This window comes from Pseudorca crassidens, chromosome 1, assembly GCF_039906515.1.
Source record: "Pseudorca crassidens isolate mPseCra1 chromosome 1, mPseCra1.hap1, whole genome shotgun sequence".
In the NCBI taxonomy this organism is placed as follows: Eukaryota; Metazoa; Chordata; class Mammalia; order Artiodactyla; family Delphinidae; genus Pseudorca; species Pseudorca crassidens.
This window is the reverse complement of record NC_090296.1, coordinates 25,488,233-26,625,844: the sequence shown is the minus strand read 5'-3', so window position 1 is coordinate 26,625,844 and position 1,137,612 is coordinate 25,488,233. Positions and strand designations below refer to the sequence as shown.

The following is a 1,137,612-nucleotide window of genomic DNA, read 5'->3' as shown; positions in this document are numbered from 1 at the left end:
AGGAGGGACCACTTAATACTCCCAGTTTCAGTACCCAGTGTATGAGCTGTGTGATTTCCAATTTGTGGCTGGAGCCTCGGTTGTTCGGGGAAGCCCTCTGCGGAGTCACCAGATCTGGGACCATCTGGATACATCATAACACTGAAAGGCGGAAAGGAGGAAGAAGGAGAGAGTCAGTATTGTGGCCTTCCCACTCTGTCCCCTTAGCTCTAGAGGCAGTGTATGCCTTCAGGCAACAGCGCTCTTGCCCTTGGCAGAGATGAGGCAGAGGCTCCAGGGGCAATCTGAAGGTTGGGAAGCCTCTTAGAAACTAGCACACAAATGTTAACTCTACCTAAGGAGGCTCCAAAGTCAGATCACTTCCTTGATATGGCTTAAATAAACCTTCCTTGTATGCCCTTCCATGTTGTCCCAATAAGTACCCAGAAGTCCAAGTTCCAAATCAGATCCTAAATCAAGGCACTTATCTAGAGACTAGGTTTTGTAAAATGATGGTTCCCTTAACACTTGCAAATGTTTTTACTTATTTTTTTAATTTATTTTTTTATACAGCAGGTTCTTATTAGTCATTCATTTTATACACATCAGTGTATACATGTCAATCCCAATTGCCCAATTCATCACACCACCACCACCACCCACCGCCGCTTTCCCCACTCGGTGTCCATACGTTTGTTCTCTACATCTGTGTCTCACTTTCTGCCCTGCAAACCGGTTCATCTGTACCATTTTTCTATGTTCCACATATATGTGTTAATATACGATATTTTTCTCTTTCTGACTTACTTCACTCTGTACGACAGTCTATAGATCCATCCACGTCTCCACAAATGACCCAATTTTGTTCCTTCTTGTGGCTGAGTAATACTCCATTGTATATATGTACCACATCTTCTTTATCTATTCATCTGTCGATGGGCATTTAGGTTGCTTCCGTAACCTGGCTATTGTAAATAGTGCTGCAATGAACATTGGGGTGCATGTGTCTTTTTGAATTATGGTTTTCTCTGGGTATATGCCCAGTAGTGGGATTGCTGGATCATATGGTAATTCTATTTTTAGTTTTTTAAGGAACCTCCATACTGTTCTCCATAGTGGCTGTATCAATTTACATTCCCACCAACAGTGCAAGAGGGTTCCCTTTTCTCCACACCCTCTCCAGCATTTGTTGTTTGTAGATTTTCTGATGATGCCCATTCTAACTGGTGTGAGGTGATACCTAATTGTAGTTTTGATTTGCATTTCTCTAATAATTAGTGATGTTGAGCAGCTTTTCATGTGCTTCTTGGCCATCTGTATGTCTTCTTCGGAGAAATGTCTATTTAGGTCTTCTGCCCATATTTGGATTGGGTTGTTTGTTTTTTTGATATTGAGTTGCATGAACTGTTTATATATTTTGGAGATTAATCCTTTGTCCGTTGATTCATTTGCAAATATTTTCTCCCATTCTGAGGGTTGTCTTTTCATCTTGTTTTTGGTTTCCTTTGCTGTGCAAAAGCTTTTAAGTTTCATTAGGTCCCATTTGTTTATTTTTGTTTTTATTTCCATTATTCTAGGAGATGGATCAAAAAAGATCTTGCTGTGATTTATGTCAAAGAGTGTGCTTCCTATGTTTTCCCCTAACAGTTTTATAGTGTCCGGTCTTACATTTAGGTCTCTAATCCATTTTGAGATTTATTTTTGTGTATGGTGTTAGGGACTGTTCTAATTTCATTCTTTTACATGTAGCTGTCCAGTTTTCCCAGCACCACCTATTGAAGAGACTGTCTTTTCTTCATTGTATATCCTTGCCTCCTTTGTCATAGGTTAGTTGACCATAGGTGCATGGGTTTATCTCTGGGCTTTCTATCTTGTTCCATTGATCTTTATTTCTGTTTTTGTGCCAGTACCATATTGTCTTGATTACTGGAGCTTTGTAGTATAGTCTGAAGTCAGGGAGTCTGATTCCTCCAGCTCTGTATTTTTCCCTCAAGACTGCTTTGGCTATTCGGGGTCTTTTGTGTCTCCATACAAATTTTAAGATTTTTTGTTCTAGTTCTGTAAAAAATGCCATTGGTAATTTGATAGGGATTGCATTGGATCTGTAAATTGCTTTGGGTAGTATAGTCATATTCACAATATTGATTCTTCCAATCCAAGAACATGGTATATCTCTCCATCTGTTGGTATCATCTTTAATTTCTTTCATCAGTGTCTTATAGTTTTCTGCATACAGGTCTTTTGTCTCCCTAGGTAGGTTTATTCCTAGGTGTTTTATTATTTTTGTTGCAGTGGTAAATGGGAGTGTTTCTTTAATTTCTCTTTCAGATTTTTCATCATTAGGGTATAGGAATGCAAGAGATTTCTGTGCATTAATTTTGTATCCTGCAACTTTACCAAATTCATTGATTAGCTCTAGTAGTTTTCTGGTGGCATCTTTAGGATTCTCTATGTATAGTATCATGTCATCTGCAAACAGTGACAGTTTTACTTCTTCTTTTCCAATTTGTATTCCTTTTATTTCTTTTTCTTCTCTGATTGCTGTGGCTAGGACTTCCAAAACTGTGTTGAATAATAGTGGTGAGAGTGGACATCCTTGTCTTTTTCCTGATATTAGAGGAAATGCTTTCAGTTCTTCACCATTGAGAATGGTGTTTGCTGTGGGTTTGTCATATATGGCCCTTATTATGTTGAGATAGGTTCCTTCTGTGCCCACTTTCTGGAGAGTTTTTATCATAAATGGGTGTTGAATTTTGGCAAAAGCTTTTTCTGCATCTATTGAGATGATCATATGGTTTTTATTCTTCAATTTGTTAATATGGTGTATCATATTGATTTGTGTGTATTGAAGAATACTTGCATCCCTGGCATAAATCCCACTTGATCATGGTGTGTGATCCTTTTAATGTGTTGTTGGATTCTGTCTGCTAGTATTTTGTTGAGGATTTTTGCATCTATATTCATTGGTGATACTGGTCTGCAATTTTCTTTTTTTTGTAGTATCTTTGTCTGGTTTGGGTATCAAGGTGATGGTTGCCTCATAGAATGAGTTTGGGAGCATTCCTTCATCTGCAATTTTTTGGAAGAGTTTGAGGAGGATGGGTGTTAGCTCTGCTCTAAATGTTTGATAGAATTCGCCTGTGAAGCCATCTGTCCTGGGTTTTTGTTTGTTGGAAGATTTTTTTTTTTTTTTAAAGAAGATGTTAGGGGTAGGAGTTTATTAATTAATTAATTTATTTTTGCTGTGTTGGGTCTTCGTTCCTGTGTGAGGGCTTTCTCTAGTTGTGGCAAGTGGGGGCCACTCTTCATCGCGGTGCGCGGGCCTCTCACTATCGCGGCCTCTCTTGTTGTGTAGCACAGGCTCCAGACGCGCAGGCTCAGTAGTTGTGGCTCACGGGCCTAGTTGTTCCACGGCATGTGGGATCCTCCTAGACCAGGGCTTAAACCTGTGTCCCCTGCATTAGCAGGCAGATTCTCAACCACTGCGCCACCAGGGAAGCCCTGTTGGAAGATTTTTAATCACAGTTTCAATTTCATTACTTGTGACTGGTCTGTTCATATTTTCTATTTCTTCCTGGTTCAGTCTTGGAAGGTTATACCTTTCTAAGAATTTGTCCATTTCTTCCATGTTGTCCATTTTATTGGCATAGAGTTGCTTGTAGTAGTCTCTTAGGATGCTATGCATTTCTGTGGTGTCTGTTGTAACTTTTCATTTCTAATTTTATTGATTTGAATCCTCTCCCTCTTTTTCTTGATGAGTCTGGCTAATGGTTTATCAATTTTGTTTATCTTCTCAAAGAACCAGCTTTTAGTTTTATTGATCTTTGCTATTGTTTTCTTTGTTTCTATTTCATTTATTTCTGCTCTGATCTTTATGATTTCTTTCCTTCTGCTAACTTTGGGTTTTGTTTGTTCTTCTTTGTCTAGTTTCTTTAGGTGTAAGTTTAGATTGTTTATTTGAGATTTTTCTTGTTTCTTGAGGTAGGCTTGTATAGCTATAAACTTCCCTCTTAGACCTGCTTTTGCTGCATCCCATAGGTTTTGGATCATCGTGTTTTCATTGTCATTTGTCTCTAGGTATGTTTTGATTTCCTCTTTGATTTATTCAGTGATCTCTTGGTTATTTAGTATCATATTGTTTAGCCACCATGTGTTTGTGTTTTTTCCTTTTTTTTCCCCTGTAATTGATTTCTAATCTCATAGTGTTGTGGTCAGAAAAGATGCTTGATATGATTTCAATTTTCTTAAATTTACTGAGGCTTGATTTATGACCCAAGATGTGATCTATCCTGGAGAATGTTCCGTGCACACTTGAGAAGCAAGTGTAATCTGCTGGTTTTGGATGGAATGTCCTATAAATATCAATTAAATCTATCTGGTCTATTGTGTCATTTAAAGCTTGTGCTTCCTTATTAATTTTCTGTTTGGATGATCTGTCCATTGGTGTAAATGTGGTGTTAAATTCCCCCACTATTATTGTGTTACTGTCGATTTCCTCTTTTATAGCTGTTAGCAGTTGCCTTATGTATTGAGGTGGTCCTGTGTTGGGTGCATATATATTTATAATTGTTATATTTTCTTCTTGGATTGATCCCTTGATCATTATGTAGTGTCCTTCTTTGTCTCTTGTAATAGTCTTTGTTTTAAAGTTTATTTTGTCTGATATGAGAATTGCTACTCCAGCTTTCTTTTGATTTCCATTTGCATGGAACATCTTTTTCCATCCCCTCACTTTCAGTCTGTATGCGTCCCTAGGTCTGAAGTGGGTCTCTTGTAGACAGCATATATATGGGTCTTGTTTTTGTATCCATTCAGCCAATCTATGTCTTTTGGTTGGAGCATTTAATCCATTTACATTTAAGGTAATTATCGATATGTATGTTCCTATTACCATTTTGTTAATTGTTCTGGGTTTGTTTTTGTAGGTCCTTTTCTTCTCTTGTGTTTCCCACTTAGAGAAGTTCCTTTAGCATTTGTTGTAGAGCTGGTTTGGTGGTGCTGAATTCTCTTAGCTTTTGCTTGTCTGTAAAGTTTTTGATTTCTCTATCGAATCTGAATGAGATCCTTGCCGGGTACAGTAATCTTGGTTGTATGTTCTTCCCTTTCATCACTTTAAGTATATCATGCCACTCTCTTCTGGCTTGTAGAGTTTCTGCTGAGAAATCAGCTGTTAACCTTATGGGAGTTTCCTTGTATGTTATTTGTCGTTTTTCCCTTGCTGCTTTCAATAATTTTTCTTTGTCTTTAATTTTTGCCAGTTTGATTACTATGTGTCTCAGCGTGTTTCTCCTTGGGTTTATCCTGTATGGGACTCTCTGCGCTTCCTGGACTTGGGTGGCTATTTCCTTTCCCATGTTAGGGAAGTTTTCGACTATAATCTCTTCAAATATTTTCTCGGGTCCTTTCTCTCTCTCTTCTCCTTCTGGCACCCCTATAATGCAAATGTTATTGCATTTAATGTTGTCCCAGAGGTCTCTTAGGCTGTCTTCATTTCTTTTCATTCTTTTTTCTTTATTCTGTTCTGCAGCAGTGAATTCCACCATTCTGTCTTCCAGGTCACTTATCTGTTCTTCTGCCTCAGTTATTCTGCTATTGATTCCTCCTAGTGTATTTTTCATTTCAGTTATTGTATTGTTCATCTCTGTTTGTTTGTTCTTTAATTATTCTAGGTCTTTGTTAAACATTTCTTGCATCTTCTCAATCTTTGCCTCCATTCTTTTTCTGAGGTCCTGGATCACCTTCACTATCATTATTCTGAATTCTTTTTCTGGAAGTTTGCCTATCTCCACTTCATTTAGTTGTTTTTCTGTTTTGTTTTTGTTTGTTTGTTTGTTTGGCTATATTAGGTCTTCGTTGCTGCGTGTGGGCTTTCTCTAGTTGTGGCGAGCAGGGGCTACTCTTCATTACAGTGTACGGGCTTCTCACTGTGGGGGCTTCTCTTGTTGCGGAGCATGGGCTCTAGGAGCATGCGTTTCAGTAGTTGTAGCATGCAGGTTCAGGAGTTGTGGCTCGTGAGCTCTAGAGCGCAGGCTCAGTAGTTGGGGCACATGGGCTTAGTTGCTCCGCGGCATGTGGGATCTTCCCGGACCAGGGCCCAGACCCATGTCCCCTGCATTGGCAGGTGGATTCTTAACCACTGTGCCACCAGGGAAGCCCATTTTTCTGGGGTTTTATCTTGTTCCTTCATCTGGTTCATAGCCCTCTGCCTTTTCATCTTGTCTATCTTTCTGTGAATGTGGTTTTTGTTCCACAGGCTGCAGGACTGTAGTTCTTCTTGCTTCTGCTGTCTGCCCTCTGCTGCCAATGTTTTTAAAATACAACTTCCTAGGCATTGTCCCAGGGTTCTGATTTAACAGGTCAGGGATGGGGCCCTTAAACACTCACCAAGTTATCCTGATATACAGTCCTCTACTAAAGGACCTACCCTCAGCTGGGCTGTTCAATGAACATGTGGGCAAAATGTGTCAGGCCAACTGATGCCATGTTCTTTCAGAGCCTTTTCCTGAGGCCAATTAAGCAAGGCTGGCTTCTTTTTGTTTCCTGATCCATTATCAGCTATGCTGGAAAGGATCCAAGCTTTGGAGTTAGACCACCTGGGTTCAGGTCCTGACGCTGCCACTTCCTAGCTTAGGAATTACCTAACCTCTTGGAGCTTCCTCACCTTGCCCAACACAGGGTAAGCTCTCAGTGTTTACTATGACATTTTTTTAATTTAGGCCCAAAACAACACTGGCTACTGCTAATGTAGGGTCATCTTCCACAATTCTGGGCAGAAATAAGGGCCTTCCAAACTGTAATGTGGCACTGCTAAGCAAGCCATAACAGCAGATCCAAGGAAACTTGTTCAGAAGAAGTGCAGCCTCATGAATCCCCAGTCAAAGGAAAATTACGAGTATAATCTGCACCATCTGCAGCCTCATCATGTCAGAAATATTCCGAGAAGAGGGACCACATGAGCCCCTCAATTCATCCCAACTGTGACCACAGCGCAGGCAATGATAAACATCTGCCTCCACCACTGAGCGTTTTCAAGGAGCCAGAACCTACCTAATGGGGCAGGTGGGAGGTTTTTCAATACTTTCAGGGGTTTAAAATGATCTTTTAGAGGGAAATTTCCTGTATATAGGATAAGCCCTCAACTATTCATATTTTGCTTATGCTAACAGACATGTATGGAAGTTCAACATGGTGGCTGCTTTTATTAATTTATTGGTTGAACTGTGCAATATACAGGATGGCATAACGCTTCCTTCAGGATTGCAGAGGCTACTGACCAAACCCTAGAGCAGTGCTGCCCAAGACAATTATCATCTCAACCACATATGTACTTTAACATTTTCCAATAGCCTCATATAAAAGGTTGGGAAAAAAGCAGGTGAAATTAATTTTAATAACGTTTTATTTAATCACACTTAAAACATTTAGCATTTTCACGTCATCAATATTTTAAAATGAGATATTTTGTGGGTTTTTTCCTTTTTTTTCTACTAAGTCTTTGAAGTCCAGTGTGTGTTTCATGTGGACAGCCCATCTCAATTCATACTAGACACATTTCAAGGGCTCAGTAGCTATAAGATGGTAGTGGCTACTGGACTGAATCCATGCAGGTGTAAAGGCCTCAAACAGCCTGTCAGATAGGATAGGCTGAAAAGAATTGCCTATGCTCAACTATTATGATAATCTGAGACCCATACACTCCTAGTAATTGGTTACTAGTAACCATACACTCCTAGTAACATTCTTCTGGGAAGAATGTGACAGATTGGTATGAGTTGATGCATTCATTCTTTCACTCTTTCCAATTCATGCATTCATGTATTCATTAGAGATTTATCAACCACTCATCAGTATTTACCCCAGCTTCACCCTGGTCTTATCTTGACCTCAGGTCCGCTCCTCCCCTTTCACTGAAGACTCTAGCCCTGGACTCCCAGTCTTCCCTACCTCAAGTCCTCGCATCATTATTGCGGATAAGCCATCCCAAATCCTAGAAGCTCATTGTCACCACCTCCTCATGACCTAATTCCCACTGTACTTCAGACACCCTTGCTGTGTCATTACAGGGTACTGCTCCACCTCTAGAATCATAAAGTCACACACCCCCACTCTAATGGATCCCCTCATGGCTTTCTGCCTCTCTCACTTTCACTCCTGCATCGTCTGTTCTTTAACTCCATTGAACCCATGAGCCATTTTTTAAATTACTCTCTTCCTAATATCGACTCTCTTGCCCACTGTTCTTTGACGACACCTGCCTAGGTTAGTAAAAGCCATTCTCCTCCTTGGCTCTTACATCTGGGCTGCTGAGCACCAGTGAAACAATTACTAACCGCACAGATTGGAGCTATTAGTGTGCTGGTCTGCAACCCCACTTTAGCCCTCAACCTTCCCCAGCCATACTGTCTTCTTAGCTCTCTCTCCTATTTCCACAATGGCCATTCTTTTCAAACTTGCTGCTCTGTTGCCTCCCTTCCTGCTCTGAAGATCAACTTTAGAGAAAAAATAGAACCACCCAGTGCAAACTCTCTGCTCCCCGTTGCCACACCAGCACGATGGCCAGCATCAGTAACCACCTTTTCCTCTTTTCCTCCCAACACAGTGGCTGACTGCTCCGCCAGGCTTGGGATCTCCCACTCTTTCCTCCTCAGGGACTGTGCCCCTTCTGCTCACCCCTCTCCTTTTCTTCCCTGACTTCTTCCCATCAACATTTAATCATGCTCAAATCACTCCTATACTATGAGAGTCAGGCGACGTCTCCCTCCAGCCATTCCTCCGTCTCCCCACATCTTCAGAGCCAAGCTTCTTGAAAGACTTGTCTGCTCCTCTGTCTCCTTCCTCACCCCTCATTCATCTTCATTCTACTGAGGTACAGCTTCCACCCTCATCACTCCACTGACTCCCCACCAAAGTTCCCAATGCCTTCCTTGTGGATAAATTCAATAGACACTCTCCAAGGTTTATTATTTCTTGAATATTCTGTAAATTTGCATAACTCTCCCTTCTTAGAAGATTCTCTTCCCTCAAGTTCTGTGACATTCTCGTTTTCCTTCCAACTCTGTGGACATTTTGTCCTAGTACCTTTTATTTCTGTTCCATCCTTTCAATGATGGTATTTCTAGGATTTCATCCTTGGCCTCTCTCCTCTTCTTTAAAGTGCCTCTTTGTGAAACTTTCACCACTCCAATGGCTTCAAATAGCACCCATATACAGATAACTCACACATCTACATTTTTAACCCTTTTCTTGGGCCATAGACTCATAAATCCTTCTGCCTATAGATTTCTCCAGCAGATGTCTCAGAAGCACATCAAAGACCCAACACACAAAGTTGCACTCATTTCCTTCCCCCACTATCCACTAAAAATCCACTATCCCAGCTTCTCAGTCCTCTTCTTTGTGAGTGGCACAATCATCTATCAAGTTATCCTGGCTTCCTGCTTTTTCCCCATCTTTTACTTTCATATCTGATCTATCCCCAAGCCCAGGTGGTTTGGCCTTCTTTATATTTAGTCAGTCCACTTCCTCCCCGCAGCCACTTCTAACTGGTGTTGATCGTCCTCCTACCGTCCATCCACTTTCCACACCGCGGCCGGAACAATCTTTCTACCATGCAAATCACGTCGGGTCATACTGCTGGTTAAAAACCTCTTTGCAAACCCTCACTATCTTCAAAATTCAGTCAAACTCCATAGCATAGCATTGAAGGCCCTTCATTATTGCCCTCTGCTCACCTCCCATCTCATCTGTTAGCTCTTCCTTCCTATCACAACTCTCCCTGGAGGCGAGAATCACACTGGAGGCGAGAATCACACTGCTAAACTGCCTGAGACTCCAACATGCTGTCGGGACTTTTATATGCTTTCTTCTCAGCCTCAAATACCTCTCCTTCCCCACCAGGTCTACCCCATCCCTCTGCCTTCACCCAATTACTGTCTAACAGGCTTTCAAGTCTCAGCCTAGACATTCCTTCCTCAAGGAAGCTTTCCCAGATCTCCTACACCCACCCACCCACAGACACACCACTGCCCACACCCCCGGTCTGGGCCAGAAGCCTCCTCCTATTTGCTTCTGAAACATCCTCGCTTACTTTGGGCTCAACGCTGTCACTATCTGTTTACTCATCAGTATCTCAGGAAGTTGTATACTTCATGAGGTTCACCACTCTAATGCCGTCACCCAGCCCAGTGCCCGGGCATTCAACACATTCATTCATTCATTAGTAATTAATTAATGAAAAATCCTTCTTTCTGAAGAGCTTTGGTTTCATAAGGAAACCAAGCATAATAACATCCAGACTTGCAAAGGCGGACACACAATGGGAACTTCTCTGTATTTTCCAAAGATTTTTTTGCTTTACAGAATAATTCTGAAAGTGCTTTTCTTTCAAAGTCCCCCGCATATTTGAAATCTGACTTGATTTACAGTTATCATTTAAAGAAAAACAGCCCTTGCATAAAACTGGATGTTATTACACCTAATAATGAGGCATCTGTTTCCTTCTGTGGCTGTGCTCCCTCACCCTGCCTCCTCACATGGCTCCTGCCAGCCTTCTTTCTTTGATTCTTTTCTCTCCATTCCTTCCCTTGGAGTACTAGAGCCTTGCGTAATTATCCCATGCTAATGGCCGTCAAATACAACAGCAAATTTTCTCCCAAAGGACCAGATAGAAAATGTTTTTGGCTTTGCAGGCCATGGGTCTCTGGAGCAGCTGCTTGACTTTGCCATTGTAGCACGAAAGCAGCCACAGAAATACCTAAATGAGTGATCCTGGCTGTGTTTCAACAAAACTTTATTACAGAAACAAGCAATGGACCCGACTTGGTCCTCAGGCTGTAGTTTGCCAACTCCCGAAATACATAACCTGAGCACAGACCCTTTTGAACCATGAACAACAGTTGCCCTGAGTGGGGAACAACCTTGTCCTGTTCAAGGAATAGCAAGGGGGTCAATGTAGAAAAGCTGCAGCCAGACCGACTTCACTTATATCACAGACCTACCACTTTCTCACTGTTTGACCTTGGGCCAGTAACTTAGCCTCTCTGTGCTCAGTTTTCTCCCCTATAAAATGGGAATAAAAATAGCGTCTCATAATAGTTGTTAGACAATTTAAATGTGTTAATACATGTAATGACCATCGAACAATGCCTGCACTTATAAGCGCTCTATAAAAGGTTATAGGATAGTAAAGGGTCCCTCTGCCATGATCCCCACTAAAAGATAGATTGTTAACAAGAATATTGGCAGTAAAGAAGAACACGGTCATCTCTTAGTATTTGGCCATACCTTGCTCTGGGTGACATTCTCTTGGACTCATTTCCAGTCAAAATCACAGCTCCCTCCTCCCCTGAGACTGTCTCTTTGGCCCTGCTCTGTGGATAGCCTGTAGTCAGTCCACCTCCCACCTCTAAATGCCTTAGGCCCACCTCCCAGCACCACGGGGGCTTATCTCACAAACTAGTGGTTTAAAGTACATTTTGATTAGGTGGTCCATCGCATGCTCGTTATGTGGTTTTGGAAATACTAGCCCTGCAAAAAGATGCCTATTTTTGACAGTGGTGAAAAGATAATACATGGAGAAAGAACAGTCTTTTCAACAAATGGTGCTGGGTCGTGTGAACATCCACGTGCATATATATGTATATTGTATACTTCACACCTTATCCAAAAATTAACTCCAAATGGATCGTAGAAAAAGTTCTGGAAATGGATAGTGGTGATGGTTGTGCAACATTGTGAATATAACTAATGCCATTGGATTGCACACTTAAAAGGGTTAAAATGATAAATTTTATGTTAGCATATTTTATTATGACAAAAAAGATAATGCATCATAGACCTAAATATAAAAGCTAAAGTGGTAAAACTTCTAGCATAAAACAGGAGAAAAGCTACGTGACCTTGGGTTAGGCAGAGAGTTTAGATATGACACAAAAACATGATCCATAAAAGAAAAAAATTGATAAAATTTGACTTCATCAAAATTAAAAGTTGTACTCTGTGAAAGACATTGTTAAGAGTAAGAAGCTAAACCATAGACTGAGAGAACATATTTGCAAATCACATTTCTAACAAAGGACTTATATCCAGAACACGTTAAGAACTCTCAAAACTCAGCAGGAAAATAAACAATCCAATTTTTAAATGGGCAGAAGATCTGAACAAACAACAAAGAAGATATAGGAATGGCCAATAAACATATGAAAGGATGCTCAACATCATTAGTCATTAGGGAAATTCAAATTAAAACCACCACGAAATACCACTACACACTTATTAGACTGGCAAAACCAAACCAAAACTGTCAATATCAAGGATTAGTGAGAATGTGAAGCACTGATGCTCTCATATATTCCTAGTGGGAATTCAGAATGGTACAGCTGCTTTGAATAACAACTTGGCACATTCCCAGAAATGCCTCTTCCCCACACCTTACTTGTCCAGAGCCCACGAATAACAGGGACTCCTAGATGTCTATTTTATTCTTTGGGTTACAGTACGATACCACTGTTTATTTTGCTGTTCAAGTTCCAACCCTGGCTGTGGGAGCTCATTCAGGTTGGCTCCTGGGCCTTTTCAACAGGCCCCCTCTTTTTTATTTTTGTTCTTGATCCCTTCCTTCTTTTCTGGCACCACAGGAATTAACCACATTTCCAAGGAAAATGGAAACCTAGACCTGGGCACTGGCATGCTCATCACCACTGGGTTGTCACTGCTTCTGGTCCCTTTCAGTGGATAAAGCTAGGAAATATATGTATGTATAACAACCCATGCATAGCCCATATATAACCCATAACTCATATATATTTATTTCTATACCCATCTAACTGTGTATGTATATTAAGCAAAACCCAAACCCATGAATCTACACGGAAAGCTCTGACTCCAATCCAGCGTCACTCTTTGTGAGCCCATGAATGCTCCCCAGCATGACCCTTATCAATTTCCGGTACTGCCCTTAGACCCAGGCAAGCAGTGTCACTGCCCAGTGGCTATTTGCAGTGCCTTCCTCCAAATTTTCTAATTTGCCCTTGGTACCTGAGACCACAGGGCACCAGGCAGAGCACCCCAAACTTAGACCAGGATCTACATACTCTCCGGTCACCATTTTTCTCCTTTAAGTACACTTTCTTATCCTCTGCACCAGCATGGGGTTGACCAGATATCCCAAGGGTCTCCAGGACTTGGGCCTACCGAGTCATCCTAGGAGTTGATCACTCTCTCTGGCTTGTTCAGTATTTCTTTCACAGAACCACATGAGATTGGACCACTAGAATGATGCTGTCATGCTGATTTAGGATGACTCAAATTGTTTATTTGAACAGGAGCTCTGCCAAAGGTATTTATTTGCCCAGGACCCTCACAACCTAGGAGTGGCCCTGTCAATTTCTTGTTTTATACATGTGTTGAAAGGTCCAAGTCTTCACCATATCTGCATTCCCCTCCCCACGATGGTGCCTATCTTAGTGCCTTGAATGTAATGGATGCTCCATAAATATTTTTCAGAATGAATGCCTGGAGGAATGAGTAATATCTCAGATTTACATATTTCTTTTGATCCAAGGTTCTAACTATGTTTTTCCTACACAAATTCCCAGATCTTCATCATTCTTCTGAGTGGTAAAGAGGGATTTTCATGTCCCCAAGCCCTCCAGTCACTGACCTGCCCGTTGATGTGCTGATAGTTTATCAAGAAGGAACAAACACGCCTCCAGGTTCTCTTGACAGTAAACTGCAAGTGAACTTCAACTCCAAGACACGTGAAAACAGCCAAGGGTGGGAATGATGGTTGAGTGGTTTCAAGTTAGGCAGCCTGGTAGTTTGAACAATGCTTTGGCTGTAACAAATTGTAGTGATAGAACATATGTTTGTCGTGCTTTGCTTTTGATCTTCTGCTCCAAGGTTGAGGATACTCTCCCAAGGGGTAAAGAAAAAAGCAAGATGAACTGGGAAGAAGAAAACTGACCTCACCCATCACTGAAATATTTCGTACCTGAAGCACCTTGAGAGAAGAACATGGTGGCAGCTCAAAGCAGTCACCTGATTAAGGGGCTTGGGTTTGGTCCTGACTCAGAGGGAAATACAACTCCACCTAGAGGCCCCCGCACAGCACCTGCACACTCACAGCCAAGCCTGGGCTTGGCCCCAGCAGATATAAGAGAAAAGATGACTATCAGAGCCACCAGGAGGCTGGGAGGCTTGCTGTTGCCAGGTCCACCCACGTGGATCACAATGACCGCATGAGGTCATGGAATGTTGAAGATGAAATTTAAGTGGGTCCTAAGTCATAAAGTTGCAGGTAGGTGGACATCCTTTCAACAGGGCTCCCAGGAATAGAGCTGTACCTCTCTCCTTGATGATCCCGGGAAGTAGCTACCTCTCCCAGACAGAGTTGGGGTCAAATCCAGACATGTCCCACCAAAACCCACTCTCCCCAGGGCTTGCTGGAATAGAAGGATAACTACAGCCCCCAGCCCCCAGGATCTGTCTAGGTGAGGGCAGGGTACGCAAAGTTTGAGACAGAGGTGAACCGACAGGTAGCTTCTTAGGGAAGCAGCAGAAAGGTGGCAAGAAGCTGGCAGCAGCCCGAGAGGGCCCCGGCACCATGGACAATGGCGACCCTCTTGAGCCTGAGACAAAAGGTGACAATGCATCCCATTTCTCACCACTCAGGCCCTTCTGGCTGCCTCAGTGTAATGCCTAGTGACCACATAGACCCGGAAGCGCCCTTCCCTCCTCTCCTGGGACCCTCTAGAATTGGGGTGATGTGTGACATTGACTTGACTTCGGGGCTTGCCAAACAGGGAGTGAGAGAGTTGGTTGCAACGCTGTGCTGGAACTGGCTCACACCAGCTCTGGCTGACTTTAACTTTCATTCTGTGAGCTGGCCCATGTCATGTTGGTAGTTGGAAATCAGCCATGTTAGGAATATTTACACCACCTGAATTGGCTAACATTACAAAGCAGGATTTTTTTTTTTTTTTCTGGAGAGCCAGTTAAACAGTTACCAACATTCCACTGGTTGGATGGAATTCTAAAATTGTTTATCTAATGAGGAAATTAAGAAATCATCCCTTTTTGAGGGCTACGTCTGATGGCTAAGCTGCTGTATGTCTTCTAAATGTCTGACTGCTACTTCCACCCTTTGTCACACAGACCTTGTCTTATAGGCTGGGAAATAAATGTTGGAGCTTGGGTCTATGGACAAGGGCTGAGAAGGACACAAACCTGCATGGAATCATTAGGAGCTCCACTATCTTAGAAACTGGGGGGTCAAAACTTGCGACCCATGCCATGAATGCTCAGCCCACCCGAAGAGAGAAGGTCGGTTGAGTTTTGACAGGCCATCCAGGGGTGCAGCCTGGCTTCCTGAAACCACTGCAACCTGCTGACGTGGGAGGACTAGGCCTGGACTTTGTGTGGCTTTCAGGAGCCCAGGGCTGTTTCCAGATCAGTGGCCCAATGGCAGAAAAATCACATCTAGCAAGTGCAGGGGACTAGTGTGAGGGAAGCCCAGGACACTTGTATTTAATCATAGCAATTAGTTTCAATCCCAGGGAGATTTGCAAGCCCTTCCTTCTGCGTGGTCATAAATTTGGACTGGAAGGAAGAGAAGCTAGGTCAGGTCCTTAGGAATCAAGTTATCCCTCTCACTCTCTGGAACTGCTTCTGTTCCGCTTTATTTTACACTTGACCCAAGTCACCTGCCCTTCCCCTTGCCCTCCCAGCATCATCTGTGCCTGCCAGTGAGGAATTCTAGGCATTAGCACACATCCTTCCCCTGAAAGAGTAAAGCAAACCCTGAACACCACCCGAACTAATAAGAAGGAAAAGAAGGAGCAAGCAGGGCTTCCCTGGTGGCGCAGTGGTTGAGAGTCCACCTGCCGATGCAGGGGACGCGGGTTCGTGCCCCGGTCCGGGAAGATCCCACATGCCGCGGAGCGGCTGGGCCCGTGAGCCATGGCCGCTGAGCCTGCGCGTCCGGAGCCTGTGCTCCGCAATGGGAGAGGCCACAGCAGTGAGTGGCCCACGTACCACAAAAAAAAAAAAAAAAAAAAAGGAGCAAACAGCCAACATCCAAGGCTGGCCCAACACAGGGGGTGGGACAGGAGCGAGGCCTCCAGAGAACACGAAGGGCGTTTAGCACAGACGATTCAGCCAGGAGGCAGCTCTGTGTCAGGGAAACAGGGCTCATAGAGGGGAGCCCCCCTTGCAGGGCTGAAGGAAGGCTGTAGTCCCTTGGCACCTTGAGCCACGCGAGGCTGAGGGACAATGGCTGCAGCCAGGACTCGGGCTGCAGATGAGAGAAACAGAGGCCCAGGGCGGCCAGTGGTGGGCTCCACCTGAAAGGCCAGCGGGTTTCGTTTCCAGAATCAAGGAGATGAGTTTTTCTTCCAGATGAGACTGACACCATGTCGGCACGGCAGAGCAGTGAGGAAACACTCTACTGTGAGGCAGAAGCCCCTGTGGCTGTCGAAAAAGAGAAACCAGCCCGGGAGAGCTCAGAAACAGACCTTGAGATCGAAGGTGAGCGAGCGGGGGCCTTTGGCGGGTGAGGGGTGGCTTGCCTTCTTCCTCAGAAGCTGGAGAAATAGGTTTCCAGTTGGCCAAGGCTCTGCCCGGTGGGATGTGCTGCAGAGGGAACGGGGCAGAAACACCTGTTTTATGCCACGACCTCCCCGACGCTGGCCCGGGGGCAGCAGTCTCTGCTGCCCCATGCTCGTGGCTGGACTCATGAGCAGAGGGGTCCCATCAGCTTGCTGAAAGCTGGAGCAATAAGTGAACAGGGGCTTCTGGTTTTCTGAACGTTTCCACATGGCATCTTACGTCACCTTTGCAATAGTCCCGGGAGGTAGGCGTTATTACCTGCCCTTTACAGAGGGGGGAAACTGAGGTTTAGAAGGATTGTGTGAGTTGCCCAAGGCCACCGAGAGTTTGCCGATGTCTGCCGACCCCATGTTCCCCCCACCTTGTAGATCTACCTTCCCTATTCCATATTCCAGGGGCCCCTGGAGGATTTACGGCCCATCTTGCATCCTGACGACGTTCCTCTACTCACATTAGAGCTCTTGTTTCCCCAGCTTGAGAGCCCCGTGTTTTCCTTCTCTGTGTTTTTTCCCTCCAACAAATCCAAGCGTGTCTAGGTATGGGGAGGGGTGCAAGCTGAGTTGGAGCAAAGACTCTGTTACTGCAAACAACACCTCCACCCTCTTCTCCTTTCCAGTTTCCCCAAGGAAGGAAGTGCAAAAAAGGGCACTTGGGAAGCAGGGCCAGAACGGTACTGGCTCCACCTGATGGGCCGGCCCCCAACTTCCCGGGCTGTGGCCAGCCGGCCCAGTGGCCCTTTCCCTCCTGTGTCCCGGCGCTAGGTGGTAGGCTGTGATCAGTAGCAGCAGAGATGCAGGGGAAGCTGCTCTGCTCGTCTCCATGGTCACTGCCCCCCCCACCAGGGTCCACATACAACTTCATCCTCAACACAGACCTCCTCCCTGCCACCGCCCGGGGAGCCTGTTGTTGCCCTCCTAACTTCTTTTCCGCTTCGAGGCTGCTGGTGATATTGCCTGCGACACTGAATTTTACCTGGTTGGCAGGGTGGCAGATGGAAACACTGGATGTTTTGTCCCAGACTCCAGCTTCTAGCTCATTGCCCGTCCCAGCAAGTGATAACATTGTTGCAAGCTGCCTCTAAAACATAACCTAGGGAATACAGCTAGAAGGCGTCTGCAGAATCAACCGGAGCAGAGTGAGTGCCAAGGACAAAGCTGGGGGTTACCTACTCTGCTTTAGCAAACAGGAGCCTCTAACGACTGAATCTGGCACCAACTATTCTGTGTCGGACGGACACCCAGGGCTCAGCTCCTCCAGCTTCTGGTGCCTCTATAGCTGGTGCTGAGATGCTGGGAATGGGGCAGGAAGGGCTTCCTGGGATGAGCTGAGACATGAGCCAGGTGGGAATAGCAAGCTGGTGGTGAGGCTACGGAAGAGGGTAAGTTGCTCGGCCACCACGTGCTGCTCTTCCTATACAACAGGCGATTTTGCACCCCAGGGCACACTTGGCAAACTGGGGGTGGGGTGAGGGGTGGGGGGATGCTACTAGAATCTCATGGGCAGAGGCTAAGAATCCTGCCAAATATCTTACACTGCACGGAACAGCCCCTCACAGCAGAGAATCATCCAACTCAAAATGTCCTTAGTGCCGAGGCTGAAAAATCCTGGTCTGCAACCACCGGGAAAAGAAGCCCAGTTTGTAGCTGTGCCTGCAAAATCAGCTTCCTTGCAAAGACCTTGTCCTTTCACCAACAAAGCTTCCATTGTCCGTCTTAGAAATGTCTGGGGTGGGTTGGCCAAAGCCTCTGAGATCTGAAGGAAAAAAACAGATGCCGGCTTAGATCCCCGCTGACCATGGAAAGCCCTGTGTCAACAGAGCTTGCTTCATGAGGACAGGGCTGTGGGGCATCCAGAATCCAGGGAGGCCCTCTGCCCACCGACCACGAGTCAGGATGGTCTAAAGCCCAAGGAACAAAAGCCCCCAAGAGGTTACAATGGAGAAGAGCAGCCCCCATTCTGTTCGCTGGTTCAAGTACTTATCAGCTGTGTGTGATTTGGGGCTAGCTCTGTTCATCGGTAAAGTAGGAATGACAGTCGTTTTTGTGAGGAAAAATGACATGCAAGTCTTTGAAAGAAGCAAACCCACTCAAATGCAAGTTTGTTTCCGATGGATTTGGGGGTCTCTCCATCTTGCACTGCTCTGCCACCTTCAGAAGCCCACTGTGTCCTACTTGGGCTTTTTCTAGTTGGTACTTCTCTACATCTTTAGTAAAACTGTTTGTGGCTCACATTTTTACAGTGGTAGTGAAACTAAAACTGCAATGGAGACTCCCTCAGCCATCACCAATCACCAGCTTTTTGTCTGGTTGGCCTTTCAAAGCTGTCCTGAGGTGGGCAAGGATGCGCTCACACACCCTTGTGCTCAGTCACTAGATGCAGTCAACCTGGGAAGGTGGGGACGGAGCATATTGTTTCTCCTAAGTAGCGTGGAGCCTAAAACCAGGGGCCTTCTCTCTTACCCAAAGGGAGATGTCCACATGGGGCTTTCTGGATTTAGGGTCTCCCACCACTGGCTGACTTTCCAGTTGGAGCTGGAACATACACCCATAGGGACAGAGCCTCAGACAAGAGGGGACACCAGTCAGAATCGAATGTGGTCTGGGTTAACAGGGAGATAAGGCAAAGGTAGAAGAGAAACTCTGCTTCATCCACTTGCATCTTTTTCTGCAGATACGGAGAAATTTTTCACCACCAGACAAAGGGAGCTGTACCTGGAGGCCTGCAGACTTGTGGGCGTAGTGCCCGTCTCCTACTTCATCCGGAACATGGAGGAGTCCTATGTGAACCTCAACCACCGTGGGCTGGGCCCCAGGGGTACCAAGGCTATTGCTATAGCCCTGGTGGTGAGCATACCAGTGCGGGCACGTGAAGGCTGGCAGAAGTGGGGACTTGACAGGGTGGTAGGCCCAGGAGTCAGAGAGCCCCACCTTGGGACCCTGCATTGCAACCTCTATGCCCACCTTGCCCTAGACTCTGCATGACTACCAGTTGCTTTCCCCAACAGGCATGGATGCCCATTAGCTCCTGGGAAGGAGGCTGCTAGAGACCTGGGCCTTGGAAGTCTATGCTGTTTCCTATCCAGAAAGCAAAGGCACCAGCCTGTGGGCCCTGGAGAAGCAACTGGTCCGGGCTAGGGCCCAAACGCTAATGTGAGAACACAATGCAAAATGTCAACCAGATCTCAATTCCAAAGCTCACCTTTGCCATAAATGAGTTCACGACTGAGCCATTCCATTTGATGTCTGCCTTTTGCAGTATGTTAGGTAAATCTTCAAGACCACACTGTAGAGTGGATCATGTTTTCCCACAGGAAGAATGTTCTCTCCGGCTTGGCTTGAATGATAAGACTTGTCCTTGAACTCATCATAGCTTTCTATAATTATAATTGATTATATACAAAACTGACTCCATCCCAGGAAAACAGAAAATGTAACAGGTGTATGTCAGCACAACACTGTTCACTTAGGACAGTAAAGAAAAATTTCGATTTTTAAAAAAAGCACCCATTTTTGGAACCATAACTGCATTTGCACTTAGTGCAGGCCCATTAAGAAGTCACATGACGTGAGATTGTGCTGCTCTCTGGGGAGGGGGAGGGAAGGGAGGGAAGGGCAGAGAAAGAACAAAGCCATCTTGAAATTTATGGAGCATTGAAAGACTGATTAATGAAGTGTTAGGAATTCACCATTACCTCATGAGCTTCATGGAAATAATAATAAAATCCACTCAGAACTTGGGCCACTTGTCTCTCAGTAACAGCAGTTTCTGTTTAAGGGGAGTTTTTCTTCTCTGATTCTTTGTATCATCCATTTGACAATCATTGTGGCATTCCAATGGACTGAACTTTTATTTATCTTTGGTACTGTTTAACTTCTCACATGTTGTGTTTCCCTGGCTTAGAGGAAGAGTATTCCGATAGGAGGGATCATTTTCATACTTCTTTGGGTCTGTCCCTCCTCCACCTATCTCCATGCCGTTGGACTTGGTGGGCTATGAGCCCCTCGAGAGGAGGAATGGTCTCTGTTCATCCCTGTTTCCTCGGCAGTTAGCACAGAGGGTGACAGATACTCACTCGTGTGAAATGAATGTGAATGGATTTGGTGATCAGGCCACCTGCTACACCACATACTGTGCTGGTCCCCGGGATGACTCTGAAAGTGGTCCTTCAGCCCCCATTTCTGCTAAATGACACCTAGACTGGGGGGCCCCCTGAGCCATCTCGCTTGCCTTTGAGCACGACTGAATTTTCCCACCCCTGCAAGAGAGCGGAGGCCCGAAGACACTTCATGAAGGCCCTGGGGGGCCATTCTGCCTTGCAGTAATTCACACTATCACACTTTCCCTATGCCTGAACCGAGAGCTACTTCTCTCACTGCTTTGTGTGCTCTGAAAACCGCTCAAATTCAAAGACATGTCTGTTCTCTGTGCCTTTCTGCACGGGGAACGGTGGGGAAGGGAAGGACAAAAGTTCTGGTTAGAGCTAACCCCAGTCCCTCATGCTGCAATGTCAGTCATTTCCACCTGTCTTGCTCCCTGTGGGAATGCAGACTAACTTGGATGTAGATATTTATTTAAGATTTAAGTTCCAGCTCCTTCTAAACAGCCTTGAGGCAACATCCTGACTATCAGAGAGTACCAGACAACCCTTAAGCCTGAACTAGAAGAAAGGCCTCTGAAGGAATCAGGCACAGTAAAGGCGTTATGCTTAAATACGCTTCTTAAATAGCACATTCTCCTTAAACTTGGAGTAGGTCACAGGCCTCTCTCCTTAAAGCTAAACAGTTAAAATCTGTTCAGCTCACCCTTGTGCCTCATCTTTTTCAGGACTTTATTTTAATGTCCCTTTTCTAAATCCCCCTTGGTACCCCTTTTGGGGAGGGAGGTGCCCAGAATAAGCATGTCATCCTAGCAAAACTCACTGGGATGGCTTGTCCCCTGCGCTATTCTCCTGTTCCTAGCCACTCCTCCAGAATCGCTAGCCTGCCTCTCTGTACCCTCTGACGTGGCTGGGATATTCAAGAGGGGTGATGGGCTCTGGGCAAGGGCAGGGAACTGACTAGGTCACCAACCACCTCTGTCTCTCTCCCCCTCCCCTTGTGGTGGCTGAAGTCCAACACGTCTGTTCTCACGCTGGAGCTGGCAGACAATAGTATCACGGAGGAGGGCATCTTGAGCCTGGTGGAGATGCTACAGGAGAACTACTACCTGCAGGAGATGGTACTGTGCCCTGTTCTACCAGTTCCTACAACCATGCTTAGAGTCTCAGAACCCACTTCAGAGAAGCCAGCGTCCCCTGCCCGAGCCCAGGCCAGCCTCCAGGCTTCCTGCAATCAGTCTGGGGCCTCCCCTCCCCTGGAAGCAACTTCTCAGAGGAGGTTCCGCACATGAGAGCCTGGCCAGGGGCACTGTGTTCCCTGTGGCCGTAGGAAACCCTGAGAAACCATTTCCATCTGGATCTCATAAGCCCCTAAATGAACAAACTTACTTTAGAGTTGCCTTAATGTAAACTTTCTTAAAGAAAATAAAGCCATGAAATAATTCCATAAAATACAGTGTTGCCTGGAGACAGATGTTGATGATGGCTGCACAACAATGTGAACGTACTTCAGCCCATTGCATTGTACACTTAAAAATTGTTAGGATGGTACATGTTGTGTTACGTCTATTTTACCACAATTTTAAAAATTAAAAAAAGAAGGGGAAAGACAATTAAGATGCTAATGGCTGGCTGATATAAAGTCCCTCCCACCCACCTGAAAGGACCATGTCCGTTTTATACCCCTACGACTTCTGAGCACAGTGATTCATGCTCGTGAACCAATGAAGGGAATTACAATGATTGCTTACTCTAAATTCATTTTTCAATTGTTTCATGCCAAACCCTCCAAATAAAGTTGTCTTAGGTTTCAAAAAAAATAATAATACTATGTGCTTATCTGAAATACCAGGGCTAAATTGGGGAGGTGGGGAGTCACTGAGCTCAACGTCAGAGAACTGAGATCAGCCTGAGAGCTTCACGGTGAAGCATCAGAAAAGCCAGGGGTTCCTCTCCTCCTCCTCTTCCCCTTTGCACCACCCTAACCCTTCCCATCCTTTCACCCCAGCCCTGCTCTCCCCACCCCACCCCTACTCCCTCAGGGTAGGCCTCAAGTAAGCCCCCACCCCCATCATTTGTTAATGAGGGCCCTTTGGTGGGATTGTCACATACTTAAGTGTTCTCTTGCCTTTTAGAATATTTCCGACAATGATCTTGGTTTGGAGGGGGCCAGAATCCTCTGTGAGTTCCTCCAGAATAACACCTCTTCGCTCTTTAGTCTTCAGCTTTCAGGTGAGCCTATGAAGGAGGGTGGGGAGGACACTGGGAATGTAATGGAGAGAAGGGTCAGAGCAGAGAGATCCAGGGTCTAACTGAGCCAGACCAGGTCCTGCTGATGTCAGAGACCAGAACACAGTGTCTACACCCTGCTAGATTCTTCCAACCATTCTCGTCCCCTCTCCACAACCACACTGGCTTCACGGCTGTCCTGGACAAGAGACTTCTGATTCACTTTGCAACATTCCCACCTCTGCTGGAAAGTCTCTACCCCAGATACCTGCACAGCTCCCGCTCCCCCTTCATTCCTGCCTCCGCTCACAGGTCATCTCCTTAAGGGGACTTCTCTGACCTATCAAAGCAGCACCTCCCCGTCACCATCACTCTCTAACCTGTTTCTCTTCCTGGTTTTCCTAACAGCACTTATTACTACCTGACCCCCTGTAGTATAACTAATTTTTAATTAGTTTATTATCAGTCTCGCTCACAGAAAAAAAAGTCACTTGAGAACTCTATTACCCACAGACCTGCCCTCATTCAGGTTTATGGTTTGCATTTATACTATCTTCAGGGTGCTGGAATCCCTATGGCAGGAAATGAACATGCAAAGTGGTCCTATGTTGGTAATACCTTGGGGCACCCAACAGAAACAAACATAAACCTCTGACAGGCTCCAGGCTGTTGGGGATTCCCACAGATAAAGCTCCGCTAAAGATGGGCTCACAGTCCAAAACTGCAAAACAAGGAAACACCATGAGAGCTGTCAGACCCAACAAGTAATAGCATGGGACCCTCAAAACTTCAGGAAATAACGTTATCCTATATAGACTGTAAATTGAGTGACCATAAAATTTATCCATCAAACTGCACAAGAGCACTATCAATTAACTGAAACTTCTAATAAATAGATATCTTGCACCCAACTCTAAATCAAGTTTGATATGATTAAGAACATAAAACATACAAGAACAAATCACTATTTTTTAATAGATCCCCCCAAAATAAAACTTCTACAAATGAAAAATATATAATTATTGAAATTAGAGACTCAATGGATAAATTCAACAGCAAATTAGATACAGTGAATAAAATTAGTGACCTGGAAAATAGATAAAAGGATACTTTATCTATCTTTGCAGTATAGAAAGATAAAGATATAGAGAATATAAAAGATAAAAATATAAAGGAATGAATAGACTCAATATAGCTAATAGGCGGTCCAGAAGAAGCGGACAACAATATATGAGCAAATAATAGCTGACGTGTTTCCTGAACTGATGAATTCTCAGATACAGGAATCCTGGTGAGTCCTAAGTACAGCAAAGGAAAAAGAAATCCACACCTGAGTATATCATAGTAAAAGCACCTAAGATAAAAAGATCTTAAAAGTATCCAGAGAGAAAATACAGAAACAGAGGTTATGTATTTTTTAATATGAATTTTACTACATATTATTCTCCAATTTTCCTTTTTTCCCCTCTAAATATATCTTGGATTTCTTTCTATGGCAGAAATGATAGATTTATCTCATTGTTTTGAACTCCTGGGTAGTTTTTCATGGTATGATTATAGCATAATTTATCTAATATCCCCCTTTTTGAAGGGGAGTGCATTTAGGTCATTTCTAGTTTTTCAATCTTCCAGATAATTTTTAAAGTATTTTCTTATCCATGCATCTTTTGAGCACATGTTCTAGTATTTCTACAGACACCCCAGAGAAGAATTATTCAATATAAGGTACACCCGTTTTAGTGAAGTTAAAAATTAATTTCCAAATTTCCCTTAAGAAGACTATACCAGGTTATAATTCCACCAATGGAATGTCTGTTTCCCCTATATCTCCACCAGAAGGGTTATTACCAAGCTGTTTGTGAACCAGACAGTTAAGTGTGTTGAAGTCACAGTACTTGGGTTCAGATCCCAGCTTTGACACTAGGCAATTTATTTAACCCTTCTGTGACTCACTTTTCTCATTTATAAACTAGGGACAATTATATTACCTATCTCAGGCAGTGATTGTGAGGACTACGTTAATTAAAATCTGAATCACCTAGAACAGTACATAGGACGCAAGTATTCAATAACTGTTCACCACTATTATTACCTTTATTACAGTCCCACATTACTACTGAAATAGAACATCTTTTCAGATGCTTATTTTCATTTTAATTTCTTCTTCTAAGAAATGGCCAATTGTTATATGGGGTTGTTTGTATTCTTAAGTGTTAGGCACTCTTTATATAGTACAGATACTCATACTTGAATGTTACATATGGCTTTCTTCATGGTGTTTTCTTACATGAAAGTTTGTATACTTACTGTTGTCAAGTTCATCAGTCTTTTCTTTTATGGATTTAATTTCTGTAGTCTTGCTTAAAAAACGGTTTCCTACTTCAGATTTAAAAATATTTTTCTTTACTTTCTTCAAATATTTTTGTAATTTTGGTTTTTTCCACGTAGACCTTCAATATACCTAGAACTTATTTTTGTTCATGGCATTAGGTAGGAGTCAAACATTCTATTTCCAAAACTCACAGCCAGGTGCCCCAGCATCATTAGTTGAATAATCTACCATTAACTAATTTGAATGTCATCATCTATTAAATTCCCATATAAATATAAGTTCCTTTCTAGAGTCTCTATCCCACCTCATTAATCTATTTCTATGCCAACACTGTACTGTTTTAGTATGCTTAGAATGTTAAAATTATAATATGCTATATAATATAATAATTAGTTGTAATTAAAATGATATATCAAGTATGTAATATTCAATATATTAGTTTTATAATTATATGATATGCTATATTTTATGTTTGAGTGGACAAAGTCTGACCTTTTTCAAAGTAATCTTGGCTATTCTTGTGTGGTTTCTCCTCCAGTTGAATTTTAGAATCATTTTGTCAAGTTCCATTAAAAAGAAAACTTACTGGGATTTTGGTTGGGGTTATATTTAATATTCTAGGTAAATTCAGGAAAGAATTGACATATTTAAAGTATTGGATATCTTCATTTAAGAACATGCTTTCTTCAGGTCTTTTTTATGTTCTTCAATAAATTTTATAGTTTTACATCATTATAAGTCATGCATATTTCATATTAGCTTTATGTTTAGGTCTTTTATCATTTTATTCTTATGAGAATAGAATGTTTTTCTATCACGTTTTCTAATTATCAATACTTATTATTGGTATGTTTGAGAGCTATTAATTTTTGTACACTGAGCCTATTACCAGTCACTTGATTGAATTATCTTACTAGTTCTAACATTTTGTTAATTTTCTTGGATTATTTAGGTAGGTGACCATATCTGCAAATGATGGAAGTTTTTGTCTCTTCTTTCCAATATTTATAGCTCCTAGAGAGGTTTCTGATTGTATTGGCTAAGACCTCTAATATAATATTAATACAGAAAGCTCTTTGCAAAACTACAAATTTCCCAGCCCTATCCCAGGCTGCTGAATCAGAATCTTTAGGGAGAGAGATCTAAGAATCTGTGTTTTATCAAGCTTCCCAAATGATTACTTACAGCCAATGCACTGTTGATAACCAATGGTATAAACACAACAATTTGAATAATAGATTGCCTAATTTTATACATTGACTAGATTATTATCTCATTTTATTGCACTGGTACCAGAAACAGCCAAAGAAGTACTTGTGTTTCAGTGGGTTCATTCATTTTTTCATTCATTCAGTAAGGATTTACTGAGCACCTGTTATGTGCCAAGCACTTTTTAGGTGCTAGAGGCATAGAGCTTATTAAGGTTTCAAAGGAGAAATTCGGGTGTAAGGGTTTGTGTCATTTATTCTCTGGAAATCACCAATGTTTTAGATCGCTTAGCAATCTAGGGCTAGGGTAAGATAAGGGAGGCACTCACCTCAGCCACAAAACTTAAGGGGCAACAAAAAAACTCAGTAACCAAGTAAATAATATCATAATGCAACATTCTTGAAAGTGAAGATTAATGTGAAAACAAATCCATGATGAAAAAAATCAGCACTTTAAATAAAAAACAGGATCCAACAGGGACAGATCCGGGTGAGGGGAGTGAGGCCTGGCCATGCAAGTACAGGGTCAGATCCTGCTTTTATTTAAAATTTGGTTCATCATAGATGTTTTTGCATTGATTTGGATTTTAAAATATTAAGATATTACCCATCGTGATTACTGAGATTTTCAAGTGCCTCATTCATCCCTCTAGTCCCAACCCTGCTGCTCAGACTTGGATTAGCGTTTTTATAATGTTACACATTTTCGGCGTTAGGCTAGGGGTGGATGCTGTCAATGCACAGGGTATGGTGTACCAACCCCTGGAACTCCCTGGACAGTCATGGCAGAGAGAGAAGGGAAGGACTGTTAAAGAGATGGTAACTGGTTGCCTTTTTTCCCCTGTGTTCGCCTGTGCCCAAACATTTGCTTTAAGTACTTGCCACCTTTTCTACGTCTGATTGTTCCAAAGGCAAGAGACTAGCAGGGCTAGGATACGGAGAGTAAGGGAGCCTTAGTCTGGAGAACATTGCTAATGCCCCCCTTCACTACAGGAAATAACTTCAAGGAAGAAGCCGCAGAGCTGTTTTGCCAAGCCCTATCGGTAAGAAGCAAGAGGCGGGTGCAGCCAGCCATGTGAAAGATGCCCCGGGAGATGGGTGGCTCTGAGCACAGGGAGGTGAGGCTACTTGCCTGATTTAGGGAGCTGGAGAGTGTTTAGACTCCGTCAATCCTATCAAAAACCTCAGCAAGTGGTAGGACTGTTTGGATGGTGCTAAATTCTCGCAGCAGTCATCAACAGTTCAGCAGGAAATGAACAAGAAATTGTCCTCAGTCTAAGAACACTAGTCTACTTAATTTTTGGCATATGGGGGCCCACACTGTTCTAAGAGAGGTATTTGCAGTCACAAAGAAGACAAAAATTACCTCTCTCTGCACTGTTTCTTTCTCTAGACCAATTACAGAATTAAGTCGCTGGATCTCAGTCACAACCAGTTCTCTGATAAGGCAGGAGAGTACCTGGGGCAGATGCTGGGTGAGTCTTCCGTGGAGGGAGGAACCAGCAAAGGAGAGGGACGTGGGGTATCCGCGGAGGGAGGAACCAGCAAAGGAGAGGGACATGGGGTATGATAGCTTGTCAGAGCTGCAGCTCCGGTTTCTTATTGTTATTGAACGTTCTGATTAGAAAAAGTGATGTAAACCACACCCGAAGTACACTTTGAATGGAGCAGACACCTGAATGTGGGAAGTAAACTTTAAAATGATTAGAAGAACGTAGAGAGAAGTAACTTGCTGACTTCACGGAGACTACGGATTATTAAACAGAAATGGGCAGAAACTGTAACAGAATAGTGGCAGAAACTGTAACAGAAACGATTCATATATTTGACAACGGTAAGTTTAAAACTTGCTTGTGATAAAAGACATTGTGGGGCAATGATAGAAAACAAGCAATAGTTAAGGAGTAGAAATATGCAGAATTTGTATCATATAGAAGATTACTCTCCAGACTATTGATAAAAGCTCCTATAGCTCCATTAGGCAGCGATAAATACTCCCAATGAAACAATGGTCAAAGCATATGGACAGTGACAAAAAAAAGCCAAGTGCCCATGTTTAGAAACATGAAAAATAAAACAACAAAAAGATCTCCCTTGTCATCTAGCAGAGCTGTAAAAATTTCCCGTCAGAGAACATCAAGGGCTAATACAAGCAAGAAATAGGAACACTCACAAGTCTACTAGGTAAAGGCGCTTTGGAGAACAATCGGACAGTGTTTACTAACGTCAAAAATGTATATATTTTCTATGACACAGTTTCCCCTCTATACGTGTCTCAGAGACGCTCTCACACATACACAGCGAGAGATGTCTGGGGAGGTTTCACTGCAAAAGTGTTATAAAAGAAAGAAACCTAAATGCTCATTCCTGGGGGGAATGAGTAGAAAAGGAAAGGACTCCTAGCAGTAGGGATGGGACGCTAATCTAGATGGAGTGGTGAGGGAAGCCCCACAGGGAGGGTGGCTCTTTGTTGAAACCTGAATATCAAAGAAGAAAGAGCCGTGCTAGGGTCTGGACACACAGGGCTCCAGGCAGAAAGAATGGAGCGCGTCCTGTTTGAGGAACTGGGGGGCCAGTGTGGCTGGAGCAGAGGGGACAGGGGAGGAGGATGGAAGGAGAAGAGGTTGTTGCCTGCAGCCCCTGACGTCGGGCCGCGGGAGCCATGGAACACAGGGAGCCTGGACTCGTGGAGGATGTGAGGACTCGTGGAGGATGTGAGGATGTGAGGACTCGTGGAGGATGTGAGCGTGGGGCGAAACGGTACGGCGTGCAGGGGCAGATGTGCTGTGTAAAGCCCGCAGCTGACGAGGACAGGAATGGAAGAGGGAGGCTGGTCAGGAGGCTGGTGTGGGGGGTCCAGGCTAAACAGGACAACAGCGTGAGCTCAGGGAGGAGGTAGTGCCTGAGCAGTGGATGAATTCAGAATATACTTTGCAAATAAAGCCGAAAGGACTTGCTGATGTGAAGAAGGAGGGAAGGGAGAGAGAGCCTCACGACTCTTTTGTTTCAGTCACTGGTTAGAGGCAGGTGTCATTTACTTAAAGGGAAAACTCAGGGAGTAACAGTATGGGGGCGGGGGGCAGGAGTTAGGAGTCGAGTTTTCATTTTTGGCCGTGGAGGGCTTTTTTTTTTTTTTTTTTTTTTTTTTGCGGTACGCGGACCTCTCACTGTTGTGGCCTCTCCTGTTGCGGAGCACAGGCTCCGGACGCGGAGGCTCAGCGGCCATGGCTCACAGGCCCAGCCGCTCCACGGCATGTGGGATCTTCCCGGACCAGGGCGCGAACCCATGTCCCCTGCATCGGCAGGCGGACTCTCAACCACTGCGCCACCAGGGAAGCCCTATATGCAGTTTTTAAAAGAATCTTTATTATTATTAAAGCTACCAAATATAAGATGATTACCATGTGACAGGCATCATACTAGGCTTTTTACATCAATCCTCACAAAAAAAAACCTTGTACAGGTTAACATCTCTATTTTATAAATAAGAAAACAGAAGTACGGGAAGGATAAGTAACCTGTTTAAGGTCACAAAGCTAGTAAGTGTTGAGAACAGAATTAAAATTTTAATTTTGTAGCCATTTAAGAGAGGCAGGCTTGCAAGGTTTAACTTAAGGGACTTCCCTGATGGTCCCATGGTTAAGACTTTGCCTTCCAATGCAAGGGGGGCAGGTTCAATCCTTGGTCGGGGAGCTAGGATCCCGCATGCCTCGTGGCCAAAAAAGCAAAACACAAAACAGAAGCAATATTGTAACAAATTCAATAAAGACTTTAAAAATGGTCCACATCAAAAAAAAATCTTTAAAAAAAAAGGTTTAACTTCAGTGAGGGACTTGGCACAGAAGAGGAGAGAAAAATAAGAATAGGATGAGGGAGACAGGCAGGGAGAGAGAATGAAGGCAGGACAAAAGTTTGTTCTCAATATAATAGAAGGTATTATGCACTTTCCTGAAAGTCTGTCCTGGTGGTTGACACGAGAAAGACATGATCAGTACAGAGTGTTCTGTCCATAAAAAATAAAACAGGGGCTTCCCTGGTGGCGCAGTGGTTAAGAATCCGCCTGCCAATGCAGGGGACACAGGTTCGAGCCCTGGTCCAGGAAGATCCCACATGCCGCGGAGTAACTAAGCCCGTGCGCCACAGCTACTGAGCCTGCGCTCTAGAGCCCGCGAGCCACAACTACTGAAGCCCGTGTGCCTAGAGCCCGTGCTCTGCAACAAGAGAAGCCACCGCAATGAGAAGCCCGCACACGGCAACGAAGAGTAGCCCCCGCTCGCTGCAACTAGAGAAAAGCCCGCTTTCAACAACGAAAACCCAATGCAGCCAAAGATTTTTTTAAAAAAATAATAAAATAAATAAATAAAACAGAATAACACATTTTTCCTGGGCCTGAAGGCGATTCCTCCCACTCAGTAATCCTTCAAGAGCACTTTAGTCTCTCCTTCCAATGGTGTCCTCGGCACATCCACCCTCCCCAGATAAAAATAACAATGATGAAGTGTTTAAATAGGATGCTTTCCCAGCCCTATGTAGCACGTGAGCAAAAGCATCTTTAAGTTAAAAAAATGTGCAATTTCTGTGCAAACCCAACTTCTAGACAAGCCTGATGCCTCCACACTTCCACCTGGTTGTATCCCTAAAGCTCTCCCGGATGGAAATTCTGAGGCTTCCACTGCTCCCATAGGTCTCCATGAAAAAGACATCGTGCAATACCACACACCATGCCCACCATAGTGTTCCTATGTAAATACAAGGTTTGCCGTGCTCTCTCCATCTGTTTTAATGGTTGTTTAATTTTCCACCAGATGGATATTTATGTTATGCTTTACCCTTCCCCTGTGAGTCACGAACTTTACTTTTATAAGTGATGCCAGGGAAAACATCTACAAGCATGTCGCTTTTCTTAAATCCTGTACTGTCTCCCTAGGAAGAGTCTCAGGGGTGATAATGCTGTGAGATAGAGTAAACAGATTTTAACAGGAAAATGTCTGTGGCCAGATAGTTTTTGCCAAATAGAGTATACCATTTGCTTGCCACCTGCAATGTATGAGTATTTTACTACGTTGTTGCCAGCCTTGGGAATCATCTTAGAATTTTGTGTTTAAAGGAATAACTGATGAATTATTACCTACGTGTTTTGCTTTGCATGAGGATTGAGCGATCCTTATCCCCAATGTGATGGACCTCTGCCAACCCTGAGACTGGGTTCTCTGGGGTGTGGTGGACGCTGAAATGACTCCTTCCCTCCCACAGCCCTCAACGTGGGGCTCCAGTCGCTGGACCTGAGCTGGAACCACCTCTACATCCAGGGGGTGGTGGCCTTGTGCAGCGGTCTCCGGGTAAGCCCTCCGGGAGTGGTGTGTTGAGCCCCTGAGTCAGCCACCTTGAACCCTTCCCCATGGGTAAATTCACCCTGCTGAAACCTAGTTGGCATCTTTGGGGGTACTTCAAGGCGACAGTTTAACTAGGGGGTAGGGAATGACCTCAGCCCAAAGGGAATGAGCCTCGAGAGTACTGGAGACTCTGAGCCCAGCTGGGAGGGATCTGGGAAGATCTGGCTGATCTCCCTCCTGGGGACCACTGAGCACCCTGTCTGGATGAGAGCAGAGGACAAAAATTGGGGCCCGTTGGCTGGATGAGTTGCATGCAGCCTTCATGCCGCTGCCGTTCTCCCTTCTCCCTGCAGGCTAACGTGTCCCTGAAGAAACTGGATCTCTCCATGAACAGCTTTGGGAACGAGGGGGCTGCAGCCTTAGGGGAGGTCCTCAGACTCAACAACTCCCTGGCCTACCTAGACCTCAGCAGCAACAACATCAACAATGAAGGGCTGTCCAAAATCAGCAAAGGATTGGAGATGAATGAAAGCCTCAAAGTTCTGAAGGTAGTCTTCACCCGAACTGGGAACGGGACATCTTGTGCATGCATTTGTGTGTGTGTGTGTCCGTGCATTCACGTGTGTGTCCATGCTTCCATGTGTGTGCATCTGTGTATGTGTCCGTGTGTCCATGTGTGTGCATGCACGTGTGTGTATTGGCGTGGGGGCAGCAGGACGATGGGGCTGGATGTTGCTGGAGAGAAAATCTACCTTGTGCTTCATATGTGCATACGTTCTTGGCTGTCTCTCTGCTGTAAACCCAGTGTCACCCTCTGCTCTCACCTGGCACAGGGTGGGGTCTTCCTTGCTCCCATCTGGGTCTCCTCCAGTTTCTTTGCTTTTCTTTGCTGAGAGACCTGCGGGATCTTAGTTCCCAGACCAGGGATTGAACCCCAGCCCTGGCAGTGAAAGTGCCGAGTCCTAACCACTGGACCGCCAGGGAACTCCCTCCTCCAGGTTTTCTCCACACTGCGGCCAGAGTGCGGATTCTGAGCGTAAATCTGACTCCCATCCCCACCCACACCTACTCTCCTCCCACTTAGGCCCCCCCCCACCATGGCCTCTGTTGCTCAAAACCCGTTCTCTCACCCTGTGTGCTTCTCCAGCCTCAGTTTACCCCCACACTCTCCCCCGCACTCCAGCCATGGCCTCAGGGTCTTTTTTCATCTCCGTTCCCGCAGGGCCTGCAGTGCTCCCTCCACTGGCCTCAATTGCTGGTCTGCCTCAGAGCACAGCTGGAGCAGCAATTCCCCAGGGACCCTGCAGGAACACTCACATCCTGTTTGCCCCTTCACACAGAACTCACCGGAGTTTTTCCTTATACTCTCATTTGAGTGACTATTTGACTGTCTGTCACCACTAGTTCGAAAGTTTCCTGAAGACAAAGAGGTGTTTGGCTTTGCCCATTACTATATCCCCCGTACCTAGCAGAGTCCTGGGCATAGAGCAGATGCCCATTGAATATTTATTAAGTGAAAGAATGAATACATATTTCATTTTAAATCAATTTGCTCATAGACGCTAATTTATAACATAGAAGTTCATGGGAAGTTGGGAACTGATGTAAGATGAGGACTTCTATTAATAGGTCCCCTTTCTGGGACTCCTACCACAAGCCAGGTTCCATATCAAGTGATTTGCCTCCTTCTTCATGGCCCAGCCCTACCAGGAGGGCTCCAGTAGCCCCACTTGTCAGATGAGAAGACTGAGGCTGTGTGACTTGTCAGGCCGTGCAGCTAGCAAGAGGCAGAGGGATGTCAGCTCTACCTGGCTTTCCACTGCAGCTCCAGCTCCCGCAAGATGTGGAGATGACTCGGGGGGACCAAGGACATGGGAGTGCTGGTAGAAGAAGAATGGGAGTTAGGAATCAGTGAAGGCGAGCCACCATCCGAGAGGACAGCCACCTTAGAGCTGCTGAGGTGACGACAGGGAGTCAGATTCCAACCTGTGGAGGGAGGGTGCTGACTGCAGACCAGACCAGGTGGCCGTCTAGTGACTGGGGGAGCTCAGAGGCCGGCCTGGCTGGAGGGGCACCAAGTGTGACTCAGAGAAGAGAGACTGACCCAGCCTGCAAAGGACTGAGCCTCAGTTGGTGGCCAATGAAGCCAAGGAAAGTTCAGAGAATCTGAATTTTAAGACTAAAATGCTGCCTCAGCAAAATGGCAAAGGATTTTCTCTGGTTAGTGGGATATAAGCAATGCTAACATTTTTTTCTACTGCTTTTTAAATTTTTTCTACGAAGACCAAATATTTTATTTTAATTTTTTTAATTGTTTTAAAAGTGAAAGAAAAAAAATCTTAAAATATACCTTTTAGTTTGGTCGTATGTGGAGGCCACATCAGTTTTGCCACAGGAATTACCTGTTGCTCTCCACAGCCAGCCCCAGCCCTCCTTTTCTTAATCTTGGAAAAATAAGGAATTCCCCCCGCACGTGAGTCAAACCAAAGATTCTAGATGCTAAGCCCTATGAGGGCAGGGCTCCAGGCTGTCTTTTCTCACTGGAGTACTGAAAGAGCCTGGGAACCCCCTGACATAGAGTTTTGGTCAGCCTCATCAGGAAACCATCAGCTGAAAGCCTTCAATAATAATAAGTGACATTCATTGGCTGCTTACTATGTACCGTGCACTCTTTTGAATGCTTTACCTGAAGTTATGTATTGACCCCTCTGTGCAGCCCTAGGCGATAGGTACACAGTAGTCAGGGAACTGACACAAGACCAGAAAACTAGTAAGCAGAGCCAATGGGCTCCGTGCTCCCTGCTGTTAATCTCCATACCACGCTGCAGTGGCTCACAGTACCATTGAGATAAAGCCCTGAGTACTTAGCTAAGCCCCCAAGTCCTGTGCAATCTGACCCATCACAGCTCTGTAGCCTCACGCTCTCTGCTCCTGCTCATGAAACGTTTACTTTTCCCCACACACCTCTGCACCTTTGCACTTGCCTTCCCTTGTCTTCTTTTTTTTTTTCTTCTGCGGTACGCAGACCTCTCACTGTTGTGGCTTCTCCTGTTCTGGAGCACAGGCTCCAGATGCGCGGGCTCAGCGGCCATGGCTCATGGGCCCAGCCGCTCCGCGGCATGTGGGATCTTCCAGGACCTGGGCACGAACCCACGTCCCCTGCATCGGCAGGCGGACTCTCAACCACTGCGCCACCAGGGAAGCCCCCCTTGTCTTCTTTGTTGCACCTTATTCCCTCCTCTGGGACTGTCTGCCTTCTTCATCCCTAGCTAATCCCCATTAGTCCTGCAAGGCTTAGCTCAAATGTCCCCTCCACCATACTGGATGTCCCTTCCCTCGTTTTCTACGGTACCAGTGGGTACCTCTGTCATTGCCATCATCGCACTTCAGATGTCATTTGCTTGTTTGCCTGTGTCCCCCTCTAGAGTGTAAGCTACCTGAGGGCAGAGATCTTGTCATGTTTGCCTGTGCATCCCTCGGTGCTCAACCCAGTGACTGGCACGTGGATGATTGTTGGATGGATATTTGGATGGATGGATGGATGGATGGATGGATGGATGGATGGATGATGGATGGATGATGGATGGATGGATGGATGGATGGATGGATGATGGATGGATGATGGATGGATGGATGGATGAATGGATGATGGATGGATGGATGGATGGATGGGTGATGGATGGATGATGGATGGATGGATGGATGGATGGATGATGGATGGATGGATGGATGGATGGATGATGGATGGATGGATGGATGATGGATGGATGGATGATGGATGGATGGATGGATGATGGATGGATGGATGGATGATGGATGGATGGATGGATGGATGATGGATGGATGGATGGATGGATGGATGATGGATGGATGGATGGATGGATGATGAATGGATGGATGGATGGGTGATGGATGGATGGATGGACGGATGGATGATGGATGGATGGATGGATGATGGATGGATGGATGGATGATGGATGGATGGATGGATGGATGATGGATGGATGGATGGGTGATGGATGGATGGATGGACGGATGGATGATGGATGAATGGATGGGTGATGGATGGATGGATGGATGGATGGGTGATGGATGGATGGATGGATGGATGGGTGATGGATGGATGGATGGACGGATGGATGATGGATGGACGGATGGATGATGGATGGATGGATGATGGATGGATGGATGGACGGATGGATGATGGATGGATGGATGGATGGATGGGTGAGCAGTGAGATGGACAAGTGAATGGATGACAAATAGACAGGGAGATGCGTGCTTACAGAGAAGTCTGGGAGGAAGACAGAGATTGAGATTTGATGGGAGGAAATGGAAACCATGCTCTGAGCCAGGCTCTCCTGTCCTCATCTCTGCCTCCTTCTGCCTCGCCCTTCCTCCCACAGCTTTACCTGAACCCTCTAAGTATGGATGGGGCTGTGTTACTTATCCTGTCCATCAAGAGGAACCCCAAATCCAAGATGGAGGACATTGACATTTCCGTAAGTGATCAAATTGTTTGCTTGTACTTGGGAGCAAGCCAGTTACCATGGCCACTGTGCCAGCTCTAGTCCTCAGGGCCCTCACAGAACTGCTCCATGAAAAGGCTACTCCTTTTAGAGTACGACTCTGCCCCTTCCAGAGGTCCTTTCCGTAGGAGTAGCCATTCGGTCAAAAACATCATGGTGTGAAATTATTTACCAGATCCTGGGAACCCAGGACCTGCACCCCCAGTGGGCCTGAGGGCAGAGAGGAGGAACACCAGAAGCAAAGACAGGGGGACCCCCAGACTTTGCTTGGGAGAGTCCGCTGGTCTGGGAGATGGCACGATGGCAGTACCCTCCCCTGGACGGGTCCCCTCTCTCCCTGCTTCAGAATGTGCTGGTGTCAGAGCAGTTTGTGAAAATATTGGATGGGGTGTGTGCCATCCACCCCCAGCTGGACGTGATGTACAAAGCAGTGCAAGGCCTCTCTAACAAGAAAAACCTCTTCATGTGGACGAACCCTGTGAAACTGATCCAGGTGAGCCCTGCTTTCCTCCAAGAGCCCCCAGGGACCCCTGGAAAGCGCTGACCTTTGGCTCAGCTTCCTAGAGTTTCTCCTCCCCCAGAGAGTCTGCACAGTCCTCGCTGACAAGGAACATCTCGGCTGTGGAATATTCCTTTTGACTCCCAGAGGAAGGACTGAGAACTGGCTGAAGTGGGAGGGCCTTGGAATAGGATGGTTTCTACCAGCCAGGCTCCTCCACTGCAACGAAAGACGAGTGACTGAAGTGCTCTGTACTTCAGTCTCGTCACCTGTAAAATGGGCATGATAATAGCACCCACCCCACAGGGTGCTGTGAAGATTAAATTCTATACTACACACGACTTAGAGCAATGCTTGGCAGGCAAGAAGCACACAGTTCATGCAGGCTCTTTCCAATAGCTGGTAAGGATGCCACGACGTCCTGACCCTGTGGTCGGGATGGCTATCTGGTGGCTTCAGCTAACAAGGAGCCCTCAAGTGTTTTATACCTCATAGTCACCTTGCCCCTGGCTCAAGTCTTAGATTGTGTCTGGCAGTCACAGGAGGCAGATGAAACAGTGGAAATAAAAACTCAGAGAATGTTAGAGCTGGAAGAGATGTTATAGCTCCTCTGGTCGGACAGCCTCACAGAGCAGTGACTGCCCAGGCCTGGTGTTTCTACCACCAGCTCTCACCTGCTGCTGGGTGCAGGACCATTGCCACCTGAGGCAGCAGGAGCTGGGAAGGTGCCGTGTAAACACGGTTCTTCATGGTGTTTGCCACTGGGGCTGCTTCCTGCCCCTGGTTGGTCTGCTCTATGCCTTAGTTTCCAGAACCAAAGAGGAGAGCTCTGGCATGAAAACTATCATTGTATGAAAAGTTCTAGAAGGCAAAGCGGTATGAAGTATCTTTATATCTTTTCAAGTAAGATGATGTCAGGTGGAACTGAGGGGAAACCTGTTTTGCAAGAAGAGTGGGAATGGGGTTATCCGATGCAAAGTGGGAACTTGCTCCTTGTTTTAAAACAGTGTAGAAAAGGGATCCCAGAGGAGAGCCTCAACGATACATACAGTGTAAACCACAGTCCTTCCCCTCGGGGGCCCAACAATCGGGTTGGGAAGATGGGACAGACACAGTCATTTCTAATAGAAAGTGTCATATGATAAATAATAAACAAGTGACAAAGGCAGCAAATACAATCCAAACTAGAGGTCACTGCAGGCAACCAGAGAAGGATGCTTCCTGGCAGAGGTGGGGCTGGGCAAGGGCCTTGACAAGCGGAAAAGATGCAGGTGAGCAACAGAGAGAGGGAGGGAAGAGAATGCCAACCAGCGAAGGAGCAGAGCGGGGGTGGCTCGCAGTGTGTCTGGGGCGTGGGAACCGGACCGTGTGGCGCTGGTCTCAAGGGAAGCCTGGGAGTCAAGGCTGCAAAGAGAGGCTGGAGCTGGATGCAGCAGTCCTCAGATTTTAGGCTCAGAGTGAGGTTTGAGTCCACAGGGAGCAGGGAGCCAGTGCGAGTTGTTGAGCAGAGGCTATGATGTAAATCCAGCAGGACTGAGGGGTAATTTTTCTGGCAACTGGGAGGGAAATGAACTGAGGGGGTAGATATGAGACTGGGAACACCAATGAGGACACTATTGTAGTATTCCAGACCTAGAACGGTAACTTGGCTGAAAAGGACAGTGAGAGTGGAGGTACAGATGTAGGAGATATCTTTATGGAGCATCTCCAGGACTTGGTGAGTGGCTGTGTGTGTGTGTGTGTGTGTGTGTGTGTGTGTGTGTGTGTGTGTGTGTTGGGAGAAGGGAGGTGTGTGGGGAGAGGAGAGAGCCAAAGATAACCCCCAATTTTTAAGCCCAGTGGACCAAAAGAACGATGGAAACATTGCCAGCAGTAGGGAAGTCCTGTGGGGAAAAGGGACCGCCCCCTGGCCCCGCCTCCCGCTCTGGCCTCATCCCTCCCATCCTCCCCCCCTCCTCTACATTTCAGCCCCACTGGATTTCTCCCCATTCCTTTTTTTTTTTTTAAATTTATTTATTTGTTTATTTATTTTTGGCTGTGTTGGGTCTTCGTTGCTGCGCACGGGCTTTCTCTAGTTGCGGCGAGCAGGGGCTAGTCTCCCTTGCGGTGCGCGGGCTTCTCATTGTGGTAGCTTCTCTTGTTGTGGAGCACTGGCTCTAGGCGCGCGGGCTTCAGTAGTTGCGGCTCGTGGATTCCAGAGTGCAGGCTCAGTAGTTGTGGCTCACGGGCTCTAGAGCGCAGGGTCAGTAGTTGTGGCGCACCAGCTTAGTTGCTCCGCGGCATGTGGGATCTTCCCGGACCAGGGCTCAAACCCGTGTCTTCTGCATCGGCAGGCGGATTCTTAACCACTGCGCCACCAGGGAAGTCCCTCCCCATTCCTTTTTGCATCAGTTCTCTCTTAACATTAACTCTGAGTCCCTCTGCCTAAATACCCTTCCTCTGTGTCTCACTCACTCCTCCTCGCTCTCTAGGTCTGCACCCAGAGTGTCACGTCCTCGGGCAACCCTTCTCAGGTTTCCTGGTCAAGGGTATATGCCCTTGCCACACACTCCTGCAGCCCTCTCCTTCACCCTTTCACCGCAAGACTCTGAACTCCTCCGGGGCAGGAGCTACGTTGGGTCTTATCAAAAGCACCTACCAAAGTAACAGGCCCTTATGCCCATCAAGGCTCTCAGTTGCTGACCACAGAATCCACTCCTCTAGGTTAAGCAAAGAGGGATCTATTACGAGCGATAGACCCCAGAGACATTAGGAGGGCTGAAGAAAGACTCTATGTTTAGATTCCAGAAATGGCTCCCCAGACACCCCAACTGGCTAGCCAGGACGACTGCTGCTTCTGCCTAGGTCAGGAAGCCGCCCAATCAGGAATCGCCCGCTGAATTGGAAAGCCACCCCCATGGCTGCCAGCAGCCTGCTCTCTCCAGATCACACGGGTCACACATATGCGTCACCCAAGGGCTTGGCGAAACCCATCCCATTCTGACCCGTAGCTTCAAGGGGGCTTGGGGAATTCTGGTTTTTAGTTTTCCAGCCTCTGTTATAGAGAGGCGGGCTGTGAAGGAAGCGGAGGGGGTGTTGAGAGCCCGCCCATGGTATCTGCCGCAGCACGCAGTAACAGATTGCAGAATTCAGCTGACGGAGGTTTGCTTTAGACGTGTAGGATTGAGGTGTCGGTGGGGTTCAGCATGGACTTGCGAGCAGCTGCTGGGGACGCAGAACTGGAAGCGTAGGTGGGATTCACCCCGGAGTGGGCTGGTGTAGGCAACGCACACCAGAGAGGGAAGTGTGGGGAGAGGAGAGCAGGGACCAGGGACTGATCCGCAAGGAATTCCTCTGTGAGCAGGGTGTCTGCAGAAATATCTATCGAGAAAGCTGGGCCTTGCCTATGGCCTTTCGAGAGTCAGAAGGGAAAAGAAACAAAAAGATACTAAAAAAGGACCCAAAAGAATAGTTTAATAGTATTGGAAAATTCACAATATATTAATACAGTGCACTTTATAAAACAGTATGTTTAATAGATAGATAGGTAGATAGATAGACAGGTAGATAGATAGATAGACAGGTAGATAGATAGATAGATAGATAGATAGAGAGATAGACAGGTAGATAGATAGATAGATAGATAGACAGGTAGATAGATAGACAGGTAGATGAAAAATATACATCAAGGTGCTACCTCTGGATGGTGGGACAGAAAATTTTTAATTTTCTTCTTTCTATTAATCTATACTTTCCTTAAAATGTGAGTAGGGAATATCTTTGAATTGAAAACAGTGAAATATTATTTTTAAATACTCTAACACAGTATGTCTCCATATAAGTATTTGTATAAAACGATGAGAATTCTGTGAACACCGGGAGCCTGTCCTGCCTGTCCCACTACCTGGCTGCGGTTCGGTCTTTTGGTTTCTGAGTTAACAACAGCCCACCCACGTACATAGAGCACCATCTTTGCTAGTCTTAGCAGGACAACTTCAAAACTAAATAATACATGTAAACATGATCACCGCCCTATTCCCTCCGAACTGTTCCCACAGTTCGCTCAGCAGGGTCGACTCCAGTCCTTCCACCTGTGGAACGTGGAATGGCAGGAGAGCTCAGTGTAGGTGGGGCAGACACAGAAGCATCGTGGCGTGTGGCTCTGCCTGAGCTCAGACCTCGGTCTGGGTGGGCAGGGGTGGGAAGCTGGGGTTGGGGGGGGTGTTGGGGGGAGTTGGTATAGATATTACAAGGCTCCTGGTGTCTCCTGCTTCTCTCAGAGCTATGCAGACCAGCACAAAATCTCAGTCCTGGACTTCTTCAGGAGCTTGAACCCTCGTGGAGGGACGACAATGCCTGTGGGCGAGTTCCGGAAAGCTATGATACAGGTGTGTGGATTCCTGTGGACACAGGTACTATGTGTGCACGCGCAGGGGTGTGTGTGAGAGAGAGAGACAGACGGGCCACAGCGTGAGCACCTCAAAGAGCTCCTTGGGATTGGCTGTGAGAAGCCAACTTATCCACTGCTTTATCTAGACCCAGAGGGACACCTAAGGCCTCCTTCCACTGCCTGCTGAAGTCATTCTCTGTACTGCACGTCTGGGTGCCGCTGGTGACCCAAGATGCTGCCTGAAGACACACATTCTTCATCTCCTAGGTCTCTCTCCCATTGCATGTGGCCACTGGGCAGATTTTAAAAGGGAGTGGGAGAAGAGACCACATCCCAAAACCCCAGTATTTCGCCTTTGGCCCTATCATCTTGCCTGAAATCCCACACCTTCACACGTGGGGTATGATGGAGGTGCTGAGGGCCCCCTGAAATGCAAGCATGAAGAGGTCTGTCACCAGGGCAGCCCTAGGAAGGACAGGCCCTGCAAGAATAGGACTTCATGGGAGCCCAGGTGGGGGGATAAGACCCTCGGTGCCAGGCCCGCGGTAAAGAGGGCCGGCCAGACTCGGTAGCAGGGAGGTAAGGATGAACTTCCCATGCTGCAAAGTTGCCGCCTACTCCAGCTGGGTCCCCATCTCCTTCACCCCTATTGCTCCCCAGAGAAAAGAGGGGCTCTGGAGTCTGGGCAGTGGCTCACAGACATGGGCGGGGACGCTTATTCCTGCCCTGCATGGTGTGGGTTCAGTTTCTTCTGAACTGAGGAAACTGTTGCCAGCCATGGTCCCAAGGGCAGTGAGGCATTGTGGAGTGTGTGTGTGTGTGTGTGTGTGTGTGTGTGTGTGTGTGTGTGGGAGACGGGAGAGGTCTGGGGGGAGCAGAGAGCTCCATTGACCTTGCATGTTCTATCTGCTTCCTCAGCAGAACAAGGTCCCCATAAACCGGTACCAAGTCAGGGAGCTGATAAAGAAGCTGGGTGAGAAGACAGATATGGTGGACTTCAGGTCAGCCCAGCCCCGCCGTCCGGCCCTGTCTGGGCTACCCTTCTGCCCTGGGCAGGCCCCCGGTTCCCTCTAGGGCACCCTGGCTCCTGGGGCCGCCCTGTAGCAGATAGGAGGTGACACAAACAGCAAATGGTTAGGCCCTGGTGTGGCGAGAGGGGCAGTTGGGGGCGTGTACAGGTATCACAGTGGCCCAAAGAAGAGGTATCACCGGGGGGAAGGGGGTGTCACACAGACAGACAGGAGGACAGAGGACGGGAAGTACCAAGCCCAAACTGTGGGCCAGCACGGTGCACTGAGGAACTGCAGGTCTTTCAACGCTGCTGGAGTTTAGGCAACCAGGCAGGTTATGACTTAGGCTGAACTCCTTGAAGAGCTCGGAAAGGACCATGATAACGGTCATAACAGCAACCAACATCCATGAGCCCTTACCACGTGCCAGGTGCTCCGCCAGTCACCAGACGGGTGCCTGAATTCTCATAGCGCCCAACGGGCACTAGTACACGCCCATGCTGTGAATAATGATCGGAGCTTTAGAGAAGGAAAGCACAGAGCCAAGTGCTTGTGGCCAGAGAGGGGCAGCTGTGGCCTTAGCACCCCGATCTGCATGGTGCCAGGACCCACTCCTCCTCGCCGAGGCTGCAGAACCCTGCTGGTCTGCAGGCTGGTCCATAAGGCCCTGCGGCTTGTTGTCTCATGGAATCCCTAAGGAGTCTGTCAGAGGAGGCCCCCATCTGGTCCTGCCCCACAGCCTTCTCCCAACACCTCCGTCCTTGCCCCCATCAGCATCTCTCATGAGTGGAGAAGCCACCGCACAGACTGACCCAGCTGCAACCCTGCACTAGCTAGTAAGGGTGCGGCCGTGCGCAGAGCTCTCAGTCTCCAAGTCTTTAGAATGGGGTGATAACCACAGCACCTGAGAGACTCTCATAAGAATCAAGTGGAGACAATGCACAGAAGGGGCTGGCACGTGATGCTGTCATTCAGGAGTGACACCATCATCCGGCAAGCACCCCGACACCCGCAGGGTGGCTCAGGCTTGCATACCGCCCCAGGCCCCCCTACTCTGTGCCTGTGTCCTGGACCTCCCCGCCTGCCCTCCCTGAAGTACGGCCTCCTGTTCCTTGGGATGCTGGTGGGAAAGAGCACAGGGCAGAGGTCAGGAGACCGGGTCCAGGTCCAGCAACCCTCCAGCTTTGCAGATGAGGTCACGTGGCCATGGAGAGGCAGAACTGAGGTCTCAGGACCCAAGTGGGGAGCTCTTGTGGGCACCTCAAGTTCCCCTCAGGTCACACACTGCAGCTCTGTTGGTTCCCATTGAAGAGCAGGGTCGTCATTTTTACTGTTGCATGATTTTTTCATTGTCATTTTTTGATACAAATAATATCTGCTTGTAAAAATTCTAAATCCACAGAAATCTACTAGGGAGAAAGTGAAGGGCCTCTTTTACCTGCCCCCACAGCCCCTGCTGCCTCCAGAGGGCGCTAGTGAACAATCCCAGGTGCACGTTGCCATAGCTTTTCCCACGTGCTTGCGATCAGGTGTGTCTGCTACCAAAGCCCTACCGACAGCGGCAGCGTAAACCCATGCCCATCCCTGTGCTGACGCCGAACCTCACCACGTTCAGCACTCTGCCGAGATGACAGATGGGTTTACAAGTGGTCTCGCTTGGACTCGAGCCTGTCCCAACACTCTTGTCCATCAGCCACGGGGCTACGTTGGTGGTCAGCCTTATCTCCTTACCTTTCAATCCAGTTCCTTGAAAATGACGAAGCCATAGCAACACGTCTGGTCTGGAAAGAAGCCTCAGTGACAGAGAACTCCTGGCACGTTGGCTCGTGGCTGGAACGAGGTGGAGAGCTGGCTGAAACCTCGGCGGAAAGACACCAAGGCTGTGAGCGAGGCAATAAAGTCTAGCTTGGGTCTCCGGGCTGCTGGTGGCATGCCCTTCCCCCAGGGAGCACCCTCCTGTTTTAGGGGGCACGTCCTTGATGGCCTCGTTAAGAGCCAAAAGAACAAATTGGGAGAGCGTGGGGTTGCTAGGTGGTGGAAGAGAGCGGTGGGGAGAAGGTCAGTGCACAAAAGCATTCATCACAGTGCTTGTAAACTGTGTCAAGGGGAGATTGCTGAGATTCAGGAGGCAGTGGCAGAGGGAACAGATGCTCAGGAAATGAGGACAGGGGCCTTTAGAAGCAAATGCCAGGGGGTCACGTGGAGAGAGCTCAGGGAACTGGCATCTAGCCGTGGCCCAGCAGGAGCTGGCCACCTGAACTTGGAGGCTCATGGTTCCACCTGAAAAGTGGGACAGCTGAAAAAAGGGATCCCCATCTGTTCTAGGGATCTGCCATTCTGCATTTCTTTGTAAAATTCCTTGGAAAACTGGGGAGGCATGAGGAGCTTAGCAAAAGATGGGAAGGTTTAACCAAGAACAGCATATACAGAGCAGGTGGGGGGAATGGGTACCTTCAAGGATTTTGATTAACCTCACCAGTCACCCTTGGGATGGACAAGGGCAGGAAGTGTCTTGTGCGCCTCCTTTGCACCTGCACAGTGCCTGCTCATAGTAAGTGCTCAATAAAAAATACCTGTGAAATGAAAAACCTCATTCACTTGGCAATTGTTTTGGGCAAGTGGTGGAAAGCTGGGAGAGTTTGGGGGGTACCCAGGAACCCACACTTTGGAACACCAGTGAAGTGCTGGAATGGCATCTGGGAATCAAGGCACCAGCCCTCGGATTTCACTTTGTTTCTTCATCGAGATGGAGGTGATGCAAAAACTTCTCACTCCTGGCAGAATCATTATTTGAAATAATCTGTGTCCCCTCCCCACAGCATATTTCCCCTCCCTTCCCTTATTCAAAGTCTTAACTTGAAGTTGAATTTTCATTGGACGGTTGTATGGACTCAATCAAAATTAGGATGATGAAAAGAAAATAAAGAAACGCAATAAAGAGTTTGTGAGCTGAAACTCACGTCCACCCTACTCATCAGGGTATGTAGATGTCTTTGCTCTGACTCCCCAAATAAATCAAATCCCCTTGAAGTCAGGGAGCCTGTCTTTTAAGTTTATTATAATCTATAAAATTCTCCATCAAGTCCATGCCCGTAACTGAGCATTCATTAATTACTGGTCTCTGGGTGGAACCCTGAAGATTATTAGGCTGTGAAGTATCAAAATTTGTTATGGACTATAGATTAGGGATCAATAAAAACAGCAAGTTTTCTCAAGATGCTTTTCTTCATCTTTAATAGAAAAAGCAGCACATTTTCTCATCAAATGTTATTTTTTGTTTGGGTAGCTTTGGGGGAATGATGGAGATATGGGGAAGCCAACATCCCCGACCCTCCAGGCCACCCCTTGACACTTGCCACCCCCCATCACGTAAGCCCAGCCAGAACCCTGCCTGTCTGCGGGTTGCCCTGGAACCTGCCCTACTGTGGAGTAGTTTCTACTTGTGGCCACTAGGTGTCACGTCAGCTCCAAAATCCACCTGAAGGTTGTGCTCCCATCAGACTGCTTTGCAGTCCTTCCTATGCCCTTTCCCTGATCTCCTAAACTTCTGCCCCCACGGAGCCTGACATGAAATCAGAGCCCCAAAGGGTCTAGCAGCCTGACACCTGGGCAGACCTGTCCAAGGCTTGGTGTCCTCATTATGAATCAAAGTTACTCACAGCTACCTCGCACTCTTGTTGTGAGGAAGACAGTCCGGTGCTTAGCACGAGCTCCATAAACATTCAGTCCCCTCCCTCAGCCAGCCCACCCTGGGGCTGGGCAAGACTACAGAGGAGGCCTGCTCCATCGGGTGAGGGTACTGCACAAGGAACACGCCCACTGACAATGGGCTGAGTCGTGCTTTATCAGCTTGCCATGTCAGGAGGCTGCATGCAGGCAGGACCCCAGCAGGAGCTGAAGACCAACGCGGAGGGACAGAGGCCTTGCAGGAGTAGGAGAGGCTGTCAGGTCAAAGACGGCCCAGAGGTGCTGGCCCGTGAGCCCAGCACCAAAGGGGGTCAGCTGCAGTGCAGGGGAATGGTACCCTGGCCATGCCCTCCTTCCATGCCCAGCTCAGTTTGGCTTTGTGCACTAACTCTCTGTTTTGTTTTAATTTTTACTGGAGTTTAGTTGATTTACAGTGTTGTGTTAGTTTCAGGTGTACAGCAAAGTGAATCTGTTACATATATACGTGTACATATTCACATATACACATACCCACTCTTTTTTAGCTTCTTTTCCCATACAGGTCATTACAGAGCACTGAGCAGAGTTCCCTGTGCTGTACAGTAGGTCCTTATGAGTTACCTATTTTATATATAAAATGTCAATCCCAATCTCCCAGTTCATCCCTCCCCCTCCCTTTCTCCCCTGGTTTTCTACATCTGTGAGTCTATTTCTGTTTTGTAAATAAGTTCATTTGTACCATTTTTTTAAGATTCCACACACAGGTGATATCATATGTTATTTGTTTTTCTTTGTCTGACTTACTTCACTTAGTATGACAATCTCTAGATCCATCCAAGTTGCTGCAGATGGCAATATTTTATTCTTTTTATGGCTGAGTAATATTCCATTGTGTATATGTACCACATCTTCTTTATCCACTCCTCTGTCGATGGACAGTTAGGTTGCTTCCATGTCTTGGCAATTGTAAATAGTGCTGCAATGAACATTGGGGTGCACGTATCTTTTCGAATCATGGTTTTCTTCTGACATATGTGCACTAACTACAGGGACCCTATGCAGTGAGGTCTGTAATCATCCCCATTTTACAGCTGGGGAAACACAGGCATGGAGAAGTTAAGCATCTCGCCCAAAGCCCTCTGCTAGTAAGCAGCAAGGCTGAGATGCAGACCCAGGCAATATGACCCTGGCTCCCTGAGGTCTTAACCACTGTGCTCCCCTGCCCCTCTGTGGCTTCTGCGCAGCTTTGTATCTACAGGGAGAAGTTTAAATGCACTTTCTCTGTTTACTTCGTTTCTGTAAGAAACAGAAAAATAACTCAATTGAGAAGCAAGCATGAGCTCCAGGCCAGGCTGGACGGGCCAGTGGAGAGGGAAGCAAAGGCAGAGCTGATGATGCTCTATGTGACTGAATTCTCAAGGTCAGGTTGGTGTGCCCTCCCTGCCCACTATGTTGCTCAGAAATTGAGCCAGGGGAGGTGAGATGGGAGATGAGAAGGAAGAGTGTGGAATATCTGTGTGCCAGAACCGTAAAGTGGTTAAGAATGCAAATTCTGTCATTCGACAGTTCTCGGTTTGAATTCTGTCTGGCTTCACCAATGATCAGCTCTGTGACCTTGAGCTAGTCACTCAACCTTCCTGAATCTCAATTTCCTTAACTGTATATATTGATGATAATGGTACCCCTGCCCCCGCAGAGTTGCATGTGAAACACTGAGCCCCAGGCCAGGCACATAGTAAGTGCTTCATGTAAGCATGACCTCATGACAGCGGAGTTCCTCTCCTATGAGGGAGAAGTGCGGGGAGATTGAGGTCCAGGAGGGTGTTAAGGGCCAAACTGAGCAGCCATCTTTGAAACACCCAACTACTGGGTCTTTGAAACACCGTGGGAGGCATTCCAACCTTGGGCTTTGGCTTAAAACTTGCATGAAATCGAAAGAACTTGCCCAGAATCTTAAAAATCGGAGGGAGGTGGGAGGGCCAGGGGCCAGCAGCACTGTGTGGGCAATGCCGGGGTGCAGTGGACATCTGGCCTTTTGCTTGGCTCCTGAGGTCTGAATCCCCTTCCTGGGCTGGGAGTGCGCCAGTTTACAGGTCCTGAGAGGGGCAGCTGGGACTCGCAGCTGGGACGTAGGCTCATGCCTACACCAGACACGCAGTCTCCGGGCTCGGTTCAGGAGCCAGCCTCCGAAGAAGCAAGGACCACGGAGAACTTCCTCCAGCAGCTGTGGCTTTGCAGCTGGATGGAGTCCCTGAGCAGTGGCAGCGGTGACGCTGGTGGGCGTGGTTCTGGGTGCCAGGCCTGCAGGTCGTCAGTGCGCGCTGCAGCCTCTGGTATGTGGCTGCCGTGGCAGCTGCAGTGTCTGTCCTCAGGGGACCAGGCTGCCTTGCCAAGCGGGGGCTTGGGATTGGTTTCGCTTGGTTTGGTTCTAAACAAAAGAAAACGATGATTGGCAAGGCAAGCCTGTGTCCTAAGCACTGGCTGCAACCAGTGGCCTTGAACTAGAGGAAAGGAACGGCTCTCCTCCAGGAAGCAGACATCCTGGAGGGGAAGGGAAACCGAGGGTGGTGTGGGATGGAGGGGCTTCTCTGGGGCTCATCGGGTCCTTTTAAGAAGGGACAGTGGTGTGACCCCTGGGGTGGGGGGCTGCTGTGTTGTTCTGCCACCTCTTAGTGGGTCTGTGGATGAGCTGGGGTGGGGCTGACTCGTTTCTGTGTGCCCAGGCTGAATGAGACTAGCCCTTGTGCATGTGTCCACATGCTATCGTATAATCAAGAGCATAACAGGTCTTTTTCCCAGTTCCTGGCATATGCCTCAAAACCCTCGGGATTTCCTGAGTGACAGGAGTGTCTTCGTGATGCTAACGAGGTGACCCAGGGTGGTCCCCTACCTAGACAGCTTCCTGGAAACACCAACCATGTAAGCAGATGTTGGGACTTCCAGCCAATAGAAGGACAGGGAGCTGGAGACTGAGCTCACTCACTAGCCAGTGTTCAATCAGTCATGCCTGCGTAATGAAAAGTAATGAAACCCCAGTGAAAACGCTGGACGCCAGGGTCCAGGGGAGCTTCCTGGGAGGTGACTTGCCTCGACTCCACAGGGAGAAGGCACAGAAGCTCTGCCTCCCTCCCAGATCTTGCCCTGCATGTCTCTTCGTGTGGCTGCTTCTGAGTCATAACCTTTATAATAAAGCTGCCAGCATCGGTATAGCACGTTCAGTGAGTTCTGTGAGTCACTGCAGTGAATTACCAAACCTGAGGAGTTTGATGGGAACCCCCTACTTTGTAGCTGGCTAGTCAGAAGTGCAGGTGTCCTGGGGGAACCCCACTTGTAGCTGGCAGCAAAGTGGGAGCAGTCTGTGGGGGACCAAGCCCTTAACCTGTGGAGTCTGATGCTGCCTCCGGGAGGTTAGGGTCAGAATAGCACTGCAGCCGATCCCAGGCGGTGTTACCCCAGGTGCAGTGGGAATGGAACACGTGTACACAAAAGCATGCTCACATTTGAATTACAGGACACGGTGTGTGTACTTGAATGTGTCCATGCCCAACAGGAGGGGCTTGCCTGCGTACTAACCCCCAGACTCGCCTGCTTTCTTGCCAGAATCCTAACAGTGGGGTTTCAGTGCAGCCACTCCTGGCGTGTACCGCTCTCCCGGCTGTACCTCAGTTTTTCCAGTAGAGGGCGCTCCAATCCCACAAGTCCTCTGACTCCGCACAGCGGCTTCAGCTCTAAGAAAACAGGACTCCAAACTGGCTCAGTGAAATCGAATTCTTTTTAGGTACCTGAAAAAGGCAGCAATGCAGCTGGCTTCAGCGACACCAGCGGAGCCCGGGCCAGAACCCTCAATCTGCCCCCTCAGGGGAAGATGCAGGTTCTTGGAGCCTGAGATTATACAATCTGGGGACCTTCTTTAAATATATATATATACACAAATTTACAAATATAATGTTAGGTATAGAAAGTAGATGTACATTTAGAATGCCGAAAAGAATCACAATAAATGACACATTTTAAAAAGCTGACAATGGCATAAACGTCAAATCCACCCCGTGGCCTTGCAAGGGGGCCCCGCTGAGTAGCTTCTGCAGGTCGTCCCGCAGAGAACAGACACCTTGCTGACGCAGAGTCCAGTTTGCTTCCTGAGCCCATCTTGCCATGAAAACGGGCTGGAGGACTCAACCCCGAGGATTTGCCCTTGTCGGTCCTCTGCACCTCCCTCCTCACCGCTGTCCTTGGAGCAATCACTTGTAGTCACACCATGAACATGCGTGAGGCGCTGTCGCTTTTCTCTCTGTCACACCCAAGAGGCTGCCACCTCCACACCCTGCCTTTTGGGAGGCAGCAGGCAGCTCTCCCGGCTTCTCCTTCATGAGTCCTGGTTGCACCGTGGGTCCTCCATCCACTCAGTGTTATTTCAAGACTATAAAACTCACAGCCCCCCCACCCCTGACAAATACTTTTCCCAAGAGCACTGTGATGCAGGGGAAAAACCCTTCTTGAATTAGTGGGGAAAACTTGCAATGTAAGGGGGAGGGAAAACATGTACACTTATTTACATTAAAGTGTAAGCGACTTCAATTAAATTCAATAAACATTTATTAAGGGCTTACTAGGTGTCTGGTGCTGTTGTGGGTATGTTTGGGATACATCTATGAATAAAAATGATAAAACCCATCTTTTACACAGCGTTTCCATTCTAGCAGGAAGAGACTGACCACAAGTAATAAACATAATAACTAAGTGAATCACATACAGTGTTAGAAGATAATAAGTTCTATGGGTGAAAAACTAGAGCGGCGTACGGTGGCTCAGGAAGGTCATTGCTAGGGGTGGGGAAGTTATGATTTTAAACGGGTGAGGGGCGGTATCTGAGCAACGGCTTGAAGGCAGTGAGGGAGAGCCATGTGGATCTGGGGGAAGAGCTCTTCAGGCTGAGCACGGGCCCCAGGACAGGAGCCAGCCTGGGGCCTCTAAGGGTCAGTAAGGCAGCCCAAGGCTGGAGCAGACAGGGAAGGAGAGCATGGTGGGAGGTGAGGTTGGAGCAGGGCCCGATCAAGTGGGGCCTTGAGGCCTGTGGGCAACGTGGGTGTGAGTGAGATGGGCCCTTGCAGGGTTTGGGGCGGAGAAGGGCCAGACTCCGACGTCTTTGAAAAGGGTATTCTGGCTGCTGTGTTAAGAATAGGCTTTAGGGAGTTAAAGGCGGGACCAGGAAAATCCACGGAGAGACTATTGCAATGATGGAGGCAAGAGCTGAAGGAGGAAGCGCTGGGGTGATGGGTGTGGGCGGACCCTGGATGTGTCTAAAGGTGGCATCAACCTTGCTCCCCATCAGGGGGGGCACTGGCTGTGCGAGAAAGAGAGGCATCACGTGGCCCCCAGGCTCAGGCCCCCCGCATCTGGAGGAATGAAGGCTCATCACTGAGCTGGCTGAGGGGCACTCTGCTGGAGTAGATTTGGGTGTCGGGGGTGGAGAGAGAGAAAACTGGGAATTGGTTTAGGGATGTCTATTAGACATTGCAGAGGGGGGTGGAGCAGGTGTTGGAGTCCAAGCCTGGGCTTGGAGGAGGGGCCTGGACGGGGGTGTGTTTGCAAGTCCTGGACGTTATATAGATAATATTGAACGTCACAAGACCAGATGAGGTCCCTGAGGGTCTGAGTGCAGAGGGAAGTGAAGGGACAAAGGCCTGAGTCCTGGGGGGCTCCAGAATCCTTAGCAAGGTCTGTGAGAAGAAGAACCAGCAGAGGGGACCAAGGGGGAGAGACCGGGGAGGAAGAGGGGGCCCCAGAATGGGGATTTCTGGAAGGCAGTTGAGGAAAGTGGCCAAGCCAAAAAGACTCACCCCCAAGCCTTTCCCAAGAACAGTGTGTGGAGGTGGGCGGGACGAGGGGAGCACAGGTGGGCTGAGGGCAAAGGCGACAGAAGAAAGGGATGGGGGCGTGGCCACTAAATATCCAACCTCTCAGCAGGGCTCCACCCTCTGAGGTACGTGCAGCCCAAAGCCTCCTGGGAGGTACCGGCCACCCTCCCGGGTTCCCTGCGCTCACCATCACTCTGCACGCCCACTGGTGACACATGGCCCTCCCCAACTGGACTGTCAGCCCCTGGAGCCTGGGCTGAGCTGTCCACGCGTGGCTCTCATGCTTAGCACCGTGACTGGGGCAGAGTTGGGGGGCGACCTCAGAGATATTGAGTGGATCCAGTCAAAGGATGGGAGAAGAGTGAACAGATCCTTGCTCTCAGCGGCCCAGCCATGGGGTTTCCCGAGAACAGTTCCAGCAGACACACCGCCCAGCAGCCTGGCGGCACCTGCTGCAAACACGTCTAGGGTGAACACCCACAGATGCTCCAGACGGCGGGAGTACTGGCCCCGAGGCTGCAGCTCCAGCCAAACTCTGGAATCAGAAAGAACCCTATGGTGTTCCAAGGTCACTGGGAAAGCTGAGGACTGGATTGCTCACTGGGAGATCATCACAGGTGTTTCTTCCAGAAGAGGCCTCCCTGGTGACACACTCCCTGCCACCCAGCCTCACAGGGCTGGGGAGGCAATAAATCTGTCAGGAACCAGCTGGCCCAGTGGGGTGTCCCATGAAGGAGAGCCTCCCCAGAGCCTCAGTAGTAAGGACCCCTGATGGGGCGTGGACAGGGTGACTCCTACTTCCCAGCCTGGGTGGATGCAGGGCCCCATCCGGCCCTACTCTGGCCCAGCAGAAGTATGTCAAGGGAGAGCGGGTTAGATGGAGGCAGTGCAGCCAGATGGTAGGGGTGTGGGCGGGACGTCAGGCCAACCTGTGTTGCAATCCTGACTCAACCCCCTCCTTCCCTCCTTCCCCTGTTCTTTATGGGGCTCTTACTATGTGCCAGGCCCTGTGTGTGTCATGGGCCACATGTGAATTCAAAGGGCAGCGCTACTCAGTGACGTGGAGCTTAAGCCCGATCAGGGAGGCGCACGTTGAACAGACAGCCACACAAACGTTGCCACCACGATGACTTCCGCAAAGGAAGGGCAGCGCGGGGGAAAACGTGGCAGCCCTGTGGCCTGGAACCCGCTTCTCAGCTAATCTGACTCTCACTTATAATAATAGGACCTACCTCCTATGGCTTTTGTGAGAATGCATGGGACCCTGCACACCGACGGCTTGGGCCCCTCGCCAAGCCCTAAGTGCACCCTAACTGGAGGGTGGTGGGCTTTCTCATCCCTGAGACTGGTAGGAGCCTGGGGACGAAGCTGCAGGCAGGAGTGTCTCGCCCAGGCTGTGGGCTGAGGGGCTGCCAGGACAGAGCCGTGGTCCCTCTGGACCTGGCCTTTCCCCACCACTGGAGGTGGGGTTTCCTGCCTCTTCTCTCTGACCCCAGCCTACCTGCTGCTAGCAGAGCCCGGCGCAGTTCCCAAGCAGGACACTCCTGGACCCAGGGCCCACTGTCCCCCAAGGCAGTCACCCTGCCAGGTAATGGCTGAGCCAGCCGCTGTGCGGTGCAGACAAAGGACAAGCAACGGGGCTTGGCTGTGCGGATGCCTGGTCTGGAGCCGGCAAAGCAGCCCTGAACGTCCCCGCTCCCGCCCGCCCCTCGGGGGGGATGGCACTGCTGGGAACAGAAGGCCGGGGGGGGATCTTCTCGAGCCCCACCCAGAGCCCTGGGGTTGGCACACCATGGGCGGCTGAGGGGAGCCCCGGACTCAGCCGCCACCACTGTCCCTCCCCAGTCGTCTGGGTTGGGTGGTAGGACACAGGATGGTGAGTCCCCAGGCCTTCCTGCTGTCTCAGTTTCCCTGGGAGGAAGGTCAGGGTGGGGCATCAGACAGTGCCCCTGAGGACAGTGTCAGACGTGAAGAAGCAGAACTGGGGGATGTCTGCTCAGACCTGCCTTCCGGCCAAGTTCTCAAAGACGTGGTCCAGGAGAGAGATAAGGTGGGGCTGAGGAGGGCCAAGGATTTTCTGGGAGCAGGGCTGGTGTTATGGGTGCAGCCTGTGCCGTCACACAGGGCCAGACTTAGAAGGGCCTGGGGCTTGGTTTCATGCTCTGCTGTCACTCTCTTAAAATTCTTAACAAAAACCCCACAGACTATGTGGCCCGTCCTATCTGAGGGAGAGGACATTGACACACAAAGGGCCTTCCTGTCTGGGGGGCAGAACTGGGGAGAGCTATAGCAGCCAACCCATCACCTCCCCGCAAGAGCTCCAGTGGAGATGAGACTAGAGACCTCCTCTTGACTTTGGCCAGATGGAAGCTGTGATTCTGGAAGAAAGGAGAGATGAAGAACAGCCCTGACCTCAAAAGCTTGCAGGTGAGGGCAGGGGTCAGGGAAGGACACGTCCCTCTCCCTTAGGCCCTGGTTGTCTCCCCAGGAGAGGGGAGGGGGAGCACTGACCCCCCGCTTCGGGTTGGAGTTCTCACGCCGCGGTTCAGAGGCAGGCAGGCAGAGACTCCGGCGGGAGGCGGTGAGGTCTCAGAGCCAGGAAGAAGGCTCTTCAGGGGCCTCGGCCAGCTGGGCCGGCCCAGGCCCGCTCTGGCCTCTGGGCTCCAGCCAGTAAGTAATTCAGAAATTCCTCCAGAATGCTGCCCCGCCTGCCTGCCTCGCTGTCCCAGCCTGAGCCAGCCTGCGGGGGCCGCCGATGCCTGGTTTCCACCTCCTAGAGGCTGGCCAGCCGCTCCCACGCACGCACGCGCGCGCGCGCGCGCGCGCGCACACACACACACACACACACACACACACACACACACAGAGCGCCCTCGCTCCCAACTGGTCCAGGGGTAGATGGTGCCAGGAAATGAACTAGCAGAAGAGGAGCTGGTCGTGGGTCCCCAGCCAGGGCCAGGCTCCATGGAAGAGGGTGGAGAGGAGGCCCAGCCCTGTGTGTGTCATGGGGGAAGCGGCGAGGCTTGAGCCTTGGGGATCTGCTGAGGCCCAGCCTGGAGCCTGGCCCAGTTCTCAGAAGCCAGCCCAGCAGAGTCTGCCCTTCCTGGCAGAGTTGACCAGGCGTGAGCCAGGAGCCCCGGGCAGGGCCTGCCCCAGCACCCCCATCTTCTGTCCCCGAGGCTGAGAACTGGGCCACCAGAGACTCCTTCCCTGGCATCTCCCAGGATCCCAGGCCGCTAATCCCCTCTCCATTAAGATGCAAATTTTCTCAGAGGCCGGGAGAGGCTGGGACTCATGGCAGCCTTTCATTTTTCACATCTGTGGGAAGCTGTGGCCAGCTGACCTCAAGTAAAACCCAGAGAAAAGGGCGAGGGAGGGAATTCGGTCAAACTGCTGGCAGCAAGACTTGCTTCTGCAGGGGAGGAAGGAAGGGGGCAAAAAGGGTAGATGAACTCTGCTCACAGGACAGTTTCAAAACCGTGTCCCGGGCGGGCTTTGCTACCAGGGCCTCCAGCTTTGCAAGGCCCATCCGGACAGGGCGCCAACGGCACGAAGCGGGTCAGGAGTCAGAGCCCAGCTTTGCCACTGACTGGCCGCAGGACCCTGGTCAGAGCGTGACACGTAAACGGGGAGCTGATCGCCCCCTCCCAGGGTCGCTGCGAACGCGGTCGTCACCAGGGACTCGGAGGGGCTCGGCGCCATGCCCGGCTGCGAGGATGCACTCCCGACGCCGACCCTGCCCTTTTCCACGGCGGTAACTGCCCACCCCTGGCCCGAGCTGCATTCCCCCACGTTCCCACGGCCCAGCAGCAATCCCAGACCTGGTTCTCAGACTCGGGGTGTTAGCAAGCCGGATGTGGACGTGTCCTGGGAAGAGCTCCCCGGGCCCCCAGCACGGTGGAGGCAGCCTTCTTCCCTCGCCTTTCTCAGTACCACGTCTTCACCACGTTCCCAGAGGCCAGGTGAACCTTCGCTGAAGGACCCTGATTCCAGGTGCCTAACGTTGTCAAAAGAATCCAGGAATACCCTGACTCACCTCCAGGTTTACCAAGTCTACGAACCTGCGGAACACCAATCTTCAGTCCTCATCTCCTTGAAGAATAAGAGGGTCCCCCAGAAGGGCCTCTACAACCACAGGGCCTTTAAAGTCAGAAAGCCAAGCAAAGTCCTCTCTGCCTTCCCTGGAGGGCGACTCTGCCAGCCACTCCTACCTGACCAGACGACACTCCGCCCTCCACTGCCCCCCATTGCCTGCTTCTCAGAAACCCTGACTCAGTTTTCCCTGAGCACAGCTTCCCCGCAACTGTACTCCCCTCCCATCTTGACCTCTGTTCCTGCCTGAGGCCTGACTCTTGGCCCCAGACCTTCAGCCATGAGCTCTACATCTTTCACCGCTGATCACTCCCACCTGTCACCTGGTCTCCCTGACACCAGCCAGTGCTAGTCTCCTTGTGTGTTAAGCTTAGAAACAGCTGATAAAAATGGGTGTTGCCGGGACTGCCCTAGTGGTCCGGTGGTAAAGAATCCACCTCCCAATGCAGGGGACCCGGGTTCGATCCCTGGTTGGGGAACTAAGATCCTACATGCCGCAGGGCAACTAAGCCTGTGCGCCACAACTACTGAGTTCGCACCTCAACTAGAGAGCCCACGTGCTGCAACTACAGAGCCCACGCGCTCTGGAACCCACGTACCGCAACTAGAGAGAAGCCCACACGCTTCAACGAAGACCCCGCGTACCGCAACTAAGACCCGACGCAGACGAAAAAATAAAGAAAATAAATAAAGAATATTTAAGATTTAATTTAATATTTAAGCTAAATTCACATTTGGCTGCTGGAGGGTACAGAGTGACCCTGTGCTGGTTCCTTGCTTCCCTGGCTCTGCAGGGTCTCCCGGAGGCTGGGGGGAGGGGGGACCAGCTCAGTCTCCGAGCTCCGGGGTCCCTCCTGGCTCTGTGATTAGCTGAGTGCAGGCACCTTGGAGTGGGGTGAGTCTACGGCCCTAAGGATGAGAGCACAGGGGGACTGACTGGGTGGGGAACTCTGACCCTGAATGAGAGCTGAGGAAAGAGAGGGCAGGGTGTTTGGTGTCAGACCAACGCGGGTAAATCTTAACTCAGCTGGTCCGTGACCTTGACCTCACTGGCATTCGTTTCTTCCTCTGTAAACTGGGAACAATCACACCTCACAGGCTGTGGTAAGGAGTGCCGTGGGTAGTCCTTGAGCGACAGTGGGTTCAAGCATGGTCAGCTGTCAATTACGCTTCATCACTTTTATGTGCACGTGCTATCTATTCTTCATGCGGAATTGAGCTGACGTGTGCGTGTCCAACAAGGCTCGGAAACATAGCAGATGTTCAATATGTGTTAGGTTTCCCTGCACTGGGTACCACGAGGACATACATCCCCCATGGGCTTGTCTCTCTCTCCATTCCCCGGAAGGAGCCAGAAAGAACACCCTGCACTTGGCAGGGAAGAACCATGAAGGTGAATCTTAGGTTGTCACCCCGTAAGGTCCCTTTGCTTCAGGAGATCCGTGAAGATCCCAGGGTGGTCATCCCGGGATGGGCAGGAAGGCTGAGCCTCCCGGGATCCTTAGTGCAGAAATTCCAGGGGAAGGCTAGACTCAGTTTTCCAGGAACATAATTCCACATTCCTTATACTCTGACACACAAACATGTAAGTTTTCTTTTTCCTATTACTAAGCTTAATTTTTATCATGTCACATTCACCCCTCTATCATCTCAGATAACATAGAATTTAATTCAATAACTTCCAGATAAACTTCCAGTCGCTGCAGTGATTTCTAAATTGTTTCATGCTTAAACTCCATTAAATCAGGAAATCCCTCTGCATCCTCATCCCCTCCAGGGCTGGTTCTAACGCTGGGGGTCCAGGCAGTTTCCCAGGATGGGTGTGTTGGGGTCCATGGCTCAATTTTGATCTACCCCGTGCGGTCCACACTCTGTCCTTTGGCCTGCCTCCCATGTCAGGCCCCGCCAGTCCTTAGCCTCACCTCTGCATCATCCTTGCTCCTGCAGAAAGACCTAGGGGTGCATCCCATGGAGGGGTCTGGGGACTCCCAGTGGGGCTGCACAGGACCCCATGGAACCATCACTATATTTCTGGCACTGTCTGCCTTCCCAGAGCTACAGCCAGAAAGCAGGGTGCTGGTCCCTCCACTCTTAGTTGTTCAAACATAACTGGGGCTCCTAGTGTCTGGCCCCCAATGATTCAGCCCAGCCAATGGGGAGGTGAGAAGATCCACACCAAGTTCCCCACCTCGTGCCCAACCTTCTTCCTCCCTGACCCAGTGACCTCCTGGGGGTGATGGGAAAAGGGGGCACAGGAAGGCGGTCATTAGTCTCGCCTGATCGTATGTCCCATCTTTAACCTTTAAAACAATGTAAAAGCTTCAAGCCTGCGTCGATATTCATCATCTTTTTTTTTTTTTTTTTTTTTTTTTTTGCAGTACGCGGGCCTCTCACTGTTGTGGCCTCTCCCGTTGCGGAGCACAGGCTCCGGACACGCAGGCTCAGCAGCCATGGCTCACGGGCCCAGCCATTCCGCGGCATATGGGATCTTCGCGGATCGGGGCACGAACCCGTGTCCCGTGCATCGGCAGGCGGACTCTCAACCACTGCGCCACCAGGGAAGCCCGATATTCATCATCTTGCAGCTCGAATGCTGAGGAGTGTCCTAGGGCTCATTGGTCAGCTAGTGCTTGACTGTTGTCTCACGGCCCCAGGGAGAGAGTGGAGTATAAAACCCTCCCCCAGGAGCCAGTGCTGAGGTCATAACCTTCAGTGTCCTCTGCTGCGAGCTGGGGCCCAGAGCTGAGGATGGGAGAGCCTGAGAGACGCCTCCTTCCTCTTCCAAGGAAACAGAGCAGATGGTGGTTGCTCTCAGCCCCAGCTTCTCCCCATAGACCAGAAAGAGCTGCCCAGCTGCGCAGCAGCCTGGCTTCCTTCACTGTCCCTGGCCCAGACCCTTTCAGAGAAGCTCACCTGCAGCCTCTGCACTGACTCTTCCTCATCCCTGCTCACTCCAGGCCTCCACGCCCTGGTCCAGAGGGGAGCTTAGAGTCAGGTAGAACTGGCTTTACCTGCCTCTACCGCGGACCACCTGTGTGACTTCAGCAGGCCACTTAAAACTTTGGGCCTCAGCTTGCTTGTCTGTACAATGGGAATAAGACACTTCCTTCCAAGGGTTATGAGAATTAGATAAGAGGATGGGTGTCGAGTGCTGAGCTCAGTGCCTGGTTCAGAGTCAAGAGAGGGTAGTTGTTTTTCTTCTTACTGTCATTGTCCCCATCATAGCAGGGAAACAAGTTAATAAATTGTTCCCTAACAGAGCCAGTTAAGGGAGACCTGCTGGGCAGCTGTCCAGGTACTAACCCAGGAGGAGGCTCAAATGCTGGGTGTTATAACATCACTGGTCCTATAAGTGGACTGGATAGCTGTGCTCTCCAGCACTTCCCAGTAAGAGGACCCACTTTGACAAGCTGCTTGGGGGCTGGAGAGAGACCCTCGCCAAGGAATATGCTCAATACAAGAGCTGTTTACTAAAGCACCTTCCAAAGAGGACGGGCTGGTGACTGGCAGAATGTTTGTTGGTGGAGAGGGGTCAGCAACTCGGGGCAGGGCTAAGTTTCCCCGGAGAGTAAAGGAGAAACAGGCTGCCGCCAGCTTCCCCTCCTCTACCCTGCACCCGCCACTCAGGGCTCTGCCTCTCCTTCAGACTAATGTCAAAAAATATTTAAATAACACAGTGTGAAGGCACTCTGAATTATTAACAGACCGGGATGTCACACAGCCCTGCCTGGGCCTCCTGTCTCCCCAGGGGCTGCTCCGAGCAGAAGTGTAGTCAGATAAAATGTTGGGGGAGAAGCCCGGAAGTGGGAGGGGCAGGATGGGGGCTGGGAAGCCACGTCTTCAAGGTCCCACACTGGCCATCTTCTCTGAAGTTTTCCCCCTCTTGCCCTGTGAGACCCTCTCTGGAGCAGGGCTGCTCAAAGTGCCATTGGGGGCCCTTCTGCAAACCGCTTGCTCAGATCCAGGGACAAGTACAGAAAGTGTCTGTAAGCATTTAGTTACTTACCTAGGAATTCGACTGTCAATTTACGTCAGTTGAATCCAATAAAAAAAAATTGTATTTCTTGTTCGTTTCATTTTTTTTCCAGCAATTCTTTCCTGTTATATTTTACAAAAGAAGACAGCCGTCATTTTTTAAAAATTTTATTGAAGTATAGTTGATTTACAATGTTGTGTTAATTTCTGCTGTACAGCAAAATGACACAGTTATACACGTATATATTCTTTTTCATATTTTTTCCATTATGGTTTATCACAGGATACTGAACATAATTCTCTGAGCTATACAGTAGGACCTTGTTGTTTATCCATCCTATATATACTAGTTTGCGTCTGCTAATCCCACACTCCCAGTCCTTCCCTCCCCCACCCCCTCCCCCTTGGCAACCACTAGTCTGTTCTCTATATCGGTAAGTCTGTTTTTGTTTCGTAGATATGTTCATTTGTGTCATATTTTAGATTCCACATATAAGTGATATCACATGATATTTGTCCTTCTTTTTCTTACTTCACTTAGCATGATAATCTCCAGGTCCATCCATGTTTCTGCAAATGACGTTATTTCATTCTTTTTATGGCTAAGTAGTATTCCATCGTGTATATATACCACATCTTTATGCATTCATCTGTCGATGAACATTTAGGTTGTTTCCATGTCTTGGCTATTATAAATAGTGCTGCTATGGACATAGGGGTGCCTGTATCTTTTTGAATTATAGTTTTGTCTGGGTATACGCACAGGAGTACAATTGCTGGATCATATGCGAACTCTAGTTTTTTTGAGGAACCTCCATACAGTTTTCCACAGTGGCTGCACCAATTTACATTCCCACCAGCAGTGTAGGAGGGTTCCCTTTTCTCCACACCTTCTCCAGCATTTATTATATGTAGACTTTTAAATGATGGCCATTCTGATAGGGGCCCGTTGTTGATTAGAAATTACAAAGAAAACAATTTGCTCTTGACCACAAAAAGCTGGAGAAGCTCTGCTCCAGATGTCTCTTCATCTTGGTCTTAGCAACCATCACATCAACATATCACATTAAAATGTGCTGCTTAGAAAGACCGTGCACAGGAGGCGCCAAACGCCTCCTTCCCTGGTCAGCTCCCCGACCTTAGCTGTCCAGCTTGGAACCTCCCTCCTCCATCAAGCCCTCCCTGCCGTCCAGTTCACAGCTCTCTCTCCTTTCCTGGAATCCATAGGACTTTCTGTGTCCACCACTCATTTGGCACTTTAGCTAATAAAAATTATAATAATTGAGTGCAAGGCTTTGTGCTGTCACATTAAACGTGCACCTCCATTGTGTTGTCTCTTGGGGCTACTTTTCAGCCTCTGCTGCAGACACTTGACCGCTGTGTGTGGAATCCTCCACTCCTAGCTTTGAGGATCCCGGGCAGCAAGCCCACCCTCCTGGGACCCCACCCCCCACCCCCGCTGGGCACAGGGCACCGAAGGCAGCAGACAAATAGACAAATACACAAATAGACAAATACACAAATAGACCCAGTGGCAGAACTGCTGCCGGGGGTGCTGGCAGTGAGTGGGGGAAGGGAGGAGCAAAGGAACGCCTTTCTCTTTCTTCAACATTTATTTCCAACCACCAGGGTTTTTTTCTTTTTGTTTTAAAACATACTGATTCTTTTTTTTTTTTTTTTTTTTTTGCGGTACACGGGCCTCTCACTGTTGTGGCCTCTCCCGTTGCGGAGCACAGGCTCCGGACGCACAGGCTCAGCGGCCATGGCTCACGGGCCCAGCCGCTCTGCAGCATGTGGGATCTTCCCAGACCAGGGCACGAACCCGTGTCCCCTCCATCGGCAGGCAGACTCCCAACCACTGCGCCACCAGGGAAGCTCTGATTCTTTTTTAAGTCATACGTTCACAAGGTTAAACAAATGTGAAACCTACAGACAATAGACATCAGATAGGGTGTGTGCCGCCCACCAGACTCCTAGGACCCCCCCGCCCCCGCCCCCCGCTTTGGAGACAACCACTCCTCCCCTCCCTTCGAAGATGTCTGTGCATCTGCGGGTATTTTGTGTCCGTCTCTGCCATCGTTTTCACGTCTGTGAGAACACACCACAAACCCCTTTGGCACTTAGCCTCTTCTGTTTCAACAGCAGATCTGCAGGCAGCTACCCACCCTCGTGGACTTCTCTCAGAATCTTCTTTCGCATAGATCCAGAGCTGGAAGGTTCCGCAGAAACCTGCTCTTCCAGTGATGCCCAAATGGGGACGCAGGTGCGGGCGCCTGCCTGCTGGGTCAGAGTTACCTGACACGTGACCACACCTTGGCAGGGGTCAGTGGGAGGGCACCTGGGAATCCGTATTTCTTTAAATAAATTGAATAAATTCAGCTTGGTAATCTCAGGTGAGCCTTGTGCAGGTTGTTTACTCCTCTCTAGTTACAAGTGAGGAAACTGAGGCTCAGGGAGGGAAAACAATTGCCAAGGTCACACAAGAAGTGAGTGTCAGGGAAACTCCTAGCCTGGGGTTGGCAGGGTGGTGCATTTCCCACTGCACCAGACCTCAGTTAGTTTCCAAGGACTACCCTAACTAATTACCACAAACTGGGTGGCTTAGGAGAACAGAAATTTATTCTCCCCAAGTGCAGGAAGCCAGAAGTCTGTAATCAAGGTGCCCACAGGGCCCCACTCCTTCCGAAGCCTCCAGGGGAGAATCTTCCCTCGCCTCTTCCAGCTGCTGGAGGTTCCTGGTGTTCCTTGCCTTGTAGACACATCCCTCCTATCTCTGCCTCTGTCAACACGTGGCCTTCTGCCCTGTGTGTCTCTGTGTCCTCCCCTCTTCTTATAAGGACACTAGTCATTGGATTTGGGGCCCACCCTAAATCTAGGATAATTATACCTTGAGATCCTCAACTTACTGCATCTGCAAAGACCTTATTTCCAAATAAGGTCACATTCTCAGGTTCCAGATGGACATGAGTGGGGCAGGTGGTTATTCAACCCACTACAAACCTTCCCTAATAAACAGCTCCGTAGGCAGACTGGAGGCCTGCTTTGGCCTCCCAAGCCCCAGCCTCAGAGGTTTCAGGCAGCCTTAAACCTTGGGGCCAGTGGACCCAGAGGGGCAGCTTCAGGCCAGGAGCTGCACATCCAAGTTGCTGGGCATAGTGCCCCAGCTTCCCTGTGCCAGGTGCCCACCCCCAGCTGCTGTTAGTGTGAGTTGCTCTCAGCTGACTCCTTCTTCTGAGAATTGCCCCAGCCTACTGGAGATGCCTGGCTGGAAATGCTGGTTGTTTCCAGACAGAAGCAACAATCAAATGATACTGGGGTACAATAAGCCAATCTCCGTGTTTCAGGAAGGGGCAAACTTGGCAGTACCATTCATATTCCAGAGCTCCTCATGGGACCAGCTGAAGCGAGACCTCTGCTGAACCCACCTGTTTGCCAAGCATCCTCCCTGCCCCCTCCTGCTTCTCTCATTCCCTTACAATTTCACCTGACAGCCCTCCTTCGAAACCTCACTTGCACAGGAATCCCTGCCTCAGGCTCTGCTTCTAGGCAATCTGACCTAAAACAGTGAGGGAGCAAGGCCGTGTGTAACAGGTGGGGGAACAGACACAAGGGCTCTCCTGCCTGAGCCAGCAAACCACCCAGCCCTCCCGCTCACTCGGCCCTCCCTGGCATTCATTGGGTGAGCATACCATGGGCACCAGGCACCCTCAGGGAGGAGGGGGTGGAGTGGGCATGCGGAGGAGGAAGAGATAAAATAAATAGGTATCTCCATGGAGCTTGTATTATGGAAACAAGATGCACAGTCATGAGCTGACTTGAGAGCAATTGCAGAGGATGTGTCAGCATGCCAAAACCAGCCAGCAGCTCTTGGTTATCTGGGGAACAAGTCATAAACGGTTGCTGAGCAGGAATTCATTTCTAGGTACCCTCCACCCCCGACTTGGCCATATTCTCTTGGCTAAAATACCGGGAGGTGAAGGTCAACAGGGCCAACTAGAGCCCACCTGCCACAGGCCCCAAGGGCAGGCAGGACTCAGGATCCACAAGTACCTAAGCCATTCTTGCTAGTTAATTAGTTGGTTGGTTAGTTAGTTAGCTAGATAAAGAAAGAGAAAAATTGGGGGCAACCCAGGCAGAGAGAACAGCATGGACTAGGGCTAAAGAGAGCGTGGCCTGGTTAAGTACTATATGAGGAGGCATGCTATATGCAGGAGGATGAGGAAGATTGTTGGCAATGAAGCCCGGGAGCTGGGCAGGGAGACCACAGTGATGTGGAGGGCCTTGAGCGCTAAGCACAGGGGTTAGGGCTTCACCTTGAAAGTTGTGGGTAGCCACAGAAGGATTTTAAAAGGAAAATTATTTGATCAGATTTTCATTTTTGAAAGATTACTTTGACAGTGGTTTAGAGGGTAATTTGGGAAGTGGTGTATTAGTTATTTACTGCCACATAATATGTTACTGTAAAACTTAGCAGCTTAAAACAAAGAACGTTTATTATCTGACATGGTTTCTGAGGGTCAGGAATCTGGGAGCAGGCTAAGTGGTGGTTCTTGGATCAGGGTCTCTCCTGAGGTTATAGTCAAGCTGTCTGAAGGCTTGACTGGGGCTGGAAGATTTGCTTCAAGATGGCTCACTCACATGCTTTTGGCGGAAGGCCTCAGTTCCTCCCCACGTGGGCCTCTCCTTGGGGCTACTCACAACGTGGCAGCCAACATCAGAGCCAGACACCCAAGAAAGGATGAAAAGGAAGCCACCGGGACTTAATCACATGAGTCACTTCCGCCATATTCTATTTGTTAGAAGTGAGTCAGTAGGGCCAGCCTACACTCAAGGGATGGGGTTGGGGATGGGGCAATTAGCCTCCACCTTTTGGAAGGAGGAATGTCAAAGATTTGTGGACATGTTTTAAAACTGCCATACGTGGTTGGTTAGCCTATAGGGAGAGAGACAAGTTAGAAGACTACAGGAGTATTCCAGGAGAGAAACGTCAAGGTCTGAACCGAGGCAGGAGCAGCGGGCATGGAGAGGAGGGGGCAACTTACAGGGATAGCCTATGTAGTGCGGGGAACCATGATGGGTCAGGAGCCAGCCTGTGGAGCACACCCCCTTGAACACCAGAGCCCTGGCACACAGGGACAGCTTAAATAGCCTCCACCTGCAAATAGGAAGAGTGGTGGGAACTAACAACCTCCAAGAGTGTTTGGATGGTAGTAGTTTTCTGTAGCAGCTTGAGGGACGGAATCAGCACTAACCAGGCTGACAGCTTCCTGGAGCCCAGTGGTGAGAGCCTTTTGAATCTATCCCTCCAGAATAAGATTAGGACGAGAGCACCCTCATCCCTTATAGAAGATAGAAACCATAGGTGGACAATGATAATGGCAGAGCAACATGCTCTGAGTCAGTATGTCAAGTACTACAACTTTACCAACCATCCTGGATGTGACAAGCATGTGTTCATTCAACCAAGTTTGCCGAATGTCACCATGTCCCAGGCATTCTGCTAGGCCCTGCAGAGAAAAAGGAGGAAATTAAATGGCATCAGACTTCTCAACAGTGACACAGTGTCTTCTGGAAGCTAGAAGACAAAGAAGCAATGCTTTCAAAGTTCTGAAAGAAAATTATGTCCAACCTGAATTCTATATCCAGCCAAACTATCAATCAGTATGCAGAGAGAATGCATATGTTCCAGACAAGCAAGCCCTCAAAAATCTTTATTTCTAATGCACACTTTCTCAGGAAGATTTGGAAGGTTTGTGCCACCAAAAATAGAGAGAGAAAGAAAGAAAGAATTCCCAGGATAGTGGAGGGAAGGAAGACTCCAAGATGACACTGGAGACACAAGTTCAGTTTGAAGCAGAAGCAGGACAGGGCTCCAGGAGAGAGGCAAGAAAGGAAAGGAAAGGGGAAAGAGGGAAAGAGGGAAAGAGAGAAAGAGAGAGAGAGAAAGAAAGAAAGAAAGAAAGAAAGAAAGAAAGAAAGAAAGAAAGAAAGAAAGAAAGAAAGAAAGACTACCACTGGCATTTTTCACAGAACTAGAACAAAAAATTTCACAATTTGTATGGAAACACAAAAGACCCCAAATAGCCAAAGCAATCTTGAGAAAGAAAAACGGAGCTGGAGGAATCAGGCTCCCTGACTTCAGACTATACTACAAAGCTACAGTAATCAAGACAGTATGGTACTGGCACAAAAACAGAAATATAGATCAATGGAACAGGATAGAAAGCCCAGAGATAAACCCATGCACATATGGTTACCTTATCTTTGATAAAGGAGGCAAGAATATACAGTGGAGAAAGGACAGCCTCTTCAATATGTGGTGCTGGGAAAACTGGGCAGCTACATGTAAAAGAATGAAATTAGAGCACTCCCTAACACCATACACAAAACTAAACTCAAAATGGATTAAAGAACTGAATGTAAGGCCAGACACCATCAAACTCTTAGAGGAAAACATAGGCAGAACACTCTATGACATAAATCACAGCAAGATCCTCTTTGACCCACCTCCTAGAGAAAATGGAAATAAAAACAAAAATAAACAAACGGGACCTAATGAAAGTTAAAAGCTTTTGCACAGCAAAGGAAGCCGTAAACAAGACCAAAAGACAGCCTTCAGAATGGGAGAAAATATTTGCAAATGAAACAATTGACAAAGGATTAATCTCTAAAACATACAAGCAACTCATGCAGCTCAATATCAAAAAAAACAAACAACCCAATCCAAAAATGGGCAGAAGACCTAAATAGACATTTCTCCAAAGAAGATATACAGACTGCCAACAAACACATGAAAGAATGTTCAACATCATTAATCATTAGAGAAATGCAAATCAAAACCACAAAGAGGTATCACCTCACACTGGTCAGAATGGCCAACATCAAAAAATCTACAAACAATAAATGCTGGAGAGGGTGTGGGGAAAAGGGAACACTCTTGCACTGTTGGTGGGAATGTGGATTGATACAGCCACTATGGCGAACAGTATGGAGGTTCCTTAGAAAATTAAAAATAGAACTACCATATGACCCAGCAATACCACTACTGGGCATATACCCTGAGAAAACCATAATTCAAAAAGAGACATGTACCAAAATGTTCACTGCAGCTCTATTTACAATAGCCAGGACATGGAAACGACCGAAGTGTCCATCAACAAATGAGTGGATAAAGAAGATGTGGCACATATATACAATGGAACATTACTCAGCCACAAAAAGGAATGAAACTGAATTATTTGTAGTGAGGTGGATGGACCTAGAGACTGTCATACAGACTGAAGTAAGTCAGAAAGAGAAAAACAAATACCGTGTGCTAACAAATATATATGGAATCTAAAAAAAAAAGAAAGAAAGAAAAAGAAAATGGTCAGAAGAACCTAGGGGCAAGACAGGAATAAAGATGCAGACCTACTAGAGAATGGACTTGAGGATATGGGGAGGGGGAAGGGTAAGTTGGGACAAAGTGAGAGAGTGGCATGGACATATATACACTACCAAACGTAAAATAGATAGCTAGTGGGAAGCAGCCACATAGCACAGGGAGATCAGCTCGGTGCTTTGTGACCACCTAGAGGGGTGGGATAGGGAGGGTGGGAGGGAGGGAGATGCAAGAGGGAAGAGACATGGGAACATATGTATATGTATAGCTGATTCACTTTGTTATAAAGCAGAAACTGATGCACCACTGTAAAGCAATTATACTCTAATAAAGATGTTAAAAAAAAAAAGAAAGAAAGAGAGAGAGAGAAAGAAACAAAGAAAGAAAGAAAGGAAGGAAGGAAGGAAAGAAAGAGAGAGAGGGAGAAAGAAGGAGGGAGGGAGGAAAGGAAGAGGGAGGGAGAGAGGGAAAATTAGTAACTCCAAGTAGTATAAGAGAGGAAATGTAACCATAGTACACTATAGGGCTCATCTATGAACGAGTTTTACATACACATAATAATCTAAACACTAAATAATGGTTTAACCAAAAATGGACAGGTGTATAGGAAATGTGTTTGGATGAGGAATAGGGGATGTGGTTAGAGAGCTAAATCCTAAGATTCCACTAATAGGAAACCACTTGATAATATCTAAAATTATATACATATGATAAAATTTCTAATACTTAGAAATCTGGAGGTAATTAGCTTAAAAAGTTAAATGCAGTTGCCTCTGGGGAGAAGAAATTGGGGTAGGGAAGTTACATTATAAGCCTTCTAGTACATTTGATTTTTTAAAACACATACACTGGGCTTCCCTGGTGGCGCAGTGGTTGAGAGTCCACCTGCCGATGCAGGGGACGCGAGTTTGTGCCCTGGTCCAGGAGGATCCCACATGCCGCGGAGCGGCTGGGCCCGTGAGCCATGGCTGCTGAGCCTGCGTGTCCGGAGCCTGTGCTCCGCAACGGGAGAGGCCACAACTGTGAGAGGCCCGCGTACCGCAAAAAAAAAAAAAAACAACACATACACCTATTACTTTGATTAAAACAATAAAAGTAAGTAAATAAAAACAGAATGGCTAGTTGGTGAGGGAAGTCGAGCTAGCATATATAGACAACTCTGTCCTTCTCCATGAAGGGAATAGAGAGGTAGTGGTCTCGAGAACCTGGTGAGTGGGCTTGAAGTGGATGGCAGTGTCAGAAGCCTTCTTGGCTGGGTCACAACAAATCCAGATGGCAGAAGTTCTAGCCCCTTTATTTTGGATCAGTGCCCTCTAGGTAGCAGCAGGTGAAGAATAAGAGCAAAGGAAGCCGGGTAAGGATCTTGCAAAGCAGTAGCCAATCCCAGTTGAATTGAATACTGAAGTCAGAAGCTTTTAGTCGGTAAGCCAAACTGAGTTTATGCTTCCTAAAGAGTCCTAAAAAGGTCCCCCTTTTCTCCCTTAGACATAGAACAGTCTTGGAAAGACTTAGATGGTTTTGACCATTGTAAATGGGCACTCTCTTCAGCCAGAGAGTGAAACGGGGAGCAGCACCCCTAAAGTAGAGAGTGTCTATTGTTTTAGCCAGTCCAGCATCTAATTCTTCTTCCTGGTGGAGCTGCACCCCCTCTCTCAGTTCATGAAAGACTGAGGGGTCAGCCAGGCTCCATGAGGGAGCACATGACTCAGGGCTAACCAATGAGGGCACTGAGTGTCCTTGACCACATGATTGGTCAGAAGTGGGCATGTGACCTAAGCTGGGCCAATGACAGGCCTCCTCAGCTTTTTTGCTGACTGGGGAAATAGTACGATCTCACTGCATGGGTTGCTATGATATAAGTCTGATGTTGCTGATAACTGTCTGGCCACCACCAGGCAGAAACTGCTTGAGAATGAAGCCTGCTCAGGGGTAAGCAGCAGGGAGAGAAGGAAGGAACAGGCTCCTGATATCATCATCTGTGCACCTGATTCAGTCACACCTGAAAACAGCAACCCCAAAGACTTTTAGTTAATTGAGTCAAGAAATTCCCTTTTGGGGACTTCATGCCACTTACAACTGAGAAACTTTTGAGTGATACACCTCTCCGGAGACAACATGATATGAAGTGGGAGACCTGGAGGGAAAGGTAAAACACAAAGTCAGCATAACCAGATTATCTAATCCAGCCATCTAATCACAGCCAACCTCTGTAATTCTCCTTCCAAGGTTAACCCAGTGCTGGGAGTTGTTCTATCAAGGGAGGCTTATTCCCTTACCTGTGCATGTGCAAAGACTCATAATTAGGAGGGTCATGTGATGGTACAGCTGAGCCCCTCACATGCTCAGATATGGAGACCTCGTCTAGTTCAGCCCTTATCTGATCCAAACATTGTTCCTTCAGTCGGCCCAGCTTAGGGCCATCCAGTTTCTTTGGAAACTCCCAAGGGTGAGGACTGCCCCGACTTCCTGCCGACTTTTCCACTGAGGCCAAGAACAAACAGCATAGCTCGAAGATTCTTTCTCCATCTTACTGAGCCAGTTTCTGTTTCTCTGAACCTTCCACAGTCCCTAGCAACACAGGAAAAGTCCAAACCCACTTCCAAAGACAGTCCTTCAGGCGTGTAAGGAGAGCTGCAGTGTCCGTTTTACTAACAGGGATTGAGTTCAACTGCATGAAACAGAAACCAGACTACAGCGGCTTAACTGAATGCAGAGATAGATATTTCTTCACATTACAATAGGGCTGGGCAGCCCAGAGCTGGTGTAACAACTCTGTGAGGTTCCCAGTGTCTCCATTTTATCCCTCTACTGCACCACCCTTAATAAGTAGCTTTCATCCTCGCGGTTGCCTCAGAGTTGCAAGATGCCTGCTCTATCTCCAGACCCCAATCCACATTCCAAGCAGGAAGGAAGAAAAAGGAAAGCAACAGGAAAACAAAACTTTCCCAGAAATACCCAGCAGACTGCTGCTTTCGTCACATCGGCCAAAATTGTGTTGCATGGACTACACTATGTTGTGAAGAAGTATAGGATATCTTTTGTTTATCTGTTGAAATCCGGACTTGCTGCTGCCTCCGGTAAAATGATGGTGCTATTGGTAAAAAAAAAAAAAGAAAGAAAAAAAAAGCAAGAATGGGCATTGGGTAGGCAACTTCAAAAGCTTTGTCCAGACAAAATTCTTTTATAGAGAAGCAACATCGGAGCAAGGCTGACCCCTTGACTTGAGGGAGGGGGAGTCAGATAGACCCCCAGCTCCAAGTCCAACCCCACCCCTTCCTTTCCTGTGTGACTCTGGGGATATTCTTAAGTAATCTAAGTTCCTGTTTGCTTGTTTCTTAAAGAGGATAAATGTGTTTTCTCAAGGGTTTCTGGAGTGATTAGAGCATCTCCATGCAAAATATCTTAACAATGAGACACTCAACAAATGGTAATTCTCCTACTTCCTATAATTGCTCATCACGTGACATGTTTCTAATCCTTTCCTTCTGGACATGCTCCCAGGATCTGCTCTAATGTCTTTTTCGAAATGCAGCCCCAATATGGAACGCAAAACCCCACTGTGTCTCCACATTGTGGAGGACGATGGGGACGTTTACCCTCCTTGCTCTGGGCATCGTACTTCTTTCTCACACCACCCAGCGTCTTTGGGGTTCTCATGAGCACATGATAACAGCAGGCCTGGGGAGCTCTACATTCACTTCTCCTCCCCTTGGGCTCTTGGCCCATCAAGAACAGACTGGAAGGAGCTAAGCAGGGACCTGCACTCAGCATTATTAAAGCACAGCTGGATGCAGAATCGGCAGGACCTCCAACTCCCCTCCTCAAATCTAAACCCTACACAACCCTGATGAAACCTCCAGTCACAACCAGAGAAACTGGAACCCAGGGAGCAAGGGCCTGGCTGGGCCCGGCCATGGAAGAAGTCCTGCTCAGTCTGCTTAATCCAGCGCAGCCCAGACTGGAGCTGCTCCCGCACCGCAGCTGACCTCTGCCCATCCCAGCAGTGTCATGCCCTCCCCAGACCACCCAATCACATTGGAGGAGAGTGAGAAGGGTGGGGAAGGAAGCTGTGGTAGGCCAAATAATGGCCTCCCCAAAGGTGTCCACATCCTAACCCTTGGAACCTGTGAATAGGTTACCTTATGTAGCACAAGGGATTCTGCTGGTGTGATTAAGGATCTTGAGATGAGAAGATTATCCTGGATGATTTAGGCGGGCCCTATGTAATCACAAGGGTCCTTCTAAGAGGAAGTCAAGAAGGTCAAAGGCTGAAGACAGAGATGGGATGATGGAAGCAGAGGTTGTAGGGATGGGTGAGAACGGGACCCTTTGCTGCAGTGCTGGCACCTGGTCATACCTCTCCTCTCCTCGAGCTACAAAATACAAAGAAAATGTATGGGACTAAAAATAACCATGTGCCTGCACACAGTTGGGGCAAATTCTGGACCCAAAAGATACAAAGAGACCAAAAAAGGCAACTGCCACTTTTGAAGAGCCTGGAGCAAAAACTGGGTGTCAGGAGCAAAAGCAGGGTACTGGGTATGCCCCCTGCACTCAACACCAACAGAGGGGTGGGCAAAACCCCTAAGCCACCCCTCCGGCCTGACCCCCTAGACACACCCCTACCCCCACCCCATATAAGGAACAAGCTTGCCCCCCTCAGCGAGCGAGCAAGGGAAACTGTTGTTTGTTCTCGTTCCCCCCTGCTTCAGGAGGGGCCCCAATAAAGCCTTGCCTGAATTTCTTGTCTGGCCTCTGATCAATTTCTATTGATTGGGGAAGACCAAGACCCCTGGTCGGTAACACGGGGACTGAAAGAGAGAGGACTGTACGAAAAGGAGCATTTGGAATCACCCAGGACTCCAAGGCTTTCCACAAGCTCAGTCGTGGGTTTCTTCACTGTGTCTGCCAACCAGATGCTTCCTTTATCCTTCAAGGCTCGGTTCAAAGGTCGTTCCCTTGTCGAGCTTTTCCTGGCTAACCTGACCTGGAGGGGTTGGAGTGATGTGATCTGAAGATGGAGGAAGGGGCCACAGCTAAGGAATGCAGGTGGTCTCTAGCACGCACAGGGCACTCTGTCTACACCGCTGCTCTGGACATCGCAACTCGGTATGTAGTTTTCTGTCTGTGTGTCTGTCTGACTTTCTCATCAGAGGGGGAGCTTCTTGGGGACTGAAGCTATAGTAATTTCTCCTAAAAGCATATTGGATTGAGTAGAATTAAGCCAGGCCCTCCCCAACCCAGACTTGCGGTACTGAGTGTCTCTGCTTTCATTTCGACCCAACCCAGCCATTCACAGCTCATCACCGCAAACGGGAGCACTCCCTCTGCATCTTTGACAACCTCTCTCTCAGTGTCCTGTCTTGGCATCAATATAAACGTTACCATGGATACCTAGTGTTTTATTTGCATACCTCCAATTCAAGTCCTTCCCCAGGAGTTTTGAATCAGAACCAAGAGGTTCCAGCCCAGACCGGTTGCTCCTTTGAATAGAGGACTTGTTAACCCAGCTGCCACTGTTTTCATTGGAAATTTTCTCCTCCCAAGTTCTGTACAGATGGGGAGGGAGAAGCAGGAAGCAGCGGGCGGAGAGGGGAGGAAGGACTTTCTGCGCCTCCACACTGCCCCGTCCCTGGTTTCAGCGCATCCCTGAGGCCTAACAGCAGGCCTACCCTGGAATCCTTGAGATACTGTGGGGTCTTCCCAGTAGATTTCCTGTTTTGCTTAGCTCAGCTAGAGTTCATTTCCATCCCTCACGACAAAAGCAGTCCTAAAAAATTCGGAATGGAGTGAACAGAGTGTTGGCGCATTATATATAGGGTACATTCCCAAACCAAATATGGTAAAGGCTCACTTACCCAGAGGTCATGAGTGTGTCCCCTTGCCCACACAGAATGCTATGGAAAACCCAGAAGGAAGAAAGAGTGCCTCTCGTTCTATCTGCCTGACTGCAGGGCGAGGCCAGGAGGGGACAAATCATAGAGCAGAGTGAAGATTAGGAGATGAACATGGATTGGAACTTTGGGAGCAGAAGCCAAAGATGCCAGGATCTACTGGTCAAACAGAGTAGGCAGAAACCAAAGAGGAGCGGGCCAGGGTCCAAGCAGGTGGGAGGAAGCCACCCTTTGTGCACCAGAGAGCCCTGATGAATGTTGTCTGTGAATGGACACCCCTCTTGAAGGCCAGGACCATTGTCACTGGCACCTTCCATCTTTGCTAGAGCCACTGAGTCCTGAGGCCAGTTCCTGAGGCCCGGTCAGGCTTAAGGGAGGCTCACAGAGCTATGCACTGGTTCCATGAGTAGTCCACGGGGCTGGACTCCACACTTCTTCACTCTTCTTTGGGAAACAGTCTTAGCAAGCTTGATTAACCAACTACCCAGCCCACGATGGATGGGAAATCCCACATTAGAATCGGGGAGAGATGCTATTAGAGGAATCCCAGTGACAGTGGCGGGAACTGATAGGCCACCACAGGGCTTCTCCACCTCAGCACAAACGACATCTGGGCTCAGTTGATTCTTTGTTGCAGGGAGCTGTCCTGTGCATTGCACAATGTTTACCAACATCCTTCTGCCCACTAGATGCCAGTAGCACTCCCTCTATTCGTTGTCAAACAAAAATGTCCCCAACGTTGCCACAAGTCCCTGGAGGACAAAACCATGCCAGGTAGAGAACGACTGTGCTATAAGAAGAGAGTGACAAACAGTTTTAAAATATTCACAAGAACAACAACGAAACTGCAACAGCCCAGGCCAGTTAAAGGGGCAGAGCTCAGCATCAGTCCCTGGCCCTCAAGGGTGAGTCGTTTATAGCAGAGTCACACCATGCTTTCCACTGACCCAGAGCTTCCCTGGCTGGCTCTCCTGCCCCTCTATCACGCTGACGGAAATCCCCCCAGAGTGACAGAGCTGTGCTGGCCATCCCATTTAAGAAGGCCCCTTCTCAGAAAGAAAGTGGGGAGAAATGTGCCCCCACAGGGCGGCAGCACTTCCCTGGGGAGGACGGAACCATGGGATTTTTTTTTTTCCTCTCTTTAGCATCCTTTGACAGTGACTGGCACATAGCAGACCCTCACTAAGTGGAGTTAAATGCAATTTTAAAGGTTTCTACACTGACTCCATACTGTTTTGGGACTCATTGGAGGCCGAGATCCTCTCAATACTTGGAGGGCCATCCGCAATTCTGCCTCCCTGCCCTGGGGCCTCTCTCCCATGACCCTTCCCACCTCTCCCAGAACCTTGACCTCCCCCCCACACCCCCACCCCCGCCCCACCTCCACCCTGCCCCATGCTTATCATGTAAGTCAAGAGGAGGTAAGAGGCTCTTAGCCCAGTCAGAGCCCTGCTGTGGTGCAGAGTCAGATATATGGGGTGTTCGAGGTGGCCAGCGCCCACGGAGTCTTGACTTGTAAAGAGGTACTGCCGTCGACATCTGGGGTCTCTCAAATCCTAGTCTCCTCTTTTTGTTCAGGACGTCAAAAACCTGACCTGAGTCGGATTAACTGCTCTCTGGCCTCTGAACAGGATGGTTGTGTGTGCACACATGTGTGTGCAAATGTGTGGGTGACTGTGGGCGTGCTTGGGAGAGGGAGGGAGGATGTGGGACAATGTTCACGTGTGCGCATGCGCTGGCAGGGCCCGAACGCAAGGTTTCAGCTTCAGGTTATTCAGGGCCTGGATTCGGTTGCTGGAAGCAGGTATTGGGTTGGCCAAAAGGTTCGTCCAGTTTTTGGGTTTTTTTTTTTAGGTTTTATTTTTTGTCGTACGCGGGCCTCTCACCGCTGCGGCCTCTCCCGTTGTGGAGCACAGGCTCCAGACGAGCAGGCCTAATGGCCATGGCCCACGGGCCCAGCCGCTCTGCGGCATATGGGATCTTCCCGGACCGGGGCACGAACCCGCGCCCCCTGCATCGGCGGACTCCCAACCACCGTGCTGCCAGGGAAGCCCGGTTCGTCCAGTTTTCTCGGTAAGATGACTCTAGTGGCACTTAGTTGTCTTTAACTTCATTCAAAACAGTTTCGTTAGTTTGTATGTGAGAGCTGTCATATCAGTCTGCATTTAAAAAAAGACTCATCAAAATTGGTGAATTTTTGTGTAGCCATTTTAATATGGAAGAAAAAAAGCAACATTTTCGGCATATTATGCTTTATTGTTTCAAGAAAGGTAAAAACACAACCAAAATGCCAAAAAAGATTTGTGCAGTGTATGGAGAGGTGCTGTGACTGATCGAACGTGTCAAAAGGGGTTTGCGAAGTTTCGTGCTGGACATTTCTCACTGGACGGTGCTCCACGGTCGGGCAGACCAGTTGAAGTTGATAGCGATCAAATCGAGACATTAATTGAGAACAATCAACGTTACACCACGTGGGAGATACACCGACATACTCAACATATCCAAATCAAGCATTGAAAATCATTTGCACCAGCTTGGATACGTCAATCGCTTTGATGTTTGGGTTCCACATAAGCGAAAAAAGCCTTCTTGACCGTATTTCCGCATGCGAGTCTCTAATTAAACATAATGAAAACGTTCCGTTTTTAAAACAAATTGTTACGAGAGATGAAAAGTGGATACTGTACAATAATTTGGAATGGAAGAGATGGTGGGGCAAGTGAAATGAACCACCACCAACCGCACCAAGGCCGGTCTTCATCCAAAGAAGGTGATGCTGTGTATATGGTGGGATTGGAAGGGAGTCCTCCATTATGAGCTCCTTCCAGAAAACCAAACGATTAATTCCAACGAGTACTGCTCCCAGTTAGACCAACTGAAAGCAGCACTCGACGAAAATCGTCCAGAATTAGTCAACAGAAAACGCATAATCTTCCATCAGGATACTGCAAGACCGCAAGTTTCTTTGATGACCAGGCAAAAGCTGTTACAGCTTGGCTGGGAAGTTCTGATTCATCCGCCGTATTCACCAGACAGTGCACCTTCGGATTTCCATTTATTTCGGTTTTTACAAAATTCTCTTAATGGAAAAAATTTCAATTCCCTGGAAGACTGTAAAAGGCACCTGGAACAGCTCTTTGCTCAAAAAGATAAGTTTTGGGAAGATGGAATTATGAAGTTGCCTGAAAAATGGCAGAAGGTTGTGGAACAAAAGGCTGAATACGTTGTTCAATAAAGTTCTTGGTGAAAATGAAAAATGTGTCTTTTATTTTTACTTAAAAACCGAAGGTACTTTTTGGCCAACCCAATACCTCAGCTAGAGGCCTCTTTCATCCCAGCGGCGTGGGCCTGGGCATTTCCTTTTGCACTAGAAACGGGTGCTGCCATTAGTCATGCCAGTGGCTGGACAGTGGGGAGGCTGGGCTGGAGAGCCAAGGCTCCCTCCGAGCTGGGACAGGGCCACACGGTCAGACTTTCGTCAGGGACAGAAAAGAATGGCCCATGGCAGGCATACAAGGCTCCTGGACCATAGCCACTGGACAGGAGGGTCACATTGCTGGACGTCAAGGTTGAGGCACACAGCCTGGCATGGGCCCCAGGACCTGAGTAGACCTTTACAATCACCTTGGAAGAGGTCGAGGGGCAGGGAAATTTGCATCATGGGAGTTCCCAAAGGCTCCGTCCTAAGAGATCTGATCTGAAATCCAGGGCTAGCCATGGAAGAAGTTGGGCTGGTCATGAGTCCGGTCCCGACTGGGTGCTAGTTTCCAGTGCAGGGTCCATGACAAACTCTTGTTCCTGCAGCCAGGAACCAGAGACACTGAGAATGCCAGTTGCAGGAAGACCCTGGGGCAATCCTTCAGGGTGGCCAAGATGAACTGGGAGTTCCAGAATAAGCAGCAGAAGGTACAGTAGAGAAAAGGATGAGGATTCACACTGAGAACACACTTTGGGGGACGTGTCCCAGGCACCTTGCCAAGTGCTGCGTCATATACCAGCTCGGGGATCTTCAAAGCAAAGCCCAAGGGCACTGGGGCACTAGACGATTCAATGGACAGATGAGCAAACCGAGGCTCAGAAAGAGGAGATGATTTTCCTGACATCACACAGCCATTAAGAGCAGAGCCAGCATTCAAGCAAGGTCAAGAATGAGGTACAGAATGTCCAGCCATCAATAGACTCGTTAAATAAATAATGGTTTATTTATGGAATACTAAGCAGCCATTGACATTTCTTGGTAGAAGAAATTTAATGACCTGGAAAGATGTTCAAGATATACAGTTGAGTGGAAAAAAAAAAAACAGGTTACAAAACAGCATGTGCAAATGGGGTGTTAAAAAATAAAATACAGAGGTGCGATTTCCAAGAAAAAAAATCAAAATATTAGCAGAGACTATCTCTGGATAACAGGAGTAGGTGTGATTTCTATTCTATGTCTTCATCCATTGTTTCTTACAAGGATCATTTTGTAACAAGGACAAACCTGACAGAAGGAGCCCAGGTTGTGTTTGGGGGCGGGGTGGGGGGGGAAGGGAGGGGCTGGATTCCAGGGCTGAACGGACCGGAGGGTGTGGTAGGAAGCAACACCCTCCTCAGAACACTTGGACTTCTTCTGGATCAGGCAGCAGGCAGAGTTGGGTGCCTGCCTCTGCTAGGGGAAGCCCGGCCTGGCTCTGTGTGCACCCGTGATTGAGTTCCACCCCTTTGGGTCTGTACTCGCAGGGCAGGTGGGCGTGGGGAGAGGGCAGCGTTGGACTGGGTTTATCCTGGGTGTGCGTCGTGGGGAGAGCCGGGGAGAGTTGCTTAAATGCATGCCTTTTTGCCAAGTCTTCAGTTTAGGGGCGACAGGGGGCTCGCTCAAAAGTCACGAGTGGCCGTGTGAGCTCAGTCCTCTGGAACCGTGGCTCTCAAACTTCTGAGACCCAACAACAAGCCTGAAAACATTTACAAATATTTTATAATACTTTAATAACCTGAAAGTAAATTTGTTGATAATACAACCTACCTACAGGCATAATAGATATTGTCAGTCAATCTGATGCCCTAACTGTATTAGAAAGGAAAGAAATCGTTTCTAATAAAACAACAAGTATTTCAATATGTAAATGCTCAGGCAAGACTATACAGTACTAGACAGCATCCCCTCACCTCCACCACCGCCACCAAAGGCACACACAGATTTCCAAAACTCTCCTTAGGGGAGATTCAAGCCAGAGGACCACTGGTTAGAGTAATCATCCCTGATGTATAGTGAATGCTTTCTCAGAGCCAGGCTCGCGCTCTCTCTCTCTCTCTCTCTCTCTCTCTCTCTCTCTCTCTCTCTCTATATATATATATATATATATATAGTCATCTAATCTTCACAACACTATGAGGTAGATGCTCTTATAAGCCCCATTTTACAGATGAGAAACAGAGGCCCAGAGAGGTTGAGTTACTTGCCTAAGGTTGCACAGCAAGTGAGCCGGGGAGCTGGGATTTGAACCCAGGCAAACTGGCTTTCCTGGGGGAGGAGGCTCAGCCTGAGGGAACTGGGTCAAATCTGAGGAGCATGGCCCCAGGCCCTCTGAGCTGCAGTGTTTCTCAACCTCAGCACAATTCATATTATGGGCTAGATAACTCTTTGTTGCGGGGGCTGTCCTGGGCAGAGTGAGAAGTTTAGCGGCATCCCTGGCTTCCACCCATCAGATGCCATTACACCCCCTGCATCGGCAACGACCAAAATGTCGCCAGACATGGTTAGAGAGCTACTGGCTTAGAGAATCAAGGTAGAATCTAGAGAAGGCACAACCTGAGCCAGGTCTGCAGATACGGGAGAATTTCTGGAGCTAGAGAAAAGCGGGGCAATGCCCTAGGGGAGGGATGGGAATGACATGGGTATGGCAGGAGTGGGTGGTTCTATGGAGGACATGGGAAAGGGGGTCTGGGTGGCCATGTGCACAGAGATAAAGAGAAAAATTGAGGGACTTCCCTGGTGGCGCAGTGGTTGGGAGTCCACCTGCCGATGCAGGGGATGCGGGTTCGTGCCCTGGTCCAGGAAGATCCCACATGCCGCGGAGCATCTGGGCCCGTGAGCCAGGGCCGCTGAGCTTGCGTCCGGAGCCTGTGCTCCGCGGCAGGAGGGGCCACAGCGGTGAGAGGCCCGCGTACCACCAAAAAAAAAAAATTTTTTTTAAAAGAGAAAAATTGAGATCATGTGGCCAGAAGGAGGGGCAGCTGCCTTCCTTCCTGGTTCCTCTCCTGACCTCACATCCTGCCCTGAGAGAGGACCCCTGATGAAGACAGCACCAGCAAACGATTTTGGTTGAGAATCCCACATTGATCAGAATTTACTTGGCTTTTCCAAGCCCACTGCACCCCCCTCTAAAGGTTTGCATGACTTTCCGACCCTCAGATGAATCACTCCCACACGTGGAGATCCATCTCCCTGTTTTGTAACCTCCCCTCATTCTTAGCCAGTATCCCAGCCACACCTTCTTGGGCCCTGAGAGCCATTTGCAGTCTCCTCAGCAGGCAGGCAGAAGGAGAAGGGGTGGGGGACTCCTGGCCTGTAACCCTGAGAAGGGCGAGGAGCAGGGGAGACAAATGCCCTGGGCTGATCAGTGAGGAGCCCCCTGCAAAACCTCCTTCACCTCTTGGCTCTCAGTTGAGTCCCTCTGCGGGGAGAAGCGATTCTCAGACAACCCTTCGGCCACTACACTTGGCTCTGGACTGGAATAATTAGATCTGGAGCCAGGAATGATGTCATGCCTCTGCGGGAGACTAGAGGACGACTTTGAGCAAGGCACTCACTGTGGCCTCAGCTCTCTTCTTTGTCTAGTGAACTAGGGTGGACTTGGTAATTTTTAACACTCTTGCACTGACATTCTGATTTGAAGATGAAAGCCTAGGCAAGTCCCCCTTGGAAGGGTATGGCGGCCATGGCTTTGCAGACCCAACTCACTTCCCCTCCTTCTTCCTCTAGTTTCCCCGAGAGCCTCTCTCCTTCCCCAGGTGGTACTGATGCGGCTGTCAATATGATGCCCTACCTTATTCCAAAAGTGTAAGGGTGGGTGAGCGTCCCAGGTAGAGGACACTCCCTATGTTGATTGGTTCATTAATGGACATGCTCCTGTGTGAGCCAGTTAAGACTCTTCCCTGCGATATGGAAGACAGAAATGACGTTTAAAGGGACTTATTAGGCTAGAAAGGTGTGAGTCTAAGGCTACCAGCTGTCATCTTCCTGACACAAGAAGAAAGCCAATCTATAGAATAAAGCCAGGATACAGAGCACAACAAAGCTGAGAGCCCAAGAGACAGATAAAGCCTTGATGATATTGTTTGAATCCCTGAATCAAACTGTGCCTGACAGTGATGCCCAGTTGTGAGTTAATTCTCTTTTTGCTTAAGCTGGTTTAATGTGGGTTTCTGTAACTTACAACTGAACCAGTCCTAACTAATACAGCCCTTCAGCAGTAGGGCTATGCGAGGGGGTACTGAGTATATGGAGGGGTAGAATCTGCCAGCTTATACCTCCAGCCCAAGGCAACAAACCTCAACCGCCCCACATTTATCTCTCCTGCCATGTGCTTTGACGGTCCCTTAGCCTCAGCCTTACGGAGGGGCACTCTTCTAACCTAACTTATGACCCAGTGCCATCGTGCATGTTTTTCAAGCCCAAAGCTTGGTAGCAGCTTTGAAAAAGGATGTCCTTGCCCCAAGTCACATAGCACCCAGGAAGACAGGCAAGTGGAATCTGTAATGCACAGCTTTGCTATGGACTGAACTGTTTCCTCTCAAAATTTGTATGCTGAAGCCCTAACCCCCAATATGACTATATGTGGAGACAAGGCTTTTAGGAAGCAATTAAGATTAAATGAGATGATACGGGTGGGGTTCTGACCAATAGACTTGGTGTCCTTTTAAGAAGAGGAAAAGATAAATCTCTCTGCAAGCACGGGCTCCAAGGAAAGGCCACATGAGCACAAAGCTAGCAGGCAGCCGTCTGCTCACAAGGAAGAGGGCCCTCACCAGAACCTGACCATGCTGGAGCCCTAATCTCAGACTTGCAGCCTCCAGAACAGTGAGAAGATAAATGTCTGCTGTTTAAGCCACTCAGTCTATGGTATTTTGTTATGACAGCCAGAGCTGACTGAGGCACACTCCTCTCCACCCCCACCAGAAGGCCCCATGTGGTGGTGAAGACATAATTCTTAGCCAAGAGCTCTCAGCATTTCCCACATGCCAGGCTGTTCTAAGCGCTTTCCATACTTTAACTCACTGAGTCCTCATAACAATACTGTGAAATAGACAACATTACAGGTTTCCCCTGATATCTGAAAGCAGAGAGTTCCTATGAAAGCTTTTGTAAGCTGAAATGGCATAAGCAAAGGATTTACCTTAGGAGATGAAGCACAGATGCTCAGACACAGTTCAAAGCTATGGTAACTTGATGCTGAGATGCTGACTGTAATTCCTGGGAAGGAGCTTGGTGCGCCACCCTCACTGCTTGGGGTGCACGCTGCCTCTATAATGCTTGCTGCAAAACTAACGCTGAACTCTATCTTCACTTTACGCCTTTTTTTCATAAAAGCAAAAATCCTCTTTGGATTTCAGTTAGCAAAAACAGGTACTAATGTAGGTCTTTTGTAAAAGCGAGGTGGCGTAGAGCAAACTTTCAAAAAGTGGGAGATACCTGTATAACCATTATACAGATGAGGCAGCTGAGGCACAGAGAGGTTTGGGAAACAAGGTCACACGGTAATACTGTAAAACTGGCTTCTAACCCGGCAATCTAAATCCAGCACTCCTCAACCCTGAGAAACTAAGGAAGGAGAGAAAGGCAAGACTGCCCACGACCACCTGAGAGAATCAGCAGAAGTGGAAGGCCCTGCATTCAGACACGGGACAGTGCTGTGTGGGAGAACAAACTTGGTTCCCAGCTCGGCATAGTCCACGGGACGTGCCCTGCCGCTGCGTGCCCTCCAGGAAGGCGCCATAAGGGCCAGTCTCCATTCAGTAGCCCTGTGACCTAGCCTAAGTCATGTGAAAAATAGGAGGTAGACAACAGGATGCTCAAAGCCCTTCCCATTCATTCTGTGGCTCTAAAAGTACACAGGCACAGCCCCTCTGCATGGGGGCTGCTGCCAGAGAAACTGTATGGAATCAGATCACCCAGCATGTCCCCCCTGGGGTCTGTTCATTCTGGCTCAGGGCCTGGCACGGATTCCAACTCACCCCTGAGGGGAGCAGAATCTGCTTTGCCCCCAAACATCCCCAAGCACTAGAGCTGAGGGCTTACCCCAGGCCCACTCCCTCTGAGACCTTTCTGGAAGCCTCATCCAACCCTAGTGGACAAGTGCCACGACATAATGACCTGGCCAGGCCCCCAAAAATCCTTGTGTGATGGGGCATTGAATACTTCCAAGAGTCATCTCCTTGTCTCCAGTGGTCCCCAGTGCCTGGGACCCTGGGCTGGTGTAAAATGGTGGGTTGCAACCCCTTGTAGGAATGGACTCAGACCCCACCCCCGTGTTCAGATGCCCTGTGGGATGCTGGAACCAGGGACTCGGCCCATAAAGGGCCTCTGGGGTCTCCTTGTAATGGCGCCCAAGGCCCACCAGGTGTCACTGTGTAGCCGGCGCGATGAAGGGTGATGGCGGGAGGATTTTCTCCACCACCGACCCTAGGGATTGGGGAAGCAAAGGCAGGAGGCCCGGGTGGAGCAGAGTGGTGGCCCTGTCCTCCGGCCTGCAGGCCAGCGGAAGCACCCCCTTCGAAGACACATGTCATGATCCGTGAGCCTGGGGACAGCAGAGGTCTCCGTCCAAGGCCTGAAATGAGATAAGGCGGAGGTGGGAGAGCAATTTCCGATCTGTCTGCCAGGCCACGTTTCCCCATCCCAGCAAGCCCGCCCTGGGACTGGGTGCCCTCCCACCCGCTCCAGGAGCTCCCCTCAGCTTCCTGGGGCCCCTTCAGCCCCCACCCACAGGGGCCAGTGAGCCATGGAGACTGCGTGCATCTCTTCAGGGCCAGAGAGCAGAGCCCCTGATCTCACCCCCAAGCAAAGCTGGTTCAAAGTCAGGCAGGGCTGGGAAGACTCAGACTGGTCACTTCCAGCCTAACCAGAGCCCCAAAGGCTTGTCACCCAGAAGCCAGCAGGCCCCGACACTGGCTTCCGTCCCATCCTCCTCCGGCCATGGAGGGAGGCGGGAGGAAATATGTTTTCTTGTCCTCACCTATTCCAGCCTCTAAATCCTGAGGCTCCGCGCACTGGAGGCCCTGGGTATTGCAGTGGAAGGACTTGGAGCATTTTAATTTCCTCAGGCTCCACCCACCTGAGGACAGCTGTGGGCTCACTCGGCAGCTCCCAGAGGTCGAGTTACACTTCTGGCAGTTCTGGTTCTCCAGGTGGGCCTCAAGGGAGGGAATGTCAAAATGAAGAGGGGCGGGCGTCCCCCGCAGGCCTGGGGCTCAGCCCCTCCAGCTCCAAGCCCTTCTGTCTCTGACAGCCACGCAGAGACCACCACCTAGCACTTCCCTGGAAAGGAAAATCAAAGCGGTTGAGGGGGGGAAGAGAGCAGTAGCTCTGTGAGTGACTCAAAGCCCCATGGGTGAGATGGAAAAGGAAGGCAGGGGATGGGAAGAGGCCCAGGAAAAGCAGGGGATGCAGGGGTGGAAGTGAGGAGCCGGCTGAGATAGGGGGTTGAGGGGTTTGGTCTGGGTAATGGCTACTGAAGGTATCACAGGTGTGGTGGGTGCATCGAACTAAAAAATTCTGTTAGCATAAATCTCCCACTGTCCTTCCTTTATGCATCAAAGCACAAATACAAACTGATCACCCACTGGAGGCTGCACTGTACCAGGCAATATAAGGGAGACACCAGATGCATCCTGCTCCGAAAGGCGTTACGGTCTAGGTCTAGGCAGGAAGACAAGACTTAAGAACGAGAACACTTGTGTGTGTGTGCATAGCATGCAACATTGGCTGAGCGAGCTTGTGATAACTGTACAGGTGTGTGAGACCCCAGCTATTAAATATTTGCTCACGGCTGCTCCCTGATCATTCCTAGCATAAAAAATACAACAAACATACAAGACTCCCAGAAGCCCTGCCTTATTTCCAGTGTCTGCTCAAGATTTTGCACCTATATGTGTCTGTGCGTGTGTGTGTATGTATGTGTGTTTGCGTGCGTGAGACCAGGCATATCAGTAGCATCTGTAGCTTTGTGCTTGGGAGTCCTAGATGAAGGAGTTTCTAAGAGTTGTTGCATGTCAGAGCAGCAAAGGAACGCAGGGGTCCCATAGGCCTCTCGCTATACAGAAGGGGAGGAGAAAGTCCAAGGGGCTAAATCATATGCCTCAGGTCACTCAGCAGTGAACAAGGTAATAAAATTGGCCATGAAGCTTATCTCATGTAAGGCTGACACGTGGGCTCACTGGAGGGCAGAGGTGGAAGCGGTGTTGGAAGTGGACTACGGGAACGCTTGTTTCCTCTACGGCCTATGACAACAGAGGGGAAGGTGGGGACACGTGGTGTCGCTGTGCCAACCTGGGACATGACAGTCACGGGGAGATGATGAAGGAAAGTGGTTAAGGGCCGGGCTCTGGAGACAAACTTCTGTGGCTGGAATCCTGGCCCTATTACTTACTAGATGCTTCTTAACATCTCTGCACCTCCATTTCCTTATCTGGAAAATAGCCCGCCCATGCCCCCGGCTCCAGCCGTGGGACAAAGCCGGCACCCCTCAACCTGCCTTATTTTCACCAGGAGGAGGCTAGAGCTTCTATCTGTTTTGTCAGGTTTGGGAATTACAGGGTAAATCAATGAAAAAGGAAGCTCATGAGCTGGGAAGCCCAGAGGGTAAACTCTGGGTCCCAGCAGCGGTCTCCGGCCGAGGTGGGCTTGCTGGAATCCCGCTGGCCAGGAGCGTTAGGCAGCAGACTGATGCAGCTCCTTTTAACTTTTATCATTTGCTTTACTCTCTTCATTTCCACCCCTGCCCTGCATCATCATATGTCAAAATCAGCAGGAACCATGGAGCCGGCCTTGTCTTCATTTTAGGACAGAGGACCCTGCGCTCAGACGAGAATATTTTTCCTGTGGCTGGTGGGAGCCTCGCCAAGCCTGCCGAATCCAGGCTGGCCACAGCTCAACCCTCTAGGCCGGGTACCAGGCCTTCCTTAGCAACCGCCTCTGAATCACGGCAGACAGCACTCGCTCGTGGGATCTGGCCCCCAGGGTGGGTCCCTGTCAAGAAGCCACACTTGAGCCTGAGCCGGGCAGAGCTGGCGAGAGGAAGCGCGTGGGCTCCGCGCTGGCACGGGGCCGCCTGCCCCTCCACCCCTGCAAGAACCCGTGACAAACAACCTTGCCTGGTGCCCGAGCGCCTGCCAAGCCCTGTCGCAGTAAAACCCTGGCAGACTCCGCAAGGAGTCCAATTTCAGCCCAGCGGGTGGGGGGAACCGAGGCAGCGGGAGCCCAATGTGACCAAGCTCACACACAGTGCTGGCAACCAGAGGCGGGGAACCCAGGGCTTCAGGCTGACCCCCGAGCCATCGGGCCACTCCAGGCAAGGCTCTGGGCCTAGCACAGAGCAGGAAAGAACATCACCTGGATTCCTGCCGGCAGCGGAGCCCAGAGAAAGACCCAGCGCGTTCCATCCAGGGATCCTCACTGCGGTCCCCTCTCTCCTGGGGTAAAAGAGCCACTGGGGACCCCCAGGAGCTCCCTGGGGCATCAGGTCCAGGCCAGGAATCCAGCTCTAGAGCCTTCCAGCTCCCAGCTGAGTGCCTGGAACAGCAGACATCAAAACCCTGGCAGGCAGAGGGAGAAGGGAAGATTAGATCATTACAGCAGAATGAAGGCAACCAAGAAACCCAGGGAGGGGAGGAGGGACAGGGGCCAAGAATGTGTTCAGGGCAACCTGAAAACGCCTTTAGATTAAAGCTGGCCCAGACACTGGCGGCTTCCCCACTGCCCGAGTTACTGGCCGAGGAAGACCTGCTGCGTCTCCGCCCTTCTGGGGGCCCAGAGCTGGTCCACACACGTGTGTGGCATCGGCACCTAAGTGTCACAAGGGCATTGGGAACAGTAAGCAAGTTCGGTGCTCTGTGTGCAGACGCACATTTGGGCATAAAACACACATGTGCAGGTATACACAGTAGTGGGTGCGTGTGTTTGTGTGCAGTCTACAAACATGTTTTCACCAAGCTCAACGAGAAGCAATCAGTCATCTTCGTGGAATCTTAGCAACCGCCATCCCCAGAAAAGGCTCCTGCCAGCTGGAGCCGAGATGAGTCAGCAGAGGCGGCTGGGGTGGGGGAAAGAGGCGAGCTCTCGCCCTGGAGCCGGCCTCTCCCTTCTCCCGGCCTGGCTGCCTCGCCTGGGTCACTGCTTTGGCACCGACGTCCGAGAACACATTCCTGGAACTGGCCAGCACAGGCCGCTCAAGGGTTTTTCCCTCCTCCTCCCTTTCCTCTCTCCTCCCCACACCCGCCCTTCAATTTTTCCTTCTTGCTGCAAAACCAAAACACTGCACTCACGAGTTCAGGAGCTGGGGCCAGATGGCAGGAGCCAGCGGTGGAGGGGTTGGGACATAGGAGTTGCCCAGGCCCAAGGAGGCCAGGGGCTGAGGACACCTCCCCAGGGCCCTGCTGGGGACTGCTGAATTCGGCTTAACTCCGACTGGTGCTAAAGTGTCATTGCCTGGGGCTCCAGGGAACAGGATTTCAAGGTGGCCCCCAGGGAAACGGACTGTGTCTGCCTCTGCCCCATAGCAGAGCCTGAGGTTGTTACCACGGATGATGGGCGGGAGGCTGAGCAGAGGAAGAGAAAGGCACCATGATTAGTCAGGGCTCTGTTGCCTGAGCGCAGGTTCATTTTATCTTCACAGCAACCCTGGGGGTGGTAGAATTATCTCCTTTTACAGGTGGGGAGATGGCGGTGTAGACAGATAAAGGGATTTGGCCCAAGGTCATGCAGCTATTAGCAATGGAGCTGGAGGGAATTAAACCAGGCTGGAGCCGCCTTGAGGGTTTTTACCGATGGACCACACATCCTTTCTTCCTGGGCTGCACCTACCCGGCGCGTGCCAGGATCACTGCACCTACATAAAATAAATACAATAAAACCCAAAATGGCTAGTGCTGTCCCTTATCCCTCTCCCCTCCCGAGCGAACAGATCTGGGTGAAAAGCCATCTGCAACCTCAGCAACAGTGGCGGCGGAGGCAGGGGCGGGAACAGCCTGGCCCAGCCTGAATCCCTGGCCTCTTTACTGGAGGCAGGAAATGAATAAAAGCTAAATGAGTCTGAAAATGCCAGGAGGCAGTGTTTATCCCCGTCTCCCTCCCCCTCCCCCTGGCAAGGACCGTGTATAGTTACAGTTTAATCTTGGAAATGCCAGACAGCTGTTCCCCGTTGCTAAGAGACTGGCCCACATTATGCAGATGTCAGGGACCTCAAATGTCTGCCGGAAATTAGAGATCATGTTGGAGGAGCAGAGGGGCCTTCTCTCTGCTGGGGAAGCGCAGCAGGAGACACCCACGCCCCCAGGGTGGGGGTGGTTTGTAGACGGCAGAAATAAGGGGCCCACCCCTTCCCGGGTCTTCCCCTCTGAGGATCTGGATCCTTCGCTGTGCCCACTCTGCTGCCCTGGCTCCCTCCTTCCTGCATATCCCACTCCACATCCATCCAGCCCCTCCACCTTGGACAACTGTACAGATGCCCATCTCCACCCTTCCCCTCCAGCTTTCCTCCTGGAGCATCCTTCTTCCCTCCAGTGTCCTCTGTCTGTTGTGCAATCTTCCCCGCCCCCGGGATGCAGCCGAGCTGGCTGGGACTGAGCTGGGAGGAGAGACGGGCCCCACTCAAGGAGGAGGGGATCCCAATCCCTGAGCCCCCCTCACCTGCAGCTGAAAATGGGTGCACATGCGCGCGCGCACGCACCCTCTGTGACATCCTCCCTCACCGCCCCCACGGAAACCTAAGAGAAGGCCATTGCCATGGTAACCACAGGCTACAAGAGCTGCTGCATCCCTGGTCCCTGGGGAAGGGGAGCTGCCATCTGGGCAGAGGGCGGGGGAGGAGGAGGGGAAGCCCTTTTCCAAATCCGCACTGTAACATGGACCCTGACTGAAAGTGACAGGGGAATCTATCAGGGCCCTGGAGTGGGAGGGGGCAGGCACAGATCCTCACTCAGGTTGGAGAGGGGCTCAGAGAGGCTGCTGGGTGGTGCCAAGGGAGCAATGGCACCCGCAGGGTCTGAGGGATGACCGTCGGGCATTGTGGAGGTGGGAGATGGGATGGGGCCTGGGTGCAGAGTGGGCGCTGAGTGCCTGCTGTTCCCCTGAGAGTCCACTGGGTACCTTGAGGGCAGAAACTTTATCGCACTGCCCTTGCATCCAGGCGGTATCTGCTCTCCCTGCTGCCAGTTGAGTGACCTTGGCTTCCTCCAGTCTCATAAAATAAAGCCAGGCATACTTTATGTGTCATGGAAGGTGGCTGTAAAGATAAGAATGGCGCGCACGTGCGTGTGTGTGTGTGCCCATAGATCAAAGCCCTTTAGAGAAAGGTTCCTAGAAGCCCCATGAAAGCAGGGCTATATTACCACCCAACCAGCCTTCCCTGGAGATGCTGGTGACGCTGCTGGGAAGGCGATGCTATTTACACAGCTTTCCTTCCACATGGCCAGATCTTCCTCCCTGCAAGTGGACACTACCCTCAAAGAGTGCCTCACTGACTTTGTGCCCTGGCTCCTCTAGCCAGCTCCTCCCCTTGCATGTTCCTACAGCAATGGTGATGTGAGATGGGGAAACTGAGGAACAGAGACTTCCAAGACCTGCCCGAACCATCACAGACCATTAGCTCCTCCATGGCCCCTCAGAGCTGCCCACCCTGTACCTGTGTCCTCCAGCCTCAGCCCCTGCCCTGGATTTAAACCCCAGGAGGACCATGACCTCTGTCCCCACCAGTCAGATGTCCCAGGTCCCTCCCCAGCGTGAGCTGGGCAAGTAACCAGACCTCCTTAGCTCTCCTTTCCCCTTCTGGAAAATATAATAGTATGGACATCTTAGGGTTGCTGTGAGGATTGGATGAGATAAAACATGTAACCTGGGCTTCCCTGGTGGCGCAGCTGTTAAGAATCCGCCTGCCAATGCAGGGGACACAGGTTCGTACCCTCGTCCGGGAAGATCCCACACGCCACGAAGCAACTGCCCGTGCGCCACAGCTACTGAGCCTGCGCTCTAGAGCCCGTGAGGCTCAACTACTGAAGCCTCTACGTCTAGAGCCCGTGCTCCACAACAACAGAAGCCCACGCACCGCAGGGAAGAGTAGCCCCTGCTCGCCGCAACTAGAGAAGGCCCACACGCAGCAACAAAGACCCAACTCAGCCAAAGATTAATTAATTTTTTTTTTAAGTATATAAAAAAACACGTAACCTGCTGAGTTCCGGCTAAGATGGCGGTACATTTCCGTTCTTTTATTAAAGTGGAGCCAGTCGCTGGGCGCTGCCTCCTAAGGTGTCAGGTTTCAGCAGTGAGAGAAGGGGGAACTCCTTGGGCTGCATGCACACCTGCTCTCCCCTCAGCACAGCAACCGATTTCTGCCTCTTTGGAAGGTTCTAGACGGGTTGTCCAGGACAGAGCACCTGGGAGAACTCTGAGGACAGGCACCAGCCATAGAGACCTGGGAGGTTCTTTGGGACCTCAGAGAAGATGCTGCCCCAGAAAAAGAGTGGATGGTGGAGGATGGTGTGCCGTCACCCCGCCCTCCCCCCTTTCAGGCCGTGGAAACTGCTGAAACTGCTGAGCCAGGAAGGATTTGGTGCCGAGCAGGAGCCACCGAGACCGAGCATGGCTGGCTCCCAGTTCATTCAGCCACTCGCGGCGCTCTGAGGCCTTCACTTGGCAGGAGGGAGGACGGAGCAGCTGCTCAGTCTCATCTTTGTTCATCTCTCTCCCCTCGGCCTCTCCCCATCCTTTCATTTCCTTCCCCCCAGCTTTCTCTCTCCCTCATTCACTTTCTCGCCCTTTCTCTGTTCCCTCCCCCTTTCATCCTTCCCTTGAAGCCGATTTCTTGCTTTCTCATCCTTTCTTCTTCCTCCGAGCTCAGAATCACACTTGGCAGGCAGTCCTCCCTCCCACCTCCCTCCCTCCCCTGTGTCCTTCCCTCCACCCTCTCCTCCAGCAGCTTCTCTTCCCTCCCCCTCTCCATTTCCTCCCTCCTCCTCCTTCCCTCCTGCTTCTCCTTTCTCTCCCCTCTTATCCTCCACCTTCTCTTCTCTATCTCTTCTTCACTTAAAGGAGACACTCTGAGTCCCCAGACAGACAAAGCCAGGTCAAGGTCATCCATCATGCCCTCCCCAGCCCTGATCTGGGGGATTGGGGTCCAGAGACCAAGGTCAGAGCTGAGCAGAAAATCAGAGTAGGCTGGAGAGAGTCTGTCTCGGCGTCCCGACAACCCCTAGGGCACCTGGAACCCTCTCCCTACCTGGGGTTCCTATGCCAGGCCACCTGCTTCTTCCAAACGCCCCACCTGGCTCCCAGCTCCCTGCTGCGTATGCTGCCAGTGGAGCAGGGAATGTCTGAATCCTGACCTTCCCTGGCTCTGCTTACCTCCTTACTCTCTGCCCTGGTGAGTACAGGTGAGAAGGCAAGAAAGAAATCAGAAGGGGTAATAACCTGCTTCGAACTGGAAGGAAACTGGGGGAGGGTTGTTCCGTATATGAGGGGCACGTTGCACTAGGAAAAGCGTGAGGCTTTGAGACCAGATAGGCTGAGCGTGAATGTTGACCCTACTTCTTAGTAGCCAATGACCTTGAGCAAGACACTCTGCACCTCAGTGTCCACGTCTGTACAATGGGGATAGTAAAAGGGCACCTCCCTCCCAGGGCAGTGGTGAGAACCAGGGAGAGAACGCAGAGGAAGCGCTTGGCACTCGATGGCTGCTCCTACCTAAGCGCCAGTTTTCTCTCCTTAGAGAAAGAAGGCTGCGTGCAGGAGATGGGTTTGTTCTGGGTGTTGATGGATGGATAATAATAGTAATCATACTTCTATTTTGGTTGACACCAGGTGCTATGCTAAGCACTTTGAATGCATTGTCTCCTTTAAATCCCCAGCAACCTTATGAGGCAGTTCTTTTTTTTTTTAATCTCTGTGGCTGGAAGTTGAGGCTCAGCAAGGCTAGGCAATTTGCCCCAAGTCACACAGCAAGGTGGAGAAGCAAAATTCTTAACTCCTCTGCTATCACTTGGGGTGGGGGGTGTGGCATAGCAGAGTGACAGCTGGTAAGACCAAGCCAACCTGCAAACCAGGCACGAGCAGGGAATAGAGGGCCTGGGTGTGCTTAGGGGGAAATTCTGAGGCCACCGCAAGCCCACTGCTCCCCCTTGGGTCCGACTCCGAGCCTTCCTGGTTCCTGGGTCTGTGCTCGGCCAGCGCCAGAATTCTTGCTGTTGAACCAGGTGGGGAAGGGAGGGGTGGGTTCGGGTTCCCATCTCTGGAGCACCACGTCCCGGACACTCCCCCTCCTTCCCACGCACACCCCCTGCAATGCTGATAATCCCTGAGGTTCCGTCCAGCCCCTTGTATGGCAAAAATGATCTCTCTTGTGTTTTTGCCACCCTGTGTTGTATAACGGGGATAATCGGCTCCTTCTCTGGGGAATCAGGGCAGGCCCTGTGGGGCTACTGCCTGAGATTACAAATGGGCGTGGGGAAAGAGGGCATTGGCGCGGGACCGCGGGCGGCAGGTGATTTACGGGAAAGAGCCGGTGGTGAAACCTTAAAACAGTTCCTGGTCGTAAGAGGGGAGCCTGGAGGACATCAGCCAAACAGGTGTAGTTGCCCCACCTCGGTACCCAGCCCCCCCCACCCTTCCCCCCACCATCCCCCCCACCCCAGCTCAGATTACACCACGCCTGGCTTTCAAATAGAACTCCGCAGTTTCCATGGCAACTCACCCACGTGGTCTCCGCCTTAGAGGCTGACGGCGGGGGGGTGGGGGGGCTGTGAAGGGCAGCTGACAGGAGGCAAGAGGCTCTCCTGGAGGGTGAGGGCAGAGTCCCACCCTCCCAGGCCCTGCTGCCCTTCCGACCTTCACCCTTCGTTATGGGGCCCCCGGCTGAGGCCCCACAAAGACCCCAAGGAGAGAGGAGAGGGAGCTCCAGGACAAAGAGGCGGCAAGATCACTTCCCCCAAATGTGTCCTTGACCTGAGCCTGTGCCACTGCCACGGGCCCTGGGACAGCATCTCGTCATCGTCTGGCCTCTGTTCTCCTTAAGGAGGGGTCAGGAGAGAGCCTGAGTAGGAACGTGCCTTCTGTTGTGTCTCATCGTCCCTTCCTGTGAAACGGGGTCGGCGTCCTGTTCTGGAGCTGGGCTTTGAATTCTTGCTCCGCTTCTCTCAGCTGTGTGACCTTGGGAGAGGGGCTTGACCTCTCTGAGCCTGTGTCCTCTTTACAGTGGGGATGGGCACATCCACTTCTCCGTGTTGTCAGAGGGGAGCACATGAGACAACATTTGGGAAAGTACTATGTGAAAAAAGAAACATGTAAAAGAGAGAGCAGCAGAGAAGCTCCAGGTGAAATAGGAGGGCACTCAGAGCCCACCCTTTGCCTCTCTCTGTGGCCAGGGGCCCAGCTGTACTACAAAGAACCTGCAGTTCAGAAACCCTTGTATTAAAGCCCTGATTTTTTTTAAGCCCTCACCTTCCTGTACTGACTGTGTCTTGAATGATCTTCCCAGGACTTGACCCTTTACCAAGAGCATCTCCTTCTGGCCAAAAATCTAGCGTAGAACCAAGTGCCCCGCGAACGTGCCTCGCTGCCCTGCCTCCGTCATTCTGATGCATTGGGCCGGTGAGGCTTTCCCTGGAGAGGACAGCAGCACATCCTTCTCTGGGTGTTTCCGCCCTTTCTCCCCTCCTGTCTTTAGACTAAGAGGCTCCCTTGTGGTCTCTGGCTGGCAATTTCTCTCCAGCCCTGCTTGTGGGGACTCACCGGGGCCTGGTCCCCTGAGAGACAGCCAAAACCCCGGGAAGCCGAGCTTGGCAGGGAATGCCAAGGACAGGGCGAGGAAGAAAGAGGCCAGAACGCCTGCCACACTCCCTACCCCAGCAAAAGGGGCTTGAACTTGGCCATCTGTGTCTCTCTTCCCCCCAGTCTCCAGGCACTGGCTCAAGAGGAGCCCCACAGGCTACATGCAGTCAGCCACCCTCTGGAGCCAGCATGTCCCTTCCCTTCTCCCAAGAGGCCCTGGGTTTCCCTGAGCTGCTTCCTCATGCCCCGGGACCCTGAGTGGGCTGCCTGCCTCCCTCCCTGGGCCTCTCTCCCTCATCCATCAAGTGGGGGGTGATCTCCGAGGGCCCCCTTGGCTCTAAAACACTGACTCGGCAACTCTCTGCAGCTGGCAGAAGCGCCTGGCCTGCAGCCTCCCGCCCCACAGCCCAGCCCCATCCTTTCCTTTGTCACCTCATTCGGCAGTGCCCCCGAATCCCGGAGAGGGTGGCTTTCATTGTTTTTTCTTTATTTTTATCAAAGGGTGTTTTTTGTCAAAAATTGTGTCTCCCCTGAGACAACGCAGCCTCAGAGCAGGCTCCCCTTGTTTCCATGGTGACAGCAGCTGGCTCACATGTGTGGTTGCTGTAGCAACAAGGCTGGTGGTTCTCCTCCCCTCCTCCCCTCCCGTCTCACTTTCCCTGCCTGCCTCGTCACCTCCTTCTCCTTCACACCACAAATATTAGCGAGAGAAAATTGAAAACTTCACACCACCTGGGAGGCAAGAAAGAGCAATGGAAGTTCCCCACCCCTGCCCGGCACCTTGGGAGCCGACTGGGTCCTGGCCGCTGGCTGGGCCATCGCCATGACTGGGCCCACGGGGCGCATCTGCAGGGGCCCTTCCTTCCCCCTGCTGCGATGTAGCTGCTGTGATCCCCAGCGGCGTGGGGTACGAGCAGCCTTGAGCGCTCTAGACAAGGAGCCAGGCGAATCCTGCCTCGGACGGGGTAGGGGCCTGTGTTCTCCCCGCCCAGGACAGACCCTACCCCAGACGTGTGTCCGGCACCTCACGTTACATACAAAGCCTCTTCCTGCCACAGAGTAGATGTGTGAAAGAAAAGGAAGGCTTCTGGGGAGGAAATCAATGGCAGGAGAGATGCAGGCAGAGGAGAGAGGGAGCATACAGGAGAGTTCTGCCTTGCTTGTCAGTAGATGTTATATAGGTTATGTGTAATTTTTCCCACTGACATGTAAGCCTTTAAAGGGTGGGAGCCCTACCTGACTTGTCACTGATGAATCCTCAGTGTCTGGGGGGAGAGAGAAAAAATAATATACACCAAAATGTTCATAGTGACTTTTCTAGGTGGTGATCTTATTAGAACCTTTTTGCTTCCTTTCTTCAGCTACCGTGTATTAAATGTATAAAAAGAATAAACAACAGGTTTATTTGTTTGATCTTGGAGAAAAAAAGGAAGGGAACTTGAGAGAGGCCAGAGACTGGAGCAAGTCGGAGGCTCTTCTCCCTAAAGGCTGGAGCAGGTGGTGGCATGACTACCTGACCCGGCCTCTCGCGTCACGCGCTGGGGCCGAGAGAGGTGAGGCGATGCTCCACTGTGGCCTAAAAGAGGCGCCAGGGATCTTAAGTTAGAGCAGGAGAGAAAGGCTGTCAGCCCAGGGAAGGGCAGGCGGGGTGAGACTCTGACATCTGCGTGTATCAAGGTGACAGCAGTGGGGCTCTGAGGCCCAGGACACAGTAGCAGCCCAGGCAGGCCTCACCCCGCCGTATGTACTTCAGCCCAAGGTGGGCGCTGGCACGCCCTCCCCATGCCCCCGTCCCGGCCCTGTCTCTCAGGCCTCAGGCAGGGAATTTGGCTCCACTGTGCTAGAGCACGTGTGAAAGCTGCCTGCGGGCTGACGGCGCCAAAGGGGCAAGGCCCAGATCTCCGTCTCCAGTCTCCTGAGAGGTAGGGCGGGGAAGGCCTTCTCAAGGTCAAAGAAAGTGTCACGCAGATTCTTGTCCTCAGCCACGGGCACCCGTCTCTGTCTCCTTCCCCCCACCTGCAGTCAACACACTGGGAGCGGACCCAGGCGTGCCTCGGAAATCCGAGCACCCTGGGGGGCGGGCGGTGGAGGGATACAGGGGCCTGAGAGATCATGCGAATGTCCTCACCGTCCCCCCATTCGATGGACAGACAGACGACAGGGGAGGCGAGGGCTGGCCTCGGCTCATCCCTGTCAGCTAATCCTGCCAGGCTTAAAGGCAGAGAGAGGGACAGGAGGAGAACAAAGAGGAGAGGCAGAGGAGGGAGGGAAAGCAGGAGAAAGAGGACACCCGCTCTCCCTGCCACCCCGCCAGCCACCGGGGAGAGAGCCCTGCCTTGCTCCGCTGTGCTCCTCGGTGAGGCCACCAAGAACAGACTGGGAGGCGCTGAAGGTCAGGGATGGGTGGGGGGGCGCGACATGCGGGAGGGTCAGGATTTTTTGTGATGGGGGGGGGGTTGCATTCCGTGCTTGGTAATTTAAAAAGCTGAAAATTCAGGTTTGTACTTTTCAGGTCACAAAACCTTCATAGCAAGAAAACCACCACATCACAAGGCTCTGATTTGCCTGGTACTACCCAGTCTGAGCCAAGGCTCTGAAGCAATGCTGTCTTTCTGCTGTCTCCTCACCAAAGCCAAGTAAAAGTGCCTCTAGGGTACCGTCCAGCTTCCCTTCTCTATGGTGTGGGAGGACCAAGGGTCAGAAGGCCTGGCAGTGAGTCGTGTCCACTATAAAGTCTCAGAGAAATTGCCTCTACAACACCCCGGATGAGAGCTTCCTCCACCCTCTGCTTGAATGCCTCCTTTGACGGGGATCTCATCTTCTTATAGATACGTCCTCTCCCTAATCCTGGGTTTCAGTTTTCTCTCGCTAATATTTATGCTACCTTTTTCATTTAAAAAGAAAAAACAAAATAAAAAGCCGTGCTTTCTATTCCGTTATCTTTACAGAGACGATCAATGACAAATAGCATCTGGGTCTATCTGTCATCCATGAAGGCTAAACTAGCCCTCACCCCAAGCAGGTTTTCCTGATTCTAGCCAAACTTTTAAAACTCCCTACTTTCCCTTCACCCCACCCTCTGAAACACTGTTTTGCCCTTGGCCCTTTCTGCAAGCCTGAGCCCCATGCGGAGGGCAGCAGGCTGGGTTCTATTCTTGCCATCTCAGACGCTCCTTTATTCTTGCCCTTGGTTCTGCGTCCTTCCTCCAGCTTTGAATGTGTCCTTCTCCGGCCTGAGGTCATCTGCCAGCTCTGTGATGATGCACTTCATCTCTTAGGCTCCTCCCCTTCTCCTTCTCATCAGGCCCTTTCACGGTTACACAGTCAGAATTTTGTTTTCAAGGGCCTCCCAGACCAGCTCAACATTCTTCTTTTAAGGCTCACCTAGAGGATCATGCCTGTCTTTTCCTTCTGTGTTTGGGATGTTACCTGACCAAGTTAGGTATGCTAGTGTCCTCCTCTCAGTTTCTTTGAAGTGGGAGATTGTATTCGTTTCCCAAGGCTGCAGTAACAAATTACCACAGACTGGGCGCCTTAAAACCACAGACATTTATTCTCTCAAGGTCTGGGGGCTAGAAGTCTGACATCAAGGTGCCGGCAGGACCGTGCTTCCTCTGAAGGCGCTAGGGAAGGATCCTTCCTTGCCTCTTCCAGCTTCTGATGTTAGCCAGCAATCCCTGACGTTCCTTGGCTTGTAGGCTGACGACTCCGACTGCTGCATCCATCACCACATAGCTTTCCCTGGAGGTCTCTCTGTGCCCGTGTCCGTATTTCCTTCTTCTTATAAGGATACTAGTCTTTGTTTTGTTTTTTGTTTTTTTGCGGTACGCAGGCCTCTCACTGTTGTGGCCTCTCCCGTTGCGGAGCACAGGCTCCGGACGCGCAGGCTCAGCGGCCATGGCTCACGGGCCCAGCCGCTCCGCGGCATGTGGGATCTTCCTGGACCGGGGCACAAACCCGTGTCCCCTGCATCGGCAGGCGGACTCTCAACCACTGCGCCACCAGGGAAGCCCAAGGATACTAGTCTTTGGACTTAGGGTCCACACTACTACTCCAGTATGGCCTCACCTTGATTATACCTGCAAAGACCCTATTTCTAAATAAGGTCACATTTGCAGGCTCCTGGTACATGTGACTCTTGGGCGGGGGACACTGTTTGACCCAGTGGGCGCCCTCACCCTCATCTTTCACTTCTCTCTCTCCCCTACGCCCACCACCCTCAAAAGCTTTCCAGTCAGCCCGGCTCTTCCTTCTTCACATCCTGCCAGTCTGCCCCATTTCACCATCCTGACAGATGGGCCCTTTCCATTCAGCGCCGACTCCGGGGCCAGTCTGAGTCCTGGCTTCCCTGTTTCAATATGGGAACTTGAGAATGTTACTTCACCCCTCCGGGCCTCACTTGCCTGGCCTGCAAAGTGGGGATAATAGAACCTACTTTATAGGATTGTTGCGGTGATCAAGTGCATTCCTCTTTGCAAAGAGGAGAGCGATGCCTGGCACGGACAAGGCCGCAGAGTGCGAGGTACCATTTCAGGCCTTCGTCATGTCAAACATGGATCACTGCGGCGGCTCCCGAGCCAACTGCTTTCCAGCTCCAGCCTGTCCTCGAAACACAAATCCTACCACGTCACTCCGTGTCATCTACATGTGTTCCCCTGCCTTCAAGTCAGGTCCAAAAATTTGCAGTGAACACAGGACCTTTGCCAAAGTGGCTCTGACCTACTTGTGCCCCCCCCATCTCATCGCTCGCAGTCCTGTGCGTGTACACGCGTGTACACACACACACACACACACATACACACACACACACAAAGCCACACTGTGACCTAAACGTAGCTCTTGGGAAGCCCCAGGCGCTTTCCTGCCTCTCGGCCTTTGTACCGCTGCTCCTCCCCCCAGACGTCTGCTCCGTGTCCCTCGAGATAGATTAAGCTGGGTCCACCGTCTCCAGGACGCTGCCCCCTGCCCCCAGAGCCTTCCAGCCTGCGTCTGGGCTCTGTCATCTGGGGCCCTGCCCTTGTGTCTGCCCCTCACAGCTGTGAGCTGCTCCAGGACCAGGACTGTGTCCTTTCTCTGCATCTTTGGAACATTCCCTGGGACACAGCCGGTGTGGATGTGAACGAAGCGCATGTAAGGAAACGATACCTTATCGTCCAGACCCTGCAGGACTCCTCTGATCTGCCTTCCTCGGGCTCCCATTTGACCTGACATCCGCCGGTCTTCACCAGGTCCCTGGGACCCTCTGTCTCCTGCCAGCCCCCGGGCTTCCTCCTCCCCAACTTCCTGCCGTTCTGTGGCCTTTCCTGGCATTCTGGGCCTCTCCAAACAGCCTGCTAGAGACTCCGCCCCTCCGGTTTCAGCTGAACTCCGTTCCTTTCTTCCCTCACTTGGGCCACTCGTGGGGTATCTGTCCTTCTCTCCAGGCTGCTGTTTGCCCCTGTAATCGGACTGTTTGCATGCACGTGCTGTCTGGGGACTCGTTCGTGGGAAAGACTTTCCTAGCGCAGTTGTGCGGGGTCGGGTGCCCAGGAGCCCCTGGTTGGGGGAGGGCGGCGCTGGGAGGCAACAGAGGGTGTAAACACTCACCCCCCGGGGTGTGTGTGGGGGCTCGCACTCAACACCGGCCACCCCAGGGCACCACCCCAGGGCACCTGGGCCCCCCGGGGCGCCTTGCTGGCAGAGGAGGAGGTGGTGGAGGAGGAAGCGTTTCTCCTGGGGTGTTGCCCATGGGAAAGAGCCTCATGGGGCTGCTGCGGGGCCGGACTGCAGGCAGAGGGAAGAAGGGCCGCGGGGTGCCCTGGGCTGCGGAGGAGCAAAGGTCCCCTTCTGGAAGGGAGGCTGCTCTGCGTGACAGAATTGCCCCTAGCCCCAGGCCCCAGTCAACAGAGCCTCGCCTGACCCCTTTCTTCCTTTGGGTGTGGGGCGGCCTGGGGGGCGCGCAGGAGCAGGGCTGCCTGCGTGCAGTCAGCTGGTGGTCTCACAGGGATCTTAAACTCACTGTCTTCCCCCTACCTCCCAGCCCCAGAGCCTCAGGGCTTCTCTTCTGGATACAAGGCAGCCCCATGCCCGCAGCACCTAACTGCCCGAGCCAGAGGCCGGGAATTTCTCTGGAGGCCTCTCTCCCCACCATGCACGTTGAGCCAGTCACCAAGAATGGTCATTTGTACCCCAGAGCACTGCCCCGCGGCGGCCCCCAGGCCCTTGGCCACACCAGACTGTGACACTGGACGGCTCTGATGGTCCCTTCACTCGCCCCTGAGTTCCCTCTCTCCCAAATCACAGTGGGACCACCCAGGCTGGAGGCCAAAGTGAATATACAATAAATGGCTTGTTGATCTCGCAAGACAGCATAGGACACAATCATATGACCCATGTCTCCAGGTTTCCTGACCACCCTACCCTCTCCACTAGCAGCCCGAGTGGATTTGCTCATTCACATCTGATCTTGTCTCTGTTCTGTTCAAATCTTCCACAGATTTCCTCTGATCTCAGAAAAAAAAAAAAGGTCCAGACGTGTAACTTGAAGGTCTCCTGGGGCAAGATGGCGCTGCAGGGGAGGACAGCTGGGGGCCTTTTCCACCCAGACCTACTCCAGACCCTTCCTGATGGGATTCACTTTCTTCTCTTGACTCTTAAGCAACACCCCTCCCTTAGAATTTCCCCAATTCCCAAGCTGCTGGAAGTGAGCCCCCATCTCTGGAAGTTTCCCTGAGTAAGTTTATCTCTAAGCCTTCCTTCTACCCTGCTTGGGAAGGTATTGACGGGTGGGCACTGCCTCCTTCTGCCCTAACCAGCTGGAAGGCCGATCGTGCAAAACACCTGGGCCCAACCGAGGGACCGCAAGTCTCTCAGCCCAGAGCCCCAAGGGCAGCACCGAGCTCTCCCTTCTCGCTCCAGCCCCCCGTCTCCCCTCCATTTTGTATCCGAGGCCCATTCCCTGCTTTGATGGACTGGTAACCGTTTCCTAGCTGCCCCAAGCTCTTCTCTGCATTATTGATGGGCTCCAGTCCCTTTACTACTGACACAGGCTGATCTCCTGCTCCATTCAGAGGGTGAGAAAGCCAAGGCCCTGGTGAAAAAGTGCCCCTTCTTTGCCCCTCCCACCATCTCTTTTCTTCTCTGCCCTTTTCTTAAGTCAAGAGGGTCAAGAAGAGGGTCTGTGCCACACACACCTCCAGGGTCACTGGGGCCCTTCAGCCGTTTGCCGCTTCTCATCCAGACCTGCTGCCCGCTCTGTGGGCCTGGCTCTACGGAAGGTTTTGGGAGAGCTAAGGGGTGAGCTAGGGAAATCCTTCCTGCACAGCGGATTTGGGTTTCTCCCATCCTGTTCACAGCCCTGGGCTCTGCCTTTCAAGTGAAGCAGGTCCCTTGGGGACCACTGGACCTAAGGAGACAGGAGAACAGGTCTTCTTGGTCATGTTCCTGCCCCATGGCTTTGCTCTCCTCCGCCCTCACCCCCAGGGCTGGTGACAGGCCACCTTGGGCCGCTCCCACCACTGGGCTGTGTTCACCCCACTCCCAGTAGCTCTTCTCTTGTCCAGTCTTCCCTATTCCATCCCCAGGCCCGCCTCCCCAGCCCCAGCTGCGCACTGGGGGCACCAGGCAGGTGTGGTGGGGAGAGAGGCCCTCCCCCTGAAGCAAGGAGGCAGGAGCTGGGCCACCTCCTCCAAGGCTCCACAGCTGCCTTCCCTGGTGACCCCACATGGCTTCCCTGGAGGACGCAGACAGACGACAGGGTCTAGAGGGGCCCTACCGTGGCAGGTGGGGGCAACGGGTTAAAACCACCCAATCACCGTGCTCTGAGCCCTCACCTAGTCATCATATTTACTCTTTAAACAACTCTTTGAAGCAGGGAAACAAGCTGAGAGATGTTAATGTGACCAAAGTCACCCAGCCAGCAAGGCCCAGATTCTCTGACTCTAAATCACCGCTTCGAGCCAACTCCTGGCAAAGGAGGTCTTTTTCTAAGCATCCTCCATGCCCGCCCAAATCCGCCCTTGCCACCTTTCCAAGGGCCGGTTCAGCAGAGCCTGGGGAGGCCACGCCCAGCTGACGGGGGATGCGGCAGTTCCGCCTGCCCCAGAAGGACCCAACTGCTAATCAGAAGCACTGGTATCCAGGCAACCAACCTCCCCGGCTTCAGATAAGCAGAAACAGCTGGGAGCTGCCCAGGCTGGGAAGCTGTCAGTGGGGAGGGAGATGGGGGAGCCAGCCAGCCAGGCGGCCTTATTTTGAGCCTGCTATTCTCACCTTCCCTCCCAGGCCACGGTTTGAGAGAGGGCCTTTCCCCCAAGCTTGCCCTTGCCACTGCTGCGGGGGAGGGGTCTCCTGGGGCTCTACCCAGCCCTGAGCCCAGCACAATTTGGGGGAAGGGGGTGGGGGGTGGGGGGGACTGCTGACCCTCCCTCTTTCTGTGAGGAAGGGAGGGAAGAAAAGTTAGTCACAGGCGGCCAAAGTACAGGGGCTCTGGGGTCACCTAATACACAGCACTGGTTGAGGTTCACTTTTCAGGGCCTCTAGGCCTCATTGAGAGGATTTCCTCTTCCCTCACATCAGGCCAGCAGGAAGCATCAGTTCAGCTGTATCCTCACCCCACCTGTGATGGCAGCAGTAATTGGCAGTGGGTGGCACGCCTACGGGCAATGTGGACTACCAGGCCATCTGGCTCAGTCTCAACTCTGCTGGTTACCAGCCTGGCCACACCCCTCTGAGCCTCAGTTTTCTCCTCTGTGAAATGGGGATGAACACACACACACACACACACACACACACACACACACACACACATACACACACACACACACACACACACACACACACACACACACACACACACACACACACACACACCCCACCCCCGCGCAGGCTGGAGGTGGGAAATAAGTGAAAGTACATGAAATGCCCAGCACAGCGTATGGAGCTGTCGGTGCCAGTAGGGCCTTCTTCCCATCCTCGTGTTTGGGCCTGCCCCGCCCAGCCTGGGCCAGCTCTCCCACACAGGTTCTGTCCTCTCCCCAGCTATTTCTGTCTCCTGTTCTAAAGGTCAGGGCCCTTCCCGGGATTTGGCTGCTGCCGCCTCTTCTCTTCCTCTAAGCGGTGTCAGTCCCATGCTCCAGGGACAGTGGTCACCCCAGGTGGTTCCCCCTCCCTCACCTTTACCCAGGACTGGCCTGGGCATGCCTAACCCACTTTACACACAGTTTTCCAAGGCTGCCGCTCAGCCTGGAGCATAGCCACTTTTGACTGACTCACTGACCGCAGCCAATGCTCTTGTCGCTCCTTCAGCTCCGGGACTACCAGGGCTCACTGCTGACCACAGGGACTCTTCCCCTGAGTTCCGCCTCCAGGTGATGCCAGGCCCTCCCCAAGGGCTGATGGGCCTTCCCTATGAGGCGGCTTAGGAAAGGACAGGAAGAGACGGCACGCCCACCCCAGTCAGAAATCATCACGGTAAACTGCAGGATCACACGCCGCTCCCCTTCCCACGCTGCCCCCTCTCCTCTGCTGGCGGGAGGCGTGTCATCTGGAAGCCCCCCTCCACCCCGCCCCCGCCTCAGGCAGCCAACAGGTGCTTCTCATCCCCAGCATCTTGCAGACCAGCACCCCTGCGCTGGGGGAGGCGGGAGAGGAGCCGGTGGTTGAGTGATCCGCCCTTGTAACCAGAGCTTCAGCAGCCGGGCGGTGACTAAGGAAGGCTGCCGGGAGGGATGTGGCTTCCTGCCAAGTGCTGCTAAAAAGCCTCCAGGAGACTCATGCTCGCCAGTCCCCGCAAGCACCCCATGGGATGTGACCGACCCCCCAACCGTAGGCTCGCAGCTTCCCCGTGTCAATAGTGCTTCACATCGCCATTTCATGCAGCCCTGACGACAGGCCCCCCTCAGAGAGAGGACCGGTTGTCATTCCTATTTTACAGAGAATGCGACTGAGGTCCGAGTTCCCCCAGTGTCCAGTCCCACTGCGCCCGTTCTTCATTTTCACAGACGAGGTCCTTCAAGGGATCACAGTGCGTCCTGACCGAGAGGCAGGGGTCCGGGGCTGACGCTCCCCACCCCCACCCTAGGTATGACCTCACCTGAGGGCCCAGGAGGAAAGGTGAGAGGATGGGGCTGCCCAAGGCCTGCACTGGGACAGGGATGCTGACAAGCACAAAGGGGAGCTTATCAGGGGTGGTGGAGAAGGAGAAGGGGTTGCCTGGTGGCCCAAACCCAAGAAATGCAGAAAAGAGAAAGAGGCAGCCTCTGGACCTGGGGGAGGGGGTTGCGGGGGTGGAGCAGCGGCCACCTCTTCCTCCAGCCTGGCCCCAGCCCATTTCTCCTATTCTTTCTGGCCCCTCGAATCTCCTCCCCCTCCCCTCCATTTATCCCACTCCGGCTGCAGCGTTTCCTGGAGAGGAACAGAGAGAGACACAAAACCAAGATAAATAGAACTGAAGGGGGCTCGGGGAGGAGCATTCCAGAGCTAAAAATAACAGGGTCAGCTGGCTAGAAGTACTAGGAGGCCTCTGGGCCGACCCACCCCTGCAGGGCGGCCCCTGCCAGCCCCCCACCCATCCCTTAGCTCTCAACTGGGTCTCCAAATCTGAGAAGTCAGGAATGCTAATCTGCTGTCTCCACACTGGCCCCCAGGTGTAGGGCTACAGCCAAGGCAGGCGGGGAGCTCATGGCAGCTAGGCCCTCCCCCTCCATGGTGGCCACTGGAAAGTCTGGGCAGCTCCAGTGGGGCCACAGCTCAGCAGCTGACCCTCCGTCCTGCCTTTTCTATTGTCGTCGTCATCATCATCATTTTGATAACAGAGGAGTTTGCAGTCCTATCAGCAAAGGACAGCTCCTTCAGACCAGGACGGACCTTGTTCTTCCTATAAGCACAACACCCCGGCCCCCTAGAGTGGCACCAGATGCCAACTCTCTCCCCTCTAGCAGCTCAGAGGGATCCACTGCAGCAGCTGAGACCAGTCCTGGAGCAATCACACCTGTCAGAGTTCAGAGCCTTCTGGAAGTGTCAGCCCGCTCCGCCGAGGCTGGGACCAGGCAGCCTGTCTTAGCCTGTGTGGGTCCGGGTCCCTGAGGACTCCCCGGGTACAGTTCTGTCCGTCTAGGGGCAGCTGCGTCTCTGCTGAGAAGAGGTCGGGGAGCTGGGGTTGGCCTGATAGCTTAGGCAGGAGAGCCCTTTCCTCATATCCATGATGCCCCTGGAGTGTCCCTGCAGGAGTCTGGACGGTGAGTGGGCGAGTTTCAGGCAACCATGCCTGGCTGCAGTAGCCCCACAGACGTGAGGACGCCCTTTCCTAAAAAGCGGGGAGGGCTTGGACCGGGCTGCACAGCATCAGCCCAGCCCACTGCTCCACCCACGCTGGGGTTTGCTCTTCTCCTGGCCATGGGCAGAGAGGAAACAGAGACTCTTAAATCCAGAGCAAGCAGGGCCGGCTTAGCTGTGACTTAGCCCCGTGGTCTTTAGCCAGCCGGCAGAGGGGTTTTTGAGCGGCTGTGGGAGGTGGCTGCTGTCCTCCTGAGATGCAGGGAGGCTACAGAAAAAAAGGAGTGTTCACAATCGCAGAAACTCAGTCTCCTTTCTGACTGGCTCCTGGGTTGGGGATACCCCAGCATCCTGTCAGCCTCTGCTTGAATACATCCAGTGATGGGAGGCTCATCCCTGTGAAAAAGCTCCGGTTATTAGCAATCTCTTCCTTGTCGTGTTGAGCTAGACTCTCCATCCCTGTGCCTCTCACCATCGGGTTCTGCCCTCCGGAGCCACAAAGCTGCTTCCCTTAAGCAGGAAGGCCCTTCAGAGGTAGAGCACTGTCTCTCCAACAACTGGGTCGAGGCACGCTTTCAAATGCGAGAACTGGGGAAAGAATTAGATGATTCAAAATCATGCTGCAGTGTTGATAATAACACTTCCCAACTCTGCTCGTGACCCCGTGTCTCGCGCCATGCACACGGGGGCTCTTTAGGTAGCGGGGTGGAATCGTTTACTGCCCAGCCTGGGTAGACTCTGGGGAGGAAAGAGTCTCACGTGTCCAATAAATATTGGGTCTTTCTCTGACAGCAGCTGGACACGGCATTGTTTACCAGATTGATTGGATTCCTCAGGCCAGAGACCTGGGTGTCCTGGAGACTCATCTCATTCCCTCCCCACCCCCACCCTGAACACGTCCTCTCAGTTCCCCACCCCACCCTGTACCCCCTCTCCCCGCAGGTCTCATTTCTACCCACTTTTCTCCATCCTCATGGCCAGCACCCTAACCTAAGTTGCCTTTACCTCTCACCTCCTCACTCTCCACTTCCAGATCCACCCCCACCCCACCCCCCAGTTCATTCTCTACCTAGAAGCCAAAGCATGGGTCAGAGCCCATCATTCACCTGGGTAAACCTAACAGTGGTTGTCAATGTGCCTCGATAAAAAACCGAACTCCTCACCATGGGCTATAAGGCCTTCAACACCAGGTTCTGCCCCACCGCCTTGACCATTGGCCTTCCGGAGCATGCCAAGTCTTTTCCTGCCACAGGGCCTTTGCACTTGCCAGTCCCTCTCCCTGGAACATCATTCCATTAGCTCTTCACAGGCCTGGCTCGTTTTAACCTTCAGAACTCAGCTCGACTGTTACCTTCTCGGAAAGACCTCCTGTGACTACCCTACTTTAATTACAGCCTCTGTTATAGGGCTTTTTTCATTTAATCTCTGTCACTTACAATGTATTTATTTGCATACTCATTCGTTTATATTATTGTTTGTCTACCACACAAGCATATAAGCTCCATGAGAACAGGAGCCCTGTTTGTCTTGCCCCCTGCTGGACCTGCTGCATCCCACATTGGGCCTGACACACATGGGCACAGAGGGAATATGTGTTGGATGATAAATAACACCCTTGCCCTTGCCCAGTCTACAGGGATATTTGGAATCCAGCCCTCCTTGGAAACAGAGAGATGGACATGGAAACCACCCAAGGGCCTCCTGAACTCCATCAGAGGAGGATTGGCATTGAAGAAAAATTAGCCAGTTCTCCTGGGTATATCTGTTCACTCATTCACTTAGTAATTCCTTCAGCAAAAACTGAGCACTTCCTGGTAGCCAGAAACCATTCTAGGGACTGAAACTTTAGTGGTGAACCATACTGGCAAAGTCCCTGCTTCAAGGACCGTACACTCACACCATAAACCTTGGGTAATAACCAAGTAAACAACAAAACGATTACAGATGGTGGTAAGGGTACAGCAAAACCGGAAACTAGGTCTTGGGAGTAGAGTTTGAGGGAGGTAGTATGTTAGAGAAGGTGGTCAGGGGAGGTCTGAGGGCTGTGAACACAGGACAGGTCTGTTATGCACGAACTCCCCCTCACACACCCCCATTTTCTCACCAAATATCAAGATGCTATGGGTAGAAAGACAAGACTAGGCGGGAGGGAGCCAATGAAGTGTACCCTTGGCTGGCTGGGTCCCCATAAAAATGACACAGCTAGGTAGCTGTGTCCCTGGGAAGCTCTGTGTCCACTGAGCCCTTTAGAACCTCCCGGCAGCCTCAGACTCATGGGGCCTGTTGCATAAAGGAAAGTGGCAGAGATTCCTCCTGTAGAGCCCAAGGTCAGCACTGCCGGGTCCTCTGTGTTCCATACCCACCTGCCCGATCTGCTTACTTAAAACGAGGGGTGGCTGCAAACCGATGCCCTCATAGGTAGACCTGTCTTATGGTTCAGGAAACGGGGCTCCACCCTGACGCGGTTAGCAAAAGGAACTCTGCAGGGAGTAAAAACAGAACTGTAATTAAGTGTGTGATACCTGATTTGGACACTAACACGACCGAAACAAGACAAAACAAAATGCTGCCCATCTAGGTGACGAAGTTCAACCAGTTGCACGTCTGCACGTGAGGGGCCAGCACACTCTGTCTGGGCACCGGCTCCTTCAGGTTGCGTGCAACTAGGGGGCAGTGTGTATTTGAGTGGAGCCCCCTTGTATTTCTTGTTTCCCGTACTTTCTTATCTCTTCCCCTTTCGGCAAATGTGATCTAGTCCTCGGTGGGCTCTGGGGTGGGGGTAGAAGCTACACAAGAATGGTAGGAAGGAGTTCTCTTCCAGAACAGTTCATGTCCCTATTTTCTGTCTTGGGGAGCACAGTCCCGCCTACCTGCTGCCCTGGGAGATGTCCTGGACGCTTCCACTTCATCATCCTTTCACTCAAGCACCAGATACAGTCACTTCTTAAAGAGCTCTGATCTCCTCCCCACCTCCTGCTGGTGCCCTAGGTCAGGCCATTGTCCCTCTGCTGGATTGCTGTATAAACCTCCCCTTAACCTTGCATCCACCTAACCTAACCATCCCCTCACCTCCACCACCTCAACCCTCCTCCACGGGCCCTCCACAGGCACAGCCATCTTTCGAACACACATCTGGCCTCGCCCTTTCTCACCGAGGGCCCACAGGCCTCCGAGCGCCTGGCTTGTCCCCCTCCCCATTCCTGACCCCGCCTGTCTGGCTCCCGTGGCAGCCCCTCCTTCCACGCTGGATTAGATGAAGCATGAGCTTCCAGAGGTTCGCACAGCACCTCCCTGGACCCCATCTCCCCCGAGGAGGGCAGCACGGTGCCCAGAACATGGTGGCGACGCACCGGGCCAAGGCGACCTGTCAGATCTTTCCTCCTCAGCGAGCCGGGTAACCACGTGGAGGCAGCCGAGGCCCCGCGGAAGGAGCCAGCAAGCCGGGCCAGGCAGCAGCTGGCGTCGCCATGGAAACCGTGCGCAGCGCCACCCGGGGCCTGGCCTTTTCACTCTGCCTCTTTGGCCGGCTTCCTCAGCCACCCTGAAACCCATTCACCCAGGCGAGCCGGGGCCTCGCCCCTGCCCCCCACCGGCCCGCCCTTCTGTCCGCTCCGGCCGGCTCTTCCTCCCCCACCCCTTCCTCCCCCTCCTCTTCCTCCCCGCCACCCTCCCTTCGGCAGCCTTTGCCAAAGCGCTGGGAGGGGAGAGCTGGGCCAACGGAGGACTCAGATTTTCAATTCTAAGCAGATTTCCCCTGCACAGGCAGAGAGCCCTTTCATGCATTTTTTTTCCCTATTATCATAAACGCAGGAACTTGCATTAGGATGAATGAGCAGAAACTCCTGTCTTTGTCAGAGCCTTGGCAGAACGCCAGGCGTAGAATGACCTAAAACATTCAGAACTAAATGGAGCTGGAGAGGGGGTGGAGATCCCTCGCCAGTGAGAAATGCAATAGTGGGGGGCGGGGGGGGGCCCTTGTTTCTAATTATAATGATAGTATTCGCTGTGTGCCCAGACACCCGGCTCGGCCTTTTGCACAGCTTCTTGTTTAATCTCCCCAAATTCCTATGTCCTATATATGCACACCCCACCCTCACCCCCACCCATTTTTATAGATGTTGAAACAGAATCAAGGCCCTAGATCACACAGCAAATGACTGATGGAGTGGGATTTGAACCCTTCAGACTCTGGAGCCTGGACCACAGCTTCAAGGTCACCTTCCTGTGGGCTGATTCAGGGCACTGCCACCAGTTCCCATCACCCAGGCCCCCTAACCTCCCACCCCACCCCACCCCCCGCCCTCATTTCCATTTGTCAGTGTGCTTTTGCAAATCAGACCGATTCATCTGCTTGATGCCCCCAAATCAGATAAAGACGGGAGACCCCTGGGCGGGGGTGGGGTGTCGTCCAGACCCAGTCCAGGCACTTTTGTGCTGCCTGCAGGGCAGAGCCCTGGCTCTACCAACATTCACATCACATTGTCTCCAGAGCGCAGACTCTGAGACGGGGCAAGTGCTCAGTGAATGTTTATTGCGCGGGCATTGAAGGGCCCCCATATCCCGCCCCGCCCCCGCCCCCCCCCCCCGCCCCCTGGCAGATCCAGGTCCACCTTTCCCCACCCTTTTTGTGCCCTGGAGCCTGACCTCTAAGGATTGTGTCAGGGAACTCTTGCTCTCTGGCTTCTGCCTGGATTCAGCCAACGGGATGCTGCAGCCAGAGGGGAGAAGCAGGAGGAGAAAGAGGTGGGGGTCTTTATTCTCCGCTCCCTTCCCTGCCGGGCCAGGGGTTGGCGGTGGCCGCTTTCCTCTGCTACAGGCCTCAGCTCCCGTCCCATCGTCCCCTCCTACAGCTCAGCTCGGTCACACTCCCTCGGGCCCACCCTGTTGTGAGCCCTGGCGTGCTTTTTAGTTCTCCTTCCCTTGTCTACAATTTCAGAAATGGTGCTCTCAAGGAGCTGCCCTCCAGCATCCCGTTGGAGCCTGCAATCTTCAGTTTCCTGCCACGGCTCAGTCAAATACAAGCTCCTGCTCTGTGTCATGCCCTCTTGCAGGTGGCAGGAATGCAGCAGTGAACAAAGCAAACAAAAACCCCTTCCCTCCTAGAGCTGGCATAGAGTAAGACAGACAATAAGCAAACGAAATATACCATATCGGGAAGCAATGAGTGCTATGAATGAATGAACAAACGGGTAAAAACTTGACGCGTGCTATCACTTAGACATCACAACTAGACTTTAGAGATGATCTAGTCTAAACCCGTCACTTTGCAAATGAAGGAAAGGAGGCCCAGAGAGGATGCCCAAGGTCACACAATGAATTGTTGGTAAAAGATTCCAGCTGTCCGGCCTAGATTCCAGCTGTCCTTGACCCTGTCATGGCTGTGGCCAGAGGGGTGCAGTTCAGCCCATGGAAATGGGGGGTGATGCAAAAGGCTTTTCCCTTCTTGTTCTTTCCCTTCTTTAAGGACAATCTTCCAGAAGCAATAGTGGGGCAGCAGTGAGTTTCCTGGGAGGCTCGGGCAGCAGGGCAGCAAGGAAAGCGTCACCAGCAGGAGTAGTTGGGCGTGCCCCTGTTCCACGTTGGAAGCACCTTGCCACCCACCCGAGCAGAGGGCACTGTGGGCCCTGGAGCCCCCAGGATGCTGGAGCAGGGGTGAGTGCGTGGAGAGGCCTGTGGACCAGGGCACTGGGGGTGCAGAGTGGTGGGAGCTGGAGGAAGGGCTCGCCCTGTGGGCCTGGCTGTTTGGGAAGGGCATGTTCTTCTGTTGCTGACTAAACCCCAGCCCATGTGCAGGGCTTGGCTGGGAACCTGTAACTGCCCTGTCGACTGGGCCGTCCATTTCCCAAGCCCCACAATTCTTCCTGTTCCACCCACTCACCACCTTGGCATGCCCCCAGTGCCCCACTGGGTGGAGGGAAACAGAGGGAACCAAGTCTGAAGTCTGCAATATGCTGTGTACAACTCATGCATTACCTCAAAACGTGATCATCTTTGCAACTATCTATGAGGTGAGTTATTATCCCCATTTCACAGATGGAGAAACAAGCTCATCAGAGTTGTGTGACTTGCCCAGGGCCAGAGAGGGGGAGGATTCAAACCCAGACTTGCCTAACAGGAAAGTCTGGTTTCTTGCCCCACATGCCTCTCAGGCTCCTGCCAGCCCACCCTTCCAATTGGCCCAGAGCATGGGCTGCGGGCCAGGCCCCTCCCCCCTTTCCGCTGTCTCCTCGGCGTTGGCCGCCCCTGGGCCTGCAGCGTCTCGGGTCCATGCCCAGTGTAGCTTCTCTGCCATGTGGGCCTGCACCAGGATCTTGGCCCCAAGGCCAAGCTGGGGTTGCCATGGCAGTGCCCTACCCCTGGACTGCCTTGTGGGCCCCACAAGCCACTGGAATGTCTCAGAAATCCCACCATTCAGGCCAGCATCCAAACCAGCTCTCCCAGACAGCCACTCATTATGAGCAACAGGAAAATCTTTTCAGATCGTGTCCTGGTTTTCAGTTTGGAAAACAGATGGCCACCATTGCGAGGCCCCCATACGGCCTTTATTTCCCTTTTCCCTTCCATTCTGTCCTCTCTTTGTCTCTCTGCCCAAGAGCATGTGGTGGTTACAGACACAGACAGAGCCTGAGCTCAAATTTTAGCTTTTCCATTTCCCAGACATTTGACTTTGGACTCGTCCTTGGGTTTGATTTCCTTGTCCTTCACAGGGATGATAACGATCATATCTGCATCCTTGACTTTTACATGAAATAAAGTGACTTACTGGATCAGAATCTGTCCCCTTCTCAGCAAGGCCTTCCCAACCCTCTCCTCTTAAAATTACAAGCCTGTCCCCACCCCATCACCCCTTCCCTCTTTCCCCTCTTTATTTTTCTCCAGCACATATCACCGTCTTACACACTATTTCAGCTGTTTCCTTTGGTTGTCGACTGTTTTCCCTCCACTAGAATGTAAGCTCCATGAAGGCAGGGATTTTTTTAAAACTCTGTTTCCACAACTTGTCCCCTGTGATTAGAACAGTGTCTGGGGCACAAACACTCAAAAAATTTTTCTTGATCAAATGGATGAATGGGGAAGCACCAGTGGCCCAGGTATACTGCTAGGCTGTGATTGTGAGGCACCTGGCATGGGGCCTGGCCCCTGGGTGGCTGGAGGTTGGCCGAAGCTATTGTCTGGTTCCTTTCACTTTGCTCTGCCCGCACCCACACCTCAGGCCTCCCAGTGTCACCCTTCAGAAGCTCTGCTGGGAGCCCGCAGAGGGAAGCCTTGGCTGGGACAGACAGCATCGTGACCCAGGAGCCGGCCACTCCAGCTTCTGACCCATCCCACAGGACAGCCCCCAGCTGCCAGGCCCTCCCTCCCCTCCTTTCACCCACGCGGGAGGTTGAGTCAGGACAGAAGACGGGAACAGTGGCCTCAGGCCACCCTCTCACTGCTCAGTCACCCAGCTCTGCCCGGGGCTGCCGCAAGAAGGAGCCCCAGGCACAGGGCAGGCTGGGAGCTGGGCAGGCAGTTCCAGGCAGGGGACCTGGGGACAAGGAGCTGCCCTTCCTGACTGGGGTCCCTCTGCAGGCAGCTGGCGTGCTGTGCGCTCCCCGGGGCCACCTCCTCCACAGGGCCACTTTCACTTTCTATGCTCTCCACCAAAGCAGGAGCGGCCAGGCCCGGGGCAGCAGCATCAGCTCGTGGAGATGGAGCGAGGGCGGGGGGGGGGGGGGGGGGGGGGGCGGGTCAGAAAGACTGGCCCCGGGGGAGAAAGGGGGCTCAGCAGCTTCCTGTGCCCGTACCCCTGAGAGTAAATCCCAACTAAGGATTCCTCCTCCGTCAGGGATACTTTCCAGAGCACCATCGAGATCATGATCTTACTGGATCCACACTCTGGGGCAGGGGGGATGGAGAAGACAGGAGTGAAAAATCAAAAGCAGGGAATGTCCTCCAGGCTCAGAGGTGACCGAAGCCACAGAACCAGGACACGAAGAACACCTTGTACCATTTCCATTTTGCCACATTTCCTCACTTTAACCGGAGGTCCACCTTTGAACTCGTTTCCCTGCTCGATCCCTGTCCACCTAGGAGGAAACTGAGGCATGTTGGCCTGGCAGGACCTGGAGTGGAAACGGGGCTGGCGCCTCCCAGATGCTCCTGAGGGAAAGGAATTCTCCACTTCTGGATTCCCCAGCAGAGCCAAATGTGTCTCAAGAGAGAAAGTGACCTCTGGAAGCGGGGGCCACCCAGAGCATCGGTAACTCTAGAAGAGAAATTGTGTTCATTCTCATTTTCTAGACAGTAAATAACTGGCCTAAAGGTGCACAGCTAGCAACCGAGGGAGGGGGAATTCTCAGCGAGGTCCGGACTACTCCAAAGCCTTCCTGCTGGTCTCGGGGCGGTAGCGACCCCTGTAGCCCGCATCCGTAGGCCCTGCTCAGGGACACTCCCGCAGGCCCTGTTCCTTTACCTGACGGAGTCTCTCCAAGCCTGCCCTTTGAGGTCTTGTGTTCCCTTTCGGGCCTGCCCCTCATCTGCGCACTCATGGATTAAATGTTACTAAGTACCACTTGTCCCAGACACTGTTCTAGGGACTGGGGACACAGCGGGGTCACACAAAACGGAAACAGCCTTTGCTGTCAGGAAGCTTTTATGGGGACTTCCCTGGTGGCTTAGTGGTTAGGATTCCGGGTTGTCATTGTGGTGGCCCCCGTTCAGTCCCTGGTTGGGGAGGATCCCGCAAGCCACGCGGTGCCGCCAAAAGAGAAAAACAAAAAAACCTATAGAAGAAGGCTTTATGGAGGGAGGAGTAGACAGACAAAAAATATGTAAACAGACAGAAAGATAAATGCAGGTAGCAGTAAATGCCATGAAGGCAATAAAGCAGAGGAAGTCATGGAGAACGAGGGGCAGTAGGACGGTCAGGGTCAGTCTCTCTGAGGAGGTGAGGGACATTTACGCAGAGATTAGGGGAGCCAGGCAAAGATGGGGGTGGGGACGAAAGCTCTAAGCCCAAAGTAGGGCTGCCTGCCCAGGACAGCCCCTGTTCACACATGTTGTCCTGGTGTCATTTTTAATAGTGAAATTTAATTTCATTGTCAAGAGTGACACGTTTGGAAGATGTTCCTCATGAGGGGTTGAATTTAGTCTCAGTGCGGCGGGAAGCCATTGGAGGAAATCATGTGATTGATGTCTTGAAAAGATCTCACTGGGGCAAATTAGGGGGGCAATAGGGCAGAAGAGCCAGGCCAGGGGCGGCTGCGGCCACCCAGGCGTACGGTCATGTGCCCTCGCGCTAGATTCCAGTGGGGGGTCTTAGGGAGCAGAGAAGGAGCCCAGGGATCACCCCCGCTTCCCCCAGCCAGCCCTGGCCATTTCTGAGACGACCCTCAGCGCCAGGGACCTCTCCTCACCTTTCCATCATCTGTGCCGGCGGAGCCCAGCCAGCCCCTGCCTCCCTCCCACCTGCATCCAGCCCCTCCCAGGCCCGGCAAGGCTAGCCCCCCACCAGCCAGGCCCACCCCACCTCCCTGCAGGAAGCCGGCTGGCAGCCCTGCTGCTTGACCTTGAGTTGTAGGTCTGGCATTTCCAAAGTCAAAGTGAGTCACTTCCTCCCTGGGGCCTCCCCCTGAGCGGGCAGCTGGCGGCCGCTCCCTGCCCCCTCGCTGGCCAGGGCTGGCGCTGGCACAATGCGCTCTGCATGCTAGATGCTCCCACCCGAACCTCCGCCCCAGGCTCATTTGTCACCCGCTGCTGACTCAGCACTTCTGGGGAAGGCTTTCCTTTTGCCTTAGAGAAGGAGGCCCTGAAATAAGGCGGCTCTGGCTCTCCCTTCCCTTCCCTCTAGGACATGTGTGCGCGGGGGTGTCTGTGCCTCTGTGTGCCCGTGTATGTGAGTCTGAGTGTCACTGGGTCTGTGTGTGTCTCTGATGTGTGCCAACATGAGTGTGCATTTCTGGGTCTGTGTGTGTCTTCTAGGTGTGTGTTTGTGTGTATGTGTGTGTATCCTATAGGTCCTTGTATATGTCTGTGGGTGTGTGTCGGACTCGTGTGTGTGTGTGTGTGTGTGTGTGGGTGTGTGTGTGTGTCCGTCTGTCTGTCTGTCTGGGTGAGTGTGGGGAGGGGGCTTCCCCATCACATTGCGGGCCTTTCCCCTCCTCTCTCCTTCAGGCCCAGCATCCTCCCCTCAGACCTCACCCTGACTCCTGAAATGACCCTCACCTTACCTCCCCTGGTCCCCTCAGCCCCATCTGTTGCCTGCACCCTCTAGCTTCTGTCCTCTAAACACAGGAACTCAGGGATTACAAGCATGAGCTCTGGAATCAGACAGATCTAGGTTTCAGCCTTGGCTCTGCACTTGTCGGCTGCGTGACCTTGACTGAGATTCTTACCTTTTCTGAGCCTCAGTTTCCTCACTTATAAAGTAGAAGTGATCATATCTCCCTAAAAGAGATAAATAGTCTCGTGATGGAGCCTGGCATACGGCATGCTGCAAAGGGTACCTGCTATTTCTTCCTAAAGCAACTGGCCCAGTGTCAGGCACACAGCCAGGGTCTAATGAACAGTAGTCAAGAACAAAAGCACAGAGAGGCAGTCTCCTTGGCCACTGGGGAAGGGAAGGGTGTGGGAGACGGTGACCTGGATTGGGAGCTGGGCAGGAGCTGTGTGCATGACAGCTAAAGCAAGGAAAGACAAGTGGTGACCTGATTTAGTGCTGCCTGGGGCAGCCAAGGAAGCAAGGGAGGAAATCGCAGGCCAGGGCCTTGGAGCTGCCCTGCCCTGATCTTCCCCAAACTGAGTGCTACTTGACACCCAGCGCCAGCACGCCTCCAAGGGGAGCAGCAGAACCCCTCCCCACACCCCACCCCCAGAGCAGCCCTCCTCTTGTGTCCCTGGGAGACCGCTCACATGCATTTGTTTAGATCTTCTTAACAACCCTGTGAAGGAGATTCTTGCATCCCCATTTTGCAGCTGGGAAAACTGAGACTCTAGGAGGTTAAGTTCCAAGATCACAGTGCTGACCTGTGGCAGAGAGAACCCTGGCATTCCAATTCCCAGTCCAGTACTCCCTGGATGTCTACACCATCTGCCCTCTTCCCGCACACACAGATATACACCAGCTCACACTTCGAGGGCCCTCCCTCCCCACCCTCAAGCACCCAGCTACGCTGGTACCACGCTCTCCCTAGCACTAGCTCCTGCAGCAAATTCCTCCCAGGGCCAGCCAGTTCCTGCTCCCCTTTGTTAAAGGTAGACTTTCTTCAGAAAGGTGAGTATTTATTGTCTCAAGGCCTGCAGTGTGGATCCTCTCTCCATCTTATTGCTATGTCCAGCAGGAAAAAGGAAAACCAGTTTGGGATCGGGACACTGGGCCTGCTTCCGGTGGCAGGGGAGCCCGGGGCAGGCAGCCCACACTTCAGAGTTGCTGCCTAGGCTTGGTCCTGGAATCAGAGGGTAAGAGGTGGAACCAGCTGGTGGGCAACCCAGGGATCCAGGCAGTGAGAGTAGTGAAAGAGTGGGGGCTTGGAGGGCAAGGGACCCCAGTTCATGCCTCTGGGGTCATGAACTCACAGTTAACTAGCTGCGTGGTCTCGAGCAAGTCACTACTCCTCTCTGGGCCTGAGTGCTCACAGCTGTGAAATGAGGGAGGTTGCTCTCAGGTTCCTTCCAGCTCACACACAGCCCCAGAGGCTACTAGACCTCCGTCATGGCTAGGTCAATGCTATCAGATGCTACCAAAGACGTAGATACCAGGAGACACGACCACCACCACACTCTGCCCCCGCACTGCCTCCTACTTTCCCTGGGAAAGCAGCAGACAACGGGCCATGTGGGCAGAAGGAAACAGCATTAGGGGTCTGGGTACCTGGAGATGGGACTTACAAAAAGCCCAAAGGAGAAACGAGCACCAGAGAGCTTCTTTTGCTCCTGACTGGCCCTTCCTGCTCCAGGGAATCCAGCACCAAGATGGAGACGGGACGCCAGTTCTCTGCTCAGCTCAGGCCTGCATCTGTAGGTGAGGCCAGGAGTCATTTCCGCTTTGGGGGCCTGTGACTCGTGGGGAGAAAAGGGATGATAAGCATCTCCAGCCTTCCTGATTCACAGGGTTATCCGAGCATGAGGCAGGTCCCCTTGCAAAGCAGACATGCCCATTTCTGTCCAGACACAGTTCGGGCGGGCAGTGGGTGGCTGCAGCCTGTCCTTACATGGGGCTGAAGGGGCCCAGCCACCCAGTGACTCACTCACTTACCCAGCCAGCTAAAACCCAGGCCCCACCCTTCCCTTCTTCTGCTATCCACAAAAGCCCCTTAACATAGCAGTCTTGTCACATGGAGACTAAGGTAGGGAAAGGTTGGCAGATGACAACCAAAGGCAAAATAACCAAGAAGTCATGTGATCACTTACCCAACTCAGGATCCACCTACCTCTGAGCTTCCTGGTGTGTGATTTTATTAACCAACCCCTTACTATTTAAGTTGTTTGAGTTAAGCATTTTATTTTTGCCATATTCTTGCAGCCCAGAGCAGCCCACTCACCACTGCCCCCGCCCAGTACGAACCTGGTGGGCCTCCTGGGAGTGTTATCCTTATCTCAGACACTCTGCTAGTAACAGGGCTCCTTGCCTATCCTAGAGGTGCCTGAGATTCCGGGGGGGATCAGAGGAACAGATGTGGTAGCCTGATGAAGGTGGTGACTTTTAGGACTGCAGGTCTGGCCGAGGGTGTATTAGGAAGTAGAACATGGAGAGAGGACCTCAGCAGGAAAATTGACACATTCCAGCTGTCAGGGGTTGAAGACCCTGCAGAGTGAAGAACTGACATCCCCAGAGCAATTGTGGCTTGAGACCCACTAGTGGATCATGAAATCAGTTTCGTGGATTGCACCCAGAATTTTTTTAAAAAAGAATAGAAGGGAAAACATAAGCGTGGGTTACATATGGGAAAAAGGAAAGTATAGTTTCCGTACAGCTTGTTTCAGTGTATATAAACACTCATCTGAGTAACGGGTTGAGATGCGAAATGCATTTCTCACCGAGGGTGTTGGTTTTGAAAGTTTGGAAGCCACTGCTCTGGAAACAAAGGCGTGGAGCCCATAGGGCGCCCTTTGTGTGTATGAGGGGCAGGGGTCTCTTTGTCCTGACGTTTGGGTCCAGCCTCCCCAGGTGTCTGGGGGGGGAGCAGTTGACCCCCACTTTCCTGAGCATAGAAGGAGCCATCCCCTTTACACCACCCTGTGCTCTTTTTGCTGCTTTCCTTAGCAGGAGGGGAGGGGTAGGGCTTTTACTCAGATTCTCCATCTCCAGAATGTTTTCATGTTTCCCAAGGAACTCCACTGGGCAAGTTGGTCAAGATCTTTGGATACAAGGTCATTTCAGAGCCTTCTCAGCGGCAAGCGCCAGCCTATCCCCTTCCTTGTCCTGAGAACCCGTTGAGAGGCAGAGGCCAGCCACCGAGGAGGTCAGGAGGTCTGGCCCCTCGGGAAGTCTTTCCTCAGATGCCCTCCCCTCCCATGTCCATAATTTGGCAGAATCTTGAACGTAGTGGGGCGGGACAGAGAAAAAACTAGAAAGCTCAACTTCTGCCACCAGGGCCGGAAGCCCCACTGTGGCCCCAGCTGGTGGTTAGCCCCTGTTTGTCATTTTGCAAATCTGGTCTACCCACCTCCAGTGAAAACTCCCAGCCTCACCCCAGGAAGCCATGACTAATTACAAAACACATTTTCTCTCTTTCTCGTTCTGCTCACTTCCCTGCCCACAGTGCCTCCCCGCACTAGCCCCAGCTCCCTCGCTAGAGGAGGGTTGAATGAACTCTTGGCCTGGCCCCTCCTCACCAGACTGCACCCTCTGGGGTTCTTTCCTCCCACTCAGCTCTCCTTTCACTTTCTAGTCACTCTCACTCTCCCTTGGCTTCTTCCCCTGGAGCCCTGGCCCTTTCTATACGCGGGGGTCACTGCTGAAGCCCTGAGCTGCACCCAATTAGTCAGGTTTTGATTCCACGCCAGTCAACAAATATTTATCCAACGCATTCTGTTGCAGTCTTCAAGTAAGCAATGATGGCGACCTGGGCAAGGTTCCTGCACACACAGCTTCTAGAAGCCTGGTGATACGGAGACACAATCAAATGATTAGAAACAGTGCACTACAGCTTGATCCATGGTGCTAGTGAGGCCATGGAGAGGGACAGCTAAGCCATCCTGGGGCAGCCCGGGAGGGCTCCCTGGAGGGGAAGACGTCTGCACTGAGGCCTGAAGGGCTTGGAGTTGGCCGTTAGCCAGAGGAAGAAAGGGAGGAGTCGTTCCAGGCCAAGGGAACAGCCTGTGAACGGTGGCCTGTTGGTGAGGCTGGCTGGAGTCCACCGAGTAGGGGGTAGTGAGAGGAGCTGGGGTCCCCAAAGGCAGGAAGGAGGCAGATCTAAAAGGACCTTGAGGGCTTCCCTGGTGGCGCAGTGGTTGAGAGTCCGCCTGCCGATGCAGGGGACACGGGTTCGTGCCCCGGTCCGGGAAGATCCCACATGCCGCGGAGCGGCTGGGCCCGTGAGCCATGGCCGCTGAGCCTGCGCGTCTGGAGCCTGTGCTCCACAACGGGAGAGGCCACAACAATGAGAGGCCTGCGTACCGCAAAATAAATAAATGAATAAATAAAAGGACCTTGAAAGCTTGCTAAGCTATCTGGATTCGGTCCTGAGGGTGATGGGGAGTCACTGAAGGGTTTTAAGCCAGAGTGACATAATTGCACAGACAGCGTTAGAGGGCAAGACTGGACACGGAGAGGTGGGTCAGGATCGGGTAGCTGCAATGAGAGGAAGCAGATGGACGTGAGCCATACTGAGGACGCAGGGTTGATTGGGTACTGGAGGTTGGGGAAAAGAAGCAGGCAGGGGTGACCCACAGTTCCTGCATAAATGGCGGTCCTCTCTGTTCCCTACAGGAGGAAGAGGTTGGTGGCGGGGAGGGTATGGGGGGCTGGATGACAAGGTTCTGGACAGTTTGAATTCCACGTGCCTGCGGGACACTAAGCCATTGGCTACAGTGCTCTGTGCCCCCGAACGGGGGCCTGGGGCAGAGTTCTAGACTGGCCGCCACCTATGTGCAGTGGTAATGGAAGGCAAGGTGAGGTGCAGTGTGAGAAGACGTGAAGGTGTGAGGGCCTACAGTAGAGAAGCCACTGGCAGAGGATGACATGACACCAGCAAAGCACCGGAGAAGGAGAGGCAGGAGGACAGCTCAGGGTGGGTCGGGGCAAACCCGATGCTTCAGGAGTGGGATGCGGTCCGGGTGTGGCGCGCTGCTGAGAGGGCGGGAAGAGGAGACCAGCAAAGCTCCCGTGAGATGGAGGGCCATTTTCGTAGTGAGAGCAATTTCGGTGATGGTGGCAGAGGAGAGGGACAGAGAGCAGTTTGGTTTTGAGGCTGGGGAATGGCAGGTAGGGAAGGGAGCGTCCTGAGGCTAGGCCAGCTCAGCAAGGCCTGACAGGCCCCAAAAATCCTCTTAACCTTCCAGTAAAGCGTCATTAAAATGTCTTTACGTTTCTTAAGAGATTATTTCTTATTTTGTGCCCAAACCTGCGACCCCTGGAGGCCACATGGAACTTGACAGGTCCTTGTCCCCCCTCCCCCCATTTCCAGAGCCGGTCCAGAAAGGATTTACGAGTATCACTCAGTCTCTCCTGTTCCCCAGGTTAAACACTCCCATTTCTCTGCATTCTTCTTTCTCTATTCTCAGGCCTGTTTCTGCCACGGGTTGCTCTCTTCTCGCCACAGTCCAGCTTGTTTGCTCTTAGAATCGTGCCCAGATCCGAACACCGCCCACCTGGGTATGTTCTGTCAGCATGCAGGGTGGGACCGTCACCTCCCTCTCTCTAGACGCCATTTTCCGCAAAGCTGCCTCTCCCAGCGTGCACTACCCTCCATCACAGATCTAACTCTAAGACTGGAAAAGAAGCGGATATTCTTTGAGACCTAGACTAGAGTTCAATGTCTTAATTTGATAGGTACAGAAACTGAGTACCGCTAAGGCCACAGAGGTAGGAATTGGTGGGTGAACAATCAGAACCACCGGCCCATGCGGTGGGCACGGCCAGCCATGGCCCAGGGTAAGCCTGTAGCCTTGGTTGTGGTGGCGGCAGCAGCAGCGACTGCGTGTGGCCCGGCAGCCCTCAGGAGCTGTCAGTGGCAGCATATACTGGTAGAAACATTTTGGGGGGGTATCAAAAATAATTCAATCCAAAAAAAATACAGGGCTGTTTATAGATAAATTTTTAAGGCTGTTGTACCAGTGATGGCTAATTATTCCATAATATATTTTCTCCTCTTCTTCTTTTAGCAATAGAACCCCCCAACTTTTAGTGGGGCACATCCTACTCAGTATAAAGTTTACATTTCCAGCAAGGTGTGGCCACGTGATCAAGTTCTGGCCAGTGGGTGTGGGCAAAAGTGATGTGCAGTTTGTGGGTTATGTGCTTGGAGGGAAGGGATCTTCCATTTTCCCTCTCCTCCACTTCCGACGGCTGGCATCTGGACCCGGAAGGTATGGTGTTGAGTCTTCTATCAGCCACATAGGCAAGGGCTTCAAGATAAAGGGCATTTGCCTCCCTGACAAAGCAGAGCCACCCTGTCCGCCACAAACTGCTTAAACACCTACTGAAACTGGAGAGATAACTTCTGGCTCGTTTAAGCACCTGTTACTGTGCGTCTTTGTGAAAGAACTGCATCCTAACTAATACAGATGTTCATTTCAACATTGTTTATAAGTTTTTTTTTAATGGAAATGCCTGAATGTCCATCAGAGAGAAAGTAAGTAAGGGAGCCATGGTAACTCCACACAATTAAGTACATGAAGTCATTAAACAAAGAATGAAATAGATGTATGTATAGGAACTGTGTTCCTGGTAAAATATTAAAATGAAAAATGCAAGTGGCAGGACAATGTAGAAGATGCTATGGCTTGCTGGGTTTCCGGGGCAAGTCACTTCCTCCCTCTCCTGTAGAAGCTACAGGGGACACATTCTGCCTTGCCTTGGGTGGTGTGGTTTGAGGATGGATGTGCTGTGGCAGCCTTTTTGTTCCACGAGGGAAGATCCTAGAGTTGGTGAAGGGGGGAGGGGAGCAAATACTGAGTGGAGCCTAAAGAGAAAGTCCACCTATCAAAGGACAAAAAAGAGTCAGAGAACCAGGTCTCTGAGGATACTGAGTGGCTGGATCAAGCCTGAATGGAAGTCAGCTTTGGATCTGGAATTGTGCAGTTACTGAGACTTCAAACTCCATTTGTTTATTGGTTTAAGTCAATTTTAGCTAGGTTTTCTTTTGCTTTATAAAGATGACTCATAGGATATTTATTATGGTTTATTAGTAAACAAAATATTTTTAAATCTCAGTTTCCTTAAAAACAGATTAAAGAGGTGATGGTACTTCTAACCATGAAATTCTACGCAGCCAAAATTTAAAAAAAAACAACAAAACAACTCTGTATGTGTTGATATAAAAAGATATACCCAAGATATTTCATTAAGTGAAAAAAAGTGAAGATTATGTAAAGTGTGCTACCATTTGTGTGAGAAAAAAATAACGTGTAAATGAATATGGTTCTAAAAATGCCTGAAATATCTCTTGGAGGATACTCAAGAAATTGGTAACAACGAGAACCTAAACAGCTAGGAAACTGAGAAGAGAAGGATGTTTATTTTTCACTGTCTATCCTCCTTTACTCTTTGAATTTTATACCATGTGTATGTAATACCTGTTCAGAAAATAAAGTTTTAAAAAATTTAAAAAGAAGAAGACTCCTAAGTGATAGAGTGAGCACACAGGAATTTTATAATTGTCACACGTACCTGCAAGTGCGTGCAAGTGTCTAGATGTTCCTAAAAGTCTGGAATGATGTGCACCAAACTGTTAATAGCGGTTACCCCGAGGAAGAGGAGTTGGAACGTGTGTGTGGAGGGGCAGGGGTGTGCAGGCAGCAGGGGATAGCTTATCAACTGGACATTCACCCCGCACTAACATTTCTTGCCAGGCGCTGTTCTACACTTTACACGCATCCATTCACTTAATCCCCATCCCAAGAGCTGATGAAGAGCACCTCCATCACCTCTACTTAATAGATGGGGAAAGAGGCGGAAAGGAGCAGCTAGAGAGGGCAGAGCTGGGATTTGAGCGGAGACAGTTTGGCCTCGGGTGGCCTGTCCTTACACATGGCATTATCCCACCTTTCTGACCCCCTGGGCGGGGCTGCTGGGTCCCAGCCATGCACTGGCACGGGAAAACCCCTTTGTCACGGAACCCTTCACAAAACCACCTGGAGGGCTCCAGGGAATACCACCTGAGTCTCCCACTTTCCCCAGCGCTTAGCTGACAGACGCCACTCCCCTCGCCTTCCCCACCTGGAAAACAGGAAACTGGAAGTTGACAAGCCCCGTGGGACTGCATTTTGTTTCAGCTTTGTTTGCATTCCCCATTTGTCCATACATTGGGAAATGTATAAAGAATTGACAATACCCAGTGCAGATGAGGTTATGAGGAAGAAGGTGCTTTGGTGGGACTGCAAGTGCTTTGAGGGAGACAACTGGATAAAATCCATCCCATTTAGGAAAGGACGTACCGTTAGAACTAGCCATTCCACTTTTAGGAAGGTATCCTACAGAAACATTGAACAAGTATGCTGACTGCAGCATTCCCATAAATTGTAACAGGCTGTGGAATTCTAGGCAGCTGTCAAAAGGAATCAAGTAACTCTGACTTAAGAACAGGCACAGAAAATGTCTGTGGTAGAGTGTTTTATTTTATTTTTTTTAAAGAAGCCAATTTTTTTTAATTTTAAAGATTTATTTATTTATTTATTGGCTGTGTTGGGTCTTCGTTGCTGCTCGTGGGCTTTCTCTAGTTGAGGCGAACGGGGTCTACTCTTTGTTGCGGTGCACGGGCTTCTCATTGCAGTGGCTTCTCTTGTTGCGGAGCACGGGCTCTAGGGCGTGCGGGCTTCAGTAGTTGTGGCTCATGGACTTAGTTGCACCACGGCATGTGGAATCTTCCCGGACCAGGGCTCGAACCCGTGTCCCCTGCACTGGCAGGCAGATTCTTAACCACTGCGCCACCAGGGAAGTCCTGTGGTATAGTGTTTTAAAAATGAGTTGCAAAATAGTATGTAGACAATAATCCAAGTTTTAAAAAAGCAATAAAACAACGTGTATAGAAAACATGTATATCTATAGAAAATGGTCTGAAAGCGTATACACCAAAATGATGACAGTAGGAAGCAGAATTCGGGAGGAAATGGGAGGTGAAATAGAACTTTTCATTTTTCATCTGTGTGCTTCAATATCGTCCACATTTTTATAAGAATATCTTAGCTTTGTAATTAAACTTTTAAAAAATTTGTAGTTAATAGATGAACTTTTCATGGCCCAAGCATCAGTTTGCCAACTGTCCCCTCTCCCTCATCGCCCCCTCCCTTCCACATGCTGTCTCATCTCCTTCTCCCATTTACTATCTTTGGACCTGAGACTCCTGAGCTGGCTGCAAGGCTCCAGAGCCCCTCCAAACCACACTCACTAATCCCTGCCTAATCCCGGCTCCCCAGCAGCTCAGACCGGCTGCTGTCTGCTCCTGTGGGAAGTGGGCAGGAGTCCCCTTGCTTTATGCCCATCATGAAAAAGGAAGCAGCTGTGGCCCTTTGGATGCTCAGAACTCCAGGACATGTCAGCCTCTAGAGAGGGGACCCGGCCTCTCCCCGGAGAGCATATTCCTTCCTCTCCTTCCTGAGCTCATCCATTGCAGTCAAAGCATTTTCTAAGAATTGGGCGAGACTCCAGAGATGGTCTTGTCCAAAGGTCTTACTTTGCAGGTGAGAACACTGCATCCAGGCCAAGCCTTTACCATCTGCTTCTTTCCAGATGCCATCCCTTAATTTCAGAGTCTGAACGCTCACTCTTGTTAACTGTTCAGTAAAGGATTTCCATCAGACATAGTGCCGTCTGTATCAGTGCTTCTTAGCCGTGATAGCACAGAGGGATCACCTGGAGAGATTTGCAAACTACTCACACCTGGGCCCTACCCCTTGTGGTTCTGATTTGTTTTAACTGGAGGGCGGCCTGAGCACTGGGATTTTGTTACTCCCTAGGTGTTCCCAGCAGGCAGCCACGGTTGAGAACCACTAGTCAATACGGTATGTTGTGATGTGTGCGTGTGTACATGGGCTGTGTGCATATATAACCCATGCATGGAAACCTATACACACACACAACATGCAAAGATGGATTTCCCAACACACAAAGTAACACATACTGCTGAGGTCACCAGCAAAGCAAGACACCCAAAAAAGTGAGAAAAAAATTTTTAGAATGTGATATTTAAAAATGAGAAGGTCAGCATGGGGAAAATCAGAATCTTCACTGGGTTTCTTTACTTGTTTTCGGATGGGGTTTTTCTTGTACTACACGCGGGGGAAGAAGGCCCACAACCCTTTCCAGACGGGGCCCCAGTCTGGCTCCACACATCCACAAAGAGGGCTGGTTGCCCACAGTCATGCAGCAGGTTTTCTGGTTGAAGTGTCCAGTCCCTCTGTATGCAGCAAACCCTCACCTGGTCACTCCAGGCCAAAGTCCTCAAAGGCAGAGTCCTGGCATGGGGCTGGGGGCCAGAGGGGCCTAAGAAAGCCATGTTCCCAGTCCTCCAGGAGCTCCAGGCCCTGCCCCCACCCCACAGGAATGATGTGACCAAAGGAACTGAGCCCCTATACCTGCAGGTGGCCCCAAGGATTGGGGGCTCTGACCTCAGGGTGAGGGGTACACACGTATGAGACGTAAGCACGTAGGCCTGCCTGAAGTAGAGGAGAACTGGCCGGCTTCAAGGTCGTTTCCAAATCTTAGTTTGATGAGTCAAGCATACAGAGTGAATCCAAAGGAAGTCCTATGGGGAAGAGATTGGTTGGTTTTCATCTGGGCAATAAGGGAAGGATTCCCGGAGGAGGTAAAAATTTGAACTGTGCCTTGAAGGATGAGCAGGATTTAACAGGGAAAGGAGAGAGAGAAGACAGAGCGGCCCCCACTCCTTCACTCCTCCCGCTTCCCCTCCTTGACCTCAGAGAACCAGGCTCTGCCCCAGGAGCCCTCTGCAGCCTTGAGGACAGAGAGCTCTCAGGGTGGCCTGGGAAGGAGGCAGAGGGTGCCCCCTCACTCCCCTCTTGGAGCATATATCAGCCCCACAAGTGAGCATGCCTCTCTGGACCTGCTGGGCTCAGTCCTGACTCCTCTGACCTGGCTTTGAGGTGCCTAGCCTTCTTCAAAGCCCCTGCCTCCATCCCTCAATGCATCACAGCTCCAAGTCGAAGCTGGGGGGAAACGCCCTGAGGCCTTCCCTGTAGGCCCTTGGCGCCAAGATCTCAACCTGGAATTGCCTCAGAAGGACCTGGAGAACTTACAGATATCAGAAGCCAGGACCCCACCCTCACACCTGCAGAGTCTGATCATCTCAGGTGGGTCCTATGTTTTGTGAAGGTTCTTCCAAGGATGCGGATGGCCAGCCAGGATTGAGAAGCAGGGTCAGTGCCCCAAGGTAGGGGAGAGAGGAAGGCAGGCAAGACAGAAGGAGGGGGCGGGGAGGGACAGCTGCCCAGGGGAAAAGTGCAGAGGCGCTGGGACAGGTGGAGGACAAGGCCCAGCAGAGAGGGGATTCTACAGAAAACAAGCGTTCAGTGAGTGGCACTGAATCCTGCCTCTGTTCCCCGGGCTCTCGAGGTGGGGGAGGGGGGCTAGGGACAGCTGTTCACCACCAACCGGGACAGAAAGACACAAAGGCTCCCAAAGAGGGCCTCCTGTTGTCTATGGTCAGTGCTCCTCTGAGAGCAAAGACTTTATCTCATCTGTTCACTGCTGTCTCACCAGCACCTGGCACATAGTAGATGCTGCTGAACGTGATGACTGAATGAACTTTAAATGCCAGCCCGTTTCCTCGACCAGGACTGTCAGGTTTTCTCAGTCTGTGAGTTTCTCATATGGAACAGGGGTTAAGATAGTGGTGCTTGGAAAGAAGGCCTAAATAGACATTTTTTAAAGAAAAGATGCAGATGGCCAACTGGCACATGAAAAGATGCTCAACATCGCTAATCATTAGAGCAATGCAAATCAAAACCACAATGAGGTATCACCTCACACCAGTCAGAAAGGCTATCTTCAAAAAGTCTACAAATAATAAATGCTGATGAGGATGTGGAGAGAAGGGAACCCTCTTGCACTGTTGGTGGGAATGTAAATTACTGCAGCCACTATGGAGAACAGTATGGAGGTCACTTAAAAAACTAAAAATAGACTTACTATATGATCCACCAATCCCACTCCTGGGCATATATCCAGAAAAGACGAAAACTCTAATTCAAAAAGATAAATGCACCCCAATAGTCATAGCAGCACTATTTACAACAGCCAAGATATGGAAACAACCCAAGTGCCCATCAACAGATGATTGGCTTAAGAAGATGTGGTATGTATACAGTGAAATATTACTCTGCCATAAAAAAGAATGAAATATTGCCATTTGCAGCAACATGGATGGACCTAGAGAATATAATGCTTAGTAAAATAAGTCAGACGGAGAAAGACAAATATGTGATATCACTCATATGTGGAATGTAAAAAATAGTACAAATGAATCTATATACAAAATAGAAACAGACTCACAGACAGAGAAAACAAATTCATGGTTACCAAAGGGGAGAGGGAGGGGGAGGGACAAATTAGGAGTATGGGATTAACAGATATAAATTGCTATATATAAAATAGATAAGCAACAGGATTTACTGTGTAGCACAGGGAATTATACCCAATATCTTGTAAAAACCTATAATGGCATACAATCTGCAAAAAAAAATCACGATGCTGTACACCTGAAACGAACACAATATTGTAAATCAACTGTACTTCAGTATTTTCTTTAAAAAGAAACTACTTAAGCTACACACGCACACAAAATAGTGGTGCTGGGGAGAACTTTGGGAAGGTGGGGCAGAGAAGGATACTTGGCTTGGGCTCCTTTCCATCCTCTCACCAACCCCACTTCCTTGGTGTTTTGGAATCTGGATGTAAGGGAGCGGGCTGCAGGTGGCTGCCCACAGCTGCCCTTCCAAACCAGAAGGTTGGAGGAGGAGGAGGGAATGGGGCGGGGGGAAGAGTGAGCAGAGAAGAGGAGTGAGCTAGGAGCTTGAGGTAGCTGCCTGCAGACTGAAAGGTGCCTGATCTGTTCACAGAAAGGCGTGAGGCCAGGGAAGGCACCACGTGGTCTCTGCGCTCCTGGCATCTTACTCCAGAGCCTTAGTAGAGAGGACCCAAAGCCTGTCACTCTGTGTCTCACCCCAGGAACATCCGCTCAGGCCTGGAAACACTTTTCCCACAGGTGGCGGGAGCACAGGGCAGCCTGGTCCCAGCCTTAGCGGGTCTGATTTCCCACACATCCTGACCTCCAGAACTCAGCCTCCAACCAGGGCCCATGCATCCCTAACACACACACACACACACACACACCCCAACAACCATCCCAGTCAAACTCTCATCCTGCCCATTGGGTCCCGGCTGTCTCGAGGGATGAGGACAACGCAGGGTTAGTGAGTGGCTTTGTCAGGTGCATTCCTCAAGGCCCACGAGGAAGCTGTCGTGGAGGAGGCACTGGAACAGATAGCCTCTGGCCCCAGCTCCTCTCTGGGGTTGGGGCAGGGTGCTGGTGAGGAGAGCTGGCTGCATGCTGGGCTGTGTGATGCCCTGACACGTGGCCAAGGCCACTGTTACGTGGTCACAGAAGCTGGAGTTGTGAAGTCCCCTCATTTCACAAGCAGAAAACCAGGCCCCACAGTTCTGAGCACAGAACTGGGACTTAAGACCAGCTGCCCACCTTCTGGAGAAGGGCTCCTGTACCAGCCCACCTCAGGGCCTTTCACTGAGCCCTGGGGAGTACCAGTTACCTGACCTGGCACATGTGTTTCTAGAACAGTCTTCTGGAACACCGTATGAATCCATCAACAGGCCTCCCTGTGCCCCTACCTAGCCTAACAACTTAGGACTGGGTCATAGCTCTCCCTTCCCTCCCCAAGGTCTTTGCATCAATATCACTGAGCTGCTTGATTAAAATGCAGATTCCTGAACCCCATCTCCACTTTTCAAATCAGGATGTCTGAGGCTGGAGCCCAGGCATCTGCTTTCTTATCTAGTACCCCTTCCCCAGACCCTCTACAGCTACCTACAACCAGCCCACAAATCTGGCTGATGTGCCTCTAAAATGCAGGTCCAGACCCATCCTCCAGAGATTTTACTTAAGTTTGGGGGAGGTTGGGCCTGGGAATCTGTATTCGTTGCAAGCATGCCCCGCTGACTCTTGGAAAACACTGCTTCACCATTTGGGGTGAGGTTCCTAATGAACCCCTTGGAGGGGTCGTCAGATTGGCCTGGGCAGTAGTAGCTAATGACCGTGTGTAGGAAGACCTTCCTGGCATGGGGTCTAGAGGTTTTACAAATCCCTCCAAGAGGTCCCTGACCCCTAATAAGTTAAGGTCAAGGAGTCTTGGTTCTAGAATGATGGATGAAGAAGAGGGAGCCCAGAGGGGGTGTCCCTTTGGGTCACCTATGGCTAGAGGCCTGGGTTTGAATCACCCCCTTAACCAATGGATACCCCAGTCCTGCCTGAAGGCTGAGTCCCATGGTCATGGCATCCACCCCAGCCACCCTGCCTGTCTCCCTCTCTCCACACCTCCTCCTTCTCCTCCTGCCGTCCCCTTCCCAGCCCCACTCCTCCCCCCCACCATCCGTCTCCTTAGGATGTAGCCATGTGAGGGATGCAGATTTCAGAGGCAAACCCATGATCCTGTTGCCACCGCTCTGAGCTCTGGCTTTGGGCACGCTGGCCCTCTTTCCAGGTTGGGAGCTGCGTGTGAGTCTGTATGGGGGTGGGGTGGGAGGGAGGCACGGCTGTCCACAGAAAGGCGTGAGGCCAGGGAAGGCACCACGTGGTCTCTGCGTTCCCGGCATCTTACTCCAGAGCCTTAGTAGAGAGCCAGACTCCGTATCTCCCAGCACACTCTCACCTCTCCAGCTGCCACACTCCCTACAGGAGTGGCTCCCAGAGCAGGGTGAGGGATGTGTGGAGAGGAAGTGGGGAAGGAAAGGAGAGCATCACTCTCCATTTGAGTAGCACCAGGCAATTTTTCCCCCGGGGGTCTCTATCCCAATAAGAGTTGATAAAGGTATGACGCTCTTTCTATCACCTGTGGGTGCCTGCTTTGGAAAGCTGGGTGTGCTTGGGGGCTCAACTACAAGTGTGTGTGTGTGTGTGTGTGTGTGCAAATGCAGATGTGAACGTGGCTTGGGTGTGCTCACAGGAGCCCATGGTACAGCCTCTGGAGAATGCAGTACCTGTGTGCACAGGAAGTAGATTGAGTCTGTGACAGGTGAGTTTGTATTTAAAGTCTATTTAAGCTGTATTTGTGGTCCTAAGTAGGGCACATAATGTAGCAGTCCCTCTGGCCAGGAGTTCTTTTTATTTTTAAGAAGATGTTGGGGTTAGGAGTTTATTAATTTATTTTTGCTGTGTTGGGTCTTCATTTCTGTGCGAGGGCTTTCTCCAGTTGTGGCAAGCGGGGGCCACTCTTCATCACGGTGCGCGGGCCTCTCACCATCGCGGCCTCTCTTGTTGCGGAGCACAGGCTCCAGACGCGCAGGCTCAGTAGTTGTGGCTCACGGGCCTAGTTGCTCCGCAGCATGTGGGATCTTCCCAGACCAGGGCTCGAACCCGTGTCCCCTGCATTAGCAGGCAGACTCTCAACCACTGCGCCACCCGCGAAGCCCCCAGGAGTTCATTTTAAAGCCATCTTTAATGAGCGCTATGGCCTCTCATTCCGGGGTACCTGAGCCCACTCCTCACCACATCTGAAGCAAGGGTCTTTGTCCCTCAGGAAGAACAGGCTGGGACCCTGCCCTTCACATTTCACGACACCAGGAACCCCAGGCCTGTCTGAACACTGGGAGGTGATTTCTAGTCACGGGCAGCCCCTCTCACCTGTGTTGCAGGCCTGGGTGTGTGTCTGGTCTGTCGCAGAGCTCAAGGCTGGCCCTGGGGCAGTGAAGAGGGGAGGGGGCAGGCCGGAGGTAGAGCTGACCAGAAGGTGCCCAGGGCCTGAAGTCCCTAAAGCAGCCGGTGGGCGGTGGTCTGCAGCCCAGCTGGCCCATCTAACTTGTCACTGAGATGCTGGTGTTCCAAGGCTATCTTCCATGGTGTTCGCATTCCAAATGAGAGGCAAGACAGCCGAGAGTGGAATTTCAGGTAGTGGAGTGCAGTGGTTATGAACGTGCACTCACGAAGTTCAAATTCTCCACCTTGACCTTGGGCAAGTCGTTTAACCTCCTTGTGCCTCTGTGTCCTCATATGTAAAATGGGGAAAGAGTAGCACCCGCCTCGCAGGGTTATAGGATTAAATGAGTACCTGCCACCTGATGCATACGAGCGCAAGCGTGAGTAGCATTATAATTTGCGGTATTTCTAGGAGAGATCTGTTTAGAAGTGGAAATGTCTTTCAGTGCCTCTCAAACCATCTCCACAGGTGCTTTCCACATCTCATGAAAGGCCAACCCAGCTGCCTGGCCAGGACAGGGACTTTCAGAGACCAGGTGGCTGGTGTGTCTAATCTGGATTAGGCCATCGGGGCCTTTGAAATGCGAATGAGGATTGTGTTTTGACTCTGGTCAGTTCAAGGGGAAGCAATTAGAAGCACTGTTTCCCCTGGGAGGAGGGCAGAAAAGCCCTGAGGTTTGGGGGTCTGACGAGGAAAGCCGGGGGAGGGGCCACTGGTCATCAAACCACTACAAGGAGAACTGGAGAAACCTGTGATATCACCAAGTCCAATCCTCCCATTGTACAGATGGAGAAATTTACTCTCTGGTGAGTATTTATATCCTCTGGGACTGCGTTTCCCTATCTCCCGAGCAGAGGTGTAACTCCATTCTGCCCAGCTGCTGGGCATGTGTAGGAGGCAGAGAAGATGAGATGGTGGAGCCCTTGGGAGAAGTGCGTTCTGCCATAGACGTCACCCTGGCTGGGCCCAGGGCTAGTTAGGCGGAGCTGGGGGGTGGGGCTCACGGTTGGGGTCAAGTCCCTGGCCCCTACCTCCGCCTGACCCTTCCCTAATGGGACCTGGCAGTCCAGGCTGGTCCAGTAGGAGTATGGCAAAGGATGAGATGAGTGGCAGTGGCCACTCAGAGGGCCCCTCGCGGCAGTTTTGCAGCACCAGCCCCTGTTCTGTGCCCTCTTTTGGATCATTTTTGTGCTGCCCTAATTTCTAAGAACTTAGAAGCTCCTTCAGCAACCAAACTCATCATGGGAATAAAAACTCAATTCAATCCTCCACTAAAAGCATGTCCTCCATTGAAACACTTTGCACAGATATTGGATTCCAACAAGTCCAGTTTTGAATCCCCATCCCACCACTTACGGGTGGAACAACATTGAACAAACCTTGTCCCTTAGAGCTTCATTTTCCCCATCTGTAAAGCAGGGAGAGTCATCTCTGCTTTGCAGATTATTGAGAAGATAAAATTAATTCAGTCATTCATTCAACAAATTTTTACTGAGCACCTACAATGTGCCAGGCATTGATGATACAGCTCTGAATATAAGAGAGACAGGGCACGTGCTCATGGGGCCTTCAGACAGGTATGAACCAACAGTGACCCCAGAATCTATGTTAGGTTGTGTTGAGTGCTGTGGAGGAAAAGCACTCATGAGGAAGTACTGGGAGCTCCGTTCTGAAGGATAACTAGGTGTGATCTAGTTCACTGAATCTAAAACACTATTATTTTAGATAACACCAAGAAAGAAAAACTCTAGTAATTAACTATGACTCAGAGCATTCTTACCCTTAGAAATGTTATTTTGTGCTTACTGAAAGAACTCTTTTAGGCTTTCCTTCAGCCCCAGAGGAGTTTCCTATCTCCCACCCAATTTAAAACAAAGAAGGTCTGTAATGGCAGGGATCAGAATAGGGTAAAATCCAAGAGAAATCCACCTTGCCCTGCAGCAAGCTCGCCTGGTCTAAAATCTCCAGGCAGATAGGCTCCCAGACTGTGGTTCAGTGGAAAGGGGAGACAGGACAAAAGGGCGTGTGAACCAGGCAGAGAGAACGGTGGGAAGGTTGGGGAAGGGGTCCTGGCAGAGGGCTCACTGCTGGGCTAAGCTTCAGGGCGAGCAGAAAAGTGGCCAGAGGGAAAAGAGCCAAATGCTAGACCAGTGGATCTGTACACACCGTAGACTGTGAAATGCATACTGCTGTCAGAGATTGGAAAGATGTATCTTCCGCAGAAGCACAGAGCACCCCGGTTCCCAGAGCTTGGTTTCTAAATGCCATTCTCCACTGAAAGGAACCAGCACTTTGGGGAAACGCCCAATTCCAGGGCTGACTCAGGCAAAGAATAAAATGACCCTGGAACATTTTGTTGTGCCAGGAAGTGATGATGTGCTTAGAGAAAAAATAATACTGAGGACATGTCAGTAAGAATGGAGCCTTAAAGGGGTTTCTCCTGGACAAATCTGGCATAATTTGAGCACTGAAATAAATAATGAGTTATAGAATATAACCCAAAGATCAAAATAGGAATCCATGAGTCCATCCTAAAATAAATAAATTAATGAACATACAAATGATTAGGGAAGAAAAGAACATTCTTCCTTAACAAAAAATGCAAAGGAACAAATGTAGAAGAAATGATGGAATTAGAAAATCACCATTTACCAATCATTACTCATCATAATATCAATTGTTTTAGGCAAGAATCATGAATGGATACTACAACCAGCAGGGGATGCGACAGAAGATATTTACATAGTACACAGAGCAGAATTTTTTTTTTTTTTTTTTTTTGCTATAAACGACTTTAGTAGGACATTTGGAGACGCTTGAATAAGGTCAGAAAATAGAGTTGGATAGAGTTGTATAAATACTAATTTTCTGATTTTGATAAATGTACTGTGGTTATTGTATGAGAATGTCCTTCTTTTTAAGAAATCTGCACCAAAATATTTAGGGATAAAGGGACATGTCTGTCACCGATTCTCAAACCCCTCAGAAAAAAAAAAGGACTATAAGTGTACGTACACATAAAGAGCGATGCACACACACACAACAAAGAGAGAGAAAGAAAAGACATTGATACAAGGGTAGTATGGTGGTAAATGTTTAACAGCATTTCCTGCGGAAAAGGCCCTGATTACCAGTTTCTATGCTGTAGATGCTCTGCCTCCACAGCCATTTTCAAGCCACCAACGTGAGGTCACTGCACGGGGAGTTGGGAAGAGACACACAGAAATGGCTCTAGCATCTAACACACCAGTACAAATGTAAACATGCCGAAAAGCCAACATTTGGGGAAACTGAGTGAAGGGAATACGGGAATTATTTATACTGTTTTTTGCAACTTTTATGTAGCCCCAAATTATTTCAGAGTAAAAAGCTGGTCTTTTTTCGTGTGTCTCTTACAGTTGATAAAACTGGGGAAAGATAATAGATGAGCATCCAGGTAGAGGCACCTGCTTGTGCAAAAGCCCTGAGGCTGGAGAAACACAGTTCATTTGAAAACAGAAACAAAAACCAAAGAAAACCTGGTGACCGGGGGCAAAGTGAGTTGAGAGGTGGGCAGGGTTCAGGACACGGGGATCTTGTAGGCCATACTGAGGGTTTGGGTCCTGGTGACAACAGCAGGGAGGAGCCATCTAAGGGCTTGTAGCAGGGGTGGGGGGAATGTGGCCTTATTTGCGTTTATCACTCTGGCCCCTGGCTGACCCTCAATAAACGGTGGCCATTAATACTGCCTGGTCTGTTGGACTCTTTGCTGTCACTTCCCTTAGGGACCTGTTTGCTCAATTGGAGTTGACAGCAGGCGGCCCCAAACTCACTTCTGCCAAGTTGACTTCCAGAGGTCCAGGCCCAGCCCCGCCTTCTCCCCTCGCCCCACTCAGCCCCGGTCTCTGTGCGCACAGACCTGCCCTCTTCTCCATCAGTTTCCTTCTGGGAGTCCCAGAGCCCACTGGGGCCTGGAGAGGTTTGAGTTCAAGGTGGAATGAATGGACTGTTTGATGGGGATCTCCCAGGGCAACCTCCAGGCTTGATACAGTTTGAGTGGCTGTGGGCTTCCTTTTTTCCAGATGAATCACTGCTCTGTGTGTCTGACTGCGTGCGCCCCCCCCCACCGCCCCCCGCGACGTGCCCTGCAGTAACGGGAGCGGACTGGATCTGTGCACAGAGCAGCTCCTCCTGTGACTTGCCTTAACTGTGCCAAGTATCCTGCTAGGCATTCCTGTGCACTCCTCTTCCAACCCTTACAGCAACCCATGAGGGCACGCACCATGAAGTGCATTAAACTGAGGCTTTAAAGGTTTACTGGAGTGCTCAAGTTCACACAGTTGACCCCAAAATTCAACCAGGCCCTCTGGCCCCCGCAGCCTCCACTTCTGCCCACAGCACCACCCTGCCTCTTCTGGTGGCTCTTGGGCAACAGTGTCATGGGCATTCGGGCCACGTAGACGGGGGACCTGACGTAGCTGAGGACCCTGCTGTGCCAGGAAGGGGTTAACTGGGATGCCCTCAGCAAGCTCTGGTTTGGTGAGGCCGGTTGCCACAGCAACAGCAAGGCTGGGGGAGGGGGAGGCCAGCACAGCAGGCTCTTCTAAATCACTGGGTGTATAGCCCATATGTTTATTCTGTGGTGAACCCCTTCCAGGGTCCTCTGGGACTGCACGTGGCCACCAGGAGCGGCTGTGCAGGGCAAGGGTGAGGGCAGGGGTTCCCTGAATCGGCAAAGCCAGGACGCCCTGGCCCTGCTGCAGCCCCTCACCCAGGGTGCTCTCACCAGCACACCCTGGGAGCCTTTCCCACCAGGAAGACCCAGGGCTTGTGCTTTCAGCTTCCAGATCCCCAGACTAGGTGGAAACCAGGAAGAACACAGATTTGGGACCAGAAGGAGTTAATCGATCATTCATTTATTCATTCTTTTACCAGATACTTAGTTCTTGCCCATAACAGACCAGTCACTGTGCTAGATGCCGTGACCTGAGTTTCAGCTGGAAGCCAGATGGGCTCCGCAGATGCACTCATGGGCCGGAAGGCCCCACCACATGCTCTCTGTGTCACTTCAGGCAAGTCTCTTTCTTTTTCTGAGCTTGTCTGCAAAATAGGGTCCATTTTGCAAAATGGTGTTGTGTGGATGAGACGATATATTTGAAGCATTTACCAGCACGTAGTAGGACTAAATATGCAGTTATGACATAAAGGCCTGCAGGCCGATCCCCTTTCCCTCCAGCCTCAGGAGGAGCCAGGTGATGATAAGATTCACCAGTGAGGAGCCCCAGACTCTGGACCCTGAGGCAAAATCTCCACACTGACCCAGGTAGAAAGCCAGGTTCTTCCCTCACTGGGCGTGTGACCTGGGCTTCAGTTTGCCCATGTGCGATGCAGAAAGGATCCTCCAACACTTACAGGAGGGAATATACCTGAGCTGACGGGCAGCATCACAGCGAGCGCCTGACCTTTCCGTTCTACCATCTGAGCCACACCCAGGTCAGAGGAGCCCAAGGCTGCTACCGCCAGGCATGATAAGACCCCACTCCTATAAGCGATATCATGAGATATTTGTCTTTCTCTGTCTGACTTACTTCACTCAGTATGACAATCTCTAGGTCCATCCATGTTGCTGCAAATGCATTATTTCATTCTTTTTTAGTGGCTGAGTAATATTCCATTGTATATATGTACCACATCTTCTTTATCCATTCCTCTGTTGATGGACATTTAGGTTGCGTCCATGTCCTGGCTATTGTAAATAGTGCTGCAGTGAACACTGGGGTGTATGATATGTGACTTCTAAAAAAAAGCTACATACAGATGAACTTATCTACAAAACAGAAAGAGTTATAGATGTAGGAAATAAACTTATGGTTACCAGGCGGTAAGGGGGGGGAGGAATAAATTGGAAGATTGGGATTGACATATACACCCTACTATATATAAAATATATAACTAATAAGGGCCTACTGTATAGCACAGGGAACTCTCCTCAATACTCTGTAATGGCCTATATAGGAAAGAAATCTAAAAAAGAGTGGATATATGTGCATGTATAACAGATTCACTTTGCTGTACACCTGAAACTAACACAACATTGTAAATCAACTATTCCCCAATAAAAATTTTAAAAAAAAGACCCCACTCCTGGTCTCACACTCCAGCCTGGATCTTTGCCTACAACGGACCTCAGCAGCTATCTGTTGATTTGATTCAAGCTTGATTTTCTAAGCTTAGCTACCCTAGCCAAGGAGAAACACCCCTCCCAATGCCTGTCCAAGACTCTTCCCTCCCTGTTCCCTAATTAATTTGTTCCCCGTCAGCCCTGAGCTTGACTACGTGACCTCCCCACCCCACCCCACTCCAGGCCTGTTTTCATGGAAGGACCCCTGAAGTCCTCAAGGTCAACCCTGGAGCTACCCTCTGCAGCCTCAGCAAGAGCAGGCCTGGTGGGGGACAGGAAGCTCAGCTGGGCTGATTACAGATAAACCCAAAACCAAACCCATACTTAGGGAATCAGCAAAGAAGAAAAACATTTAAGAATTTTGCATTTTATATTTCAAAAAATACAAAACTTCAAAATAGTCATCATGGGAGAATTGAAAACGTTAAAGGGCTTCCTCACACTTATTTTGTGGCTTAGTATTGATTTCTTTTGTACTGCTCAGGGAGGTGGAGATGGCCTAATCTTCTCGGAGCTTGGTGCCTCTGGAAGTTTTAATCACGGCCTGGGAAATGGAAATGCAGCACACAGTCTGTGGACTCCCCTCAAGTCCATCCCTGGAGACAGAGAGGGAAGACGTCTTTCTCTTGCTTCACTCTGACACCAAAGGAGGTGAGATTAAGCTTGGTAGGAGGTGCTGCTGAGACATCCAGGATTTGCTTCTCTCTCCACTCTTGAATTTTCTTCTCCTCGGCTGGGTGTCAGGGGACATATTTACAACAGGACAGGGCTTACAGAGCGGATCATAGCTGTCATTTGTTGGTGAATTCTTCCTAGAAGTTCGATGGGTTGGGAGGAAGCTGGAATGGGGGCCTGCAAGGTTGGCAGAGGAACTGCAGAGATGAAAAATCTCCAGGTCAGCCTGGCCCCTGAGCGGGAAAATCTTGAACAAAGGCTCAAGCCAAAACGTAAAAGAGAAGGACAGACAGACAGACATGCCTAGCAAACATGTCCTCCTGTGAGGAAGTCGGAAAACACTTGCACAGCAGAAGGAAAGGATGAGGGTGGGGAGAGAGGAGAAGGGAGCCCAGGGAAAGTCTGAGGATTTTTTTTTCTTTCCTTCTTCCTTACTTCCTTTCTTTTTTAACAGATTTTTTTTAAAGAGCATTTTTAGGTTCACAGCAAAATTGAGCAGAAAGTACACAGGGTTCTTATGTGCTCCTGTGCCCACTCACACACAGCCTCCTCCCAACCATCAACATCCCGACCAGAATGGTACACTTGTTACAATCAATGAACCTACACTGACACATCATTATCACCCAAAGTCCACAGTTCACACTAGGGTTCACTCTTATGTTGTACATTCTATGTATTTGGACAAGTATGCACCACTGTAGTATCACACAGGAGAGATTCACTGCTCTGAAAATCCCCTGTGCCCCACCTATCCCTCTCTCCCTCCCAACTAACCCTTGGCAACCACTGATCTTTTTACCATCTCCATAGTTTTGCCTTTTCCAAAATGTCATAGAGCTAAAATCATACAGTAGCCTTTTCAGATTGGCTTCTTTCACTTAGTAATATGCATTTAAGATTCCTCCAGGGCTTCCCTGGTGGCGCAGTGGTTGAGAATCCGCCTGCCAATACAGGAGACACGGGTTCGAGCCCTGGTCCAGGAAGATCCCACATGCCGCGGAGCCACTAAGCCCATGCGCCACAACTACTGAGCCTGCACTCTACAGCCCATGAGCCGCAACTACTGGGCCCACCTGCCACAACTAATGAAGCCCATGAGCTTAGAGCCCGTGCTCTGCAACGAGAAGCCACTGCAGTAAGAAGCCCGCACACCGCAACAAAGAGTAGCCCCCACTCGCCACAACTAGAGAAAAGCCTGAGTGCAGCAACGAAGACCCAACGTGGCCAAAAATTATGTAAATAAATCTATTAAAAAGAAAAAAAAAAAGGTGAATGCAAGAAATCCTACCTTAAAAAAAAAAAAAAAGATTCCTCTGGGTCTTTTCAGGGCTTGAAAGCTCATTTCTTTTTTTAGTGCTGAATGATATTCCATTGTCTGGACGTCCGACAGTTTATTTATCCATTCACCTATTGAAAGACATCTTGGTTGCTTCCAAGTTTTGGCAGTTATGAATAAAGCTGCTATAAGCATCTGTGTGCAGGTTTTTGTGTAGACATAAGTTTCAACTCCTTTGGGTAAATACTAAGGAGCGTGATGGCTGAATCGTGTGGGAAGAGTATGTTTAGTTTTATTAAAAAAACACCAAAGTGGCTGTACCATTTTGATTCCCAACAGCAATGAATGAGAGTTCCTGTTGCTCCACATTCTCACCAGCATTTGGTGGTGTCAGCGTTCTGGATTTGCCAACTGTATGTTTTCTTTAGCGAGGTGTCTGTTTAGGTCTTTGGCCCATTTTTTATAAATCAACTTATTATTGAGTTTTAAGAGTTCTTTGTATATTTTGGAGGCCAGTCCTTCCTGAGATCTGTCTTTTGCAAGTGTTTTCTCATCTGTGGTTTGTCTTCTCATTCTCTTGAACCTTGGCTTTTGAGTTGATGGTTCCGGCCCTTGACTGAGCCGGCTATGGTATAAGGTTAGCCATTTCCACCTAATTCAGGACTCCTCTAGTGGACAGTCTTTGCTCCGTGCACATAGGAGGCTGCTGGCAGAGACCTTATCAGATCTGTACTGTGGTCTGCTGGCCTCTCCCTGACCTGCCCAATCTGGAGTTCTCTCTACTCCTTCCCAGGGGCTGCTCCACACAAACTCCTGGGCACAACTAACTCTGTCTCAGCACCCGCTTCAGACCTAACTGACCTAGCCCTGGGGAGGAAAGAAGTCAGAGTGATGGGACAGATGAGTACTGAGGGGAGTCAGGGAAGGCCCCACTGATAATGTCAGGCTGAAATCTGGAGCCGAGACAGTGCCCGGCAGCCAAGGGGTCCGGAGAAGGGGGCAGCAGGTATAAAGGCTCTTGCCTATGTGACTGAGGCAGGGGTACCTGCCTGAGGAGTGGGAGGAGATGAGGACAAAGGTTCAAAGATTGGGATGGGAGCACATCCTCCAGGCCACAGTCAAAGGTTGGATTTATTCCAGATGCAGTGAGTAGCCATCAGAGGGTTTTCAGCCTAGAAGTGACACGATCTGATTTGCATTTTTTAAATCTCACACTGGCTGCTGGGTGGAGAATGGATTACAAGAGGAGAAGCAGGGAGAGGAGTTGGGCATTTTATTGCTTTGGTTCATGTAAGTATCCCAGCGCAACAACTTCTCCCCTGCAAAGACAATCATGCCGGTCATTTGCACAGAATCCCATGCACACTCACTGCAAACACTCACACACCTCACAGTCACTCACACTCATAAAGACCCACTGACTCTCCTGGACACATGTGAACATGCATGCATCCGTGTTCCCCCATGTGCACAGAGGCACACAGTCTCATGCACACAGGCTCTCCCATACACGGCACCAGCAGATATTTTCATGCAGGTACAAGCACAGGCACTCCCATTTATACACACACGTCCTCACACATGAGATGCTTTCATGCACACACACACACACACACAGGGCTACACAGACACACCATTCCCCATTTTCCAAAGAGAAGCAGGTCTGAGCAGGGGAGGTAGCTGGGGAAAGGTGTTAGGGTTTTTACAAGAGGAGGTGTTAATTGCGAATAGTCACTGGAGAAACAAAATGCCCAAACGAATGCCTGCTTCACCCTAAACTGCACCTGACTGTTGGGTCAGCCAGTTACTAGCCAGACTGCATTAAAGCCTTCATTCATCAGGTTGCCTCAGTCCCCAGTTCTATAGTTCCTCCTCATTCAGGCACTGCCACCCCCCTGCGCACCCACGCCCAGCATCCATCAGCTCTCACGACACTCTTGAGGACTCACAGTGAGGCAGGCCTGGGGCCTGGGACCCTTTGCTGCAGGGCCGCGAAGCTTGCACCTGGACACACCTCCCCTCCAGCTACAAAACACAAAGAAACTATATGGGACTAAAAATAACTGCGGGCCTGCGCAGTTGGGGCAAATTCTGGACCCGAAAGATACAAAAAGACCAAAAAAAAACCCAACTGCCATTTCTGAAGAGCCAGGAGCAAAAATGGGGTGTCAGGAGCAAAAGCAGGGTACTGAGCATGCCCCGTGCACTTAACACCACCTGAGGGGTGAGAAAAACACCTAAGCCACCCCTCCGGCCTGATCCCTGGATACACCCCTACCACTACCCCGTATAAGGAAAAAGCTTGCCCCCCTCAGCTAGCCAGCAAACAAGGGAACCTGTTGTTTGTTCTCGTTCCCCGCTGCTGCAGCAGGGCCCCCCCCCCCTCCCAAAGCCTTGCCTGAATTTCTCTTCTGGCCTCTGGTTAATTTCTATTGATTGGGGAAGGCCAAGACCCGGGGTCGGTATCAACAGGCCATGGGGGGAGGGCGTCTGCCCCTAAATCCCTGGGAAGTGCTACAGCTAGTGGGAGGAGGAGAAATGGGAGATTTCCTTTAGAGCCTCACCTGCTAAGGGGGGTGGAGGGCAGAGGACAGGCTACGAGGAGGTGGGACTCCTCAGAAAGGCCTTTTCAAGGCCCTGGAGGACCTGCCCCACCCCTCCCTTACCGCTGGCTTCTCCCATCACTTCTTCCCTTCTGGCTTGGAGCCCCAGCTCCAGTGACCTGGCAGCAACCAGGAGCTCCTCAAACACACACCTTCAGATCTTTGCACATGCTGCCCCTGCTGCCGCCTGGACCAGCTTCCTTATCCCTCCAGACTTGACTTAGGAGCCACTTTCTCAGGAAAGTCATCTCTGATCGTGCCACCGTGTCGCTCCGATCAGATGTTCCCCCTGCCCCCGTGCTCAGCTCCATCTCAGGGCTCCCTGTGCTGCCCAGCACCCACCGGGTTCTACTTGTCCATCTCCCCTTCAGGGCAGAGAGCATACATGTGCCCAGCACATGAGGTGCTCAATAAATTTTTTTTTTTTTTTGCGGTACGCGGGCCTCTCACTGTTGTGGCCTCTCCCGTTGCAGAGCACAGGCTCCGGAGGCGCAGGCTCAGCGGCCATGGCTCACGGGCCCAGCCGCTCCGCGGCACGAACCCGTGTCCCCTGCATCGGCAGGCGGACTCTCAACCACTGCGCTACCAGGGAAGGCCTCAATAAATATTTCTTAACTAAATGAGTACATGAAGGTTACTCCCAGGTGCCACTGAAACTAGAAAGAAAATGATTTCTGAAAAGGATTCCTTGTTCCCTTTTCTTTCTTTGTTACTCCAGGGGCCACTTGGCAACCACTAAGGCTCCAGTTCACCCCATAGGGTGCCTGAGGCCGTGATTTATCTTCTACTTATTCTGTCTTCAACCAACTCTGGTATGTGTTGCTGGAATAATGTCAGGTCCCCTGAGTTGGGGCAGGAGATAATGGGGGAGATTTGGAAAGCGGGGTGACACGTGGTGGAGAAATTCAAGTTAATAATTCCCTATAACTTACTATGGGGAGGAGGTGGTGCACCTGTGAGAGAGAGAGAGAGAGAGAGAGAGAGAGGGAGTGTGTGTGTGTGTGTGTGTGTGTGTGTGTGTGTGTGTGTGTGGCATCTGTTGGCAGGAGGATAAGGTTGGCATTTGAGGATTGAAAAGAGCAAGAGAAGGTCCCAGGAGGAAGAAGACCTTAAACAATCTAGGTAGGGCTGCAGCAGTTTGCTGATAAAGGAAAGGGCTGGCTGGGCCATCCTCGCCGCCGTGAAGTCTGTGCTGAGCCAGGACAGCGGGCTCAGTGACTCAGGACCTGGGCGGTGCTGGCGGGAATGGATCCTGCTGGTCAAGCAGGATCCTGGTCTTTCTGACCCCAGCAGAATCCTACTTCTCTTCCCAAAGAGCAGAGAAATAGGAAAACTGATAGCTCTCATTTAGTGAGTGTCTACTACAGAGAAGGCAAGTCCATTCTACTGCCACTTCCTGGTCCACAACGTGACAGCCATCACGAATCAATCATGAGGGCACCCATCACCTCTGGGCCAGGACGGGGAGTCAGACTTCTTCTCCACACAGTGCTGCAAGGAGCCATTTCTGATCAGTTGGAACTGGCACGTAAGGTGGACCCTTTTGCCATCACCGGTCTCCTAAGTGCCAAGTACTTAATAAATCTCTCATGCAGTTCTCCTGACAGATCCAGGAGATGAAAATTAACTTTTATTTCCCAGATGAAGAACAAAGACGGGCCAGCCTGGTTGAGGAACTTGACCAGGTTCACACAGATAGTAAAAGTTGGGCTGCAAATTCAGACCCTAGTAGGTCTGTCTCCAAGTTCATGCTCTTGCCACTTTACCAGGCTGCCTGCCTCCCGTGGGCATCGGTGCCACCATGTTGTGGGCATTGGTGGGGGCTCTGTTGCCTCCCAGTCTCCAAAGTTTCTGTATCATTTGAGATTCCAACAGGAAAGAGGTGTTAGCCTCAAACAGGGCAGTTGAGGAGTCTTTCACCCTTTTACCAAGGGTGGGCAGTGCCAAGGGCAACCACAAAGAACAGTGAAGACCCTGATGGGACAGGGAGGGAGCTGACCGGAAGCTGGAGAGAGTCATAGCTGCAAAGGGAAGTAGAAAGGGGAGCAAATACCCCAGCCTCTGTCCTCTCACCCCCCAAACAGTCCCACTGGACAAATCCAATCGCAAGCAGAAGGCGTGAGACTTCAGCTGATGTGGCCCCCACACCGGTCAGCCTCCTGGACTTCAGAGTCGGAGCGGGAGTCCGGGGGGAGGCTAGAAGGATGGAGCTCTCGATGAGCAAACTGAGAAAATCACCCATGTTCTTGCGCCGTTTGGGGGCCGAGGGTGGGACTTTCCCTTCCTGGGAAGTTTTTATGGGCTAATAGTGTTAAGTCCCAGTCCAAGGGCAGGAGAAGACCGATGTCTCCACTCAGGTGGTCAGGCAGAGAGAGAAAATTCTCCCTTCCTCCACCTTTTGGTTCTATTTGGGCCCTCAACTGATTGGATGAAGCCCACCCACATTGGGAAGGACAGTCTGCTTTATTCAGTCTATAGATTCGGATGCTAAGCTTATCCAGAAACAGCCTCACAGAAATACAAATATCGGGGCATCGTGTGGCCCGGTCAGGTTGACACATAAAATTAACCATCATCACACCGTGGATGGCAGAGGGGTGACGCCAGCAAAGGCATCCTAAGCAGACTGCCCTGCGGTGTGACCCTGGCAACGATGCTGACTACCTAGCAGCCCTTAGATCTGCCTGAGCTGCATCTCCAGCCTTCCTGCTGATGCTGTGAGCATCCCCAAATCCTCCCAACAAATCTTTCCTCTGCTTAAAAGTGTCAGAGTCCACTTCAGTTTGTTCCCAATAAGAACCCTGATTGGCACAAGGGCCAGGGCAGAGTGATGATGTATATAGTGGTGAGTGGTCCCCTGGCAGGTGCACCAGGAATGCATCAGACAAAGATGCATCTAAGGACGTCATCTAAGGATGTCAGGGAGGCTCCCAGGTCCTCAGAGGCTCCCAGTTCCATCTAAGGACGTCAGGGATGTCCTCAGAGGCTCCCAGTTCCCCTTGTGAACCTGGTGGCTCCGCCATTCATAAAATTAGGCAAGCTTGCTCTGAGGTCATTCCTGTTTTCAGCTGAGCTGCCTCCGGGACACCCCAGGGGAGTGAATCCTACTGTGTGTGTCCCATTCCCAGACATGGTTTGCTCTTGGAGGCTGAAGACGGACAGACTGCCCCGGCCCCAAGACAAGACCCTGCCACAACCCACGTGTGGCTGCCCTGAAGTTGACGGTCCTGCAACAGACACCTCTCCCTGGAGGAATCCTCGAAGGGAAGGGCCCCACCTGCCCGCTGGGCAGGCACCCCAGTCCCTCAGCAGCCACCCTCTGCCAGAGGCCTGCAGCTGAGGTGTGTTTATCTTGACTGAACTGCCTTGGGAAGTAGTCAGCTGCGTGACCGCCTCCATCCCCACCCAGGATTCGAGTGTCTCTCCGGATGTTCCATATTTGCTCAGGGAATTAGAAGAAAAGCAAAGTGGAAACCACACCTGAGGTAACTGGGCCACAGAGCGGGCAGGAGGGCCAGGGGCAGGGCAGCCTGAGGACTGGCCAGAGGGACCAAGTGGGGTCCGGAGACCCAGGGGGCTCTGGCCTCTCCCTCTGCACCCGGGGCTCCGGCCCGCGAGGCTTGCACACACGTCAGCACCAGGGTCTGACCGGCCAGCAGGACTGATGCCCTGCGCTCAGGGCCCAGGGTCCGTGGGGTCAGCAGGCTGCAATGAGAGCAGTGCGGGCACATTCCCTGCCCTCAGGAGGCCTCGCCTCGGGCTTGTGGGGGACACAGCGGGCTAGGTGCTCTGGTGGGAAACTGCAGGGAGGCACCAGCATGTCGCAGCGGCGCCTTGAACCAGCTCCTCTCCCCGAGACCCCAACCCTCCTCCTCTTCCTCCAGCCCCGTGGGTCCTGAGGACAAGCTGGGCTCCCCAATGTCTCCCCTCACCTTCTCCATCTGCCCTCACCACTGGAGGCAGATCCCAGGAGGTGGTCTGGGGAGACCGAGATGCCTCCTCCCTGCCCTCTCACTGCCCCAGACACACTGTTTGCCTCTGCCCGGCGGTGTCACCGTCCAACCCAGCAGCCCCCAAGCTCGTGGGGAATGGCCCCTTCCCAGGTCAACAGGGAAGCCCCCTCTCCCGGGACAGAGAGAAGCCCAGCCCCCATGGAGTCCTGCACCAAGCACAGTCTTTGCTGAGGAAGCAGAGAACAAGGGCCCCGCCCACATAGGAGAGCAAGGATTGGGGGCCACCGCCCCAGGGACCTCATCAGGCCTGAGCCCGTCTGTGTCTGGGCCACCTGTCGGCACCACCAGCCTGTGCCTTGTCTGAGGCAGCTGACAAAGTGGGAGCCTAGGGCAGGGCATGCACCTCTGCCCACCCTGCTCCCCTCACTCTCTCCCCAACCTCTGCAAGCTGCCCACTCGGAACTCGGCTCCTGTCATGCCCCAGGCTGCCCAGGACAAAGGGGGGTCTAAGCATTTTTGAGCTTCTCTCTCCCCTGGCTCCATAGGTCAGAAGGGAGGGATTGAGTAGGTGGGGGCAGGATCGGGGGGTGGGGGGACGAGTGCTGGAAAATCAGCCTTTCATCTTCGCTTCGTAAAGCAAACCCCCCTCAGCCCAAAGCTGGCTGGCATTGGCATGCGCCATAAATCTCCTGGATGCTGCAGCTGTGACTGGATTATTTATAGCTCCAGTGTTACATTTCTAACACGAAAATATCACACAAAGGGAAAGGTAATGAAATCTCACCTCTCCCGCATGTCCCTCTCTCCAAACTGCAGGGCTTTCCAGAAGCCCCTGTGGCTGAAGGAGGGGTGAGAGAGGCCCCCCACCCTGCCTGCCTCCCTCCCTCCTCCTGTCAATCACACACACATCTCTTCTCACCCCTGCGTTCCCTCTCACACACACTCTCTCCCGTTTCTTTCCCTCTCACACATGCATTTCCTCACAGATGCACAGACGATCCTGTTCTCTCTCTCTCCCTCTCAGCTTCCCCTGCCCGAGCCCTTCCTACCCCCCAGAAACACACACGCATCCTTGCCCTTTTCCTTCCACCATTGCCGTCTCCCTGCGTGACTCACCTCCTTCGCTCGCGTGTTTGCTGTTTTGCTTTGTCAGTGAAGACACCGGCACATTAATTACCAGGCCTGTCCTCTGCAAGGCACCTCAGCTCCTTGTCAATAGCGGGTGGAAGTGTCAGCTTCCATTCATCTCGCTCTGCCTTTAAAACCCCTGTGGGCCTTGCCTCCACGGGGGATCCATGCTGTGGCACACGGCAGTGCGGACGCGCACCCCTGGGCTTGACACCTACAAACACATTGAAAACAGGGGCCACAGAACATACCTGTCGCCCTGCGGGAGGGAATATCAAAGGATGTGCTCTGGGAGTCGGATGCCGGCCCAGGTGCGAGGACCAGGAGATCCTCCCGGTGCTCCTGTGTGACTGTCTTGGTGTGTTATGGAGGATCAGCCTTACGCTACCCCACAGGCACAAATTGGAATCTCTGAGCCCTGTGCAGGCTCCCGTGGAGAGCCAAGACCCAGCCCCTTCCCTGCCTGGCCCCCTCGGCCTCAGTGGCCCGGGCCCACAGAAGAATAATCAGAAAGAGGGACCGCAGCCCAGCCTGACATGGCCCGTGATCCCTTCCATCCAGACAGCCACAGTGGCTGGGATTCTGTGTGAGTGTGAGAGTGTGTGTGTGTGTGTGTGTGTGTGTGTGTGTGTGTGTGTGTGTGTGGTGTGTACTCGCATACTTCTTGTGCTGGGATGAGGGGAAATCACAGACAAGGACAGTTCACCCTGGGCTAGGGGCCAAGGGAAGGGTCTGGGGACAGAAACCCTGCAACTCACCATCAGGGTGGCATTTCCTGGAAAGCTCTGTCCTTTTTTATATTAAAAATACTCCTGGCAAAAAAAAAAAAAAAAAAACCTCCTGGATTTTGCCATTATATCTGTCATCATCACAGTATAAAAATGTATTAAATTAATTATAATTAAATACTTAATTTTTTTCTGAAATCTTTGCTTAAATATTACCTTCTTGGAAGTTAAGTCTCAAAAACCCTCTGGCTCATCCCAGAGCCTCTGAGGACTCACACACCCCAGTTAAAGATCTAGGGAACCAGTCTATGGGATAAGGATATGGGGTATGAAACTATAGTGTAAGCATAAGAACGGGGACTCTTGGACTTACTTACATTCTGGCTCTGCCAATTATTAGCTGTGTGACCTCAGTTAAATCACTTAACCCCTCTGTGCTTTAGAACCTTGACCTGTAAAATAGGAATGATAATAGCACTTATCACACAGGGCTTTTATGAGGATTAAATGCATTAATGCATATAAAGTGCTCAGAACAGTGGCTAGCACAATATAGATGTTTGCAGTTGTTTTTCTGTAGCAGACCAACATGAAGCCACTGGATCAACCGCAGGGACTGAAATTAGAGTCTGATTTCAGACTGAAATCACTCCTGCCTCTCTCCTAGGATGTGCTTCTGGCCCCAGGCCCATGCCTCACCTCCAGCTGCAGGCTTCTAATCGCGCATTCTATCTGCAACGCAGTCAGTCAGAAACATTCTCCTCTATTCCAGGCACTGTTCCTGGACTGGGCATTCAGTATCACACGAGCCCTTCTGGAGGTGGAGGTGGAAACATGCCAATAGCATCTGAACCGCCATCAGAACCGAAGACCCAAAGATGAGTAGTTGTCATCCTTTTTTTCAAAGAGTCCCTGCCTCGCTGCAGGGAGCCAGCGGTAGAGAGAGAAAAGATTGAGGGCACTCAGTGTGGTTATGACATTGTCACACGGCCTGGAACACCCTAGCCTCACATATATATCAGATCTCTTCTTTGACGTCACCTCCGCTGCAGGGCCTTCCAGAACCAACTGTGTGAAACAACAACACTCTCCCCATCCTGTCAATCACTCTCCCCCTCCCTACTTTATCCATCTGAATAGCATATGACATATGCTGACATATTTTGACGTATTTATTTGTTGTTGGTGTTCCCCACTAGAATGCAAGCTTCCTGGGGACAGGCCCTTTGGTTTGCTTTCTCCTGAACGCCCTGTGCTTGCAGAGACTGCGGCAGAGAGCACGTGCTCCATGCGTGTCTGCTAAATAAAGGAACTGTGGGCAAATCACTCTTTAATGTCTTGACTTTCCCTTCAGTGAAACAGGTGAGGAAGCCCCATTCTCACTTGCCACGTGGGGAAACTCTAAATTGAAAAGAGAGAATACAGGGCTTCCCTGGTGGCGCAGTGGTTGAGAGTCTGCCTGCCGATGCAGGGGATGCGGGTTCGTGCCCCGGTCCGGGAAGATCCCACATCCCACATGCCGCAGAGCGGCTGAGCCCGTGAGCCATGGACGCTGAGTCTGTGCGTCCGGAGCCTGTGCTCCGAAACGGGAGAGGCCACAACAGTGAGAGGCCTGTGTCCCAGAAAAAAAAAAAAAAAAGATATTACATGATAATCAGACATGCTTTTGACTCATCCAAAGGGAGATGCAAATAAATTCAGCTGAGACCAAATCCGTGCATGGCTTTGCATTCCCTGCTGTTTAAGCGATGAGGGGCTACTGTCACAAACAGCCCAGGTGTGCCCACTCCACAAGTTCTGCCCTACAGTTGATCTATCTGGTCCTGGAAATTGTGAGCATGGGCTCACATATTCAAGTGGGTGACAGCCTGGGGGCACATAGCTAGCGTGGGATTGTGTGCTTTTGCTATTCAAGAGGTCTTACCTGTGAGTGCTTATGGGGCTGCAGACTCAATCAGGCTGTGTGTGCAAGGTCTGGACCTAAGGAATAACTGGAGATGGCCATATAGGAGTCTGGGTCCTGAACCACTGAGCCAAGTGAGAGGTCTAGGAGGTGGCAGGTCAAGGACTGAGCCAAGCTATTTCAGGGCCAAGCAAGAACAGGTTAAAAGAGATGAGGGTGCCTGGTGGTCGTGGCCAGGGCAGGCACGGAAGAGGGCAGGGGGCAGGGAGATGGGGAAGGCCTCCCATCCGTGTATTTTGACTCTCTGCAGCACCAATAAAATGTCCTCCCTTGACCTCTGTGCTCCCAGTTATCAAGGCACTGGATGGCACACTCAGAGAGAGAAATTTGCTTTGGGCCAAGTTTTCTTCCAACAGAGCCCAGAGAAGGGCTGGAGGCCTGGCCAAAATTACAGTATCAGGGAACTCTACCGTCAGACCCAGAATGGTCTCATTCCTAAGTCATGCTTTCCTGCCACCTTAGAGCACCTCCTAGCACTCATGTATTCTGCACAGGGTTGTTTTTTCATCTTAAACCAGTGGACAAATAAGACCTGGGATTTTCCCTTCCCTGATCAGTGAACTCCTATTCACTCATCAAAACCCAAGCCAAATTGCCCAAGCTAAAGCAGTTGCCCCTCTGTTACCAAGTTTTGTGTTTCTGGAACCCTTCCCCGTAGCTTGTAAGCACACCAACAAGGACTTTGGCTTATTTATGACCACATTCTGAATGCTGAATAAGTGATAATTGACCAGATGACCCAACAAAGCAAGGACAATCCATGCTTCCTGACTCTGAGAGCCTGATTACATCTCTCATTCCTCCCCCCATAAGCCAGGCATCTGCTCAGCTGAGGGGACAGGACGTTCCTGTTTGGCAGGGACAGTTCCAGGTTTTGATGACCTGCCTCAACCAGACTGGTATCTATTCCAAGTTATTGTTTGTGCATACTCGGGGGGGGGGGGTGCTGAGGGAAATGGTTACATAAGCAAGCGAGACCGCATCCGCCTGCAGCAGCCCTTCCTCCTGGTGCCACGGACCCCTGGCTCGCTTTAGGCGAAGGTTCCTCATGTTTTCCCCCAGCCTCCAATCTCCCTGCAACCACCTGGGCAGAATGGAAATGAGAACTCCTGAAAATGGCCAGGAGCTCCTCCCCTTTGGGGGAACCTGGGGTGGAATCAACTGGGAGAATGTCACTGCTCTTGTCTGACGGTGTGAGCCCAGGGGCCTTGCACTCTGGAAGGGCAGTGGGTGTGTTCCACCCTGGGCGATGCAAGCTTCTGCTGCTTCCTCAGCAGCCCAGGCAAAGCCAGTTTCTTGATCCCCCCCGCAAGGCACCAGTAAAGCATCTTGACCCATCTGCAGCTTCTCCCCTGTAGCTTAGAGGTCTCAGGGCTCTGGGACAAAATTCACTTTACCAGCATCCTAACTGCCCAGCTTGTGACTCCCACAGCCACCTTCACTGCTCCTCAATTAGGAAGGTAATAGCATCAATGCGTCAGAATTGACAACTATAGACGACTTCACAGTTTACAATAATCAATCGTCTCATTTGACCCCCTTTATAACTCTTCAAAGGAGGCACTATTCTTACTTGACAGAAAGAAATTCAAGGCTCAGAGTGACTTTTCCAAGATCACTAGTACAGAAGAAACATGAAACCCTTCTGTCTAATCCCAAAGCCTGAATGAACTCTTTCCAAATACCGTCCCCCCCATCTGTGTATTTCATGGGCTTTTCTGGGGGAAGCCCCGGCTGAGGAAAGAAACATACAACCTTAATCCCCTAGAGCTGCAGGGACAAAGCAAAAACTCTAAAAAAGGGCAAGACACAAATCTCAAACTCCACTCTCAGCCCATATCTTTCCTTCCTCCTTCCCTGAGCCTTTAACCAGAGTGGCTGCAGAATGAGAACCCACAGCCCCTGACCTCCCAAGGAGACTCTAGGAGGCTGGCCTGAAACCCACATCCCCGAGGCCGAGGTGACAAGGGGCTGGAAGTATGGGGGAGGACTCAGATTGTGCCTGATTAAGAGCACGGGCCTGCAGCAGAGTCCCTGCATTCAAGTTTCACCTCCACTTCTGTCTAGTGGGGGGGTCATATTCCCTTAACCTCCCCGTGCCTCCGTTTCCAACACTGTAAAAAGAGGAGACAATAGTAGCTCTCTCGTGGGTGCTGTGAGGATAAAGTGAGATCATGCCCAGAGAGCACTTGCTGCAGGCCAGCCGCATCCCTAGCGCTGCAGATGCGGGGCCCAGAGATGCAAGGAGTGGATGGGAGACGGGTTTCCGCTGAGCACTGCTGCTCCGCGACCTTCAGCCAGCGCCTTAAAGCTCTCTGGCTCAAAGGCTCATCTCTCGGATGGAAGATGCTTTGCAGCACTGCCTTAAGGCTTGCAAGTCAAGTAAGGAAAATGCCTTGCACATGTAAAGTGCTCAGAATCCACCAATCCTTTCTTTCTCTCTCCTGGAATGTGAAATTTCCTCCAGAAAACATATAACCTCAGGCTTTGGTTTATCATCGAGAGGGATATATAGCTTCGTATGTGCCACACCAGACACAGTAATAAATGTCCCTTTCCTTGAGGAGGTGAAAGGGGGATAAGCTGGATGGGTGCTGGGTAGTGTGGGGAGAGAAAGAGCTGAGCAGGAAAGTGGACAGTGGCGGGCAGGCAGGGGATGCAGAGGTGCCTTCTGGCTTGATCAGGGGGTGCTCAGGGGAGGCGCACCCAGGAGGTTGGGGGCCAGTCCTCATGCCTCACTCAGGGAAAAGGGAGGAGCCAGAGCAAAGCCCACAGGGCTCTGATCCACCAGCCTCTTGTTTGCTGCTGACATTAGGGAAATGACCTGCCCGCTTTCTGGGCCTGTTAGCTCTCAGCAAAACGAAGTGCTCCAAAAGGTCCTCCCACCTGGAATTTTCTGGGATGCCCGGTATCAGCCCCTTTCTTTGGGACATTCACTGGGGGTGCTAAGGAGGCCTGGTCTTCCTGCTTGTCCGAGGCCTTCTGCCTGCCTCCTCTGTCTCCCACCATCTCACCCTCCTACCCTCTCCTGCTCAGACACACAGGATTTATTTTTGTCCAGGGATTATAAGCAAGGATCTGGAAGAGCCAGTGTGCAGAAGGTCCAGCACTTGCTCGCTCCTCCCCCACAGCGGGAAGGGGAGGAGCTTGGGGCAGGGAGACCAGCCGCAGGTGTGGAGTGAAGGGCAGCAGGCCTGGGCACTAACGCAGCCCAGCCGTCCTTGGCCAGCTGGAGGACTGGACGAGGGCCCGTGCTGGCCCTGGCTGCTCTGGTCGGGAGGACAGGGTGAGCCTGTGGCAGGGGTGGAGTGGAAACTTCTGGGTTTTCCTGACATCACCTCTCCAGGAGGGGCTGATTGGCCCAGGGCTTCCCTCTCCCCTGGGGAAGGCTCTGAGCAGAGTGGCCCAATGCCCTGTATTGCAGGTCAGGCCTCTGTCCCGCTCTGGCACAGGGGAAGGGGCAGGCGAGGCCAGGTTACCGAACAGGCGGAGTAAGCGTGTGCTTAGGGCACTGGCAGTAAAAGGGCATCAACAAAGCGTTTTGGTGTGGTTTGTTTTTTTTAAGAGCTAATTCTTAGTATTTCAAAAATAGCAAGGAAGTAGTCGTCCTGGGAAAAATCAGAACTTTGTTGGACTTCGTCACACCGATTTAAGGTTTAGGGTGGTTTTTATTTTGAATTTGTATGTGAGTGGGTGGGGGGAGGTGCATCTTAACCTCTCAGCTCTGAGGGAGGCTAAAGGTCTTAATCCAGCTCAGGGTAAATCAAGGATCAGAAGGGGGGAGGGGACAGGACAATGGGGTGTTGAGGAGGAGGGAACACGTGACCTCAGCCCACAGCTATATCCCCTGGACGGGGAGGCCTTCCGGAGGGAAGGGGCACTGCCCTATTACACAGGGAAAGCTGCTCTCCCTGGAGAGGATCTGGGGAAACTAGGGTGTGAGACAGTTGCGGAGCGAGGGGTAGGATTGCTCAGGGCCCCAGAACAAGGCCCGACAGCCTGGAATTCCCAGCTCTGGGCCAGGGCTTGGATTTGTTCTACCTTTGCTCACTCTGGAGATGAAGTGGCCAAAGATGGTGGCCCGTTTGGAGGGGGAGCTGGCAGCCCATTTCCTGGAAGACGGTTCCAAGGATGGCACTCAGCCCTCTACGTCCCCTACAGGGTAGTGCACGGACATGGTGCCTTTTCTCCCATCGTCTCCTGGAGTAGGACCATGTTATTCCCAGCCCAACTGCCTTCTGGGCCCAAGCAGGCACCCACCAGCAAACATCTGCTAAGCACCTACTACGTACCAGGCACTCTCTGCCCATTACCTCATTTAACCCTCCTGTCATGTGGTCACCCTATCCGCAGTCTGCAGACGGGGAAACAGGCTCAGAGATGTCCAGAGCCTTCTGGAGAGCACACAGCTGGCTAGTAGCAGGGTAAGGACACAAATCCAGTGGTCTGACTCTGTCGGGCATGCTCCACTTAATACCACAGGTCTCACCCCAGCTCCAGGCCTCCGAAGGGACAGAGCCCCATGCAGCCTCCCTCATCCCTCTCTGGGCCCATCACATCCAGGGCCAGGTGCCAATGTGGGCCCTGCCACGTTCATTATGGGCTAGGAGACAAACACCTCAGGCCCTAGAACCTGAACAGGCTACATAACTTGCAGGGCTCAAGCCAAAATGAAAATGTAGGGCTCCTTGTTCAAAATTATGAAGAATTTCAAGATGACAAAAGCAAAGCATTAAACTATCCCTTTCGAACAAGGTGCTCAGTGTTACTGCACAGGTCCACACCCATAAGCCCGTCCTGCCGAGAACCCACACGATCCGCCAAACAAACTTCTTCCTTTACCGGGAGATCCCATCTCCAAGTCAGGTGGGTTGGATTTCACAGTCCCCAAGAGGACAGACCTTGGGAAGTAAATTGCCCACCAGGGGCTTCCCCGGTGGCGCAGTGGTTAAGAATCCGCCTGCCAATGCAGGGGACAGGGGTTCAAGCCCTGGTCCGGGAAAATCCCACATGCCGCAGAGCAACTAAGCCCGTGCGCCACAGCTACTGAGCCTGTGCTCTATAGCCCACGAGCCACAACTACTGAGCCCACCTGCCACAACAAATGAAGCCCACGAGCCTAGAGCCCGTGCTCCACAACAAGAGAAGCCACTGCAATGAGAAGCCCACGCACCTCAAGGAAGAGTAGCCCCTGCTCGTTGCAACTAGAGAAAGTCCACACGCAGCAACGAAGACCCAATGCAGCCAAAAATAATAAATAAATAACAAAATGTCCCACCAGCCTGGATGCCCTGCCACCAGTCCTCAGGTGCTCAGGATACTACACTCTCATCTTCCAAGTCACATCTGCATGTAACTTGGGATCTGCCAAACTCAGCCCATAGCGTGCTGTCTTAGGTGGGGTGCAGCTTGTGGGCCCGCGGATATCTAACAGTGCAGGTTACGCGCAAACTCTCCACTTTCCTTTTCTGACTAATTCATCCTAGCACCTCCTCCTTCACTCCGTCCTTAATCCCTGCTGGAGACGCCCTCTGCCCAACAGTTAGTAACCATCTAGGTACTCTGATGAGGCTCTAGGGATAATAATAATTTCATTCTAGAACAGTACCTGGCCCCTGCTCCATCAATGTGTGTAGAAGTGGCGGAGGTAGCTTCTGTATAACAAGTGTCACCCAGGTGCCTGGCATTGCTATGGGCATGCCCACTCACGCACATGATCTCATTTCATCCTCCCCACGGCCCAGCAGGTGGGCATCACTGCCCCTTTGGCCTGGGAAGAGACGAAGGCTCTGAGAGGAACGTGCAGAAGGTCCCATGGCGATGCAGTGGAGTGAAGAGACTGGGATCTGGTCCCAAGGGCTGCTTCAACTCCAGCACAAGCTGCTCTTACACCTGCCTGCAAGGTGCCGTCTGACCCAGGAGAGGGCCCATAAATAGATAAACACTGTACAAAAGGGCCAAGGACTCCGCAGATCCCTCCATCAGCCTGTGCTAGCTTCCTCCCTCCACTCCCAGCATGAGAAGCACCCAAATCTGTCCCAGGCAAGTCCCTCCACCTGTGCTTTCTGTTCGCCAAGCCCTGCTCAAGTGTTTTATGGGCATTTACACATTTGATCCACCCAGTAGCACTAAGAAATGGGTACAATTCTCATGCCCTTTTTTTGGCAGGGAAACTAAGGGACAGGAGGACAAAGCAAATGAGTGGAGGCGCTGGGATTTAAACCCAGGAGGTCTGCTCTTAGGTCTGGTCTTGACGACTACACACCCCTGGGGGCACCCTGCCTGGACTCAAGTCCTGGCACATGGGCAGCACCCCATGTTAGCTGTGCAACGTTGGGCAAGCTACTTACCGTTTCTGTGTCAGGGCCGTTCATCTGTAAAATGAGGATAATAAGAGCACCTACTGCATAGGCTGTTGTGTGGACCAGGTGGGGTAGCAAATGCAAAGCGCTGAGAACGGTGCCCCGCACACAGCAGGCACTTAAATGACAGCTATTATTAATCCGACTTTCCAGTGCCCTATGCTGCCTCTCCTGCTGTCTCCTCCCCTCCTGGAGCCTGTCATTCATTCATACCGATCCCCCTCCTGGTATATTCAACCTCTCCTTCTAGTTCTTTCCCTATAAACATGCTTATGTCTCCCTCAACTTGGATCAGAGAGACTCCCGCCCCCCCGCCCCCTCGCTGCCAGGTTCACTCCTTCCCTTCGGAGCCAAGACCCTGGGACAAGCTGGGCCTTTTGCTGTCCCCTTAGTACACTGCGTCCTAGCCTCTGTCCCCTCCACTCTCTACACACCTCTCTGGCCAGGGTCTCCAGGCACCTCCCTGCTGCTAAATTCAACGGACACCTTTTGGGCCTTATCTTCCTCCGTCTCAGCCCAGTGCCTGACGCTACTGACGACCCCATCCGGCGGCATCTGCTTTGGCAGGCAGGATGCCACTTGCTGTGATTGTCCTCCCTTCTCTGCTGCTGCCCTTCTCCTCCCGGGCTCCTCCTCTCCAGCCCTGGAAGGTGAGTGCTCCCAGCATTGCATCCTCTTCTCATTTTCTGCCCACTTTCCCTCAGGGACCTCACCTAAACTCACACCTCTGACTACCACCCACAAGGCAGACAGCACCTCTCAGTTCCTGCCCAGACCTGTCTGCACAGCCCGGGCCTGCAGGTCCACCCTGAGCTGGCCCGTGGCACCTCAGACCAGCGCCCCAAACTGACCAGACCTCTTCCCCTACCCCTGCGCCCCGTGCTGCATTCCCTGGGCACCTGAGCTGAGGATGAGCCTGCCTCCTTCCTTCCTCTGCCTCACCCTCAGGCACCTGCCAGCTCTCCTCCTTACAGCTCTCGGATGCCCCCACCCACTCCCCGCCAGCCATCACAGGCCCTCCTGAACTGGCTTCATCACCTCTTGCCTGGATCACTGCAGCCGCCTCCTAGCTGGTTTCCCATGCTTGCTTCTCCTGCCGGATCATCTAGTCCTCGCGCTGCGGCCAGAAAGACATTTCCAAAAGGCACATCGGACGGTGTCCCTCTGCTCACACATCCTTCAGTGGCCCTGCGTGATTAATGCCAAGACCCTCAGCTTCGCTCACGAGGTCCTGCTTGCTGGCCCTGCCTCACCTCTCCCCACATTCCAGACCAACCAAGCTAAGTCTTCGTCCTTCTCTGGCAGAAACTTACTCTCCTGCCCCCTAGCCCCTTTCTCCCCTCTCTCTCCTTCCCTCACAGGCCCCACTTTCTGGAAGGGGTCTTCCCCAGTGATCCAGATCTGTGCTCCTGGGGCCCCGTGGTCACAGCACCTAGCCATCCCCTCCCCCTCCCAGCACTGAGCGTGTGTATGTGTGTGTGTTGGGGGGCGGGTGTCAGTGATGGGCGGGGCCTGAGCCAAGCACGAACAAGGGTAGGAACAAGTAACCAACGTGCACTGGGAGCCGACCAGACTGGGTTGTGCTGACACTGACACGAACTATCTGTTTTAATTCTTCCAACAACCTGGTGAGGGGTGTTCCCATCGACAGGGAGGGCACTGAGGCCCTGAGACATCAAGCAACTTGCCCAAAGCTAACAGCAGAGCCAGGAGTGGAACCCAGATGTCAACGGATCAATGGTTGTGGGGTGAACCCAAGTCTTCAGTGAAGCGTGGACCTTTGATAAGTGTAGAAGGAGAAGCAGGGGGCGAGAGGAGGACGAAGGCGAGGGGAGCAAGACGGTAGAGCGGAAGCGGCAGCCTGGCTGTGTGCCCTCCCATGGCCTGGGCTCCAGGCCCCTCTGGCAACCTCTGCCGTCCGGAGGGAACAGGAACCCTGCTGCAGTCACTTCGCCTCCGTGGGGAGGAGAGAGATCCCTGGGAAGAAACCACTGGCAGGTGCGACAGGAGATGAAGGGATAAGGAGGCCGCAGGCTCTGACTCAGCTGGTTCCCAGGGAAAAGGGCTTGACCTGGCCCATGCGGGATTAAGAAAAGGAGGCACAGGCTCTCGGAGGCCCTCCCCACCCTGGCCCCTGCCCCCGCCACCTGCTGACCCCTTCTGCCCCTGTTGGGGAAGGGTGGGTTGAGGACGGTAGGAGTGGGTTAAGGCATCCTACCTCCCCCTGCCCCAGTTGTGGTACTCAGTCACCGAGGAGACATGAAGGCCCTTCTGGGGCAGGAAGCAGCCTGGAGCTGAGAAGCCACCTCTGGGCAGATGGATTGGTCAGTATTTTAAGCCCAGGTGAGATGGAGGACCTCACAGCAGCTCCTCGTCTGGCCCCCCTGCTCCCTGGGAAGCTCAGCCGCCGTTCTCTCCCCCTCCCCTAAAATGGTCCTAATTCCAGAAGGCTCCCAGGCTCCCTCTCCAAGTCCCTGGGTCCCCTTGCCCCACTGGAGTGGGCCTGTTGGCAACTTCCCGAGTCAAGAATCAGTTGCCTACAGCTCCAGGCAAACGGGGGTGGGGGTGGGGATTTGTAGGAGGTGGTCACGTGACCGTCTGGGCGGAGACCCAGGGGCTCAGAGTTAATTCCTCCGTGTTCACATGGCCCAGCATTCCAGAGCTACCTGTCCCCCGGTGCTGGCCGCCAGCGTTGCCCCCGGCACCCTCAGCAACCCAAACCTGTTCTCAGAGGCAGCTGGACCTCCTCGAGCTGTGGTTTCTGAACCACTGCCCATGGCTCTGGATTTCACATGCTGGCTCCTCCTTGCAACAAAACCCAGGCCTCCCTGGAAGGGTTTGCACTGGTGGAGAGTGAAGTGTTGGGGTGTGGGCCTGGGGAGCGTGTGAACGATCTTCCCCTGTGAGAGAGGGAGTGAGGCCAAGCTGGGGGGGGGGGGGAAGTTACTCACTGCTCTGTGACTTGGTTGCCTTGTCTGTAAAATGGGAGTAATGACAGTACCTACTATGGGTATTTTCCTGTCAAAGGAGAATAATGGCAACGAGCAGCCTCCAAACCTTGCCATAATAAAGGAACAACAGTATATGACCATGCCTAGCCCAGAGGGTCCAGAGGTTACGTTCAATAACATTTCTCCCTCGCTCTTTTCTTTTAGCCACAGTTTCCCGGTCTGTCACCTAAGAGACCTGAGGAAGCAGTTCTGCCAGCTTCACCAAGCTGCTGTGGGGGATGGGAAAGGGAGAAGAATGTGGCAGTAGGGGAAAGCGCTGGACACTGCAGGGAATACCTGGTGTCCATGGCCACTGCCCCATCCCCATCCCTTCCAGAGAACACCCCCCAGCCACAATGGGGCTGGCTTAGGAAGCCCAACGCTAGCACCACAGCGATGTAGGTAGGTATAAGTGCACCGGCGTGGGCCAAGGGCACACACACACACACCTTGTCCAGGAGCCAAAGAAAAGTAATAGCTAATCCCTGGCTGTGGAGGTAGAGGACACCCCAGACCCAGACTGGGGCTCTGACCAAGTCTAGTTCCTTGCCCTGGACCTTCCTTCCTGTCTGGCTTATTCTAAGATCTACGCCCAGGAGATATATATTATAAATCTAAGCTTCTTTGTGCATCTAATGCTGCTGAAAATATACACAAAATAACTACCAGCAGTGCTTCCCTCAGCGGAGGGGAACTGAAGACCTGGAAGGAAGGAGACTGACTGACTTTTCACCGAGTATCTTTTCATGCTGTTTGATTTTCTTTTTTGCCATGTATATGTAATACCTTTTTAAAAATTAAGATACTCTACCCCTGGGATGGAGAAATAGTGGAAGGCTTTGCTTGCCATGCTGAGGAATTTGGACTTTATCCTGTAGGCAACAGAGAGCCAAGGGAGGTTTCTAAGCAAGGAGATGACATGTTCAGATGTGTAAAAGAATTGCCTGCTACAGAGCCCTGGCCTGGAATGCGTGGAGACTGGAGCCCACGAGAGACCAGTTGGGAGGTTGCGACACTGCTCTCGAGTCTAGCCTGAAGTGCGGACCCACCAATCATGGGTCCACAATGTGGTACCCACAGGAGGTAAGCTTTTGTGGCTCATTCTTAAGTTTAGGGGTAGGAGGCAGCTTGAGGGAGACTCCAGAACAGTCTTGCTCCAGAATCCCTGATTGGAAATATGGCTTGGACAGCACCATGGTGTGTTCCGAGCACACCAAGCCTAGAAAATGCCCTCTCCCAGGGGCTTCCCAACAGCGCCCCCCCCCGCCCCCCGGGGACAGCCTCACTAACTGGCACTGGCCAGCCTCACATGGAGACTCTGGGAGATGGGGAGGGCTGAGGGACAGGCTCAAGCTCTGAGCCTGGGTTTCCTGGGCCCTGTGGGTCAGAAATTAGAGGCCCCCTGCGTGGAGCAATATAGGAGTCCTGGCTCTAGGCTGCCCTGGGCTTGAATGGAATACCAACGATGGCTTTGGGCATTTAACCTCTCTGAGCACAGTTGGCACATCTGTAGAACGAGGGTCATCACACCTTCCTCGTAGGCTGGCCTGAAGTGTGCATCCACCCGGCACCTCACACAGCACCGGGCATGCCACTTGTCTCCTAGATGGCCAGGCAGAGGTGGGTGACAGGGAGAGACGAGAGAAGCCCCAAGTTCAAGGGAAGGTGGCAGGAGTCCTGGTCTCCCTAACTCTGACCTCTGTGTCCAAATGGTTACTTATCTGACGGTCTTTAAACCTTCAGAAGTTTCCAATCATCAAAGGGGGAGGGGTGTGAGGGCCCACAGCTCAAAGGTTAAGAAAGGACTCCACTAATTAAGGACCACCTGATATTTACAGTCAGAAACCTAGACACTGCTCTCCACATCCCCTTCCCCCAAAGGTATGGCTGCAAAAGAGACCAAGGGACAAATGCTTGTTCACTGTCCTCCAAGAGCTACTAAAAACAATGAGCCCCACCCCACCAGGTACTCACTCTCCTTTTGCCCACTTCGTCAGCACCTGCTTTCATATAAAACTCTAGGTAAGTTCAATGTCCTTAATTTTTTTAAATGTGCATTAGAGTTGTTCTTAACAGGAATCTAGCCTGGGATCTGCCCCTGTGTGACTTTAGGCAAGTTCCTTCACCTCTCTGTGCCATGGGGCCCTCATTTTTACTAGGTGGATGAACTAGACCTAGGTTCTAACCTCAAGTTCCATGGATGGATTTTAGATATGCATGAACCCCTTTAAAAATTGGGTAACGCTGGTTGCATCCCTGAAGGGAGGTAGGTGGCTGAGGGGCCACTTGTAGAAAGGAAACCTTACGGTTGTACTGTATTCCCCTTGCATCTTTTGAATTTTGAACCAAAGGAATATATTACCTATTCAATATAAGTACATAAAATTAAAAAGGAAAGAAAATGTATGCAAGTCCATGTGTGTGGGGGGCACCTGTACTTTCTGAGGAAGTATCCATCATTTTCACCAAATTTTTCTAAGGTCAGAGGACCCCAGAAAGGTTTAAAGAGCATTTCACCAGATGCCCTTAAGGGTCATTCCCTGTCCCAATTTCCTGGATGTGACAAAGTATGAGAAAACAAAAGTGAATTTCAGTCCTCCTTACATCAATAGCCTGGGCTGGATGAATGTGAAAATGAACCGTCAAAGCACATTTAAAAACATGTGTTCACGCCCATGTGAGCAAAGCGAGTTCAGATGTGAATGCTAGACTTGACATGGTGAGCTGTCCTCACTGGTGGATCTCCCATTTTGCAACCTTCAGAGATCAAGGTCAAAAAATGTTGACTGTTGAATTGTCCTCTTTGCCCCACCCCTGTGCCCACTCAAAGAAGCATCAGGCTTAGGTTAGCTGCACAAACGATGCCTATAAATAAAAGCAATATAGATTTTTCAATGTTGGCCACTTTGGCTCGGAGTGGGAAGAGAATGAGAAGGAGGAAATAGAGGTGGGGAGATCCAGGGTGAACTGCAGATGAAGGAAGACTAGCTCATCAGAGATCTCCATCTGAATCTCTGAAACCCACAAGAATCTTCCTGTACTGGAGAGGAAATTGCTTCCTGGGTGTGCAATGTGGAAAGTGTCAGGGTAGGGGAAATCTAGCTGAGGGATCAAAGCAAGACTGGTTAAGGCAACCAAACTAGCAGCGGAATGGGTCAGCACAAAGGGAAAGGTCACACAGTTCCAAAAACAAAGAAGGGGGAGCTGCCATTTAACAACGGCTCCTGGTACTGGTAAACTTTAATTAACTGCACCATTATAATTCACTTCCACTCAGCCCGTGCTCTCCCTCTTACCCCCTCCCTCCTTCCTTTCCCCCAGGTCTCATCAAGGCAGGTTTCCTTAGTGAAACCTAACTGGCCGCCTGTGCTGGATGCTTCATCATTACAGCTCTGCCTCTCCTGCACCCAGCAACAAGAGGGAGCAAACTACAATTCTCAGCTCTTCATGACAGGCCCCTTTCCTACCTATGTGCACTAAATCGAGGATCCCATAATCCTAAAAGTTCCTGAAAGTAATACAAGAGCAATGAAGAGGCAGCGGAAGGCCAGCAGGAGCGGATGCGCACACAGAGGCAGGTGACGGGGCCAACTCCCACTTGGCTCCACCGGACGGTACTCAGCGGGTTCGCACCTGGACCGGTCATCCACACGTCCAAGTCGGCGTGTGCAGCTCAATGCTGTGGCTGCACCCGCCATGCCTTCATTCACTGGTGGTTAAGTTACACCCGTGACGCTCTATCCCTGTATTCTCAGCCTGCTGAGCTTCACCCATTTTATGGGTGTGTGCGGTGGGCGTGGGGGTTGGGAGCACCTCAGAGGATCTTCCAGGCGAAACATGCTTGGTTTTTATTAATGAGCTGATGAGAAAAGCCAACCCGGACCTTGAAGTGAAATGTGTGATTGGTGGCCAGGCGAGAATAGGTTTTAGGATTAACTCTTCCTACAGTCTGCTGTGCATTGTCACCCCCAAGTTAATTACCCCTGAGGATGAAAATAGGTTCCATGACTCATAAGCACCAATACAACACTTGGCAGCAGATGAAAATGCAAGGACACATTTGCGGGAAGCTGACACGCACATCTATTTATATGTGGGGAGATTCTTGATGAGGTGAGACAGGTACCTCCCGGGTACCAGGATTAAGAGGCTGCAGCAGATACGCCAACTGCCATTTATTCACACCTCCACACACACACACACGCACACGCACACGCACACAAACACAGAGTCATGGTTTCCACTACTTCAGTGATGGTGGCGGCAAAGCAGGAACAGAAACTGAAAGCATGTTGTTAACAGCAAGTCTGAACACCAACCCAACCTCCACCTCGGTGTTCTGGGCTAACCAGTGACTTGTTTTTCCCCAAACTCACCTGCTCCCTTATTCGCTATTCCTCTGGCCTTGTGCGGACAGTCCTGGCCCAGTTTGCCTCCACCAGGAATGGGGTGTGGCCAGGAATGGATTTCTGATAGGATCTGGGGTTGTGTTTTGCTTCCTCCCTCCCCATTTCCTACTCCCCTTCCATTTGCCTCCCAGGAAAGTACAAGGTTCAAACCAGGTTTGTTTGCCTTCCCTCAGAGCTCTGGGAGGGCTCCAGAGCCCTAAAGGACATTCCAGTCCCATCCCCATCCCTCTGTACCTCACAAATGCCACCAAAAAGTCAACTAGATGAATAATCGCATTTCTTCACCAGTGGGGACGGGTTCTACTTGGTGTCATAAGCGATTGTTCCCCCACGGTTTGGGACTCTCTCTTCCCCACTCTCCACAACCAGCTAAGTGTCCTGCCTTTTGAAATGATTATCAAAAAGGAAGGGAAAGAAAGAAACGTCATGAATGAGGTGAAACTTCTCCTCCGATGCATGAACTGGAAGCTGCTGGGAACTCAGTCCTGAGAACATGGATTTGTTTCCCACTTCCCACACCCCTCCTGCCTCCACTGCTGGCTCCCAGCTCTGTGACATGTTTGCTTTAAATGTGCAATAACAGTGATTTTTGCCACATCTAGGAGGCAAAGCACCCCGGTTTTGTTCTGTTTCCCCCACCCCACTTGCATTAAGTCACAGCTGCACTGGGTATCAGCATATACTCAGGGCCACAGGGAAAGGCACCAAAAAAGCATTTCTGACGATGCTATTTGCAGCTGGGGTGCGCGTCAGGGGAAAACAGAGATGCTGAAGAGTAAACAGAAATCGCTTAGTCAGCAACTGTCCTGCCCCAGAGAGGTGAGTGTAAATAGTCTGGTACTGAAGGGGAGGGGCAGTCAGCCAGCACAGGGCCTTCTACAGATGCCACCTCTCAGGGCTTTCAAAGGCACCAGCATTTGTGTTCTGTGGTGGAAGTAGGGAGGGTGTCCCCCATGTTGGAGCTGTGTGGTCTTAGCCCCAGAAAAACACACTTGCTGACTCGGGGCAGAATTAATATCAATTGAATTTATTACAAGTTACTAAGCTCCAAGGCACATTACAGTGTTCTGTTAACTACAGAAATGTATAAAGGACAAACAGAGCAGATTCTCCATGTCTAGCATTTCGCTCTACTGTTCAAAAGCATCCGTGCATCAATAAAGCAAAAACAAAACAACACGTGAAGACCCAACACATTCAGGTCAGTAGAAACAAACCAAAACATTTTCCCTCACAAACTTGCAACAAAAAACACCCACCCCCCCAACACCCCCCTTACCATTTTGCAAAGGAAACAAAAACAAAACAAAATAAAGTGAAGACTTCAACACTTGGGGCTGTTCAGAAATGAAGCTCTCACCATCTTATAGCATCATTTTTTTTTTTTAGGCAGCAACACTGGCCTTGGCAAAAAAAAAGTCATTTTCTTTTGTGTTTTTCTTCCTTTCAGTGAGTGCATAACAATTACAAAAATACACACCAGCAGCAGTCGTTGCTAAAGGCTATTAATTCTGTACCTAGGCAAACACTCTGCCACCAATAAATGCTAACGAATATGATGCAAATGACCGAACCAATATTATACTGCTTAACACAAACCAGCTTATCCTTCAAATGAAGAAGTTACATACCTTTGTTTCAAAATATAGAAACATACGACGAAAATAATGTCTATACATAAGACTAACTTTTTGCAGTGTGTTATATTCACAATTCTACATCTTGGGAGTGAGGGAAGAGAGGGTCGATGTGGGTGGGGGAGGGGCCCTCTGGACGGGAGAGGAGCTGGTCTGGGGCTAAGGAAGTGGCTGTCTTGTGGTTCAAGGGTCTCTCTCCTTTTTCACTTTAACATCCCCAGCTAAGATCGTCGCGATTTCGCCCTGCATGAAGGCCCAAGGTACATTCGACCCAACCAGGGGGCATTTCTCTCCGCTGGGGCAGTACACCTCGCCGGTCGCCCCCTGGGCCTTGATACTCTCTCTAGAGCAAGGGAAGCAGAATTTGTGGCTGGGAACAGAGGGGCACTGAACGAAATGCGTGTCCTCCAAACGTTCGTGGCAAATGGTACAGCAGAGGGGCCCGCTGTTGGCCATAGGGGAATCCGGAATGTTTTGGGGGTGCACTTGGTCCATGCCCGGGTGGGTGCTAGGCGGCGGGGGCGCCACCTGTAAATTCAGGTCCCCGTTCCGTGATGCCAAGCGGCGCTGCCCGGGTACGGAGGCCGGCGACACTGGGCTGCTGCTGTTGCGCCGTGCGGACGCAGTGGTGGAGTGCACAGAACTGCCATCCTTAGGCGAGTGCGCCGTGCCCAGTGTGTCTGCCACCGACATGAGGGCGGCCATGGGCGACGGGCCGTTCTGAGGGGCTGACTCGGGCGGGGTGGTCCGGTTGGAATGGGGTCCCAGGGGTGGGGGCGGCGGAGGCGGACCCCCTGCCGCATGCCCCGGCGCCGCAAAGCCCCCGGCCGACATGGTGAGCTTTAGTGCCTCGCTCTGGTTCGCCATCCACTGCTGCCTCTGCTGCTCCTCGCCCAGCTTCAGCGCGCCCTCGGCGGAGTCCGGGGGCTCGGGGGACGCCTTCCTCTTGCGCAGGCTGGCAGCTGCGCCCCGGCCCGAGGGGGCGGCGGGCGGCAGGGCCCCGGTCCCCGGGGGCGCGCTAGGGGCGCGGCTTAGACTCACCAGAGCCGTGGGCAGCATGGGGCAGCTGGCGTCCAGGTAGGGCTGGGGCAGCATGTCGGCGCCGGGCACGCCCTCCTTGAAGAAGCGCACGGCCTCGGGCAGCAGGTCTCCAAGTAGGCGCCAGTCCCCGGAGCCGTGTTTCTTCTCATACTCCAGATACTTGAAGCCGGAGGAGAGACCCCGACCGAAGTCCTTCATACAGTCCTGGTACATCTGCTTGGCCACACCAGATGCGCTGGAATACACGTTGCCCGAGCCCGTGGGGTACTCAATAAACAGCTTCAACTCGTAGTCCATACCAGGCTTGGAGACGGCGTCGAAGGCGAAGACGCGGCCCAGCAGCGAGTGGTCCTTCTTAAAACGCACCTCGTAAGGCGTGCAGCCGGCCAGCGTGAGCAGCGTGTCGCGGACCATCTTGGGCTTGTTGGCCCACTCCTCCGCGCGGTTGCGTAGGCTCTCACTCAGCTCAGCCAGGGCCTCGGCGTTACGCTGCTTCTCCTTCAGTTCGCGCTCCTGGTCAGTGCTCGACACGGAGCCGGGCCTTTTGCCACCAGCACCCCCGCCCACCTCGGCCACCGACGACGAGGTCGAAGATGACGCGGAGGACGACGCGGCCGATACGCCTGGGCCGCCCCCGAGACAAGCTGGGCCCCCGGGGGCCCCGGGGGGCGCGGGCGTCGGGGGCCCACGGCTGCCCAGACCATGAGGCGGCGGTGGGGGCAGCACGGGGGCGCTGGCCGGGCCGTTAAGCAGCGTCTGCGGCAGCAGGTTAGGGGGCACGGTAAGCTGGGGGCCTCCGCCACCCCCCGGGTTGGGCAGCCCTGTCACTAGTCCACCATGCGTCCCGCGCCGAGACGCCACCGACGCCGCCGCTGAAGACGAGTTGGGGCTCTGGCGGTTCAGCTCCGGGGGTCCCTCCTCCGGTGTGGGCTTGGGGAAGCCGTTGGGGCCCCCCAGACCGTTGGGCAGCCGCGCGGAGTGGCTGCTGCTTCCCAGGCTCACCGGTGGTGGAGGATATTCGAAGCGGCTGCGCTGTTCCACCGCGGCGGCGGCGGCGGCGGCGGCAGCAGCGGCTGCGCTCAGACCATAGCGCTCCAGGCCGGACGGGGCCGCCAGCACCGCAGGCTTGGTGGAACCATCGACGTGGTTGAGCTGTTGTTGCTGCTGTTGCTGCTGCTGTGCGGCGGCCGCCGCTGCCGCCGCTGCCGCCGCCGCCTCCTTAGCCGACAGGGCCACCGTCTTGACCCCGACGGGCGGCGGCGGCCCGGGGGAGCGGCCGTCCTGGAAGCAGCCGTGCGCCCGCTTCAGCTGACGCGCGGTCTCGATCACAAACTCGATGCGATCCGCGCCCTCGTAGTTGACGCAACCGCGGCATACGGGTTCCGAGAAGTCCCAGATCATGGCCCAGGGCATGCGGGGCAGGTCGCACAGGTAGCAAGATTGTCTCCGGGACGAGGACACCTGCGCCGCCGACATGATGCCGGCCCTCGGTAAGGTAGGCCCCCGCCCCGGCTGTCTCCGCGGCGCTTTCTCCTCCCGGAGGGCTGGCCGGCTGGGGAGGGAGTACGGCTGCGGGGGAAGGAGGGGGGGCGAGAAAGTTCTGCCCCAGGGGCTGGAGAAAGCGCGAGTCTCCACCGCCCGCGCAGCGCCTCGCTGCGGGGGCTCCACCGCCCGGGCAGCGGACGAGTTCAGCCCGCTCCTCGCCCCCACCTCCTACTGCGGCTGTTTCGTCGGGAGGGGAGCTCAGGCGCCTTCTTCCTGGTGTCGCAGACCCGGGCTGGAAGCTCCGGGCCCGGGGGGAGGGGGCGAGGGTGCCGGGTGCTGGCCGCCGTTGGTTCTTGGCCCCCTCCCCGGAGTGGCTGGTGCCTGGAAGCTCGAAAGGGGTTGTCTCTTCCTCTCCCCTGGGGGGGACCCCCTACGACCTGCGTCCTCTCCCCGCCAGGCTCTCTGGGACGAAGGGTAGAGGGTTCAGTGCCACCCGGTGCCCGAGTCCAATCTTGCTGAAGTCGCTGCTTCCCCGGAGGACCGGGGGAGGGGTTGGCAGCCGAGAGAGGAGCTTCTCCCCTCTCAGCGTCGGCCGTTCCGCTGGCGTTAGCTGGGTTTGCACGGCCGGAGGGAGCCGCCGCGGCCACTGCTTCCAGGACGCACGAGAGCAGAGGAGAGGAGCGCACGCACTCAGGCTCCCGCCGCCCCCAGGCCTGGCGGGCGCCCGGGCCCCCGCGGCTGGCGGCGCTCACGTTGGCTGTAGGGCGCTCGCGCGGCGCCTCGACCCGGGTCGCATCCCTTCCCGCTCGCACTCGCCCGGAATGTGGGGTTGTGATTGTTACTCTACGTTCCGGAGGCGCGGCTCGGCGCTCCCGCTCGCGCTGCGGCTCGCGCTGTCCCGGGCTCGGCCGCGCGGGATGCCGCCCAGGCGGAGCGCTGACGTCACCGCCATGCTCTGCACCAGTTCTCCCCCCTCCCCTTTACACTTCCTCTGTGGAGCCCACTTGTTGCTCGGGAAAAGCGCATGCGCGGCAGGGCGCCCAGATTCCTCCCAGTCGGCCCCTCCTCCGCGCCTCCGCCCTCCCCTCCCCCTTCGCTGTGTGTGTACAACAGCTGAGGCCCAGCGAGCTAATGCTGGAAGACCAGGGTTGGGGGTGGAAATTAAACAGACTATGACCTTTCCTTTCTCCGCCCGGCTTTCCCAAGTTAAAACGCGTTTGAAAACCACAAGCGTCGTTTCCGATCCCGCTCCCCACCCCACTCCGAGCAGTGAATTTAAATGTCCTGTTTCAAGATTTTCGCTGTGAATTTCATAAGGGTATTACCCATTACATCTGCAATCAAACCTCCCCCCCCCCCCGGTATGAACGTCACATTCATTGCTACCACTGATGCCGAAGCACCTGCAAAATTAGCTGTTTTCCAGTCTTTCAGAAACTGCCTTTTCGCTTTGTTTTTGTGCCCTGGTCTCGGAACCTGAGCTTCAGCGACGGAGCTAAATGAATTCAGGGTGAGATACCCCTCCCCCAAGCCGTACTCTAAAAATTTTGGCTGAATGTCTAAAGAAGCTATGAGCACCCGGAGGCCTTTAAGGAAAACAGTCTACTGGCTGCGCACAGCTGCATTTGGGGGCAGGGAGGGGGAGGTGCTGGAGAGACCAAACAGGTGAGTGGTTTCTTCGGGATTGATAAAAGAAAGTGGGGGCAGCATTTAATAATGTTGATATATCTTTGTAAAGCACAGCCACAGTTTTCAAAGTTCTTTCTTGTGTGCTGTGATTTCATCCCATAGTGCCCCAGATGGCTGAGCAAGGCCCTGCTTTCTTTTCCGTTACAAGATCACCTCTCGTCATTAGTGTTTATTGCAGAACAGATATGTTGGTCAAAGGGCTAGTTGGGGCATTTCAACTGATTCTTCCAAATATTGGGCCTACTTTTTTTTTTTTTTTTTTCCATGAAGATTGAGCTAATCCTGGGCGAGGCTGGAGAGGGGTGGCAGTATAATGGAATTTCAGGTTCTGGAGCCTGGCACACTAGGTTGGAATTTCCTCTCTGTCACTTACTGGCTTTGTGACCTCGAGCTAGTTACTTACCCTAACATGACCTCTGTTTTCCACCTGTAAAATGGGATCAGAGTTCCCAACTTATTAGGACTGTTTGAGATTCCATTTTGTTTCTCGTTGTAACAGGAGGCAACTCACTGAGACTTGCTGTGGGCCAGGCACTGCTAGGTGGTTTACTTGCATCATCATTAAACTCAGTATTATCTGCAAGGTAGATTCTATTATTAACTCTGATTTACAAGCTCAGAAAACAAGGAGGTTAAATAACTTGCCCAGGGTCACACAGCCATTAGAGACAGAACTGGGATCTGAATCCAGTAAGTCTGCTTTGAATGGTGCCTTGACAAGCTTAAGTTCTCAGAGGTGGTTTGGGGTGCTCAAATTTTCCATCAGCGCCCCCCCATTTGTTACAATACATACAATCTCACGTAAAGTGCTATGCAATTACATCTTCATAACCAACCCCGATGCTCCCCTTCCAAACAGATTGTGCCATTAGATTTTTCCATATACGGAAGTTGTGGATCTGCCACTGCCACAGACTGTAGCATAAATGCGCCGTACAGTGTGTAGAACACAGTGTCAGGTTCACAGGAAGCCATCGGTAAGGGTTGGTTATTATGAGTGTTGATATTAATGTTGATACTATTGCTGGTTAACGTGTGGAAGTACTTTGCAAGTTGCACAGAATGTAAGGATCCCTACTCATCACTACTATTACTACTAATTGTAATAAAGTTCAGTTGAAGCAACAAGAAGTGTTTGTTTTATTTATTTAGTTGCACCGGTTCTATATTTGCAGCATGCGGGCTACATAGTTGTGGCATGCAAACTCCCAGTTGCAGCATGCATGTGGGATCTAGGTCCCAGACCGGGGATCGAACCCAGGCCCCCTGCATTAGGAGTGTGGAGTCTTCTCCACTGCACCACCAGGGAGGTAAGTCCCAAGAAGTATTTATTTTTGACACTTGACCTTCAGAACCTGTTTTCCGCATCCAGCCCTCCCCAGCACCCCTATTTCCCACTCATTCTGGGGCCCTAGGTGCAAAAGAAGGTGAGTTTTTAAGGATAGGGAGAAAGGGGGAAGGAAGAGCCCTAGGGAGCCCCTCTTTCATCTCAAAGCAGCCAGATTTCAGTTTTTGCAAAACAGTGAGCTCACTGTGCACTCCCCAACAATAATAAACTTTATCTGGCCGGCTGGCTCCCGGCAGTGATTCCTCTGTAAAGAGCTGCTGGGAGCATTGCCTCACCCTCCCAGACGTCAACCCTCCCCACACCACAGCTACCCTGGAGTGAGTCAAAACATAGGGCTAGGAAATGGAGTGACATTCCCACCAGCCTGGGGCTTGAGGCTGCTCAGCTCTGGCTTGGCTGGTTAATGTTTCTTTATATTAATATTTATTCAGTCTGTCCCTTTATTAAACCAGAAATACTGAAGAAAGCAACTTAGCCCCAACCCTCTAGCCAGGCTGCTAGAGAAAGCAAGTCGGATTCTGTGTCATAGTGTTATATTTGGTATGCACACACATATGTCTCCATCTCCTTGTCTGTCTCTTGTCTTTGCTGTTACTAAAGGAGATATATATATATATATATATATATATACACACACACACATACATGCTGGGTGTCTTCAGACACACAGTTAGAAATAAACATGCATTTAAACAAACTTCCATTACAGTCTCATAATCCTTTAATTTAAAAGGCATAGCTCTCTGGATATCCTTCCCCCTCAAAGAATCACCATCACTTGTGGTGATAAATTTCTTCTTAACTGCTTGTCTGAGATGGCTCCGTTTGCGGACGTGTCAGGGATTATGAGAGGCAAGAACACCAATATTTAGGAGATAAATTTCCCTTGGTGAATTCCATGTGACAATACTGCGTCCACAAAGGGAAGTAACTGAGCAAGGTGGGGGGGGAGGGGGGCTTCAACCTAAGACACCAGGTGGAGAGACCCACAGATGGGACTGAACGCTGGCGGTGGGGTCTGGGGACTGGCAGAGTCAGGGATCAATCTGGCGCAGGGGGAATGCCTGCAATCTTCCCGAAGTTCCTTCCAACAGTTGCTCTCTCCACCCCCCACTCAGCTTGCCATCTGAGCTGGCATTCTCGGAGGACCCAGCTTTAAACTGGAGCAAAAGGTCAGCTCTCCACTTGGCCTTTCCGGAGGCCACAGCCCAGCGTTAGGGGTGAGAAGGTTGCAGCGGGCTCACGCACCTCGAAGCTCCCTGCAGTCTCCCTCCTGTCCTCCTCCCTCCCCGCCCCCGCCGGTTTGTGGCAGAGATGGGGGAGGGGGACTGCCCTGGCATCCTGCAGCCAGCTGGCTCGGCCTTCGAGGAGGCCAGGCTTGAACCTCGCGTCACCCCACTGCAACGTGTGGGCCAAGCTCTCAGGCAGGAGAAAGGCCTTTTTTGGTAACGCTCAAGCCCGCAGTAAGCAGGACCCGGTTCTTCGGCCCGCTAGAGTCGCCTCGAAGTAGATGAAAACAAACGTGTGGGCTGGGCCCTCCTCTGGCCTCTGCCAGGGCCCCCATCCCCACGCCAGGAACCCCCCGGGCGCTGTGGGCGTGGAGGAATCAAGTCAGCACTGTGATTTACACATTTACTCCCAGGCCGCTTCCGTGGCGGAAGTATTTGCCTTTTCCTAAAGGATTAATTCTGGTATTAAAAAAAAAAAAAGGATTAATTTAGGCCAGGGCATACGGTTACGCAAGAGCCACTAGACCGTGAAATCCCAGGAACAACGTGATTCGCTAAGAACCCCCGGGGAGGGGAGGCTGCGCCGCCCGCCAGGACCTGCCCAGCCTGGGGCGCGCGGGCAGCCGGGCGCTCCGTGCAAAATTGGGTGGAAGGGAAAGGAGGACGTAGCGGTTGGTGCTGGCACAGCGGCCGCTGCGAGCGATCAGATCTCCGACTGCTTTCTTCCTGAAGGGGCGGGGAGCAGGGAAGAGAAGAAAGGCGGGGGGAGTCGCGTCTGGTTCCTGCTTTCGCCGCTTCCTCTCCTAGCCAGCGTGCCAGGGCACGGGGGAGCCCAGCGCTGTCCTCAGCAAAAGCCGGTGTGTTTTTTCAAGTTCAAAAGTAAAGGAACCCTGGAATGAGTCTCCCAGGGACCAGGCCTAGCGGGAAAAAAGGGGAAGCGCCAGACAGGGGTGCTATTCACCGACCCGTTTGGGTTGAAACAAACACCCACACCCCAAGAAGTGGGGTAGTCGGGAAGGACTTGGAGGGCGAGAGTAGGCGGAGAGGCTGGCGGGTGGCCGTCAAGGCCACAGGTGCTCACACCCTCAGACCCTCCCGCCCCACCCCGCGTGCGTCTGGGCCTCAGCAGAGAGCCAGAGTACCAGCGGGTTCCTACCGGCCCCGCACCAGAGCTGGGGATTTCCACCGCCCGGCTTCGGAGACCCGTCGCCGCCGGCGCTTTCCTGCTGGGGCCGCCAGAAGGCGGGGCCTCGGAGCGGGAAGCCCTCCCTGCTGCCTCACTGTCCCTCGGTCAAGTCAGGTACAGGCGGGTAGCCATCACTGCTGTCCCTGGTTGGGGCGGATGGGCCAGAATCGCCAAGTATTTTGACTTGCCTTTCTTAGCTGGGCGGTTCAACTCGAAACCCAGGAGACAGGGAGGAAAAGAGGGCGCTTAGCATTGAGTACGTATTTACATTATGTTGTTCAGCTTGGACTTGGCCGACCCTAAATAGCATTGTGACCTTGAGCAAATCACTTGGACTTCTGTTTCTTAATCTGTAAAATGGGAATAATTGCACTGCCTCATTGGTCTGTGTGGGAGATAAATATTATAATGTACTCAATAAAATGGAAGAGATTAGGAACAATATAATGACCAACATTTGTCTAGAGCTCCGAAGGGCATTCCCAGACATTATCTCACCAATCTGCACACCAGCCCTGTGAGGTAGGTGTTACTTTCATCACCCTCCTGTATAGGTGAGGAAAGCAGGTCCAGAGCTAGTCCGGAATTGCTGGAAACCAAGTTCTCTGGCTCTAAACTCAGCGTTCCTTCTTCTGTTCCACGGTGCTAGCCTTTTGGGGGGTGGGAGTGGAGGTGGGGGGTGTCCTAGCTGTCTGTAAGGAACTACAAGAAAGTAAAACTCCCACAGGAGTGGCAAGTGAAGAATGCCACTACTGTCCTAGTAGATGTGAGATTATGCATAAATTAGCACCAGTTTGGGGGGAGTTAAAATCAGTCACCATTCAGCTTTGAGCAACATTGTGTAGCTATGATTCCCTGGCATCCCCTGAGACCTTCCTGGGTTTTCTATACCCTGGCCTTAGGCGGAGGTGATGGAGGAAAATCTGAAGCTCTAGAACATAGCAAAGCATCTAGGAACTCACTGAGTTACCCTTACTGAGGATAGCTACGTTTTGGAGGACCCCAGGCTGCATGATGAAAGGGAAGGAAGGAAGTGGAGAAGGTGCACTTTATGGTGGAAGTAGCCTCTTTCCAAAACCACAGATCACATCACACAAGTAACAAACTTTAGTTCTCAACGAATTCAGGTCCTACTGACTATGCACTCACACAATAAGTACCGTCCTGCACTTGGGCTGGGGGCCACTTGACTATGGCAGACTACCCCTCAAAGCACTTCTAGCCCAGGAGAGGCATATACCCTGACAGGCAAGCCTGGCCTAGGTATCACTGGAGCCAGAAATCAAGGGAATAAGATAGACCTCAACCCTGAGCCATCTAGAGGACCACCATCTAGATAACCTGAACTTCCCTCTCTGGCCAGCCCCAGAGGATCCACGCCTGATGTGTCCCTATGAGTGTGAAGCTATTCTCATCACATTTTGTTTCAAAGCTGAAACTTGGGTGCCAGATGGCCTGGTGGGTTTCCATTTCCCAGCTCCTAATCTTGTGCCCTTCTGTTTGCCATTCATTAGGTTATTCAACTATTTAATTAGAGAGCACTTTCTCTCTCAGTCATAGGGATCTAATGATGAACCAAGCCAGATTGGCTCCAGCCCAGAATCTAGAAGCTTCCATTTCCTCCTAGGTGTCCTCGTTTCCTGAAGCAATAGCCCCAAAGCCATCAGAAACAGTGTTCGTACAACACTCCCACCAGCCACATGACTGACTTAGAGCGATCTGCTTATTCTCTCTGAGCCTCAGTTTCCTCACCTGTCAAGTGTTGATATTAAAACCTGTTTTCCTTACTTCAGGGGCTTGCAGTGAAAATCTGTATGTTAATACCTAGGGGTGTAGAAAGGCAAGTGATTGTCAGGAGTCTCCTTTCCAGCGTGAAGCCTTTCTAGGTAAAATAGCTGGAAAAATGCAGGGCTGATCCACACTCTTCCTCGTGCCTTTAGTGGGTTTCCTCCCGGCCAGCCCAGCATCTCTGTTTTTCTGGGCTGAGGACAATCAAACAAATAGTGACTGCCTCTGGACCTAAGAGCCAGAGGGAGACAATAGCAAGGTAGGCTGTCTGCTCCTCTCTCCTGGACGGACGAGGACTTCCCATCCCCGTCCCGCAGCAGTTGGATTTATTCGGGGCTTTTACTGTTCTGTTTTGGTCAATTTGGAATGAAAAGAGGCAATGACCTCTTCTTTAAAAAAACAGAACTAGGCAGGAAGTGTGCTGGGCCTGAGTGGCAGGGACTAAGGGTGTAATTACAGGTTTTTTTGTTCAGCATTTTCATGTAATTAAATCCAAAGGAAAGCGAGCCTGGCGAGGCTGCTTGGATGCAAGGAAGACAAGAGAGGTGTGTGTGTGGGACGGGTAGAAGAGGCAGGTGAGAAAAGGGTTTGCTTTTCAGGCTGAGAAGAAGCGGGTTTCTCGCCTTTATTAATATTTTTACACTCCTTTTCCAAAAGGTAGCCGATTATTCATCTTTTATTCGGTGCCACTGCACTCTCCTCGGTGATATTTCCCAGCCGCGCGCAGCGTTCTCGGCACTGATTTCCCTTCAACCGTAGACTCTCCCCCTCCCCACTTTTTCATATCGCCGCTTTCTGCCTGGTTGCCAACACAATAAACCCACGGCAAAATCCACAGCTAGTGTTCTTGCCTACGGAGTTTCCATACCAGCGACCTCTGACGCCGCGAAATAGTCCCTCCTTTTGTTTTGAACATCTTCTGGCTTTCCCTGTGCAGCTTTACGGTACTTCGACCACCACCGCCCCACCCAACCTTCCCCGCGGCGGCCTCGGTTTCTCCGGTGAGCCGCTCTCAGCACAGGAGCCCCAGGTGTGCCACGCCGGAGCATCCGAAATGGGTCTGAAGCCTTGGGGCACGCCGGCTCCCCTCCCCTCTCCAGCCCCTGCCCGAGCCCTCTGACGTTTCCTGGACGCTGTGAACCGGCAGCAAGAATGGATCCACTCTACTCACATTTTTAAGGCCAGGAAACCTGACCCACCCCAAAACCACGCGCTCCAAAGGAAGGGCAATTGCATTTTCCGGGAGGGCGGGCCTGGAGAGCCCCCTCCTCTCCTCCTCCCGCAGCCCCATCAACAAGGCCCGGAGATTACCGCCCGCCCACCCCTTAACGCCACCTTCACCTACTCTTCCCAAGAACAGATTGTTTATCAGAACGGGCAGCCAAGAACCCTACTCCTGTTTCTGGCCTCTGCCAGACATTAATCACACTTGGGAAAGTCAAGAACTTAACTGTGTGGGGCGGGGCGGGGGGGGGGGCGAGTGGGGAGGGTAGTTAAAAGGAAAGACCAATAATTTTGACATTTGACAAACTGACCAAATTGGTGCTACCTTTCCCCTCCTTTATTTTAGAATGTCAGCGCAGAGGACTGAATTATATTCCATTATATTCCATATATTCCATTCCCACTGCCTCTACCCCCCATATTTCCCCTCCTTCATGTTTGATGCTTTAATAGTACTGACTGGCTTTTAATTCTGATTAATATTTTCAGGTGTGTGTGTGTGTGTGTGTGTGTGTGTGTGTTGGGGGCTGGAAAGACACATTCACAAACCTGACCACCTGACAGATCCCCCCTTTTCATCCTTCCCTTTGAAATGACATCTAGATGGACTGTGGGGGGGATGAAGAGAGGAGGCATGGAAAAAAGGGGAGGGGGAAGCAATCTATGTGCTTTTCTAAGGCAGCTAGTAAAATTCCTAGGGGAGAACAAATGCCAAAATTGACTGTCTTGGTGTGTTTTAGACCAGATCGTCAGGGTGAATCACATCAGTACTTTGCACTGGACCTGCAGCCTGCAAGCCAGGGACGGGCACACAAAACATCCCTGCGGCTGGGAGGTATCCTTCTGAAGGAGGCAAGAGATAGATATTTGCTCTTGCCAGGTTCTTCTCCACCAGGATTTTTTCTCAAATTCATTGCAAGATGGATTTAAAAAAACAGTCTTGATAAAGAAAAACCAGGGGGGCTTCCCTGGTGGCACAGTGGTTGGGAGTCTGCCTGCCAATGCAGGGGACACGGGTTCGAGCCCTGGTCTGGGAGGATCCCACATGCCGCGGAGCAACTGAGCCTTTGCGCCACAACTGCTGAGCCCGCATGCCTAGAGCCCGTGCTCCGTAACGGGAGAGGCCACCACAATGAGAGGCCTGTGCACTGCAACGAAGAGTAGCCTTCACTCGCCTCAAGTACAGAAAGCCCGTGAGCAGCAACGAAGATCCAACGCAGCCCACCCCCCTCAAAACCCCCCCCCAAAAAAGGGATAGAAAATGCCCCATAAAACATGGCCCCCAAAGGGAAGGTGCAAAACCCGTTTGATCCAAGATATAGATATCTCCACCCTGGATTTTTTTTTCCTTTGCTTTACAACTCTGCAGACATCAGGTTAGCAAAAGGTAATAAATAGTCCTTGCACAGCAAGGTCTGGACTAGTGAAAACAGTTTACTGAAATTAATGGGCCTCGTTTGAACCAAAACCTCCACTTTGGAATTAATGCCAGACATAGTTTTCCTGAACTCTTTCCAACCGCCTAAGCAGCAGACAATTTTCATTCTATTTGTGCTGGAAAATAAAGCCCGGGCCCTTGATCTTAGTGTAGATTATGATTTAAAAAAAAAATATTTAGCACAGTGAACGCTATGCCAATTTCCAGTTTCTGCTGGTAGAAGCCCTTGTGCTCTGGGCTGTGCTTGACAGAAGTTATCTGGTAAACTTTCCATTGAAAACCATCTCCGAGCTCTCTCCCCATCGGTGGCCTCAGAGCTCTCACCACGACACCCGAGAGATTCAAGGAAAGCTCCAGAAACAGACTCGGTTCTCAATAACAACCCTTTTCCCCAGGGCTCTTGGAAAGGCTGGATCTGAACAACACTGCCTGCATGACCTCAATTCCCCACCCAAAAGGAAGCTCCAAAGCACCCAACCGAACCCCCCACCCCCCGCCGCCCGGGCCCCGGAACTCAGGGTGTCTACAGTTCTGAAGCTGCTTTTATTTTTATTAATGTATTTTTAAGGCTGAAAGGCACACACGCACACACCCCACATAGGTTCACACCCAGTGGTTCTGGCAGGTACAGCGGAGACCCGGTGCCCCGGCTGTCAGTGTCTGATCCCAGCCGGCCCTCCCTCCCCCAATTATTAATAAAAGCCCTGTCATGGGTAGCCGGCGTTCTGGTTTTCATTGTACAGTCTGCACTGGTGACACAGGACATGTGGAAAATTTTGAGAGCACTGCGGTGAATGGCGTGGAGGGGGAGCGTGAGCGGGGGGAGGGGAGGGAGGGGAGCGAGTTACTTTTTAGCTTCCGCTAAGTACTTGGCAGCTCGCCAGACCCGGAGGATTCTGGGAAACGAAAGCCTCCCCAGTATAAACCGCCAGCTTTAAGCAGCCCTGACAGTTATGCTCCTTCCAAACTTGGCAGCCGTTCAAAGTGTTCTTTCATTTGAAATGCTGGAAGCCTGCCATGTGCAATGCAGATTTGCTGTGCCTGTGCGCAGAAGGAACTGATAAATGCCGTTGCGGTTGCCATGGGGACAGGAGGCTATCAGAATGGCCTTGTGATCCGCAGCCTCTCAGCTCGGCAGGCTCTCGCTCTGCCTCCCGCCCCTCCTCCCTCTAGTCAGTGAGATGGTGAAATAAATGTTCTGGAAAAAGATTAACCCTCCCCGCTCCGGTGCCGAAGCCGAAGCGGAGATTAACCCCTAGGCACTTCCCTGGCCTTAAATGCCAACCGGGACCACCGGCCTCGGCACCGTCCTTGGGCGGGTCACCAAACTCCCCACCAGCCACCCAAGCAATCCCCTCCCCAAGCCCTGCTTCCCGCTCCCTGGGGGCTCTCACAAAGCTGTGTTTTTAATAGAGCTTTTCAGTAAGCCCAAGTCTAAGTCTTTGAGTCATCACAACCCGGATGTAAACACGGCAGCCCTACATTCTGCACAGTTTGCATGTATTTTATCTTTTTAATAATATTTAGCTGGCAACTTAAAACAGCAAGAATGCCAGATATTTTAGCCAGCAACTTACATCATACAGCATCCATCTTGGGGAGAGTGGCTGCCTGTCCTTCCCTTGTTCTCTCCCTACCCTGAGACCTCAGGAAATCTAGGTCTTTCTGAAGGCACGGTATTGCAGCAACCGAGTCCCTTAGAACCATGGGCTTTACAATGAGCATGACATCACCCTGGGCAACAACAGAGGATATGTTCCTGTCTGAGACAAGACATCGGGTGATTGGAGGTGAAACAGGTCTTTCATTTACGCTGAGTGTTAGGGTGTGCCTGTCTGGATGGCTGGCCGCTCCCCCTCCCCCCGCCCCCACCCCCCGCCCATTTTACACAAGCTGCTATTTGAAATACAGTCTGATTCAATGTACAGAAACAAAATAGCACACTCAGATTTGGTACATGTTCAGGTCTATAATGCCAACTCTCCGGGTGGCCTGTTTAATGGGGGGAAAAAATGAAATACTCCATTCCAGCCAAGGCCTGTGGAGGCCAAGGAGGTTTAGCGATTTATTTACATTGAGCAGTATTCCCTCTCAACCCAACTCGCTATTTCCTGAAGGTTTCCTGAACCTAAACCTTCGTTAACATCCCAGGAAGAGAACATATTTTTCCTGTGGCTTTCAATATTTTCTGCTAAATATATTTCAGCACAGTGTTTATCTAGGGTTTCAGCTTTCAGACCTTTATGTACTTTTGACACCTTGAGGCTGTTCCACTGAAAAATGGTATATGTTTATTAAAGAGGACTTTATGTGCTGGGCGTTAGGCAGCAGGAATTTCTGTTGGGTCTGTCTGTATAATGAAGGCTTCAGGATAAGATCCAAGTCAGAGGCCTGTTTGGTTTGTGAAGCCCTTTTGACAAAGTGGGCTCCACATAGCTCACTCAGACCCTTGAATACCACAGAAGGTTGAACCAAATGAAGTATTTCTTCATACGTGCACGGCTGACACGGAGGCCGGCCGGCCGGGAGAAAGACGGAAAATGCCCCGGCTTCCTGGGGCTAAGCTGCAGCGTCTTTTAACCCGCCTCTCTCTGGGCATCTGCTTACGATTGTCATGGCAGTTCTGGCCAGGGCATTCTGTTTCGCTGGAATTTCCTTACTTCGAGGAGCCCCTTCCAAATAAATATATTAATCAATAAAAACCATCTGCTTCACCTTGCCAGCAGGCGCAGAGCTGGCTGGGTTAGTGCTGAACGTGATTTTTAGGAGCAGTTGGCTCTTGAGATGTTTCCAGGTGGTTTTTGGCTTGGAATTAAACAGGAGTTGGAGGCAATAATCAGGTGATTGAGAAAGTCCCTCTCTCTGCCCCATCGTCACCCCCATACCACCCTCTACTCGGCCCCCACCTTCCCCAGAAAATCCAGGCAGCTGAGTTTTTGGCTCTCACAGCTGCTGAGCTCTGGCAAGCCAAAAGCATATTTTGTGGTGGTGATTTCTTTCTCAGGTTGACCGGCGTGTTTCTGCACTGAGCGCAAGGGCTGTTTCCTGACTATGTGCGTGAATCAGAGGCTGGATTTTTCATCTAGGGCTTCTGATAACAGTTTTAAGCTGGAAGGAACAAAGAAGATCATGATGAACCCCTATCATCAGGGTCCAAAGATAAAGAATCTATCCAAAGAGCCGGCTGCATAGAGCTCAGATGTACGATGTTGCGCTTTAGCCATGCCCAGAGCAGCCCGTGCCCCCAGAAGGTGGTTCCCGCACTCACACTTCAGACACTGTCCCCCACCTTCCTCCCTCCCTCTCTCTCTCTCTCAGTGTCCTTGTGGTGTCTGCTTCTTTGTTGCCTTCAAAAGTTCTTCCTTTTTTCAACCTTCCTCTCCCAAATGGGAGGATCCGAAAAAGCCATTTTGAGGCCCTTGAATGTCTTTCCAGATGGAGGCATGCCCTGAGATTCAAAACAGCCTAGACACTACCCAGTTCTGCCCATTACAGCAAGATGACGAGAGAGGGGAGTCGGTGGTGTGGCCCCTCAGTCCCACGGCCTGAGGAGCCAGCTTCCCAGAAGTCCATGGATTAGGAAGGTCTGCTTCAGGGGCTGCCAGGGAACAACTCCCTTTTGTTTTGCTGGCTAGCATGTGACCAGAATGCTGCCAGCTAATTTTAACCCCACCAAAGTACTGCTGGAAAAAAAATAAAAATACAGCAACAACCAAAAAAATGGTCTTGCCTCTGGAGAGAGAAATGCTGTGTGCTGGATAAAAGCTTTTTCAGCCTGTGTTCCTTCCTGTTTCAGTTTCCAAACTTGCATTATCGGTAACCTGAAAAATGATGAGTTTCACCAAATTCCTGGATATTGCACAAGAGGACAATGAGACTATTTCGGGTGCTGTGAGTGTGTCTGGCACAGACCCTGGAAGCCATTGTTTTCGGGAGGGAGCCGATTTCTGGTTTCCTGGTGCTTTCCTTCTAGGGTCTCAAAGCCCCGAAGGGTACTGGGGGTGGGGGGCGCTCTCCATGGCAACCACGCAGGCTGCACTCTGAAAGGACCTGGATGGGAAGTGGATGGTTAGGCTAGGCGGGGTGGGGGGGTGGGGGTGGCAGTGGCAGTGGTGGCCTTGGAGGTGTTAAAAGGTAGACGGTAGGGAGTGTTTGAAGTGGGACAGCAGGAGAAGGAAGAAGTGGAGAGAAGGAAGCTTTCACAATAGCTGGGTGCCCCCCCCCCCCCCCCGGAACATAGGCCACCAGCTCTCCTACTAAATTTCCATATCCGTTTTCAGTACCAGGAATTAATGGAGGACTTCAGGGAGGTTCTCACCGTGGATACTGGGTTCGCAAAGCATTTCCATGGTGGTTAATTGTCGCTGTCCGGCTGGGTGGCCGATGAAGCTGGGGAAAAGGTACAGAATCCCAGGAGCCAAGAAAGGAAGAGGTTAGGATAAGATAGAGTGTAGCTCGCAGCTACTGCCGGCTGTGCTAAAACCAGGTAGCGCCATGGGCTATGCGCTGGGTCTGCAGCGCAGTCCCAGAAGATAATATGGCGGCAAAGAGACTGAGGGGAAAGACCCCAGTTAAGGCGGCAGCACTCCTGGCAACCAGGTCGGCTTGGTGGCATTCGCCCTCACAGCGGCTGAGGGCTTCAGCTGCCTAAAAAGCCATTTGCTCAGCTTGCCCTGTCTGGCAACTTCTATGCATTTAAAGGGTCCTTGCTGGTTTCTGAGGCACCCCCTCTACCCCCGAATCCTCCGGCAGACACCGTCTTCCGAAGACGAGGGAAGCTCCTGGGAGACATTCGCCCCATCGTCTGCCTCTAAGCTACTGCTATAACCTTCCCACAGCAGTCAGGATCAGCTGGCAGATCCCTAAATTAAGGTTCTGATTACTCTGTTGTTCCAGAGGCTTGTTTTGAGCAAGATGCTGTGCTTTAATTAAAAAGATGAGCGCTCATGAGTAAGTGAAAATATTTTCGACGCTTCACAAATATGTTTGACTTTCATTTTCTTGCATGTCACAGTAGGGGTGGGGGGGTCAGGCTGGTCAGCACTTTTATCCATGAGACCAATAAAAACCTTTCCTGTTAGCTAACAGCTGGCTCTTTGCACAGCAGAATTGTAAAGGGGGTTCGAAGTCCGGAATCTGTTCCTTGGGCGTCTCTGTTTGCAGATTTCCGCCAGCATTCAGGTGTCATTAGGACACATTTCTCATTTACCTTTGCAGCCAGAGATTCTGAAATGTTTCCTAACAGCAGCGCCACAGCTGGAATGCAGCTGCTGCAGGGTGGAGCCAACACAAACTCCTTGTGGGTCAGCCGGGTGAGGGAGGGCAAGGAATCTTGGAAGGTTGGGAAAGTCCTTCTTTCTAAAGCCAGAGCTCAGGAATGAGTGGGGCCTCTGGTGTGAAAGCTTTCCAGATGGGGGAAGGAAGGGTAAGTTTTTGCCCTCTGGGTAGATTCCAAAAAATCGCTTTGGGGAGGCCAACTATTTTGAAACTGCCTTTAAAGCAAACAGCACAAATGTTTATATTGACCTGGAAAACCCTTCCTTTTTCCTTTCCCTACAATCCAAGTCTGTTCCCTTGAATATTAATCAACAGGAACGTTTGCCCAAGCTTTTCTCCTCCCCCACCTCTTTTTTTATTATTATTATTATCTTTGGTTCAAAAAACTTTTGGAAGCTTTTCCAGGCTGGAGCTATAGAATGCTTCCAGGAAAATGCATAAGGAGTGTCTGTATTTTGTGTTTCTCTGGAGGGGGCTAACAGTGTTTTTCAGAGAGACTGAGCTGGGGGCAGCCAGGTCTTGTGCAAGAGGCCAGCCAAGCAAAAGGGCAGACGGTACCAGAAAGATCTGTGCACATCCCAAAGCACTGAAACGAAGGTACGGTTTAGCTGGCCCGCCTGTTCTCTTCTTTCAGTCTTTTATTACCGCAGCTGCCTCAATGTCAGTTTGTGCGAGAAGCACCCCATCTCCAGTAGATGACCTGAGAACAGCTGGGTGTCAGGGTTTGAACTTCATTCTCAAGTTAACAGCACTTGTCATTTCTGCCTAAAGAACACTTGGAAATTTAGCTGGAAAGGTGCAGGAGGTCAATACTCACCCAGCAGGCAGGAATCCCACCCAGGCATGGAATGTAATGGGCATAAGGTGTCCTGGGGCTCTTGCTGCCAAGGGTGGTGTCAACCTCCAGCCCATGCCAGCACAGCTCCCCTTGGGCCCAGAAACACAAACACAGCTGCATGCATGCACGTCTCAGAAACATCTGTACACAAAACCAGAAAGCGCATACGTGAGGCCCGAGGGCGATGGGGACTCACAGGACCCCTCACTGGTAGTCACAGCTCTTGAAAGCAAAGGTAGTGGGGCTTTCCTGGAAATACACTCCGTTTAGGCTGGTTCATGAGAAAAGGAGCAGAAATAGCTCCATAGGAGGGCAGCCCAAAATGAGGGCAGAGCTGCCCCAACCACTCTCCAGTGCAAAGGCTGCTTCCTCCTGGGTCATCCCCTGTGGCTGTGAGGGCCCAGAGACCTCAGGAGAGGAAGGGGCAAGCAGGGGTCTGCAGCGCTGGAAACTAGAGGACACAGCTTCTGGCTCTCCTCGGCCCATGAGCTTGAGGACTATTTACCGGTAACACTGTCATGGTTCCTGCAATAGAATCTCTTTGCTTTCCGCCCAAGGGACACAGTGACTCCAGAAGGCATCTCACCCCGCAGCGGGTTGGGAAGGCGCTTAACAGCCCAGACTTTGGAATATTAATAACAACGATGATAGGCACAGCTAATATTCATTGGGAGCCTCTTCTGTGTCTGGCATTGTGCTGAGAGTTTTAATGCATTCTCTATTCTAAGCCACACGTAATGAAGGGGTTCCGTTATTTTCCCCACTGTATAGATAAAGAAAAGGAAGCTCAGAGAGGTTAAGCAACCTGTCCCAGGACACACAGCTAGTAAGTGATGGCTGCAGTTAGAACTCAGGGTTGCCTTACTCTAGAGCAGCGGTCCCCTACCTTTTTGGCACCAGGGACCAGTTTCCTGGAAGACAATTTTTCCACGGCCGGAGGGAGGGGTGGGGTGGTGGTTCCGGCGGTAACGCAAACGATGGGGAGCGGCAGATGAAGCTTCACTTGCTGCCCGCCACTCACCTCCTGCTGTGTGGCCCGGTTCCTAACAGGCCGTGGACCACTACCGGTCCTCGGCCCAGGGGTTGGGTGCCCCTGCTCTAGAGTCCTTATCAGATAGACCTGAGTTTGAATCGTAAGTTGGCTTTGTGTGATTGTGTGGCCCATGCCAACCTCCAGGTTCCTTCCCTGTTCCCATAAATTAAGCACATCAAATACTGGCAATTTCATGTAATTTGGCCTAAACCTTCTTTATTAGATTGTTGTAAGTATTAAATAAGATAATGTATATAGAGTACTTAGCAGAGTGCCTAGAATATGGTAAACACTCAATGCTACCTTTTAGTAACAATCTCAGAGTCCGTATGTTTGTTCTGTATGGATACATTCATCAAGTTATTCATAGTCTCTGTGGGTTTTCTCAAGCCCTTGGAAGGTCCGGCACATCCCTGTGTGGCACATTGGGCCCCGAGAACAGCTGGATGCAGTGCTGATGAGGGGAGAACTCCTTCTCTTTGCTCCTCTGTGACTGAACTTGTGTCGGGATCCACACGTCTGGAGCACGCATCTGTGTCTTAGCCGTTGATTCCTCTCTTCCATGTCGCCTACTCACGTTCACTTGGGTTCATTAGGGGTTCCAAGGTCTTCAAAATCATTCAAATCTGATTGCTTTACTTTCCTGCTTAAAAATCTTCCAGGTGCCTAACAGAATCAAGACAAACTCCTTAGTTTGGAACGCGAGGCCCCTGGAAAACTGCCTCCCACCCGCCTTTCTGTCTCTTCCTGCCCCGTGCCTTTTGCAGGGCTCTTTTCTCTGCCTAGAAAGAATGCTTTCCCCTCTTCTTCTTTGAGCAAACTTCTGTGTATCTTTCAAAACCCAACTCAGTTTTTACCTTTCCTGTGAAAGGTAAAAACTTTACCTTTCCTGGTCTCCCACATTTCCCTGCTCTTACTTCAATGACAGTCTGCATGTATCACAAAGAACTGTAGTTATCTCTTCATACAACTCCCCCACTGGGGACTCATGAAGTTCAAGTCTAGGGCTTACCCTTCTTTTCCCAAATCACCTAGAAGGCCCTAAATAAATGCTAATAAATACATACCTTAATGTAAACTCTTATGACATCATTTTATTGGCAGTAAAATAATATATGAGTGTATCTGTATATTATTTATACCCTCCCTTGTTCCAGCAAGAATTTGAAGTCGATGTGCATATAACAGTCTTTCTTACTCACAAGCAGATGTAGAATGGTGCTTGGTGCACCCTACAGTAGAAAGAGCTAGGACTTTAGAGTAAAACAGTTCTGGGTTCAGATCCTAACTTGGCCTCTTACTGTGACTTTAAGTCATTGCTTCATCTCTCTTAGCTTCAGTTTTCCCATCTGTAAAATGGAGATAACAGTAATGACCTGTGTGGCAGACATTGTTGATTACCACCCAATAGTCACTCCTGCTTTCTTCCTTAGTGCCCTAACTTTTTTTTTCAGGAATCCACTCCCTCTTCCTCACGCCCAGGGTGGGAAAGGGGGAAATCCTGATGAGTCTAAACAAATCTTGGTATAATGTTCCCCTTGCCAGTGATTCTTTTTGGGATGGATCTGTGACTCAGTTCTGGTCAATGAGATGTAGGGAGGGATCTTTGAGAGGTTTGTCTAGAGAGTTGTTCTAGGAAATATTCCCCTCCTCTTAAAACATGAGAGAAACGGTTGTCCTTCTGCAGCTGGACGTTATGTCTGGAGTGATGGCTGGGGCCACAGCAGCCATCTTGTTGTGATGAAGGCAACTACTCAGAGAGTCAAGCCAACACACTAAAGACGATGGAATGGAATCGTGGAAAGAACTGGGGTCCTGGTGCCACGTTCAGCACCTAGAGCCACCCATCTCTGGACTTTTTCCTGAGATCATCAGTCCTTCACTGTTCAGTGAGGGACCCCTAGCTCAATCCAGTAATGTTAAGGTAGCTGTTACTTGCAGGTAGAAGGATTCTAACAGATCAACTTCATGGAGTTACGGTGATGACTAAATAAAATAAAGTTGATAAAGTATCTAACACAGTGCCTGGCACGTTTGGTTCTTAACAAAGATTAAAGAGCTTCCTGCTGAGACATTCTGAGGTGAATGCATGAATGACCCCAAAGACGTGGCAGATGGTAACGCAGTAGGGTTTAAAGCAGTGCAGAGGTGGGTGGGTACTGGAATGACAACGAAGATGATGATGAGAGTGAAATTTAAACATTATGTTAGGAAGTGTCCTGATGGAGCTTCTTGGGGCTGTAACTGTGGTTTTCCTTTGTACTTCTCAGGCCTCCTCTTACTCCGGTCAGAGTTAAACACTGCACAACACAGGCTTTTCTAATTGTGGGCAGCCACACTTGTGCAATCGGGGTGGTCCCTGATTACCCTGGGGCATGGAAGCCCTGCTCCGGGATGAAGCCTAGAGTGTAATTTGTAGCTCCAGGAGGAGCCAAGATTCGGAAGCAGAACTAACATACCCACGCCACGTAGAACATGGTCTACCACTGACAAAAGGCACAACACCCCTCCCTTCAAGAATGTCCAGGGAGGCCCCGCAGACTCCTGCAGCTTGAAAGGCCTGCCTTTGGGGGCCTTGGGGCCAGGCGTCCCACCTAGCTTTTGGCCGGCTAACCAGGCCAGAGTTTTCCTCCACTCCAGTGTGTGGAGCGCTCAGCCACACCAGTGTCTGCCAGACTTATGTCCGCCCGTCTGCGTGGGCGGCCCTGGCAGCAGGGTACGGAGCAGGGTTTGTGCGAGGACACTGTGGCCCCTGCAGCAGGGTTACGGGGGAGGCAGTGTCACCTCAGGGGCAAGCCAGGAGGGAACCTGGAGGAGGTGGGGAGCAGAAAGCTGCGCACCCAAGGCATCCTCGGCCCCCTTTTCGAAGGCCCTCTTCCCCTTAGAAGCCGGTTCCAGGCCCCCTTTCCCTCCAGCTGCCCTCTGGCTGTTTTATTCCTGCTGGGCCCCTCCCCTGCCCAGCCAAGTTCAGCACGGCCCTGCTTCCTGGCACTGACATTCATTCTGTCCACCAAATATTTATTTAGACTATTCTATGCAAGATGCCATATTCCTGCTAGCGACTGGGGGGGTGAGAAAGATACAAAGAACAGCAAGATTAGACTAGAAAGGACTAATCCTAGTCCTTAGTCTAGAAAGGACTAGAAAGGACCTCAAAATGGTTTTCACACTTCTCTCGGCCTCAGAATCTTCCCCCACTCCCCCTCACAAAAACCCAAGTATTTAAGAAAGAAAAAAAGCAAGATTGCTGCAGCTGAATCTGGAGCAGGGCCCCATCCACTCTGGTCAGAGGCTGACTCCATGGACAGAGTCTGAGAAGTCCTGATCTAGACCAGAGGGGAAACTGAGGCCCAGGGAAGTGACCTCCCTGAGACACACTGCAAGTTAGCGGCTCAGCCAAGTTCAAATTCAGGTGTCTGAGTGCCTGGCCCAGTGCGTTATCCATTGTACTGCCCTACCCCTTGGCACTTGTCTCAAAGATCCACTGGAGAGAAGAGGCAAGTCAACACAGAATAGAATGCATGTGCTACAGGCCAGTTAAAGAGCGATGGTTCCAACACAGGGAGAGAAGCCCTCATGGCAGAGGGGCAGGAGGCCGGGCCTCGATCGACATGGGCAGGGTTTGACATGGCAGGGATGTGGTGGGCAGTTGGGTAGTGGGAAAGAGGCAATTCCAGGCCCCAAATAACGTGGTCACCTAAAGCCTGAAGAAAGCCTGGCAGCTCAGAGACCTGGGTTCCAGCCCTGGCTCTGCCATTACAAGCTGGGTGACCTTGGACCAGTGGCCTCCCCTCTCTGGGTTTGTTTCCTTGCATGTAAAATGGCAGAGGGGGTGAGCTAGCTTGTCCACTGTGACATGCTTTGATGCTTTCTCCCCTCCCATGAGGCTGGCCCTCCCCTCCCCACCATCACTACCAACGTCACCACCCAGGACACTCGCCAGTGTGTGCCAGGTGGCTGGAATTGACACCAAGAGGAAGTGTCCCTGGGTGCTCCATCAGAGCAGCACGGAGCTGGCAGACCTGCTCAAGGGGCCCGCCCAGAGCTTTGGAGAACAGTGACAAAACACGAGGAGGCTGGAACCCAGGCAGAACTGGGGCAAGAACCATTCCTCTTCTGGGAAGGGTTCTTTCTAATCCAGTCCTCTCTGAAGGCCCAGGCCTCAGCCAGTGCCCCCTATCGCCACCCCACGCCCACCACCTTGGAGCAGAAAGGGGAGGTCTCAAGGGTAGCCACTTAGCCCCAAACCTCAGTATTCTTGCTTTTAAAATGAGGTGAAAATAGAGACTTAGTATTTTTTAAAAATAATTTTTTTAAACATTCTTTTTTAAAAAATTTATTTTATTTCTTTATTTTTGGCTGCGTTGGGTCTTTGTTGCTGCATGCAGGCTTTCTCTAGTCGTGGCGAGCAGGGTCTACTCTTCGCTGCGGTGCACAGGCTTCTCATTGTGGTGGCTTCTCTTGTTGCAGAGCACGGGCTCTAGGTGCACAGGCTTCAGTAGTTGTGGCACGTGGGCTCAGTAGTTGTGGCATGTGGGCTCTAGAGCACAGGCCCAGTAGTTGTGGTGCATGGGCTTAGTGGCTCCGCGGCATGTGGGATCTTCCCAGACCAGGGCTCGAATCCGTGTCCCCTGAATTGACAGGCGGATTCTTAACCACTGCGCCACCAGGGAAGCCCCAAACTTAGTGTTCTTATTTGTAAAATTGATCGTGCTTGTCAAGTGCCTAGCACGGTGCCTGGGGTAGGAACCACTCAGTAAATATCAGATCCTGTGCATTGCCAGGGGGCTGCCTGCTGGGGACGACCGCACAATCTGAAGGCTCCTGACATTAAATAGTCTGCTTCAAGTAGGGCCCCTGTGTGTGCAACACACGCTCAATCACAGAAGAGGAGAACCGCAAAGGGCACCTGGGCAGGTTGGTGAGAAGCCCGCTAGAAACAATGTGTGTGCGCCCCCTGCTGGCTGGGAGCAAAGGTGCAGGCCTTCAGGCTCAGGGTGCCGGGGCCGTGAAGGGGGATCCTTGTTAGCGTGGGGACTCTCACACCCCACAGGGGGAATGGTGACAATGGTCCTTCCCTCACAGGTGTGTTGTGAGGACAATACATGCAAAGTACTTAGCAAACTCTTTGGACTTGATGAAGAGGAGTTATTTTTATTAATGAAGTATGCTCAAGGGTCCTCCACACCCTTTTTCCAACCTGTGTAGGTAATTTCATCCCTCTTCTGAAAGTTCAGAAATTAGCACCTGCCTTGTAAATAGGACACGACAAAACACTACTTAGAGACGTATGGTGGGGAGAGGTTAATCCGGGTAGGCTTCCTGGAGGAGGAGCTTGGCTGACTTCCTCTCTTTTCAAGCAAAGAAACTAAGGCTCAGTGACATTAAATAACTTGCCTGAGGTCACAAAGCTAGAAACTGGCAGAAAAGGACATCCATGCTTTTCTGGCTCAGAAGCCACTGCTCTTAGCCAGTGTGCTGCCATGGTGACAGGTCATTCCCATCAGAGGAGAATGATGGCCGTTCATGTGAGGACCTGGGACAAGAGGATCTGAATGGCCATCGCTCAGTCTGGGTGGAGCAGAGGTATGGGAACCTTGGCATGGCTTCAGTAATAATCATAGATTATGATTATCTGGTGAGCAGAGCAGTGTGCCAGGCCCTGGGCACCAGGTCTGAGATGCATGATTTCATTTAACCCTCAGTTTGCGGAGGAAGAAACTGAGGTCTGACAAGTGTACTGGTCTCACTTATGGGTGTCAGAACTGAGACAAGAACCCAAGTTTTTCTTTTATCTACTGCTGTGTAACAGTGGACTTGAGATGTTAGCGGCTTTAAACAACAACGCACTTGTGATTTTGTGGGTCAGGAATCTGGGCAGGGCTCGACTTGTTGCCCTGCCCTCCACGTGGCATTAGCTGGGATCATTCTGCACTGGCAGCGAGACTGGGAGGGAAGGGCCGAGAAGGCTTATTCACATGCCTGCCAGCTCGGCGCTCCTCTACATGGCCTCCCCCGTGTGGCCAGCATGGTGGCTTCAGGGTGGCTGGTTTCTTACATGGCAGCTGGCTTCCAAAGGATGAAAGCAGAAGCTGCCAGGCTCCTTAGGGGCCAGCCGTGGAGCTGGCATAGCGTCACCTGCACTGCATTCTACTGGTCAAAGCAAGTCCTGTGGCTGGTCCAAGTTCAGGAGGAAGGGAAACAGATTTCTCCTCTAGATGGACACAGCAGCATGCTCATTCTGGAATGCAAGATGCTTGTGGCCATGGTGAGAGACTAACACGCATCCCCAGCTTCTCCACGGGCAGCCTTCCTCCCATGTCTAATTCCAGGAAGCGCTCATTTCCAGGGATTTGCTAAAGCCCACCAGGCCCCCGCCACAAGCCACATGCCTATGTTTCGTCTTACCTGGCCCTCCAGCCCAATGACTGCTTCATGCTCCGAGCCTGGCTTTACAAGAATCTATCTTATCTTGTTTTCTCCAAGGCAGGCACCATTTCCCCCTGCTTCCCAGGGGCCCCATCACCTGAGTTAGCCTGAGCATGTCTTGTTCTCAGGACCCTAAAAGAACCGAACATGTGACTTGCAGACAGTCAGCCACCTGAACAAGAGTGGGTTGGATTCATCTTTGCAGAGCCAGCACCAGCACTGAGTTTTCCCCAGAAGAAGAGCTCCGTAAACAGGACTTTCTGGCACCAAACTTCACACGCTTGGGCCTTGAACCAAGGAAAAGAGCGTCTTACCTCTCCAGGATCGGCATCATCATCACCTGGAAATGTGTCTAGGGTTGTGGCCCTCCCATCCTACCTCCTGAACCAGAACTTGCATTTTAACAGAAACCCAAGTGACTCATATGCGTGTTCAAGGTTGAGGCAATCGAGGTAGCAGTTCCCGAGGTAAAGAACGGGAACAGGCTGGGAAGACAGATGCCAGTTGAGCCCATCTGGAATGATCAGGCGAGGGTCTCACCCTTGGCTGACGGTTACAATCACCTGTGGGCCTTTAAAAAAAAATCCTGATGCCCAGTGTGCACCCCAGTCAATTAAGTCTTACATTCCTGGGGGTGGAGCACAGGCAACAGAATTTTCTAAAATCCCCTTAAGCGATCTCACTGTGCAGTCAGGGTGGGGAGCCGCTGGTTTAGGGTACTGCTTCTTCAAGTGTAGTCTGCAGCTCATCTATGCCCAGATCACTTGAGACACTGATGAACTATGTAGATTCCTGGGTCCCACAGCCGGTTCTTGAGTCTAAACATTCGGGAGCATGGCGCAGGAATCCACATTTTTAGCCATCTCCCTAGATGATTTGAATGTGCACTAAGTTAGAGACCACTGGTTTAGGGCCCTGAATAAGCGACAACAATGGCAATGGTGTTTCTAAACGCTACGAAGTATAATGTGCGCACATTAGAAGATACAGGTAGGTCAAAGCAGGAAACAAGAAAACGTGTGTGCTCCTTCTGTCTAGGGATGATGGGCCCTCGGCACCCACTCTAGAGAAGGGAAGGCGCCTCCCTCCCCTAGGGAAGCTGCCACCCAGCGCTGGGTCGGCTGTGATTTGGGCTCTGATTCGCTGGCAGGGTGGAGCCTGTTCTCTGGCCCGGACAGAATTATTGCCTCAAATCACGTGGTTGATTATCAGTTACTCGTGTCCGTGTGAGAGCGTGTGTGTGTGTGTGTGTGTGTGTGTGTGTGTGTGTGTGTGTGTGTGTGTGTGTGTGTGTGTGTGTGTAAGTGTCTTTGCAAATCATTAAGGGTCGTCATTCTGGATTATCGTTGATTAACGAGAGGGAGGCCTGGTACCTGCAGCAGCCGGGATGGCAGCCCCGCAATTATGTCCCAGCTGATCGGTAATTGGCGCATCGCAAGATGATTTCTCTCTCTCTCCGCTGCTCCTCCCAGCCTCTCCTGCCGACTCCGCAATTAGCGCCCTTGCTCATTCCCTTCCAGCCCGGGCTGAGTTCAGAGGCCTGCTCCCTGGCGAGTGGGTGCGGTAGGGCTGGCTTTGAAGACCAGAACCCAAATGGGGCTGTGACGGTGATGTGCGGGGTGGTGGCAGAGGCTCCGTGGCGGGGGGTGGGGGGGCATGGAGCTGGCAGGACCTCAAGCGCGCTACCTGGGCCCGCCTCATCGTTCATTATCCTTCCCAGGAAGCCCAGGGGCCATTCTCTGAGCTCCCTGCCCCTCCCCCACTGCATGGACCGGGAAACTGAGACCCAGAGAACGAAAATAGCAAATAGGAAAAAAAAATCCAAGACCACTAATTCAGAACAGCACGGTACCATGAATCCAGCCCCACAGAGCAAAGGAAAGAGCAAAGTTCCAGAAGGAACTCCTCCCCACCATCACTCCCATCCTGCTGAGGCTGTCACCTCCCAAGCCAACACTGCTTGTCTCAGTTTCCCCGAGCAACGCAAGCTTTTGATACCCCAACTCCCGGGGTTTGGGAGGAACTGCCCTGAGGAATGTGTGGTGTTAATTCAAGGCAGCAGCACCCACCTGGATTATGGCAACGGCCTCCTCACTGTTCCCCACACGTCTACACGGGGCCCCCAATATCCATCACGCTGGAGACACAGGGATCTTTATAACGCCTGGTCTTACTGCTGATGAGATACCATCCCTCCATGCGATGTTACTCCCCATTGCCCTCAGGATAAAGTCTGGGTCCCCAGTCCCCTTTCTTGCTCCACCCCACTTGCTCTCTCTGCCCAGCACGGACCCCTCAGTGCTCTAGCTCCCTCCCACCACCTTGTCCTTCACCCAATCTGATCCCTCTACCTGGTACCCTTTCCCCTCCTCCCATCATGTTTCACCTGGGCACACACCTGCGGGGGAGGCAATGATGCTCACACTCATACTTGGGCTCCATTGCCCAGAAAGGGGTTCTGCGCTCACTGGAGACCAACAGTGACAGAAGCAGAAACTTTAAGGATGGCTTTAGTTAGTTTAGCAGGGGTGCGAGAGGATGGGGAAGGCGGGGCCGTTCCGGAAAACTTCCACATGAAAGACTCTCCCGTGGCTGCAGAGCCACCAGGCAGTTTGTTTCTGAGCCTTGCAGCTGTCTTGGCCATTTTCATTTTTATCTACTTAGGGTGGTCAGCAGGTCACGGCAAGCGGGAGATGCAATGCTAATGACTCCGGCTCCACGTGGCAACCATTCAGGAAAAAGCTGCAATGTTCTCTCTGCCACATTAATCAGAGAAACACATCAAGAGCTGTTGCGTGGAGACAGCTTTCCTCCCAGTACCTGCCCTGCATACTAATCACCACCCGCTCCTGGCGGTGAGTCAGCTCCATGCCAGGCAGGCAGTGAGGGAAGGTCAGAAACGCCCGCTCCAAGCACGTGGGGACAGGCAGAAGGGCGGCAGCCGTGTCCCCACCCCGCAGACACACACTGCCCGCAACCATCATTGAGCCCGGGCAGGTGGGCACAGCAAATTCTGGGAAAGTCCATCCAAATGCAGACTCTGGGTTAATTCCTTCGTCTAGGTCTTACCCAAGTCTACCAGAGGGACCTCTCCAGAAGCTGATCCCTGGACAGAGTCTGATAAAAGCAAGAAGGGCCTCACTGCCAGGCACTTTGATAACAATAAGACATAATTTTAGATCGCACTTAACATGTGGCAGGCATACGTGTAAGCCTTCTAGATGGATTACTCAGTTACTCCTCATATAACTCTGTGAACTGGGTACCATTACTAGTCTCATTGTATAGATGAGCAAGGAAACACACAGAGAGGTTAAGTAACGAACCCAAGGTCACACAGCTAGTAACCACCCGCTGGGTTTGAACCCCCACAACTGTGTTCCAAACCATTTCCCTCCACTTCCCCTCATTGTGCTACTAGAACCCAGAGTCGCCTGAGCCAGTGGTAACCACGACAAGCTTCTGAGTGTCTTTTGCATGTATTCATTCATTCACTCATTCGTTCATACAGCAACTATTTGTTGAGCACCTACTATGTACAAGGCACTGTGCTGGGCACCAGGGAGACAAGGGGAAACAAAACAGACATACGCTTAAGAGGGAGACGGGCATCAATTTAACATTTTCACAAATTTATAGTAATTGCAAAATGTGATAAGTGCCATGAACAGAAGTACCAGGTCCCATGAAAGCCCATGGTGGGGGACGCTCATGTCTCTTGGAAAAGTCCAGGAAGGCTTCCCGAGGGAGTGACAGATGAGGGGATGGCTTACATCTGCAATTCTCAAAGGGTGGTCCCTGCATGGGCAGCATGAGGTCACCTGGGAACTTGTTAGAAATGCAGATTCTTGGGGCTCACCCCAGACTTACTGAATCGGGGACCCTGGGGATGAGGCCGAGAAATCTTGAGTAAGCCCTCAGGGGGATTCTGATGCCCACACAAGTTTGAGACCTACTGGCTTATGCAAAGGCCCGGAGGCAGGCAGGAGCAGGCATGCTGGAGCAACTGCAGGTGGTGTTGGGGCAGGGGATGGAGTGCCTAAGATGAGCTGGACAGGGTTTGGGTCACCTTGGCCTTGTAGGCATCCTAAGTGGTGCAGCCCTGCATCAGCTCCCATCACCAAGAAGCCCAGTCAGAGGGTTCCTCGGCCCTGGGGACCCTCAGGAGTAGCAGGTCACCCAGGTGTCCAGTCTGGCTGAGGCGAGAGGATGGGAGTGGCTGCGTCATATGGCTTCTGACCGGTCACCTGACTTCTTGCCAATGTTTTAACTTTCAGGAAGCACTGGTGAGAAGGTGGATCCTGTGGCTGGGGAAGTACCTCCATCCTCAACGCCGGGAAAGGAACTTAGGATAGAAACTTCTCCTTATCCTCAAGAAGCATCCCAATAAAACACCAGCAGCAGCAGGTGGCTACGACCCACTGAGTCGCGATCTGGCTGGGTGTCAACACTGCGAGCACCTGAAGCCAGGTTCATCGCAGGAGAGGGACAGGGTGAAGTTCCCTAGCTGAGCCTGGATGAACTGGAGGTGGTCGCACCTGCTTGCAGAGGCGTCAGCATAGAATAGATCAGAGTTGGTGACGACCAAACAGCCTTGTTGGGCTCCTTCCCATGCACCTCCCCTGCTGCAGGCCGCCCCCCTCAAAGGGGCTTCACCCCACGGGCTGTCTCCGCAGGGTCTACTGGATGACCTGGCCGCCAGAGCAGGGGATGCAGGTCAGAAGGCCAGGATGGATGTTGGGTTGTTACTGGTCCGCTCCAACGTCACAGGGGCCTTTGATATGGATCCAGGTCACGTCCAGCTCTCCCAGCCAGGGTTCCTCCTTCAAAAGAAAAAACTAAGAGACCTTGGAGGAACTCACTGTCCCAAAAAGTGCAGTAAGGAGTGGGAACTTGCAGAAGGCTCTGGTAGATGAGGGAGTTAGACAAGGAGCACAGAGGAAAGGAGGGTACTTTTCTTTTTCTTTTTAATATTTATCTATTTGGTTGCACCGGGTCTTAGTTGTGGCTCGTGGGCTCCTTAGTTGTGGCATGCGAACTCTTTAGTTGTGGCATGCATGTGGGATCTAGTTCCCTGACCAGGGATCGAACCCGGGCCCCCTGCATTGGGAGCGTGGCACCCTACCCACTGTGCCACCAGGGAAGTCCCGGGTACTTTTCTTTACACTAGCTTTTTTCTCTCCATAAAAAAATGTGAACACAGACGTAAAGAGAGAAAAAGTGAAAGTTCCTTTTTTTCCCGTCTCTTACTAATATCCCTGCTTCCTTAGCAGTAACCTATATTAGCAGTTGGCTCTATATCGTCCCAGACCTTTTCTGGGCATTTACACACACACACACACACACACACACACACACACACACACACACACACACATACATCATACACCCATGTGTGTATGATGCCAGGATGTTTGTTTTTCTTTGCTTTTTACATAAATGGGATCAAGCCGACCATATTGTCCTGCAACTTCTCCCCCATAACAATATATCTTGGACATTTTTTTTATGACCACATATATAGAGCATCCTCATCTGCTGTTGCTTTTCTCTTTTTTCTAATTTCTGCATAGTATTGCACGTGCGAATGTAACACAGTTGATTCAACCACCCCCTTTCCACTCACTCCCTCACTCAGGGTCCCTGTTGCGGCCCAACTCTGGGGGGCGTTTGTGGTAAGTGATACTGCTGCACAGCCCAGGGGACCCCATCCACGCTCAGGCTGCAGCCGCCCCTCCCACCTCCCATGAACAGACTTTTTCCCATGCAAACAATTCTACAACCAGCATCCTTGCCCATGCCTCTTGGTGCACACACACAAGTATTTCTGTGGGTGTTGATACCTCGCGTGGGTGGAAGTGCGCGCCCTGCCAAGGTGTGGGAGGGCGCTGACAGCCTCCTCTGCCCCCATCCCCCCAGCACATATCCATCACTGGCTGCCGCCTGGGCCGCCGCTTCCAGGAAATCCATTGCAAAGATTGAGGACTGTCAGTGGCTCACACACTGGGGGCCATCCAGGGAGTAGATGAAATTGTAGGAGAAAATCCTACCCGGCTCCAGACCGCTCGTAATGGAGACCCCTTGGTGACCTTTCCGGAGAAGTTAAAAGAACACAGGCAGACACACTCACCCTCCATCATCCACCACCAGTCCACCTGCGGGGAGCACAGCCCTCTGTCCTTGGAGAAGCCGCTCCTCATTAGCAGGCCTGGTGGGAAGGGGGAGGCTGGTGCACGGCCCAGGCCGCCGCTGTGCAGGTAAGGAGGCCAGCGGGGGCACCTGCTTCCCTGGAGGGTGAACCCAGTGGACCACAGGGCCCTTAGCTGCTCAAGGTCAAGGTACCTGCCCCCTTCCGCCGCCCCCTAGAGAGACCATCTGGCAGCCGGGCAGCGATCCTCCAGTGATTCCCCTCCACCCAGTCCCCAGGCCAACGGATCCTGCATCTGCACTCAGCCCTCCTTCCTCCCTCTGTTCAAACAGAGGTGCCGGCCCCGTGGCCTCAGTTCTTCTTATCCAGCTTGGCAGCCTTGCCCTGCACCTCCGGGAGGAGGGGGCCTCTGAGCGCAGTGCCCATGAAGGAGGTGCCGGTGGACGAATCCAACATTTTCCTTACCCGGGAGGGTGACCTGAGCCTTTACCTGGTTTCACAGCAGCTAGGTTCATAATGCCTCACCCTCCACCCCTCACCCCCGTTCCTCCCCTTCTTGATTCCACCCACCCACACCCACACCTGGCCCCGCACAGAAAACCCAGCCATAGCTGTGAACGTGGGGAAATACGCAATCGTTTTCTGTATGCAGCTGTCTCCCAGCTCTCCAGGCCTATTTACCTGATAATGACTTAAAAAATAACCCTAGCTACATCTATTGGGCAGTGTGCCAAGTGCTTTATGTATATATCTGACTTAATTTTCGCAAACTCTACACAGTAGATACTGCTAAGGATTTACAGGTGGGGAAATGGAGGCTCAGAGAGGTTAAGCAACTTGATTCAGGTCACACAGCTGGTGAATGCTAGAGCCAGGACTGGAAATCAGGTCCCCATCATTCTCCAAGGCTATGAGCTTAACGGTTGTGCTACCCTGGCTCCCACTTACTTCATTTCATTCCTTCTTCTGGGTTGTCCCAAGGACCGGGTTGAGCTGGCCAATTCCCCAGGCTGCCCCCCAGACTGGGGGGAGCTGCGGCTTCCGGTCCCTGGAGCCGTGTGGGTTCCTGGCAGAGGAAAGACCCTCACATCTCCGTGTCCAGATTCTCTGACTCTCTCGTGAGCACACCCAGGCCCCCTCCAGGCCAGTAGAAACTGACAGCCCACCCTGCCTGCCAGCAAACACTTTGGCTGGCCTGGCCAGCTCAGCCTGAGGACGGGGGAACTTCCTCCGGGCAGCACCTCACCGCCTGGACCCAGGCAGGGGCTGGTTTCAGGGCTGCCCATCCGCAAGCAGGCTGGGAGGCGGGAAAGGGAGGCAGCCCCCATTCCAGAGGGGCTTTTGCTGCCCTCCTGTGGCCTGGACACACAGCCCTGCACCTCCCTCCTCCCTCCTCCCTCCTTCCTCCTTGCTGTTATCCAGCCTTCCCAGCTGCCAAGAGCCCACATCCAGTCCCAGCCCTGGTGCAAGTGCCCAGGTTATTTTGCGGCTGAGGAGAGGGCAGCACGAAGGCCAGGGAAATTCACAACCACCAGTTCGTACCCCAGAGCCAATAACATGGATGGAGGTGAAATTTACGTATCTGTTGACCTGAAAAGATGTCCTAGTATATTGCGCTGTTAAAAAAAAAGGGGGGGGGGGAGGAAGCAGGTTTTAAAGCTGTGTACAGTAAGAGAGCATTTTATTAATTAAACAAAAGTATTATCTATGTAACTAATCATAGAAAGAGGATATTTGCCAAGATGTTAACAGATGATTTTTGTTTTCTTCTCTTGGCTTATCTGTGTTTTCTATTTTTTTCAATGAACATCAATTACCCAGATAATTTTAAAAAGCAATCAAAATAAACCAATCCCAGACTGATTGTACATCTTCCTGTCCCCCCTACCCCCAACAGCTCTCCAAAAAAGAATCACAGATCCATATTCCTGGACCTTCCTTTCTCTCTCCAATCATTTCCACATCTCAGTCGGCGTGTGTTGGTTGGAGGTGGGGGGAGGATTCCTACCTGCTCCAGGAAGCCTTCCCCTGACTAATGGGAGGTGTGAAGGCTTCTTTGCCCAGGGGTCTTTTTCTCACTGACCCAGCTCTGCCCAAATGCACAGTGCCTGGAGGCCATCTTCCCTCCCTCTGGTGCCTTTTCACGGAAGAGGAAATGCTCTGCTTTCTACTGCATTGTTTGTTCCTGCAGGCTGAGCCGACTTCCCTGAGGCTGAGATGCTCAGAGGCAGCCCAACCCTCCATCACATGGACCGGAGCCCCAGGGCAAATGGTTCCACTGTCGAGAGGTGATTATGGCAAAATGAAGAGTGAGGGAAAAGAAGTGACAAAAGAAAGAGCAGTGCTTCAGGAGAGGGCTATGCTGCCCCTTCCAGAAGGACCCGAGGAAACTAGGAAGGAGATGGGAACGGAGATTCCTGAGCATTTCCTATGTCCACACAGTGGACCCTCCGAAGACAGGCCCTTGCCCCTCACTTTGTGCGGGTGAGGCCACTGAGGCAGAAAAGCGCCCAGGCCTTAGCTTCCTGCATCTCTGGTGCTTCACGCCACCGTGAAGAGGAGGCTCCTGAAAAGGTCTCTGGATGGAGAAATTAGCGTTGGTGGGCAGTGTCTTCTCCCACCCACCCCCGCCATGTTAGCCACTGCCCAGGCTCCCCAAGAGCCACAGACACCCCTCTGCTCAGGAACGGCAGCTGGGACCAAGCACTGTCCTGCAGGGGATGGCCCTCTGAGCGCCTGCTCGTTGAATGATGAAGGTTGCTAATGTCATTGTTCTGGCCATCAGAAAGGCAGCCTAGAGGGCCCAGAGAGCTAGCCGGCAACCCAACAGAACCTAGGGTTCAAGGGAAAGGAGAGGACCTTTAGTGTCACCCTGAACCCCCAACTTTCAAATCACATTCCCTGAGGTGGCCATCCCCAGAGACGCAGGAACCAGGCTCCCATCCCTGCCAAGCCTCCACACACGGGACAAATGCAGTTTGCACACCTAATTGGGAGGCAGGAGACCCTCCCTGGTACTCTTTGAGCTCTGTTCCTAGCCACCTGGGTCATCTAGGCCAAGTCACTCCTCACCACCACACCTCCCCTTCTACCTACACGGTGCTGTGGCGTTAAGAAGGGCTTCTAAGGGTGCTGCTGAAGAATGCTCAGCCCCTGGCAGCGTCTCCTCCCTTAATGGGGGTCTGGTAATGAGTTCCATGCCCTGAGCAACTCGGTTTGTGGACAGGTAGTCGAAGCGTGATTGATAGCGACACCCCGTGGACACAATGGGTAACTGCAGTCACCTGGACGGAAGCCACAGGACGACCTTCAACTTTCTTCATTATGTGGAGAGGAGCTGATCGCAATTAATCCCACTCATCATCTTTCACAGGGAGCTGTCTTAGAGCTGAAAAAGAATCTTTCCCCAAACCAGAAAACAACCCTCCAGCCACACATTTCCATCAGCCTCCAGCTAAACACCTGTTTCGTTTCAACTTGTCCCTTTTCAATATTGACCTGATAGAAGTATCTAGTGGCCATGGAGGGAGAGTAATGTCAACAATAATATTAATAGAGGAAATATGTAAAGGGCTGTTGACTTTTGCCATGAATTTCATGCATTGTCTCATTTAATCTTCCCAGCAAACCGTGCAGGTATGTGCTCTTACCCCCAGCATTCAGAGGAGGAATCAGAGACTTGGAGCATAAGGGGAAGCTAAGTTTCAAACCTGGGCAATCTGGCATCAGACCCCATTCTCTTTTAAACACCAGTCTGTGCAACCTCACTTCCCCCAGTGTCTACCCACCGTGGTAATCCCTTGAGGCTGGAGAAATCCCAATTCCTAGGGCACTGGCTTGAATCCTCAGACTGGACGCCCCTGAGTCACCCTCTAGGGCAGTGAGAGGCAGGTGGACATGAGGGCCTTTAGGGTTCAATAGGCCTGGGTTGGAGTCCCAGCTCGGTCCCTCATTAGCTATGTGACCTTGGGCTTATTCCTGAATTTCACTCCCCTGAACCGCCAAATGTGCGTAATAATCCCTTGCCTTGGAGGGTGCTGTGAAGGTTAGAGAAATCATTCGGTGCTGAGCAGATGCTCCAGAAATGGTGACTACTCTTATCTGCAGGGTGGGTGTGCCCATTGACCTTGGGAGGAGCCAGCCTGGAAGATTTCCGTAGGTGGCAAATTCTAATTCAGCCTCTTTAGAAAATACCACCACTAAGAAGGGCTAGGATGAAGGTGAGGGCCAGCTTTCTCACCCTTAGGCTTGTCCGATTTCGGAGGGAGCAGCTCATGGTCATGGTTCAAAGGATCCCGGAAGGGACTGACTTAACCAAGTTGGCAGAGCAGACACAAGATCCTGTGACTTTGGGCCCCATCTTTCCTCAGAGACCCCATTATGCAGAGAACAGTGTGCCGGCAGGATTCAGGTCCATGCCTCTAGGTATCTGCAGAGACTCTGGTGCCACGAACCAGCCAATGGTCCATTTGTGGTACTTTGTTACGGCAGCCCTAAGAAACTAACATGGTCATGAGAGATACTGTGACTTCCCCCTTGCTCTCCCTTGAACCACGCATCCTGGGGGAAGCCAGCTGCTATGTCATGAGGCTACTCAAGCAGACCTATGAGAGGTCCGCGTGGCAAGGATCTGAGGCTTTCTGTCAAAGCCAGCGCCCGCTTGGCACCCTGTGGGTGAGCCTCCTTGGAAGCAGATCCGACAGCCCCAGTCAAACCTTCAGATGACTGCAGCCCTCCTAAGAAGCCCGGAGCCTGGGACTTCCCTGGAGGTCCAGTGGTCAAGACTCTGCACTTCCACTGCAGGGAGCAGGGGTTTGATCCCTGGGCAGGGAACTAAGATCCTGCATCCTGTGCGGTGCAGCCAAAGAAAACAAAACACACAAACAAACAAACCACAAAAGAAGCCTGGAGCCAGAACAGTCAGTTAAAGCTTTCCCCAGTTCCTGGCCTACAGAAACTGTGAGATAATAGATGCTTATTATTGTTTGAAGCTACTAAGCATTGGAGTAATCTGTTATAGAGCAATAGCCACCTAATATTCACATTTATCATACTGGGGCCCCAGTATAACCTGAAACAGAGAGAGCTGCGTTTTTTACATACATCATACATCACTTGAAATGGATCAGGGGCCCCAGCGCCATTCTCTCTGGGGATGTTTCCAACACTGGGCTCCACAGGTGTCCCTGTTATTCATTTCCGCGTGAGCACCTTCCATGTGCCAGACACTGTGTTACCGGCTGCGGCTATAGATGTGAACTGTCATGTTCATGGCCAGTGGCCATTATGGCCATAGCTCTGCTAGTAGACAGATGTGTGAAAAAGGAGAGCGCTCATCTGCAGAGGCGGGGGGGTGGGGTGGGGGGGGCATTGAGATGCTGAAAGGAGAAGCCTTCAGTGGCGTGACCCTGCAGAGGCAGGAAGAGAGCCAGGTTCAAGGGTCCACAAGAGCAGTGGGAGGTAGAGGGAACTAGAATCCAGACTCCCCACTTCACGGCCTTCTCCCCTGTGTCTGTCTGTTCTGTGTCTCTCTTCTAAAGATACTAGGCATTGGATTTAGGGCCTGAGCTAATCCATTACAACCCTTAATTACATCTGTGAAGACCCTACTCCCAAATAAGGTCACCTTCACAGGTATGAGGCAGGGTTAGGACTTCAATATATACCTTCTGGGGTACACAGTTGGCCCACAACAGTGACCTAGCCTTGGAAGTCACATACTATCGTTTCTTCAGTAGCAATTGGTTACAAGGGTCAGCCCTGTTCAGGGCAGGAGGAGACCACACAGAGGTGAACATCAGTAGGTGAGGATAAAGGGGGGCCATCTTGGAGGCTGGCTGCCAGGAGATCAGACGGCAATCTGAGCATGAGACCCGCCCTCAGGCGCAGTATTCACAAAGGAAACAATGGAGAAGCAGTTGCACAGCACTTAGGCCCCCCGTACAGTCAAGAATATAAAAGGGGCAGAGTGGGGAACAGAAGGGTCTGGAAATAGAAATCATCCAAGAGAGGAAAGCTATGTGGAGAGCTCCACCTCCATCTCAAGTCTTGTGATGGGGGCTTCCACAAAGCCATTTACAGCCATCTGCCCCCACGGGCCTGGGCCAAGAGGACGGGCTGCACTGGGATTGGCCAGGGGCCCTGTGAGTGCTTCCCGGGGCCTCTGGGGAGAGAGGGCCGGCGTGGCGTCATTTTAAGTCCTGTAGCGCTTCCTAATGGGCAGGAAGAAGGTGGAAGGGGATGCTGGATTCTTGGGGCTGAAGATGAAGTCATCAGCCATTACCCGGAGGAGAGACGAAGACCAGGAACCTCAGCAGAGAGCCTCAGGGACGGGAACCTCCGTAGAACCCAGGGGAGCCCCCGGGAAACAGCGCTCACCATCTGTCAGGCCCGGAGGGCTGGCGATTTTGCAGTCATATAAGCATTGCCCTATTCCTCTGTTCCCTCATTTCTTCTCCCCGCTCACCCCTCCCCCTTAGACCCTGCAAGCATCAGCATGTGGGGAGCAGAGGCCGTCAGGTGAGAAAATAGACAAAAGCCTCCCACAGCCCAGTCCCTGAAGGCCGGCACCCCAACTCCAGACCTTGGAGCAGAAGGAGGAAGATTGGTCTCTGAAGGAAGATGAACGCGTCAGGTCATATCTATAACCAGCTGCTTTAGAGCTCTAAATCGACTGTGGATTTTATGACGTAGAATGACCATACCTGAGCCTGACCAGAAGAGACATGGGGTCAGCTGGGCTTTCATCCAAGGCGGGTGAAGGGGAAATGGCTCCTTCATGGAAAAGTTCAAGTGGAGGGAATTCCCTGGCGGTCCAGTGATTAGGACTCTGCGCTCTCACTGCCGCGGGCTAAGATCCCAGAAGTGGCATGGCTTGGCCAAAAAGAAAAGTTCAAGTGGACAGTGAGAGGTGCAAACTGAGCTGCATTTTGATTACATCCCACGTTCAGCGATTGGTTTCACTGAGCTCGAGCTTTCTCAAGGCAAGTTGGGCCTTATATTCCTCACTCTTGTCACCCCCGGGGCACAGCCTCGATCCACAGGGAAGTTCCCGAAGAAAAGTCTGTCTCAGCTTTTGTCCAAAATTGAGGCATGTTTACTCAATTTTCCTTCCTATTGTCTGGAAATGACACCAAGAACAGGGGGGAAAATAAAAAAGGACAACTTGTCCCCGTGCAAAACAGCCACACCCTCTGAACTCTTCACCCTGCTGTGTTCTGACTTCACCCTGGATGGGGAGGTGAGGTATGAGGTTGGCAGAAAGGTTCCTGGGAGGATACGCTTGGCCTGGGAACAAAAGCTGTTTTTCTGAAAGCTTTGTGCACTTCAACTAAGTGAGGGAGGGGTCTGAGCAAAGACAGGAGAGAGAATCAGGGGAGGAAGTTCTGCTAAAAAAAATTTAAATTCCCCAGGGATGTTGGAGCTGTCATCTGATCAGTCCTTTAAATGTCTTGTTATTATTGAAAAAAAGAAGGTTGGGGCTTCCCTGGTGGTGCAGTGGTTAAGAATCCGCCTGCCAATGCAGGGGACATGGGTTCGAGCCCTGGTCCGGGAAGATCCCACGTGCCGCGGAGCAACTAAGCCTGTGCGCCACTACTGAAGCCTGTGCGCCTAGATCCCGTGTCTCACAGCAAGAGAAGCCACCACAATGAGAAGCCCGCGCACCGCAGCGAAGAGTAGCCCCCGCTCGTCACAACTAGAAAAAGCCTGCACACAGCAACAAAGACCCAACGCAGTCAAAAATAAAAAATAAATAAATTTATAAAAAAAAAGAAGAAGAAGGCTGCCTGTGAGTCTCTCCTCTCTCACTGTCCTTGCACCAAGCTTGGGACCAAAGCTTCCTTCCTTCTCTAGGAGTCAGGCTCTGAAAAGAAGTGCCCTCGAGATTAGGCGCTAGGACCCGGCAGAAGCTGGGGCTCTGCAGCAAGAATCCAAGGTCTTCAGCTCACAGGCCTGCAGTTCAGACACCCACCAGGTAGGTTCCAGCTCCCAGCAAGGACCCAGCCGAGCAGAGGCATGAGCTGGAACACAAGTGGGGATGAAAGCCTGGAAAGCAGGGGCATTCCACAGTCAGCGCTTCTAGAAAAGCCTGTCTTCCCCAGCACAGAGGCTGCAGGGAGTAGCGACTCTGGTTCTCTATATTTCAATAAAAAGCATTTATCGTGCTGATGATGTCAGTGATATTTCAGGACCTAAACAAGCCTAATTTTTCACAGTCTGTAGGACAGGGGGCTCCTAACACTTTTTAAAAGATGCTAGACCCTAAATAAAATCCCTTGTCACCAGGCCACCCATTTCTCTCTCCCCCAGGCCCTGGTGCCATGAAACAGTCACAGCCCCCCATCAGCCGATGGCAGCGCTCTTGGATCAGTTTCCCGAAGAGCTTAATCATGAACAAATTGCTGTCACTTGGCCTGGAGCTGAGAAGCCCAGGAGAGTCTCAGGATGAGGTCTTCCCTGGTGAGAACACAGCCCTTCTGGGAGCCTCTCTTCCTCAGTGCATGTTTGCACTGGGGAGTAACTCCAGAGCACCGAGCGCCGTGTGGGGTTAGCAGGGCTTTTCAACTTCAGCACTAATGGCATTTGGGCTGGATAGTTCTTTGTTGTGGAGGTGGTCCTGTGCCTTGTAGGATATTTAGGACTATGCCTGGCCTGCATCCACAAGACGCCAGTAGCATCCCCTCCCCACTCCTCCTCCATCGTGACAATCAAAACTGTCTCCACACATTGCCAAACGTCCTCAAGGCCAAAGTCATTCCTGGTTGAGAAGGACTGGCTAGGAGCAGCGCTCATTCCATGACTAGACAGCTAAGGAGACCCGGGGTAGAGCTGGGCCACCCGTATCTCAAGGGAATTTTCACTCCAGGAAAAAAGAGACCAAGTCTACACGGCCCTTGTATCAGTGCTCTGTTGGATGCAACTCTAAATGACCTGCCAAGGGTGAGGGGTGGATGCTGTCTCTTGTAACTGAGAAGACCACGGATTTAGGCACATTGCTGGCGCAGGCCCAGCTTGAAGCAGGACTCAAGCAATATCACCAGGACTTGATTCTGGATTCTGCTTTGCTCCAGCTTTGGAATTCTTGTAGGGGCAAGATGGCTGCCAGCGCTCCAGTCCCGTATCTTCCTAGGTTGGCGACTTGTGGAAGAAAAAACGGGAAGTGTTTTCCTTTCTGCAGTCCTAGCGAAAGCGTCATTGTATTTGCTTGGCTCCGATTTGGTCAAGAGTCCGTCACCAAGCAAAAGCAAAACACCATGGCCAGAAATGTGCTGGCCTAGTTGGCCAGGCTGTAGTCACATGCCCACCTCTGGATCTCGGAGCACAGTCAACCCGGCATACAGGGAACCAAAGACGGAAATGTGAGGTTTCCCAAGAGGAAAATCAGGGTACAACTACCAGGGGACAGGTGAAAGGATTCCAGATGACAAAAAGCAACAGGTCGCTACCACAGTCTAGACCAAAAAGAGGTTCAGCTCATCCGTCAAGGTGAGAGGTAATGAGAGTGTAAGGAGGACTTCAATGAATGGCAGTACAAAGGCTGTGCCGTGACTGTCCAAGTCAACCTCCAGGAGACAAACAGAACCCTCTTAGGTGTCTCTAGGACAAACTAGCAACTGACATGATCCATTCAACTGCTGCCTGAAATGGAGACCACAGGAGTTTCACCAAGATCTTTCCCCCCTTCTTCCATAGTAACATATTTGCAGTTGGGCCCATAGCTGCCCAGCTGGGCACAGCATTTCCCAGCCTCCCTTGCAGTTAGGTGTGACCATGAGACTAAGTGAACACTACAGGAACAGAAGAGATGGCCAGACCTATGCCTTAAGATAGTGGGTGTCTCATCCACACTCTTTCTCCTTCCCTTGAACCAGAACATGAACTTTCCTGAGGCCCAGGGTTTGACCACACAAGAGAGAATGATGCCTTAAGGGACGACAGAGGAAAATGCAGAGGAATCTGGATCCCTGAATGACCAGGGTGGAGCAGAGCCTCCTGCTAGCCTGGAATGGGTACCTCAAGTGAAAAAGAAAGAAATGTCTGTCTTTTCTAAGCCACTAAATTGTTGCATTTCCTCTATTTGAAGATGCAAGTTTTTTTCATATTCTAATATCTCCAAAATCCATGACACCATTGGCCAGGCAGTGGCCACCCTTAAGTCAGGCCCCAGGAAAATATTTTTGTGAGGCTCTTGTCTATATAAACAAATTAAAATTAACATATTATAAAAATTCATAAGTTCATGTGAGACACAGTGATTTATCAATGAAGATTCAGAATAATGGGTAGAGAAGAGCTGCTTACATATTTGTTTATTGTCTCATCAATGCACATGAAGATTCTTCCTCCAGGCCAGACACCATCTCTTCCTGTTTAGATCCAGAAATCTATCTCTTCATAATTTCAGGTCTCCCACCAGGAGAAAATAGTAGTGATACATCATTATGTTGACTAAATACTGGACACATAATATTGTTTTTTTCAGAACAGAGTGACAAAGTTCTGTGTCAGCCTTCACTTGCCTTTCTTGCTGCCATTGACCATTTGATATTTATTGAGGTTTCGTCTCCATTCTGGAAATTGCATAATGTGTGGAAGTGATATTCTGTGCTCATTTGATAGAGATCCTATGTGTTTCTGGTCCCTGATACCCTCGTTGGCCAACGCTAATGGTGAAAGGGATTTTTAAACAAGTAACAGTGATAACGGAACATTTGGGTTTTGAATTTAGAATATATTTAGACCATAAAAGCTAGTTTCTACAGTTTCTTTCACCACTTGAAGAAGGTGTAAAGTGAGTTGCTTACTTGCTTTCCAGACCTTGGGCAGGTCCCGGCGCCGCAGAGTCCGGTTACTCTAGGTAGCAGAGCACGGGTCTGTGCCCAAGTCCTAGGGAGCACGGTGCTGTGCGCGCCTGCGCAGACGCAATCGGGACGCCCTCGCCCGCCACGCCCTTTCTCCGCACCCCTCTAGGTGCTCCAGATACACGAGGCTCTTGGACTCGCACCAGCCGCGGACCGAGTGGTGAGGCGCCTAGGTGGGTGGGACTGACTGTGGGCCTGGAAGTTTGACCTTGGGGGTGGACATCAGGAAGAAGATGAGAAGAGCCTGGAGAGCAGGGGTGCGACTAGGGGCGCTAGAACGCAACCAGTTGGGGGAACCTGCAGGGCGACAGGACCCTTCCTCCGCGCTGGCTCTCCCCGGGGCTGAGACTTTCACCTTGGAGGCTGGTGCAAGACCAGCCAGGAGTCAGCAAAGGAGCTGTGAATGGGTGAGCCACAGGCCACATTATACAGAAACAGCATAAGGGTCAATGTTCTGAGTGGGAAATGGCAGATAATGGGACAAGATCCTGTGTCAACAGAACCTTTGTATCAAAATAATGTAAGTCAAATCCTTTAGGGAAAAAAAAAGTTAATCCATCTGCTACTGTAACTGCAGTCATCATCCAATATCCAGGGCTTCACTTAGGCTCACAGATCTGGCCAAAAGTCTGGGAGGTGCATGAGGGATGCCTAGACTTGGAGCAGCATTTGCTGCTGGGGTTAGATCTTTGGTGGAGGCCAGTCATGTCACAAAACCTTTGTTAATACCAAAGTCATGACCATTTAGTGACACAGGCTGGACTTTCCGAGGATATGATGCAATACAGCATTCCTTTTTTATCATCATCAATCTTTGTGCCAATAGTGAGTAGACTCCAGGCAAGGGCAGGGGCTCTGCTTTTGCTGGTACTGGTGTTAGTCACTATGCAGGATCGTTCTGGCAAGATCAAGAAAGTACCAGCATCAAAACCCAAGGAGTGTCCCTACCTTGGAAAAAAATCCCCAAAGATAATAGTGAAATACTCTTTTAAGATAAGCTGCATCTATCACCAATGCTCTTGACATGAAGAGTGATGTTGGGGAAAATGCAGCAATGATTCTCAGATGGAAAGTGGTTCAGAAGAGCTGGCTTCTGACGGAGAAGAGGATCGGATGGTTGACGTCAGTGAGCACACACATTCACTAGTCACGGTCAGTTCCATCATCTGTGGTTCTAGGACTGGCCTCACCAGGCTGGATTGTTTTCCGCTGGGCCTTAAGACAAGGCAGTGTATCAAGATGGGTTCTGTCAGTTCCAGGCCTCACATTTGTGCTGAAGACACATGATGTGTGGGCACAGAGCCACCCCGGGAAAGACCCCATCAGCCTAGTCAAAGTCACATGGGTGCGGCAGCTGCTGTGATTTCCTCCAGCTTGCCTTTAGAGAATAACAAATGCTTTACAGTTTGTAAAGCACTTTCACTTACATTATCTTATCCCATTCTCACAACCCTGAGAAGAAAGGCAGACATTATCATCACTCCATTTTAGAACTGAAAAATAGCTCAGCGAGGTAAGGGAACTTTATCAGGGAACCCTGGGTTGTGACAAAGCCTGGATCTGACATCTTTAATGACATCTTTAATGCCACACCCTGGGCTCTGTCCACCATACCACAAAGTCTACTTTCAGGGAAATTCCATTTCTATCTTTTATCTTTTGCATTACTTGGAGCTATTGGGTTGGCCTAAAAGTTCGTTGGGTTAGTGAATACGTTGTTCAATAAAGTTCTTCGTGGAAATGAAAAATGTCTTTTATTTTTACTTAAAACCAAACGAACCTTTTGGCCAACCCAACAAATAGTTTGTTTTGTGTTGGTTGGGTTTTTTTTAGTTTTTTGTTTTTTTAGGGATGGATGTTTCTACTCTAGGGTGAAAATTCTTGTAGAGCAAGAACCCCATTTGACTGCAACCATTGCTAATTTCTCTTAAATGACATTCTCACAGATTGCCCATGAGATAGCAGCTTTCATGCATTATATCCCTTATGGAAAAAAGAGGTACCTTTAAGAATGGGGTGGGTAGTCTTTACCTCATTTTCATGTTATACAACAAACCCTCAGTACTCTTGGGTTTTATAAACTATGGGATGGAGTTTACAGAATGCCACCAAGTCCCCCGCCCCACCCTCACCCCAAGAATCAGTAACAATTTGCATCAGTTGGCACAGTTTTGTTATTTGTATTGAAGTAGAAGGGTTTTTGAGCTTTATTCATTTTGTTTTGTGGGAGTTATTCTGTTTGGGTGCAGAGCTTCCTGGGGAGAAAGATAAGAATAATGGAAGGAATTGATGAGCTGTCCGTCCCCCATACTGCCTGAGAGACTCATTTCCAGCCCCAGGGAGGGAAGAGTTAGGGTGATAAATGGAGAGAGGAGTAATCATGTAAGACGTTGAGCAACTAAAGATACAAGCGGTTCTGTTATGGGACACAGGGAGCAAAGGACAGCCATTCAGTGAGGAGGTTATTTGTTCCCCGCTACTCCATCCTGCCCTCCACTTTGGCAAGTTGGTGGTGTAGAGTGGCCCCCGGAGAGAATGCCATGCCCAGGCAACAGGAGTGACCACTATAAGAACAGAGTCCTTACAGAAGACACACGTGCTGATGAGGTACCCTTTTTAAGGGGCTGTGGAGAGTAGACCATCTGTGGGAGGTCGCGGTGGAAGAGCATAGTGGACCTTCCCTGTTTCCTCTGGGAGACACCTCAGGGGCCTCCAGAAGTAACTGAGGAAGAGTTGGCAGGGCACAGGATAAGTAGAAACTTCTACAGACCTTCAAGAGGGGCTCAGAGCTAATAAAATTTAGTCTGGATGTCAGTGTGACCTCATTGGCACCCACAGGCTTGTGCACTTTATTCTTCTCCTCTATATGCCATTCGACTTAAAACATCCTGTCTTTAGTGAAGATGCCATGAAACGTGCTTACGGTGCAGACGCCTTCCAAGAGCAATTCTCCCACTAGCTGATGGCCCTGCCTCCGCCCACCCTTCTAATAAGGGGGAATCGTAGGGCAGCAGCTGGAGAAGTCTACCTGCAGGGTTTGGGGCTGGGAAGAAGAGAAATAACTCTTTTCTATGTTAAGGTAGAGCACCAGATATGATTTGCTAAAGGCTTCTGAGTGACGAGGTTATTAGGCAAAGATTTTTGCTATTTCAACTGAAGTTGGAATGAGAGAATCTGGGGGGTAGGCTGCAGCGTGAAGGATTTAGATTAGAGCAGTAACGAATTTCCCAACATCAAAGGGAACGGGTTCTCTGCTCTAGGCCCATTTTTAAAGGTAAATAGAGAGGTCTCCCTTGTGTGTCAACCTTCCAGATCTTGCAGTGGCTCTCTACATATCTTTTCCTGAACTCCCACCCTCTTCCTGAGTTCCATCTGTGTCCTACAACCTCATCACAGCACTTAACAACACTGAGCTGTGAACTTCCTGGGGTAGAAACTGTGTCTTATTCTTTAATGTGTCCTTGACCCTTAGGAGTTACAAAGCACACAGTGAATGTTGGTCTGATCATAAGGGAAAAGCTGCTAGGAGACTGGAGGATACGTCAGTACGCGTTAGAGCAGTATGTGTTCACACTTTTGAGTTTCACCTGGGGAATGGGCTGTGAGCGGCTACTGGAAGCTGTCATGAGGACGCAATGAGGAAGCACCAGGAGAAACATCTCTACAATGCCTGGTATCGTACAGTCCCCTTCTCCCCTCTGTCCCCTTCCTTCTGCCTGACGTTGGGTCTGGAAGCAAAGGTCAGGTGCTCTATGTGAAGATGGGAGGTCTGAATGATTTCTCAAGAATGGCAAAGGATCTGAGGGAACTGGACGGCAGAGATGAGCAAGCTGCAGGTCCTGCCCTGGGATCTGGAACGGCAAGCAGAGAAACCAAGTGTGCTGACAGAAATGGGGGAGGGGGGACAATTCTGGTGCCAGAGTATGGCTACCCACAAGAGCTACCTCCTTCCTCTGTGGATCCAGCCCACTCAGGAGGGGCAGTCGGTGAGTGTGCACAGGGTCGGGCACCAGTGTTGTCAGGAACAGATCCTTCACACCATGGCCTGGCACCTTCCTGAGGAAGAAAAGATGCCAAGCCAATCCCCCAGAGAAATCAACTCAAGGGAAAGGGGCTCGTCAAACCCCAGGCTCTGTCTAGCCATTGTCTCCCCAGTGGGAAAGAACTTAGCCCAAGGGATCAAAAGACTCCTTAGCGCAAGATCTGGAACATTCCAACGTCCCTCCTTAAGCGGAGGGAGGCTGATGGCACTGCTGCAACGTAGACAAAGAAAAGCAAGGGACTTCTTTTAAAGTGAAACGTGTAAAATAGAGGGGGGTGGGGGAGACCGTGAACACCGGGGCAGCAATTAGGCAGAAAGACTGCAGTACAGACACAGGGCAGTACCATCCTACCCGACAACACTGGCAGTGTCATACTCCAAAAGAGCTGTTTAAAAACTGCTAATTACTGAGATTCCAATAAGAGCTCTGTCTTAAAAGTGATTTCAAACTGATTGCAGCTTTTTGAACTGATCGCAGCTGTAAGCCATAAAGGAAGGAATCTAAATAAAAGTGAAACATCCTTTGATCAAACACAAAGGAACTCTTCCAAATAAAAATACCTTTATTTTACATACACATCATAGCTGTCTCACATGTGTAAACAAATGATTTATACACATCTATTAAACAAATAAGTTCCCTGAGATAGGGATCATACTTGTTCATCCTCATAACTCCTGACAGTATTTAGCATAGTATCTGGCACATGGAAGATGCTTACGGAATTGAATTTCATCGAAGCAATTGCAGTATTAATGATTTAATCAGATCATTGTCATTTTTTACAATAATGGGCTACTATAAAATGAATACTAGGGTACAGCAGTACAAAAGGCCATTGTAATAGCCTCAAATCCAGGAAAAACATACCTATTTTTCCAGAAGACCAAAAGAAATATGCAAATACAGTCGTTCTCGAAAGGCAAGTCAACCACTCTACATTCCACAACAGAGACCATGTTGATTGTGCTGTGTGAGTTGCTAGGCAACCACTTGGTAATTCCCCATGTAATAGAGACGAACCTGTCATCTGCTTTCTTGGCTATATGTGACATGAGGAGACAACAGGTAAAGGACAGCCAAGAACACCTACACCTGGATGACACAATCACTCCTGAAGTGTGATGACACTGGAGAAAATCCCCATGCCCTGCAGAAAGTGCTGGAGGGAGAATTTCATTAAACTATTAGCACAAGATATCCGGTGAATTTTCTTGGATTTACCCAGAGGGTAAATCCTGCGGGTGATCCTGTTATCCCTGTCCACAAAGCCAGGGACCAAAAGCCCTGAAGTTCAGCTTGTGGATGGCTGTCAATCCAATAAGGCCTCCAGATCAGCGGGTCCCATGACTCCAGCTGGGAGAAAATTTTACCAGATAAAAGCATCCTTTTAAGTCTTAAAAGGGACACTTAACATCTCAAAGAAACCCAAGTTCTGGGTGAACAAACCATACTCTTTTATACCAGAAGAAAATGCTCTTAGTAATTTCTTTGGACATGATTTCCCAGACATTTTAGGCAAATGAGCTACCTTGTAAAGACCCCACTCCACTGTAGGTACTGACATCCCTGTCTTTGAAATAGACTGAAAACCCAATAAAGCATTGGAGAATGAATGCATAAGGAGTGTCTGAAAGCTGCTCTGACATTAAGAACTTAAATTTAAATGCCACTTCAAATTTGGAAGACTAAGAGTACTCATCTTTTTCATATGAATTTCAAAAGGACCACTCCTCCCCAGATTTAAAAAAATAGAGGAGGGCCTCCCTGGTGGCGCAGCAGTTAAGAATCCGAATGCCGGGACTTCCCTGGTGGTCCAGTGGTTAAGAATCTGCTTTCCAATGCAGGGGACGCAGGTTTGAACCCTGGTCGGGGAACTAAGATCCCACATGCCGTGGGGCAACTACTCCCATGCGCTACAACTAGAGAGTCCACGCAGGCAAAAAAAAAAAAAAAGAATCCGCCTTCCAATGCAAGGGACACGGGTTCGAGCCCTGGTCCGGGAAGATCCCACATGCCGTGGAGCAACTAAGCCCGTGCGCAGCAACTACTGAGCCTGCGCTCTAGAACCCTCGAGCCACAACTACTGAAGCCTGTGCACCTAGAGCCTGTGCTCCGAAACAAGAGAAGCCACCGTAGTGAGAAGCCCGCGCACCGCAACGAAGAGTTGCCCCTGCTGGCTGCAACTAGAGAAAGCCTGCGCGCAGCAACGAAGACCCAACACAACCAAAAATAAAATAAAATAAATAAATAAACAAATAAATAAAACAGGAATATTTGCCCACAACCTATTCCCACAAATATCATATTTCAGTCTTTTCCGGAAATTACTTGCTTCAGTCTCTTGTTTGAGATTTAAGATCTTGGACCTGGGATCAGGCAATCCGTTGGAGATAAAATCACCAGTTTTGATGAACAACTGGGCAAGGCTTTAACCTAACATCTGGTGCCAACCTGATTTATCCAACCTGTTGAGATGCTGACTGAAGCCCAGCTGGCCAACCCTGCGGCGCGAAGGCTGTCAAAAGCACCAGCCCTGCCTAACCAGCACTGGAAAGGGGAGTGCTGGTTGCGAAGTTCCTGGGCACGTCTCCATCTGCAAAGGAAAGCCACGGCATCCGTCATCTCTACTGACTACCAGGTTTTACAAGGGTTTTCATGGAATTCCGAATAGAATCAGCCAGGAACCAAATCACATGTGAGGAAGGAGGATGCAGGGGCATTCTTGCACAAATGCTCAAAAGACCTTCCAATGACTGGGCTTAGGGTGAGGTGACGTAGGAGGGGCAACAGAGGCTCTGGAATTTCTTTGCCAGAATTACAAGTATGGACAAAAACCTTTCGGCAGCTACCTTCACTCCATCTTTTCAACATGACACGTACAGTCGTGTGCAAAAGGCCTGGAGGTGGGAGAGAGCGGAGCGTGTCAGGGAACCAACAACAGAAAAGGGGATGTCCATTCGTCCCTTGCACCAGTGGCCCCGGAAGCCACTCACCCTCCTGGTTGGTGGCATCTTCCTTCTCTGGAGTCCAGTCAGTGATGGGTAAGCCCACTGTTAAATTTTCAGGAACCTGGGGTCCCACTGATGTCAAGTTGGTTGAACACTTACTACGTAGAACTTGCTTTGTGGGAGAAAAACATTCAATATAATCCCTGCCCTGAAGGAGCTTAGACTCCAGTGGGGGAGACAGATGGGTACCCAAGAAATTATAATGCAAACCAGTCTGGATTAAGGCACAAGAGGCGGAAAGTGTTCAATTCGGGGATAATGAATGTCCGTGTGGAGGCTGCCCCTGATTTTGGGCTCTGTAGCCAGCTTTGTATTACCGGAGTTGTAACAGGGAAGAGCTAAATCAGACTCAATGTTCGATGTGTTTCTTTGACTTTAACCTTTGCTTTTCGTTCCTTTTGTTATTATAATCATACATAATGGCCTGCCTCAGGGAACCCTGCCCACCTGTGAATGGCTGCAAGAAAAAAGAAACTAACACATGCCCTCACCGAGGCTGGTCATTCCAGGAGATATTTTGCAAGGCTGACGGCCCTTTTACTTTACTTCCTCACCACCTCTCGCTCTCTATTCTGCCTTTTTACTTTAATTCTTCGCCACCTCTCCCTCTCTGATTCTATAAAAGAAACTGGCATCCAGACCCACGTAAGGTGCTTTTTCAGAGACACTAGTCCGCCATCTTCTCGGTCTGCCGGCTTTCCGAATAAAGTCATATTCCTTGCCTCAGCGCCTCGTCTCCGATTCACTGGCCTGTCGTTCGGCGAGCAGAGTGAGCCTGGACCCGGTAAGAGAGCGTCAGGTTCCACTGAAAAGCCTCAGCTCCGTCTGGCTTTCTGCTGTGGTGGCCTGTATTTCTTGCCTTTGGGCGAGCCCGCGGTGGGGAAGTCCGCTGTGATCCGAAAGCTGTTTACACATGGGACAGAAGCCCATTGGGCAAGATAGGAGGCCAAGGAGAACCTCTGTCAAAAATCAAATGGTTCTACAGAAAGGGACAACTGAACAGCTTTCTGAGTCATCTAGAGAAAAAAGTTGTGAGTTTAAATCAAAGACTTCACATTCAGTGGGGGGAGATGACACTTGAAAAATCTTTCCACTAAAAAGATTCTAGATAGGGGATCTAACAAGTAAAGGGCAGCTGCTGAGTGCTTTGGAAGGATATGTGGGTTGAAATCAGCATATACCCTGTCACGCACAACAAAATATCTCTACCACGTGCAGAGTGAAAGAGAGAGGATCAGACGGAGGTGTTTTCTGCACTTTGCCTTTCCAGTGCCCGGTCTCCATTCCTGGTGACCTTTCCCACACAAGTGCTTGTACCCAGTGCCTTCCAGCTCCGCTCCCCACTGGTCTCCCGCTCAGCGCAGCAGGAAAGGGTGTGGTAGCACCATTTCCACTGAACACGCAGCCCAGCAGAGCGGCCAAAAGCAAGGACTCTGGAATTCAATTCCTGGCTCTACCACTTAGCACCAGTCACCTTGGCAAGTGACACGGCCTCTTTACCTTAGTTTCCTCCTCTGTAAAACGAGGATAATGATACCACAACCATGTCACGGGACTGTGGGAGGATTAAATAAGTAAATCCGGGCAAATCACTTAGGACAGTGTCTGGAAATAGCACTCTGTGTCAGTTGTTATGAGAGAATTTGTCTTGGGTTCTGGAGTATTTGCATGTCGAGCAATTATTCGTAAAGGAATTTCGGGTTTGGGCAAGATGGAGAGCTATTAGGGAGGGGTTTTCATTGTCCCCGATCAAACTTGTGCCTATATATCAACACCCTGTCTGTAATCCAATGCCTTTCTATTGTCTCTGCTCTTCTAGATAACTCTAAAAATAGGAGCTAAGAACTAACCTGGCTGGTGGGTGCCCAGTCACTTCGCTGCTAAGGAAACAAGGAACATGCATCCTGCTATCACCCACCTCTGCCTCTGCCAGCCTGGGACCTGTAGGTCCCTCTCCCCACGCACAGGCTGGAACCCCTTTCCTCTTGCTGGAACTCTGGGGCATACACACACCTACCATCCCATCAAATCATCTTAAAAATCTGTGAAGTGGTCAGCAGTAATGTTGGATGCCAGATTCAGACTAGAGGATAACTATGTTACAGATGGCCAAACTCAGAAAAAAAAGATGGTTCTCAGGTGTCACTCCAAGAACTGATGCCAGTCCTTGTAGTGACGTTTTCACTGATCCTCGGCAAAATTGGAAAAATAAGAATAGCAATGAGTTTTTCATAAAGCAGAAATTATTCAATTTTTGAATTGTGAGATTATGGCCTATCATCCTTCCTACGTCTGAGAGAAGATGTTGAAATGCCCCATCTTTTATAAAATGATATCAATAGGAGCTGGGATTTGAAACTAGATCTTTTGCATACTTTCACTGTTATTATACTATTTTAATTACTTTAAAATAATTTAAAAATAACCAATTTTAAATTCAACTTTAAATGTTAAAATAAGTTGTAAAGAATTATTTATAAATATTGTAAATGATATAGTAGATTGGATACTTGAAAATATCTTCAAATAAAACAGCACAGGGTTAACTCTTTGTGGCATCCTATGCAGGACTGAAAGCTCAAATCGTCACATGGACAGGGCCGCGAAGAACTTAATGAAGTAGGCTGGGCAGAGGTGCAGTTTCTGACCTCCAGTCTGTGACACTCCGTGAGGGCAGAAAGGAAAAGAAGCCTACTTGCAGTTCCCTAAGTGTAGCATTTAAAGGAGCAGGTCTCCCCCTGCTGGCAGCAGTGGTGGCAAAATGAGTCTTGAACCACAACTGGCAGTGAGGACTCAAACAGGAAAGGGTTCTACAGCAAGAAGCAATGGTGCTTGGAAAACCACTCTCCGCCACGGAAACCTTAGCCACGTAAACAAGAGTGTGACAACAAAGATTGAAAGAACTTGCATCACTCTGATAGGAAACTATCAACAGAGATGCTGATTTACAAACTCTGGTGAATTAGCAAAGAAAGAAAAATGTTTACATTCGTTTGGCTCTATAAAAAGATTCATTACCCATTTTCATGAATCGCTGATTCTATGTATCTAACTACATAGGACCGTACAGTGGCTCAATTAAAATTACACCTATCAGGGCTTCCCTGGTGGCGCAGTGGTTGAGAGTCCGCCTGCCGATACAGGGGACACGGGTTCGTGCCCCGGTCCGGGAAGATCCCACATGCCGCGGAGCGGCTGGGCCCATGAGCCATGGCCGCTGGGCCTGCGCATCCAGAGCCTGTGCTCCGCAATGGGAGAGGCCACAAAAAAAAAAAAAAAAAAAAAAAATTACACCTATCAGTAACTTAGTCTGATTCATTTGGTCCCACTACCGCATTTGTCTTTGAAGTTCAAGTTATTGATACAGCATGGCTGTCTGGTCATAAGATAGCTAAAATCAGGGAAGTTTGACTTATTTGCACTTTTGGAGGATTAAAGTAATCCTCGCGCCTTTGTTTATTTCATTTATTCTCCTTTGGCTGGCATGCATTCTGCGCTCACCCGCTTCCATTACTGGATATCCTACCTTTACCTGTCCTTCTTACAGTTTTACTTCCTGGTCTCTTCCTCTTTCAACAACAAACAGAAAACAAGCAGAAGGTTATTTTTCACTCCCTTGATTTTATTAACTCGATTTTGTTCACAATCGTCTGACATTTATCACATTCTCTCTCATACTATTTATTAGAACATGTCTTTTTCCCATACCGGATTCTAAGGTATTTGAGGGCAAAAACTGTTTTATTCTGCCTCAAAAAGATCCAGGGCTTAGTAGTTTTGTCATCACGGACATAAACTTCAGTGCCCTCATCTATAAAATGGAGACGTTCATAACAGCGACCTCGTTAATTTGTACAGGCATCATAAGAGAATGCATGTAAAGCTGCCTGACTCTTAATTACTAGATAATTGTTAACTATAGTTTTCACTCTCTCCATCCCCTAAACAAAAGCCTTACGCGCTGCAGGCATTCAATCATTATTTGTTGGTAGAGCTTAATGCTAATAAATACATTCACGCCTGGTAATGCATTAGCATTATCTGTGTCTGGAGGACTAATGTGATTACTTATGACCTAGCAGCACTTAGCAAGGCTTGGATTACCAACACAGGGAGAGTTTCCCCTGCCCCACCATCTAGATCCAATGTAATTCTCTGTGATGCTGGCAATGTGCTGTACCAATAAAGTAGCCATTAGCTACGTGTGGTTATTGAGGACTTGAAATGTGGACAGTTTTCGTCTTATTTAATTTTAATTAGTTTAATTATTTAATTTTAATCAGTTTCAGTACCTCCTAGTGACTCTTGGCTAACCTACTGGACACGTCAGCTCTAGAACTTGCCTCTACCGGTGAGCAATCTTTACATTCACCGTGTCCTCTTTTCCACCTGTGAAGGAATTTTTCTAACCTAAGAAGTAACCTTCACTGATTCAACGCATCAGAACTTTAAATGATCCCAACCCCTTTTTTTCTTTAGTGGGTTCGTTATGACACTTCAAGAACTGGCGTGAGAAACAGGATCCATGTGAAACTCAACATCTCGGTCAGTTGCACAGGACGAAATGAGTCATACATAATATGACATGCAATCATCCCACAAGAAATACTAATTGCGTCCCTGCCTCGTGAAGCATCGTCTGGAGGGATGGTAGGGGACGCAAACCAGCCGCTGCGACAGGTGTGGCAACACAGTGAGCAGCGCGCTGGGCGGTCCGGGCAAGCCTCTTTCGGGCCGAGACAAGGCGAGGCTGCCAGCCTCCCCTCCCACGCCGGCCGCCTCCGCACGGGCTCGCCTGCAAGTCAGCATGGCCTGTCCCGGTCCCCAACCCTAACGGCGTGCCTCTGTACAAACCGAGAACGCTGTTTCCCCCAACCGACTTCCACCCACGCCCCCGGGAGAATCACTCCTCCTGCCTTGTCCACTAGAAGCCGGGCCACCCCTGCTTCTCCTGACCTTGCCTCTGAACCACGCCCCCCAGCAGCTCGTTGCTCAAGATCCCCGTACAAAATGGCGGCTGAGTCTGGAGAACCAACCATAGAGACGCCCACCTTCCGCGGAGAGCGCGCCGACCTCCTAAGGACGCCCGCGCCTCCCTGATAGGCGTGCCGACGTCATCTTCCGGCGGAGACGAAACAGCGGGCGCCGCCAAGGGCCCTTCTAGGAGAACAGCGAGCAGTCTCTGTGGTGCCGGGTCGTCCGAGCCGTGTCACGTGGCTGGCGAAAGCCGTCGCGGAGGCTGGGGGGGAGGAGAAATGGGCGGGAGGACTGGGGGATAGCTTGAGACCCGACGACAACGGGGTTGTCATGGAGCCGCGCAGCCGGGCTCGCGCATGCGCCACTCTACTCGCGGGTCGTCCGGTCGCGGAGCGGCGACCTCGGTCCTAGGTGAGAAAAGGAGGGCTGAGGGTGAAGGGGGAGGGTTTGGGCGAGGAGCGTGGGAAAAGGAAGTGGGAGTAGGGGAGAGAAGAAGGGAAGCAAGGTAGCCAAGAGGCAGAGCCGGGACTTTCTGGGGACAGAGGGCCAGATGATGGGAGCAGGGGGTGTTGCGTTCCTCCCCCATTTAGTTGGTCGGTTTTGCTGCGAGGGTCAGGACTGCGTGGCAGAGGAGATCGCGGGTGAGGAGGGGGCTGTGTGTGGGGAGCAATTGGGGTAAGACTGTTAGGGCGGGTGAGCCCTGGTCTAGCCCTGGGGGCAACAGCCGGCTGGGCATCCCGGCGGGGGAGCGCTTGGAGGCCCGCCGTGCTGTGAGCAGAGGGGCAGGGAATGGGCAGGTGAGTGAGCGCGGGAGCTGGTAACCCTGTGAGGGTCCTGGGCCTCCCGTTTGGGGATGAGGGGTAGTGCTCTGTTCTGGGCCCGGGGCACAGGTGTGCTGTCTTTTTCTGAGACTTGCTGTCACCCACTTGGCTGGTTCTTTCCCTTGGGTGACCAGCTTGCCAGGCGTGGTGCCAGGGGGTGGGGAGGTGGGAGAGAAGGTGGGCATTGCCAAGTAAGGAGTTAGTGGTTAGTGTGGGCGGGTTCAGAGGAGCTCTGATCCAGGCCCAGGGCACAGGCCGCAGCCAGGCTCCCTGTTATTGCCCAAGTCCTGGCAGTAAGCGTTGCCTGGGCGTTTGCCCTGGGAGGCTGGTGGTATGCCAGTCACAGCACAGTCCTAGGGTCTGCCCAGTTCTGCCCTGCTGAGCTGGCAGGCTGGTGGATGCCTGGAGGGCGCTCCTGCTGTCTGGCACAGATGCATCGTGGGCTGGTGCGAATGGGGGGTGGGTGGGCACTGTTAACTGTGAACCCTTCTCCAAGCAGGGGATTTGAGGAAGTTCTCTAATCTTATCTTCTCTTTGAAAGAGGAGAGTGGAATGAGCCATACCAGGTTCCAAACAGAGGACATTGTATGTTCAGGATCTTTGACGTGGATTTGCAGCCAAGCTGGAGCATGGAAATGGATGTGAAGGGGAAGATGAATATTAGAGATTTAGGTAGACTGGCTTTTTTTCCTCCTTTGTTAAAAAATCCACAGACATTCCCCCAGAATGGCATCTCTGAATATGCAGACCAAGAGAAAATGACTTCAGAGAAAACCTAGTAATGTATTTATAATTCCAGCAATTACTCATGGCTTTCTGGGTGGTAAGGTCTTGATTTTCTATGGCCTTGTCGCTTTACTGTATTTAAGCCTCTGCTTGGGCTTTCACCTCACACCTCTGTTCATGCATGCCTGTTAAACACATGACACATTTTAAAAAGAACTTGAGCTCTCAGGAAAGTTGCCAAGTATCTATAAAAGGAGAGATCTGTGAGCAGCATTTCAGATCCTTCCCTTGTACACCTTGGGTCTCCTTTTTATCATAGGCCTAAATCTCCATAGAGATTGTTTGTGGATTAGACCAACCTCTAATTTGGTTGCTGGATTTACCCCTGAGGTTTCAGCTTAGAATAAGGGGTGGATGAGATACCTGTTTCCTGCAGGAGACCAGACCTGGACGTGAGGTGACCGTGGTGTTTGGAAATGCAGACTCTTGACCTTCAAGCTGTTCAGGTATTTTGGTGACAGCTAAAGCTGCTAGGGCTGTCAGCAAGACTCAGCACGACAGAAGAGTTGTTGCAATTTATTATTCTGTGAGTGCCTCACACATTAATTGTTGGGCGCTGAGGTTGCAAAGATGAAAAGACAACCCTTGAGGTTGAAGAGACGAACAGATAATTAGACTCTAATGTAAGAAGTGCATAAATAGAAGAAACAAATGCTGTGGAGCACTTGTTAGAATTTTATCTTATACCTATTTACGTAAACCTCTAGATTCATTGATTCACTTTCCACTGTGAGTTTTAGTGTATATTCTCTGTGGGAACCTTTTGGACAGTGTGTTACATGTGCACTCGTCAGAGGCCCATTTAGGGTCAATCCAAGCTTAACTTGGAGTCCTCCTAATGCAGAGTTAGGCTTCTGAGGATCTGAGATGTTTGTAGGCAGTCATAGTGGTTTCCAGTTTGTGCCAGGAAGCAGAGATGGCACAGTGGGCATGAGCTTGGTAACCCATTTTCAACCCCTGGTCAGCTTATGAGCATCTAACTTTATTGTAAAATAATACTGAAGAGGCAAAAAAAAATCTTCTTGAGGTTTTCAAACTTCGCCATTGGTGTGGCCCTGGGTTTGAGAGCACCAGTAGTAAATGCCATCACTCTGCCTCTCTCTTATCGAGGGCCTCGTCTGGTGCTGTGTATGAATGGGTCTGTTGTTCACTGGCTAATTGACGTCCTCAGCGTCACTCCCAGGAGGGAAGTGCCTCTCTCAGGGAGAATAGGTCAAGATGGCATGTAGCCCTTCATTCTCTTTCCCACTTGAACTTGCCTGGGACACTAAGACTATCTGCTGCTTGAAGAGAACTTTACTTAGGACAGAGGCTTCCACGTCCAAAGTAGTCAGTTTACTATTCAAGTAGATTATGCATTCTTTATTTCCAATTGCCACCAGTTCCCCAGGATCTAAAATTTTAGCATCTGTTCTCCTTTTAACGTCACCGTTTCAGCATTTTGATTCCACAACCAATATTGTCCTACTCTCAGATGAGCCAGATAAATTCCTGTGTATTTTCTGTAGCTCCGTTGACTACACTTTAATAACAGTAGCAAGACCTTGTTCGTTGTCTTGTCACAAGGATTGTAGAAGTTGAAGTGCTTTATCTAAAATGCCTGTGAAATAATCCATTTCATAAGATATTGTGAAACTTTGTCAGGGTCTTAATTAGTTGCAGCTAACATGAGCTATCTTCCTCATCTAAGTCAATAGTAGGTTCAGACTGAATTCAAGTCTAATTGCCCATCCATCACCGACGTCTGCTTCCATTTTTGAAAAAGCCCTCCATTCACTTTCAGACAGTATTATTTCAGGAAAATGAAACTATGTACGTTTGTTGGGTTTCATACAAAAGGATCCTGATTTAATTAGAGATAGTTTTACATTTTATTCTGCTTTTTAAACTGGATTTTCCATGCTGTCAAACTTCATAGCTGTCCAGTAGAGACATGTGCTTTTGCATAGTGTCATGCAAGATGTGACAGTGCCATTGTTTATCTTTCATGCACGTAGTACTAAACGTGATCTGTCAAAGAGTGCTTGGTTGACATGGACTGAATGGGGAAGCCAGTCCCTTTAAATGAGTTAGATATGGTACAAAATAATTTTTACTTGGAATTGAGTTTAAAATTCTGATCAGTGTGCGTTCCCTTTAGTCCACTTCTACCGTATGCAAAAGTATGAGCAAGAGGGTTTCTCAGGGCTGCCTGTAAACCTCCTTGTCTTCTATTTAATTTTATGTTGAATCCCTCCTCTGCTTCTGGAGTAGTTAATGTTCTTCGCTAGATCCTGTATTAGCAGAAATGTTCACACTCGGCATTTTCAGGGTATTTCAGATACAGTGCTGTTTGGCAGGGGGCCATGTTTCCCTCTACTCAGAAGGACAAATGGATGGAGTCGAGAATGGATTGTGAATAAAAACGCCACTGGGTGTTGCTTAAACCTACTATCTTAGTCCATTTGGGCTGTCATAACAAAATACCGCAGACTGGGTAGCTTATAAACCACAGAAATTTATTTCTCACAGTTCTAGAGGTTGAAAGTCCAAGCTCAGGGTGCCAGCATGGTCCAGGGAAAGCCCTCTTCCAGGTCACAGACTTCTCACTGACTGTGGTGGAAGGCGCTAGGGACCTCTCTGGAGCCTCTTGTAAAGCTCTAATCCCATGAGGTGAAGCCCTCATGGCTTAAGCCCCACCTCCTAATACCGTCATCTTTGGGAGTCAGGATTTCATATATGAATTTTGAGGGGACACAAACATTCAGACTGTAGCACTTTGCAGTTCCATTATTATTATTGTTTTCCCTGTTGGTCCCCTGTTCTCTTTATCCCTGCAGTATCCTTACAGCTGGCATCCCTTGGCGATTCAGAGGGCCTTGTTAAAATATCTTGAAGGGCTCATTGCTCTCATACTTTGCACTGTTAGCCTAGTTCTGGATCTGCTTTGGACTAGCTGTGTATCACTGGATCAAATCTAGGCTTCTTTCCAGGAAGTGGGCGACCAGGTCTGTTTGATTGACTCTATACCCCCATTCCTAGCACGATGCCTGGTTCATAGCAGGCACTTGATAAATATTTTTATTTATTTATTTATTTATTTTTGGCTGCGTTGGGTCTTCGTTGCTGCATGCGGGCTTTCTCTAGTTGTGGCGAGTGGGGGCTATTCTTCGTCGCAGTGCGCGGGCTTCTCATTGTCGTGGCTTCTCTTGTTGCAGAGCACGGGCTCTAGGCGCTTGGGCTCTAGGCGTGCGGGCTTCAGTAGTTGTGGTGCATGGGCTCAGTAGTTGTGGTGCACGGGCTCAGTAGTTGTGGCTGACGGGCTCTAGAGCGCAGGCTCAGTAGTTGTGGCGCACGGGCTTAGTCGCTGTGTGTCATGTGGGATCTTCCTGGACCAGGGCTTGAATCTGTGTCCCCTGCATTGGCAGGCGGATTCCTAACGACTGCACCAGCAGGGAAGTCCAATATATATTTTTAAATGACTGAATGTAACTTATCTGAGCCTCAGCTTCCTCCTCTGTAAAGTGGGATAGCAACTGAGGAGGACATGGTGAGGCTCAAGGAAAGAACCTTAGCAGTAATAATGTTATGGGCGTTTCTGGAATCAAAACACTATTACATGTGGTCTTATGTGTGCATAGAAGTGCTTTTTAAGCCAAAATGTAGCATGCATATATAAGGAGTTGTTTTTACTCTGTTCACTACCTCATCCAAAGAAGTGGAAAGTTAATTTGAGAAACTACACTCTGGGAGGTGGCAGAAAGTCCCGGGCCTGCAGATGTATCCTGGGAGGCAAGCCTGGTTCGAGGTGGGCATCCCCTCTGCTTTCCTCCCTCAGGGAGCATTCCAGAAAGCCTAATCAAATGTGCCTTTGTTAGCAGTCTACAAAGCTTCCACTGAGAATGTGGTTTGTATGCTTTGCATTTGTAATGGAATTAGAGGGCAGCGAGAGGACAGTGAACCTCCTTTTGGGTGGAAACCATTCTACTGTTGAGTAAACTTGTAGCCTTTGTCAGCTGAGACCGCTGAGAAAGTGCACACAGAGCAAGTGGGCGCCGCTGGTGTTCTTTGCCCTTAGTTTACTCACCGTTTGCCTCACCTGTCTCAGCTCTTCAGGCAATGACTTCTTCTGTAATTGTTTTTCACAGGGCAGTCCAGATGAAAAGAGTACTGACGAATGCACTTCCAGCCCAGTAAAACATGGAGAGGAAGAACCCATCCAGAGAGGGCTCTAGAAGGCTCTCAGCCAAACTGAGCAAAGGCCCAGAGATGAAAAAAGTGTCTCGTCAACTCGGCGTGGCAGCTGCTGAGTCAGATAAGGACTCTGGATTTTCAGGTTAAAAATACCTCATCATTTCTACATTGGAATGAATGATTTGCCTGAAAAACGTCCTCCGTAAACACTCATTTGTGTGATGAGGATGGGAAGATTTCACCCACAGGAGAAATAGTTTTCTGATCTCTTCAAATGGTGATTCTGTTGCCATATGGCGGGGTACTCATCCCAGTCACAGTGGGGTTAGTTCTGAAGGAACGATATGACATCTTTTTTCCACTTAGACTCTCAACTTTAAATCTTATATTTCCAACTGTGGCAAGTGGCTACTGGAAAAATATAGTTAAATACTCATAATTCTATTGTCTTACCTCCTTTTTCATAGGAATAGTTACATTGCAGGGAAAGATACTGGCATGTTGTCCCCACATATAACAAATTAAACAAAAGTAGTATATAATTTGTTAAGATAACTTTTTTGCTGAGAAAGTGTTTGCTGTGTTTAAAAACATTTCCCCCCATAACCCATCCCTGCCGGTATTTGTGCCTTTTGTCTTTGGACTATGAGCCTCCTGGCCCTATTCCAAACTTGGGTATCTGTTAGAGACAAGAAAGCAAGACAGTTTTCCTTATTGGTTTGTCTTAAACTTTATCTGAAAGGACTAGTTGCACACCCAGTAAATCTTTTCATTTTGTGCCGAGGCTTTTTTATTTCCAGGTCTGAGAGTAGTGGCTTAAATATGGCTCTAGTGTAAACATTTTGGCCCAGGGGAGGCAGAGGGGTGATGCCAGGGGATTCTGGCTGGGTTAGCATCCTGAGAGTGGAGCCCTCTCCTGGAGAAAGATTTATATTATCCAGCCCACAGAGACTTATCAATCCACTGTGTTGATTTATTAATTTATAGTGAGAAATGCAGCTGTTAGGAAAACTAGAACTCAATCATCCTTAGATTGGTGTATTTTCTCCCTGTAGGTATGCTGCATGGGAAGCCAAATTATAAATAGACTGTTTCTCAGAGGAACAGAGCACCGTCCTAGGGATTAGAATAAGCACAGTTCAGGGAAGGGAGGGCAGGTTTATAGCCCTTTGGGTTTTTCTTCTCAGTCTTTTAGCATTGTTTCCTAAGCTTGCCTCATCGTAAGGCTCGTCTGAGGCACTTGTTAAAAGTACTGATCGCCAGACCCCTCTTCTGGAGACTGTGATATTGAGGGTCTGGGGGAGGACCCGGAATGTGAGTTTTATATTTTTACAAGTGTCTCTGGTGATTCCTGTGATCAGACAGGTTTGGGAAACTTTGCAGGCCTAGTGTCTTTTTTCTTTCTTTCTTTTAATATCGTGTTTGTTTTTTGTCTGTTTTTCATATCATGAAGGTAATATATGCTCATGGTAGAAGCTTAGAAATTTAGGTACATGCAAAGAAGAAAACAAACATTAACCATACTCCCACCCCCTGTTATTCTCAATACTGTGGCCATTTTGGTACTTCTTCCAATAACTTCAGTTCTATCAGACCAGCTGTTCTGTAGCATGTCCCGAAGTCTGGATAGTTTTTCTGAAAGTTTCCTATTCTCTATGCAGAAGTGCCTTAAGAAGTATTGTGCTGTTCACATAAGGCAGTATCAAAAATACTCAGATTCGCTGTGCTCCAGAAAGTGGCCCTAGTGAGTACCTTCAGCCACATCTGGGCCAGGTGCCAGTGGTTTCGTCAGTGCCTGAGTTATTGTTCCAGTTACCTTGGAATGTGATGTAATTTGCAATGATTAATTAGCTGCAGTCCATATTGAGATTTTTCCCATTGTCCCAATAGTGGCCTTTATAATTGTTAATCTTTTTGTATATTTGTTTGTTTTGGGTCCAGAACCCAGTTGAAGGCTGTGCATTTCATTTAATTGTCCCTGTCTTTTTTTTTTTTTAATTTTAAAATTTATTTATTTATTTAATTTTTGGCTGCGTTGGGTCTTTGCTGCACGGGCTTTCTTTAGTTGCGACGAGCTGGGGCTACTCTTCGTTGTGGTGCATGGGCTTCTCACTGCGGTGGCTTCTCTTGTTGCGGAGCACAGGCTCTAGACGCATGGGCTTCAGTAGTTGTGGCACGTGGGCTCAGTAGTTGTGGCTCGCAGGCTCTAGAGCACAGGCTCAGTAGTTGTGGTGCACAGGCTTAGTTGCTCCGCGGCATGTGGGATCTTCCCGGACCAGGGCTTGAACCAGTGTCCCCTGCCTTGGCAGGTGGATTTTTAACCACTGTGCCACCAGAGAAGCTCTGTCCCTGTCTTTTAAATCTTATTTAGTCTAGACCAGCTCCTTCGTCTTCCCGTTCTTTTTTTCGGGACATCGTCATCTTTAAAGGAGTTAGGCCTGTTGTTTTGTAGAATGTTTCACACTGGATTTCTCTGGTAGCTGCCCCATTATCAGAAATAGGCTAAACATTTTTTTAATAGAAAACTAAATTTTTGATGTTCTATCCTTCTCATTGCAACACATAAGGTGACTCCTAAGTGTGTCTTATTCTTGGTGACACTCTGATTAAAGGAGTAGATGTATACCAGATTTCTTTATTGCAAAAGTACTCTTTTCTCTTTGTAATTAGTGAGCAATTTATGGGATGATACTTTGAGATTGTGTGACTGTCCTGTTCCCCAGCAGACTCTTGACTAGTGATTTTAGCATCCGTTGATGATCCTTGCCTGAACCAATTACATTTGTGGTCTGAAAATGGTGATCTAATTCTATCATTCCTTGTATATTTTATTAGCTGACAGTCATCTTCTCTAAAGAAGTACTTCTCTCCTCTGCCCCCTTTTTAGAGCATCACTGTGGATTCACGGAATTTTTTTGTGATTTTGTTTGTCAGTCCATTATCATTATTATTTTTGACACTCAAATTGCCCCACGTTTGGTCAGTGGGAGTCCCTTCTAGGTGGCGCCTGTGTCTTTGACATGTCCCCATTTGTGTTGGAGCACTTCCTTGCTTTCTGGGACAGTAAGATGTCCAGGCTCATCTTGCACCTTCCCTGCCAAAGATATCGGCCATTTCTCCAAGGAGCCCTGGTTTCCTTTTTGTGCAAAATGACATTTAGAAACCGAGATACACGTGCAAGGTGCGCACTTTTCTTCTGAAGTCCTTTGTTTCTGGCCTCATAGTTCTTAACTAGAGGTGCACATTTGGATTACTTGTAGTGCTTTGTGAAAACAACACGTGCCTGGACACCAGATAAATCAGTTCAGTAGAGTGAGGGGAAGACCCCAACACCAGTAATTTCTAAAAAGCATCTTTGGAGAATCTGATTAAATGCAAGTGTTGACAGTTGCTCTCTTCTAAATTACAGTCACATTCCAGTCCTGCCTCATCCAGACGACTCTGAGATTCTTGATGAGCATTTCGGGTATTCCCAGACTCCTCGCTGGCAGGGTTACTGCAGTCTCTTGGTTTACTCCAGCAGGGAGCTAATTAAGCCCTTTCTGTATGGGTTTCACATAGAGCAGCCTTCTTTTCCTTGTGGCAGAGAGTATCTTTCCGTCACCCATTGTGCAGAACCCCAGTGGGCACACTCAGCGTGCATTTAGGACACGAACAAAGGAGGTGCTTAACTGCGTGGAGGAGGAAAACAAAGGAAGACACATTGTAAACCTCATCTTGATGAACTTATCCAGAATTTTACAATTAGAAAACTTAGGAGGAAGCTATTTTAATTTCAGAGTGGAGGTAAGTCTTGAGGTTTTATAGGTTGGTTTTGTTTTTTTTGTTACTGTTACATCATGTAGTGCCCAGGGCCTCTAAAGGTCTTATTAACCTTGCCCCAAGTCACACGCACACTCCTCTTCCCTTTCAGCCACAGATTCTTAAAAGTAATGAGCTAACTTCGAAGGCCTTACCCACTTCTCCTGTAGACGGGTGATGGTTACTTTCTCATGAACCCAAATGGATGCAGGCTTTTGTCTGTAATAGAGTTGGAAGGGCAGTCAGCTGTCCTAGGGCAGTGATTCTCAATCTTTTGGGATGGGAGGGATAATTACGGCTCCCGTTGAGAATCCAGTGAAAGTTAGATACCTCCTCCTCAGAAAAATTCACAAAAACACATACCACAAATGTTCCATTCCGTTTCGTGGGGTCCAGGGCTCCCCAGGAGGACTGGTTGAGAGCCTGAGTGAACTGACCATTTTTCCGCCCACCAGATGGGAGCTCTGAATGCCTGAGCTCGGCAGAGCAGATGGAGTCTGAGGACATGCTGAGCGCCTTAGGCTGGAGCCGAGAAGACAGGCCAAGGCCGAGCGCCAAGCCTGCGAGCGGTGCCTTCCCAACACTGGCCCCCATGGTTGTCATGAAGAACGTGCTGGTCAAACAGGTGAGGAGGACTGAGCTCTCATAACTTCTTTGCACGCCAGGGTTTCTGAGCTTCCTGTGCACAGAGCTTCTCCCTCTCTGTCAAGGAGAGCTGCGAGGAGCAGACCACCAGCACCACACCAACACGCGCTTCTGTGCTGGGAAGAGGATGTGTCCTTTCAACTACTGGCGGTGTTTGAAAAAGGAATACGAGAGTCATCACATGTGTTCTCATTTTCCAGATAGTAAGACTATTTTATTTCTGTATCCCTAGTTTGTCCAAAGCGATCTGGAATACTTTAGTCATGTTAAACGGAACCAAGCAGAAATGTCCTGACTTCTGTAGTGTGTGCTAAGATATGACAGAATTTAAGGTAGAAACAAGAGCATCTCTTTTTAATTTGACTGGGACTTTTAGAAATATTTTTTTGAGAAGTAGAGGCAATTTCCCTGTTTCTCATGTTACATTCTGAGCACTTTCTTAGTAATCAGCCAAAGCTATATCATTAGTGAGAAAGGAGCTCTTTGGTTTAGGTATGGCTATACCAGCAGACTCCACCCAGCATTGTTGAGGAATTGAAAAATAACCCTGTTTCAGGCTTTCTTATATAACTATGCAAATTATGTGATTATTATCTAGATACGAAAGAAAAGAAGATTTAGATAAAAATCTAAGCTAAGCCCCAGTGTTTGGAACAAACAACTCAATCATATGAACTTGAAGAACGTGTAACCTTACCCTACTTTGCTCTAAAATAGATCAGTCCTCGCATGGGTCTGTTGATGCGGCTGCTCAAAGCTAGTGAAGGTTGAAATCTGGCTGTATGTTGTTGACCTTCCCACCTTAGGTAGAAGAACGTGGCTCTAGCCTGACAGGAGACCTTAATGTCTTAACTATTACCTAGTTATTGCTGAACAACACAAACTGATTTTCAACAAGGCAACCTGGTGAGTTTGGAAAAAGAATTTGCAGATATTTGCTTGGCAGATCACATCTCAACTGGAAGCACAGCTCTCCTCGCCGAAATGAGGCGAGAGAATAAAGACATGAAACGGAGCCCAAATGAGATTGTCCAGGCCCCACCGGTGCTTCTCAGGGCTTCCTGTCTCCTGCTCTTTCCTCCCTGCCTTCCTCTCTGGCCCCCTGGTCACTCTTTCTTAGGCATCTTTGTTGATTGTTGTGGGCGAGGCCGGCAGCTCCAGAGGGCTGTTGCAGGGTGAGTGGGCGGGTCCAGCAGAGCCATCTCCTTCAGGACAGAGACCCACTGGGAAGGCTGCTGGACTTGACCAGGAGACAGGAGGCTTGGGGGCAGACTGACCTGATGGAGCAGGCTAGGAGTTTTGTTTTTTCACATATGCTAGAATCCAGCACATTCCAAATTTAAAAGCATTATACACTTCTTAAAATCTCTGCTTATTGCATAATGTCTTAATTATTGCTGCTTGGTTTTAGGATATTTCTTTTGAGGCTCTGATTCCAGTTCTGTCACCAGACTGCGTGATCTTACACACAATTACTTAATCACCGTGAACTTCATTTTCTTCATCTTTAACATGAAGCTAGGATTGATTCTAGAGATCCTATCCAAGACCCTATGATTCTGAGATCCTATCCAAGTCTAAAGTCTTGTCTGGTATTCCCTCAGGTGATCTCAGTGAGAATGGTACCTTGTAAAATCTAAATTAGAACAAATAAGCCAAGTATCTAAGTGGACATAACAATAGCATTAGGAAGAATAATCCAGTGAAATCAGCTTGGGAAAGCAACGAGTTAGGTATTTTCTGGATCCATTTGCCTTGTAGGTCAACCCTTATGGCATGAGTGAGCAGGGGGACAGCCTGAAGTTCTGCTCTTGACTGACCTGGACGAGGCTGATCTCTTCTTTGAAAGACCCCTGATTTTTGTATCTCCTCTGACGGGGGAGTGTGGTTGCTAGGTCCAGCGTTGCTTGCTTATGGACATCCAGAGTGTATTTGAACACCAAGAGGGCTCCAGAATGGACTCTCCAGGTCATCCCAGCCTTTGCACAGGAGATGAACTGTAGTTGAACTTGGCCAGGAGTTCCTAAGCAGGTATCCAAGAAGCTGAAATGTATGCAAATCAGGTGCCGGTGTGGGAGCAGAGTCCATCGCTTTCCTCAGATAAATCACATGACTGCACTAAGGGTAAGAGCCTCTGTCAGGTTCTCTCTCTGCCTGTAGCCTCATCTACACTCATATCTCTGGGCCTGGGTTGGAATTGGACTGGCTTTTAAATATTAGAGACAAGTTCATGGAAAGTCCTTGTAATAAAGAGTCTGAGTCCATCTTTTAAATGAACAAATACATGAGAAAAGTAGCCATGCCCTTCTTTATTAGATTACTATCTAAATCAGTACTTTAATTAAAAATTAAAATGTATAATTGAGCAGTAATAGAGCAAAAGCAATGTAGCAGAACGGTTTGGATGGGTTTTAGAGTCAGAGGATGGAATCCTATCTTCACCACTTAGTAGCTTGGGGACTGAAAGCAAGTTATTTCAACTTCCTAAGCCTCAGTTTCCTGTTTGTGAAAGGAAATGATAACTACCTCATGGGATCATTATGGCGATTCCGTGAGACAAGGCAGGTGACACATGACACCCAGTGCTAGCCTGTGGTGAGCACCCGTACACAGTGGCTGTTCCTGCCTTGCAGAGCTTTGTGGTAGCCGGGCGTTATTGCCTTAAATACAGGGGCCCATGGACTCCTGACGATATGTAGCTTTTTAATCAAAAGTTGTTTTCAGGTAAAAGAGGTTCCAGATGTAACTAAATGAAGATAGACTGGTGTGAAGTCACATTTATAGTATTGAGATTAGCACATTTTAACTTATGCCGGCAAATTGTACTATCCGTCCTTTTTTTTAAAAAAATTTTTTTTTAATTAAAATTTTTTTTAATTTTTATTTATTAAAAAAATTTTTTTTGTTGCACTGCATGGCATGCGGGATCTTAGTTCCCCCACCAGGGATCGAACACGCGTCCCCTGCAGTGGAAGCGTGGAGTCTTAGCCACTGGACCACCAGGGAAGTCCCCTATCCATACTTTTATTGCCTTACTTGTGACCTTAACTGTGTCACTACTTCACGACCTTCCTACAGTTTCTTTTTCTCAAGTGATAGCACTTGAATAAAGATAGCTATTTCCTCCAGTTTTCCCTTAAAAAAAAAAAATATGATGTCAGCCCCAAATGAATTTTTAAGCCACATCTCCAGTCATGCTAAGAAGGGCTACCCCGTGTGTGAGGGAGGCTGTGTACTTATATCTTGAGTATTTGCTTTGCCTCTTGGACAGCTGCAGGTAACACGTAGTGTGCTGCTCTTTGCCTTTGCTTTTTCCTTCAGGGCAGCAGCTCATCCCAGCTCCAGTCGTGGTCTGTGCAGCCCTCCTTTGAAGTGATCTCAGCACAGCCCCAGCTCTTATTCCTTCATCCACCTGTACCGTCTCCTGTCAGCCCATGTCACGCTGGTGAGAAAAAGTCGGACTCCAGGAACTACTTGCCCATTCTCAATTCTTACACCAAAATAGCCCCACACCCAGGCAAAAGGGGCCTCTCCCTCAGCCCAGAAGAAAGAGGAGAAGGTGGAATGCAGAAGAAGATCTGTACTGAGAGACTGGGGCCAAGCCTGTCTTCTAGTGAGCCGACCAAGACTGGTGCTGGCCCACCCGGGCCCCCGACGCCAGTGCCCCCCAGCACCAAGCTTGCCGAAGACTCAGCTCTTCAGGGTGTGCCCTGCCTCGTGGCAGGTGGAAGTCCACAGACGCTTCAGCCAGTGTCCAGCAGCCATGTGGCTAAAGCTCCCAGCCTGACCTTTGCTTCCCCCGCCAGCCCTGTCTGTGCGTCAGACAGTACCCTGCACGGGATGGAGAGCAACTCCCCGCTGTCCCCACTGTCAGCTAGCTACAGCTCCCCTCTGTGGGCTGCAGAGCACCTCTGCCGCAGCCCAGATAGCTTTTCAGAGCAGCGGCAGAGCAAGCACAGGCGCTTTCAGAATACCCTAGTAGTCCTACACAAATCTGGTTTGCTGGAGATCACTTTGAAAACCAAGGAGTTGATTCGTCAGAACCAGGCAACTCAGGTGGAACTAGACCAGCTAAAGGAGCAGACCCGGCTATTTATCGAGGCCGCCAAGAGCAGGGCTCCTCAGGCTTGGGCCAAGCTGCAGGCGTCTTTAACATCAGGGTCAGGTCATCCTGGCAGTGACCTAGAAGCGTTCTCCGATCAGCCAGACATATAACATAGAAGGCATATTTTCCTGTTACTTGAGTGGTTCTTTTTAACTCTTTTACCGTCGTCTACTCCTGTTTCCCAAAGCTTATGTAAGAGCTTTCCTTTTAAACTTAAACTGTTCAGCGGTTCACTTACGAAGCCACATGCCAATACCTGGCTGCTGTCTTAACCTGTGGTCTGTGCACAGTTTCCCTTTGTCTCCGTTCCACTGAGGACCTCAGATTGTCCTCGAGTCCCTCTTCCTTAGCCTGCAGGCACTTCGATGGATCACGGTGCAAAGCGGGAAAGATGCTTGTGTGGGGCCCCTCTAGCTGTCACGTCCCACCATCCCACTCACTAACCGTGATCAGGGATGCAGTGACGCAGACAAGCGTACAGAGTGACACCTGTCAAGCCAGGGAGTAGGTGACATAAGGAGACCTTCGTGGATCTTCCCTTGAAGGTCTTAGTCACAGAGGAAAATATAAGAGGAGGGTGTTTCCATTTTACGAGGCCTTGTGCCATTCGGGAGAAACCTAAAATGCTCTGGGCACACATTGGTCCTCGGATGCAAGCACTTAATCACTTAAAGCTTTGTTTCTTTAAACTCGAAAGTCAAGGGGAAGGGGTGGTACCGTTAACCCGTACACTTTCATCATAAGCCAGATTTCTGTTAAACTGGTAGGTGAAATATTTCAGATTTGTAAAGTATGGAATGGATTTAGGACCATCTGGAGCTACAGTTGATGAACTGCTTTTTTGACTCAGAGTCTGAAGAAAGAAATGGCTAACATCTCTTGGTTGAGAGCTGGAAGATTCTGATAATTTATGCTTTTTTCTTTCTCTCTCTTCTTTTGAAACAATGCAAAAGAAGATTTTCTTACATGTGAAAATCCTAAAAGAGAGCTTCATGGTTCCCGATTGTGTAATACAAGTCAGCCCTCTGCTACCATCTTTTTTCCCCCCTTTGCTTTTACAAAAGAGGAAAGAAATGATTATTAAGCTTGATAAACTTTGAATTAAAATCATCATAAGGTTATGACATTAAGTCCACAAAAAATTGGAAAACGTTATCCATTTTCTTTCCACGTCCAGAGTTTTCCTTTTTCTTACGTCACGGTGACGTGGAGCAGTCTTCTGTGTTTCTTTCGTGCATTGGATTTGGCTGCAAAGCCAACGGTGTAGTGGGTTATGTGAAGTCCATCTAGAAGTGGAGAGTGTTATGAGACCTTGCAGATGATACACACCCTTTCAGCCTCATTGTAAACTAGATTTCTGAGTCGTAAAGTTGCCAGCTTTTTACCCTCCCATTTAAAAATTTCATCCTCTTGAAAATCTTTGTACCAATTACTTTAGTAAGAAATTCTGTATGACCAACTTCATCTTTTCTGCAAGGAAAATGTTCTTGAAGTTCTGCCAAGGCCAGAAGCTAAGGCTCATGCTTGCTGGGTAGTTGTAACTCTGAACATAGTTTTAAGATTACAAGGCTTCAGATTGCCTGCATTTTGTTCTCAGACATGCACAATTTAGATACGACCAATTTAGAAGTAAACAACTCCGCAAAATCTTCAGACTCTCCTGGTAAATGCAGAATTATTACCTGCCATTCGCTTTCTGAAAGATTTCAAAAATCAGAGCAAATGTGTCTTTAAGCAGACTCTGCTCCTTTTACTGTTTTTCTCTTGGCCCACACCCTTTGCCTCCCCTGAATCTGTGTGGTGCTGCAGGAACTCTGCTCTGCACGCCATGCTAGGAAGCTTCCTTTCTGGCAGAGTATGTTTGGCAGCAAAGCTCTAGAAACAGGTGCCTTCAGAGCAGCCTGGGCACCAGTCATGAGTCTTACTGAGTCAAAAATCTGAACACACTTGCTGAGAACCAATTTTATTCCTTCAGAAAAAACCCTCTGTGGAGCTTTATGCGTCTTGGACTCTTCTTCCTAGATTAAGGTTTGCATTCCCTGCTGTCAGGTACAAGACGATGAAAGCCGTCATTGATCCTCACTGCTGAGTGACAGGGAAAAGCAGCACCACCCCGCGGCTCTTCTCTGATGTTGTAAGTCAGTGTGGAAGTCTCTCTGGGCTCTTAGCATGGGTGTTCTTTACCTAGTGGAGCAGTAAGCAGATGAAGCCACTTAGAGAAGCTGGTCGTGGAAGGAGAGATCCACTGAGGCTAGCAGACATGTGGAGCCAGAAACCAGATCGGCAAATGGAGGAACCTCGGAGTTGACTGGAAGGATCTCCGTTGGTTTCACGAGGCTGTAAGTAGTAGTGGTTTTAGTGATGCGTGATTTGATCTGGTATGAAGTTCTGTGGCAAAGCTGCTGTTTTCTAAAAGCCATTCTTAGCTCAAACCAACCCTTAAGAGAAGTTTCGGCAGATTGTGTTGGCAGTATTGAAAGACATCTAGAAAAAGCTGCTGATTGAATTGGTTATGGGAATGGAGTTTGGTGACATTTGTAATTTAATACACTCATTGCTTTTTATCGATTGTGGTGTTGTCTGACTTTACTATGATTCCTTCAGCAGAAAAGTAACTCTTGTGCATATATTGAAGTGTTTTTCCAGCTATGAATTCTTTAGGGTAGAGATTTATTTACCAAATGTGAATTCCTTTGAGGAAGTATGAAGTTTTGTAGAAATTGACTGTGAAATGTCAGAGAAAAATAAAAGTCACTTACTTGAAAACTATTTGGCCTTTGGGCTTTATAACTGCTTAAAATGCTAAGTGAAATCAAGGGTAAATGTTTGATTGATTTAGGTTTCATACATACGTACTCGTGTCATTTGGGGACACTGGGATTAGTTACTGAACTTGTGGAAATTCATTGTTCAGACTCTCACCGGTGTGAACTTAAGGGAGATGCAGGCACTTAAGGCAAATGGATAGTGCAGCTTTCCCTGGAGTCATGGAGGTTTATACTGGGTAGGTTGGGAGGAGAGAGAGGAGAATACTATCCAGTGATTTCCTCCATCTGATAACGACACTTTCACAAACAGAATTTTTAAGTGGCAGAAGCACTACAGTCGTCTCCTGGGATAAACTAAAGCTATATCAAGTGAAGTTCTTTTACCACAGGGCGGTCCTTAGCAAGTACATCTCCAAGCCTTTTCCTTCCTGCTTCTCCGAGGTGATTCTTAAGGCTCTGCTCCTCCTCATCAGGGTTCACCTGCAGGGTCTCAGCAGGGAGATGTGTAGTCTTCCCTGCTCTCCGAGGCCAGTCAGGACACCCTTCCTGGGGTTTTTAAGTCACTGGGAAAATAAAAAGCTTATCATCATTTAAAGGCCTGTAAGGTTGCCATAGTCTAATTCTTAAAACATTATTTCTGTTCTATACAATTTTCTAAGTAACGTTTAAAAAGATGGCTGTAAGATCACTAAAACAAACAAAAATGGGTAAAGATGGCTAGAAGAGGCCCCTCCTGAAATAGAAAAGCACCCTCCCATAGAGATGGAATCTAGAGGCACGAGAGCCACTGAGTGTATACTGCAAGGCTTAGGTGAGCCCTGTTACTGTCGTCCCTGGCCCTTGGACATGATTCCTGTATGTGGAAATACCTGCCTGTTGCAAACATGTCTGTTTAATCCACGTCTTTTATGACATAATTGCAGATTGTAGCCTGGTGCAGTGGGGTCGAAAGACCTCCATGCACCTGTCACATCTGTCACTCATTAACTGGGTGACTTTGGATAAGTCACTGAACCTCTAGGTATCACTCCTCTCAGTTGAATAATAAAGAATTGGAACTGGTTCTGTCTATGGTGCTTCCCATCTCTAACCATTTGTAAGATCTCTGTCTGTCACAGGTGAGGCTTAAAATTACAGATCTTCCTCATTTTACAGTGGGGTTACATCCTGATAAACCCATCATAAGTTGAAATTATCCTAAGTCAAAAATGCATGTGGCGGCATGGCCTTCATCAAATCCAAAAGAGTGAGCTCAGCGGAGAAATAGCTGCGCACCCTTCCCGCCGAGAGTCCCGGTCCACATTGGAAGCAAAGAGACAGTTTTCTTACAAAAAGTTGGCAGTTATCATAGAGTTAACAGTACTGTCTAGGCTGTTGCAATATATCCTCCTTCCACTCCCTTCTCCGCCTCCTCCTGTATATCCTCCTCGATTAAGTATTAAAACAGTATTTGAGTTGAAAAGAGTTTGTATATATTTAAATGAATAACTTTTTATACTCTTTGTTACATGTTTATAATCAGTATTTAGTGGAAAATGTTTTGAAGTTTTTTTTTATTTCGTTCTTGGTTTGTTTGTTTTTGTTTTTTAACTTGGGTTAGAATTTTTCTTTTTGTACTGTTTCTTTAAAACAGAGTTCTTAGTAACAGAGGCAGTTCCTGAATTCAATTTTGTATGTCCAAAAAAAAAAAAAATGCATGTGGTACACCTGACCTACGGAACATCATAGCTTAGCCCAGCCAACCTTAAACTTGCCCAGAACACTTACATTAGCCTACAGTTGGGCAGGATCATCTCACACAAAGCCTATTATATAATGATATGTTGGATAGCTCATGGGATTTGTTGACTGCTGTACTGAAAGTGAAAACAGAACGGTTGTCTGAGTACAGAATGGTGGTAGGTATATCGCTTGTTGACCTTCGTGATTGCGTGGCTGACTGGGGGCTGCCCAGCATCACGAGGGGATCCTACCTGCACATCACTAGGCCGGGGAAGAGATCAAAATTCAAAATTTAAAGTAGGGTTTCTGCAGAATGCCTCTCTCTTTCGCACCATCGTAAAGTCAAAAAATCCTAAGTCGGAGACTGTAGGTAATCAATTAAATTTTAAAGAAACCCTGGGTGCCTACAAAGTAGGTTCCTAGTGCTCTGGTTAGTTGATTTTAAGGTGTTCTGTCAGATTTTAAACTTACATGTGACTCTGGGAGAAGCATTTTGCCAGCCTGCATTGGTTTTGATTACCTGGTTGCAGCTAACATGGATTTACTAACTCCCATATAAGAGACTGCCCTCGAGTGAAGACTCATTAGCCCCAAAGGAGAATAATTGGGGATTAAATCAAATTATGTCCTTTCCTAGTCAGTCATCTGCCAATAGCTCTTTCATCTGAAATGAAGGACATAATGGGTTTTTATATTTTAGAGAATATGTCAGTTTGCTTTTATTTTGTTCCAGATTTCTCTCCCCATAACCTTTTAATATATTTCTCTTGGCCCACTCCCTTTGCCTCCCCTGAATCTGTGTGATGCTGCCTCAGCTCTTCTCTGTGCACCGTGCTAGGAAGCTTCCTTTTTGGCAGAGAAGATGTTGCTGCGTGTTTTCTAAGGAGGCTCTTAGGTTGGTTTAACGTTACTTTAATGGTAAATAGCCATAGACCATGTAGATGTGGTGGTACTTTGTAAGGACTTTATTCTGGTCCCAGGCTCTGGGTATCATCTTTCATCCCCACCGGGAGAGAGGTAAGAGATGAGAAGAGGTCTGCCTGGGCGACACAGCACGAGCAGAGTGGCTGAAGAGAAAGAGGCAGCAGAAAGAAGCTTTATCTCAGTTCCCTTTATTATAAGAGAAGGGGAGTAGTCCTTGCTGTCCACTCGACATCCTGGGATTATGGTGAAGTACAAGAAAATGATGTCTCTAAAGTACTGTGAAATTGCTCCACAGAGCAAGGCAGCCTTCCTGCACGAAAGCCCAGCGATGGAATTCAAGTGATGACCTTCCACCCCTTAAGGGTTGTCATTTGCTTGGAACAATTAACGGTATTTTCTACCAAAATCACACTGACAACTAATAGGAAGAGAGTAAATCTCAACCCAGCCTTTGACTGGTTTCCTGGAAGGAGATATTCTGTGGGTCCATGGACTCCTGTGACCGCTCTGGCATTTTCCTCTCTTTGTTCTTGTGGCACGTGGCTTTCCTATCTGTTTCTCTTTCTGAAGGATGGTTATGCAAGGCATGAGAGAATTGCTTGAAAGAACAGTCTGTGTGGTTCCTGCCTCACATTACAGCATCTGGAGGAGATGAGAAAGAAAGAGAAAAGCCTGTGGAGTAACACAGTGAGTGGGTGGAAGCTGTTAGGAAATGAAAGGGAATAAAAACTGAAAGTAGGATCCCGAGGCCAGCCCGCGTGAGGGCCCAAGTCAGGTTGAATGATGTGCGTTTGGAGCGAGGCCTTCAGAGTGGCTTGAGAGCGCGAGAGTAAAAATAGCTGCCTTTAATCTTCCTAAAGCCTCACTTTATCTCAGGAATTGCAGGGGCCTTGGAGGAGTGCTCGCTAATTCTGGGAAATGTCTGTATAACAGAGGTGGGCCAGGGCCTCTGTTCTCCAGGGTCACCCGCAAGCCTTTGGCCTCTGGCTGGGCAGGTGGGAGTGCTTGGCTTGGAGCCTATCCTCCGTCTGGGGCCGAGAGCACGGCAGTTCCTGAGCCCTGGTCGAAAAACCCAGAGCTGCTCCCACTCGCACATAGTAAAACCATAATACCCCTCCAGAGAGCTGGGCTGAAATCACCATCTCTTCTGCTCACCCCGATACAAATTCATAAGTCGCCCCAGAGTCAGGGGAAGAGAAGAAGCTTAAAGATGCCCACAAATAAAAAACTGCACCTTCAGTAGGCCCTGCCTCCTATTTAACAAGTGCAGGAAAGTCTGGTTCTGGAGGTCAGGTGGTCCCCCTAGAGAATGATTAATTCTGACTCCCCTCTGTTCTTCAGCAAGGCTTCTTGCCTGTCACTGGGCTGCTCGGGAAATGCAGGTGTGTGTTCACTTAAGCAAAACACGGAGGAAGGGCAGTGAACCACCAAAACCAACAGCCCAGGATGCCCGCAGCTGACAGGGCAGTCCCAGGCCTGGTTTAGAGAGCGCGCTTTCACTGATGGTCCCGGAGATCCAGCAGGCCAGAGGCGCTGGGGTAACTTTAAGGTGAACGCCTTTTTTTAAAGCCTCAAGCCGATGCTTGTCTAGTCAAGATGTACTTGGAAGTTTATGCTGCTTGCATTCTTGAAGCATTTTCCAGGCTCAGTTACTCTGCGAAGCCCCTAGCTAGTCACTTACCAGAGTTGCCAATTGTACTCGTCAGGTCCGGCCGCAGTGACAGGACTGGCCTCCTGGCCCCGCCAACTGCAGGGCATAGGGAAACGTGGGAGAGCATGTACCCAGCTGTAAATGTCTCTGTTGCACTGATTTTTTTTTTTTTTCGGTACGCGGGCCTCTCACTGTTGTGGCCTCTCCCGTCGCGGAGCACAGGCTCCGGAGGCGCAGGCTCAGCGGCCATGGCTCATGGGCCCAGCCGCTCCACGGCATGTGGGATCTTCCCCGACCAGGGCACGAACCCGTGTCCCCTGCATTGGCAGGCAGATTCTTTTTTTTTTTTTTTTAATTAATTAATTTTATTTATTTATTTTTGGCCGTGTTGGGTCTTCGTTGCTGCGCACGGGCTTTCTCTAGCTGCGGTGAGCGGGGGCTACTCTTCGTTGCAGTGTGTGGGCTTCTCATTGCAGTGGCTTCCCTTGTTGCAGAGCACGGGCCCTAGGCGTGCGGGCTTCAGTAGTTGTGGCACGCGGGTTCAGTAGTTGTGGCACATGGGCTTAGTTGCTCCGCGGCATGTGGGATCCTCCTGGACCAGGGATTGAACGCATGTCCCGTGCATTGGCAGGCGGATTCTCAACCACTGCACCACCAGGGAAGCCCCTGGCAGGCAGATTCTTAACCACTGTGCCACCAGGGAAGCCCATCTGTTGCACTGATTTTTTAATTGAGGGAAACAAGCATTCTGGGACCCACAGACTCAGAGGTGAGCAGGCATCTGACAGCAGAGGTCAGCCCCATGGTAGGTCCCACTTTGGGGACCTTTAAAAATCCTCAAACGTGGTCCTCACTACTCAGATTTTTCACTCCCCCTACCCCCCTAAGATTTGTATTACTCTCAAACCCTGATCATTTCCACTGCTGAAAGCTTTAATGTTTCCTGAAGCTTACCTGACCAAGACATTACCATTGTTAACTTCGGAGTAACAAATACGTAAAATTGTCAATACATTTATGTCCCAGGTGCTGACTTAGTTGTAGGGTATGAAATGGTGAATGAAACAGACATGTTTCTTGCTTCTGTTCTAGTGGGAGGGTAGCAATGACCGTCAGTTAGTCAGTCTTCCCTTTGATGGTTTGGGTCTCACCAGGTCTTGTACATCCAGAGTTCTGTGTGTGAGCCTGGGCAAGGTGATATGGCCTACTCACTTCTACTTTTATTTCAAAGATTAATGTTTTGATAATTTTTGGCTTTAGCATCCTTTGATTAGGGCAAGAGCCCTTTATGTTAAACCACTAGCTGAGAACAGAAGTGTTGATAGAGGCGCAGTATATTAATTAGTTGGTAAGTTCACTCCAACACCCAGCACACTAGGAGAGAGTTCTAGAAAGTGGATTATCCTTCGGACTTCTGGGCTCACCCACAAGAGAACTGCGTCTGCTTTCCTCAGCCTCCCCCCAGCTGCCGCAGAAGCATTTACAAGACCCCAAGCGAGCCTGGGCACCTCTTTAAATTTTGCACCGTAGGCACCTCGCTTGCCTCACCCGAGGCCCAGCCCTGGCAGCACCAAACAGTTCCTGAGACCCAAGTCCTACAGAAAGACACACGTGGTCTCCCGCCTTGGGGCCCTCACAGCTGAGCCAGGAGATGTGACTCACGGGGAGAGTAGCAACAGCGAGGTAGTGTGGCTGGTGCCCAAGGTCAACTACAGACCAGGGTCGTAGGAGCTCTCCAAGGTCTCGAAAGGAACACAAGGCGAGTTGAGCTTCGAGCTCAGCCTTGGCGTTGGGTGGAGTTTAGATAAGCTGAGAGAAAGGGGAACAGCATTTTAGCCAAAGACAAGAGTCTGAGTAGAGGCATCATGGTGAGATGGAAATACAACTTTGGATCTGGTTTCTGTGTGATCCTGGCAAGTTACATACCCTTCCTGGGCCTCCTTTCCAAGTTTGTTAGATTACTATCTCCTCTGAAGGGTTACTGTGCCGTAAGGTGTGAAGTGTCTACTGCAGTGGCTCCACGTGGGGAGGGGGAGGGGGTGCTCAAGAAGCGGTAATCATACGATCGTTGCTGCAGGTAAAGCACGAAGTTCGAAGCTCGAGGGGGTAGGATGGAGCCAGCTGAGCTGGCCTGCATCCAGGGTCAGCCTATCACGTAGTCCTGAACGGGCAGTGAGCAGCCAATCAGCCCGGCTCCCTGCCGGCCTCCCACCCCCGGCTGCACCGAAAACAGAGCCCCTCCTTAGCACACACACTTGGCAAGCACGCTCTCCCAGCCTGTCCTAGGCCTCACCCCTCTTTATGCCTATACAGCCAGGGGGTGGGGAGCTATTGAGGAATCCGTATTGATTGCAGGCCCCACCCTAGCCAGGATCCTAATCTCACACGTGGCCCAGACCCCTAGCTGATGACTCAGCCTCCAGTCTCGGCACATTCTGTCCTCACACCTGTACGGGGTGAACTTCTTCAGACCCTCTTGCTCTGGTCACTGCCCTCTGCAGGCACCTCCAGGGCAGCGGGTCTAGCCCTGGCTGCATAGCGGAAGCCCTTGAAAATCCCGATGCCCGAGGCCACACCCCAGACCGATTCTGTCAGCTTCTCTGGGAGGTAGGACCTCCCCTTCCCTTTCCCCATCAGTAATTAAAGCTCCTCAGAGGACTGCGAATGTACAGACAAAAGTGGGAGCTCCTGCAATGGCTCCCCATCGTGGGCTTGGGTTTAGGGAGGGGCGGAGGAGAAGGGACTAGCCCTGCACTGTGCAGTGTGATCGGTAGCGTCGCCATCCCCTGGAGCTTGTTAGAAATGCAGAATCGGAGGACTAGCCGATTGTGAATCTGCACTTCTACCAGGTTCCCGGGTGATTCCTGCACACTGTCAAGCACTGGCACCAGCTTTTACTAGACGCTCACAGTGGTCCAGGTGGAGTGCCAGGTACACACATGCCATTTCATCTCAGCCTCACAGCCTCTCAGCCGTTAGCGCACCCTCCGACAAACAAGGAGACACCGGCCATTCGTTCAACAAATCCTTCCTGAGTGCCTAATATGAGAGAAGCTCCGTACTAGGGACTGGGGATCAAGAAGGGCGCTCCCCTGCCGGACTAGTGCTTAGAGACCAATGGGGTATGATGTCAGCGTTATCACTTAACAGCTGTGTGTTCATGGGTGACTTCCTTGGCCTCTCTGAGCTCCAGTTTCCTCTTCTGCAGCTCTGGGCTGTGGTCATGATTCAGTGATTTCCCCTAGGCCAAGTACTCACTCACCAGAAGGCTTGGATCTAGCGTGAGTTCAAGAATGGTTGCTATTGTTTATACTAGTAAAATACCAGCAGGTTGTGGGGAGGAGGGAGAGTGGGGTAGAGGGACACCAGGCCACAGTGGTGCCTGCGGAGAGGCGGCAGGGATGAGAGCGAGGTCGTGAACGCCAAGAACCTCCCAGGAGGTGATGCACCGGGGAGGAGCCGGGGTGTGGACAAGGCTGCCCTGTCCTCGCACTGCCTGGCGTCATTTCTCTGGATCAGGCTGGTTCTTCCCACTTTTCTGACGAGTAGATGAATCAGACCACTAGAAGCAGCATGAGTCTGGGCCTAGATCTCGCCCTTGGTCCCTTGAAGCCCTTTGTGGTTCCTCGAGGCAAGACACCGAGCAGCCCCTCCAGACCCGGGCTTGATTAGCCCGAGGTCCTCTCCTGCGCCCCACCTTGGCCTGCGGAGCGCTGGCGCCCCCTTACGGCGGAGCCGAGCCACGGCAGCGGGCCCTGGCGAGTCCCAGGCGTGCCAAGGGCGACGGGGAAGCGCAGCCAAGCCGGCTGAGACCCCGCCCCACGCGGCCCTGGTCCCACGGGGTGGGGCCCCGGCTGTGGAATTGCGGCCCGGGGCCGCGCAGGGGTCGGGTCCGCGGAATCGGCTTAGGGGTTTCGTGTTCCTCGGAGTCCCACCATTGTTTCCTGTAATTTAATTTTCTCTCCTGAAGGCGCTGCTAATTAAATCCTTTCTCCGGCGAGCCGTCGTCCCCCTCCCCTGCTGCTCTGTTTATTAATTACCCAGCACGTGCGAGGGAGCCAGGCGCGCTCAGGTGGACGGGCCTCGCTGCTCGCTCTACTGGCCGCCTGCTCAGCTCCCTCCTCGGGTCTCTCAGGGCTCTTTCCACCTGGACCATGTGAGCAGTCCTTACAAGTCTGATTAAAAGCAGGAACAGCCCTTTTCCTGCTGCTGCTGACCTCTGCTGGCTTGGAATCCATCAAAATCCAGTTCATTGCATTTCGCCTCCCCTTTCTTCCCACCTCTGAAACCGTACTCCTCACTGCTTTTTCCCCTAAGCGCTCTTCCTGCCTTGCCCCCCACCGTCCAGTGCACGACATGCTAGGCAGAGGTTTGCCACACTGAGCCCCGTGGCTTGTGGAAGGTCTCACAGCTTATCTAAGGCACAGACGGGACTAGAACCCAGCTCTCCTGAAGCTTAGCCTCTCAGGGGTCACGAACTCAGAAGGCTCCAGGGGCCCTGTGTGTTGCACAGTGGGGAGGGGTGGAGTCTGCGGCAAGGGAGAGCTGTGCTTGCCCCTTTGGGGGGGTTCATTCAGTGTGCCCCACTGAGGGCCGAGAATGGCCACTTCTTGATAAGTCTAAGAGTGAGTCCAAAGAGGGTGTGAAGAAAAGGGAAGCCTCCTACACTGTTGGTGGGAATGGAAATTGGTGCAGCCGAAAACAGTATGGAAGTCCCTTAAAAAACTAAAACTAACGTTTAAGCAATTCCACTCCTAGGCATATAATTGGGAAACAGTGAAAACTCTAATTCAGAAACATACATTCACCCCAGTGTTCATAGCAGCACTATTTACAATAGCCAAGACATGGAAACAACCTAAGTGTCCATCGACAGATGAACAGATAAAGAAGATGTGGCACATATATGCTATGGAATATTACTCAGCCATAAAAAAGAAGGAAATAATGCCATTTGCAGCAACATAGATGGACCTAGAGTTTATCATACTGAGCGAAGTAAGTCAGACAGAGAAAGACGAATATCCTATGATATCACTTATACATGGAATCTTAAAAAATGATACAAATGAACTTATTTACAAAACAGAAACAGACTCACGGACATAGAAAAACTAATCATGACCAAAGTGGAAAGTAGAGGAGATGGATAAATTTGGGATTAACAGATACATACTACGCTATATAAAATAGATAAACAATGAGGACCTACTGCATAGCACAGGGATCAATATCTTGTAATAAGCTATAATGGGAAAGAATCTGAAAAAAATATCTATCTATAGATACATAGATGTACATATATATCTATGTACGTATATATGTACAACTGAATCATTTTGCTGTACACCTGAAACATTGTAAATCAACTATACTTCAGTAAAAAATTAACATTGCATATTTAACTATAAAAAAGAAAAGAGTGAGTCCGATGTCTGAGGATGGCAGTGACCGGAACCACTGGGCACTTTGGACTCACCGTGTGGTGATCTTTCCAAGATGCTGCTTAGGGAACATGTGAGCCCCACCCCCATGCCTGCCCATCCAAGGCCTAGTTCTGCCCATGCTGTGGAGAAGGTTCCCAGGCTGGCACCCCTCCCACCGCTCATGCAGGGCCCCCCTTCCCCTCAGATCTCCCCATGTCTTGGACACCACTCTCCCCTCCTCTCTATCTACAGTTCCCCATTCAGACCGCATCTGGCCCAACTCTCAGCTCTCTATCAATCAGGCAGAAAAAGAAGCCAGTTCCAGCGGATCCCAGAATTTGAAAGGAGGCGTTGTGGCTGGGGTGTGTGTGCTGTCTTTAAGGAGATACTGGTGGTGGGGATTTCAGGCATCACAAGGAGGCCAGAAGGGGGCATTTGGGGACAGGGACTCTGGGAAGGAGCCCACACACAGGACTGCCTCCCCTCTGGAAGCCTCCCAACGCTGGCTCTCAGCTGCTCTCGGCTCAGAGTTTCAGGTCAGTGCCCTGCTCCCTGCCTGCTAGCTTCTGGCTAAGGCTGCCTTCAGTGGGGAGGGCGTTAACATGTGATCTCGCTTCGCCAGCTATCCCTTTGGCCCCTCCGGAGGCTTCTCTTTTCGCATAGGTTGTAGATGAGCTTTGGCGGCTGTGTCTCTTCCTCCTTAGGACCCACTCCATCTTAGGGTCTTTGGTGCCTCCCCTGCTCTGGTCTCTGTGGGAGGGGGTGTGAGAGGTGCCCGGCTGTGCTCAGCCTTCTGGCAGTGTCTGGTCCCCACCTGCAGGTGCCCTGATACTGCCTGGGAGTAACTGCCTGGAAATAACTGAGGCCTTTCCCCTGGGCTAGGCATTGTCCCTGAGCCCTGGAGGATGGCCCCCAGCCTGGACTGTCCTCAGACCCGCACAGTCAGTCTCTGGTAGAAACTGCTTCATCCAGGGCAACTCGCCATCATCATCAGTCTGGGAGGAACCAGATACACCCCATAGTTCCTGAAATCAGCCTGTTTTCACCTGCACAGTCACCTTAAGCAGCTGACTGTCTGCTCTGTGAAGAGAGAGGCTGAGCCTTATTCCTGTCTCTGTTCCCACCAGGGCCTGTCACATAGTAGGTGCTCAATAAATTTGTTGGCTGAATCAGTCAGTCAATGAACTGATGAATAAAAATGCGACTCCTTGTTACTTTTCAGCAGGGAATTTATTGGATGTCTACAACAGTCCACGTAGAAAGACAATCTAGTGTCTGGGTTAAAAGGATAAAGTCAGGAGCAGGCAGCCTGGGTTTGAATCCCAGCTCTGCCACAAGGCTTTGGACAAGTTAGATAACCTCTTTGGGCCTCAGTTTCTTTATCTGGAAAATAGGGGTAGTAATAAATCATACCTCAAGGGGTTGCTATGAGGAATAAATAGTACAGGTAAAGTGTGTGTACGACAAGGGCCTGCCATGCAGAGAATGTTCAGTAAGTGCTGGCCATTCTCACTCACGGTAGAATTACTGCGACAGTAGTGTCAGTGGACTGCACTCTACACTAGGAATGGGGGAAACCAGGGCACTTCATCGTCCCCATTCCCGCCCTCTAAGGTTCACAGTAGAGTTGGGAGATGAAATCCACAAGGAGGGAGGAAGTTAGAGCTGCCAGGTGTAGGGGAAGATTCCCCCAGGGCTGGACTAGTTGAGGAGAGGCCCTGTGGGATGTAGTGGGGCTGGGAGAGGCCTAGGCTGATGGAAGAGGCATGTGGTTGTGGGGTGTGGGGTCACCCATGAGGGGGCAGCGGGCCACAAGGGGGATGTGGACCTTGCCAGTCAACTCAGGAGACTGTACATCACGCAGGTCATCCCTACATTTCAGGGTTTTCAGCTTTTCAAATCTACTCGAGCTCCTGGAGGCCATCCTGGCAGAAACAGTTTCCTTCCAACCGCATTTGCTGAGTCTGGGTGGGAAGGAAAGAGTGATGGGGAGCTCCCAGAGGCCCCTCTTTGGGCCCAGGGTGAGGTCCAGGGATCTCCGATGGTCCCAATTGAGTTTTCCAGCAGCTTCAGGCTGAAACTCTGGGCAATAAACATGACCCCCTGCCTTTGGTCTCCAACCTGGAGGACCCTGCTGATCTAAACATCAGTTTGTGCCTGATGCACCCAAGCAGGACACCCTTGACCTAGGATGAGCCAAGGGTTCGTAAGAAGTGATCAGAGGGAGGAGACGGGGGAGCGTGCCCTTAGGACTAAAATCTTCTCTGACTGTGGTTGCATACTCATGCTCCTATCACTCCTAAATGGAGACTTGAAATTCCCAGAAATCGACTGGCATCCCTGCCCCTGGATAGTCCTTCCCATCCCCACTTCCACCCACAGCCTTGCTTTTCTGCCTAGCCAACTCCTATTCATCCTCTGTGACCCAGATGTCACCTCCTCTGGGAAGTCTTCCAGCCTACCCACGGCTGAGTGAGTGCTCTCCTCCAGGCTTCCCTAGCACCCTGTCTTCCTCCTTCCATCAGCGCTGTCATACCACAGGACCGTCTGTGATTGGTCCTCTTCCCTGTGAGCTCCCCCAGGTCAGGCAATGGGTCTCATTCATCTTTGCCTTCCTGGTTTTTGGCACCATGCCTGGCATCGAGTCAGCATCAATGAATGTTCGAGGCATGAATGGAGAAGCTGGGCCAGCACGACCCAGAGAGAGAGGAATAGGGCAGAGGCAGAGGCCAACACCAAGAGCAGCTGAGCTACCCCAGACACCGCCTGCCCCACCAGCAGCCTCGCCTGGCCGCTAAGCAGGTCCAAGGTTCTACCTCATCTCTAAGGCACCTGGGATAAGACAGGAGTCAGGCATCCTTGCTCTCTGCCCATCACCCCCTTTTCTCCCCAGCAGGAGGGGCTGCTTCCCAAGCATCCCTGAGTGCATGCCCAGAAGCAGGGCAGGAGGGACGTGAGGGGGAACAATGAGGCCAGTTGGAGGACACAGGGTACAGAGAGGAGCCAGGGCACTGGGGGGACCAAATACATGGAGTGACAGGGACAACCATGCTCTTAGTGGAGGAGACTGGCTGAAAGATGGCTGCCAGGACCGAAGGACTGGGCTCCTCATTATAGTGGAGGGGGATGTGGTTTAGGTCTCCTCGAGTACATCGTTTCCCCAAAGCTTCTTTGGTTCCCGAGCGCTGGGGAGCCCAGTATCTCCCTGTGTCTGCCACTGGGTGTGGAGACCAGAGGACCTATGACCTCTATTGCCACAGGCAGATGGTTCCCCACCCCCCGGCTTTGGGAGTCAGAGACTTGTGCGTAAGAAAGCTCTGAACCCCTTCCTCCACTCAAGGTTGCAGAGTGGTTATTAAGAGTGACACCATCAACTGCCAACCAATGGGCCAATGACAGTGGCGAGCGCTTCAGGGGCCCTGAACCCTGCCCAGGGTCATGTTCTCCTCCCAATTCCAGTGCTCCTGATGGCCTGTCCTTTGAGGTCACACTGATCACCCCACCTCAACCTTCAGGATCACCTTGAATCCTTTCACCAGTGCCACTTCAGTCATGCTCCATGTCTGTGAAGTGCCTCTGATATCTTCCGTTCCTTACCAGCCTACAGCCACTATTCCCCCCTAGACCCTGGTTACATAATACGCAGATCATAGCAAATGCCTCTTACCTGGTCCCTCCCACTTCCAGTCTACCTGCCAAGGCTCCATTTTCTGAACTCTAGCTCTAATCAGGTAATTCCCTTGCTCAAAACCTTCAATGGTTCCCTATTACCGGTCAAATTTATTCCAGATCTCTTAGCTTGGCATTCAAGGCCCCTCTGCTCAGGTCCCAACTCTTAGCCTTAACTCCCTCTGCCTCACTGTGATGTCCCCTATCCTAACTGTTCCACGATCATTCCAAGGCTCCAGGCCTGTTCCCTCCACCTGGACAGCCCTCTCCATCCCTCTCCACCTGCAGAGATCTCATCCCTCCTTCCAGGCTCTGCCCAAATGGAAGCTCCTTGCTCCCTACCTCTGGATGTGCTCTCTTCGTCCTTTGAGCACTCCCAGGATGTGAACCCCCAGAGAACAGAGCTGTCTCATTTGTCTTCCAGCCCCACTGTGTGCACAGCCCAGTGCTGGGCACATCAGGGGAAGAAGAGGTATGCGGTGAGTGAATGAGCACGGATCTGTGCAATCACTGAGCACCTACTATGTGCCTGGTCCCTGCCAGGCATCCAGGGTACAGTGTGAACAAGGCAGGTGTGTCTGCCCTGTGGAGTATGGATAGCTCACACTCTAGAATGTGCTGAGGGTTAGCTGCAGCTCCATTCATCCCTTCCCGCTGGCCCCAGCACATCTCGGGACTGCCTTGCTGGTTGCCCCTTGGTGTGTGTTCAGGGAATGCCGACCCATATACAACACTGACCTTGGCTGAAGGTTCTTCAACAGCCCAAGTAGAATGAGCACTTCGCAGCTGTGTCTTCCATCAGTCCAGGCCTGCACATCTTTGGATGCATCAGAGGCTATGCCCATTCCCCTGCTCAGGGACCACTCCCTCCCTGCAGGGCTCAACACCCTCCCAGCTGCCAAGGTGTCCACGTATTATAGGGGCCGAGAGGAGGGGGCCCTGCCTGATCCTCGGTGGTGGGCAGCTCTGGCTGAAATGGAGGACCAGGCGGACTCCCCTCTTCATTCACTCCCCAGCTGTCATGGGAAGGAGTGGGAGAGAGGGATTGCGAGAGGGAGGCGGAGGCAAGTTCCCAGGTGGGACATTCCGTCCCTGGTGCCTGTGGGTCCACGCGGACCTGCTACCAACCAGGGTTGATACCCGCACTTTTACCAACCACGTGGCACAATCCTGACCACTCACAGTGGACACTGGCTGAAGGGCTGGAGCAGGATCCTGGGGACCCCGCGCCGCTGCCAGGCGCTGCCCTTTTCATCGCTGGATTCGAGGTGAGCCCGGATCCCAGGGAAGGAGCAACAGTGTCTGGGCAGCAGGGGCGGATTACTCAGGGAGTCTGGACACTGGTTACTTACCTACTGGAACAGAAGCGTTTTTAATACTTACCTTAAATATTTTAGCAGCTAGTATGACGGTGTCGGTATACTCCAGCCTTGCCAGCCCTGCTACCAACCAGAGCGCCAAAACCATCACAACAAGCCCAATTTAAAACCACATATTTTATTGATGTTCTTCATCGACATTATAGGGCCATGTGTACAAATATTTCTCAAGTCCTACACCTGGCAACCTCCCCACTGTCACCCCCACTGGCCAGTCAGCCAGGAGATGACTCCCTGCACGTATCCCTTTTGCTCCCTCACACTGCTGAGCCTCCAGGAGACTGAGCAGGGCAGGGCTGGCTTCCAAGCCTGAGCTTTGGGGTCAGGAGTGAGCCAGGCCCTTTCCCTTCTCGCCTTCCACTCCCACTGATTCAATATGGTCAGAACTGAGGGTGAGGATGCCCCCCCCGCCCCAATGACCCCTCCATCCAGGAAGCCTGGGCTCCCCTGCAACCCTCTCCGCCACATCCTTCCCCTCCAAGCGACCTATCCTGCTGCCCAGCAAGATGGCGGAGTGACTGTTTTGCAGGGGGTGGGGACATGGGGTCAGCAACAGGATGCTCCTGGTGGCAGGGATTTCATCCTGTTCACCACCGTACACCAGTGCCTGGTGGAGACCTGGCACACAGTTGGTGCTCAGTAAATACATGTAGGATGAATGAGTGAATAATATAAGAGGGAGAACTATGAGCAGGTGGCACCATTACTACATTAGTTCTCTAGGGGCCATGAAGGCAGAACCAAGATAAAGTCCTCCCAAGCTCTGCTCGAGAACTCGAGGTGCTGTGCAGTGTCGTGTGGCAACGGTTGGGGTCACTGTGGCCACCAGCTGGACACTGCAGAGTGTGGGCTCCAGCAGACTGGATGGCAGAACGGCCTTGGGACCCGGTCAGGAGGGGGCGCTTGTGTTGTCCCCACTCCCTCATATGCCCCAGGAGTCTGGTCTTCTGGGTCCCAGAATGCAGAGCAGTGCCCTCATCCAGAGCTAGTCAGGGCTGGTCTCCCAATTGCACCCCTATATTCCGGTCTCCCTGTTCCTGAGCCTCAACTCTCCCAATCTCACTCCTCAGAGTTGAACGTGATTTTCCAGCTTTGCTCTCCCCACCACTGCCCCGACCTGCCCCTGACACTGCCCCATCTCCCTGTCCTCAAAGGCCAACCCCCTCAACTAGCATTAATACCTAGTAGTCCCATCTCGCTGGTGGTCAGGTAGGGTCCTGAAAGTTTGCATCATGATTTTCAGACTACTCCATCCCGCCCCATCCTCCACGAAAGCAAATAATTCACAGGTGTCTCTGCAGATCTTGCCTCTGGACCTGGCAATCATGAAGAAGACACTGGCATCTTGGGGTGGGAAAGGATCTTCCTTTCCCTGACCCTGTGCAGAAATTCTTTCCACAGCATGCCTGCCAGATGACTGCCTAGTCCCTTCTGGAATACCTCCAGTTGTGAGGCACTCACTACCTTCCCAGGCAACTATTCAAACACTGAACAGCTTTAGCTGCTAGAATGTCCTTCAGAAATGAACCCATTTGCCCCTTTCATTCTCAGTCCCCAAATATCCCAGTGCCCAATCTCTGTGTGACCCTCTCTCTTCCCATTCTTTCTCTATTTTCATAACAACATTCCTCACCACTTTCTCTCTCTCTCTCTCTCTCTCTCTCTCTCTATCTCTCTCTCTCTCACACACACACACACACACGATCACATGCCCCCCCTTCTATATGGTTGTGCAGTCACACACCACTCTCATTTATCAGTATCTCCCTTTCCTTCTCTCTTCTTCCTTGCCTTCCCAGCATCTAGCAAAGACCCAGAGGCTGGAAGAGTGCCAGGGAAAGGAAGCATCCAGCCAGGCCCTGGATGGCACTGGGTAGCCGGCTGGGGCGGGGTGGACAGGGGACAGCAGCTAGAAGTCCCAGGCCATTGGCTGCTGTCTCCCAGAAAAAGGCCTTGCAACTTGAGGGCTGGGCAGCGAGCTGCTGAGTTCTTTTTTCCCTCCATTGTTCACAATTCCACGGAGGGGATGAGGACACACACCCCTCCTTTCCCAACCTCACTAGCAGCTGGCAGAGCTGACTTGGCTGCCTCTCACACGTGGTAATTTTAAACCTTTTGCCAGACTCCAGGTCCTGGGGAGCTGCATACCAGCAGCAAGAATCCCCTCCCGACTCCTGACATGGGGCTGAGAGGAAAAGCTCTAGCAGATAGCAGTGATGTCATGAGACTTGGTGGAGCGTGGGTGAACCAGGCAGAGGGGAAAAGCAGGCACCCCAAGGGGGAAGAAACAAAAGAGAAGCTCTGAACGGTTAGCAGCCACCAGGCTGGCTCACGGGGAACCTAGCAACGCCTCAGTGGCCATTTTCCCTCCTTGTCATGATCCACCAGCCAACGCTGTTCTCTGTATGTTACAGACCAGGGGTGGATGCTAGGGCCTTACCGGCCCAAAGCTGTAGTGGGCCATGGGTGGAGACAGGGTGCTGTGGTCTTATGTTCACGAGGAGTCAACACACACACACAGAGGAATGATGGGAGTGCCTGCTACTTGTCCCGCTGCTTGGAGCTCTCACTTCCAACATTGAACATGGGGACCAGCAGGCCCAGGAGCCACCTCTTTCCGAAGACCTCCTGTAAGTTCTTGCGCCAAGGCCGGGCCCTCACTGCCACCCCCTTCCGCACCTGGTGGCGGGTCTGCCCCCGGAGGATCAGCAGCAGCTGATGGCAGCAGAAGCCAGCGCAGGCCAGGCCGACGGCAAACCAGAGGTAGAGCATGAGAATGACGAACATTTCAGGACCAAGGACAGCTCCTGCAGGGGGGCGGGAAAACAACAGAATCGCTTTACACCCAGGCCACGCCCCGAACTGCCGTCCAAGCAGGCGCTTTCCACTAGGGAGGGAGATTAATGAGATTGAAGCTACATCTCAGCTCGGCAGCGAGGGAGAGGAACAAGTTGTCCTAACTTCTTCTTACTGCTGATGGCTCCTGAGGCGAGAGAGGAGAACTGGGGACGTGGGAGACGCTTCTATGGGCAGTGCCTAGATGCTAGCATTTCCTCAGGGTCAGTGATACCATCTCTCTCTCTCTCTCTCTGCCTTCTCTTTTGGGGCTAGAAACAGGGAGAAGGGTTGTTTTTCAGGAGGAGAGAGGAGTGAGCTGAGGACCCTGGAGAGGGAGCTGGTGCCTGGGCAGCTGTCTAGACTGCAGTGCCTTCTCCTCGGAGCTGTGAGCACTGGCTGGGAGGACTCGGGAAAGTGACAGCATGATGGAGAACAGGGCCTAGTCATCAAGAAGAATAAATCACGAGTTTCAAGGCAGTGCAGAGGATAATTCAGTCATCAATGTTAAAAAGAGGACAGTATGGCACTGGAACTTTCAGCCACAGCCGTCCTGTCAGAGCTTGCTAAGGCTGGAAAAGGCCCCCAAGGTCATCAGTCTAGGTCCCTGCCTTGAGGTGGACCTTCCCTAAACCCCTCTAAACCAGCACTCTCCATGACTGGTTTAAACATCACTGAGTAAGAAATTCTCCACTCTTCCTCCGAGTTGGGGTGGCCGGTCCGTGCTAAGTTTGAATCTCCCAGCTCTGTGGTCTTGCACAAGTTTCTTAACTTGTCTGAGCTGCAGTTTGCTCATAATGTAAAATGGGTATAACAACAATGACTCCATGGGGTTGCACGTTTCAGAGAAATTGTGTGCGCAGTGGCCAGCATTCTGGTTCACACTCAGCGCAGCACTCCCTGCTGGGCATCCTTCACAGATAAGGAGACTACCTCCAAAAGGGGCTCAAGCTTAACTCTTAAGACCATCACGCTTTCTCCTTCTCCTTTCCAGGGCTTGGAGATCTGACTGGGTTACAACTTTAGCAGCCTTGACCTGCCCAGCAGCCAGGGCAGTGGGCCCAGGAGAGAACTCAAAAGCCCTCCTCAGCCCCTCTCTCCAGCAGGGCAAGCTCACCATCACTTCCTCCAGTGAGATGCCAGAGACCCTACCTTATAACCTATTCAACCTCTGCAAATCTCAACCCTATTCCTCCCTTCTCCAGCTTCCCATGGTGCCCACGGACCTCTTCTCAGCTCCCCACGTTTCCATTCCCAGACCCCTGAGGGCTGGGCTTTTAAAACTTTTCCAGGGACTTCCCTGGTGGCGCAGTGGTTAAGACTTCACGCTCCCTATGCAGGGGGCCCAGGTTCGATCCCTGGTCAGGGAACGAGATCCCACATGCATGCCACAACTAAGAGTTCGCATGCCACAATTAAGCAGCCTGTGAGCCTCAACTAAGGAGCCCGCCTGTCACAACTAAGACCCAGTGCAACCAAATAAATAAATTAAAAAAAACACTTTTCCAATCTGAGCAATGGTGGACTCAGTGGCCAGGAGGATGTGGATATGACTCAGGTTTGCTCATGAGCATCCCCCTCTTGCCCTCAGCCCTAGGAGCTTTGATAGCAGGTTTCTCTTTGCAAACTTGGGGACAAATAAAGTCCTGCTGTCCAGGGGACGGAAAGCTCAGTCCAGCTGGCTTGCACGGGGGGCAGGGGGCAGCAACGGTACAGGGCTCACCTTGCGCTGTGCCATGCCTCTGACCTACTTCTTCCTTGTCAGCACAGGTTAGCTCATGCAGCCATGTGCAGGATGAAGGATCCTGGAACCATGGTGCCCTCTGGGGTGCAGGAATGCTACAGGCAAAGATGGCGTTCAAGCTGGGCTGTGCAAACATCAGAGCTGTCGAGCGCAAGCCTGCCTTGCACCTCAGCCTCAGGGACAAGCCTGGGCTGATGGAAGCTGTTTTCCACAGTCTCTTTTTTCTGGCGCTAAATCAAGGCATGAAGAAAAGACCTTGTGGCCTTTCCCCGGCCCCTTGCAGCAGCTACAAAAGGCTAATCTGGGGACATGCTTTCTCTCAAAGTGTTTGAAGCTGCCTAGCCTGGCTGCCTCAGCTTCTCTGAACTATTTAATAATAGTTCTGCTTCTTTTAGAAAATCACAGAATATTCCTAATGGGCCTGAAGGGTCACACCACCCAATCACTCCACCCTGGCTTTCCACCAAGCACCTATAGCACCTCTGACAGATCATCACCCAGCATCTTTAATATACATCCTGGGATAAGAAGCTCTCTCCCTCCCAAAGTGGCTCATTCATCAAGAAGCAACTGCAGGGAGGCAGTATTGTGGGAAGAATGTGGGCTCTGGAGGCTAGCAGCTCTGAGTCCAAAGCTTGGGTTGGACTCATACTAGCTGTGTGCTTTCAAAGCAACTTAACCTTGTTAAGCCTTTGGTTGCTGAGTCTTTAAAAATGATATAATAATACCTACCTCACAAACTTGTCCTGAGGATTGGATGAAATGAGACCTGCACAGTGGTTAGCACATAATATTTGCTCAACAAATATTAACCCCTTTTCCCTTCTACTGGACTTTCTGGCACTCACCACACTGGCGTACTTTTCCAAATGCCACGACACAGGTCAGATGGTGTCATCTCCATTTCCCAGATGAGAAGAATGAGGCTCAGAGAAGTGACACAACCTGTACTGGTCCCACGAAGCCAAAAGAAAGAACAGCTTCTAAAATCTAACTGGCCAGTCTCCTTCCTCTCTGGCATCAACGGAGGGCATGTGGGTACAGCCACCAGAAGACACCCACCCCACTTCTGGCTCACGGGGCCCACACACGGCCATCCCGTGCTCTGGTGGCAGATCTGCCTTAGGGGCAGTACCACAGTTGGGGACAGCTCAATCTAGCAAACGACTTGTCCCTTTTTACTTCCTGTCCACCTGACCTCTGGAGCAGATGAGAGGGCAGTGCCATCAACCATCTGGGTTGAGAAGAGAGGGAGAAGGGACAGGAAGGGAGAAGCTGAACAGGTGAGGTGTGTGTCAGGGCAGGCGAGAGAAGGGCTGTCAAGGGGAAAGATGAAAGGCCAGCAAAGGAGGAGGATGAGATGGGAGAGTTGGAGATTAGAAATCACGGCCTCGGGACTTCCCTGGTGGTCCAGTAGTTAGGAATCTGCCTTCCAGTGCAGGGGATGTGGGTTTGATCCCTGGTCGGGGAACTAAGATCCCACATGCCATGGGGCAACTAAGCCCGTGCACTCTAGGGCCCGCGGGACAACTAGAGAGTCCCCGCACCGCCACTCCGGAGCCCGAGCACCACAACTAGAGAGAAGCTCGCGCGCCGCAGCAAAGAGCCCATGAACCGCAACAAAAGATCCTGCACGCGACAATGAAGATCCTGCGTGCCGCGGCTAAGACCCAATGCAGCCAAATAAGAAAAAGAAAAAGAAAAAGAAATCTTGTCCTCCTTTTCCTAGTGGGTCTGGTGAGGAGGTAAAAGATAGTGGGACTCATTTTTCTGCTACAATAGGGATCTGGGCCCCAGGATAGGCACTGACTGGCTCTGCTCCCTCATCAGATCAAAGCAAGAGGTTCCTCTTCTTTACTTTCCTGTCTCCCACCCAAACCTAGCACATATGGACAGGCCTCAAGCCCAGCTTAAATCAAACCATTTCAAGATCCTCTCTTTGGAAGCATCCATTTTTATGTGATGAAACTACTTGGAAAAGAAAGTGTAATCAGCCTCTCTGGCTCTCCTCATCTCTCCACCTGCCTGTGCTCACACTCTACCGCCTAGCCCGCCCACTTTCCCTCCCTCGTCCTGGCTATTTCAGTCCCAGCAGCCTCCTATGCTGGCGCCAGGATCCAGAAGGTCGGAGAGCTCTGAGTTCTGGGTCCAGCTCAACCACCAGCCCTCAAGGCAACCCTCATAGCTGGGTCCTTCCTCCAGGGCCTCTGTGTTCCCACTGCCAAATGGCACAAAGTTTTACACCTGCAGAGGACTGGGCTGAGGCCCCAACAAAGACCAAAACGATGGCTTCCCCCAGAGTGGGGCCAAATTTTATGAATGTCCAGCCCAGGCATATCAAGACAATTTGGGGCTCTCAGTGGAAGAAGCTGCACTCTGTCTTTTTTGTCCCTGAAAGGTCAGTGGGGTATGAAACACGCTGTATTCCCTCCGCTGCTGCGCGTTGTCTAAAGACCTGGGAGGCAGGCCAGAGGCTGCTGCTCGGAAGTACTAAGATCCTGGGGAGCCATTTAACCCCATCTGAGCCTCAGTTTCTTCATGAGAAATGGAGATGACATCACACACGCACAGCTACGTGTCCCTATGTGCATGCTACTAATTGTAACAGCCAAGTCAGTCAGAGTCAAAGGCCGGGGTAGGTGGAGTGAAGGAAATGAGGTAGGGGCCAATTTCATGGCCAGGCAGGGTGGGTCCTGACCGGTGTCAAGGCCTGGTCCCTGCCACCAGGAACCAGGTTCTCCTTGGGGTACTCTCCTTGGGGTACGCTATATAAAGCACAGTCCTCACCAGGGGGCATAGCTGAGCCCCAGCGTGAAGGTCTACATGCCTGGCTCCTGCAAGTGTAAGAGCCTCCTGGAGGGTCAGATCCCACGCCAGTCCCATGGCGCTGTGGTGTGAAGATGGAGCCATTAAATATGGCTGCATCTCCAACCAGATGCTCCTTGCTCTGAGCCATCTGCAGACTGGAGGACCACCTGGAGGGGGTCAAACATAGTGGGTAGGAGGGCGAGGGTTAGCCTCCTGCTGGGACTGGCCCGGCACCCTGGTCAGCCTTACTGTGGTTGACCAGCAAGACCTTTGGAGGGCAAAGTCCTCAGAGGAATGTGAGCAGGATTGGGGTCCAGGCAGAGGAAGGACATAGCACGGGGGTACCTCACAGGCTGCACGGAGGGACGGCCAGCAATCAGCCCCTCCTGGCACAGGGCAGGTGTATTGCCTGGTTTGCCACAATTCTATGAGCAAATGGGCAGCGGCGAGCACCGAGGAGAAGATGAATGAGGATGGATGTGGGGAGGGAGGTTGCCAGCTGACATACAGCATGCCCAGTTAGTCTGCTTTTGTTTTTTTTTTTTTTTGTGGTACGCGGGCCTCTCACTGTTGTGGCCTCTCCCGTTGCGGAGCACAGGCTCCGGAAGTGCAGGCTCAGCGGCCATGGCTCACGGGCCCAGCCGCTCCGCGGCATGTGGGATCTTCCCGGACCGGGGCACGAACCCGTGTCCCCTGCATCGGCAGGCGGACCCTCAACCACTGCGCCACCAGGGAAGCCCTGCCCAGTTAGTCTGAATTTCAAACAGATAACTAAAAAACTTTAGTGTAAGTATGTCCGCTGCAATATTCAGGAAATACTTATATTAAATAGTTATGCATTGTTTATCTGAAATTACAATTTAATTGGGCATCCTGTATTTGCTAAATCTGGCAAACTTGGGGTTGAGGTAGAAGGTCTTTGCATAGGGCCCAACCTGCCTGCCAAGGTCCACTCACCGGAGAAGAACTGGCTGATGGAGGTGGGAAGGAGCGTGAGGAAGGCCAGGGGGTGGGCGAAGGAGATGGAAAGGACTGCGGAGATGTAGGCCACGCCGGCCACCATGGAGTAGAGGCAGGCCAGGGAGGTGTAGAGGCAGAACAGGATGAAGTTGCGCATGTTCCTGCTCCCGATGCAGTTGCCGGTGAAGAAACAGTGATGGTCGTGCCTCAGGGTGACTCTGGCGCACACTCGGCAGAAGTGGGCGCTGGGCGGAGGGCACAGGGCCCTCCTGGCTGCGGTCCCCTGGCAGGCGTCCAGGTCGTCTGGGGAGTTCTGGATGACCAGGACGTAATTACCCAGGGCGTTGGTTGAGAGGAACAGGAAGAATGCCCCGTGGAGCAGCGCAGGTGAGAAGAGCCGGGCGGCCGAGGGGTCCTCACGCATACTAGGCAGGAAGAGGAAGAGCTGCAGCACGAAGGTCACCAGGGAGATGCACAGGAAGTAGGCGGGGGCCACCACGTTGAGCAGCCTGAGGGCCAGCATCCTCGATTACATTCCTAAGGGGCCCAGGGGGAGAGGAAGACTCACTGCAGCGTTCGGAGGGCTCCCTAGGGCTCTCCCCGGCGCTGTCTGTCCGTCCTGCTCCACGCAAATCCATGTCCCTCGGACCACCCCTCCTCTCTTCCCTAACCCGTGACCAAGCAGGCGTGAGACCCCAAGATCGTGACAGCGTCTGGGAGCCAAGCCCTACCTTCTGGTGCCCACCTCCTCCGTTTTTGAGGCACCTCGGCGCCTTGACGGCCCGGGGGTCAGGTACAAGGAGGGCGAGGTGGGGACTTGTTCTCAGTCCGTAGGAGGTGGCTGGGGGTGGAGGAGCGGCGGGCGGCGGGGGGGCTGCCTAGGGCTCTGCTTTTTTTTTCTGGTACGCGTGCCTCTCACTGCCGCGGCCTCGGGCCCAGCCGCTCCGCGGTATGTGGGATCCTCCCGCACCGGGGCACGAACCGGCGTCCCCTGCATTGGCAGGCGGACTCTCAACCACTGCGCCACCAGGGAAGCCCCTAGAGCTCTGCTTTTTTATGGCAGTGGAGACGTGCCCAGGTTTGGGATTCCTCCTTCAGACCCCCTAGGAGGAGAAAGCAGAAGATCTGGGGTGGGGGCAGATAGAAATGGCCTACTGGAAGTACTGTTTCACCTCCCCTTTCTCCTTGCCACCCCCCCATATTGGGCAATACTCAGGGACCTTACGCATAACGCAAAGAGCTTTGGGGGTATGTGTGCTTGCCTGTGTGTGTGTGTGTGTGTGTGTGCGTGTGTGTGTGTGTGCGGGGGGTGCTCCTTGTGTGTGATTTTGTATGTGTAATCTGTGTGTGCCTCGGTATCTGTGTTTGTGTGTATCTGTGTGTACACACACGCAGCCGCTGCCACCTGGCTTTTTAGAAAAAATCAATGACAACAATCGATACATTTCCACAAGCACTTAGGCGATGGGTGGGATGGGGGGCGCAGCAGGAATACCTGTGTCAGCCGTTTCCGGTCAGCCCATCTCTCCGAAGCTGGCTGCCCTAGCTATTTCTTGGCAAAGAGCGTTTTCATTTGAGGCGACGAAATTAAAATCGCCCCCCCCCCCATCCGCGCTTTCCTCCCGCCCTCCTGGAGCGAGAAACCCAAACAACCCCGATGGCGCTGAAACCCCTTCGATGCCAACAAGCTCTCCCTGGGCGCAGGCGTGGATGCTTGGCCAGGTTTCCAGGGGATCGACCCCCGCCGCTGAGCGCAGCCCTACCACAAATTTATTCCACCCCGCCCCACAGCCCCGGTTCCTGCCCGGCTTCGGAAGCCACTGAAAAATAGGATTCCGGGCGCCCGCGAGAACTTTTCCAGGGGCTAAGGAGCAGGCGAGCCCGAGGCGCGAGAAAAGTTCTGGGAAGGCTGCTGCACCCAGGACGGGCGAATGCCACTAGGCCTCCGTCCAGGCTGTCCCGTCCCCACTGGGTGACTGATCACCTTGGAGTCCCCTTTGCAGGTGCCAGTGCCCCAGGAGACTCGCGCCAGCCATGCGGACCGCGGGTCTCTCTCCGCCGCAGGGGCTCAGCGCAGGGCACGCCAGGGGGTGGTCGCTGGGGGCTCCCGGGGGCTGCGGCGGCGCTGACCACCCTAGAGAGCCCTGGCCCGGGATCCGGCGAAGCGAGTGTCTTCCCCACGCTGGTCGCCAGGGGGGCCGCGGGAGCAGCCTCCAGATGCGCGGCGGCGCCTGGAAGGCGAAGGACGGGCTGGGGGAGTGAGGGGCGCACGGCGGGCGGCCGCACCGCAGCCCCGGCCCTGTGCGGGAGAAGGGACATCGGAGACCGCCGGGGCGGCCCGGTGGCCGTTTAGCACTGGCGCCGGCCGCGCCCGCGGCGGCGGGCGGCACAGCCGGAGCCCTAGCGAGGCAGGCAGCGCGGGCGGCCGCCGGCCACCGCCTCCCGGACGCCCGGGAAGCCGCCCCCCGCGCGGCCGCCGCCGCCGCACCGCCGCAGAGCAGTGGGGAAATGAACTCACCAAGCTCTGGTCGCGGACAAGAGGAGCCCTGCACGCCGGCTCTCGCCCTCCCCGAGGCTGCAAAGTTGTGGGCTCGGCCCCGCTGGCTCGCAGCCTCCTCACGCTTCGCTTCGGGGACTGGGCAGGTAGCGGGGGTGTGGGGAGGAGGGAGCGGGCAGCTGCCGTCCTCCCACTGGGGCGCCGGCGAGTGGGGGCCAGGAGACGGCGGGGATGGCAGCTGGGCACCCCCGCCCCCAGCCCGCCACCCCTCCCTCCCCTCCTAGGGGCGGTGCTCTGGCCACCCCTCTCAGCCTCGGGGACTTGCCCCCCTTCCTCCCCTCACTCCTCTGGAGCGGGCTGGGGCTCCCCGCCTGACTTCAGCCACTGGTTCCAGCTGGGAGCTCTGGATTCCACCCTGATGTGATGCTCTAACCATCATCTGCTCCTTCCCTCCCCACTGTGGCTAACAGCCCTCCGCTGCTCTCCATTCTCGGACCGAGGAAAACCTGGGGGTTTAGGAGTTCAGCTTGCCAGGGGCAACACCCATAAAGATCAAAGTCATTGTGCACAGAAGTGCTGAGAGCCCCGACTCTGGAGCCTGTCTGCCCGGGTCTGAATATCCATCATTCACTACTGTGTGATCTTCAGATTCCAGTTTCCCCATCTGTAAAACAGAGATGTGAGGGTTATATGACAACAATTTATGTAAAGCCCTTAAACAGGGCCTACCTATGGTGAGCACTATTTGAGCATTATTTTATAACCATTGACTCTATCTATTGGGTCCTTACTAGGAACCAGGCACTGTGCTAATAAGCCTTTAGCATAAGGCAGCTTTGTTGATCCTCTCAGCAGAAGCTCCATGATCCCCTTGTATGGATGAGGAGATTGGTGCACAGAGAAGCTAAGTCACATGCCCAAGGACACAGAGCGGGTAAGTGACAGAGCCTGGATTTGAACTAATGGACCTGCTCTCAGCCTCTACACAACGCAGCATCACCCTGAGACCCAGGGAGAGCTCTGATTTGGGAGAAGGGAGGACAACTGAGTGGTTCATCCAGACACAGAGCTTCTGCCTGGAGTCCCGCCCTCATCTCCCTGTTCCTATTTCCTTTCTTTTTCTGATCCCACTAGTCTGAGGTGGGTACCAAGAGGGTGGGGACAGTTGGCCAGTGTGTGTCAAATGGAGGTTGGAGGGAGCAGAGACAGCTTTGAACCACTGCAGGAATATTGACACCGCCACTACGTCGGTTTCTTGGGCTGTCGGAGCTCACCTACCTGCCCTGTTCCACTCCTCTGGGTAAAGGCAAACGTCATAAATAAATGATTATTTATTGCTTCCTCAACGGGTTGATTAAAACAAGAACAATCCCTTAAAACGAGGACAATATGCTTATCAGCTCAGCCTGTATTTTTGAAACATCACATACTGTTTTCTCTGGATTTCGACAGTGTGCATCAAAATAAAAGAGGGAGGCTTCCCTGTTGGTGCAGTGGTTGAGAGTCCACCTGCCGATGCAGGGAATGCGGGTTCGTGCCCCGGTCCGGGAAGATCCCACATGCCACGGAGCGGCTGGGCCCGTGAGCCATGGCCGCTGAGCCTGCGCGTCTGGAGCCTGTGCTCCGCAACGGGAGAGGCCACAACAGTGAGAGGCCCGCGTACCAGAAAAAAAAAACCAAAAAACAAAAAAAGAGGGGACCAGGAAACATTTTCATGTTCTGAAACGATTTTACATACAAACAAAAGAACAGCTTGCCAGGTGTTGGCTCTGAGAATCTGGCAGCCCTGTGAGATCCAGCGGCCACAGGGCAGATAGAGGAAAGCACAGGTGGCTTTTTTTTTCCTTTAGAGCTTCTTGGTGTCAAAATCATAGCTGTCTGGAGGAGACAGGGAGGGAATGGAGCATTTGGCTCTATTGATTGAAGATCTCCATTCCCTAAATACGTTGAGAGTTGGGGGGTATTTCTAATTTTATTTTGCATATGGGTGTGTGGTGGGAAGGTGTGCGTCTGAATGTCTGTGTGTGTGTGAGGGTAGGGAAGGAGAGAGAGAGAAAGGAGAAGCTTTAAAAGAAACGTGGGAAGATGTTGGTGGGGGAAGGGAGTATTCAGCCAGGAAAGAGGCAGAGATCTGGCCTTGGAAACACAAACGGACAAAAACAATGATTTATTTAGAAATATGGTTTATCAACAGAAAAGGCCATTAAAGCTTCAGATCTAGAGCTAGTAGCTCCTCGGCACCCCGCTCCTAAGTGAACGGAGTAAGAGGAAACACAGCCAAATGTTATTTTGTTTTTGTTTTTCTAAAGTTGGTGATTATCTCTGACAAAATCAATATAGAAGGCAGTTCGAAAACTTCCCTTCAATTCTGGCCCCACCAGAATTAAGCAGACTAAGAATGGACACTTTATTGCCACTAACCAGCTGTGGCACCTGGAGCAAGTCATCAAACCTCTCTGATCTCAGTATTCTCATCCGCAAAACGGGATGAAGATGTTACCTTGTGGTGTTGCTGATGATCAAATGGGATGACATAAGTGCCTCAGTCCCAGCAGGAGACTGGACAGTGTTAGCTTCTTCCTCCTCCTGTCTCTCTTCTGGGCTCTTATCTTTATCGGCAAGAACGCCTTATCTTTCTAACTAAAATGAGAGCTCCCGGTCTATGTTGGAAATATTTGGGGGTCTCCTCCATATTGCCTAACATGATGATGGGACACTGAGTAAAAGTGTATCGATGATGAATTGATACTGGTCTTTATCTGAGAGGAAAAGCTACATTCCAAGGTCTTTGAAATGTCTGCTGAGGACACATTTCCCATTGATCTTGCATCCCACCACCACCCACCCCAACTCCAGTCTCATCCTCCACAAACAGTGCCAGAAAATGATTTATAAGCCACACTCTCCCTCGCCCTTATCATATGTTCTCATAGTCAAGCTATGACTGTACCTGCAGGCGATCCCAAGGGGTCAGGAACACAGACAGGCATCTGATTGCTTGTGAGCGCTTTCCCAGAAATATGTACCACAAACCTTGCTATTTCCTGAGGTTATCTGAATAAAATGAATTCCCTTCCCAGTGGCGATCATTCCACTTTGCTTCAAAATATTGTGTACAAAGAGAAGAACTCTGTGCAGTAAGCAGCTTCTCCCTTGGGTGGGGAACCCTACACATGTCTGTCTGGCCCTACAACTCCCCAAGTGTCTGGGACAGAGAACATTCCAAGAAGCAAGGGCCACACCTAAGGAGGCAGTGGGGGTGGGTTTCCTTCATTCTCATGCTCTTATTTCAGATTGATCAGGATGAAGATAGACTGGGGTCTCAAGGTTACCTTTTTGTTTTTTCCAATGTTCAGTTTCCTTTAATGACTCCCATTCTCCCTGAAGGGCAGGTGCAGGCAGCTAGGCGATGGCAGGAGATGTTCACTTAAAGATATTGCCCTGATTGAAGGTTTTGCCTAGTGCCCTGAAATTAAGATTTTAATAGACATCCTCAGACAGGATGCTCTTCACTGTCAATACCAAGTCATAGCCAGAGGCAACCACAAAATGCTCCCCAAGTCTCAGAAAGTTTAGTGAGACGCCATCCCTGCCTGCCTGGATTCAAAAAACATACAAGTGTAATCTTCGTCTTAGCCAGCCGAATACATGAAAATTGGATTATCACAGAATTTCTATTTGGAGGTGATAATTTACTTGGCCAACTGCATCTTCACTTTAACAGTAACATTACTTTGATGTAATATACTGCTTTGCAGTTTACAAAGTACATCTACAGAATTAAAATTTTATTCCACAAGCCTCTCCACAGCCCTGTAAGCTAGCTGGGGAAAAAGTATTAAACCCATTTTTCTTATGAGGAAACTGAGGTTCAGAGATTTCCTGCACATTAATTTGCAAGCCTTGCCTATGTTCGATTTAAAGTGTGGCTTAACATGGAAAAATCTCATTGCTAGTTAACTTTTCTGGAAGATGAATGAAGGATGCAGGTACAAAACATACTCCCTCAGAATAAGAGATCTGCATAATATCTCTTTACATAAGATATTTGGGTAAAATTGCATAAACAAAGTAAGCCTGCAGCACATTAATCAAATGTTCTCTAACACTCTGCTGTTTGTGGTGCTGGAGAGTGTGAATGTGATTGGGGCCAGTGATGTTCATCATGCAAGAACCACATGCCAAGGTAGAAACAGCAGGTGTGAATGTCACCCTCTGAGTGACAGGTACCCTCAGCGGTCTCCCTGGTGATTGATGCATCAGGGTGGCAACCTTGCCTCGGCTTTGGCAGAGCCTCCTTTGAAGTGTTCAGGCTATGGAAAAACGAATGCGATCTTTTACCAATTAGCCATGGTTTTCAGGGACTGCTCAGGCAGTCGTGGTAGGAATGCCTATGCCTGTGGACCGGTACACAGCTTAGCGGACAGAGGTAGTGGCAGCAAGATTAATTGGCCCTTTCGTCTCCAAGCATGCAGGAGGCAGAGGGAGAGAGAAAGAGGGAGGGAAAAGAAGAAGGAGGTAGAAGGCAGAGGGGAGAAGAAGGAAAAGGAGGGAGGAAAGGAAAGCGGTGATGAGAGAGTGGACATTCACCTGTCTGACACAACCTCAGTGTATGTCTTCAGGATGGAGAAGCTCGGGAGGCACAGGAGGAGGTCGGCGGTCTCCGTGGAGACCCCTGCAATGCCAAGTGTCCAAGATGGGAGGGTATGAGGCAGAAGGTTGACATCTCAATTAGAGGAGGAGGGAGGGGAGACCAGGAGAGTGAGGTCACTGCAGTGCGCTTGGCTGTCATAGGGCTCTTGGCTATGCCCTTATGGCCGCAGAGCAGCAGGCTGCCCAGACCTCACACCCCGGAACCCCCGCTGCTCCAGCAGAGATGGCCCAGGGCCTGGTGTGATGTGATGGAAAAAGCACGAGCTTTTGGTGTGAGCTTTTGGTGTCTGCTGGCTAGAGCCTGAAGCCTTGTTTTCCCATTCACTTCCTGTGTGACCTTGAGGAAGTTCCTTCCTTTGAGCCTCAAATACCTTGCCCATTAAATGGGGCTTTTAACTAACCTGCAGCTTTGGTTGTGAATTTTAAATGACAAGGATAGCACCTGCCTTTTCGACTGAAATAATCCCCCAGCTACTAACTACCAAATAATCCTGCTTGCTGCATAGCATCTACTGCTTCTACGATGATCCTGTTTGTTTGTATGTTTATTTTCTAGTTTGTTGTCCCGTTCCATCTGATAAACTACAAACTTCCAAGGACAGGGACTTACCTGTCAGCTTTGTTTCTGTAGCTTGGACCCAGCACAGAGCCTGGCACACAGTGGGTGCTCAATAAATGTTAGAATGAGTAAGAAACAGTCTTGGGGACGAAGGAGGGAACAATTTGGGTGTGGAAATCTATACCTTGATTGTGGTGGTAGTTATATGACGATATGTTTGTCAAAACTTATAGATCTGTGCCCTTCAAGAAGGTGGGCGTTGCTGTATCTCAGTGTCTGACCTTTAAAAATAGGCTAGAGGGGCAACGGATAAACAGAGTCCCACCGCATAAAGATTCATATTTACTGATACTTCTTGTGCCTGGCCGGTGGGGGCCAGGAGCCCTCACACTGGTTATTTCATTTAATCCTTGCAGCACCCATGCCTAATGAAAGTCTGATTCTACCTATTTTGTAGAGGGGGAAAATGGGGGCTCAGAGTGGTTTTGAGATGTGCCAAGATTGCAAAGCTTGCTGGCAGCAGGTATAAAATTCACTTTACTTGATTCCAGTGCCCAAGCCTCACCCAGTGTTGTTCCTTCTGTGTTTCTCACACTTAAACCCTCACACTGACATAGAAATAAAGAGCCTGCTTTTCTTATGGAGCGGGAACATACCATGCTGAGGCTGGTCTCTTAGGCTTTAGCCTGAGTTAGCCAGCCAGAATCCTTTCTCAGTGAAACAAGGTGTAGAGAGAATGGGCTTTTCGCTGGAGACAGGGAATGGGGTGGAATGGGGACTAGAGATAGCATAAAGAGGTCTGCAGTAGGGGATGGAAGTGTCAGCTGGGACCAGGAGCCAAAGGAGAGGGTCCGGAAGAGCAGTCAGAGGACAGCCTCCGGCGCCAGATGATCTAGGCTCAGACTTCAGTTCCATCAGTCACCTGTGTGACCTTGAGCAAGTTAATCAACCTCTCTGTGTCTCAGGTTCCTGATTTGCGAAACAAGGTTAATAATAGTTCCCACCTCATAGAATTTTTATATGGATTAAACAAGGTAACACTTGTAAAGCACTTAGAATAGTGGCTGGGGCAGAAATATTAAGTAAGAGGTAGCTATGGTAATTAATTAAGGTTAGGTTCTGTGACGTATGACAGAAACCCCAAGAGAACACTGGTTTAAACTAAGATGGAAGTTTACTTCACTGTCACATCAGTGAAGTTTAAAGGAGCCAGTCCAGGGCTGCTACGGAGGCTCAATGTTTATCTGCCCAGACTCTTTCTACTTTGTTGCTCCATCATCCCAAGCATGTTGCCTGATGGTCCAGAATGGTTGCTCCTGCCCCAGCCATCATATCTATATTCCAACCAGCAAGAAGGGGACACGGAGAAAGGACATGCCCCTCTCTTTAAGGATGTTTCCTGGAAGTTGCACACAACACAGCCACTTACTTCTCATCACCTAGAACTTAGTCACATGGCCACACCTAGCTACGGATAGCTAGGTAATCAGCTAAAATTTGTGAGTTGTATTGATAAAAAGGAAAAGTAAAATTAATTTGGGGGAGTGCTTTCTTCTACTATGGAAAAGCTTAGGCATATTCAAGTTATTTATCCCCCAGATCTCAGGACAGACACAAGATTTTCCTGGCACTTCCGGCCTCACTGAGATCCCAGTTCCTCACTGGTCAAATGGAGCTACTACCCCCTGCCCTTCCCCCCACCCCCACTGCCCTTTGCCTTGCTCTTGGCATCTCTCCTCACAGAAACAGGCCCAGGAGAGGCAGCTGCAGCCTGCCAAAGCCTTGACCTCAAATGAACATGGACAGTAAGGACTACAGGCAGCTGTGGTCAGTGTCCCAGACCATCTGGCCAGCTCAGCAAGCTTGAAATCTGGCCCTGGATGAAACAGAAAAGAAGAGACAGAAAAGGTGAATTTTGAATTTTTTTTTTTTTTTTTTTTTTGGCGGTACGCGGACCTCTCACTGTCGTGGCCTCTCCCATTGCGGAGCACAGGCTCCGGAAGCGCAGGCTCAGCGGCCATGGCTCACGGGCCCAGCTGCTCCGTGGCATGTGGGGTCTTCCCGGACTGGGGCACGAACCCATGTCCCCTGCATCGGCAGGCGGACTCTCAACCACTGCGCCACCAGGGAAGCCCAAATATTTTCTATTTTTAAAAATCATATGAGTAACATGTTTTATAAGAAAACACAAAAATTTTTATTAAAACGAAGCAGAAATCCTTTAATACTAAACCCAGAGATAATCATCATTAACATTTCATATGTGTCCTTCAATCCTCTATCTATTCAGACTTTTCCTCCTTAATTACAAATTTGGGCTCACACTTCATCCTCTTTTATAACTAGTGTTTAAAATTCAGCAATAATAAAAAAGTCCTTCCATGTTGATAAATACATTTCCCACATCATTTTCAATGGACCATTTTTATGTCTCTCTTACAGAAGGGACACAGTTTAGCAGGGAGGCAATTTGCCTTTGACCTTGGTATCTGGTCAGAATATGCTCTTCAGCTTCATCTTCAGCCTTGGTCTTTGAAAGGCTGAAGAGCTAAGTTCAGACTTCAGCATCATTTCTGGGTTCCCTGGACTTGTGTATGATCCATGAGCTATGACTGTGTTACATAACCTTCGCATCCAAGAAGCAAAATCATCTCCGTTATACACACATGGCATGTCATTTGGCTCTACCGCTAATAATCACTTTCTAATGTAGATCACCTTCTAGAAGTAACTTGTAATGAGTATCTTCTTTTGTGCTCTATTTGTTGAAATTCTACCAGTTAAAGAATAAATGTATATTTATTATTGCAAAAGTAAAATGCTGTATCACTCATGATAATTATAAACACTGTCCCTTTTTTTGGGTACAGAAATCATTATTAAGCCTTTCAAATGTTTAAATATAGAAGGAAACATGGATAGCTAATACAAATATTGAGAAAGCATGTCAGCCAAATACTTTTAGAAGATGCTTTTGGAGGCGACAACAATAAAACATTAAAATATTATGAAGCAGAATAATAGAGATTAGATTGTATCGTAGTTCTAATCTTTGTAGAATTGTTTGTGACACTAGCATTTGCAACACTAAACAAAATAATCTTTTTTTTTTTTTAAATTTATTTATTTATTTTTGGCTGCACTGGGTCTTCGTTGCTGTGCGCGGGCTCTCTCTAGTTGCAGTGAGCGGGGGCTACTCTTCGGTGCGGTGCGTAGGCTTCTCATTGCGGTGGCTTCTCTTGCTGCGGAGCACGTGGGCTCCAGTAGTTGTGGTGTGTGGGCTCAGTAGTTGTGGCTCGCGGGCTCTAGAGCGCAGGCTCAGTAGTTGTGGCGCATGGGCTTAGTTGCTCCGTAGCCGGACCAGGGATCGAACCCGTGTCCCCGGCACTGGCAGGTGGATTCTTAACCACTGCACCACCAGGGAAGTCCCAATCTTTTAAAATGTAGTCAACTTTTAGTCACCTTATTCTATCTAGGTCATGAAGCTTTAATAGAAAGCCCTATTTGTCATTATTTACACCTTGTAAAGATAAAATAAAAACAGAATGTCAACCAACATCCCAATTTCATGAGGAGGCAAACCTCTAAAATAATGTGTAATACTATCCATGGCAAATCATATTTGACCCAACATAGGAAGAAATATAAAGAATTTAAAGAAAAGTAGAAATTATTAGAACAAGTGAGGATCACACTTCTCCACCATCCTCAGTTGAAAGTAAGCATCAATTTATTAACACAAACGTGCGTAGTATCCAATACAGGAGCAAAGCTCACTACTGCCAGCCCTGGGGAAGTGAGTATTGCTCTCACTCTAAAATGTTAAATGGTTAAGCATTGACAATGACATTCATTAATAATGAAATTATCATGACAAGCAATCTCTGATAAAATTTTAGATGTACTCTTTATCAAAGATGTTTGTTCCATAAAGGTCATATTAGACATTGACCTGGACTTCAGCTGAATAGTACTGATCTTGGCCATTTGGCCTTCAACCAAAGTGTGTGTTGAGTGCATCTCTGACTTTAGATTATTCCCAATTTCTCACTATTATTAGTAACATTGCAGTGAATGTCCTAGCACAAACAACTCTGTGGGGCTCTATGATTATTTCCTTGGCTGAATTCCTAGAAGTGGAGTGGCTGAGTGGAAAGGATCCCTATTGCCAGCTACCCACCGCAGAAAGTTTGTACCAGCTTCTCTCCCATAAGAGGAGTGGAGCAGGGCGAGATTGGCTCCTGGCGCCTCGACAGCTATGGCACCTGTATTCTCAACCTCGCACGGTGGTTAGCAGTTGGATGGTTGAGAGTAGCATCCTTCAGGTAGCTCCAAACCCTCCTGGATCCCACCACTGTGACCATAGCTATACTTCCTTTTGGGTTTATCTTGTTTCTGGCATTGTGATAGACCCTTTAGGGACTTCTTGCATTTTAATCCTCACAGTGCTGGTCTTAGTAAAGATTCCTTGCCTCATTTTATACATGAGGAAACTGAAGCTCAAAGGTTGGGTGGCCCTGCTCCCAGCCCTAATGGAAGCCTCCAGAGGCTGGCCAAGCAGCAGAGCGAAAGTTATTTCCTGCAAGTAAATGAAACTGTAAACTCCAAACCCCATTACGCCAACTATTCAGTCCCTGGAAGCTAACAGGCTCCCTGAGGCCTCCTACCTGCATCCATTCCAGCCAGGGCTTGAAGGTAGAAGAAAGGTGAAGGGCAGCGCCGACCGAACCCAACCGTGCTCTGGGCTGGGCTCTGTGCTGGGCACTTTACGAGCTTTGCATGTCCATCGCTTCTTGGTTGTTTCTGAAGGAGGCTGGGCCAGAGCCTCTGTTATCCCTGAGCAAGCTGCCCCTCTGCCTGGTGTGCGTGTGTGTGCGTGTGTGTGTGTGTGTGTGTGTGTGTGTGTGGTAACTCAGACTCTAACAGCACCAGGAGAAGGTCAAGACTGTTGGCCACTGAGTCCCCCACATAGCTAGTTGACAGTTGACTAGTTGGGGAGAAGTGTAAGTAACGACCACATGCCTGGGACTTTATATACACTATCTCATTCAGGTCTCAAACTGCCAGGTGAGATATTCACATCTTACTGGAGAGGAGCCAGAGGCTTAGGAAAATGTTCAAGAACTCACAGCTAGTAAGTGGCGAAGGACACAAATAGTCCAGGATAGACGCTTACACTTTCTCTGATCCAGATGGGAAAATGCACCCTAGTACATTTCTATAAATATTACCCTTGTAAGAGCCTGAAGCCTTGAGGGAGAAACAAGCAGGCTTCAGAAGCCCCGTAAGAGCAGGAAGGCTGCTGTTCTGAGGCCTTGCAGAGGAAGAACGCATTGTCCCTGAGCTGAGGGGGACACACGAGGGGAGTCCGCCTGGGGAGGGTGCTGAGCCCTGACTTTCCAGGCAGGAGCAGAATTGCCTGGGCTGAATGAGTGGTAGCGGTGAGACGTTGTCCTCTCATATGAGGACCTACCCCCTTCCTTTCTTTTTCTAGGTCTGGGCCTCAGAAAGGGAGACCTGAAAGCTTAAAGGAGATGAGGATGGGAGTGGTCTCCTCTCCTCCCTGGTGTCCTTCAGCAGAGACACATACAAGACCCATGGGTGCCACTGCCAGAGCTTGGAGTCACAGATCTGAATCCAACCTGTCTTAGTTACTCTCCAGCTGTGTGACCTTGAGCAAGTTACTTAACCTCTCTGAGTCTCAATTTAAGCCATAGAATGTGGGCGCACGAATAGTTCTTTACCAGTGGTTGTGAGGATTGAGGGAGCTGAAGCCCCAGCCCCATTGCCACCTCAGCCAGAAGCCAGCCCTCTGACTCACTGTCTCCAGTGCCCACCTGTGCAGGGAGCCTGCCCTGGGAAGTGACCTGGGACCCCTGGAGTTCCAAGGACCCACCTGAGGCCCTCCAGGATCCGACCCCAAAGCCTTGTAGGCTGCATGCTTACTCAGAGCCTTCCGGCCTTTGCATGTGCTATGGCCCCCAACTGAAACACACTTCCTGCCCCTCTGCCTGCCTTATTGAACTAGCCTTCAGGCTTGACATAGCTGCCCTTGTCTCCAGGAAACCTTCCCTAGCCCCCAAGTCTGCACCATATCACACCGAGTTTTAATGTCCTGTTCTCCATTGAACTGTGAGCTCCTGAAGTGTAGAGAATAGGTTCTGCCCATGTTGTAACCACAGAGCGTAGCATGGAACTTGGCCCAGAGCAGATGCTCAGGACATGTGCACAAATTAGAAGGAAGGATGAATAGAGTCTACAGGGGCCTGAGTAGCAAAACTATCAGAGACAGACTACAACAGAACCTCTGTTTGAGCCAGGGAATCCCAGGCAAGAAAGAGGAGGGCAGGGCTTTAGTTACCATGGTTTCAGGGAACCTGTCTTTTCAATCTGTCAGGCGAGGCGAGATGTATCTAGGGCCACCCAGTACAGTTGTTCAGGTTCTGCACTTTAAAATTCCAGGGGGCATCATTTTCACACTTGAGTCATCCTAGATTTGCATGGTTATTACGACAATTTTCCAGTAGATGGCGGTAAAGCATCTTGAGTTAGGGGCATTTTTTTCCTGTTTGTGCAAATGCACTGTTTGTGTTCTCTCGTGCTGGGAGCACCTGTCTACCAGCCCTCCAATCTGCTGAGAGGTTACCTAACGTCCCCAGCCTTGTCCCACCTCCTCTTCACTTCAGGGCTTTACAAACCACACCCAGGGCCATTAAAGCCAGAAATCCCCAATTGCATCCTTTGTTCCGAAGAAGGTAATGTTTGTGATCAGAAGCCCCAGGTTCAAGTTCCAGCTGCTGCATTTCCTAGTGAGTGGTCTTGGGCAAGTGACTCTGCAGTTCTACGACCTAGCTTTCTCTTCCAGAAAGAATGCAGTAATAATCCCTGCCCTTGAGGTTGTGAGGAACAAATGCTACCCTGAACATGGTCGAGCCATTGCTAGCTGATATTCCTAGGCAGGATATTCCTAGGAATATCCTGCCTTAATAACGTGCAGGACTTTCCAGCTGACCCCAGGAGGATTGCGCTGTTTGAGCAGGGGTGTGCTACCTACCACACCACTCCTATTTTCTCACTGCCCCACCCCCCAGAGTCATCGTCTCTTCTCCTATGTTATCTCTTTCCTGGTCTCCACCACTATTTCATCCCCAGGGGTGCTTTGGTCCCCTTCAATCTCTGCTCCAGACTCCTTAGTACAGTACAGAATAGTCAGTCTGCCAGTAAACAAATACTCAGCCAGCATCTTCTGTGCGCCGGGTGCTGCGCTGGTCTCTACCTTTTAGTTTCTCATAGTCCCATGGGGGCATAAAGTTAACTCAGTCACCATCTTGGTTCTGAGTCTTCAGACCTCATTCTCATTTTTAAAACACTCAAAATTGTGAATACTGGAAATGGAAATGATTCTTTTTGGAAGCTGTGTCTCTATTCCTCTTCTGCTGGCTGTCAGGTGGATTTTAGAACTGTATTTCCACATGTTCTGTTTCCATGATAGCTGGATGCTTCCATGAAGGGAGGATTACACACTGTTTTTCTGTTCCAACATATATAAGTGTCCACTCACCATCCAGTTCTGGAGGTCAGAAGTCTGGCCTGGGTCTCACTGGGCTAAAAATCAAGGTGTCTGTTTGCTGGGACCCTGAGGAGAAAGAGGCCTTGCCCAGTCCCTCCCTTTCTGGCTCCTTGGCCACTTAATGACTGGACACTGTCTTTGGCCCCCATCATTAAATATCCTCCAAGGTCCAAACCAAGAGAGGCTCAGCTGGGGTCTTCCCTGCCCGTCTCATACTGGCGAAAGCCTAGGTGAGGGAAGCAGAGAACAAACTCACTATGGGTTTCACTTAGAATTTGGTTTGGCTGTGAAGGGACAAGAAACTCAAAGTAGGATTGGCTTAAATGAGATAGACTTGTATTGCCCTCTCATGTAAATTAAGTCTAGAGGCAGGCCATCCACAGCTCATATAGACACTCTACAGTGTCAGGAAGGACCCAATCCCTTTCCGGTACCTTGTTCTGTCATCCCTCAGGTGAGGGCGTGAGGACCTGTCAGAGCCGGGTGTGAAGGAGTGCCTCGGCCCAGGTGTTCGGTCTCTTGCACCTCACTTGCGGACACTGTAGATGACAACGATCAGAGCGCCAACCTCGCTAGGTAAGGATGAGATGAAACCATGCATGCTGAGCGCCCAGCACAGTGCCCAGCACAGGAACCAGAAATGTTAGCCCCTGAGGGGACAGTGCAGGAATGGGGTGAGTGAGGCGCCCTGCTGATGGGCAGGGGCTGCCCAGCTCCCATCCTCCAGGCCATCAAGTGACATCACAGGGGCCTTGGCCTGGGAAGCTCCCCGCCCTGGTGATCAGGTCAGAGATCCAAGCCTCTGGCCGCTGGTATGAGAGCCCCGGGGAGGAGAAGCCCAGCAGGGAGCCGGTGGGTGGGGACCCAGCAGCTGCACTGGAGCCTGGGTTATCCTGCTGAGTCATTCCCCCTGGGGCTGTGAAAGAGGGGGCAGGCCTGTGTGAGGGAGAGGGAGAGAGAGGAGAGAGAGAGAGAGAGAGAGTGAGCTCTCGCACATACTATACACACACACACACACACACACACACACACACACACACACACACACACACACACACACACACACACACACACACACACACACACACACCCCTCCCAGCTTAAGGAAAAGGAGCCCCTCCCAGCAGAGAGAGGCTTTGTTCCCCACAAGATTTAAAAGCCACGGAAACAAAAGAAAGGCAGCTCCCACTGCCCCCATCCCTCAGCTGCCATTTCTGCCCCCTCTCTCTATCCTCACCCCATTTCCACCAGCCCTGCGATCCATCCAACCCCGACCCGGCCCCCAGGGTGGTGATAGACAGTTCCAGGGACAAGCTGCTCACCTTATTTGCCCACTTCTATCCCCTCCTCATCGTGCACCCATCCCCCTGGCCCCATCCCCTGTGAATCGTGCCCACCCGGCCCCTCTCAGGCGATAGACGCTTTCCTGACTCTGAGGTGGTGTTCTGATGTACCAGACTTTTCCTGGCACTGGGGAAGACAGATGAGGGAGGCTGGGTCCCTGTGCCCAGAGGGGCTGTATATACCCTGTGGGGTGGGGAGGCTGAGGATGGAATTCATCCCCCTCTACCCCAGAGCCGGCTGAGTGCTGGGCCCCCATGAGGCCCGGCTGCCTGTGAATCATGGGGTCTGGATGGGCCGGAGACTCAGAGGCAGGCTGGGTGGAGACAGAATGCTTCCTTCATTGAAAATCGCTTTTTGTCTTCGTACAAAATCCCCAAGCCCGACTATTATCTAATACCCAACTCTGTACCCGTCCAGACGTATTCCTATTCATATGGACCTGGTTTATGGAAAAGTCTGAATCTGACAGGATCAAACAGGACACATTTTTGCTTTGTCTCTCGTCACAGCCTTCAACCACGCTCTGTCAAATCTCTTCTTCTGGCCTTGAACAATATTCCTGGCAGATTTCTAGTTTTCTGATCAAATCTCCTAGTTGTTTTTTCAATTATTAAAAATTCAGGTTAGTTTAGTCCAATTTAAAAGTTAAACATCATATGCAAATACAGGCCAATCCTACCCCTTCCTCCCCCAATGCCAAGCAAAGCTAGGAGTGGGGAGGGGGCTTCTCTTCCCTCTCTCCCCCATCAGAATGCTTTTACCCCCTGGGTTTGAGGTTGGGGTGTGATGGGGGTTGGGGGATAAGAGCTGGAAGGGGGAGGCCACAGGTCTTGTTCTCTCGGCCAACACTGCCTGATGACCAGTGCCTCCTCGGAGTGAAATCTTCCAAGTGGGGTGAAGAGTCGCATTCTCTGGGGAGAAGGGTTATCTGGCTAGACTTTTTTCAACACACCCTGTCAACACTCACCCCTGGATGCCCGTCATTGGAATTCCTCCTCAGTTACCTCCTTAGGAGGTACTGACCCACAGGAAACGCCTGCATTCTTGCCTAGCCAAATGGGGGCATGCAGACCACCTTCACTGCCCCAGCTCTGCCCTGCTGTCTCTGTCCCTCCTCCTTTCCATCCCCCCTCACCATGGGTGGGACAGGTTGGCCAGTCAGCAGGCACTCAACTAAGAAAGGGGGTGCCCAGCTCTCCTCTCACAGGCACTCCTCCCTCTGGGAATAATCTCTAGCAGCCCTTTCTCCACAGCCAGAAAGTGGAGGGAAAACCAGAGCACCCCTGCCCTAGCCTGGGAACACTTGATCTGTGCAGTCATACAGTGCTGCACGCCCAGAAGTGCCCCTCACTTGGTCTGATGCTCTGCTGTCTTGAAATTTTTCATGATATTTGAACAAGGAGCCATTCATTTTCACTTTTCACTGACCCTGGAAAATTATGTAGCTGGTCTCCCCTGGGACTGACTGCTCTGACCATCCTCATCAGCTTGTAGAGTAGCAGGGCTGGTTCGGGAAGTACCACCCCACAGTGATTCCCGCCTCCCACCCTACTATCTTCCCCTTTGGGTTCCAGTCATCACTCCCAGGCAATAGGATATGAACTAACCAGCATCCTATTAGGCATAGAAGCATCCTTTGACGCTATCCTTTGACATCAAACACACTAACCAAATTGCGAGTTGAATACGTTCAGATTATGTGCTTTTTTGTGTTTCTTACAACAGTGAAATCATGTTGAATATATTGTTTTATAGCCTTCTTTTTTCACTTAACAATACATTGAATATCTATTTTCATGGAGCAAATACCCATCTATAATCTAACCTTCAACATCTGTTTCAGTTACGTATTGCTGGGTTACAAACCACCCCAAACCCAGGGCTTAAATCAACAGTGATTGATTGTTTCTCATTATTCTATGGGTTGACCAGACAGTCCTGATCATTCACAAGAAATACAAAAACTAGAGAAAGAAAAACTGGGTTCCAGTGTGAGCTGAGCCACTTCCTGCTTGTGTGACCTTGGTCAAGTAATTGAACCTCATATTCCTCATCTGTAAATTGTTACAGATGATAACAGTGATGTCTCCCTTACCTGAGATATTTTGAAGATCAAATGAGAACTATAATAATAATATCTACCATGTACGGTTGTCATGAGGATTAGATGAGTTAATATGGCAAAAGTAACAAATGTTAGCTATTAGCTATTATGCGTCTTGGTGAGGGGCCAGGCTACAGAGGGGATTGCTGGGGCAGGGAAGTAGCTGGTTCTCCAGCTCATTAGACTGAGACATAGGAGGGAGGGAGGATTTCTGCTGGGAATAGAAGCATGTGAAAGGATGCAGTGAACACACCTGAGAGTATTAAGCATTGCTCAGCCACAGGGGAAATGAGCGCTGGGGGAAGAGTCATCTTGCTGCAGTTGAAAAATACTTACTTGTAGCCACATTTTTCTGCATACTGATAATATGCTGGTAATAAAGTCAGGATTAAAGTATGCTGGAAAGCAGATAGTGCCAGCCTAGTGATATCAGACTCAAAGAATGACCCATGGGTATCCACTGCCTCTATCCCTGCTCTATCATAGGGACCCCTTCTTCAGGAAACAGAGAGAAGAGGACGAAAACCAAGGAAGTATCTTTGAAGGGCCAGAAAAACAGTATCAGGTAGTCCAAATCTAGGCCCCAAAAGCTTTCTGTGCCCCAAATGTCTCATTTCAACACTTTCATTACACTTTCAGAGACTCTAACATGTTAAGATTCATGTCCCTGTGTCTCTTTAAAAATTATGCAATATTTACAACAAAAGGATGTAAAGAATAACACAACAAAACCCATGTTCTTGCTACCAGCTTAAGAAATAAAACATTGCCAACACAGTTAAATTTTCCTACGTTTTCATAAGAGGTAACCACTATGCTGAACCCTGAGGTTGATTATGTCCTTGTACTCTTTTTTATTTTTCAGATACATGAATAAATCTGACAGAAAGGATAGGTTGTTTATAGAAATTTGTGTTCCAGTGAAGGACTTTTAGGTTCTCCAGCAGGATCTGGATGACTTCCAAAGAGGCTACAGGAGAAGCAGAGAGGGAAATAAAAGGTTATAAAAAGAAGAGAGTCTCAGTAGCCTGTGACAATATCAACTGGAATAATATATGTAATTATTCCATATACTTGAGGGAGACATATCCTTGAAAAGATAATGGCTGTAAAATTTTCATATTTGATGAAAAATATAAACCCACAGATCCAAAAACGGAATCAATGCCAAGCACAAGAAATTATACCAAGGCACATCATATTTAAATTGCTGATAAAAATAGTTACTGAAAATCAATGATAACAAAACTCTTTTCAAGGAGCCAGAGGAAAAAAGAAACATTATATAAAGGAAGAAAGATACATGAATAATCTCTGACTTCTCATTAGAAATAATACAAGTCAGGAGACTATGGGACTAAATCTTTAACATCCTACAAGAAAAATGAGAAAACTGTCAACCTAGAATTCTGTTTCCAGTGATAAAGCTGAGGGAAACCATCACCTGCAGACCTGTTGGAGGCTTGAGGGAAATGATACCAGGTGGAAACTCAAATCCCTGCAAGGAAATAAATAGAAAGAAATGAATATGGGAAATGGTAAATGTAAACGATGTTTTCTCTTCATTTTAAAATTTATGTTAAAGATAAGTAAAAGTTTAAACAAAAATAATGACAATTTACTGTGGAGCTTATAATAAATATAGAAGTAGAATGTATGACAAACAAGCACAAAGGACGAGAGGAAGAAAAGGAACTACAGTGTTTTAAGTTTCTTGTGTACTATGTGAAGTGGGATAATATTATGTAAAGGTAGAAATTAAAGATGCACGTTGTAAACTTTAGAGCAAACACTAAAAAAAGAGAAAGGAATAACTAATAAGCCAACAGATAAAACGAACTCCTAAAAAATACTCAATTCCCAGCAGGCAGGGAAGGCAAAAAAGAACAAAGAACATATGGGGAAAATGGGAAAAAATAGCAAGATGGTAGATTTAAACTCAACCATAGAGATACTTACGTTAAAAGTAAGTGGACTACATGGATGAACTGTGAAAATATTATGCTAAGTGAAAGAAGCCAGTCTTAAGAGACCACATATTGGATGATTCCATTTTTATGAAATGTCCAGAATAAGCACATTTATGAAAACAGAAAGTAGATGAGTGGTTTCCTAGGGCTGGGGGAGGGATGGGGGAGGGAGATGGAAGTGACAGCTAATTGGTATGAGGTATCTTTTCGGGGTTACAAAAATGTTCTGAAATTAGATTGTGGTGATTATTGCACACCTCTGTGAATATGCTAAAACCCACTGAATCGTACATTTTAAATGAGTGATTTGCAGGGCATGTGAATTATATCTCAATGAAGGTGTTTTCTTAAAAGTAAATGAACTAAACATTCTAAATGAAAGTCATCAAAGAGCTGATAAGAGGGTGAAGAAGCTGCTTTAGTTCTACAGACATTGCCAAACTAGAAGAGAAAGATGCAGACTTGGGCTGTGTTTCTGGCTGCTGGGCTACCCAAAATGATGAGTTTAAGAACTTCCCTACTTTCAGCTGGCACCCAAAGGACAAGCCCTCCAGTGTAACAGTGAATTAGAAACAACTCAGTTCTTGTGTAAGTTTTTAGTCAGGGTTCTTGTCACACCTTTGATCAAGAAAACCTCAATACTTTAACTTGACTTAAGGTAGTTCCAGTATGGTCAGCAAAAGCAGATGAAAATCCTCCCTGGGGACAGTGCTATGATCCTAGGCCTCAAAGTATTTCAGCAAATACTCTTCAGATGCAATGTCCATTCGTATAGCACACAATTAAGCAAAAGATAACCAAGCACACAAGGAAATAAGACACTATGAGCAAGGAACAGCAAAAACAACAAGCAACAGAAACAGACTCATAGACTCGAAGCACTGGAATTCTTGATCACAGAATATGAAATATATGCTTACTGTTTTAAAAGAAATAAGTGCTTAAAATATGTGCATGGGAAAAAAAGAATTAAAACAAAATCTAGGGCTTCCCTGGTGGCGCAGTGGTTGAGAGTCCGCCTGCCGATGCAGGGGACACGGGTTCGTGCCCCGGTACGGGAAAATCCCACATGCAGCGGAGTGGCTGGGCCCGTGAGCCAGGGCCGCTGAGCCTGCGTGTCCGGAGCCTGTGCTCCGCAACGGGAGAGGCCCCAACAGTGAGAGGCCCGCGTACCGCAAAAAAAAAAAAACAAAAAAAACCCCAAAATCTATAAGAAGTAACAGCAGTCACTGTAACTTGCCATGCTAACATTTCAAAGAGAAAAAAGTTATCATTTTATTGGATGCAGAAGAAGTGATTGATAAAATTTAACATTTATTCATGATATAAAAGCTAAGAATAGAGGTATACTTCTTTAATCTGATAAAAGGTATCTATTAAAATTTTACCAAACATCATGCCTAATGGTGAAACAATAAAAGTTTTCCCTTGTGGTTGGAAACAGACAAATATACTATTATATTTTATATTTTACATCCTAGCCAGCTCAGAAAGGAGAGAGAGAGAGAGAGAGAGAAGGAAGGGAAGGAGGGAGGGAGGGAGGAAGGCAGGAAAAAGAAGAAAGAAAGAAAAAGGTATAAGGGTATTATATTAGTCTGCTAGGGCTGCCATAACGGAATACCACAGACTGGGTGGTTCAAACAACAGAAATTTATTTTCTTACAGTTCTGGAGGCTAGAAGTTCAAGATCAAGGTGCAGAGTTACTTTCTCATGAAGTGTCTCTCCTTCCTTGCAGTTGGCTACCTTCTTGCTGTGTCTTCATCTGGCCTCTTCTCTGTGTGTGCATGGAGAGAGAGAACTCCTGGTCTCTTCCTCTTCTTAAAAGGACGCCAATCCTATTGGATTAGGGTTGCACGCTTATGACCTCAGTTAACCTTGATTATCTCCTTAAAGTCCTTTTCTTCAAATACAGTCACACTGGGGGTTGGAGCTTCAACATATGAATTTGGGGGGACACAATTCAGTTCATTACAGATAGGAAAGGAAGAAACAAAATTGTACAAATGATATGCTTATATATAGAGATTTAGAAAATCTAAAATAATCTCGGAATTATTAGGATTAATAGAGTTTAACAAAGTTGCTGAATACAAAAGTTAGTATATAAAAGTCAATTATATTCCTATATAGCAAAAACACATACTTTGAAAATGAGAAAATTTTAATGTATTACTTAAATAGTGGAAAAATATCAGAATTTGGAAATAAATCATTTTTAAAAAAGATGTGCAAGACCTCTATAGGAAAAATGATAAAACTATACTATGTTCTTGGTATGATATACCATATTCTTGGATTGGGAGATTCAATAATTCTAAAATGTCAATCCACCCAAACTTATTTATAGGTTTGATCAAAACTGAGTCAGGGTACCACCAGGTTTGTTTTAGAACTTAAGAAGCTGAATCTAAATGTAAAGAGCTGAGAAAGGTCAATGATACTCTTCAAGTAAAAGGATAAGGTAGGAGAAATTGCTCTATCATATTTTAAGTTTTACAATAAAGTTTTAGTAATGGTGGTTGCAGGGATAGACAGATAGGCCAACAGAACAGAACAGAGAGCCCACAAACAGGCCCCACTTGTTTGGATCCTTGACGAACGACAGAGCTGGTACTGCAGAGCAGTCTGGAAAGGTCAGGGTTTTTTCCTCAATAAATGACGATGGAATAATGAGTATCCATAGGTAAAAAATGAGATTGGACTCGTATTTTCCATACATACAAAAATCAACTACAGGTGGACTTTTTTTAATTAAGATAAAATTAACATAAAATTCACCATTTTAAAGAGTAAAATTCAGTGGTTTTTAGTATATTCACAGAGTTGTGCAACCATCCCCACTATCTAATTATAGAACATTTTAATTACAAGATGACTTTTTCCCATTAAGCAGTCACTCTCCATTCTCTCCTAGCTAAAGGTTTGTCAATTTTGTAGATTTCCTAAGAAAGCACCAACTTTTCATCTTGTTGGTTCTCTCTATTGTTTTTCTATTCTCTACTTCATTTATCTCCACTCCAATCTTTATAGTTTCCTTCTTTCTACTTGCTTTGAGTTTAGTTTGTTCTTTTTGTGGTTTCTTAAGTTGGAAGTATGGGTTATTGATTAGGAATGTAGGAATTTATAGATATAAAGTTAATGTTCTTTTTTAACGTAGGAATTTATAGGTATAAAATTCCCTCTGAGCATTGCTTTCACTATATCTCATAAGTTGTGGTATATTATATCTTCATTTTCATTCATCTCAAAGTCTTTTCTAATTTCTTGTGAGATTTCTTCTTTGACCTATTGTTTAAGCATGTGTTATTTAACTTCTACATTTTTGTGAGTTTCCCAGATTTTTTTCTATTATGGGTTTCTAATTTTATTCCACTGTGGTCAGAGAAGATATTTTGTATACTTTATATACTTAAAGTATTAAGATTTGTTTCATGGCCTAACTTGTGGTTTATACTGGAGAATGTTCAATACACATTGTGTTCTCAATACACATTGAGAAGAATGTGTATACTGTTATTGTTGGGTGGAGTGTTCTACAGAGTCTGCTAGGGCTAGTTATTTTATGTTGTTCAAGTCTTCTATATCTTTGCTGATTTCTATATAGTTGTTCTATCCATTATTAAAAGTCGAGTATTAAAGTATCCAACTCTTATTGTCAAACTATTTCCCCCTTTAAACATTTACTTATTTTATTTATTATTATTATTATTTTTGGCTGTTTCGGGTCTCAGTTGCAGCACATGAGATCTTTGGTGAGGAATGCGGGATTTTCGTTGTGGCGTGCGGGCTTCTCTCTAGTAATGGCGTGTGGGTTTTCTCTCTCTAGCTGTGGTGCATGGGCTCCACAGTTTGTGGCACGCAGGCTCTTTCGTTGAGGTGTGCTGGCTTAGTTGCCCTGTGGCATGTGGGATCTTAGTTCCCGACCAGGGATCAAACCCATGTCCCCTGCATTGGAAGGCAGATTCTTTACCACTGGACCACCAGGGAAGTCCCTTCCCCTTTAATCTTGTCAGTTTTTGCTTCATATATTTTGGTGCCTCTGTTGCTAGGTACATATACGTATATAATTGTCATATCTTTTTGATGGAATGACCCTTTCATCATTATATAATGTCATTTCTTTGTCTCTTGTAACAATTTTGTCTTAAAGTTTATTTTGACATAATATAGCCACTCTAGCTCCCTTTGATTATTGTTTGCATAGACTATCTTTTTCCATCTTTCACTTTGAACCTATTTGTGTCTTTGGATCTAAAGTGAGTCTCTTGTAGACAGCTTATACTTGGATCATGTATTTTTAAAAAATTTACTCTGCTAGTCTCTGCCTTTTAATTAGAGTTTAATCCACTTACATTTAAAGTAATTACCGTTAAGGAAGGACTTACTTCTGCCATTTTGCTATCTGTTTTCTTATGTCTTATACCATTTTTGTTCTTTATTTTATCCAGCACTGTTCTCTTGTGTTAAATATATACATTTATTTTCTAGTATATCTTTTCAATTTCCCTGTTATTTCTTTTTGCTATATATATTTATACATTTATTTATTTATTGGCTGCACTGGGTCTTTGTTGCTGCGCGTGAGCTTTCTCTAGTTGCAGTAAGCAGGGGCTACTCTTCGTTGCAGTGTGTGGACTTCTCCTTGCAGTGGCTTCCCTTGTTGCGGAGCATGGGCTCTAGGCGCATGGGCTTCAGTAGCTGTGGCTTGTGGGCTCTACAGCACAGGCTCAGAAGTTGTGGCGCACGGGCTTAGTTGCTCCATGGCATGAGGGATCTTCCTGGAACAGGGCTTGAAACCATGTCCCCTGCACTGGCAGGCAGATTCTTAACCACTGCACCACCAGGGAAGTCCCTTTATTTGCTATATATTTTTGAGTTATTTTCTTAACGGTTGCTCTGAGGATTACAATTAACAGCTTAATTTATAACAATCTAGTGAAGATTAATATCAACTTAGCTTCAAAAGTATGCAAAAACTTTGTTCCTGTATAGCTCTACACCCACCCTTTATGTTGTATTGTCACAAATTACATCTTCATACATTGTGTGCCTATCAACATAGATTTATAATTTTGGTTTTATGCAGTTATCTTTTAAATCATAGACGAAAAAGAGGAACTACAAACCCAAAATGCATTAATACTGACTTTTATATGTATCTGTGCAGTTACCTTCACCTTATTCTTTATTCTTTATTTGGTGAGGCATCCATTCTCATGGTTTCCTTTAGTTCTTTGCACTTGGTTTCCTTTAGCTCTTTGAGCATATTTAAAATGGTTGGCTTAAAGTCTTTTCAATTAAGTCCAACGTCTGGGCTTCCTCAAGAACAATTTCTATTAATTGCCTCTTTTCTTGTATATGGGCCATACTTTCTTGTTTCTTTTCATGCTTTATAATCTGTGTTGACAATTGGAAAATTTGAATATTATAATGTGGCAACTCTGGGAATCAGATTTTTCTCCTTCCCAGGGACTGTTGTTGCTGCTTGTTACAGTAGTTATTTGTTTAATGTCTTTTCTGAACTAATTTTGTAAAATCTATATGCTTTGTTGTGTGTGTCCACTGAAATCCCTATTCCATTAGCTTTGTGGTCGGCTAGTGATTGGACAGAGACTTCTTTAAATATCTGGAATAACAGCAGCAAAAATACCCCCCAGTCTCTGCAGCTGGGCTCTGTGTTTGTGTGGGCATGCTTTCAAAACTCAGACAGTAGTTCACAACTCTGCCTTAACCTTCACTTTCCACATGCACAGAGACTGAAGGCGAGCCAGAGGTGAAAGCTTAGGAACTTCTCAAGTCTTTCCAGAGCATGAGCCCAGCCCTGGGGGTGTGTTCACCCTCTAGATTCCCAGGTATATGTCAGAGCTTTTCACATACCTGGGAATCTACCTGGAGAAAAGGGAATCCTCCTGCAGTGTTTGTAGGAATATAAATTGGTGTAGCCACTATGGAGAACAGTATGGAGGTTTCTTAAGAAAGTAAAAACAGAGCTACCATACGATCCAGCAATCCCACTCCTGGGCATATATCCAGAGAAAAACATGGTTCGAAAGCACACATGCACCTCAATATTCATTGCAGCGCTGTTTACAATAGCTAAGACGTGGAGGCAGCCTAAATATCCATCGGCAGATGAATGCATAAAGAAGATGTGGTCCATATACACAATGGAATACTACTCAGCCATTAAAAAGAATGAAATGAAATAATGCCATTTGCACAATGTGGATGGACCTGGAGATTATCATACGAAGTGAAGTAAGTCAGACAGAGAAAGACAAAAATATGATATCGCTTATATGTGGAATCTGAAAAAAATGATACAAATGAACTTATTTATAAAATAAAAACAGACTCACAGACTTAGAGAATGAACTTATGGTTACGGGGGGGGGCAAGGGTGAGGAGGGAGGGATAGATTGGGAGTTTGGGATTGACATGTACACACTGCTGTATTTAAAATAGATAACCAAGGACCTACTGTATAGCACAGGGAATTCTGCTCAATACTCTGTAATAACTTAAATGGGAAAAGAATTTGAAAAAGAATAGATACATGTATATGTATAACTGAATCACTTTGCTGTACACCTGAAACTAACACAACAATTGTTAATCAACTATACTCCAATATAAAAGGAAAAAAAAAATTTAGATCCTTATTCCCCAAAGGATCTCATTTCCCAGCTTTTCTTCCCAAGTTTTTGGTTAGCCTATTTTTTGCCCCAACTGTTATCCATTACCCGCAACTGTTGTCTAATACCCCCAACTGTTATCCAATACCCCAGGCAGCGGCGATTGATTCATTGGCCTTAAAATGTTTTCCACAAATGCCTCCAAGTAGCCACCTCAGCAATGGGAGAATTCTGAGTTAGGTGAGATAAAGGCAAGGCTTTTGAACCAGTCCTCCTGGAAGCTACCAAGCAGGTCGAAGTAAACAACTATAGCATTTTTTTAAAGAATGGGATCAGTACTGCTAACCTCCCAGCGCTGGTACTAGGAATGCAGGCTGTTGGCACCAGGATAAGTTAAAACACTGTAAAGCATGTACAAGATCTACATAAGGAAAACTACAAAACTCTGATGAAAAAATTAAAAGAATAACTAAATAAATTGAGAGATATTCCATTTGTTCATGGATAAGAGGACTCAATATTGTCAAGATGTCAGTTCTTCCCAACTTGATGTATAGATTTAACTCAATCCCAATCAAAATCCCAGCAAGTTTATTTTGTGGACATTGAAAGAATGATTAGAAACTTTATATGGAGAAACAAAAGACTGAAAACAGCCAGCACAATATTAAAAGAAAAGAACAAAGTTAAAGAACTGAGACTACTGACGTAAAGATTTACTATAATATGATCAAGACAGTTTTTTATTGATGAAAGTTTTATTGATGAAAGAACAGACAAATAGATCAACAGTTTTATTGATGAAAGAACAAATAGATCAACAGAACAGAATTAAAAGCCCAGAAATAGATCCACATTAATATAATCAGCTGATCTTTAATGAAGAAGCAAAGGTAATACATTAGAACACAGAGAGTCTTTTCAACAAATGGCGCTGGAACAACTGGACATCCACATGCCAAAAAATGAACCTTATACCCTTCACAAAAAATTAACTCAAAATGCATCTTAGAGCTAACTGTAAAATTCAAAACTATAAAACTCCTAGAAGATAACATAGGAAAAAAGCTAGATTACCTTTGACATGATGACTTTTTGGATATAACACCAAAGGCCATGATTCATGGAAGGGAGACTTGTTAATCTAATTGTTTTAATTAATTAAAAATCTCTGGGGTCGGAGGTGGGGAGGCAGTTGTGGGAGGCGTGCCATGAGGCCTCGGCTCGCCCGCTGCAAACCGTGAGCTAGCTGTGGCGCGCAGATGGCCTGGCGGGGCTCCGACTGTAGATGTGTCAGCGTGTTATGATGCAATCTCGTACCAACCTGGCTACCGAAATCCCCAGTAGTAAAGTGAAATACTCAAGGTTCTCCAGTACAGACGATGGCTACATTGACCTTCAGGGAGGAACTAACTGCTAAAGCCGACAGATTTGTGGGAATCTTCCTTCTTTCCTGATGTCATGAGATCCAATTTATTAAAGTTTAAGAAAGGCCCTCCTAAGATTCCATATAAGGCCATTGTACTTGCTACGTTGCTGTTTTGTTTTTGTTTTTTTAATAATTAATTAATTTATTTATTTTTGGCTGTGTTGGGTCTTGGTTTCTGTGCGAGGGCTTTCTCTAGCTGCGGTGAGCGGGGGCCACTCTTCATCGCGGTGCGCGGGCCTCTCACTGTCGCGGCCTCTTGTTGCGGAGCACAGGCTCAGTAGTTATGGCGCACGGGCCCAGTTGCTCCGCGGGATGTGGGATCTTCCCAAACCAGGGCTCGAACCCGTGTCCGCTGCATTGGCAGGCAGATTCTCAACCACTGCGCCACCAGGGAAGCCCTACAGTGTTGTCTTTGATCGGTGCCTTTCTCATTATCATAGGCTCCCTCCTGCTGGCAGACTATATCAGCAAAGGGATTTTGTTCTCAGATAACAAGACATGTTTCTTCCTTTGAGCTTCAACAAACTTCTCCCAGAGTTCCTATGAGGGGGCAGACCGGGCCGTTCCCGTCCTGATCATTGGCATCCTGGTGTCCCTGCCGGGATTTTACCACCTGCGCATCGCCTGCTATGCACCCAAAGGCTACTGGGGACACTCCTACGATGACATGCCAGACTTTGATGACTAGCACGCACCTCAGCCCTGAAGAAAAGAGTCCCAGATGGGACTGAGCCCAGCTTTAAGACATTGAGCAGATACTATGGCTAAGGGCTAAGGAGTTCTGCGATTTGCAGATATTCAACAAAACAGTGGCCAGATTTCATGGGTCCATCCTAAAGACGTTAACTGAGCTTACAGCTATCCATGTCATCAGGACAGTCTCTATTTGTCATCTCCTGGCCCTGGCAAGAGCTCCTGACAAGTTTTTCCACGTGAATATGTATCGTGAAAAGTAGCCATGTTAATTGTACGGGAAAGTGGGAGGTTATTCTGTAGTGGAATGTGTTGCTGCCACCACCCTTTTTAGAGTTGAGCATTCTTTTAAATAGTCCTCATTGTCAATATGTTCTTGTGGCAAATGGAAGAATGCAGTTAAGTCAGATTTCTTATTACTAAGTAATTTATTTTGAAAATATCTAAGTGTCTTATCCCCATACTCTAACCTTGTATTCTAGTGGAAAACCTTGGCAAAATCAAATAACCAGTGTGGTGCATCTCTAATATTTTTTACTTGCTTTCTTATTAACAGCAACTAGAAATTTTTTAAACCTCAGAGCAAATTTTCAAACCGTAAACACATTCTCTGTTCACCGGTCCTGGGCCAGCTCTGATCTGGTTCACCGACAGGTTGGCCAGCGTATAATTTGGATAATTCTGTCCTTTGTAGATCTAGATGTTCTGTATATCATGTCTTTAAGGACTGGACTTTTGGCTGTTTCCTAAGGAAAAAATGTAAATAAGTGGTTATTATTTATAGTTTTTAACCCTGTTGTTAGCACCTCATATTATGATGTCATCCTGCTGAAGATTGTAAGAACTGGCCTGGATCTCTAGAGGACAAGACTGCCTTAGTTTGATTCTGTTTCCTAGCTTACAAAAAGTGACTTGTATTCAAAAGAAATTAAAATATCAAAATCTAAAAAAAACCCACAGAAAACCCCCCTCTGCTCTGTGAAAGACATGGTCAAGCGAAAAAGAAGATGAGCCACAAACTGGGAAAAAATATTTGCAAATGACGTATCTGATAAAAGATGTTATTCAAAATATATAAAGAATTCTGGGGCTTCCCTGGTGGTGCAGTGGTTAAGAATCCGCCTGCCAATGCAGGGGACACGGGTTCAAGCCCTGGTCCAGGATGATCCCACATGCCTCAGATCAACTAAGCCCACGCGCCACAACTACTGAGCCTGCGGGCCTAGAGCCCGTGCTCTGCAACAAGAGAAACCACAGCAATGAGAAGCCCGCGCACCGCAATGAAGAGTAGACCCACTTGCCGCAACCAGAGAAAGCCTGCACGCAGCAACGAAGACCCAACACAGCCAAATATATATATATATATATATATATAAAGAATTTTTAAAACTCAAAAAGAAGAAAATGAGTAACCTCATTAAAAAATGGGCAAAAGGCCTGAACAGACACCTCATCAACGAAGATATATAGTTGGCAATAAGCATATGAAAAAATGCTCCACATTGTAGGCTACTAGGGAATTGCAAATTATGATGGCAATGAGGTACCACAACACACCTTTTAGAAATCCAGACACTGACAAAATCAAACGCTGGCAAGGATGTGGAGCAACAGGAGCTCTCATTCATTGCTGGTGGGAATGCAAAATGGTATAGCACATATTGTTACCATATAGTCCAGAAATTGGGCTCCTTAATATTCATCCAAATGAGCTGAAAACTTATGTCCACACAAAAACTTGCACATGGATGGTCAGAGAAGCTTTATTCGTAATTGCCAAAACTTGGAAGTAGCCAAGATGTCCTTCCATAGGTGAATGGATAAATGAGTTAAGGTACATCCAGACAATGGAATATTATTCAGCACAAAAAGAAATGAGCTATCATGCCATGAAAAGACATGTGGGAAACTTAAATGCATATTACTAAGTGAAAGAAACATCTGAAAAGGCTACCTACTGTATTATTCCAACTATACGACATTCTGGAAAAGGCAAAATTATGGACACAGTAAAAGAATCAGTGGTGGAGGGGAGAGAGAGATGAATAGGAAGAACAGAGAGGATTTTTAGGCCAGTAAAACTACTCTGATGATATTAAAATTGTGGATATATGTCCGTATACATTTGTCAAAACCCTTGGGATGTACAACACCAGGAGGGAACCCTAACATAAACTATGGATTTTGTGTGATTCTGATATGTCAGTGGCGGTTCATTTTGATAGCAGGGAGGCTGAGCATATGTGGAACCATGGGGAAATCTCTGCCTAATTTTGCTAAATTCTTGAACCTAAAACTGCTCTAAAACATAAAGTGTATTTAAAAAATACCGGAAAGCTTTCTTACTGGGATTCAGCTGTTTTTTCCCTTGATTAAGCATTCCCCGAGTGCTGCAAGCCTTCCGTTAGTTTCCAGAGTTCCAAACAAGTTGACTCTGATAGGTTTTTTTTGCCAGTTTATTCATTATTTTTGAGGACGGACAGACTTTTGGAGTTACCTCCCCTGCCATTGTCACTGATGTACCTCCGTATAGATTTTAGAGTTAAATGTAAATTGCAAAAAACTTCAAACTTTTAGAAGGTAGTACAGATGAATGTCTTTAAGTCCTCAGGGCCAGGAAATATTTCTTAAATATGATATAAAGAAATAGATAAATTTTGCTAAATTAAAATTTGAAACTCTTGTTAATCTGAGAACACCACAGACTGAAAAGGCAAACCCCCAAGCGGGAGCAGATAATTGTAAGGATATTTTTAATGTCTTTCAAATCAATCAGAAAGACAACCCAATTTTTAAAAACTGGGTGAAAGGCTTGAACAGGTACCTCCAAAAAAAATTCCAAATGGCCAACAAATACTTGATCATGTACGTCACCTCATTCATAATTCATGAAATGCATATTAAAACCACAAGGAGACACTACTAAAACCCCACCAGGATGGTAACAAAGACCATCAATGTCAAATATTGAAAAGGATGTGGAGCATCGGGAATTCTCACCCACTGCTGGTGGAGGTACAAATTGATACAACTCTACCTTGGGAAGCATTTTAGCGTTAATTAGTAGAGCTGACGATACACACCCCCAATGTGGATGGTCGTCCCCACAGCTTTACTCGTGGTCTACAGAAACTCGAGCACACGTGCAGCAGGCATAGTGGCATTGTTTTAGAAAACACGCTGATGCACAAAAAGTTGTTCGTAACCCCAATGTCCACCAACCAGGATAAATTAATTACGGCAGAGTCAAGCAATGGAGTGCCATACAGCAATAACAATGAATAAACTACAACTGCATGCCACAACTTGAATGAATCTTTTTTTTTTTTTTTTTTTTGCGGTACGCGGGCCTCTCACTGCTGTGGCCTCTCCCGTTGCGGAGCACAGGCTCCGGACGCGCAGGCTCAGCGGCCATGGCTCACGGTCCCAGCCACTCCGCGGCACGCGGGATCCTCCTAGACCGGGGCACGAACCCGCGTCCCCTTCATCGGCAGGCGGACTCTCAACCACTGCGCCACCAGGGAAGCCCCCATTGAATGAATCTTTAACATATAACGTTGAGTAAAAGAAGCCCTACGTGAAGTATATACAGACTCGGATTCCATTAATATCCACTTAAAAAAAGAGACCCAACCGAACTCTATTGATTAAGGATGAATAATCAGGTGGTAAAGTATAAAGAAAAGGAAGTAAAGGTTACCATTAGGGTCAAGAGAGGGCTATCTGTGGGTGGGGGGGCAGGTGGAGAAGAGAGGGGTGCGACTGGGTAGCAACACAGGAAAATGTCTGGTATAATGTTCTATTTCTTGACCTAGGCAGTGGTTACGTAGTGTTTGCTTTAGGATTATTCATTATAGCTCTCATTTCTGTTTTATATACACCTCTCTTAGGTCCATTTTTTTTTTTTTTTTTTTTTTGGCTGCGCTGTGTGGCTTGCGGGATTCTTAGTTCCCTGACTGGGGATTGAATGCGGGCCCTCAGCAGTGAGGGCATGGAGTCCTAACCACTGGACCACCAGGGAATTCCCTGTCTGTGTATTATATTTCGCAAGTTAATAAAGGTATAAAATAAAGAATGTGTTCATTACTGGAAACAAATGCCAGCTCCCACAGTACAGCAGAGCTGCTTTCAAGAGGCTGGCCATGGAGACGGGATCCTCACTTTGTAGCCCAGGAGAAATCCAATAGGGAAACCATATTTCTGCCCTACGAGGATCTGCTTGAGGGGTGAGGGGTGGTCTATAGCCTCAATAAATATCAACATGAGGACCCAAGTATTTATTTTTTATTGAGGTAACATTGGTTTCTAACATTATATGTTTCATGTCTACATTATATTTCTACTTCAGTATATACTACGGCAAACTCACCACTGCTAATTTAGTTTCCAAGTATTCTTTTTTTTTTTTTTTTTTTTTCGGTACACGGGCCTCTCACTGTTGTGGCCTCTCCCGTTGCGGAGCACAGGCTCCAGGAGCACAGGCTCCAGACGCGCAGGCTCAGTGGCCATGGCTCACGGGCCCAGCCGCTCCGCAGCATGTGGGATCTTCCCGGACCGGGGCACGAACCCGTGTCCCCTGCATCGGCAGGTGGACTCTCAACCACTGCGCCACCAGGGAAGCCCCCCAAGTATTCTTTAACAACCTAATCCTGCAGGGCATCAGCCAGGCTCAAGACAGAACTGAGGTGAGGTTGTGCAGGCTTCAAACCTCCAGATCTGCCCTGGAAATGTTCAGTTTAGCTCAATTCTGGATGGGGAAACCCTCCCTCTCCAGTGTGTCTCCAGAGTTCCAGCACACAGTGGAGCTTCCCTTGTGGTGTCATCTGCATCCACCTCTGACCCGGCCCCACGAGAAGTTTCCAATATTGATAATTCGTAGTGACTTGGAGGTAGATGACAGTGACCTCCCTGAATTTCCCCTCTTCCGGGACAGAAGTAAAAGAAGCTGCGGCTAGCTAAGAGCATCTACCTGGTGGGGCCTTGGTGAGTGGGGACCCAGCCTGAGGCCACGGGTAAGGGAGGGCAGGGAGGCCAGGGCTGTCCCAGCGGAGGGGAGGCTTAGGTTCTCTGCCCTGAGGACCATGTGGTTAGAGGGCCCTGACTTCTCCACTCTGGCCCCACCAGACTGGGGAGTGCCAGCTTCCAGTGAGGGGTCAGTGCTGTGTGTCTCTCAAAACCCACAACCCCATGTTTGATTAGATAGAGGACACTGAAAAAATAGTATTCAATCCCAGTACATTGCTTGCCTACTTTCTGAACAGGTAATCAAATTTCCTTCTGTTTGGAAAGGCAGAGTAGAGTGTGTGACAGAAGCCTGAGCTCCCAAAATAGACCCACCTTCTTGGAGAGTTTTGATTGGGCTCCTGGGGATAGGGGATACCCTAGAGTATCTGGATTGTCACAAAGTGTGAATAGTGATGTGGTTCTGCCTTGAAAAATACTGTCCCTGTCAGTGGCATACGTTTATTTCTAGATCTTATAGCAAAATCTGCGGACTCTCAGGACCTCCAGACCTGCCGCCCCCTTTCTTACCCCCTACTTAGCTAGGTGACTAGCACTGGGCTTTAGGATGATGGGGACACTAGTGTATCTCTCTTGCCTCGAAGCCATCGAAATGATGTGAAACAAGCAGTGGGCACACCTAGCTGACCCTTTCCTGGACCTCCCGCTTTTTTCCCTCTTATTTTGAATTTTCCTGAACATCTCCCCTGGACAGTGAAGAAAGGCCGTGCACCGTTGTGTAGCCTGTGTACAGTTGTGTTTGTTTTTGGAATTACAACCAGTTCTGCAATGAAAATCCTGTGCATGTTGGTCTTGTGAGCTCAGGGGAGTGTTTCTGATGAAATGATTTCTAGACAACAGGGGTAGGGTCACCACAGGCTCGTAACACTCTTGGCTGTGAGGGCTGTGGCCCTGCAGCTCTCCACCAGGGTGTTTTGGGACCTCAGGCAATTTCACTGCTCAATATTCCACATCAGCTGGTGGGACCCTACTAAGCTCTGGCATCTAAGGTAACACAGATTTCACCCCCTTAGTTATTAAAAAATATTTATTTGAGTTAGCACTGTGCTAGACACTAGGAATAAAAAGAAAAAGGAGATACAATCTGATCTTAAAAGGATGTATAATCTAGTGGGAGAAGGTATATATCAATGAGTCAAAATCTCTACTTTCTGACCCATCAGGAAAGGTATTATTTTGAATGGATGCTGAAGGTTTCTACCCTTAAGCATACAAGTTTTACGTTAACCATTTTCAGACACACTAGACATATCATATAATTGCTTTCCTTTTAAAATAAAATATTCCATCAGAATTAATCTTCTCTTAATGATTCAAGATTGTTATTCTGAGCATTTCCAACATTACCTTTTAATACAATGGCGCCCCCAAGGCTTCTTGGCCCTGAACTAAATGACCCCAAACTCTGAGTTTGTTTTATATCCTCTTGTTTATATAAGTTGTTCTATATCCTCTTGCTCTAGGCTTTTGCTAATTTCACTGTGCTTGCTTTTTGTAAGTTCTTTCTCCTTCCAATATGCTCTTTTCCGTCTACTGTGGGCTTGAAAATCAGGAAACTAGATTTATCAGGCTATGGGTTCAGCTGCTGTCACAGACCAAGGTGTCAATAGTTCAGGGCTCTTCTTCTCCAGGTCATCATGAGACTCAGGTCTTGTAGATTGGCCAAAGTCAGGTCCTTGTCAGCATCATCAAAGTTGTCCCCGCCTCCACCCCCCTGTCCATGGTCCAGTCTGCACAAGGGGAAAGAGGAACTGGAGAGCAGGCAGCTTCCTTTTAAGAATGTGGCCCAGAAATGAAACAGATCACTTCCACTCCCATCCCATTGGTTATAACTTAGTCCTATTGCTGCACTTGCCTGCAAGGGAGGCTGGGATATGTAGTCTCTAGTAGGGTAGCCATGTAGCCAAGTTTTAACCTTGGAAGCTCTACTGCTAAAAGAGGGGAAAAAAGGACATAAGCGGATACGTAGTGGTCTCTGCCACACTGGATCTGTTTAAACCGTGCGTAGAATAAACGCAGGTGGGCTGTCATTGAAGACACAAGGTGCTCTCCTACAGAAAAAGCGTCTGATTTTGACAGCAGTTCCTTCCGTTTGGATTGCTCAGAGGACTTTTGTGTCTTTGTTGTTGTCCTGGATTACGATCCCGGACAAGACACTGGAGGTTAAGAAAGCAGTCACGAAGACAACACTCGTCATCTTTCAGAGATCTCCCACCTTAATCACATGAGTGAGAACATGAAAGATGTTCTCAGCACCCACAGGCCAGAAGCACCTTTTCTTTGAAAGCCTCTCAAGGCCACAGCTATTCGCAAAAGCCTCAGCTATTCATTCCCACACACCTTCACGTCTCGACAAAGCACCTTCTACCAGCCTGACACTCGTCTAGGTCATTGATGTTCAGTTGGTTAGGGTCATCTCTCTGATTGTCCCCCCATGCAGCCCACCTGGTATTCCCATGGATTCCCCCCCCCTTTTCTGTATCTCCCTTTATTGTACATCCTTGATGCCTATCAGGTCTCGCCTCCAGGAACTGGAGTGGGTTGGGTGTTGGCTCAAAAACTTTACCCTGTGGCTGCTGTTCAAAAACTTTCCACGGCTCCCTTTGCCTGCTGAGCAAAGTCTAAACTCCTGAGCCCCGCGTGTGAGGCCTTTCAGGACCTGCTTTCAGCCTCCCATTCTGGCCTCAGCTCCCAGCAGAGGGCATGTTCAGGGATCGGGCTCATCCAGGGAGGCTGGTTCATAGGTTCTGTGTGGATGGCACCTGGCCAAAGGGGGCTGGAGAGCTGCTGATGCCAGCTGTGGGTCTGAGCTAGAATACCCACTACCCAGTCTTCTCACAGGACACTCAGTCAAGGATGCCTAGAAATTTCAGCGCTAGGGTCTCCCCTCCATTCTATCTAAGGTCCTTCCTGGAAGGGAGAGATCAATATTGATCAGTCTCTGTTTGTGAAAAACTGACCCAAGTAACTTACATGCATTTTATATTCACACTGACTCTATGAGGTAGGTACTACTGTTGGACTCCTTTTATTTCCATCTCCGTTTTATAGATGTGAAAATTAATTTCAGAGTGGCTAAGTAACTAGTGCAAAGTCACCCAGCTAGTAAGAGGCAGAGCCCCGATTTTTTTTTTTTTTTTTTTGCGGTATGCGGGCCTCTCACTGTTGTGGCCTCTCCCGTTGCGGAGCACACGCTCCGAACGCGCAGGCTCAGCGGCCACGGCTCATGGGCCCAGCCGCTCCACAGCATGTGGGATCTTCCCGGACCGGGGCACGAACCCGTGTCCCCTGCATTGGCAGGCGGACTCTCAACCACTCTGCCACCAGGGAAGCCCAGAGCCCAGACTTGAACCAAGTTTCAACTGGATCCAAAGACCATGTTCTTTCCACTTAACACAGGGTCTTTCTAAAGGAACGGCTATTACCCTCATACATAAGACGCTTAATCCTCCCACCCTGGAGTCAGACACTAGTTCTGTAGTGAGGAAGCAGAGAGGAGGACAAGCTGCTTTTGTCCAGGTTTTACTCTCTCCCACCAGTACCATAACAACGACAGCAAAAACAACAATATTTATTGAGCATCTACTTTGTATACAATATCTCATTTAATCCTCACAACTACCCTTTAAGGTTGTTATTATTATTCCCGCCATTTTGCATATGCAAAGAATGAAGCTCAGAGAGGTTAAGTCCCATATTTAGATGGCCCAGCTGGGACTGGAATCTGGGCAGCTAGAGTCCTTAAACATTACTTTTGTACTTACCTGGTTTATATTTGTGCCCACCAGACTCTATCCTAGAAGAGAGGAATAGAAATGTTAGGGCCAGAGGGGCCTTAAACCCCAACGAGCCCAGCCCTCTCAGTATTACAGATGAGAGGGAAAAAGAAAGAAAGACAGATCAAGCAAGTTATCCAAGATTGCAAAGCACACTAGCAGCTGAGCCCAGGCTAGAACCCAGACCCTTGATACGCTGTTGCCATTGCATGATAGACAACCAAAAGCCTTCCTAGTCCTTGAACGAATGAATAAACGAATGGGTGAGGGAGCGAAGAAATGGACGGATCTCAGCAGAATGCCTAGTGGCTCACTTTGGGTTTTCATGGCACTGCTGGGTCAGAAGAACCAGGGGGTGAGGGGGCGGGGGCAGGTGCAGGGGAGGGAGAGAGATGACCAGGGTGCGCCAGCCTGGAGGGAGCGCGGTGCTGCTGCTTATGGGGAGCCAACCCCTGAAAGCCTAGCTACCCTTTGACCCTCCTGTCAGTGTCTCACGACCTTAGACTCACACTGATTACTCTGTGGCCTTCTTAGCACATTGCTAACAGCTCTGTCAATATCTTACCATTATATAACTGTTAAAAGAGAGTCACTTTCAAAGGTTGGTCAGCAACCTGTCTCTCTCGTAAAGTCTATTAAATAAACATGCTTAGGCCACTTCCTGGGAGAGAGGAGAGTGGCTGTTTACTACTGTCCCTTAGTTTGTATACTGATCTTTGGGGGTTCGAACACTGGCACCCGCCCCCAGAGTCAAAACTAGTGTCTCCAGCAGAGTAGCCAGGACTTTGAAGAAACGGGAGACCTACAGGACTGTGGCCCATGGCAAACTGGAAATGACCCAGCCCACCCTCTTGGGCCTCCTGGACAGGGCTGTGGTCAATTTGTAGATGTTCCCTTTGCTGGGGAAGAAGGAACCAATCACTGGGCCGGTGCCAGGAGCTGGTCCCTGGGCGGGGCTAAGCGCTGTTACCTTTGTGCGGTTGTCTTTTCTCGCTTTGGCTGGCGGGGTTGGGTGGGTTGAAAGGGGCACTAGCCTCAAAGGAGAGCTTGAAGTGGGGGTGAAGGCTGTAGGGTGGGCAGAGAGCAGCAGGACGCCTGCCAGGGCCCAGAGCTTCGGAGGGTGCTGGAGTGTCTACAGCAAGGGACTGCCAGCCTTGTATATTTGCGATGGTAATTTGCTGATGGTTCCTGGTAGCTACAAAGTCTCTAAGGCGGAGCCTGGGCCTTTGCATATGAAAATCCAGCCTGGGTTCCCTCGCGGGTCAAGCAGCATTGGGGCGGGGCCAAGGTTGGCTTCTGCCTGGGAGGGGCCGGGATGCCGCTCCCATGGTGATGCAGCGGGGAATTTGCTGACAGTCCCTTGCCAGGTGGGGCTGGCTTCACTAGGCCCGCGAGGAGGACGACCGGCTGGCAGTCTCCTCCCAGGTAGGGAGCGTGTTGCCCGTCACCGCATCCCGGCGGCCTGCGTACCTTTCCTGGCGCTGGGGCCGTGGCGCCGAGGCGCCGAGGGCGCAGACGTGGTGAGCAAGCGGGTGGTATCAGCTGGAACTGGTCTTCCCGGCTGGAAGAAGGGGCGCACAATCCGGGTCCTGGACAGGGGAGGGGGTGGGGCAGGACTGCTTGCTCTACGCTTTCCGGGACCTCGGACTGGGAGGGATGGGGGCGGGGGAGACTGCGCCACACTCCGTGGCCTCGCCGGCTCTCCCCCAGCGTGGACCCAGGGCAGGGTGGAAGGAGCCGCCTACCAGGAAGGGCCGTGGCTTGGTCGACAGTATTCATTGGGTCGGGGGGGTGGGGTGGGTGGGCAGGAGGCTTGGCTGGGGTCCCGCTCTGTCTGCCTGTTGGTTACCTCTCTGGACCACCCCCATGCAGGGATTCCCTGGGGCTGTGCCTCCCACTCACTGGGCTGGCATGGGAGGGGCGCGCTCTCCCCCGCAGTCTACAACGCGGTTAGGACTTCTGGCAGCGTCACGGCTGCGCTGCAGTTGGCGGGGGTGGGGTGGGGGTGGGTCGGTCTCATTCTGTGCTGAGTGGGCGGGACTTCTGGGCTCTCAGGGGCAAAATACGGCACCTTTTCTCATATGCTTTCACAGAAAGGTTCTTGCGTTCATCCTCACCTTGGCCTTGAGAGAGAAACTTTGGATCTGTATGATGGACCTGGGGAAACTGAGGCCCAGGGGTGCTGTGGCTTCACCAAGGTCACTCAGCAGGTCCTGCAGAGCTGGCCTCCCAGGCACTGCCTTGCCCTGACGCTCTCTGGAGGGCCAGGAGCTGAGCTTACTCTGAAGGCCTCCGTTCCAATCTGGGGTGGACACCCCCCGCCCCCAGTGCCCCCTTTCCTCATTCCTGTGAATGGAGGGAGATATAACTTCTGTGGAGGCTCCAGAGTGTCATGGCTGTGAACACTGCAGGGATCAGAATTGTATGAGGACAGGGAAAAGCTACTCATGAAAAACAGTCATCTAAGTAGAGGAGCTACGGGCCCCTGTTCTGCTTGTGGGCTCAGGGAGAGAATGAGAGTTGGCTTCCAGGGGAGGAAGGCCGGAAGGGGCAGCCCAGTTCTGGGCTTCAGTCTCGTGTACCAGCCTTGATGAAAGCCAATTGGAAGTTCCCAGGCTGCTGTGGGAGGGACGGGGGACAGGCAGATGGACTTTCTCCGTTAACAGCTCTCCTCTCCCTGGAGAAGAGCTGGGGGAACTGAGTCCACCTTCTCTCAGCGTCAACCCCACCACCACCCCGTGGATCTCAACCTTGCTCCCTCCCCAGCTCCTGTCCCCGGGAGAAATGGACTGCATAGGATCTGTTGCCCTTGGAGGTGAACTTTTCCTGAATTCACCTTGTGAATTCACCCTCCTTCTCCCTGGTGCAGATGCCTTTCTCTGGGGGGAAACTGAGGCGGGCAGAGAGCTGTATTTTATTTCAGAGCTGGAGCCAGGCAATGTCACTGTACAGGTGAGGAAGCTGAGTCACCGAGGGTGTAGCGAGTTGCTCCAGGGCTCTTACCTGCACCCAGGTCTGCTGCCTCCCCCGGCCCATCGCAGGGCAGACTAGATGAGGCCCCTTCCTCTCTCCTCCTCTCCACCTTCAGCCCCTGCCCCGGTGAGGTGAGGCTGTGAGTGCCTCCTGATGGGAGGGGGGTGTCAGTGGTAGGGGACAGCTCCAGCATCTTCTCCTCCATTGAGATGTGTTTTCAGATTTCTTAGGAAAGAAGCAACTTGAAGAGGGGAGCCAAAGTCTCTTGGTTACGTTCCCATCGTGCACCCAGAGTGGACACACAAATTCTGTGGGCCTCTCAGAGCCAAGAGCAGCTATTTCTCCTGCCCTAGTGCCAGCAGCTGTGATCACAGCCACTGAGGGGGCCCACGGGCAGAGGGACTTCAGTTATCCCTCTGACAGCATCACAGGATGGGAAGTCCGTGATTCTGAGCAAAACAGTTACCATGTGCCTGGTGCATGAGTTGATGCTTTTCAGACATACCCTCCAAGCACAGAGCCCCTGAAAGCTGGCCCCTGGTGATTCCATCGCATGCCCTGGGCTACATGATGACCACGAGTAATCACTGGGGTGGCCTGTGGGAGGGGATGGGGTTCTCAGATCACAGCTAGCTGCCCGTGGAGTGACAGTACAATGCCAGAGAGAGGAGTACCTACCGTGTGTCTGGCTCCTCTGCCCCCCAAGGGTCCCTTCTAGCCCTTCTCCAGGAGGAAGGCCACTGCCCCATGACCCAGGGAAGCTGGTGGTGATCCCTCCTGGTTGGCAGAAGCAGAGGCAGAGGCAGAGGCAGGCCTTGGAGAGGCCCTCAGGTAGTGGGAGGACAACCACTTATGGAACATAGTACCTGCTTCTGGACCAGAGCCCCTAGTAGCTGGCACTCTGCCCTCCAAGTTTCCCTACCTGAAAACATGAAAACACGTTCCCCTGATGGGTGGGAGGGCTTTGGGCACACGTCAAGTGTTTATTGCAGATGGGAAATGTTATTCCTGGAGACTCTGGTCTAGATTGAAGCCATCTGTTTCCGGCCTCGATGGGGGAAATGTGGCCAATCCCTCTGCGGAGGCTGCCCTCTCCCCGCCATGGCCAGTCTAGAGCACCCTTCTAGGTTTGGCAGGCAGGCCATCCTTCCCCAGCCCAGTTCATGTTGTGTTTTGGCCCTTGAGGACTTCCCTTCCCCCTCCTCAACCACCTGTGACATTTAACATGATTTCCACACTGTAAGCACAGCAGACCAGCCTGCAGGCCTGGATCCTCCCCACTGACTCTCGAATCCCGTGGACTCTCCACTCTGGTTCTTCCTGGGAAGAAGCTGGTGAAAGAACTGTAGAGATAATGGGCGTAAAGTGCTGGGAGCTCTTTGCACAGAGTGTCCAGGGTGCAGGGAGGCTGCAGAGCATTCGGGCCATGGGCAGGCTCACCCTGGGAAGGCTGTAATGGAAGCGCTTAGGGGAAGCACTCAGCTTCAGGTGAGACCAGCAGCTTTTAGTGCACTGTTTTGCCTGACGTGGGGCCCGGCATTCCCTCCTCTTCCCTCTCCGGGAGAGCAGTGGTTTTTGCAGCTCACTCACAGGTCAGCATGGGTGGTGTACAGCGGGCCCCTCGTTCTTGTCCACGAGGTGGCTGGTGCAACTTGTGCAAAACAGGGTAATGGGGGAGTTGAGATGAGAACATGACACGGGCAGCTCATGAGGTATGCTGTGTCCTTGTTCTAGATCTGTCTGGATTGCTCTGGGCCAACCAAGGGTGGCTCTTTTGAAGAGCACCAGTGGCCAGAACTTTCTGTCCTGTGTTTCTAGGGCAGGGTAGGTACCCAAGCTGCCACGGTCCTTCCCAGCGTGCCTGGGGCTGGTACTGGAACCCGCAGAGGCAGGGGGAGGGGGTGTCCCACTGTCACCTCCGGTCTCCTCGTGATTAGTAATGCTCCAGAAAGAACCTGAAGCCTGGGCCCAATTAGAAAACCGGGATCCAAGTGTCCTGGGCCCCCTCCTTCTGCTTTTCTCACTTTCCACTCTGCTGTTTCGCACGAGCACCCGGAAGGCAGGCTCTGAAGAGCTGAGCTGGGGTGGCTGAGGTACGGCACAGCCCTGTGCCACCTGCAGACCCTTGGTGATGCCAGGTCGGGGCCTCTGGCAGCCTCAGAGGATCAGAGGCACAGAGGTCAGGCCAGCTTCCAGCCAGAAGCCAAGCCTGCCCTCCCCATGGCTGAGTGGCCTCGCCAAGGAAGGTGACCCCGGAGACAGGAGCCTTCTCTTCCCTCTGGCTGAGTCTTCTCAGAATTGTGCCCAGCCAGCGGGACACTGGCCCCAGACCACGGGGTCCTGGCAGAAGAGCAAGGCGTCCTGAGATCTGTGGAGACACCGATGAGCAAGGTGGACCTCTGGCCAGTTGGCCAAGGATACGGCTGTCTGTTAGGTTTTTGATGTGGAGGCCAGCCATGCTTGATGGAGAGCTTGGGAGCGGGGAGGCCGGCACACCAGACACACTGCCTGGGGGCACTTGGGAGCTGAGTTTCCACCTGCTTCATTAACTGCTCGCTTCACCTCTGTGAGTCTTCCATTCACAACATGGCAGAATAACCCCCACTGCAATGGGCCATGTGGAGGATGAGTGGGAGGAAGCAGAAAGGTGTCTGGCATGTGATTGGTGACTGGGAGCCTCCTTCTTCCCAGTTGCTCACCCTTTTACCTGCCGAGTGGCCAGCTGTCCTGGGGTCTCTGGGTTGGCTGGCCATGCTTTGGTGGCAGTAGCTGACCAACGGTGTTGGTGGCCCTATAGGCACTGTTGGAGCTGAGCTGTTCCCTTAAAAAGAGCTTCAGATCCCTGAGGACCTGGTAGAGCGGGACATCTCAGAGCCAGAGCGGGGCATCCTTCAGTACAGCAAACAGGTTGGTACCAGGTCAGGGATCCCTCCTGGGCCAGGACCTAGTGTACCCAGGCCTGCGAATTAGGCCAGACTTTGGGAAGACTTCCTCAGGCACCGGAAGAGCAAGAGCCTGAACAGTGTCCCTGGCCTGAGATCCTGGTGCCACTCAGCAGCCTCACATTCCTTGTCATTACTTTTTAGTCCTCTGCACGCCCAGGAGAGGGACAGAGCAGGTGTGAGTAGCCCACTCGAGAAGAGAAAGCTGGGGCTCAGAGAGGTCGTAATAGCCACAGCCACACCCACGCACAACAGCGGTGGAGCCTAAACTGGCCCAAGGCTGGTCCGTCTCCAGGGGAGGGTTCCTCCTCCCTGGAGTGCAGCTGACACATCCTCAGCTCGCCTGCCCTTGCTGCTGCTGGTGGTTTTGCTGAAGTTGCTTAAGATGAAGTGAAGGTCATGCGTTTTCCCCTTCCCCTCCACTCTGGGCAGGGTGCCCAGAGCTGGGTTCTGCTGAAGGGCAACAGGGAAAATGGAAGGATAGGATTCCCACCCCACCCCACCCATGCCCTGGGACACACTGAAGGCGTATTCAGGATGCCTGAGCCCAGGCAGAGGGAAGAGATGCTCCGCACTTCACAGACGGACTCCTCGGAGCCCTGGTCCAGGCACCTGCGCGGAGCAGGGGGCGTGGAGGGGACAGGAAGCGATGTGCAAGCCCCTGGCCTGGGCTCCCAGAGCAGGTAGAGCTCCCTCCCTCCTGTGGGTCTGGGGAGGAAACCCAGGCCCCACAGCCCTGATTTTTTCCCAGAGACAGAGGAGGAAAAGAGGTTGGGAGGAGCGGGCTCTCTGACATAGGCCTTATTCCAGGGGCCGAGAGCAGCTACCTGCCTGCCTGTCGGATGAATCATCTTGGAGCCCAGCTCTGACCTGGTCCCTTCTTACTGGCTCCCCAGAGCCCGCCACTGAACGGTCATCTTGGATTAAGCCCCAAATACCTTTTCCAGTCTGTCCTCCTGCTTCCTTCACCCTTCCCTCGCACCCTGCTCCAGCTCAGAGGCTCTTCCTGCATGGGGACAGGGGAGGTATCAGATCACCTTGAAGTTTTTACAAAACACACACACCCCACCCCCAGCTCGGCTAAGAACCATTACTCTGGCAAAGCAAATGTACCCTGGATTGTCCCACCCACTCCCCCCACCATCCCAGTCCTTGCCCTTATCCCCATCCTCATCTGTTCAGGGTCTCCCTGGTCTTCAGACCCCAATTTGAATGCCTTCTCCTCCATGAAGCCTTCCCTGGATCCCAGCCACAGGAGGTCTCGTAGCCTTTAATGCGCTTGTCCCATTTGAGTCTGTCTCTTCTGCTAGACGGTGAGCTCATCCTTTCATTTATCGTGTTCATTGAGTGCCAGTCACATACATGCCCTCCAGTAATTCATGGGAAAGGGGCAGGTAGGCACGTCACCAGATAATGACGACAGCTTCAGAGATGCTCCAATAATGGCAGTACAAACACCGGGGGACATTTGGGCAATGGCAATGAAAGGTGAAAATGTACATACTTTATGACCAACAGTTTCACATCTGGCTGTGTAATTATCCAGAGAAACTCACACATGTGCATAAGGAGACGGTTCCATGGCTATCTAGGGCAGCAGTGTTCGAAATAGAAAAAAAGAGGTGTCGACCTCAATATCTACAATAATGGAGTGGACAAGTAAAAATGTGATGTTACAACAGCAGTTAAAATATAAATAATTGGAGAATTTTATGTTTTATAAATTATACCTCAAAAAAGTTGATATATATACACACACACACATATCCTTTATTATCATGCACCAATCTCAAAAACAATATTGCAGAAAAAGGAAATTGCAGAATAGTACCATTAGTGAAAATTTAATTTTAATAAAAATCACAAAACAATGTCTATGATTTATGGACACAAACATGTTGCAGTGCTGTAATACCTACCAAGTTCATGCTTGTGCTGGTCTTTGGAGAAGCAGAGAGAGGGCACTGAGACTGAAAGGGGAAAAGAAAGGACTTCTAATTTGTAACACTTCTTTTAACAAGAAAGATCGGAAGCAAAAATGACAGAATGTTAACATTTGGGTTTTTTTAAACTTTTTTTTGTTGAAGTAGAGTTGATTTACAGTGTTGTGCCGATCTCTACTGTACAGCAGTGACTCAGCTATACACACATAGACATGATTTTTTTAATATTCTTTTCCATTACAGTTTATCACAAGATATTGAATACAGTTCCCTGAGCTATACAGTAGGACCTTGCTGTTTATCCATCCTGTATATACCAGCTGGCATCTGCTAATCCCACACTCCCAGTCCTCCCCTCCCCCACCCCTCCCTCCCCCTTGGCAACCACCAGCCTGTTCTCTATGTCTGTGAGTCTGTTTCTGTTTTGTAGATTGGTTCATTTGTGCCACATTTTAGATTCCACGTATAAGTGATATCATATGGTATTTGTCTTTCTCCTTCTGACTTACTTCACTTAGTATGATAATCTCTAGTTGCTTCCATGTTGCTGCAAATGGCATTATTTTGTTCTTTTTTATGGCTGAGTACTATTCCATCATGTATATGTGCCGCATCTTCTTTATCCATTCATCTGTCGATAGACATTTTGGTTGTTTACATGACTTGGCTATTGTGAATAGTGCTGCTATGAACATAGGGGTGCATGTGTCTTTTCGAATTATAGTTTTGTCCGGGTACATGCTCAGGAGTGGGATTGCTGGATCATATGGCAATTCTATTTTTAGTTTTCTGAGGAACCTCCATACTGTTTTCCATAGTGGCTGCACCAACTTACATTCCCACCAGCAGTGAAGGAGGGTTCCCTTTTCTCCACACCCTCTCCAGTGTTTTGTTTTGGTTTTTTTGCGGTACGCGGGCCTCTCACTGTTGTGGCCTCTCCCGTTGTGGAGCACAGGCTCCGGACGCGCAGGCTCAGCGGCCATGGCTCACAGGCCTAGCTGCTCCACAGCATGTGGGATCTTCCCGGACTGGGGCACGAACCCGTGTCCCCTGCATTGGCAGGCGGACTCTCAACCACTGTGCCACCAGGGAAGCCCCGAGTGTTTGTTATTTGTAGACTTTTTAATGATGGCCATTCTGACTGGTGTGAGGTGGTACCTCATTGCAGTTTTGATTTGCATTTCTCTAATGATTAGTGATGTTGAGCATCTTTTTCATGTGCTTACTGGCCATCTGTAGGTCTTCTTTGGAGTAATGTCTATTAAGGTCTTCTGCCCATTTTTCAATTGGGTTGTTTGTTTTTTTGTTGTTGAGTTGTATGAGCTGTTTGTATATTTTGGAGATTAAGCCCTTGTCTGTCACATCATTTACAGATATTTTCTCCCATTCCATAGGTTGTCTTTTTGTTTTTTTTATGGTTTCCTTTGCTGTGCAAAAGCTTGTAAGTTTGATTAGGTCCACAGAATGTTAACATTTGTTAATTTTGTTGGTTTTATACTTTTAACTTTTTTGTGTCTAAAATTTTTCAAAATTAAAAAAAAAAATTGAGTAATCTGGGATGTCAGGAAAGGTGCTGACGTTTCCCAGGGAAATCAGGAAAGGTTCCAAGAGGAGGTGACAGCTGGGTGTTGAAGGAAGGGTGGGAGTTGGTGGGTTTAACTGGGTGGGGGGAGTTGGGGAAAGGAGATGTAGGGTGTTCAAGGCCAGGGAGTAGGTGGGCAGGCTGTTTGCACTTTTCAAATGTTTATCAAGCTGCCCCTCCCCTGCTACTTTCCTCATCCTCACCCCTCATTCTAGCTCCTCTGTTTGTGGGCTGTGCACATAGTAAATAGGCTCCTGGAAAAAAAAAATCATGTGTCACTTTATGATTTTTTTAAGTCCAGATAATCTAATGTGAGTTGGGGGAGGAATGAGCCAAACATAACATTGAACATTAAATTGGAGAAGTAGCCAGTGATACAGAGAAAACAGAGAGAATTCTTTAAGGATCCTGTGCTCGACCACATGCAAGTTGAAAACCATCTGAAACTGAGAGTTTTCTGAGAAAATACAAATCATCAGTTTGACCCCAGAAGAACTAGAAAACCCCAACAGACCAATAATCATGGAAGAAACTGAGTTTTCATAAAACTCCACTCCAAAAACTCCAGGTTTAGATAGCTCTTAATTTCTATCAAAGCTTCAAGGAAGAGATGATTCCAATGTTATTTAAACTGCACCAACTGTGCCAGATCACAGAGAAGGAAAGATTCCAGAGTAGTCTATGAAGCCAGCACAACCCTGACAGAAACAGCACACACACAAAAAAGAGAGAAAGTACTACAAAAAATCTCATTTATGAATATTGGTGCAAAATTCATAAATTACTAGAAACAGACTCACACAACCTTATGTTTAAAAAATGAATATACCACAAGCAAGTGGGGTTATATTCCAGAGATATAGATTCAATGTTAGGAGAACTATTAATATCATTGAACAAACTAACAGTTCAAAAGAGATGAAAAATCATATAAGCAGCTCCAAAAATGCTAAAAATACTTAAAAGGCATTTGATAAAGTTCAACATATGTCCCTGATTTTAACTCTTACTTAATAGGAATAGATGGATATAGCTTAACATTTTATGTGTTTGTGTATGTATGTGTATATGGGTGTACAAAGACATACCTACAAGGAACAAGTGACCACCATTACCTTCATTCTTTAACACTTCCCTAGAAGTACAAGCCAATACAAAGTTTGAAAATGTGAGTTATAAAAGGAGGCCAGTTTATCAATTTAAATTGTAGATGATGAGATTGGCCATCTGGAGAAAAAAGAAGATAGTCCACTGAAAAACTATTAGAAATAATAATGGAATATACTAAGATGACTGCTAATAAGTATTAAGAACAAAAATGTATCGTTTTCCTGTATATAAACTTTAGCCTCTTTTAAAATATAATGGGGCTTCCCTGGTGGCGCAGTGGTTGGGAGTCCGCCTGCCGATGCGGGGGACACGGGTTTGCGCCCTGGTCCGGGAAGATCCCACATGCTGCGGAGCGGCTGGGCCCGTGAGCCATGGCCGCTGAGCCTGCGCGTCCGGAGCCTGTGCTCCGCAACGGGAGAGGACAACAGTGAGAGGCCTGCGTACCAAAAAAAAAAAAAAAAAAAAAAATATATATATATATATATATATATATATATATATAAAAAAAATGAAAAAAATATTTTTTATATCAGTAAAAGTGCTAAAAATAACTAGAAGTGAGTCTAGCCCAAGGGGGCAGGAACAGCTTTTATTACTGCTGCTCACTCCTGGTTCCCAACACTTACTTAGAACAGGGCTTCACACATAATTATAGATATTTGTCGAGTGATGGAACTGCCTCACAGATCAATGAAACAAAAAGTATATCTAGACAAAGACCCAAGCACGTTTACTATGTGGTGATGATAATAGTAATCACCAACATATAGTAATTCCCATGTGCCAGGCACTGTTCTGTGGCCCTCACCTGTAGCCTAACATGTGATCTATCGTGGAGAATGTTCTGCGTGCCCTTGAGAAGAAGGTGTATTCTGCTGCTGTTGGGTGGAGTGTTCTATATATGTCCATTGGGTCCAGTTGGTCTATAGTGTTGAATATATCCAAGTCCTCTGTTTCCTTATTCATCTTCTGTCTGGTTGTTCTACCCATTATTGAAAGAGGTTTATTGAAATCTCCCACTATTATTGTGTTTCTAGTCCTCCCTTCCATTCTGTCAATGCTTTCTTCATATATTTGGGTGCTCTGCTGTTAGGTGCATATATATTTATAATTGTTATTTCTTCCTGGGGAATTGACTTTTTATCATTATATAATATCCTTCTTTGTCACTTGTGGCAGCTTTTGACCTAAAGTCTGTTTTATCTGATATAAGTGTGGCCACCCCGGTCTTTTTTGTTTACCATTTGCATGGAATATCTTCTTCCGTCCTTTCAATTATAGCCTGTGTGTGTCTTTACAGCGAAGGTGAGTCTCACAGTTTCATCTTTCTACATCCTTTTTCTGAAATAAGTCATTGAAGTCTCATAATAACCCTAAGCAGATGGTGCTATTGTTGTCCTCATTTCTTCCCAAAGTTAGAAATATTTATTTATTTAGAATGAGAAATGAAATTATATCAAATAATGTGTCAGAAAGCTGACAAGTACCACACATATCCTAAAATCCATAGAAATAATATAATATTTTTCTTAGTGAACTGCCTGAAAATCCCCACAATACTTTGTTCCCCTATATTTTCCCCTACATAATTCGGTTAACCCCATTTTTAGACAAGGAGACTGAGGCACAGGAAGGTTAGGTAACTTCTCCTGGATCCAATGAAGTTGGCATTTGACTCAGCACTTGACTCTTTGTTATCTATCCTAATACGTAGTTAAACTGAGATTTTGAATGTAGAGGGGTGACGGGCAGAAAATGAATTATCCGAACATGACTGAGACAATTAGCCCTTTGGAGAAAGAAAGAAAGCTGGCCTACCACACTTGAAACACCAAAATAAATTCTAGAAAGAAAATTAAAAAGAAAAAAAATCCTAATACTAGTGGAAAACATAGGCAAATATTTTTAGGATCCTCTAGTAGGAAATACTTTTTTTTATTATAAATTTATTTTGTTTTATTTATTTATTTTTGGTTGTGTTGGGTCTTCATTGCTGCGCACAGGCTTTCTCTAGTTGTGGCGAGCGGGGGCCACTCTTCATTGTGGTACACGGGCTCCTCACTGCAGTTGCTTCTCTTGTTGCAGAACATGGGCTCTAGGCATGTGGGCTTCAGTAGTTGTGGCACGTGGGCTCAGTAGTTGTGGCGCACAGTCTTAGTTGCTCTGTGGCATGTGGGATCTTCTTGGACCAGGGGTCGAACCTGTGTCCCTTGCACTGGCAGGCGGATTCTTAACCACTGTGCCACCAGGGAAGCCCCAGGAAATACTTTTGACTACAGAAAAATCTGAAATTTCTGTAAACAAAAGATGCCATAAATAAAGTTAAAAAAAGAGACAAATGACAATTTGTAACACACGTAAAAGTTAATTGCCTTAATTTAGAAAAACCTCTTAAAAATCAGTAAGATAAATTAGAAAGAACATAGTTCACAGAAAAATAAATGCAAAGGTCAGTCAATCAATAAACATGAAAATAATGCCTGCCCTTTCTGATATTTAAAGAATTACACATTGAAACAAGTTGCCGTTTTCAACTTGCATATTGGCAAAGTTTAAAACTTCGATAATTCACAGTGTTGTCAAGGGTGGTGGTGGGGTAACAGGCACTCTTCACGCGTGGCTGGGCAGCGCAAACTGGTTCATCGTCTTTGGAGGACAATTTGGCAATATCAGAATTTTAGATCCACCTAACTTTTGACTCCTTACGCCTAGGGATTTATCCTACAGCTAACCTCACACTTACGCACAAAGATGTATAACCAAAGCTGTTTACTGCAGCTTTGTTTGTGCAGCAAAAATGTAGAAACAATCTAAACGTCCACCAACAAGGACAGATTCGTGTAAATCATAGTGCGTCCTTCAGTGGAACATTATGAACTGCTACAGGAATGAAGGATCTGCCTCTTGGTATGCAGAGATGTGTGGTGTATACTAACTAAGAGACAAAGATAGAGTACCGGGAATATGGTCCTGGTTGGGTTTAAAATAAAGATGCAGACATAGATATATATTTGTCAATATTTATGGAAAAATCCTTGAAGAAAACAAACAGGAAAGTTAACAATGTTTATGTTTGGGAGTGGAACAGAGGTCTGGAATAGCAGGGAGACTTTTCATTCTGCATTATTTTGAATGGTTTGATTTGTCCCACCGTAAGTATGTTATTTTCAGAATTCAAAAAGTGAATTTAAGAAAAACTGTTTATACAGGGAGAATACTACTTAAAATGCTCCCTGAACTTCCTTTATAAATTTACTTCTCAGTGGGTTCACCTCTCCTTACATTCATAATTTTACACCTGGAAGGGCCCAAGAGGTCATCTCCAATCTGCATTTTGTCCACGAGGAAAATGAGACCCAGAGAGGTTTTCAGGGGCTGCCCAGGGCCCCTGACGAGCCTGCTGCAGAGACTGGGCTCCTATGATGCTGCTTTTAGGGGAGGGACTGATGACCCCCTCATGCGTGTGATCAAAGTTTCATCCTTGGACTTGTAGACCCTTTCCCAGCACATAGTGCAGCGAGTCCTAGTTCATTTGCACTCACGTGGGAAACCTGTTAAAATGCATGTTACCAGGCACCTTCCTGGAGATGGGCTAGGATAGGGCCCTTAAACCTGCAGTTTAGCAAGACCTCCACCCCAAGATGATCCTGGTCGTACTTGAAGTCACCTGATGGTTATGGGTCCCTCTGATCTCCCCAGCTCAGCCCTGCAGGCAGTGTCTGTGTATCTAGCTGAAGCCTCCACCCCACCGAGGGAAAGTGGGAGTGTTCTAGCTCACCAGGGGGAAGTAGCAGAGCAGACCTAGGTGCCGGGACTCCAGTGCAGTGTTCTGTCCATGGTCCCCCTCCCTTTGGGCCCTTGCCCATCTGCGATGAAGGATGGCTTCCTGGCTCAGCCACCCCAGGGCTAGGCAGCTGGATGTGGAGGTGGGGGGCAGACTGGGGGTCATGGCTGCATCCTGGGTGTCCCTCACCCCATCAGAGCTCCCCTGAGTCAGGCCTTGTGGGAACATGCTGACAAGCATGTTGGACCTGGGAGGGGCCTGGCCTGCTTGGGCTGGGGGAGGAGCCACAGGGAGGCTCAGGGAGGACTGGAATCCATGCCCGCCTGCCCTGAGAGCGCTTCTTTGTCCCTGTGCCACAGAGCCTTGGAGGACCCATCTTTGTGGTCAGGAATTAAGCAGGGACTCAGCTGGGACGCTTGGAAGCACCTGAGGACTGATTAAGAGGAGGGAGGGCGAGTGACAGCCCATCTCCTGAGTCCCCGACCTCACCTGCTGCTCCAGGTAGGTGCTGTTGCCATCATCCTGCCCAGCAGGGCAAAGCCCCTACCACCAGCTCCTTCCTCAAGCCCATGGCCCGTGGCTGTCTAGTCAACGCTTGAGCAGAGGCCCTCCCCAGCCCTCCTAAATCCATAGCCTAACAGGAGAGGCCAGGAAGGACACTGTCCCAGGTGACCCTGGCTCCTGAGACCTGGGAAAGGGGCCAAAGACTCTCTGGCTCTGGTTAGGATGCCCCCAGCCCGAGCTGCTAGCTGAGTCCCGAGTGGCTCCTGCCCAGCTGACTCCAGTTTGGGAACGGGCCTAGTCCCAGCCTGACAAGGCTCTTCTGAGAGTTCCCTGCCTCTTGACAATTTTTCCTTGGGAAAAGGTTAAGACAGATGGTATCTTCATAGACTGTTGGAGCTGGAAGGACTCAGTGATATGTTCCAACCTCAATTTCTTTTAACTTCTCAAGCATTACTTATACGAATAGTGTCATTTAAAATGGTGTAGGCGAACATCTCAGAGGAATCAAGCGTAATCTTGTTAAAACAGCACAGGAAGCCCTGGGTCTCAGGGCCCTTCCTGGGTGCAGCTGCCTCCTCCCCACACGGCCTCAGCCACCCTGAGCCCCTGCTCCCTCCCTCTCCTTCCATCTACCTGGTGACTCCCAGAAACTCATCCTCCTTTGCGCAAGGGACGCTGGTGGTGATCAGACCTCCAAAGCTAGAAGATGTTAAAGCCAGGTTAACATCAAAGTGAGGCTTTCTCTCCTATTTAAGTAAATAAGTGAATACATAAAACCAAGGAAGGATTGGATAGTCAAGGGAGGCTATAACTGTGATAAGATTTCTTTGTCTGAGAGTCTCTAAAATTTCTTTTCCATGAAAGAAGTTATCCTGTATGGGCTCTTGGCCAAGAACCTTGTGATTGTTGCTATTATCAATAAAAGTGATCTGAGCTATAGTTCTTTTCAGTTCAGATCAAAGTGCTTGATGTTCACATCTCCCTTGTACTCTCCTGGTCTGGCCTTGTGAGAGCCCTCCAAGGCAAGCAGTCTAAACCGCGGGCAGCGTTTCACTTCTCTTCCTTTGGCCCTGCCCACTGCCCAGGGCATGCTGGACCCCTGTTCCCCCCAAGCCAGATCCCTGTGAGAGGCAGCATCAAACAATGGTAAAGAAGGCAGGCTTGGGAGCCAGGTGAGTTCAGCTCCCAGCTCCACCACCTACTAGCCTTGTAATTTCGCTACACATCAGTCTTCTCATCTGTAAAATGGGAATAACAACGTACTACCCCCTAGGGTTACTATGAAGAGAAAAGTTGATATCGGTAAAGCACTTGAAACAACTCTAGCACTCAGTAAGTGAGTGCTTAACACGTTAGCTCGGATCATTACGAAAGCCTGTTCTCCCCCAACCATGCTTTGCTGCCTGATTCCCCTCCCTAAACCACCGCGCAGTCATCTCACTCCCCTGCTCTAAAATCATCCGTGGCTCCCCATTGCCTATTTAGTGACTGCTGAATGTTTGCCGAGAGAGAGAGTTTCTACCCTCCAGGTAGGTTAAATGTGTTCCTCGGCTGGGAACCCACAGCTGGGGTTTTGATCCAAGCTCTTTGGCCTCCCCACTGGTGGGGAGCTAGATCTGTACACAGGGGTAGGTTTGGTTTCCCTGCATCTGCTGGGGCCGCAAAGCCAGGGAGCCCTCTTTTGGACTCCAGCTCTCATGGTGCACACCGGAGTGAGGAGAGGACGCCTGGCCACGGGCCAGAACGGGCAGTGTTCACACCCTGATGAGCTCAGGCCAGGTGGCAGGTGTGACGTCATTGTCCTCGTTCATCATTGGGACGTGGCCAAAACTTCAGCTTCCATAGCTCAGGTGGGAAGCCCGAGGCCAACAGAGACCACCCATGATGTGGCACCTTGGACAGAGAACTCAGCAAGCTCCGCTCTGCTCCGCGCATCTCAGCTGCTTGTCCGGCAGAAGAGAGGCCATGTGCCATGGAGGAGCAAGCACTGGCTTGGAGGAGGATAGATCCATGTTCAAAATGGGGCTCCTCATCTGGTGGGAAGAACTTGGCCTTATCCATTAGCTTCTCTGAGCCTCTATTTTTCCATCTGTAACATGGGAGGATAATTCCCACTCCATAGGGCTGATGGGAGGTCAGAATGGAACAAAATGCCTAGAGCCCCTGTATAGTGCATGCAGTGGTGGAAGCTCGTTAATGTGCAAGTATTCTGATGAGTCCATCAGAGTTGTTCTTCCAGGCTACCGAGTGGGGTTGCCTTAGTCCTGCAAGCTTCTTGCTTCCCTTAACTGAAATTTTCCTCGACTGGCCCCCACTCCAAGATGAAGGGAAGTGGTGGCATTTTGGGCAGCATAAGGAAGAAGGAACAGTCCAAATCTTCTCAGACTCCTGGCAAGGGTGAGAGGCGCAGCAGGGAAGAAGCAGAATTCTGTCTGATTTTCTCAGAGATTTTTCCACTCAGGCACTGCCAAGCTTAGGAAGCCAGGAGCGAAGTGACAGGGAGGAAACAAACCAGACTGTGCTGGTTCATGCTGGGTGGTATTTTTCTCTTGATTCATTCCACACATGAATGGATTTTTTGGGATTCCAGGCACTATGCTAGGCACTGGAACGTTCAGCAGCAAGTAAAACAGACAGGGACCCTGCCCTCAAGAGGCCTTCATTCTAATGAGGGTGGGGCAGACAATAAACAGCATAAACCATGGATGAAGTATGTTAGAAGGCAATGAATGTGATGGGAAAACAAAGAAGGAAAAGGGGCTGGGGAGTGCTGGGAAATTGAGTTATTAAATGAGGTCATCAGGATAGGCCTCACCAAAAAGGTGACATTTGAGACACCAGTTGTCTGATCCCCTTGGGAACCCCTGAGAAGTCTGTGGACTCAGAATCAGGGCCAGGTGCCTTTCGGGAGCTCCTAACAGAGGAGCAAAATCTAGAATCCCTTCCAGTCTCAGCCCAGATAATGTCATGCTCTTCCTCCGAAACCTTCAATAGCTCCCTACTGCCTGCACAATCAAGTGCAAATCATTCAGCCTGAAATTCAGGACCTCATGGTCCCCAACCTGCCTATTATCTTACAAGATTCTTCCCACCCCACTTCTGCAGCCAAACCAGTCTACCTGCTATTTCTGGACTATTCCATGCTATGCTTCCCTTCTCCACTCACTTGTCCCCTCTGCTTGAACTGCCCCTGCCCCCACTGGTTTCTGCCAGCCTAGAAATCCCACGTGCCTTTCTCTGAAGCCTTCCCTGGCCCCTGAGGCTGTGGTCTTTTAGCCCCATCACCTTGGCTTGTACCTTTCTCGTTGCGTGGCCCTTATGCTGCCTTGGGTGTGGGCACTGGTTTAACTGTCTGATCTCCCATCTGACAGGCAGAGCCCAGCAGATACACGGCTGAGTGAACATTGGCTGAGTTGAGTGTGCCCAGGCTCAAAGGCCCGCAGCAACACTGAGACAAGCTGAGAGAGCCTTTGCCTACTCAGACAAAGAAGGCAGAAATGGGAGGTGAGCAGGAAAGGAGAGAAGGAACTAAAATGTAGGTAAGATTTGATGGAGAAGCTAGTGAAGGAAGGGGAGAGATAACGCCCCACCATATTTTTCCCAGACAGGCGAACTGTCAAAGACACAAGGTTAGGCCCCTCTTCTTCCCCAGAAGAAGGTCTCTCTTCTCTCGTGAGCATCCTAGGCCAGTGCTTCTTGGTTTCTAACTAGAATACCTTTTGCTGCGGCTGGAGCTCATTTCCTCTGGCTCCATCCTCTGGATTCAGGTCACTATTTGAGTACTCATTTAGCATGGCTCAGAGTGGCTTTCCTTACCCCTCACCCAAGGGGCAGGAGCAAGGTTGTAAGGAGGCTGGCCCCTGGCCTGGGGGCTTGTGTTCTACTTGAGGAGGTCAGGGACCCCTAGAGCCACACAGAGACTGCCTGGGGGCCACGCGAAGTCATGGAGGTTGTGCCAGCCAGTCACCCCTCAGCCTGTCTTCAGGGCTAAACTTCATCACAAACAAGTCTGTACATAGCGGGCCGCACCCCTGCAGCACTGGGAGTCTCAGGCCCCTGTGTCCGCACTTTGGCCCCGGCCAAGTGAAGCCATGTGAGGCAGACCTGCAGCCTCTGCCCTCAGGCTCCCACCGTTCACTGGAGCAGCTGCACTCAGAGAGAGAGCACCCTCCCTCTGCCTCTGTCCAGCTCCTGCCCAAGGCAGCAAGGCAGCCAGTGGGCTGTCCCTCCCTAGTCTGCTGCCCTGACGGAGGGGTGGTGCCTTTCCAGCAGGAAAGCCTGGACACAATCTGAGCCCACCACCCTCTCTGCAGGGATGCACACATGGTCTCCTCCTGGAATGTCCTGCCCCGGCCTCCACACCACAGCTCCTCTTTCAGGTCAGGATCCCCATAGATCCTCGAGGCTGGGAATGAGGCTGCAGACTGGGCTCACATCTCCCTTCAGTGACAACAGTTCCCGTTTTGGGATTGTTGTGAGGATTGAAAGAGCTCATGCTTGCAAAGTCTTAGCACAGTACCTGGCAGTAAGGTTTCAATTAGCGTAGCTACTGCTGTTTTTCCCTTAAGAGCTGCCTTGGCTGGAACCTGCCCCAGGCAGCCTTTCCAGATTGCCCCAGGCTCAGTCACGGGCTCCTCCTCAACGCTCCCAGCATCCCTTCAGCAGGCCTCCTGAGTCCACTTATGCAGACGTGTCGTGGTTTCTTTGGGGGTCTGTGTACCCACCAGAATCTTGTGCCTAGACTGTAAGTGCCTTGAGTGCAGGGAACAGAGCCCATTATTTTGCTGAATAAATGATTTCCTGAGTGACAGGTGGGTAACTGTGAGAGACAGACTGTGAGAAGAGGATTAAGCCTGCCAGCCCTGACTTGGCCAGGGCCTGTCCTAAAAGAGCTGGAAGCCTGCTGCAAGGCCTACGCAAGGGGGAAGAGGAACCCCATCCCCTGTTGTATGGTCTAACACAGTGATTCTCAAAACAAGGTCCCAGGTCCAGCAGTGTCGGCATCACCCAAGAATTTATTCGAGACGCAAATTCTCAGGTTCCACCCCAGACCTAGTGCATCAGACACTCTGGGGTGGGGCCCAACCATCTGTAGTGTAACAAGCCCTCCAGGTGATGCTGACGTACCAAAGTTTGAGAACCACTGCTCTAATGCTTCAAAGTAACTCAGATTCATGGGAGGGGATCTCTCTCTCAGGGGCCTCTGTTCTGCTGAAGGCTTCCAAGAAGGCTGTCAGGCTAGGCCCCCAGAGTATGGCTCCTGCTAGACCTACATCCTGACCTTGAAACCCTTAGGCCGACAGGACAGGCGCAATGGAGGACACTCTCCCCACGGACCTCCCCTTTCCCAGGTGGCTCTGCTGCTCCAACCTAGCCTGAAGCTAGTGCCTCCCCACGACCACTGGCCTGCATCCTCTGGAGGCCAGCCTCTACAGCAGGGGCCCCAGGGCAGGCTTCTGGAATGGTAGGGCTGAGCGAGACCCTAGAGATAGATCATTGGCTGTATACACATATGCCCGCAAACACACCAAAACACACATACACACATATGTAAACGCACACACATAACTACACATATATGAACACGTAAACACGCATGCACCCCAAAATGCACACAAGCACCCCAAATTCAAATTACAGTCATAAACACTTTCCCAAGCACATCCAAATACCCGCCCAAACATACACAGATACACACACGTTCAAAACCCATTGATACACACACCTCAGAATACACAAACACAAATGCATAGACCTATTGTATTCATTTCCTAGGGCAGCTGTGACAAATTACCATAAACAGGGTGACTTAACAGACATCTGTTCTCTCGTAGTTCTGGAGGCTCTAAGTCCAAAATCGGGCTGTTGGAAGGGCCGCGCTCCCTCTGCAGGCTCTGGGGAAGAATCCTTCCTTGCCTCTTCCAGCTTCTGGTGGTTGCTGACAACCCTGGGTGTTCCTTTGCTTGTCTGTTCCTCTGTCTTCACGTGGTTTTCTTCTCTGTGTGTCTCCATGTAGCCTTATTGTAAGGACACCAGTCACTGAATTTAGGGCCCACCCTAATCTAGTATGGCTTCATTTTAACTAACTATCTCTGCAGAGATCCTGTTTTTAAATAAGGGTGTATTCTTTCTCTTTAGTTGAGGTATAATTTTTTTAATACATTTATTTATTTTATTTGTTTATTTTTGGCTGTGTCGGGTCTTCGTTGCTGCGCGCGGGGCTTTCTCTAGTTGTGGCGAGCGGGGGCTACTCTTCATTGCAGTGCGCAGGCTTATTGTTATGGTGGCTTCTCTTGTTGCAGAGCACGGGCTGTAGGTGCGCGGGCTTCAGTAGTTGTCTCACCGCGGGCTTCAGTAGTTGTGGCTTGCGGGCTCTAGAGCGCGGGCTCAGTAGTTGTGGTGCACGGGCTTAGTGGCTCCGCGGCATGTGGGATCTTCTCGGACCAGGGCTCGAACCCGTGTCCCCTGCATTGGCAGGCGGATTCTTAACCACTGAGCCACCAGGGAAGCCCCAGTTGTTGAGGTATAATTGATAACATTATATGAGTTTCAGATATACTACATAATGATTGGATATTTGCTTATATTGCAAAATGATCACCACAGTAAGTCCAGTTAGCATCCGGTTAACATCCATCACCATATACAGTTACATAAATAAGGTCATATTCTGTGGTTCCAGGTGAACATGAACTTTGGAGGGACACTATTCAACCCAGTAGGTCCACACATCCCAAACACACAGGTACAGAGACAGACCCACACAGATACACACACACACCCCTTGCAGATGAGAACTCTGAGTCCCTTGATGTCAGAGCTGCCGGTTCCTCCTCCCTGAGCCCAGCACAAAGTTCACACCCTATTGTAGTACCTGTCACGTGGTGCTTTTCATCTTTGTTTTGCTTTTTTTGGTTTAATTTGGTTAGATGTGAACTTAGTACAAAATCCAAAAATTAAAATGAAAATATCATGAAAAGAAAGCCTTCCTCTCCCTGCCTCGGCCTCCACCCCCCAGGTGGTATTCCTCTCCCAGGAGCCAACCACTGTCAAGAGTTCCTTGAGTCTCCTTCTGGAGAAAGTCCAGACACAGGCAGGTGCATGGGAGATGGCATCTGCATCTTGCTTTCTTCACTGAACAGAGCACCTGTTCCTCTTTGCTCTGATTGTGTGCTCTGGCCTGACTGTGAGCTCACTGAGGGCAGGTCCGTCTGCTATGTATCTTTCCTCCCCACTTCCTAGTCCGGTGCCGGGCACAGAGCAGGTGTTCAGTTAAGGCTGGCTCTGTCTGCACACCAGCGAATCATCAACAGCTGGTTGGTCTGCATGGACTAGGGCTCAGCCTCCCGGCTGCAGAGCCTTGGGTCTCTCTGTCTCCTCCAGCATGTGGCACCGTCCACCAGAGCCCATGTGGCAGCAGACACAGCTGGGGTAGGACAGCACCCAGTATCATCCAGTCTATTTGCTTCTGCTGCAGGCGCCTTCATCCCAGCTCTAACTGGGGCTGACTCTGGGATGGACGGGGGCCTCTGCTGTGGCTGCATCTCCCCTGCCCTCCTCTCTCAGTCCACTCAGGACTCCTGCAGAGGAATCCATCAGGGAAGAGGCTGAAGAGAGAACAACACTGCTGGCATCTTAGGCTGGGGGATGGGGTCTTGCTGCAGACAAGCCTTTTGCCCAGTCTCCGCTAGCTGAAGGCTTAGTCTGGCCTTGTTACCACGGAGACGGGAATTACAGCAATAACTCAGGTTGAATGGAAGCCTGCAGCTTCACAAGGCTGTGGTGGGCATGTATTTTTTTCCACAACCCTCAGATATGAGATGACGTGTGACTTCTTTTCCCCTAAATCGACAGAAATGGATGCCTCAGTCCAAGATTTCACCATGCCCTCAATCCACTGAGTGAGCAGAACGCAGAACGCAGGCAGGAGACCTGTGAGACTGGAAGCCAGGGAAATGTTAGCCAGCAGCAACCTTCGCTCATCTGGGGAAGGAGGGGCTTAGGTTAGAGGATTTGTAAGAGCCTCTCCAGCCAAAACACTCTTGAGTTTGAGATCCTGGGGCCAAATGAGGCCCGCCCTAGCCCCACTGCCAATCGTCCCTTTCTTCAACAAATATTTGTAAAGCACTGTGCTCTACCCAGCACAGCAGAGAAAATAATGAGCAAATCCAGCCCTGGGCTGTGTCGTCAAGGAGCTTTCCATCCACTGGGGGAGTCAGCCGTTTGCTGTGTCATCCCATAAATAAAATCAGAGGTACTAGGTACTCACAAGGAAATAACACTTCACTGTGTTGAGCCATGGCTATGTGCTAGGCACTGTTCTGAGTGTTTCACGTGAATTGGTTCATGTACTCCTCACATCCACCCAGTAAGGTAGATGCTATTAACATTCTCATTTTACAAATAAGGAAACTGAGGCCGGGAGGTTAAGACACTCACCTAAAGACATGAAGCTAGTAAACAGCAGAGGCAGGATTTGGACCCAAGGAGTCTAGCTCTCCCTAGGGACCCACATCTAAATGCCCCCTATGTCTGTCTCCCAGGATGGAATGTGTGGGCTTGACCTGATCTGGAGGTCTTCCCTAAGGAAGCAGAAATTGAGCTGAGATCAACTAGTGGGAGAACGAGTTAACTCATGGGAAGGGGAACATTCCAGGTAGGAGGACAAGCATATGCAAAGGCCCTGTGGCAAGAGGGAAGGTGGCATGCTACAGGCATTGAGGGACAGACAGAGGGGCCAGGGGATGGAAATGAGGGGAGAGTTGGGTGAGACGAAGCTAGAGCCATAGGCAGACCTTGTTGGCCAAGTTAAGGAGAGCTACAGAGAGCCCTTCCAACAGAGTCCATCATGACCTGCAGGACAACTTAGGCTCCCCTGATCCTGGAAGGGTCCCTAGACACTCCAGATTGGGCTCAGCTCCCCTCACGGCGAGTCCTGCCCCTGTGGCAGCCCTTTTTACACACTATATATTATAATTGCCTCTTAGCCAAGCAAGGCCTTTGCCACGTCCCTTCTAGAATGAGGTTGGCGAAGCGAGAGACACATCTCATTCTCTTTAGCACCTACTACCCTTAGAGAACTCAAGAAAGGATAAGTGAGGGCTCTAAGAGTTGAGGGGAGGATGAAATTGCTGAGACCCAGGGTGCCTGGAGGAAGCGGAGCTGAGCTGGCTTGACAGTGGAGCGTCCTGTCGTGGGGAGGCTCACGAGGCCTTTCCACAAAGCGGAAGAATGGAGTGGGCAGAGAAAGCCAAGGCCTTTGAGGGCCAGGGGTCTACCCATCTGCTGGAACTGAGGCTTCTTAGAGGGAGATGGGGGAGTTAAGACTGGAGGAGTCCCTGGGGCCAAGGGGTCCTCCCCCTAGAGCAGGCCAGGAGTCAAGAGCTCAGATGTCAGAAGGAGCAGTGAACTACGGAAAAGCGCAGGCGCTGGCTTCAGACCCCCACCTGCATCTGCTTTACCACTGCTGGCTGTGTGACCCTGGGCAGGCTCCTCACCCTCTCTGGGCCTCAGCATCCTCATTGGTAAGATGGGGACAGTCATCACTCCTGCCCCCACAGGGCTGTTGGGGGTCAGGTGGGATGATGGCTGTAAACACACTTCATAACCTGGAAGGGAGTGTGCACCAGAGCCTGTCGGGCACCTCAGAGACAGCCCAGAGGTCAGGCCCAGCCCAGGAGGCTCCTGTGTCTCTTTTGTTCCCTTCCCCACGGGAATCTAGGTTCAGACCATCCGCCAAGTGGTCCCCATCTTCCACTGATTGATTGGGGTGGGCTGGGGAAGAAGGGAGGGGCTGAGCAGGGGGCAGGGCAGGCTGGCCCCCGCCTGCCCAGGTGAGAACTGGGCTGGGGAGCCACGGAGCCCCCTCCCTGATCACTGCACCTGGGTCTTCACACTGCGGTCAGCACCGCAGCTGCCAGAGGAGCTACTGAGCTGCCTCGGCTTCCAGGCTGACCCCCAGGGGCCTGGCGGCTCCCTTGGCCCACGTGGTGCAAGGTCAAGCCTTGACCTTCCTGCACCTGGCCAAGCCAGGCCCTGCGGTTGGAGGGAGGAGAAGGCGGCCTCAGATTCAGGCCTTGAGTCTTCTTTCTGAGCAGGCAGCCTGCACAGGAACCCCTGGACCACTTATCACCCCGAGGGCCAGGCCCCTGACCCCCGCACTACCCCCTTGACCCCCCTGACAAGCTTGAGTGGTAGCTGGTCAAAATGTGGGCACTTGAGGGGGGAAGAAGAAGGGTTTGATGCCGAAGGCTGAAGGGAAGCTGATTGTAGGTAGGCTTAGAAATATCAAGCCTGCCTTTTAAAATACGATTTTTTCTAATTATAAATAATAATTCATGTTCAATAGTTTTTCAAATTCAGAAAAAATTTTTAAAGACCGGTGAAAGAACATAGTCTCACCACCCAGGGATAACTGGTCTTTTTTTCTACAGGCATTATTTTGGTTTTTTGTTCTCCCCCCATCCCCCGCCTTTCGTTTGGAATTGAAATCATCTAGTTTAACGTCATTATATCCTGTTTTTACTTCCTACTTCGTCTTTTTGGCACAAGTAGGCAGTTGCCCCTCCATCTCCCAGTGTCCCCCTGTCACTGTCCAGCTCCCAGGGGCTGGTGTCGAGCACATCCCCATCACTGCCTCGCCCCTGCCCCCAGCCCCATTTGGACATGATCATGGCTGCTCACCGACTTGGGGGCCATAGGCAAAAAGGCATGAGCCCTGGGTTGGGGTGCAGGGTCTGGTGGGCAAGGGAAGGAACCTTCCCAGCAAGAAGAGGGCCTCCTATGGAGGTCCCAGAGGTAAGACGGGTGAGGGGGAAGCCGGCGCACTCAGCCTCCAGCCTGGGGCCAAATGGCTACCATCTCCCCTGGCTGTGCTGCAGCTCCCTCTGCCCACCGCAGCCTTTCCTCCCTGTTAGTGGAGAGTCCCTTGGATGTAGTACAGATGTGGGGGGGGGGGCCTGTCTTCCTGTACCCCAGGAATACGGCCCTCCTGGAATGGGCAAAGCAGCTCTCTCCCCAGTTGTGCCTTCAGAGATCACATGATGTAGTAGAACCAGGCCCTTAGATTGCAATCCTGCCTCTGTCTCTCTCCAGCTGTGTAGCTTTAGGCCCATTACTTGAGCTCTCTGAGCCTCAGTTTCTCTACCTTTAAAATGGGGATACTGATGGTACCTACATTTTAGGCTGCTACCTCTTAGCTTGCTCGTGAGGTGTGAGTGATGGTCAGTGAGATAAACATACGAAGGCACCAGTGCCATGCCTGGCCCTTCACAAGCATCTGTGTCGTCTCCTTCCCCTTCTTCTTCTGAGGATTTGTCGTGAGCTGTGTCCACTCAGGCCTGGAGTTCGTTTCCAGAATTCTTTGTCATCTTTTTCTTTTCTCCATTTAGCTTCTGTATTTAGCCTGGGGGCTTTATTCCTGTTTGCTGGGATGTTTGCTGGTGTTCTCTGCCTTGGGGGTGGCGCACAGCAAAATGATTAGGAGGGGGCTGGGTAGGTGGATGTCCTGGGCTCAGGTCCCACTGCTCACTGGCTGCCTGAACTAGGCTGGTCACTTAACCTCTCTGTGCCTGAGATTCTCTGTGCCCAAGATGGGATAATAATAGTACCTACCTGTTGTTAGTACAGGAAGCAAAAACCACTTTAAGAACTTTAAGCAAATAGAATTTAAACCAGAGAATTACATGCTCATAAAATCACCAGAAGAGTTAGAACCTGAGTCTTTAAAACAGAACAGAACTGACCCACTAGCCAAACTGCTCCTCAGCCACAGCCAGGATGGGACTACTGGAGCCAGGAATTCACATCCTCTCACCTACAAGCCAGGACCAGGGAGCCTCTGCAGCCTGCACCGCAGTTTCTTCTTGCCCTCCCTTCCCCGGGAGCCAAAGACTGGGCATTGATCTCCTGCAGACAGCTCCTTCCCCTCCTCAACATTGCTTGTCAGCTGAGCACAGCAAGAACAGCAAGAAGATGGCCTCCGCCCCACTTCTGCCTTATAAACCTAGCTCCAGTGCATCTCATCGACTGAACCTGATCTGTATTCAGAACCCCAGCTGCAAAGGGGTGTTGTAAATGTAGTTTTCGGCTTTCCAGCTTCTGCAGTAGAGGAAGGCGCACTAGAAAGAGGTGGGGATGGATGCCGAAGGCCATCGACCGTAGCCAACGGGCAATCTGATAGGTTTGTTAACCCAGATGATGCATCAGGAGACTTGGCACAGTGCCTGGCACGTAGAGCTCATTCAGTAGCTGTTACCTGGCCTTCTCGTTATTGGGCCAGGGGTATCAGCAAGCACTGCCCACAGAGCCCTGGCACAGAGAAGCAGCAGCGGAAATGAGTTGCTCTATGTGGCGCTGTCCGTGGTGCTGAGTGCCCTTCTGATTTTAGCTGGCGTGATCGCAAAATGGAACACCAACCCGCTCACCCCGTGCTGGGGCTGGCCACAAGGGTGATGGAGGGGATCATTTAGGGGCTATCCTCGATCCTAGGAAGAGGATAGCAGAGGCAGCCACCCATATTTGGGATACTTATAGTTTATAAAAATGTCTCCACTTATTATCTCCTTTAAGCAATCTTCATAGCACCCTGGTATAGGCAGGATGGACATAATTATGTCCATTTTATAAAAGAGAAAACTGAGCAGCAAGGTGTTAAGTAAGAGTTAGCAAATAATAGAGCCAGATCCACACCCGATCTCCTGACCCCAAATCATACGTTCCCTTTCCTCTATGCTGTGACATGAGGCGCAAGACTTGTTAACCAACTATGTGCTGTGGAGAGGTGAAAATGAATGACTCAGGTACTCTCTGCACACTATGCAAGCATATGCAAATCACCCACATTTTATTTCCTGCCCCAAATGTGGCCCTGGATAAAGACCCGTCTATTTCCTTGAGCCCTATAAATGTTGGTCATGGTGGGGGAACCGCAATGACATAGGCCCTGCCATCAAGAAGCCCACAGAGGGCTTCCCTGGTGGCGCAGTGGTTGAGAGTCCGCCTGCCGATGCAGGGGACACGGGTTCGTGCCCCGGTCCGGGAAGATCCCACATGCCGCGGAGCGGCTGGGCCCGTGAGCCACGGCCGCTGAGCCTGTGCGTCCGGAGCCTGTGTTCCGCAACGGGAGAGGCCACAACAGTGAGAGGCCCGCGTACCGCAAAAAAAAAAGCCCACAGATTTGTCAGGGAACTGGCCACTCTTGTGCACGGAAAACCAGGAGAATTGTGCCAGGTGGTGGTAGCAAAGGCCGGCTGTGAAAAGAGGGTGGGGACAAGGTACAGACCGGGCTGCTCACTGGAGGAAGGCTTTGAGCTGGACCCAGGGGCTGTAAGGCTGCTGCGACCAAGACTCCAGCCAAGGCCAGGAAGAAGTGGCTCAAGCTCAGTCAGGGCAGGAAGAGCAGCCCTGATAGATATGGGGGCAGGACAGACGGCAGGCATGGTGCGCCGTGAAGAAGTGGCCAGGCCATCGATCTCTGACATAGGGAGAAATGCAAGAGTTTGGGGATTCAAGTGAAGAAGTGGTGTGGGCCTCTAGATTTCCAGCCAACTTTCCGCAGACTCAAAATGAAGGGGAGGGGAGCTCTCCGGAGAGAGGAATATAAGGACCGGTCTCATGAGCTGCCCCACGGTGGCACGATTTAAGGGGCCACTGAGCTTCCATCCTTTATTCCCAAATCTCCTCATCCTCCCTGCTTATTTAGGGGGTGTCAGAAAACCTTTGGGATCTTCAAGAACTCCTTATCTAGATGCAAATAACCCTAGAAATCTTAAGCTGGTGTTTCTCTTTCTTGGCTGTATATAAGAATTGACTGGAGATTCTCATTCCTAAAGTCTGGAGTGGGGCGTGAGTATCTGGATCTACTAAACACCTTCCAGGTAATTCCAGTGTCCCCAACCCCAGGCTGAGGATCACTGGTCCAAGCCCAAGAGTGCTGAATGGGGAACCAGAAAACCCAAGTTCTGATCCCAAATCTACCACTTTTCCCAGCCTTAGGTAGATGTCTTCACCTGCTGGTGACCCAGTCTCTTCATGTGTAAAGTTGGACAAACCATCCTGTGAAGATATGAGGAGACCCAAGAGCAGTTTAGAGCAAGGAAGGGCTTACTGACACTTGGGGAAGAGTCATGGCCAGCTTGCGTGGCAGGTGGGGAAAGACATTAACCAGAACCTCATGGCGGTTACACCCGCTTCCCCTCCTCCCTGTGCTCAAAGCCACTGCCCCCTAGTGGTGAGAGTGAACCTGAGCCCCTGAGCTTTTGTCCTGGAAAGCTTGGGGGTGGGAGCAGATCTGAGAGCAGAGGGCATGCAAAGGGGATTTAAGGAAAGACCCAGAGAGGAAAGGGAGATGGGAGGGGTGCCCATGGCCAGGAACGCTATTTTTTTAAGGTCCAGAACCATGGGGAATAATCTTTCTTGTTGTTAACAAGAGGTGATGAATTATTGAAGAGACTGAGAAGGCCAGATGGCAGGGGGTGCAGGGCAGGTGCTATAGCTTTGTGTACTCTGTGGCGGGGGGAGACCTGGGGGGGGGATCGGGGTGACTTCCCCCCCACAGCTTCTTCTCCTAGGACGTGGCTTGTGACTACAGTGATTTGCTTCTCCAAATCAAAATGCGGGCCCTATGGACCAGTTCCTGAGAGCTCATGGGGATGGTGGAGCAGAGTCAGCTCTGGCCAGTGCCGGCAATGCAGGCCGTGTGGCTGTAGGCTGTGTCTCTGGGACACCCGGAATCCTGGCTCCAGCCTGGACCTTGGAAGCCTCCTACGAAAACCCCAGCCCAGAGGAGGGAAGGCAGCTGCCCAAGGTCACACAGGTGGCCTAGAGCCCAGCTCTCCTGGGATCCCTCAGGCCACAGTACCTTCCACTGCTCCACCCTGAGGCTGGGAAAGGTTCTATCCCTGGACTAGGGCTTGAGCGAGGTCATCCCCTCCCTCTGACTCCTGCCCAGCACTGCCAGCCCAGCAGAGGCCCAGAGGGTCTAGGAGGTGTCAGAGCAGAGGGTTATGAACTGCCCAGTTCAAGGCCCAGCTCTGCCACTTACCAGCACTGTGACTTTGGGCAAGTTATTTAACCTCCGTGAGCCTTAATTTTCTTTTTCATCTAGGGGAGATTCTAGTACCCTAGGGTACTTCTGAGGATTAAATGAGCTAGTACTTCAATAGGAAAGATTTTCCTATAATAAATGCTCAATAAAGCATTAGGGGTTAATAAGATTGGCCGCTTCTAGGGCTTCCTGGACCACCTAAACTCTGGGATTTGGACTTGGCCTTGAGATGGCCAAGTGGGGAGGAGAAGTGGGGAGCAAAGTGCTGGCCTGTCTAGTTAGGACGGCAGTAGCTGAAACCAGGCCAGGTCTGGAAGCCTGGAAGTGAACGATGGACCAGAGGAGTAATAAGGGCAAAGCCAGTTCTTTCTGAAGCCTTTGCCCAGTTTCTGAGGAAGACTTTGGCCAGGCCTGGGACTGCTGAGCCTCCAGCTTGTGCTGCAGGAGACGGATGGGGCAGAAACGGGAGGGGAGGAAGGCCTCGCACTTCCTTATCAGGTAAGATGTGCAACTGAAGGGACCTGAGAATCCTGACTCACCAATCACCCTTAACACCATCCCCCCTCCTTGGCCCAAAAAGCAAGGCTGACATTTGCTTTCCATGTACAGGAAGAGCAGAAGCAGCACCAGCCCCAGGCTGCAGTTTGGGGATATTGTAAGGTCCTTCCCATGCTTTTGCCTGTTCCAGAGCAGAGTAGGGGGAAGGATGCTAGGAATGGTCCCATCTGGGCCCCTTACTACCATCTCACGAAGAAGCTAATGACAAGGATGACAGTGCTGGCTAATTTTGAACACATGTATTTCCAAGCACCATGTAAAGGGCTTTATGTGAATTATCTTACTTCATCTTCACAATAACCCTGAGAGGCAGTACTGTTGTTATCCCCACTTTCCAGATTTGGAAACTGAGGCTCAGAGAGGTGAAGTCACTGTCCATGCTCACACAGCTAGCAAGGGTAGATCTGGGACTTAAGCTCAGACACTCTGGGTCCAGAGAGCCTACTTTTCCCTGATGCTCTGAACAGCCTCCCTGTGCTCTGCTGTGAAATTCATGCCCAAAGAGAGGAGTTCCTTTATGCCCCCTGCACCAGGCAGGTTGGTGTCCCTGCTCTGTGTTCCTTTAGTACCCTCCAAATTTCAAGTTTTATCATTTCCAGGGCCGATACTCTGGTCTCCAGAAAGCTTTCTGTCATCTTCTTCACACACAAGAGCTAGTTCCACCTCCAGAAAGCTCTCCTTCCGGAAAGAAGAGAGAAGGAAGGTCCAGGCATGGTTTAGGGGTGAGGAGAAAAGGCTGGGTGCTGCTCTGTGTTTCCATGGCAACGCAGCAGCCTTCCTCATTACTGCTTCGTTTGCTGCTGAGAAACCTGAGGAGGGTGGTGAGGTGGGGGTGAGGCTCTCTTCTCTCCTTTCCTTCCTCACCATCCCTTCAGGCTGGGCAGCCAGGTGAGCTGAAAGCCTGCACCTGACACAACCTTGCTGGCTGGATTCCACCCGACTCCAAGCTTAGAGGCTGGGACCTTGTAGCTGGAGTCCTCCTGGGCAGACTGGCAGCCTGGGCCAGGCCTCTCAACAGCATTCCCCTCCCCAGATCCCAAAGGCTGTGAACTCCCTAAAGAGGACGGCATGTTTGTACCTCCAGGGTCTCCACAGGGCCTGGCAAGAGTAGACACTCATTGGATTCTTATTGAATGAATGAATGAACAAATGAAAGAACAGACCAGCAATCCATCCTATACTAGAGCTACGAGTATTCATTTTCACGTTCCCAAACCTCCATGCTCTGTCTCCCTTCTGGGTCTTTGCCAATACGGTTCCCTCTGCCCATGCTTCCCCACTGCACTGTGCTGATTCTGACACCTCACGTCTCAGCTTGGAGGTCACATGCCCACAGAGGGTTTCTGTGACTGCTTGAGGGTGGGCCCTCCCCATGGCCCCTGGGCTATGGGCGTGTGCTGGAGTGCAGAGGCATGTGCCTTGTGTGCTTGTGTCTCTCCCCAGTGAGTCTGGGAGCCTCGTGCAGGTGGGAACCATGTCTGCCAGGCCCCTAGATCCTGACATGAGGCCTGGCCCATAGTAAGTGTGCAGCTCTTCTTTGTGAAAGGTCAGGAAGGACGGGGTGGTTCTTTTGGAATAAGAGAGAATGAGGGAGTGGGAGTTGATGAGTGAAAAGAACAGCATACAGAACTCAAACCTCCTTAGAGTCGGATGGAAGCCAGAGCTCTTCACAGCCCAGGACCCCTCCCCTGCCCTCATCATGGATAGTGTTAACCAAATAATAGCAACAGTCCCAAGTCCTTGTGGCTGTGCAGCAGCTCACCAAAACTCTTTCACATCCTTGGTTCCAGTCCCCAGACAGCCTTGAAGAGAGGGCCTTATGAATTGTTCCTCTCATTTTTTTTTTTTTTTTTTGCGGTACGCGGGTCTCTCACTGTTGTGGCCTCTCCTGTCGCGGAGCACAGTCTCCGGACGCGCAGGCTCAGCGGCCATGGCTCACGGGCCCAGCCGCTCCGCGGCATGTGGGATCTTCCCGGACCGGGGCATGAACCCGTATCCCCTGCATCGGCAGGCGGACTCCCAACCACTGCGCCACCAGGGAAGCCCCTGTTCCCCTCATTTTAAGGTGCTGGGCAACTGGATAGCCACATGCCCAAAGATGAACTTAGACCCTTACCTCACACCATATGCAAAAATTAACTCAAAATGGATCATCAACGTTACTGTAAGAGCTAAAACTATAAGGTTTTTAGAAACATTGAAGAAAATCTTTAAGACTTTGGGTTAGGCAGAGACTTCTTAGATACAATACCAAAAACATGGTCCATAAAAGAAAATTTGATAAATTGGACTTTGTCAAAATTTATAACTTCGGTTATAAGTTTGGCTTCAAAAGACACCACGAAGAAAATGAAAAGATAAGCAAAAGACTGCAAAAACCTATTGGCAAAACACACACATGATCAAGGAAGAGCATTCCAAGCTCAAAGATGACGAAAGGGGCCCTGAGGGATGATGCCTCCAGCAGAGGCAGTCTGGGTTCCTAAGTCTCGTGGACTCTCCACTGCGTTTGCTCTTTTCCAGCAGCCCCGTAGCTGAGCCCCGTAGCTGAGTGGGGCCTCCAGGCCTGACTGGGACTCTCGCTGGAGAACTGACTCAGGTAGGAAAAGTCTCTCCCAAGGCCTGCAGACTTAACCAGATGCACCTCCCTCCTTTTTCCACCTGCTTCCTCAACAAGGGCTCCCCTGAGTGGCCACCGGCAGAACTGTAGCTTCCAGCCACAGCTGACCCAGAGCCTGGGATGGCTGAGATGCCTGTTCCGTCTGCCAAGAGACCCCAGGAATGCCATCGCTGCTACTCTGACTCTCTGGCAGATGGCTTACTGTTAAAATGTACTGTGTTCAACGTAAACTATTACACTTTTACATTTGGCTAAACATGTCAGTGTATATGCGTGGAAACCAGTGACCTGGGATAATTAAACTGTGGGCAACCTAGGCAGAAAGAGGGGAGCAGAAAGTAGGGAAACTTAAGGAGATAGGCCAGAGGCTCCCTGCTCCCGTCAGATGCTGATCCGGAGGCGGGTGTTGTCCTCCTTCCTTTTTCCAGGACTAATCTCATTACGCCCTTTTCCCCTATTTTTGTGAGTTAGCACAGGGAATCCAGACTCCCGGGCCACCTCTTGTCTCCTGTACTCCAGTCCTTTATTCCCTTTTGCATCCCCAGCACCCAACCATCCCTAGTACCTAGAACCATTCCAATGTGTCCCCTGGAACTCTGTGTCCACTTTTCATTTTACAGATATCTATGGGATACTTCCTGTGTTCCAGGCATTTTTCTCCATGACTGATAAACCTTAGTCCACATGTCCCTCTTAACAGCACTGTGAAGTGGGTACTAACTGATAGCACCATCCCCATTTTACAGATGAGTAAATGAGGCATGGATAAAGAGCTTGCTCCAGGTCGCTTGGCAAGTAGGAGTTGGAACTGGGATTCAGTGCCAGAGCCCGCGGTGCCCAGAAACACCCCCCAGATCCTCAGAGCATCACCTTTTCACTGGGAACTGAAACCCAAGACTCCCGAGGAGCCTTACCACCCTCTCCGCAAGTGGTTTCTGTTTCTCTCCCAATATCATGGACCTGGGGATGGGAGAGATGTCTTTCTTGCTCTTCTTTGTAACTTTCAGACTATTCTTCCCTCCTCCCTGCAAAAGCTCCCGTCTTGTACCCACGGGTGTCAGCCTAGACGTCCTGCTCCCCCTCTGTGTCATAGGCATCTACTCCCCCCAACCCGGGTCACACCCCTCCTTCCTGGAAGAGTTCAGTTCCTGCCTCAATGTCATGACACTACTGCTCCTGTCTTCATTCTTGCTGATTTCAGTATCCACATATCCACAGAGATGATCTGTCTAACAGTCTAGCCCCATGGTTCTTTGACACTCAGCCTCTCACTCCATGGAAATGCCCTAGACCTTATCACTACCAATAACTGCAATCCCTTCTTAATCTCAACATCACCCAGATCATTTTCCAACAGCCAGTTTCTGTCTGTCAACTCACACCCTCTAGGACTCAAAAATTCTTCTACCCACTGGAGCTCCAACAGCTTTCACTGTTCCTCGCCCTTCTCACGTTTCATTTCTCTCCTTACGTGCCTTAAATTCCACGGCCAGTCATTAAAATTACTCCCTTTCACCTTCAATCCTCTTGTTTCATTCTCATACTTGCTTGGGAAAACCTCCACCCTGGTTAAAACTATCTGTGTGACTCTTTCACACCTGTAAGCACACAGATGGATACAGTTGAGGGAAATGCACAGTAAGTCTGGCTGCTCTTGTTGGAAATTCAAGACCGTGAACCTCAGTGGGCCCCTAGAGCTGCCCGTCAGTCCTGCTACATTCCCCTAACCCATTCACTCCTCTGGATTTCTGCTTCTACCTTTCTTCCTGTTCTCAAACAGCCCATGTCTGCCTACCACCAGCATCACACACTCACCTGAGACCTTGTTCCCTCTTTTACTGAGAAAATAGAAACTGTAAGGAAAGCACGTCCACAATCTCCACCAGTACTCCTGCTACCGCGGGTCAGCTATCCGCCCTCAGCTCTCAGCAGAGGCCAGCTTCTCTCCTTGGGCACTAGTTCCCAACCCCTCCTACATCCTCGCTTTGCTCTAGTGATTCTGCATTTCTTACATCACCAGATTTTTATTTTCTATTGGATCGTTCCCATCAGCATACCATGCGCAGCTATTTCTCCCTTCCTAACCACTTCCACCTCTCCATGCTCTTCGAAAGAGTTGCTGACGCCCCTGGCTCCAAATCCTCTCCTATCATTCTCTCTTGCAGCTCTTCTAGTCTGGCCACCGATAACCTCCACCTTGCTTCAACTGTGGCTCCTCCTCAGTTCTACTCTTACTTGACCACATCAGCACAACTGGCCCCTCCCTTCTCCGGGAAGCATTTTCTTTACCTGGCTTCCAGGACAGCACCGTTTCCTGCTGTTCCTCCATCCTCACTGCCTGCTCGTCTCAGTCTCTTTTTCTGCTTCCTCCTCATTTGACCAACTTGCATATATTAGAGCAGCATTCCAAGGCTCAGAACTTGACCCTCACCCTCCACTCCAGTGATCCAGTCCTACGCCTCGAACCGTCATCTGTCTCCATGCTGGCGACTCCCATGTTGTGTGTCCAGTCTCTCCTCTGAACCGCAGACGCATATCCAGCCACCTGCCTGGCATGTCCACAACCCAGCTCCCGGTCCCCCCGCCGTCCTGCACTTCCCATCCAGCACTTCCTGTCTTTTTCATCCAATGGCAGCACCTCCAGTTGCTCAGTCCACAAGCCTTAGTCATCCTGGATTCCTCTCTTTCACGCTCCCCGTTCAATCTATCAGCAAGTCTGGTTGGCTCCACCTTCAAAATATTTCCAAAATCTGACCACCTCACGGCTCTCATCGCAGTCCAGGCTACCACTATCTCTCTCTTTTTTTTTTTTTTTTTGCGGTACGCGGGCATCTCACTGCTGTGGTCTCTCCCGTTGCGGAGCACAGGCTCCGGACGCGCAGGCTCAGTTGCCATGGCTCACGGGCCCAGCCGCTCCGCGGCACGTGGGATCCTCCCGGACCAGAGCACGAACCCGTGTCCCCTGCATCGGCAGGCGGACTCTCAACCACTGCGCCACCAGGGAAGCCCGAGGCTACCGCTATCTCTTGCCTGGGTTGCCACAGAGTCCTCCCAAATGACCTCTCTGCTTGCCCTCACCCCCATTTATTCTCAGTGCCAGGGTCAAAGTGACCCCTTTAAAACATGAGTCACTTCATGTCACTCCTTTGCTCAGGTACCCCCCATGCCCTTCACTCTCCCCTGTCCAGCCACACCGGCCCATTAGCTTTTCCTCTGCTCCAGGCAAGCTTGCACCACCACTACTACCGCCCCAGGCTTTTGCTCTGCCTGCAGTGTCTTTCCCCCACGGCTGCATGGTCTGCTCCCCTCTCTTCAAGTCTTCGCTCAGATGTCATCCTCTCAGCGAAGCCTTCCGCAATCACCCTCTTTACAATCCTAATCTCACCCTGACCCCTGCACTGCTTCTCCCCACTAGAATCCCACGAGGGAGGGATTTTTTTGTCTCGTTCACTGATATACCACCAGCATTAGTCTAGCACAAAGCAGTCGTTCACCAAATATTTGTCGAATGAACAAGCCTACTTTTCTTGAATGGGAGTGAAGAATTTCTAGAGTGTGATGCAGTCTGGAGCCCAAACAAATGATCTTTTAAAATCAGAGCAACCTTGCAGGTAAGTCCAAGCAGCTGCTGGTCACATCCAGCTTTTGCTCGTACTTTCTGCTCTTACCCAGGTCTGAAGAATACGGATGCCCGTGACCACGAGCTCAGCATCTGAGTCTCTGACTCACTGTATTGGCTCACGACCATGAACAGGTGTTGATCTCCCCGGTTCAAGTTCTAGGTGAAACAGGGAGTCATTGCTGTGTGTCAGGCACTCTGTATCCTTTCCTTACTTAGTCTTGGGAGCTATTGCCTTTCTTGGAAACTAGATGAGAGAATCGTAAGACGTTAAAGATGATCGTCAGTGGCCCTACCTGCGCGGCACCCCGTGATACAGCGGTTCCACCCTCTAAACTGAACCTCTCCTCTCTGAGACCTTTGTGAGGCTGGTCCGTTTATGTACAAGAAAAGCTTCACAAAGGTAGAAGTAGGAAGGCCCATTGGAACGACTGCTTCGTGCATTTCACAACTCTTTTAGCAAAAGGAGCAAGTGGTACAAAATAAACACTCTCCCGGGGAATCTGGGCTACTCTGTCATCTTGGCCCTGGGTTTGAGGAAGTGGTGTCTTACAGCAGCAGTTCCCAGCCTATTTGTCACACGGGACCGGCTTCATGGAAGACAATTTTTTCATGGACTGGGGGCGGGGGTAGGGCATGGTTTGGGGATGATTCAAGCACATTACATTTATTGTGCACTTTATTTCTGTTATTATTACATTGTAATATATAATGAAATAATTATACAACTCGGCATAATGCAGAATCAGTGGGAGCCCTGAGCTTGTTTTCCTGCAACTAGCTGGTCCCATCTGGGGGCGATGGGAGACAGTGACACCCGAAGTGTGTTGCTTATGTCTAGTCTGCTCTGTAAGACGCAGCTTAATTGTCACTCTCCACTCGCTGATAGGGTTTTGATATGAGTCTGCCAGCAACTGATTTATTATGGTCTCTGTGCAGTCAGACCTCTCTGCTAATGATAATTTGTGTTTGCAGCCGCCCCCCAGCGCTAGCATCACCGCCTCAGCTCCACCTCAGATCATCGGGCGTTAGATTCACATAAGGAACGCGCAACCTAGATCCCTCGCATGTGCAGTTCACAGTAGGGCTCCCGCTCCTGTGAGAATCTAATGCTGCCCCCGATCTGACAGGAGGCGGAGCTCAGGCGGTAATGCAAGCGAAGGGAGCGGCTGTAATCGCTGGCCCGCTGTTCACCTCCTGCTGTGTGATGTCCCACCAGGGGGTTGGGGACCCCTGTCTTAAAGGACAGGGCTGCATGCCATCTCAGGGCTGAGCCTCCTGCCTTGACCATTTATAAGCTCAGCGCACCCCTCCCAGCTCCCCGGCAGGCTTCTGCGTGTTGCATAATGGGGGGGGGGAGGGGGGCCTCATGTTTGACCTGGAAACCCCTCTGTTCACCAGGGAGCCTCCCAGGATGACTGTCTCGCCGGGCAACCTGAATATGGTGGAAAAGTCCCGGAACTTCTCGGCTGACGACTGCTTCCACTCTCGGAGCACTGTCCTGCAGGGGCAGCCCTTTGGGGGTATCCCCACTGTGCTGTTCCTCAACGTTATCTTGTGGGTGGTGAGTTCTGGGCAGTGCAGTGGGCAGACAGAGAGGTCTCACCCAGGGTGGATGGTCCAGCTTTCACAAATGATACAAGGGACCCCAGCTGTCCGTGGATGCCAGCCACAGTGGTGGGAACTATCTGAATGTCAGTCCTGCCCAGGGAGGCCCAGGGTGGGTGGGCCTTGGAGAAGAGGAGACTGCAGGAGCAGTGGAATCCCTGATTCTCTTCCTTGCACCCTTGTCCAAAGGTCCCCCTGGCCAGTGCCCTTGAGCCTCCCATCTGTCCCCTGATTTATTCAACGAGTGCTCTGTCCACTGTTCTGAACATGCCACCAGCGCCTCTATTCAACCACTCTGAGCATCCACTCTGTGCTGGGATGCTGCCGGGCACTGGGAATCTAGAGTTGCAGAAGGCATGACCCCCACCCTGACAGAGCTGGCCACCTAGCGGGGAGCCCCTGGGGACCTCAGGGACAGTCTTCCCCATGGGAATTCAGGGGTCAGTCGAGGGGAAGGCATCCATGAGCTCTCTTGCGCCATGTTGCTTTTCCTGACCTATAGGTCATCGTCTTGGTTTACTCCTTCCTCCGGAAAGCCGCATGGGACTACGGACGCCTGGCTCTACTGATACACAACGACAGGTGAGGAGAGGCTGGGCGTCAGGAGTGAGCTGCTAGCTTCATCGGGGGATGTGCTGCTGTGACCAGTGCCCATACTGCACAGGTGTCTCGTCAGCAGGTGGCATCTTATTACCACCCCTGCCCGTGTTCTAGCCCTCCCTGCATTAGGGTGACTTGGAGAGCAGCCACCTCTGGGCACGAGGCCACTTTTTTCTCCGATCTCAGCCTTTCTGGATCTCATGGTTCCCAAGATGCGTTGGCCACCTGTCTGTGCCCAGAGCTGTGTGCTCAGCAAACACGTTGAGGCATGTCTGCTACTGGGCAGGAGGGGACCACAGCCCTCAGCCCAGGGAGCAAGGCTGGCACCTAAGAACTTTCTCCTTTTCCACCTCCCCACTACCCTTCCTGGCCGGCAGCCTGACCTCGCTGATCTATGGGGAGCAGAGCGAGAAGACGTCTCCCTCGGATATTTCCCTGGAGATGGAACACAGGGACAAGGTGGGTGCTGGGGTGGGCCTGGGCCTGGTGAGGGCGGGGGCAGGGGTCCGGGCATCTGCAGGAAGGAGCGGGTTCATCAGCTGGGGCTTTGCAATCAGCCACCCAACCACTCCTAGCAACGTGACCTTGGACAAATGCCTCCACCTTGCCAAGCCTGTCTCCCCATCGGAAATATGGAGACACTGACCGTACCTGCCTCCTAGGGTGCCGAGAAGGTGGTGGCAGTAAGTGCACGAAGGAGAAAGGGAGCAAGGAAGGCCCTCCAGAGCGATGGAGTGGAGCTAAAGCGCTCTAGATGGCGCTCGGGACTGGTCCGAGCTGAACTCCAGAAGAGAGGTCTGGCTTGCTGTCTCCACATTCTCACCTCCCTCTCACTCCTCAACCCCTCACACGTGGCTCCCACCCAGACAGCCCCAGGGCCACCAACGGTCCCATGCGATGAAATCCAATGGGCTCTCCTCAGTTCTCATCTCTCAGAAACACCTGAGTCTGCGGATCATCTTCCCTCCCTTTTTTTTTTTTTTTTTTTTTTTTTTTTTGCGGTACGCGGGCCTCTCACTGTTGTGGCCACTCCCGTTGCGGAGCACAGGCTCCGGACGCGCAGGCTTAGTGGCCATGGCTCACGGGCCCAGCCGCTGCGAGACATGTGGGATCTTCCCAGACCGGGGCACGAACCCGTGTCCCCTGCCTCGGCAGGCGGACTCTCAACCACTGCGCCACCAGGGAAGCCCTCTTTTTAAGTTTTTTAAATAACGTATATTTTATTTTTTTAAAAATATTTATTTATTTATTGGCTGCGTCGGGTCTTAGTTGCGGCACACAGGATCTTTCGTGGCAGCGAATGGGCTTCTCTCTAGTTGTGGCCTGCAGGCTTAGTTGCCCCGTGGCATGTAGGATCTTAGTTCCCTGACCAGGAATCAAACCGGCATCCCCTGCATTGCAAGACCGATCGTCAACCACTGGACCACCAGTGAAGTCCCTGCATTCCTTTTCTTCAGCAGTCTTAACCCAGTCTGTGATGACTCCTCATCTACACAGTTAATCTAGTGTGCCCACTTCCCCCACTGAGAGCTATACCGGTCTTACTCCCCACTGTCCCAGCACCTGGTCCAGCCTGTCGTGTAATTAGTATCTGATATGTGTTTGTTGGAAGCAAATTTTCATCCATTTTCATCCCTCCAAGAGACCTGGTCCCTTTACTTGCCAAGACCTGCCCCTGACAAGAATGGGAGCCTCAGACAGGTTCACGTCCTGGAGGTTTCCTCTGTCGAATAAGGACAGTAACACCTACCTTGCAAGGCAATTCTCAGATTTATCTTTAGAAACATCACTTCAGCTTTGTGTGGTTTTTTTTTTTCTGTACAATGACATTTTATTTTAAAAATATCTAGAAGATAAATCATGATGGCAGCAGTGGGGTAGTCAAACAGAAAAGGGTAGAAATTAGACACGGAGGAAGAGTGCGCTGAGGTAGCCCCTGGCAGATGGCGAGGCCTCAGCCAGGCTGAGTGGAGTGGGTGAAGTGAACAGGTCTCCTCATAGCGCCCTCAGCAAGTCAGGGCGGATGTGGCGGGAGTGGGGAGGATGGAGCCACTGAGGTGGGTGCAGTGAACTGACCGCTGTCACTCAGGCTTGTCAGCTGAGCTGGCTCCTGGGAGCCTGTGGCCATTTCCACGGGGTGGGGAGAAAAGGAGAGATGTGTCTGCTTCTCAGGCCCACTGTTCAGCTGCTAAGTTTTCTGAATGGTTTATGCCTTTCAGAGGTACAATATATATGCAGGGGAGTGTGTGTGTGTGTGTGTGTGTGTGTGTGTGTGTGCGCGCGCGCGCGCACGTGTGTGTGTGTGTGTGTGCACGTGTGTGTGAGAGAGAGGGAGAGAGAAAGAGAGAATATGGGTCCATACCTGGTCACTCACACATCTGTGTCCACGTGCCTTTCATGGGTACATAGGCCACACTTCTACTCACTACCTCTGTCCTCCCACCGATACTCCTCCACTCTGCATATCCACTAGGGCCCGTCAGCAAACCTGCTTGCTCCCTTAATGAATTGCACGTTGGCCCAGAGGTGGGAGGTGAGGAAAGACTCCCCATGTAGGGAAGGGGTGGCCAGACTCTCAGCCCAAGTCTTGTCTAGCAATTCACCCCCTCCCTGGGACTTTCCCAGTCGCCACTGCCACCATCATGCCATTTCCCGTCATCGCTCTGCCTCATCCCCGGGCTTTTATCCCTACTTTAGTTCCCTAGGATATAGCTGGGGAAATGGTCCCCCCACAAGTGGACATTCCTGATGGGCATTCCCACTGTCAACCCACCCAGCACAGGGAGGAGGCCTAGAAGGTGGGAACCTCCTTCTGTTTCATGTTTGCCTGCCCCTCATTTCTTCCTTTTGGGAAATATGCCTTCCCCAATCCATGTGGTTCTGGGGGACTATCAACCAAGTGGGCCTGCCTGGGTCGCTGATGGGCTCGTGACCCAATCAAGAGCTGCAGCCTTTTCCAAGGTTTTGCCAAACCCCTGGGATCCCAGAAGGAAGCATGACCAGGGTAACTGAAGCAGCTACAACATCTGGCAGCTTTTAGAGCTGTGGCCCTCTGCCTACCCTATGCATACAGTCCCCGAGCTGACTGCCTCTCTAGCCCCTCCCAGCCCCCGGCTGAGGCCACCTTTTCCCACCACCCGGAAACTCCAGACAGCAAGACCCTGAGAGAAATGTATAATCGACAGGACCCCCAGATGCAGAAGAAGAAACCCATCTCGAGTTAGCATTATAACAAAAGGGTGATGTGTGGCCTGAGTGCGGGGAAATCTAAGGGAAGCAGCTGCTTCGGGTACAGCTAGATCCAGGAAGTCCAGCATTGCCACCAGGATCCCCTCTGTGGTCCTCTCTCCTCTGAGCAGGCTTTTTATCTCAGACAAGCTCCTGCATGTGGCATCAAAGACTCACAGAGCCCCTCCAGGATGCCTGGTGTTGACCGAGATGCAAGAACTCAGAGGAAGACCCTTCTCCCAACACCCATATCAGTCCCCTTAAGAGCATTTTGCTTGGTCCCTCTTGGGTCATGTTCCCGTTGGTCAACTGACCACTGGTAGCAGACACCTTCTTGACGGGCCACATGCATAGGGGAGGGGCATTTCCCAGAAGGAAGCAACGAGGGACAGACAGAAAGCAATTGACATCCACCCCAAAGTCCCTTCTCTCCCTCCAGTCTGAGGCCCACCCTCTAAGCCACCACTTGCTGTAACAGGATGCCCGACTTCTGAAAAGACATCTCCCTCAGCACCGATTCCAGTCCAGACCTTGCCGGGGGAGGAAGCCCCGGACACTGCCTCACTGCCTCGGACGCCCCAGCGCTGGGTTTTCTCACACTTTCTCTCCTTTTTCCCCAGGGCTTCTATTCCTGGTTTTTCAACACCATCACCATGAAGTAAGTGCCTGAGCTTCCTGAGCCTTGTCTGGGGGAGGGTGGGGACAGGGTCTCCTGCCCTGCAGGACCAGGCCTTGGGCCTAAGTTCTGTGTCCCAACGTCCACTCCCCACTCCCCCTGCCCACCGCAGCCCGGCCCTGGCACAGGACGCTTTCTTGTGCTCCATTGGTGAAATGGGAACTGGACGCTGCCCACAGCCCATTTTCCCTCTGCCACAGTTCTCAGGAAAGACCCCTCTCACATGCTTGTAAAAATGCTTTTATGAAGCCCACACGAGGAAAAAGAAATCCTTCCCAGGTACTCTTTGCTTTACTTCTGTGAACATCATTCCTTATATTTGCCTAGATGGAAAAAACAAAAACCACCAGGCGGAAGGGCAGGTTTCCTCTCCCAGCCTCCATGCCCATTACGGAGGGACAGCCCCTGGCCCACCACACCTTCTGGATCTCTTTAGTGTGAGACCCCGCTTGGCAAGGAGAGAGACCCCGAGTCACCTGTCATCTCCCGATGGCCTCATACCAGCCAGACGCCTCCGCAGAGCAGACACCTGTCAGAGCTCCATGCCTCCACACACGTGCACACACACGTGCACACACATGTGCATACACACTTACATGTGTGCACACAGCTGTCGCCACCTCAGAGCGCTGTGTGTTCCTGGGCTCTCCCTAAATATCCCCCATCTGGCCTGCCCTGCCTGTCCTTTGAACCCCTCCTCCAGGGTCCGTCCTTGCCTGGTGATGCCTGCCTTAGGGTGCAGCCTCAGTGCTCCCCAGAGGCCACCTGCACCAGGGGCCTGCCTGGACCTGCGCGTCTGCTTCTTTGCCAAGGCCCTTAGGGCTTCTTCCTTCATGTACCTCCATGCCCACACCATTCAAGGGCCTTGCTGGGAGCGTTCAGACATTGCCGCAAGATCCCATCCACCCGCATGAGCTACACCAGGGCACCTCTCTTTCCCCAGACCTGTGGAAGGGCCTGGGACCCTTTGGGGGCACAAGATACCATGACTGGGCCTTGGGAATCCAGAGCTGGGCTTGGGACCAGCAGCCTCTGGGGTTTGAGCCCCAGCTCCACTGGTGGAGGACTCCCCATGGCCTTGGCCTCTCGTCTTTGTTCATCGTTCACCAGAGTCCCGAGGAAGTGATACAGCTAGTTTGTGCGTGGGTGGGAATCTTAGCCACATGTTGGGGGAGTGGAGGGGAGACTTTTATTTCTTGGCACCTTCTCTGGTTTTGCTTTGTTAATTTTTAAAACATGCACCAGCTTGCATAAATACATCTTTATTAAGAGAAACCTATACCTCCAGTCTCTCATGCCGCTCTTCATGACCGCCCTTTCCTGCAGAAGCCAAAGTCCCAGCGCACAAAGCCCACTCAGTCTAGTTAGAAAAACATGGGTTGACAAGACCCACTACACATGATTGATAATGGGGAGAGCATAACTGCTGGGCAAAGGGCATTTGGGAGAGCGAGAAATTAATTCCAATTTGGGGGTTCTGAAGAAGCATAGTTTTGAGCGAGGCCTTGGGGAATGGGAAGAATTTTGACCGTTGTGATGTGGAGGGCCCATCAGAAATTAAGGACTGCATGAGCAAAGGTTTGGGGCAGAGATGGACAGGGAGTGTCCAGAAATGGTAAATCTTCTGGTGTGGCTAGAAACAAGAGTACGTAGCAAGAGAGGGCATGAAAGATTGGGCCGGAAGGATCAGCTGGGATCTTGACTACCATACCGAAAATCTTGGCCTTTGGTTTAGAGGCAGCAGGGAGCCAGCGACTACTTTTGAGCGGGGCACTCAGGTGATGTCTGTTTGTAGGCAGGGGCATGAGGGGTGAATGGCAGTAGGAAGAGTCCAAAGGCAACGTGAGCAGCTAAGAAGGTTTTTCCAGCGTCCAGGTGAGAGGTGCTGGTGACCAGGGAAACAGTGCGGAGGAGACGTGGGGAGGGAGATGATGGGGCAACAACAGTCAATGGGTTGTTTCCACCTGGCTTCCACCTGGTTAGGAAAAAGGGAGAAATCGAGGTCTGGCTTCTGCGGAGGGTAATAATACCACCAGCTGGGAGATGAGGAGATATGATGAGTTGGGAAATTAATGACATAGGGCCGGGATGAGCATGTGAGTTGACCGGCAGGCTGTTGAGAAACAGGATTAAAGCTTAGGAGAAAGGTCGGACCTAGAGATTTAGACTTGGGATATGGGTGCACAGAGGTCGTAGTTGAAGTCATGGGAGCAGGTGGGACACCCAAGGGAAAGGGCCCAAGAAAGAGACTGGTTGGGACAAGAGGAAAAGGTGGCAACCTCTAGGGCACGGGCTCACTGAAGCCAGGCAGGCGCGAGGTCCAGACAGGGTGTGGTCAGCAGCCTCCAGCCCTACGAGGTTGAGTAGCATGAGCACTCAGCAGAGGATGTCGGCTTTGGGGATGCGAATCTCCACTGGGAGCGCAGTTCCAGGACAAGGAGATGTCCAAGAAGTAGGGGCAGAGAATGGAAGCCACCTTTTTCAAGAGGTGGGTGGGAGCAGGGAAGGAAGGATATTGGATGGAACTTGAAGGGAAACTGGTGAAGGAGTGGATGCTTAAGGAGTTTCTTGGGGTTTTGTTTTTTAAGAGTAGCAAATGAGCCCTTGAACCTGGCTGTAGTTGAAAGGGAAGAAGTGTGGGCATCTGTAGAGACAGATGGATGTTAATTTAAAGATGAGACAGGTAGAGCAAGTCTCCAGCAAGAGGTAGAGGAGAGGAAGTGATTAGGGCAGAGATGAGAATTAATTGTGAGTAGGAGAAAGAGTGATGCCTGGAATGTCATGGGGCCGGCACTTTAAAGAGTGGCGGGAAGAGAACAGAATTGAGTAGAGGAATATGTATAGGCAGACTCAAAAATTCAGGCTTCCCTCAGAACTGTAAGATAGGCTGCTGAGTATAACCTGCGCTTCCGGTGCAGATGGAGCAATGGGCCCAGTGGGGAGGCGGGAATTGTCAGCCCAGAAAGGAGATTCTTGTGTTCTTCGTCCCGCCCAGCCCTCTGCTCCCTCCACCTGGTTGGAGGCTCTCACCCTGCCTCTGGCACGCTGTTTCTATCAGGTGAGCAGATCTTGGCACCCCAAGCCTGCAGGGGGACATTCCCCCATTCTCCCTTCTCACCAGTTCTCATCCACCCCATTCTTGGGATTTAATTCTCAAGTCCAAGGCAGGAAGTATTTTAACTGCTTGAAGTTAAAAAAAGGTTGAGAGCTCTAAATAATTACCTAAATGGTGATACTGAAAGCCTTAAATATATGCTCTTTGTAATATTGTTGAAAAATAAATCTGAATCCTGGACTGAGTGCTAGAAGTTGCATGCAACCTTCAAGTCTGATCAGAGGGCAAGGGTGAGTAAACTATGGCACGTCCACCAAAGGCGGGGGCGTGCAGCTTGGGGCTGGGTGGGAATCAATAATCCACAAACAGAGGCTATGGTCACCATTATTATTGGGCAGCCATAAAAATATTTAGACAAAATGTAAAACGGTCAGAAAAGACTTAAGATTAAATGCTGAGCAAAAGAGCAGTACATCAAATGCTGTTTATACTACAGTCAAAGTTAAACCAGCAATACAATACGAAGCTAAAGGAAATTGGCCAAAATGATTAATAGCCATTATCTTAGGTTTGATGAGATTGTAGGTGAATGATTTTCTTCTTTTGTTATTTTCCAAAGTTTCTATAATAAGCATGTATTGCTTTAAAGTTTTTTAATTGAAGTATAACACACATACAGAAAAGTGCACAAAAAATGTGTCCAGCTCAATCATCACAAGCAAAGCCTATACAAGCACCATCCCGATAAAGAATTAGAACATTGCCAAGACCCCAGAAGCCCTCCTCCTTCTCCCTCCCAATCTCCTATCACCTCCCGCCTCTCCAAAGGTAACCAGTATCCTGACTTCTAACTCTGTAGTTCAGTATTGCCTATTTTTGAACTTTGTATATGAAATGATATGGTATGTATTGTTTGTGCCTGACATCTTTTACTCAACGTTGCATTTGTGGGGTTCAGCTATGGTCATTCATTTTTATCTCTGTATGGTATTTCATTACCTACATATAATGTGATGTATATAGCTCACTATATATATATTTCACTACATATATATTTCAATTCTTGTGTCCATTCTACCTTTGATAGACAATTAGGTTGTTTCCAGTTTGGGGCTGTTACAAAATAACGTGTCTGTGACATTCTTATACATGTCTCTTGGTGCCCATGTGCATGTATTTCTGTTGGGTATAAACCTAGGAGTGGAATTGCTAGGTCATAGGGTATACTTATAGTCAACTTCTGTAGATAATGTCCACTCTTATCCAAAGCTGTGTGCCAGAGTAAGTACCCGTGAGTGTGAGAGAGCTCCCGGCATCCCACACCCTCACCAGCACTTTCTCACCAACACTTTCCTCACCGACTTTCCAACTTTGGCCAGTCTGGCAGTGTGGAGTGATACCTCATTGTGGCTTTGAGTACCCCTTTTTAATTTAAGGAACAACTTTTTGAAAAATAGGATGAATCCTGTTATCACTAATGGTTTATTCAGTGCCTGCGCTATAGCAAGCACTCAACATGTTTGAAGAAGCAATAAAAGAGGAAATAAATGCCTGATTTAAGAGGGCTTCTGGATTCCCAGGAGTGTATCTGTAGCCTCTATCTTTGATACGCCTGTGAAATTCAGTGAAATACAATTCAGGCATAACAAGTTTTGAGAAGGGTGATATCTCTAAAGATTAAAAACTCGGGGGTAGGGTGGTCATCTTCTCTCCCTTTCCTCTACCTCCGACTTCCGTTGTAGCCACACTGGCTCCTGAGCAATGTCCTTGTCTCTGTGTCTCTTCCAGGAACGAAGATCTGATTAGCAAGTGTGGAGACGATGCCCGTATCTACATCATGTTCCAGTATCATCTCATCATCCTTGTGCTTATCCTCTGCATCCCCTCCTTGGGCATCATTTTGCCCATCAACTACACTGGAAATGTTCTGGGTAGGCAGAGCTCAGCAGGTCCCGGGCCCGGCCCACTAGACCTAAGAGGCAGCCCGGTAGGCAGGACAGAACTTGGGTCTTGAGCGTCTAGGAATCTAAATTTTAATTGCACTTCTCAAAATTAGTTATGTGACCTTAGGCAACCCACGCTTCAGTTCTCTCACATGGAAACCGGAGATGATACCTCTTTTGGTATAAATTTGGCCCAGGGCCTGGCACACAGAAGGCAGATAGTAGTAATTCAGTCTAAAACTGAATGTTTATTTATGACCCCACACTGCATCTGTCCAGATGTTCCTGGAGGGCTTGTTATGACATGTGACCCACTACAAAGATCTCTGGACCTGATCTCTCTCTGTACCCACTCTGATGGACACAGCACGCAGAATTTCTCATAGGGATTCTATCCACACTCCTTATAACAGGGTAAATTTTCACACAATAATGTGGTGGGTGAGGGCTTGGGCTTCAAAGACAGAAAAATCATGGTTCCCCAACTTTTACCCACATCTGCTTCCCAGAAAATTATTTCATCTTATACAGTGTCCTCAGGCCTCAGTTTCCTCAACTGTCATAGGGATAGAGAGACAATGCGTGTCAAGTGGTTGGCACAGTGCCTGATAGTGGGCACTTTGAATAACAGCCAGAGTTTCACTAGGAAATGCAAACATAGAGCTGTATGAGGCCCATACAACTAGGTGGTACAGGATAGCACCTTAAGTGCCCAGGTGGCAGCCAGGTGTACGCTGATTGCTCAAGTTTCCACCTATTTCTCCTCGGCCAGTGGTAGACCTCAGTTACTTCAAGGTAGCCCCCATTTCTCATGCTACCAAATACCACCACCAGAGTAAATAACTACTGAGCCCTGCCTTCCCAGATTCTCATCCTAAGAGCTAGTATGTTGGCAATGATAGTATGATAGTACGGCAATGATAGTATGATTTCATAAAACTTGGAGATGTCTAAACCAGCGCACTGATACACTCAGCCAGAAGGATTTGCTCTGTTTGAATGAGGCAGCAATGCATTTTCAGAAGTTCTGGGTTTTGTGATTGTTGCCAGCGGTAACAGTGTTGCTAATTTCATCATTCCGCTCATGGTGGGGCTGCCGGGTCCCTCCCACCAGCGTTCACCGGTATCTACCCTGAGTCAGTCACGCCCTGGGGTTGCCGCACCAATGCTGGGTCTTGCTTCACAGCCAAGGAGCCCCAGTCAGCAGTCCCAGGGAGGAGAGGAGGCCTCTGATGGGGCTGTTTGGAAGCTGGGGACAAGCTCTGGGGAACTAGAAGGAAGACCAGGACGTAGACAAGCATCTCTAGACCCCGGGCGTTCGCTCAGGAACCCTGAAGTCTGGCACCCAACCAGTCAAGGTGCCAGGCTTGAGGTCAGCAACTTTCTTCTCTTTCAGACTGGAATAGTCACTTTGGTCGGACCACCATTGTCAATGTCTCCACAGAGTAGGTACCTGATCCTCTTACCTCCCATTCTACTGGCTTGGGGGCTGGGTGTTAGCGTGGAGAGATGGTCCAATGTGTGGGTCCGAAGCATGAGCCCCACCCTGCTGATAAGAAAGGCCTGGTTTCCTGGGGAGCCCAGGTTCCAGGTGGGATGCCGGAAGTTGCATCCTCTTGGTAGGGAAGTATTCTTGGTGTCTCAGTGTCCCCATCTCTGTAATGAGTGGAACTACCTAAACCGGTCACTCCTGAAGATTTGCAAAGATGGTCCTATTTGCTTAGTATGTCCAGCTCCCAACAGGATTACTGCAGTAAGCAGAGGTTTAAGGTATTGCTTCCCTGCCCACAAAATAGTTCAGGTCAACCCTCATATAACCGAGTGAAGCTCAGACCTGACTCCCACAGCAGCGAGACAGAGGAACCACAGGAGCTGGGTTCATGCCCCGGCTTTGCCATTAGCCGGCCCTGGGTCTGGGGCAGTGCACCCTCCCGCTCTGAGCTTCATCCCTAGTCCATGGTGGGGGGAAGAGCTGTTGGACATGACCTCTAAGCCCCCTCCAGCCCTCATGATCCGGGAACCTGTGGATTTTAACGTCAGCCAACCCAGTTGGTGACCAGATCAATCTGTACTGAGCCAGATGCGGCCCTGCCGGTCCAGGCTGAGACATCAGTCCCCCCCTAGGTCTCATGGCCAGGCTTGGCCGACTTCCTGACAGAGCTGAAGCACTACTTCCAGTACCTGAAGCAGGTGTGAGTGGGGTTTGCACACTCCTGCCCCACCTCCCCTTGCCCCACCCCTGGTCCCCTGCCCCTGCACCCCTGCAAACTCCATCAAATTCCAAATCCATCAAAGTCCAAACTCAGCAGAATGGTTGGGCACCCTCTCGCCTCCACCTTCAACCAACTCTTTCCCGGGTACTGGCAACACCAGAGCAGAGCTTACCAGCCTCTCCCAGGCCAGCCACTGTTGTAAGTGTGGCACCTACAACTTCCCAACTAGAAGTGAATTTTAATAGGACAGCAAAGAGCCTTCAACGTTTGTAAGTCCATACTGGCAGAGAGCTGGAATGTCCCTTAGGGACCATGGCACCGTGCCCCCTCCGAGAACACTGAGGAGAGAAACATGTAACTAGATGGGGGAGGTTAGGTGAAATGCCAGTGCGGGGACAGTGGTGAGGAGACATTCTGAAGCAAGGCAGCCTTTCTCTCCTCCAACTGCACCACATAAGGCGGGCCCTATTTCCAAGCAGTCCTCCTGGCTGGGTGCCTTGGGACAGCATCACGTGAACACAGAGCCCAAGGGCCAGCCCTCTTCCTACCCCAGGGAGGCGGGCCCAATCTGCAGGCCTGCGTGTGACCCCGGAGTCCCTTACCACAGAGGCCGGGTGGCCCCTCCTGCTGTCCTCACGGTCGGCGGGGGCGGCCTGAGCCACAGCCGCCGGCAGCACGACACGGCGTGAAGAGTGTAAGTGCTTCTGCAGCTCACCTCCCGGCACTGCCACAGCTAGGAGTGACCTCGAGCGGTCACTCTAGCCCTTGTTTCCCTACGGGTAAACTGAAGACATTCACAGTACCACCTTCACGAGGTGCAAGAGTCTAGTGAGAAAATGTCCACAAAGCATCTAGTCCCACCCTGGGCCTGACGTAGAGTAAACACTCAATGAACGTGAGCCTCTATTAGTCGGAGTGGACGTCCCCTTCTCCATTCCCTTCCAAGGTGCCTGAGTGGAGGCACCAGAGGGTGGCGCTGGGGAGACCGTGCGGGGTGGAAGTGGGGGTCTCACGCCTCCTGTGTCTTGTTCTTGGCAGGAGTAAGTTCCTGTGGCTGCACAGCTTCTTCGCTTTCTTATACTTTGTCACCAACTTCCTCTTCATGACTCATCACTGTTTAGGGTTTGTGCCCAAGAAGAGCTACAAGGTGAGTAAGTGAAAAGAGCTACTAGAGCAACACCCTCTCGGCTAGAGGCTCTCCCCAGCTGGACACCATCCCACTCCCATACTTCAGAGGCATCCCAGCTTGGTGTGTTCTGCACACCTGGGGGTGGGCAGTCTCACCTGAGTAGGGCAAGCCTCCTCTGCTTATCCCTGGGAATCGTCACCTGGCACATCTGTCTGGGCTGTTAAACCACTAATACACTTCCAAACCAATTGGTAAATAGCTGCTCCCAGGTGCCTCCTCCCCCTGCACCCCTGCTGCCCTGGACCCTCTCCAAGGACCCCTGGAGCTCCCCACCATCAGAAAACTAAAGGCTTAACTAAGCCCTGAACCTGCGAGGGGCCTCCGTCTTCAGCGGCCAAGGCCCCCTGCTGACCCTCTGGGTAGATATTTTGACCTGCTGTGCCCAAGCTTCTTGCCCTTCCACCATCTCCCTGAGGTCAGAGACCCCATGTCCTGCTCCAGTGTTGTCCCCACTGTCTTGGTTTGTGTGTCCCCCATCCTACCTCCCAAGCAGACCCTGAGACAGGGATTTGAGTAGTGTTCACTTATTTGGGAGGTGATCCCAGGAAGGACCACTAGGTGGGTAGGGTCTTCTGCGGTGGAAGGTGGCAGGTAAAAGCGAGATCAGCTTCTTCAAGCTGTCCATCCTAAAGGACGGATTCACTTTACCCCATCCCAGAATGCAAACGCACATACCCCTGAAAGGTAATCCCGAATGTTTCAGCCTGAGGCTTGGGCACCCCTGACCAGTCTGGACTCGGCCACTTCAGCTTTCCTTCTTGCCACCAGAAGCTTCTGCCCAGACTCCCCTCTCTTGCAGCACAGTTTACCAGACTGTCACCTTGAGGCGATGGCTCAGGAAGACATTTCCCACTCACAGAATAAAATGTGGACTTTGAGGGGCTTCCACATTCCCTCCCCAGAGTCTAGCTCGCCTCCTAACTCCCCTGCACAGTCTGATGAGAGGGACGACCCAGCGAGGTGGGACATCACTTGGAGCAGCGGAGGTGCGGGGAGACTGTAATCAACAAGAGGGTGTGAGCAGCCCTTGCAGGGCGTGGGTTGTGGTCCTTCCCAGGCCCTGTCTGCAGCCTCTGGCTCGCCCTCCATCACAGCCGTCTATGGCAAGGGGTCCACGGGGGGCACAGAGGTTAACAGAGGTGTAGCTTCCCGGGCTGCAGCTTCCCACGGCCTGCTGACCCCAGGGACACGGGCTGGGGCAGCTGACACCTGGCTCACCCAGCAAGGAGGCGGCCTGGTGTGAGTAGAAAACCTACTCCAGGTTCTGGGCCACCTGAAGACCCAGACTCCAGGAGTCCTGTGTGAGCACAGGCTTCTTTCTCCATTGACCTTCCCCACCTAGGTCACAAGGACACTAATGATCACCTATGTCCCCACGGACATCCAAGACCCAGAGATCATCATTAAGCATTTTCAGTAAGTGGGTCGGGTGGGCTGAGGTGTGGATTGCATCCTCCTGGTAACCCTGCCTGGGTCCTCATGTGGGTCGTGATGCACAGGATGGTGGAGTGGGGCTGTGGCTCACCCCAGATTCAGCTCAGGATCAACCTTGCAGAATGGGGGAGGCCCTGGTTGGGGCCAGAGCAGGGTTTGTGAAGTCAGGGAATTTCTGCATGGCATGGGTGTGATGGGGGATGCCTTACCCTTGTACCGCCAACTGTGGAGCCCAGGGAGCTGCCAGATGGCAGTTATCTAGAGCGGGTCATCTTGAGGCAACTTTTGTGACCCGAGCTCCTAGCCACAGGAGCCAGTTATCTCTCCATGAGCAGCAATTTCCAGCTCTGCTCCCTGGCCCTGTTCTGTGTCACCTGGGGAAGATGTGGCAACTCTCAGATTAACAGGGATCAACCCTGACATCCAGCCTTAGGAGCAAGGGGTGGATTCTACCATCCAAGCAGCAGGAACCATGGGTATAGCTGAGCCCCCTAGCCCTGTAGGCTGTAGCTCTGGGTAGGGGGTGGGGGGTGGGGAAGGGGGAGGTCCCCAGCCCTACGGAATGGCTCAACCTCCATGTTTGTGGCTTCAGTGAGGCCTATCCAGGGTGCGTAGTGACCAGAGTCCACTTCTGCTACGACGTCAGGACCCTGATTGACTTGGACGATCAGAGGTGAGGCTGTAGCGGGACCTGTCTGAATCTGGGGTGGGGAGAGAAGGAGAGGTTGTGGCTCTGCTGGCACCCTGACCACAAGATCCTTCTCCCATTGCCCATTGGCTGACAGGCGCCATGCAATGCGGGGCCGGCTCTATTACACTGCCAAGGCCAAGAAGAAGGGGAAGGTGATGATCAAGGTCCATCCCTGCTCCCGGCTGTGCTTCTGCAAGTGCTGGGTTTGCTTTAAAGAGGTAACTGGCAAGGGCATCGGGGGACACAGCGGAGGGGCTAGGGCACCGGGTCTCCAGGCTTTGTCCAGGGCTCTGGGCAGTGCCCCTTGCCCGCACCCTGGGGCCACAGGCCTCATTCAGGTCTGCTCTGTGCTGCGGCACCTGGCTCCTGCTTTCCTTTCCACCCGTCCTATCTCGCTGTTGAGAGGAGTCTTCCTTGGGGCCCCCTCCGGAGCGATCCAGGGACGCTTGTTCTTGGCCCCTCCTGGGCTTGGATGGGAGGACCAGTGAGGTCACAGCAGGCTGCTATAGGCTCCCAGGCCTCAGGCTTTCAGAGAGCTAGGACAGGAATATTTGAAAGCAGTGGATTCAGTCTTATCGCCCAACCACCGTGGCTAGAAGGAGGTCTTGGCAGGACTGAACTCCAGCGAGTCCAGAAAAAGAATCATCCCCTTTCCTGAAAATGCTACAGACACATTCTGTCACTCCTCTGGAGGCTACTCGGAGTCCAAAGGCACCCCCTTACCCCCAGCGATGCCTCGCTTTCGCTAGATCTAAGAGCAGGGAGCTAATCTCAGAGTCATAGCCTCTTCCTCTTCTAGAGCTGGGATCTTGGAGCCCACCTGGGGTCTGGAGCTTTTTGCCGGGCTTCCAAGGGAGCCGGGGATGGAACCAAGCCCTCGGGCCTGCCGCCTGAGTGGAGAGAGGCCTCCCATCCAGGCGTGAGGCCTGGAGCTCTGGCTGCTCCAGCTCTGAGGGCCACATCTCACCCCAGGTAGACGCAGAGCAGTATTATAGTGAGCTGGAGGAGCAGCTGACTGATGAGTTCAACGCTGAGCTCAACCGCGTGCGGCTGAAGCGTCTGGACCTGATCTTTGTCACCTTCCAGGACTCCAGGATGACAAAGCAGTGAGTGCCAGGGCCAGCTGCTTGCTGTGCCCAGCCCAGCCCTGACAGTGGGCCTCTGCTTCTCTGAAACCATCCTCTTTCACCCCCATTCCAGCCAAGGGGAGGAGGAGAGAGAGCCTCCCTCCGGTTTGCCATATTCTGCCCTCCCCTCGACCCCTCCATGCTCCTCATGGGCATGGAGCCACCATCTTGCTTTCTAGAGCATGGCCACATCCGTCTTCCCCCAGCTGCCAGGCTCAGCTTGTCTCCAGAGATGCCCAGGCCCTGGGCTCTTCACTCCCATATGTTCTTGCTTCAGCACAGAAGTGGTCAGAGTAGCTGTTGACCTCTTGGTTCCTCTTCCAGGCCTTGACAAGAATGGCACCCAGTTCTCCCTCATTGCACATCACCCCTCCCCTCACCACGAGTGACAGAGTCAGGGTAGAGGAGCTCTGCTTGCCATTGCTCCTCTCCTGCTGCAAACCTCCCCTGATTCATAGCCCTACTGCCTCCTCTCTCCTCCACGCCAGCCTCTGGCAGCCCCACCTTGATAGGGAGTGGATGAGGGCCACTCTGGAATGTTCTGGAAGGAATCTTAGGACTGGGTCAAATAGATGGGAGCCTCAGAATCAGTCTTTTGAGGATTATGGGGCCCTCCTCTCCCCGAGGGAGCCTGATCACTCACCACATTTGTCCTCACCCCCCCCAACCCTACCAAGGAACAGTGGCAGAAGCTAGAGTTTAGTCGCAAAAAATTGTGTACAATTTTGCAAGTCACTTACACCCTCTAATTTCTTACCTATCAGATTTGATTACGTATATCTTCCCTGTCCTCCTCCCAGAGGGTTAAGAAGGGATATGTGTTCTAGTTAGTGTATGTGTTATAGAAAACAATACATCTACATAAGACAATAACTTTCTGAGAACACTCTCCGCAGAGAGGATCTAAGGTTTAATTACAGCAGATGTGTGAATTAGAAAACCAAAGATGAGGCTCCGGTGCCAGCACCCGCCCCTCTTTGGTTGTGTCTTCAGTAATCTGTGCAATTAAGACGATGTTAATCACCAATTAGCACAGCGTCATGCACTGTGTAGAACTCAATAGTCGGTAGCTATGGATACTAAGATGGGGCTGAAATGAATACCTCTCCTGTCAGCCTCACAGAAAGAGCGCGTCTTTGTGCTGTCACTACTGTTAAGGGGAAAAGACGTGAACTGAGAACCGTGTGGCCCCCTTTTTTCCTGGACAGTCCCTCCCTCTAACGCCCCTTTCGTTCAGTGACTAGGCCTTGGGGACTGCCCACTTACAAGGTCGAGAGAGACATATCCAAGTCTCCGAGACTTCCCAGGAAGTGGATGAGTCTCTACCTGTGGGATGGCCACAGCGGCCCCGGGCCCCTGGCATGAGCCCTCCCCTGCCGCGGGCCATCGTCCTCACCCCCGGACCTCTGTCTGCTCCCGCATCTCCGCAGCATCCTGGAGGATTACAAGTTCATCCAGTGCGGTGTGTCGGCCCAGCAGTCCTCAGTGACCACCGTCGTCAAATCCGACCGCTGGAGGGTTGTCCTTGCCCCACATCCCAAAGACATTATTTGGTAAGCCCTCTCCGTCCCTCCCCTCTCCTTTGAGCTCCTCTGGGACTGAAGAAGGCCGTAGGACGGGGAAGGAAGTCAGGGCCTGTCCTCCTGCTTCACTGCCCACACACGGCCCCCGCTGGGCTGTTTCTCTCGTGGGCATCACAGCCTCCTCCCACGCCCAAGCCCACCCCACCACAAGCATGGAAGGCACCCAGCCTTTGGGGAAAGAGTTTTTTCCTGCAGAAAGAATTCGGATCGTTTTTTTGGCTCGCTTTACAAGTGGTGTGACTGAGGGGAAGGCCCAGGGCTGTCTCATGCAGGTGTGGGTGGGCCCACGGGCTTGAATTAGACCAGGGCAGCCTGGTCCACAGCTGGCACGCAGGAAGCAGCACGGGCTGTGTCTGAGGGCTGAGACCCGGGGTCCTAAGGGCGTCTCCCTCCTCCATCCTGCCCAGGAAACACCTGTCTGTCCGCCGCTTCCATTGGTGGGCCCGCTTCATCGCAATCAACACCTTCCTCTTCCTCCTCTTCTTCTTCCTCACCACGCCTGCCATCATCATCAACACCATCGACATGTACAACGTCACCCGCCCCATGGAGAAGCTGAAGGTGCCTCCTCTGCCCAGGCCAGGCGCGGGGGCCCCAGGGAGATGAAGGAAGAACTCAGGCGAGGAGGGGGTGGGAGGCCCACTGGGACGTGACTCCGATGCCCGCACACTTGTGGCCGTGGCAGCGGTGTAAATGGTGGCACAGCGCTTCCTGTGCTCTAAAGGGCATGAATGTGGGTCGTTGCCCATCTTAGGGACCGGGGCTGAAGAGTGGGGGAGCCCCAGGCAAGTTCTGGGATGAGTTTGGGGGGTGGGCTTGGAGGGCTGCTTTACATTGGGCCCAGCTAGAGGTACAAAAGGGGCAGCAGAAGGTGTGGCGAGCGTGACAGCTCTGTTCTCCCCACGTTCCCTAGAGCTGGGCTCCCTGCTCTGAAGACAGGGTTGAGAGCGGGGCAGGCAGAGGTTAGTTCCAAGGCAGCCCTTCTAGAGGAGAAGGCCCTCCAGCTCTGTCTCCACTTCCCGCACTTCCAGACACACCCACAGCTGGCTGGGCGTGTGCGATGGCTCACAGGAGTCATCCCTGGAGGGAAGGGCTGCTTCATATGGACAGAGGTGTTCCGAGGAGCTGGACTGGCTCGTTTCCAAGTTCCATAGCCTCAAGGCTGTCGTAGTGATCCCAGAAGGCCCCTCCTTTCCTGTTATCCCTGTGCCTGTTCCAGCAAAACACATGCACCCACGCGTGCGCGCAGCCAAGCACGTCTGCTGCCGATGCCTACCTTTGCCTCCTTTGTCAGCTTCTCAATAGGCCCCAGGCAAGGGCACCACAGCTCTCCCTGGGAAGTCTTGCTCCATACCCTCCCCCTCTTTGCCACGTCTCACACAACATCACAACAAAAGCAGCGTCTCCGGGGGCTTCCCTGGTGGCGCAGTGGTTGGGAGTCCGCCTGCCGATGCAGGGGACACGGGTTCATGCCCCGGTTCGGGAGGATCCCACATGCCGCGGAGCGGCTGGGCCCGTGAGCCATGGCTGCTGAGCCTGCGCGTCCGGAGCCTGTGCTCCGCAGCGGGAGAGGCCACAACAGTGAGAGGCCCGCGTACTGTAAAAAAAAAAAAAGCAGTGTCTCCTCCCTGAGGTCTGAGACATGAGTGACAGCAGCTGGCTGTGGCCTTAGGGCCAAGTCACTAGGGGCAGCCTAGGGCACCCCTCCCGTGACCTCAGCGTCGAAGGCCTGCACTCCCTGGGGATGTCACTTGACCTTGGGGTGTCAGCCACCGGCCGCCCCGGCTGGGCAGACCCCTGACCAGGAAGGCGGGTCAGAAAGGCCAGGCGCACTGTGCAGCCTCGGGGACACCAGGCCTGCTCTGGGGCTGAGCTGGAGAAGAGGCCAGGGACGAGGGCGAAGGCGAGGGAAGCCTGCAAGGAGAATGGAGCTTCTCGCATTGACGTCTCTCTGCCCTTCTCCGCTCCACCCCTACAGAGCCCCATCGTGACCCAGTTCTTCCCCTCCCTGTTGCTCTGGGCCTTTACGGTGATATTGCCTCTGATCGTCTACCTGTCCGCCTTCCTTGAAGCCCACTGGACCAGGTGAGCTGGGGGCCCCCCCTCCTAGCCCTGCTCTCGGCACCTGCTTCTCCCTCTGTCCCCCCAAACCCCACCAGCTTAGGACTCTGGCTTCCTGTCTGGCCTCAGGAATGGAATAGATATGGGGTGGCTTTGATGCCTGAAACCATCCCAAAACACTAACGATATTTTTTTCTTTGGAAAGAGGGGACGGGTTTGCCTCTGGGCCTCTGGGCTCAGGGATGCTGAGATAGGGCCACCATACCAGGCATGTGGGGTCAAAACCCAGCCCTCCTCGGGCTGCTCCCTCAGCCTCCAGCCACGCGCTGAGGGTCTGGAGCTGCGGGCAGAGATAGACAGCGCCAGGAATTCCAGGCAGAGGGCAGAGGATGAGAGTGAGAGAGGAGGACTTGTTTGGAAAATGTCAGAAGAGCTGCTATGGCCAGAGCAGAGGAGCCCCTGCACTCAATCTGACTGCAGACCCACAGTGCCTACACAGTGCCCACATCTTAAACAATTAAGAGCTATTTCCTATTTATTAGCACTAATAGTTCTATGGTAGGAGCTAATTAGTTAGAAAGGATTTACCGTATGCTGGGGCAGGTGGACCTGCTTTGGCCTGAAGGCTGCGTGGGTCTCAAAAGTTATTTCCTGCACCAAAAGTTTCTATCATTCTATCAGGCAGTAAGCCAGGAGGTTTATCTTAACAGAAATCCTTACTGGTCTTTCCTCTGGCCAAGAACAGGGTTCATGTTGCTTATTGAAACTCTGCAAGAATTCTGAGTATCATTAGTAATGTCCCTTGAACAGAGATGTCAAGTATATGGTATGTGTGTGCCTTCCCTTCCTTTTCTTATGCCCAAGGCAGACATCACTAGTTGATCATGCTATTCTTTCCTGCTGCTCCCAGCCACAGCACAGCCCACAGTGCTCCGTGGAGATGGCACTGGTATGCACTGTGAAACCATTTTCTAGGCCAGGTAGCCGTCTCTCTCTCTCTTCATTCTGTAGTAAGGCGTTTGGTTCTTATCATGTCTCTCTTTGTTTCCTTCTAGATCAGCTCAGAATCTGATCATAGTGCACAAGTGCTACATCTTTCTGGTGTTTATGGTGGTCATTCTGCCCTCTATGGGACTGACCAGGTACCTCACCTCCAATTCTCTCTCCTCTGTCAGCCAGGCTCACCCTAGAGTTGGAACCTCCTCTTTCAGACACTGTAGGCCCACCTCTGGTTGCTGCAAATCCATTCCTCAAATGACAGTCCAGTGCCTGTCCTGAGCTTAGCATGAGTCAGGTATCATGTGAACTCTAGGCTGTCAGCCATGAACTCTGACCTCAAAGAGCTTATCCTCCAGCTGGGGAAACAAGCTGTACCTATCAGCTAACTGACAGCCCAAGGTGGGAAGAATGTGCAGTAGAAATTCAGAAGAGGGAGAGAACACTATGGGAGCAATGGCTGGCAAAGGTTTGCTAGAGGGGAGGCCTTGAGCTGAAAGACCAAAGGGTTAGCGCCCAGCATTAAGAAGAGAGGCAGTGTGGATTGGCCAGCTAGAATATTAAGATGCAAGAGTCTTTGGGGATTGGGCAAGGGAGGTTGAAAGGAAGGAGGCCAGCCCAAGAGGAACTGAACCCCAGACCTTAAGTCATAGATTCATTAACTGAAGGGTCTGCTTTATTCTTGTTCTTTTTCTTGTGCTTGATTCTTTATTCTAGTTTGGATGTCTTTTTCCGCTGGCTCTTTGACATCTACTATCTGGAACAGGCATCCATCAGGTTCCAGTGAGTACTAGAGTGCATGTTTCAGGTGTACTCCCAGTGTGCATTGGGGCTTCACACCAGGTGGATATGTGTATCCTTTATTTGCTCATACAGGTAGAGGTGAATGCATGTTAACACTCTCATTAGGCAGCCTCTTAACATTTCCTGTGCCATGGACCCCTTTGGGGGTAAAGCCCAGGGACTCCTTCTCTGAATGAACTAATTGTAGATTTGAGGGAAATTGCCCCCAAAAATGTCCTATGTACCTTTTTTTTTTTTTTTTTTGCGGTACGCGGGCCTCTCACTGCCACGGCCTCTCCCATTGTGGAGCACAGGCTCCAGACGCGCAGGCTCAGCGGCCATGGCTCACGGGCCCAGCCGCTCCGCGGCACGTGGGATCTTCCTGGACCGGGGCACGAACCCGTGTCCCCTGCATCGGCAGGCGGACTCTCAACCACTGCGCCACCAGGGAAGCCCCCTATGTACCCTTTATCCAGTTTCCCCCAATGGTAACATCTTGCATAACTATAGTACAATATCACAACCAGGAAACTGATGTTGAAAGAATCCACAGAGCTTGTTCAGATTTTGCCAGTTTTACTTGTACTCTGAGTAGATTTCTTTAAACGTACAAAATACCTGGGTTATAACAAAAACCAATTATGCTGAAACATAGTTATCAAAATACTTTAAAATTCAAATTTGTAATGCAATCTCTATTAACACGTTTAATAATAGGCTGCTGCATTCTAAAGGTAGGCAAGCAAAAGTTACACTTTATTGTTTTAAAGGCATCGGTGTGAAAGGTGATGTTACTTACCTAGAAGAAGAATATTAAGTTGGGCAGGGGAGTGGTTTTTTGACAAGGCAACATGCATGTCGTGTTAGGTATCCAGCCACTTTCTTTTTTGTTTTGTTTTGGTTTTAGGGTTCCAAATGTTGAAAGTCCCAATTTTCAAAGGTATATTATTGCAAATGACATTCAAGCTTTCATAGCTTGCTTTATAGGGCAAGGACCAGAATTCTCCAAGCTTTCTACAATTAAACTATAACTGTAATAAGTTGATTTTTTTCCAAGATGAGTGAGTTCATCTTTGGCTAGGTCATTATCTTCAATACAGTTTGTATATGAGAAAGAAAAGAATTGTGAGTTCATGACTCAACTCTGATGCCCTCAAGAAAGAATAGTGTTTGAAGGAGTTATGAAATATGTCCAGGGGCTTACAGATTTCTCTTTTCAAGGAAGGTGACAGAATTGTGTAGATGGAGACACTGGAAAGCAACAGAGATGCCTGGGTCACCAGCGTGAGAACAGGCAGTGTGCCCATCCATTCAGGTGGCTGAATGACTACTAGTTGAAGTCGGCCAGCTAGCTATGTGAAACACGCATGTGCAGACAGAAAAGTCTCAATCATGTGAATTTAGCATGTCTAATTTAGTGGCCTGACTAATAACTAGCATCATTTTGAAATGATGATGAGCACAAATGGTATCATAAGGGCTCAGCAATAAGTACAACACGATATGAAAATACCTCATTTCAACTGGTGACAGACTCATGGCTATGGCTGACATCGCTGTGATTTGTTGCCCATGCTCTTAATGGAAGGAGGTGCTAAATCGGAGAAAGTAAAGATATAATCTTTTCCCTATTCAAGGTCACAGACCCGCAAAATTCTACTTATGGACTCTCCAGGGTCTGTGGATCCAAGTCAAACAGTCCTTCTTTATTATTTGTTTTGAATTTTATTTTAATTTATTTTTTATACAGCAGGTTCTTATTAGTTATCTATTTTATACATATTAGTATATACATGTCAATCCCAATCTCCCAATTCATCCCACCACCACCACCCGCCCCCCGCTTCCCCCGCCTTGGTGTCTATACGTATGTTCTCTACATCTGTGTCTCTATTTCTGCCTTGCAAACCGGTTCACCTGTACCATTTTTCTAGATTCCACATATATGTGTTAATATACGATTTTTTTCTCTCTCTGACTTACTTCACTCTGTATGACAGTCTCTAGGTCCATCCACGTCACTACAAATGACCCAATTTCGTTCCTTTTCATGGCTGAGTAATGTTCCTTTGTATATATGTGCCACATCTTCTTTATCCATTCGTCAAACAGCCCTTCTTTAGAGCAAGCCAGTGCATGTATCTCCTAACCCATCCACAAATGCCATAGACCACCCCCAGCCCTGCTCAGAAGGGCCCTTGTTAACTTAAACTGGTCTGAGAACACACGTAGACAGTCAGCCCTCCATATCCACATCTTCGGATTTGACCTACTGCAGATCAAAAATATTCAGGAAAAGAATTCCAGAAAGTTCCCAAAAGCAAAACTTGAATTTGCTGTGTGCAGGCAGCTACTTGCACAGCATGTACGTTGTATCTACAGCTGTTTACATTGTGTTAGGCATTATAGACGATCTAGAGATGGTTTAGAGTATACAGGAGGATGCATACAGGAGGATGTGCCTAGGTTATATGCAAATATTATGCCAGTTCATGTAAGGGACTTGAGCATCCCTGGATTTGGTATCCACAGGGGCTCCTAGAACCAATCCCTCACAGATACCGAGGGATGACTGTATTGGAAAGCTATTCTCCCCATCTCTACCTCCACCCCATCCCCACTTCCTCAATTCGTTTCCTCTCTCTCCTCCTTCCTCCCAATACCTCTGCCCTTTCCCTCTTCCCCGGCTTCTGTGGCTGTCTTCCACCCAGGTGTGTGTTCCTGCCAGACAATGGCGCCTTCTTTGTCAACTACGTGATCACGTCAGCTTTGATTGGCACAGGCATGGAGCTGTTGCGCCTGGGGTCACTCTTTCTGTACACCACCCGCCTCTTCTTCTCCAGGTCGGAGCCGGAGAGAGTCCACATCAGAATGGTGAGGGCCAGGCCCTTCCCTGAGCACAGCCCTCAGAGTTTCCCTTGGGCGGGTGTCAGGAAGGGGGCCTGTTAGAAGCACGGAGGGACCGGAGGTGGGAGGCATGGTGAGGTGGGGCGAGGTGCTTCTCGGACACCAGGGTTGGAAGGGAGGTTGCCATCCCAGACAAGGAGCACAGAAGCAGCAAGCCAAGTGGACCAGGCCACCTGAGGAGGACCCCTGCCTTCTGCCCCAGAACCAGGCCATGGACTTCCAGTATGGGCGCGAGTACGCGTGGACGTTGAACGTCTTCAGCGTGGTGATGGCGTACAGCATCACCTGCCCCATCATTGTTCCTTTCGGTGAGTCATCCCTGAAGCTCCCTGGGGACTGCACACCCTCGGACTGGGAGCCCCACAGCATCCAGCTCCCTCCTAGATCAGGAGGGACAGCCTGTCGGAAGGGTGGGAGGGGCCAGGTCAGAGCCAAGCCAGTCAGGGGTTGGGTGGCTGTTTACATAGGATGTTTGTTGACAGAATAGGTTCTAGGGGCTCAAGGGAAGCTGCTGGTCCCAGAGGTCAGCACCGTGGAGCTCCCACAGCCTGTTCTTGGCCCTTGCCACTCTGACAGACCTGAATCTAGCATCTCAGGCCTGGGTGGGGAGCCTTGGGACGGCCGCTGAGCGTGCGTCCATCTCCCGGCCCCCAGGGCTACTCTACCTGTGCATGAAGCATGTCACGGACCGCTATAACATGTACTACTCCTATGCACCCACCAAACTCAACGAGCAGATCCACATGGCTGCCGTCCACCAGGCCGTCTTCGCACCGCTCCTGGGTCTGCTCTGGATGCTCTTCTTCTCCGTCCTGCGGTTAGGTAGGTACCCAGCCCGCCCCAGCATCCCGCCTCTGCCCGTTCCCCATGGCTCCGTCACCCCTCAACAACTCTGGAGGAGCAGAAAAAGGCTGGGAAGCGCAAGGTGTTACTTGTGGAACAGGGCAAAGCCCAGTGCCTTCTCTAGGCCTTGAGGGCTCGTGTTAGAGTCCCGGCAGACCTTGGAAGCTAAGCGGAGGACCAGCGTGGTCCAAATCATATACATTTTGGTTTACAACTTTCAGGGCAAAACCAAAGCAAAACAAACAAAAAATTTTTAAAAAATCCTATTCCTTCATTCTAACTCAAGACTGGCAGGAAATAAAATATTAGCTAACAGGCTCCATTCGCAAGACATTCCCTCTGGGATCCTAGAAGATGCCTGGCCTTATGTGTTGTCAAAAACCTAGAGGAGGATTCAGAGCCTGCCCCAGCAGCCAGCTTGGCTACACAAAGCTGCTGACCCCGCCCAGCTGAGCTCAGAGACACCCTCACAGAGAGAGGCCCCACAGGCCACATACTGGAACCCCCCGGCTCTTTCCCCTCAGAGCCACCCATGCCCCAGGCAGCAGTCTCTGCCAGCCCCTTCCCAGTCTCAGAAAAGGCTCATGCTGACCTCCCCGTCCTCCTTCTTCCCCCCCACCCCCCACACTTGCCTTCCCTCAAGACACTTGACCTTAACCTTCTCAGTGGTGTGGAGAAGGGAAAGTCCATGTTTTTTCACTGCCTGTCACAGGGGTGTCAGGCAACGTTCAGCTCACAGTTATTTATATGCATTGTCCATTTGTTGTCGCCCCCGAAGCCTTTCCTGCCCCAGCAGACTTCATTTTTTTAATAATGCTTTTTTTCTAAGTCTAAAGAACTGCATGTTTATTATCAAAAATAGAGAAAATTGAAAGATCAAAATTTGAATGACCTACCAGCTCCCCTACAGCCTCATGTCTATCGCTCCCACACCTCACTCTGTGCATACGTTTTGGGGGACAGGGCAAAGTGGAGGGAGTTTATTGGTTTACTCTTACTTTACAAAACTGTGATGTCCACTTTATACTATTCAGACTTGTATCCTGAGTTTCTTCACTGAACATTATGTTCTTAGCAATTTCTTGCATTATCAAAATACTGTTGAGTACACGCCTTTTAACGTCTGCGTGAAATTCTGTCACTTTTAGTCAGTTCTCCATGGTTGGGATATTGAGGTTGTTTATCATTTTTTGCTTTTATAAAAACACAACAATAAACATCATTATGCAATAACTTCTGACTGTAAAGACTGATTTTCAATATTCATGTAGTTAGAAAACTGCTACCATAAAAAAGTTACCAAACATCCCCAAACAAAAATTCTGAATTGCTTTTCCATGCCATTAGCACGTGTAACCGAGCACACTCGCTCCAAAAGGGCTTACAAGGGCCAGACAGAGAAAGACAAGTATCATATGATATCGCTTATATGTGGAATCTCAAAAAAAAAAAATGGTAACAAATGAACTTATCTACAAAACAGAAACAGACTCACAGACTTACAGAATGTACTTATAGTTACCAGGGCGGTCGGGGAGGGATAGACTGGGAGCTTGGAATTGACATGTACACACTGCTATATTTAAAACAGATAACCAACAAGGACCTACTGTATAGCACAGGGAACTCTGCTCAACACTCTGTAATAACCTAAATGGGAAAAGAACTTGAAACAAGAATAGTTACATGTATATGTATACCTGAGTCACTTTGCTGTACACCTGAAACTAACACAGCATTGTTAATCAACTATACTCCAGTATAAAATTTAAAAAAAATTTTTTTAAAAAGGGCTTACAAGAAAAGGTGTGGGTCTGAGACTGACTGTATTTTGGGGCAGTGGCATAAATGAGTGACTCAGAGATACTTCCCAGGGACCGTGAGGTGGAAGGTAACTGACATCAAGGAGGACGTTTAATGGGCACCTAAGTGGATATTTAAGTCAATTAATTTATTTCATGGAATCCACTGGATGCCAAATCCTAAACTGGCCAAATAGCACAGAGGGTTGATGTCCCTGTGTCGGGCTCATTGATCAAGTTGTTAAGGGGAGAACTGGGCAGGGACATCTCTGCCCCAGGCTCCAAACTCCTACAGGGGTGCTGAGCTGGGCCCCAGGCATCTGTCAGCCCGGGCGGCATCTCAGCCGGCACCCCTGCCCACAGCTCTGGGCCTCAAGCGCCACGCCCATGCCTTTCCTTCTCCTTGCAGGGCCGCTACACGCCATCACCTTCTTTTCCCTCTCCACCCTTATCGTTTCCATGATACTGGCCTGCGTTGGCACTTTTCTGGGGAAACTTCGGAAAGCGTCTGACTATGAGGTGAGTCGCCAGCCTGGCTTTCCTCCGCAGGTTCTCCCGGTCCCAGGGCACACAGCTCCTGGACGCCCACCCGAAGCACCACGATGACGAGAGGCTCTTGCCTTCCTCTCTGATGACGGGATGTGCAGACTCAGTGCCGGGTGTACGTGCTGCATGTATCCTTGCACTGGCCCCGGAATCACACCTCCCGGGGCGGGGAAATCCAGAAGACAGCTGTCCTCTCCTCTTCTCCCCTCTTTCATCTCCTCCGAACCACAGGCTGCTGGCCCATCCCTCCTACGATGTGAGCCTAATCAGCCACTGAGCCGCGAGGGCCATTCCAAGGCACGGAGGCTTGAGAGAGAGGATGGAGTGAAGGAGTAAAAGAGGGGGTGGTAAAGGAGGATAACCTGGGGAAAGGGGTCAGTCATCTCACTTTTAAGAATCTCAGGATATTGAACTTGTCTGGAAGGGAGGCCTGGCTCCCTGGGCCCCATGACTCTTTCGGCTCTTTGCCAGTGGGGCCGAGCCAATTATTAGAGAAGGGATCTAATCCATGCCAACAGGACTGTGTGCTCTAGATCAGCACTTCCTAAAGTGGAGTGACCGTAGAGGTGTACGGGAATGATTTCCAGTGGACTAAAACATTTTATATTTTTCATGGTCACACATTTATTTTTCTACTTAACCTTGTTTACAGCAACTGACACAGGATTTCTGTTCATAAGAGTGAATTGTTTCCTTTTCAAATGAATTTAAATAAGAAAGAAAGTTGATTTAAAGTACTAGCATCCTGCTGAGTCAGAGCAGGGAGCCTCTGAGAAGAGGATCTTCTTGCTTCCAGTGGTTCCGTATCTGTGGCCCTGGGCACAGGTGCCTGCTGCCCTTTCTACCTGGACCCTCCTCCATCCCCTTGCCCGAGTCCACGCTAGTGAAGGACCAGAGCGAATGACGCCTCTGGCTCTGTCTTCCCAATACAACGGGATCTGGGATCTGGTTACTCAAGGGTCCATTCTAGAGACAGAAGGTGACGGGGGACCTAACCCCTCATTTCATTACAGAGATAGAGGGGAAATTCTGGCAGGAGATAAGGTATTATGGAAGTCAAGGCTTCTCCTAGAGTCAGAGCAGTCTCATCTTTGAACCGCAGCCTCCACTCTGCTTACTCTCTCCCACTGTGGTCCTTGCGAATGGAATATTTCAGAAGGGTCTCCCCAGCTTCCCAGTCTACTCTCTGTCCCCCTGGGCTTCAGCCCTGCCAGCTGGACTGCGGGTCTGGAAAAATAGAAGATGAGTTGAGTTTAAGGGGAGCAGCAGGCCCCTTAAGCCTGAGTTTAAGGTCCAGGCTTCTCTGGACGTGGGGAGGGTGGGGGCACCCCGTGACCCTCCTTGTCTCTTCCGCCGCTGCAGCCCGAGGAGGAGATGGAGACCGTGTTTGACCTGGAGCCCAGCAGCACCTCCTCCACGCCAACTTCCCTTGTGAGTCAGTGCCTTCGACCTGGGACGTGTCGGGAGGCGGGTGCTTGCAGGGGTGGGCTACTCCAGCAGCATTGCGGGGATACCAGCAGTTAGTGGCCACCCTGGGTACTGGGGAGGAGCCGGGCGTCCCTGGACCCCCTCCTCTGATGCAGCAGCCCGTGGCCCTGGCTGAAGAGCCTTCAGAAAGATAGAAGATCTGGGATTTACTCCAGGACATTCTCTAGAAGGAGCTCAGAGAGGACAAGAACAGTCAGGGCGAACCCAGCCACAGGGAGCTCAGTCGTGTAGACGCAGGGCCCTGCTGGGGCTCAGCCTCAGGACCGAAGGCTGCCTCCAAGGGCACAGGGGCCAGGCAGAGTGGCGCAGATAGAGCCGCAGCGAGCTATTGGAAGTCTGCACCGCATGGTAAGGCAGGGGCAGTGCCGGATGAGTGAGTCCGTCAGCTTGTGAAGAGACGAGGCCGGACTCAGAGTGCGGGGGGTCCAGCAGGCTGGGCGTTGGCTCCCACACTGTGGCTCAGCCTGGAGGGGCGTGAGTGCTCGCCCGCAGCCCGGCCACAAGTGTGGCTGCAGGGCCACTGATGCATGCACTGAGCAGGGTACCGGGTCAGCCCGTGCCCCGATGCCAGGGTGCCTTGGGGAGCACTGAAGAAGGGTACCAGCCAGCCTGGGCACTCAGGGAAGGCTTCCCGGAGGAGGGAACATCTAATCCGACCCCAGGAATGGGAGAGTAGGGGTTACCAGGTGGAAGAGTGTGTGGGGGAAGAGCATTCAAGGAAGAGGATCAGCCTGTGCAAAGACCCCGAAGAGAGAATCTGGAGCACCGGGGAACCTAAGACAGTTTGGGGCCTGGAGCAAATGCAGAGTGGGCGGCAGGGACCAGTGCGAGGGGAGGCCCTTTAGTCATGGCAGCGTTGGGTGAAAGCTCACAGACGCAACAGTGGGCGGATGTGCCCACACCAGGTGCCTAGAACTACAGGTCTGCCTCACTCTGAAACGAACCCTACAGATAGGGCCTGATGAGCTCTGGGAGGTGGCAGGCAAGAAGGAGCTCCAGTACCAGAGAGACAACAAAGGTTTCGAAGCAGGAAAGTCTCTCTTCACATAGCATCTCCCCTGGGGCCCTTCCAAGATGACCCCTCTGGAATATTGTAATCAATCGGTTATTGAAACCTTACAAACTAGACGCGTCACCATTCTCGCTCTTGATCTTTATGATAAACCTGCACAGTAGGGGGTTTTTATCCTCATTTTACAGATGGGGAAACTGAGACTCACAAAGGTGAATTAATTTAGACCCTAGAGTACTACTATGCAAGGAAGTGGCAGAACAAGGTTTGAACCAGGTCTGTCAGACTCTAGACTTCGAGCTTTAAAAAAAAAAATTCCTGGAATTGATTTTTTTAAATCTTTCATTATTATAACAGAGGGGTCTAAGCGTTGTAGATAATTATGGGGAAAAAACAGAGAAGCAAAAATAAGAAAATTAAAAGTCCATGTTTCTACCACCTAGAGATGACCACTGATAATGTATATTTTTTCAGATATATAGATATTTTTTAATGACATAATACTGTACACTATTTTATAACCTGCATTTTAAGTTAACAATCTCTGTCTTTCTACATATATGCATGTTTACCTCTTCAAATACCCAGTCCATATTCAACTTGCCCTACGTGTTCCAGAAATATCTTTTACAGCTTGTCCAGACCAAGATCCAATCCAGGCTCTGTGCGAGATTAACCTGGCACCTGTGCATGTCCCTTTTATTTTAGCACCGTCTCTGCTTTATGACTTGTTGGAGAGACCAAGCCAGGAGTCCTGCAGAATGTCCCAACTTCTGGCTTTTTCTGGCTGTTTCTTCATGGTGTCTTACAGGAGGTTACACTATCTCCTGTATTTCCTGAAAACTAGAAGTTAGATCCACAGGCTTGATAGATTCAAGTTCGACACTAGGGGCTAGATAGAACACATTACAGGCAGTGCTGTGAGTCACACCAGGCAATATATAATATCCCATTTATTGCCATTAATGGTGCTGAAGTGACTCCCTGATTCAGGGATGACTGCTGGCTTCTTCCATCGTTCAGTTACCATTTTTCCCTCAGAACCCAAAAGTCATCTATGGGGTTTATTTTGGCCTTATGAAAATACCTCAGTTCTTCTGTAGAAAGAGTGTTCTCTCATCAACTAGGGCTGTTTAGTTTCACTGAAATAAATTCCCACAGGAAAGGTTTAATTCTACCCAATAATTACCTATTTTCAAAATAAGGAGTTGGTTTAAAAGTCCCTTCAAAGGGTGACAAACAGCTCTGACCCTAGTACTTCTTGTATTTTTCTAGTCTGCTGCCATCGCAGGCATTCCTGGGCCCATGTCTGGATTTCACAGGTCACATGACCAAGACCTCAGCTAGCAGCCTCAGTTTCAAATCCTAGCCAACCAATGACACAGCCCGAGGGAGCTGGCTGCACCTCGGAAGCTGTGTTAGAAAATGCGCTAGCTCAGGAATGGGGGGGTCCCTCCAGACCCCAGTGTAAGGGAGACTCATGTCATCACCCCCTGGGTTCAGCCTGACCTGGAACCAAGAATGAATGGCACGTGTGCTGAAGAGTAGACTAGGAGACTCACACTAACCAGCCCAGGGAGCACACAGATGCTCGATAAATGATCGAGAGCAGCTGGGCAGGCGGGATGGCCAGGACTTGGGCTGCGGGGGAAGAAGGAAGGAGCCACGGCTTAGAGGGGCAGAGGCTCTGCGTGTAAAGCGTGAGGGGGAAGCGTGTGCCCAGGGCCTTGCCCCAGATGTGACCTCACCCCATCTCCCCTCTCTGTCCCGAGCAGCTGTATGTGGCCACCGTGCTGCAAGAGCCGGAGATGAACCTGACCCCAGCCTCCTCCCCAGCCCGGCACACCTACGGCACCATGAACGGACAGCCGGAAGAGGGAGAAGAGGAGAGTGGTGTGAGGGGCTTTGCAAGGGAGCTGGACTCGGCCCAGTTCCAGGAAGGGCTGGAACTGGAGGGCCAGAGCCAGTACCACTGACCAGGACCCAAGGCCTCCACCTGGCGACGCCAGCCGGGAGTGGCGGCCAGGGGAGAGCCCAGCAGGGGGAGGCAAAGAGGGTGGCCTGGACCGCCGCCCCACTACCTCCTGCAGACTTTGGGAAGGCCCCAACGGAGCCCCGGCTATCTGTCGGCCACGTGGAGGCCCCGACCTGCTGACCAGCTAGAACGGGAGATGACAGGCAGTGTCGAGGGACCCCAGGATGGGATGGAGGATACCGGCGAGCACCATGTCTTGGGAGCAGGGGCTGGAGCCCTGAGCACAGAGACTGAAGCCTGGGGGACTTCCTGGGGTCATGGTGGAGAAGGTTCACATCAGGGAAGAGGCAGGAGGAAGCCCACTGAAGACTCTCTGGGGTCGTCGCCACCCTTCCACCAGCTGCCCTGCCCAAGGAGCTTCTGCTGCTGTCCTACCCTAACCCTCACTCCCGGCCCACCCCTCTCCTGCAGTCTGAGGAAGCAAAGGTATGTGTGCTGGCCTCGCCAGCAAGACACAGACGGCCACCTCCTCCGGGTTTCCCTGCACGGGGATCTGTAAAGAGAAAGTCTCTGCACCGGCCCGCAGGAAGGGGCAGCTGAGACCATAGACTTAAAGGAGGCGACTGAGCCCCTTCCTATTCCTCTGCCCCTCATCAGATGTCCCCAGGAGCAGCAGGGTAGAGAGCCTTCTTTCTATTCCTGCAGGAGTAGCTGGGATGTGGTCACGCAGGGCTCATTAAACGGGACCTGTGTGCATTTTGATGAAGGCTGCTGGTTACTGTAAGGTGGGCGGGGCAGAGGCAGAATTCATGGAAGGAGGTCTTCTCCCAAAACGCTGAGTGATGAGAAACCCGATATACCCCCCCAAGCCCCGGGGCCTAATGAGAGGACCCCCAAGGTCGAGGATGTGGCCACTGAGAGCTGCTCCGGCCGCATACCCATCTGAGTGCCTAGGCCCCCAGGGTGACCAAGGTGGGGGGTAGCTGAGGGTGAGAAGCCCTTGCTGCAAACTGAAGGCACTGGCCTCTCCCCGGCCTCCGAGCAGGACCCTTCCTCTCCTCTCGGGGCCGCCCTGCGCTCTGCACTGAAGAGCAGTCCAGTGGCCTCCAGTGTGGTCCTGGCTCAGACACTGCGGATGCCCTGCGGGGGACTGAGGGGCGCAGGCGGGAGCTGCGTCCTCCATGGACAGGCAGAGTAAGGCTGCCCTCCCGGGGCGGCCCCCACCTGAGGCCTGGAGGAGCCGAATCCTGAGTGGGAACAACGCTGGTGCCACCACTGCTGCAGGCTGGGGGTGTGCAGGCCTCTGGGGACAGGCCCCCATCAGGACCACCAGGCAGCCAGCTGGGGGGACACGAAGAAGGGCTGGCCAGGGCCTGGGTGCACCAGAATGAACCAAGTCAAATGGGATCTGCACGCTCTAGAGCTCTCCTGAGCGCCCTCCTCCAAAGGTCTGGGCCCCTGCAGCCAACCTACTGAAGGTGGGCGTCCAGGTTCACCTCACCTGGGTGTTTCCCACCGGCTGCCGGGCACACACGTGCTCCTGAGCTCAGATCACCTGAGCCTCACTTCTGCTCCACCCGTGCCCACATCCTGGCTCCAGAAGCTTCAAGCTTGACCCCAGAGGAGAAGTAGCACTTGAGGGGCAAATACTGCCCTCCCCCGAGAGCTCAGCCCAGACCTTGGCGTGAGGGATCTTTCCAGAGAGCCTGGCTCATCTGGGAGGAGGCTGTCTCTCCTCGTCCGGGTAGGAATAAGGAGGAAATACCCAGCTGGTCCCTCGTAAACCCAGGCCCCGCAGGGCTATCTCCCCCAAGCATTTCACCAGCCAACTGGGGAAGTGGTCCTTTCCAGGACAGTCCAGCACGGAGCCCTGCCCACCATGGGGAGGTGGCAGCCCCAGGCCCTGCCCCGCGCCCAGGTGTGTGGCGAGGCCCGTCCTACCCGAAGCTGGCCTGAGGGCTTGCCTTCACTTGGCACTACTTGCTGGCATCCGCCCCGGCCTCCGCAGCCCCTGCGGGACTGTTCCTGCTGCTTGTCTCGCCTCCCACTGCCCTGCTGGCAGCCTGTGGAAGCTACATATGGAAAGGTCCCAGCAGATGCTACGGCAGCATGGCTGGGGCTTCCCCCTCTGAATCTGGGTCAAGTGCAGTCTGGTTCTGAGAGAAGACGGTGAGGATGTTGGGAAAGTTGCTGCGTCTACTGGCTTCTCTACTCTTCCCGGAGACCCTGGCCACAGCCGCTCGACCTCCCGTGGTCACTGCTGCGGGTGTGGGCGTACTTTGGCTCCTTACACGCCACATCCAGGCCCTCCTCAAGCATCTCCCCTCCAACCTGCTCTCTCGGCCCACACGCTTCTCACCCACTGGCCTCCGCCTACCACCATCCACCCCACCCCACTGCCCACTTCCCAGCCGCCCCTGCCCCATCTGTTCCCCCAGGCCCCGCCTCTCAGACCTGATCCTCTCTGGAGGGAGCTGCCTCGGGGGACCAGGTATTGCCTAGAGCCTTTGAGAAATGCCCCTCCCGGGGCCTAGGGCAGCTCCATGCTTGCCTGCCTCTTCCTCAGACACTTCTGGAAGCAAAGTGCCTATCAGCAGCATTGCATCCTCTGGGGACCCCGGTGGGGAGTGTGGACTTGCCTTGGCCATCACCACTAAAGCAATGTGTCAGAACGCCGAACCTTCTTGTTACTAACGCTATGACCGTGCCTTGAATAAACAAGTCCTCCCAACCTCTGCTGGCCTGTGCCTCTGCATCTGAACCAGCCCAGCGGGGCTTTCCCTCCATCCAGAAGGAGCCAGAGCTCCCTGAGGTGGCCAGGCTGGAGCACCACATCTTGCTTTGTGGCTTTGGCCCCTGGGGCCAGAGCTGCCACTCTGGGACCCTTGACCCCTGAGGCCTTCCCTGGCCCCTGTCCTCACAGGGGAAGGCCTGGCAAATGCTACCTCATCTGCTGGAGAAACAGGAAGTGAATCTGCCTCTTTCCACTGCGGATGCTCTGAGAGTCCCCTGAGCAGTAGAGGAGAACTTTCCGGTCCATGAGCTACTCAGGAAGCCACCAGGGCAGCCTTTCCTGGGCAGCAGAAGCCCTGGGGTGAGTGCTGGGCCCTGAGAGTGGGCCCCCGGCCAGATGAGCAGCCGGACTGGACAAGACGAAGACTTCAGGTGGGAGCCCCCAGCAGGAGGCAGCATCAGCCTCCACCAGCAGCACGAGGGCAGGGGGAGGTCAGGGAGAGGCTGGGCATTAGGCGGGTATGTGGGGCTGTCACAGCAGGCCTGCACAGGAGAAGAAAACCCTCTAGCGAAGGGTAGTTATGTCTGCTGTCACACCTGTGGCAAGGTGGGTAAATTCCCTGCCCTGGGGGACGTGTGTACTGGCCCTTCCTCTAGCTAGCTCGCTGACCCTAGGCTGGTCACCTCATCCTGAAAGCAGGAGGACGGGAGGCTGACCACTCTGTCTCATTACTGAATAGAGCAGATTCAGCCGCAGGGACAGAGGGAACAGGGTGTGGAGGGGGGCTTCCTCCCCCGCCGCTCCCCGTGAGGACAGAGGCCACTCTCGGGGCACAGTGCCCAAGCGATGCTCCTGAGCCCCCCTCGCTGGACCTTCTCCTCAAGCTTCCATAGTCCACCCATGGGCAAGGGCTCAAAGCCCCCCATGGTGTGAACCCGGGCAGGGGGCCAGGGCCCATCCCCTTGACCCCTCTCCCCTCAAAGCAATTATCTTCCAAGTCGAGTCAGATGAAATCCACAAGAGATGCTTCAGTGGAGAAAGGAGTAGGAAGACCACCCTGGCCGGGTGGGAGGGGCTAGGTCCTGCTGCCTGGGAATGGGGATCAGGGGGTTAAGGAGGCGGGGAGTGGGCAGATGGCCAAGAGGGAGGCCTGGTGCCAGGGAGGTCCAGGATGCCAGCTCCATGGGGCTCTGCCCAAGAGGGCATTGGTGCACCAGACTGAGTGCCAGGTTGGGCTCTGTGGGACTGGGGAGGAGGCAGAAGGGCCCTGGGCTCCAGGAGGCTGTGCCTGGAGGCCAAGCTTGGGGCAGCTCCCCGCCACCCTCCCAAAGCCGTCACTCGGGAAGCTCCATGCTGGCGGACTCTGGGTTTCTGAGCTCGCTCTGTGAAGGGCCCGGGGAAGCGTGGCGGAGCCTGGCTTATGGGAAGACAGTTCACAGGTGTTTTCAACAGAGGCTGTTTTTTGAACATCTGAGGTCCCACCTTGACAACCAGCAGCCCAGCATCTCTGAAGCTTCAAGTGCTGGGTCTCTAGCCCAGCTGCAAATTGGAGTATCCTGGGAGATTTTAAACATCCAGGCCCCCTCCACGAACGAGCCAGAATTACTGGGGAGGGGCCCGGACACTTCTATTTTACGAAATCCCCCCGGTGACTCTGGTGTGTAGGAGGGTTGAGTGAGCAAGGCTCTCGTGGAGCCGGAAGGAACCATCCCAGCCTCACGGCCCTGGAACCAGGCAAGCTGCTCTCAGCACCTCACACTGCCTCTCACCTCGGGGAGGGGGTGGCCCTGTGGCTTGTGCGTAGTTACAAATCCATAGGCTGGGAAACCTCTCCTCCCTTCACTCTGCCTCCAGAGAGCTCAGAAGGCAGGTGCCCGGTAGGTAAAGATTAGGCCCAAACAAGCATTTTCCTTTGGGCTTACAAGCAGTTAATGCCTAGCGTGGGCACAACTTCTGTTGTAATCATCTTACTTTGCAGTAAGTACTACTGTTGGGCCAGAGAGACACACACACCAGCTTCAGGGGTCATTTCTGCCTGTCTGATCACCTGCAGCAATGGTTTGAAGCCTCTCCTCTTCTATCCAAACATAGAGCCCAAAGTGGCTTTCTTGACAGCCTTCCCATGTGGAATGCAATAGATTATAAGTACAGTAAACAAATTTACATAGTGGGAGGTCAGGACAGGTGCTTTGAAGAAAAAATAAAGCAGGATGGGGGGGCTTTCTAGAGATGGGGAGGTTGGGGGACGAGCTCTGTGGGAACATGACATGAGACACGTGAGCCAGCGGAGGCTGCATGAAGCGAGTGGGGACTAAACGCGGGCCCGAGGACCAGCGAGGAGGCCAGAGTGGCCAGAGCAGAGTGAGCGAGGGGAAGAGAGGAAGGAGGCGAGGTCTGAGGGGACCATGGGGCTCTATGGGCTAAGCTACTGGAGGGTTCTGAGCAGGGGAGAGACATGATCTCCTTACTAGCCACTGGGTGGGGACAAGACGGAAGCAGAAAGCCCCGCTGGGGACTCGAGGCCTCCAGGGGGCGACAGTACAGTACCTCACCCAAGGACAGGGCAGCGAAAGAGGAGACAGGTAGTGAAATTCGGAATAGGGCCTGGGGATCCCTGGATAGATTCGATGGGGGGGTCTGAGAGAAAGCAAGGAGGTAAGGATGACTCCCAGTTCTTCAGCCTAAACAACTGGGTAAGCTGGTTTACCAAAGCAGAGAACACTGGGAAGGAGCAGGTCTGGGAAAAAGACCAAGCGTTCCGTTTTGGTTGTGTTACGTCTGAGATGGTGCCTTGTGTGGACGTTGGGCAGGTGGCTGGATACAGAGTCTGGAGTAAGGGAGAGCTGGGCTGGAGGAGTAAACTCCAGAGTCATCAGCGTCCGGATGGTGTTGAACGCATGGGACTGGCTGCGACCTCTACAGGCGCAAGCGTAGGTCGGAGAGAGATGGGAAGGAGGATCTGCAAGGGAGACTGAAAAGGAGTGGCAGAGGGGAAGGAGGGAAACCAGGAAAGCCTGGTGTCCCGGAAGCCAAGGGAAGAAAGGGACTCAGAGGGGAAGGGGGACCCCAGCTCTAATCACACTTGACAACAAATACGGGGCAGAGAGGAATGAGCTCAAAGACGCCACCAAGAAGCACCATCCAAGTCAAATGCTGGACCTGCCACTGAACAAATAAGCAGGTTTCACCCACAGATCAATAGCCTGGGGGAGGAGGCGAGAGGCTGGTAGAGAACGGGAGGTTTAGGAGGCACAACCAGATACAGTGTGTGGCCCCTGACTGCATCTTGAATTGAACAAACCAGCTGCAGAAAGACATCTTTTAGATACCAGGGAAATTTGAATATGAACTGGGTGTTCTTAGGTGATGTTGAGGAGATAACTGTTCATCTTGGTAGGTATGTTGACAGCATGAGTTAAAAGGTTAAAAAAAAAATCAGCTAGAAATTCATATGGAAGACTTTACGAGCGAAAGAACATGATGTCTGGGATTAGCTTTGAAACTGTCCAGCAAAAGAAAAGGGCAGGGGGAGGTCTTGAGTTGCTTCACTGCTGATTCTGGGTGAAGGGTACATGGAGATCTGTTAGGCTCTGATTTTTGTGTATGTTAACATGTCTCCATGTTTAAAGATAGAAGAAGGGGTGATCAACACTTCCAGGTGCTGCTGAGCAGAAGAGGAAGATGAACACTGAGACACGGCCCCTGAGTTTGGCAGGATAGAGATTGTTGGTGACCTTGACGGTAAGATGGTGGGTGGATGAAAGCCTGGTTGAAATGGGTTACCATCCTCGTACAGGAGTGAGGACGTGAGAACGGCGAGGAAAGACAACTCTTCTGAAGAGTTCTGCTATCAAAGGAAGTAAAGAAATAGGGTGGTAGCTGGAGAGGGAAGGGGGCGGTGAGGGAGGGGAGGTTCTTTGTGTAGGACGCGAGGTATGGGCTGATGGAATGAGGAGAAGAGAGAGAGGATTCTAGGGTTGAGACCTGGAATGGAGGAGGAAGGAACTACCCGCCCCGCGCACACACACACACACACACACACACACACTCTCTCTCTCTCTCTCTCTCTCTCTCTCTCTCTCTCTCTCACTCACACACACACACACACACACACACACACACACACACAAGTGGAAGAGAGGCCTTCAAGAGAGGTGAAAGCACCCATGCTTAGGATGGCTTAAGACACATCAGAGGAGGCTGTTTGGCCTCTCCAGAGGCAGGTCACCCCAGTCTCCTGGGTGGCTGTCAAACATTCAGGAGCCTTAGGCCAGGCTTGGCCACCAGATCCTGAGCTGCTGTTTGGTCACACAGCAGAGGAGGCCTCCTCACTGGAGCCTGTGTGGGCACAAGAAAAAGATACTTTTGATGCCCCAGTGGGAAAAGCACTCCTAACACGCTCCAGACCCAACATCTGCAGTCCCACAGCCTGGCAGGCCTGGCCCCCTGAGCTCAACAAAAATGAGGCCCCAGCTGGAGCTAGGGAGGCTCTGCTGGTGCCAGTGGCATTGGTGTGGGCTGAGAAAACCGGACCTCGGGGTGTGGGTAGCTGGCCTGGGTGCAGTCCCTCCAGCCATTCACAGCCCAGCTCCAGGACCCCACCCCTAGGAGGCCAGGAGCACGTGGCGGGTTAAGCCCAAGCCTGCTCGGAGGAAGCCCGCTCTTAAAGTCACTCGCTCCCCGTGCCCCTGGCTATGTCTCTACCGTTGTCTGCATGCTCCTCATAACCACACCCCCACACACACACTCACACTCACACCTGCTCTTCAACTCCAATGTGCACCCCGGGTTATCACGTTTAGTCTCCTTAAAAAGACCTCCCTGGGATTGGCACCTACCCCTGCCAAGAGGATCTAGAAACTTTCCTCGGAAACACTGTAAGATTTGGTGCTGCTGTCCTGGCACCTAATCCATTCGATCCCGGGCCTCACCTTGTCCACCAGCAGGTGGGCTCCCAGACCCCTGAGCAGTGAACTGCTTCAGACTCTGGACTAGTGTGGGTATATGTTGTAACAAACCAACCCCCAAATGCACAATGGCACAAACACAGTAGAAGTTTATGTCTCTTTCCTGTAAAATTCAAAATCGGTGAGCCCCTGCTCTACATGCTGGAGAAGTACTTGGACCCTGCAAGGCACTTCCGATTAGTGGGTGCTCTCCTCCAAGCAGTGATTCAGGGACCCAGCTCCTTCCACCTGTGACTCTGCCACGTTCAATGCGTGGCCCTCGAGGTCACTGTGAGGTCTGCATCAAGCTGGTGGAAGGATGACAGAGCACAGAGGGGCATGCAGGAGTTCGTGGGGACCAGGTCTGGAAGTGGTATACATGTCCACACATTCCATTGGCCAGAACTCAGTCACATGTCCCACCTAAATGCAAGGGACGCTGGGAAATGTAGTCCAGTTGTGTACCCTGCCAGTCAGTTTCCACCACAGACCCCTGGCTCCATCTCGGCCACTGGCTTCCCCACACCTTTTCCTACTTTTCCACCCACTCTGGCCTTGGCCCTGCTGAACCCATCCTCCCACCCTGTCCTACATCCACCGCCCTGCATCTTCATCTGGCCACAAGCCAACACCAAAGAAAACACCAGTCCCAGCGGGTCAGAGGGGCACACAAAATAGGTTTATTTCTCGTAAGTTTATACAACCACAGCACACAGCAGAAGATAAAAGTGGAGACAGCTCGGGGCAAGGGCAGGGGGCCTCTCCTGCAGCTTTGTCTTCTATCCATCCAGCTAACTACAGGCACACAGCAGGTATTAAATACGGGGGTCTGTGGACCTGCCATCGGTATGGGCAGAGGCAGAAAGGCTGGTGAGGGAAATGAGACTCAGCGTCTGACGGGGTCCGGGGTGACCAAGAGCCGCTGGGAGTCAGGTCTCTTGGGAATGAAGCCCTCCTCCTTCCTTGCCCTTCCGCAGCCTCGCCCCACCCTTGCTGGCTGGCTGGTTCTTACAGAGCGATAATAGGGGCGCTCCCACCAGACACTACAAAAGAAAAACTACTCTGTCGGGTGGCACGTGAGTGGGCAGATAAGCCCCATCACGGAGCCAGGTCTCCCTTCCTCAGCAGCTCTCCTGGGCCCCTGCTCCTGCTGCCCGTGATTCCACCATGAAGGCTGAAGCTATCCCACCTCTTTCCTTGTGAAAAGCAAACACCCCTGGGAGAGAAAAGCACTGAAGGCAGGCAAGCTGGGAAGCTGCCCGAAGCTCAGCCGCGCCACTGCCCCGCTTGGCCCAGGCTCGCCTGGGAAGGGAGGGTGACAGAAAAGCCCATTCCCTCAAACCCCATACCCTCTGGGTCCGTGCCACCTCTGCTACCAAAACGCTGCTCCTCCTCCTGGAAGAAGAGGGGAGGCTGCAGAGGAAAGAAGGCCGGCAGGGAGGAAGCTACTGGAAATTCAAGGAAATCCGAAGGCCCCTTTCTAAGGAAAAGCCACCCTGTCTGCAGTTGGGGGTGAGGGAGACTGAGACGCAGCCCTGCTCCATCACCTCGCTGGCATGGCCCAGGGGACAAGGACCATGATGCAGGGAGGCCTAAGGGAGCCTGGGCTACAATGGACACAGACCAACAGGTAGACACAGACCGTCAGGGGCCACCAGGTGGAGGCCGCTGGGCAGGGCTGCCTCTTAATCGCCATCCCAGCCACGACTCATGGCCTGTACCACGGCTCCGTAGAGCTGGCTCCAGGCAGCCCGCATGGCTGGTGTGAAGGCAGGGCCCAGGCACTTCTCCAGCATGTAGAGCAGGGACTCACCCACCGTCTGCAGAGGCAAGGGGCACCTGTCATTCCCAAAGGCAGGAAGGCGTGCCCTCATTCCACAGGTGAGAAAACTGAGGCTTGGGGCTGGTAAGGACTCCTGGGCTTTTCTTCTCTCCTGCACGGGGGTCCATGCTTCCTGAGCAGGATTCTGCCCCAATCCTTGGGTACACCTTAAAGGTGAGGCTTTAAAGTGAACAAAGCATTTCACTCCACTCCCAGCCTCACAACCACCCCATGAGTGGAGCCGAGGCATTGCCTGGGACCTCCAGCTCAGACCAAGCAAAGTCATTGCCTCCAGGCCTGTTTCCTCCTCTGCAAGACAGCAGTCATGATGTTAGGAGTCCAGGCTCTGCAACCTGAGATGAACCTGAGTTCACTTTCTGACTCTACTACTTATGAGCTGTGTGACCTTGAGCAAGTTAGGTAACCTCTCTGAGCCTCAGATGCTTCATCAGTAAAACAGGGAATGTAAAACTTCCAACTCATCAGATTGTTGGGATGATTAAATGAGGTCATCTATGAAAAGCTCTTAGCACAGCATCTACACACAGTAAGTCTTCAGCAATAATAACGGTTCTCATGTTTTATTAGTAATTATAAAATACAGTTTATTTATTCCACAAATATTTACTGAATATGCACTAAATACCAGATACCGTGCTAGTGCTGGGGATGGAGAAAATGACAAGACAAACTCAGTGCCTTCCTCAAGGTGCGTACGTCTGGCAAGGTGACTGTGTGGTAGGCTGTCAGGTCAGGGTCCCCAGTGAGCCACACCTCAAGGATTCACACCCTTGACACTGGGCTCATCCGTGTGACTGGCTTTGGCAAATGGGACATTAGCATGCAGAGGCTGGCTTGTCCTCTTGAAACACTCCCTCTCGAAACTCAGGTGCCACTCTGTAAAGAATCTCAGCTAGACTATTGAGCAATAAGAGGCCACACGGAGAGAGGTCCCAAAGGATGACAGGCCATCTTGGACATTCCAGCCCCAACTGAGCTCCCAGCTGAATGCAGTGCACGCGTGGCTCCAGCCACAGCACGTGGAACAGAAGAACCGCTCAACTGAGCCCAGAGAAATCAGAAATCATTGTTTTAAGCCAGGCTGTTCTGGGATGGTTTCATACACAGCAATATAAAACTGAGCAGACCAGCTAATCCCACAGGCTCCTTCACTTCCTATGGTTCTGAGGGAAACCATACCAGAGAAGAAAAATTGGAGGCTCAGAGAGGTCAAGGCAGTGCCAGGGTCACACAGCAAGTACCTAACAATGCATGCCCCAGCCCCGGTCATCTGAGGGTATAGGCGTGGGAAGGATGAACAGGTGGACAGGAGAGGCCTGGGAGAGAGTGGTGGCCTCAGGCCAGGAGCTTTGGAGAGAGAAAGAGCCCCTTTACCCACCGAGAAGGAGCTGAGCTTCACACCCACTGCCCGGTGCTTCCTGCCCAGGCTGGCAAGGTACTCCTCCAGCGAGGACAGGTTCTCCACATTGGTCACCGCAGCATCGATCACGAGCATCACCTGCCAAGGCCAAGGTGGTGGTGAAAGAGAGACCAGAGCAACTCCCCATCCCCACTCACGACCATAATCCAGAACCTGGGGGTCCCAACCAGAAGGAAGAGAGGACCCTCAGTTTTCCAGTATCAGAGACGAAAGGCAGCCTGCGTCTGCATACAGTAGGCGCTCAACATATGGTGGCCAAACTACTAATGTTACACCATGGAGGAAGCTGCTCTCTTCTGAGGGGCTCAAAGCCCTAAACACACCTGCTGGACAGTGTTGTCCTCCTGGGACGAGGGGACACGGAGGCCCTGTGAGAGTCGCCAGCCTCTAAGAAAACCCCAGCTTGGTTTTCACAGGCAGATGGCCCCTGATGGATCAGCGCCAACACCACCTACAGGAGCCAGGGGACAAGGCCAAGGGCAAATGGCAGAGCTGGGAGCAGCTGGCTGAGAACAGGGTGGGGGAGGAGGCTGACTCGGGTGCCCCAAACTCTGCCCAGCTCAGCGCAAAGGGAAAGGGGCAGATGCCTCTGACAGGAGGGAGCAGAAGGAGGGGCTAAGACCAGGGCTGGGGCAGGAAACGAAGTAACTCTCCCGACTTCCTCGTTCTCTCCCAGGAAGGTGCTCCGCCCACCCCTCACCTTCCTGATGTGGTCCAGGAACTCAGGGGAAGAGAGGCAGTCCTCCGGGCTGGAGAACTGGCGGCAGTTGTACTGGAAGAGGGGCAGCAGGTCCGGCTCCAGGTCAAACAGCCTGTGGGTGGAGGCCCGGTGTCAGCCCTGGGGTGTTGCCCCTGCAGGCTCCATGGGCCCTGGCTGCCCAGCAGCAGGAGAGGGTGGGCAGAGCCTTGGCTGTGAACTATAGCACACCCTCCAACCTAGCACGCACCCCTTGGCCAGCTTTGCCGGTGCCCCTCTCTCACCTCTTCCACAACCTGGAAGTGGCATCCTGGAAAAAACAATGTGTCCCCAGGCCTCTCATACGACCTGGCATAGGGTAGCCCCTGCATAAACCATTGAGGGGTGTGGACTGGGACAGGAAGGAGTTCTCAAACAGGAAGCCTGGAGAAAAGAAAACCTCTCTCTCTCCCTATCTCCCCCTCTCTCCCCACCCACCCCCCTCTCTGCCTCTATCCCTCTCCCTCCCTCCCATTCTTGGGTCAGAACCTCCCAATGTCATCATGCCCAAGAGGGCTTGGGCCAGCAATGATAATTATAGTATATAGAACCCCTTACACTTACTGAGAATTGAGTACTTTACACGTGGTTAACTCATGTATTCCTCACAATCCTAAGCAGTGGGTGTAACTGTTATCCCAAGTTTATAGAGGAGGAAACAGAAGCCCAGAGAGGTTAAGTAACTTGCCTAAGGTCACACAGCTTAGGAGTAGCAGAGCCACAGAGGGTGCCTGAGAAAACAGTGGGTTTGGGGAAAGCTGGGAGGCACAAGCAGAAGCTCTCAGCCACATCTGGGAAAGCCACTGGGGTTTTGTGTAACTGCAAATTTATTCCCTTTTTGTTTGGGGGAGGTTTTGCGAAAGCCTCTTCAGAAGTTCTGGGCTGGCTTAGGGAGCCAAGGCTCCTGAAAAACCATGGTGAGGTAGCATTGCCTCTTTGGTGATGGCAGAGGGGTTACCTAGACACCCTCAAGCTGCGGTTGAAGACTGGCCTCCCCTTCCCCTTTGGGGTCTGCACACTCCCTTACCCCTCTCTCTAGTGGTGAGAATTGGGCACCTGTCATCCCTTCCCTGGCAGTCCTCTGGTCCTAGCCCAGTCCTTTCCTCAGAAAGGTTTATTCTCCTGTTGCTGGAAGCTCACACTTCTGGGGCCCAGACCCTGTGCTCTGCAGGCCAGGCGCCCAGTACACCCTCCCCACACAAGCCCTCGGGACACCCCAGTCTACCCGTATGGGCAGCAGTGGGCACCCCTGCAGTCACCACCCAAGAAAAGACCACTCAGGAGGCACACAGCCAGGGAGGGGGTGCAGCGTGGGGACCGGAGGCCGCTGGCCCAAGTATAAGGAGGTCCGCCGGAGCGGACCCTGTCCGGCACCCAGAGAGCCCCATAGAGAGCGGGGCGTGCTGGCTCGCAAGACGGGCCACCGCCGCGGGAAGAGCAGCAGGGGCCGCGCCACCCGTCGCCCTGCGCCGCTCCTCTGGCGCACATCTGGAGGCGCCCCAGCGCCCCAGCAGCGGGCTAGTTTCCCTCCTCCGGCGCCAGCTCAGCCGCCTCGAACCCATTCCTGGCGAGGCACCCCAGTACCCGCACCCCGGGGGCGCTCGGGCCGCCCTCACCTGGCGAACAGGACGGTGCCGTGCTCCAGCGGGCTGCGGCTCACCTCCCGCCAGCTCTGCCGGATCAGCTCGGGTTCCGGGCGCTCCATGCTCGCCCGGGGACGCGGGGCGCTAGGCTGGGACCCTCGGGGCGCGGGCACCGTCACCGCACGTGCCGCGCCATCTCCGCGGCGACGCGGCCAGTCGGCACCTCCTACGGCCCCCGCGCCTCGGCCGGGCGGGGTCCTGCAACCGCTCCTTCCCCGCCCAGGTGGAGGAGCCCCCGCCGGGCCTGCCCCGCTGGCGCTTCCGGGGACCCCGCTCCGGCCGCTGCGCCCTGCACCCCACGGCTCCGAGAGCTCCCCGCCCCCCGCCGCCCGGGCTGGGGCGCTTTAAAGCAACCGCGCCCCCGCCCTCCTCTCGTCCTTACGGACGTGCATCTCTGGGCAACTGCCTCCGGCCCGGGGATGACCCGGTGGCCTGGGAAACGACCGGGCTTCAGAGCTTTGCAGAAATCGTCGAGCCTCTTGGGACCTCAGTTTCTCATCTGGTGACACTCCCTAGTTAGGGCAAAGAGTTCGATTTGATCGTCTTAGGTAAGCTCTGCGAGAGCCACCTCTCCAAGAGCCCCACTCAAACACTGCCTGGAGGCATCTGATCCCTTGCTACAGGGTCCCCTTCCTTATGCCCCAAGGTGGGCCAGAGAATGCCAGGGCGCCTACCTGTGTGACAAGGCAGAAGCCAGGGAACGGGGGGAGGAGGTCTGCCCCAGTTCTGGGTATGACTGAGGCACCCTGTGACATTTGGGGACCACCAGGACTCTCAGCTTTAGGGACAGGGCCAAGACCACAGCCATTTCCAGCCAGGCCTGGGTTTTCTTGAGAAATCTGTCAGCTGCCATCTTTAGAAATTTGTCAGCTCAGGTTCTAAACCCAGCTCTGCTTGGCCAGGGTGGGGTCGTGGATGCAGCAGCTGTGAGCATTCCACTACTTGGACATTAAGGGAGTTACGCTAGAACATTCTACTATTCAGCGATTTTTAATAGACTTTTGTAAATGTTTAGATAGAAGTACTATTTATTTCTTTAATTTGAAGTTCAGGATACAGGATCTCATGTTTGCCATTCAGGGTGTGAAGTCAATTAGCCCTAAACCTCTTTCTTTTTTTTAAAATATAAATTTATTTATTTATTTTGGCTGCATTGGGTTTTCGTTGCTGCACACGGGCTTTCTGTAGTTGCGGCAAGCAGGGCCTACTCTTCGTTGCAGTGCATGGGCTTCTCACAACAGTGGCTTCTCTTGTTGCAGAGCATGGGATCTACGCGTGCAGGCTTCAGTAGTTGTGGCACGTGTGCTCAGTAGTTGTGGCTCGTGGGCTCTAGAGCGCAGGCTCAGTAGTTGTGGCGCACGGGCTTAGTTGCTCCACGGCATGTGGGATCTTCTCGGACCAGGGCTCGAACGCGTGTCCCCTGCACTGGCAGGCAGAGTCTTAACCACTGCGCCACCGGGGAAGTCCTAAACCTTTCTCTTTCAAGCATGAAAGTTCCTCAGGCCCCAGCCCAGTTCCAGTGGCCCAGGTTTTGAAGAGCAAGACCCTCATTTACCTTTCATTATGTCAAGTCTCTGAGCCTGTCTCCTCTCAGTCTGCCCACCTCTCTTTTTCCGTTTCCTAAGCTGTATGGAGGGGTTGGGAGAGAGGTCTCCAGGAGCCTCTCAGCCCGCCTCCGGTCCCTGGGTACAAGGTGAGTGTGCTGGGGCCTTGGGTCACGAACAGGCTGAGGCTCCGTGCCCAACCCTGTGCTAGGCCTGAAGTGTTGAATCTTTGCCTTCTAGAACTTCTCCTGCTGGTCCCCCGTCAGGACTGAGGGCCTCAGCAGAACTCCTCTTTCTTGCTCCCAGCCGAGCCCGGTGACCATCCCGCTGCCCTCCCTCTTCCGGGGACTCGAGAGTTTAGAGCTATTAGGAATTTAGCTAATAATATAGGAATATGACCCTATTCCTCTCTTCCCCATCCTTCCCCGCATCTCAGGGGGCTCTGGGCTGGAGCAGGGGAGCAGAGCTGTAAGGCAGCCTGGCTTGTGTCCTAAGGAGTCCAGGAGATCCCCAAGTGAGAACACAAAGGGCCTGGGGGCTGAAGGGAGAAGGCCGGGGTGCTCAGGGATTGGACTCCCAGGTTGGTGTCCCATGGCCCTGCAGCCAGGTCAGCAGGTCACAGGAGAAAACCACGTATATCTCTGGCGACCTTTACCTTTCAGTGCCCAGATGCCCAGTGCTCCAGGCCACCTGGCTTGTCTAAGGCTTCCCACGCCACCCAGTTTGCACTTCCTGCCAACAGTCTACACTCAGGACCCTCCTGCCTGTTTTCTCCTTTGGGCAGGGTCTGGAGTCTAATAGGTTAATGAGTTGATGGCCTTAGCTAGTAAGTGGTGAAGCCAGCACTCACTCTGCCTTTCTAGAGCCAGGAGGTAGGAGGAGAGAGCTGAGTGCACTCCAGTCTCCACTCCCCTTAGTGAAAAGGCCCAAGAACCTGGCTGGGTCTAAGCAGTCAGCGTGGTGTTTTCCAGCCAGGAGACAGAGGGTCTGACTCCACATTTGAGGGGCTGGGGGAAAGTCACCGGAGCTCCCCTCCCTGGCATCTGGCCACAACTTGGGCAGGAGGTTCTAATCGAGGAGAGGGTTCAAGTGCTGTTCTAGAGCCAGTGCTGTCACTGAGGCCGACTTATCACCAACAGTAAAGGGTTAGCCTTTATTGGGCATCCATGTCCAGACACTGTGCAAGGGACTTTGCATCATTCTCATAATAACATTTTTCATTCTCATAATAACTCTGCGAAGTAGACCCTATTTATTATAGCCTGTTTTACTGTTGAGGAAATGGAGGCAATGAAGCTAAGTAACTGGCCCGAGGTCACGTAGCTAATCAGTGGTAGGGCCAGGATTTGACCTCTGGACTGACCCTGGCCCCTCCAGTGGGCCTCCGTGCTCCACTGCCTTCCTCACTCTAACGGACTGTGCCCAAGAGCTGTGCCCAAAGTTCAGACCAAGCCCGGATCACTGGGTCTGGGTCAAAGGTGTGTCAGAGCTGGCTCTCAGATGGCTTGTGACAGCCAACTGTGCTCACCTTTCCGGCTTCTCATTCAGGAACATCAGGCTGGTAGCCTGAAAGAGGCCATGGTGGAGTATATACACCATGAAAATTGGCATATACTACAAATCAGGGTCTGGGTGCACCAGGAAACACTGGGCCCTGGATGAGCTATCAATGCTTTAGGCAGAAGGTACAAAGGAACGTGCTGATCTAAGCCTTTTCCGCAGGGGATCCAGGTTGTCCTGGGCAGGCGCTCCTAGTCCCAGGACCAGGCTGGAGAAGGAGAAAAAGCCCAACTCGGCACCTAGTCCTGGCTCTGCTATTTACTAACCAGGCAATTAACTGAATCTCTCCTGGGTGGAATGGGGACAAAAACAGCACGGACTTCACTGGGCCTTTATGAGGATTCGGTGTCACAGACGCATCATGAGCTGGTAAACTAAGCTGTGCGTCAAGAAGCATTTGGTCCTTCTCTAACCTTCCTGTCTGCGGCAGTTCCATCTCCTGAGGATCTGCACGATCCCCTCTCCACCTCCAGCTACTCTCGGTCCTAAGAAGGAGGTTGGTCAGACAGCCCAGAAGATCCCCAGTTTCACAGTGCAATGGACTCCTCTCCTCCCTCAGCTTCTGTCTAAAACATGTCAGCTCTTACCTCCTTTGGACCCTTAACATGACTCCTGATAACAGGTGACCCCTGTCAAGACGGGGGCCTCTAGGACTTCCCTGGCGGTCCAGTGGCTAGGACTCCGTGCTTCCAATGCAGGGGGCACGGGTTTGATCCCTGGTCAGGGAACTAAGATCCCGCAGGCCGCATGGTGCGGCCCAAAACCAACCAAACAAACAAAAAAACCAAACCAAAACAAAACAAAACAAAAAAGATGGGGGCCTCTTTGTAAGCAGAATGGACATTGCTGCTACCATGCTGGGCCACTCAGCTGTCTCAGAAGTGGACAACCGTTACTCTCTCTCATTCCTTTCTATACTTGTGTGAGGAGGTTAAAAGAGAAAAAGGTCCAGCTTCCTACTTATTTTAGAATAAGTTTAAATAAATCACAGTAACAACCGACATTACTCAAGTAACCTTAGCCACGAGAGGGCCTACATGCTCCCTGGCGCGATCAGGCTCGCCCGCCTAGCCCAGGCCTCTGCTGGAATTGGAACGGCCTTAGACTCCAGACACAATGGAATGGTTCCTGCACTCAAAACATTCTTCTCTTCTTTCTGGGAGCCAGAGGGCAAGTCAGGTTCAATTAAGTACAACAAGAACAACATGGCGTTCAAAATAAGCGCTATTTATTACAAAAGTAAACGGCCTCTGATTATCTGTGGAAAGTTTTTTTTAATATAAAATGTGGTTCAAGAAGCCGGCTGGAGGTTGAGCTAACAAACGTCTCCTTCCTCCGCCAGCAAGTCTGTGGGGCGTGTCACATTCTGCCTGCTCCTGGGGGCTGGAGCCCATATTCAGAGCACCACCACGACAGCCCCTCTCCTCAGCATCTGCCAACAACAGAACCTGAGTACCTGAAGCTGCATCAACCCATGCGGTCTTGTCCCCAGAGAAGTGTCTGCCAGTCTGGGCAAGGAAGAAGAGGAGGGAGTGGGCGGACAGTTCTTCTGCATCTTTGGAAAGCAGTGTAAGAGACAAAGGAAACTTTTGTCCCCAGTGTGGCCAAATTAGGAGGGAGGGATGGGCAGGAAGCCGGCTGAGCTTTCTCCTTCCTCACCCTCACTCAGAGTGGCTGCCTTCAGAGCACCTCCCTTCCAACAAGTTCCTATTAGGAAATAAGGCACAAGGGAACATCAGCCACCTTCCGGTTGTCATCGTGGGGCTGTTGTTCTTTGCTAAGAGCCAAGCACAGGTTCCTGGATTCCACCTCCAGGAGAGCCCACCAAGATGGCTGCCCCCACCCAGCTCAGAAGAAATGAAATTGGCCTGGGGGAGAGAAAGGGAGAAGCGGAGGAGGAGGGGAGAGCGGGAGGTTCTCCATCCCAGTTCTCCTTCCCTTCTAGAAATTCAATTAAGCAAGCAGCCCAGACTCAGCACCCGGCAGCGCTTCCTGCTGGGGGAAGTCAAAAGGGCTGCAGCCCTGGGAAAGGGAGGTCATCAGGCCCCAGATCTAATTAACGAAACTGCCTTGCTTTTGACATTGCTGCATTTCCTCTATTAACTTTAATGATGGTTGGTCTGAACGTCCGAGCATGGCCAGAAGCTTCCCTCCCCACCACCCAGTACGTAGTGCAGCCTGTCCTTGGGACCAATTTCCAGTCTCCGTGGCAACCGCCTAGCAAAGATGCTCTAAAGAGCTCTGACCCTGTCAGAGCTGGTGGGGGCTACAGAGGAGGCAAGATGGAGGGTGGCAGAGATGCATCATTAAACCTTGAAGCATGACAGTTCTCTGAGACAAAATAATATTTTGTCATGCACTGGGAGGACGGAGGACGGCTGAAGGACTGGCCTTGGGTTTGTTCAGTGCTAACCCAAGGGTTTTCTTTATCTCTTTCATATGGGGAAGAAGTAAAAGGAACAGCTCTGAGCTTCCTGCTTGGGCTTCAGAGTGGTAGAGAGGAGAAGCTCCAAGGCATTTCTAGGTGCTCTGGGTCTTTGGGGAAAAAGAGATTGGTGAGACAGTGACACAGAGTAAGGGAAATGAAATGAAGTGAAAGGGAGGGGGGCTGTCAGCAGGGGAGGACTAGAGAAGTAAAACTGGGGAAAGCTTAGTGAGTGACAGGAACACCAGCCCGGAAAGGCCAAGGCAGCCCACACCCCGACGCCCTGCTGGGACCCCAGCCCAGCACCATACACATCCCTGCGCTGCCACACATCCACCTCAGCTGCTAAGAGAGGGGCCCCAAAGGCTCTCCCTGCAATCAGGAGAATGCATCGGGCCCACCCTCACAGTCAGGCTGGACGCAGAGGATAAGGGATGGGCAGCCAGAAATCACCTCTGGCTCACAGGGCCTGAGAACACACAGTAGCCAAGGACAGGGTGCCACCCCTCCCACCAACCTCGTGATGTGACGTTCTCAGACAGCGAGGAACCGAGGGCTGAGGAGGGCCAACAGGGCTGGTGAGTCCTCAGCTGCCTCGCTCTGGGGCCCAGTCCTCTGCGCACATCGCAGGCAGAAGTCCAGCCGCCTGCGGCCACGGAGGAGACTTTCCGGCAGCAGCCACGTGGGGAAGCAGCTGGGAGGCGGGCCCTCCAGCTCAGGGGCCTCAGCTGTATTTGCTTATTTGTGGGAAGGAGGGCAGCACAGCCATGACGATACCATCTGCTCTGCCCTTGGTGACATCCCAAGGTGGGGTCAGTGCTTTCAGTCTTCTTGGAGGTCTGAGAATTTTTGATGAATCTTACAAACCAAATCCAGTGTGAAAAAAACCCCAGAGAATACTACTGTAGCCCTGGACGACTTCTTAGAGTTTATGACACTCAGCTGTCCACAGTCACGGTCTAGCTTCCGCAGGTATACGGACACACGCACCCTCACACGCACACTCCCCCACACGCTCACACCCACCCTCTTGCACACTCATCCCTCCTCATGCTGCAGACTTGGGGAAACGGGCCTGAGAGATGTGTCGCCTGTTGCTGAGCCAGCCCCAGCGGAGGAATGGCTGTGGTTAGAGCAGAGCCATGGCCCTCTCTAGTGGCTTACACTCCGGGTATGCTCCCAGGGCGTGGTCCTGGCAGGTGGCAGAATTCCGCGGGCTCCTCAGGCAGCTTCCTCCACAGCTGGGAGGGTCCAGGGACTGGCTCCACAGCTGGCTGTCCCCAGGAAGTTCCTGGACCCAGGCTGGAGTCCTTGCAGTGGCCTCAAAAGTCCCATGATTCCAGCCACCTTAGTCCTGCCATCGGACTTCGGGGGTCCTGGGCTAGCGGACCAACCATCCCATACGCCAGAGGATGGAAGAGGTAGAAGCTGAGGGAGAGAACCCAGGGGGAGGCAGTGGGCGCCCTGCCGCCTCAGTGGAGGCGAGGTGCCCTGCAGACCCATGAGATTCAGCTCCTCCTGCCAGGGCTCATCGGACCCTCTCTACCTACAAGACCCACCCCTTTTGGTCACCATGTCTGCGTAAGTTTGCCACCTGGCCATACCAGAGGCTGTGAACTTGGAAGAGGCTGGCTTAATGCCAGTGAGGGAAAGGGCTCTTCCCAAGAGGCCCAGGAGACAGAGAAGTCCAGGGTCTGGTCATGGACTGTTTGGCCCAGACCTTTTGTTAAAATGTGGAAATGCTCCCGGGCCTCAGGCCCCCGATTCCCTGCTCAGGCTTTTATGTTGCCCCGCCGCCCCTAAAGGCCAGTGATTCTCAGCGCGGATCTGTGAGGCCTGCGAGGTGGGGAAGAGGGCGGCTTACCAAACGACACCCCCTCCTAGTCATTCTGAGCCGCACCACAGCCCGGGCGCCCCTCCACCACCCGCTCCCTCACCCCACTGAGAGCTGTTCTGGCTGGGAGCCACGTGACTAAAGAGGGGCGCCCTCCCACGTGAGCCGGAGTGGTCCATAAGCTGGGAGCCACTGGCAAGAGGAAAGAATGCAGAGAGGTAGCCCGTGCTTCGCCCATCTGGCTGCACATTCGGGTCACGTGGGGAGCTTTAAAAACTGTGGCTGGACCACAGGATCCAAATTGAGCTCAGCTGAATCAGAACCTCTGGAGATGGAGCCGGACACCAGTGTGCTTCAAAAGCATGCCAGGGGGTCCTAAAACGCACCTGGGACCGAGGCCTCAGTGCTGGGGGGCAGCAATGCAAGGTGCAGGGGGTGCTCACCTGTAGGCAATTCCCAGGAGCAGGCTCAGGATTCCCAGTGTGTGTACGTGCCCAGCCAGAGAAAAGGAGGCCAGGCTCCAGGCACAGAGCCGCAGGAGTGTGTCCCACAGAAGGCCTATGGGAGGAAGAGAAACCTCGCACCGGTCTGGCAGAGGATGCCTTCTGGGGAGGCAGCAGACGGAGCCCCCCAGGTCAGGGAAGCAGAGGGCTCCCCCCAGTGCAGGCGCTCCATGGTGGCCTCCTCCCCGGCCCCGCCCTCATTCCCCAGGCCCAGGAGGGCAGCGCTGACCTGTCAGCATGCTGGAGAAGAGCATGGCGGGGAAGTAGTGGTGGAAGTAGAGGATCCGGCCCATCAGGAAGAACGGGAAGTAATGCATCATCCAGCCCAGCAGGAGCTGCCCGCCTCCTTGCAGCAGGACCTGGGACAGCCCTGGGCCCCAAGCAGCACAGCCCAGTCAGCCGACAGGGAGGGGGCAGAGAGCCTGGTCTAGCCCAGCTCTGCCCCTTCCTTGCTGTGTGACTTGCATAAGCCTTCCTTCTCTCCTCTGCCCAAGCTGAACAATCCTACAGCAGCTGGCAGGAGAGGAGCAACTGCTTGCTACCCGGCCCAGGGAGGCCTCGGCACCCACGGCAGGGGCGCCAAACCCCAGCAGCAGGCAGCCTGGCCTCCAGCTCCAGCTCCCATATCTCTGCTGTCATGCAGGTCTTTGCAGCAGCAGACGGGGCGGAGGTGCGGGCAGAGGTAAGGACGGAGGTGGGAGAGGGGGCGGTCGGGGACTATGTCTGTTCAGACGCGGAGCTGCAGAGGCAGAGAGAGCCTGTGTGAATGTCTCAGATACTGTGGCCCATGGCCTGGGGGCTGCTCTCTACGTGACTAGAGGACAGGGCCATGGGACGAGGAAGGAGCAGAAGAGAAAAGGTGGGAAGCTCTGCATAGAGCATAGAGGTCAAAAGTGAAGGCTGTGAACTCAGTCCGCTTGGGTGTGAACCTCAGTTCTATCCCTTACTGGGACAAGTTTCCTAACCTCTTTGTGCCTTGATTTCCTAATCCATAAAGCAGGAGGAATAAACTCTACTTTATAGGGTTGTTGGGAGGATGTAGTGTTTAACACAGCACTGGGCTTTTGGTGACTGAGTTCCAAAAAGCAAAAGAGGAGGGAAGAAGGGGAGGGAAAGGCAAAGGAAGGGCCATCAGCAGGCGGGCCCTCCCCGAATGCAGGCGCCCTCCTGACTGCTAGGTGGGAGGGCGGGAGAGCCCAGGGACCTGACCTTCAACCTCGGTGGGCAGACGTGCCCCTCTCTGCAGAGCCACAGCAAAGATGCTCCCTGAGAGCAGGTAGAGGGCGATGCTCAGCAGATTCAGCCACCAAACCACCTGCAGGGAAACGAGAACAGGAGGGTGAGAGAAAGCAGCAGCTCTCCACGGGCACAGCTCAGGGCCCAAAGCGCGGTGCGCGGGCACTCACCGGGTTGCCGAGCAGATACACTCGGAAGTCGGTGTCATTGATCCCTGAGAAGCGCAGGCCCTGTGGAGCAGAGGACACACTGCTGGCCCAGAGCTCAGCTCCTCCCAGCCGCACGAGTTCCAGGAGGAGGAAGACGGGTCACCCTTCGTAGACAGGGAGCCCTGACGGGAGGCTCGGAGTGGGCGCCTTCTACGGGAGCTCTCTGGGAAGGCTGATCCGAATCGGGGCAGAAGACAGAGCCCGCCTCTGGCCACCCCGAGCCAGGCGAGGCCGCGCCCTGCGCCCCCAGCGCACCCCACATCCACCAAATCTCAACGTCCTCTTTCTTGCCTCGGGCCCTACCTGATAGTTGATAGGCCAGTGCCAGGGTTTCGACGTGAACTCGTTGTCTTTGGGTTTGAGGCCATTGTTCCCCTGCAGGAAAGTGGCAAAGAAAAGCTAGTCAAAGCAGAGCTCTAGAAGGCCGACAGGAACGTGAGGGATGGGGATCTGATGTGTGGCCAGGTGTCAAGAGAAACCCTCTCTCCTCTCCCCTCCCCTTCCCTTGCAGGGAAGAATCAGGTGCTCATTCTCAGTCACTGCCCACCTGCTTACAAAAACTGACTTACTTTTCCCAACAAGCAAGCCTCCATGTCCCAGCAAAGACAGTCCATTCAGACCCTCTCTGCTCGAGAGAAAGAGGAATGAGAGACTTGTTTCCCAGAGGCACAAAATACATATCCGTCTCCAGGCCAAGGATAAGGTGTCAAGAGGATGGGGTGGGGCATAGAAAATCAGGGCTGACTCACTTGTTCCCTTGGAAGGCCAATTTCAAACACAAACCCAGAAACTCTAAGTTCCTGGACTTTGAAAAAGTTATTTTAGCCTAATGTTTCTCAGTGTTTTTTCCCATTATTGCCTGCCCCCCCTCAACCTTTTTAAGACATCTATTCCCTAAACACTCCCCCACCATGACATTTTAAAGAAATTTTTATTGAGGTATAATTGATATATAACATATTAGTTTCAGATATACAACATAATGATTTAATATTTGTATATATTGCAAAACAATCACCACAATAAGTCCCCTCATGACACTTTAATACCATAGCTATTCTGTATATCTGTTTACATAATGCAGGAACACCTGTGCTTTATACATTAAAAAGTTAAGGGCTTTTTTTTCTTTTTCCCACCCTCCAAGAATACATTTTGCCCCCTGGGAGCGATATCGCTCTGGTTGAGAATGCACACTTTAGCCTGAAGGACCCAGACACAGCCCATTTAGTCCAACAGCCAAGAATACCCAACAACCTGTCTCTAAATGGCAAAAGCAGGCCTTTGCTGAAACAAGAAGGAAAAGGAGCAGGATGCTGGATCCTACCCAGCAGGATGGCGTCAGCCTCATCATCAGGACAGACTGAGAAGTCATTCCCGAGAAGGGGAGTGAGGTGCTAGGAGTCAGGCTGGGGTTTCTCCACCTCGGCACTATTGACATTTGGGGCTGGAGAAGTCTCTGGTGTGGGCTGGCCTGTGCCATGTAGGGTGTTTAGCATCCCTGGCCTCTACTCACTAGATGCCAGAAGCATTCCTAGCCCTCCATGACGCCAGCCAAAAATGTCTCCAGTCATTGTTAAATATCCCCTCAGAGGCAAAAATCGCCCTCTGTTGAGAACCACTGGCCTAGCCCAAGAAAGATCCAGGTCTGGTTCAGTGAACCACCACCCAGTGCCTTACTAACCCAACTCCTTGAGGTCTTGGGAATCATTTGCAGGCCTCCCTACGGTGGCTGGATTGATCCTCCAGGGTTAAAAGAGCCAGTGGGGTGTCACGCCCAAAGGGGTCAGCTGCACAGCCCCTGAACCATCATGGCCATCTGAAGGGCCTTGGAATGAAGAATGAATCATTCTGGACCCCAGAGCAGCTGCTGAGGGCAATCAATTCCTTCAACCAGTCCAGTCCAGTCCCAAACCCAGGCACTCCAGCCGGAGCTATACCAAGCCAAGGGCATCCTACACATTAAACTCTTAAGAAATCCAGCTCCTTTAGTAAACCAAGAAACGGAAGGAAGGAAAATCTGTAACCATTATAGGCATGTGTATCTGTACACTGTTCTCTGTGCTTAACGCCTAGTGGGCTTATTCCAGCTAACCTCAGCAGGCTGGGCAGCCTTCTCCGCCCAGGCCTTAGGCCCTCTGCTCAGATAGCAGAAGCCCTGTCCCCTGCAGTTTCTATAGTCCAGACAATTTTGATCTCTCTCCCCATCCTGACTCTACATCAGTTGAATAAGAAAGGTTCCTTAGGTCCCTTTTCTTCTTTGACTCTACCTCTCAGATAATGAAAGAAAAAACGAGACTATTTATTTAGACTTAGTCTTAAAATTCTACCCGGATCTAAAATGATATTTTGACCGACAGGCACATATTCAAAAGAACTATGTCATCAGGCCAGAGTGACAGCTACAAACAGAGAGTCAGAGAAGAAGGTACCCAGAGATTGCTTATTGTCAACTCATCACCTCCCAATGTGCAGAAATGACAAAATTTGAATTTTTAAATTTAATCTGTTGAAATAAGTCAACTATATTTACTGAGTACTGCTTACATAATCACTTCCAGGAAGAACAATTGACAATGGCTCACCAGGGGAACAATAACAACTGCTGCGCCTCTCTGCAATCCTGCACAGATACACGAACCTGGCTTGAGACACCGTGATTCTTAAACATCGTTCCTGCAGAACACCGGTTTTCCAGAAGCCAAAGTAAAGAGGTTTCCCCCTCAACATCAAAACCGCATCAGGGTTTTTCCAATTCACAGAGGAAACTTTAAGCTACTAGGTAGAACTTTCTCAATTTAAAGATTTCTTCTCTCAATTGTTCTTAAACCTTTGATGTCGGCTGTCAGCTACTAACGATAGACAGTACAAACGACGAGTCTTTAAAACCTTAAAATGAATCAACCATGCCCCCTAAAAAGTTTGTTTCTGTCTGGGAACCTGAGTGGGCTCTTGGTTGGGATTTTATGCTGCATATAAACAACACACTCAAATTAGCTGTTCATCCTAACTAATCCTAATTTCATATGATGGAATCACCTATCAGTGTCTCATGATTTTCAACCAAGGGCACTATGATTTTCAGGAGCTCTGCCACTTCAACAGATGTGAGACTCACTTAGAGGCAGAAGAGTGTAGTGGTAACTAGCACTGACTCTGAAGGCCTGGATCCACCTCTTACATTTAGCTGTGTGACCCTGGGCAAGTTCCTTAACCTCTGTGCCTCAATTCCCTCATCTGTAAACTGGGAACGATAATCTCTGGAGGACTGTAATAAGTATTAAGTTAATATATGTGCAGTGCTTAGAGTCGTGCCTGGCACATAAGAGCTACATAAGTGTTCATCATCATTACCGTCACCATCATCGCCACCACCATTCAATGCCTTTGAAGACCAAGTAAGCCAGTATAGGTGAAGACACTAAGTCCTCCACAAGGGGGCAGTGGGTCTATACCAAGGATACTGATCCATGATCCAAATTTGTGGATGCCCAAGAGCTCTTAGAGAAGCCACCAAATGGGAAGGGGCCACAGTACCCGGATCATCACCATGTGGGCCTCCAGCATTATCTCAGGAAAACTGGGCTGCAGCACGTCCAGGCTGATGTTTGGCACTAGAAAAAGAAATGACAGAGGCGTAAACCTTTCTCACACACCCGCTCCTCATGGCTGTCTGTCCATGGTATCCACACTGCTGTCAGGGTCTGAGTGTAGCCTTCCTGACAAGCTAGCCAGCAGGTGAGAGTGTTGAGGAGACAGAAGGATTCTTGATCATTCACTGAGCACGTATTAAGCACTCAGCAGATATTCTGAGGGAGGCAATGGCAACAGATGAAAAGCCCTGGCCCCGGAGCTCCCACAGCCCTCGGCACCATCAGCCTTCATGACGCCGCTCCCTCAAATACTGCTCCCCCACGAGGCAGGGCTGTGAGGACAGGGACCGAGCCTGTCTCATTCACCAAGGCGTCCCCAGGACCCCACATGGCTCCCAGCATCTAAACAAAGAGCTGTTTAATTACTTAGTTAATTAGCTGGTTGGTTAAATTAGGTGGTAAAAAGAATGAAATGGGAAGCATGAAGAGGAGAAATCAAGCAGAAGTGCGAAGGGGGTAGCTTAAGAGGACAGATGATGAATCCAGACACTCGTTGAGTTGAAGATGACGCGGGAGTGGAAATGTCAGTTGGAGCCTGGTAGTATAAATATGGGGCTCAGATCAAGGGCTGCAGCCATTGCTTTCTGTAAAAGCCTGGGCTGGATGTGGGGAGGGGAGGAGCCTACACAGGGGCAGAAAGGGAAAGAACCGGCCTGCTCTAAGCCTTGAGGGTGGGGAGGTAACCACAGAGGGGATAGAATAGCCCAGGAGGCAAGCAGATGGACCTGCATTATAGGCGGCAAGAGAGTCATATCCAGTGGGAGGCAAGGAAAGTGACCAGAGACAACCAGCTCTGGCCCCGAGTGAGGTCATAGGTCACTTTAGGGAGAGGAGTTTAAAGAGGATGGGAAGTTTGAGTGGGTGGGGAGAAAAAAGGAGCTCCCTATCTAGACAATTCATATGAAGAGATTAGGTTTAAAAAAGGAAGAAAATGGCAACAATAAGATAAAGTGGCAGCAGAGTCTGTAAAGGTTTCTTTTCCTAAGATGAGAGTTACTTAGAAATGTTCCCTTCAGAGCCAGCCCAGGACATGGCCTCACTCACATTTGGGATTGATATGGTCTTCCACATTCCAGATGGAGTTGAGGGTTTCCTTTAGGTATGGAGTGCAGGTGACTTCCAACTGCTCCCAGCCCCTGTGAAAAGTAGTCACAGATGTCTCTCAGAAGACCTGAAACCCACCGGAGAGTAACACTGCCAACTGCTCTTCAATCTACGGCGCCCCTCTCTTTCCAACCCAGTGGCCATGCTGTTTTCAGCCTCACACTTTTATATTCCACAACTGTCCTAGGAGGAGTCGAGCACACAATATTCCCAGTTTAGAAAGAGACATAGATCCAGAGAGTTATCACAAGCCAGATGTACAAATGCTCAACTATTACAACACACGAAACACCAGAGGAACTCTGGAGCTCTGGGCTCCATAAAACTCCTGATGCCTTTCCTCCCTCCATTCACCACAAAGAAAAAGCAAACCTGAGGTGAACATCGACCCCTGCGAAATGGAAGTTTTGGGTATCCTCGTAGTGTGAAAGGAAAAGCATGAGCCACTAATGGGACATCAAAACCCCAGAGACTCACCACTTGGGCAGGACCTTTCCCGAGGAGCCCAGGACACAACCTGTCACCAGATGGATGAGGCGAATTCGACTTCTCAGCACTTTGATTCGGTTTCCAAATTTTCTGTTTACAACCTCAATCCTCCAGAAGTCATTTGAGTCTCCTGTCCCATTCTGCCACATAAATCAAGAAAAAAATACAAAGAAAGTAAGATGACTTTAGAGAAGACGTATCAGAAAAGGGAGATGGTCACCCTTTCAGATGCCATCATGTTACAGTTTGGCCAAAGACCAAACTGGCCTAAATGACTGAGGTGGGAAAGGGAACGAGAGGGCCATAGAAATATACCAAGTGACTGCCATTGTCCCAGCACTCGCGATTACAACCAAGAAAAGTAGTATAATTCCTCGAACCTTAAGTCTAATTCTTCACTTTATAGAACTAGAGTTTAAGTTCTAAATAAATGTTTTTGCCCTTAAACTAAACTCAAGACATCACCGTGTGCCAACAGAAATAAATTTGGGCTATTTGCGTCCATTACTGGTGGCCATGGGGACACTCACTCATCGAAGAAAGGTCTGGCCCAGATATAGTACTGTGGAAATTAAGACAGTTGTGTCTAATTCTCCTCAGGAAATGCTCACCAGAAAAAGATGAAGTTCAGAGTCTTGGCTCTAGTATAATGTGGGATGAGCAAATAGAAAGAGGGTTGGGAATTCCACCTTAAGGAACCCAGAATCTTTACTGAAGCACTAAAGCCCTTGGAAGGGAACGTAACAGATAGTCATAAATCTACTTTCCCACTAGTTGTTTCTGTTTTCAAATTACTCCCCAAGCCATAAATACTCATAGAGCTTCCTCTATTAACTGCATCACCCCAAGGCAGTAAAAATCCAAAGCAATGGGGACAATATCCCTCTGTGGAACAGGGAAGTAATCCTTAAAAATAAAGCCAATGAGGGCTTCCCTGGTGGCACAGTGGTTGAGAGTCCGCCTGCCGATGCAGGGGACATGGGTTCATGCCCCGGTCCGGGAGGATCCCACATGCCGCGGAGCAGCTGGGCCTGTGAGCCACGGCCGCTGAGCCTGCGCGTCCGGAGCCTGTGCTCCGCAACGGGAGAGGCCACGGCAGTGAGAGGCCCGCGTACCGCAAAAAAAATAAAAATAAAAAAATAAAGCCAATGAGAATTTGGAATCTGGCAAAGGATAAACTTGTATATTCATCTGGGGTCATATTGTGGCCCTGTGGCTTCTAAGTATAATATGATTTTAAAAGGGACCCTTACAGTATTCATATTTGACATTTATTAAGTGTCAGAACATAAAAATGGCATGGTAATTATGGGAGGCAAGAGATGGAAACAAATAGACTTCATAGGCTGCCTTTCCCACAGCAAAAAGCCTAGCCAGAAAGTTCCTAAATGTTAAGAGTCCCTGTGCAGCCAATCGTTAGGAACATTCCAGAATTCTGGGGAGGATGTGTTCCGCCACATGGCCCTGAGCCAGGCCCCACAGTTTTTGACATCCTGCTGACACTCGAGTGGCTCACTTACTATGCCATAGCCTGTGACCTGATAGTGCTTCCGGGTCAGGGGGGCCTCGTGATAGTGACTGTGCAAGTTCCGAGAAGTCCTAGAAATTAAAAGAGAGAAGTGCCACTATCCTGAAGAAAAGAGATGTGCAGTGTTTCTTCTTTTACCAAGGCTACTCAGAGTCATCTGTTTGGATAAGAAAAATTAGAATCCAAACCATTAAATCCAACGTATCGCGAGGAGTACTGGACCATACGCCAAGAAAGGGGCTTCACTTCCTGTTCACCCCACAACTTCAGGTGGGGGGCAGGGGGATGACTGAACACATTGGTGGCTTTGAGGCAAGCTAGCCTGACTTAAGAGGCAGGTTTAGGGAGAAGAAAATTAAAATTTGTAATCTATGTATGCCTGAGATAGGTAAACTTCCTCCCTACCATCTATGCTTTCTACTCCTATCACCAGTTTTACAAAGTAGGGATCTGTGGGGGAAGTGGAGGGTTTCATTTAGATTTTGTTTACTTTGTGCTTTTTGTAATAATCCTTACTTTTATCCATAATAAGTAATCAATGTTCATTATAAAAATATTGGAAATTTGCAAAAATAAAATTTAGTTAATAAATTTTAATTTATTTAAAAAAATTAAATTAAAATTTTAAGTATCCATAATCTTACTGACTAGGGAAAAAACACTGCTCATAGCTTTTCTATATGTATATTAAAAAAATCCCTGATTAAAAAAAAAAATTCTGTATCTGACAATTCATATGAAATTTTTGCAGGGCTGCTTCTGTTGCCTATTTTTCCTGTTCATTCTTGCACATGGTGCCCTATTTCCTTGTGTGCTTAGTTATTTTTTACTGTGTACTATTCACTGTCACTGAAAAACTATTTATAGGAATAGATAACCATGTATTTCCCAAAAGAGAATTAACATTTGCTTTTAGCCAGGCACCTAGGGAACATTACCACAGTCTTAGGACCATGTTCATTTAAATTCATGGCCTGAAGATTTTGAGACCATCCAGGTGAAATGAATTTGGGTTGCAAATCCATGTGAAGATCAACTGGTAATTACAGCTTCTTAGGAACCAGATTTAGTGTCCCTACCAACCTCACCCCCCCGCCCTGCTCTCCCAAACACACTCTGGATATAGGTACATAGGGCGGATTTATCCTAACCCTAAGCCTTTGGGGGTTACAAACTTTGGGGAAGATCCAATAATTTACCACTTCGGGTGAGCCTAGAGCTTTGACTTTAAAACTTCTTCTCTCTAGAGGCAGTCAAAGCCCAAAAATCAAAACTCAAGATTGTGGGTTCAAGGCAGAAGTGGCCACAGTGTCCCACTTTTTCTCTGGATTCCCCCTTTCACTGCGATTTTGACCTAGTAACTCCTTACTATCTTGTCAGTTCTTTATGCTTTTAAGATGTTTCTACATTTTCCAGCATTTTTAGTCATTCTCAGTGAGAACACTGGTTAAATGAACTAGTTTGCCATATTCAGAAACAGACTCCTATACCTTTCTCAAGGCAGCCGCTTAAGAAAAAGCTTTGGGCAACTCAATTTTTTTCTTTCTTCCCCCTAGGAAAAGGGCAGTTGAAAGGCACCTTCAAAATCCAAAGCTTCCCAAAGCCAAAACAGGCAAAGTAATCATTCTCCCATTCTAGCACAGCAGCCTTGTTCCATTTCCTAGAGCCTCATCCACATTTGACTTCTGTTTATTTCCAGCTGAAAAGAGCTCTGTACCTTTGATGCTCATGCCACTCATTTATCCCAAACAGCAAATTTACTTACTCTTTGTGTTCTAGTCGAATGACGTCTCCATGTCTTACAAACTCCACAGGGAGTGAAGGGTCTAGGGGATCTGTCAAGGAGAAACAAGCATTGATGTCTGAAACCGTTCACTCATTAAGCTAGCATTAATTAAGGACCTACCGGTAAAGAGTTATAGTACAACGTGGTATGCGCATGAGGTACTGACAGAGTGCTGTGGGACCAAAGTGAACTGTCTCAGAGGATGAGGGAAGGGTCTCCCAGAGATAATGACTGAAAAGACTCTCAAAGGAGAGGGAGAACTTGTCAGGTGAGCAAGTGGGGAAAAGCCAGAGAGGTATGAAAGAGCAAAACTCATCTGAATCAGTGGCAAATGAATTCACATGGTTAGGGAGGGTGGGCAGGAAGGAGAGTGGGAATAGGTGAGGGTATGGACAAACGGGGCCAGACTGTGTATGCCATGCTAGGAAATGTGGCCTTTATCTGACAAGCACTGAAGCCCCCACTAGAGGATTTTTAAGCTGGGAAGCTAAATAATAAGATTTTCCTTTTAGAAGTAAAAATATAGTCTTCCAAATATGAATTCCATGCAAAAGACCATTTGCCCAGATCTCTTCAAAATCAAATGTTAAACCCTGCATATTTGGCCAGTGATTATCTTGTCTCTGGCTATAGACTTGATAAATGTGAGGCAAAGAAAATGATGAAAGAAAAGAACTACTTCTGTATCGTCAAGAAGTCAAGACCATTGAGGATCTAGAAAAGTGATGACAGTGGAAAAGGAGTTGGCAATAATCACAGCAACACAGAAGGTCCTTGCAAATTTCTGTCCCAGGCAGTAGACACTAACACTCAAGGTCAGGAAAGACAAATCTGCCAGGACAAATCACTGGCTCTCAAGAGAATTAGAGAACTCAACTGTAGAAATGCCCATTCCTGCGCTGCCTTCTAAGGTCTCTTAAGAAGAATAATCAGGACTTCCCTGGTGGCACAGTGGTTAAGAATCCGCCTGCCAATGCAGGGGACACAGGTTCGATCCCTGGTCCAGGAAGATCTCACATGCCACAGAGCAACTAAGCCTGTGTACCACAACTACTGAGCCTGTGCTCTAGAGCCCATGAGCCACAACCACTGAGCCTGCAAGCCACAACTACGGAGCCTGCGTGCCACAACTACTGAAGCCCACGCTCCCTAGAGCCCATGCTCCACAACAAAAGAAGCCACTGCAATGAGAAGCCCATGCACTGCAACCAAGAGTAGCCCCTGCTCACCGCAACCAGAGAAAGCCTGTGCACAGCAATGAAGACCCAACACAGCCAAAAATAAATTAATAAATTTATTTAAAAAAAGAAGAAGAATCAGCAAGACGACAAATCAAATAAGTCAAAGGGGAGGGAAGTTTTACTTAATATGGATCTGTGGGGGAGGGGCACTTATGGCCATGAAGAACACAAAGACCTTTGTCTAGACAGCTCCCCCTTCCCAGAATGCCTGTAGTGATCTGCCTTCACACGAATCCTTAGTCACTGGAGTGATATGCAGCCACCTTAACCTGGAAGCCACAGTGGAATAACAGAACAGGGACGTTCAAAGACTTGGTCCGTGCCCACATGACTTTAGAAGGAAAGCTGGTCTTCCCTCAGAACCCCTCATTGCAACAGACCGCTTATGTTTGGCCTGTTGAATCAAAACACAATCTATAACAGTACTATAAGGGACAGAAATAGATCCTGCCCAATGGTGTCATAATTTATATTACTGAGGACTAGGATGCAAAGACAGTGGTCATACGGGCCACGTTTCAAGGCTAAAAACCATGGCAATAAGGGGAGGTGGCGAAAGGAACAGAGAAGGTAAATTTAGATGAGCAGCTGCCCACTTCCCCACAAAGGTCAGGAGCAGCTGACTCGAGACAGGCTGAGCCAGGTGGTGTTTGCTGAGGAGAGAACACCTATGGCATAAGACAATCAGAAGGTGAGCGGGAGATGCCCTCTGTTCTGTTCTCTTCTCGGCCGCAGCAAAGGGCACAGTCTGCAGGTAGCCAGCTGTCTGACCGAAAAACCAGAAGATCCAGACATAGCCCTTGTCACAAAGCCCTGGGAGCCCCATAGGTGTGCTTCAGAGCAGCTTCACCCTGGCCTGTCAGAGGCAGATGCGCAGGCATTGAGGGAGGTCCCGGGCACCAGCCTAGACGAGCCCAGCCACAGGGCTGGCAGGCCCGCAGATCTCCAACAGACTGGCCCAGGCCTGGGATGACCAGTGGGCAGCAGCCCTCTATCACATCCAGACAACCTGAGCTGTACCACATGCTGGGGTCTGCAAGGCTTGGTGTGCTCTAAATCAGAAATGAAAGCAGCCACAGTGTGCCCCAGGCACGTGTCCAGGTAACCTCTTCTGGATTAAGTCTGAGCCTCAGCTGTCTGAGTCCCATCTATATGCTGTCTACAAGAGGCCCACTTCAGACCTAGAGACACATACAGACTGAAAGTGAGGGCATGGAAAAAGATATTCCATGCACTTCGAAATCAAAAGCAAGCTGGAGTAGCATTACTCATATCAGATAAAATAGACTAGAAAATAAAGATGTTATAAGAGACAAGGAAGGACACTACATAATGATCAAGGGATCAATCCAAGAAGAAGATATAACAATTATGAATATATATGCACCCGACATAGGAGCACCTCAATACATAAGGCAACTGATAACAGCTATAAAAGAGGAAATCGACAGTAACACAATAATGGTGGGGGACTTTAATACCTCACTTACACCAATGGACAGATCATCCAAACAGAAAATTAATAAGGAAACACAAGCTTTAAATGACACAACAGACCAGATAGATTTAATTGATATTTATAGGACATTCCATCCAAAAACAACAGATTACACTTTCTTCTCAAGTGCACACAGAACATTCTCCAGGATAGATCACATCTTGGGTCACAAATCAAGCCTTAGTAAATTTAAGAAAATTGAAATCATATCAAGCATCTTTTCTGACCAAATGCTATGAGATTAGAAATCAATTACAGGGAAAGAAACGTAGAAAACATAATCACATGGAGGCTAAACAGTATGTTACTAAATAACCAAGAGATCACTGAAGAAATCAAAGAGGAAATCAAAAATACCTAGAGACAAATGACAACGAAAAGACTACGATCCAAAACCTATGGGATGCAGCAAAAGCAGTTCTAAGGGGGAAGTTTATAGCTATACAAGCCTACCTCAAGAAACAGGAAACATCTCAAATAAACAATCTAACCTTACACCTAAAGAAACAAGAAGAAAACAGAACCCAAAGTTAGTAGAAGGAAAGAAATCATAAAGATCAGAGCAGAAATAAATGAAATAGAAACAAAGAAAACAATAGCAAAGATCAATAAAACTAAAAGCTGGTTCTTTGAGAAGATAAACAAAATTGATAAACCATTAGCCAGACCCATCAAGAAAAAGAGGGAGAGGACTCAAATCAATAAAATTAGAAATGAAAAAGGAGAAGTTACAACAGACACCACAGAAATACAAAGCATCCTAAGAGACTACAACAAGGAACTCTATGCCAATAAAATGGACAACGTGGAAGAAATGGACAAATTCTTAGAAACGTATAACCTTCCAAGACTGAACAGGGAAGAAATAGAAAATATGAACAGACCAATCACAAGTAGTGAAATTGAAACTGCGATTAAAAATCTTGCAACAGGGCTTCCCTGGTGGCGCAGTGGTTGAGAGTCCACCTGCTGATGCAGGGGACACAGGTTCATGCCCCGGTCCAGGAAGATCCCACATGCTGCGGAGCGGCTGGGCCCGTGAGCCATGGCCGCTGAGCCTGCACGTCCGGAGCCTGTGCTCCGCAACGGGAGAGGCCACACAGTGAGAGGCCCGCGTACCGCAAAAAAAAAAAAAAAATCTTGCAACAAACAAGAGTCCAGGACCAGATGCCTTCACAGGCAAATTCTATCAAACATTTAGAGACAAGCTAATACCTATCCTTCTCAAACTCTTCCAAAAAATTGCAGAGGAAGGAACACTCCCAAACCCATTCTATGAGGCCACCATCACCCTGATACCAAAACCAGAAAAAGATACTACAAAAAAAGAAAATTACAGACCAATATCACTCATGAATATAGATGCAAAAATCCTCAACAAAATACTAGCAAACGGAATCCAACAATATTTTGAAAGGATCATACACCATGATCAAGCGGGATTTATCCCAGGGATGCAAGGATTCTTCAATATATTCAAATCAATCAATGTGATACACCATATTAACAAACTGAAGGAGAAAAACCATATGATCATCTCAATAGATGCAGAAAAAGCTTTTGACAAAATTCAACACCCATTTATGATAAAAACTCTCCAGAAAGTGGGCATAGAGGGAACCTACTTCAACATAATAAAGGCCACATACGACAAACCCACAGCAAACATCATTCTCAATGGTGAAAAGCTGAAAGCATTTCCTCTAAGATCAGGAACAAGACAAGGGTGTCCACTCTCACCACTGTTATTCAACATGGTCTTGGAAGTCCTAGCCACAGCAATCAGAGAAGAAAAAGAAATAAAAGGAATACAAATTGGAAAAGAAGAAGTAAAACTGTCACTGTTTGCAGATGACATGGTACTATACATAGAGAATCCTAAAGATGCCACCAGAAAACTACTACAGCTAATCAATGAATTTGGTAAAGTTGCAGGATACAAAATTAATGCACAGAAATCTCTTGCATTTCTATACACTAATGATGAAAAATCTGAAAGAGAAATTAAGGAAACACTCCCATTTACCACTGCAACAAAAAGAATAAAATACCTAGGAATAAACCTACCTAGGGAGACAAAAGACCTGTATGCAGAAAACTATAAGACACTGATGAAAGAAATTAAAGATGATACAAACAGATGCAGAGATATATACCATGTTCTCGGATTGGAAGAATCAATATTGTGAATATGACTATACTACCCAAAGCAATCTACAGATTGAATGGAATCCCTATCAAATTACCAATGGCATTTTTTACAGAACTAGAACAAAAAATCTTAAAATCTGTATGGAGACACTAAAGACCCCGAATAGCCAAAGCAGTCTTGAGGGAAAAAAATGGAGCTGGAGGAATCAGACTCCCTGACTTCAGACTATACTACAAAGCTACAGTAATCAAGATAATATGGTACTGGCACAAAACCAGAAATATAGATCAATGGAACAGGATAGAAAGCCCAGAGATAAACCCATGCACCTACGGTCATCTAATCTATGACAAAGGAGGCAAGGATATACAACAGAGGAAAGACAGTCTCTTCAATAAGTGGTGCTGGGAAAACTGGACAGCTACATGTAAAAGAATGAAATTAGAACACTCCCTAACACCATACAGAAAAATAAACTCAAAATGGATTAGAGACCTAAATGTAAGATTGGACACTGTAAAACTCTTAGAGGAAAACAGAGGAAGAACACTCTTTGACATAAATCACAGCAAGATCTTTTTTGATCCACCTCCTAGAGTAATGGAAATAAAAACAAAAATAAACAAATGGGACCTAATGAAACTTAAAAGCTTTTGCAAAGCAAGGGAAACTACAAACAAGACGAAAAGACAACCCTCAGTCAGAATGGGAGAAAATATTTGCAAACGAACCAATGGACAAAGGATTAATCTCCAAAATATATAAACAGCTTATGCAGCTCAATATTAAAAAAACAAACAACCCAATCCAAAAATGGGCAGAAGACCTAAATAGACATTTCTCCAAAGAAGACATACAGATGGCCAAGAAGCACATGAAAAGCTGCTCAACATCACTAATTATTAGAGAAATGCAAATCAAAACTACAATGAGGTATCACCTCACACCGGTTAGAAAGGGCATCATCAGAAAATCTACAAACAACAAATGCTGGAGAGGGTGTGGAGAAAAGGGAACCCCCTTGCACTATTGGTGGGAATGTAAATTGATACAGCCACTATGGAGAACAGTATGGAGGTTCCTTAAAAAATGAAAAATAGAATTACCAGATGACCCAGCAATCCCACTACTGAGCAAATACCCAGAGAAAACCATAATTCAAAAAGACACATGCACCCCACTGTTCACTGCAGCACTGTTTACAATAGCCAGGTCACGGAAGCAACCTAAATGCCCATCGACAGACAAACGGATAAAGAAGATATGGTACATATATACAATGGAATATTACTCAGCCATAAAAAGGAACGAAATTGGGTCATTTGTAGAGACATGGATGGATCTAGAGACTGTCACAGAAAGTGAAGTAAGTGAGAAAGAGAAAAACGAATATCGTATATTAACCCATATATGTGGAACCTAGAAAAATGGTACAGATGAACCGGTTTGCAGGGCAGAAACTGAGACACAGACGTAGAGAACAAACGTATGGACACCAAGGGGGGAAAGCGGCGGGGGGTGGGGGTGGGGGTGGTGTGATGAATTGGGAGATTGGGATTGACACGTATACACTGTTGCCTATAAAATGGGTGACTAATAAGAACCTGCTGTATAAAAAAATTAATAAAATTAAATTTAAAAATTAAAAAAGAAAAGACAGCTCTAAGAGTGAGATCTTATCTGTCTTGCTCACTGCTTATCCCTATGCCTATAAAAGTCCTTGTAACGTAGCAGGGGCTCAATAAATAACTGTTGAAAGGATAACTGAGATCTGTAAAGATGGCAAAGAATGCTCAGGAAAGCCCATCCCAGCACCATTCTTTTGGAGGCATGAGAAATGTTAAGGAGGGCTCAGAGTAAGTAATAATACAAGAAGCGCCAGTTCCCTACCGCATTACCTGAATTTGTATTATGTTTCTTGATAATCCACAGGTTGTTGTAGTCCTTGTGCAAATAGGTGGTGACCTGGGTAGGGTGGGGGAGGGAGGAGGAGGTGGGAGGGAGAAGACAGTCACTATCAGCACAGCCGGCCACAGGACAATCAATAGCAAGCCAATGTTGCTTAAGCCTTTTTCAGAATCCCCAGCCACCAACCCGAGGGGCTGTGTTTCCCGACAGGGCTCCGAAGTAGCATTTGGTAAATGCTACTTTCTCTCCTTCCTTCTATATTTAGAGGTCTTTTCCCACAAAAGCCTTTTTGATTTGTCTCTGTGCACCCCTCTGCATCCTATCTTTCAACTTCCCACCTCCTAGAGGGAGGAACAATAACACCTTGTGTAACACAGTCTCCAGCACACAACGAGGATTTAGTTCATTTTTAAAAAGTCATCAAGACCATGTCTCAAACTTTCTAAATGAAAAATTCATGGTATTTTTCTAGAATATGGCCAAATGAAACAAAAAAAACTCTATTAATATCTTATCCTAGGGGCTTCCCTGGTGGCGCAGTGGTTGGGAGTCCGCCTGCTGATGCAGGGGACACGGGTTCGTGACCCGGTCCGGGAGGATCCCACATGTCGCGGAGCGGCTGGGCCCGTGAGCCATGGCCGCTGAGCCTGCGCATCCGGAGCCTGTGCTCTGCAACGGGAGAGGCCGCAGCGGTGAGAGGCCCGCGTACCGTAAAAAAAAAAAAAAAAAAAAAAAAACTTATCCTAGAAGCCTGAAGTTTTAGACATAGCCATTTTGTATACACTGATTTTTAAAAAATTGTATGTGTGTGCATGTGTGTACACGCATGTAATGCTGCAATTAAACTACCAGCAAAAATCCTGGGAACAATATAAATGTCCAATACTAAAGGAAGAGTTACGTGCTGGTTATGTCCACAGGACAGAATATTATGCAGCCGCAGAAAATGTTTCAGGGCATTTTTACCCAGCACAGGAGAAGGTGTATAACATGCTGCTGTTGAAAATGGTTACCATTTATCACTAGGCACTGCTCTAAGCACTGGACAGGTCTTATCGCTAGGTTGTAGGGACTATGGTTACCTCCACCTTACTTACAAGCAAACTGAGGGTAAGTAATTCTCTGAGGTTAAGTAAAGGTCTCACAGCTTGTCAGCTGGAGAGACAGGATTCAAACGGAGGGAGCTAGCTCCAAAGCTCCCAGGATAGAGACTGCATACATACAATTATGCTAATTATGTATACATGCACATAAATACCCAGAAGCAACGGAAACAAAGGCATCTCTCTTACAACGTGAGTTTTAATAACTCCAATTGGACAAAACATGACTTATTCACTTGCAAAGAGATTTGGAATTAGCGTGTAGGAAAATAATTATGCGTGTATCATGGCTGCTTTGTTTCAGTGGTTTTTGCTTTCTCAGAAACAATTAGGAATAATGGTATTAAGAACATACACGTTAAAAGTTGTGGCAGCCACAGAGAAATTAAGTCCACGCTCCCCATCAAAAGCTGCACACATCAAGCTCACCCAGCTTGATTTTGCTCAAGGATGTTAAGCTTTTGTGGTGCTTGTGTGTGCACCCTGCGCTGTCATTTTGTTTTTTGTTTCCAAAAACCATTATTATTAAAATTCCTATTAGAAAAATCACTTATTGTGAATATAGTCCATGGCCTCTTTTTCCCCTTGAAACATTTATTTTTACAACGGAGTTTTTTATAATATGAGGTCTCCTAGGGACACAGGTATGCTATTACAGCAGAATGTTGTACATCAAACTACGTGGATAAACAATGATCCTTGGATTATGTGTAACTTTGGGGTTTTTTTTTATACTTTTCTACACTTTCCAATCTTACTTTATAAACGTTATGCTTTAAAAACATTTAAAAATCGAGACCTAGAGCTGTTAACAAGACATTAAACTACAGGGCAGAGGAGGGCTATTAGAGGTTATTTAGTGCGGTCCCCTCATTTACAGATGAAGACACAGGCTGCGAAAGGCTCAGTGACTCAGTCAGTGACAAAGCCAGGCGCTCTGTCCCTTGGCCTAATGTGCTCTCTCTAGATGACTGTCACAACTTCATGCCTCTACCCATGGGCTTCAAGTGTGTAACACTAAGACCAGCTTAATAGGGCCTTTCAGAACATGGCTCTTCTCTCCCTTTGCACAGTATAGATGTTCCTCGTCACCACATCTGTAACTTTATCTCCTACATGACACCAGCAGCAAGGTATCACTATGGAAGGGCTAGCAGTACATTAGACTCTTCTGGAGAGCTTAAAACCAAAACAAAAATGCACAATGCATGGGCCCCATCCTAGGTCAATTAAGTCAGAATCTCTGGGGTGGACCTCAGGCATCAGAATTTTTTAAAAGCTCTCCAATGGACTCTAAAGCACAGCCAGGGTTGAGAACCACTGTGCTAGAGAGAAGCGGAAAGTCAAGAACGGGAAACTGATACCAAAACCCAATACTCTGGGTCAACCTTCTAGTAAATAAGGAAATAATAACAATAAAATATTTTGAGAAGCAAAAGTTTTTCACAAAGTAAAGGTTTTGGTCATTTTGCAGGAAGAGAAACTTCACTTCAAGCTTCTCAGAGCAGCAGCCAGCCCTGAAGCCCCGACCTCCGCACTCTCCTCTCCTCGGGTCACTGCATCCGAGGCCTCCGCCCTGCCCACGCCATGGAAGCCACACTTGTCAGAGTTGCCAGGCCTCCCATGTTGCCCTTCGAAGGCCTCTTCCTCTGTCCTCACCTTCTCCGAGGTCTCTGCAGCACCTGAACTGCTGGCGTCTCCTCCCACTGGAGACCCTCTGCTCGGCACTCTCCTCCCGTTCTCCTCCAACCTTCCCGTCCACCCCTTCCTTCTCAGCCACTTCTACCAGCACCACTCTGAGCGCCTTTAATGCTGCCTTACGTGCTCTTGCTCTCCAGGGCTCCTCTGCTGGCCCTCCTCCCTCTGCACACTGCTTCAGGGCAATGTCACCCATCCCCCACTGTGTCACTGACACCTGTATGCTACACACTCATGTCTCTTTCCTGAGACAAGTCCCAGAGCTAAAATACACAAAGGAAACTCATCTCCAAAGCCATGCTTCCTCCTCCATTTCTGATTATGGTGAAACAGCATTATCACACAAACACCTTGACCTCCAGACTACAGACCCGGACATGGCTCATCCCTGACATCTATCAGTTACCAGGCCCTGACATTCAACCTGTGAAGAGTTTCCTAAATCACTTCCCACCTCTCTCCCTGTGGCCTCTGCCTCCGTTCACCATCCTTTGTCATGATTATTGCCTCTAGTCTCCTCCTCCTTCCAATCCACCACACTCCTGCTAGAGCTGTCCTTCTAAACTAGAAATCTAAGCACATCTTATCCCTTAATAAGTTTCAACGCCTCCCCAGCGTCTACAGAACAAAATTAAATCTACTGTAACACGTAAGGCCTCTCCGTAATCTGGCCCCACGGACCTCTCCAACCCCATCCTTCTCCCTCTCAGGCATCATCCACCACAGCCACATCCACCACTCCTCAACGTGGGCGCGGACAGTGTCGCTCACTCGTTCAGATCATACTCACGGCTAATCCTCCAGCATGCACGTCATACGGATTATCTCACTTAATCCTCACAACAACCTTATGATGGAGAGAAGTACTATTTATTTTCCCCAATTTAAAGATGAGGCCACTGAAGCACAGAGAGGTTAAGGAATTTGTTCAAAGTCACACTCTAGTGGAACCAGGATTCGAACCCAGATAAACTAGTCTGGTTCCCAGGCCTGTGTTTATAACCATTACGCTCTACCCATCATCCACTTCGTGCTGGGCACTGAGCCTTGCAGGAGCCAGCAATCAAACAGCAAAGAGACAGGAGGAAGGAAGCACTCACAATTCAATGCGAAGAGGGTTACCACACAAGCTTGTAAAGGTGCCGGGAAAGCCGCCCACACCAGACGCACCTAACCCAGGAGCAGGCAGAGGGAGGTCATGGTGGTCAGAGGGGAACTCCCCAGCTGAAGCCTAGGGAAGCTGGAGTTAGGCAGAGGAAAAGGATGTTTCAAGCCGGGGAAACAGTGCGGGTAAAGGAGGGGAAGCCAGAAAGAGAACGGAGGGTTCAGTCATGGCAAACAGCTTAGTGCTGCCGCAACTCAAGCGCACAAAGGGCTCACTGACCTGCTGCTGGCGGGCGCCGATGCCCTCGGGGTAGAGGTGCCCGTGCGAGTGGAGGTAGCCGACGGCCATCCGCGCGCTCTTCACGGTGATCACAGAGCCATAGGCCAGGTCTGCGGGCAGACGGCGACGGTGTGAGCTGGCGCAGCGCTAGACCTGCCCCTGACTGCAGGGGCCGCTGAAGCCACAGGCCTCCCCAGCCCCTAACAGACTCCACTGGGTCCCGGACTGCCGAAAGCAAGATGCGCGGCTGCCTTCTCACCCCAGTGGAGTCAACTCAAGAGGATCTCACCAAATAGTCTCGCCTGTCCCCTCCCCTCCTTCCTAAGGACTTCAGAAGAAGCTGGGTATTAACAATGCTATTATCAAAGCAAAAGACTAGGAACAACTTGTCCTTCATTCAAGGTCTATCATATACATTCCATGGAATAAAGAAGGAAGAAGCATCTTATATCTTCATCTGGAATGTTCTCCAAGATACAGTGTTACTATAGACTGTTAAGAGAGACTTTTCACTATATATCCTTTTGTGCCTTTTGAATCTAGTACCACATGTAGTAACCGTTCAATGGTGTTTTGGGTTTTTACTCTGAATTTAAAAAAACAAAAACAAAAACCCAGAGTAAACAGCTTACCCAAGAGCATCCATCCCCTCCCCACACAGGCCCCGGCTTACGGAGGAGCCTCTTTGCCTTCTTACTGTCCCTCTTCTCCACGCCCTGCAATCTGGCTGCCCGCCATTCCCCACTCCACCGAAACAGGTCTCACTGCACCAGTGCTGGCCGCTCCTGTCTCCCTTTGTTCATTCATTTGGTCGCTAGACCGTATCGATTACACGGTGGATCCAAAGGTGGAGGAGACCTGGCTGCAGACCTAGTGGAGCCCAGTCTTGGGGATGATGGCGTCACACACTGAGCAGCACAGGATGATCAGCAAACGCTCCAGCAAAGGTGCGACAAGGTGTGACATGGTGGGAGCCCAGAGCAGGGTAGAACAAATTCTTGCCCAAAGAGTAAAAAGAGGATGGCTTGATGGAAGAGAATATAGCTGAGCTAGGCCTTTTAAATAACGAGTAGAAATCTGCTAACGCCACCACTCCATCCTTCTAAGTCCTCGTGCTGGTCAACACACGCAGCCCCGCACGCTGCTGACCGCAGCTGCTTCTCGATTATGCTCTGTCCCCCATCTCAACCCCACACTCCCTCACGGACTGCTCCTGAGCAGCCCCTTCCTCCTGCATGCCCAGTGGCCTGACCGCACCCTGTCGTCTTCCTCTTTCTACAGCTTCCTCACAGACCACAGCCACTGCACAGCATCGACCATCCCTTACTTGGCTAGTCCTTTGAAAGCCTCAGCCCCAAGCCCACTGGCCCCAATGCATGGATTTCCTCAAGCAACTCAAGGCTGACTTCTCCAGTGTGGAATCCAGTGTCTGCCTTTCCGAACCAATTTTTGCCTGCTTTCCTATTTTTCATTCTTTCCACACTCTGGGTGGGCCCACTGTGTTCTAGGCCCTGGAGAGACTAAAAGACATTGTCCTTGACTCCAGGAAATAATGACTTGGGCCCAACCTATCTTGTCAACCTTATCTTCCAGTATTTTTCTGCGTATAACCTATGCCTTAAATTCTGCCCTGCTCTTGGCTTTGATCATGCTCTCCCTTCTGCCTGATACGCCCTCTCCCCCATCTCCCTCTGCTGAAACCTACCCATTTTTCCAGGGCCTGACTCCAAGGCAACTCACTCACTCTGATCACCCCCCAACCCCCTAACAGAAGTGATCTCTTACACCTTTGATCCCCACAGCTCTGCGTTCCCTCTTTCTATACTTAACACATACGGTCACATCATGTAGAGGTCCTCTACTGCAGACTCTACTCCAGACTCTACTCTGGAGGGCATCCGCTTACAGCCTCCGACGTGGCTAACACTTGCTCAGTTACCCGGTGTGAATAGTGAATGGATGCGAGTAGCAGGATACTCTGGTGGGAACTGACCTCTAGCCCTGAAGGGCCTTGTTCCTTCACCAGATTCTCTCTGTTGGTCTTCCCACAGCCACGACGGACAAGTTATTCTTTAGGGTCAAAGAGCTCGTTGCTCAGGACGTCTTCCTCTGCACTTCCTGTGCTCCTATTCACTCTCTTGAGTGCTCGGACCAGATTTAACTGGATCTTTCTCCCACTGTGCCCATCTAAAATAACTCAGGCTGTCATATCATCTTTTCCAATACAACTCCCAGGAATCCCTTCTGTCCTACCTTTGTAAAGGACAAGAGACACTCACGTTCAGGGATGGAAGCATTGTGAAGGTTGTTTCCTGAAAGCCGGGCCTGGAAGGCAGAACTGAAGAAGCCATCGCCAGGACCACTGTGGGGAAAGGCAGAGAGAAGACAGCCAAATTAATGGAGTGAAACTGTGATTTCCCAGGAGCCCTAGGAAGAGCTCTGCACAGCTGGTTTAAAAGAAGTACAAGGGAGTGGCAGTGTGGTATTGTAGACAGACATGGGGGATAGAGTCAGAGAAACTGGGGTCCAAATTATAACTCGGCCACTTACTAGCTAGGTGAACTTTGGAAGATACCTGGCCTTGTTTAGTCTCAATTCTTCATTTATAAATCAGGGATTTAAAAAAAAAATCAAAAGAATTATTATGGGACTTCCCTGGTGGTCCAGTGGTTAAGACTCTGTGCTTACAACGCAAGGGACATGGGTTAGATCCCTGGTCGCGGAACTGAGATCCCACATGCCTTGTGGCACGGCCAAAAATTTTTTTTAAAAAAGAATTATTATGACTAAATGAGATAACGTATATAAAATGCCGAACACAGTTCCTGACACATAGTCACTACCTGTTAAATGGGAGCTGCTGCTGGTGTTATTGTTATTATTATCCTCACTCCAACTGCACATGCTTATGGTGGCCCATCCCTGTTAAGCACAAGGAACTGTGTTTAGGGATAAGGGGCAGTTTGGCTATTAGAACATTCTCTTCTTCCTTCAGGCCAGGGTACCCAAAAGAGAGAACATAAGAGGAAACCAACAGAAAAAAAACCCTGGGTCCCCTCCGAGCATCCCAACCAGACCCAGGAAATCACACGGCCCCTCCATAGGCTTAGAGGCAAGAGGAAGACCAGAAGTGAGACACTGGAAAGGCTCTGGCTGTACCTTTTATTCAGCACCATGAAGTGAACAGCGTACGTGGCCGTGTAGAGAGCCAGCGGCAGCACTATGAGGCACAGGATGCGAGCGGTCAGATGTTTTCCCACAGTCACCTGCAAACCAAGCCAGTGCAGGGTGCTGGGCATATGAGGCATTATTTGCCTTATGCCTGACATGTGTGTTATCTGTAAGTTTTTATGTGTAAGTCATAATCAGAAACAATTGAAAAACTAATGGCTATCAAGAAAGAAAGACATGGGGAAACCCTAAGCCTTCCCATAACACCCCCCACCAACCAAGCACTGCAGGGGGCTGAACCTGGGCCAGCCCTCCGCTGCCTGTCCAGACCCTCACCTAGGACCCCGGGCTGTCCCCGCATTACTGCCAAGGTGTGGCCTGCATCTTCAGCATCGTCACTCATCACTCCCTCTCCATCCTAGTCACACTGACGCCCTGCACTTTCCCCATGCTTCTTGCACTGTACCAGCCCCACCCATCACATTGATAACTGCTCCTTATCTTAACTTTAGGCCTCAGCTTCCTCCTAGACGCCTTCCTGGATTGCCCGAGACTGGGTTTATGCTTTCCTCTGTGCTTTCACAGCCTTTGTTGGCTGGACCATGACTTATTTTTTCTTTTCTTTCTTTCTTTCTTATTTCTCTCTCTCCATTGTCTCTAGAGGGCAGGAATCTTGTTTTAATCATCTGCGTATTCTGTGTCTCACACTTAGCGGATGGTCTGTCTATATGTTCTGAATGAATAAATGAACTTGTTGGGACTTTGGTTCAGAGGTGCATTACAGCAAAGTATCAATAGTTCAGGCCTGGAGTCAGCCTCGCCTGTTTGAATCCTAGATCTACCTCTTACTACTTGTATGACTTTGGGAACATTATTACCTCTCTAGGTCTCAATTTCCTCATTTGGCAAGAGGGTAATAACTACCTGCCTCACGGGTTTGTTATGAGGAGGAAATGAGATGATGAAAGTAAAGCATTTTGCATACTGCCTGACACAGAGTCAGCTCTTAATAAATAATATTGTAATAAACCATAAGGCCCTTACCAGCCTCCAGATGCAGAGACTCTGGGTCAGGAAAAGAAAATTTTAAGTTCAGGAAGTCAGTCTACCAATTTTACCTCAAGTCCCAGGCAGTCAGTGTCTGTCACACATTTGGCATGAGCCCAGATGGACAGAATCCCCTGGCTGGGTTGTTTGCAAAGCATTTAAAAACCAATGCAGGAACAAATGCCAAAAGAGAATCCCAAGGATATCAGTCCATCCTCTCTCTTTATACCTCTCCAGCCTGTCAGCCATGGCCCACTCCCTGCTGCCCTGCTCCCTACAGAGGGCAGCCGGATGCAGCCCACCTCGGGCCCAGAACACAGCTGTTCTGCCACCTGCAGCAGAAGCAGAGAAAGACCACTGGCTCTGCTAAGCGAGGAGCCCGGGAGCAAAGACATTTCTACAAGCACTTGGGTTCTCACCATTGAAAGACTGAGGTCTCCAAACAGGTGCCAAAGGTCTGAAACGGTGTTCCACCCCACTTGCAGGATGATAAAGAGGCCAACAAACTTGACCCCCAGAGCACCAGCTAGATTAACGCCAGTCAGGCTGAGCCAGAGCCACCAGGGGGCAGAGAAGGGCCTGAAAATCAACAAGGCACAGAGTTCAGTTTGGCAGCTGGAACCAAACTCAAAAGCAAGAGCAGCAATGGGGAAGGCAGAGGTCCTCTGACTCTGGGAGGCTGCACTGTGGCCTCTCTCTTGAGGGCTCCCAACCTCAGGGACCATGCATGGCTCCGAGGAGGAGGTGGTCTGTGAAACCCCTGAAACTGCAGGAAGCACAGTGTGAGAGTCAGTAGGTGATTCTTCTGGGGAGACGCGCCATCGCTTTCCTCGCTACAGGGCTTCAAGTAAGCAAGGGGCTTATTCTTCAGTGGTGGCCAATCAAGTGGAAGGAAAAGGAAAATCCAGAGAAGCCTGATGGATTCAGTCAGCCCTGTCTTTTGTGCCACCTCTGGACCCTGTAAAGGCCAGCAGTTACTGAGTGCCTACTATGTGTCAGGCACTGTTGCAAGCACTTCACACGTATTAACTCTTTAGCCTTCCCTACAACCCCCTGGAAGCAGATCCTGTCATCAGCCTCTTCTTCTACACGAGGACTCGAGGACTCGAGGTCCAGAGAGGTTAGGTAATACAGCCAGCCAGCGGGGGAGCACAGCGCTAAGCCCAGCAGTCGGTTCCCAAGCTTGCTGCACTTAGATCGCCTGGTGCTCTGAGCTGCAGTCTCCTCATCCCCTGGCTGACCCCCTGCCACAGCAAATGCTCCTGAACAGCCAAGACCTATGTGTTCCTGTACCTCTAGCTCCTGGCACAGTACCTGGCACATAGCATGTATTCAAGAAATGGCAGGTGGGGCTTCCCTGGTGGTGCAGTGGTCGGGAGTCCGCCTGCCGATGCAGGGGACATGGGTTCGTGCCCCGGTCCGGGAAGATCCCACATGCCGCGTAGTGGCTGGGCCCGTGAGCCATGGCCGCTGAGCCTGCGCGTCCGGAGCCTGTGCTCCACAACGGGAGAGGCCACAACAGTGAGAGGCCGGTGTACCGCAAAAAAAAAAACAAAAAAAACAACAAAAAAAGAAATGGCAGGTGGAAGGGGATGTGGTGCAAGTAGAAGATAAATCCGGAGAGAGCTGGTGGTCACTGCTTGGTTGTGGCGAAACCAAGGTGACTTCTGAAAAAGCCTTAGCAGAGCCAGCTCTTTTGGTCTGAATAAAATGAATGACCTACTCTACTCTCTCAGAGGCAGAAGGATGATCTGGAAGGGACTATTCTGGAAGCAGGCCAGGCCCTCCAGAACAGCTTTAGAATTGACTGGGGCCTGCAGGGATCCTCTTGACTGACGTAGACCCTTCAAGCCAAACTTTATATACCTTATTCCCATCACCAAGTCAGGACTGGCTGCAACCACTGAGGGCAGGGAGACAAACAGTTCCCAGACAATACGTATTCTGGTGCCCCCCACCCTAGGCATCACACCCACCCTGTCCCTGGCCATTATATAAATTCCAGAGCTGCCACAGCTTCTGACACCCCCTCCCAAAGATGGTGTTTCTGACCTGTTGGCACAGGAGTTGTACTTGACCATGCTCAGCATGGCAGCCATGATGAAGAACATCAAGATGGGGTCAAGGAGGATGTACTGGGACAGAGTGAGGCATCCTGTGTCTGAAAAACATGAGCTCAGTGGTCAAAAAGTGGAATCAGAGATGGGCCCCCCTGAGAACCAAACACCCCAGTGGTAAGAAACAGTCCCCCTTGTGCTTAGTTGCATTTGTACAGTCAAGATTAGACGGGCAACTGAGTCATCTGGAAGGTGGAAGGCCACAGCTTTGGGGTACACCAAATCCCAATGATATGAAAGAATATCTCACACTGCTTCCAGGCCCTTGCCCCACAAAGGGATCATGTCATGCGTTCAGATACAGAGATCCTGAGATGAGGGCTCCTGCTAATTTCCACCATCAGAAAGGGAGTTCTGCTACCATGCTTATGCAGCCACAAACTACATACACCCGGGAAAGAATCTTACCATTTCATATGAAGTCTCCGTTGGGAGTTGATTCTCCATGCAGGTGCTGAAGTGATTTTTCTTTTAAACAAAATTTCATTACATCATGGCCTGGCCTAAGTCCTCCAATGTCTTCCCATCTCATTCAGACTAACAAGCTCCTTCAGACAGCCTCAAGACGGCCACCAAAGCCTTCATGGTCTCCCCACCTATCCAGTCTCCTCTCCCAACACCCTCTGCCTCACTCACTCTACTCTGGCCTCACTGGTCTTCTTGCTGTTCCCTGAATCCACCAAGTGCCGCCTTGCACCAGGACCACTGCACATGCTATTTCCTCTGCCCAAACACTCTTCCCTCAGATCTCTGCATGGCTTAATCTTTGGCTTCACTCAGGTCTCTGCTCAAGGCCACCTCCTCAGGGGGCTCTTCACAGACCACCCTGCCTAAAACAGAATCACTCCCCATTACTCTATCCCTTACCCTACCTATTTTCTACATTGTACTTATTGCTTAAGGTGTTACATTACAGACTTAATTTACTTGCTTTTTTATCATCTGCCCCACTAATGAACAAGCTCCATGATAGCAGTGTCTCATCAGCGTATCCTCTGAGGCCAAGAAAGTGGCTTAGCACAGAGTAGATGCTTGAAAATAGTTGTGGAATGAAAAATGAATAAACGAATAACTGAAGAGGGAAGTTAAAGACCCAAGGGAAAAGCCACCGGTCCTCTAGAAAGAGACCCTGTAGTCTTGCAACATTATCTGTCAGAGCAAAGCCAGAGGGACTTCCCTGGTGGTGCAGTGGTTAAGAATCCACCTGACAATGCAGGGGACACAGGTTTGATCCCCGGTCCGGGAAGATCCCACATGCCGCAGAGCAGCTAAGCCTGTGCACCACAACTACTGAAGCCCGCGCACCCTAGAGCCTGCGAGCCATAACTACTGAGCCCACACACCGCAACTACTGAAGCCCACATACTCTAAGGCCTGTGTGCCGCAACTACTGAAGCCTGAGCGCCTAGAGCCCATACTCCGCAACAACAGAAGCCACCGCAATGAGAAGCGCGCACACCACAACGAAGAGTAGTCCCTGCTCACTGCAACTAGAGAAAGCCCGCGCGCAGCAACGAAGACCCAACGAAGACAAAGAAAAAAGAACAAAGCCAGAATCGCCCCTAAATTAACCACCTAAACTGGTCTGGACTTCTTCAAATGTTAAGCTCTATGAGGTCAGGAATTCACTTTCATATGAGCAAGGCTAAAAACAGGATCAGTTTCTCTGGATCAACTCTCAATTAGCCATGTGAGAATTATCCACAGAAATAAAGTTCCCATTTTATCCTCTGCCACCCAGCTACTTCTGTGGCATCTACCTTTGCATTCAGTTGAAATTAGTTTAAGGAATGCAAACTAATCTTGACAGTAACCTAAGAGAAGCAGAATTAGAACTGTAAGCCTCCTTCAAACACACACACACGCACACGCACACACAAGCACACATAAACTTGTTATCCATTCCAAACTCAAATGTGGATAACTTGCAGATAATCTATTCCTTGGGATTACCATACCAACTCACCACTCCAATAAAATATAAAGGCTTGCTACATATAAGTATTTATATATGTAAGTATTACTGGTGAATAAAAGGAGACTTGTAGTACATTTACCCAATCCTCAAGTTACTTAAGAACTGGGCCCGTAGACAGAATCTTTAAGTATATTGATTTCCAGCTACATTCATAGCGTGGCAGTCAATATCCCAAGACACGTGGTCTAGGACAACTTACCAAAGGTGAGGAGGGCAGCCGTGAGCAGCGCTGCCGGGAGGGACTGGGACAGCTCCAGTACAGTGAGGTAGGCAAAGGGGATCAGCAAAGCGCCGAGGAACGCACAGAACTATGGAAGGACGGGAGAAGCAGTCAAGTAACTAACTAAGCAAAGCATCAGGGACCTACTTGGCTTGGTACAAACTAATCTTTTAAGATGGAGGGCCCTGATGATGGCATGACTTGGTGACCTAAAATCACCTGCAATATGTTTAAATATGAAAGGGGTGGTGTAACAGTGAAGCATCAAATCAAGCAACATTTACGTTCCCACTAAGCACCAACTTGTGCACTGACAAGAAATCAGCAAAGTTCAGCCAGGGAGGTGTGGGCAAGACGGCCCACGATTTCAAGTGGGAGACTCCGGGAATGGACCGTCCCATCACTGCTAGCTGTGACCTTGACAAAGTCACGTCTCTGTATCTCAGCCTCTCCTTCTGTGTAATGTGAAACTTAAGAGTTCCTACCTCATAGGGTTTACTTTTTAGATTAAATGAGTTAAAGTTTATTACCACACAGAAAGTTCTTGATAAACACTAGCTTCTGTTATGAAACTGGGTGCAAGTTGAGAAATACCTCTCTGAAGGTGTTTTAATATTTTAGAGAACTCTAATGTTATTTCTGTTATTTCTCCCTTGGTCCTTTTATTCAATCACACCAGGAATCACTCTTTAATCTATAGGTTGTATTTTGATTTTAGAAAAAAGACTGCTTGACACTTCAGCATCTGGAGGGTTGTTTTTCAGTTTTGTTTTGTTTTTAACCACCAGTGTTCTCTCCATCCCCCTACCCTGTCCATCAAAAGTAATCAGACAAACCCAGGGGAATGGAAATTCTCACATTTGGGTTGTCACTTTTTGTTAGCAGAAAGCAATGTGCTCTAGTGTGAAAGGGAACAGGGCTGATATATTTGGCCTTCTCATTTCCATAGCAAGTTCACAGTGAGTCAGGCCTATATCCAATTATGCATGCTATGTGGTATTCAGACATCATTAGGAAGACACAGAATCACTTAAGAATATGAACTTGAGGGTAGTGGACACTTCTTGTTTAATATGGAATGGTATGACCACACAAACAAGCCAGTGATTAGCCCAAGTAATCCCATGGCATTTATCTAAACTGCTCTGATAAAGCAGTTTCCTTGAGGAAAGGGGCGTGTAAATGCTACCTGCTCTGAGAGCTCCACACTGGAGGACAGTCTCCACAGGTCCAGATACAAGGTCCCCAGACAGCTGGGTATTCAGGCCCTGCCGTGCCCCATCAAGGCTGGTGTTGGGACTCAGAGCACAGAGGGACCAGGCAAACACACACTTCCCTTAAAAGACTGGAAAACCCCTTGTGTGCCCGACACCTTCGTGGGGAAAGAAAGAAGAACCTGGTGACATGGGTGTGGGGATGCTGAAATGTTAATAAAGGCCCTCAGAGGTAGGCAACACCCTAGCAGTTGTGGCTGCAGGGGAAGGACGCGTAGCCTACCAATGTGCTGAGGCCAATGTTGGGATTGCAGGAGATTCCTGGCTGCCTGAGTCCCGGGCTGCCCTCTGATCTGAAATCTGATGCCTCACGTTGGCAGGAGAACAGGTGACGGGGTGCGCTTGCTCCTGTCTGTGTCATCGCTGTATCATCTGTGGCCTCCCTCTCCCTTCCCGCCCACCCCAGCTCTGAATCTCTACTACAGGGTACAGGTCCAATCATGCTCCCCCACCCAAGTCCCCTTATCTACACCTGCCACCACTCCAGGGCTTCCAGCTGTCACATTTCTGACTGAGTGTGGCCCCAGGGTTGAGTCGGGCAATAGCAAGTCAGGAAGCCTTACTCCTCTCATTCCCAGGTAGCTGTGATGCTCATATTCGTCCCCAGGCTTCTGGAACAAAAAGGTGCCGTCATATCCAGTCAGGTGGCCAGCAAGGCCTATCAGCATCTGAGGAGAGAAGGAGAGGCCTCAGAGAGAAGATGCCTCCGCCCCCTGAACTTCCCTCCAGCTGCGCCCAGACCTTGGCTTCCCTTGACAACTGTCCATAGAAGGAGCTCCCACTGTGACATTTTCTCCGGCAGCTGTTGCAGAGCAAAGAATCTTTTGTCTACAGAGCTCATTGCCTGAAACAAATCCTCTCTTGTGTTAAGGCCAAGTTCTTGGGAACAGTGCAGACTGAGTATTTAGGAAGAAAAAAATCCCACAATTCGAAGGGCAGGGCCAGTGAGGGGCTCTCTCATTCAGCCTTCTTTCATTTGTTATGAAGTAAAACACGACAGCTCATGGGGGAGGCCATGGGCAGGGGCTGATTCCTGGGAGACTGGGCCACTGAAAAGAAAATGAGGTTCCAAGTCAGAATGAGAAGGGAGGAAAGTGGCCAAGTTGCTACACACCAGGAATAGAGAGAAGGGAAGAAAATGGGAAAGCAGAATGCAAACACAGATGCATTTCCCCAGAGGGGAAGAGAGAAGTCCCAGTGGAAACAATGCCAAAAGGCCTGGGACTGGTTTCTCCTACCGCCAGTATTCCAAAGGGAGGCCACCCGGCACATCCCAAAACAGAACAAATCAACTGTAAACTTAGACTGTGAGCTGTAAGTCCTTCAAAACGTTCGAGAGGGTCAGCCTCTTCATTTCTGTCTTTCCTTGACCGTCAACAGTGTAAAATTTTCTTTTCCACACACGTAATCAGAAGCAGCTAAAACATAAAAACTGTCAGCAGATATGAAGCATCTGTAACAGCCCCAGGCTGCCTCGGCCTGACCCCTGTGCTCGGGTTCGGCCGTGTGGAGGGGCAGAATACACTGGCTGTGTGGAGGGAAAGCCCTTCCCAGCGACGCTGCTTGTGCGGGCTTGGATTTGGACCACTAACCAGCTCACTTTTTCCTCTAAGTAGTTCTAAACACAGTCACTCTCTGTAGTTCTGTGTCAAGGTACAGAAGCCAAAGTTCAGCAGTAAATTATTATGAAGCCTTATTTAAAAAAAAAAAAAAAAGGAATCCCAGGGTCCAGAAGTTAATTTAATATTAATTAATTTAATGTAAAGTAATATAAGGTATTGAGAAGACAGAGCCATCCGAATACCCAGGTGAACTTAAACTGACAAATGACAATCAAATGAATGTCCCTTCCCCCCGGGATCTCAGAGAACAGACCCGCCTGGTGCTGGCATAAATCCCCAGACTTCCTGGCTGGTCTGGTAGAGCGAAGAAATGCACAGACGGTTTGGATCAGAGCCCCCCATACCAGCTCTCTGATCATAATAATCTCTTACCTACAGGTGATAAAACCTTCCTTGCAGATGGTTGTGAGGCTTAGAGGTAATGTTGTAGGCAAAACACTTAGCACTCTGACAAGCGTTTAACAAGCATTCAAAATTCAGCTCCCTCTCAGTTTCCATAAGGTTAAAAGTAGCCCTGAGCTAATTTCCTAACTAAAGAACTCATTCAAATCAATAAGAATAAGGGCAACTTACTAGAAAAATGTTTTCATAGAAAACAAAACACAGATGGCTAAAAAACATATGGAAAAATGTTCAACGTAATTCAGAAAGACACGCAAATGAAAACAGTGATATACCAGTTTTTACTCTCAAATTCGCAAAATTTTGGAAGTATGATCATACCAGTGCTGGCAACGAGGTGAGGAGAGCAAGCACCCTCATACGCTGTTGGTGGGAGTATGTAGTATCTCAGCATTTTTGCAGGAAAACTTAACAATGTCCAACACAAATCTAAATATGCATATTATTTGACTCTTTAGTTCAGCCACTGAGGCTCTTTTGGCTACACCTGCAAAACTATGAAAAGATAAATGTACAAGGATGTTCATTGCACTACCTTTTGTAATGGCTAAAAACTGGAAATAACATAAATGCCCACCAGTTGAAGAGAGGCAAAATAATTTATGGCGCAACTGTATAACGGAATAATCTACAGCCATGAAAAAGAATGGGGTACATTTTATGTATTGATGTGGAAAGAAGTTAAGATATATTATGTTTAAAATACAAGTTGCTCAACAATTTTAGCCTGATCCCATTTGCATATATAATGTGCTGTTCCCGTGTGCTAATATGTATGTGTGTAGAAATGCATACACACTTATATTTGTATAAAGTTTCTGAGAGGATATATAAGAAACTGTTAATAAAGGTGACTCTGGCTGCCTCTGAGGAATAAAACTGTGAGGGAAGGTAACTTTTGACCTTTTATTTCCTTCTGTACTGATCAAACTTTGTGCTATGTGCAGGTATTTTTATTTCTTTTAAAAGTACCTATTTCCTTGGAGCCCCTGGCGCCCAGGGCTGGGACCAGTGTGAAGAGGCAGGTATTGGGGTCAGTACTGTAGGAGAAAACGTTCTACTCACCACTTCATGGGGCTTTTGGATTCTTGGACTGACTTGGCCTCAGAACCTATGAAAGCTACTTTGCTTATCACTCTTTTATCCAGGTAGAGCACAGGACCATCAGGAGATAAATGAGAGGGGCAAATGGATCACACTCTCTGGGGGCAGCCTTAGAAAGGAGCCTCACATTCCTCCCTCCACACAGGGGCCACATGTGAGGAAGGGAAGGCTTCAGCAAAAACAAATCAGCAAGTGTTTTCCACACGCCTTCACTGTGCTGAACACTAGCAGACTCCAAAAACAGACAGGCAGTCCCCAGATGAAAGACTGGGCTAGGTTTCCTCCTCTACTGGCGGGCTGGGTCCCAGGCTAGCCCAGTGCAAATATTCAGCACGTTCTGTGGCTTAATTCTACAGCGGTAACAGATGTACTTGCCCGAATACTGGGGCAAGGCAAGTTCATCAGGCAGTGGTATAATGGTTAACAGAGCAGACTCTAAGCCAGTCTGAACCTTACCATCTGCCACTTACTAGCTTTAATCCCTATGGCAAACTACTTATCATCTCTGAGTCCCAGTTTCCCCTTCCGTAACATGAGGATACAACAGTACCTACTTCATAAGGTTGTCCTAAGCATTATATAAGTTAATGCATCTAAAGTGACTAAAAGAGACTGTTCAATTGCTCCAATCTTATTGTTGTTATCTTTTAAAGGAGACAGAAAGAGGCATTACATTTTTTGCTCCTTCTCTGGGCTCGGAGCTAATTTTGAAATAGGCCACCTAGGGACTCCCCTGGTGGTCCAGCAGTTAAGACTCAACGCTCTCAATGCAGGGGGCCCGGATTCGATCCCTGGTCATGGAACTAGATCCTGCATGCCGCAACTAAGAGGCCACATGCCGCAACTACAGATCACATGTGCCACAACTGAGACCCGGAGAGGGAGGGAGGGAGGGAGGGAGGGAGGGAGGAAGGGAGGGAGGAAGGAAGGAAGGAAGGAAGGAAGGAAGGAAGGAAGGAAGGAAGGAAGGAAGGGCCACCTATCCCACCTTCCTCTCCACCGCTCCCACCTGCAGGGCCTTGCCCCTGGTCCCTACCCCATGCTCTGGTGCTTTCCCCCTAAGCCCACCTGTCACAGTCACCACCCCTGCCACCCCTCACCCCCTGCCTTCATCCCCAAGTACTCCACGCTCCAAGAACACTCCCCATCTTCATACCAGGCAAATTCCTGTCCCCTTAGTACCAGAGAGCTCAGCCTCCAGTTAGGAAGAAAGGACTGAGCGAAATGCCAAGGCTAATCCATTAGCCTTCTCAGGGGTATTTGTTTTTAAGAGAGTAAAATGAATTCTGATTGGTGGAATTTCTAATTGTACATCATGTGAAAGGAACAAGTCAAACAACGTGCACGCTGGGAACGGGGAGTGGGAAGGAGTTTCAGGCCCTCGTGGACAAGCTATTTCTGCTTTTTATGTAACAGATTCCTTCTCTCCATCTCTTTTTTTTTTCAATTAAGGTAAAATTCATATACCATAAAATTCACCATTTTAAGGTGTACAATTCAGTGGCTTTTAGTTTATTCACAAGGTTGTGCGACCATCACCACTACCTAATTCCAGACTATTTCATCACCCCAAAAAGAAATTCCACACCCATTTACAGTCACTCCCCAATCCTCCCTCCCCCCAGACCCTGGCAACTGCTAATCTAGTTTCTGTCTCTGTGGATTTGCCAATTCTGGAAACATATAATATGTGGCCCTTTATGTCTGACTTCTTCCACTTAATATAATGTTTATGAGACTCATCCATGTCGCAGCATGTGTCAATATTTCACTCCTTTTTATGGCTCAATAATATTCCATTGTATAGATAATACCACATTTTGTTTATCCATCCATCAGTTGGTGGAATCTCTCTCCATTTCTGAGCCCAGAGGACTCCTAAAAACAGCAAAGGTTTCCCATGAAAGCAGCTGTTCTGGAATGTCAGGGAATTCTTTCTACAAGCCCAAGAATTAAATCCAAATCTAAGACTTGGCTCCAACTCTTAGGAGAGCACCGTCCTTCACCACACTGCTCACCTTTCCCAGAGGCGGGTGCACATCAAAGAAAAAGGTGCGGTTGATATAGTAACTTCCCATTTTTCCAAAGTGAGTTTCATCCCAACTAAAAAGAAAACAGAAAGAGAAATGAAATTCTTAAAATTATCATACAACCCAAACAGCCTTAATAAAGCATGGTTAAAATTACAGTTAAAACCAAAGGTTATAAGTTTCAAGCAGTTAATGAGAAAATCTGGATTTAAAAAAAAAAAGCTTTTGACACAAGTGATTTGAGGAAGCAAGACATCAGGCTGTTCCTTAATCTTCATTTAGACAGCTGAGAAAGGCTAGCAAATACTTACCAACCAGTTTCATAAATTTAAGTTAAATCTATACTTATTCTGTATCTTGAGTTTCTATTTATTTTAAAAAGGCGAAGAGTTTCCTATACTATAAAAAGTTTTGCAATGAGAGTTTTCTTCCAAGTCTGCTACTTTTTTAAAAAATAAGTTTATTTATTTATTTATTATTTATTTGTGGCTGCATTGGGTCTTTGTGGCTGCGCACGGGCTTTCTCTAGTTGCGGGCGCTACTCTTCGTTGTGGTGCAAGGGCTTCTCATTGCAGTGGCTTCTCTTGTTGTGGAGCATGGGCTCTAGGTGCGTGGGCTTCTGTAGTTGTGGTACATGGGCTCAGTAGTTGTGGCTCACAGGCTCTAGAGCGCAGGCTCAGTCGTTGTGGCACACGGGCTTAGTTGCTCCACGGCATGTGGGATCTTCCTGGACCAGGGCTCGAACCTGTGTCCCCTGCCTTGGAAGGTGGATTTTTAACCACTGCGCCACCAGGGAAGCCCCAAGTCTGCTAACTTCTAACCCTAAGACTATTTTTGCTACTAGAAACTACATTACTCTTGCTGTTACAAACTACACTGTGGGCTACTGATCAGTAAGAGCCTATAGACCATGGTTGTGCCTGGAGTCTGATTTTGCTCCCAACCTTGTGATAATTAACCTGCTAACTATGAACTCACTGACCTTATTATAATGAACTAACAAGTATATAAAAACTGAGGGCTTTCTTACTAAGTTAACAACCAGTCTAAAAATCTATCCTCATTATTTACAAATTATTTAAAAATTATTTTGCAAGTAAGTGATTCTAATACACTAGCTTTTAGACACAATGCAAAAATCTTGTTCTTCTACACAACCACAGTAAACCTACACCCTACACGGGGGCTTCACAGCGGCAGGCTAGTAACCCAGCAGAACCTGGCCATTTCTGTTTTTCAATCTCTCCCTGCAGCTAAGAAGAACAGTTGCTTTCTAGTGACTATCCATCCCCAGGTCAGCTTCTTATAAGTAGTTATCACTGTCCTACAGAATAAGGGGCAAAACATGCTCTTACCAAAAATGCAGGGTCTTTTTTTTGTTTGTGTGTTTTACACACTGGGTCTAATAAACAGGCAGAAGGGTAAATCTACTTCTGCGTCTGCTAAGCACATGGCTTGACATGAAATGAGGACAGTGACATGGCGATGTCAAACAGAAAAGTACCTTCCAAGCAGTGTGACAAAATACATTTGCAGAAAAAAGAGAGATCCGGTCCCAGCTCCGCCACCCACTGTGGGAGCATGACCTGGCAAAATCACTCACCCTCTCCGGATCTCTTTTCTCATCTACGTGATGAAGACAACAGTAACATCTGCCAGTCCACCTCGCAGGGAGGCAGGTATGAGGTAACACATGGGAAAGAACTTTACAGACTATAAAGTCCCACACATGCTGGGCACTATTTAAACTGTCCCAACATTTGTGGTTAGTTTTGAAGTCTGTTTGGAAACATATTGATACAGGGGTGTAAGATTTTTACTTCAAGTAAAACTGGTAGCAATAGTCACGCTTCCTCTTGGCTTTTACTGCATGTTTGCGGTGGGATGGACGGTCTTCTCTGGCTCTCTCTTGCTCTGCAGACCTTGCAGGCTACGCCAAGAATGCAAGGTCCTGGCTGCTCTTTACTCAGGCCACTTCTCAGGGTTATGCTTGCAGCAACCTTGAGGAAGACACCACGTCTCCCTCTGGGACAGAGAGCAGTCTTGTTTACTGCTTATTATAAAACAGCGGATTCCCCAAGATCAATACTCCTCAGCTGTGATTCAACCCCCTGCATGTGCAGGCATTCATCCAGACCCAGGGTATCACATGGGACACTGGGGGCAAGGGGAACTGATGCCAACATACTGATGCTCATCCTGCTTGCTGTGCTGTGAGAAATAAAGGCCTTTGTCTCTGACCCAGGACTTTGTCTCCTGCCAGCATCCATAAAACACTGACAGGTTAACTCATTAGTTGGCAAGTAGCATAAAAATAAAACCCCAAACCCTGATAGTTTCGGTGACAAGCATAGGATGCTGAGTCATAGCTTTCCTTAAGAGAAAGGACAAGGGCCATCATGGACTGGGTGAGGGGATAAGAGAAGACGTCCTGCAATCTGGTGGTGAATGCTCTTGCCCAAGTGGTGGGGAAGGCAGGTAGTAAGACTCCCCCACTGTCCTGCCTATGAATGAGGTTGAGGGGAGAGAGGCAGGATTGAAACAAACAGTCTGCATGCTGCCTTGGTTACTGCCCACGGCCTTCTGGGCAAAAGGAGGAAAGGATATAATCGCAACCCTGGGGCAATAGGCTAAGCAGTCCCAGCCAAAAGGCAAGATGGACGGGCTGATGAACCTAGGAGGCCCCAAGCTTAACGGTGCCAGTGGTAAGGACCTTGCTATTCAACGCAGAACTCTGGGTAAAATGAAAACATTGAAAGGTTCTCGGGTGAGCTGTGTGCTCAAGCCAAAGGTGTGCCTTGCTTAGAGGCTCAGAGCCACTCCGTCCCTCCGTGTCCCGTGATCCCTCCCCCTCTGGCACAAGCTCAGCTTCTTTAAAGAGTAAGATGATTACAGGTGGGGCTAAGGCCTCCCTGTCCCTAAAGGGGACTGAAGGCCATACACACCCATCCTAGTGTGGTGGGGAACTCTGGGGAGGAGAGGGACTCAAGCTCAAAGTCCTACTGGATACACGAGCACCCTACTCAATCCCTTGGAGTAAGAGGATTTGCTAGGCGCAGGGATTACCAAAGGTGCCAAGGACTGCAGGGAGGACCATGGCAGTGTGTACAGGGACTGAAAGAAAAAGCCCCTAAGCCCAGGTGCTCACCAGACACAGGAAAGCAGGCTGGGAAGAAGTGGTGCCAAGCCTGCCGAGGGGCTGAAGGAGCAAAAAGGCCTCCTCCTGCGCCCTGCATCCAGCACTCGCCACACCTCCCACCTGGGAATGGCATAACCTCTAGCTCCTGATGCAGGCCTATTAGACTTGTTAGTTGAAAGGGGAAAAAGCACCTAAATTCAACTGATAGGGTCTGAGCCAAGTTCCCAGTGGGGAAGGGAAGGGAAAGTGGCTTTGGGTAGGGCCCTTGCAACTACGGTTGTGTCTCCCACTGCTGAAGGCATAGTCGTATTTATCCCATATGTGTCCAAGATTATCCCATTGAGAGACTGCTAATTTAGTGAGAGGTGATCCTGTCCCCTCCCAAGTGGTCCTACAGAAATAATATAAATCACAAGACGAGAAAGGGACATTACAGCTTTAAAGATGGAATTTCAGGGTGGGGGGTTGGGGAGGGGGGCTTGGAGGGCTCCATGACAGCGCCATCTGCTGGACATAGGTACCAAGTACACACCCTTTTAAAGGGGCAACTGTCAACCTACTACTAAGCTCTTGTTGAACTTGAGGGCCTGAACCATGAAGACCTTAGGACTCTTTGGCCTGATACTGTCACTTTGGGGTGGGTCAACTTGAAATCTATGGCTAACGACGGAAGGGCTCAACAAGGCTCGCTGGTGAAATGGAAGTGGTATATTCAAGTGTTGGCCCTAGAGGCATCTTGGTTTTTCAAGAAGAGGTGGCAGCTGCCCCTTTGGAAGAAACTATCTTCCACTCCACCGCCTGAAGCAAAGCCGCTGACTCAGTGGGGTCTTGATTCCCAGAGGTTCCTCCTAATGTTTGTGCCTGGTTCACTGATGGTTAGGCTAAATTAAAAGCAGATGGTGTCCACAGGGCAGTAGCTATCATCCAGCCCCACTGACGTTTCTGGAAGACCGACTGCAATAAGGGTTGATTGGCACAATGCACTGAATTGAAAGTCATCACCCTTGCCTTAGACAATACTCCTAAGAAACAGACAAGTTATATTTTTATTTTCCCTTAGGCTTTTGCCATTGGCCTAACCATCTGGTGTAAGGCTATATACTAAGAAATGTAAAACACCCCTCTTCGGAGCCAAGAACTGTGGAAAAAAATCATGGTTGCCTGCCAATGGGCCAATCTGGATCACTCATGTAGATGCCCCCAGTAAGGGCCAGTATTCTGATAAGACGGATTAGAATCAAGCTGCTGATCAAACCTACACCATCCAGACTGCTGCCATTGCCACCTGCATACGTCAATACACCAGGCATGGAAACACATCTACCACCATGGACTGGGCACAAAGTAAAGGACTAAACGTCTCCAAAGCAGAAGCCATTGCTACATTGTGGTAACTTGTGACTCCTGCCAAAAGTTGGCACGTTTGTCTTGCAGTGAAGGAAGCCACATTGCATGGGGTACTGACGACTCCAAGGAAACTGATTGTACTAGGCCTTTGTTCCGCATTCCAGGCTATCACTGGTGCCCCACTGCTGTTGACACCGTTTCGGGTTAGTGCTGATGATGCTGTTCCAGTCCAATCATCTGACTCTAGATATATCACTGCGGCCCTTGAAACGAAACTGTGTTGTGTTTTCAGCTTTCCAAACCATCTACAGTCTGACAATGGTACACCCTTTTTTTTTTTTTTTTGCAATGGCTGAATAGCCAAAAATCTGATGACATTCCACACTCCAGGCCATCCACGGGTATCTGATATTGTCAAGCACTGAACAGTCTTCTCAAAAAGATTTCTGAGTCAACTTCCCTCACCTTCCTCCTTGTTCACACACCTTAGGCAAGTAGTTTGGTCACCTAACTAGGTGTTCATCTCCTCTCGGCCACCAACTGGGTAATGATCAGAACAAAAGGGGTGGAAGGTTATAAAAACCCATTTTGAAAATTTGAGATTCTTCCTTGACTATTCCTGGGCTCGACTGGTCTCCCCTAACAGCAATTCTGGATCAGCCTGGGGGTGCAGTTGGGGGTTTATGGGATTCAAACTTAATTCCAGTTCAGTCACTTGGGTTTTCTTGTTGGAGTGACGTGGTTTTAGAGCATAAAGATCACCTGGTTGAGCACACTGCTTGTGAGGTCCCGCTACAGTGGCTCACATGGGCCAAGATGGGAGACATAAGTCTCTGTCAAGTTTCTGACAGTGCCCATGACAGAAAGGTCTGGATATTAGTATGCAATAGTTGGAGTAAAGGTGAAATTACAGGTACTAGAGTGGGACACACTGATTCTATGGCAGTGGGAGGAAACAAACAACCTTTCCACCTGGGGAAGGAACATCTTAGGCCCCTGGAAATGTAAAGAGAAGGGAAACAATTAATGCTCTCTTTGCCTCCTAGGCCCAGCACCCAGCCTGGCAAAATACTAACACAGTTCAACTAAGTCAGTGGCAGCTGTAGCTAGCAATCTGACCTATTGCTGACTCTGTTATTCCACCATGAAATCAGAAAAACTCATGTGGACATGGCCGGTCTTGAACTATCCTCATGTCCCTGACGACATCAACATTAACTCCCAAACATGGACCTCCCTCGCATGTGCGCAAAAACACAGACTGGCACAACCTTCTGTTAGTATGACTGATATAAATTCATAAGCTTCTCCTGACACCCTAGGGACCTTAGGTTATGCCTTGTATAGTGATTGAGGCTGCAGCTACGCAGTGACTCTCGCTGCCCGTGGGGCTTAACCAAATCACTGTAATGATGATCTAAATCAAATCTGATGGAAATCCAAATAATATTTAACAAAAAATCCTGAACTGGAGTGATCTGCACCCCTTCAGGTAGTATATTAGAATGCAGGGAAGAATGTGCTGTGGAATGCCTTTCCACTGGGCATGGGAGTTGCTTTTTAAATGGGAGAACTCATTGTAATTATTGGCAGTGACATCAAAAATCAGAGGTCAGTCTAAACATCTGTGTACAGACTATAATGGATAACAGACTGGCCTTAGACTACATCTCAGCTATCTGAAATAAGACTTCCTGGTCCCTCCCCACCCCACTCCAGCATCCCGGAGGGCACAGGTTAACACCACAGGTTGGCCTCATCCTGCTGTTTTGTTTTTTTTTTTTTGTGGTACGCGGGCCTCTCACTGTTGTGGCCTCTCCCGTTGCGGAGCACAGGCTCCGGACGCGCAGGCTCAGCGGCCATGGCGCACGGGCCCAGCCGCTCCGCGGCATGTGGGATCCTCCCGGACCCGGGCACGAACCCGTGTCCCCTGCATCGGCAGGCGGACTCTCAACCACTGCGCCACCAGGGAAGCCCCACCCTGCTGTTTTGACTCCTGGTGAAAGCAGCCTTAAATAAATGTTGTATGAGACAAACTAAATAGACTGGGTCCCTGCCTCGGCCAGGTTAATCAGAGTAGCCAATGGAGTTGCACATTCATGTGAAAATTTGCTAGAAGCCAAGAGAGTGTAATATCAAGGAGTGAGACTGTTGGGAGAGACAGTCCTCCATGGGTCTCTTGTACTTCCACACATCTTGCTGGGTATGTGGAGAATGCAGGGCCTTGACTGCACTTTACCTGGGCCATTTCCCAAAGTTGTGTTTGCACCAAGCAGCCTTGAGAGATGAGGTAACATCTCTCTCCAGGGCAAAAAGTACGCTTGCTTTTTGTAAATTCCCCAAGCTTGTTGCTCCTTAGCTGCAAGGCAACGCACAGTGTGTGCAGTCATCCATCTGAGCCCATAGCGTCACCCCGTGGGACTTCGGAGCCATGAGAAACTGAATCCAATATGCCGATGTTCATCCTGCTTCCTTTGCTACGAGTAATAAGTTTTTTGACTCTGACCCAGGAGTCTCACATCTTCCGCCAGCACTCATGAAATAGTAACAAGCTAATTCATTAACTTCCAAGTAGGGTAACCCTGATAGCTTGTTAGCCTGCTTGCTTTTTAGTCAAGGAGTTCCATTTCTAACAACCTCTACACTTTCTCCTCAGTGATACTGAGAAAACATGGTATCACGTCTTGGCCAAACAAATTAACCATTTTCAAACTGTATAAAAATTTTCCTCCGAGCTGGAGACCTTTTAAGCTTTTTTAACGAAATCTGACTCCTGCACCTTAGTCCTACAAAATAAAGCCTTTAAGAAAATACATCCTCACAGGATGACCCCAGACCTGCTTCCTGGGACCCTTGTTATCATCCGTGGGCAAACAGGTTGTTCTGGCTCCCGAGAATGTGGTACTCAGATAGGAATGTTCCCCTCCGTGGAGGTCTAAATCCTGCAGATTAGGAACTCAGGCCTTAGGAAATTCTGTACTAAGAATTTCCAATTCTCCTGGGTCAGTTCAAAGCACCTTTAAAAGCTACCATTTGAGAGCCAGGTGAGACGCTGCAGCATAACCTGCAAGACATGAAGACTGCTTCCTCAGATCCTAAGGAATCCCACTCTCACACACACCGAAGCAAAAAGATTTCTCTCACGGAGACTGCACCTGGGCAGAGGCAACCACCAGAAACCTGTTTCCCCTCCAGCGCGGCCCCGCCCCTCCGCCTGTGAATCCCGCCCTCTCCGTGCCTCCAGACCAATGAGAAGGCGCGCCCCTCCCTCCCAGTTGCCATGGTGCCTGCCCAGTCCCTCCCATCACTCACCAGATGTGCGGCGGCTGGTCCAGACGGTGGAAGCGGGTGGCAAAGGACATCAGCGTCACCAGGGCCAGCAGAGCCCACCGGCCGGGCGCCTCGAAGCGCCGCGAGCTCGGAGCAGGCCGTTTGGGGCTCCGCGTTGTAGCTTCGGTGGCCACGTCCGGGCCCACGGCCCTAGCAGCCTGGGACCCACAGCGGCCCCTCCGGGGACGCAGCTCAGACCCTGCCAGGCCTCCGCCTACGGCCGGCGGCATCCTTCCCCTCCTCAGGATGGCCCTCCGGCCCGCAAGCACGCTGGGTCTTGCGAGCCGCCCCGCCAATAAGTCACCAAGCGGCGGCTCGGGGTGCCCTGGGAAATGTAGTTCCCTGCGCCGGCAGCCGGGGGCCCTGGGAAATGTAGTTCCCTACCCCGGACTCTGGGCTGGAAGGGGAGCGCGGTCGCCGCCCGGGCCGCTAGGAGACGGCTAGTGGCGCAGAGCATGACGTCCGGGCGGGCCGGGGAGAAAGCGGGCTCAAAGAACTGCAATTCCCAGCAGCGCCAGGACTGGGGGCGTGGCGGCAGGGCGGGGCAAGCTAGAAGAGACCTTAAAGCTCATTCTAGTCCAAGCCCTAGCTTTACCGAGACGAAAACGTAAGTTCTGACGTGTCGGGGTCTCACTGGGCCTGAATCGTCGACGACTCGGAGAGTCGCAGGCGCGAAGTTTCCTGGCCTGGAAGAGGGGTCGCCCAGAGTGCGAGATGCAAGTGGGGAAGGTCTGTGTCATGCATCCGGGGAGAGAGGCTCTACTTAGAAACAGGGAGAAATCTTGGGGGGCGGGGTCAAAGGTGAGCCGCTCGGCCCCGCCCACAGCTCCTACGGCGACTCCCAGCATGCAATGCGCCGCGCTGGCACCGCTCTGCACCTGCGCGCTACTCGCTGTGGCCTGTGATCCCGAGAGGATTGGGCGCGAGGTGCAAGGTCCTCGTGGAGAGTACCCGGCTTGGTTTGGTGGCTGTACCCTTGCTCTTCATCTGTCTGTCCACCCACCCCTAACCCCACTCGACCTGCTAGGGCTTCCAAGCGTCGTCCCTCGTCTCCCTGATCCGCACAGCCCTGCCGGTCGGCCCGGCAGGTCTTAACAGTTAAATGGCCTTTCAGGGTTGTTTGCATTTTGAGAGAGCGCCAGGGGCGAGGGGAAACTGTGGCACTTACAGTCATCATAATCACTTGGGGACCTTATTACCAGTTTTAATTTGTATTTCCCAAGACTAACCCCAGAACCACTGTTATCAATCTCTATTAAAGATTTGGAACAGCTATTGTAGCTCAAAGGAAGGTGGCAGGCCCATCAGGTGGGATATAACATCACTTTTTTTTTTTTTTTTTTTGCTGTACGCGGGCCTCTCACTGTTGTGGCCTCTCCCGTTGCGGAGCACAGGCTCTGGATGCGCAGGCCCAGCGGCCATGGCTCACGGGCCCAGCCGCTCCGCGGCATGTGGGATCTTCCCGGACCGGGGCACGAACCCGTGTCCCCTGCATCGGCAGGCGGACTCTCAACCACTGCGCCACCAGGGAAGCCCTATAGTATCACTTTAACAGTGTATAGCCCTCCCACTCCCAAATAGGAGTTTAGGAGTCTTTCTCGAAAATCATGTGTAAGAGGTGGTTTTAAAATAAAATCTGCTAGAGTGGTGAGAATCCATATTTGAATTAAAAACAGTTCCTCCAGGAGTGGTGATGAAACGGATATTTTACTTGGGCTTAAAATTTAGCCCTACAAATGCAAAAAGGAACATGGGATGGTTTATGAAGTTATCATTGGTAAGAGAAAGATCAGAGACCGCCCTCCATTACATCTCCTGATGGCCCATAAGTAAGAAACCTGAGGGCAGGGCATTTACAGTGATTCTGTGGTCACCCTTAGTCTAGGTCAAATGTGTAACATTTAGTAATTAGGTAAGGCATTTCTTTAAGGATTCTAAGCTGATGTCTGCAGCTCTCTAGTGGTTCCATTCTGTTTCAGTGTAGCTGCCTCTTGGCCCCAGGGGCCCCTCCAGCCTAACCAAATAAGGAAAGGGATGCACCCTGGAACAGGGTACATCCAGTTGTAGCCTACGAACTCTTCTCCCTCCAAGAATGCCTGCTGCCTATCACTTGACCTTTGTGCCAGAACTATCTTCACTTTCCCCACAAAAGTTGCCTTCAGAATAGACTGGAACTCCCAGGGTCAGGAACTAACTTGGGAGGGACTGGGTTCCCACTTGTGCCCTTGCCCACGTAGAAGATGGAGTAGAAGATGGAGTTGGTAGTTCAGGGATGATGAAAGCAAGGTCAGGTAGCAGCTTGGTGAGCTGGGGCATACAGAAGGGAGAGCGAACTTGGGTGAAATGTCTGTAGTCAGAGGGATGGTAGACAAGGGTGATCTAAGAAATTCTATTGAGCTCTCCCTCATCCAAAAGGCTACATATGTGTCTGCCAGAAGATTCATGAGTGCTAATTACTGGTAACTCTGTTCTGGGTTCTGCTTTGAAATGCTGGTGACCAAGAAGCACCAGAGAAATTAACTTTGAGTCCCCTAAACTTTAGAGGAGAGGTCACACACCCTGCTGCCTTCAGGGGCCTCAGAGTAACAAAAATGAGAGAAGTGGACCAGGTGGGGGCCATAGCAGATCTGAGAGGGCATGCCCTCTCTAAAAGGGGCCATTAATTGGCTCTGATCAATTTTGCTCCTCAGGAAACTGAGTTCATTATCTCCAGATTTTTTTTTTTAATAAAAAATGGACAACAGGATTTGTATATGAAACAATGTGACTTTTAATGTTAGCAATGAATTGAAACATTTTTAAATACAGTATAGACCAAACAGAACGCTGTGGGCTGCCAGCTTATGACCTCAGCTTTGGAGTCAGTGGGCATATTCCCCAGCTATTTTTTTTTATAGATTTTTTTTTGACGTGTACCATTTTTAAAGTCTTTATTGAATTTATTACAATATTGCTTCTGGGTTTTTCTTTAATGTTTTTTGGTTTTTTGGCTGCAAGGCATGTGGGATCTTAGCTTCCTGACCAAAAACCCCACCCCACACCCCCTGCATTGGAAGGCAAAGTCTTAACCTCTGGACCGCCAGGAAAGTTCCCCCCTCTGAGTCTGGCCTGAGTTTTCCGGATGCTATTTTTATGAGATCAGCTGAGAGTCTGGAGGACTGGTGGGTGGAATGTTGAAAGAGATGGGCACCAAAGTGCAGAAAACTAGATTTCCTGGTCTTTCTGCCACTGTTGGAAGGAAATAAGCTATCATTTTAGGGCAACCCTTCATTTTACAGATGAGGGAGCTGAAGACTAGAGAAGGTAGGGATTTGTCCCCAGTCATGCGGGGCTAGGTCCTGCACTGGGACCAGACTCCCAGTATGCCAGCTCCTAGCCCACTGCACCACATGAACTACTGCTTCAAAACCAGGCCTAGCTGTCTGCCCAGGACACCAGACCTGGCTCCACCAGGAGCATAAAAAGCTTTCCCCAGATTAGAAAGAGATGCCCTTTCTGACCAGAGTCAAAGTTCTCCTGATGCCTGTTTAGACCAGCTTCCCCATTGGCTCATGGGATCCACCCCTTTAGGGTTCCTCCCCCTGCCCCGCAGTTCTGTGGGAGGGGACATTCCCTGAGAGGCCAAGGGTCACCACATCATCATGGCTGAGTCTAGGAAGGTAAGGAGGGCACCTGCAGTCTGGCTGCCCCTTTGGGGGCCCCCTGGACATCAGGAATGCATGACAGCACAGTTTGGAGCTGAGGGACCCCACATGACTCCCCAGGCCTCTAACCCAGAGAGCTCTGAGTCTGGCCTGACTTTTCCAGACGCAGGCCTGAGGGAGGAGGCCTAGCAGGCTGGGAAGAAACAGTGCTGGCTTGGAGACCCCTGGCTGGGAGCTGTTGCCTCCCCTCCAGTGGGCTCCTGGGGCTGAGAACCCACCAAGCATGGGTTAACATGCGTCCTCGTCTTCTCTCCTCAGCCCATCCTCTATTCCTACTTCCGAAGCTCCTGCTCATGGAGAGTTCGAATCGGTAAGAGCTGTACCTCCACCGAGAGCTGGAGTGGGGTGGTATGGGGTGGAGGGAGGCCTGGGTGAAAAGCCTCTGTCAGACAGGGCACCAGCCACAGCATCCCCAGTCTCCTGGAGCCCTCGGCCTCGAATGGCACCTCCACCTCGGAAGTCCAACTAGAGGAAGTGGGGAGGGGTGTTTTTCCTCTTGGGCCTGCCACCTCTCCCACTCTGCTCTCCAAAGCCCCTTAGCAACCATGCTTCAGGCAGGCTCACAGAATCCAGAGATCCTTGGTAACTGGCAGGGAACAGCTGGCCTTCCTCAGTTCTTATCTTATTTGATCTGGCAAATTAAACAGAGCTGGCCAGTGTGGACCCCAGAGGCTTCGGGAAGGAGAAACTGGGCCCTCTGGTTTAGTCCTGGTTCGACCCTTCTGTCCCTCAGCTTAAGTCAGCCCTCGGCCAAGGTCATAGTCGTAGCAGCTCGTACAGAAAGAGAACGGTGCTGAGTGTTTTTGTGTACATGACTCCATTTAAACCTCAACGACCCTGGGAGGGAGGTATTATTATCATCACCATTGTACAGGTGGGAAAACTGGGGCACGGGGAGGTTAAGTAACTTGCCCAAGATCATGTAGCTAGTAAGAGGCAGGCCTGGAATCTGAACCAGCTAGCCTAGCTCCAGCTAGTCCATGCTCTTTACTACGCTATGCTGCCTGTCAGATGGGGCAACAGGCACAGAGGCTGACGTTACTTGTCCAGGGCCACACAGCTAGCAAGTGAATGTGATGACATTTAAACCCAGGTAGCCTGCTGCCAGGAGCCTGTTCCTGACTCGGAAGCCATCCTCATGACCCTCCCCCTCCCACAGTCACTTGGTATTTGCTAGAATCAGTAGGCAAGAGCACTGGGGTGCCCAAGGACACATTTCTCCAAGAAGACGGCCTCCCTGGGCCCAGAGCCTCTGCCCTGACGGGGCCAGACCAGCAGCGCGGGCACTGTCTCTGCAGGGCCACCACGCATTGGCCTCCTGCCTGGCCCCGACCACTTCCACTCTCCAGGGTGGAGCTGACCGGCGCTGAGAAGGAGCCCCGCGTCTCCTGGGCTGTCTGCAGGCTGTGACACGTCTTGCGCTCCTCCCCTCGCTCATTTGCCTGATACCGGCCATCGCCATATTTTAAGGCACAAGTGTTCACACTTACACACACAGTCTCCTCCACTAGGGTCGACCGAGTGTTTTGCCCTCACCATGCTGGGAGGAAAAGATCAAAGGAGATGGAGAGGAAATCCAGCCACTGGGAGTCAGCAGATGTGCTGAGGTCACCAGAGAGCCCTGATGCCTTGGGATCTGTAGTCAACAGCCCTGAGAACAGAGAGAATGGATTAGAAAGGGGTTCTCCTCTAAACAGAACAAGAGTGTCCTCTGCCTGTGTGGGCCCTGCGTAGTCACTGAGCACCTTCCCTTGGCCCGCAGATGACCTTTATGGAGGAGTGATTGCATGTCTCCAACAAATAAGCCCTGCTTGCCACTGGGTAAGGCCCTGCCAGGGGCAGAGATGAAGGGGACATTTCCCTGCTGTCCTCCAGGAGCCCTCAGCGGGCCAGGGCACACACCCTCATAGCACCACCTAGAGGCATGAGAGGTCCGCTGGGGACACAGAGAGTCCAGGGGCAAGAGAGGCAGAGCATCATGGCCCTGGGGTAGGGGAGCGGGTGGTGATCCAGGAAGTTGGGAAGAAGGCGACAGGGCTACCCAGCAGTGTGGAGAAAGAAGCCTCCTTCCCGCTCGTCACCCTGGGAAGTGTGGTCAGAGGCTGTCACTGACTTGTCTGCTGTCTCTCCTAGCTCTGGCCTTGAAAAACATGGACTATGAGACGATAACCATCAACCTCACAAAGGATGGGGGGCAGCAGGTAAGGAGGCTGCCCCCAGGCCACAATGTAGGAGTCAGAGGCCTTGGAGAGGGGCCCGGCAGGGGGTGCAGACTTCTGCAGGCAAGAGATGAGCATGCGCCCTGTGGTCCCCATGGCCAGAGGAGGCTGCTGGCCCTGCCCTGTGGGACAGGGCGGCCAGCTGTGCAGCAAGAGGAGCCATGGGAAGGGCCCAGGTTCCAGGCTCCGCACCACAGCCTGGCCTCTCCATGTCTGGCTCCAGAAGTGTGGGTGGTGAGCGGGTCCTCGCCCCATGCCAGGCCCTCTGGATGTGCCTTGGTGACCACATATAAAGTGCAGGGACAAGCACAGAGCCAGGCCACTAGGATGAAACCTGTATCTCAGCAGCCACTGGGGTTCAGGATACTTCACAGATCCCCCAGGTGTCACCCTGGGCCTGGGAGCCAGGGCCTTTCCCAGGGGAGGGAGGTACAGGTGGGCAGTAGGCGAGGGGCTTCCTGCTTGCCAGACTCTGCTTTAGCCAGCTCAGGCCAGACTGCCCAGTCCACCAGGGCCTTGTCTCCACAGTTCTCTGAAGAATTCCAGGCCCTGAATCCCATGAAGCAGGTGCCAGCCCTGAAGATTGATGGAATCACCATTGGCCAGTCAGTGAGTGGCGGCTTTGGGAGGCCCCTCATGAGCGTGGTGCCCTGAGCAAGAGGACCTCGTAGCTCTTCCTTGCCTGTGTCTGCCCAGGGCACCCAGCTCTCAGCAGGGATGAGTGGGGGAGGGAGGAAGGTTGCTTGCTTGCTTTGGGAAGTGAAGGGAGACTCAAGCATATGGGGGACTAAATTCTGTAGGACAAGGGTCCAAAATGATCTCATCCTCCTGGGAAGCCTCTTGGCTTCACAGGGCTCAAGGGGAGGATGGTAAGAAGGGTAAGAAGGGGGGTGGTGACGATGGTGGTGTTGGAAGTGGGGGAGGAAGAGGAGTTTACAGTCCCCCCATGGTCCCTGCCTCACGGCTCGCCTCCGGACAGCTGGCCATCATTGAGTACCTGGAGGAGACCCGGCCCACGCAGCGACTCCTGCCTCAGGACCCAAAGAAGAGGGCCCACGTGCGCATGATTTCCCACCTCCTGGCCAGCGGCATCCAGCCCCTGCAGGTGCAGCTCCCGTGCGCTTTCTCCCTCACATGCCTCTCACCCTCGCATCCCCACATGCATGCACTCTCCCCTCCGCATGCACGCGCACCCTGGCCAGCCCACCGTGAGGTGCCTTGCGGGGTGGCAGGAGGACAGAGGGGATTCTCAGGGGCTTGGCCCTGGCCCCTGTGGCAGAGGGAGGAGGGAGGCCAGAAAGCATCCACTCCCTGGGACGCCAGCCGCCTTCTGGGAAGCCCCAGGTTTCCAAGGACATGTCCGGAGTTGCCGAGGTGGGGAAAGGGCCAGGTGGCAGGGAGAGGCTGAACAGCACATGTCCCCGCCTCCCGCCTTTAACCACAGCACCCTTCCTTTCACCTGTTCTGTGTCATAGATTGGGATTCTCCTAAGATTTTTTTGGTAAGTTTTCACTGGTGAAACAAAAAAGTATTAAAACAATTCATCTGTTTAAAAAAAAAATTCATCTGTGCTAATCCCTGACTTTGCAAGTAAGGAAATAGCCCCAGAAAGGTGGAGTGACTGCAGAGTCACTCTAAGTGTGACAGACCCCCTGACTGTGTATCTGTGGCCCCCCGCCCCATGTCACTTTTTTTTTTTTAACAGAAGAAGTTGAAGCAGACAGACATCCAAATCTCCTGAAAGCCAATCCTATGTGCCTCCCCCATGCTGCCCTCCCCAACCCTGTGTCACACTCCCTCTCCTCACAAGGGATCATGTCAGGGAGAAGCATTGGATGCAATGGAGAGAGGCCTTGGGTTGTGCCTCCACCCTTACACATCTCTGCCAGAGGGATAGGGGCCACGAGGGCAGCCAGAGAAAGTGGCCTCTGGGATCGTCACCTCCCTTCCACCTCAGGGCCCACAGGGTGGGAGCTCACAGGGTCCAGAGTAGGACAGGTGTACAGCCAGGGACACACGGGAACCAAGCTCACCTGAGGGGACTTGGCTGAGTGCGCGGCTCAGCCTGGCTCCCAAAGCTCATCCCAGAGTTTTCTTGGGCTACACAGAACCTGTCTGTCCTGAAGCAAGTGGGACCGGAGAACCAGCTGACCTGGGCCCAGCAGGCCATCAGTTCTGGCTTTAACGGTGAGTCCTTGCCCCTGTGAGCTGCCCCCTGGTGACCTCTTAGAGAAATGGCCCTCACACCGGGGGCCCTGGCATCTGGCAGCGTCCCGGGCTCTTTGGCCTTGGCAGTGGCATGGATGAGGGTGGGGGGGCAGGGCCGAGGAGGCAGTGGGCTGGGCAGAATCCAACCTGGCCTCAACCCCTGGCACTTCTGGGAACCTCATGCCTGAGGCCTTTTGGAGATGGATGGCCCAACTTCTGCTCCACTGCCCACTCCAGGCAGGAAGCCAGGGCCAGCAAAGTGTCAGCACATCGGTGTGAGAACTGCTGCCTTGGCCAGTGGCAGGCCTTGTCCCCTCAGAGGAGGGAATGGTAGCTGAACTTGCAGAGCGCAGGGAGGCATCATCTTATCCCCATGTGCCCATCACCTCTCTCCAGATCTGACTGCCGTGTTCCCTCTAGCACACGCTCCAGCCTGCCACTCAGATAGCTGCCATGTCATAGCTATGCACCAAGGCCCAGAAAGGCTGCTCTCCCCTTAGAGTATTCATGTTGCTTCCCTCCAGCTCTGGAGCAGATCCTGCAGAGCACAGCGGGGAAGTACTGTGTGGGAGATGAGGTAAGCTCTCCCCAGGCCCATGGGGGTGGCCTCCTCCCTCAGGCCTACCTCAGGCTGCCACTGTCTTCCACTTAGACTCAGCTACCTCCCTCCAGCCCAGCGCAGGCACAGCTCAGAGAGCTTCCTGAGGAGGCAGCTGTAGCAAGCGTGGGGAGTCAGCAACCCAAGGTCGTCCTCTCTGCGTTAAGCAGAAGTTAGCTCACGGGGAGCTTCTCAGCCCCTTCCTGGTCAGCTGCCTCAAGAGGAAGTGAGTTTCTCATTGCTGGAGGTATTCAAGTTGAAGACCTCATCTCTGAGATGAGGAGGTGGTCCAGCCATCAGATGAGGGATCAGACTAGGTGATGTCTCCATTCCCTTCCAATGCTAGGATTCTAGGATTCAGGTGCCCTTGACTCCTACAGGCTAAGGCCCTGGCTCTATGGTAATTCTGGTTCCAGAGTCCCCCACCTGCACCCAGAGGCTTTCCCTCCCTGCTGGGAGCCCCCACTAAGTGCCTGTGGTGGCAATTTTGAACAAGCACAGTAACATCCACTAAGGCAATCGAGCCTTCTCTGGCTACCCACAGTTGGTTGTCAGCGCAACTGCACTGTAGCCTGGGAGAAGCGCTTCAGCTGCAGGGACAGACCCAGCCAGCCCGGGGAGATGAGGAGGGGGTGGGGCAGTGGGGGTGGGGTAGAAGAGCCAGAAGCAGAGGGGAATGCCAGGGGCCAGCACCCCAGTGCTGTCACCGGTGGGAGTCTGGGGTGCGCACCCTGATGCAAGCCCGCCCGACCCTCTTTGCAGGTGTCCATGGCTGATCTGTGCTTAGCGCCTCAGGTGGCAAATGCTGACAGGTAAGAGACAGCCCTGCCACCCTCCCTCTTCCTCCTGGCTCCTCCCCTCAAAATGCCCAGCTGCCTCCTACAGTCAGGCCCTGACTTCATCGACTGAGGTAGCATCTCACGCAGTCTCTCCCCCACTGCCCCCAGCAGCCACTGTGGCCGTAAGAGACAGGCAGAAGCCGGTGTAACACCCTTCCCATGCCCACTGCAGCCCAGGTGATACCGCATAGCCCCCACTCCTAAGAGGAGGCGTGTCACCTGGTGGACGCCCCTGCAAGAGTCCACTCCAAGAGCCCGCTCTCCCCAGACGTGGTGTTTCTGTGCCCGGCGTGAGCTCTGCCTCTGCTTTGCTCCATCAGCCCTTCAGGAGGGCACGGATGAGAACCTCTCTGTGGAAGGCGTCGTGCTGGGCACTGTTAGGGGTATGGAAATGTGTGGCACATTCCCTGCGCCTGAGAAGCTTATGACGTGGGTGGGGAGATGATCTGTACATAAACGCCCAGCACTGGCCTTACACACAGTAGGTTGTATAGATAGCCATGGCCTGGAATAGGAGCGGTAGGAAACTGAGATGCCAGACGATACTGCACAAGACCGTCCCTCCCCAGAGAGCTACCTGTGAACAAGGACCCCCAACCTGGCAGGGCTGCCTTCCTAGGCCTTCCCTGGCCAGCCCCAGGGACCTCATCCAGCCCCGCCTCTGTGCTTCCCCCATCGCCTGCAGGGCAGTCTCCCTGGGCCCCTGCAGACCTTGGCTCAGGGGGATGTTTCTCTGCCACAGGTTCAAGGTGGATCTCACTCCCTACCCTACCATCAGCCGTATCAACAAGTCACTGCTGGCCTTGGAGGCCTTCCAAGTGTCTCACCCCTGCCGGCAGCCAGATACACCCCCTGAGCTGAGGGCCTAGCTCTCAAACCGCGCCCCACTGGTGCAGGGGCCGGGAGCGGGTGCGGGAGCAGAAGCTGCATGGGCTGAAGAGGCCTGGAAGCCAGCGAGCCTTAACTGGAAAGGTGGAAGACCTGAACTCCTAGCCCTTGAACTTGAACTCTAGGCCCTGGATTTGCCTTCCCACTGAAACTCCTTCTGCCTCAGCCCCTTCATCTGTCACATGCGGGCAGAATGGGGTGGGAGAATGCCGGGAGGCGGGTAGGCAGGAAGTCTTCATGACTGTGTCGCGGGCAGTCATGAAGATGAAGTGAACGTAGACTGAAACGTATGCCGAGTTTACCAGAGAGCCATGAGGAAGTCTGAGCGCCTCTTCCCGTCCCCTCGACTGTACCTGACTCCAAAGAATGCCCACACTGAAATCTGGTAATTAAACTAAAGCCCAGGCCCCCGGGTTGTTCACTTAAAGCTGAGCTGGGTTGCAGAAGGTGAACACTCTTCCTAGCTGGAATCCCTCTGTGTCTGGACCAGGAGAGAAAGCCAGCCAGCCACTTGCCCACTCTGTGGTTGGCCTGGCCCCTGGGACCTAAGGGCAAGGAAGAGAAATAAGCCCAAAAGCCTGCCTGAGAAAATCAGACAAGATCCAGAAGAGAACAGGTATAAGAAGCAGGAAAGAAAGCCTCCTGTGACCAGCTGAGTGCCCAGGCCTGGGAGTAGTCCCGTTGCTCACTTCCATGGCAGCGCTGAGGAGACGCTGGCCCGCTCAGCCCAGTCCCTCATCTTCAGGGGCAGCGTTCTCTGGAGCAGCCTCAGGATTAGGTGCTTAGGATACATCCACGTGTGAGCGGTGCTGGGAGCTGGAGGCAGGCTCCTCCGTGGGCAGTATGAACAGCTACTGACCAAGCTAGCAGGAGGCCAGCCGGGTAACGGCTTACCTTGGGCTGCCCTGGAGGGAGCAGGTCCCCATGCCTGGCAGTGCTCAGCCAGAACCAGGATTACCTCGGGCAGAGATACTGTAGGGAGATGCGGGTCACTTCTGGGAGTGAAACAAGATGACATTTATGTTCCATATGTGAGATTTCATTTCCCCTGTGTAGCTGAGGTTTAAACAAGGAATTAAGATAGATGTGTCTGGTCCAAGTGGAAGCCACCTTTCTCGGCCATGAGTCCCTTTTCTTTAGCTCCAATGCCAGGGCACCTCGTTCTCCCCTCTCATCCCGGGCTCCTTAGTGGCCTCTCCTTCTCTCTTGGATGGCCTGGGCTCCAGGCTCTAGAATGACCAAGGTGGGCCACTCTTGTTCCCAAGGTGAGTTTGTCCTGGCAGAGCCCAGAGAGAAGCCCAGGAAGGTAGAGGAGACACAGCAATGGTGAGGGATGCTGTGCCTGCCCTGCTGCCATCTGGACCTTTTCCTCAGATTACTCCAGACCTGCCTGGCTGCATAAGGCTTACCTGGGCTCTCACCAAGAAACCTTGACTTGAGATAAGAGACTAATCTCCTCAGCTCAGGGATCAGTAACCGTCACCTGACTTGGACTTTTGAAATTGAAGGTGATTCAAGCTCCTGTGGATTTTAAAGAGAAAATGAACTCAGGGGAAAGGAGGGAAGCCCATACGTCAGGCTGTGCTCCTACAGCTCCCACGGCAGTGTGCTCCCTGGCCCTGGAGAGACATGGGCCCAGCCAGGAGCAGCGGGCAAGCTGCAGGGCTAGCCTTGGCCAAACGGGGCGCTGCCACCACTCGCCCAGATTAAGGAGGCAGCTGGCTCTACCTGTCACTAACAGGTGCCTTTGGGAGCCCAAATAATCCAAAACAACTTCCAGTAGTGCTGAGGTTACCAGGTTCCCCTACTCCTCCCTCCTCCCAGTCTCGTTTCCAGGCAACAGAGGAGCACAGAGACTTCTGGGAAGTACAGGCAGTAGATAGAATCCACATCTAGGACAAGGTACAGGCGCAGAGACAACCTGAGACCACTCCCCAGCCCTGAATGGTTCTATGGGGAACTAGGTATAATGAGCGGGCGGACTGGGGTTCTTCCTAGAAGGAAACCATCTGGTGGCTGTCCTGCTCCAGCTGCTAATGCACGTTCCACTTCCCCCCACTCAGCATGCAGCGAGCCCTGCCAGGGGACTCCCCGCGCTGGGAGCTGGCGGGTGTGGCTGTGTGACTGGGGATATGGCAGACATGGCCCCTGCTCTTACTGAGCTTATGTCCCTCCACTTATTCCTGGAAATTTAACTGGCCGTCTCTATCTCCACCCCTCAACATCATGGGCCTGTTGCCTATCTGCTTGTCTGTCTGATATTAATTTGGTTAACCTGAGGCTCCATCAGCCATCCTAAAACTGGTGGCCAAAGCTGAGTTGGCCACCTTAAAATTTAGATTTTAAGGAAATCTAAATCAAGTAAAGAGGCGATACAGCCTCCGTTATCAAGCACTTATAAAAACCATCCTCATTTAATGCACAAAACTCATTTTAATATTTTTCTCATAGTTCTGGTCCTCTAGTTCAACAGGAGTTTTGTGATACGTGTCCGAGTGTGAGGTGAAAACCAGCCATGGGTAGGGGAGGGGAGGGATCAAATGCTGTGGGTTTTCCTCTGGGCTCAGTGAGATCCTTGGGAGTCCATGACATTTCTGAGGCCCTCCTTTATCATCTGGTTTTCTCCAAACCTAGACAAACCTGTCCTTCCTCACAAAAACAGATGTGTCTAAGCCAAAGAAACTCACTCCAGGCTCCTCTGAGCTGCCTCACCTGGGAAGTGCTGGGTTCTTCAAGTGTCCCCACATCCATGACCTGAGCCACCCAGAGACACGGCTGACTAACCTTGGTGGTTCTCAGCTGTAGGAGAACTATAGCCCTTCTCCTTGTTCAATGATGTCTCAAGGACTTCACAAAGGAGTCCTTCTCCTTTGTGAAGGAGATTTTTGTATTTTAAAGCTAGAACCATGGGAATTCCCTGGCGGTCCAGCAGTTAGGACACCATGCTTCCACTGCAGGGGGCCCGGGTGATGCCTGGTTGGGAAACTAGGACCCCACCGTGCGGTTCGACCAAAAAAAAAAAAAAAAAAGCTAGAACCTAAGCCATAGAGCTCTCCACACAGTGTGTAGCAACACAAGCCGGTCTCCAGGCCAGGGCTGGGAGCCAGCCTTGCTGACTTCTTCACCTGGAGCCAAGGAGAAGACTAACGCAGGACCAACTCAGCTCCCAAGGGCCTGCCGGAACTTTCTGGAGTCTCCTGTGGCCTTTGGGGGCTGGGGCTGTAGAGGTGAGGGGACCTGGGGGGATGGATTCAGAAGGGCTGCCAAGAGAAGGCAGGCCCAGGGGAGCCACCGGCTCAGGACCCCCTGAGGGATGGGAAGGACTGGGGGGGGCGGGGGGGCAGTGGGATGAGTAGAGTTGAGGCCTCACTGAATGACCACAGCATGAGAAAGAAGAGCCTCTGTGGATTTCTGGGCCTGCAGTTTTATGTCAGAGAGGCTATCACATGTTCCAGGCCCGGGGCCTCCGTGGGGTCCAGGTCATCAACATGCGTAGCTGCCCTGCTGCTCAGTAACGTGGATTTGGCCGACTGTAGCCCCTGCCCTTAGGGAACCATCCTCCCAGGACCTGGGACTGGATACACGGGAGAGAAGAGAAGCCTCTTCTCTATTCCCAGAGGAACTTAGCTGTGCTTTGAGGAGTAAGAGAATGCAGCGTTACTAAGCCTTCTTCCCTGCGTGAGAGCAGAGCTCCCTCAAGCTCCTCTAGGGCTACACTCCTGACCTCTCTTGCCCCAGTACCAAGCAAGATGACTAGCCCTGCTCCATGAATGCATGTGAAACTGAGAGATATCCTTCCCGTACAACCGTGGCTGGCTACCCCCTCCCTCCCTGAATGTCTCTCTCCTCTTTCAGGGCCCTGGAAGATCATGAAGGAGCAAATATTTCCCCAAGTGCATAGACTTTTCTCTAGAGGTCAGACAATGGCTCCAAGGCTTAGCAATAATTAAGCTTCTATAAAGGGTTTTTAAAAACTACCCCCCCGCAATTCCCTCAAGTCTGCAAATAAATTCTTATTTTGGGGGGTCAGATGTATCTCTCAAACCAAAAACCATCACCTATTCAGAGGATGTTTTCCAGGAGGGGTTTCTCCCCAAAGGCTGACTGAATGGTGAAAGTCAGGTCCTTCTTCATTTCCACATCAGTTGTTAGATCTGTGAAGAACGATCCACAGACACCTGATCTTGGGACGCCAGGGACCGCAGGGAGATCTGATCTGCCATCTTCCCGCAGTGGGCGTGGCCACAGCGGATGAAGAACAGACGTTGGAGTGGCCTGATGCTGGTAATTAGATGTGGAGGATCTTCCAACTCTACGGAAGTAGTAAGTCCTGGCAAATAGTTTAGAAGGATGAAAGCAGGAAGGGGGTGCTGCCAGGAAATATTTGAGAACAAAGTTAAATACATACGATTTTATTCCAAAGCAATTTTATATAACCATTAAGGAAAGTAGTAAACTTACTGGACAAGCAGGTGGTGGACAGTACCTGGACACATATTCATAAGATAAGTACTCACTCTACTGGCTCCTCCTAACTTTTAAAGATAACCTTTTTAGCTCTTGATTCCAAGGTCGTAAGCAGGTGTCATCCCATCTGGGCGAATACCTGAACTAAGATGGCTGCTGAGTGTAGCCAGAACCTCATGGGCTAAGGAACATCAGGCTGGATGTCAAGGCTGCAGTGTGTGGCCTGCACAAATTTATATGATCCTGAACTATGTCAGGGTCAGTGACACGGCAGCTATGAGTGCCTTGAAAAGTTAGCAATAGTCTCCAGTATGTTCTGTGCCAGCAGTGACACACTACCTTTGGCTCACCCAAACACAAGGCATTAAAGGTCCCCAGCTATGTGTAGTCTGCCTGGGCTTTTCATTATTGCTTGTGGTGTAGTTTGGTGGGAAGAGTATACTCATTTAACTCACAATTAGTTCAGATCTCTTCCTCCTTTATACATCAGCCTCTAAAATATGTGGCAAAGGAAAGCAGGGAAAGATCTAACAGGCTCATCTTAGACCACAGATATCGCCGAAGAAAATATTTAAATGGCACCCCTCTCTGCTCAGATGTGAGTCCTTCCTGTTCTGTAATAGGCACCAACGATGTGCAGAGGCAACATTTTGAGGGATGTCAAAGATACCTTATGGTGTCATTTCTGTAAATGAAAGTAGGCTGGATTAATATCACCTAGACTATGTTAAATGATTACCGTGGTGTCCAAACTACTAATTCCAAATTTGAAAGAGTAAGTCAGTAAACTGGAAAATGAACATCACTGGGGACCAAATACTAACAAAACTCAGTAATATTCTATTAAGTAATCATTACTCTAAACCCAGTTTTTCTGCCCTTGGGCCAAACCCAGATCCCAGTTCATACTCAGCCATAAATTTAAATGCAGATGAAAGATCTATCATTAATCTCATTCTCCATTTTTCTTAATTTTTCTAATAATAGATTATAAAATAACTGGTATAGATTTAAAGAATACTTTTCTTAAGATGCAGACGAGAGATGAATAAAAAAATTTTAACTCTAAGTCACGTTCATTAAGATATAACTCAAGGGCTTCCCTGGTGGCGCAGTGGTTGAGAGTCCGCCTGCCGATGCAGGAGACACGGGTTCGTGCCCCAGTCCGGGAAGATCCCACATGCCGCGGAGCGGCTGCATCCGTGAGCCATGGCCGCTGAGCCTGCGCGTCCGGAGCCTGTTGCTCCGCAACGGGAGAGGCCACAACAGTGAGAGTCCCGCGTACCGCAAAAAAAAAAAAAAAAAAAGATATAACTCAAATGTTTCAGGTGAATAGTGAAAAAGTTTATTTATGACAGATTTCAAAATTCGGAAGAGAAGACAAAGAATGCACAAAAGCATCACGAAACTGTTACATAATATAAAACACAAGAACTGAGCTATTTCAGGAACCATAGCTCAGTATCATCTATGTATCTCAGCAACACATTCAGTGCCACAGGGTGGTAAAAATATGGTGTTTTAAAGGAAAAACCGCTCAGCAGGACATAACAAATAACAATTTCGGTAAGAGCTCTTAGAAATCATAGGAGATGCTGACAGCATTCCTCATGATAGGGTACATGTAAAACAAGTTGACCTCAATAAACGATCGCTTGGGATACTTTGATTTTAAAGAAAAGACTGTGACACTGTTTCCCTTCCAGACCCCTTTTTGTAACATCAGCATCAGTGCACGATACAGAACGATAAGGAAAGAATGCCATTGTGGTTGCCAGTTGCTTAAATATTTACCAAGAAAGCGTGATCATCTTTCAATCAACTGATAGATCTCAGTGCATGGCACCAAAGCAGGCCTTTCAGAAACATAAGCTAAATGGCATAAAGTAGTTTAGGAAAATCCTTACCCAAAGTCTGGCTTCCTTATAATCCATCACTTTAATTACAAAGCAGCTTTCTTCTGGGGATTTCAAAACACTTCCCATTATTAAGGGAAATGGGTGCACCAGATTCATGGGTTACTGGATCGCTTTCTCCAGACTCTACTTGCTCTTGAACATGGCTAAATGGAAATAATTCAACTTGATTAAATAAAAACAAATCCATTTATGGGACAATAATCTCAGAAAGGGCTGCTAGTGTTTTTAATACAGAATTTCTTAGTAAAATGTACTGCTTAGGACATGAGAGAAGGAATTAGGATAATGTTTTCCAGATGATTCTTGCCTGAACCTGAAAACCAACAATAACAGTCACTTACAGGTAACATTACAGATGAGGCATTTCAAACCTGAGTGAGAGAAAGAGTTCAGGAAGAGAGCTCCTTTACATGACGGTGAGTTAAGGGCTCTTCTGTAATCCCATATACTATAATATTTCAAACCAAAACTTAACAATTGTTCATGACCCTATATCAGAACATTTAGAAAATACATTTTGTCCCCTGGAAATCATTTCACATATATTATTTTATCCCTAGATAAGTCAAAACTATCTGCTTAAAATGACAGAAAACTGTGACATTTAATTTTGAAAAAGTCTGTATCTCTAGACTTCTGGGGCACCTTTTCCTTATCTCTTAAGAGTGAAGAACAGCCATGAAATGAACTCTGGTCCACATGCCTGGGGGACTAAAAGACATCAGATCATGAGTTCAAACCAGTGACTGGGACTACAAATAATTTCAAAGCCAGAGTCTTGTGCCTTTGGACTTAGTTTTTGAGGGACTGACTGTAAATGAACCCCACTATCAAGGCTTTAGGCAATTAATTGGGTTTTCCCAGGTTGGTGATAAGACTTTTAAATAGGAGGAGTTTTGTTTGGCCTTCTTGGTTCCAGCAGGGACATGCAACACCCCAGAGGGAGCGGTGATTTCTGAAATCTGGCCACGCAATACTTAGCAAAGGTTCTCTCACCCTTTGGGTCCCAAATCCTACCCTAACCTCACTACCTAAATAACTGGGTAGATGTCAAAGGAATGCCCACAGGTGCTGGACTGGTTGGACAGAGCAAAGGGGCAACACTGACCATAACCAGGTACCAAGAGAGCCAAAGCAGCTCTTGCCGGGGTGTCTCCACCCATTCCCAGAAAAGAGACCACCAGGAACCAACTCCCAGAAGGTTCTCCTTTGCAGAAAGCCAGAGTCACTGCCCACAGAAGACTGGTTCCTTCAGTGGGCTCTGAAGCCAGACTCTGAGAACCTGCAGAGCTCACGCTCACTCTGAGATTCCACTCACAGCCGGTGACAGAATCTACTTCCCGTAGATGGAGGCCTTGCTCTGTTTCTTAGCCAACTCAATTAATTTGTCGTCCTCATCAGCATAGCATTATCACATCCTCTGCACTCACCTGGTAAAGTTAATAAGCGTTCCAACCACACAGTCATACACGAGTTACCCAGCTACCCCAATGTGGGACTATAAGTCATAATCCCTCCTCAGCCCTACTTCCAACCTAGGTTGATCGCCTTTATCTACTCATGTTATTATTTAATTCTGATTAACCGGTAAACTGAGGCCTTGGATACCATGCTGCCAGTGCTAAACAATACTATAAATGAGAGAAGTGGAGGGGGGCCTCGTCCCTCTCTTCACCTCTCAGCTGTGTGGAAATGAAGGCCTAGGGACAGGATCCCATGTGCATGAAAATTGGGACTTTGGCCATAGGAATATTCATCATCTACTGGATTGCTGGAGAGCACCCAACTTGTGACTGGCTTTAGACACCTGTTCCCTATTGACTCCCCGAAGAATCAGGCATCATGGCTCCGTGGGCACAATCAAATACGATGAATACAATGACTTGCTCTCTAAGGAGCATAAATCCCTCAACAAGCTACCCCTCACAACAACAAAAAATGAAATCACCTTCCTTCAGACAGAAACTCACTTTCCCTTTTCAACCACTGAGATTCTATATGGATGGTGCTCTTTCCTTTTCTAGCAAATTCAGGTTTCTAAAAGGTCTACACTTTTGGCCAGGTGGAGAGACTAGTTAAAGTGGTTGATTTGGACCTTTTAGACCCGGGAGAAATTCTAAATGGAAGCTCTAAAAGGAAAGACAAACTGTGTCTGTTTGGTTGGTCCCATTGCCTGCTGTGTGTATGACTGTCCCACACAGATTAAAGAAGATGGCGATTCCTACACCTCACAGGGAAGTCAGCCTACAGAGGGCAGAGCTTGTTCACAAACACACTCTTGTGGCTTGAGGCTCTTCTGGGATGTTGGTCAAAATTAACCTGTGTCATCCCTTTTTAGCCATAGTCAAAACCAACTGAGGCTCCAGTGACACAGCTGGAACTCCTCCTAGCCACTTTCTAAACTCACCATCTTTTTTCATGGCACTGGACTCACAAGTCTCAGAGAATATAGAGATGAAATCAATCTTCAGGTCAGGATTACACTTAGCAGAGGAGACCTACTGAAAAATATTTCTAAAGTCGATCCTGTTGGAAAAGACAGGTAGGTTTGGGATTTCTCCAACAAGCACAGTGAGAACCAGTGAGGCTTCTGGCTTAAAGAACAATTCCAACGGATGAAATGCAAACTAAAGAACTACACAAAATCAGGATATGCGCAGAATTCTGGGATACATTTGATAGCTTTTCTCTCTTCCTCTCATTGTTTTCATTCCTTACTATCAATATAAAAAGTCAGTTCACAAGCTGCATGAACTGTTTCACTCTTGCCCCTTCCTCTAAAACAATAGCCTTTTGTGTAAATATTAGGGTCACTCAGCTCTGTACCTTAGAACCTTATACTTTGGGGTTAAAAGGCAACCTTTTGCAGAAAAGCAGTCTTAAAATAAATACAAAAATACAGACTTTAGCGTTTGGGCTTCACCTAATTCTTTCAAAGAGGGACTGGATAGGGCTCATCAAAAACATGCAAACATGTATTTTCTCTAAATGATGTTTTACAACAATATCTAAACCCAGTGATCAAGATAAGACAGTGAGCTTTCAGGTTTAACTCTTCCATATACATATTATAAGGGATAATATATACTTTTTAAAAGTCTAAGGTTTTCTTTCCTAAATAACAGATAAAAATATTTTTAAAGTGCATGAATCAATTAAGAAAAAAATAACTAAGAATGGCCTAATTTCAAGTTGCTACCTACTTCCCTTTTAAAGCTACATATTATCTGAGGATTGAGTTTTAATTTCAGAGTCCTGAGGATGTGTTGGAAGGCAACAGAGACTAGAATAAAGTCCTTCCAGAGCAGTTTCACAATTACCTTCACTCTGACATGCCAGGTAGAGAAGAAAACATTAGAAATTATAGCCTGAGGGAGAGAGGAAATACAGCATGAGTTTTGAAAGATGGAGACCAAGAAACATTTTTATGAGGACCACCTCCCCAGGTAACTGGCATTGAATGAAATAATTTTGCTAATAAACCAGGAGCTCTCTGACATAGGAGAGCGTATGTCTGTGCAGGGAACATACTCTATTGAATACCTGTCAAAAGGAACAGAATGGCAGAATCATCTTTGTTTAAAAATTAGCAGTTTATAATTTTAACATCTATGTGCTGGATATACATAAGGGTGCTTACTATATACTTCTTTTAAAATTTTTTTTAAACATTCTTTTTTTAAAAAAATTTATCTTATTTATTTTTGGCTGTGTTGTGTCTTCATTGTTGTGCGCGGGCTTTCTCTAGTTGCAGAAAGTGGGGGCTACTCTTTGTTGCGGTGCGTGGGCTTCTCATTGCGGTGGCTTCTCTTGTTGCGGAGCATGGTCTCTAGGCACGCAGGCTTCAGTAGTTGTGGCTCGCAGGCTCTAGAGCGCAGGCTCAGCAGTTGTGGCGCACGGGCTTAGTTGCTCCACGGCATGTGGGATCTTCCCGGACCAGGGTTCGAACCTGTGTCTCCTGCATTGGCAGGCGGATTCTTTTTTTGTTTTTTTTTTGCAGTACGCGGGCCTCTCACTGTTGTGGCCTCTCCCGTTGCGGAGCACAGGCTCCGGACGCGCAGGCTCAGCGGCCATGGCTCACGGGCCCAGCTGCTCCGCGGCATGTGGGATCTTCTTGGACCGGGGCACGACCCGTGTCCCCTGCCTCAGCAGGCGGACTCTCAACCACTGCACCACCAGGGAAGCCCGGCAGGCAGATTCTTAACCACTGCGCCACCAGGGAAGCCCTCTTTTAAATTTTGTTTGCTGAAAATTTTTTAAAGTAAAATGTTGGGAAAAATTAATACTCTAAACTTTCTAAAAGCCCCGTCTCTCAACAAAGTAGCAAAACTAAACAAACTGAAGAAACTTAAGAACTCAGCCACCCTGTGGAGAGACTTCCAGGCTCTCTCCTACTGTGAAGTACCTTCTTTCCATTGTATGTTAATACTTATTTATCCTCTAAAGAAGACGGTGAAGGTGAAAGCAATGATTTTCATTTGATTGTTTGGTTCTGTAAACTCAGATAGGGAGAGACTAAGGAAGTGACTACCTCTTAGGGTCTGGTGGACTATGAAATTCTCAGTAATTACCTGTGTTTGTTAAGTAATATTTTGTCCCTAAAGTTCACTAATTTCAGATACTTAATATAGGATAGTGAATTAACTGGATGGTGAATTAATTTACCTATTTTTTGTGAATGGATCAAAGAAGCACTGACTTGTTAATGACACACCAGTACAGAATGAAATGTAACAATGTCCAGGACTTCAAAAGGGACCAGACAATGAGAGGCACACAGAGGCGATGGGAACAAGTCCCTCAGGCTTCCTTGATGCAACAGAACTAGGATTCCAAAGAAAGTAAGTACAGGCTCTGATGGCAAAAATAAACAACAATAAATGTTATCCCAGGGAGCTTCCAATGGCCTGACAGCTCCATTTTAAGAGAATGTCAGAAGTCAATAATAAACAGGAAAAATAAGCCAGGCTTTAGCTGACTGGAGAACAGCTCAGTAGAAAATTATTTTATAAAGATTCTACTCAATTAGCTAAGGCGTGATTCAACTTCAGTGATGAAAAGAGCAGTCATACAGTTACCAGATGGGATGACGCAGAGCAAGTTTGCTTTCACTGCCCAAATAGGCAGTCACTAAAATAATTTCTAACTTCTTACAAGGTATATAAATTTGGGCCAGTATAATCCTCTATAAAATGCACTCAAATATAAAATAATGGAGGTATGAGGCCGCTCAGAGGAGGCGGATGCTATGGTGGTCCACAGCATCCTCTCCTACTTGGGGCTTTGCCCCCAGAGGAACAGAAGGTGCGGCTGTATCACCCTTTGTTCATAACGTAGGTGCCACTACAGACCTATTGTGAGAAGCCCTGTTCTTTGAGTTTCTGCTTCTGTGCAGAGGGAAAACTTGGTGTGAGGCACCCACACAAGGAATGAATGAGCTAAAGGAAACATCGTGAAGAAGCTGACTCCTCAGAGCAGGCAAAGGACTTTGAAGTCCTAGAATCACAGGCTGCCTCTGGTTGGCTAGTCAAGTCCTCCGCACAATCTGGGGCAAATGGGCAGATTCCCTCACAATCTAGAATTCCTAACAGGGAGCGCTGGGGTAAGCTGGCGTAATCCATCCATCTGAGAAGGGGCAGACTCCTCCCAAAGCATTACAGGACTGACCTGCAGGAGTGGAACATTATCCCTTCCCCACTTCTCCTGAAATCGCCAGCTTTAACTCCACAGAAGAGGTGCCCTCAATGGCTCAGAGCAGATGGAAGCCTTCTGAGAAACAGACGGAAACTGTCTCAAAGGCAAAATGAAATGTGCTTTAAAAATAAATAAAGTAATAAATAAATCTAATTATTCCTCAAAATCCTAAGGCAGTAACAGGCTTGACACAAGGGATAAGAAAGAAGGAGGTACAGATAATCGCAGTGGTCCCTTCTCTGCCCCCTCCTCCGCTGGGGCCCTGGGCACCCCCCTGCTCTGGTGACAGTGGCTGCAGCACCCTGGGCCTCAGGGCCCACAGGGTGGAAAATGCAGTTGCCAGGGACTAAAGAACAAATACACCAGCAGCAACAGTGAAGTTTCATTATCACCTTTCCTGAGAGACTTTGAACACCAAAAGTTTTGAGCCCTCAACGCAAGAAACCTTAATCCAGAAACTCTGGAAATATGACTGGTTCCAAAGCAAAATTTCTAAATAACACTCCTAAAGACCAAAAAAAACAGTCGTGGGAAATCTGGAGTGTTGTTTTATTTGTTTTTTTAACATCCTCTCTCAGACTGTACCCCTCCCTTCTTCGATTACACAAAAAAAAATAATTTAGTAATACTTGACTTTCAAAAATGTGGGTTCTGACATCAATCCAGTACCTAATTTCTACCCTTTCCCCTTCGACCACCAGTGCATCTTGAAATAGGAAGTGAAAAACTGGAGGCAGTTTTTCTTCCCAGAAGACCTTAGACTACAGTGATCATCATTTTGGATTGCATGGAAGTTCTTGCTGTAATGGCAAAGACACAGACTTAGAAAAGGGAAAAGAGGAGAGAAAGAGGTGGAGTGAAACCACTAGGACTAATAACACCCCTCCAGAGGCAGTGAGGGCTCCCAGCCTGTGCTAGAGACCACAAAGAAACAGCAGGTGGGAATATGGCAGTGGTGAGAGGCTGGACAGAGCTTTCTCCATCCAGGAAACTGGGCTCCTTCATGGACAATGTGCTTTGCTCTCTTCCAGCCCTTTCAAAAAGTGAAGAGAGTGGGTGCCACTAAACACATCTGCAATAAAAGCTCTGGAAGAGAAGAGAACAGCAACTGAAATAATACACCTTGTACCAAAACAAAACTATATTTAAAACGCAACATCCAACTTCCTTTCAGGCTTTTGCCTGATGGTTTCCTCCACAGAGAGATTTTGCTGGAGTCTAAAGCCAGAAGAGCGTGAGTCAGGGACCACGGAACAGGGGCACTATACCACCATCTGCAGAAGCCTGGGCAGGGGAAAAGCTACATGGGGTCAACAGTCAGGCACGCCAGCCAGGGCGTGAGGGTCGGGAGCTCTTGCCTATCCAAAACAAGAGGCCCCAGCTGGCAGCCTGCTCCAGCCAGCAAACACCGCCTGCCCCCTGTCCCAGCGGGCCTTCAGCTGGTGTAGTAGATGTGGAAGTAGAGAGTCTTGTTGCGCAGCAGGGAGTAGGAGTTGTCGAACTTGAGCAGGTAGATGCCCTCGCCAGGGTAGTCGTGGCTGCCGGCCTGCACGTCTCGGTGGCTGTCCCGCCGGTACACGGGCATGACCTCCCCATAGCGGCCCCGCAGGGAGCTCCTAGAGCCTCGCTCCACGTCTCCAGCTGGGACAGGGTCTGCATGAGCAAAAGGCAGAGTGCCTGGATATGAGTTCAGAGACCAAATACGCCTACCTGAGGGTGAAAAGATGGACCAGGTAACCCAGTGGCTTTCACCCAGGGGAGATACTGTTGCCCTCCTATGGGCATCTGGAAATGTCTGGTGGCCTTCGGGCCATCAGAGTGACCAGTGGGTGATACGGGCATTTAGTGCTCAAGGGTCCAGGAGTGCTAAATATAGGGATAGTACCTTCTCAACAAAGCAGTGTCTCACCCCAAATGCCAATAGTATCTGCACTGAGAAACAGTGATTTAGCCTTATAGAGCCTTCCTAGCTCCAAGAGTATCTGGAAATTTCCAAGGGGGAGAAAAAGATACTTAGAAGGGAAAATTCTGACATCTTTTCATCCAACAGGTAAAAGAACTAGCTAAAGGAGGTAGGAAATGTGGAAAAGTGCTGAAATGCTGAAAGTGCTATATGGAGTGACCCCGAACTCCTACTGGTCCCCCGGAAGGGCAGCAAATAAGATCTGAGGTTCTCCTCCTTCCTGAACACATGCAGATTTCCCTGCAGACTTGCTTTTCCATGAAGAAGCAAGTTAAGGGAATGACTTAATGACTTAATCTTTCCCGTAAGATTATACGGGAAAATAAAGGAATAAGGCTAATGCTTAGAACCTACTCTTACACTACAAAACAAACAAACAGAAAAAAGCGGCTTCAGGGCCATGTGAGCAGGCGCCGCAAGTAACAGCTGGAACAGAGCACAGAGACTATTTTTAAAACTGCTCTTGTCAACCAGCTGTGACAGTTTGGAGGGCGGAGAGAATGGGTACATTTAGCAAATTGTAATCACTCAGTTTGGTTCCAGACCAAGAATAAATGTAAATATCCCACAAGTAAGAGAGAAACATAAAATAATCTCAGATTTATACATGTGATCTGAAAAACACTGCCCATACATACACCAGCACGGATCCACCCCTTTTCCTGCCCCCAACCTATCCCTGTCCCCAAGGAGATCTTGGGGGACATGGCTAGGTACTGATTAAAAAGAAAAGAAGCTTTCCACTAAGGCATCAAAGCCACCCCACCAGAATGTTCTTTGAGGGTCTGACTTTGACCTGCATCACTCAACTTAGCTTGCCATGCTGAAAGGGATTCTTCACCTGCATTCTCAGGAAGAGGACGACTGGTACAACACAGGAAGTGATCGCTGCAAATTAGGTTGAGACAGAAAAGGAAACTGCAGATTATGTTAAAATTAAATTTACCTTCAATCTCCTCCTCTTCCTCCTCATCTTCATCCTCATCCTCACTGGAATCACTGACCTGCACCGTTATGTCAGTGCTGGTTACAGGGGTCCAGTCAAAGTAAACTCCAAAGCCAATGTCGTAGTCATCGGTCGCAAACTCCCAGCAGACACGCTTCCCCTCTGGGTGGGTAGGTACCCGGATGGTCACCACCTCACCCCGCTTCACCACCAGACGGCTGTTCTTCTCTTTGCCCAGCTTGCTTTTGAATTCCTTCATCTTGGCAAAGGTCCAGATGCACGGAGGTGCTATCAGAGGCGGGGAGACTGAAAGGACAGGCAGCTCACCACCGAGAAAGAGACCCGGAGGAAATGCTGCCACACCCGGCATTTTGCTTAGGGAGGTTGCCATAGTCGAAGACATTCTTCCTACTGGCTTCCCTGACTTCTTTTCACAAGGAAGGAGAGAGCACTGCCCTGAGGTGTGTCAGCTACTCAGCTTAAGAAATAGGTCTCTTTACGTACCATATATATACCTGGTACTCTATCCAGAATGTAATATTCAGATACTAGCTGTTTTTCCTCTTTTGTAATATAATCACCTATGTAATCCTATGCTTTCTCCTTCCTTTCTTTCTTTCCTTCCATCTGTCTGCCTGCCTTTAAGTACCCACTGGGAACCAAAAAAAAAAAAAAACACCTTCCACACCCCCAAAGGTCTCACCTCTCCTGTGGTCCCCCAGAAGGTCTGCAGATTCCAAATCAGCTGAAAGAATATCTACAGCTCCTGTGTGCTCAGACTGGATCATAACGATGTCCCCAGACCTTGGCAGACCATGGTACTTGGCCATCTGCACAAGAGAACTCTGGTTACAGGACATATATAAAGGCAGATTCCAATTAGCCTCTTTCCACCTGAAGGCTGCCTCCCCTGCCCTATTACCTCCACTCTCCCAACTCACAGTCTGAGTGCTAGTCAACATTCCTGCTCTCTCCTCCAGCCACAGGTTGCTAATAAATTCTACCCACTTTTTTTAATGCCATCAACATGTTCCCTAGTTTAAAGCTTCTTTCTTGTTCTCTCCTGCTTTTTGCAACTTTCCCACTTCAGACCCTTCATAAAATCCTTGCCCAAGATCACCCTCAAAATTTGCTACTGACTTTTCCATCGACAGCATTTCTGGGCGCAGCGTTTCTGGGCCATGCCTGCACAGTCTCTCCCTTCGGCTCCTCTCAGGACAGCTCTTGCATCTGGGCTTTAGCTCAACCTTCACTCGGCCACACATCCTCCTGCTACAATTTCCATCCACAGGTTACTTCCAGGTCACTGTCAATCAGTTCACCAAAGTACTGCAGAGAGAGAATCTGGCTCCTACTCTCTGGCTGTCTCTGTCTCTCTCTCTCACCCATGGCACACCTTGGATGTCTCACCCTATAGGTTGTCTCATTCACTAACAATGTTGTATAAATAATCACAATCTCACCTTAGACCAGCCCCAGGATTTGCATTTAAACAGTATATTTGCTGCCTGACATCTAACTTGCATGTAAGTGCAAATATCACTCGATACTCACAAAGCCCTCACTGACCCATGGCAGGAGCCTGAAGTCTCTCCCTAGTGGGTTTCACTTCAAACCACTCAGATTACCATTCCCCTATTTCATGCTATTATGACTTAATTTCCTGCCCCTTCTCCAAGCAGTTGACAAGCAACTCAAGAAGAAATGTATGCCTACTGCCAACACGGAAGAGCACATCAGTGAGACAGCAGTCCAGTTAAGGAATCAGACTTATATTTGCAATAAATGAATGAATGAATAAATGAATGCTGTAATCCTCCCAGACTATTTTCTCATAATATCTGTTTCTGAAGAGTTAAGTTCTTCAGCTCTTATTTCCAATGTTAAATGAGGTAAATCAGACTTTGACTAACTTGCTCGAATGAGTCCTTCCTCTTACAGAAGGTTAAACAAAAGATTTAGTTTGCAACTTATTAGTTGCATAGACTTGGTAAAGTCACTAACAGCTCTGAGCCTCAGTTTCCTCATCTTTAAATTGGGGACATAATGGTACCTATCTCACAGGGTTGTTCTCAGGAGTACATGACGTATTATGGATAAAAATGCTTTGTAAACTCTAAAGCATCATACAAATGTAACTATAATGTTCGGCATTGTCTTTACTGACACCATTTGTTATTCTAATATATATGTTAATAATGGTATGAACAACCCATCCCTCCATGGCAGGGAGACCACTACTACTGGTACCATTTCTATGGAATCTTTACCATAAATACCGAGTAGATCTACCACAAGAAAACTGAGACTAACACGTAATCCAATGGTTGAAGTTTCCTCACATCAAGTGGATTTTAGACAACATGGGAACATTCATTATAACACTTCATTATTTGAATAGATGCTTACTGGGTCCTAGTACAGTGATGGGCCCTGGGGAGGATACACATGATCATTCCCCAAATAATTAAACCTGAGATGACAGTGCTTTCTAATTCCAACCCACCCAAATGCATCTAAATTCTGTTGTCACAAACTAGTGCTTTTCAGAGAGAGAGTAAGAATGTGCGCCCTACCTTGCTGAGGACCTGGGCCTGGTCTGCAGACAGCAATTCCTGTTCCACCGAGGCCTGTGCCTCCATGGCACTGGCTGCCTTCTGCTGATCTTCTGTGGCATCCTCTCTCACCGGAGATACCATCTGTGGCCTCCCAGAGAAAGAGAGCATGTCAGTTCAAGGACTCTTTTTTTTTTTCCCTGGCCACACCATGCGGCTTGTGAGATCTTAGTTCCCTTGTGGGATCTTAGTTCCCCAACCAGGGACTGAACCCGGGCCCTGGGCAGTGACAGCGTGGAGTCCTAACCACTGGACCGCCAGGGAATTCCCCTCAAGGACTCTTTTCAAAGGCACAATGGTCCTGGAGAAACTCAGAAAGAAAAAAAACCTTCAAAGGGTACCCCCAACCCCTGTTTCCTCTGGCATTTGGGCCCACCGTCATTTCAGCTGACCACCGCCCAGGGCTGAAATGGCCTACAATGAAGCAGTGACAGCATGTGAGGGCTCAGGACTGACAACACCACATCCCAGGCTCCGAGAACCACGGTAAACACACAGCTCAGTCATCTGAGATAGACCGCAGGTCTGGTTTTTATTCCTCAGTCTGGGACCGATGCCATTTGCTCTGCACAGAATTTCAACAAAAGAAGAGTTAGAATCCCAGGTCTGTTCCACACATAAAGCTGCTGTTAGAAGCAAAGGGAGGAGGCCTCGCCTAAGCCAGAAGCTGATCACAAAACAAAGGAAGTACAGACTGATTAGCAAGGCAACCCTCTCCGCCTTATCCCAGGAGCATTCAGCGTTTCCATTCACACCCTATCACTGATATCCATAGCACACCCAGTTCACTTTTTTAAGCATGTTAATCTACTATCCCAATAACTTAAAACACAACTATTGGGACTTCCCTGGTGGCGCAGTGGTTAAGAATCCGCCTGCCAATGCAGGGGACACAGGTTCAAGCCCTGGTCCGGGAAGATCCCACATGCCATGGAGCAACTAAGCCCATGCGCCACAACTATTGATCCCACGTGCCACCAACTACTAAAGCCCGCGCACCTACCCGTTCGCCGCAGCTAGAGAAAGCCCGCATGCAGCAACAAAGACCCAACGCAGCCAAAAATAAAATTAAAAAAAAGAAAACCACTATTCCAATAGCTGATTTTGAAGAAGCAAGGGAATAATTTATGCTCTCTTCCATTTCTTCTGGCTTTGGAGAGACCAGAAAGTGAGTTAAGAGCCGGGGCTGTAGCACAATACCCCAGGCTTCTTGGAAGTCTGTTGCCAACAAAAGGTGGCGTGGAGTCTTTAGACAAGCAGTTATCAAAGTATAGTCCAGGGACCCCTGGCGTCCTTAAGACTCTTTCAGGGGAGTCTGTGAAGTCAAAACCTTTTCATAATAATTCTAAAATATTATTTGCCTTTTTTCATTTTCATCTTCTCAAGAGTTTACAGTGGAGTTTTCCAGAGACTACATGACATATGATATCACAACAGAACGAATGCAGAAGCAGATCTGAGAATCCAACTGTCTTTTGTTAAGACACACATTAAAGAGATTTACAACATCCCTCTTCTCACTAAATTATTTTTTCTTTGGAAAACAATTGTTTTTCATTAAAGACATGTTATTTATATTAACATGTAATGAGTTCCTTATTATTTTAAATGAATAACTATTTTTTAATTTTCTAGTTTTAATTACTAGTAAACATTGTAAGATATAATTCACATAAACAAAAATTCTTTAAGGTCCTCAATAAATTTAAGAGTGTAAAGTTTTGAGAACTGCTGCTTTAGGGTATCGTCCATTTCCTCAGACAGGCTGAGCAAACAACTGGGAAACAGCACTACGAACTGCACGGGGAAACAGAGGGCTTATTTTGGAGTTCATTAGTTTCTTCCTTTCTTTCTTTTTTAACATAAACAAGAAAGATCACTCCTAGTTTATAAATTACCTCTTCTTCAGATAAAACAGAGCCATCTTTTGGAATATCTAAGTCACTCCAATTGACCTCAGAACAAACAAGAGGTAGTTACTATGAACATCAGAGCTGTGGTTGATTATTCTGTGTGAACTGTAAATTGGTCTAGGCTGTGAGCCTATTTTATTCTCTTAAATCCAGAAATTAGAGCCCATTTTGGTTCCTTGGCACTACTTATTATGTCTCCTCCTCTATTAGGAGGTGAGCTTGATGGCAGGGACTGGGTCTCACTCCCTCTAGACTAACAGCTTCCATGGCCAAGCTTGTCGCATGGAACCCTGAGGCCCTTTGCACTCTGACCTCATCTCCTAGAATGACCTCCTCTTGCCTTGCCCAGTCCACGCCAGTCACAATGGCCTGTTGAATCTCTGAGAGTCCTCGAGCACCTCAAGCACTCCCCCACTGAGGGTCTGGGGGCCTGCTATGGCCTCAGCCTAGAATACTCTTCCCCCAGTTACTCAGGGCTTCCTTCCATCCTTCAGGTTTCTGCTCAGCCATCACTTTGGGAGAGGCTTCCCCTCCCTGGCTCATCACTCTTTACACCCGTACCCTGTTCATTTTTCTTCACTGCACTGATGACTGCCTGACATATTATGCACCATATTTTGTTGACTGCGAGATGCATATTTGTTTTCAGATTTTAATACAACTGAAATACAGGATGTCCTAAAAACTGCCGTGGGCCTGGAGTGACACGGAATCCCTCCTCAGGGGATTTGCATTTGCTTCTGCCAGGGCTTGGGAATGCTACCAACTGAGGTGACTTGAATTATGTTCTGTTTAAGAGTTTTGTTTGGACCACACTGGCAGAGTGAATTTACACAACAGACTTGTGGCTCATATTCTCAGGCGAGGTATTTTTCCCCCCTTACACAGCGCCAAGGTTGAGACATTCAAGTTGCCCTGCTCTCCTTTTCTGTGTGGAGCAATCTCTTTCCTCGTTTCTCTTTTCACTGAAGGTGCAGGCTTTTGCGGGAGGTCTCTTATTAGCCTATCTTGGGCATTCTTTCCTTTCTTGGTGGTATATAAAATAACAGTACATCTTATAGTTGATGACAACTTAGATTCTATGAAATACGATGTATACTTTTTTTCCATCTACCTCCCCCACTAGAATATAAGCTACATGAGGCCCGGGATGTGGACTGTCTGTTCATTTGTGGTGTCTTCAGTGCCTAGAACACTGCCAGGTAATAGCAGGCTCTCAATAAATATCTGTTGAATGAATAAATGAATAAGTTAACTTTTGTTTGGGAACAAAAGAGGACTATTCGGAATGTGAGAACACAATAGTTAATCTGACCAGCAGCCTGACCTTACTGTATATGGCAGCTAAAATGTAGTTTCTTCTTTGCCTTTGTGCATGCTACTTTGCACAAATATGGTTCTGCTTATTTAAAAAATATTTTAAACAGGACACGCATAAATTTAATATTCACATTAGCATTTTATGCTCTGAAGAATTAGTGAAAGGTACTTTGGGAAAGATAAATTGCAAATCACTTGATGCAGATGATAAACCATGTAAAGGAAAAACTCTCACTGTAAGCCTTCTGGTTTATGCTAACCCAGAGCAGGGAGGCCATCCCAAAGGGAGGGAGAGATTGGCCAGCCAGCCTCACTAGAAAAGATCAAGAGTCATGCCGTTTCCATTTCTAAAATATACAAAACACAAACACCAGACTTCAGGCGTCATGCATGCTGGATTATTTTTCTTCACGCATCAGATTTTAGAAACAAAACTTGAAATTTTTATCTCCTTTTTTCTAAGAATAGTCTATATTCTTCACTCAAAAAATTTATTTACTCTTAGTATGAAAACATCAGCTCTGTACCAAAAGCCATCTCCCAAGGATCCTTCAAATCAGCATGTGCAGGGACTTCCCTGGTGGTCCAGTGGTTAAGACTCTGCGCTTCCACTGCAGGGGGCAGGGGTTCGATCCCTGGTCAGGGAACTAAGATCCCGCATGCCACGGGCCATGGCCACAAAACAAACAAGAATCAACACGTGCAGAAAAAGCGTGGTGGTAGGAAAACGGAAGGACAGAAGGACACTCTTCTCACAGGATTTGATGAGAACATGAATTATCTCAAATAATCAATGCCTGGAGGAGGCTATGTCTTCTAAAAGTATCCTTATATGTAATAACCTAGTAGCTCTAAGCATAGAACTCAAAACCCTTCTGTTGCTACTTATGAGAAATAAGCTGTAGAGTAAACAAAACTAAAGCTGTGTGAACTTGGGAAAATTATTAAATTCACTGTTTCATTTTCCTCATCTTAAAAAAAATACTTTATTCGGTTTGTTACGAGGATTAACTGAGATAATACATTTTAACACCTAGTACAGTATTGAACGAACAGAAATATTTGATAAAAAGTAACTATTTTATTATCATTATTACAAAGAGGCATTCAATAAAGGGTGGCTATTATATTATTATCACAAACTGTATTAAAATTATATTAATTATTATTATTTTCCATTGTCTGAATTCTGGGGGAAAAAGTTTTATTTCATATACAAAGGTAAGAAGAGAGAATTTCTACTTAAGAAATAACATTTTAAATATATCATGGGACTTCCCTGGTGGTCCACTGGTTAAGACTCCACGCTTCCACATCAGAGAGCACAGGTTCGATCCCTAGTCAGGGAATTAAGATACTGCATGCCGTGTGGCATCGCCAAAAGAAAAAGAAATCTTAACATACCCCCACCCCCAGCAATCAACTTTGGGTGGGGCATGGAGACCACAGGTTCTACTGGACGGTACTGCACCATGAGCTGATCAGTTGGACTATAATATTCACTAGCTCAGCATTCTCCAAAATAAGTTTTTCATTAATTATTCCATTAATGTTTTGTGGCTTCCACTTATTCTAGGGCACAGTACTACTATTCCCTTTCTGCTATATACTCTGATATCAGTGATGGCAGGAGGATGAGATGGGTGGAGAGGGAAATTAAGAATGACAACCTGAAGATCATCATCGTGGCTGCAACACTGTGTTTGTGTGTGTGTGCATTTTATGGGTAAAAACCAAACACATGTTCTCTTGAAAGTCCATCTGTGGACACTCTTTTTCTTTCTTTTTTTTTTTCCTGGGCTGCGTCGGGTCTTCACTGCCGTGCGCTGGCTTTCTCTAGTCGCGGCAAGCAGGGGCCACTCTTCGTTGCGGTGCACGGGCTTCTCATCGCGGTGGCTTCTCTTGTTGCAGAGCACAGGCTCTAGGCGCGTGGGCTTCAGTAGTTACAGCATGCGGACTCAGTAGGTGCAGCACACGGGCCCTAGAGTGTATGGCCTTCAGTTGTGGTGTGTGTGCGGGCTCAGTAGCTGTGGCACACGGGCTTAGTTGCTCCACGGCATGTGCGATCTTCCCGGACCAGGGATCGAACCCATGTCCCCTGCATTGGCAGGCAGATTCTTAACCACTGTGCCACCAGGGAAGTCCCTGGGATCCATTTCTAATGTTTTAACATTTTAACCTGGTCTTCAAGAGGAGATAAATGAAGACACTACACTATTTGTTACAGTTCTATTCTCTGAGAGTTAAAGAAAATTTTATAACCTGAAATAGACCTGCATTCCCGCTAAACACACTTAAGGATTGATTAATTAATGACAAAACACTCCATACTCTTCACTTCATCTTGTCTTCCCCCTTAAAGTCACTGTTTACTTCTTTCATCAATTACTATCTCAGAAGATAAAACTCCGAGAAGCATTATATCCCAAGTAGTTGCTGTCCCTACCTGTAGGATGAGGAATGGGGTTCCGGATCAGAGGCAGAAGCTGCTAGAGAGGTGACCTTGGTGACTTCTAGATCTTCATTCTCTAGAAAATCATGGGAAGAAAAATTCAATACCGGAGAAGGAACACAATCATAATTATCTTGTATCTTTTTAAAAAATCTGGCAGTTTCAACCAACTTTCTCTTTCTAAAAATAATCTAGGCACAAACTTTATACTCTGGGAGCCCCAGTACATAAATTATTCAAGTCATCACGTCCAAGTATTCTCAGACCATTATAACCTACTCATAAAAAAAATGTCATTTTCCAAAACAAGTCCCCACAGAATTCATCCTAATTCAAGGATCACATTTCACAGAAAGCAAATGGTTAAACTAGGCAGAACGTAAAGGACAGAATGGAATGTAGAATGAAATGAACTGGAATTCAGTGCCAAAGTAGAGAGTGCCACCTCTACATTCGATCAGCTCACATCACTGTATCCAGGGTCAGGTAAAGGATTTTTGTAATTTCATTCATTTACTCACTCACTCATTCACCAATGACTTACTGAATAACTGCTCAGCATCGTCAAGGAATATACAGGTGAAATGTACAATGAAGACCAGTTTCCCAGGCTCACAACAAGCCTGTGACTGGTATTATCATTGCCATTTTGCAGGTAAGGAAACTAAGGCATAGAGATAGGATGCACATCCAGGCAATTATGCTCTTAACCATTAGGTGTTACTAAGTTTCATGGTGTATTCATGTAGCCTTTCCTGTGAGCACTCAGAAAAGCATATGGTTTAGTGTGTTTAGATAACCCCTGGTGAACCTCCTCTAGTTAAGACAGCAAAAAAACTGAAGCCCAAAGTTCACTTCTCAATATAAAATATAACTTACTGATGTAAACCTCAAACACTGAAAATTTCAGAATTTGGTAGCAACATAAAAGTATAAAAGGTAAATATTTGTGATTCAACTTTAGTCTCATTTTTTTTTGTATGTGAATAGGATCTATTTTCTTTTTGTCAACTCACATTCTCATAGGTAGAAAGACCTTATAGCTTATGCTACCTGATTTTCCTCTTGTGAGATAATAGAAAATACATATATTAGTTTCTGCCCCCAGTTCCTGGCACAGAACTAAAACCTTTATAATTCCCTAAGTGATTAGAGCACTATGAGTACCTTTTGTTCTAATATTTGGTCTTTGATTTGGTTCCTGCCACAGAGTTCCTTAATTCCATGGAATTTCCTGGGTGATAACAATGTCTCTTGTTCTAATGAGGTACCTCTTGGGCCCCTACATGGGGGCTGGTAAAGAAAGAGACAAAGCCATGATTAGAAGCTTGGGATTTTCAACCCCACCATCCTTTCTCCAGAGAGGGGAGAAGGGCTGGAAATGGAGTTAATGATTGATCACACCTACATGATGAAGCCTTCATAAAAATCCCAAAAGTACTGGATTTGGAGAGCGGCCAGCTCAGTGAACACATCTCTATAGCAGGAGGGTGACCCACCCCAACTCTGTGGGGACAGAAGCTCCTTCACTTGGGACCCTCCCAGACCTCGCCCTCTGTATCTGACTGTTCATCTGTAACCCTACCATATCTTTTAATAAACTGGTAAACGTAAGTGTTTCCTTGAGTCCTCTGAGCTGTTCTGGCATTTAATCAAACCCAAGGGGGAGGAAGTCATGGGAACTACCAATTTGTAGTCAAGTCTGACAGAAGTTGTGGGTAACCTGGGCAACTACTACTGGCAATTGGCATCTGAAGTGGGATGGGAGCAATCTTGTAGGATTGAGCCCTTAACCAGTGGGATCTGACACTATCTCCAGGTAGATGGTGTTTAGAATTGAGTTAAATTGTAGGACACCCAGCTGGTGTTGCAGAGTTGCTTGGTGTGGGGAAAAAACTCCACACATCTGGTGTCAGAAGTGTTGAGAATGTGGCTGTGTGACAGAGTAAAGGAGAAACACAGGAGGACTGAGGTTTTCTTTACACCTCTCAACAAAGGAACTGAGTCTAAGACAAAAGTCAGACGTTCCCCAGGGTCCCCTAGTCTGTGAAGAGGCCCTTTTCACCAAGAGATAATGAGAATAAAAAGTTCTTCCCTATGTTGACCTAAGTAAAATTCGCTTCCTAATAAATTCTGCTCTTCGATCAATACTCCCCACAATATCCTTTCAAATATTTACAGCCTGCTATCACATTTCCTGCAAGTTCCTTCCCAGGCCGACCATCTCCAGTTCTCTCCATCATCTCTTTGTTCCATTTCAAGAAAAGAGCTAAAATGGACAACTTTTTCAGATGAGTCCTAAACCATGCAGAGTACATGGAGACAATCATCTCTTAATAAGGACACAGTATTTCTTGACGTAAGACATTAACTGGGCACTAGATTTTTTTAACTGCAAACTTACCCCATTGGCCTAAATAAGTCAATCAAGATCTCCAAGGGCTTATAAAAATAAACTTATTCCAAGCTCAGTCTCTCCTATGCTCTATTTTTGAAACAGATTTTTGGAACATAACTGACTTCTTAACTTAAACGCAGGACTTCATGTATCCGTATTACTGATTTTAAATTAGGTTTTTGAAATGACACAAGTACATGCTTTGCGCATTGTAGAACAAATTAAATACAGATAAGAAAACATTCCTTATTTACCCTTCCAGACTTTAATATACAAATAATCCATTATTCAGTGTAGAAAAATCAGGAAATACAGACAAGAAATAAACAAAACAACCAAACACAATCCCACTAGCCCAAAATAACCACTGTTAACATTTTGGTGCATATCCTCTCAGAAATATATTTATACATATACATACACATATATGTGCATATTTATATGTATTACACATATAGATAAATGTATACGTATAGACATCTATATATTTATATATTTTCCCCCCCTATCCCCAGCAATCAACTTTGGGTGGGGCATGGAGACCACAGTTTCTACTGGACAATACTGTACAATGAGTTGATCAGTTGGACTATAATACCTACTAGCTCAGGTATGAATACAGCTTTTCATTAATTATTCCATTAATGTTTCATAGTTTCTACTCATTCTAAGGCTCAGTACAAATATAAATGTATATATAATATTTATATATGTATTATATAAATATTTATATAAAAATTCTATTTATATACCTATATTTCCGAAAGGACATGTACCTAATATTACTGAACATTATTCATGAAAATTTTTCAGGGTCAATAAAAATGGGACTAGGGCTTCCCTGGTGGCACAGTGGTTGAGAGTCCGCCTGCCGATGCAGGGGACACGGGTTCGTGCCCCGGTCCAGGAGGATCCCACATGCCGCGGAGCGGCTGGGCCCGTGAGCCATGGCCGCTAAGCCTGCGCGTCCGGAGCCTGTGCTCCGCAACGGGAGAGGCCACAGCAGTGAGAGAACCGCGTACTGAAAAAAAAAAAAGGGACTAAAAAAATAATTTAAAATGGCAGCATATTACCCCATAGGCTGTACCATAATTTCTTTAACCAATCCCCAAGCCCCTATTGTTAGAGCTAGACTCTGTTTCAAATCTTTCCCTGTTATAGACAATTATGTTATATTAGAGATGTCTACAATCCTCTCTTAAGAACTTTGCCTGTCCACAGCCTTGAAGGGGCAGTCCTGTGACCAGGGAACACTATGTTGGCTATTGGTTTTGGGTGAACATCTGCCCCACAGTTTCCAATTCTCTTCCCCCGAGTCCGGGGTTGGTACCAGAGCCCAAAACAAACTGTGAAGAGCCTCAGTCGGGTCAGGGACTGAGGCTACCTTTTGGAAGAAGCCTTTGCATGCCATGCAAAAGCAGATGACTAAGCAGAGGAGACAACTGTCAGAGACAGAAAATAATGCATTCAAGCAAAAAGAAACAAGGCGTGGTGGGGTCCAGGCAGCTGGTGTCAGGTGAACCCGGATTAGGGACAACCAAAGGAAGCTGCACCTTGGCCTCCTCTGAGCCAAAAGCTGAGCCCTGGATTGTCATTTTATTATTTATAGGAGTTCTGGATACAAATTTTTGTCAATTGTATGTTATAAATACCTGCTTCCACTCTGTGATTTACCTTTTCACTCTTCTAATGGTGTCTGTCCTTTGATGAACCAAAGTTCTTAATTTTAATGTAGTCAAAATTTATCAATCTTTTCCTCTATTAGTCTTTGTGTGTCCTGTTTAAGATGTCTTTCCCTACACTGAGATCAAGAAAATATTCTCCTTTATTATTATTGTCTAGGAGCTTATTGTATTTTTTTTCACATTTTGATCTACAGTCCAACTAGAGTTGATTTTTTGTGTTTATGGTGTGTGAGATAAGGATCAAGGTTTTTTTTCTTTTCCTTCTTTCTCTTAGGATATTCAATTTTACCAGCAATATTTACCATTCTTGCCCCACTACTCTAAAGTACAATCTTTGTTGCAAATGAAAGATTTTGTTTCTAGGCTCTTATTTCTATTCCTAGGGCTTAACTGGGCTATTCTGTAAAAGCCTTAAAATAAGTCTTGATTGTAAATCAACTATAATTCAATAAAACTTTTTTTAAAAAGTCTCGATACCTGATAGACCAAATCTTCCCATCTTGTTGTTCTTACTTGAGTGTCTTTGGTATTGGCCTTTCATTTCTCTATATATTTTAGAACCAGCTTGTCAAACTCCACCCAAAAGGCCCACCAAAACCTTCTAGGAAATTTATTGGGATTGTATTTTATCTATAAATCAAGTTGGGGAGAACTGACATCTTTACAATACTGAGTCTTCCAAACTAAGAATATGGTAGACCCTTCCATTTACTTATTCTTTAATTTCTCTCAATAATAATGTATTATAATCTTCTGCATAAAGTTTTTGCATATATTTTGTGAGATTTGTTTCTAGGTATTTGAAGTTTCTTTATTCTATAGTAAATTACATATATATATATATACACATATATATTTAACTTCTTTGCTAGTATACATGAATGCAATGGAATTTTGCATATTGACCTATATCCAACAATCTGGACAAATTTATTAATTTCAATAAATTATCTATAGATTCTTTTGGATTTCCATGTACACAATCATCATCTGCAAGTAACAGACTGAATAGGATTCCTTTATAATCCTCATATATTTTATTTTTCTTGCCTGACTGTTCTAGCTAGAATATCCAGTAAAATGATGAAAAGCAAGTGGTGAGAGTGGACAACCTTGTCCTATTCCTAATCTCAAAAGGAAAACTTTCAAATTTCCCCATTAAATTTGATGCTGCTTGTAGGGACTTTGTAGATATGCTTTATCCAATTAAGAAAGTTTCCTTTTATTCCTCATTTGCTAAGTTTTGAATCATAAGAAGAGGCTGAATTTTACCACTTTTTTCTGCTTCTACTAGACTGATAATTTTTATCCTCTACTGTATTAAAATGGTGATTATACAGCTGACTTTTTTTAAAAAAATGTTAAAGCAACTTTTCATTCCTAGAAAAACCCAACTTGGTCATATATATTGCTGGATTCAGTCTGTTAATCTTTTGCTAATGACTTTTTGCATCTATGTTAATGAGGGAGATTAAACTGCAATTTTCTTTTCATCTGGGATCATTTTGATTCTGCCTAAAGAATTCAGTTACCTGTAGGTGGTAAATCCTGTTTTTGATTGCCTGAAAATATCTGTATTTCACCTTCATTCTTGAAGACTATTTTCACTGAAAAAAATTCTATATTGGTAGTTATTTTCTTTCAGTATTCTAAAGATAATCTAGCTTTCACTGCTCTGTGCATAAGTCAGCTTTCAGTCTAATTACTATTCCTTTGAAGGCAAACTGTAATTTTTTTCTGGCTACTTTTAATATTTTGTCTTTGCTTTGGTTTTATAGAGTTTTAATTTAATGTGTACCTACTGTGGCTTATATACCCCTACCTGGGGTGTACAGGGCTTTGTGAATCTGTAGATTCCATTAGTTTTGGAAAATTCATAGCTATTATCTCATCAAACATTGCTTCTGTCCATTCTTGCTCTCCTTACCTTCTAGGACTCCAATTATACAAATGTTAGACCTTTTTACCATATCCTCTATGTCTCATCTCTTTCCTGAATTTTCCATTGTTGTATTTTTACATATTTTCTTTTGACCTTTCTTCCAGTCCACTGTTCTCTCTTCAGGTCTAATAACTTGTTGTTAAACCTATCAACAGAATTCTTCATTTTCATCTGTATTTTTCAGTTACAGAATTGCTATTTGGTTCTATTTTTATAAATTTCAATTCTCTGCCAAATTTCTCAACTTTCTCTTTTACCTCCTGAACATAATAAATATAATTTTTAATTGAAGTATAGTTGACTTACAATATAATTATTTTTAAGTCTGTATCTGGTAACTCCAAAATCTGATGCTCCTATGGATCCATTTTTACTGTCATTTCTTTTGATTTTTGTTCATATTGTGTCTTTTCATGCATTTGGTCATTTTTGATACATGCCAGAAATTGTTCCAGTAAAACTGTTTGTCAAAATAATTTGAAGACTACAGTGACCCTTCAGAAAAGATTTGCCTTTGCTTCTTCCACATACCTGGGGGCACTAGCACCCTGGGGTTAACTTAATCCAATTTCATGAACTCAGATGTTTCTGAAGCTGAGCTGTAGTCTTTGCAATGGCCTGCTTCTAACTTACCCTTACTTCTAGAACATGGCCTTTAATGGTCCTAACCCAGAGAAAAGGGGGTTAACCAGGGTTCCCCCTACTTGATTAACCCCTGTTGCTTTAGTTCAGAGGAGCACTTCCACAGTCTTGCCATTAAGCCTCCCCACTTAGGAGTTCAGCATATCCTCTCAGAGGAGAAAGGAACCCCAAATTGGACTCTCATCCTTGGACCTCTATCTTTTTTTTTTTTTTTTTTGCAGTACGCGGGCCTCTCACTGTTGTGGCCTCTCCCGTTGCAGAGCACAGGCTCTGTATGCGCAGGCTCAGCGGCCATGGCTCATGGGCCCAGCCGCTCCACCGCATGTGGAATCTTCCCGGACCGGGGCACGAACCCGTGTCCCCTGCATCGGCAGGCGGACTCTCAACCACTGCGCCACCAGGGAAGCCCTGGACCTCTATCTTTATACTTCTGCCCTCACATGGATCATAGCCTAATAATTATTCATTATCTGACTAGCTGACTAGCTTTCCAGGATCTTCAAGCAGATGTTTATATTTTGACAATTATTTCCTAATTGTCCCCAGTGGGAGAAATAATCCCAATTACCTAGTCTAACATTACACAAAACAGAAACCTGCATTGCCTCTACCCTTTTCAGTTTTAAGATACCTTAGTGAATAAAATGGAAACAAAATAGAATTTTTACAAGTCTGCCTTCTTTCTGTCACTGGCGAACAGTATCAGCCTCTGTAAGTAGTGGATCACAGTGAAGACTTCGATAAGGTTGAATTTTTAGACAGAAATGAAAATTAGCACAAGAATAAAGGAAGTCAGTAGTGGATTTAAAGAGTAACATAATAAAATAAGCTGTAAGGATATACTGTACAACACGGGGAACATAGCAAATATTTTATAATAACTATAAACAGTATAACATTTTAAAATTGTGAATCACTATATTGTACACCTGTAATTTATACATTATACATCAACTATACTTCAATTAAAAAAAGAGGGCTTCCCTGGTGGCGCAGTGGTTGAGAGTCCGCCTGCCGATGCAGGGGACACGGGTTCGTGCCCCGGTCCGGGAAGATCCCACATGCCGCGGAGCGGCTGGGCCCGTGAGCCATGGCCGCTGAGCCTGCGCGTCCAGAGCCTGTTGCTCCGCAACGGGAGAGGCCACAACAGTGAGAGGCCCGCGTACCACAAAAACAACAACAACAACAACAGAATTGTATGAAAATCATCCCTAAGGAGATTTACAAACTGTATTTCATAGAAACTTTATCCGAGATAAAAAAACCCCAGAAGAGGTCAGTTCCTGATGAGCAGAAAGGCAAAAAGAGATACACAGAATGGCTCCAACTTACAATATAAACACAGTGAAGAATCTCATGACATGCTTGTGTGTATTTTTTTCTCAATAGGTAATATATGCACATTATTCAAAATTCAAAAAGCATAAAAGTATACAGTGAAAACTTCCTCCCATCTCAGTCCCTACCTCCAATGTTACTAGGTTTTGGATAGTCTTCCAGAGATATTTTGCATTAAAAAAGTGTGTATGTGTCTATAAAAAGAATATATATATACTTTTTCACACAAATAATGGACATACTAGACATGCTAGCATACACGTTGTTTTTTCTACTTAACATCTCAGAGACCTTTCCATAACTATATATAAAAAAACTTCCTCATTCTTTTCCACAGCTGATTAATATTTCAATGGCTGGATATTCCATAATTTATTTAACCACTTCCCTATTGACATTTATGTCCTTTCTAATCTTTTTTTTTTTTTTTTTTTTTTTTGCGGTACACGGGCCTCTCACTGTTGTGGCCTCTCCCGTTGCAGAGCAACAGGCTCTGGACGCGCAGGCTCAGCGGCCATGGCTCACGGGCCCAGCCGCTCCGCGGCATGTGGGATCCTCCCGGACCGGGGCACAAACCCGTGTCCCCTGCATCGCCAGGCGGACTCTGAACCACTGCACCACCAGGGAAGCCCCTTTCTAATCATTTACCATTACAAGCAATGCTATAATAACCTTGTGTCTGTGTCATTAAATAGGTGTGTGATCTATAGGATAAACTCCTGGAAAAAAATGGATCAATGAGGACATATATTGTAATTTTGAAAGATATTGACAAATTGCCCTCCATAGCATTTGTATCAATTTCCACACCCCTCAGCAATACATGAAAGTTTGTGTTTCTGCACACCGTTGCCAACATATAGTGAGATATTGAACTACCCAGCATAGTTACGATTTTCACTTCCCTTATTGTGAGTTAGGTTGAGCATCTTTCATATGTGAAGAGCCACTTCTCATTGCATCTTAACAACTTAATGTATGCAGGGAAAAAAAAGTGAAAAGAGATATTGCTTTTGATTTTTAAGGTTAAATATATTCGCTAAACTATGTAAGAACTACTGGTAAAACAACTTGTAATTGGATTCAGAGAGGCAGGAAGTAAGAAAAGGAGAAAGAAATATATGTTTATTTCCAGAAGTTTAAAGTGTGGAAGATGCAGTCCTGTTTTAAACAGAGAGAAAACAGGGCTTCCCTGGTGGCGCAGTGGTTGAGAGTCCTCCTGCCAACACAGGGGATGCAGGTTTGGGCCCTGGTTCGGGAGGATCCCACATGCAGCAGAGCAACTAGGCCCGAGCTTCACAGCTGCTGGGCCTGCACTCTAGAGCCCGTGAGCCACAACTACTGAGCCCGCGTGCCTAGAGCCCGTGCCCTGCAACAAGAGAAGCCACCGCAATGAGAAGCCCACACACCGCAACAAAGAGTAGCCCGCGCTCGCCCGCCACAACTAGAGAAAGCCCGCGTGCAGCAACAAAGACCCAACGCAGCCAATAAATAAATTAATTAATTAATTAAAAAAAAAAAACAGAAACCCAAAAACCACTGGGGCTCTTTGGCATAGACTTCCACTCTTTTGCTCCACCTAATATAGTAACCACCAATTTTTAAATTTTAATTGAAATCGAAATAGCCACAGATAAGCAACATTTCCATCACTGCAGAAAGACTTATTGCACTGCTCTAAGTCCTACATAAGAATAATGAACAAGTTCACCTGACCTGTTTGCAGTCCTTGACGTCTACATGCATCGATAGCTCTCAGGGTCATATATACCAGACCAAGTTCTGCTCACTTCAAGGTCATAACAGATTTTGCCCTTTATTTTCCCCAAAGCTCCCTAAACTTAAAAAACAAACAAACAAAAAAACGATGAAAGAAAGAAAAGCCCTGTTCTTAAGTGATGTAACATATGCCTCAGAGAGTTTCACTATATAAAGAGTGATCTCTCTCTCCTCTTGGGAACTGAAGGACCCAGGTGCCCCCAAATAAAAGACTATTAAAAACAATTACAGTTCATAAAACAACAAGAACACCATGACCAATGGAGAGCTTAGTTCAGAAGAACATCAACATTTTTCTTACTTTATTACCAAAACCGCAGCTGACAAACACGAAGACCCTCCAAAGGTATTCTTTGCCTAGAATACCTTTAAAAAACAAGTCATGGTTATTCTGGATAATTATAAATTCCTGCTTTGAAGAACAAGACACATTGAAAAAAATCAAAACCCTTAATTCAATAACAACTCCAATCTCATTTCTTATTGCTGAGAGAATGACACAAACCTCTTTTGTTGTTATTGTTGTTTTTGGCTGCGTGGCATGTGCGATCTTATTTCCCCAACCAGGGATCGAACCTGCTCCCCTGGCAGTAGAAGCACGGAGTCTTCAACCACCGGACCACCAGGGAAGTCCCCCGAAACCTCTTTTGATTTCATTCTTAGGCCTCTATTGCTTACTCATTGGATCATTTTCCAGAGGAAGGTGGCAGAAAGATCCAATCAAACAAACTGCTAGTTCCAAGCAGTGTTTTGAGTTTACTCCCAAGCCTATACAGCTCTGAGTTAAGCCAAATGCATGCTTTGCACACCACTTTGGAAACCCAGCTGAACTCTAACTCATGGTTTCTCAACAGCTGCACTACTGACATCTGGGCCAGATAACTCTTCATTGTGGGGGCAGTTCTGTGCATTGGAGGCTGTTTAGCAGGTTCGCTGGCCTCTACCCACAAGATGTCAGTAACAGCGCTTCCCCTCCTCCCCAACCCAAGTTGTGACAATCAAAATGTCCCCTGGGAGAGGCAAAATCGCTGCTGGTTGAGAACAACTGCTTTCACCTAAAGAGCATTCTTGATATCTCAACCCTAATTCCTCATATTCATTTGATGCTCCTTCAAACCTGTTGAGACTTTGTCTCACAATCCAGCAAATATTTACAGAACCTCTAGGACACATCAAGGACTCTAGGAGAGAAACAGACAAGATAGATTCTGTCCTTACCCTTAAGCTGGTTTCTTGGGGGTACGTACATAAAGAATTGTAATAGGGACTTCCGTGGTGGTCCAGTGGTTAGGACTCTGTGCTTCCACTGCAGGGGGCGAGGGTTCAATCCCTGGTCAGGAAACTAAGATCCCACATGCCGCACAGTGTGGCAAGAATTGCAATAAAAGACACCCAATTATATAAAGTTTTGAATGGTCGATTTTTCTTCCTGGGTACTCTCATCTTACCAAACTAAAAACCCCTAGACAGCAAAGACCGTAACCTGCCCTAGAATGTCAATACTTGATTAATGGCCAATAAAAATAAAAATAAACTATTCTGAACTTCATCATAACAAGGTGACAATTTCAGACAGACAGTAAAAACTCCACACCTAACTTGAGCAAATAAGTTAACTTCTCTCAGCTGTAGTTTGTTCTTCCGTAAAATGGGGAGGAAATGACTGTTGACAGGATTAAGTCAGATAATACAAGGAAATCTTTTTCCACATTCTGGCACAGAGTAAGCATTCAATTAATGTAAGCTATCATTACTATTATTTTATTAGCTATTTTATTAGCAACAAATCTTACCTCAAGGGGAAGAGCTTGCTCTGAGCTACAATAACAAACCCCTACATGACATAAAAGAAATCAACACTCACCCTGTTTTCTGAGGGCAAGAAGAAGAAAGTAATCATAAGTATTTCCATCAACATCCTGGGAGGAAAATGTGAATGCAGGAACCAATTACAAGGTTTGGGGGTGGGGGGAGAGACACACTCAGAGACAAACCCACTATCCTCCAATACATTCCTGGACTATTCTTAAGACCTTTCTGTTTAAAATGCTTGGGTATATTTGCCACAAGGATCTAAAGAGGAAGTAAAAAAAAAAAATCCTTAATTTATAAATATTAACACATGCAAGGGACAGATGTTTATGAGACTTCCTAAGTGTTCATTTGCTTAATCGTTCAGAAAGTATGCTTAAAATTTCTATTGCTATAATGTTAAATACATGCCAGCAATTCTGAATTTACTACAAAGCATAAGAGTTCATAAGAAGGAAAAAAGACAATTGTTAGATATTTTAAAGTAAGAGAATATAAAGTCACATGAAAAAGCTGGGTGATTCAAAGCTTGTGGGTGTGTGTGTTTGACCCAAGCAGCATTAGGAAATGGGAGATATTTAGGATAGAAGTAAAAGACGGGGAAAGTCACCATACCCGGAGATACACATCCAGGAACACCTCCTCTGACAGCACGTGGAGTTTCGGTGAGCAAAAACAGACCTTATTCTCATAACGGATAACACCGGTTTACTGTGTACCGTGGCTTAGGCACCAAGTGCCTCATACATAGTGGTCCATGCAATCCTATAGTGCCCACATTTTACAGATGAGGAAACAAACACAGATGAGTGATTTGCCCAAGTAAATTCAAGAGTCACACTCCAACCCAGGCATCATGGTACCACCTCTACCGCTATACTTCATGGTGTCTATTTTAATTTCAGAACTGGAAATTTAATTTTTACTTGCTACTTAGTGAGCCCAGTACTCTCCCCCTACCTACCCTTCCGTATTTCAAATGAGCATCTTTTTAGTTGCATCCCGTGTGGTGATGATAAGGAGGCTCGGAAGGTAAGTGTAATCGCTGGACACTGACAATGAGGTAATCCACACGGAGGAACTAGCGTGGGTGGAAGTAAGACAGTCTCCGGAACAAGAGGAGGGTCCCGGAGAATGAGGGAGGGTCGCCAAAGTTCCTATTTCAGCCCCGATTTCCTGCCTTGGCTCTGGCCGCTATGTTCATTCAAAAGACCCCAGAGCCCACCTATTTCCAACTGCGCTTTTCATCTCGCCCACTCTAAAAGGCGGAGAGGATGGATGCGAGGTGAGGCGCGGGGCCCTATATGCAGACAGGCTACAGCAAACGGGATTCTGGACAGAGGAAGGCGAGGCTGCCTATTCGGATGGGGGCAGAGAGGCGCGTGGAAAGGCTGGGACCTGGGACAGAGGTGAGGATCGGGGTGGGGAGCCAGAAGCAGGGGCAGCAAGGCCGGTGGGGTCGGGGTCGGCAGGCAAGGAGTGATGGGCAGGCGTGCTGAAGGTGAAGAGGCGCCAGGGTCAGAGATGCCCTGTCACTACCATCCGGGCTGTTCTGCGAAAGGAAGCGGGGCAGGAACCAAGGCATTTCGAAACAAGAGTAGAAAATAATCTCGAGCGAAGACCAGGCCCGAAGGATGGCGGCGGCGGGGGCGGGAGTCGCGGCCCGGGGGAGCCGGGCCCGGGCAGGAGCGAAGGCAGGGTCTCCGCGCGCGAAGGGGCTGCCCAGGCCGGTCCGCTCCTCCGGGCAGCGCGGGGCAGAGCGCGGCCGAGCCTCGCACCGAGGTGCGGGGTCCCGAGGCCGGCGGCACCCACCCGCCGGCGCCCGGCCTTGCGTACCTGAGGCGGCCGCCTGGCTCCCCTCCACTCCCGGGCCGTCCCCGACGCCGTGCGCCGGCCCTCGGCGGGCTGCGGGGCTCCAGACGCCCGGCCCCTCAGCCGCCCGCCGGTCCGACATCTGCAGCCCGCGTCCGCAGCGCCTCCGCAGCCTGCCGCAAGTGGCTCCGGAAAGAGCCGAAGGCCCAGCGCGCCGGGAAGAGCCGAGCGGAGCCCGCGGGCCGGAAGGGGCAGCGCGTCGGCCCCGAGCGGTCGCGAGAGCTCTGGCTAGCGGAGGCCTGCGATGCAGGCTCGGGAGGGTTACTGCGTGCTTATGATCGCAGGTTTTTAAAGTCAGTGCTTGAAAGAAGAAACGAAACCTGGGCAAGATTCAGTGAGACCCGGCCGGAAGTCGTGGTATCCATAGACACGCTATCGGAAATTGGGTTGCTAGGAGGCCTGGGCGCGTCGGCTAGTCTGCGTCACGGCTGAAGTCCCAGAAGGTTACGATTCCGGCCCCGGTGAAGATGAAGACCTGCAGCCTGAGAGACCAAAACTTCAGTCTCTTAAGGTGACTGAAGATGTCGAACCAGGCAGCATGGAAGAGGCAGGGCCAGAGCTGCCTGTAGGGACTGACCAAGAGCCACAACCAGAGACGCAAGAAGAGGGCTTCAAAGAGGAGACACCGGCGAGTGCTAAGAATATACACCTACGTCTGAAACCCACCTGGACGTCCGAGGAAGAGGCTCCCCAAAAGTCCAAAACAGACATTTCTAGCGAGATTGAGCTAGGGATTCCCAAAGAGGTAAAGTCGGAGACATCCAGACAGATAGAAGTAGAGCTTTTCAAGGATTTGGAGGTCCTTGTGGACGAAAAGCATGGGGAGCCAGAGGAGGAAGCCAAACCAGATGTCACAGAGGATATGCTCATAGAGGCAGCTAAGGAAACAGATCTAGAGCTACGAAAGGAAGCCGAGTCTGAGGTTCCAGGGGCCACAATCAGTGAGACAAGATTAGAGTTAGTAGAGGGGACCAAACTAGAGGTTTGGGAGGAGTCACTTAGAGAGCAACATGGAAAGACGGGTCTGGAACCTACAGAGCAGACCAAACCGGAATTTCCAAGTGAGAAACTAAGAAGATCAATTGAAGAGGCAGATCTTCAGCCACCAAAGATGACCACACCAGAGATTCCAGAGGAGACACAAAGTAAGTCACCTGAGGAGAAAAGGACAGAGCCACATGAGCAGGCCATACCAGAGTTTCCAGAAGAGAAACCAAGTATGTCTACTGAGGAGACACAAAGAAAGTCAACTGCAGAGAAAGTTCTAGAGCCACCAGAGGACACCAAATCTCCAGATCAAAAAGAGAAGCAGAAAAAATCAACTGAGGAGACAGGTCTAGCACCATCACAGAAGTCCAGATCAGAGGAGACACTAGGAGAGTCAACTGAGGAGCAAGTTCCAGAGCCACCAGAACAGACTAAACCAGAGTTTCCAAAGAAAGAACCGAGAAAGTCAACTGAAGAAACAGGTCAGGTGCCACCACAGAAGATCATACCAGAGGTGCAAGAGAAGACACAAACAGAGCCAACTAAGAAGATAGATTCAGAGTTACCATATAAAGCCAAACCACTACTTAGAATAGAGACATGTGTAGAATTTGCCAAGGAAGATAGGCCAGAACCAATCAGACTTAAGTGTTCTGTAGACAGAGATGAGCCAGAGTACTCTGACTATCAAACAAGAAAGTTGTTAGTAAAAGAAACTAAAGACGTTTCAAAAGACTCTGTGTTAGAGTCTCTTCCAATAAGTGAAGTAGACTCAGTGAATATAGATTATGAGTTTTCTAAAGAACTCCAAAATCTGTTTCAGTTTTCTGATACCAATTATGAATTCTACTCATATTACTCTGAGTCTCAGAGGGATTTAAAAGAGTCCTCTAATGAAAAGAAAGATCTGTCCCCAGAGTCAGTGACACTGGTACCTAAGGATAAAGAAACGCAGCCAAAAAAAAGTACTGACCTACAATTTGAGTATCTTGAATGGAGCCCAGAGAAAGTTGCAGAGTGGATTTGCCAGCTAGGCTTCCCTCAATACAAGGTATACAAAAATAACATTTTTTGAAATCGTATACTCTCATTCCTCTACCTCTTATTCCTCTATCCTTACCTGAGCTTTTGCATCTTCACTAGAAGGAGTGTAGAAGAGGCATGGACTATGGTAGTAACTTGGATTTTAACTTTGGCCTTTCCACTGATACATATTTGTATATTGGGAGAGGAAGGAAAGGTCACGTTTGTTTTTCCTATTCATCACAGTGATTATACTTCTCTGCAATCCTTGAATAAAGACTAAGAAATTTATGTAGGTTTCTTTTCATAGAAATCTGTATTTCCAAAAAGATTTCATCCAAGGTAGACTTTTTGGTACTTTGTTAGGTTGTTTTAGTAGCAACTCCCTTAACTTGAACTTGTACTATTAATCTTAGTGTCTGCCCCAAATGTGTTATACGTATCATGATCACCTAACAGTACTAATTTATATAGCCAATTAACCAAGGATAGTTTTCTTTTTTAAATAGGGTGAATCCTATTATTTCACTGCCAACTGTGTTCCACAAACAAAACAAGATCTGAAATCTTTGGTACCACTGTAGTTAAAAATGTAGTTGAGGCAAGAAAGAAGCACTGGTTGTATCGTGCCAAAAAAAAAAATTAAGCAGCAGTGTGAAATTTAATCAAGAGTTTAGATGGAAAATATGTGGGATTATTAAATTACAATTTTTTCTCAGTACAGAGCTAGAGACAAATATGATTTATTTATTCCTCCTCCCCTCCCTCCCTCTTTCCTTCCTTCCCACCTCCTTTTCTCTTTCTTGCTTTTTTTCTTCCTGTATTTGCCATACATCTTTTGAGTAATGTTCTCATTGTACTGACAGGAGTGTTTTACCACAAACTTCATCAGTGGCCGAAAACTCATCCACGTAAACTGCTCAAACCTCCCTCAGATGGGTATAACAGATTTCGAGGACATGAAGGTGAGTTGTGTATAATTTCCCACTAGAGCACTGAAACAGTGCTACCACCTCAAACCATCCTCCTTTTATTCCAACGTGGCCTCCAATTTCTCCCAAAGGTGTTATCATACCCCTAGTTTCCCAGGCTCAGAGTGGTTGCTTCCTCTCTTTCCTTTGATCCCCACAAAGATCCCAAGAACTATCAGTTCCTCCTATAGCATCTGGTTTTCTGCATTCCCACTTGTTCAGACCTTTATCAGACCTTTACTAGAATGTACCAGTAGCCTGCTTTTAGCCTCTGTCTATAGGCCCTTTGGATTCAAGGACCCTGCTTTTAGACTTTCACCTTCCAACTATTTATACAGCATACTACTCAAAGCTTCTTTGGATCCCCTCTACTTACAAGGTAGTCTCAACTCCTCAGCTTAGGATTCAGGCCCCTCCACAAGTTTTCTCCCACCACTGTTCTCTCACCTGGTACTCTTCTATGTGAATCTTCTGCTTCAGTCTCACAAGTCCAGCTCACACCTCACAAACCTGTCTTGTGCATTCTTCCCTCTACATCTTTGCTCAGTTCCCTGCCTCCCCCGCAAGACTAATATGAATCTTAACCATCCCTCAGGACCCAACTCAATTCTCATCTCCCCATGAAGTCTTTCCTGATCTTCCCAGCCCACAGTAACCTCTCCTCCAAAGCTGTCATACATTTTATGTCTCTAACACCTACAGAACTGACTCACCTTTCCCTTTGTTCTTCCTACAAAATACTAAGATGACAGAGAATGTATAGGTGAGACTGGTGAGGGGTGCAGGAAGAAAGAAACACTAATTTTTTTCTTTTCTTTTTTCATGGAAAGACATTTTAAATATAGCAGTGTGTACATGTCAATCCCAAACTCCCAATCTACCCCTCCCCTCCCCGCTGGTAACCATAAGTTCGTTCTCTAAGTCTGTGAGTCTGTTTCTGTTTTGTAAATAAGTTCATTGTATCGTTTTTTTTAGATTCCACATATAAGCGATATCATATGATATTTGTCTTTGTCTGACTTACTTCACTTAGTATGATAATCTCCAGTTCCATCCATGTTGCTGCAAATGGCATTATTTCATTCTTTTTAATGGCTGAGTAATATTCTATTATATGTACCACATCTTTATCTGTTCATCTGTTGATGGAAATTTAGGTTGTCTCCATGTCTTGGCTATTGTAAACAGTGCTGCAATGAACACTGGGGTGCATGTATCCTTTTGAACCATGTTTTTCTCTGGATATATGCCCAAGAGTGGGATTGCTGAATCATATAGTAGCTCTACTTTTAGTTTTTTAAGGAACCACCACACTATTGTCCATAGTGGCTGTATCAATTTACATTCCCACCAACAGTGTAGGAGGGTTCCCTTTTCTCCACACCCTCGCCAGCATTTATTGTTTGCAGATTTTTTGAAGATGGCCATTCTGGCGGGTGTGGGGTGATACCTCATTGCAGTTTTGATTTGCATTTCTCTAATGATTAGTGATGTTGAGCATCCTTTCATGTGTTTGTTGGCAATCTGTATATCTTCTTTGGAGAAATGTCTCTTTAGGTCTTCTGCCCATTTTTTGATTGGGTTGTTTGTTTTTTTGATATTGAGCTACATGAGCTGTTTGTAAATTTTGGAGACTAATCCTTTGTCAGTCGCATCATTTGCAACTATTTTCTCTCATTCTGTGGGTTGTCTTTTCGTTTTGTTTATGGTTTCTTTTGAGTTAAATTAGGTCCCATTTGTTTTCTATTACTCTGGGATATGGATCGAAAAAGATATTGTTGCGATTTATGTCAAAGCGTGTTCTGCCTATGTTTTCCTCTGTTTTATAATAACCAGTCTTACATTTAGGTCTTTAACCCATTTTGACTTTATTTTTGTGTATGGTGTTAAAGAATGTTCTGATTTCATTTTTTTACGTGTAGCTGTCCAGTTTTCCAGCACCATTTGTTGAAGAGACTGTCTTTTCTCCATTTTATATTCTCGCCTCCTCTGTCATAGCTTAGTTGACCATAGGTGCATGGGTTTATTCCTGGGCTTTCTATCCTGTTCCATTGATCTGTATTTCTGTTTTTGTGCCAGTACCATACTGTTTTGATGACTGTAGTTTTGTAGTATAGTCTGAAGTCAGGGAGCCTGATTCCTCCAGCTCTGTTTTTCTTTCTCAAGATTGCTTTGCCTATTCGGAGTCTTTTGTGTCTCCATACAAAGCTTAAGATTTTTTGTTCTAGTTCTGTGAAAGAGAAACACTGATTCTTCTCACCTGGCCAAGGGAGCACTGGAAACCACTATCCTGTCTTTCCCATTTATAGTGATGCACTAGCTTGGTAAAAAGGGGAGAGAAAGTCAATCTTATTTATTCTAGGGACAAGCTAGACAAGATAGCACTTGCTTCAGCTTTCTGTCTTAGAAAATAATTCACAAAATATTTTAAACTATTCACTCCATCAAGTGAACAAAGGAACTCTGTGATAAATATTTGGAGAAGAATATAGATGAATTGCTTATTCCTTTCATATGCATGATTTTATGTTACAAAGTAGAGCCTTATAAGCTTAATAATATCTCAGGAATTTTATTACACCTGCCTTATTGCAAGCTATTTAAATAGCACAAATTCATAACAACATGTCAGCAATTGTCACTAAACAAAAATATATATTTTTTAAAATTTTCAAATGATTTTAGTTTTACAGAACAGTTGCAAAGATAGTACAGAGAGTTCCCATATACTCTTTTAAAAATATATATTTATTTATTTTTTGGCTGCGTCATTCTCAGTTGCAGCACATGGGATCTTTCATTGTGGCACGCAGGCTCTGTAGTTGCAGCACTTGGGCTCTCTAGTTGTGACGCATGGGCTTAGTTGCCCCACGGCATGTGGGATCTTAGTTCACTGACCAGGGATTGAACTGGCGTCCCCTGCATTGCAAGACCAATTCTTAACCACTGGACCACCAGGGAAGTCCCCCATATACTCTTAACCCAGCTTACCCTAATGTTAACATCTTATGTAACCATTTATCAAACCATTTATATATTTATCAAAACTAAGAAATTAACACCAGCACGGTACTATTAAACAAACTACAGACTTTATTCAGATTTCTGCAATTTTTCCACTGATGTCCTTTTTTCGTTCCAGGATCCAGTTGGGGATACTATCTTGTATTTAGCTGTTATGTTTCCTTGGTCTCCTCCAATATATGGCAATTTCTTGATCTTTATCTTTCATGACCTTACTTTGAAGAGTAGTGATCAGGTATTGTGTAGATTTCCCTCAGTTTGAGTTTGTCTTATGTTTCCCATGAGATTATGCTTTGTGGGGAGAGTATCACAGAGATGATGAGCCCTTCTCATCTAATCATATCAGGGAGTACATGGCATCAATGTGATTTATTACTGGAGATGTTAACTTTGATCATTTGGTCAAGGTGGTGCCTGCAGGTTTCTTCACTACAAAGTTACTGTGTTTCCCTTTTCATATTCTATTCATTAGAAGTGGGTTGCTGAGTCCAGCCCATACTCAAAGAGAGGGGAATTAAGCTCCACCTCCTGGAGGGAAGAGTATCAAAGAGTTTATGGACATACAGTAAATACCACAGTAATAGATATACTGGGGGAGGTGGTTTGAGGCTATGCAAATTACCTGTTTCTTAAAGTTTTACCCACTAATTTTAGTATTCATAAGTGTACCTTGCCTGCATCAGTTATTACTATGTTGTTCTAATGATGATTTGGTTTCCTCATTCCTTCCATGTTTAATTGGAACTCTGCTTAAGGAACTCTTCTGTTTAATTGTCCCTTCTTCCCTATTTGGGAACTCTTTCAGTTTGTCTCCTGTGTCCTTTTGACATGTTCCCGTTATTTCATTTTATTGTTTTTTAGCATTTTCTGGCACTACACTTTACTTCAGACTCATTTTCTATTTTCCTTGCTACAGCCCTAGAAGCAGGCATGTTTCCAAGGAGCCCTGGTTGCTTTTATTAGAGAATGGTATTTAGAAATTAAGATGTGGTCACTAGTTGTGCTTGTTGCTACTGAGGTGTTACTGCTTCTAGGCACTCTCAGCAGAAGGATGTAGGAAATATATGTATATATACTAACCCATGTATACACAAATATTTATCTTATTTCTGTAAGCATGTGTTCGTACTGATATCCCTGACTCTAGTCCATCACCACAGGGTTCATACTAGCTTTCATCCTTCCTACTCCCTACCCCACTTTGCTTCTTTATAACTTCTTTCTCTGACAGTGAGAAACCTGGCTCTGCTTATTTATAAATATGTATCCCTATAAGAAACAAATTTACCAAAAGAGTACAGTATTTGTGTACGGTTCTTTTTGTCATTAGCCTTACACTAACTAGACAAAGCACTGTTTTTCAAAGTTAAAGTTATTTAGGTCAGCTCCTTTCTTCCCAGCCCCCTTCAGTGAGATTATGTCTTAATTTGTAATAAAGTTAAGATTCATCTGCCCAGAGTTTATATTCCATCATGGGTTCCCACAACATCCTGGCTTTTAAAAATTTTACCTACAGTAAAGTCACTCTTTTTAGTATACAGTTCTGTGGGTTTTGACAAATGCACAGGGTCAGGTATCCACCACCACAAAACTGTATAGAACGATTCTATCACCCTAAAACTTCCCGTGTCCCCACAGTAGTCAGCCTATCCCTCCACCTAATCCCTGGCAACCATTAATCTGTTTTTCGTCCCTATAGTTTTTCCAGAATGTCACACAAATGAAATCAAATAATATGTAGGCCTTGAGTCTTGCTTCTTTCCCTTAGCAAAATGCATTTAAGATTAATCCACACTGTTGTATGAATCAACAAGCAGATCTTAAGGACATTGTACATCTGCTTTAAGAATGGTATTTTACCTATCTAAAATGTACTCCTAATGGGCAGTTTTGCATCAGTTTAAGAATTGTCTGTGGTGTGAATTTTCCAGCCTTGTAACTATGGCCAGTAGTTTTAAACAAACAAAAATCCATTCCACATACTCCTTTGACTGTGTTCTAGCAGCAATTTCACGGACTACATTCTCACCCAGAGGCAGAATATGAATTCAAATAGCAGTGTTATAACAGACCTGCAATTAAAACTAGACTTTGAAAATGCAATGACAGTTTAGGATACCAAGTGGCATGGTACTCAATGAATACAAAGTATGTTTTAGAGACACTGAAATTGTGGCAAAAGATATTTTAAAAGAATATACAAGTATAGGCACTAATAAAATAACTGGAACTTTAATGTCTGCTTTTTAGTGTTTGAGATTTCTTTCCAGGCAAATAAATTGAATAACTGAGTAATAATTTTTTTCTTAGTTAACTGAGTCCCTTATAAAGTTATTTATTAACCTTCCTAGAGAAAGTCATGGCTCCTAATCTGAACATATTATCTGCTCATATCATTGGTCAAATTGCTCAGCCAAGAAAAAGAAATGAACCCATCCGCGGCTATCTGATGCAAGGGTCTAGAAACATCTTTAAGTGGCACTTTTAAAAAGATAAATCATATGATGTTTCTCTTAAGAACTGTGTTTTGATAATGCCAGGGTAGGAAGCCTTTCAATGTGTTATCTCGTTATTATTTCCCCATAGAATTAGCTTAAGGGGTTAGCATTCAAGAGGTCTAGGAAACTAAGTAAAACTTACTTGATTTAGTTGTATTTTCAGGTTAATCCCATTAAAAAATTATCCTTGCATTACAGGTAATTTCTCAGCATACCCGGGAGCTACTGGGAATTGAAGAGCCATTATTCACACGCTCCATCAGCCTTCCCTACAGGGACAATATTGGCTTATTTTTAGAGCAAAAATGTCATAGTGGAGTTAAATCTGATTCCTTGACCTTGTCTGAATTTGTGCAAGCAGTGGGATTACAGGATTATGCTCCAGAAATAACCACCCCTGAAGAGGATGCAGCATTATGTTCCATTGAACCATAGGGCAAGCCGTTTCACTTAGCTTGAAAATCAAATTAAATTATGTGGGGGAAGAAGTGTGGTATTTCTGCATTTTCTTTTTCTCTTCATTCAGGATCAGAGTTAGAACTGCTGGCTCCATTCCTAGTTCTGCCACTGACTCACAGCACCTTCCCTTTATTTGTGTGTCAATTTAGTCCCTTGTTAAAACAAAGATAGCAATATTTCTCTTTCTGGGTAATTGTAAGAATTCCTGATAAATTCTAGTACTTCATCTGGTAGTAGGAGCACGATGGAGAAACAGACTAAAAGTAAAATCACCTGCCAACCCAGATAATCCTCTTCATAAGTGCAGACAAGGAAACAGTTGTATTATTGAATCAGCATAAAATCAGACTGTGATGCACATTACAGGCAGGCCACTAAAGAGATTGCCAAGGCAAGGAAATCTCACCCTTCTATATAGCCAGGCAGATATAATCCATTATTTACATGTTGACTGTCTGTATCCAAAGGAAAAATAAAAGTTCTCATATCTTAGTGACAAACAGAAAGTTACTCCCTGGAGCCAAGCACTTAGGCTAAACCCCCAGCGTCAGGGAGACAAAGCGCCATCCTTCTAAACGCCCGCATTTCAAAGAGGCGGCTCCAAGGGCCCCTCCCCCAAAAGACGGTCCCGGGATGGAAAACTGGCAGAAAGTTTATTCACCTTTTTAGAAGAGGAGCATACATCTCAAAAACAGAGAAAAAGGATTTATATTACAAGTTTTTAAAAGGAAATGTGTTATGCTGTTGGTGGGAATGTAAATTGATACAGCCACTATGGAGAACAGGATGGAGGTTCCTTAAAAAACTACAAATAGAACTACCGTACGACCCAGCAATCCCACTACTGGGCATATACCCTGAGAAAACCATAATTCAAAAAGAGTCATGTACCAAAATGTCCATTGCAGCTCTATTTACAATAGCCAGGACATGGAAGCAACCTAAGTGTCCATCAACAGATGAATGGATAAAGAAGATGTGGCACATATATACAATGGAATATTACTCAGCCATAAAAAGAAACGAAATTGAGTTATTTGTAGTGAGGTGGATGGACCTAGAGTCTGTCATACAGAGTGAAGTCAGAAAGAGAAAAACAAATACTGTATGCTAACACATATATATGGAATCTAAGGAAAAAAAAAAAAAGGTCATGAAGAACCTAGGGGTAAGATGGGAATAAAGACACAGACCTACTAGAGTATGGACTTGAGGATACGGGGAAGGGGAAGGGTAAGCTGTGACAAAGTGAGAGAGTGGCATGGACATATATACACTACCAAACGTAAAATAGATAGCTAGTGGGAAGCAGCCACATAGCACAGGGAGATCAGCTAGGTGGTTTGTGACCACCTAGAGGGGTGGGATAGGGAGGATGGGAGGGAGGGAGACGCAAGAGGGAAGAGATATGGGAACATATGTATATGTATAACTGATTCACTTTGTTATAAAGCAGAAACTAACACACCATTGTAAAGCAATTATACTCCAATAAAGATGTTAAGAAAAAAGGAAATGTGTTATGAAAAAGGAGGGGGGACGTTCTCATTCCTTTTTGGCATCAGAGAACAAAATTTTAAAAATATTTTTTTAGATTTGTATTTACCTGTTAAAACAACATGGCTTATAGAAGTATATCATTGACCATGGACTAGGGTCTGGGGTTTGTTTACAAGGCGTTTTATGTGGTAACTCCAGACTTTTATAAAATGAAATTCAGACCAGAGTCTGCCTGTGACTGGACTGTTCAAAAGAAATTAAAAATACTTCTTGTTGCTTGAATGACTCCAATTCCACTCTAGTTTTATAGACTAACTTCTCTTTCTCTTCCCAGCCACCCTTCTTAATCCTAAGAACCACTGTAGGGCTACCATAATCCAGAGGGGCAATGATGTACCCTATCCAGTTCCTTACATCTGAATGAATAGTCAAAGGAATCCATTTCTTTTCCTACTGAGAGAAAGAACAGTGCCTCAAATTAGCATTCATGTCACGTGTTAATGTTTGATGATGAACCTAATTTTTTCCCAAGTGGACTAGCAAAATTTTATCTTATACCATTTAACACCATACCATTGAGTCTGCTTCGCTCACAAGCATGCAAAAAAGAAAAATGTAAATGATTTACCTAAGACCATGGTGGTTTACATGTAGAGTGAATGGTTTTGTTCCAAAGCACTTTAGCATTTGGCAAACAATAGTTCTGTTCAGTGACAGAGCATAGTCAGCGCCATGCTTTCTCAACTTTATGGTTACTGCTTTGTTTTCTACTCTATTATAATTGACATAAAGTAATTGCAAAACGTAAAGGAAATAAATTTGAACTGTAGGTATAAAATCTGTATTTTGCAGAATTATTTTTAGCCATTTAATATAAATGCTGGCTTTTTTTTGTTGGGGGGTGGGGCTGTGTTGGGTCTTCGTTGCTGCGCACAGGCTTTTTCTAGTTGCACTGAGCGGAGGCTACTCTTCCTTGCGGTGCGTGGGCTTCTCATTGCAGTGGCTTCTCTTCTTGCAGAGCATGGGCTCTAGGCATGCAGGCTTCAGTAGTTGCAGCACACGGGCTCAGTAGTTATGGCACGCGGGCTCTAGGGCACACGGGCTTCAGTAGTTGCGGCATGTGGGCCCAGGGCACACAGGCTCCAGTAGTTGTAATGCCAGCTATTTTTTAAAATGGTTTTATGGTTTAAAATAGTTTAAAGGGGAACAGCTTTAAGTAAGATAGTACCAGAACAGTCATGTTTAGCTGAAATAAGCCTAAAATGAGTCATAATTCAATTAAGATTGTTTACCACACATTTTATTTTTCTACTCAAAGTGTGGGACAGTCAAGGTGTATCATTTGTCAGCTACATGCTGCTAAAGGGAAAGAATGTAACTACATACTGTAGCTACGTATTGTAGGAAAAGAATGCTACAGAAGAAGTATGTAACCATTTAATAATGACAGTATAACTTCTTGAATTTAGCTTTTAGACAAGAGATAATTTGAATTAACTGAATTGATAATTAACTGCTGGGGAAGCAGCTTACTTAAGTGTGTCAGGTTATGTGGTTTCATTCAGTTGCTTCCAAAAGCCAGACACACCCAAATATACTGATGTAAAGAACCTTTTGTTTTATTCTAGATTTTAAAGAGCCATCAGTACAATTTTCTAATTCCTTACTGCCTAACATATGGCAAACACCATACAGGCACATGACTTCCACTGTCAATTATGATAATCAGGGCATTACCACTGTAGAGGGAGAAAAACATCCTGATTCCTGAGGTCTCTTCTCTTATTGGGATGAAAAACCTGTGGAAACCTCTGGCTCTTGTTCTTTGGTTAGGGTGATACCAAATGAATCACAGTATAGGTGGGTAAGGTTGTCCTGAAAAGTAGTGCTGTGTGAGAGATACTGGCTAAAGGGAGTTTCCTTGAGTTGCACAGCAGTCAGATCAAACCAGGGGAAAGGCCTGGGGTAAGGAAAAAAATAGTGTTACTTTTTTATGTCTGTTTAATACATCTGATTTTGCTGTTAAACATTTCCTTTAAAGAAAGTTCTCCTCCACTTGGAAATAAGGTTCTTCATTTTCTATATCAAACTAATTAAAATTCTTAGTTAAATTAAAAATTCATCTGGGTCTATTCAACATGTGGATTTCATTGTACTTATGAGTTTTCACACTTACAATTCTCTAAGTGCATTTAGGGAGGAATTCATAATTAGAGAATGATTATGACAATAAAATCAACATCCTTTTCAGTATATTTTCCTTGAATTTAGAAAGAAAATACATAAGAGGATCATGGACATTAGGAATGGAAGAGACCTCATTTCTTTTACAATATCCTCTTCAAAAAAAAAAAGATACCCTCTTCAACTGTATAGGGAAAGAGGTAGGAGTTAACATGCAAATAAAAATGGGGCAATGTTAAGTATTAGTCTGTAGTGGAATTCAACTTAACAAGCATTAAGACATAGGGTTTTATAGTATTAAAAAAATCAAGAGTAAAGCAAGGATATCTGCTCTCACCACACTTATTCAACATACCACTAGAAGTTGTAGCCAGTGCAATAATGCAAGAAAAGGAAATGAAAGGCACACAGATTGGAAAGGGAGAACTGAAACTGTTGCTATATATAGATGACATGATGGTCCATGTAGATAATCCAAAGGAATCTAAAAAAAAGAAAAAATCTCCTAGAACTAATAAACGAATTCAGCAAGGTCATAGGATATAAAATAAACATAAAATAAATTTTATTTATATATATTAGCAATGAACTCTTGGGCAAAAAAACCCTAAAAATGCAGTTCCTTTCACACACAAAAAATAGAATACTTAGATGTAAATCTAACAAAACATGTACAGGACTTGTATATTGAAAACTACGAAATACTGATGAAATAAGGAAGATATAAATGGAGAGATATACTGTGTACATGGATGGGAAAATTTAACATTATAAAGATGTCAACTCTCCACAAATTGATCTATAGATGTAATGGTAAAACAAAAATTAGTGACAACATCAAATGCTGGTGAGGATGCAGAGAAACTGAATCATACATTGCTAATGATGTAAAAGGATATAACAACTTTGAAAAACTGTTTGGCAGTGTCTTAAAAAAATAAACATGCAGCCAGTCATTGCACCCTTGAGCATTTGTCCCAGAGAAATTAAAACTTATGTTTACACAAAAACCTGTACATGAATGTTCAAAGCATCTTTATTCACAATAGCCAAACACTGGAAACATCCTAGATGTCCTTCAACAGGTGAATGATTAAACAAACTATGGTACATACATGCCATGAAAACATAACTGCCATGAAAACTACTCAGCAATAAAAAAGGAATAAATTATTGATACACACAGCAACTTGGATGAATCTCCAGAGAATTATGCTAAATGAAAAAGGCCAATCCCCAAAGGTTGCATAATATATGATTCCTTTTATATAATATTCTTGAAGTGACAAAATCATAGAAATGGAGAACAGCTCAATGGTTGCCAAGTTGGGGAGGAAGGATCAAGATGAAGGATGCCTAGTTATAGAATTGTTCTGTATCTTGACTGTATCAGTGTCAATATCCTGGTCGTGGTATTGTACTATAGTTTTACAATATCTGTGTATAGCTATTGTACTATGGTTTGTTCCATTGGGGGAAACTGGATAAATGGGTACATGGGATTTCTTTGTATTATTTCTTAATAACTGCATGTGAATCAAAATTATCTAAAAAGTTTTTTTAAAAGGGGGGATACAATTAAAAAGTATAATCTACCAAGAAGATGTAAAAAGTACAAACTTCTGTTCATCAGATGATATGGCTTCAAACTTTATAAAACAAAGATTATAAATATAAAGAGAATTTGAGAAACTACAATCATAGTAGAAATATTAATATGCCATGCCTCCCATTCTAATAGGTCATCTGATGTAAAAGACCATATAGCAGCACTTTTCCAACTTTAATGGACATATCACTTGGGAGCTTGTAAAAAGGCAGATTCTGATTCCATACATCTGGGGTGGGGACCCATAATCTGCATTTCTAAACAAATTCCCAGATGATGGCATGGTTATCAGGCAGTTTGAGTGGCAAGGATATGCTGAAAAGGGGAGAAATAAAGTGAAAAAATATATTCTGAATGATAAGACCACCCCTCTCCCTACACATGTGCAGCTTTCTTTCCCCAAGTTGGGTCCCAAAGACTTGAAGATACCAATATTCAGGGTTTCCCAAGGAAAAAGCTGATCAAACCACTCTGTAGTAAAGACCACAGTAGCAAACACAGAGTTTCCAAGCATCTTTTTAGTAACCACGATCTTAAATATGAGCAGACAGGACTTCCCTGGTGGCACAGTGGTTAAGAATCTGCTTGCCAGTGCAGGGGACATGGGTTCGAGCCCTTATCTGGGGAGATCCCACATGCCACAGAGCAACTAAGCCCATGCACCACAACTACTGAGCCTGTGCTCTAAAGCCCGTGAGCCACAACTACTAAACCCACGTGCCTAGAGCCTGTGCTCCACAACAAGAGAAGCCATCGCAATGAGAAGCCCTGCACTGCAACAGGGAGTAGCCCCTGCTCGCCACAACTAGAGAAAGCCCATGCGCAGCAAAGAAGGCCCAACGCAACCAAAATAAATAAATAAATTTATTTTTAAAAAATATGAGCAGACAATCAAGGTTCTCCATATACTTGAAGAAAGCTCTAAAATGAATGATAGAGACCAAAATAAATGGTCAAAAATATCCTGAAGGAAAGACTCCTCAGAGAAGAAAAAACTCTATCATTTACATTCTCAAAGGGATAAAAGATGGTATTGCATAGGGAAATGACAACAGGATGCTACATAAAAAAGGAATATTTGGAGACTAAAAAAATCTTTGAAAGTCAAAATATAGCAAAATGAAAAAACGTTCTAAATATAATAGTAAAAACAGGATAGTTGAGAAAATCTCTCAGAAAGCAGAACAAAAACACAAAGATAATGAAAATAGGAGAGCTAAAGAAAATCAGAGGATCAGCCCAGGAGGTCCAATATTTGGCTAATAAAATATTCAGAAGAGAGAACAGAGAAAACAGAGGGAAGGGGAGGAAATTATCAAAGACATAATAGGAGAAAATTAGAGAACTTGACATGCAGATTGAGAAGGACCATTGAATGTTCTGTTTCTTTTATGGGTGGCAATTACATGGATATTTGCTTTACAATAAGTCATTAAACTGTATATTTATGAATTTATGGAATAGATACTTTTCTGTGTACATATTTTACAATCTTTTGTTTTTTAAGTTAAGGGGAAAAAGGGAGAGGCCCACCAACTGCCCAACACAGTGCATTAAAATAGACCCACATCATGACGCATAATAAAATTTCAGGATGCTGAAGTCAACAGATACTATAAGCTTCCAGAGAGAAAAGGAACAGATTTCAGACCAAGCATGAATTGAAGAATTAGAAGGGCACTGTACCTCTCAACAGCAATTTAAAAGCTGAAAGATGATGGAGCAATGCCTTCAAAATTCTGAGGGATGGGCTTCCCTGGTGGTGCAGTGGTTAAGAGTCCGCCTGCCAATGCAGGGGACACGGTTCGAGCCCTGGTCCGGGAAGATCCCATATGCTGCAGAGCAACTAAGCCCGTGCACCGCAACTACTGAGCCTGCACTCTAGAGTCCGTGAGCCACAATTACTGAGCCTGTGTGCCACAACTACTGAAGCCCGTGCCTAGAGCCTGTGCTCCACAACAAGATAAGCCACCGCAATGAGAAGCCGGCACACCGCAACAAAGAGTAGCTCCAGCTCGCTGCAACTAGAGAAAGCCCACATGCAGCAATGAAGACCCAACACAGCTAAAAATAAAATAAAATAAAATAAAAAATTCTGAGGGAAAATTGTTTCTACCCTAGATTCTTTTTTTTTTTAATTCTTTTTGTTGCAATGGTGAATGGGATTGTTTCCTTAATTACTCTTTCTGATCTTTCGTTGTTTGTGTATAGGAATGCAAGAGATTTCTGTGCATTTATTTTGTATTCTGCAACTTTACCAAATTCATTGATTAGCTCTAGTAGTTTTCTGGTGGCATCTTTAGGATTCTCTATGTATAGTATCATGTCATCTGCAAACAGTGACAGTTTTACTTCTTTTCCAATTTATATTCCTTTTATTTCTTTTGCTTCTGATTGCCATGGCTAGGACTTCCAAAACTATGTTGAATAATAGTGGCAAGAGTGGACATCCTTGTTGCTTTGTATTTCTGTGGTGTCCGTCGTAACTTCTTCTTTTTCATTTCTAATTTTACTGTTATGAGTCCTCTCCCTCTTTTTTTGATGAGTCTGGCTAAAGGTTTATCAATTTTATCTTCTCAAAGACCAGCTTTTTGTTTTATTGATATTTGCTATTGTTTTCTTTGTTTCTATTTCATTTATTTCTGCTCTGATCTTTATGATTTCTTTCCTTCTACTAACTTTGGGTTTTTTCTTCTTTCTCTAGTTCCTTTAGGTGTAAGGTTAGATTGTTTATTTGAGATTTTTCTTGTTTCTTGATGTAGGCTTGTATTGCTATAAGCTTCCCTCTTAGAACTGCTTTTGCTGCATCTCATAGGTTTTGGATTGTCGTGTTTTCATTGTAATGTGTCTCTAGGTATTTTCTGATTTCCTCTTTGATTCCTTCAGTGATCTCTTGGTTATTTAGTAACGTATTGTTTAGCCTCCATGTGTTTGTGTTTTTTACGTTTTTTTCCCTGTAATGGATTTCTTATCTCATAGCATTGTGGTGGGAAAAGATGCTTGATGTGATTTCAGTTTTCTTAAATTTACTGAGGCTTGATTTGTGACCCAAGATGTGATCAATCCTGAAGAATGTTCCATGTGCACTTGAGAAGAAAGTGTAATCTGTTGTTTTTGGATGGAATGTCCTATAAATATCAATTAAATCTATCTGGTCTATTGTGTCACTTAAAGCTTGTGCTTCCTTATTAAGTTTCTGTTTGGATGATCTGTCCATTGGTGTAAGTGAGGTGTTAAAGTCCCCCACTATTATTGTGTTACTGTTGATTTCCTCTTTTATAGCTGTTAGCATTTGCCTTATGTATTGAGGTGCTCCTATGTTGGGTGCATATATATTTATAATTGTTATATCTTCTTCTCAGATTGATCCCTTGATCATTATGCAGTGTCCTTCCTTGTCTCTTGTAACATTCTTTATTTTAAAGTCTATTTTATCTGATATGAGTATTGCTACTCCAGCTTACTTTTTTTTGTTTTTTTTTGCGGTACGCGGGCCTCTCCCTGTTGTGGCCTCTCCCATTGCGGAGCACAGGCTCCGGACGTGGAGGCTCAGCGGCCATGGCTCACAGGCCCAGCTGCTCCGCGGCATGTGGGATCTTCCCAGACTGGGGCATGAACCCGTGTCCCCTGCATCGGCAGGTGGACTCTCAACCACTGCGCCACCAGGGAAGCCCCCAGCTTTCTTTTGATTTCCATTTGCATGGAATATTTTTTTCCATCCCCTCACTTTCAGTCTGTATGTGTCCGTAGGTCTGAAGTGGGTCTCTTGTAGACAGCATACATATGGGTCTTGTTTTTGTATCCATTCAGTGAGCCTGTGTCTTTTGGTTGGAGCATTTAATCCATTCACGTTTAAGGTAATTATTGATATGTATGTTCCTATTACCATTTTCTTAATTGTTATGGGTTTGTTTTTGTAGTTCCTTTTCTTTGTGTTTCCCACTTAGAGAAGTTCCTTTAGCATTTGTTGTAGAGCTGGTTTGGTGGTGCTGAATTCTCTTAGCTTTTGCTTGTCTGTAAAGCTTTTGATTTCTCCTTCGAATCTGAATGAGATCCTTGCTGGGTACAGTAATCTTGGTTGTAGGTTCTTCCCTTTCATCACTTTAAATATATCGTGCCACTCCCTCTGGCTTGTAGATTCCTACTGAGAAATCAGCTGTTAAACTTATGGGAGGAGTTCCCTTGTATGTTATTTGTCATTTTTCCCTTGTTGCTTTCAAAATTTTTTCTTTGTGTTTAATTTTTGTCAATTTGATTATTATGTGTTTCAGCATGTTTCTCCTTGGGTTTATCCTGCCTGGGACTCTCTGCACTTTCTGGACTTGGGTGGCTATTTCCTTTCTCATGTTAGGGAAGTTTTCGACTATAATCTCTTCAAAGATTTTCTCGGGTCCCTTCTCTCTCTCTTCTCCTTCTGGGACCCCTATAATGCAAATGTTGTTGCGTTTAATGTTGTCCCAGAGGTCTATTAGGCTGTCTTCATTTCTTTTCATTCTTTTTTCTTTATTCTGTTCCGTGGCAGTGAATTCCACCATTCTGTCTTCCAGGTCACTTATCCGTTCTTCTACCTCAGTTATTCTGCTATTGATTACTTCTAGTGTAGTTTTCCTTTCAGTTATTGTATTGTTCATCTCTGTTTGTTTGTTCTTTAATTATTCTAGGTCTTTGTTAAACATTTCTTGCATCTTCTCGATCTTTGACTCCATTCTTTTTCCGAGGTCCTGGATCATCTTCACTATCATTATTCTGAATACTTTTTCTGGAAGGTTGCCTATCTCCACTTCATTTAGTTGTTTTTCTGGGGTTTTATCTTGTTCCTTCATCTGGTACAAAGTCCTCTGCCTTTTCATTTTGTCTATCTTTCTGTGAATGTGGTTTTCTTTCCACAGGCTGAAGGACTGTAGTTCTTGCTTCTGCTCTAACCTAGATTCTCTACCTGGCTATGTTCTCAATAAAATATTAGGTTAGAATAAAAACATTTTCAGACACAGTCCCTAAAAATTACTTCCTACGCAGGCTTTTCTAAGGAAGCTACTGGAGAAGGACAGATTCCACCATAATGAAGAAGGAAATGAATCCAGAGGAAGAGGGGTCCAGGAAAAAGAGATCCAGCATAAGAGAGAGGCAAAGAGAATCCCAGGATAAGGGAGAAGGAAAATTCCCAAACTGAAAGTGTACCACAGGTCATTGGTGATTAATTAGAACACAAAAGATAAGAGGGGGGTAAGATCAAGGATTACTTCCAGGTTCTGGCCTGAACAACTCCACAAAGGAGCATGTAATGGCAACCTAAGTCCCCGAAGTGGAAAAGATCACCCAGGAACAAAGTGTAGAATGAAAAGAAAGGAATGCCTAGGACAGAGCCCTGAAAACTCCCAGATTTAAGGATAGGGCATAAGAGGAGCTGGCAAAGGAGGAATCAGAGGAGCAGGAGGAAAATGAAGAGAATGTGAGGGTATCATGAAAGCTAAGAGAAAAGATTGTTTCAAGAAGGAAGGCATGTTCAATAGCCAAGGAAGAAAAGGATAAATTTAGTGACATGGAAGTCACTGGTAACAAGGGCAACCATTTGTCTCTATTAGATTATTAAAGATTAAAAAGAATGATCTAATAGTTATCAAGCTATAGTGAAATGGCACTCTCATACACTATTGGTAGAAATATAAGTATCACTTTTTTGATAAGCAATTTAGGAATACCTATCAAACATAAACTATATATAACCTCTGACCCAGAAATTTTACTGGTACAAGTGTGCAAAGTTTAAGGATGAAATGTTCAAAGCAGCCCTTTGTGCAAAATGTGGGGCAAAGGAACTACATTGCCATCAAGAGGAAATAGGATGAATAAATGTAGCTAAAGAAATGTATCCAATGGATGCCTGCACAGCACTCATAAATGAAATAGATATGACTGTACTAACATAGAATGGTACCTATGATGTAGTAAGTATAATCCCCATGTTTCTAAAATGTATATATAGATACAGATATGCATATACATTATAATGACAATATAAATATATGTTTGTAAATGCATAGGTAGAAAGACAAAAATACAAAAACCATCAGAGGTAAAGTCTATGAAAAGGGATTTGGGGGGCAAAGGAGGGCTCTCACTTTTCCACTAGTTGGATTTTTTTTATAAGAATGTATTCGTTTTATACATTTCTAAAGATAACATGAAAGGAAAAAGATAAAAGCATCTTCTAAGAAAACAGTGTGGGAGAAGTTAGAATGGCCACTCATCTAATACTTTACCTTTTCCGAGACAGGTTCTTGGCATAGGCTTTGCTGACAAAATCTTGTGCTTGAAATTTTTGGAAAGACGCTCTATCTTTCTCACAGGCTTCAAAGTGCTTAGCGAGGAACAGTTCATTCAGAAGCTGCAGCACTTGTGAGTGGGGCATGTCCTTTTCTGTGCAGACATTTATGGCTGCATAGAACACTCCCTCCAACCATTTGATATTGAGGATTATTCCCCCTAAACATCAATGAAAAAGGAAATACCCGTTAGCACCACCAAAAAGGTTTGCAGGGAACCTAGGACAAACCCCAGACGGTGAACAGCCACCTTCTGTCCAAGACAGTTTGGTTACATGAACCTCAAGATAAGCGCTCTTCCTTTCTAGGCCAAGAACCCTGTTTGTGCCCTTTATAACACATTGCATGTTGACCCTACCAGAGGAAGACAGATATGTTAATGTAGGCATTGCTGATGACAAATGCATCTCTAGAAATCTCTAGAATGGTCCTTGCCAATAAGGCAAACTGCAAGGTTACAGTAAGGAAAAGCCATTTAGTCCCAGACACTGCATCCTCTGGTTTAAATAGGCTCTCTCCTCTGGTTGTTTCCAATTCATCCTTAAAGGGTCCGATTAATCACACTTCTTAGCTTTCCCTAAAAAGGCTACTTTTTGCCACCAAAGCTGTTCCCATGTAAAACCTAAATAGCTGAGAATGTATCTAGCTTGTACTTATACACACACACACACCCTCAGCACACATGCATGCACGCACACGCACACACACGCGCGCGCACACACACACACACACACAGACACACACACACACAGGGATTTAATAAGATAGCAGTAGGCCAAGAGGAAGGTAATTTTTAAAAGTACCAAAAATATCGTGAGCCATTACCAGCAGGACTGTAGGGACAGGTAGCCTGAAGAATCACAGGGTCTTGGAGAGCAGCTGTGATTTCCTTATTGGCCCCCCAGATGCTGGCAAGATCTTCAACACACTGATACTGAGGCCGCAAGACATTGGTGTGCTTCAGTAGGAGTTTCAACCTGAAAGTAAAGCCACCAACGCAGGAAGTGCAGGGCCCAGACTAGAATAAAGCACCACGTGACCCACTGAGTTTACATCCAGCCCCAACAATGTAGTCCCCTGCACAGCACTGCTCACAGGCAAACGCAGGTGTGGGTCGGCACTGGGGCACTACATCTTAGATGGATTGTTCACCCATCCACTCAAAACTTACTCAATGTCACCCCAAGCCAGGCACTGAGCTAGACACTCGAGGTACAAAAATAGTATCTGACACATGCTCCACATCAATTTTCATGCTGTTGAGTGGCGTACAAGGGGAACACTCATCAGCTTCAAGTAGTTGGAAGTAATGCTCTACTGCAGTTCTAAACATTTGCACATCAAAGAAAAGGTCCCACCCACAAGTGCTGGAAAAGCGGGGAAGACACAGTTTCAAAGGCTGGCTGGTCCTTCTGCCAATGAAGCTGCTTCCACCTTATGACTGGGAATGACCAACTCCAAGAGGTAGGGGCCAGGGTGGAGATGAGCAGACAGAGCAGTCCTGCCAATCCTGTGCTCACCCTAACAAGATACCTGGGTAGTGGGACGGCAGCCACAAAGCTGTACACAATGCAGGCTTTTCCAAGGCTGGTTTGAATTTCTGCACAGATATTAGACAGCTGAGATGGCAGGCAGCAGAGGAATATCACGTTGGCCCACTCCACCAGAGAAGAGTTACAGTAAAAGCACTGGATCCCCAGTTTCTTGAATTCATCTGGGAGGGAATAAAGGAAGTCAGAAAGATCACAGTACAAAGAACTTCGAACTCAACATCAGCTGTGGGGAGAGGATGACAATTATTTTATCTCAAGTCTTGCCACCACATTAATCAGAAGAGATTCCCTCATGCCTTCTAAAAGCCACGCAGCAAAGCCCTGACCCCATGACTATGGCAGGAGGTGCCACTGCAGCAGTGCTCGAGATTGTAAGATAATTCATCCCTACCTTATGTTTTAGACCAAATGCTAGAATTTTTCAGAGTTTCTTTTTTTAGGAAGAAAAAAGGTCTGAATGAAGCCTTCTCCAATTAACAGAATTCATCGTGTACCAGATAATGTACAAAGTACATACGTTATCTAAGGGAATCTCATAAGGACCTTATGAGACAGAGGCTAGTGTTATTCCTATATTATAGATGCAGAAACTGAGGCTTCAAGAATTCTGTGACTGGGCTGAAGTTAAACAGCTTAACTGGCTTGAAATGATGGGAAAGACTGAGAGAGTGGAAGAGTATAGGGCAGAAGTTGTGAGGAATTTGCCAAAATATGCTTACAGTTTCAGTATACACAATTTAATGTCAATAAGATGTTTATAAATGTAGAAAGAAATGTATAACTCATGTAGTTGCTAAAAACACTTCTTGGTAGTTAATCATTTAATTGTACTTATTGTGATCTGGATCCTCAAAAGTAAAAATGTGAACTCACATACGGTAGTATGTTTTAAGTGTTATCAGAGAACAGGATGTTAGACATTGCAGAGGTCAGTTCTTCTCTTAACCACCACAAGTATGTGATAAAGTTGATGCTGAGGTTATCTGGGTACTCAGGTACTTCCAGGTAGGAAGATACACAGGACAAAGAAGAACTTTAGAAAACATGCATATCCACTTTGCTTCCATATGTGGTTCTCAAAAGTGCACAGAAGCTGATGCTGAGCATTTTGAATTCTTGCTTCCTTAATACAACATACAGTGATATTCTATGACTGTAATTTTATTATTAATAAACATATCGCTTCCCAGAAGAATATATGCATTTTATTGAAATGTCATATATACTGGTCCTATTGATGAGATTTAAGAAATCTGCCTTGAGGGGTTAAGATTTTTTTAGTTTCCTTAATATAGAAGGAACATTTACAAATCAATAAGAAAAATCATACAGGCATCCAACAGAAAAATTGAACAAAAAAGAACTCAAAAATGATGAAATAGCAATAAGCCTATAAAAAATTTTAATTCTTCTAGTGATCAGTGAAAGACATATTAAAATAAGAAAAATTGTAAAGGCATATTAAAATGGTGATTAAAAAAAAGATTCCCAGAATTGACAAGCGTGTAGTAAAATGGGTATTCTTACACACTGTTGATGAAAGTTTATACCTGAACAACATCCTTTGTAGGTCAGTTTGAAAAAATATATTAGAAGTTTCTTTAAAAATTAAATATACCTATCATATGACCCAGCCACCCCATTCCCAAGTGTTTACTCAAGAAAAATAAAAGCATTTCTCCACACCAATATTTGTACACAAATGTTCATAATAGCTTTATTTGTAATAGCCCCAAATTGGAAACAACCTGAATGTCCATCAACAGAGGAATAAATGAACTATGGAGTATCCATGCAATAAAACACTACTCAGAAATACAAAGAATATCAATACATGCAACACACGGATATATCTCAAAATAATTATGCAGAGTGAAAGAATTCAGACCATTGCGGGGAGGGATAAATTAGGAATTTGGGAGTAATATATACACACTACTATATATAAAATAAACAATAAGGACCTACTGTATAGCACAGGGAACTATACTCAATATTTTGTAATAACCTATATGGGAAAAGAATCTGAAAAGGAATATATGAATATAGAATATATTCTGTGTAATATATTTTCTATATATATATACATATAACTGAATATACATAACTGAATCACTTTGCTGTACATCTGAAACTAACACAACATTGTAAATCAACTATACTTCAATAAAAAAATTAATTATAAAAAGAATTCAGACCAAAGAAGAAGTACAAACTGTATGACTCCATTTATACAAAACTCTACAAAATGCAAACTAATCAGTAGTGACAGAAATCAGATCAGTGGGGATTTCCCTGGTGGCGCAGTGGTTGGGAGTCCGCCTGCCAATGCTAGGGGACACGGGTTTGAGCCCTGGTCTGGGAAGATCCCACATGCCGTGGAGCAACTAAGCCCATGCGCCACAACTACTGAGCCTGTGCTCTAGAGCCTGCAAGCCGTAACTACTGAAGCCTGCGTGCCTAGAGCCTGTGCTCCGCAACAAGAGAAGCCAATGCAATGAGAAGCCCGTGCACCACAACGAAGAGTAGCCCCCGCTCTCTGCAACTAGGGAAAGCCCGCGTGCAGCAACAAAGACCCAACGCAGCTAAAAATAAAATAAATAAACAATTAATTAAAAAAAAATCAGATCAGTGGTTTCCTGAGTGGGTTCTGCAGGGAGGTAGAGAGATTCATTACCTTGATTACGTTGATGGTTTCACAGGAGCATACACGTGTCACAAAACATCAAACTGTACACTTTATTTTTAAAATTTATTTTAAAAATATTTATTTACTTAGGCTGCACTGGGTCCTTAGTTGCGGCACGCAGGATCTTTCAGTTGCGGCATGCAGGCTTCTTAGTTGCAGCATGCGGACTTCGTAATTGCGGCATGCATGTGGGATCTAGTTCCCAGACCAAGGATTGAACCTGGGACCCCTGCATTGGGAGCTAAGTCTTACCCACTGGACCACCACGGAAGTCCCTGTACACTTTTTAAAAAATATTTATTTATTTATTTTCTTTTTTTTTGGCTGCGTTGGGTCTTAGTTGCAGCATGTGGGATCTTGGTTGAGGCACGCAGGATCTTTTTTTCATTGCCGTGCGTGGGCTCTTCATTGCGGTGCTCAGGCTTCTCTCTCGTTGTGGCTGTGGATTTTCTCTCTCTAGTTGTGGCACGCGGACTCCAGAGCACGTGGGCTCTGTATTTGCGGCTTGCGGGCTCTCTCATTGAGGCGCGTGAGCTCAGCAGTTGTGGCACACGGGCTTAGTTGCCCTGCAGCACGTGGGATCTTAGTTCCCTGACCAAGGATTGAACCCGCGTCCCCTGCTTTGGAACGTGGATTCTTTACCACTTTTAAAATGTGCAGTTTAGAACTTCCCCAGTGGTCCAGTGGTTAAGACTCCGCACTTCAATGCAAGGGGCACGGGTTCGATCCCTGGTTGGGGAACTAAGATCCCACATGCCTTGTAGCCTGGCCAAGAAATTTTTTTTTAAATGTGCAGTTTATTATATACAAAGTATATCTGAATAAAGCTGTACCTGTACTTTGACCTAGTAATTTTGTTTTTTAAATTATGTAAAAGGAAGTCCTACTAAATAAGGCACAGTTACATAAATTATCATACAGTCATACTTAGGAATACTATACAACCTTAAAATCATGAGTTTGAAGACTGTCAAATAATATGAGAATAGGCTCATGATACATTAAGTGAAAAAAGCAGGATACAAAAAGCTTTGTAGAGTGTTAATTACTGATATAATGAGAGGAAAAAATGGGAAAGAAATGATAACCCTGCTAGAATTATAGGTAGTTATTATTTACTTCCCTATAGTTTTCTAAATTTTCTATAACATTCATATATTACTTTACATTAAAAATATTTTGAAGTATAATTTACATACAATGCAACACACAGATCTGAAGTAAATAGTTTGATCAACTTTGACAAATGCATACACGTATGTAACTCACATCTCTCTCAAGATACAGAATATTCCAACTCCCCAGAAAGTTCCCTTGGGCCTCTTCTCAGTCTCCCCAGAAGCAACCACTGTTCTGATTTCTATCACCATAAGTTAATAAATGGAATCATTATAAAACTTTAAAAAAAAATTTCAGTAAATGTTATTTTAAAAGAATAAGGCTAAATATTTGGAACTGGTAAACACCACTCAGACTCTAACTGGTCCAGTTAGAAAATTTGAATTCTGTTTGGAAACCTTCTCTATATCAAAGACCCAGAAAGATATCTCGCCACCAAGGGCACAGGGAGGAGATATGGATATAAATATTTAGGTGGAGAAGAAAGTTGCTTTAAGGAACAAGTTAAAAAACCATCTTCCTGGCTTTTCTGGGGGCTAGCAAGCTGAGAACTCGGCATGCTGTATGCGAGGATTCCTCTTTTGAGGGACCCTTTCAAAATGGCCTCGTCACCACCTAAAGAGCACACCCAAGCCTCCCTTCTATTGCGCAGAGCTCCTCACCTAGGGCCTCTGGCCTCCGAGTGGAGATCCTCAGGCTGTCAGCTGGGATGGGGACAAGCTGAAGCAGTGTGTGAGCCAGCTGCTTCCCAAGGTGGCCGCCTCCAATGATGCCCACCTTTAACGCATCGTCATCAGGAGTGTCTTCACGCAATCCAGCCAAGCGACATCTAGAAGTTTGCTTCTCCTGTAATGATTTTCTGGAGAATGATTCTCTGGAGAATGAACACAGACACACACCCAAGTAAACGCAGACCCTTAGTCCTTCTTGACTGTCAACCTCTGATGTTCTCTGGTTTAACTTCCTCACATGCAGCCTGCTGTGACACCATAAGTACTTCAGAGAGTAGAATTCCAATTATGTCCCACTGATCCAGCTTCACTGATGGAATGAAATGTTCCTCCTGAGTGAATTCTCCAGGAAGTAAAGCATACCCCTTTCAAAGGATCAGAACTTGTTTAAAACATTCTTAAGTGAACATTTTTTGGGTTATATGTATCGTGCATTTCCCTGCCTTCTTAAACACAAGGTCTGACTACTTAACCATTTCTTTGACTCAGGACCATCACTGTGAACAGCCTAATTACAATTACACCTTATCCTGGAACATGGGGAGCCAGTTCCTTCATTGTTTCCCGTGCAGACAGCTGTCAATTTCCATCTCCATCAGGATGAGTGCACCCCTCTCCTACTATACACCTCCTCTTTCTAGTTTGTTATTTCAGTTCTGCACAAACCCAGGAAACCATGTAACTTAGCTTTTTTCCAAATGTAATGATTTATAACAGTAAATGGTTTATAAGGGAAAACAGACCTAAGAAACTGAGGATCAAGGATCTGAGGCCACTCTTTCTGGAGGTTCACTTGACCCAAGATGAACAAAGTCTGACCTCTGAATACATAAGGCATTTTTATGTTGTTATATGGCAATCTTGTATTTGTTCTGTATTTCTGTGAAAATTGGAGTCTTAAAGCTCTGGAGTTTCCATGTAAGCATCAGAAGCCCCATTCTAGTTAAGGCTTCTCTTTTGGTTAAAAGGAGAGCATTTTCTCTCTGTGCCTGATCCTTCCAAACAGAAGATGCCTCCTGGAAGTTTCCCATATTGGTTTCTCATCACTCACCTTGGAGACAGCCAATAGGTTTACTACGCATCCTTATCAGTCAGCCAGTCAGCAAACTTCTTGAGTAGTCTGCCTCCTCGGGTATGTGCTGTATCTATAACATGTTTAATTCAGATCTGGTCCCACCATCTAGGAATTAATCTAATTTCAGAGAAAAGTAAACTGAGAAGCAGACTGAGGGGTTGGGGGGTGGGGACAAATGCTCTAGGAGTGACCTAGAGTTACAGAATCCAGGAGCCTAGTCCTAGGTACTTGGCTCTCACACACCTCCTACTTAAGCATCAGAAGCCAGGACGGGACTGAGAGCTTCTTTGGAAATCAGTATTCCTGGTTTCAGGCAAGTCATCCAGCCATAAGGACCCCCAAATTTCCAGGAAGCTTTCTTGTGAGGAAGCATTCCACTGTTAGCTCAGCCCCAAAAGAAAAAAAATGACCCCATTTTCAGCCAGTAGCCATGGAATGGCTAGTGATTAGTAGCTGTGGCAGACAAGCTGGTCATCCTGATGAGGGAGTGAATGATAGGATGGATGAACGAACGAATGAATGGATTATTTAATGTCTACTCACTGAAAGGAAATCACCACTAATCCATGCTTTATTACATAAACACAGCCAAGGGACCCTGGTATGCATTTCCCTGGTGCTTTCAGACCAGCAGTACTCGAGTGTGGGTTGTAAAAGGTAGGAGGACACTCCCCCTGCCAAAGTTACTCTCCAATATAAAAAGTTTAAGTCATCTGGAGTCTCTGCAGTGAAATTCTTCTCCATCTGCCTGACCTTGGAGACCCAGCTTACCTCAAATTATGGAGTAGCTTGCAGAAGAAGGTTGCATGGGCACAGGCCTTGGTCATCAGCCCATGAGAACGGCCCAGCAAATACAGCCAGCTGTGGTCTTCCTCTTGAATCCCATACTCAAACTGCAGTGTCTCAAGGTCCTCTAGCATGTCCATCTCCAAACCAGCATCTCCTGCAACAACAGACACCAATCAACTCGGCTTCCTGTCCGGGAAGAAGGAGTCTACGCAGGAGGGTGTGTGTGCCCAAGTCTCAGGGTCTCCTGATGGTGGCTTCAGCACCTCTCCTCCCGATTATGAACTGGCAGCTCTCATCCACTTCTCTGAGTGTGAGTCCTGGAGGATTCCTAAGCACTGACTACCCGTGAGTCAGGAATACTGAATTCATGGAAAACCTGGACAAAATCCATATAGGCTCCAGGCACAGTTTTCAGCAGATGCATTTACATTAACAATGGGTTTCACAGGCACATTTCTCCCTTCCATTCTCTCCTAGGTTTTAGACATAGGACTGAACACTTAGACCACATTTCACAGAAATTCTCCCCTTTCACTAAACTCTGTGTTCCCCACAGGGTAGAAAAGAACCCAAACTAAATATCACGGTCCTTTATCTAGGGCGGGGACATCTAGATTTTAGAAAATGAAGCCAGAGAGGTATAAGCCCATCCACATATATCTCTCACCAACCAAACGGAGGAGAAGATGGCTCTGCTCCTCAGTGGTTCTGGAACTGGAGGGTAAGAACTACATTTTCAGGGAGAATTACCCAAGAAGGTTGTCATTATGACTCCTTAGCTACCGGATTACTTCAGTCTTGGAGCCTTAAAGGGGCCAGCCCCACTTAGAGGTTTTCCAGACCTGCAACATGAGGGCAAGAATTCCTTCACTACTTCTTGGAGTACTACACCAGGGCAGTATGGGATCCCCCTTTTCCCAACAGAAGTTTCTAGACTTCTAGTTTTTTTTTTTTTTGGCAGACTGCAATATCATACAGATCTTAGCACTACTCTGAGTTATTTTTCAAACCCCTTCTTTTTGTGTTAAAGAAATCAATGAATAAATAATAAAATAAACAAAATAGATAAAATAAATTCTGAGGATCTAATGTACATCATGGTGACTATAGGTAAGAATACTGTATTGTCTACTTGAAATTTGCTAAGAGTAGATCTTAAGTATTCTCACCACCCACACAAAAAAGGTAACTGTGAGGTGATGGACGTGTTAATTAACTTGACTGTGGTACTAATTTCACAGTGTATATCAAATCATTATATTGTTATCACTTAAATATATACAATATTTATTTGTCAATTATACCTCAATAAAGCTGGGAAAAATAATATTCAAAACTCTAATCTATTTTATAGCAATGGCAAAATTGAGATCAGAATTCAAAACTGCTCCTCTCTAACCTTTTTAAATTAAAAAAAAAATTTTATTGAGGTGAAATTCACAAAACAGCCATTAAAAAGTCAACAGTTCAGTATATTCAGTGTTGTTCACCCACTACCTCTAGTTCCAAAACATTTTCAACTCCCACCAAAGGAAATGCTATACCCAATAAGCAGTTACTCCCCATTTCCTCCCCACCCTCCCACTCAGCCCCTGGCAACCACATATCTGTTTTTATCTCTGTGGAATTACCTTTTCTGGCTATTTCACCTAAATGGAATCATACAAAACGTGACCTTTAGTATCTGGCTTCTCTAATCCCTTTTGTAGGAGGGCTGTTAGGTCAATCGCTTTAAAAGCAAAGTCTCCAGCACTTGAAGTGAAGAGCAGACAAGTTTTCAAGTCTAAGAAACCCTTCCTTAGACCGTAACAGTGGGTAGGCCATCTGAATGTTGCAAGTGATGTTTCCTGATCCGAAGGAAAGAGACGCTCAAAACCTTCCAACTCAGCATGACAACGCAGCACACATTAACTTGTATAAGCGTGGATTCTAGACCCATCCTTTACTTACGCATTCTCAAAAATGGGGATCTGCTGCTTGTGGCGTTGTAACACATCGAGTTGGCTAGGCTGAACTACATTTTCAGCCTACGTGTGTGCCACCACAGGAGAGGTTTCGTGCGGATCTGGAGGTGGAAGTGCAGCAGCCGTTTGTGCTTGCGAGGCTGGGCAGGCACTTCCACTGTCTGTGGGCAGCGCTGTTGCTGTGGGGCAGCAGTTGGGCCCGCAACTGCTATACCTTCCCTGGGATCCTCCTGTCGCTTCTCACACTCCTGGGCCAGGGGTGTGTTCAGCTGTGTGACAAAGGCCACCAGTGAGCTTCCCCTGCAGGTCATCCACTTCCTCAGGTTGGGGGCGGTGAGAACTGGCAGGGGTTCCAGTCCATCCTCATGGGCTCCAGCTCATCCTTGCTCCCCCTCCCCTCACTTTTTATCCATCTTCCCTTCCCCACTGCCTGCCCTATGGATTTCTAGCTCTACCACCAGACATGAAGATAACCTTCCAGAGACTGTACCAGCTGCCACACTTGAGCAAGGTCAAAGCCCTGTAATGAATCCCATATGTAGATTAGACAGGTGGACAGACTGGCAGACTATATAATCCTAGTGGCTCTGCTTCTCTAAATGAACCCTCATACACTAGTTAGGTCACCACTGTTTATTTGAAGATCGGTCAATAACTTCAGCACAATTTAGCAAATTAAACTCCTGTTTCTTCAATAGCAAGAGGGTTGATCTGGAAAGGAACCAAATATGAGGTTACCTGGAATTGCAAAGGCCATTACAAAGTACAGGAGCAAAAGATGGAATCTGATCCCCTTAGAGCAGGCTTTCTCCACACTGGCACTACTGACATTTGGGGCCGGATAATTCTTTGTTGTAGGGAGCTGCCTGTGCATTGTAGGATCGTTAGTAGCATCCCTGGCCTCTATCCACTACATGCCAGGAGCTCCATCCAGTTGTTGCAACAAAAAGTGTCTCCAGGGCTTCCCTGGTGGCGCAGTGGTTAAGAATCCGCCTGCCAATGCAGGGGACACGGGTTCGAGTCCTGGTCCAGGAAGATCCCACATGCTGCGGAGCACCTAAGCCCATGCACTATGACTACTGAGCCTACACTCTAGAGCCCACGAGCCACAACTACTGAAGCCTGTGCACCTAGAGCCCATGCTCTGCAACAAAGAGTAACCCCTGCTCGCCGCAACTAGAGAAAGCCCACGCACAGCAACAGACCCAACACAGCCAATAAATAAATAAATAGATAGATAAATAGATAAATAAATAATAAATTCTTTAAAAAAAAAAAAAGCGTGTCCAGATATTGACACGTCTCTTGGGGGGCAAAATTGCCTCCAGATGAGAACCACATTGCCTTAAAGCCTGCTGTGTGCCTCTGTACGGGTGTCTTCTCTTCCCCCTACCACTTCACCCACTCCACACAGCCACAAAAGCACAGAATCCTACAAGCTCTGAGAGAATCGTGCCCTCCCCTCACAGATTAAGATAATGAGTCCAGAGAGAAGGGGACTCGTCCAGCACCACACAGCTTGTCAGTGGTAGAGCTGGGACGAGAGGCCGGGTCTTCAGCCAGGGGGCAGTGCTCCCTCTGTTAACCACACGGCCCTGCTTTGCCGTAAGCACTGTTATTCCACAACCTGAAGTGCTGACAGGCTGCTGAATGCTGTCACCAAGGCAGATTTGTAGTGGTCCCAAGAGACGGGGCAGATGCTTCACTGTTCTGTACAAAATAACTGGGAGGGAAAGAGAAGGCACCAAGGAAGCAGCAGCTTTATTAGGAGTCTAGGCATGTCTGGAAAACCCAGTTCAGTCACAGAGAACAAAGGCTAATATTGGTACAGGAATGCAGGAAACTGGCATTACAGAATATCCTCTCGAAAACCAACATGAAACTAAAACCTCCATCTTAATAGCCTAACAGAAAAGCTGCTGAGTTTAGCCCCGGTGAAACTTGTGGAAGGTCCTAGTGAAATAATGAGATTTGTGCAGAAAAGGAGAGCTTCCTCCAGCAATGCTGAATCTGAGCTCCATATAAGGTTAGGGGTCTGGGTGGGAGGGAAAGGTAAGGGGGATGCTCTCATCTCTCACACAAGGCCACCTCGGGGTGCAAGTGAGAGAGGAACCAGTTTTTGTACAAAGGGAAGACCATGGCAGCAGAGGGACGCTGGCAATCTCTGTAATGAGGCGGAGGACTCTGTACAGTGTGAGGGCGCCTCCAACAGGTCCTGGCAACACTGGCAGCGCTTCCTGAGGCCCCCTGGGAGACAGCCATTCCGGTTCTGTCCTGACTTCCTTCAGAGCAAAACTGCCATTGTCCAGCACCAAGTCCAGGGTCATAATTAGCTGAGGGGAATGGAGTGGCCACCCTAGGACACCTGTACCTCTCAGTCGAGGAGACTTCCTTTCTGGAGCAGTCACTTTCCGCAGACCAAGAGAGATCTTGCCCAATATGGGCCCAATCTAGAAATTATTCCCACCTTCACATGAGCACCAGGTGGAGAGATTCTCTCATGAGGCAAAGCTTTAGATCTTGCCCCTCAGATGATGGCCCCTGGACAAAAGATCGGTCTGAAGCTGTCGGTGCCCAGGTGCTAGTCTCTGTCCCACAGGTAGCAGGCACTGCCTGCTGACGATGGGCCCAAGCGATGTGATGCTTAACTCTCCCAAGAAGAGCGCTCTCTACTTTCACAGGCAGGAAAGGAAGAAATGAGGCAGGTTTCAAGGGAGCTGATGCCACTTAATTCTTCCATCGAATTTGCTGTGAAAAAAACAAACAATGATCAGTTTTTCACTGATCCTTACAGATAGGCAGATGGAATTCGATAAAACAAGGCCCACAGCTAGGTAATGTAAGGAAAAGAAGGATGCAGGGGGGAGGTTGAGAAAGAAATTTTTTTAATGTGGGGGGGAGTTCATTTATTTAGAGATGGATTAAATACCTATTCTGTATCTTACAAGCCTGATTTAGGGCATTTATTCTGGTTCTGCCTGCCTGAGGACAAAGATTCACTAGCTTTAGCTTGTGGAAGGTTCCAAAATATCTAACAGGGACCTACGCTCCACATTAACAATAAGCTCAGCAATTTTCTGCTATGAGAGATGAGTCAGCTGTGTTCCCCAAATAGCTAAAATCTATTTCACCCACTTCTCTCTCCCAACAGGAAAGTCACATCCAGCCCCAGGCAACTATGCAGTTTGGATATTCTGAATCTGTAACGTTTGTTTCTAGACTCCCAGTAGTTAGTCCTTCCTACCTGCTAGGTTTAACAATGATCAGAGGGCTACAATTGTCAGCCAAGGTCCCCACATCACCCTTATGTCATCCCATATCTCAGGAGTGACTTCTGCTGTTCCAACCAGTGCTTTTGCCCTGTAGGCCCATAGGAGACCCTTATCAAGAGATCCACAGGGCTTCCCTGGTGGCGCAGTGGTTGAGAGTCCGCCTGCCGAAGCAGGGGACACGGGTTCGTGCCCTGGTCCGGGAAGATCCCACATGCCGCGGAGCGGCTGGGCCCATGAGCCATGGCCGCTGAGCCTGCGCGTCCAGAGCCTGTGCTCCGCAACGGGAGAGGCCACAACAGTGAGAGGCCCGCGTACCGCAAAAAAAAAAAAAAAAAAAAGAGATCCACAGGCTTGGCTGACAGCAATCCCATCCAGGCCGTGGGAATATAAACTCAATGCTACGCTATGAACTGTTTACTGACACTGCTGGAGGCGTAAGCTGCAGCTGCTCACCGAGCTGTTGAGAATGGCATCAATCTTCTCCTCCTCGGCAGATCCTTTATCCACCTTGCTCCTGTACACCAGCAACTGCTGACGATCCTTCAGGTCCCGGCAAGTCTATCACCAAAACAGACAACAATAAAAACCACCAATCAGCCTTCTCCAGAAGGGGCTTTTTCCTTTTGTCACTCCCGTTTTGAGCTAAGTTTCAAGGAGAAGCCAGGAAGCTACAGTGGGATAGCAGTGGGGTCAAGCACCCACTGAACTTCATGCTGAAGAGAAGTCTACAGAGGTTACGTGGCTTGATTCAGTTCTATGAATTCTCCGAGTGCAACGAATTTATAAAAGCAGAGAGAAACCAGTCAGAGGGCTGGGAAAATCATACAGGAGTGCTGGTCTCCAAACTAACTCTTGCCAGACCACTTTATCCACTGAGTTGAAACTGACAGACGAACCTCAGGATCTAGGACTTGAGACTATAATCTCCCACCTCCCACTGAGGTCTAACTCAGGGTTTTCATTTCTTACGGACTCACATCAATGACGACATCATGACACTTGAACTTGGTGGCTAAGTTCAACTTTGTGTCCACATCTTCCACCAGATTGACATACTCCTGTAATATCTGTGAAAAGAAGTACTTCTGATTAATGATTCCCAGATGTATTAAACCCAGAGCTCTGAAAGGTAGAAAAAAAAATCCTGAAGAAGGAAAAGAGTCAGTATCTGCAGTCTACAATTCCCATCATCAACCACAGGACTAGTTTTGCAGAGGGAAATGAGGTAGACTCTCTGCAGTACCTCCATGCTCCCCCAGGAAAGAAGGGAAGGGCCCATTCCTCCTTATCCCAGAGCTAGATACCCATGCCAGCAACAGGTATGCCCTAGACCTGACCCCGTGCTGTGCCCCCTTGCTCCTTGATGTCCTTTCTCATTAAGTTCTCTTTTTGCATCATTTGAATAGTATGTCAGTACTCCACCCGGGCTAAACACAGTAGATGCTCCTCAGAGAGGGCAGACTTGGATTACTTCTTAAGCACAGAGGAGAACTTCCTTCCCTGGCCTTTTCTATGTCAAGGTACAGTACAACCATTATGCTGCCTTTAAGATAAGACCAGAGCAGGTCAAGTCTCCCATCGCTGAGCACTAGAGGCTGAAAGTTAGGTTTCCTAGAAGATCCTGTACCCTCTAAGAGCCATTACCTGGACAGGGGCACTGTTCTTGTGCAAAATTTCCACAACTCGATGGAAGCCAATGGGTGCTCTCTTCTTGGTATAGCCCAGCCAGTTCTGCAAAAGGAAGATGGGGCAGCCGTGGGTAGGCCAGACATCTGAGCTAATCTCCCTATGTTTTATGGTCAGACTAGAATAACATGGTGATGAGGAGTGGATGAATGGGAGGCGGGGGAGAGAGAAATGAAGAGAGATGAGAGTTTCAGAAAAGTCAAGGAACTCAGGAGGGTGGAAAAGAGTCAGAGGTATGAAATAAATTCTTAGATCTATAGGCACGAATGCAGAAAAATGTCTGTGAAATATGGCTAAATAAAATAAGCAATTTACTTAACAATCCTTGTAGTATGAACTTATCTGGGTAGACTAATCCTACCCTTTACATCTTTATATTCATATAAATGTTTACTTGTCAGTTCATGAGGAAAGGTCTGGAAAGCCACCCGTCAAACTTTTCACACTGCTTGCCTTGAGGAAGGGACTGAGAAAGGAACAGGTGGACAATGGAAGAGGAACTTCACTCTTTACCCTCTACACTGTCATATCGTGTTTGATTTTGACACAGGCATATATTGCTTTGGTAGTTAATGTAGCCAATTAAATAACTAACAAAGGGGGAGAACAAAAAACTGTCAAACCCATAATGGAAAAATGGATATTTAAACATAAACTAATAGAGACATGACAACCAAATGTAATGCAAGATCCTTGACTGGATCCTGACAGAAAACAAAAACAAACAAAAAACAGCTCTAAAGAGCTCATTTATATGTATGATAATATTCTTATATTAATGTTAAATTTCTTGAGAATGATAATATTGTGGTTACAAATGAGATAAATGCTTAAGTAATTAAAGGAAAAGTATCATGGTATCTGCAACTTACTTTCAAATGTTTCAGCAGAAGAAAAAAGCATATGGCAAAAATGTTAACAAATTAGTGAAGCAGGTGAAGACTGTTAACTACTCTTTCAGCTTTTCTTTAGGTTTGAAACTTTGGAAAATAAAAATCTGAAGGAAAAATGTCTACCAGTAACTAGAACTAGAGATCCCAGGAGGCACGGGATGACAAGATGGTATCGTCAAGGCATCAGCGGCATGGAACAGTCCCAGGGCACCCACCTTTGTGGTAAAGAGGGCATCGACATCATGCCAGGCCCGAAGCTTGGCGCGAGCAGCCAGGGCTGTCAGCACATACTGTTTTTCTGGGATCTAGAAAACAGAGGCCAGGGGAAATTCAGGAGGAGTAGAAATGCATCAGGGGATGTGCTTGAGAATTTGGAAAGATAGGCAAAAATATTCCCTGGTGTTGATTCTGCCTCTTAAAATCCACAAATCTCTCAGGTTTCCAAGCCCCAGCACTGTTGCAGGCCATTCGGTTAAAGCCTTCCCTCACTTCCCACAAACTTACTCCATTTTCCCCTTAACCTTGAATGTTAAGGGACTTACTACTGTGCAGGGATAGAAAGCAACATCCACTCCATGCAGTTACTCTGATACTACTTTTACCAAACACTGACTAATTTATATCTACCTTAAATGTCTTCTTCAGGTTGACTGGACTGCTGAATGTGCCCTAGGATGAAAGTGAAGAAGGAATTTTAGTGGTATTTCTCAAATACTACCAATCTCCCCTTTTCTTTTCCACTACATAGACAGTCTACATTTCACTCCGCAACCATTTAAACCCGGAAATTAATTTAAGAGAAAAGCTCCGTCAGGTCTAACTGGATATCACCATAACCCAGCTTAAGAGGACTGGATTAACAGGTATGGTGTATTTCCCAACTTTATGCTAATCCTATTATCATTATGATCATGCCCACCTATAGTCATTAAATTTACACCTCTTCAAAAAACTTTTTTAAAGTACCCACAAGTAACTATCCCCCGCAGCTCTTCTCTGTACTGTGTGAATCCATTTGAAATGAAACCTTTGAACAAAGACTGCTATGGGAGCAGCATCATTCCATGCCAGCTCACTGGAAGCCATGCAAACCCTTACAGACCTCTTTTCTCCTCTTGGTTCACCCCTGCTGAGAGCCGGGAAGGCTTCCCAGATGGATTGCCGAGAATTATGCGCACCCATTGTAAATAGGATATGCTGAAGTACTGGCTTTGAAATATGCTCGTCTTGTGCAGTGAGAATGTGTGGGGCCTTTCTTTCACGTTCTGCCTGTACCTCAGCCTCTGTGTAGTGGTAGAAGCAGGAGTAGAAAAGCGTCGTCACTAACGGCATGTTGAGGATAGAAGCTTTGCGGGGGTGCTTCCGGAAGATTTCAGTCTGTCCTGCTGATTCTAGATGTCGATCATTTGCCTGTGGTGGCGTGAGCCAAGTGAAAAAAAGGACAATGTCCATGGAGTAGAGGCAGGAGAGAAGCCTTTAATATTACAGCAGTTGTGCTTCCTACCCTAGGAAAGAGGCAAAGAAGAGAAAAAGAAAAGGAATTGCCTAGGATGGCCCAGAGGAGCTTAAAATCCAGAAAATGATGACAGGCCCAAGTTGGATGGAGGAAGACCAGAGAAATAGTGATGAAATGGAGTTCTGGGAAATACTTCCAGGTTAATAGCAAGTGAGAAGAAAAAGGATGCCTGAAGACAATGGACAGAAGGCTACCACGTAGAGAGAGAGAATGAAAGGCTCTTAGAAAATGTAACAGGAAATGACCTATGTGGGCAAAGCAGAAGTCTCCTAGCTGCTGAATGGCAGTGAGCTTTGGCACTGAAGCAGAAGTGTAGAGACAAGGAGTCTAACCTCGATAATGATCTGACGTTCCAGGAGCGTGTAATGGTCTTGTATGTGTGCAGAATCTTCTGCTGAAAATGGCAAACTGGGAGAGGGCCAGAAGGTTAGTACCTCATTCTCTACTCAAACAGGAAACAAACCCAACTAAACCAAATCACCACTGTAAGCATAAAAAGCTCATGGGGCTTCATAAATCTGATCTCAGTTCACCTTTAGAGCATCCCTGAAAGGCAGAGAGAGAGAAAGCAGAAAATAGAGGAGACCGTTGGCTGGGATTTTATATTTAAGGTTTTGTCAATTCGAGGAGCCTGAAAGTCCACGAAATATACAGTCACTGGTGATTTTGCTGAGGAATGAATTAGAATCCCCTCATTGTGGGAGTTGGATTTTTTTTTTTTTTTTTTTTTTTTGCGGTACGCAGGCCTCTCACTGCTGTGGCCTCTCCCATTGCGGAGCACAGGCTCCGGGCGCGCAGGCTCAGCGGCCATGGCTCACGGGCCCAGCCGCTCCGCGGCATGTGGGATCCTCCCGGACCGGGGCACGAACCTGTGTCCCCTGCATCGGCAGGCGGACTCTCAACCACTGCGCCACCAGGGAAGCCCTGGAATGTTTGATGAACGAGTCACTTAGCTAGTGAGTGAGCCTAGCCAGCTGCCTGTCATCCACATCCCCGTGAAGCACAGCGGTTCCTATCATTGCTTAATGTCAATGCTTAACTCTCCTTAAGGGGCACTTACATTTGTTAGCAATTTTTTTTTTTGAGCAATTTTTATTGGGGTATAGTTGCTTTACAATGTTGTGTTAGTTTCTGCTGTACAGCTAAGTGAATCATGTGAGCCATTTTTTAATGCAGAGTAATAAGGTAAAATCAAGTTACACAGCACAGCGGTATGTTTGTAGATTAGTAAAGATTTCAGAGCTCTACATATGTCAAGGGTCCCATCTTCAACACTACATTATATTTTTACACATGAAGAAGTTGAGGGACAAATAGTGTGTTGCCTAAAAGCTATATGGTAAGTCAATGGGTAAGGCCAGGAATAGAAGCCAGATTTTAAACACCCAGTTCCCAGACCTTCCTTCAGAAAGTGCTGCCTTATTCCCCTACTCCACTCACTCCAGGAAGAATTCTGAAATTCAATTACACTCTCCCAGATAAGTGTGATCCCCAGCCAATTTTTTGGAAGAGATAAAGAAGCCAGCAAAAGGTTCCAGTTACTTCACTATTCTAACTTCTCTTTGTTTACGAGAGGCCATACGACGCATCAGCTCAGTAGCTGATAAAGTTAAAATTACGGATTGCATTGAAATAAACAAATTTCTAAATGTGAAACCTGGAAATCATGTCACATGAGGAATGATTAAAACAACTGTGACCACTGAACCTCGAGCAAGGTCTACTGGGTAGACTCCACATCTGTCTTGACAGATACAGGGAAGCAAGTTTTAGCTCAATATAAGGAAGCACTTTCCAATAATGAAGGCTGTCTGACAATAAAATAAGCTACTTTCCAGAGAACTGTGTGCCCCATCACTGGAAGAATAATATGTGGGGCTGGTTTTTACAGGGATTTATATTCTGAATGAAAGCTGGACTGAATCAGTAGTTCTTGGACTGTGGCGTTTCAAGGACCAGTAACACTGAAAATAATATATAAGGTAAAATGTTGCCAACTTTTTCTTTTAATATATAAGGTCACACAAAAAAAATTATAACCCATTTTTCTACCAAAAAGGGGGTGGAGGACGAGGGGGAAAAAAAATCCCAGAATAAAAGGCAGTCTTTCAAATTAAATAAATATAGCTTTAGGAGAAAACTCTCTACATTGTCCTTATTATTCTCAACTTACCACCTATCAGAGAAAACTCTGTGGGGGACTAGTGTTTGGAACCACTGAATGAGATGATCATTAACGATGCTTGTATGATCCATTGTTAGCCTTTCCCTGCAACCATCTATCCATTCTACCCTTTTTTAGTCTCTTCATTGCTCTGTATAAGAGTATTTATAGTTAAAAACATTTCTCCCCCACTTACCCAATGCAGGTCTTAAGAAATTCTTTTCGTTTCTCGGGGTCCTGAATGTTCAAATGCTCTCGATAATGGGTTAGCTACAAAAATCAGAGAAAGGCTTTGAGCTATTTCTTTTCCTCAGAAGGGCAAGGTAGCTCTGTAAGTAGATTTCCCATGCTTAAAAACTAAATTCTCATTACCAGAGATTCCTCTGTGAATAGATTAGGGGGCAGGGGGTGGGGAGGAGGGCAAAGAATGATTCAAAATTATTATCTCTAACTGCATTATCCAGTATGGTAGCCACTAGCCACTAGTTTCAAGAAAAAGTTGTTCTTAGGAAATCTTCATACTCTTCGGGGATAAACTAAAAGCAGACTCTCAGCTTTGCCAATTGCAAAGTTTACAAGGTTGAAAAACTCCCAATTTATATACAACAGCATGCATGACAAATCATCTTCAATTCAAACATAATACAGAATATGAAGAAAATAAGAAAGTTTTAGATAAAAATAAGTTATGCAAAACACATTTATTTTCACTGATTAATCAAACTTCAAAATAACAAACTTTATAAGAATGCTATTTGAAGAAAATTCCTTATAGTTTTGAACCTACAGAAATTAAAAATGTAAACAAAAAGTTTTTCAAAATGATTACTACAGATTCCCAATCATTTTGAGTAGATTTAGATAAAGGGTTTTTGAGATTTTCCCATGCCCTGAATATTAAGTACAAGTTCCTTTTACAAAATATTACTGAAAAACATTTTCCTGAATTATATTCTGTTGCGCAAAGAAGGTTAAAAATATATTACCACCAATGTGTGGTACAGCGACTAAAAGGACAATCCTGACATTGACGGCACTGAGAAATTCTTACCCCTGCACTATAATGTTCAACTTTTTAAATGGATCACTGAAGTCTGAATAATACAATTACATTTTTGGTAAAATTTCAGATTTATTCTTGTATTCCAGGAGTTTCTTCTCTAATGGTGAGAATTTGCCCCAAATCAATTTTAACAGTCATTGAGCTCTCAGTCAAAATGTGTATTGGGTGCACCACCAGCAGCCTGACCTATCTTCTTTCATGACCTGTATCTGGTTTCTTATCCCTCTTTGCTTTCAGTATTATCTTTAGTATTAGAAGCCAAAACCCCAAAGCTCCAACAAACCAAGAATTGAAAACAACTAGAAATTAAGAGACAAACTCCAAATTGACCAGGCCAATTTTCATTCAGCTATTAAAAAAAAAATTATTCATAAGCCCAATCAAAACAGCATATAAAAAGAAACAAAATGGTACATCATTTGGATTGTTTTTAGGCTTCCCAGATGCCTTTCTCTCCTGGATATAATCAATACCAAAGGAAAGAAAATATTCAATCAGTTTGGGATCTTGGAGGCTGGGTTTTGGCTTAGACTTCTGTTAAAGAGGCCCCCAACTGAAACAAAGGCCACACTTACCGCAAGCTCTTCTGTTCTATCTAGGAACCTGGGAAGAAGCAGAAGGCAGCAGGGCATTTTTATTTATTGATGTGTGGCAGTATAACCTCACAAAATAGGATGACTGCTCTAAAAGAAACACAATTCAAACTCATTTGCCTCTATACATAAGATAAACCCTTCTCTTCTTAAACTCTCTACTGATCAGCAACACCTTGAGAACACATGGTGGATCAGGTATCATCGTTCCCCCATCTACCTAGCTGAGCAAAGAACAAAGAAGACACTGCAGGGCACTAATAACTGTAATGTTAACAGATCTGACAGAAAGGCTCAGAGCCTCCGCAAAACCTTAGCCCACAGCAGTCTTCTGTTTTTTGGTTTTTTTTTTAAATACAGCTGAAGAGTTTTTTTTTTTTAATAAATGTATTTATTTGTTTATTTATTTTTGGCTGCATTGGGTCTTCATTGCTGCGCACAGGCTTTCTCTGGTTGCGGCGAGCGGGGGCTACTATTCATTGCGGTGCGCAGTGGTGGCTTCTCCTGTTGCGGAGCACGGGCTCTAGGCACGCAGGCTTCAGTAGTTGTGGCTCGCGGGCTCCGTAGTCGTGGCTCGTGGGATCTAGAGCGCAGGCTCAGTAGTTGTGGCGCACGGGCTTAGCTGCTCCATGGCATATGGGATCTTCCTGGACCAGGGCTCGAACCCGTATTCACTGCATTGGCAGGCGGATTCTTAACCACTGCGCCACCAGGGAAGCCCTGGTTTTTTGGGGTTTTTTTTTTTTGTGCTACGCGGGCCTCTCACTGCTGTGGCCTCTCCTGTTGCGGAGCACAGGCTCCAGACGTGCAGGCTCAGTGGCCATGGCTCACGGGCCCAGCTGATCCGCAGCACATGGGATCCTCCCGGACCGGGGCACGAACCTGCGTCCCCTGCATCGGCAGGCGGACTCTCAACCACTGCGCCACCAGGGAAGCCCCCTGTTGTGTTTTTTTTTTTTTAAAGATGAAAACACTTTTCTCTGTCATTAGAATCTTGGAAACAGATTGTCTATACTGCCCTCTGTTGTTTTCAGGTACAGCATACAATGTGTTTGGTCTCTCCCCAAAGGTGGTAAGGCCTTGGAGAACAAGGACTTGTCTTCTTACCTTAAATGGACCACTATAATTAACATCACTAATTTGGCATAGAGGTGATACTTAATAAAGCCTTGCTGATTGGGAGGGAAAGAAGGAAGGAAAGAAGGAAGGAGGGAGGGAGGAAAGGGTTGGGGGAACAACCTGTCTCGATGAACATGTCTTCTGCAAATTCCTGGCTAACCATATGTAATCTTGATCCTGCCCAGGTGACCTGCTTTCCCCACCTTAGTCTTCGGGGCAGCTCATCGCTGTGCTGAAGCCATGGGGTAAATGAAGTTACCTTGGGCCACATGTCAGCCTAAACAGAGGTTCCAGCCCCTTCTCTGATACTGAAGAAAGGACATAAAATAGCCCCTACCAGTTGAAATGAGACAGGGAAGAAACACATGATAGAAGACAGCCGCCCCCAGTAGATACGCCTACCTCTTGCCTCTCTACCTATCAAAATCCTACCTAGTCTCACAGGCCCAACTCAATTCCTAATCACTTCCATGAGGCTCTCCGCAGATATCCTGACTGAAAATTATATATGCTTCTTCTGCTCTTCCACTGTACTTCTCACTGGCATCACTGGGGATCAAGTAATAAAAGATACCTTTATTCTAGGTCTTTTGTAAGAAAATACGTCATAAATATTAATACTACAGACTAGGCATTATGCTGAGTGTTTATACACACGAACTCTTTTCATCTTCATAATGACCTGTGGGGTGGGTATCATCATCTCCATTTTACAGATGTGAAAACTGATGCTTGGAGAGGTTGAGTAACTTGCTCAAGGTCACGCTATGAACTAAGTGGTGGAGACAATATTCAACGCAGGTGCTTGACTCCAGAGCCTGGTTCTTAACCACCTGCTGCATGGTCACTTTATCACAGGTTGTGGTACATTATTAGTTATCCCATCACGTTTCTTTTTTTCTTTTTGGCCGTGCTGCACGGCTTGCAGGATCTTAATTCCCTAACCCAGACTGAACCCTGGCCATGGCAGTGGAAGTGCCAAGTCCTAACCACTGGATCGCCAAGGAATTCTCCTATCACGTCTCAATATCCTGTCTAAGCATTTCCATAAAAGAGGGGCAGTGTCTTCTCTTTCTCTGTATTATCGCCCAGAGTGCTTTGAACAAAGTACTTAATGAACTTTATAGACCAGATGATCAGTTCTTACCTAAAGAGGTCCAAAAGCAGCTTTTGATCCCCTATCTCCTTAAGGAAGTGAATGAGATGTCTCAGGGCAACCTGCCGTACCTCCAGCTCTCGGAAGAGGATCTCTAGCAGGCAGGAAGAAGGAGTTAGATGGGGAAAGATTAAAGCCTATTACTCAATAGGAAATTGCTCTCCCTACTCACACATTCCAAACATGATCTCCTCAAAATCCACCAGAAGCTAGGAATGGTTTTCTATGGTGCCCATCCCAATGGCTCAACCCACCAGCAACATACTCCATGGTCCAGGGCAATGCTTAGCCTTTGTGCTAACTTTCAGTTCTCACCAACCCAAACATCAGGCACTGAGCATGGACTTTCACGTCCTCAAACCCACATAGCCATCTGTCTGTCCAATAAATGGAGGGGCTTTGTAGTTACTGCAGTTATCACCCTAAAGGAAGAACAACTGCCCTCAGGGTTGTGATGTGTATTCAGAAGTCTCAGGCCATCCCAGCTGTCCCTAAAGTAGACTTGATGCTGGTAAATTCTGGTATGAAAGCCACAATGCCATTCTCCCTTCAAATGTAGTAGACACCTTACTGACTGAAGATTTCCCTTAAACCACGCTCACCTTTGCTCAATGTCCTCTTCAGGAAGATCAGAACCTAGAGGAAAAAGAGAACTAAGAATGAATTATCCTGTGTAACCTTCCAAACACAAGGCCCTGCCTGAGCACCTGATGTCTAGGAATGAGGCCAGCAACTCATTAGGAATCTCTGCCGGTCTATACAATAGGTTTCTCTATGTGATAGAAGGACAGGTGATGGACATATGGAATGAGCTGTGTCTTGGGAGTCCACATACCTGTGCCCCTACTGGTGAGAGGCACCTCCCTCCCTGTGTGAGAAGCTGCTCTCACATCTCTCCTCCTTCAGATTATTCTTGAGAACACGAAGTGGCCAACCTACTGCTTCTGGGTCATAATCAAGAGTGCCACACACAATGCATATCCTGCCAGCTAAGCCTTAGAACACGTACTTCTGAGAATCTTCCACTTCAAGAGGAAACCCAGGGTCTCTACTTGACATTACCAACAAGGACCTACTGTATAGCACAGAGAACTATACCCAATAGAATCTGAAAAAGAATAGTTACATATATAACTGAATCACTTCACTGTACACCCGAAACTAACACAACACTGTAAATCAACTATACTTCAAATAAATAGGTTTTTAAAAAATCTATTCTGATTAGACTTTCAGAAACAAATGAAAACAATACTTAAACAACAAACAAAACCCACAACTCACCGCAGTAATGACGTTTCCATCATGCATGCTTACTGCTTCTTCTAGGAGTTGTAGCTTGTCCTGTAAGGAGCGGAATCTTTCCAGGGAGCAGACCTGGCAGAGGAAGAACAGAATTGGTGTGCAAGGAAGACAATTTCCTATATTCTTTTGTCATTGGATACTGAAGAATGGGCAAGAATAAACTAAAATGTCCCCAAGGAGAGCTTCTTTGTTTTTACACAACAGCCCCCAGCACTCTATGAGCCAAGAGATTCCCATCATACCCTCCCTAGTTCAGCCTTATGCCCTAGAAGATGCTGATGTCCTGATGAACTCTTGCCAAAGTCAACGGGTAGAGAGCTCACTTGTTCTCTTTTCCTCTTTTTCTTTAAATCTGTTTTTTCGGTTTGTTTGGTTGTTTTTTTTCAAACCCTTGTGTCGAGGGCCGACTTTCAGTAGGTCGCAGCGAGGGAGCTGCTCTGCTACGAACGAGACGCTGATCCAGAAGCAGGTTGTCTACGAATAGTTTAGGACCAGGTTCCCCAGGAACGTGTGGTGTGTGATGGGCAAGGCGGTGGCTGCCTTTCCAGCAGCGCCCTATGTCCTAGGACGAAGGGCTCTCTGCACTGGACCCCGGTCCCGAAGTTCCACAGGGTACGCCACGCCACCGGGGACAGTGGGGGACCAGCTATCTGCGGCCAACTTGTTCTCTTTTTAATGGGGCATAATTTACATAGCATAAAATCTACCCTATTTAAGTGTACAGTTCAGTGAGTTTGGCAAGTAAATAATTCCATGTAACTACTACCGCAATCAAGATACAGTACATTTCCATCACCCCAGAAAGTTCCCTTGTCCACTCTGATGTCAATACCCTTCTCCCATCCCTACCCCCCAACAACCACTGATCTGTTTTGTCACTAAAATTTTGCCTTTTCTAGACTTTCAGAAAAACAGAATCATACAATATGTACTCTTTCGTATCTGGCTTTTCACTCAATATAATGTTTCTGAGATGCATCTATATGTTGTGGTATTAGTAGTTTGCTCCTATTTGCTGCTGAGTAGTTTTCCATTGTATGGGCATACCACGAGTTTTTAATCCATTTACTTACTGATGGATATTTGAGTTATTTCCACTTTAGGGGCCGTAACAAATAAAGTTACTATGAACATCTGAGTACAAGTCTTTGTATGAACATATTTTCATTCCTCCTGGATTGTAAATGTCTAGTAGTGAAACTAAATGTGTTTAATTTTGTAAGAAACTGTCAGACTACTTCCCAAAGTAGTTTACCATTCTACCTTCCTGCTTGTACTGTATGAGAGTTCCAGCTGCTCCGCATCCTCCCAATGTGTGGTAAGATCAGTATTTTTAAATTTAGCCATTACAGTGGCTGTATAGTGATATCTCAGTTTTAATTCATGTTTTCTTGATAACTGATAATGTTGAGCATCTTTTCAAGTGATTATTGGCCACTTATGTATCTTTTTTGTGATATAACTAGTCAAATCTTGAGCCAATTTTTATTTTAAAACATTTATTTATTATTTATTTATTTATTTAATTTATTTTTGGCTTCGTCAGGTCTTAGTTGTGGCACACGGTATCTTGGTAGAGGCATGCAGGATCTTTCGTTGCCACATGGGCTATTCGTTGCGGCGCGTGGACTTCTCTCTAGCTGTGGCGTGTGGGTTTTCTCTCTAGTTGTGGCGTGCAGGCTCCAGGGTGTGTGGGCTCTGTAGTTTGCAGCACAGAGGCTCTCTAGTTGAGGCACACAAGCTCAGTAGTTGTGCCTCGTGGGCTTAGTTGACCCATGGCATGTGGGATCTTAGTTCCCTGACCAGGGATCAAACCTGCGTCCCCTGCATTGTAAGGCAGATTCTTTACCACTGGACCACCAGTGAAGTCCCCTTGAGCCAATTTTTAAATTGGATTGTTTGTGGATTGTGGCGCAGCAGTTAAGAATCTGCCTGCCAATGCAGAGGACATGGGTTTGATCCCTGGTCCGGGAAGATCCCACATGCTGCGGAACAACTAAGCCCGTGTGCCACAACTACTGAAGCCTGTGCACCTAGAGCCCGCCTGCTACAACTACTGAAGCCCACGTGCCTAGAGCCCGTGCTCCACAAGGGAAGCCACCACAATGAGAAGCTAGCGCACTGCAACGAAGAGTAGCCCACGCTTGCCGCAACTAGAGAAAGCCTGCGCACAGCAACAAAGACCCAACACAGCCAAAAAGATTTTAAAAAGTTTAAAAAAAATAAATTGGATTGTTTATCTTCTTATTATTGAAGATAATTCATTATATTTTATATACATATTCTGGATAAAATCCTTTATGACACATGTATTTTGCACATATTTTCTCCTAGCTATGGTCTTTTTGTGATTTCTTTCGTTTGTTCATTTGAATTTATTTCATTTTATTTATTTTTGGCTGCACTGGGTCTTCGTTGCTGCATGAGGGCTTTCTCTAACTGCATCAAGTGGGGGCTACTCTTCTTTGAGGTGCATGGGCTTCTCATTGTGGTGGTTTCTCTCGTTGTGGAGCACAGGCTCTAGGCATGCAGGCTTCAGTAGTTGTGGCTTGTGGGTTCTAGAGCGCAGGCTCAGTAGTTGTGGTGCACGGGCTTAGCTGCTCCATGGCATGTGGGATCTTCCCGGACCAGGGCTCAAACCCATGTCCCCTGCATTGGCAGGCAGATTCTTAACCACTGTGCCACCAGGGAAGCCCGTCTTTCTGTGTTTTTAACAGTGTTTTTAAAGAACAAAAGTTCTGGGCTTCCCTGGTGGCACAGTGGTTGAGAGTCCGCCTGCCGATGCAGGGGACGTGGGTTCGTGCCCCGGTCCGGGAGGATCCCACATGCCGCGGAGCGGCTGGGCCCGTGAGCCACGGCCGCTGAGCCTGCGCGTCCGGAGCCTGTGCTCCGCAACAGGAAAAGCCACAACAGTGAGAGGCCCGCGTGCTGCAAAAAAAAAGAACAAAAGTTCTTAATTTTGGTGAAGTCCATCTTTTCAATTTTTCCCTTTCCATTTGATGGTTTTTGTGTGCTTAGGTAATAAGTCTTTGCCTAACCCAAGGTTACAAAGATTTTCACCTATATTTTCTTCTAGTTTTATAGTTTTAGCACTTATTCTACATTTAGGTTTATGATCCATTTTGATCCATTAATTATTATGATGTCAATTCTCCCAAAATTGGTATATAGATTCAATGCAATCCCAATCAAAATCCCAGTAGCTCTTTTGTAGACACTGACAAGCTGATAGTAAAATTTATATGGAAATACAAAGGATCTAGAATAGCTGAAATAATTTTGGAAGGGAAGAATAAAGCTGAATAACTTATATTACCTGATTGCAAGATTTATCACAAAGCTACAATAATCAAGGCCTTGGTAATGGCATAAGGATAGACAAATAAATCAATCAACCAGAAGAGAGTCCAAAAAGAGACCTACATATATATGGCCAATTCATTTTTGACAAAGGCACCAAAGTAATTCAATGCAGAAAGAATAGTCTTTTCAACAAATACTGCTGGAACAAACGGAGAACCACATGGGAAAAAATGAATGTCAATTTTTACCTCACACCATATACAAAAGTTAACTCACAATGGATCAGACCTAAACATAAAAGATTGTTCTCATGCTTACAGGCACTACTGTTCACTCTCATCCATCACTCTTTCCCCCCTTCCCCATCAAAGCAACACTAAACCCTGGAGAATCACAAATTTTGCAGCTGACTTGTCTTCTTAGTGGATTGATTTTCCTCCTGAAAACCACTTCATTTAACAAATATAACTGAAGAGAAAGGTCAAGCTGCCCAGCTTCCCAAAAAATCTCACAAGAATTCTCTCCCCAGTGGCCTTACCTTGCCCTTCCGAAGGCGTCGCACTGTGTCACTGGGGCTCCAATCATTGCTGTAATCCTGAAATATTAGCAATGCATGAATCCCAGGAAGTTAAGGGATCAGAATTGTAAGTGTGCCTGCTCCTCACCTCAAACTCATAAACTTAGTCCCTAAAGGGAAGATATTTTGTGGAAGGAAATGGATGAAAAAATAAGAACTGGGATGGTCTTGTTCTGAGTTTCTTAAGGAACTAGAACAGAGACAATATAGGCAGGAGGAGTTGGATCATACAGGGAATGGATCAACTAACAAAACCAGCAATGCTATGCCTAAGTGGTTCAGGATTTCAACCCCTAAATGCAGTTTTGGGACTCTAATTAACGGCTTTGCCAACAGAGGGAAAGAGAGGAACGTGTTCCTTTTTTGGACCTTATGATATCGTTTCTTCCTTTTGAATCGATTTGCTTTTTTATGTGCTTCATGGGAATATGAGTTCCACCAAGCTTCCAGACCACAGTGGTGATCAAAAGTTTCAAAGTACAACCTAAAAAAGGCAGCATAATGGGTAAGGAAAGTGTGCCAGGACTGAACCAGAAAATAGAGATTCTGAGTCCAAGTTCTACCATTTAACTAGCTATGAGACTCCAGGCAAGTTCTGTTTAGAAATCCAGTTTTCTTACCTATAAAAGGGGTTTAAAATCATACCTGCTCAAAGATTTGAGAAAATCGAGCAAGATAACATAGGTCAAAGTATGTCAAACTGTGTAAAGATATAACACAATGTAGGATATAACTCACCCTATACTCCCCCTTGGGTCTCCCTAGCTCTGGAGCATAGCTCTTGGCAGGTGTGTCCGACAGAGCTGAAAAAGAACAGGCAACTGATTCAGAAGGGCACCATCTCCTGCCATTACCTTCCTCTACTGCTTCCTTCTCAGGCACACTTTTTTTTTTCATTTGGCCCCCAAGGTATCATTATGGCCCAAAGTAGATCCCATTCCTCCCCCAAAGACAGCATCCCTAGAAGTTACCCTTTGCCCCTGTAACCAGAATGGTCTTGACCTCCTTACTCAGCATCAGAAAATCTTTCTAATAATGATGACAGATTCAGAAGAAATGTCATCATCTAATTATCACTTGTCCCCATGACTCCCCAGGTTGTACCCCAGATCAGTAACATCTCCCACAGTAATCAAGAGAAGAGGGTCAATGCCTACCATCAGAGAGGGACTGGAAACTTCCAGGTCTAGTTCTCCCTAAAGGTAAAGTACACATAAGGTCAACAGTTCATGTCAGAGCCATTCAGACTTGGTTAAGGATGCAGTGCACACAGAACTTTTTTATGCAATATGAGAACTTAAGGCTTAAAAAAGTTTTTATTCAACTTCAGAAATTTGAGGTGCTGCGAAAAAAAAAGGCACTGAGGAACAGTTTTAAAATTGTGGTTAATATATACATAACATAAATTTTACCATTTTTAAGTACACAGTTCAGTGGTACTGAGTACATCCACAATGTACAATCATCACTACTATCCATCTCCAGAAACTTCTCATCATCCCAAATTGAGACTCTGTACCCACTAAACATTACCTCCCATTCCTCCTCACTCTCATCCCCTGGTAACCACTATTCTACTTTCTATCTCTATGAATCTGACTATTCTAGGTATCTCACAGAAATGGAATCATACAGTATATGTCCTTGTATGTCTGGCTTAATTCACTTAGCATAATGTCCTCAAGGTTCATCCATGTTGTAGCATGTATGAGAATTTTGATCCTTTTTAATGCTGCATAATATTCCACTGCATATACATGCCACATTTTGCTTATTCATTCTTCAGTCAATGGACATTTGGGTTGTTTCCATATTGTGGCTATTCTGAATCATGGTATTATGAACACTGGTGTATAAAAATACCTGTTCAAGCCCCTGCTTTGAACTCTTTTTGGTATATACCTAGAAGTGGCCTGCTGGATCATATGATTGTTCTATGTTGAATTTTTTGAGGAACTACCAAACTGTCTTCCACAGTGGTTGTACCATTTTATATTCCCACCAGCAGTGCACAAGGATTTCCAACAGAAACGCACAGGGGTAGGGAGGAATTTTGACCTAGGCAAATTTCTTCAGTACCTGTCACAGGGTTAATGTCAGTTTTGTTCATCATGTTCTAGAAACCCAGTCCAAGCCCTGTGAATTCCCCTCATTTCTGCCCTGCGTGATCCCCAACGGCCAGCTCCAAAGATTTTTTGTCCCTCAATAATCTTTTTCTTACAGAGTAAATGAAAATTATAGCCTCAGCGGTTTTTTTTAAAAAAAGAAAAGGACTTCCTGTCCCTTTAACCATCACTCTTTACCTCTAAAAAAGCTGCTCAGGGAGTAGGTAGAAGCAGGTTTGGGTAGTTGTGCATAGGAGGAGAAGCTGTTTCGGTTCTTTAGCTGTTCACGCTCATGGTTTGACCCACTATTACTAGCAGTCTCTTTGATGGACCATGAGATACCTGCAAGATAATAAGATCTAGATCAGTAATTCTCATCCAAAATAATGCCTTGGCATCCAGCATTCCAATAAACTCTAAAAGCTTTTCATTAGAGGCTCTGGTCTCTTGTCAACATGAACTTAAAAAATTGGGGCAAGGAGAAAGGACAGAATCAAATAGACCAATCAACAGAAAAAAGGGGCAAAGGAACTGAATAAATGGATCACAGAAAAGGAAATACAAGTGGCTATTAAACATGTGAAAAGATGCTCAACCTCACTCTTAATAAGAGAATTACACAAAATAAAAGTACACTGAGATACCACTGGCCCCCTATAAGACTGGCAAAGACCCAGAAGTTTGGTAATACCCTGTGTTGCCAAGGCTGTGGTGGAGAAAGGAATACTCTGACACTGCTGGTGGGAGTGCAAACTGGTGCAACCCCTGTGAAAGGCAACTTGGCAATATCTAACCAACACAGATGCAAATACTCTCTGCCAGTAATTCCACTCTAGGAATTGATCTTTCGGACACTCTTATATGGGCAAAATACAAGGTTATTGACTGCAATATAAACAACAGAAGATTGGAAACAATCTAAAGTTCATCAACAGTGGACTGGTTAAATAAATTATGAGAAATCCATACAACGTATACTATGCTGCTATTTTTGAAAAGGAAGAGGCAGAATGAGAAAGCTCTTTATGTACTGATATGGAAAGATCTTCAAGCTATACTGTCAAGTAAAAGAGCAGGGTATAAAGTATGCTACCACTGGTGTAAAAAAGGGAGTAAAAATATATACTCCTATATGTATTTCCAAATACAAAAAGAATCTTTAGATGAATACACAGAAAGCAAACAACAGCAGTTGTATTTTGGGTGGCCAGGGCCTGAGAACTGAGTAGATGCATGACAGTGGGGAAGGGAAACTTTTCACTGTGTGCCTTAAATACTTTTTACTTTTTAAATCATGTGACAGTATTTCCCAGTTTAAAAAAAAAAACCTTGGGCTTCCCTGGTGGCGCAGTGGTTGAGAATCTGCCTGCCAATGCAGGGGACATGGGTTCGAGCCCTGGTCTGGGAAGATCCCACATGCCCTGGAGCAACTAAGCCCATGCGCCACAACTACTGAGCCTGTGCTGTAGAGCCCGCGAGCCTAGAGCTCCGCAACAAGAAGCCTGAGCACGGCAGTGAGAAGCCCGAGCACCGCCCGCCAGCAGCAACGAAGGCCCGAGGCAGCCTAAATAAATAAAAAAATAAATGAAAATTTAAAAAAAAAGTCAGATGGACTCTGCAAAGGTGTTAAGTGGTATTACAGAACAGCTAGGCAGTGAGACTTGGTGGCTAAGTAAATCAGTTCTGCTAGCCAGTTATGAGCATTTCAGTCAGCAGTTCCCAAATATGACTGCATATCAGAAGCATTTACAGTGCTTATTATCAATTGAGACCCCACCCTACCCCCCAACCACCCCCATCCCCAAGACCTACTGAAGCAGAGTCTCTGGAGTGAAACCTAGAAATCTAATTTTAACAAGCACCCCAAATAAGTCTGAAATAGCCAGCCAAGCATTAGCCCTAGGGTAGCAGGCCTAGATAGCCATATGGAAACTACTGCTGTACTTCCCCAGTATCTTCTCCTGGGTTAAATTTCCAGATGTGTGCTCATCTGAAAATAGTTTAGCTTCATTCCCTTCCCTGACAAGTATTGAGGAGACTTTACTAGTGGTAAGAACCCTGAATAAGTAATCCTTCCTAGGGCCTCTTCTACTTACTTCCCACAGGTTCCCCGCTCCAGCTGACTCTCTCCAGGTCATCGTCATCATCATCATCATCCACGAAGTCTCGAAGGCTATTCACTGCCCGCTTGGATTCCTTTAACTGCAGACAGACATAAGGCAGGGCACTCAGGCAGTCATCACTTCTCACCTCTCCTTCTGACAGCCAAGAAGGCTGAGGAACTGGGTCTTGAAGATGGCCAACATTTTCACCCTCTGCAACTGAAAGCCTAGCCTGCTAGACATTTGCCAAGAAAACAATTTGCTTTTTAGCCAACACTGGAGTCCAGCGACAAAAGGTCAGGAGGAATCAAAACCGCTTTTGAATTCTAATCACACTCCTGGTATTGACTTGCTTTGTAGTGAGGTTATCCATCTCTCCAAAAATGAATCTGCTTCCCCATTTGTAAAATAGACACAATAAAGACAAACTTCCAATCCAGTTCATCCTTCAAAAATAATAAATTGGGCTTCCCTGGTGGCGTAGTGGTTGAGAGTCTGCCTGCCGATGCAGGGGACGCAGGTTCGTGCCCCAGTCCGGGAAGATCCCACATGCCGCGGAGCGGCTAGGCCCGTGAGCCATGGCCGTTGCGCCTGCGCGTCCGGAGCCTGTGCTCCGCAATGGAAGACGCCACAACAGTGAGAGGCCCGCGTACCGCAAAAAAAATAAAAATAAATAAATAATAATAATAATAAATTATACCACATGATAAAAGACAGGGTTCTTGAAAAAAAAAACTCAAAGAAATCAATCATCTTAAGAATGTAAAGGAAAAAGGGCAGAGAGTTGATTTTTACAATCCCCCTCTTTTCTCAGAGTTCTTTTCCATGAAGATTTTTCTAAAGATCTGACTGAAAACACTTCTGAGCCTCATGGAGACAGGTTACTGAGGATGCAAGGGGAAGGGTACACAGTGGAAGAGGGTGAGACCTTCAGCAACTGTTCATGGAAACCTACCTGTGACAGCTCGTCATCTTCGTCATCAAAGGTGAAAGCCTTGAACTTGGAGCTATTCCAATACTCCTCCTCATCACCCTTTGTCCGATTCATCTGGAGTGAGAGGAAGATAGATATATGTCCCTTTCTGGATTCCCCTCAAAAGAGCTCCAAAAGTTTTAAGTTCCTAGACTACAAACTCCCCACAGTAATCAGGGATGTGTGAAAGTGTCTGGTAAAGCAAATACTGAACACGCCATATAAAATCAGATCCTTGGGTCTCCAATCAAATCATACTTTTGATCCTCTGATTACCCACAAGTAGTCATTCATTCCTAGAGCTGCTACTTTCTTCACGGTACTCTCTCAGGTGCTGTAAGGAATATTTAAAGTGCAAAAAATAGTCCCTCTCTGAAGGACCCTACAATAGAACTCGGGTATTCAGCATAGGTTATGTATAAAGGTAATAGTACAAAGCAGGCAAGTGTTAAAAGAATGCATCACAAACTTTGCTGAATATACAATATCAATCAAAGCAAGAATATAACAGATAATAACTGCATTCATGTACTCAACATATATCTATTGAGTGCCATCTCTGAGGCACTGTTCTAGGCTCTGGGAATACTACAGTGAATAAAACTGACATATCTTGCTCTCATGTGTGCTTGTTAAATGCCTTAAGGCAAGCAAGCAATTAAAGGAAGCTAAATTATCCCCCTTGTATCTTCAAATCATGATTAATTTATTAACAAGTATTGGCCAAAATGTGGGAAATGAGGGCATGGCCAAAAAAGTATATAAAGAATCAGTCAAAACACAAGTCCCTCTCATAACTACTCTAAAATTAGATTTCACCCCGAAAAAAAGTTTTGCCTTAGAATTACAGACTAAACTATCAATGCCAACTGGATTAGAGTGAAAACTGATGTAAGCCAAGAACCAGGTACTGAACCTTCCACAACACCCAAAATAACTCCAAAGGCTACAAAGTGTCAAATTCTAAAATATCAATTTGCTTTTTCTTTCATCTCAGTAGCACCTTTCTCAATAGAAGGTTAAGAAACACTCATCATGGCAGCCCCATTGAGGCTCCCAATGGCCCTTAACATACTCTGCTCTCACTGTGTTTTCAGGGGATCCAGGGATGGCAAAGGTAGGAAGAGAACTTTTTACTATCTGGTTCTTTCCCATTGCGGACATCACTAATTGATTTCTACTGAACCCAAATATGGCTTAAAAATCTTTTTGTATATTTAATCCAGGGAGTCAAAACCAAATAAAAAAGCTAGCAGAAACAATAAAATCATCCCTTATATTGGAACAAGCATAGGCTTTGTCGTCAGGCAGACTTGAATTCAAATGTCGCTTCTCCAATTCTGAGCAAACTGGGTAAATATTGTTATTTACTTCTAAGCCTTGGAGAAAGTGATATCCTACCTCACAGGGTTGCAGTGAAGAATAGGAGTCAAGAAACAGCTAACAAACTGCCTAGCATAAAGTAAATACTAAATGTTAGTTGTTTTTAGTATAGGATATCTTCTGCCATCTTTCTATCTCAGCCATCTGCAAAATTTGGGCATAACAATAGAAACCTACCTTTTAAGACTGGTGTGAGGCTTAAACCAGTTAAAACAATACATGTAAAGCACATATGCTGACAGAAAATTAATGTTCAGTATTAATTTTTATTACTAATAAATCGCTATCTTGGAAAAAGCTAGAAGAATATTTCAAAGCATTCCTGAAGCTTAAAAAAATTTTGATACAAAAATTCTGAGTAGCCATCACAAACACTGAAGGTGTGCATACAGCAGGTGAATGCCTCTGATACAGATGCCAGTTTATAAAGCACTTTGTCATCCTCAGAACAACCCTGTAACGCAGGCCTGGCAGATCCCATTTCACTGATGAGGGTAATGAGACAAAAAAGGATTAATTATCGAAGTATTAAGCTAAAGCTAGCTGCTCCTAGCTAATCCAGGTTTTCTGTCTCCAGGGTCATTTCCACTCTGATTTGCATGGTCCTTTTATCACTCTAGGGAAAACGAGGGCAGGTCATTACTACAGTAAATAAATGTAAATATCTACGGATGGGCATAGAATGTGTCTGACAAACCCAAAAATCTACCAGAGGATTTCCGGAATCTTTTTTAACCATGCAACAGCAGTGGACATCTGACACTCATCTGTACTTCTAGCGCCAAGTCAGAACACAGATTTACTTAGCAAGTAAAAAGATAATGATTTAATGGTTCTAGAATTTATAAAGCAACCAGGTACAATTTTAAGCGGAACTGAGAAAACTGCTTCAACATGATTTAAAATATTTCAAAGGCTTGTCCTTGTCGCTTGTTTACTGAGATCCCACCATATAGGGTAGTAGACCCGAGGGGAGAACAGGAACATGACAAAGAAAGGAAAACGATTCAACCAAAAATATCTATAACCAACACGCTCCCGGCCTTAGGACACGCCAGAAACCAGCTACTAAGAAGTTACATTCGGATTCATTTATCATTTTTAGAGCCAGGCTACGAACTGAGACGAGGAAATGTGGGTTAAACTAATAAGACTCTACGGGCGAACGTCCAGGAAACACGGATCAACCGCAGTGGCCAGAGCCCAGAACCCTGGTACAGTAAATGCTCGTTCAAAATCCGTTGTCTGGCCTCACTCGCGGCCCCAACCCCGAGTGGACAGCGGCTGCCTGCCCACGGGTCGCCGGGACTGGAGTAACAGAGTCAGGCCTGGGGGGCCTAGGGACGCCTCAGAGAACAGGGTGAAAGGATATGGATGCGGAGAGGCTTGACTTGGCCAGATATGTGGCCCAAGGGCTTTGGGACACCCTCACCTCTTCCACACCGAGCCCTCCCTCTCAGGTCAGCGTCAGAGTCCTCAACCGTTGGACCGGCCTTTCTAGACAGGCTATGCGGCATAGAAAAGAGGCGGAAAGGGATAGTTCCGGAGAGAGGCGGTCGGCTGTGGGGATGAAGACCGTGGGGTCAAAAAAACGGCCGCAGGGCATGCTAGAAGTTGTAGTTCCTTCCGCCTCTGTCATCGGGCGCTGCCTTGACGGGCCACAGGGGCCTGTTGACTACAACTCCCAGAATCCGCAGCGTACCGTGCTTAAGTCCTTTCCTCTACATTTTCCGCGGTTATCCGGCGGGTCAGTCAACAAGACTACAACTCCCATGAGGCTTAGCATGGCCGATTAAGGGTTCAGGGAAACAATGAGAAGTGTCCTTTGTGTCTCCACGGGTGAGGAATGACCGTGTGAGCAGTAGCATTTCGTGTCTTTTAGGCGATAACCCGAAGGAGTTTGAAGGATCCCTAGAACAGACAGAAGTTAAGGTCCGGCGAGGCGGAACGGAAGCACCTGGTGGGAGGGAGGAGGAGCCGGAAGTTGAGGCGGGGAGGGGGCGGGGGCGGGGAGGTGGAGGGAAAAGCAAGCCAGGAGGTTCTGCGGCCGCTTCTAGTAGTTTCCAGGCGCTGCCGGGCGGCTGGGTCCGCGCGGTCCTGAGGCTGTGGCTGTGGCTGCTCGGGAGCTGGTGGCGGCGCGACCGGAGAGCCGATGGCCAAGTGGGGTGAGGGCGACCCACGCTGGATCGTGGAGGAGCGGGCGGACGCCACCAACGTCAACAACTGGCACTGGTGAGGGCCAGCGGGCCAGGCCGCGGGAGCGCTCCGGCCGGGCCAGGGTTGCAGGGTTCCTGGAACCTCGGCCGGGACAAAGCTGGGGCCGAGGCAGCCTTTCCTGCCCGGAGATGGGTGTGGGTCCTTCCTGTTAACAGGGGTCCGTAGTCCCAGGTCCTTCCACCCTCCGGCCTCCGTTTCATTGGCGGGGGAGGCGGGGGGACGACATGGAGGGCTGCGCCCCAGACGAGGGGTTTCAGATATGAGAACAGAACCCCTTGGCTGCTGCATTCAGCCTGAGCGGGGAGATGCTTCCCACTCGTGGCCGTAGGAGTCAGTGAGACCCAAACCGCCGTGGATTGTGTTGGGAGACTGCAGTGTTAGTCTCGGGAGGGTTGGAATTCCTATTTTCCGGCTTACGGGTGGAATTAAAAGTCAGTCATAGGGGACTGCTGCCTCACTCCAGAAGGCTAAGGTTTAGAACGTGTTCTGCCGGTGCCCAGAGCCCAGTGATCCTGAAGGCGCCGTGGCCTGTCACCCGGAACTATTAAGTTAGTTGTATTGTAGCTCCAGGGACTGCCCCTGGTTGCCGGGCAATCATGGTTTATAACCCAACCACTCTTAAAAGTCTGCTGTCCTTCATGAAATCCTCTACAAGTAATGTCTTATCTTTTGAGTCCAGTGAACTTTGTTCATACTGTCTTTACTGTATTTTTACTTTGTTGCAGCTCTTTTTACTGTTGTTTTCTCTACTAGTTAGAAAATGGGGAGGTAGATAGTTTTTCTTCTCTATATCTCAGCCTGCCTCCTTTCCTCTTAACACAGTGTTTGACTTAATTTTTGTTTGTTTTTGAAGTGCTGGACTTACATTGTTTTCATGGCCATTTAGAGGGCATAGAATGTGTAGAGCCTTTATAGCATAGCCTGAATTTGACAGGTCAAAACACTGTGCTAATGAGATCAAGATTATTGGTTTATTCGTTTATGGACCTTTTAGCTCAATACTGCATTCTGTTGGCCCCGTTGTGTGCTCCTGACTTCAGCAAGATGTGCACAGTTTTCCACTTGGTCAGACGGGGGCGCCACGTTAAAGCGTCTAATGCTGACCCCAGCACCATCATGCTGAGAAAGGAAAGCAGAATTTTCCATTTAGTTTGAAACCACTCTATTACAGCAGTTGTCCTTATTGACAGTATGGGACTCCTGGTCTTCCTTTTAGGGGTCCCATACTGTCAATAAGGAGTAACACGTTTGTGGACATGCTGGAGTGGGGCTGAGGGTTTTGTGTTCTTTTCCAGCCTCCTTTAGCCTTGGATGCTCTTGCATAAAGCGAGCAGTTGTATCCTTCATTTGGCTGCTGGTCCATAGCTTTGTTTCTGTTTTGCAGGACAGAGAGAGATGCTTCGAATTGGTCCACAGATAAGCTGAAAACACTGTTCCTGGCAGTGCGTGTGCAAAATGAGGAAGGCAAGTGCGAGGTGACAGAAGTGAATAAGCTTGATGGAGAGGCATCTATTAACAATCGCAAAGGCAAACTTATCTTCTTTTATGAGTGGAGCATCAAACTAAACTGGACAGGTAAGTCTATGCTTGGCTTTTAGGACAGAGGTTAACCGCGTTTTGATTGACCTGTTCAGGAGCCGGGGAGAACAGTTTTTGAGAGGTTATGAACTTTTTTCAAGAGAGATAATGCTGTTTTGGAGTCCTATTGAAAACAGTATTGGATGCTGAAATTCTTCTGCCACTGTGGGACACTATTAATGGGTTTCCTCTATCAGAGCCTCACAAGTCCCCAGTGATGAAGCAGCTGAGCTGCTGAATCTTTGGACCTGGTCTGTGTTGGGACATATAATGTGACATTTCTCAGACTAGCTATTTCTGCCTCTTGGATGATTTTAAAGTGGGGAGGGGGAGTTTTTTGGTTTTCTTTCTTTTTTTTAAATTTTTTTTAACCCTCTCCAGTGTGACCCTAACAGTTCAGAGTGCTGTGGTAATGAAGCTTGCATGTGATTATAACTTGGGTCAGTTTTGTTCTCTAGCTTAATGTCCCTTTTGTGAAGATATTAACATAGAATTGGGCCCATGGTTAGATGGTCCTGACTGTTGGGAGGCTGAATTTTAAAAGACAGTAAAGTTAAAAGGGTACATGTATGGGGCAAAGCATGAAATAAATTTTTGTTTCAATAAACATTTCTCAAGTGAATGCTAATAAAGAGGGGAAATGTATTTATCGTCTTTTTTTGTTTTTTAAACTACTAAAGCACAGCAGTCTGGAAGGAACCTTAGGTATCATCTTGCCCAGTCTCCTTTTTATAGATTGAGAAACTGAGGCCTAGAGAAGTAAAGATAAATAAGTGTTTTGTGAGTTAACTTTGAAATACAGTTAGTTCTGCTATAACGTGACACATGTGTTTCTAAAAATCACCACACTATGCAGAGTCTCTCAACAAAAACCACAGGGCTTGTAGGGAAGATGGGGTTAGGGACGTGACACTATACTCAAAAGTTTTATCAGTGATTTTCTTTAAATTTAGGAATGTAAAAACTGATGGCACAGTTGACACATGTTAAATCATAAGAAATACATAAATAACATGATAAATATGATGCTTTACCTTGACAGAGACCTGAAGTTTGCTTGTGAAAGTGGGCGTCAGAAGCCTTGAGGCATGTGGGTTATTGTGAGGTGGTGGAGGGGAGTCACCTGAAAAGAGAAGGAGCATTATAACACCACTAGTGGATGGCGTGGCTCCTAACACACAGTGAACTGAAGTCACTGGCAGACAGATGTTTGAGATGTGTATTTCGCGTATTCCTATACAGCTCCATTCAGCTGGGTTTGGGTTTCTTTGGGTTCACCTAGTGTTTCTCAAGGATGAAATCACATATAAGCAAACATGAAATTCATGTTATGATCAAATCGTCCCTTAATATATCAATAGTATTGGAACAAATTTGTATTTTCCAGACAAGCGTTCTAGCAGAGCTGTCTGTATTGACTATCAACCAAGTCCTCCTTAGCAGAGTTCATGCTGGTGCCAAATTCACATGATTCTTGGTCCCACACTGTAATAGCACAGCCTCAAGAAATCTGTTGGGGAAGGACATTTCAGGGTGGGGGGCAGTGGCTGCATCTGGCATGGCATTCTCTTAGAATAAAGAAGGTCAGTTCAGTTGTCCAAAAGAAGCGTAAGCAGAATAGTAGTTAGCACGCCAGAGCAGAAGAGGAGGAGAGAAGAGAAGGAGACTGATAACATTGCATTACTTTTGACAGGTACCTCTAAGTCTGGGGTGCAGTACAAGGGCCATGTGGAGATCCCCAATTTGTCTGATGAAAATAGCGTGGATGAAGTGGAGGTTTGTGCTTTCTGTTTCCTCATCTGTCTGAGTCTTCCACATCCTCTTATTCTCAGATGAGAAAAATGACCTGTCATTCAACATGACAGGCCAGGCTTGGCCCCAGCATTCAGAACCCCAGTCTGCAGATGATTCTCTGGGTCTTTGGTGCCATCGGGAGCTCCCAGAGCAGCTTGTGCTTATTTAATTACTTTGCTTTAGTGAGTAGTGTGGGTTCTAACATTAGCCACCTTTGTCTTGGCAGAGAGACCTCGAGAAGCAGCACTCATGGGGATTGTACAAAAACCTCAACCCTCATTTCCTTTGGAAATGTTAGCAGTTATCTGATTGCTCAGCACTGACATTCCACAATGTGGGTGCCTCTCAAGTTATTTACCACCTACTTCTGGTCTTTCACTCAGATTAGTGTGAGCCTTGCCAAGGATGAGCCTGACACAAATCTCGTGGGCTTAATGAAGGAAGAAGGGGTGAAACTTCTAAGAGAAGCAATGGGAATTTACATCAGCACCCTCAAAACAGGTATCCCTTGAGTACTTGCGAGTGCCTTGAGAAGATAGTTTTCCACCAGTCAGATGCTAATTAAGGGGCTTGACAGGTCTTTCTTTGGCAAATGGATAAAAATTTGGGGGGAGGAGGCTTATTTCATCTAAAAATCAGTCTATAAACCTTAAGTAAGGGAAAGATCTAGAGACATGTTGTCTAATATGTCGGCTGTTGAACACTTGAAAGGTGGCTAGTCCAAATTGAGATGTGCTGCGAGTACAAAAAACGCTATGGATTTTGAAGACTTAGTATTTAAAAGAAAAGTAAAATGTCTCAGTAATTTTTTGATACTGATAACATATTGAAATGGTAGTTAGGATATATTAGGTTAAGTATATCGTTAAAATTAATTTCACCTGTTTGTTGTAACGCTTTAGTGTGGCTACTAGAAAATTTAATATTACATTTGAGGTTGAGATTGTATTTCTGTTAGACTTGCTCATCTAAAGAGTTGGCAGCCCCAGACTCACCACGTGAGCATAGTGTCCTGCACCATTTTTGATGCGCATTCTCCAGGGACATTCAGAGGGTTATGTGAATAGTAGTCAGCTCAGCTGTCCCCTAGAATTCCAATTCTGCCAGTGTGTTCTGATCTTGGCGTCGGAGTACAGATGATCATCAGAGGGAACCGGTATAGAGGTGAAACCTTTTTTGGTGGGAACCAGTGCTCTGATGCCATAACTGGTTGTGGCTGTCCTACAGAGGCAAGGCAGAGTGGAGAAAGGGGACTAAATTGCAGCTGTGGGTATCTTGGCACACTCTTGAAGTCTTTGGAAGTGCCGCTGCACTCATTGGCTGCCATCCACAGTAGACCTCACGTACGCTTAACAAGTCGTGATGCTTCTAATTGAGTCGGGTTTAAAATAATCCCAGTGAACATACTGTGTTCTGTAGCATACACTCAGATACCTGTCTGGCATAGATCAAAGTTAAAGACGCTAAAGTGGATTACTCTTCCCTCCCTTGTCGTGACCTCCATCTGAGTTAAGATGGCCATGTTTGTCAAACTACAATGAAACCTTGAGTCTCAGCTACTAAGAAATAACTTCCAAGAGCTGGGATTTTATCTTTTCAGAGTTCACGCAGGGTATGATCTTGCCTACAATGAATGGAGAGTCAGTAGACCCAGCCGGGCAGCCAGCACTGAAAACTGAGGAGCACAAGGTAACTGGTGTCCGCATGTGCTGGGGCGGGAGGCCGTCTGGAAAGGGAGTTAAGGCACTGCCTCCTTCACAAGTCTCTATATCAGCTCTTTCTCTCCCACCCTAACCTCTGAGCCAGAGCTGGTGCTTTGTAGAGAGTCCACAGAGTGTAGTTGTCTGTCTCCCCATCTTTAACCTGGTGTTTATTCATTTATAACAGACCCCTTAGAGCAAGTGGAAGCCATCAGGGACTTCAGAGTCCGACTGTTGCGTTTAACCCCAGTGAGGAGGTTATGAACGCAGGGTGGTCTTCACCTATATGCATCTTAAGTATTATGTCTACATTTCATACTTTGATACTAAAGGTGTCATCAAGGTATCAGGGGTTACTTAGATCACTAACTTCACCTAACAGGAGACTGATCGATTTCGCTGCATTTGCAGGGTGAGCAAATATTTTTTCTGGAGATGGAACTTGTGTGGTTTGGGCTCAGCACTTGGTTTTCAGCCCTGTTGCCCTTTTGTCAGCACACTGAAGGATATTCTGGGGGTGCTGCTTCCAGCTATTTAAGCATAGAAATTCTGCTTGAGAATCACGTGGGGCTCTTCAGAAGTACCTTATGATTTGGTGTGCCCTTCAGCAATGGGCTTTTAAATGAGTGTCACTCTTCTTTTCACCTAGAGTGGCATTGAGGATTTTCTGGGAAAGTTCTCCTTCTGACTGAAGTGCCCATGCACATAAATTTCCTCTAACTCTCTGGAATAATTAGCCTTGGGGGTGAAAAAGTTTGTGAGAATGAATAGCAGGGCTATCCCTGAAGCCCTGTTAATTGAGGTTTCACCATTACTCTAAACTGACAATTTCACTGCCACTTCCACAGGCTAAGTCTGCTCCTTCAAAAACCCAGGCAAGACCTGTTGGTGTCAAAATCCCCACTTGTAAGATCACCCTTAGAGAAACCTTCCTGACATCACCAGAGGAGCTCTATAGAGTTTTTACCACTCAGGAGGTAAGTATAGTCTTGTCCTTCCAGCTCCTGGCATCTGCCGTCCCGAGTGACTGGAGTTGTGGGCACATCCCCGCATTGTGTGGAGGAAGTGCTGAGTGGAACCGTGAAGCTTTCCTTGTACACTCAGAGGCAAAGGGAAAACACTTTTGTTCAACCCACTCATCAAAGTGGATTCGTCTTCTTTTTTCTCGTTTATGCTAGTTTTGGGTCATGTAAGTGGGAACCACTGGAATCATTCTTGTTAGAAAAGTAAATGGATTCGAAATAATGGCATCCTAGGTTCAGAAAGAGTTACTTGAGTCGAAGCCTGGTCTCTAGTGGAACAGAAAAGAGCCTAAACCTGGTTCTTGGGCAGAGTAGTGTCTTTGGAAGTGAGAGCTGAGGCATACAGGTGTCAGCTGGCATTTCTCCTGGGTCCCACTGAGAGCCATGCATCTTCTTACCTCCTTTTGCTCTGCAGCTTGTTCAGGCCTTTACCCATGCTCCTGCAATGTTAGAAGCAGACAAAGGTGGCAAGTTTCACCTGGTAGATGGCAATGTCTCTGGAGAATTCACTGATCTGGTGAGTACGTGCTTGCCAGGATATAGCTCTTGTCTGGTCAGAAGAATAACATTTCCTCCTTTTCTTTTTCAGCTCTGTAGATAAAATTTAAGGCTGTAATCTCTTTGGTTAGTAAAACCTCATTTTGTTTTTCAAAAGAATGCTACAATTGAATTCTCTTGCTTTCATATACATTTTTCTTCAGTGGGGTAAAATTGCTTCTTCCTGGAAAAATCAAACATGGAAGAGAGGTTAGATACATTGGTGGCTTACGGCTTTCTGTTTGTGGCACTGAGATTTCACGTGGGCACAGGTGACTGGACCCAACTTAGGAGTAAGAGGAGAGGCTGTGGCTGATGTCAGTGCAGGAGCTACCAACTCTGGTCCACTTTGTCCTCATCAGTAGTACAGCTGCAGATGATGGGCTCCGTATGAAAGGCAGATGGGTGATGCTTGCTAGGATTGGATACGTTGCAGTCTATAGTATAGGCTGACCTCTTTGATTATTTTAGATCCCTGAGAAACATATTGTGATGAAGTGGAGGTTTAAATCTTGGCCAGAAGGTAAGTAAGCATGTGTATTTATTGCCATTGCCCCCAGAACTTTTTCTTTTCCCCTTAGCCTCAGACCCACATGGAAACCCTGGATCTGAAACCTCCTTCCCCTTTGCCTTTCCCCAGGGCACTTTGCCACCATCACCTTGACCTTCACTGACAAGAATGGAGAGACTGAGCTGTGTGTGGAAGGCCGAGGCATCCCTGCCCCTGAGGAGGAGAGGACACGGCAGGGCTGGCAGCGGTACTACTTTGAGGGCATCAGACAGACCTTTGGCTACGGCGCACGCTTCTTTTAGGAACAGCAGCAGAGGGTACAGCCCGCCGAACACTTCAGTCCAGCCCTCTCCTGACTGGGGCTTGTGACTTACAGGATTGCACCATCCCAACCACTAACTTGGGGCCGGGGCCCCTTCCCTTCATGTATACCCTGGGTTTGTGCATGTTTTCTGCTGGGTGGGAACAGAGGGTGATTTCTCTTTTATGTGTACATACGCTAAATAAACGTAATTTAAAAATCGTGCATGTCTGGAACCTGTGTTGACGGGGTGGCTGGTATTAAGAGTTCCCTTGAAGGTTTTGAACAAAAAAACACAACGGAGGGGTTTTATCTCCGTTCTGCATAAGTGTATGCAATTAAGAGGCCTGAAAAGAGCCTACTTCTCACCAGCAGGCATTCCTGAGCTCATGTCCTTTCATACTGCAGACTGGCAAAACGGGTCTCTTCCCCTCACTGAGGGAAATGTGGGGTGGAGTTTCCCTGGGGTGAACGGTACCAAGAAACTTTATCGCTGGTCCAGGTGGCATCCTGGGCTTCCCACTCTGCATGGCCTCTTATCGTCTTCCAAGAAGAGGTGATCAACCAGGTGCTGGTTTGAGGTGTAGAAAGATTCCCCACCCTGTGACCAAGGGAACTGTGGGCTTTGGGTTTCTGCTCACTAAGCTTCTGTTTATTGAGCGGTTACTATGTACCAGACACTGTACTAAGCAGTTCCCTTACAGTAGCTTATTTAGCCCCTATGAAACAGATACTACCATTATTTCTGTTTTACAAGAACCTAGTCCTTGGATTTCTTAACGCATATCCCAGACCCTACAACAGATAATTTAGCAGAGTTGGAATTTGGAACAAGGACCATAACGGCAGAGCCAGTGCTCAAGTCCAAACCACTGTCTACTGCCTCGTCGCGTTCATCCCTGAAAAGAAGCAGCTGCATTTCTAGCATGTTAGGCAGCCTTCCTGGAATAGGAAATTCCAGGCCTGTTGTTACTCCCAGAAAAAGGAAGAAACGAATATAGAGTATTTTTAAATACCTGGTTCCATTAAGCAAGTTTACTGAGCACTGACGAAGGGGTTCCAGTGGGGTCCAGATTGCCACGTTGCAGGAAGAGGTAAACTGTACCTTCACAGGGAGGGTCATTTTCCTCGACAAGCCCCGCCCTGGTGACCTCAGTGTGAGTCAGCACCCTCTAATCCAGACACTACCTCCTGCAGTTACAGCTATTTCCTTCATCTGTCCTTGCCTGTTTTATTAGGTGGCAGTGAGGTCTGCAGGCTAATCCAACCAACATGACTTGGCCAAAATGTAATTAAAGTAGGAAATCAGTACTGATCCGGCTAATTTAGACCCCCAATATCCTCCTTTGGCTTGAATTAATCAACAAGTGCTGGGCTGAACTAATTTGCATCTAGTTCAGCATTAGATCTGCTTCCTGGGGCTTCGAACAGATACTTTTTGATAAACTACCTGTGCTCTAGCTTGAATCAAATCAAGGACCCCTTGGGACTTCCCTGGCAGTCCAGTGGTTAAGACTCCGTGCTCCCAATGCAGGGGGCATGGGTTCTATCCCTGGTCAGGGAACTAAGATCCGGCGTGCTGCACGGCGTGGCCAAAATCAACAAAAACAGCAAATCAAGGACCCCTCCTAACACAGAGACCAGTGACAAAAAAGGACCCCTTTCACACCTGGCGGGAGAGTTACCAATTCCAGAATACCTAAGAAAAATCTGAAGTGAAGTTTACAAGTGTCTTAGTAATAACCAAAGCACCAGGCAAAGTTCCTGTTATATGACAGCTCGGTAACATTCATATCCCCAGGACTGATGGCTGTTCCAATTTTCACCACTTCCATTTCACTGATAACATTTTGGTTAGCCATCGGAGCCTAAAAAGCAGAATGACAGAGCTAAAAACAGAACTTTGGACTTGGGTTTGAATTGTAAATGTGTCACTTCCTAACAAATTGGGCAAATTTCCTCATCTGTAAAATGGGTAGTATAATAGGTACCTATTAGAGATGGATGTAGACGCTCTGGCCCCCGGTGGCATGTTACCTGCTGACTTCTGGGCTCCCAAGCCCACACATGTTCCCTTGAGCAGGAATTGATCTTCTGAAAATCTGGTTAATTGGCCAAATTGCAAATCCTAGGCCAAGGGTTCTCCTCAACTAAGAACCTCCTGAGGGGAACCTGTTAAATGCAGGAAAGTGGGCTCCACCCCTAGATACTCTTAGTGGGTGTGAGGTGTGGCCTGTGAGCTTACATTTTAATATCCCAGGTGATATTGATACCAGGGGTGATTTTGAGAAGCACTTCAACATGTTAAGAAAATCTAATCGTAATAGAGGAGCCAAAGAAGCACATCTGGGTCCCTTTTGTGAACAATGAGAAAAAGGATCTGAAACATCCTGTCTCCCAAGAGACGAGGGAGGCCAGCAGGATCTGGCAGGTTTGTACTGTTGGTTGTTTTAAACCCTAGTAAGAATTCAATGTGACCAGTCTTTTTTTTTTTTTTTAATTTATTTTTGTCTGTGTTGGGTCTTCATTGCTGCGTGCCGGCTTTCTCTAGTTGCGACGAGTAGGGGCTACTCTTCGTTGCGGTGTGTGGGCTTCTCATTGCGGTGCCTTGTTGCAGAGCACAGGCTCCAGGTGCACAGGCTTCAGTAGTTGTGGCACACGGGCTCAGTAGTTGTGGCTTGTGGGCTCTAGAGTGCAGGCTCAGTAGTTGTGGCACACGGGCTTAGCTGCTCCACGGCATGTGGGATCTTCCCGGACCAGGGCTTGAACCCATGTCCCCTGCATTGGCAGGCGGATTCTTAACCACTGCAGCACCGGGGAAGCTCTCAACGTGACCAGTCTTGCCTAGCCTAGAACCTTTTACGAGGTAACCCAGAGGAGGAAAAATGGGGCAAAAACAAACATCCAGGTGGCTGGGGCAGCTAAGTTAGAAACAGCTGTGGTGTTCGTGCTGGATGCGTAGCCACGGATGGCTCCTGGTGTCCGGGATGGGAAGAACAGCCAGGTGAGCCAGGACGGCCTACACTGGACCAGAGCGGAGGAGGGTCCTCTCTGATTTCATGGGCCTCTCCTGGCTCTGACACCAGCGGCTCCTGAAATCCTCCCTTTAACAGGGTCAGTGACCCCTCTGTGATGCTTTCTGCTCACACACAGGTGTTCACCTGCACAGCATCTCTTTCTCCTTTGTACAGTTTGAATAAACACCATTTTATAGCTGATCAACGCCCCAGCCCCTTCAAGGCTCCTTTTCAGCCCCCTTTTCTTTAGTTTCTCTCACCTGTGGCCTGACGTGGTAGCAATTTAGCATGTCACTTGGATTAAAAATGGTGCTGGTTAAGTTCAGTCTGGGTAATAGACAAAGCATTAGGTATAGATTAAATTTAGACAGTGTGTTTAAGTGTCAAGGTAAATTATATTAGGAAGGAGGGGAATTAGTCTGTGAAAACAGACTCTGGGATATCTCTATCTTGTTACTTATTTTTTTTAAGTTTCAGCTAAAACATAATTGAAACATTCCTGTGCTAATCGTATTGAACTCCCCAGACAAGAGACAGGGAAGGGAACTTGGCTCCCACCTAGTGACCCGAGATCCTGGCCTCTCTGACCCTGTGATATTCTAGTTGCACCAGAGTGCTGTTAGACGGTGATCCCGGACCAAACTAATAAACCTCCCTCTAGGTGTGATGTAATTGGAAATATCTGGCTTTCTGAGTTTCTCCAGGTAGTGGCTCTGAACACACCTTGTCTCATTCTGCTTCCTGATGTGACTTCCCCAAATGCCAGAAGTGACAGTGGAGTGTGTGGTAAGGGTACCAACTAAGGTAGGGGTCTCTCATAGGTGTAATTCTTGGGACAACTCTGCATTGGATCCCCTTGCAGCAAGTTGCTTGGGGAAGTGGGGTCACTTCCTCTGGCGTAAATGCAATTGATCTATCTGACCAAAGGACTTGGAGTGAATGTGCCCCTAAGGTCCTGCTAGCTCTTCCCTGCCTCCTAGGTAACCCTTTACGAGTTTGAGTAAAGATAACCAAGTAAAGATTACCTAACTGATGTTTAGTCTAAACTAAACTCTGCACCCCGGAGCTCTGCCTGCCCAGCAGGGTTAGGTAATCACAAACGCAGTCCAGGGGAGCTTGGCTTGGACTGTAAGCAAGGGCTCCCTACACCCCTCTGCTCTGCTGGGGCTCCAAATTCTTCATCAGACAGAATTTGAAAATAAAGTGCTTTATTGCTGAGGTTCCCAGAGAGTTTCAGGGCAGCTGCCTAGGGGCTAGGACTGAAGTCCCTACTTTTGGAGGCTTTCATGAACAGAGACAGTTGGGATATCAGCATTTCAACCCCGCAGAAGGCAAGAAGGTGTGGTTGCAGAGGGAAGGGGGAGATGAGGGCTGAGGGGAGGCAGGGAAGAGGCACGAGGTGTGCTGGGAGAGCTGATCATAGGCATCTCTTCCCAACTCTGAGCTCAGCGTGTTCAGCGACATCACCTTGGGAGCCTGAAGTGGGCCACAGTGGGAACGTTTACACCACAGAAATTGCCCAAATGCTACAAATTGGGGCTGTCCCCCTGCCACCCCCCCCCCCCCGGGAGAGCTGATTTACCAGCTCACCCTGCACATGACTCATCCTTCTGGGCTGGTTCTGAACCCACCCCAAGCCTGGCCACTGTGCTCATTCAGGGCGCTGTGATCTCCCAGCCCCACACATTCCTACAACCCGGACAGAACAGAGGTGAGCTGGACAAAGAAAGGGACCAGCATTCACTGATCCGTTCTGCACCTGGATCCTGCCTTGTCTTGGCTGCCACGGCCTGTCTATCCACTTACGGTCCCACTGATGGCCTTCAGCCCTAGACTGAAGTGGTGTCCAATGAAAGGCCGCTCGGGGCTGAGGGGGTGGGCAAGTGGGCCACGTGCGACCGCTCAGCGCTAAGGAGGGCTGCTGGCCCAGGGCTGGTTGGCTGCTGGCCCGCGGGCCGGGATGACGAGACTGGCCCTCACGGCTGGGGCTCTAAGTGACTCACTGCAGGTCCCGGGAATCAGGGTGTGTGGAGAGCCGGGCACACACCTGAGCACAGAGGGAGAGGGAGGACAATGGGTGTCCAGGCTGCGACAGCGCCTCCCAGCGGGCAAGAGGTAAGGCCGCCACAGCTACGCATCTCGGGGCAGCCCCGGGGGCCTTGGGAGCTGAGCTCCCTCCTTTCACCCTGGGCCTTATACACTCTTCAACCTTTTCCCCAACCCCACACCAACACCTGGGGTGCTGACCTCCCCGCCTCAGGTTCAAAGGCAGAGGGCTCGAGGCACCAGACTGGCCTCACCAGGTCTGGGCCAGGCAGGGTGAGCGGCCCGTGAGGAAAGTTCTCCAGCACAGCAGCCCTCATTAGAACTCCTTGGCCTCCTGCAACTGCGCCAGGTATTCCTCCTCGGGGGGGTTGTCCGTGCAGGCCCGGCCATTGTTCGGGGGCCGCACGGCGTGGTAGCGGCTCCAGTCCCCCTTACACAGGATCCAGGGCAGCGTGTCCACCTTGAAGTGCAGCTCGGGCGAGAAGTCGGTGCTGACGAGGTCGGGCGCGCCGGCGCCCTTGCCTCGGGTCAGCAGCCGGCTGCCCGCGTCGTAGCAGCAGTGCTGGGCGGCCAGCGTGCTGCTCTCCCCGGACAGCAGAGAGCGCAGGCAGAAGCGGGCCGTGGGCTGGTACACGTCCAGGCGCTCGCGTGGGCCGCTGGCGTCCCTCCACCGGAAGCTGCGGCCCTGGTGCTCGTCCTGCAGGCTCACGGCGCTGGACACGGCCTCCAGCGGGTACGCACACGGGCAGCTGGGCAGGTCCCGCAGCACCTGGCTCAGGTACTTGGCTAGGAAGTCACTCTTGCAGTTCAGCCACTTCTCGCAGCTGTCCACATCTGCAGAGGGCAGGGGAGCGTGGGAAGGGGACCGGTCAGCCCCTGGGGTGGGGGGGACTGGTCAAGGGCCCATGCACGGAGGGGGAAGGCCTAGGCCCCAGCTGGTGCAAAGCTGTGCCTTGGTAGGGCCGTAGGGTCAGGAGGGGAAGGACCCACACCAGAGCGGGGGGCAGTCTGACGTGGCCACCGCTGTTAACAGATAAGGGCAACCACACACCACCCAGGCAAGCTGAAGCAACAGGCCGTAGCCGAATGGACATCGGCCAAGGGGCTGGAGGAGGGGCCTACAGCCCCTCTGCGGAGCTAGGCCTTGTCCCTTTAGATGCTGGATGGCGGGAAAGATCCTGGGATCGTGGGGAATGAGCTGGGGTGGGTGGGGGCAGGGACAGCAGTTTTAGCCTCTTGGTAAGAAAATGTTTCACTGTTTTCACCACTGGCCCATTCTTGTTCTTAACTTTGCCTTTCTTAGGCTCACTCTGTCTTTCTGGGCCCCCTGTGACCCCTCTGTCTATGCTGCCCTCCACCCCTCTCCCTACCTTGGAAAATGTGGCCTCTTGGAAAATGTGGCCTCTGACCCTGGCCACCCAGAACAAACTGCTCCTCCCTCTTTGCTGCAGACCCTTGGGCCCACTTGGCAGTGCTGTACCTAAGTTGGTTGTGTGTGTCTTTCCGCCGAAGACCTGAGCCCCTTGAGGTCAGGGACTGGGCTTGGCCTTCTGGGAATCCCCTGCCCCACACAGGGCCGGGTGCACCCTCCCGGCTCAGTGAGCTTCTGTGGCGTTGAGCATAGGACCCATCTGCAAGGGGGCTGTGGGCAGCTGCCTGCCTCCTTGTGGGGTGCAAGAGACACAGATGTGGAGTGTGCTGGGGAAAGCGCGGCCCGCTCCAAGCTGCCGGAAGGGGCAGTCCTGGAGCTCTGGACCCTGACCTGTTTTTGAGGGCAACTGCTCCCCAGACAGAGCCTGCCAGGAGCCTCCAAGAGTGACCAGGGAGTGGAAGCCAGAATGTCCCCAGCCTATCCTACTGCCAGGGAGCGTACGCCCCACTAGATGGTCTCCAAGCTCTGGGCTCCCCTCAAGACCTTCTTCCCAGCAGGAATGTCAGGCTGGGAAAGGCCAATGGGCCTGGCTAGGGGGTTTGGAAATGTTACGGTCCCCTTGCTGGGGGGGCTAACCTTCCACCTGGAAGATGTACCCTCTGCCTCAGTGGATGGAGGCAAGATTCCTGCCCGCGCGGTGAGGCTCCACCCTCCCGAGAGAGGTTTCCCCCAAACCCCCAGGGGCAGGGCCTAGCCCCCCACTGACCTGGGCTGAGCATGTCCGTAGAATTGTGGGCCAGGGGCCGCCACCCCTCACTGGGGAAGCCCAAGGGGTCCTTGTCCTCAGCGCCTTTGGGAAGAGAGGAGGCCAGGCTGGTGGTGCCGCAGGGCACCTCTGTGCTCCCGATGGGAGCCCAGCCCTCACTAGGCTCTCGGTGCCCGCGGCATCTGGGACAGGCCTGGCACGGGGCAGGACCACCGTGTGTGTGAGCTTCCTGCCTCCCCTCTCCCAAGCCCACCCTATACAAGGCTTACACGCCCACATTCCCAGGGGACCAAGTCCAGCGTGTAAGCCGCTCCGTCTGCAGGAGCTGCGGCTCATCTCACCAGGACGGGGGGCAGGTCGCAGGCACGGGACTCAGTGGCAGTGCAGGTGTAGCCACAGGGCCGAGTCCTCTGCCGGCTGCCGCTGCCGCAGCTCCCACTGCAGGGAGACCAGGGGCTCCATTCCTCTTGAAGCTGAGTCTGCGTCAAGGCAGGGAGCCAGGGGTGAGGGAGCAGAGCCCACGGGGTGCCTTGCTGCGAATTAGCAGAAGGCACCCCTTCCTTGGGAGGATCCGCCCCGGGCCAGGACGCCCCTAGCGGACGGAGCATGGGCTGAATTTCAGCCCCACTAGTCTGCTCATCTGGGTACCCCTGTGCAGTGAACACCCGGGCAAATGCAGGAGGTGTCACAACTCCCAGCCACCCACTCTGTGCCCACACAGCAACGAAGAGGTAAAGCCACCTGGAGGCCACCTGACCACTGCTGAGGGGACCTTGGGCAAGTCCCCCGACATCTCTGAGCTACAGTTTTTGTGCCAATCAAAACCAAGAGTGACAATACTTCCCTGGCACTGGGGGTATTAAAGAATGTCCCTGCTCCCCACGTCCTGGTCTGAGGGACCCAAAATGCACCATGACAGTACCCACAGGCCTTTGGCTGCATGGGCCTGAGACCCAGGGCTCTCTGTGGAACCCCCAAAGTACTGACACACACACCCAGCTCTCTCCTCGCTTCCCAGGCAGGCCTGAGCAGGCTGGTACCAAGTGTTTAAGGAAAATCAATGGAAGAAAAGCTGAAAGTCATGAAAATTCTGCCTGTTAGCTTACATGACTTTGGTGAAATGGAAAAAGCCTGCTACGACTTAGTCTGAACCAACGATGAGACACCAGGACTCTGGGGAGAAGTGCTGTAACTGTGTGTGAAACATGTCTGTGCCCAGGGAAAATTGAAACTGCAATATGCAAAAATAAAAATGCCTGTCATGGGGCGGGGGACAGGCTTTAGGCGATATTTTCTGAATAGTCTACGTTGTTATGTTGCTTTCTAAAAAAAAAGTAATAGCCAATACTTTATTATGTACTGGCACTTTAAAAGTACTAACTCACGGGCTTCCCTGGTGGCGCAGTGGTTGAGAATCTGCCTGCTAATGCAGGGGACACGGGTTTGAGCCCTGGTCTGGGAGGATCCCACATGCCGCAGAGCAACTAGGCCCGTGAGCCACAACTACTGAGCCTGCGCGTCTGGAGCCTGTGCTCCGCAACAAGAGAGGCCGCCATAGTGAGAGGCCCGCGCACCGTGATGAAGAGTGGCCCCGCTTGGCACAACTAGAGAAAGCCCTCGCACAGAAACGAAGACCCAACACAGCAAAAATAAATAAATTAATTAATAAACTCCTACCCCCAACATCTTAAAAAAAAAAAAGTACTAACTCACTTACTACCCTCTACACCCAATTCTACGTAGTCAGGGTTGTGCCCATGTCCATTTTAGAGAAGAAGGAACTGAGGCCCAGAGAGGTTAACCTGCCCAAGGTCACTCACTGGTAAGCAGCAGACCCAGGGTTCAAAGTCACACAATCTGAAGGTGAGGTCAGTTGTGAGTGGTGGGATTTATAATATTTCTTAATTTGTTGGAAACGGATATGAATATATATATTATTAACAAATGTCTGTTCTGCTTAGGGGATCTCAGGGCTGTTGTGAGGGTCAAATGTTTGAAAAACAAACAAACAAACTTTGCAAGCTATGGGTAATGCTTGCCTGATGATGCTGTCTGCACAGGCCTAGGCTCCAGGCCTCCCCAGCTGCCCCTGCCCGGGAAGCTCTCACCCCCATTTCCACTCAGGACCCCCAGGGCCGGGGATGTCAAGATGGGGGAGCTCACCGGAGCTATCAGGCTCCTTGAAGGCCCGGTCCCCGGGGGACAGCCAGCCCCGCTCCCAGCCTCCTGTGGCCCCACTGAACCCATGCTCTTGGTCATCGTCGTCTTCCTCGTCATGGTCCTCTTGGTCCTCACTCTCACGGTACTCTGGAGGGTAATCCTCCTCTTCCCCCGCGGCTCTGCCCTTGAGACCGGGCCTCCCTTCCTCGCCCTCCAGGTAGCCCCAGAATAGGGGCCAGAAGAGTTCCTTGGCCGGCAGCCAGCTGGGGGCCCCCTGGGACCAGCGATTGGTAGGCTCAGCCAGCAGGTCCATCTCCACCTCAGCCTGGGGGTCCTCCACCACTTCGATGGTCACCTGCAGAGGTACAGACACACCCGGCCAGTGAGGGAGGGCTCAGAGCCAGACTCCAAAGGCAGGGGAGAGGACAAGCCTGGGGGGAGGGGCAGGGGCAGGGGGAGAGGCCCGACCTTTTCTCCAAACCAGCCCATTCTTTTGGTCCACCTTCTTGGTCTCCCCGGGCACAGAGGGTCACAGTGTAAGACCTGGCTGTGCATCAGAATCTGCTGGAGATTCCTGAGCCCCTGACCCCACCCCAGACACGGATTTAACTGGTGTGTGAGGTAGGGCCAGGCGTAGTGGTCCTAACACGTGCCAGGGTGGAGACCCACTCATTTAAGAAAAGCTGGCCTTGAATTCTGGCTCCACCAGCCCACAGGCTGCGCAACTGCTGGGGACACGGACGGCCCTGAATCTCCATTTCCTCATCCTAGGGCCGGAAAATGAGACCAAATGACAGCAGATCCGCACAGCAGCCCTGGGGAGGCTCTCGCCCACTACATCGTGGACAGGAAAGAAGTAACGTGAAACCATTTATGTGACAGTGAACTTTAAAAACGTCACTTTGGGCTATTACAAAGCGATAGGAGGTCACAGAACAAAATTTGGGGAAAAGAACAAGCAAAATATAAAGAAGAAAATGGAAATCACCCATATTCCATCTCAGGTAACATTTTGGTGATTAACCTTCCAAGTTTAGATATATAGACACACACACACACACACACACACACACACACTTTTAAACAACTTTAGAATGTTGTGTGTTCTATATTTTTGTGACCTGTTTTCTCTTTTGGTGAAAGTGTTTTGTAAGCTATAGATGGTACACAAAATGCAGGAATTATTGTCATTAGGGATTCGGGACTGATGGTGGAGTATGTAAACTGGAATTCCATCAACCCCTCTAGTTTTCTTTCCCATAAAGCCCCTCTGGTGGGCAGGCCACCACCCACTGCTCCACAGGCAGGGCGGGGGGCTGTCACCTTCTCCGACCTGCACAGGACCCCTGCCCTCCAAGCAATACCGGATGGGACGCCTGACTTCAGAGCTGAGCTCTTCAGCCCAGCTTCTCTCCAGGTGTCCACTGGGCCCACGGCCCCCCCGTAGCTCTCACCTGGATATTGGGGTTTGGGGCACTCAAGTCTGTGTTGGCCAATCCCGGCAGCTTCTGCAGCTCCAGCAGCAAGGGAGCGTCCTCCAGGGTCCCGGGCAAGGAGGTCTTGTCCAGGGTCAGGGCTGCTGGCTCAGTGAGAGCCCAGCGTCTGTGTCGGCGCAGCCCTGCCTGGAGGCGGGCTCTGGAGAGCAGAGGGGGCTCCTCTTCTCTAGGAGAGCTGGGGTCTGGGTAGGCCGAGACCTGAGGGAGAGATGGGAGGGAGGGGTGCCTGAGGTCAGCACCCATGCGAACCCGGAAAAGGCTGGTGGGGGTCGGGAGCAGGGGGAGATTCGGGAGCCCTGGGAGCAGACCAGGTCACAAACTTGCCTGGAGACCGTGTATCCAAACGTGTCTGCTTTAACACCTCAGAGGGTGGACGGCGTCCACAAAGCGCTCGGGCAAATGATGCCAGCGCGAGGCATGAGAAGGAGGGTTCAAGTCAGGTTTCTACACATGGAAGAAACACAGTCCAACCTGCTCATTTCACAGATGAACAAACTGAGGCCCAGAGGGGAAGTGAGATGTTCAAGGCAGTGGCTCCAAAGTGCAGTTTGCAGACACTTGCCTCAGAATCCCCCAGGGCCCTTGTCGGAGAACAGACACCCAGGCCCTCCCACGTCAGGGCAGGAAGGCTCAGGAAGGCCGACAGGGGCGTGGGCAGCAGACCCAGGCCCTTCCCCTCAGCACACTCCCCTGCCACCTGGCCTTCCCAAGCCAGCCGTGCGGGGGCTGTATTTCTTGGCATCCCCAACCATAGCAACCTTCCTCCGCCTGCTCACGTGGGGCCCCGCCCCTTTTCCTATTCCAGGCTGCTTGTGTGGCCGTCTGTCTGCCAGTGAATCCCCTCCACCAGCCAGTGCCATGAGGTCCACACTGGGACTGTCCTTGATGCAGCTCAAATAGTAAGTGAAAGCAGTCCTGGATGTCTCTGACTCTTGCTCTGGCCTTCCCTGCTCAGACGGTGGAGCACTGGGTCGGCACCTACCTCCAGGCTGCAGCCATCGCCCAGGTCTCTACACCAGGGCAGGAAGAGCCCTGTCCAGGGCTGCCTGGTGAGCCTCAGGGGCCAGGAGCCTGTGGACCCTGCCTCACCCAGGCCACAGCCTTGAGCCCACCTCCCGCCTCATGCCTCGGACAGTGTGGTACGGCTGAAAAACATGGGTCTGGAGAGTCAGATCAGCTTGGGTTCAAATCGCAGCTCTCCTTCTCACTTGCTCATTCAATTTGATGATTTCCCATCAACAAAATGAGAATAATAATTCCTATCTGGAAGGATTGTCAGAATTTTCTTTATCAAACACTTCCACAGCATCCACTGTGGCAGGCACTATTCTAAACACTTAAATCACTCGTTTAATCCTCCCAACAACCCTCAGAGGTAAGGGCTAGCTGTCATCTCCATTTTGATCATGAAAACTAAGGCACAGAAAAGGCAAGTAACTTGCCTGAGGTCACACAGACATTTACTGTTAGAAGCAGGATTTGAACCGGGCAGCCAGAGCTCACACTCTTCATCAGCATGCTCCAACACTGCAGGTGGGAGCGCTGAGAGTCTACTTCACAAATCAGGGGCTGAATCAGTCTTGTTTCTCATGTCTCTCCCCTTTGACCCCCTCCTTCTGTGGTCCCCAGAGGCCTGGCTCCAAGGCTCCTGCACTGGGACTTCCCTGGTGGTCCAGTGGTTAAGACTCCACGCTTCCACTGCAGGGAGCACGGGTTCGATCCCTGGTCAAGGAACTAAGATCCCGCATGCCATGTGGCGCAGCCAACAAAACAAAACAAAACAAAAAACAGAACCAAAACAAACAAGGCTGCTGCACTAAACACCTGGTCCCAGGGCAGCCGTGGGCCCATCTCAACCGGGGCCGAGTCTCTCGATGAGTGAAAGTGTTCTGGTCCAGATAGCTGGGACGGATGAGCAGAAGATGGATAGATGAGTAATGGAACAACACAACCCCTTCTCTGGCCAATCCTGGAGGCCTGGAGCATCCCCAGATGCCACCTTCCTAGCAGTTCCCACCCATCATTCCACGGAAGCCCTAACTGTCCCTGCGACTTTGCTCAGCAGTTCCTCTGTCTGCAGCCTCTGGGCACAGAAACAGGCAGACTTGGGGCAGCAGCAGTTCAGGGTCTGCAGCCTTTCTAGCTGATTTAGATACCCCAGCCTCCTGGGCACAAACACCAGGTTTCATCTGCGGACATTTGGCAATGACATTTGTAGTTGTCGCAGCTGGGGCGGGGAAGGGGGTGCTACTGGCATCTAGTGGGTAGAAACCAGAAATCTTAACAATGCATACATAGCACAACCTCACAGCAAGGATTATCCAGCCCAGAATGTCAACAGTGCTGCAGTTAAGAGACCCTGCTCTAGAGTCAGGCTGCCTGCGTCCGAATGCCCGTGGTGTCCTGGCTTCTGACCTGTGGGACCCTGGCAGGTGACATAGCCTCTGTGAGCGTCCTCATCTGTAAAATGGAAACGGTGATGGGACAGAGCTGGTACTGAGCAGGCATTCAAAGTGTCCGTTTCCAGCCCTCCCCACCCTGGTGCCCAATCGGACCAGACGATGAGCAGAGACCACAGAAAGCCCTGGCTCAACATCACAGCCATACACACCACCCTTCCTCTCTTGGAGCCTCCTGCCCTGTGTGTCAGCCCCTGGGAAACTCCCCGGAGCGGAGGGGGACATCTGATCTTAGTTTGGGTTCCCTGAGAAGCCGACCCTGAGACAAAGATTCAAGGGCAAGTGGTTCCTTTGGAAAGTGATCCCTGGAGACACCAGCAGGGAGTGAGGCAGCAAGTCAGGGAGGGAGGCAGCTAGTAAAGAATGCTCCATGAAGCCAGTGACCACGGTGCACAACTGGAGCACATCCCACTGGGCGCCTCAGTTATGCCATCGGTCATCGGCTGAGGGAGGCTGGGTGCGGGAGAGGATGGGCACTCCGGGCGCTTCGGGCTGGCCGTGCACAGCTCAGAGCAGGCCCTAGTGCCAGCAAAAGGCCTCAGGCAACTGGAAGTGAGGCCTGCAGGGATGTGGGCAGAGCACTCAGAGCCCTGACGTGTAAGCACCGTCTGAGCGCATCTTCCGTACCGTGCCTGGACCAGGCCCTTTACATACCTTCTGACACTTACTCCAGCTAGGGTGTAAGCTCCGTGCAGGTAGAAATGTTTGTCTGCTTTGTTCACGCTGTATCGCGTGCCTAGCACAGTGCCTGGCACGCTACAGGCGCTCAGTAAATCATTTCTGAGTGATTGAATGAATGCCAGCAATGATGAGGGGTGAGTGTGACTATCTCTGTGTTAACGATGAGGCTGTGGAGGCTCAGAGAGGGTAAGGGGTTTCCATAAGGTCTCACAGGTTACACTATGGGAGCTTAGGTTCAAACTCAGCTCTGCCGGATCTCAACGCCCAGGCATCGGTGCACACGCGCCTGCGCAGACACTCAGGCCAATTACCCCTCAAGCGCAACCCCCTCTGCGTTCAAAAAGCGCTTCGGCTTTCATCTTCTTGTCCGGCCCCGAAGGTGGTGGTAACGAGTGCAGGCTGGAGGCCACATCACCTGGGATCAAACCCCAACTTGGACACCTACTGGCTGTATGACCGTGGGCAGGTTACTTAATCTGCCTTAGTTTCTCCTCCTGTAAATTAGGGAAACGGCCGGCCATCCCTGTCTCATAGGGCTGTTGAGTTAGAACGGCGCCTGGCACATGCAGTGAGTGTTACCTAGAGGTGGTGATAGATAGTTCTCAGAGAGAGAGCGGGCAGCACCCCTCTCACCAGCACGGTGTTGGTTCTTTACATCTTACTTGGTTTGAAGACCGCCCCCCTCCACTACTGATGCAGATCGCTGGGCGGTGTATTTCCATGACATTCTGAAGCAACTTCGGAGGCTCCCGCCTGTTTAAGAACACCTGCCCTATCCCACGGGACCACCTCCCACATCTTTTATGCTTAAATGTGGAGTTTCACACGTGTACAAATACACAGCTCCATTCTTTTGGGGATGGTGTCATTACCCAGATAAACATGAGATATATAGAAATACACCAAGATATGTCCCCACCATTCATTCTCTCTCTCTCTCTCTCTCATACACACACACACACACACACACACACACACACACACACACACACACACACACACACAAATACGGGCCCACGCACATGCTCCCAGGCTGGGCAGGGCAGCCCTGACCTATGTGTTTCCAGTTAACATAATAGCCCCCCCACCCACAAACCCTTACTGCATTGCTTGAGCATTGCCTGCTAACCTGCTTCAGCTCCCCTCACAGTCCCCCCACTCTCCCTTCTCCCCTCTGCCTCCTCTCAGGGGTCAGGAACTTGTTCTGGATAATGAAATCCAGTTGCCAGGTGCAGTCCAGCATCTCTCCTCCGCGCAGCCACTGCTGAGGTCCGGGTGCATCCCTACAGAGCCCGGCTGCACACACGGTCACCACGGCTTCCCGGAGGTGCTGGCGCCCCATCATTCAAAGGCGGTTGCTTCTCCAGACAGGCCAGAGGACCACCGGCAGAGGAGTGGGGTTGGATGTCACCCTCCTCACTGGTGTGCGCTGTTCTAACCCAGCCCACCCTGGCCTGGGAGGGAGACCTACCTCAGAGCACACCCTCCAAGCACCAGGGCTGGCTTCATGCTGTGTGACCTGTGCACTTGTACAGCACGCTGCACAGGGTTTACTGCTCTGCTGTTGCCATCTTGAAATGCTTAGAGACCCCACGTTTTCATTCTGCACTGGGCCCCATGAACTACGAAGCCAGTGCTGTCGAGCACCCTGCAGGTACGGACCCAATGAATCCTCACAACCACGAGGTGCCAGCATCACCCTCACTTCCTGGAGGAGGCAGCCGAGGATCCGAGAGGTGGAGGAACTTGCTCAGGGTTACACGGGGGGCTGGCAGACCAGGTTTTGAGGCAGATGATCTGGCTAGAGAGCCTGTGCTCTTAATCCCTGTGCTTTGCCAGCTCCGGGCACGGGCAGCACCTTCCGGTTCACTGCCTGCCACTGTGGGGTGCGGAATGTGTCGAATGAACAAAACACTAGGACAGGATGTTCTGCTTTTCATATCCATCCTTCCCGTTGATCCTCATAACAACCAAGTGAGGTGAGAAGGGCAGGGACGATTAGGAGACTGAGATCCAGTGAGGCTGGGACTTGCCTGGGACCACTGAGCAGCCCAGCCTCCAGGTCTCAGTTCCTGACCTTCCTTCTCTCCCTCAACCACCTTTCCAGTGGTTCCGACCTCTCAGAGGGAGAAGAATGGGCTGGAGGGAGAACAAAGTTCACAGTCAAGAGGTGGGAAGGTGCCCAGCTGCAGGAGGTGGCGGAGGGCAGGGCCACAGGCTCGCCTCACACAGACCTGGGTTCCAGTTCCCCTTCTGTCAGTTGCTCACTGATTAGGCCAGAAAGACCCCAACCAAAGAAGGCCTATCTTCAGAAAAATACCTGCTTCTCGGTGCCACCCACCTGGCAGATGAGACCTTTCAACCCACCATGCCCCTCCTGCAGTCCAGGCCCTGCTGCCAGGTAACTGGCTGGATGACGCACCAGGACTGAAGTGCTGCCTAAGTACCCCTACCACGTGCATGACGCTGACCCGGGTTTGGGGAGCTCCTTCCTCTGTGTTTAGTCCTTCATCTCAGCCTGCACCCTCACAAAGTACTTCCTCCCATGGCAGCTGAAACCCTGCTGCCACAGCATGAAATGTGCCCAGCTCTGCCCCGTGGGGGAATCCTTCCTGCGGGACGGTCCTTGAAGCCGAGGAGCTGCCCTCTATCAATTCTTCTCTCTTGCCTAGTTCTAACCTCCATTACCCTCTTGTGGCTGCAAGTCCCCAGCTCCCCTCCGCCCTGCCCCAGGGTCTTCCCTTGCTGGCCTAGGAGGTGGTGGGTGCCAGGGTTAGGTGCCCAGGGGCTGGAGAATTAAGCAAAGCTGGGTTTGGACCCTGGCTTAGTTATTGGACCCATTGTCAGTTTCCTTGTCCTTCAAATGAGGACAACAAGACTATAGGAACACAAAATGCCCTGCAGCTGTTTGGGTGGTGTTCTGATCCCGACTAGAATAGAAGATACCCAAGGCAGAGCCGTATCATTCTTTGCTCGTCCAGCACCCAACAAATTGCGTGGCTCCAGCCCCTTGTAACGACGAGGCCACCCACGCGGACAGTGCTTTCTCACCCCGCATGCCACCCAACAAAGTGGGTTCTCATTCCCACTCGACTGTGGGAGTAAACTGAGGCTCAGCAACAGGCCTGCCCGGAGAGAGGATGGCATATTTTGCTCACGATAGTAATGATTTCAAGACTTTAGATGAGCAGGCTGGAGCATGACACGCAAAGGTCTCAGTGTAGCTCTGGAAAGACAGACCTGGCTCCCAATCCCAGTGAGGCTTACCATCTCTGTGCCTCGATTGTTTTCATCTGGAAAATGGGAATGATGCCCATGTCAGATATTTGACAATGAAATGACATCATGTTAAATACTTTGCACTGAGTCTGTCAGGCCCAAGCGATGCTTACTGCCCTGCAGTCATCCTACACCTTTGGATCCAGGGGGGGTTTATGTTCCTCAGCTTCTTCACAAAGCCCCCTGGGCTGGTCAGTGATGTCTGACACATCACCAAGGCCCTAGAATAGCAGTGTGCACTCTCTCAACATGATTCCTCAGCTCACACCTTCGACGTGCGACTGCTTTAGCCCACATCATTCACACATGGGAAACGACGTTTGAGCTGGACGGGACCATGGAGGTGACTTAGCCCCTCCTTTCAAATGTCAGGAAATTGTCCAAGGGGAGTCACACATGAGTTAATAACCAGCTGGGACCGGAACCCCAGGCCTCGGGCTCCAAGCTCTGTTTTTCCTCCATGCCGGTAATTTGTTTGAAAATGTTTCTGAGGGCTCTGCCAGGCTCTGTACCAGGGCTGGGGATGTGACTTTGGCTCTGAAGTAACTCATCCTCTGGGCTGGCCTTGGGGGAAGATCTGGCAAACATACTAAAAATAATTACAATCAAAGGGGTAAGTAAAAATGTATTTATGCCAATTCAGTTCATTTTATTTTCCATTGTCATCTCCACTGAGGAAGTGGACTGGCCAGAGGCTGTTCAGTTCCTCTAGATTTGTCCTCCTCAGCTGTGGTTCCTAACAACGGGCAGGAAGAGTGGGTATCCCACAGGAAATGACGTCTGGCTCTGGGCAGCGGGTGCTACAGGCATCTAGTGGGTAGAGGCCAGAGATGCCGCTAAACATCCTACAATGCTACAACTCACAACAAAGAAGTGTGTAACCCCAGGATGATGGTAGTGCAGAGGTTGAGAACGCCTGGTCTACAGGACGTACTCTCAACAGGGGCAAAAATTAGATCTTGGAGGAGGAGGCAAAAAAATCTAAGTATTATTGCAAAACAATGGTTTGTAACACTCCAAAGGGCATTAGTGCATGAATAGAGAGCATATCTGTGGTATTAAAATTTCATGGGGGAGGCACTTAGAACAAATAGAGTCTAAAAATCTCCTTAGGAGGGAGGGCAGTCATGAAAAAAAGATGGACAAACAAGGGTCCACAGAGACCACCCCCCCCCAAATGCAGGGGACGTGCTTTCTTCCCGTTGCCTCTGGAGGGCCTCAGCAGCCTGGGCACTGACAGGGCCCCAAGCTCAGGCTCTCGCCCACTTCACTACTCTCCTGCACCCGCCTCAGGCCCTGAGTGTCCTCATCTGGAAAATGAGAAGAGCCACTGCGGCCTCCCCCTAGAATTGCTCCGTGCACTGAGAGGCCAGGACCCCCTGCCACACAGGCCTGCTCCTGTGAACCCTGCAACAAGTCTGGCGGGCTTTGTCCCCATGGGGATGAGTCCGCTGTGGTCCAGGAGGGAACGGCTGGACCGTTGACCCCTGGCGACGGGAGACGCGGGTTTTGACAGACGGTGATTTCTCTTCGTGTCTAAACTACTCTTGGTCTCACTCCTCTGTCTTCAGTCGCCCGCAAAAGCCCACTCACAGCCCCTCCCCACCCCCAGAAAGCGCTCCTCTACCTCTTACCGACCTCTTCTGCTTGTTCAAGTACCTAATGATATAAAGGTCCCACCCAGCAAGTTGGAGGCCCCCACTTACTACCTCACCTTCTCTCAATTCACACCCTAAAGGACCCAAATCCTTTGAAGATTTGATTGAAGAGGCTGCACCAGGGGCTCACTTCGCCGCTGGAACCTCAGCAACACCCGCCCGCCACTCCGCAAAGCGCTGCGGTCCTTGAGCATCCTCCGGACTCCTCTCGGAGCGCGCACCTGAACCTCATGGCTGCAGGAGAGGTTCGCTCAGGGCGAGGCAGCCGCGGGGACGCGGCGGGCGGATGGGAAAGGAAGCCGGGAGGCTGCAGGGTGTCTGCGCACCAAACTCAGCACAGAAGTAACGTTTCTCCCCAGGGTGACCTGCTTCACAGCCCGGGGGTGTTTTCCGCAGGTCCGGCGCACCTGGCCACCGCCCGATGCCCGCCGACGTCCGGGCCGGTCCCGCCCCTCGCACTCGGGGGCCACCACTCGCGTCCCGGTCCTGCTCCCCGCGCGGCCAGAGCTGGGGGCCGGGGGAGCAGGAACCCAGCGCGCCGCAGCCCGAGCCGCGCCGCTCACCTCCGCCAGCCTCACGTGGCTCCAGCCGGGGCCCCGCGGCTTCCGCAGGGGGAGCGCTCGCACCGCGGCCAGCAGCGCGGTCAGCAGCACCACGCAGAGGGGGAGCGCCGCGCTGCCGGGGAGTCGAGGCATCCTCTCCCTCCCGAGGCTGCTCCGCCTGGCGCCTTCGCGCCTCCCGGGCCGCTCCGGCGAGTCGGTTGACGCCGGGCCTCGCCTCCTCCGGGGGCGGGAGCGCTGGGACGGCGGCGCAGGCCCGGCAGCGCCAGAGCTCAGGGCTCGGGAGGGGAGCTCCGGCGGCCGCGGGGGCGCGCGGGGCGGGGGCGCGCGGCTCTCCTCTCTCTCTCTCTCTCTCCTCTGTCTCTCTCTGATCTCTCTTCTCTCTCTCTCTCTTCTCTCTCTTTTCTCTCTGTCTTCTCTCTCTTCTCTATCTACTCTCTCCTCTCTCTTCTCTGTCTTTTCTCTCTCTCCTCTCCTCTCTCTTCTCTCTCCTCTCTCTTCTCTCTCTCTCTCTTCTCTCTCTGTCCCTCTCTCTCTCCCTGGCCCGGCGTGGGCGCCCGGGCTGCTCTCGGGTCGGCGCTCGGGGTGTCCCCCGCCCTCCCCGGAGGGGTGGCCCCTCGCGCTCCCGGACAAGTCTTGGCCCAGTGGGCGGCTCCCTTTGATCTGGCCGCCTCCCCGCCCTGAGTGCCCGCCGCTGTCGCCGGCGCAGCCCCAAGCGAATTCCTGTTCGGGGAAAGTCGCAGCCCGCCTGCCGGCGCTCTCCAGTCCAACTGTGCGACTCCTGCGGGGTCCTGAGGGCGACGCCGGGGCTCACCGACCGCCAGAGCCTCGCGGGCTAGGGATGCGCCGCAGCCCAACGCGGGAGCCTTCAGCTCTTGGGCAAATGTGCACCAAGGTAGGGTGGCTTGGGGAGGAAGGCCTGGAAGTAACTCCCCCAAGGCTCTTCCAGCTCCCCTGCTGGAGGTGGAGACTCGAAAAAACACCTGCCACTCTGCACCCAATTTCCCAGCACTTCAAGAGCCAGGAGAGAGCTGAGACTCAGATGTGAGGATAAAGTCCCGGAAGGACAGCAGCTAGCCACGTTTGAAGGAGTGGTCAGAGATCCTGCCCTGCCACTGGGTGTCACCTAGTTTCATCCTGGGTAAAACAGTGGGGCCACCCACTCCCTCCAGAGGGACACTCGTGCAGTGACCCTCCCGTGTAGGGCGTGCGGTCATGAAATAAAACCTCAGCTTATGATAATGATCAGGAACTATGAGTGGCAGTGACGATTTTCATGGCTGGGGGCTGTTAGGGACTGTGAGCTCCGTGACACAGGGCAGGTGGGGTTTGGACAGGTAGGTGAGGAGCAGTCAGAAGGCATTATTAGGAAGATGCCTACCCAGGGGCCATATGGAGGAACACAAAGGCTTCCTGGTTTCTGGGCAGGGACAGCAGATCCCTGGAAGTGCTGGGAAGGATGCCAGAAACCTGGCCATAGGGTAAAATTTGGGATCTGGGTTTAGCCTTAGAAACTCTTAGGAGACTAAGCACATTTCTGAGAAACCATTCCTATCCCTAACAGCACTGCCCAGGACTCTGCAGTTGTTGTTGTTGTTGTTTTAATAAATTTATTTATTTTTGGCTGCATTGGGTCTTCGTTGCTGCGTGCGGGCTTTTCTCTAGTTGCGTCGAGGGGGGCTACTCTTTGTTGCGGTGCGCGGGCTTCTCATTGTGGTGGCTTCTCTTGTTGTGGAGCACGGGCTCTAGGCGCACTGTCTTCAGTAGTTGTGGCATGGGGCTCTCCCTCGCCGGCTCTAGAGCGCAGGCTCAGTAGTTGTGGCGAACGGGCTTAGTTGTTCCGCGGCATGTGGAATCTTCCTGGACCAGGGCTCGAACCCATGTCCCCGGCATTGGCGGGCGGATTCTTAACCACTGTGCCACCAGGGAAGTCCTTCTGCGGTGTTTTGAATAGTGCATCACAGGCGTTAGTTACAATGCCGATCTGGAGTCCGCCACAGGGTTTGAACCTTGCTTCTATCATTTACTAAGAAGGTGATATTATTGGGCAAATTCTTTGACCCCTTGGTGGGTGCTTTTGTCATCTATAAAAGTGTGGGGTGTAGGGAGGGGCTACCCACCTCACAGATGTGAGGAGTAAATAAGAATCTAAGGACTTATATTAGGATGAACTACATGAAGTTGCCACTTCTGGGTCAAAAGGGTCAAATGTTGGCAATTTCATGTGGTTCAGCCTAATAAGATGTCTGGTACATGCTAAACACTCAAATATTAGCCCAAAGAAACCTAGCATTTGAGCAACCTGCTACGCCATACTGCTTTTACTAAATGCGAGGCCACTGTGTTCTTTGTTTTTTAGGATTTTTTTTTTTTTGTAAAACTATTTTCACATCCAGTCGAATATTTTGTCTTTTCATCAAACTTTTGAACCTTCCCCCAGATTAAACATGAAGTTTGAAAATAAGGAATTCATTCATTCATGTGTATCTGTCTCCAAGTCAGTAACTACTGCTAATGGGAGCCCTTCCCCTTACCTGGCCAGCTATAATAGCCTCCCGATTAGTCCTGCTGTATCTACTCGTTCTCACTCTCTCCTCCCCAAATGCTGTTGGTTATTCTTTTCTTTTTCTAATCAACTTTATTGAGATATAACTTACATAAAATAAACACACCTATTTTAATTGTACAGTTCAATGAGTTTTGACAAATGTATACATCCAGTTAATTACCACCACCATCATGACTTAGAAATTTCTCATCACTCCAATATCCTTCTGTGCACTGCAGGAAAAATAAATATGCTTCAGTGGAAAATAATGCATTGTCTACATACAGTGCATCCTTTTAAGTTATCTGATTCTAGTCTTTCATTGTCTTGGGGCTGTTTTACAACTTTGTAGGTTGTAAGTAACTAATAGCAAAGCAAAATACTTCTTGTCTATATAAATGCAAATTCTGTCCTGTTCTGTGGAGGTTCCATTGACCTCCCTCCTGCTGTGTGGAAGAAATCAGTTTTGTCTTCATTTGTACATTCACTTCAGTATTCCTGACCTATAAAGTTTCTGTTTTTCAATATCTCCTTTGAATTGGCTGTAATACCCTTAACAGTTTTCTCATTAATGAGTTAAATAAAATCTTTCATTTTTACATCTGTAAGAGAGTCATGATTTTATTCGTTTTTGAAAATTATCTTTTAACAGTCCCTTTGTACAGTTAATCCCTACCTCCCTACCCTTGGCTCCTGGTAAGCACTTCTCCACTCTGTCATCATAGGTTAGTCTTGCCTTTTTAGATGTTTGTATCAGTGTAGTCACATTCATGTATTCTTTTGTTTGGCTTCTTTCTTTGAGCATGGTTTTGAGGTTCATCCATCTAGTTGTAGGTGTCAGTAATTTGTTCCTTTTCACAGCTGAGTAGTATTCATCATATGACCATTCTGCTGCTTTTCCCATGAACTATGATAGCATTTGGATTGTTTCCAGGTTGGGGCTATTACGAATAAAGGAGCTATGAATATTCAAGTGCCAATTCTCTTGTGGACATGCTTTCACTTCTCTTGGGTGAAATTGGTGTCAAAAACCTGCCAAATTGTTTTCTCCAACGGCTGTACCATTTTGCATTCCCACCTTTGGCAACACTTGGTATTGTAATTTTTTTTTTTAGTAATCTTTTATTTATTTATATATTTATTTTTGACTGTGTTGGGTCTTCGTTTCTGTGCAAGGGCTTTCTCTAGTTGTGGCAAGCGGGGGCCACTCTTCATCGTGGTGCGCGGGCCTCAAGCGGGGGCCACTCTTCATCGCGGTGTGCGGACCTCTTCACTATCATGGCCTCTCTTGTTGCGGAGCACAGGCTCCAGACGCGCAGGCTCAGTAGTTGTGGCTCACGGGCCTAGCTGCTCCGCGGTATGTGGGATCTTTCCAGACCAGGGCTCGAACCCGTGTACCCTGCATTAGCAGGCAGATTCTCAACCACTGTGCCACCAGGGAAGCCCTGTAATTCTTTTTCTATTTAGCCATTCTAGAGGGTGGGTGAGTAGTAGAATTTTATTGCAATTTTAATTGGCCTTTCCTTAATGACCAATGATATTGAGCATTTTTGCCTGTGTTTATTGGCCATTAGTATACTTCCTTTTGTGAAGTGTCTGTTCAAATCTTCTGCCAATTTTTAATTTCATAATCTTGCCTTATTGAGCTTTAAGGACCCTTTATATATTCTAAACAGAGAGCCTTTGTCGGATATATGTACTCTGGACATTTTATCCCAGTCTGCAAACTACATTGTCTTCTGAAATTTTCATTCTGATAAAGTCCAGTTTATCAGTTTTTTTCAGTCATGCTTTTTGTGTCTGAAGAAATCATTGCCACCTAACCCAAAGTCACCGATTTTCTTTTATATTTTCTCCAAGGAGTTTCATATTTTTTTATTTTTTATGCTCAGGTCTATGATTTGAGTCAACTGTGGTATGTGACGTAAGGTTGAAGGTCCTTTCCCCATTTAATTAACTTGGCACTTTTGTCAAAAATCAGCTAACCATACACATGTGGGTCTATTTCTGGACTCCCTATTCTGTTTTATTGTTCTATATGACTAATCTAATGCCAGTTGCAGTCTTGGTTACTGTAGCTTTGTACAAAGTTTTGAAATCAGGTAGTATAAGTTTCTTTACAAAATTGTTTTGACTATTCTAGGTCCTTTGCATTTCCACATAAATTTTATCAACTTGTCATTGTCTACAAAAAAGCATGCTAATGGGTATTTTTTTTTTTAATTTTTAAAAATTTATCTTATTTAGTTTTGGCTGCGTTGGGTCTTTGTTGCTGCGCATGGTCTTTCTCTCGTTGTGGCGAGCAGGGGCTACTCTTCGTTGTGGTGCATGGGCTTCTCATTGTGGTGGCTTCTCTTGTTGTGGAGCACGGGCTCTAGGCACGCAGGCTTCAGTAGTTGCGGCACGTGGGCTCAGTAGTTGTGGCTCGCGGGCTCTAGAGCGCAGGCTCAGTAGTCGTGGTGCACGGGCTTAGTTGCGCCGCGGCATGTGGGATCTTCCCGGACCTGGGCTCAAACCCATGTCCCCTGAACTGGCAGGTGGATTCTTAACCACTGCGCCACCAGCAAAGTCCCAAATGGGTATTTATTTTTTCAATGCTTACAACTTTTCACTGGTTTTCCCCGGTGTGTAAGATAAAGTCACCCAGGGCGGCAGCCTCTACCACCTCCTGCTGAGCCCCACCTCACCATTCGTGCGAGCATCAACCACACTCTTGCTTTCAGATCCTCCCATCCTTAGAATTCTAAGTTTCCTCTATCACCTCTGTCTAAACCAGACACTGGTTCCAATCTTATCAGGCTCTTTGCCTTTCCTTCATGGCACTTAGCAGTTTCTAATACAACATATATGGTTCACGTGCCTGTTTGTTTACAAAAGTAGGAACCATAACTTTCTGTTCGCTGTTATCGGTAATGCTCAGTGCAGTGCCTGGCATGGAAACAGCACTCAGTATTTACTGGTTTAATGAATAGAGGCAGATACAGCTTTCAGAGTATTTTATTGGAGCAAAACAATATATTTCATGGGATGATTCTTAAGTCATCTCAAGTAGTTCCCCTTCAGCTCTTAACAGGCACTCTCAAAATGGACACACCTCCCCCAACCCATCATTTATAACTTGACAGTCATCCAACAACAACAGCAACGAAAAGTCATCTGGCAAAAAAAGGAGACCAGGGAGGGGTGTGGGTAAGGGAGAGAGTGACATTTTAACACAACACTAAATTTTAAAAGGTTTTATTTATATTTCCCCTTCTCTTTCTCAGCTTGTATGAGCATTACAGGACTGGAGAAGGGTTATCACAGCACCTCTTGCAAATTCCAGTTTACAGGAATGAAAAAATATGGGCCAACAAAATATGATCTCGGCTCTCCATAAGCTATTTCTCTATTCTTATTTTCTCTCTTTCCCCCTTCTTAATGTTAGCTACCTTTATCCAGAGGGGGATCATCAAGACTGTTGGCATGCTGGCTGACATGGTGATCTCACTAGTATCCTGTGAAGAACCGTCAAGGATGCTTTTTATCGTCCAACCATTAACACCACTGAGGTTCAAGACCTAACATCAAGGGGGAAGACAAGTCACCACTCCCCCCTAGTCAGTGATATGTCCCACACTTCCTTGGAAGGCCGGGAACTGTGTTGGAAAAAGCAGACACTGAGTGGGCTTAAGGCTCCTTGTGTATGGAAGGATCCACTATCCACGCAGACAGCAACAAGGCAGGACACTTGGCACATCAGGGCGCTGCTCTAATTTTGACCTTTCATTCAACCTCCCTGTAACTGCTCCAGAAGAACAGAGCTTTGGGTGTGCTTCATTAAAAACACAGTAAAGGCCGTTTAAGAGCCACTGAATTCTTTATGGTCAGTTTAATAAACTCATCATACCACAAAAAAATCACAGTTTATAAGGCCATTTATCACGTGCACTACACAGTAAACAAGACCTTGCCCACAGCTCCCCCAAGTCAGTCACAAGGATGACTGGGAATGTGATACCTCAGACTCAGCAGAGACATTAGAATAAACATTTCCAATAAGGGCTCAAGCTAGCCCCTTCGGTTTCCTCCCTAGAAAAGGCTCAATCTATAGAAAAAGGTGCTTAAAAAACAGAAGTCACTAGAAATGACAAAAGGGGCAACAGCATTTTCTACACATTAAAGACAAAGGGATCACTGGCCAGTCCTGGCATTTCCTCTGTATGATAAGGGAGGAAGCCAGCCTTCTAACCCAGCTATCTGGGCACATGGCAAATGGCTAGGAGCCTGAACACTGCATTTCATGTGGATAAAGCTGAAGAGAGAATGGACAGGCTTTTCTTTATGTGGAAGGTGTTTTAATTAACTGGCTTAATGGATTAAGAAAACAACTGTTCAACAGCCAAGAAGAATCCTTTGATTTTCGTAAATCCCTCTTCATAACTCCTTTGGGCTAAGATGATTTTACCTGTGTGAAGTACTTAACAGTTCTTGACCTTCATGAAAGTGGACAGAGGAAAACCACAACTTTCCCATTTTTTCTAACCACATGGGTTATAGCAAGTACAGATTAAAACCTATTCTGGCTTACCTAGAACACCAGGAAAGACACCCTGGGAATTAGGGCACAGCAATTCTTTATACAAGAGAACCAGGAGGGACCTCCCTGGCGGTTCAGTGGTTAAGACGCCGCGCTTCCACTGCAGGGGGTGCGGGTTTGATCCGTGGTCGGGGAACTAGGATCCTGCATGCCACGTGGCACAGCCAAAAAAAAAAAAAAAAAAAAAAGAAAGAGAGAGAACCAGGAGACAGTCAATTGTATTTAACCTTTTCTAGGTGGTTTTGCCACAAATTCATACAAAACAAGAACCCAAATTCTCTTTCTTCACTGCCTATGACATGACTAGAAGTTCTGTGCTGCTGCCCAATCCAGTATGACAAAGGGCCAGAGATCCTCATCAATTTGGAAAGAGGCACATGGGGGAAGAAATAGGGCCTTGGCCTCTGAAAGGGCATCAGGCAAACACGCAGCCCTTAGTAGTTGTGTCGGGTTATTTCTGTTCACCTTCCATGACTACACGCGGAAGAGGGGTGTCTGACCATATGAAATCCTCACCTTATCACGAAAGTTTAAGACAGTGACGAGAAGTTCTTCAAACAAGCAAACAGTACTCTGGGCTCTGGAGACCAGAATGTTTTTTTAAAGGGAAAAAATGTTCCAAAGCAAAGCGAAACGTTTAGTGCTTCAAAGACCCTGCCCCTGAACATTCTCTTTCAGTGCTCTAGAACGTACGCCATATTCTACGGTAAGGCTTTTAAAATAAAGGTGGGAGGAGAATCTGCCACTGCCACTTGATCCGTTCTTTGGGTGTGATTTTGATGTCCCCTAGTTATAAACTTCCTGGTTTCTGATGTGATCTGCAGAAAAAGGTGGTATAAACCTGAAATGGATGAAGACAAAGCTAAATAAGAGGGATGAGAAAAAGTAATAAGGATTAGTCACACCTCTATCGACTAACTCTGATGACCAGCCTTGGTAGTAATGGTTAGCTGATGCCTGTTTGAATCCCATCAGATTCTTGAAGTAGGCTGTGTTAAACCATGTACTAAACAATACTTATCGGTCCCAGACTTCTACTCATTCCCAATGGCAGTATTTACATACACTTGTGTTTCCCCAAGTGCTTGGTTAAGTAATGATATTTGTGATATGACTGGACCCTAGATTTATATTACAGTTTCAAGAAGAGACAACCAGTGTGTGTAATGTTTTGTCCTCTAGAAAGTAGAGGTCCTAGAGAGATCACAGGAGTTTTCTCTCTTCAAAATAAATCTGTAACTTAACTGCATTTATCCTGAAATAACTGCATAGCAAAGTGATATATATATATATATTTAAATGCCCATATTAAGTGACATTTTAAGTTGCAGTGACTTCATGCAAGCCAAAATAAAAGACTGGCCATTAAGTTCATTGCTTTAAGTTTGTGACTTCTGCAAACCCTACATCACTAAATAGTAACTTCAGTGCAAAAGCTCTCTGGTTCTAATGGGGTTCTATGGTGAAGACCTAGATGTGCAGGAAAGGTTCGTAATGTATTTTATTTTACAGGACTAATTACTTAGTTACCACAATCTTTTTTACTTCAACTTGTACATGCTAAATGCAGTCCCGGCATCTCTACTTGGTTCTTTTCACTTTTTCCTATTCTTTAAAAAATTAAAATAAAACCTTGGAATATTTCAAGGGCTTAAGGCTCTCAGATGCTGAGAGTGACCAAAGATAACTTAAGACATGAAAACAAAACTTCACAAACAATAGCATTGCTTACATCCTCCACTACATGTATCTGCACAAAAATACCACAGCTGATGACAAGATGCCCAGGAGAATTTGGACTGAAAATTTTTACCAATAAAAGGAGTGATTTCAAAAATAGAGATGTACAAAACTACTTTCACACAAAGTTTTTCCATTCTGTTCCCAGTCCTTCCCCTATAATACTAAAAGACAAGCTGATCTTGGGTATAAAAAAAGTCAAAAGTTCTCTTCACTTAAGCTTTGGTCAACAGAAGAAAGTAAGAACTTTAACATGGTGATTTTCAGATTTGCTCTTTGGTCAAGCAGTATAAAGCTCGCTGAAAGAAATCCCCTTACTTGGTATGAAAACAGAGTCAAAATAGAGAATCCCAGTTTAGCAATAAATAAGTGTTCAGAATTTCTCAGGGAAAAAACAAGGGGTAATGGAAGGAGATGGAGCCCCTAAAGCCCCAGATGCCAGGTTAGAACTGCATTAGGACATTAAGAATAAAAGAGAAGTATCACTCAGAGTGATTTTTTTTTTTTTTTTTTTTTTTTGCGGTACGCGGGCCTCTCACTGTTGCGGCCTCTCCCGCTGCGGAGCACAGGCTCCGGACGCGCAGGCTCAGCGGCCACGGCTCACGGGCCCAGCCGCTCCGCGGCATGTGGGATCCTCCCGGACCGGGGCACGAACCCGCGTCCCCTGCATCGGCAGGCGGACTCCCAACCACTGCGCCGCCAGGGAAGCCCCAGAGTGATATTTAAATGGGTCATCTTCTAAGAAGGGTACGTTAATAAACTTTAATCCTTAAATTAGGAACATGACAAATGATTCTGCGCCGCCAGGGAAGCCCCAGAGTGATATTTAAATGGGTCACCTTCTAAGAAGGGTACGTTAATAAACTTGAATCCTTAAATTAGGAACATGACAAATGATTTCTGAGCGGAGATTTACCAACATTCTCCTTTATCAGCTGAAACCCTAATATGGACCCAAACCCAGGCAGAGGCTGTCATGGTTCTGAAAAGTAGGAAGCAGTCAGAAGGAAAGCACAGACATTCTACAAGGAGCAGCCACCCCTCTCCCCGCCACCCCCGCCCTCACCGCGCAGGAGGGCGCGTCACTCTGTGGAGCAGCTGTGTACACAGAAGAGTGCGGGGTGAGTCGACTTCGGCACCGAGGTCTGACCAGAGGCGGGTGTGGGTGCTTTTAAAACATTTAAGTGTTTTAAACAGGGGGTGGGAGTGTTAGATTCCAGCTTGGGAAGAACCCAGAAACTGGACATGCCCTCAGATGGTGACCATTACGAAGAAACATTTGATGGTGAAGGAAGATATCATCTGGTGACCAGAACAAAATGGAATAAGACCAAGCCTTGGAGGCTCCTGGCCAGGGAGGGATATACAATGACAGGGAGTTTCAGCAATGTTAGTGTTTACTACTTTTCTTAAATGGCTAAACTTAAGACACATTAAAACGCTTTGGTTGATTACGTGACTGGTTAAACAAGGATTCCAAGGCTGGCAACCTCTGAGACCTGGACTGGAAGTAAGTGGAAGGCACTTGCTCCCCAGGAAGGAGGGCCAGGTGAGTCTCGAGACTGTAATGTCAGGGCCAGCAGGAGCTTTGGATGGGCCCACATCTGTGAGGCGGCTGGGAGAGGAAAATGGCCTGCGTGGTTAGCCAGAGACAGGGTAGGGTCAGTGTGATTTCACAAGTAGAATAGTTATAAAATAAAACATTTTTTAATGGACAAAAAAGCAAAGTGAGTCACCTCTCTTTTTAAAGGTGATGTAGCAAAGGAAGGATGTGAAGCAGTTTTCACTATTTACAAAATATCATTTAGAGTGGAGGTGGCCACCGTCAGTAGTTGAGGAAATCTCTTGCACAGGAAGTGTGGTTCCTGCAACTGGACTGGAAAGGCCACACACTCTCCTGGGTGAGGGAGGGTTCCTTTAGGGGAGCACCAAAAGGCTCAGTCTTCTGTTTCTTCATATGTAGTCTCGTCAAAGGGCCTGTCCAATAGAGGTACCGACCGATGACGGGAATATTTCAGGTGCAAGAGGTCCCCGACTTCATCTATCTCCTTTAAAGCCTAAAATATACAAAACAGAGCAGAGGTTAGTCAGAGCCAGGAGGAGGAAGACACATTTGGTGCTTTATTTTTCTAAAAACAATCATGGCAAGATTATCCTGTGGTGGGACCATGTCCAATGCATTTACTCTGAGAAGACTAGAGTCTACCAATGGAAAGAGCTGCTTTTTGAGCAAGGACATCAGGCTGACCATGAAGAACAGGTTGTGAAGAGCAGGGATGCAGAATAAAGGGTATAATTCATCAAAATAGGACACGCTGGGACTTCCCTGGTGACGCAGTGGTTAAGAATCCGCCTGCCAATGCAGGGGATTGGCAGGGGACAGAGGTTCGAGCCCTGGTCCGGGAAGATCCCACATGCCGTGGAGCAACTAAGCCCGTGTGCCACAACTACTGAGCCTGTGCTCTAGAGTCCGAGAGCCACAAGTACTGAGCTCGTGCGCCACAACTACTGAAGCCCACATGCCTAGAGCTGGTGCTCCACAACAAGGGAAGCCACCACAATGAGAAGCCCGCGCACCGCAACGAAGAGTAGCCCCCGCGTGCCGCAACTAGAGAAAGCCCGCGCACAGCAACAAAGACCCAACGCAGCCATAAATAAATAAATAAATAAATAAATAAATATTTTTAAAAAAGAGAGCATTTTAATATTTTTAAAAAATATATGACATGCTTGGAAGAAGAAGGAATATGTATCCTGAATTTGCCAGGCTGGCTATAATTTGTCATTTCTCCTTTTACCCTCCAGTACTTGCTCTTTCTGTTATCACACTACCAAAAAAGTGAGAAGTCTGCATTGGGATGCTTCCTAGATGCAAGATGAAGAGAGTCCCCAAAGTGGGCTGCTGTGCAGACTTAGTAAGAAAAAGTGGAAGCCAGCAAGGAAAGAAACAGAGCCAGCATTTAAACTCAGGTTTGATTTAAAACCCCCAAATCCTACCATTGAGAGATTATCTTGTCTTTCCATCAAAACTCTCTCAGTATAACTTTCTTTTCTATAAAACCTGCTCTTTTATTTTTCAAATATGTTTCTTATAAAAATTAAAACACTAAGACAAGTGATGAAAAGTCTCTTCCTGATTGCAATTACCAGGTAGGCCTGGTAATCTGTGTATGGTTTCTTATACGTACTTAAAAACAAACAAACAAAACCCAACTCCTGGTTGAAGTATACATACATACAGCAAAGTACACAACTCAGAGTTCACACAGTTAACTTTCCAAAAAGCAGCACACAGAGAGTCAGAATAGAGAATGATAATATAAGAAAGGGATATATGTTCAGAATTTCTTAGAAAATGTTTAATGGAAGGACAAGGAAATTCCAAGCCCCAGATACCTCTCAGAAAAATCCATGGAAGACAGCAAAAATTTTCGAATCCTAGATTCTAAGGCTTTCTAATAAAAGCACCTGGCTCAGGTCACAGAATGCATTTTCAGGTCATGGCAGCTCTCCAGCCCTGTTATTCACTCCCCAAGCACATGTGGATGTTGCCTAGTGGGTCTAATAGGCCTCAGCTCTGGAGACAATGGCTCTATCTAGGACACCATCTCATTAGACTAAGAAAGGGTAATGTGGGCAGTAGAAGCCCTATTGCCTAAGTCTGACTCTCCAAATTTCCGTCACATCGTATAAATCTTCTGTCCACTCTCATGGTTGTAATCCCATATGAAAATGTACATCTTCTAGTTCAGAAAAGGGAATCAGTTGATTATCAGTAAACAGACACATATACCTGTTCCTAAATTTAACTTTTAAAAAATCAGTGTTTGTAGAGAGGAAAAAGAAACACCAAGAAATAGTATTCCTTATTTATTCTAGCATAAGAAAAAAATACTCTTCACTCCAAATGTGAAAAATATAAAAAGCAAATAAGAGCTGGACTTCAACATGCTATCCGAACAGTGGTACCTTTGAGAAGAGGTTTAATTAAAAGCTCCATATAGAAACAATTTAAGATTGAATTTCAGCTGAGCGAACCCATTAACTGTTTATTCCCCTGACCTCTGATACAGATTTATTAATTTAAAACAATACATGACTTACTAAGATCACAAAGTAAAGGATATTCAGAAGAACATGATATTTTTCATCAATTAAAAAAGAAAATGAATAGAGACAGAAAAAAAGCCACAGTAGCCCAAAGGGATCTAGATAACAAGATTATGACTGATACCACACCAACTATCTCAGACGAATGGGTTTTATTTATATAAAAGGTAAAATTATGCAACTTCCCTGGTAGTCCAGTGGTTAAGACTCTGTGCTTCTAATGCAGGGTGCCTGAGTTCAATCCCTGGACAGGGAACTAGATCCCACGTGCCACAACTAAAAGAGCCCACATGCCGCAACTAAACATCCCGCATGCCGCAACGAAGATGCCGTGTGCCGCAACTAAAGACTTGGTGCAGCCAAATAAATAAATAAATAAATATTAAAAAGGAAAAAAAGAGATAAAATTGTAACTAGAAACTGCTGGTCATGATGTGGGGTTACCTGGTTAGATTAGGAATAATGAAGCATTACAAGTACCAACTGTTAACAAATAGTCTACACTTACACTGAACCTCCAGATCACAGGGCAAGATGGGTTCTTAGGGAAAAAACATGTTAATTTAGGGTTGAGTATGGCCCTTGAATAAGAGAATATTCTCGGATACTTGTGCACCCCTGAGCTAATAAGCTTGCTCTTCTTCTTTTAAAAAATAATAGCTTTATTGAGATACAATTCACATGCCAAAAAATTCACCTTTTTAGAAGTTTACAATTCAGTGCTTCTGAGTATATTCACAAAGTTGTCAACTTTCATCACTATCTAATTTTAAAGCATTATCACCTCAAAAAATAAACCCCATACTCATATCCTCATTCCTCCTTTCCTAAGCCCTGACAACCAGCAATCTATTTTCTGACCCAATGACTTTGTTTATTTCAGACATTTCATATAAATGTGGTCTTCTGTGTCTTCTTTCACTTGGCATAATGTTTTCAAGGCTCCTCCATGTTGTAAGGGTACAAATTCATTCGTTTGCGTGTGGTTATCCAGCTGTATAGAACCACCAGTTGAAGAGACTATACTTTCCCCATTAACTAGTCTTAGCCCCTTGTTGAAAATCAATTAGCCATAGATGTCTGGGTTTATTTCTTGACTCTTAATTCTATTCCATTGGTCTATAAGTCTATCTTTATGCTAGTACTCCGCTGTTTCAATTACTGTAGCTTTGAAGTAAGTTTTAAAATCAGGAAATTTGAGTCCCCCAACTTCTGTTTTCTTTTTCAACATTGTTTTGGCCATCTGGGGCCCCCTACAATTCCATATGAATTTGATGATCAGCTCTTCTACTCCTTCCAAAAAAAAAGCCATTGTAATTTTGATACGGATTGCAATGGATCTACAGATCTTGCTGTACTCCACATTAACAATACTAAATCTTCCAGCCCATGAACATAGGGTATCTTTCCATTTATTTAAATCTTCTTTCAGCAATGTTTCATAGCAATATGCAAGTCTTTCACCTCCCCTGGTTAAATTTATTCCTAGGTAGTATATTCTTTTGAATGCTCTCATAAATGAAATATTAATTTCCTTTTCATGTGTTCACTGCCGGTGTATAGAAATACACTAATTTTTGTGTCTTTTACTCTGCAATTTTGCTGAATATATTTATTAGCTCTAGCAGATTAGTTTTTTGTGTGTGAATTGTATAGCATTTTCTATATACAGAATCATGTCATGGGGCCCATTAATAAATGAAAGTTCATTTTTATCTCATAATTTTCATGTTTACTTCCATAAAAAAATCATAAGACAAAAGTCATAAGACAAAATCATAAGACATAAAAAAATCGTAAGACAAATCATAAGGTTTGTTGACTTCAACAAACCTGTGGTTTCAAAAAATGCACTTTATGCTTAAAAAACCTAAATGGGGCTTCCCTGGTGGCGCAGTGGTTAAGAATCCGCCTGCCAATGCAGGAGACGTGGGTTCGAGCCCTGGCCCTGGAGGGTCCCACATGCCGTGGAGCAACTAAGCCCGCGAGCCACAACTACTGAGCCCACATGCCACAACTACTGAAGCCCACGAGCCACACCTACTGAAGCCTGTGTGCCTAGAGCCCATGCTCTGCAACAAGAGAAGCCACTGCAGCGAAGAGTAGTCCCTGCTCACACAACTAGAGAAAGCCCACGCTCAGCAGTGAAGACCCAACGCAGCCAAAAATAAATAAATAGATAAATAAATAAACAAATAAATTAAAAAAAAAAACCTAAATGGAAGGCAAAGTCAAATAATCCTGCAAGTGGATCTTATGAGAAAAATATTAGCACTCTCAACTGGTAAACGCAACAGAAATATAACAAGATATACTGGTTACATCTAAATTATTTCTCTCTTTTTTAAAAAAATTATTTATTTATTTGGCTGGGCCAGGTCTTTAGTTGTGGCATGCAGGATCTTCATTGCAGCATGTGGGCTCTTAGTTGTGGCATGCTGGATCTAGTTCCCTGACCAGGGATTGAACACGGGCCCCCTGAATTGGGAGTGTGGAGTCTTAACTGCTGGACCACCAGGGAAGTCCCTAAATGATTTCTTGAATGTGTACAGTTATCAGGAGTAAAAACTGTTAGAAAACACAGTGAATTACTATAGCCATTGCATTTAATGACACAGATGTTTTTTAAAAGGTGTGCTGGGCTTCCCTGGTGGTGTAGTGGTTGAGAGTCCGCCTGCCGATGCAGGGAACACGGGTTCGTGCCCCGGTCTGGGAAGATCCCACATGCCGCAGAGCAGCTAGGCCCGTGAGCCATGGCCGCTGAGCCTGCACGTCTGGAGCCTGTGCGCCGCAATGGGAGAGGCCACAACAGTGAGAGGCCCGCGTACCGCAAAAAAATAAATAAATAAATAAAATAAAGAAAAAGAAAAAAAAGGTGTGCTGAAACTCCTAAACACCCAAATAAAGTAGAGTGGAAGAAAAGTTGATATTGCTGGGTTAAAAAATAATCAATGAAGAAATTCACCAGTAAGATTTTTGAGTAAAGGGAAAATCTATTGGAAAAAATCCAAAAGGTGTAATCAAGATAAAAAAGAAGAAAAACAAAGATACAGTATCAATAAACTGAATTCAATTTCAGTGTCAGAAGAAGATTAAGAATATACTCATACTGGTAGGAGTTTTGCTATGAAGAAATAGGGAAGAAAAATCAAAATCTTTAGCAGTTAAGAAAATTAAAATGTCAATTAAACTTTTAAAAACATACATTCATAATATTCTTTAAGATTAGTAGCTCTCCAATGAATTAATATTATGATATTTCTATCAACTAATTTTATGCAAATATGTTCTAGAGCTCTATAAACTCTCAGAAAGTAATACTTATGTAATATAAAGTCTGAAATCTTGAAGATGTTAGAGACAAGATGGTGGAATAGAAGGACTTGAGTTCACCCCCTCTCACGAAAACACCAAAATCACAAGTAACTGCTGAACAACCATTGACAAAAAACACTGGAACCTGCTAAAAAAGATATTCTACATCCAAAGACAAAGAAAAGGCCACAATGCGATGGTAGGAGGGGCGCATTCACGATATAATCAAATCCCATACCCACCGGGTGGGTGACCCACAAACTGGAAAATAATTACATGGTAGAGGTTCTCCCACAAGAATGAGAGTTCTGAGCCCCACATCAGGCATCCCGGCCTGAGGGTCTGGCATCGGAAGGAGGAGCCCCCAGAGCATTTGGCTTTGAAGGCCAGTGGGGCTTGATCACAGGAACTCCACAGGACTGAGGGAAACAGAAACTCCACTCTTGGAAGGCACACACAAGGACACAAGGGAAAAAGCAGTGACTACATAGGAGCCAGGGCCAGACCTACATGTTGGTCTCGGAGGGTCGCTTGGGGAGGTGGGGGGGGCGGGTGTGGCCCACTGTGGGGACAAGGTTACTGGTGGCAGAAGTACTGGGGAGTACTCATTGGCATGAGCTCTCTGGGAGTCTGCCATTTTGACACCAAGACCTGGCCCTACCCAACAGCCTATAGGGTCCAGTGCTGGAATGCCTCAGACCAAACAACCAACACAGCGAGAACACAGCCCCAACCATCAGCAGACAGGCTGCCTAAAGTCTTCCTGGGCCCACAGCTGCCTCTAAACACACCCCTTGACATGGCCCTGTCCACCAGAGGGACAAGACCCAGCTCTACCCACCAGTGGGCAGGCACCAGTCCCTCCCACCAGGAGGCCTGCACAAGCCTCTAGACCAGCCTCACCCACCAAGGGGCAGACACCAGAAGGAAGAGGAACTACAACCCTGCAGCCTGTGGAATGGAGACTGCAAACACAGAAAGTTAGACAAAATGAGACGGCAGAGGAATATGTTCCACAGAAGGAACAAGATAAAAACCCCAGAAGAACAACTAAGTCAAGTGGAGATAGGCAATCTACCTGAAAAAGAATGGAGGCACAGACCGAGAAGGTACAAGAAATGTATTACAAAGAGCTAGAAGATATAAAGAACAAACAAACATAGTTGAACAAAACAATAACTGAAATGAAAAATACACTAGGAGGAATCTATAACAGAATATATGAGGCAGAAGAACGGATAAGTGAGCTGGAAGACAGAATGGTGGAAATCACTGCAGCAGAACAGAATAAAGAAAAAAGAATGAAAAGAAATAAGGACAGTTTCAGAGACCTCTGGAACAACATTAAACATTAGACCAACATTCGCATTACAGGGATCCCAGAAGGAGAAGAGAGAGAGATAGGGCCTAAGAAAATATGTGAAGAGATAATAGCTAAAAACTTCCCTAACATGGGGGAAAAAACAGTCACCCAACTGCAGGAAGTGCAGAGTCCCATACAGCATAAAACCAAGGAGGAACATGCTGAGTCACATATTAATCAAACTGACAAAAATTAAAGGCAAAGAGAAAATATTAAAAGCAACAAGGGAAAAGCAACAAATAACATACAAGGGAATCTCCATAAGGTTATAAGCTGATTTTTTCACCAGAAACTGCAGGGTAGAAGGAAGTGGCACAATGTATTTAAAGTGATGAAAGGGAAAAACCTACAGCCAAGAATACTCTACACAGCTAGGCTCTCATTCAGTTTTGACGGAGAAATCTAAAGCTTTACAGACAAGCAAAAGCTGACAGAATTCAGCACCAACAAACCAGGTTTACGACAATTGCATAAGGAACTTCTCTAGGTTGAAAATAAAAGGCCACAATTAGAAACAAGAAAATTACAAATGGGAAAGCTCACTGGTAAAGGCAAACATACAGTAAAGGTAGGAAATCATCCACACACAAATACGATATCAAAACCAACAATCATGAGGAGAGTACAAATGCAGGATATTGGAAATGCATTTGAAATTAAGAGACCAGCAACTTATAACAATCTTGTATGTAGACAGACTGCTATACCAAAACCTCATGGTAACTGCAAACCAAAAATCTACAATAGGTACACACAAACAAAAAAGAAAGGAATCCAAACACAACACTAAAGATAGTCATCAAATAACAAGAGAACAGAAGAGGAAGGGAAGAAAAAAGACCTGTGAAAACAAATCCAAAACAATTAACATAATGGTAATAAAAACATACATATGGGTAATTACCTTAAATGTAAATGGATTAAATGTTCCAACCAAAAGACACAGACTGGCTGAATGGATACAAAAACAATACTCATATACATGTTGTCTACAAGAGACCCACTTCAAATCTAGGGATGTATACAGAGTGAAAGTGAGGGGATGGAAAAAGGTATTCCATACAAATGGAATTCAAAAGAAAGCTGGAGTAGCAATACTCATATCAGACAAAATAGACTTTAAAGACTGTTACAAGAGACAAAGAAGGACGCTACATAATAATCAAGGGATCAATCAAAGAAGAAGATATAACAATTAGAAATATATATGCACACAACATAGGAGCACCCCAATATATAAGGCAAATGCTAACAGCCATAAAAGGGGAAGTCAACAATAGCACAATGATAGTGGGGGAACTTTAACACCCCACTTACATCAATGAACAGATCATCCAGACAAAAAATCAATAAGGCAACACAGGCCTTAAATGACACATTGGATTTGATGGCCTTAATTGATATTTACAGAGCATTCCACCTGAAAGCAGCAGAATACACATTCTTTTCAGGTGCACATGGAACATTTCTCCAGGATAGATCACATGCTGGACCACAAAGCAAGCCTCAGTAAATTTAAGAAAACTGAAATCAAAGTATCTTTTCTGACCACAATGCTATGAGATTAGAAGTCAATTACAAGAAAAAAAACTGTAAAAAACACAAACAATTGGAGGCTAAACTATATGCTACTAAACAAGCAATGGATCACTGAAGAAATCAAAGAGGAAATCAAAAAATACCTAGAGACAAATGAAAACATGATGATCCAAAACCTATGGGACACAGCAAAAGCAGTTCTAAGAGGGAACTTTATAGCAATACAAGCTTACCTCAGGAAATAAGAAAAATCTCAAAGAAACAACCTAACGTAACACCTAAAGCAACTAGAGAAAGAACAAACAAAACCCTAAGTTAGTAGAAGAAATCATAAAGATCAGAGCAGAAATAAATGAAATACAGACTAAAAAAAACAATAGAAAAGATCAATGAAACTAAAAGCTGGTTCTTTGAAAAGATAAACAAAATTGATAAACCTTTAGACAGACTCATCAAGAAGAAAGGGAGAGGGCTCAAATCAATAAAATTAGAAATGAAAAGGAAGAAGTTACAACTGACACCACAGAAATACAAAGGACCATAAGAGACTACTACAAGCAACTATATGCCAATAAAATGACAACCTAAAATAAATGGACAAATTCCAAAAAGGTACCATCTCCCAAGACTGATTCAGGAAGAAACAGAAAATATGAACCGACCAATCACAAATACTGAAATTGAAACTGATAGCAGTTAACTAATTTCCAAAACTAATTTCCAATAAACTAATTTCCAAAACACCCAACAGGGACTTCTCTGGTGGTCCAGTGTTGAGACTCCGCACTTCCAATGCAGGGGGTGTGGGTTCGATCCCTGGTCGAGGAACTAGGATCTCACATGCCATGCAGCGTGGCCAAAAAATAAATAAATAAATAAAAAAATACTTTGTGTGTGTGTGTGTATAAAAACTCCCAACAAACAGAAGTCCAGGACCAGATGGCTTTGCAGGTGAATTCTATCAAACATTTAGAGAAGAGTTAACACCTATCCTTCTGAAACTATTCCCAAAAATTGCAAAGTAAGGAACACTCCCTAACTCATTCTATAAGGCCACTATCACCCTGATACCAAAACCACACAACAATACCACAATGGAAGAAAATTACAGGCCAGTAACACTGATGAAGATGGTTGCAAAAATCCTCAACAAAATACTAGCAAACTGAATCCAATGATACATTAAAAGGATCATACACCATCCAAGTGAGATTTATCCCAGGGACACAAGAATTTTTCAATGTCCGCAAATCAATCAGTGTGATACACCACATTAACAAATTGAAGAATAAAAACTATATGATCATTTCAACAGATGCAGAATTTTGACAAAATTCAACACCCATTTATGACAAAAACTCTCCAGAAAGTGAGCATAGAGGGAACCTACTTCTGGGAGTTGCCTGGTGGCCTAGTGGTTAGGATTCAGTGCTATCACTGCAGTGGCCTGGGCTTGATCCCTGGTTGGGGAACTGAGATCCCACAAGCCACGTAGTGCAGCCAAAAGAAGAGGGAACCTACCTCAACATAGTAAAGCCCATATATGACAAACCCACAGCTAACATCATACTCAATGGTGAAAAGTTGAAAGCATTTCCTCTAAGATCAGTAACAAGACAATGATGTCCACTCTTGCCACTTTTATTCAACATAGTTTTGGAAGTCCTAGACACAGAAATCAGAGAAGAAAATGAAATAAAACGAATCCAAACTGGAAAAGAAGTAAAACTGTCACTGTTTGCAGATGACATGATACCATACATAGAAAATCCTAAAGATGTTACCAGAAAACTACTAGAGCTCATCAATGTATTTGGTAAAGTTGCAGGATACAAAATTAATACACAGAAATCTGTTGCATTCCTATACACTAACACCAAAAGATCAGAAAGAGAAATTAAGGAAACAACCCCATTTGCCGTCACATCAAAAAGAATAAAATACCTAGGAATAAACCTTCCTACGGAGACAGAAGACCTGTACTCTGAAAACTATGTGATGCTGATGAAAGAAATCAAAGATGACACAGACAGATGGAAAGATAAACCATGTTCTTGGATTGGAAGAATCAATATTGTCAAAATGACTATACTACCCAAGGCAATCTACAGATTCAATGCAATCCCTATCAAATCACCAAGGGCATTTTTTGCAGATCTAGAACAAAAAATCTTAAAATTTATATGGAGACGTAAAAGACTCTGAATAGGCAAAGCAACCCTGAGAAAGAAAAATGGACCTGGAGGAATCAGGCTATACTGACTTCAGACTATACGATAAAAGCTACAGTAATCAAAACAGCATGGTATGGGCACAAAGACAGACTTATAGATCAACGGAACAGGATAGAAAGCCCAGAAATAAACCCACGAACCTATGGTCAATTAATCTGTGACAAAGGAGGCAAGGATATACAATGGAGAAAAGACAATCTCTTCAATAAGCGGTGCTGGGAAAACTGGACAGTTACATGTAAAAGAATGAAATCAGAACATTCTCTAACACCATATACAAAAAACCCCTCAAAATGGATTAAAGACCTAAATGTAAGACCAGATACTATAAAATTCTTAGAGGAAAACATAGGCAGAACACTCTTTGACATAAATCGCAGGAGTATCTTTTTGGATCCACCTCCTAGAGTAATGAAAATAAAAACAAAAATAAACAAGTGGGATCTAATTAAACTTAAAAGCTTCTGCACAGCAAAGGAAACCATAATCAAACAAAGAGACAGGACTTCCCTGGTGGCACAGTGGTTAAGAACCTGCTTGTGAATGCAGGGGACACGGGTTCAATCTCTGGTCTGGGAAGATCCCACATGCGGCGGAGCAACTAAGCCCATGCGCCACAACTACTGAGGCTGCGCTCTAGAACCTGTGAGCCACAACTACCAAGCCCATGTGCCACAACTACTGAAGCCCATGTGACCTAGAGCCTGCGTACCGCAACTACTGAGCCCATGCGCTACAACTACTGAAGCCCACATGCCTAGAGCCCACGCACTGCAACAAGAGAAGCCACGGCAATGAGAAGCCCATGCACCGCAATGAAGAGTAGACCCCAGTCACCGCTAAGTAGAGGCCGCGTGCAGCAATGAAGACCCAATGCAGCCAAATAAATAAATAAATAAACAAACAAACAAAGAGACAGCCCAGAGGATGGGAGAAAATATTTGCAAGTGATGCGACCGACAAAGGATTAATTTCCAAAATATACGAATGGCTCATGCAGCTCAATATCACAAAAACAAACAACCTAATCAAAAAATGGGCAAAGATCTACACAGACAATTCCCCAAAGAAGACATAGAGAGGGCCAAAAAGCACATGAAAAGATGCTTAACATCACTAATTATTAGAGAAAAGCAAATCAAAACTACAGTGAGGTATCACCTCACACCGGTCAGAATGGCCATCATCAAAAAGTCTACTTAACAGGGCTTCCTTGGTGGCGCAGTGGTTAAGAATCCACCTGCCAATGCAAAGGACACAGGTTCGAGCCCTGGTCTGGGAAGATCCCACATGCCACAGAGCAACTAAGCCCATGCACCACAACTACTGAGCCTGTGCTCTAGAGCCTGCGAGCCACACCTACTGAGTCTGCGTGCCACAACTACTGAAGCCCACGCACCTAGAGCCCGTGCTCCACAATGAGAGAAGCCACCGCAACAAGAAGCCCACGTACTGCAAAGAAGAGTAGCCCCTGCTTACCACAACTAGAGAAAGCCCGGGTGCATCAATGAAGACCCAATGCAGCCAAAAAAAAAAAAAAAAAAAAAAACAGTGGACCAGGCTTGACTAGACATCATGGTACTCTTCACCACTGCACACACTTCAAAAAAAAAAGTCTACAAAGTCTACAAACAATAAATGCTAGAGAGGGTGTAGAGAAAAGGGAACCCTTCTACACTCTTGGTGGGAATGTAAGCTGGTGCAGCCACTGTGGAAAACAGTATGGAGGTTCCTCAGAAAACTAAAACTAGAACTACCATATGATCCAGCAGTCCCACTACTGGGTATATATCCAGACAAAACTAAAATTAAAAAAGATGCATGCACCCCTATGTTCCTAGCAGCACTATTTACAATAATCAAGATATGGAAACAACCTAAATGTCCATCAACAGAGGAATGGATAAAGAAGGTGTGGTAATATATACAATGGAACATCACTCAGCCATAAAAAAGAATGAAATAATTTGCAGCAACATGGATGGACCTAGTGATTATCATACTAAGTGAAGTCAGACAGAGAAAGAGAAATATCATATGATAACATTTATATGTGGAATCTAAAGAAATGATACAAATGAACTTATTTACAAAACAGGAATAGACCCACAGACTTAGAGAACGAACTTATGGTTACCAAAGGGGAATGGTGGGGGTGTGGGATAAATTAGGAGTTTGGGATGAACATATACACATGACTAGATATAAAATAGATAACAAGGACCTACTGTACAGCTCAGGGAACTCTACTCACTCCTCTGTAATAACCTATATGGAAAAAGAATCTGAAAAAGAATAGATATATGTATATGTATAAACTGAATCACTGTTGTACACTTGAAACTAACACAACATTGTAAATCAACTATACTCCAATATAAAATAAAAATTTTTTAAAAAATAAAAATAATCAAGATACTGGTGAGAAGACAGACACCTAAATCAATGAAACAGAACAGACTTTTCAGAAATGAATTTACACAATATATTCAACTGATTTTTGACAAAGTTTCTAAGGAAAACACATGGAGGAATGATAGCCTTTTTTCAAAAAATGATGCTGAATATGAATAATAGCCTAAAAGACCTCTAAAAACTTGATAATATGAAAATAAAAGATAAACAATGAAACCTGGACATAAACTTGTACAGATACTTTATCACAGAAGATACACAGATGGCAACTGAGCACATTAAAAAAAAAAGGTTCAACAACATTTGTGATTAGGGAAATACAATCTAAAGTCATCATGTTATCCAATATACATATTAGAGGGACTAGAATTTAAAAGTTTAATGGATGCAGCTTCAATCCCTGGTTGGGGCACTAAGATCCCACATGCTGCAGGGCGACTAAGCTCAGATGCCACAACTAGAGAGAAGCCTGTGCACCGCAGTGGAGGATCCCGCATGCCGCAACTAAGACCCGACGCGGCCAAAAATAAAATAAATATTTTTAAAAAATTAATAAGCCAATCCTAATTCAGAGAGAAATAAGAAAAACATTAGAAATACTGATATTGATACGAAGGTGTGCTTTACTAAAATATGTGGGATTCCACTGACATGGTGTTCATTGGAAAATCCATATCCAAATCAAAAAGTTAGAAAATAATAGCAAAATAAACCAACAGAAGGATAAGAAAAAATTCAAAAGGGAAAAATACACTAGAAATTCTAAAAAAAAAAATTAAATAAAAAATGCTAAAAAAAGAAGTCTGAAGTCTCAGGTGTGAAATAATAGCATATTAAGAGAATATCAAGAGATGAGAACATATTAAGAGACCATAAATAATTACATTCAGTAATAATTATGAGCTCCTACTATGTGCCTGGCACTGTGGTAGGTCCTGGGGATACAGAATGAGAAAAATAGACTTAGTCCCTCCTAAAGATTTATCTAATGGTAAAGATTGCCATTAAATAATTACAGGTGTAAAGAATTTCCTAGGGGAGAGTCTTAGGATTTCCAGAAATATCTAGCCAAGAGGGTTTGGGAAAACCCTTGAGCAAGTTTCTTTTAAGTGGAGATGTTAAGAATGAGTAGCAGTCAGCCAGGCAAAGGGGAGAGAAAGGTCAAGAGAGAAACTGCCACAGACAGAACAACACACAAGAAAGCTCAGGGGAGAAACAGCTAGAGTAGAAAGAGAATGTAGAGCTGTAGAGATCATAATGAGAGAGAGTGGAACAAGATGAAGCCAGAAAATTCCCTAGAGCCCTGATCATGCAGGGTCTGGTGGGTGATGCTAACAGTTTTGCAATTTTTTTTAAATAGCAATGTATTAAGCAGCATTGTGCCCTCCCTCCTCTACTTCACCAGTAAATATCTCAGGTGCTCAGAGAGCATCAGGACCAACAGATGATTAATTTCATCTGATAAACAGGCCTTCTTAGTATAAGGTATATTATATCAAAGTGAAAATGTCTACTTACAGTATCAAGCATTTCTTTGGTATGAGCTGCTGACAGGCAAAACCTGGCTCTGGACTCAATGATTGGGGTAGCAGGAAATCCTACCACAACTACACCGATATTCCGCTTTAGCATCTCTCGTCCAAAGGCGCTGCAGAGGGAAAACAAGAAAAGAAACCAGGAAGAATAATAAATCACACAGTTCAAAGGCCTGAACGATGTAAACTCTTGGGTGATACAGGCACTAGACAGTTCTATGAGGAATTTCTTCTAACTTCTATGAAAGTTAAAATTGACAGTTTACAAAGACTTTTATTCAATCCTAAAGTGGTCTTCTCCCAAATAGTTTCCTTCAGAAAGGTGAAAGAATATTGTTGGCACAGACCAATTTTTAATAGGGCTTGCCTAAAGTAATTTGCAACTGTAGCCTTAAGGTGTCACTGACATGTAACAGTGGTTCAGAGGTTTCAAAATGAACTTGTTTAAAACCTGGTCCTTGCAGGCTTGGCAGTTTAAAAAGTTCTTAAGATTAAGGATGCAAAGGATCTGGACATCTTTCTGCTGGCAGAAAGGCCAAGCACTAGCCTTCCAGGCCAGGCATTTTTTGGATCGACTTAAGTGTTGAGCTGCCTTTGTAATTCAGGGTTTCCTTTGGTGTTTGTGAGGCCAGCTCATCCCCAGACTTCAGATGACCACCCAGACCACACAGTTCTTGTTTAACCCCCCATCCCAAGTCAAACTCGTGGCATGTGACCTTACTCTACATCTGTATCTTGCCTAATTAATACAATTCTAACTTTCATGTAAATTTTGTTATTTACTAAATTATGTTATTCTTTGTCCTTTTCTCTTGTTGACCTACCTTATTCCTTTCTGACTTTTCCCTTAGCTGTTTAAAGCATTTGTTTGAGAATAAAAAATTCCACTCACTTTAGTAATAGCACCAGCTTTCCCCACTCCTAGTAACAGTACATCCTCTTCAATGTGTTTCCTTTGTGTCAGGCCAAGTCCTGCATCTTTAGCACATGCTCCCGAACTGTCTAGTGCTTTATTCCAATTCTGCCTTACTCTCTCTAAATCTTAATTATAACGTACATAGTCAGTTTCACCTGTATAGAATAAATTAGACACAGTCTTCTCTAAAGAAAGCGTTCTAGACTAAGTCAATCCTCCAGAACAGGTAACTTTTTGAGTTTATTTATGATGATAATTCCATTTAAAGAAGAATGAGGGAAATCCTACACCTCTGCTTTGGTGTAGGATTCCCTCATTTCCTCCATCTCCTCTGAAGGCCATAATGCCAATTGCCCATATGACTTCCTACTGGAAACTAAACTCCTCTTTTTCCCTCAATGAGCACCCTTTCCCAATATCCCCCATTCACTAACTTTGGAATCACCATACTTCCAGGTTCCCTGATTTAATTTTCCCTCCTATATTCACTTTAATCAACACTTATTGAGTGCAAGGGGCTGTGGTGGGCACTGGGGATTCAAAGATGAATAGAAATATTTGCTCCTTTAATGAGTTCCATTAAACCTGAGAAATGATCCTTACTCAATTTTATATTTACAATCCAGTCAAAACTCACAAATCTGAAAAATGTGCCTTTTTTACTGAACCTATACTAAGCAGATGACTCCTTTATTTTATTTTTAAAATAAATTTATTTATTTTTGGCTATGTTGGGTCTTTTTTGCTGTGCACGGGCTTTCTCTAGTTGCGGCAAGCGGGGGCTACTCTTCGTTGCAGTGTGTGGGCTCTAGGTGCGTGGGTTTCAGTAGTTGTGGTACGCGGGCTCAGCAGTTGTGGCTCGCGGGCTCTAGAGCGCAGGCTCAGTAGTTGTGGCACACGGGCTTAGCTGCTCTGCGGCATGTGGGATATTCCTGGACTAGGGATCAAACCCGTGTCCCCTGCATTGGCAGGCGGATTCTTAACCACTGCGCCACCAGGGAAGCCTGACTCCTTTATTTTATATCTCTGGTGCAATTTTGCACATAATTATTTTGCAAATAATTAGATTTGTCCACTTCATATCTGCTTTTCATATATATTTTGGTTTCGTTATACATCTGTACTTCTCAAATACATTGAAAGCTATTCCAGGGCAAAGATTTCCATTATACACGCCTTGTACAAGCCAGAGAGGCTGGTGTAAAGTGCACATCTGACCTCATGGCTCACTGTTCCCCCTTGGGCACTGTACTTCAGCTCCACTCACCTCCTGCTAGTCTTCCATCAGCTAAGTATGTTCCTGCATTGTGGCCTTTGCACAGAAGCTTCTTCCTCCGAGTGGCTAACTTGCTCAGCTAGTTCAAGCTCAGATGTCATCTTCCCTTACCCCTGAGGCTGTCGAGGGTGACCACCCCATTTAATACTGTAATCTGCCCACCCACAGTGCACTCTCAAACCCCATATCCTGCTCTTTTTTTTCCTATAGCCCTTAACACCTTCTAGCATATTACATAATTTCTTTATTTATTACGTTTGTCTGACTCTTGCTCCAGTAGAGCATAAACTCCACAAGGACATGGGTTTTTCTGTGTTTTGTTCACTGATCTATCTCAATCCCCCAGAAGAGTGCATTAAACTCAAATGTTTGTTTAAGGAAAGACTAACAAGTTAACATATTTTACAAATTGGAATCCACTTGTTTAATCTACGGCAGATCTAGCAAACAAAGGTTAACATAATGAGGCCAAGACAATTTTACCTAACAAAATATATAAGCCTGGTCTCACATCATGGTAAACCTTAAGTCTAATAAGAGGGCAATCTGTAATCTGCAAAAAGGTACCCAATTTTGGCTGGCATGTAGAGCATCAGAGGCACCACTGGAGAATCTTCATTTCCATAGATGATGAAGCCCATATTTTTCAGACGTCTCCTGAAATATCTGACGTTTTCAGCTAACTGCTGTATACACTCTTTGCCTGGAAAATCATGGGGAGGGAAACAAAATAATACTAAGAAAGAAGAAGTGGAAAAAGACAGCAATCTCCTCCATCTCTATTCTATCAATCAATTCTATGTTTTGTTTCTTCCTTTCCCATATAAAATATTTTTGCACAGTAAACTGTATGGAATATAAGTAGAAACAAATATATCTTGCGTTTGTATTCTGTCATAGTAGGTGTTGATAGCAGATTTTATAGTAATGTACAAAATAAAGTTTAATGACCAGTATTTCCGTGGCACATTAGCATCTTCAAACATTTTCATTGATACTACCTCATTTAACACTCTACCACCCCTTTACAGTAGGTTGGATAATTATCATCATTCTCATTTTATATATTAGGAGACTCACAAAGGTTGTGAGTGGCCTACAGTTACACAATAATGAGTGGCACAGTTGACTAGAAGCTAGGCCTCTCAACTTCAACATTCATTCCAAACACCGTGCTGCAAATAATTTTACACATAAGACCAGAGACAGAACCATTCAGAGCCCCATATTTTCCTCTTAAGAGTTTATGTTACCATTTCCCTAAAACTTCTACCAGACAGCAATAGCATACACATATAATAATGTAAAAATCATATTTTTAATCCTACTTTGTTCATCTTCCCTAAAACACAAATGGATTAAGACACACATTTCTCTAACTGCTGATTGACTAAATATTTGGCCTGGTTTTGACTTTACGGTAGGTCAATCTATGAACAGATGTCCAAAAACAATCGTTCTGTTACAGAGAGCAAGACATAAATTCAAAAGATCAGCTTGCAAAGGGCTAAGAACTGTTTTATGTTTTTCTAAATCACAAATACTCACAAATAAGAAAAGGTTGCAGTCATTTTCACATACATTAGAAAGCAAGCAAATTCATATTTTAAAAAATACAACCATACAGCTCAAAGGTAAGTTAATCAATTGCAAATACAGATGACTAACAAATGTCCTTAGAATCAAAACACTAACATATCCGTCATTGACGGGAAACTACTCTAGATAAGTTTGCTACAAATAACCCCAAATTAATACTCTATATGTAAATAATTTCAAGTTGACCGGAGAAGCACATACAAGCTTAGATTAGTTTAGTGTGAACACTGAAGAACATCACTTAAGTTATGACATACATCTTACACATATTAAAACAGACATTAAGGTATGTTAAGTTTATGTTGACAACTGATGAGCCACGTACTCTAATTTCCCCCTAGAAATACCAACACATGCTTACTCTACATTTAGAATAAGAGACTTCCACTTCCAGCCATGATAAAGTACTAGGAACCGGATTTTCTTTCCTGTTTGTAAACAACAGAAAGCTGGACAGAGTATATTACAAAATGGTTTTCAGACACTGGGCCCCAGGCCGTGGGGGACTGTGCTGCTGCAGAGAAGGGAAAACAGAAGTGAGTGTCTGGATTGTCCTCATACCACCTGGAGACAGGTCCCGGGCTGCTCCAGGAGTGGGGACCTAGTCTTGTCAGTCGAAGACATCAGATTTTGGAGTTGGGGAGGCTAAGGTGGCTAGAATTTACTGGGCACACAACAGGGGAGGAGGAAGGTGCACGAGAGACCTTTGGGGGTCTACAGAAGAGCATGTGGCAAAGTGCTGATCTGAACACGTATGAGAAGAAACTATGAGGGGCTGGAGAAAGCTCCAACAGAAAGCAGCAGACTGAACAATTCCCAGCACTCAAACAGTTGGGAATAGCTTCTATTTTCACCAACCAAAATGGAAAGACCTCAGAATCACACTAGTAGTGGAGCTAAATTAGCCCTAGACTAAAACTTGCTCTGGCCCACCCTAACACACCTTAAAAGCAAGTCTTAAAAGGATCCAATTGATTCCAAGAACAAAGTCCAACATTATTACCTAAATGAATACAAAATGCAGCCCCTAGTAATGTAAAATTCACAATGTGTGACGTATAATAAAAAATTCTAGGCATTCAAAGAAACAGGAAAATATGACCCACCAACTAGGAGAAAAGTCTATCAATAGAAACAGACCAGAAATGACAGAATATTAGCAGACAAGGATACAAAAATGCTATTATAAATATACTCCATACATTCAGAAAAGTAGAGGAAACATGATGAAGACAGAAAGAAAATACATAAAAAGGGAACAACTGATACATGCAAAAATGATGAATCTCAAAAGGATTATGTTAAATGAAATAAGTCAGACACAAAAGACTATACTCTTGTGAATTCATTTATAGGAAATTCTTAAAAAGACATAATTACAATGATAGAAAACAGATCAGTGGTTGCCAGGGAATGGAGAGAGGACTGACAGCAGAGCAGTATGAAGGGGACTTTTCAGGGGCGACAAAAACATTTTATACTTCAGTTATGGTATGGTTACATGACTGTATACATTTGTCAAAACTCATGGAATTACACACTTAAAATCGGTGAATTTTATTGTATATAAATGATATTAAAGGTTTTTAGAAACTGTGTGACACATCTGCTAATTTAGTGTACATTAATTTCTCCTGTACCACTTATTATTTTACAACTTGCTACCTTTTTCTTATCACAAACTACCTTTTGTTAAAATATTTTTTTCTTATTCCAAGATGATCAAGACAAATTATCAAGGAGAAGAAGAAAAGCTAAGAGATTTCGACCTTACCTTTTCCACCTATGGCTATATCATTCTAAGCAAGTTCTCTGTAACAAAAGCAAGTGGAAATCTCAGTCTCACCATTCCTTGTCATCTGTTCCTTGACAAGAAGAGTCCCAAAAGAAAACACATCTAAAATAACATTCATAGGCAAAGCTGGAAGATACTGAGAATAGGCATTTAAAATCCCCAACTTATATATCCTTATTATTGCTGAATAGTATTCCTTACCAAAGATATACCACAATTTGTTTACCCATTTATGTGTTAACGGACATTAGACTTGAGATTACCAACTTCCATTTTGGCAGTTACAAAGTTCAGATTTAAAAGCATTCTCTCTGAGGGACTTCCCTGGCAGTCCAGTGGTTAAGACTCTGTGCTGTCAATGCAGGGGGCACAGGTTTGATCCCTGGTCAGAGAACTAAGATCCCACATGCCATGTGGTGCAGCCAAAAAATTAAAAAAAAAAAAAAAAAGAATTCTCTCCTAAATAGAGGATGTGGATAAAAGGGACCCTTGTACACTGCTGGTGGGAATGTAAATTGGTGCAGACACTATGGAAAACAGTATGGAGGTTCCTTAAAAAACTACTGATAAAAATAGAACTACCATATAATCCAGCAATTCCACCTCTGGGTATACATCTGGAAAAAAAGAAAACACTAATTCTAAAAGATATATGCACCCCAATGTTCACAGCAGCACTATTTACAGTAGCCAAGACATGAAAGCAACCCAAGTGTCCATCAACAGATGACTGGATTAAGAAGATATGGAATATATACAATGGAATATTACTCGGCCATAAGAAAGAATGAAATAATGCCATTTGCAGCAACAGGGACGGACTTAGAGAATATTATGCTTAGTTAAATAAGTCAGACAAAGAAAGACATATACTATATGGTATCACTTATATGGGCATATATCTGGAAAAGACGAAAACTCTAATTCTAAAAGATACATGCACCCCAGTATTCACAGCACTATTTACAACAGCCAAGACATGGAAGCAACCTAAACGTCCATCGACAGATGAATGGACAAAGATGTGTGTGTGCAAGTGTGTGTGTTTGTGTATACACACACACACAGTGGAATATTACTCAGCCATTAAAAAAAGAACTAATGCCATTTGCAGCACCATGGATGGACCTAGAGATTATCATACTAAGTTCAGACAGAGAAAGACAAATATCATATGATATCACTTATATGTGGAATCTAAAAAAATGATACAAATGAACTTATCTACAAAACAGAAATAGACTTACAGACTTAGAAAACAAACGTATGGTTACCAAAGGAGAGAGGGAAGGGGAGAGGGACAAATTAAAAGTATGGGATTAACAGATATAAACTACTATACATAAAATAGATAAGCAAAAGAATTTACTGTATAGCACAGGGAATTATACCCATTATCTTATAATAACCTATAATGGAATATAATCTGCAAAAATAATGAATCACTGTGCTATACTCCTGAAACTAACACAATATTGTAAATCCACTATACTTCAATTAAAAAAAATTCTCTCCTAAATATTTATTTAAGCATCTTAGTCATGCCCAAATAAGGGAAGAATTACTATAATTAGCAACTAACAGCTCAGTTTCATTTGCTTCTAACTGCTTTAGGTGGATATGGTAAAAGAATGTACTACAGTTGACCCTTAATCCACATATAATTTAGAGTCGGCCCTCCATAGCTGAGGTCTGCAGATTCAACCAACCAGGGACCACGTAGTATTGCAGCATTTACTGTTGAAAAATATCTACATGTAAGTGGACCCGGGCAGTTTAAACCTCTGTTGTTCACAGGTAAACTGTATTTATACTTTATACACAAAGAAACAGGCCCATAAATGTTAAACTACTTTCTCTAAGGCTTTTCATTCAGTAGGAGGAAGATCAAGGTTCTGACTCCTGTTTAGCGCTTTTTCTTCTAAACCACAGGAAGAAATTATGTACTTTTCAAACTTTAAAGTGTTTAACCCTTTATTGGGTAACAATATCTGTATTTTACTTTTTAAACGGCACTTACTAGCAATGAATAGGATAGGGATGAATGGGTGAAGGAGCCTAAGACACAAGGCAAGTATGAGACAAGTGGAAAGTAGTTCTTCCAGTAAACTCATCTGGAATAGCAAACTGCAATCATCACTGGTGAGTAGGGAATAAAGACGGAGGGGGAGAATCAAGACCAGTGCTGGAGAAAGAAGCAAACTCAATTAGAAATAGTGGTCATAGTGAATCCCAGAAATTAAGTGGTCTGTTTATCCAACAAAACTACTAGGCTGAACCACGAAACTGCCAATATTTGACTATTTTTGACCTTAAAAAGGCGATTTCTTCTGATTCAACCTAATAATTTCAAAGATAATAATAGGAAAAGCAGCCAAGTTAAGTTACTTACAAATCAGTAAGCTTTTGCAGTTATACGTATTGGGAAAGTGGTTGTCCCTTATTCCTGAAGTGACACTGAATTTTAAAGACAACACTGTTACCCATTTTGAATTAAATATCATATAAAATACCAGTTAATATTAATACAAGAAGCATGGTACTTAAGTCCAATCTGCTAGCTCAGTTCTAAAGAGTTTTCTTACTGCAGAGCTGCAGCAAGTATTTGGTCTAACACAAACTTAAAAACAAAGAAAGGTTAGCCTTGTTAAAAAAAAAGATACTGGGCTTTCCTGGTGGCGCAGTGGTTAAGAATCTGCCTTCAGGTGCAGGGGACACAAGTTCGAGCCCTAGCCCGGGAAGATCCCACATGCTGCGGAGCAACGAAGCCCGTGCATCACAACTACTGAGCCTGTGCTCTAGAGCCCGCGAGCCACAACTACTGAGCCCACATGCCACAACTACTGAAGCCTGAGCGCCTAGAGTCCGTGCTCCACAACAAGAGAAGCCACCACAATGAGAAGCCCGCACGCCACAACGAAGAGTAGCCCCCACTCGCCGCAACTAGAGAAAGCCCGCGCACAGCAACAAAGACCCAGTGCAGCCAAAAATAAATAAATATATTAAAAAAAAAAGATACTAACTCTTAAAAGGTCTTTATCCTTGCCTCAGAGAGAACACAGATGGTAATGTAAGAGATCAGCATTCTTCTCTACTTTTCAAACATAAATCTTTACTTTTAAGGATGATAAAAAGCGTAAAAGCAATTTAGAGAAAACCTCGGTACTGATTCTCTTGAAGTTCACAAATGAACCTTACTGTGTTGGCTGTCCTTCTGGAATTCCTTAATACAATTTGTTAGAACGAAGCCATTTTTAGAATCTCTTCAATTAAAACCTACAGCCTGGCATGAAAGAGAGAAAAGTAAACACATATGTGTAGTTAATGTCCCAGAAAATGTAGCAGATAACTTTAACTGGTCATTTTTTAGTCCTCAACTTCTTGTAATAAATTTTATGCTAAGGAGGGAAGTAATGAATATGATGGATCAATAGGTTGTGATGGCATCATTAGTTTTAAGAAATAATGATGGCATCATTATTTCTTTTAAGGAAATAGAAAGCCTAAAAAGGGTGGAAGATGGAGGTAGAAGGAACAGCACAATTATCTACGTATTGATAACCATTATATATTGATAACTTTAAATCACTTTTACAATACAGAATTACAAAGAGAGTTATATTTATTAACCACTGCTAAACAGATTTGCAGTTGTACTAACTGCATTCCAGACATTTTCAAAAGAAATATTTTTACCAAGTCTTAATCCAGATTTCTCTGGGTTCTCAGGCTTGTAATCTTAGGGTTTGAAGGAACTACTCTGTTATTACTCAAATAAAATTCTGTAAGCCCTCCCAGACAGTTACTAATCAGAACAGATGGTGTTCTATGAGATAAAAATTTTCTGAAGTCTCAGGGCCAGTTAAAAAAAAAAAAGATAAGATCTATGCACAAAACAAGAAATACAAAAGGTAGCAGATATTTTGTCTTAAATGGCATTAGTGCTAACTACTCAGAACTCAGGCTTCAAAAATATAGCAAGTACTCACCTGTTTACACAGCAATATAACTTTCAATTTAGCTGATGAGCTTTTATATAACTTATAATCAGCAAAATGAGTTTGAGTCTGCAACTTCAAAAAAAACATTTCCGGTGTTAACCAAAATCTTTCAAAATAAAGGACACAAATATGACTGATGTTCAGTCAGAGTTGATCCCCTAACTCACATTATACTCCATTACACAGCTCCTAATCTTCTTAGATTTCCTGGATATGCTGATATAATCTGCCTTCCTGGGAAAAATAAAATAAAGTTACTGCTATTCCTCAGACTTATACTTTCCAATTAATCATAATGGGCTAGAAGAATTTGAAACTGAAGAGCTTCTTCCCCCCTCCCCACTTCTTCTTAAACGTCATAATATCAAAGCACATACGGGTTTTCTCAGTTTAGGGTTCCCAAAACAGAATACATAGCCCCAAGAATGGTTTCAGTTAGCTTTCAGCATTAATTAGGAGTTATGGGACATAAGGCAGGATAAAATATGGAAAAATACTACCCATCGCCTTCTTCTAATTTATACTATCAAAGACATTACATTATGGATATTTCACATAATATCTCTTTTAATACTTTATGTCTAAGAATTGAACTTAACTATCAATCTTTCAGTTTATTCATCTGTCCAAAGACTTATTTTTACTATCTGGAAGGTTACTTTTTCTAATATTTTACTTTGGTTGGACTATACTGCAGAGTGAAAAGGAACATGTTTCACTCCTGTGGTTTTTCTCTTGAAAAGCATCTTCTTTAAAAAAATAGAATAAACTCAGACATCCTCAGTGTTTACTCTGCCTATGTTAAACACATGTCTCCATTGATATCTAAAACTGGAGCTTATATCTTGAAGACTTCTTATACAAGTCTTTATAGTATCAGGTAACTCAAATCACATGCAAACTATGTTTTCAAAGGCTATTTCCAAAGTAATTATGGAAGCTTCTAGTACTGACTCCCTTTAAAGCAAAGAAACCATGTAACATAGTAAGCACAGTGCCAGGCTCAATAAATGCTTCTTCATTTTCCTTTTGCCGGTAAAGCAATTTCTAATCAGGGGAAAATTATATTTAGCTTCAGTTATTATATCTCTAAATATTACCAAGTCAACTACTAACCAGCCTTACTTCCTGATAAGATACTACTTTATAGTCTTCCATAAGTGAATGGACGAACGTGTTGATTTATATTAATTTAAACGAACTTGGCATTCTCTTGCACTAGTGGTACTATATCTAAATCCAATATTAGGACAACAGCTCCATCTCCTTCTCAGCTGGAAGTACTCTGGGCTTATGCAAAGGAGGAGTTAGGTGTGCCTTAATTACTGCTGTTATAGCAGCTCCAAGAACTGTAAATAGTTGGCATGGCAGAAAATCTCAGATGCAATCACAATGACACTTTCAAAAGAGACAAGTAAACCTGGGCTAAGAAGAATTCAAATTCCTTTCTTGCTCAACACTTAAAACCACAGCATCTTTCATACACCACATCCGTAATTTCTGAGAAGAAGAACAGACTATTAGTAGACATTCTCATCTCTCACTTTTGGAAACAGAGGCAACTCTAAGAATTATTTTGCAGCTGAGGAAACTAACCTAACACCCGAAGAGGTTATGTAATTCCAAGTGGAAGAACCAGGATTTGAACTCTCTGATTCTTCTGGTTTCAGACTGTTGTCTTAACCACTACTCATTGATCCACTTTGGCTTCTATATTAAGTAGAACTGACTAAAAGGAAATATTAGGAATAAAACGCCTAGGAATAAACCTACCTAAGGAGGCAGAAGACCTGTACTCCAAAAACTGTAAGACACTGATGAAAGAAACTGAAGATGACACAGACAGATGGAAAGATACACCATGTTCTTGGATTGGAAAAATCAATATTGTCAAAATGACTATACTACCCAAGGCAATCTACGGATTCAATGAAATCACTATCAAATTACCAAGGGCACTCTTTGCAGATCTAGAACAAAAAAAATCTTAAAATTTGTATGGAGACACAAAAGACCCTGAATAGCCAAAGCAATCTTGAGAAAGGAAAATGGATCTGGAGGAATCAGGCTCTCTGACTTCAGACTATACTATAAAGCTACAGTAATCAAAACAGTATGGTACTGGCACAAAGACAGACTTACAGAACAATGAAACAGGATAGAAAGCCCAGAAATAAACCCATGCACCTATGGTCAATTAATCTACAACAAAGGAGAAAAGATAAGCTCTTCAATAAGTGGTGCTGGGAAAACTGGACAGCTACATGTAAAAGAATGAAATTAGAGGATTCTCTAATACCATACACAAAAATAAACTAAAATGGATTAAACACCTAAAATAAATGTAAAACCAGATACTATAAAACTCTTAGAGTAAAACATAGGCAGAACATTCTTTGACATAAATCACAGCAATATCTTTTTAGATCCACTACTTAGACTAATGGAAATAAAAACAAAAATAAACAAATGGGACCTAAATAAACTTAAAAGCTTGTACACTTGAAACACTATGTATAACTGAACCACTCTGCTGTACACCTGAAACTAACACAACATTGTAAATCAACTATACTCCAATATAAAATAAAAATTAATTATCTGGCTCTGCTCTCAGGAAAAGATGTGGTGCCCAGAGACTTCCTTTCATCCTGCATTCTTCTTCCCAATTTCCACTGTAAGATTTCTGTCATTCCCCCATCTTCCAAAAGGGGGCATCCTACAAAATTCTGGTCAATCATTGCCAGTGTTTCTCAATAAGACTGCTATTGGCATTTGGGGCATAACAATTCTTTGTTGTTAAGGCTGTCCAGTGCCCTGTAGAACATTTAGAATCACTGGCCTCTCGGCAATAAATGCCAATAACATCTCTCCATAGCCCAGTCTGTGACAATCAAAAATGCCCCTAGACTCTTCCAAATGTGCCTTAGGAAGGCAGCACTGTTGCTGGTTGGTTGAGAACTCCTATTGGCCCTGTTATTTCTTTATAGGAACCATGGATTTCTTTTCTTTTGTATCCTTAAACCTGAGTTGGAGATGCATTAGCTATATGATTTGGGGCATGTTTTTACGTCCCTTAGATTCAATTACCACATTTATTCTAGAGGAGGATATAAACGTGGGGCAATTTGATATATTTAGAGTACAAAACCACACCTAGGAAAACCTAATATAAAAATACAAGCTAACTGATTAACAGTATATTAAAAGTACCATATACTTATGGTTAAGTAGGGCCTTTATTCAGTAGGCCCTTTCTTTATATATGTTTGGATTCCTTTCTGGAATTTTACTTCTATTTCATTAACTGGACTGTTACAAATTATTATAGCTTACATATAATATATAATTGCATGTGTAATTTATATATTTATATATAAGATATATATAATTACTTGTATTTATGAACTACATATATAGCTTATATATAATAAAATTTACTCCCCAGTTCCTCTACTCTTTGGAGTTTTTCACCTCAATTATTATTATTAATTGAGATATAATTCACATCCTTTAAAATTCATCCTTCTAAAATGTACAATTCGGTAGTTTTTATCTATTCTGGACATTTCATATAAATGGAATCATATAATATGTGACCTTTTGTACTGGCCTCTTTCACTTAACATAACGTTTTCAAGTTTCATTCATGTTGTAGCATGTATGAGTACTTCATTCCTTTTTATGGCCGAATAATATTCTTGTACAAATATACCACATTTTGTTTATTTATTCATGAGCTGATGCACATTTGGGTTGTTTTTGATTTTTGGCTATCATGGATAATGCTGCTATAAACATTCCTGTGCAAGTTGTCATGTGGACATACGTTTTCAATTCTGTTGGGTATACACCTAACAATAGAATTTCTGGGTCATATGGTGACTATATATTTAACTTTTTGAGGAACAGGAAACTGTTTTCCAAAATGGCTGGGTTATTTTACATTCCTGTCAGTAATATGGGAGTATTCCATTTTATTAGATCCTCACCAACAATGTTATTATTTATCTTTTTTATTTTAGCCATCCTAGTGGGTGTAAAGTGGGATTTTGTGGTTTTCATTTGCATTTTCTTAATGACTAATAGGTTGACCATCTTCTCTTCTGTGCTTTTTGGCCATTTGTGTATATTCTTTGGAGAAGTGTCTATTCGAATTCTTTGCCCATTTTTTTTTTTTTTTTTTTTTTTTTTTTTTGCGGTACGCGGGCCTCTCACCGCTGTGGCCTCTCCCGTTGCGGAGCACAGGCTCTGGATGTGCAGGCTCAGCGGCCATGGCTCATGGGCCCAGCCTCTCCATGGCATGTGGGATCTTCCCGGACCGGGGCACGAACCCGTGTCCCCTACATCGGCAGGTGGACTCTCAACCACTGCGCCACCAGGGAAGCCCTCTTTGCCCATTTTTATTTTATTTATTTATTTTTAATGATTGCTTTTATTTATCTGTTTATTTATTTTTGGCCGTGTTGGGTCTTCGTTGCTGCACGTGGGTTTTCTCTAGTTGCAGTGAGTGGGGGTTACTCTTTGTTGTGGTGTGCGGGCTTCTCATTGCAGTGGCTTCTCTTGTTGCGGTGCACGGGCTCTAGGAGTGCTGGCTTCAGCAGATGTGGCTCACGGGCTCCAGAGCACAGGCTCAGTAGTTGTGCACACGGGTTTAGCTGCTCTGTGGCATGTGGGATCTTCCTGGCCCAGGGCTCGAACCCGTGTTCTCTGCATTGGCAGGCGGATTCTTAACCACTGCGCCACCAGGGAAGTCCCGTCCATTTTTAAATTGAGTTGTTTAATTTGAGTTGTAAAAGTTCTTTATATATTCTGGACACTAGACCCTTTTTAGATATATGGTTTGCAAAATTTCCTCCCACTCTGAGGGCTGTCTTTTCACTATCTTGCTAGAGTGTCCCTTAAAGAACAAAAGCTTTTAATTTTGATTCAGTCCAATTTATCTATTTTTTTCTTTGGTTGCTTGTTCTCTTGGGTGTCATAACTAAGAAACCACTGTCTAATCCACAATCATGAAAATTTTACATCTATGTTTTCTTCTAAGAGTTTTATAAATTTAGGGACAGTCCAGTGGTTAAGACTCTGCGCTTCCAGTTCAGGGGGCACGGGTTTGATCCCTGGTCGGGGAACTAAGATCCCACATGCCGCGCAGCATGGCCAAAAAAAAAAAATAAATAAGAGTTTTATAAATTTAGCTCTTACATTTAGGCCTGTGATCCATTTCGAGTTATTTTTATATATGGTGTGAGGTACGGATCCAACATCATTCCTTTGCATGTGGATATCCAGTTGTCCGAGAATCATTTTTTTAAAAGACTATTCTTTCCCCAATGAATTGTCCTGAATACCAACTAACCATAAATAGAAAAGTTTACCTCTGGATTCTCAGTTCTATTTCACGGTTTATATATCTATACTTATGCCAGGATGACAATGTCTTGTCACTACAGCTTTGGGACATGTGAGTCCTTCAATTTTGTTTTTTTTCCGAGACAATTTGGCTATTCTGGGTCTCTTGTTTTTCCACATGATTTTTAGGATTAGCTTGCCTATTTCTAAAAACAGGCAGCTGGGATTTTGATAGGTATGTTGTTGAATCTACATATTTGAGGAGTATCACTACCTTAACCATAGTAAGTCTTCCAACCCATGAGCACAGATATCCTGCCATTTATTTAGGTCTTCGTCCTGTTCATTTCTGTATATTTTTTTCCTTGGGTGGAATTACGTAAATATTCTCAAAATACTGAATTGAGCTGGGAAGATAGGGCAAAAGGAGGAAATGAATAAACACATTAAATATAAAATGATATGTTCCTAATTTGGAGTAAGAATAAATAATGTTTCTCTTTTTTTCTACTTCCATTTCTAATTTCCCCTAATGGGAATGGAATGTTTTTAAAGTAGTTGAAAGGTTACAAGTGTTGGCAAAAAATATGGAACAATACATTGCCAGTGAGAGACTGTAAACTGGTACTTTGTTAAAAATGGCAATATATGCTGAACCTAAAGATATGCCTACTCTATGACCCAGCAATTTCATTCCTAAGTACATATACCCAACAGAGTTATGTACCAAATGGCACGGGTAAGAATGTCACTCTTAATAACAGCCCAAATCAGGAAATAACCCAATTTCCGTCAGCAGAATGAAAAAACTGTGATATATGCAAACAATGGGATACTGGACAGCAATGAAAATGAATTATTGTTTCACCAAAATATGTGAATGAATCTCAAAGACATATGATGGATAAAATACACTAAATTCAAGAGTGATTGTGTGTACTGTATTGTAGGTAAGATTCCATTTACATGAAGTTCAAGAACAGGCAAAACTAATATATAGTGATAGAAGTCAAAATAATGGTTATCTTTGGCAAGGAGGAATGAATTGGGAAGAGGTACAAGATAACCTGGGATACTGAAAATGTTCTACAACATGATCTGGGTGGTGATTAGACAAGTGCGCATTATTCACTAAACTGTATGTTTAAGATTTCTGCACTTCACTGTATCCATGTAAATACTTCAAAAAAAATAAATTTTAATTATTTGGGAAATAAACTGGAAAGAAAACTGGAATGAGGTTAAATGTCTGATCTCTCATTTTATAATCTTAAGTATATCTAACTACCATTTAATAATCACCGTTTTACTTAAAAAACAAAACCAAAACAGAACCATCTAGACATTACAGGGGTGGGCTCAAGCATTTTCCTCTTAGCCTTTGTTGTTTAAGACAAATCTAAAAAAAACCCAAACTTTTTAGTGCTGGGTGTTCCAGGAATTTGTAAGACAGGGGAAGTGTTATAAAAACAGCACTTTGGAGTTAAAGCCCTTGCCCTGAGGCAGGAAATGAAAGCATAAAGGGATTGGCCCTTCCTTTCTCTCCTTTTAAAAAAAAAATCCTATGGGGATTTCCCTGGTGGCGCAGTGGTTAAGAATCTGCCTGCCAATACAGGAGACACGGGTTCGATCCCTGGTCTGGGGAGATCCCACATGCCATGGAGCACCTAAGTCTGTGCACCACAACTACTGAGCCTGCACTCTATAGAGTCTGTGAGCCACAATTACTGAGCCTGTGTGCCACAACTACTGAAGCCCAGGTGCCTAGAGCCAGTGCTCCACAGAGAAGCCACCACAGTGAGAAGCCTGCGCACCGCAACAAAGAGTAGCCCCCGCTCACCGCAACTAGAGAAAGCCCACGTGCAGCAACGAAGATTCAATGCAGCCAAAAATAAATACATAAGTAAAATTTTTAAAAAATCATATGAATGAACGCACAAATCAGACAATACTGGGCAAAAAATATTTATTTTTCATCTGTGCATCTACTTTCATTCCCATAAAGTTATTTTTTCCTAGGATGTTTTAGTATCAGTTTTTCTTATACATACTTTGTCGAGAGAGAGGCTGATAAAAGGTGGCACCAAGTATTACTAACACATCTGGTTCAGACTGCCTACTGTAAGACTGCCTTTTAGGAGAGCTATGGGACATTTGCATATCCTTTAATAGGGGGAATTGCTGGGATTCCTGACTCCAATTGGTTCCAAAAATAACTTTTACTTCTTCCAAGAAAGGGGAAGTGGGTTGGCAAGTGAACACTTAGATTTGACACCAACAGTAATAAGAATTATTCTGTAATCTCTGAAATTTTGGGGAGCCCAGTGGAAACCAACTGAATTTTGAATCCCTATTATAACGGCTACCATTTTTATAAAAATAAATATGCACATCTATAAAACTCAACAGAACATGTAAATTTGTTCCGCATCTTATTACTTACTCCATATAAATGATGAACTCTTTCATCACATTCAATATTGTCAATTAAAACAAAAGTGCTCATATTTGAGAAAGATGACCAATTTATATGGGTAAGTCTATCAAGTAAGAGTTTTTAAAAAACCCTGCATGTACAGCAGTTGTGTATATGCTTCAGGATTTCTTAGAGAAACTTAAACATTAAAGAAGCTGAATTTAGGGGCTACTAGCATTTTTTAAGCCTCAGGGCAGCCTAACTTTAAGATATAAAACTATTTTTTAAAAAACAGAAATCTTGTACATAAAAATAATTAAATAAAAAAGATTTCGTTTATTTCAGTATACATTTGCTAGAGATACAGGAGATACAAAAGTGGTATGATAGCCATTACACCAAAGGCAAAAATCTCACCAGGAAGACTACACAGAAAGGGGAGAATACATCACGTGCTGGGTAAGCACACACTAGACAAATCTATCCTGAGCACCCATCTATTATGTGCCAGACCCTGCTCTAGGCCCTGGGTAGACTGTATCGAATAAAAGACACAAAAACCCCTGCCTGCTACGAGCTTACATTCCAGTATGGGGGACAGACAACAAAAAAGATGAACCTCACTGAAGCACTCATTCTGCTCAAGCGCTGCCTCCATAAAGCGTCAAGACCCCAAAGCAAAGCACACCTGCATTTCCAAGGACCAAGTAAGCCAGTCTGGTTGGAGCTGAGCGAGCCAAGCAGGGAAGAGTGGGACCGGAGGAGGTCAACAAAGGGCCAAATCATAAATTTATTTATTTTACTTATTTATTTTTGGCTGCGCTGGGTCTTCGTAGCTGCATGGTCTTCCTCTAGTTGTGGCAAGCGGGGGCTACTCATCCTTGTGGTGCGCTGGCTTCTCATTCTGGTGGCTTCTCTTACTGCAGAGCATGTGCTCTAGGCACATGGGCTTCAGTAGCTGTGGCATGTGGGCTCAGTACTTGTGGCTCACGGGCTCCAGGGCACAGGCTCAGTAGTTGTGGCACACAGGCCACAACTGTGGCTCCACGGCCTGTGTGATCTTTCTGGACCAGGGCTCGAACCCGTGTCCCCTGCATTGGTAGGCGAATTCTTAACCACTGCGCCACCAGGGAAGTCCAGAGGGCCAAATCAGAAGGGCCTCATAGGTCTTCATGTTAAGACTCTGACTTTAAGAAGCAGGAGAAGCCCTCTGAGAGAGTTCTTAAACAAGCCCTCTGAGAGAGTTCTTAAACAAGACTGGCATGACCTCCTATGCTTCAACAGGATCACCCTGAGTGATACATTTAGAAGAGAGTCAAAGAAGCAGAGAGAGCACTGGAGAGATGACTGTGGTTTGGACTAGGGTGACAGCAATAGGTATAAAAAGTGGAGGGAGGATATATTTTGAAGGTAGACTAAACTGTTACCAATGCTTAAAGCACACAGAAAATGCTAAATAAACATTTAATGAAAAAATGAATCTTGAAAGGTGGGAGAAACCAATGTGAACTAGAGTACTCAAGAAAGGTATCAGTCATAAAATTTTACTGGTACTCTGCATGGATAGCTCCTATTCCTAATTTTCAGCATTGTTCATTTATCTGAATCCTTCTAAACCATTTTTCGCTTGACTGATCCCTCTAACTGGTTATTAAATCCAGGTGAAAGTAGACAGGAGTCTAAGTCAAATAAATAACAGTGGGGATTACAGTGAAGTAGAGAGGTTCAAAGACGTTAAGGAGGCATAATCCACAGGCTCTGGTGATTAAATATACGGAATAAAAAAGGAGAGAAAATATAATAATGATCTCTTCTTCGGACAACTTTATGAATAAAAGATGCCATTATCTGAAATAGGGAACACAAAAAAAGCAGGTTTGAGGGGAAACAAATGGAAAAGGCTAAAAACTTTAGAGAAACAAAACAACTTTGGGAAACAAGTATTTTTGGAGTCTAAAGGTTTAAAATTAAGTATATCAAGACTACTGCTTCCAGGGATTTCCCTGGTGGTCCAGTGGTTAAGAATCCGCTTTCTAATGCAGGGGATACGGGTTTGATCCCTGGTCGGGGAACTAAGATCCCACATGCCAGGTTTCCCTGGTGGCGCAGTGGTTGAGAGTCTGCCTGCCGATGCAGGGGACACGGGTTCGAGCCCTGGTCCGGGAAGATCCCACATGCCGTGGAGCAACTAAACCCGTGTGCCACAACTACTGAGACTGCACTCTACAGCCCACGAGCCACAACTACTGAGCACGTGTGCCTAGAGCCCATGGTCCGTAACAAGAGAAGCCACTGTAATGAGAAGACTGCGCACCGCAACGAAGAGTAAGCTGGTGCAAAATTAAAATTTGGTTCCTCCTTAGGTTAAAAGGACGAGCGTTTTTTCCCCTATTCGTCTGCTCTTGATAGTAAGATTATAAAAGACAGATCTTATGTTTTGTCAAAATAATCACTTACGTTCTATGTTGTCTTTATCAGATCTTTGATTATTTAAGTAAACCTAGTCCTCTCAATATTAAAAGAGCTAAGTTTTGCACAGTACTAAATATATAACCTTGAATAATTGCCTGAGAGGGCTTCCCTGGTGGCGCAGTGGTTGAGAGTCCGCCTGCCGACGCAGGGGACACGAGTTCGTGCCCCAGTCCGGGAAGATCCCACATGCCGTGGAGCGGCTGGGCCCGTGAGCCATGGCCGCTAAGCCTGCGCGTCCGGAGCCTGTGCTCCGCAGCAGGAGAGGCCACAACAGTGAGAGGCCACAACAGTGAGAGGCCAGCATACAGCAAAAAAAAAAAAAAAAAAAAAAAAAAAATTGCCTGTGAAATCTTTGTCACTTTGATTAAATGGATAACTGAGCATTGTTCCACAGTGACCTATGATCCTATTTGACGAAGTATTTTTAAAACTTTTGATATTTTTGACAAATTTCAAAAATAAAATTTTAAATAAAGTCTTTTTTGACTTAGAACTAACTCTGAAATATTATTTCAAGGCCCCTGAAATATCTCAAAGATTGGTTCTCTCCTTATAAAAAGGGATATGTTAAGCTAACTAGGCTTATTTCATATATTAAATTACATGGGAAGCATTTCCAAATAAGTAATACTAAACCTTCTTTATTGTATGTCTGTATAGATATGTGTTATAAATATTTCAGAAACTATGTGAAATTCCTAGAAATCTGGTATGTCCTGAAATAATGTTATCAGTCATAATTCTAGTTATCTTAAAATATTGTATGTCACAGAAATAACCCAATTTCCTTGTCAACTGCACTGTCATCAGATCTCTAACCATGCCAGGGTAAGAATTTATAGAATTCTAACTTAGAAATGGATGACTTCATAAAACTGTTAACAAAAGATCAAAACCATGAATTAATTCCATGGGACTAAATGAACTGATGAAGATGATTATAATTTTTATGACTTTTTGTTTTAAATATTGTCAGTTCTTTTATGCTTTGTCAGAGTCCCCATTTATGTTGGATTCACAAGCTGACAGACCTCTCACAATGTGACTTCCTTATCTTTTGTTATTCGTAGGCACCATTAAACACTGTGTGGGAGGGGAAGTATCCTAGCAGAACTCATCAGCTTTTTGTTCTTGCCAAAATTATGGAGTAAATTCTAACAACCCTAGAATGAAACTGTCCTCCAAAACTGCTAAATAGGCAATTAATATCCTCATTTTCTTCCCTCCCATAAATGACTACTAGTCAAAACTCTTCTAATCCTGTGGTGTTATTTATGTGCCACTGCTAAAAGTAACGCGAATAAAATTATTATTTGTATATATGTATATTATTTGTATATATGTGTATATATATGCATGCAAAAGAAATCTGTAGACTATAAGCCAAATAACTGACACTGGTTATTCCTGTTTATTTTCTGTGACATATATTTGGGTTTTTGAAAATGAGCATGTATTGCTTCTATAAACAAAACAAGAATGAATGAATAGGTAAATTCATTTAAACGTAGTATTAAAGGGTTAGGACTCGGCACTCTCACTGTCGTGGGCCCGGGTTCAATCCCTGGTTGGGGAACTAAGATCCTGCAAGCCCCACGGTGCGGCCAAAAAAAAAAAAAGGAGTATTAAAAATCTGTTTTTGGATCCTTAACAGGCTGATCCCCGAATTGCATATTTTCATACAGCAAGAGGACTCAAACAAAATAAAACTATATAGAAAAAGAATTCCAAAATCAGAACTTAAATCAGAACATAAAAACACATCTTCATATTTGTACAGATAAACATAAACTCTATATCCATCAGTTTTACTTGTTGGTCTCTTACTTTCATTAATTAGAATCATATAACAAAGTTCCCAAATTAATTCATTTGTTCTTCTTGGCTGTTACTGATGATCTACTTTCTAGCAAATTGCCAAGGGTATAAACATCATGTATGGAACCAACTAAAAATTAATTAATGAATAGAAACTAAAATATAAAGTTAACTGAACTTAATATTGTAAAACTGTCAACATTTCAAGGGAACCAGACTTTAGAACCCAAAGTTGGGTCTTCACTGTCAAGCCCAATATGGAGGGAAAAAAGTTGATAGGCTTAGACAGAGTTTATTCACTCATTTACTTCTCCTGAAGCTGAAAAACATTAGAGGCAAATTTCAGTATCCAAAAAAAAGTGGGCTAATCAACTGAGGATACTGTGATGGCTTTTTTTTAAAAAAAATATTTATTTTTATTTATTTATTTGGTTGCACCAGGTCTTAGTTGCAGCAGGCAGGCTCCTTAGTTGTGGCTCACGGGCTCCTTAGTTACGGCTTGCCAGCTCCTTAGTTGTGGCATGTGAACTCAGCTGTGGCATGCATGTGGGATCTAGTTCCCTGACCAGGGATTGAACCCGGGCCCCCTGCATTGGGAATGCAGAGTCTTAACCACTGCGCCACCAGGGAAGTCCCCATGACGGCTGATTTTATGTAACACCCTGACTAGGCTTCATGGGCCCCAGATATTTAGTCAAACATTACTCTGTATGTGTCTGTGGGGGTGTTTTGAATGAGAGTAATATTTAAATTGGCTGACTGCCCTATGTAGGTGAGCCACATCCAATCAGCTGAAAGCCGAAATAGTACAAAAAGGTCCCCCCAGGTAAGAAGGAATTCCTCCTGCCTGTTAAGGTGGGACATTTTTTTTTTTCCTCCTGCCTTCATACTTGAACTGAAGCGTCAGCTCCTCCTGGATCTTGAGACTGATGGTATCTGGACTAGATCATTTGGGTCTCCAGTTTGCCTGCTGTAGATCTTGAATCTTGTCAGTCTCTATAACTGCATGAGCTGATTCCTTATAACATCTTTCTCTCCCTCTTTCCCTCTACCTCCCTGTAAAAATACTACACAAGGAAAGCCCAGCAAATGCTTTATGATGATGATTTTAGCACTGATGCCTTAGAAAGTGTGGAACCCTCTCCAAGAGACAGCAATCTATTCATTTGACCAAGTTATTCCAGGTCCAATGGGACTTAGATGATACTTAACAGAAAATTTTCTTGATTAATGGCCATACTTTTACTTAGAAGTTAAGAACAATTTCTAACTGCTGTTAGAGCCACTTATCTTCTACTCTCTTTTCTACTTCTCTCTGCAAATGGCCACAATCCCCAGTACTATCATTTGAAGTATAAGCATGGAATTGGAAAGAATACTAACCCATGTAATTACTGTACTTCACTTAAATGGTTTTGGTTATAAAGAAGAGATAAGAACCACTCCCCACATCAAATATAAAAATGACTAAGTACTTCTTTTATCCTTTATCAACTGCAAAAACAAACAGCTCTCCAGGACCCGGGAACAGAGCACCCTGTCACTGATGGGGTGTTGTTCAGGAAAAACTGAATGGGAGACATTACTCAAAATCACATATAGCAGCAAATATCTTAGAATAAAAAATCTTGTAGCCATGCTCTCTATATATCCCCACAAGAGCAGGCAGGCTTCCTAAATAATTAAAAACTGAACAAGTAGGAGGCATAGCAGAAGTCCCTCCAGCCATAGTGTTGTGTTGTGGGGAAGAGACGGATTTGTAAATCCTAGAGCAAGGTTCTGCCTACCCGAGGCCACTGCTGGGTGGAGACCCTGGGGGAAGCCACTGTCACCATGTCTGACCAGGAGGCAAAACCTTCAACTGAGGACTTGGGGGATAAGAAGGAAGGAGAGAACACTAAACTCAAAGTCATCAGACAGGATAGCAGTGAGATTCACTTCAAGGTGAAAATGATGACGCATCACAAGAAACTCAAAGAATCATACTGTCAAAGACAGGGAGTTCCCATGAATTCACTCAGGTTTCTCTTTGAAGGTCAGAGAATTGCTGACACTCACACTCCAAAAGAACTGGGAATGGAGGAAGAAGATGTGATTGAAGTTTATCAGAAACAAATGGGGGCATTCAATGGTTTAGATTTTTTTATTCTTCTCCCTCAATCCTTTTTTTATTTTTAAAAATAGTTCTGGGCACTTAAAAAAAAAAAAAATAGTTCTGGGCTTCCCTGGTGGCGCAGTGGTTGAGAGTCCACCTGCCGATGCAGGGGACACGGGTTCGTGCCCCGGTCTGGGAGGATCCTGCGTGCCTCAGAGCGGCTGGGCCCGTGAGCCACGGCCGCTGAGCCTGCGCGTCCGGAGCCTGTGCTCCACAACGGGAGAGACGACGACAGTGAGAGGCCCGCGTACCGCAAAAAAAAAAAAAAAAAAAAAAGTTCTTTTGTAATGTAGTGTTCAAAACAGAATTGAAAACTGGCACCGCATCTCTTTAAAACATCTGGTAATTTGAATTCTAGTGCCCATTATTCATTACTGTTTGTTTTCACTGTGCTGATTTTGGTGATCAAACCTCAGCCCCCTTCATATTGCCCTCTCCTTTTTAAAAATTACATGTGTGCACAGAGAGGCCGCCTTTTCCAGGACTGTGCATTTGCACGCTTGTGATAAATAACAGCGACTAATGCGAGTGTTCATAATGACTTTCCAATTGGCCCTGAAGTTCTAGCATGTGATTGCTTCACTCCTGGACTGTGACTTTCAGTGGGAGATGGAAGTTTTTCAGAGAACTGAACTGTGGAAAAATGCCCTTTCCTTAACTTAAAGCTACTTTTAAAATCTGAGGGTCTGGACCAAAAGAACAGGAATATCAGGTTGGAGTCAAGATGACAGAGGTGGTGAGAATAATGACTAACTCCAAAGATGGCTTCACTGCAGAGAAAGCATTTTAAGATGAAAGAAAAACCTTGCTTGAGGGGCTTCCCTGCTGGTGCAGTGGTTAAGAATCCGCCTGCCAATGCAGGGGACATGAGTTCAAGCCCTGGTCAGAGAAGATCCCACATGCCGTGGAGCAACTAAGCCCGAGCACCACAACTACTGAGGCTACGCTCTAGAGCCTGCGAGCCACAACTACTGAGCCTGTGTGCCACAACTACTGAAGCCCGCCCGCCTAGAGCCCGTGCTCTGCAACAAGAGAAGCCACTGCAATGGGAAGCCCGCGCACCGCAACGAAGAGTAGCCCCCGCTCGCCGCAACTAGAGAAAGCCCGTGCACAGCAACAAAGACCCAGTGCAGCCAAAAATAAGCTAAATAAATAAAAAATTAAAAAAAAAAAAGAAAACAAAAAAAAAACCTTGCTTGAAGATCCCAGAAAAGTTCTACTTTTCATTAGCAGTTAAAGTTATTCATGCAGAAGTGTATACAACAGATCATTGCTCTTTTTGGTACTTTTTGGCCTGGGATATGGGTTTTAAATGGACACTGTCTGTACCAGCTTCATTAAAATAAACAAAATATTTGTTTAAAAAAACTGAATAAGTAAAGGTAACAGTGGGGGGAAAAAAACCTTTTCTACAAGTAGTAGCAAATATTTGGTACTTGTTAAAATTTTGATACTTTTTGCTTATTTTATGAATCTTACAAATGTATAGATACTGAAGTTGATTTTCATGCCAACAGAAATATATTGATAATTAACAAGGTTAAACCATGAAGGAACTTCTACTTCATGATATATATATTTTTCACATTTAGATGATACCGTAGTTTGTGAGTTGGGCAGAAGAGGGATTAATCCTTAACTAGGTCCTAAAGTTTTCTTCGTTAAAGAATCAGTCTCTTCTTCATTCATCTTTCTAAATCATCAGTAGTCACTCTCTTTGAACAGCTCTAAAGTGAGGGGGCAAAGCAGCAGACAACGCTCTCAACTCTCACCACAGCACTTTCTAGATCAATAAATTATGTACTTGTCACAAGTATCCAGTCAGGATGCATCATGAAGAGCAGCAACTCATGGCCTCCTGGAAGGAGCAAGAGAGACAAAAGAATGCCAGCAAACACACAAATCAACTGACCTTTATGGTCATCCTTAGTTCTTTAACTTCTACATGAACACCTGCAGAGATGTAGATGAAAATTAACATCATTATATCTAAAAATATCTTAAAATACCAAAAGGGACTGGAGAAGGAAGTAGTGGTGGAAGAGAGAATAGAGCATAGGATGTAAAAAAAACATCAATGAAGCTATTTTTAAAACCACACTATGCTGGAACTTGAATTTATCTATTCATGTTTTTCACATGACCTCAGACAAAGAAGAATAAAGTATCCTATTTAAAAAATGTTACCTTGGGACTTCCCTGGTGGTGCAGTGGTTAAGAATCCACCTGCCGGGGCTTCCCTGGTGGTACAGTGGTTGAGAGTCCACCTGCCGATGCAGGGGATACGGGTTCGTGCCCTGGTCCGGGAAGATCCCACATGACGCGGAGCGGCTGGGCCCGTGAGCCACAACTACTGAGCCTGTGCTCTAGAGCCTGCAAGCCACAACTACTGAGCCCACGTGACACAACTACTGAAGCCCGCACACCTAGAGCCCATGCTCTGCAACAAGAGAAGCCACCACAATGAGAAGACCGTCCACTGCAACAGAGTAGCCCCCGCTAGCCGCAACTAGAGAAAGCCCGTGCGCAGTAATGAAGACCCAATGCAGCCAAAAGTAAAAATAAATAAATTTATTAAATAAATAAAATAAAAATAAAAATGTTACCTAAAACAAAAGTAAAAGAAATATTAGCTGAAAGGCAGGGCAGACTGACTTTAATAACATTTAAGTCCCAATTAAATGGCACTAGACAATCTTCCCGTTAGGCTCTTAAGAGTTCCAGGGAACAGAGGAAAATAAATGTACCTTTCTGCTCCAGTGAACAGTCTTGTAAAAAGGATATTTATAAGGGACTTTCAGGAAGCAAGAGTTCAGTAACTTTGGAACACTGAAGCAAAATGAGTGGGAACTAGGTTTACCATCTTCTAGACACAGCCCCTGTTTTGCTAGACCGTCAACAAATATCAAAGTGCTCAGCTTGGGCAATTGTTAAGTTAATGATCATCAAAGGAGACAGCCCGCCCCTCCCTACCCTAGGGATACTGTTCTAAAGCAGCCCTTTGGTTCTTCATCTCCCTACAAGAATGCATACAAGTATTTGAATCTACTCTCCCATTATTACTACTGCTATTTCTCTCCCCAACAGCTAGAGCAGCTCCTTAACACCAAGCACTGCACAGTGAATTCCTGTCACAAGCACTTGTTTATCACCCTGTCCCTAGTAGTAGTTTAATCCTTTAATTAGTTTTAATGCCCCAAACTAGGATTTCCTGAGGACTGCCACAGGATGTGCAACAAGCAGCAGGGGCCAAGGCTTTAAGTTGTTGATTCAAAATCATCAAGAATTTTTAAAAATGGTTGCTAATGCAGAGCCAGAAACAGGGCCCTAAACAAAAGGAAGAAAAGAGGCCAAGTGCCTCTGAAAAATTAAGGAACTGAGTTTTAAAGGGTGCCAGCTCACAATTAGGACAGAAAGGCTTAATTTGTCCAGACTGTCCTACTGTCCTCCTTTGGTACTGGAACATATTACAAGCTACTTTTAGACAGAAAGGAAGGGATGAGGAAATATGCGTACTGTGGTCAAGCACCCACGGACAGATGAAGAGGGTTAGCAAATACAGCAATCACTGGTGAAAGCGAGGCTTGGAATTAAACTAGTTTCAGAGGTAGAAGGCAAGGCAATAAGTAAGAATTTCACAAAACTGATTAGTATTGAACATTTAAAAAAAGAGTACATAGTGAGCAAGGCCTTTTGTAGGTTACGTACAAAATTTGAGAATCTGAATTAATAGGCTATAAAAAATACAAGTAGCATTAAAAAAAAAATAAAACAAAGTAATTCCAACCATCCTTAAGAGACCTGAACATAGGTCTCTGAATCCTTACTTGTCTCTTTTCCCTCTCCTAATTTGTTCTAACTTCACCTATGCCACTGATTCATTCAGCAAGGACCACCAGCTCTTTAGAAGGAAGCATCAATGCATTTAGATTTCCAAAAACAATGAAAATTGGCAACTTAACATCACCACCAAACTCCTGTTCCACAGGCCAATATTTCCCTTATTTTTCTTTTAAAAGAAACAGATCAAATATCTTGTCTTCCAATTTCCTTTCTTTTCCCCAATTATCACCAATCAGTAGAGTGGCTTTTGGTTCTCATTGATGTAAACGAGCTCAAGAAAAAAAGAGAGAGAATCCTCAAATCTCTTAAAAGTTAGTTTGCATTATTAATTGAGATTTTATTTAAAATGCATAGTCTAAGGCCTTTGTCCACCAAGACTCATGGTCTGGTGAAACAGACTCGAATCCTCATTTTTAACAAGCTCTATAACTGTGGTGCTCAACCCTGGCTGCACATTAGAATCATGTGCTTTTAAATAACATCCTGCAGGAGCCTCACCCCCAGATAGTCATGGGTCTGCAAAGGGGCGTGACACTGGCATTATTACTAATTTTTAAGCTTTCCTGTGTGTGACCAAGGTTAGGAACCACCATACTATAAGTAACTTTGACGCAGGTGGTCCATGGACAAAGTTTGAGAACAGGGGCTTAAAAGAGTACACCTTAATGAGATCCTTCTGAAACTCATTCCACGTATCTACGTCAACGTAGATAGCAGGCAGATACAAGTATTTAGATAATTTATTTTTTCTAAACCACAGGTGACAATTAAAAAAAAAAAATCAGGGCTTCCCTGGTGGCGCAGTGGTTGAGAGTCCGCCTGCCGATGCAGGGGACACGGGTTCGTGCCCCGGTCCGGGAAGATCCCACATGCTGCAGAGCAGCTGAGCCCGTGAGCCGTGGCCACTGGGCCTGCGCGTCCGGAGTCTGTGCTCCGCAACGGGAGAGGCCACAGCAGTGAGAGGCCCGCGTACCGCAAAAAAAAAAATCAAATGCTCTTCAAAAAGCTCTCAAATCTTAAGGAAAGCCTTAAGGAGGATATCTGTTCTTAACTGAGAAGAGTCCATCTATCTTGTCACTTATTTATACATATTAAGTATTCCTGTGGCAATAAACTGCAATAAAGTTGATGAAAATCTAGGATCAAGTCTCCTAGATAAAGCCCTCAAAAATAATTCTGGGGGGGCTTCCCTGGTGGCGCAGTGGTTGAGAGTCCGCCTGCCGATGCAGGGGACACGGGTTCGTGCCGCGGTCTGGGACGATCCCACATGCTGCAGAGCAGTTGGGTCTGTGAGCCATGGCCGCTGAGCCTGCGTGTCCAGAGCCTGTGCTCTGCAACGGGAGAGGCCACAACAGTGAGAGGCCTGCATAATGCAAAAAAAAAAAAAATAAATAATAATAATAATAATTCTGGGGGAGGGACTTCCCTGGCGGTCCAGAGGTTAAGACTCTGTGCTTCCACCGCAGGGGTCACAGGTTTGATCCCTGGTCAGGGAACTAAGACCCCACATGCTGCACAGTGCAGCCAAAATTAAATAAAAGAAAAGACAAATAAAAAAATAATTTTTGGGGAAAAAAAGCAATTCCAACTGTGTTAATATTGAGAAAGGGACTTCCCTGGTGGCACAATGGTTAAGACTCTGTGCTCCCAATGCCTGGAGCCCAGGTTCGATCCCTGGTCAGGGAACTAGATCCCACATGCATGCCACAACTAAGGAGCCCATGAGCTGCAAGTAAGGAGCCCGTCTGCTGCAACTAAGACCCGGCACAACTAAATAAATAAATAAAATAAATATTAAAAAAGAAAAGATTGAGAAAGTTATTCCTCTTCAACAAACAAAACAGAGACTGGGCTATAAAGCTGACAAATTATAAGTGATGAGAAGAAATGGTCATTCATCTCACCCAAACAGTAAATGAACAAATCAAATCATGGAAAAAAATCTTTAAAATTAATTTTATTATGAAATAAAACTAAGGTAGTTCACCCACTTCAATCTTAAAAAAATAATAATAATGTGATTCACAGTAGTTTAATTAAGAGTTTAGTTCCCTTATATCATCTTACCACATCTTCTCCAATATGAGGGGCATCGACTTTGGGGCTCCTTTCCTGTCCAAGGGGAACATCCTCAAACTCCTTATTTATGTTGTGCATTAATAACAACATTCTACTAAATGAACAAGTCTACATTTGCTCAAAGGTTAGCTTCCAGCCTGCTGCCTGTGGGCATCTTAACAGCCAGCTTAAAACAAACTCTGAAACAAGATGCAAAAGGAGAGACCACTCTTGTGGCAAGAAATTTTTATTAGCACTTGGATTTGAAAGAAATAAATGGGAGTGGAAGAAGTAATAGACAGACCGTGCTACAAAAGCTCTTGAGTATTCAGGATAGATTTCTGAAGCAGAGAGGGAGGTTAAAGGGGTTACTGATCCATGGAGAGGAAAGAGGTAGGCTTTCATTTGTAGGGGCGATTACTCACAACTAAACTTAGCTGTTTTTTTGAAAATTCGCAGACAAGAAATCAGAAAATTAAAAATAGATTATGAAGTGGATGGAGTTCAGGAAAGCCACATTCTACTTGAAGACAAAATATTGAGAAAACTTATCTTGTGTGTGAGCTCAATTTTCTCTACCTGTAAAGTGGTTATACTGCTTGCTGATTTCAGAAGGCTTTAGCCATTCGTTAAAAAGCCCTTTTTGCTAGGTAATAAAGAGGCTACTTTACAGAAAGAAAATCTTTTTCTTTGATTGCTGGTAATTTACTAAAGTGATATATATTCCATAGGAAAAATCCATTTAGATAGAAAAATTAGTAAGAAACATAAAATCAATAAGATCTGAATTTGCTTCAAATAATTAGCTGGATTTAAGGAAGTTTAAGAGGGTTTTCTGGGGGTGGGGGTGAGGGAGGAGGAGAAGGAAGGAGGGAAAACAAGAAAAGGGGAAGCTGAAACAAAGAAGAATTTATTTGTGGCTCTGAAACCAGTCCTTTCTGGAATCTTACCCCTACCACTAGACTATACGCATTTTCAAAGGCAAGGATCATGTATTGTTCAACTCTGTACCCCTCAACAGCATACCCACCACAGGATACAGAGCAAGTGCTTGAGAAATGTTTGATAAATGAAGAATTAAATATTTCTCAACAGTGTTCTAGGCTGTAAGTTACAAGAAAGGAGGGATCTAATCTACTCTCCAGCATTAGATATACTGCTAAACTGTACTGTGGCTAAGAATTAAACTGTGTTCTCTAGAAAACTTGATTTTTACTTAGATGAATCTCTAATAGTGAAATAAACAAATTACATAAAAGCAGATACATAATAATAAAGAAAAAAGTGGAACCCAAATATTCCTAGGCTCAGAAAGCATAGGGATTGGAAAGAAGGGTACCCAGGTTCAACCAAATGAAAAGCCTGCCTGCCAAAGGTAACGAGCGGATGTCAGCACCCCCTCTCCAGAAGCAGGAAATTCTCTTTATGACCACTCCCACCGCCACCCTCTCTCAAGACTGTTTTCTTTAAGGGTTCTGCCCCCTCAGCATGGGGATCCTGGAATGCTTTTAAAAAAAAAAAAAAGTTTTAAAAAAAGGATGGGCAGAGAATCTGAATAGAAATTTACAAAAAAAGCTTCTCAGTTCTAATTAGCTTTTGACAGTTCTTGGGATTCTCAAGGTGATCATTTAACACCTCATTAACAAGTCTATTATAGGAATTAATTCAAATGAGCCAAACCGAATTTTAATTAAACCTCTATCTGCCCAAGGTATTCTTTTTCTTCCTCCTATGCCAACAGCCACCTGAATGAGCTCTCAGTTCCCTTCAATACTAAGAAGTACAAAAAGTGCAGTTTTCTACAAAGAAAGTTATTTCTGTCATCATATTAAAATTTATCTAGTAAAATGTACCTATCTAGTTTATTTTGTTCCACAATTTGGCCATTCTGGCTTAACATTCAAGTATACAAGCAACGTACTTTAAGAACCCATCCATTTTCTAATATTTCTCGATCATGTGTGTGTTCATTCATTCACCAAATTTATCAAAAGGCTACTAGATTTCAGACACTAAGCTAGGTGCTGTGCTTGTTATTAACTACATCTTTGGACAGAAATAAAATACATCAAAACACAACTCTGGAAAATGGAAAAGCGCAATTTTAGTTCCTTTGGTCAGACATTTTGCCTTGATTCATAAATAGATCTTACAGCTAAATTTCTATTACTGGACGTGGATTAGTGACGTGTGAAGTAAAATCTAGAATTTCAAATGTCTTGTGTAATTTGTCAGAATTTCCTAGGTCTCATTTTTTTCTACTCACCAGCCTGTTCTAACTCAGTATGTCTACTCAAGGTACAAACACAATTCCTAACCACTGTTATCTTAGGTAAGACAGCTCTTAGGTGGTTCCTAGGCAAGACGGCTCTCAGTATCTACCCATCACTGTAGTCACATGGCCCTCTCTTCTTTGAGAAAAGGATAGGAATTGGAGGGGAAATGTGGAAAAGATTGGGAGAAAGAAGAAAGGAGTGCTTACAAAGTAGGGTAGGGAAAGGATCTCAACTGCCCCTGCATGCTGCAGCTTTTCTGAAGGCTCTACACTCTCATCACCGAAGAATAACAAGTCTTCCCACAAAAAAGATGAAAACATTTATCAATAATCAACCACAGACTATTTGTGTGTATGTTTAAGGCTTACTTTCAAACTCATCTTAGGCAGGATTTACTTTCATGTAAGTTATTAATGTACTCTGGAGTCTAAAACAAAAAAAGTTTTAAATAGAAAAGTAACATATTCAATCTGGTAAAATAAAATTCTAATAGTACAGAAAATTATTAAAAAAAAAAAAAAGAAGTTGCCCTCCTCCACCCAGCCACCTCCATTCCCACTCCCAGCAAGAAGTTCCAGGCTCTGTTTCTGGCTCTCTTCGTGGCTAGTACCAAAATGCTGAATAATAAACTTACACCTCTGCTGCCTCTTCCGTCAACCCTGGATGGTGCTTAGATAAGGCATCTGTACTCCTACTTTCCATGTTTCCTCCACTAATCACCACCACTTTTTGTAATACTACTATTTTAAAATTCTTCTAGTGGCTAGTTATCTTTATAAATTTAAAGACTATTTCTTTCTTTTTTCTTTTTTTTGGCTGTGCTGCGTGGCTTGCAGAATCTTAGCTCCCCAACCAGGGACTGAACCCAGGTCACAGAAGTGAAAGCACCGAGTCCTAACCACTGGACTGCCAAGGAGTTCCCTAAAGACTATTTCGTAATTTCAAAATGTGTTGTTTATAAACTTAAGACGGTATCTACTGACTCTGAAGAGAAAAAATAAAGTATGAATACTAATAAGATACACAGGACTCAAACTTAATTCATTCAGGACAAACCCAAAAATTATTAGACATGCTGAATGTGGCAATAATAAACTTCATATACTCACTGGAATTATGCTATTATTAGCCAATTAGCGACATGTTAAAGAGAAAAAAATCAAAATTCAGTAACATAAAATACTTGAGATATACAGTCAAAATTACAATGAGGGGGGGCAATAGAGGGGTGAGGGGTGGGAGGCACAAACTATTGGGTGTAAGATAGGCTGAAGAATGTAGGGTACAACACAGGGAATATAGCCAACATTTAGTAATAAGTGTAAATGGAAAGTAACCTTTAAAAATTGTTTAAGAAGTTAAAGATTTTTTAAATAAAAAAATCTTATTTACATTTAAAAAATTGCATGAAAAGGCTTAGAGAATTGCAATGAAAAGGCTTAGAGATTTCATTATATGTTCAGTATTTTAGGACTGGGACAACAATTGTAACATCTATCATATAAGTCTATTGATTGACTTACACACTTTGAAGAAAACATTGTGTTCAAACATTAAGCACTGGCTCTGTGAGACAAAATTATAAATGTGAGATATAAAGTTGTGAAACATGGCTTTTGGAAGGAAAAAATGAATCAGCACAAAGGTGTCATAAAAGACAGCATTTCACTTTGCTGTGAAGAATGAACAGAATTTCGGTGACAGGAGGATGAGCATTCTGTCAGAAGCACCAAATTGGTTTAAATGAGGGTACAGGAAAAGATGGTTAAGCTAAAGTCAAACTATAGAGGATCTCAAACATCATATAAAGAATTGAACTTTATTCTGTAGGCAACTAGGAGTTACTAAAGACTGTTATTCTATATTTCGGCATCTTTAGGCAGACACCAACAGAAGCTGTATGTTAGGAAGATTAATAAGTGGTACAGGAAAGACTGGAGCAAGGAAAATGCAGTTATGAGTGGTGCAACTGTTTAAGGAACAGGGAGTCAGGGCCTGAAACAGTCATATGGCAGTGGGAATAAGCAGAAGTGACAGGCAGAATCAACAGATTTTGACTTAGACATGGGGAAATGTGGCTACAATTTCAGGCCTACATAACCTGAAGACAGTTACATATTTAGTTGAGAAGATGAAGAGAGGATACAATGAGAAAAAGCAGCATAATTTCTGTGCTGTTCCTGTTAAAGATACGTAGGCTGAATCTTAACCACGAGGAAACACTAGATGAACCCAAATTGAGGGATATTCTATATAATAACTGGCCTGTAATTGTTAAAAGTGTCAACGTCACAGAAGTCAAAGAAAGACCGAGGAACTGTGACTGAAGAAGAGTAAAGAGACGTGACAACTAAGTACAAAAGGTGACTCTAAACCACATCCACAGCCTCAGGATGCTAGTCTGAGGAACAGACAGTAATAATGTATCATTATCAGTTACTGAAATAATTAATAACATGTTCATATTAGTTAATTAAATAACATATTAGTGTAAATTTCTTGCTGTGGTCGGTTGTATTATAGTTCTGTAGGAAGTACACACTAAAGCATTTGGGATGATGGGGCTTCAGATCAGCAACTAACTCTCAACTGGTTCAGGAAAAAAGGTTTTTTGGGGGCTGTACTTCCAACTTTTATGTAAGCTTGTGATTGTTTTACGGATAAGAAAAAGATTTAAAAACATTATGATGAGGGGCTTCCATGGTGGTCCAGTGGTAAAGAATCCACCTTCCAATGAAGGGGATGTGGGTTCAATCCCTGGTTGGGGAACTAAGATCCCACATGCCTCGGGGCCACTAAGCCCACGCGCCACAACTAGGGAGTGTGCACGGCACAAACTACAGAGCCCATGCGCTCTGGAGCCCACGTGCCACAACTAGAGAGAAGCCCTCGTGCCGCAACGAAGAGCCCACGAGCCACAATGAAAGATCCTGCATGCCACAACTAAGACCCGACACAGCCAAAAATATAAATAAATAAGTAAATAAAATAAATATTAAAAAAAATTATGATGAGAAACATCAACTCTGCCATATGACTACAGGTCTACATCACAGAATTTAGGGACAAACATTTGAAATTATTGTGACTTTTTTTTCATAATTTTTAGTTCTCTTCCCCAGCCCCCAGTTCCTTAAAGCCAACAGGGAAAAGCAAGAACACCAAGGAAGATTAGAATGCTCCTGTTTTTCCCTACAATGTCCATTTGTTTCCAGAAGTTGCAGGAAGTTTCAAAAAATGAAATAATATATACATTTAAAAATAAAAGACAGGAAAGATGATCGTTGTACAGCAACAAGAGACGTGCACTACATATCCACAAGGGTCCATATTGGGCCAAGAAAGAAGAAAATAAATACTTTTGTAGATGTAATATATGAGCTCCTTAAGTTCCTAAACCAGTCTCAAAAATGAAATTGTGCCTCAAATTTATGATCATATATAAAATGCTAACAGCTCCAATAACAGAGTAGCTTAGAGAAGATATAAAAATTCATGATCTTAAAACACACACACACACACACACACACACACACACACACACACACACATACCTTTCAAACACTGTATGTTCAGAAAAGTGAATCTGAGTCTCAAAGGGGTAAGGGTGTGGTAATGAGATTAGAACCCATAGATGGTAGTGCAACTGGCCCAGGGAAAAAAGCAAACCAAAAAATACTGTGCTGCTCAAGATGGTGGACTAGAAGGACGTGTGCTCACTCCCTCTTGCGAAAGCACAGGAATCACAACTAACTGCTGAACAATCGCTGACAGGAAGACACTAGAACTCAACAAAAAAGATACCCCACATCCAAAGACAAAGGAGAAGCCACAATGAGACGGAAGGAGGGATGCAATCACACTAAAATCAAATCCTATAACTGCTGGGTTGGTGACTCACAAACTGGAGAACACTTATACCACATAAGTCCACCCACTGGAGTGAAGGTTCTGAGCCCCACATCACGCTTCCCAACCTGGGGTCTGGCAACGGGAGGAGGAATTCCTAGAGAATCAGATTTTGAAGGCTAGAGGGATCTGACTGCAGCACGTCAACAGGACTGGGGGAAACAGAGACTCTACTCTTGGAGGGCACACACAAAGTAGTGTGCACATCGGGACCCAGGGAAAGGAGCAGTGACCCCATAGGTAGGTCTGGAGACTGAACCAGACCTACCTACTAGTGTTGGAAGGTCTCCTGCAGAGGCGGGGGGTGGCTGTGGCTCACCACGGGGACAAGGACACTGGCAGCAGAAGTTCTGGGAAGTACTCCTTGGCGTGAGCCCTCCTAGAGTCTGCCACCAGCCCCACCAAAGAGCCGGGTAGGCTCCAGTGCTGGGTTGCCTCAGGCCAAACAACCAACAGGGAGGGAACCCAGCGCCACCCGTCAACAGACAAGCGGATTAAAGTTTTACTGAGCTCTGCCCTCCCCAGAGCAACACCCAGCTCTACCCGCCACCAGTCCCTCCCATCAGGAAGCTTGCACAAGGCTCTTGGATAGCCTCATCCACCAGAGGGCAGACAGTAGAAGCAAGCAGAACTACAATTCTGTAGCCCAAAGAACCAAAACTACATTCATAGAAAGACAGACAAAATGAAAAGGCAGAGGACTATGTACCAGATGAAGGAACAAGATAAAACCCCAGAAAAACACCTAAATGAAGTGGAGATAGGCAACATTCCAGAAAAAGAATTCAGAATAATGATAGTGAAGATGATCCAGGACCTTGGAAAAAGAATGGAGGCAAGGATCGAGAAGATGCAAGATATATTTAACAAAGACCTAGAAGAATTAAAGAACAAATACCTAGAAAAATAAAAGAACAAACAAACAGAGATAAACAATACAATAACTGAAATGAAAATTACACTAGAAGGAATCAATAGCAGAATAACTGAGGCAGAAGAACAGATAAGTGACCTGGAAGACAGAATGGTGGAATTCACTGCCCCGGAACAGAATAAAGAAAAAAGAATGAGGGCTTCCCTGGTGGCGCAGTGGTTGAGAGTCTGCCTGCCGAACCAGGGGACATGGGCTCGTGCCCTGGTCCAGGAAGATCCCACATGCCGCGGAGTGGCTGGGCCCATGAGCCATGGCTGCTGAGCCTGCGCGTCCAGAGCCTGTGCTCCGCAACGGGAGAGGCCACAACAGTGAGAGGCCCGCGTACCGCAAAAAAAAAAAGAAAAAAGAATGAAAAGAATGAAGACAGCCTAAGAGACCTCTGGGACAACATTAAAGGCAACAACATTTGCATTACAGGGGTTTTAGGAGGAGGGGAGAGAGAGAAAGGACCCGAGAATATATCTGAAGAGATTATAGTCAAAAACTTCCCTAACACGGGAAAGGAAATAGCCACCCAAGTCCAGGAAGCACAGAGAGTCCCAGGCAGGATAAACCCAAGGAGAAACACACTGAGACACACAGTAATCAACTTAACAAAAATTAAAGACAAAGAAAAATTACTGAAAGCAGCAAGGGTAAAATGACAAATAACATACAAGGGAGCTCCCATAAGGTTAACAGCTGATTTCTCAGCAGAAACTCTAAAAGCCGGAAGGGAATGACATGAAATATTTAAAGTGATGAAAGGGAAGAACCTACAACCAAGGTTACATTACCCGGCAAGTATCTCATTCAGATTCAACAGAGAAATCAAAAGCTTTACAGACAAGCAAAAGCTGAAAGAATTCAGCACCACCAAACCAGCTCTGCAACAAATGCTAAATGAATTTCTCTAAGTGGAAAACACAAGAGAAGAAGACCTACAAACACAAACCCATAACAATTAAGAAAATGGTAATAGGAACATACATGTCGATAATTACCTTAAATGTGAATGGATTAAATGCTCCAACCAAAACACACAGGCTTGCTGAATGGATACAAAAACAAGACCCAAATGTATGCTGTCTACAAGAGACCCACTTCAGACCTAGGGACACATACAGACTGAAAGTGAGGGGATGCAAATGGAAATCAAAAGAAGCTGGAGTAGCAATACTCGTATCAGATAAAATAGACTTTAAAAAAAAGACTGTTACAAGAGACAAGGAAGGACACTATATAATGATCAAGGGATCAATCCAAGAAGAAGATTTTACAATTATAAATACGTATGAGCAAACACAGAAGCACCTCAATACATAAGGCAAATGCTAACAGCTATAAAAGAGGAAATCAATGAAAACACAATAATAGTGGGGGACTTTAACACCTCACTTACTCTAGTGGACAGATCATCCAGACAGAAAATTAATAAGGAAACACAAACTTTAAATAACACAATAGGCCAGACAGATTTAATTGATATTAATAGGACATTCCATCCAAAAATAGCAGATTACACTTTCTTCTCAAGTGCGCACGGAACATTCTCCAGGATAGATCACATCTTGAGTCACAAATCAAGCCTCGGTAAATTTAAGAAAATTGAAATCATATCAAACATCTTTTCTGACAACGCTATGAGATTAGAAATTAATTACAGGGAAAAAAACATAAAAAACACAAACACATGGAGGCTAAACAATACATTATTAAATAACCAAGAGATCACTGAAGAAATCAAAGAGGAAATCAAAAAATAACTAGAGAGAAGTGGCAACGAAAACACGACAATCCAAAACCTATGGGATGCAGCAAAAGCAATTCTAAGAAAAGTTTATAGTTATACAATCCTACCTCAAGAAACCAGAAAAATCTCAGATAAACAATCTAACCTTACACCTAGAAGAAATAGAGAAAGAAGAACAAACAAAACCCAAAGTTAGTAGAGGGAAAGAAATCATAAAGATCAGAGCAGAAATAAATGAAATAGAAACAAAGAAAACAGTAGCAAACATCAATAAAACGAAAAGCTGGTTCTTTGAGAAGATAAACAAAACTGATAAACCTTTAGCCAGACTCATCAAGAAAAAGAGGGAGAGGACTCAAATCAATAAAATTGGAAATGAAAAAGGAGAAATTACAATGGACACTGCAGAAACAGAAAGCATCATTAAGAGACCACTACAAGCAACTCTATGCCAATAAAATGGACAACCTGGAAGAAATGGACAAATTCTTAGAAAGATACGTATAACCTTCCAAGACTGAACCAGGAAGAAACAGAAAATATGAACAGACCAATCACAAGTAATGAAATTGAAACTGTGATCAAAAATCTTCCAACAAACAAAAGTCCAGGACCACATGGCTTTACAGGTGAATTCTATCAAACATTTAGAGAAGAGCTAACACCCACGCTTCTCAAACTGTTCCAAAAAACTGCAAAGGAAGGAACACTCCCAAACTCATTCTATGAGGCCACCAACACCCTGATACCAAAACCAGACAGAGATACTACAGAAAAAGAAAATTACAGGCCAATATCACTGATGAACATAGATGCAAAAGTCCTCAACAAAATAGTAGCAAACAGAATCCAACAGCATATTAAAAGGATCGTACACCATGATCAAGTGGGGTTTATCTCAGGAATGCAAGGATTCTTCAATATACACCAATCAATCAATATGATATACCATATAAACAAATTGAAGGAGAAAAACCATATGATCATCTCAATAGATGCAGAAAAAGATTTTGACAAAATTCAATACCCATTTATGATAAAAACTCTCCAGAAAGTGGGCATAGAGGGAACCTACCTCAACATAATAAAGGCCACATACGACAAACCCACAGTAAACATCATTCTCAATGGTGAAAAACTGAAAGCATTTCCTCTAAGATCAGGAACAAGACAAGGATGCCCACTCTTGCCACTATTATTCAACAGTTTTGCAAGTTCTAGCCATGGCAATCAGAGAAGAAAAAGAAATAAAAGGAATACAAATTGGAAAAGAAGTAAAACTGTCACTGTTTGCAGATGACATGATATTATACACAGAGAATCCTAAAGATGCCACCAGTAAACTACTAGAGCTAATCAATAAATTTGGTAAAGTTGCAGGATACAAAATTAATGCACAGAAATCTCTCGCATTCCTATACACTAACAACAAGAGATCAGAAAGAGAAATTAAGGAAACAACCCTATTCACCATTGCAACAAAAAGAATAAAATGCCTAGGAATAAACCTACCTAAGGAGGTAAAAGACCTGTACTCAGAAAACTATAAGACACTGATGAAGGAAATCAAAGATGACACAAACACATGGAGAGATATACCATGTTCTTGGATTGGAAGAATCAATATTGTAAAAATGACTATACTACCCAAAGCAATCTACAGATGCAATGCAATCCCTATCAAATTACCAATGACATTTTTTACAGAACTAGAACAAAAAATCTTAAAATCTGTATGGACACAAAAGACCCCGAATAGCCAAAGCAGTCTTGAGGGAAAAAAACGGAGCTGGAGGAATCAGACTCCCTGACTTCAGACTACACTACAAAGCTACAAAATCAAGACAATATGGTATTGGCACAAAAACAGAAACATAGATCAATGGAACAAGATAGAAAGCCCAGAGATAAACCCACACACCTGTGGTCAACTAATCTGTGACAAAGGAGGCAAGGATATACAGAGAAAAAACAGTCTCTTCAATAAGTGGTGCTGGGAAAACTGGACAGCTACATGTAAAAAGAATGAAATTAGAACACTTCCTAACACCATACACAAAAATAAATTCAAAATGGATTAGAGACCTAAATGTAATACCAGACACTATAAAACTCTTAGAGGAAAACATAGGAAGAACACTCTTTGACATAAATCACAGCAAGATCTTTTTTGACCCACCTCCTAGACTAATGGAAATAAAAACAAAAATAAACAAATGGGATCTAATGAAACGTAAAAGGTTTTGCACAGCAAAGGAAACTATAAACAAAACGAAAAGACAACCTTCAGAACAGGAGAAAATATTTGCAAACGAATCAACAGACAAAGGATTAATCTCCAAAATATGTAAACCGCTCATGCAGCTCAATATTAAGAAAAAACAAACAACCCAATCAAAAAATGGGCAGAAGACCTAAATAGACATGTCTCCAAAGAAGACATACAGATGGCCACGAGGCACATGAAAAGCTGCTCAACATCACTAATTATAAGAGAAATGCAATCAAAACTACAATGAGGTATCACCTCACACCGGTCAGAATGGGCATCATCAGAAAATCTACAAACAACAAATGCTGGAGAGGGTGTGGAGAAAAGAAAAACCCTCTTGCACTGTTGGTGGGAATGTAAATTGATACAGCCACTATGGAGAACAGTATGGAGGTTCCTTAAAAAACGAAAAATAGAATTACCATATGACCCAGCAATCCCACTGCTGGGCATATACCTAGAGAAAGCCATAATTCAAAAAGACACATGCACCCCACTGTTCACTGCAGCACTATTTACAATAGCCAGGTCATGGGTGCAACTTAAATGCCCATCGACAGATGAATGGATAAAGGAGATGTGGTACATATACACAATGGAATATTACTCAGCCATAAAAAGGAACAAAAATTGGGTCATTTGTAGAGACATGGATGGACTTAGAGACTGTCATACAGAGTGAAGTAAGCTAGAAAGAGAAAAAACAAATATCGTATATTAACACATATATGTGGAATTTAGAAAAATGGTACAGATGAACCGGTTTGCAAGGCAGAAATAGAGGCACAGATGTAGAGAACAAACGTATGGACACCAAGGGGGGAAGTGGGTGATGGGGTGGTGGGATGAATTGGGAGATTGGGATTGACATGTATACACTAATATGTATAAAAGAGATAACTAAAAAGAACCGGTTGTATAAAAATAAATAAATAAATAAATGCTGTGCTAATTACAGCTTATTTAAAGCCTCTATAATTTAAATTAATTTATAATTTATAATTAAAGCCTCCTATAATTCTTTGAATTATTTGAAACTGAAACAGGAGGAAAAAATAAATAAATAAAGGAAATCAAGTTCCTGGTGACTCTTTGCTGTCTTTAGTCCCATCTGCAAGGGAATTCCATTGGCTCGGCATCCTGTTTGGTGAGAAAAGCTTCTGGAGTGGCCCCACAGGAAGGACTGTTTATGATGAAATAAGTTTACACAACAGAGAAATTTAAAACATGCAATATATAAAACTATTATGTCTTACAAGAAGGAGAAGATATTATGTCAAAAATGAGCTTTTTCAAATAATGCTTAATATTTGTATGCCTGGTAACAAAAGTCAGAGAATAATAGTACGGACATGGCAAGAAAACCAGCTTCTTACTTTTAATATTCCCTTAAACCAACATTAAATCTAGGACCAAACCCTAACATTACATGATCTTTTCCCCTCTCATTCCTAAATAGAAATCATATGTGAGATATTTACCACAAAGTAAAGAAAGAGTTCTTCCATTTGCAATATCAGTATTATCATGTAACAGTCTCTTCTGTTCATATATGGGTTACACTTTGCTTCCCCCATTCCCAACTCACAGTGCTACTGAAATTCACTGAAAGGAAAACCACTCGTATAGGTCTTAGGCAAATCTGACTCTTTCTAGACAAATTTCTTCAAAATATAATCATGGGTATATTATATTCTGTACTTTTCATGAAATCTGAAGGGGCAGTAAAATTCTTAACCTATCTGAAACAGGCCACAAGCCGGCCAATATTAAAAAGCCCACAGAAACTATTCAAGAATTTGAGTTTGATACTAGACAAGGCAAGAGAACCAGTGTGTCTGTGTTCTCATATCAACCTAACACCCCTGCAGGACAAGAGTCTCCCCGCTGTCCTCACCTCACTCACTCATCCTCGGGCACTCTACCTATACTGTTATGCTCCTGCCACAGTGGCCTTCATACTATTGCTGAACATGGAGTCACCTACATCTCGGGGCCTTCTAGCCCTGGATTTTCAGGGTTAAATTCCCACCTCGCTCAAGCGCTCCATAAAATCTTACCTTCTCAGTGACCACCCTATTTAGAATTACAAACTGTGTCTCCAGAACTCCTCAACACCTACCTTTCCTGCTTTTTCCCAGAGTACTTACCACTTTCTAGCAACTGTATGATTTATTTCCCTTATTAGAAACCCCGCAAGGCAGGAATTTGGGGGTATTTTATTCTTTGATGAATCAGCACCTACTACAGACTGCAGGCACTCAAATATTTGGTGAATGATTAATAAAACTTCAATTTTTCTATGGTACAGTAATCTCTGGGATTAATACAACAGCCCACTACCCTCTACAGCCCCAGTAACCCCCAAGTGTACACCTCATTCAAATGACCTGCTTGGATGCCCACTGCCTATGAATTCTGATTCACAGAGTCTAACATGTAGTGAGATACTCAATGTTTGTGGAATTAATGAAATTCAATGTTCTGAACATATGAAATTAAGTTTCTCTTAAGGTAGGTGACTTCTATTATAAAATCACACTCAGATAATTAATTGCAGATACCTCTTTTTTAAAGGTCACCTTAAGGCATAGTCAAAAGGCTACTGTCTGGTTCCACCTTTTTTTCTTCAAGGACAATGAAAAGATGCATTAAATGATGTCATAGGGCTTCCATGGTGGCGCAGTGGTTGAGAGTCTGCCTGCCAATGCAGGGGACACGGGTTCGTGCCCCGGTCCTGGAAGATCCCACATGCCGCAGAGCGGCTGGGCCCATGAGCCGTGGCCACTGAGCCTGTGCGTCCGGAGCCTGTGCTCCGCAACGGGAGAGGCTGCAACAGTGAGAGGCCCGCGTAGCGCAAAAAAAAAAAAAAAAAATGTCATAAAAATAAGCACTGCCTTAACCCACTCAAATCTAAAAGAAATCAGGCCAAATTTAAATAGGATCAGGTAGCAGGCTTTATGAGAAATGGTTAGATTTTTATTATCCTCTATTCTGGGAGAGAAACAACATAACCAGCACAAGTCTGTCACACTAATTAAAAGTTTTAGGGACTAATTTTAAAATATATTATCTAAAGGCTGGTAGTGGCAAGTTTTAAAAATGGCCACAAATTCTTTAACCTGCCTCCCATTTGCAGTGGAGTCTGATTCCCCATGCCCTGCAATCTGGGCTGGCCTTGGTGACTTGCTTGTTAACAACAGATCACAGAAGGTCATGGGGTTTCAGCAGGTTCTCTGGGAATGCTCGCTCTCTGCAGGGTCCTATCTGGATACCTGGTCTCCATGCTGTGAGGAGCCCACGCCACACGGAGAGGACACGTGAAGGTGCTCTGGTCAACAGCCTCAGCTGAGCCCAGCCTTCAAGTCACTCCAGCCCAAGTGATGTGTAAGTGAAGAAGCCTCCAGATGATCCCAGCCCCCAGCCATCAGTCTTCCCCAGCCACCTGGGTCTTCCAAGTTCAAGCCCCAGACACTGTGGAGCAAAGACAAGCTATCCCTGCTGTGCCCTGACCGAATTCCTGACCCGCAGAATCTGTGAGCATAATAAGATGGCTGTTGTTTCACACCACTAAGCTTAGGGGGTGGTTAGAGAGGCAACAGATAAACTGGAAAATGAGTGCTAACCCGAAGTCTATATCTAATTACCATATTTCATTTTCTGTCTACCAGTAGAGCCTAGATTTCATTATCTAGCACAGATAGGTCATTTATCCAGAGGTCACACATCACGTGGATCCATGCTCTAGGATAGGGCAAAGAAATTATCTACGGTAACTTTGAGAGCTGTTACCATTCGTTTTTCAGTCACCTGAATCTGTGTGCTGAGTCAACAAGGCTGATGCACCTATGGCAAATAACTAGCTAAGTGCTAGCTACGTACATATATATATATATATATATATATATATATATATATATATAAGCATAGATACATACATTTACATATATGAACATATATGTACACTTAGATCAAAGCATACTATTTCTAGTTAATACCTTATATGAGAGAGAGAAGGTAACGCTGTAGCTTTGTTAGCAGGGAGCTTCTCACAAGGCTCCACGTGGTGTTCACGACATTAATGAATTATATTCTTCCCCAAAGAATCAATTTATGAAACTAAAAATGATCAACACTTCCAAGAGACAACAAGGATGCATGTACCACAGATCAGAAAAAATATTAAGGGAAAATTCTGATTTAAGAAAACAGGCTTAAATCAATGAAAATGAGACATACTACTTTTTTCTTGTTTTTCAATGCAAACCAGATCAATCCTACCACAAAATATTATACAGCTGAAGAGTAGAGAGCTCAAGGCTGATAACATGAAATATTTCACTAGAGCAAAAGTGATTTTAGAAGTATTAAAAAAGCAAAGAGCAAATGTATGTCTCACACTCACAATGGAGATTCTTCTCAAAGTGAAAAAACAAAACAAAAAAACCCAATTGCTCCCCCTTTATTATAACTTTTCTGTAGTCAACACTGCCCTCTAGTGATATAAAAGTCAAATATCAGAAAGCGAAGATCACTGTTGGTTCACTTGAGTATGTTTTAGTCAGAGAATCTAGTTTGGACTACAAATCCCACCAAAGACAGAATAAATAGATTCAGGATGACCTTTATTATATACTGTATGTTAAATTAGAAACTCTTTTAAAAGGTATTAAATCAAGGACACTAATTCACGGAAACAGCAGCTTTTAAATACTATGGGAACAAAACATCGCTACACAGTGAATTACATCTTCACATAAAATTATGCAATTCAAGAAAGACCCTGAAGGGCTTCTCTGGTGGCGCAGTGGTTGGGAGTCCGCCTGCAGATGCTGGGGACACGGGTTCGTGCCCCGGTCCGGGAGGATCCCACATGCCTTGGAGCGGCTGGGCCTGTGAGCCATGGCCGCTGAGCCTGCGCGTCCGGAGCCTGTGCTCCGCAGCGGGAGAGGCCACAGCAGTGAGGGGCCTGCGTACCGCAAAAAAAAAGACCCTGAAGACTTATCACCTAAGATATGAGAATACGTAGGATAGTGAGATTAAAGCCTCACCATCTGTAGACAAGAAAATTCAACAGGAAACGAGCCAGGCTAGTTCTCATGGTGTGTGTAAACACACTGAAAAGTGTCCCTAGAAACCAAGACCTCACATACCTGCCAGCGCTGCCCATTAGTATACCTGACTCCTCCTTTTAGGAAAAGAGCTCAAGAAAAAGAGTACTTTTGGTTGCTAAGTGTTTACTGAGCCCAGGAAATTTTCCAAGAAAAGAAAGACTTACCAAGGGTGGTGCCGTCCTGCCCCGTGATGCACTTCATAGAAGTGATGATCTGCTCCACAACAGGTGGTGACAGTGACGTGGCGTACACTGCACTATGAGAATGTGTCCGCAGGTAGTCGATCAGCTCCTGGGGAGTTCACAGAAGCAAGTCATTAGAGGCAGTGCGTGAATTCACCGGCAATGTCACTGCCTTCCTCCCAGGTGACAGAAGCCTCCTCCCTTCAATAGCACTGGAATAGGCACATCTATCTGAGACACGAGATCAACCAATACGGTCAAAGCACACTGTCAGCAACAACCGGGTCAGACACATGGCAACATCCTTAGGCTTTGTTTGTTTTTTTTTTTTTTGGCTGTGCTGCGCAGCTTGTGGGATCTTAGTTCCCAGACCAGGGATTGAACCTGCGCCCTCAGCAGTGAAAGAGAGGAGTCCCGACCACTGGGCCGCCAGGGAATTCTCTGTTTCGTTTTTTAAACGTGCCACAACATGAAAGGAAGAAGAACTAGCTTGAAAGAAGACCTCTAAACTTAGAGAACGTATCATTTAATGTTATAAACAGCTCTGCAATGCTAAATTCAACAAGAAAGCGTTTGAATTGCTGTTTAGATACAACCTACTTCTAAGTATTACAGAAAATATCATTTGCATCTTATCCCATGCCTGCAAAGCTCATCCTTACATTCCCAAATAAGAGACAGGTCTCTAATATCAATTTTAAAGACACTAAATGTCCTCTCCAGATAAACAGAGATTTATAAAATGATATAAATGTGGCAAAAGTTAAACAGAAATTCATTGGGTCTTTCATAAGGACGCTAAAGCCATCTCACTGAATAAAAAAAAAAAAACTTGTCTGTCAGTCACAAAAATTTCAAAACAATCAGTTGTATATCTCTATTCTCTGATACCTTTTAACTTCACTAAGTCTTTATATAAAATGTGCACACAAAGAAGCTTATGTTCCAGAACCAAAACAGGAGACAGAAAATGCCGCCAGAAAACAGTGTAGATACTAAAAATTGTACAAAACCAAAAAAAACATAAATACACGGTACCTCAATGATCTCCCAGAGTATTATTTTTCTATCCTTTTGTTTAGCAACAAATCTTACCAAAAACCAATCAATTCTCCAAAGTGAGCCTGGTCCTTTCAAAAATTGAAGTAAATATCTATTGAACTTGACTAAAACCACTGATAATGGGGTTTCTCTAAAAGACAATGAATTATTAAGAGAAAGTCCATGCTTTAAGACTCCCAGCGTCAAATTTTAAAGAGGAATTTAAGGACATTTATTTAAGGACATTTAAGCACCTATCATGTACTATGTACAAATACTTGACATACACTGTTTTTTTTCCTAATACTGGAGAGTTTTTTAAAATAACTGTTTTATTGATATACAATTCACATACCATAGTATTCACTTTTTCAAACTGTATAATTTAGTGGCTTTCAGTATATTCACAGAGCTGTGCCACTTTCATTACTATCTAATTTTAGAACATTTTCATTACCTCAAAAAGAAACCTCATACCCATTAGCAGTCACTTTCCACTTCCCCCATCTCCTGAGGCCCTGGCAACCACTAACCTATTTCTGTCTCTATGATTTGCCTATTCTGGATATATCATATAAAAAAAATACTTTAGCCTTTTGTGACTGACTTCTTTAATTGAACATAAGGCTTTCAAGGTTATTTCTACGTTATAGCATGGACATGTATTATTTTTTAAACCTTAACTACAATCTTATAAGCCAGGCACATTTATCTCTGTTTTCCTGATAAGGAAATCGGAAGGTTAAATACTTTGCCCAAGGTCTCATGAAGTTTGGGAAATACTCAAACCTAGGGCTCTGTCTCCATGGTTGAACCATTTCCACCATGCTACATTGATTCTCAAATACCCCAGAGTTCATTACGTAATTTTTGAATTGGAAAATACAATGCCTTGTTAGTACACGAGAGCTAGCAGAGTAATCTTTTTTCTTCCTGTCTTGATGCTCACCCAAGATGCATCTGAATCCAAGGGTAGGGGAAGAAACTGGTCTTCTATCCCCCACCAGTTCCCCTGACATCCCCCACTATGTTTGAAATAGTGAGCACAGCTCAAACCCAATAGAAGACTATGGCAAACAGGCAGCACCACTGTGTGTTCTTTCATACAAGAGGGTATTCTGTACTCAGACCAGGATGTAGTTTAGAACGAATAAGAAAACAACAATGAACAGAACCAGCTTATCAGAGTCACTCACCAGGCAGCTGAAGTGTGAAGTGTGCTGGCATTATACGCCTAAATCACAAACAAATTTAGGATCTCCACATCCAAGTTTGGGACTCTATCTGCTAAATGTGAGTAACCAAATCGAAATCTAGTAGCCAGTACCTTTATGAACCTTAACTGCTTGATTCTCGGGGCCCATTTACCTTCTTGCCTCCGATGTATCCTCCAGCAGCACCAAAGCTCTTTGTGAATGTTCCCATCATAATGTCCACATCCTCAGGATCCAGGCCAAAGTAATCCACCACACCTCGGCCTGTAGGGCCCAGAGCCCCAATGCTGTGAGCTTCATCTAGATACAAGTATGCCTTGTATTTCTTCTTAAGGGCAATCACTTCAGGAAGGCGAACAATAGATCCCTCCATGCTGGCAAAACAGGGTAAAAAATACACACACTGAGACTTCTTAACTCTCAAAAATTAGGAGTTGGACACTTTATTATTATTAATTTTTTAAGTTTACTGCCTTTCTAAATGGTCTGACAACTCTGCCTGTGGTGTTTTTTTTAGCAGTTTTAACAATTCTTTATTTCCTTGGGTTCATACTAACTCAGGTGAACTTCCAGACAACTTTAGAATAAAAAAATTTTCCCCAGATATATTACACTTGTGGTCCATAATCTTCTCATTCAGTCTCAACAATACCATTGGAACCAAGTTGCAATCTATATTATTAGTCTTCTACATAAAACATGTAACAGTTCTTAACTTACTTTTCCAGTACATTTTATAAGGCAGTTCTGTTATTAACTCACTACTCTCTTCCAGCACTTATTAAATCTTTGTTCATTAATAGACTGCAATGGTTTTTTATCCCCCAAAGGAAAAAGAAAGGATTAATATTTATTGAACATCAACAAGGTGCCGAGTTCATTACACTAGTTTTCCATATTCAGAGTTACAACAAGATTTGGGAACAAGAAAAAATAAGATTACCCTCCAAAGGCTAAACTACAAAGCAGCACATGGTGAAGGAAATTAGCCAGCCTTAAAAGAAGCATACCTCTGGTTTTAAACTGGCAAAGAAAGACAATGCCATGGATAGGCAGATATCTAAAGGAAAGGAGACTGGATCTTTTAAAACAAACACCAGAATACAAGTGATCTTAATTCACCACAGAGGGACAGATGTCACAGTAGATTCTTCTGAAGTTTGTAATTATAGGCAACATTAGACTTTGCATCACATTGCATGTGTAATTAAAATTACATGAAAAGAATAAAAAACATTAGGAGATGAGAGAATAAATGCAAGGGCTGCAAATAGGTAAGCAAAATAAAGTATTTCTTAAAATTAAATGGCACGTAATTTGTTCTGACATATTAGGAAACATATTCCAATTCTTGCCCCTATGTATAAACCCCCTCTACAAACAGTGGAAAAAATAAAGGAGCCAAATAGAAAGGAGATCTGGAGATCATACAGCATGATGGAAAGAATAAAGAAGAGCCAGGTATTTTAACAAGTCAGAAACCCTGTCTCCTTAGTTCCAGAGGAGTCTAGATTAGTCTATGACTCCATGGCGCAAATCAGACATAAGAATAATAAAGCAGGATTACCTATATATTCCCTCCACAAGGATTAGAATTTTCTTCCAGGGCCTTCGTGTCCGAGGTTGACCATAAACAATGGCATCTTTCAACAACTTCTCTAGGCTTTGCATATCTATGGCACACAAAAAATAATTTCAGCACAAAGTATCTTCCTCTTTGCTAACTTTATTCCTAAAGTGCAAATATACATTTCTTATTCAGGAAGTGTGTCTCAGATAGCAAAGGACATTAACATAATTAGAACTGGGCAGAAAAAGATAGGGCCAAATGGGTAAGCTACTGCTGGCTTGAATTAAAATCTCATCTAGAATGTAACAAGTGTTCAAAACCACAGAAACTCGACTAAATGAGTGTGGCACAAGTGATTCAGTTGGTTAGCATGCTTATGAAATGACCAGTGTTTCATGTGAAATACCTTGCCATTCAGTTAGCTCTTTTTGTATTTATACCATCAACTGTATCTTTAATCCTAGTGAGTCACTCAGAAGTAAATGCATAAAGAAGGCTGAGCAAGAAAGTGTGAATGAAGTACGACAAATACATGCACCTCCTAAGAAGCAAAATATGGGAGAAAAGCTTCAAAGTGTACACCCCATTTCCTTTCACCTAGGATATATTCAATAAAAGCCTGCTAAGTAGCTTCATCTTGGTAGTGGGTTGAATATACACCAGTCTGGGCAAGCATGAATCTATGTGTTAGCAAGCTTGGCCATCAGTTGAGACTGTTCCATGTCTGACTTGACCAGTTGCCTGTCCACAACCAAGGTCTTCTGGCTCTGTTGGTCATTAAGGTGGTTAACAGGCCCAGGAAACACTTGGCTAGTACTACCACTAATGAGGAGCATAATTTTCCTGTTAAAGACAAATGCTTTGAAGACCACTGCTACCACCACTACAGACTGCATACTTAAAATACCTGCCCTGAAACAACGCCCCTACGAACCCCCCGCCCAAAAATCTATGCAACATTAAGTCTAGGGTGTGTTTACCAGGGGTGGGAGGCATCCCATAAATCTGATTTTATATTCTTTACTGTTCATCACTGAAGGAAGGGGTTACAAACTTACATGAATTTGCTCTCTTCATAAAAGAAGAGAGCAAATTGGCAGAAAAGAGAAATAAGATAATAAAAACACATACTACAAACACAAAATGGCCAAAAGCTGTGACTGTGTTTACACCTTTGGTTATTCATAACAAAATAATCTATCTGCTATCTAACCTAGAGATAGGAGATGCTCCCACAAAGTAAAAAGTCTCATCTGAAGCCACTAGTCTTGCTGCAGAGGGCGACATGTGGCAAACAGCAGGAGACAAGTAAAAATGGACTCATTGTTTCAGTTTCCTCTGTTTATATACAGAAGGGAAGGGAAAAATAAACACTGATTCAAAATTTTAGATGAAAGGAAATATCTATGGAATGCTTGACCATATTATCTACTCAGGAAAAAAAAAATTCAATATCTCTCTCATAGTATACTCTCCAAATCCCATGTAAACTAAAGATTTAGATAAAAATGGGGAAGGCCATTACACAAAATCCAAACAAAAGTCTTAAGACAATAAATGTGACAACATAAACATTTTAATAAGTCTACACAGCAAGACACTAAAAACAAAGTTAAAAATAAAAAATACTGCAACATAAAGGGCTTTATTAATCAGTAAAAAGAGAAACAGTTTGGGGCTTCCCTGGTAGCACAGTGGTTTAGAGTCCGCCTGCCGATGCAGGGGACACGGGTTCGTGCCCCGGTCCGGGAAGATCCCACATGCCGCAGAGCGGCTGGGCCCGTGAGCCATGGCCGCTGAGCCTGTGAGTCCGGACGGAGCCTGTGCTCCGCAACGGGAGAGGCCACAACAGTGAGAGGCCCACGTACCACCAAAAAAAAAAAAAAAAAAAAAAAGTTGCTCAACACTGAATAATCAAAGCAATAAAAATTAATATGTTATTGGACTTATTAGATTAGAAAAGATTTTAAATGATGCATAATGGCCTATGTTGGCCTGTGAGTAGAAACAGTCACTGTTTTTGAGTTGAGTTGTTGTGTAAAAATTTGTACCATATTTGGAGGCAATCTGGAAAAGCATAGCAAATTTATACCATTTTAACCATGCATTCTAAAGACTGCTGGGAATTTATCCTAAGGTACTAACCAGACCAGTGAGCAAAAATGTGAATGTTAAGTAGTACTGTTTCTAGCAGAAAAATTCAGAAACAACCTGGATGTTCAAACTGAGGGATGGACTGAATGAGGGCATTGCCTGCCACCCCGGCATTATGGGAGGAGGACAGTCACACGTACTCCAAAGTTCCCGATGTGTTGCAAGAAAACAGCAAGTCACACAACAGTGTTTAATAAATCCCATTTACATAAAACAAAGTACTGTATATATCTTTCTCACTGTAAAACATTTTATACAAAACAAAGACAAAAGGAAGAAAGTTATTACCATCCATAAACCTCCATCCAGAGGCACAGACCTAACATTTGGGCGTATATTGTTTTAGCCTTTTGTCTATACAGGTACACAGTCTGGTAAATGATGATACTGAACAGCTTGGTAATCCTTCCTCTCTACATGAGGGTTTTAACTTGAAAAGTTATGCATTTTTATTGTGATTATTTTAATAATGCACAAAGATATTTCCATTTAGAGAGAAAGGTCTGGCTTAGTGCCACTCTTCTCCGTGCTTATACAGCACCTGTTCATATCTGCATTTCAGTATTCGTCTGTTGTATTCTAACTACTGGTTTGTCTATAGTCTCTTTAGCAACCAGTCAGAGATCCTTGAGATCAGGGAGCTTGCTTTATTCACCTTAATACCCCTAATGTTATGGCAAGACATACCACAGGCATCTAGCAAGTGCATACTAAACAAGTGACTTGTAAACAAGGAAGATGAAAAAGTTCAAAGTAAAAAAAAAGAACAATTTTTTTTTTCAATGTTTTTACTTTGTACCAAAAGCCTTCCTTCAGCCTTTATTTTTATTCCAATGAGAAAGATAATAACTTTTAAAAGACTGGACCAGAAAGACATTTTAAATGTTGCTACTTCAGTTTCACTTGTATTTCCTATTAATGTAATTAATGTTACCACTGCCACTAACCCAAAGAATATTACACACTAAAGCCAGCAGTAAATTCCATAACAAACTCACTGTTGTGCTTGAAGACTCGAATGGTTGCTCCTGAGAGTCTGGCTCCTAGAACCAATGATGCATGGTTCAGTTCATCACTCAGAATCAGGCAACCCTGCAAAACCACAAGCACAGGAAGGTAAGAAGCTGGGGGGAAAGGTTTAGTTAGCCAAACTACAAAATGCTAAAATCATTAATAATTATATCTTATTAAGGAAAGCCTGCACAATGGCAAAGTTATCAATTTGCTCTGAAATCTTTTATATTATTATATTAATATTATATATGATATTGATATATTTATTAGTTTATTATATTATAATAAAATATTATATAAATCATTATTACTGTTTACATGCTATAACTTTTTCCATCCTTTTACTTTTAACCTGTGTCTTCAATTTTTTTTTTTTTTTTTTAATTTTGGCCATGCCGTGTAGCTTGCAGGATCTTAGTTTACCCAAATAGGGATTGAACCTGGGCTCACAGCAGTGAAAGCACTGAGTCCTAATCACTGGACCAGGGAATTCCCTGTGTCTTTAAATTTAAAGTAGGTCTCTGGTGGAAGCCTATTTAATTTTATCTAGTCTGACAATCTCTATCTTCTAATTGTAATATATAAACCATTCATATTTAATATGATATCAATATAGTTGTGTTTAAATCTCTTCTCTTGCTTTTTGTGTTCTATTTGTCCCATCTATTCCTTGAGGAACCATATATGTATGTTAACGTAGTCCAAGTACCTCATTTCAAAAAGGAAAATTTGAGGCTCAGAAAGGTTGTGACATGCTCATGGTCACACAGCTAAATCTGACCATATAACCAACCAAAAAAATCTCAGGTCTTCTGCTCATTAATACACTGATTTTTCAATATACCATGCCTAGATATCAATGTTAAAATGAGATGTGTAGGGCCAGCCCTTGAGGGCCCTTTCAAGTTGATAGTGCCAATCTGTTAAAATGTGATTTACAAGGTCTCTTATCTTTTATCTCTTCCACTGTCCCCTCACAAACTCTACCCACAGAAAATAAGATACATACATATATATTACTTTTAACTTATTATTTACCTATATTATTACTTTTAACCTATATTATTACCTATATTATACATATATGTATTATATATATATACACACATAATTGGCCCATATATCTCTGATCAACATGCATTACCATAAGAACAAGTATTAGGGACCTATATATTTTCATATTTTTCTATTACAAAAAAACCACCTGATAAATAATTTCCAAACTAAACATCCTTTCTTCCATAATTTTAGTCTGTTATGAGAATCCCTTTAAAACTGTATGAAACGAAGAAGGCAAGAGTCATCTAATGGAAGGAGAAAAGATCATGGGTTCCAGAGAAAAAGCTTCAACTGATAAAAGTCTCCATGGGATACACTTACACACAAATTATATAAAATTTTATGATAGAAATATCTTTGGGTAAACTATGTTTAAAGTTTACAAGAGCTTCTGGCTTGCCTGAATGCCTTACAAAACAAAAGAAGATATATACGAGGGAGTTTTCATAAATGACAGACTAAATCTTACTTTGCTAACAAGAGCAGGAATGTTCATTGAGTTTGTTGCAAATCCCATGCCATATGTCATAGCAGCTTCCACTCCCAAGAAATTTGCCACAAGCTTCTCTAGCTCTTCATGCTTGTCCAGGTTTCCTGTGTGATGAAGTTAATGAAGTCAATACCACCAAACCCCAAATCTAAGAATTACTCATTACTTTATAAAAAGAAATCATAGTCTATGTGTTATAACCTTTTCAGACTAAGGTCTATGAAGGAGTCAGTATTACGAAGAGTAAAGGCTCATAAAGAATACAATAGTTGAATAAAATCAGATGCAGCACCTGTGGTGGCATTTCTATAAAAAGGGTTGCCAACAATTTCTCCCATTCCTGTTCACACATGCTGGTTCCAAGTCTATGCCTTAAGGGGACTGGCAGCATCTGCTTTTATACATTTGAAGTCAGCTGCCATGTAAAATAGTCTAACTAGCCTGTTGTAAAGACAGATCATGTGGACAGGGAGGGGCTCTGGAGGATGAGGGACCATGGAAGGAAGGGGCAGGGCTCACCACTCAGCTGAGGCGCCAGACATGTAAGTGACACTATCTTGGATACTCTATCGTCAGTCATAATGCTCCACCCAACTCCACATGGAGCCGAGATAAAATGTCAAGTCCTTTCCAAATTACAGAATCACAAGCAAATAAGTACATGTTTCTGTTTTAAGCCACTAAGGTTTGGAATGATCTGTTATGTAGCAAAAGCCAAGTTAAAAAACACCTTCCCTCACTTTGTATTATGATTTTACATCAAATGCTCAAATTTTACATCAAGTGCTCAAATCCTTAAGGACCGAACAACACTGATTAACGATAATGGCTGCATGCAGAGAGAAAAGCAGCAGAGAAAGAAGACTGCTGAACTTGGATACTCTGTGTCCTTAAAGCTTAAGCAAGTCATTTATCCTCTCTGGGCCTGTTTCTTATCTGTTAAATACCAATAATAATATTTGCTCTATCTACCCCATGACATTGTTGTAAAGATCAGAAGGGATAAGATGTTCAAGAAATTTATACAATATAAAGCGCCGTAAAGACATAAGGTGGGCTTCCCTGGTGGCGCAGTGGTTAAGAATCCGCCTGCCAATGCAGGGGACACGGGTTCAAGCCCTGGCCCGGGAACATCCCACATGCCACGGAGCAACTAAGCCCGTGCGCCACAACTACTGAGCCTGCGCTCTAGACCCCGTGAGCCACAACTACTGAGCCCATGTGCCAAAACTACTGAAGCCCACGCACCTAGAGCCCGTGCTCCACCACGAGAAGCCACTGTAGTGAGAAGCCCACACACCGCAGCGAAGAGTAGCCCCCGCTCACCACAACTAGAGCAAGCTCGCGCACAGCAACGAAGACCCAATGCAGCCAAAAATAAATAAATAAAAATTAAAAAGTATCCTTTTAAAAAAGATGTAAGGTATGATTACTCTATGTCGTCACTGCACAATGCTCCCTTAACCACATCACTGGGGATAGACCCATGTGAAATAATAATGAATTGTTGTTTTAATCTACTAAGTTTTGGGGTGATTCACAGTAATAAACATCCAGAAAGTTGCCTTATAACTTTTATGGTTATCAGGTCTCTTGAACAAAATGGAAAAATTAGGAGTCCTCCTTTGAACTTAAATAAATCTCTTTGTAGCAATCTGTTCACTTTCACATTTTATAGACTTGTAATAATAATAAAAGAGTTAATGTTTATTGAGGGTTTACCATGTTACAAGCACTTTACATGAATTAGCTTCTTTAATTCTTGAAACACCTCTATAGTGTAGGAATTATTATTAGCCCCAATTTACCAGTATGGAAGCAGATTAATGCTCATATGCCCATGAGCTCAGTACTAGTAAGTAGTACTCTCAATCACTATCATTTGCAAAAGCCAATAAAGTCAACATTTAAGTTATAAATGAAACAAATACTTAATGGAACTTCTCTAGAGATGTTCTGTAAGTGTAACACAATGGAAAAGATAAATATATCTCAAAACACACTGAAAGCATTAAAATCATCCATCACTTCAGAAAAATAAAGCATTCTTTTTACCTGATCTGAACTACATGGGAAAGTATGTATTTGGATGCTCTATACAGTATTCTAGCTCTATCTCAGTATTATTCCCTCCTGAGTAAAAAAGTTAAGAATAAGAACATCAGCTGGCCAAACAGAGCCTACACTTACCAATTTCCTGCCGAGTGCTGCACACTCCAACTCCATATTCCTCCAGGACTTTGGCAGCCGCCTCTTGACATGGTCCAGTATTCCGTGCAAACCCAAGATAGTTGTAGGAACCCATGTTTATAACATCTTTAATTACATTCCCTGTGTACCTGTATTTCAATAGCATAAAAGTTCATGAAACTCAAAAGCAAATCAAATACATGTGATAATAAACTTATTGATAATACAAAAGGAAGCACCATCTATAGGAAGTAGAGAGAATATGGTCTAGATGAAAAGCAACTCAAACTCACTACCAATTAGGAAGACGGAAGTTAAAACAAAATACCAGTTTTTACTTATCAATAGGGATGTTTAAAAACTGACCATATCATGGGAATTCCCTGGCAGTCCAATGGTTAGAACTTGGCGCTTTCACTTCTGTGGCCCTGGTTCAATCCCTGGTCAGGGAACTAAGATCCTGCAAGCCATGAGGCAAAGCCAAAAAACATTTTTTTTAATTTTTTAAAATAAATAAATAAAAATAAAAACTGACTACATCCAGTGTTGGCCAGGACACTCTCATACGCTGTAGATAAGAATATCAGTCAGTACCTTTCTTTGGAGGGCAGTTTGACAGTACTTCTCTATTAAAAGATATACATATCTTTGACTCAGCAATTCCTACACACATATAAAAGGATATACGCTTAAGGATCCTTTAAGAGTCACTACACAATTTGTCTACTGTGTCCCTTTCCCAGGCACACAGACCAGTGACTTTCCACATGGTGGAAGCTCAGTCAGCCTGGGACCCCGAGTGAGGACAACATGGTTCAGAGGCTCCACCGATCTAAGATGGACATGAAGTAGGGACAAGAAATAAACTGCTTCTGTCTCAACGCTGAGGTTTTGTGGGTTTTTAACACAGGATGGCGTAGCCCAATCTACTCTACATTATATGTATCTATACTGTAGAACACTAAGCAGCCACTACAAATAGTGAGCCTGCTGTGAACGTACACAGGAAGGATGCTGTTACCGGTATGTTAGCAAGTAAAAAAAGCGAGATATAAAATAATTTCCATAGTATGATCCTATTTTTGTAAATCAAAAACTACCTGTGTGCAACCCCAGTAGTACAATATACATATATATACACGCCACAGAAAACATATGGAGGAATAATATACAATAAACTGGTAACAATGGTCACCTCTGGGAAGTGAGGATTTGTGGCGAAGTGGATTTGCAAAAGGATAGTGGTTAGCTGTCATAGGGGACCTTCAGTTTATTTGTATTACTTGTCTTTTTTTTAAAATAATGACCATACAACCATGTACAATATAAACAAAACAAAATCTTACGAATATAAAAAGTTTTCTAAACAATTCAATCCATTTAAGTAAAAATACTCCTTGAATCATTTGAGAAATCAAAATATCCATAAATAAATTCAGATAACTGATTCTGGTAAATGGCATAAGAGAAAGGATGTTTTTTCTTTGTGTGAGTTTTTTTAATAAGTCAAATTTTGTTTTCAACTATAATCCAACACAGTGACAAATGTAGTAGCAAAATGCATTTAAAAAATCTCAGGACTTTCCTGGTGGCACAGTGGTTAAGAATCCACCTGCCAGTGCAGGGGACACGGGTTCAAGCCCTGGTCCGGGAAGATTCCACATGACGCGGAGCAACTAAGCCCGTGCACCACAACTACTGAGCCTGCACTCTAGAGCCCGTGAGCCACAACTACTGAGCCCTCACGCCACAACTACTGAAGCCACCTAGAGCCCATGCTCCGCAACAAGAGAAGCCACCACAGTGAGAAGCCTGCGCACCGCAACAAAGAGTAGCCACCGCTCACCGCAACCAGAGAAAGCCCGCATGCAACAACGAAGACCCAACGCAGCCAAAATTAAATAAATACATAAATTTATTTTTTTAAAAAAAATCTCAGTAACAATGAACAATATGAAAGGAAACTAATCATGCTGTATTGTACTCTCAGCTTCCACTCCTATTTTGACGGAATATTCAAATTGCAATACAACATCTTCTGAAGTGAAGAAATTCTTTTTTTGTTGTCAAGAAACAATTTCCCAACTGAGACTCACTTGAACGACCAGTTGTAATCATGAGACTGTCTCTCCATGATGTCCACCCTGGCCCCAGGCACACTGCAGATGGGCCGATTCCAGTTGTCTCTAATCCTCATGTAGAGGTTCCTTGTATAGAAGTTTTCGAAATCCTGATACAATGACACAAAGTCCTGCCAAAAAATGGTGAAAATACTATAAATTAAACTGAGTTCCTTTGAAAGTTTTACAACTTCCCTTTCTGTAATGCAAAAGCACTTTAGACTAAGACGTCAATTATACAGAATTAATTGATATGGAAAACACTGGAAAGGCATCAATTCCTTATGTTATTTTTAAACAACTCAATCAGGTAAAATTCACTTAGCTTTGACCATTGAGCTGTAAGAAATGGTTGCAAGTAACTATCTGACAGCCAAAGAATTTAACTTAGTAAAGCAGGCCTCATAAAAATAAACCTGGTTTGTACAATTCTGTCATTAAATGGTTTTCTTTCCTAAAAACCTTAAAAACATGGCTCTTCTGCCCCACCCCCACCAGTAATATATTAGGGGAAATGCCATAAAAACCCCTATAATTCCAGTTTCAACCAAGAAAAATAATTCCAACATTAAGATTTCATCCTCTGCATATTTTCAAGGATCAAAATGAAACAAATCCAAAGAAAAATTATAAACAAGAAACACTAAAAGGTAGGTTATAGAAGGACAGCTACTTGAGGTTTCTTTCCTTGGATGGGCATTTTTTAAAAATCTCAAAATGGGACTTCCCTGGTGGCGCAGTGGTTAAGAATCCGCCTGCCAATGCAGGGGACACGGGTTCAATCCCTGGTCCAGCAAGATCCCACATACTGCGGAGCAACTAAGCCCGTGCGCCACAACTACTGAGCCTGCGCTCTAGAGCCCATGAACCACAACTACTGAAGCCCACACACCTAGAGCCCGTGCTCCGCAACAGGAGAAGCCACCACAATGAGAAGCCCGCGCACCGCAAGGAAGAGTAGCCCCCACTTGCCTCAACTAGAAAAAGACCGCACGCAGCAATGAAGACCCGGTGCAGCCAAAAAATAATTAAAAAAAAAAAAATCTCAAAATGAATTTTCATGATCAGGGATTTAAAGCTCACCCTTCCTCCCTGAAAATAAGTTATGCTAAAATTTAAGTCTGTAAAAATTAAGTCACAGTGGAGCTTTAATTAATGCACAATGTTCTGCTCAGAACACAGTGACCAGACCACACGAGGTCTACTTGAAGGTAAAGAGTAAACCAAACAAAAAGAAAACTGTACTACCGCTTTATGATAGCCAGCAAATCACTGAGCTTCTAGCCCTCAGATCTGGCTTGGGGCCAATCTAAATTCATCTTTTAAATAAGCTAGTCAAAAACATTAAAAGTTTAAGCCTTATTCTGTAAAAGATTTTCATTGCTAAAGAAGGCTCTACATAAAAGTTTAAAATTAACCTTCTCTGACATTGGACTCTAGAAGTGCCTACTAAATAAGCCTCACAGTAGATAAGAATCTCCTTAAATAAAGCTAAGCAGAGTCACGAAGAACTCAGGAATTTGTGGTAGCTGATACCATCTCTCCTGCAACTGGTTCTAACATTTACATTTCCTAAAGAGAAAATATCCATAAATAATGTGTCTGTCACAATTGGAAATTTATTACTTAAATACTATGTCCCGTTTGATAGTCTTTTCTTTCAACATACTGGATCAATTAAAACTGGAACAGAGACACCCAAATTCTAATTAAGGACTTTCCTTTAACTATTATTCACCATGCATTTATTTCACAAAGGAAAAAACAAAAAACCAGTCTCCAGTCCTTCTCAATGGGTAAACAGTACTAACTCTTCTTGATCTCATTTCTTTACAACTTCCTAAAACTGCACATCAACGTTAAAGGTATTAACTCAAATACTTGAGAGAAATACTTCATCATGGACAAGTTTTTATTAGCGACAAAACGCAGTATTTTTTGCTTTTAGTATATAAATATCAGGAAAAACTTAGAGTCCGGTCCTATCTACCAGAAGGGTTACTAAACCCCAAAGAGAAAAGGGCTGCAGACCAGAATGAGGTGAGCTTTGGGTAACCTGTGACAGAGCTGTATGAGGTTAGGAGGGCAGGGATGGGCTCTGATCTGAACAGAGAGACCGCCAAGATCAGGGAGCTCTGCCTCTCCTTACAAGGAGAGAACGACTAAGTCCCTGAGAAGGGAACAGGCTTGCACAGTGAGGAAGTTGTCACAGTGAGGGATGTTTGAGACCCAAAGCAGGTGAGACAGATGGTAGAAGACAGGGACTTGTGGCCCGGGTAGCAGCTTTGACTGCAGTTAGAAGGTTCAGTAGAGATCTGAAGGGATGCTAACCAAACTCGCTGCAGCCTTGCGATGAAGTAAGAAAGGGGATGGAAGGGGACCACGATTTGAGGTTCTAGTTCTAGGCAATAAGAACGTCTGTTTCTAAAAACATATACACTTTACACTTTAAATATTTTAGGACTAGGGGTAAACTAGAGGACTTTTCATTCATTCTTTCAAATCTTTCAATATATGTTTGATTCATTGCTAGACTTGGGATACATTAAGGACAGGAGAGTTCTCTCTGCAAACAATGACACCCCACACCCCAGCCTGCTCCACATCCCCCTCCCTCTCCTCTTCCTCCTCAGTTTAGTCACTGTGAAATGACTTTAGTCAGGGCCAACCTAATACTCATTTGTTCAGGCACTGAACCAACATTTACTGAGCAGTACTTTCCAGGCACTTAAGCAACGCACTGGGGATAAAAATGAGTAAGACACAACCTCTACACACTGAAGGATCTCTTAATGTAGTGGAGAGGCACACAGATAAAGTTACAACACAATATAACAAGTACTGTAGAGGGAGGCCTGCCCAGAAACAGCCTAACTGGTAGGTGAGTGGCAATGATAGAGTCAAGTTCAAACAGCCTTACGGATACCCTCCTCATGGACACCTCTGAAGATCTTTACAAACCCCATACACCAGCACATATCCATGATAAGCAGAAATAAAACCTAGCTGAGACCACCTTGGATTGTTGGGCTTGAGGTACTCACAAGTTAAGTGACTTCTACTACTGGCCTGAAACGTAAAATTGAAATTCATGGATTTGTTAATTAGGGATCAGTAAAGACCTTACCCGAAGTAGTCTGGGGTCATCTTAATCACCCAATAAATATCCTTTATTATTTAAGCCTATTTGAGGTAAGTCTTGTAGAAAACATCCTATATATTGTTTAAAATAAATAGGCACCTATTCTACTGTCTATACAGGCCTTAAGATCACAGGGTAATCTATTAATATATAACCAGTGGGAACTGCAGCACCCCAAAACCCAACACTTTAATATATCTGCAGGAAAGCTATGATTGTTCATACCAAGTGGGATAAAAAAGAGCTGTAAAGAGCAACACATCTGTTCAGGTCAGGTTTTACCACCAAATGTGTTAAAAAAAACTTTTGGTTTTCAGATATTTTAGAGTTTTGATTGTAGATATGGGACTGTGAACCTTCTGGAAAAGTATAGGATGATCCTGACAAGTGAAATTGTGCCCCAAAGAGTTAACAGAAGTTGATAACTAAGAGAAAGTCTTGAACTTGTCTTACAGAACAACAGATAAGGGAACAGCTTGTTAAAAACCCTTTGCTCGTAAACTGCTTTCATTGATTAAGTTCGCCTTAGTTTTTTTCTTTCTCTCTTTTTGCCTCTTCTATAACTGCAGGCCTTCCCAGCTTTCACACAGCCCCAGTTGTTTTAAAGGAACTTGGAGTCTGCTCCCGCCCAGTGTAAGCTGGCTGGGGGCTGCATGGGACCACTGACCCTAAACCTGGGGCTGCGCAGATGTTCAGTAAATGGCCTTTTAACATCAGAGGGCCAGAAAACTCTACCCTCAGACCAAGCTAAGCGACTCTAGTTTGAATATGAAGAAGCATGTAACCCAAATGTGCCTGTGCAGAACAAGGATTACCTCACCTTTTCTCTGCCTTTAATCACCTTTCTCTATGCCTAAGACCACTCTTGCTTATCCCATAAATACCCCAACCTCCTTGCCTTCAGGGAGGTGGACCTGAGGCTTGTTCTTCCATCTCCTCGCTTGGCTGCCTTATGAATAAGCTCTTGGCTGTAAACCAACCCGAGTCTCAGTGTTCGGCTTGCGGCATCTCGGGCAAACAGACCTGGTTCAGTAACACAAGCATTATTCTGGTATTTACATATTTAGGCACCATGTTAACCTCTGCACATAAATGAGTTCTGAAAGCTAATTTCAAAAAAAAGTCACAGGGGAAAAAGGTTGGGTGCTACCACTTTCAGAAGTTGACTTTATAAAAATGGGCCATGTTTGTTAAGACAATTCAGGCCAACACAGATGCATGCCCAGATACTTTTATATGATGAGGATAAAGATGATGAATAATCACATCAATAGAAACAGGAGCTCCCAATTACTGAGTACTTATGATATGTGTTGCCAAGGGCTTCACATATTTTTTCTCTTAAGTATCCCTGAACTCTCTTACAGAAGCTATTACTCCCATTTTCAGAAAGGCAAAATGGCTTTCCCACCTAGAGACCTGGCCAGAAGCAGAGCCAGGAACTGATCCAGGTCTTTTAATTCCAGAGTCTATGCTCCTAACCCTAGCCACAATGCCTCCCATTCTGTGCTGCTACTAAGTCAATCTGAAATCACTTTCTACGGCATTCAAAGCATGTTAAGACCACTGGACTATTGGCCCTCCCACCCCTTTCCTATGGTCGGCCTACAGCCAGCATGTGTGTATGTGCAAGCACACAAAGAAGCACACGTTCACACACACACACATTCACACACACAGTAATAGTGTACAATAAAACTCTTTAAAAAGGTTTATTTTGGATATAGCTTTTCAGTGAGAAATCCCAAGAGGAAATAGATGACTGCTCTATACAATGGAATATGATTCAGCAATAAAAAAATGAATTACCAAAATATACCACAACATGGATGAACCTCAAAAACATTCCAAGTGATAGAAGCCAGACACAAAAGATCACACACGGTATGATCCCATTTATATGAAATGTCTAGAGACAGAAAGTAGATTAGTGGTTGCCTAGCATGAGGTGCAGGAGGAAGGGGTGATTGTTAATGGGTATGGGGTTTCTTCTTCAGATAATGAAAACATTATAAAATTAGCTTATGGTGTTGGCTGTACACTTTCTGTAAATAGTAATAAAAATCATTCAACTGTACATTTTAAACAGGTGAACTTTATGGTACATAAATTATATCTCAATAAAGCTATTTAAAAAAAAAATTAAGTAGGGAATTCCCTGGCAGTCCGGGGGTTAGGACTCTGTGCTTCCACTGCAGGGGGCATGGATTAGACCCCTGGTCGGGGAACTAAGATCCTGCAAGTGGCACAGTGCGGCCCCCAAAAAAGGTGACTGCTTGACTGCTGTCCTGGGCTCCACACTTACCACAAAACTATGGAAAGTAGAGCTCTTTTTAAACCCACAGAACTAAAAAAGACAAACCAATTGATAATCCCCCAGCTTAATATATCAAGCAACTATACTCATTGTTTCCAAAGATACTGCTAAAGTGACAATTATCAGAATATTCTTAGTAAGCTACTTTTTGAAGGAGGTCAAGAATAAATCCTTCCAGGAATTTGAATTAATGTATTTTAATTCTTTTGTATCTTGAAAATTAAAATATATCAAGATATAGACATATAATGTCCCTTCCCAGTATCCTATCCCTCCCATTTCTGAATATATGATCATGAACTGTAGAGGCAAATGTTAAAGTTTAGTAAGTGTGTGGTAACTATCTACCACAACTTACTCCTTAGATTTCTAGGTATTTCCTATCTAGATACTAGAACATTTTTATTAATTCAAGCTTTTACTATACCTATCACATACATGTTTCTGAACTACTAGCCTCACCTCACACAAAAAAAAAACCAGACTGAGAGAAAACATTTTTATCCAAAACACCACCAATAACAGAAGATCAAGCAGTAAAGAATTCCAGTAATTTTAGCAATTTATATAAAATAGAACACATTTATGCTAACTCATCTTTATTAGCATGACCATGTGGTTCATTTCTACCCAAAGCAACATATGAAGAACTTGCATAAATAGTTTAAACAGGCTCTCTTTTGTAATGGAATGAGGGAGAAAATAAGGATGTGGTTATGAACACTACTCACTCAGAGAAATGAGAAAGTAGCAACATTATATTTGCATTTTATGATCCTAAGCAAGCACTTTCCCTCACCTCTTCCCAGTGTAACACTTAAAAACTGCCCTATCCCTCTCACTACATCTAAACCAGCATCAGAAAACAAACACGATCTGCCATAACGCTAAATGAGCCTTCCTTCCCTTCTAATAGCTGAATTTTTATAAGAAAATGGCAGAATTCAGCTGTTTTAACTGCTAATATTATCTTCTGTGAAAATCCTACTAAAATGAATTTGGATAAACTAGTACAGTCCTCCCCTAAACAAACTCTAGAGGCAAATGTCCCCCTCCATCCTACATATTTCCTCCTATTACTTATTTCAAGAATTATTTCCTGGGGACTTCCCTGGTGGCACAGTGGTTAAGAATCCACCTGCCAATGCAGGGGACACAGGTTTGAGCCCTAGTCCGGGAAGATCCCACATGGCACGGAGCAACTAAGCCCGTGCACCACAACTACTGAGCCTGTGCTCTAGAGCCCAAGAGCCACAACTACTGAGCCCGTGTGTCACGACTACTGAAGCCCGTAAACCTGGAGCCCGTGCTCCACAACAAGAGAAACCACTGCAATGAGAAGCCCGCGTACCACAACAAAGAGTAGCTCCCACTCACCGCAACTAGAGAAAGCTCGCACGCAGCAACAAAGACCCAACACAGCCAAAAATTAAAATTAATTAATTTTTTTAAAAAAGAATTATTTCCTGATTAACTCTATGCTACTCAGTTTACTTTTTTGTTCTACATCTGCATACAATTCAAGTACTATTTACCTGCATAGTGCTTTGCAAAGGCCCATAATTTTGAAGTGTTTATGTTCCCTCAACAAAATTAGAAACTACTTAAGAAGAAAATCCACGTGTTCCAATTCTTTTTTTTTTTTAATTTACTTTATTTAAGTAATTTATTTTGGGCTGTGCTGGGTCTTCGTTACCGCATGCTGTCTTTTCTCTAGTAGCGGCGAGCGGGGCTACTCTTCGTTGCAGAGCATGGGCTCTAGGCGCGTTGCAGAGCATGGGCTCTAGGCGCATGGGCTTCAGTAGTTGTGGCACATAGGCTCAGTAGTTGTGGCCCGAGGGCTCTAGAGTGCAGGCTCAGTAGTTGTGGCGCACGGGCTTAGTTGCTCCACAGCATGTGGGATCTTCCTGGACCAGGGATCAAACCCGTGTTCCCTGCATTGGCAGGCGGATTCTTCTTTTTTTTTTCTTTAAAATAGATCTTTTTTTTTTTAACATCTTTATTGGAGTATAATTGTTTCACAATACTGTGCTAGCCTCTGTTGCACAACAAAGCGAATCAGTCACGTGCATACACATGTCCCCACATCCCCTCCCTCCTGAGCCTCCCTCCCACCCTCCCTATCCCACCCCTCTAGGTCATCTCAAAGCACCATGCCGATCTCCTTGTGCTATGCTGCTGCTTCCCACCAGCCAACTATTTTACATTCGGTAGTGTATATATGTGGATGCTACTCTCACTTCGCCCCAGCTTCGTCCTCCCACCCCATGTCCTCAAGTCCATTTTCTATGTCTATATATTTATTCCTGCCCTGCAACTAGGTTCATCAGTACATTTTTAAAATATATATTCCATATGTATGTGTTAGCATACGGTATTTGTTTTTCTCTTTCTGACTTACTTCACTCTGTATGACAGACTCTTGGTCTATCCACTTCACTACAAATAACTCAATGTCGTTTCTTTTTATGGTTGAGTAATATTCCATTGTATATATATGCCACATCTTCTTTACCCATTCATCTGGCGGGCAGATTCTTAACCACTGTGCCACCAGGGAAGACCCCTCCAATTCTTTTACACAAAGTTAAGTACACACAGGCAGCCCCAATACTTAAACAGTCAATTTACCCTCTAGAGACAAGAAAAAGTTCCAAAGATAATGTCCTCATTCACAAAATAATTCAGATGCATCCCCACCGGTTCACTCATTCGTTCATCACACTTTGAGACAGCACCAGCTGTGCAAACTCTCCAGTCACTCCCCTGCTCAAAAATGCCCAGGACTCCTCATTGCCTACCAAACATTCAAAACACAATTTCTCATACATTCACTTTCCAGGTTCTCGCAAACATTCCTCATGCCTTTGCGTACACTTCTATCCCCTCAGCAGGAACGCTGTCTACACCACAGTCAGCACTCCCCCCCACCCCCATCTCTACATGTCAATTATTAGGTCTCTATAGTGTTTAGACACTATGAGAGGTCCCTGTATATAAAGACTTTCTAGTTTGAATATACGAATAAAACTTTAGCCCCCATCAGTCACAGCCACCATCACCTCAGTCTAGCAGGAAGATATTGGTTTGTACACAAATCATTGTAATACTGTACAACACAGTAAGTACATAGTAAGCTAATAACCTATAGTAAGTAGGCCATGCCTAAGGGATGTAAAAAAATCAACATATTGTGGACGCACCCTACCAGGAAATCTGTTTGGGATGTACAGGGGTAGAAAAAAGTGAATCAAAGAAATTTAATTTTTTTTCAATGATGAAAATTAGTTTCGCCTACTGGACCAAGTTCTGAATGCTTGTTTTAGCAAAAAAATATCTTTTTTAAAATATATATACAGCAGGTTCTTATTAGTTATCCAAAACATACCTTCTTAATGAAATGAACTTGTAGGCATTTCAGGGCAATGAGAAAGAGGGCCAACTTGTGGTACCAGGGCTGTGAAGGGTGCAGAATGGTTGAGATGAGAGGAGAACACCTGGATCCTCAGTTCTCCCAGCTTCAGGATCCTCAATCCCTATGCTGATTGGTTTTGGCTTCCTAGTAGACGATGAGGTCCTTTCCTTTCCCATGTTTCTTGGTGCTTTCTCCCCCTTCCCATGTCTCCATCATCCATTCCCAGTGTTTACTGGCTCCCCTCTCAGTGTTGATCTTAATGCCACCACATCTGCCTCTCTCCTCTAATGTCCCATGAAAGTGAGACGTATGATAGACAAAAAATTTCTAACTTCTGAATCCCTTCTCTAATCTAGTGCATTCCCTGGGCTAGAGGACAACCCTCCCCATACTTCACATGCCAAGAACAAACAAGTTTGTTTTTCATAAAATCAGGCATTTTTCACTCTAATTTATTTTTTTAATGAAAAAAAAAACTTTATTATGGGATAAAGAAAATCTTTTATCATTTTAAATAATAAAATTTAAAGCATTAAAAAAAATGCCCATAAAGAAATATTTTGGTTTGGGAAAGAACATAGTGTTCCTTAGTCCAAGACAAATTAGGTTGTTTTATTTTCGTTAATCTTATTGGAGTACAGTTGACTTACAACTATTTTTTTTAAAGAGTAGATAATACATGTATACTGTACAAAACTCTAGAGGCACAAAGGAGTATGCAGAGAAAAGTGAAGTGAGGTGAATGCCGTCCTCCTCCCCAGAGACAATCAGTATCATCTGTTTACCATTACTAAAACAAGATAGTTTTCCACAGAAACAGAGTAGCTCAGCCAAATTCTGCTTCAGGGCTTGTTTTTTCGTGGAGAAGAGGCGATCTATGAACCAGACATGTATGTGTAATGTGCCTATGTGAAAACACAACATGAGTTCTGAAGAACACAATCTTTCCAGAAGACTGCAGACACAACTTGGGATACAGTATGGTATTGTGAACAGAAAGGACATGGCTTCTGGCTCTTCACAGAACTGTGTCCACATACCAGCTCTGACATTAGGCATCTTTGGGAAATGTTACTTAACCTGTGAACTTTAGCTTTCTTGTCCATAAAATAAGAATAGATTCTTGTGATGATTAAATTAAAACATGTTAAATGCTTTGGTTTCTCCATGGCTTTACCCTTGTTTTTAGCTTCCCTTGTGGAATGTTTTCATTTAACTGCATCTAGAATATTTTTTATTTTAATGTATACCCAAATATCTAAAGAAAAAAATGAGTGAAAACCGCAAGATAAGAGGCTTCCATTTACAGAATCAAAGACTAACAATTACCTTTTGTTCTTCTCTTTCTGTTGCATGGTGACACTTTTCAATTCTCCAATGCCTTAAGAAATCTCGAAGATATCCAAAGAGAGTGAGGACACCATACCCCACATAAGTAAGCACAGCAACCAGCATTGGCGTCTCTTCAAAACCTTCATTAAACGGTCTTTTATATAGTCCTCCATTTTGTGTAACATGATGTATCTAAAAGGGAGGTTAAAAATGTTTCTTTCAGTCATGGTAACAAAAAGAGTGCTACTTAAAATCTGAGTCCTTACAGATTTGCATACCTTCAGAATTCTCTAAGTAATTGTCAACCCCCCCCACCACCACTACCAAACATCTGCTAAGTTCTAAGAGGGGCCTAATTTTTTTCTGTGGAAATAAGTTTTAAGTTATACATACTTCAGATGAACAGCAAAGAAAAGCAAGGGGAGAAGGACTGTGTAAGAACAACACTTAACACTGATTTCTATCACTTGATTTTATGCAAGAGATCCTAGAATGCTATGCTTAGAGAATGCATAATTTTCTTTGTCCTAATGAAGAAAATAAAAAATATAAAACAAAGAGAAAGCCTATCCTGAAAATAGTATATTAGCTTACAAATAATCGAAAGTAAATTCAGTTTTAGAATAAAATAAAATATTTGTAAATGTTTTACTGCTAAATATTCTTAAAGCCACCGAGCCACAGCATTTCAAATAATTATTAGCACTAGGCATCTATGGAAACACATAGTTTATACCAGCTTTGTTGTCAGTGGTAACACAAATAAATTATTCACAAAAATAAAACGCTTACATTAAGTGATCCAGCACTGTATAACGCAGGAAGAAAGTGAAATCCAACACAAGGGGAAAAACTGTTAGAGTGATCACTAACAGTCCTGAAATCATTCTGTCCTCCTTCATCTTGACCAAGTGACCTTTTCCAAACATAAGATTATCCCTACTTTCCTCTTTAGGGATATCCAAATTTTAACATACAAACACCAAGGTACTGTACTTTGATCTCATAGCTGAAAGCTGTTTACTCTTTGGTCAATTTTAATGGAAATGTTGTTTTACAGAAAAATTCCACTAAAGTAGTTTCTGCGTCAACTTTAATCTTAACTCTGAAACAACACATTGCTGTGAGGATGGTCAGTCACAATTTACCAGGAACATATTTTCTACTGAGCACTGTACTAGAGTTAAGAAGAATTCGAAAGGAATAAAAGATTCTTTCTTGGCCTCTCAGGCAACCTGATCGAAGAGCTAAATATTAGTTTGGGAAAGCTACTAGAATGCTACAAGTTAGAACAGTTTGGAAACAAATTACTGTATTTGACAAAGGAAAGACACTTGGATAGGCATGATACATGAAATCTGTTGGTAATGATTCAATTTGATGGCCTAAAGAACCTCTGAAAACTATTCATAAAACTGACTTAGGTCTTCATCAATCTCTTCCCCAGTGGTGGAATTCTGTGCTAACATTTACTGCTTAAACTTTCATGCAGGAGCAAAGTTGTAATGTGTTTAGAACAGAATAGCTAAAAATGAACCAATATCTGAATATAGAAAATTGTTTAAAAATTAGTAATAACATGTAAGCAAGCAATTAACCTGGAAAAAGCAAAATCAAGAGCACTTAAAACACAAGAAAAATAACATTCTGATTATCTTGTTTTTTAATAAATTTATTTATTTTATTTATTTATTTTGGGCTGCACTGGGTCTTCCCTGCGGTGTGCGGCCTTCTCATCGCGGTGGCTTCTCTTGTTGCCGAGCGCGGGCTCTAAGTATGCGGGCTTCAGTAGCTGTGGCATGTGGGCTCAGTAGTTGTGGCTCATGGGCTCTAGGGTGCAGGCTCAGTAGTTGTGCCACATGGGCTTAGCTGCTCTGTGGCATGTGGGATTTTCCCGGACCAGGGCTTGAACCCATGTCCCCTGCACTGGCAGGCGGATTCTTAACCACTGCACCTCCAGGGAAGCCCCTGATTATCTTTTTAAAAAACTATATCTAAAAATACTTTGCCATAAGAACACACCAGTACCCAACTCACTGTAACTCTGAAATTGTTTACACTATTTTCTCTCAACTGAACATACTAGTAAAAGGTAAGGCAATTTTCAGAGCTCCTAAGTCTCTAACAAACGTGTGGCAGATTTATATGCCAGGAATGCTGTGGGTGGATCTCTTTAAAAGGAGATCCACCTTTATTTCAGACACACCCAAACCAGCAAGACCAAGTATATTTATACAGTTGGTTGGACTGACTAGGAAGGAGAAAGTTAAATCATTAGTTTGCTTTTAAATATTGTGTGATTCTATCATAGCCTCACTTAATAAAATTAAATGCATTTTAAGGAACTGAGATTCAACTATGAAGTAACTTTTACAATGTGGCCTCAAAGCACAGTTCACTATGATCATTCACAGAGTCAGAATGGACAGACCAACTGACATGCAAACTTCTGATAGGTGAAAAAGTCTTAGAGAAAACAAAATTACTTGATCTTCAAATGCAGATGCTAAGTGCTATCTCTGACATGATTCAAATAAAAATAATGGTATTACCATCTTATACGTGTATAATATTCTATAAGGGAAAGCACCAGGCTTATTTTGTTCACTGCACAACTAGCACTCAGGATAGTATTTATTAAGTGCTAACAAATAATAAGTACTCAATAATGTTTCCTTTTGGGAACTCCCTGGCAGTCCAGTGGTTAGACTCCGAGCTTTCACTGCCAAGGGCATGGGTTTGATCCCTGGTTGGGGAACTAAGATCCTGCAAGCTGCGTGGACTGGCCAAAAAAAAAAAGGAAAAATAATAACGTTTCCTTTTATTACTATTAGTATTACAGAAAGTGGCATCTTATAGGAGCTCAACAAGTATTTGTAAATGAAAATACACATTATGCTCTTTGCTCTGTCACAGAAGGGGTTAACTTATGATGATTATACAATTAATATTAGAACATTTCTAGAACCCATATCTGATACCTTCTAGTCTCAACTGGACTGGAGATCAAGTTCACTCTAAACAAACACAGTCTACAAACCCTTACAGAATATTTCATATTCCGGATTCACCATGCAAGAGGGCTCTTAAGAGGCCTTTCAGTCACTCTAACTTGAGAATTACACTGTCGACAAGGCAATCAAGAAAAATATTAGCATATCACTCCCTCCAGGTCAAAAAATTTCACATTAAGCAGACACGAGTGTGACACTCTGTATTATTATTCAAGAGAAGTTTAAGAACACCAATGAATACCAAGACACATTTGCCTGAACAGTAATATTTTTTCTAGAAAATGAAGAAGGAAAAAAAAAAGGCAAAGGAAGAAATTTTTTTAAAGTCGACTAAGCACACACCATAAAACATGACTTTTAGGAGGGCCATGGGCAGAATGTTAGAGGCTGAGTGTTTGTGTCTCTAACCCCATTCATATGTTAAAGCCCTAAACCCCCAGTGTGAAGGTATTTGAAGGTTGGGCCTTTGGGAGATAATTACGTTTAGGTGATGAGGGTGGGACCCTCTCGATGTGATTAGTGCTCTAATAAGAAGAGAAGACAGAGATCTCCACTGAGGAAAGGCCATGTGAGCATACTATGAGAAAGTGGCTGTCTACAAGCCAGGAAGAGGGTTCTCGCAAAGAACTGAACCTGCCAGCACCTCTGATCTTGGACTTACCAGCCTCCAGAATCGTGAGAAATAAATATCTGTTGTTTAAGCCACCCCATCTATGGTATTTTGTTATAGCAGCCTGAACTAAGACAGAGGTAAAGAGACATAATGCACATATCCTACCCTCAATTGGTTCAGGAAAAAATAAGTGTGAGAGAGAGAGAGAGAGAGAGAGAGAGAGAGAGAGGGAGAGTGTGTGTGTGTGTGTGTGTGTGTGTGTGTGTGTGTGTGTGTGTGTGTAGAGAGAGACAGAATGATGGAGAATTTCTTCATGAACCATTTGTGAGTCAGTTGCAGTTATACTGTACCTTTATCTTTTAATACTTCAGTGCATATTTCTAAAAACAAAGATATTCTTTTACATAACTACAGAACAATTATCAAAATCAGGAAATTGCTAGAATACTAATACGTACTTTATTTAGATTCCACTAATCGTCCTAAGAGTGTCCTTTGCAGCAAAAGAAAGTCCTGGAAAATGTATTGTATTCTCTCTTTAGTTTCAGAAAAGAAAAAAAAAAGGGGGTTTTCATTACTCTGTAAAATGACTTAGAAGGAATAATCCTGAGCAGAGGTTTCAAGAATCCCATGAAAGGACACAAAGTAACTATGCAATTTTGGGGAAGTAATTATTGGAAAACAGAAGCTTACATTCCTGACATAGATACAAAATCACATAAGCATGATTTTTTAAAGCAAATAAACACATTCCCGCTTAATGTGACAGCAGGATGACAGAACCTGCCTATCACAACAGAACCTGCCCAACTGGTAGACAGCTTGGGACATTATTTTAAAAATTAATGTCCAATATGAACCACCCATTATGCATCAGCAATCAAAGGACTGTTATGTCTTTTCCTTTAAATGAACCCTATTCATTTCCAGTGATACGCTGTGTTGTTCCTTAAAATAAGTTCTGCTGAAATGGTTCTTTATTGGAATTTTACTGAAAATATACTAGCCTCTCACTACTGCCTACCACTCATACTAGAGAAAATAGTTTGGAGCTTCATGCCCATCACACAAGCTGTGCCACACTCTGAACATATATTTCCAGAAGTGTCTTCATTTTCTTGGCAGGCAAATTTTGAAAAGTAGGGAGTCCACATTTTATCTTGCAATCAGGATAAGTTCCCGAATTTCTGTTGGTAAGTAACTCATATGGAATGGACTAAGGAGTGCTTCCAAAGCCAGCTGTGAAAAAAACCTATATTTTGACATTACCATATTCCTACTGAAAACTCAAAAATGCAGACCTCCAAGTATATATGCACTGCAGGATTTCAGTCAGTGTCATCCTGTGCACTCTGGGCAGTGATGTTCTGCACAGGGGTTATTATTTTCACTTGCCACTCACAGCTCTGTAGCACTTCCCTATCTCTAGATAAGCATCAAGGTATGACAGACGGATGTAATAGGAGATTGGCGTACCAGTGCAGTTCTGCCACAAATTCCACGTCTTTTTCTGAGCTATATTCCACCTCTAACACGTTCTAGGCCTGTAACACCGTGCCCTCCACTTTGGCTTTGTAGTTGACATGAACTGGAAAGGCAACCCAGTTTGCATCAGTCTCCCTTCTCTGGGAATACTCCCTTATACCAGGGGTGGGTCCCTGGTGGTCACATCTGTGCAATATGACCGATTTCCTGGGTCATAACTGACTGGCACAGCAGTAGGCACCTATGCCAAAATGAACCCAACAACCCTCTCTTGTGGGGATTTAAAATTTCAGTGGGGAAGGAGTCTGAAGGACACTGGACTGCCAACGTCCTGGAGAAAAGGTCCATAAACTCCTGTTGCCAAGTTGTCAAGCGCTGTGTTATTTCCTGCCATTTTACCTTTTCTGAGTTGTTCATCAATTCCTCCCTACTTTTTCCTTTTCTTTTGTTGTATACCTATCATCCTTGCAACAAATCACCTTTTTGTTTAGCTAGAGTCAGTTGCTATCAACTGAAAGAAATTTAACAGATACAGACTCTATGTTAAAATTCTTAGAACTTCTTTTCTGCACTTACTGAACAGGTTTTTATATGTTGGCATAGCCTGCAAACTTTTACGTCTTTAGCAAATTTTAAAAAATGGCTCCCCACTTTGTCAATTTTGTGCATTTGGAATACTGTTGACTGTCTTATCTAGGATAAGGGATACCTGGTTCAAAATCCTAAGTACTTACTTCCCTATATTAAGGGACATCAGATTCTAATTGCCCGCTATAACTAACCTCTTCCCAGGTTCTCAATAATACCCATGAAGATAGAGCCAAAAGAGAAAAAAAGTCAGAACTAGTATTTTTTTTTAAAAAGGGCAATATAATGCCTCAAATCAAAATTCAGACAGTATCTGTCTGCTAAGCTCATCTAACTACAGAGAATATGCTCATAACCGTTAAACAAGACTAACTTTTCACAGTAGAAAAATCACAAACTAAAGGGCAAGTAATAGACTATTTAATATAAGATTTTTTTTTTTTTTTTGCGGTACGCGGGCCTCTCACTGTTGTGGCCTCTCCCATTGCGGAACACAGGCTCCGGACACACAGGCTCAGCGGCCATGGCTCACGGGCCCAGCCACTCCGCAGCATGTGGGATCTTCCCGGACCAGGGCACGAACCCGTGTCCCCTGCATCGGCAGGCTGACTGTCAACCACTGCGCCACCAGGGAAGCCTTAATACAAGATTTTAAGGGAACTGGAAGTGGAGCCTGGGAGCCTTGACATTAGGAATGAAGTCGAACCTGGATCTGGAGCTGGGTGGAACCAAGTCAGTCAGCCCCACCTGTGCTGCCATTTGGGGAGCCTCAGCCTGTCCACCCAGGGTGTCATCAATCTGGCTGTGGTGGGCAACCAGGACCCACAGCCCCACCCCCTGTGGAGCCTCCAGTGGCCCAGTGCCAGGCTATGGGCAAACCCCTCCCCCAGGTGTTTCAAGAGTCCCACCTTCTCCAGGGGCACCTCCAGCCTCAACAACACAGGGCCCTTGTGGCCAGACAGCATATGGCCAGTTTGGCCAAGGAGAGGTACAGAATGGGCCAAGCTCCACTGTTCAGATGCAGAGGCTCCCTAGGTCTCAGCCATTTGGATTAGTCCCACTGGCTCCCGTGGTCCGCCAGCCAGCTGTGCTTCAGCCCTATGGCCCTCCCCTGACAAGTACAAAGGTGACTGCTCAGCTGGCCAGAATGCAGATCAGTGGTGCTGTGGCCCCAGCGCCTCCCGCTCTGGGTCTAGCCTATGGTCCGCCAACACCACTTGCCTCAACCTCAGGAAGTTTCCCTAACACCGGTCTGCATGGCTCCTACCCTCAGGGCCAGGCCTCTCTCCTTAGCCAGGCCCAGGGTCATCCTGGGGCCCAGCCTTCCCAGCAATCTGTCCCACCACAGGCCTCCAGCTTCATATCCCAGCTTCAGGGGGTCCTTGAATGCCTCTGATGACTGGTCCACTCCTGCCTGCACAGAGTTTGGGGGGGCCCCCAGGGAGCGAGCCCAACCATGTGTCCTCACCTCCTCAAGCTCTGCCCTCTGGCACCCAAATGACTGGGCTCCCAGGACCACCACCACCTATGCACTCCTCCCAGCAGCCAGGCTACCAGTTGCAACAAAATGGTTCCTTTGGACCAGCCCAGGGCCCTCAGCCCAATTATGGAAGTCCCTACCCAGAAGCAGACACTTTGGGCAGCCAGCCAGGAACACCTCAACTATTGCCTCCTAAGCGCCTGTACCCTGATGCCATCCCGAGCCCTATTCAGGTTGCTGAGGATGACAGGAACAACCAGGGTTCAGAGCCAATGGTTGCTGGTGTATGGGGCCAGGTGCCACCCTTAGTCAACACCAACTTCCTGGTGAGAGACCAAGGAAATGCAAGCCCCCGATATATCCGATGCACATCCTATAATATCCCTTGCACATCTGAAGTGTCTAGCAGGCTCAGGAGCCCCTGGCAGCTGTCATCAAGTTGCTGGCAAGCCTGCCCCAAGAGGAGGCTTCACCATATATTGCTGACCACGGGGAACCTGGTCCTTCGTGCTGCAATCGCTGCAAAGCATACATGTGCCCCTTCATGCAGTTCATTGAGGGAGGGAGGCGTTTCCAGTGCTGCTTTTGCAGCTGTATCAACGATGTTCCCCCCCAGTATTTTCAACATCCGGATCGTACTGGCAAATGTGTGGATGCTTATGACCGTCCTGAGCTATCCCTGGGCTCTTATGAATTCTTGGCCACTGTAGATTGCTGCAAGAACAGTAAGTTCCCCAGCCCTCCTGCCTTATCTTCATGACTGATGTCTCCTACAATGGCATCAGGAGTGGTCTTGTTAGGCTCCTCTGTGAGGAGCTCAAGTCACTGTTAGACTTTCTGCCTAGGGAGGGCAGAGCAGAAAAGTCAGCAATTCACGTTGGCTTTGTCACCTATAGTAAGGTGCTCTGCTTCTACAATGTGAAGAGCTCATTGGCCCAGCCACAGATGATGGTTGTATCTGATGTGGGTGACATGTTTGTGCCACTGCTGGATGGCTTCCTGGTCAACGTCAATGAGTCTCGGGCAGTCATCACCGGCTTATTGGATCAGATTCCAGAAACATTTGCAGACACAAGGGAGACGGAGACAGTATTTGCTCCTGTTATCCAGGCTGGCGTGGAGGCTCTGAAGGCTGCTGAGTGTGCAGGGAAGCTATTTCTGTTCCACACCTCCCTGCCCATCACAGAGGTCCCAGGGAAACTGAAGAACAGAGACGACAGGAAGTTGATCAACACAGACAAGGAGGAGACTCTGTTACAGCCTCAGACAGGTGCCTGTCAGACACTGGCCAAAGAGTGTGTGGCCCAAAGCTGCTGTGTAGACCTCTTCCTCTTCCCCAGCCAGTATGTGGAAGTGGCCATGCTCTCTGTCATACCCCAGCTAAGTGGTGGCTCTGTCCATAAATATGCTTGCTTTCAGGTGGAGAATGACCAGGAATAGTTCCTTAGTGACCTGGTCAGAATGTACAGAAGGTCACTGGCTTTGATGCTGTAAAGAGGGTCCCGACAAGCACTGGTATCCGTGCTGTAGATTTCTTTGGGGCTTTCTACATGAGCAACACAAAAGATGTGGAGCTGGCTGGGCTGGATGGGGACGAGACGGTGACTGTGGAGTTCAAGCACGACGACCGGCTCAATGAAGAGAGTGGAGCCCTCCTGCAGTGTGCCCTGCTCTACACCAGCTGCGCAGGGCAGTGATGGCTCCGCATCCACAACCTGGCCCTCAACTGCTGCATCCAGCTGGCTGATCTGTACTGAAACTGTGAGACTGACGTGCTCATCAACTACATGGCCAAGTCTGCATACCGGGGCCTCCTGAACAGCCCCGTGAAAATTATTTGTGACACTCTCATCACTCAGTGTGTCCAGATCTTGGCCTGTTACAGAAAGAACTGTGCCAGCCCCTGCTCTGTGGGATAGTTGATCCTTCTTGAGTACATGAAGCTACTCCCAGTTTACCTGAACTCTTTGTTGAAGAGTGACGTCCTGCAGCCTGGAGCTGAAGTCACTACTGATGACCGTGCCTATGTCCGACAGCTAGTTACCTCCACGGACATGGCTGAGACCAACGTCTTCTTCTATCCTCAGCTCCTACCATTAACCAAGTCTCCCCATTGAGAATACCACTGAACCACAGGCAGTTCGAGCATCTGAAGAGCATCTAAACAACGGGGATATATATTGGGTTGGCCAAAAAGTTCGTTCGTTTTTCATAACATCTTATGGAAAAACTTGAACAAACTTTCTGGCCAACCCAATATTTGCTGGAGAATAGGCTCAACCTCTTCCTCTGCGTGGAACAAGTGTCCAGCAGGGTGTTGTCCAGAGGCTCTTCGGCGTCTCCTCCTTCAGTCAGATCACCAGTGGCTGGAGCGTTCTGCCAGTTCTGGATAATCTGCTGTCCAAGGTGCAAGGCCTCATTGATAGTTTGAGGGCACAGAGATGACGGTACCTGAAGCTTATCATGGTGAAATAAGAGGACAAGCTGGAGATGCTGTTCAAACACTTCCCAGTAGAAGACAAGAGCCTGAGCGGGGGAGAATCCGACGTGGACCCTGTCTGTCATATGCACACAAACACTTCCCAGTAGAAGACAAGAGCCTGGGCGGGGGAGGATCCGACGTGGACCCTGTCTGTCATATGCACACAAACACTTCCCAGCAGAAGACAAGAGCCTGGGCGGGGGAGGATCCGACGTGGACCCTGTCTGTCATACGCACACAAACACTTCCCAGTAGAAGACAAGAGCCTGGGCGGGGGAGGATCCGACGTGGACCCTGTCTGTCATATGCACACAAACACCTCCCAGCAGAAGACAAGAGCCTGGGCGGGGGAGGATCCGACGTGGACCCTGTCTGTCATACGCACACAAACACTTCCCAGCAGAAGACAAGAGCCTGGGCGGGGGAGGATCCGACGTGGACCCTGTCTGTCATATGCACACAAACACTTCCCAGCAGAAGACAAGAGCCTGGGCGGGGGAGGATCCGACGTGGACCCTGTCTGTCATACGCACACAAACACCTCCCAGCAGAAGACAAGAGCCTGGGCGGGGGAGGATCCGACGTGGACCCTGTCTGTCATATGCACACAAACACTTCCCAGTAGAAGACAAGAGCCTGGGCGGGGGAGAATCCGACGTGGACCCTGTCTGTCATATGCACACAAACACTTCCCAGTAGAAGACAAGAGCCTGGGCGGGGGAGGATCCGACGTGGACCCTGTCTGTCATACGCACACAAACACCTCCCAGTAGAAGACAAGAGCCTGGGCGGGGGAGGATCCGACGTGGACCCTGTCTGTCATATGCACACAAACACTTCCCAGTAGAAGACAAGAGCCTGGGCGGGGGAGGATCCGACGTGGACCCTGTCTGTCATATGCACACAAACACTTCCCAGCAGAAGACAAGAGCCTGGGCGGGGGAGGATCCGACGTGGACCCTGTCTGTCATATGCACACAAACACTTCCCAGCAGAAGACAAGAGCCTGGGCGGGGGAGGATCCGACGTGGACCCTGTCTGTCATACGCACACAAACACCTCCCAGTAGAAGACAAGAGCCTGGGCGGGGGAGGATCCGACGTGGACCCTGTCTGTCATATGCACACAAACACCTCCCAGCAGAAGACAAGAGCCTGGGCGGGGGAGGATCCGACGTGGACCCTGTCTGTCATACGCACACAAACACCTCCCAGCAGAAGACAAGAGCCTGGGCGGGGGAGGATCCGACGTGGACCCTGTCTGTCATATGCACACAAACACTTCCCAGCAGAAGACAAGAGCCTGGGCGGGGGAGGATCCGACGTGGACCCTGTCTGTCATATGCACACAAACACTTCCCAGCAGAAGACAAGAGCCTGGGCGGGGGAGGATCCGACGTGGACCCTGTCTGTCATACGCACACAAACACTTCCCAGCAGAAGACAAGAGCCTGGGCGGGGGAGGATCCGACGTGGACCCTGTCTGTCATATGCACACAAACACTTCCCAGCAGAAGACAAGAGCCTGGGCGGGGGAGGATCCGACGTGGACCCTGTCTGTCATATGCACACAAACACTTCCCAGCAGAAGACAAGAGCCTGGGCGGGGGAGGATCCGACGTGGACCCTGTCTGTCATACGCACACAAACACCTCCCAGCAGAAGACAGGAGCCTGGGCGGGGGAGGATCCGACGTGGACCCTGTCTGTCATATGCACACAAACACTTCCCAGCAGAAGACAAGAGCCTGGGCGGGGGAGGATCCGACGTGGACCCTGTCTGTCATACGCACACAAACACCTCCCAGCAGAAGACAAGAGCCTGGGCGGGGGAGGATCCGACGTGGACCCTGTCTGTCATATGCACACAAACACTTCCCAGCAGAAGACAAGAGCCTGGGCGGGGGAGGATCCGACGTGGACCCTGTCTGTCATACGCACACAAACACCTCCCAGCAGAAGACAAGAGCCTGGGCGGGGGAGGATCCGACGTGGACCCTGTCTGTCATACGCACACAAACACTTCCCAGCAGAAGACAAGAGCCTGGGCGGGGGAGGATCCGACGTGGACCCTGTCTGTCATATGCACACAAACACTTCCCAGCAGAAGACAAGAGCCTGGGCGGGGGAGGATCCGACGTGGACCCTGTCTGTCATATGCACACAAACACCTCCCAGCAGAAGACAAGAGCCTGGGCGGGGGAGGATCCGACGTGGACCCTGTCTGTCATATGCACAAGGAGATTTGGCAGCTACCAAGCTATAGTAAGTGGGTAAACAGCATAGGGTCCAGGCCAGCTTCCAGGAGATACCCCAGGACAGCAGAGAAATTGGGACAGTTCCATATCTTATAAGTTATGTAAGTTGACCTCAGTCTCTTTGGAGGAAGAGGGAAGAATAAGGAGACACCTTTTTTCTGGGCTCAAGTATCCGACCACTCTATCACATCCTGCTGTTGGAAGGTGCCCCTATTCCCTCACTTTACCCTCCTTTTTCTAACTAATCCTGTCGTAATGAATGGAGTTTCTCAGTTCACTGTATATGATTTGGTGCTGGAGGATTTGGAGCCACCCAGACCCTCGCAATATTATGTGTCCCTTTGGACCAGCCTCCAAGAAGAGAAGGGCAGGCGGGAAGGAGTAGGGATCCCAGGGGGAGGGGCTGCTAATTCATCTCAGTGTAATCAACTTCCTCTATTAGGGATAAACATACATACAGGTGCACAGGAGTCAGGTATAGACCATACACAGTAGACAGAAAAGGGGTCAGTCTTCTAGGGCCTGGAAGTCAATAGCCAACTCAAGAGTCACTAAGGGTGGTTGACTAGCTTTCTTGCTCTGCTTCCACTGTTCTTTCTCTCTCCTGCAATGATTGGTGACCGCTTGGTGGACAGAGGAACATCATCAGAGATGAATGAGCTTGGGAACAGAGTTGTAAAGTGTATTAACACCTGGGAGAGGTATCAGCCTCCTTTCCAGCTGGAGAGGCCCCAGCACTGGATGGTTCTGTAGGGAGCCTGGCCATCAACTTGCAGTACCTCACAGAGCCAGCCCGCATCCCACTCTGAGCTGCTGCTGGAAACACTGCTCTCCAAGCTGGGGGCTGCTGGGGAGAGAGGCAGAGGTGGCTAGTCTCTCCTGCCAGGACACCACTCAGGCTTTCGTACTGACAGAGTGGCTGACGGTTATCTCCCAACCTGACCTGGCTGCAGCCGGACAAGGGCTAGGCTCGATGGTGGCCAGGCTTGCCTGCTCCCAGCCTGGGATACCCCTGCTCTGGACCTCTCATTTCTCTTCATTAGTTTATTTTTCAATGCACCTTTAATTTGCAAAGAAATAAACTAAGATGTAGGGAATTCCCTGGCGGTCCAGTGGTTGGGACTCCACGCTTTCACTGCCGTGGGCCTGGGTTCAATCCCTGGTCAGGGAACTAAGATCCTGGAAGCCATACGAAGCAGCCAAAAAAATAAAATAAAATGTAAAAAAATTTTTTTAAGAAAATTGACTGTTCAGGAAAAAAAAACCCAAACCCCTAGTTAGAGCTTTTCCTCATACCGTACTGTGGAAGAGACAGCTAACTCGCCCCTTGTATATATTCTCCGTAAGTTCCCATTGGTAATAGACTCTCTCAGTTTTAGCTGGGTACAAGGCTACCCAGCTACAGTCCACATTCCCAATCTCTCTTGCAGCAAAAGGTAACCATGTGAGGAATTTGGGCCAATAGGAAGTGAATAGAAATGATGAGTACCAGGGCTGGATTACATCCTTTAAAACAGCAATTGCTTTCCCTCACTTCTCTTTCCTTCTGCCTGTGGCCTAGAACATAGATGTGGTTGAAGATGCTAACTGAAGACAACATCCTCAAAGACTGCAAGACAACAGAGAAGATACCTCATAACCTACCTGCCCAGGACTACCTGTCTATCTCCAGACTTCACAAAGAGAAATCATTTCCATCTTGTTTATTTAAATGTCACATTTATAGCAACAAAAACAAATAAATCAGAAAACAATATTGAGACTTTTGCTTCCAAGTTGGAGGTAATATGTAGAGGCAAGCCATCACTTTCACAGAAAAACTACATAAAACTGAACAGATTACTCAAAACAAGAAGTAGTTTTAAAGACAATGAAGAATTGTTTTCCATGCAAAGAGAACAAGATGACCTAAAATTCCGAAGAGGGAAAAGCCTTTCCTTACTGAGCTGAAATTGCTAGTCATTTTCTCTCCTCGTGGTACTTGCAGAGATTGAACAGGAACTGATCATAACTGGACTTGCCAAAGGCAGAGAAACTCTACCAAGAGAAAGAAAAACCAACAGAGTCTATAACAGCTATATAGGTTAGTATGAAGAGTCACAGAAAAGTGACCAGTTTTCTGCATAGGACGTTTACTAAGTGCTGGAGAAGCTGGGGAGATGGACTAGAAAGGTGACTTGAAATCAACCACAGTCTTACAATGCTTAAGAGGTAAAGTCATACCAGAGGGAGGGGCCTACCACAAACACACAATGGATCTCATCCTTGAGACACTGTACTCACTAGAGTGAACTGAATCTACCTAAAAACTCAGCCCAGGACTTCCCTGGTGATGCAGGGGTTAGGAATCCGCCTGCCAATGCAGGGGACACGGGTTCAATCCCTGGTCCGGGAAGATCACACATGCCATGGAGCAATTAAGCCCGTGTGCCACAACTACTGAGCCTGCACTCTAGAGCCCGCAAGCCACAACTACTGAGCCCATGTGCCACAACAACCGAAGCCCGTGTGCCTAGAGCCTGTGCTCCGCAACAAGAGAAGCCACCGCAATGAGAAACCCGCACACTGCAATGAAGAGTAGCCCCCACTCACCACAACCAGAAAAAGCCCGTGCACAGCAACGAAGACCCAACGCAGCCAAAAATAAACAAATAAATTTATTAAAAAAAAAAAAAACTCAGCCCAGCCCACCCAGCTCAATCCCTGGTTAGATGGAGGTGCTCAGGCCCTTGCCATATCTAAAATAGCAAAAGGCAAAAATAACACTGACTTTAATCTCTGCAGGTATTTTTTTTTTTTTTTTTTTTTGGCAGTACGCGGGCCTCTCACTGCTGTGGCCTCTCCCGTTGCAGAGCACAGGCTCCGGATACACAGGCTCAGTGGCCATGGCTCACGGGCCCAGCCGCTCCGCGGCATGTGGGATCCTCCCGGACCGGGGCACGAACCCGCGTCCCCTGCATCGGCAGGCGGACTCTCAACCACTGCGCCACCAGGGAAGCCCTCTGCAGGTCTTTTATTCACAGTGTCCAGCAATCAATCAAAAAATCCTGCTTTCCCAAGAGGCTGGGAGAGAAAATAGGAGTATGACTGAAAAAGAGAAGGCACGGTATACAGTAGTCTACAGTCACCTTATATTTCAGTACTGCTAGTCTTGGGAAATCTCTCACCCCTTGATCCCTCCCTTTAATTTCATGTCCTCAGAAGTGTAGATTCCTGTTAAAGTTTTTTAACATTTCTAAAACTGCAAGAATAATTTTCAGACATCAAAGACTCCCCTAGGAACCCAGAGCCCCCTTTTTACCAAAGAGCTCAAAATCATCATAATCATCTCATTCTTTTCACTCATTCAACAAATATTTCATTTCTATCTATATGTCAAGATCTGTACAAGGTATTTGACCATACAAATAAGAGACAGTCCTTTTTCAAGTCTTCAAGAATTCTGCATTTTTTAAGAGAAAAAACATGCAAAGATCAACATGATTTTTGAGATAAAAGAATAAAGAGGGCTTCTCTGGTGGCGCAGTGGTTGAGAGTCCGCCTGCCGATGCAGGGGACACGGGTTCGTGCCCCGGTCCGGGAAGATCCCACATGCCGCAGAGCGGCTAGGCCCATGAGCCATGGCCACTGAGCCTGTGCGTCCAGAGCCTGTGCTCCGCAACGGGAGAGGCCACAACAGTGAGAGGCCTGCATACCGCAACAAAAAAACAAATAAAAAAAAGAATAAAGAAACTATTTTAAGGGATACTGTCTAAAGGGATTTATATATAAATGCAGAGGACGAAAAATGCACACAAAGTGAGAAGCATTTCTATTACAAGCAATTCTCAAGTTGTCTCACTTTTCTTCTTCACATTACTAATGACAAAACCAAGGAAAATTTAAGCTACTTGTCCAGTCACAAGAAAGTTAGATTCAAAGTCAGGACGAGAATCCAAGTCTCTACATTTTCCATTTGTTACCATTTCTTAGTCATATTCCTGAGATTTTCTATGAATCAAATTTTCTTTTAATTATTTCAGAGATAATACAACTTAAAATGATTGTTTTAAAATTATCAGTGGCTTAAAATTAGAATTTAAACTCAACCTTCGTGCTCATTTTTGCTATTTCATATAATTAGCTATTTTTGCTATTCATATTATCAGCTATACATGGATTGAGATAAATGGTTATATGAGTTTCGTTTCCCCTGCTAAAAAAATGTCTGTTTTTAGGAAACCAGAATGAACGCTAATTAACTTAGCTGCCCTGGAAATAACCTGCTTCCTTTGCCTACATACAAAGCCACAATTGTACAGGAGGCGATAAAGATATTATCCTTTAGCATGAACAGCAGAGGTCTCCAACAGATACTTCTATCACAGTCTTCTGTCCATTTTAACACTGGGTTGTCTTTTTCGGTTTTGGCCGTGCTGCATGGCGGCTTGTGGGACCTTAGTTCCCCGACCAGGCATTGAACTGAGGCCACGGAAGTGAAAGCGCCAAGTCCTAACACTGGATCGCCAGGGAACTTCCTTGGGTTGTCTTTTTATTGTTGAGTTATAAGAGTGCTTTATACATTCCAGATAACAAGTTTCTTATCTGCTATATGATTTTCAAACATTTTCTCATTCTGTGGATTGTCATTTCACTTTCTTCATGGTGTCCTTTGAAATACAAGCTTGTAATTTTGATCTAGTACAATTTATCTACTTTTTCTTTGGTTGCTTATACTTTTGGAGTCATAGCCAAAAAAGCACTGCCTGATCAAAGTCTATAAAGGTTTATACCTATGTTTTTTCCTAAGAATTTTATAGCTGTAACTCTCATATTTAGGTCTTTGGTCCATTTCGAGTAATTTTTCTGTATGTGGTATAAGGCAGGGATCCAAGCTAGTTCTTTTACATGTGGACGTCCAGTTCCCCCCACACCATTTTTTTAAAAAGGTCATTCTTTCCCCCCCTTGAATTATCTACTCTTGTAAAAAAAAATCAACTGACCATAAATGTAAGGGTTTATTTCTGGACTCTCAATTATATTCCACTGATCTCCAACTTTGTTCTTCTTTTTCAAGACTTGGTCTATTCTGGGTCCCTTACATTTTCATATGAATTTTAGGATCAGCTTGTAAATATCACCAGAAAAACCAACTGGGATTTCAATGAGTTGCACTGAATTTGTAGATTAATCTTAATATTAAGTCTTTCAATCCCTGAACATCGGATGTCTTTGCATTTATTTAAATCTTTTTTGATTTCTTTCAAAATGTTTTGTAGTTTTCAGTGTACAAGTCTTGCACTTTTTCTATTGCATTTTTTCTAATCATTTAATTCTTTTTGATGCTATTGTGTGCAAAAGTTGTGCTTTGATGACATTAGGGTAATCACTCTATATGCTAAGGTCATAAACATTTTCTTTTATATGCTATAGCTTTATATTTTTTGATGTTCACATATGAATATCTAACAACCTAGGACTGATTTTTACAGAGTGGTGTGAAGTTGGGATCTATTTTTTTTTCCATACGACTTGTCTCAGCACCACTTAATAAAAAGGCAATCCACTCCCCACTGATTTGAAATGCCACCACCCTTATCTATCAAATTCCATATTCATAGTGTTTTCTATTCTGCTCCATTTATATACTATCTGATCAAAATCTACTGCCTAAATAACTGTAGTTTTATGGCAAGTCTTATTATCTAATAAAGATGACTACTCCCATCTAATTTTTCTTCAAAACTGCCTTGGCTCTTCTTGGCCCTTTGCTTTTGCACATGCATTTTAGAATCAATTTGTCAAGAAAGAATAAGAGAGAGGGAGGGAGAAAAACAGAAGAGAAAAACACTTGGAGGGTAGGATTTTAACTGGAACTGCATCGTCTTAAAGATCAATTTGAGGAAACTGACACTTGTAACACATTTTCACCTGTGCATTTTAGGAACCCAAGCTGACTCTGTGTAACATTATATTTTGAGATAGTGGTTTTATTCATTTAAAGATACGGTTTGGGGCTTCCCTGGTGGCACAGTGGTTGAGAGTCCGCCTGCCGATGCAGGGGACGCGGGTTCGTGCCCCGGTCCGGGAAGATCCCACATGCCGCGGAGCGGCTGGGCCCGTGAGCCATGGCCACTGAGACTGCGCGCCCGGAGCCTGTGCCCCGCAACGGGAGAGGCCACAACAGTGAGAGGCCCACGTACCGCAAAAAAATAATAATAATAAATAAATAAATAAAATAAAAAATTTTTAAAAAGATACGGTTTGGATCACTTAAGTGGTGGTTCACTGCATTTTAGAAATCAGAAAAAAAATTTTAATCTTTAAACCTCCTTTATTTTACAAAATGATATTCTGATTTTATACACATGCGCGCGCACACACACACAAACACACACATCTTCTGAGTGAGCAATCTCATTTCTAGGCATTTATCCTAACAAAAAAACCCAAAAGTGTTAAGAGAAGTACAAAGGGCTCATATATCAGAAATACTGAGAAAAGTCTAAACATTATGCATGAGGATTGGTTAAATAAATTACGCTATGTATCTGTACTATAGAATTTATGCACCCTTTAAAAGAATGATGTTTGTGCGGGAGGGGCTATATAGGGGTAAGGAGAAAAAGAGTTATTATGGGATTACATGAAATCATGTGTGTGAAACTTTTTTCTTTTTTTGGCCATGCTGCACAGTTTGCAGGATCTTAGTTCCCACACCAAAAATTGAACCCGTGCCCTCAGCAGTGAAAGCACAGAGTCTTAGCCATTGGACTGCCAGGGAATCCCCCTGTGTGAAACTTTTGAAAATTGTAAAGCACTGTAGAATTTACAGAATCTTTCATTCAACTAAAAGAAAGAAAATACATTGTAGGGACTTCCCTGGTGGTCCAGTGGTTAAAAATCCGCCTTCAAGTGCAGGGGACGTGGGTTCGATCCCTGGTCGGGGAACTAAGATCCCACATGCCGCAGGGCAACTAAGCCCATGCCACAACTACTGAGCTTGCATGCTGCAACTAGAGAGCCCACACACTCTGGAGCCGGTGCACCACAACTAGAGAGAAGCCTGTGCCGCAACAAAGGATCCCGCATGCTGCAACGAAGACCCCGCATGCCGCAATGAAGACCCAACAAAGCCAAATAAATAGGTAAATAATGTTTTTAAAAATACATTGTAAAAAAATGATGTTTGTCTCTACTGACTGATGATAGATTATATTCATGATACTAAGAGAAAAAAACTGTAAAATAGATGTAGTACGATCTCTTTTATGTAAAATTGTAACCCACTCCCTCTCACATTTGTCTGTATATATATATATACACACACACACACATACACACATTTATATGTATATATATACACACACACACACACACATATATAAATACATGGCAGGATATATATCCAAATGTTACAGTATTTATCTCCAGGTTATAGAATTTCAGGAGATAAAGCTGACCCTTGAACAATGCTGCAGTTAATCTCAGTATAATTCATAGTTGGCCCTCCGTATCCAAGGTTCCTCCACATCCACGGATTCAACCAACCACAGACTGTGCAGTACTGTAGTATTTACTACTGAATAATATCTGCATAAAAGTGAACTGGTGCAGTTCAGACCTGAGTTGTTCAAGGGTCAACTGAATTTATTTTCTTCATAATTTAAGAAATATTTCATATTTCTTCATTTATTTCATATTTCTTCATATTTTAATTTAATTTCTTAATTTATTTTCTTTAAACATTAACATATTTTATGTTCTGCAAGTATGGTATTTTTCCAACTCCTATATTTTCATATAAAATAGTATGTAAAGTATGTTGACTTTACAAGAGAAACACTACATCTGTTCATTTTAAATCTTATTGAAAGTATGCAAATTTTCAAGAAATACTTCTTTATAAAACGAAAAAATTTAGAACTTTCAAGTATATGAACTATTGTAAAGAGTGTAACACAGGTGCTAGTCTACTTAAGGGCAAACTCTCCCCACTGAAATTTTAAATCCCCACGAGAGAGGGTTGTTGGGTTCATTTTGGCATAGGTGCCTACTGCTGTGCCAGTCAGTTATGACCCAGGAAATCGGTCATATTGCACAGATGTGACCACCAGGGACCCACCCCTGGTATAAGGGAGTATTCCCAGAGAAGGGAGACTGATGCAAACTGGGTTGCCTTTCCAGTTCATGTCAACTACAAAGCCAAAGTGGAGGGCACGGTGTTACAGGCCTAGAACGTGTTAGAAGTGGAATATAGCTCAGAAAAAGACATGGAATTTGTGGCAGAACTGCACTGGTACGCCAATCTCCTATTACACATCCGTCTGTCATACCTTGATGCTTATCTAGAGATAGGGAAGTGCTACAGAGCTGTGAGTGGCAAGTGAAAATAATAACTCCTGTGCAGAACATCACTGCCCAGAGTGCACAGGATGACACTGACTGAAATCCTGCAGTGCATATATACTTGGAGGTCTGCATTTTTGAGTTTTCAGTAGGAATATGGTAATGTCAAAATATAGGTTTGTTTCACAGCTGGCTTTGGAAGCACTCCTTAGTCCATTCCATACGAGATACTTACCCACAAAAATTCGGGAACTTATCCTGATTGCAAGAAAAAATGTGGACTCCCTACTTTTCAAAATTTGCCTGCCAAGAAAATGAAGACACTTCTGGAAATATATGTTCAGAGTGTGGCACAGCTTGTGTGATGGGCATAAAGCTCCAAACTATTTTCTCTAGTATGTGTGGTAGGCAGTAGTGAGAGGCTAGTACATTTCAGTAAAATTCCAAGAAAAGATCAGCCTCTATAATCAACTCTCAAGAGATGAAATCTATTGTCATCCCTAATATCTAATTTAAAATCCTCAAAAATCATCAGTAAGTTCTGAATTGCCAAATCCAGTGACGTGATAGAGTAAGATAAAGAATACAACCCAGGCTCTATTAACTTCCTAACTGGGTCAGTTATTTAAATGATTTGGAATTCAGTCTTATTTGTAAAATGGAGATAATATTCACCTACCAAGGGCCCTGTGAAGATCAGATAGGTTAAAAGGCTGGGAGAGGCCCTGGCCACAGTAAATGATACCTATTACCATTATTATTCTTGGTTTCTGACCACCAAGATGTTGCTTACACTGCTTAAAGAAACACCCTCGGGCTTCCCTGGTGGCGTGGCGGTTAAGAATCTGCCTGCCAATGCAAGGGATACAGGTTTGAGCCCTGGTCTGGGAAGACCCCACATACCGCGGAGCTACTAAGCCTGTGAGCCACAACTACTGAGCCTGCGCTCTAGAGCCCCTGAGCCACAACTACTGAGCCTGTGTGCCACAACTACTGTGCACAGCAATGAAGGCCCAACACAGCCAAAAATAAATAATAAATAAATAATTAAATACATAATTTCTCTTTAAAAAAAAAAAAGAAACACTCTCCGTTTCCTTGGGCTTTCACACACCACTTGCCAACACTTCTGTTCTTTCTCAACCAACCTTCTGCAGCAGTGGTGTGTGTTTGTGCTTGCCTTCTCGCAAGAACACTGATTCCCCAACATTACATCCTTAGTGCCTCCTCTTCTTGCTTAATGCCCTCTTCTATCTACTTTACCAATTCCCATGGCTTTAACTACCACCCATTCATTCCTTCAACTAAGATTTCCTGAGTTCCTATTACATACCAGGCACAATTCAAACAGTAAAACCTCAGATGTTTGCTGAAGGGGCTGACTTATTAGGCAGCAAGAGGCTTATTTAGAATAATTCAAAACCACCACATTTGACAGGTCAGTACTTCATCTGTACAGTAGTTTCTAAAGCTTTCCAAGTCATAAAAATTGTTGAATATTTTCCCCGACCTCAATATGTATTATTTGGAGTAAGGCTGGATCACAACCATAGTCTCAGTATAACTGCATATTTCACTGTACTTAGAAATTATCAGAAAGCTGGGACTTCCCTGGTGGTCCATTGGTTAAGAATCTGCCTTCCAATGCAGGGGATGCAGGTTCGATCCCTGGTCGGGGAACTAAGATCTCACACGCAGTGGGGCAACTAAACCCGCACACCGCAACTACTGAGCCTGCGCACCACAACTAGAGAGAAGCCCCTGCGCCGCCAACGAAGAGCCCTTGCGCAGCAATGAAAGATCCCGCATGCTGCAACTAAGACCTGGTGTAGCCAAATAAATAAATAAATATTTCTAAAAATAATAATAATAAAAATAAATAAAAATGAGCCACCACCACAGGGGTTATCTCAATCCTTTAGGGTCTTAGAGTATACATGTATTTTTCCTACAATCAGAAGCAAAAATTATTTTAAAACAAAAGGAAAAATTGCCACCTTAACCTTCATAATGGGTCTTGAAGGTAGTCTTAAAGACAACAAATGTTAAGCTAAATTTTCTGAGCTTAAATCAGTCAAGAGCAAAAGGCTTACTTGCTTAATGGGTTTAATGGGTCACAAATTACAAATTATATTATAGAAGCCTTCTTAGAAGCTATTCAGAAGGCAACTGGCTTTTGAGGCCACAAAGCATGTATTTAATCAAATAAGACACACCCACTCAGAATGCAAACACAGCCTCTACCCATCCTCTCAATTGCCTATTCTGCCAATAAACACTGCTTCTTTCTTTCAAAAATGGAATCTGGGGCTTCCCTGGTGGCGCAGTGGTTGAGAGTCCGCCTGCCGATGTAGGGGACGCGGGTTCATGCCCCGGTCTGGGAGGATCCCACGTGCCGCGGAGCGGCTGGGCCCGTGAGCCATGGCCGCTGGGCCTGTGCGTCCGGAGCCTGTGCTCTGCAGCGGGAGAGGCCGCGACAGTGAGAGGCCCGCGTACCGCAAAAAAAAAAAAAAGAAAAAATAAATGGAATCTGATTGAATCTCAACCAATTAACTACTCGTTCAGAACACTATGAAGTTTCTGGGGCACCTAGTCCAACCTTAAAAAGTGGGCAAGTCTGCATTCCCTGAATATCCAAGTTCTAAAATACTATATTAAGAATACAGTGGTTTATATATTAAACACGGGTCTCATTTCCCAAGAATTTTTATTAAAGAGAATTCCTGAGTACCTCAAATGACTCTGGAATCTTTCACATCCAACTAGTAAGACTTGAAATGTTCTTCCCCTTGGAACAAAAAGCATTTGAAACAAAAATCTAGTCCCACGAGTTGTAAACAGTTAACAGCATTATTTTTGCAAAGCTTTGAGGTCTTTGGATGTCTCATCAGGCCCTGAAAAACTTGAACAGGTATACTGGCCATTCTAGTTACTCCTCCAGTTCCTCTGTCATAACTAACTTCTCCTTTTCCCAGGTAATGTTTCCTCTCAGTGGAAACAAAAGCCTAGTCGCTACTTAGTAAACCACCGCTCATTAGTTATTCATTTGCCTTCTTCTAAGTATAAGAAGCAAAACCAGCACTTTGTTCTTTCTACTTTTCTTATCATTTAAATAAGAACATAACTTGTACCCCAATTCCTCCTTAAGAATCTTATTTATTCTGGCAGGTAGAAGGCTATCATCCTTCTAATATCTCATTAAAACTATTCCTAAAGGGAAGAATCTTAGGTCCAAACTCTCTCCAAGGCAGATAATTTTTTTCTTCCATATTTGTTAGCTAATTAAGGAAGGTTAAATGTGTGAACAAATCTCAAAAGTTCTTTAAAGAAATGGAAGACCAAAAGAAAGTAATGTTAACAAGGGGCTTTAAACGTAGAAACCAACTGTATTATATTTCAGGTGCAACCAAAATATGCCATTTATTTAATCAAATGTTAAATCCACAGTAATAAACTCTTGGTAATTAAGATCACTGAATACTCCAAATCGCTGCTGAGAAAATTTCCTGCAAAGCCTCTAGAGGTCTTTAAAAATAGGATAGAATCATCTATCAAGATTAGCTTTAATAAAGTCCTACAAATAGAAAAGGGAATGAATTACATAAACCCCTAAAGGTTCCTTCTAGCTCTAATTCTGCCAAAGCTTCCAATTCTCTTTCTGTTTCCTTAATACTAATTGCCACCTGTTACCTCAAGAAAGGCTGACCCGCTTCTCTCACTCCTCTGAATGGCAGGGAGGAAAAACTACCATTTCTCTTCCTTGTGAAAACTCTATCTACCGTCATCATTAAAAAACAGTAATGTCTACACCCATAAGGATGGCTACCGTAAAGAAAAAACCTAATTCTCCTGCGATGTCTCTCCTTTACTCTCACACTACCTTGCCACTAACACTTCTGACCAGATGTTTGGGAGGTGGGGGGTACACACCACTAAGCAATACTGTGACATCAGCTGGGCGTCCTACATTGTTTTTTCCTTTTTTTAAAAATTGAAGTATATAGTTAATTTACAACGTGGTGTTAGTTTCAAGTGTAGGTGTCCTACAATTTAACTTACTTCTATCGCTATCTACCTGGAGATAGCGGCAGATCCCACAGGTAAGGGCTCAGTCCCACAAGACTGCCTCCACCTCAACTTCAGATGCCAATCTCAAGTCCAGGTTGTCACCTGTGCTTCTGATCAACCAGAGGTTCCTGGGACTCTCTCTTTGTAGAGCAGCTCACAGAACTCAGAAAAATTGTTTACTTACTGTTTACCAGTTTATTATAAAGGATCCAGATGAACACCCAGATGGAAGAGATATGTAGGGCAGGGAAAGTGGGGAGGGTCACGGAGCTTCCAGCTGTGCCACTCTCCCAGCATCTCCACGTTGTCAGCAGCCCAGAAGCTCTCTAAACCCAGTACTTTGGGGACTTTTATGGAGGCTTCATCATGCAGGCATGATTGATCATTAACTCCATTTCCAGCCTCTCTCCCCTCTCTGGAGAACTGGGAGGTGGGGCTGAGAAATCCAAGCTTCTATTCATGGCTTGGTCTTTCTGGTGACCCCATCCAGGAGCCCACCAAGAGTCAGCTCATTAGAACTGAAGATGTTTCTATTGTCTAGGAAATGTCAAGGGATGTAGGAGCCCTGTGTCAGAAACTGGAGGCCAAAGACGAAACATTAGGACAAAAGATGCTCCTAGTGCTCTTATCACTTAGGAAACTACACAGGTTTTAGGAGCTCTATGCCAGCAGCAGAGGAAGTTATATACATATATTTTTTGTCCCTATAATCTCACAGCTACTGTCAAAAAAAAAAAAAAGAAAAGAACAATTGTTGGTGAGACTGTAGAGAAACTGGAACCCTTGTGCACTACTGATAGAAATGTAAAATGGTACAGCCACTGTGTAAACAGTACAGTGTTACCTCAAAAAATTAAAAATACAATTACCACATGATCGAGCAGTTCCACTGCTAGGTATATACCCAAAAGAATTCATGGTCTAAGAGATATTTGTACATCCATGTTGATAGTGTCATTATTCACAACAACTGAAACAGGGAAGCAACCTAAGTGTACACTGACATATGAATGGCTAAGCAAAATGTGGTATATACATACAATGGAATATTATTCAGCCTTAAAAAGGAGGTAAATTCTGATACATGCTACAACATGCATGACCCATGAGGATGTTATGCTAAAGGAAATAAAGTCAGTCACAAAAAGACAAGTACTTTTACTTATATGAGGGACTTACGGTAGTCAAATTCCTAGAGACAGAAAGCAGAATGGTAGTTGCCAGGGACTGGGAGGAGGGGAGAATGCAGAGATACTGTTTAACAGGTACAGAGTTTCAGTTTTACACGATGAAAAGAGTTATGGAGATGGATGGTATTGATGGCTGCACAACATTATGAATGTATTTAATTCCACTGAATTGTACACTTAAAAATGGTTAAGATGGGGCTTCCCTGGTGGCGCAGTGGTTGAGAGTCCGCCTGACGATGCAGGGGACGCAGGTTCGTGCCCCGGTCCGGGAGGATCCCACATGCCGCGGAGCGGCTGGGCCCGTGAGCCATGGCCGCTGAGCCTGCCCGTCCAGAGCCTGTGCTCCACGGCGGGAGGGGCCCCAGCAGTGAGAGGCCCGCGTACCGCAAAAAAAAAAAAAGAAAGAAAAAAAAATGGTTAAGATGGTAAATTTTATGTTATGTGTATTTTACCACACACACACACACAAAATTTGGAAAAAAAAAAAACCCAGAAAACAAAACCAAACAGTAATGTCTGATTGTTTCATAACATCCTTTCTACCACAGGAGCTATTTACTCAAACTCTAAACCCAAATCCAACAAAGAGGCAAGCATATAGACTCCTGAGAAAGTAGAGGGATCTTAGAAGTTTCTAACTTCTCTTCTGTTCGTTAAAAGGCAAATGGTGGTATATGTGAGGAAATGAACTTATATCCTGGGTTTAAAAACCCTGTTACAGGGCTTCCCTGGTGGCACAGTGGTTAAGAATCTGCCTGCCAGTGCAGGGGACATGGGTCCAGGAAGATCCCACATGCCACAGAGCAACTAAGCCCATGTGCCACAACTACTGAGCCTGCGCTCTAGAGCCCGCAAGCCACAACTACAGAAGCCCGCCCGCCTACAGCCGGTGCTCCACAACAAGAGAAGCCACGGCAATAAGAAGCCCGCGCACGGTAACAAAGAGTAGCCCCTGCTCGTCACAACTAAAGAAGTCTTGTGTGCAGCAACCAAGACCCAACGCAGCCAAAAATAAATAAGTTTATTAAGAAAAAACAAAACAAAACCCTGTTACACTGTATTTTAGAAAAGGCAAGACACACGCCTGTGCACTTGACATCTTATGTGCATTTTTACGGCATAATTGGCAATATTTCCCCCAGAAACTGGGGAAAAATATACAGGGCTTGGAGCACTAGCACATCACTTTAATCGAAACAAAAACAACTTTAAAAAATATTTTAAAGATACTCTTGCTCTTATGAAGTTTCTTTTGCTTAAGGAAAAAGAAACGGGGGGAAAAAAACACCCCACAGACAATAGTCCTCTTATAGTGTAAAAGCTACATACCTAAAGTCTTTGTTTTAAAAAGACTCCCGAGAAATTGTTTTCTAGAAGGGATACTGCACCCCTAAACATTCTTTAGGGCGTTCCACCAGACCATTCTTCCAAATGCCACCATTGTGGCTTGAGTGAATTTTTTCACTAAAATATATTAGAAAAAGTCAGGCAGATTTTCCAGTTATACAGATTTTTAAATTTCATGCTAGCAACTTGATATTTCTTCATCTTATCAGTCAGCAATCTCTGAAGAAATGTCATGCCCACCAATGCTAAACTGTTCAGGATTATGGGAGGGAGAAATCTGATTCACTACTAACTCAGAACATAAGTGTGTTAAATGAAAAGAGCACTTAAACACGAAGCACCTCTATCGTGTGTACACCTTGCTCTTGATTTCCTTCTCCCTCTTAAAAATCATAACGCACTCATTGGCCTGCAATGTATTTTCTAACTCCCACCATGAGGTTTCCCTTTTACAATTTATACAACAATTTTGTCTTATTAGCCATTTACACTGCTGGGAAAACAACTTCTTCCATGGCTTACAATGAGCTGATTCTTATCACTTCCTGTCTCACACAATTATTTCTTCAAAAATGAAAACAAATTTTTTGAATCTGTATATTATGTTGCCTTACACCTTACAACTTCAGGGGAGGTCAAGTCTCTTTTATGTATTTCCCCCCAACTCTTGTGGTCTTAATATCTCAACCTGACCCGGAGAAATGCTTTACTTTCTGTTTCACACCAAACAGTAACAGGCCTGTCTCTCCTATCTACTGACCGAGGGAGAAGGCTGCCAGATATTTATGGTAATGCCAAATTACAACAGTCACATTTCCTGCCGTGGGGAACGGACTATTTGTGAAAAAAAAAAAGGATTTCCTTAATTTCTTAAAGAGATTTATAAGTACCAAAGTCAACTGCAGACGTCTCAACACTCTCTTCCACCAACACTGACCTTGCATCTTTTTAACCAGCTCATCGTTAAAAAGACATTTCAGCATAATAGCTGTCAGTCCAGAGAACGTGAAGCTTGATGATAATTACTGCCTTGAATTCAGAACTTTTCAAAACATTTCAGAACTGCCTGGACTGGGTTGGTGATTCAGCCTTGGTGAATTAGTACAGACTCATCACATGTCACCACCAGGCTAAACCATCCCCTTGTGAGATAGCACTCTTGCTCAAGGGGTCAGCAGGACCACCTAACTCAACCTGGAGCCCGAGATGGGGGTCTCACCTCGGGCCAAGACCGTAACGCTTTTTAGGCTCTGGACCGGGTTCACTGCCAGACTTGTGGTCCAAGGCCTTACTTGTAGACGGGGGTAGGTACGTGGTAGGAAAAGACTGGGTGTTTCCGCCTGGTACCACCTCCTAACTTGCTTTGCCTCCTGAAGATCCTAAATGTGGTTTTCCCTGGAGGGCTTCAGAGCTCTAGGAGGAAGCAACCACCCGAAGGCCACAGGAGGGAGGCTCGGGGGAATCCTCCTGGGGTCCGAGGGGGCACTCCCTGCCTCTCCTGGAGGGCAGACCCCACTTCTGGCGGGATCGGGTAGAGGAAGTAGAGCCCAACCTCCGGGGAGACGTGAGGAAGACCTCAGGCACGGAGAGACTGGGGAGCCCCAGCGCCGCCCTTGAGCCTTCCGGCCCGGGGCAGGCCCAGTCAGTGCCCGGACACTGCCACCAACACACCTGAGCCGCGCCCGGCCCCGCGGACAGTCACCGCGACCCCGCCCGGCCCCGCCGCCTCTCCGCAAGGGCGCCAGCCCGCGGGGTCCCGGCCCACCGCCCCCAGCCCGGCCCGGCCGCCTGGTCCCACAGTACCTGGCCGGCAGCGGCGGCGGCAGTAGCGGCGCTGATCCTCACGTACCCGTTGCGCACCTCCCCGTTCGCCACGCAGTCGTTCGCCCGCACCGGGCGACGGCAGCAGCACCCTCCGGGCTCCGTCCGCATCGTCCCGGCAGCACTAGGCGCAAGGCAGGATCCGTAAGCGGCGGCCGAGGCGGCAGCGGCTCCAAGTCCCCCTCCGCACCCCTCCAACCTCCCCGAAACCGGAAATGGCTGCACGCCGCCGCCAATTCCCTGCCGGGCCGTCACATGGGGGCGGGACCCACTCCCCCACGAAGCAGCGGATCGCCGTAGGCTGGGCCCGGGAGCTGGAGAACAGGCGGGGCGCGCAGGAGTGTCGTGAGCCTGAGGACTGCTGACCAATCTGGAGGAGGAGGAGGCGGACCCCAGGCTCCTACCTGTCCAATGACGGGATGGAATAAAACGGCCCGCGGGTGTCAAGGGGGTTTTCTGAAGCGACCTTTGGACCTGGGACCAGGTCTCTAGAGCGGGTTCCCTCTTCTGGACAGGTGGCACCCTCTCTACCCTTGCCTCCCGGGAAGTTGTCGGGTTTGAATCCCAGCCCTTAATTTAATTAGCTAATTCTTCTGTGGGTTTTTATAGTAAGCCTTTTTCGACATTCCTTCACCATTCTTCAATATGCATCCTACATTAACACATTTTAAGTAATGATTCGGGTGTCTCTTTGCCCTTCACATCTGTCCCTATCAGGGTTTTCTGTACAACTTCCTTTTAAGAACACTTCCTTGAAAAACAAGAAACCTGGTTGTTCCAGCTCTGACAGTAACCAGAATCTAAACCTTGAGTGTTTAACCACTTTAGGAGCCAAATTCTTCAAAATGGAGTTAATACTTCCTGCTTCATAGACTCATTGCAAGAATTACATTAATAAGCCATTTTGCACCTATCACAATACCTGGCTCCTATTAGAAGCATAATGTATACATATTATTTTTCATCTCTTTAGCTCTATATTCCCATAGTTATTAGAAAGAGAAGAAATGGATTTACATTGTAGCAAGAAACTTTTGGTTACCCATAAAGAATTTAGTGTCGGGGCTTCCCTGGTGGCGCAGTGGTTGAGAGTCCGCCTGCCGATGCAGGGGACACGGGTTCGTGCCCCGGTCCGGGAGGATCCTACATGCCGCGGCGCGGCTGGGCCCATGAGCCATGGCCGCTGAGCCTGCGCGTCCGGAGCCTGTGCTCCGCCAACGGGAGAGGCCACAACAGTGAGAGGCCCGCGTACAGAAAAAAAAAAAAGAATTTAGTGTCATGTTTAAGAGTATGGACTCTGGAGTCAGTCTGGGTTTGAATACTGGCTGTGCCACCTAGAGGGGTGGGATAGGGAGGGTGGGAGGGAGACCCAAGAGGGAGGAGATACGGGGAGGTATGTATATGTATAGCTGATTCGCTTTGTTATAAAGCAGAAACTGACACTATTGTAAAGCAATTATACTCCAATAAAAATGTTTAAATAAATAAATAAAGTAAACAACAATAAAAGGCTGACCAAAGGCTGGAATGATTAGGCAACAGGAGTTCTGATGCGGAAGGCTGGTTGACAGTGACAAGTCTAGACTTTCTATACAGGAAGTTCTCAGGGCAGGAATCTGGTTGGAAGCACGGGTAACGGATTTAACTGGGGCTTAGACAGTGAGCTGAATGAAGCTAGGGAAGGCCTGGGAGGAAGATGTGGAATGAGCTTGATCTTGAAGGATGAGCAGTATTTGGAGAGATGGAAATGAGAAGGAAGGGGTGGGTGATCCTGGGAGAGGGAACCTTTGGAAGCTTAGGTATAGAGGCTGGAAACAGCAATGCCTTACTGGAGAGTGAGAGTTAAGGAGCCTGGCTAGATTAAGGAATCCTGCTAGGCAATCCCTCCCTCCAGAGGGTAGGACACCAGGGCCTTGTCTTGTTCTGCCACTTACTCACCATGTGTGGTCTTGTACAAGTTATGCAACATCAACCTTGGCTTCCTCACGCATCTTACGAAGTTAATACCTGTACTACTTACCTCACAAAGTTTTTGTGAACATGAATGATATAATACATAAATGATCTGATGATCTTGCACACCATTGCTAAATCACAAAAGGGATGCCTCAGAAGGCAGTAGGAAACACCCCAGACTCCATGTACACAGGAAAACAACTCCTTCCAGAGGCATAAGCTGCCTTATCATCATTTTACTGAGTTCATGTGCAAAGTTCTGTGCAAGGCACCAGGCTTACAATTCTTCTCTTCCTCCAAGATTGCTCAAACCTCTTCAGCTGTGAAACCTTTCTTGAACTCCAACCTCTAGGCAAAATCAGTCGCTTTCTTCTCTGTGGACTTTATACACACCTGTGTAGGCATATGTCACATTGCTTTGGGATTCTTTATTTTGAGAGTGAGGTCACACAATGATTAGAAGCAAGAGCTCTGTAGTCAGACAGGATTGGAGCCCCACCTCCAGCACTTAGAAGCTTTGTGACTTTGGCAAAGCTGCCTAACCTCTTTGTGACTCAGTTCCTTCACTGTAAATTGGGACATAACTCATAGAATTATGAGAATTAAATAAGAAAAGCATTTAGTACCAGGGCCTGTCACATAATATTCAATAAGTGCTGGTGATGATTAGTTCATTAGAATAAATGAACTACTTGTTAAATGAATGAATGATTGAAGACATTAATACCCCAACTAGACAGAGAGCAGGCTCCGTGAATTCAGGGGATTGTCTAATTCCTCTTGGTGTTCTCAGCACCTACCATAGTGCCTGAAACATAGTAAGTGCCCAATAAATGTTTTTTTGTTTTGTTTTTTTTTGTTTTTGTTTTTTTGCAGTATGCAGGCCTCTCACTGTTGCGGCCTCTCCTGCTGCGGAGCACAGGCTCCGGTCGCGCAGGCTCAGCGGCCATGGCTCACGGGCCCAGCCGCTCCGCAGCATGTGGGATCTTCCTGGACCGGGGCACGAACCTGTGTCCCCTGCATCGGCAGGCGGACTCTCAACCACTGCACCACCAGGGAAGCCCCCAATAAATGTTTGATCAGTGAATAAATGGATGAATGAATGAAAATCCGGCCCTGCCTCCAAGGAGCCTTCTATCACATGGAGACTGTGAATTGAATTAAGGTTGTTTTGACTGCAGATAAGCCAATATTAGAAAACTTAATCAAGTTATACACTACCAAATGTAAAATAGATAGCTAGTGGGAGGCAGCCGCATAGCACAGGGAGATCAGCTCAGTGCTTTGTGACCACCTAGAGGGGTGGGATAGGGAAGGTGGGAGGGAGATGCAAGAGGGAGGAGATATGGGGATATATGTATATGTATAGCTGATTCACTTTGTTTTAAACCAGAAACTAACACACCATTGTAAAGCAATTATATCCCAATAAAGATGTTTTTAAAAAAAAAGAGAGAGAGTTATATATATTTATTGGCACTCTCCTCAAGATAGGTAAGTGTTGGGACCCAGAAAAGAATCCCAAACCTCAGCAACAGAAAATTACAGACCTTCCCCCTAGAACCAGCTCACTTCTGAGGCTTAGCGGTCAGCCACCTACAACTTTCACATTCCCTAGGTAAAGCTTATAAATTCCCAGGAAACAGAAATTTGATTGGCCCAGTTTAAGGTGAGATATCTAATGCTTGACCAATCAATGATGGTCAAAGCCCAAGGTCAAGCTGCTGGAGGTGAGGAATCAGTTACAGAGAAGGAGGATTCACTGTGGAGAAGGAAGGAACAACCCTATCATTGCCCACTACAAGGAATGGAATGGAAAGGACAAATAACAATTGCTTGGAATCAGTATTAAAGGAGGAGGCTTCCAGTATAGTATTTTTTTAAAGGGCCATGCAGGACTGCAGCCTAGGAAGAGAAATAAAGTGAGAGAAACTGTACAGCCGGAGGAGGAGCTGGCCTGCGCTGTCAAATAGGGGTCTTGGTTGCATGCAGCACAAGTTAATGCTGCCTGACTTGCACAGATGGGAATTCACTGGAAGGTTATTAGCAGCTCAGAGACCTGGCTAAAGGCTGGGGGGCCAGGCTTAGAAAAACTCAGGAGTGAGCGGAGATCCAGAGGGCTAGGCAGCAAGGACCTTAGCGAGGGTTTGTGGCAGAAACTGGTGAGCGCACCACCATCAAAATAAATGAGCTCTAACCAGCCCTTCCATCCTTGAGTCACTTGCCCAAGAGTCAGTCATGGGAGAGAGTATCTGATTGGCTGACTTTAGGTCACATTGGTCCATGGGGGTGGGTGGCAAACAAAGAAAAGGGTGTGATACCTTCATCTTTCATGGTGGAAGGTGCCTAACAGGATCCACCTCTCCAAAAGAGGACACAAAATGAGCAGAGGACTTTCCCAAAAGGAAACTGAGGACCTCATAGAAAAAGGGAACAAACACTGGGCAGGCGAAAATGGCCAATGTCCAATAGTAGTTAAAATGACAATAGAATCATAAGGTAGAAAGGGCCCTCCAGAAGAAATCTGCTTTGGTACAAAACCCAGGGCTGGACAACTCAGAGCTGAGTCGATCTGATCCTGACTCTAAGAGCATCACTTGGTCTTCCCTTTCCAAACCTTTCATGCTTCATTCAATCAGTTATCTCTTTTGGACTTCCCTGGTGGAGCAGTGGTTAAGAATCTGCCTGCCAATGCAGAGGACACAGGTTTGAGCCCTTGTCCAGGAACATCCCACATGCCGCGGAGCAACTAAGCCCATGTGCCACAACTACTGAGCCTGCGCTCTAGAGCCCGCAAGCCACAACTACTAAGCCCGCAAGCCACAACTACTGAGGCCCGTGTGCCTAGAGCCCGTGCTCCACAACAAGAGAAGCCACCGCAATGAGAAGCCCAGGCACCGCAACAAAGAGTAGCCCCCGCTCACCACAACTAGAGAAAGCCCGCGCGCAGCAATGAAGACCCAATGCAGCCAAAAATTAATTAATTAACTAATTAATTTTTAAAAAATCAGTTATCTCTTTGGCCAATCATTCAACAAATAGTTTTTTCTGGGCATCATTCTAGGTATTGCAAATACAATGATAAGCAGATAGAAACATGGTCTCTGCTCTTGTGGAGCTTACAATCTTTTTTTTTTAAGATTTATTTATTTATTTAATTTATTTTTGGCTGCGTCGGGTCTTAGTTGCAGCACGTGGGATCTTTCGTTATGTCATGCGGGCTCTTCGTTGTGGTGCGCGGGCTTCTCTCTAGTTGTGGCGTGTGGGTTTTCTCTTCTCTAGTTGTGGTGTGCAGGCTCCAGGGCACATGGGCTCTGTAGTTTGTGGCACGCAGGCTCTCTTGTTGAGGCATGCAAGCTCAGAAGTTGTGTCATGCAGGCTTACTTGCCCTGCAGCCTGTGGGAATCTTAGTTCCCCGACCAGGGATCGAACCCGCATCCCCTGCATTGCAAGATGGATTCTTTACCACTGGACCACCAGGGAAGTCCCCGAATTTACAGTCTTGATTTACAAGAAATGGGTCCGTTAGTTCCCTTTTTATTACTCTTAAGCTAATACAATGAATTTAGAGTTACTTCTTCTCTCCTAGAGTTTCTGGCCCTATTTTTGCTGGAATATCTTGAATAACGTTTTTGGATCATTTTCAGTGACAATGTTTGCATTCACAAAACTTAGTAGGCCCTGAGACAAGAATTTAGAATTGCATTGTTGTGAGGCCTGAGCTGTTTAAAGGAATGATTGCAAAAGCAAAGCTTTAAGAGGAATGATGTTTCCTGATTGGTTTGGGGTGCCTGCTGAGCATCCAGTAGAGTGATTTTAATCTGTGTCTAACAAGGCATCTGCAATCAGAGCTCAGAGATGAGACAGATGAACACTCCAAGAATAGGCAGCTGGAGCCTGTCTCTCAGTGGTAGAGCTCTGCCTGGTGTTTCCTTTGCCCTACTCAGCCACCACACTCGCACTGCCACCCTGGACTTCCTATGGGCACTCACTCCACTGATTATTGTAATCATCTGAGGCTCTGCTTCAGGAAGTGGACTTTTGCATCTAGCTCCAGGAAGGAGGAGAAGGGCGTGGTGTTGCAGATAACGATTACAATGATGGTGGTGGTATTAGTCAAGACTCTGCTTTGCAAGTTTTGAAACTGAGTTCAAACTGGATTAAGCATAGAGAAGGTTCGGCTCACATAACCAAAAAGACTAGAGGTGGATCTGACTGGATCCAGGTGATCAGGAATCAGAAACAGGTTCCTTGGTTTAGCGTCCCTCTGAGTTGGCTTCATTCCCAGATAGATTCACCAAGTGATGTTAAAGATGGCCCACGGCTGGCAAGCTTGCCTTCCACCAGCTTTAAAATCTCAGCTGAGAGAGAAAGCCTCTTTTCTGGGGTCCCAGTGAGAGTCCTAGCTAAGCTCCCATTGGCCCAGCTCAGGTCACATGTCTCAGGTGGATGCTGAATTGTTTGGCCAGGCCTGAATCTTGTGCCCACCCACTCCTCCGATTCTGAGCCACAGGCTCTGAGAATGGGAGATCAGTGGTTTCCCAAATGGGGAAGAGATGGGTGCTGTTACCAGAAAAAGGGGCGTTGGGCAGGCATAAACAACAGATGTCCATTATACTGCTCATGTTAAATATGACGATGACAAGAAGCAGGGGAAAGGAATGCCTAGGAGATTCTCAACACTTTTAGAAGATGTTTTAAGAAATACTGGTTCTAGGTGCTCCCTCTTCCCAAATCTAACCTCTGAAATTTACCCCAAATGTACGTTTAGTTAAACTGATTAAAGTGATAATATCTTATCATCTTCATCAAACTGTCATCTCAAAGCAATTAATAAACATCCTCTGTGTATGTAGTTGTATAAGAAAAAATAGAAATATCATCTCTATAGACAGAATTTACTCCTTAAGAGAGCATTAACCGTGACAAAGGACACAGAGACAAGCATACCAGCTCTGAATGTTATGCATTGTCAACTTTAAATGATGTAAATTAAATTGTACTATATGTAAAGTATACCTCAATAAAAAAAATAGTTAAAAGAAAAATGACATAAATAAGAAGGTCATTCATCCTGAGGCAAGGTGGCATATGTACTCTATGGAGTGCGAAGTTTACATATTTAAGCAGAATTTGTTTACGGTGAGGCAGCCATTTCTTTTCCACTTCATTATAGAACTCTTCAAAGATTTTGCTGTCTTCCCCATCACTCTCTTTATATTCACTTGACAATGCTACATAATTCTTGTACAAAATAACTACCTTTAAAATGGCCTTTTGGGGTTCTTCCCCCATCCTCAATATTTCCTAACTTTTTTGAACTTTTTTTCCTATCTTTTACTACCCCCCAAACCAATTCTGGTACCTGCTGTCTGGGAGAGCCATTTCAATTTGTATCTAGAAGAGGGCTGTTCTGTTGTTTATGCTCTCGGGGTATCTCCAAAGTCACACTGCAAGTTCTCTCAGTAGATGTCTTGAAAAGCACAGGAATTAGAACAAGTTCTGGGGATGCAACAGAGGTGCTCAAGCAGTTGACAAGGAAAAGGAACTTTCTTGTACCTACTTTATGACACTGATACTCTAACGTCTCAAAATACAGTATATTTCTGTTTTATATCAATAACACCTTTTAAGACACAAATGACAACTATAGAGTCACCTTCTATTTCAATCCAAACCTGCCTTTCCCCATGCTGACCATCCCATGCTAATCTGCCAGTCTATATCTCACATTTCAACTGGTTGCTTCTCCATCATCTATTCCGTTCTTCCTTCACTGGTCAATAGTCATATATTTAGAGTTAACTATTGCCCGGAGCCTTGCCACAGTGATTGGTTCAGGGACAGACACAGGAACTTAGTTGATTCAGTCATGGTAAGACTGGAGATTTGGGTTCAGTGCTTGGAGGGAGGAAATCTACCTGTTCTTCCAGAAGGTGTGCTGCACGAATGTGAAGCCTACAGCTGCTGTAGCCATTTGGCTACCAAAAGGGAAGCCCAAGTAAGAGTGACGCAACATCAGGAAGTGAGCAAAGTCAAAATGGATCAAAGAGCTAAAGGTAAGAGATAAAAACTATAAAATCCTTAGAAGAAAATAATGGTATAAATCTTTGTGACCATGGATTTAGAAATGGTTTTACATATGATACCAAAAGCATAAGCAACCAAAGAAAAAATACCAAGATTGGATTTCATCAAAATTAAGAAATTTTAGTATTCAAAGGACACCATTAAGAAAGTGAAAAAACAGGGCTTCCCTGGTGGCGCAGTGGTTGAGAGTCCGCCTCCTGATGCAGGGAACACGGGTTCGTGCCCCGGTCCGGGAAGATCCCACATGCCGCGGAGCGGCTGGGCCCGTGAGCCATGGCCTCTGAGCCTGCGCATCCAGAGCCTGTGCTCCGCAACGGGAGAGGCCGCAACAGTGAGAGGCCCGCGTGCCGCAAAAAAAAAAAAAAAAAAAAAAAAAAAGTGAAAAAACAACCTACAGAATGGGAACAAATAGGGACTTCCCTGGTGGCAGGTGGTTAAGAATCCGCCTGCCAATGCAGGGGACACGGGTTCAAGCCCTGGTCCGGGAAGATCCCACATGTTATGGAGCAACTGAGCTTGTGCACCACAACTACTGAGACTGTGCTCTAGGGCCTGCAAGTCACAACTACTGAGACCCGTGTGCCTAGAGTCCGTGCTCCACAACAAGAGAAGCCATCGCAATGAGAAGCCCGTGCACCGCAACGAAGAGTAGCTCCTGCTCACCGCAACTAGAGAAAGCCCGCGTGCAGCAACAAAGACCCAACGCGGCCAAAAGTAAATAAATAAATAAATTTATTCAAAAAAAAAAAAGAATGGGAACAAACATCTGCAAATCATTCATCTGATAAGAGACTTGTATCCAGAGCATATAGAGAACTCTTATAGTTTAATAATAAAAAGACAAATAACTTTATTTTTAAATGGGCAAAGGATTTGAATAAACATTTCTCCAAAGAGGAAATGCAAATGTCTAATAAGCAAATGAAAACATGCTCAACGTCATTAGTCATTTGGGAAATGTAAATCAAAACCACAACTTCGGGCTTCCCTGGTGGCGCAGTGGTTGAGAATCCGCCTGCCGATGCAGGGGACACGGGTTCGTGCCCCTGTCCGAGAGGATCCCACATGCCGCGGAGCGGCTGGGCCCGTGAGCCATGGCCGCTGAGCCTGCGCGTCCGGAGCCTGTGCTCCGCAACGGGAGGGGCCGCGGCGGTGAGAGGCCCGTGTACCGCAAAAAAACCCAAAAAACAACAAAACCAAAAAAAACCCCCACAACTTCATAACCACTAGGATAGCTAAAACTAAAAGCCAGACAATAGCAAATGTTAATCAGGACGTGGAGGAACTGGAACCCTCATACATTGCTGGTGGGAATGTAAAATGGTTCAGCAGCTTTGTAAAACCGTTTGGCAGGTCCTCAAAATGTTAAACATAGGGTTAACATATGACCCTGCAATTCCACTCCTAGATACCTACACAGGAAAAATGAAAACATATGTCAACACTAAAACTTGTATACAAATCTTCGTAGCAGCATCATTCATAACATCTAAAATGTAGAAACAACTCAAATGTACATCAGCTGTTGAATAGATAAAGGGTCATATATCCATACAATGGAATATTATTTAGCAATAAAAAAGGAGTGAAGTACTGATACATGCTACAACATACATGAAACTTGAAAACGTTATGCTAAGTGAAAGAAGCCAGACCAAAAAAACTATATATTGGTCCAGAACAGGCAAACCAGAGACAGAAAATAAATTAGTGATTGTCTTGGGCTGGGGTGTGGTGGGGTATATGTGGGGGTAGAATAAGGAGAGGGCAGAGGGATTGGGAATGACTGCTAATGGGTACAGGTTTTGGGGGTGGGATCATGAAAATAGCCTAAAATTAGATTATGGTGATGGCGGTGCAACTCTATAAATATACTAAAAACCACTCATTGCATTGTATACTATAGGTGTTGAAGTTTAATATATATAAATTACATCATGATAAAGCTGTGAAAAACAAAACCTAAGATACTTTACTAAACAAAACAAAACAAAAAAACAACCAACTCTCACCAGGATACTGTCGTCTTCTTTGATAGGAAAGGGTCTGTGTTTTATAAACTCTGTAATTTCAGCAGCACCTACCTCAGTACCTGGCCCATGGAGTATTTGATAATAATTGAATAAAAGGAAGGAAGGAAGGAAGGGAGGGAGGGAGGGAAGGGAGAAGGGAGGAGGGAGGGGAGGGGAGGAAGGAATGGATGGATACGACTGTGATATTCCTTCAAAAACTATTCACTTTCTATAGTGTGCCGAGAGCTAACATACATTATGACTGGCCCCACCCTGCATATGAGGAAACTGAGTCTCCTAGAACAGGGGTCCCCAACTCCTCGGCCTGTTAGTAACCCAGCCGCACAGCAGGAGGTTAGCGGAGGGCAAGCGAGCGAAGCTTTATCTGCCCCTCCCCATCGCTCGCATTACCGCCTGAACCACCACCCCACTCCCCTTGCCCCACCCCCATTCATGGAAAAATTGTCTTCCATGAAACTGGTCCCTGGTGCCAAAAAGTTTGGGGACCGCTGCCCTAGAGGATCAGTAACAGACTCAAATCCATATACTAGTAGTGAATGGCAGAGGGAAAATCAGAACCCAAGGCTGTATACACCGAAGCCAATAGCCTGTATATTAATTTCTATAATTCTGGTGGTGAGGCTTAAGGACAGATTTCAAAATATAGGGGTGAATCTCAGCTATCTTGATATGAGTAAGAGAACTGTAGATGCATGTGCATCAGGGCATTGATGGGGGCACTGGGAGGGGAAGGAAAGGGATAACTGCTGAAAATCCATGTTAAGTGTCACTGGGGTTCAAAGGGGCCCAGTAAATAATAACCTTAACTTCACTAAAGTTCTGAACCAACTGAGAAGTAAGACAAAAGGGTCAGCAGATGCAGAATTAAAGCGTTGGGTTAAATTCATGGGCTTGGGGCCTTTGTGAATTGCACAGGGCCCTGTACTTGGTTTAATGTTCTGCCATCACCATCTTGAAATTTTCAGTGACTCATTTTGTACTGGGTCCCCCAAATTACGTAGCTTACAAAAATGTCACCTGAAAAATGTCACCTTTATTACTGTTATAAGGGATCTGTGGCTTGTGTGTGAGTGACAACTTCTCACCTCCAATCTAGACCTTGGGCAGCCCACCTAAGGGAAAGTTTGAGTCTGCAACACATATGCATGTTTCCGTCTCCCAATGGTCCTGGTGGAGAGAGAAAGAAAGAAACCAGATCCTCCTAGCCAGGACCGTCAATAGAGCATCGCCACCCAGGGGAGAACATACCCCACACCAACCAGGTACCCCATTCCACCTCCCTGGGGAAGGAGGGGCAGGAGGTAAGTCAGAGAAATGCAGAAAGAGGCATTCTCTTTTTACAGGAGTCTTAGTCAAGATTCTTTTAGTTACAAGTAACAGATAGAGTTAAATTAGCCTAAATGGAACTGGAAGTTTGAGGAAGGTGTGGCAGACACTGTTTGTTTTATATGCAACACCAACCCCCTCCCCCTCTTACCTTCTTCCTTGCTGATTTTATTCAGGTGCAGGAAGGATATTCCTTGATTTCACAGCAGCTGTCCTGCCAACCCCACGAATCATAATTGGTCTAAGCTAATCATGGAAAGATAATTCCCCTTTGCCACTCACTTTTCCAGCCTCCCTTGCAGGTAGAGTAGATACTCAACACTGTTCTGGCCAATATAAGAGGAAGTCTTCTGCAGAGCCTCTGAGAAAGAGGTATTTCTCTTTATTAACAAAAATTGAGCCCCTTCCTCTCTCCTCTCTTCTTTCTTACTTGATGCAATGATGTGAAAACATGATGTCTAGAGCCATGGCAGCGATATTGAGACCATGAGGCAACAACAAGCACAAGAATGGAAATTCATCATGCTGAGTAGCATAGCCAAAAGGTGGAAAGAACCTGGGTCCTTAATGACATAGCTGAACTGAACACACCCCAACTATGCCTGCCTCCAGACTTTTTAAACGAAAAAAAATGTCCTAATGGTTCAAGCAACTGTCATTTAGGTCGGAGGTCCCCAACCTTTTTGGCACCAGGGACCGGTTTCGTGGAAGACAGTTCTTCCACAGACAACAGCGGGTGGGGTGGTGGTTCAGGCGGTGATGTGAGCGACAGGGAACGATTGGGGAGTGACTGGGGAGCAGCAGATGAAGCTTCGCTGGCTCACCCGCTGCTCACCTCCTGCTGTGCAGCCTGGTTGGGGACCCCTGATTTAGGTTATCTCTTACTTGCAGTAAAATACATCCTATCTCACACAGGCTTATATATCACATTCATTGCGAATCTCAAGGAACCCAAGGGCAGCTGCTCTCAAAGGTCAGGAAGCCGGAACAAGAAAGCTGTCATATCCTTAGGGAGTTACTCTTCTAGCCTCATCTCTGCTTCTGAGAATTTGTGTCCTTCTTTCTTCTCTACAGACCAGTTTTCACTGATTCAACATTCACGTGGCAAAGCCTTCCCTGTCTGCATTTCCTGCACCTAAGAGACCAGCTCAGGTTGCCATTGGAGTCTCCAGCTCAATTCCAAAGTCTGGAAGAGAGAATAGGCTTGACCCAGTTGTGATTCCCATACCTCCCTGGCCCAGTTAATACCATGGAGGCAAGGTCATGTGCTGCCAAGGGCTCACCCAGAAGTGTGATGTGTGTGAAGTTCTCAAAGAAGGGAGAGACAGGGGCTAAAAGATACCCCTAAGTGTCTACCATATTGGGTGAGGAAGAAAGGAAGGGAGATAAAAATCATGTTATGTACTTTAGGGAGTGGGTGAGAAGGGGCCAATCAGCTTGAGAGAAACAGATTCCAACAGCAGGTGAAAAGCTGAGAGGTAAAAGCTATCCCTGGGCATTGCTGAAAATTCCTCAGAAAAGAAGTCAAATTTCGATCTTGTAAGGACTTTTCTTGAATGAGGAGTGAGGAAAAGAGGTGGGTAAAGAAATAAGAAGGAAAGAAAGGACTGGACCTAGAGAAGAAAAAGAGTTGTCACTGAGAAAATAGAGGGTAGGATTAGGCATCCCTCTAACCTCTCAGCCCAGGCCCACCGCGGAAGAGTGAAAGCCAGGACTTGAGGGAAAATAGAGGGCAGGATTAGGCATCCCTCTAACCTCTCAGCCCAGGCCCACCCCGGAAGAGTGAAAGCCAGGACTTGAGTCTGTTTCAGGCCGAAGTCCCACAGAGAACGTGCGTAGGTATGCATTCCCTAGCAATAGCTGGCAGCAACGTTTCTGTCTAGAAAAGGTCACTGAAACAGATTGGGGTTAGCCTTAATATTGTTTCCCTACAGAGATCAGAACACTTGCATGGAGGCCAGAACGTCGCCCTGCGGGTCGCCAGGTTTTCACGTGGCCCGAACTGATAAGCGCAGTAATGGGGCGTCGGCTGTGAGCGGGGCAGTGAGCAGTTCCGAGAAGCGCGAGGGAGGGGGGCTGGTGGCGTGCGGAGCAGGAGGGTGTGACTTCCAAACTCTTTCCCCTCCTGTGCGCTGGGAACGGCAGGGGCGGAAAGGATGCGCTGGCGCAGGCGCTAGCCCAGGAAACTGAAGCCTGTGTTTGGCGTAAAGCACCGGAAGGAAGTCGGGGAGGTAAGATAGCAGGGGTTCGGAATGACAGTTGGACAGTTCTTGGAACACACAAGCTGGGGTCGATTTCCATCCAACTGTCCCTCCCGCCCTCTGTCCCTCCCTCTTTGCCAGCATTCGTACGTGGTCCATCCGCACAGCACTAGCCATCCCCCCACCCCACCCCCGCCCCTTCTTTCATCACTCCGCTCCTTCGGGAGAAATCAAGTCTGTTTTGTTCACTTCAGAACCTCCAGGGTGTGCGCTGCACATAGGAGATGCTTCACAAATGTTTCTTTAATGAGTGAATGGAACTTTGTGCGTAGAACAAATATATAAACAAGACATAAACAAACATACTGATCGTCTGATAAGGGAGTACTCAGGGAGGAAAGTAAACTTTTACGCCACTTCGTCTCTTTGAAATGTTGGATTTGTTTTGTGCTGGTAAAGAATGAGGAGGCAGGGGAAAGATTTGGAACCCCTGGATCAATTAGTGATTTCTCAAATTAATTCGTTCGCGGGGAACTTCTGTTGAAATGACATTTTTACCTGGAAACCTAAACAATTAAAAAAAGATTGAAAACAGGAACAGCAAAACCAACAGCTGCTCTCCTGCCCCATCCTCACGGAAGAGCTGGTTTTAATAAACACTCATTTACTACTACTCCGGGGTTACTGGGAAAGAACTGAAGCCCAGATGGATGTGAACTAAAATTATTGTGGTATGGGACTTCCCTGGCAGTCCAGTGGTTAAGACTCCGGGCTTCCACTGCAGGGGAATGCAGGTTCGATCCCTGATCAGGGAACTAAGATCCTGCATGCTGGGCAGCAGGGCCAAAAAGAAAAAAAAAAAATTATTGTGGTAATCATTTAACAATATATGTTATGTCAAATCATTATGCTCTACACCTTAAACGTATACAGTATTGTATGTCAATTATATCTCAATAAAACTGAATAATTTAATTTAAAAAACCCTGAAGCCCAGAGAGGCTAAGGGACTTACCCAGTGTCACACAGCAAAGAAGGAAAGAAAGGGCAACAACTAAAAAAGCACAGGAACTTGACTAAAAGCCATCAGAAAACTATGGCCTGCAGGCCATATTCTGCCTGCCACCTGTTTTTGTACAGCCTGAGAGCTAAGAATATTTTTTATATTTTAGGTATAGCTAAAACTCAAAAGAAGAATAATATTTTGTGACAGGTAAAAATTATATGAAAGTCAAATATCAGTGTCTATAAATACAGTTTAATTAGTACACAGCCATGCCCATTCACTTTCTGCTCCTTTCACACTAAAAAGGTGGAACTGAGTAGTTAGCATGCAAACTGTAAGTGGCCTGCAAACAAACCTTGAAATATTTACTATCTGGCCCTTTACAGAAAACATTTGCTGATTCCAGGTCGGGAATTCTCAGCAGTTCCTTAGGTTTTCGATGGCTTTGGAAGGCCTTAGATGCTGGGGACTGGCTGGGGTATGTGAAGGGTGAGGGGTGAGGGGAGAGAGGACTGCATATATTGGGGTGCTTTTTATTGGCTGCATTGGGTCTTGGTCGCTGCGCACGGGCTTTCTCTACTTGCGGAGATCAGGGTCTACTCTTTGTTGCGGTGCTCAGGCTTCTCACTGAGGTGACTTCTCTTGTTGCAGGGCACGGGCTCTAGGTGCATGGGCTTCAGTAGCTGTGGCTCGTGGGCTCTAGAGCGCAGGCTCAGTAGTTGTGGTGCACGGGCTTAGCTGCTCAGCAACGTGTGGGATCTTCCTGGACCAGGGCTCGAACCTGTGTCCCCTGCATTGGCAGGCAGATTCTTAACCACTGTGTCACCAGGGAAGTCTGATGTTGGGGTCCTTTGGTTAAAGGCCCGGAAACCAAGGGTGAGTTCAGGGCCAGGTGTAGGTAGTACAGAAAAAAAGGCAGGCCTAATGTAAGGTGGTCTGTGGTAATTAGGAAATCAGGGCCAACCTGACTTCCTGAGACTCTCCCATAATGTGTTCCGGACACTGATTATAAACGAGGGGATTATAAACAAGTTTCTAGGATGCTGCGCAAAGGCTCCCAGCACTGTTAGGAGACTGACTGCACATCGCAAATTATAAGAACGCTCTGGTAATTATGGCCGACAATGTCAGCTCCTCACCAGGCCCTGTCCCTCCTCCTATTATATTAGCTAACACTTACTGAACACTTTCTCTGTGTCAGGCACTATGCTAAGTACCTTTCAAGCATTATTTCCTCTGTGGGCTAGACTTTAATATTCTTATCCCCATTTTGTGGATGAAGAAACTGAAGCTTAGTGAGACTAATGTTACACTTTGGCAACTGAACAAGGAAGTGGGTGGGGTCAGGATTCAAACTCAGGTCAGCCTAATTTGATAGTGTCTTTCTTAAGCAGCACACTGCGTTGTCAGTGAAGGAAGCTGGATATATCTCAGTCCATGCAATGTCTTTGAGAATGATAGAGTGAATCATTCAGGGTCTGATCAGGAAACGGGAAACCACTGTGAGCACTTGAAATAGAGGGAGTTTAATGCAGAGAATTGGTGATAGAAAAGCTGAGAAGCCCGAAGGAGAAGCCCGAAGGAGACAGCCCAGAACTTAGCAATGCCAGGCAGCTACCAGAGCTCCTCAGCTGCAAGGGTGTCTTCGCCTGTTCAAGCTGCTATAACAAAATGCCACAGACTGGGTGGCTTACACAACAGAACTTTATTTCTAACAATTCTAGAGGCTGGGAAGTCCAAGATCAAGGTGCCAGGGAGGTAGAATTCATTCTGAGGCCTCTTTTCTAGGCCGCTACCGACTCACTGTGTTGTGTGTGATGGGGGAGAGAAGGGGTGGGAGGGAGGGAGAGAGAGAGAGAGCTCTCTGGTGTCTTTCTTAAAAGGATCAGTATTCCATCCTGATGACCTCATTTAACAGTAATCACCTCCATAAAAGACCTACCTCCAGTACAGTCATGTTGAGGGTTAGGGCTTCAACATATTTGAATCTGGGGCGACACAACCATTCAGTCTGTAAGGAAGGGTAAAAAAGGAAGGTGGTGTTATGGAGACCAGGGATGGGGTCAATTGGTTTAAGTCATAACTGTGGAGGGCCTGCCCAGCAGGAGGTAGAGGCACTGAAAAGATTCAGCAGCTGCTGGGACTTCCCTGGTGGTCCAGTGGTAAAGAGTCTGCCTTGCAGTGCAGGGGATGCACGTTCGATCCCTGGTCAGCCTACTAAGATCCCACCTGCCGCAGAGCAGCTAAGCCCGCATGCTACAACTACTGAGCTCACGCGCCTCAACTAGAGCCTGCGTGCCACAAGCCACAGAACCCACGTGCTCTGGAACCTGCGTGCCACAACTACAGAGCCCATGCGCCCTGGAGCCTGCGCGCCACAACTAGAGAAGAGAAAACCCACACGCCACAACTACAGAGAAGCCTGCGTGCCACAACGAAAGATCCTGTGTGCCTCAAGGAAGATCCCGCATGCCGCAACTAAGACCCAATGCAGCCAAAAATAAATTAAGTAAATAAATAAATAATAAATAAATCTTAAAAAAAAAAAAAGATTCAGCAGCTGCTACAGATGCTGTTCAAGGCAATGAGAAAAGGGGAAAACACTCTGGCCTTTCCCTTTCTCCCACCTCCTGATTTCCTGTTTTCTATTGGCTAGGCCCAGCAGGAAGCCAGCTGACTCAGGAAGTCGTGGGAAATGCAGTCTACAGGAGCCAGTCCTGCTTTGGCACAGAGCAGGGGGAGTAGGTAAATAGATCTGGGGCTTGGACTGGCCCAAGGAGCTTCATAGAAATTCTCCTGCTCTGTGCTTGACAAACATAGCTTAGGTTGTCATTACTCAAGAGCCGTGGTGAGTTGCCTACCAAGAACTCATGATGAATTTAAGTATAAATTCAACATACATGTAATGAAAACACTCCTAAAATATGTGGGTTTTTTAAAGGTGCCAAAAGACATACACACACACACACACACACATATATTTATGTATAAACATACCGTGGTCCCGCCTGTGTATGTCTTACGGTAATTAACACTATAGCTGTTGTAGTAGACAACCCCAAAGACTCCGTAGCTTTACAGAATAGCAGTCTAATGTGGGCTAGAGGTTCTTCCAAGTGGCTCCCCTTCCAGTGATGACTTATGATGGGATCCTCCTATCATGTAACTGTGCCCCCTTAGAGTCCTTCATTTCCAGGCAAACATAGAGAGCCATACATATAGCAGAAGGGCTGTGCAGAAAAGTGGGCAGGTCCCCTTAGGGGATCCTTCTGGAAGTAGTATATATCACTTCTGCCCACCTTCCACTGGCCCGAGCTGTCACAGAGTTCCAACTTAATTGCAAAAGAGGCTGAGAAATGTAGTCTTTCTGCAGGCCCAGGAAGAAGAAAAGGGCTTGATGAGCCACTGTGTTTTTTTGTTTTTTTGTTTGCGATACGCGGGCCTCTCACTGCTGCGGCCTCTCCCGTTGCGGAGCAAAGGCTCCGGACGCTCAGGCCCAGCGGCCATGGCTCATGGGCCCAGCCGCTCTGCGGCGCATGGGATCCTCCCGGACCAGGGCACGAACCCGCGTCCCCTGCATCAGCAGGCAGACTCTCAACCACTGCGCCACCAGGGAAACCTCCGAACCACTGTGTTTTTTAAAAAATAAGCAAACATATGCTTGTGTGTGCATAAAAATGTTTCTGGAAGAATATACATAAGCAGGACCAGCTACATAATTTGGGGGCCCAGTGCAAAATGAAAATGCTAGGTCCTTGTTCAAACGTGATTAAGAATTTCAGATGGTAATGGTAGCACATTAAACCAAGTGCAGAGGGCTGAGCATGGGGGTCTGGGTGACTGCAGAGGTAGTACACCCATGAAGCTGGCCCTGATAAGAAACTCCTAACGGGATTACTTCTGTAGAGTGGTACTGGGAATTGGGGCAGAGAGGGAGAATTTGCTTATCATTTTATACTCTGGCATTTTTTTCCAGGTACATGTATTATGGCAATAATTTAAAAATATTTCACTCATAATGGATTTGAGCTGAGACATACACAGCCACCTTAAAGGGGCAAAATGCCTTCCAGGTTAGCAGAACTTGACACAGTAGCTTGATTGAAGCCATTGGCTTATCTCAAGAAAGAATATGTCTGTTGGAAAGGGGTTTGTTCAGCAATGGGTACTTAAAAAAGGATATGCAAAAAAGCAAACATTGACAGTGCCCCATCTAAGCTTTGTCCTGGGAGGGTGATACATGTGTATCTGATATGTGTATCTATATATCTGTAATTTTATGTATCATATAAAGAGAGCATTTTATGAGTATATAATTATTTTATGAGTTTAAATTTACGGCATTTACTGGACTTCCCTGGGGGCACAGTGGTTAAGAATCCGCCTGCCAATGCAGGGGACACGGGTTCGAGCCCTGGTCCGGGAAGATCCCACATGCCGCGGAGCAACTAAGCCCATGCACCACAACTATTGAGCCTGCGCTCTAGAGCCCGCATGCCACAACTACTGAAGCCCGTGGTGAAACAACTACTGAAGCCCGTGCACCTAGAGCCCATGCTCCGCAACAAGAGAAGCCACCGCGATGAGAAGCCTGTGCACTGCAACAAAGAGTAGCCCCTGATCGCTGCAACTAGAGAAAGCCCGCGTGCAGCAACGAAGGCACAACGCAGCCAAAAATAAGTAAATAAGTAAATTTATGGCATTTACTTCTCAATGAATGAGAAAATGTAAATCATTCTGATACACAGAAAAAAAATTGAAATTTTTGCAATCTGTTGTGATATCAGAGGCATCAGAGTTAGTATTTTTGCTTTTTTTGCCCATGTCTTGGTCAGGATAAGTTAGATTATGCTGCCATAACAAATGATCCCAACATCTCAGTGGCATGTAACAAAGGTTTATTTCTCATTCAGGCTCTATATCCAGCAGGGAACAGACTCTGCTCCATGTTGCCTTCACCTCAGATCCTGGCTCTCCTCATTGTGGTCCAGAGAAGAGAGAACAACGATGAACGTCTGTTAGCTCTTAGAGCTCTGGCTCTGAAGTGACACATATCACTTCCACTTGCATTTTATTGTCCCAAACAAATCACATGGTCAAGCCTGATGTCAACAAGGCAAGGACATATAATCTCATCCAAGGGAGAAGCAGTGAATACTCTTAAACAACAGTACAGTCTACCACAGCAAGATACTACAGAAACTGGATTCATTAGAAATGATAAAAGCTCACCTGACAATCTCAAGGATTCTAATTAAATGAATCCCCAAGCTTGAAGTAAAAATGAGAAAGTTTATTTCAAAGATGAATCACTAGGTACTAAGCTTATTCTTATCATAAATATAAAAGTCAGATAAGAAGCACCCATCTTAGAACAAACATTAAGCTCTCTATATTGTGTTACTATCACCATGTGATGTGTTAAGTATTCATGTTTTATTGCCCGACTGATTCTTACCCTGTGATAAGAGAAAGTCTCTAGGAGATAAACCTGACTTTTGCTCAGTATTCAATTGAGTGCACAGGGCATGTGCTCCTGTGGTGTACCCACTTGGATAATGTCCCATGAGCATACATGCCCAGGCCTAGTATTTTCAATAAAAACCAGTACAGAACCACAGTCTTCTCCGTCAGGGTCCCATTTACAAGGTGTTCAAGTATATTCATAGACGTGCCAGGAAAACCCATCCCAAGGACTGCTCCAAAGTCTAGCTGCACTAGTTACCATGCTGTGGTACCCAAATAAAGAAATAGGGCTTGGAAATTCGAATACCTGAAAAGGTCAGGTGATAACTTTAGTGATAAAAAGGATGACAAAGAGCCCTTGGCCTTCAAACTCATTGTCAGCAGGCTAGGGGGAAGGGAGGAGACTGACAAAGGGAAGAATCTGAGCTTCTAGGAAAAGCAGGTGCTACTCAGCTCCAACCAGTGGTTGCTATGTAGAAAAAAAAAAAACACACCTTTTTTTCCTTAAGTTGCAAATTAAATTTATGTGTGAAACCTGCTGATTTTAAATTTTGTCACTAATTCAAATTTTTGAATAACTGTGTGAGCCAATCTAAACACTGTTGTAGGCTAAGCTTCGAGCTATCAATCTGCCATCTCTGAAGTAGGTAAACCAGGATAGAGAGATTTGGAGGAGGGAGGAGAAATCTGGAGAGAAGTAGAGAAGGACTCCGGAAGGAGGGAAGGTGGAATGGAGCAGAGCAGCAGGAGGAAAGGGATGGGGACAGATCCTAGAGGGAGAGGGACCTGGGAAAAAAGACAGAGATGTTGAGACAGAATATTTAGAAAGCTTCATGATGTGTAAACTCTTCACTCTTCTTTTCATAAAACCTTCAGGAAAATAAGACTTTCAGCACAGGAGCTTTGGGAGTCAGATCTGTGCTTTCTTTGTACAGTGGTCCCTCGGTTCCAGGACCCCTGCGGATACCTAAATCCAAGGATGCTCAAGTCCTCTATGTAGGATGGCTAGTACAGTGGGCGCTGCGTATGTGGGATGCAGACCCTGTACCTCACTGTGTTGAGACTGGCTGCAAAGAGGCCCAGTTACATTTGAGTTGTGTTTGAGACTCCACATAATGCCCCTTGTTCTGAGTCCAGATCGCAATCCAGTTTCCCAGATGGGAGGAGAGGCCGGGGAGGTGGGAGATTCAGAGCTTGGGTCTCAGAGGCAGGAAGAACTGGGTTTGAATTGTGGGTCCACCGCTTATTTGCTCTAAACATTTCTGAACCCCAATGCAAAGTGGGGATAAAAATAGTACCCACTGTATAGTGTTGTAGAGAGACTTACTTATGAAGATAAAATGCTCAGCACAATACCTAGCACACGGTATGCACTCAACAGAGTAACTGTGATTGTTATCGTTACTATTTATATATTATTATTTTCCTTTGTAGTCATAAGCGCATAGGGAGAGACCTTGCTGGTCAGCAAACACAAGTAGCCTATCCATCCATTTACAAGTTTTACTTCTTACTAGAAAATGATTAAACAGCTCTCCTGGTTTTATACATCGGTCTCTCGGGGTTTGGTGGTGTGAATCAGCCATGGGGGCATGAGTCCTGCTTTACACAGTCTGGCATTTTTCCTTTTGCTGAGAAATTTACCCTTAGTGCCTCCCACTCTGGAGGAATTATTCCCACAGTCTGTGGGCTTCTCTGGGCGGAAACCAGGTATCAGCTTCACAGTCCGCGCTTCTGGAAGGGATGAAAGCCTGCTGTCTGCTGAAGTGGCTTCGTCTCCCTCTCTCCCTAAACCCTGTGCCATGGTCTGCTCAGTTGTAAAGGGAAGAGAGCAAATTACCCAAGAGAGCAGTGTTTCATTACTATGGAGGGAAATACCATGTCGCTTGGCTCCCTTAGTTTTGGTAATATGAGTAGGTAGGAACTTAGCTCTGAGCAAATAGTATAAGATGACGTTCCTATGGCTTTAATAAAAGCCACTTTATACATAGACCTTTTATGACCAATTGGTATAAGGACCTCAGGAATCTTCTGGAACCAAAGGTTCCAATATTCCCTATCCCTGTTCTTAGTCTTCCCCCATGGAAGTATGAGAATTCTGTTCAGGTGAATCTGGTTGGTTTTTGACCTGGATCTTGTAGCAGCATTATTGTTTCAACCCAGGACTGCTGGAATAAAATTACCACGAGATAGGTCTTCATTTACAATTCAGACTAATATGGAATCACACACACACACATCTGGAATGCTACAAACCAAACTGAAAACAGTGATTATCTTGTTCAGGTGGGATGGCTGGCAACTTTCACTTTCACTTTAAACGTGTATGCTTGCATTTTTCACAAGACTGTATTACTTTCATAATCAGGAAGAAAAAAAATGATCCTGTATTTCCATTTTGAAGAAAAAAAGGAAGAAATGATAGCAGCCTAGTCACTTGAGTATTTCGGGTGGACAAAAAAGTGTTAATTTAATGCTCGTTGCCTAAATTAGAGGACAGAGAGCAGAGAAGGCAGGCAGTCGGGAGAAAGGAAGGAGGGAGCAGGGATGACACACGCTGGTCCCGCCAGGGGAAGGGGGACAGCAGGGACTGTGGGCAGCCCTCCGGGGCACAGAGAGTCCTGTGGGAGCAGCTGGCTGTGTTAGCACAAACCCTGACAGGTCGCCAATTTGGGTTATTAATTTAGAGATGGGGAATCAGGGATCAGTTGTTTTGGCAAATAGCTCAAAGTTACACCCTGTTTCTTATTCTTAATCTTTACACTGCAAACTATGCCCACGGGTCTGCCCTTCCTTGTTAAGAATGTGTGACCGGCTCTGAGTCTGGAACAAGATGGGAGATTTAGAATCAAGATTCAGAACCAGGAACTTCCCTGGTGGCACAGTGGTTAAGAATCTGCCTGCTAGTGCAGGGGACACGGGTTCAAGCTTTGGTCCGGGAAGATCCCACATGCTGCGGAGCAACTAAGCCCATGCGCCACAACTACTGAGCCTGCGCTCTAGAGCCCATGAGCCACAATTACTGAGCCCATGTGCCACAACTACTGAAGCCCGTGCACCTAGAGCCCGTGCTCCGCAACAAGAGAAGCCACTGCAATGAGACACCCCAGCACTGCAACAAAGAGTAGCCCCTGCTCGCTGCAACTAGAGAAAGCCTGCGCACAGCAACGAAGACCCAAGGCAGCCAAAAATAAATTAAATAAATAAATAAATAAATTTTTAAAAGATTCAGAACCAAAGGAAGTGAGAAGAAGTGAGAAGAAGTGTGGCAGGCAAAGCCAACCCTTCCTGTCTGCCATTAGTTCAGGAACTAGACTGAGGGCTTTCCAGGCACCAGTCACAGGGGTGGCCGTGTCCCATGCTCAAGATCCAGAGACAAGAGAACAGGCTTCTCTCAGGCTCTTAGGCAGGAAACAAGGACATGTGTCCGAGAGCCGTGGTCGAGGAGGTGGCTTGGAGCGCAAGAGAGCGTTGTGGCTGCCCCGCTCTCACTTGCTGTCCATGTGTCCTGGGAATGTGACTTAACCCCTTTCCTGTCAGTTTCCTGGTCTGTAAAATGGGGATGATCATAGCGCCTGGCTTTGGGGTTATAGTGAGGATTAAAGGACATAGTGCCTCTAGAGCCCTCAGCGCTGGGACTGGCATTACTGCTCAGTCAGCATTAGCTATTGTTCTATAGAAAAGTGCTCAGAGGGACCCCCTGAGGGGTCGTGAATTCTCCCCCAGGGAGCCGCAAAGAAGAGTGAAGTGGGTCTCTATGGAGGAGTAAGAGTTTGTTTGATGGGCAGTTTATTGCCAGCAAAAGAACAGGTGCGAAAAGAGCAAGCCCTCTGGCCTGACCTAAGCACAGGTGTGTGTGCCACGTGGGAGGCAGAGGTTGCGGGGGTGGAGGTGTGTGTGCGCGTGCGTGTACGTGTGTGTGTGTGTGTGTGTGTGTGTGTGTGTGTGTGTGTGTGGTGGTGGGGCAGAGGCGGGTCCTGGAAATGTAGGCTCGCTTAACACTGAGAAGGGCCTTGTCAACCAGGCTGAGACCTGGGCTTTTTTTAAAAAAAAAATAATAAATTTATTTATTTATTTTTGGCTGTGTTGGGTCTTCGTTGCTGCGCACGGGCTTTTCTCTGGTTGTGGCGAGCAGGGGCTACTCTTCATTGTGGTGCATGGGCCTCTCATTGTCGTGGCTTCTCTTGTTGCGGAGCATGGGCTTTAGGCGCGTGGGCTTCATTAGTTGTGGCACGTGGGCTCAGTAGTTGTGGCTTGCAGGCTTAGTTGCTCCGCAGCATGTGGGATCTTCCTGACCAGGGCTCGAACCCGTGTCCCCTGCATTGGCAGGCAGATTCTTAACCGCTGCGCCACCAGGGAAGCCCAAGGCTTGGGCTTTATTTTTCATTTGAAGCCCATGGAGGGGTGTGTGGGGCGCTTGAGAAATTTTGCTTGTATTTGAGGTTTCTAAGCAAAGAACAGTAGGATCAGATATGGGTTTTGGAAAGTAGGTTCTGGAAGAGGTGTCCATTCAGGAAAGTGGCCAAGAGCCTCTAGCTGTTGTCCCCGGACTGGTCACTAGAGGGAGGCCTGGGGTCAGAAGTGGCGCCTCACTGCCTGTTGTTGACAGTCTGCTGGTTCCTGGCCTAAAAGGGATGCTACGGAGGCAGTCAAATCCTGACTCACATCAGCCCTTCGGCTGAGGCAGGCTTGCTAGGTTATGGACAAGCACACTGGCAAGTTAGGAAGAAAAGGAACGCCCCTGGTATGCTGTGGGCACCTTGACCTCCATGCATCTATAGATACATGCATCTATACAACTGACCCAGCCCATCTTCCTTCTCTTCCTGTCCCTGCCTCGCCTCCACACCATGTGTGAGGACACCCCAGCCTGCATGGCCGAGCTTTGTCCACGCTCCAGCAAGTAACCTGCGGGCCCAGGGGTGCATACACTGGTGGGAAAATGAACCTGAGGGTGAGGACTGCAAAGGCCCAGGGAGCAGGCTCGGGCCATTTGGGAAGAGAACTTTGGGATTCTGGGTGCTCAGAGCACAGTCTAGAAAGAGGTTAAGAGCTCTGGGTAGGCACCTCTGTTGGGCCTTGAGGACAGGATTGTGGCTAAAGCAGGGAGCAAAGGATGTGTCCTGTTTCACCCAGATCCTGAGTGAAGGATTTTGTGTTATTTCTGTCTCTCCACGTCATATCCAGCTTGAAGCCCAGAAGCTAGTGGGCAGAATTGCTTCTCCTTCTCCAGCTCTTGACTGGCCTCTTGTGTGAGAGAGCAGAGTCACTTTTCCTTTGTCGAGGACTCTGTGGTTTTAAGAAAGATCTCGAGTTCTTTGACACTCTTCTGGAGAAATGGAGCTCAATTCCCCTTCGGGGCTGGACTCTTTTCTGAAGAATACAGAGAAAGTGATGGTGTTCGACTTCGGAAACTAGGTTATAAAGGCACTGTGACTTCCTCTAACTGCTCTGGTGACGCCCTCAGCTGTGTCAAGGGGGCCCTCAGGCAGTCCTGTGGAGAGGCTGCGTAGGGTGGAGCTGAGGCCTCCTGCCAACAGCCATGCTGGAAGCTGATGCTCTAGCTCTGAACAAGCTTCAGATGAAGGCAGCCCTGACCTGCAGCCTCATGACCATTCAGCTAAGGTGCCCCTGGGACACGGTGTGAGATAATACACATTTGTCATTTTAAGTCACTGAGTTTGGTGGTAGTTTGTTATGCAGCAACGGATAACTACTGCAGGCTTCAAGGGGTTCCCCAAAGTTAGCATTCTTATTTCCTGCCTGGGTTTTGCATAAGTCAAGACATAAAACAAATGAAACGTGCAAGATGAAATATCACCTTTATTGGTAGTAAGAGACCAGTCTTTAGCCAACTGAGTCTGCTAATACTGAGACCCAGAATTTAAGCAGACGTACCCACCCAATCCCAACACTGAGTGGAGACAGTCCTTCCCCTCACAGAGGGGTCCTGCCCTATAAGAGTAAAAGCAAGAAGGTGGGAAGAATGTTTACTCAACAGGTGGGCTCACACCCAAGGGAGACAAGATGTGGGCCGAGTCAAGGATGCCCAAATATTCTTTCCAAAATTAACAGTCAGTCTCTACTCACTCTTCACCACTCTACTCACCAGGGCAGGAGGAGCAGTGGGGCAGAGAGAGTTCCAGAAGTTCCACTAATCAAGCTTCCTTCCGGGAGGAAATGTCAGGAGTGAGGAAGAAGTTCCCTCCCTCATATCCTTCCTTTCTATCTGTCTGTGGTCCTATCCCATGCACGTGACCTGTGACCTCTTTCTTCCCTCTAGGGTTGGCACCCCTGGCATCTTTCTAATAGTGTTATTCTTATGCCTGTTGTGTCCTGGGAACTTGATGCTTTGCACAGTGCTCTGCATATAACAGGCCCTCACTCAGGACATGCTGGGAATCACGATGCTTCAAACTTGCCATTTTGAGACTGAGGTTTTCTATTTTCTCTTTAGCTTGCCCTGTTGTTCCTAGCCTTGGGGGCACTGCTTTATTAAATCATCAGTGCCGATGGACCAAACCATCTTTGCAGGAATATTGTATAAGTGTGAAATCATCAATCTTCTTTTTTTTTTTTTTCACAAAGACCTCATCAAGGAGAATCATTACATTTTATGGGTGAAAATGTGGTTCTGAAAATTACTTAATGATCAGCAAGCAGTGGCAGAGATCCAGAAGAGAACAGAAAATCCTGTCATCCATTTTGATAGCTCAGTAATAATATGCACATCTATTTCACATATACAGCTATTTCAAAGTCTGATTACATTTATTTCTTATCATCGGGAATCTAGTGAAATAGCTATACTTTGCTCTTTCTCTAAATTTATTTACCTGTTCCTTACTAATGGACATTTAGGTTATTTCTGATTGTTCACCGCCACGAATATCATTGCTACGAACATCCTTGTGCTTTCAAGTCTCCCTGCCCTGATCCATCCTGTCCACTGCTGCCTGAGTTAAGGGAGGGGCAGGGACAGAACCTCAGTAGGTGCTTAGGGGCCTCTGGGTAAATATCTGCAAGGTTTTGGCCTAACCCCTTTCCTCTCTAGAAAACAAAGAAGCATTTGTGCCCCGGCCACCACTGTTCCTCTCTCTCTTATCTTCTTGGGCATCATGAAAGGGTTGGAGATGACGCACAAAGATTTATAAAGGAAGATGGAGATATGGCTCTGTGTTAGGAATGCAGGAAAGCATATGGACCCTGGCAGGCTTCCATGTGGACCTGTATGGGGGCTCTGCACTCATGTAGCCCTTTAAATTCCCTGGAGGGCTCTGTGCTGTCTGGGGGTGCTTTTGGAGTCCACATGATTGGCCGAGGTGTTGCAGGAAAGGGTATGAGCTTGGGTGTCTACGATGGGGAGGCAGGCACAGGAATGGGCTTTGCTTCTGCAGAGGGATTTCTGCCAGAGGGTGTGTGTGTGTGTGTGTGTGTGTGTGTGTGTGTGTGTGTGCGCGCGCGCATGCGCGCGCGCGCATCGCGGGGGCTGCTGACAGGGAGCTACATGTGCCTGAGTGTGGATGTGACCAAACTCAGGGATATGCTGCTGTTAAATGAAGCGAGGCATTGCCATGGCAACATAGCTCTCTGTTCCCAGCCAGATGCCAAGCCCTTAAATTATATTTTTCTGGCTGAAAGCGCCTCAATCACCTCTGGTCTCCCAAGCAATGGGGGTGCGGGGGCAGCAGATGCCTCATCTCCAACCTTTTCACAAAGCCCAAGAGGTAATAAGCAGGGGAGGTGACATGGGGGCACTGATGAATCTTGTCTGGGGAAGGCCCTGGGAGTAGCCTCTGGTGAAGGGGCTTGGGGACAGCCATGGATAGGCCCCCCCTTCTATTATCTCTGAGTCCAGTGATCTGGGGTTAACATTCTCCAGCACTTCATTCTAGAAGGAAATTTGTACAATGAATGTCAGTAGAGATGCCAATCATTTCTTCTGCTAATCATTTCCTTTCCTTCCACCCATTAGCCTTCCTTTGATTTTGATGAGCAAATTATCCCTGTGTCCCTGGCCACAGCTGACCGGACAGGGGGAACATGTAGAATACCAAGCAGATTCTCCTCCAGCAGTCTGGATGGGGGTTAATTATCTACTTGCAAACAGCCTGGAAGGTTTAAGGTGCAACTTGGGGGCAGCTTTGTGTAAGTAAAGTCAGCAAAGAGGGTCTGCAGTCCCAGGAAGCAGACACAGGCAGAGGGAAGTCAAGACCAGAGAGGGTGGTTGAGGGAGGGAAATGTGGCAGTTGCTGTGGTCCACGGGTCTTTCCTGCTTCTGGTTCTCAGGGAGGCTCTGTGCATTTCCTGCCCTCAGATGCTTTTTGTAATTTGGTAAGTTTGTGTCTTGCAGTGGAATGGTCCCTGATTAAGGCATGAGGAGCACTTGGATAGGGTTTGGTTGATGATGCTGGAAGTGCCTTTTCTAGCCACATTCCCACTCAGGATAAGCAGTAAACTCCTCAAAAAAGGTTGCCTGGAAAATTTTCAGTTGTCCAACAGTATTTTATTGAGCAGCTATGTACCAAGCAGTATTCTAGATGTTAGGGAAATATCAGTGAACGAGACAGACGAGAACCTGCCCTTAGGGAGCTTGTTCTTTGGAGGACACATATAATAGAGTGAACAAAGGACATGATAGCAGACATTGCTAAGGGCTATGAACAAAACGAATGAATCATACAGAATCATAAACTATTAAGGTTTGAAAAAGTCCTCAAAAGTTTTCCAGATGCTTTTATTCCCACAAGACCAAAGAAACAAAAGAGATAATAAATGGCCTTTAGCCACACAGGAGGGTAGTGAAGCTACGTCCGGCTCATTCTTTGCCAGCTTTTATGTTCCTTCCTGTAGGAAGCCTTTCCCTTCCAGCTCTCGTTACATGCCGCTCCTGTTGCACCTTGCACTTGGCTCATCACAGCATACTTTATTGCCTGTTTACAGAGGTATTTTTCCCACGTACTGTAGGACCTGAGGGCAGGAACAATGCCCATCGCATTCACATAACACAGTGACTCACACTGCATAGATGCTTAATAAAGTTGCTGGATTAATAAATAACAAGGGCTGCTGCTTGACAGACAGCAGCAACACTGATGTTTCTACAACTCCTGTAGGCAATTCTTCTACCATGTGACCCCTCCAAAGGCAGGAGTAGTTGGATAATGACACAGACATGGCATGGTTGTCTTCAGAGATAGGAGAAGACTCTTCCATGGCCAGAACCCAGGCAAGGCGGTTTGTTAACTCTTTTACAGCTGTTGAGATTGGAGCCTTTGGTGTTGAGCACCTCTTAAAAACGAAGGCAAAACGTTTAGGGCCTCTATCTGGTGGCTCTCAGGAAGTGCTTCATTCCTGTTGATGGGAGCAAATGGGAGCAGCCGGCCATCAGTTGGGCTCATTTTCAGGCCTAATCTCACTTTGGAGACAGGACAGTTAACATCTACCAAAAGGGAACACACACTGAACCCAGGAAAGGTACACGCGCACGAACACCCACCTGTGTGCCCCAACAGCAGGTTTTACCTCTCCTCCCTCTTCCCCTCACCTAATAAACAATAAATCTTAGGGCCCTGAGGACTTCAATGCTATCTAGCCAGCCATATCCCTAGAATACAGTAATCATTTTCAGGGGAGGACTGTGGCCCTCGCCAACTGGTTCAACCTCAAGGCTGACTGTTCACTGCCCTAGCAAGCAAAGCCCACGCTGGTGTTTCCATGGCGGAGGTAGAACAGGGTTTCCAGGCGTGGCGAGCTGAGCTTAGGACAGACACAAACGTGACGGAGGCTGATTCTCTTGCCTGGATGGATAGGATCATACACTCCCTAGTCAGCCCATGGAGAATCCCAACCCAGAAACGAGAACTAAAGCCTTTGTGGGAGCAGCTGAAACTGGCTGCTTTCTGCATCACTTAACACAGTACCCGATCTTATTTATAATAGGAAACTTCCAGAGAGTTTGGAGATGTATTTCCTCCATTTTTCATTACTGCATATAATTCTTTATAGGGTTTGCCATGCATAATTAAAAAAATTATATGAATAATACATAAATATGTTCTTACAAAGAAATCAGACCTCACAAAAGCCTATAGAGTAAAAAGTCCCTTCTACCACCGCCCAGCCCCTCTCCTTCCCACTGTTATGTTTGGATGTATCTTTTCCCCCATCTTTACACACATGTACGTGCATATACAGATAATAGTCTTGTTTACTTTTTACATTTTAATTCATACACTGTACATAGAGTTTTGCTATTTCATGTTTTTCAATAACCAATCTGTCTTGGAGCACTTTTTTTTTTTGGCCACTGTGTGGCGTGCGGGATCTTAGTTCCTGGACCAGAGTCCCCTGCGGTGGAAGCGCAGAGTCTTAACCACTGGACTGCCTGGCAAGTCCCTTGGAGCACTTTTCATGTCAGTACATTATTGTGAAGGGCTCCATAGTATTAATATTCCATAGTGTGTATGAACCATAATTCAAATAACTCTTTCCCTACTGATTAACATTTGGGTTGTTTCTAGTTTTCCACTATTTTGAACACTGTAATGAACATCTTTTTACACATATCATTGTGTCCCTGATAGGCATTTCTATAGGGGAGATACCTAGAATTGCTGCGTCAAAATTTAGCTAAACACTGATAATATAATAGCTTTATCAATGTAAATTTCATTTTCACACATCCCACCAACACTGGCATCCATCCATTCATTCAATATATATATAGTGAGAAACTACTATGTGCCAGGCACTGTTCTAGAAAACTAGGGCACACCTCTGCCTCAGGGCACTTAGAGTCTAGTGGTGGGAAACAATATTTTTTCCTTATTTCTTAAAAATAAGGAAAAAAGAAATTACTATTAAAAAGAAATTATTTCCTTATTTCCTATAATGAAGTTTTATGTCATAAATGCTATGGAAAATAGTGTGGTAAAGAAAATGAGGAATGGCAGTGGGGTTGAGATTTTGAATAGGATAGTGAAGGCAGGCCTCACCCCGGTGATTCTGAGCCTTCCTTGAAGGAAGTAAGTACAAATCTCAGAGAAGAGAGTGTTCTAGGCAAAGGCAAGTCCAGCTCAAAGGTCAGGTACGTGCTTGGTCTGTTCAGAGGGGCAGCAAGGAGGCCAGTGTAGCTTGAACAGAGTGGGCGAGAGGACCAAGAGAAAATGGGGGGCCAGAATGGCGAGGGACTGGTAGTCAACTAAAAGGGCTTTGGCTTTTACTCAGCGCAACAAGTGACATTAGAAAGTTTTGAGCACCAGAGTGACATGAGCTGCCTTAGGTGTTAACAGCCTCTCTCTGGCCATAGTTAAGAATAAACTATGAATAAACTATAGGAGTAGAAGGTGGGGACAAGCATGGAAGAAGTCAGAAGGCTACTGCAATAATAATCCAGTTGACGGATGATAGTGGCTTGGGTCAGGGCGCTACAGGCAAAAAGAAGGGATTAGACTCTGGATACTTTGAGAGCAGAGCCATACTGACCATTAAGAAATAGGGTGGAAGTAAAAAGAACAGTCAAGAGGTTAAAATCTCCTTAAATTTTCCAAATAGATGGGTACAAACATCTAATTTACTTACGTCTCATTGCTTTAATTTGAATTTTCCCTAATCCCTCCTTACCCTCCTCTTTCTCTTGGTTAACACTTGATTTCCTTACCAACAATCCTGCTTACTGGGTAGCCTTGCTGTTTAGGCCAAACTCTGAGATTAATTTCTCATTTTAGAAGAACAGCATTGCAGAGCTGGTAGGTAACACAGGATTACTTGGTCAAACCTCCTTAAAGGTGAGAAAACTGGGTTGCTCAAAAAGGTTAACTGAGGCTCAGTGGAGTGACTTATACAAGGTCACCCAGCTAAGTGTTGGAGCTTTACTAAAATTTAGCTTTCCTGATAACCACTCTATTTCACTTTCCATCGTCTATACCATCTTCTTAGAAATCTGTTTTTCCAATAAAACTAATTGAGAACCAACAAACTCATTTCCATGAGGGCTCAAATTTGGATAGGATAGTTGATGAAAAGGATTGTCAATAAAAATTTACTACGCAGGCTAAGAAACTAGATTTGCATTGCTTTTTCCACTGTAATCTTCGAAGCAGGAGAAAACAGGTGAGGTGTCTTTCCTGCCTAGCTCTGCCAGCCCCTCATTCACACTGAGATCAGTAATCATTCCTCGGGCTCCCTTCCACCTCATTACCATTCTAATTTGCCTTAGTATAATCTACCTAGGATATTAGGGTTTTATTTTTTTCCCCTACTCTAATAAACCAACCTTTTAGATGAAGGGAAAACAGAAAAGGGGTAAGACCAGCTTATCTTAGTAAAAAAGGAATTGGGAAAATTAGAACGTGGCAAGCCAAGTCTTGCTGAGTTTGTCCTGTTCAGCACATCTCTGTCTCACTGCAGGCCTGGGATGCTTTAGGAAAAATCTGATGTAGGGTGCTGGAAACGGGCAAGAGGCTCTACTGAAATAATAAGGAAGCAGTAGTGAGAAGATCCATCTTAGCCAGATGAAAGGGCCTCAGACTGGAACGGAGCTGATGACGGCAGTTAAAAAGGTGAGTGGACACTACAAAGCTGCTGCTGCTGAGTGCAGTGTGTGCCTTACCTGCCCCTTCCAAAAAAGCAACACAAAGGCCTTCTTCAAAAGAGCAGTTTGTGCTGGCGACAGAAAATTTGGGAGATGTAAGATTATAACCCTCCAGCCTTTTCTGTGCATACAAAAAGCACTGGTAAAATGCTTGTGCATTCTGTTAAGCTGTTTTTCTCAGTTAACATATTGAGCATTTCTTCTGATTACTGAATATGTCCCTAAAACGTGATTGATAGTGGTTATATAGTATCTTATTACATAAAATAGTTTCCTCCAACAAGCTCTTCTTTTTTTTTTTTTTTTTTTTTGTAGTACGCGGGCCTCTCACTGTTGTGGCCTCTCCCATTGCGGAGCATAGGCTCCGGACGCGCAGGCTCAGCGGCCATGGCTCACGGGCCCAGCCGCTCCGCGGCCTGTGGGATCTTCCTGGACTGGGGCACGAACCCGTGTGTCCCCTGCATCGGCAGGCGGACTCTCAACCACTGCGCCACCAGGGAAGCCCAACAAGCTCTTCTTGTTAGACAATGCTGATGTTCCTAGATTTGCATTCTAATATATTTCAGGTAGAGGCAGAATTACAACGTAAAGGACTATTTTTTTTAATTGGAAAAAAAATTCAAGCATGTATTCTTTATTTAAAAAATGACTCAGGGACTTCCCTGGTGGCGCAGTGGTTAAGAATCCGCCTGCCAATGCAGGGGACACGGGTTCGAGCCCTGGTCCGGGAAGATCCCACATGCCGTGGAGCAACTAAGCCCATGTGCCACAACTACTGAGCCTGCGCTCTAGAGCCCGGGAGCCACAGCTACTGAAGCCCGCGTGCCACACTACTGAAGCCCGCGCGCCACACTACTGAAGCCCGCGCGCCTAGAGCCCGTGCTCCGTAACAAGAGAAGCCACCGCATCACAACAAAGGGTAGCCCCCACTCGCCGCAACCAGGGAAAGCCTGCATGCAGCAACGAAGCCAACGCAGCCATAAATAAATAAATAAATTTATTTAAAAAAAAGACAAAAAAATTTTCAATGTAAAAAAAAATAGAAATACAGAAAAGCACAAATAGAAGAAACATCAACTATAATCCCACTATCATTCACACTTTGGTATACCTATCCTTCCAGTTTTAAAAAAATATATAAACAATCTATACAGAATTAGGTTACTATGCATGGTTTCATAAGTGGGTTTTCTCATTAAACACAAGTATTTCCTCATATCTTTACTTGTTCTTCCAAAACATGAATTTTAATGGCTATAGTTTTCCTCTGTATGGTTATGTCATTTCCACTAGGATATAAGCACCACAAAAGTGGGTACTTTGTGCAAATCAAAGAACAGTGCTCAATAACCATTTATTGAACACATACATGAATTTAATCAACTCCTTGTTGCTGGACATTGAGCTTATTTCAAACTGACTATTACATTCTTATACAAAAATCTTGCAGACAGCTCTAATTACTTCCTTAGACTCAACTAGAAGTGAAATTTATTGGGTCAAATGGTACACATTTTAGAACATTATTAGGATGACCATATAATTTATCATCAAACCAGAACCCTTCTGAGAGGAAAAGGGAACATCATTCAGGCCTGCCCTGGCCCAACTGGGATGTACAACAGAATTACAGGTTACATGATGCCAAACTGAGCCTTAAAGGTTATATAGCAAGTTACACTGCCACTTGCAGAGCATGAGTGCCAGTTTCCCCAGACCTAACATTTGTGACTCCACTCTTAATATCATATACATCCTAGAACACAGAGTATCTACCCTGGCATTTTTGATATAAAATAATAAAGAAAACAAAATATCTTCCCCTTGATGTTTTCTCTTGGTTTCAGGCTCCTTTCTAGGGGTCTTGTTTCCTTTCTAGATGTTGGCAAATGTTTGCTGTACAGCCTGGATCATATCTTTTAGACTTTGTTGCAATTATTCAACTCTGTCATTTTAGCATGAAAGCAACCACAGATAATCTGGAAATGAATTAGTGTGGCTGTGTTCCAATAAAACTATTTATGGACACAGAAACTTGAATTTCATATAATTTTCATGTGTCACTAATATTATTCTTCTGAGTTTTTCCCCCCACCAGTTAAGAATGTACAAATGATTCTTAGTCCATGGGCAGTACAAAAACAGAGGGTAGCTCACAGTTTGCTGACACCTGACTTAGAAAACATCTGGTAGACAACTAAAACAAACTTGGTGGTGGGGGGGGATCATCCTCATTTAAATGTAGAAAAATCACCAACTTTTCCTTTTTCCTTGAGCTGTATCATTTCTGCTGTCAAAGTATAGTTGCATTATATACATCTTCAACTATATGTGCCTCACAGAAATATACATAAAAACGAGAGAAGTGAACTGTGCAAACAATTCTGCTCAACCCTCTCCACCCCACAAATGAGTCCAGGAGCACATCCCTAGAGGAAGCGTGGGCTGGGAGATAGGAGTCTTCCATCCTCTTGGCTGGCCTCAGTTTCCACATGCTTCTCACAGCATACATATCTTGCTTGATGGAGTGTGAGTTTACAGTTGGAACATGTATTTTTTGTAAAATATTGACCCTGAACACAAGGCAATACCTTCATCTGATAACTGACTAAAGAGCAATCTTCTAATGCTGAAAGATAAGCTGACTGCTGGATTTATTAAATGACATGTGTTGGTGTTCAGTGGGTCACATATAACGTACACAGTGTTCATATAATGTACATTATTAAAAATTTAAGGGATTTTTCCAGTGGTAATTTTAATTATATAAAATTATCCTATCACGAACGAATTTTAGAACCTATGTATGTACACATAAAGGATGAACCTGTTAACTTTTATTCCTTCAAACAAAAAAAAACCTACCAAGGATTACAATATAAACTCAATATTCAACACTCGTAAGAAAAAAAAGGCAGGACAGAGGAGAAATGCAAATTTGGCAAGTCATGTCGCAAGCAGCAGGTATCAAAGCAGCTTCTGGTCAGTCGTCCACACAAACAAATAAGCCAGAATGTTTCTAAGAGTCCAGATAGTAATAAAATATTGGCAATATTATGTTTCTAGAAAGGAGCACTAAATTTCCATTATTGTTTGAAATAGCAATATCCATCTAGGAAGATGGTAATAAATATTTTCATTTTATGAGTGAGGAAACTGAGGCCCACCGAGACAAGGTAACTTAAAGGCTCAGGGTGTACCAAGGTGAACTGGTGGGGGTACACAGATTAAACGCAGTGCTTCATGCATTTTCCATACTGTCTACAATACCAAAAACAGCAGTGACTGGAATATCAAGGAATATTCTCTCCTGTGAGACAGCCACAAAGAATACTTAGGGCAGAAACAGCTAGAAGGCTTCAATAGCATGAATACAGCAAGTGAAAATAGGAAAAAAACGAATCCCAGAATCACTTACCCTCAAACATAGATACAGATCTTTAATTTAAAACTGAGTAAGTTTATTCATGGGGAAAACAGTTACAGAATACCCTTAGGACTTTTTTAGTCCAACAATTAAAATTGCATTTAAAAGCCAACGGGAAGAGTTTATTTACAGACCTGAAAGACATCTGGAGAAACTACTGTCCCTCTTTCCTTGGGTTTATATATATTTACCCTTTAGGCAAGAGAGATAACTGTGATTGTCTTTTCTAGGAGATGCGATTTCCAGTTCCACTGTCTTAAGTGTATAGGATTTTTCTGTGAAGGCCAGAGAAGATCAAAGAATTTGGTGTTGACTGGAAGAATTAAGAAGGTAAGACTAATGGTTGGTTCATGGAACCACAAATCACTAGATGGGGTGGTGGAAGGGGAATTATGTTTCCCATCAATAAAACCTGAGGTATTTAAAGATTCCACAGACATGGAAATTCACGTCTACCTTGCTCAGAGATAACGGCGAGGCTGAGAAGGCTGTTGTGGGAGCTCATACCTCCTTGGACTTCGCACATACGTTAGTGCCAAAACCTAACCGGGACTGGATCACGTCAAGCACTTCTCTGACCGAAGTGGTTAATCAGTTTTCTCTTCAGGATGGGTTCCAAGGCAACAGTGTGATCAATGATGAGTTTTTCCCTGTCTCTGCTTTTGGCCTGTCTTTGTGCTAAGTCTGCGGCAATACAAAACAGCACGGTCATTTACCGTTAAGACCTGCCTGAGTAAAAGAGTGGGGCTCTCCAAGTCTCAGCAGTCAGGGTTTAACCTAGCTCATTTTACTTGGCTGTTCTCATCATCCAGATGGCAGGAACCCTCTGGGGTGATGTCTCTTTTATTCTCCTCCATGAGTTCCAAAGGGAAGTCCTGACCTATGGCCAGCACCTGCCGGACAGTCATGTTAACACGAGCAGTTTTCAAGTAGCTGGCGCACACCTGCCAGTCCTCCACAGAACAGGGCTCCACCACTGAGTCTCTGGGGAGGTCAGCTGGGAGAGGCGTCTCTAGGCAGCAAGGCAAGCTTTCCCCTTCCAGACTGGGAAGGACCCTCGGGACTGCATGGTTCAACAGGCGGCTGAAACCTGACATTACCATGATGTCACCACTGTGCAAAAACATGGGGGTGGGCGCTTCATCTCTTTTGAGGCCACCCAGGAGAAAGATGGCAGACTGTCCGAAGCTATAAAAAAAAAGTAAAACAATACGAATAGTAAGTTTCTGTTACTAGCCATGACTGAGAAAGTTACTGCCCACTGCTTTATTTTTTGGTTGCACTGTGCACCTTGTGGGATCTTAGTTCCCTGACCAGGGATTGAACCTGGGTCCACAGCAGTGAAAGCATCAAGTCCTAACCACTGGACCACCAGGGAAGTCCCAATCCTCCTTTTTATACCATGCTAAGATCCTTCTTTTCTGGCTTGTGTCTATGAGCGACCAGCCCATGATCTGTTATTTAAACTTATTATAGCCCAGAGAACTGCTGCAAAATAAAATCTGAAGCAATTAAATAAGCAAATTAAAATTTATTTGGGTCCTTTAATATATATTTATAATTCCTGTTCACTTTAAAGATAAGGCAATTAATAAAAGATTCTGTTCCTGCACTTTCCTCATGAGATACAGGTGCAGTACTTTGCAGAAATATAAACTTACATTTAGGGAGAAAAGGAGAGTAAACTTTTCAGGCTTCTGTGCTTTGCTCTCCTCTATTCCAAAAAGGTTGCTCACTTTGCCTTATGGCCTCTACCACTTATCTATTCCACAGACACTGACAATACCTCTCATTATAAGACAGACTCCATGCATCTTAAACAGAAATATTCATTGTAATTTGGTCATTACTCGAAAAGGACTAGGCTAATTTTACTTATGATACATGGCTAAGATGCCCAGAAGTGAAAGATTATAGAGTCCAACCATTTAAAAAATCTAATGTTTTATTTAAGCTTAAAAGTGCTTTAGAAAAAGGAATGAACTGATAAGTAATTCAAAATCCCTAGACCCAACTTACCTGAACGAAAGCAGGGGTTTGGAGTGATCTAGTTCAGATTTGTCTACATGGATTCCTAGTGTGGAGTCTAATCGGTAGTAATTCAGGATACCTGCTTCAGCTCGGAAACCCTGAAATCCACAGGCAGCGGCTACTTGCTCTGAGAGGAAAGCCAGGTCAGAAGGGAAAGGTGTATAATGATCTGCTGAGTATTTCTTTGATAAAAGTAGGGAGAATAAGAAAAATAAACAATGATCTCAGGAAAATAGGAAAGTGTGGCATAAGATTAATTACCACTTTAAAATCATCTAATTTACATGTAATATATTGATTGATTTACAATGTTGTGTCAGTTTCTGCTGTACAGCAAAGTGACTCAGTTACACCTATGTATACATTCTTTTTTTTTTTTTTTCGGTATGCAGGCCTCTCACTGTTGTGGCCTCTTCCGTTGCGAAGCACAGGCTCTGGACGCACAGACTCAGCGGCCATGGCTCACGGGCCCAGCCGCTCCGCAGCATGTGGGATCTTCCTGGACCGGGGCACGAACCCGTGTCCCCTGCATTGGCAGGCGGACTCTCAACCACTGTGCCACCAGGGAAGCCCTACATTCTTTTTAATATTCTTTTCCACTACGGTTTATCACAGGATATGGAATATAGTTCCCTGTGCTATACAGTAGGACCTTGTTGTTTATCCATTCTCTATATAATAGTCTGCATCTGCTGACCCTAAACTTCCAATCCCTCCCTCCCCCATGGCAACTACAAGTCTGTTCTCTATTACATGTAATATTAATATAGCATGATTTACCCATCCCTCAAATACTATAGCCAGTTTGATTTTGGACCCCTCAGCCTGCAACGTAGTTTCATGTGATTTCACTGGTCAATCTGATGGGATGACATGCTCAAAACATCTGAATTTAAACCGACTTACACTGTGGTCAATGCACGACCTTAAAATGGAAGTAATTTTCAGCAATTTACCCCCTGAACTGCCTCTATTTTTTGTACCTAAGGATCATAAATATCCTTTTTCTCTTAAAAAACAAAAAAACAAAGTCCAGAATACTCTCTCTACAAAACATATACAATTTCGGAGAATGACAAGGCAGCAGCCTCCTACGCAGATGAGGCTGACGGCTAGTCTGGCTATGTAAGCCAGCAGCATCCTGATCTCTTCCTTGGGCTGATGCTCCTCTCTCATTCCTCCCGTTACTCAGTCAACCTCAAATCTGATTAGAAAATCCACTTTTGTCTCACATCCCCACTAGTGTTGACTAGCTGGAGCAATGGTCATGGCTCTGGAGAGATGTGAGGTTCTTTTTTTTTTTTTTTGTCTTCAGTAAGTGATTATTACTGGGACAAAAGACAATTTGGTACACATCTGCTCCAAAGCACAGAGGATTCTATACAGCAGAAACAATCCATTAACAGGAATGCGAACAGTAACACCAACTAGAAACCTATCACACACACACTAATCTTTCATCCACATTTTAAAAAATGGGCTTCAGTATATTTTTGTTATTTCAGTATGTTAACAATATACTTATTTCCTGTTTCTTTCTCTTCCTCTTCCTCATTTTTCTTTTTTTATTAGTCATCAATTTTATACATATTAGTGTATACATGTCAATCCCAATCTCCCAATTCATCACACCCCCACCCCTGGCCCCCGCCGCTTTCCCCCCTTGGTGTCTATACGTTTGTTCTCTGCATCTGTGTCTCAATTTCTGCCCTGCAAACTGGTTCATCTGTACCATTTTTCTAGGTTCCACATATATGCGTCAATATACGACATTGGTTTTTCTCTTTCTGACTTACTTCACTCTGTATGACAATCTCTAGATCCATCCACGTCTCAACAAATGACCCAATTTCATTCCTTTTTATGGCTGAGTAATATTCCATTGTATATATGTACCACATCTTCTTTATCTATTCGTCTGTCTATGGGCATTTAGGTTGCTTCCATGACCTGGCTATTGTAAATAGTGCTGCAATGAACACTGGGGTGCATGTGTCTTTTTGAATTATGGTTTTCTCTGCGTATATGCCCAGTAGTGGGATTGCTGGATCATATGGTAATTCTATTCTTAGCTTTTTTTTTTTTTTTTTTTGCGGTACACAGGCCTCACTGCTGTGGCCTCTCCTGTTGCGGAGCACAGGCTCCAGACACGCAGGCTCAGAGGCCATGGCCCATGGGCCCAGCTGCTCTGCGGCATGTGGGATTTTCCAGGACCGGGGCACGAACCCACGTCCCCCCCATCGGCACGGGGACTCTCAACCACTGTGCCACCAGGAAAGCCCCTATGCTTAGCTTTTTAAGGAACCTCCATACTGTTCTGCATAGTGGCTGTATCAATTTACATTCCCACCAACAGTTCAAGAGGGTTTCCTTTTCTCCACACCCTCTCCAGCATTTGTCGTTTGTAGATTTTCTGATGATGCCCAGTCTAACTGGTGTGAGGTGATACCTCATTGTAGTTTTGATTTGCATTTCTCTAATAATTAGTGATGTTGAGTAGCTTTTCATGTGCTTCTTGGCCATCTGTCTTCTTTGGAGAATGTCTATTTAGGTCTTCTGCCCATTTTTGGATTGGATTGTTTGTTTTTTTAATATTGAGCTGCATGAGCTGTTTATATATTTTGGAGATTAATCCTTTGTCTGCTGACTTGTTTACAAATATTTTCTCCCATTCTGAGGGTTGTCTTCTAGTCTTGTTTATGGTTTCCTTTGCTGTGCAAAAGCTTTGAAGTTTCATTAGGTCCCATTTGTTTATTTTTATTTCCATTACTCTAGGAGGTGGATCAAAAAAGATCTTGCTGTGATTTATGTCAAAGAGTGTTCTTCCTATGTTTTCCTATAAGAGTTTTATAGTGTCTGGACTTACATTTAGGTCTCTAATCCATTTTGAATTTATTTTTGTGTATGGTGTTAAGGAGTGTTCTAATTTCATTCTTTTTACATGTAGCTGTCCAGTTTTCCCAGCACCACTTATTGAAGAGACTGTCTTTTCTCCATTGTACATCCTTTCCTCCTTTGTCATAGATTAGCTGACCACAGGTGCATGGGTTTATCTCTGGGCTTTCTATCTTGTTCCATTGATCTATATTTCTGTTTTTGTGCCAGTACCATATTGTCTTGATTACTGTAGCTTTATAGTATAGTCTGAAGTCAGGGAGTTTTATTCCTCCAGCTCTGCTTTTTTCCCTCAAGACTGCTTTAGCTATTCGGGGTCTTTTTTGTCTCCATACAAATTTTAAGAATTTTTGTTCTAGTTCTGTAAAAAATGCCATTGGTAATTTGATAGGGATTCCATTCAATCTGTAGATTGCTTTGGGTAGTAGAGTCATTTTCACAATGTTGTTTCTTCCAATCCAAGAACATGGTATATCTCTCCATCTGTTGGTATCATCTTTAATTTCTTTCATCAGTGTCTTATAGTTTCCTACATACAGGTCTTTTGTCTCCCTAGGTAGGTTTATTCCGAGGTATTTTATTCTTTTTGTCGCAATGGTAAATGGGAGTGTTTCCTTAATATCTCTTTCAGATTTTTCATCATTAGTGTATAGGAATGCAAGAGATTTCTGTGCATTAATTTTGTATCCTGCAACTTTACCAAATTTATTGATTAGCTGTAGTAGTTTACTGGTGGCATCTTTAGGATTCTCCATGTATAGTATCATGTCATCTGCAAAGAGTGACAGTTTTACTTCTTCTTTTCCAATTTGGATTCCTTTTATTTCTTTTTCTTCTCTGATTGCTGTGGCTAGGACTTCCAAAACTATGTTGCATAATAGTGGCGAGAGTGGATATCCTTGTCTTCTTCCTGATCTTAGAGGAATTGCTTTCAGTTTTTCACCATTGAGAATGATGTTTGCTGTGGGTTTGTCGTATATGGCCTTTATTATGTTGAAGTAGGTTCCCTCTATGCCCACTTTCTGGAGAGATTTTATCATAAATCAGTGTTGAATTTTGTCAAAAGCTTTTTTTGCTTCTACTGAGATGATCATATGGTTTTTCCTTCAATTTGTTAATACAGTGTATCACATTGATTGATTTGTGTATGTTGAAGAATCCTTGCATCCCTGGGATAAATCCCACTTGATCATGGTGTACGATCCTTTCAATGTGTTGTTGGATTCCGTTTGCTAGTACTTTGTTGAGGAGTTTCACATCTATATTCATCTGTGATATTGGTCTGTAATTTTTCTTTTTTTGTAGTGTCTTTGTCTGGTTTTGGTATCAGGGTGATGGTGGCCCCATAGAATGAGTTTGGGAGTGTTCCTTCCTCTTCCATTTTTTGGAAGAGTTTGAGAAGGATGGGTGTTAGCTCTTCTCTAAGTGTTTGATAGAATTCACCTGTGAAGCCATCTGGTCCTGGACTTTTGTTTGTTGCAAGATTTTTAATCACAGTTTCAATTTCATTACTTGTAACTGCTTTTGCTGCATCCCACAGGTTTTGGATTGTCGTGTTTTCATTGTCATTTGTCTCTAGGTATTTTCTGATTTCCTCTTTGACTACTTCAGTGATCTCTTGGTTATTTAGTAACATATTGTTTAGCCTCCATGTGTTTGTGAGTTTTACATTTTTTCCCTGTAATTCATTTCTAATCTCATAGTGTTGTGGTCAGAAAAGATGCTTGATATGAGTTAATTTTTTAAAAATTTACTGAGGCTGGATTTGTGACCCAAGATGTGATCTATACTGGAGAATGTTCTGTGTGCACTTGAGAAGAAAGTGTAATCTGTTGTTTTTGGATGGAATGTCCTATAAATATCAATTAAATCTATCTGTTCTATTGTGTCATTTAAACCTTGTGTTTCCTTATTTATTTTCATTTTGGATGATCTGTCCATTGGTGTAAGTGAGGTGTTAAAGTCCCCCACTATGATTGTGTTACTGTCGATTTCCTCTTTTATAGCTGTTAGCAGTTGCCTTATGTATTGAGGTGCTCCTATGTTGGGCGCATATATATTCATAATTGTTATATCTTCTGCTTGGATTGATCTCTTGATCATTATGCAGTTTCCTTCCTTGTCTCTTGTAACATTCTTTATTTTAAAGTCTATTTTATCTGACATGAGTATTGCTACTCCAGTTTTCTTTTGATTTCCATTTGCATGGAATATCTTTTTCCATCCCCTCACTTTCAGTCTGTATGTGTCCCTATGTCTGAAGTGGGTCTCTTGTAGACAGCATATAGATGGGTCTTGTTTTTGTATCCATTCAGCGAGCCTGTGTCTTTTGGTTGGAGCATTTAATCCCTTCACATTTAAGGTAGTTATTGACATGTATGTTCCTATGACCATTTTCTTAATTGTTCTGGGTTTGTTTTCGTAAGTCCTTTTCTTCTCTTGTGTTTCCCACTTAGAGAAGCTCCTTTAGCATTTGTTGTAGAGCTGGTCTGGTGGTGCTGAATTCTCTTAGCTTTCGCTTGTCTGTAAAGCTTTTGATTTCTCCATCGAATCTGAATGAGATCCTTGCCGGGTAGAGTAATCTTGGTTGTAGGTTATTCCCTGTCATCACTTTAATTATATCATGCCATTCCCCTCTGGCTTGTAGAGTTTCTGCTGAGAAATCAGCTGTTAACCTTATGGGAGTTCCCTTGTATGTTATTTGCCGTTTTTCCCTTGCTGCTTTCAATAATTTTTCTTCATCTTTAATGTTTGCCAATTTGATTACTATGTGTCTCGGTGTGTTTCTCCTTGGGTTTATCCTGTATGGGACTCCTTGCACTTCCTGGACTTGGGTGGCTATTTCCTTTCCCATGTTAGGGAAGTTTTTGACTATAATCTCTTCAAATATTTTCTTGGGTCCTTTCTCTCTCTCTTCTCCTTCTGGGACCCCTATAATGCGAATGTTGTTGCGTTTAATGTTGTCCCAGAGGTCTCCTAGGCTGTCTTCATTTCTTTTCATTCTTTTTTCTTTATTCTGTTCCGCAGCAGTGAATTCCACCATTCTGTCTTCCAGTTCGCTTATCTGTTCTTCTGCCTCAGTTATTCTGCTATTGATTCCTTCTAGTGTAGTTTTCATTTCAGTTATTGTATTGTTCATCTGTTTGTTTGCTCTTCAATTCTTCTAGGTCTTTGTTAAACATTTCTTGCATCTTCTCGATCTTTGCCCCCATTCTTTTTCCGAGGTCCTGGATCATCTTCACTACCATTCTGAATTCTTTTTGTGGAAGGTTGCTTATCTCCACTTCATTTAGTTGTTTTTCTGGGGTTTTATCTTTTTCTTTCATCTGGTACATAGCCCTCTGCCTTTTCATCTTGTCTATCTTTCTGTAAATGTGGTTTTTTTCCCCACAGGCTACAGGATTGTAGTTCTTCTTGCTTCTGCTGTCTGCCCTCTGGTGGATGAGGCTATCTAAGAGGCTTGTGCAAGTTTCCTGATGGGAGGGACTGGTGGTGGGTAGAGCTGGCTGTTGCTCTGGTGGGCAGAGCTCAGTGAAACTTTAATCGGCTTGACTGCTGATGGGTGGAGCTGGGTCGCCCCTCCCACCCCACCCCGCATTGGTTTTCTGGCCTGAGGCGACCCAACACTGGAGACTACCTGGGCTGTTTGTTGGGGCTAATGGCGGACTCTGGGAGGGCTCACACCAAGGAGTACTTCCCAGAACTTCTGCTGGCAGTGTCCTTGTCCCCACGGTGAGCCACAGCCAACCCCCGCCTCTGCAGGAGACCCTTCAACAGTAGCAGGTACGTCTGGTTCAGTCTCCCCTGGGGTCACTGCTCCTTCCCCTGGGTCCCAATGTGTACACTACTTTGTGTATGCCCTGCAAGAGTGCAGTCTCTATTTCCCACAGTCCTGTCAAAGTCATGCAATCAAATCCCACTAGCCTTCAAAGTCTGATTCTCTAGGAATTTCTCCTCCTGTTGCCAGACCCCCAGGTTGGGAAGCCTGACGTGGGGCTCAGAACCTTCACTCCAGTGGGTGGACTTCTGTGGTATAAGTGTTCTCCAGTCTGTGAGTCACCCACCCAGCAGTTATGGGATTTGATTTTACTGTGAGTACACCCCTCCTACCATATCATTGTGGCTTCTCCTTTGTCTTTGGATGTGGGGTATCTTTTTTTGGTGAGTTCCAGTGTCTTCCTGTCGATGATTGTCCAGCAGCTAGCTGTGATTCTGGTGTTCTCACAAGAGGGAGTGAGAGCACGTCCTTCTACACCAGCGTCTTGGTTCAGGGCTGAGAAGTGAGCTTTAACTTTTCATTAAGAAAGACTTTTCTGAAAAGTCTTTGATGGATGGCCAAGCCTTTTCAGTTGGAATGTGTTTTACTTTTTTCTTCTTTTCCTGAACTGCATATGAGAGCTCCTATTTAATTTCTGAAAACTAAGGGTGTAGTTAGAGAACTTTAAGGTTTTCTCTAACATTTTGTTTTAGTCCTTCAGAAGACCAGCCACTTAGAGCTCTTATTCTATCACTAGATTGCCTCTGCTATAATATAAGAATTACCTTTTTGGGCTTTCATCCCTATCCAAACTGTCTATGCACTACTCTTCTTTCTTAATTCTCTTTCTAAAGAGAAAGATTACCCTTTCTGATTACCCTTTCAGTGCTTTTGATAATTTTCACTCCATGTTTTTCTTAGTAAATGAGGCTAACTTATTCCTTGGAGAATAACAATATCTACAGTAAAATTCATATCATAAAAAACAATAAGCTAACATTTATGGTGTTAATACATTTAACTGCTTAGAATAGCCAGGTACTGTTGTTAATACTACAAAGGTGTTAATCATTTAATCCTCACAACCACCTTATGAGGGAGGCACTATCCATATTGAAGGCAAGATTCAAATCCAAGGTGTCTAACCCAAAGAAAACCACATGGCCATTTCCCCAAATACAGATGTCTAGTTTTCCATTAAATCTATATCACTGAAAATAAGAATTTTATCATGAATAGTTCTGAGCAACATTTACCATTATTTTGAGTAGTTAACATATTTATTAATGAGCTGGGTTGACTGAAACTATGGAGCTCTTAAAAAGTAACTGATTAGTAGGAAGATGGTCTATACTAATTTGCTTTATTCAGTTTACTCTCAGAATTAGTCCTTCCACTTGGTGGCAAACATATCATTGTGAAAAGAAGCACTGAGATGCCAGCGATAAAGGAGGCGTTTTCTGAATCGTAGGGGTCACAAAAGAAGAAATTGTACCTCAAGAAAACATGGAACTTTGTTAACTGTAGGACATTCTTTCCTGTCTCTCTCCTGCTCAGACCTTATACAGCAGTCAAAGGCGTCTAGATCTTGGAAGTTCTTTTGTGAGTTGATGGAAGAGAATACCAGAAGCACATGGAGCTTCTTTTACTCCAGGCACATATTATGTAGAAAATAAATGATCAACAAACACTAAATAATAATGGAAATAAAGATTGTAATTGAGAACTGCTCTTGAATACAGTAAAGAAAAATCTGTATCCCTGAAACCTCCCCAGAAGAAGCACCAATGACTTCTGATAAAATAATATAACCTGAGAACATATGAAAAAGTAATTTTCTCTTGATAAATTATTCATTACTCTCGAGATACCATATCAAGAGGATTTTAGGAGGGGATAAATGAAAGAAATCCTTCCACATATGTATAATCTGATACTTTAAGCTTGGCTAGGAAGAAGTCAAACTATGTGGGTCCAAAAAGAATAAAAATGGAAAAACAATGGAATTAGCAAGAAAATTTTAATACCTTATTGTCCCAGTTATAATGGTAGCCTAGGGTCACCCAGCGCAGTTTCTCTAGTAAACTTCGGGGTCTCCGTTTATTCACTTCTTTATACCTGCAAAGATTGGAGACAAAAATGATTTATTCACTTCAAATGGCAGCAATAGCCTGTTGTATGGATCCTGGAGTCTAAATTTGGTATTCTATATAAGCTGTTAGCCAAGACCTCCACAGGGGAAATTAGAACAGAAATGAGTTGACCAAGAATACAATACTACTGGGGCTTCCCTGGTGGTGCAGTGGTTGAGAATCTGCCTGCCAATGCAGGGGACACGGGTTCGAGCCCTGGTCTGGGCGGATCCCACATGCTGCGGAGCAACTGGGCCCACGAGCCACAACTACTGAGCCTGCGCGTCTGGAGCCTGTGCTCCGCAACAAGAGAGGCCGCGACAGTGAGAGGCCCGCGCACTGCGATGAAGAGTGGCCTCCGTTCGCCACAACTAGAGAAAGCCCTCGCACAGAAATGAAGACCCAACACAGCCAAAAATAAATAAATTTATAAAAAAAGAATACAATACTACTAAAACACATGTTAGCATTTCTAATTTCTAATCGTTGGTTCTAAATCCTCTGCTGAATGGGGATCAATTTTAAATGTCGAGTTTCCAGCATCTCAATAATAATTAAACAAAATGACAACAGAAATGCCTTTACCAGTCCATGGGAAATGGGACAAAGAGCCCTACAGATAACCGAAAATTTGGCTAACAGAACATGTTCAATTTGGTTTGCTAAAAGCAGGACGTGATTAATTACAGCTATCAACTATGTCTAGAATAATGGCAGCTTCCCAGAATTGCAATTTGGGGAAAAAACATTTGGCAAAATACAGTATACAATCAAAAATTACTGGTTTAACATGACTTCTTTAACCCCATATAACAACTTAGATAACTGAGGCCCAGCTAACAATTAAGGGCCACTGTAATTGATTTGGTTTCTGACATTCCCTTATTCAAACCACAGGAGGTTTCTGTAAAATGGAGGTATCATTTCTGTAATTATACCTTGTTTAGTCAAATCTATGGGATTAACTACTCTTTTTCTTTTTTTTTTGGCTGCGCTGCATGGCTTGCGGGATCTTAGTTCCCCGACCAGGGATTGAACCCAGGTCATTTGTCAGTGAAAGCACGGAGTCCTAACCACTGGACCATCAGGGAATTCCCTAACTACTCTCCTTCTAAAGAGGAAGATTGTTTGATTTACCTCTAAGTATCTAAAAATACAAGAATGCTAGGTCTAATCATTTTATTTAGTTTGTTTTTTCTATGTAATTTACATCATTAATGAATCAAAAAAATTTTTGGGGGGGTCTAGGAACCACTGCTCTTTAAAAAAGAAAAGATTAGGCTGCTTTAAGGAGTTTATATTTTGACAGGAGATGACAGATAAGTATAAGAAATGAGGGGAAAATTTAAGGCAGTATAAAATTTGGCACTAAACTGAATAGCACAAGACTTGGAGGGCCACTAGAATTAAGAAAAAGCAGAGCTCAAAGTCAACTGTCTAATCAGTTAAGGCTTCATGGCAGAGTTGAGGAGTTGAGTATGGCATTGAAGAATGGTCAGCATTTAAACAAGGAGTGATGCAATAGGCAATATAGGCACAAAGCATGAACAGAAGCCAAGGATTTATTACAGGCTCACACTGTAAGTGGCACTCATCTTGAGGTCTGACAAAGTTTACAGAATAGATGCTATCTGTCCTCAAAGAGTTTACATTCTAAGGAGATTGCCACACAGACATACATCAAGACCAGTAACTCAATAAAAAGAATGGATCAAACACTGATATATTGAGGACAGCTGTGAAGAAAGAAGCATAGCAGGTCCGACTGCTATCCTTTGAAAGCACTGCATATTAGGTTGGCCCTTGGCAAGAATCTGGAACTTGGATTCTGGGGAGGTTCACACCATTGCCAGAACTCACTGTGCCTACATTGTCTGTATAAACAATACAGTTCATGCTGAACACCTGCCTCCCTTCTGGGAGTCTGAATTTTTGTCAGGCAGAGACTGCCTATGTGCCATCCCCTAGTAAAAATCTGGGCACTGAGCTTCTTTAAATCATACTGATGCTGCTGGTCCAGGAACCACACTTTTCTAGCCAAAATTAAAAAACAAAACACCTTCTATCTCTTTCTAGCTCAATAAGAGATCATTTTATTCTTGACAAAGAACCCCAAATCAGATTGATCTGTACAAATAAAGATAACAAGGCAGCTCTGAAAACTTGACGGCATTTTAGACATTTGATATGGCACCAATAAGCTGCTTTTCATCAAAAGATTGGGTCTAATGTTCTTTAAGAACAGGGTATACATTATTATAATTAACACAGGTTTATGGTATTAATAAAATTATCAAAATTATAGTAACAACCAAACACGAACATATAGCCTATAACATATCCTTTAAAATTTAGTTTCTTTTTTAGGAAACCAAAAAGAACATGTCTTTTCTACCTTAACTGTATCACTATAAAAAAGGCTTTGGGTTTTGCCTATATTATAGAGGGGGATAGGTCCAGGATGCAAAAGAAGTCAGAGAAGAGCCATGCTTTCACAAGCAATAAGTCCAGTCCTCATAACAAAAAGGAAAAAAAAAGCTTAAAGACGCTTAGTGAAAGAACAGTTGTGATCACCGAGTATGCCATTTTGAGGTGAAAATGTGTGTGTGTGTGTGTGTGTGTGTGTGTGTGTGTATGTATGTACTGTGTTAGACCCAGGTAGGTATGAGATTCTATCCCTTATTTCATATCCTCTTCTGAGAACTTGACTTCCATTCTTGCCTTTGTATAGAATTTCTGGAAGGAAAAGTAGCAACAATTGTTGTAACACTTGCCTTCAAGATGTGAGAGAAGGACTGGCCAGTGCTAGACATTTCTTGTCTTAGTACCATTTAGGGACCTTTCTGGTCCCCACGGGCCTCGTGAGTTAACAAAGATTCCAAAAAATTCACTTGAACATTGTGAATAGTATAAGGCCCAAACCAAGTTTCACATGCTACCAGATCTTTTTCAAACAGAAAATACTGAGGGATTAATGAAAGGATGGGTGGGCTGTTCTTTTTTTGTACCTGATTTGTCCAAAAAAGAAGCCAAGAAGGCTCAGTGCCAGTGGAGCCACTTATCCACCCAAAGGAAGGCAGGGAATATGCTGGCACCTAACCTAGCTTTAAATCTTCACCCAATTATCCAAAAGAATGTTTTCAAGCAGGTGTGACCCTAATTATTGCTTCTCACTGCAAACAGAAACATGCTGCCCCTCCAGGCACTAGCTGGAGGATGATGGATGGGTGGGCTGGCACCTTCTCCCCTGGTGAATGTGCCCACCCAGCACTTTGCTCACTTTCTGTCAGGGGTAAAATCTTAATGTAAGCGTTGGCATTTCTTTCAGCAATCTCATCCTATAGCACTGCTTTCAACTGAACCCTAACTGGGTGGAAATGAACTCCTGTCCTGCTTGTCCACTCTCTATGCTTTGGGTAAGCACTGGTATTTTCTTTTCTTTCTTGCCTCAAGGGACAGTAGTGAACCATTGTGAAAGCAAAACTACTCACTCAGGGCAGAAGTCTGAAGGTTGTTTATGACAGAAAACTTTCAAAATCCTATTGCAGGTATTGCTTTTTCGATCATTTTTAAAGATTTAGGGATTGAGTCTTTCACAACTCTGAATATTTCCCTCCACGACTACAGCTTTCTGTCCTTCATCCTTTCCTAGTCTCTCATTTCCATTAAAGCTAAAATTCCATCTCCTGTCCCTAGAACTCCATTTTTTCAGTATTTGAGTGCTTCCAGTTTTGTTTCCCTTCTCAACCTGAATCTGTCAGTCAGCGCAAATAGACATCCAACTCTACCTTAACACTCTTTTGCTATCTTGCAAATGTTAGTCTTATCTAATCTTCTACCTTCTGCTGTAAACTTTCACCATTTATCCAAAGTCCTCAGTCCTGCTCTTGCTCCCTTCCAGGACAAGGAGAATACAGAGGCCTGATCAAGTGATCCAGTTACTGATTTCAACTTTCCTCCCCTACACCTCTAAACTTTTTGAAATCCTTACTCTGTCCTTCCTTCCTGGTTTCAGCAGTGGTCTTACTTCTTTTCATTAAGGCCAATTCTCCATCTATACTATCTCCCATTTCCCTGATGTGGCCTCTGAGGCCCTTCTCCATTATCATCCTTCTTCTCATATTTTCAACTCTTCCTGTGTACTTGTTTCTTCCTCTTGATCTGCAAAAATGTTCAACATTTCCACATACTTGAGAAAACATCATTTCAACTTGACCTCTTACTCGGATACCCTATATGTCCTGCCTCCCTCTGCTCCACATTGCTTCTTCTCTTCACAATTAAATGTTCCTAAAAGGACTCAATATTTGCTGCCCCCACCCCTCCTCTGAGATCTGACTTTTGCTTACACCACTCTACCAAAACTAGTTTAGTTTCAATTATACCATTTAATTGTCAAATCCCAGGCCTACAGACATGGTTGGTCCTTCTCTTATTTTGGAAACACTTCCCTGCCTTGGCTTCTAATAGTACCTTTTTTCCCACCCAGAGCTGATGCTTCCTAGGGCCAATCGCCGCCTTTCTCTGTATGTTTTCCATAAACAAACAAAAAAACACATTATTCCCACTGTTTGCTTCACTATGGCCTTCATGTGTAACTCCCACATCTATATCTATCTCTGTTTCTCTCCCTCTCTCTCATTATGCTCCTAAGCTCAGTTCCATATTTCCAAAGGCATACTAGACATCTCCATGTGGATACTCCACAGGCATTTCAAAAACAATAAGCCCCAAACTACACTAAGCATCACCTCTGCTCATTCTCCTCTTCCTCCAAACCCTATTTCCATTAAATCTTAGTATATAATGTTCCACTGAGGAACACGGAGATGCAGGTATGTTTTTGAGATAATGATTTTGTTTTCTTTGGATACAGACTGAGAAGTGGAATTGCTGGATCATATGGTAGTTCTATTTTTAATTTTCTGAGAAACTTCTATACTGTTTTGCATAAATAAATAATTACAGCATTATTTACAACAGCCAAGACATGGAAACAACCTAAGGGTCCAACAACAGATGAATGGATAAAGAAGATGTGATACACACACAGAATATTATTCAGCCATCAAAAAGGGAAATCCTGCCATTTGTGACAACTTGGATGAAACTTGATAGCATTATGCTAAATGGAATAAATCAGAGAAAGACAAACGATCATACTTTTATGTGGACTCCGAAAAATCTAAAATAGAACAGACTCGTGGTTGCCAGAGGCGGGGGTGGGGTGGGTGTGTGTGTGTGTGTGTATGAGAGAGAGAGAGAGAGAGAGAGAGAGAGAGAGAGAGAGAGAGAAATGGGTAAAGGTGGTCAAAAGATAAAAACTTGTCATTGTAAGAGAAGTAAGTTTTGGGGATGTAAAGTACAGCATGGTGACTATAGTTAACATTGTATTATATACTAGAAAGTTGCTAAGAGAGTAGATCTTAAAAGTTCTTATCACCAAGAAAAATAATTTGTAACGATGTGAGGTGACTAACGTGAATGAAGTTTATCGTGATAACCATCTGGAATATATACACGTATGAAATCATCATGCTGTACACCCTGGACTAACACACTGTTATGTGTCAATTACCTCAATAAACTTGGGGGAACCCCCACAACTGAAGTGTAAACCTGCCTGTCACTTAGAAATCTGTGCATAATCCTTAACTACTTCTCTGTCACTTTTCATAATCTCTTGGTTCCCAAGCCCTATACAAAATGTCTTTTCCAGGCCTTTTTCATCTTTTGTGTGGGTTATTAAGCTAAATTCTTTCTTTTTTTGGCCGCACCGCACAGCATGCAGGATCTTAGCTCTCCGACCAGGGACTGAACCCGCGCCCCCTGCAGTGGAAGTGCGGAGTCTTAACCACTGGACCGCCAGGGAAGTCCCTTAAGCTAAATTCTTTTTTTTTTTTTTGTGGTACGCGGGCCTCTCACTGTTGTGGCCCCTCCCGTCCGGACGCGCAGGCTCAGCGGCCACGGCTCACAGGCCCAGCTGCTCTGCGGCATGTGGGATCTTCCCGGACCGGGGCACGAACCCGTGTCCCCTGCATCGGCAGGCGGACCCTCAACCACTGTGCCACCAGGGAAGCCCAAGCTAAGTTCTTAATTGTACTTTTTGCAATGACTAAATTTTCAATCCATTTTCCTCACTGCCACAAGAATTATCTCTCTAAAGTGAAAAATCTATTACTAATCTTGATGAATTCCTCCTGTTTATAAGGACAAAGTCCACATTTTCCTATTGTGAAATGAAATTTATGTTTTATGGCAAGACGAGATAAATTCATTCATTCATTCATTCATTTGCTGCGCCGCACTTTTTTGTGAGATCTTAGTTCCTTGACCAGGGGCTGAACCCAGGCCCTTGGCAGTGACAGTGTGGAGTCTTAACCATTGGACCGCCAGGGAACTCCCAAGACGAGAAAAATTTAAACATAAAAAAATCTTCTCTGCCCTTTGGCTCCCTCTCTTCCCCTTACTGTGCATTGTGTATCTGCATTATGCATCGAGCAAACCTCCCCCCATAGGCAGAAATACCTGCTCACGTAAAGAGCAACATTCTCTTAGCAACAAGACAACTCCTTAAAAGATAATGTTCCTTCTTGATCTTGTAAGGGGATGCTTAGATCTGGATTGTGTAAATTGTCAATAATCCATCACTTAATATACAACTCTCTGTGTCAAAAAACTTATATAACTGTGCCTTGACTTCTAATGGCTGAACAGTGCTTGGAGCTTTCTGACATGCTGTTCCCAAATAATAATCCTCAATTTGGCTCGAATAAAATGTTTCCATTTCTTTCTTAGATCGATTAATTAATTTTTTGTCTACAGTATATGGCATGCAAACCCCCTTATAATCTGGCACAAACCTTTCTACTTTCATCTTCAAACATTTCCTACAAGGTAACCTACCCTCCTTCTTTCATGGCTGTGTTTTTGACCATACAATTTTCTACTGAAATGCTCTCTCCTCTCCTACTCTACTCTCTGCATAGCAGATTTTTCTAACTTGCTTTTCCACACAGTTTAAACACTTAAGGGAAATCTTTATCCTCGACTCAGTCTCTCCCTCTATCTACTGTGCCCATACAGCACCTTGCAACTTCCTCTATTAAAGAATACAGCTTTAGTGCTGTAAATATCTTATGAAAGCACCTGAATTCCTCCTTTAATAGTCCCTTCCTCAAAGACATGTAATGAGTTTTATATCCATGCTAGCACCAAATATTTCCTAAAGCACAAATGTACATTATTTAATAAATTAATGAAAATAAGATGGAAAGGTATTGTACTATACAGTTTTTAATTGATGATTCTCAAGTTCAGCATTATGCTTTTATTGGACTAATAGAGAAGATATCAATTTACTTAAAATTAGTATTTACTGAACACCTTCTAATATATACTAAGAATTGTGGTTGGTGCCAAGGCTACAAGAATTTCAAGGTCTGGGGGCAGGGATGGGGCAGGGCAGGTAGTAGGAAGGAGAAGGGGGCAGATGACAGGATTCACTACAATAAATGCTATAACAGCATCATAAAGTCTTAAAGAAATAGAAAGGGGAAGGAATTAATTCTGCTTCCACATTGAGAATATCAATGGAAAAAAGCACACATACAAAAATGGATACAAAGCACTTCATAAGCTAACTTATGGAATAAATAAAGCTAAGTTGCTTTATTTAAATGTATATTTTCCCTTGCCTTATTCTTTTTTTTCTTTTTCCCCGGTATGCGGCCTCTCACTGTTGTGGCCTCTCCCGGATGCACAGGCTCAGCGGCCATGGCTCACAGGCCCAGCCGCTCCGCGGCATGTGGGATCTTCCCGGACCGGGGCACAAACCCGTGTCCCCTGCATCGGCAGGCGGACTCTCAACCACTGTGCCATCAGGGAAGCCCTGCCTTATTCTTTAAAAAGTTATTTTTGAATAGATAATACATTCACAAAATTCAAAAGGCATAAAAAAGTATCCATTAACTAAGTAATTCTACAAATATTTATTTAGTAACTACCATGCACTGAAGAATAAAAACACAGGGCAAAGGGATAAAGAGGACGGGATAAAGAGGACGGGTAAAGAGGACGGATAAAGAGGACGGGCTATTTTTAATTGAATAAAGGAATCATCTCATAAAATGACACCAGAACAAACAGCTTGTACAAAGAATCTGAGTATGCCTGATGTGTTTAAGGAACAGAATGGAAGCCAGTACTGCTGGAGAATAAATGAAAAGGAATAGGAGATGAGGTGGGAGAGCCAGATCATCTAGGCCTCATGGCCTTGATAAAGACGTCTGATTTTATTCTAAGTGTGATGGGGCTGTAAACAAAGAATCTGACTGGCCTTTGTCCTTGGTTCTTTACAGCAAGGTTTTAAACCCTTGGAATTTCTGGGAGGGATAGGAGTATTTGTTATTCACTGTGGACCCTAAGACCACACCTGAATTTATGCTTAAAAGATGACTCAGGATGTGGGTTTGTTAAGCTAGAAAGACCAATGTCAACTTAGAGGGTTTAGGCTTGAAGTGATATTAGCATGACCTACTCGATAGGTGGAGGGCTAGAGACTGAGTTCAAGCATGCGGCCAATGAGTCAATCAGTCATGTTCAAGTAGTGAAATCCCAATAAAGCTGTGAACACTAGGCCTTGGGAGAGCTTCCTGGGAGGGCTACATGCCCTGATTCCATGGGAAGAGGACATGGAAGCTCTGTATTCAGGACCCTCCAAGACATCACCCTACAGATCTCTTCATTGGATGGCCCTGATTTGTATCCTTTATAGTGAAATTATAATCATAAGTATAATGCTTTCTTGAGTTTTATGAGCTGTTCTAGTGAGTTAATGAACCCGAGGAGGTCATGGGAATTCCCCTGAATTTGTAACCAGTTGTTAAGAAGTGTTGTACAGCCTGGGGCCCTCCCAAACTTGTAGGTGGTGTCTGAAGTGAGGGTAATTTGGTTAAGGACCACGCCCTTAACTTGTGATGTCTGTGCTGACTCTGGATGGTTTGCATTAGAATTGAACTGCAGTATTGCACATTAGAAACTATAAAAGAAATGACACAATTTCTATACTCTGTAGAAAACAGACTGAAGAGGCACAAGAGCAGACACAGGGAGACTGGTTAGGAGGCTACTGCAGTAAATGATGGTGGCTTAGACTACAGTGGTTGTGATGGAGATGCTGAGGAATGATTTTGTTTATTACAACTGTAGACCCTACTATATTTGCTGGAGGGTTGGAGTTAGGATTTTTTAATGGCTGTATAGTGGCTGCATTCTACTGCTGGGGTCTGTCATGCTTGATTTATCTGATCTCCTGCTGACAGACACTTGTTTCTCATTTTCCCCCCATTACAAACAATGCTGCAATAAAGATGCTTACACCTAACTATAGTACGCTTGTGCAAGAATCTCTAGCTACACCATTCACTGACAATAAACTTTGAACAAAACATAGAATTGAGGTGCCCTAATATTGTGAACAAACTATTTTTGCTAATATGTTCCAAATATTCCTTCATTTCCTACTTAAAAGTTTCTTCCTCCCTGACCACAGAAACCTAGAAAGTTAAAATCGAAAGGATTCTTAGAGGTCCTCTAGTTCAGTGGTTCTCAATGTGAATGTTATGGTAGATAATCAGAATCTCTAGGGAAATCTTTTTGAACCACAGACCTCTCCCTTTCTGATATGCTCTGGGACAGTGGGAGAACTGGCATGTACTGTCTAGGTGACTCTGACCGTGATTCAGTCACCTTGAATGGCTTATCCAGCCCAATCCCTTTGTTTCCCAGATGAGGAAACTGAAACACACATTCTATACAGTGACAGAAGGAGAACTAGTCCCTCATCGATTTTCAGTGCTGCCAGCAATGTCTGAGCATATCAATTTCTTCCAATCCTTGACAACAGAAGGTATGACCATAGCATTTTTCATTTTTTTGCTAATTTATTAGACCAAAAAAAAAGGTATCTCACCATTGTTTACAGGATGATTTATTAAAGAGATTCATCTGAGCTATTATAGAAAATGACAACTGGGATTTCTACAGAGTCATTTGTCAGAAACAAAAAAATCAATTACTTGAAAACACAGGCTGGCTTAGTAACAAACTCTAACCTCTCTGACTAATTTCACTCAGCCATGATCTTCCTTTACTTTGCTCTCAATTCTACAGAAGATACACTTGAGAACAGGATTTTCCTTACTGCTCTTGTCTATAACATAACCTACAGACCAAGAAGGTTTTAAAGGAGAACCAATGCATTTAATTTTCATTTTCCTTTCAACTTAAGAAAATCGTCTATTTCCCTGCTAGAATTAATATGACATAGTTTCTGAAAACTATACCATTAGAGCCACTTAAGTTCAAACAGACCACACAAAGCTGGTATAATGGTTTTAACAGGATGTTCTAAGGATTTCTCACATATTATCTTGTTTAATCCTCACACTATTAAATGAGGAAAAGACGACTCTGAGGTACTGAAAGGTTAAGAAACTGCTTAAGTTAACAAAGCTAGTAAGTGGCAGAACTGGGATTTGAACCCAGGCAATCTGACGCTAGAACTAGTACTTTACATCACTGAACTCTTTACAATCTGGCCCTAACCTACCTTTCCGATGTCATCTCTTGCCAATTCTATTCACGACTTCCAGGAAGCATCTCCCATCATCTATCTTTAATCTAGCCACTTAAGTGACCATACTCATAATCTTATAAACTCTATCCCTGTACATGCCAAATTGTATTTAATTATGTTTACATGTCTCTGTCCTCGACTAACCTACAAACTGCTTGAAGACAGGAAGTGTGTCTTTTTGGTCTTGAATCTCTAACACACAAGCGCAGTTATCTGACACAGCAGAAACTCAACAGGTATTTGTTGAATGAACACATGAATGTACATATTCTGTGCTCCTATCTCACAGAACAAGTTACTCTGTCTTTGCTCAGGCTGCTTTCTCTATCGACAACACCTTCTTGCTTTTCTGACTGGCAAATTCCTAATCATTTTTTTTTTTTTTTTTTTTTGCGGTACGCAGGCCTCTCACTGTTGTGGCCTCTCCCATTGCGGAGCACAGGCTCCGGATGCGCAGGCTCAGCGGCCATGGCGCACGGGCCCAGCTGGTCCGCGGCATGTGGGATCTTCCCGGACTGGGGCATGAACCCACGTCCCCTGCATCGGCAGGCGGACTCTCAACCACTGCGCCACCAGGGAAGCCCTCCTAATCATTTTTGAAGACTCATTTCAAATGGACAGAAAAAAAAAGAGGATAATGGGCCCAATTAAAAAATCATTTTTCCTTGACACCTCCTTCTTGCCTAGAAGAATTATTTCTTCCTCTGGCCCCCACTGCATTTTCCTAAACACCTATCGTAGCAGTTTCTGAGCTCTATTATTTTATTCCTTTTGATACCGAGTTCCTGCTGTAGACTATGCACTCCTGAGTGCAGGGACAGTGTCCTGTTTATCTTTTTATCTCCAATGCTTAGCATCACACCTGGTACATAACTGACCCTCAAAAAATATTTGTAGGGGCTTCCCTGGTGGCACGGTGGTTAAGAATCTGCCTGCCAATGCAAGGGACACAGGTTCGAGCCCTGGTCCGAGAAGATCCCACATGCCATAGAGCAACTAAGGCTGTGCGCCACAACTACTGAGCCTGTGCTCTAGAGCCTGCGAGCCACAACTACTGAGCCCATGTGCCACAACTACTGAAGCCTGTGCACCTGGAGCCCGTGCTCCACAACAAGAGAAGCCACTGTAATGACAAGCCCGCGCGCCGCAACGAAGAGAAGCCCCTGCTTGCGACAACTGGAGAAAGCCCGTGCACCGCAACGAAGACCCAATGAAGGCAAAAAATAACTAAATAAATACAAATGATAGTAAAATAAATAAAAATAAATAAATTAAAAATATATATCTGTAGAATGAATGAAATGCTGAAACAACATTAAGGTACAAGGACTGGTTTCCACGAACAGCTGACCTACCGTAAAACAGGCAGTAACACTGACTTCATCTAGGAGAGTAGTGCTTTCAGTGTTACTTTCTTCAGGATACCGTAAGTCTTCAAAAAAGACTTTTGAAGTCTTTTCTACTTTAGGTAGAAAAAAGGGCTGAAGCCGAATGAAAATGGATAATCTGGGCTTCCCTCGTGGTGCAGTGGTTGAGAGTCCGCCTGCCGATGCATGGGACATGGGTTTGTGCCCCGGTCGGGGAAGATCCCACATGCCGCGGAGCGGCTGGGCCTGTGAGCCATGGCCGCTGAGCCTGCGCGTCTGGAGCCTGTGCTCCGCAACGGGAGAGGCCACAGCAGTGAGAGGCCCGCGTACCGCAAAAAAAAAAAAAAAAAAGAAAATGGATCATCTGATGATTGAGGATGAACTCATTATCTAAGATATGATAAGCAAATCTTTAAAGTTGGCCTCAATTTAATATAACTGTCAAAGTGTCTGTCCAAATGTTCCTGGGGGAAAGAATATAACTGTGCTGTATTTGAATGGAAATGAGGAAAAATAAATGTTAGTAACTTTCACTGAACTATTATAGAGTAGTTCATTTAAAGATCTGTGATGACGTGAGCTGAATACGAATGCTTTACTGTGACTGGTAAGACTTACCTTAGACACTCTTTGCTCTGTTCCCACAAATCTTGGGTCTCTTCTGTAGTCATATGTTTGTCCAGGTTACATACATTAGGTTTCTGAGAATATAACTTAAGGCACTGCTTCACCCAGTGCCACTGGTAACCTGGGAGGAAGGGGTTTGGGATAAAAATAAATCCTATACAAAAGATGGATGAGAAAAAAAGAAGAGGAGGAAATCCTCCATCAGTTAATCAGATCATGTATTTTTGGTGACATCCTTATACCCATTACATTATTATTTATTCCGTGTCTCCTTTTGCTAATGCTTCCAGTGGCTTCCACACATAAGCATATATTCTCATTCCTATTCTCTAATTTCAGAGGAAGAGGAGTTCCTTCAAGTTAATAAAAGCTGTTTTGATGATGAATGTTAGACATCTACCACTATGCAATTATCTCTAGTTTTTTGGGTTATCCTCAAGAGAAACAAATACTACACAATTATCAATTGTGTTATTCCAAAGCAAACTTCAGAACTGAAACTGACAAGTCACCTCTCAAATTTCACCAGGTATCATTTAGAGAGGTGGAAACTGCTTCCTGTAGTTACTACTTTTGTGATATCGCAGTGTTGCCTTTTTTGTTTTCTAATATCTGTGCTAATGATTTTTTTAATATAAAATCATCTGTTAAAATAATTGGTGTGATTTCTGCTTCCTTTGAACTTTGATCACTATAACAGGGAAGAAAGGTGGTATACACATCTGCTCAGTATGCAAATACCTAACCATTTCTCCTCTGTAAAAGACGAATAACAATACTTAACTGGAATCCTATGCATGGTTAAGGATTCATTCATCAAACATTCAACAAACATACACTATATGTACTTTCTTAAGAATTAGAGATAAGGAGATGAAAAACTTTGTCCTAAGTACCTGGAGATAGAACAGTAGAGACGGTTATACAGATAATGCCTTTAGAAGTCTGGCTGTGAAAGGAAACAAAGGCTGAGGAGTAGTCACAGAAGAACAAGGTGGGAGTTTATCGTTTTTAGGGTTTGGAAAGACCTAAGCATGCTTACATGAGCAAAGAGCCAGCAGAAAGGAACTGGCTGAAAACAGAAGAGAAGAAAGAACCACAGCAAGGTCTTGAAAGCTGGAAGGGGTAAAAGAAGGTGGGATTAAAGGGTGAAGGGAGTGGTTTTGAACAGAAGCAATCCATTTTCCTCTAAAATTGGAGGAAGGAATGGACGTTCGCTTATAAGTGTGGAGGCCACTTCTGCATGTCATGTATTAGTCAAATTCTCCAAGTAATTTAGGAGTAACAGGACTGCCAATATTTATAAAGAAAAAAAAAATGAAAAAAATTTCCAATAACCTACTGTCTGCTATCACCACTATTTCACAAAATAAGAATATTGTAATACCCACAAAGATATCACATCAAAGGAAGAATACTTCTGATCTAATTCAAGTTTGAACAGTGACAGGAAACTGAATACTTTTATAGGCAGTCCATTCCAGACAACTGTTGTCTTCCTTTTATGGAGTTAAAATTTGCCTCTTTTTAATTTTTCATGCATTGGTCTCAGGTCCTGACACATATAGCAACCCCAAATCAGTTGTCAATTCTTCTTGATAAATGCCTCTAACTCTGTAGCTAACATTTACTGAACATTTACTATGTGCAAGGCACTGACCTAAGTACTTTACATGTACACTCACATTTAATCCTAATCTTATGAAGTGGGTACTACCTTTAGACACATTTTACATATGCAGAAACTGAGGCCAAGAGAGATTGAGAAACTTGCCCAAGATCATACAGTAGGAAGTGACAGAACCAGGACGTGAAGCCATGTAGTCTGGTGTCAGACCTTAATCACTAGTATGCATTGCTTCCCACCCCTTTTTGTGTACAACAAATTTTCAAATGTTTGATGCTGTCATGTTCCCACTCAGGTCTACTCTTCCCCAGGCTCAGCTTCTGGTCTTCAGACCCATCACCTTCCTGCTCACTCTTGTAAGGACAGCTTGTGGTATACTCAGATTCCTTCAGAATAAGCAGGATCCGGAAGTAAACATAATCCTTCTGATCAAGTCAGAGTAAGAGGAGACTCCTTTCCCATGTTCTGGACATTGTACTTCAATTAAATGCAGCTTACAATGGCAGGAAACATAACACAATGAGGTACCAGCTCAAATGATGTGGCTTAAGTGTGAAGTCCTAGGAAACCTCAAATAGCAAGTACAATCATACCTCAGAGATACTGCGACTTTGGTTCTAGACCACGGCAATAAAGCAAATATTGCAAGTCACATGAATTTTTTGTTTCCCAGTGCATATAAAACTTATACTTATGCTCTACTGTACTCTATTAACTGTGCAATGGCATTATGTCTAAAAAAACAATGAACACACTTTAATTAAAAAATTTAATTAATTTATTTTAATTATATAAAATAATGCTGAAAAATGCTAACCATCATCTGAGCCTTTAATGAGTTGTAACTTTTTTTGCTGGTGGAGGGTTTGAAATATTACGAGAATTATCAAAATGTGACAGAGACACAAAGTGAGCAAATGCTGTTGGAAAAATGGCACTGACAGACTTGCTTAATGCAGCGTTGCCAAAAACCTTCAGTTTGTAAAAAAGAAAAACAAACAAACAAAAAACAGTATCTGTGAAGCACAATAAAATGAGGTATACTCCAATCTGGACAACAGAAAACCGAAGTGGGATTGATAACTTTGTAGTCTGAACAATCTGTTAAGGGAAGAAGGCACAACAACAGAAACATAGCCGTGAAAACAAGAGCAAGGCCTGAAAGGTAAAGAGCAGCATTCAAGAACAAAAGGTGCACAAAACACTACTGCTCATGTATGCTCCTCATTTACTCAAACTCATGAAGAGCAATGCTTTCATATATAAAAGCCACCATTCAACTGTTTTCTTTGTGACTTCAGACACAGAACTGGTCTTTAGTTCTTTAATATAGAACTAAAGTGCACAAGGCCTTTTATAAAAGTTTTAAAGCTGTTACCCTTTCCAATGTTATTAACATATACTTCAGTGCTGATAATGTACTAATAACTGTAACACAGACCTGGCCCTTGGTACAACGAAAATTAATTTTTTTAAAGGAATTTTTCTTGCTTTTAACCCATATTTGAAATCACAAGTGCAATGTTAACTTTATGTCTTCTAGAAACAGGATGCAAATATAAAATCGTTCGGCCAAATAAGGCATTTACAAATTTTCTAAATCATTCATGATAATTAATCTATCAACACAATGGTCCCATGAGCCTAGAAAAAGGGTTAATAACATTACCCACTCTTCATCATTAATTTCTCTACCTGTAAAATGAACTACCTGATATCACTAAAATTCAAAATTCTAGATTATTTAGTCTTTTAGGACTTTTGATCTCATTAACCTCAATTCTCTTTTCAAAAATTCAGCCTTGATGATAGCAACAATTTTTAAGTTGTTATGCCATTCGTGAATGTAGGGATTATGCGACTTGAATGAACATTATGAGTTACTCTATCAATTCAAAGTGCTTCTTTTGCCAGAGTAGATGTTCAGAGCTGCAACAAGGAGTCCAGAGTCAGTGCCCTAATTTTTGATTCGTACCTGGTTTGTCACTTTCTGCACTATAAGGCAGGCATTACTGACTCCTGTTCTATCCTTTGGGAATGCCAAATAAATGGAAATCTTAGACATGGCAGAATTCAGGAGGGGTTTGGGAGTGGAACATTTGTGTGTTTAGTTTTCTTCTTTGTCTATTTACTTGATTATAACTCCTCCTCCAAAATTAGACAAATGATTGATTTTGCCTTCTGAGCTCAACTGCACTCACCAGGATAGCCTTGGAGACCGTAGGCTCTCCACTTGCTTACGGGCTGAAGTCCAGCTCTGTACGCATCATGGTCACTGACTGAGGACACATTTAGGTGAGATTTGACCACCTGGCAGAGGAAGGAAACAGAAGTCAGTGGGTTAGAGCTATTTTACAGATTAACTGTGAGAATCTCAAACCTCTAAAGGCATTTGTGATATGGGGCAGTTAGGAGTCCTAAGTTTGGGGTACTAAACTTAGCTCTATCACTTACTTAATGCATGACTCAGATAAGTCACTTAACTTCTTAGAACCTCAGTTTCCTCAGCTATGTACTAAAAAACACAACAGAGCTATACAAAATTGAAGTAGTGATGAGCAGCAGACTGACTTTGGCCTTTAAGACTATCTTTTCCTATGATACCACACCTTTGTGATTTCTTATAGGACTCTGAATTATGAAAGGTGTTTGGTATATGGAATACTCTAAGTCACAATGCTATTTACTTCGGTTAGGGCTAACAGTAATGCTCCTGAGGAACTTGTACACAGATGGTGCTTAAACAGAGCTATGAGGAACACCAGGCTGGGGAGGGTGAGTGCTCAAACCACTCAGAAAAAATGGTTCAATAAAACATTGGGAATCCTGTTTGCTAGAAGTACAATATTTGCTCTCTTAGATGGAGCTTCAAAATGAAACTTGTAACTTTTTGTCTTTGTTAGTTACTTAAAAATTAAGCTTTTAAGGGGCCTATGACGGTTTCTTTGCATTTAAGAGTATCTTATGGATGGCTCATTAAACTAGTTGAGAAATCCAATATTCAGTCACTAAAGTAACTAAGGATATTTAAAAAAAACCAAACTATTCTTACATTAGTAATAAACTTAGGGTCTGGCTTGCCTTAGAATACCTCCAATGTTCTCTCCCCAAAAGATATGATGATCTCTTAATCTATTAACTTTGCCAAGAGTGTAGATTTCCAGACAAACCACCAACAAGTGGCTGCTGTATACCCAGTCTCTATAATGAAATGGCTATCTGAAACTCTCTGAGAGTCCTGACCACCTAACTCTTTCAAGTACCCAGAGAACAGAATGTTTTTATTTCAAACATTTCATAATGATTTCTTAAATAGATCTTACTTAATACTGCACTGTAATTAAGCAACACCCTCAAACTGGAAAGAAGTCTGTGGACCTAATCTATCATATTCTAAGCTGAATCAAACCTCTCAGCCTTTTAAAGTTTGTCTGCTTCCTCCCTTGTCAGACTGTTAGCCATCACTTTCTCCTCTGCTCTCATCTGATGTCTTATTAATAGCAACTTTCTTCTTCTCTAATTTGCTACTTTCAATCTGTTTTGAGCTGGAGAATGAAATACTACCCATGTTTTTATGTACTAAATAAATAGTGCATTTACTGTGTACTTACTGTTTTAGGTACTGTGCCAGATACAATGTCCCCTTCTCAGGTGGCTTACATTTTAAAATTATGTAAGTATTACAGTAAAATATGGGCAAAAGGAGTTGAATGAAAGTCTGAGGGGTTCTTCCATGAGCCAAGTACACTATTCCTGGACTTCCTCTATGTTATTTTGACAACTCTAAGACCATCTCTGCTAACAAATGAAGTTTCTAAGAAGCTGAGTTCTAGATAAATACGATGTTACTATAGTATTCCAATTTTATTGAGATCTATTACTAAGCTTGAAAAGAATGCCTCAACCAGCCATCTGTGGACAACACCAATGGCAAATTAGGGATCTATCTTCAGTGTTAAAGCGATTGAAAACAAACATACGTTATAGTTGTGATTCTCCCTGCGTCCCCTCCCCCTCTCCCCATGTTTTCTTCAATTTCCATGAGGAATAATGCAGAAATAAGGTAGAAATAATGTATAATGCTTGGATTCAGTTGCCCTTTACTTTCAACCTGGAGGGATTATCTCAGAATCTTTCAATGCCCTCTTTCTAAAAGTCCCAGAGAAGACAGGCCCTTTTATGGACAACGGCTTCTAGGAAGACTCGGGTAACTGGTTTCAAGCTGTAGAACGCTACCGTAACGTCTGCGAACACGATTTACGGGTTTTCACACAAATCTAGGTGCAAATTCAAATGGACAGTTAATGTAAGTAATAAACACCAATTCCCAAGCATTTTTTGACCGAGGCCGCAGCCAGGAATAGCTGCGTGGAAAAATGGTCAATAGAGCCCTTCATCGCCAAAGTGTGATACTTTCTGGGCAGTTCAACTGTGCACCCATGGAAGGCGGGGATCGCTCAATAACCATCAATCTGGAAGCGAAAAGAGGATAGGAGAACACTGAAACCTCTCCAAGAAGCGAGGCGTGGCGACGGGGAGGTGCGCGCCGCTCCTCTCTCCGTACCTTGTGGGCACCAGGCCCCGTGCCGCGGGCTGCGTGGGCTACCGAGAAGTCGATGACCCCTCCCAGGTCTACGGTCCCGGGGCGGCTCTGCCGGTAGAAGCGGAAAAGCTTCCGAAAGGCGTCCTCCCCAGGCTCCGCCGCCAGCGTCGCCACAGAACCCACGGCGGCCGCCATCTTCCCCATCTCCCCCATCTCGCTGCCCGGCCTCCTTTGACCCGGAAGCTGATTTCCGTGCTCCGGATCAGGCAAGTTCTTCCGGGGTCGTGACCTCAGGTCACTGGAGGTCTCTCATTCTGAAGATGGCGGCTTCGGCAGCGAGGAGAGCGGTCGCGCTGCGTACGAATATCCGCCGGCCGGTTGCGTTTGTCAGAAAAATTCCATGGACCGCGGCCTCGAGTGAGTTGCAGATGTAGTAAGGGCGGAAGTTTTAGGTCCAAGCAATCCTGAAAAACCTTGCTTTCTGCGGAGCACTTAAATCAGCGTGGCGGTTGGATTAAGGCGGCTGAGTATGCTTCTGAGCAAGCCACTGAGTAGAAAAAAAGTTTGTTTGCAATTAGCCGTGTAGGGATGCCCCTTGAGGTTTTGGGGCACGTATTCACGGTCTCTAGCCTTTCGGAGTTTAAAGGTTTAGTTACTTGGAAATTTAAGACTAACGATTTAGAAGGGGTTATTTTGACGGCAGGGTGGAGGATGGATTCAAAGTGGCAAAAGTAGTTTCAGTGATTTAGTTCAAAAGTGAGGATTTCAGGGTAGTGACAGAAGGAAGGGTTAGATTCACTTATGTTAACCAAACAAAATCGACAGATGGCTTGAATGGGGGAAGAGTACGGATGGGGGAAAGGGTGGAATGACTTACAGGTTTTTAGCGTTGGTGAATTTCGTGGTTAGAATGTAGGAGAAGCACATCGAAAGAAGATGAGGAGTAAAGTTTAAATGTGTTTAGTTTGAAAAACCTGTGAGGTCTCCGTTAGTTGGACAGAGGACGGTGTGTATCGACGGAGAAATGCACTTTGAAGCCGTACTCCTTGGGTTAGAGTTCCAGCTTGGCCATTTGGTAGTTGTGTAACCTGACTAACGGAAGTAACTGGGGAAAAGGGCTCACTACCGTGCCTCAGTTTCACCATCTACAAAATGGAGTCAATAATAACTTCCTCCTAGGATTGTTGATTGGATTAAATGAATTTATATGTAAACTGCTTAGACTTGTGCTCAATACAGAGTAAATACTCAATAAATGATAGTTGTTTTCATGATTACAAAAATTGAAGCTCGTGGGAGAGGCCTAGGTTGGAGATAGAGGGCTGGGAGTAATCAGTACTGAAATCTCTCACCAACGTTGATTTTTGTCAGCTGCAGTTTTGAGTTAAGGTTTTTACATATGCTTACAAAACTTTAAAAATCCGTGGTCACTTTTGCAGACATTCAGGTATCAGGTCAGCTCCCTTAAACAAGGAATGGAATGAGTGTGGGTAGTAGAATGGGAAATAGATCAGTTTGTGCCCCACCTTCTCAGACCACACCCAGCAGAATGTCTTGCTTTAGGCCCTGTGAAACTGGAAAGGCCGAGGGGTTTCTGCAAGCATCTTGCAGATGCGTTTCCAGACCATAATGGACTTGCTCAAGATCCTTAAAGAGTGTATAAAATACGACCTTGACTACAGTCTCTCTCAGTTCATTCATTCAGCAGATGTTTAAGGAGTATCTGTTATGTGGTAGGCATTGTTCTTGGTGTTTGCAGCTGTTTTTCCATAACAGTTGTAGGTAATTTGGGAAAAGGGTTACTTTCTAGAGCTAGTTTGTTTTGGAAGTGAATGTTTTCTAGAACTTTTAATACCTGGTTTAAAACTATTTTGTTTATCCTCCAGTAATATGTTCTGTGTGAGAGCCTGATCTTGCCAACTGGTTTGATTAACTATTAGAGCACTACAGAAATTTAGCCCCTGTGGCTGGTTGAAGGATTACTGGACATTTATTTATTCATTCAGCAAATATTGCCCTGTTGTGTACCAATCACTGTGGACATAGTGGACTAAACACTTGGCAAGCTTATGGTATAGTGGTGGGGGTGAGGAGACTTACAAACAACAAATATAGGCAGTTTTTGAACCAGTGAGGTTTAAATGAACTAGGGTGGTGAAACAGGTAACATGAAATGTAAATCAGTGAAAGTACAAGCACTGTAGTACAGAAGAGAAAGCGATCATGTAGTTTTTTGTTTTTTGTTTTTTTCAAATTTAATGTGTGATTTTTAATAGATCCTGTGTTGAGGGGGGACATTTTAAAAACACATTTAGGAAACAATTTGGAAGTTTAAAATATATACTGGTGTTACCAAGTCCAAGCTTGTGCTACTCACTGCACAACAGGCCAGTAAATTGAGAGATGAGTTGTTGGGTGGGGCAAAGAATAGCAGCTTTATTCGGAAAGCCAGCAGACCAAGAAGACGGTGGACTAGTGTTCCAAAGAAACACCTTCCCTGAGTTAAAATTCAGGCTTCTTTTATGCTGAAAGGGAAGCGGGTAAACCCCTGGTTCCAGCCAGACTCCGGAGGGGATGTGTTAATTTCTTCTTTGGAACAGCCATTCACAGGTGGGCCTGGTCCGGACATTTCCTATGAGCTAAACAAAGGTATTTTAGCTTAACACTCATTACCAGGGAGGCAGGGTTCCCAGAGATGGGCCATTATGTATAATTTTTTTTTTTTTAAAGAAGATGTTGGGGTAGGAGTTAATTAATTGATTAATTAATTATTTTGCTGTGTTGGGTCTTTGTTTCTATGCGAGAGCTATCTCTAGTTGTGGCAAGTGGGGGCCACTCTTCATAGCGGTGCGTGGGCCTCTCACTATCGCAGCCTCTCTTGTTGCGGAGCACAGGCTCAGTAGTTGTGGCTCACGGGCCTAGTTGCTCCGCGGCATGTGGGATCCTCCCAGACCAGGGCTCGAACCCGTGTCCCCTGCATTAGCAGGCAGATTCTCAACCACTGGGCTACCAGGGAAGCCCCATTATGTATAATTTAAGCTTTATAGGCAACATCCCTTTAGTGATTAACTTGTCATAGAATACAAAAGTTCTTCCCTATTACACTGGGAGTTAGATGAAATTAGGAAATTATCATTGACTTGTGTGATAATGATATTGTGGCTATAAATTATGTCTTTATTCCTAGGACAGGAGTGCTGAAGTATTGAGAGACGTAATGGCACTGATGTGTGTATCTTACTTAAAATGTTTTTGAAAAACTACATATATATGCATGCATATAGATATGTGTATATGACAAAATGTTAAGAATGACTGAATTTAGATTGTGGGTGGATTTGTACATCTCTGGTTGCAGCCAATATGTGTAGATGTCACTACCTAATTCAGGAAGCAATTTTTTGAAAACTCCTCACTGTTTAACTGTTACACCTCAGGGAAGAGGATCTATGTTCATTTTGTGGGGTCTCTCCTCTGGCCATGCCCAATGATCACATCAATCTCCAGAGAACGGTTCAGCTTCCTATCTATGCTTCCCAGAGCTGTTAATTTGTTCTTGGTAGAGATGGACAAATTAATGTATTGTTTCTTCTTTTACTTCCTGTTCTTAGAGAACAAATTTAAATAAGTGACTTTTTGTCCTATATTGAGGTTAACATCCAGTTTCTCTATGGATCCACTGGTGTGTTTTAACATAGTATTGTGGGTCATCACCTTTACTACTCCCAACTTTAGCACAGCTACTCACACACTACACACTCACATCCCGGAAGGTCTGTGTGTGCCTCAGTTTGACTCTGCTAGGTGAACAATGCTTATTTTTTTTATATGTATAACTGATTTACTTTGTTATAAAACAGAAACTAACACACCATTGTAAAGCAAATATATTCCAAAAAAGATGTTAAAAAAATAAAAAACAATAAAATAAAATGTTGCCTTTCCTCCAAACTCTCAGTATTCACGTCTCGTTATTAATTCACCACTCTGTTATTAGGGGTTACCACTGAATCAGTGATGACTCCAGAACTTCTGTAGAAGGGGTTTGGGGCAGGTGAGCAATTCATTCTGGGAAAGAGAGTCTAAAAGCAAGTGAATGGCTGTTAAATTAGCATGGGCAGACTTCCCACATCCCACCTTGTCTCAACAGAGCCATTAACCTAGAAAAAACTACAGTGTCACTTTTCAGAGGTCTACCCTGTGTGCACACATGGAGAAGACACTTAGAATGTTAAAGTCAGCATGTTAAGCAATTTTCTTGAAATACTGTAACTAGCACCCTATTTACTTTCTTCACAGTCCTTTTCATAATCTATTTAATTTTAGTCCTTTTTAATTGTCTGGTACACCTTTAACACCTAAACTCCAAGAGAGAAGGAGCTTCATCTTATTTCCAGTGCCTAGCACATAATGGTTTCTAAATGGAACTGATTCCAAAATTGGCCTCATTTAGGAAAGGATCTGTTGTTATAATCAGGTTTCCGAAATCTTTAGTATCAATACGGAATCCTTTCCTCTCACATTTCACAGGAAGCTAAACTTCTTAAAGCCCAAACATGGATACGTCTGAAGTTTCCTTGACTGATTTAAATTGAATTAAAATAATTATATTGTACAGGAAAAACTTTCAAAATTTTTACATTTTTCAGAACATAACCACCTTTTCTTTCTCTACTTTCTTCCCTTCGAAACAAACTTTGCAACACTGGGGTGAGTTAAATAATCAGAAATCTAGCCCCAAATTAAGCTCTCAATGACATGAAACACATTTTTTGCTCCTTTTTAATAAAAATCCTATATGCAGTACGTTAATGTTTTCTTTTAGAAATTACGTTGACAACTTAATCCCTAATTTGAGGCATCCATATAATTGGTTTACAGAAAGGTTCTTCGGCAAAATATTTAACACAAGATATATATGAGATGCTGAGATCTGGGTAATATACGTTACTTGAAAGGCATGAATAGTTTTTAAACACTGTAGCATAATCACACTTAAGGCCATAGTTACTTTCTTCCCAAATCCCTGCAATTCTATTAGAGGGGAGTTCTAAAAGGCCTGTGTCTTCTCCTGTGTCCACAACTGTAGACGTACACTGATGGCCCTCAATCCTGCTCTCCAAACTTCAAATAAGGGGCCAGAGACAAGGCTCGGGACTTGGAAAAGTCCTAGAAATTCCCTGCCTCCAAAGCAGTTTCAGAGTTTCACCTTTTCCGAAGGATGACAGAGCTGAGTAGACATGCCAAAGTCTTCCAAATCCTGCTGGTTGTTTTGAATTATGGCTACACTGGCTGTGTACCCCTTGAGTTTTTATCTCCACATACTTGAATTAAATCCTGTAGTTCCTCTTCGGTTCTAGCATCTGTGACCTCTTCACACCGTCTATATGCCACAGCTATTTTACCACTTTCTAAAACCACAGTCAGCAGTTTCTGGAATGCATCTCTCATAGCCTTCTGAACAGCAACCTTCTGGGTTACCTTCCTTTTCATAAGGAATGATAATGACCCTTCCTGCAAGTTATCCAAAGGTTCCTCAGCCATGCCAACTTCGGGACTCCTGCACTCGTGGGAGGGCAACACCACCTCTTGATGATCCTTTTTGACCACCCATTGAAACCAAAGTAGTAATTTGCCAATTCTTGGCATCTGGAGCCGTTTAGGGCAGGCGTATTATGTTGAACCGCCTTATGTCTGGTGCCGAGACGAACCTTCACTGGAGATGTCTGAAAAAGTTGCTTCTGGACGCATGGCTTTTGGGCTCTGTGGGCATCCCTTGCTGAATAAAACTTGATGATGGCATAGAACCCAGGACCGGCCACTGCTGCGTTTGGGAAGACTCGGACCGAATACAGAAGGCCAAACTGGGAGAAGATTACAAGGCCTCGGCCGTGGGTCCAGAGCTCAGCACACCAGCAAGGTTTTGTCACCCGCGATGGGAACCGCAAAAGGTACCAACTCCACCATTTTACCGTCACCGCGCGTGCGCGGCTCGGGGCGCAAGCGGACTGCGCCTCAACAATGCTTATTTTGAACTCTTCTGCCTGCTGCTGCCTGCTAGCTAAAAGGTCAGCAGTATTTTCAGTGTTTCAGTATTTTAAGGTTAGGCTGCTGGTTTGCGTCAACAACAAACAGTAGTTAGGAGAAGGAGCAGCTGATGGGCTCAGCCAGCGTCGCAGGCCAATAAAGGCTGTTTCACAGGGCCAGGGAAGGGTCTCTTCACAGTACAAGTGGTCGGTCGGGCTGATGCAGTGAGGCTGCTCAGTAACTTACTGGGAAACCAAGGGCGGTGGGCACACACTTGAAGGCTGCAGGCACTTTGGGCAGAGTGAGGAGCAGCGCGAACGTTCAGCTTCGGGGCCAAAAGGAAACCGGGGATCCTGCCGCCATCTGCGCAGCCATCCGGTCAGGGACACGCGGTACCCACTTATCCAAGTCCGGGTGGGCAGCCACGCGGCGGGGAGGAGGCCAGCGGCGGCCAGGTGGGATCTGGTAAGGATTCAGCAGACGCTCTGGGGGAGGCGGGCTTCAAAGGTGTGCAGCAAGCCCCGAAGCTGCCGGCGCCCTCCGTGTCCCCTTCAATGAGATACACCTGGGCGCGCAGCCAGAGTGCTGGAGACATTAGGGAAGCTGTGAGGCCTCAGCTGCATGCATACGGCCAAGTTTGTTGGACACCTTCGAGTCCCCAGGCCTGGTGAACTACACTGGGGGTGAGCCACTGCTGCACGGTTAAATTTGAGCCTGGGCCTCTGCAAACCTGTGAGTTCTGGTTTGCAGCTCCAGGCTGTGCAGGAAAAGTAGCACCCACACTTCCTCGTCCCAGTCTCACGCTTCACGCTCTTCCTGGGCGCCGAGAGTATCATGACATACGGATCCCGCACCCACCCAGCCCTGCACAGCTACTGCAGCAGGTGCGGGGTGCAGAGTTTCCACACATTAGTCTCTCACCCCAGCGTTTACAGCGTCACCCCACACTTCCTGGACGCGGGCACGCCGATCATGTAGTTTTTGATCTTTAAAATAATCCACTATTCATCTTTGAGGCCTCACAGGGTTAGTATGTTGTCTTGTTTTGCGGTAGGAGCCCAATAAAATCTGTGAATGTTTTTGGCCTGGGTCTTGAAGGATAGATACAATTTAGGCAAAAGGAGATTGGATTACTACATGTTAAAGGGAAAGAACAGCAGGCAAAGACAGGAATCCACAGGACAGATACACAGATTTTCATTTGTTGTACTAGAAAGTAACTATGGGCATGCAATGGGAAGTAAGGCAGGAAGGATAGGTAGGGTCGACTCAACAAACTTAAGAGTAACAACGATATAACCCAATGTAAACTGTAAATAATGAAAGGCAAGTAAATTGAGATTTTATTTGGAAATCTCTAATATAGCTAACAACATGCTGTACTGTAATTGTTTTTCTGTCTTCTGTGTAATCTTCTGAGGGATTATAATCCATGCGTTTAGCACAGTACCTGGTGTGGTGAAGACACTCAGTATTTGCTGGGGATGAAGATTACAGTCAACTCAGCAATTTATCTGTCCATGTTCCCACCTCATCACCTTCCCAAATCTAGTACATTACAATTTTATAATCAATACCATAGCTATTTCCTAGATCTTAAGGCTTCAAGGGAATACAAAGTAACTCCTGTTCACAAGAAGTTTGGGAGCTCTAGGAGCCCTTTTGGTTTCTATATCAATCTAGGATGGAGGATACAAAATTAACAACTCTTAATAGTTTTCTCTTCTTACACAGGTGAACTGAGAGAACACTTTTCACAATTTGGCCATGTACGAAAGTGCACTGTTCCTTTTGTGAGTATTATCTTTTTTAAAAAAAGTAATAATGTTATCCTCTAATTCTTGATTTTTTTGTGTGAAAGCATCAATTTATAGAATTTGTAATGAAGTGAAGCTGTTCAGTCTTTGTTGATTAAATTATGGGTGATACTGCTTTAAAAAAATAAACCTTATCCTAGGTATTTGAGGTATTTGTGTTAGTTTTTTATTGTTGCATAAAATTATGACAAACTTAATGGCTCAAAACAACACACATACATTATCTCACAGTTTGTACAGATCAGGAGTCCAGGCATAGCTTTGCTGGGTCCTCTATTCAGAGTTTCACGTAGCTGTGATCAGGTGTCAGCTGGAGCTGCAGTCTCATCAGAGGCTCAACTGGGAACGATTGATTTCCAAGCTCCCTTAGGTTGTTGGTAGAATCAGTCTTTCAGCTGTAGGAGTGGGGTGTCTGCTATCTTCCTGGCTTTCAGCTGGAGGCTGCTCTCAGCTCCTAGGAACTGCCTGCAGTTCCTTGTTAGCCAGCTTCTCTCCCATGTGGCAGCTTGCTTCAAAGTCAGCAAGGGAGTTTCTCTGGTCTGGTAAGATAGTTTTATAATGTAGTCTTTGGAGTGACACGCCATCATCCTTGCTGTATAACCTGATCAAGGGAGCAATATCCCATCACTTTTGCTATATTCTTATGGTTAGAAGCGTGTCATAGGCCTTGCCCACATTCAAGGGGAGAGATTATACAGGGTCAACATGGTGGGACACATGGAGATCTTGGGGCTGTTTTGGAATTTTGTCTATTACAGTGTTGTAATAAGGACTTCAGAGAGTAGAGGATAATTTTATCATAAAACTAACTGGTGGAGAATATTTTAACCTTTATCCTCATTGAGTTGAGTGCTTTTTGTGTGTGTTTCTATTTGTTACATTTTCTTTGCCTCCTCATAAGGGTTCAGAAATCAATCTATAGGGAATTCCCTGGCGGTCCAGTGGTAAGGACTCTGTGCTCTCACTGTGGAGGGCGTGGGTTCAATCCCTGGTGGGGGAACTAAGATCCCACAAGCCTCGGGGTATGGCATAAATAAGTAAATAAGTTAAAAAAAAGTAATGGAGTCCTTTAATTCCAAAAAAAAGTCTTAAAAAAATCAATCTATAGATTTGTTCTACTTTATCCTGGGCTGTCTTTTTCTGTGGACTCTAGATTACTGTTTTTTGGGGTGTGTGATGTGAATACACAGATTTACACATGCTTCACTAAAACTGCTTTTTTCCTCATGGCACTGAAAAGGCTGTGGTAAAGTATCAACTTAAATTCTTAACGCTTGGTTAAACGTTACTTGCCTTACAAAGATCTAACAGATTACGCATATCCAGTGCTAGTAAAGGTGTAGGGAAACTGGTACTGAAATTGTTGAGAAGTTAACTGATACCTTCACTGAAGGGTAATTTGGCAAAATCTATTAACAGTAAGAATTTGCCTTTGATCTAGCAGTTCCATTTCTAGGAATTTATTCTACAGAAATGTGAGGTCAAGAATGTTCAAAACAGCATTGTTTAATAATATCATAATTGGAAAATCTAAGTGTTCATCAGTGGGGTTGGTTAAATAGATACTAATTCATTGATACAATGGGATTTATAGTTGATTAAAAAAATGAGCATGCGTATTACAGACATGAAAATCTATAAGCATAAAAAATAGTTTTAAAAGTGTATGAAATTGGGCTTCTCTGGTGGCACAGTGGTTGAGAGTCCACCTGCCAATGCAGGGGACACGGGTTCGTGCCCCAGTCCAGGAAGATCCCACATGCCGCGGAGCGGCTGGGCCCTTGAGCCATGGCCGCTGAGCCTGCGCGTCTGGAGCCTGTGCTCCGCAACGGGAGAGGTCACAACAGTGAGAGGTCCGTGTACCCTCCCCCCCAAAAAAAGTGATGAACTTTGTATTTTTTGAAGAGCATTAAAAAAAATGTTTCTTGGGAATTCCCTGGCAGTCCAGTGGTTAGGACTCCGTGCTTCTACTGCAGGGGGCAAAGGGTTCGATCCCTAGTTGGGGAACCAAGATCCCACATGCCACGTGGCCAAAAAATAAATAAAAATATTAAAAAATAAAGTTTCTCCAAAAGGTAACATTTTTCTTGGTTAAAGAATTTAGGAGCCAGAGTTAACAGATTTTAGATTTAAACATGAGGTTTTGATTCTTGGGAAAATTAAGTAATGTGTAACAGGAAGAAAATTAGTTTCTAGTAACAAGTTCATTGTACTCAAGTTAGAAATGCAGGTTCCAATTTTAGATACATAGTATCTAAATTTTAGCACAAAAATGTTAATGCCTTTACAAATGGAAATGGCCACCTGGAGTAGAGTGCTTTAGAAATCGTCCTATCTCAGGTAAGGAGTGAATCACTGGGACATTAACAGAAACTTTTCCTGTGTTCTAGGTTAATACTTATAAACTTACCTTCCAGGTATATGGGGGCAATTTCCAAGAATGTGTTTTTGGGGGCAGAGCACAACATAACTTTGTAACAAGACTGATGATGTACACTGAGTGAATAGACATCTTGGCCTTTTTTACATAGAAGGGCTGGAGGGCTGGGCGGGGTACGTCTAAGCACACTAGAATCTCTGATGTATAAGACATATAGAATCTGATGTATAGGTTGAATGATAAGCACTCTGTCTTTTGCACAAAGGGAAGTAGCAGAACTGCTTAAATTAACCAGAAGTCTAGAACTAGGTAAATAAGGGTAACTTTTTTTCCCTTTTTCATTAGGAGCATGTGATGATAATGATGGTAGTTGTGATGAGGGTAGTTAATCTCAGAAATTACTAGAAATGCACCTAGGTCTTAAGGGTTAATTTTCTAGTTTCTAGAAGTGAAGAAGTTAGAAACAGGAAGAGTACTTCTTTATGTGATCAAAATTTCGCTTGACTGTTGCTGTTAATGGTTTATATCTAGAATGACAGAGAAAGCTCTTTACTCATATTTTATTTCTCCAGTGGCGGTAGAGAAGCAGAGAGAGTGTTATGATTAAGAGATTAAGCTTTGGGTAAATAGGAGAGTATTTGTATTAAAGCAGGGTTTTTTATATTTATTAAAATGTGTTTTACTCCATTTTGGCAGATGAAAAAGTTGGTAGTTTGATTTGGAACTCCTGGAAACTTTCTCAAGTTCATGATTATTAATCTCTTCCTAAATTTTGAATTTTTAGGACAAAGAGACTGGCTTTCACAGAGGTATGGGTTGGATTCAATTTTCTTCAGAAGAAGAACTTCACAATGCACTACAACAGGAAAATCACGTTATTGATGGAGTAAAGGTAAATATTTTTCTGTATCATGTCATGAGCTTTCTGTATATCAGTTAAATAGGTCAGAACTGTGAAATGACAGGGACTTTGGAAGATGTGTAATTTAATGTTTGTTAAAGAATGGTGGTGGTGGGAGAGTGCCCAGTTCTAAAAGGTCTGGAAAGGGAAGTACAAGAAGACACTTTAATGGTTAGCAAGGTATATGCAACACAGAACGGTGGAAACAGCAGGGAGACCCTGGTTGAAATCCTGGCTTTTCCACTTACTGTGTGATCTTGGGCCAGACTGATTTACAATTTTTAATTGAAGTTCAGAGAGTCTTAAGTACAAGGAACAAATAACATCCTTTGACTTCCTGGTGCTGACTCCCTAATAAAACAACAGTTTTCAGTTTTAATGTTTTTGCAGACATTGCCTTTCCTTAGAGTGCTTATTATGTGATTGCTTTTTTTTCCCAGCTCCATGTTCAAGCTCAAAAACCCAAAGCTTTGCAAGGGGACCAAACATCTGATGAAGAGAGAGATTTTTGAGAACATCACTGCCTATTAAATAAAGTAAACAAAACTGGAAATTCTGTCTAAATGTTTTTATTGGAAACAGATAGTTGCACCAAGCAAGAGCTTACTTTCCCCACTCCAAATTAAAACAGAGCACAAGGGGCCAACATCATTTGGCAGGACACTTCCAATATGTGAACATCCTTCTTTCTACGCACTGTGGTTGGGCTAACTTTATTTGTAAGCAGTCATTCTTAGACAAAATATTAACCCCAAAGTACTAATGTCACTCGAAAGGGAAGTGGCCTTAATTTCATGTGTGGGGCAGTATGTTCTGTAAATGCCAAAAGGTGGGAGAAAGCACAAACACAACCCACTCTTTAAAAAAAACTAAATAATTCAAAGTAGAATTTTTCCATCCCCCCTTTCTCCTATAATAAAAAGTAGTGCTGGGCTCTGACACCCAGATTTTGTTTTCATCCTGGCCATTTACAAAGTGTTCCCCTATATGACTTTCATCATTAGGGTTATGAATAATAGTTCATTCACTCTGAAGAAAGTATCTACTCCTTTCTCCTCTTCTTGCCTTCATGCTCATGTTCCTTGGGGCGGCTGCTATCTGAGGGTCTTTTAGAGCCACCGTGCTGTTTGGCTTCTTCCAAAAATTTGTCCAAACCAAAAGGATCCTCCTCAAACTGAACTGGTCCTTCTCGGCCTCTTTGTCTACGGTCTGAACCAGAAAACTCCTTATCGGGAACAAATCTAAGGAAAAAGAAACGACCATGAACTACTTTGTTTTCACTGGTGCAGACACAAACTAAACTGTCTGCCTTGGTACCTGTTAGTCTTTATCCTGGCTTCTAGGTCATCACCATACATGTCCTTGTCCAGATTTTTACTGGGCCTGTAAATATTCTGAGCCATATCTTTACCACCTCTCCAGGCTTGATCATAAACATTGTAAATTTCATCTTCTCCACCTGCAAAACCACTGTCCATACCCTGTGGAAAAATAGAGGATGTTAAAAATGTACGTTATTATTTATTAAAAGTTGAATCTGATTACATTCTTGTGAAGAGTAAAAACCCTTGCTCATTTATAGCTCACATTTTCAGTAATCTGAACTGCAAATAAAAAGGTCATTAAAGAACAGTCACAAAGTCCATTAACTTTTGTTCATACCCGCTTTGGGTTCTTAGGTTAAGTGTGGTGCTCACTAACAACTGACTGCTTTAGCATAGTGGTCTTTAAAATTGGAGGATACTAGTATGTTAATTTCCTTTTCCCTGAGGATTGGTATTCATATAACAGCTAATATATGCTATTTCTAGACTCTTTGTACCTTGGATTGGTTGAAGAGCCTTTGGTCATACTGAACTTCATTGGAAGTCCGAGGATTGGGCACACCCAGAGCAATGACTTCGCTGATATCTCGATTTTCATTTCTCTGCAGTTTCGACCTGTTTTGAAATACCATGTCACAAACTGAAAATTCTTCACAAACAAGTTGAATTTCCACTTAAATACAATCGATATCAGAAGCAGAGTAAATATGTACATTCACATCTTGTGAATATATATATTCCTTGATAATGCATCATCAGGATGGCAGCTCTTAAGGCATTTCAGATACATGATTATAAGAGATAGGGTTTTACAGTTAAGCCTTCATGATAGCAGAAAAGAACTGCTAAGAGACCCTTCTTTCCTTGAGATAAAATTGGTATATAACATATAAGTTTCAGGACTACAACATAATTCAGCATCTGTATACCCTACACAAAGTGATCACCAAAAGTCTAGTTACTATCCATCACCATACAATTGACCTTCAGCCATTTCACCAATCCCTCAACCCCCTTCCCCTCTGGTAACCACCAATCTGTTTTCTGTATCTATGAGTTTGTTCTTGTTTTGTTTTGTTCATTTTGTTCTGTTTTTGTAGACTTCACATGAGTGAAATCACACAGTATTTTTCTTTCTCTGACTTGTTTCACTTGGCATAATACCCTCAAGGTTCATCCATGTTGTCACAAATGGCAGGATTTCATTTTTATGCCTGAGTTGTATTCTAGTGTACACACACATGCCCCAGATCATCTTTATCCATTCATCTGTTGATGGGCACTTAGGTTGCTTCCACATCTTGGCTATTGTAAATAATGTTGCAGTGAACACAGGGATGCATATACTTTTTTGAATTCGTGTTTTTGTATTCTTCAGAAAAATGCCCAGAAGTGGAATAGCTGGATCATATGGTAGGTCTATTCTTAATTTTTAAAGGAATCTCCATAGTGTTTTCCATACTGACTGTACCAATTTATACTCCCACAAACAGTGCATGAGGGTTCTCTTTTCTCCACATCCTCTCCAATGCTTGCTATTTCTTGTCTTTCTGATAACAGCCATTCTAACAGGTGTGTGGTTTTAATTTGCATTTCCCTAATAATTAGTGATGTTGATTATCTTTTCATGTGCCTGTTGACCATCTGCATATCTTCTTTGCAAAAATGTCTATCCAGATCCTCTGCCCATTTAATTGGGTTTGTTTTTTTGTTGTTGAGTTGTATGAGTTCTTTATATATTTTAGATATTAATCCCTTGTTGGATATATGATTTGCAAGTATCTTCTCCCATTCAGTAGGCTGCCTTTTCGTTTTGAAGATGGTTTCCTTCACCGTGCAGAAGTTTTTAGTTTAATATAGTCCCATTTATTTTTCCTTTTGTTTCCTTTGCCTTTGGAGTCAGATTCACAAACAACATTGCTAAGACCAATGTCAAAGAGCTTATTACTACTTGTGTTTTCTTCTAGGAATTTTATGGTTTAAGGTTTTACATTCAAATCCTTAATTCATTTTGAGTTAATTTTTGTGCATGGTGTAAGATAGTGGTCTAGTTTCATTCTTTTGCCTGTAGCTGTCCAGTTTTTCCAATACCATTTATTGAAGAGACTGTCCTTTCTCAAAAGAATCATTCTTGATATGGAAGTCTTTAATACAAGCAATCACCTTGTAATGCATGCTGAGATATGAAACTGCTATGGTCTATATCTGCTATTATAAAGGGTTAGGGGGAGTAGATGCAAATTAGATGTATCACATGAATCATTTTCAATAAGCTAGAGTCAGTTCTTTTACCTAACCACACTTAGTAAGTTTATTCTATTAGAATTCTGAGGTAAACATGTCAATGACTGGATTACTCAGTAAGATTTTTGACATTCAGATTAACTTAATTCCCCTGCTGTTTCAGTACATATGAAATCTACATCGCAGTGATACCATAGTAACCATCATCATTTATTTTACTAGAGACTTAGGTCTTAAAATGATTTCTATAGACAATCTAATTTTCATACAATCACAAGTTTAAAGCTTTTCTATGTTATCAATTCTCATAGTTACATTACTGGTTTTAAGGGCTCAATTTATCCACAGAGCCATTTTGATTTTTGCAGCTTAGGAATTTCAGACTAAGAGTGTCATTAACTGTGCACTTTCATACTTTGTTCCTCTCTCCTACACTACATTTAAACACAACTCTAAATTCAGATTTTCTGCTTCCCTATGACTTCACTCATCAGGGAGATGAAATATGCCATTAAACAACAAAGAACACCACCAGCAGGAATCTGTCGTAGATATGACTTGAAAAAATAGATTGTATCAGCTCAGAGGAGGATGAGAGCATGGAAAACTGCTTATTTGGAAAGAAAATGTTTTACATTTGCATTTAACCCTTATTCAGAATTCCACCTCTGTATTACAGCATGTCTTCAACGTTTCAGCAATTTCAGTCCTCGGCCTTTGGTGAACCACAAACTTCACTAATCTCTACTTTATTCCCAGTCTCCATACATGTATTTCCTTTGTTCTATACAAGTCTGTACTTATTAAGAGCACTCTGTCAATTTTCCTAAGTAATTTGAAATGACAGCTCTGTCTTTCTGAATTTTAAGTAAAACTGCTCATGAAAAGAGGCTGACCTTCACTTCTTACAAAACCTGCTCTTCTTCCCCACTGTACTTGGTACAGTACTCTGCACGTGAAAGGACCTCAATAAAGGTACAGAAGCTTATTTCCTGTCTAGAGGAATAGGCACATGATAAATTTGTCTCACCATTTGAAACAGGAAAAGAACAGACCAGAACAGGCATATCCTCAACTTTCTATTCACAAACATGATCTCAATTCCCTTTTCTATATCCCCATCATTCTCAATTCTAGCTGACTCTACAAGGTAATGGAAGAAAAGATAACTTCCATGGGTAGTTACTTCTTCTGCTAAGACAGAGTAAGCAGTTAAGTGCAAGAAAATAAGTGCTGATTTATTAAGTTATCAACCTGAAGAGGAAAGAGAGAGAAGCAAACTGGTCTTAGTGCACTAAACCTCCTCTCTAAAAGGTTCACAGAGGCCACTCTTCATAATTCGTATTTATCTCAAATAGTACCTACCTCTTATCTGGAGCTGCCCTGGAAAGATTCCGGTCATGCTGTCTCTCTTTTCGCCTGTCATGCCGGATTTCATCCCTTTCACGTGCCTCCCCATCCTCTGTGTGGACGCAGTTGAAAATTATTATTATTATTATTTTCAGTTTGCGGGCCTCTCACTGTTGTGGCCTCTCCCGTTGCGGAGCACAGACTCCGGACGCGCAGGCCCAGCGGCCATGGGCTCACTGGCCCAGCTGCTCCGCAGCATGTGGGATCTTCCTGGACCGGGGCACGAACCCGTGTCCCCTGCATTGGCAGGCGGACTCTCAACCACTGCGCCACCAGGGAAGCCCTGAAAATTACTTTATCACTATATTACCCATTAATATTTTGAACAAGAGAATATTCTTTAACCTTAGACAGAAAAATCCATGAATTTCTTTGTACTCACATTCAGCCCTTTTAACCTTACTTGCAATTAATTTAAATCCAACAGTATTCGTTTAATTTTTGAATGTGAATTCCAGAATCATGCATGCAGCTAAAGTGTTTAGGCATAAAGTGTACTGATATCTTTATGAAACACATCAAAGTAGTATGGTGGATTAACAGATGGAGAGAGAGCTGGGTAGGTATGTGATAAAGCAAATTTAGCAATGCTAATAGTTTTTAAATAAATGTTAACTGTAGAATCTAGGTGGTGGAGATATGGGTTTTCATTGTACAATTCTTTCAACTTTTCTATGTGTTTTAAAATTTTCATAATAAAATGTCAGGAAAAAAGAATTATGCAAAGTTTATCCTTATATTTTCAAAGACTGACTTCGAATAAAGAACCTTTTGCTCATGGTACATTGGGGCTGGCTGCACCTTGATCTGTATCTATTGTGTTTATGTCTATCTTCATTTCTCTGCCCTCTCCAGGCTGAAGGGATATAGTGTAGATATAGAAGGAATACAGTGTAGAGCATGAGCTTTGGAGCCAGACTGTGTGGATTCAAATCCTGTTTCTACAACAGATTAGCAAATGTGAAATTGTGCTGATGACTTAACCCCTCTGAGACTTCGTCTCCTCCTCTGTAAAACAGTGATAATAACAGAACCACTGCATAGGGTTGCTGTAGGGATTATATAAGGTAATATATGTAAAGTGCTCAGAGTGGTGCCTGCCATAATAAACACTCAATAAGCGTTAGCTTTTATTAATATTTGGCAAGATATTTTTTAAATTTTTAACTAATTTCTCAAGAACCATTCTGTTTTTTGTTTTTGTTTTTTAATCAGTTTAGAGAACTTAGATACAGGGAAGTTTTACTCTGAATTACCTTCAGAGGCTAGGTTACAACAGGTAGCTTTTTAAATCTTGCCTCATTAAGACATATATATATGATTCAAGGAAGTGGATTACTACTTATAACCTTAGTTACTTCCCTATAGTTGAACTCTAGACTCCTATAACAAATTGTCTGCTTGACACCTCCATTTTAAACTTAACATGTCCACAACTAAACTCTTAATCTTTCCCTCCCAAATATCGTCCCCCTGCAGTCTTCTCAATATTAGTAAATGGCAACTCAATCCTTCTCAAATATTTAGATCAAAACTTCTAGTCATCCTTGACTCCCTTTCTGTCATTCCTCTACCAAATCCATAAGCAAATTTTGTCAGCTCTACTTCCAAAATACTTCCAGTAACTGACCATGTTTTCACTACCTCTCATTATTATCTCTCATCTGGATTACTGCAATAGCTTTCCAAACGGTTTCCCTGCTTCTCCAAATGACCATTCCATAGCCTTCTAACATATGCAAAATCATGTCACTCTGCTCAAAACTCTTCAAATTGCTTCCCTTGTTACTTGAAGTAAAAGCTATGTTCTTACAACGACTAGAAGGCATACATGACCTGGCCACTTTGCCCTAAGTACTCTGACACCTCATCTCCTACTGCTTAGCTTTCTCAGTCTAATCCACCCATACTGGCCTCCTGCTTTTCCTTGAACACACCAGTTACACTCCCAACTCAGGGCCTTTGCACTTGCTGTTCCTTCTATCTGGGATGCTCCTCCCTCAGATATCCACATGGCTCAGTTCCTTACTTCCTTCAAGTGTTTGTGCTAATGTTACTATCTTAGAAGTGAGGCCTATTCCAACCACTCTCTCCTTCTGGCACTTTTATACTCCTTCTCTGTTTTATTTTTCTCCATAGCTATTATCACCTTCTAATATACTATATGACTAACTTTTTTTGGTCTATCTACATTCACTAAAATGCTCACTGCTATACCCCCTACCTGTCTAGTAGAAAACTCTGTGTCTAGAAGAGAGCCTTGCACACAGTAGGTGCTCAGTATGAACTGAATAATTACACTAGTCTAGGATTTATTAATGAAAGAAAAACTACCCTCATAATTTTCTTGAATTAGAATTAGTCTTCTCACTCTACCTGAATTAATATACCAATGTAGACCACTAGATAAAGCCAGAGAGAAAATACTGGCAAATTTAATGATCAAAGGCCTACAAGATAGAAAAACTCTCGATCAGTTTACCATGTGGGGGAGATGAATTATTCAGTTGGAGATAAGATTTCTCTAAGTTTCAAGAAAATTAAAATAAGAGAAAACCAAGCCTATCATTTGAGTAATATGTGATTTTTAAAAGTATACTGCTCAGAACTTTAATAACTTCTGGTGTTCTTGCATATTAGAGGCCCACATTTAAATACACATTCTTTATTTTCTACTGCTTCAGCTTAATAAGGCAGAAACTACTGTTTCACTTCTAAATTGTTTCTGAAATATCTATATTTATATGTATGTACTGCTCTGTATGCAATAAAAAACAATAGAGATTTTCTAAAATGAGATAGATATTATTAACAATGCAAATTCAGTTTAGTAAGGAGTATGTCATACCTTTCTCCACATGGGTTTTGATCCCAGCCCTTCTCTCCCTGGCTTTCTGGGCCATCTCTCTGAGCTTCTCTTCATGCTTCTCCTTTTCTTTCTGAGCCATCTTTCTCTCTACTTGAGCACGCATTTCCACAGCTTCACGAGCCTGTTAGTAAAGTCAGATGTTAAATACGACATTACTGGGGATAAAGAATTACAGCTGTCATGCAACTCCCTGACTAAACTCTGGCTTGAAAGAAGTTATAAAGAATTCAAATTTGTTACTGCCGATTAAAACAAAGATTCTTGTCTACAAAAAGATTACTTGTCTAGACGACATTGCAAATTTAGCTTTTTCACTCAGAGAATTGTTTTAGTGGTTGAAACTATAGTGACCCCAATCAATCTTGTAAGTCAGTGTTTCACTAATGTTTCCTCAGAAACAACCTAAAAAATAAAATTAAACAAGATTCCAGTAAAGAAAATTTCAATGTCAATAACAGGAACTGGTTATATTCTCAAAATCAATCAGACCAACTCAAGATAAAGCCTTAGAGGGTAGATAGCAGATGCAAGAAGAATTACAATCCTGCAGCCTGTGGAACAAAAACCACATTCACAGAAAGATAGACAAGATGAAAACGCAGAGGGCTATGTACCAGATGAAGGAACAAGATAAAACCCCAGAAAAACAACTAAATGAAGGAGATAGGCAACCTTCCACAAAAAGAATTCAGAATAACGATAGTGAAGATGATCCAGGACCTCGGAAAAAGAATGGAGGCAAAGATCGAGAAGATGCAAGAAATGTTTAACAAAGACCTAGAAGAATTAAAAAACAAACAGAGATGAACAATACAATAACTGAAATGAAAACTACACTAGAACGAATCAATAGCAGAATAACTCAGGAAGAAGAACAGATAAGTGACCTGGAAGACAGAATGGTGGAATTCACTGCTGCGGAACAGCATAAAGAAAAAAGAATGAAAAGAAATGAAGACAGCCTAAGAGACCTCTGGGACAACGTTAAATGCAACAACATTCGCATTATAGGGGTCCCAGAAGGAGAAGAGAGAGAGAAAGGACCCAAGAAAATATTTGAAGAGATTATAGTCGAAAACTTCCCTAACATGGGAAAGGAAATAGCCACCCAAGTCCAGGAAGTGCAAGGAGTCCCATACAGGATAAACCCAAGGAGAAACACACCGAGACACATAATAATCACATTAGCAAAAATTAAAGACAAAGAAAAATTATTGAAAGCAGCAAGAGAAAAACGGCAAATAACATACAAGGGAACTCCCATAAGGTTAACAGCTGATTTCTCAGCAGAAACTCTACAAGCCAGAAGGGAGTGGCATGATCATACTTAAAGTGATGAAAGTGAAGAACCTACAACCAAGATTACTCTACCCAGCAAGGATCTCATTCAGATTAAACAGAGAAATCAAAAGCTTTACAGACAAGCAAAAGCTAAGAGACTTCACCACCACCAGATCAGCTCTACAACAAATGCTAAAGGAACTTCTCTAAGTGGGAAAAACAAGAGCAGAAAAGGACCTACAAAAACAAACCCAAAACAATTAAGAAAATGGTCATAGGAACATACATATCGATAATCACCTTAAACATAAATGGATTAAATGCGCCAACCAAAAGACACAGGCTTGCTGAACGGATAGAAAACCAAGACCCGTATATATGCTGTCTACAAGAGACCCACTTCAGACCTAGGGACACATACAGATTGAAAGTGAGGGGATGGAAAAAGATATTCCATGCAAATGGAAATCAAAAGAAAGCTGGAGTAGCAATACTCGTATCAGACAAAATAGACTTTAAAATAAAGAATGTTCAAAAGACAAGGAAGGACACTACATAATGATCAAGGGATCAATCCAAGAAGATATAACAATTATAAATATATATGCACCCAACATAGGAGCACCTCAATACATAAGGCAACTGCTAACAGCTATAAAAGAGGAAATCGACAGTAACATAATAATGGTGGGGGACTTTAACACACCTCACTTACACCAATGGACAGATCATCCAAAATGAAAATAAATAAGAAAACACAAGCTTTAAATGACAAAATAGACCAGATAGATTTAATTGATATTTATAGGACATTCCATCCGAAAACAGCAGATTACACTTTCTTCTCAAGTGTGCACGGAACATTCTCCAGGATAGATCACATCTTGGGTCACAAATCCAGCCTCAGTAAATTTAAGAAAATTGAAATCATATCAAGCATCTTTTCTGACCACGCTATAAGATCAGAAATGAATTACAGGGAAAAAAACCCTAAAAAACACAAACACGTGGAGGCTAAACAATACATTACTAAATAACCAGGGGATAACTGAAGAAATCAAAGAGGAAATCAAAAACTACCTAGAGACAAATGACAATGACGATCCAAAACCTATGGGATGCAGCAAAAGCAGTTCTAAGAGGGAAGTTTATAGCTATATAACCTACCTCAAGAAACAAGAAAAATCTCAAATAAACAATCTAACCTTACACCTAAAGGAACCAGAGAAAGAAGAACAAACAAAACGCAAAGTTAGCAGAAGGAAAGAAATCATAAAGATCAGAGCAGAAATAAATGAAATAGAAACAAAGAAAACAACAGCAAAGATCAATAAAACTAAAAGCTGGTTTTTTGAGAAGATAAGCAAAATTGATAAACCATTAGCCAGACTCATCAAGAAAAAGAGGGAGAGGACTCAAATCAATAAAATTAGAAATGAAAAAGGAGAAGTTACAACAGACACCGCAGAAATACAAAGCATCCTAAGAGACTACTACAAGCAACTCTATGACAATAAAATGGACAACCTGGAAGAAATGGACAAATTCTTAGAAAGGTATAAGCTTCCAAGACTGAACCAGGAAGAAACAGAAAATATGAACACACCAATCACAAGTAATGAAATTGAAACTGTGATTAAAAATCTTCCAACAAAGTCCAGGACCAGATGGCTTCACAGGTGAATTCTATCAAACATTTAGAGAAGAGCTAACACCCATCCTTCTCAAACTCTTCCAAAAAATGGCGGAGGAAGGAACACTCCCAAACTCATTCTATGAGGCCACTATCACCCTGATACCAAAGCCAGACAAAGATACTACAAAAAAAGAAAATTAGAGACCAATATCACTGATGAATATAGATGCAAAACTCCTCAACAAAATAATAGCAAACGGAATCCAACAACACATTAAAAGGATCATACACCATGATCAAGTGGGATTTATCCCAGGGATGCAAGGATTCTTCAACATACACAAATCAATCAATGTGATACACCATATTAACAAACTGAAGAATAAAAACCATATGATCATTTCAATAGATCCAGAAAAAGCTTTTGACAAAATTCAGCACCCATTTATGATAAAAACTCTCCAGAAAATGGGCATAGAGGGAAACTACGTCAACATAATAAAGGCCATATACGACAAACCCACAGCAAATATCATTCTCAATGGTGAAAAACGGAAAGCATTTCCTCTAAGATCAGGAATAAGACAAGGATGTCCACTCTCACCACTATTATTCAACCTAGTTTTGGAAGTCCTAGCCACAGCAATCAGAGAGGAAAAAGAAATAAAAGGAATACAAATTGGAAAAGAAGAAGTAAAACTGTCACTGTTTGCAGATGACATGATACTATACATGGAGAATCCTAAAGATGCTACCAGAAAACTACTAGAGCTAATCAGTGAATTTGGTAAAGTTGCAGGATACAAAATCAATGCACAGAAATCTCTTGCATTCCTATAAACTAATGATGAAAAATCTGAAAGAGAAATTAAGGAAACACTCCCATTTACCACTGCAACAAAAAGAATAAAATACCTAGGAATAAACCTACCTAGGGAGACAAAAGACCTGTATGCAGAAAACTATAAGACACTGATGAAAGAAATTAAAGATGATACAAACAGATGCGGAGATATATACCATGTTCTTGGATTGGAAGAATCAATATTGTGAATATGACTATACTACCCAAAGCAATCTACAGATTCAATGCAATCCCTATCAAATTACCAATGGCATTTTTTACAGAACTAGAACAAAAAATCTTAAAATTTGTATGGAGACAAAAAAGACCCCGAATACCCAAAGCAGTCTTGAGGGCAAAACACAGAGCTGGAGGAATCAGACTCCCTGACTTCAGACTATACTACAAAGCTACAGTAATCACGACAATATGGTACTGGCACAAAAACAGGAACATAGATCAATGGAACAAGATAGCAAGCCCAGAGATAAACCCACACACCTATGGTCAACTAATCTATGACAAAGGAGGCAAGGATATACAATGGAGAAAAGACAGTCTCTTCAATAAGTGGTGCTGGGAAAACTGGACAGCTACATGTAAAAGAATGAAATTAGAACGCTTCCTAACACCATACACAAAAATAAACTCAAAATGGATTAGAGACCTAAATGTAAGACTGGACACTATAAAACTCTTATAGGAAAACATAGGAAGAACACTCTTTGACATAAATCACAGCAAGATCTTTTTTGATCCACCTCCTAGAGTTATGGAAATAAAAGCAAAAATAAACAAATGGGACCTAATGAAACTTCAGAGCTTTTGCACAGTAAAGGAAACCATAAACAAGATGAAAAGACAACCCTCAGAATGGGGGAAAATATTTGCAAACAAATCAACGGACAAAGGATTAATCTCCAAAATATATAAATAGCTCATGCAGCTCAATATTAAAAACAACAAGCAACCCAATCCAAAAATGGGCAGAAGACCTAAATAGACATTTCTTCAAAGAAGACATACAGATGGCCGAGAAGCACATCAAAAGCTGCTCAACATGACTAACTATTAGAGAAATGCAAATCAAAACTACAATGAGGTATCTCCTCACAGCTGTTAGAATGGGCATCAGAAAATCTACAAACCACAAATGCTGGAGAGGGTGTGGAGCAAAGGGAACCCTCTTGCACTGTTGGTGGGAATGTAAATTGATACAGCCACTATGAAGAACAGTATGGAGGTTCCTTAGAAAACTAAAAATAGAATTACCATATGACCCAGCAATCCCACTACTGGGCATGTACCCAGAGAAAACCATAATTCAAAGACACATGCACCTCAGTGTTCACTGCAGCACTAATTACAATAGCCAGGTCATGGAAGCAACCTAAATACCCATCGACAGATGAATAGATAAAGAAGATGTGGTAAATATATACAATGAAATATTACTCAGCCATAAAAAAGGAATAAAATTGGGTCATTTGTAGAGATGTGGATGGATCTAAAGACTGTCATACAGAGTGAAGTAAGTCAGAAAGAGAAAAACAAATTGTATATTAACGCATATATGTGGAACCTAGAAAAATGGTACAGATGAACTGGTTTGCAGGGCAAACATGACACACACGCAGAGAAGAAATGTATGGACACCAAGGGGGGAAAGTGGCGGGTGTGTGTGTGTGTGTGATGAATTGGGAGACTGCGATTGACATGTATACACCGATGTGGATAAAATGGATGACTAATAAGAACCTGCTGTATAACAAGATAAAATTCAAAAAAAAAAAGATAAAGCCTTAGTGTAGATGTGCAAGAGATAATTTCCATAAGGGTGCTCACTGTGACACAGAAGGTGTACTCTTCTATATTCTATACACACGCCATGATGTATGTAAAGTTCAAATACACATATTAATACCATGATATTAATAGACAGCCAATATTATGAATGTCATTTTCTATAGCATTCAACACATCGGAATGTTTATTTGCCCCTCCCTGATACCTTTTGGGAGACACCTACATTTAAAAGAGAGAAAAATGATGAAACCTAAAAAGAGCAGCTGGCAATCTTCCCAAAATGTGATCGGCCTAGTTAATCATTATTCTGGAATGTTGTGAGGAAGCCGAACCACCAGTGGTGAGGAAGGTGTACGAGTCTACGAACGCTGAGACCAGGTACAGAGCTGCAACCAGCACCTGTCATCTCTCGAACACATCCACAGGTGACAGCCTCTTCAGGTACTCAGCAGTGTAGCTAAAATAACAGTATCTTAGGTAACTGAGAACGGATTTACAAATTATCAAGAGCATTAAACATCTTAATTATAACAGATCAACCTTCCGATCAGCAATGTAGAGGGCTTCGGCCAGTTTTGCAAAATTTTCATTGATGTGAACTGTCTGCAGTCCTCTTCCATCAGCTGCCAGACGTTTATCTAATGGAATTGTATAACCCTAGTGTGAAGGCAGATAGAAAACACTGGTCACAAAAGAGCTACTGCAGAGTCTTTAAAACTATATTTATATATGTCCGTTTTGACAACCATTTAAAGTTTTTTCCTTACATCTTTCTTCACAATTAAGCAACAACAGCAGCAGCTAACAATGAGTGCTTTATGTGGAGGATTGTTTAAGCACTTTATATCCATGGCCTCACTTAACCTTCACAACAATTCTGTAAGACTGGTAACATTATTATTTCCATTTCACAAATAAGGATACTGAGGTAACGTCCCCAAGGTCATACAGTTAATAAACAGACAAACTAGGATTTAAACTTGGGAGGTACGATTTCAGAGTGCACGCTCTGGGAAAACAGATTCTCATGTTAAGATTGTGGGTTATAATAAAAGGAAATCACTATCAAATAGTTAAAGTTGTTCATCAAGTAAATGTAACAGCCATACAAAGGTAGAACAAATCACTAAAATCACAGCGTCTATAGGTAGCTTAATCCGCTATACTGTTCTCATGACTTGTCAGATTCTAGGAACCCTGCAAGTTTTAGTAAATGGAAAAAAGATAAAATTTGCTAGACAACTAAGATTCTGTGTTTTGAAATTTTGCATTCTACTTCAACAACTCAAGGAATACGTTTGAACATTCATGTAATTTTCAGACTTAGCTTTATTCTTCCAGATTTCTGACTAGACTCCCAAATACTGACCTCTAGTCCATGGTCTTTATTCCCAATATAAGGAAGTGTTACAGAGTCAGCTCAAGATACCATAGTTACATACATATTAATCAATCCAAACCAGACCACCCAACAATCTTTTTGTTTCAGGATGAGTGTATAACTTCTTCTTTTTTTTTTTGGACACGCTGCACAGCTTGTGGGATCTTACTTCCCCGACCAGGGACTGAACCTGGGCCCTTGGCAGTGAAAGTGCGAAGTCTTATCCACTGGACCACCAGGGAATTCCCTAACTTCCTTTAAGGAATAATTTATATTTAAACCATGGGTTAACGTAGCCTTATTCACCCATCAACATCAGAATCATGAAATATTATTTGACAGAAAAGAGGAAACAGTGATTAGGAAATTTATTCTGCATTATTTTACAGATTCTTCATGACTCCTGGTAGCTTTGGTGATTAGTACATATAGTTTATACTTGCATTGTTATAAACAGAAACAAGTAATTTAAAAATTAAAGCACTGAATATATCCAAACATTTACTCTGTTTTGTCATATGATTATTTAAATTGGTTTAAATCCTTTCAGGAAGAATTTTAGATATAAATTTGAGTTTTCTAAAGAATACTATCTTTCATTGATATGTTACTTTATTCTACCCTTTCCTTCTCTATATGCTTCCAGTAACTACAATTTACTAGGAGAATCCACATGGTATTCATGTGCCTGGCATACTAACATTTCTATTACATTAAAATAAAAAGAGAAAAGTCACATAAGTTGAGTGTTCCTTCTTGAAAATCTTCAGCTAAATGAGATGCTGAGGTTTCAGCTAAAGGTACCCAGGCTGAAGGTCCTTCCTGGGTGTTTTCCAGGAGGTTCTAAAACTAAGACAAGTTAATTACCTTTTATGATTTTATGACAAGTTAATTACCTTTGCATTTTTCCAGTTTGAAATACAGGGAGGAATCTTCCACTCTTGTTGTTCCTTCACGGTCATCTGAATTGAGAAAAGAGAGGAAGAAGAGACATTTTTAGATTTATAGTCTAGCTAAAAACCGAAGTGCAATCTTTCTCTTCAAAGACAGCTCAGTATACACTACATATGGATGGATTTAGTCAAAGGTCCTAATTCCATTTGTTTGGTGGCACTATATACTATGTTCCCATATCATGGGTTCTAGTAATAACTTTAATATAAAAAATAATCTGTAAATTATTTTTGACAGTTATAAATGCTGGTTAGTATTTTTACATATTTAAACTGATGTGACTTCTTTCAGATGAGAAACTTGTTTTTTTAGTTGGGTAATAAAATATCTAAAAAAAGCCACTTGGACTATGAAGCACAGACCTAATGATCCCAGGTACTTCCTTCCTATAACTATGATAACATTCTTCTTGTCAAATACCAGACCCTTTTCATTCCATTAAATGCAGGGGTTAGGTTAATAATAATAAAACTACTAGCCTATATTTTACATACATTCTCATAGGCACTCTGGAACTGCATATTATAGTCTTGAGTGGGTCCCTATTTGGTCTTGGAAAACAAATTAAAGAAACAATAAGTGTGGTGAAATGTAACTACATAGGCATCTAGACTTTATTCTATGCGAGGTTATTTATAAAATTAGTAATCATGAGTACAAAAAGAGATTTTAAACTAGAGCAAAGATTACCTTTCGGCTAGGAGAATGCATGACAGGTGCAGGAGGAGAAGGTGGTCCCCGGGGAATTTTCTTATTAATCCTGAAGGATAAACCAAAGCACAACCACAGAGTGATACAGATTTTTCCTTTTTAGTTAATATGTCGTCTCCCCTCCTTATTTTTTATTACGTAAAGCTTCAAACAGATACAAAAACAGAGAGTATATAACAAATGTCCACCTATTATATAGCAACGCGTTGAGAAGCTAGAGCTGGTGTATTCAATTAAGAATGTGCAGATTATGACCTGCTGAATGAGGGGCACAAGACACCCACCCAGGGTCCGCAGATAGCTCTCTGAGCATCCAAGCTCCCACTCTGGGGAAGTGAAACACATTGGGTTGTTTCAATTAAAGGTGCAGTTTTAATACACCCACCTGAAGAAGTAGAGTCACAAGATTTATTATTACTTTCAGATCCCAGAAGTGAGGAGTGAGGAATGAGGAAAGAACTGGAGGAAGGATAATCTTCTGTCCTAGGCCACAAGTGAGCGGGAGATGGAGAGCAGCATAGCAATACCTATTACTTATAAGGTAGTTGGGACAGAGGATACTAACTTTTCCTGGGGCTTAACTCTAAGTAGTTATAGTCACCCTTTGGTATCTGAGGAGGATTGGTTCCTCGACGCCTGAGGATACCAAAAGCCGTGAATGCTCAAGTCCTTTATTAAAGTGGCGTAGGGGCTTCCTTGGTGGCGCAGTGGTTGAGAGTCTGCCTGCTGACGCTAGCGGACACGGGTTCGTGCCCGGGTCTGGGAAGATCTCACATGCCACGGAGCGGCTAGGCCCATGAGCCATGGCCGCTGAGCCTGCGTGTTCAGAGCCTGTGCTCCGCAACGGGAGAGGCCATGACAGTGAGAGGCCCGCATACCGCAAAAAAAAAAAAAAAAAAAGTGGCGTACTATCTGCATATAACCTATACACATCCTCCCATATACTTTATTTATTTATTTATTTATTATTATCTTTTTGCGGTACGCTGGCCTCTCACTGTCGTGGCCTCTTCCGTTGCGGAGCACAGGCTCCGGACGCGCAGGCTCAGCGGCCATGGCTCATGGGCCAAGCCGCTCCACGGCATGTGGGATCTTCCCGGACTGGGGCACGAACCCGTGTCCCCTGCATCGGCAGGCGGACTCTCAACCACTGCGCCACCAGGGAAGCCCCTCCCATATACTTTAAATCATTTCTAGATTACGTATAATATCTAATACAATGTAAATGTTATATAAATAGTTCTGGTAGGTGTGGCAAATTAAGTTTTGCTTTTGAGAACTTTCTGGACTTCTTTTTCCTGAATTTTTTTTTACAAACTATTCTTTTGGCCATGCCACGCGGCATGTGGGATCTTAGCTCCCCGACCAGGGACTGAGCCCATGCCCCCTGCAGTGGAAGCACAGAGTACTAACCACTTGACCACCAGGGAAAACCCTCCCAAATATTTTTGATCTGTGGTTGGTTGGAACCACGGGTGCAGAACCTGCAGATACAAAGGGCCAACTATATTTTAAAAGGTTCCCTGGGAAAGGCAAAGTGGGAACTTATGACCGGCATCCTAAACACAAGTCTTAATCTAAATGTCCAGTCTCTAGGTGTGAGCAGGGTTATCATACTGTAAAATGCCTAGGCAGCAACTCAGGAAAAAAAAAGTTGTTTTCCTCAAAAGTTGTTTTTCTCATCACAACCACTCAGCTTCAACAATTATTAAAACACAGCCAACTCTGTCATCATCATTACCCACTTCACCTCCACACTATTAACATCATTTCATCGAGCAATATACTTTTGCCTTCTTAAGAAACAGCTTTATTGAGGTACAACTAATGTACAATTAACTATACATGAAGTGTACAATCTGATTAACTTCTGACACAAGTAAATACCTGTGAAACCATCATCACAATCAACATAGTGAAGATACCCATCACTACCAAAAGTTTCTGCATGCCCCTTTGCCTATCCCTCTTTTTCCTCTCATCGCCTATCCATACTCCCTCCTTCCCAGCAGGCAACCACTGATCTGCCTCCTGTCATTGTAGACTAGTGTGCATTTTCTAGAGTTCTATATGAAAAGAATCATACAGTATGTACTTGTTTGTGTCTCACTTCTTTCACTCAGCATAATTATTTTGAGATTCACCCATTTCACTTTCCTGCACATATTAAATAAAGTTTATTCCTTTTTATTGCTCAACAGTATTCCACGTATAGATGTCTCACGATCTGTTTACCCATTTACATGTTGATATACATTTTCCTCCTTTGATATCTCTTTTTAGGAATAGTGGTTCCTTCTCATGAAACCACCTACTTACTTGAACCTTGGAGGTTCCATCGGATCTTTCTGCATTTCCACCATTCGAATAACTCTCTGTTTAGCTCCAGAGTTGAAAGCCACTCCTTGTTGAGATGGTGTATATCTAAAGAATGTAGATGAAACTAAAGGTATAACCAGTTCAAGTTTTCAATAGGTATTTTTCTTCTATTACAATCCTAAACTGGACTACACTGTCAATTTCTCTCACAAAGTATTAATCGAAAATTGCAACAAAATTTAGGCAGAGCAGATAGCAACAGAGATAAGAGAACTAACAGCAATTCTGAATTATAAGCACAATGTAAACTATAGTTGTATTAATTTGCAAATAATTCATCACAGTCCATTTTGAACCATGGAAGCCACAGTGTTCAATTTCACAGATAAGAGGTCTAGAAAATAGCACCTATTTTGTAAGTCTGCACCTATTTGAGGAAAAAATGCCTCATGATATCCTCAGCAAGCAACTTATAGTTAGTAGTTTTTGACTAAGCATAGGCTGTAAAACAGAAAGAATAATGGCAGCAGTCCTACCAGCTCTCAATTCTCCGTTAATATCTATATATGAATCATCTTTCCACATAAAGATTTAGTTGAGTGAAATCCCTCAAAATTTGGAAGTATTATAAGGATGCCTATTATTATATAAATGATATTAATATATTAATATTTATAGTATACTATTATATTAAATAATTATAATAGTATTATACTACATAATATTTCCAATATACTGTTATATATTATATAAAAATGGAAAACTATAATCATTGTGGTTTGCATCACATACTCTATGTAATTGTTAATTTCGAAAAACAAAAAATGTTTTAAAAATAGCATAATAGCTAATATCTTAAAAGTGGATAGCTTAAAATATTCTGCTTTCAACTGAATGCACAAAGAGTCAATAGGCTTCAAGTCATTTTTCAAAAAACTGCATTTACAGTTGTGACTAAAGATAGTGAAAGAATACCAGGACCCCCAACTACAATCACTTCCAACATGAAACTAAAACCTCCAGGCATGATTCATACCGGATATACTGAGCAGGAGCCAGTTTATCGGCTGCTCGGACTGGCATGGCTGCAGCAACCTTCTGCGATACGGATTTTTCTAAGGCTACCCTTGTCTTTTCTGTTATCTGAAATAAGAAACAACAAATAGAGTGGTTTGAAAGTTAATAAAGATGTAAAACGTCATCTAAAATAATTATATATATCAATTCCCAGTTACCTCTTTAATGGCTTCTTCATCAGGTCTTTGCAGGTCTGGGTCATCTGCATTCATGACTTCTTTGGGAACCAGGTCAGTGTACTTGCTATAAATGACCTAAAATGTTCAAACAAAAGCAGGCTTAAGAAAAGCAAAGAATGAAGAGAAACAACCTCATTAAGTCATTTCAGAAGTCAAAATGTCCTCTCAGCACACTTATAAATTTAGGACACAGATTTTGTCTTTTAGATTTTAAAACCAAGGAAGTTTAAAATATATATACACAAATTGCTGCCCTGGCTATAAAAGTTAATAATTTTCCTCTGACCTCATGCATTTAAATTATTTGAGATCGTCTAATCAAGTCAATGTCCAAATAAATTGTGCCAACAAAACCTTATGCATCAGTGATCCCTATTTTTGAGCCTCACTAGGACTTGAAATTAATGATGATATAAACTGCCTATAGCACCATTATCTTGGATTACAAGCTCACTGGAATTTAAGTCAGGTTACCGAATAATTTCCAAATTCAGGAGGCCTAAAAAATTTCATTGACCTCGCCCTACTTATAATGTTTGTCTTTTACGGCATCAACTCTATTCATAGACTAAGAAAATGAACATATGCCATGGTCAAAAAACCCAGAACACTTTCTTCCATGAAAAAAAAAAATTCTATACACATACCTTATTTTACACTCATTATCCAAATTTAGGACTGTTATCTGATTGGTAGGCCTCTGCCGAACAGAATATTACTGACTTTCATGTCCATCTATCCTTTCGAATACTTCCATAATAACTTACATGGCAGATTTTATAGAAAAACAGAAGTACTGGAAATTTAACAGATAAGCAGCATTCTAGATTTTGCTGCTTGAGTTAGGAATTCTTTGACACACATACAGATAAAGGACAACTTATAAATATGAAAGAAAACCAAATTCCTGGGCACTTGAGATCTTCAGAAATTTTCTGCAGAAGAAAATGTTTACTACTATAAGTCAAAGTCTTATATCAATAATTGCATTCTACCATGACATTCCTTAAAACAGCTTAAAGGAAATGCATGCTATTGCTAATTTCTCACTCCAAACAACAGAGCAAAAAAACTTAATGGCCTATACGACCTGACCTGGCTTTGCCTATAGCTTCAATCTTCCCCTGTACCTCTCGCTCCCTCATTCTTTATGCTTCAGTCACATGGACTCTTCTGTTTTTCAAACACAACCTGCTTTCCCCCAATTCTGGGCCTTTACAGAGTATTGCTCCCGGTTCTTCAATTGGGTTCTCAACCTGAGTCTTCGTTCAAAGGTCAGGTATGCAAGGGGGAGGCCTCCTATGACTACCCTCACTAAAGGAGCAACCCCCTCCCTACCCAATCATTCAGTGTCACAGAACTCTGTTTACTCTCTTCAAAGCACTGCTTACAGTATGAAATTATTAACTACTTTAAATCTTTACCTGTCTTGCCCATTAAAGTAATAACAATTATAATAGGTAACATTTATTAAGCACTTATTTTGTGCCACTGTTCTTCTGCTTTATATATATAAACTAACCTAACTTTCGCATCAACCCTATGAGGTGTGCACAATGATTATACCTACATTATTGATGAGGAATCTCTCATTCATTAAAGTATCTACAGTGCTTCTAACAATGCTTGGTCCCCAGGAGGCATTCAGTCAATAGTTTTTGTACAAATGATTGAATGTGTGACTTTCAGAGATGCTCTATTCTATGCTAAAGGTACATATATTTGGGGCTTGCAGAATGTTCTACATAAGCTGTTGATTTCCTGGAAAAACTGTATCATGACTATAGACTGAAATCTCTAGCTTGTTTTTCTCAGGAATAAGAAAAGGGATCAGGTAAGAAATGTAGATAATTTACCACAAAACATGTCTATTGATATGGGAGCTACTAGTGTCACCATCCTCTCAGAGTGTTCATTTTGGAAGGGACCCTAAAGCTTACTCCAGTGAGAAAAGCAAGGCTCAGTGCGTTAAGATCACACAGCTTGTAGCTGACCTCAAAAGTTTTACTTCTTGGGCTTCCCTAGTGGCGCAGTGGTTAAGAATCCGCCTGCCAATGCAGGGGACATGGGTTCAAGCTCTGGTCAGGGAAGATCCCACATGCCGCAGAACAACTAAGCCCGTGCGCCACAACTACTGAGCCTGCGCTCTAGAGCATGCGAGCCACAACTACTGAGCCTGCGTGCCGCAACTACTGAAGCCTGCGTGCCTAGAGCCCATGCTCTGCAACAAGAGAAGCCACCACAGTGAGAAGCCCACGCACTGCAATGAAGAGCAGCCCTGGCTCGCCACAACTAGAGAAAGCCTGCATGCAGCAACAAAGACCCAACGCAGCCAACAATAAAAATAAATTAAAAAAAAAAGTCTTACTTCTTTTCAGTATGGAAAAAATCTATATCATAAGAATTAAAAGTTATATAACAGTCTCTAGAAAATAATACCAAGACTATGAAGAGTTAATTACTTTTACACAGTAATTGCTACAGGAAGGGATTCTACTCCCTGGTAGTCGTATATACTCAACATAAAGTCTCAATACTAATTTAGCATACAAGAGCCATTTGCTGCTTCTTATTTGGGTATTCCAAAGTTAATAACCCTTTAAATGAGCATCAGTAAGATTCTAGCATTTCACAAAGCTGATGAAGGACATCTGAAGAGCAAGATTCCTCCATGGTATTAACTATAAAACCCCCAATTTTTATTGCCTGAGAATCAAATGTGCTGAAGAAACTCAGTATATCTCAGGGGGCAAAGGGGCTGGGGAGGATTATCCGAAAAATTACAATATACCTTCCAAGGTATCAGGAGCACAGATGAGTTTTGTGAGCAAGATAAAGTAATAACTCATCTATGAAACAGAAGTTTTTTATTACTGAAAACTGGCAAAGGATTGGATTGACTAAAAGGATAAGCTTGTCAGCATAGCTACCATTTCAGAGGTAGAGAAAGAAAACACTGTCTTTATAGACATAGTTCGTGAAATCCCATGAACAAGGTAATAACATACAATTTATCTTGGGGTTAAGGTTGTTTGGAGTTTTTTGGGGGGCGCTGAGGGGTTGAAGGCATTCTTTTAGGCAATATCATGTATGTAACATTTCCTATTTAATAATTTCAGAAGGAAAAATGTAAACACCAGGCTTTTTATTTCAAGATTTATGACTGAAGTCACAACTGGAAAAAAAAAAGGATTTAGTTCTATTGAGATTTACTTAAAAATTTTTTTCTCCTTCCCAATTTTGTATTACCATTAAGTCTTGTACACAGTATTTACTTTACATTTAGAGAGATCAATCGCCTTAGACTTGCCCTAGAATATTATCCCTTGGAACCTTTCCTTGTTCACCTCTTATACCTACAGCTAGTATTTTCCATTCTTGCTCTTTCACTATTAATATTTCAGTGAGAAGTCCCTGGTTTCTGAAGAATGCCAGATCCCTCTGATACAAATCAGAAACCACTGCAGTATAGCGCAAATTCAATAATCCAATAAGCCATTTTCATCCTATGTCAAGGACCTTGCATATCAGCATTCTGAATGACAATGAATTTTTAAAAAATCTCATTTTGTGCATTTAATAGCCAATTCCCACTTCTAAAACAGGAAAATCAGTGGTTTTAACACAGGGCAATGCTAACGCCTCCAACTCCCCTCCCAGGGCCTATGAAAATATGTGAGATGTTTCTGTTTAAGACAATGGTGGGGGCGGCAGGAGGGGGCACTACTGGCATTTAATAGGTAGTGCCAGTTATGTTAAACATAATACAATGCTCAAGACAGTCCCAAACAATCAAGAAGTGTCCCTCTCCTCTAAATGCCAATGCATAGTTAATGCTGAATTATTACATGCAGTCTAGAACTTCATGCATTAATACATCCACTTTTTAAAATAACGTATTAATTAAATTTGTATAAGGAATTCAAGTGTATATTCCAGGGTATAAAGTCCAGCAAGGAAATACATCCATCATAAACAATGTTAGAATACTCCAGGTAGTCACTCTCTTCAGTATCTTTCCTCTCAACTCATTGAGTGCCCTATTCTTTTTTTTTTAATCTTCATTGTGGTTATTTATTATGATTTTTTTTAAGCAGTCTTAGGAGCAGTTTTCAGAGCAGTTTTCGGTTCACAGCAAAATTAACAGGATGTAGAGAGATTTCCTATATACCCCACACATGTACAGCCTCCCCATTACAGTCAGGGTTAGTATGAACCTGAGAGTGGTACCCCTATAAACTACTAGTCTAGGGTTCATTTCCAGTGGCTGATTTCTAGGCAAACATGTAAGGCTTTTACTGTGTAACGAACAATACTATGGAGACCTTATTTGGCCAGAATACTGAAATCCAAAAATAAACAGTTCAGTTTTAACATTTCTACTCTACTTTCAATACAAAAGAATCACCAATATACATGTAAAATGGGCTAAAACTGTATTTCATTCAAAATTACACATCCTGTCAAAGTCAAATTATTGTCCTAAAATGCTGCTCTTTCCTAATAAATGAGAGGAGAGGTAGCAAATACCGATAAAGCATAGTTATTATTCCAGAGAAGGAGAGGTGCACCAAAACAAAGGTGAATGAAGTCCTTCATGGCCCAGGGTAAATTTCCAGTATATGCCCTGCAAGTATAGGGACCTATTTTTCCTTTTGCAGGAGTGGATCATGCTTCCTTAGTGGCTTCAGGAAAAGTGGCTTTCTGTTATTCAATAAATATTGCTATAATACCTCCAACAAACACTTCTGAATGCCTGTGTGTCAAGCTGTCAGGCACTAAGTTAGGTGCCAAAGAGGAAAATGAAAAGATATAAGCTCTGTACTCAAGGAGCTCTTAGTCAAATGACATAGAACATTGTTAGTGAATGGATAACTACAACAAAAGGATAATTGCAACAAAATGGATAATTACAACTGCTACTTTATAGTAAACACAGGGAATAGGGAGGAAGGACACCCAGTCTAGCTAGGGAGGATCAGGGACAGTATCCTGGAATAGTGAAGAGCGAGTTGCGACTTGAAAACAATAGAATTTAGCCAGAAAAAAGAATAGGGAGACGGCTTTCCCCAGCATCGGAGGGCACCCAGGGGAAGCTCCCAAGGCAAGAACGAATGTGCCATAATAGGGGAGCTGCAAGAAGTTCCTCATAGCAGACATTCATAGGGAATGCCTGCAAGTTTCTTCTTCTTTAACAACCACCTGTTATGGTGATTATTTTGTATTGAAAATAAATAGAACGGCTAAAACTGGACTCTTTATTTTTGGATTTCAGTATTCTGGTCATGAAAGTTGATGCTAGGCTAGAAAGGTAAGCAAGGGGTCAAGTGTGCTGTAAGGTGCTTGGCTGGTTCTTATCCTGAAGGCTATGGAAATATTTTAAGTGTGCATGCTTGTATGTGTTTTTGTGGGGGAGAGAGGGAGAGAAACAGAAAAACGTGAATGACTGTTTCTTCAGGCAGGCAAGACAAATGCCAAGGAGATGGGTTCAGACTCTGCTGCAGTAAATTAAGCAAGAAAAAATAAGCGTCTGAACTAAGTAGCAAAGAAGGGACAATACTAGAGAAATGTTAAGGAAATAAGATAAATCATGGTGACTAACAGATGGAGGGTCTGAGGGAAACACAAAAGAATGGAATGATTGTTAAGCAAAGGCTTTTTAGAGAACATACTGGCATTATGTGTCACATTTGAAATGTGAATATCCTTTGACCCAATGCATAGACTACTAAGAATTTATTTTACACAAATACTCATGTGCAAAAAGATGTTTATATATGGATCTTGAATATAGCACTGTATGCAAAACTAAAAAATTGGAAACCACTAATGCTTAGAATATCTATATAGATTTTTCTTAATGAAAATCTTCAAAACATCTTAAGTAAGAAAAAAAAAAGCGTCTATGGGAGTTATGAGAATTAAAATCTCATTCATGTAAAAAAAGGATGTGTATGTTTGAGTGTGTACGTGTGTGTGTATATATGTAAAGTGGGAATACATGTAAAGTTGAGGTTACAAAGAAAAGGGGAAGGGACGAGATCCAGGATACACTAGAATACACCTGGCAAGATTAGGTTTAGATAGGAGAAGAGATTTGTTATGGAGACAAAAGGAATAGTCAAGACAAAAAGACACGTGCAGGATAAAGAAAGCTACAATTTTCTTCCAATAGCCTTATCTGCAAACAGATGGGGAGTCGCCTATTAAACTGAGGGGGGATGGAGAGGAGTAGGAGCTAAGCTTGGAGGAACATCAAGACAGCTCTGCTGAAACCTGAGATACAAATTTGCATGACTGCATAATTGTTTTCCCCAAAAACTAGCAGCCATAACGGAGGAGCAAAGGATGGTTTATCATTAGTGCTGTCTTACAGGGTAAAATGAAAATGTTTGGGAGAGAGAGAAGCAAAGGACAGGTAGTGAAGGTTCTCAAGTACCTTCCCCAATATCTTCAATTCTGAAGAGCCCTTTTACCTCCAAAATACTCCAAATACTTGGAGTATTTATTAAAAAAAACCAAACTAGGTCTTAAAAACAGTTCCTTGGCTCTGAGTGTGGCTGCTCTGTGATGAGATTATTTTAAGTAAACTTCATTTTTGGTCTTTGGATTACTTTGTAAGCAGGGCCATCCTAAAAGTAGCAAGTGTCAGTTTTGTACTTAATCGAGGGAGAAAGAAGTTTATATGATTAATTCTATTCAAATGAACCATTAAAATAATTAAGTATCTATGTACTCTTTTTTTTTTTTTTTTTTTTTTTGTGCGGTACGCAGGCCTCTCACTGTTGTGGCCTCTCCTGTTGCAGAGCACAGGCTCCGGACGCGCAGGCTCAGCGGCCATGGCTCACGGGTCCAGCCACTCCGCGGCATGTGGGATCTTCCCGGACTGGGGCACGAACTGGCGTCCCCTGCATTGGCAGGCAGACTCTCAACCACTGTGCCACCAGGGAAGCCCAGTATCTATGTACACTTTAAGTACATGGAAGAGAAATAGAAGACTATACACAAAACTAAATTTAATTTTTTTAGGGTGCTAGGATTGTAGATTTTAAAAAATTTGCTAGCCTTTAAAAAAGTTAGTACTATAAAAGAATTGTTTTTAATATACAGTGCTGTATGTCAATTATATCTCAATAAAACTAGAAGGGAAAAAGAAGAACTGTTTTTTAAATGTAAAACAAATACATAAAAACCCTTAAGTAGGGTTCCCCTGGTGGCGCAGTGGTTGGGAGTCCGCCTGCCGATGCAGGGGACGCGGGTTCGTGCCCCGGTCTGGGAAGATCCCACGTGCCGCGGAGCGGCTGGGCCCGTGAGCCATGGCCGCTGAGCCTGCGCGTCCAGAGCCTGTGCTCCGCAGCGGGAGAGGCCACAACAGTGAGAGGCCCGCGTACCGCAAAAAAAAAAAAAAAAACCCTTAAGTATACATAACCTATCATCAATTTGGGGAATTTCAAAGGAAAAAGTCATTGCTGTTATGAAGTCATATTATATTGTTCATATTGTTATGAAGTCATCTTCAGTTAGCCTAAGTATACGTCACTGTTACTTTTAACATAAACTAAATGGCCAGATTTATCATTTTTCATACAATTAAAAAAACTCCTCACAAAATATTTATCAATGGGGAAAAAAAATCAATGAGAGGGTTACCTTGTCTTTTGACTGTCCCTGTCGAGCAATTGCATCATACTTAATTTTTCCTTCAGCATCCACCTGAATGGCCAGTGCATTTGACATTTTTTTCTTTCGTCCCATATCCAGGGGATACTGGGCCACGTGGATCTCTGGAAAAGCACCTCCATCTCCAAAATCCTATATATTAAAAAGAAATAAAAAGAATATTTAATAGTAGTTTGAGATTTAAGATATATTCACTTATTGAACAAATAACCATTGAGCCCTTATTATGCTAGATGCTACAGAAATGGCAGTAAACAAAACAGAGGTCTCTGACCTTGTGGAGTGTGCATTTTAGTGGGCAAAGATATAAAAAGCATAATTTTTGGCTTGTGATAAATGCCTTGAAAGCAATAAAGGGACTGGGAAGAGGGGCTATTTTCTTTATTACATATTTTTAAAATTTATTAATTTATTAACTTATTTTAGGCTGCATTGGGTCTTTGTTGCTGCGCGCGGGCTTTCTCTAGTTGCGGTGAACAGGGGCTACTCTTCCTTGCAGTGTGCGGGCTTCTCATCGCGGTGGCTTCTCTTGTTGCTGAGCATAGGCTCTAGGTGCGCAGACTTCAGTAGCTGTGGCTCGTGGGCTCTAGAGTGCAAGCTCAGTAGTTGTGGCGCACAGGCTTAGTTGCTCTGCAGCATGTGAGATCTTCCCAGACCAGGGCTCGAACCCGTGTCCCCTGCATTGGCAGGCGGATTCTTAACCACTGTGCCACCAGGGAAGTCCCAAGAGGGGCTATTTTTAATAGTGTGGTTGGGATAACCTTTGTGAAGAGGTAACATGAGCTAAAGCCTGAATGATGAGAAATCAGTCGTGGGAAAATCTGAAGGAAGCATTTTCTAGGCAGATTATACAGCAAGTGTGAAGGCCCTGCTGCAAGAACGAACTTGGCATGTTCCAGGAAATGAGTGTCCATTGGGGCTGTAGCTTACTGAGGGCAGAAGAGCAGACATATAGGTGATAAGTCTGCATGGTGGACAAACACCAGATCACGAAAGGGCTTCTAGACCATGGCAAGGATGTGGATTTTATGTACATGACAGGAAGAAATTAAACAAAATGTTTAACATAAGGAAAAGATTTTTCATTTTAGCATACATAATTTTCTTAGTGAAGGACAGGTCACACATGCTATAGGTAGAGCAAAAATGTAAAGTATTAGGGAGTTCCCTGGTGGCCTAGTGGTTAGGATTCCGGGCTTTCACCACTGTGGCCCAGGTTCAATCCCTGGTCGGGGAACTGAGATCCCGCAAGCTGAGCAGCACAGCCAAAAAAAAAAAAGTATAGAATTATATTTCTTCTTCAGATTTTAACAACATCTTATTTATTCAGTGTTCCATGAGAAGCAAATAAATAGGAAGGACCCAGAAATGAGTTTACCACATTTCTAACGATGATTATACAATTACTTAGAAGAGAATTAAGACTTCTAAAGTAGAATAAGCTAAGTCTGTCAATGAAGTTTAATATTACAAAAATGTATATCATCAAATTAATATATGAATATCAAATATAATTTAAATAGTTTTGTTAAATTTAATAATACTTGCCTACACATATATTCTCATTTAATTCTTGTAGTTCAACACCTCATATTTTCATATGGAAAAAATTCAAGTTTAGAAAAGTTAAAAGTGATTTTTCCAAGGTCTCATGGATAGCTATGAGGACCTGAACCCAGATCTTTTGACTCCAAAAGTTGTTAAATTTTTTACTAAACTGAAATACCCTGACTCAAAAAAAGGCAAATCATTTCACTAAGAAATGAGAGAAAAAATATATTAATATTAATCATTTAGAGGGGGTTTGATGGAAAAAAATTATGAAAATAGCCACTTTTATATGATCTCCTCCTTCAAGAAATATTCCATTAGATCCTGGATATGTGATTTTCTAGGTACAACATGCTTACTTGCTAAAGAAAGGTTTGACATTTTTTAAAACAAACAATAAAGCTAAAGGAGATGTTTTCTTGTAAATTAGGCAGAAAATAGTTAAGGTATTCCCAAGAAAGGTACTACCTGTAGCCAGGCCATCAATCTGACATGGGCTCAGATTTACTAGAGTTCTTCAACTATAATAAGCACTTCAAGACTGTAGATGTGGCATTACGTGGTCATAAAGCTTGCCAGAAAAATCATAGCTTTTACTTTAAAAACTAGAACAAGATGCTTTCTTCCACAGAACTTTCACTCTCCTCAAGAAGCACTCACAGTATTTCTATTAGCTGGCCATTTTGGTTTGATTTTCAAATAAAATGTTCTGCTCCACCAGGATATATGACACTTTTGATAGTCAAGTAAGATTTTAAAAGCTAATAGTACCTGAATGTCCTGATGCTGAAATGCAAGTAAGGATGAGATTTCTACTGTAGGTAAAATGATGCCTGCCACCCCACCCTAATCTATCGAGAGGCCAAAAGTAGAGCATCTGTAATCCCTAAAAAGAAACACTCAAGCCTTCTGTTAGATAATGACAAGTTCTGTCTTTCTTGCCACAGATAAGACGGCATCACAGCTTCCTTGATATCTTTTATTTTGCTCTGCTTCTCACAAATTACATTATCAGTGAAAACAAAAGCAACAACAACAAAAATCCCATCATAAGTGTGGTAAGACTGGCTTTCACACACTAGAATTAATAAGGACCAGAGGACCGCTGAACAAAAATCAACCAGAGAAACAAAAAAATCACCAGGGTATATGTTAGGAGAAGACATGATCTCCTTAGTTGAGTGTTCTTCTAGGCTGTACAAAGAGTTTGGTAGGGCAGGGGTAATGACAAACATGAGAGAGGCTGAGAATACAGTTGCCTTTTTATAGGTGCTAAGCAACATATTTCAATCCACTGAATACTTAGTTCACTATGATCACCACTTGCAGGCATATGAAAAAAAGCTAAGGACACTTGGCTCTTCCCATTTGTAAAGTAAAATTATAACCATATAAAGACAGAACACGACAAAGTGATAAAATGAAAATAACTGGGTACAAACATGAATAGGCACAGAGGTTTTCAATAGGGCAGGTATATCCCTTGGGAATTGGAGGAGGAAAATCTGCAGGTGTCAGAATGAATACAGGGAGATGGAGAACAGGAAGCAGCTTGGAGGAGGAAAGTCTCAAATGTCTGCGTTTCTCCCTAGATTAAAAAAAAGGTGATCAAGCATGGGCAGTATGCCCTGGAATTAGGGAAAGGAATACGCACTGAACTGACGCACAAGATCCTGTGAATAGGTGCTGCCAAAAAAGTTTGTTCTTTGGGAACAAGCTAGAGATATAAAAAGATCATTTCAGATTCCTCCTTCTCCCTCACTGCCTCTGAATCAACCAACAAATTCTGTCTCTTATACCTTCCCCCAAATTTATCTAATCTGTATGTTAGGATATATTAACATTCTCAAGTTGAAGATAAGAAAACAGATGAAGAGAGCTTAGGACCTGTCCAGGGTCACACAAAGAGTAAGGAACAGGGCTTCCCTGGTGGCGCAGTGGCTGAGAGTCCACCTGCCGATGCAGGGGACGCGGGTTCGTGCCCCGGTCTGGGAAGATCCCACATGCCGCGGAGCAGCTGGGCCCGTGAGCCATGGCCGCTGAGCCTGCGCGTCCGGAGCCTGTGCTCCACAACGGGAGAGGCCACAGCAGTGAGAGGCCCGCGTACCGCAAAAAAAAAAAAAAAAAAAAAAAAAAAAAAAAAGAGTAAGGAACACAGCTATAATGCAAAACAATTAATTTTAAAAAAAACCTCCTTGTCAATGGTCTATCCACTATACCAACAGGAAGAAATCAGAAAAGGAAACGCTGCTGGAGTTTTCCCTGGAAGAAAGTTGTTTCTTCAGGGTGATGCGGCATTGTGCATGAAGGGGAGAGGGAGGGGAAGGCACCTGAATGTGAAACCATTTTTCATCTTTTTCCTCTTACTTTCCCATTATTTTCCATATACTATAATCCCCCCCCCAAACATAAAGGGTTTGTTAGTTTCTTCTGTACATAAGTAACAGTTTGACATAAGAATAGACATAAATTGTACACTTTTTCAGTGATCATAAAGCAGTGAGAATAAGCAAGAAGAAAAAGCTCAATCTTCTGAGGGAAGTACATGTCTTGAGAGCTCACAACCAGAATTTCTATCATACTGACATTCATATGCAGAAGTTCTAGGGTTTAAACTTATTTTACAAAGGTGCTATAATAATTTTCAGCACAATTATTTACCTCTAATAACCGAGGTATCCAGCCTTTCCGGTACCCGTATGGGGGAGGTTCTCTTCGGGAGGAGACCAGTGAGGTCTGTCGTGATCTCTGCGATCTTGCTTTTTCTTCAGCCTCAAGCTGGTCCTGAGATAGCTGAGTAGGTGCAGGTAAAAAGCTATAAGCAAAGATAATAAAAGTCAGAATTTTAAAAACTCTTATATTTGATTATTGCAATTTGGCCATCAGACACTATTTTCCTGTAATACTTTTTCCTTTGAGCAAAAGAACAAACTTTCCAATGATTTATGGCAGGATTATCAGTCATTTTATTATGCCTGGAAAGAAATAAGTACTAACAGACATACAGTAAAAATATCTGACCAGGATGCAGGCAACTGGTGCCCAGAATAAAAAATTAACAGATATTTCACATAATAAACCATTGAGTTTTTATGCTTCCACCTTTCTTTTCTTACAATAAGTAAATTTTCTCAATTACCAAGGGGTCAACTCTTTAGTATATGGTTTTCTTAGTGTCTTTACTAGTCTTTTACTCCTTATTTTTAACTATTTTACTCTTATGCTTCCTACTTTTAACTATTTTAGCATCAATACAAAAAAATAATTAGCACTGAATGTAGCAAAGAGGTGGATAAAAAAAGAAAACACGAGTTGCACATTTCAGTGTGTTTTCCCAAGGTATCTAGTTTAGAATGGAATTTAAAATTTAAGAGGTCAAAGATCCAAAGCAGAAATTCTAAAGATGTAATTTGGTACTCTTGAATCAAAGCAGCCTTTCTACTAAACCATTCTTAACTTTTAAGTATGATAAATGTTATTATAGAGATATCCCAAAGTACCACAAAAGGATTCCAGTATATGAATAATACATTTAATGGAAAAGTTAAGGTTCCTTTGTGATTCTTGACTAGTAAGAATATGTGAATAGGGCTTCCCTGGTGGCGCAGTGGTTGAGAGTCCGCCTGCCAATGCAGGGGACATGGGTTCGTGCCCCTGTCCGGGAAGATCCCACATGCCGCGAAGCAGCTGGGCCCGTGAGCCATGGCCGCTGAGCATGTGCGTCCGGAGCCTGTGCTCCGCAACGGGAGAGGCCACAACAGTGAGAGGCCCGCGTACCTCAAAAAAAAAAAAAAAAAAAAAAAGAATATGTGAATAAGCAGTACAGCTTATTTATTCAAAAATATTTAGTGGTTGCTGGGGTGCAGGTACTGTGTTAGGTAGGCAATGAGATGATGAACAGAAAAAGACAGCTGAGTCTTGCAGGGGAGAGAGACAATCAAAATCACACAAATCCATAGTAATCCACTTACTAAGTGATAAGAAAAAGTACAGAGTGTTATGACAGCGTATGTCAGAGGGCTCTAATCCAGTCTGGCGGGTCAGGTAATGTGATGGCTAAGAACTCAAGAGTTCAAATCCTACCTATGCCACTCACTAACCTGGATTAGTTGTTTACCTCTCTGAACCTCAGTTTTCTCATCTGTAATGACAGACCATAAGATTACCTATCTCACAGAGCTGTAATAAGTATTAAATGACAGTACCCATGAACCACTTGGCACGGTGTCTAAATACCATTCAATATGTGTTCCATAAATATTTGATTATGTGGAGCTGTTCCCCAATTCCCCCAGTTGGGTCAGTTGCCCAAACTAACCACCCATGCTCTCACAAGACCCTCTATGTATCATTATTACAATATCTACCTTATTTACTGCTATCATCTATTTATTTACCTTTCTTTCTCTCATTAGACTGTAGGCAACTTGAGGGCAGGAATCACGCCTTTTGTTTCTTTTATTCCTAACTCTCTACGCATTGGCTAGCTAGCTCACAGCAGGGCCTACTTCAATGTTGGCAAAAGAAATATATTCACTCTTCTCTTTGCACTCATTTTTATGTTACTTGTTCCTTTAAACAAGCCATCTCGGGATCTTTACATTTGCTTTCCCACTGCCATAAAGTAGTCTATTTACTTATTAAGAAAACTCTTCCCCAGATTTTTTAGTGCTTGCTTCTTAGTATTCATTGGCCCTGCTCAATTATACCTCCCAACAGCTGTCACATTACCACCTTGTCCAAAACAGCATTCCACCCCACACTTTGAGTCACTCTCTATCCCTTTATTTGTATTTTATTCTTAGTACTTACTACCTGAACTTGCATTACTGATTTGTTTACTCCTGCAGTCTGTCTTCCCTAGAATATAAGTTCCGTGAGGATAAGAGGTTTGCCTGACTGATTCAATACTGTAAAACCAACCCTAGCCTGACACATGGTAGACTTTCAACACATGCGATTTAATAACTGGATGAATGGAGTCAAACATTTTGGGCTTATACCACAGTTGTTTTCAGTAAACCATGTATACCCAATACATAGGAGGGATACAAAGACAGTAACAAGCCAAAATATTTACTTATGTTTCATTTCTCTTGTCTTTACCTTCTGTTGGAAGAACCAGTCAGTAAAATGATCAAAAGGCAGAGTTTGGACAAACCAGTAAACACAAAATCTGGCCTGGATTATGATTAGAACACACCCTAGCCTTCCAGGGGGTCTTAATTTTGTTGTTCCCTGTAAAGGATGATATTCCCATGAGGTACACTCCTATGGTGGGGGTGGGCTGCATAAGCCAGCAGAAAGTCTACCTCAGTGTTTCTCAACTGGGAGCAAAATATCTACAATGTAGACATTTGACAATGTCTGGAGACATCTTGATTGTTAGAACTTGGGAGGTAGGGGGTAGAAAGGGGTTTGGAGTTTCCACTGGCATCTAGTGGGTAGAGGCCAAAGATGCTGCTAAACATCTTAATATGCGCAGGACAGTCCCAAACAAGAATGAATTATCCAGTCCAAAACATCAGTAGTGCCACTGTGGAGACATCTTAGTCTATCCTTTCCCCTTTACTAAAGTAAGCGTATTAAATGCAAGTGATATTATTAGATACATAACCTTAAACACACGAGTTTAGAAAGTTAAATCAGTATGACTTTAAATCTTTAGTTAGTAACACCAGGACTGTAACACATCAGCATGTCCAGCCCCTGCTGTTAAGAATCCCTGGCAGATTTCAGAGATAACAGTTCACCTGGAAACTTGAGACCATCTCTAGAAACCAAATTAGCTAAAACTCAACAAAATCTGAAAGCTATGTAAGTCAAGCTATTTAAAGACTGCACTCTGCCCCTGCAATTTTAAGGAAAAAAAAAATAATTTTTTGGTCACGCCACACAGTTCCCCCAACCAGGGATCGAACCCGCGTGCCCTGCATTGGAAGCGCTGAGTGTTAACCACTGGACCACCAGGGAAGTCCCTGCCACTGCACTTTTAAGCACACAATACCCACAATATCTCTGATATTTTTCCTTTGTGTCCTTTTCCAATTCCACCTTTTCCACAAAGCCTTTCCTCATAACTTGACTAGTCTTTGTCACACTTCTCCCATCTGGAGAGCACTGAATCAAATGTTTGCTGCCTGCAACATTTACTAAAGAACACGCTCCATTTCATTCAGCTCATTCCATCTAATTCTTTTTGCACTTAAGGTTAGTACTACACAATAAGCATTCTGTGTGGTTCTTTGTTTCATATCTGTATGCCTTGTACCCCATCTTCCCTGCAGCCAAAGACTGTCAGATTTCCTTCTGTATACACACAAGCCCTAGGATAGAGCAAGGCATCCAAAAGTAATTCCCAAAAGAATTTTCTCATTCAAATATGTTTAGGATTCATAACTGTCATCAGCCAGGAAAAACGTATGTGAGAATGAAGGGTGTTTAGGGAACTCAAGCGTATGTACTAACGTGGTCACTTTCTTTACCCTCTGTAACACTCAACTTTTCCTGTTGCGTTCGTTCGCATGGAAAGTTTTTCTATTTAGATGGGGCAGCAAGGTCGACAACTAACAGGAGTTACGTAACTCCTTGGAATCTCCCCCTTAAGCATCTTTCTCTTAAAGGCGGGGACCACTTTACTTGCGGTTGCCAAGGCAACCGGGACAGCAAAAATCCGAAGTGGTTCCATCTACGGGAAGAAATTCTAAGGCCCAAAGTTAAAGTGCGGAGCAGCGGCGCGAATTAGTAGACAGCGGCCAGTACTATGGCTGATTTTAAATCTCCGTTCAGTGCCGCGCCCCCACCTTTTTTCCCCCGGGAATCCTTGTTTAGGGACAGAGACAGGAGAGAGACTTCGGCAGGCGAAGGGCAGTAAGCCAGGCGGTCGCCTCCCACCCGCTTCACTCTGCCAAGACAAATAAGCCACTGCCCTCCACACTCCCATCGCGCCCACCCGAGCCGCGGACCCGAGGGAGCTCTCTCCACACCCCCAAGATGCTTAAGCGAAAACACATGCAACTCCTCGGCATCTTAAGCCAGAGAACTATTCCCCACGCCGCGGCTTTCGGTCCTAGTGAGGGGGCGAACTCAACCCGGGAAGCCGCTCAGGAAAGACCCCAGCTTCGGCTAGGCCTAGTCGCCCCGGCGGCCGGAGAGAGGGCCTAGCCGTGGCCTCGGCCTCTGTCGCTCTGTGACCCGGGCCGGGTTACTGCCCGGAGAGTGTGGGAAGAGAAATGAAAAAGGTGGGTACTCCCAAACCCTTCCGTATCGAGGACCCAAATCAACAACTCACCTGGTGAGCGCCATCTTCTTCCGCTTCTTCCAGCGCGAGCGACAGCACCGCGGGGCGGGTCTTTCCCGGTAGAGAGGTGGGGAAAGGACGGAGCGCGCGGTGCGCAGGCGCCCTTGCCGAATGGCCTTCTGGGATTTGTAGTTCTTGGAACAAGACTACAATTCGGTTCTCTTCTAACTGGAGTTATCCCGGGATAAGCGCTTCAGTTAAGAAAAAGCAAATGCATCTTTTCCACTGTGACACGATAGAGCGTTCTCTAGGCAAAATACTAACGAAGTTGAGATGCTTTTTAAGTCTCTTTATTTTATTCTACACTTAATCACATTTTCCTTGTTGGGGTCCCAAGTACGAAAGCCTTCCGTGGGCGGCAACGTTAAATAAAAGAGTGGGAAATCGTGAGACTGTCGAATGCAGAATTATTGGACGCTGTGAAAACATTCACACTCAAAAATTTTTACACGCTTTCTTTCTCCACACTCCACCTCCAAAACACTCTCCGGGGGGGAGGTATTGTGTGATCCTTAGTAAGTTACCTTTAGAACACTCCTTATGTGCATTATGTATGTATGTTTTTATATACGTAAGTGTTTTAGATAGATTGTCTTTTACATAGATTATGGATTAAACACAGTCTTTGATGAAGTGATAGGATACATGAAATCTGCTTCAAAATATTGGGGAGAGGGAGGTGGGTGGAATATACTGTAGATGAAACAAGAATAGCTATGAGTTTTGATCACTGTTGAGGCTAGATAATGGGGAAATGGATATTTATTATATTATTCTCTCTACTCTTGTATACGTTTGAAATCTTCCATGATGTAGAAACGAACTTTTTTTTTTTTTTTTTTTTTTGCGGTACGCAGGCCTCTCACTGTTGTGGCCTCTCCCGTTGCGGAGCACAGGCTCCGGGCGCGCAGGCTCAGCGGCCATGGCTCACGGGCCCAGCCGCTCCGCGGCATGTGGGATCTTCCCGGACCGGGGCATGAACCCGGGTCCCCTGCATCAGCAGGCGGACTCTCAACCACTGCGCCACCAGGGAAGCCCGAAACGAACTTTTAATAGCAGTATAGCACACATACAGAAAGGTGCATGCACTCAGTGTACAGTTCTTTGAATATTTCCAAACCACACACACTAGTTTGAGCAGCAGCAGAAGCACCCCACATCCAAGATCACTTGATTTCTGGTGTGACAAGATGTTCAAGGCTAATTTAGTGCTTTTTCTGCCCCAGACCTTGAATCAGTCCTTTATCCAAGAAGGTTTTCTTTAAGTGGAAAGTGATATTTAAAGAAAACAATCTGGATGCTACAAATGCTCATCGTTACTGGACAATTATTGTTTGTAAGCCTTTTCAGTGGACAGAGCTAAAAAATTCACATATACACATAGTTTTGGAGAAAATGCATCATGCATTTATACTAATATTCCAATCCAAGTTTAGGATTATACAGATTTTACTTTGATTTTATATGTGTATCTCTTCTGAAAATCTCAGTACCTAATGGTGTTAACATAATTACTCATTTGCCTTATCCTACTATATATATAATGGTTTCAGAATAACATTTCTAATATGATTACTAAACATATGCCTAATGATAATAGTTTCTGAATTTTTTTTTCAAGTCTTTTCTGTCCTCAGGGTATATCTCTCTAGGCATGTACAGTCAAGTTGCATTGCTTTAAAGTGACTTGGAATAATTCCTCCATGTGTCATTATGCCACTAGCTTGATACCCAGTTAGGTCTGAATATTTCATTTTGCTTTGGATTTTTGGGAGCTGCTTTTTAAAAAAAAAAAAGTTTTGTGAAACACTAATATGGTTTCAAATCCAAAATTTACCAAGCAGGTAGTACATTTAGAGAAGTCTAGATTATTTCCCTGTCTCTTCCTTCTTTTTCCTTTCCTCACCCTGTAGATAACTTTTAAAAATATTTTTTATAGTTTATCCTTCCACTTAAAAGTATACACAAATAAGTATATATATATTTTTAAATAAATTTATTTATTTAATTAATTTATTTTTTGGCTGCGTTGGGTCTTCGTTGCTGCGTGCGGGTTTCTCTAGTTGCGGCGAAAGGTGGCCAGTCTTAGTTGTGCTGAGTGTGCTTCTCATTGCGGTGGCTTCTCTTGTTGCAGAGCACAGGCTCTAGGTGCACAGTCTTCAGTAGTTGTGGCACGCGGGCTCCATAGTTATGGCTTGCGGGCTCTAGAGCGCAGGCTCAGTAGTTGGGCATGGGCTTAGTTGCTCCACGCATATGGGATTTTCCAGACCAGGGCTTGAACCCATGTCCCATGAATTGGCAGGCAGATTCTTAACCACTGCACCACCAGGGAAGTCCCCATATATATATTTTTATACTTCCTTTTCTTTCTTAGACAAGTAGCAGATACCATACACACTTTTGTTCACTTTGCTTTTTTCCACTTGTCAATATATCTTGGAGATCACTCCTTTGCAAGATATAGAGATTACATCGGAGGTTCTGAACAGAGAAAAAAACTTGATCTGACATATGTTTTTAAGACGATCATTATGACTACTATGTTAAAAATGGATTCCAAGAAGCAAGGAAGGAAATGGGGAGACCAATGTGTAGCTTTTGAGATAATTTGGGGAGAGATGCTGATGGCTTAGGCAGGGAGTTAGTAGTGGATATGGTAAGAAGTTGGACTCTGGATCTATTTTGAAGGTATAAGCAACACATTTTGATGATGGAATTGATGTGAAAGAGAGTAATCAAGGATGATTCCAACCAGGATAGAGTTGCCATTTACTGAGATGGGAAAACTGCAAGAGGGTCATGTTTGGGGTGGGGGGAGGAAGATCAGGAATTTGGTTTTCAACATGTTACATTTGAAATGCCTTGTTAGACAGCCAAGTAAATGTGTCAAGTAGGCAGTTTGTATACAAGTTTGAAGTATGGGGGAAATGATCTAGGTTGGAGACAGATAGTACTTACATTCATGATACCAGATGAGATTACCAATGGAGGGAATGTGGGTACAGAAGAGAAGTAGTCCAAGGACAGACTTCTGGAGTTTAGAAGTTGGGGACATGGGAGGAACCAGTAAGGAGACTGAGAGAGAATTGCTAGAGGTTTGATCAATGGAATTAGGAGAGAAAGCATAGGCCTTTCTTTTGGATCAGAAGCTATAAGGTTGTAGGTGTGATTTACCAGTATCTATCTTTCCTGGCATAAAGCAAGAGCCTGTGACAGGGAAGAAGGAAGCCACCATGCAAAAAGGAGAGACCAGAGAGTAAAGAGAAGGAGAGTAAGAGATTGATAGAGGTTGAGACCTCTGAACAACATCATGGGAGTTCCTGGATCCAGCAGTGCCTAAAGACCACACCACCTTGAATTTTTTTAACCAAGTGAGCCAATAAATTATTTTGTTGCTTTAAACTAGTTTAAGCTTATTATCATTTACAACAAAAAGGTTATTTTCTGTGCTCCCATAATAATTGTTCTTCCCCCAGTCTTTTTTTTTAACATCTTTATTGGAGTATAATTGCTTTATAACAGTGTGTTAGTTTCTGCTTTATAACAAAGTGAATCAGCTACACATATACATCTATCCCCATATCTCCTCCCTCTTGCATCTCCCTCCCACCCTCCCTCTCCCACCCTTCGAGGTGGTCACAAAGCACCGAGCTGATCTCCCTGTGCTATGCGACTGCTTCCCACTAGCTATCTATTTTACATTTGGTAGTATTTATAAGTCCATGCTACTCTCTAACTTCATCCCAGCTTACCTTTCCCCCTCCCCGTGTCCTCAAGTCCATTCTCTACATCTGCGTCTTTATTCCTGTCCTGCCCCTAGGTTATTCAGAACCATTTTTTTTTCAATTCCATACATATGTGTTAGCATACAATGTTTGTTTTTCTCTTTCTGACTTACTTCACTCTGTGTGACAGACTCTAGGTCCATCCACCTCACTACAAATAACTCAATTTCGTTTCTTTTTATGGCTGAGTAATATTCCATTGTATATATGTCCCACATCTTCTTTATCCATCCATCTGTCAATGGACACTTAGGTTGCTGCCATGTCCTGGCTATTGTAAATAGTGCTGCAATGAACATTGTGGTACATGACTCGTTTTGAATTATGGTTCTCTCAGTGTATATGCCCAGTAGTGGGATTGCTGGGTTGTATGGTAGTTCTATTTTTAGTTTTTTAAGTAACTCCATGCTGTTTTCCATAGTGGCTGTATCAATTTACATACCCACCAACAGTGCAAGAGGGTTCTCTTTTCACCACACCCTCTCTAGCATTTATTGTTTGTAGATTTTTTGATGATGGTCATTCTGACTGGTGTGAGGTGATACCTCATTGTAGTTTTGATTTGCATTTCTCTAATGATTAGTGATGTTGAGCATTCTTTCATGTGTTTGTTGGCAATCTGTATATCTTCTTTGGAGAAATGTCTATTTAGGTCTTCTGCCCATTTTTGGATTGGGTTGTTTGTTTTTTTGATATGGAGCTGCATGAGATGCTTGTATATTTAGGAGATTAATCCTTTGTCAGTTGCTTCATTTGCAAATATTTTCTTCCATTCTGAGGGTTGTCTTTTCGTCTTGTTTATGGTTTTCTTTGCTGTGCAAAAGCTTTGAAGTTTCATTAGGTCCCATTTGTTTATCTTTGTTTTTATTTCCATTTCTCTAGGAGGTGGGTCAAAAAGGATCTTGCTGTGATTTATGTCATAGAGTGTTCTGCCTATGTTTTCCTCTAAGAGTTTGATAGTGTCTGGCCTTACATTTAGGTCTTTAATCCATTTTGAGTTTATTTTTGTGTATGGTGTTAAGGAGTGTTCTAATTTCATTGTTTTACATGTAGCTTTCCAGTTTTCCCAGCACCACTTATTGAAGAGACTGTCTTTTCTCCATTGTATATTTTTGCCTCATTTATCAAAAATAAGGTGACCATATGTGTGTGGGTTTATCTCTGGGCTTTCTATCCTGTTCCATTGATCTATATTTCTGTTTTTGTTCCAGTACCATACTATCTTGATTACTGTAGTTTTGTAGTATAGTCTGAAATCTGAGAGCCTGATTCCTCCAGCTATGTTTTTCTTTCTCAAGATGGCTTTGGCTATTCAGGATCTTTTGTGTTTCCAATATTCCACAAATTGTGGAATATTTTGTTCTAGTTCTGTGAAAAATGCCATTGGTATTTTGATAGGGATTGCACTGAATCTGTAGATTGCTTTGGGTAGTATAGTCATTTACACAATGTTGATTCTTCCAATCCAAGAACACGGTATATCTCTCCATCTGTTCGTATCATCTTTAATTTCTTTCATCAGTGTCTTATCGTTTTCTGCATAAAGGTCTTTTGTCTCCTCAGGTAGGTTTATTCCTAGGTATTTTATTCTTTTTGTTGCATTGGTAAATGGGAGTGTTTCCTTAATTTCTCTTTCAGATTTTTTATCATTAGTGTATAGGAATGCAAGAGATTTCTGTGCATTAATTTTGTGTCCTGCTACTTTACCAAATTCATTAATTAACTCTAGTAGTTTTCTGGTAGCATCTTTAGGATTCCCTATGTATAGTATCATGTCATCTGCAAACAGTGACAGCTTTATTTCTTCTTTTCTGATTTGGATTCCTCTTATTTCTTTTTCTTCTCTGATTGTTGTGGCTAAAACTTCCAAAATTATGTTGAATAATAGTGGTGAGAGTGGACAACCTTGTCTTGTTCTGATCTTAATGGAAATGGTTTCAGTTTTTCACCATTGAGAACGATGTTGGCTGTGGTTTTGTCATATATGGCTTTTATTATGTTGAGGTAAGTTCCCTCTATGCCTACTTTCTAGAGGGTTTTTATCATAAATGGGTGTTGAATTTTGTCAAAAGCTTTTTCTGCATTTATTGAGATGATCATATGGTTTTTCTCCTTCAGTTTGTTAATATGGTGTATCACATTGATTGATTTGCGTATATTGAAGAATCCTTGCATTCCTGGGATAAACCCCACTTGATCATGGTGTATGATCCCTTTAATGTGCTGTGGGATTCTGTTTGCTAGTATTTTGTTTGAGGACTTTTGCATCTATGTTCATCAATGATATTGGCCTGTAGTTTTCTTTTCTTGTGACATCTTTGTCTGGTTTTGGTATCAGGGTGATGGTGGCCTCGTAGAATGAGTTTGGGAGTGTTCCTCCCTCTGCTATATTTTGGAGGACTTTGAGAAGGATAGGTGTTAGCTCTTCTCTAAATGTTTGATTGAATTTGCCTGTGAAGCCATCTGGTCGTGGGCTTTTGTTTATTGGAAGATTTTTAATCACAGTCTCAATTGCAGTGCTTGTGATTGGTCTGCTTATATTTTCTATTTCTTCCTGGTTCAGTCTCAGAAGGTTTTGCTTTTCTAAGAAGTTGTCCATTTTTGCAGGTTGTCCATTTTATTGGCATAGAGTTGCTTGTAGTAATCTCTCATGATCCTTAGTATTTCTGCAGTGTCAGTTGTTACTTCTTCTTTTTCATTTCTAATTCTATTGATTTGAGTCTTCTCCCTTTTTATCTTGATGAGGCTGGCTAGTGGTTTATCAGTTTTGTTTATCTTCTGAGAGAACCAGCTTTTAGTTTTATTGATCTTTGCTATTGTTTCCCTCATTTCTTTTTCATTTATTTCTGATCTGATCTTTATGATTTCTTTCCTTCTGCTCACTTTGGGGTTTTTTTGTTCTTCTTTCTCTAATTGCTTTAGGTGTAAGGTTAGGTTGTTTATTTGAGATGTTTCTTGTTTCTTGAGGTAGGATTGTATTGCTATAAACTTCCCTCTTAGAACTGCTTTTGCTGCATCCCATAGGTTTTGGGTCGTCATGTTTTCATTGTCATTTGTTTCTAGGTATTTTTTGATTTCCTCTGTTATTTCTTCAGTGATCTCTTGGTTATTAAGTAGTGTATTGTTTAGCCTCCGTGTGTTTGTATTTTTTACAGGTTTTTTCCTGTAATTGATATCTAGTGTCATAGCGTTGTGGTCAGAAAAGATACTTGATATGATTTCAATTTTCTTAAATTTACCAAGGCTTGATTTGTGGCCCAAGATATGATCTATCCTGGAGAATGATCCATGAGCACTTGAGTAGAAAGTGTATTTTGTTGTTTTTGGATGGAATGTCCTATAAATATCAATTAAGTCCATCTTGTTTAATGTATCATGTAAAGCTTGTGTTTCCTTATTTATTTTCATTTTGGATGATCTGTCCATTGGTGAAAGTGGGGTGTTAAAGTCCCCAACTATAATTGTGTTACTGTCAATTTTCCCTTTTATGGCTGTTAACATTTGCCTTATATATTGAAGTGCTCCTATGTTGGGTGCAGAAATATTTACAATTGTTATATCTTCTTCTTGGATTGATCCCTTGATCATTATGTAGTGTCCTTCTTTGTCTCTTGTCATAGTCTTTATTTTAAAGTCTATTTTGTCTGATATGACAATTGCTACTCCAGCTCTCTTTTGATTTCCATTTGCATAGAATATCTTTCTCTATCCCCTCACTTTCAGTCTGTATGTGTCCCTAGGTCTGAAGTGGGTCTCTTGTAGACAGCATATATATGGGTCTTGTCTTTGTATCCATTCCACCAGTCTATGTCTTTTAGTTGGAGCATTTAATCCATTTACATTTAAGGTAGTTATCGATATGTATGTTCCTATTACCATTTTTTAATTGTTTTGGGTTTGTTATTGTAGTGCTTTTCCTTCTCTTGTGTTTCCTGCCTAGAGAAGTTCCTTTAGCATTTGTTGTAAAGCTGGTTTGGTGGTGCTGAATTCTCTTAGCTTTTGCTTGTCTGTAAAGGTTTTAATTTCTCTGTTGAACTTCCCCCAGTCTTAACATTTACCACACTTTATAGATTTTGATGGGTTATGTGACTGCAAGGGAGATTGAATCTCTCTCACCATTCACTTGTGGCCATACAATTTTGGGAAGTCCTCAATCCTCACTGGATTTCAGATTCCTCATCTTTTAAAGGACAGCATAGGCTCAGGTAATATCACACATCCCTTCTAGTGTCAACATTCTTTGATTGTTGGTACTTTTCTCTAGTTTTTAAACTTCTACATAAAGAGGTTTAAAACTATGCCATTTTAGGGACTACTGATACATACAACAACTTAAATGAATCTCAAAGGCATTATGATGAGTGAAATAGGCCATTCTCAAAAGATTACATGTTATGTTATTTTATTTATGACATTCTTGAAAAGATAAAACTACAGTGACAGAGAACAGATCAGTGGTTGCCAGGGATGAGGGGTAGGGGAAAGATGTGACCCTCTACTAGGCAATTTTGGGGGGTTATGGAATTGTTCTGTATCCTGACTGTGATGGTGGTTACATGCAACTATACATGTGCTAAAATTCATAGAACTGTACACCCAAAAAGTCAGTTTTACTGTATGACACTTAAAAAAATAAAATTTTTAAAATTCCTGGTCCAGTTCGTACTACCATACTGTTAGAAGGGCCTACTTAGCCTCATTCTGCATCAGCAATGTTTACTCTACACTTGCTGTGGTTCAGAACACATCTTGGGTTCCTAGGCCCATAGAAGTGGTTTCAGAAAACGTGTTTTTGTTTTTTTTAAGAAGAGTAAGGGAATATTAGATGTATTTGTTTACTATTGCTGTATAACAAATTATCACAAACTTAGTGGCTTGAAACAACACCCATTTATGAACTCACATTTCTGTAGGTCAGAAGGCTGGCACAGCATGAATGGGCTCTCTGCTGAGGGTGTCATAAAGCTGAAATCAAATGTTGACTGGACTGAATTCTCATCAGGCTGAGGCTCTGGCGAAAAATCCACTTCCAGGCTCATTCTAGTTGTTGCAGTTGTAGGACTGAGGTCCCTGTTTTGTTGTGGGCTATTGGTGAGGATCACCCTCACCTCCTACATGCCACTCTCAGGTCCTTCCCACATGACCCCTGTGGTTAGTTCACATCATGGCTGTTGGCTTTCTTCCAGGCCAGATGGAGCACATCTCTCTGACTTTCTCTGCTATCAACCAGAGAAAAGTCTTTGCTTTTATAGGACTCATAGATTAGGTCAGGCTCACCCAGATAATCTCCTTATTTTAAAATCAACTTTGCCTTATAAACATAACACAATCAGGGGACTGATATCTCATCATATTCACAGCCCCAGGGCATGTACACAGAGCTAGGTGTGGGGAGAGGATCATGGGAGAGATCTTAGAATTCTGCCTGCCACAGGATATAAGCCAAAAGACAAAAAATATTTTGGTAAATGCAGGGTTATTGATTGTATTGTATGATGTACCAAGCATGATCTGGGAGTCTGAAGATATAAATTCAAGCTATAGCTTCATTGGTAAGCTGTGTTATCATGGTCAAGACACTTAACTTCTTTGGCCCCCAATTTTATCAAACTTAAAATGCTGATCTTGTTATCTGCTTTATGTATATATCGTAGAGTGATTGTGAGACTTAATTGAGGTAATGGTGAATATGTTTTACTCAAATCTAAAGTACTGTGTAAATATATTAGTTATTTCTGTTAATATTTTGGCTGACAGTGATCTGCTTTAACCTCTGCTCCAGGAATGTATTATTTCTAAAAAGAGAATAAAAAAGGGGCAAATTAGAAAAAGGTCCCAAAGCCAAGATCAAGAAGCTTAGATTTAATTCAGCAGGTGACTTGGAGCTGAAGGAGGACATAAACAAAGGGCCTGGGTCAAAGAAACTGGCAAGGAAGACAGTTCTTAAGGCAGAATGGGTTTCTATGGTGATGAGAGACAAAGGATCCCACAGAGGAAAAGGTTAAAATAATTAACATGGGAGATCAGTAAGATATAGACCAAGACCTGGGATGTAGGATTGAAAGAAAGGGGTGGAGAAGAGCTTTTACAGTCCAGTCTCATGTTTCACAGAGGCATATCCATGTGAAGCATTTCTACCATTTGTGGTCCCTTGCTGTCCATGGGGTGTACAGAGAATAGCAACTGACTTTAATAGCAATGTTAGCAAAACATAATTATGAAGACAAATCTACTGAAAAAATAACACGATATTATACCCCAAGGCCAAGTACTTTATTCAGTTTTGTGGGGAGGGGTCTTGTGTTCAGCTGTGCTGGATCATCCTTGTAGCATTCTTCCCTTATTATCACAGGTAAGTAGCGGCTGCCTGCTCATAACAGACTGCCCAGTGTAGGCTAGAATTGGTGATGCTCCAGATTACGAGGAACAATCAACTGACTCCACTCTTGGTATTCCAGATAGAGGGAGGAATTCATTCTCAGAGGGCCTAATTTGATTCCTAACTAGCTGTGGCCCCATAGCCACAGTGACATAACTTGTGAGGTAGAAGCGTGGAGCTCTTAAACACACAGATTCTAGAGTCAGCTTTCCTGGGTTCCCATCCCAGCTCCCTAATTTACTAGGGAATTAGGGCAAGTCCCTTAACTTCTGCCTAAATTTCTTGCTGGCCAAAAAAATGGGGAAAGTAATTATAATCTATTCTCATAAAGCTGTTGGGATAAATAAATGAACTCATTAATTAATTTAATCACATAAAGTGCTGGAATAATGTCCAGGATAGAGTAAGTACTCAAAAAATTATTATTATTTTCTGGACTTAATTTAATTGGCCTTAACAACATTTATTAAGCTTCTTGAGCTTCAGGTTTTGCATTTGTAAAGTGAGGCAGTTAAACTCAATTTTATTTCTAGGGTACCTTCGAACTAACATTCTATTCTGTATGATGCATGTTTTTATTTATTGCAATGCCAGTATTTTATGCTCTGATGCCATTATGCTTTAGTTATTGCTGCTTTATTTATTTATATTCATTCCCTGGTGAAAAGTAGCACTGTCCTACCTTTTTAGAAGCCTTTCATATGCCTTCACAATCTTAAAAAAAATTTTTAAAATCAAAGTACTGATTTGTACTGAAGCACAGTTTAAAAGGCTAGACTCACAGATTACTTATTAACTGCAAAAGAAAAAATGTACCTTTATAGTGGAGAAATCTGGATCAAGGGACAATTTGATATTAGGTGCTTCTGACAGGAAGCAGGATGTTCCTAAATTACCTGATCAAGCTAGACCTAACTTTGACCTCACAAGAAATTCAGGAGATAGAGGAATTGGTTAAATAGCATGAGGAAACAATCAGAAAAATCCAGAATACGAGACATTTTACAGGACAACTGGCCTGGAATCTTCAAAATGTCAATGTCATAAAGTGGCACACATTTCATTCCCAAACCCTTCAGCATGCATCTCCTAAAAATAAGGGCATTCTCTTTGTAACCACATTGTCGTTAATACTCCTAAGAAAATAAGTAAAAATTCTATCATGTAGTCTACTATCAGCCGATAAACCTGAACAACAAAAGAAAACAATAGACAAATGGGGCTTCATGAAAATTAAAAACTTTTATGCTTCAAAGGACACCATCATGAAAGTAAAAAGACAACCTACAGAATGGGAGAAAATATTTGCAAATCATATATCTGATAAGGAACTTGTAGTCAGAGGAACTCTTACAAGTCAACAACAAAAAGACAAATAACCCAATTAAAAGAATGGGCAAAGGATTTAAGTAGACATTTCTTCAAAGAAAATATGTGAATGGCCAATAATCACATTCTATTTATGAATAGAATCAATTTTTTGACTGTAGATGCCAAAGTTAAGGTCAACTTGTATGTGGTGAGGTGGGCTCCTATGTCTTCTTCCTGGGCATGAGCAGTTCTTTGGGTTGAGATGGAGGAAAGCAGCTTTGCTGGCAGCTACTTCCCTCCTCCAGCTCTGAGACTTCCTGATTGAAAGCACTGCGAGACCTGCTGACCCCATTTCTTTCCAGATTTAATTATTCTTTTTGAAAGTTGGCTCTAACCTCAAGGGGATTTGAAACACAAGGCTCCAGTGGGGATGAAGCTTTAGACCCAAGATAACTATTCCTTTTGCTATTGAACAGCCTGGCAGGGGAACAATTTGCCCCTTGCCCTGAGCACTGTCATTTATTTTGATCGTTTTCATTCCTATCAAGTGTGCTTCTGGCTCAGAAGGCAGCCATCTGATACCTGAAGTGACTCCTTACATTACTTCCTTGTCTTTTCTCTTGTCTTGTAACAAGATATCCCACTAAAATATGCCTGTTTGTGTACTAAGGAGCTGATGTGGGCGTGGATGGCTATGATTTAGTAACCCTAAGGGGGAAAATACGGGGGCAATAAGAATAGTTATTGTGTGTTGATGAGCTCCTCTGTTTCTATTTATTTCATTTAACTCTTACAACAACCCTATGAGTAGTTAACTCTTATTTATCCCCATTTTACAGATTGGGAAATGGAGGCTTAGAGATGTTATGTAAGTTGCCCAAGACGACAAATGGAAAGTGACAAATCTGCAAAGTGACTTAAACCCCCCAAATATGGTCTTAACCACTGTTCCATACTGGCACCCAAGTGGAAGAGGGTACCTTTCTAAAAATTTGGAGTCAGACAGAACTGAGTTCGAGTCCTGCCACCCTTGCTTCCTAGTTCTATAATCTTTAGCAAGTCTACCTACCTCATAAAGCTTTGAGGGTGCTATGAGATAATACAGTGTGTAAGTGCTTGGTCCAGTGAGTACTAAATGAATATCAGGTGTTTTCCTTCAAAAACCTATCAAGTGCTTTCTCTGTACCAGACCCTGTGCTAATCTGGGGGGACTTGGAGTTAAATACTGCACAGTCTGAGTCCTAAAGACCAGGGGGCTTGTGGACTGAATCTGGCCTTCAGAAGTGTCCTGTTGGTCCACACATGCTTCAAAACTTTTGAATTAGTTGCAGACATTTAAAAATTGAGAGATTTTAATAAACATCTGTATTTCCAGCTTTGGAAACCTAGTAGAGATAGCAATACTGGGCCTATATTCTCACATGGCAGCAATCATCTAGGAGGCAGTTTGCCAATGTGGGAATGTGGGCCACAGTCCCCGCCACTCCCTATTGTATCTGAGGGGGTCAGTGGCCATTCACGGTTGCAGTTGTGCACTGTTTTCTTTTCTTTTTTTTTGGCCACGCCGTGTGCATGCAGGATCTTAGTTCGTGTGGCAGGTAGAATTTATATCCCCTTACAAAATAACCACCCTAAATGCTGTTCCTGACAAAAGCAAGTTAAATTCCTCCCAGGGCAGTAAAGAGAAGCCTCCAGAGGTGAGGTGAGAGTATTTCTGGGAGAATCCAGAAAAGTGGAGAGAGGAGGAATCTAGCTCCTTTCAACATGAGAATGGAAACCTGTCTGAATGGTCAGGGACAGGGTCAGGCTCAGCCTCAGCCCGTAGGAAAAATACTGTTATTCATAGTGGGTAGACTGAGAATTTTTTTTTTTTTTTTGAGGGCATTGGGAGCCCATCCCAAGTCTAAGAGACTTGGCAAAGGCTGGGTGAAAGCTGAGGATGGAAGAGAATATTCAAGGTGAAGTTCAACCTATAGTCAAGAAATTTGCTCCAGGGAGTTCCCTGGTGGCCTAGTGGTTAGGATTCGGGGCTTTCACCACCGTGGCCTGGGTTCAGTCCCTGGTCAGGGCACTGAGAACTGAGACCCTGTAAGCCGTGCAGTGTGGTCAAAAAAAAAAAAGATAAATTTGCTCCAAACCACGATAAGATACCACTCCACACCCACGAGGATGGCTATAATCAAAAAAGGCAGACAACAAGTACCAGAGAGGATGTAGAGAAATTGAAACTCTCATACATTGTTGGTGGGAATGTAAAATGATGCAGCCGCTTTGGAATACAGTCCGGCAGTTCCTCAAAATGCTAAACACAGAGTTACCATATGACCCAGAAATTCCGCTCCTAGGTGTATACCCAAGAGAAATGAAAATATATGTTCACATTGAAACTTGTACACAGTGTTCATAGCAACATTATTCATAATAGCCAAAATGTGGAAACAACCCAAATGTCCATCAACTGATGAGTGGGTAAACAGAATGTGTTACATATATTCATACAATAGAATATTCTTCAGCAATAAGAAGGAATGAAGTACCCAGAGGTGATGCATCATACATGAATCTTGAAAACATTATGCTAAATGAAAGAAGCCAGCCACAAAAGACTGGATATTATATGATTCTACGTATATGAAATGTCCAGAATAGGCCTATCCGTATAGAATGCAGATTAGCGGTTGCCGGGGGCTTAGGGCCAGGGTGGGAGGACAGGAGGGGGAGACTGGGAAGGAGAAGTGACTGCTACTGGTACAGGTTTCTTTTTGGAGTCTTAAAAAAGTCCTAACATTAGATAGTGGTGATGGTTGTACAACTCTGTTAATATAATAAAGCCCACTGAATTGTACACTTCTTTTTAAATAGCTATATTAGTCTTACTTTATTTTGCTGGCAGATTTTTTTATTTTTATTTTTTGGCTGCGTCAGGTCTTAGTTGTGGCATGCGGGATGTTTTTTTATTGTTGCGGCATGTGGGTTCTTTGTTGTGGCAAGGGCCTCTCTGTAGTTTTGGCACGTGGGGTCCAGAGCGCCTGGGCTCTGTAGTTTGTGGCAGGCGGGCTCAGTTGCCCCACGCCATGTGGGATCTTAGTTGCCTGACCAGGGATCGAACCTGCGTCCCCTGCATTGGAAGGCAGATTCTTTACCACTGGACCACCAGGGAAGTCTCTGAATTGTACGCTTTGAGAAGGTGAATTTTATGGCATGTGGAATTATATCTCAGTAAAGCTGATACTAAAACAAATCTCTGCTCCAAGTTCCTTCACACTCCGTCTGAGATAAATAGAAGCCACAAGGGACTTTTGTCTGTCTCCCCTTATCTTGGAAAAAGATTCCTTAGCCTCTCTTTACGCATTAACTCCTTATCTGCTGGCTTTTCTTAAGGTTCTGCTTTAGACCCTTTTCTAGTTATGCTCCATGAAGCAGACTCCCAACTTTACCACTAATGGTTGTGTGATCTTGAGCAAATTAGTTAACTTCTTGACCTCAATTTCCTCATTTGAAAAATGAGGATAATAATTGCATTGTTACTGAATCAGGTCCAGCTGCTCGCCGCTGGAAAAATCAATACTCGAGAGAGAGAGACAAATGTTGGTAGAAAGGAAAGGTGCTTTTAATCAGAATGCCAGCGATCTGCGGAAATGGTGGACTCAGTGTCCCACGTTAAAACCACCTCCGAAGATTCTGCTCGGCCATGAAAGTTTATAAAGGGAAAAGGGGAAGTAATCTCAGTTAATCACTGAGATAGGGGACTGGACTCATAGCCATCTCCCACTGTGTGCAGGCTTGTCGACTCCTGGTAATCTTTCTTTAGATGCTATCTTGTTCACACAGTGTATTCGTTAGATTACTGAAGGGGAAGCTGGGGAAGAGATCTGGTCATCTGTTAATTACTTATTCTTCATTTCTACTTCCTTGATCTACGGAAAGAACCGACAATTTAGGCAAGGTATTGTGTGATTAGAAGATTTGAAAGGTGTGCTAGCGCCAGAGATGAGTAGAGCATGGGGGCGCCTGACTTAAGGTTAGTGACAAGACAAAAGAGTGCCTCCTGCAGAGAGCTCTTTCCTGCAAAGAGCTTTTTCCTGCCAATAGCCGCTTACAGGGACTCCTTCATAGGTTAAGTGTGAAGATAAAATAACTAAATATATGAAACCTATTTAGAACAGTACCTGGCACATAGTAAATTCTGTATTAGTATTTTTAATGATTATTTATATATTAAAACCCTAGAACAGTATTTAGCACATGGTAAGTGCCCAATGAGATTAGCTGTTATTCAACCATACCTCATAAAAAGATTAGCTATTATTAATTAATTTTTATTAGAGAGGGTAATGGCAAGCTTGTCCAAGACTTTGCTCTCCTGTTGATGAACATTTGAGCTGTTTCCAATTTGGTGTAATTAATGAATAGTGCAACTTTGGGTATTTGCCCATCAGTTTCTTTGGGTACACACTTAGGAGTAGATTGCTGAGTCACAGGGTATGTGGATCTTCCTATTTCCAGATAATGCCAAACTCTTTTCCAAAGTTGCTGATTCAGTTTACATTCCCACCTCCAACACTTGATATACTCATCATGTAAAATTTTACATCTGGTATGTAACGATGGCATTGATTTTAATTTGCATTTCCATGCTTACTGATGAGGGGAGTGTCTTTGATTTACTCTTTTATGAAGAGCCTGCTCAAGTTTCTTGTCCATTTCTAACTGGTTGATAAGTTTTTTTCTCATCGATTTGTGAGAATTCTTCACGTGGTTTGGAAACTAGTGCTTTGTCTATTGCAAGTATTTTTTAAAAATTTATTTTATTGAAGTATAGTTGATTTACAATGTTGTGTTAATTTTTGCTGTACAGCAAAATGATTCAGTTATACATATATTTACATTCTTTTACATATTCTTTTCCATTATGGTATATAACAGGATACTGAATCTAGTTCCCAGTGCTATACAGTAGAACCTTGCTCTTTTTCCATTCTCTATATAATAGTTTGCATCTGCTGACCCCAAACTCTCAATCCCCTCACCCCCGCCACCTCTTTGACAACAATAAGTCTGTGCTCTATGTCTGTGAGTCTGTTTTGTAGTATTGCAAGTATTTTCTATTACTCTGCTTGTCTTTTTGCTCTAACAATGGTATCTTTTGATGAATAGAAAATTTTAATTCTTAAGTAAGCAAATATATGAATCTTTTCTATAATAGTACTGCTTTTTGTGTCTTGTTTAAGAAATTCTTCCCTGTCTCAAGGTCTGGTTGTTTTTTTTTTTTTTTTTTTGCAATACGCGGGCCTCTCACTGTTGTGGCCTCTCCATTGCGGAGCACAGGCTCTGGACGCGCAGGCTCAGCGGCCGTGGCTCACAGGGCCTAGCCGCTACACGGCATGTGGGATCCTCCCAGACCGGGGCACGAACCCGTGTCCCCTGCATCGGCAGGCGGACTCTCAACCACTGTGCCACCAGGGAAGCCCTCAAGGTCTTTAATATGCTTTCCTGTACTATCTTGTAAAAGCTTTATAGTTTTCCCTTTTACATGTAGGTCAATTCCACCTGGAATTGACTATTGTGTATGAGGTGAGATACAAGTGCAATTTCAATATTTTTCTACATGGATACTCAATTTTATCAGCACCATTTATTAAAAAATCTGTTCTTTTCTCACTGCTCTGCAGGCCGCCTCTGTCAGGTAGCAAGTAACCATATGTGTAGGTCTGCTTGGGGGCTCCTTATTCTGTTCCTGTTTCAGTAATTCCTCTCAACTTGTTCTCCTTATTCAATAGTACGTTACATCTTGGCCCTTTACCTTGAGAATCTGCTTATCAAGTTACGCGCACACACACACACACACACACACACAAACTGAAAACTAAATAAAACAAAAACAGTTTTCTCAATCAGTATACATCTCAAGATCTAACTGGAGGGTATGGGGCAGGGTTTTTTTCTTTTTCCAGCCGGAAGGGAACAAAGAAGCATGTAGATAAAGTTGTGTCTCTTTTATTTGACAGCTGCCTTGTTCTAGCGACATCAGTATGGGGTTGAAAACAACAGTCAGAGATGGGCAGAACCAAGGGAATCATTGAGGACAGTCAGACCACATCTTCTGAATCCTTCGTACCTCTGGTTGCTGCAGCTCTATTGGCTTAACTTGGGCGTTTTTTTTGGATGCAACCAAAGGCATCCTAACTCATCTATAAGCTACCTTAAATACAGACTTGAATGCAGGAACAAGTAAAAAGGCCTCTTCATGAAAAGGAAAACAGCTGTTACAAAAATATGAATTTTATTCTATAGGAAGGTAGTATGTAATAACAATAATAATGATAATGATGGTAGTTATAGCTAACATCTGCCAAGCCAGGCATGGTGGCTAGGAATTTACAGATAATATACCATTACATTTATGACCTTATTTAATGGGTATGACCTCCCAGTGCTGTTCTTTTCCCAGGACCACAGATGTTAAGTAACTCTCCCCATGTCACACAGTTAATAGGATTCAAAGGTCTGGCTCCAATACACTTATCAATTGCTCTTTTGACTTAGAATTTTTTATTAAATAGGGAAAATTAAATTCTTCCAGAAGAGTAAGATTTGGGGCAAAGGGGAATTCTACCTCACTTTTTGTAGGACATTAAGTGGAAAACCTTCCTAGAGAGTAGTTTGGTAGTATGTATTAAATACCTGAAAATGTGTATTGTCTTTTAAACACGAATTCTACTTTTTAAAAATAAGTGCTGCCCCCAAGGAAAGATTTTCAAGGATGTTTATAGCAGAGTAATTTTTAGCAGTAAAAATAGAGCTTTCATTAAATAAATGTTAGGAACTAAAACACTATTGCAGCTATTAAGAATAAGGTTTTAGAGTTTTTAATGGCAAGAAAAAATGCTACCTTAAGTGAAAGAAGTAGATCACAAAACAATATTCACAGCAGGATTTCTATTTTATATATTATTTAAAAGTCAAGAAGAATATACTGTAAAATGATAGTAGTGATTATCTCTGCAGGGGGAGATTATGGATAATATAAGTTCTCTTCTTTTACTTTTCTGAAACTTTCAAGTTTCAGCTGTGAACTTCCAGAATATATTATTGATGAAAATTTCAAAGATATTAAAAAATAGCACAGAAAAATGAAACTGAAGAATACACCACCGACTTTAACAATTTTCAACACAGGGCCAATCTTGCCTATCATACCCTTTCCTATTCCCTCTCCCGGATTATTTGGATGCAAATCTCAAACATTATATTTCATTTGTAAAACTTTCATTATGTTTCTCTAAAAGATAGACCCCTGTTTAAAAACCACAACCACAGTACCATTGTCATGCCTAAATTAAAAAAAATAATTCCTTGATATCATCAAATATCCAGTGTTTGAATTTCCCTGATTGTCTTAAAATTAGGCTTTACATGTTTTTTTAATGTGTTCTTGTTTTGCTTTACACACACACACACACACACACACACACACACACACACACACACACACAGAGTTTTGCTTACCTGAATTGAGATCCAAGTAAGTTTTATCCCTTGTGATTGGTTGATATATCTCATGGAACTGAGCAGAATCCTGCAGGGCCCCTCCAAGTACAAAGGCCCCTCCATGTCCCCTGCCTCTTCTTTGTAGAAAAACTGAAGTCTCCCAGGCCTCCCTGTGTCACAAAAGAGCAGGCTCAAGCAGTTAATGATCAGGACAATAGAGTCACAGAATCTTTCAGCATCTGAGTTGTTTTACAGATACTATAACTGCCACCAGAGGGATGACCAGACTGCAGCCATGACTTAAGCGGCTCCACCTTGAGCAGTACTGAATCTATGGCTATAGCACAATTCCAAGAACTGGCCTTAAAAGAATGGTATTAACACTGTTGCTCATAATAATCTATATCTTTGTGGGCATCAAAATCATTGTAGCTTGTTCTGCCCATATATGTAAGTAAGCAGGCAACTAAAATTGTCAGCCAAGAGAGCCTACAGACACATGTCAACATCTTCCACTCTGAGAATATGGCGCCCTATGTTAGCATGAAGAAGAAAAAGAAGACAGACCTTCACCCATAATCCCATAGAAATGGAATGATGTTCTGACAAGTGGGGATTTACAAGCAGCTTTCGGCAGGAAAGAGCTCTCTGCAGGAGGCCCCTATTGTTTTGTCACTTTAGCAAAGCTATATTGTAACCTTAAACCAGGCACCATCAGGCTCTACTCATCTCCAGCCCAAGCACACCGTTCCAATCTTTCGATCACAAAATACCTTCCCTAACCTAACAACTAGGTCTCCATGGCCTCTCACAGACTGGAATTGCAGGTGTCCTAGATTTTCCTAGACTGACCTGGTTTTCTGCCAAAGAAATGGTTTGTCGCACCCCATCATTCAAGAAAGAGGATATCTTCTTGAAAACATGATGTAGCAATGTGTGAGGATGTAACCTTCCAGACATTTCATGGTGAGGCAGCTCCCTTCAGCCCATCAATTTTCTGGAGATTGAGGCAGCTGTGAGCTGTTAGCAGCCAACATTCACAGCAGCTGAGTGATGGGCACACTGGCCTGCTCAAGGGGACCTGGGCAGAACACTAACTGTGTGTACCACATCACCTAAAATTATCTACCACCAGGGGCACTTGTACCATAGTTTAGAAAGTCTGGGTATACAGAATGGCACTGTGAATGCAGTGCCTTAGGTGGTGTTTCGTGGAAAGTCTTTGATGGGGAGGAGTCTGGAGGAAGGGGTACTGGACGGAAGTCTGTGGAAGTCTAGTCATGGAATGTGCGGGGAGCTTGACAATGTTTGTGGTGATAGAAATGGGGAGGAAGAGAAAGATGGGAAGGGTTATAGAAGGAAGTGTCAAGAGGCTGAGTTCGTGAAGAGGGGTTGAGAAGAATGAAGGAAAAAGGATGACTTGGGTTAGAACCTGGGGGCTTGGGAGAATAGCAGTGCCTGGGAAGGCAGAGAGATTCAGGCTGCCGAAGCCAGCTTGGTCCTTCTGTCAAGACCAAGAGATCAATTCTCTAGCACGAATGTTTGTGGAAATATCCTCTCCTTTGCTTTTATCTGGAACATCCATTGTTAAAAAAGTAAGGATTTGGACTTCCCTGGTAGCGCTGTGGTTAAGAATCCGCCTGCCAATGCTGGCGACACGGGTTTGAGCCCTGGTCTGGAAAGATCCTACATGCTGCGGAGCAACTAAGCCTGTGAACCGCAACTACTGAGACTGTGTGCCACAGCTACTGAAGCCCACGTGCCTAGAGCCCGTGCTCTGCAGCAAGAGAAGCCCCCGCAATGAGAAGCCCCCGCACCGCAACGAAGAGTAGCCCCTGCTCGCTGCAACTAGAGAAAGCCCGTGCGAAGCAACGAGAACCCAACGTAACCAAAAATAAATTAATTAAATAAATAAATAAAAAAGAAGAATTGTGCACCCCGGGACTTCCCTGGTAGTCCAGTGGTTAAGACTCCAAGTTCCCAATGCAGGGGGCCCAGGTTCCATCCCTGGTCAGGGAACTAGATACTGCATGTCACAACTAAGACCTGGCATGGCCAAATAAATAAATAAATAAATATTAAAAAAAATAGTAAGGACTTGCTGCCCCCCAGATTTTAGCAAAAGGAGCAGGCTAGGTGGATGTCAAAACCCATCCGTCTCCTCTTCCTACAGAAATTCCAACCCACCCACCTGCCCCACGAGCAGCGTAGGGCCAGGGTGTCAGGAACTCCCAGGCAAAGCTGTAAGATCATCTCCTCTTTCAGGATTGAATTAGTCCTAGACATGAGTCATATTTCCAATTGCCTTTCTTTCTGATGAGAGGGTCCTCGCTGGCTCTGCTGTCCTCCTTTCTTGGCAACAGAAGGGTGGTGTGAGATTAAATTTCTCAAGAAAACTAAAAAAACCACAAAGATCCCCCGTCTCCATATCATGTGAGCCAAGATATTCTTTGGGTGAAGAGGGTCAGTGCAGACAAAGGCACTCTGATCACTTGCGATGCTTTCTCTCTCTAATTATAGAAAGTATTTAGCTATTGTTCCCTAATTGCTTGCTGCAGTTGGTTTTTTTTTTTTTTTTTTGACAAAAGCCTGGTTTCTGATGAGTTGTTCTTTTTTTTTTTCCTTCCCCTGCCTTGGTCCATTGCCATATCAGGCCCTGGCTATCCCACTGGAGAACTGAAGGAGTTGGTATGGTATTTCTCAAGAAGCCACTTTAATCCATCTAATTGTTTTCATGGCTTCTCCTCTCTTCCTCCTAGTTACCTCATAGAGAAAGGGAATTAACATTTACTGAGCATCTATTTAGAATGTGCCAGGCATTGTACAAAACCTTTGCATAGATTATCATATTCAATCCTTGCAGCAAGGCTGAGAGGCAAATGTTATTTTCCTCAATTTACAGATGAGGATTCTAAGGCACAGGAAGTTCTCACAGCCTGTAAGTAGCTGAGCCAGGGTTCAAACCCAGTGAGTCTGAGCCCGGATTCCAACGCAGGTCTGTCTGACTCCATGTCACCTCTCTCAAAAGAGCCCAAGAGTTTTTTATAGACTTTGGCGAATAGAACATTGGTACTGATGCTCCCACCACCATAGGAGAATTGGGGAATCCTGCCCCCTCACCCTGAAAGTGCCTATTTCTAGGCCCTCTGACTTGGTGAGGATGCCTGTAGGACTCTGAAAGGAGGTCTGGGATTCCTGTGTTGATTTATGACACATGGAGAGATGGTGGCAATGACAAGGAAGAAAGCCACCCCACTCCCAGGGGCTGCAGCAGTCAGGGTTCTACGGGAAAGAGATGGCACATTCAAGGTTTAAATCCAGAGCACTGAACGGATGGACTGCTTGGAGGAGGTGTGGGACGTTAAGGGGAAGCAGCTGGGCACCAGCAGAGCAGGAAGTCATTGTCATCCCTAAGTCTAAAGGGGTGTGGTGTGGGAGTGGTGCTCCTATAGCCCAGTGGGAGCTGGGGCTAGGGCAGAGGTGCTCCAACGGGAGCTGTGGCAGGAAAGGAACCCAGCCACTGCCAGAACGCAGACAGGAAGGCTGGGAGCACATGCGGAAGGGGGCTCTGTGTGTGTGCAGACATCGGGGTCTCTCTCTTCTTTGGCCTCCCTGCCTCCTGCTCACGCTTACCACTGGCCAAGCTCAACTAGAAGACAGAGGGCAGGGGAGTCTCAGGGATGCAGCCTGTACTGGTCAGCCTCCTGGGCATGGAGCAGGGCAGAGAAGGGTGGAGAGTTGACCTCGGGGAGGATACAGAGGATATTCAGCAAAGGGGCTTACTCAAGCCTGCCCTCCGTGTCAGTCTCTAGGGGTAGGACAGTGCTTACAGACCCAAAGAATCGTGGAATGTGAACGATGGAAGAGTCCTTAGAGTTCTGCCCATAGAATTCCTTTACTTTACAAAAGAGGATCCTGAATCCCAGGGATGTAAAATGACAGGTCCAAGGTCAGCTGCTAATTAGTAGCATAGGCAGGACTGGAACCCAGCTCCCTAGCTCCCAGTCCATCATGCCTCTCAATTTGAGAACTGTGGTCAATTAATCGTTGGTAATAAAGGATTACTGCTGAGCCAGCTTGCCTATTTCCTGTTAAAACTGCTCAAAGACCTCAGGGTGTATTGTACTTTGGCCCCAGACGTTTGCCTCAAATGATTCCCTCTCTAAATACATCTGTGATCATAGTGGGCTGCCCATTCCAGAGTGTGGGCTCTGGAGTTAGACTCATGGGTTGGAAGCCCAGCTCTGCCCTTCGGCACGACCTTGGACAAGTTGCTTAACTCTCTGTTCCTCAGTTTGTTCAACTATAAAATGGGGATAATAGTGATATGTATCTCATATAGCATGAGGATTATATGAGAAAACGTACATACTTCAAGCACTTAGACTAGCATCTGGCAACGAGTGCTTGATAAATGATAGCATATATATGTATATATAATATTTATTCAGATATATAAATATATATGGGAAATATATATGTGTATATATTCCAATAAATAGATTTGCAATTCTGGTTAAGAATTTATATGTTTTTTTTACTGAGATATATCAGCTATTTTTCACAAGGAATTTTTCTTTTCCCTTATGACAGATAAGAAAATTGAAGGGTATGTCAATTAGATTTCAATAAATTTGGAAAACAAAAAAAGCCTGAAGGGCCTGGGTGATGTGCCTTTTGTGGGATTTCTCAGTCAGTCAGAGGCAGATAAGAAATCCTTGTTCTCAATATCACTCCAGCCCCCAGGTTGGAAATTAATTCCAGATTACTCATCTTGATTTACTTCCTCCCAGATACTAAAAAAAAATCCCTTTAGGCTTCCATCAAGTCCAGGCCCGTCTGACCACCTCATGGGGCAGACCAAGCAGGTTTCTGCCCTTCCACTCTACTACACAGATGTACATGGATTGGCACATGGATTGGGCCGCCAATCCTCTGGCAAACGCTAAACTGCCCTCTGGGGTAGCTGGATCCTGACCTTCTGGCCCTGGGTCTGAGTTGACTTCCTTTGTCCTACTGGAACATTCTGTCCTGGGCAGGTGCTAACACCAGCTTCGGGCCTCTAGCCCATGCTTCCTTCTGCTGCTGCTTCTGTGGATGGACTCCTGTGGGGCATTGCTCCCCTTTGGGATGCTGCTGGGAGCCAATGCAGCTTTCCTGCTTCCTTTACCACAGGCCCTAAGCCTTCTCCCCCTGCCTAGAACACAGTTCCCTTATTACTTCCTCTGCCGTGCTTTTTTCTTGTTGCCTTAAGGAAGAATTTTGTACTTTGGTTTCTCTTGCTTTTCCTCTGGTTGGCTGTGTGATGCTTTCTCCCAGATGGTCCACCTCTGGGACAAGCCACACAGCACCCTGAATGAAAACCTCTCTTGGACAGCATTCTAAATACTCAATGTACCAAACCCAGGCCTTGCTGTCCCAGAAATGTAACCGGGACCCTGGCAGGTTCTGGAATGAGTTAGTTGCTTTCCTTAATGGCTTTGGTTGCTCAATGCATTTTCTGTTTAGCTTCGCTGGTCATGTCCCCTCTCAATTTAAAACCCTTCAGTGGCTTCCTAGTGCACTTGGACTAAAATCCAAACTGATGAGCTCTCCAAAGGCCCCTGCCTGCTTCTCCTACTTCCTCTTACACTATTCTCTCTGCTCAGTCACACTGGGTTCCTTCCTGTTCCTCAAACCTACCGAGCTCTTTCCTACCCCTGGGCTTGCTGTTCCCCCTGCTTGGAAACTGCTTCCTCATCTTCCCCAGGGCGGATGTCCTCATCCATTCGGGTGCACCTTCCTCAAAGAGGCCTTGTGTGACTACTCTCTCCAAAGACGCAATCAATGGCCTCTGTCCAGTTACTCTTTACCATACCCCCCTGCTTCCTTCCTTCACAGAGTTTATTACATCATGCAACTATCCTGTTATTTCTTTGCATGTCTATTGTCTGTCTCCTCTTTCTCCACCTCAGGTAAATGACACTCTGTGAGGGACCTTTTCCATTTTATTCACCGTTATATCCTTAGCACCTACTGTGTGGCAGGCACTGTTCTAGGCACCACGGATCTAAATCCATGCTCTCGTGGAGCTTATATTCTAGTGGGGGAGACAGATAAAAGCCATCTTAAACAAATGAATGATATAATTTTTAGAATTGATGAGTACTTTAATAAATAAAGCAGTGTAAGGGATAGAATGTGTCTCAGGGAATGTGGAGGGGGGGTGGTGGTTAGATAAGGGTGATCAGGGATGGCCTCTCTGGAGGGGTGATGATGAAAGAGAGAACAGATTGCTGTGACAGAGCAGACCTTTGGGGGAACAGCAGGTGTAAGGGCCTCAAGGGAGCAGGCAGATTGGCAGGTTGAGGAACAAAAAGGAAGCTGGTGTGACTAGAGTGGTGTGAGCTGGGGGAGATGGGTGGGAAACAAAGGCTGGAGACAGAGGGAGTGGTAACAGCCATGAGCAGAAGGGAGGGTTGGGTAAAGAGTTTGTATTTTCTTCTAAGTGTGATGGGACACATCTGTACAGCACTATTCAGTTTCCAAAGCACAAACACCATCTCACTTGATCCTCACAAGAACCTCTGAGGTAAGTAGGACAGATGATAGTTCATATCTTTTATCAAGAAGGAAACCACCATTTTATTAAGATGAAAATGAAAGCTCTGCTAAGTGAGAAAACTTGCTTTAAGTCACACAGTTCAAACAAGATTCTGTGAATCAGTGGTGTTTAACCTTGGCTGTGCATGGAAATCCTCTGGGGAGCTCTGCAAAATCCTTCTATCTGGGTTCTGTCCCTGGAAAATGGACTCAAGAGCTCCAGGGTGTGTCCCAGGAGGATTGTTAAAGCTTTCCAGGTGATTCTGCGGGGGCTAGAACTCTGCTCTCAATCTACCCACTTTTCACTATATGAACTGCCTTCTTGACAGAGCCTTTCCACTAAACTGCCCATTAAAATCACCAAGGCAGCTTTCTAGGAATTACAGAGGCCCAGACTCCAAAATCAGAATTTCTGGGGCTGGGGCTCAGGCACTAGCTTGTTTAAAAGCGCCTCACTCGCCTATCTGCTTTGGAGTTTCCCACATATATTTTTAAATTTTTTCTATCTGCTGTTGTCTCTTTTCTTGTTCCTTTTGGGGTTTATGCCTTTTTTATTCCTTTCCTGTCATTTTCATGGGATTTTAGGCAGGCATGGATTTAAATGGGTATACTAAACATAGCATGTTGAACTGGAAACCTGCTAAATTAAAAATTTAAAAAAATTTAAACAATTAAATTTTAATTATAAAAGTTATACATACATTCACTGTAAAAAATTCAAATATTACAAAAGGGTACAGTATAAACTGAAAGTACTCCAGACCCACCTCCCCCATTCCCATTCTTCAGGGTTAGCTGCTAGCCTGCTGGTAACAATTTCATAGTTAAAGTTAATGTCCAATTAGAGTAACCGTATTAAGTTTTTAGTATATTTTCTCTCTCTGTGGTTTAAAATTTTCCATTTTAATTTAAATGTCTTTTACTGTATTCTTCATCTTTATGCTTTTTTATATGAACTTTCCTATGCTTGGTCTGCTCCCCAACACCCTTCTCCCAGGGAGCCCCTGTTCAACCTTTGATTCTCAGCCTGTAAGTCATGTCTGAGTTTACAAAGCATTTCAAAATCTCCTGGGAAAAATTAATGCTCCCTTCTTTATGTTCCTATACCACTTTGTTCATACCTCTATTCTAACACTATTCACACCATTTAGAAATTATTCCTTTTTAAAAAAATATTAATTTAATTAATTAATTTATTTTTGGCTGCATTGGGTCTTCATTGCTGTGCACAGGCTTTCTCTAGTTGTGGCGAGCGGGGGCTACTCTTCCCTGAGGTGCTCGGGCTTCTCATTGGAGTGGCTTCTCTTATTGTGGAGCATGGGCTCTAGGTGCATGGGCTTCAGTAGTTGTGGCACGTGGGCTCAGTAGTTGTGGTGCATGGGCTTTTAGTTGCTCCGCGGCACGTGGGATCTTCCTGGACCAGGACTCGAACCTGTGTCCCCTGCATTGGCCGCTGGATTCTTAACCGCTGCACCACCAGGGAAGCCCAGAAATTATTCCTTTGTTTTCATCTTAACACTTATACATTGCAAACTCGAGGTGGTGGCAGCTGTATTATGCAACTCTATAATACTGCTAGCTCTGTACTGTAGCCCTGTACTGCAAGTGTCTTCTCCCAGTTAGTGGCTTGTATTTTTCTTCATGCCTTTTGATGAGGAAGTTCTTAACTTTAACGTAATCCAAATTTATCAAAGTTTTCCATACCGTTTTTCTGATGTCATTTAATAAACCCTTCCCTGAGATAGTAGGAAATTTTCCTTCAAAAGTTCTGATTTTACTTTTTCCTTTAAAATTCTTTAATCTATTTGGAATTAATTTTTTGTGTTAGGGGCCCAACAGAGAACCAGTTGGTTCAGCTCATATGCCAGCTCTGTCATGTATCAAGATTCCACATGTGCCTGGATTGTTTTTGGGCTCTCTAGGTTGTTTTATTTTCCCTCTCTGCCTATCCCTATACTAATATCCCATAGTCTTAATTTTTATAGCTTCATAATAAATGTTGATATATGTAAGGGTAAGCCCTTGAAACATTTTACTCTTCTTCAAGAGTGTTTAGGCTATGCTTTGTCCTTTGTTTTTCCATGTAAATTTTAGCTTAGCTTGTAAACGTCCAGAGAAAATCCTGTTGGAAAGTTTATTAGAATTGCATTGAATTGATAGATCAATCTTCCACCCCATCTCTGTTCCCCCACGAAGTAGCTCAAGAGATGTTTGTAGAAGGAATGAAGGTCTGATGATTGTCTCCAAAGTACATCTTATAAACAAACATTCAGTAAATAGAGGTCAATGAATGAATGGGGGATAAAATGACTAAGATCGATCAGCACTTTCTTACTATTCAGCAACTGTCAGTAAAATTCTTCTTTGCCTGTTGTAATACACAAACCCACGACTCCATCCTCCTACTGAACATAAATCTATGACCAATTTGGATAGCTTCTTGAAAATAAGTTTTCAGGAAGGATCCTGGCCGCAGCGCAGGCAAAGAAACAGGCTATCTGACAGGTCAAGTGTCTGTGACCCCTCTGCCTCCCTAGGTGGAGCGGTCCAGGGCGACCGCGGCTGTTCTTTGGCCCTTGTCCCCGCGGCTTAGGGAACCAAGAACTACAACTCCCGGCAGGCCGCGCGGCGCCCCGGCTTCACTAAGAGCAATCCGGAGGTGGCGGCAAGCAAAGTTCCCCGCGAACTCCCGCCACCAGGCTGCTGCTGGAAGCCGGGCGCCGCGTCTCTGTTTCCCACGGGGTGAGTAGGGGCAGCTCCTCGGAGGCCCGCGCAAAGCCCGTGCTGCCAGGGCCGCGGGGCGCGGGTAAGCCAGTATGGACGCGCCCGGCGCCCGCCTCGGCTGGGGCCTCCAGCCGGGAGGGAACCCTGGGCCGGTGACCTTATCATCCGGGGCCCGGCGCGCGGCCACGTGACTCGGGTGACTGGCAGTGCCCCATCACCTCTGCCGCGACTCTCCAGCCTGGCTCACCATTGGGTGGAAGCGTGGCACAGTCCTGCGTGTAGGTAGAGCTGGAGCTGGAGGGAGGCAGCAGGTGGCTCACCCAGACCTCCTCAGCCTTGGTGGTCTGTGGGCTCCTAGGCGCAGGTGTCCGGGGCTGGAGCGCAGGCTGGATCAGAGCAGGGGCGCGCAGGTATCCTTGCCCTCCGCAGGGGCCTGCGCGACCCCGGAGCGCGCCGTATCTATAGCACTTGGTGGGGCCCTGAGCTTCCGGATCTCACAGTAAACGTGTGCTGATGACAGCGCTATATGGAGAGCAGCCTATAGAAGACGCCTAGTACAGCTCTCTCCCCAGGTTAAGTGGCATTTCCTTTCTACTAACTATGAAGTCATTCGATTCAACAAGTACTTATTGATCACCTCCATGATCCTTAGCACTTAGTGGCTGCTCAGGAAATATTTGCGGAGTTGAAAGTGAATTAGACTTTATGTGTGCCTTCACACGTTTTCTTTAAGCAGTAGTTCTCAAACTTTAGCATGCATCAGAATCACCTGGAGGGCTTGTTGCAACACAGAAACCTGGACCCCATCCCCCAAGTTTCTGATTCAGTAGGTCTGGGGTGGGGAGCGAGCATTTGCATTTCTAACATGCTCCTAGGATATACGGATGCTGCTGGTCTGGGAACATACTTTGGAGTATCACTGTTTTGTAGGAAAAATTCCTGTGAACTTAAAGCACCAACTCGTCACTCCTGGTCCTGGGCCTTTCTGTTCTGTCTTGCCAGTTTAACTTCGGTAGCGTTAGTAAGCATGTACATATTACTTTTTCACTGTTTCTTCCCCCACATTATATACAGATTTTCATGTAGTCTACACTTGTGTCAATTTTCCTGGGTTACATCATATTGCATCTTTGGCCATTTCTCAGCAGCCCTCAGGATGTAAACTTTGACCTCTGCTGGGAGAGTTTACATTTTTTCCCTTTCTGATATACACTTATTTTCTTGTCACACAAGGGACCTATAAGACAAGAATAGTGCTTGGTTCATGCATTGCCCCCCCCCCCCCCTTCCACCCAACTCACTGAATGAGCCATCTCAGTTTAGCTATCTACATCAGAGGCACTTCAGGGACCCACCTCAGGGCCCAGCAAGCCCTGTTCTCGTCCGCCTTGCGCTCTCTTGGCTGGAGCAGACACACCTGTATTCAAGTTCTGGCTGCATCACTTAGCTTCCCAGCCAAGTTTTTTACCTTTTCTAAAACTCAGCTTTCTGATCTGTAGAATGAAGCTGTAATAGGATGCACCCCAGGATGTAGTTGTGAGAGTTACATGAGATGTTTAAGCACTTGGCACCGTACATTTCTGCTTACAATCTCACTCACGCTTCTCCTCTTACCTGCTACTCACGCTTTGTGCTTGGTTTTCCACTGTTCTCCCTGAGTCCCCCTATCTCTGGATGAAGTAAGTGGAGAATTCTATTCCTTGCCTGGATGAGATTTATTTTTCCTGTCTACTCTGGGACTTCGGCATCAGTTGGGGATTCCTTTAATCAATATTGACTGAATCACCTTCTGGGCATCAAACACTAGGAAAGAGAGTGATTACATTTGGATTACATTCCTATCTACAGGGCAGGGCAGGGCAGGCTATAAACCTGCTCAGGTCAACTAGATGATCCCTCAGCATTGATATGAAACATGATGGTATCATCCAACTTGGTTGCTTTTTATCTACATCAGTAACCAATTTTCCCTGAAAACCAGATCACTGTCTCCAAATGTATTATTGGGTCTTTTCCAGTCTTGGGAGCAGACCAAAAGAAATACTGCTCGTTTGTCTAACGGTCTCTCTAGGAAATGGGAGGAGGAGCTGTGGTCACTTTATGGGATTAATGGGATTGGAGCCCTAAATTCTTTCCTCTGTGGCCATTCTCACCTGTGCAGCAAACAGGGAGCGGTGATTCTAGGCTTACTGTCCTGTAATGTGGCCTGGGGAGGAGGCAGCAGGTGGATAGTAGCTGAAAAGGCCTAGCCCTGTGAACAGTAAGTGCTTGGTTCTCTGTTTAGTTCTGCACAGAGGGTGGAATTTCATTTGACCATCAACTTTTAATTTGTAGAACTTCCCAGACTCTCCTCTTGCCTTGTCTCAATGCTTGCTAGTATGTTTCCTGTGGTCCAGCGAGATGGATTCCATGCTCATCCTTGATTTGACAATAACACAGCTCTCCTAAATGTTTCATAGCCTGGAATTGGTGGTTTCTAGTGAGGTGCTTTGGTTGATGTGTGACATGCTGTTGACTTCCAGGGTGCCAAGCAGTGTCTTCCCTGTGCCTGGCACTGTTTGGGGGTGGTAGAGGGTCAGAAATCATAGTGACTGATGCAGTTACTTGAGAATGGGGTTAAGAATGTTGGGGATTGGAGGTCTGCGAGTCCCTGTCAGGAAGGTCACGTGCCATAAAGAGAAAGGGCTGAAGGTCTACTCTGCCATTTACCAGCTGAGCCACCTGGGGCAAATCACTCACCCTCTCTGCTCCTTGGTTTCCTGATTTATACCTGGGGATGGTAGTAATATCTGTCTACCTCACTGGGTTGTGTGGAATAACTAATGAGATAATGAGTGCAAAGGGCTGTGTAAAGGTCAGTTATTGCTAATATTATTATCTAATGGTTAGGTTTTAGGGTCCAGTGGCCCCAGGCACCTCCCCCTCCCACCCCCAACCAAAAAAAAAGGATGTGCTGTTATGAGAAACAACTCAGGTGAAAGTCAAAAAAACGCAAGTAAACAGAACAGGGCAGGTGATTCATTAGCAAAAGATTTAATAATGAAAGGGGTTTTTCATTGACAGACGTATTTCACGGCTGACAGGGTCTTTTAAAATTGCTACCCCGAGGAAAGCAACTCATTTACATGTTAAAGACTCACTGACACCTTATGGGAAACTCCAGCTCCAGTCTATTTAGACACAGTTTGACTCCTATATCATCTATTTTATGTTTTTCAATTTCCACCTCTTTTATTACTGAGGACGTTTGCATGAAAACTGGGTCTTGGGAGTTGTGTCTGCTTTGCTACTGCTTCCCCACTCAGAGGTGGGCTTAAGGCTGGGGTGGCCTCATTACCTAGAGGGACAGGCCTGGAGGATGGTGCAACCTGAGGAGGATGGGGTTCGGGGAGGGAAGTCTGGGAGGGATGTTGGGGGTGACTGGAGGAGGATGGCTGTCAAATTGGCAGCTCCAGTTTGTGATTCTCACCTGGGAATCTGTGTTGTTACTGACTCTGTACACGTCTCATAGGGTATAGTTTACCCATTCATTAATTCATTCATTCAGTAAATACTTTTGGAGCACCTATTCCATGTGCTAAGCAAGGTTATGGCCAACCATAGCCTGCAGGCCAAATCTGACCACACCCATTACTTTACATAGTGTCTATGGCTGTCTTTTGCTTTGCACTACAATGCCGGAGTTGAGTAGTTCTAACAGAGATGTTATAGCCTGCAAAGCCAAAAATATTTCTATATGGTCCTTTACAGAAAAAGTTCGCTGAGCCCTATTCTAGGCAGAGAGAATAGCAAGTGCAAAAGCACTGAGGCTGGAATGTGCCTGGCGTGTTGGAGGAATAGCAGGGAGGCTGGTGGCTTTGGGGTGAAGTGAGCAAGGGGAGACAGTGGAATGGCCTGAAACCCTGGAGGGAACTGGGGAGTCAGATCAAGAAGGCCCTCTCAGGTCACGCCAAGGCCTTGGCTCCTTTGAAACCACATACCTCAGATTGGGACTCGAACCCAATTGCACCTCAGATGGGATTCGAATCCAGCCAAAACTCCTATTGGGACTCGAACCCACGGGCTGGGACTCGAACCCACTGTCTTTTAATTAAAGTCACTCACCTGGTGTCAGGACTTACTGAAGCTCAGGTTCTTTATGTCTCAGTGCAGAAGGAATTCAGTGAGAGGCAAAGTGATAGGCAAGAAGTAGATTCATTAATATAGGACACTTGTGAGGAATATAAGCAGGCAGGCAAGGGGGCTCTGGCCTGAGAACTAAGTGGGAAAGCAGGTTTATTTAGTGAGATACACACTCCATAGACAGATTGTGGGCCGTCTCAGAAGGCGAGAGACCCTGAAATATGGGGTGGTTAGTTTTTATGGGCTGAGTAATTTCATAGGTCAGTAAGTGGGAGGATTATTCCAGTCATTTCGGGGAAGGGGGGGGATTTCCAGGAATTAGATCATCACCCACTTTTTGGCCGTTTGTGATCAGCTTCTGAACTGTCATGGCGCCTTTGGGTGTGTCATTTAGCTAATGTATCACAATGAGCATATGATGAGGCTCGAGGTCCACTGGAAGTCGAATCTTCTGCCATCTTGGGCCTAATTGGTTCTAACTAGTTGATGTCATATCCTCAATGGCTGTGTCATTCTTTTTTTTTTTTGCAGTACACGGGCCTGTCTCTGTTGTGGCCTTTCCCATTGCGGAGCACAGGCTCCGGACGCGCAGGCTCAGCGGCCATGGCTCACGGGCCCAGCCGCTCCGCGGCATGTGGGATCTTCCCGGACCGGGTCACGAACCCGTGTCCCCTGCATCGGCAGGCGGACTCTCAACCACTGTGCCACCAGGGAAGCCCTGTGTCATTCTTTTAAAGGTTGTGCCCTGTCCCCTTCCCTCCTGTCTCACTTTTTTTTTTTTTTTTTTTTTTTTAGCGGTACGCGGGCCTCTCACTGTTGCGGCCTCTCCCTATGCGGAGCACAGGCTCCGGACGCGCAGGCTCAGCGGCCATGGCTCACTGGCCCAGCCGCTCCGCGGCACGTGGGATCTTCCCAGACCGGGGCACGAACCCGTGTCCCCTGCATTGGCAGGCAGACTCTCAACCACTGCGCCACCAGGGAAGCCCCCCTCCTGTCTCACTTTGAGTGAGGTGGGAGCCATTGGAGAGTTTAGAGCAGAGGAATGCAGGGTTTGACTTGTTTCCATGTTGAGAATAGACTGGAGAAAGTTTCACTCTCTCATTCATTCATTCAGTCTCTTTTTTTTTTTTTAGCAGACTTATTTACTCACTTATTATTTATTAGTGAATTCTGCCCTTTGCATTTAGTGGAAGAGGCAGATATAGGGCCAGATTATTAGAGGTAAAATCAGTGTACAATGAGACCAGAGAGGAAGGAGCAAGGAACTCTGATTGGCTGACAAAACTTCATAGAGGGATAATGCGGGATTGAGTGTGGGGGGATATTTTGGGAGATGAAGCTGGAAAGGTGGGTTGGGATGAGAATGGGGTGGGCCTTGAATGCCTTGCTAGAGAATTTGGACTTTTTGATAGAGAGTGGGTAGGTAAGAGTGTTAAGAATGCACTTGTGGGTTAGGATGATGATGACTTGTGTGGCAGAGTGAAGGTTGGCTGGGATGTGGGGAAGTGTTTGGAATGGGGAATGGTTGAATGGTTCAGGCAAGATGTGATGGGTTTCTCCCACCTCCTTTATTAATTGTACAAGGTTGTGCTGAATTCTGGTCCCTGAGTGCTAGGAGTTCTTCTATATAAGCTCTTCAGCTTTTCAGAGAAGAAGAAATGAAGTTTAAAATAACAATAAGGAGAAGAAGTCTCATTTACTGAGCATGGTAGGCATTCTGTTAAAGCAGCATCTCATTTAATTCCCACAATGACCCTATGAGGTAGGTACTATCAAGAGCCTCTTTTGTAAATGGAGGCTCTAAGAGGTTGTGGTTTGCTCACGGTCACACAGCTGGTGAGCAGTAGAGCCGAGGCTCTTCCCGGCTCCAGAGGCTGAGTTCCTGACCACCGGTTGCTCTGTACTGCCTTCTTAGTGTGGGCTTTTCTGCAGACCCCACAAGGAAGGTCCCTGGATCACCCCTCATGGACCTTTTCGAACTGATGATCTTGAAGGAGGAAGGTGTGTGAGGAGTTGAGGGCACTCAGCCTAATTTAAGGCCTGCGTCCGGGTCCAACTGGCAACCTGTGTCTTGGCAGAAACAAGGTGGAGGGGACATTGAGCGTGCTGCCCCTTTCGATAGAAAATACTACAGGCTGAGGGTGTAGAGAGCAAGATGAAAAGGTAGGGCTAGGTGGGGGACTGCCAAGATGCTAGAAGTGGGGCGTGCAGAAGTTGATAGGGGAGTAACAAGATCCTTTACTAAGCCTGGCGTTGGGTGAAGACAGAATAACAACAACCACAATGGCGGTGGTGGTAATACTGTTACTGGAGGGGGACCCCTTCTAGGGTCCGGGCGTGGGCTCTTGTCTAACTCGGAAATAAATTGTCCAAGGAGACTGACAAAACAAAGGGCTTTATTGAGAAGGGACACTCCAACGGAGAATAGCAGGGAAAGGGAACCCAGGAGGACTGCTCTGCCACGTGGCTCGCGGTCTCACGTTTTATGGCGCGGGGGGGTGGGGTGGGGGTGGGTTTTAGCCTTCCGGGTAGTCTCTGGCCAATCATCTTTGTGCTCATATTTGGTCTGACTCAGAGTCCTTCCTGGTGGCACGTGCATCTCTCAGCCAAGATGGTTTCCCGCGTGAGGGTTTCTGGGAGGTTGGCAGGACGTATTATGGGCGCGGGTCTCCTCCCTTCTCTTGGCCCCTCCCCAATTCTTCTTTGGTGGCAGCTTGTCAGTATCCTGCTCCTTATTGGGACCTCCTGTTGTGAGACAACTCATGCAAGTGGTTATTACCGTGCCTGGCCAGGGTGGGCGGTTTTGGTCCAAGGCTCCCTAACAATAGTAATTGCTACTGTGTTCTTACTGTGTAGGTGGCACCTTGCTAAACATTTTGCATGATTTCCTTATTCCTCACCAACTCATCAAGTAGGCACTGCTGTGATCATCCCCATGTTACAGACAAGGTCATGGGATTGAGAGAGAGTTAGCAGTCTGCCCCTGCTTACCCAATGTGTAAGTGATGGTGTCGGGACTCAAACTCAGGCCCACTGGATTCTGGAGTGCTCATTCTCAACCACTGTGCTCTCTCTCATCTGAAAGGAATGAGGGATGGGGTAAGGAAGTTTTCATAAAACAAAGAAGATGTAAAGAAAGGGGACACTGCAAAGCAAGGTTTAATTTATTCTTTTTGTTTATAAACCCCTTTCTTGCAGAGTTAGGAACTGCTCCCAGGAGTTGGGCCAGAGCATTTGCTTTTAGTGAAAGAAATGAGTTTCTTAAATTATCCCCTTAAAAATAATTGCTTGCTGGGCTTCCCTGGTGGCGCAGTGGTTGAGAATCCGCCTGCCGATGCAGGGGACATGGGTTCGTGCCCCGGTCTGGGAAGATCCCACATGCCGCGGAGCGGCTGGGCCCGTGAGCCATGGCCGCTGAGCCTGTGCGTCCAGAGCCTGTGCTCCGCAACAGGAGAGGCCACAACAGTGAGAGGCCCGCGTACCGCAAAAAAAAAAAAAAAAAAAAAAATTGCTTGCATGGGACTTCCTTGGTGGCGCAGTGGTTAAGAATCCATCTGCTGATGCAGGGGACACGGGTTCAAGCCCTGGTCCGGGAAGATCTCACATGTCGCGGAGCAGCTAAACCCATGCACCACAACTACTGAGCCTTAGATCTAGAGCCCGCGAGCCACAACTGCTGAGCCCACATGCCACAACTACTGAAACCCATGTGCCTGGAGCCCGTGCTCTGCAACAAGAGAAGCCACCGCAATGAGAAGCCCCCACTCACTGCAACTAGAGAAAGCCCGCGTGCAACAACGAAGATCCAATGCAGCCAAAAAAAAAAAAAAAAAAAAAATTGCTGCAGTCATCCTTGTTGGGTGAATGCAGTCATCTGGGGTTGTGAGTGGGTAGGATAAACTTGGAAGGGGGCATGGTTTCACTGATGAATTTGAACATGTGAAGCCTCTCTTTATTAAAAATGAAATATTTAGAAGAGTGGTTCTCAAACTTTGCATAAAAATAACCCAATATATTTCCTATTAAAATGCAGATTCCTGAGTCCTACCCCCAGCTTTGATGATTCAGTGGGCCAAGGGGTGAACTTCAGAAATCTGCACTTTTTTTTTTTTTTTTTTTTTTACTTTACTACATCATTATCATTATTATTATTTTTTTGGAGTATAGTTGATTTACAGTGTTTCAGGTGTATAGCAAAGTGATTCAGTTATACATATATATTATTTTTCACATTCTTTTCCATTATAGGTTATTATAAGATATTGAATATAGTTCCCTATGCTTTACAGTAGGTCCTTGTTGTTTATCTATTTTATATATAGTAGCGTGTATCTGTTAATCTCACATTCCCAATTTATCCCTTCCCCCACTTTCCCCTTTGGTAATCATAAGCTTGCTTTCTATGTCCGTGAGTCTAGCAGAAATCTACATTTTTGAAATGGCACCCAGATAGATATTTATTTTTTTTAAGAGTTCCTCTGACCACACTTTAGAAATGCTGGCTAGGAAAAAACACTGCAAAGGGAAAAACAATGGGATTATAAAAAGAACTGGGTCCAGAAAAGTCAAGAAAGGAGAGAAAAAGAAACAGAACAGGTAGGAATATAGAAAGCACAGAAGATGGTAAAATTAAATCCAAATACATAAGTGATTCTGTTAAATGCAAACAAAATCAACTATATGCTATTTAGAGAAACAGTATAAAGTGTAAGTTGAAAGTAAAAGAATGGAAAAATATGTCCCTGTGGATACTTAAAAAAAATCTGTGACTATATTATGAGGCATGAGTCAAGATAGACTTTAAAGAAAATGCAGACAAGGCTGTTTGGAGCAATTGTTTCCATACAAAGGGGAAACAGAGGCACAGAGCAGGGAGGGGATGGTCACAGACTGAGTCCAGGGCAGAAGCAAACAGGGTGATGACCTAAATTTTCCTGCTGCATTTGTGCCGGGTTTGCAGCTGCAGGTGGCTTGATGGTGGCCCTTCTGGGTGGGACTTCTCCACTGGCAGCTGCAGCTGCGGTCAAGGACTTTATTCTGATATAGAATTCCTAGGAATTGAAGGGGAATCTGCCCACTGGCTACAGTGGCCCCAAAGACTGTCTGTGCAGCCACCTGGCACGCTGAGCAGTACAAGTAGGGTGGGGAAAGGGAGCCGGGAGCCCACTTGGTCCCACTGAATGGGAGTGTGAGTTTGGTGAAACGGAGCAAATCAGCAGGTGGACCTTGAGCCCCTAACCAGAAAGCAGCCTGGAGGGCTGTGAGTGGACAAGTAGTAACAGCCATGGTGTTTGCCCTCAAGGAGCTTACAGTCTAGAAAAGGGGCTGTCTATTCTAATTAAAATAAATATTTTGAAAATCAGTCAGATGTGGAGGGCTTACCTGGCTGCTCTGACCAGCTGCCATCTTGGCTGTGGTTACTTCTGACCTGGGCACAGGGAGCTAATGACGCCTTTGTGTGCTTAGTGGTCCAGTCATAGTTTCCGTAAGAGTCGTTAACACGCACTCGCTTCTCTTATCTAAAACAGCATCCTTCATCACATATTCGTCATCCTTCCTCTTACCCACTTTGATTTTCTTCTCAGCACTGAATACCTGCTGCTATTCTAATACATGTCTGTTTGCTTGTGATCTGTCATCCCCTCTAGACTGTAAGAACGTTGTCTGTTTTCTTGGCTCTCTCCCTAGTGCCTAGAACAGTGCCTGGTACTGTTGAAGGAAGAATGACTTTGACAGTTGACTTATGCTGGGTACTGTGCTAAGCATTTCACATACACGATCTCATCTTATCCCAACAGCTTTTGAGGTAGGTATCCTCCTGTTTTACAAATGAGGAAACACAGGTGCAGCGAGATTGAGGAAATGACTGAAGATCATGCAGTCTAAGTGGCAGAGCCCAGATTTGAATTTGACCACCTGGGAAACTCTTAACTGCTCCTCTTCCTCTGCTTTCCTTCTTCAGGGTCTGGGGACATGGCCCGGAGGGCTCTCAAGCTTGCTTCGTGGACCAGCATGGCTCTTGCCGCCTCTGGCGTCTACCTCTACAGCAACAAGTACTTGGACCTCAACGACTTTGGCGCTGTCAGGGTGGGCAGAGCAGTTGCCACGGTAGGTTCTTCACCTTTTGGGAGGGGCAGAGGAACTGCAGTATTACTTGCAGGTGTTCATACATGTAGCAGATGTACCTGCCAGTCACACATATGTGGAGATTCACATGTACCCTTACACGTGTGAAGCTCCCACTACACAGTTGCACAGGCATGGGTGTGCACCCCTGTGTGCCTGTATCCCTGTTCACACAGCCTCTGGCATCCTGAAGTTAAACAGAGTGGTATTGCATGGGGTCTCTGTTCTGAAGCCTTTACCTTTACAGAACCTCCTTACCTTATTTTAGTGACAGACTCAGGAGGCGGTCTTCTCAGGAAACACATGGAAAGAGAGCTTTGCAGCTTTGAGTAAATTCTACCAGAAAACTTGGGCTGCCTCCAGTGAGCTCGTGAGTGGTTCGTGATGCAGGGCTCATGCTCTGAGTATCTATGCCTCGAAGAACTTTGCCGATCCCCTCCAAGCTCCAAACTAACAGAATCTGAATTGAATATTTGACTGTTAGAGGCTTTCTCCAGTGGTTCAGGAACATCGTTCTGGTGTGATTGCATCCTCTTTAACTCTGCTGAAAGTGGCTGTTCCAGGCAGCCCTACATAATTGCTCCATTGGTGGGTAGAGTGCCACATGCGTCCTGCTTTCTTTCCTCCTTTGTCTGCTGCAGGATGAGCCCATGCTTTCTTCCCCTCGGTGTAGAGACACTCTGATGCACAGTCTGTCTGGGCTGTTGTCTAATCATTTCCTTAATACTCAGTGTTGTCCCGTCTTCTTCCTAGCCTGGCTCAGATGTAGTGCCTGCTCTTTAACGTAAACTGGGTCATAGACTCAAGATTAGCAAATAGATAAACAGGCCATGGCATATGTAGTGATTCCTAAGTGTTTGCTGAATGCCTTTTTGGGGCCTAGCATTATCTTATATGTCTTAGGGGTAGAAACGAACTGTCCCATGCAGGTGCAGCTTTTTTTTTTTTTTTAATGTATATATTTTAAAAATTTATTTATTTATTTATTTATTTTTGCTGTGTTGGGTCTTCGTTTCTGTGCGAGGGCTTTCTCCAGTTGTGGCGAGAGGGGGCCACTCTTCATCGCAGTGCGCGGGCCTCTCACTATCATGGCCTCTCTTGTTGTGGGGCACAGGCTCCAGACGCAGGCTCAGTAGTTGTGGCTCACGGGGCTAGTTGCTCCGCGGCATGTGGTATCTTCCCAGACCAGGGCTCGAACCCATGTCCCCTGTATTAGCTGGCAGATTCCCAATCACTGCGCCACCAGGGAAGCCCCTACAGGTGCAGCTTTGAAGGACCTTCTGGCTGAGGAGTGTTCACATGAATGGGTCAAAAAAACAATCTAGGGCTTCCCTGGTGGCACAGTGGTTAAGAATCCGCCTACCAATGCAGGGGGACATGGGTTCGAGCCCTGGTCTGGGAAGATCCCACATGCCGTGAAGCAGCTAAGCCTGTGCGCCACAACTACTGAGCCTGCGCTCTAGAGCCTGCAAGCCACAACTACCAAGCCTGCGTGCCACAACTACTGAAGCCCATATGCCTAGAGCCCGTGCTCCACAACAAGAGAAGCCACCACGAGAAGCCCGTGCACCGCAATGAAGAGTAGCCTGGCACTGTGAAAGGTGCAGGGGATACGATGATGAACAGGAAGGACATGCCCCTGAGCTTATAGAGCTTAATTTCTAGTGAAGTGGAAACCATCCATATACAAGGAAACAAATGAGCAAGGTAATTTTGGATGGTAGTTTGCTATAATAAATAATTGGGAGTTCCTGGTGGATGGGGGTAACTTTAGATTGAGGGTCTCTGCAGGGGTAGCATTTGTACAGAGCCTTGAATGACAGGAAGAAGCCAGCCAGCTCGAAATCTGGGAGCAGGGCCTCTTAGAGGTTGGACTGCTTCTCTAGACATACCACCTGTGTCAGGGGGCTGCAGCTACAGGCCTTGGACAGAGGAGTAATATTTGATGTCTGGTGCTAAGCCTTCCTCTTCCTTGGTTCACAGACAGCTGCCATCAGTTACGACTATCTTACCTCCTTGAGGAGTGTCCCCTATGGTTCAGAGGAATACTTGCAGCTTCGATCCAAGGTAAGGGACCTGTGGGACCCATCTGAGCTAGACCAGGCCTGGGTAAGTCCTGAAGTGACTGCAAAGCCAGCAAGCTTCCTGAGTGCAGCTGGAGGTGGGTGGGGGCAGTGTAGGGATTGAGGCTGGGGGCTTGGGAGGAAGGAGGGGGCGTGTTTTAGTGCCCATGGGCTGGGCTGCCAAGCTGCCGTCAAGCTGGACCCCCCAGTACTGAGGTTATAAATCTATAAGGTGCTGCTGGGGAGGCTGGTGTGTATGTCTGGGGAGGGCACGCGTCTGGGATGACTCAGGAGGAATGAAGGCTCTGTCCCTGAGATAACTCAGCTGGCTTCTAAACTGCCTTGTCAGGCAAAACCCAGTTGAGAGAGGTTAATTGCCTTCCTGTCCTCTGAAGGCTACGCCGGGGCCTATTGTAGGTCTCTGAGTGGAGCTGCCGACCACACACTCTGTTCTCATTTGGAACAGGATGGTTGATTTTGGTGCTATGTCTACATGTCCCAGAGAGTTGGGGGATTAAGCAAGAGGGCACTTGTGTGGGATGTAAGTTGAGTTTGAGGTCAAGTGTATATAACTTTGGTTCTCCCAGAGAGAGGTTTGTGATAGATCTGTGTATCTTTACTCAGCCTGGAAGGCCCTTTGCCCCTTAGAAAATTCCTAGTCATCCTTCAGGACTCAGCTCAAATACCTTTCCTCTGTGACACTTACCTCCTCAGTCATCCTAGGTGGCTGGAATAATTAATTTTTAAATTTTTATTTAAACTTTTCATTATGGAAATTTCAACCATCCATAAGGGTAGAGTAGTATGAGCCCCTATGGAACTGTCATCCAGCTTCAGAAATTATCAACCTTTTGCCAATCTTGTTTCATCTACTCTTCCCTTTATTTATTCATTCCTTCATTTACTTCTTTATTCATTTATTTATTTATTATTATTTTTTGCTGAAATATTTAAAAACAAATCTCTGGCATCATATTATTTCATTTGTAAATACTTCAGAATGTATCTCTAGCAGATAAGGACCTTAAAAAAACCTTAACTACGGTACCATGATCATACCTAACAAAATTGATAATAATTCCTTAATAACCTCTAGTAGCTAGTCCATATTCAAATCTTCCTTTTTGGGACTTCCCTGGTGGCGCAGTGGTTAAGAATCCGCCTGCCAATGCAGGGGATGGGGGTTCGAGCCCTGGTGCAGGAAGATCCCACATGCCGCGGAGCAACTAAGCCCGTGTGCCACAATTACTGAGCCAGTGCTCTAGAGCCCATAAGCCACAACTACTGAGCCTGTGCTCTAGAGCCTGTGAGCCACAACTACTGAGCCTGTGCTCTAGAGCCCGTGTGCCACAACTACTGAGCCCGCATGCCACAACTGCTGAAGACTGTGTGCCTAGAGCTCGTGCTCCGCAACAAGAGAAGCCACCGCAATGAGAAGCCCGTGCACTGCAAGGAAGAGTAGCCCCCGCTCGCCACAACTAGAGAAAGCCCGCGGGCAGCAACAAAGACCCAACACAGCCAAAAATAAATAAATAAATAAATAAATGTATTTTTAAAAAAACCTTCCATGTTGTCCCCAAAATTTCTTTTTTAAGTTGATTCAAATCTGGATCCAAACAAGGTTCATATATTATGTTTGGCTGATGTTTCCTAAATCTTTTTAAGTCTATAATATTTCCCCTCCCTGCTTTTTGGGGGAGCTATTTGCTTGTTGAAGAAACCAGATCATTTATCCTGTGGAATTTCCTACATTCAGCATTTGGCTGATTGCATCCTCACAGTGTCATTTAATGAGAAGTAAATTCAATGGTACACAATTCAAAATATATAATATTTGAACATAAAAAATGACCCTCCTATCCCTGTTTCTCAGGTACCCAATTTTTCTGCCTGGAGGTGATCATTATTTCTTGTATATCTTTCCAGAGAGATCTTCGTATTTGTATTTAACCACTCTATGTTCTTTATTCCTGTCATAGATGATAGTTGGTTATGTGTCTTTCTCTCTCTTTAGACCATAAATTCTTTTAGATCAGGGATGGGTCTTTCTTTTTTACATCTCCTATCTCTAGCAGTGATGCCTGGGACTGAGTTGAGTTAATGTCTGTCTCAATGCCAGGCTGTACCCTGCTAGCTCCCTGCCTTGGGAGAGGCCCCAGAAAGAGAGTAATGTTTGTAGTCAGAAGACCTGAGTTTGTGCCTTGGCTTTGAGAAGGTCATTCCAACTTTTGGGGTCTGTGGACTACAGATAGTTATACCACTTACTGAGGTATGGATAGTATCTGAGACAGTGTGTTGTGAATGTAAATGTAAATAAAGCAGGTATCAAAACTAAGTCAGATGTCTACTAGAAGGTATGCTCCATGAGGAAAGAGACTTGGTCTATGTTGTGTATCTTCACTTCTGCAGCACCTACTACAGTACCCAGGACACAGTAGCTCCTAAATAAAGGTTTGTTGAATGAATGAATGAATGAAATGTTAGTTTGTATTGGAAGATCTCAAAGTCCTTGTCTCTGAGACCTAATGCCCCCTGCTTTTCCCTACCCCCTTTTCTCCACCTAACCAATGCTATGGGCCTTGGAACCCACCAGAGCCACGTTTTGCAGAGAGGTCCAGGCCAGGGCACAGGGGCAAGCCCTCTGCCTTGGGGAATCTGCAGAGCAGACAGGGGGATGGATGTCGTGAAGACAGTTGCCCTTCATGTGTAAGTCATCTGGAAAGCAGTGGTGCTGCAGGTCCTGGAGAAGCTTGGGGGAATGCAGTTAGGAAAGTACAGTCTGGCAGTTGACAAGAGAGCAGCAGCGCGTGGTGACTGGCACCAGATAACAGGGTGCAGGCTGGTCCCTGGGAGTTGTGCCTGGGAAGGGAGAGCCGGCCAGCACTAAAGAGCACAAGTAAATACCGCAGAAGTGTTTTCTTGCATCAGAGCACTTATCTGTTCTGGTCTGTGAGACTGATAAAGAAGTGAGTGACGGGTAAAACATAATTATCTCACCTGTTAAGCCAGTGTCCCCAGGTCCCGGAGTGCGCCAGAGCCGGGAGCTTGGCAGGCAGTGACTTCGAGAAGCACTTTCAAGGTTAGTGCTCAGCTGGCTGGGATCGCAGTGACTCAGCTCTGCTTCGAGAGGGGGTGGGAGCCAGCGTGAAGGTGTGTTTTCTAGGGGCACGGTGGCACTTTGCTGGGCAGTGAGGGCGTGGGACGGGACCCAGGTGCTTTGGAGAACGAGACTCCTGGTGCCCAGAAAGGACGGGTGTGAACTTGCCTGTGCCTGAAGCAGAAAGAAGTCACTGCTGGTACAGCTGTCCAGACGATGGGCTGGAGGAGGCAGGACTGAGTTGACTCTGACCAAGGAGTCGAGGTGTAGTGGACATATGTTAATTTTGCAGCACAGGAGCCATTCTTGTTTTAGGGAGCAGCATCTAAACTTTCCTTTGGGGAACCACTCCTATCTCATATACATGCCTTGAGGTTTGAGTGTAGCTCCCCCCACCCTCAGGGTGGGCATGTGACTTTGGCTATCAGTGTAGTCCATTCCTCTGGCCCTAGTGATTGATTCAAGGATGAGTATCTAAGCCAGTGCTGGTCAGTGAACTTAAATCAGCTCCAGGACTTTTGGGGGTGTCCCCCCTGTGACACTGTCTTTTCTGCTGGATTACCTGAGAGTATCAGATGTTGGCTTAGAGCTGCTGGCAGCCATTTTGCCACCACGAGGGGAGAGCCCATCTGTGAATGGAGCCAGTATTGTGGAGAGATATATTTGAGTCCTAAGCTAGACTACCACTGGACTTTTCAGTTATTTATGCCAGGAAATTCTCTTTTTGTTTAAGATGTTTTGAGTTCAGTTTTCTGTTCCTTGCAGCCAAATGAGTTCTGATAAACTCTTGGGGAAGCGTAATTAGTGTTTTGATAGGTCACAGAAGGACCAGTAACTCAAGGAAAGAAATGAAATTCAGAAATTCTAAGGCCCATGGAGGATGAGGAGATAGAACGATGGTGCTGGGTAGAATGTGAGCCATTTTGGACCTAGAGCTCCTGGTCTGTCACCCAACACCTCTACTTCCCTAACTGTAAAGTGGGTCTTTGCCCCAGCTAAGTTTGTAAGAACAGAGATGAGAAGCTTTACTTAATTAAATACTGTGGGTTATTTAACCAGCCAGAGAGGAGATCTAGAAGCACAGTTTGCCTTGATGGCTCCTTACCATTTTAATGAACAAGTTAATTATTTTCTATTTTTCTTATTTTTACATGTATTAATTGGAATTATCCTACAAGAAATAGCTGTCCCTTCTCAATCAGTTATTTGTTTATTTTTATCAGTATCAACTCATGGATATTTATTTTATTCTATGGGTTAGAGTCCAAAATAATCATTATTTCTTTTTATCACTCAAATTGTTCTGACTTCGGCCATTGGGAGCTTCTTCAGGTTGTCTCCTGTGTTCTTTTGATATGCCCCATCATTTTTCAGCACTGTCTTAACTTTGTGGTACCACAAGTTGCCCCAGGCTCATCTTGTATTTTCATTGCCCAATCCCTGGAATCAGTCACTTCTCCAAGGAGCCCTGATTCCTTTTATTGGAGAATGGTATTCAGAAACCAAGATGTGGATGCATGTTGCTACTGGGGTGCTGTTGTTTCTAGGCTCTTCCAGGAGACATAGCTAGGAAATATATGGATGTATACTTAGCTCATGCATAAACACATCTGTCTATTAAAAAAACATGAGCTCATGCTGATACCTCTAATTTCAATCTAAACTCACAGAGTTCATTATAGCCTTCTCGCTTTCCTTATATGTAACTTATTTCTCCAACAGTGAGAATGCCTATTATCTACAATATATTCACTTATTTGTTAAACCCTAGTATAGCCCAAATTAGTTAACACCCCTAAGGCATACAAGAGCAGAGAGAGTGGCTCAAGGTGAATTAAGGGGGTATTTGAGCTGGGTTTGGATAGATGCATAAGATAGAAACATGTAGCATTGGGGACAAGGTGATCTGGGCTGAGGTTGATGGGTAAAATTTTGGCGATTGTCTATAAGAAGCAGAGAGTAGTTCAGTGTAACTGGAGACTAGGTTATGAGTGAGTGGAGGGTTATACTGGCAAACAGAATTAGAGGTAGGTTGCAGAGGGACTAAAGGCCAAGTTTTATACCATGGACAGTAGGGAGCCCTGGAAAGTTCTAGAGTAAAGTTTTGTTAAGCCATTAATGAATGAGAATGCTTAAAGTCATCAGTTACTGAATATTTTCTGAGCTTCTGCTTTGAGTTAGACAATGAATAAAAAAGTGGTATGTGTGTGTGTGTGTGTGTGTGTGTGTGTGTACGTGTACGTGTGTGGAGAGGATAAAGTGAGAGAGTGAGAGAAATCGCATGTGCCTTTTCCTTTCTTAATCGGAGTCCTAATATAGGGAGGGGACCTTGATTGTTGCTGTGACTGGGAATCTTTAGCTGAATTCAGTTTCTTGTTTATGGAGCAGGTCACTGGGCTCCTGTGGTATGCTTCCCGGGATGCTTCAGGTGTGCAGTATGTGTGCGTCATATTAGTTACTACGGTACTTAATAAATATTTGGGCTTAGGAGGTAAAGATATAAATACTCTTTTCCTCTTTGCCCAAGAAGCAGAACCAAGGAGATGCAGGACTCTGCCAGGTAGAGATCAAAATGTCAGCTTTATTACTGGTAAATGTTCGGCTGGATCACATGTCTTGGGCCTGTGAACAAGTGGGCTTGTTGAACTTCACCCCTGAATTTGATAGACTTGCCTACCCAGGCACAGACGTGGCAGGACAAGCCTCTCAGATGGGGGCCTGCCTCTTAGGGCAGGGAGGGACTGAATACCAGTGTTCTGCAGGTTTGCAGATCCCAAAAGGGAGGAGAGAGGAAGAGGTGAGCTGTTTCTTCTCCCAAACTCACCAATCCGGTTGAGGATTCCTCCTCCCACAGGGAGGGAGGGAGAGGGAAGAGAGAGGTCAGGAGCCTTACACCTCTGATGGGGCTCCCTCCACGTGCTTGCCTGAAACTTAGTGAAAGGAGGCTTACCTGCAGCACTTACCCTCGGAAGGGGAGGTAGCTTTAAATTTGCTGTAAGAACCTTTTGTGCCCATTAAATCCTGCTAACCTTTACACCTGACCTTGGATAGGGACACAGGCTGCTTCGGGCTTGAATAGGGGCTGACAATTTCAGCATTACTGAAATCTGCATTTAGAGGGAGGAGTCATGTGCTGTCTACCTTTAGAATTATGGCATGTGGTAGGGTATTTTGGGGGAAAATGGACTCCACTTCTGACCAGTGGGTATTGGTCAGAGGAGCAGAATAAGGAGCTCAGGGAAGGTGATGGCTATTTATAATCATTCCATTGAACTTGGGAAAGACATCTTTGGCATCAGCTAACTCAAACCTCTAATGGTCACATGTGGAACTGGAGGCCCAGAGCAGGGTGTTACTTCTTCAGGCACCCCCCCAGCCCCCTGCAGGTCTTGGCAGATCGCAGACTTGGTCTTGGACATCCAGATCTTGCCCAATCTCATGTTCTTTGCACTTTATACTTGGTTGTCTCACTTTTTATCCACTTGCAACCTGGGGGAAAGCACCAAGTTGGATAGAAAGTGGAACCAAAGATGCCTGTGCAGCTTCTCCCCATGGTCCGCGCCCTCTGGTGCAAGCCCTGAGGCTGTGATGCTGCCTGGGGTGGGCTTGGGAAACACAGAGGAAGAGAGAGAAGGGCAATAGAGCCTTCTCCCTGGGATTCCTTTACTTATTTAACCCATCACCCAAAGAGTTATTAATTCAACAAATATTTGGACTTTGCACTCCCCAGTGGAGGGGAGTGTAGACCCTCCAAAGGAATCAGTAGATTGCTTTGGGAGGTTCAACTCTTAAGCTATTGAGCAACCGCTGGTTTTGAGGATAACCACACTCGCAGCTTAGTGAGAGTATGATAACTCAGCAAGCATTTTAAAGCTCTTCTTGCTTTGCAAGGGGAACTGTAGCAGCGTCTGACTCTTTAGGAATATTCTCTGAAACCTGGGACTATTCTGGCCAAACCAGGACACGTGTTCACCATTCTTCCATCCACCTGTTATTTTAACCAACGTTAACTGAGCCTGCTGTGTGCCAGGTCCTGCGTCAGGCTCAGGCTCAGAGGACATAAAGGGAAATAAGACTCGATCTCTGCCCTCCAGTTGCTCACAGTCTAGTGGGGGGACCAGACGTTAAATCTCCAGTTGCAGAAGATCAATGTGGTTTCATTCTAGCTCTGGCCCCTGACAGCAGCTAACTCCTAGCCAGGAGGATCGGGGTGGGTGGAGCGTGCGTGGTGGGCAGGAGCCCTGCATGGGAGGGGCTGCTAACCCCACCTGGCGGGTGGGGGTCCATGCCTAGAAGGCCTGGAGTTGCCTTTTCTAATTGTGTTGCTGTTCCTTTTGCACGTTTGGTGTCTGTCAAGCTGGCGTGGACGCTTTTCAGGGAGTTTTAATGCATTCTGTCCCTCAGATCCCCTTTTACTGCTTTTGTTTGTCATCATGGAATATTTGCCTGAGAGTATTCTGCACAGAGGAGGAGGGAAATTGAATCCTTGCTGTCTTGGTGACTGGCTTTCTCAGAGTTTGTGATAATTTCTGCAGGAGCATGAGCTGCATTTAATGTGCTCTGGTTGGGTCATCTAAGGACCAGGCCTGTGGAGTAGGGAGACCAGAGTCTGCTACTGAATCTAACACCTCCTTTTCAGTTTTCTGCATACCCAGATCTTTCTGAGTACTGCATTGCAAACCTACACAACTTGCTGCAGTGGCCCTGACCCCAAAGTCTTTCTGATTCAGAGAGAGTTACACAGCAGGAGGCTCTTGGGCCTTGGTGTGGGCTGGGGAAAGCCTTGGTGGGGTCCACTCCCATTAGTGGGGACCCTGGGGGAAAATGTGGTGTGCCTTGAGCTTGCCCAGGAGATTGGGCCCACTGTGCGGTGGCTTCTCTGTAGTTCCCAGGCAGACCACGCAAATGCCAAGCTGTCTTCCTGGTTGCTCTGGACTTCTCAGTGACCTATGGACCATGGCCCATAACAGTACCCACTTTGCCATGCCTGCATACCTTTTATATTTCTAGAAACATGTGAAATATATAAGACCTAAAAAAAGTATAAAAAATAATTCAGTGATCACCCTTACACTCCCTGCTCAATTTCAGAAAAGATACCTTACCCATATAATTGTAGACCCCTAGGTATTTCTTCTCTGATTCCAGTCTTCCTCCTGTGTAACCAGTTGTCATTCCCATACACTTCTTTTTTTTTTTTCGCGGTACATCGGCCTCTCACCGCTGTGGTCTCTCCCGTTGTGGAGCACAGGCTCCGGACGCGCAGGCCGAGCGGCCATGGCTCACGGACCCAGCCGCTCTGCGGCATGTGGGATCCTCCCGGACCGGGGCACAAACCCGTGTCCCCTGCATCGGCAGGCAGACTCTCAACCACTGTGCCACCAGGGAAGCCCCTCCCATGCACTTCTTTATACCCAACTATTTATGTATTGGTATGATATTTTTCATTTTATTGACTCTTTTTCCTTTACTTGGTATCGTTCTAAGCAAACATATCTGTGAAATTGCAGGTTTGATAGACTAGCTTGCTTTTTTGGGGTCTAATGCATATGCAAGTAAGACGTGTTCTGGGTACCACCCAAAATTGCTTCTTGTACCACTTTTTCTTTTTTTTACACTGGTGCCAGGTCACACTTAGAGAAACACAGACTGCACCATCAGTAGCAGATGCTGGGCCAGACTCCAGGTTGCGCCCTCCAATGCCTCGGTCTTTCCCCTGCTGGGTTTGGCTCCTCTTTTTCTAGCTTTCCTCTTCCCCTAGCTCACCCTGTTTATCTCCTGGGGCTGCTTCGGGCTTGAAGCTATGTGATGGGCTGATATTTGTTCCTGCTGCTCAGAAGTAGTGATCCCTTTCCAAAGGCCACAGCTGAAACAAAACAAAATCAGAAAAAACCAAAAAAACCCCCAAAACCCACCAACAAAATTAGCCCCTGGGTTTCCGGTGATGGGAGGCCATTGCCTGTGCTGGGCGTCTCTCATCCTGATCAGCACGATTATCACCATTAGCCAGTTCCTCATTTGCAGTGTCTGCAGCTCCCTTGCCTACGTGGGCTGCCTTGACACTCAGAGCTGGCTTTCTGCTGCTGCAGATCTGCTCTCCAACTGCCCCTGCCACCTGGTTCTGTGGAGTGGCCAGAGGAAGGCAGAGGGCCCTGCTCCCCAGAGATGGTGCTGTGTTGAGGGTTTATCCTGCACGTAATGGGGCAGGAGCTGGAGAAACCCCAACTGCAGTCTGTCTTTGCTCATCTCAGATCCCATCCCAGACTAACCATGGCTGGGCTTCTCACTGCTGATTGCTTTTTCCACTGAAAACCTCCCTGCAGTTTCTTTTCTTGTCCTGGACTGGGTGCTTTCACCATGACCAAGGTCTTTCTACCTCTGCAGGGAAATGGAATGAAGCTGCGTGATGGGGGATTAGGAGTAGGCAAAAGCTAGGACTTCCCTACCCCTAAGGTTCTTTAGTACTGGACTGGGTTACCAAGGACAGATGTGAAATCTGTATCTGGAAGGGCAGCTTTCCAGAAACAGCAGAGACTCTGTTGTGGAGCTCACGGATGGTTTCTAACCTGTCAGATGGGGAGCCTTAAAAGTACAGATTCTTAGACTCTGTGCTCTAAAATTTGTTTTCAGTGATTCTGGGGTAAAGCCTGGAGAACCCATTTTTTAAAATGGGCTCCCCAGGTGGGCTTCTTTTTTTTTTTCCCCAGGTGGGCTTCTGATGCTAAGAGCAAGTGTTTACATTGACTGAACACCACGGGACAGGCACTGTGCTGAGAGCTCTCTCTGTATTATCTCCTTTAACTTCACAATGACCTCGAGGTAGATGCTATCATTGTCATCCCTATTTTACAGATGGACAAACTGAAGCACAAACAGATTAAGTGACTTGTCCAAGGGCGTACAGCTAGTAAGCAGGTATATTAGTTTCCTGTGATTGTTGTGACAAATGGCCACAAGTTAGGTGGCCAATGACAACAGAAGTTTATTCTCTTACAGTTCTAGAGGTCAGAACAATGAAAACAAAGTGCGGACAGGGCCACGCCCCTTCTGGAGGTTCTAGGGAAGAATCCTTCCCTGCTGCTTCTGGCGGCTCCAGGCATTCCTGTGGCTGCGTCACTCCAATATCTGCCTCTGTCTTCTCTTTTCTTTTCTTCTGAGGACACTTGTCATTGGATTTAGGGCCTATCTGGGCAATCCAGGGTGTTCTTATCTCAAGATTCTTAATTAAATCTATGAAGACCCTTTATTCCAATTAAGGTTATAATCATAGGTTCTGGGGGTAATAAGACATGGGCATATCTTTTGGGTGCCACCGTTCAACCCACTATAGGGTCTTGGATTTAATCCCAGATAGGTGGCCCCTGAGCCTGTGCCTATAACCACTCAACTTCCTGGCTCTGTCTCCTGGACTGGATGAGCTTCTAGGCTTCCTATAGGCCAGCAGTCGAGGCATGGATTAACTTGCTGTATCAGAGAGTTGACAAACCAGTATTTTCCTCTACCGCTCTCCTATCGCCTCGACCCTCCACCATTTCTCCTGAAACCCTTTGGGCTGTTCATCTCAGATGCAGAAATTCTCGCACCTTGATGTGCTTGGGAGGTGAGGCCGTAGGGGCTATGAGGCCACATTCATACTGGCTTGGGCGAGATGCATTTTTCTTGCCTCAGTGGCCACGTCTCCAAAATGGGAATCGCTGGAATAGCAGGGGTAGATGGAAGGCCATAATACAACTAATAAAGTTGTTGGAAGGAATCTGCAGCTGTAAGGGTGATGGAGGCGGTTGTTAACAACACTAGTAATCTAATAGCCTATTTTGATTTCCTGCTTCTCACTGTCTTGGCCCCAAGCAGCTATTTTCTACCAAATTAAAATCCACTCAGCTCCTTTCCTGTTCCTGAATAAAACTACCCTCAAAGCTCTTCCCTGTTACAGCAAGACTTTTTAATAGACTTTTCCTTGTAGAACCGTGAGACATATGTCCAATTAGCAGAATAACTTCACTTAAATATACAAATAAACTGTTGACAGATAATAGCAGGACATATGTGAAGCTAATTTAAGGCAGCATGGTTTGGGAGCTGGGGCACTGCCCCCTCCCACCCCAGTCTGTCTCCAGGCCTCTCCTTCCCTCCAGTTTCTTGCTTTTGGGATGGCTCTTCATGCCCCACACTCTATAGGATGAAGAGGGATGTCTCCATGCTGTGCCCGGTCACAGCCCAGAGTACCTGGGCCACTCACCATTCATACAGTCAATTGTACAGCAAATATTTTTGAGCACTTACTATGAGCCAGGTACTGTGTGAGGTGCTGGGTGTACAATGGTCTATTCTTGAGGGGATAGGAGATCATTAGCAATTGATGGCACTCACAAGAGTGTCTGGTCCAGGAGGGCAGAGACTCGATCTGTTTTTCTTGCTGCTGTATCCTTAGCACTTGGAACAGTGCTTGGCACACAACGGGCTCAGTGAATACTTTTTAGTGACTCAATGGGGTAAGTAAACAAGGTAATGTCAGCTCTTGCTGAGTTCCCTAAAAGAGATAAAACGTGGTCACGGGATAAAGAGTGACGGAAGCTGGGCTCTGGAAAAGCTCTCTTACATGGGGTTTTTCAGTTGAAACTGAAAAGTGATGAAAAAACCAGCAAGTGAAGAGCTGGGAGAATATTGTTAGAGGAAGAGGCAGGGCAGGCTATGTAATTTACAGGGCCCAGTGCAAAATGACGATGCAGGGCTGTGGCTGGGTGGGAAGTCAATTTCCCCTTCTTGTGGCCCTGCTGCCCCAACCCGCAGTGGATGGGAAGCTCCCAAGGGATTGCAGCCTCTGTGCTGGGATGTGCTCAGGCTCTGGACTGGGCATGAGTGAGAAGTCCTGCTGAGTCACCTGCTGAACTTGTCGTGGTGAGGCTAGACCCCGATCCTTCCTATGCTTGTACCCAGGCCCCCAGTAGGGACGAAGGGCAATGGAAGAATGTAGACATCTCCCACCAACATGACCTGTTTGCCATGCTGGGTGGAGAGCAGCTGTAATTGTGGGGAGGCTGGATGGGGCCAGGGTACTGGGCTTGGGTGAGGAATGGGCAGCTGAGAACCCACCGGGGAGGTGGGACTGTGTGTGTGCTGAGTCCCCCAGTGCATGCTCCATAGTCCCATTCGGCTTCACTTGAAAAACACAAATTCAAAGATAAAATTAAGAATTTCAAGACAGCTACTCTGTATTAGTTTCCTATTGCTGCTGTAACAAACTAGTATAAACGTAGTGGCTGGACTTCCCTGGTGGTGCAGTGGTTAAGAATCCGCCTGCTAATGCAGGGGACAAGGGTTCGATCCCTGGCCCGGGAAGATCCCACATGCTGCAGAGCAGCCAAGCCTGTGTGCTACAACTACTGAGCCCACGCACCACAACTACTGAAGCCCGCGCGCCCTAGAGCCTGTGCTCCACAACAGGAGAAGCCACAGCAATGAGAAGCCCGCGCACTGCAACGAAGAGTAGCCCCTGCTCACCACAACTAGGGAAAGCCTGCGCACAGCAATGAGGACCCAATGCAGCCAAAAAAAAAAAAACAACAGAACTTAGTGGCTTATAACAATATAAATTTATTCTTTTACAGCTCTGGAGGTCAGAAGTCTAAAATGGTTCTCACTGGACTAAAATGAATGTGTCAGCAGGGCTTTATTCCTTCTGGGGGCTCTAGGGGAGAATTCATTTCCTTGTCTTTTCTAGCTTTTATTGGCCACCTGCATTCCTTGGCTCAAAGCACCTTTTCTCCATCTTCAGAGCCAACAATGTCTGGCCAGGTCCTCATGCTGGTACCTCTCTGGTTCTCTTCTTGTCCCCCCCTATTGCACTTAAAAGAACCGTTGTGATTATACTGGACCCACCTGGATCACCTGAGCTAATCTGTCTCAAGGTCAGCTCATCAGCAACCTCAATTTCTTCTGCAGCCTTAATTCTCCTTTGCCATGTAAGGTAACATATTCACAGGTTCCAGGGATTAGGGTCGTGGACATCTTTGTTAGGGAGGTATTATTCTGTCTTCCGCATTAAACCACAAGTGTGGAGCCTTTCTGAGTGCAGGGTGCAGTCTGACTGCACTGGTCACATGTCCGTGAAGCTGGCCCTGGGAAGAGGAGGCTACAAGCCTAAAAGTCCCGAGATGGGAACAAGCACAGCTTGTTCAAGGACCCGAAAGGAGGCTGGCGTGATAGACTAGAGTGGATGACAGGGCACGTGGTACAAAATGAATCAGGAGAGACTGGCGTGGGTTGAGCACACAGGGCCTCCTAGGCCACAGTGAAAGATTAGGAACAGCAGGTAGGGATCTGCCTTAAATCTGAAAAAAACAAGCAAACAAACAAAAAACAACCCCCCCTTGAAAAACCCAACTCCATATAAAAAATTTCAAATATAATTAAAAAGTAGAGAGAGTAATAAGGTGAACCCTATACCTGGCACCTAGATCTAAAATATGTTGCCATAATTCTTTCATTTATTTATTTATATTTTTTGCTGAAGAATTTTAAATTATAGAAATCATGGCATTTCAACTGTAATTTCAACATGCATCTCTAACAACTGACATTTTTATAAGTATTGACGTCATCATCACAATGAATGAAATTAACAAGAATTCTTTAACTTCATCAACTTCCCGTGTATATTCAGTTGTCCCTCAAATACCCCGCCTGTTGATCTTCACGTTGTACCTGAGCTTTGCACCTTTTCTTCTTCTGAGCTTAGAATGAGTCTTCCTTCTCTGTATCTTTTAGGATTTTTTTTTTGTTCCTTCCCACTCCTGTCCCATACCCAGGCCTGTAGCCTGAACAGGGTTGAGGGGAACGGAAGGGAAACAGGCTGGATGGATATGTTATTCTGCTTGTGGCCTAACGTTTCTCTCTCTCTCTCTCTTTTTTTTTTTTTTTTGCTTGTAATTGCCATTCCAGAAATGCCCTCACTCTTCTAGCCACAGAGCAACTGTTGAGAACAAATTAATTATGCATCTTCTCAGTGTGTGTGATTAAGGGGCAGATGGAGGGAAGGGTTCTCTTCAGTTTTTCTGGCAACTAGGTTCCCACATGGATGCTTTCCAGACCAAAGAATGCGTGTCCTGGGCTCCCGTGGGCATCTGGGTTTGTCTCTGTAGTGGCAGGCTTGCTCACTGGCAGGCAGAGTCAGAAGTTGTCAGTAATAATATTATTAATCCCTTAAATTTGCAGCATATTTGCTGTTTGCTGAGGGCTTGCGCACTCACATCAGCTCATTTGATGGGATTTCAGGGATGCTGGAACAACTTTCTTTGCTTAATACCTCCCTAAATCATTGCTGATGCTTGTAATTCCACCATTAGAGATTAATTCTTTTGGCCCCAAACTGTTCCCTATTAAAATGCAAGTAGCCTTGGCAGCTGTGTAGCATGTTTTATTCATGAAGCTTTCTCAGCCACTAGTGGCTGCCCTCCCCAAATGCCCCCTCCCGCAACTTTCTTTTTAGGATGGGCTTCTCTGAAACAGAACCTATGTTTGGAGTCTTTCTCATTCCAAAGAGAGAACTCTGCTCTCAGCTAGCTGCTGAAGCTGGGAAAACAGACAGAAACTTATGCCAAGGTGTCAGTGACTGATAATAATTTCCTGTGTTACCATCTCTAGGGAGTATTTGTATTTTAAGTGGAAATTTCTGGGAGCACAGTGCTTGGTACAAAGGAACCTGTACCCCTTCATCCTATTATGTCAGTGGCTTTGACCTTAGATCTCCCTTTTATTGGGCTCCCTTAGAGAGACAGAGGAGAGAGAGGGCCAGCACATCCAGTTCATGTAACTACGATTAAGCATTGGCTTGGAGTGTCGTCCATTGTGGGTCGGGGAGAAAGTGGAGCTGACCACGTGTAACCTAATGTCCATTTTGCAGAAGGAAAATGGAAGCGTAAGGACAAAATCTAGTTGGAGTGGGGCTAGAATTAAAATTTTGTCTTCAGAACCCCAGTAACACAGTTTTAGATTTTTAGAGTCAGAAGACACCTTAGAAACAATCTAACTCTGGGAAAGCAAATGCATTTTATTTGTCAATACCAGTTGATACATAGTGGTTGAGGGGAGGGTGGAGAATGAGTGAGTCTTCACCTGGGCTCAGTGTGTTGTGGTTGATTAGTGATGTCTGATGGGTGCCATGGTAATAGAGGGGAGGCATGTATGCCACACTTGTATTCCTGATTCTCTGCAACCTCTCATTGTACACATGGGCCAGCTGAGGTCCTGAAAGCTGGGATGATTTGTTCAGGATTATATAAGTAGGGGTGACAAATTAGGGGCAGAATTGGCCCAGAATCCAGGTCCCTTGAATCCTGGTTCAAAACCCTTTCTTTTGAAGTATCCAGGTATTCTAAGAAGCATTTCACTGTGGTTGAAGAGCATGTGGTCTTGGAGTCAGACTGCCTGGGTTCAGTTCTTAGTTAGCTGTGTGCCCTGGGCCAAGTTATTTAACTTTTCGGAGTCATTGCTTCTTTATCTGTAAAACAGGGGATAATAATTGTGCCTACCTTATAGGGTGGTTATGGAATTAAATGAGATAATATGTGTATGAAGTGTTTGGATTAGGGCCTATACATAGTGAGTACTTAATAAATGTTAGTAACTTAATTACAATTTTTATTGCCTTGTCCTTCTAGATTATTGCTGGATACGGACACAAAAACTCCCCATGCTCACTCCCTCTGCAGTATCTTGCAGAGGTACCCCTCAGACACCTGCTTCTCTTCCTTCCCTATTGAACGCTGTGGGATTTTCTGTGTTTGATGTGTTCCTGGAATTTGTAATTTGGTGATGAAAAGTCCCACAGTACTAACAACCAAGTGTGCGATGGTGCTGGGCCTGTAAATGCCCACGTTTGGGGCGTCATACTTCACACTCCACAGGAGTTTGTTTTGGTTTGGGACATCGACAAAGCCCTGGAGGCCTGGTGGGGTTCCCTGAGGACCAGCTGCCAGAGTCCTGGGTGGCCGTTTTGCCTGGTCTCTCCTCTGATCGGAACATTGCTATAGCATCTCCCCAGACCATCCCTGCTCCCCTGAGCCAGTATGTGCTCCCATCCCCCAACCTAGTTTGCAGACTGGACATCAGTGCCCAGCTGGTGCCAGCCCCCTCCCCTCACACCCGCCTCTCCAGTGGGCTTAGAAAGCAGGGCCCAGGCAGAGCCTGGACCCATAACTGGGCTGGGATCCTCTTTACGTCATAGTCCAGCCACGCAGGCCCTTGTCAGTGGTCCCTTTGGGTGACCTTGAGGGGGACCCAGGGAGGCCTTGAGAGCCGGGAGGAGTCCGTGATGGTCCCGGATGTCTGGCCTGGGGTGATGAGACTTGGGGCTGACTCCTGTAGGACCATGGTCTACGCCTGCATTTATTTGACTTCGCCTCTTGGTAGCGTGCTCAGTTCCTCGTGGAAGCAGTGCCCGGGGGCTCCCCTTGGAGTGTATAGGGGAAGGGAGCTGCAGCGGTGGGGAGGGCTCCCTGGGTGCTGTGATGGGCGTGTGGCTTCCGTTAAGTGAATCATCTGTGATTCCAGTCCTGACTGGCTGTGGGGGAAAAGCCTCTGCTCTGGATCCTCAAATAGGGGCCTTCTTAGGGTCTGCCTGTCTGTTCCTGGCAGACAAAGTGGGGAAAGGGGGCTGTGGGAAGGAGGCCATCCCCACTGAAGGACAGTCACGTCATTGTCCCTAACATGTGGAAGCTCTGTTGCTTTGGGCCTTTCATCTTGGATCACAGCCAAGTTTGGTGGCAACCCGGCCATGTCTGCGGTGGCTTCCCTGCTTTTCGTTGTCTGGGCCCGATTAGAGCCCCAGAGCTGCAGCATGCTCAGAAGCCTAGGATTTTCTAACGGAGGTTCAGAGAAAGGGAGGATTGAGAGGCACACTGGCGATGGAGCTCTGGCTCTGCTGTTAGTTCTGGGATGGTGGGCAGCAGTCACATCATCTGGGAGAAGGTAGACGGGGAGGAGAGGAGAATGGGCCAGGCTGGGACTAGGAAAAGGTGAGGGGAGTGAGGCCTGGGTCCAGGCTGAAGAGGATTTTGACAGGTGAGAAGGAGAAAGATGGTGAGGTTATGGAACTGCCTGTGCAGAGGCCGGGGGGCAGGGGATGGCGCAGGACTGATCACTGTGGTTGGGGGATAGGGAGTGAGTGGGGAGGGTAAGCGATGAGTTCAGAGGGCACCTGGGTTGCATCGTGATGGGCCTGGTAGGCGTTTGGATTTCGTACCAAGGGCAGTGGGGACTTCTGGAGGGTTATCATGGAAGGCTATTTCCCTTTTCCCACTGTGGCCAGTATCCTGCCCCTTCGTGACCTGCCTGCCTGGGCTGTACAGTCTTGTGGTCTTATCCTGTGTCTGTAGTGAGACACGTTATGCCTCCCGGGCCTCCCTCTTTTCCTTCTCCCAGTGGCTCCCTGATTGCAGTTTGTTCGTGTGACTGGTGTTTTCCAGGCCCCTGTGTGCTCATGAATTTGTCCTAATCTTGGTGTTAGCCGGCTTACTGGAATGGCTCCTGGGAGCACAGACACGGCCAGGCGCCATGGCGGCCATGTGACCTAGTTGTGGGAAGTAGCTGGGGGCGGGAGTGGGGAGGGCAACACCGAGGGCCCATGGCCACCTGGACTTTTTCCTTCTAATTTATGAAAAATGTTTAACAGTGTTTTTGGAGGAGCAGTGGAGTCTAGCAGAAAGAGGTGGCTTTTGGAGTCAGAAGACAATGACTCAAACCTTGGATCTCCCATTTACTGGCTGAGTAACCCTAGCAAGGCCCCTAGCTTTTCTGTTAGGGGCCTTGGAGAGAATGGTAATATCCACCCAAGGGGCTCTTACCTGGATCAGGTGAGATAATGTGTGTGAAAGGTATAATGCACTTATAAAGAATTGTGCATTTACTGCTGAGGACCATTATTACAGAGTGTGTGATGAGCAAGATTTTGTTTCCCAGCAGCTTATGTCATATGCTGGTATAGTGAATCAACAATTCAAATAGAAGCTAATGATTATGGAGAAGAGTATGTGAAAATTATAAATTAGGGACCTATTTGTACTTGCATTGTGCTGACAAGTCATTTGGCATCTTAGTTTGATCCTCATTTTAATATGAAATTATTAACTGAACTTGAGTGTTAGTAAAACCTAAGATAATAGGAAACTCATACATACTGGGCATTCACAACCTTTATCATCTATTAATGAGTACTGATAAATTGAATGAAGACAGTCTTATTTCAAAGGCTCAAGATGGATATTTATATAAAGTGTGACTAAAATATTATAATTGATTTTAAAAAGTAAAACAGTTTTTATGTCCTGGAATTAGATAGTGGTGATAGTTGCACAAGTTAGTGAATATAGTAAAAGCCACTAAATTGTATATTTTAAAATGGTGAATTTTAGGGACTTCCCTGGCATCCAGTGGTTAAGACTCTGCGCTTCCACTTCAGGGAGCTCGGGTTCGATCCCTGGTCAGAGAACTAAGATCCTGCATGCCGTTTGGTGCAGCCAAAAAAAAAAAAAATGGTGAATTTTATGGTGTGTGAATTATATCTCAATTAAAAAATAGAAAATTTAATTTATTAAAGCAGTAATTATAAAAAACTTAGAGGTTCAAGAGAAAAATCTATAATTTCACCAATTCAAACTTATTATGATTTTAATATGCTCTCCTCTAACCCTTTCCTATTATATCCGTAGTTCTATCAATATAATTATCTGGTTTTCTGATTTACTATGTTATCTTTAGCATTTTCCATTTTGTTACAATAATCTTCATGGTCTTCACCTAAAATGGCTACTTAATACTGCACTGTGTAACTGTTCCATAATTTACTTAACCCTTTTTCTACTTTTGGGATGCATCTATCTATATGTTTTTCTTTTATAATGATCACTGTGCTGAACCTCTCTGTACATAGGGTTTTTCCCTATGTCCTGGATTATTTACTTAGGAGGGATTTTTAAAGTGATATATATGGATCAAAACATTGCTGAGAGAAATTAAAGAAGACCTGATAAATGGAGAAATATATCATGTTCATGGGTTGGAAGATTCAATATTGTTAAGGTGTCTATTTTCTCCAAATATATCTGTAGATTCATAACAGTCCCAATCAAAATCCCAGCAGGCTTTTTTGTAGAAATTGACAGTCCGATTCTAAAATTTATGTGAGAATGCAGAGGGTTTTAGAGTCAATTCTAGAAGATAACACTGAAAAAGAACAAAGTTGAGGACTAATACTATCTGATTTCAAGACTTACTATAAAACTGTAGTAATAAGATAGTGTGGTATTGGTATGAAGATAGCCTGATCTATGGAACAGATTAGAGGGTCCAGAAATAGACCCACACATAATATGAACAATGAATTTTATACAGTGGTGAAAAGGCAATTCAGTGTAGAAAGGTTTGTGGTATATTTATGCAGTAGAATACTACTCAGTTAAAAAAAAAGAATTATTGATATATACAACAACATGATGGGTCTCAGAAAAATTATGTTGAATGAAAAGGGCTGGATAAAGAGTATGGGGTATATGATTCCACTTATATAAAACTCTAGAAAATTCTAGTCTATACTGATAGAAAGCAGATCAGTGGTTTTCTGGAGGTGGGAGGTATGTGGAGGGATGGGGCTGGAATTACCAAAGGACATCAAAGCTTTTGAGAGATGCTGGATATGTTTACAAGCTTGATTATGGTGATGGATTCATAGGCGTATACATATGTCAAAAAGTATCAGATTTTACATTTGAAATATGTGCAGTGTACTGTGTCAAAATATCAATACCTCAGTGAGGCTGTTAAAACAAAAAATGATGTTAATGGGTTATGATCCTTTGAAAAAATTAGAAATCCATGAGTCCATACTGATATAGATAAACAAATGAATAAATTGAAATTTTGGTAAAGAACTGGCTATTTATAAAGTTTGGAAGGACTTCCCCATAAAGCACTTAATTATAAAAAGAAAACAAGTAACTTAAGTGAGGAATTTAGGTGGATAACCATCTTAAGACATTATCAAAATTAACATTGTCTCTAGGGAGACAAATCAGAATTGTGCACCACCAGGTTGTAATGAGAAGAACAGAGACTGTTAATAAATTGTTGGATTCAATTAGCTAACACTTTTTTAAAAAAAGAATTTTCGCATCTTTGATCACTATGAATATTGGACTATAGCTTTTTTTTCCCCCTTGTATTTTCTGTCTAGTTTTGATATTGGGGTTATGCTCCTCTCATAGAATGAGTTGGGAGGTATTCTGTCTTCAGTTTTCTGGAAGGGTTTATGTGGAATTGGCAATATTTTTTCCTTAAATGTTTGATAGAATTCTACTGTGACACCATCTCGGGTCAGAGTTTCTTTGTCTGACATACACCATTCCAGCTTTATTTTAATTGTCATTGGCATGAGTTATCCTTTTCCATCCTTTTACATTTAACCTATTTTTGTTTTAATATTTAAAGGGCAATTTCTTATAGGTAGCATATATTTGAGTCTTTCTTTTTTATCCAATTTGGCAATCTCTGGCTTTTAATTTGGGTGTTTAGACCATTTATATTTAAAGAGATTATTGATATGGTTAGATTTACGTCTTTCATCTTGTTATTTGTTTTCTACTTGTCCAATTTATGCTTTATTCCTTGTTTCCTCTCATGCCTTCTTTTGGATTGAATATTTTTTTCATGGTTCCATCGTGTCTCCTTTGTTGGCTTATGAGCTATAATTCTTTTTGTTATTTTAGTGATTGTATCAGTTCATAGCATAAATCTTTAAGTTGTCACAGTCCACATTCAAGTGACATTATACTACTTCCTTCAGAGTATAAGAATCTTATAATCGTGTACTTTCATTTCTTTCTTTCCATCCTTTATGCTATTGTAGTACGGTTTGCTTTTCTGTATGTTATAAACTCCACATTACATTGTTATTATTTTTGTTTAAGCAGTCACTTATCTTTTAAAGAGATATAGAATATAAAAAAAATTCTTATATGTTTTCCTGAAGTTTCTATTTCTGGTCTCTTTTTCCTTTATGTAGATCCATGTTTCTCTCCAATATCATTTTCCTTCTTCCTGAAAGATGTCCTTTAACATTTCTTATAGTGTAGGGAGATGAATTCGATCAGCTTTCATATGTCTGAAAGAGCTTTTTTTTTTTTTTTTTTTTTTTTACCTTTAGTGTTGAAAGATGTTCTTGCTGGGTATAGAATTCTGGGTTTTCTTTCAGTGCTTTTAGAGATGTTGCTCCACTAACTTCTGCTTGTATTGTTGCCAGTAGAGATCTGCTGTCATTCTTATCTTTGTTCCTTTCTCCATAATGTGTCTTTTTTCTCTGGATACTTTCAGGATTTTCTCTTTATCACTGATTTTGAACAACTTCATTATGTAGTGTTCTTCATGTTTTTAATGCTTGGGGCTTGTTGAGATTCTTGGACCTGTTGGTTTATAGATTTTGAAAATCAAATTTGAAAAAAATTCAGTTATTATTTCTTTAAATATTTTTTCTCCACATCTCCCATTCCATCTCCTTTGGGGATTCCAACTACATGTTTACAAGTCTGCTTGAATTTGTCCCACAGATCGCTGATGCTCTTTTCATTAAAAAAAATTTTTTTTCCTCTGTGTGTTTCATTTTGAATAGTTTCTATTGGTAGGTCTTGAGGTTCACTAATCCTTTCTTCTACAATGTCTAATCTGCCATTTTTCCCATCCAGTGTTTTTTTTTTTTTTTTTTTTTTTTGGCGGTACATGGGCCTCTCACTGTTGTGGCCTCTCCCGTTGCAGAGCACAGGCTCCGGACGCGCAGGCCCAGTGGCCATGGCTCACAGGCCCAGCCGCTCCGCGGCATGTGGGATCTTCCCGGACCAGGGCACGAACCCGTGTCCCCTGCATCGGCAGGCGGACTCTCAACCACAGCGCCACCAGGGAAGCCCCATCCAGTGTATTTTTCATATCAAACATTAGTGTTCACCTCTAGAAGTTTCATTTGGATCTTGTTCTCTTTTTTTATATTGCCCATGTTGCTGCTTAACTTTTTGAACATATGAAATGCAGTTATAACCGCTGTCCTCCTTTACTAATATAGGTTTCAGTTTTGGGTTGGTTTGATTGATTGATTTTTTTTTCTCATTATGTGTTGTATTTTTCCGTTTATTTGCATGCCTGGTAAATTTTTTATTAGGTGCCAGACATTGCAGTTTTATCTTTTTGGGTACTAGATATATTTGTATTCTTAGAAATATTCTTGAGCTTTGTTCTGGGACACAGTTAAGTTACTTGGAAACAGTGATTTTTTTTTTTTTTTTTTTTTTTTTTTTTTGTGGTACGCGGGCCTCTCACTGCTGCGGCCTCTCCATTGCGGAGCAGAGGCTCCGGATGCGCAGGCTCAGCAGCCATGGCTCACGGGCCCAGCTGCTCGGCAGCATGTGGGATCCTCCCGGACCAGGGCACGAACCCGTGTCCCCTGCATCGGCAGGTGGACTCTCAACCACTGCGCCACCAGGGAAGCCCTGAAAACAGTGATTTTTTTTCAAGTCTTTCTTTTAATATTTATTAGTTGGGAATGGAACAGTGTTTAGTTTGGGATATTCCCCTTAACTGAGTCAAACCACTTCTGGGTATTATAACAAAAGTCTCAAGAATTACGAGATTTTCCGGTATGGCTGGTGGAAATAGACCTTATATGAACACTGGGTACTGTTAACCCTAGTCTATTGTGGTTGTTATTTCTCTGGCTCAGGTAGTTTTCTTGTGTGCATGTGCTGACTAGTACTTAGCTGAATATGTGAGATGGACCCTCAGCAGATCTTCAGAGTTCTTTCTTTGTACATCTGTCTACTCTCCAGTACTCTGTCCTGCAAACTCTAGCTACTTTGGTCTTTCTGGCCTCTCAGCTCTGTCTCTTCAGTTCAGAGAATCTCCTGTTCACTGCCTGGGTTCCCCTTCCCTGCACTGTGGCCTGGAAACCCTCAATGCTGTAAATTGGGGCAACCATAGTGTTCACCTTGTTTGTTTCCCATCTCTCAGGAACCACTCTCCTTCCTTTCCTGATGCCCAATGCCTTAGAAAACTTTTTTTTTCTTTTTTTGGTAAATCTTGTCCACTTTTTTGTTATTTCACATGGGAAGGTAATTTTGGTCCCCATTTGGGAAGACATGTTAAGGGTGACATCAATATTTATGGCTTCGACAACTCCAAGTTTAGAGTTGCAATTTCCTAAGATGGGGAAGACTGAGGGAGGAGTAGGTTTGGTGGTGGTAGAAGTGGTGGGAAAGTCACGCTGAGTTCGAGAAGCTCATTGGACATTGGGTGATGTCAGAGAAGAAGTTGGATATGTGAGTCTGGAGTCAGGGGAGAGGTCTGGGTAGGGGATATGCATTTGTGTATCATCAGTGTGTAGACGGTATTTACCACCATGATTCTGGTGAGATTCCCCAAGGGAGTATAGCTAGAGTATTGATCATGTTTTTTATATTCTGATGCTTTGAAACTGGGGGTACTGCTGCTCTCAAAATTAACTAGTTCCAAGAGATAGTAAGCAACTCACCTGTGAGCATGCCTTTCATAGGCAAACCAACCAATCTGGAGCCCATACCTGCCAACCACCTCTGTTACTGAGCTGTTACACTCTGGGTCACTATCCACCTGCCTTATTCACCCCAGGACCAGGTACCAAACAACTAGGAACATCCCCTACGCCCCAAAGCCAAATGAAATACTTAAAACTAGCCACTCCTAAGTCTCACCCATTCTTTCCCATCGAATCCACAATAAAAGCTTTGCCCACATTTTCCCTCACGCCCTCTCTCTCCTGGCCAACCCTGGTGCTTTCCAGTGTGGCTCTGTGTGGCATGCCAACTCTCCTACTTGTAAGGAATTGTGAGTAAAAACTTCTTTCTTTATGATAGTCATTTCCATGTCTGTGTGTCTTACCATACCTTAAAACAAATTCTAGGTACCCTTACAGCAAGTACAGAAATGCCAGTTCTGGCTAAGTGGAGTGCATGCGTTGCCTCACCTCATTTAATCTTCACAGCAGCCCTATGAGGTAGGTACTATTATTGTCTTTCTTTTATAGATAAGCAGTCAGAAGTAAGCAGAGGTTACATAACTTGCCCAAGATCACCAAATTCTGAGTGGTGAAGTTGGGATATAGACTGTGGCAATCTGATGCTGGCCCTGTGCTCTTAACCAGGATCTACCTGACAGGTAGTCAGAGGAGAGACAGAGCACCCTCCCAAGGAGTGGGATTAAATTTGTGGTCAGGCTCCTTCAAAACTTTTATAAACTGCAACTTGTTTTTTTTCCCCCAAGACATGATGAGTTAGTTTTACTTTTTTGCTTAAATGAGAGCTTAAAGCAAAGGGTGACATCCAGAAAAGCAACCTTGGAGACCGTCCTGGCCTGATTCCTTGGGGATGGAGGAGTTGCAGTTCCATTTTTTTTTTTTTTTTTTTTTTTTTTTTTTTTGCGGTACGCGGGCCTCTCACTGCTGTGGCCTCTCCCATTGCGGAGCACAGGCTCCGGACATGCAGGCTCAGCGGCCATGGCTCACGGGCCCAGCCGCTCCGCGGCATGTGGGATCTTCCCGGACCGGGGCATGAACCCGTGTCCCCTGCATTGGCAGGCAGACTGTCAACCACTGCGCCACCAGGGAAGCCCTGCAGTTCCATTTTCATGATGAAAAACACACACATGGATCATAGCACCCTGGAAAATCGGGGAAGAGATGCTGGATTCTGCACCGAGCTGGTCCAGTCTGCATGGGAGAATCTTGTCAGCTGGACTTATCTATTTCCAGAAGATGTTGAAGAAGGGATTATTTTTTAAAATTCTCCTCTATTATTGATATAATACATATTAGTTTTAAGAAATATGAAAAATACAGAAAAACCTATAAAGAAAAGTATTCTTTTAATCTCACTGCCCAGAGGTAACACTGTTTACATGTTAGTACATTTCCTTTGGGTCTTGAATCTTTGATTAGAAGAATCCGTCAAGGGGCTTGTCTGTTTTGGGGTCTGTCTGTGACCTTGTCTTTCACTGTCTCTTTCTTCCTGTGATGTGTGGGGTATGTGTATGCGTCTGTCTGTTTCGTCTCTGTCTCACAGTCACACCCCGAAATCCCATTGGAGACACTGCTCAATTCTGATGGGAAGGCTCTTTGATTCGGTCTGGCTTTGGTGCCTTTCTGCCAAGTTTGGGGCTCGAGATCCCTACTCTTCGGGATTTAGACACGAGTAAAGGATTGCTCTCCTTGGGCCTTTGCTCCATCCCTCCCAATCAATAATTAATCAGTACTGAGTTGATCTTATTAGCTATTCACTGCCCGCCCCCCCAACCCCAACCCAAGCTGGCTGATGACAATGCTTTTAATTAATATGAGGCAGATTAAAACTCATTACAACAAGGTTATTGGTAATGAGATAATCATAAGGCAAGTTATTGAGCTGGGAGTGAAAACAAAGTTGGAGGAGGGGCAGAGAGACACTGCCAGCCGTTCCTGCTGTGTTTTGGCAGGAACAGAAGGGGGAGTGTGGGGACTCTGCAGTGAGGACACGCGGCAGTGAAACCAGGTGCTGGGTAAGGGCAGGACTCGGGTCCAGTGAGCAAATGGGTGGGGAGTGTTAGGGCAGTAACATGTGTTGAGAAGCAAGAGCTGGTGTATTGAATTAAGAATATGTAGTTTATGACCTGATGAATGAGGAGCGCAAGCCTCCTACATGGGGTTGGCTGGTAGCTCCCTCAGCATCCAAGCTTCCACTGGGGAAGTGAAACGCAGTGGGTTGTTTTGATTGAAGGTACAGTTTAAATACACCCGCACAGAGGAAGTAGAGTTACAAGATTTATTATTACTTACAGATCCCAGAAGCAAGGATGCTCAGTGAGCTGGGGGAAGGGCAGTCCTCCATCCCAGGTACCAGCAAGCAGGAGGTGAATGCTGAAAGAGGGAGTTTGCACTAATCGAGTAATTTCTTGAAGTTCTGAGTGGCACCTGCCTTCTGATCCCAAAGGATGGTGGAGCTGTAGGAGCTGGAGCTAGAAAGGGACGCTGGAGACCAGAGTGCCTGCTCTGTTATTCAGCATGTGTGTCTTTTGGCTTTAAAAGAACATTTACACTTTTTGGTTAGTGGCAATGTCCCTCACCCCCATGTGACTCTGTGTGTGTGTGTGTGTGTGTGTGTGTGTGTGTATTTAATTAGAAGCTGGTTGAAGGTGACTTTGGGGCTTCTTTTGTTGAAATGTGGGTGCCATTTGCAGTAGATGCTGATTCAGCTTCCTGGATGATGGTTTTCTGAGTGTATGACCCAAGGTTGTCATCAGTGTACATTTCTAGCTCATGCATGGCTTGCCCTGGGGGACACAGAGTCTACAGGGGACACAACACATGGTCTCTGTCCCCAATGGCTGATGTGCCCAGTAACCAGTGAGTCAGCAGTAGACCAGCCTTCCTGGGCTTGTGTGACCAGAGAGGGCTCTCTGCATTGCCCAGACAGTGTCCTGAAGGTGACCATCACTTTGTGCCAAGAGACGCCCTACCCAGGACTGGCTCAGGCCACAGGTGAGGGGCAGCAGAGCCCTGGCTCTGCTCCTTGGTAGGAGGGCTTGTTAGGGTGAGGCTAATGCTTTCTGAGGGCGGCCAGCAGCAGAGATAAATGCAGATGTGAATCCAGTCTAAAGAAAATGGTGGAGCAGGTCTTCAGTATCTCACACACACACACACACACACACACACACACACACACACACACGCATGTTGTTCTCTCGATCTGAAAGGCCCTCGTTTTTTATTCTAATCTTTTCAGGTTCAATTTCAGGGGCTAATCCTATGTATCAGCCAGGGACTAGTCATACCTGTAATTTAAATATAAAGACTCGTTCACTAGGAAAAGGTAGTTAACTCCTAAAAGGAGTAGAAGAAGATCCTAAAGGTGCAGAAGTAGTAAATGCGTAAAGCACCTGCTCCCTCTAGGGCTGAGGGGGTGGTGAACAAGAACAGAGCTAAAGACTCAGCTGGGGGCCTCCCACCTGCAAGGCTGGGATGCTGGGCTGCCCTGGTGATGAGACGTTATGGCGGGCATGGTCCATGGGAACAGCCTGCCAGGTGGCAGAGAAATTTGTAGGAGGGCGCGACCTGGAGCTAGTGTGTAGGAGCCGCCTGCTGGGTGGTCAGAACACTTGCTGGAAGATATAGGGCCTGAGTTGGTCCACAGGAGGGGCCCATCAGGTAGTGGAGAAATTTACAGAGGGTGGGCTGGTCCTTGAGGGCCACCAAAGTGGTCACCCCCAAGCCACTACCCACTGGCTGATGAGCTGAAAACAGTGCACGGAGACAGTAAGGGAGCCTCCTTGCGCTGTGGCCTTGCAGTGTTCCCCAGAGCCCCCTGTTGACAAAGCCTAATAGCGACCCATCTGACAAAGGAGAAATGACACAGGGTCTAGCACCAGTATCACAGCGCACGGCAAAGAGGCGTGGATTTGCAGCTGAGAGGCCCTGTGTTCCTGAGCTGCACGCACCCCGCTTCTCCCCAGGAGCCAAGCCTTTCTAATGCCAACCCTCTTGTTTCTCCCATCTGTGAGCTCCGTGGTCCTCAGTGTGATCCTACTGCCACGTGTCATTCTCTGTGTGTGAGTGGCTCTGTCACATCTCCCCACGCGGTGGAGGGCGTGGAACTCAGCCCCCAGTGAATACACAGTGGTTGATGTCTTTCCTGGGAGGGGCAGAGACCATGGGGTGTGTCCTCACTCCGCCTTCCAGTCCTCTGCCTTGACCCTGCGGTGGCTTTGGCGTGAGGGCTGAGCATGCCTCCTTGGGGGAGTGGGCAGCTGGGTGCCAGGGCAGCCTCACCGGGAGCCTCTGGTGGGACCTGGCTTCCGGTCACACTGTACCTTAGGACACATGGATCGTGGATGACTTGCTGGGTGCCAGGGCAGCCTCACCGGTAGCCTCTGGTGGGACCTGGCTTCCGGTCACACTGTACCTTAGGACACATGGATCGTGGATGACTTGCTGGCTGCCTCTTATTCGGCAGGGTGGGAATTGGCGTTGATTATTTGAGCTGTAAAGAGTCATTTGTTCATAACAGCCTGGACTCATGGAGGGTGGGGAAACGCCCAGTTCCATATTTGACCACGTTTGCCTTCTTTCTCACTTCCTCAGAACATGAGTGTGGCCTTGGACAGTAGTGACCTTCTACCATCTGACACCGGCCAGCTCAATTCCCAGTCCACCCCCACTGCTGCCCCCATGGGCCTTTTACTCATCTAGGGAAATGTGTTCTCTCCCCACACCCGCCCCGCCTTAATTCTTAGAGTCAATTCCCTTCTCTCTGCACCCTCCTGTCAGGGAAAAAAGACTCTTCTTGGCCTAGTTTGGACCAGGCGCCCGCACTCTGTTCAGGGGCATAGAGTCATGTGGACATAGGCTTCCGCAGTAGTGGGTTGGGGTGGGATGCAGAGGTGTCCAGCAGAGCCCTTGAGGGCCTAAGGACAGCTTGTGAGTGCCTGGAGTGTGGGGCATCCCTCTGCTCTAGAGGGAGTGGATAGATGGCTCCCTGGCTGCTGGGACCAGGGTGTTCAGGGCTGCAGTGTCCTCTTCTTAATTCCTAAGGTAACGGTTTTCTGTATGGTTCACTCAGCAACTAATTATGCAGGATCTTTGAACGTTTCTTCCGTCTTTGTTGCCAATGGTTATTTATCTCTCCATGTGGTTTATTGCCTCCGATACACACTTAATTGTGTCAGCATCCTTCATACCACTTGAGAGAGCGTAAGTCCATCCTAGATATTCACTCTCCCGGTTGACTTATGGGTGGACGAGGGTACCAGGTTCCCACAGGGCACTGGGCTCCCTTGTCTTTTGTGTGTGCCCATGGCTTCATCCTGCTTCAGGAACTGTAGCTCCAAGAAGGCAGGACCCTCAAAATGCCAAGGCCCTCAGCTGAGCTGGGGTGATGACTGGGGATATGTAGCCTGGGGGCAGATGGAGGCCACCTCCCACTCTGGAAGGACAGGTGGGCATCAGGCTGCAAGTCAAGGCCGGCTTGTCCTGCACAGCCTGCCCTGCTGCCTACCCCGTGTGCCTGATGCTCCCTGTAAAGTTCTCCTTCAGTTGACAGGAGACCCTGCTAAAGTTGGCTACGTTAAAGCGCTGTAGGTTTGAAGCGTTTTCTAGACCTTCCTTTGACAGTAGTTAGCTATTTCTTGATAAGCAAAACGTCTGAGTTTCTTATCCTTAAAGATACCAGCACTTGCCTCCCTAAATTGTTGTAAGGATTAAAAAAATAATGAATATGGCCATGTTTAAAAATTGTAGACCTCCAGACAAACAGATGGTATTATTAGTATGACTGAGGGGTGGGTGGCAAATGCGTGAACTCAGTGTATCCTTGAATGAATCATAAGTGTAGATTAGAATTGGTTGAAAGCCTTGGACAAACGCTAGTTTCTGAGGGAGTGGGACTTGGACCAGGTAAGTTTTGAAGGAAAGGCGATCAGAAGCATCGGGCCATGTCAGAAGGCTGGTTCCAGTTCGAGACTGGAATTGACTGCTCTGGGTACCGGGAGACTGAAGGTGAATGATGGTGTGTGTGTGTGTGTGTGTGTGTGTGTGTGTGTGTGTGTGTGTGTGTGCGCGCGTGTATGTACACTGGGGTGGTGGTGGTGGTGAATCAGGGTTTCTAAGCAGAGGGGGCAGGAGAAGAGAAGAGCATGCAGCAGACAGTGAGCATTCACATCTCTGGCCCCGCCTGTCTTCCTGCAGGTGCACCTTCGCTCTGCCAGGCGCCTTTGCGAGCTCTGCTGTGCCAACCGGGGCACGTTCATCAAGGTGGGCCAGCACCTGGGGGCTCTGGACTACCTGCTGCCGGAGGAGTACACCAGCACGCTGAAGGTGCTACACAGCCAGGCCCCACAGAGCAGCATGCAGGAGGTCCGCCAGGTCATCCGAGAGGACCTGGGCAAAGAGGTACCCACCTCTGCCAGGGGGGATGGGCTTCCGAAAAGGCCCCCGCAGAGTTCTCGCTGCTTGGCCCCAGGCCCTGGGGCTCCACCAGTGGCGTGGAACTACGCTTCGCAGAGACTTCAGTGTGAAAGCAGAGAGGTTAGAAGGAACCTGAGTGGCCCTCAGTATAAAATATTAGTTGGGCCATACGAAATCGTTGATATTTGATTGTTTTTGACCTGTAACTTAATATGATTCATATGGTTGAATTTAATAATACCTATCAGGCTTCCCTGGTGGCGCAGTGGTTGAGAGTCCGCCTGCCGATGCAGGGGACACGGGTTCGTGCCCCGGTCCGGGAGGATCCCACATGCCCCAGAGCGGCTGCGTCCGTAAGCCATGGCCACTGAGCCTGCACGTCCGGAGCCTGTGCTCCGCAACGGGAGAGTCCATAGCAGTGAGAGGCCCGCGTACCGCAAAAAAAAAAAAAAAAAAAAAAACCTATCAATTATTGAGGGTTTACTGCGCACTCACACCTGCGCTGTTTCCCACATGTTATCTCACTTAGTCCTCAGGGCAAACCTATGAGGTAGGTGCCATCATTAACCCCATTTTGCAGATGAGGGATGGAGACTTAGAGTGATCAGGTAGCGCGTCCAAGGGGACTGTTAGTAAGTGATTCCAGTGCACTGCTCTATCAGTGAGCTGTCCTAATCATTCAGTGCTATGACTTTCCCAGAACGTCTGTGGGCCACTGCTTGATTACCTCCAGTGATAGGAAGCTTATTCTCTTACCTGCTGCCTAAGGTGGTCCGTTCTATTATCACTCATCTCTAATTGTTGAACATGCTTCCTCCTAAGGGCTAGGCCTGCCTCCTCAAACTTTCCTGATCTTCATCCACCCCATGGAGCAAAAGAGAAAGGGGCTGAGGGCCCTTCAATACACAGCCCTGGTCACACTCCTCTGGACTCATGCCAGTGACCTGCAGGATGTGTGGAACCCAGATCGCCACAGTGGTGTGGATCCTTGCTGACCTGTTCCGCTCATCTCGATTCTGGGGATGGGGAGGGATTGGAGCAGCCGTCTGCAGGGTGCCGACTGGCCGATCAGGCCCAGCCTTACAAATTATGTGCTATAATTTCATGGTACCCCAGAGAACGCTAATAAAAAAAAAAACTTATTTTCTTCCTTCACCTATTATTATATTTGAAATTCTCCTCCTAGAGAGAGAACCCTTTGGGTCTAGAACCTTTCTGAGCAAAATAATCTTAAAGTCAAGCCTAGATCAGCTGATGCCTTTCCTGAGATTATTTTATCACCTTTGGTGCCTCCCAGTTTCCCCAAATCAAATCTTTGGCAGGACTTTCAAGGTCTACCCCATCCACTTTGAAGCTGCCATGGTCTCTGTCTGCCTGGAATCTCTTTACCCCATTCTCTCCCTGTCAAGTGATTCCCTGTGTTTCTAGGCCATTCGTCCATCTGTCTACCAAATGCTGGGCACTGTGCAAGGTGCTGTGTGTCCTGGCCAAATCCCAGCTCTCCTGTGAAATCTTCTCTGACCCTCTGCACACCTTTGCTCCTTCTGCTTGTGCCTCTTGTAGTTTGGTTAGTTGTGTCTAGTTGGTTTCACAGTAAGTTGTAAAGTCTGGGGATGAAGACCATGATGGTCCTTTTAATCCCATCTGCAGTTCCAGGATAGGATGTGGTATATCGTGGGCACCAGTGTTTGTTTAATGAACCAATGGCTGGTAAGTGACAGTTTCCTTAGGCTACTGCGGACTAGGTGGAGAGTAGGGGCAGAGATTCATAAAGACCATGTTCCATGTTCTCTGGTCTGCGTGGAGCTGGCCCTGGCTGTCGCCTTTCTGTAGAGCTGGTATCTTGTGCCCGGCAGCCAGCCAAACGTGAACCACTCCTCAGTGATAGCCTGGCCTGGGCTGGCCTCTAACTGACTCTGGGGGGCCTGGGTCACGCAGGAGGTGAGCATAGAAGCCTCTGTGGATTCCCTTCCTACTGAGGAGGAACATCTCCAACGGGACAGGGGGAAGATTGAGTGAAGATTTAGGGCTGGTGTCAGGAGCAGACCACAGGCTGGGAAGAGCGGGGTTAGGATGCAGGGGCCGCAGCAGAGGGGACGGGATTGGCCTGGCACAGCCGTGTGCGCACTTGCTTCTTGCCAAGACCGTTGGCCCCCTGCTTCCTACAGCATGAGGTGCACCCCCAAATTAAAACTAAATAAATCACTAAAACTAAATATAAAACTAAATAAATAATAACAGTGTGAAGTGCATCATTGCTAGCATGTGGCAGCTTAGTGGGGGGTGGAGGCAAGGGAGGGAAGGCAGCAGATTAACCCTTGGAGGCCGACTTGTCTCTGGAGAGCTGGAGGGGGAGGCAAGAGCAGGGCAGTGGCTTCCTCCGAGCCAGGGTGGAGCGAGATGGGAAGCTGGGGGTGTCAGCAGTCATGGTGTGCCCGCCCAGCTGGCATGTCTGGGGTTAGAGGATGCTGCCTGCATCTTCAGGGTCTCTTCTCTAAGCCCCCCGGCCAAGTCCTCCTGAGCGTGGTGGCCTGTGGCTTCTGACCCACAGCTTGACTCGAGTCCTCTGAGAAAAGGAGGCTAATGTCAAGGTCATGGCTCAGAGGGGGCGTCCCTTACAGCTGGGAAGCTCAGAGACCTCTGGTTTCTTACCCGGCACTACAGGTGCACAGTCAAAGTCTTCCCTCACCCCTTTTGTTCCCGGTGACACACTTTCTCAGCCTGTGGGTGGAGGGAGGGGAAAGGAGACAGGTGGGAAGCAGGGTAGTGGGGCTGTGAGGGCGGGGAAAGTCACTCACTCTGCACTTCCCTCCTCCTCCAGTGAAGTGTCCTGTGACACTTCTCGGGGAGCAGCCCTCCCCCCAGGAAGATGTTTCAGCCAGCCCCACTGATCCTGGGCTCCACGCCTGCCCTGGGGCCCTCCGTTCCGTCCCTGGTTCCAGGAGTGTGGTGAAAGGAAGCCGAGTCTGCCATGCATCACCGTCTTCTTTCTAGGTGTGAGTCCTTGTGTGGGCTCTGAGGTTACCTCGAGCTTAGAGACTGCATAGCTGCCCCTGGGTCTCAGACTGAAGAGTGAGGAGAGGTGGCCAGAGGAGCTCGAGGCCGGTGCGTCCCAGCTTGCACTGACTGGTTCCCTCTATGCTCTTAGGGGCCCCTCCCATCAGCAGAGGCCTTGGGGGGCGGGTCACTAATATCCTCAGACCGATCCCTGTCCCAGGCAGATAGGGCTGGCCCTGAGGGGTGTCCCCAGCATGGGGGATGAGGGTTAGGTGGCGGCTCTTCTGGATCCCATGATTTGCACTTGGTTCTGGATCAGTCCAAATCCCGGGACGGCAGCCAGTGCTGTCAGTGCAGAGGTGAGGGCAAGTGAAGGGGTACCATCCTGGCATAGGGCTTGGCCTGGGTAGGGAGTCTGGGGGACCGGGTAGCTAAGGGAGTGGCATGTGAGGGATGGGACAAGACGTCAGATCTCCTGGTCTTCTGGCCAGTGCTTTATCTCTTATTAACAGAGCTTCTGTTTGGCAGAAATCCTCTGTAAATCACTTTTCTATGTGTCCGTGTATCTGTGCCTTGGAAGTTTCTACTATTATTACTACAAAGAAACTTACTTTTTTCTTTTTCTTTTGAATGTTAGGCTTAAGTCCCGAAGGACAGGTCCTGGGAATCAGTCAGAAGTCAGAACTCTAGGATGTGGGGTCATTTCTGCTGCTTCCAAAGTGACTTGGATCTGGAGTGGGTTGGAGATGGTCTCAACCTTGGTCTCCTGACTGCCCTTAGGGCTGTGGGTCCAGGTGCAGTGCTGATCTCGACCAGCAGATGGCGCCTGAGCTCGAGAGTCAGGGAGGGGTGTTGAAGACACGGTCCTTCCTTCCAGAGGGGAGCCCCAGCAGCTGGCTGAGATTCAGATGATTTGTACTCCTGGGCATGGTCCATGCTGTGGAGGGAGCCTGGGCTGACACCTCTGACCCTGAATGGGGCAGACACAAGCCTAAGGTACGAGACTGTTGACCATCCTGGTCCCAAGGAGCTCTCGGCTGTGTGTTGGAGGACCTGGCAGGGCTCTTCACACTGACCACCAGCCTATCCTTACGGCTTCCTCGTTTGGAGTAGAAGTCCTCTAAGGGCCCCTGCAGACTCTAAGAGCATGCAGTTCTATGGTTCAACACGTTTTCCTTCCTTTTTCCATTTCTTCTTTCTCTTTGTTGTCTAAGCAGCTTGAATTTAGTGAGAGAGGCACAGAGCTGGAAGCTGTGGCTGCAGCCATAATGGGTAAGACCTGATTCTGGCCCCTGTGGTCTGGGGTCATCAAGAGGTACACTCATCACTGTAATACCTGGCCATGTAAGTGCCTGCGAGAGAGAGAGAGAGAGAGAGAGAGGCAGAGAGAGAGATGGAGAGAGAGAGAGAGGGGCAGAGAGGCAGAGAGAGAGACAGAGAGAGAGAGAGAGAGAGATGGAGAGAGAGGGAGAGAGAGACTGAGAGAGAGATGGAGAGAGGGAGATAGATAGATAGATACTATATTTGGGTGGATAGAAGCTTTCTGAAGCAGGTGGCATCTGACCCAGGATCTCAAAGATGGGTGGGGTTGGGGGCTTCCCTGGTGGCGCAGTGGTTGAGAGTCCGCCTGCCGATGCAGGGGATACGGGTTCGTGCCCCGCTCCGGGAGGATCCCACATGCCGCGGAGCGGCTAAGGCCCGTGAGCCATGGCCGCTGGGCCTGCGCGTCCGGAGCCTGTGTTCCGCAATGGGAGAGGCCACAACAGTGAGAGGCCCACATACCGCAAAAAAAAAAAAAAAGATGGGTGGGGTTGGAGGAGGTGGAGGTTGGAGGAGGGGATTACTGATTAATGAGATGTGCCAAAGATGCAAGCGGTGGAAAGCATAAAGTACAGAGAGTGCACGGTGAATAGTCTTATTGACTAGTATATGGGGTTCAAGCTGGTGGCCAGTGGAGCCGAGGTTGCAAAGTTGGGGCTGAGGTTACATTGAGAGGGGCCTTTGAATGTTCTTTTCATAATGGGAGCCTGGAGGAGAGGGGCCTGAGCAAAGAAGGGCAGAGTGGAGACGAATTTTCTTAGTAACATGGGAGATGAGGTCATCTTTTACAGGTGGGGAAGGTGGAGGCGGGAGGTTTGAGGTGGGCGGAGAGCTTGGGGGTAGGAGTTACAGTGGGACTTTGGAAGAGATGATGGAACCCTCAGCTGCAATGGTACAGTTATCTTTGGTCATAAACACACACACATATCTCTCCCCACCTCCCCAGCACATACAGACAAGTCCAATCTCCTTACAATATATTTCAGTGAATGATCCAGTTTTGTTCATTGTCCCGGAACATAGTTGTATCAGATAACGTTCTTTTGAACCCTTAAATTCTATGAAAAACCAAAGGAAATGAAGTTAGGGGCTGGAGCAGAGCACAGAAATACCTTTGTTAGGGGCAATGCTTGTGCTGGTATTGGGGTGCTGGGGTTTGGCTTCTGTGCTCTGAAAGATGTTTTATCTGTCTTTCACCCCTGGGCTCCCACAGGGTGGGGATCTAGATTTCACCTTGTTTTGTAACTCCCCATAGCTCCCAGGGACAAGGGCTCAGTGTTCTGATGGGCCATCTGACCAGAGTGGCTGTGAGAATGCAGAAGAGAATCACTGTGATTCAGATGGGAAAATGCACCCGTCATTGTTTCACACAAACCTACAGGTACGGGTGGAGGGCGATGTTTCAGTTGTAAGCAAAAGTTCAGAAAAAGAGATAAAGAAGCTCTGCTCCCAGGAGCATCATTCATCTCTCAAGCTTGGTGGTGGTGGCAGAGAGAAGGCACTGTTGACGTGAGGACCAGCGGAGGCAAAAGCAGAAGGCGGGGAGGTGAGGCAGGAACTCCTGGCCTGTGCAGGGGGTTCCTGGTGTGGGACCACTGGGTGGGGGCCGTGCAGAGACTGGAACAGGGGCTTGGGTGGAGGCCTCAGGACTGGGGGAGGGGACCGTAGGCTTGGAGAGTGAATGACCGGCTCTGGGCTGAGCCATATCATTTCTGCCTGCCTGCACACAGGACTTCTGCTGGCACGCAGAGAACTTTGTGAGAACTAGGAAAAGGTGCCTGAGCTGGGCATCCCTTCCCCCAGGCGGTGACCGCTCTACCAGGGCTGGATTTTTATTCTTCTATTAGTGAGGATTGGCCAGAGAAACAGAGCCAGTAGGGTACATGTGTGTTCTTTTATCTAATAAATAAATAGTGATTGATTGATTGATTTTAAGGAACTGGCTTATGCAGTTATGGAGGCTGGCAAGTCAGAAGTCTTCAGGGTGGGCCATTGGGCTGGAGACCCAAGAAGAGCTGATGTGCATCTGCTGGCAGAATTTTCTCTTGCTTGGGGAGGTCAGTCTTGTTTGATTCAGGCCTTCAACTGATTGGATGAGGCCCACCAATATTAAGGAGGGCAGTCTGCTTTACTCAGAGTCTACTAATTTAAATATATATCTCATCCCCAAACACCCTTACAGAAACATCAGAATAATGTTTGACCAGATTTCTGGGCGCTGTGGCCCGGCCAAATTAACACGTAAAATTAACCCTCATCGTTCCCCACACGGCCCTTCGCTTGGCTTGCACGTTTGTACCCTGGGTCCTGCTTTCACACGGCCCTTGAGCTTCTTTTTGAGCCTTTGAGGTGGGCAGGAGCCAGACTGCCTGTTGGTTTACTGTCTTTGTGACCTTGGACATGTTACGTATCTTCTCTGTCCCTCAGTTTCCTGATCAGTAAAATGGGGATAATGACAGTACCTGCCTCACAGGCTTGCTGCAGGGATTAAACGAATGAATGAATGTGGAGCACTTAGAGCATGCCTGGCACAGAGCAGATGACCAGCAAAGGTTAGCTGTTGTTTCTGTGTTGCGCTGGATGCTTCATATGTGCGAGGAACCAAGGTTCTGGGAGACTTTAAATGGTGGAGTTGGGTCTTTAGCCAGGTTTTCTGATACGAGGTATGGTCCCAGATACTATTTTGCTAGAAGCATCGGCCTTTCTCTTCGCCTTCCTGATTGGTACCCAGCATTCCATCTAGTGGCCAGCCCCTTCCCTCCCACTGTTAGAAACCTCGCACAGGCTGCCTTGGAGCCTGTCTCCTGGGCTGCTTGAGCACCACCCTCCCAACAGACCCCCACGTTGGGGGCTGCTGGCAGCTCAGCGGGCAGTTTCCTGAGGCCCGTCAGCAGCACCTCCCATGTACTGTTGGTCTGATTCCGTGGAGGAGGTGGAGCCACGGGTGCCCAGGGCCATAAGTCGGCGGCTGTGCTGTGTCCAGGACCCACCGTGCCTTCCTCACTTGCAGGAAGGCAGCTGGACTCAACTTCCCTTGTCCTGGAGGAGGTGGGTATGGGATGTGCGGAGGGCTGAACATGCCCTGGGTTGGACTAGGGCTAGAGAAGAGCTTAGGACAGAGGTAAGAGGAGCCCCTCCTGCCCCCGGGGCTGATTCCACCTGGGGGCCCGCGGCTGGCAGAACACTTTCCTCCCTGATGACACAAGCCTCCGTGCTGTCGTGTTCCTTGCTGCCTTCTTTCCAATGCCGACCCAACTTCTCCCTGCCCGTCTCGTATTTGTTCACACATATTTATGGAGCACTCCTCTGTGCCAGGTACCATGCCAGCCCCCGGGGGTCCGTGCCCTCTGGGGCTCCTGCCCTGTTCTCGCACACACTGGCAGGGACCGGGCCGAGGTCAGCTCACCCTTTACCACCCCTGGGCTGCTCTGCTGGCCTGCAGCTGAGGCCCACCCTGAGGGCTTCAGCTGTCTGTAGAATTGCTTCTTTCGGTCTTCTTCTGGCGTCTGGTTTCTTTGTCTCCCCAGACAGCACCCCTCCTCCCCAAGGCTACCGTGTGAGCGTTCTGGGAACGGAACAGAAGGAGCTGGAATGCGGGGTGGGGAGGGGACGGGGGGAGCTGACCACCCTCCCTCCCGACTTGGGCTCATCCAGCCTTCCCAGCAGCTCTCAATAAAAAATACATTTATATTAAAAACATAATGAAGAATAGAAAAACATTTTGCCCCCAATAATGCTGAACATCAAAAGGAGATTTTTATCAATTATGAGAGAGATTTTGGCCATAAAATGGTAATTTAACGAGTGGGAGATGGATGGCGGGAAGCATTCCTGTCAGCCGGGACAGATGGCGTGCCATTAGTCACTGGGTGAGAGACTGAGGCATCCACACTGGCCCTTCCTCCCCAGGCCTCCTGGCCCGGCTCCACCTCAGGCCCACACCCCTCTGCAGGCCTCCTCCTCTGGGGTGGGTGGGCGCCCATGCCGGTCTCTGGGGCGCCTACCGTCCGATTCTTCTGTAGCTCCTGGGTGAACCTTACCCAGCCTGGGCCACGTCCCTCTCACGCCTGTGGAATGGGGGCCCCCGGAGAGCAACTCAAGTGCTGCCCCCCGCCCCCTGCTTTCTTTCTAGCCCCGTTGGCCTCTCCACTCTTCACACAGCTGCACCCTGGCTGCACAGGGTTTTCGCATCAACCTGCATTTGTACCTCAGGCCTGTCCTCTCATGGCCCTCCTTTATTTCTCAGGCTCTTTATCATCCTTTGATAAAGGATGATGAACAATACCGTGCGCGCGCGCGCGCGCGCGCGTGCGCACACACACACACACACACACACACACACACACACGCACACGTGAATGCCGGCCAGGTATCAGGCATTGCTTTAAAGCTTTCACATGGATCAACTCACTTCTCACTAGAACCCTCTGAGCTGGATACCATTATTCCTTATTTTACAGGTAGGAAACTGAGGTACAGTGTCTGGTGAAGTGGGCCCCCTGGGCCTCCTCATGTACTCCCAGTCAGGATTAATGGCTCCTTTGCGCTTCCCCCGTTGCAGTTCTTTGTTGTGTTAGGATCCGTTGCTTTTCCATCTTGAGTCCCCTACGAGGCCTCGTGTGGGCTCTGCGCAGAGTAGGTGTTAGTAATGTGGTTGGGTTGACTTGTAGAACTACTTCAGATGCCCCTGTCCCCTTGAACTGGGCGGTCCTCTCACTTCAGCCTGGTCGTCTGGTCATCTCAGAGCTCGGTTTATGTTCTCAGGATGGCAGGTCTCTTCCCACTCATCTAGGGGTTTCCTCAGAGCTCTGTCCAGTGCTTGGCACACAAAAGATGCTTAATAATGGATTATAACACGCGCTGAGACACTCCATCCAGCGTAGGACATCGTGGTGTGGGGTTGTAGGGCCTGGGGTCCTTGGGGTAGCCAGCTCTGCGCCTGGCTCGGTACTGGCCCCCTTGTTCCCTGGGACGTTCCCCTATGAGCCTGTGGAGGGCTGGGCGAGGGTGCATCTGGGGCTATCTAAACTACGGGCTGAGAGCCTTCCCTGGCGGTCCAGTGATTAAGACTTTGCCTTCCAATGCAGGGGGTGCAGGTTCCATCGCTGGTCAGAGAGCTAAGATCCCACATGCCTGTGGGCCAAAAAACCAAAACATATAACAGAAGCAATATTGTAACAAGCTCAATAAAGACTCTAAAAATGGTCCACATCAAAACCGCTCTGGACCTCCGAGGGAGCTAGACCTCACATTTCCTTTATCGGTCAGGCGCAGATAGGTATACATCCTGAGTGAGTCTCAGCTGGGCTCAGAGAGGAGCGGGACTGGTATTTTCACCGTGGGCAGCAACACAGTGGAAGCCCCCATGTGCCTATCGCTAGGAGCCATGATGTAATGCTGGGGCAGCTACACGCTGGAATGATGCTTGTTGAGAGTGAGGCACATCCCTGTCACATGTCCAAGATACACAGCCACAGGGAAGGAACCTGGTCCCCCAGCACGAAGTGGAACTGGCTGAGAGGGAGGGCGCAGGGCCACACCCTCCAGTGGAGCTCCTGCCCCGCAGGCCTCCTCCTGCTGCCGCTGCTATTCACATGGCAGAAGATCATGGCTTGAGCAATGGTGATGGCCCCGTAGATATTACACAAGGCCTGGAACTTCTCATCTCTGCTATTGCACAGGACATAATACTGCTTGATGGTGTCCAGTGTCTCCTCCTCGCGCTTCAGTTTGATGATGTTTGGGTCTGGGACCACTTTCTGGGCACATTTCCAGACAGAGTCTTCGAAGGTGGCAGAGAAAAGCAGCATCTGGCAGTTCCTGGGAAGCATCCTGCAAGGGAAGGCCCAGGTGTTTGACATGACCCCGACCCAGTGTTTCACTGCAAGGAACAGAAGCACAGCCTCCCCAGGCTTGGATGACCTGCGTCCCCAGGAAGGTGGCAAAGCAGGGAGGAGCACTGCAGGGAGGAGGGAGGAGCAGACGTGGGGCAGGGACGGGTGGTGGTAGAGTCCCTAAGTCTCCTTCCACAACCCGGGCTGGGGGTATGGTCAGTGCGACATGGAAATGGCCCACCAAACAGATGCCTCTGAAAGCTGCAGAGTAGAGAACATGGCAGGGGCAAGAAGAGGAGGGTGAAGTAGAAGGAGACGATGCTGCGGGTCAGGAGGCCGAGAAGCTCCTCCTGGCTCAGGAGCTCCTACCTCTGGATGCGGATGCTCTGATCTTGGTGGCCCTGAGTAGCCATCATCACGTCAGCCTCATCCAGAACAAACACCTTGATCTTCTTGGGGTCAATGAACTTGAGCTTGGAGCACCAGTCCAGAACGGTCCCGGGGTGCCAATGACAATGTGCTCACCGATCTTCTGACCTCTTTCCACTGTGGAGACAAGATGTGTTCTGTGGGTACTTCCGTGGCTAAACCCGCTTTCAAAATGAAAGCCTCCTTGCCCATCCTTCCAGAGCTAGAACAAGTTAATTCCAGATTTCCAACCACAGGGGTGTTACCCAAAAGTTTTGTGTTCTTCTACTATAAAATGGGCATGACACCTATCTCACTGCACTGTAGTCAGGATTAAATCCTACACAGTCAACCCTCCATGAGTGTTAGTTTCCCTTTTTCTACTTCCTCCTGTAATTCCCCATCACCCAATTCTTTCTCTTTAGCATAACACTTATTCTTTTTATACCATCCCTTCACTCATGGTTCATTGATTTCCTTATAAATTGGTAGTTTTGAGTCCTAGCATCCTGGCCCAGTGATTTTTTGCTTTGTTAGATATTCTAATTGTGTAGACAGTTTTCCTAAGTACAAATTCTCTTTGATTGAAAAAAACACATTACTCTCAAACTATAGCTGGTGGGAGTTGAAACTGATATAACCATCTATCAAAATTACTAATGCATGTAGCCTTTGACCAGTGCTTCCACTATTACGAATCCATCCTGTATGTACATGAATATGTGTGAAATAACATATATGCAAGGATATGCTTTCATTAAAACATAACTAAGCAAAATATGATGCACCGAATGGATGACACCAACAAAAGTATAAAACTGTTTAGGAACTGATGTGGAACAACCTCCAAAGTACATTATTAAATGTGAAGAAGAGGTTGCGGAGCAATCTGTATACCAATAGGGGCAAAAAAGAATACATGTAATATATGTAAAAAAAAATGGTCCACATCAAAAAAAGTCTTAAAAAAAGTAAAATAAAAAAATAAACTACGGGCCGAGGCTCAGTCAGGGTCTGGCTTCTAGAAGGAGCAAAAGGATCATTTCTGAGGCAGCGTGGCATGAAGGTCAATACAATAGGCTCTGAATTCAGAGGGCCTTGCACACATCCCAAATGCTGCCCTATTCTAACTGTATCATTAGTTCTTTCTGAGCCCCAGTTTCCTCATCTGTAAACAAGAGCGGTAATAAAACTTTTGTATTAATAGGGCTGTGATGAGGATTGAAAGATTAGCCCATGTAAAATGCAGTGCGCAGCGTGCGGTGAATCCCAGTAGCTGTTAGCTGTGGTTGTCATGTATGAGGTTGGGAGGAAGAACTGAAGCAATAAGACGGGACCCTCAGATTATATCCAGCACCTCTCCTGGTACTTGGATCCTCCTGGGGTTTGACAAACACTGGATCTTCTCATCTTCTAGCGGCAGCTGCTTTAGACACAGGTTATCCAAGAGCGTCACTAACTCATGCGTTGTAAGGGTTTAGAAATCATCTTGTTCAACCCCAGTTTTTCACAGGTGAGCAAACTGAGGCTCAGAGAGGAGAAGTAACTTGCCCAGGGTGGCACAGCTGCTTAGTGGTAGAAGCAGGCCTATAGAACCTGGGTCTCATGACTCCTGATCCAGGGCTAGTGCTCTTGGACTGTTCTGTTCAGGGCTGGAAGCTTAGTGCCCAGAAGGAGAGGCCCCGCACAGGAAACGAGGCCGGTCTTGCTCTCAGCGAAACCCAGAGGGCCTCAGGTAGCTTCCACCCTACTTGGGACCTTGTAGTTTCTTGTGGACTTTCAGGAAGCTGTATTTTCCTAAGTTCATCCCTCAAAGGGATGGATTCTCTTCTTCGTATCCTTCTATCAGTCCTTGTCTGTGCTTTGGGGAGATTATACCCTTGCGTTTACCAGTTCACCTTTGGCCCACAGGCCATGCCTGGGGTGCTCCCCTTCTCTGGGATCTGTCCTGCAGGGTGGTGCCCAAACCCTCTGCTTAGCTGCTGTGTCTGGGCTGTTCCGTGGAGAAAGAAAGGGCTTCAGCTCATGGTGGTCCCACTCACTGACTCAGGAAGTTTGGGGCGACCACTTGCTGCTTTGCTCACTCAGAAAATACAGGTTTGTGGAGCAGCTGATAGGTTCTTACCTCTGTGCCAGTGCTGTGGTGGATACAGAAAATGTCAAAGCCACGTCACTCCCTCCCGCCTCCCCCACCCCCCACCCCGCCAAAGCCAGGCAGACAAAACAATACACAGAGGGAGTAATTAGAGGACAATCAAGGCCTCGCCTGTGGGGCTGATGAAGGAAAAGTTTGGGGGAAGTTCAGAAGGGGATTCTTGGAGGAGGAGGGCCTTGAGCTGGGCCTTAGAGGATGAGTAAGATTTAAGGAGGGAAAGTACGACAGCACGTGAGGCCGGGCAGTGTGGTGGCGAGGGCTGACCACAGCTTGTTTTGTGCCAAGAGCAGACCAGTGGGGTTGGAATGACAGGGAACTTCGTTGGGGTGTATTAGTTTGCTAGGGCTGTCGTAACAAAGTCCCACAAGCTGGATGACTTATACAAGAGAACTCTATTGTCTTGTAGTTCTGATGACTGGAAGTCCAAGGTGCAGGTGTCGGCAGGGATGGTTCACCTGAGGGCTGTCGGGGAGAATCTGTTCCCTGCCTCTCCCCTCGCTTCTGGGGTTTGGAAGCCAATCTTTGGTGTTCCTTGGCTTGTAGAAGCCTCACCCTGATCTCTGCCTTCGCTCTCACCTGGCGTTCTCCCTGTGTGTGTGGGCACGTGTGTGTGCGTGCACGTGTGTGTGTGGGCACGTGTGTGTGTGCGTGTGCGTGCGCGCGTGTGTGTGTGTCTGTCTCTGTGTCTGAATTGCCCCTTTTCATAAACGCGGTCATGTTGGATTAGGGGTCCCACCCTATGCCAGCATGACCTCATCTTAACTAATTACACCTGCAAGGACACTGTTTCCAAATAAGTTCATGTTCTAGCCCCCTAACTGGGGCTTAGGACTTTAACACCTGCGTATTCAGAGGACACAAACCAACCCGTAACAGGTGGGTGCGTTGGGTCTTTTGTGGTTGTGAGGATCAGAACCCCAACTTGATCGAGCTGAAGCAAAAAGACAGGTGTCCTGTCTAATGTAACCACATCTTAGGAAGGCTTGGGGTGGAGTTGAGCCTTTGGGGAGCTCTTCCCAGACTCTTCTCTCTGTCTCTCCACTTCTTCCTGCAGGTCAGCTTCATTCATGTTCCCTCCATGACCACCTGGCACTGGAAGCTCTCAGCCTCACCTCTTTCCATCTGTGGCCCCAGGAGGAATGCCCCCCACCACTCTAGTTTCATTTTATAAAATAAAGTGTCCCCCTTCTTCCCCCCAATTCATGTCTATCTGGAACCTGAGACTGAAATAAGGTTTTTGCAGATGTAATTAGGCAACTTAAGATGAGTTTACACTGGATTAGCGTGGTCCCCAATGACTGGCGTCCTTATTAGAACACCACGTGACAATGGAAGCAGAGATCTGAGTGATGTAACTATAAACCGAAGAACTCTGAAGATTGCTGGCAGACAGCAGAAACTAAGAAGATGCAAGGGAGCATTCTCCCTTAGAACCTTCAGAGGGAACGCAGGCCTGCCAGCACCTTGACTGCAGACGAGCTGAGCTTTTAGAACTGTGAGACAATATTTCCATTGTTTTAAGCCCCCCCAGTTAGTGGTAATTTGGTGTGGTAGCCCTAATTAGCAAATACAGTTGTCTGTTCCATACGGACCAATCACTGTGGTCGGAGGAGGTGGGGTCTGTAAGATAATTACCCCCCTCATTTAAACCCCAAGGTTTAGAATTGGGGTTGGGTGGGAAGCAGCAAGGCAGAAGAAGGCATAAAGATGCGTACGGCCAGCAGAACCGGAGATGTTCATGTCAGCGGATGATAATGTTGGTTTCTTTTTATTTGGTACTTGCTGTGTAGTACACATTGGCAGGATGTTTTACAGATATTGCTTCTAACCCTTAACGATAATTCTGCAAGTGTGATAGACTTTGCCGTTCCAGTTTTCCATATGAGGAAGCAGAGACCCTGAGAGGTTAAGTAACAGCCACAGTCACGTAGCTAAAGGAAGCAGAGCCAGGCTTTGAACTCTGTTGCCTAAGGCCTTGCCCCTCCTGCATTCCAGCTGCCAGCCCTGAGGAGGGACTGGTTCTCGGAGGGCGTTAGAGTGGACGTAAGTGTTGGGCCTTCATGTGTAGGCTTTAGGGGGTGGCCACAGGCCCCAGGAAGTAATGTTAAGTCAAATCAGCTAATAGCGTGTGTGTGTGCGTGCATGTGTACGTGTGTGCAAGCTCCCGTGACTGATGGAAAAAGACATTTCGGGCAGAGTTAGCCAACATTGCAGGATGGATGGAGGGGCCCAAGGCAGGAGCTGTGGGAAGGGGCTCTTTCCATCATCCGCATATGGCAGAGGTGAACTCTCCCTACAGAGCCTTTTTTTAGCTGTCTCCTGGGGCTTGGGCAGGGCCAGTTTCTTCTCTCGCCATCCCCCTGGAGCTCCGAGCAAGTGTCCTGAGCTGGGCAGTGAGTCAGGAGGCTACAAGCCAGAGGATGAATGCCACGGTCACTGCTCTTGAAGGAGCTGGCCGGACAGCTGACCCCATGCCCTCTGGGACCGCTGGAGGGACTGCAGGGTCCTCATCTTCTCCTTGAATGAAATTGTGGCCTTTCCTCCCCTTCCCAGGGAGAAGGGGTGGGTCTCCACTTGCAACCCTCAGGGCTGGGGTTGGTGGTGTGGGCCAGCTGGATGTGCTCGCAGTGGTTTCTGTCTCCATGTGAGCCAAGCAGTTGTCTTTACTGGTGATGGCTGGTGGAGAAGCGATGATCTGGAGGAGTCCCAGGTTCTGTCCCATCCTACAGTGAACATAATTGCCAACCTTGGCCCAGTGCTCATGGCGTGAGAGGTACTCACCCTAGTTGGGGGTTCCCAGAATATGACTCCAAGAAAAGGGTTCCAGTGCAAGTGGTTTTGTGGGAAGCTCAGGGTCTTCCAGTAGGAAGTGGGAACGTGGTCCAGGGAAGAGAAGTCAGCCGGTGGCTGTGTGCTCTTAAACCAGCTGCGCCAGTGGGTGAATGAAGGTTAATGCTGTGGGGAGACTGGGAAACGGTGCTAAACAGTCACCTTAGAATCATCCCACTCAACAGCCAGAGGAGAGGGTGGGGTGTTTATACACCAGCTTTCTAACTTCCTGAGTGATGGCTGCTCCAGAGGGCTGTTAATTCCTGCGGCTTTGGAGGAGGAGTCCTCAGGCACAGATGCAAATACAGAGAATTGCAAATCAGGCCAGAGAAGGAGGAAAGATCTGAGGGAATGGGGGGACACTGGCAAACTTTGCAGGCATCATCTCCTGTAATCCTCACAGCTGCCCTATGAGGGGAAGTACTATTATTATTCCCATTTTACAGAGGAGCAAACCAAGACCAGAGAGGTTGAGTCACATGCTTGAGGTCACACAGAGAGTACCAGGCAGAGTCAGGAGCAGAAGCCAGGGCTGACTGCAGAACCCAAGCTCCTAACCACTGCGTTCCCTTGTTCTCTGTAAGGACCCCTGTGCTTTTCACAAGGTTTCATACTTCTGGCATTTGATGGATTCTCCCAGCATTCCTGATTGGGAGGCGGGACAGGCAGATGGGGAACCTGGCAGGTCAAGGAACTGAATGTTTATTAAGTGTTTTCTCCTTCCCTAGCATGTGTTTTCAAACACAAGGTCTCACTTAGTCCTCACGATAGCTCAGCGAGGTAGGTATCCCTTTCCCCATTTTTTCCAGATGTAGAAACTGAGATTCAGAGACGCTAAGTAACTTACTCAGTATCACACAGCAGGACAGTGGCTCAACTGGGAACTGAACCTTAGTGTTGTCTGACTCCAGAGACGCATACCCTTCATGGAGGCGAGGGGCTGGTTCAAGGCTGTGCTGATGGGCCTGTGGGACCCAGTCTGCCTCTGAGGGCCACGCTCTTGCCTCTGACATCACCCCAGTCTTCCCCCTTGCCTTCAGCCCTGGGCTGGCCCTGGGCCTATGTTACCTCGAGAACCAATCAGATGGTAGCTGAGGAGGTGCTCTAAGGAGCCTGCTGGGAGGTCATCAGGCTCTCCTCTCCATCTCACCTCTGGACAAGGTGCTCCCCCTATGTGTGTGCAGGCAGGGGCTGGTGATGGGGGAGTGGGCTGCTCCCCCATGGACTTCTCCAGCTAGGAGCCCCCCTCTCCTCCCACTGCCCCTGTTCGCTGTCTACCTGATGCTGCTCCTTGGCAGCAGAGGGAGGCAAGCCCTCCACGTCCGCCTGATTTATGTTCATCGTTGAAACAATAATGTTTAATCTGGAAAGGGCTAATCAATTTTTTATGCTGATTATGAATAGGCCAGCTGTGCCTGCTTCTTTATTCATGGAGCTTTAGGAACAAGCCCATGTCCCGGGCCAGGCTCCCCTGGTGAGTTCTGCTGTAGGGGCCCAGCTTCAAGGAGTGGTGCCTTGGCTGCCTGGCCTGTGCCACTTTGGAGGTGACTCTGTGTGTGTGTGTGTGTGTGTGTGTGTGTGTGTGTGTGAGAGAGAGAGAGAGAGAGAGAGAGAGACCAGAGAGGGTAAGCTGACTCCAGGTGGAGAACTGGATGTAGTGTGCATGGGTGCATGCCTGTGTAGAGGGTGGGATGGGCTGGGGAACAATTAGGGGAGCATTGGATGGAAGGTCAGTGTCACAGGGTCATAGAAGTGGCAGGGCGATCAAAGATCAAGTACCCTGACACCTCCTTTTACAAGTGAGGAATTAAGACCCAGAAAAGGTGAAGCAACTTCCCTAAGGTCACGCTGCTGGTTGGTGGCAGAGGTGGGGTTAGACCCCCCTACTCGGAGGACAGAACACATTCCACAGCAGTACAAGCAGGGCAGAGTCAGAGAAAGGTACTGTGTGGGCTGTTCTCCTTGAGTTATTGACATCATACAACTCTGACATCTCGGAGGAGCTTGTATTTTAGGTACAGGATGAGCTGTAGATGTAACTTAATGAGAGGTTAAGACAGGCTGAGAGAAAGTTCTCTGAAGTTTGGGCTACAGTTCTCAGGTGTTCTTGGAATCAGGGAATAGGGTCTTAGGGAGGGGTGAGTTAGGACACTCTCTGAAAGAGGAGAAACCTGAGTGGGACTTCAGTGCTGTAAAAGGAGAACGAGCAGAAGGGCCTGGAGAGGGCCTTTGGGCAGGTGGAGAGGCATGAGCTGACGGGCAGAGGCAGGGCTGAGGATCTCAGGGAGGCGTCTGGATCTGAGCCAGACCAGGGAGCCTGTACCTCTGGGCCTGGGTGGTGTGGCTGCCCCACTGGCTGGGGTCCCGTGTGTGGACCCTCCGCCTCCCTTCCAGGACGTCACCAATCTTTTGCTGATTCGTGTATTGGCTCAGCAGATGTTTACTGAGCTCTGCTGTGCGGGAGCCGGGGGTTACGTGCATGAACAAGCTGCCGTCATGGTGCTCATGATCCAGTTGTGGGGACGGCAGATGCTAAACAAGCGACCAGAAAAGTGAAAATCTAAAGACACTTGTGATAAATGCCACGACAGAGGAGGAGTGCTCTGAGTGTGGGGCTGGGTGGCCTTTCTGAGGACGTGAGGATTAAGCCGAGGCCAGAGGGTAATTAGGGGAAGGGGAGGCAGCACAGAGAACAGAGAATGCAGAGGCCTCAGGGTGGGGAAGACAGTGGACCTGCCTGGGGGCAGATAAGGGGTGGTAGTGGCTGGACAGAGAGACACCCTGGAAGGTGAGGCTGGAGAGGTGCTGGGCCCGTTCGGGACAGCCGAGGTTGGCACTGAGCGGCTCCCCGCAGAGGACGGCGCAGTCCAGCCTGCAGGCTTTCAGGGAATCAGGGTGGAACTGGGCGACCAGTTACAAGGCTCCTGTGGTTGTCCAGGCAAGAGGTGATGGTGACTTGGACGAGGCATGGACAGACGTGCTTTGGAGGCTGAATCAACAGGACTCAAGGATGAATCACGTGGGGGGGGGCAGGGAGAGGGAGGTGCCACAGTGGACTCCTGGGGTTCTGAGCACAGCACTGGAGGGGACGGTGAGGAGAGTGTGTTAGCAGGTCAGCCTGCAAACAGTTTGGGGAAGGGTCTTTCTACAGGGCTGGGGTTTGCACAGTGGCTCCCTCTCTCCTTAGTGGTCAGAGAAGGCCAGAGAGTCCACATGGGTTTGAGTAATTTGGGGTTCAGCATTGAGAGGCTGGGATCCAGCATTGGGTTCCTGGTTTCCAGATATTAAAAACGTACCCTGATCTGACGTGAGCTCTAGGGCCGTGTGTGTGTGTGTGTGTGTGTGTGTGTGTGTGTGTGTGTGTGTAACGGATTTTGTAGGAGAAGCTGTTACTTCAACAGCTGGAACAGCTTCTGCAAATTAACTGTGTCATCAGCATTGTGATGAGGGGTCTCTCATGGGCCCCCACTGCTCCTCCCATCTTTGGTGTGTGAGCCGATGACAGGTAGTTGTGCGTGAGGACTGAAGCTCCTTGGGAAGAGGGGAAGATGCTGTTTCAGCCAAGCAGGTTTTAGGGTTTGGCCTGGGGGCTGGGAAGGAATGACATGTAGGAGGCAGCTGGGGGAGCAGAGGACGCCTTGCCCTGGGAAGCGGGTGAGGACAGGACTGTGCCACCTGGCACAGCAGAACTGGAAGCAGTTATGTGCCCTTCCCGTTTCCACATCTCAGGGTTTGCACTTGACCTGTGTTCCCCCCACTGCCAGTGCAACCTCTTGTCACATTCCCCAGCTTTCTAGCCCTTTCTCTGTCCTGGGAAATGCAGCAAAACAATAAAACCCGACTTGTACTGAGAGTGTTACACTAATGCTCTATTTCAGGGCCTGTTTTAGGTTCCTATTGCTGCTGTAACGAATTACCACCAATTTAGTGGCTTAAAACAATACATGTTCATTATCTTGTTGTCCTGTGGGTCAGAAGCCCTGAAATTCAGGTGCTGGCTGCTGCGTTCCTTCTGGAGGCTCTGTGGGAGAATCTCTTTGCCTTTGCCAGCTTCTACAGGCTGCCGGCATTCCTTTGCTTGTGGCCCCTTCCTCCATCTTCAAAGCCATCAGCATAGCTTCTTAAAATTTTTCTCTCTCTCTTGTCCTTTCACCTCTGTTTCTGTTGTCATATCTCTGCTCTGACGCTGACCCTCCTGCGTCCCTTTTATAAGGACCCTTGTGGTTCCATTGGGCCTACATGGGAATTCAGGATAGTCTCCACATCTCAAGAGTCTTACCTTCATCACACCTTTGGGGATTGGGATATGGACATCTTTAGGGGGCCATTTTTCTGCCTACCACAGGGCCAGATGGTAAATATTTTAGGTTTTGCAGGCCACACACTCTCTGTTGCAACTACTTAATTCTGCCGTTGCAGGATGAGAGTGGCCATAGACAATAAGTAATGAATGGGCATGCTGTGTCCCAATAGAACTTTATTCATGGTCATGGAAATTGAATTGCACGTAATTTTCACATGTCACAAAATATTATTATTTTGATTTTTCTCTCTTAAAAATGTAAAAAAGTATTCTTTGCTTGTGGGCTACAGAAAAGCAGGCAGTGGCCTGGATTGGCCCATGGGCTATAGTTTCCTGGCCCCCTGCTCTAGATGCATAATATCCTTTAACCTTTAGAACTCCCCTACCAATGGGCATTATTACCACTCCCATTTGCAGAACGTTAGTGCAGCTAAGCAGTTTGCCCAAGGCCACTTGGCTATATGTTGGCAGATAGGGTTAGCCAGGCGTGTGCATGTTTCCCCCAAATGTGAGCTTTGTCTTCCCCGTAGATCCAGCAAGTCTGGGTTTACCTCCCTCTAAAATTCCTGGGCACTGCTTCTGTCACATGCAAAGTAAATCTGGGAAACTTCTTATTGGATGGAACACGCTCAGGTGTTATAGAAAGACTGCAAGGGCTTTGGTACGTGAACCCTCTTGTTTGGGGCTCTGAGGCATAGGAACATAGCTTGGGCTCATTTGCTGTGTGTTATTTCGCCACCTCCCAAAGGCTAAGGAAGTCTGTCCTGACAGCAAATGGTGCCGCTATAAGCAAAGAATGCTTAGGCTTTAGTTGTTTTGTTTTTTTTTTGCGGTTCGCGGGCCTCTCACTGTTGTGGCCTCTCCCGTTGCGGAGCACAGCCTCCGGACGCACAGGCCCAGCGTCCATGGCTCACGGGCCCAGCTGCTCTGCGGCATGCGGGATCCTCCCGGACCGGGGCACGAACCCGCGTCCCCCGCATCGGCAGGTGGACTCTCAACCACTGCGCCACCAGAGAAGCCCTTTAGTTTTTCCCTTCCTATATTTTTGGGTGTAGGAACACCTGAAGGTTGTTGGGAGAAGGCCTTTGGGGTTTCGTGAGGGTGAGCCCATCTGGTTTTAGAAGTATGAATGCGAGTCACTGTGGCCAGGCTTTCTCCGCCGTGGGCATGAGCTGTGAATGAGGACCTCCTCAACCAGGGGGAGACCCGAGGAGCCCAAGTGGGCCTGGATTCCAGGTTGGGAGTTGGTGGTCATCTTCTGTCTGGCTCTCTGCTGTCTCCATAACTTATTCCCCTTATTCATGGTTCACACAGGCTGTCCCCTCTGCCTGGAAGGCTCCTCTTTCCTTTCTTCAGCTAGTTAACTAGTGAACTGGCTCCTTATCCTTCGGAGCTCAGTTCTTTGTCTCCTCCTCCAAGAAGTTCTCCCAGCCTGGGTTTAATCCTCTGGACACAGGCTCTTATGGTACCAGCTACCTCTCTCTTCATGCACTTATCAGAGCTGGCCATTTATCTTTCTTTGTGATCTCGTGATTAATTCCTGTCTCCCTATTGGACTTCATGTTCCTGTAGTAACTCTGGAGGCTGGTGGCCGTACCCAATTTGGACTCACTCCCCATTGAGTCCCCACTGACCAGCACAGGGCCCTGCCCATAGTAGTCACTCAATAAGCATTTGTTGGATGAATAAACGAATGACCTTTAGGGAATATATTCTACTCTGTACAACGGGGGTGATTGTATCTCCTCTACCTTAACCTTAAGAGAGGGTTGAGAATTACATAAGAGCAAGATATTATGCAAATACAAGGAATTACCCATGGTTGAGCATTCAGTGCCTGCAGAGCAAAGATATCCTGACATCCCTTATTCCAACCAAGCTCAAGTTCAAGGAAGAGTCCTCACATGGGCAGGCATGCGGTGGAGGGTGTAGAGCTCAACCTGCCCGATTCTTGGGTCTGAGCTCCTGGCACCACCCGTCTCTGGACCCTGGGATGGGGTGTGAGCACTTGACTCACGGGCGCTCTGCAGCTCCACGGACAGCTCATCACCTCTGTACTCTGATCACCCAGGGGATGCCTGCCCTGGTGGGGCCCTGGCTGTGGGAGTCCTCAACTTCATACAGCACTGCCTAGGATCTCTGGTATCTTTACCCCAGAGATCTCTGTCACAGGCAGAGACATAGACCTGTCACCCTGTGCAGCTGGACAAGTTATTAAGATGGGAAATGTTGAAAGATTAGATTTATGACAGCCAATGGTGGGTTATGAACAATAATTTATCAAATGTCAGTGCCTGCAGCCTACAATTTACAGAAGGTTTGCTTAAACTGAGAAGATCTGATTGGACTGTGCCCTCCCCCACCTCTAATGAATGACAGATCTAATGGATGGCTTTCCGGGCTGGCCGGCCACACTGGGTGTTTATCTGCTTTTTATTAATCATTATTATCACAACATTTCCATAGAGTCCCTCTACCCACAGCTCTCGAAGTGCCCAGCCACCTTGAGGGAACTGTAGCCACTTCCGGGAGGTGTTTTAGCTATCCTGGATAAGCTGGAAGGCCTGGAGTCCCCTCACCAGAAAGAGGATGGGAAATCAAACCTCACGTCCATTCATTCACTAGGAAATACATACTGGGCACCAGTTGTGTGCCAGGTGCCTTGGATGCAATGCTGAGCAAAACAGAAGTCTATCATCTAGAAGGAAAGAGGGAGATGAAGCAAATATAAATTGAGGCAAAAGTGCAGTTGTGTAATTGCTCTTGAGGAAGGCAATGAACTCTGAGAATGTACACAGGGAGGCTTCCCTGAGGAGGTGACAGTTGAGCTGTGATTTGAAGCATGGGTAGGAATTCCCTCGATGAAGAATTCCTATTCATTCCTTCTAGGCAGAGGGGATGGCACGTGCAAAGGCCCTGGGCAGTGAGGGAGTATGCTGGTGGTCAAAAGAGGCCATCTCTTCAGGGCAGATGGATCTTGGGGAGGGCAGAGGGAGGAGAAGGGGCAGGACATGTAGGCAGGGTCAGACCCTGTGGGTCGTGCTAAAGATTTTGGCCCTGGGAAGTTGGTGAAGTAGTTGAAGCAAGAAGTGACGTGATCAGTTTATGTTTGGAAAACTCACCTTAGCTGTATGGGGAAGAGGGCTTGGCACAGAAAGGAACATGAGTGGGCAGACCAGTTAGGAGTCTTTGGGTGAAAGAGGATGGTGGCTTTTACTCACTGACAGAACAGACCTGAGAGCTTCCTTGTCCAGTGCTCTTTTCATTAGACCACTGTGTCCTCTTCATGGAGGCATCAGATGGGGCACCCACTACTCCTGCTACAATTATTGGGGGTCTTCTGTAGGCTCTATTCTAGACCCTTTATGTATGTTGTTTCATACAACTCTATGAGGTAGGTACCCAAATTCCCATTTTACAGATGAGGAAGCTGAGGTACAGAGGGATTATGTCACTGCCGAAGCTGATGCACCTTGGAGCCAGAACTTGAGTAGGGGCAGTTTGACCCAGAGCTGGCATTGGAATCACTATGCCTTGCTGCCTCTCAGATCCGACTGTCCTGACCAGCAGGTGGGCATTCCCAGGGAGCACGCCCATGGCCATCCTAGGGTGGGCTGCTCCTGGCTTCTTGCTTCTCCTTCTGTCAGCTACTTGTTACCATCCCGCAGGAGGAAAGAAGCTTGGTCTGACCTGTGACGCCCTCGGCAGAGCCAGGTAGATGATTATCCTGTACCTGGAGGCTCTTCGGCAAATTGGTAAGAGTTTAGCATCGTGCCAGCCTCCTTGCAAGAACTTAGACAGGAATGCTGTTTTGTAATTTCTGGGGAGGACCCTTGTTGAGAAGGGCCTCAGGTTCTGCTGTTGGCCTAGCTTGGCAGTAGCAATAGCTAATGGCTCTGCAGAACCAACACTTTGATCTTTTAGAACCCCAGAAATAACACAGATTCCATGGAAAACAGGTTCTAGGTGTCCTTGAGCTAGTATTGTCATTACGATTTTTATTATAATAAATTGTTCTGAGTGGGAAGCTGGAGATGGGGCTGCACCCACCTTGAGGCAGGGCAGCTATTGAGTGGGGAGACGGAGAGACACCTGGATGCCTTGTCCCCTCCCCTGACCCCCCAGGGTCTACATGGCGATATTGGGGGTCCCCTCTTCTTACCTTGCCTGAAGGTCCTTTCAGGGTTGGGTTAAGCAGTACTGGGCAGGGGGCACTCTCTCCAGCAGGTACTGCTAAAATGCAGGTGTGTTTTTCAGAGGCTGTTGCCTTTTTCTAGTAGGACATTCGGCTGCACCAAGGTCTCCTCATGGCTAGGGACTGCCTGTTTTGTTGGCCCATGTTCCTAGCATGGTGTTTGTCATTTGATGGGCCTGCAGTAAATATCCATTGGCTTAGGCTAAGAAATGGCAGGTTGGTTTCATTTCATACGTTAACTTTTGTCGGTTGGTAGCGGCTGCGTGGAACACTGGGTTGAGAGAAATTTTGAGGCATCATCTGGGCCCAGCAGGAACGAAGGCTGTGATTGATTCGTGATGTCTGGCAGGGTGTGCTTGGGCTACATTAATCAGCTATTGCTGCATAACAAATTACCCCAAAACTTAGTGCCTTAAAACAACAGACATTTGATATCTTACAGTTTCTGCGGGTCAGGAATTTGGGAGGTACTGGATAGCTTTGGCTAGTCTCTTCGTGAGGTTCCAGTCAAGATGTTAGCTGGGGTAGAGTCATCTGAAGGCCTGAGTGGGGAGGGAGGAGCTGCTTCCAAGATGGCCCACTGTCGGCAGGAGGCCTGGGTTCCTTACCACGTGGACCTCTCCACAGGTTGCTTGAGTGTCCTCGTGACATGGCAGCTTGCTTCCTCCAGCAAGCATTCCAAGAGAGAAAGCAAGGAGGACATCTTGGTGACAGTCTTGGGAATTGGACACCGTCACTTCCTCCATGTGCTGTTTGCTAGGAGTGGGTCATTAAGTCCAGCCCCTACTTGAGGGGCAGGAATTGCAGCAAAATGGGGTATCAGCGGATAGGGTGACTGTGAGGTGTCGGGGTTCCTGGTGCTGAGAGGAGGGATGGATTTTCTGCCCAAGGCAGACATCAGACATCAATGTTTTGGCAGAGTCCTAGCGAGCTAGAGCTCTATTGTCTGCCTCAGGCTGGGGTGGGTATGGTTCACTCCAGCCACTTCATTAGCACGGAGACTTGTCCTTCTCCCCATCAGGCAGCAGTGGATGGCTGCTGGCACCCAGCCAGGTGTGGGCTGGGCCATCTCAAGACCTTGAGAGCCAGATGTTGTTTGCTGCTGATGCCATGGTAACCTGCTTAGGTGCCCTGGGCAGTCTTCCTGGCTCCTAAGTGGGAACTGCCTGGCCTTGGCATCAAGGCCTGGATTTGCTTCTGTCTACATGTGGAGCTGGCCAGTTCAGGGTGTGCTGGATTTCTTAGCATTATCTTTTGGTGATGTCGTTTCTGAATCCAGAATATGTCTGATGTGAATGAGCATGGGGACAACAGGATAGAGTATTTGAAATTGGACCATCTTGGAAAATCTGGGACATCCCCCATCTTGTGACTGATGGGCCAGTCCCCATGAGGCTGGGGCTGCCTGGGCTGCAGGCTCTGGTGGGGCTGGCTAAGAGACCCAAGTGAAACTCCCCCCAGGGGTCATGTTGAGGCTTCTCTAGAAGGTCCTGACTTCCGGCCTCCTTATTTTGGGCTGAGTGAGGACCTGGCCAGTGCTTGGCTGCTTAACGTGGCATTTTGGAAACATTGCCCGGTAACCTCGCTTTATGGGAATCCTCCTGGTTGATTTTCTGGAGGGTCTCTCACTTTGCCCAGTACTAGGGCATCACGTCACGTGGTCTCTTGATTCTTGGACCCCAGCTGAAGGCAGTCTGCTGACATTTTTTTTTCTTCCTGTTTTATTGAGATATAATTGACATCCATCACTGTATTAGTTTAAGGTGTACAGCGTGATGGTTTGACTTACATATACTGTGAAATGATTACTGCAATAAATTTAGTTAACATCCATCATGTCATATAGACGTGCTGAAGTCTTAACCTGAGCCCCTGGTGAGCTAAGCCCCTAGGAGGTGACAAATTTCTTCTTGCCCTTCTCCCCACCCCTTACACACACACACACACACACACACACATGCACACGCACGCACGCACACACACCACACACACACACACACACACACACACACACACCCCAGACCATACAAAGCTAGAGAAACTTTTTCCCTGATTATTTTTCCTTTTCCAGACAGGGACATTGATATATTTGAATCATGGGCTGACAGTAATTAAAAAGCACATAACGTCATTTTAAAATGTAGTTGTTTTAGTTAATTGATATTGCCGCCAGACCCAGAGGGAGAAAAAAAGAACAGGGGAAAGAAAGCCTTAGAAGGGGAGAGAGGTTTCTGCGAGTGACTGGAGGCAGCTGAGGGCCCTGCTTGAATCTAATTGCTGCAAATGCTGCAGGTTGTTTCTGCTAATGGTTTTCTGCTAAAGGTCTGGGGGATGAGGCCTGATTGGAGGGGGGTGACGTTTGTTTCAGCTGCACGAGGGGTAAAATTCTGCTTTCGGGACAGGGTCTATTTTTCCTTACTCTCTATCAGCATAAAGTACTTCCAGCGAACACTTTGAATCAAGGTTCCATTTAGAGATACTTTATTCATATTTAATTACAGCCTGTAGCCCCAATCTTTAATTACGGTTTTTTATAAGCCGGCTAGGAACATTCACTAGCAATCAATAATTGTGTGTGTGTGTTGTGTGTGAGTGTGTGTAAGCACAGGAGGGTGTGGGTGTCTGACGTGCTTCCTGATAAAGGGGAAGAGGGTGGCTGCAGGGGCCCCCCGGAGGTGGTGGGAGTGCATGGATGGGGTGGGGTGGGCGGGGTATCTGCCCAGCAGGTTCCCTGCGCCGAGCGGGTAGTGCATCCTCACTTGCCATGCCTCTTTGCTTCCACTGGTCAAATTGAGGATTTGGGCAAGTCCTCACAGCTGGGCCTCGTTCAGGGTGCTGAATGGGCACCTGGGCTTTGGTGGTATCTTGGGACCCCCCCGACCCCTGGTGGGAGCAGGGAACTGTGGGAGGCCCCCCTCCCCATTCCCTGGGGATATGGGGGACCAGTCTTCCTCTTACCCTGAAGATTGGGACATGCTTGCCTTGACGCGTTCCTCCCCCCGCCTCCCCGCCCCCTGCAGCGCTCCTGGCAGCTGTTCCTGCCACACAGCCCTAGTGATGCCACATCACTCTTCAGTTGCAGTGACTCTGCAGCGTCCCTGCAATGACTCTGATTTGAAGACTGGTTGTCCTTCTCAGAGAACGAGCAAGTGTTCCCAGGGAGCCAGGCGGAGGCTTGGGGTGGGAGCGGGGTCAGATGACCCCCAGGTCCCCTTGCCCATCCTAGCTGCCGGAGGTGAGGGTCTGAGTTCACAGCTTTTCTCTAGAAAACATTCTCCTTGGTGCTCCTTCAGGAATTACCAGAGGCTTTCCAAGGAAGTGGTGTTGATCTCATTATGTTACGGACAGGAATGTTGCTGAAGTTCCATCTCCCTTCGGTTCCTGGATCCCAGTCCCAGCAAGAGGGTGGGGAGGAAATGGAACTCTCATGTACTGGCCTCTTGGGGGTACCGGGCACCATGCCCAGGTTTCTTTCATCTATCCCTGCTGGGGCCTGAGAACACACTGTGTCAGTCAGAGCCCCTTCAGTTGTGTGTGACAGAAAACAACTCAAACTACCTTCAGCAAAAAAAAAGATATTCTAGGGTGGGCATCCAGGCATGGCTAGACCAGGGGCTCAGCCATTGTGACCAGGATTCACTCTCTCTCTTGACTCTGCTTTCCTCTTTGTTGCTACTGTGTGACCCCTGGTAGCTCCAGGCTTCAAGTTCAATTTTCAGCTTCAAGTTGAGCAGAAAGAAGGAGAAGCACTTCTACAGTTTAAGCAAAAGTAAAACAATTGAGTCTGATTGGACCACTTGGGTCAATCTCTGATGTAATCAGTGTGGCTTGAGGTACCTGGGGTTCTGAATGATCAGGCCAGGGTCTCACCCCACTCTGGAGTAACAGGTGGAGTCCACCTAGGTAAATCCCACTCGTGACATGTGCTTTTATGTGTGAGGCCTTTGGAATAGTAGCAGTGTGGGAGTAGGATGGTCCAGCCATTTCAGAAGGAGGAAAGAGTTGATACAATCCCTCTCCGATAGAAAGAATAGTGGGTTCAGTCCTTCAACAATATTTGTTTAGCACTGACTAGTTCCAGTCCTGTTCTAACTGTAGGGAAGTCAGCAGCAAACAAAACAGAAAAAAATTGCTGCCTATTTGGAGCTGATGTTCTAACGCGCTATAGGGCTGACGGCCCTTTCGTTCTTAGTCTAAGCCCAGGTCCAGGATAAAGCGTTCTTGTGTGGAGAGACCCAGGCTGATTCAGGGGGATGAAGTGGGAAGAATCTGGCCCTTAGGGAGCCCAGAACTCACGAGGGAGGGAAAAAGGCAAGTTGGGGAAGGGGGCAATAGGAGGGGTACGAATAAATACCCAATAAGGAAGAAGGGGGACGGGAGGCCAGTCTGTACCCATCTCCCGTGACAGAAAAGGGTAGGCCCCTCCCGTGTTGCCTGGACCTTTGGCCCCCGCAGGATGTTGATAAATGGCATGGAGTTAGTGAAAGCTACCAAAATGATGACAGGACTGGAGGGAGTGATTTATGAGATGAGATTAGCAAAGTGACGGTGCAGCCTAGCAAACAAAGGGATGGGGTGGTGGCCGTGGGTCGTGTGACCTCTGAAGTCCAAGGAGAGGAGAGGGCTGAGGGGTAGGATGGAGTGGCTGCTGCCGAAGGGGGACGAAGAGAGGCAGCAGGGGCACGGACTGAGTGGACCTCAGCATGAGAGCCTGGGTGGTGTGAGAAGGAGCGGAGGCACGTGGCATACACATGCACATTTGCGTGCGTGCGTGCGTGCGTGCGTGTGTGTGTGTGTGTGTGAGTGAATGTCTGGCCTTTCCAGAATTGTGAGGCTATACAGGGAATTCAAGAAATGGAAGGGATGAGAATTTCAGACCTGGACAATTTTGCAAAAGGCTTTTGGGGCCCTTCTTCCCATCTGGTAGAATATTCATGTCTGGACCATCTATCTGACCACTCAAGTCAGACAGACCTTTCCTTCAGGAGAAATGGCATTTCTAAGACGGAAGGAGGGGAGGAAGAAGGGAAGAGAAGATGGAAGAGTAAGGGGTATATGTTCCATTTCACAGAGAAAGTGAGGCGCAGAAGGGGCAGGGATCTGCCCAAGGTACTTGGGGTGGCATCACACCTGAAGACCAAAAGCAGGGCTCTGGTGTGCAGAGATCTCTGCCAGGTGGCTGGGTCAGGAGTGGACTTGGGGACCCATGTTGAGGCTCAGGCAGCGACAAGTGGTAGCTGTTGGGTTTGGAGCCTCTAGCCTGGGCTTCCTTGAGCTTTCCGGATTGGCGGGGTTGGAACATCTTCCATCGGATCCCCGGGCTTGGGCTGCCCTGGACCCAGGTTCTGTTAACTTTTGATCATATCCATATGTGAGAGCCTCGGAGACACAATGGTGAGTAATTAAATAGGTGGATGACGCACGGTTCTGAACACTCGAGATGGCACTCTTTTGGCTTTAAATGGAGGTGCTCAGGGTACCCCTGCACAGGTATGAGACCCACCCTCCACGTGTGTTTTCTGTCTCACTCCCTGCCCTGGTGGCTGGTGTGAATTTCCGTGGCACTAAAGGGCCCAGGCAAAGCAATTGATAGAGGAGAAAATCTGTCTTGGGGGCACTGGGCAGTGCTGGCCCTGGCCCATCCGCCTGGCCCCTCTCACTGAATTGCATCATCTTAATTGCTCTGTCCTCTCTCCACTCTTGACAGATTCATGATTTGTTCATGAGCTTTGATGACACCCCTCTGGGAGCTGCCTCCCTGGCCCAGGTCCACAAGGCGGTGCTGCATGATGGGCGGACGGTGGCCGTGAAGGTCCAGCACCCAAAGGTGCAGGCTCAGAGCTCAAAGGACATTCTTCTGATGGAGGTGAGAGCCTCCCACCTTCCCCTTCCTTCATACTCGTTCTACATTTCCCTGGGATCCAGGCAGTCCCAGTGAAACCGGTTCAAGGCCTATAGTTTGGAGTGTGGCCCTTTGAGCAGCAGAGTGAAAGAGGAGAGCTTGAGACCACAAAGGAGGTGTCATGACAGCGCTGTGACCAGGGGACCCATGGCAGGGTTGCTTGATTTTTGATTCATTCCTGGGAACTGTCTGTGGGTGGTCTCAGAACACGGTGGGCAGCTGCTGGGGCCAAGGAGACCTCAGGGGGATATTGTAGAAATGAGACGACCCACAGGTGACTTCCTTGGGGGTAGAAAAAGTTACTTCCTAATTTGTTAAATTATAACAAAAGGGAGCATGTGGTCAGTCAAGGGATGTGGAAATGACAGGCAGATCACATAGAAATATTTATGCAGATTGCACATTTGCTTCCCTGATACTTTGCTTTGAATGAACAAAACGTGTCTGCCCTAAAATGGCCCTGGGACAGCTGTAGTGGGGACTGTGCCTCTGGACTTTTCTAGCTCCATGCCTGGAGCAAGGAAGAAGGGTGAGTGACCAGGGTTTGGGCGGTAGCCAGCACCCCCAATGGAGGTCAGCAGTCTGCCTACCCTGCCAGCTTGTCCCTCTCCTTCCTTTTCTCTTTCCCTTTCCTTGGTTCCCTCTCCTCACTTTGGACACTTAGTTTATTCTTCCAGCTCACTTTGACTAAACTTAACACGTACATAGGACACAAGAGTGAGTGACCTGCATCTTCATCTTCAGGGGAGCTCCCCATTTAGTGGGGCAGACAGGCTTGTACACAAAACAGCCCTTGACTATGAGCTCCGTCAAAGGGGTGTTTGCAGAGTGCTGTGGAGCCCTGTGCCTGGAATGTTGGGGGCATCAGGGGGGCTTCACCAAGGCACCCACGAGACAGCCGGGCAGGGGAAGGATGACCCAGCCTGTGTGAAGGCCCTGAGTCTTAGGGGAGCAGGGTGTGCTTGGAGAGCTTCAGCTGGTTCAGATGGAACGAGCTGGGCGTGGGTGCAAATGAGGCTGGGAAGGTAGGCAGGACAGAACATGAAGGGCCTCGTATTCCAGGCTCAGGCGCAGAATGGTATACATAGTAAGTACGTATTTACTGTGGAACCGAGCAGATCTGATTTTCTTCTGTAGTCAGTGGGGAACCATTTAAGAATTTTAATCAGGGGAATGTCGTGATCAGATGTGCCTTAGAAATAAAAGTCTGTTGACAGTCTGGAGGGTGTATTGGAAGGCAGAAAGACTGTAGCCAGGGAGACTAATTGAGGGGCTGCAGCCTTGGTCTGAGAGAGAAAAGATGATGTGAACCCAGGCAGTGTAATGGGGGTGGAGGAGAGGCATGGATTCACAGGGTGGAATCATCAGGACTTTGTGACCAGCTTTACATGGGATGGGGGGAAATACTGGTATGAATGAAAATGAAAACAAATTGTAAGTTTCTGGCTTAAATGATTAAATTTAGGTGCCTTTAACGATGTGTATCAGTCGGGATTCAGTTGGGGGAAAAAAGAACTTGCTCTAGGTATTTCAGAGGGAATTTAAAGCAGAACATGGGGTTCACAGGGCATGGAATTGCTGAGAAGCCAAGTGGAATGGTGAGATAGTCACCAATAGCGGGAAGCCACTGCCACCCTCCAGGTGGAGGGACAAGGAGGAGAGGTGGTTCCCTGGAGCCCAGGTGCTGGGCCCACCTGAGGGGAGTGGATCACAGACCTCGGGCCTGTCACCTGGGGTTGGAGCCACAGATGCTGTTTGAGGCAGTGGGTGTTTCACCTCCTCCTGTTCCCCCCGCCCACTCCCCTGTATTCCACCAAACCTAGCTGGAAGCCGGTTGGCAAGGGAGCCTGCGGAATGTAGTTTCTTATGAGATTAAGGGGGTGGGATGGATGTCAGAGCAAGTGGAGTGGGTGACGGAGCAACTCTGTTCTGTAAGGCATTGCCGTCAGCAGTTTTAGATCAGGATCTCTCTGTCGGTCTGCAATTCAGGCTGGAAATACAGATTCTGGATTTATCAGCAAGGAGACTCATGGGAGCGGAATCTGGGGCAGTCGCTGAGATGACTTAGAAAAGCTATATAGAGTAAAAATAAAAGGAGGGGGCAAAGAAAGAGCTGTGAGGAGCATCATGCCCAGGAGGATGAGATCCGGAGGGAACTAAGAAGGCATGGTCAGAGGGATTAGAGGAGACCCAGGACTGAGCAGCTACGTCCAATGAGAACAATGTAGAGAAGAGAGCACTGTCAGTTACCTAGCATCCCAACTGATACAACCACTAGTCTGCGTGATGAACCACCTGAAAACGCAGTGGCTTAAAACACCAGTCGTGTATTTTGCTCATGACTCTGCAACCTGGGCAGGGTGTGGCAGGGAGACTCATCTCTGTTTTATTTGGCGCCAGCTGGGGTGGCTTAACTGCAACAGGAGGACCCACTCACACGGCTGGCAAGTTGGTTCTGGCTGTTGGCTGGGAGCTCAGCCGGGGCTGTGGGTCAGGGCCTTAGACCCTCACCAAGGCCTCTCCAAGGCTGGTTGGGCTTCCTCACAGCATGGTGGCTGGGTTCTAAGAGGGAGTGTCCCAAGAGAATAAGGCTGAAAGCACATCATAGTTTTATGACCTAGCCGTGGCAGTCACGCAGGTTACTTCTTCCGTACTTTATTGGTAAGATCAAGAGTCACAAAGTCCCCCTTGGTTTAAGAGGCAGGGAAATAGACTCTACCTCCTGATGGGCGAGTGGCACGGTTCCAGAAGAGCATTAGAGGGGGAGGTATTGTTGCAGCCGTTTTGGAAAATATAATCTGTCAGAATTACGGCATGTTGTCAAATGCAGTATAAATTTGTGAAGCTCTGGAAAGAGTATTTTGGGTTTGGCGACTTAGAGTTCTTGGGAAGAGCAGGGAGAGTGGGGTGAGTGGGGTGGAAGAGAATTGAGGCCTCAGGGAGCAGAGACGGTTAATGTAGACTACTCTTTTTCATGTTTAGCCATGGATGGTGGGGGAGGGTGAGTATAGTGGTTAGAGCAGAGCACAGGATTAGCGGCGGGGACCTGGGGCAGGCTGTAGCTGATGGGGAAGGGGCAGCAGAGCCGGAGACTTGGAGATTTAGGAGAGAGAAGTAACTGATAGATCTGGTTTAGGAGGGGCCTGGAGGGATTGGGCTCCAAGGACACAGGTGGAAACGTTAGGCTTTGGCAGCCTTTGCTTGAGGCTAGAGGAAGGTAGTAAGACTGGGTACAGATGAGTGAGTGGGGCAGAGGGGGAAGGTGGGGAAAGTGGACAGCTGAGTCGTACCAGCCTGATAGCCTCTATTTTTTCTCTGAAGTAGGAGGTAAGACCATCTGCTGAGAAAGAGGGGGTAGGAGGTGGCATGGAGGCTTGAGCGGGGAAATGAAGGTTTGGAATATTGCTGGGTGCAGTGGAAAAGGGAGCTGACCGGGACTCGGGAGCGGGGTTGCCGAGTGGCATTGGGCAGCCACCTGGAAACCTTAGTTTTCTGAAGCATCAGTCAGTAGCTATGGAACAGCCATAGATGCAAGTGCACTGTGAGTCTCGGAGGATCCCTGGGTGTCCTGGGACCCAGCAGCCATGCCTGCATTAGCTGGGAACCTGTCTCTGCCCGGTTGTGCCAGCAGACCCACTGGGGCTGGGAGGACAGCTGACATCTTTTCTTTGCTCAGAGCCTCACTGCTCCCTAAGTAATGGTGGCCGTAAGGTCGATATCAATAATAGTAGTAATAAAAATTTGGCATCTTCCGGCCTGAGATAAGCATCAGATGCTTTTCTTGGAAATTACCAGCCCTGTGACTATGTGCAGAGCACAGAGTGGCTCCTTCGCAGTGGCTGGGGCTGGGATCGCGAGGCAGATCAGAGACCCGCACTCACAGCCTTCAGGAGAGAAGCTGGAAATGAGGCCTGAGGTCACCACCTCCATGGACCGTCAGCATTAGCAGCAGCAGAGTGATACTGCCTTGTCGCTGGGCTTGGCCTCTGGTGGAAAAAAGGCCTATCTGGTCACCCTTTCTGCTTCACAACTAAGAGGCGCCAACTGGAAAGCTCATTTGGTTTTATATTTGGAATGAGTATTACTATTTTCTTCTAAGTCCAGACCTAAATGGTGCCTTGATTTTAGGAATGACACATACTCCAGTGTGCTTGGTAGGAAAAAAATGATTTCTAGGAGGCATTAGGGCTATCGTACCCACCAGAAACTTAGAGATAGAGGGGAGGCAAAGCCCGTGAAGAGCCTTCTGGTGTTTCTTTTCATGCCAATTCCAGGTATTGTGTGTCCTCATGCTTCTCTCCCACTGCCCACTATTGTCTCTCTCTCATCTCCAACCCTGTGATTGACCACAGCCTGGTCTTGAGAGGAAGAAAACCTGATTAAAGTAGTTCATACTAAGGAGAGAGTGGCTAATAGGCTTAACTTCTGGATATTTGCATTTTAAGAAGTGGGCTTGTAAATCCAAACACATATCTGCTGCAAGGATAGAGGTTTGCAGAAATGAGACTTTTGAGAATAAGGAGGTGGGGGCTACTAGCCATAGCAGTGAGTATGGTTTCAACTGCATGTATCAGGACATCCAACTAAAAGTGGTATAAATAATAGTAACCTATATATATATATATATATATATATATATATATATATATATATATATATATATTTTTTTTTTTTTTTCCCTGCGGTACGCGGGCCTCTCACCACTGTGGCCTCTCCCGCCACGGAGCACGGGCCCTGGATGCGCAGGCCCAGCGGCCACGGCCCACGGGCCCAGCCGCTCAGCGGCACGTGGGATCCTCCCGGACCGGGGCACGAACCCGCGTCCCCCGCATCGGCAGGCAGACCCTCAACCACTGCGCCACCAGGGAAGCCCCAATAGTAACCTATATTATCTTACATTACAAGACATCTGGAAGTAGGGTCAGCTGTTTCAAGGTTGACTAATCCATCACTTCTTCGTGGTTTTTAAGGACCCAGGTTCTTTATGTCTTCCACTCTGCCAGCTCAGCTTCCTGGCTTGTCCTTCTAAGGTAGTGCCCCTCATAGCTGCAAAACAGCTGCGGGGTTCCTGCTGTTACAAGTAGATGACATCCAGATGCCAGAGAGGGCCTGTTTCTTCCCTCGTATTAAAAAGTAGCCCCTTAATAGAATTCATTTCAGTTTTCATTGGCCAGAAGCAGGCCCACATCCCCAAGACTGAATCAGTCTTGGCAGGAGGATTGGGACCACTTTGATTGGCTTAGACCAATCATGGTTTGCCTTCTCAGGCTAAGGCCTGCCTTCCTTGAAGGACAAGAAAGATGCAGAAAATTGAGGTTCTGTTAGCCAGGAAGTTGGCACCCAATAGCATGTACCACCTTGGTGTTTTGTGTCTCTTCCTCTTGGGGACGGGGATGGTCTCGGCGACAGCTGTTGACCAGTGCTAGAGAAACAGAGACTGACTCCCAGTAAATGGTGATGAACTTGATGGTGTCGGTGACTTTGCACAAAAGAGAAAGGCACAGCCAAGGGTGTTTTCAGCTTTGTCATTATCACCTGATATTGTCCCTTTAATAGTTGGGGCAACTCTACTTCTAGATGCACGGCCAGTGACTCTTATTGATTTGAGTGGCTGTCCAGAGCCAGACTAATTGGGTCCAGAGATTGGAACAGTGATTCAGCAGCAAGGGGAGAACTGACGAGGCAGAGTCTGTCTGCTGGCGGGCTGGCTTTGCAGCAGTTCTTGCCTGCCCACGATAGCAGGGAGCTTAGCAGGCCGGGTCTCACTGCCATGCTCACCATTTGAGAACAGGGTAGGACTCAGTTGACCCATGAGCATCATTCCCAGGTCCCAATAGCACTATCCTGTATCACTCCCTGTTATCCCTTAAGCTTCTGAAATTGATGATGAACACCCCCGTGCTCTATCACTCCCTAAAGAATCTAATTCATGGCCAGGCTCCCTGCCCTTCATGTACCACCTGTCCCCAAGGTGCTCTGCAGCATTAGGGTAGAACTCTCTGATCTGAGCACCAGAATCCCATCCACCCACCATTTGATGTCATCCAGCCCATACCAAGGGACTCTAAAAGTAAAGACCTGGGACAGTTATGTTTTTGATTTTTTCTGAACAACATTTTCAGTGCATGCTGTCTGTCATCTTGTTTCTTTTCTGAATGTGTTGATTGAACAGTGGGTGGCTAGGTAATGTTTGTGTTGGCACAGAATCCAACAGCTGATTTTATTTTTTTTAAATACATTTTTAAAAGCCCCAGAGATGTAGACCATCCCATGGAAACTTCTCTTCACCCTGTAATTCTGCTTTCTAAAAAGTATGCACTTTAATAACTTATCAGAACAAAGATAAACCCCATGAATGGTAAGCTATTTGCAGCACTCTGAACTGATTTTCGATCCTTGTCGAACATCCATTTTTACCAGTTCACATCCGTGTAGGCGTTCTATTTAGTGTCCTGTTTTTCCATAGAACATTATTTCTTTTATAATATATAATAACTTGATAGCAGTAACTCGAATTTCAGTTGCATTTTACAGTTTACAAAGCTCTTTTTATGCCTTATCTCAAGCTTCCTATTGTATTGTCCTGTACTGTATTGCCTGAGACAGGGCTGCATAAAGAAAGAAGTGAAAAAAAAAAAAAAAAACCCAACACGTGGGTCCAAGTCCCGCATTTGAAATTAAAAGCTATGTGACCTTGAGAAATGCTTTAACCTCTTGGATCTGATTCCCTTCTCTGTGAAATGGACAAGAAGAGGCAGAAATGAGAGCATGTATATAAAGTGCCTCATAGCGCAGTGCCTATGCCTGGATAATGATAATTCCCCCCCCTTTTTTTTTTTTTTGCTATTATAAATAGAAGTCACTAGTTTTCAAACTTTTACGTGACTCTCAATTTTTCTATTACATTTCTGTGTGGCTCATAATTTATTTTTCCTACTGTGAGCCAATAGCCCTATAGGAGAATGATTTCATTATTCTACCTTGAAGGAAGTATTAATTGTTGAATATACCTTGATTGATTAACAAGACTCCAAATCAAGTAGAATATTCTCAGGCATCTTAAAACTGTGGTTCCCCAAAGTTCAGAGGTAGTCCTTTCTCCACCAAAATCTTAGAGGCATAAAAACTTAATGCATTTGGGTAATGCACATGTGAACATATAATTATTTCTGGGGAGAGGGCAAACCTTTTGGAATGTTCATTTATTCATTCACTCATTCATTCATGTGAATATTCAGTAAACATCTGCTGGTTATTGAGTACGTGCTAGGCACTGGTGGAAAATTGGCTGCTGGAAGAATTTTATGGAGAAGATAAATTTGGGAGAAAAATCAAAAAGTCAAGTTGATAACAACACCTGTTTTATTTTCGTTGATTTCATCTGTTGTCAAAAAAGAAAAACTTGAATCTACTTAGGGCAGGCTGTTAAGAACGGAATTGAATAAAAACAGAAGGTGAGACTGAGGAGTTTTATTTTATTTTCCCAAGCCAAGAACAGTCTAAAGTGACAGCAGCCCAAAGCATTTTAGACTTGGACCAGACAAGTTTTAACCTGACCCTCTCCCCACCCACGGTGAAGTTCAAGGGGTTGATAACCCCCCTGAATTATGTACAAAATTATGGGAGTATTTACATTTTCTGGGCTTCATAGCTGGCATCAAAATTTCAAATCGGTGACTTCCTGTAAAGGGGATGGTGTCCTATAAAGCTAAGAACCCCTGACTTCCATTCAAACAGACCCTCTCATTTTAAAGGAACCAAGGAAGTGACATGCCAACCACCACAGAATGCTTTTGAGACCAGTTTTATGAGTAGTGCAAAGTTTTTTGGGTTATGAATTAGTTTACTAATTAGTTATTAGCAGTTAATATCAATCAATAAAATCTTTGGCTGCTTTTATGATTCATGACATTAAGTATTAATAATAATCAATAGTACTAGTAATGACTAATCACATAATTGATTAGTAACAGAAGAGTCTTTAAAGTGCCTTTCAGTGCTGTTTGGATATTAATGATAATTAATGATAATTAAAAATTTCACAAATAGCAGTGACCATACAAATGATGAGGAGTTATTGTGTGGCCAGAAGCCTCATCTCCTGGTATAGACTCCACTGGGCTACATGTGGGTCTCTGTGTATACCTTGGTCCAAAGTCATTACCAAGAAGGTAATCAGTACATTTTGATTGAACAAATGAGTGAGACTCATTGTGGCTCCTTCCTTGTCCCTCCTGGGTGAGAAGCTCTGGAATCTAGGCTGGAGCAAAACACCCAAGAGGGTTCTTGCTTGAACTCAGAGCCCAGAGATTGGAATTCAGGTGCCTCGGATGACAGATGTGCCCTTAGCCTGGGCTGGGCAGGTGCTTCTGTTTCCTGTGCACCAGCTCTGCCTCCCCTTTGGTGACAGCTGAGGGCCATCTGAGGGCACGATGATGAGACAGGATGTCCGGCTCTGACACATGCGGCCTGGGCCTCACTGTTGCTACCTCTTCCTTCTTGTTTCGTGTGACGGAAACAGAAACAAAACATAAACTAAATCGATTATCATAAGGTCACAGGTCTAGCCCCTGAAAGACTAGACAAGACTTAAAGGAAATTAGACTGCAGCCGAATGTAATTAAAAAGGGTTTGAGAGAAATTGAGTATAATAACCCTGTGTAATGATTCTTTTAGAATGGCGTCTGGTACATTGCCTCGGACATAGGATTTAAAAACAAAGCTGTAGAATGCCTTGTAGTTAATGGCCCTACTTTAGATTTATTTCTTTGTGCTGCATGTGCCTAATACAGTGTTGGACATCATATCATAGACCAGGGCAAACAGAAGCATGAGACAAGGCTCATAGCTGGGGCTCAGTAAGGCCTTCTGGATAGACTGGGTGGTGTCTTGGTCAGCTCAGGCTGCCATAACAAAATACCATAGACTGGAAGGCTTAAATGACAGACACTTATTTCTCACCGTTCTAGAGGCTGGGAAGTCTAAGATCAAGGTGCCAGCTGATTCGGTTCCTGGTAGGAGCCTCTTCCTGGCTTGTAGACAGATGGCTGCCTTCTCCCTGTGTCCTCACCTGGCGAAGAAGCGGAAAGCCCTGGTCTCTCTTTCTCTTCTTATAAGGACACTAATCTTGTCACAGGGGCCCTACTTTCATGAGCTCATCTAGACCCAATTACTTCCCAAAGGCCCCACCTCCAAACACCATCACCCTGAGGTTAGGGCTTAACATATAAATTTGGGGGCTACATAAGCATTAAGTCCATAACAGATGGGGAAGGTCTCTTGGTACCAATAGGCCCATGGTTCTTTAGTTCTCGTTCCTTGTCCTTCTGCTCTAGCCAGGGCTAGAGATGGGGATTCTCAGAGGACTATACCAAGAATTACTGGGAGGATCTATCAGTGGTTCTCCCCAGGCCCGACTTTGAACACCAACAGGAGGGCTTATAGAAGAACAGGAGAGGTGCCTTCTGTGTCCCTCCCTCTCTCCACCCCCCAACCCCGCCCCCCCAGTGCTGGAACATCCCCCATGTCCCTGGCATCACCCTTGCTTACCCACTACAGTGCTATAGTCTGTGAACTTGTGAGACCATCTCAAATCCAGAGCTCCAGTGGTGGGGTAGCCTCAGAACTGAGTCCCTGCCCACGGAGGGGCCGTGGTGTGCTCTGCAGATGTCCCTGGGCTCTTGTTCTCTGCCAGTGATGTTTGTTTCACATAATTAAACTGACAACTGAAATGCCAGATAAGTCTTCTGAAACTCACTCTTTCATCATGTCCTGACTCAAGAGTCCACCGTGGGCCCAGATCTCCAAAAATCCAAGCTTTTTACCCAAGTGGTCAAATCCCTTATCTCTTACTCCTCTTGTCTTAGCCAACCTTGGTTTCTTATTCCAATTTGATTTTTTATCATGAAATATTTTAGATGTATTCAATACAAAAAGCATAGAAAATAATATAAATGCTCAGGTACCAACCACTCAGCCTAAGAAATAAACAAAATGTAGCTGCTGCCCCCTCCCAGCCCTTTATAAACAGGACCACAAAGCACAAATCTGGTAGAAGCAAAGGCAGCAATTCAGCAACGTGCTTAAGAACAAGGGTTTTGGGGCCGGGTAGACCCAAGGGGAATTCTGGCTCTGCTTCCTTGCTGGGCAAATTCAGGAAAATCACATAACCTCTCAGAGCCTCAACTTTCTTAATCTGTAGAATGCAGATGATAAGACACTGTGAAGAAGAAATGGAGGAATAAGGCAGGTAATAGCGCTTACCCAGTGCTGGGCGAGTGGGGCGCGCTCAGTAAATGGTGGTGGCGGTTTCTGCTCGCGGCTGTTGGGCTTTCATAATCTTGGATTTGGACTACAGAGATGGGCCCCAGGGGAGCCGTTTGCCCACCCACCCTTACTCCAGGGGCGGCCTGGGGACTTGTCAACGCCCAGACCCAGGCGGGAGGACAGAGAATGTACCTTCCTCGATGGGGGCCGTGGACAGACTGATGGGGTGCTTGATGGGTTTTAGGTGCTCGTCCTGGCCGTGAAGCAGCTATTTCCGGAGTTTGAGTTCATGTGGTTGGTGGATGAAGCCAAGAAGAACCTGCCTTTGGAGCTGGATTTCCTCAACGAGGGGAGGAACGCCGAGAAAGTGGCCCAAATGCTCAAGCACTTTGACTTCCTAAAGGTAGGAGGTCAGGGCCACGGGGCCCTGCTGGTCGGGCGGAAGAGGGCAGGGGAAAACTGGTCCCAGCCCTGAGCATCCCTCCCTTGCAAGACATGAGTGGGGACATCTCCTTCCTGAGTCTTCCTTCTGAGGGTGACTGATTTGTCCCTGGTGATGCACATTAAAGCCCTTGAAGGCAAAGTTATCGATACAAATTATCAAAGGGGATTGCTGACTTTTTGAACAAATATTTTTTTATTGAATAACCTGCAGTTGCAAGACCTTGAGCACTCCTGAGGGCCTGTAAGCCATGGTTTCCACCTCCACGAACCATGGGATGATGACATTGATGATGGTGATGGTGATAGCTAACGCTAGTATACTCTGGCACTGTTCCTAAAGCTTTACCTATATTACATCAGCTCATTGAGTACGCAGGTCTGTATCACACAACACACGTGTCCTAGAAATCTCCACAGTATGCAAAATCGCACAACAGAAACCACAAGGTTTATGGGCAAAATAGGGGTAGGCTTACCACGTTCAAAAATGTCACCAGTGACCCAGAAGATAAAAGCGGATAGGAACCTAATGAAATGGTAGCATCGTTTTACACATGGTAAGTGGCTAAGAAATACATTAAGACCACAGTACACACGCCGCTTTACTTGACGCGGGCTTGCGGAAGTGGGCATCAGAAGAGTGGCTGCTTAGGAGTTACTGTGAAGAGGTGGAGGGAGGGTCCTCTGAAACTGGACAGCTGTTGTGACGCCAGTTACGGGTGAGTGTAACCCATAACGCACGTGGTGATGTTTGAGGTGTGTCTGCTTCGTGTATTCCTGTGTGGGTCAGCTGGATAGAGTTTTCTGCGTTTCCGAGTATTTCTCACAGATGATACTGCACATAAGTGAATGTAAAATTTGTGTTATGATCAAATTGTCCCCTAATTTATCAGTCACATTGGAACAGATTTGTGTTTTCAAGTATTGACTAGAACTGCTGGTGTGATAGGAGACACTTACTGTGGGAAACAACATCAAATGACACAGAGTCCCAGCTCAGTGAGAGGTCCTGCTCTAAGGATTCAGAAGGGACTCCTGTGGGGAGCAGGGCAGGGAAGGCTCCAATGAGGAGTTGGCCTTGGAGCTGGTCTTTGAGGACTGTCCTGATGTTCCCCACAGGGCCCGTGGAGGTCAGAGTGAGAGAGATGCATGCCCACACCACTGCTCTTCCAACACATTTTGTCCATGGTGGGGCTTGGATTCATTTTCCGGGGGTACCGCTTCATCACAGCAGTGCAGGGGTTGGGTCTCTCTGGCAGTCTACATGGAGAGATTGACTTTCAACTCTTGGAAGAGATCAACCCTTTGCTCTTAACTGGGGAGGCCTGGAGAATGTGGGAGGGTGAGGCACAGGGCTCCAGGTACTAGTTCTGGAGCAAACAGTCAAGTGGGGCTCTTCCTGGGCAGGGTGTCTCAGCATGTGGACTGGAAGGTCTCTTGCTCTGGACTAAAGTATCCACGTGGCTTCTGAAGACATCCTGAGAAACAGAGACCGTGTTTATACTGTACTTCTGCTATCCGGATTGATGAATAGAGATGGGGAGACTGAGGGTGCATCTACCCTAGCTGCCTGAGAGCCCTAGAGCTTGGTTCACGGGAGGAAGACCTACAACTGTGATGAGCAGTGTGGCGTCTTGATACGCTGGTTTGGTGGAAGGTGTAGCCACTGGCAAAGTTCAGCTTTTTGAGTGAGTCGGGGGTCAGGTCTGTCCAGATGCCCCCAGTGTGCTTGACTGGCTTTGCCTTAAACAGCCCTACGAGGCAAATGCCATTATTCGTACAGACCCTCTTGCTTGGGCAAATCCAGATGATCTGGTAACATTGCCCCAGCCTTGAGCTTCAAACCACCAATTCAATGAAAACTTGGCTTTCTAATGCAAGTAATAATATTAACTAATTAGAATAATGCTGTGGGGTCTGAATTATGCTTCCACTTACGTATTCCTTTTCTTTCAGTCCATTATTCCACATTTATGGAGCATTTCCTGAGCCTCTTGCTGTGCTAGGATCTGGAGGTACCTAGATGAGTAAGAGATGGTTGGCTCCTGCCTGGGAAGACGTCCCATCTAGTGGGGGACAAACACACAGCATGTTGTTATAGTACAGGTTGGTTAGCACTATGCCAGAGACTCTTCTATGTTTCTGTGGATGCCCAAGAGGAAGTACTTAATTCCGCCTAGGTAAGGAGCTCAGAGGGGGCTTCCAAGACGTGTTGATTATACAAAGGGATAGGCAATGTTTACTGAATGTTTCTTCTGCGGCACTGAACACTATGACGATACTAGGACACTGAATCCTTCCAACAACCGTCATCCCATTTTACAGATGGTAGTCTTAGAGGAGAGGAGTTAGGGTACAAACGGGATTTTCTGACTTCAACTCTGAGGCTCGTCTAAGGACATTCTGTTGCCTCTTAGCCGGCAGGGGTGGTCCTCCGTGCCAAACAGAACCGTCTCCTCCACTGTTCCCATGGAAACAGCAAAATCGTCCCCTGGCTGGGGCCAGCTAGCATCTGTCAGACCAAGACATGTAATAATAATAATAATAACACAAATTTTTGAAACGAGGATGCCAAATGGGTAAATAATTAGTGTAATGATTTGACCTGCTGCTTCTAAAACCCGCACACCATTCCTAAGACAATGGTAGAATTAAGGCTCCTGAGTAATTAATTTTCTCTAAACACATAACAAGTGGGAAGCAAATTTTGCGTTGCAAACCCCGTTCAGCTCTTAAAACAGGAGATAGATTGCTTTTGCACACTGGCACCCCATCACAACATCTGTGCGTAATTAAGCCTCAGCAAAGAGTTTACCTCTCAGTGTGTGAGGCCTCTTCCAGTGGGGTTTAATAACCTCAGCCCTATGCTATAAATCTCTGAGCCTCAGACAAGCACTGAATGCAAATGTGGTGTCGGGGAGACGGGGAGAAGGTGATGGGGCAGCCAGGCCGAACGGTCAGACCAGGGCATTTGTAGATCTGGCATCAGAGTGTGTGTATGCTGTGGGGAGGGGACAGGACAAGCAGTGAGGTTTGTGACTGACCTTGGGGACAACTGGGACAAGATAGAGGGAGAAGCCTTATAACCACAGGGTTTGGGACTGGAAGGGATGAGAGTGTGTCTCTATATGTGGAGGTGGGGCTTGGTGGGGGGTTGTCTCTTGAGCACTCCAGGGTTTTTTAGTGCTAGGTAAGGGGCCTGGGACTCTCCAGAAACTGTGGGCAAACCCTGAGGAGATGAGCATGCTTTTGGTGAAACATCATAACTTCCTAAGACTCTCAAAGATCAGGAAGCACTGATGTGTAATAATTAGTTAATATTTTTTACATGCCTGTGCTGTGTTAGACACTTTTAAAGTGCTTTATGTATATTTACTCTTTAATCGTTATACAACCCCACAAGGGAAATGCCATTATTAGCTCCATGTCAGCAGCAGGGAAGCTGAGGCCCAGAGAGATGAAGCCACTTGCCCAGGTTTACACAGTTTCCTGGTAAGGGACAGAGGCAACCTGGCCCCAAGCCTGCATGTTAAACCTTGAGCTCTTCTCCCTCTGTAATAACTTATGGGCAGATCTGAGTTATGCTGAACTGTCTGTTGCATTAGCTCTCAGCCCTGGTTGTGTTTCAGAACCAGTGAAATTCTACGTGGCTGTCATATAGCAGCTGCCGTGTTGAGCACCAGGACCTCACACATGCTAGTAGGAAGTAAGGAGCGTCGCTTTCCTTGTAACTGTTGTCACCCTTTTACAGTGAGGGAACTGGCACTCAGAGAGGTTATAAAACTTACCCAAGTCACACAGCTCAGAGGTGGCAGAGCAGGGGCTCCAGCCTGACAGTCTGACTTCAGGTCTATGCTCTGCTCCACTGGGCTCGGCTAATGGGAAGACTGTGGCCCTGGATGACGGGGGGCTGGCCCGGACAAGCCAGGTGTGCTGACCAAGCACAGGAACAAAGAGGAAGCACAGGGTCAAGGCCAGTTAATGAGACTGAGGCCAGGGTTTGGGGCTGGAACTTTCCATAATCTGTGCCCTCCTTCCGGGGGTCAGGATTGGCTCTGGTATGGGGGCAGGCAGAGCCTACAGGAGTGGGGCCTCTGCTCCGTGGTGAGAAGTTTAGATGCCAGACCCAGAGGTCCTGATGGCCTATGAGGGGTGAGCAGGCACCCTGGCCAGGAGCCTCTTGGGGTTTATTTCTGTTTGGGCAGGGAACAGGGTGGTTCTTATTGCCTCTTCAAAAATTTTCTGTTTTGGGCTTCCCTGGTGGCGCAGTAGTTGAGAGCACGCCTGCCGATGCAGGGGACACGGGTTCGTGCCCCAGTCCGGGAAGATCCCACATGCCGCGGAGCGGCTGGGCCCGTGAGCCATGGCCGCTGAGCCTGTGTGTCCGGAGCCTGTGCTCCGCAACGGGAGAGGCCACAACAGTGAGAGGCCCGCATACCGCAAAAAAAAAAAAAAAAAAAAATCTTCTCTTTCATTTTCCATTCCTTGATGGAAGAAGCTGAGGAAGGAATGGTGGTGAAACATTGCTGTTGGGGTGAAGTAAATTTCACCTTATAGCCCTGGAGCCTCCTGCTCACGTGATGATTTAGGGACAAGTCACTTGACCTTGTGTCCCCTGTCAAGCCAAGTTTCTCCTAATTGAGCAGGAGGCACGTTTGCATCTTGCAGGCATTTCCATGTTACATCCATCGAGGGGCAACTGCCGCGCTCCCTGAGCTCCCAGGACAAACCCTTCTGCCTCCCATTTTTTTGCTGTCTCTGCTGTTTCAGAGCTAAGCCGCTGAGGCAGGCGCACATTCCACTGGGAGACTGGGTTGGTTGCATTTGGAGGGAGACTGGGGGGAAAGGTGGAAGCGAGGGAACCCAGTACACCGGTGACCCTGACTGACGAGCCCAGGGAGGCTCCAGCTTTTGGGTTTTCTCTCTGGTCTGTGGCTCTTTCTTGGCTGTTTTGCCTGTTGCCCCAGGCGGGCACGGAGGGGAGGGGCCTGGCCTCCAGTTTCCAGAGCCCCAGGCACCCACGGCCAAGCTTGGGTCCCATACAATGCAGGGGAAGGACTTAACCCCCAAATATGTCCCTTTCCTTTGGAAGCCACCACCAACCGCAGCAAACTCGCCACTCATATTCTTAAAGAGATTTTTTTGAAGAATGCCAAGCGAGACTGAATTTTAAGTTCAAAGTAACGTAGGGTCACAGATTTCTCTAATGGCCTAGATGGCAAGAATTGCAGGAAAGGAGCAAACCAAAATGACACCTGATTTCAGTAGGAACTTTTGTTCCAGGGAGCCCAGGGTGTTCACTTGTACGTACGGCACTTTTTGTCCCCAGAGCTCCTTATTGAGATGGAGAAGGAACAATCTCCTTTCTAATGAGGGAAACTGAGGCATGGAGGAGTTAAGTGTCTGGACTCAGACACAACAGTTGTTAGCAGAACCAGGAACAAGAAAGGTTTCTTGGCTTGAGGGCTGCTATCTTACTGCTAGGTGAGCTCTGAGGGTTGGGATGAGGGAAGTCCTTATTCCCCAAAACACTTGAATTAGGTGTCCTTGCTTCGTCATTTGTAAGTGGAATAAACCCGTTAAGTTGTTGGGGAATCACGGCATGCTGAAATCCTGGTCATTCCTCCCTCCTGGCCATGGTGGGACTCACAGGTGTCGCTCACTCACATGGCAGCCCAGCAGTCCTTGGTGCAGCCCAATCTCGTGGCTACTCCTGGGGAAATCTTCTCTTTTGGGCTGTTGGGTGTCCTTGGAGTCAGAGTGGGTCGGAGAGCATATCAGTTAGGAATGCATTTGTCTGTAGGTAACTGACAACCCCATTCAGAGTGTCTTAAACAAGAAGGATGTATTTTCCTCACATAGCAAGAAGGCTTGTAGCAGTTGCCTGTTGATATTGTCTCAGTGGTTTGACAGTATCAGAGCTGGCATCTCTGTGATTTTCTTAGACTTTTCCTCATGGTTATAAGGTAGCTGCTGCAGCTCCAGGTATCACATTCACTCTCAAGAAGAGAAGGGTAAGAAGAGTTGCAATATTTACAAACATCCCTTTTTATTAAGAAAATAAAAACCTTCCTACACCCCCTAACAGACCTCCACTTATGTCTCATAAGCCAGAACTGTGTCACATGGCCATAATTATTGCAGGGCAGGCAGGGAAAGTATTTAGTTTCCCCTGTCTCGGGGAAAGAGGAGGATTGGGAATAGGTGTTGGGTTAGGCTTCAGCACTGCCTGCCACAGGAGGCTTTAGGAAACGGGCATGAGAAAACTCATGACTTCGTGACTGAAAAATTTATCACTTAGCAAAAATTCATTCATTCAATCATCCATACATATAACACCCATTGCACAGGTGAAGAAACTGAGGCAGAGGGTTTATATTCACACGAGGAGCCTGAAATAAGCCTGGTGTGAGAGAGAAATTGCTTCTAACACCAACTGTGGCTCAGATATGAGAGGTTCCACGCATTTTCCCCTAAGTCCCAGTTTTAGTGTGGGCTCTTCATTGTGTCTGGAAGGCACTGAGGAGGGTGGGAAGCCCTTCTCTGGTCCCCAAGCAGGAGGGGTCACTAAAGGAGGCCTTGCGCCTCGCTGGTGGAGGCGGAACAGCCTACCCTTCTCTCTTGGCCTGCCTCCCGCTTTCCCCACCAATCCCTGCTGGGGGGCCTTCCCTTCTGTTCCTGGGAGGAGCGTGTGTTGATGTCTGGCTCATGTGCCTGTCTGCAGCCCCCTTGCCCGCAGCTTCCAGCCTCCTGCCTCCTTCTGACCTGCCCTTTCCTATTCCAGGTCCCCCAGATCTACTGGGAGCTGTCCACCAAGCGGGTCCTTCTGATGGAGTTTGTGGACGGCGGGCAGGTCAACGACAGAGACTACATGGAGAGGAACAAGATTGACGTTAATGAGGTAAGGTCGAGGGCACTTGGCTGCTGGCGCGGGACGGGGCGGGGCTGCCTAGCAAGGGCAGGTGTGTCTGGGTGAGGTCTCACGGTCTTGAAGTGGGGCCTGTTGTCTGAAGAATTATAACATCTCTGAGCACAAAGCAGCCTTACAGGTCCTCTATGGCAGCTCTCTGCCCATCTCCTAGAAATGGGGTTGGCAGCAGGCAGTGGGGTGGGGCACGTGCTGAGCCCCACCTGCCCCCACCCACAGCAGCTCCTGCCTGGACAGGGGATTACCATCTGTCTTCTTGTGCCATCTGAGCCCCACAGTGCAGAGAAACTGAAGAACAATGGTGCAAATCCATGGGACTTAATCCTCTGCCCTTTGGGCCCTGGACGCACCTCCTCCCTCTTCCTGCCCTCCCCAGATCTCCAGGTACCAGGCCCAAAGGGCGCGGCAGTAGCCAGCTAGTGGCTTGGAGCGAAAAAAAGAGGGGCTTCTGTCTCCTGCCTGCCACCTGATTGGCCTCAGGGAAGACTGACCGGTGGGCTGGGGCCTGTACCCCATTTTCTTCTTCTTGGTCACCATGGGGTCCCACAGGTAGGGATGAGGTTGTCTTTTTTCCACCAGCATTCATCATTTTTTAGTCCTACTGTGTGCTAGGTGTGAGGGTTCAGAGAGGAACTAGACACAATTCCCTTTGTCAGGGAGTTCCCAGCCTAGCACTGAAGTCAGGCACACAACTCTATCCTTGTAGCCATCTCTCAGGCAACGCAGCGAGGGGTGAGCCAGTCCCCAGGGAGCCACAAAGAAGAAGTGCTCACCTCTGCCCCAGGCCGGCTTCCCCAGCAGGATGAGCGGGAATTTGCCAGAGATGTGTGTGTGTGTGTGTGTGTGTATGTGTGTGTGTGTGTGTGTGTGTCGGGGTGGAGGAGTTGGGGGCGCAGAGGTGGTCCTGCAAGGAAGTGTTAAGGAGTGGTGAGGTTTTGCAGGGCTGCAGGCAGATGGTGAAGGCCTTGGGCATGACCCCGAGGTACTGGGGAGTCACTGAAGGGTGAGTAGTGCAGTGACATGACCCCTCTGGCTGGTGGGAGGAAGGAAGGAAAGGGACCAGACCCAGTAGAAGCGAATGCTCTTGGCTACTCCCCCTCAGGCAGCACACGACGATGAGCCTGTGGTCCCAGTGGTGGCCCACACTTTGGCTGGGTGGTCCCAGTGGAGGAAAAAGCCACACTTTGGCCCAGCAGATGAGCCAGTGGGAGCTGAAGGAGTGTGCAGATTGTGAGCCCAGGCCTTGGGTGCCTGTGTGGCCTCTGCAATGTGGACGATGATAGCCTTACCTCTAAAAACGTTGGGAGGACCTCAAGAGTTAGTGCACAACAGTGCTTAGAACAGTGCCTGGTGTATGCTGAGCACTCCAAAATGGCAGCAGGACTGTTGTTTCCACTCTTTTCTTTGGGCTCTGGCCCTTCCTTCCTCCTCCTTTATCTCCTTTGACGGTGAATGTTTGCTGAATGCCTGACTCCCTGTGCCAGGCCGTTTTCTCCATGATAAACTCAGGAGGGAGGTCTTATTGTCTCCATTTTGCAGATGAGGAATCAGAGATTCAGAGAAGGAAGGTAACTTTCCCAAGGTCACACAGCTAGTAGAGCTAGGATGGAAACCCAAGTCTCTCTGACTCCAGTACTCCTCTTAGTTCATAAAAGGAGGGCCTGCACCAGAGGGTATGGAGCTGCTGCCAGGAGCCTGTTTAGCCACAGCTGGCCTTGGGTCCTGGGGACAGCTGTTGTCCCCTGACTTAGGGAACAGTGCTCCCAGAACCCTTCAGGGGCCTCTGGGTGGGTGGGGAGGCTGCATGGGCCTCTCTACTCCCTACCCTGCTTCACCCAGGGCAGCTCTGCCATCACCTGAGTTGCCTATTGGGCTTTTTGGGAAGAGATCTGCTGCTTGGGGGCTGGGGGCAGGGGGAGGATGAGAAAACTACTGTTCCAATTCAGGGGAAGCTCAGAGAGATAGCAAATGTCTCTCCCGAGGTCACCTGGCAGTAGCACAACTTGGGGCTTCTGACTCTGCTTCCCTCACTGTTGGCTAGAGGGTGCTGGGCAGAGCTTCCTGCAGAGAAGGGAGTGGTAAGACCTGCTTGCCCATCTCTTCCTCTGTTGGTTGGGGTGGGGGTATGTCCCTGCATCTAACCAGGGATCCTTTGTCCTTTGTCCACCAGGACTCTTGAGTACAGAGTCTTTGGTGCCAGTGAGGAGGGGAAGGGGAGGTCACTTCTTGTTTATCCTGAGCAGTCTTAAAGGGGAGCAGGGTCTCTCTGCCTGCTGATCAGGAAAGACTCCAGGGGCCTCAGGTTACTGGCGTTTAGTTACTGCCAGCTGCGGTGGGCTTTTCATGCCAGCAGCACCCCTAAATTCATTAATCTCTTCTGATCCAGTGAACCCAGGGCTGTAATGGCGTTTAATCAGGCAGCTTTGATTTTCAAAGACAAATGCAGACAGAGATGTGCTCTGGTGTAGTTGCTTGCTCTTGGCGGAGTGAGGTACCTGGGAGGAGGCTGGAGGTGGCTGGTGGGAGCTGGGGCTGGGTGATGCCCTCTGAGGGCCTGGGCTCATCTGCTTCTGCTTCCAGCCCTCTTGAATCAGCTTTGCAGATAAGGCCAGTGTTCTGTGCAGAGCAGACCCTTGGTGGACATCCTATGAATTAGCGAACAAACTAAGCCAGTCTCATGCCCTGGATTGGCCTCTATGAGGCAGGGCTGGGGTAGAGTGTTGGTTTTTGTTTCTGTGGACATACAGAGTCGGACAGGCTGATATCAGAGTAGTTTGGGAAAAACAATAGCAAAAATTATTATAAGCAACTTATATGTAGCAAGCATGTGACAAATATAATCTCTACTCCTTACAGATGTCCTCCAAGGATATATTGTTAACCCCAATTATAGACGAGAAAGGTGAAGCTCAGAGAGGTTAAACAATTTGCCCGACATCACACCGCTAGCAGGGGCAGAGTCAGGAGTCAAACCCAGGTCTGCACGACTTCAAAGTCCTCTCACCTCCACCTTCTCTGTCTCCCTCCCAGGAATGTGCCTGGGGCTGCAGTGGTTCCTGGGGCCACCTGGTTGACAGCCACGCCAGTAACTCCTCGAAGAAGGAGTTGGAATACTGACAGAAGTTTTGCCCAGCTCCCAGGGCACCATCTAAATGCAGCCCTTCACTCTCTAGCTTACATCAAGTTCATGTTACAGACGTTCCATTTTCTAGAGATGCTGTGAGGGCTAGATGTGTCCTCCTAGCACAGCTCCTGGCGTGTGGCTAGAACCTGAACTGGTAGCTAGTTGATGGTTGTTGCTGTTTTCATTATTATTATCATCACTGGGCCCTGCCCTTTCCTCCATTACCTCCTTTGACCATTAACGTTTACTGACTACCGGACTCTGGGTGCCAGGCCCGATCTGCATTACAAACTTAGGAGGGAGGTCTTGTCTCCATTTTGCAGATGAAAAATCAGAGACTCAGAGAGGGAAGGTAACTTACTTGAGGTCCCAGATCTTCATGGTACACCTCAGTGAGTTTTCATATGGCTATACCGTGTACTCACCAGCCAGATAAAGGGACAAACCATTTCTAGCCCCCTGGCAGGCCCCCTCCTTCCCCCTCCCGGTTGATACCCTCACCCCCACCAGAGCTCCCACTATTCTGACCTCTGTCGCCATAGATCACCTTCTCCCTTACTGAATTTCATGTCAATGGCATCATACCATATAGTAATTTAGGCCTGGCATCTTTGTCCTCAATTGGCTGTGGGTCTTTTCTGGAAGCTCTGTTCTCTTCCATTGGTCTGTTGGTCTGTCCTTGCAATAATAACCATACTGTCTTAATTCCTTATTTCCTTAATCCCCTGCCCCTGGCTTCTAGGGTTTGCATGACCTGGGAGCCTCCTTGGTAGTGTTCTGAGATGATGTCATTAAATACTTCCACAGGAACCTCAGGCTGGGCAGTGGGCGCTGGGACACGTGCTCTACTGTGCCGTTGCTGACCATTGGTGATGTTGGGAGACTAGGGACAGGCCCTACTGTGCAGAAATTAACCTATTATGGCTCTTACCAACCAACCTCAAAGCCACAGGCCTCATGGAAGACTAGTGGTGTGTGTGTGTGTGTGTGTGTGTGTGTGTGTGTGTGTGTGTGTAGCATGAAAGACTCCATGTGACTGAAAGTTTCTAAAAAAATTCTGAGATTCTAAAACCTGTCTAGGACTGTGGGACTGAGTGGGCCTGTCCCTGGAGTGATTCTCCCTCCTGAGGACAGCCTGGCTGTGAGTGTTGCTTGGGGAGGGAAATACAGGGGACAGATAGGAGTGACAAGGGGCAAAGATCTCACCCCAGATCCTGGGGGAGAGGATAGTTAGTGGCATCTTGACTGCTACAAGTTGTTGACTCAGCTGGAAGATGGGGCTCAGCAGGAAGTGGCTCTAGAAGGAATTGTTCTCAAGGGTGGGGAGGGCTCTAGACGCCTCCAAACACTTGTTAGTCATCCCCACTCCACTCTGAAGAGGCCTCCTCACCCTGCAGTGTCCCAGCCCAGTTGGGCTAGTATGTGAGGACCTGAAGACCAGTCCAAGTGGCCAGTTCCCCAGAGACTCAGGTAGGGAAACACCAGTTTAGGAGACAAGAGACTTGGGTTCGAGCTCCATCTCTGCCAGTGGCCTGCTGTGTGACCTTGGACACATCACTCCCCTCCTCTGGGCCTCAGTTTTCTTACTGAAGGCGTTGGGTTAGCAGGACTCTAAGGGTCTGTCCTGCTTGGATACTTTACAGAACAGCGACTCTTGGCCTGCTTGGAGATAAGACTTGAATGCAGATTCCTGGGCCCCACCCCAAACTTACTTATCAGAATCTGGGGTGGGAAGGGTTGCAAGAATCTGCATTTTAACAAACTCTCCAGGTGGTTCAGGCACTCACTGGAGTTCAGGAACCACCTGCCACAAGACCAGGGGGTCCCTGGCTGCCCCAGGTGAGCCCGCAAGCCTCACCTCCACTGTTTTGCACGTCCAGGCCCTGCCTAGGTGTGTTGTCTGGCCAGGGAGCGTGGAGCCTGGGGAGCCAGCAGCCTGCAGGGGCCCTCTTTTGTCTGTGCTCTGAGCCCAGAAGCAGCATATTATTGAGGGCCTGACCCGGTGATCATATTTGCCAGTCACTTTAAGAGCTGGTGACAGTGACTGTCATTGATTTCATTAAGAATAAAGGTCGTGCAGGAGCGCGCTTTCCTGGGCTGAACGGAGGCTCCTTAAGCCACAGGACGACTATTGATTGCAGGACCTTTATCGAAGGTTAATTGGATTTCAGTGAGTGTGTGTTTAAGACCCCACATGGGCTGAGGCCCAATTGAATTTGTGTGAAATTAGCTGGGAGAAAGGTGACAAAGTCAGGAGCTGGGGCTGGGTGAGACAGGGACTGGAGGCCTGGTGGGCAACGTCCGCAGTCTGTGAAGGACGGGTTGGGTGCAGGGATGGCGGGCTCGCGAGAGACGCCAGCCTGTCTATCCCGGGGGCCCGGGAGTCTGCTGGGGAAAGAAGGCCGGGTGCTCCGCAGCGGTCATTATGTGGACTTTGACCGGATCCTCTGTCCCCATGATGGCCCTCTGGTCTGTGGTGTGGCTTGTAGAGCCTGTCTTCTTACCACTCCAGAGAGTAAATCTTGTCTTCCATAAGGATCTGAAGGGAATCTGGAGGTTTAGTTCCTCCTTTGGACTCCCATCCCATGTATCAGAGGTGCCAGGGCCCGAGTTGCTGGCCTCTCTAGGCTCCGAGACAGCAGACTTCAAGTTCCCCCACTGTCAGCTTAGGGTGCCCTGTCGTCTAGCCTGCTGAGCCATTTGTCAGTAGCTGTCTGCTCCCCTCTGGCAAACACAGCCTGGCTAATCTCTTTGTGTGCTGTTTTTGGCCATTCTACTCTCTGTTGCAGTGGGGTCTCGGCCTTATCTGTTGCTTTTAGAGTCATTTTAGCGGGGCTGGTGAGGGAATGCAGTCAGTGCCTGGGTTCCATCTGCTATGTGTAGCCAGCCGCCCTTGCCATGTTTCTTCTTTCCAGTCGTTTTTCTCTTCTGTGTCACTGGAGAAGCAGTGAAAGCATCTCAACCGTGTCTTTCAACGGACGTTTCTTGAGCACCTACTAGGTGCAGGCCCCTCATGTCAGTGCCATAGGAGAGGTGTGGACAGAGCGTGGGACAAGTGGGCTGCGTGTATGATGGGAGGGGCAGAGGGTTCAAAGTTGGGCCACCTGGGGTTGTGTGTCGCTCTGCCATTTATTGGCCAGGTACCCTTGGGTAAGTTACTTAAACTCCGAGTCTGAGTTTCCTCATCTGTACAGTTGGAGTGATAACAATACTTCCTTCACAGGGTCGTTGTGTGGCTTTGCAGGCTGTGAAGTTCTGTTAAAAACAAAAAAAGTCATTTATAATTCATGAGGTTATTAGTCACAGAGGCATGTCTTGCTCCACGGAATCTCCAAGAATCTTCTTGCTCCTCTCCTGTGCACCTCCCTCTGTTGTCCATGAGTATGTAGACTCAGGGGTGATCAGTGGTCATTGACTGAGCAGATGGGGACCCCTTTCCTGTCTCTAAAGCCATGCTGCCCGCGTGTTTCCTCTTGTCTCCCGACACCAGCCTGGATTGTGCAGGACATTTGCTTTGTGCTCAGATCATCCCCCACTTGGCGGGTCACTCTGGTTCGGTGGTGGGAGGTGCTCAGAAGACTAGGGAAGAGAAGTCAGAGAGGCACAGAGCCCCCCGGTTACTGAAATCACTAGAATGAAAACACCTCCTCCTATCGTCCACCCTCCGTAACTTCTCACACCAGATCTTGAGAAGCTTGGGGACGTTGGAGGGGTCCAGGTGCACAGATGGGTTCCTGGAGACTTATGTCCCCAACAGCAGGTGTGTCAGGAGTGGGCAACAGCGTCACTTTGGAGTTGGCCTTCCTGGCTTCTGCTGCTGGCTCTGCTGCTTGCGAGCTGGGCCGCCTTGGTGGAGCTCATCACCCTTGGGAAGGCCCAGGTTCCTGCTGTAAAGTGGATACAAGAGAGTATCAGGGACTTCCCTGGCGGTCCAGTGGTTAAGATTCCACGCTTCCACTGCAGGGGGCACGGATTGGATCCCTGGTTGGGAAACTAAGATCCCGCATGCTGTGTGGTGTGGCCAAAAAAAAAAAAAAAAAAAAAAAAAGTATTGGATTGTTTGATGATTGAAACATGAAGCAGCTGGTGCAGTGCCCACAGGCCATGCTCTCAACACAGGCTGTTTTGCTGCAATACTAACCCCCAACTCCCTCCGTGGTGCTGTCAGTAAAATATTGGCCAGAAGAAGGGGGAAATGTAGGGAAGAAACCCTTTGCTCATTTCCTTTATCCTGACCCAGGTAAGGTGGGCGGATGTGGACGTATTTCTTTGGAGCGAGTTGCTGCCCGAGGCAGGGATGTCAGAGGTCATCATGTGTGTCTCCCAGTAGTCATGGCCCCTGGGATCCACTCCCTGCCACTCTGGTAGCCGTGACCCTTTGAGCCTCACTGGCCAGGACACCTGAGGAGCCCTCATTGGCCTGTGGATACCCCAGGCCCTGGCTCTCAGGTGCTGTCCCGCTTCAAGCTGAGTCTAGAGAAGCTTTCACCAAGCCCCTAGAGGCTCCGAGATTAGAGAAACTCCCCCAGGTTCCTGTAATTAACCTGGCTCCTCTTCTTTCGTCCTCATTACTGCTCCCAACACCACGTGTGGCTGAAGAAGTTCCCACTGCCTTCACTCTCAGGGACTTCAGCTCAGTGCTCGCTGGTCCAAGATTGACCCGCTCCGTGAATGGCCAGCAGCGAGGGACCTGAGGCTATACATCCCAGGGGTGGTTCCCGGGGGTGGGGTGGGTTGGAGAGTAAAACGCTCTAGGCAGTGGTCTGGTCTGGTCCTTGGGGCTGTGGTTCTGCCTCTAGAAGCCTGGGCGGACACCAGGGGAGGGGCAAAGAGAGCTTGAATTATTAACCTCCTTATACTTAATATCGGGCTACTTGTGTGATTATTAATATCCTGCAACACCATCCTCCTGTTTCTTTCAGAGATCTTGACCTTGCTTCCTTGACACCCCCCAAGAACATAAATAGAGTTTCCCTTGGGGGTGGGAATAAATCCATCCATGCAATTATAGAATAATTAAAGTACTTTCAGCCAATTCAAGTTTTGAGAAGAATCCAAAAATAACTCTTTGGTTTAAACATTATTTACTAAATTAATTAATTACTCAGACTTTTGATAGATTCCTGGGTTTCCCCTGCCATTGCGTGATTACAGAAATCACTTACGTGAGCGGCACATTCATTTTACATGGGACAATTAAAGACTTGTCACTGATTTTTTTCTGAAAAGAGCTGTAGTATGGCTTTAGTTAACAGTGTATTTTGGGTTAGACAAACAGCTCTGGATTTCCCACTGCGACTCTTTTCTCCACACGGAATGCTTTCTTGGTTGCCGTGGGGACCTGCAGAGGTTTTTGGTGCAGCTCCTGCCACCAGGAAGGAGCTTCCCAGTGAGTGGAGAGGCAGGAGGGGCTGGTGATTGAGAGCTTGTTCCCTGGAGCCAGGCCACCTGGGTTTGGATCCCGGTTTCACTAACTGCTGGCCAGGTGACCAAGCTTCCTCCTCTTTTTGTATCTCGCTTCCCTCACCTGTCTACTGCAGAGGTGGCTGTGAGTCCATGTAACGTACCTGGAATGGTGCATGGCACAGAGCGTTAGCTGTTACTATTCTGAAAAGGTGGGATTCCTTTCTTTATGCAGATGCTGCCGTTAACAGGGCAAGGGGCAGTCTTAGAGGAACTGAACCGACATTTCTCCAAAGAAAGTATACAGATGTCCGAGGGGCACATGAAAAGGTGCTCAACATCACTAATTGTCAGGGAAATACAAATAAAAACCACAATGAGAGATCACCTCACACCTGTTAGAATGGCTGTCATCAAGAGGACAAGAGATAACAGTGTTGGTGAGGGTGTGGAGAAAAGGAAGCCCCCGTGCACTGTTGGTGGGAATGTAAATTGATACAGCCACCATGGAGAACAGTATGGAGGTTCCTTAAAACACTGAAAATAGGGCTTCCCTGGTGGCGCAGTGGTTGAGAGTCCGCCTGCCGATGCAGGGGACACGGGTTCGTGCCCCGGTCCGGGAAGATCCCATGTGCCGCGGAGTGGCTGGGCCCGTGAGCCATGGCCGCTGAGCCTGTGTGTCCGGAGCCTGTGCTCCGCAACGGGAGAGGCCACAGCAGTGAGAGGCCCGCATACCGCCAAAAAAAAAAAAGACAAAAAAACCCAAAAAAAACCCACTGAAAATAGACCTACCATATGATCCAGCATTTCCACTTCTGGGTTATATGTCTGAAGGAAACGAAATCAATATTAAAAGGATACCTGAACTCCCATATTCATTGCAGCCTTATTTACAATTGTCTGTTCTTGAGGAGGAGCCATAGCTAAGTATATGGAAGGGGTGGAGAGAGGGCTTTGTGCCCAGTGATGGCCTTAGGTTTCTCCTGGGACTCTCAGTGCCTCTGTGAGTAGGAGGGGGCTGGCTGCCTTTCTCTGGGCATATTGGTTCTCAGAGACTATTTACTGCAACTCTGATAGATGTTAAGAAAAATTACCTAAAATTCAGAAAAAGGAGTGTGCGGTTTGTCCTTTCAAAGTCACTCTCGGGCATTGTTCAAGCAGCCTACCTGAGGAGTTTTTCATATCTAAGGGAATGTACTTTTGTTTGACTTTGCTACTGACAATTAATTAAGGGCTCAGACTGAAGTCGTATGTCAACCTGTGGATCTTATCCAGCAGAGATGCAAATAATTTCTCCCTACTAGAAAAGATAACCCGGAAGGTTATGATTTCCTTATTGCCCAGTAGGGCAATAACCAGTTTTGTATCTAATCCCGGAATCTTAGTCTCTTATTCCTGTTTAAATACCCATAAATACCCAGTCCCTCAAAATTCTCTTTGAACCAGACCTACTTTCTTACTTGCTCCTTTACTGATGAGTTACACAATGTTTGACATGTGTTCATTCTATATTTGTGTGAAAGTCAAGTTTTTAACTTTTCGAAAATTACTCTTTGATGGTGACAGTGGGTATATTTTTTTTCCAGGTTTAAAGTAAGCTACCACATGACAGAAAACAAACAAGCACGTTTGTGTCGTAGAGTGTAGCGGATAACGTGCCTTCCCACAAGCAATCACATTTTGACCTTGAATCTCGAGGTAGCTCTGTGAGGAAATAGAGCAGATGGGGCTAGGCTCACCGAACAGCTCAGGGAACTTAGACTCAGATTGAGATGGGAGGTGATTTGTCCCCCAGGTAACCCATGCCCACAGTGGCAGTGCCAACAGGGCCCCAGAGTGAAGCCAGTGACATAGGCTGGTCCTCCCTCCTGTTTCTGCCTTCCACACCTGCCTATCCTGGTGAGATCTGGCTAAAATGAACATCAGGAACAGCCCGTAAAAGGAAAGACACCCAGGTAGGGGCCGCTGGAAGGGGAGGACTGCTCTGGTGGCTTTGCCTGCGTGTATATGGGCCGCACTTGGCAGCCTCTTCTCCTCCTCCTGTAGCAGCCGCTCGCTCCTCATGGGCCAAGGCTCCCCCAGCCTGAGTCCCCAGAGCCCTAGGGGCCACCTTTCAGTGTAGTAACAGGGGGCCCGCAGCGACTAGCAATATTTCAGGAAGCTTAAGGGAGGTCATACATCTCCCCATGACAGGTCTGCCCAGACTAAATGAAATATCATGTCTCTGCTTTTGGCTGGAATTCTGTCAGCTCTGTCTGGCTGCCCTGCTTATCTTGGGCTGATCAGGAGCCCTGATCGGACCTTATAGGCATCCTTGACAAATAAAAATGAATTATTACTTAATAAATGCAATTGGTTTGGCAAATATGGCCTTTTAGAGCTCGTCTCCGGAGAGCTCCAAAGAGCCTAACAGAAGGGGTTCTCAGTGGTCCCGAGGTGGGGACCTGCTGGCTCATCCAGGACCCCCTCTCCCAGGAAACAGAAAATGGTGGCCCTGGGACACCCAACATCTCAGCCTGAGTCTGGGAACTTGACACGGGGTAAAGTTCTGTTCCTGATGCCCACAGACACCAAGTACTGGGCATTGCTTTCCTCCAAGAAAAATGTCAGGAGCGTGTGGTAGCAGGGCACAGGGCGACAGTCTAAGTGTCAAGACTTTAGATGGCCTCTTTAAGCCTGATTTCATCATTTCTTAGAAAGGTACAATGAAACCTAGTCTGCTGCCCTCCCAGGAGTGTTAGGAGGAATCAGGGGCGCCTAGGAGAGGTTACTAGGTCCCGAGCACCATGATACTCTCATTGACCTGACAGTAGCCCGTGAGAGTGGCACTATTATTATTTCCATTTTGCTGAAGTTGAGAGTATGACTAACTTCTTTAAGGTCACAAAGTTCAATTGAGAAGTGCAGAAGTCGGCGTGAGCCAGTATAGAATAGTGGTTACTGGAAGGCTGTGGGTCACACCTGGTTTGAATTCTGTCTCCACCTCTTTCCAGCCAGGTAGCTCTGGGTACATTAAACCTCGACGAGTCTCAGTTCCTAATCTGCAAAATGGGGATCATGATTGTACTTACTTTTAGGGCTTTTAATAAGGATGACAACTACTGTTACTAAAGTAGACGTATTCTTGATGATTTAATTGGAGGCCAATTATCATTGATTGGGATTCAGAGGAGACTAATGGGGTTCGGATAAGCATCAGAGGCCGGAACCTCAGCATCCCAGAAAAACATGGAGAGTCAAGGGTCTCATTCATGTTGAAGGCAGAGTCCTATACTCACATGTTTGGCCTGTTACAGGCAAGGGGATGAATAATAGAACCAGTCTATGATATGTAACTTAGACCTCGATGAAGCTGTTTAACAAAATAGAGCCAGTTCCTGCCATCATATAGGAGCTTATGATAGCGGGCTAGATGGTTGTTAATCAAATAATAATACAAAGAGTGTGCTAGCGGTAGAAAAGTGTGAGGGTGTATGGCAGGAGAACATCATTTAGTCTAGGAGGTCAGGGAAGGCTTCCCCAGGGAGGTGATGCTCAGTGGGGTGGGAAGGAAGAGAGGAGTGAAACAGCTGAAGGGGAGATGAAGCAATGTTCCTGGAATATCATGTGCAAAGGCCCTGAGGTAGGAAGGCACAGAGATTATTAGAGAAGAGGAAGAGAGCAAATATGGCTGGAATGTCAGTGTGGTACAAGATGAGACCAGGGAGGGAGGCTGGGCCTGGTTGTACAGGACTTTGTAAACCAAGGAAAGGAGTCTTTATCTTAAGACCCTAATCCTATGTTCCCCATCCCACGGGCCCCAGCTCCTCTCCTCTAGCTGGGATATGTTTGTTAGTGAACATGCGGGCCAGCCGAGGCTGAGGGATGCCAAGGGCAGTGTGTGTCCTAGGGCGCCAGCTTCCTGGGTTAAGCATCTCTTTGTCCTGTGGAAACCCATCAGCAGACCATCTGTGGGTCCGGGTCTGGCTCTGTTCAGCAGCTGTTCCCTAGCTGGGAAGAGGCTTTTAGCTTTAATGAAAAGGGAGTAGAGATAAGGAGGCTGCCTCGGCAGGGAGAGCAGCAGTGACAGGATGATTTAAATGGCCTCTCCAGTGTCATTTCTTCTGTGCAGACATCATAAATCAGATTAGCATTGGGCTGTGGCAGGGAGGGGAGTAGGGAAAGGGGCTGAAGGGAGAGGGGAGAAGGGCTTGTGATTCTGGGTACTCCTGGGACTGGCCTGGAGCTGCTGAGGCAGCCCCAGAGGGTGATGGGGGTCATCTATCCCTGGTCCTCAGCCCCCTGACCTTGTTCTTTGGAGAAGGGGCAGGTAGAGTGATCCCTAGCCCCACCCAGCTTTCCAACCCATATTCAGCTTTGGGGGAAACAAGGAAGAGGGACTGAGAGAAGAGAAAAACCAGGGAAGATTGGAGGGGCAGGTGTGGGAGGTGGGTGTTACAGTCTTCAGAAAACCTAGAAGCAGTGGTTCTCCTACCTTGCCATCCATTAAAATCACCTGGGGCACTTAAAGATAATACTGGTGCCTGGGTACCACCCCTAACATTTCTGAGTTCCAGCTGAATCTCACGTGCAGCTGAAGTTAGGAAAAGCTGGATGAGCGTTGAGCTTCTATCAGGAACGGTGCAATCTCCAGCCATCCCTTCCACCGTGACTGCTCAGGCCTTCCTCTTGAGAGTGGCCAGATTGAGGGGCCAGAGGAGAAATCTCTGAGGCACGTGATAATGAGGTGCAACTCCCACCCACCTCCCTTCTCTTTCAGATCTCGCGCCACCTGGGCAAGATGTACAGTGAGATGATCTTTGTCAACGGCTTCGTGCACTGTGACCCTCACCCAGGCAATGTGCTGGTGCGGAAGTGCCCGGGCACAGGAAAGGTGGAGATCGTCCTGTTGGACCATGGGCTTTACCAGGTAGGAGCGCCCTTTCCCCCCAGGGTCTGGTCCTGCTTGGGCTCAGAGCCCGCTGAACTCCCCTACTGGCCACAGAAATGGGAAGCAGATAGCAAGGTAGCTGAAGAGGGCCCAGCCCTACCCCTAGAGCTGTTATCTTGTGGAAGTCAAGGTCAGAGGAGCGCTCCAAGCTCTCCGAGCCTCAGCTTCCTCCTAATAGAGTGAGTGATAACACCTCCTCTAGAGGCAGCTGTGAGGGGTAGATGAGATTGTGCCTGGATGTGTGAATGGGCTTTCTCAGCTGCAAAAAAAACCTTTTTCCCAGGGAAGCCCAGGCCAGCCAGGCCCTGGGAGGTGAGCTGCCCTTACAAGAGCTAGACTTCAGGGGGAAGGGTAACTCAGCCCCAGTGAGGAGGTCATATGTCATGGGAAAGGGCGCAGGGAGCTGATAGGGGTTGGATGGTCCTGACTGTCCTCTGGAACTTGGGACACAGAGCTGGTTCCAGTGAGCCACGTGTTCCTGCCTAGAAGCTGACAAGTTCAGTGTCAATCCCAGGACCCAGGTCCTGGCTTGATTCCATGAGGCAGGTGGTCCTGGGGAGGTTTCCCTGGTGGTCTCCTGCTTCTCGCCTCAGAGCCCTGATCCCACATCCCCAAATCTGGGCTTCCTTTGAAAGACTCAGGGGTGTTGGGCATGTTAGTTTAAGTTAGAAACAGCCCCCAAGTGAATGATGGCCCAGACACAACAGATGACTAATTGCCTGCTCACACACCAGTCTGGGGTGCGTGGAGGAGCCTGCAAGCAGGGGCTGACCGAGGCTGTTGCTCCCAGGTCTCCTTGGGGGTCTCGCCGCCCACCAGCAGCAGGGGTAAGGGCTCAGAGGAGCATGCATGGGGAAGTTTTCATGGACCAGGCCTGCAAGTGGAGCTTCTGCCACATTCCATTGGTCAGAGCTCAGGCAGAGGGCTACAACTAACTAGGAGGAAGGCGAGGATCTTAGACTTGGGAAGAAGAGGGGAATATAGATTTTGATGGGCTGTTGGTAGCCTCTGCCACTCAGGACCAAGGCTGGCCAAATAGTGGCTTTGTACCTGGACCTTCAAGGATGGCCGACTGTGGGAGAGGAGCAGACGTTGTGCAGGAACCATGGTTTCCCTCCACTCCCCTTTGCAGTGGTCACACCAGCCAGGGACTAGGTCTTTCATGGGGAGAGGGGGCCCAGGTCCTGCCATGCTGCCCCCGCTGTAGGTGCTCACGGAAGAGTTCCGCCTGGATTACTGCCACCTCTGGCAGTCGCTGATCTGGACCGACATGAAGAATGTGAAGAAGTACAGCCAGCGCCTGGGAGCCGGGGACCTCTACCCCTTGTTCACCTGCATGCTGACAGCCCGGTCGTGGGACTCAGTCAACAGGGGCATTGGCCAAACTCCAGTCACCGCCACTGAGGTGGGTGCCCCCCCCCCCCGCCCCGGTCCTGCCCTGTCCCGGATGCAAGGGGCAGGGCCAGGCGTGGCGTTTGGAGCCCTGCCAACCCAGGGTCTGGGGTTCTATACTGGTGGTGCTGTGGGGATGGAGTAGGGGCAGAATTAGAGAGGTACTGGTTGAGGAGGAGGGAGGGAGGGAGAAAGAGTGTGCCTGGATGGACGGAGGGAAAGGGGACGCTGTCCCACTGTGTCCCTCCTGGCCTTATCAACCTGGAATATAAGTAGGTCACGTTAACCGTATAATCCAGGCTCTGTGACTTTCACTACAACCTGCTGTCATAAGATTTCAGGCTTCCACCAAGTTCTCCCCCAGGACTTCTGGGAATCCCCAGGGACTGTCTGGTGAATAAGTCTGGCGCCACCCGCTGTCTCCTACTGGGCACCATCTCCCATCGTGGGGTTGCTCTAGGGCACCCTCCTGGGCAGGGGGCTTCACTCCTCATGCCGTACTCAAGGGCTGCTTGTCCCTTCATTCCTATGGAGTTTTTAGTGAAACAGCTCTTTTGGTCTTTTTGTTTGTAGCTCATTCCTCCATTGGATCGGGAGTCTGGGCTGAGACCGATCCTAGGAACACCTTCTCCCTGTACTTGTACTCACCTCTGCCCCTCCAGTAGGGGCTTAGCGGGTAGCTCGTTCTTCCTGGCTCAGGGTGAGCTCCCTCCCGGGCTCCTTAATCCCTCAAGGAATTGCCTTCTGTCTTCCCGGTCTGTCAGTTTGCAGACCTTTGCAGACTTGCCCGTGTCCATGTGGGGAGGGGCTTACGCTTGCCACAAGGGACAGGGTCCTGCTTGTGCAGTAGAAAGACCTGGGCTCTGGTTCCAGCGCCTGCTTCTGGTGGCATGACCTTGGATGGTTCTGGTCACCTCTCTGAGCCTCAGAGTCCTCCCTTGCGAGCTGCCTTGTGGTGGGGGCTTTAGGAATGGCTGGGTCCAGAGTCTGCAGCGATGTCACCAAACCACCATCTGCCTCTTGCCATCTCTTGGCTCTGCTTTCCTCCAAGTTGACATCGTTCCCCAGCAAACTTGGTGGCAAAGGTGACCACCAGTCACCCCAGGCTTACACAGCTTTCAGCTCATCATCTCAGAAGAAGAAAAACAATCTCCTTCGTTTGTTGGATAGGGATGATAGTTTCTGCTTTATTGATAATGCATGTAAAATGCCTCCTCATAGTTTCTGAAATTTGTTCACTGAATAAACATTTGTTTTTGCTGGACCCTGGACTGTGGATCCAGTGATGAACAGACAGACAGGACTTCCATGTAATTTGCACTTGTAGAGGAAGACAGACAGTAAACAAGTGAATAAACAGGTAAATGGAGTAAGTGCAGGTTAGAGGTGCTGGGGGGAGGGGCGGGCGGGTAATAAGCAGGGTGCCGTGATGATGGGTGATGGGGGGATGCTGTGGAGGAGATCTCGCTGGGGAGTTGACATGTAAGCTGAGGCCCGAAGGACAAGAAAGGCACCAGCCACGGGAAGAGCTTGGAGAAAGCACTCCAGGCAGAGGGCACGCGATGCATTAAGGGGGCAGGGTTGGGTGGTCTGGAGTGTGTGAGGAGGATGGTGGACTGAGAAGCGTTTGGAGGCCTGAGCTGGGAGAGTATCACACAGGGAGAATTTCAGATTCATTCTCAGGACAAAGCAGAGGCTTTGACAGGTTTTGAGCAGGAGAAGCATGTGCTCAGACTCGCTATGTTAAGTATTTCTCTGGAGCGGGGCAAGATGAACAGGTGGAAGGGTGACGGGGCTCAGACTACGCTAATGGAGGTGGAGAGAAGCAGGTGGGGCCAAGGTGTATTCTGGACATAAGAGTGAGAGGCCTTTCTGTCGGCTTGGACGTGAGGGGAGGAAAAGGGGAGAGTCAGAGTTGCATCGTAGCTTTTTGAGGTGAGTTATGGGGTGGAGGGGCACCACTTCCTGACCTAGGAAGACTTGGGGAAGGACACGTTTGGGGTGGGAGGGTCAGTAGTTCTCCTGAGCGTCCAGATAGCGGTGTCGTGGGCAGTTAAGCCTGGTGCTCAGAGATCCAGCCTCGAGACGTATAAGTTTGGGAGTCTTCAGCCTATAGATGGTATCAAAGCCACAGGGACGGACAAGATTGCGTGGCACACAGTAGGTTCTCAGTGAATGATATCTGGTTTTATTAACTAAGTTAGAGTTTTGTTTTTGCAAGCGGGTAGACATCCAGCGGGTTCCAAGCTTGACGGCTGTGCTGCTCTGAGAAAGAGCCCCTCGGGGTAGCCTGGGTGGACACAGGGGCTTCCGTTTGGGCTGAGAGGGGGTCTGGTGAGCGGGGCCTTGATCTGCCCTTAGCCCCCACAAGCAGGGTGACCTGCAGCTGTGCGGGGAGGTGGCGGGGAGGCAGACAGCCTCTTGGTGTCTGGCTCGTGTTGAGATGTTCCAGTCTGATAGCTCCTGCCTGGGGGACATTTCGGGTTTCACAGCGGCTCAGTTGTCAGCGGCGCACGCGTGCTGCTGAAAGAGCAGAGAGCTCTGCTCCTGCTGCAGAAAGCGGCTGGGCAGGGTGAAGCGCTTGGCAGCATTGCTGGGCCCCTTGGGGTGACTTTGACGGACCCCACGCGCCTCCCCGTACCTTATCCCTGATGACCCTCTGGGTTCTGCTGGGAGGTGGGCACAGACGGTGTTAACATGCCCAGTTTTTTGGGGAGGACATTGGGTCACACAGTCCTCTGTGAGATGACAGGCAGTGTAGTGGTGAGGGTGTGGGCTTGGGAGCTGCACGGCCTGGGTTTGACTTCTGACTCACCTCTTACTAGCTGCGGACCTTGGGGAGGTTACTTAACTTCTCAGTGCCTCAGTTTCCTCCTCTCACATGGGGGTATACGCTTGCCTACTAGGGTTGCCGTGCGATTAGGTGAGTTAACACATGCAAGCATTGTCAGAGCGCCCGGCTTACTTAGTGATGCGCTGTACGAGTGGACTATTGGCATCGTTGTCACCATCACTGTTTCTCTGGAGACTGAGAAGGGATCAGAGCCTCACTCTATACTCAGGACTCTGGCTAGAGGCAGTTATCTGCCCAGAACCATGCAGAGCTCAGGGACGGGGAAGGCTGGGAAGCCAGACCCCAAACTTACCCACCAGGATGGGGCAAGGGCAGCCCTGAATCCTGCTCTGGGGACAGGAGGACCCCGGGCAGTGGGCGGGCTGATGCTGGCTCCAGCGTGGAGGACAGTGATAAGCGGTGGCCAGGTGGGCAGGTCTGGTGGGGTGCGGGGCCAGGCAGGGTATGGGGGAGGACTTTGGGTTTGGGTTTGGGGTCAGCAGCTCAGACCTCTCAACTGCACCAGCCTGGGCTTGGCAGGAGAGATGGGGGATGTGACTCAGAAGCACCAGCTTCCAAGGCTCCTTCCAGGCCTGGCCTGAAATTGGTGGCCAGCGAAGAAGCCTTAGAAAAGAACACAAGGGTGGACCCCGGGCTGAGAGGCTGGACTCATCAAATGGTTGGTCGGGGAGGTAGACTTCCTGCCCAGTCAGTGTGGGCTTGGGGGCTTGGGGGCTGGGTATGGGTGACCTTGGCTGCCAGGAGCTAGGATGGCAGAGGCAGCAGAAATGTGGCCTGGTTCCTGCTGATGTGCTTCTGCTCCTGTACCGCGTTCGGTGCTTGGCTAGAAGTTGGGTGAGTTGTCCCATCCAGGTTTGCCCGGCTACAAAGCCCCTTGGGCTAGGCTTCCCTCTGGGGAGGATTCCCAGTGCTGCTGAGGCAGCTGTGCTAGACGCTCCCTCCCGGAGCTTCCTTGCAGCCCCTCAGGTCACAGGCTGCCCGGACAGCCCGCCACCCGGGGCCCCACTTCCCATGCCAGCTGTCTGTTTGTCCTCCTGTCTCTGCTTCAGGACTCAGAGATCCGCAACAATGCGGCCAACTACCTCCCCCAGATCAGCCACCTTCTCAACCTCGTGCCGCGTCAGATGCTGCTCATCTTCAAGACCAACGACCTGCTGCGGGGCATCGAGGCCGCCCTGGGCACCCGCGCCAGTGCCACCTCCTTCCTCAACATGTCACGTTGCTGCGTCAAGGCGCTGGCCGCGTGAGTGTGGGCTCCAGCCGCTCCTCCCCTCTAGCTCCCCGCCAGCCCCAGGGGTCTGCACACCTCCAGTTTTCCCACCAGTCCCCAGGGCCGTGCCTGAGCTCCCCAGTCTCCAGCTCTCCCTGCAGGAAGTTAGGGGCAGAACACAGCTCCAGTGACCTGGCTGATGCCTCGGGGCTGTGTTTTGAGGTGGTCCAGAGAGCCACCTCTACTTGTTAAAATTGTGGATTCTAGGACCTCACCCTCCCGGGCAAGCTTTGCAGGTGATTCTTACCCTTAGTAAAGTTTACAGTGTCTTCGGAAAATCTCAGTCCCATCCAAGCATCCCCCGGACTTGGGATCGGGATGCCCGGGTTCGCATCCCATCTCCAGCTGGTCCCGGGACTGTGTCCCCAGCATTGGCCAGGCAGTGAGGCCAGTGTTCCTTTCCCTGCAGGTGTGGCTGTGACTCAAGAGGGTGTCACCAGCAGGCCATCTCGAATCTCAGGTCTTTTTAGATGTCTCAGCATCCTTGAGGTGTTGATGAGGAAGGAAAGGGTGCTTCCTCAGGGGGGTAGTGACAGAGGAAAGAGGGTTCTAGGCTCTCCTAGCTGACAGTAGCAAATACACAGGAAGGCCTATGCTCTGGCTGAATGTTCTCACCTGAGAAGGCAGGCCTGGACTGTGGTCAGCTCCGAGCCCATCCATTCTAGGCAGTGAATGGGTCATTCTGGTAAATGGGTGAAGGGAGTGTTGACCACATACATCATGTACCCACTATCAAATACTGAGTTAGATTACAGGAAGATAGACTGTATACAGAAAGGGCCGAACATGATTTATTCTTCCTCTGAGGTTCAGGAAACAAAGTCTCGGGAGTTCCCGGAGCAGTCCAGTGGTTAGGACTGGGTGCTTTCACTGCCAGCGCCCAGGTTCAATCCCTTGTCGGGGAACTAAGATCCCGCAAGCCACACGGCACAGCCAAAAAAAACAGGACACAAGTCTGGAATAGGTGGTCATCATAAACACCAATTTTCATCATGTCCTTTCGTTGGTGCAGAAGAGATTGAGCTGGGCTGAATCCACAGTGGCCCCAGCCTCCCAGGACTACCTTGATTAGGTTTCCAAGTGATTCTTACCCTCAGAACGTTTGGGAAAGGTTTTACCTTTGGGTTTGGGGGATTCTGATTTGATAAATATTAACTATACTTTTGAAAAAAGGGAAACATTGGAACGTGCTACCCACTGGGTTCACTAAACCTTTGATACGCTGTGAAACAACTGCTTTTGCTGACCCCACTTACCTGGAAGATGCCTTTGGAATAGCTGAGTTCCTCAGGTCCCTGACTGGGCTGTGGTCTGATCGTAACCAGGAGTTGTCCACTGGGGCAGGGGGCTGGTGAGTTGGCAAAGCCACCATCTTCCATTGTTCTAATGATACTGAGTACTTCTTACCTCTTTATCTCTTGTTCTCTCCTTCCTTCCTGCCCCTCCTGCAGGCACAAGAAGAAGAATACCCATTCATTCTTCAGAAGGACCCAGATCTCTTTCAGTGAGGCCTTCAACTTATGGCAGATCAACCTTCATGAACTCGTTCTGCGTGTGAAGGGGCTGAGGCTGGCCAGCTGGGTGTTGGCCCTGCTCTGCTGGCTGTTGCCTGCTCCACACTGAGTGGACTTACTGTTCCCTTCCCGGTGTGACCTTTTGGTGGCCAAGGGGTCTTTTCACTCCTCACTCTTCCATCATGTCTCTACGCGCTTGCCCCGATTCTGCCAGCTGGTGGCCTGGAGCCCCACGGTCTCTGTCCATGGCACCGTTGTGCTCCACCTCTGAAATTCCTCTCCTTTGGAGCCCTTGTCTTGGGACCCCCAAGCTGTGCCGTGTGATAGGTTCCTTTCTCTCTGTATCCAGGGAGAAGGCACGGCAGTCTGCTTTCCCGCTCCCCCTGTGGGCCATTGGGTTGGATGCCCCCCCTCTTCCGTTAACCCTTCCTGTTATCAGGATGGACCATGAATCCCACTGAGGGCACATTTAACTTGCAGGAAGTTCGATTTTGCTGGAAGGGAGCATGGTCTCTGAACTGGAGAACAGTTTCCTCTCCTTGCGCTGTCGCCCCCCAGAGGTGCCGACCTTAGCGAGGTGGCTTGGCGCCCACGCCAGCCTCTGTAGCAGCTGTGAGTTCACTGCTGTCGTGGTGACCCTTTGGTGTTTTCTGTACTGTGATTCAATAAAAACCCCTTCAGGGTTGCAGAGCAGAGCTTGGTCAGTGGGATTTTTATTCCAGGTTGGGAGTGAATCCACTTTGGCCACTAGGTAGGAGTGGGTCTAGATGCCGTGCGACATTGTGATCTGCTCGGCTTCCTGGCCCTGAAATCCTTCCACCCTTCCACTGTGCGGCAGCTTTCTGATTCTTGTATGTTTCTCTCACTTTCTAAGACTGAGACCTTGGTTGGAGTGGTTAGGAAGCCCAAGGCCAGGAACTCGGAGGCTCAGCTGAAACCTCTGACTTTGGTTCCCCCGGTTTCTCACCTCATTCCCTGTGACCTGGCACCTGCCTTGTTCTACCAGTTGGCTTCTGACTTAGCCCTTGGATTCATCATTTGATACCCCCAGTCCTGGAGACTGTAGTCTAAAGTTCAGTCACCGTGGCTGGGCTTCCACTCTGAAACCTCTTCGTCGCCTGTCTGGACTCTACTTCTACCTTATTGCCTGTTGCTAGCCTGCCCCTCCCCGACTCGATCATCTGGTCCTGTTTTGGGGACACCCGCAAACTCCTGTGTTTGTGTGGTCTCCAGAGCTCCAAGACCCCAGATATGGCAGGTCCTAGCTCTCACCTAGCACCCAGGCTCACAGAGAGTAATTGTGTTTAAATCTCTCCAATCTTACTTCACTGCATTCATGAGGGCAGAAAAAACCCTAAATTTAAGTCTCATTTTCCGTTCTCTTTATTCATAACACAAGAAGCAGATTTTTCACTGACCAGAGATGATTCGCAATCCCTTTATTTCCTGAAAGAATTAATTGTTCTTAGTGACCAGTTGGTTGCACCCTGAGACCTGAGAGAATAATTTGCAGGATCTGTTATGAGTCACGAGGATGCACGCTGCATATTACATTTTATGGTGTCTTTTATAGCCACTGAAGTAAATATAAATGTCCTTTTTGTTCAAGGTAATGGTTACTCGCTTTTCACTTTGGGTTTAATGGTTGGCTTCCTGCTGCCTTGGGATCTAAGACATCAGCATGTTGCCAGAACAGTTATCCAGAGAGAGCTGAGAGGCTGGGAGAGCTTGGGGTACAGAGCAGTTTGAAAATAGGAGGGGTCAGTGTTTACTGAGTGCCTTCCACGTGTGAGAGAACATGCTAGGTTCTTTGTAAATAAGTTACATCTTGACTTGTCTCATCAGCTCTATGAGGGCGAGGGGTCATTAGCCTCATCTCACAGAGATGGGAACTGAGGCTCAGAGAAGTTTAGTAATTTGCTTGAAGTCACTCAGCTGCTGAATGAGGGTCCATGCTTTGCTTTTTATTCCACAGTGCTGGAGATATGGATTACGCCTGCTCCGTGAGCTGTCATATGTGCCTGAATTGTGACTCTAACACCCTGACTTAGAGAAAGTTGGGTTTTCAGTGGAATTGTGACTCTAACACCCTGACTTCAGAGAAAGTTGGGTTTTCAGTGGAAGTGGGGGAGTGGATGGGTGAAGGAGACAAAAAGTTCTGGAAGTGCAGACCGAGTCCTGCATGTTCCTCGGGCCTAAGACAGGATGGACCTGGACCACTGTGATACTGCAGTGCAATTCTGATGCTGACCACCTAGAGCTAGTACAGACTCTGTTCCCTTAAGCACATAGTTCCCATAAGACTGCCCTCACTTCAGACACAAGTTGCAGGTTTGGGGGTCCCTAGGCCATCTACACTTTTGACCAACTGACTACAAATTTGGGGGTTCCCACAACCCCTTTAGATTTGATAATTTGCTGAATGACTCACAGAACTCAGGAAAGCACTACACTTGTGACCAGGCAAATGAAGAGACACACAGGGTGAGGTCTGGGAGGATCCCAAATGCAGAGCTTCTGGGTTCTTGCTGTGAAGGGAACCTCTTGGCACAGAAATGCGTTCGTTAAGCTTCAGTGTCCAGAGTTTTTATCAGGGTTTCATTATATAAGCACGATTGATTGAATCATTGACCACATGACTGAACACAATCTCCAGGCCCCCTTCCCTCCCTGGAGAAGGTGGGGCTGCTGTCAACCCCATCCTGAGTCATTTAGCATAAGCTCAGGTGTGATCCAGGGGGCACACCACGAATAACAAAGATACTCCCATCACTAAGAAAGTCCAAGGATTGAGAGGTTGTCTCCCAGGAGCAGACAAAGCAACAAAGACCAGGCAGAGTCTTCACTGTATAACAATCACTCTGGTGTCTCCTCATCCTGTGTACTTGGCCTGAGGTGCGTCTTTATCGACTGACCACTGGTCTGTGCCTTCTGCTCTGCCAAGTGGAGCCACCTCTGGTGGATCCGTCTCAGGATCTCTGTTCTGCAGCTCAGAGAGTGTGCACGTGAGTTTATACGTGGGACCTTTGCCCTGCTCCCTTCTGTCCTGTGGAACTTCCATACATTGATTTGGGTTTGGTGCTTCCAGTAAAATCCTGCGGCTTTCTTCTCCCAGCAGTTACAGTGTGTCAGGAAGTCAGCACCAGCTTACTTTGAAGAGCACCTTCTCTTTTAACCCTTGGATCCTTACTCAATTTAGGTGTTGGCTTCTTTGATTTGGGCAACATGGCTATAGTTCCCCTTCCCTCTTCTCATCCACCTGAGGAGAATTCCAACTCGATGGCCCATTTGGCTTCTCGAGTATGCACCCAGCTCATAGGAAGTGCGGATGTCCTGGTTTGTAGTAAGTGCTCAATAAACACGCAAATATTTAGACTCTCAGAATGCTTCACTATTTTCAAGGGAGTTGAAACCTGTGTATTGAAAAAGAAGCTGCACATGCCAGTCTCCCTCTGCTAGGAACACTGCCTTGTTTGATTGTCAGGTTAATTTCCGCCGTGTTCTGAGCCCACTCCCGGGATCAGCGATGGTCACTCTCAGCATCGTGGGCTGCTAGGTGCTCCCGTCCTCCACCACTTCACGGCTGTAGGGACTTCTGATGACATCTCAGAAAATGAGTGTGGCTCCAAGCGGCACAAATCCTCAGGGGCAGTGCTTTGGAGGTTTGGAATTATCCTCAGTGTAAGCAAATGTGAGAAGGGCGGAATGGAGCCTTGCCGAGGGACACTGGGGCTTCAGCAGTCTCAGGGTGTGGCCAGGCGGAGCTAGGGTCTGAGCTGGGAACTGGTGACTGGGCAAGATCTGAATAGACAGGATGAACAGGGTCTCAGAGAGTTCCTGGCAGCCTGGCCTGCTGGAGGTGATGTTTGCTGGGCTGGATCGGGGGTGAGAGGCCTTGAATGCCCGGCGACCTGGTGCCGCTGCTGTTTGTAACTGGCCAAGGGGGACTGGGGAGGCCCCGTCTCCTAAGCCTTAAGTCTGCAAATATTTTGGTAAAAACCCATTTGTTCGGAAAGGCTCTGCTCTCACCTCCTTTCCTTCCTCCCTCCCTCCTTCCTTCCTGTGGAGTAAAGCTTATCACAAAGCTGCTCTCCCCTTTTCTGAAGGAAGGATGAGGGACCCTCAGCAGAGTAAATATTAAACCTTGGGCTGTGATGTCCGTGTTCCTACAGCCAGTGCCTCCTGGCCCGGTTTACTCGACTTCTCTGGAGGCTGCCTCAGCCCCCGTCATCGGCTAGCTCCTCTGCTAGCCAGGTCACCGTGCCCCTGGCCAGCACTGCAAGGGACAGGAAGCGCTCTTTCTGCCCAGTTCTGCCTTTGGCTTAGCGATAGCAAAGAGCCTCTGGTGTTTCTTCCTGTTTTTCTCTCTCCCGTGTGTAAGGGGAAGTCCAGGCTGGTGAAGTGGTGAAGCGATGGGTGTCCATAGCCCCCTGACCCCTGACATTTCAGCTCCCATTTCCTCATCCCTCCTTCCTGAGCAGTGCTTTCCAAACTTCCCTGTATACACAAGTAACCTAGGCTAATGTTAAAACACAGGTTCTGCCTCAGTGGGTGTGCGCGGGGCCTGAGGTTCAGCATTTCTAACCAGCTCCCGGGGGATGCTGATGCTGCTTGTCTGAGGGTGATGCTTTGAGTTGCAAGGCTCTGATCAGTGGTTCTCAAGGTGTGGCCCTGGGACAGGCAGCATCAGTGTAACCCAGGAGCTGGTTAGAAATGCAGGTCTCAGACCCCACTCCAGATCTGCCGAAGCAGAAACTCTGGGGGTGGGACCCACCAGTCTGTTTTAATGAGCCCTCTAGGGAATTCTGATGTACACACTCACGGTTGAAATCTCTGGTCTATAGGTCTCAAGTCTACCTGCACGTCGGGATCGCCGGGAGAGCTCTGAATGCCCAAGATTCTGATGAACTTGGTTTGAATGAGGGCCAGGCACTTAAAACAATTTTTTAAAACTTTTTATTTTGAAATAACTTTAGATTTACAGTAGGTTGTAAAGATGGTACCCAGAGGGTACCCATATAGCGTTCACCTAGCTCTCCCCAATGTTAACACCTTACATAACCAGGGTAACCTTTATTAACACTAAGAATTAACATTAGTACAATACCATCAACTAAACTATTCCAGTTTCATCAATTTCCTCACGAATGTCCTCGCCACGTCCCAGGATCCAGTCTAGGACGTACTTTACATTCATTTGTCACGTCTCCTTAGTCCCTGCTCTAGGACAGCTCCTCAGACGTCCCTTGTTTTTCATGACCTTGACACTTTGGAAGGGCACTGGCCAGGTACTTGTAGATCGTCTTTCAAGTTTGGCTTGTCTGATGTTTTCTTGTGATGAGAATGGGATTAGGGGTTTGAGGAAGAATACCACGAAGGAGGAGCACCCCCTCATCGTGCCACACCCCGGGAAACATCATATGGACAGCAGGGATGTACTGATTTTGTTCCTTCAAGCTCCCCAGCCAGGGTTGGGACCCAGCGTTAGGCTCATGCACCTTCCAGGTATCTTCTGGAGAAGGAAGAAACGCAGCTTATGAACTTCTCCACAGGTGGGCGTTAGGCAGAGCCTCTTTGAGATTAAGGGAGGCCTGGCTATTTCCAAATTAAAAGACTCCCAGGAAACTAAAAAATGCAGCTCTACCAACACAAGGTAATACAAATGGCTGTGTAATTTTAATGTTTACATTTACCACACGTTAACTCTTTAAGCAAACACACAAATGTAGTGACAAATGGATGTAACATCAGAAGCGTGAGCACCAAACCCCTCCCACCAAAAGATAGGCCTGGCACTAGCAATTCTGTTTTCCAGGTGTATTTTCAGCCCTAGACATGGAAATCACTAGTGGGAGGTTGGCAGGGAGCCCTCCGGTCAGTCACTCCTGAGTGGTGGGCCTGGTGTCCTCTGCATCAGCCTGGACTGGCAACCACCTCCCAGTGCCCAGAGGGGAAGTCAGAGTCTCAGCTGGGCTGGTGGTCGACTGTTTCTAGCCCACGACTGACTGCCCAAGCCACGAATGACGGAAGTGCTTGGTGATCCTTCCTCTAGGTGAGTAATAACAGAGGGAAGGCTGGAGGGTGGAGCGCCAGCAGCAGGACTTTCCTCCAAGGTGACACTGGGTGGGACATGAAGTCCTTCCAGGTTGATGAATTGGGGACAGAGGTCAGGGGCTCTGGGTATTCCTTGCCCTCTTGGAGTTTCCAGGGCTGTGTGTAGGTGGGGGTCTTCTTCCCTGGCCCCTGGGTGCTTGCTCCTTTTTGTGCCAAATGTAAGCATGTGCACATCAGAGTATCTGTAAACATCTGTTGACAGCGGCTGCTACCATCATGGAGGTGATGCCCTCCAGCCCAAGGGCCTGGGCTCTCTCTACAGTTGGCCTGAGTTCAAATCCTGTTGCCCTCAGTGTTCTGTGTGATCTTGGGCAAGCAACACAACTTCTCTGGGCTCCAATTCCTAGATTTGAATAGTGGGAATAATAGTACCTACCTCATGGGGTCATTGGGAGAAGGAAGTTAGATAATATATGCAATGTGCTTGCAGAAATGCTTAGAGAAGAGAAACCATAGCAAGTGCTCAATAAATGTCACTTATTTTTATGATTAGCCCCCATGGCAGACCGTATTCCCAACGCCTTTTCTTAACCCTGCCCTCTACTTGAGAGGCTGAAAAAGTGAGGTCTTGGTTTCCCAGCTTCCCTTGCAGCTGGTGGTGGCACACGACATGGCAGGTGAAAAGGAATCTTTTGGAGTGATTCTGGGAAGCTTTTTTTTTAGATATTGATATAGGTATAGTTTGTGAGTATTGCCCCTTCTTCTTCATTCCAGCAGGGGAGACTGGTGTGTGGTTTTGGATGTCTGGAACTTTAGCAGCCATTTTGTGATCTTGAGGTGGTAGGTACAACTTGATGTTTTATTTGGGCATGTAGCAACCTCTGCTGGATGCTGGCCATCACTCCTCCCAGCCATATGACAACCCTATGAAGTCTAGGGACCACTGTTATCCTCTGTGTACAGGTGAGTAAACTGAGGCACAGAGGCTTAGGTTGCTTGCTAGAGGCACACAAGCAGTGAATGGTGGAGCCAGGCTTTGAGCCAAGGTAGTCTGCAGCCAGAGCTTCGGCTCTCAACTACTGACTTTCCATTTTCCTCTGCTGGAGTGGACTGCTTCCACTGAGCCTGCTAGAGGTTGGACCCGTCCTGCCTTCCTGCAGCCTCCTCAGTCTGGAGCTAGTGGGTTCCTGAAGTGGTGGGCTTCCGTGCTTCCTGCAGTGAGTGCAGCTGGGCAGTGGCACCCTAGGAGTAGTCATTTCTCTGCAGAGGGTCGGCCTGTATGGCCCAGGGCTCACCCAGCCAGCGAGGCCTCACTTCAAGCCTCTTGGGCAGCCTTGGATGCTGGAATGCATCCCCTTCTAGGGAAATCCTTATAAGGGAAGTTGACATTGGCAGAGATTCAATGTTGCCCCATGGTAAGTAGGAATATAGAGGAGGTTCTGCCTTTTTCACTTCTTCCTCTCCCTCCTGCCTCCCCTCAGGTATGCAGGGAAAAATGATGACTGACATGGGATTTAGAAGAGAAACCAGGAACATTCAGGATGTTATAATGAGCTGATTAGAAGTGAGTTCTGACTTGTAACAGCTTATGTCCATAATAACCAGATGGCACAATGTGTCCAGAGTAGGCTGTGATCTTTTTCCTACCTTTGTCCTAGACCGTATTCTCTGGACGGGGGCCAGTGTCGCCTACACTGAGCCGGGCAGCTGGAGATCAGACCCATCAACCTAGTTCTGCTATCACTGGGCAGCTTGTTTCGGTTTCTGAGCCTCTGCTTCCCCTGCTATGAAATGGAGTGGTTGTCCATAGGTTGCCCTTTCTTGGAGGACTGTGATGAATGTGAATAGATAGTGCCAGTGAAAGCGACAGGGAAGAGCAACGCTAAGAAACTAACAGAGACATAGCGTGCAAGTGAACAGTTTATCTACCCAGCATCCCTTGCAGCTTTAACAGAACTCCCTTCTCCTGTAGCAACACCCATTCCTGCGAGTATGCTGATCCAGTGTCTCCCACACGCCATGGGGGTAGACAGATGGCCATCTCTCTGGCCACAGACATTGGTTCTAGTATGGGCTCATGACCCCAAGGGCATTCCTGTGACTTTCAGCAAAGACTATGGAGGATGACTGTCTTTCCACTGGTTCCTAAGTTCCAGTGGCTATCTTGCCTGCCTCTGTTTTGAACTCCTAGATCCAGCCATTCCTGCAGGCCAGATCCACCTTGGTTTTTCAATTACATGAGCCAATAAATCTGCCTCTCCCTTTTCTGTGTGTTACTTTAAATTGGGTATTTGCGTTTTAACCCAAAGTGCCCTTATCATTGCAGCTATTATCTTTAAGGGCCCTGGACCCACGTTTGGAAGATGTGGAGAACCCAGAGGAAGTCTAGAGGAGAATAATAGACATGTCTACAGGGATAGAAAATAAAGAGACGATTATAGACTGGACACTCTCCAGAGAGCTGAGCAAGAGAAAACAGAGTTAAATTACAGTAAGGTCTTATTGTTACTGCTGTTGTTGAGACGATGAGAGTGAGGGCTGCTGATTGGTTACCTTATATGTTATTTTCTGGTCAAAACCAACACAAAGGCCATGCCCTTCTGGCTGGATACCAGTTGTATGGACATGCTTTCTATAATAGCCATGGCTATTTTCTGATGATCCATAAGGTATTTAGAAACTGGCTTTTTGGCTGAAATAGGGTTAATTTCTCTTATTGATTCTCGTAGTTGCTGTCCACCCAGGTTACCACCAGAGAGCTGGCAGGAGCTCTTTCTTTAATCACAGTGTTAGTTTGAAAGAGACATCCTGGGAGCATTTAAGGTAAAGACAGCCTCCCGTAGGTGCTCCCCATTGGCCTGAGAGCTGAGCTGGCCAGTTCACAGAGCCCATGTTTAACCAAGGATGAGTTTGGGAACTGGACTGTGTGTGTGGAAGCTTCTCTTTCTTCTGCTTTTCCTACTTCACACGTCCCGTTGAGTGAGATGAGAGCTCCTGTGAGGGTTGTCACCTCTCTCTGCCTGTCTGGGTTGTGAGTTTCCTAAACAGGCTGATCTTGATGTTTTATAGACATCTCCATGGTCACCCCATCTCCACGGTCTTGCTCTGGGTGTTCACTCTGCCTCTCTCTGCTTTTCCTTATATCCAAGCCCTCTGCTTTCTATGTTCATGACAGCTCTCAAGTCCTGCCTTCTGTAGGGAACTTCCCAAGATCACTGCCCTTGTTGAGCTCCTCTCCTCCCCCTCTCAGTTCTCTTGATACGTCTGTCTACCCCCACCATCCACACTCAACTGTCTGCGTGCCCTGTGCAGTCCTTGGAGGGCAAGGGCCACCTCTTTGTCTCTTGCATGCTCTTTGACACCAGGACAGTGGAGGCCATGGTAAGCCTTTCACTGGTCATCCCGTGGCCACTTACACATGCCTCGATTCATGTATGTCACATGCATCCCTTCAATGCCCTTTTATTGCGGAGGGGAGTGGAGAGACAAGATGAATCAGACATGACGCCTGCCTTTAAGGAACTGGGGTATATTTCACAAGAGCAGCTGGCTTTGGGTAAGGAGAGAGCCTCCTGCCGGTGGGGGCAGAGGTGAGCCAGGAGGTCTGTGGTCTGGGAGGAGAGAAAAGGATTTAAACAACTCTTGGGGACCAGTGATGCCAGTCAGCAGCTCTACCTGGAAGCAAGATTTGATGAGACCATCTCTCTCTCTCTTCAGGGCCAGTATTTCCTCAAATTTCATTTTTACCAAGGGACCTGCATTCACTGTCTTAGGGGTTGGTGCCACCCGCAGTCACCCAGGTGCAAAAGCCAGGAGTCAGCCTTTGAAGTGAGGGTCTTGACCTTCATAGAAATGCCCCATAAACTATATCACCTTGTATGTCCTGTATCCTCTCCTCTCCCACTCTACCACCAGCATCCTGGTTCAGATCTGATCCCCTCATTGGCCTCCTTGCCTCCCAACATGTCCCACCAAACTGGCTCTTGTTCAGTTCACCTAAAGCCAACTTGCCTACGGTCATATGGCCCAAAACCCATTCTCCCAAAGCCCAGTTTACCTCAAGTTAAGTATTCTTGAATGTTTTCAGATCCATTTAACCTTCCTGTTATTTCTTGCCTTTTTTTTCTTTTCACTTTAAAGATTTTTAAAACCAATTCATGCAAGAGTATTTGACTTAATTTTGTATTTCTAATAAGTATTTATTAAACAGGCAGCTCTTTGAATGATTATTTTGTATTCCTATGGATGTCTTTTTCTAGATTACCTATTTTCATTAACTTTAAAGATAGCCAATATTTAGCCATTTTTTCTAAAGACACTTTCCTTAAAATATGGCTGTCCTAGCAAAAAAGAAAAAATTATTCAAGGCATTAATTATAATCAATTGCTATGCACTGTGTCATCTTTTTTTTTTTTAACATCTTTATTGGAGTATAACTGCCTTACAGCGTTGTGTTAGTTTCTGCTGTATAACAAACTGAATCAGCTATATGTATACATATATCCCCATATCCCCTCCCTCTTGTGTCTCCCTCCCACCCTCCTTATCCCACCCCTTTAGGTGGTCGCAAAGCACCGAGCTGATCTCGCTGTGCCATGCAGCTGCTTCCCACTAGCTATCTGTTTTACATTTGGTAGTGTATGTATGCCAATGTTACTTTCTTACTTTGTCCCAGCTTACCCTTCCCCCTCCCCGTGTCCTCATGTCCATTCTCTATGTCTGTGTCTTTATTCCCGTACTGCCCCTAGGTTCATGAGAACCTGTTTTTGGTTTTGTTTTTTTTTAGATTCCATATGTATGTGTTAGCATACGGTGTTTGTTTTTTTCTTTCTGGCTTACTTCACTCTGTATGACAGACTCTAGGTCCATCCACCTCACTACAAATAACTCAATTTCGTTTCTTTTTATGGCTGTGTAGTATTCCACTGTATATATGTGCCACATCTTCTTTATCCTTTCATCTGTCGATGGACACTTAGGTTCCTTCCCTGTCCTGGCTATGGTAATAGTGCTGCAGTGGACATTGTGGTACATGGCTCTTTTTGAATTATGGTTTGCTCAGGGTATATTGTGCACTGGGTCATCTTGATCCCTTAACTAAGGGTATATCAATTTCAGATGAAAAATGGTGGGTATTAATGCTGAGTTTTGGTGTGGTGCATACTATTTTATGAATTAGAGACCTTAGAAAAGGATGATTCTTACATGCAATATGACAGGTTTGCTACATCTCCCCACTGCCAATGACTGATGCACAGTGTATGCTCAACTCACAGGTCCTGAGTGAATGAGTGAGATTCTGAGATGAGAGTCTAGTACTGCCATTTGTAGCAAAGCAATTTATCTCATGATTGAACTGTGTCAACCATCAGGAAGGATGGTTGCCTCAAGTTTTAAACAGAGAAGCCAGTGGTATAAAATAGACTGTCACTGGCAAAGCTTTTGACCTAGGAAAATAGATTGGATTTGTCTAGGGTTCTAAGACAGACGTAACAAACACCTGGCCCCTACCATGGCCCATGCAAACTCCACAAGTTGGTCATTGTATCCTCTCAAGTTGAACTGGGATATGGCTCCAGAATCCTTCTTAACACAGCACATACGTCAACTGCTCCTGATTGAGCAGTGTTGGCATGTAATGCCTAAGTGCTGTTTTGGGCCTCAAAGTAGGATCCTTTCTTTACCTGGGAGAGTTTCAGAGCTCTCATAAATGAAGACAGGAAGACGATCAAGTTAGCTTTCTGATGGTGGGGAGGAGATCATCTTGGGCTCATTTGGGCAGATTAATTGAAAGGCGTTGAGATGTCATTCCCTAGCTTAGAGGACTTTATTCGACACTGTTTGGCTGTGTTTTCCTTTGGAGGGACTTTGGTCTTCTGGGGGTGTGGGGAGCAATAATGAATCTGAGCATGGGAACCAAAGGAGTTCCGGCCAAAAGCCTGATCTCCTCCCGCAGTGTTCAGCTTGGAAGCTGCAGTGTGGAGCTAGGAGGGATCCTGGAATGGGAGTCCAGAGACTGGTGGGTGCTGACCAGCTGGTCACTTAGCGCAAGCCTTCTCGTCCCTAATCCTCTGATTTCTTACCTGCAAATTAAGGAGACTGGGCTAAATGAGCGGTTCTCCATGGGGGTGCTACTACCCCCAGGCACTTTCTGGAAATGTGTGAGGACATTTTTGGTTATCATAATGACTAGGGATTGCTACTGGCACCGATCGGGTGGGGTCAGGGACGCTAGACATCTTCCTATGGACAGGGCAGCTTTACCCCGCGAAGAACTGTCCTGTGACCAGTGTGGTGTCCAGGATATTCATGTGGTAAAAATCCCGACTGAACTGAATCTACAGCCTAACTCTGTTTTACATATAAAGGCAAACCTTTTTTTTTTTTCATGGTATTAATACCTGTTGAATTTTACAGGAATGCAATTACCATGAGAGTTGAGGGGTGATTTGTTTCTTTAGGAATTATTGGTTACTCTTCTGGGAAAACACATAACCAATGACAATGCAGAGCCTGCATTTGAATGGCCAGTGTCCCTGCATCAGTCTGACTTTTAAAAATTATGCAAGTAGATTAATTTTATATATACATAGATTATAGTTTCTATGGATTTTGTTTCAGGATGGTCGGGAGCATTGCAAAATATTTGTTGTGAAAAGGGTGCATGAGGTCTGATTGGGCTAAAAAGCACTGGTCTAAAGATCTCCAAAGAGCCTTTTTAGCTCTGACATCCTCTGAGTGTGAGCAGAGAGGAGACTCACTTGGCGTGAGTAATGGAAAACATGCAGCAGTGGAAATGGATCAAGGCAAGGATTAATATCCCCAAATTGAGCAGAGTCTGCTGCTGACAGTGCCCACTGCCGCACAACCCTGGTACTGAGGTGAAGTCCTTGATTTTGGACTCTGTGTCCAAATGGGATTCAGGACCAGAATATCCTAGTTACATACACAGCCAGCAGGAGGTCTGACTCCATGGGCAACTGTTGTACGTGGAAGCTTACCTCCCCTCCTTCTCTCTGTAATCCTTCCTCATGCCCCTTTCTCATGATGTAATTTTAGTAGAAGTAAACTTGAACAGCCCAAAATTATATAATTAATTACATTCAGCTTCAATTACAATCACTAATTGATCCAAGCCTGCTAGCACAACGCTTTCATTACTTGGCACACAATTATTGAGTGCCTACCTTGTGCTGGGAATAACGTAGGAAATGGTCAATTTTTCCTGAGGAGAGAGGTTAGAGGGGGGTTAGGGTTGTCAAGACAGACCCGCTGCGGACAAGGGGTAGTGGCCAAGGCTTTGCTGGGGACGTGGCAGGTGGGTACGTCCCACTGGCCTTTTAGTTCAGTCGTCAATGTTCATAGGCTAAAAATCTCACAATGGCCATGCTGGGATCAGGCAGGCTGGTTTGGGCATCGGATGTCACACGTTGTGCTCTAGGTCTCTTTGATTTTCTTTTGACTGTTGAATAGTAATTAGTTGCATCACCTCACTGGTCTCCCCACTCCTAACCGTTTCTCTGTAATCAAAGGCCTCGCTACTCAAACCTGAATCCGTATTCTTGTTAAATGCAAACTCTGGTTCAGCAGGTCTGGGTGGGGTCTGAGGTCCTGCATTTCCAACAAGCCCCCAGGTGATGCTGATGCTGCCAGTCTAGGGACCACACTTTGAGTCGCAAGGTGCCAGGATCACCAGATTACCCTCCTTTCAGGTGCTGACATTCCTTGAGGGAGAAGCCAAAGCAAAGATATGACACCTAACTGCAGTCAGGGGTCTCCCAGAGTGGGACAATTACTCTCCAGTTGCACTGGGGTTACTTCCTCCTTGTCCGCTGTGTTTCTTTATGGGGCATGTGTTCTTACCTCTCCTGGTAGTGGCTGTATTAAGTAGTTCACTAGGTGAGTTTAGAGGTGGTAACAAAGGTGACACGTCCCAGAGGTTGTTAGGCATTTGTGAAGTGATTTATTCACCGAATACTTCCTGTCCACCTTGGAGGAGCTGGGTCCTATAGAAAAAGGAGAGACAGAGGTAAAAAGGAAGATATCCTTTGGGGTGGGAAAGGCCGGCAGGCAAACAAACACATGGTCTTAAAATGTGATCAGTACCCCGTGTGGAGCAAGCTGTGTGGCGCTCTGTTCCAGGGGACGCTAAGGACCAGCTATGCCCTGGCGTCAGGGCGATGGTACGTCCCCTTTACCAGGGATGCGAGCAGCCCGGCCCACTTGGGAACCTGAGTCGGAGGGTCATCTGGGAACCAGCTGGTCAAATGGAAGGCCTCCACTCCCAGAGTTCTTTACCTCACCCTCCTTCCACTCGCCTCTGCATTTCTCCTTGTACTGCACCCCTCCTCCTCAGTTTCCAGTAATACCCCGTTACTGGGCAATCAAAAAGGGAAAGGGGTGTTGGCCACTGGCTGTTTCTCAAAGAGGAAGAGCTGTAATCATGTCTGTTGTCGTTGCAGCAGGTCTGATGATGTCTCATCAGCCTGAGAATCCCCGAGCTGTGGGACCGCCTTCTCCTCCTGCCTCAGCTCCCCAAACAGTGCTCCACAGCCATGTTCTACCTCTCTCACAAAGGAGGCGGGGGGTCAGGAAGGCCACTGGGTCTCTGCAATTCAGCCTGAAGCCCATTCATCCAGGAGGGAGAGGTTTCATTATAGTCAGTTCTCCCCCATGTCTGAGTTCTGAGGGTTTCCATGGGACCAAAGCATCCACCAGGGCCAACGTGCCCCTGATGCTGTCTGACCATGCAGGCACTCGCTGGGCTGGACCAGTCCTCGGCTACTGCTTACCTTTCCTGGAGACATTTCCCTTGTGAGCCTCTAACACCATGTTTGCCCGAATGACCCTCATTCCTCTCTTCTCCACCCTCTCAGGGCAACTTCGTCGTGACTTCTGGGTACAGCAGTCACCAGACAGACCACTGTCCTGAGCCACGCAGGGGCACAGGGAAGCGCTGAGACCGTAAGAGTAGAGACACTAGGTGACCATTCTCCAGTCCAGAGGCAGCTCTACCTAGGAAATGCTCACAGGTGTGCTCTGACCACACACCCCTCTGGACTTCTGAGACCTAAAATAGGAGCGAGGCAGAGGATGTAGGGCTCCTTCTCAGGGACCCAGTGATGCCTCAGCTCTCATCAAGTTCCTCTATCTCCCCTCTTACCACCTCTGGGGAAAAATTTTTTTTGTAGCTGGGGTCGGATTGGGGGAAGTGTTGGAGGGTGCAGGGGGAGGAGAGAATCTTGCTCTTTACTCCTAATGTTTTTCTCCCAAATCCTTTGCTTAAATTTTGAGCCTATTCCATCCCCTAAAGAAAAATCCAGATAGCTAGCTTTCTGAATCAAAAGCTAGTAAACGCCGCTCCCCCCAACTGCCATTTTGCAGTCTTATCTCTTCCCAGCCAATAAAAGGGAGAAGCCTGGTTGCTGCTTAATGGTGGGGATGGGGAAAAGGGCAGTGAACAGGAAATGGGGAGGGGAGGATCCCAGCGCTGAAGAGTGCAAAAATCTTAATCTGTCACAATATACCGAGTCTTCCATTTGGTAAAGGATGTATAATGAGATACTTCTGATCTTTTAGTTCTCTTTTGGCTTGCAGGACCAGCCCGCTGCCAAGGACGCCTCTCCCTTCCTTTGGCCCTGTTTCTCCCCCAGAATACATGCCTGCAGGATTCCCTGAGCTCACTGGAGCTCTGGTGGTGAAGCAGGAATGTGAAAGTTCACTCAGTGGGAATTTTTTTTCTTTTTTCTTTTCTTTTCTTTTATTTATTTAAAAAAATTTATTTTTGGCTGTGTTGGGTCTTCGTTGCTGCACGTGGGCTTTCTTTAGTTGCGGTGAGCAGGGGCTACTCTTCGTTGCGGGGTGTGGGCTTCTCATCGCGGTGGCTTCTCTTATTGTGGAGCACAGGCTCTAGGCGTGCGAGCTTCAGTAGTTGCGGCGCGTGGGCTCAGTAGTTGTGGCTCATGGGCTCTAGAGCGCAGGCTCAGTAGTTGTGGCGCACAGGCTTAGTTGTTCTGCGGCATGTGGGATCTTCCCAGACCAGGGTGCAAACCCGTGTCCCCTGCATTGGCAGGTGGATTCTTAACCACTGCGCCACTAGGGAAGTCCCTTCTTTTTTGACTTACAGTGATTTTGAAGTTTAGGCATTCTCTGTCTTTCAGCCATGCTGAGGGTGTGGTTTTTGTGTAGCTTTAATTTTTCTTCTTGTTCTCTATTGTTTCTGGAGGAAATCTGGGGAGACAGACATGGGTAGCCACCACTGTCTCAGTAAAATGGAAGGGAGAGGCATCCTCTGGAAGGTGGGTGGCAAAGGGGATAAGAAGCAAAAAGAACCATTTAAGATCCCACAAGATAGTAGGTGATCAACAAAAGTTTGTTTGCATGGAATTTGCCAGACAGAGCTGGGTTAGTTCTGGCTTTGCTTTCTACCAGCTGTGTGAGTCCTTGGACAAGTCATTTACCTTTCCATTCTTCCGTATCTTCCTCTATGATACAAAAATAATAAAGATACCAACTTCCTACCTCTTAGTGTTATGAGGATTGAATGGGAAGAGGCTTGGGGCATACTAGGCACTTAATAACATTAGCTATTATTATCATTACTACTACTACTACTATTATTATTATTCATTCACTATCTCAAAGAAACTCATCCGTGACAAGCATAAGCTCTGATAACAGTGGTTTAAGAAGACATGTTTCAACATCAAACATTTTCCGTTTAATTCTCTTAGGAAGCAGCAGTAACAAGTTTCCAGTTTTGGTTTCTGATCCTCTTTAAGTTCCTAGTCCATGGCCTTGCATATAGTAAGTATGTACTCAGTAAATACTTGTTGAATGAATGATACTCCATATTTTCAACTATAACAAAAATAATGGGGCCATGTTTTTTTGTTTTTGTTTGTTTTTTATTTTATTTATTTATTATTTTTGGCTGCGTTGGGTCTTCGTTGCTGCGCGCGGGCTTTCTCTAGTTGCGGTGAGCAGGGGCTACTCTTTGTTGCGGTGCGCGGGGGCTACTCTTCGTTGCGGTGCGCGGGCTTCTCATTGCAGTGGCTTCTTTTGTTGCGGAGCATGGGTTCTAGGCACACGGGCTTCAGTAGTTGTGGCACGCAGGCTCAGTAGTTGTGACTCGCAGGCTCTAGAGCGCAGGCTCAGTAGTTGTGACGCATGGGCTGCGGCATGTGGGATCTTCCCGGACCAGGGCCCGAACCCGTGTTCCCTGCATTAGCAGGCGGATTCTTAACCACTGTGCCACCAGGGAAGTCCCTGGGGCCATGTTTTAAATCATTTCTCTCTCTCTTCCTCTCTCTCTCTCACACACACACACACACACTCAGGCACACCCCGTTTTAAAACAGAGTTCAACAAGGCTTTAAGCAGACATAGAATATATATTAGTTTTCTATTGCTGTGTAACAATATCACAGACTTAGTCACTTCCAACAGCACACATTTCTCTCACAGTTTCTGTAGGTCAGGAGTCCCACATCTTAGCTGGGTCCTCTGCCCAGGGTCTCACAAGGTTGTGATCAAGGCTGAACACAGAGTCAGCCTGGTTGTGTTCTTTTCTGAGGCTTGAGACCCTCTTCCAAGTTCAATGAGGTTGTTGGCAGAATTCAGGTCCTTGTGGTTGTAGCATAGAGGCCCTCAGCTCTCAAAGGCTGCCCCTCTCCACAGGCAGTTCACAACATGGCTTTGCTTCTTCAAGGCCAGCAGGAGAGTGTGACTCTAACCTCAGGAAGGACCTAGTCCCTCTTTTAAGGGATCACCTGATTAAGCCAGGCCCACCCAGGATAAGCTCCATTTTGGTTATCTCCAACTCAAGGATGCTGCAAAGTCCTTCCACCTTTGCCAAGTAACATGACCAAATCACGGAGTGGCATCCCATCATATTCAGTCTCACCCACATTTAAAGGGAGGGGATTATACAAGACGTATAGGGTTGTGTGTGGGAGTTGAGGGGGTGGGAGTTGAGGGGGTGGGAGTCTCGGGGGCCCTCTTAGAATTCACAGTATCACAGAACATCTCTTTCAGCTCAGTAGATATCATTACAAGTAGAAACTCCAAACTGGGTTTCTACGTTCGAGTTGATATAAACTCAAAGAAGGTGGGGACCTTATTGAGGGCAGTCCCTGACTAAAGCACCATAAGGTCAATGACCATAGTAGTTTCTGTATGCCAGGTGCTCTTCAGTACTTTAACATCCTTTATTCTAATTCTCACAACTACTGCATTTTACAGAGGGGGCTGGGATATGAACCGGTGTGTTTTGACTCTGGGGCCTGCTCTAACTCCTGTCCTAAATTGAATTTAGAAAAATATGCAGTGACAAACAAATGCATGATAAGTGATTTAAAATGGTGATAGTGACGGCAAGTTATATGCATGTGCTGCACGTTCTCTCTCTCTCTTCTGCTCTCTGACATTAAAGGCTTGGTTACTCAAGGCCACAGTTATAGGATGTTTAAGTAAACAGTCCCCCCTTCCCCACTCTTTTTTTTTCAAGACAAGAAAATGGAACAGAACATCAGGGAAGGAGGCTTCACAGCGTCTCAGAGCAGCTGACTGGCCTGTGCAGAGGCTGTGCGGCCACCTGGCCCGGCCCCCTCCCGCTATCATGGCCGGGGGGACCCTCTGTGCTGCTGTAACCACGAGCGGCTCCTCCCTGGGCGCCAGGACGCCCCTGCCGGTGCGTGTCTGGAATAGGCACTTAGATCAACGCTGACTCTGGAGCCCGTCCCTGGGTCCTGCAGAAGGGGCCGGAAGGTCAGCCAGACGGGGCTTGTCTGTCTCCCTCCCCTTCCCATGCCACCGTCTCCCCACAAACCAAAGCTCAGCTTTTGGTCTCCCACAACCTCTCGTGACCCCACCCGAATTGGCTTTCCTGCCTTCTGCTTTGCGGAGTATAACTGTAGTGCTTGTACCTGCTCACCAGGGGTCGCAAAGTCCTGGCTCGCTTACCCCAGCTGGGTGGGTACCATTTCTGAGTCCAGGGGCCAAGGGAATTTACACACATACACCTGGTGTTTGTATATTTATCTAATAGGAATCTTTTTTTTTTTTTGCTTCTGTCAAGAAATAACTAGCTCTCCTATTTTTTTTCTAGACACATGCAGCTGTGTCTTTTATGTATTTCTTCCGAGTATATAGAAGAAATAGGCAACACTGTTCCACTCAGAAAGTCATTCCACAGGGTTTGGATAGGGCTAAACACCCTCCACCCCCTCCCCGCTCCCATAAGCTCAGGAGTGGGAACAACTCAGGCCTCGCCAATCAGATCATTTCATTATTCTGGCCACAGCCATTGGATGAGGGATGGTTTCATGGGTGGTGCTGGACCAATCAGAGTGCTCCCTGAGACTTTCCTATTCCTGATTTCTGGGAGGAGAGCTCTTCTTTCTGAGGCTAAGCTGGACTCTGGGTGCTGGCAGCTGTTCTTACCCTAGAAAAGCTCTAGAGAAAGTTTGTATGAGAAATGGAAATACAGGCAGAACCCTAGTGATATTGACTGAGCTCCTGGATCCCCCTATGCCTGAAGCCTTCATACTGCTTCACTTTGGGGTTATATATACACACCAACCACACACACACCTTTTTTTTTTTTTTTTTCTTTCTTAAGTTGGGATCATCTGGGATTCTGTCACATTTGACTGGAGAGTCCTTATACAAGAACCAACATTCCGGAAATTTCTACCATGTGCCAGGCACTGTGCTATGCGTTTTAAATACATTATCTGTTTTAATCTTCTGTTTAAGGGCCTTGCATGGTAGGCACGATTACCTCAGTCTTACAAACTGGAAAAGGGAGTCTCAGAATAGGTAAGTAAATGTCTCATGAGCATACAGCAAGTGGCAGAGCAGAAATCTGTGCTTTCTGTCCTGAACTTCTACACTGCTTACTTACCATCTTTGCTGTTCATTGGCATTTGGGCTCATATCACCTTATAGCATTATTTCATTTCTCCATGGCCTTACATCTGACTAAACCATTTCGATTGTAAGATCTTGATGGCAGGGACTGTGATATGTTTGCTGGCTCCACTGTCATCACCACTACGCAGGCCCACAGCACCCAGCATCGGGTGAGGCATGTCATAAACCTTGAACAAACCCTTGCTGAACTCATGACGTGCCCATGGCACTTCACAAAAGGCTAGTCAGAGCCCGAATCGTGGGAGACGAGACACGGGGCAGAGTGTGCAGTCACATCTGCTGAGCTAAACATGCTTTTTGCAATCAGTACAACCAGTTCTCCCCAGGAGCTGACCCTGATGAGTCCCCATCTTTCATTCATTCAATATCCATCCATTCTTACATTCGACAAACATTTTCTGAACATTTATCGTATACCAAACATGTTGTACATTTATCATGTACCAAACATGTTGTAAGACTCAGGATACTAAGTGAATAAGACATGGCTCCTGCCCTCAGAGATCTTATTTGTAACTGCCTTTTAATTACCCTGCAGCAAATTTTCCAAACCATTAGCAAGTTGCTGTTAGAATTGTTGACCAGCTCTCTGGATTGTTCATCACTGGGGCTCAAGCATTGTCCAGGAGGGGAACATCAGCCCCTATATTGGTCTTTGTCAACCAACTTAGCCCCACTTCCACCAACAAGGCTGCCACAATGTACAACTCCAGGGGGCACCATTCACATAAACTAATGACATTCTCAGAAGTTGAGCAATGCACAGCCTGTACAGCTATACACGGCAGCCTTGATAACGCAAACAGGACCCATTAATGATAGCCCTTCCCATTCACGGTCACATTTGTGAAGCGCTTTACAGTTTACAAGGAATTTCACCTCCATTGTGTCAGTTGAGCCGAGAAATTCTGTTTTGGTTCCCATAATGCATTCTCTCTCCTCTGACCTTCACCCATGGGATTCTCTGTTTGTTCCATGAGCTCCCCATAGCCACGCCCTCTCAGATGGTGACAGTCCAACTGAACTGGTGACAGTTACCAAGCACCAAGTCACATTACCGGCCCCAGGCTTTCTTCCGCCCAACAGCACCTACCTGGAATTAGCAGTGGCCACAGCTTGGCAGAGGTGACTGTGCTGGTGATTACGAATGCATTTCTTATTTGTCTTTTCAGCCCTGAAATCCTGTCAGTGAGGAGAAGCGATAATAACGTGTTATTAAGCTCTTTCTGGGTAATGTAATTCAGGAGTCAGGAGGCATTTTGGTCATTTATGTCTTTGAAAAGCTTAGAATAATTTTCAGTGTCATTATCCCCCATTTTAAGCCAGGCTCTAATATATAAATATAGATCTGGCCACTCCTGTGGGTATATGTAGATACACATGTACTCTTAGATGTGCACATATGATGTGTATATACGCATGTACACAAAACACAGGACGTGGGCAGGTATGTGTAGGGTCAACAGAAACTTCCAGTTATTTATAGATCTATGTATATGCATAATAACTCCTCCTTTTAGGATCATGGCTGCTATAAGGTTCTATCCAGGTTTTCAGGAATTAAATTTTATTCCTAGCTTCTCCCTTGACATGTTGCAGAGTTTCCAATTTTGCTCATCATTATAATAATGAAAGGAAGAACTCCATTTACAAATACACCTCCAAGTTGTGCAGTGCCAACGTATAGGGACATTTCAGTTGCCCAGTCCTCTCCGTCACACCGCCTTTCCAAGTTATGGTTCCCAGTAAGCTTCTTAGAGCTTTTGATTCCATCAGAAAATGTCTTTCTACTAACTGCCAATTATTTGCTGATTTTCCCCTAACACCTTGTACCTGGTGTTACAGGAAAGGTGCATCTATGGTATGTGCTAATCATACTTGCTAATGGAGTTGGTGCTTGTTTATAGACTGGAATTTCCAAACTGGAAGGAATGTGAGATTGTATGAGTTGGCTCCCTCTTTGCACAATGAGGAAGGGGATGGTCAGAGCGGGCAGTAACTAGTCCCCGGTTCCTGAGAGTCAGTGGCAAAGCCAGGATGAGAACGCATGTCTCCTGGTCCTCCAGCCAAAGCTCTTTCTGGTAATGTGTTTCAGCCCTCATGGACCACTTAGCCCCACTCTAAGTGTGCTCTTCCTACATTTCTTGTTGAGCACAGTGATGGGGACTGTAGATGGGGTCCTCCACAGTCTCGGTGCAGTCCTAATAAGCTCTTATCAAGGCAGTCACAGTGCAGTGGGAAAAACACGAAGACTAAAAGCTCAGTTTCTAACTGCAGCTTTGCCAAATGGCCCTGGCCAAGTCTCAAATGCTCTGTGCTCATTTAGTTACCAGTAAATTGGAATTAGTAATAGTATTGAACCCTTACAGTTGTTGTAAATTAATACACATATAAAGTGCCTGACATATCTTATGTGTTGGCTCTTACTGTTGACCCTCACCTGCCTACAGCATTTTCATCTTGTCCTCACTAAACTCTTCATCTCTATAGATGAATAAAATGATGATGCTTTCAATAAATTTCAAAACCAATTTTTTTTGAATTGATGTTTATTTGAGATTGAAAAGAAACAGAGTATGATCATCAGGATCTTATTTAATGCTGGACTTGGAACTTCCAAATCTACTTCATAGTGTGGTCTAGACACTGAACTTTTTTCAATTGAAATACAGTTGACTAAACACTTAACTCTTAACAAGACTTGTGACCTAGTATTTCCCATCTACAGCTTTACCTCCTTTAAGGTAGTTTCATCCACTCCCATTGCTCCCCAAATTTACATCTTTTGGTCCCGTTTACATGAAAGTCCCACAGGTCTTATATTAGCTTCATTCATTGATTTAGTCATATAGATATTTACCGAGTGCCTGTTATGTGCCAATAACTTTCAAGTGCTAGGGATTTAGCAATAAATAAAATAGCTTCAAACCCTCGTCCTCACGGAGCTTATAATCCTAGTGGGGGTGGTGGTGGACAGTATCTCAAGTCATGATATGTGCTGTGACAAGAGAGCAGGAAAAGGGGACAGGGAGTTCTGGAGAGAGGGTAGACATTACTATTTAAATAAGAAAGGCCTCCTTGATGAGATGGCGTTTGAACACCAAGGAGATAAGGGACCAGCAGCTTGGCTATCTAGGAGGCTATTCCAGGCTGAGGGACCAGCAAGTGCCAAAATCCCTAAGGCTGGAATGTGCTTGGTCTGTTTGAGGTACAGGAAGCCTGTACAGCTGGAGTAGAGTCTATGAAAGGGTAGTAGTAGAGATAAGATTGGAGAAGTACTTCCATCTAAAAGAAAGCATAGTTACATAAAATAATGCAAATGAGAAGATAGCCACCCCCTCCCCCAAGAGGAAAGACCCAAAGTCTCATCAGTCATTGTGTCTATCTCTGACTGATGTTTTTCTCCCTTCTACTTCTCTCATCATCTCATTTGATATTCTAAAGACTAATTTAGAAGATTAGCTGCCACTAACACTCCTTGTATAAAATAATAGGGGAAAGAAAGAGGAAGAAAAGACCTAATAAAACAAGGAAGAATATATGCATATTTACTACATTTTTGCAGCCGGCCTCTGTTGATTATTGTAACTTCCTTCTTCTGCCATCTATCCCTTGTTCCTTTTGTTCTCAGCCAGCATTCAGCTGTTCAGGGTTCTCTATCTGGTAGAATGACCCAAGCCTTCCTTCCTGAAGGCTGCGCTCTCCTGGTGGTTCTTCTCGTATTGCTGTAGTTTTCCATTAACTTTTACTAAAGGACATAGATATACAGAAAGCTATAGGAACCCAATGTTCAAAATTAGTACCATTAATTGTGGGACAACTAGACATCATTTGCCTGCAGATGTGATATATAAGTTCAATAGGAAATTCGAAGTATCCTTTTAAAGTATTTTGACTTTATGTGTTAAATCTGAATCAAACCAAGCTTTTAGATTACAACTATTTGCATTTGTCAAAACACATAGAACTGTAAAGTAAAAAAGATGATGTTTTACAGATATAAATTATACCTCAATAAATATGGCTTTAAGAAACCCAAGCCTTGGACTTGAGAAGAAGCAAAGATGGCGGAGTGAGGTGCCGAGGCTATCTGGCCTTTGGGCCAAGGGGAGGGCCGGCCCCCTGGCGCTCAAGTGCTTCTGCTGGCCCGTACGAGGAAGAACATTTTCCTTGACTTGTAGGTGCTTTTATATTCATCTCGGAAAGAAAACAAAATTCTGAACTCAGGATTTGGCAAGTTTTGAATCAGAACTGTGTCGTCTTCAAGCAGAAGAGGTTATTCAAGCTCAGTTTGGAGTTGAGATATAACAAAAAATAAAAAATTACCCAGATAAAATGCAAAAGAAAGAAAATAAATCGTATTATCCTAACAAGCTATTTTTTTTTCCTTTATCCTTTGAAAGATTACTGGATGAGGAATCAGGAAACGTGGATTTTAGTTCTAGTTACACCACGTGGGAATTAATTATATCAGACAAACCATAGTACCTATAGACAAATGTCTGTAGAAACTAATAAATGGCACAGAGCTGGGACTTCCCTGGTGGTGCAGTGGTTAAGAATCCGCCTGCAAATGCAGGGGACATGAGTTCAAGCCCTGGTCCGGGACGATCCCATATGCTGTGGAGCAACTAAGTCTGTGTGCCACAACTACTGAGCCTGAGCTCTAGAGCCTGCGAGCCACAACTACTGAGCCTGTGTGCCACAACTACTGAAGCCCATGTGCCTAGAGTCCATGCTCCACAACAAAGAGAAGCCACTACAATGAGAAGCCCGTGTATCGCAACAAAAAGTAGCCCCTGCTCGCCACAACTAGAGAAAGCCTGCGCGCAGCAGCAAAGACCCAATGCAGACAATAAATAATTTTTTAAAAAAGTGTCTTTAAAAAAATAAATAAATGGCACAGAGCAAAATGTAAAGAGATCCCAAAATTATGCATAGCATGTAATATATAACAAATATTTCATTGAATATTAGTCTGCTAATGGCCCAGGAATGAAGGTTTGCATCACAACAGGTAAAGAACTATGATCATCTGAGTGCTTGCTGAAGGCAAAAGGAATACAGAATGGGTAGTGGAAGAGGGTAGTTATAAATACCAGCTATGACCATGTGACCAGTTATAGGAAAGTAATTGTCATGAATATCTCCTCCTCATTTTGTTATGCATATGTTTACGTGTATATGCGTGTTTATGTTTTCTTCCCTTTCTTTTCCCATATCATGTAACATAAGATGTACTGACTTTTTATTATAGTATTTAAGTATTAATTTTACATCATAGTATTTAAGCTATGAGATATCAAGGAGAAAATATCACTTAAGGACTTTGCCTCCTTTCCTGGAGGAGGGTTTAGTGCGTTTTTAGTTGTATACAAGATAGCTATGACATGTTAGGAAGAATTACAACCTTGTTATTGTCTTTCTTTGGAGTTTAAGTGTGGGTTTAGGAGATGCACGTGGATGCCAAGTTAACACGTAATGATTAAATTTATGCGTCAGCTTGACTGAGCCAAAAAAAAAAGAAACCCAAGCCTTTAGATCTACCGCATTTCGTGGGACATTCTAGGGATTAAGTGACAGCATAAGGAGATAGACATATTTAGAATTTGGGACATTCTATATGACAGCTGGCCTGACCTCTTCAAAGGGTCAACGTCATGAGGGGGAATTGGCATAGATGAGACAACACTTAAGAGCCATAATCAATTTATTGTGTGAAACTTACTGGATCCTCGTTTCAAAGAAACAGGTATACATTTTTTTTAGGACAGTTATAGAAATTTGAATATGAAGTGAGTTTTAGGTGGTATTAAGGAATTACTGCTATTTTTGTTACATATAATATTGGTATTGTTAATTGGAGAAGTATCCCTACTCTTTGGAGATACATGTTAAATATTTAAGAATTAAGTGTCATGATGTTTTTAATTTACTAAGAAATGATCCAGTTATGAGGCAGGAAAGGCAAAATATTAATAATGGTTAAAACTAGGTGGATGGTATATGGGCGTTTATTGTATTCTTTTCTTTCCTGCGTGTACGAAATTAGAATTAAAATTACATTGAAACAGACAAACAAAAAACAAGAGAAGGCTGCTGCCGGATCCATACAGCTGCCCTGCGCAGCCTGTGGACCCAAAGTGGTGATAGCCCATAGGATCTAGAGCCTACTGGCCACAGCAAAAACTCATACCTGCTGAAACTGGCGCTTCAGCAACTGCCACTGGCAAAGGAAGAAGGGCTTCTGCCTCCCTTCCACGAATCATGGGTGTGTGATTGACCAGATGAATCTAGAACCCTGCTGGCCAGGGGCATCCTACCATGCAGGTAGTGGAGCTTAAGCCTCAGAGCCCCTCAGTTGCACAGGCATCTTCCAAGACCCCAGAAGGGCCTTAGCAATGTGTTCATGGGGTCATATGCTTTTGCAACCATCTTTGCAGAAGTAAGATATGTCAACTGAAAATAGTTAAGATTGCTATTTCGACTCTGATTTTCCTTGTGTCATGGTATTGGATGACCATGTGTTGTGTTGGATGGTATTGGAACGGCCATGGGAATTTTGGGGATCCAGCTAAGAGGAAGTTGCACTGTAGGTACATGTAGTTGGTGTTTGACTGTATCTGCGTCTGTGGTTTGCGGTCAATTCCAAGTTGTCCTGTTGTAGGAATGGCTTCCATGAAGACACTTACTGCTCACTGTGCCAACTCCCTGGACTTTATGATACCAAGATGCAGGGCCAGAGGTCATATCATGATGTGAATGTGTCCTATGCCCATCATCAGAAGTATTTAGCAGTGGTGGAGGAGAAAAAAAGGCTGAAATGTACAAAGCCAGAAGCTAGTCTGTGTAATATTCTTCCACTTACCAGATGTATAAAATTGTAAGTGGAGAATTTGGTACTCACGGGTGTCTAGTAAAATGGAAGATTTCTCCTATCAGGAACATGCTCAGTAACTTAGCTTACACGTTTACAAACACCAAGTAGTTTTTGATGGGCGTTATGAATCGTAGAGTTTATCAGAATTCCTATATTTGTAGGGCAGAACCTGCAGTAGTACTACAAATAGTATGTTTCATATGTTTTATGCGTATCAACAATAAAAATAAATTTTAATGAACCATGCTGAAAGAAAAATTCAATTATCTTTTTATTTATTTTCCATTAGATATTACAAAATCTTATCTTATGGAAAAGTGATCAAAGATCATGTAGCACAAAAAAAGTAGAAAAAAAAACCTGTTATAAAGGTATGTTGGGAAGGTGAATAATTATTTTTCCTGGGTGTAGTGATGTTTGTGTTATTTCAGCTTTTAAAAATTTATAATGCATTATGATTTTTTCCCTTATTCTAAATAATTATTTGTAATTTTGTGTTCTTTTACTTGAAGAAGGCCTGCACAATTGTATAAGCTTTAGACAGGAGATGTCAGAGCAAAAAGATAGAATTCTGGTCTCTATGACACTTAGAAGCCCATGGCAGCTCTGGATGGCCCATCTCCAGACTCCTTTTATTTAAGGGAGAAATAAATATCTTTCTTGTTTAAATGACTGTGTTTTTGGCTTTTCTGTTATGAGCAACCAAACAGAATCTTAACTGATATGCCCTTTGACTCAGCAGTTCCACTTCCAGGAATTTGTCCTGCAGATACACTGGCACATTTGCAAAATGTTGTATGGTCAAGGTCATTCATTGCAGCAGAAGATGAGAAACAATCTTTATGCTCATCAATGGAGACTGGTTGAATAAATTATGTACATCCATGCAGTGAAATAGTAAGCACTGTATATTAGGAGGAAGCTTGTCATATTGACATGGAATTATCTCTAAGGTATATTGTTAAGAGAAAAAAGTAAGTGCAGAAGAGTGTGAATACCATGCTATTATTTGTGTTAAAGAAGAAAAATATGCCATTGGTTGCCTCTGGGAGCGACTGAATGGCTGAGGACAGAATGAGAGGGAGACTTTTTACTGTGTTCCTTCTGAATGATTGTGAACTTTTAATCTATTAAAAATAAAATTAAAATAAAAACTAGAAAACATTCTTATAATTAATACTTGTATAACAAAACATATTGTTTGCTAAAAAAAAACTCTTTTCAGATAAAAAAATAAATAAAAATCCCCTAAGTCACCCATAAATAGAGATGCCATATGCCTGGCTTGCCCAGACAGTCCCAACTTATGCCTCTTTCTCTGGAATAATTGTCAATATCACCTCACTTCACTCTCAGCGGTGTCCTGGTTTGGATGATAAATTGTCTGGTCAACCCACCCACAAATTACGTCAGACCCCTTAAGAAGTTCAGCCCAGCCAGTGATGAAAGTGATCCCACCTCTTTGACTGATGACCAGATGAGGTAGTTGGCTTTAGTTTAGGGACCTTGAGTGAAGAAAAACGTGTTTTTAATGATAAATGGGTGTCAGTGAGGTGGGCAATGATCACACCGAGAAAGGCAATAAGGAGTGGAAAAAACTGAAGGTCTGATGGCTTCTCTTTATCATCTTGTGCTGATGCTGGGGCATTGCTTAGTGGGAGGAATGGTGGATGAACCACTGTTTTATTTCTCTGATTATTTTCTCTCTCTCTTTTTGCTGTATAATTGCATGAACAAATGTTACATGCACATATGTCATGACTCAACTCTGTAGAACTTACCATGTTGTATTTGCAATCTGCCTGTACCTCCAGGATTGTGAGCTTTGTGAGGGCAGTGACTGTGATTTCTCCCTGTGTCCTGGCACACAGTCAAACTCACCAAATGTTTGTTGAATGAATGACTGAACTCTGCAGAGACCTGCGCTGACATCTGGTGCTCTCTTCCCCACAGCCTCTGGTTGTCACATCTTGAAGACTGTAATATTTATGAAGGCAGGAGCTAAATTTACTTGAATCAACACTGGAACCTCAGTGCAGAGTACTGGTACATAGTAAGTACTAATAAATGTCAGTTTAATGGATGAATGAATGATGCAGTTTTAAAAAAGTTTTATTGACGTATAGTTGATTTACAATGTTATGTTAATTTCTGCTATACAGCAAAGTGATTCAGTTATACATATATATATTCTTTTCCATGTTCTTTTCCCTGTGCTATACAGTAGGACCTTGTTGTTTATCCATTCTATACATAATAGTCTGCATCTGCTGACCCAAACTCCGAGTCCTCCCATCCCCCACCCCCACCGCCTCCCCCTTGGCAACCACAAGTCTGTTCTCTTATATCTGTGAGTCTGTTTGTTTTGTAGGTATGTTCATTTGTGTCATATTTTAGATTCCACACTTTAGATATAAGTGATATCATATGGTATTTGTCTCTCTTTTTGACTTACTTCACTTAGTCTGATAATCTCTAGGTCCATCCATGTTGCTGAAAATGGCTGAGTAATATTCCATTGTATATATTGTATATACCACATTTTCTTTTTCTGTTCATTTGTTGATGGACATCTATTGTAGGTTGTTTCCATGTCTTGGCTCTTGTAAATGGTGCTGCTATGAGCATAGGGGTGCATGTATCTTTTCAAATTTTGTTTTGTCCGGATATATGCCCAGGAGTGGGATTGCTGGATCATATGGCAACTCTATTTTTAGTTTTTTGAGGAACCTCCATACTGTTTTCCACAGTGGCTGCACCAACTTACATTCCCACCAACAGAGTAGGAGGGTTCCCTTTTCTCCACACTCCCTCTGGCATTTGGCATTTGTAGACTTTTTTTTTTTTAATTGGAGTATAGTTGATTAACAATGCTGTGTTAGTTTCATGTGTACAGCAAAGTGATTCAGTTATACATATACATGTATCTATTCTTTTTCAAATTCTTTTCCCATTTAGCTTATCACAGGATATTGAGCAGAGTTCCCTGTGCTATACAGTGGGTCTTTGTTGGTTATCTATTTTAAATATAGTAGTGTGTACATGTCAATCCCAAACTCCTAGTCTATCCCTACCCCCTACCCTTCCCCCCTGGTAACCATAAGTTCCTTCTCTAAGTCTATGAGTCTGTTTCTGTGTTGTAAATAAGTTCATTTGTATCATTTTTTTCAGATTCTGCATATAAGTGATATCATATGATATTTGTCTTTCTCTGTCTGACTTACTTCACTTAGTATGATAATCTCCAGGTCCATCCATGTTGCTGCAAATGGCATTATTTCATTCGTTTTAATGGCTGAGTAATATTCCATTGTGTATATGTACCACATCTTCTTTATCCATTTGTCTGTCGATGGACATTTAGGTTGCTTGCATGTCTTGGCTATTGTAAACAGCACTGCAATGAACATTGGGGTGCATATATCCTTTCAAACCATGTTTTTCTCTGGACATATGCCCAGGAGTGGGATTGCTGAATCATATGGCAGCTCTATTTTTAGTTTCTTAACTAACATCCATACTCTTCTCCATAGTGTCTGTACCAATTTACATTCCCACCAACAGTGTAGGAGGGTTCCTTTTTCTGCACACTCCCTCCAGCGTTTGTCATTTGTAGACATGTTTTTAATTGGAGTATAGTTGATTAGCAATGCTGTGTTAGTTTCTTGTGTACAGCAAAGTGATTCAGTTATACATTTACATGTATCTATTCTTTTTCAGATTCTTTTCCCATTTAGTTTATTACAAGATACTGAGCAGAGTTTCCTGTGCTATACAGTAGGTCCTTGTTGGTTATCTATTTTAAATATAGTAGTATTTTGGATGATGGCCATTCTGACTGGTGTGAGGTGATATCTCATTGTAGTTTTGATTTACATTTCTCTAATAATTAGTGATGTTGAGAGTCTTTTCATGTGCCTCTTGGCCATCTGTATGTCTTCTTTGGAGAAATGTCTATTTAAGTCTTCTGCCCATCTTTCAGATTGTGTTGTTCATTTTTTTGTTATTGACTTGTATGAGCTGTTTGTATATTTTACAAATTAAGACCTTGTCAGTCACATCATTTGCAAATATTTTTCTCCCAGTCTGTAGGTTGTCTTTTAGTTTTGTTTATGGTTTCCTTTTGCTGTGCAAAAGCTTATAAGTTTGATTAGGTCCCATGTGTTTAATTTTGTTTTTATTTCTATTGCCTTGGGAGACTGAGCTAAGAAAACATTGGTACGATTTATGTCAGAGAATGTTTTGCTTACGTTCTTTTCTAGGAGTTTTATGGTATCATGTCTTATATTTCAGTCTTTAAGCCCAAATGATTCAGTTTTTGCCTCAGTCATCTGAGGACCAATCTCTTACCTGATCATTCTCATCACTGGTGTTATGGACTCAATATCTGTGTCCTCCTCAGATTCATATGTTGAAGCCTCTAGCTCACAATGGGGTGGTATTTGAAGATGGGACCTTTGGGGGATAATTAGAGTCATGATGGGAATGGTGGCCTTATAAGAAGAAGAAGCTTGCACACACTGAGGAAAGACCACATGAGGACATAGAGGAAGTAAGCTCTCCCCAGGAAGCCAATCTGCTGGCACCTTGATCTTGGATTCCCCAAGCCTTTAGAACTGTGAGAGATAAACTGCTGTTGTTTAAGCCACACAGTCTATAGTATTTCGTATGACAGCCAAGCAGACTAAGACAGGTGGTGCACCTGGCCCTGGAGTAGGGCAGGGGAGCTCTCTCACCCTGGTGGAGGAAGACTGCATGGAGAAGGCAGGGTTTGGAGACCTTCCTGAATGAACAGAGGCCATGCGTTACAAGCTGAGACTTAAATGGTAAATAGGAGTGAGGCAAGAGGAGCAAGAATCTGATGAGAAGGGACTTGGGGAGGCGTGGGAGGATTTTTGACTTTGCTTTGCCGTGTACCCCAATGTCTGAAGCAGTAGGCACTCAACAAAGAGTTACTGAATGAAATAGTAGACTGAGCCACACAGCGGAGTCCCTGTGGCCTGGAGGAGCCTGGAAGGCTGGTTCTCTGCAGTGCTGTCTTTAGAAGCTCAAAGCAGCAAGAGCGGAAGCCCAGGTCAGTCAGGAGTCTCACCCAGTTTGGATTCCCCCCAGAGCAGGTACTGAGACAAGGATTTAGGTGCTGCTAGTTTTTACTTGGGAAGCACAAGTGAGGGAATGGGGGGAACTGAGAAGAAGAGTTGGCGTAGTGAATGGAGGGGCTGAATCCCGTTGGGGTCCTCTGAGGAATCTTGTGGAATATGCCTCCCGAGGAGTGGGGATGGGTGGTCATCTGTGATGCTTGCGGAGTGTCCCTGGGGGGCCGTCAGATCCCTAGCACTCCGGGCTGCCCTGCTCTGGGCCGAGCAAGCTGCTGTGCTGTGTCAGAAAGCCCTGGGAGAAAGCAGGGGAGCTGCTTGAGGAGGGAAGCTGCCGGCCTCTTGGCAACCCTCCACCACGACTGCAGCTGTGTTCAGGGGATGCTAGATAGAGGGTCTGGGGTGGGCCTCACAGCGTCCGTTCCAGAGGAGATACAGGGCTCTAAACAAGAGAGAGTGGTGGCTTTAATTGTGGTGGTGGCATTGGACGGGGAGAGAAATAGGCAGATTTGAGGTACTTTGGGGATATGGATGGTGAACAACAGTAGAAAGTCAAAGCTCTTTCTTTTTTCCTCTCTCTCTGTCCATTTTCATTCCAGAGATATGTACTGCTGTGCTCTGGCTCCCTGGGAAGTGGGCACTGAGGCTGTTTATTGAGCACGATGGTAAGGAGTGTCCTTGCACCAACACCTGTGGAAAGGAGGGAACAGACACCGGAGTGGGCAAAGGGGAACCACACAGCCGCAGTCAACCCCAAAGGGCGCTCTGGAGCTAGACCTGACCTACAGAGTTGTTCTAGGTCGGGCCTAGGTGCTGGACCTCCATCAGTCCAGGGATGTGGGCCAACCTGGGAAGGGCAGCTCTCTTCACCTGAGGCTATTGCTATCATGGCGTCCGTCACAATTATTGTCTTTTGCAGGCCAGGTACTGTTGTAGGTGCTGAGTATGTAGCAGTGAATGGGGTCAGGTGAGGGAGAGACAACAAACAAATATATAACATTGGGCAGTGAGAAGTGCAAAGCAGAAAACCACACAGGGTTAGCTGGATGATGGCTGGACAGGGTGGGTGAAGGTTGGGATGGAGGTGATGGAAACTTGAAGGTAAACTCAACCTGACTGTGACAGTTTAGGGGCTGGGCAGCCTCTCCCTGCACTGCACACCCCTGGAACCCACTCCGGAGCTGAGAGCTGCCCCATCTCTTGGCCACAATTCCCAGCCTCTTTGTAGGAGGTAGGGGCAGCCCCACTCCCATAAGAAATTTGCCATGGGACCCTCTGCTTTCTTGTTGGCCAGCAGCCTGGGGTTTTCGGAGTTGGGGAGTGGCATGAGGGGCGGTAGCTGGAGGTTGGCAAGTCTTCCCGCTGCCTCCAACCTGGGGAGGGGGGTGGATTGGCAGGACGGGTGGCTGGGCCCAAGTCATGGCCGAGACTCTGTGTGTGTGCGTGTGTCCATGTGTCCGTCCTTTCCCATATGCGATCCTGCTGCCCGCTTCCTTGGCCCGCCTCACCTGGGCAGATGCCTGCAGGGGGCAGCACTGCTGGGGTCCCTGCTGGGGGCCAGGGTTGAGGGAGGCTCCCCCAGCCAGGCCCAGGCTCCGCCTGCTTCCCTCCCCATCTCTCCCCAGGCCCTTGTGTTTGCAAAGGAAGGTCGAGCGTCCCAGGAGTCTGGATGCAGTCACGGATCATTACGGCCGGGAGAGCTGGTGCAGCCTCGGCCAGGGCAAGGGCACGGCGGCTGGTAGACTGGCGGGCGAGGTCCCGTGGAGTGAGGCCGTCCTCGGATGCAGCATCCCTGCCAGTGTCGCCACTCCCGCGGACACTGGGGCCCGGAGAGTGGTGCTGTGGACTGGTTCCGGCCAGTGGCGCATTTAGCATCAAAACAAACCCAATACTGAGTTAGTTGGCGACCAGTCCCTCTGTTTCTGACAGCTTGGGTCAGTTTCCTGGTGACTGACAGAAATGAAAACCTGAATTTAGGTTGTGGCTCTGCCAGTCTTTGCCTGAGTGTTCTCAGACAAGTTACTCAGTTACTCTGAGCCTCAGTGTTCTCATCTGTAAAATGGAGGGATTCAACATGATCTCTGAATGTTTTTTCTATCTCTAAAGCACTGTCTGTTCTGTGGCCCTCTTCCTGTTCTGGTCCTGGAGGTCAGGAGAGATGTAGGAAGTTGGAGTTTTAAGGACTTCCTTGGCTTCTGTTCACCCAGTTGTGAGCATCTGACTGGAGAGACTCTATAAGGGACAGATTGCTGAGGAATAGGGAGGCCCTTCGCATTTGTGAAGAGCAGAGAAGAGTCATGGTGGGTGAGAGCCAACAGCAAGAGAAGGGGAGGTGGCAGAGAACATCCGAAGAGCTTCTGGCACGTGACTGTGGTGCTCATGGGGGACATCAGCTCCTTTGTGGTTTGCTCTCCATCCCTCCCTTGGGAAACTGTCATTCCCCAATACCTGTGTTTCAGGTGAGGCTATTAACTATGGAGCTCTGCCCGTCCCTGTCCAGCAGTGGGGATTATGAGTCATATTCAGGGGCCAGTGTGGATGGTGAAGGAGACAGTGGCACGCTCTTTTCTCTGGCTTTGCCAACTGTGTGGGTGAGGTCAGTCTGGAACTGTTTGGAACATCTTTGATGCCGCATGGAGAGAGCCTGACTGAAAATGGAGCACATTAAAGGGAAAGCAAAAATATTTTACATTTTAAAAAATTTTTATTTATTTATTTATTTTTGGCTGCACTGGGTCTTTGTTGCTGTGCGCGGGCTTTCTCTAGTTGCAGCAAGCGGGGGCTACTCTTCATTGCGGCGCGCGGGCTTCTCATGCGGTGGCTTCTCCTGTTGTGGAGCACGGGCTCTAGGCACACAGGCTTCAGTAGTTGTGGCTCGTGCGTTCTAGAACGCAGGCTCAGTAGTTGTGGCACACGGGCTTAGTTGCTCCGCAGCATGTGGGATCTTCCCAGACCAGGGCTTGAACCCATGTCCCGTGCGTTGGCAGCCAGACTCTTAACCACTGCACCACCAGGGAAACCTGGGAAAGCAAAAATAGAAACAGAAGGTCCTAGTGACATAATTTGAGCTCCTGGATATATCCATGCCTAAAGCCAGCCCCACCCTTGGATTTCCCCACTTATTTGTACCAATGAATTCCTCCTTTCAATTATTCCAGTTTGAGTTGGATTTCTACTGATTGTGGTTGACTGAGTTCTGTCAAATATAGTGTCTAATAAATATAATAGCACTTCAGGATGATATGCTAGATCGTTTCTAGTCAAAGTGGTCCAAGGACCAGCAGCATGGGAGCTTGCTGGAAATGTAGAATCTCAGGTCTATCCAAGACCTATTGAATCAGAACCTTCACTTTAACAAGGGCCCAGGCTATCCATATATACATTGAAGTTTGAGAAGCAGTACACTAGACCAGTAGCTCTCAGCTCTAGAAGCACACTTAAAAGTCCCAACACCCAAGCCATACTCCAGACCAATTAAATCAACATCTCTGAGGGTGGACCCTGGCATCCTCATTTTTTTTAAACTCCCTGGGAGATAACAATGTACAACCAAGCTTGAGGACCACTGCTCTGGTGTGATTTGCTTAATGGTAACTAAAACGTCAGATGCTTTGTGATTTAGAATACAGCCAAAGCCTGCTTCTGTTGTGGGCACAGCAAAGAGACCTTGGTAGTGATGGGGTCCCTTAGAAATGAAGTGGGAGCTGCCTTGCCCGGTAGAGGAGGCAGACTGGGCTGTATCCCACAAACAGAACTCACAGGCACCCCAAGGAGGATTTTACCAAATCCTGGAATACTTTTTTCTTACTACAGCAACATATCTTCTCTTCCTTTGAATTCATAATCCAGGACTACATAAATATCTCGTAAGCTTTAAAAATTCAAGTCCCTCTGACACAGGAACTTGACCATAAGCACAACCTGAATCCCAAACTGAACCCAAATATTATTTTTTTTATTGAACCATGAACTACCTCCAAAATATGTTGTGAGTTTTTATTTTCCTTCTAAAAATCACTATTGTGGTGAATCAATTCACTCTGGAGCTAATCCAGATGCTTTCTAAAATCAGTCAACTAGAAGAAAATGGGGATATCAGAATGTTCTCTGAATTGAACGCAAGCAAAATTCTTTGCATTGGAGAATTGGCTCTGACTGGTTGCTGTGGGAATTTGGCCTGTGGCCTCATGTTTCCAGTGGCTAGTCAGATGCAGCATTCTCCTGCATTTCTATTTCTTTCTGAGTGAGGACCTTGCCAGGACCCGTGGGGCACCTGTGACCAATTATGTGTGGTCCAGGTGGCATCGTTAGGGTGTTAGCAGGTGGCAACGGTCCGTATGCATGGAAAAATGAATAAGATGGAGGTATATCCTCCTAGGGAGAGGGAGAAGAGAGATGGAAAGGGAGTTTCTGGGGCTGCTTTGTGTTTGTTCTTTATGGTTTTAACTGCTGGCAAAGAACCCTTTCCTGCCTGGAGCGCTGCTTGGGAGCAGGGAGAGGTGTGGGAGGGGATGGGGAGAGAGCTAGAAGCTGGCCTTTCTCTGCTCACCGTTGTCAGCAGCTCATTAGGGATTCTAATCAGGCAGAAATATTTTCCCGTTACCTCATTACCAACTCTAACAAGGTCCCAGCTCCAGGTCGTGGCTGCTTTTCTCCTGCTGGGGTTAACGATGAGCAGCTTGTTGGAGCCTTCAGTAACTCATTTGTTATAACATGCGATTCACAGCAGCAAGAAGGCTCTGGGGTGGAGGAGGCAGAGCAGAGAGCAGGGGAAGAGGTGGAGGGAGAGCCCTCTTCGCAGAGGACAGGAAGGCAGAAACGCCCAGTGCTTCGGGGAAACCAAGCTCAGACCCTAATGGGCACCTTGAATCTTCTGGGAATCCGGGCCCAGCTCTGTGTGAGGTGCAGACCAGCTCCAATTGTGTGTGGAAACAGGTGACATCATGACCAGTTGTTGGCTGGGGATTAAAGGGCGAGCTTTTAATCCTGTAGCGACAGTCTTCAGGACCTCTGCTTCGTGTGCTTGTATGGCCCTAGACGCCAATCCTTGAACTTAGTGATCTGAAAAATATTTGCATGCCATCATTTACCAGGTCAAAGCCTATCCACGGCTTCCTAATTCCCATCGTCTTACACCAAAACTTCTTTACTTGCCTATCTAGGCTCTCCATAAAATACCTCTACTCAAACTAGTTGTGTTTCAAGTATTTCCCCCACACAAAATCCTCATTTGAAACCCTTAAGGACTTGGTCTCTTCAGTATCCCATAAAGATTGTTAATTTTACCTTCTTCTTGATTGTTCTTCCTTCACATTCAAGTCCTACCCATTCACCAAAGCTTAACCAAAGCATTATATCTTCCATAAATCCTTTCATGATGATGCTACTTGATGCCTACAGCATGGCTTAAAATGGGGATCTGCCAGATTTGGCCCATCTCTTTTTATAAATAAAGTTTCATTGGAACCCAGCCATGCTCACATGCTTTCTTAGCTGCTTTTGCACTACATCAGAAGAGTTAAGTAGTTGCAACAGAGACCATATGACTGGCAAAGCCTAAAATATTTACTGTTTGCCCCTTTGCAGAAAAAGTTTGTCTACCCCAGCTTAAACCATAAAGTTTATAACTTTAATTTATATTGTGCTTCCTTAAATTCTTTCAGAATGCCCTCCCAGCTTATTCTTTTTCTCCTCTTCTTCCTATCCACTCTGCACTCTTCCCATCTTCTTTTGCTCCGAACTTTCATCACATTTTATCTGTTTACTTCTTGTGATGCTTTTCTCTTTCTAAAAATTGTAACAGTCATTTATTTAAATGCCTGTTCTGTATAATCTCTAGTCTGTAAGCCCTTTGCGGGCAGAATCTCTTCGGATCCATCTCTGCAACCCCTCAACTATTAGCACAGGGTTCAGTAAGTGGGGAAAGAACCTCGTTGGTTTCAGAGTCTGCCATGGCTCCTGAATGGCCTTTCTGGAATTGCCATGAGAGGTGTCAACAGTTTTCTGGCAGTTCTGTTCAGGGTTATGACATCCTGAAGAGCTGTGTTCCTTGTAGAATAAAGCTATCTAACCCTGCCCTTGAACTACTGCTTCCTCAGTAGTGAGGTCACCATTTCATGGAGGGTAGGATGCCCTGCAACTTTGTGGATGAATTAGGGGATACTATTGATCCTGGTTCATTTCCATCTCTCCCTTCTTTTCTAACATGATCCCATTTTATAGAATTCCAGGTGTAGGCCCCTCAGTTCTATGGAGATGTCTGAGAAAAACAAAAGCTTCCTGTCTTTCCATCTTTATTATACAAAATCACAGTGAAATTGTGGGAGGCAGAATAATGGCCCCCAAAGATGTCTATGTCCTAATCCCTGGAAACTGTAACTACATTACTTTATAATGCAAACGGGAGTTTGAAGATATGATTAAGGGTAAGATTTTGAGATGGTGATATTATCTTGGATTATTGGATTGTCCAATTTAATAACCTGAGTCCTTAAAGGTAGAATAGTGAGGCAGGAGAGTAGGTCAGAGAGATGTGACATGAGAAGGACTCAATCCATTGTTGCTGACTTTGAAGATGGGGGAAAGGGCCATGAGCTAAGGAATGAGGGCAACCTCTAGAAGCTGGAAAGATAAGGTACAGATTCTCCCCTAGAACTTCCAGAAGGGAAGGCAGCCCTGACACCACATTGATTTTAGCTCACTGAGACCCATGTCCGACTTTGACCTCTAGAACAAGCAGATAATGTATTTATATTGTTGAAGACACTAAATTTGTGGTAATTTATTACAGGAGCAGTAGAAATTTTACCATCTTACAGAAAATATTTCACTGACTTAGGGAGGCTGTGTGGGGAGGTGGGGGCTAGCTGGTATTTGTCTATCCATTCCAGAAAAAAGAAGTGTTGTTCAGAGTCCTGGAGCTAGATCTGGCCTGGTTGTCTTGGAGATCATTACATTTACCCCTAAGATTAAGTTAAATTGGGGAAATGTGTATGGCCTTTTGCTGTCAGTATTTTTGGGGGAAGGCATGGACTGGCTTTGTGGAGTTTTTGTTGCATGTACATAGTGTATACAGACTTCAGGTTTTTAGACCAGTTTGTAGAACTCTGGTCCTCAGAGAGTCAGGAACCCTGAAGTTCACGGCCTGGGGTGATTTCTCCTGGGCATTGCTTTGGTTACTAAAACAATTGGATGAACCATGTATCAATTATCTATTGACATAATAATGCTACATAAAAAAACATCCCCCACCAAAAAAACCCAAAAAAACAAAAAAAAATCCCCCAAACCGCACTGACTTGAAACAATAACCATTTATCATTGCTCACAGGCTTATGGCTCTGCTGATCTGGGCTGGGCTCAGCTGGGCTCAGCATCTGTGGTCAGGTTGGCTGGAGGCTGATTGGTTCAGAATGACCTCAGCTGGGGAGACTTGGCTCTTCTCCACATGCTCTCTCCCCTCCAGAAGGCTAGCTGATTGTGTTCTCATGACAGGGGAGGGAGAAAGGGGGGTTGTGGAGAGTGGGAGAGGGAGAGGGAGAGGGGAGTAGGTGAGGCCTCTAGAGGCCTAGTTTGGAGCTGATATGTTGCTGCCCACATTCTGTTGGTCAGAGGAACTTACAAGGAAGCCTAGATTTAAAGAACAGGGAAATAGTTTCAACTTCTTGATGAGAAGAACTACCAGGTCACATTGCAAGTGGTGTGGGAAGGATGGAGAATTAGGGCCATTTTTGCAGTCAGTCTGCCACAGATTCTCCAGGAAGGGAAAAATGCCCTTAGACCCAAACAGCTCCTGAGAGCTGGCTCCTTTCCTAGCGTGGGAGTCATCAGAGCCTCTGGATCCCACCCCCTTTTCACTACATGTCCTCTCTCAAAGAAAGCCACAATTCTCCCTATGAACTGCCAGCCATCAGCGCCCGCCTTCCCTGTCTCTCGGCTCCAAGCCTGAGGGATGTCGTGGACGACCAGCCAGCTTGATGAATGCTGCCTCTGTAAACCCTCCCCTGGCCTCTGTCACAGCATCAGTGTGAAATGAACTTGCTAATACTCTGAGAGCCACAAACCTTTTCCTCTTCCCCAGCACGACGCATCGAATCGATCTGGCTGGGTGCGCCGCGACAAACCAAACCCCACAGAAAAAGGCATCAGCAAATTTAAAGCCTCGTTCAAGGTCTTGATTCACCATAAACTAAGTTGCCGGCAGCAGGTGTTGACACTTCTTCCACGGCGGTTGATACCGGGATTTATCGACTTGCCATAAGATGTTGATATTGACCAAGACTGAGTTCCAAATGAAAAGGCCTATGGCAGTATATCTTTATTGCTCAGATAATCTGTGGACTTGCTAATCCTTCCTTGTCCCACTCAATAATGTTGCAGAAATTCTTTTGGAACGGAGAGACCATTACTTAAACACAACAAGCTGCTCTTTCCCTACAAGACCTCCTGAAACAGGGATGGAGGTACCAGCAGTGTGTTGAGAACATAACCAGTGTTGGAAAATCTATTTGTGCCTGTGCCCGAAACCATAATGCCTTTAAGTTTTTAAAAACCCAGCTCTCTCCTCTTGGGAAACAGCCCAGAAAAAAACACAGTAGGATTTGACATGGAACCTGTTCATGAATAGTGTCCACTTCCCTTTCCCCACTGGTCCACTTCAGGGCCACAGGTGTGCCTACCTCCCACCCAGGCTAGTGAACAGTATGATGTCACCCTTAGTGCTGGTCCCTGACAGTGAAATTAATGTGACAGTTGGTTGTTGCTAATTGTGGGGCCCACTAGGAACACAGAAAAAGAGGGACAATTTATTACCTGCTAATCTGTTTTCTCATTGAAATAACTACAGTCTGCAGCCCTCCTTTAAGGGAGGATATGTACGCATTAGAGTCACATATGGTGACTTTTGAGTTATTTTGGACATCAGGGTCCCTAGGAAAATCAGCAGGGAGAAGATGAGCCAACTGAACAGGGCCAAGGAAGCAGCCCAGAGTGGCTGGGTCAGGGAGCAAGCCAGAGGGGCAGAATTTCCAACCCAGCTCCCTTACCCAGCTCTGTTCCCCTGGATGGTTTCTAAGGGCCTCTTCAAAGAGGAAGATGGAGGCCAGTGGGGAGAGGCCAAGGAAGACAGAGCCACAGGAAGATGGAGATTTCACAGACATGCTCTACCCTGCCATCAGGTAAGCAGGTGACCCAGATGCTGACCCACAGTGGGACTCTTGCTCTGTTCTCTCTTCTAAGACTTGCATAGTCATTAGCAGTGCAATCTCTACTAGCCCTCCTGGCTTGCGGCCTCAGGTCGGGAAGGAATTGATCACAACATCAACTGCATTCCAAAGAGGTACTAACAGAGGTTGAGAGCACAGGCTTGGCCGCCAGACAGTTTTGGGTTTGCAATCTGGCTTCTGTACTTATCAGCTGGGTGACCTTGGGCAAGTCTCTTATCTTTTCTAAGCCACAGTTACCTCATCTGTAAAAAGGAGGAAATAGTAACTGTACCATGGCAGGCAATGTTTATTGCCTCCTTTTCTTCCTTGCCAACAGAATATCAATTTTGTTCAGGTGTCACTTCCCATGATTTCTGGGGAGGTGGGCCTAGGTCCTGATCCTAGAGTGAACATGTGATCAGTTCTGGCCAATGAGATGAAAAGGGAACATTTGGGGAGTAGTTCTGGCATTTTCCCTCCCTGATATGAGAAGGCAGACAAAGAGCATCTCTCTATTCTGTCTGCCACCTGCTTCCTTCTTGACGTGAAGTTGGTTGGTGGGAGGAACCCCCCCCTGCTCATGCTGCCCCCTGCTTCCTACAGTAGAAATTTGTTGACTAATGCTATGGCTGTGGCAGCAATTTTGTTCCCAAGAGACCAGGAGAATGTGGAGACACCTATTCAGGGTCCTCCATCATGGAGCAGCTAAAACAAAGCCTAACTGCCCAAGTTTCATGTGAGAAAAATGAACCCTTGTTTGTTAATGTTGCTGTGAATTGATTATTCTGTTCCTTGCAGCCAAAAGCATTCGTAAACAATATAAGTACCTATTTCATGGTTTGATGGGAGAATTAAATAAGATAGTCAGAGGGTCTTCTGGACAGAGGCCTGAAAGCTTCTCCAATTTCTCTGCAGAGTCTTGACAGTAGGTTTGTGATATTTCCTCCTTGAGAATAATGATGAAAGAGAGAGGCTGGGAAAAGGAGCAGAGAAGTGAGATAACTCCACTTTTCTCTTTCTGTTTTGGGGAGAAGGCAATTCAGACTTTAGACGATGATTCTCCAACCACTGTGCCTGTAATTCATTGCATGCTGGGTCAAGTGACTATTGAATACATCTTGCAGACAATGGCTGGATTTAAAATTTTTTGTGTACCTCAAACATTGGTAAATTTCATTCAATTTTCTCATTGCTTTACCTACTAAGTTTAGGATTGTGTAGGGCATCACTTCAGTTCAATAAGCAGTGGTTTCCATTGTTTTAGGTTTTTTATTTCTTTGCCATTAGGTCTGCAATCTATACAGACTGAAGGGGACTAGACAGTTCTCGTTGCAAAGGAACCTTTTGGTAAGTGAAGAATCATTATTTAATGCTAAGAATCATCTTCCAATTAATTTATTTGCCAAAATTCTTGAGAACCCAATAGTTGGGTGCTCAAATAGGGCAGCAATCTGCCCCAGGTTGGCTTCTGAACCCTGAAGCTCAACGTACTGTGGTAGCTCACAGCCTGAGAGAATCTTGCAAACTATTTGCAAGGATCAGGGAAGGGACTGCAAAACAATGTATTCTTAGCTTTGCGTTGGTATAGCTTGTCTGTCTCATAGGTTAGTATTTATTTTTAAAATTTTATTTAAAAATTATTATATAGTAAAATTAATGTTTTGTGTGTATACGATTCTATTAATTTTGACACATATATGGATTTATGTAACCACCACCATAATTAAAACAGTGGTCCCTCACGCTAGCTCTTTCTAGTCACATTGTTTTCTCACCTCCAACCTCTGCCACTGACTTGTCTGTTTGCCATCACTATAGTTTTGTGTTTTCGAGAATGTCATATAAAGGGAATCATATAGTAGCTCACGCTTTGAAACTGGCTTTTTCATTCAGCATAACACCTTAGAGGTTCATTCAAGTTGTTGTGTGTATTAAAATCTGTTCATTTTTATTGCTGAGTGGTTGATATTCCACTGTATGGTTGTTCCACAGTTTGTTTATCCATTCACCTTTTGAAGGATAGTTAGGTTGCCTCCAGTTTGGGACAATAATGAATAAAGCCACTATAAACATTTGTGTTCAGGTTTTTGTGTGAACTTGGGTTTTCATTTCTTAGGGTAAATAATTAGAAGTTGGATTGCTGGGTCATATGGTAAGTGTACGTTTAACTTTGTAAGAAGTTGCCAAGCTGCTTTCTGGAGTGGCCACACCATTTTGCATTCCTATCAGCAAGGTGGGAGAGTTCTAGTTAGTCCATATTTTAATCAGTATTTGGCATTTTGGGTATTTAAAATTTTATTTTAGCCATTTAATGTGTGTAGCGGTAAGTCACTATGATTTTAATTTGCATTTTCCTAATGGTTAATAATGTTGAACATTTTTTTGACATCCATATATCCTCCTTGATGAAGTGTTTATTTCAGTCCTTTGTCCATTTTTAAATTGTGCTACTTGTTTTCCTGTTGTTGAGTTTTGAGAATTCTTTATATATTCTGGATACAAGCCCTTTGTTGAACACGTGATTTGAAAATATTTTCTTCCAGTCTGTAGCTTGTCTTTTCACTCTCTTAACAGTGTCTTCTGCAGACCAATGTTTCTAGGTTTGAAGAAATCTGAATTTCAGTTTTTTTCTTTTATGCGTTATACTTTGTGTCATATCTAAGAATGTTTTGCCTAACTTTAGATCTCAAAGATTTTGCCCATGTCTTCCACAAGTTTTGTAGTTTTATATTTTATATTTAGATATATGATCCAATTGAGTTAATTTTTGTATATGGTGTGAAATTTAAGTTGAAGTTCAGTTTTTTTTATTTTAGCATATGGATGTCCAGTTGTTCCAGTACCATTTGCTGAAAAGACTGTCCTTTCCGCATTGAATGGCTTTTGCACTTTTGTAAAAAAAAAAAAAAAAAAAAAATGAGTTGGTCATGTTTGTATGGGGCTATTTTTGGACTCTGTTCTGTTTCATTGATACGTGCATGTCTATTTCTTTGCTAATTCCATGTCTTGACTACTGTAGCTTTATAAAGAGTATTAAAATTCGGGTAGTGTGACTTCTCCAAGCTTACTCTTCATTTTCCAAGATTGGTTTAGCTATTTGTCTTCATCAGTTTGGGCTGCTAAAACAGAATGACACAGAATGAGTGACTTAAACAACAAACATTTATTTTTCAGTTCTGGAGGTAGGAAGTTTGAGATCAGGGTGTCAGCATGGCTGGTGAGAGCCCTCCTCTTAGTTCATAGCTGGCTGCCTTGCTGTATTGTTCACATGGAAGAAAGAGAGAGGAAGTAAACTCTCTCTTGCCTGTTCTTCTAAGGGCAGTCATTCCATTATGAGGGCTCCACTCTCATGACCTCCCCAAAGCTCCATCTGCAAATACCATCACACTGAGGATTGGGGTTTCAGCATATGAATTTTAGGGGTACACGAACATTTAGTCCGTAGCACTATTCTAGTTTCTTTGCTTTTCCATATAAATTTTAGAATTAGTTTGCCCAATTCTATAAAAAAAAATCCTGCTGGAACTTTGACTGAAATTGTATGAATCTATAGATCAATCTGGGAAAAATGAATATCTTTACTATACTGAGTTTTCCAGTCTGTGAGCAGAGTATGTTTTGTCATTTATTTAGGCCAAATTTGAATTCTTTCATCAGCATTTTGTAGTTTTTTCAACTCACAGGTCCCATGCATATTTTGTTAGGTTTATACATAAGTATTTTATTTTTCTTGACTATGAAATATGAAAATGGTATGTATTTTTACTAGTGTCTAAAACTATGATTGGGGCTTCCCTGGTGGCGCAGTGGTTAAGAATCTGCCTGCCAATGCAGGGGAAATGGGTTTGAGCCCTGGTCGGGAAAATCCCACATGCCGTGGAGCAACAAAGCCCATGCGCCACAACTACTGAGCCTGTGCTCTAGAGCCTGTGAGCCACAACTACTGACCTTGCTAGCCACAACTACTGAAGCCCGCATGCCTAGAGCCTGTGCTCTGCAACAAGAGAAGCCACCACAATGAGAAGCCCTCACACCACAATGAAGAATAGCCCCCGCTCGCCACAACTGGAGGAAGCCCGCGCACAGCAATGAAGACCCAATGCAGCCAAAAAAAACCAAACAAACTACGATTGATTTTTGTGTGTTGAACGTTGAACTGGTGGCCTGTGACCTTGTTAAACTCACTTACCGTTTCTATGAATTTTGCTGTTGTTGTTATTGTTGATTTCTCAGGACTGTATATTTAGAAAATTATGTTTGTGAATAAAGACATTTTTATTTCTTCCTTTCCAATCTGTAGGTATTTTATTTCTTTTTCTTGCCTAGTTACATTAACTACAATTTCCAGTATGATGTTGATTGGACTGGTGAAAGTATGTCTTCTTCCTTTTTTTTTTTTAACATCTTTATTGGAGTATAATTGCTTTACAAAGTTTCTGCTGTATAAAAAAATGAATCAGTTATATGTATACCTATATCCCCATATCCCCTTCCTCTTGCGCCTCCCTTCCACCCTCCCTATCCCACCTCTCTAGGTCATCGCAAAGCACCGAGCTGATCTCCCTGTGCTATGCAGCTGCTTCCCACTAGCTATCTATTTTACATTTGGTAGTGTATATATGTCCGTGCCACTCTCTCACTTCATCCCAGCTTGCCCTTACCCCTCCCCATGTCCTCAAGTCCATTCTCTACATCTGAATCTTTACTCCTGTCCTGCCCCCAGGTTCTTCAGAACCATTTTTTTTAGATTCCATATATATATTTTAGCATATGGTATTTGTTTTTCTCTTTCTGACTTACTTCACTCTGTATGACAGACTCTAGGTCCATCCACCTCACTACAAATAACTAATTTCACTTTTTTTTACGGCTGAGTAATATTCCATTGTATACATGTGCCACAACTTCTTTATCCATTCATCTGTTAATGGACACTTAGTTTGCTTCCATGTCCTGGCTATTGTAAATAATGCTGCAGTGAACATTGTGGTACATGTCTCTTTTTGAATTATGGTCTTCTCAGGTTATATGCCCAGTAGTGGGATTACTGGGTCATATGGTACTTCTATTTTTAGTTCTTTTAAGGAACCTCCATACTGTTCTTCATAGTGGCTGTATCAATTTACATTCGCACCAACAGTGCAAGAAGGTTCCCTTTACTCCACACCCTCTCTAGCATTTATTGTTTGTAGAAATTTTGCTGATGGCTATTCTGACCCATGTGAGGTGATACCTCACTGTGGTTTTGATTTGCATTTCTCTAGTGATTAGTGATGTTGAGCATCCTTTCATGTGTTTGTTGGCAATCTGTATATCTTCTTTGGAGGAATGTCTATTTAGGTCTTCTGCCCATTTTTGGATTCAGTTTTTTTTTTTTTTTTATATTGAGCTGCATGAGCTGCTTGTTTATTTTGGAGATTAAGCCTTTGTCAGTTGCTTCATTTGCAAATATTTTCTCCCATTCTGAGGGTTGTCTTTTAATCTTGTTTATGGCTTCCTTTACTGTGCAAAAGCTTTTAAGTTTCATTTAGGTCCCATTTGTTTATTTTTGTTTTTATTTCCATTTCTCTAGGAGGTGCAAAAAGGATCTTGCTGTGATTTATGTCATAGAGTGTTCTGCCTATGTTTTCCTCTAAGAGTTTGATAGTGTCTGGCCTTAAATTTAGGTCTTTAATCCATTTTGAGTTCATTTTTGTGTATGGTGTTAGGGGGTGTTCTAATTTCATTCTTTTACATGTAGCTGTCCGGTTTTCCCAGCACCACTTATTGAAGAGGCTGTCTTTTCTCCATTGTATATTCTTGCCTCCTTTATCAAAAATAAGGTGACCATATGTGCATGGGTTCATCTCTGGGCTTTCTATCCTGTTCCATTGATCTATATTTCTGTTTTTGTGCCAGTACCATACTGTCTTGATGACTGTAGCTTTGTAATATAGTTTGAAGTCAGGGAGCCTGATTCCTCCACATCCATTTTTCTTTCACAAGATTGCTTTGGGTGTTTAAGGTCTTTTGTGTTTCTATACAAATTGTAAAATTTTTTGTTCTAGTTCTGTGAAAAATGCCATTGGTATTTTGATAGGGATTGCATTGAATCTGTAGATTGCTTTGTGTAGTATAGTCATTTTCACAGTGTTGATTCTTCCAATCCAAGAACATGGTATATCTCTCCATCTGTTTGTATCATCTTTAATTTCTTTCTTCAGTGTCTTATACTTTTCTGCATAAAGGTCTCTTGTCTCCTTAGGTAGGTTTATTCCTAGGTATGTTATTCTTTTTGTTGCAATTGTAAATGGGATTGTTTCCTTAATTTTTCTTTCAGATTTTTTGTCGTTAGTGTATAGGAATGCAAGAGATTTCTATGCATTAATTTTGTATCCTGCCACTTTACCAAATTCATTGATTAGCTCTAGTAGTTTTCTGGTAACATCCTTAGGATTCTCTATGTATAGTGTCATGTCATCTGCAAACAGTGACAGCTTTACTTCTTCTTTTCCCATTTGGATTCCTTTTATTTCTTTTTCTTCTCTGATTGCTGTGGCTAAAACTTCCAAAACTATGTTGAATAATAGCGGTGAGAGTGGGAAACCTTGTCTTGTTCCTGATCTTAGAGGAAATGCTTTCAGTTTTTCACCATTGAGAACAATGTTGGCTGTGGGTTTGTCATATATGGCCTTTATTATATTGAGGTAGGTTCTTTCTATGCCCACTTTCTGGAGAGTTTTTATCATAAATGGGTGTTGAATTTTGTCAAAAGCTTTCTCTGCATCTATTGAGATGATCATATGATTTTTATCGTTTGTTAATATGGTGTATCACATTGATTGATTTGCATATATTGAAGAATCCTTGTAATCCTGGGATAAACCCCACTTGATCATGGTGTATGATCCTTTAATGTGCTGTTGGATTCTGTTTGCTAGTATTCTGTTGAGGATTTTTGCATCTATGTTCACCAGTGATAGTGGTCTGTAATTTTTCTTGTGACATCTCTGTCTGGTTTTGGTATCAGGGTGATGGTGGTTTCGTAGACTGAGTTTGGGAGCATTCCTCCCTCTGCTATATTTTGGAAGAGTTTGAGAAGGATAGGGGTTAGCTCTTCTCTAAATGATAGAATTCGTCTGTGAAGCCATCTGGTCCTGGGCTTTTGTTTGTTGGAAGATTTTTAATTAGTTTCAATTTCCATGCTTGTGATTGGTCGGCTTATATTTTCTACTTCTTCCTGGTTCAGTCTCAGAAGGCTGTGCTTTTCTAAGAATTTGTCCGTTTCTTCCAGGTTGTCCATTTTATTGGCATAGAGTTGTTTGCAGTCGTCTCTTAGGATGCTTTGTATTTCTGCGATGTCTGTTGTAACTTCTTTTTCATTTCTAAATGTATTGATTTGAGTCCTCTCCCTCTTTTTCTCGATGAGTCTGGCTAATGGCTTATCAGTTTTGTTTATCTTCTCAAAGAACCAGCTTTCAGTTTTATTGATCTTTGTTATTGCTTTCTTAATTTCTTTTATTTCTGATCTGATCTTTATGATTTATTTCTTTCTGTAACTTTGGTTTTATTTTTCTTCTTTCTCTAATTGCTTTAGGTGTAAGTTTAGGTTGTTTATTTGAGATGTTTCTTGTTTCTTGAGGTAAGATTGTATTGCTGTAAACTTCCTTCTTAGAACTGCTTTTGCTGCATCCCATAGGTTTTGGGTCATTGTGTTTTCATTGTCATTTGTTTCTAGGTATTTTTTGATTTCCTCTTTGCTTTCTTCAGTAATTTCTTGGTTATTAAGTAGTATATTGTTTAGCTTCCATGTGTTTGTATTTTTTCCAGGTTTTTTCCTGTAATTAATATCTAGTCTCATAGCATTGTGGTTGGAAATGATACTTGATACAATTTCAATTTTCTTAAATTTACCGAGGCTTGATTTGTGACCCAAGATATGATCTCTCCTGGAGAATGTTCCATGAGCACTTGAGAAGAAAGTGTATTCTGTTGTTTTTGGATAGAATGTCCTATAGATATCAATTAAGTCTATCTGGTCTACTGTGTCTTCTAAGCTTGTGTTTCCTTATTTATTTTCATTTTGCATGATCTGTCCATTGGTGAAAGTGGGGTGTTAAAGTCCCCTACTATTATTGTGTCACTGTCGATTTTCCATTTTATGGCTGTTAGCATTTGACTTATGTATTGAGGTACTCCTATGTTGGGTGCATAAATATTTACAATTGTTATATCTTCTTCTTGTATTCATCCCTTGATCATTATGTAGTGTCTTTCTTTGTCTCTTATAATAATCTTTTTTTTAAAGTCTATTTTGTCTGATATGAGTATTGCTACTCCAGCTCTCTTTTGATTTCCATTTGCATAGAATATCTTTTTCCATACCCTCACTTTCAGTCTGTATGTGTACCTAGGTCTGAAATGGGCCTTTTGTAGACAGCATATATATGGTACTTGTTTTTGTATCCATTCAGCCAGTCTGTGTCTTTTGGTTGGAACATTTAATCCATTTACGTTTAAGGTAATTATTGATATTTATGCTCCTATTACCATTTCCTTAATGGTTTGGGGTTTGTTATTGTAGGTCTTTTCCTTCTCTTGTGTTTCTTGCCTAGAGAAGTCCTTTAGCATTTGTTTTAAAGCTGGTTTGGTGGTGCTGAGTTCTCTTAACTTTTGCTTGTCTGTAAAAGTTTTAAATTCTCCATTGAATCTGACTGAGATCCTTGCTGAGTAGAGTAATCTTGGTTGTAGGTTTTTCCCTTTCATCACTTTCAATATGTCCTGCCACTCCCTTCTGGCTTGCAGAGTTTCTGCTGAATGATTAGCTGTTAACCTTATGGGTTTTCCCTTGTATGTTATTTGTTGCTTTTCCCTTGCTGCTTTTAATCATTTTTCTTTGAATTTAATTTTTGATAGTTTTATTAATATGTGTCAGTGTGTTTCTCCTTGGATTTATCCTGTATGGGACTCTCTGTGCTTCCTAGACTTGATTGATTATTTCCTTTCCCATGTTAGGGAAGTTTTCAACTATAATCTCTTCAAATATTTTCTCAGACCCTTTCTTATTCTCTTCTTCTTCTGGGACCCCTATAATTCGAATGTTGGTGCATTTAATGTTGTCCCAGAGCTCTTTGAGTCTGTCCTCAATTCTTTTCATTCTTTTTTCTTTATTCTGCTCTGTGGCAATTATTTCCACTATTTTACCTTCCAGGTCACTTATCCATTTTTCTGCCTCAGTTATTCTGCTATTGATTCCTTCTAGAGAATTTTTTATTTCATTTATTGTGTTGTTCATCATTGTTTGTTTGTTCTTTAGTTCTTCTAGGTCCTTGTTAAACGTTTCTTGTCTTTATTCTATTTCCAAGATTTTGGATCATTTTTACTGTCATTACTCTGAATTCTTTTTCAGGTAGACTGCCTATTTCCTCTTCATTTGTTTGGTCTGGTGGATTTTCATCTTGCTCCTTCATCTGCTGCATATTTCTCTGTCTTCTCCTTTCGTTTAACTTACTTTGTTTAGGGTCTCCTTTTTGCAGGCTGCAGGTTCGTAGTTCCCATTGTTTTTGGTGTCTGCCCCCAATGGGTGAGGTTGTTTCAGTGGCTTGTGTAGGCTTCCTGGTGGAGGGGACTGGTGCCTGTGTTCTGGTGGGTGGGGCTGTATCTTTTCCTTCTGGTGGGCATGGCTGCCTCCAGTGGTGTGTTTTGGAGTGTCTTGAACTTAGTATGACTTTAGGCAGCCTCCTTGCTAATGGGTGGGGTTGTGCTCCTGTCTTGCTAGTTGTTTGGCATGGGGTGTCCAGCACTGGAGCTTGCTGGTCATTGGGTGGAGCTGGGTCTTAGTGTTGAGACGCAGATCTCTGGGAGAGCTCTTGCTGACTGATATTATCAGTGGGGCTAGGAGGTTTCTTGTGGTCCAATGTCCTGGACTCAGCCCTCCCACCTTGGAGGCTCAGGCCCGACATGCAGCCAGAGCACCAAGACCCTGACAGCCACACAGCTCAGAAGAAAAATAAGAAAGAAACAAAACAAAACAAAACAAAAAAATGAACAGCCAGAACCCTATGACAAAGGGTAAAAGCAAAGCTATACAGACAAAATCACACAAAGAAGCATACACGTACACACTCACAAAAAGAGGAAAAAAATTATATAAAAAGAAAAAAGGAAGAGAGCAACCAAACCCTAAACAAATCCACCAATGATAATAAGCACTAAATACTAAACTAAGGTAAGCATAAACAAATTAGACACAGAAAGCAAGCCCCAAGTCTACAGTTGCTCCCAAAGTCCACCACCTCAATTTGAGGAACATTCATTGTCTATTCAGCTATTCTTCAGATGCAGGGTTTATCAAGTTGATTGTGGGGATTTAATCTGCTGCTCCTGAGGCTGCATGGAGAAATTCCCCTTCTCTTCTTTGTTTGCATAGCTCCTGGGGTTCAGCTTTGGCCCTGCCTCTGCCTGTAGGCCACCCTCAGGAGTCTGTTACCCACCCAGACAGGAGGGGGTTAAAGCAGCAGCTGATTCGGGCTCTCTTGCTCACTCACACCAGGGGGAGGGAGGGGTACAGTAATCATAATTGGAATGTGGGGCGAGCCTGAGGTGGCAGAGGCTGGCTTGACATTACAACAGCCTGAGGCACACCCTGTGTTTTCCTGGGAAATTTGTCCCTGGATCACGGGACCCTGGCAGTGGCCGGCTGCACAGGCTCCCGGGAGGGGAGGTGTGGATAGTGACCTGTGCTTTCACACAGGCTTCTTGGTGGCTGCAGCAGCAGCCTTAGCATTTCATGCCCATCTCTGGTGTCTGCGCTGATAGCCGCAGCTCATGCCCGTCTCTGGAGCTCATTTAGGCGGTGCTCTGCCTTCTGTGGGCACACAGGGAAGGAATCCCCTCTCTTCGCACACCCAGTAACAACGGTCTCTTGCCTCTCTGGCAGGCCCAGACTTTTTCCCGGACTCCCTCCCGGCTAGCTGAGGCTCACGAGCCCCCTTCAGGCTGTGTTCACGGAGCCAACCCGAGTCCTCTCCTTGGGGTCTGACTTCTGAAGCCCAAGCCTCAGCTCCCAGGCCCCACCCATCCCAGTGGGTAAGCAGAGAAGCCTCTCAGGCTGGTGAGTGCTGGTCGGCACCAATCCTCTGTTGGAATCTCTCCACTTTGCCCTCCGCACCCCTGTTGCTGCGCTCTCCTTCATGGCTCCGAAGCTCTGCCTCTGCCCACACCCCATCCCCACCAATGAAGGGGCTCCCTAGTATATGGAAACTTTTCCTCCTTCACAGGTCCTTCCCAGAGGTGCAGGTCCTGTCCCTATTCTTTTGTCTCTGTTTTTTCTTTTGCCCTACCCAGGTACGTGGGGAGTTTCTTGCCTTTTGGGAGGTCTGAGGTCTTCTGCCAGCGTTCAGTAGGTGTTCTGTAGGAGTTGTTTCACATGGAGACGTATTTTTGATGTATTTGTTGGGAGGAGGGTGATCTCCACATCTCACTCCTCCACCATCTTGAAATTAGTTCTCCTTCTTCCTAACCTTAGGGGAAAATAATTCAATCTTTCACCATTAAGTATGATGCTAGCTGTAGGATGTTTATAGATGTCTTTTGTTAGGTTGAGGAAGTTCCCTTGTATTCCTAGTTTGGTGGGTTTTTAAAAAGTGATTATATGTTGCATTTTGTCCAATGTTTTCCTGTATCAACTGATATGAGGTTTTTCTTTTTAGATTGTTGATATAGTGGTTTGCATAGATTGATTTTCCAATATCGATCCTTCCTTGAATTTCCAGAATAAACTTCACTTGTTTGTAGTGTATTATTCTTTCTATGTTCTCCTGGACTTAATTTGCTAATATATTTTGAAGATTTTGCATCTATTTTCATTAGGGATATTGGTCTCCAGTTTTCTTTTCTTCTTCCTTCTCACTTCTTTCTTTCTTTTCTCTTTTTTTTGGGGGGGGGGTAGGGAGTACTGTCTTTGATTTTTGGCATTAGGGTAATGCTAAGTTCATAAATTGAGACAAAGTGTTCCCTCCTATTTTCTGGAAGAGATTGTCTAGAATTGTATTATTTCTTCTTTAAATAGTAGAATTTGCCAGTAAAATCCTGGGGATTATTTTGGGGGGAAGATTTTTAAACTATAATTTAATAGTTATAGCACTATTTGGGTTACCTATTTCATCTTGGGAGAGTTTGAGTAGTTTGTGGTTTTTGAAGAAGTGGTCATTTTATCTAAGTTGTCAAATTTACGTGTGTAGAATTGTTTATAGTATTCTCTTACTATCATTTTAATGTATGTGGGGTTTATAGTGATAGCTCCTCTTTCAATCCTGGTATTGAAACTTTGTATTTCTTCTTCTTTTTCCTTCTAGAAAATTTTCAATTTTGTTTATCTTTTCATAACTAGCTTTTGGTTGTACTGATTTCCTTTTTTTTTTCTGCTTTCAATTTCATTGATTTCTTCAATATTTATTATTTCTTTCATTTTGCTTGCTCTCTGTTTACTTTGTTCTTCTCTTCTGCTTTCTTACAGTGGAAACTTGGATTATTGACTTGAAACCTTCATTGTGTTCTAATATAATCACTTAATGCTATAGATTTCTCTAGAATTATGGCCTTAGCTACATCTCACAAATTTTGATGTGTTGTGTTTTCATTTTTGTTTAGTTAAAAATATTTCCTAATTTCCCTTGAGACTCTTCTTTGGCCTGTGAATTATGTAGAAGTTTGTTGTTTAATTTCCAAGCATTTGGAGATTTTTCTGTTATTTTTCTGTTACTGATCTAGTTTAATTCCATTATGGTCAGAGAACATTCTTTGCATGGTTTCAGTTCCTTAAAACTTGTTGGTTTAGTTTTTCACCCACTATTTGATCTATCTTTGTGAATGTTCCAAGAACATGTATTCTGCTATTCTTGAGTGGAGTGCAGTATTGAGAATGATGTGTATTCTTCTGTTGTTGGGTGAAGTGCTGTGTAAATGTCAATCAGATCCAGTTGTTTGATGATGTTGTTTAGTTCTTCTATATTCTTGCTGATTTTGTTTACTAGTTCTAATTATTAAGAGTGTCAAAGTCTCCAGCTATAATTATAGTGTTGCCTGCTTCTCCTTTCAGTTCTTACCAGTTTTTGCTTCATGTGTTTTGAAGCTCTGTTGTTAGGTACACAGTTAGGATTGCTATTTCTTCTGGTGAATGACTCAGTAATTTTCTCATTTCTGAAATCTTTTTGGTCTGATATTAATATAGCCACTGTGACTTTATTTTTAGTGTTTGCATTGTATGCCTTCCCCCTCTTTTTATTTTTAATAAGTTTCTTGTAAACAGCACATAGTTGTGTCAGGGGTTTAAAAAAATGTAGTCTGACAACATTTGTCTTTTAATTGGTGTGTTTAGATCATTTTTACTTAATGTAATTATTAATAAGTTTTGATTTAGGTCTACCATTTTATTATTTGCTTTCTGGATTGTACTCTCTTTTTGTCCCTCTGATTCCATTTTCCATTTTATTTAGTATTTTTTTGTAGTTTTATTTTGTATCTAGTTTACAGCAATTTGATTATGATGCATTTGGGCATGGGTTTCTTTGGGTTTATTCTTTTTTGCATTTGCTGAGCTTCTTCAATGTGTATGTTTATTTCTTTGTCTATTTAGACTATTTAAATCATTTTTAGTGTTTCACTCACGTTTCTTTATTTTTTGAGTCTATCTCTTTGTACATTTTTATTTAGTGGTTGCTATAGGGATTACAATATACATCTTAACTTTTCACAAACTACTTAGAGTCAATATTTTCCCACTTCAGGTGGAATGGAGAAATCTCACCACATCAATCTCTCTATTCTCCCATTTGAGGTTGTAATTATCTTACATAGTGTACCTGCACACATTGAAAAGTTCACCAGGTGATGTTACAATTCTGCTTTTAATCATCAAACACATTTTAAATAACTTAAGAGATGAGAATAGTTTATTATACCTAACCAGATATCTACCCTTTCTGATGCTCTTCCTTCATTCTGATGTTACAGATTTTCTTCTGGTATTATTTCCCTTCTGTCTGAAGATTTTCCTTTAACAATTCTTTTAGAGCAGGTCTGCTGGCATCTTAGTTTTTCTTCATCTGAGGAGGTCTTTATTTTGTCTTAAATTCTGAAGGATATTTTTGACAAGTATGAAATCTTGGTTGATAGTGCTTTATTTTCAGCACCTTAAAAATGGTGTGCCACTTCCTCTGGTCTCCATGGTTTCTCATAACAAATCCACAGTCATCTGAATCACTGTTCTCCTATAGCTAATGTGTTGTTTTTCTCTGGTTGCTTTCATGACTTTTATTTTATATTTAGTTTACAGCAATTTGATTATGATGCATTTGGGCATGCGTTTCTTTGGGTTTATCCTTTTTTTGGATTTGCTGAGCTTCTTGAATTCGTATGTTTATTTCTTTTTCCAGATTTGGAGGGTTTTCAGCTATTATTTCTTCAAAAAATTTTCAGCAAGGTACTATTTTTTCTCTCTGGGACTCTATTTTTTTTAAAAAAATAAATTTATTTACTTATTTATGGCTGCATTGGGTGTTGGTTGCTGCATGCAGGCTTTCTCTAGTAGTGGCCAGCAGGGGCTACTCTTTGTTGGGGTGCTGGCTTCTTATTGCAGTGGCTTCTGTTGTTGTGGAGCATGGACTCTAGGTGCACGGGCTTCAGTACTTGTGGCACACAGGCTCGGTAGTTGTGGCTCGTGAGCTCTAGAGCTCAGGCTCAGTAGTTGTGGCCATGGGCTTAGTTGCACTGCAGCATGTGGGATATTCCCGGACCAGGGCTTGAACCCATGTCCCCTGCATTGACAGGCTGACTCTTAACCACTGTGCCAGGGAAGCCCCTCTCTGGGACTCTATTAACACAAATATTAGACCTTCAATTAGTGTCCCACAGGTAAGACTCTGTTCTTCTTTTTTTTTTCCCTCTCGTTTTCTTTATCTTTGTTATTCATTTTGGATAATTTTATTCTCTACCAGTTGGTTGACTCCTTCCTATGTAATCTCTATTCTGCCGTTGAACTCATACTGTATTCTTCAGTTCTAAACTTTCCTTTTGGTTCTTCTTGACGTTTTCCATTTCTTTGCTCAGAGTTTCTATATTTACATTAATTTCCAGAGTGTTAGGAATTATTTATTGGAGCATTTTAATAGTAGCTGCTTTAAATACTTTACCAGCTAATTCCAACTTTTGTGTTGTCTAGGTGTTGACATCTGTTGACTGTCTTTTCCCAAGTGAGCTGAAATTTTTCTGATTCTTCACATGTCAAGTAATTTTGAGTTGTACCCTGAATGTTTTTCATATTTTGTTATGAGATTCAGGGTCTTTTTAAAGGCTTGTGGATAATGGTAATATTTTTATTTAAGTAGGTAGCTGATCTGGTCAGGTTTAGGCTGCAAGTTCGAATTCACTCTCTGTGGGATGTTTCCATATCGATTTGGTTTCTAAATCCTTTATATATGCTACTTGAATCTCTCCCATGTGTGTGCCACCCAGTGGCTACTCTGGGACCTGGGGGGTGATCTGTATGTTAGTTCATGGTTCATAGTCTTTGGTTTGCTGTTTGGGATCAGGTCCGTGCAGGCACAGCTTGGAGGCAACCCCACAATCAGTTAGCTGGGGTCACTTTCCTAAGCTGCTTCCTCTCCCTGATCTCCCTATTATTTTCTGGGTCCTTGGGTTTTTCTGTTCTTCAGTCAGAAATCTAAGATTTTATTTATACAATTTTGCCACCCACTTTCACAAGTGTGCCCATGTCAGGGTCCAAGGAGTAGAAAGACAAAGGGAGAAAAAGCAATGGAGGTTCACTCCATTCACTCCAGGTTGGAGGTTCAACCTCCAATGGAGGTTCACTCCATTCTTTTGGGACCATAGCTCCTCCAATCATAGAGGAAGTTTCCCCTCTTTCTGAGTTTTTGTTCCTGTGGGATTCATTGCTACCAGAGCATTGTTTGGGAGCTAGAGTGTGAGAGAATTGAGGAAAAGAAGAAAAAAAATGTAGGAGATTTTTGCACTCTCTCTGAGCTGTAGGAGTTCCCCAAGCCAGAGCTAGAGGCTTCTCCTGGAACTTACTCTCTGTGCCCCAGTGCCCCTTCTGGGTTTTGGGCTGCATTGAGTTCAGACTGGTGGATACCAGATGGAAAAAATGGTAAACACACTATTTAATTTTGAGAGTTCTCAGATAGCTGCTCCATGCATTCTGCCCAAGATTTACAGCTGCCTTCAATGGGAGAAACAGGGTTAAGGGCACTTCCTCCATCTTACCTGGAACTGGAACCCCAGTATTCTCTTTCAGATTTAATAATAATTACCATTTCTACACACCATGCTAAATACCTCACATCACTTGTTTTGCATTTTAACAATCTGGCTAACAGATGGCCTCCTTTTAAAGGAAAAATACTCTTTCATGGGCTCCTAGAGTTAATAAGCTATTTTTATCATTTTGCTCCGTAAATATGTATTGACACACAACTAGGTCTCAGATTCTTATGCTTACAGTGTTTAAGCAACTATAAAACAAAATGAAATTTATAAATTAAATGCAAACAAAAGTACAACACAATAATTTAAATCAACATCATTTATTTAACATGACAGATGACGATGTTTGTTGAAACTAAATAGCTGTTCATACTGTAAATTGTAGTGGATGACTTTGGTGCAGGTTCTTTAGTCACATCACTGTTCCCTCGTGCTGAGTGATGACTCAATTCTCCCACGAATTTCTCTATTTAACCAATGCACCACCCTGAAGCTTCCACATGTGCAATGTGATGTGACATCATTTGGCCCATCTTTAACTCAAAGCAGCATTTACGTATTAAGTGTCTCTGCGTCTGTCTGTCTCTCTCTGTGTCTCTCTCTCTTTCTTTACCAGCCTAAACTCGTTACAATAGTTGTCACTGGTGCCAACACTTGTGCAAATGGCATCAAAAACTTGGACACTGAGCTTTCCCAGCAGGACTTAATTATGAGGTAGTCAACCAGATAATCTGGAATATGTTAATATTATAATTTTCTGCTGACTATCCAATTGAGAACTACAAAATATAGTTTTAGAAAACTCTTTAGACTCAGAAAATGTATTTGTGGATCCCCATTTGAGAAGCATTGCAATATGACTTAATTTAATCCTTATCTCCATTTCACAATGAGGAAACTGAGGCTTAGAGAAAGAGGTTAAGTAACTTGGCCACAGTCTCATAGCTGATAAATGGCAGGGTCTGGGTACACCGAGAGCAGCTAAGTCTGTCTATCTCCAGAACCTCCACTCGTAACTGTGACTAAGTTAAAGCTACTGTTTTCTCCATAAAAGCTCGTGCCTTGATCTGTTTTTTCAAAGTGGGCAGAGGCTACCATCTGTGAGACAGAGCAAACACCAAACTGCCTCACACCATCTCCCTTCACTCCTTGATCTAAGTCCTTTATGTTCCCCTAACTGGAAGAAAGACTTGTTTTATTATACCCTCAAGACAAGGAAGAATACAAGGAACATAGAAATGTATTCTTTTTATTACTTTGAATTCTTTTTATGCCCTTGTTCCTGCACAGAAATGCATTTTCCTATAGGTGTGATCAGGGCACATGTTGATGTCCCCTCTGAGGAGCCTCTCTGTCTTCTCAGACACAATTAATCACTCCCTTTCCTCTTCAACATATAGCTCTCTTCTCACAGGCCAAATGTATACACTGTATACATTGTATTGTGCCTGTCTTTCCTCCCCCAAGCTTTGAGCACCCTGGGGACGCTTGAGCACCTTTGAGCACTTTGACTCATCTTCCTCATGTTTGTAGCGTTGGAAGAGCACCAACACAGTTTAATATGTGCTTGCTGAGTGGAATTATGTCATGAGCTCATATATTAATTGGCCATATGTTAAAAGAAAACTGATCTCGTGATTTTCTCCCTGAACGTTTTCCTCCCTTAGTTTTCTCCATCACAGAAGAGGACACTGCATCCATGCTACTTTAACCTACCATCATCTCTTGCCTGAACAACACCAATTGCCTCTAACTGGTCTCCCCACATCCACTCCAATCCATGGGGATCTCTGACTACCAAGTTTCCCTCTGTCATTTCTCCTTCTCTGTGTGTGTCTGCTTCATTCTCCTCTTTCTTCAGTCTGGCTTTCCTTTCTTCTTCTCCTCACACCATGTATTACATTGCTGTGTAACAAATTACCCCAAAACTTAATGACCTAAAACATCCTTTATTATATCACAGTTTCAGGTCAGGCATCCTGGTGCATCTTAGCTGGGCCTTCTTCTTCTCATAGGATACAATCAAAGATGTCAGCCAGAGCTGCGGTCACCTCAAGGCTCAACTGGGAAAGGATATTTTTCTAAACTCAGCACATGGTGGTTGGCAGGATTCAGTTCCTGGACAGGTGTTGGACCACAGTTCCTTGCTAGCTCTTGGTGGGAAGCCATCCTTAGCTCCTGGCCACGTGTGCTGCACCATAGGGCAGCTCACAATCTGTGGCAGTTTGCTTCATCCGAGCAAGCAAGTGTGAAGAGCTAGAGTGAAAGGGAGCAAAACGGAAACCACAGCTTTTTATAACCTAATCTCAGAAGTGACATCACTTTTTCCATATTCTATTTGTTAGAAGCAAGTCACTAGTTCCAGCCCACAGTCAAGGGAGGGGGTGGTGGATTATACATGGGCATGACTACCAGGAGGTGTAGACCGCTGGGAGGCGTTTTAGGAGTAGCTGACCGCAGACCAGATCACAGGCCGGGAAACACCGCTGTCCCTCTGTTCTCACATTTATACATACATGTGCAGCTTTGTGGAGTGATCCAGTTCTTTCTCATGGCCCCGGTTCTATATTTCTAACGGAAAGGTCTCTGATGGACTAGCTTAAGTCATATGCTCACTCTTGATTCAATCAACTGTGGCCAGGGTAGTTTAAGTTGAACAAAGTTGGCGATTGGGAGTCCACTACTGTCATGTGGACTGAGGGTGGGGGAGAAAAAAGGAGCCTGGTGGTTCAACTGTGGACAAACAACAAGTATCCACTGTAGATGTCCCGGCCTCTAGGGTCTGTAATCATTCTTCCCGCTTTTCCCAACTCCCTAGCTTAAATGGCATCTAAATAGGAGAAGACCTCGAATTATATTGGACTCTCGGGGACACAGTGTTACCAGCCCTCCCAAGTAGGTTCCCAACAAGGGTCCTTTTGCTTGGTGTCGTTCAAGCCGATAGAATGAGACTGAGTTCAGTTTGGAAGCAAAGGAAAGCTTTATTCTTCCTGTGCTCTAGAGCACAAGCTCTCCCCCTTCCCTACAGACCATGAGCGGGGCTGCTGCATAGGGATTTCTGCAGCGGGGAGTGGGGCGGAGTTCTCGCCGGTGGGCACAGCTGTGCTGCCCGTGGCTCCAGATCACCGCGCCGGGCTCGGCGTCTCTGCACACGGCCTGCAGCCACCATCTTGAATTGCAGTGTCCTGTGCAGCGCTTCTGCACACGGCCCTCCTGAGCTGAGGTTTGAATTGCAGTGTCGTGTGCAGCACTTCTGCACACGGCCCTCCTGAGCTGACGTGTTGGGGCAGGTGTTTCTCACGGGGAACTCTGGTCTGAAACGCCGGATTGGAGGTCTCTGCACGCCGCACCTTATAAGTAAGTGAAACTAGACTAAGCACCAAGGGGAAAAAAAGGTTAGACTTTATTTTATTACCCAGATTCTATTTTTATTTCCTGTGAATTGTTAACAGGCTTTGCCGGTGACAACAGATCATTCTGGAAGGTTCTCAGAAAGAGAAATCAAGACCACTGTCTTTAAGTTGCAATATAAGCTCCTGGCTTTGGAGAAGTTGGCATGTCCCCACTGGGCTGGGGTCTCTCGGGTCAGAGGAGTGAAGAAAGGAAGGCAGGGCAGATTCAGAGAAGTGCATCTTTTTGAAATATCTTGGGTGGAATCCTTTCTCCTTTCTGGTGTGTTAGGCCCATAGGAATGTGTCTTGTCCCAGGAGCCTGATCCTTCACAAGCTAAGTGACAGCTGTATTGATTTTAAGATTCTTGAGCAAAGTCTGTATTAAGCTAGGGCACTTAGAATGTTTTGTCCCTGGCCCCGTTCTTCCCACACATAATGTTTCTACTCAGCTGTGGTGATCATATCCCAGATGGGAGTCCTTGAAAATGCCTTTCGGAGGGTCTCTGAACCTATCTCTTGGGCATAGGTAGATTGTGGGCTAGCAAACTGCAGACTTGCCCTGTCTCTTCTGTGCCAATGTTGTGCTGTGTTGTCTCTTACCCCAGACACTGTGGCTGTGATGAGGCGCAGGGTGGGCTCTCTGCACTCAACAGCTGACCATCGTATGGACAACCTCCTCAGGGTGGGTCTAGAGATAATTTGTTTCTTTTTTTTTTTTTAATGATGATAGTGGCTCTTCTTAAAAAAAAAATTAATTATTTTTGGCTGCATTGGGTCTTGGTTGCTGGGCACGGGCTTTCTCTTGTTGCGGTGAGCCGGGGCTACTCTTCGTTGCAGTGTGTGGGCTTCTCATTGCGGTGGCTTCTCTTGTTGCGGAGCACGGGCTCTAGGTTTGCGGGCTTCAGTAGTTGCAGAACGTGTGCTCAGTAGTTGCGGCATGCAGGCCCTAGAGCGGGCAGGCTTCAGTAGTTGTGGCTCACGGGCTCTAGAGCACAGGCTCAGTAGCTGTGGTGCACGGGCTTAGTAGCTCCGCAGCATGTGGGATCTTCCCGGAGCAGGGCGCGAACCCGTGTCCCCTGCATCGGCAGGCGGATTCTTAACCACTGTGCCACCAGGGAAGTCCCTATTTCTTTTATTTTTTAAAAATTGAGGTGAAATTCATATAACATACAATTAACCACTTTAAAGTGTATGATTCAGAGGCATTTTGTGCATTCACCATGTTCTTTCTCTGGTTTCAAAACTTTTTCGTACCCCTTAAGTAATCACTCCTCATTCCCCACCCCCACCTCCAGCCTCGGGAAACCACTAACCTTCTTTGTGTCTCTATGGATTTGCTTTTTCTGGATATTTCATGTAAAAGGAATCATACAGTGTCTGGCTTCTGTCACCTTTTTGGAGCACAGTTTTGAGGTTCACCCATGTTATAGCATGTAACAGTACTTCGTTCCTTTTCATATCTGGTTCCTTTTAAAATGAAGTATCTGAACTCACATTTGACACATTGTAACATACCTCTCCCACATTTCTCCTCCTTTTCCTTTAACCTTTCTCTCTTCTTGAGGAGCTGGGGGGAGAGGTACACTTTTAATCTGGTGAGGAACACAGAGAGATTTGATGGTTGATCTCAATCAAGATTTGTTTATAAAATATTGGACTGGATGATACAGCAAAATTACCATCAACACAGTGTTTCTGAAGTCCCTTCACTAGGGACCCTGGAGGAAAAAGTTCTCATTTGATCATGCAACAACGTTTCTTGAGCACTTACTGTGTGCTGCTAGAGCAAGGAAAGCATGTTGGCTGGATCACTGGGTGAGGTAAGACACTGGCCCCATCCTCATGGAACATGCATCTCAGAGGGATGACAGAGACATCCTCCAAGCATGACAATGCTGTGCAATAAATGCTTCTGTTAGATATTTGTTCAGGGTGTTGGGAAAGCACAGAGTCAGGGTGTTTAATTGGGAAAGGCTTTCAGAAGAGACTGATGTTTGAGCTAAATCCTGAAGCCTTGAAGGAATTTCCCAGAAGGAGCAGGCCAGGAAGGGAACAGCTTATGGAAGGTCCAGACGTTATAGTGAGCCCTGCAGGCTCACACATCATAAAAGACAAGAAAAATGCCAACCAGTCCTGACTTCTCTGTAGCGAGACCATATGACCTGTCCATTGGCTGGTGAGCTTGTTTCCACCAAACGGTCCATGGGATAGGAGTACGGGGTGTATATCCACATGACTGTGAAAACACAGGTTGCTGGTATATTCTACTAGAGGTAGTGGTGTGGCAGTTCAGAGCTGGATTTTGGAGCCAGGTGACCTGAATTTGAATCCTGATTCCATTGCTTATTAGCTGTGTAACCTTGAGCAAAATATGTTAAAATCATGGTGCCTTGGTTTGGTCATCTATAAAATGGAAGGCATAATAGTTTTAAGATTATTATGAGGATTACATGAGTTAATACAGTGTACGTATAGCATCTGAACAGTGCCTGGCACAGGTCAATCCTGTTGGTAATGCAAGCTCTGGGCTCAGCTTTTATTGTTCCTCTGGACTGATCACAAAAACCATTCATTAGGGGCAGGAGCCATAGTGGCTACTACAAAAGGCACTGAGTGATTTATATGTCATATCTACCACTCCTGGTGAGGGAACTAAAAAGAGAGAGACCTGACAGATGAGTAATCAGGCTGGGAGAAATCCTCTCCCAAGACCCACAGCTATTAAGGGACGGAGTCAGCATTTAGACCTGGGTTTGCCTGATTCCAGAGAACTGCTCTTAACCACTCCTCTATACTGCCTCTCTTGGCTGGAGATTCCAGAACACCAGTGGTGCACATGCCTTGGGGCTGGGGATTGTGTGTTGGAGGTCATTTCAATGCAAATTTGGGTCATTTAAGCATTTATCCCCTTCTGTTACAACTCCAGCAAAAACCTTCCCGTTTGAACACACCCCACTAATATGCTCCCTGCTCTCTGTGTGTATCAGATTAATTTCATGTTTGTCCCATAAACCAAAATGCAGCGGAGTTTCTTTCTTGGGACAAAATCTAGCTGAGCATAGGGGACATATTTTGATTCTGGAGAAGGAGGTGGGGTGTGCCAAGTAGATTCAAACACCCCCTTGGGTTCTAATTATAGTGTAAGTGGAAAACTGATCCTCAACCTGTGGTCCTGGAATTGGCTTGAGGAGGAGTGGCTTTAGAAGGGACGCCAGAGGTAGTGACCTAACTGAACGTGCACAGCTCTTCTGTGAGGGTTGTGGGAGCATCCTCTGGGGTGGGGATATCAGCACCTTTCAGGACCCTGGGGTTTTCCAGCTATTAGAGGTCTGGGTCAGAGTCTGTGGGCTCCCAAGAGTTAACTCTGCAGGCCATGTGCAACAGAAGTGGCCTCCTCTTTCTGTCTTCATCATGATGGAGAGGTAATTCTTCTTAAGAGCTGTTAGAGTGCCCGAGCCAGGAATTGGCTGGAGAGAGTGGCCATAATCACGTTTCCTGCTTCTGTCAGGACCTTGGATCCTTCAGAACACCAAAGCATCCTGCTGGAGGCCTCCCCAAGTGGGAGCTATCAGGAAAAGCCCAGAAACATGGCTATGCCCATCCTCCATTGGTCTACAGGGTATGGGCTGAGAAAGCAAAGTTCTATAGAAATTTGGAGATTGAATTCTGTCCATTTTGTCCTTGCTGATTTTGGAATTAGAGGAGGCAGAGGAGTAGGGGATCCATGAAGGAAGTTTACTTATGCTTAGAGACTGTCCACATTGATGGAGCATGAGCTGGGTGGGCAGTGGGTTCTTTGAGATGCTTGATGTGAGCAGTGAGGGATAAAATGCTTCTGGGCTCTCTGGGGACACAGATATTGTCTTGGGACTCTCTCTGCAGTTAGGAGGGAGAGGATAAAAGTGTCCTTTCCTCCCTCTATCTCTCCCTCCCTTCCTCCCTCCTTCACTCCTTCCCTTCCTTTCTCATTTTTCCTTCAAGAATTTATTGAGCTGTGTGCTAAGTTGGCTGATATACCTGTGGAGAAAACACACCAAGGTGTTCTCAGTTTAGCAGTGGAGACAGCCAACAATTACAACATACAGTGATAATGAGGTCTGTGCAAGGAGCCAGGTGAGCAGAGGAGGGAGCAAACGACTGCTTAGAGTGGGAGGTGGGGGACAAGGATGAGAGAATTCACTGAGGGCCCTGGAGGGGTTCATAAGGGAGCTAGCATTTGAGGTGAACACTGGAGGAGTCTGCCAAGTGGTGAAGTGGGGAAGGGCCCCCAGAAAGAGGAAACAATGCAAGAAAAGGCTTGGAGGCATTCAAGAAAATCAGATAGGTGTTCACGAAAATGGGGATATGTAGTGTTCCAATAAAATGTATGCATCTGCAACACAAAATAAATGCTGTTCTGTTGGAGACCATTGTTAGCAATACATTGGTGTTGGTTGTAGACATTTTGGCTATTTGTGACTTTAAGGAAACCAAAATCAATATTAGTTAACGTCTGATAACATATGTGTTAATGAATTGTGAGTATATTTTATTAGGTAACCAAGGGTTTTGGTGTATCTGGAACATAACGTGTCATGAGGGTGACAGGAAGAAGAAAGAAGTGAAGATACATAGGGCCAACTTAATGCTTAACTTGCTACATGTTTTAAGGTTTTCTCTTTTCTTCTTTTTACTTTATATAATGGAAAAGTCTCACACATGAAAGTAGAGATGAGTATGAGGGAGTCTTACATATCCATAACCCAGCTTTAATAACCACCGACTTTTTCTATTGATTACTTCCTGATTCTTTTTAATTGCTGGAGTATCTGAAGCAAATCCAGTACCCATGGATACTTCAGTATAATTTCTTTAAAAGAGTATATAAGCTGGGATGAAGTGAGAGAGTGGCATGGACATATATACACTACCAAATATAAAATAGATAGCTAGTGGGAAGCAGCCGCATAGCACAGAGAGATCAGCTCAGTGCTTTGTGACCACCTAGAGGGGTGGGATAGGGAGGGTCGGAGTGAGATGCAAGAGGGAGGGGATATGGGGATATATGTATATGTATAGCTGATTCACTTTGTTATAAAGCAGGAACTAACACACCATTGTAAAACAATTATACTCCAATAAAGATGTTAAAAAAAAAGAAAGAAATCTGCTTATTCATTGAAAAAATAAATAAATAAAGGAATATATAATCACAAAAGTATACCAGATAGTTTCTTTCAAAAATAAAACTACAATATAATTTTCATGCCCAACAAAATAAACAAAAATTCCTTACTGTCATTTAAAATCTGGTCCATTTTCAATTTTCGCTTGTTTTCTCAAAAATGTCTTTTTACAGTCGGTTTGTTTAAGTCAGAATCCAAACAGTCCACCTGCAGCATATGGATGAATTGTCTCTTAAGCCTTTCTCACTCTGTATTAGCTCTCTACCTATCCACCTCTTGATTAAAAAAAACCTTTTTTAATTAAAAAACTGTTAGGAAACAGTTGTTTGTCCTGTGGGAGCCCCAAAGCTTGGATTGGCTGATTGTACCTCGTGGTGCCTTTTAGCAAGCTCCCCTAACCCCAGCATTGCCTATGAACTGGTAGTTGAAGCTAGAGACTTGACCAGATCCAGGTTCTCTTTCTTTTGGAGGAAGACTTCATGGGTAGTTTCGTGTGTTTCCCGTTGAGTCATTAGTTAGTGAGGTTAGTGAAGTAAACTTTGGTTACTGGGTTCAAGTGATGTCAGACTAATCCATTCATTATAGAGTTTGTATTCAGGCTTTAAAGCAGGAGTGGCAAAGCCAGATTTGTTTGACAAAGATCCCCCTGGTAACTATGTGAAGAATGACCTAATGAAGTGATCTTAGAGGTAGTTAAGACCAGTTGAGAGCAATTGCAGTGGTCTAGGTGAAACAGGAAGACTTTTGACTAAGAGGGTGGACAGGGGGGTCCACATTTGAGAGATATCAAACAGGAAGTGGGTGTCTACTGGGTGTGGAGGTAATCGAGGAGAATACAGTCAATCAGTTAGCCTGTTGTCCTCTTTCCTCTAGATCCATCCTACCTTCAGAGACCTTGTCCATTTCCAAGGCTTTACTACCCTTATACGCAGTTGTAACTCTGGCCTTAAACTTTCATCCTGAACTTCACACTCATATCCAATTGCCTGCTGAACGTTTCCACTGGGAGCTTATACTTCCATGTCCAAAACTGTACTCTTGTCCCCAGCAACCTGCTTCTCCCCAAGTTTTCCCTGTCTTAGTAATGACACTCCTACTTGTTCGGACAAAAACCCTAAGAGGCTCTTTGTTTCTTACCTGTCCTTACACACTATCATCAAGTTCTGTCAGCTTACCGTCAAAACATATCTGAATCTGAACAATTCTCACCAGTTTTGGCCTAAGCCAAAATATAGTCATCTTTCAGCTCACCCTAAGTCTCACTCTATTTGTACACCCATGTTCATCACAGCATTTTCCACAATAGCCAAAAGGTATAAGAAATCCAAGTGTCCATTGATGGAGGAATGGATAAACAAAATGTATATTGTATACATACAATATAATATTATTCAACTTTAAAAAGGAATGAAATTCTGACACATGCTGCAACATAGATGAACCCTGAAGACGTTATGCTAAGTGAAATAAGACAGTCACAAAAGGACAATACTGTATGATCCCACTTCTGTGTGGAGTAGTTACATTTATAGAGATAAAAAGTAGAATGTTGGTTGACAGGGGCTGGGGGAGGGGAAAATGAGGAGTAAGTGTTTAATGGGTACAAAGTGTCAGTTTTGGAAGATGAATAAAATTCTGGAGCTGGATGATGTAATGGTTGCAGAACAATGTCACTGTTCTTAGCGCCACTGAACTGTACACTTAAAAATGGTTAAAACGGTATATTTTACGTTACGTATAGTCAGTCTCAACTTTTAAAAATGGCATTGAAAAAATTTCCTCAGGCATTTAAGATACATTTTAATATATTTTTTGAGCAAATCAACAATATAGCAAAAAAAAAAAATTCAGGCATAATAAACGATTGGCCTTTTTTTTTTTGGTTTATTGTAAGGAAGTATATCTATTTTCAGACTATTATTCTGTGTCTAGACTCTATTTTATATTCAGGATACATTATAGCTCTGTAGCTCCCATCTTACATCTAAATCATTTTCCCTTCATATGATGACTGATGACAAAATAGGCTTCATGCCCAATTAGTTATCTCATTTTGTATATTTTGAGCACAATCAAACTTAGATTAACTTTAAAATTATTTAATATTTAACAAGTACAATAAAACATGCACTATACATATAACATATGAATATCTATAATATATGAATATCTATGTAAGTTATATAAAAATATCCATTCTATTTAAAAATATGTCAGATCATTTCGCTTTCTCATCAAAAAGACTTCAAAGACTTCCCTTCTTAGTCCTTCCCATGGCCCTCAAGTGCTATAGAACCCTACCTGGTCTGTCTTTCCAACCTCATCTTTTAGTACCTTTGTCTTAGCTCATTTTGTCCTTGGCCTTCTTGTCTGGACTCCAATTCCAAGTTTGGACGTGCCTCAGGGCCTTTGTATTTGGCATTCCCTCTGCCTGGAAAACTTTCTTTCCAGATATCTGCATGTCTCATGCCCTCGCTTCAATCTGATCTGGGCTCTAATGTCAGTTTTTCAGAGAGGCCTATCCTGACCATTCTAAAACAGACCCTCCACTTCATCACTCAGGATGCGCTGCCTCCTGTCCTGCTTAACTTTCTTGTTAGTACTAATTTCTGCATAAGGTTTCATCACATACTTACCCTTCATCTATCCTTGCCTTTCACCTATTTGTTCACTGTAGTATCCCCAGCTCCTGACACATTGATGATGTTCAATGCATGAACTCTACAAATGTTCATTGAGTCCCTACTGTGTGCCAGACACCATGGATTTAGTTCTGTCATCTGTGTGGAAGATTATACTGTTGAGTGACACAAGGTTTTGAGATTGGGAGGACTGGGGACAGTTAGGTTACCTTAGGACTAACAGGTTGAAATGGAGAAAGGCAGCTGTAGCCCTGGTATGGAATTCAAGGCATCTGAGAGATTGGAATACATAATAGAACATACAGAACTCTACCCTGGGACTCACTACCAGTCCATCCAATCTGGCATTCTGTCTCTGATGGAGACAAAGGGGTCACTGAGGGAAGAATAGTCATGATGGTCCATAATATCAACAGTAAGGTCCATCCTAGACAGAGCCTTAGATGATGTGGCTTCAGGAATTATGAAGACATGTCCACTCCCAGAACCACAGCTCCCTGTTGGAAATTCCCTTAGAGGGATGCTGTCACTTGGCCACTAGAGAGAAGCTAAAAAAGCAGGCACTCCCATGAGAAGGCCCCTCCACTTCAAGCCTGTGCACAGATACGTGTAGATGACTCATATTGGAACTTTCCAGAAGACAGGTTTTGGGAGTTGAGTAGAGAGAGAATCTGAGGTCTGGGGCAAAGAGCAAGGGAAGTAGGAAGATGAATATATACTGAATGTTCCTAACTTCTCACTTCTAAGTCATTGTCCGCAAATTTCCTAGATAAAAACTGCTCTTACATTTGTCTAGTGCTTCATAGTTTATAAAATATTGCATTGAAAAGTCAGGTGCTCCTAAATTTGAATTCCACCTACCACTTATAACCTGTGTGACCTTTGGAAAATTTAGGTAACCTCTACAAATGTCCTAATTTGTAAAGTGCAGGTAATAATATATTTATCATGGGGTTAAATGAGATAAGGTATGTAAGGTACTTAGCCCATTGCAGCACATGCACATACACATTAAACATTAGTTTCCTTCCCTATTGCTTTTACTTTACTTCATTTGAGCCTTACATCATCTCTGGGAGGTAGGTTTGGCAAGAACTGTTATCATCCCATTTTACAAATGGAAAACTGAGACCAGGGAGATTTATTCTGACTTTCCTAAAGCCACAGAGCTTTCAAATAAGAGAGTTGGGATTTGGATTCATGTATTGGTCCCCATATTGTCTCCACACACCATGTTGCCACTAACTCCTTTCTGGTCATGCTGTATTGATATTGTCACATGGTGCTGACACTGGGGAAAACATTTACCACATGGTTTGTTCCATAGGCCAGGAGGACACTGCTGCCTTTGCTTTTGTTATAATATACTTTTGCACACATGTAGAAACAAGATGTCTGAAAGCCAGAATAGATTTACATGTTATCAAAGATATTCTGATCAAATTATATAATCTCTAATTGCATCTTGCCTTTTAGACATAACCTTTGTTGCTCTATTTCAAGCCCGTCATAATGCCTTTCATTTCACTTTTTTTCTTCCATGATTAGACACAGACTTGGCTGGCTGGAGGATGCTGGGTGGCCAATCAAGGCTAATAATTCACCTTTGCCTCCATTGTCCAAAGTTTATGAGAATTTTACCTTCTTACTAGTATCAACTCGTTCCCCATTTCCTTTCCCAGTTATTAATAAAAAATAATGGCAAATTCAAGATGACATTTAGATAGTTGCCAGCTAAACATGGCCATACAGACAAGGGTAGTGATCTTGCTGACCCTAATTGTTGAAGAGGCAGCATCCTTATGCTATAGCTCAACAGAGTCTGCTAATTTCCAAAGCCTAGAAGGGGCCATGGGTGACTGTTGTGTAAGGCACTGAAGACTGTGCTAATGTTGCCCTTCAGAAGGTATGACTTGGTTGTCAGCTGCCTCTATTGGTCCTAAACTTGTGTCTGACCAGGAGGTGGCGCCCTTTCCCTGCCCAGTTGGTGGCGCCCTTTCCCTGCCCAGTTGGTAGTAGTTGGTCATTACTGTGGGGAGGGAAAAACACAAGCTTTGTAGTTTGGACTGCCATTTCAGAGGCTCTGAGATGCAGTGGCCCGTTTCCCTCTTCTAAACGGACAGCAATCCCTTGAAGCAGGATACCGTATGGGGCTTCTCTTCTGCAGCTGCCAGAGTCACCTCTCTGCCCAGGGTATGGCCCCCTTCTCTCTTCCCTTTAGAGGTGCCACTATCACCTCATTTCTTTGGGTTCTCTTCTCTTAGAATGAGCAGTGGGTTCCCCGAGAATGATGAGAACAGAGGATTGTAAAGAGGGTAGAATGGAAATGGAAAAGAGGACAGGGCGGCTGAGGGGCTGCTTTTTGCAGTGGTTTCTTCTCTCTCTCCCTATTATGATGAGCCCTTCTGCTCTTATTTTTGGAGTAACAAATTTGTCCTGCATTCTGCACCCAGAACCTAGTCCCCAGTCAGGCTTGTTACCTGGGCTGCTGTTTGCCCTAAGTCCTTTCTTTGGTTTTGGATGGATTGTGGGGAATCTAAGATCTGAACTGGGAAGGAAGAAGAAAGGGATCGGAGAAATGAAAATCAGAGAAGAAATCAGGGGGAAAGGGACAGTCAGACATCAGAGAGAAAAAAACCAGAGAGACAGTGACACATATACAAGGGTGGGGACATTGATTTGGAGGCAGAAAAATGGATTTGCATCCCAGCTTATCTACTTCAAGCTCTGTGAAGTTGGGAAAGTCACTTGACTGCTCTGAGCCTCAGTTTTCTCATCTGAAAATGGGAATAATTGCACTTCATCTGCACCACTGTGGTGAGGACTGTACAGAATGCACGGAGGAGGTCCATTTGTAAGTGATAAAGCTCTACTTAAAATGCATGATACCTGATGTCAACCAGACCTTGAGAGAGAGGATGTGGTCCTGGCCCATGCTGAACCAGTTGTGGGGCATAGGTATTCATAGGAGCCCAGGGAGGAAACCTTAGCCCCCTGCCCCCGAATTTTATTTTCTCAGAGGACTTCGTAAGAGGGGAAGATTGCTTGCTTGCAGCTCCTGGGCAGAGAAGCCTCCTTGCCCAGGATGGCACTGGTCTCTCTATGTGTGTATAAACACTTCAAGGTTACTCGTGCCCAGAATTACTACTCATAGCTAATACTGAGTTTACAATATGCCAGGTGCTTTTCTAAGTACACTACGTGGATTAACATTTAATCCCCATAACTGCCTTATGAAGTAGGTACTATAGTTAGCCTCATTATAGATGGGGAAACTGAAGCACAGATTAAAGAAAATTGCAGAGTTGCACAGGAAGTTGCGGAGGGGATTAAAACCCAGGCCATCTGGTGCCAGGTCCTCATCCTAACCACTCTGCTACACTGCCTCTCCAGTTAGGTTCCTGCCCCTCATGCTCTCATCTGTCAGTGAGCGCGAGATTGCCTCAGAGGAGAATTTAGCTGGCATGTGCATGTCCTGTCATTCTAGGGGCACACTCTGGGGACTTGTCCCTGCACTCATGGTATTGGGGGGTTTCTTAGCTTGCAATGCCTCTCTGTGGGGCCAAATGTGCTGTAATTCTTTTTCTTGCAGTGAGCTGTCAATTTCAGCACTTCAAGAGACAGATGGGGAAAAGAACATCACATGCCCTTTGCTCCTGATCAAAGGCAGCACCCAGACATTGTCTAGACACTGACAGCCACCCTGCTTCCAGCCTTGTTTCTAGAGTTGTCTGAAAGGTTCTGGACTTCAGAGCTGGGTTTGGTTATGCAGTGGCTGGGAACAGACAGCAGGGTTTGCAGTGAAGTTGTCCCCACGAAATGAAGGGTCATCCATGATTTTAGTTACTTTCCTTAGGGCAGAAATTGTGGGCCCAGAGTGAAATCCAATGATAGCTTCATTTTGCCTTGTTTCATATCAGGAAGTGATATGGACGTGACCAGGTGAGCAAGATTCCAAACAAAGAGGCATCAATTACAGGCTTTGCAGATATTCTCATTTTGCTGCTGTGCAGATGCACTTGAAACCCAGGGCCTGAAAATAAAGGTCAGGTCTATTGGTCTCATTTTTTTCCCCCAGAGAAGGGAAAATCTCCACAGGGGCCCTGCGGCCAGAGATCTAAGTCTCCTTTTATAGGGTATTTTCCTGAGGGTTTCTTCTAACACATTCACTGCCCTGGTTTTTTTTATTTCATTGAGTAGTTTTAAAAAGAAGGTGCTGGGTTGCTCTGCTGTCTTTGTTCTATCGAGTTTGGGCACATCTGACTGTAACTTTACGTTCGCACAACGATCTGTCGTAATTTGCAGTTATGTCAAAGTTGCTTTCCCTCAGACCTTTGTGGACATCATCCTTCTGTCTTCTGGTATTGAGTGTTGCTGTGAGAAGTCTGAAACCAGTCTGATAGCTTCCTTCTTGCTTATTCTGTTTATTCGTTCTTATCTCTGAGGTCCAGTAATTCAGCTAGGATGTGTCTTCTTGATATCTATCATGACTTATTTATTTTCATTATTATTTTCTTTGGTGTTCATTAACTTAAGCAGGCTATATCATGATGCCTATTATTCTGGAATAATTATTCTTGATCTGTATGATGTATCATTTTGAATTGCTGATTCTTCCTTCATTTCAATGAAATTTTCCTGAATTATATTTCAGAATATTTCTTGATTTCTATTTTTTAAAACTTAGGGGTACCAATTATTCTTACATTTGACAAGCTTTGTCCTCTACACCTGTAATTCCTTATCTAATTGCTTTAATCTATTTTCCCTCATTCACTGTGATTACATCAGCTCTTCCCCCAAACCTGTTTATTCTGTATTTCAGCTGTGTCTATTTCATTTCATTCAGCTATTTCTAATTTATTTATTAGATTTGTAATAAATTTATCTTGGTTCACAATTTGGTTCCTTAGCTCTGTGAAATCCCTTGTAGTTTCATTTTATTGTTCTATCTTCTCCTATTTATGGATTTGATATGTTTAAAGTTCTATAAAAGAAAACTCTCATGGAGAACCTAGTTCTGTTCCTTGGATTACTTTTTTTTTCTTGACTGTTAGATTGGATCTATAATGTTTCTTTTTCCTGTTGTCTCTCTCCCTAGAAAGATGGTAAGCCCCAGGGATCCTGCCTGCCTCCACAGAGGCCCCATGGTGGGATGGAAGGGTTTCTACTCACTGGAATTCTCCCACGGCTTTTCCTAGATCTGCCTACTTACTCTCTCAGTTCACATCTCCTCAAATTGTACAGTATTGGTGAGAATTCTCAGGAATCTTTGGGCTCAATTACTTTCCTATGTTCTGCTCTTGTCAAAAATGATGTAAACAGTCATTCTGATCACACCAGAATATTCTGTTTCTTTTCTTGGTTACCATTTGGAATTCTGTAGTGTAAGGTCTTACTGCTTTTCTTCATTGGTTGCTGCTCATGACTTCTTGCTGGTTTGTTTCACTTTTTTTTGCTTTATTTCATTGAGTACTTAAAGAAAGAGATTCTGTGTGCTTGCTCTACTCAGATGGTTCTACCCGGAAGTCTGCACTATTTCTATAATCAGAAAAAATTCTAAAAAGTATTAAAATAAAGCAAAGAGATCTCAGTTCTCTCTAGAGTTTTGACCAACTGTTCTAGAATGCTTTTGAGTGTATTAATATCTGCCTGTATGAATAAGTTTAATATGACCACCGTTTTAAGCTTGACTGCTTGTTTGAACACAGATTGGGACAAAAATATAGAAAGCAAAGTTGTACCACTTTTTCTCTCATTACTTGAGCTTCACCTTTACAGACAATTCTGAACTTGACCTCACAGAGGGCTTCAAACAATGTTTAGATTTGCTTATTTGATTTTGCTTTTCATTGTATTGATCCTAGCTAACATTTCTCTTCTCGTGGTGTAGAAACTTTGGAGATTTTCTTTCTAAGTTTGCTTTTTGTTTTGAATGTTGCTGCAAGAGAGAGGGTTACATGCAATCATCGCCCAGGGGTTTCTCACACAAGGAATATCGAAGTTTAGATTCATTTCGTATTGTGTTTCCACAGCAATAAAACCCACATGATGAACCTATATAATGAACCCATATGATGAACCTAAGTAAATCTTTTTTTTTAAATAAATTTACTTATTTTATTTATTTTTTGGTTCATTGGGTCTTTGTTGCTACACACGGGCTTTCTCTAGTTGCGCTGAGCGGGGGCTACTCTTTGTTGCGGTGCGCGGGCTTCTCATTGCGGTGGCTTATCTTGTTGCGAAGCACGGGCTCTAGGTGCGTGGGCTTCAGTAGTTGCAGCATGCGGGCTCAGTAGTTGTGGCTCACGGGCTTTAGAGTGCAGGCTCAGTAGTTGTGGCGCACGGGCTTAGTTGCTTCGCGGCACGTGGGATCTTCCCGGACCAGGGCTCAAACTCGTGTCCCCTGCATTGGCAGGTGGATTCTTAATCACTGCGCCACCAGGGGTAGCCCCGTACCTAAGTAAATCTTACACTCTTAAGACTGACTGCTGGTTATGATTTACTGTCACTGTCAAGGTCATTAATGGCAACCTAAAGGGCAATAGCACGCCTGTCACCACCTTGGATGATTTTTGGAATGTTCTGAATATTTGACTTTCAAGTTAATGTTTCAAACTTTTGGATTTTTGTCTATCTATCCAAGTTCTGAGTTTCAATTCAAATTTCATAATATTACACTTGGAAGAGATACATACAAAATTCCAGAATTCTTGGAACTTTGTATTATTAAGAAATTTACCCCAACAGTATACGTGGGAGTTAGCTTTGGCTTACTCTGGTAAACAAAAGTAGCTGGCGTGGCTCAGATGGCTTATTTGATGGTAGGCAAGTCCAAAATTTACAGATTTATAAATGCTGAGCAGACCAGCAGGCTCAAAAGCTCTTGGGCAGGAGCTGCTGCTGCAGTCTATGGGCTGAGTTTCCTCTTCCTCAGGGAAACTTCAGTTTTGCTCTCAGGGCCTTTCTGCTGGTTGGATGAGGCCTAGCTACATTACCATGGATAATCTTTCCTTAAAGTCATCTGATTGTAGATGCTAACGACATCTACAGAATACCTTGAACATCGCACCGAGAGTTTGATTGGATATGTGGGTACTGTGGCCTAGCCATGCCGACACACAGAACTAACCATCACAACTAGGGAGAGGGGAGTGGAAAGGGAAACAGCAAAGTATATAGCAGAAGTGTTGGTTTGGCACATGACTCTCTCCAGAATTTACTAGGCTAAAAGCACGTTCCTACTCCTTGGCTTTGGCAGACATGACCCACAATGAGAGTCACATTTATACAACTCAGCAAGTGAGTTCCTTGGAGAGGCTCCACCATGAACTGTCCATGTGAAGGTGCACTGTGGGCACCTCTGGACACCATATCCCCCTGTTGGAGATTCATAATGTGAATCACCATATTGAAAACCCTGAGAAATCCCATAGCAGAGACACTTGTTCATCTTTTTAGAAAATCTGGCTTTTCCTAAACTCATTTGACAATGAAACCTTTTCTTTCTTTTCCCCATGTAGCATCCAGCAACAGAGCATGTTTAGGGAAAGGCTGGCTTAATCTCCTCTCCCTAAAGTACTAGCCCAGTCCACTTGGGTACTGCTGAGGTTTCCCTGGTAACACAAAAAGAACAACTTTTTCAATCACTCGCTGCTAAACGTAAACATTTCCTTCTATCCTGGTGTTCACAAAAAGTAGAAGATTGGCTGACACGGGAAGGTGGAGTTTTGCTGCTTCTGTTTTGTGCATAGGACAAAACCTTGCAAGAGATAAACAATTCAAAAGTCTTTTTACCAAATCTTTGAGCAAAGTGGCCTCTAGGAAAGTGCTGCTTTGTATATCACTTGGTATACCACAAGGTACCCTCAGGGGTATCAAAAGCCCGTGGGAAAACTTGCTCTTGCACTCTTGTGAGTTGGTGCCCCTGGCAGCAGGGAGCAGTGATGCCAGTAATGTAATACAATTGATCTCATGCAACAACAAATTCCTCAACTAATTCTTGAGTATCTACTGGGGGCTGGGCCACAGTTGTGTGTGTGTGTGTGTGTGTGTGTGTGTGTGTGTGTGTGTGTGTGTATGCACACAGAAATAAATAAAGAACTTAAGTTAATGGACTTTTGGGGTAGGATTTGATTTAGTAACAGAGACCCTTCAAATAATAGTGCCTTAAACAAGACTAGAGTTTATTTGCCAGGCTCTACCAGGCAGACCACAGCTGGACTGGGTTCCAAGGTGCAAGGGAGCTGGGTTCTGCAATTTCTAAGGCATTTCTCTCATCTTATCATCCAGAATGGCTCAATACCCCATCCTCATTCCAGCTAGGAAGGAGGCAGAAATAGTGCTAAGAAGGGCATACGCTCTCCTTTTAAGGATGCAACTCAGAAGTTTCATACCTCACCTACTGTACATCCCATTGGTCACTTAGGCACATATAGCTTCAAGGAGGCAGAGGCTGAGAAACATAACCCTCATTCCAAGCAGCTATTAACCTGGAAATACCATGGGTCTTATTATTCCGGAGAATGGGAGAATGGATTTTTGGGTACAAATAACATTTGCTTCCCCAGGGTTATATAAAGTATATAAAGACATTTATTAAGCCCTTGACTTTCCAAAGCAAGGGTGTACCATAGATCTTTTATTACAAGGATTGGACTGAGAGATTTGAATTCTAAGGGCTGAGAACCATAAGGTGAGTATCATTTATACCTATGAGTGGATAAGAACCATCCCAGAATATGAAACATTTAAGGCTGACATTCTTATTTCCAAAATCTCCTAGAGTACTTTTATTTTTAATAGCAACTTAACTTTGCATTATAATTACTTCTGAGTGTAGATGTGTCTGCCTCCCCAATTATACTGTGCTCCTATAGGGCGGGGACTCTGTTCTGTGTCTGACTCATGGTAGGTACTTAGTAAACTTTGTCTGAATCCATTGTGGGGAGTTGACACCCACTCCCATTCCCACTTCTGCCTCCATGCTTACCTGAACTCTGACCTTCTCTTGAGAATTAACTGGAAGTGCTGAGGGTAAATTCAGGTGGTAGCTGAGGGCTTGGATTCATGGCATCAACTCTATTCTTGGGATCCCTGGTTGTTGGTTGCTTGCTTAACTGCATCTAACTTGATATGGGGAATATCTGCTCCAGCTTCTGGATACCATCTGTTCTGGCTATCCATTGCCGTGTAACAAACTACCCCAAAACCTAGTGGTATAAAATAATTGCTCACAGACTCTGTCAGGAATTTGAACAGGGCACAGTAAAGATGGTTTGTTTCTGTTCCATAGCGTTGGGAGACTCAGAAGCTGGGGATAACTCAACATCTGGGTTTAGAATTATCTGAAGGTTTCCTCACTCTCATGTCTAACAGTTGATGCTGGCTCTTGGCTGGGACCTTTGCTGGGGCTGTTGCCAGAACACCTACACATGGTTTCTCCATGTAGCTTGGGCTTCCTCACAGCATGGTGGCTGGGTTCCAACGGTGAGCTTCCCAAATGAGAACGCCAGGTAGAAGTTCTATTGCCTTAGTTCTAACTCAACTTGGAAAGTCATGCAGCATCACTTTCACCATATCTTGTTCTTTGTGGCAATCACAAAGTCCCTTCCTGTATCAAGAGGAGAAAAAATAGATTCTAGTTCTTGATAGGGTGTTGTTGTTGGTGATGGCAAGGTTCTGGGAAGAGCACATGGGATTGGAAATATAGTTGCAGCCATTCCAGAAAATGCACTCTGCCTATTGCGCTCATCCAGAGGACTGAGGAGTGAGGATTCCTGGATTCACTGAGGGCTTCTGGCAGGATAATGCTATCAGCCACATTCCCCTCATTTCACAGGAGCCCAAGAAGAGTCAGGAGCTTTGGCAAGATCCCTGGCATCATTCCCCTTATATCCTGACAAGCAGCACGGGGTGGTGAAAATCTCCCTTGACCGTGAGTTAAAAGGCCTGTGATCTGATTGTCATGTGATTTGAATAGGCGACTTGATCCATTTAAGTCACAGTTTACCCTACCTGACAGGTGAGAAGTTGTTCAGAAGTAGATCAGTTTTTTTGATCCTTTATAGTAGGAAATTCTTTTCTTCTTAAATTTGTATTATTTTCAAACAAAAGTTCAGGTGAAACCCAATATATGAACTGGATAAATGTCATTGAAAGGGGTGTGTTATACATGCCCACTTGCCCCCTTCCCCGTGGGGATTCTCCATGGAATCTCAGTGCTCCTCGGAGCACATTTGGAAAATCCTTGAGCTATGATTCTGGTCATGACGTGTGGGTTTTTTTCCCACACCAATTAATTCTTCAAAACCAGCTGGGTGTCTTACAATTTAACTCAGTTCTGACACTATCTACCTGGAGGTAGCATCAGACTGTGCAGGTTAAGGGCTCAGCCCCACAAGACTGCCCTGTACTTCAGATGCCGGTTGCCAGCCTGGGTTGTTACTTGTGCTTCTTCTGTCCAACTGGCTATGAATCAGAGGTTCTCATGAGCCCCTCCTTGCGTTCAATTAATTTGCTAGAGCTGCTCACAGAACTCAGGAAACTAGTTTACTCACTAGATTACCAGTTTATTACAAAGAATATTAAAGAATACGAATCAACATCCAGCTGAAGAGATACATAAGATGAGGTCCTGAACAAAGGACCTTCTGTCCTCAGGAGGATTGGGGTCCAGCTCAGTGGTGCATGGAAGGGTTCTGGCACCCCAACTTGGAAACACTCTGAACCCCATCCTTATGGGTTTTTAGCACAGGTTTCATTACATAGGCATGATTGATTAAATCACTGGCCATCGACAACTGACAACCTCCAGCCCCTTTCCCTGCCCTAGAATCCAGTGGGTGGGACTGAAAGTTCCAACCCTCTCTTCACACGGCTGTTCTCCTGGCAGCCAGCCCCCACCCTTAGGTGCTTTCCAGAAGTCACCGCACATTAACATATACTCAGGTGTGGTTGAAAGGGGCTTGTCATGAACACGGAGACACCTTTACAGCTCTTATCACTTAGGACGTTCCAAGGGTTTTAGGAGCTCTGTGCCAGAAACAGAATAAAGACCAGATATATACATATGTATTTATTTAGTATAAATCACAATATCACAGCCAGGATATTTCCCTAAGAGTCTCCAGGGTGTGATTGGGGTGAGAGAGAAAAAGTCAGCACCCAGCTCCCAGATCTCTCTCCTGAGTACTTTCTGCTTCCTTCCTGCTTCCTACATGAGCCCTCACTCCCACCTCTCAGCCATCTGACGCTGAAAGGCTGGGCAGGTGTTCTGGATGAGCCCAAATCCCACAAATACCTGGAAGAGCAATATTTACGGAGCAGGGATATCTACTGGTATTGTTGGAATTTGGGGCTCTTCCAGCTTCCTGTCACTTGTGCCAGACCAGCCTTGTCTGGAGAGAAACTGGGGACTCTGTGGAAAGGCCTGAGAGCTATGGAGATGGTGGTCTCGCAGTCCCACCTTCCGGGCCTGGGGGTGACTCTGGCATCAAGTGCCCGCCCCTGGAATCTGAGGGACAAGTGGGGCAGTCCTATCCAAACCACATGGGTTCTCAATGGGGAGGAGTGGTCCCTCAAAGGGCAATAGAAGAACCCGGCAGAGACGCTGCACCGGTGGAAACAGCAGATGCCTCTGACCGGCTCAGAGCACCCAGGTGAGGGCCCGGTCCCTGGAAAAGCCCCAAATCCCCCTACTTCTATGCTCGGCCCGTCCTCAATTCCCAACCCTTGTCCACGGCTCCATGAGCCTCCTCACCTGAGCTAGGCGCTTGCAGCGTCCTTTCCTTTCTCTGATCCGCTTATCCGCTTTGCCCACCACTCTCCCTCCGTCTCCACTCCTCCCCCTCTTCTCAGCCCACTCCCACCCCCACTTTTTCCCTCCCACATTCTCTGCTCCCTATCTTTGTCTCTTTATCCCGTTCTTTCTTTCCTTCTTTCTTTTTTTTCCCTTTAAATCAATCCACAGAGTGATTAGATTTGCAAATGAGCCGGCAGGAAACTGGGAACAAAGGCAACCAGAGCCGAAGAGAGAGCAGGTATAATTACTGTAATTAACTCAAGCAGCAGGGACACATCCCCTCGTCAGCAGTGGCTGCTGAGAGGTGCTGCGAGGCACCACAGGGGAGGCTGAGGGGAGCTGCACGCCCCCAGGAAACTCAGACCACTCCCCCTTCCTAGGGCTGGGTGCCTCGAGGGGCCCCTGGTTGGGAAGCTCCTCCTGGAGAAGGTGCCTGCATGAGGATCCACCTAATCTCCTGTCCTGGGCTCAGCGGGAGCAGGGAGGAGGAATCTGGGCCCGGAGGACACGCTATGCTCTCCTGCCCACAGAGTGCTGCCGGAGAACAAAAGCATCTCTATCCTCTCTTACCTGGACACTTAGCTCTTTACTGCTTTATGACATCCTGAGAGCCTGCTCTGGTTTCTCTGGAATGCAAACATTTCTAGAGACCTTGGAGGAGGAACATGTCATGAAACTGTCATATCTGCATCCCTAAGTGTCCCCCAAATACACTTCCAGATGCTTAGGGCCTTCCAATGCACCTTTGCAACCTGACCTTTCAGAGTTGCCCCTCACATCTTCGTCCTCTAGCCAAACCTGACCTTGCGATACACCCTGAATATGCCCTGCATTCTTCTCTCTCTCTGCTTTCACCTGTGAGACAATCCCTTTCCTCCCATGCTGCACTTGCCTAAATGTCAGTTGGTAGAATGTCATCCAGCTTTTGAGATACACTTGAAACTAAAGTCATTTCTGTGAAGTCTATACCGATCTCACCCTCTACAGAAGCCCATAGCCCTTGTGTCTTTTATGGACCTTACCTTACTACTATACCTCCTCTCCTATCGTCTGGGGAAGGCAGACAGACCCTAACTTTGGATTCCTGGAGTTCATCACCTTTGGGGGTTGTGTCAATCAGACCCTTTTCACCTGCCAGTGACAGAAATCCCAATGCAAACTGGCGTAAACAACAAAGGGAATTTATTAGTTGTAGTAACTGAAGAGTCCAGGGATGTTTGCAGTCAGCCGTGGCTGGATTCTAAACCTTATCATCAGATCGCTCTGTCTCCTGTCCCCTTTCCTCAGTGTGGGTTCATGCCCAGGCAGACCTCTACACAACGTGGCCCCCAGCATCTCCAAGCTAATATCATTCCTGCAGGCAGCTGTCTCAGGGAGAGTTTCTCCCTCCCAAAGTTCCAGCACACACATAAGATTATGTGTGAGATCAGCGGGCTGGATTGGGTTCAGAGCCAATCATTGTGTTCGGAGAAATGAAGCCCAGTGATTGACCAGACTGGCATCAAGTGCCCACCCCTGGAATCTGAGGGAGGATTGGGGCCACCCCTATCCAAACCACATGGGTTCTCAATGGGGAGGAAAATTCAAAGGACAATAGAAGAACAGAGCCGAGATGTTGCACAGGTGGAAACAGCAGATGCCTATCACTGGCTCAGAGCATACAGGTGAGGGCCCGATTCCTGGAAATGCCCCATATCCTTTCATTTTTATACTCGGCCTGTCCTTCAATACCCAGCCCATGTCCACCAGCTCTCTGATGCCTCCTCACCTGCTCTAGGTGCCCAGAGTCTGTATCACTTAACCAGGCACACACCTATATGCTGCTTTCTTATGACTGTTATGTTTTCATTTGTTATAACCTCATCTGAGCAACAAGATTACAGACCCACTGGGAGCAGGGATGTGACCATTCTTGTATGCCCCTCCTCCCACCCTGGTACAGCCCTGGGCACCTGGACAGCAGCACTATGGTGAACCAAGCACAGAATGCCTGCGATGTCCAGGTCTGAGAAATGGCTGGGTCACGTACCAGCTGAGTGACCTTGTGAAGTCCCCTGACCTCTCTAAGCCTCGGTTTCCACATCTAGAAATTTGGGCTATGAAAACACCTATTTCACGGAACTGTGAAAAATAAAGGAGATAATATGTGTGGAAGTGCCTCCCATCTTTTCTCAGCTAAGGTCGGCCTGTCTTCCTCCAGTTACCTGATTGGGTATTTAATTACAACTAAAGTAAGAAACTGGCATTCACCTTCCTTATTTCTGTGACACTGAGCTCTCCAGCCTTCCCTCTGTTTTCCTAGTTATTTGTTTTTATTTTCTTGGCCAGCTGCTCTTAGTTTTTTGTCTACCTTTTAAACAATGTACGTGTTCATGGTCAATAACACAGGCTTGGGTCCTAGGTTGCCCCTTTTGGGGTTGCAGTTATACCACTTACTAGACTGTAACCTCAGGCAAGTTATTTTACCTCTCAGAGACCCAGTTCCTCATCTGTAAAACGAGAAATCTCAGTAGTATCTACCTCATGGTGCTGGATTGAGTGAGTTAATTTGTGTAAAGCACTTGTAACAGGACTTGCTGGGGAGTAGGTGCTATAAAATTGTTAACTAATATTCCTATTTTTCTTTTTTTTAATTTTTTTTCGGTACGCGGGCGTCTCACTGCTGTGGCCTCTCCCGTTGCGGAGCGCAGGCTCTGGACGCGCAGGCTCAGCGTCCATGGCTCACCGGCCCAGCCGCTCTGCGGCATGTGGGATCTTCCCGGACCGGGGCACGAACCCGTGTCCCCTGCATCGGCAGGCGGACTCTCAACCACTGTGCCCCCAGGGAAGCCCTAATATTCCTATTTTAATGTTCCAAACTGAAATATATTATCCTTCAGCATCAAATTCAGTCAATTCTTTCTCCTTAAAACTTTTCAAATTCTTTTTTTTTTAATTCATTCTTTCACTCTCTCCATCCCTGCTCCTAATTTCTTAACTTAGTCTCTCATCATGTCAAACATGGATTACTCCCACATCCTTTTAATTGGTCTTCCTTACCTGTCTTTCCTTCTAGTCTGTTTTCCACACAAAAATCTGATCATACGTCTCCCCTGTTTTAAGTCTTTGAATAGCATCCCACAATGATCAGGATACAAAGTCCAAGCTCTAGGGCATGACATACAAAGTGCTTCATGATTTTTTTCTTGCTTATTTCCTTAGCCTCATCTATCTCCACTGACCCCTCATGTCTGAACCCATCTGCCTTCCTTTACCTCTTTGTTTAGAATGTGCTTACTTCCTCTTTTCTCGTGGCCACTTCTTTGGCATCCACTGAGCCTCAGTTTAGGCATCACTCCTCACAAAGTCTTTCTGGATGGCTAGCCCCCTCCTCCCAGGATGGTCTAGATGTCTCACCTACAGAACCCTGGGAATATCTCTGTCCTAGCAGTTGTCACTTTGCGTAAGTGTCTGTCTCCTCCACTAGACCATAAACTTGTTAAAGGCAGGGATCTCATGTTCGAACGCCTAGCTCTTGGCACAATTTCTGGCATCTAATCTGGGCTCAGAGCTTGTTGAATGAATTGAATAATGATGATCACTACTGAATTTGTCAGGCCTCTTCTGGTTGCAAGTGACAGAAGCTGCCATTAAGCATCACTCATCCCTGTTCTCAAATGACACCATCAAGACCATATCTCTTTCCAATTCTTGGCTTCATTTTCTTCTGTCTTGGTTTCATTCTCAAGCTGGTGCCCTGAAAATGACCACCAGCAGCTTCAGTCTGTTCACTTTGCAGCCCTGAAAAATCCTGAAAAAAATGGCGTCTCTTTCCCAACGTTTTTAGCAAAAGTCTGGACACTACTCTCGTTAGACCAATTTAATTTAGTTGCTGTCCAGGGGCATGAAATGTGGTGATCGGTCAGAAACAACAGAAATTTATTTCTTATAGTTCTGGAGGCTGGGAAGTTCAAGATCAAGGTACTGGTAGCTTCTGTATCTACCTGCTTCCTAGATGGTCATTCACACTTGGCAGAAGGGATGATGAAACTCTCCAGGGTCTCTTATCTAAGGTACTCATCTCACTCCTGAGGCCTCCACCCTCATGACCTAATCACCCCCAAAGGCCCTGAGACCATAATAACATGCCCATCTCCGGAACGGGAGGGTAGTCATGGTCACCTGAAACAAATGGATGAGTGGGACAGGGGTGTCTCCCCCAAAGGAAAAATGGGGTGTTTTTGCCAGAAACATGGGTTAGAGGGAAGCAAAACCAACATTTGTACAGGAGTGCCAGATACTGCTAGCTCTTATATAAACATTTCAATTAATCTTCACAACGATCCAAAGAAATCCATTCCACCCATGAGAAACCCGAGGCTTGAAGTGTTTCAGTGACTTGCCTGAGTCAGCTTACAAGAGATGGAGCCAGATTCTCAGACAGTCTGACTCCAAAGCCTTCCTTTTTTAAAAAATAAAGTTTAAAAAAAGGAATATATACACACAGTAAAAGTTCCAAACACTGCAAAAAGGTGTACAGTGAACAGGTAGTTATACTTCACGCCCTGACCCTGATCCCCAAGTTCCCCTTTTCTGCCCCTCAATCATTCACCCAGGAGGCTTCACTTCTATGCTTTATTATGCAGATCCAGAATAGTCTTTTGTCTAGGTCTAGTTTGTTCCCACTTCCGAGGATTTTACCCCATGCCCAGCTTATTATGAGGTCTTTCCCTTTGGGCTGGCAGGCACGTGAACTAGTTCCAGCCCCGCGTACAGTCGGGAAATTGTTGGGCTGGCTTGCTTTGCGGTTGTTCTTTCCCAGCCTCTGGTAGCTTCTCGCACATGCACCGACCGGTACTCAGGCAATGACTAGAGGGAATCCTCTGCAAGTCCCAGGAGCTCTCTCTTCTCTGACCCTCTGCCCTGTCAGTCTAGCTGCTTTGGCCACCCTGAATGCAAGCTCTGCCTCCTTAACTCAGGGAGAGCACTGGGTTCCACCTGGAAAGGACCTCCTAGTAGTAAGCTGGGCAGTTATACAGCCACTTTCTTCCTTTTCCTTCCGTCAGCCATCAGCGACCCTTCCAGCACTGTCTGCTGCACAGTGTCTTAAACCATTGTTTCCTCGTCTTTTTTTTTTAAAGCTGTTTAAGGAAGGAGGGTAAATCTGGTTCCTGTTACTGCATCAAGGCTAGAAGTAATGCTACTTTCGCCAGTATTTATGAATCCTTCCAGAGTTATAAAGTGCATAAACAAGCATATATATCCTCTCCTCTTTATACACACGGCAGGTTTTGCTGTACAGTTTTGCACCTTACTTTAGTCGCTTACTATCATACAGATTGTTCCGTATAGATTGACCTCACTCTTTTAAAGGCAGAGCCTGCACTCCTAACCCCTACTCTAGTCTGCCTCAGTGAATGATAGCTGAGTTATTATTGGCTGTAATTGATGCTTGGTAAATAGTTGACGTGTTGAATAAATTATGTTGAAACTGCACCCAGGTGGCTGGACTCTCATGTTCTGATGACTGGAGAAAATAGGATACACCATATTCAGTTTGGGGTCCTTTGTATTCCCGACTATTCTGTCCTCTCCTTTCACTTCTCTGAAGAGTTTCTTCTTGCTTTCTGGTCTATGGGAAGCTGAGAAATAATAGTATTTAAACCTCAGCTCTTGTCTCATCTCCCATTTGATAAGAATCCAATTTACATGACAAAACCACATCCACTGCATAAAAAGAGGCACACGTGTACCCTTTCGGGGCAGCACTGTAAGGTGATATAGAAGTGTGCCTGGGCCTCCCCTGGTGGCGCAGTGGTTGAGAGTCCGCCTGCCGATGCAGGGGACACGGGTTCGTGCCCCGGTCCGGGAAGATCCCACATGCCGCGGAGCGGCTGGGCCCGTGAGCCATGGCCGCTGAGCCTGCGCGTCCGGAGCCTGTGCTCCGCAACGGGAGAGGCCACAGCAGTGAGAGGCCCACGTACCCCAAAAAAAAAAAAAAAAAAAAGAAGTGTGCCTGGACAGTGCTTAGCTTCTAGAAGCTCAGCAAATACTTTTTGGATGAACTTGGGGTTCACTTGTGTCTTGTGCAATTATTATTTAGGCCCTTCCCCCCAAAAAAGTTCTGGTTGTCTAGTATCTATTTAGGACCTGTTAAGTGATAGTGTCAAAGATGAGTATATATGAGATAATTCATTGACTCATTACTTATAAATGGAAATTGGAAATACACTAAATATTCATAGCAACAGAATTTTGTTGTTAAATCTGTGAAACAAGGCTGTTAAATAATGGTGAAAGATTAGTATATAGCATTAGTATTCTCTTAGTCTATTTGGGCTGTAACAAAAGTACCACAGACTGGGTGGCTGGTAAACAAAATTTCTTTCTCACAGTTCTAGGGGCTGGGAAGGCCAAGATCAAAGCTCTGGAAGATTCGGTGTCTGGTGAGAATCTGCTTCCTGGTTCAGAGATGGCCATCTTCTTACTGCATTCTCACGTGCCAGCTGGGCCAGGAACCTCTCTGGGGCCTCTTTTATAAGGGTACTAACCCCATTCATGAGGTCTCCACCCTCATGACCCATCCCCTCCCAAAGGCCCTGAGGCAGGAGATAGACGGGCCCCAGGCTGAGCAGCTGGAGTTTGTCTCCTGTGCAAAAATACTCCAAAATGAAGATAATAGCAGGTGCCCTGCCCAGGTAAGAGATAAAGACGCCACCTATTTCTCATTCTTGAGGTCAAGGAGACCTTCCCGACTACACGTGCACAGAAAGACTCCTTGGGAGTCAAAAAGGGAGGGGGCGCCGCCCCATAGTAGGTGATGTCAACCTACACATGGGCTTGTCCGCTAGAATCCATCTTGGCTAAGAGATGCGTGCGCACACAGGGGAGGACCCTGGGAGAAACCAAACACAGACTCAGAGCCAGGCAAAGCCAGATGACTGGCAGAGGATACCTGGAAGAAATGCCCCATGTAAGTGATTCAAACTACCACGAGGGCTCGACTCTCTCTCTGAGACTGCCATTTGAGTCTATTCACACGTACCCTTTTTCCTCCTGATAAACACTTTACTTGTTTCACTACTTTCCATCTCTTGTGGACATTCATTTCTACAAAGCCAGCGGGCCAGGCCCTTGTCACTGGCCACTGGCCTAGTGGTTAGGATTCAGCGCTCTCACTGCCGCAGCCTGACTTCAATCTCTGGCCAGGGAACTGATATCCTGCTTCAAGCCGCTGAAGGCCAAGACCACCTGAGATCAGCCCCACCTCCTAATAGCATCACACTGGGGCATAGGATTTAATATATGAATGGGAGGGGGCACAAACATTCAGTTTATAGCAAGTATATAGCTCTTAAAAATGTGTGCTAGTGTGTGTGTGATACAGGTTAACATGGCCCTCAAATGCAAGTCAACCACTTCATCTGGGCTTTAGCTGACTTTCTTTTACCACAACTTTGGAAGCTCACACTCAGCCCGAGGTACAAGTTTACTGTTTAACATCTCTTCTAGTTCTCCCAGCAGGCCGACAAAGTAGCTTTATTTGCCTCATCTCTACAGAGCTAGTCAAGGCCATATAGGTAATGTGTGGAGGAACTAGGATTTGAGTTCAGGTCCTTCTGACCCTACAGCCTGAGCTCCAGCTCCCCATGGGGGTTAAAGCATTGTTCCCAGAGAGTGCTCTGCAGAACTCGGCTCTGACTGATGGTTACAAGCAAAAGGGGCTCCCTATTCTCAGGGATGTTTGCATTTGTTCTTGAGGTATATGCATTTCTGTTGTGATTTAAAGTGGGAGGCAGCTCACACAGTATAGGCACACCTCATTTTACTGGTATTTATTTGCAGATAATGCTTTTTTTTTTTTTTTTTTTAACAAATTGAAGCTTTGTGGCAACCTTGCATCAAGCAAGTCTATTGATGCCATTTTTCCAATAGCATTTGCTCACTTTATGTCTCTGTGCCACATGTTGGTAATTCTCACAATATTTCTAACTTCATTATTGTTATGTTTGTTATGGTGATCTGTGACTAGTGATATTTGGTGTTACTATCGCAAAAAGATGTCAACTTGCTGAAGGCTCAGATCATATTTAGCATTTTTTAGTAAGAGAGTATTCTTTAATTATGTACATTTTTTTTACACATAATGCTATTGCACACTTCATAGACTACAGTAGTAGAGTGTAAGCATAACTTTTATATCACTGGGAAATCAAAAATTTTGGTGTGTCTCACTTTATTGTGATATTAGCTATATTATGGTGTTCTGGACCCAAACCTGCAATATCTCTAAGGTGTGCCTGTATCTTCTAGCATCTGCCTGTGGTTGAGAGAGGAGTTTTTAACAGATGGTGGCTGGGTTGACACCTTGGTATATAAGGTAGCCATTTCTACAAACTGCCTGGGTCGTAGAAACTGGAATATCAGGGTGAGGAGGGCTCCAGAAAGAATGACTTAGGCCCACCTCTTCATTTTACAAATGAGGAAATTGAGGCAAAGGGAGACTACCTTATCTCCCTTATTGGCTGAGAGAGAACTAGAACTTCCTGATCCCTAGTCCAGTTCTCTTTACTCCTTCTGTGAATAAGGAGTATTTTCCAACTTTTTCTAACTTTTCTAACTTGCCTGGCAATCAACGACTGGTTTTACATATAGTTTCCCTCTGTTTCCATTTCTCTGTATTTTAGCTTGTGTTCTTACTCTTTCTGTCTCAGGCCTCCTCCTGATTGTACTGATATTTAGTTCACAGCGAGATGACAGGTTGATCCATGGGAAAGAGGGCTGGAGAGTTGAGCAGAAGGGCCATAGGATGTAGGATTACAGCCTTGCATCAGCTCTGATAGGGATAGTTGCACATCAATACACCCCGGATTTGTGACTGAAAAGCTATGTGTACAGGTAAGATTTTACAGGTGAGTCATATTAGGGATGCCTCCTATTTAAAGACTACCATGGCCACCCCTTTGCCTTATCCATTCTACCTCTAGAGATTTAACTTACAAAGATATATGCAAAAGAATGTTTTGAAAAACATTGTATACAGTAGCAAGAGACTATAAACAACCTGAATATCTACTGATGGGGGGATGGTTATAAAAACTGGTACATCCATACAGTGGAGTATATTTGAGATGCAATGTGGTAGATCGTATGGGCTAATATGGTGCAACCTACAAAATATATTGTTAAAAAAATAAGGTGTGTATATGGCTTTGTTTGTGTTCCCTTAAAAGAGAGCCTCGGACAAGGACGTGGGTGCGAGTAGTTTATTTAGGAAGAGATCCCAGGAAAAATAAATCAGGGAGTGAAGAGAGGGAGACAGAAAATGCAAATAAAGTATGTACTGAGTTGTTGCTATAGCCAAGAGAAGCCCGAATAAGCCCAGACCTTTGAAAAACACACAGAATGTCTGTCTCCCAGAATTGTCTGTCTTGTTGGTAAGAAGGAAGGCTGGGATATTTATTAACGAAGCCCATCCTTCACTGGTTAAGGTTGTTCCATGGTGTTAACTGCCTCCTACTTCTGGCTGCATTTCCCTGTGGACTGAGCAGGCTCCTGTGGCTTTGAAGAAAGTGCTGGTGTTCAAGGTGGGAATCTGTCACAGCAGAAATCAGAGGTGGTATGAGAAAATGAGACGCCAGGCGCCAGAAACACCTGCTGTAATACAAAAGATGTCTACTTGCCTGTAAACAAAGTATATGTGTGTGTCTGTGCATGTGTAGCTACGTAAATATCTATATACAAATACCAATATAGAGGTGTATTCACATATACATGTGGACAATTTTGACTAATGCATAAAATCACTGGGAATAGTGGTTACCTTTGGGTAGGGAGATGGGGTGTTTGGAGGTCTGGATATTTGGTGTGGGAGAGTAAGTTTTCAATGTCTAGCTTTTTGTACTAGTTGCTGTTTTCAACCACATGAATGTATTTATTTATTTGTGTATTTATTTTTGGCTGCGTTGGGTCTTCATTGCTATGTGCAGTCTTTCTCTAGTTGCGGCGAGTGAGGGCTACTCTTTGTTGCCGTGCGTGGTCTTCTCATTGTGGTGGCTTCTCTTGTTGTGGAGCACGGGTTCTAGGTGCTCAGGCTTCAGTAATTATGGCGTGCGGGCTCAGTATTTGTGGCTCACGGGCTCTAGAGTGCAAGCTCAGTAGTTGTGGCTCACAGGATTAGCTGCTCCACGGCATGTGGGATCTACCCGGACCAGGCTCGAACCCGTGTCCCCTGCGTTGGCAGGTGGATTCTTAACCACTGTGCCACCGGGGAAGTCCCATGAATGTATTTTTTGAACAATGTTTTAATTAATTTTGTTGAGGTATAACTTACATATAATAAAACACATCTATTTTAAATGTACAGTTATGAATGTATACAGCCATTTAAACACCACCATAAACAAGATATAGCACATTTCTGTTGAGTTCCCAATTGGCCTTTTGCAGTCGGTCCTCTACTCTCACTCTAGGTAACCACTGATCTATTCTGGATCACCTTAAATTAAATTTGTCTTTTCTAGGGTTTCTATAAATGAAATCATACACTATACACTTTTTTGTGTCTAGCTTATTTATGTCAATAGTTTGTTCCTTGTTACTGGTGAGTAGTATTCTATTATAACACAATTTGTTTACCATTTACTTTCTTTTTTTTTTCCAATGTTTTATTTTATTTACTATTTATTTAGTTAGTTATTTTTGAGGTACACGGGCCTCTCACTGTTGTGGCCTCTCCCGTTGTGGAGCACAGGCTCCGGACGTGCAGGCTCAGTGGCCATGGCTCACAGGCCTAGCTGCTCCACGGCATATGGGATCTTCCCAGACTGGGGCACGAACCCATGTCCCCTGCATTGGCAGGCAGACTCTCAACCACTGCGCCACCAGGGAAGCCCGAATGTTTTATTTATTTTTTTAACATCTTTATTGGAGTATAATTGCTTTACAATGGTGTGTTAGTTTCTGCTTTATAACAAAGTGAATCAGCCATACATATACATATATCCCCATATCACCTCCCTCTTGCGTCTCCCTCCCACCCTCCCTATCCTACCCCTCTAGGTGGTCACAAAGCACTGAACTGTTGTCCCCGTGCTATGTGGCTGCTTCCCACTAGCTATCTGTTTTACATTTGGTAGTATATATAAGTCAACACTAGTCTCTTACTTCGTCCCAGCTTACCCTTCCCCCTTCCCGTGTCCTCAAGTCCATTCTCTACATCTGCATCTTTATTCATGTCCTGCCCCTAGGTTCTTTATAACCATTTTTTTTTAGATTCCATATATATGTTAGCATACAGTATTTGTTTTTCTCTTTCTGACTTCACTCTGTATGACAGACTCTAAATCAATCCACCTTGCTACAAATAACTCAATTACGTTTCTCTTTATGGCTGAGTAATATTCCATTGTATATATGTGCCACATCTTATTTATCAATTCATCTGTTGATGGACACTTAGGTTGCTTCCATGTCCTGGCTATTGTAAATAGAGCTGCAATGAACATTGTGGTACATGACTCTTTTTGAATTATGGTTTTCCTAGGGTATATGCCCAGTAGTGGGATTGCTGGGTCATATGGTAGTTATATTTGTAGTTTTTTAAGGAACCTCCATACTGTTCTCCACAGTGGCTGTATCAATTTACATTCCCACCAACAGTTCAAGAGGGTTCCCTTTTCTCCACAGCCTCTCCAGCATTTATTGTTTCTAGATTTTTTGATGATGGCCATTCTGACTGGGGTGAGATGATACCTCATTGTAGTTTTGATTTGCATTTCTCTAATGATTATTGACGATGAGCATTCTTTCATGTGTTTGTTGGCAGTCTGTATATCTTCTTTGGAGAAATGTCTATTTAGGTCTCCTGGCCATTTTTGGATTGGGTTGTTTGTTTTTTTGTTATTGAGCTGCATGAGCTGCTTATAAATTTTGGAGATTAATCCTTTGTCAGTTGCTTCATTTGCAAATATTTTCTCCCATTCTGAGGGTTGTCTTTTGGTCTTGTTTATGGTTTCCTTTGCTGTGCAAAAGCTTTGAAGTTTCATTAGGTCCCATTTGTTTATTTTTGTTTTTATTTCCATTTCCCTAGGAGGTGGGTCAAAAAGGATCTTGCTGTGATTTATGTCATAGAGTGTTCTGCCTATGTTTTCCTCTAAGAGTATGATAGTTTCTGGCCTTACATTTAGGTCTTTAATCCATTTTGAGCTTATTTTTCTGTATGGTGTTAGGGAGTGATCTAATCTCATACTTTTAAATGTACCTGTCCAGTTTTCCCAGCATCACTTATTGAAGAGGCTGTCCTTTCTCCACTGTACATTCCTGCCTCCTTTATCAAAGATAAGGTGACCATATGTGCGTGGGTTTGTCTCTGGGCTTTCTATCCTGTTCCATTGATCTATCTTTCTGTTTTTGTGCCAGTACCATACTGTCTTGATGACTGTAGCTTTGTAGTATAGTCTGAAGTCAGGGAGCCTGATTCCTCCAGCTCCGTTTTTCTTTCTCAAGATTGCTTTGGCTATTCGGGGTGTTTTGTGTTTCCATACAAATTGTGAAATTTTTTGTTCTAGTTCTGTAAAAAATACCATTGGTAGTTTGATAGGGATTGCATTGAATCTGTAGATTGCTTTGGGTAGTAGAGTCATTTTCACAATGTTGATTCTTCCAATCCAAGAACATGGTATATCTCTCCATCTATTTGTAACATCTTTAATTTCTTTCATCAGTGTCTTATAATTTTCTGCATACAGGTCTTTTGTCTCCTTAGGTAGAATACACCTACCTAGATATTTTATTCTTTTTGTTACAATGGTAAATGGGAATGTTTTCTTGATTTCACTTTCAGATTTTTCATCATTAGTGTATAGGAATGCCAGATATTTCTGTGCATTAATTTTGTATCCTGCTACTTTACCAAATTCATTGATTAGCTCTAGTAGTTTTCTGGTAGCATCCTTAGGATTCTCTATGTATAGTATCATGTCATCTGCAAACAGTGACAGCTGTACTTCTTCTTTTCCAATTTGGATTCCTTTTATTTCCTTTTCTTCTCTGATTGCTGTGCCTAAAACTTCCAAAACTATGTTGAATAAGAGTGGTGAGAGTGGGCAACCTTGTCTTGTTCCTGATCTTAGTGGAAATGCTTTCAGTTTTTCACCATTGAGGACAATGTTGTCTGTGGGTTTGTCATATATGGCCTTTATTATGTTGAGGAAAGTTCCCTCTATGCCTACTTTCTGCAAGGTTTTTTTTATCATAAATGGGTGTTGAATTTTGTCAAAAGCTTTCTCTGCATCTATTGAGATGATCATATGGTTTTTCTCCTTCAATTTGTTAATATGGTTTATCACGTTGATTGATTTGCGTACATTGAAGAATCCTTGCATTCCTGGAATAAACCCCACTTGATCATGGTGTATGATCCTTTTAATGTGCTGTTGGATTCTGTTTGCTAGTATTTTGTTGAGGATTTTTGCATCTATGTTCATCAGTGATATTGGCCTGTAGTTTTCTTTCTTTGTGACATCCTTGTCTGGTTTTGGTATCAAGGTGATAGTGGACTCGTAGAATGAGTTTGGGAGTGTTCCTCCCCCTGCTATATGTTGGAAGAGTTTGAGAAGGATAAGTGCCAGCTCTTCTCTAAATGTTTGATAGAATTCGCCTGTGAAGCCACCTGGTCCTGGGCTTTTGTTTGTTGGACGATTTTTAATCACAGTTTCAATTTCAGTGCTTGTGATTGGTCTGTTCATCTTTTCTATTTCTTCCTGATTCAGTCTTGGCAGGTTGTGTATTTCTAAGAATTTGTCCATTTCTTCCAGGTTGTCCATTTTATTGGCATAGAGTTGCTTGTAGTAATCTCTCATGATCTTTTGTATTTCTGCAGTGTCAGTTTTTACTTCTCCTTTTTCATTTCTAATTCTATTGATTTGAGTCTTCTCCCTTTGTTTCTTGATGAGTCTGGCTAATGGTTTATCAATTTTGTTTATCTTCTCAAAGAACCAGCTTTTACTTTTATTGATCTTTGCTATCGTTTCCTTCATTTCTTTTTCATTTATTTCTGACCTGATTTTTAAGATTTCTTTCCTTCTGCTAACTTCGGGGTTTTTTTTTTGTTCTTCTTTCTCTAATTGCTTTAGGGGCAAGGTGAGGTTGTTTATTCGAGATGTTTCCTGTTTCTTAAGGTAGGATTGTATTGCTATAAACTTCCCTCTTAGAACTGCTTTTGCTGCATCCCATAGGTTTTGGGTCGTCGTGTCTCCATTGTCATTTGTTTCTAGGTATTTTTTTATTTCCTCTTTGATTTCTTCAGTGATCACTTCGTTATTAAGTAGTGTATTTTTTAGCCTCCATGTGTTTGTATTTTTTACAGATCTTTTCCTGTAATTGATATCTAGTCTCATAGCGTTGTGGTCGGAAGAGATACTTGATACAATTTCAGTTTTCTTAAATTTACCAAGGCTTGATTTGTGACCCAAGGTATGATCTATCCTGTAAAATGTTCTATGAACAGTTGAGAAAAATGTGTATTCTGTTGTTTTTGAATGGAATGTCCTATAAATATCAATTAAGTCCATCTTGTTTAATGTATCATTTAAAGCTTGTGTTTCCTTATTTATTTTCATTTTGGATGATCTGTCCATTGGTGAAAGTGGGGTGTTAAAGTCCCCTACTATGAATGTGTTACTGTCGATTTTCCCTTTTATGGCTGTTAGTATTTGCCTTATGTATTGAGGTGCTCCTATGTTGGGTGCATAAATATTTACAATTGTTATATCCTCTTCTTGGATCGATCCCTTGATCATTATGTAGTGTCCTTCTTTTTCTCTTCTAATAGTCTTTATTTTAAAGTCTATTTTGTCTGATATGAGAATTGGTACTCCAGCTTTCTTTTGGTTTCCATTGCATGAAATATCTTTTTCCATCCCCTTACTTTCAGTCTGTATGTGTCTCTAGGTCTGAAGTGGGTCTCTTGTAGACAGCAAATATATGGGTCTTGTTTTTGTATCCATTCAGCCAATCTGTGTCTTTTGGTGGGAGCATTTAGTCCATTTACATTTAAGGTAATTATTGATATGTATGTTCCTATTCCCATTTTCTTAATTGTTATGGGTTCGTTATTGTAGGTCTTTTCCTTCTCTGGTGTTTCTTGCCTAGAGAAGTTCCTTTAGCAGTTGTTGTAAAGCTGGTTTTGTGGTGGTGAGCTCTCTCAGATTTTGCTTGTCTGTAAAGGTTTTAATTTCTCCATCAAATCTGAATGAGATCCTTGCTGGGTAGAGTAATCCTGGTTGCACGTTCTTCTCCTTCATCGCTTTAAATATGTCCTGCCAGTCCCTTCCAGCTTGCAGAGTTTCTGCTGAAAGATCAGCTGTTAATCTTACGGGGATTCCCTTGAATGTTATTTGTTGTTTTTCCCTTGCTGCTTTTAATATGTTTTCTTTGTATTTAATTTTTGACAGTTTGATTTAATATGTGTCTTGGCGTGTTTCTCCTTGGATTTATCCTGTATGGGACTCTGTGTGCTTCCTGGACTCGATTAACTATTTCCTTTCCTATATTAGGGAAGTTTTCAACTATAATCTCTTCAAATATTTTCTCAGTCCCTTTCTTTTTCTCTTCTTCTTCTGGAGCCCCTATAATTTGAATGTTGGTGCGTTTAATGTTGTCCCAGAGGTCTCTGAGACTGTCCTTAGTTCTTTTCATTCTTTTTTCTTTATTCTGCTCTGCAGTAGTTATTTCCACTATTTTATCTTCCAGGTCACTTATCTGTTCTTCTGCCTCAGTTATTCTGCTATTGATCCCATATAGAGTATTTTTAATTTCATTTATTGTGTTGTTCATCATTGTTTGTTTCATCTTTAGTTCTTCTAGGTCCTTGTTAAATGTTTCTTTCATTTTCTCTATTCTATTTCCAAGATTTTGGATCATCTTTACTATCATTATTCTGAATTCTTTTTCAGGTAGACTGCCTACTTCTTCTTCATTTGTTAGGTCTGGTGGGTTTTTATCTTGCTCCTTCATCTGCTGTGCGTTTTTCTGTCTTCTCATTTTGCTTATCTTACTGTGTTTGGGGTCTCCTTTTTGCAGGCTGCTGGTTCGTAGTTCCCATTGTTTTTGGTGTCTGTCCCCAGTGGCTAAGGTTGGTTCAGTGGGTTGTGTAGGCTTCCTGGTGGAGGGGACTAATGCCTGTGTTCTGGTGGATGAGGCTGGATCTTGTCTTTCTGGTGGGCAGGTCCACCTCTGGTGGTGTGTTTTGGGGTGTCTGTGGACTTATTATGATTTAGGCAGCCTCTGTGCTAATGGGTGGGGTTGTGTTCCTGTCTTGCTAGTTGTTTGGCATAGGGTGTCCAGCACTGTAGCTTGCTGGTCGTTGAGTGAAGCTGGGTGCTGGTGTTGAGATGGAGATCTCTGGGAGATTTTCGCCGTTTGATATTATGTGGAGCTGGGAGGTCTCTTGTGGACCAGTGTCCTGAAGTTGGCTCTCCCACCTCAGAGGCACAGCACTGACTCCTGGCTGCAGCACCAAGAGCCTTTCATCCACACGGCCCAGAATAAAAGGGAGAACAAGTAGAAAGAAAGAATTAGTAGAAGTAGAAAGAAAGAAAGAAAGGAGGGAGGGAGGGAGGGAGGAAGGGAGGAAGGAGGGAAGGAAGGAGAAAAAGAAAGAAAGAAGATAAAGTAAAATAAAATATAGTAAGATAAAATATAATAAAGTTATTAAAATAAAAAAATAATTATTAAGAGAAAGAAAGAAAAAAAAAAACGGACGGATAGAACCCTAGTACCAATGGTGGAAGCAAAGCCATACAGACAAAGTCTCACACAGAAGCATACACACTCACAAAAAGAGGAAAAGGGGAAAAAAATCATAAATCTTGCTCTCAAAGTCCACCTCCTCACTTTGGGATGATTCGTTGTTTAAAGGAGGGAAGGAGGGGAAAGAAAGAAAGAAAGAAATAAGATAAAATAAAATAAAATCAAGTTATTAAAATAAAAAATAATTATTAAGAAAAAAATTAAACAAAAACAAAAAACGGACGGATAGAACCCTAGGACAAATGGTGGAAGCAAAGCTATACAGACAAAATCTCACACAGAAGCATACACATACACACTCACAAAAAGAGGAAAAGGGGAAAAAAATCATAAATCTTGCTCTCAAAGTGCACCTCCTCAATTTGGGGTGATTCGCTGTCTATTCATGTATTCCACAGATGCAGGGTACATCAAGTTGATTGTGGAGCTTTAATCCGCTGCTTCTGAGGCTGCTGGGAGAGATTTCCCTTTCTCTTCTTTGTTCTCACAGCTCACAGGGGCTCAGCTTTGAATTTGGTCCCGCCTCTGCGTGTTGGTCGCCTGAGGGCGTCTGTTCTTCGCTCAGACAGGAAGGGGTTAAAGGAGCCGCTGATTCGGGGGCTCTGGCTCACTCAGGCCGGGGGGGCGGGGCACGGAGTGCGGGGCGGGCCTGCGGCGGCAGAGGCCGACGGGACGTTGCACCAGCCTGAGGCGCGCCGAGCGTTCTTCCGGGGAAGTTGTCCCTGGATCCCGGGAACCTGGCAGTGGCGGGCTGCACAGCCTCCCTGGAAGGGGGGTGTGGAGAGTGACCTGTGCTCGCACACAGGCTTCTTGGTGGCGGCAGCAGCGGCCTTAGCGTCTCATGCCCGTCTCTGAGGTCCGCGCTTTTAGCCGCGGCTTGCGCCCGTCTCTGGAGCTCCTTTAAGCAGCGCTCTTAATCCCCTCTCCTCGGGCACCAGGAAACAAAGAGGGAAGAAAAAGTCTCTTGCCTCTTCGGCAGGTCCAGACTTTTCCCCGGACTCCCTCCCGTCTAGCCGTGGCGCACTAACCGCCTGCAGGCTGTGTTTACGCCGCCAACCCCAGTCCTCTCCCGGCGCTCCGACCGAAGCCGAGCCTCAACTCCAGGCCTCGCCCGCCCCAGCAGGTGAGCAGACAAGCCTCTCGGCCTGGTGAGTGCCGGTCGGCACCGATCCTGTGTGCGGGAATCTCTCCGCTTTGCCCTTTGCACCCCTGTTGCTGTGCTCTCCTCCGTGGCTCCGAAGCTCCCCCCTCCACCACCCGCAGTCTCCGCCCGCGAAGGGGCTTCCTAGTGTGTGGAGACCTTTCCTCCTTCACAGCTCGCTCCCACAGGGGCGGGTCCCGTCCCTATTCTTTTGTCTCTGTTGTTTCTTTTTTCTTTTGCCCTACCCAGGTACGTGGGGAGTTTCTTGCCTTTTGGGAGGTCTGAGGTCTTCTGCCAGCGTTCAGTAGGTGTTCTGTAGGAGTTGTTCCACGTGTAGATGTATTTCTGGTGTATCTGTGGGGAGGAAGGTGATCTCCGCGTCCTACTCTTCCGCCATCTTCCTGGAACTGATGATCAATTTTTTAAATTGAAGTATAGTTGCTCTACAATATTATATAAGTTACAGTTGTGTAATATAGTGATTCACAATTTTTACAGGTTATGCTTCATTTAGAGTTATTATAAAATATTGGCTGTGTTCCCTGTGTCTTGCAATATCACCTTGTAGCTTTTTTTTTTTTTTTTTTTGCACGGTACGCGGGCCTCTCACTGCTGTGGCCTCTCCCGTTGCGGAGCACAGGCTCCGGATGCGCAGGTTCAGCGGCCATGGCTCACAGGCCTAGCCGCTCTGCGGCATGTGGGATCTTCCTGGACCGGGGCACGAACCCGTGTCCCCTGCATTGGCAGGCGGACTCTCAACCATTGTGCCACCAGGGAAGACCCATTGTAGTTTATTTTATATCTAATAGTTTGTACCTCTTACTCCCCTACTCCTATATTGCCCCCCCCCAGCCTTCTCCCTACTGGTAACCGCTAGGTTGTTCTCTATATCTGTGAGTGGTCTGTGAACAAACCACTAGTTTGTTCTCTATATTCTCACGGATATAGAGAATACAAATACAAATGGTATTTGTCTTTCTCTGTCTGACTTATTTCACTTAGCATAATGTCCTCCAAGTCCATCTATGTTGCTGTAAATGGCAAAATTTTGTTCTTTTTTGTGGCTGAGTAGTATTCCATTGCGTGTGTGTGTGTGTGTGTGTGTGTGTGTGTGTGTGTGTGTATCTTGCATCTTCTTTATCCATTCACCTGTTGATGGACACTTAGGTTGCTTCCATATCTTGGCCATTGTAAATAATGCTGCTATGAACATTGGGGTGCATGTATCCTTTTAAATTAGTGTTTTTGGTGGTTTTTTATTTTTGGATATATATCCAGGAGTGGAATTGCTGGGTCATATAGTAGTTCTATTTTTAGTTTCTTAAGAAACCTCCGTATTGTTTTCCCCAGTGGCTGCACCAATTTACATTCCTACCAACAATGTACAAGGGTTCCCTTTTCTCCACATCCTCACCAACATTTGTTATTTGTGTTCCTTTTTTTTAAATATTTACTTATTTATTTGGCTGTGCCGGGATCTTCGTTGCTGCATGTGGGATCCTTGTTGTGGCACGTGGGATCTTTAGTTGCAGCATACAGGGTCTTTAGTTGCAGCATGCAAACTCTCAGTTGTGGCATGTGGGATCTAGTTCCCTGACCAGGGATCAAACCTGGGCCCCCTGCATTGGGAGCACGGAGTCTTAGCCACTGGACCACCAGGAAAGTCCCTGTTTATGTTTCTTTTGATGATAGCCATTCTGACAGGTGTGAGGTAATATCTCATGTGGTTCTGATTTGCATTTCCACGATGATTAGTGATGCTGAGCATCTCTTCTCGGCCATCTGCATTTCCTCTTTGGAAAAAAATGTCTATTCAGTTTTTTTGCCCATTTTTTAATTGGATTTTTTTTATGATGTTGAGTTGTATGAGCTGTTTGTATATATTGGATATTAATCCTGTATTGGTCATATCATTTGTAAATATTTTTTCCCATTTAGTAGGTAGTTTTTTTGTTTTGTCAATGGTTTTCAAAAGCTTTTAAGTTTAATTAGGTCCCATTTGTTTATTTTTACTTTTATTTCCTTTACTTTAGGAGATGGATCCAAAAAATATTGCTGCGATTTGTGTCAGAGTATTCTGCCTATATTTTCCGCTAGGAGTTTTATAGTATCTGGTCTTACATTTAGGTCTTTAATCCATTCTGAGTTTATTTTTGTATGTGATGTTAGAGAATTTTGTAATTTCATTCTCGTACATGTAAGTGTCCAGTTTTCCCAGCACCACTTATTGAAGAGACTGTGTTTTCTTCATTATATATTCTTTAATGATCAATTTTAAGTTAACTTTTGTTTATATTGTAAGACAATGTTCAAAGTTTATTTTCTTTCTGGGATTTTCAATTGTTCTAGCAACATTTGTTGAAAATCCTTTCCCCTTGTATTACTTTGGCATTTTTGTCAAAAATTAATTGACCGTATGAGTGGGTCTATATCTGGACATTTTATTCTGTTCCACTGATCTATATGTCTCTCCTATGTTAATAGCGCACTGTCTGTATTATTATAGCTTTATTGTAGATCCTAAAATAGTGTAGGTCTTACACTATTTGGGGATGTAGTGTAGGAGGTAGTCTAAGTCCTCCATCTTTGTTCTTCTTTCTCAAAGTTGTTTTGGCTCTTTTAAATCTTTAACATTTACATACAAATTTTATTATCGGCTCATCAGTTTCTATTAAGAAAAACCTGTGGCATTGTGATTGAGATTACATTGAATCCCAATACATTGGGAAATATTAATATCTTAATATTGTGTCTGACAATCCATAAACATTGTATATATCTTCCTTTATTTAGGTCTTTTAAATTTTTTTCAGTGATTATTTTATCATTTTCAGTGTGGAGGTTTAGCCTGTATTTTGTTAAATTTATCCACAAGGGTTTTATATCTTTTGGTGCTGTCACAAGTTATTTGTGGTAGCCAGCCTCCAGGTTGGCCCTCAATGCTCCTTCCCTCCTGGTATTCATGCCATTGTACAGTCCCCCCTGCAATGCACACACATCGTACCAGGTCTGTGTGACCAATAGGATATGGCAAAGTGATGGAATGCCACTTCTGAGAGTAGGCAGTAAAAGGCATCGTGGCTTCTTCCTTGTTCTCTGTTGGATTGCTTGCTCTGGAAAACATGAGAACAGCTCTACTGGAAGGTCAAATGTGGTGAAGAACAGATACCCTCATAAACGAGGAACGGAGGCCTCCACTAACAAGACGTGAATGAGTGATCTTGAAAGTGCATCCTCCAGACCCAGTCGAGCCTTCAGATGACAACAGCCCTGGCTGATATCTTGACTGCAACCTCCTGAGAGATGCTGAGCCAGACCACCTGGTGAAGCTTTTCCCAGATTCCAGACTTGTAGAAACTGTGTGAGATTATAGATGTTTGTTGTTTCAAGCTGCTAACTTGGTAATTCATTATGTAGCAGTTGAGGACTAATACAGTATTTAAAAAAATTAATGGTATCTATTTTATTTCAATTTCTAACTCTTTGTTTCTACCATTTAGAAATTCTTCTTTTTTTTTTTCCCGGTAAGTGGGCCTCTCACTGTTGTGGCCTCTCCCGTTGCGGAGCACAGGCTTCGGATGCACAGGCTCAACGGCCATGGCTCACGGGCCCAGCCGCTCCGTGGCATGTGGGATCTTCCCGGACCAGGGCACGAACCCGTGTCCCCTGCATCGGCAGGCGGACTCTCAACCACTGCGCCACCAGGGAATTTCCTTCTTTTTATTTTAAATATACATAGACCTTGTACCTTTGTCCTTGCTAAAAATCAGCTCTTTTGCAGGTATTTTAGGATTTTCTACGTAAGCAATCACGTTATCTGTGACAAAGACAGTTTTGCTTCTTTTCAAAGCTGGATGCTTTTTATTTATTCTACTGCCTTATTAACCTGGTAGGACTTTTAGTATAATGTTAAAAAAAATGGTGAGAGCAGATATTCTTGCCTTGTTCTTGATCTTAAGGGGAAAGCTGTTCAGTCAGTGTGATGTTAGTTGTAGGTTTTTCCAAGATGCCCTTTATCAGGCTGAAGAAGTTTTCTTCTGTTCTTAATTTACTGAAAGGTTTAAATTTTTTTTCTCATTTTTTTGTCATCAATACTAGATTTATAGTTTTATTATAGTAAAAAATAGTTGTTACAGTGAGATCTACACACATATACAGAATTACATTTAAATTCATATAGAACAGTATTTACATTTTAAGTTATACCTGAAATTAGAAGATGAAGTATGGCTTAAACTTTACAACAAAGAAAAGAAAAATACATGGGAAAAAAATAGAGTTAACAGTAAAAATAGAACAATCTGTTCTTGATACATGTGGAAACTTTTTGTCAGAATGCTACATCTTCTTAATATGATTGTCTAAACCATTAAAATATGGGTAGCTCAGTTTTATTTTGTCAGCAGTTTCTTTGACAGGATTATAAACTAATGTTTTTGAAAGCAAATCCAAGCCATTTTCAACCAAGCTTTTGACATGGGATGCTAGCTTCCTGGTTTTCACTTGGGAAATGTATTCTTACAGTCCTGTAAAGATGCCACTTCTGGCCATGCTTCATTACTGGGGGGCCTCAAAGTTCTGAATGTTTTAAAGAGTTGATCAACTTATGAATTCCCATAGAAAAATGGCTTCTTTGTTGTTAATTCTGCAAATATGGTGTCTATATGCCAAATGTCAACTGGAGTCGAGGAGTGAGCTGACCCCAGCAGTACTTCTGGAGATCTCTACCAGAGTGTTACTAACTCATGTATGTATACTCTAATAGGTATTCCAGAAGCTCTGGCAAAGCCAAAGTCAACTAGTTTAATTGTTCCTTTGTTATCAATAGATTTTGAGGTTTTAAATCTCTGTGAAGAGATCTTCTAGGCTGACAAAACACAATCCCTTGTAGGGTTTATTACAAATAACTCTTAACAAGTGAAGAATCCATGAACAGACCTGGAGGGATAGAATCCAAGTACCTTTGAGATCCAAGGAATTCAAAGATGAGATGTAACCTGGATTCTTGCGTAACCACATTTGAAGATTGACTATGTTTGGATGACAGAGTTCTAAAAGAGAAATTTCCTGAGTTGAGGCACTAGGAACACTTCCTCTTTACTTTCTAGTCTGATTTTTTCATGGCTACCACTTGACCTGTAGTTTTGTGTCTACCCTCACACATAATTCCATAGATACTTCTCCAACTTTCTCTATTTTGGAATAATCATCCACAATTACTAAATAGGAATCGTAGATCCTGGATTATCATTCTGTGATGGTAGAGGATGTGGTTGGAGGTGTCAGAGGGGTGGTGGAGGCAGTGATGCAGCCATCATATCTGTGTCGCTCTTCCTCAACTTCCAAGAGCCCTGAGAGCTTTTATTATCAATAATTTTCTAATAATCTTTCTGAGTCTATTGAGATAATTGTTTTCTTCTTTTTTGTTCTGTTAGTATGTTGAATTACATTGATTGATATTTGAATGTTAAACCAGCCTTGCATTCCTGAGATAAAACCCACTGGATCATCATGTATGAATTGTTTTTGAAAACATTTGATAAATACTTTTCTATTATTTGAGGCACAGTTGCATTTCATCTGAGAGAAGCCAGGAGACTCTGCTCCCATTGGCTGCTTTTGGGAGCACAGTGCTTCCTTGGTGCTTGAAACTTGGATAAGTAGGTTTTTGTACCCCTTTGAGATCCTTGGGGGAAGTGTCCAGACTGAGACATGTGGGAATCTTGGTAGAGTGTTGATAATTTCTTGCCCCCCCGAATCAATATATTTGTTCAATCAAAGTGTTTGTTCAGGGCTTCCCTGGTGGCGCAGTGGTTGAGGGTCCACCTGCCGATGCAGGGGACACGGGTTCGTGCCCCGGTCTGGGAAGATCCCACATGCCGCGGAGCGGCTGGGCCTGTGAGCCATGGCCGCTGAGCCTGCGCGTCCGGAGCCTGTGCTCCGCAACGGGAGAGGCCACAACAGTGAGAGGCCCGCGTACCGCAAAAAAAAAAAAAAAAGTTTGTTTAGCTTTAATTTGGAGGAGGAGTTGAAAACTGGGAAAGTGAAAAAAGAATGGAGAAGGAGGACTGCTGGTAGAAACCTCAAAATAGGGAGAATATTAAGATATTAGCTACCTTAAATGACAAATATTCACTATTGAAATCATGGCCCTTAGAGGTCTTAGCTACAACTTCAGGATCATTTTGCAGTATTCCTTTAACCACACATTCTACTTTCCTGAGAAGAGTTTCGAACTTGCATTCTTCCTCTATCTATCTCCTTAATTTCCAGCGACACACCGGCATCCAGTGATGTTTGAACGTATCTTTCCTTGTGTAGTAGTGCTCCATGCAGCTGCCCGGCAGACCCACTCCTTAATTTGACTCTGGCCTGTTTCCTCTTAATGCTTTGATCCGTATTTGTCGAGAGCTCAGTGTCCCCTTCTTCGAGACTCCAGGGAGATGGGTATGAAATATTATAATAATTTTTTTTCACTCAAGGGCATTAAGACCAGGAGAAACCTCTCTTGGCCTGCCTCGGGGGCTGGGGTTAGTGTCAGTGTGTTAGGAATAGGGAGACTGAGACATGGGATTATGAAAAGGAAACTTTCAGTGGATGAAATGATAGGAAAGAGTCTGGGTGGCTCCATCGAGTCCCAGATAGCTGCCACCTTCTCAAGGTTAACACACTGAGAAGGGCTAGACCCTCTTGGCTTTCTCCTGTGTTCAGGGATCTATGAGTCTGTGAAAATAGCTGCTGCGCAGAGTAGAGCATTGCAGTCTCTCTTTCTCTGTTCTCTGTCTCATTTTCCATTCTCTCCTCGATTGCCCTCTAACCTAGACTGGGACAATCAGATGACAAAAGAGATCTACTTTAAAACAAGTGCACTCAGGTATTTATAGTAAGGAAATGGACTGAATGAGCCAGCTGCTAAAAATAGATGGGATGACTTAGTCCATTCAGGAAGATTGTGGCCCAATGCATTTAGGGATAACATAAATCATTTCAGATCTAATATTTAGAAAACTTATCCCAGATTGGAATGGTTGGCCTCTTGTGAGAAATGCTATAGATTTTTCTAAACTGGTAGCAGGGGTCGGGGTGGGCTTTGCAGGGAAAAGACTTGACATCAGCCTAGACATCAGAAGATCTTCTCAAGTCTGTTTTAGTTTTCCTCCAGAGAAATTGGTCTAAGTCCTCTAAGCTCTGTACAAAACAAATGTCAGTAAACCTTGCTGAGTCCATAAGGTGGGTTTGGGGCTCTGACTTATGTTTGGGGGATACTAACTCTGTCAATTGTAGATACTCATTCAATTTTCCCACATGGGTAAGTTCTTTTAATAAACACATGCGTAGCATTTATTGAACACTTCCTGAGTGACATGCACCATGCTAGGCCCTTCTCATTCTATTTTATTTAGACCTCACCCTAACCTTGGCATATGCTCTCCTTTTTGCTGATACACAAACTGAGGCTCAGCTAGGATTTTCCGAAGCCATGTTGGTTGAGAATAGCAGATTGAGATCTGAACTCATATCTAGCATGGGGGATAGATATGGAGTCTTGCAGTATTTTTGCAATCCTCTTGGCATTTTATTCTGGGCTGTGCACTTACAGGCCCTCAATCAGTGTTTATAATGAAGGCTTTCTTGATTCTCATTATCTCTTCCTCCTTTGAGTTCAATAGCCACTTGTACTGTTCAACTTCGCATCCACTTTATGTTATCTTATATCATCCATTGTATCAGTTAGGAATGTGTTAATTTGCAAGGAAAAATACCTCAACCGATGTGGTGTTTTAAAGAAAAATGGTTGCAAGTTCTTTTTACGCCTCTAATTGAGAGCTGGCATCTGTGTCTCGTCTCCTTGAGTCTGGTGACTGCTTCGACCAACTGAGTACTGTAGAAATGACACTGATTCCTGCATGAGCCTGGATCATACAAATCCATGCAGCTTCCTTCTAGGTCTCTTGGAATGCTTGCTCTCAGAACCCAGCCATTGTGCTGTGAAAAGCCTAAGCCACATGGAGAGGCCACATGTGTTGGCACTTGGTCAACAGTCCCATCTGAGCCCAGTCTTTTATCATTCTAGCCTGGGTACCAGACACAGGAGTGAAGAAGTTTTCATGGAAATGGATTCTCCAGGGCCAGCTATTCTAGTTCCTGGGTGTTTGAGTCACTCACCCGGTTGAGTCTTCTCAACAGAGGCTCCGGATATCATGCAGTAAAGACAGACCATTCCAGATGGACCCTGTCTGAATTCCTGACCTGTAAAATCTGTGAGCTTAATAAAATGACTCATTTTAATGGCACTTTTAGAGTAGCTTGTTACACAGTACAAGTAACTGGGATATCCAGCTAGCACTGGTTTACAGCAATTGAAATATGTGTATACATGTATTTAATGTAGTAGAAGATCTAGAGGTAAGCCCTTGCTGGCATTAGTTCACTGCTCAGCTATGCCATCAGGGACCCAGGATCTTTCCATGTGTCCATATTGCCATCCTTAGTGTGTTGCCTTTGTTCTCATGCTTGTTGCCTCATAGTTTTGGCATAAGTGCTGTAGCTCCAGGCATTGCATCTGCATTCAAGTTAGGAAGAAGAAAGGACAGGCAGAGCTAGTCTCATCTATATGGTTTTATTAGGAAAGCAAAAGCTTTCCCAGAGCCCTCAGGTCTTTACTTATGTTTCACCAGCTAGAATTTTGTCACGTGTTCACCCCTCAGGGGAAGGGAGGCTGAAAAAATGAGTATTTACCTGGCATATTGCTGTCCTAGTCTGGATTTGCTTAGCAAGGATACCGGAGTGCGTGAGCACCAGGTGGGCAAGACCAGTGTCTGCCACATACCTCAGTTGCTTTGCATCACTTTTTTCTGGTTGGTTCAACTAGGTGGTGAGTTTTTGAAAACAGAGACAGCGATGGTTCCTCCTCTGGAATGCTTCTTAGCATGCCATATAGCGCTGAGAATGTCACTTCTGTTTAATATATTCACCTACTGAAGAAAGAGAAGAACAATAAGGGGGAGATTTTCTAGAGCAGAGGTATTCGCATGTTTTCCTTGCATACCCCTGAAAAAAATTTGAGAGGCAGTGTACCCCCTTGTACATTTTTAACTTGGTATCTACAGTTACTATAACTTTACATAAAAATTACAAAGAATGTAATTTTGGGCAAATAATAAATACTGAAATTTAAAAAAATTTAAATAAACCTTTACATTGCCCTTTTTAAAGTTTCCAGTCTAAATACCATAATGATTTGATACTACTGTCTTCTGTTTAAAAATATACAAAAGAGCTTTTCTTTAGTAGTCAGAAAATTTTACATCATTGCTTTTTCTCCTTGAACTCACATTTTCATTCCACTTTCCCCACAGAATTTTATCCTCATGTAATATATTTTTACGCTTGAAAGTTTTTTATCGATTTCTGTATTACGCTTCTCTGCAACAAAAACATACATATAGATTGAAACAGCATTTTAAAACATTTCATGTGCCTAAAAGGCTTTAAATATTAAAACATTCCTTCTGGATTGAATTATCATTAAAATTATTATACTATGTAATTGAGAAAAGCAACATAGATATATTATAATTTTGATATGGAGTTGTTAAACACAGAAGTGAAATTCATTGGAAATGCATCTGCTGTGAGATGGATGGCATTTTAAAAACTTGTATCATGTATCTGTGGGTGAATATTACTTATTGCTTGATTGAGACAGTTCGACATCAGTTGCAAGCCAAGTTTTTGTTTATTAAGACATAAGTGCTGACGGATGTTAACTAGACTTATTGTCATCATTTTGCAATCTGTACTAGTATTGAATCATTACATTGTACACCTGAAACTAGCATAACATATTTCAATTAAAATAAAAGGTTAAAGTGCTGAAAACGTTCACATAAGTAAGTGGAAATGTAAGGAAAATTGTTACATTTGAATTATTTGAACTGCTTCCAAGTCATATATTAAAAATCACATAGTGGTCTATCATCAAAAATTTGTTTTAATGATCTATCAGCTGACAGCGCAAATTAGGTCCCCATTTGATTATGTGGAAAACGCCTGACTTGGAAAAGAAATTGTAACCCGTCATTTGAGTTGCTCATTTGCAAATGGATTTTCCCCTCTCATTAGAGACATTCACAACCTCAATATTTCTATTTATTCCCTGTTTGGAGCCCTGGAAGTTTGTCCTCCAGGACACATAGTAAGATTTGGGATGTGTGAGCACTATGTCTTGCTTTTGGTAAGTGGGAGGAGGGCTACTGTGAAAGAGAAGATAGGGAAGATGTGGAAGGAGAACTTGCCTGGTGCCCCAGCTGCAGGCAGATCAATTTTAGGGGAGTCTGTAGGAAAAATGAAGATTTGGAAAGTGATCTTTCTCAGTCTATCCATGTCCCCAAACCAAGTCCTCTTATACCCCCAACAGCATGTGTACCCCAACTTGAAGGCTGCTGTTCCAAAAGCTGTTAGAACTCATCCTCTTGGAGAGGATGAATTTGCTTGAGTTCCCCTTTAGGCATACTGGCTCGCACTTAATGAGCTGCTCTGTGCAGTGCCTTATAGGTACCATCTTACCAAGTCCTGAGAACAATCTTAAGAGGGAGGAATCATTATCTCTATTTTGCAGATGAGAATGCAGTGGTTAAGGGAAGTAGCAGGCATCAGGCACCAAAACTGGGGTTCAAACCCAGGTCAATGGGTTTACAGAGCCTGAGCTATTTAGCCACTGTGTAAATTGTGCCTGGCTCTGGTTACAGGGAGCATAGCTCTTCACAGGAGCTGTTGCCTGGACTGCTGTTGCTTTTATCTTTGTTTCCTTCTTGGCAAATTTCTCTAAACCCAGATGGCTGGGCCCTACCTCTAGAATTTCTGATTCAGTAGGTCTGGGGGAGGCCGAGAATCTGCATTTCTAACAAGTTCCTAGGTCTGGGAGCCCACTTCTCTAAAGCACGTCCAGCTTCATGGGAGAGATTCCCGTTTCTAATGTATTTAGGGACTGATGCTTTTTCCCTTAAGTTTCTTTTAGGGCTGAGGTTTTCATTTGCCTTGAAGTGAGTGTATGTAAAATGCACATTGCATATATATTTCAATGCCTGAAACAACTTTGGAAAAACTTGTGCTGCAGGAATTTTTGCTGGAGATTATTTTGGTGGTTTTGCACACGAAGGTCCTCTGTGTCTCTGCCAAGTTGTTCACTCTGTCTGACTGGATGGAATGTCCTTTCCTTCATTCTTCACCTGTTGGTTCAGTCCTCAAGACTCATCTCAAAATAATGTCTTCTCTCTGAAATTTGCTGGTTAACTTAAGTACCTCTTCCCTGAACTCCTCTAGCCCGGCATAGAATGCTGTAGGCACAATATTGCTTACACATTCTCTCTTGCATTGGTTGATAAATTTGATACTAGCAAAGTGCCCAATAAATAATAATAGCTAGCAAACATTTAGTGAGCACTTACTAAATACCAGGCATGTGCTTACATTTCCTATTTCATTAAATTCTTACAACAATATTATGAGGTAGATACTGTTATTATCCCTATCGCATAGTTGAGGAAACTGAGGCACAGAAAGGTAACTTAGACAAGGGCATACAGCTATTCAGGGCCATTTCCTTTGTTGAAGTCTCTGTGGCCTAGACTGACCCTTGGGCTTGCAGCCCCAAATACTGATCTGTCAGCTCATGAAGCTCATTGACATGAATGCACATAATTTGTGTCGAGAGAATGCCAGGCCATTGATTTGTGTGGCTAGAAATGCCCAGGGGAAAGGGTACTCTGGGCAGTGTATTCTGTCTCTCATGGCAGACTTCTCGGGAAGCCTAAGTATAAGCCTTCATTTGACTTGCTAGCACAACAGTTCAGACCGGGGGGAGTTAGCGACACAGGTGCAACCTGTAGTGGCCTCGGGTTAATACAATTCATTGCTGCAACAAAGATACTGTTGGGAGCAATAGGACAAGTCCTTGGGTACTATTGCTTGGTGGATAACAGAAGAGATTCTGCAGCTAGACTGAACGGTTCAAATTCCAGCTCTGCCACTTACTAGCTATGAGGAGTTGAGCAAGTTACTCATCTGAACAAGATGTTGATAATCATGGAAACTATCTCATAGGCTTGTTTCGAGGGCTAATACATTTGCATATATAAGGAACTTAGAGGTGTGCCAAATATATAACAAGAGCTGTACTATTGTGACTATTAGTGTTGTATTCTCGGTGCCCTGTGGAGGCCTGGCACATAATAGGAGTGCTGTGCATGAATGAATAAATGAATGACTAGTTTGACTAAAACTTTGTTAGACTCTACCAATATTTACTTGAAAGCAGTCACTGTCAAAAAAAAACTAACAGTAAAGAGATACATTTTAAATTGAGACCAGTACACATGTACACACACACACTTCATGAAAACAATAAACAATACTTACTATTATTACATGTGATGCAGTCATATTTTCTATTCTATGTTATTTCATTTTTTAAAAAATGCTGGTAACTCACTAGTTGATTTTACCACCTATAAAGGAGTCAGGACAATTTGATAAACTACCTCCTTAAGAGATTTCCCCTTTAATGAACACATTCCATGTATAGATATGTTAATATCACCAGGCAGGCTTTGCATATCTTTGCTCAGTCTTTAGAAGACAGACTCATTACCCTCATTCCTCTCATTTTCGAGTTCTTGGGCCCTGTATATAGGTCAGTAGAGATCATCTCCTCTATTCTGTGGCTGGCCTTGAGGTCTGTGTGTCTTTCCAGGGCCCATGGATGGAACTCTTCCATGAAGCCCCAATTTCCTCAGGGCTGGGTGGACCAGAGCTGTGACCTAAAATTAACTACATCAAAGGCCTTGAGCCTCTTTGGCAAAGTTCAAACTTGGCTAAGGAAATGCTGTCTTTACAGACTGTAGTCTCAGTTTTAACACTCTCGCTGAAGGTTGACCAGCACCAGCTGTGGAGATGGTCTTGGTCTTTCCCGGCTTCTTGGCTCACCAAATGTAAGTTTTTACCACCCTACCTCCCAAAATGGACTGTTGGCTCCTGGGCCCCCTTCCACACTGGGGAAGCCTTATGCTTGTATTTAGCCCAGATTCCTCAGGTTTTTTTGTTTTTTTTTTTTAAATAAATTTATTTATTTATATATTTTTGGCTGAGTTGGGTCTTTGTTCCTGCGCGCGGGCTTTCTCTAGTTGCGGCCAGCGGGGGCTACTCTTCATTGTGGTGCGCGGGCTTCTCATTGCGGTGGCGGGCGGGCTTCAGTAGTTGTGGCTCACGGGCTCTAGAGCACAGGCTCAGTAGTTGTGGTGCACGGGCTTTGTTGCTCCGCAGCATGTGGGATCTTCCCGGACCAGGGCTGGAAGCCGTGTCCCCTGCATTGGCAGACGGATTCTTAACCACTTCGCCACCAGGGAAGCCCTCCTCAGTTTTTTGGTGGCTGGCAAGGGTGAGTAGGAAAGTGTGCTGCTGGAGAATTATGTTCGATGGGGTGGGGTGGGCCGCAGGGTGCTGGAAGGAGAGGCTGGGTGGAGCGTGTCCTGATGTGGGTTTAGAACTGTATAGACTCTAAACCGAGGTGCCCTTTTGAAATGCACTGGCCTGACCTCCTTTTGCTGCCCTGGATTGTGCTCCCCCGTCTTTGGTCACTCTTCTTGTGTGAATGGTAAGGACAGAATCATTGGGAAACTTTCCTAGCCATCAGCTTGGTTCTTTTCAAGGCTTGTGTATAAATGCCACATGTAATACTAGTTCAAGTCAAAGGAGAGGAAAGAAAAAGACTGTATGGTCAGGGGAGCTCGATGTGTCAGTAATGATACTAACAACCACTGCTACTATTTACTGAGCATTTCTGAGTGATGATACAGTGGATTCTGCCTCCTGATTCAAACTGGCAACTGCGTCTCTGCTCTGTTATCTTGTGGTCGAGGGGACCTCTATTCATCTTTGTTGTTTAAACATTTTAAACTCTCTTCCATTGTTTCTTTGAAATGCTAAAGCTAGCCTTCTTAAACCATGCCCATTTAGGGCTCTTGTTTTCTTCTGGCTTAGGAGGGTGTAAACCTCCACCTGTCTTCCCACGCTCCTGTCCCTCTGTTCTTCATTACTTTTCAAGAATGTTAGCGCCTTAGTATATTCCCACCCAAAGACTCAGTAATGCAGACTTTTAAGATTTAGTGATTTTGTATGTATTACACATTTTCCAAGTATTCCCTAGCCTGTTTGTTGTTGATAATTATTTTTGCAAAGTCTTCATTACTTCCTAATAGTTTAAATGTGTTTCTTGGCCCCCTCCCTCTTTCCTTTCCTGTACTTTCACTATTCAAGCAGTGGGTTGTGGATTTTGGATTTTATGGAGCAATAGTTAAAAAAAAAGTAGGGTAACTTATGTAGGGTTGCCATCTTTTAATGTTTTTCAAATAAAAACAAATACCATTTACTTTTTTTTTTTTTTTTTTTTGCGGTACGCGGGCCTCTCACAGTTGTGGCCTCTCCTGTTGCAGAGCACAGGCTCTGGATGCACAGGCTCAGCGGCCATGGCTCACGGGCCCAGCTGCTCCGCGGCCTGTGGGATCTTCCCGGACCGGGGCACGAACCCATGTCCCCTGCCTCAGCAGGCGGACTCTCAACCACTGCGCTACCAGGGAAGCCCCCACCATTTACTTTTAATTAATATAACCTTATTTATTTTAAAATAGTTTTAGAATTACAGAAACATTGTGAAAACAGTACAGAGAATTCCCATAGACGTCACACCCAGTTTCTCCTGTTATTAACATCTTACATTCGTGTGGCACATTTATCTCAGTTAATGAACTAATATTGGTACATGATTATTGAATGAAGTCCATATTTTATTCACGTTTTCTTAGTCGTCCCCTAATGCCCTTTTCCGTTTCAGGGGCCCATCCTGGACACCACAGTCCATGTAGACTCCTCTTGGCTGTGACAGTTTCTCAGACTTTCCTTGTTTTTGGTGACTTTGACACTTTTGGCGAATACTGGTCAGATATTCTGTAAAAGGCCCCTTAATTGGCATTTGCCTGATGATTTTCTCATGATTAGGCTGCGGTTGTATGTGTTTGGAGGAAGACCACAGAAGCCAAGTGTCATTCTCATCACATATCAAGGGTGCCTACGGTCAACATGACATCACTGCTGTTGCTGACCTTGATCACCTGGCTGAGGTGGGGTCTGTCAGGTTTCTCCACTGTCAAGCTATTTATTTATTTACTTAAGGAATGATTATATTTATTCTTTAAACACTCTTTCAAAAAACCTTAAGGATGCCTCACTTTACAATGGCTGGACACTGTCAAATTATTCTTTTATTGCCCTTTCCATACCGTTCTTTTTGGAAAGAAGTCAGTATGTGCAGCCCATGCTTAAGGAGTGGGGATTTGTGTTGCTTCTTTTTGAGGATGGAGTATCTACATAAATTATTTGGAATTCTTCTGTATGGGAGATTTCTCTTCTCCCCCATATATGTATTCAATCATTTATTTATACAAGTGTGGGATAGAATCCAATGCTACTTTATTTATTTTGTTGCTCAGACTATTCCAGCTTTGAGCACTGCTGGGGGGCGGGGGTTGTCTTTCAGTTGGCTTCCATCATTGTGGTCACCTGGCCTCTTCAGTGACATGAGCTATCAATTTCTTTTTACTCTAAGTCTTTTTAGTCTTTTTATACTTTTTAAGTCAGTTTAAGTGAAGGTTTCTGTCACTTGTAACCATAAGATACTTTTTTTTTCCCACTCAGAACCTAGATATGTTTATTTTATTTTATTTATTTATTTTTTTATTGGAGTCTAGTTGCTTTACACTGCTGTGTCAGTTTCTGCTGTACAGCAAAGTGAATCAGCCATACGTATACATGTATGCCCTCTTTTTTGGATTTCCTTCCCATTTAGGTCACCACAGAGCACCGAGTAGAGTTCCCTGTGCTCTACAGTAGGTTCTCATTAGTTATCTATAACAAATACCATTTACTTTTACCATCACTTCATAAAAGAAGTTGCCCAGTGGAGTCCTAGAAGCATGGCAGTTGCCTTTGTGGAGATGAGTTCTCAGAGAAGCTCTCCTTCCTTACTGATTCAAGTTCAGTGTAATCTCTTGGGCACCAACTGTGTGCTCAGCTCTGTGGTGGACATAAAAGAAGGATTGGAGTTTTGCCTTTACCTTCAGGGATCCCACAGAGGAGACGAGACAACCAGCTATGTAGGACTGTAACTCTGGGTCTGCCTTCTCCATGAGACTGTACTCTACTTAAAGGTAAAGATCATACCCTTATGTCTCCTACGTCCCACTGCACCAGCACATGTCTGACACTTCATACGTGCTATATCAATGTTTGCTCACTCATAATGAATTACAGGACAGTACAAGATCAAATATGTGTAGACCTTCGATTGAAGTCAGTCATGTACCACTACTGTATCATGGGTGGCAGAATAGAGCAGGAGGGGGTAGGTCACAGCTGACTCAAGTTGGCAGGAAGACTTCATAGCAGGAGATGGTGAGATTGAGATGGGCCCTCAGGAATGATTAGAAGTCAGACAACCTGGCAGTAAGCAGTGGGGCTCTGTTGGAAAGCAGCTTGAGGCCCAGGGAGTAATATTCAGAAGAGGTTATGTCTTTGTTTTGCAGGGTAATCGCTTGTTTGGATCTTACGGTGGCATGTGTTGGTGATGGATACCAAAGAACCTTTAGGGCAGTGGTTCAAAACTGGGAGTGATTTTGCCCCCTAGGAGACATTTGGCAGCACCTGGAGACATTTTTTTGCTTAAAACTGGGGGAAGGGTGCTACTGGCATGTAGTTCTGGCATATGGTAGAGGCTAGGGATGCTACTAAATACCTTACAATGCACAGGGCAGTCCTCTTCCCCCACCAAAGACTTGGCTGGCCCCAAATGTCAGTAGCACTATAAGTTAGAAACTCTGGGGAATTCCCTGGCGGTCCCATGGTTAGGACTCTGAGCTCTCACTGCCGAGCGCCCGGGGTTCCATCCTTGGTCAGGGAACTAAGATATCACAAGCTGTGCAGCACAGACAAAAAAAAAAGAAAAAGGAAAAAAGAAACTCTGATGTAGGGGGATTAATATGAAAAAGGAAATAGATATGATGCTATCAATAGCATTTCATGATCATGAGAAGTGCCTGGAAGCCAGAGCTACCTTTACAGGGTAGCATTTACTTCTCTCCTTCTCTCCAAGGAACTTCCTTTTCCCTCCCTTTATGGGTCTCTCTCCTGACTTGTGTTGCTGGTGTCTTTCTCTTCTCTCATTACCTCCCCTTTGGTTTCATATCTTCAGAGCTTCTACTGCCCTCCTGCAAGTCAAGAACCTCAGAGCTACCTGGGGAACTCTGGAAGGCTGTCTGGGAAATGAATAGAATTTGGAGATGAATGCAGTGGTCTTGGCCCAACATATGTCTTTACTTTCATGTCATCTAGGCTAAAAGTCATTCTATTAAGCCTCACGGGTTATGTATTTATTCAAAGGGACTTTTTTGGCTTTGTCACATTTCTAATCTGTCAAGATTTTCCCCCCCCCAGGGGTGTGATAGCTGCATTTGTTTACCTTAGGGATGACAGCAGGATATAGAGGTGAGTTTTCCAAAGTATAGTCCCTGTAACATTAATTCTCTATATTAATAAGTATTCTCTGAAAAAAAAGAGTTAAGAAAAAAATATTTCAGTGGTCACTCTACAGGGTTAAACAGATATTTTAGTGTAAGACTTCTTAGAGTCTTTATTATTCATATGGGCGTTTTGAGTTTCCAAGGGAAGGCAGTGGCATTCTATAGTCTCAAACCTAATTGACCATGGGACACATTTTGTACAACATGTATCAACAACTTAGTTTGGGAAAGTATGGACTTTGGAGCTTTGTACCCAGAATTCACGTCTCTGCCTCCATCACTAACTCATTTCTTGGGATAAGTGCTTGACTTTTTGAAGCCTCAGCTTCCTCATCTGGAAAATATAGTTATATGTAGGCAAATAATCCTTCCTCACAAGGTATTGGGTGTTACCTCCCAATCTCATGCTTTCATGGTTGTCACATGTTTCTACATTTTGTTGTTGACATGAATGTCTTTCGTACTAAACTGAAATCATTGAGCGCCTAGATGGTATCTTATGATCTTTATATTCTCAGTTCTTCCCTCAATTCCTGGCCTATCATGGCCTCGGTAAATGCTAAATGAATCATGGGTAATGTATGTAATAGGCACAGTGCACCTTGTGCAGTCTCAGTGAATGCTGGTTCTCACCTGGCTCCTTCCCTTAGCCCTCCTCAGTGTGTAACAGCTTTTTGGAAGAGATAGGAAGGAAGGGGATTGGAGCCGTATGGTGATGGTAACTTCGATATTTTGGTTGGCTCAAGGCTTCAGGAGGTTTCATGCTTTATCTGTATGACAGTTAGCTAGTGTATATCAGAGGCTTGCTTAAGGAAGGTGTGCTCATCTATTTATAATTTTGTGCCACAGTAACATTGGTTAGCTCTCATCTGGAGCATTCTGCTCAATTTGGGACATCAACTCTCAGGAGGGGGGGATATTGGTTTCTTTAACATCCTTAGCCATGACTGCTTCTGGAAAGGATTGTGGAGAGGGCAAGGGAAACATTCACAAGCTGATGAGGGTCTTCCTGGGAGGGTTCTGGTGCAGATGGACATCTCAGATTATGATGGATGGTGAAGGAAATGACAATGTGTACAGGGATGCATGTTAATCTTCTTCGTAAGAGCAGCACACTATAAAGAAAAGGGCTTTGGACTTGTATGAGCCAACCTGGATTTCAGTGTGTGTGTGACTGGGTGGGGGGTTTCCTGCCTCCTGGGCCTGAGTTTGTCTTAAAAATGAAGGTCTGGGGCTTCCCTGGTGGCGCAGTGGTTGAGAGTCCGCCTGCCGACGCAGGGGACACGGGTTCGTGCCCCGGTCTGGGAAGATCCCACATGCCGCGGAGCGGCTGGGCCCGTGAGTCATGGCCTCTGAGCCTGCGCGTCCGGAGCCTGTGCTCCGCAATGGGAGAGGCCACAACAGTGAGAGGCCCGCGTACCGCAAAAAAAAAAAAAAAAAGAAGGTCTGGGGGACTTCCCTGGCGGTCCAGTGGTTAAGACTCAGAGCTTCCACTGCAGGGGGTGTGAGTTCATCCCTGGTTGGGGAACTAAGATGCCACATGCCATGTGGTGTGGCCAAAAATTAAAAAAAAAAAAAAAGAAGATTTGGGGCTGGAAGATGTTTGCAGGTCTCTTTTTGTTTGATAAAGCGTAACTCTGAGACATTTGAGGGCTGTGTTGGACAAGAGAGTCTAGACTGCAGACTTTTTCTGTGGGTTTCAGAGGGCAGAACTCAGACCAGTAGGGTGGGAAGAGAAGAGGCCAGCTGGCTGCTCAATAAGAAAAAGTCATTTCAGAGGGAGGGAGAATGTGGATGAATCCTATTGCCAGAAGTGCTACCAGAGTCACCTGCCTGGGCTCTTCTAGAGATGACCCTTAAGACCCCTGCTGTCAATGAAGAAAAGTTTTATTTTAGAGTAATTTTAGATGTATGGAAAATTGTGAAGATAATGCAGAGAATTCCCACATACCCTCCATCCAGTTTCCCCTAGTATTAACATTTTATATTAGTAGGGCACATTTATTATAATTGATGAACCAACATTGATACATCATTATTAACTGAAGTCCACACTTTATTCAGATTTCCTGAGTTTTTACCTTATGTTCTTTTTCTGTTCCAGGATCCCACCCAGAATATCACATTACATTTAGGTTCCTCTTGGCTGTGATAATTTCTCAGACTTTCCTTGCTTTTGATGACCCTGACAGTTTTGAGGTGCACTGGTCAGGCATTTGGTAGACTGTCTCTCAGTTGGGGTTTCTCATGACGTGTTTCTCATGAGTAGACTGGGGTCGTGTGTTTTGGGGAGGAAGACCATAGAGGTGAAGTGCCCTTCTCATCACATTGTATCAATGTGACTTTTCACTGACGATGCTGACCTTGACCACCTGGCTAAGACAGCATTTGCCAGGTTTCTCCAGCATGAAGTTGTTATTATTGTTTTTGCCCCTTTTATATCATACTCTTTAGAAGGAAGTCTCAATGTACAGCCCACACTTATGGGGTGGGGAGTCAGGCTCCCCTTCCTTGGGAGGAGTCTTTAGTTTTAAAAGAAAAAGTGTATTTGGACTCTTGTTTGTCTCCCAAGGCTCTTGCAGAGCCCCAGGTGCAGTGAGTGAGCCCATTCTCATTTTTTCCTCAACATCAGACAGCTAATCAAGGCGTGGGGATTTACTTAAACTAACAAATGATTATCCTTCCCTGTAGAAGAGTTACCAGAATGCTGAATTTGCTAATTACTCTTCTCTCTGCTTCTTCCAAGCAGTGATCTTGAGAGAGATGAGACCAATCTATCTTAAGTGAGGGCTGCAACTCAGGAAACTGGGAGGCTGAGGAACAGGGAGGGGTGCCCACTTACCAAAAATGAAGTGGGGGGAGGTGGATGCAGAACTGAAGTGACCTAAAGGGAAATGATGTGGTTAAGAGGGAATTAACCACACTGGGCCTAATTGAAATTTCTCAGTCTGTTCTATCCATCAGCATTTCTTCTGGATTTCTGCTTGTATTGATACCTCTGCTAATGGGGGTTGAGCAGAAATGTTTATCTTGGGACAGGGGCTGCTTGGAGTCTCTCTGGCCTTCTGTTCCCAACTTGCTGCCATTTCCTCCACATCAGGCCTTTGCTGCTCGCATCCAAAGCTGAACGTTTGTGTTCAATTCTGCCGTTAACTGTCTGTGTGATCTTTGAGCTCCCATTTCCTCATCTGTAAAATGATGCGTTAGTTTGACCCAGAAAGGGTAAGATAGGCATTAGTGATGCTTGATCCCTTTTCATACTTTTGGTAGATATTGCTAACTGATCACACCATTCTCTCCTGCTGAGACAGATGGGGCCTCAGAATCTTTGTCAACACAGTGCTGTAGGTATTAACTATTTTTAAAAAAATTAATTTATTTATTTGGCTGCATTGGGTCTTAGCTGTTGCCCAAGGGATCTTCATTGTGGCAGGCGTGCTTCTCTCTAGTTATGGCGTGCTGGCTCTAGAGCGTGGGCTCAGTAGTTGCAGCGCACAGGGTTTCTAGTTGGGGCGTGCAGGCTCTAGAATGCACAGGCTTAGTTGCCCTGCAGCATGTGGAATCTTAGTTCTCTGACCAGGGAATCGAACCTGCATCCCCTGCATTGGAAGGCAGAATCTTAACCACTGGACCACCAGGAAAGTCCCAAGTAGGTATTAACTATTGATACATATCAGTTGGGGTGGGCAACATGTAAATGATTTGCCATCCCTGGACTAGAGGTTTTTTTAGGGTCTTAAGATATTAAGATTCAGGTTTATACAGTTCATTCATTATTCAGTCAACAAATATTTCTGAGTGTCCACATGTGCTAGGCATTGTGCTAGAGGCTGGGTATATGTTAGTGAATAAAATAGACATTGTCCCTGCCTTTGTGGGGCATAAAGATTGTAAATTCTTTGATAAATGTCATGTGTTGTATCTCAGTAGCTCTTAGTGTAGTTGAGGGCAATCAAAATCAGCTGATGGTGGGAGGGATAGGAAGTAGATTTCATTAAGCACCTTGGGCAAGGTTCAAATATATTATCTCATTTAATCCTCACAGCCACCTTATAAGTTAGGAAGCAACAGTCACAGTTTACAAATGAGAAAAGCAAGGCATACAGAAGAAGTTGCCCTAGAGCCAGGAGTGGTAAGTGGTAGAGCAGAGACTGAACCTTTGTCAGTCTGATGCCAAGGGCAGTGGTTTTTATACCACACCTCACTCATCCAAACTTTCTGTTCTTTCATAAAGAGAGAACATCTTCAGTAAGGAAGGAGGGCAGGTTAGAGTCCACGCCACGGAGAAGGGGAGAGGATGGGCCCGTGTGGATGCTGACCTGTGGCTGCTGGCGGCCCTGGCTGGGGCTGCTGTGTGTGGCTGGTGCAGCCAGTCAGCCCAGTGGAGCAGGGGTCTGGCTAGAATGGTGATATGAATGAGGGCAGCCGAGAGAACGCGCCTCCTCCTGCCCCTGGATCATTATCATATCACGTCAGCCTGATTTCCTCCTAGGCCTACCTCGGACTTGCAATGTAACCAGTCCTCTTCCAGTTTCTACCAGCTGCTTAAAGCTCTAAGATTTCTCCCTATGCTCCTGTGCTGCCTCAAGTTGGGTTGCACCCTGGAAAGATGTGTTGAAGGAAGAGGAGGAAGGAGGCAAATATTGGACATAGTGGGTTGAACTTGCCCTCCTGCATGTGGCTGTACTCCAGGCCTAGACCTCTGTCAGGTCCTGGACACCCAGCCTGGCCTTGCTCTGTTAATACACATTTAATACAAAGCTCTCCACCAGACTTTGGCAGTTCAGCTCCTGAATGCCCAGAGTTTCATTCATGGAGACTGATGATGTTCAGAGTTCAGAGGCCCATTAGTCCTCCTTGAATAGTAGGTCCAATATGGGAGAAATAAAGGACTTTCCTGGAAAAGGAATAGGGAAGAACATCTCTGAGGCTTCACTTAAGTTACTTCCAGAGACTAGGAAGACCCCTTTTCTCTTAGGCAAGCACTCCCTTTCTTCTTCTCCTAAATAACAATTTAATGGGCTATGAGAATCTCTCCTTCCTTATGAGTGAACTAAACATCACAGTTGGTCCCTGTTGTTTTCATTCCAGTTTCCCTGAGAGCAAAGCCTGAAGCCAGGACTTGGATGCAGGTAGTTTATTTGGGAGGGGTGGTGGACACTGGGTGCACCATCAGATCTTCCTTTAGGAACGAAAGGCTGATTGCTTACCTGCTGCGAGTGCGGTGGCTGAGAGCTCTCCGCTGTCAGCCCTCCCAGGGTGGCCTGTTACAAACAGCCCCCCAGTTCAAGGTCACACCCACTTCCGGGGCTGCTTACATCCAATGACTGATGGAAGTCAGGGTAGAAAGCTCTTGTCGCCTCCCCCGCAACTCAGGATAACCTGGAGGTGTCATCTCAGCTTCAGAACTCCTCTGAGGGTCGGTGGAGGCTCACCTGGTGCTTCTGTCCCTTCCCCTCCACAGGTGTTGTTGATTCCTAGAACCCTCCATAATGAACCTGACCTGTGACTGTAGCTGCCTAATGTAGTCTGGGAAAGTGGATACTAGGATGGGGTTTGCGAGCTGGATCACCATTGCCTGGCTGGCAGCGAGGACGATGTTACTCACGGTAGGTGGGGTAGTACAAGCTATAATTTGTGGTGATTTGGGATGTATACCAGTGGAAAAGAATGGATTAGCTGGTGCAGTGTATCAGCATTTGAGAAATATGGGATAAAGAGTAGCCATGAGGACAGTGAAATTGGGTAGATGTTGCGAAGCTCAAATAATGCTTTGAAAGAAGACATTGCAGAGTTGAGAGCGATCGGTCGCAACTATAAGGCTAAGTGTGAAGGCCAGAGGACTTCCTTGTGGCATGTAAAGAGGTTCTCATCACCAGCAGAAGGAGAGCAGGGAAATCTGAGGCCCAGGCTCAGGACTTAATCATTAGAAAGAAGAGATGACTTCAAAGAAAGTTAAATTAGCAACATAAGCAAGGGCTTAGGTCGAATCTAACCAAGGTCAGGGCCCTGGTCAGGAAAGAATGGCATCGTAACACATGGAATGGGGACTTCTGGTTGATGTAGCTGAAAATGTTGAATCATCAGATTCTTCCATACTCTCTGAGCCTGCAGGAATGACCTTTTCCTCCCTATTAAGGGCTGGTGTTCCCCTTTCCTTGAAGACAATGCAAAGATCTCTGCAAGACAGCGTGTGCCTCCCCAAGCATGCTGCACCTCCCCTCCTGGCCACTGGGCCAAAAATTAGGGTACAGTCATGACACCTGGCTAGGGACAAACTGATAAGCTGTCTCCTTTGAGAGCTGCAGGACCCAAGCAACATATTCCAGCAGGAGCCAAGAGAGTATGCTTGGGGCTGGTTTTTGAGATGCTTGATCAAGGGTGGGATGGAATGTAGAGTTGGTTGAGGGAGAGTTTTTCAATTTGGGAGTGAGTCCTCTGCCGGGGGCACACTGCTGCAATAGGTCCTAGAAGCTTGGGAAAAGTGTTGGCCCACACTAAAAGATGCCCAGATTTCTCTGGGGCTTGGTAGGAGGAGGGGACAAAAGGTTGAGAGAAATGAGCATGGTAGAATGGATATACTATTAAAGCCAGAAAGCCCACGAAGGATGATGATCCATTGGAAGACCCTGAGGATTTATAGAAGCAGTAAGGAATTTGTGGGTAAGAGGAACGCCCTCATCAGTGAGGTGGCTCTCCTCCAGAGACCAAGGGCCGGTGGCAGGAGATGCCTGTACAGAATAGTGCTCCATGAGAGCAATGGGGAAGGTAGGAGCCTGAGGCAATAGAACCCTGCAGAAGCTAGGTGGATAAATTTGTTGTAGTGAGCAGAAAGGTCATGGGCAGTCAGAGGGGTTCTCAGCTGTGGAGTTAAGGGATGGTTAATTGAACATGGCATCTCTAGGGGCAGCCGAAGAGGATGGCACTCAGTCTGCATAAAGGACCAGCAGGATGGTCACCCATGGCTATTTACTCATGTAACTGTTCGTGGGGCGGGGGAAAGGAGAGAATGACCTAAACTCGTGAAGGACGGTTGACACAGGGTCAGAATTGACACTGATACTTGGAGACCTGAAGTGTCACTTTGGACGCTGGCTGGCTGGAACATGAACTCTTCCCAGACCTTTGGGGATTACTTTGCCTACTCCTTTTCAGAGGATCTTTCCGCATGTCTCGGGTAGTTCCCTCTCGCAAATGTGCACATCGTTGCTCAGCGAATTACTCGAGAAGAGCTTTGTGCAGTATCTCCTCTCTGGTACTCTGCCCCACAAATTATAGCGACCATGGGGTCCTCGAGCTTTGATTTCTGGATCCCGAACTCAGAGAGACCGCCAGGCTCTGTTTGTACACCCCCTGCTTTTGTCGTAGTCAGAAACTATCTTTACGTAAGCGGGTGTAATAGGAGGGCTCATCTGATCACAGTCCCGTGTTGCCTGTTATCTAATCTCTGAGAACTTATGTCCCTTTCTTTTGTGGTTTTTCCAAGTTGTTTAAGGTGTGAGAGTAAATCTAGGCCCTGTTATTCCTTCTTGATCAGGAGTAAAATCCTCTGATTTTGTTCCTTTGTTTGTTTAAATGTACCACTCAACCCTAATGACACAAAGGACTGTAAATGACAAGTAAAGTGCACGCTTGGTAGTTGTGGTGAATGATTCCTTGGACAATAAAGCAGTCAGAGTTCTATAGCTTAGCTACTAACTTGACCAAGACTTGCCAGGATTTTGCAGCTGAAATTGATGCTTTTTCTGCCTAGTGGAAGTACAGCTCCCTTTTGCTAACGGACCTTACTGGAGGCTGGTTGGTGTCTCCGTAATTGATGTGAGTATCCCGTTGGTAGGCTTGAGTACCCACTACCCGCCTCCAACAGGGAGCAGCTGTTATGTGCTGACATCAGAGTGCTTCAAGGCTAGGGCTGTTTGGCCTGGGTAGTGGCTACCAAGGATGTTTGATGGAAGCAGGAGCAAGGGAGTGTATAAAATTGGGGAAGCCACAGAGGTGAGTGTGGGATGTATAAGGGGAAGCAAAATTCAGTGGCCGGGGAGCCAAGTGAGCACACAAGGGAAGGAAGGGGCCAAAGTGGAGGTGGGAAGAAGGGACTGAGGCCCCATGACTGTTGCCTTGCCCAGGCCTGGAACACCAGAGGTTCTTTGTAAATGTGAGGGTGAGTAAGCCCAGTTAAAGATGGAGAGTCAGGGGGGAGCTGGAAGGATGGGCTGAGGAGCTAGGTTTATTGAGGACCTCCTTTATTCCTTTCCTTCTAAGTCTGACCCCTCCCAGAGAGCATCAGAGTTTGGTTCAGAAGCTCATGAGAAGCTTGGCCTTCTGCAGGAGGGCCAGGAAGGATGTAATACCAGTGTCTAGTGCAGCTCTTCCAGAAGTGATTTCCTTAGATCACAGTTCTGTGAGGGGCTTTTCCTCCCTTGTCAAATAAGTTTGGGAAACACTGCCTCTATATCTCTATCTTGAAGAGCCATTAGCACGTTAAAAGTTCTTAGAAACCCTGCAATGAAGAAAGCTTTTAATTTTATCTACCTTTTCCTCAGTTTGCCCTGCCACAGGAAATGGGGAGCCCCACTGCGGTAACCAGCTGGGGAGCGGTGGAGGGCACAGACATTCAGCAGATAACAGGAATGGTGAGTAGGAGATTGTGGGTCATTCTTTATGTCATGCTCACTACTAGTTCAGCCATTCTGGTCTTCGTGTTTCTGGAGTCCATCTAGCTGTTCTAGCTAGGTAGGTTCTAGCTAGGTTCCATCTAGCTAGGTAGTGCCTCTGCGTGAGCAGCTTAGCTTGTTCCTTGTCCTAGAGCCCCTCACGCCCCATCCTCCCGTTCACCCACATCCCCACCTGGTTCTTCAATGACTGCATCATTCTTGCCTCCACTCTCCCCTCACGGGCTCACAGAGGCTTTCCTGACCACCCTGCTTAAAGCTGGCCTCTGCAGTCATTTTATTTATAGGGCTTTTCCTCTTCTGAAATTAATTTATTTACTTGTCCTTCTGCTAGAATGAGATTTCCAGGAGAGCTGGGATCTTTTCTCCTCTACCGTGGCATGCCCATAGCTGTCAGCTGCTTCATACAAGTTAATAGCTAATGGTTCTCAGGGCTGATTGAGCCCTCCCTTGGGACAGGCACTGCTCTTGGAGCTTTCCCTGTGTTTTTGTGTTTTTAAGACTTGTTGACTAAATTAATGAGGGGAGCCCTCTCCTCAGCCCCCATACAACGCTGGCCCGCAGCTGGTCCTACCTTGACCATTCTGGTCGGCACTAGCCCTCTTCCTCCATCACACCATCTACTGCTTGGGAACCGCATTTCATGTGCAGATCATAATTTACCTGTTGAGTCCCTTCTTTTTTAAAAAATTTCATTGGAGTATAGTTGATTTACAATGTCATATTAGTTTCAGGTGTTGATTCCCTTCTTACCAATGGTTAAAATTAATTGGGTGTTTTTCTTTTTTTTTTAATAACAACTTTACAACTTGCTTTGTAATGATTATTGTAGCTTTGCTGCAAAAAAAGAAGTTTCTGAACTGTGCTGCAGTATTGCTGAAAAGCCCTCCTCTGGGCTGGTAATACCTAAATAGAGGCTTCTTGGAGCAGGAACTCTCACTCACTCACCTCCATTACCAGGTGTTCACTGAGCATGTAACATGGGCTAGGCAATGGGCAAGTGCTGAGGACAGTGTTGAACAGACAGGCACCACCCTGGACCCCCCCCCCCCCCCCCCGCCCCGTGCTTACATCCTAGAGGAGTTTTGTGGTGGTTCTGCACATCTCATGGTGTTAACCCATGACCGGACATTCATTTATTCATTCATTCAATCACCTGTTCACTCATTCACCAGTATTTGTACCAACCAGGTTCTAGGCACTGTGCTTGGTATAGGCATACAACAGTGAATATCAACAGATACATAACTCACCGGACAGGGTATAGGGGAAGGGACAGGTAGCTATAAGGCCTATCAAGCCGTATGAGGGCTTTGCTGTAGTTTGGGGCACCTGGGAGGGCTTCCTCGATCTGAAAGAGGAGGAGGTGTTCACTGGACACTGTGGCCTGCTTTTGCTGACACTGGGAACAGAAGTGCCCTGAGGTAGGAGGCAGCTGTGTTGTTCTGGAAACCCAGAGAAGAGCAGTGAGCTGGGAGCCAGGGAGAAGGGGCATCTTGTGGGTCCCTGTGGACAGATAGGAACTCTAACCGTGGCTTTTATTTAAACAAAGACTCTTTTTCAGTGTAACTCAGTCCTAGGCCTGCACCAAGTTGTTCCCCTTCCTAGGGAGAGTGAGGCTGGAGACAGACATGCCCTTTGAAAGAGGCCTCCAGAGAGGCCCTGTGCTGGGTGTCTGCAAGGAGCAGAGGGTTGGTGTGAGGGTTGACACCGAGCGCTGCAGGCTTGTAGAATAAATACCACCAGGAACAGGTTGTTATCCACTGCCTCCTCTGAATCCCTTCCCGCTTGCAGTGAGGCGACTGTTTGTACAAGTCAAACATTGATTCGGCAGCTGGTGGGAAAGTGTTCTAGGCTGGAGGGGGAGGGGCTGATCGCAGGGAGTGGGGAGGAAGGGGGGAGGGGAAACTGACGGGGGAGAGAGTTGGGGGAGGCCCGCACTCAGGGGTTAATTCCTCCTGCCTGTGTCTCTGTCCCTCTTTGCTGGCACGCTGTATTTATAGATGGGATAATTGCAGAGGCTTTGAAAGCAGGGCACTGGAAGAGAGGGGCTGGTGGGTGCTGGTGGAGAGGCCTGGGCCCCACCTGCTTCTGGAAGCTGCCCCTCCCCCGTCCTCGGTTCCTTCTTCTCAGGCCTCCTTGGGAGACCTCGATCAGACAAAGGGGCGGGTGCTGACTAGCAGCGTCCTCGCAAGGTGTCAAGTGCCTCACTTTTAATTCCCCAAACTGCCCTAGGTGGTGAATACAGTTATTTCCCTAGCTCTTTGGTAAGACCTTTCCTGACCACCTTAGCTAAAGGCGCGCCTACACCCGAACCCACCGGCCACTCTCTAGAACCTCACCATGTTTTTACTTCTTTCATAGCACCGATCATAATCGGACAGTTGTCTTATTTTTTACGTGTTTTTAGTGTCTGCTTTGTCTATCTTGTTTGCTGAATGCCTGGCCTAGAATAGGTGCTCGAGAAATATTTGTTGAATAAATGAATGCTTATTTAATAGAATAGGAAACTGAGGCTCAGAGTGGTGAAGTAGTTCTCGGGGTCACATGGGGTAGAAAGTAGCTGAGCTGCAATTAGTGTCCAGGTCTGATTGACATCAAGGCTTAAGGTCCTACCAGTGGACCGGGAGTCTCAAACACAGAGCCCAGGCCTCTAAGGTGAGTGAGTGAGTGAACAGGGCTGTGTGTGTGTGTGTGTGTGTGTGTGTGTGTGTGTGTGTGTTCGAGGAGAGGTCTCTGTGCTGCCTCTGGCACATGGAGCTCCCTCCTGACCCTGGCTGAAGGGGCAGATGCTGTTCAGCTGTGGCTAATTGTTGCTAAATCTTCCGATTTTTAGGACAAGCCAGAAATCTGGATTTTTATGTGAAATGTCCTGGATTTTAAATGCTGGCAACAAATCCACATTTAAAAAACACACCACACAGAGCACAGCCAAACCCATCACAGCTGCGGGCTGGATGGGGCCATGGTTTGCAACCTCTGTTCTCAACTCGCCTGCCTTGTATTGAAAAGCAACACAAATAAGGCTCATCCCTTCCACGGACACTGCACATTGGGTATCTCATAGCCTTTCTTTACCTAGTGTTTCATTTAACATTCACAATGTTTCAGGAGGGAGGTAGGGGAGATTGCTGTACCCGTTTTAGGGATTAGCAAACAGAGACTCAGAAGGACTCTTATGAAGCCACAGGGAAGTGGCAGTGAGCTCTCACTCTTGGGCCCTTTGCCTTCTAGCCCAGTGTTGTCTGTCCTGCCCAGGACCACCTCTCGCCATGGGTTTCATTTCTCCTTCTCTACTTGAGATATAGGAGAGAGGTTCTGTGTGATGATTCCCATGTTGTGCCACCCACGGGTTTGGGGTACCCCCAGCAGGGTTTATTATTGCCAGCTCTGTGGAGAGCGGCCTGTGCTGGTTCTTGTTTGGAGATGCAGTTATCAAAATACTGTCACGCTGAGTAATGATATAGCTCCATCAGCACACTTTGTGATTAGGTCTAAACAGTCGTCAGTCAGCCCAACAGGAGAAGGGAAGCCCTTGGCTAGTCTGCAAACTCTGGTACACTGCAGTGCCTCCCTTATTCAGCCCTGGGCCACCCCAAGAGTGAAAGGGCAGCAGTCGACTGTTGAATGCATGAATGAATCCCCAAGTGCCCATGGGATGAGGGGAGGAAGACCTCTAATTATACTGTCATAACCGTAGCTAGCATTTATTGTGCACCTACACGTTCCAGATACTGCTTTAAGCCTTTTCCATGTCTGTTGGGGTAATCTGTAAATCTAGAACAGTGACTGGCCCTCTGTAAGTATTTGGAACACGTTACCCATGAATGTTTCATGTGATCCTCACAGCAACCCTGGGAGGGAGGCATTATCATCCCAATTTGTAGATAAGGAAGCCAAGTCACGGGGAGGTCAAGCAGCTTGTCCAGGAAACCCAACCAGCAGTGGTGGGCTCAGGGCTTGAACCCCCAACCGTCAGACCCCAGAGCTCAGGCTCTCACCCACTTGGGAATCGCAGAGGGAGGTTGCCTAGAGAGACCAGAGGAGACAAGAGAAGTGAGGAAGAGCATTCAAAGAGTCAAGAAAGGAAGGGTGTGTGTGGGAACCAGGCTGATAAAGGGCAGCGAGTGGGAGGCCTCAGGCAGAGAAAGGGCAAGAGTGAATTGAATTGGAACCTGGTTCTAGGTGCCCCCCTCCCTGCTGCCATGTTTCCCACGTGAACATGATAGAAGCTGACAGATCTGGGATTAATCTAAAGGCTTCGGTTCCCTGAGTATCAGATGAAAATTTGCCTCAAGCCTGGCCAGAGCGTGATTTGTAAGGGGGCTTAACCTCGGCCGCCAGCCAGGCTTCGTACCCTCCACGCTTCTCCATGGAGGCTGGAAGGGCCAGGGGCCATCTGCTGAGCCAAGTCAGAAGTGTTTAAAAACAGGCAAGAAACAAGAGAACTGATCAGCTTTTCTCAGTGAACTTAATGCTCTCTGAAGGAAGTGTGTAATTACAAGAACTTACGTGTGTGGGGAGAGGCCCATAGCTGTCTGTCTGTGTTTCTCTCTCACCGTGTACTACCCGTGGGTGGTCTGCAACCTTTTACAGTACATGTCTCCACAGCTCATGCATTTGGGTGAGGAAGGTGAAGAGGTACAGGTGCTTCAAGCTTTCTTTTTGCCCACGGCCCATAGTAAGAGAAACCTTTGATATCATCACACAGTACACAAACACAAAACAGTGGCACCAGTCTCTGTGGTCCCATCGCGGCCAGGCCTGGGAGCCAGGGCTGCTGGTGGGTGTGGTGAGGTCCACATCAAAGCTCAGCCCTCGCCTTCAGGGAGGCTGAGCCGGTGTGGTCATGTCAGGAGGTGAGTTGAAGATAGTGGTGGTTAGAGCCTTTTCCTTGAGCAAGCCAGGCCAGGTAAATCTGGGAAGGTGCTTAAAGTGGGATCAGGGTAGGTGAACTCCAGTTCTCCTTCTCTGTTTGACAGTCTATGGTGACTGAGTGTTGGCCAATGAGCTGCAACAATAAGACCTGTTGGGGGCTTCTGGAAAAGATGTTTCCTTCCTGGTAAGTAAGAAAAGTATAAAAGGAAAAAGCCATTTTGCTGCTCTCTCTTTTTTAAAACTTTATTTTCTATACATTTTTAAAGATTACTGTCCATTTATAGTTATTTCAAAATATTGGCTCTATTCCCCATGTTATGCAATATACCCTTGTAGTTTGTTTTATAGCTAATGGTTTGTACCTCTTAATCCCTTATCCCTATATTGCCCTTCCCCCTTTTCCTCTCCCCACTGGTTACCACTAGTTTGTTCTCTATATCTGTGAGTCTGCTTCTTTTTTGTAATATTCACAAGTTTGTTGTGTTTTTAAGAGTCCACGTATAAGTGATACCATACAGTATATGTCTTTCTCTGACTTATTTCACTTAGCATAATGCCCTCCAAGTCCATCCATGTTGCTGCAAATGGCAAAATTTCATTCTTTTTTATGGCTGAGTAGTATTCCATTGTGTGTGTGTGTGTATAATGTGTATTACATATAATGTGTATTTTATATACATATATATATGTATATAATCACATCTTCTTTATCCATTCATCTGTTGATGGACACTTAGGTTGCTTCCATATTTTGGGAGCTGTAAATAATGCTACTATGAACATTGGGGTGTATGTATCTTTTCAAATCAGTGTTCTGTTTTTTTTAAAAATATATACCCAGGAGTGGAATTGCTGGGTCATATGGTAGTTCTATTTTCAGTTTTTTGAGAAACCTCCATAATGTTTTCCATAGTGACTGCACCAATTTACCTTCCCACCAACAATGTACAAGGGTTCCCTTTTTTCCTCATCCTTGCTAACATTTGTTATTTGTGTTCTTTTTGATGATAGCCATTCTGACAGGTGTGAGGTGATACCTCATTTTGGTTTTGATTGCATTTCCCTGATGATTAGCGATGTTGAGCATCTTTTCATGTGCCTGTTGGCCATCTGCATTTCCTCTTTGGAAAAATGTCTATTCAGTTCTTCTGCCCATTTTTTAATTGGGCTGTTTCTTTTTTTGATGTTGAGTTGTGTGAGCTGTTTATTTATGCTGCTGCTCTCTTTTTTGAATAGTGTTTTGGATACTGTTGTGTGATTATATGATGGTTGGAATATTGCAGCCATGGTGATGGTTGGAATATTGCAGCCATGATGTGACTGTGAGGGGAATGTAATATAAGGAGGATGGCAGAGGATTGATGGAACTAGGCCAAGCTGGGGTACTTACCCTGGGACCACCTACCTCTACTTGTCTAGTAAGTAATAACTGTCTCTATAGTTGAAGCCACTGTTGGTCATATTTCTGCTCCTTGCAACTGAAATAATCCTAACTGATTTAGAAACATAAACTTGGAGGCTGTATTCTGGGCTTTAGGAGGTCCAGACTTTTTGAACTGAGTCCTAGAAACAACGTTGGATGATTCAGACCAATGGGTTGGCTTGCACCTTACTTTTTTGTGTGTGAGTGAAGTTAGTGTGGCACCTCATAGCATTGGCTCAGGATGCCTATTCCTTGTGTGTTTTGCTCTATTTGATTTCCTTGCTACTTTTCTCTTTTATAAGAAGAAAAAAAATCACTTTGAATTAACGGGGGAGTTTCAGTTTCATTTTCAATCAAAAAAATGTCCTGGCCAAGTACATTGGAATAGTCACACATAAGGAGCTAAGTACCCAAGGGTGATGGTGAGAAGAGAATGGGGAAGAGGACCTCTAAATAGCTAACATTAATTGCACACCTATATATATGAGACATAAAAAGTTGAATTCTGGGGGCTTCCCTGGTGGCGCAGTGGTTGAGAGTCCGCCTGCTGGTGCAGGGGACATGGGTTCGTGCCCCGGTCCGGGAAGATCCCACATGCCGCGGGGCGGCTGGGCCCGTGAGCCGTGACCGCTGAGCCTGCGCGTTGGGAGCCTGTTCTCCGCAACGGGAGAGGCCACAACAGTGAGAGGCCCGCGTACCGCAAAAAAAAAAAAAAAAAAAAAAAAAAAATTGAATTCTGGGACTCTTAAGTTTTATTTCATTGATCTATATATTTATCCTTAGGCCAGTGCCACCCTGTGTTGATTACAGTAGCTTCGAAGTAACTTTTGAAATTGGGAAGTGTAAGTCCTGCAAATTTGTTCTTTTTCAAGATTATTTTGACTATTCTGGATCTCTTGAATTTCCATATGAGTTTTAGGATCAGCATGTCAATTTCTGCACAAAGGCAGTAGGGATTTTGATATATTGAATCTGTACGTACATTTGGGGTGTACTGCCATCTTAACAATATTAAGTCTTCTGATCAATGAACATGGGATGGCTTTCTATTTTTTAAGTCTTAATTGATATCAGCAATGTTTTGTAGTTTTCAGAGTACAAGCTTACACTTCTTAAGTTTATTCGTAAGTATTTAATTCTCTTTGCTATTGTAAATGGAGTTGTTTCTTAATTTCATTTTTAGATTGTTCATTGCAAGTGTATAGAAATACAATTGATTTTTTTTTTTTTTTTTGCGGTATGCGGGCCTCTCACTGTGTGGCCTCTCCCGTTGCGGAGCACAGGCTCCAGATGCGCAGGCTCAGCGGCCATAGCTCACGGGCCCAGCCGCTCCGCGGCATGTGGGATCCTCACGGACCGGGGCACAAACCCGTGTCCCCTGCATCGGCAGGTGGACTCTCAACCACTGCGCCACCAGGGAAGCCCTACAATTGATTTTTGTATATTGATTTTGTATCCTGCAGTCTTGCTGAACTCATTTCTTCTGGGTAATTCTTCATGGGATAAGTATTTTTTTTCTCTCTGTAATTCTACTTGTTGCTGATCTCCAAGCTTGGCTCCATAGGTGTTTTTAACATTTTTAATATAAGTAGACAGAACATTTGAAAAGCATGTACCTAGTGAGGCTAGACATTTCCCCCCCACCCCCAACCTTTTTTTTTTTTTTTTTTTGCGGTACGTGGGCCTCTCACTTTTGTGGCCTCTCCCGTTGCAGAGCACAGGCTCTGGACGCGCAGGCTCAGCGGCCATGGCTCACGGGCCTAACCGCTCCGCAGCATGTGGGATCTTCCCGGACCAGGGCACGAACCAGTGTCCCCTGTATCGGCAGGTGGACTCTCAAACACTGTGCCACCAGGGAAGCCCTCCCACCTTCCCTTTTTTTAAATTAGTTTCACTTTTGCTTTGAGTCTGAGATATGGAGCAAGATGGGGAATAATTTCAGGTATCTGGGGAAGAAAGGAAAAGGAGATCCATTTACTTAGGGAATTAGAAGAGCCGGTTTGAACAGAAACAGGAGTAAAGGAGAGAGAGCAAGAAAGGGGAAATACCCAGCACCATGAAGTAAGTTCCCTGAGGGAGTGTAAACAAAAGCCCAAGGAGGTGAGAGAAGGAGAGTAAGGGGGAGAACATTAAGGCAGTGTTCAGAAAAAGGCACGTAGGGTATCTGTCACTGAGCCTGGTTGCCTGGGTGAGGGGGTGCCAGTGACGTGCCCAGGAAAGGCTTTTTAGTGTTGGTGTGGCTGGGAGTAAACAACACTGTTGCCACCCAGTTCTCAATATTTGCATCAACTACTATAGCATGTCTGTTATGCGTTTGGCACTTTCATTCATGACTCCTTAAAATGACTCTGGATGGTAGATGATGTTATCTCCATTTTACAGGCAAGGGAATTGAGCCTCAGGGAAGTTCAGGAACTTTCCCAGTTAGTGAAGGACCAAGTAAAAGCCGAGAACTAGGTATTTGTTGGCAATCTGTATATCTTCTTTGGAGAAATGTCTATTTAGGTCTTCTGCCCATTTTTGGATTGGGCTGTTTGTTTTTTTGTTATTGAGCGGCATGAGCTGCTTGTAAATTTTGGAGATTAATCCTTTGTCAGTTGCTTCATTTGCAAATATTTTCTCCCATTCTGAGGGTTGTCTTTTCATCATGTTTATGGTTTCCTTTGCTGTGCAAAAGCTTTGAAATTTCATTAGGTCCCATTTGTTTATTTTTATTTCCATTTCTCTAGGAGGTGGGTCAAAAAGGATCTTGCTGTGATTTATGTCATAGAGTGTTCTGCCTATGTTTTCCTCTAAGAGTTTGATAGTGTCTGGCCTTACATTTAGATCTTTAATCCATTTTGAATTTATTTTTGTGTATGGTGTTAGGGAGTGTGCTAATTCATACTTTTACATGTAGCTATCCAGTTTTCCCAGCATCACTTATTGAAGAGGCTGTCTTTTCTCCACTGTATATTCTTGCTTCCTTTATCAAAGATAAGGTGACCATATGTGTGTGGGTTTATCTCTGGGCTTTCTGTCCTGTTCCATTGATCTATCTTTCTGTTTTTGTGCCAGTACCACACTGTCTTGATGACTGTAGCTTTGTAGTATAGTCTGAAGTCAGGGAGCCTGATTCTTCCAGCTCCATTTTTCGTTCTCAAGATTGCTTTGGCTATTCGGGATCTTTTGTGTTTCCATACAAATTGTGAAAATTTTTGTTCTAGTTCTGTGAAAAATGCCAGTGGTAGTTTGATAGGGATTGCATTGAATCTGTAGATTGCTTTGGGTAGTAGAGTCATTTTCACAATGTTGATTCTTCCAATCCAAGAAGATGGTATATCTCTCTATCTATTTGTATCATCTTTAATTTCTTTCATCAGTGTCTTATAATTTTCTGCATACAGGTCTTTCATCTCCTTAGGTAGGTTTTTTTTTTTTTTTTTTTTTTTTTTTTTTGCGGTACGCGGGCCTCTCACTGTTGTGGCCTCTCCCGTTGCGGAGCACAGGCTCCGGACGCGCAGGCTCAGCGGCCATGGCTCACGGGCCCAGCCGCTCCGCGGCATGTGGGATCTTCCCGGACCGGGGCACGAACCCGTGTCCCCTGCATCGGCAGGCGGACTCTCAACCACTGCGCCACCAGGGAAGCCCCCTCCTTAGGTAGGTTTATTCCTAGATATTTTATTCTTTTTGTTGCAGTGGTAAATGCGAGTGTTTTCTTAATTTCACTTTCAGATTTTTCATCATTAGTGTATAAGAATGCCAGAGATTTCTGTGCATTAATTTTGTATCCTGCTACTTTACCAAATTCATTAATTAGCCATAGTAGTTTTCTGGTAGCATGTTTAGGATTCTCTATGTATAGTATCATGTCATCTGCAAACAGTGACAGCTTTACTTCTTCTTTTCCGATTTGGATTCCTTTTATTTCTTTTTCTTCTCTGATTGCTGTGGCTAGAACTTCCAAAACTATGTTGAATAAGAGTGGTGAGAGTGGGCAACCTTGTCTTGTTCCTGATCTTAGTGGAAATGCTTTCAGTTTTTCACCATTGAGGATGATGTTGGCTGTGGGTTTGTCATATATGGCCTTTATTATGTTGAGGAAAGTTCCCTCTATGCCTACTTTCTGCAGGGTTTTTATCATAAATGAGTGTTGAATTTTGTCAAAACAAACACATGAAAGAATGCTCAAGATCATTAATCATTAGAGAAATGCAAGTCAAAACTACAGTGAGATATCATCTCACACCAGTCAGAATGGCCATCATCAAAAAATCTAGAAACAATAAATGCTGGAGAGGCTGTGGAGAAAAGGAACACTCTTGCACTGTTGGTAGGAATGTAAATTGATACAGTCACTATGGAGAACAGTATGGAGGTTCCTTAAAAAACTACAAATAGAACTACCATACGACCCAGCAATCCCACTACTGGGCATATACCCTGAGAAAACCATAATTCAAAAAGAGTCATGTACCAAAATGTTCATTGCAGCTCTATTTACAATAGCCAGGACACAGAAGCAACCTAAGTGCCCATCAACAGATGAATGGATAAAGAAGATGTGCCACGTATATACAATGGAATATTACTCAGCCATAAAAAAGAAACGAAATTGAGTTATTTGTAGTGAGGTGGTTAGACCTAGAGTCTGTCATACAGAGTGAAGTAAGTCATAAAGAGAAAAACAAATACCATATGCTAACACATATATATGGAATTCAAGAAAAAAAATGTCATGAAGAACCTAGGGGTAAGATGGGAATAAAAACACAGACCTACTAGAGCATGGACTTGAGGATATGGGGAGGGGTAAGGGCAAGCTGTGACAAAGTGAGAGAGTGGCATGGACATATATACACTACCAAATGTAAAATAGATAGCTAGTGGGAAGCAGCCGCATAGCATAGGGAGATCAGCTAGGTGGTTTGTGACCCCCTAGAAGGGTGGGATAGGGAGGGTGGGAGGGAGGGAGACGCAAGAGGGAAGAGATATGGGAACATATGTATATGTGTAAGTGATTCACTTTGTTATAAAGCAGAAACTAACGCACCATTATAAAGCAATTATACTCCAATAAAGATGTTAAAAAAAAAAAAAAAGAAAAAGCCGAGAACTAGCTTCTTTGACTTCCATGTCTGCCTTCTTCCTGCCGAGCTGCATAGCTTCCTGAGCCCTGGGTTGGGGAGGTGTGCTCTGCAGGCCTGCTCTGTTCTCCCTCCTGCAGCTGGTGCCTCCCAAGTCTCCTCTGAAAATTTCTTAGGGCAGGGTGTGTTGTGTGCATGGTGCTCCTAGATCTGCCTTGTATCACCTTTTTGCAAAGTATCTTCAACTCAGCTCTAGCCCTGATAGCCAGCGTTTTCTGCCTTATTCAGCATTTTCCTTGGTACAGCTGGGAGAACTGGGAATGGGTAAGGTGAAACACATACTCTCCCTTGCCCTGAAAGTTCTACAACCAACTCTTTAAGTAGGTTGGGAGATGAGCATTCTCCTTTGTGTTTGGGCAAACTGACCTGTTGGATTCAGTTTTGTGAATATAGGAGAAGCCCTTGGTCATCTTGCCAAGACCTGGGCTTAGCTAGTAATACTTGGCCACCTAGAAACGCAACTGGGACATAGTTGGGTCTCAGAAATATTTTTTTGAATGAATGGATTCTAGTCCTTGCCCAGTACCAGTGTTATTGGGGGCTGAAATCTGTTAGTGATTTTCAAAATGGGAGGCAGTCCAGTTTAGAATATGTGGTAGGTTTTTTTGCTTTTTTTTTTTTTAATTTATTTACTTATTTATTTGGCTGCGCTGGGCTTAGTTGCGGCATGCGGGATCTTTTGTGCTATGTGCAAGATCTTCATTGCTGCAGGTGGGAATTTTTTGTTTTTGTTTTTTTTAGTTGCAGCATGCGGATCTTTTAGCTGTGGCATGCGGGATCTAGTTCCCTGATCAGGGATCGAACCTGGACCCGCTGCCTTGGGAGCACAGAGTCTTAACCACTGGACCACCAAGGAAGTCCCAGAATATGTGGTAGGACTCGCTGTTATAATAGATCTCACCTTCCTAAACTCATCTATGTGTTGAGTGAACAAATATTTATTGCTTTCTGAAGAGGTGACCGGGACAGACCAGCCAGTGAGTCTGGTACTCATGGAATTCAGAATTTAGAGGGGAAAACAGACATAAAGCAAGCATTTCGTTGCAAGTACCTATATCCTGGGCACTGCTGTCTGTCTTCTGTTACCATGTAGCTTTTCTTGACTAAACAACACTGTCATCTTTCCTGCTTCTTTATCCTCTCCTCAGCTTTCTCTGTTACTTCCCCACATCTGGCTACACTCTCCAGCCTCTTTCCCCAGCGCTGGGTGTGAGTTTACCCTTCTTCCTGCAACAGAGTCTTCCTATTCCTCTTTCTGAGAAGCTCCAGGCAAGCATTCCACACACTGCTCTTGTTAATCTCCTGTGAGTCACTCCCCTGTCCGTCTCCACCCATAAATTCTGGGGGAACTTCCCTTGGTCAGGATGGACTCTGCAGAGCACTTTTACCACCTGAAGGACAGTTCCGGGAAGAGATGCCATAGAAAAGTATCATTTTAGGCTTAATTTTTCCTGGGTGAATTGCCTGTGCCGAGTTCCTACCCTTGGAGGGAAACGTTTTTAATGCTCATTTCCCTAACTGTCCCCTTCACTGAATGTATCTTTAAGGACATTCGGTGGGTCAGATAGAGGGCCAGGGGCTGGAGGTGTCTGTGGTGATCAGTCCCCACCCCCGTTCTTGTCCTTTTGGGACAAGGAAGTACCTATCAAATGGTAGTTAATAAGGTATGGAGTCATAGAATGTCAACCTTAGGAGGGACCTTATCATTTATTGCAATACTTTTCAAACTTCTTTGATCATGACTAACAATAAAAAATTTTACACGTTTTTTTACATGACACAGTATGCATGCATATACATTATTTGTACATATGCACATACGTATTAAATAAACAAATGTATAACAAATGTTTCACAAAGCCAAATTTACCCATAATATGCCTATGTTTTAAATGAAATATTTTATTTCATTTAAAAATGCTGACCCTACAACTCACTAAATTGATTTTTGTGACTTAGTATCTCAATATGAAGTTTCACACTGCAGTTTGGAAAGTACTAATCTAACAGTAACCTGGAGCTTACACTCTGTCCTGTCGTCAAGTAGTCGTCTAGTCTTTGCTGGGATTTCTCTGGTGATCGGGAACTCAGTGTCTACCTAGGAAGTCAAATCTATCTTTGGACAGTTTTGTCTGTTAAAAAGTTTCCTTATAATGACCTTAAATCTGGTCTTCCACAGTGACTCATTCTTATTCCATGTAAAATCCCCTCAGAGTAGCAATTGTGCCATCTTCCATTCCTCAGTCTTGTATAATGTTGTAACTCTGGATCAGTAGTGTGCTTGAGCCAGTGTGCACCAGCTTGTGAGAGCCAATTTCCCAAATTTAGGAGTTTTGTGAATCAATTATTAAAAGTCATTATTAAAAATTAAATTCTATGACTTACAAATTAAAACCAAAGGTAATAAGTACTCAATACTCATCACTTTATTTTACTACATTTGACTATTTTCTACGCTCTTGAAGTTACGTCTGTTGAACTTGTATGGTAGAAATACCATACGATGGGGCGCTACTGCCCATCTCTTCCCAGCTCTGTGCTCAATGGCATCACATTAGTAGCTCGAAATTGGCCATGGTGGGGGTATTTACACCATGAAAATCAGCAAATACAACAGGGCTCCGCCCCCAGGAAAGCCAGTTGTTAAGTACTTACCAGCACACCACTGCTCTGCAGTTGCACCTCTTGGGTTTAATCTCAACTGCAGCACTTGGCTAGCTGTGTGACTCGGGCAAGTCAGTTACCATCTCTGTGGTTCAGTGTCTGCACAATGCCCATCTTTCTACAGTTGCTTTGAGGATTGAATGAATTAACCCATATGAAGTGCTTAGAACAATGCCTGGCACATGGCATCTTTGTAGGTGTTAGCTGTCGTCTAGACTGTTACTAAATTATTCCATGCTCCCTGGAAAGGTATGGTTTTCAGGAGTCACTCAGCCTGGTCATGCTCTCTTATCTTGCCTTCGTCTTCAGCATATGGGTTTGTCTTCTCTTCCCAGCCGGATCACAGGGCCCCTGAGAATAGGGGTGGTTGGCTTTTTCTTTGCAACCTCTAGGTTCTGGCACTGAGCTGGGTGCAGCCTGGATGCTCCATCTCACTGACAAATGGGAACCTCGAGGGGGCCCTTGCTGTTCCAATGTGGTGCTCTTCTCCTGGTGGAGGGCTCTGGGCTTGGCTGGATGGTTTGAGGATGAATAAGTATTTGGGTTGAGGCAGTCCTGAACTGGCGAGCAGTCTCAGACAGCCCAGCTGCCACCAGGCGGTTGGCCTATAAACTGCTAGGCCTTACCCTCCCTGCAACTCGATAAAGCTGGAGCATAAACAGCGTCTTGTGTCAGTGATGAAGCATCTGGCTTCTCCCTCAGCTCTGGACAAGGCTTCATGGAGCTTATTTAGGTCCTGATTATTTCTTGCATACAGCTGCTGTGCTATTTGAAGAAGTCGAGAGACTCTCCTGCCTCAAAACAGCTCCACTGGTGTCTGTATTTTACCATTAGGGATTTATTTTTTGAGGGTACACAGTGCTTTCTCTGTAAGGTTTTATTTTACAATGGTGGTACCTTGGGAGAGTGGCATCTTATTAAGCCTCTAAAATCTTAGTGTGAATGTACTTGTCAGCTACCTTGCCCCCTGCTCCACTGCCATGTCTTATCAAAGTGGGCAGCAATTCCAAAGAAATGCTGGAGGCGGCACTGTGTGGTGTCGATTCCCAAAGCTGGCTGCACTTTCAGAATCACCAGGAGATGCTTTTGCTTAATTAGAAAAATTTTAATTTAATAACTATTGACCCCCCAAAGTAAATGTCACTCAGACAATCTCAGTATTTAGATATATGTTTCTGTATATTAATAAGAAACAAAAATTTCCCCTGCAACTTATCCACTTCCAACCTGGGGAGTCTTTAAAAAGCAATGATTTCCTGGGTCCCTCCCTAAACCTACAGAAATGGAATTTTCTGGAATGGGGGCCAGGAGTCCTTATTTTAAAATATTCTTGGGACTTCCGTGGTGGCGCAGTGGTTAAGAATCCTCCTGCCAACGCAGGGGACACAGGTTTGAGCTCTGGTCCAGGAAGATCCCACGTGCCGCGGAGCAACTAAGCCCGTGCGCCACAACTACTGAGCCCACGTGCCACAACTGCTGAAGCCCGCACACCTAGAGCCCATGCTTTGCAACAAGAGAAGCCACTGCAATGAGAAGCCCACGCACCGCAATGAAGAGTAGCACCCGCGCGCGGCAACGAAGACCCAACACAGCCAAAAATAAAAATAAATAAAATAAATAAAAATTTTAAAAAGTCTGCCCTGTTTAAAGAAAAAAAAATCTCTCCCAGTGATTCCTATTGTGCAGACAGGCGTGGGAACTAGTGGAGTAGTGGATTGATGTTTCTTAGTGTTAGGTACCATATTTGATCCGTTTCTGTGTTCCCGCGTCTCCTCACCCAGGGCTTGGTGCATAGCAGCACAAAGTCGGTGCTTAATAAGTGATAGTTAAGCTAAACTGGAAGAGGCTAGGTGTTGGGCAGACCTGGATTTGAGTCCAAGCTCTGCCGCTTCCTGTGTACCCTGAGCGGGTGACTGCCTCCTTATCTGGGAAATCAGGACAATAATGTGCACAAAAATAGGGTCAAGGGCCAGTGGGATTGCCCCACCCCTTGTCATGCCTCCCTTCCTGGAGCCGTCAGGGGAAAGGAGGCAGTCAATTAGAAGACAGGGTAAGTTTCAATTACTCAAGGGGCATCTATAAGCCTCCTTGGGGCACTGGCCTTACCCTGCTGCCACAGGTCTTATGGCACTGCCTGTGGGCTGCAGAAAGAAAAAGCTAGTGATGTTGGCCGGGCTGGAATTGGTTCCGTCTCTGCCTGCCTGTGGCTGGATTGATCCGATTGCTGCTTGATATCTGCAATTAGGAGACCAACTGAAGCTAATTTCCAGCTCGACCTGCCCTAGCTCCTGAGGATTGTCGGGGTGGTGTCCTTAGAGGAAGGCAGGAGTCTAGAGGGAGCTTGCAGAGAAGGGGGAGTGCACTCCTCTGGGGGTGGGATTGTGTGTGTGTGTGTGTATGTCCCCTCCATCTTCACACGTAGGGAAGGAGCTGTGACCGCCTTCCCCACCGTCTTACTGTGACTTTTTGACACCTGCGTCTCCCAATCCTTTTCCATTCTAGTTTCAATAATCATCATACGAGTGCATTTTTGAAAATGTTTTCTTGAACTGGGGACTTTGGAGTACTTAGGGGGAGGGACAGCAGAGGCATCAGCAAGTATCCGTAGCTGCACTCTGTGGCCTCTTTTGGAGGAAGGGAGTGGGCTTGTGTCACTTCAGGGATTTGGTTTCTGGCTGAGGTCTCTGCTGGAACCCTGGAGCCAATTCTTGGAGTGGGGAGAGGTAAAAAAGTGTGCTGCTCCGGATTTGGTTATCTGGGGGCTCAGCTGTTCTAGGAATTGAGGCTCCATAAGTTTGTTTCTTTTTCTGTAAAACAGGATAACAATATCTATTTTACAAAGGGGTAGGGACTCGATGAGAAAACCCAGGAAAAGAACCTGGCATGGTCCTTGGAACATAGTAGCTGCTCAATAATTGGTAACTGTTGTGGCTATTGTAATTCTTCTTAGTTTCTCCTCTAAGACCCCCTCCCCATTTAAATATATCTGAAGTCATGTCGTGTCTTGCAGTCTTGTACACTCTATAGTGTTTTGCTCCTCTCCTCCACCAAGAGCTATTGTTAAATCAGTGATGACTTTTATAACTAAGAGTTTCTCAGACCTGAAAAAATGTGCTATCAGAGTTCTGTTTCCCAACCCTCAGCTGGGACTGCAATGATACGCAGATTTGTTTGGCCAATAACCCCTTTTTAAAAAGGTAATTGAGCAGGAGTTAAAGGTGTATTAGCAGCTAAGTGAACAAAATTAAGGTGGCATTGAAGAAAGGGGAAAGTTTGCAGAAAAGTAGATAACTGTGTAAAGCTTCACATGGAAAAAAATATTTAGGGACTTCTCTGATCTGGGCATCCACAGAACCTGATCACCTGCCTGCCTCTAGAAGAACCCCTCTCCTCCTGTGGGGTTATCTGCCTTAGGGGGCCTAGTAGAGTCTTCAGGATGAGGCGTTTGCTCATTTGTGACAGGGTATCTTGGCTCCCCACACACAGACCAGTCTACAGATGCACTCAATTAAAATTAAAAAATCAATTTAGAGCCTAATTCCTAAGACATTAGGAAATAGCAAAATGTGGTGTAATTCTGGCCCCTCCATTCATAACTGCCACATAAAGAATTTGAAGATGTCCTAAGCCTTTCTCGTTTTGTATGCCTGTGTGCACGTGTGTGTGCTGTGCAATTAGGGGACCTGATGTTCCTGAGAGAACCTCCTATTGGAATCGTTCCAGAGAATTTACACCTTTCTGCAGGCACCAGCAGCCAAAGGAAACTTCCAAGCCCTCTGTGGGTTCCAGGTGCTGGGCCGTGAGCAAAATCCTTCTGGGGTGCTGCCTTTCATTCCCACATTTTTGGCAGGGTAGGAAGTGGACAGTGCTTTCACTAGAGTGAAACTGTGTAGGCTGATGATAAAACTATTACTGATTCTACCACCACTGCCTTAGGTAGGAGCTGACCCTTGTTGAAGGCTTGCTATGTGGAAGGTACTATGCTAAACATGTAACTTGCAATTCCTAATTTGATTCTCACAATGTTCCTATTAGAGAAATTCTATGAACACCATTTTGCAGATGAGGAAATATAATCCCAGAAGACTTGCTTTATGATTCCCAAGTCAGCCTGCCTCCACACTCCTGAGTTTTAAGTTCTCTGCCGAGGTCACTGCCTTCTGGTAGCCCTGGATAAGGGTGCTGAGCATGTGGGTAGATGTGCTAGGAGGGGTTTTGGGGGTCCTGAGCTGTGTGTGCTCCATCTGAGCCCTGCTCTGTCCTGGGTGGCCCCTGCCTAGATCTCCCTTAGGGTTGCTCATCACATGACTCCAGGAAGCATCATCCACATCTTGGTCGATGGCAAAAGGTGACAAACTTGTAAAAGGCCCGAGACTATTTTTGGCTTTGCAGGCATTACAATCTCTGTTGCAAATACCCACCTCTGCTGCTGTAGTGTGAAATCTGCCACTCATAAATGAATGGACGTGGCTGTGTTCCAGTAACAAAACCAGGTGGCACATTGTAGATTGCTGACCTCAGGTCTGTGGCAGTCAAAGGGGTGACATTCACAGACATCCAGGTGGAGGGTGCCCCCCGGAGGGGTGCAATGAGTGAACTCTGCTTTTTGATGACTGACGAGTACTTCTGAGGGGGAGAGAATCGTCATCTGTGTTGAACGAAGCCCATGTGTGTGTGCGTGTGTGGGTTTGGGGGTAGGGGTGGGGTAGGAGTATGTACATGTGTACTTGTATAAATGAATCACATTCCTTATTAAAACCATCCTAGTTTCATAATCCTTATTTAAACAAAAGCAAAAATGCCAGCATTGTCAGGAGAGCCTTGCAGGTAGGGAAGGATGGTGTGACTCAAGGGCTCCCTGAGTTTCAGTTGTCTTTGGTGGGGGCAGGGTTCCCTATGGTCACTGAAACAGTGATTCCAGGGATGTGCTATTCCCCCCTTTAAAGGTCAGGCCCCAGTGCAGGCAAACATCTTCCTAAGTCCTTTTTAATGGAGCCAAAAGATGCAGATATTCGAGATTTTTCAGAGCGTTCAGAGGAAACCAAAGGGATAAATGCATATGACACAAAAATACATCCAGTTTACCACATACAGATTTCTGACCCTACCCCAGCCAGCTTGTCTCCGTGGGTCTCAGAGTCTCTCCTATTTTATACTCTCTTCTGGTACCTTCTAATTAAGTCTTGCTTCAGGCCCGAGGGTACCCCCATCCCTAGGTAATCAGTGGCACGTGGGGTTTGTCATTACCAGTGACCTACCTGGAGGACCTCATTCTCAACATACAAAGGAGGGCCCACAGCCATGACATGCCAATTAGCTTTTTATTATTATTATTATTATTTTTGGCTGCGTTGGGTCTTCGTTGCTGCGCGCAGGCTTTCTCTAGTTGCTTTGAGCGGGGGCTACTCTTCGTCGCGGTGTGCGGGCTTCTCATTGTGGTGGCTTCTCTTGTTGTGGAGCACGGGCTCTAGGTGCGCGGGCTCAGTAGTTGTGGTTCGCGGGCTCTAGAGCGCAGGCTCAGTAGTTGTGGCGCACGGGCTTAGTTGCTCCGCGACATGTGGGATCTTCCCGGTCCAGGGCTCGAAGCTGTGTCCCCTGCGTTGGCAGGCGGATTCTTAACCACTGCGCCGCTAGGGAAGTCCCACCAATTAGCTTTAAATGAATAAAAAAACATATAAGTGGTAGAAGGAAAATAAGGTACATTTAGAAAGAAAGAAAATAAAAATCAGGTGTAGTCCTTCCATTCAGGGAAGACCACCGCACATTCTGTTACGTCGTTCTCCATGCCCTTTTGGTAACACACTCGGTGTCTTTCTTGAACCACAAGTATAAATCCACACAACAGTAATGACAGTGCAGTAATAGAAGGGTCATTCCGTCACAGCAGAATAAGCACTGAGAGATGTTTGATGAGGGGGAAGGGAGGGGAGAGAAACAACAGCACCATGCAAGGTGCTGGGCGGGCAGCTGTGCCTCTCTTGCCTTCTGGGTGCTCAGAATGGGAACAGTGGCAGGGAGGGAGCAGGGTGGGTGTGCACAGCTGTCTGAGATGTCCTTGCCCTCTCTTGCCTTGGAAGGCAGGTGGCAACTGTTCTGCAAATGGAGATGGGATAGGGGTGGGAGCTGGTGCCTCCTTCTCATTCTCTCCAGCTGCCCATCCATCCTGGTCAATGATGCTTGTCCATCACTGCTGAGATCCAAGTCTAGCCATGTCCGAGGGGAACGTCTGTTCCCATGGTTGCAGGGCCCTGCAGTCCTGAAGCTAGAGTGAATGCAGAAGCCAAACTTGGGGTCACTGGTAGTGTGTGTGCTGTGGGTGTGGAGAGGGGGTGCAGAATGGAGTGCAGGGTGTCTGGTGTCATTGGGGGCGCTGCCTGTTACTCTCTGGGCAGTTGGCACAACCAACCCACTGGTCATTGGGGCTCTGAGTCCCCTGGGGCAGCGTCTGGCAGAAGGATGTAGGCGGTGGTTCTTTGGGAGCTCAGTAGGCTGTGGGAAGAAAGCGGAGCACAGAATGTGCTTGTCTCCTGGTCTCTGTGCCACTCAGCATCAGCAGTGTAATAGAGGATGGGTTTCTCCTGTTACCATATTATGAGGGCTTTATGGACACTGTTCCTTATAGCCTCAGAGACCAGGTGTTCACAGCAGGACCTGCTTCCATCTTTTCATTAGTTCTGCCACCAGTTCTGCACAGATAGCACAGGGGTTAAGAACCTGTGCTCTGGAGTTTAACAAAAGTGGGTTCAAATACAAGCTCCTGTGTGTGCTGGCTATGTGACCTTGAGCAAGAGATAAAATTTCTCGGTGCCTGTTTCCATCCCTGAGAATGAGGATAACAATGCCTGTTTTCGGAGGTCAGGGAAGGATTAGTTCAATTAATCACCCAGCTACAGCACTGTAGCTGCCAGTAGGGTAAGTGTTGGTTGCTTCCTTTCTCTCTTGGTTTTGTTCACATCTATAGACTCTGTGACTGCACTCTTCGAGGTACCCAGGGCATCTGCCATTCAGGAAAGGATCAAGGTCAGTGCCTTTAAGCTCCCCGTTTGATCCTGTGATGGCCATCTGGTCACTACCACTCACTGTTAACCCCGGCGGCCTATTTCCCAGGCCTTACGGGTATGAGAGGGCTAGCAGGTCACATGGATGGCCATGACCCATTTCCCTTCCTGCTTCTGGAATTTACCTGCTTACCCAGGACCTCAGCCCTGCAAAGTTGCTCCAACCCTGACACATGTGGGAGTGCCTGGGGGCAGGGGTCTTGAACTATCATGTCAGAACTGGTCTGCAGCCTCAGGGCTCTGCAGCTGTTGCTCTGGCTCCCCTGAGTCCGCAGGCTCTTTCCCCCGCCAGGGTCCCCAACTGTTTGCCAGTGGAGACCACACCCTTCCCAAGATCTCTCTGCAGGGCCGTCCATCCTTTCTCTGAAGCTTTTGAGATGCCAAGGCTGTCCCTGATTCTGCACTGAAGAATGCCTTGGTGGGGGTAGGGTGAGGACAGAGAATGTCTTTGAATGTACTCTTGGGGTCACACTGAGCTGGGAGGTAGTGTCCTAAAGCCATTCTGTGTCTGCTGTGATCTCAGCCCTTCTCTTGAGATGTCTCTCTTCACTTTTTATTTCCAGCATCCACCACCGCTGGACTTGAGACCTGGTCCCGTTGAGGACTGGCTGGGACTAGGTCTGAGGGCCTGTCTAGATTCATCCCTCCTTCCTGACCCTGGGCTTCTATGGATTACAAGATCTTCCAGAAAGATCCTCAGACCTCACAAAGAGGCTGTGGCAGGCCTGCCCCTCTGGGCTCCATGCCAAGCCCAGATGCTCAGGCTCAGGGAGGGAGGCCTCATGCCCACATGATCGTTCACCATTTGCTTGGAGACTATCATGGATCATCTGGTCTTTTCTTTTCCAACTAAATAATCCTGTTTCCCAGAACTGTCCACTTATACACTTTGTTATACTCTTCTGAGCCTTTCAAGTTCAGCTGGATTTTCTTGTTGTAGGGGCTTAGCTATGGTCCTGGGGACAGTCTGAGCAATGCTGAATAGCATGGGTGGTTGCAGCGTTTCCTGTATGCCATGTGCTTTGTATTAGGTGATCTGTATGGGGATATGCCCTGGTCGGGGGGCTTCTCTGGAGTCATGGGGTGTTCCCGCTGGTCAGCAGAACTCTCGCCATCCCTCCTCCCTGCCAGCCCAGGTGGCTTTTCCTTCCCAGCTAGTTGTAATGCAGGTTCGCCCTGGAGATCTCCCTCATTCCTCTGAAGGCCAGCGGTCAAGGTGTGGTCTGAGGACACCTCTAGGGTCACCTTGGGGTTCTTGTTAAAATGCGGAGTCCTGAGCCCTTCCCAAACACACCATCATTGTATCCATTCAGTGCTTCAGGCACGGTACATGGTGGAAAAGCTTATAAGCTCTTCAGCGGCCTTTGTAAACATTTGAACCCTGAGGAGGAAAAAATACTGACCATAATATATAAAAAGAAAATTGAAAAATCAAAATTAATAAATGTTTAATTAAATGTCTAGAAAATGTAGCTATGTCAACTCATCAACCACAGGTCAATCCACTCTCTCATAGTTACATATCATTTACATTTATAGTGGGAAGAAAATGGCTTTTAATATGTCCCTTATGAGGCGGGCTGGAGCCGCCATGGTAACAGTACCTGGGACCTCCTACAGTCTTATGATGGCTCTGTCCAGACTCTTTGAAATCTGAATCTCTGGGGTGGGACTGGGAATCTGCATGTTGGTCAGGTTTGCCAGGTGATTCCCAAGAATGTTGGTCTCCTGGCCTTCCTGCTGATTGAGAGGATGGTTATTGAGGGACCAGAGCTGTATCCTGGAGGGTGGCAGTTCCCAAACCTAGGTGATCATGAAAACCTCCAAGGAAATAAAACTAAAAAACACAGTGACCTGGGCCCACTCCAGGCCTGTTCGATAGGCTCATCTGGGGTGGAGCCTGGGAATCTGCATTTTAAAAAGTTCTGGTGGGGGGTGCCTCATGATTAGCCAGATTTGGGAACCACCAGAATTAAGGAAAGGGACCAGACCAGTGCATCTCAAACTTTGATGTGCACAGAGATCGGCTGGGGGATCCCGTTAAGCCTTGGATTTTGAATCAGCCACTCTTGGTTGACGTCCCAGATTCTGCATTTCTAACGAGCTTAGCAGTGCTTCCCCTGCCTGTTCACAAACCACATGAGGGTTTGAGCATCAAGGACCTGGACCCTGGCCTGCAATCCTGGTTTAGCTACTTAACAGATAGGAAAGCTTGAACATTTTAGTAACATGGAAAGCCCTGGAAAAGAGATTGCAATCAGCTGACCCTGAGGGCCCCCAGGGTGGTGAGGTGTGGATGGTTCATTTCCCTCTTCTTGGCTCACCTCTGGATTAGCGTGATCTCCCCAAGGCCAAGGCCACCCTGTGGATTTCCCAGATTTTCCAGAATACAGCCAGGGACTGGTTTGCTCAGCCAGCAGAATCTGATTTGTGGCTGTTATTTTTCTCGTGGCTTTTTATTCCCCAGAGAAACACTTATGATATGATTAATACTGTTCTTCAGAGAGTGGTCCTCTTGGAAATTCTATGAGCTCTCTAGTGTCCTTTACCAAAGCTCTCTTCTTAAATTAATCAGAGTGGATTCTGTTGTTTGCAATTAAGAACCCTGACTAATATGTGTGTGGAGGTGCCAGAGATCAAAGCCATAGAAAATGTTAGAAATGGCTGCTCTACCCACCACCTGGGCTCAGTCAGGCAGCTGGGAATTTCAAGTTCTTCTTTGTCCTCCCAATGCCTCTACAATTTATTTCTTCATATATTGTGTGCGTGTGTGTGTGTGTGTGTGTGTGTTTTGTTTTGATAATTTAATTGCAAGCCTCTTGAGGACAGGATTGGGTGTTCATTTATATCTTCATTCATTTATTCAGTCAGTCAGTACACATTTATTGAATGTCAACCATGTGCCTGCCAGGTACTAGCTGTCTTAACCTGGGTTTCCCAGAAAGCAGAACTTGAGACAAATAGCGTATGTAGGAGTCCTTTATTGAAGGGTGATCCCAGGGGGCAGGAGTGAGCAACAGGAAAGGCAAAACAAGGAAGGAGGGAGAGCCCCAACAAGGGTGTACTACTGGGGTGGCCACGACTATGGGTGTTTGGGTGACAGACACCATGGGACATCTGAGAGGCCATATGAAACATATCCCAGGGCCACCTGTCCAGGGCGGGTAAGGAAGCAGCATCTACCCATTCACTTCTATACCCCATGTGTATTAGTTTTCTTGGGCTGCCATGACAAATACCACAAAAACAGAAATTTATTCTCTCACAGTTTTGAAGCTGAAAGTCTGAAATCAAGTTGTTGGCAAGGGCAATTCTCCATCTGAAGGCTCTAGGGAAGCATCTTTTCTTGTTTCTTCTTAGCTTCCAGCGGTTGCTGGCATCCTTAGCTTTCCTGGGTTTGTAGCTGCATCATTCTAACTTCTGCTTCTATTTCACATGGCCGCCTTCCGTCTCTCTGTGTCTGTGTATCTCCAGATCCTTCTTTCCGTATAAGGAAACTAGCCATTGAATATGGGAACCACTCTATTTAAGTATGTCCTTAACCTAACTTGATTACATCTGCAAAGACCCTATTTCAAATCAGATCACATTTATAGGTACTGGGGTGAAAGGGAAAAATTTGTTTCTCCCTGGACTCACAGTACTACTCTCAGTACTTCACTTCTGACACCAAATGTGTGGGTGTTTTTTCTCACACCAAGCAATTCTACAAAGCTAGCTGGGTGTCCTATAATTTAACTCAACTCTCATACTATCTACCTGGAGATAGCATTGGATCCCACATAAGAGTTCAGTCCCACAAGACTGCTCCCTCTTCAGATGCCAATCACAAGTCCAGGTTGTCACCTGTACTTCTGATTGGCCAGCTATAAATTGGAGGTTCCTACAACTCCTTCCTTGGGCTCAGTAATGAGCTAGAATGGCTCAAAGAACTCAGGAAAACAGATTACTTACTAGATTACCAGTTTACTATAAAAGGATACTACTCAGGAACAGCCAGATGGAAGAGATGCAGAAGGCAAGGTATGGGGAAGGGGGTGCAGTGTTTCCATGCCCTCTCCAGGCACGCCACCCTCCAGGAAACTCCAGGAGTTCACCAGTACTTTTGGGATTTTTATGGAGGCTTCATTATTTAGGCATGATTGATTAAATCATTGGCCATCAGTGATTAACTCAACCGTTAGCCCCTCTCCCTCCCTGGAGGTCTGGGGGTGAGTGGGTGGGGTTGAAAGTTCCAACCCTGTAATCACACAGTTGGTTCCCCTGACAACCAGCCCCCATCCTGAGGCTATCCAGGAGACCCCAACCACCAGTCATCTCATTAGCATATAAGAAGACACTTAGGACTTCGAAGGTTCCAAGGGTTTTAGGAGCTGTGTGCCAGGAAACCAGGGCATATGTATTTCTTAGGTCACAGGGGTTAGGACCTCAATATAGCTTTTTGTGGTATGCAGTTCAACCCACAACACCCTGGCTAGAGGTTCTCCCCAACGTGCTAACTCCACTGTAGTTCCAGGTTGCGTTTACATGGGGGCCAAGGCTTGACATGAGCAGAGGAGCCTTAGGATGGGAGGTGAGAAGTCTTAGACATGGGCCTAAGGTGAATGGACTGTCAGGCTGTACCTGTAGGAGCCTATCAGCGGCCACTGAGCTGTTGGCTGCAATAGGGGCTAGAATAAGAAGAAAGGCCAAAAGAATTTAAAATGCTGCATACGAGGTGTCCTTACTGACAATGAATATGCTGGGAGCTGACATTCAGCCCTTACTGTATGCCAGACCCTGTGCCAAATACATCAGAGGAATTTTCTGATTTAAATTTCACAACAACACCATGAAGCAGGTGCCATTATCCCCATCTTACTGATGAAGAATCTGAAGTTCAAGAAATGTTTCTTACTTAGAGTTAAACCTTCCCTGCTCTAGAATGTAAGCTTCATAGGAACAGAGACTTTAATCAGTGCTGTAGCCTCAGCACCTAGAAAAAGTTCTGGTATACAGTTGGTGCTCCATAAATGTTTGCTTACTGTTTAAATGATGGAGCTGGGATTTGAATCCAGGTAGTCTGATGCCCAGGCCCATGCCTTTAACCTGACTTAGAGAATTCGTGATGATTAAAACAGAGAGATGCCCTTCCTTTCATGAGCTACTACCCCATTCAGGAGACGAGCCTAAATAAGTAATTCTAAATATTCAGTCCTAGGTTGGCCCTTGCTTAGGTGACAGGCATGCAGTAGGTACTGCGTACACATTTGATGGGTTGCTGCTGGGCTCACATGCCACAGGATTTGCACTTTCTGCCCAGTCTGGCCCATCTTCAGCAATTGCACTTTGGTCTCTTCTGCAAAGGCCAGGCTTTGCCTGCCAGATGCATTTCATGACACTAGTAAACATTCACACCTACCTGGAGCATTTAGACAGAAAATGGAGCCTAAAAGCTCCATGCAGTAATGTGCTTCCCCTCCTGCAAGCTGGGGGAACATTAACTGAAACGCATATGCTACGGAAACTGGCTGCATCGTTATTGGAACTGATGCACACTCACTCCGACCAATCTATTTTTATTTGAAGCACTTACGTTGCATGAAACCGAGCATAATAACTACAGTCAATAGAGATGTATTTGTTTTTATTTAAACTCATGAATGTGCTAACGCCAATAAAGATTCTTTTCCCTCTGAAATGTCAGACATGTATGGAGGAGATGGAAATTTACACATCCATCAAGACACGAAGGCCCATTTTCTCAGAAACCATTTTTTGAATTGCCAGTGATTTATGGTGGCAGACTGAAGACCGAGTTGGTGAGGCTGGGAGAAGGAGAGGGAAAAAACCCATCAATGTAGTTAATTTATTTCGCTCCATTTAAAGAGCAGAGGACTTAAGACTGGAGAGTGGAGGGCAGAGATAGGGTACAGGAGTGAGAGTTGGATTCTAGGAATAAGAAAGCAGTTGGATCCTCATTGTCCTATTTTTGTTCAAATATACTTTGGGAATTTGGTGATCAGATGGGATGGTGAGAATAGCCTGGCTCTAGAAGACCTAGATTTGCTACTATCTAGTCATGTCACTGTGACATGGGTCTTGGGCTGCCTTATCCGTAAATGGGACATTAATGTCGGCCTAGCTTGATGCTTAAGAGCACAGATTCTCCAGAGCCAGACTTTCGGACTTAAATCCTGGCTCTGGCTCTCCTACTTATAACTGTGTGACCCGGGCAAGTTACTTTACCTCTCTAGGCTCTGGTTTCCTCCTTGATCTGTGAGAAGATGCTAATACTACAGACCTGTGATATTGTGATTTATAACAAGAAGTATGTATTTGATCTTTGTCGCATTTCTGACAGAGAACTCCTAAAACCCTCGGAAATTCCTGTGTGACAAGAGCTAGGAAGGTGGCTTTTATTATGTTAATGGAATGACTTTTGGAAAGCCCCTAGGTAACCTAAGGATGGGGGCTGTTGCCAGGAGACCCAGCCACGTGATTGGAGGTGTGAATTTTCAATCTTACTTCCTGACCTCTGGGAGGGGAGAGGGGCTAGAGGTCGAGTTAATCATCGATGGCCAATGATTTAATTAACCATGCCTATGTAATGAAGCCTCCGTAAAAACTCTGAAGTATGGAGTTTGGAGAGTTTCTGGGTTGGTGAACACGTGGAGGTGCTGGGAGCATGGCATGCCTGGAGACGCATGGGAGCTCTGTGCCCTTTCCCCGTACCTTGTCCTAAGCATCTCTTCTGTCTGACTGTTCCTGAGTTGTATCCTTTCATAATAAACTGATAACCTAATGAGTAAAATGTTTCTCTGAGTTCTGTGAGCCACTCTAGAAAGTTAATCAAAATGAAGGAGGAGGCAGTGGGAACTTCCAATCCATAACAGGTTGGTCAGAAACGCAGGTGACACCTGGGCTTGCAACTGGTGTCTGAAATTGGGGGAGGAGGGAGCAGTTTAGTAGGATGGAGCATTTAACCTGTGGGACCTGACACTACCTCCTGGTAGATAGCCCCTACAGGAAGGTGTGCCTTCTGAGAGCTCCCTTGCAGGTTGGTCTCAGAAGCAATTCAGGGTTAAGTGGAGAAAGGGGCAACACAAGCAGAAGGTACAGAGCATCCTCAGGTGGCCCGGGTCCCAGCTGCAGTTCACACTCCAGGTCTGCACCTTCCTTGGCTTCAGCTCGTGGCTCTGCGCATCAGCAGATAGTCTCGGCCTGGGGCTTTCTCTTCCTCTAACTTTGACCTCTCCTTTCTCTCTTCCACCACCTCCTCTGAAACCTTCTTTCACCTTCTTCCCCTGGCTGGTCACTGTGGGAAGACAACTTGACTGTATTGGCTGCTGGAATCCAAGGTTCAGCCGGAGTGGGTTCTGAATGGGCAGCTGGGTAAGTAGCTTTGGAAGACTGAACAGCATTTGCTCCCCCTGGGTTCCTGAGGCTGCCCTAGCCTGTGCCTCTGACTGCTGAACCAGGTGTTGGTTTTAGCAAGCTGGGATGGAAGGGGGGGGCTTGGGAGGGGACTGGTGATAGTGAGAGCCCCTCACCTGTATAAAGGATCAAGAAATAGGGCTTCCCTGGTGGCGCAGTGGTTGAGAGTCCGCCGCCGATGCAGGGGACGCGGGTTTATGCCCCGGTCCGGGAAGATCCCACATGCCGCGGAGCGGCTGGGCCCGTGAGCCATGGCCACTGAGCCTGCGTGTCCGGAGCCTGTGCTCCACAACGGGAGAGGCCACAACAGTGAGAGGCCCGCGTACCGCAAAAAAAATAAAAAGAAAAATAAAAGAAAAGCTGTCACTAGGCTGTATACAGAAAGGTTTCCATGAGTGATAGACATAATATTATAGGAAATGATAGATAAGAGCCATGGCCACATCCTAGAGGGCTTTGAAAAGGAGTCAGGGACTAAAAATGGGCCATGAGGGGTAGGGGGATATATTATCTTTTGGTTGTGAGGGGAAAAAAAGTTCAAGCTAAAAGAAACAAACAAACAAAAAGATGTTTTAGCCAAAACCTCCACACGTAGATACAGCTTGAGGCCAATCTTGGTTCTCAAGTGATGCCATCAGGAATCTTTCTCTCCATCTCTCGGTCCTGCTTTCTCTGTGTTGGCTTCTTTCCCCACACATGTTGGCAACATGGCTTCTAGAAGCTCCAGGCTTGCAGGCATCTGCCAGCAGTGAGGCAGTGGGCAGGCTGCTAGTGTGAGAGTAGAGGTTTCATGCAGGGGTTACATTTGGAAGATTCAAGATAAAATTTAAAAAATAGATTGGATCCAGGTTCTGGGTGTTTTTGAATGCAAAGCTAAAGGTTTCGGCTTTATTGAAGGTTCTGAGTAGAAAAGTAACATGGTTAAGCTGAGTTGGCATCTTGAGAATCTAGTATGGGTGTAGTGAAGTTGGACTAGAGAAGGAAGAGTTCGGGACCTGAGAGATTAGAAGGGTGTTTGAGAAGTCTAGGGGTCAGTGGAGGGCCTGGAGTGAACTTAGAGGGTCGTCCTACTCACCGTGTTGCTCATACTGGCACAGTCACCTAGATGTAGGGTCCAAGGCCCAGCCAGGGGCTCAGTGAATGTCACAGCGTGAGTTGTTGGGTGAGTGGGTGGATGGATGTGGGTGGAGCGATGTCTGGGTGAATATCCCAAGTCCTAGACCAGGCCATGCAAATGGATGGCAGTTGTGTGGGGAGAATGTATAAATGTGAGGAGCCCCAGTAAGGATACGCATGCATAAAGGTTCACCTGGGGTGAGCAGATCCCAGCAAGACAGAGGAATGTCTGTTGCCTTCAGCCTGCCCTTGGCAGCACTGAGAATTCCACAAGAGATGTTAGGAACCGGTACTTCCCTCCTCTGACCTCCTGGGCATCTGGCACCAGGTAATTGTTTCAACTAGAAAATTTAAGCCTGTCTTCCCCTTTCAGGGAAAATCAGAAGCAGAGTATTTTTATAATTTGTTGTGTCAGGAAAGGTTGGCACCAAAGAATCTTTTCCTGTCCACCACAGGACATTCTGTCATTCTTCTTAATCTTATCTCATGTAGAGTGGCAGGGGGAAATTGGGCTTTCATAAATTTAAAACAAAGTTATTGAAGATCTACCATATGTTAAATCTTTTGGTAGGTACTGGGACTAAAAGATGAATACAAATAAATTTTATCATTTGTGATTCTTTTGATTGCAACGAACAGAAACCAACCCTGGCGAATGTAAGCCAAATGGGCAATTAATTTGAAGGATATTGGGATGGTGGCAGAATCTGTAGAAGAGACTAGCCAGGCCTCAGGAAGAGCAGGAACCAGGCCTGCCTAGAGTCCCCAGTTGCTACCTTACCAGAAGTCTGAGGAATAGCAAAGATCTCCAACCTCAAAACTCCTGAAGTCTCAAATTCCTATGTGAGAGAATCTGATTGTCTCAGGCTTGGGTCAGGTGTCTTTCCTGGAACTGATAAGCTGTGACAGGAGCTTCAGACTCACATAGCAAAGACACAGCTACCCTTGGGAAATGGACCAGAGAAAAGGAGATAAACTACTGTGTGAGTCAAGCAGCTACCCCGATATGTCCTTACTACAAAAACCTGTTTCAAAGGCCACTAGAATAATCCCACTCATTCTTGGTTCAAGGTGGATGGGAAAGGCTGATCCAGTATCCATCTTGATTCCCTAATTTTCACACTTGTGTAATGGGTTGTCCCATCCCTTGGCAGGAAATAATTTCCTCCAGACACTTAGAGATGCTCATCCCATCTTTGAGCCAAACAAGGTAAACAGACCTATTTCATTGATTTCCAGGCCACTTATAAGGCTGGAAAACCCACAGAGTGCTTTGATGCCAAAGGGGCTACCTGGATGTTGCCCGAATATCCTTAATAGCTCACCTTCAGGACATCTGCAGTAGCATCAGCAGTAGGTAAATCAGTGAAGACTTCTTCTCCATCATTCCCTCTTATTTATAATCAGTTAAATTTGTGGTCATCTTTTTTTTTTTTTTCCTTCTGGATAGTTTTGTGATTGGTATTTCTGTTGTAAGTGGGTCAGAGCCTAAATAGGTCATGTAGGCTCTCTGAATGTGGTAATCCTGAAATGAACAGGGCAGGGGAGAGGGAGGGAGGAGTGCTTAACTGGTATGTGAAGGGAGAGGGAAGGTCAGCTTGGGGCTCAGGGTCCTACTCATAGGGTCCCACCATGTGTATGGAAACCTCTGGTAATAGGGGCTAGGTAGGGATCCCTAGGTGAATTGAGGGAGAAATGGCTTTTTGGGCTTTGGACAGAGTGGAAGATGGTGTGTATGAGAGCACCTCTGCTTCCCTCTGACCTGATCTGTGAGGGTGATAAGAACTGGCTGGGATTCTGGATCTTTCAGCAGCTGGAAATTTATGGGAGAGGGTGAAAGGAGGAGGGGGAAAATGAATTGTTCTGGGCTGAACTGTGTTCCCCCTAAATTCATGTTGAAGTCCTAACCCTCAATACCTCAGAATATGACTGTATTTGGAGTTAGGATTTTTACAGAGGGAATTTAATTAAAATTAGGTCATATGAGTGGGCCACAAGCCAATATGACTGGTGTCCTTATTAGGACACAGACATCCCAAGGGAAGACCACATGAAGACACAGGGAGAAGATGGTCATCTGCAAGTCAAGGAGAGAGGCTAGAAGAAACCAACTCTACTAACACCTTGATCTTAGACATCCAGCCTCCAGAATTGTGAGGAAATAAATGTTTAAGTCACCATGTCTATGGTACTTTGATTCCAGACTGATATAGGGGCCTTCTGGGAGGTGATAGGGTTGCATTCCTCTCTGCCTCCTCTCCCATGAACAGGCTTGGCTTTTTGGATTCTCTGAGTTTTTTGGGGCGGTGTCTGCTCTTGAAACTTATGGGCTCAGGACCTCTGGGACAGATTCTGTCTTTATCCTCAGTCCCCTTTCTCCATGGCTTAAGGAACTTTCCTATTTGCCAATGAGACAGCTGAGAGAGACTGTGCAGAGCTGACCTTGAGCCTGACCCTGGGACTTGTCTTCATTTTCTTTCTCTGCATTCCTAGCATACTTTCACACTGAATGGCCATTTCAGTGCAACTATGAGAGGGAGGGCAGAGGTCACATCGTTCTTGTAGATAGAGCCATAAATAAAGGCCCCTTGATGATGACCCCAGAGAGCCTGATCCGTCTCAGCATCTGTTCCTCCTCCCCGTCCTCCTGCCCCGCCCTGCTGCCCGGGCTCTGCCCTGCCCCAGCGGAGCCAGGTAGGCATTTACTAAATGAAGAGTTTATGCAGTTCATTGCATTTATTAATTTGTAATTTCACTGAGCTACATGTAGTGAAAGTTTTAATAGGACAATCAATTCCATTAGTGTTATTTTCTGCTTGAACATTTACAAAAATTATTTAAAAATTGAAATGATTCTATTGGGTCTTGGCCACTGGTCTCTCTTTCCTCTGCCCCACTTTGTGTCCCAGAGGTTAGTACAGCTGATGCTATAGCTTCAAGTTACAAAGTGTTTTTCAGAACAGAGGGCTGTATAACTATTTTATTGGTACATTCGCTCTTGAGTCCCTGGGAAGCCATGAGGACAGAGAGTTTCTGCAGCTCTCTTTGACTAGAGAGCTCACCCTTAGAGGCTGTGAGGGCCAGTTCTCAGTACTAGCTGTGAGCTCTTTGACCATTTGACTTGTACAGGAGAGGTGGAGAGCTAAAGTTGGTTTTGCCTGCTCTCTCTCAAGTCTTGTTGGTATAGAAAGCTTCCAAGTTTAGGATTAGGAAGAGATTTCTGAGAGAGAAAGGATTTCCTCAACTTAGCTGATCAGAATTCCTGGTTCTGCTGCCTAAATCCACAGACTATTCAGCCAACCTTACAGATCTTCTGTTTGCAGAGCAAGGATTAGGTCCCATGGGAGACAGCGCTTTTCGAGCTTCTGTGGAGCCAGGATTCTTTTCTTGGAAATATGCCTCCTTGAGACCTCACTCTAGAACGGAGGCCCTGCTGTTGGGGGTGCCTCCAGATCTTGGATCTGAGGGGAGAATACCCTGGCAGCCTCTCCCTTGCTTACTTGGAAAGGAGGGAGGAGGAGAGGTACTTAAGAAGGAAGATTTATGCCTAAGTGATAACAGGTCCCAAGGAAAAGTCCCTTCCTGGATAGAAACAGAATTATTGTCACAAGGATGGCCTATGGCTGGCATTTTAGTGGCTGAAAACTTACAGATCATGTTGGGAACAGGAGAGAATATTAACTCCCAGCAGTCTGCTGTATTGTCTCTGTGACAAGCATCCGCATGGATATGCCCGGCAGACAGGGTTTCTTGTTGCTGGGTTTATAGCTGCTCCCTGGATCCTCTTCAGATATTTGGTGAAGGCTGGTCTTGGTGGGGGATGCCAGCCTATGAATTTTGGGGCTGCTTCTGGGGATATTCTGGGTGCAAAGGAGTAGAGGCTATGGGAGGGCTAAGGTATTGGGTTTCTTCCCCTGGAGGACAAGTGGTTAAATTATCCAAGGCTCTTTGTGTTGAGGACCTTTAACGTGAGTGTTTAGAAGTTGAAGGTTTCCCTGACACCTGTCAGTAGGTGACCTCAGAAACCTTGGCGCTCTCCCTTCAATGGATCTGTGCTTAGGGCCATCCCGGGGTTAACTGTCTCCTGACCTTGAAGGTACATCCCACTAGGGTAAGCAGATTGAGCAATATTGCAACAGGACTTTACAGGGACTTTGATAGCTGGTGTGGTGTACCTATAAAGTATGTAGTATTTCCCAAACCTACTTGAGATTGACCATAATTTTTTTTTTCTTAACAGCATCATAAGGGGTTTATATTCTGCAAACCACATTCTGGAGACATAAATCTTGTCCACTTGCAAGACTGATGAATTAGTAGTAGAGCCATGGTTTCCTAACCCATGGGCTTTCTACTTTGTCCTTGCTGCTCAAAGTGTGATCCGTGGACCAGCAGCATGGACATCACCTGGGAGCTCCTTACAGATGCAGAATCTCAGGCCCACTGTAGACCTACCGAATCAGAATCTGTGTGTTAAGAAGATCCAGGTGATGGGTGTGCAGCCTGAGAACTGAGATGCCCTGCCCTGCTCCTTGCTGCTGTCTCTCCTTCAGAGCCTTCCTAGGCAGTGACAGCAATTGTGCTAAGTTTGGATTTGGATAGGGAAGATTTCTGGGCCTCTTGGTCCTATTGGGATGTCCTGTTTTTCGCTTCCAGGTGGCAGTAGTAACCTACAGCAGGGCGCTCTATAAAACAATTCAAAGGTAACAGAGAGAAAATATAGTGAGACCATGGGGAAAATATAAAGAGATTTTTTTTTATTAAACCCGGAAGGAAAAGGTGCTTGGGTGGGTAAGCATGGACAAAATTAGAAGGAATTTAAGCAGATTTATGCCGAGGGCTGTGATGTGTTAGGGGTGGTGGTGGGATGATGCTCTAAGCCCTGCCAACCCCATCCTGTTTGATGGGAGGTTGGGAGAGGAGCTCAAAAGACATCTTTTTTCAGCTGAATGTGAGAAGTCCCTGCCAGATCAGATGTTCAACTTTAAAACAAATGGAGGAAAAACGATCAAATGCAGTCAACTAGAAAAATCCACTTTTCCTATTTCATAAAAAGCAAGAGCCCATGTGATAATCCCTCCCTTGGCACATGTTAGAGATTTCTTTATTGTTTCTGTGCTTGCAGCCAATTCTGCCACACCCAGCGGGGGTCTGGGCAACAGTGACTTCATTTGCACCGGGTCAGCATGCCAGTTCCAAGCCAGTGGCTCTAGAGCTGAATTCTAGTAGTTTTCCAGGGAGAAGGAAAACTCCTTAGAGTTTTCCTTCATGCCTGCTTATGAATGAGAGGAAGTGAAGAGGGAGAAGGGGGAAGAAGAGAGGATGCTACGCCCCTTCTCTCCCCAAGCACAGAGGAATGCACTTCCCAGCGTGGACAGCGGAGGGGGGCTGGGTCTGTCCCCCTCCTGAGCCAGGACTGAGAGCTCTTTCAGTGCCAGGATCATGACTTTCCTGCTACATACCAAAGATAAACACAGTGCCTGGTATTTACCCTAGAGTTGCTCGATAAATATTTGTTGAATGAACTTTGACAAAATGAAAAACATTGAGGTAATAGAAAGCTCATGAAATATGCAGTCAGGAGATCTGGGCTCTAAGACTAAATGCTGTGTGACCCTGGACAAGCTCTTCATCTCTCTGAACCTTAGTATATGAAGTGGTGATTGTGGTGCTTACCTCCCTGAGGTGTGGGGAGGATTAAGTGAGATCTGTGAACAGTGCGTAATTAATGTGAAGGATTTAAATGTGAAGGGATTCATTTTCCCCTGTACATCGTAATCCCTACAACTACCCCAGTTCATACTTACCATAAGGAAATGAAACAAAATGAAGAATAAAATGTCTTCACATTGTATTCAAGGGGGCTGAGACTTGAGAGCTTTGTAGGAATTGAGCTTAGAGCTCAGAGTTGGGTGTGAATAACCTTGGAGTTGACCTCGACTCCTCTTGCCCTCACCCTCCACATCCAGTCCTTTGGCCGATGGTGATTTAGCCACTCAATACCTCCGCTGCCACCCCACCCTGACCTGGGTCCCCATTGTATTTCACCTGGATTTCAACTGAATTTCTGGCTGGTCTCCCTGCTTCCTCCATTACACCACTCAAGTCTATTCTCAACTTAACATCCAGAACGATGCTGGTCAGGCAGACATAAGCTTCTTCCTGTCACCCCTCTGCTCAGAAGCCTTCAGTGGTTCCCCATGTGACTCATATAAAAGCTGAAGTTCCCTAATGGGGTCAGACCCCCCCACTCCTTGACCTCTCTGACCTCACCTCTTTTCTCCTTGAGCATTAGGACCCAGAAATGCTGGCCTCTGTGCTCTTTGACTATGCCAGGCATGTTTATGCCTCAGGGCTTTTGCACGTGTTGTTCTCACTGCTTGAAAACCTTTTCCCCCATTGTTCCCTTACCTTCTCTGTATCTCAGCTCATTTTCACCTTTATGTGAGGCCTTCTCTGACTTTCTATGGAAAGTCACACCCTGTTCCCATCTCCCACCTGATACTCCCTAAGTCATACTTTATTTCTCTCCATGGAACCCATGGCCCTATAGCGTACTTTATATTTTACCTATCTGTTTGTCTCCTCTCCTAGGTGTTAAGGCCTGGGAGTGTTTTGTTCATTACTGTATCATCAGCTCTCAGCACACTGCCTGGCACTATGGTATAAATATTTGTTGAGTGAATGAATTTCATATAACCTTGTTATATAATCTTATATAATCTTATTATAAGGCTTGGGTCAGAGGTATCGAGCACGGAGGGCTCAGGCTTATTTTGGGGCCACTACAGATTGTATCCTGAATTAGACAGCTCCTTTAAGATGTCATAAAGTAGGAATTGGTATTGTGTTTGCTCAGCTTGTCTCAAGGACCCCTGAGTGAGGAATATGTCATTGGGCAGAATTTATTACATTGCCCTAGCAACTGCTTCCTGAGTTTCTATTTTCTGAAAACTTGCTAATTTGCCTTATTTTCCCCTTACTCTCAATTATGACAGTCTCCTCCTTTCACCCTCCCTTTCCCTTTTCTTCCTCCACATCTCCATTTATCATCTTCTGAGCACTTCCCAACTGTCCCTCCACCCCATCCACTACCCAGCCTCTTGGACTGGGAACTGGAACAGGTGCCTGTGTTACTTGGTTTTCAAACTACTGACCCTGCAAGCTCCTAGTTTGCACTCTTCCAGCCCCAGTGGCAGTGTGCATGATGGGCTCCACCCTAAGTCTGGGGAACCCACATATTGATTCCCTAGAAGTCTTTGCTTGAGATTGTGTTGGTCCTTGTGGGAAAAGCACAGAACAGATCTGATGGATATTAGCACTCAGTGGGGACCCTGACTCTTGTCCCGAGGGTCTCTTGACAGCTTATAGGTATGGACATGCACCTGCTATCCGTGGCTTCGGGTTTGAGTTCTTACTTTGCTTACTAGCTCTGTGTCTTGAGTTCAGACTTTGCTTACTAGCTCTGTATCTTAAGCAAGTTACTTTACTTCTTTGAGCTGCTCTAAGCCTCAGTCTGCCTCCTTATTGAAAATTAGGGCAATAGAACCTACCTCACAGGGTTGCTATGAGGACTGAGGGAGATCATGTAGCTTTGGCACTTGGTGTAGAGCCTCACATGCAGGAAGTGCTCACTGAATTGTTCTCTCATTATTGCCATTATTATGTTGTTGTCACTGATAAAGTCAACTCCCTGGCTGACCTTCCCTACCAAGCAGTGTGTGTTTGTATGTCTGTGTGTGTGTGTGTGTGTGTGTGTGTGTGTGTGTGTGTGTATAGGTAGACATGTGTGGGGGAATTTACAAGTTGTCATTGTAAACTCATCAAGAAATAAATAGGAGATTTATAGCTTCAGGGCAATTAATTCTGCAGCTTTGCCCAGCATTAGCTCAGTTCTGGGAACAAATACGCCCCTATAATGGATTATAATCCTTAGGTATTCGGAATATAAAACAGCCCTTTGGGTTCCCTGTTGTGTTATGAGCAAACAATACCAGTTTAAAATGCAACCCACAGGCAACGCTCCGGATGGGGTCAGCTCTCTTGCTATTGGCCTGTGATGTCCTTCAAAGAAAGTTAGTGAAACAGATATTCTTAACCTCCCTATAGTGTCGCAGGAAGAGAAGATGGAATCTAAATGCTGCGTTGACCTTGACAACGGTGGCAGTAAAAGGTTTTCAAGTTAGATGGAAATATTCACTCTTTTCCCTCACCTGGCTAACTCCCATTTAACCAGCAAATCCAGGTCCAATGGCCTCATCCTCCCGGGCAGAAGAAATCACTCTCTCCTCTGTCCTCTGTAGCACTAGGCTCATGCCTCTCTCACTGTATGCATCACTTTATGTTATTATCCTGTTTCCCTGTCTCCACCACACTGTGCAAGGGAGGGAGATACTTGAGGACAGGGATGATATTTAGGCAACTTTGCATCTCCAGGGCCAATACAGGGCCTGGCACCATGATGGTGGGAGGAGGTGAAACATGCTGGTTGAATTCCTACCAGGCTCTTGGACACTTGGCACTTGGTAAGTTACTTTATCCCCCTCAGAGTCCTGCTGGGGGGCTGTCTCTTCTACACAGGAGCAAACTGAGGCTCAGAGATTTTGCACAACCTGCTAGTTACTTTACTAATGAGTGGTAGAACCAGAATTTGAACTCAGTTCTGTGTGTCTCCAAAGCCTGAGCTCGCTTGCTTGCTTTCACTGTTTTTTTTTTTTTCCCCTTCCAGTGGAGTGTAATGGTCAAGGGCATAGACTTGGGCCAGACTGCTTGGCTTCGAATCTTAACCTCCTCATTATCAGCTGCATGGCTTTGGGCATGTTACTTAGCTTCTGTCTCAGTTTCCCATTTATAAAGTTGAATAACAATCCTTCCCTCTAGGATTGTGGTGTGAATTAAATGAGATAATATACATAAAGACCTTAGAACAGTATCTGGTAGTATGTAAACACTTGCTATTACTATTAAAATTTTCCTTCCTTCCCTCCCAAGTCATACTGCATGTGCTCTTCATAGCTGCCCATCCTATTCTTCCCATACCCTGCTGGCTCTGGTGTTGAATGGATGGATTAGGATGTGTCTGGCAAACACCTGGGCTCTCTTCCCAGGTGGATCTAGCAGGTAGCTTTGGGTACACACTTGTGTGATTTTTTTCACCTGGCACCTTGTCTCTCCTGGCTTCAGAGGGCTATTGAAAATCATTACTTAACCTCCAGGAGGTCATGGCTGAATATGAGAACATGCTTGACATATAGCCATAATGTGGCTCTGTAAAACATGCCCCCTGAATTGAAGTTACCCCTCAAATTGACACCTCCCCCTTGTAGTATAATAAGAGACAGTATAACAGAGTGGGCCCAGCAAGGACACTGGAATTAGACTGCCTGAGTCTGAATCTCAACTCTGCCATTTGGTAGCTCTGTGACCTTAGGCAAGTTACTTAATCTCTCTGAACCTTGGTTTTTTAATCTGTAAAATGGAGATAATAATATGGCTTATAGGGTACTGTTGTGGGGATTAGATGAATTAATGCCTATAAAATACTGAATCAGTGCATGGCATATTGTAAATGCTCACTGGGCATTGGTTGTTGTTATTATTGTTGTTGTTATTACTGGAGCTGAACCTGGTAAACTTACTGTATGAACAAGCAGAGATGAAACTATCTAGGGGTCAGGGCTCCCTGCAAATGAGGGAGAGAGGGGTGGAATGAAGAATATTCAATTCCTTCTCCTACCTTCACTGGTCTGATAAGTCGCTTCTTTTGAAGAGAGGAGCAGGGAGGTGGGGGCAGAGAGAGAGACGTGGTGGGCATTGCTCTGCTGTATGGAAATGTGATACCGGGCCTGGCTTTCCCTGCACTTACCCCAGACCTGGTGCTCTGCTCAGTCACAACGGAGAATGCGGTAGGGCTGCTCCTGCTCTCAGAGTTTATGTGAAATGCAAAGTTGCTCTTGTTTCAAGTTACTCTTTTTTTTTTTAAATTGAGGCATAATTGACATTTTAGTTTCAGGTGTACAACATAATGATTCAATATTTGTCTATGTGTCAAAATGATCACCTCAATCGGTCTAGTTAACAACCATCACCATACAGAGTTACAAAATTTTTTTGCAAGTTATTCTTGCACAAAGTATAAAGTTACTCTGACTTTTAAATGACTTAAGACTAATGAGTGTCATGACCCAGGCAGAAGACCTGAGCTATGGAAAATCTGGTTTATTGTCACATGCTTATCCAGGGTGGCTTGTGTTTCATTATTTACCCAGGTCTGTCTGTGAGGATGGGGAGGCCCAGGGGCCGTGGAGGGGCCTACAACAGATGCCGATTTCATAAGCCTCAAGTGCAAGCAGAGGCAGGACTGCGGGGCGGCCTGGCTCCTTCTTCCCAGCCTCATATGAATCACCAGGGAGGGAGAGAAGGACTATGATTTACTATATCCATGTCAACTGGGAACGTATTTCCACGTCACAGATGAGGAAACTGAGTTTCCAGGTGGGGGTTAAGCACCTGAGATCCAGAAATCTTATTCAAGGTCACTCAACTAGTGAGCACTAGCTGGATTAAACCTGGATCTGTCTGATGCCAAAGCCACACTCTTTCCACAATGTCCCCTTCTGCTTCCCTACACTGAGATGCTCCCCAGTGTCCCTGTGCTATAGACAGGAATGAGAGTTATTACAGGTAACTCTCCATTATAGCAATCAATTAAGCAAAACTGATTTTGTTGTTCTTACTGGCCCAAATGGAAACATATTTGGGCAGAATCAAGCTGATTTTACCATGAGAAAAGTAATAATAATGACTCTAAAATGCATCGTGCTTTATGTGAGGAGGATATCGGCATCCTGCTCTCCACTGTGTTCCATGGCTGGTTGTGACAGAGGTGGTTTGCAGGATCTAGTGTCCAAGGGACCAGCTAAGTTTCAGGGAGCTGCTTGTGTTGGCAGAAAAGATGTGTAGCTAGCATGAGAATCTAGGTTGCCACCTGACTTTATGTCCTGGAATGATGGCTCTCACCCACGTAGAATGGTACACAGAAGCAAGCATGCTTAGAGTGGCCCTGGCAGGCTACTAGCCTAGATTCAGTTCATTTACAATGATTTGGAACATATTTGTAAAGTATCAACCATGTGCAAGCCACTCTTCTCAGGGCTGTGTTGTGAGTTGCATGGTCTGGATTCCCCAGTATCCTGCGTGTGTTTGGCAGAAAGACCAGTGTGAGCCAAGATTGGCTTAGGGAAGAGGGGTGCAAACAGAATTTAATTGTCAAGATTCCAAGGTTTAGAAAGTTGGCTCTCAAACTTTGATGTCAGAAAACATTATCTGGGACATTTGTTAAAAATGCAGGTGTCTTCCTCAATACATAAGGCAAATAGTAACAGCCATAAAAGGGGAAATCGACAGTAACACATTCATAGTAGGGGACTTTAACACCCCACTTTCACCAATGGACAGATCATCCAAAATGAAAATAAATAAGGAAACACAAGCTTTAAATGATACATTAAACAAGATGGACTTAATTGATATTTATAGGACATTCCATCCAAAAACAACAGAATACACATTTTTCTCAAGTGCTCATGGAACATTCTCCAGGATAGATTATACCTTGGGTCACAAATCAAGCCTTGGTAGATTTAAGGAAATTGAAATTTTATCAAGTATCTTTTCTGACCACAACACTATGAGACTAGATATCAATTACAGGAAAAGATCTGTAAAAAATACAAACACATGGAGGCTAAATAATACAATACTTAATAACGAAGTGATCACTGAAATAATCAAAGAAGAAATAAAAAAAATACCTAGAAACAAAAGACAATGGATACACGACGACCCAAAACCTATGGGATGCAGCAAAAGCAGTTCTAAGAGGGAAGTTTATAGCAATACAGTCCTACCTTAAGAAACAGGAAACATCTCGAATAAACAACCTAACCTTGCACCTAAAGCAATTAGAGAAAGAAGAACAAAAAAACCCCGAAGTTAGCAGAAGGAAAGAAATCTTAAAAAATCAGATCAGAAATAAATGAAAAAGAAATGAAGGAAACGATAGCAAAGATCACTAAAACTAAAAGCTGGATCTTTGAGAAGATAAACAAAATTGATAAACCATTAGCCAGACTCATCAAGAAAAAAAGGGAGAAGACTCAAATCAACAGAATCAGAAATGAAAAGGGAGAAGTAAAAACTGACACTGCAGAAATACAAAAGATCATGAGAGATTACTACAAGCAACTCTATGCCAATAAAATGGACAACCTGGAAGAAATGGACAAGTTCTTAGAAATGCACAACCTGCCAAGACTGAATCAGGAAGAAAGAGAAAATACGAACAGACCAATCACAAGCACTGAAATTGAAACTGTGATTAAAAATCTTCCAACAAACGAAAGCCCAGGACCAGATGGCTTCACAGGTGAATTCTATCAAACATTCAGAGAAGAGCTAACACCTATCCTTCTCAAACTCTTCCAAAATATAGAAGAGGGAGGAACACTCCCAAACTCATTCCACGAGGCCACCATCACCTTGATACCAAAACCAGACAAGGATGTCACAAAGAAAGAAAACTACAGACCAATATCACTGATGAACATAGATACAAAAATCCTCAACAAAATAGTAGCAAACAGAATCCAACAGCACATTAAAAGGATCATACACCATGATCAAGTGGGGTTTATTCCAGGAATGCAAGGATTCTTCAATATACGCAAATGAATCAACATGATACACCATATTAACAAATTGAAGGAGAAAAACCGTATGATCATCTCAATAGATGCAGAGAAAGCTTTTGACAAAATTCAACACCCATTTTTGATAAAAACTCTGCAGAAAGTAGGCATAGAGAGAACTTTCCTTGACATAATAAAGGCCATATATGACAAACCCACAGCCAACATCGTCCTCAATGGTGAAAACTGAAAGCATTTCCACTAAGATCAGGAACAAGACAAGGTTGCCCACTCTCACCACTTTTATTCAACATAGTTTTGGAAGTTTTAGCCACAGCAGTCGGAGAAGAAAAGGAAATAAAAGGAATCCAAATCGGAAAAGAAGAAGTAAAGCTGTCACTGTTTGCAGATGACATGATACTCTACATAGAGAATCCTAAAGATGCTGCCAGAAAACTACTAGAGCTAATCAATGAATTTGGTAAAGTAGCAGGATACAAAATTAATGCACAGAAATCTCTGGCATTCCTATACACTAATGATGAAAAATCTGAAAGTGAGTGACACAAAAACAGAAAGATAGATCAATGGAACAGGATATAAAGCCCAGAGATAAACCCACACACGTATGGTCACCTTATCTTTGATAAAGGAGGCAGGAATGTACGGTGGAGAAAGGACAGCCACTTCAATAAGTGATACTGGGAAAACTGGACAGGTACATGTAATAGTACAAGATTAGATCACTCCCTAACACCATACACAAAAATAAGCTCAAAATGGATTAAAGACCTACATGTAAGGCCAGAAACTATCAAACTCTTAGAGGAAAACATAGGCAGAACACTCTATGACATAAATCACAGCAAGATCCTTTTTGACCCACCTCCTAGGGAAATGGAAATAAAAACAAAAATAAACAAATGGGACCTAATGAAATTTCAAAGCTTTTGCACAGCAAAGGAAACCATAAACAAGACCAAAAGACAACCCTCAGAATGGGAGAAAATATTTGCAAATGAAGCAACTGACAAAGGATTAATCTCCAAAATTTACAAGCAGCTCATGCAGCTCAATAACAAAAAAACAAACAACCCAATCCAAAAATGGGCAGAAGACCTAAATAGACATTTCTCCAAAGAAGATATGTAGACTGCCAACAAACACATGAAAGAATGCTCAACATCATTAATTATTAGAGAAATGCAAATCAAAACTACAATGAGATATCATCTCACACCAGTCAGAATGGCCTTCATCAAAAAATCTAGAAACAATAAATGCTGGAGAGGGTGTGGAGAAAAGGGAACACTGTTGCACTGCTGGTGGGAATGTGAATTGGTACAGCCAGTATGGAGAACGGTATGGTGGTTCCTTAAAAAACTACAAATAGAACTACCGTATGACCCAGCAATCCCACTACTGGGCATATACCCTGAGAAAACCATAATTCAAAAAGAGTCATGTACCAAAATGTTCTTTGCGGCTCTATTTACAATAGCCTGGAGATGGAAACAACCTAAGTGTCCATCATTGGATGAATGGATAAAGAAGATGTAGCACATATATACAATGGAATATTACTCAGCCATAAAAAGAAACAAAATTGAGCTATTTGTAATGAGGTGGATGGACCTAGAGTCTGTCATACAGAGTGAAATAAGTCAGAAAGACAAATACTGTATGCTAACACATATATATGGAATTTAAGAAAAAGAAATGTCATGAAGAACCTAGGGGTAAGACAGGAATAAAGACACAGACCTACTAGAGAATGGACTTGAGGATATGGGGAGGGGGAAGGGGAAGCTGTGACAAAGCGAGAGAGTGGCATGGACATATATACACTACCAAATGTAAAATAGATAGCTAGTGGGAAGCAGCCGTATAGCACAGGGAGATCAGCTCGGTGCTTTGTGACCTCCTAGATGGGTGGGATAGGGAGGGTGGGAGGGAGGGAGATGCAAGAGGGAAGAGATATGGGAACATATGTATATGTATAACTGATTCACTTTGTTATAAAGCAGAAACTAACACACCATTGTAAAGCAATTATACTCCAATAAAGATGTAAAAATAAATAAATGAAAAAAATTCAGGTGTCTAGATGCCTAGACATCTGGGGGTGAGACTAGCCTGGGGATCTGCATGTAACAAGCATATCTGGTGATTCTGATGTGGATGGTTCATGGACCAATTTGAGAACCTGTGGCTCAATCTGTGATGATGGAAGCATCAGAACATTAGGGGGCTGAACTTCTTAGGTGGGACAGGGATATTCTAGCAAGGTTCATTCTTGGTATTGGGAGCAGTCAGCGCTAATGGTCACAGGACAACAGGATGGTCAGTTGTCACTGGACTTCAGGACCGGGCTTCAGTCCCAATGGGTGAACTAGAGTAGAAAGGAAGAGCCAGGGCAGAAAGCAAGGCAAGCTGACTGGTCACATGGTGGAGTTAGATTAGGAGGTTTCCACCTAAAAAGTTCATGGGGTCTCTAGGGGCCAAATTCAACTGTGGCATGTTGAACATGAGCGTGAGATCAGTGGACACCAATGGAGAAGACCTCACCATGCAGCTCATGGCAAGATGCCGAAAGAACAGGGTTTGGGGTAAATTGTGTGGAAGGTCCCAGTTGGAAGAGGGTACTATGTCTGACTTAAATCCATCAGTGGCTTTGCCTCACACTTAGAATGGTCTGAGTTACCTGGCCCCTGCCGGCATCCACAATCCCCCTTGAGCCTTTGTTTCTCTCACTCATTTTGTTCTAGCCAAACTTTGAAGAACATGGCTGTTTAGAGATGCCAAGGTCTTTCCTCCTAAGGGGCTTCCCAAGTCTGTTCCTTTGCCTGGAGACCTCTTTCCACCCCTTTTCCCATAAGATATGTTTTATGAAAAAGCTGATGGCCTTGAGTTCCCTCTACCTCTTCTCATTCCCAGCCCCTTCAAAAGTAACCAAAGGCACAATGACATGGGTCCTCCAGCCCTTGCAAGGATGTGTCCCAGGGGATTCTTGTGGCTTTCACTTCTGTTCCTGGGCATAGAATTTGGGGGTGGTGATGGAGAAGGAGGGCATTGAGTCCACTTAAAACTGGCACAGTCTTGGGAAGGGTGGGGAAGTAGAGGCCAACTGAGCTCTCCCTAAGGAATCAGAGGTGTCTCAAGGGTTGGTCAGATTCAGGTGCCATTTGGCCTCACTTACACGGTGGCCAGTAAGTCTAGGAATAGTCTGCCCTTAAGAGGCAGGGGCAGAGAATGAAGAATGGTTGGTGATTAAAAGAGGCTAATCAGAGCATCTTTGTATCCCCTAGTACCCACTAGCACACACACCTCTATCTCCTTACATCTATACTCATACAAATACCCATTTGTGCGTGTGTGTGTGTGTAAGTATGTGTATATACATGTGAGCATATATAACATACAGATGGTTGGGACAGCATAGGAAACATGCTCAGGAACTTTGGGGATGTCTCAGGTTGTGTTCCCAGCAGGTCTGGGAGAATCAACAGGCAGGGCTGCCAAGCATCCTTGCTAATTGGCTCTAGGTATTTATCCAATGGCTGCACCATCCATTGACTCAGTCACATCTGTGATGGACAGGTAGTCCATTTTCACATAAAAGGTCTTCTTATCCTTGCAGAAGGGACAGGTAAATGAGGACTCAAAGTGTGTGGCATCTTCATTTTGGGGGGTGGCTGCTGCTTTGTCTTTCTATACATTAATCTCTCAGGAGGGTGCACCTATCTCAGCTTTCCTCACCACTCCTCTCATCTCCTTGGAGCCTTCATGATTTTGTCTCGACAAGCCAACTCATTCTTCAGCTCTCAGCTCCAATTTCACTGCTCCAGAGATGGATGCCCTGACCTCCCACTCCCCTTATTTCAAAGAACCCTACTGGCTATATCACATTTGTGGATATTACTGTAGTTATATTATTTATATATTTATTTATCTCTCTTCCCCACTAGCCTGTAAATGCCATAAAGGAATGATTGTGTCTGTCTTGTTCACTCATTGCCTCTTTAACACCTTGGGAGAGGCACTGTGCTTATCAGTAATTCCTTGCTGAATGAGGGAAGAATGAAGGAATGAAGAGCTGGTTCTTAGAGAATCAGTAGGGCTTTGGTGGAAGACAGTCAGGAAGTCATAAACGACAAGGGCAACAACAGGAGGGAACTGATGCATGACATCTTTGGGATACTTTGGGTGAACCTGTTGGTTAGAGCACAGGGCTCATTTGGGAGCAGGGTGGGAGACCTAGTTAAGAAGGTAGACTGGGGCCAGCACACAGGGTTTGAATTCTGAGCTTAGGTTGGACTTTATTCCTTAGGCAATGGGGAGCCCCTAGAGGTTTTTGAGCAGGGGAGTGATAAAAATAGTGAGAAGACTGGTGGTACTTGGGTTGAATGAAGAGGAAGAAGCCAGAGGTAGGAAAAGCAGGAGGAGGGTGTTGCAGCAGCAGCCCAGGCAGGAGGCAATTGCGTCCTGAACCAGAGCAGTGACAGTGGGAGTAGCGAGGGAGAAGCAGATGTGAGAGACATTGGGAAGGAAGAAATGACAGACTTTGGTGGCTGATTAGATGTGGGGGCGAGGGAGTTTCTCAGCCATTCAAAGGAAAAATGCCACCTCCCTTCTCCTGCTAACTTCAGCTCAATGGCAGGAGTGTATCAGTGACAAAGAGCTGGCATGATCTGAGTCTGGAAGCATCTGTAGAAAGTAATGAAGTACATGCAGCTGAATGTGAATGGGAAAAAAAATTGTGTCATCAAGTGGTCCTATTGCAAAATGTGGAAGGAAACGAGCATTTATTTGAAAAAAAAAAATCTGCTGCGAGTACAGTGCCCCATCCCTTCCAGTGGATGAGTTGCTCCCACCCATCTGGCTGTGGTTTTAGCTGCGTGTACTTGAAAAGAGGATTAAAATAATGGCAAGAAGCAGCCACAGGAGACTTTCTTCGAGCTCTTTTGGTCATTAGATCAGTCTGAACTTCAGCCATGTCTGAGATGGGACATACTTTTCTGCTAAAATATATAGGCTTTCAGGGAGATTAAAAAAATGGATCCGTTAGAGCTACAGTTGGCCAATTTCACAGCAGGGTCCCACTAACTGTATGAAACTCCAACTTACTTGGCCATTTTGGGCCTCAGTCTCCTTACTTGTAAACATAAGGGTCTGGAAAAGATAGAAACTCCATTGTTTTTCTGTGGGCTAACCTGAGATTCTGTGACCCAATCGCATGCGTTGAGGGGAGGGATTCAATCAGTGGGGAGGGATTTTATGCATTTTTAATTTAGGTGCCAGGTGTCTGGAGTCAAAACATTGGGGGCACATCTTCTTTTTTCCCACTGAACTCCAGTATTAAACAATGTTCTCTTCCCACCCACCCATTACATATCTATTAAACAGAACCACTCACTGACAGATTGCCTTCTTTGTAGGCCGAGGATTTTTTATCTTCATTTTCCACTGGGGGATATGTAGGGTTTATGTAATTTTGATGTAAATTTACATTCATTGGAGTCATTGCTGTTTCTCTGGTGGGCAGTAGAGCATAGTGGTTAAGAAGCCAAGGAGACAGGTAAGTTAGTAAGTGTGAAGCCAGGATTTGAACCCTGGAAGCATAGCTCTGAGGCCACACTACCTTATGCTAGTGCCTTTGTATTAGTCTGCTCAGTTTGTCATAACAAAATACCACAGATGGGGTGGCTTTAAAAGCATAAATTTATTTCTCTCGGTTCGGGAGGCTGGAAGTCCAAGATCAAGGTGTTGGCAGCTTTAGTTTCTCCTTGGCTTGCAGATGGCCGTTTTCTCACTGTGTCTTCACATGGTCTTTCCTTTGTGTGTGAGCATCCCTGGTTCTCTCTCTTCTTATAAGGACACTAGTTTTATTGGGTTAGGGCCCCACCCTTGTGACCTCATTTAACCTTAATTAAAGGCCCTATTTTCAAATGTGACACATTGGGGGTTAGGGCTTCAACATGTGAATTTTGCAGAGCACAATTTAGCCCAGAACAGCCTTCCTCATGAGTTTGTTGAAAGGATGAAATGAGCTTGCATATGAAAAGTACATACTTAGAACAACAGTGCCCAGGATACAGTTAATTCTCAGAGCTATTGTAATTTTTAAAAATTAATTAATTAATTTTATTTTTGGCTGTGTTGGGTCTTTGTTGCTGCATGCGGGCTTTCTATAGTTGGAGCGAGCGGGGGCTACTCTTTGTTGCAGTGCGCAGGCTTCTCATTGTGGTGGCTTCTGTTGTTGTGGAGCAAGGGTTCTAGGCGCGCAGGCTTCATTAGTTGTAGCACACTGCAGGCTTCAGTAGTTGTGGCTCACGGGCTCTAGAGCACAGGCTCAGTAGCTGTGGCGCACGGGCTTAGTTGCTCCGCGGCATGTGGGATCTTCCCAGACCAGGGCTTGAACCCATGTCCCCTGCATCGGCAGGCGGATTCTTAACCACTGCACCACCAGGGAAGTCCCTGTTGTTATTTTTTGATGTGGATATAAGGAAGGGACTAAAACTATTACAAGGTGCTAAGGGGTCCCAAGGAGAATTTTTCCTCTTCTCTCATGTCCACTGCCACCCTTACCACCTAAGCCACCAGTATCTCTTGCCCAGAGTCCTGCAACAGCCTCCTGACTGTTCTCCCAGGTTCCACACTTGTCCCCTGTCGTCTTTTAGCCACACAGGCATGATCTTTTAAAATAAGTCAGATAATTCCACTCATTTACTTAAAATCCCCAGGCTCTTCATTAAACCTTAATTAATGTCCTAATTCCTAAGCCTGACTTCCAATCCAGGCACAATCCAGCACCTTCTCTGCTACCTCACCTCCTTCCTTCCTTGCTATGGTCCAGCCACACTGGTCCTCTTTCCATTTCTTCCCTGGGGCCTTTGCACTTGCTTGTCGTTAATTCCCAAACCCTCTTTCCTCAAATATCTGCTGGGCTTGCTGCCTTCTCTCATCCTGGTTTAGGCTCAAAATGCACCTCCCTGCCACTCTACCTAACGCATCTCCCTCTCTCACAGATACTCTCTACCCCATTACCCTGTTTTATTTTCTTTAAAGTGCTTATCACTGTCTAAATGACCTTATCTTCTTTATTTATTTATTATTATCTTTCTTTCTCGTTATGCTCTATAAATGAAGGGATGTGTTATCTTTGGTTCACTATTGTAACTCCAATGGATAAGCTCAAAGTGCATCATTTTTTTTTTTTTTTTTTTTTTTGCGGTACGCAGGCCTCTGACTGTTTTGGCCTCTCCCGTTGCGGAGCACAGGCTCCGGACACACAGGCTCAGCGGCCATGGCTCACAGGCCCAGCCTCTCCGCGGCACGTGGGATCTTCCCGGACCGGGGCATGAACCCACGTCCCCTGCATCGGCAGGCGGACTCCCAACCACTGCGCCACCAGGGAAGCCCAAAGCGCATCATTGAATTAATGGATGAATAAGTGAATGATCTTGAATATGCAGATTCAAGTAGGAGGGGACTATCCAGGATAAACATCCACAAAGTAAGAATGGAGAGCTCAGTGGCAAAGTGGAGGAAGGGTTTTTTTGGTCATATACGTCTTCTTCAGAATGTCTGTTTTGGGAGCAGGCGCAAGCATGCATATCTTGATCTCCATGGTGCAAAGGGAACTATATGACATAAATAAAATTTCCAAAAGATTCAGACTACTCTTGGCCTTTACTGGATTCAATCTCAGGACCCCAAAGCATTATGGCTACTGAAAAAGTATCCTGGCATCAGCTACAGAACCTGGCTCCTGCCTTATCAGCCTTTGCCATCTTGATTCATCCCTTGGCCCTGATGGATTTCGTCTGCATGCCTAGCCCTGCCCAGGCCCAGGAGCCATGCTGTCCAGACCAGGGAGTAGTTTCCAAAGTACAGTACCCATTCTCCCTCGGGTGATATTCTAAATATTTAACTAGTGTAGCAATGGCACTGACGATTCAGCCGTAAACAACCAGTATAGCTGAATTAATGTGCATTGGCCAAATGTCAGCTCTGACTTTCCCGTCAATCCCCTCCCCAGAGAATGGGGTATAGCGTTTACTCTATTGCAGATGATGAAGTGGCTGTACCTACATGCCCATTAACCTTTCCCTTTCCACATGCAGTAGCCCAGTCTTTACTGTGGGATGCTTCACTTTTCCCATTGCAGCTGAAGCCCCTTTTTGTATCCTGGAACCTGATAGCCTGCCAAGTACCCCATTCATTGGACAAGTGTTTATTGAACAACTTTTATGTGTCAGACACTGTGCTGGATGCTGGGGATAGAGCAGTAAACAAAAAGATGCAAATTACCTCCTTTATGGAACTTAGAAGATTCAAGAATATTCCAGTATTTCTGCCTAGTTCTTTATAAAATACAATATTGAATTACAAAGTTATTGAAGTGTCAGGGATGGGAGTAAATAAGGAGAAACCACACTTGAGATGAAAGGGGAGCATCTCCTGCTTAGTTCTTGCCAATCTCAACTTCTGCCCCAGGAGGTGGGACCTTTTCTCCTGTACCTCTCACCTTGCCTGGGTCCTGTCCCAGGGTTACTTACCTGGAACCACATCAAATCACTTGTCTGACTGCACGTATTGCTGTGGCCTAGAGGCACTTCCCCTGTTGTGCTCGACACTGTAGATACTGATGCTGCCTTAAGTCACATTGTGCTTTCCCAGGCCTTTTGGGCAATGGTTTATGATTTTCATCTCCTAAGTCCTGCCTTCCTTTTTACCTTTTCTGATCTTCTCTCAGCAGAACACTGAGTCTCAATGTGACCCTCAGTGGAGTTGCTGCACATTTTGACAGATGTAGAGTCTCAGAAGCCTCCTGCTTTTATTTCTCCCACATAAGACATCCTATGACACCAGTACGATGGTGTGTGCCTGATCTTTTAAATGTAGACGCGAACCAGCTACTTCTAGTGGAATTACGTCGGATCCCTTTCTACGAGGCCTGCTCTGCTAGTTCTTTTCTGCTAACTTATTTGCTTTGGGTACTTTTGTCTCCTGAATCATGACTGGTTCTGGCATGCACCCTCATTTGACTCAATATCCCCATCCCAACAGTCAGCAAAGTGCTTTAGTTAGGACGTTTTAGGTTTCAAAGAATGGAAAACTCAACCTAAGTTGGCTAAAACGGAAAGGGAGAATCTATTTGCCTTGTAACTAAATGGTTTGGGTAAGGCCTGAATTAGGACTCAAGTGAAGTGACCAGAACGTGGCTTCTCTCCCCATTTCTTGGCTCTTACTCCTTGACATTGGTCCTGTTATCAAGCAGGCTGTCCCTTGTTTCTGAAGATGATTGTGAACATCTCCCTGGCAGTGTCCTCATTCATATCCATGAGAAAGAGAAACTTTGCTTCTTTGGTGGTTTTAAGCACAAGTTGAGTCTTACTGGCCCTTGATTGGCCTGATTTTGATCATGTGCTATTTGGGTCAGTTGAGACTGCTATAATAAAGTACTAGATTGGGTAGCTTATAAGCCACAGAAGTTTATTTATCACAGTTCTGGGGGCCGGAGGTCTGAAATCAGGCATGATCAGGTTTTGGTGAGCGCTCCCTACCAGGTTGTATCCTCACATGGCAGAAAGAGCTAGCTAGATCTCTGCTCTCTTCTTATAAAAAAGGCTAATCCTGTTCATGAGGACTCCACTCTCATGACCCAATTAACTCCCACAGGCCCTACCTCCAAATACTATTACATTGGGATGAGATTTCAACATACGAATTTTGGAGGGGCACATTCATTCCATGATATGTGCCTTTTCCTCAACCAATCACTGTGGCCAGGATAGAGGGGCAACACAGGATGGCTGAGGCCAGTCAAGACCCAACTCCTCTTGCTGGGAGTGGGGTTAGTTTCAGCCAAATTGCTTGGCTGGAAGATTCAGGGTGATGTTAGGAAAGGCAAAATGGGAACAGGTGTCCCCTATAGCAAGCAACTTGACCTTTGCCTCAAAATTCTGCCTTTGCCTCCAGAATTGTTATGGCATTCAATATAATTTCTCGGATAGAAGTTGTGTGCATGTTTTTATTTGCCATCTTGCAAGTCCTTCTAGTCACCCCTCCTCCACTCCCCTTTTCCTTCTTGGGAGTATGGCCTTAGAGATGTTGTGCGATAGCAGGTCATTGGAATAGCTTAGATATTGTAAATGCAAAAGATACTCCTTCTGCAATAGTAAGGTGGTAATAATCATGGTAGAAACTATACAGGTTAATAGTGATAGGTACGTTGAAAGTAAGCAAAACAGTCCAAGTTTGTCTTGGAGATATTCTTAATGATTTTCCTTGGATTGATATCTGTGACAGTTGTCACAATTTATATCCTTTAACTTCTAGTTTTACCCCTATAGACGATTTCTTAGAATTATTGGACTTGAAACTTGTTAATGATCTAATCCAAGACTCTCATTTTTCTTGTTAGAAAACAGACCCAAATAGGTTATGGGACCTGCCCAAAGTCACAGAAATATCCATAGTTTGGGGTCCTAGTTCTTAGTCTACTGCTCTCATTGTCCTTGTGGACAGAGAGGCGGTGGGGAGTGCCCACCAAGCAGCAGTAGATGCCCCGACTAAGTGTTCTGAGCCCCCCAGGCTAGGTATGCCCTGGCATTCTCACTGCAGTTGCTAAGGCTCCCATTATAGATTTAGAGCTATTCTGTCTCCTTTAAAAGAAAATATATAGTTTTATTATTAAAACTGATGAAGTTAAACACCGTATTTTTCTAGCAGATTATAAAAGAAATGCAAGCCAAAAGTACAATTACACATTTTCTTGCTATTCATTAATTTATGGCTAAATGAATTCTAGCCATATTTCCAAATTTTCACTAAAATTTTTGGTTTCTGCATTACCCTTAGATATCCTTTCTGAGATCTATAAGATTCTTTGGGACTTTAAGACTTTGGGACTTTCTTCGACTGTTGGCATTCATTCATTCATTCAACAAATATTTGGTTAGGTTTAAACTAGGCAGTCATTCATATAAGTACTTCTGTTATTCGTTTGCCAAAAAATTCCTGGGGACTTGGATTTTCTTTTTCTTTGAACCCCCAGTCTTCTGTTTTATGTGATCATGGCTATCACAGTAATGATAACATACATATGCAACAGGCTTCCTAGTAAGTGTTATCATGATACACATTTTACAGATGGGAAAACAGAAATCCAGGGAGGTTATACCACTTACCCAAGGTCACACATCTGGTGAGTGGTGCAGGTGGAGTTTGAACTCAGGCAGTCTGGCTCCAAGGTCAATGATCTAAATGTCTAGAGATAGAGAAGGCTCTGTACAGAGACAATATGGACTGCATATACAATGAGCTGCCTTTTGAAAGATTTTTCTCTAATAAGAAGAGGGCAATTTTCTACTTTCTTTTAAAGGAGAATGAGACCAACACTGCTATTTCCAGCTTACTGTGGGGAGATTGCTAAAATAACTTAATAAACTGTTGTTTCCAACTTTTGGGTATAGAAGCCCATGAGCTTTTCTTCTCTTTCTTTCTTTCTCTTTCTTTCTTTCTTTCTTTTCTTTCTTTCTTTCTTTTTCTTCTTTCTTTTTCTTCCTTTCTTCCTCCCTTCCTCCCTCCCTCTCTCCCTCTCTCCCTCTCTCCCTCTCTCTCTCTCTCTCTCTCTTTCTTTCTTTCTTTCTCTCTTTCTTTCTTTCTTTCCTTTCTTGCTTTCTTGCTTTCTCTTTCATGCTTGTTTCCCTTGTAAGGACTATGTTAACAGTTTTTGAATACATCTCCGTCCAGATACAGAGTCCAGCTTATTCTCTCACAGAGTTGCTTTTATCTGGCCATCTGAGAAATACTTCTCTCTCTAGTTCATTCTAATCATTTACTCTTCAGGGCAGACCACATGGAATCACAGAAAGAGCACTGTACTGAGAACTGAAGCACCAGCTTTGTGACCCAAGGCACATCTCCTCTCTTGTCTGCTCTTTGGTTTTCTTATTTGTTTAAAAAAGGATTGCAATTAGATGATCTCTACACGTCCATTCAACTCCAAATGCCCTAAGTCTTGGTTAGGGTATCAAAAAAATATACTGGATCTTTAAAAAAATCTCTTTGGTGGAGGATGGAAATCCTGATTACAGTGAATTAAATAAAAGATTTCTTCACACAAGGGCAGCTCACAGATGGGGCGGGGTATCCATAGCCAGCATAGATGCTCATGGGTATCACTGAATACCATGCTTTATCATTCACAGTATGTGACTTTCTTTCTCACAATTGAAAGATGGTTTCTGTATCTCCAGGAGTTGTGATCATGCTCCTGACAGAAAGAAAGAAGGAGGAGGAAAGAAGAGGAGGAAGTACTGGTGTCAGGAAGACAGGTGCTTTCCCCAGAAGTCCCCATGGACTTCTGCATATGCCTCATTGGCCAGAACTGGATCACATAACTATTAGCTATGAAGAAGTCTGGGAAGGTTAATGTTTTCAACTGAGTATATTGTCGCCCTGAACAAAATTGAGGTTTTGAGGTAAGGAGGAAGTAGAGAGTAGAATGGGGGAACGACTTGCAGTTCTGTCATGTGTCATGTCTAATTCTTTGTTTCTTCTAAACTTAAAAACAGATGAATAAACAAACAAATCCTTCTTTCATTCCCTGTTTTCTTCCTTTCTGTCTGGGTACTAGATAGAGTTCCTCCTTGATTGACTTTTATTGGTATAAAAATAATGACATCATTATTATTATACTTTTATTGACTTCTATTATTATAAAAATAATGACATCATTATTAATAATATGTAATTATTCATAACATTATTAACCACTAATTTATACACAAAGACTTGAGCAATTAGACTAAGGAGTTCCTGACTTCGGTTGTCAAGGATGAGGGAAAGACATGATTTACCCAGTGGGAGGAAGAATCTGGAGAGCAAACATGGGCTGGACCAGAAGTTCTGATGGACAGAGCAGGGTTTGGATTCTATTTGCAGTTCAGTGTGTGACTTGGGAGATATAACTTCATCTGTGGGTCACAGGTTAGCCTACCTTGTTATATAAAAGTAAATGAGATGATGGACTAACACCATTTGCATTCCTTGGAAAAGAGCTATTTAAAAGAGTCAATGTGGGCTTCCCTGGTGGCGCAGTGGTTGAGAGTCCGCCTGCTGATGCAGGGGACATGGGTTCGTGCCCTGGTCTGGGAAGATCCCACATGCCGCGGAGCGGCTGGGCCCGTGAGCCATGGCCGCTGAGCCTGCGCGTCCAGAGCCTGTGCTCCGCAACGGGAGAGGCCACAACAGGGAGAGGCCCGCATACTGCAAAACAAACAAACAAAAAACAAAATAAAAGAGTCAGTGCAAGATAAAAATGTATATTAATTAACATAGACCTTACTGGGGACCACTAATTTGGAATTTGTCATAACTCAGGCAGAAGCTAGATTTCAGAGGGACTCTTTCATCTTCTTCAGAGAATAAGCTATTTGCAGGCACTGTAGAAGCACTTTAATTTGCAGAAAGTAAAAGCAATAATGAATAAAATTTTTCTTGACTATTCAGGATTTTTACTTGGCAATAATACATTGTTACCTGAGGTCTAGTTATATTTGTTCTTAAAAGTGAAAGAGATAGTATTTCTTTAAAAATATTTCATAATTCAGACTTTTTAATGAAATCAGGTGGCCCTCTTTATTTACATATTTCAGTGAGTCCTTGCTACATTATTATCCCGATAGGAAAACCCATCCTGATGCTGTCTCAGGATCCACTTCTGGGTCAACTGGAAGAATGATGACCTTCTTCAGGGCAGTGGCCTTTGTTTCCTTCCCACTTAGGAAACTTCTTGGCTTGGTGTATGAAGTTAGTCCTCAGTAGACTAAAGAGTTGCTGAATTACTCACCTTAGCTGCCTATGTTATGAGATGACATATGTAATCAGCCCATCATTAAGCATAACATGTATTGAAGTGTTCAAAAAATGGTAGCTATAATTGTTAGAAGGCAGATAGTAGGGTGATTAAGGGCACAAGACTTAAAGAGTCTGACAGTCTAAGACTGGAATTCCAATGCTAACACTTACCAGCTAGGCAACTCGCTTCTCTCCATTTCTCATGTCTGTGATGGCGATAACAATACCTACCCCATGGGGCTGCTGTGAGGATTAAATTAGATACTGTAGGTCAGGTGTCTGACTGACTCAGGGTCTGGCACATACTAAATCCTCAGTAAATGATAGCTATCATCATTTTAGTTTTTGTTGCCAATGTGGATGTGTGTCTAACCCAGACCTCAAAAGAGTCAAATTTGTCTGCACAGTCCAAATCCAACACAGGATATGGTCCTCAGTGTTCCCATATCTGACTTCAGAATGCTTGGAGTGAAGAAGCTTAACGCCGAATCCCCCTTCACTGTAGAGGATGTTGGCTAACACTGTCCTAAGTTCATTTGGGAAAAGCATTATTTGCCCTGCATGGAAGACAGAGAGAAAGGAGCTTTAGCTGTTAACTTTCTAACACCAGGTGGCTCAGTTGTCTTGAGAAACCATGACATACATTTTGCAAAAAGCTGTGACAGAGCCTTCTGCTTATTCTTGGCCTCTGTATCCCTTCTAGATTTTGTGTCCCATCTCCTTATTGTAAAGGACACCCATTAACTTATAGGAAGATAAAGTCCTCTTCTGATTACTAACACGGTTTTGAGCAAAGAGACTGTGAGTCTGCGCATGTTGCTGAGGGTGAACGCACTTTAGTACCAGCCTGGGAAAGAGTTACAGATCTGCTATTGATTGCCCACATTTTCCTTTCCATGTTAGGCAGTCAGCTAGGTGAGCGCCACTCCCAATATGATTGGTGTTTAACATTGGTATCTCACTTTGTGTTTATAAAAAGCTTCAAAAATCAATTCCTCATTAACCTGATTGAAAAAGAAGTTATGCCTCATCTGCCGTGTTCTGAAAAGGACATAGATCACTGCAGGTGCTCAATAAATATTAAGCATTTAATCCTCACCATTCCTCCCACCCAAAAAGGTCACTAGAACTCATTTTCTTAGGGATGAGAGTCTTCACTTCTAGACCAGTGTTACTTTCTGTAAATCTCAAGCTTTCCGAGATATGAGGACTCTCATATAGATGATGTAAAACATGCCTAGTGGTCACCTGGTTCACAAGGTAGTGAGGTTCATGCTCTCTGCATGATCACTAATAATTTCTGGAAAGAAGGCTGAGCGATTGAGTTACTTGGAGTCATGTGGCGTGCATTACTTGTACTGGAGCAGCATCTCACCTGGAAGGAAGAAGCTTATATTAAGGTGGACAGGATCATAGAAAGTTAGAGGCTGTCCATCATAGTGCTGCCATTCTTTTAAGACTATTCACACACACACGATGGCACAGACATGTCCTATCTTGTCTTCCAGAATGAATAACATTATTATTATTTAATTAATTTATTTATTTTTGGCTGCGTTAGGTCTTCGTTGCGGTGTGCGGGTTTCTCATTATGGTGGCTTCTCGTTGAGGAGCATGGGCTCTAGACGCGCGGGCTTCAGTAGTTGTGGCACATGTGCTCAGTAGTTGTGGTTCGCGGGCTCTAGAGTGCAGGCTCAGCAGTTGTGGCGCACGGGTTTAGTTGCTCAGCGGCATGTGGGATCTTCCTGGACCAGGGCTCGAACCCGTGTCCCCTGCATTAGCAGGTGGATTCTTAATCACTGCACCACCAGGGAAGCCCTGAATAGCATTTTGAACTTTGGAATATTGTCCTACATAAGGAACCATGATGTTCATTTTATTTCTTTGAAGTTTCCATAATGGGATCTCTCAGTTTGGAACCTCTCAGAAAATTTAACTGCAGAATAAACATGTGCTTGCGCAGGAGTCTTAGAGGGTGCTGCTCAATCATAATTTCTGGCCCCCAATCCTCATTTCTCAGGAGTAGGTTAAGACGGTGACTGAGCTGGTGATAAGACCCAATCTGGAGGGGGAAGATACATCTGGATAAGATGACTGCTTGAGGCTTAATTTCTCCAGGGAAATGCAAAAAGCTGTGCTGCTAAGGCATTTTCAGGCTGCCTCTGTGGTGCAGCCTAAGCAACATGTAATACAGAACAAGTGCTGTTTGGTTACAGAAAAAACACTGATAAATGTCTGGCCGTTAAGGTCAGACCATGGAGAAGGAAACAGCACACAGCTCTGAAGCAACTGGCTTAGAATTTAGCATCAGACAGGGACACTCTCTTACATTCTGGGGAATGTAGTTTGGATAAAGCTTGAATTCAGCCAATGATATGTTACAGTAAAATATTACAGTTTATTTTAAGCCACTTTTTTTCTTCGCCTGCTAACTGGGTCTACCCACCTGTTTGAAAAGAGTCAGAAGAGGCTATAAATTCTTCACTGTTGGAGCCCAAGAATATTCTAGATTTTGATAATGACATCATTTCGCACTGTAATGTTTTGCATGAGAGGTTTTTGGAGGACTATCTGAATGATAATTAAACCACACAACATCCATGTGAGCTTAGAATTTCTTTTTTTTAAAGCAGTTGGAAGAAGCAAGGGATAGGTAAGACTGATTAGACTAGTCAGTGGTTCTGGATGTGTAGAGATGACTTAGCACCATGACAACTAGACATCTCTCTCTAAACATCACAGCATAACTCCTTTTGATATCCACTTGCCATGGACTGAATGTTTGTGTCCCCCCCACCCAATTCATATGTTGAAGTCCTAACCCCCAGTGTGATGGTGATAGTAGGTAGGGACTTTGGGAGGTGATTAATGAGGATAGAGCCCATATGAATTGGATTAGTGCCCTCATAAAAAAGACGTTAGAGCTTTTTCTCTTTTTCTCTCTCTCTCAGCCATGTGAGGACACAATGAGAAGACAGCCACCTGCAAACCAGGAAGCGGGCTCTCATCAGACACTGGATCCCAGCACCTTCATCTTGGACTTCCCAGCCTCCAGAACTGTGAGAAAGAAACATTTGTTGTGTAAGCACCCAGGTTATTGTATTCTGTTATAGCAGCCTGAACAGAGGAAGACACTGCTCATCCTTCTGCGATGCTTTCTGATCAGCATTTTTCTCTACTCTCTCACATGGGACTGTCATATATTTCTAGATAAGGCTGGAGAGTATTTTTTGCCAAGGGACTCATATCTAGAGCCCTTCTTCCACCCACATTGGACAGGCGTGGGTGGAAGACCTGTCCAGGGCCAGGTCTTCTGGAGCTTAGTAATTGACCCTCTGGCCGTCATTATGCAGTCACGCCTTTGCTCACACCACAACACCTACCTTAAGTGCTATCATTTCTCTCTTCTTCTACTGAAATATTTTACATTCATAAAGCTTTAGTCTCACATCTCCTTTTCTTTGTGAAGCCAGGCCCATGGCCTATGTCACCCATACTATACATTTGTCAATCATCACATCCCATGTTATGACCCTTCATGTGTGTTTTATATTCCCTAATTATAAGACAGGGTGATAAACACAGACTTCATAGCTATATAGGAAGGACTGAATTACTTTCTGTGCAAGTGATGATTGTAAACTGTTAAACTCTTAAAATCTATACAAAGTAAAGTATAAAATTTTTTGAAGTATTCAGTTTTTAACGAGTAGGGCATCTCCCCAGCGATGATCAGAAATTACCAAAGGCAGAAATTCTCTTTTATATTTGGTCTCCTCCAGGGTCTAGTACTGTGTCTCAGAAGAACATAGGCTCAAAAACTGTTGGTTGGTTAGTTGACTGTTTTCCATATTTAAAGTTCTTCCATCTGCTGAACTATTACCAGGCATATCCCAGGATGCTTTCCTGGTTTTTAGATAGACAGGGAGCCCAGTGAAGTGTGGATGAATTCTTTCTAAAAGGTTAGATGTTGATTGACTGATTAGCTCCTTGGCAAAGAAAGTATTTCTCCCTTACATCATTATAGATGCACAGTTGTACCTCTTAGGAGTCTGTTTTTGAGAGGTATAGAACAGTTTAAAGTTGTTTCACAGTAGGAAGGCTTTTATCACCATAGAAGACATTTAGTGGCTTCAAGGCCCCCTCAGATTATCTTGATGCCCAGGCCAGCTGGAAATGGAGTGCTCATAGATTACGCTATGATACTCATCACCTGTGTGAAGCCCAAGCAGCCCAGAGTGGGATACCTTCCTCTTCATTACCAGGAGTTAGTAACATGGGGAGAGGGGGAAATTCTGTAGGAGAATTTCGTAACTCTCTGCATTTGTCTCTCTCTTTTTTTTTTTTTTAAAGTCAGGTTATTGAGGTATAGTTTACATACAGCAACACTGCACATCCCCTTTTGAGGCTTACCTTATCAGCTAAAGTATAAGAGATATGGTGAGGCTAGGTGGTTCCTATGTTCCCTTCTTCCTAGTGAATTCTCTCTGCCCATATAGTTTTCCATGGAATCTCAGGCTCTTGTGAAATTTTTATAGATGAAAAATAATTGACAGATATGTCAATCACTCATTTTCTGACTCCACCGCTGATCTGAGCTGTTTTTAGGCCACATCAGACAGGACAGAGGCACCCCTAAGTTCAGATTTGCCAAAAACGTGTAGGGCGTTCTGCAACTCTGGGTAACAGTCCCTTTCTTTCCTCTGTTCCCTTTTTTCTCGGGAGTATTTAAGACTATTTTTTGTTGTTATTGAGTATTCTTGGTGATTCCACATCGGAGAGATGGGAGGAGATGATGTAATGAGTTGAGCAAATGCGAGGTAACAAGAGAGGGAAATTTTGGTTCCTTTAAGAAAATGTGATGTGCTGGAAATTTGAAGAACTCATCTCAGGAATCGAAGTGCTCCAATTTCTTTATTGCAAGAACCTTACCTCTTTTTTGCCAGCGTGGTCAAATCAGACCTTACCTCACTGCATTTTCTCTGCCATCCCATTTGGTGGTCAGCATCAACGGTAACATCATAAAGCATTTTGGACCTGGGACCAACTGGTCCCTAAGAAGATGCAGAAGTTCCCATTTGCTTACAGTACCTGAAACACCTGGGACCACCCTGTCCTTACAGCCGCTGTTACTGTTATTGTTGCTTCTTGCCAATACCCTTGGATATCTTGTGCTACAAAACACAAGAAATTACATTTCGGTTGGGGTCATGCCTTTTCTTCTTCTTTAGAAAGGTTTCTTGAGTGTGGTGCAGGGGTTTTCAAAGGAAATCACTGGGGCCTCGCTCTGGACCATGACCCTATGTAGCAGAATGACATTTGGCACAATGCAGGCCTGTCATGGGCCCTGTCCATGGGGGTTAGTGACTGCACATAATGCAAAGTCCGCATTACAATGCTTAGTTGCCAGTGGCACAGAGGGAATGACATACAGTGTGGCCTTAAGTTAATGGAGAGTGATTTAAAACAACAATAACAACAAACATAATAGAAGTTGTACCTCTAAATAAGGGTTGTGCCCTTCAAAAGTTGTAGCATGGAAGGCAATGCATTAATCCATCAACGCTTTCCTGAGCCAAGCATTGTTGTAACTTCTGATTTGAAGTTGCCTTCAGGGTCTGTGGCACATTAAAAATATATTTATGAAATATTTGTTGTGCTTTTATCCTGATTACAAAAGTTATATAGATTTGTTGCAGAAAGTTTGGAAAGTACAGGAAAACACAATTAAAAAATAAATCATCCATAATCTTAGCACCCTGAGAAGACCCTTGTCAAAACTAATGTATATCTTCTTGGTAATTGTTTATGCATCTGCACACATGGTTGTAAACACACACACTGACATATGCATGTTTATTCACTGAATTGAGGCAATAACCTTTAGACTGTCATTTAGGCTGCTTAAAAATATGTTGTGGCACATTGCTTTGAACATTCTCAGTGGTCCAAATATTTTTCTTTTTTTTTTTTTTTTTAAATATTTTTCTTAAAGGGGGTGGATTTTATTTTTGGAAACAGCCAGGCGTTATTTAGAGCCAAGCCTAGGTATCTCCATTATCGAACTGGCTAATATGGTTTGGGAAAACCAACAAACTCATGTGACTATAAAGTAATAAATTTGGTTTCCTTGGATGGATCACTCTGACTTAATGTTATATCCAGAAGCAGAGTTCTGCAGATGTGTTAAGCCATGGCAAATCGTTGGGTTAAGTGTATAGATTTCAAAGGTGAATGATTTGAAGGAGAGGGGCACACTCTTTCAGACATAAAACTTCTGGTTTTATATATAAGGAACACGAACCACTTACAAGGCAGGGAATTTTCTCCCATAATCTTGGAGCTTATGGTGGGCATGTAGCATCCTCACTTTTTTGAAAGCCATCTTTTGCAGGATCCTGAACCTGTCTTAGCCTGGCCAGGATGTCTGAGAGTTAAGACTGCTTTTTACTTCATGGATGTTAGCTGGGGTCAGCTCTCCTCTACTTTATGTAAATGTCTGGTTTTCCCTTGCCCTGAGGCAGCCAAAAAGAGGGGCTGAGGGTGATGTCAGTTTTCATAATATTACCAGTTAAATACATTAGCATTTATCCATTCTGAAATAATGAATAGTTTCCAATAGATTAAAAAATATGCATTAATAATTCAATGCAATTGTGAAAGGAGACAGAGTCCATCAATAATTAGGACCTTGGAGTTTGCTTTTCCATCACCATCCGCCACCGTGATCTATTCTACTGATGATGGTCTCCTTGCTGGCCTCCCGGACAATTATCGAGATCCTAGCAGGCCAGATAGGGCTTTATTAATGCAAACACATTAATGGCAGCCTCTCATGTATCATGACTGGTGATTTAGCACCAGAAATTAATATCTTGGTCCCCAACCTTGCCAATCTCTATTTTGTCTCCAACGGATGTAGATAATAACTTGGAAAAAATGGGAGTCGGGAGCTGGCTGGGTTCTGGAATCCTTCTAGACTAAGAAGGTAAATTACCCCTTCCTAATTGAGCAATCAGATTCTCAACAGACTCCTTCAACCAGTTCTCCAGTTCTAAAGCTCCCTGGGCTCCTTCATGGGGCTGATACTTTGGGGGATGCAGATTCAACTAACATTTATTGAGCCCCTATTATGTGGCGGATAGGGTAAAGGATGTTTTATCAGTATTCTTACTTTGTTCCCACATCAGTCCGTTTCTGCACATGAGTATGTACTGAGGTTCAGAGACAGTGAGTAATTGGCCCAAGGTCACACCATGGATTAATGGGGAGGTGAGAGTTAAATCTAAATATTGGGATCATAAGGTTGTATGCATTTGTTACTTATTTATTATCTGTCTCCTCCCGTTAAAATGTAAGTTCTGCAAAGGCAGGAACTTTGTCTTGGTCACACTGTATTTCCAGCACCTACAACCATGCCTTGCATATAGTAGGTGTTCAACAATGGTTTTGTATTGTGTAGTGGAGGGAGACCACCTGCGTTAAAATCCTGGCTTAGCACTCTAGCTGTGTGACCCTGGGCAAGTGACTCAACGTCTCTGTGCCTGTGTCCTCACCTGTAAAATGGCGATAATGAAGTGCCCACTTCATTGGCAGTTGTTAGGATTATGGTGTTTAGAACTTGGTTCGTGTAAAGTGCTTAATAAATGTTAACTGTTCTTATTATCTGTTGAAGAAATAAAATGTTTGAGTGCCTATTATATGCTAGACTTGGGATAGAACAGTAAACAATATGTTCTTTGTCGCAGTCCTCATGGAACTTACAGCCTAGTGAAGGACAGGGTGGAACAGCGAGATAAGTGCTGTGAGAAGGGAAGTGTAGGATGCTGGGGGCGCCAGTGAGAGAGGGTCAGTGACATCTATACTGAAACCTGAAGGATGAATAAGCATCCAGCTGGAGGAGGGTCAGGGAGGAAAAAGGACCCAGGTGGAAGGAGAAGAGCATGTGCAAAGGCCCCAGAGGTGAAAGCAGTATGGTGTGCCTATCTGTTCGAATGCTTTCAGTAGCAAGTAATATAAAACCCAAAGAGAAGTGGTTTTTTTTTTTTTTGCGGCACGGGCCTCTCACTGTTGTGGCCTCTCCCATTGCAGAGCACAGGCTCCGGAAGCACAGCCTCAGCGGCCATGGCTCACGGGCCCAGCCGCTCCGCGGCATGTGGGATCTTCCCGGACCGGGGCACGAACCCGCGTCCCCTGCATCGGCAGGCGGACTCTCAACCACTGCGCCACCAGGGAAGCCCAGAGAAGTGGTTTTAAAAATAAGAAAAATATTATGTCATTTCCAAGAATAAGAAGTCTAGATGTAAGCGTTCCAGGGTTGGTTAATTCTGTGGCGCAAATATGTCTCCAAATCCTTTCTCTCATTCCACTCTACCATCCTTTGTGTCTTGGCTTATCCCGTTGGGTTGGCTTCTCCTCATGGTCTCCAGGTGATCCCAAGATGGTGTCACATGCAGACAGCCACATGCTTATTTTCGAGAGAGAGAAAGCTTCGCAGAAGTGCAGGTTTTCCCCATGGGTTTTACTGGTCAGAATGGCATCACATGCCATTACTAGCAAGGGGAGTGGAATTACCTTGTTGGCTTGAACTGATCAAGGTTCATTCCCTAGGCCCGGGGCCAGCCTTCCATAAAGCTGTGGTTGCCTGATACTGAAACAAAATTGGGCTTTTCCTTAAGAAAGAAGGTGTAATGTGGGGTGCGAATGCTACTGAACAAGCAACTAACAGGAGCCCTGCAGTCCCCTTTGTGCTCTGAGCTGCACTGCTCATGTATCACATAGGGGTAGCACCTTGAATCAAGGGAGACTCTGCTGACCTGGAAGAATATCTTATCCCCCAGTGAGGGCATAAGAACACTCAGATGGTTATGACTGAGGGAAGGAAGACAGTCTCTGCATTTCCCTTTGGACTGTGGAAGATTAACAGGGCTTTTATTTGAGAGGATACATCCTTGCATTTTAGCAGACTTTTGTATACTTGCATTTTCCCTCTATTATCCGACCAATTTCTCTTACTAACTTGATGACATGGGTAGTTGAGGGTAACTATGTGTATGGGGAGGAGGGTAGGGGATAGGGTGGGTAGAAGAGAAATGGAATGGAATCATGAGATCTTGTAGGATTGCTGCTCCCTTGATGTAGAAATCTCTGCCACTCAGATGCTACTTGAATACTGCTATAGACAAGGAGCTCAGTATCTCACAAAGCCTCCTTTCTATTAGAAGTTTAATCTTCTATCCCTTTGTTCTCTGAGTTTCTAGAAAGAAAATCTCCTTCATGTCCCATGATGCTCATCCTTCCTCTAGACCTCTGTAGTCCCACCTGCAAGTACAGTTCACAGGTCCATTAAATCACTGGATCCACTGTCTAACCCCGAGAGTCGACACGTGCTCCGTTCAGTCTCCAAGGCCGGCTGAGTCCACTGTGGAAGGCATTCGACAGCCTTACCATCTGCTTATTTTAACTCACTTGGTCTAGATCTTCCCTGGTTTCAGGCTTGGAGCCCCACATGCCTCTTCAAATCCGCATTTCTGACCCTCAGCTCGTTTTGACCAGGCCACTATGACTCTAAGGTTTCTCCTCTGTTCTGCTACCTCCCCACTCTCAGGCCAGGGGAGTGCGTGTGCCTCCACTTCTCATTTATTCCCCTCTATTTAATGGAAGAGGATGGTGAGGGTACAGTGTGCATTTCCCTCTGTTTCTCCTTTATCAGCCACGGTCCTGAATTGTGTTTCTTGCCTTCCCTGTCCTCAGAGCTCCCTGAAGATTTCACTTTGAGCCATGCCTGGCCCATGGAGCAGAGCTATTGTGGCTGGCCCACCCTGGTTTTCTGGTTTCACTCCATCCTCCATCTTTCTGTCTTGTCCCCTCAGTGACCAGTGATGTGTTTTAGAGGAAGTGGGCCAGGGTGACAAGTACGGTCTGGTCCACAAAACAGAGCCAAGCTCCCACACACAGGCCCTGTGACCTGGGCCTGATGCCTTGACTCACCCGACCCCAGAGATGAGATGAGGTGCATCCTCTTACCCCACGCTCTTTCCTGGAAACATCTGGCTTGTGGCATGTTGGTGTGGCATGGCAGTGTCACCTGGTAGGCCAGAGAGGAAAGAGCCCTCCTGTCACAGGCCAGCTTTGTGCCTTGTTTACAGCATATTTTAATCTCACTTTCACTTTTTTCTTTTTTCCTCCATTTCTGAAATTTAAATATTTGAAGTCAGTTTAGTTATTTTTATGACAATCCTCTTTCCCTTCCAGAAACAGAAAGTAAAAGAGATGCAAAACCCATTGGGGCATCTGTCTCCCACTTTTAAATTTGTCCCTTCTCCTCTTGCGTGACACTAGAAGTAGTAACGGCAGGGTATTCTGTCCTAATACCTGTGCCAACCCCTCACCATTATTTTCTCCCCCACCTGGGGTTCTCTGGTGCTCCCAGCTACCCCTCTGTGGTCCTGCTGAGCTACAACTGGGGCCAAGATGAGGATCCTGAGTCCTTTGAACTGGATGGATGAAAGGCCAGTCCTGTAGCATGAATTTTCTTTTCTGTCCGTTAATTCATTGTAGGCAACCCCATCTGATTACACAGTTTCCCTTAAATGAGAACTACCTCTGAATACCCTCTTCAAGACCTAGGTTCTAAGGGAGGGAGACTGGATTAGAGGCCAGGATCTGGGTGTTCTGTCCCTGGTTTTCTCTCCTGATTCAATAAGCTCTCTGTGCCTCATCTGGTCTACAGAGGGAAGGCTGTCTCTGACCCCCCTTCCAGGGAGATTAGAGATTGTAAGGAAAGAACTCCATGCTGTCTAGTGGAAGGGAAGATGATGACTTTCAGTAAGATCATTTTGATTCCTATTGCTCTCCGGGAGCACATCTCCTCTTTCTCTTTGCTCTTGTTTATTTATTTATTTATGTTTTTGGCTGCGTTGGGTCTTCGTTGCTGTGCTTAGGCTTTCTCTAGTTGCAGCGAGCGGGGCTACCCCTCATTGTGGTGCACAGGCTCTAGAGCGTGGCCTTCAGTAGTCGTGCATGGCCTTAGCTGCTCCACAGCATGTGGGATCTTCCTGGACCAGGGCTCAAACCCGTGTCCCCTGCAATGGCAGACGGCTTCTTAACCACTGCACCACCAGGGAAGTCCCTTTGCTCTTGTTTAGTAGAAGGTCATCTGTTTTCTTTTTCATTTGTCCACTTCTGCTGTACTGCCTGTGTCTCCTGGGCCTATGTAAAAAAAAAAGCCAGAGTGTCCAAGCCCTGGCTGCCCCCCCAGTCCCCAGCTGGGCCGAGCCAAGAGGAAGGTGTTGTATCTGCCGGTGGTGGGCCTTACTTGCTTTCTTATTGCTCAGTGGCCAGAGAAGCTGAGGCCCTTTCCCTGGACCACACCCTGCAGAAGGGCATACAGGCATACCTTGGAATTATCGTGGGTTAGATTCTAGACCACTGAAATAAAGCAAATATTGAAAAAAACGTGAATTTTTCAGTCTCCCAGTGCATATAAAAGTTATGTTTACACTATATTGTAGTCTATGAAGTGTGCAATGACCTTATGTCTAAAAAACAATGTACATGCCTGAGTTAAAAAACACTTCATTGCAGAAATGCTAACCATCATCTGAACCTTCAACGAGTTGTAATATTTTTGCAATAGTAACATCAAAGATCACTGGCCACAGATCATCGTAACAAGCATAATAATAATGAGAAAGTTTGAAATACTGTGAGAATTACCAAAATGTGACACAGAATGAGACATGAAGTGAGCAAAGGCTGTTGGAAAAATGGCGCCAATAGACTTGCTCCACACAGGGTTGCCTCAAACCTTCAATTTGTGAAGAACATAATATCTGTGAAGCACAATAAAACGTAGCATGTATCTTATGTTGAGATGGTATGTTCTGGTTTTAGTGACATTTCATACAACCTGCCTTACCTTGTTTCATCCCCACCATAACCCTGTGAAACAGGAATAATAAGGAAGGACATTTAGTTTTCTTTTATCGAAAACATAATTGAGGTTCTGAGGGGTTAAATGATGTGCTCGGGTTAATGTCTCTCCTTAGCGGCTGAATCTGGCGAGGTGCAGGACTTTCCACTCCAGTCCGGGCCTTTGTACACTGCATCCCGCTGGCTCACGGGCCTGGAATCTCAAGAGTGGTCTCTCTGCTGCTTCCCCTTGTGCCTGGCGTGGCTTGACCTTCCTACGTCCTTGTCTCCTGAGGCTCACCCAAGTTCCATGTCTCCTATCATAGCAAGCCCTGAACTGCAGGCTGGGCAGGTGGTCTAGTGAGTGGACTACCAGGTGTTTGTGCAGGGGAGCAAGGCATGGGTTGTAGGGTGTGTGGGTGGGAGGAGGCTGAGGAACACATGTTCCATATTAATCTTTATTTCAATGAAGTTGTTTGAGTTCATGCTTTATTGTGGTGCTTTAAAATAATGTGTTTCTAATGGTGCCCCCGGGGGTAGCACTTGCACTTTTGAGATCCTATTGCTGGAGTGGCTCATGAGACCAACCACAATAATAGAAAGCGAGGCACCCCCTGGTGCGCCATCTGAATTCATAATGGCAATTTCTATGATGCCCCGAGGCCAGCTCTGTTTGTACTTGAGAACATGTTAGAGCTCGGCACTGAGGAGGGCTCCTCCCTTCCTGCCCCGGTTTGATCAGAGCCCCTCTGTAAGGAAAGGTGCTCCTTCAGCCTCCTGTATCTGGCTGTCATCACCGGTCTCCAAGGAAAGGACCAGCCCTCCCCCTACTTTGGTTTTGGTGTGGGCAGAGAGGGTGATGGAGGGGGCGTGGTCTCCTGTCAGTCATGTACCCCCTTCCTTCTCCTGCCTCTCCACCCTGTGTGCAAAGCAGAAAGGCCCTCTGGGGTCTCCTGTGCCTTCACCGTCAAAGCGGTGAAATATGAAATGACAACATAATGAAATGAACTTGGTCTCATTAAGATTCCAAATGGCCGTCTTTTTTTTTTTTTTTTTTTTCCGTTTCGGCCAAAGACCCACACCATGGCGCAGATGGCAGAAGTGGGTCAGTGCTGCATGGGGTGAGGGGAGCGGCAGGAGAAGCCCAGACGAGGGGCCATCATGGTTCAGGCTGGGACAGCAGGCCCAGGGGCAGACCAGGGGACTTAGGAAGAGCTGAATCAGCCCTCCAAATTCCTGCAGACAAGATCACAGGCTTTGGCTGCCGAGGCTGGAAACACACCCGCACAGCAAGCTCCCCTCGACCCAGGAGAATGATGGGGTGGGGTGGCTGGATGAAGACAGGGGCCCCACTTTCTCCTAAGCGCTTAGTGATGCCCTGCAGGCGCTTGATGTGAGAGATGAGCGACAGCGCCCCCTCCCTTCAGCCAGTGGAAGTACAGCCTGAATTACAGGGTGCACGAGCAGTATTTGCACTCTGGTCATGCATCCTCCGTGGGGCTGTGTAGATCATATAGCCTTATGACAGAAGCCCACGGAGGGTCAGTGCTATTCATTCATCATCAGATGTTACTGACCCCCTGCTGCCTGCCAGGTGCTGTGAGAGGCACTGGAGGGTCGAAGACAGAGAGGTAACATTGTCCCTGCCCTCAAAGACCATGGAATCCTCTGTGTGTGTCCTGTGATCACAACCTCATCTCCTTGCTTGCTTTTCTAGTGCAGAGAGCGTCTTAGGTCAATTTGTCTGTGAGCCGTTCTCATTCATGGAGGAGTCTTCGGTCACTGCACATTTACTCAGAGGCAAAGTCTAGCCCAATGGTTCTCCCCTCTGACTGCATGTTAGAATCACCTGGGCTGCTTTTTAAACATATTGATAATGGGGCCCAGGGATAGGGTTGACGTTTAGTGTGTACATGCAGGTATGACGTCCTGCCAGCAACCATCTGACTGGCTGGGCTCATGCCCTACTGGTCAGTAGATATTTTGATCATTATTCCTACCCTACCTCAGACTAATAAAATAAAAATTTCTGGTGATGGAAGCTTGGTCATAGATAGGTTTTTGAAAAGCTTCCCAGGTGGTACTAATGTGCAGCTAGGGGTGGTTTTGGCAAGACGCATATGTGGTAGGTACACCTTTAAGGCCTGAATGGCACCAAAGCCCCAGGAGTCAATGCTGGGGACAGTTGAACTCCAGCTCTAATACTCCACCTGGGGTCCCTGGCTGTAAGGTGATGTCATCACCAAAGGGGGTCGCACAAAGTGGAGCTCCCACTTAGTACACGGTGAATGAAGGAAAAGCTTTCAGCTTTAGACTCTGATAGGCTTTAGAAGAAGAAAAAGGCCCTATCCAGTCCCCTCTTTTTACATATGATGAAACAGTTTCAGGTGCCTTCATGATTTCGGAGGGTGGACATTTGACACCTGGCCCAGGGTCCTGAGGCAGCCTCTTTGAGAATTATTTTTGCAGCTTGGGAATAAGAGACAAAGAAGCTGCAAGGATGAGCTTTTTAGCAAGTGCCTCAAGACAGGGACATTATCAGGCCAGAAGAAACTCTTAAATCTTTATAGTTTGGCTAAGGGTGTGAATTATTATATATATATAAAAAAATTTCCCCCAACAAAATAGTTTTGCTGATGTGGGCTGCCTTTGCTGAGGCCAAGGAAAACCTGTTTCCAGTGGTGTGGCAGCTCTGAGAAGCCACTAAATCTCTGTAACTGCAGGGTGTTGACCTCTCTGTCTGGCACCGCAGGCTCTCCAGCTGGCATGGCTGGCTCCGTGGTGCCAATTCTCTCGTGAATTCTTGACATCTTGACCTCATGACCCTCTCTTATCTCAGGTAGGCCTCTGTGTACCTACCTGCTCTCTCTCCTGTATTTCTTTGGTAGAGGACCTGACCTGTCTTGAGATGCCTGCTCTTGGAACCTGTCTCCCAGAACCAAGGATTCGGAAGACCTGGGCCTCCTACCTTTTCTTCCACTCCCCCAGTGGCCCTCTGCTGCCCCCACCTGCCACAAGTCCACACTAACCATAGAATCCTTGAGGGCAGCTCCGCAGGGCTCAGGAACAAATTGTTTCTCTTACGTGCCAGGCATTGTCCTGGACATTGTCACTTATGCTGCCTGGTTCAGTCATCAGAGTCCTGGGTTAAGTATGTTGCAGATGGGGAAAGTGAGGCTCAAGATAGGTATGTCCCAGAACTCAAAGAAGTAGAGATAAGTTCAAACTCAGAGTTATACTTCTTGCATTACATGTTGGCTGCTTCTTTAACTCCTTTGGTTCTGGCAGAAATAGTGGCTACTGGGGGAAAACATGAGAGATGATCATGGAGCAGTGGAAATTAACCACTAAGTTTTTAGAAAGTGAGACAAAATGATCATTCAGGATGCAGGACTGTTGCATCTATTAGAGCATGGTGTTACTTTTCCCTTCTCTTCTCATCTCAAGTGCCCTGCATGTTCCTCAGCTTGTCAGGGGCAGGAAAGGTAGTATTCTTGGACGAACCCAGAAGACAGAGCCCACTTACAGCTCAAGACTCAGGGAGCGGATAAATGAAAATCAAAGGACACAGAGTTCAGTGGGCTGAGCAAGATGGAAAGGTCATAATCCACCCATCAAGATTCAGCCGAGAAATCTGAAAGGAATTGAGCAAGATATGGGGGTGGTACCTGAAGAAGCCAGTCATGGGAGGTACATGGAGTGGGGAAACTGGAAAACAAAGCTCAGCACCGGCATCTTCCAGAGGACACCAGGGATGAGGTAACTCCACATGAGACTCGGCAACCTCCACTCTCTCCTCCCATGGTCAGACTCAATTCTAAGAGTGCCAGATGTGGATGATGCAGGTCCTGGGAACTGACAATTGCTCCTAGGTAGAAAGTTTATGAGAGAGGCAGTGGAGGCATTTCTCTGGCATCAAATTTATCAACATTCTTCCCAGGAGGATTTGAGGAGTGCCCTGTTCCTAATGGGAGTATACTCCTACCTTTGTATAATGACACACAGAGTGAGGCTGAGTGTAAACAACTGTACACACATGCTGCTGTGTCTCGTCATGTTCACATCCACACTCACACATACAGCCACTCCGGGCTGATGCATTGGCACTTGGCACAGAGGTGCTTTGA

The 1,137,612-nt window shown here is 46.4% G+C and overlaps 20 protein-coding genes, 10 long non-coding RNA genes and 4 pseudogenes across 81 annotated transcripts; 16 read left to right on the top strand and 18 right to left on the bottom strand.

Annotated features, from left to right (window-relative positions):
• Positions 1-14,581: 14,581 nt before the first annotated feature.
• Positions 14,582-56,111, top strand: LRRC74A (leucine rich repeat containing 74A). Its single transcript, XM_067754806.1, has 15 exons — positions 14,582-14,618; positions 16,375-16,503; positions 19,255-19,427; positions 21,694-21,801; positions 22,816-22,912; positions 27,443-27,492; positions 27,843-27,924; positions 31,703-31,788; positions 32,136-32,330; positions 36,189-36,284; positions 36,658-36,804; positions 41,070-41,177; positions 42,098-42,180; positions 55,365-55,467; positions 56,076-56,111. Exons 1-15 carry the CDS (start codon positions 14,582-14,584, stop codon positions 56,109-56,111), a joined length of 1,530 nt encoding a protein of 509 aa, XP_067610907.1.
• A 21,129-nt stretch (positions 56,112-77,240) lies between these two features.
• LOC137220126 (uncharacterized) lies at positions 77,241-107,823 on the bottom strand. Its single transcript, XR_010941489.1, has 5 exons — positions 107,676-107,823; positions 106,689-106,805; positions 102,329-104,913; positions 83,372-83,574; positions 77,241-82,867 (listed from the first exon to the last, which is right to left on the bottom strand). It is a non-coding gene; the product is annotated as an uncharacterized lncRNA (long non-coding RNA).
• Positions 107,824-136,921: 29,098 nt separating this feature from the next.
• LOC137220119 (uncharacterized) lies at positions 136,922-155,545 on the bottom strand. Of its 4 annotated transcripts, none has more exons than XR_010941480.1 (5): positions 155,250-155,545; positions 147,636-147,856; positions 147,314-147,388; positions 138,537-147,020; positions 136,922-137,442 (listed from the first exon to the last, which is right to left on the bottom strand). It is a non-coding gene; the product is annotated as an uncharacterized lncRNA (long non-coding RNA). The 4 variants fall into 4 exon arrangements; XR_010941483.1 differs by lacking the exon at positions 155,250-155,545 and having other exon boundaries at positions 138,537-146,422; positions 146,967-147,020; positions 147,636-148,544; XR_010941479.1 differs by lacking the exon at positions 155,250-155,545 and having other exon boundaries at positions 147,636-148,544.
• Positions 155,546-158,281: 2,736 nt separating this feature from the next.
• LOC137220114 (uncharacterized) lies at positions 158,282-160,256 on the top strand. The gene is made up of 3 exons (XR_010941477.1): positions 158,282-158,653; positions 159,130-159,334; positions 160,133-160,256. It is a non-coding gene; the product is annotated as an uncharacterized lncRNA (long non-coding RNA).
• Positions 160,257-163,671: 3,415 nt separating this feature from the next.
• On the bottom strand, positions 163,672-166,964 carry IRF2BPL (interferon regulatory factor 2 binding protein like). The gene has a single exon (XM_067729726.1). It carries the CDS (start codon positions 166,812-166,814, stop codon positions 164,481-164,483), a length of 2,334 nt encoding a protein of 777 aa, XP_067585827.1. The 5' UTR covers positions 166,815-166,964; the 3' UTR covers positions 163,672-164,480.
• A 14,676-nt stretch (positions 166,965-181,640) lies between these two features.
• LOC137224875 (uncharacterized) lies at positions 181,641-185,885 on the top strand. Its single transcript, XR_010943560.1, has 3 exons — positions 181,641-182,150; positions 182,495-182,599; positions 185,561-185,885. It is a non-coding gene; the product is annotated as an uncharacterized lncRNA (long non-coding RNA).
• A 7,025-nt stretch (positions 185,886-192,910) lies between these two features.
• On the top strand, positions 192,911-198,313 carry LOC137220102 (uncharacterized). The gene is made up of 2 exons (XR_010941470.1): positions 192,911-193,157; positions 194,580-198,313. It is a non-coding gene; the product is annotated as an uncharacterized lncRNA (long non-coding RNA).
• Positions 198,314-219,432: 21,119 nt separating this feature from the next.
• Positions 219,433-237,904, top strand: CIPC (CLOCK interacting pacemaker). Of its 17 annotated transcripts, none has more exons than XM_067729569.1 (7): positions 219,602-219,754; positions 220,706-220,836; positions 221,327-221,476; positions 223,770-223,937; positions 225,078-225,265; positions 229,380-229,549; positions 232,891-237,904. In XM_067729569.1, the coding sequence occupies exons 5-7, from the start codon at positions 225,130-225,132 to the stop codon at positions 233,782-233,784; spliced, it is 1,200 nt and encodes a 399-aa protein (XP_067585670.1). In that variant the 5' UTR covers positions 219,602-219,754; positions 220,706-220,836; positions 221,327-221,476; positions 223,770-223,937; positions 225,078-225,129; the 3' UTR covers positions 233,785-237,904. The 17 variants fall into 17 exon arrangements, with proteins under 17 accessions (XP_067585783.1, XP_067585680.1, XP_067585670.1 ...); XM_067729591.1 differs by lacking the exon at positions 219,602-219,754 and adding an exon at positions 219,761-219,984; XM_067729599.1 differs by lacking the exon at positions 219,602-219,754 and adding an exon at positions 220,003-220,140.
• Positions 235,873-370,987, top strand: TMEM63C (transmembrane protein 63C). 9 transcript variants are annotated; one of them, XM_067729516.1, is made up of 25 exons: positions 299,082-299,238; positions 312,507-312,648; positions 330,779-330,854; positions 335,896-336,058; positions 336,605-336,684; positions 337,080-337,161; positions 340,551-340,588; positions 345,450-345,592; positions 347,001-347,049; positions 348,856-348,964; positions 350,349-350,422; positions 351,033-351,113; positions 351,226-351,349; positions 352,104-352,237; positions 353,689-353,811; positions 354,249-354,402; positions 355,820-355,926; positions 356,958-357,044; positions 357,616-357,681; positions 360,393-360,555; positions 360,791-360,896; positions 361,243-361,410; positions 363,643-363,752; positions 365,142-365,210; positions 368,055-370,987. In XM_067729516.1, exons 4-25 carry the CDS (start codon positions 335,909-335,911, stop codon positions 368,253-368,255), a joined length of 2,418 nt encoding a protein of 805 aa, XP_067585617.1. In that variant the 5' UTR covers positions 299,082-299,238; positions 312,507-312,648; positions 330,779-330,854; positions 335,896-335,908; the 3' UTR covers positions 368,256-370,987. The 9 variants fall into 9 exon arrangements, 8 of the variants coding, with proteins under 8 accessions (XP_067585608.1, XP_067585588.1, XP_067585642.1 ...); XM_067729507.1 differs by lacking the exons at positions 299,082-299,238; positions 330,779-330,854 and adding an exon at positions 235,873-236,013; XM_067729541.1 differs by lacking the exons at positions 299,082-299,238; positions 312,507-312,648 and adding an exon at positions 235,887-236,013.
• On the bottom strand, positions 251,312-262,306 carry ZDHHC22 (zinc finger DHHC-type palmitoyltransferase 22). Its single transcript, XM_067729474.1, has 3 exons — positions 262,079-262,306; positions 259,558-260,097; positions 251,312-254,020 (listed from the first exon to the last, which is right to left on the bottom strand). The coding sequence occupies exons 2-3, from the start codon at positions 260,081-260,083 to the stop codon at positions 253,755-253,757; spliced, it is 792 nt and encodes a 263-aa protein (XP_067585575.1). The 5' UTR covers positions 260,084-260,097; positions 262,079-262,306; the 3' UTR covers positions 251,312-253,754.
• Positions 287,605-299,468, bottom strand: LOC137220098 (uncharacterized). The gene is made up of 3 exons (XR_010941469.1): positions 299,284-299,468; positions 297,802-297,833; positions 287,605-289,761 (listed from the first exon to the last, which is right to left on the bottom strand). It is a non-coding gene; the product is annotated as an uncharacterized lncRNA (long non-coding RNA).
• A 5,604-nt stretch (positions 370,988-376,591) lies between the features above and the next one.
• NGB (neuroglobin) lies at positions 376,592-381,886 on the bottom strand. Its single transcript, XM_067729467.1, has 4 exons — positions 381,550-381,886; positions 379,898-380,009; positions 379,156-379,275; positions 376,592-377,754 (listed from the first exon to the last, which is right to left on the bottom strand). The coding sequence occupies exons 1-4, from the start codon at positions 381,636-381,638 to the stop codon at positions 377,620-377,622; spliced, it is 456 nt and encodes a 151-aa protein (XP_067585568.1). The 5' UTR covers positions 381,639-381,886; the 3' UTR covers positions 376,592-377,619.
• Positions 381,887-385,886: 4,000 nt separating this feature from the next.
• Positions 385,887-433,580, bottom strand: POMT2 (protein O-mannosyltransferase 2). Of its 2 annotated transcripts, none has more exons than XM_067729331.1 (21): positions 433,195-433,580; positions 425,385-425,469; positions 420,802-420,906; positions 418,944-419,052; positions 416,702-416,810; positions 415,069-415,228; positions 413,591-413,697; positions 412,711-412,793; positions 410,432-410,541; positions 406,237-406,303; positions 399,427-399,496; positions 397,654-397,732; positions 396,122-396,273; positions 395,585-395,676; positions 394,425-394,501; positions 391,191-391,262; positions 390,849-390,908; positions 390,652-390,757; positions 389,672-389,812; positions 389,383-389,497; positions 385,887-388,533 (listed from the first exon to the last, which is right to left on the bottom strand). In XM_067729331.1, the coding sequence occupies exons 1-21, from the start codon at positions 433,440-433,442 to the stop codon at positions 388,428-388,430; spliced, it is 2,253 nt and encodes a 750-aa protein (XP_067585432.1). In that variant the 5' UTR covers positions 433,443-433,580; the 3' UTR covers positions 385,887-388,427. The 2 variants fall into 2 exon arrangements, with proteins under 2 accessions (XP_067585432.1, XP_067585441.1); XM_067729340.1 differs by lacking the exon at positions 385,887-388,533 and adding an exon at positions 388,540-388,941.
• An 86-nt stretch (positions 433,581-433,666) lies between these two features.
• On the top strand, positions 433,667-444,114 carry GSTZ1 (glutathione S-transferase zeta 1). 4 transcript variants are annotated; one of them, XM_067729445.1, is made up of 10 exons: positions 433,667-433,819; positions 437,175-437,226; positions 438,614-438,737; positions 439,050-439,117; positions 439,664-439,744; positions 440,115-440,240; positions 441,244-441,322; positions 441,868-441,920; positions 442,704-442,753; positions 443,523-444,114. In XM_067729445.1, exons 3-10 carry the CDS (start codon positions 438,704-438,706, stop codon positions 443,647-443,649), a joined length of 618 nt encoding a protein of 205 aa, XP_067585546.1. In that variant the 5' UTR covers positions 433,667-433,819; positions 437,175-437,226; positions 438,614-438,703; the 3' UTR covers positions 443,650-444,114. The 4 variants fall into 4 exon arrangements, with proteins under 4 accessions (XP_067585546.1, XP_067585553.1, XP_067585538.1 ...); XM_067729452.1 differs by lacking the exon at positions 438,614-438,737; XM_067729437.1 differs by lacking the exon at positions 438,614-438,737 and having other exon boundaries at positions 433,777-433,941.
• Positions 444,115-446,694: 2,580 nt separating this feature from the next.
• TMED8 (transmembrane p24 trafficking protein family member 8) lies at positions 446,695-480,776 on the bottom strand. 10 transcript variants are annotated; one of them, XM_067729408.1, is made up of 7 exons: positions 480,390-480,427; positions 466,952-467,033; positions 461,649-461,837; positions 461,234-461,356; positions 459,361-459,502; positions 458,658-458,963; positions 446,695-457,401 (listed from the first exon to the last, which is right to left on the bottom strand). In XM_067729408.1, exons 3-7 carry the CDS (start codon positions 461,652-461,654, stop codon positions 457,184-457,186), a joined length of 795 nt encoding a protein of 264 aa, XP_067585509.1. In that variant the 5' UTR covers positions 461,655-461,837; positions 466,952-467,033; positions 480,390-480,427; the 3' UTR covers positions 446,695-457,183. The 10 variants fall into 10 exon arrangements, with proteins under 10 accessions (XP_067585509.1, XP_067585507.1, XP_067585534.1 ...); XM_067729406.1 differs by lacking the exon at positions 480,390-480,427 and adding an exon at positions 468,125-470,144; XM_067729433.1 differs by lacking the exon at positions 480,390-480,427 and adding an exon at positions 468,125-469,875 and having other exon boundaries at positions 459,361-459,487.
• SAMD15 (sterile alpha motif domain containing 15) lies at positions 480,670-490,747 on the top strand. The gene is made up of 4 exons (XM_067753466.1): positions 480,670-480,705; positions 480,820-482,463; positions 483,302-483,400; positions 489,127-490,747. The coding sequence occupies exons 1-4, from the start codon at positions 480,670-480,672 to the stop codon at positions 489,361-489,363; spliced, it is 2,016 nt and encodes a 671-aa protein (XP_067609567.1). The 3' UTR covers positions 489,364-490,747.
• Positions 490,748-490,804: 57 nt separating this feature from the next.
• NOXRED1 (NADP dependent oxidoreductase domain containing 1) lies at positions 490,805-510,517 on the bottom strand. Its single transcript, XM_067729367.1, has 7 exons — positions 509,627-510,517; positions 508,942-509,113; positions 507,027-507,238; positions 502,537-502,717; positions 501,829-501,980; positions 500,941-501,163; positions 490,805-492,847 (listed from the first exon to the last, which is right to left on the bottom strand). Exons 2-7 carry the CDS (start codon positions 509,094-509,096, stop codon positions 492,670-492,672), a joined length of 1,101 nt encoding a protein of 366 aa, XP_067585468.1. The 5' UTR covers positions 509,097-509,113; positions 509,627-510,517; the 3' UTR covers positions 490,805-492,669.
• Positions 510,518-512,666: 2,149 nt separating this feature from the next.
• Positions 512,667-537,726, bottom strand: VIPAS39 (VPS33B interacting protein, apical-basolateral polarity regulator, spe-39 homolog). Its single transcript, XM_067729352.1, has 20 exons — positions 537,566-537,726; positions 534,733-534,825; positions 533,772-533,877; positions 531,874-532,017; positions 530,728-530,766; positions 530,309-530,373; positions 529,532-529,588; positions 525,670-525,762; positions 524,988-525,021; positions 524,377-524,479; positions 522,093-522,120; positions 520,651-520,724; positions 518,623-518,698; positions 518,050-518,184; positions 517,402-517,443; positions 516,990-517,079; positions 515,840-515,926; positions 515,173-515,262; positions 514,649-514,753; positions 512,667-513,671 (listed from the first exon to the last, which is right to left on the bottom strand). Exons 2-20 carry the CDS (start codon positions 534,823-534,825, stop codon positions 513,651-513,653), a joined length of 1,482 nt encoding a protein of 493 aa, XP_067585453.1. The 5' UTR covers positions 537,566-537,726; the 3' UTR covers positions 512,667-513,650.
• A 406-nt stretch (positions 537,727-538,132) lies between these two features.
• On the top strand, positions 538,133-546,018 carry AHSA1 (activator of HSP90 ATPase activity 1). Of its 3 annotated transcripts, XM_067729291.1 has the most exons (9): positions 538,134-538,365; positions 539,735-539,925; positions 541,622-541,704; positions 542,106-542,223; positions 543,323-543,411; positions 544,271-544,399; positions 544,860-544,961; positions 545,453-545,504; positions 545,622-546,018. In XM_067729291.1, the coding sequence occupies exons 1-9, from the start codon at positions 538,286-538,288 to the stop codon at positions 545,792-545,794; spliced, it is 1,017 nt and encodes a 338-aa protein (XP_067585392.1). In that variant the 5' UTR covers positions 538,134-538,285; the 3' UTR covers positions 545,795-546,018. The 3 variants fall into 3 exon arrangements, with proteins under 3 accessions (XP_067585408.1, XP_067585398.1, XP_067585392.1); XM_067729307.1 differs by lacking the exon at positions 544,271-544,399 and having other exon boundaries at positions 538,133-538,365; XM_067729297.1 differs by lacking the exon at positions 544,860-544,961 and having other exon boundaries at positions 538,133-538,365.
• Positions 542,354-546,940, bottom strand: LOC137219953 (uncharacterized). Its single transcript, XR_010941329.1, has 2 exons — positions 546,810-546,940; positions 542,354-545,035 (listed from the first exon to the last, which is right to left on the bottom strand). It is a non-coding gene; the product is annotated as an uncharacterized lncRNA (long non-coding RNA).
• A 1,210-nt stretch (positions 546,941-548,150) lies between these two features.
• Positions 548,151-566,095, bottom strand: ISM2 (isthmin 2). 2 transcript variants are annotated; one of them, XM_067729264.1, is made up of 5 exons: positions 565,291-566,095; positions 556,609-556,848; positions 555,158-555,509; positions 552,995-553,078; positions 548,151-551,690 (listed from the first exon to the last, which is right to left on the bottom strand). In XM_067729264.1, the coding sequence occupies exons 1-5, from the start codon at positions 565,420-565,422 to the stop codon at positions 551,173-551,175; spliced, it is 1,326 nt and encodes a 441-aa protein (XP_067585365.1). In that variant the 5' UTR covers positions 565,423-566,095; the 3' UTR covers positions 548,151-551,172. The 2 variants fall into 2 exon arrangements, with proteins under 2 accessions (XP_067585365.1, XP_067585376.1); XM_067729275.1 differs by lacking the exon at positions 552,995-553,078.
• Positions 566,096-570,816: 4,721 nt separating this feature from the next.
• On the bottom strand, positions 570,817-688,730 carry SPTLC2 (serine palmitoyltransferase long chain base subunit 2). Of its 3 annotated transcripts, XM_067729238.1 has the most exons (12): positions 688,495-688,727; positions 659,838-660,032; positions 649,611-649,765; positions 647,515-647,663; positions 645,304-645,428; positions 643,760-643,853; positions 640,605-640,710; positions 639,192-639,411; positions 636,765-636,891; positions 593,425-593,560; positions 590,649-590,778; positions 570,817-576,211 (listed from the first exon to the last, which is right to left on the bottom strand). In XM_067729238.1, the coding sequence occupies exons 1-12, from the start codon at positions 688,621-688,623 to the stop codon at positions 576,092-576,094; spliced, it is 1,686 nt and encodes a 561-aa protein (XP_067585339.1). In that variant the 5' UTR covers positions 688,624-688,727; the 3' UTR covers positions 570,817-576,091. The 3 variants fall into 3 exon arrangements, with proteins under 3 accessions (XP_067585339.1, XP_067585353.1, XP_067585346.1); XM_067729245.1 differs by lacking the exons at positions 570,817-576,211; positions 590,649-590,778; positions 593,425-593,560 and adding exons at positions 600,436-600,486; positions 616,375-616,415 and having other exon boundaries at positions 688,495-688,730; XM_067729252.1 differs by lacking the exons at positions 570,817-576,211; positions 590,649-590,778; positions 593,425-593,560 and adding an exon at positions 600,420-600,486 and having other exon boundaries at positions 688,495-688,729.
• On the top strand, positions 614,062-614,485 carry LOC137206812 (small ubiquitin-related modifier 1-like). The gene has a single exon (XM_067705922.1). It carries the CDS (start codon positions 614,141-614,143, stop codon positions 614,483-614,485), a length of 345 nt encoding a protein of 114 aa, XP_067562023.1. The 5' UTR covers positions 614,062-614,140.
• On the top strand, positions 666,351-671,945 carry LOC137219921 (protein transport protein Sec24C-like; annotated as a pseudogene).
• Positions 688,731-701,942: 13,212 nt separating the features above from the next.
• On the top strand, positions 701,943-708,910 carry LOC137224850 (uncharacterized). Its single transcript, XR_010943542.1, has 3 exons — positions 701,943-702,148; positions 705,781-705,869; positions 708,038-708,910. It is a non-coding gene; the product is annotated as an uncharacterized lncRNA (long non-coding RNA).
• Positions 708,911-724,624: 15,714 nt separating this feature from the next.
• On the bottom strand, positions 724,625-754,474 carry ALKBH1 (alkB homolog 1, histone H2A dioxygenase). Of its 2 annotated transcripts, none has more exons than XM_067729179.1 (6): positions 754,252-754,474; positions 751,889-751,997; positions 748,052-748,181; positions 735,323-735,413; positions 726,632-726,825; positions 724,625-725,800 (listed from the first exon to the last, which is right to left on the bottom strand). In XM_067729179.1, exons 1-6 carry the CDS (start codon positions 754,441-754,443, stop codon positions 725,395-725,397), a joined length of 1,122 nt encoding a protein of 373 aa, XP_067585280.1. In that variant the 5' UTR covers positions 754,444-754,474; the 3' UTR covers positions 724,625-725,394. The 2 variants fall into 2 exon arrangements, with proteins under 2 accessions (XP_067585280.1, XP_067585270.1); XM_067729169.1 differs by having other exon boundaries at positions 748,052-748,214; positions 754,252-754,472.
• A 19-nt stretch (positions 754,475-754,493) lies between these two features.
• Positions 754,494-765,908, top strand: SLIRP (SRA stem-loop interacting RNA binding protein). 2 transcript variants are annotated; one of them, XM_067729213.1, is made up of 4 exons: positions 754,494-754,647; positions 761,992-762,050; positions 765,239-765,346; positions 765,796-765,908. In XM_067729213.1, exons 1-4 carry the CDS (start codon positions 754,551-754,553, stop codon positions 765,865-765,867), a joined length of 336 nt encoding a protein of 111 aa, XP_067585314.1. In that variant the 5' UTR covers positions 754,494-754,550; the 3' UTR covers positions 765,868-765,908. The 2 variants fall into 2 exon arrangements, with proteins under 2 accessions (XP_067585314.1, XP_067585304.1); XM_067729203.1 differs by having other exon boundaries at positions 754,514-754,647; positions 761,974-762,050.
• LOC137219911 (RAD52 motif-containing protein 1-like) lies at positions 758,900-760,197 on the bottom strand (annotated as a pseudogene).
• Positions 765,909-801,994, bottom strand: SNW1 (SNW domain containing 1). Its single transcript, XM_067729157.1, has 14 exons — positions 801,914-801,994; positions 797,284-797,437; positions 793,042-793,203; positions 785,371-785,466; positions 785,172-785,278; positions 784,136-784,240; positions 781,796-781,865; positions 781,048-781,113; positions 779,311-779,427; positions 773,183-773,324; positions 770,290-770,386; positions 767,178-767,295; positions 766,673-766,836; positions 765,909-766,596 (listed from the first exon to the last, which is right to left on the bottom strand). Exons 1-14 carry the CDS (start codon positions 801,925-801,927, stop codon positions 766,398-766,400), a joined length of 1,611 nt encoding a protein of 536 aa, XP_067585258.1. The 5' UTR covers positions 801,928-801,994; the 3' UTR covers positions 765,909-766,397.
• A 28,101-nt stretch (positions 801,995-830,095) lies between these two features.
• ADCK1 (aarF domain containing kinase 1) lies at positions 830,096-941,363 on the top strand. Of its 5 annotated transcripts, none has more exons than XM_067729118.1 (11): positions 830,096-830,212; positions 840,279-840,424; positions 842,426-842,509; positions 872,382-872,585; positions 902,349-902,507; positions 913,054-913,212; positions 920,038-920,154; positions 933,468-933,617; positions 934,846-935,043; positions 938,934-939,127; positions 940,606-941,363. In XM_067729118.1, the coding sequence occupies exons 2-11, from the start codon at positions 840,290-840,292 to the stop codon at positions 940,775-940,777; spliced, it is 1,572 nt and encodes a 523-aa protein (XP_067585219.1). In that variant the 5' UTR covers positions 830,096-830,212; positions 840,279-840,289; the 3' UTR covers positions 940,778-941,363. The 5 variants fall into 5 exon arrangements, with proteins under 5 accessions (XP_067585219.1, XP_067585245.1, XP_067585220.1 ...); XM_067729119.1 differs by lacking the exon at positions 830,096-830,212 and adding an exon at positions 830,374-830,472; XM_067729125.1 differs by lacking the exon at positions 830,096-830,212 and adding an exon at positions 830,479-830,766.
• On the bottom strand, positions 882,368-883,847 carry LOC137206805 (ATP-dependent RNA helicase DDX19A-like; annotated as a pseudogene).
• A 13,564-nt stretch (positions 941,364-954,927) lies between the features above and the next one.
• Positions 954,928-964,858, top strand: LOC137219881 (uncharacterized). Its single transcript, XR_010941297.1, has 2 exons — positions 954,928-957,529; positions 959,232-964,858. It is a non-coding gene; the product is annotated as an uncharacterized lncRNA (long non-coding RNA).
• Positions 964,859-968,415: 3,557 nt separating this feature from the next.
• Positions 968,416-986,130, top strand: LOC137219874 (uncharacterized). The gene is made up of 5 exons (XR_010941291.1): positions 968,416-969,591; positions 971,259-972,612; positions 973,234-983,003; positions 983,125-983,184; positions 984,654-986,130. It is a non-coding gene; the product is annotated as an uncharacterized lncRNA (long non-coding RNA).
• Positions 986,131-1,043,369: 57,239 nt separating this feature from the next.
• Positions 1,043,370-1,137,612, bottom strand: part of LOC137231468 (cyclin-dependent kinase 1-like) — a 172,624-nt pseudogene continuing 78,381 nt past the window's right edge.

Bases quoted from the DNA above. Each gene is read 5' to 3' on its own strand.
- LRRC74A (XM_067754806.1), top strand. From the start codon at position 14,582: ATGGACAATGGCGACCCTCTTGAGCCTGAGACAAAAG. The intron at 27,493-27,842 runs GTAAGAAGCAAG...TTCTTTCTCTAG, and splicing joins TGTTTTGCCAAGCCCTATCG to ACCAATTACAGAATTAAGTC. The intron at 36,805-41,069 runs GTGAGCCCTGCT...TGCTTCTCTCAG, and splicing joins ACCCTGTGAAACTGATCCAG to AGCTATGCAGACCAGCACAA.
- IRF2BPL (XM_067729726.1), bottom strand. From the start codon at position 166,814: ATGTCGGCGGCGCAGGTGTCCTCGTCCCGGAGACAATCTTGCTACCTG.
- CIPC (XM_067729579.1), top strand. From the start codon at position 225,130: ATGGAGAGGAAGAACCCATCCAGAGAGGGCTCTAGAAGGCTCTCAGCC. The intron at 225,266-229,379 runs GTTAAAAATACC...TCCGCCCACCAG, and splicing joins TAAGGACTCTGGATTTTCAG to ATGGGAGCTCTGAATGCCTG. The intron at 229,550-232,890 runs GTGAGGAGGACT...TTTTTCCTTCAG, and splicing joins AGAACGTGCTGGTCAAACAG to GGCAGCAGCTCATCCCAGCT.
- ZDHHC22 (XM_067729474.1), bottom strand. From the start codon at position 260,083: ATGCTGGCCCTCAGGCTGCTCAACGTGGTGGCCCCCGCCTACTTCCTG. The intron at 254,021-259,557 runs GTGAGTGGACCT...GCCCCCCTGCAG, and splicing joins CATCAGCCAGTTCTTCTCCG to GAGCTGTCCTTGGTCCTGAA.
- TMEM63C (XM_067729507.1), top strand. From the start codon at position 335,909: ATGACTGTCTCGCCGGGCAACCTGAATATGGTGGAAAAGTCCCGGAAC. The intron at 351,350-352,103 runs GTAACTGGCAAG...ATCTCACCCCAG, and splicing joins GCTGGGTTTGCTTTAAAGAG to GTAGACGCAGAGCAGTATTA. The intron at 352,238-353,688 runs GTGAGTGCCAGG...GCATCTCCGCAG, and splicing joins GACTCCAGGATGACAAAGCA to CATCCTGGAGGATTACAAGT.
- NGB (XM_067729467.1), bottom strand. From the start codon at position 381,638: ATGGAGCGCCCGGAACCCGAGCTGATCCGGCAGAGCTGGCGGGAGGTG. The intron at 380,010-381,549 runs GTGAGGGCGGCC...CTCCACCCACAG, and splicing joins GGCACCGTCCTGTTCGCCAG to GCTGTTTGACCTGGAGCCGG. The intron at 377,755-379,155 runs GTGGGTAAAGGG...TTGCCTCTGCAG, and splicing joins TGAAGCTCAGCTCCTTCTCG to ACGGTGGGTGAGTCCCTGCT.
- POMT2 (XM_067729331.1), bottom strand. From the start codon at position 433,442: ATGCCGCCGGCCGTAGGCGGAGGCCTGGCAGGGTCTGAGCTGCGTCCC. The intron at 425,470-433,194 runs GTGAGTGATGGG...TTTTCTTTTTAG, and splicing joins GACCAGCCGCCGCACATCTG to TTGGGATGAAACTCACTTTG. The intron at 390,909-391,190 runs GTAGGGCCCGAG...TCTGCTCCACAG, and splicing joins ACTGGCCTATCAACTATCAG to GGCCTGCGCTTCTCAGGGAT.
- GSTZ1 (XM_067729436.1), top strand. The intron at 437,227-439,049 runs GTAAGAGCTGTA...TGTCTCTCCTAG, and splicing joins CTCATGGAGAGTTCGAATCG to CTCTGGCCTTGAAAAACATG. The intron at 440,241-441,243 runs GTGCAGCTCCCG...TGGGCTACACAG, and splicing joins GCGGCATCCAGCCCCTGCAG to AACCTGTCTGTCCTGAAGCA.
- TMED8 (XM_067729375.1), bottom strand. From the start codon at position 480,507: ATGTCGGACCGGCGGGCGGCTGAGGGGCCGGGCGTCTGGAGCCCCGCA. The intron at 459,503-461,233 runs GTAGGGCGCACA...TCCTGTAACCAG, and splicing joins AGGCCCAGGTCCTCAGCAAG to AGTTCTCTTGTGCAGATGGC. The intron at 458,964-459,360 runs GTGAGACCTTTG...CTGTCCTTTCAG, and splicing joins TCTGGGGGACCACAGGAGAG to TCTCCCCGCCTCTGATAGCA.
- SAMD15 (XM_067753466.1), top strand. From the start codon at position 480,670: ATGCAGGCTCGGGAGGGTTACTGCGTGCTTATGATC. The intron at 480,706-480,819 runs GCAGGTTTTTAA...TTGGGTTGCTAG, and splicing joins GTTACTGCGTGCTTATGATC to GAGGCCTGGGCGCGTCGGCT. The intron at 482,464-483,301 runs GTATACAAAAAT...TTGTACTGACAG, and splicing joins TAGGCTTCCCTCAATACAAG to GAGTGTTTTACCACAAACTT.
- NOXRED1 (XM_067729367.1), bottom strand. From the start codon at position 509,096: ATGGACATGCTAGAGGACCTTGAGACACTGCAGTTTGAGTATGGGATT. The intron at 501,981-502,536 runs GTATCTTGTTAG...CTTTACTTTCAG, and splicing joins GCTGCCGTCCCACTACCCAG to GTTGAAACTCCTACTGAAGC. The intron at 501,164-501,828 runs GTAATGGCTCAC...ATTGATGTTTAG, and splicing joins CTGTCCCTACAGTCCTGCTG to GGGGAATAATCCTCAATATC.
- VIPAS39 (XM_067729352.1), bottom strand. From the start codon at position 534,825: ATGAATCGGACAAAGGGTGATGAGGAGGAGTATTGGAATAGCTCCAAG. The intron at 518,185-518,622 runs GTTAGACTCCTT...ACGCCACCACAG, and splicing joins AACGTCAGATCATTATCGAG to GCAAATGATCGACATCTAGA. The intron at 513,672-514,648 runs GTGAGCAGCTGC...TTTTTTTCACAG, and splicing joins ATGCCATTCTCAACAGCTCG to CAAATTCGATGGAAGAATTA.
- AHSA1 (XM_067729291.1), top strand. From the start codon at position 538,286: ATGGCCAAGTGGGGTGAGGGCGACCCACGCTGGATCGTGGAGGAGCGG. The intron at 539,926-541,621 runs GTAAGTCTATGC...TACTTTTGACAG, and splicing joins CATCAAACTAAACTGGACAG to GTACCTCTAAGTCTGGGGTG. The intron at 543,412-544,270 runs GTAACTGGTGTC...CCACTTCCACAG, and splicing joins TGAAAACTGAGGAGCACAAG to GCTAAGTCTGCTCCTTCAAA.
- ISM2 (XM_067729264.1), bottom strand. From the start codon at position 565,422: ATGCCTCGACTCCCCGGCAGCGCGGCGCTCCCCCTCTGCGTGGTGCTG. The intron at 556,849-565,290 runs GTGAGCGGCGCG...TCTCTCCCTCAG, and splicing joins GCCACGTGAGGCTGGCGGAG to GTCTCGGCCTACCCAGACCC. The intron at 553,079-555,157 runs GTGAGCTCCCCC...CTCTTCCCAAAG, and splicing joins CAAGGAGCCTGATAGCTCCG to GCGCTGAGGACAAGGACCCC.
- LOC137206812 (XM_067705922.1), top strand. From the start codon at position 614,141: ATGTCTGACCAGGAGGCAAAACCTTCAACTGAGGACTTGGGGGATAAG.
- SPTLC2 (XM_067729238.1), bottom strand. From the start codon at position 688,623: ATGCGGACGGAGCCCGGAGGGTGCTGCTGCCGTCGCCCGGTGCGGGCG. The intron at 643,854-645,303 runs GTAAGATTTAGT...GTGGTTTTGCAG, and splicing joins TTCCTGCTCTTGTTAGCAAA to GGTTGCCTGATTCTGAGTGA. The intron at 640,711-643,759 runs GTGAGTTTGTTA...TGTGTGCCATAG, and splicing joins TCGAGTCTTCAAGCACAACA to ATATGCAAAGCCTAGAGAAG.
- ALKBH1 (XM_067729169.1), bottom strand. From the start codon at position 754,443: ATGGGGGAGATGGGGAAGATGGCGGCCGCCGTGGGTTCTGTGGCGACG. The intron at 735,414-748,051 runs GTAAGTCTTACC...CAATCTTTGCAG, and splicing joins CAGAGCAAAGAGTGTCTAAG to GTATAAAGAAGTGAATAAAC. The intron at 726,826-735,322 runs GTATTAAAATTT...CTTTTATCAAAG, and splicing joins ATTATAACTGGGACAATAAG to AAATACTCAGCAGATCATTA.
- SLIRP (XM_067729203.1), top strand. From the start codon at position 754,551: ATGGCGGCTTCGGCAGCGAGGAGAGCGGTCGCGCTGCGTACGAATATC. The intron at 762,051-765,238 runs GTGAGTATTATC...TTGAATTTTTAG, and splicing joins GAAAGTGCACTGTTCCTTTT to GACAAAGAGACTGGCTTTCA. The intron at 765,347-765,795 runs GTAAATATTTTT...TTTTTTTCCCAG, and splicing joins ACGTTATTGATGGAGTAAAG to CTCCATGTTCAAGCTCAAAA.
- SNW1 (XM_067729157.1), bottom strand. The intron at 766,837-767,177 runs GTACAAAGAGTC...ATTTTTCCACAG, and splicing joins GGCTCTTCAACCAATCCAAG to GGTATGGACAGTGGTTTTGC. The intron at 766,597-766,672 runs GTACCAAGGCAG...CTTTTTCCTTAG, and splicing joins GCCAGGATAAAGACTAACAG to ATTTGTTCCCGATAAGGAGT.
- ADCK1 (XM_067729118.1), top strand. From the start codon at position 840,290: ATGGCCCGGAGGGCTCTCAAGCTTGCTTCGTGGACCAGCATGGCTCTT. The intron at 840,425-842,425 runs GTAGGTTCTTCA...CTTGGTTCACAG, and splicing joins TGGGCAGAGCAGTTGCCACG to ACAGCTGCCATCAGTTACGA. The intron at 872,586-902,348 runs GTACCCACCTCT...CACTCTTGACAG, and splicing joins GAGAGGACCTGGGCAAAGAG to ATTCATGATTTGTTCATGAG.